We start from the raw sequence: 1011927 nt of genomic DNA, 5'->3' as shown, positions 1-1011927 counted from the left end.
CTGTTCCCAAGAATAAGCTATCTCTTAACTCCCTTTAAGATGAGGCCAACTATGTGATAAGGTAGCAAAGAACCTGCATCCTGATCCTATTCTTGGAATTTGTATGAAGTTGAATTTTAAAAGAAACAGAGAAGCTTTTTTGGTGAAGAAAATTTCAAGCCCTTATAACACTGAGTCTGTGGCATAGTTATCAACTGAGTTCTCACCTCCTATGTAGGTCTGCAGGAAAGCAGCAACAGGTGAAGGGGGAGGGGCCACAAATATGCAATTTGGAGAGGAGAGAAACACTAGGGAGCTTAAGGCTGCAGCTAAGTCATGTGCTGAAAAAGAGGCCGCAATTGTTAGATTGTCACCGTTAAAGAGGAGGTCCCTGATCTGCACTGTAGGAAAGGTGACTTGAGGGCAAGACTGCTCCCAGTCATGGCTCCGACTTGTGAAGGAGGAGAGTCCGATGCCTTCCCTGCTCCTAGAAGGTAGAACCCAAGGAGTCTTTTCATTTACATGACTATACAGAGGCTGTTTCAGCTGTGGTCCCAGGAGTCAAGTTCTGTCCTGAATGACTATCAGAACCCAGCAGGGTCCTCTGTGGCGCACTGCCTTTGAAGACATGAAAGATACAGGACGAGGTTCTTCCTCTACAGTTTCAGAGGTCTGAGGAAGCCAGCCAACATGTGACAGGGTTGGTGTCCCTGTGAGCAGGCAGAGAGGGCATTTTATGAAGTTGGGAAGATAAAGCATGGGTTGGGACATGAACCACAGATGGCAGACCAGCGGGACACCTGTGGAGAAGGGTTGCTCCTAGGGGGAGAACCGGCGCCAGAGAGAAAGAATAGCTGCAGCCAGCTGAGCTGGAGGCTCAGAGTCATCTAAGCCCCCTTGAAATTGAAGTCCCAGATACCAGACATGGAGCAACAGGATTTGGTGTTTTCTCTGCTCAGTTTCAGTCTTGTCCAATCTTTTCTTGTCATGCCCTCATTCCTCTATTTGGGAGTGGGGATGCATCTTGTATGCCATATTACACTGGAGTTATGTAGTTTGACTGTGGATTATACAAGGGAGTCACAGTAAGAGACTTTGGGCCTTTAAACACAGATGGTCATGAGCCTATGGTAATCAGAGTCTCTAGAATTAATAAGCCTTAGAGATTAATAAAAACCACTTTAATAATAGTGTGCATCTGGTTATGGTTAATACCAAAAGAGGAGTTAGTCATGAATAAAAACTTTTCTAACTTTATAGTAAATTACTATTAATAACACTCAGAGAGAGAAACTGGGGTCCAACCTGAAGATCAGAAAAGCAAAGCAGCCAGTCATTGGCTCTTACCTGGACCTCAGTCCAAAATGGCAATCTTGCCTCCAGGAATCTCAGAATGAGACTGAGCCTGAGAGTTGCCTTCTCCCATTTTATAATCTTCTCTAGAGCTGGCAGTAAAGGGGTGCACTGCCCAGTTTCTATGGCAACTAGTGTTACCACTGCCTGGTCTACAAGGCTGACTAGTGGGGCTGTTTGACTCTTTGATCTTCAGGCAAACTTTATTTAATAAAATACAATTGAAATGCCACTACAGTATAGATTTTAGGCTTATGCATTACACATTGTTAATTCCACCAGTCAAGGATAAGATTGCTACTACAACTTAAAGTCAAATTTGAAACAAGCTTTAATTAAATTCTGACCAGGTTGATGCACTCTCTTGCCAGGGCCATCTCTGGTTTTCCAGAAAATGGTCTCAAATCACATTTTGCAGGGGCTTAAGAGGGCAAAATCCATAAGTACCACATTTTCCATGAAGTCTAATCGGGGCAATCATACATCCTGATATATGTACTTTTCCTGCCTGTTTAACTACTGCCTATACCCAATCAGGGGCAAGCGTACATCCTGACAAATTGTTTTGCCCATGTGTCATCAAACACATCTGGTAGGTCAAACAAACTTGTTTAGGGTTGTGAAAACATGGGGCTTGTTATCTTCTATAAACAATAGCCTCCAGATGTCCTTAGACAGGGGGTCTGCAGATCAGAGGCATTTTTGTTTCATGGATTTCGTAGGCATAATTGAAACTTAAAGTGTAAGCTTGGCTCTCATGTCCCCCACCCCCGTTTGAGTTGTATTCTGAGTCAAATCCTTGACTCTGTGACAGGTAACTTTTTACACTAGGATCTAATAAACATCAGCTTAATGATACCCAGAAAGGAACTGACATTTAGTTAAGGCATCAATGATGTAAGAGCCAACAGTAATTAGCAGAAACAGAACGTCAAAAGGCCCTGTGATGGCTAACACAGAATTACTATCTAGAAAGAACCTGGAAATGAGAATGGGGACCAGTTCTTTACTTCAACTCTGGTCCCCTTTATTTGCAATACTTTTTTTGAGTAGAGCCAGATTATTGCTAATGATTTCTGAGTGATTTATATAGAAACAGCAGTTTTCTCTTAAAGCTAAACAATGACTTCTCTGTTTTAAATTGAGCAGGTTGAGTGTCCTATCATACTATAGAACTATTTCAGCTAATGATAGATCTGGGTCTCCTTGGTTTCAAAAGGTGCCGTTACCAGTCCATCAATAGGCACGATAGGTAGTTATTTTTTCCCTATTTCAGGGACTATCCTTCTGATCTAAAGTTCCAGCCCATTTGTGGACAAGGGGTAAAGTACTCTCTTCTGTAACTATTTCCTGATGAAGGACATTGCTGTCAGGGCCCAGGAGAACTGGAATACCAGTAAAGGGAAAGACAGAATTCAGGCACTGGGGCATTCATCAGAAGCATCTGGTTCACTGACCCAGCTGAAGGGACAATCACATTGGCTGGACTGGTTCACATCAGCTTCCAGCAAGTCCAGGGCTCAAAGTCATTTGTAGCAGGTTGTAGTTGTAGTCAGCAGCTGATGTGTGTGGATGGTAACTGCCAGCTACGTGAAAATCTGCTGAGAGATATATAGACAAGGGACAGAAACTAAAATTTAGTAACGTCAAAGAAAATCTTTCATCTGAAACTTTCAGGACCATTACCCTGGGAACTGGGGGAGGGGAGGAGTCCCTTGACTGGGTTGGAGGGAGGGAGGGAGGGAGAGAGGGCGGAGGAGGAAGAGAGAGAGAGAGAGAGAGAGAGAGAGAGAGAGAGAGAGAGAAGTATCTCACCCTCCCTCCCTCAGGAATAGACAGACAGATAAGCAGATGGGGAAACTTAGGCTGTACTTCTCTGGAGTCCTCTAGACCCGTGAGAGGTGGATCCAAGTCTTATGACTCCCTTGATTCTCTGAAGTTTACATGAGCAAGTTTTAGATATATTACAAATCTGAACTGAAATCCACTAGAGTCTCCCTTATCTAGACCCAGCCTTATTTGAAAGTTTCCTCTATGTCCTTTGTCAGTTGAGCCACTTGAGCTACAGTGACAGAGAAAAGAAAGCAACATAGACCAGCCAAAAAATTACACTTGGTTTATGCGAATATTCTGTACCTCAAGGCTTATAAGTTGACTTATAACCCAACTCTAGAGAAATTTTTTCTTGTTTTTTTTTTTTCCCTTATGATGTGGAAACAGAAAAGGGGAGGTGATGTGGGATTCCCCTCTGTATGTTTGAATACCATTGATTAATAAAGAAACTTTCTTAGGCCTGTGATAGAATAGAGAAAGGTAGGCGGGGAAAACTAAACTGAATTCTGGGAGAAAGAAGGGCAGAATTGGAGAGATGTCACGTAGCCCTGCCAGAGACAGACGCCAGGACTTTAGACGGTAAGCCACAGCCACATGGCAATACACAGATTAATAAAAATGGGTTAAATTAATATGTAAGAGTTAGCCAATAAGAAGATAGAGCTAGTGGGCCAAGCTGTGTTTTAAATAATATAGTTTCTGTGTCATTATTTCAGTTCTGGGTGGTTAGGACAAACAAGCAACTTCCTTCCTACACCCTTAGTTTTGTTCTATAGATCTAAGTCTTAGGTGTTTCTAGGAACCTTTTAATATTTTGATTTTCTTTCCTAAGTGTAACTCTGAACCAAAAACATCCACAACATAACCCCTATACCAAAGGCCCAGGAGAAATTGCAGAAGAGGGTATAGAAAGATTTAAGAGTCAGAGAACTAGAATACCTGCCTGGAGATTGGGCCTCTAGATTATAACAAAGGCTTCACACCGATGAACTCTTGACAATATGGTTGCCTAAACTAAACCTGCTAAATGACAACTCCAGCAGATATGTGAACATGGACGAGAAAACCTCACAAAGTCCTACTTCCAGATGAAGAGCTACAGACAATCAATGGCTGCTTAGAGAGGGAGAATCAATCTTCTCCAGCAACGAGCCTCCTGATAGGTTTTCCAATCCCAAGTGGTCATTGCTACATGCATGTACATGAGAGTGGATTCAGTAGGTTCTGTACACACACACACACACACACACACACACACACACACATGTAGAAAGCATGAGAAGAGTTGGAATAAGGAGAGGGAAGGGTAGAAACGATCTAAATATAGTATCATGTCCTGTACAAATGTGGTGGGCCAGATTCACACCTACCCTGAGATGAATGCAGCCCGCTGGCTACAGGTTGGATACACCTCTTAGAGTCCGCTTGTGACTGCTTTGTCCCCCATCTCCTAAAACAAATATCTGTCACAGTTACCCTTTGATCAATTTCACCATTCAATGAGGGTCAGGAGCAGACGACTTGTTTATTTGTTTCAAAGGCTTTCAGACCTGAAAGAATATGCTCCAGGTCTGCATCCAGGGGCTCCATTCACACCTGAGTAGGATTAGGTGACAACATCCGGGATGCTGGGACTGAACCTGTTGATATTTTTACAGAGGAAACGAATTTGTTTTGCATATGGGGGTAATGTGACATGCAGCCAAAAGGGGACTGTGGCAGTTTTAAGACTTGCTACCTAAGATTTGAAACCTTCTTCATTAAGAAGTCACATATGTAGAAGTTCATACATATGTACCCTTCATGTCTGGGTGGGCTTACGTTTCCATCAATAGAACACAGCAGACGTGATGTAAAACCACTTCCAGAAGTAAGTCATTGGAGCACTGCTATTTCTGCCTTGCTGGCTAGAGCCTCTCTCTCAGATTCCAGGGCTGCTCTCGAGGTATCTGGCTAGTTTAGGGACACCATAGTGGAAAGATGCCAAACTGTTGAGACAGCAAGCGTAGGCTAAGTGGTGCAGTTTTAGCTGCCGAACAGTTCCAGCTCAGGCACCAGATGTGTCGGTGAGGAAGGCCCCTGGTCATTCTAGCTCCCAGCACTGGTGTTATGGAGCAGACAGACAGATTGCCTTAGTCACCTGTCTAACTTCCTGGCCCACAGGATCTGCGAATGTCAAAATAATGTTCTTGGTGAGTGTTCTAAGATTAAGGATAGTTTATTAGACATGCACAACAACGGGTACCAGCCCAGACAAAAAACATCACAACTAAATTGGGAATGAAATATGCATCTAAGGCCAATATGAGGTTTTGGAAACAGTCAACAGTTGGTGTTGGATATAACTGTAGAATCTTACGTGAATGAAGCAATGGCTGTAAATGCTCCTAGCATGATGTCTGGCAATAAAGAACAGGATGGATTATTATGTCAAAAGAACACATGTACACATTTCTGAGTGATTATTCTTTGTGATCAGCTAGTATCAATATTTAGCTTCAATGTTTCAAAACTTTAAATGGATATTTTGAAATTACAGAGGAACAAGAGTGGATTTATTAATAAGGTCATGAAAATCTGGGTCTCATCTCTTTCTTTTCTACAAACTTCATTTTTTTTTTCATTCTCCAAGGCATTTTAATACTTAGGTAAAAATTAACAAACTACAGTGATGAAAATTTGACCGCATATATTTGACCCCATATGAAAATGATAAATGAAAAATTAGTGTTGTATTCTAGAAAAGAGGAGTTAGAAATGATTTAATGATTAAAATATGATGGGTTTTTACATATAGGGATATTTCCATACTTCTGTGTATGTGTGTGTGTGTGTGTCCATGCACACACATGTGTGCAAATACAAGCACATGTGCATGTATCTTTAATTCATGAATTTCAAAATGTAGGTCAGTTCAGTAGAGTACTTCCTTTTGGGGACTATTAATGCTTCTTATAAACTGAAGTTTGATCAGCCATCCTCACTGCAGACACTTGATTTAACTTAAGAATTCTGCATACAGACACCACTGACACATGGTTCAGAACTAAGTGGTCAATAAGGCCGCTTTAATTTCAATAGAGAGTAGCAGGAGTTCCCATCTACATATCAAGGATCACTTCCCAGACACCAGGTAAGGATCTGTCTGTAAACATCACTGCACCTTTGTGCTACAAATGAGACGCGAGTACCCAAAGGCAAATCATCTTGAAGGTCACTGAGCTAAAAGTCAAGCTGAGATTAAAAGATAATTCAGTCTTACATATCTTCATCTTTATAAAGGAAACACAGTAAAAAATCATATGTGAGAATTACATATGATATGACCACTCACAGGAAAAATTAACCTCTAGGTTGGGTTTTAAGTCTATACACGTGGTATTATTCTCTTCAATTAGAATAATGGAACAATTTTGAGAATACCATTGTTATTATAACTGTACAATCCTAATGTCCATCCAGTATATCCATTTTCTACCTGTATATATTGGTAATTATAAAATATACACATGGAAAAACATATAGTACATTACAAACCAATGCAAATAAAATATTTTTAGACTTTAGAAATTCTTAAAGCATGTTATATTAATCCTATTAAAAATGGCTTTTTTATATACAATACATAATCTTTAAAAATCTACTCTGAGAAACAAAACTCTTTGGTTCAGCAAAAGGATTCTAAATATGTAAATATAATTTATTAAGGATGCACTTTCTTATTCTGGGCCTCGCTTATCTGGCTTAAATCTTCAGGAAATAGATTGCCGATTTTCTATAAAGAATGAAAAAATATGTGGGGAGTTGGCAAAGTTTGCTTTTCACATAGAATGTTATATGAAAATACAATCAGAAGTTTGAACGATACAGGAATTAGGAATGATATAGAATGTCGTTTCTACCCTGCCGGATTAAAACGATAGAGCAAAATTTGCCACCATTTTGAAAGGAAGAGAGGAAGTGGTTGTGATGAACACCCACAAACACTCACTGGTGAAATCCTCAGGGACAGGTGAACAGTGCACTGAACCTCTCCTGTTCACTATTTGGAAGACTGCCAAGACACAACAGAAAGAGTGCAGATTCTGAGAGTTCCTTTGACTTCTAAAATCCTACCACATCTCCAATAGCTTGTGCTGTAATTATGTGCATGACTCAAATGCTTTAAACAAAGCCACTAACTCCTCAGTGATTACAAATACCAGCACCTGCCAACCGGCTTCTCAATAAAGAGTGAAGGTTCCTTCTGTTCTGTGTGTTTATTAATAGCGGTAATAACGGACTAAACAGTGTATCTCAGAGTTTGAAAGAATCAGCAACTTTATATACAAGAGTTCATTGTGCTTAGTCTTTTGTGGGAAGGAAATGTCCTTCGTACTTTGTTCCACCAGGTTTTCTATTTTGCTAGTGGAAATATTTTTAATATAAGGTAAAACATTCCCAACGGTCCAATATTTAGCCATACTTTCTAAATGATTTTTAATGAAGATACTGAAAATTTTCTGAGGTATCACAGCTGGCCAAAGGAAAAAGAAAGTTTTTGTTTACTCTTCTAAGTCATTAAAAATAATGTAATTATCTGATTTGATTAACTGACTTCCTTAAGTAACTGGTATTTCTGACTAGTATTCAAATGTTTTCTTCTCCCTGGATGGAATCAGAAAAACAATTTAGTGTATTTTTAGGTTAAAAGAAGATTAAAGTCATGATTTCTGGAAACCACCACTTGAAGATGTCACAATATATCCTTGGTGTCTGTTCAGCCCTGGAAAGATTCTTCTAAAGTTGTTCATATTTTTCCTTCTATCTGGATGACTTAGGTGCTCAAGAAGAAAATATTAATATTTTCTTAGGATTCGAGGCAAGAGAGTATGAGTTGTAGGGAGTAACAGATCTCAGAGAAAACTATGCTATGCCAGCAAAAATAGATCTGATCATGTAAAAGGGAGGGGACAGTCTTTGACAGCGGAGACAAATACAGAACGGAATACAGGGGTAATTCACAGCATCTAAAGGAGACGTTCTCATTCAGAACCACATCTAGCCACTCTGCTTCCGTGACCAGTCAGGGTCTTCTCCCTGATGATCTTCCAAGAGATCTTCCTGATGCTCTCATGAGAGGAATTCTCAGCACTGTGTCATGGATCCTCACTTGCTGTCACTTTTCTGCTGTCAGAAGTCTTTATCCCAGCCTGACATCTCATCCGGAGGTACCCCCCTTTCCGGAGGATACTTGTCAAAGTAGCTGTGATCTATGGGGCCACTGAGCTAATGGAGAAAGGACAGAGAAAAGGTGAGGATCAGGGTGAGCAAGCATGCCGGTACGTTACAGTCTCAGCCTCATAAGACCATCCCATTGGATGATTAGATAAAGCAAATGATTTAGTTCTTGATTACATTCCTCGGGAGCTACCAAACCTGAGGAAGTTTTTTCCAAAGAAAAGGTAAAACAAGTACTATCTACCTTCTTTTTTTATCAAGTTAAGAAACAGTTTCAAAACAAATACTTTTTAAAATATTAAAATTTATCAGAACTCCTTTCATTTAAATGAACTCCTTTCATTTAAACTCCTTACCAATATTGAATTTGAACAGTTCATTCAACCCTAATAACTAATAAACCATGCAAAATAGCAAACAAATGGACAATTCAAATTCTTAGTAATGCTGAAATGTCACTAAGAGAATAAAATGACTCTGCTATTAAATTATTTTGTAACCAAGTGCTTTGAAATTTTTACTTAAACTGCAAAACACCTAATTAAATAAGATGAGGAACAATTAATGGCATTATTGTGATTTATTATAGTGTGTTGGGAGTTTGGGGGCCACTCCTGGGATTGTCACCACTATGCTTAGTGGATGTCATACTGGACAGCATAGGTTAAGAGAAAGTGGAACATCACGTGACTTGGGAGCAGTATGTCAAGAACAAATAGGTCAACATTCTATCAAATTTATGTGAGTGTTGTCCGAAAGAATTGTGGAAGCTGTGTCTCCCTTTGCACATTCATACATCGATAGTTCAAAGTTTGCACAAGAGCTAAACAGTAGTAGAGAATGAAATTATATTCTGACATATTCATGTAAAAAATGTGAGCTCACCCAATTTCTTCGACCACACTTACTGTAATTTAAATACCATAGGAGATTGGATATCTATTGATCATTTAAAACGTACACACCAATACTATTCTTTCTGTTCCTTATTCTTATTCTTGCTTTTCCATTCTGTTCTCCCTTCTAAATTTTTCTCAAAGGCAAATAATTTTATGACTGACCATTACTTTTGATCATTCTTTATATGCCTTACATTTTAGCTTATTCTTCCTGTTTGTGTAATAATGCAAGCACATGTTGTTAGATGACAAATACATCACAGCTCCTATGGTAATTAATAATAAACTGCATTTCATCTGGGCACCTGAGCAACTCTGATGACTTTGAGATTTAGGAGACACTGCCATATATTTAGTTTCTGAGAGGCGACCTCAGTGCTCATCAAATAGGTAATACTATTATTTTTATTTGTGTGTATTCATGGAGCATATATGTGCTTGTTACATATGTGTGGGGGTACCACACATTGCACATATATGTACACGCCTGTGTAATCCACCTCATTGCTTTCTACCTTATGTTTTGAGACAGTATCTCTCCCTGAACCTGGAGCTCCTCAGTTTGGTAAGAACAGCATTGGTGAGTTCCACGGATCCTGCAGCCTCTGTTTCCCCAGTCTTAGGATTACAGGCACACACTACAATGCACAGCGTTTTATGCATGGGATCTTCATGCTGCGTGCAAGCACTTGACCATCCAAGCCTGTTCTCCAGCCCCAGCAATGCAATTCAAGTCCCTATACCATAATTACTAGGACAGACTCACCTATTCAGTAATATTTTCAAAGAAGCACCTAAAATCTTTTGTGGACATGCTCTCTCTCTCTCTCTCTCTCTCTCTCTCTCTCTCTCTCTCTCTTCCTTCCCATCTCCGTCTTTCAAAAATCTGTTTTTAAAAACTAGTTCTTAGAAACTAATCAAGGGAATGTCACAGCAAACACCGTACCTCTCTTCGTAAAGGTGATGGAAGGTTCCGCGCTTTCAGGCCCTCCCAATTAAAACCATTTAACCACCTAAAATGAGAAAAATACGGAGGGTATTACATACATAATAAATAAATGGCATTATGTAATAAATGGATAGCATGTCAGAATATATTTATCAATCCATTTTTTTCACTACCTACCTTGAAAAGTGATGCTGCAAGCAGCTGGAAGTTAAAGGAGAAGGAACTGGTTTGACCCATTTTGTGTTAAACTCTTGCCTACTAAGCACTTACACGGCCCAGAAATCATCCTAGATATTTTCTTGTCAAACTTAGATTCATAACTTAAAGTCCATCACCTCTCCAGACTTCCAGAACTTTATTCCTCTCTTTATGATGCCCTCATTTTATTTCATTATTTTATTTTTAGATTTACTTATTTTATTTTATGTGTACAAGTTCTCAAAGAATTTACAAAAACATGGTTGAAAAATAAAAAGTCAACCTTAAAAAAACAAAAATGACAGAAGATGTCAAAGAAACAGTGAAATGCTAGCATGTATTTGGGTGTTGTGTTAGAGTTTAGGGTGTATTAAGTTTAGGAGGACATTACAAAGTGATAAGGAAACCACACTATCTGGTTCTCCAAAGGTAATGGTGGTCACATAGAGAACACACACGGGGCAGAGTGGCGCAATGGTGGTGACGGAGGCAGGAGTTGGGAGTCTGTCCCTGTCCTCCTATCGTCACACCAGAAGTCAAATGTTCCCTCCTTCCACAGCCTCACCTCACTTCACAGTTCTGGTCTAGTCTTTGACTGGATTTCCCAGCACAAGCCTAATTTAGCAACGGATTGGGATCTAGTGCGTTCCACTTTAGATGCCATTTTGATAGAAGCTCCTACAACTCTAGCTAAAAAGCAGGAGCCAGACAAGAGTGTTAGCCGATGTCTGCCTATCGTCTGTCCCTGTGTGAAGCTGTAGGTTTTCCCTCACTACACACCTATTAGTCTTGGCACTGTGTGGGGCTCCCTCTTTAGACATTGCTGGGTACACATTTCTGCAGGATCTTCTTTTGCCACCCAATACAGGAACCACTCTTGGAGTATCTTACAATGTGTTTTCTCCAAGGAACCCCAGAAACATTAATGCTAACCATCCATCACTGTGGTTCTACTGAAGAAAACAGCCTTGTATTTCTCAGCGTACTTGCTGCAATTTGACTAACGGTGACATTTACTTAGCATGAGTGGCCTTTCCTTTGATCTTGGCCTTTGAGATTGGCTGCATTTTATGCACTACAAGCGCCAGGACACACACATATGTGAATAACATTCAGCAAAGAAACGTTGACACCAACAGCAGAGAAACTGCTTGTTTTCAGGAGATTTGTGGAAGCTATTCTCAGAAGTAATGGTAATGTATGATATCTTCTCCTGTCAGGAAATGTACACTTATATGCACCCAGGATCACTAGCCTACCTTGAAAATAGGTGCAAGCAATCCCAGAGAACCTAGACAACAATGAGGATCCTAAGATAGACATATATGGATCTAATCCACATGGGTAGTAGAAAAAGACAAGATCTCTTGAGTAAATTGTAAGCATGGGGATCATGGGAGAGGGTAGAAGGGGAGGGGAGAGGAGAGGATGGGAGGAGAGCAGAAAAAAATATATAGTTCAATAAAAACAATTTTTAAAAATACATATCAACAAAAATAGGTGTTAAGAGAAAAGACTGAAGCCTCATTTCTAAGTTAGCTAATAAACAAAAGGGCAAAGATGATTAATAAAGAATGCACAAATTAGGCAAGTTCATATAAGTGGTGTTATTCTTAGGCACACTTAGTTTTTAGTATAAAGCTGGCATGAAAGTTTTCTTTTAAAAATTAATTTTGGACAGAGGAGTAGGAAAATCTAATGCAAACATTAAAAGATCTTTAAAAGATTTACTTTATAATTTTTTAACAATATATGTGTGTATGTGTACCCCTGCACATGTGTGTGTGCGCATGCACCCATTTCAGCGCAGATGCCCAATGAGGAGGCAAGAAAAGGGTGTCAGGTCCCCTGGGGCAGAACTAAAGAGAGCCATAGGCTGCTAACACAGTTGCCGGGAACTGAACACACGTCCTCTGCAAGAACAGCATTCGTTCTTAACCACCGAGCCATCCCTCCAGCCCCTTAAGGAATGCTGCTGTTGTTGATTCTTAAGAATATACTGGTTATTAAGAAAGCTATTGTCTTGGGAGATTTGTATGAAGTTTAAAGACCTCCTTATCTAGAGAAACACACATAGGCTTTCCCACCGACACCCTGAAGTTGTCGCCTAGCTTGATAGCTGAGAAAAGGAGCCAGGAGGAGGAGAGCAGAATGAAATTCTGCCTTTCAGTTCAGAGAGCAGCATGCAATCCCTCGTCTCTTGCCAACTGTCCCTTGCACTCTGACTCTGAAGCTGTCAGTGGCAGCAGTTCTGCCTCTTCCAGAAAACGGACAAATCAGCTCTCACGGGGGAAGAAAAGTCAAATAGCAGCATGCATTTGCATGCACATCCTGCCACAGTCTGGCTGCTACATTGGAAAGAGCCTCAGGTAAATAAGAAGAAAAACACAAGACAGGGCTTCTCAGCAATTAGACTCTGTTTTCAAACCACCCCAAAGCTAAGTATGAGGACTCCTTAATGAGAAAGAGGGGGACAAGATAATAAGAATCACTTTAATTGGTGGGACACTTGTCAGTAGAAATGGTAGATTTATATGTCATCTTCTAATGAGAAAGGAAACTGGCAAAGTACGAGGTGCAAAGGAGAAGACAAATTGGATTTTAAGACAAATCGTGAGCTTTGCAGTTGAAGGCAATCCAGAGGATGACACAGAATAAAGCATTACAAGCACTTCAATGTCTGTGAAGTTGCAGAACAGTCTGTCTTATGTCTGTCTGTCCCCCTCCCTTCCTCCCTCCTTTTCATTCTAATTCACCCTATAAGGGAGCTTGATTGCACAATGGCGAACACATGGCTTGACTGCGGGGTGGGGGTCATGAATTCATACAGTAGGACTGGCAGTTTAGGATTTATTTATTTATTTATTTATTCATTCATTCATTTCGCAGCTGCTGTTAAAAAAAAAAAAACAACAGTAGCAGCCACATGCCTCCTTTAGTACCCATACTGCTGATGTTCTCCTATTTTATCCATGAGAAACATCATTGGAGGGCAGGAGGTGTGGCTTGGCAGTGCATGTGTTTAGCATGCTTGGAACTCTAGATTTTATCCCGATTCTCAGCACGCACACACACAGAAACACCACCCCTCCGTCTGAGAGGAATAAAACATTAGAGGTGTTTTCAGTTTTCAAAGTGGACATATCAGCCTATTCAAAGGCATGCAATAATGAAATTCTCATATTTCTATGTGGGATCACCAAAGTATAGTTACAGGTGATATCTTCTGTCTGCAAAGTGGAAACAAAAATGAAAACATCCGAAAATTCCAGGTCTTGCCAAGGATTGTTTAAAGGCCATAAATCTTAAAGGTTCAATGTGCTACATATGACTATTTGATCAAATTAGAGAGGATGCCAAGGAAGTTATTGGGGGTCTAACAGCCATTAAAGCAGAATGCTACATGACCCAAGAGAGTGACTCACCATCACGAGTCTATACAAACCAATGTACATCAACAGAAAAGTAAACGGAGGTTTCAGACCTCACAGAAACGTTCAAAGGACATTATATTTTAAATGAATATACAGTATTATTTAAAACTAAAATAGAATATAAGTGACCTATGATAAGTCACAGACTGACAAAAACTAAATGTAATTTGAAAATATATTAAATAAAAAGGTTTAATGACTAAACTTCCGAACATCATAAGTAACACAGTCAATGACTTTCCCAGTCTTAGGGGCTGTGAACCACAGCACAGTCTGATTTCTTACTCATCTCTTTACTCTTCAATTGCTGCAGAAAGGATTTTAACATATTGGGATATGCTTTCTGTGGGGATCTAGTTAGACCTTAGCAGGCTTTAAAGACACTGGCGCTGGGCTCCTCCCTCTCAGCGCACAGTATGTAAGGCCAAGGACTTGAGTTGTAGGACTTCATTTATTTTTAAATGACCAGAGTCATTTCTCTGGCCCTGGAGATGTGACCTCCTGAACTGCCCAGAAAGCCATCAGTACTATCTCCAACAGGATCCAGAATCCCCAAACTTTATTCGACTACAATCTAGTAGGAGCCTTGACAAACCATTGCCCCTCCTAACCCAAGTGAGCTTATCAGTTTGACAGGAAAACACCCCTCGCGAAAGCGGTCTGCTCATGGGCTCCAAGAATAATGATGAATCCTAACTAAACATACAGGCTGAAGCGACGGTCCTGCTCACCTTGGGCACTCTCGCCACGACAATGATCTCGCCGCTCTGCAATGATCCCTTGGGCTGCCACAAACTCTTATCCATGGAAGCCACACTTTAGTCTGTCATAAAATTTCCCGTTATCTTTTCTATTACACTTGTCTCTTGTGAATTCTTCTAATGGAGTTGTAAGGATTGAGGACCGAGGTGATGCCAGCGCAAGACCCTGCCATAGTTCCTCCCAAAGGCTTTACTTTCACAGCACCGTTAACGAAAAGACTCATTAGTCCGTGTCTAACAGTGGGGCAAAGTGTACTGTTCTCTTCTACATGTCTTGAAGAATTATATCCCACTTTACTTGCAAATTCAATGCCGAAAACCTTATTTAATCCCTTTACAGAAGCTAGGTTAGCAATAACAAAAATAACAGTAGATAAAAACCGTTTCTATGACTGAAAGATGAGATTTTACAGCTTTTAAAATAACTTTGCTCATTCTTGGCAAGAATGTCCGACATTAGAGAAATCACACTGAGATGATCTGGGCATCTACAACTAGCATAGTACAAAGCAACACTGGACATTGAAACACCCCAAAGTTGAAAGCCTGTAAAATGAAGACAATGGTCTCCTAAGAGAACCTGTCATGATCTCCTCATGTACTGGTGACTTATATGTCAGGTTGGTACCAGATAGGCTCCTTTGGGGAGAGGGAAGCTGAAATAGAAACTGCTTCCAGCAGATTGGCCTGTGGGCCAGTCCATAAGCATCCTCCGTGGCTCTGCATCAGTTCTTGCCTTGACTTTCTGGAAGATGGCCTACAAGCTGTCAGATGAAATAAGCTTTTCCCTCTCTAAGCTGCTTTTGGCCATGGTATTTATCACAGCAATGGATAAACCCTAAGACACCTGGTTATTCTATATATTTATATTTTTATCTTGGTAAGAAAGAAAATCAGTACCTGTGCTTCTTAATGTCGTTGATCCCATTCTTCAGATTCCCCAGCCTTTCTGTTGGATTTTGCCTGGAATAATTTATGAAAGAAGTTTATAACAGCAATATTTGAGTGGTTTTAGATAAGAGAGTAACATTTGTTTATAAATTCATTGATTCAATAATTTTCATAAGATCCTACTGTGTGGGTCAGCCACTTGAGTACATGGAGAGAACAAAGTCATGACCCTCTCACCGAGGAGCAATAGCTGAGTGTTGATATATCTATCAGTTTCTATGAGCTTTGAATAGACGCTGAATAAATACCATCTTTCCAACTTGGCTAAGAGAACTGGAAAACACTTTAGAGTTTCACCTCCATCTAAGCTGTAATTTAGAAGTGTATAGGAATTCCAAACTAGGTTTAATGACTTTACTAACTTTAAATGTTTTTAAAAATTCATCAAAGGTAGAGTAGGGAATATTGTAGAACAATGCAGTTTAAGCAAGGCGAAACAAAACAAAAAACTCTGGAAGTCTCCAATGTTTTTCTGAAAAATGATGTTTTTGGTAGTAAGTAGAAGGCTGCAATAATTTAAAAGAAGATTGGAGAAATAATATTTTTTAAAAGACTATTAGGGGACTGGAGAGAGAGGTCAGTGGGTAAGAACACTCATTGATTGTTCTTCCAGAGGACTCAAGTTTGAGCTCTAGCCCACATGACTGCTCACAACCTGTAACTCCAGCCCCGGGAGACACAATGCCCTCTTCTGACCTCTGTGGCCACCTCTGTGTGGTGTACAGACATGCATGCAGGTAAAATACCCATACACATAAAATAAAGGTAAATCTTTTCTTGAAAACTATTTAAAAAGACAGAAAGAAAGGAAAGGTGGGAGGGAGGGAGGGAAGGAAGGAAAGAAGGAAAGAAGGAAGAAAGGAATGAAGGGAAGGGGAAAAAAGAAAAAGATTATTAAGGAGCTGAAGAAGTACTTGGTGGTTAAGGAAATTTGCTGTTCTTCCAGAGGACCTGGGTTGGGTCCCCAGCACCCACATAACAGTTCAAAAAAGTCTATAACTCCAGTTCCAGATTTGATGACATCTTCTAGGGTACCAGGTATGTACCTGTGCACAGATTATAAACTTAGTAAACACAGAAAAAAATTTTCAAAAATAATTTTTAAACTTAAAAACTTCCCCTGAGTGGTGGTGGCACAAGCCTTTAATCCCAGCATATGGGAGGCAGAGGCAGTTAGATCTCTGTGAGTTCGAGGCCAGCCTGGTCTACAGAGCTAGTTCCAGGACAGGCTCCAAAGTTACACAAAGAAACTCTGCCCCAACACCCACTCCCTTCCCCCCCAAAAAACACAAAAACCAATTTCCTTTAGTTATAACAGCAACATAAAAAGTTCAAGTTGCGAACACAGAAACCTAACTGTGAAGCATCTATACACAGTGGGTATATCTGCACAGTGGGTGAAAGCCTTCACACTTCTCCCAACACCAAGCATTGCTGACAGTCATTCTCACCTGCAAAGTCTCCGGATCAAATCCTCAGGCCTCCTTGTTATCTTCCTGGGAAAATCCATTTTTTCTATTCCTTTGAGAATCAAATTGTAGGTCATCATTTGGTCTATTCCAGAAAAGGGTGGGCTAGGGAAGATGCAAAATAGAACACACTACAATGAATGTCTGAGAGAACTTCGCTTCTCTTTTCCTACCTCTCTTCCTCCTCCTTCCTGTCTTTCTAACCCCACCTCCTTTCTTTGTTAGTTACTTGACAACAGATTTGGTTATACTGTGGAAAAAACTTTCACCAATTTCATATCACTTAAATGATCCACACGGGTAAACTGTCAAGCAGGGACAATCACAAGAAATGAAAGCCGAGGAGACAGAGAAGGAGAGTAGCTGTAATTTTCTCTTTTTGTTTTTAAGACAGTGAGTAGGAAAAGCCTCTTCTTTGAGCTGGCAGAAGAATAGAAGTCTGGCTGGACAGAGGGAGTGGATGGGCTACACACTTGTCTTGTTTGTGGGCACTGACTTCTGAGACAGGAAGCGTGAAGGAATGTGTCCGGAGTGGGCAGCAGTGGGCAGTGTAGGTGGCAGAGTGAGTAAACTGTGAGGGGGAGGCGGGATTATAGCAGCGCCTTATGCATCTAGTGAGCTACAGTGAGGATCCAGGGACTGATTCTGAGTCAGCAGTAGAACTTACAGCAACCCCAGTCATCTGTTTTTAATACAAGAGGTAAAGTACGGATAGGGGTGGTGAGCCTGGCAGGCTGGCTGTGCGAGGCAGTGTTGAAGGTGGTGAATAGACATGGCTCTATCTAAACCGCAAAATGTGCTACTTATGACCCTTTCTCAGATTGATACATTGAAACCATAATCTTGAAGGGATGGCAGCTGAGAGCTTACGCAGTTGATTAGGTTCAGGTTGGGCCATCAAGGAACAGGTTTAGTGGCCTGTTGAGACGAGTACTGGCTGTCCATCTTCTTCCTAGTGAGGATCTCATAAGAAATCAGAGGTCTGCTACTAGAGGAGTCCCCACTAGACCTCAGCTCTTTGCTAAGGCTTCCAGCCTTCCACACTGCAAGAACTAAAAGATGTTCTGAAAAAAAAAAGTTACCCAACTTACAGTATTTTGTTACAGAGCCTGTGCTAAGGCTGATGCTCAAGTAAACAGGATTTTCTAATGTAGTGGGTGCAGTGCGGAAGACAGAAAGGGGAATGGAGAACCATGCTTGGCTGGAGTACGCACAGAATGGAACTACTGTCGCTAAGAGAGGCAGGCAAACTAGACGAAAAAGGCAAATGCTGTCATTTGGATATGGGCTATTGCCAGAGGCCTGATTCCCAAGCTGTCTCACAAGGGGGGAGCAATGGAACTTTTGAGCGTGAGACATACTGCAAGAAAGTTAGGTTACTGGGGAGATGACCCTGACTGGGATATTGGGTGGCTCACCTCCTCTTTGGCGTGTTCTGGCCACCGCACAGTGAACAGAACTGTTTTGCCACACGTTCCTGTCATAGTGCACCATGTTCAAAATCTACAGGGTCAATCGATGAGTCATAGAATGAAACTAGGAACCAGAACAAATCTTTTCTTACTCATAAATGATCTCAGGTATTTTATTTCGCCACAGCAGTGGAAAGCCAACTGACTCAGCAGGTGGTACAGCTAGTTACAGGGAAAAGAATCAGGATTATGATGCAGAACCACACGGCACCTCCGGGCAGGCAGTTGGATTTATGAGCCTAGCATTGAGGAAAGTCACTAAGGAATTATGACTTGGGTCATCTCGTAAGGTTTATGGCCATAGGGCTTGAGGATATTACCCTATGAGTGTTGGATGGAAAAGGGGCCAAGGTCTTACTGGCCCAACATTAATCTACCAGGAAAATGAAAAGAATCTGGAATGAGGATAGTGAAGGAGCAATCAGTGTAGGCTAAGGAAGGAGGAAGAGGTCCTGGAAACCACCTAGGTGAGTATGTCAAGAAATGCTGAGTAAAATCTGGTTGAGCTGTAGCCACTGAAGTTAGTTAGCATTTGGATTCATATATTATTTTGATTCCTAAAACACTCTCTTGTCTGGTTTAGATGATCTAACTGTTGTTTTGGATCTCAGTTATGTTTGCACCCTCTGGAAAGCAATAGTATTCACCCTTGACAAGATACAATTAAATAAAAATAAAACCTTGAAGCAAAGGCAGTGCATCCAGTTTTCAGTAGCCTGCACTCCATGTGTGAAGACAACGAAGGAGGCATCAGAGGCGCTGCTGTGACATCTTCAGTACACACAGATATATACGCGCACATGCGTTATTTGCTACTGGGTTACTTTGGGGTTTTTTTGTTTGTTTGTTTTTTGTTTTTGTTTCTCATTTTCCCTTATATTCTAAACACTAGATTGGGCAACTAAAAATAAACTTTTCTTCTGCCCTACCCTGAAAATGTTTGGCCAAATGCCTTTATGATGGTTCAAGGCCACCTTAGCAATTCCAGGCTGCTGTGCTTTCTCTCCCTCCTTTATTTCCCCAATTCATTTTGCTATTCTACATGACACATATCCCAGGTGACGAAGACCAATGTGTGTGTGTTTTCCTGTAGCTCCAAGAACCACTATGCCACAACCTCTCCCCTAGAAATCTCTATGCCGAGGGAAAAACATATTGGAAAAAAACCAGGGTTAGCCACACCTTAACACACTTGTCCTTCTCCACAACGACCTGGAAATTTTCTATTCTTCAACCCACATCTTAAATGATGACTATTTGAACGTGGTTCTAGATAATGAATGGTGATTCCGATAAAATACAGATTTTCATTTCCTCAGTGTATGTGGACAAAGATATGGACCATGCTGCAGGTAATTTAACATTGAGTTAGCTACTTCAATGGCAGTATTTGAGACATTTAAGAAGATCCTAGCACAGCGGTTGAGTACTTCTTTAGAGCAAGCAAAGCCCTGTTTAGAGTCTTACTGTTGGAAAGAGAAGAAAGTTCAAGAAGATGACATGAAATTCTGTTTTGTCCTGCTTATGTTGATATATATATCCCTCTCCCCGCTAACAAACCCATTTAAATATTGAGAAAATTCAAATCTCTCGAAAACTAACGCTGAGCACACCTGGCTATCAAGGTCCTAAAGCATACATGTGTCATGGAAAGCAAGTCAAAGAGCCAGAAGATCTGGGATCAAATTATTGATCTCAGGCAGATAGCTTTGTGGCCTAGTTGTCTAACCTGTATAATTTAAACCATAAAATAACCAAAAAATACGAATTACAAAATAATAATAAAAATTTCTACCTTATCTAATCCACATAAGTGTATGAAAACTAAACTAGATTATATGTGGATGAGCTTTGCAAACAATGAAGTATTTTACACATGTAGAGTATGCTGTATTGCCTGTGAATGAGTGTGTGTGTGTGTGTTCCTGTGTATTTGTGGGTGAACACACATGCTATACTGTGTTAAATATTAAGAACCACAGCAGATTCATTAATCTTATCCTTTCATCTCTTTGGAAATGGCAGTCTACTCTTAACTGCTGAAACACACGCTGTGTCTTGACTCTGTTCATTAGCACCTTAGAATGGAGTTGGCAGGGCATTTAAAATTCAAATTCACCTCTGTAGCTTTCTTTTAACGTTTCTGGTTAATGACATCCAGGGAAATGGAAGGATCTGGTTAAATTTAGTTTGATTGATCGATGAATTTTACTGAACTAGGAAAACAGATTCATTTATTTAAATTAAATTAAAGAAAACTTTCACCAAGTCCAAAGCTTTTGTTGCTTCTATTCCTGGATTATAAAATCTCCACATATTAAATGTGTTATCTGTAACAATGAAACTTGCCATTTTAGGTAAACTATAACAATTCTATACTCCTTTGCTTTAGCTTCCTGAATCCTCTATCTGTATTTTAAACTTCCTATTCAAGCCCTGTGCTTGAAACAATGTAGAGAGGAGAGGGAGAAGTCTTTAAAAAGGTATTTTCAGATTGTTAAATTATGTTTTTTGTATTTTTATCCTTAGTGAACTGTTTTGTACTGCTCTGAAGACAAGGCTGGACAGCACTGACCTAAGCGCGCTCACTTACTTGCCCGTTAGGAGCTCATATACTAGAATTCCCAGGGACCAGAAGTCCACGCTGAAGTCATGTCCTTTGTTGAGAATGACCTCAGGGGCCACATACTCTGGAGTCCCACAGAATGTCCATGTTTTCTGCCCAGAGCCAATCTTCTTGGCGAATCCAAAGTCAACCTAAGACAGGATATCAAATAAAACTGAAGATGTTATAAAACTATGCTACTCTTAAATTATCTGCTAACTCTATGAGTTTTCATCCAATCCAAACTTTCCTTTAACACACACACACACACACACACTCACACACACACACACTCACACACACACCATCTCAGATACTCCTTTGTACACCATGTGCCAATTAAGCTGTTAAGAGAAAGCTTCTTCATGTATACCTCATTACCCTTGAAGACAACTGAAATTCATTCTTCTGCTCCCAGCAAACAAGTCTAAAGTATATTTTAATTTGCCGGTTTGCCTAATGGGTTGAATAGAGAAGGGGGAAATGACAGAGACATGTGACTAAAATAATATCAAAGTTGAGAGTTTGGGAAAAAGTCTATTGTTGAGAAGGGAGGCTAACACCTCTGCCTAGTCCGAAAACAAAGACAAACTGTCCACAATGTGTACCTCCTGTCGATTTCATCAGCGAAAGCAAAGTTGACAGCATTCTTCCCAAGTCTGCTCTGAGCTCCCAACACTTCTGGTCCCCACTAGCAAGGTGGGTGGTAGATAGTCCAGGCTTTAACTTGCTTAAATGTAGGGTCAACACTCACTCTGATGTAGATTTTGTTCTGGGATTATCACACTGAGTTTAACCATGAGAAGCTGCGTGCTAGGAAATATATGCATGTGCAGCTAACCCGGTGTTCTAAGATACACAGCAGGGAAGGAGACAGTGGAGAGAAGAGTTAACATCCAGCACATTTGGGAGACAGGACTGGGAGGGTATGGGCACTACCCACCGGGAGGTGATACCTGAGGTTGTTCCTGACTGCAGGTTAGGAATTATCTCCCTTGGTAAGGGGTCAGTGGTCCCCTCCACCTTTTTTTGCAATGCATCTCTCTCTTCTCCAAGCTTTCACCCAATGAATTCTGAAGACCAAACAAGAAAGGAGGCCAGAGCTTCAGCATCCTCTCGCTGAATGGCGCAGTGTGTATAACTGAACCTCAGTTCTGCAAAACAACAGCTGGCTTCTTCACACAGGGGAGGTGAGCATGTACCCATTCATCTCTAGTATGCACTGATTTCTTTTTAACTTTCTTCTACCTCCCTCAGGTAACAGGCATAGATATTCTTTCTGGGCTCACCGTGCCCATTTTAATGGCTTCATTGCATGTGGATAATGTCAATAACATGGCAATAATCTATGCTTTAAAATAGAGAAAGTAAATATCAGGATCAGCCTGCACTTTGAAAATCTGGAACCAGAAACTTAAACACCCAACGCCTTTGTTTGTTCAAATGTTCACACTTAACGCTTTTGTTTTTCCCTTAAAGAAGTAAATCTCTTAAAACTCCACACCCCTCCCCTTTCTAAGACTTTTCATACTTATCACAGAGTAGCAAAGATTTCTTTTCTTTTTTTATTAATTACATTTTTCATTTATTTTACATACCGACTACTATTTGCCCTCTCTCCTTTCCTTCCCTTTCCTCCCCCCACCTCCCATCTACTCCCCTGCCCAGACACCCCTCCTCCACATCCTTCAGTTCAGAAAGGTGCTGGCCTCCCACAGGCATTAACGAAGCAAGACACATCAAGTTGAGGCAGGACGATTTCTTTATTGAAAAGGGGAATTCGAACAACCTCATTCAAAGTGGGCTTTTCCTGTATGCCTTCAACTACACAGCATGACTCACAAACATTAAATCTGAGAGATGGCTGGGAATATTATAAAATTAAACTCTGTAACCAGCTGAGATGACAATATCTACATATTCCTCAGAGAAAGAGGCAATAATGAAAGCCCTACCTAATTTTATAAGACTAAAGTTTAAGCGGTGAGGAAGCAGCACTTATAACTGCAATTGCATATATGAATATACAGAAACATTGCATTTTGTTGGTTTATAATAGCCTCTAGACTGTTTTTTAATTGCATTTAATTTCCCTTTTAAGAATTACTAGAAGTTGATCTGCTATTTAAGAGAGCTATTTTAATTTTTAAAATAATATATTTTAATTTGAATTACTGGTGTGCTCTTGCAATATCTGTATATTGGCTCAATGGGGTGGTAACAATTATATTAGCATTTGAAGATTTTCAAAATTGTATCACTTTCTTCCTCTACTTGGGCCATACCAACCTTGATCTAATACATTTGGCCAGAAGAAATTGGCATTCAGAGCTACCCAACGTTGTGTCACTAATGCAGATGCCAGACCTATGTCAAGTTCTGTGCATTTTATATCAGAAGCCAACCCCCCAAACCCATCTCAGCACCATGGCTACAGCAAGGAGCCTTTCCCTTCTCCTCTAGGCAGCAGAAAGGTAAGCTCCTTTCTCTTTTATTCAGTGACCGTGAACATCATCCTAGAGCAAGTACCAGGATGCAGGCAAACCTCTAGCGCTCAAGGAGCTTCTATCAAAAAAGAGAGAAACACAATGAGCATGGAAATGTGCCATCAAAATGATACAATGTCACCAGGTAAGACATGCTGTGGGGAAGCCTACAGAAGATTTAGGTGCAGATGGCAAGACAAATTGCACTTGAAATAAGGGGACCAGGAGAACATACTTCAGTAAGGCAGCATTTGAGCAGATCGGAACAGAAATCTGAATGAAATAAGAGAGAGTTCTGTAAACATCTAAGAAGGAGGAAGATACAGCACAAAGGCCTAAGACACAAGCACCAGTGTTCAGTTCAAGGTCTGTCAAGATTAATGGGACTGGGCCACGGTACATTGACGTGGGATTTCCCTCTGTATGCTGTGAATACTATTGGTTAATAAAGAAGCTTCTTTGGGCCTATTGTAGTGCAGCATAGGACAAGGCAGGAATTCCAAGCAGATAGAGGAGGAGAGAGTAGACAGAGTCAAGGAGAAGTCATGTAGTCTCCACAGGAGACAGATACCGGATGGATGGAACCTTACTGGTAGGCCACAACGTTGTAGAGATACACAGATTAATAGAGATGGGTTAATTTAAGAGTTAGCCAGGAATACGCCTAAGCTAATAGGTCAAGCAGTGTCTTAATAATATGGTTTCTGGGTGATTATTTCAGGTCTGGGCAGCCGGGAACTGAACAAGCAGCTTCTGACTACAGTACATGGAGGCAGGGAAGACATACAGAGCATGCAGATCTGCCACGGGTTGGCAAACCACAGAAAGAACAAGTATGATACTTCACATCCTCAAGGGGTCTTGGAGAGAAGAAAGCTGATGCTCTCTCCCTTTGTTTTCAAATTCTGTTTGAAACACCAGGCTTTAGGGAATCTCTAGAAAAACTATACACAGATTATTTTTTAACAGTCTGCATTAAATTTCCACTACTAAGGATGGCCTACATTGAGCCGAGAGCTTTCAAACATACTTCTAATGACTGAAATAAACAAGAAAAATTTGAGATACTTCCAAACTTAGAGATGTGGTGGTATCATTCAGAAACAGAAAAAAAAATCAGCATGTGGCTTCTTAAAGTTATGTCCAGCAACAATGATCTTTTTTTTTTCTCAGAAGTTTCTCTCTGAGGTAGTACATTTCTCAGGCATTGGTTCATTCATGTAAGAACTGGGCACTAAGTGACAAGGCAGGTGACTCATGGAGACATAATGTTCCATAAATGTATTTATGTGGTCTTTTTAGGGCACCTTCTTTACCTCAGGCTAGACAAGGGAGCATGGAACCTCTCTGTTTTTCTGCCAACTCCCACAGTGGATTAACATTCTTCTCTAGTGGACAGCAATAGTGCTTTTGTCTGAGTGGCAGGGAGAGAGGCAGAAGTAGAGGCAGTAGAGGAACCTATTTACAAAACAGCCCCCTCTAGACAGGGTGGAGCGATTCACTGAAACACTCAGAGCACTGAGCTGGGCAAGGTAACGGGAAGAATATTATTCATAAAGGAAAACTAGGGAAATCCTTCAAGGCTCATCTCATAACACATTTCCTCGAAGCCTTCCCTGAAACACAGAACCTCTCTCTCTGCCCTTCCACGTTCCTCACCACCACCACGTTCCTCACCACCACCTCACCACCACCATGTTCCTCACCACCACCACGTTCCTTATCACCACTTTGCCATCACATGCCTTTGGTAGCAGATTCTCACTGGATCACTACACCTAGCTCACTGAGAAGAGTCCTCAGATATTCATTGTGTAGACTATGAAACGTGATGGGTGTTCAACTTGTGATTGTTACAGGGGAGTAAAAGGTGATTCACTGTTAAAGTCTATTTAAATAAGATAAATTGTGGTTAGAAAAGCCACCACACACACTTGCATGCGATAAAGGCCCCATTCAACATTCAAAGACAAGTATCTTGCAACAGGTAAATTGCAGCAGAGGATAATGAAAGGGGAAGCAGTTGTATGTGGTAGGCACAATTAATGGGAGAAGCTCAACTCTCACCTAGTAAGTTAGCACATAATGCTGTAGAAATGGTTGAGGCCAGTGATCATTTTCATATTTTACATTAGGAAATTCTTGACACATGAAAAACGTGGCACAAATGCACGGGAAGCAGAAGGCCCTGGTGCCCCAGCAGTTCAGTCACTGGAAGACAAGTGACATGGAAGCCCCATCCTCTGTGTTCTTGCCCATGGCCTCTTGAGCACCCACACTCTAAAGCATGCATCTATCAGTTTTCCCATTCATTTCTAGCTTCACCATACGCCCACTCTCCCAAATAGCATACATCTTCTAGCTTTTAATCACTAAATAAATCTTATCATACCAATTTTGGGCTGCATGATTTTTCTCACTCAAAGCCACGATGGTGAGTTTACTGAATAATGCGTACTTATGTTTGTTGCTGCATGGTAACACCATTTAATTAACACCTTTACTCTCTGTGAGCATAAACCCACCGTAGCTCCAACTTTCCCTTCCTCTGCTGGTGAGTAGCTGAGCTATACTTAGCTCACATAACTGAGGAGACAATCTCATTCTACCTGGGTTTCCTTATTTGGCCTCATAAATGCCTTGGCTATTCCGAGCACTTGGGTATTCTAATATAAATTCCTAGCATCAACTTGGCAAGCGTCATTAACAGCTCTGGTGGAAATTTCATTAGAAGCATCTCAGGACTGTAGATCAGCTTATAGAGTACCATTTCCACAAGGATGAAGAGTCTTCCTGTTTATAAACATGATGTGTCTGTCTGAGTTGGGATAAGTAATGATAGGTACTACAAAAATACATTCAGGATGATATTAAAGTTTTAATTGTACATTAATTATTACTCACAAGATAGGTTTCCCTGAGATATACGTGGATCTTAAAGCAATGATTCAGGGGCACAGACTTCAGATTTGATGGCTCTGCTAACTCTGCCTGTGTTTGTTGACAAGAAGCCAGGAAGGACACTGAGACCCACATCACAGTCACTTAAGAGCCAGCTTGAGTGGATGATCCGCTTTGCTATTAGTTCATAACCTACAACAATGTCACTTGGTCACAATGACCCACAAAGAGAACTAAGAAAAGTTATCCAGCTCTGCCGAGAAGAGGGAATGAGCCATATCATCTACTAATTTAGATATTTTAATATCTTCCTATAAAACTTTACAAGTTTTTCAATAACGCTGCTAAACATTTTCATTACCCATGGCCCTAGATACATTATATTTTCACACTTTGTCAGAGGCATTTGTATCCCTATTTACTCAGTTTCTGATTATCTTAAAATATACTATGTATCAAGACTTTTATATCCTGTAACCATTACTGGAAATCCTCCACTTAATTGTAAAGTCTGATTTCATAAAATTTGGATTTTTATACAATGACCCATCCCATCCGATAAGTTCTGCTGTTACTTTTCAATGTGTCTTTTAAATATACTTACATCTTACTGCATTAGGTAGAACATATAGTAGGATAATGAATAGATGCAAGCACAGCAAGAATCTTAAAATTTAAAAAAAATTTACATGACATATTTTTATTATATTCTTTCCACCCCCCCCCAACTCTCCCCAGATCCTCCCATCTCCCCATTCACTGAACTTCATTCTCTGTCTTTGCCACTGGCGCTATCTCTGTCTCTCTCTGCCTCTATGTCTCTCTCCAAAACAAAAATCAAAACAAAGAAAAAAAAGAAAGTAAAAATGATTTTCAACAATATCAAGGCAAAATTTAAAGCATACACAAATCAACATGGTGTCTGTTTTGAGGTGACCAAGTACTCCTGGCATGGCCCCTGGAAGTGCGCCTGAGAGAGCCTGTGGTACCCCACTTGAGAAAACCTGTGCCCGTCTCGTGTGTGCCGCCATAGTCTCTGTGAGCTCACGCATACAAGTTGTTATAATTTTTAAGACAATACTGTAAATACACACACACATACACACGTTTGTACTAAATGGTATTAGGTACCTTTTACTAGATTTTTTTTTAGTTTTCTAAGAGATTTTTTTAAACATATGAAAAGAGAAATCTATTAATGTAGTGTGTTTTTGCTAGAGTTTTTGAGTTCATTATAAATTTGCTTCTCTCTTAATTTGCTGAGCATTATTTTTAGTATGTATTTTTAAGCCTTTATTTTCTTGTAGATCAATCAGTGAGACTCAAATGGATGCTACAGAGTTTACTCATGTATTTCCTGTTCACTTCATGCTCAGCCTCTCTCAAGCCAACATCATTCCACAGCAGGATGTTTTTCTGCAACTGATGAACCTATATGGACACACCATCCTTCCCAAATGTCCCTGCTTTACACTAGGGTTCATGATTGATGTATAATTTATAGACTTGGAAAAATATATAATCCCATGCTTCTACCATTATATACACTAATATACGGTGTAATTTTACTGTCCTAAAAGTAGACATCCTCAAGCCTCTCCTGTATCCTGCATCTTAACAACTACTGTTTTCACTATGGCCAGTAGGTTTTCTCTTTTACAAAGTGGCTTGCACTTTAAATAACACAGCATGCAATATTTCTACAATGGCTTTAGTTTGCTTACCAACAGCATTTGAAGTTTCCACCACGCCCTTTCAGGGTTTGAGAACTCCCTTGTTTTTGGCGCAGAATAATTTTCCATTATCTGCATTTACCACAGTTTATCCACGGTCCAGCTCCGTGGTAAACCCATAAACGCACTGAACGATACCTTAGTTGCTCCCAAGATTCAGCAATTATGGTAAAGCTATAAACATTTATGTCCAAGTCTTTAAATGATCATAGTTTCCAGCTCTTTACAGTCAGCACAAAGAACATAATTGCACAGTTGGTCAACATATGCTTATTTTGTCAAGAATTGAACATGCTGCCTTCCAAAGCAGCCAAGCCATTCGCGTTATCGGGGAACTGAATGGGAGTTCCCCACAACCCACATTCTTCAGGACTTGGTGTTATCCATGCTCCAAACTTTAACCACTCTAACTTGCATGTGGTGTACAGTGCTGTTTTAGTTTTTAAACTTCCTTCCCCATCGATCTATGATTTTGTGTTTCTCATATGTTTCTTTCCCATCCATAAATTTTCTATGGTAAGCCATCCACAGATTCCGTTAGTCTATCTTTAATCAAGTAGATTAATATTTTGCTTTAAAAATTTTGCACACTTTTTACAATGGTCCTTATCAGATATGTCTCTTAAAAATATTGTTCTTTGGCCTGTCTTTAACAGATCAGTTCTTTTTAATTTCAGGGAAGCCTAGCTTATCAATTATCTCTCCCATATGTAAATAAAAAGTCATCACCATTCTCGAGGTCATCCATGTGGTCCCCAGCATCACTTTCCAAGAGTCTGATGAGTTATTATCTTACATTTATGTCTGGAATCAATTTTGACCTAGTTTTACACAGAGTGTCAGTTCTCTGTGTAGGTTACTGTAGGGGGGGGTTATAGATGCAATTACTCCAGTATCAAGTTCTAATTTTTTGTTTACTGGTTGGTTTTTAAGACTATCTTGGCCAGACAGATCACCTTTGATCCTTTATCAAATATGAACTTTTGTCTTATTTCTTCCAGCATAACATTTGGAAGATCGTGTCTTTCAGAGAATTTGCCCATCTCATCTAAGTTACTGATCCTTATCAACATCTCAGAATTCACAGAGCAGGTAGTAATATCTTCTCTTACATTTGTAATACTAATAATCTGTAAGCCATAACTTTTTTCTTACTATTACAACTTGAAATTTATCAATTTTTTTGATCATTTCAAAGCATTGGTTTTATAATTTATTAATTTTCTCTATGAATTTTGTTTTCAATCTTAATGTCTTTTACACTGATAATTTTTAATTGTATTCCAGTCATTTTGAACGCAATGTTTTGCTTCTGTTTCTGTTTGGTATTCCCTTCAGTCAGGAACAAATAGATGGTTGATTTTGGATCCTTCTCCTTTTTATGATAAGGGTGTTCAATGTTTTATGATTCTCTGTAAAGTCTGCATTGGGGAACAACAAACAAATTATGATTCATTGGGCTTTTACTTTTATTTGAATCAAAATACTTAAAAGTTATTGTGAGACCTTTTTATTGACCCATTGTGGTGGTCAGTGTTGTCAACTTGACAGGATTTAAAGTCTCCTGGGATATGGGCCTCTGGGCATGCCTGTGGGGATATACTGACTGCATTCATTGCTGTGGCAAGACGTGGCTCTTGTGGGCAGTACCATTCCCTGGTTGGAATCCTGGACTGTATAAGTAGAAAGAGGAACTCAGTGACAACGTGTCTATTGACCTCTGCTTCCTGGTTGTATATACGACCATCTGTGTCAACTTCTCATCTTTACTTCCCCACCATGATCTCCTGGAGCCTAAAAACTGTGAACCAGTTTCTCTTTCCAGTTGCTCTTTTCGGGCTATTTTATCACACCAACATGGGGGAAATACAAAGATACACAAATATTATATCTAAGTGTGTTGTTTACACTGAAAGAGCTATCTTTCTTCTGTTGACTTCCAGTTTAGCTTTATGTGGTCCGAGAGCTGACACTAGAATGCCTTCATGCAAACATTCAAATGACACAATGCCATTGACAAACATAATGAGATAATTCTGACTCTTCTTTCCTACCTTTGAAAACATTACTGTTGTTCCATTTCACTCATGTGAAGACACTGCACACTCTGGGCTTTCTGAATCTGTAAAATTGTAGCTGACAAGAACTTAGAGAAATTCTGTCATTGCTGCCTTCAGCATTGCTTCTGTCTCCTTTGTTCCCCTCCTATCTCATTCTACTCTACTTCTGTTACTTCTATTATAACAGTGTCACGGCCCTTCAGTAGTCTGCATTTGGTTTGATTTGTTTGTTTTTTAGTCTTCAATCTCTTTTGTAATAAGTAATCCCTCTTATGTAGGTCTACAACGAGAAAAGAGCGAGTAAGGAGAACTATAAACTGTAACAAAATACAAACTGTGCTGTCTGAAGTAAAAAGAGCACCAGGTATTTAATGTTGTATCTAAGGTTTGTGCTGAAAGAGACGAGAAGAGTAAAGAAAGGTCTCATATGAAGTTGAATAAAGTGTTGTGTGGGGGGGAGTTAGGGGTCCTCAAGCAAGACTCCACTCGGCTAAGCTTTCAACCTGCAAAGGCTGGAGGGTCTTCTGCTTCTGCACAGTGACACAAGGAAAATTTCTGCAAGTACACTTTAAGGGAACCATGCTTCACTGCAAGTGTACTCAAATCTGGAAGTGCTGTCTACATAGTTCTGGCTTTAGGGTCATGAAAGATATACAAGTAAAGGGGTTGTGGAATCTCCTTCTGTGGCTACAGAGGACCACTGCGGACAGATGTGTGGCTGAAGAAACACTGCTTTAAGGCCTTGAGCAGCCATTCTATAAAGCTGTGAAGGTGAAGCCTAGATTGCATTAGAGACCCCAAGATGTTGGAGATGCCAGAGCCATGGGATACCTGCCAAGAGAAGCTGCTAACAAAGAGTAAACCCAGTCATCTGAGCTCTCTGATGTGAGATCAAAATATCACACAACATTTCCTCATCTCTGTCTAAGTAAAAGGGAAGAACTAGCATAGTAAAAGTATATACAATAAGCACAATAATGATATATAAATACATATAGGTAAAGATTACATTAACAATGTCCAGTCCATCTTCATTTGACAAATTCAGAGAAAATACTCCATTATCTATCCTATCATGGTGAGTCCAATACAAAATGTTTCCATCTTTCTATCTTAACTTGCATGATGAACCCTAAAATAACTTTTTATGCATCTCAACCATATATATTACCTATCTTTTGTGAGTTTCTTTTCTGAATTTTGTAACAAGGAAAACATAACTATCTAGTCTTCAACTCCGCCAGAGACCAGAGAAGACTATAAATAGAACCTGAGTGAGCAGGAAACATAGAGCAAAAACTTCCAAAACTAAGAAATGACAGAAACAGCCAGCTGCCAGGGCAGTCACCCAAGGTTCCTCTGTAACATTGGGGCATCTATCTTTGCCCTTACAAGTTCTGAATATCTGGCAGAATTTTCTGTGAAGCAGAAATTTTGAAGGACTTATATTGGCAAAATTCAGGAGTCATTTTCTTTTGTGTCCTGTTTATCCAATTTAGATGTGATGCTGTCAGCAGTTGAGGCAAGGGCAGTTTCTTGCCCCGTGACTAAGTTTTGCTGCAAAAAAAGTAAGCTTCATATGGAGTTTATTTGATGCTCATCATTCTATCTGAAGTAGAATGGTGTTGCATGGAGCAGGAATATCTCATTGTCATAAAGAATTTATATTATTAAAGGATCTTAAATGCCATATTCTACAGATCTCTTAATTGTCTATCTAAAATATATCTCTGCTCAACTTTGAAAACATACCTAACATGACTACAATTTTGATTGTAGTAGGTGACAACTACTAATCTGTATTTTATTTATATATCTTTACATCTTAAATAATCATTAATAATAACGTCTAATGACTAAAAATTTACATTACATTGCTAAATGAGCTTCACAGGTACAATATCTTAAACAAGAGTAGAAATACATGTACAGTATTTCCTAACAAAAATAACCTCAGATTTGTATTGATATACAAAGATATCTTAAGAGTAGAAATTGTATACAGCATAGAAAAAATACCTCAAATTTATATCAATATATGAAAATCCATACCAATGTAAAATATTTAAGGTTAGTAGTTACCTTTCGTGGTTTAGAAATAGATTCACAATCTACCCTAATAGAGTCAACAATCTATCCTTTTACTCTATCATTTCTATATCCCTTTTTTCCTTTTCAGAATGATATCCCTAAATCTAATCTCCTTTGTTAAACTTTTTCCTGACCATTCCCAATAATTACCTATAACTAATTCCCCTAAACAATGAAAAATATTCATAATTTACTAAATGACAAAAACCACCTACCCAACCTCTTGGGAATGAGGGAATTGAAGAAACTAAGCATGAGATTTATTTTCTTTAGGGAAAAAGCTAGCCATTTGGGTAAAGAAACTGCCCTTGCCTCATTTCTTTACAGGATACTCCAAACTAGGCCAGCAGAACACAAAAAAGGTAACTTCCAAACTTTGTCATGACAAGATAGGATAGTCCTTCAAAATTTCCTGCTTCTCAGAAATGTCTATCAGATATACTAGACTAGAAGGGCAAAGTTGGATGCCACAACATTACAGAAGAACCAAGGGTGACTTATCAAGGCAGCCAACATTTAACCTTTCTGGTGTCTTTGATGGAGCTGGAAACTAGAAGCAAAATAGACATGCCGTACTGAGAAAAGGTACAAAGTCCAGGAGCAAAGCATAGATGAATATATGGGTTAATTAAAAATGTAATAGCTAGCTAGTAGAAACCCTTGGTTAACGGCCAAGAATTTATAATTAATATTAAGCCTCTGTTTGGTTACTTAGAAACATCTTATTGGATGGAAACTTCCCCCTACACAATGAGTTTTCCTTAAACTTTAAAGAGCACAAATATATTTTAATACTGATTTGATTTATTCATTCATTAGAACCAGACAAGGGTTTCTTAGCACTATTGCTTCATCAGTTTTCCTTGGCTTGGAAAGTGAAGCAAGATTTAAGGAATTATGGCATGGTCAGGGGAAAGACATGTGTGAGAATATTCATGATCTTTTGGTTCTTCAATCTGCACCTAGTATGTTTTCTGGTGAAGACTGGAACCCAGGTAGAATCTGTCTTGGAACAAATCAATGAAACAAACAAAACAAAATAAAAATGAAAGACCATTTCACTTGTGGTTGAAAAGGAAGAACAGAACGCTGCAGTCTTCATTCCTCACCACAGACATACTGTCTGTAATTAACAGCAGTGGGCACACTCTTATGACTCTCTAAAACACACAACCAAATCTAACCTTTTCTATTACTTAGGTATTTTTTTCTCAGAATTTCTGTTTTATTTTTATAATGAAAATTTCTTACTTGCCTTCATTAGATGTCTAACTTTTCATGAACATTTCAGGGGATGAATGACAAATGCATACACATATATGCACATACATGCATGCACACATACATATATATGAGGTCAAGATCACCTTTATAAGGATGTTGTGATTTCTGCCATGGTGCCACCAGGTACGCCCACCATTCCACGTCCTTTTGACCATTCCAGAGCCCTCAGTCAAAACAGTTCTGTGGCTTCCTGCCAACAGTCCAAACCCTAAATTTTTCTCTGCTGAAGCTTGTTTAATGGCCCAGAATCTTCTAAAACTTTGCTCATGTGCTTTCTATACCTTTTAGGAACAATATTCCACAAGCCTATTAGATCAAGTTTATTAATTTTGTTGTACACATCTTCTAATGCTTTAGCAATCTCTAGTCCAAATGTTCTATCAATTTCTGAGTGGTGTATTAGAAAGTCTGTAAATGTTTGTGCCTCCTAATTCTGCCAGTCTTCTGCTTATTTCTGAAGCATTTTTATTAGGAATTTTTTTAACGGCTTTTTCTACGACCTTGATGAAGTGTTCACCCTCTTATCCGTATGTCCTCATATTCAGGAATGCTTCCTCTCTGATAGCAACATGGTGACACCTGCTTTAGAACTGATTCAATGTTTCCCAGATACATTTTTTTCATCCCTAATTTCAACTTCTTGCACCTCATATTTTAGGCTGTTCTGTTGTAAATATCATATAGCTGGTTTTTATCTTATAATTTTATTTAACAATACATTTTTTTAATCTACAGAGTTAAGTACATTTACATATCTTGGACTTCTCTCTAATTTCTTAATTTATACTCTTCCCCCGCCCCCTGGCTTTCCTACTTCTTGCTGCCTTTCTGTGAAGATGACATTTTATCCTCCTATTTTAATTCAGTCCCTCCTACTTTGAGTGTATGTGCTGCTGCTGTGCGGTTAGTTAGCATGTTCTCATTTGAATGTGATGCGTTACTGTGATGACTGAGTCGCATCGTAATTTTTAATGAGTTGACAGATTTACCACTGTCCTATGACCACCATTTCTTGTTGCTTTGCACTCCTGAGCGGGGGGCAGGGGTTCATTTCTTCACCTTCTGCAATCGCATCCTTTTTGTATGGAAACAGCTCTCATCTTTGTCTAAATACGTCATTGCACCATTCCTGAAGGATGGTTTCTCTGGGCTTATAATTAAAGTTTGTCAGTTATTCTTACTCAACATTTTTTTTAGCATGATAGTCTACTGTATTCTGACTCCTTTTGCTGCTGGTAAGATACCTACTGAAAGTTCCTTTCTCCCGAATATTTCTTCCCTTTCTATCATTCCATTTACAGTTACCTGTTTTTGCTTGTTTAACATTTTCTTTGTTTCAGCTCTTATTCCCCTACTACAATAGCCAACATCCAAGAAGCTCTGATGATCCACTCACCCTGGAATTTGAAGGCCCTTCCTCCCGCAGAACACTGGGGCTGGCTCTGCATGATCAACAGAGTACAGTAAAGTGCTGTCCAGTGGCATCAAAGAATAGGTCTTACAAGGCAAGCAGCTTGTTCAAAGCTACCTGGATGACACACTCTGATGGAAGTCGTGTGTCACATCATAGAGACCTATGTTGTCACATCAACCAGTCCTATGAAGAGGTTCATGTGAAGAATTATGGCCTCCAAGAGACAAGCTAGTATCAACCTGTGAGCCATGATAGACTGAATCCTCTACCCGGTTCAGTCTATAGCTCTTCAAGTGACCATTGCCTCAGCCAACTTCTAGCTGAATCTTTGCAAGCAATACTGAATCAGGTCATGGTTAATATCGATTGTCAACCTAATAAGACACAGTGTTATCTAGGAGAAGACCTCTGGCCATGCCTGTCATGGATTATTTAGATTGGGTTAGCCTTTGAGCATGTCTGTGAGGCCTTCTCTTGATTAGGTTAACTGATATGGGAAAACCTCTCCTAACTGCTGGACATTATCAAGAGTTGGGAGGCTGATTGAGAGCAATTATTGTTCTTGCTTCCTAACTGTGGATGTAATGTGACCAGATGCTTCAAGCTCCCACTTCTGGGACTTCGCACCATGTCATATGGTTCCCTCTGTGAGTCAAAATAAATGATTCCCCCTCCCCTTGCTTTTGTCAGATGTTTGTTCCAGCAAAAATGAAAGCGAGGAATACCCTAACCAATACATTCCCAAAGACCCAACTTACAGAGCCTGTGAGGTCACAAATAATTATTATTATTTTAAACTTGTTTTAGACTGACATGCAAAATAGGTCAAACCAGTACAAGCTGTCCTAGTGTAGATCTGTTGGTGTTTCTCTACCTCCTAATCAGTTCATATGTGTGTGGAAGTATGCGATATTGTGTTATTTGTGCATGTGATCTATGTGTATGAGTGTGTGGGTGGGAAATTTTTTTTCCATTTTTATTTTTTTATTTTTTTTCTCAAAGTTTATTAAAATACAAAAGTATCCATTTCCGCCCCTCCTCCCAACCCCCTCCCACTCCCCCTACTCAATGGGTGGGAAATTTTGAGCTGTTATTTCTTTAAAATTTAAAAGTGAATACATTTATTTATTCTCTCTCTCTCTCTATGTGTGTGTGTGTGAGTGTGTGTGTATGCGTGTAAACACACCTGTGCTACTCTGAACATCTGAACATGTGTATCACAGTATGCATATGAGTGTCAGAGGGTAACTGGCAGGAGTCAGTGCTCTCCCCTTCCACCGTGCGAGTCCTGGGGATCAAACTCAGGTCTGCCACCAGGCTTGGCACCAGCAGCCTTTTACCTAGTCGTTAGTTTTTTTTTTAAATATTTCTTTGAATTCCACTCTCTATATATTATTTTTGTATTGGACACTAATCATTTTTCTCACTGTATTCACCAAATTTCTTCATTTTCCTTCTTTTGGTTTCAATTTTTAAGCCTTTGTTACGCTCTCTGTAATTAGTCAATTTTCTTTAAGTCTCTGGTTTCTCTTTTTGTGATCATTTTCTACTTAGCATTCCAAATACATCATCTTAACAGACAAATAATTTAAAGGTAATAAAGCACCTTGCTCTTTGGTGTGTGGTTCACTGAATTGATGCAGACTAAACCCCTACGAGAGCAGCCAGACCACAGGAAACACGCACTCTCACTATACAGGGAAATTCCTATGGATTTCTTTCCCCACAAACACTGAGACAACAATTATTGTGTTTTTGCCATCTATTCTAGAACTTTGATCACTGTGATTGTGGATAAGGTGCTCTTGTGTGTGATTTCCTTGTTCAACACAGTTGTTGCCTGGGGTAACTCATCCATCCCTTTGTATGACCAAGAATCATTTACTGCTGGGTGGATGACTGAATATACTTACGTGCAGTTGAAGATGGATATTTGGACTTTTTCTACTTTGAGAACTATTAGAAACTAAGGTGTTCTGAGCAACCATACATAATATTTTCCATAACATGATTTCAACTATCTTAAATAAAATGCCAAGTGTGATTGTTTCCTTAGACTAGGTTGACTTTTGCCCTGGAAGAAACTGGCCAGTCATAATTCAGAATGGATTACCATTTTCTTTTCACACCTGAAATGTGTGAGAATTTCCTCACCAACACTTGTATTTTTATTTTTTAATATATTAATCGTACTGACTATGAAATGGCATTTCCTGTGGCTTGACATTGAATTTTCTTGGAGACTGAATAGAGCCAGGGGATCCTTCGCATGTCTGCATTAATGAAATGGGTTTTCAATGTTTTGGCTATTTAAAAAATAGTTGCTCTGTCTTGTTATTAAGGACTTGTGGGAGTTTTTGTATATTCTAGATATACTCACTGTTGCATAAATAGAGCATAAATATTTCTCCTGGTTTATGTCATGCCTATGTGCTTTCTTGGCAGTATATTCCAATAATCAGTATTTTCTGACATTTATTTAGTATTAATATTAAAAGAGAAAAGGATTCATTAGACTTCATAACTGTCAGAAAATAACATCATTGTGACTAAATAATAAAATAAATTGTATAAAGACGTGTAATAGCTCTTCACTGAAAATCGTAGAACATTAATACAAATAATTAAATCGTACTATATACTATATTCATGATTTGTAAAAAGTTGTAGTGCATAAAGCAAAATTGTCTGATGTCATCTATATTTTCCAAATTGATTTATAGATTCAATGTCAGTGTAATCAAAACCGTTTTAATATATTTTACAATTTTGATGTTATAAGTGTTATTTCATTTATGAGTTTTTATCATTACCATGTAAAAATAAAAATTTTATTTATCGATTTTGTGCCAACAATGCCTACCTTGCCCATTCTAAGTATTTCTTTGATGCATTCTTTAGACTTCTCTAAATAATTTTAAATAAATAGAATAAATAATAATAAAATAATAAATAAAAATTTATGCTGTATTCAAATAAAAAGAGGTGACATATTTGTTTTTCTGATTTGGGGCCTTTTGCTGCCCTTTCTCAGTTTATTTCATTTACTGACACCTGCTATAATGTTCCTGTTCTAAGATCAGATCATCTCTTCTTGTTCTCCATCTAATGGAAGAATGTCCAGTGTCACTCATTGGGTGTGATGCTAACTAAAGGTTTAATCCTAACTCCTCATATACTCCGGCATGTTCTCAACAAACACCTAGGCAGCAGCTTTTAAATGTTGATCTCACATAGCAGGATGCCCTTTATCAAGGCTTGGATATTTATTTTTATTGTCTTTCAATGCGTTCACACTTTATACTTAACTGCATCAGGATGATCCAATGAAAGCTACTCCACCATTAGTTAAAAACTTCCATTGCACATTGAATTAATTATTATGGTCTTATTTTCTCAGCAGGCACTTCGTTTGTTAGGTCTTTCTTCAAACTTCTTAGGTCTCCTTTTTCAAGTTCTGCTCTTTGTTCTTCTGGCAACCAGTGCCCATAGCAGTGAGTACGACTTTTTCTCATACATTTATTATTGATATATCTCTAACATGAGCTTGTCTTTCCTGGAACTTCACCTCCAGAAGTTCTTTGTGTCCTGAGATGACAGTATATTATTTTATAAAAGAATATGCAGTGATGCTTAGGAACATGGCATAGTTCCAGCATGGACCCATTTTCATTTTTGCTTGAATTTTTCCAATAAGAGCAGCTTCTGGCCAAGAATTCTTAGAGTTGCCTTTTTCCATCCCTCTACCATGAGCTAATAATGAGAAAAGCAAATCTGCTTGCATGTACTGTCTTTGTAAGTCTGATGTTTGTTTAAACTGTGTGGTCCCTGCTGCTGCACAGAGCTCTCTAGCTCACTTTCCTACAATGCCCAGATCTAAAGTGAGGTCTCCCATTCCTCAGTGACACAGCTACTACAGTGGTCATTGAGACTTGCTGCAGCACACAAGTCAGCAGCTTTGGTCTTGGTGCTGAAGACATAACCTGGGGCTCTGACCACACAAGGCAATTGTTGTTCATCTTAAGCCCTTTGGTGTTTGATCACCATCTACCACTGAGCTACCTTCTCCCCCGACCCACAGATACTCCTGTTGTTGTCTCATGAATGTATCCATACATCACCAACACTCCTTCTCATGTCTCATCTGGTATTTTTGAACATTTTGTCGCAATAGCAATTCAGGATATCTAGTTTTAAATGTAATCCGTAATTGAAAACTCAACATTGAGTTTCTGAATAACTAAAATCACTAACTGTTTATTTTGTTGGCTTTGAAGATAAATAAATGAGAAGGTTAGGTAATGACAGCAAGCAGGGCAGTCACTGCCATCTAGTCCTATAAATAGTAAACACACTACCTGAGGTTTGAGAGAAAACAGCTACAGAAGGTTGAGAGATAGATTTAATAAACCATCTGCAGCCTTCGTGAGTTTTTCTTTCTTCTAGAATATTCCAACGGGTTTCCCCCAAGGAGCCGTGGGATGCACAGTCAATGCAGGGACTGTGAGTGAGAGCGGGGACTGAAGCCTCGTGTCCGTACCTCCCCAGTTCTGAACGCTGTCTTTCATGGATAAATAAAGCTGGGATGGAGCAAAACGTTTCTTGGCAGTGAGCCAGGCTGCACATGAAAGGCTCCTATTTTACTTCATAGGAAAAGATCTCTTAAAATTTGAACATAACAAACTTAGTCACTTGGGCTAAATAAATTTCACAATTATACTAACTAAACCTATCTTGTGAACTGTTGAATAGATTCACTGTGAAAGTTTGAGCGTAGCATCTGCCTATGACATCTGATCAGTAAATAGTGGTATTTCCCTACATCAAAGGGTGACAATGAGGGTTAAGTTCAGCAATAGCCTGATGCCTTCAAGGAGCTATGGAAATGGACCTTGGGAAACTGTTTCCTGAGGTTCAAAGTGTCTTAATTTTCCCTCAGTTTGACCATCAAGTTTTATTAATTTCTCACTGAAATAAATTTATGTAGTATCCTCTTATGTTCTCATTGCTATGCAATGGATTCCTATTGGGAATTAATGGACCTCAGACACAGACATCAAGGAAAGCTGATCCTGACTGAGCCTGTAGTTTCAGAGATTCAGGACCCTCACTGCCTATTAGAACAACTAGAAAGATGTCAAAACAGCCACCAATGGTCATATGTTTCCTTCTCTCCCTGTTCGGAATGTGGATACCTTGAGACAGAAACCATACTAACTTCTTTGTTCTTCACAAGGCAGTTCCTACATGCAGCACCAAAAGAAGCACAGTTAAAATGATTAAACAATACCAACAAATTCTAAAGGCATTTTATAGTGTGACTCTTCAGTATGAGTTGTAGATATGGTTGAAACACTGGGTCAAAAAAAGAATATATACAAAGTTACTGGAGACATGGCCCAGAGGATAAGAGCACTGGCTGATACTACAGAAGGCATGGGTCAGTCCCTGGCACCTACATGGAGGCTCACACCTGTAACTGCAGTCCCAGAGTATTCAATACGCTCTTCTGACTCTGCAGGCACAAGGTGTGAACACAGTGCACACACATACATGCAAGCAATCCATTCACACTCCATTCATACACATAAAAATAAAAACTTAAATAGGCTACATGCATGACATGGCTCACAGTACTAAGCATGAAGTACTCAAGGGCTACATCCCCCCTCGTGAAATTAGCAGCCGCACCAAAACTGAAAAGAGATCACAACGCTAACACAATTTTCTTGTAGAAATATTTCACATGACACTATGAGTAAGAAAACTTGCCTTACCAACTTAAGGTAGCCATCAGCATCCAGGATTAAGTTTTCTGGCTTCAGATCTCTGTAGATGATGCCTAGTCCGTGGAGGTAATCAAAGGCTTCCGTCACACAGGCGACGCAGAATTTGGAGGTGGGTTCATCAAAGCTGCCCCTGCAATGACATTGTTTTCTTCTTAACGCACTTTGCTGCTCCTCTAGGCACATCTAGATTGCATTATAAAACGTACCCGGTGTATGTGTGTGTATGCAATGTGTGTGCAATGCAGAGGGGTGTGTGTGTGTGTGTGTGTGTGTGTGTGTATGTGTGTCATGGTGTACATGTGGAAATCAGGCCCCAGTGCTTAACTTACCCCTGATTTGATTAAGGCATTGGTTTTGCTGATCACTACTACACATATCATGGCAGTCAGTCACCAAGCTTCCAGGAATTACCCACCACGTCCCAGGAGTCCCTGAAGTCACAAATGCCTATCACCATACCCAACTTTACATGGTTAGGGGACTCAAATTTAGGGCCTGATTGGTGTGTAGTAGCAGTTTAACTCCTGGGCCGTCTCCCTAGGCTATGCCAATGGACTTTTTTTTAAATCATTAACATTCAAATTAAATATATATGAAAATGGCTATAAACAGATCATAAAGAAATTGATGGGAACACTTTATAGAAACTACAATAATTGCACTAAAAAAATCCCTACATTTGTGCATTTTTTTCTGGTAGTCACATATGAGCACTGCAAACAGGGAGGAAAACTTTTAGACACCTGTGGCATATTGTGGAGATAGGCAACTATTTCGATGCAAAGCTTGACCAAGACTTACATAATTTATCATTTGACTAAAAATGGTTCAAGTAGTCACGTTCATTCTTGTCTACACAGCATAAATGAGTAACCCCAAGAGAAAGCCAGTCATAGCTTTTCTGCTGGGCTCTCATTAATCTTTTATTAGAGTTATTCCATATAAGGATGCTTTCTAATTTTATACTTTGATTATTTTTTTTAATGCGGTAGTGATTCCTCACATTTTATAACCCGAGATGTGACTTTGGAAACAAAACTCAGTTTGCTTCCTGAAAACTGTTTTCTTCACTCTCTGTATCCTCAGGTAAGTTAATCAAGTTTCCACAGCCTGGAGAGCCATGCCTCAACGACAGGGTTGTCCTAAAGTGCCTACCAGGTGGCAGGAACACTCTGTTCCAAGGATACAGATTTCCCAGCAGAATTACCCGCTGAAGCAAAGATGCACTATGCCAATGCTTCTGAGGAAATCCCGAAGGTCTCTTTCATTTTCCTGCTTCTTCCAGCTGGAATCCAACAACAGCTCTTAACACAACATTCATTTCGTTACATGTCTAACTCAGTAGGTCTCAGCCACAAGGGCACCGAGAAGCACTTAAACAGAGGATCTACTGCATCCCACCCCAGTAAAAGGAATACTAGTGGATTAGCACATAACATTTTTGGTTTGAAAAAGCTCCCAACACAATTGCATCATGCAGCCAGGCTTGCAAGCCACTGTGTCAGAGAAGGATGTGCAAAGGCCGGCCTGTCAGTAACCCTCATGCTCTAACGCACCACAGCCTCCTGTTCCTCATCAGGTCCTCTTCTTCCTGCTGCTCCTGGCCCACAGCTTTCCCTCTTTGTCTTCCCTGTTCGGTCTTCGTCATTTTAGAGTGTCCCTGACTTACCACTTCCTTACAGATATGCAGCTTCTCTGGAATTATTCAGCTTTCATATTAGTGAAATATTTTAATATCAGCCATTTTCTTCAGATAAACTTTAAACTTATTTTTCTAGGGTTTATACTTGTATAACCTTTTATATAGAACATTCTATATTGTCTAGGAAACTTCCAAGCTTTCACCATTGTTCCTTCTACACAGAAGCTGCTTAGTAGCCACCTGTGATTATGATACTATCAGCACCATTCCTTTAATAAAAGCCAACATTTGTGGACATCTGGCCCTCCTTTGTTTGGGGGAGGACACAGTCGCTCCCCATCCCACCCTTTCTTTAGTATTTTGAATCTGAGTTTACACACAGGGTCTACCTCCTACCATCCACGTGACCTCAGATGTCTCACACATACCTGAAACCCTTAGTCCATATACTTGGAAGTTAGTATGCTTTAGAAGTTCCCCATGATGGTTCTGCAGTGTTAGCTAACAGAACACACCAATTCCTACCGTGATGTACCTAGCGACAATGTCTTCCGATAACTCTGCCCTAGACTATGTCCTCCTAGCCCAGCCCAGATGTGAGCTGATAGGAGCTGCTGCTCACAGATCTCTTTTCATTACCTGTCCCTTAGAATACTCCACAGCTCTCCACCCAAGCAGGCCTCCAGAAGCATGTACACATATTTATTGTCCTTGAAAGTACGATATAATCTGTGGAGACAGATGAAAGCATAGGATCAGAACTGGAGGTCCTAACCTCTTTCAGTTGCTAAAGTTACTCCAGAAACATCTGGAAAAAGGATTCCCATCTCCACAGCGATATCCAACAGCCACATGGGTCGGGGGGGCTTTGACCAAGCCCTCTTAGATCGTTCCTATTGCTTTGAATTTCTGGTTTTATCCTGTTCTTAGCACAGACTGACCATCCTCGCCCCAATTTCCCTGTCAAAGTGTTATCATTCTTGAAAGTACCAAGGCCACCTTCATCATAAAGGGGCTCCTTGTCCCACCATTAAATAGGGCCTCCCTTCTTCCCCAAAGCCACAGGCCCGTGAATGGATCACTTTAATATGTCCCTTGCACAACAGATCATTATATTCAGGTTTTAGGTCCCCTGATTGTTTAGCCAGTATTGGAAATAGACTCAGGGACAGAGACTTTTAAGTAGTAGGGCTGGTGGGAAGTGACTTCGCAAGGATAACTAGAGGTGGGGAGTGGCTTGGGAGAGAGGGTTTGCTGTAGGGTCTACTGTCAGCAAAGGCCCACCTCTAAGGAGATCCGCTGCCCTTGGGTGACCCTGGAAAGTGGATGCTGAGTCAAGTGATCTGATCATTGAGAACAATGCCTGAGAAGGACGGAGCTACTGTACTTCACGGGTCTCCGTACTCAAACCTGCGGTAAGAGAGCCTCAGACCTGGAGGAGTGTGCCTGGCCACTGCACCACATTTAACATCTAGGTGAACACATTTTCTGGGGCTTAGAGTTCAAAAAGAACCCATTTTGGGGGGTGGAGAGATGGATCAGCAATTACAGCATCCACTGCTCTCATGAGAGACCTGGATTCAGGTCCCAGCAGCCCACAGCCACCTATAATGCCAGCTCCAGGGTATCTGTCACTCTCTTTTTGGCCTTCATGGTTACCCCATGTGCACATGGTACACATCCATACATGCAGGCAAACACTCATACACACAAAATAAAAATACGTAAGGAAGAGTAAGGGAGAGGAAGAGGAGAATGGGGAAGGAATGGGAGGAAGAGAGGAGGGAGAGGAAAAAAAGAAGTTGCAGGTCCCCTTTCTTACTAGTGCCAACACCAGATGGAAGCAGCCAGGACAGCTAGCCGATAATGCACACACACTCCAGGAGGTGGTCTCTCTAGAAGCTGGGCATGGTGGCATGGTGGCATGGTGGCATGGTGGCACATGTTTGTATCCTAGTTCTCAGGAGCAGGAAGATTTCTGTGAGTTCAGGGTTATCCTGGACCACGTAGTTAGTACCAGCACAGCCAGAAAATGAAACAGTTTGAGTATGTAGAGTCCAGAACTGTAACCCAGGCTGGATGCCACATGGGACACCTATTTCTTCCATCAGCTATAGAACTGCAGCTTCTCATTTTACATATAAGTGAATAAGATTACATACTGATTATACATTATTTATATAGTACTGTTAGTAAACATTTCCTGGAGAAGACACACAGACATTTCTGACTCACTTCCTCGTCAGAGACCAGTGATGCAAACATGACCATCTCACCGCCACCCCTGCTCAATTCTCAGAATCCCTTCCGTGTAAATCTCAGCATAGTAAATGTCTTCCCTGATATTATTCTAAATACCATCACCACTGTCCTGCATGTCAGCCCTTTGCTAAGAGCTGCTATTGAAAAGATGAATACAGTCCTTAAACTGCCCATGACAGCTCATTAGTGAATATAAATTTTTAAAAAATTATGGAAAAATTATAAATATAATTGAATGAAGACTGTCAGCATATATGCCTGGGATCAGTCTGTTTTTTTTTAACAATTAAAAACTGAGCCTAGGACTAGGGATGGATAGGCAGATTCTCACATGGCATTTGGCTTTTCCTATCCGCTGTACTTCACCAGAACTCACCAGAAGTACACTCGGGGATCACTAAAAAGTATAGGAAAATCAAAACTGGCCTATGTCAGCAGCTTATCAATACACAAATGAAGAGGCCTAGATAGGATCTCCTCCAAGCTGATAACAATTATGTGTGTGTGGGGGGAGAAGTAACTATTGGAAGATGGCCACTTTGCAGCTTTGTACTTTGGTAACTGTGTGAATTCAAATGCTTCTCCCTGAAGAGGTCTAACATCCACCCACGTGAGCAGCAGCATCGTGGGGTCTTGCTTCCTCTTCCCATATTCTACATTACCTTTGGATACAATAATTAGTTCCAACTATCCTATAATAATCCCCCCACACACAGACAGAGACAGAGAGAGACAGAGAGAGAGAGAGAGAGAGAGAGAGAGAGAGAGAGAGAGAGAGAGAGAGAGAATGACCACATTAGCAAGGTTTCCCTACAATAAAAGCAATTGGAAACTCCTACTCAAGATCTCCCAGGAAAATTCAGAGAAATGCTCTAATGCTCCCTGGAATGCCAGCTGCTCACTCACTTCACGATGAACGGAGAGCACAGCTCCTCCAGGATCCTCTTCTCGGAGAAGACATGTTCTTGCTGCTTTGTGTCAACGATGTGCTTCTTCTTTATACACTTCATAGCAAAAGCAACATTCTCATTCTTAACTTTAACCTACGTGAAAATGAAAGACTCTTGTAATTAATACATCACAGCAATTTGCAATATGGAATGTAACATGTTATTAATGAGAGTTGAATTATTTTACATTTAAAGAATACATTTAAAGAATAAGTTTCTAACCACTTATCTCTCTAGGACTGATTTCTGCATAACTTTATACACTTCCACTCATTTTCAAAATACTTTATATAACTTGGTTCTAAAACTTTTGTACTGAAATAAGAAAAAATGTGTTTGAATTTCATTGAGAGAATTTTTTTTACAGTTTTGGTTATGTAACATGACCAGCTTTCATACAAATTGCCAAGGCTTCTTATTTCTTGATATTCATCTCTAATTTTCAAAGAGACTTAAATCAAATTCTATATCTGTGGGAAGCCTACTAATCGCATGAGGTCATTTAAATTAAATTGATTAAACATGGGAATTAAGTTCCTTGATTGGAGTAGGCACATTTTCAAAGTTCAAAGAGCACATCAGGTGATAAAAGTATGGAAATCCATGTCCATCATAGTAGAAATTGGTCTGGGACACTAAGATAGGGTCTCCTCTGTGTGTGAAACTCTTAAAAGAAACTCTTTCTTTAAAGAAAATCAAGATTGAAACAAGATTTTTTTCTGATAGGCATAAAAATCCATAAGCAGGCCATACTGCTTTGTAAATGGAAATGACTGCCTCCCATATTTTGATCATATTTACCATTGGTAATGTCTATAGATTTTAAATAAGTGGAGAAATTACTGCTTCAGTAAGAACTACCTAGGAAAGCAGATCTTGGCATCGTTAATTCAATCCTTGGGCTGTGTTTTTGGTAGGAGACACCAGTGCAGAAGAGGAACTGCACAGATCCCAAGCCACACCACAAACGTTTCACCCCGTTACCAAAGTGTTTGCCCTTTAACCATCAGAGATGAGGTCAAAAGTGGGTTTGAACTGTGCCACTGGGGCCTGGGGTATCATTCCACAGCTGTTTGTGCCCAGCCATCCTGCAGACAAAAGCAGCGACATAGCTCCAGGAGGTCGCTGTACAGTGAATTGTTAAAAATTGGCTGGGCAGAGAAGGGCTTGGTAATTGCCACAGGCTCGGAGCCATCTGCACCCGACGAGAGCACAGATTTCTATTCCACAGTTTCCTCAGAGCACTTGATCTGGGGCAGGACTTCTGCTATTTCTTGGGAGCTGATTATTAAGCACAGACAGGTGGTGGCGTGGACAATAACGGAAATCAGCTCCCGCTCCCAGCTGTCTTGTCGAGCACCAGAGAAGGCTGCTCTTCAAACATCCTTTTGCGTTCATCTTCCTTCCCTTTTCTCTAGTGGAAAGTTTGACACAACCCCAAAACAGGGTAATGAGAGCCAAACACAGACATAGAGGTAGGGTTGCTTAAGGAATATGACTATAATATTGAGCATCCCATCTATGGTACTTTTGGGGCCACAGTCTCTTTTCCTTTAGTGAAGAGAGAAAACGTGTGATGATTGCACGCATCTAAGTACATGTAATTCATTGCTAGGGAATACATTTTTTTTACATCTCATAATCTTTCAGAATGCTTACTCGGTACAGTCTTCAATAATTGCTACCAAAGAAATTCATCACAGGATGTGACGTAAGAAGACTGACAGACCATCTAACTACTATCCGCAAGCAAGGATAGGCTGAAACATTTACTTCAGTTCAGAATGCTGTCAGACAGCAATGATAACTCATAGAGTCTTCCAACACAAGCTAGATATAAAACAAAATAAAGCAAAAGAGTCAGAATGCTTCGCTCAGATGCTTGAAACGTAAACCCCTTACAAGCTCCACTCTTCCGAACCCACCGACGCCCAGTGTTGCAATAATCTCAAGGCTCTGGAATGGGGACGTTGAAGAGAATCTGGCCACCTTCTCTTTCAGCTGAATCATCTCCAGAGAAAGGGCTTTGGACAACTTCAAGTTAGACATAGAGCGCCTGAAGAAAGAAATGAGATGTCACACACACACACCCCAAGCCACCCTGCTACCCTGCCATTCACACACTCTACTCTCCCAGGGCTCCTTTCTCCCTGGAAGACTGCCTAGCAGTGCACCAAAGTCTCTCTCAACCCTGATAGGGACACGTTTGGTCATACCCGGGGGGCGGGGGTGAGAAGCAATAGAATCTAGGACACATCACACGTAAGGACTAGACAAAAGTCAAACACAGTCAAGGAGAGGTAAAATGTGGGAATCTTGTAGCCTTTAAAACACGTCTCAAAAAAGGCTGTTAATAAATAACCCAGGCAGGGAGGCAGTTGAAGAGAACAATCCAGGAATCTCCTTTGCCATTCACAGAGGGCCACGCTAAGAATTCCTGCTGTTTGTCAACAAAGCTCCTCATGCCGTGCACAGAACAACGGCTTTATGAACCATGAACAGACACTTCACATTTAAGTACTGCCGTTCACAAAATGCATGTTTTGTCTTTGAATTAAAACTTATGGTTCTGACTTATAAGAGGCCATGGGCACAAAACCATTGCAAATGAATATCTTGAAGAAAAATAAAGAACTGATTGAATATTTTAGCTCAAAATTTAGCCTTTCTAGAAAATTCGATTACACCTCTCTGGAAGCCTGTCCCATGAACATAAGCTGCAGCTTCCACGAGTGATGTCCTAAGGTCTGGGGTTAGCAGACTGGAGAGCATCCAGCTTGAGTGTATGCGGCCCTGGGTTCTGTTCTCAGCACAAAATGTTACAGTAAAATTTAAAAGTTTTGTCAAGCAATTACAATTTAATAAAAGTTCCCTATAAATAAAAATTCAATCCCTATTGCTAGGTTTAGAGTGATCCACTCACAAGCACATCCTTGGAAATTTTCAAAAACTTCAGCCTGTGAGCCTGCTCTTCACCTGTAACTATGTTCTTTTGAACTAAGGTAGCATTCTGAAGTGTTCCCCTTATCAGGAAATTTCTCCCTCAAATTCCTACTCAACCTCAAAGATTTCAGTTAGAGGCTTAAAAACCTCTCCATTCTGGAGCTGAAATGGTGTCCCTAGAATGTTCTAATGAGGGCACATGCTGATGTCGCTGCTGCCAGAGAAAGCTGGCTCACTTACTTGGCATGTCTTTTTTCATCATCGCGGTTCAGGTTGGCCACGTACCCCTCAAGGTATTTCTGGAGCTCTTCAAATGTCCCAACAGTTTGGTTGAATGTCCTAAGTAAAATAAAATGAAATGTTCTGTTGTGGCAGTATCAAGACAATTTAACACTCTGTTCCCGTGTCCCTGTGTTTCCACGTTTACATGGGGGGATATCCATGTGTGTACTGGCCAGACCTTGAGTGTTATTAATCAGAAGCTCTCAGTCAACCTTCTCTTAGCACTGGGTCTCACACTGGCTTAGAGCCTGCCAATTAGACTAGATTGCTGGCCAGCAAGCTCCAGATACATGACTCTCTCTACATCCCTCGTTTTTTAAAATTGCCTTCCAGCTATTTCACACATTTCTTCACAATTTCAAAATAGGAAAGGTAACTCAGCCATATTCTTCTTACAAAATAATCAAGAGTTTGTTTCAAGTTATGAAATAGGGAAGAAGAAATAAGGATCTATAGTTTTCTGTCACTATTTTAGTGTATGGTGTCCTTTGGTCAAGCCACCATCTGCTGAGCATGTCTCGGATGCCAAGGACTATGCCAGATGCTGGCTTTGCAGTCACAATGTACAAATGACATGTTTCTGTGTTCCTGAGGCTGATAATAGGTTGGTAGGACAGGCATTTAATAAATTAAACGGTAAGTATCAATATGATCGCACCGAGTGTCACAAATGGTGCTGTTGCTGCTATTGCTGTAGGATCTTAATTTATTCTATAAGTCATAACTAGAGTCACTATTTCATTGATCAACAAAACTGAAATAATTTCCGGAGTGAAACAAGATGCCACTCACAGATACATAACCTCAACGGCCGCAGCCGCAGAAATCTAGGCTGTAGGCCAACCTACTTGAATCTGACAGTTCATCTTCCTCACCTCTACTTCATACGCTGTTTTATCTTTCATTGTGCTAGGTGGATATTCTCAACCCAATATGCATGTAATTAAACATTTTCGAAACTGTAAGCCAAGCACATAAAATTATTGCATTTTTCAGGGATTCTGAGTGACATTATCTGATATATGTGATAATAGATGAAGTTCATTCTTCTCTCATATATTTGCTCCTGGCTTCTGGAGCAATTATGCCACAGCTGTTATGTAGCACATGAATATAGTTTTTTGAAAACTCATAAAAAACAAATTTGCTCACGGGACGTTACTGAACTAACATATTTTCCCTCCAACCGTCATCATCTAAGAATAGCCCTTATCTAAATACAGTTTGCATTTTCTTGGTCCTGTGCCTTCTCAGGTTTGCTTCTCCTAGAGTGACTTCTACATTGTCTCTTTGCTTAGAAAAGTCCTGTTTTTGGAACCATTTCAACAATTTAAAATAAAAGAAAGCCTTTTCCACCTCCAAGAACCATGGTTGATTCTCTTTCTGACCAAGTGTTGTGGGGGCCCTGTGGCAAGGTTGGCAGAATGAGGAAATGAGTCGGTGAACCTGGGCAATAGACCCTGTCCGGTCACAGATGGCATTGCTGGGAGCAGACCTTTAACTCACTTGGGGTTCACTTGTCTTATTTGTAGGAAAGAATTATAACAGCTTGGGGGGTATTAAAATTACATTCTAGATATGTTAATATTAGGATTGTGAGGTTTTACACATAGTATTTGGCTTTTGAAGACAGTATAGAAATATATAGACCAAATAATTGCATATTTTAAATTTCCTTGAAAGTACTACAAAGATGCCATGGGTCTGTGGAGCGGGTCGTAGATTGGAAATGCACTAATGACGAATAAACTTCTTGTATTACGAAGTTTACAGTGTTACTCTATTTTTCAATGTTTGAAAATTTCCATGATAAAAAGTATTTTTCTAGGATTCTAATTTTCTTTCCAGTGTTTCACATCTACAATTCAGTATATGCTATCGACAAACTGCCGCTGACTACATTGCACTGTTCTATCTTATCATTTTACGGGTCTTGTTAATATTTCATAGGAGCGTGTCTTATTTCTTAGACGACATCATGTCTTTACATAGACAATGGTTCAGTCCTGGCTTATGTGAATTTATTCTTTAGATTGACCACATAACTAGTGAATATTTAACTGATTAATGAAGGGTCCGAGGAGCCAGATTAAAAAGGGCTTTGAAGTAGTAAGGGCTAAAAAGCGAGTCTTATTTTTAAAAGTTACATAAGAATGATACCAATATTGAATCATATCATTAAAATTACTACAGATGGTCACGGCTTTCTAGAATGATAACCAGTTAATGACTTCACAGGAAGATTCTGGGCTGGGGAGATGCCTCAACACTTAGCCGCATTTGCTGCTCTTGAAGAGGTCCCCAGAACCCACGTCAGATGGATCCCAGCATCCTCCAACTCCAGTTCCCGGGATCTGAAGCTCTCTTCTGCTCTCTTGGATACTCACACTCAGGGTCTACCCACAGACACACAAATAAATCCATAAAAGCACTAACAAACTGATTTCCCTAAAAGACAGAGAATTTAACTCAGCCCATTGCTGATAATTATGTACCAACTTTGCACACAAAATATTTAGCCTGCCAGCATCTGCCGCCACAGAGAGAGATTCTGATCAGAAGGCCCAGTTCCTGCTCATGAATTTTAATGGAGTGCATTTGCAGCTGAGCATTGACCAGCATTTCCAAGTGGTGATGAATGTGAAAACAGAAAGAGATTCGAGTAACAGAAGCCAAGTCTTCGAAGTAGCAGGTGCCTGCGTTCTCCAATATCAGGATACTCACTCTCGGTCTATCACAAGGCACGCGACATCATTTTCTTCAGCGATTATATTGGCTGACCTGACGTCATCACTGCAGATGAAAGAGAGAAGTCAGCTCTCACCACAGTTAGAAACTAAAAGTCTGTTTTGTTAGGGAATCCACGACTTTATGTGAATTCACATCCACCAGCTAAACCATCCAAAGACCATAGTGTTTTTTTTTTTAAAATAGCGTTGTATTTTATATTCAACCTTTTAAAAGTGAAATATGTCCCAATAAAGGTTATGTACACAAAGAATTCAGGGAAGGAAATTGTGCAGGGAGCACAGAAGAATCACCAACTACAATGTGGAATCTCATTGTGTGTTCTGTCAGAGCCAGAATGGAATAGCTAACTCTCCCCCACCAGAGGAGAATTACTAATGAACAAGGAGGCAGCACAGAAATCAGCTGACCAGGGAGATGTGAGCATCATACAGTAAATCAGTCGAAATAGAATCCACGTACGTGTTTACAGAGCCATGCCAACGCATTAACTGAGTATTGAAAAGCCTTCATGTCATAGGATATGAAACGGATTTTTCCTCAGTAAAATCTCTGAAATTACTGTCTGTGTTACAGTTGATGATGAACCATTGTGTAATTTAGCACTGCTAACTTCCTTCCTTAAATAGAGCAGAGACTCTTACCATGGATATCTTAGATACAGTGAGATACAATGAGCTGACGGCAGTGTAATTGTCTAAGTCAGTAGTGATGGATGAAGCATCCGGCATTTCCTCTGTGACCTTGACTTACATGTCAGTTTTTGCTTTCTACTAGTCATAAATTAGACACTAAACAAAGTTGCACACCTATAGCATCCAGTGCTCAGAGACGCACTAAGAGTTAACCCAGGAGTACCAATGAAGTGCAGTCATCGCAAGGACAGCTCTGGACAGTGTCAGCAACAGTAGCAATTGTGTAGATTCCTTCACATTTCCTTACTGGGAGGATGGAGAAGACTCAGGGAGCCCATCTCCTGGATGCCCAAGAAACCCCCTTGCTTTCTAGATAATATCCAAAGACCATCTTATGCAGCTTACTATCTGTCCTCAGTGTTTAGGATTCCTGCTAGGGGTATCAGTGAAATGACCTGCGCCTTGGGGTCTTTCAGTCAGAGGTAGTACAGCTTTGGATCAGTTTGAACACACAGAACCAGCAGTCAAGGTGGAGGTATGCACAGAGGTAGGAATGGGCGAGAGGGAACAAAGTATAGACACAGAAACAATCATGACCTTGGCTTGTAAATTCAGAGCAAGGGAATAATTAAGGTTTTCGTTTGGCATGTCCACTTAATGACTGTCACAAAGATCATTCTCTGCTCACCCCGTAACCACCACAGTTTCCCACGTGTGCTTTAAGAGTAACTGTATGTTAAGGGCCATGGATTTACTTTTATAAATAAAATTCTGAAAGAAACCCTGGGACTACTTAATATCAAATTTTGAAAACATATAATATAAAAGCAAGACTGAGCCAAGGTCAGCAACCCTAAAAAAGACAATCATAAAAGTGTGCAAAAAAAAAAGTAGGAGAAACATTTGCACACACATTTCCTTCCCATTCATTTTAGCTTTATGCTTTCCGATACTTTGAAGAGTTGGTTGTCTTCGTTAAACATAAATTTTCATATATCCTATAGGAAAAGAACTATACTTAGCTAGCTGCAACTCGGGTCCTGCAAAACCAACTAGCATACTAGCTCTCAAGAACTGCTTAATAGCTATACTACGTATAGAGTCCTGGGAATCTTCAAGGTTTCTTTGTTTTGCTTGAAAGTGGGTAGAAAATTATGACTTGAACGTGTAAGTATTAAAAACGAATATGTTGAAGTCTTAGATAATTATGATAGTGTGAAAAAAGTTAATTTCATTATCCACGCGAATTCATTACCAGCTAGGAAATAAGAAAGAAACACTCAGCTTGTCTTTAAATTCCACTTTGAAATTTCTTGCATAATAACTAAAGCCCAATGCTTTATGTTTTAGTACCTGGGCGCTCTTTGTAAAATAAAAGGCATATGAATTTTAGATAAGCAGATGCATCTTTGGATAATTCTGGAGCACTTTCTCTTTGCACTGTAATTATGCAGTCTGTCATAGAGATCATCCATACTAGAGCTTCATAGGTGAAAGTTCAGAAAACAATAAAGGGGCAGAAATAACCTTTTCTTCAGTCACTCTGTTCTTCCAGCATAAACTTGAAACAAAGCCATTTGCTGGTAATATAAAAATCTAAGGATTTCCTAAATAACTCCATATTATTCACTTAAAAACATACAGAACTCAAAAAATGTGTCTTTTTCTGAATTCTATTTTCTATTTTATGAAACTATTTCTATTTAGTAAAATGTATTTCTTAAGATATGGTGGGGTTTTTTGTTTGTTTGATTGATTGAGGGAGTACAAAGTGTCCCTTGAGCCACTTGTCAGCTTTTAAAAATGTATTTCCATCATTTAGGTCAGTAGTAAATTAATTTAGACTTCAAAAGATAGAAGGGTCACATAGAAATTTCAAATGCATTATTTTGAGCTGATACTAACACTTATAAATTGAGCTCACAAAAATTTCTTTAAAATAGATTATTTTTGACATGATGCTTTAAAGACATTCAGAGTATAAAAAGTTGCTGCAATTTTTTAAACATCTTATTACAGTTATTTATTTATTCTGTGTTTATGTGTGGTATCTATATGTGTGTGTTTGCATGCCATGGTGCACATGTGGAAATCAGCAGACAGTCTGGGGGAGTCAGTTCTCTCCCTCCACCATGCAGATCCTGGGGATCAAACTCAGGTCATTAGATTTGGTTGCAAGTGCCTCCCCCTACTGACCCACCTTGCCAGCACTCTTCACATTTTAATTAAAAAGAAAATTTTTGAGAAGGATAGTATTTCAAACAACAGGAACATAAAACCTTACTCTAATTTAATAATTTTCTCATTTTATATTTTTTACTAATACTTTTAAGCTAAAAAGCAATCCTGTTTTTGCTGACATAAGACTTCCCAATTATTTTCCTGAGCAAAATTAGTGTTTGGTTAGAGGGTAGTTTTGACACGGAAAGCAGTCCAAGTCCTTTTTCCTGAGCATTGTATAAATCCATGGACTCACCTGATCAGAGCTTTTTCTCCAAAGTACTCCCCTTTCTGTAGGGTTTTGATCAACTGGGGCTGATCGTGGCCTTCTGTGCTCTGTGTGACTTTCACCTAAGCAAAGCGAAACAATTCAGGAGAGAGATCAGAGTAAACGAGAGATCTGACCATACATCCATCAGACCTACTCAGCAAAACCTTGTGAAGGAAGGAAAAGAGGAGGCTGGACCACTGTCATGGCCGTCACACCATTACAGACATTACACTGTCCTTACACTACTACAGTAGTTACACCGTTACTGTCCTTACACCACGACAGTCCTTAAACTGATACAGTAGCTACACCATTATAAGTCCTTACACTATTACAGTACTTACATTGTTACAGTCCTTATACTATTACAGTAGTTAGACTGATATATTCCTTACACTATTACAGTAGTTACACTGTTACAGTCCTTACACTATTACAGCCCTTACACTATTACAGTAGTTATACCGTTGTTGTCCTTACACTATTACTGTCATCACACTGTTATAGTTCTTGCACTACTACTGTAATCCACTCCTGCACTGTGCTCTTGTAATCCACTGTCCTCTGCTCTTTTTAAGGTGGGTACAGACAGTCCACTGTAACAGGAGAATTTTCCATTCAAATCACCTCCCAAAGGTCAGTATATATCCATATATATAGGTTTTTTGAGACAGGGTTTCAAATTGTGTCTCTGACTGTCCTGGAACTTAGTATTTAAACCAGAATGGCCCCAAACTAGAGATCTGCCTGCCTCTGCCTCCTAAGTGCTGGGATCAAAGGCATGCGCCAGCACATCTGGCTCCAAACATCAGTTTTTAAGATGTAAACCCAGTGATTCTTTTTGAGAGATCCTCAAAGTAGATAATTTGAGTCCTTTGGGGAACTTTGTTGCTTCAGAAATTTGATCACAGTTGATAAGTTAATCGATAATAGTGTGAGTATCAGTCTGAAGTCTCATCATAGGTAGGTTATATCTTATGAACCTCCAAAACAGTGCAAAATGGTGGCTGGGAAAGAGCTCACAACTGAGTGGTCATTTCGAAGTGAAGCACAGGCTAGAAGACCACAGCACAGAAACGCTAGTTAAATATGTTCATAAGTGGTGTTTCACATTGGCTAGAATTTGTGATTGATACTTATGAATGTCAAAATAAATTAATACTTTAAATGATAATAACAAATGCAATTTCTTTATTAGCCAGAATTCTTTCAAAGAATGAAACTTTACTTGCTTAATTAATTCTTCTAAACTGTTGGTCATATCTGTTATATAAAATTGATATTCTAGCCCTGTTCTTGAACCACTGGGCTGACTGACAATCACATACTCATTCCTAAAATGGGCCTCTAGAAATAAACCAGCCTTTATAGACATCACACACAGAGAGGCTTCCACAGAAAGCAGAGCAACCTGTGTGCAGTTACTGATAAGCTACTATGTCAGCTGTGGTCCATCGCAAGTTTCTGTGCCCTCATCCCCAAATGCAGACAGCCTCCTAGAAAACCCCAGAGATTCTATCAGTGATACTTCATTATTCTGTCAGTCGTCGGGGGGGGGGGGGGAGGGCTTCTTAAGCCTTACTTAGCATTTACCTTTCCTTTTGCCAAAATGAAAAAGGTACTTCCTTCTTCTCCTTCTCTGATGATGTAATCACCTTTGTCATAGTATTCCTATTGGGATGAGAAACAAACAGAACATCAGATCAAGTGGAGGAGTATGACGGAAGAACCCTTTGTGTCTTTAAGTGAATGTGGATGGCAAGTAAGATGCCCTTCCCTGCCATTAATGCTGTGGTAAAAGTCAGGAGAGTTGCTTTATTGATCAGCAAGAAGAGGTGTTTGTTCTTATCTTTTCACTGAGAAACTTCATGTATTCAACATTCAGCAGCCAGGGACACAGTGTGATCTCACCTCCTGCTGAACTACAATGTCTAGTAACTGTCTGGAGGGTAAGTCAGAGGTTCATAGAGCAATGCATGATTGCATGATGATTTGAAAACACTCCCAGTGAGTATGAGGACCAGCATCCTCGATTTTCCTTTGTGCAGCAATGAGACCTAAAGGGAGTCCGTATACAGAACAGGTAGTTCGTTAGTTCTACAGAACCCTCAACACGAAAGGTCCCAGAGACACCAGAACCTACATGTGCACTGGGTTTACTGTTGATTTATCCTCATGAAAGTGCAAATGATCATTTATTTCTTTCTTCGATTAATTTTTCTGTCTTTCATACACAGTTGTATGATTTGAGAATTCTTGAGCAGAAGTAATGGATCCACTCACCAGAGCAAAGGAGCAAGCTGGTACCTTAGCACATCCAGATACTACCCTGTATGGCCTTAATATGTTGTCTCAAGTCAGAGAACTAAAATGGATTTCTTATTTATATTAACAAAGTGGCTTTGTTTAATTTTTTTTAAATGGCAAAACTGACAACATAATTTCCCTTATTTGTTTCTTTTAGACTGGAAAATAAATTCTAAACTTAACTACTTCAATGTGTTTGCCTTTCAATAACTTTCTGATCATTTAGGAAAAATGATTAAAGTATAATAGAATAAATATTTATAGACTGAATATTATTCCCCATATCAATGAACACAGCTTTAATTTTCCTAGCGTTTTATATCTTAATAAGACATTTCAACATTTCTTAGAAAGACACATGAAACCAGAAGAACCAGATTCAAAGCCCTGCTCTACATGGGATTTTTTTTTTCAAAAGAATACCTCAACTAAGAACATTCCCTTCAAAGTTAGAGAAATTCACTAGTTTTCTGTAGATGCTAAAACAATCAGACACAAACCTAGAGACTTTAAGCAACACCCTTTGATTAGCTTCCTGCCTCTGGGGACCAGGCAGCCCAAGGTCAGAGTCGAGCAGCTAGGTTTTCTTTACTGTGACACTTAAGGATGCACAACCCTACAACCCAAGGTGTCTTCCTTCTGAACCACTAGTTGAGTTCAGCTGCAATGTCCTATCAGATAGCCCATGCCTGAGGAACTCATCTTTATGTCTCTTGTCCCGACTCCATCCTCAGTCCTCAACACCCACATGGAGCAGACATGACATGGGAAGTTTCTGAGGGGCCAACAGACTGCTCTTCAACCATGACAAAACCCCTTATATGTGCAGAGGTGTGGCTTTGATTCCTGCTAACCAGCTAAGTTGAAAGGGGACAAGCTTGAAAAGGGACATTGAGAAAGGGTCTTATTATGCCTTAATGGGCAGCTTCCCCAGTAGAACCAACCCAGGGATGATTCTTTGTCACCTAAAACCTCAGAAGGAAGGCAAATAATATCTCCCGGTGTGTGGACAGTAGCTCATAGATGAGGAAAGGCTGTGGAAATAGGTCAGACCAAAAATATATAGTGGTGAGTGCTGGCTATGATGCTAGACTGCCCAGTATTTGCCAACTGAGGAATGTAAGCAGTCAGGCCAGGGCAGACACCGCAACCAAAAAGAGAAATGCAAACAGTGACTGTCCTGCAGTTACATCACTGGGTCCCTTAGAAGACCGAGAAGTCATGGACTCTATCCTGTAGGAGATGGTTTGCTTTACATGGATACTTGATATACCCATAAAAGTACACACACATAGATAGATACTTAAAATCATACCTACACTTCTACTTTGAGTTTGCAAAAGCTGTTTTATTAAATTGGTTTCCTGAACGAGTAGTGATCTACTACTACCCATGGCCCGAAAAGGAATTTTTAAAGGAACATGTCTAGAAGTCTGAAGATGGATACAGAATATGTGAAAAAAAATAAAAATAAAGAAATCAATTTCAGAACAGAATGAGACAAGAGTAGAAGAAAACGGTGTTAATGGACACCCACCCCTACAGATACAATTTCTCACTGTTACCAAGACACCAATTTGTGCTGATGAAGCAAAGGCAGTAAATTGAGTTCCTACGTAGAACACGTAAGAACCGGGAAGCAACTACAGAGTGATGGAGTAAACGCAAAAATAATCACAGACTTCCTCAAAATCTAGAACTTGTGCTACGAATTTTCATTGTACAATGTATTGCTGACTGACCAGATGCGATACATATACATGCACACGCATCCATAGAAGACACATGTGTGATTCATTCTGTGACTATGAATCCCAGTTCATTGTTCAAAGATCTGCTCATAGAGCTGGGGAGATGGTTCAGTCGGTAAGGTGACTGTCTTACAGGCAGGAGTCCCTGAGTTTGATCCCCATCATCCATATTTTTGAAAGCTGGATATGGGAGCACTTGGTTAAAATTCCAGCATGAGGGAGGTAAGGACAAATGGATTCCTAGGGATCACTGACCAGCCACATTAGTCTAGTCAGTAAGTTCTGACCAGTGTGAGACCCTGTTAAAAAGCAAAGGTGTCTGAGGAAAGACACCCACCATTGTCCTCTGATCCCTTCATACATCACATGCATACACACATGCATATATTCCCACATACTCACCTGAACTACATATAGCATGCACAGAGAGACTAGATTTTGAAAAACATGATTTAAAGTGGTACTCTCTGAAATGAAAAGGTAGTCCGTGGCCCATTCCACAAAACATGTTTTTAATCCCTTTTCACCCCCTGCCCTGGTGCTTCTCAAACTGTAGTGAGGTTAAGAATCCCATTTGTGAAATCTTGAAACAATGGAATTGAGGTTCTCTACCAGCTTCTGATTTGGTGAGTATGGTGGGTACCTGGGAACCTGGCGTTCTATTGGCACCGCTTCAGAAGAAGGACACAGACATTTACATTCCCGTGCCTCTCACACCCCGCCACAGCTGGAGCTCCGTGGAAGGCGCAAAGGTGGACGTCAGGGTAGCAGAACTGAGAGCCACCGGGTCAGGTTCCAGAGCTTTGCCCCAACAGGCAACTTCCTGCTTAATCTCTGTCTGTAACTCAGAACACAAATTCCACGCTTTTCCCTGTTGCCTGCATAGACACAAGACACCTGTCTTGCGTCACCTGTCTTCCTGTTTTATGATTGCCCAGGGACACGAGCCACATTAGAATTTTCAATATCATCCATTGTGACCACTACTCCAAACCTGCATCCTGCCTTACGGCTGTCATTAGCTAAGTCCTAAAGCACAGCCATGACTGGGCGCCATTATCCCTACTCCTGTTCTGCTCAGAAGGTGAGCAGAGGCTTCCAGAAGATGGCAGCCTTCAAACTGAAGGCTCTGGGAGACCTGAGTTCAAGAAAACTGATGGAAAAACTGGACTCCCAGAGTCAAACACTTGGTGTTGGTATGTGGCAGTCTGGGTCTTAAATACATAGGATCTGAATGAGAAAGGAGGACCTGACTGTCCAAGGTACGGTTGAGGAAAAGAGTTTTGTTGCAGACACGAGGGAGAGCACAGCCAGAGGCATCTGGAAGAGTTCAGAGCATACACTAAACATGACCAGCAGACGGAACAGGCCTAAGAGCCGGTGTGGGGTGGGGGAGAAGAAAGAGGGGCAAAAGAGGGGACCAGGGAGCCAAGAGTGGAGGAGAAAGAGTGAGAGCAAAGAATGAGAATAAGTTGCTGAAATGGCAGGGTTATATAGGAAAGGAAAGCTGGGGGCAGGGAGACCCAACCTCTGGCTACAACGTTTTAGTGTAGAGAGCTGGGTGGGAAAAGCAGAGAGGAGCTGGGTACTGAGCAGACCTGGTGGCCAGTGTGCTTTGGCATAGTAATAGGCCGCAGAGTTAGCCATTTGTCCTGAGTGTCTTTGGAACCTCACAGAATCCACTGCTTGGTGCTCATGCACTTGTGTTTGGGTGTGTGTGCGTGTGCGTGTGTGTGTGTGTGTGTGTGTGTGTGTGTGTGCATGTCTGTGTACGTGTGGTGGGGGTGATGAACCGGAAGAGAAACAAGGACTCTCAACCCTTCTCTCTGCCCTTTTCTCCCCATATACAAAGAAAAAAAGGGAAGAAGGCTGTAGTGGCATTTATTTGAGTTTTAATAAATAAAGCCTGACTGAAGACCAGAAAAGCAAGGCGGTCAGCCTCTGGCTCTAACCTCGACCTAAGTCCAAAGTGGTGATCCTGCCTCCAGGAACCTCTGGGGGAGACTGAGACTAAGAGCCGTCTCCTTCCGTTTTATATTCCTCTTTAGTTCTGAGGTTAAGGGTGTGCATGACTTCTGCCTGGTTTCAAAGGCAAAGCTGGTGTGGCTACTGGGATTAAAGGTGTGTGTCATTGCTACCTGGTCTGCAAGGCTGGCCAGTGTAGCTCTTTTACTTTTCTCTTCTTCAAGCAAGCATAATTAATTAAAATACAAATGAAATGCCACTCCAAAAGGCTTCTCTGCCAAGCAGCATTTCAAATACCTTCTATTTTCTGGAAGACTGTGGGTCTCGGGACACGGGCTCTGAGAACTCAGTAGGTGCTTGGTCATACCTACCCACACTGGGGTGGGACCGACTGTGGTGGGGACCCCGTGGATGGGTCAGGAGTCAAGTTTTGCTGGGAAATTATGTGTTTTTCTTAGAACTAAACAGATCCCGTTACTCCGTTGCTAATCACTTCCACATCCGAGAATTTTCACACATTACAGAGAAACACTTGTTTGCCAGGTAGAATAAAGAAGCCATTATAACCGGCACCGCAGTCTGCAGAGACTGAGATGTAATCATGCTTTGCTGGGTGTTTTAAAAGACGAAGCTTACAAACTTGAATTGCCTGCTAACTAATACTCAAATTAATAATTTGAGAAATCCATGAGCATATTCTGTAGCTGTTGCCTATGGCCACTATCAAAATGTCTAACTGACCATTTTTTTTTTCAATGACATCAAGTTCACATATTTGCTGTCGGCATAGAATTCCTGTATGGTGACTCCCCACTATTAGTAATATTAAAAACAGATTTCTTTGTTTAACAACAACAACAAAAATATGCATATATTTTCTCTGACCTGAAAAGAAAAACACCCTGAGAAATTAGGATGAATTATTAATTTGTAACATCTGTGGTTGGTTTATGTTACATTGGGAAAATCCCAAAAGGATACAGACAACAGAGGCTTGTTGAAGCTGATGTCACACCCAAAGCCCCAGGGGACAGGAGGCAAGGCATGGTGTCCCCATAGCCTGTCCTTGATAAACTATTGAATGCTTCATGACTATATGTTTAAACATCACTGACATCATTTAGTTAGGATAAAATGGTCACTGCTTCCTTCTCAGCACATAGGAGTTTACATTGGTATGATTGACAGGGGCATGAATCTATCATCAATCAGAGCAGGTGGGGCCCCTGTCAATCAGAACAACCGAGAGCAGCTCTGCACGGTGTCACATCCAGCTGCGATACTGCCACCAATCCCTACCTCCTCTCAACTTCAGAAAAGTCATTTTGGTTTCAATGAAATGGACCCCCAAGAAAGGGAGATAGGCTATTTGCTCTGAATTGTAATCTCTGAAATCTGAAGAGCTTTTGCATAAACTGAGTATCATTAAAACCCAAGGTACATTATAAAAGCATTATTCACAATAAGGCTTGACAACATGGCGTAAAAACAGCCATCTGGGGATGCCAGGAATAAGCTTTGGAACACGCTCCAATCTGCTCTGTGCCTCTAGATATTGAAAGAGGTAAAGCGCTCGATTGCAATCTCTTCCAATGTGTTTCCGTGGCGCAGAATGAGTACAGAATGCTGCATGGTCGGGCTCCAGACACCTCCCCCACAGCCTCAGCATGCCCTTTCTGTACCCTGTTTTCTAATTATGCCTCGCTGATTCCTTTATATTGTGAAAATTCTGCAGGGATTGTGATGTTAATTGGAGAAAATCAAAGGCCTCTTGAGTAAGGCAGATTAGTTGTATAAAATGTACTAAAAAGATTAAAATATGTAAATCAAATTTCATCTTACCCATGCAAATCCAATTTCTTTTCGCAAGTTCCAAGGCTATCTAACCCTTGCTGGTCCCTTAATTCAGGGTGAGTGGGTCAAAGAGTTCTCACAATCAAAACCTCCTCCTGGCCTCTGTAGGTTAGTGTTCTACTATCTTTTCCTCTTTATTTATTTATAGTACTAATAATATGATTAGATTCTAATGTCTTCTAATAATATTTACTTGAAAATTCCTTACCACTTCCAAGCAGTCAATGATCTTGGTTAGTTTATCTTCAGGTAAGTTCTTCAGCAAGGAAACACTTTGAAATTAAAAAGAAACCTCAAATCAATTATCTGTTTTTTAATTAGGAAAAGTTTTGAGATAAAGTCTCACTATGTAGTCCAGGTTACCCCTGAACTCATGATCCTCTGCCCTGGGAATACAGGCATGCAACACAACAACCAACCTTTAATGAATTATGTTTTGAAAAACAACATTGCATACAGTCACTAAAGTTTTATATTCACTTACTAATATAATGTGGTGCCCGCCAGTTTTTTCAAAATAAGCATTTAAATAACTGAGAACCCATAAATAAACAGAATTTCTTGACAATTGGAAATCATTCATATGCACTATACTATTCCAGACATTTGCCACAGATGCAAAAACGAAGGTATCAAGATCCTACAATGGGGATAATCCCACTCTAGGAGGAACCCCATACACATTGTGGTTGGTTTTCTAAGCGACTAATATTTGGAAAAATGTTTTTCTCCACTTCTCAATGTCTCTTAGAGCCTGGGCTAATTGTTCTATTCAAAATGAAGGATCAGATTTTCATCTAAATCGTTGCAATTTAAGTAAATACTGAACCTATGGGGACATGGAAATTATTGGTGACAAATTCTTTGATTATTAACATTACTTTGCTGTCTTTTTAAAAATCAACGTTTCCAGAGGTAGGTAACAGGGACATGTAAGTGCATACACCTGCACACACACACACACATACGCACACACACAAATAAATAAATAAAACACCATAATAGTAATTAAATTTGTCTTTAAAAGAATTAGTCTTTGCTGGACTCTCTCAGACCATAAATGCTTTTCAAAGCCTGGTGAGCAAACTCAGATGAATTTTTAGATCTTTTATGCTATGGCTCGCTCCTTCGATACAGAAATAAAAGGAATAGAAAGAAAATAACTCCATGCATGAACAAATATAATTTTGGTATCTGCTGCGATTTGCTGCAAGGGAAATCTTTTGCTGCTTGCTTCAATTATATAGAAACTGCTTGAATTGGGGAAACTTACGCTGAAAAATATCGACCTGTCCACTTCTGTCACATGGTTACTCTCACCTTCTGAGGAAATTTCTGTACTCCTCATCCCTGGCTTGGGCTGTTCTCCTCATAATGTTCTGGAATACCTCTCTGTCGAGCGCCCACGTTTTAACATTGGTAATAGCTTTAGAAAATTTGAGAAAATAATACAATAGTGTTTAGCATCAGAAAAAGAAAACCCTCAAAATGTTAGCCAGTGATTATATATCCACTGGGAATGTATTGTTTAAACATGCAAATGAAAGGAAATAATGAAAGAGTGGATAATTTTATATCACTTCAGTTTTGAAATCTGCCAGGTTTTGGAAGAGGGTACCAGGATTGTTTTGGGTAGGATGACATTCAAATTGTTTGCCATTTCCAGTTACACACCACATCCATAGGATGTGTTCCTAAGTCATGTTGGCCAGCCTGAAGCCAAGCCAGATACTAAAGAGTTCATAAGCAGGTACCTGGAAGTTAAAAGCCTTGTATGCACAAGGATGTGAATGAGTGTCTTTTGACGATGCTTACACACTGCTGCCTGAAAGTCAATCCCCACCCTGGAGAAAGTTCTTCTTAACCTGATTTATTCATATCAAAGCTCAATTATAAATCTTTTTAATACAATTATGTTTTTATGAATAAAAGTATATAGGGAAGAACGCCACCAGCTTGGTTAGGAGACAATTTTAGATATTGTAGTGACCCCGCAGCTTCTTTCTTCTTACCTTTCACAGAGGCAGTACGGGTACAGTTGTACAAAATTGCCAGTTCCCCAAAAGTGGTCCACATTGGGATGGACGATAGCAACTTCTCTCCTTGGAACACCTCTAGTCTACCCTCTGTCAAGTAGCATTTAAGAGAAACACAAATCATCAAAATCTACCTGGGTTTCACAGAGAAAAAATAACCAGAAATCAAACAAGGCATTCAGTTTAGCTACTTAGGAAGCTGATTCTATCAGAGTGAGTGAAGGACTCAGTCATTGACTCACAATCAGCAGTTTTTCATCATGGAAGGTGGAGAGAGTCACATGAGTTCCATGTAAACATGAGAATTACGTGTTAATACAGGTAAGTAACTTAAAACAATAGAGAGCACTGGTTAACCGTTATGTAAATACGAACAATATTCATTCTGCCCTATGAAAAATGTAACCATTTCTCCCTTACCAGAAGTCCAACAATCAGTGTTTCTTAAAAACCCTGCACAGCTGTTTCAGTGAGGGAAGGAAAACTTGTCAGAGCCATGGCGCCCTGACTGCCAGGTCAAGTTACCTAGTTCTACAACTGGCTTGCATCAGTTGTTGACAGTGTAACCTTGGAAAAGTTATCCCATGGTCCTCTGCGGCTGAACCTCCCATTCAGGTGCACATCTAAACCTACGCAAAGCTGGGGCAGAGAAAACAGAGCACTGAGCACACTTCCTACGGTTGCTTTGCCCTGGAAACCCTCTTTTCTTTCATCTTTAAATGAAACTTTGTCTAAAAAAAAATCGTAAGCAAAAATATCTAAATTTTGAAGGAAGAAAAATTGGGGAAGCCATGTCAGCCTTTCTTTCTCCTACTCCCAAACAGCTTAGGTCACTATGTCATCCACTCAATTCAACAAACCTGATATAAGAGCTGATATTGTCCCAGAAACCATTCGTTATGAGTGCCAGACAAGAGAAACAAAGATGTTTGCTAGGACAGAACTATATTCTAGGAAGAAAAATATCTTTTCTCTTGATTCTAAATTCCACAGATTAGATATGCAGTTCAATGACTTCTTATCACAGCTAATTCTAACTCCATCAGAACCACTTAGCAGAGTGATCCTGTTGATATCCTGAATCTTAGTTCATGTCAAGGTTCTTTTCTTAATTGGTTATAGCTCATGGGATTTGAATACTGAAGGATTATATGGAATATCAAGAGTTTAAGATAACTATGCTATACTATTTGATATTCATGCTGTATTTTATAAAGGAGAGAGTTTTAATTATCAAATTAATTTGCTCAGGCAGATAATTAAGCCAGGCAATTCAGTCCTTAAATGTTACCATAATTAATTCAAATAAGAAACCAACTAATTTTCACTTCCATGTGGGCTGTGCATCTCAAAGGCTGCAGTAATGTCTCTAGCCAAGACTTTGATGAGAATTACTGACAAGGAATAAGATGGACTCGAGTGAGGTGCTTGTCCTCTCTTAGCAGGTTCCATAAATATTTGTTGATTTAATGACCTATTTTTTCCTGTCAGAAAGCTGTTGTGTTGCCAAAACAGATGTGAAACAGTCTTGAAAAAAGGTTATAAGAAGAAAGTATTACCTGTGGGTCACCTATTCCTCTAAAATTTGAACTTCTGTAATGGAAAAGACACTGTCAATAGACAAAACAGTAGCTTACAGAGTGGGAAAAGATCCCCAACAACCCCACATCTGAGTGAAGGCTGATCTCCAAAATATATAAAGAACTTATGAAATTAGGCATCAAAATACCAAATAGTCCAATTAAAAATTAGGATACAGACCCAAAACAGAATTCTCAGCAGAAGAAAATTAATAGCATAGAAACACACACACACACAATGTTCATCATCCTTAGCCATCAGGGAAATGAAAATCAAAACGATTATGAGATTCCATCTTATACCTGTAAGAATGGCTAAGATAAAAAACACAAGTGATAGCTTATGCTGGAGAGGATGTAGAGTAAGGGGGACACTCCTTCATTGCTGGTGGGAGTGTAAACTTGTACATCTAGTTTGGAAATCAATATGGTGGATTCTCAGAAAATTGGGACTCAATCTAACTCAAGACCCAGCTATACAAATCTTGGACATATACCCAAAGGATGCTCAATCGTACCACAAGGACACTTGTTCAACTATGTTTATAACAGCTTTATTTGCAATAGCCAGAACCTGGAAATAACCTAGATGCCCCTCAACAAAAGAATGGATAAAGAAAATGTGGTGATTTACACGATGGAGGACTATTCTACTGTTAAAACCAATGACATCAGGAAATTTAAAACAAAAGGATGAAACTAGAAAAAAAAAATCATCCTGAGTGAGGTAACCAATACCCAGTAAGGCAAACATAGTATGTAATCACTTATAAGTGGCTATTAGCTATAAGGTAAAGGATAATCTTGCTACAATACACAGACTCAGAGAGGCTAGGGAACAAGGAGGATCCAAGGTAGGACTCATGAATCTCTCCAGGAAGGGGAAATAGAAGAGATCTCCTGGTTGGGGTGGGGATGGGTGGGGGTGGGAACTTGAGGGATTGAGTTGGGGGATGGGTGGAAGGGGAGAGTACTGAAAGAGATGACTGGAAAGGGAGGGGGCATTTCAGGGTAGGGTAGAAAACTGTGCAAGGGAAACTCCCACAAATCTGTAAGGATGACCCCCGCTTAGATCCTAGCAATAATGGATACGTAACTGGCCATCTCCTGTCATCAGATTGGTGACTACCCCCGTTGCCCTTAGAGAGCCTTCATCCAGTAACTGATGGACATTGATGAGGAGACTCACAGCCAAACATTAGGCAGACCTCAGGGAATCCTCCTGAAGAGAGGGGGCGAGGATTGTAGGAGCCAGAGGAGTTAAGGACATCACAAACCCACAGAGTCACCTAACCTGGCTCATAAGAACTCACGGAGTCTGAAGCAACAACCAGGGATCCTGCATGGAACTGACCTAAGCCCTCAACATATATGTGACAGTTGTGTAGCTTGGTCTACTTGTGGGACTCCTGGCAATTCCTGTCCCCAGTGCTTTGGCTGGCTCTTCATCATCCTAGATTGCCTTGCCCAGCCTGAATACAAAGGGAAGTGCTTAGTCTTACCACTTGATATGCCACCAAGCTTTGCTGATACTCATGGGAGGCCTGCCCCTTTCTGAACAGAAACAGAAGAGGAATGGTTTGAAAAGAGAGGAGGGAGGAGAAACTGCTGCCGGAATATAAAATAAATTTTAATTAAGTTTTTAAAAGACCCAAATCAGCTAAAACATTTCATATGAGACCTCAAAAAAAAAAATGTGTGGAACTCACCTGCCAGTACAAAGATGTGGTTGCCCGGCTCTCCTTGCTTGATGATGTAACTGCCCTGTGGGTAGCTCCTCCCGTACATGCATTCCACCATGTCTTTGATCTGCTGGGGGTCCAGCCTCTTCAGAAACTGGTTCTTATTGAGGGCATCTGTGATGAGCTTCTTCTCACTGTGGGGCAATAACAGAAGTAATGAAAAGCATGAATAATTCATGTCATTCTGGGTTTTGATATTATGATCTACAAGCTTATAAATTGTTTTGCAGAGACATTTGTTTCTTGATCTCATCAAAAACTGCACCTATAGAATAACCATATATCATGCATCAAACCCTTAAAAATATCTGGAATATTTCACTGGTAGTTATTATGATATCATAATATTATTATGATATAATTATAATTATTATTATCATTTATAATCCTCTCAATGGAAAATTCCCATGCCATGCAGCTGTCATATGGGAGCAGATCTAGAAAACAGGAAGAAGTTGCATTTGTGAGATTACAAAGCAGTACCCTTCCTGGGTGCACGTATGTATCCCTTCTTTGCTGCACACATGCACATACAGTGCAGGGGTAGTGTTCTTTTATATCTTATTTAATCCTATATCCTATAAAATAGCTACAATTCCCACATTTTATGAAGAAGCAGAGGAGAGGTAGGAAGAAATTCACTCCTCCATAGACTTTAAATCCGAGCCTGTGAACCTGCCGTCTATGACACTTCCGTCTGTCCCACTTCCTCTTCCAGGGTTAAAGGCAGCCCCTCCTTAGGTTTGATTGACATGGGGTGGGGTGCAAGTCTGGATTTGCTTGGTATTTTTTTTTTCCGAGGCATGTCTAGCCTGGACAAAAACTTTGTGTCCAGAGCCACACTCCTGCACTGCTCAGATTCAAGTCTTACTTATTGACAATCCTAAAATCCTCTGCCTTCTGTTGGAAAAGCAACAGATCAAAACAGTTCCTCAACTGCCATGTGTTTCAAATGATTTAATTAGCATACTCTGTCGTAGATGATACAAAGTATCGATCTAGAGGAAAAGCTGCTCCCCGAGCTGTCAGAGCTTTTATGTAGTCTATTTGCTGTCGCTGGGATTTTAACCGCTTTTTCTACATCATTCATTCAAATGCCGTTTAACGGTACTTTATTTTTTTTAATTTTGAAACTAGCAACCTTTTTCTATACAAATGATTTTCAAACACAATCTAAGTCTTCCTAAAATGAGTAACTTCACTCATGATGATCTCCTACGTAGCTACTAATGAGCATCTAGCTATGTTGATTATGTTACAAAAGAACCACTGCTGTCCTTTTAATCTTCAGGAGGCAATGATGTCACCACCATCTACGTGTTTCCCCATCCATAGAGACAGCCAAACCCAGGGGCCACCTTAAGAACTCCCTCCTCTTCCATCTAAACCATCATAGAACCTTGTCAGTTCTATTTTAAATGTAAAAAAAAATGCTTGTTTTATACAAGTACCACACAGCTAGAATAAAGTATGCACTCAAGCAGGCTCCTGCCCAAACCCAAAATCTGTCCATCTCAGTGAACTTACGGACAGTAACAAGGGCCATGCGGAAGCCCTGGGTCTTCATGTAACAGTGAGAAAGGCCATTCTGAAGCCCTGGATCTTCACATATGAACAGTGAGAAGAGTCATTCTGAAGCCCTGGGTCTTCATGTATGAACAGTGAGAAGGGTCATTCTGAAGCCCTGGGTCTTCATGTATGAACAGTGAGAAGGGTCATTCTGAAGCCCTGGATCTTCATGTAGGATTTTATGCCTTCAGTAGCAATTACATTTATATGCATGTATCCACTAAGAAAAACCAAGTGAGAAATGAAACTAGAGAAACAATTAGCTTTATAGTCTCTTCCATAGCTCATGTGTCCTTTATCTGCATTCCCTTCTTCCTTGTCACCTAAATGCTTCATTGTGACCACACATAGTACATTTACATATATACATGAATACTTTATAGCCTGGTCCATGAATGAGGGAGAATGTGCAAGTTAATTTTCTTTGGGGGATTGAGCGACCTTGCTTAATATTGTACAACAAGCCCTTGCATTTTCTTCTAAGTTTGTGATTTCATCTTTCTTGAAAGCTGAGGAATATTCTAATATATATAATTGTTATATATTTAATATAATTCTTATTATCCATTCATCTACTAATGAGCATCTAGCTATGTTGATTATGTTACAAAAGAACCACTGCTGTCCTTTTAATCTTCAGGAGGCAATGATGTCACCACCATCTAAGAACAAGTTACAGCTCTGGACAAAGTTAACAGCTTTCTCTTCTGAGATTTCAGCTTCTTGGGACTTTTCCTTGCAGCTCATCCTGCACTATATTACAAAACTAACCCTGCTAGGAAAAAAAAAAAAAAAAAAACGACTGAATGTTTCAGTCTGGCCTGAACTCTCCTTTATTCACAAGCATAAAAATCCCCCCAGCTGGTATATACCGAGAGCATACTTTAGCTAGGCATCCTTTTCGGCTCACGTGCTAGATAGGAACTGTGTTCAAAGGCTCAAGCACCAATGAACTTTCAATGCCCATGTAGCATTCCAGTATTGTTTCTTCAGTGCCCACAAACCTCAGTCTCCTAACATACATTTTTAGGAACACATTAAAATGCCCCGAGTTTAAGAAAATTTGAAAGTTCACAAACATCTAGCAGTAAACAATTATCTTTGAGCCAGTGTTTCAAAAAATAATTTTAAATTATTTATCTACATATTGACTTCTGTTTACATTCTACAGAACTGCTATGAAATACCCTTTACCTATAGAGGAAATCAATATTCTAAAATATACTATTTGTTGTTGTTTTTTACAATATAGGTCTTTTCTTGAACAAATCCTTTAATGAAGTAGGTTACTATTATTGTCTCCTAGTTCTGTCAGCTTTACCTTAAAAAGAGGAACATGTTTTCTCCTTCAGTGTTGCTTAGTTTCTCTTCACCTCAAGCTACTCATACCATATTCATCAACCAAAAAAAAAAAAGCCTCCAGTGTCCTTAGTGGATGCAGATGGCACACGATGCTTCCTTTCTACTCCCAGGATGCTTGGATTTGTGCCAACTGCACTGGACAACTTCTTTTTCAAATACTTACACAGGACACATGTAGCAGGCATCAAGAATATAAACAGAATGGAGAGGTGGCTCTGCAGGCAAAGGGTTTAGGGTGCAAATCAAAGAGACCTGAGTTCAGATCCCACTAATCAGGTAAAAGTCATGTGGTGTGGCATGTGTCCTTAACCACAGTGAGGGGGTGGGGAGACAGGCGGAACCCTGCAGCTCACTGGTCAGCCAGCCTAGATGAATTGATGAGCTCCAGGTTCAAAAAAAGCCCTGTCTCTGAATCAATCATAGAAGTAGAGAGTGACTAAGGTAGACACCTAACACCAGCTTCTGGTTTCTACTTGGATATACACACAAACACAAACAGCAAACACACTCAAGAATAGGAACTTTTCACTTCAATGTACACCGGTTAATTATCAGCACAACTTTCTCTTGTCCCACAAAGCAACAACAAAAGATGATAGAAAATTGATAGACAGACATACAGATAAACAAATGGATGACAGAAGACAGATCCAGCTGTTGAGACTACTAAGGCGAGCTAACAGAACAAGGACTCCACAGGAAGGGTCTCTCATTGCAGCAAAGCTTTCCACTTCATTGAAGACAGGAAATGGAGGATGTAGCCTTCCTGCCATTCTGTTTGATCTCACTGAATGCTCAGAAGAGAATCAGCTGGGCACAGACTAAAACGTCTTACACATTGAACAAAACCAACCTTTCCTCCTTTACGCTGTTTAGCTCAGGTAGTTTTATAATAGACATGAAAACTCTTAGAATGCCTATTGTTGTGATAAAAAATGATCAAAATCAACTAGGAAGGAAAGGGCTTATTTTATCTTATAACTTGTCGCCCATCATTCAAGGATGTCAGGGCAGGAAGCTGGAGGCAGGAGCTGAAGCGCTGACTGGAAGACTGCTGGTGACAGGCTGTTTCCTCATGGCGTGCTCAGCCTGCTCTCTCTCTCACAACCCGGGACTGCCTACTGGGGGATGACTCTGTTCTCAGTGAGCTAGGCCTCCAGTACCAATCACTAATTGAGAAAATGCACCACAAGCTTGCCCACAATCAAGCTGGTGAGAGCATTTTCTTCATTGAGTTTCCCTTTTCCCAATCTACTTTGCGTCTAGACGACATACAACTAGCCAACAGTCACCTACATCAATTATATTTGATACTGCCATTAAATCAATTAAAAGATACCAAGCATAGAAAAGATGTACTATAAACTCCAGACCAAATATAATTAAAATTATGTGTATGGTATCAGATGGATGGTTCAGTGGCTAAAAGTGCTGAGTTTAATTCCAGCAACTCAAGGTGGAAACGGAGAAATGAGTCCTGAAAGCTGTCTTCTGACCTTCACATTCATGCTGCACCCACATTCACATACATCCTACACATATACACATCACACACACATACACACATATTCACATCACATACATATCACACACACACATCACACACACACATCACACACACATCATATACATACAAACGTGACACACACATCACACACATACACACATCATATATATATATATATACAAATGTGACACACACATCACACATAAACACATCACACAATACACAAATCACACACACACACCTACATCACACATACACCATACACACATCATACACAAATCACACACACATCACACACACATAGACACACAATACTACTTATGTATAAAAATCTTTTAAAAATTATATCTAAGCCCACCATAGTTAAATTGTTGAAAACAAAATACAAACAGAAGAGTTAATAAAGCAGCAAGATAAGAGACAAGAGACACATAACCTTCAAATAACCAACATGAGGACTAATCCACTCCTCAGCAGAAATAATGGAAGTCAGAGCACAATAGGAAATCTCCAAAGTGTTCCACAGAGCCCATTTCAATATCTTTACTCTGAAAACAGCCTTCAAAACTGAAAACAAAATGAGCACATTTTCAAAATATTTTTCCACTAGAAACAGATTCCTAATAGTGGATAACTCCAGACCGAAGGGATGTGATCCCAGATGAGATCCAGCAAATATTACAGGGAAGGCAGAGCCACAAAGGAAGTGAGTGTGGGGGTGACTAAAGGAGGATGGCCTTTATAAAAGAGTGATACCTTGTGGGGCATAAAACACATAATAAATACATGAAACAGCCAAGACATGGAGATGGAAGATAAATGCAGTCAACATAATAGAAGGTCCAGAAATTGATAAAAGTCTAACGTGAAACATTCATAAGTGAATGAGGCACGCTATAATTTAGAGCATTTCCTACAAGATTAATCAGAGAATGTTTAAATAAAATACTAATATAGTGTAATAAAATATATGTTTAACTAATTCAAGACAATGACAAGATGAGACAGAAGGTTACCCAGAATTGTCAAACTGATAGCGAAGGAAAACCACCAGGCATGCTATGCATGAAGCAGATGCTTCAAAGGAATGGGGTAGGAAATGGGAAGACGGGTGATACGACTGACCTGCTGACGAGAACTGGGGCTGTTTCCTGGTGATAGCACCAGGGATCCGTCAACACGCTAAATAGGCATGCACCTAGGAAGGCACTATCAAAGTCTATAAAATGAGCACAAAATTCAAAGCAGAAGTTGACAAATTCTAGATTCAACTGATATTTTGACAGTCTTCGTTTAGTACGTTCTAAGAACACACTTTTTTGAGTGTTCACCTACTTTCATGAAAACTGGTCACACATTAAACCATGGAAAAAAGCACAGAGCTTTGAAAAAAATGGATACCTCAGTCAAAGAAGATGTTAAATCTAAAAAATCACTCTGGTACAAAACATCCAGGAAATCTGGAACAATATGGAAAGACCAAATCTAAGTATAATAGGAATAGAGAAAAGAGGGAAAAAAAACAGAAAATATTTTCAACAAAAATCACAGAAGAAAATTTCCTTAAGCTGAAGAAGGAGATGCCTATCAATGCACAAGAAATACATAGAACACCAAAGAGACTAGATCAGAAAAGAAATCCCTTCAACATAACTATCAAAACATTCACCATGGAGAATGAAGAAAGAAGCTGGAGAAGATATCAGAAGATGGAAAGCTCTCCCATCCTCATGGATTAGTAGAATCCATACAGTAAACATGGCCATCCTACCAAAAGCAATCTGCAGATTCAGTGCAGTCCCCATCAGAATCCCAACCTATACAACATAGATCTTAAAAGGACAATTTTCAGCTTCATGTGGAGACACAAAACCTCCACAATACCTAAAATAATCCTGAATAAAGGGGCTGCTGAAGATGTCCTCACACCTGACCTCAAGCTGCACTACAGAGTTATAGCAATAAAAACAGCATGGTATTGGCACAAAAACAGAAACATTGATCAATGGAATCTACTTGAAGACCCAGACATAAATTCACACACCTATGGACATAACTGCTTACACACACACACACACACACACACACACACACACACACACACACAAACACAGGAAAAAGGCAGCATCTCCAACAAGCAGTTTTGGTCAAGCTGCATGCATGACTGCATGTGGAGGAATGCAAATAGATCCATATCTATCACCTTGCACAAAACTCTACTCCAAATGGATCAAAACCTCAACATAAGGCCAGATACACTGAACATGATAGAAGAGGAAGTAGGGAGTAGTCTTTAATCATTGGCACACGAAAAGACTTTCTGAACAGAACACTTAGCATAGGCATTAAGGGAACTATTAATGTTCTGTGGCTTGGGCAGACTTTGGGACGACAGGCAATGGAACCAGAATTTATCCTTAGAGCATGAGCTGGCTTTTTGGAGCCTATTCCTTATGTTGTGGGGGATACCTTGCTCAGCCTCAGTACAGGGAAGTGGAGCTTGGTCCTGCTTTAACATGATATGCCAGACTTTGTTGAGTCCCCATGGGAAGCCTTATCCTTTTTGAGGAGTAAATGGGGGTTTGGGTGGGGGGAAGGTGGGGTGCAGGAGAAGAGGATGGAGCAGAAACTGTGGTTGGTGTGGAAATGAAAAAAAAAAGCTTTTAAAATAATAAAAATACAAGAGCGTAAATCAATGTATTTAAATATTTTAAAGCATAAAATATATGTTCATCAGAAAGCAATGTTTTAAAAGCCATTTTTTGAAAAAACTAATAGAAATGAAAAGCATTCACTAAAGATAAGCATGAAGAAAGGAAGAAAAACCTATTTTGTTTATTGATATTTAAGAACTGTCAACAAAATAAATCTAAAATTAATAAAAGGTTATTTTGTACATCATTCTGTAAATGAACAGCATGAAGCTGTTGAATAATTACCATGTAAATTATCATTTTCATCACAAGCACGCATACACACACACACACCCCAGAGACAAATGATGTTAAGAAATGAGAAACAGACACAAAGTTCCAGATCCATACGATTCTGCTCTGTCCTCGCATTCCCACTTCCAGCCCCACCAAGAACCTTGCCCACTGTTGTCACCAGCAGGTCTCCAGTCCTAGCTCTGTGTACCAACTACTCTTCCATTGTGATTAAGCACCATGACCAAGGCAAATCATAGAAGAGTGCATTTGGCTTATGGTTCTATGGGTTAGAAGGAATGTGGCAGCAGGCAGTGCGAGCAAGAGACTGAGAGATCGCATCTGTAATCGCAGCCTTGAAGCACGGAGAAAACTAGAGCTGGGTAAGGCTATAAACTCTCAAAGTCCACTCCCAGTAGACTTTCTCCAGGAAGTCTACACCCCATCATCAAAACGTGCCAACGTGGGATATCAAACGTTTAAATCTACCTTAAACATGTTTAACATTCTGGTGTACGAAGCTAAAAGCCTATGAATCACAATGCTGACCTGATGTAGGAGGGTCATCTGTCTATATGTTACTCTCATTGGTTAATAAAGAAACTGCTTGGCCTGATAGGTCAGAACATAGGTGGGTGGAGTAGACAGAACAGAATGCTGGGAAGAAGGCAATAAGGCAGATGCCATGGAACCAGCCACCAGGTCAGACATGCTGAATCTTTCCCAGTAAGCCATGACCTCGTGGTGACATACAGATTATTAGATATGGGTTAGTCAAGATGTAAGAATTAGCCTATAAGAGGCTGGAGATAATGGGCCAGGCAGTGTTTAAAAGAATACAGTTTCCATGTAATTATTTTGGGGGTAAGCTACCCAGGATCCTGGCGGGAATGCAGCCCACTGCTCCTTTTTGCAACACTAACCAGCATGTCAACATAGTCACCCTCAAGGGTTTAATAACGGCACTTATATACAGGGGTAGCAAACAGTTGTCTACTTAGACTTAAGGCCATATCAGTGGGAGGTAATTTTGACTGGTTCTGTAAACCTAGCCAACTAAACATGGCAGAGAGGCCATATACACTAGATGGGAACTCACTACTACCATTTACCTAGAGCAAAATTATTTCTCATTGCATGTTCAATACTTACTCTTCTTCCACAGATAAGTGTAGATCCTACCCTCTCGCCAAAGAAGCTCCAAATTTAGTACATCTGTAATGCAATCTCTATACCTATAGCTTAGAAAGTTCATGAAAAAATGATTTGAAAGATTGCAGAAGCCAGAAGACCAGAATATGCTGCTAGGTAGAGCCTTTTAGATGTGAAAGGAAAGTTGTACCCAAGAAATGATAATGATATGGCTGCCTAAATAAAACCTGCTCAATGATGACACCATTTGACACAACCCAGTCCTAGATGAGAAGTTACAGGCAATAAACAGCTGCTGAGAAAGAGAAAAAAATGATAGACTACCCAATGCCAAGTGGTCAGTCCTAAAACCATGTGGATGAATAACATGAAGTGGACTCTATGGGACACACACACTAGCGCTCCCCCCCCCCTCTCTCTCTCTCACACACACACACAAGAGGAATTGAGGGACGTGGGAGGAGTGGAGCAGAAAAAGAGGAATGGGTCAAAACAGTGTAGTTACACTATCATGGGTGAGATTCTCAGAAAGATAAAAATGTTAAAAAGAAATTACTAAAAACTTGATAGACAGTTTTCTATCCCTAAAAATTCATCATTTGTTTATTATTTTTATTTTAAAACATAATCAGATTATGTAGCCCAGATTGGCTTTGAACTCCAGACACTCCTGACTTTATCTGTGAAGAGCTAGAATTACATGTAAATGTACCATTATGTCCCTCTTGAAATTACAATACTCTTAATATGAAAAGTATACAGAAAATATATATATATATAATACAGACCATTTATACATTTATTCTAAATTGAATATTCATAAATCAAATTATTAAAAATAAGTAAGAATTTAAATCACAGGAAGATCAGCAATTAATAAACGGATCCTCATGAAACTGAGAGGCTTCGTCACAGCATAGCACACCATCAATAGGACAAAGTGGCAGACTACAGAATGGCAAAATACTTTTAGCAGCTACCCATCCAGCAGAGGGTTAATATCCAAAATATATAAAGAACTCAAAAACTGGTTTATCAAGAAAACAAACAACCCAATTAAAATATGGGATACATATGGAAAAAGAGAATCCTCAAAATAGTAAACTCAAATGGCTGAGATACACTTAAAGAAAAAGTCAACATTCTTAGTCATCTGGTAAAAGCAAATCGAAATGACTCTGAGATTTCATCTTACACCTACAATAATGACTAAGAGCACTAGCACAAGTGACAGCTCATGATAGCAAGGATGTGGAGCAAGGGGAAAATCTTCCACCACTGGTGGGAATGGAAACTTGTACAGCTACTAGATGGGAAATGATCTACCTTAAGATAAAACTGGAAACACCCAAACTTCCAATATAAGAAGGTCAGTTATATGGGATCATACAATAAACACCACCACACGGCAATGATAATCCTTCAGTCATCACTACAAGTAACACAAGTGAGTTTTGCTATATAAAGAAAAGGGGAGAGCCTGTAGAGTTGTGATCTATAGCTCCAATAAAGTAAGTTATTAAAACACGTAAAAATCAACTTATGGGAACAGAAGTACAGCGAGTAACTTTGAAGTGGATAATGGATTAAAAACTGGGAGATGCACTAGGAGCTTCCGAGGCAATGTTCTATTCTCATGCAATGATTGATGGTTACACAGATCTAGTCACTTTATTATTTGTGTGCTTCAATGAGGAACCAGTCTGTGTATACTGTGAGAATGCACACACATGTGCAGCCAGGGATCAACTTTGAAAATCTTCCTTCACCATTCTCCACTTTATTTATTTATTTTTTTGAGACAAAGTCTCTCACTAAACCTAGAGCTTCCCAGTTGACCAAAACAGCCGGCAGGGAAAATCCTTTGGGTCCTCCTGTCTCTGCCTCTCAGTGCTGGGACTACAGGTGCACATTAGCACAGATGGCTTGTTATATGGGTACCAGAGATGTGATATCAGGTTCCTGTGCTTGCCTGGAAAGCACTTAAACCATTGAACTATCTCCCCAGAACCACCACTGCTCCCAATGTATGTTAAAACGTTTGTGGTACAGGAACTGGAAAATGCTAGCTTCAAATCTAAGCTCTGCTCATTCCCAGCTTCGCAACCCTGGGCCAGTTACTCAGTCTTCTGAATTGTGGGTTTCTCCACTGTTGTTGGGGTATGACACCCACACTTGCTCCATGGGAATACTCTGCACCTCAACACCAATAACATGACAGCAAATCCACAACACATGACAACATTAGCAATTGGCAACACAAGAAATTAAAGCATGCTCTTCTGGAGAGTCATGGAAAACCAAGGTTCTAGAAAAAAATGCATTTCTGAGGCAACTCTACTCCATTCCAAGTTCCTCTAGTGGGCAGAACCTTAAATTCATCCCCAGCTGAGGCAACATCATAACCTTTCCTAATCCTTTTATAATATGGGCTGCTAAGCTAAACCAGCATGTATATTATAAAGGTATTTTGACTTCAGAATTTGGGTTTAAGGATATGGTGCTTTGGAAAAGAGCTTCTGTTGTTTTCACAAGATGAGAACCTCTGGATTGCTTCTACGCCAATATGGTTTCATGGACCAAAGTCTCCTGAAAGGTTGCCATAAACACCCTCGAAAAATTACTTCACTCAACTGCTGACTGACATGAACCTAGCACACAGGATATACCATGAAAGACCTGATTAAAAACTGCGCCCATATTCCCAAATATTGTAAATAATGTACATGTTTTACAGTTAAAGGGGGATATGATATAGAGATGAATTTGCATTGGTATGGATCTTGCTTTATTGATATAAATTTAAGGTCAATCTTGTTATATGCATATTTCTGCTATTGATTGAGGTGTTGTGATTGTGTATTCATTTAAAAATGTAATGTATAATTAAGAAATATAGGTTAACAGATAATCATCTACAATAGTCAAGTTTGTAGTCATGTTAGTTAGTTTTTCTAGATGTATAGAGATATATTTCAGTTAGTTAAGTATTCTTCAAATCTTGCAGAGACCTTCAGAATATGGCATTTAAATGTTTTAAAAATTTAGGACTTTTAATGACAGTGAAACACATCTGCTCCTGGCAGCACCAACCTACTTCGAGAGGAAGATGGGCATCGAAGAGGCTCCATAGCCATTTGTGCAAGAAACTCCTCTTGCCTGGACTGTTACATAAACTGGACATAAAAACCCTGCAGAGAGATGACTGCTAAACTTGCCTAAAGGTAAGATGATCCTTCAGGGTTCATGCTTCATAAAAGAGTCTGTGAGACATTCTGTAGAACACAGAAGAAAGTAACTGAACTGTCTTTGAAATTTCCAGCTTCATGGAAATGGCTGCTGGAAACTATGGGCCTGTAGGCTAAAGTTGGATGCCCCAACTGTACAGAAGAACTTTGGGTAAATGTCCAGGCAGCGAGATGTCTTTGTCAATTCTAGAGTTTTGGAAATTGTTTATAATGTACTTTCTGTTTACTTAGGTAATATTATATCCTTCTGAAGTCTTTGATGGAGTTGAAGAATAGATAGTTTTAGTTATAGTTTTCCTTAGCTATGATAAAAGATAAAGTAAATATAAGTATTATAACTGTAATTCTTATTTGATACCTGTTTTGTTATATGTAGTTTTACTATGTTAAAGTTAAAGCCTCCCTTTTTGTTTAAACAGAAAAGGGGAAATGGTGTAGGAGGTTCTTCTGCTCATGTGTTGTTTCATTGGTTAATGAATAAAGAAGTAGCTTTGGGCCTGATAGGGCAGAACTTAGGTAGGTGGAGAAGACAAAACTGAATGCTGGGAAGAAGGGCAGAGTGAGAGACGCCATGGATCTTCTGCCTGAGACAGACGCTGGTTAGAATCTTGCCGGTAAGCCATAGTCATGTGGCGATACACAGATTACTAGAAATGGGTTAAATTAAGATATTAGAATTAGCCAATAAGAAACTAGAGCTAATTGGCCAAGCAGTGTTTTAATGAATACAGCTTCTGTATGGTTATTTGGATGTAAGCTAGTTGGGCAGGCGGGACAAATAAAGGGCCCCCTCTCCTTGCAACAACACAGCAGCATCAGCAATTGGCAACATAAGAAATTATAGCATGTTCTTCTGGAGAGTCATGAAGAACCAAGATTCTAGGAAAAAAAACGCATTTCTGAGACAACACTACTCCACTCCAAGTTCCTTTAGTGGGCGGGATCTCAAATTCATCCCAGCTGAGGCAACATCACAACCTTTCCTAATCCTTTTACAGCACCAACTTGCATAATCAACATTCTTCTGAGCAATAAATCCCCATCTTCTAAGCTGGCTCAGGAAATTCCCTTTGTCAAAGTTCACCGACATTTCTCACTGCCCGGTTCTCAGTCCAGTTTCTGAGTCCTGGATGGTAGTAGCACCTGGTCTCATCTTTGGTCATACTTCCTCGTCACTGTGTCATCTATGTACTTCTTTACGTGAGGTTTGGCCAACCTTTGCCTTCTCTTACTACCAAGGCTTTCTTCCAAGCATCAATTCCATGACCACATCATATGTAGCACAGGGTTTTATTTCACTGCTTGATTATATAACTGAATAAGAGACATACATAGGACACTCTTGCTGTGAGCACATGACCTTGAACTGGGATATCAGAGTCTGACTCCAAGGTCTCCCATTTAGTAGCTGTGGGACTTTGAGCGCATCAACTAACCCCTTAGGTTTTTCTAAGCTGTAAAACAACAATAAACGCAGTCCACAGGTCATAGGATTTCTATGAGAATTAAACAAGTTAGGAGCATAATGTACTTAGAACAGTAACCGGGACATAAAATATACTGCTCAAGAGTTAGCTATTACCATGATGATTCAGTTGCTTGCCACCAACTTAAAAACTGAGAACTGGAAAACCCTTTACTTTTTACATAAGCTCTATCTATATTCATCCAGGGAAATCACTTCCAAAGGTTGGTAGAACTCTCTTACTGGCTTAACCCCTCTACTTGTCAAGTCTCTTCCCATTTCATGGTATCCAGACTCACTGAACTTCACTGAACTATCTGCTGTTCCCAAGTGTGCCAGCCCACATTATATCCCCATATCTACATCTTCCTCAATATCCATTTTGAGATTTCTCTTAAGACTGAGTGTGGTGGTATACACCTTTTATTCCAGTGCTCTGGAAGCAGAAGCAGAAGGTTGATGAGTTCAATACCAGCCTGTTCTATATGGTGAGTTCCAAACAGGTAAATTCCACATAGTAAAAACTCATTTCACAATAAATTATATATATATAATTTATATTATATAAAGGAATATATATATTCCTTCTTTCCTTAGAGCTATCTCTTACAAGTATTTAACACTCATGGAATAAATAATTTTAATTTCCCTAAAGAGAGCCAGAACATCCAGACCAAATCTATGCTTTCCTCCCTCAGCTACTACTTAACCTCTCAAGCTATGCCTGGTACATATTAGGAATTTAATGAAATCAAAAAATCTGAAAAACATTCAAATTCCTTCTGTTTGTTTAAATATTATGAATGGAGGGGCAAGAGTGGGTGCAAATGATGCCAGTCACCTAATAAAACAGATAGAACAGAGTATGTCTCTCTTCGTTTCCTATCTCCATACCCTAAATGTTGATAGATAAAACAACAGAACAATACTTAATAAATGCATGTATTTATAAACTGATGAGCCAGCCTGCATAGGGAAGCCATAATTCTGTGCTAATCAGAAAACAGGCATGACTTTCTCCTGCCCATTCTCAGACTTGCTGTCCATGTAATCAAGCATGCTTCTAATTTAATCACATTGCTGTTTCTTCCTGCTTACAACAAACACTTCTCTGTCTCTTTCTTGGGATTTTGCAGATGGTTCTTTCCCCATGGGCATTAAAGAACAGAGATTAATAATGAAATGTTGAAAACAACCAAAATGTGCAAGGGGGTTTAGCCTGACACACTTGATGATACGCATGCACTTGAGGGCGCAGCACGGTAATTAGGTATAAAGAATAAACAGTTCCAAGTATCTAATTAGCAACGATCTTAGACCATTCAGCTGATTATTTTGGAAGTCAGCTGTTGGGGGGAGAGGAGTACACCTCCTTATAACACAGGGGTTCTCAGTGCTAGTGGTGAGCAGTGTTTATAAATCTATAGGATAAGCCTGAGCTCTCATCTCAAACCAATTTAAGCAGCCTCTCTCAGGACTGGACCCAGATGCATTCCTTAGGTGACTACTGCACATACTTAAGATTATGAATTCTAGCTGTGGAACAGTGGCATGGTTCAGTGGGTTGCGTGTATGTGCACACACACACACACACACACACACACACACACATTCACACACATCAAATGAATAAGTAAATGTAAAACTCTTTTTTTCTGAAGAGCAGTGGTACAGACAAGGCAGGCCATCATTTCCTCTCTAGTTCTGCCACACTGGAAGGATGGGGATGCTGCATACAGCAGCAACAATGCATCTAACAAATGGGTGTGTTTGTCAAGCAAGCCGTCATGTAACACTGAGTAATCAATAGCTGGTTATTAACCAATGTTTACTATAGCACTTTGATATGCCATATTCTCTTTCACGCTCTAACAAATGGAAGCAAAACTGAGAACAGTCGTATTCCTGACTCTGTCCTCCAAGCCCCCACATCTGGAGCTTGAAGCATGGCCTAGCATTTTGGAGTACACTGCTAATCAGCCTAGGACTCTAATATTTATTTTTTTGATTGTGATAAAATGCATGTTATATAAATGTGTGCCATTTAACTACTTTTGGATGCATAGTTCAGTAGCATTAGGTATATCCCATTGTCTGCAGTCATCACTCACCTATCCCCAGCTCTGTGTCGGTTACACAGTCCACTTCTCTGGCCATCTGCCCCAGCTATCTCCACTCTGCTTTATCCTCTGTGTAGCTGACTGCTTTAGCTATCTCACCTATGTGGAACTACACGACACTTTTCCCTTTTGAGTCTATTTCACTTTGCATGATGTCTTAAAAAGTTATTTATATTATAGCATGAGATATAACATCTTGCTAAGATTGTATAATGCCCCCACAGGTCTGCATTCTACGTACCACATCCTGTTTCTATATTATTCTCTAGAAAACACTGGGTGGTTCTTATCATTTGGCTCTGGTAAGGAATGTTGTCATGGACACAGAAGTATGACTCTGAACTTTTTGCCTGTGTGCCTTATAGGCCTGCATGGTCATTTTTGATCAGAGAGTCTCACCTCAAAGGAATAAAAGACTTTGGTAAGGCCTCTACATCGTTATATAACACCTTGCCATAGAGTGGGGACAGATCCAAGGATTTTTTTGCTCACCAACAAAACGCACAATAGTGGAAGGCTACCCCTATCTAAGCCAACTGTAAAGAGACTCCTCAACTTCCAAAAGAAGTGCCCTGTGGTAAGGAGGCCTGTGAGAGGCACACAGGGCAGGTCTAAGTGGCTGACATCAGAGCTCTGTTGAAACCAGGAAGAAATCTCTGCAAACACAATGCACTTACTACTACAAACAGTTATATGAGCTTGGAGGAGAACCTTTCTCTAGAAGGTTCTAGAAAAGAGCACATCCAGCTGATCTCTTCACTGTAGCCTTGTGACCTACCTATGCAAACCGCACTGACCTTCTACCAGGAACACCCTGAGGTATCACATACATGTTGTTTACATTGCTTATTGAGCAGCAACTTATTACTTGGTTTTCTCCAAGTTTCTAGTCCCAATATCTCTAGGCCCAAGACATTTCAAACAGTGACCACTTCTAGTCTCTCCTTAGCTCCCGATCCCTTGTCTCATGGTGTGTGTGTGTGTGTGTGTGTGTGTGTGTGTGTGTGTGTGTGTGTGTGCAGTGGGTGGGGGGGGAGCTCTAGAGACTCTTTTCCTTCACACCCCCAGAGCTCGGTTATAACTTCTGAAAAGATTGTCAAAACTGTTGCTAGAAAATACACCCCCAAGCTGAGCTGGTGTGACAAAACATCATCCTGGGAGGCTTACATGGACATAGGGATCCATGACCACTCATACTTTGACATAAATTATATATAAAACATCCTCCAGCTATGGTTGGTTCTAGATTTAAAGAAGAAGAAAAAAAGACACCTGTTAGTTAGGACTACACTGAAAGATTTCCAACAGAAAAAGACTATAAAGACAGATAATTTTCAAATGGGAAAGATGTAGCCCTAGGATGAGAAAGGCACCCTTTGCAAAGAAGGGACTCCCATAAAGTCTAGGCACCCGAGAGGTTGACCTTGCCTCCACTCTTCTTGCCTTGGAACTGTACTGCTGTTTAACTCTTAGGAGGCGGGCAGGGAGCGGTGTTGGCTCACAGAGACTGTGGTGTTAGTGAGACCTGGGCCAAAGCAATGCTACTTTCTGACGTAACGAGCAGAGAAAGAAAGACACTGTCTCCTCAACGGCTCTATTTCCACTACTGTCGTCTGTGGGGATACAGCAAGGAAAGCACACAGTATCTAGAAGAAAGCAATTAGGACTGAATGAGGAAGTATATCAGAAAGGCACTCCCTCTATCAGAAGATGTCAAAATGGAAGTTAGACGCTCCCCCTCCAAGCCTCCAAGACAGGGGTTCAAAGCCAGCCCACACAATTCCAAACTCATATGACCAAGAAGGTCTATAGTACCTACAAATTGAGGACCCAGAAAGCAAAAGAAAACACATGTCAAAGTTGCTAGGGTTAAGTTGTAGCTAGCTTAACAGCTGGGTGAGGTGACACATACTTTAGATTCTGGAAGGCGCAATGCAGGCTACTGAGAGAAAATAAGTCAACTGTCTTACCCAGCTTTGAACCTGTGTACTGCAATAATGACCAATATGTCAGGATATGCCATGAATGCAATATTGGCATGAATGTTATAGGGGTACCCAGCTGCTTTCTGGTTGGATTTAAGGTCCACTCCATGGGAGGAAACAATGCCTCATACTGCAAATCTAGCCAAGAAATCATGGCTGTGGAGCTCACAAGCCCCCGTGGAGACTGTGCTAGTATTATTTTACCAAACGTACGTAGTATCAGACTGCCCTCTAAATGTGTGTCTCTCTACCCACAGAGCAGGGCAAGCTTCAGACCTGATCAGATTAATTTCTTCATCCAATGATAGTGGCAGTGATATCTTCATGCAATGATAGTGGCAAACGCAGAGGCTCACAACTGTTCGAGCCCCTGGAGTGCTCATTCACAATTGGAACCACTATAATATACCATGTTCCCACAGCTCAGGGACCATCTCAAAAGAGAGGAAGATTCTAAGAGCCAGGGGTTGAGGAAAAACAAAGCAAAACATTGTCTTCTGGACATAATGGAACCACTGTGCTCTTGAGCTCACTGAAGATATGGTTGCCTGCTGCACAAGACCAAGGCAGCCAATATTCTTGCATGGAATGGGACGGGATTCAGGAACTCCACTCCTAACTGAGGCATTACGGACAGCTGATGGCCTCTGGAGGAGAGAGGAGTTACCTTTCATAAGAGATGTGGTTCCTGGGAAATTTACCACACTCCAAAGTATGGCCCTATACTCGCGAGTGTATGGACAATGCAAACTGGAGTCTATGTGTTATTAAAGGGTAGGAAGAAAGGGGACACAAATTTTGAGAGATGCGGATGTAGGGGTGGCTCAGGGGAGGGATGTAGAGGTTAAACTCGGGGGAATGTGGAGATAGATCTGGGAGGAAAGGGTGGATCTGGGAGGGAAAGGTGGATCTTGGGGGGATATGGAGATAGATCTGGGAGGGAGGAAAGGATGGAGGGAGGGAGGGGGAAGGAGGGAGGGAGGGGGGAAGGAGAGAGGAAGGGGTGGATCTGGGAGACATTGGAAAGAATATGATTAAAATACATTACATAAAATTTTCGAAGAATAAAAACGTATTTTAAAAAGAAACTGCAACCAGGAACTAGGCAGTTTACTAAGCCTCGGGTACTAGCACCCTGTGGGGTTACAATGACAACGGTGGCTTAAGTCTATTTAAAAGATCGAGCATCACTGATTGAGTATTCAGTAAATAAGCATTGATTTGAATGTGTTACTGTGCAGGGTCATCCACTGCTTGTTGTAACCTGAAGCTATTGGTTAGAATCAATACAGTTTCTGTGCAGTATAAAAATATCACAGAGCTTCCTCCTAAGAACGTGCAGTCTGGTGCGGGGAGTGTCCTCAACTCTCACGGTGAACACTTAACTTCAGACTATTCAAACGGTCAGACCTCAAGTGCTGGGTATTTCCCGAGACTTCGTTAAACCTTTTCCTGAAACCTAGCTGCTGACAGCTGGAAGTCAGGGTCACAGTAGGAAGGAATAAAAGGTAGAAATGAATAAGCAGAGCATTTGAGAGTTGAGGGCAGAGAGAGGGGGGGGGGCTGAGTGTACCAGCTAGAGCCCTGTATTCCTAGAGAGAGAAAAAAGGCAGAGGCCGGAGGTGAGAGGAGCCAAATGACAGCAGTAGGGAGGCCATGAATTCATGTAACTGCTTCTAGATGATAAGACAGCTGCACTTCATTCTAGACCCTCTGAAAACGCCCCTTATTTAACCTCCCTTCTTCCATAAAGCTTAAGGGTACCCCTCACCCAGCCCAGCCCCCTAAAGTTCCCCCAGTCTGCTTATATGACCTGAAGGGAAGCCATTCATACTGTAGGCTGTATCTGGTTGAGATATGCACTAGGCACCAGGTAGACTCAAACTGCGAACCTGCTTCCACAATCCATCAACACTGCAAGCTTGAGTCAAGTGATAAATTACCCCGAGCTTTAATTTCACCTTTGGTACAATGGAGAAATCTGATTAGGTAAGTCGAAAGCATCCAAGAGATAATGTATGGAAAATGGCCAGCAGCTAATAGTTAAATGATAACTTTGTTTCCTCATCCCATCCCTCAGCAGCTAGCCTGGACCTGGGTATCTATGGGAGCATTATTGTTATAAATCATAACCTTTGTTTCCAAACACCGTGACAACTTCCTGCACGCATGGCACTTGGCAAGCATCACCCATGGCTTCTAGCAATCTGATCACACAGTTGGATTTCTGTTTTCCCAGGCCTTCACTGGACTGAGCGCTTCAGTGTTTGCTTGGATAAATAGTGAGGCTGAGCTAACAGCAGTATTTTAAGCGTATGCACCAAATTTTTAACTATGAAACTTCATAAGTGAAAGTTTAGAATTTGTTCTGAACATTTCTAACTGTCTGTTAAAAGCTCTCGGGTAACAATGTATAAGTCACTAGCTCAGCCCCTGTGCCCCATCCCCATGCAACTCCCTGGTACTGCCTACTCATTTCAGAGAAGCCCTTTCTGAAGGTATCATTCTTCATGGAGAATCAACAAAAGCAGAGAGGGGTTTATTTGCTTACTTGATAGTGTTTTATTTGTTTTGCTAGTTATATCATTTAAGTTATCTAGTTATAATTATTTAACAGGTACTTTACTGTCAACCAAAGTAAGACAAGTCCTATTCTAATTCTAATTTTGGGAAAATAACATGTAGCAGAGGCTAGACCTCTGCATCTGCGTCTTTGAATTCCAGTTCAGAAATGAAGAGATTTGTACCCTTAAATAAGTGATGTCATGCCTCAGGTCCCAGTTTTCTCATATGGAAAGTGGGGTATGATGATTTAATGTAAGCATTACATTTCTCTACATCTATGTAGCATTTAGGCTGGTGACTAGCCCACAGTTGCTGGTGTGTGTGTGTGTGTGTGTGTGTGTCTGTCTGTCTGTCTGTCTGTCTGTCTGTCTGTCTGTGTGTTGTATGTGGTTGCTTGTTCATTTCCCAGCTGCCCAGACTCCCAAAATAATCACACAGAATCTGTAATAATTAAATCACTACTTGGCCTATTTCTTATGGGCTAGCTCTTACATCTTAATTTAACCCATTTCCATTATTTTATATTTACCATGAGAGTTGTGGCCTACCAGCAAGGTTCCAGCTAGCAGCTCACATCTTTCCCCTCTGGCAGTTCCATGGCATCTCACTGGCTCCACCTTCCTTCTCCCAGCATTCAGTTTAGTTTTTCCTGCCTAAGTCTACTTTTTTGCCCTATCACAAGCCAAGACACTTTTTTTATTAACCAACAGTATTCACAGCATACAGAGGGGAATCCCACATCGTGTGTGTGTGTGTGTGTGTGTGTGTGTGTGTGTGTGTGTGTGTGTAATACGTAAAGTGGGGCAGTGATGATCTGCAGAGTCGTTGGATTACATATCTCCATGTTTGTGAAGCACCAGACTGGTGACCAACACATCAACATTATTTCTTTCCAAAGGTACTTTTCTGCTGAGGAAGGGAGACACGTTTCTCTGGTGCACACTGACTGCTCAGCACTGCTTCAGAAAGGAAGCGCAAGTAAAAACAGCATACTGTTCCTCATTCCTTTCCCACACCTCGCTTCAACGTGTGACTCACCAGCCCTTTCCCACTTCACCTATTCAGCGCCTGCAGTAGGAGTGACTAATAAAACTGTCCTTGCTATAACCAGAGTCAACATCCAAGGTCGATGGCAAAGCTTTGTTGTTCATTTTCTTTTCCACAGATGAACAATTGTTCCAAATGATAGTCTAAGCACTCTTAGCGAAAGGCGCTCAGACCAGCCACTTACCAGATGCCTCTGATGAATTTGCCTGGGTTCCACCAGCCATTCAGCATGAGCTTGTAATTTTGCTCTGCCAGTGCTGGGGTTGGCTAAACAATGTCTACAGAAACAGAAAACTCAGTTTCAGCACCTGATCTTACTTTGGATACATGACTAACTTGGAGCTCATGGTGAGTCTCACATGGACAGAAATACTGAATCCTTTCCTGTCTCGGCCTTGAGAAGCACAGGATTCATTCAAATAACCGTATGTGATCTGCCACGCGCAACACAACTTGGGTCGGATCCATTCTTCACACCCTTTACTTGCAGACCTTAGCTTAGGGCACAGCTCATGTTGGCCATCAGCGCAGCAGGCAGGTCCTACTCAGCTCCACGTGGCAGAAGGAGCAAGCACCACCGTTAATAAACAGCAGACTCTGTCATCATAAAGCATCTTGGCACTTGAACTGTAGGACTGAGGTCTGTGGGCAGATCTACAATATCAGAAATCGCTAAGTCAAAGCTTAGATTCCCATCTGAGTTCACCACCTTCCGTGGTCTATTTTATAAGGTCCAGGTGTGCCTTTCTACACTCTTCCCAGAAGAGTAGAGCAAGAAAGGATCCCTAAGCTTCCTCTAGCTCTAAGATCTTCTGATATCCACCTATGTCACATGTAAATCAGCGACCAAGGCTCCCAATAGAATGTAGAGAGTCTCCTGTGAGTTAGAGCATTCCAGTAAACCTGGTCCCTGTGATAGAAGCAGACTGCATGCCTACTCAGCTGTCTGCTTTTGAAGATCTAAACTGGTCCACAGGCTCAATGCCTAGTGACTACAAAGGGCCCTGGACATCCAGGGCCACTTCACAGCGATTCTGCTTTGTGTCCACCTCAGTCTGCTAGGATAGATCACATTTACATTTTCTGTGACTTTACCTGTAAAAGGAGTGGTGGGCTCTGTCCCGCCACCTGGCTCCTGGCTAGCTTTATCCGAAATAATTATATGGAAATTGTAAAATCCTCCCGATAAGCCACCACCTCATGGTGCTACACAGATTATTAAAAATGGGTTAATCAAGATATGAGAGTTAGCCAATAAGAGGCTAAAAATAATGGGCCAAACAATATTTAAAAAAATACAATTTCCATATAATTATTTCAGGTAAAGCTAGCCGGAAGCTGGTACACAGCCCTCCATTCCTTTAACATTTACCTATACTGGCCTCGCTTTGTCTATAAAGTGTTCCCAAAGAGCCCATAGAGATCTCGATTCTATCACTGGCAATGGAAGTTACAGGAAACACATTCTAGAATGGCAATAACCAATAGTCTTAGACACATGTAGATATATAACCGTAATTAACAGAAGTTGAAAATTCATTTCATTACTGGCTCTACCCACATTTCAAGCATGCAAGGGCCACAGTTGACTACCGGGTACCACACTGGACAGTATGGGTTATAGAGCCTTTCAGTCATTGCACAGAGTTCTCCTAGAACCTAATGCTTAAGAACAATTCCTTGAACTGCAGCAGAGAAAAATTTCTAGACCTTCTCGGCCCCCTGCCATGCCACTGCATGTCACCCTGCTCCAAGCACAGAGGTGCAGTGGTGCAAGTTGCCTCTTCAAACTCTAAAAGTACACAAGGCATGTCCAGGTCAACAAAGTTGGCATGGGCTAAGGCTATCTTGAGGTCAACGAGGGTCACTCAGCAGTCACAGTGTATCTGTGGAGAGGTCGTTCAAGTCACAGGTGTGGTGCTGTGAGTGTCAGCTCCTCGTGGATTATTGAAACAGAACTTCAAAGTTCTTAATTTGTCATCTCACCAAATTTCATCCTCTGATTTCTCCTAATGGCTCACAGTTCTAAGACTGTTGATTTTAAGAGAGCTGTGAGCCACTGTTAGCAAAGGCATTCTTTTAAAAGAATATATCACAGTGAGATTCAATGGCTTTCTGAACAGGCGTGGAGAGCAAAAGTTATCCAAAGTATATCTGATACATATATATTAGCTACAAATTTAGATCTCAATTCATTCAGGAAACATTACAGAAGCTCCATGAATAAATTATGAAAGCCTAGGAATGAACAGAACAGCCATCTTAACTGTGCGCATTCTGCTCAGAAAGTGGCCAAATCAATAGGCTACGTGTATTAGGTCTTGTTAGTGACCAACACCCCATATTTCTAATGCTCTGACTTCTAGAACATTGTTTCTTATAATTTTTTTCATGAACTTCACAAGAAATAGTCAAGATTTATTTGGATAGTCTCAAAACCAGAAGTGTTTAGAAATGGAAAAATGAATTGTTCATGGTGACTACTTCTAAGACTCTGAAAAATCACCTCTCTGCTTGGATTGAGTTAGCTGTGCTCAACCAGTTATTTCGGACTGAAGGAGAAATGTGTTTGTACATTTATCAAGGGAAGTTGAAGCACAAGTCAGTCAATGAAAGGATGATAGGCCCATATTCTGCTTAAGCGTTTCACTTATGACCTCAAGGCTCTGTGAGAGCAGACGACAACTATTGGGGCATGGCTGATCTGCTGCTCTGCTTAGAATGAATCATTAAAGAAAATCAATTTGTCTTTGGATCTCCACAACTATAAAAAAAATCAATATTTGCCTCTCTTCTTCCTGACCTACACATAGACACGTGACCGTCTGGCTTGTTGCGGGGGTGAGAGGACTCACGGCCATCCCTTACTTAGAGGCTCGCTGCCTTTCCAGTGACCCCTTCACAGAAGAAAAATGATGGGGGTTTCGCTGAGAAATTCAAAGGGTACAGGTATCAGTCTTCTTTGCCATGTAACAACCGAGTGAACCAAACAGCTCAAAGGAATACGTTTGTCTCCTATTATTCAGCTCTAGGAGAGCAGTGTTTCACTCAAGGTGCAAGAGTGCAAGTCTTCAGAAGAAGCAACTAAGCAAATCCTTGGTTTCAATAGGAGAAAGGGTAGCTTATGTGGATAGAAAGACAGAGATGGATTAGAGCTAAGCTATCTCATACACTGTCCCATATATAAAACCAGATTCAATTTGAGAAGATTTGGGGATGACATTAAATCATCTATTACACATGTTCACATAGATACGTGTGTTTAAGATATAATGCAGCATATATAGCTATACATCCTTATATCAAAATATATAGTCTATCAAAAAGAATAGTGGTTAATATTCAAGTTCCAAAAAATATGCATGTTTATAATTTATAAATCCATACTACTAAAATAATTATTATTAGTTGGTTTACATAGTAAAATTTGGGGCCTCACAAAACCTTACTAATGTCTAATATTAACCAGATTTACTTCACCTACAGAATCGTATGATTAATAACTTGGCATGACTGTTTTTCCTCTCAATTATTTATTGATCATTCACTGCTTCAACTGCTGTCAACAAAGCGAAGAATTAAACCCCCCTTCATAATTTTGTTGTCAAGATTAATCAGCTATTTGTTTAGGTTAGATGTTTTGTCTTGATTTATGTTACTTGTGCCTGTGAGTAAATTAAAATTTGATTTAATTTCATAGATCATGCACAGAGATACAGGCTCAGCCAAGACATTACCGAGGCAAAGATCACATGTCAATTAAAAACACTTACTCATTGGAAGACAATGCAGAAAGGAGACCATAACTCACCTTTCTAATCAATCTCTCCTAATCAGGAAATCAAATTTTAGACAGTCTACTCATATATACACACTGGCATACAGTTAAGACGAAAACAGTAGGAACATTTTCTTTCAAAAGTTCAAAATTTTGTCCCCAACATGAATACATGGTAAGAACACAGAAATCCTAAATGCCCAATTTGATCAATGCACACTGCATACATGTATTGAAATACCAAACTGCACATATAAGTATGTGCAGTTATTACATGTTGATTTGAAACATTTAAATGACAATCAATCAAATTTTAAAAATTAATTCTAACTTTTAATTCATTCCCTTTGCCTGAAATGCTCTTTTCACCTAATTTCTGCTCAGCGTTTGTCCTTTGTGTCTGAGTTAAAGGTCATGTCATCCACCAGCCAGGCCTTCACGACAATTGCACGTCTCTCACCTATGCCCCACTCCCTGGACACTGCCGACCACACGGCTTCTAGCCACTGTGCCTTTTTTTCCAATTAATAACCACGCAATCCTCGTTGGTCTCTCTCTGTGTGCTATCTCTCCACACAAAGCAAGATCTGTGCTGCTTATTTTAAGCAGCCAGCATGGACTGTGCTGTGAACGGATGGAGTCCTCCTTTGTGGCTCCATCATGGTCCTTTCTCAGGGAGTGTGAAGAGAACAGGGAGGTATCTACTAAACTTGGCTGCTCGGTTGCACTTGTCTCTGAAACTATACACCTCACACCCCAGGTAAAGCACCATTCCAGCTTTGAAGAAACGGCTGCACAATAAGAGATAGTCCCCAGACAAACCCCTTCCACTAAGCTCTCCACAGCTGAGGTTCCCGTGCTCTCAGCCTTTGGGGAAGTTTTATGGCCACCTCTCGGGTCCTTCCTACTGTGAAGACCCCTTGAATGAACAAAGCACAGAAACTTCTTACCTGGAGTCTTTCCTGACTCTTGCTTTTTCAAAGGAAAACTCGGGGGGCTTGTTGAGGTCGTAGGTTCGGGTGGTGGGCTCCGCAGACACTCCAGCCTTCGCCCCCCTCCGACTATGGAGAGAGATCAGCCCTGAGGTCTTGCGGTGGACCTCCAGAGGCACTTTGTCAGGAGAGGTCTGTGGAGGGCTTCCTCCCTGCACGTGAATGACATCCAGCAGCTTGTTCAACTGGATACACTTGCTCGTCAGCTCTTCCGTGAGCTCCGCGATCGCCACAGTTTGCTTGGCCAGCTGCTCCCTCAGCTCCTTCAGGTGGTACTCCCGATCCTGAAGCTCCGCATCCTTCCTCCTCAGCTCCCGCTCCAGCTCCGCCACCTTGCTCCGCAGGGCATCCGTGCTGAGGTTCCCTGACTGGCCTTCTGCGTGCTTAGCATGTTTGGGTTTCACCGAACCATTTCCCATGTTGCTCAGGAATCTAAGGGAGGGCACAGAATTGGGAATGAGCAAGTGGAGTTCTGCTTTCTGACAGCCCTCCCCTTTCCAGACTGCTTTATGAACAGACACACGGCAGTCACCCTCCTTTGATGAACAGTAAACTCCTCCATGGGTACAGAGGAAACCAACGATGGAGTTCTGATATCCCTCTATCGGGAGCAGTTAGCACTTGGGTTCCTTCTTCCTATTCTTTCACCAGTACCAGCATCACACCTGAGCATTTTCTACAACCGACCCGAGTCGCCTGCTGTTCTCCTTAGTTGTTCCCTCAGGACAATTGTCAAGAGCATCCAACAAGACTGCAGTTTGAATGTCAGCACGACAGAGATTAGATGCCAAGGGGCAGCCACAGCGACAGAGGCTTGGAAATGTCACAACTCCTGCCAGTCCCAGTGCCGCTCTAGTAAAGAGCACCCCTCGGTTTAGAAACAACAAGCCTGCCTTCCGCCCAGAGTAGAGGCAGATTTGGTATCTCTTTATTGGCACCCTCGTAAGTGTTGCCTCTCTGACAACGCTAGTTGTTAAAATCTTTTGAACTGTGGTCCCTGAGAATAAAACATCCACATGAAGTCTCTTCCACATCCTTCATTTTAGGTCACCAAGCCACGTCGTGCACAAAGTAATGGCGCGTGTGATCTATTCTTTTGTTAAGAAGATCTTCAGGGCTTGAAAGACAGCTCAGGGAGTCAGGCACTTGCCTCACAAGTGTCAGGAACTAAGGTAGCACCCACATGAACGCTGGGTAGGCATGGCAGTCTGGCTGTATTCCTAGTGCCCAGGATCCATAGACAGGAGATACCTGGAGCAAGTTGTGTAACTAGCCTAGCCAAATTGGTGAGCTCTAGGTTCGGGCAAGAGACCATGCTTCAATGCATAAGAAGGTGGAAATGAATTTACAGTGACAGCCAGCATCGACTTCTGGCCTGCTTAGGCACAGACACATATGGGTGAGCACCCAGACACACACACACACTCAGAGTCAGGCTCATGGAGACCCCAAAGTTGATATCATTAATCCAATGAGTCTCAGGTTTCTAGAGGGAAATTAGAAATTATAAGGGATAACTTTAGTTCATTCATCATTTTAAAAGATCCACAGCTATGTGTTTATTTTAACATTTATTATAAATTTAAAAGCTATCACCAAAACATTTTATTTCATTGATATTATTACTCCAGGGAAATTAAGCTGCGTGTTTAGGTTTACTGAGACAATTCCACATAAATAATAATAGACTTTTAACAAGTAAGTCAGGGTTTAGCAGTCAGGAGTGCCAACTTCCCATAACCACCTGTAACCCCAGCACCCGGGGATCCAATGCCCAGTCATCATAAGCACCACACTCACAGGTGCCTACACATAATTAAAACTTAAAAAAATAGAGTCTTTTTTTTAAAGTAAGTCACCTGCAGGTCATAAGCTTATTGAGTGAATGTGCACAGCAGCAGACAGCAGACGCTGCCCTAACTGCCCTGTGCACACCAAGCACTGCAGTTTAGGATGGCATAGCTGGGGAACCGGACATAACCGTGAACATCATCTGAAATACTTCTGATTCTATAAAATCAGAACAGAGGATCAGAGCTGAAATTCATAAACATACATCTCCCCACTCCCCCTTCCAGATTTCAAGTTGAGAGAGAAACAAAGATCCTGACTTGATTTCATTACTTCTGCCAGATTAACTGTGGCCTCCACAGAGGCTGGCTAGAGGCAAAAAATGTAACATAGCCTCCAAATTTTAAATACAGCCAATGGAGGCTGCCCCAAACCTAGACAGAAACAAGAGGGGAAATTATCTTTCAACACTGGGCTACCTCTCAGCGGACTCTCGCTGGGAGTCGCCATTAATAAACATAAGCATCTGCGGAGCTCCCTTCACAGGCTGCGGACATGTCGCCTTCACAGGCTGCGGACATGTAGCAGGCATAGCCTTTAAGCTTCTGTTCTGCCGGTAGCATTTATTATTCTCAGCCATTAACATCGCAGAGAAAGATGGAGGAGAAGTTAAAGAAGTGAGCCTAGACAGACTTGTATCCAGAGCAAGCCATTCAGAAGACATGAGAGAGGCTTGAAGATTCACTTGAATGCTATTCTGAAAGGCGTTCCCAAAGGTCTCTGAAATTAATATGTACACACGCTCCCATCGGGCAGTCCTGAGCCATCTTCTAGGCAGACTTTGTTTGTAAACAAGGAGAGGCAAGGAGGTCAAGGGATTGTCTTATAGAGAACTCAGCATGCATAAGCAGATTTAAAAGTAATATTAACCTAATGACTCACTCTGTAGTCACGAAACCGTGGCTTACTAGGCTCCAAGTGTCATGGACTCTTATCAAGCATGTCATCTCCTGGATTAGAACATGGATTTGACTGGGAAAGGAGTTCTAACACCCTAAATATGAAAAGGTCTAGAATCACTTCTGTTCTAGGGATAGGGCAGAATACGCATCAATCCAATCGTCTTGCAAACCTGAAGCACTACTGAGTGTGTCAGATCACCCCCAAACACCACTCTACTCTGTTACTGAAGTCACTTTATAAGCTGTTTGAAACTTGTGAGCTACCGAGAAGAGAGCAGCTAACTTTCCTTTACACAAGTCACCAAACACTTCCAGAGTAGTGCAAGCTCTTACTTCACCTGTTTGAGTGCTGCTGCCCCTTAGCAAGGTTTCAAGTTTCTGACTGCATAAAACCTGATTAGCTTCCAGGTGCCTGCTTCTTATCTGTCCCTAAGGCAAGCAATTCCTCAATCATGGATTGCCAGTCACAAGGAGAATTGAGCTGCAGAATGTTGCTCCATCAATCTAGCAGCTACAGGTTATTAAAATCAATTTTACCTCAAAGGACACTGCATGATGTAATAAGAAATGACTTTAGAGATAAAAGTCCAATTTAACAGGAGCAACAGATTCAGGCTATGCAAGGGGAGGAAGCAACCTGGCCTCTCTCAACCCCCTCTAAGTTACATGGCATCCCTGATTTAAAATTTGTATCTATAAAATGATATGCTTATCTCCATATCATAAGGCCATAATGAAGATTGTAAAGCACCTTCTTCAGTACAAAACATGTAGAAGTCATCAGGTACATAGGGGTCTCTTTTAGCAATATGGGACTAGAGATGGATGCATGTTTCTCTGCAGTGGGAAAACACACAGCTTCATTTCGGTAAAAGGCAGAAGTCTAGGGAACTGGACACCTTGAAAACAAGATGTCTTTAAAGATGCACAGTCTCTTGTGGGAGGGAGCCCTTATTCTTTCTGGACCTTATGTTCTATTGAGAAAAGAAACCATTGTGGAACAAAACCCAACAAGGGAACCAAGCCCCGCAAGCCTCCACCAAAAGACTGGCATTGAGAAAACAGTTGGAATGACTGAGTAACGATGCAAAATCATATCCAGAATTTCCAGGTCTATTTAGGCTTGGCAACTCCTTGGCTTCTACTTATTCTCACATGCTGAAGTAAAATTCTTAAATCAAAAAGTCTCACCGAGTTATCTCTGAAGGCACATTAATCACTGGAGAGGGGATACACTTGGCAGTCAGGGAGGAGGGAGAGAAGATTAAGTCATGGCATTTAGCAAGAGGAGAGGATAATATAGTTTTCTTCATTATATTAATTCTCTTATTGCAGAAAATACATTCAAAGAAGGGCAAAGGAACTGGGAGAACCTGCAAGCCGGTTTCATACCTTGCAGTCAGTATAGCAAAAATTTGGTTTTTTCTTCAGCCCTGGAGTAGTTTAAAAACAAAATCTTGGCTCTGATCTAGATGATATTTGCTGTGTTCTTTACCTACTTAGAGTCTGGTAGAAATGCATCTACATGAACAGACACTGTACATACACAGACACAGATACAGAAACACACAGGGTGGGGGAAGGGGAGGGAGCTAGAGAAGGGGGAGCGGACATTTGCAAGCATATCTGTAAACATGGGAGATGGTGGTGAAGTGCTGGCTAGGGCCACAGAGCCAGAGTCCCTGACTCAGGACTTTCAATCAGTTTTTCTGTGTCCTCAGAATAGCTGCTAGGCTTCAGTAATATGCACAGAAAAGACAGATTGACACATAGGTAAATAATTTGCATATCATTTAGAATTCTTAGAGGGTCAAAAGACTTAAACAATGAAAATAATTTAGCACTGTTCCCTGGTGTATGGTGTATTATGACTAAATAAATACTAAATAGTTATTGTTAATATTATTTACCCAAGGAAATGACTTATCTCAATAAAAAGTTATACCAAATTAAGCAAACTATTAAATTAAATTAAAAACTATTAAAAGAGAACCGTCAGAGACCTGACTCTACCCCACACTGTGCTCACTACAAAGCCAAAAACATTGCAAGCATATGAACAGGAAGGGAGATGTGAGAGCCCTTGTGAATTCACAGCCACATAGATCACTAGAACACAGCATCCCAGAAGGGGGACTCAATTTGTGCAGTGAACTGACCCTTATGGAAAGCAAAGGAAGGCCAGAATTTAACTCCAAGGAAGATCACAGATCTAAATGTAAGACACAGAACTATAAAACCTAGACGATAACCCAGAAGAAAGTCTAAGTGATCTTAGATTTGGTGGTAACCCTTAAAATAAAGGATTCCAAATAATTTATAAAAGAAGAAATTGTTAAGCTCGCCCTGTGCTAAAACTCTGCAAAAGAAGGGAGTGAACCAGTCTGGGAGAAATCAAGTAAAGGGGATTTTCTCCACATACAACATTTTCCACAAACCTGAAAAATGGGCAAAAGACCTGAAATGGTACTTCACCCAAGACTGATACACAGCAAGGAAAAAAAGCAAACAAAGACACAGTCATCTGTGGGTAAACAACTTTACACCAAGACTTCGTGATGACAGTTCACGCAGAGCATACCAAAGAGAACAGGACAAGGACCTACAGGAAGGGTGGTGTCACCAGAGCGTGTATAAGGTGTTACAGAACCTCAGAAGACAGGGTGGTCACTGTCACTAAGTTAATCATGGCTCCCTTGGAAGGGTGGTGTCACCAGAGCGTGTATAAGGTGTTATAGAACCTCAGAAGACAGGGTGGTCGCTGTCACTAAGTTAATCATGGCTCCCTTGCTTACTCAATATGAGTCAGGTGGCTTCTCAAAACCTCCAGCTTCCATCCACAAAGACTGTAACTGTAAAGCAACCATGTTCTTCTATTGGTTAACAAACTGCAGTTTATATACTTAACAGAATATTATTCAAGAATAAGAAGTAGTATTTGTTGGGGGAGATGGCTAGTCATTGATTCTGGCCACCCAGCTATGAAATAATCACACACAAACTGTATTATTTCCAAGTCTTCTCAGGTTTTACATGGATTTAGCCCCACGTTGGGTGCCAATTTGTTGGAAGGAGGCCACTAGTTATTTCCTGGCCACTTAGTCCCAAAATAATAACACAGAAACTGTATTATTTAAGTCACTGCTTGACCCATTAGCTCTAGCTTCTTATTGGCTAACTCTTACATCTTAATTTAACCCATCTCCATTAATCTGTGCATCACCACGAGATTGTGGCCTAACAGCAAAGTTTCAGCACATCTATCTCCGGTGGCGGCTCCATGGCTTCTCTCTAACTCTGCCTTCCTCCTCCCATGCTATAGGCCAAGCCAGTTCTTTATTCATTAACCAATAAAAGCAACACATAGACAGAAGGACCTCTCACACTAAGTATTAACCCATGAGAAGAATTAGAGGAATTTTAAATACATGTCACTATGTGCAGAAGTCAACTGGAAGAACCTACATACTGTGTGAGTCCAGTTGCACAGCATTATGGGAAATACAAAGCATAGACAATGAAAATATTAATATCTGCCAAGAGTTTTGGAGAACAGGGAAAAATAAATAAGTGAAACACAGCAAGTCCTGGTGACATTGAGACCATGCTATATGATACTGCTGTGAGAGATACATGTTCTTGCACACATGTCCCAACCCATGGGATACATGGGTTAGTACTATGTTCATATCGGCTCATCGATTGCAGCTAACATGTCACACTGCTGCAAGATGTGAAGAACAGGGACTAGAGAGACAGCTCAGAGGTCAACAAACCTTGCTGTGTATCCCAAAGACCAGACTTCAGTTCCCAGCACCCACATAAGTCAGCTCACAACTGGCTGTAACTCCAACTCCAGAGGCTCTGGCACCATCTTCTGGCCTCTGTGGGCACAGCACACACATGGCACAAGCACGCAGATACATATGCAAGTAAGTAAAAAGTTAAAAATTTAAAAAATATACTTTCTAAGTTGTTAGGAACAACAAAAACTGGTGGGGGTGGTACATAGTTACTATACTTTTCTATGAACCTAAAACTGCCAGAAATTAGGGAGTCTATTAATTAGAAAACATAACACTTAGGATGAAATGAATGCAAGAAAACCTAAAGCCTAACTCACTGAAGAAACGGGCTGAAAGCATGCTGGGTGGAAGGAAAGTAATGAGTAATAAGGCTTAAAAAAGTAATATACTGGAGTAAGAACCCAAAAATGCACATGCCTTATTGTGGTATCTGGGTTTCAATGCAAGCCAAGTTCTTTTTCAAGCGGTATAGTCATATCTGTCCTTTAGAAGATAATGCTCCTGGAATAACTGAGAAACCAAATGAAGAAAGCTTAGGGGAAGAAAAACAAAGACAACTGCACCAATCCACGTAAGATGTGCTTATGAGATTAAAGCCAGCCCAGAGTCTCAAACCTATTCTAATGACTCAAACGTCTTGAACTAGAGAAAATACAGACTATCTCCATGGTAACTGGGAGGAGGAAAATATTACTATAGAGGATCTCACAGAATTGATGGTTACAGGTAACTGCAACTTCCTTTCTTTCAATAAATCATGAAAAGCAGAGTAGAATTTTTTCTAAATCATATTGGCAGTTTAGTTGGAAATTGGAGGAGGGGATTGTACTGGCTTCCTTAGATAAATTCTAAGATTATATGAAACTGGTATGTATCTGTATGACTATCATTTACTGATCTCTCCAGAGCTCTTTTAGAAAACAATTAGCCATCACTAAATACCTAAATTTCTGCTTCTTCTCCTTGAAGCCACCCAAACAGAACCGACCTCATGAGAAACAGCAAATTCTCCTGGCAGTCCCACAATTGAAATCCCATTTCCACCTGCCCTGTGACAGTGGACAGCAGGCTCGGTTTGGAGTCTGCTGCTGTTTTATCTGTCCACAGAATCCTGATTTGGAGAATGTTTTCCTCCTAATTCACAACCACATGAGCTTGTCATACCAAACTTCCAGCCACTACCAGCTATCTGTGGACGAACTCACCCCCAGCAGAATTCACAGCGTGAATTGTATGAATACTATGTATCCTGTATACGAAAAGATTTAGTAGCATTTCATTCAACTCTCTTGGTGAGGTGGTAGGGTGGGCGAGGTGCTGCACAAGAATATAAACAGTAAACACAGAAAAGGGGGCTGGTATGCACAGGTCAGGGCATTATAGCCAATGAAATTTGAGTGAAGGCAGGAAGAAAGGGAATCAAGACTTCGTGTTCACCTTGTGGTAACTGGATGAGAGCTGATGCCATTAGCCACAATGAGGAGTGGATTTGGGAGATGGAGAACCAGTTTAATGTTGGACATGCTCAAAATGAGAGACTTGTATAAATTTCAAGCCTGGGAGTGCAGTTAGTGGTAATAAATAAGGGACTAGAAAAATCTAATGAAAGGGAGAAATGAAGACATGTAGCTGCAGTTGACAAGTAAGTGGAAACTGAAGAAGTTCCCAGGGACTCGTGACCACACAAGGAGTAGCAGCAGTGAAACGTAAGCACTAGATTGGAAAGAAAAGTAGAGCTGCGGTCTGAAGCTATTGCTAAAGTGAGGAGGACACCTACACAGAGAACTCCAGGCAACTGAGGACAGCTGAGAGCTGGAGAGGAGATCCTCCCCAGGGAAGAGCACACCAATTGGTTGTCCAGTGTCAAGTGACAAGCCCTGAAAATACTCAAACAGGTAAACACACATACAAGCAACATTATATGGATTGAACAGGATATCTATCTATCTATCTATCTATCTATCTATCTACCTACCTATCTTTCTTTCTTTCTATATATCTATCTCTACATCTATTTAGATAGCTATATCTAAAATACATATATAATATACATATCTAGATAGATAAACATATGTATATCATACAATAACAACAAAAAATGAGGCCATGAATTTGAAGGAGAGCAGGAGGGACATATGGGAGATTTTGGAGGGAGGAAAGGAGAGAAGGAAATGTTATGACTATATTATAATCTCAAAAACAACTGAAGCGATTGAGAGTCAAATTTGGGGTAGAGTCTCTAACTGCACATGAGACACTGGGGCAAGTCAGTTCCAACGTTTTGATTTGGGGCCAGCTGGAGGAAGGTGGTGTTTCCATTTTGCATCCCTCATTCACTCGGTGTTTCCTGGAGTACCATCTACAGTGAACCACCATGGCACAGACAGGAGAGAGGAGTCATGCAGTGGAGACAGAAGATTTAGTAGTTTAAGATGCCCCTGCACCAACAAGATGGGGAAACCTATGCAAGATGCAAAGAAGGAAAAACTCAGCTATGCAAGATGCAAAGAAGGAAAAACTCAGGTCAGTTCTACAGAGGTAAGACTTGAATTCACGTGACAAGATGAGACCACAGAGGGAGGTAAGAAAGAAAGTCATTGTTAAATGAGGACATGTATCAAACCTACAAGATTGTAATTTATGGGAGAAGAGAAGGAGAAGCAATCCCTTTTGGTTTGGATAGGGATAAGGAAAAATTGTAGGAATAAGAGAAGTCTTAGAGACACCATGGAGACAGAAATTTCAAGTGGCCAGCAGGCAGCAGCTCAAATCCCAGAAGCATCAAAAAGAAATGAGATCAGAGACGAAAGCACAGACGTTAGCCATTTCAGAAGAGTGAATCTAGAACCTCGTCTAAAAGGTCCCATGGAAAGAGCCGATGCCAAGAGTTAGGACTTCAGGATGATAGTAATGGAACATGCAAAGAATTTTTACAATAATGGAAATAAGAGTACTTATAAGCCCAGGATAATGAGTCAAGCAAGCTAGAGAAAATGAAAACATGGGAGAAGAGGGAATAACTGGAGAACAACACGGAGGAATCAGGCAACACGAGACTACAGGGCTTGGGCAACATCTGGGCAGCACACGTCTGCTTCCCCTCTGAAGTGAGTTCTCATCTGTCTCCTACAAATTCAGAGGCCTAGAGTCAAGGGCTGTTAAAGGTAGGCTCCCAGGCATGGTCTTTGCAAGTTGTTTATTCTTAGTTATGCCTTGCTGCGATTCAGAGAGCAGTCTAATTCTCCGAAGAGATTCATCACCCCATCACCTCATTACCCTGGTGTGAGAAACACAAGAGGAACACGAGCAACAGCTGCTGTATATTCTGTGGGATGATCGCCTTCTCTGTGAGCTAAATAGAAACTTGCAAAGATGCGAAACGGTTTCTAAGGCTTTTGTGTGTATGGGGGTGTGGCAGGGAGCAGGTGGATGTTTTATTCTCTTTAAGAGAAATTGCCCCTTTCCTACAGAACTTCGGAAACAAGACGAAGACGCAGTAAGCTAGGCAACATCCTTCCTAAGGGTCCCCTGAGCTGGCTCTGTTCTCGGCCCATGCCCCTCCCCTCTTCTCCCTAGGCACTCAGTTCTCATACTTGAACTGGAACCCATTTCTTTTTCTCTCACAAAAAGACTGGTCTCTTGGCCTTTGCTTGCTCTCTTCCCTTCTTTAACCAGGATATGCAAAAATGTGGAAGTCCCTCAGGGTGCTGAGGGACAGGACACCCAAACAAGTTTACAAGCACTTATAAAAGTCCTTGCAGGAATCCTGTGTCCCCAGTTGGCTATCCAGACCTTGGAGAACAAAGCCTGGTTGGCACACCGTGACAGCAGTCCTGAGCCCCCAGCCCCAGCAGAGCTCAAAGATGTTGCAGTCACACTGTGCTCTGAGCCCAGTTGCTGTACGGAGCCACCGGCGCCAAAGCAAGCGCCCACATGTCCACATGCAAACAGCATGAGAGACCGTCTGAGTCTGAGAGAAGCACACTCCGCGCAATGCACGCCCGGCAGCACCCTCGTGTCCCCAAGCCGTCCCTCTCCGCGCCCCGGCCCCCGGATGCCCGAGCCCCCCAGCCTCACCAGGCCGCCGCGTAACTTTCCAGGTGCGCAGCTTGGCCACTCCGCGCGTCCGCAGCGTCTCAGCGTCCTCCGCCACGCCGTCCTCCTGCGGCTCCAGCCGGACTCAGCTCGGCTCTCCCCCGCCGCACCGTGCGCACCGTGCGGGGTCCCGGCTGCTGCCGCCGCCGCTCGCGCTGCGTGGGAGCCAGGGACTCGGCGGGCGCGCTGCGGGCAGGAGCTGCGGCGACGTGGGTGCTGCCGCCTCGCTGGTCTGCGGGGGCCGCTGCGAGAAGGAGGCACGCCGGAGGGAGGAGGGAGCTCGGCGGAGAGGAGGGACGGAGGAGGGCGGGGGTCAGCCCGGCGTGGCGTGGGAGAGCCCAGAGCCCGCTTCCTTGAAGGTGGGGTCACTGGCGCCGGCGCGAACCTGTACTCCGGAGCCAGCCTGCAGCAAAGGCGACAGACTGCACTTTATACCCCGAACCTCCGGAGTGAGGCAACTTAAGTAGGGCGATAACATCGTGGATGCAAGCGGGTGGTTGGTTGTGTTATTATTTCTATTTCAAGTGTGTGGGCCGAGGGAGAGGAAAGTTGAGGGGGGTATTCATCATCGCCTTCCCTCTCCACCCCTGTGCCTCCAGTCTGCTTCACTGCAGGCTCCTGTTCTCGCTGCCTGGCTGACTGGCTGGCTCTCTCTCTACTACCTTCCCTTCCAGAGCGCACATCTGCTCGTACACATCCTGGACATGCTCTCTGGTGTCACAGTGGTGCCCTTCTGGAAGACATGTGACCCACGGATTGTTTGGCCGTGCTCTCTTCCAGCACTTTGGAGCCTTAACACGCTTCTAGTCTGCCTATTTTATGTGAGCACAGTGGGGACAGTGCTTGAATTGAGTTTCAAAGGGAGGGAGATTACACCTCCTAAAATCTGTAAGGCTTTGTTAGCAGAGACCTTTCCCTGTTATTCAAGAAGGTAATTTAACACTCTCCTGTGGCCTTGTAGGACCAGTATCCCAAGGAGTGCATTATGGTTTTCTAAATATAAATAGATACAATCACCCACCGCAGTATGCTGGGCTCTAGTGTTGTGAGATCCTACTGTAGTAAGTCCCCCTTTCTTCCTTTTCCCAGAAGGATATCCTGGCAGATTCACAGAGACAAGAACAGTTTCTTAGCGGAGTGGACAGTACAGTAAGGGTATATTCTCTGATTTGTATCCAGAGAATGTTCGAACCGGACTCCCTGGGGGTGTCAACCACCCGGAGGCTGCGGGTCTCCTGTAACTTCGGCATGTACTATTACATACATAAACCCACATAGAAGGAGGCCCATGTACACTTGTTGAATAGGGCCATTAAGTTTAAGAGAAGGAAAAACAGCTGTTGTTTTTTTTTTCTCCTCACTGGGGAAAAAATAAGCCAGGGTACTTTTTCACTCTGTACATTTCAGTCTGTACATTTTATGCTGACCTCCAATACCTCCTAGTCAGAGAAAATGGGGATAAAGGATTCCAAAGAAAAGGGGTAAATCCATGGAAAAATAATTAAGTCATGAATAAGTCCCAGTTTAAAAGGGATTTTAAGTCAGACTTGACACGTTGAGCCAAAGCTACCATTTTTAAAGAATACAAGAAACAGTAGGAGTCAATGGGTTCCATGAAATCTGTTGGCTCGGTGTGTGTACACTACTAGGTCACCCATGCAACAGGTAAGTTCTGGTCATTGAGGTCAAAGCTTGAAAGCCAGTGCTGGGTACAGACAGCGGCAACAAAGTAGAGTTAAAGAAGATCAGGTGGTATTCTTTCAGGTCATCTTCACTGACAGCCGAGAAACGGAAGAAAAACATACAATCTGGGCCGCGGGAAAGGGTAGAGGGGAGGAGAAGCAAGAGAAAGAGGACAAGGAGGAAAAGGAGGAAGAGGAGGAAGAGGAGAGGGAAGAGGGAGCCCTATTGCTTAAGAATTTGAGGCTCTCACCCATTCTCCCTCAGAGAATTTTAAGCAAGCCCTGATTCACTCCCAGTGTTTACTCCTGGAAATTCAACGGTGAACAAAATGAACTTATCCTGTCAGCTTAAGAGTCTTTCATCCAGTGGGAGACACCGACATTAAACCCGAAACTATACATGTGATAAATACTGTGAAAGAATATGAGGTCTTCATGGGAGTCTGTCACTATTAATAAATAACCTAGGTAAAATGTCTGAAATGATAAGGACATTTATTGTTCCATGCAGCAAGAAGTCCCAAGGTCAAGAGGCTGTAGTTGGTCAATTCACCGACTGAGTAATTCCAGGGAGGATTGTGAACTGTTTCCGTTATTCCGTCTGCTATCCCTGGCCTGCCAGCTTTATCCCCACAACTGCCCCACCCATAGCTTCTGGACTAGAGACTCTCTAGTTATGCAATTCTGACCCTGCCAGAAGGCAACACAGTGTCTTTTTCAAGAACAGGACAGTCTCTCTCAGAAACCTCCAGTGAGCCTGCTTCTCACCTTCCCCTTTCTCAAAACTGGGTCATGTGCCCAGCTCCAGAGGCAGAGAACAGGGACAGTGGCGTGTTACTTTGGTTGTTTGATTTGGGCTCTTCAGGATTAACCCATGAAATCTTCAGGACCGCAGTCTCTGATTAGATGACTGCATCGAAGAGGAGGAAGTGGCAATGATCCTGAGTAGGCAGCGTCAGGTCAGCTAGAAAAGCTCAGAAACATTTCACTGGGGAGAAGCAATGTCATTCAAACTGAAGAGGAGTAAGAATCAGTTGGAGGAGAGGAGGAAGCAGCCGCCGGCCGAGGGAATCCCTTTGTGTAAAGTCTGACCTTGGTGGTGTGGTCACTTACACCATTTACTGCACTAGAGAAGCAAGCTCAAGGAGTTGGATCACTTTTTATTTTTCACTGAGTTGATAAAGCTGATGATCTTGACTTCTTCAGTCTCATCTGAGCGTGAAATTACACCCTCGATTGTCTATTTCCTGCCTTTGACAGAGGAATGCAGCTTACCTCTAAGCACCTTCAGAGGCATGTCTTCAGTCCTCGGACACAAAATGTCAGTGTTGATGAATAAACCTTGTCTTGGATGTGACTATGATACACTTGGTTCACCTGACCTCTCTTAAACCGTCCTATGAGAGAATGGGTGTTTTGATGATGTCAAAGCTCAGGAGTAGCCTACAGTGATGTGCAGAACAAAATGGCTCACCTTCTCTTCACACAATTATAGAAGTCCCAGCACAGCCACCATGCCTTACATGTCTCCTGCTCACCCCTTCCCACAGAGAACCACATTGGAGCAGGTTGAGCTGGGAGCAGGTTCTAGGAATGCTTCCAGACTCCCAAGCACCTAGACTACTAAATTCCTGTTCAGTCTCTTTCAACTGTAGTTATTTTCCTAGGATGAATTTCCACTACACAGTCTTGTTACTCTTCTTCCCCATCCACAAAAAACAACCAGATCAGCTCTGTGCTTCTAGCATCAAAGTTCAGCTTAAATTCCTCAAGCCAAGCCCTCTTCTGGGTGTCAGTAAATCTGGGATGCAAAAGGAGCAAAAGCAGCATCTTGGTGGCCCATACTGTGTCCTCTCCTTTATCCATGTCCTGCAATGGCTCCCTTTCTTACTTTCCTTCTTCACGTATTTCCATATGAGCTTGAAATCTGACTTCTTGAGCAGTCATTCCAAGTATTTGGACCACTTTCTTTTGGCTTCACCAAACCCTAATCTAGGAAATGTAGCAGGTGCCTTTGGTGCTTTGGTGTTCGGGTTCCAGCATCACTTGGTATGATAAGACAGCTGGGCAATGGCTTCCACCAGTTTCCATGCTGTAGAGCATCTAGGATGCCCACCCCACCACACAATGCCCATGACTGCAGCACAGTGGCCCTCTCTGACACCACAGCAGGAGGATGCTCCATGTTCCAGACTTGTGGACATGCTCCTACCTCTCCTACTAGAATTGAAAATAAGGATTTTTGTAGAATTGGCCCTTACAATTCTATAAATAACCTAGTTCAAGTCTCTTCATTATTTAGAAAATAATTTTAACAATTAAACTTCCTATAATTTATTTTTTCACCAAGATATGAAAGACCTGTAAGAAACACACACACACACACACACACACACACACACACACAGACTAGTGGCTCTGCTTCCTCTATGCAAACAATGTTTTACTATTTCTAATGCCTTGTGATCATCCCAGCCCAGTCACTGGGATCATTGCTTCATTCCAGTCTGACATTTCTGAGGGGTCAGTGGCGTCTCACTTGCTTAGCCTTCCCTTCTGATCTGAGCGAGAAGGAAGGTGAACTTCATTAAATATTAATTACAAGTGCATTTGGACATTTTTCCTGCTTCCCTAGGCAGTGGCTAGAACCTCCCCGTGTCCTGTCCCTAAACTGGCTTTTGTCTAGACCATGCTTATCTCCTCCTTTTACTGCCTCAACGTCTGCCCAGTCTGAAAGATTCCAAGACTCTGCTCTTAATCCTGCTTCTTTTTCTATCATCAGTCTTTGCTTGCAGGCGTCTGGTCCTCTGTCAGAACCCCCAGCACCACATTTTTTCTCGGCTCCTTTCCTGGCATCCATTACTTTCTGCTTTGTGTTACCCCTGTCGATCTATGTTTGTCCCTCCCTGGTAGAGCTGCCAACACCCAAGGTCACAGCCATCGTTTGCTTTGCCTTTGCTTCGTCTCTCCTAACACATGCAGCAGGTCTGATTCCCACGGTCATAAATCATCCAGGATAATTAAACTTATGCCTCTGAGATTCCACGGGATATGGGGGAATGTTCTTGATTTTCCTTATGAGATAAAGACAATGGTTTGGAATGATAATTACTTCATTAAGCACTCTGCTGAATCAGGAATCAAGAGATAGTAAATTTTCCTACAAAGTACCAAAAATATTAATTAATCTAGCTATCTGGTTTTTATCTGCATTGATTTTTATTAAGGAGTGTTTTTCCCTAGTTATGGATGCCCTTTAAATATTACAGTTGTCTGGATATGAAGTACCCCTCTAAACAACTTGGGTATTGAATGATTGGCTTTACACTAATGGCTCTATTTGTAGAGGTTTTGGAAACTTTCGAAGGTAAAACCTAGCTTGAAAAAGTAGGGCACTGAAGGTGGGTCCTTGGGTGCCCTTGGATCCTTCTTATGTCCTATACAGGAAGTGAAGAACCACCTCTACCATGTCTTCCTACCCCAGTGATTTTTACCAAAGTACACGGAGCATTCAAACAACTCCACCCAAGCTGAGTCAAAACAAATCTTTCCTCTACTTCAAGTAGTTTCCTTCTGATACTTCAGTCACAGCAAACAAAACGTTGCTACCGTGTCAGTGCATACTCTGTACCAGGCCCCTAGGGTTTGACATCCCACCAGTCTGCACTGTTTCAGAAGACCACGCATCCAACACGTTGGCCTTTAAACTCTTCTGTTTCCCCATAATTAATCTCATACCTAATATACATCTCAGCTTCAGCATCCACTTCCACGATCATACCTGGAATTGTTACTGAGACGACTGATTCTGATAGCATATATGCACCCAATAGCAGCCTGGACCTGTTTCCCTTCAAGATCAGGGCCTTTGTCTCTGCTTCTCAGCCAGCTAGTGCTGGCTGAAGCTATTAGAGCCATTTAATTCAATCTCCTTGGAACTGAGGACCACACTAACACAGCTTCTCTAACACTCATTGTTGAGGGATCCTCAATAACTCCAGCCTCATGGGTTGACTTGTCTGAACTCCCAGGAGTTCTGGCTGTCCTCGATGCTGGTTGGAGGGACCAAAACACAGCCCAGAAATACAGTGGAGGCTGTGCCTTGTGGAGATGATCTTGACCACTAAGGGGAAGGAGCCAGAAAGAAGCAACAGATAAATTGTTGGCCTGTCTGCCCACCCAAGAGCTGTTCTGAGACTTAGTGGTTCTTCACCTCTGGCTGCTCTTCCATGACTCAGCAACCAACTTTGCTGTAGAGAGACTGTGCTGTGGTGAAATGGGCAATGTACCACCCTGTGTCTGCTTTCTTCCCTTCTTGCTTCCACTTTCTCCCTCCTTGCTGCTGCTCTGGAGCAATCCCCTGAACAAAGTCTCTGCAGTAAGTGTGGTCTATCTGAGTTTTATTTTTTAGGGAACACAAGCCAAGAGATTATTCCACTCTATTACTATACCCTTTCATCCTTCAAAGGTAATAAAACATATTCACAGCATACAGAGGGGCATCCACATCAGGCCTTCAAAACAGAGGAACACACTGGTGTCTTAGGAGGACCCAGACTGATGTTTCTGACTCTCAAAGGACTTGTGCTTCCCAGGGAGTGTGTGGAAATGCAGCTCCTGATTTACTAGGTCCTTGTCTCAGATCCTGTTTAGTACTTTCAACACGCTCCCTACTTCATGCAGCTGATCCAGGGATCACATTTTTAGGTGAAAACCCCTCCATACTCTTTCTGGTGGATGCCCCACTAAGAAGAAGACTTCTATGGGATCCAAATTGACCTGGACATTTGGGAACTAGGAGGTAATGATAACCTTGTGCTAAGTTTTTCTAAGAAATGACTGAGGATTAGAAGGTTGGGTCATGATGCAGCATTAGAGCCAAATATGAGGGGTGAGTAACAGAAAAATCAAACATGCACTCACTCCAGACACTTCTCACACAAAATCAGGCATGCCCCTAAGCCTATTTTTAAGATGCTAGATCCTGACAGAGCCTTTGCCTTTATCACAGCTTCCATCAAAGTGTTTTGTAATCCAGATGCTCATGGACCTAGTAGGATTAAATTGTAAACTCCTAAGGGGCCAAACCAACATTTCCTTCATGGTAATCAGTGACGATCTATGGGGGGGAAATGGAATTAGAAATTTATTCAGTCATAACTTCCATCTAGAATGCAATATGGCTTGAGAAAACACATCTCCACCCGGCACGTGCCATCCTTGAGTCCAGTAACAAGAGGTGAGCTAGCTGTTTGGAATCCCAACTGTCATGTGCTCCAAAAAGTAGAAATGGCATATAGTCACAGATCTATAAATGGCACTTCCAACTGTACATTTTAAAAGAACACACACCCATACCTGGAAATCAGGACACTGGGTTTTGAATTTTCATTTGTTTTATAGGCTGTTTATATTGTTATTACACACTAATTTACATTAGCAGTAATGCCAACTTAATGCCCAAATAAGGAAGATAAAAGAATATGAGTGCTATTATTTGGCTTTCATTGGCTTTTTTGGAATATAATACTAAATGGATATGGATTGTTACTTTCCTATCTTGGTCAAATAGCAGAACCTTAGTTTGAAATGTATTATGTTTGTCTCTTCATATAACCATCCAAGAGAAGCTAAATCCATTAGGACCTCGTAGGAGATATAAAATAGTCTCATTTCCCAAATTCAAACTGCTCTTTCCAGAAAATCCTCTAAAACGCCAGAAGTTTCATTTAATCGGTAAGCAATAATATTTCCCTGAAATAAAGATAACTGCTAAGAGTCAGTCCTTCATTGGGTCAGTTATTTCGCAGGTCTCGCACAGTCTGTGTAAACAGTGTACCATTAAATGAACTCATTTGATGCCATAATGCCAGGCAGAGCCATCTGCTTAGAGACAGAAAACCATAAATCATCTCCAGACCTCTTGTGCAGCCAGCATGGTGCACTGGAAGGCTCTAAGACGCAACTCCTCTGCTGTCTTAACACATTGTCAAATGCCACTAATTATTTCCATTTCATGAATTTGGGGATGGGAATACTACAAAGTAGCCTAACCTATGAGCCCATTTTGTTTTGTTTTGTTTTCTTTTCTTCTGCTGATGTGCTACCAGTTTTGCAGCTTATTCATCTGATGTTCCTCTGGAGAGCTTTACTGGGAGCAGTGACAAGTTTAACTGTTCAGGGTGATCCATTTAAAAACAGGTTACTATGTTGATGGAATAGAATAAAGTATATGCATGGATGATTCTGACCTCTACTTTCCTCCTCAGAGGCCACAAGGATGCATGACAGCATGCAGACTGACTGTCTACCGACATTCGCTAAGCATCCAACACATAGGTGGGGTCATCAGCACACATTCTTCAATGGGGACATCAATATTGCTAGGTTTGTTAGTGGTAAGATAAATGATGAATTTTTTTCTTCTACTTTTGTTTAAATTTAAGAAAAATGAAAGAGGCATGCTTTGATTTTTTTTAGTTGTAGGTTGTTATTAGAAACTATGTCCCCATGATTAACAGTTGGTTCATTTTCCTCCATGATTGAGTGGCTCCTTTACTGAGGGAACATTCCAAAAATGACATAATTAGTGTCCCTCCTGCAAGAGTTAGTTGCAACGATATGTCCTAAGATTTTGCGTGGGAACTCAAGTCCATCTGCATCAGGAGAGGAACCAAACCATTTGAGGGATCTGCAACAGGGATGATGGATACCAAAATTTATTCTTGGGACAGAGATGAAATATCATCTGGTTCTGGATGCAGGTTTCTGGGAAGGAAATAAACTGCTTTGTGGAGGGAGTGGGTTAGAGAAACATAGTGGTGGATGGAGTGGATGTGGTTCCCTGACAACTTTGGCACCCAACTTATACACCATCAGGAATGAAGCCTGCTGGACGCAATGCTTTCTGGGTGGACAGTGGGCTTTGATACTTCTTGTGAGTCCATATTTGTCTAGCTCAGAGGTTGTGATTTTTTGGTCTCAGAAGACTTTTATAGTCTTAAAATTATTAAGGACCCTTTTCATATTTTTGTTTATGTGGGTTCTGTCTATCAATATTTATCATATTCAAAACTAAAGTTAAGAAATTTTATAAACATTTGTTCATTTTTAAATAACTATTATTAATAACTGTTACATAGGAGTATAAAAATAGCCGCTTTCCAAAAATTAATGAAAAGAAGAGTTGTTTTATTCTTTTTTTTTTGTAAGTTTCTTTAATGCTGACCTGATAGACGATGTGAAAGTCTAGATTTGTGTATTGATGTCTGTGTTTGATTTAATATTTTATCATCTATCATGAGGTGGATGGGGCGCTACACAAAGGGAAAAAGAAGCTAAGTTCTCTTGATGCTGTGTTATTATTTCTCTCACTACTGTGACCGGGTGGAAGCAGCCAAGAGTGGACAGGCTCACTTTGGCTCACAGTTTGAGGGGATGCAGTCCCCACAGTGGGGGAACATGACAGTCGACATGTGAGGGTTCATCCTCCATCAGGAAGCCAGGAGACAAAGACTGGGGCTGGAACTTTCTCGTATTTCCCCCTTCATCCAATCAAGACTTCAGTCCACAAGATGATGCTACCAGGATGAAAGGTAGAAATACCCTCACAGAAAAGCACAGAAGTGTATCCCAGAAAAACTATAACCTAATTGAGTTGACAATGAAGATTGACCATGGTGGATGTCTTGATGCCAAGGTCTGAGGGGTGCCCATGGTTCCCAGACCACACTACAATTTAAGAAGTGCTCCATAGTACAAGTCCACATGTCTCCCTAGGTCACGAGGATTCCTTAAGTTAATTATCACTCTAATTGTCTCTGAGTTTCAGACAATGGCATAATCAGCTTGTCCAAGCCCCACCTTCCAACAGGTAAATAAAATAAAATAAAATAAAGAAAATGTGTGGGAATTACTCTGCTATGAAAAATATTCTCAATTCCCAAGTGCAAGTGAGTAAGGCAAGATATGAATGAAGTAAGATGTGTTCCTCAGTTGTAATACTTCCATTTTATTGATTTTAGAATTAGATTATCGTCTTCATCATGAAGCTGAATAAGATTCACCTATGTGTGGTTAAGAACAACAAGGCCAATTTTAGGCCCTTTCTTATGATCATTTAGCAGTTGCTCTAAAAACCTGGAAAATACACAGGGAAAATTAACCACATGGAGGACTTTTAACAGCTGAAACTATTCATTCATGTACTGACCATACCATTGATTCAACAACCAGAACTGTAATCTAAGGAGTCAAAGTAGAAAAAAAGCAAGTTCCCTGTTTTCTGGATGTTTTAGAGTAAAACAGCATATTCTGGCCTTTGTCCTATGTTGATCCTCTCAGGAACTATTAGTTCCATGCATGGAATTTTACTGAAACACAGACAACAAAAAAACATTTATCATGGAACTCCAGTTAGTGGGCTACAAACCCAAGTAAATAATTACAATAAAGCACGGCAAATAAATTTAAAACAAGTGCAAAACTCATAGGAACTTTGAAAAGCAAAAGTATTTAGTGAAGTTTGAGTGTGATCACTTTAGTCTTGGCAAGATGTCAAGCGATGGGGCCGCTGGTTCTGTCCTCTGAAATATGCAGCTTCCAACATCACTACCACCACTTTCCAACCTCGCCTGGCCTGTTTGTGAGGACAAACGAAGCCGTGTTTCTACAACCCCTAACACATATTGTCTGCCACAGTTAAATATTCTGCAGCATTCTTTTGGTCGAGCTGAATGGGTTGACATTCTAAGTAAAGAAACCTATACTTGTGAAAGCAGGGACATCTAAAATAATAACAATATTCAAGAAACAAACTTGATAAGTACAGTCAAACACCATACAGTAATTATTGAGACAAAGTCAGAATTTCATAACTCATGTACAAGAAAACCAGGTGTTTTCATTGAAACACCTACAGAGTAAATTAAAATAAAATATGAAGTCTTTGATAGAATAAATCACAGGGCTGGAAAAGAAAGACCAAAGTCTCATGTGTGAGCACAGGATTAAGTAGCACCTCACAGCTTTTATCAGTTAGGGATGTGGCGTAGCAATGGACTTTTCAGTGAAAAGCTTCTTGAGCATGCATGCCCCAGCCTTTCAATTTTTATAAACAGGCTTGGCCGACGTTGAATTTCTGAGGAGCATAGCATTTGTAAATATTCTCTTCAAAAGTCACTATTGTAAACTCTTCAGGGATGCTGCAGTAAACTCATATGTTAAAATTCACACACACACACACACACACGTGCACGTGCCAAGCAAATCCGAAGCATGCAGGGACAGTGTCCTAAGCATAGGTAGGTAGACCCGGGAGAAGTCTGTGTCCTGCTTACTCTCTGAATTGTGCTTTCTGAATCAATTTCCTCAGACTATAGCAATGAGCTATACCATGAAAGTACAAAACAGTAGGAATATGTTGTGTCATGATCCTAGAAAGTAGATGTCTAAAGATGGTAGCAGTTCACCCTCCCTCTAATACCTACAAAAAATACTGCCCTCATCTGAGCTTCCAGTGACAGTCGCCAGGCCATGGCGTCCCTCTGCTCATCACCATAGAATTTCAGTTTTAGCTTCTGCTTCTGTCGTCCCATAGCAGTCTCTGTGTGTTAAAGGTTCCCTTCTCCATAAGAACAATAGCTGTACTGGATTAGGATCGCCTTCATGAGCTCCTCTCATGATAGCTTCAAAAACTCATCTTCAGGAATCAGAGCTTCAGCCTACCTTTTGGGGGTGACACAGTCCACTTCTAATAGCGTCCTTAGCTAACTATAAACTAAATTTGTGTGCCATGACGGCAAAAGTACAAAGTAGCTCAAAGGCCCTCTCTCTGCTCCTCCAGAGCCTGCCTGAAAATAATGCATTCTAAGAATGTCTATGTCTGAGAACTTTCGCATCGTCTGCGAATGACGCAGCAGGCATCTGCGCTAGAGAATGGAAGTGAAACCAGAAAACAAAAGGGTCTTTACACAACTGTTTTAGCACCGAGGGGCTGCTGATTCCCCAGGGACAAAGGGCTGTGCTCAGCTGTGCTCCGTGAGTAGGTGGCTCCAGCAGTAGTCTGAATGATAGAGATGAATGGGGAAGGTCAGAAAGGAGCAGCAACTAAGCAAGCTGATGAGAGACTCTGGAGGTCATTGTCTGTGGAAGTTGAGGGTTTGGGGGCAGGCGGTGCACCCAGTCCATACCAACCATAATAGGGAATTAATGAAAGGGATCAAGAAGATTCTGGGACACTGGTAAGAAAGAGGACCCAGTCTTGACTTGGAAGCAATGAGCTCAGTTAAGCAGGTGGGGACGAGTCACCATTAGCTTACCAGAAACCACAGGAGGAAATGCAGGATCTCTAAGAGACAGAGAGAAGACACTGTGTTAAGATATCAAACAAGGCTCTCACAGGCATGAAGCTTATTAAAGCCACTTTTGAGAACCTCCTGCACCCGGGAGTTTTATAAAGACACTGTTCCATAGCATCCTTTTTTCTCAAAGCATGCAGTCACTGCACACACAGATGCCTCCACGGGCTCTTCCTGTCCCTTTGCTGTCAGCCTGCTCCTTTGCCCCACAGCAGCCCTGTATCTTCTCTCATGGTAGCACCATCATTTTCTTGTCTCTGAAGCCACAGACCTCAAACCTTCCACCAGGCCCTAACACTCAGCACACTCTCATATCTAGTCATCACGTGTTCACCTTTCCAATGTTTGAGTCCCTTCAACTGGCCTGGCCATCCTCTTCCTTAGCTTCTGGCTTACTTATGCTCCTAAATGCCTCTCCCCTGTCCTATTACAGGGGCCACCAAACACTGCTATCTGCATGTATTCTTGGTCTCTCTCTCACACACACACAATGCAGACAATTTACTCTTTGAAGAATGTAAAGTCTGACCATGTTGAATTCTGCTAAGATCTTTCCCTATTTCTCATTTCATAACACACAGAATAAAGTCCAAACTCCACACCACAGCCTATAAGCATTGCAGGATTCTGCGTCTGCTCATTTTTGGGCTCCCTCTCTTCCTCAACATATCTAGCACAGTTAAGACTTAAAACTATATTCTCAGAGTAATTCTTGCTCCGCTTTTCCTGGTGTTTCTTCTACCTCACTTGACCTTCTCCATCTTGCCTCTGAAATCACCTGCTTTTGAATGATCTCTCTGTCCTCTGAGAATATCTAGCGTTCATTCCTTCTCCCGCATCTGTATTGACATGCTTCCTTCTTACACTTAAGCATTGCATGCCATTTTTAATGCAGTTCAGTTCCTCCAAGTCTCCTGCAACAAGTTGCAACAGCAACTGCCCGAGTTCCATTCCATGAACAGACTGAGCAGGCAGGCTTTGTGTGCACTGTGTTTTTGTCCATGATGGGAAGATGAACGGGTTAGTCATCTCAGGTTTATAAAACCTGTGGAGCAGAAGATTGGTCAATTCAGCTACCGAAAAAGAACTTATAGGAAATAGGTTATAGGAAATAATAAATAGGAAAGTCAGAAAATGCGAATATAAAAAGAAAAATAAGTTAATATAATAAAAACTGAGATATTATAGGTAATATCAGAATTTAATGTGTTTAGTTAAAAGTTTTAATAAGACCAGGGTTTCTGTTGTATTATCTTTAAACCAAACCAAATAGATCAAGTCAGAACAAAGTGAGAATTTCCAAATATAAAATTGATGTCATTTTTCGTGTCTTTTAAAAAAGGAGTTCACAGACTGATATATTGCTTTTGATATTTTATTCACACCAGGCAAAGTAACTCTCCACACTACCTCTCTCCAGTCAAAATAGAGACACGGTATAAAAATACATTTATTTTGGAAAAAGTAGAGTAGAGAAGCTATTCATTTTCTGATTAGAATTGTCCCCCAAAAGTATCTGACCTGGCTTCAGACTACAAACGTGCCTGCCCTGCCCCAAGGCTTCCCACCCAGACCCTCACACCTTGAACATGGCTGTGGCATTCCTGGTCTAAGCAGGCCCTCTGCTCTCCTCCTGTTCTCTAATACCCCACCACAGTTCTTTCTTGACTCCTAAGGTACTGTTTGATCCTCAACTCACCATGCTGATCAGGGCATAGATCTCCCTTGGCTACCACCCCTGGGTCAGGAATGCAGCCTGATTTCTGTTTGAAAACTCTCTTTCAAGGGGTACTGCTAAACTGCATTTGGACAACCAACAGCATATCTGAAAATAATTTGGCATTTGATTATTCACAGGTCCTGAGGCGGGAGGTGGAATCTTGAGAGCTTGATTTTGACTGTTTGGTTGTTGAAAACTATTTTACATTGAGATACCTGGGGAAGTGGAGCATTGACCTTCTCAAAACTTGAGGCTGGCTCAGATAAAAGTTCATTCTGAACTTTCCAGTTGGATGAAAACTTCATGGTCTCCTGTTGCCCTCACTTGAAACCAAACTTCTTAGTCCCCATCAGGGTGTCCCACCTAGGTCCCACACCTGTTGTCTAGTCCTCCATCCTAAGACCTTGCTCTAGGCTACCATCCCTCTGTAAATGGACTATGACAACCACTTCAAACTTGCTTTCAGTGCCCCTAGTTCTCATCTTCTTGCTCTATTCTGTATGTACTCTCTAATAGGCCAAGTCACTTTCTACTTAAAGTCTCCTGCGGGCTTCCCCATCATAGGAATGAATGCAGTTATCTGCATGGTCTGACTCACGCTCCACAGGTTTAGGCCGTAGGGCAGTAACTAGCCTCTAGTCTCCCACCGAAACAATCCTTCTCTATCACCTCCTGCACTCGCTGGGGCTTTGCACTTTGCTGTCTACCTTTCTTTACAATAATGATTTGTTTCATCTTTAGTTCTTGGCTCAGTGTCACCTTCACTTGGCCCTATCAGTTCCCTAACAGTGAAGACTTTGTCCTGTTTCAGGTCCATATACTTCTTTTGTAGGAATACATGTACTTAACGCAAGAGTTAATGTTCACTACTTTTGTTTTTAATTAACTTATTATTCCTTTTGTCTTCCTTCTATACTACAATGGGGGGGTTCCAGATGACATTCCCAGAACTTACCATATTAAGCTACTAATGGCCATTCAGTGTGTGTTTATTGAGAGGGTAATCTTTAATTGTATGTCTTCTGATAAATTTAAAGGAACTTTTTATAATTAAATGGGATTTTATTACTCGGATTTATGATCTGCACTAAGGTTCGATGAGTTCATAGTTCAAGTTGAAGTCCCATTTTGATCACTGCTTTATACCGGGAATTCTGCAAATGGTAAGCCCTTTGTCATATATTTTCATTCAATTCTATCAAAATAATAGAAGACAATAACTGAAATAGAACCCTTTTGTTGCATGCACAACCTCTTTAAAACTCCAAACCAAGAGTAGAATAGATAATAAATCAAGATTCCTCAGCGACCAAGGACTGTGAACGTTCGCACCAGGAATGACGCACCTTCTGTGTTCTGAGAATGCTCACAGGTGGCCACAGGAGTTGTCTCTGACCCGATTTCTCAGGCCTTTCACCTTTACTAGTCTTACTTTTATTTACTACTCCATCTATTCATCTCACCCCAAAATGGCTTCCTCCAGAGTGTGCTGCTTCTGGAATTTTCCTTAGTCATTTTTCTTTCCTTCTTTGGTCTTTCTCCTCCTCACCAGGAATCCGCATGGCTTCCCGTCTCTATTCATGGGCCAGTTCCACAAACTCCCCTTCTACTCAAGCGTTGTTTGTACCATTTTGCTGTTTGTACCGTTTTGTTTGTCTTTTATTTAAATGTGTTGGGATTATCAATAGAACAAACCATCGTGTTCATCAGGGGTAGCAAAGGCACCACGTTCTTTGGTCAAGCATTGGCGGAGAAAGAGATACTAGAACAGTAGCACCCTCTTAGCAGGTAGGCTGAAAGGCTGACTCTCCTCTGCACTAGAAAACTGGTCTGGAAAATGACATGGGTGGCTCGTGTACAAGAAAGGAAATCATATTCCCATCCACCCTTCAGTGTATGCCCTTTCTCATCTCAGGCATCGTGGCCTAAGTGTGTATCCAACGAATGGAGAAGGGCTGAAATCTGCTCTTACTTAGACCACTCCCTCAGAGCTGGCAACTCTTCCCACACTTACATCAAAGCTTTCCATGCACCAGCAACTACCAACGGACACGTAGTCCAACAGATGTCAACAGACATGTAGTCCATGCACCAACGGATGCCAACAGATGCGTAGTTCATGCACCATCAGATGCTCATGGATGAGTAGGTCTCCATGTCACTCGCTTTCCCTGCTGATGTGATAAAATCCTGTGAAACAAAGTCGAGGGGAAAGGGGTTCATTATGGCTCATGGCTCCCGCTCACAGTCCATCACTGCAGCAATGCTAGCAGCAGCTACCCACATTGTGTCTGCAGTCAGAAGAGTGCAATTAATGAGTGCATGTGGTAACGCTCGTCATTTGTGATGGCTTTTATTTACCCTTGACACTGAGTAAGTCTCATCTATCGCCACCCTCAGCTGGGTGAGCTTGCCTTCAGAGCGTGCTTGGTGAGAATGCCCCAGGTTACAGGTGTCTTCCTTCACTCTCCGGATTCACTTTTCCTGTGCTTCTGGCTTCTCTGCTAATCCCACCGAACTCCACAAGGCAAAGGTACTGTCTAGGCCACGTGTACCTGCACAGTGTGGAAGGGCGACACAGATTCCAGGTCAATGATCGACCTTTCTGTCACCTGTCCCTTCCTAGGGTGGTGGGTTGGCTGGGAAAAGTATATAGCACTGTCTTCTGAAGCAGAAGTGTTCTGGCGGATTCTGGATGCTGAGTTTTCCATGAGATTCATCAGATTGAAGCTATGTTGTTCTGTACTCCTGGAACTCAAGGTAGCTATGCCCTAAGGGACCCTGAAGTTGGAAGCATGAGTTGAAATGCTTTTCAAGTCATTTTAGCAAGGGACCGTAGAGCTATGGAAAAGGGGTTGACAGTTCGGTGAAGAGGAGGTCTCTGCCCATGCTCTCTTATCCCGGAAGTTTTAGGCTGCTTCCTGTGACTGCCACTCCTTAGTCTGTCATCTCAGACCTCCTTCCTAGATGAGTCATAAACACTGTACCAGAAGTAGTTTCGTGTCCAGCATGTCCAAGGAAGCACACCATTTTAAAATTACCTTTAACCTGGACAAACATTTTCCATGTATGTATGTATGTATGTATGTATGTGCACCAAATGCTGGGAGACCAGAACCAGAGTTTTCGGAATTGCAACTACTGGGAACTGAACCCAGGTCTTCTGCAAGAGCAGCAAGTGCTCTTAGCTGCTGAGCCATCTCTCTAGTCCTGCAAAACACTGTTTCTAATGAAGAATCAATATTCTTAAAATCGTCCATGATGTTCAACATCCTATTCCTAATTATTAGATAGTAGCTTGTGTACTTTTTGACTGTAAATGTTTCCAGCTTTTGCACTGGAGCATAATCTTATCCCACATATCTCTTCTAGGGAAGATGTTCTGTGAGGCAGTGTCAAATAGCCATTGTGCAAGATGACAGGGGTCATAATAGTCCACATGTCCTCCCTGTAATAGGGAGAGTCTATTTTCTGTAATAGCCAACTGGACCATTTTATTGTTCTGATCGATAAAATAAATACAGCAACGTATTTTAATTTAATGATACTGGGCCAGTTATGCGTCTTATGAGACGTTAGAACACTTGTTCTTGTTTTCTTAGAATTTTTCAGGTGCCATATGAATGAGCATGTCTGGAAAAGGAACGCATGTGGAAAGAGGCCCTGAGTGCTCCATAGGCCCCCACGGAAGCCTAACAACCAGCAGGCTGGATAGGCACCAGCTTCCTGACGAGTCGCAAGAGAACCACGATACTCATGTACCAATTCTCTTATGGTAGACACAGTAGCACCGTGGACCGTGTTAAGTGAACTTCACATTATTACTGTGTGTGGAACTACAAGTACAACGCAAAGGTGCCAGCCAAGTTGATTTTTTTTTTATTCTTTTCAAGGTAAGTTCTCATTATGCAGTTTTGGTTGACCTGAAACTTGATAATGTAGACCAGGCTGACCTTGAACTCATAGAGACCTGCCTCCAAGTGCTGGAATTAAAGACCTATGCCACCACACACATGTACTTGGTTCTTCCTATAGCCCAAGAAAGATTTACCTCAGGCCTCTCTCCTTGGCTTGTAGACTGTGCCTCCCAGTTCACAGGCTGTCTTGCCTGGATCTCCACATGATCGTCCTCTGATCAAATATGTATCCCCCCTTTCTACTTCTTATAATGATACTGGCTCATCCGGGGATAGATACTATCCTGAAGACTTTACTTTAACTTAGTTGCTCTTGAAAATGACTTATCCCCAAACAGATATCAACCTGAGATCCTAGGGCTTAGAACTTAAACCTAATTGTTGTGATTATCGGTGGGCTGTAATCCAGCCTATAACAGCAGCAGAGACCAGTGAAGATAAGGGGACTGACTAGCCTAACCCCAACTTCTGACCTATGAAATCAAGAATCAGATAACCAGTCGCTGTCCTGTGTTGCTAAAGCACTCCATTGCACAACTGCCAGGCTGTCATTAATTGAACTTTGGCATGCTTGCTGCTTGGTTTTCAGAGGGTACACTCATAGATACCACTGAGTTCCAAGAACTGTTGTCACTATACAGAAACCTGCTGAGATCAACATCTCATAATAGCACACTTCATCTCCCTAGCACGCCGAGATAGGCTATCTGTGACTATTCACAAGGGTTTTTATTATTTCCTTCAGGTTATGAAGGCAGAAGCCGTATCCTCATCATCACCTCAACACAGGCCTTGTTTTTCCATCAGTATGGATGCCTGAAGTATGTGCTTGAAAATTTGTTCTCCTCCAAGTTTAACAAGACTTATTTTATAGTAAAGCTAGATCAAGGTGCCCCCCCACCAGCATTCTCACGTCAACAGAAAACATTATTTATTTTTATGCCAATGCTGTATTTCTAAAATTCCAGTATTTTTGCCAGAATACACTTAGTCCTGTGAAGTTAAATTTCATGCATGTCAGAGGTATTTCCTCAACTGGGTAAATATTGAAAGGGCCAATCCTGCTTTTCGACAGAAAGTGCTAAATGTGTTTGGTTGTCAGGATTGACTGAGTATTCCAAAAGGTATCCAGATGTTTCTGGCAGTGTCTCAAAGACCCAGTGAATCTCCAGCCAACCACTGTTGCTTTGATGAGTAGTCTCTTCTCCGGGAAAAGAGGTTTTCTAGTTAATTCACCTTTACTTCCAAGTCCATAATCTCTGCTTTCATTTTGTGTATATGTGTGTGTGTGTCGTTTTGTGTATATGTGTGTGTGTGTGTCTGTCTGTCTGTCTGTCTGTCTGTCTGTATTGTGTGTGTCTGTGAGCACATGTGTGTGTAAGCACAGTGACACTTTCAACCAAGAAATGCTTGACAAACTAGCCTTACTGTTCTCTTCCTGGAAAATTAATTTGTGATTCTAGTTCTAACCGGATTAATCTCCTTTAGAAGTTTACCATGTATCTTATTGTCCAACTTCATAGAGAACTTAACAAATATTAGTGAAAACTACTAGAAGAATTAAGTTTTGTTTTATGTTTTTACTTCTAAAGAAGTATTACTAACATAATAAATATTTACATGTCAGTGCTTTATGTAATTTACTTTTCTCCCTTAGGGAGAAAATGTTGCAAAAATTAAGGTTCATCAGGAAGCTCCAACAAAACTCTTAGATATTTCCTACTCCCAAATATGTCTTGATGGTTGTATATGTAAATCAGTGGCAGAAGAGTTACCTGTCATGTACTAGGCCCTTGTTCCATACCCAGAATAGGAAAAACAAAAAGTTAGCCGTGTCTACCTCACTACCACCAACACCACCACCATTTGTAACTGCTGCTGTGTGCTTCAAAGTGTCAACAGTTTCCCCTTGTGGCTGTCTGAGGAGATGGATAGGTTCTGCCTTATTTGGTCTCCACACTGCCTTCCTTGTGTTGGCTTTAACTGAGTTTCGGCATTTTCTCTGTTCCAGGAAGTCTTCAGCGGTTACATGACTCTAATTTCGTCCACAAATATACAAAGTTTATCTGGTTTGAAGACACAGTTTAAGCCCAAGATAACTTCATTTTTTTTGTGTGTGTGATAACTTCATTTTTGATTGCAAATCGGCCATCCCAGGGAACAAACCTTAACCTCAGTGTCAGGTCGCTTGGATTTTCTTTGAGCTTTCATCTCGTATTCTCACAGTCCCTCGCTGGACAAAGGTCAGTTCACACATCCTCATCACCTCTCTGGCTGGGGCCCTTTTTCTTCCTTTCATCTTTAGTAGAGGCACAATAGCTCTTCCCCTTTCTTGCTTGCTTTAAATTCTACTTTTGTCTTTGTGGGTTGGACAGCACAAGAATTCTCTTTTTTTATTTTGCACTCCTTCTGCACCTGGCAAAGCTCGAGCTCCAACAAGGTTTCTTTCATAATCGAATTTCTTTGATTTTTCCAGAATCAACAAGGAAGTGATTCTTGTTATAGTTATTTCTGAATAGAGAGTCAGTGAGCCAGGAGGTATTAGAGACTTTCTTCCCCAACATTTCACAGTTGAAAAGCCTTTAATGTAAATTCTTGCAGAATTCACCTTTGGAGTCTGGCTTCTCAAGGCTTCCTCAGCCTTCTCTCTTTAAGAAACGATCTTCCCACTCAACAGAATTTTTGCAGGACTGGACATAATCTTTCCTTGGAAATGAATAAAAGATGCATCCAATAAAAGCAGCCAGAATTTTTCCTTTACAGTCTCTGCTTCTGTATTTGGAAGGGGGAAAAAAAAGCCTCCAACAACCAGGACATAGAACATTAATCCAAATAAAGTATCTTGACAGCTTTAATGATAAATGTAACTCGTGTCAGATAGCAATCACTTACTGAAATAGTCAAAATAATCTTAATATAAGTTTATCTTGAAGCCAGTCATTGAGCCACCAAATAACATCTACAGCTACCTGTATAGCAGATCACTATGTACAGACCACAATCCACATGTCCTGAAAACCTTTATAGACATAATATAGTCCAATAAATTAGAATAAATTGATGGTTTTGGAGTTGATTTTTTTTGTAATATGGCGTTTGAGTGATGAGCTGACTGGAATAGAAGACAAAATGGAAGGCATTGATATTCATTAGACATCTATTCTAAGGAAGTTACTGTCCGTAATCATCTCGTTATTTTTCACACTAAATCTCTAAGTTAGTATTCTATCTCTAAGCTACAAGTGAGAAAGCTAGAAGGAGACACATATACTAACAACAACCCTGCGCTCTAGCTATAGCCAGGATTGAAGGATGGTTCTCTCCAAAGGGTATGGCCATTCTCCTCTGCTCACATCGATCCCTAAAAAGCAGAATTAAAGAGAAGATGCAGAGATATGAGATTCTTTCATAGTCTTGGTGTTTCCTACATGAAGTATGCCAGGGACTTAGATGAGATGACACAGAGATTAGACAAGAGACACGAGGCAGCATCTTATGAGTGTGGAGACACAAGAGGTAAACTCTTTCTACTGAGGATTGATGAGGATTGACGGGGATTAACATAGCTTGTCTGGCTGTAAATATGTTCTCACAGACCACCAAGGACACAGTGTTGTGGGCTTCTTGGAATAGAACATACATATCAGGTCTTCTTACTCCCTCACCAACTGAATATTCTGATAATTGACTCTCTGTGTGTGTGTGTGTGTGTGTGTGCACGTGCGCATGCACGAGCAATAGATTACTTCCTTGTTTGTGAAGTAAGAATGATTTTAAAGTACACCTTACTTTCAAGGATGAAAAAAAATCACCCCCCAAAATACATGACAATAAATTAAAGCAATGTAACATATAATAAGCATGTAAAAGATACTTATTATCATTATATTCATAACCTTGAAGCATCTATAAATCTCTGTCACTAACATTAGCAATGAGAACCAATGGTGATATTATTAGATTGTCTTAAATGTCCCTAAGATAAACTGTGGAGTTTAGAAGAACATGATCTCTTTTGTTCATAACTGTGAACATTCAGCAGAGAATAATGGTTTAGATCAGAATGTGAACCTTAATTCTACTGTCTACTAGAAATATAGGCAGGACCACCTGGCTGAATTTTTATCTTCTGAAATAGGAAAATAGCTACTTCCCAAGAGCAGAGTGGGGACTCACCAAGTCATATTTGGTAGAGCATGTAAGGGAAATGAGAAAGACATCCATGTAGGTATCTAAAACCCGGAGTCCCAGAACCAGAAAGTGTGCTTTTTAGCTTACCTACCCTAGTGTTATGTCAGTGTCTCTTAAGCCCTTGTGGTATGCTAAAGCTTACCCCTCAACTCAGTCACTCCACAAAATAGCTTTGTGAGATAGGCTTTATTGTCCTTAAGTTACAGAAAAGGGCAGAAAGATTTACCCACATTCACAAAATTGATCAATGATAATAGCCAGTACTTGAATCCAGATCTTTGGAGTAAAGACTTCCGGACTGGGTTCCCAGGTCCTCCTGCCTTTGTCTTCACGCTCTCAGGTGAATTAGAGACCACAGGAGGACAGGTATCCTACAGGTCCCTGCCATAGATGTTACACTAGTCAGAGTGAAACGAAAAGACAGGGGAGGAACCTTTCTTAAAAGTAAGAATATAATTTCAAAGTAGACAAAAGGATAAAAAGTGAGTGGTAATCCATCTTTTGCATGTGTCTTTCATCTGCAGTTCTAAAGTCATAAAAAGTCTTCCTACTGACTAGGTGACTGAGTTCCCGTTGAGATTTCAAGAGATTTCTGAAAACAAGCTAAGCAGGAACACAACCAAACATTTTCATATTTCAGGGTTTTATTTTCTAATAGCCCCTTTTCACACACACAAATATGAGCATTGAAACCCCATTTAGAGGTTAGTGGGAATCTTATTAAATTATGAGGAAAACATTCTTGATAGGAATGTGTAGGTAATTGCTATGATTTGCCCCCTAATCCACTGTCAATAGCTTACTCCTGCGGTGTAAGCTGACATTTACTTTCTTACTTTTTTTAAACTTCTGGGTTTCGGCTGAAGCTCAGTTTCCAGGAACTCCCTCCCCTTTGGGGTTTGGGGTCACTGTGTACCACAGCCTCAAATTCCTCTCACATCCCTTGCCCATGTACACAGTCATACAACCCACTGTCTGTTTGTGCCGGTTTGGTAGGCAGTGCCCTTATGACAAAATTATATCCCTTGGGAAGGAACTGGAAAGAGAGGGAACAGATATTGCCCTCTCGTGGATGGGACTTGATGTGGGAAGCCATGGAAGCGGCCACCACAGTCCTAGGCTTTGCCTGCAGTCTGGGATTGCTCTACTTTGGTCATTGGAATCTGTCATGCTCCTTTAAAAGAGTGCTGAGATGTGAAAAATATAAAACTTATCCCTTTCACGGAGCAAGGCAGCTGGGTTGATTTCTCACAGAGGCATGAAGTCAGGATATTACAGTAACGGCTTCATGATGTGGGTGGAGAGGGAGTTACGGGTCAAATATCTTGACAAGCCTGAAAGGATTGGAGTTATGAACCAAACTATGGTAAGACGAACTTTGGGATAGCAAAGTTAATACGGTTGGTTACACATCTCTTCCCAGAGATTCATGTACGTGCCTGAGTATTTGCCAGTTCATCCAATAGCACCCTCCATGCTGAAATGATCCTATAATATGGAAGATCACCAAGACACCAAAGTCACGAAGACAGTTTTGGGAGTTTGTTTGTCAGCTAACACAGACACGTTGCAAGGCCTTCGGTGGGCTGGGACCACAAGTCAGTGTGTGGTGCAGAAAGAACTCACCGTGCAATTTGACAGATTCCAAAAAAGGAACAAAAGTCCTAAGAGAAGACATTCATGACAGCAAAAATTATGGTTGGTGCGACTTGGCTGAATCGCCTGGGAATTCATGTGTCTGAAAAGATTTGCCTAATATATTGGGGTTAAATTCAGTCATGAAAGGGCCTATTTGAAATCATGTTGTTCTTGCAGCTGGCTGAGGGCATCCTACCCCGAATTAAGCAGACACAAATGCTATTTTTACTCTTTCAACATCTGATTAAGTCAAGGGTTCACATCCTTTAAGCCTAGTGCTTTAAAGTCACAGTATAGGCGGTAAACATTGGAACGCTTAGGATATTCTGATTAACGAGGTGAATTCTCTACTTACACAAGATGTTCTCCATAATCAGGGTTCATTTCAGTGCTTACTGAGAGTCGTGGCACCGTGTAGACTCCTTTTCTGCTGTGAAAGTCAGTGTGCTGAATATACACGAATTCGTTTTGGTTTAGTTTGGTTTGGTTTGATTTGATTTGGTTTGGTTTGGTTTTTCGAGACAGGGTTGCTCTGTGTAGCTCTGATTGTCCTAGAACACATTCTATAGATCAGACTGGCCACGAACTCAAAGAGACCCACCTGACTCTGCCTCTTGAGTGTTGGGAGTAAAGGCATGTGCTACCACTGCCCGACTACTTCTTAAGTAATGGTAGCCAAAAAGAGAAATAAGATCCTAGATATCTTTGAAAATTGGATCCTGGATTAAGCACTATGATTCTAAGGTCTAGGGAAAAGAATATATAATAAAATATAGAACTATCTCAAAATGGATTCTTGCCTCTAAGTACATCACTTAATTATTTTAAACATGCTGATGTTTTCAGATTATCATCATAACTATTAAATTTACATCTTACTTGATTTATTTTCTTTTTATTAATTTTTAATTTTTTTTTAAAAAAGGAAAACAAATTATCTTTTTTCATTACATATACCAATCCAAGTTCCCACTCCCTCCCCTCCTCCCATTACCTCCACATATCACTACTAAGAGAGGGTAAAGCACATTGCTTTGGGGAAAGTCCAAGGCCCTCCCTACTATATCAAAGTTGAGCAAGATATCATCCAAAGAGAATAGGTTCCCAAAAAGCTAGTATAAGCAGTAGGGATAATTCCTGGTGCCACTGCCAGTGGCCCCCCAGTCTGCCCCATCCATGCAACTGTCACCCACATTCAGAGGGACTAGTTTGGTCCTATGCTTGTTCCTTCCCAGTCCAGCTGGAGTTGGTGAGCTCCCATTAGCTCAGGTAGACTGTTTCAGTGGGTGTACCCATCATGGTCTTGACCTCTTTGCTCATATTCACATTCCTTCTACTCCTCAACTGGATTTTTAGAGCTCAGTCCAACACTCCGATGTGGGTCTCTGCCTCTGTTTCCATCAGTTGCTGGAGAAGGTTCTATGGTGATATTTAAGATATTCATCAATCTGACTACAGGGCAAGGCCAGTTCAGCTCCCTCTCCTCTATTGCTTAGGGTCTTAGCTGGGGTTGGGAATTTCTCTAGAGCCAGGTTTCTTGTTAACCCCATAATGGCTCCCTCTATCAAGATATCTCTTTTCTTGCTCTCACCTCTGCCCTTCCTCCATCTCAACTATCCCAATCCCTCAAGTACTCCTGGCCCCTCCCCTTCTCCCCTCCCTTCTCCTCCCCCCACCCCTATATTTCCAATTTTGCCAGGTGATCTTGTTTATTTCAACTTTCCAGGTATATAAATATATGTGTGTGTGTGTGTGTGTGTGTGTGTGCGCGCGCGTGCATGCTCGCATGCGTGTGTGTGTGTGTGTGTGTGTGTGTGTGTGTGTGTGTGTTTCTTAGGGTTCACCTTGTTACTTAGCTTTTCTAGGATCATGAACCACAGGCTCAGTATGCTTTATTTACGGCTAGTATTCACTTATGAGTGAGTACATATTATATTCATCCTTTTGGGTCTGGGTTACCTCACTCAGGATAGTGGGATTTTTGTTCCATTCATTTGCATGCAAAATTCAAGATGCCATTGCTTTTTACCACTAAGTAGCAAGTACTCTAGTGTGTAAATGTGCCACATTTTCTTTATCCATTCTTCAGTTGAGGGGCAACAAAGGCAGCCTACTGAATGGGAAAAGATCTTCACTGGCTCCACATTAGACAAAGGACTGAGCTCCAAAATATATAAAGAACTCAAGAAATTAGACAACAAAATTCTAAATAACCCAATTTAAAAAAAAAATCCCATGGGGTACAGAACTAAACAGAGATTCTCAACAGAAGAATCTCAAATGGCCGAAAGCCACTTAAGAAAATCTTCAACATCTTAGCCATCAGGGAAATGCAAATCAAAACCACTCTGAGATACCATCTTGCACCTGTCAGAATGGTGTTTTAAGACCAAAAACACCAATGATAGCTTATGCTGGAGAGGATGCAGAGTGAGGGGGACTCTCATCCACTGCTGGTGGGAATGCAAACTTGTACAACCACTTTGGAAACCAGTATGCTGGTTTCTGAGAAAATTAGGAATCAACCTACCTCAGGATCCAGAAATACCACTCTTGGGCATACACCCAAAAGATGCTCAATCATACTACAAAGACAGTTGTTCAACTATGTTCATAGCAGCACTGTTTGCAGAACCTGGGTACTTGATCTACTTTCACGGCACATTGTTCAGAATGGCTAGTAGATGGAAGCAATTCAGGGCCTCATTGATGGAAGAGAGGATAGACAACAGTCTCAGGCCTTCTGGACCCATCAGTCTGATGCTGTCTCACTCAACCATATTATTTTCTAGTACTATAAAGCTTTATATAAACAACTGGGACTTTATACATACTTAGGACTAACTAACATTAGGAAGCTGATTTCTAAAAGGTAGCAGGAAATTCAAAATGCTAGATAAGAGGTCTAAACTAGATAAAGACTCAAGAGTCAACCTGGTCAAGTGAGCAAGTGACAGAGAAATGGTAGAGTCATTTCTCCATGACTTAAGAGGCCAGAACACCAAATACAGCACAAGGTTTTCAAAAGCTAAAGGCACAAAGAAAGTCAGTGCTGGACCGGGGATGGAGACGAAATAGCATCACCAGCACGTATACTCCCAGCTTTTGTATCCGTTCTCATGGTGAGTCCTTAAAATAGAAAGTGACCATAGAATAATTTCTATTTTTAGATTCTACAGTCAATAGTTCCAAAACATTTCATAGTTTTTATCGCAGCCTGTGTTCCTACTATCCATCTTTGTTATGGCCCTATGTCTTCAGGTGTCCAGGATTTTGATTTATACTACTACAGGTCAGACACAGCACTATCCTTTTGAACATTTTCTGTGGCCAAACACGTCCTCTGGATGGTCCAGGAAAATAGTAGCCACTAGCAGTGTGGACCTAGAGATTGTCCCCTCACCTCTCAGAGTCTGCTTCTAATTGTTTCTGTTTTTGACTGTAGAGGACTATCCTGAAACTACTGGAGCAAGTGTGAAAGCAGGGCCAGAGCTTGGAGGGCCTGGGAGTTCGTAGCTTGCCTGATCCCAGCCCAACCTCGAGGCAGCAATTAGATCTTGCTTAGTGTAAGAGAATGAGCATCCAACACTCTCTCTGAATCAGGCCAGCCTTGGCAGATGCCAACCAAACTCTCGGTTCCTATACAGCATGCAGCTGAAGCCACCCCATGCCAAGTGTTGCCTGGACGTCCTCTGGTAAGCATATGAATCCTCATGTCAGAGTCCGTGTTCAGGGGTTTCCTAGACAGACTAAAATGCTAGCTCCACTGTGATGCTTGCCCCAGCCAAAGTCAGAATTAATCTCTAATTTGCTTAAGCAACAATAGCATTTTATTCATATCTTTATTACAGCATAGTTAAATAAAAAGGTCTTTATATTCATGATTTGGTCTCTGTTATAAATTTAATTATGCCTTGCCAAAATCCATCTTAATGCTCTAATCTCCAATGTGTCTTTTATTTGGAAACAGCATCTGAAATGTAGCAAGTTAGATTTATTGGGGTTAAAAAAAAATGGTTCCTATGACAGTAAGACTAGAGACCTTCTACCTCAAGGAAGAGATGGCGGGGATCTCTCTTTCCCAGCATGCACCCCTCTTTCCCAGACTGAGGAAAGTAAAGGTCTTTTAAGGACACAGTGAGAGGGCAGTCATGTGCAAGCCAGGAGGTCTTCCCTGAAGACTGGCAGTGGGATCTGGGATTTCCAGTCTCCAGATCCCAGAGGAAATCATGCCTTCCTGCGAGTTCAGATCGTGCTGGTACGGCAACTGTCATGCGCAGCTCTCGGGTGGGACACGAGCTCTTCCGAGTAGGAAGGAATCAATTCACATTCCTTTTGCTTTAATCAGTACCTTAATTATACCAAGTAGCGTGTTAAAACTAAGATCTTTCTTTAGCGGTGTTTCGTGTTGTCTATAGTAAACACATAAGTTTGGGAAAATGGTGGGGGAGGGGGTTTCTTTTTGAAGTTTCTAGTTCCTACGTCCATCTTACCGGCGCCACGTACCCTACCAGTACTCGTCAAGCAGCGACACTTACGGAGAGAGACCGAACAATGAAGACAGCCATTTTGCCCGCTCTGCTGTCCAGCCCCACTCAGTTCTCTTAAAGTCAAGCTTACAGGAAGAGTGCTTTCGTAGGCACGTCACTGTAGGCACAGTGCCCGAGGATGCCTTGCTCGTCTTACAATCAAGAGGAAAGAAACTGTTTCTCGCTCAATGAATCACAGAGACATTGGCTTCTGAAGCTTAGTCTATGAGGCAGGCACCTCTAAGCAATGGATTGTGGTGAAAATGTAATCAAGTACGGACCTCATGGAGGTGATATGATTCTTTGATCCAATTCTTTCTAACATACTTTCACCAAAACCTTGTCTTTACACCAAAATGCATTAATGTGATCACTCGCTATCAACTCAGGAGCACCCTGATTGCCTTAATTGACTATGTGAGGAGTTTGCAGATTAATTTGCTAAAATGGATGAAGTGCATTAAACCCGATTCCATTCTGCAATTATTTTGAAGGAACTAAAATGAAATCACTTAAGGAATTCTTACTTTTTGAATTTCTTGGATATTTCAAGATAAGGTCCAAGCATCACCTCTTTGAAGCTTGCTTTTAGTTAAGTATCACAGCAGACTCTCATGTGTTTCCGATCACACCCAATAAAAACGTAAGAACAATCTAAAACCTTGATGAATGCATGGCAGAACTTCATTTCAGTGTTTTCATCTCACTCCCAATGTATTAATACTGCACATATACTCACGTAAGAAAACAGTCAGACATAACATTATCCCTCATCTACTGGTAACCTAAAGACATCCTCAGGCCTCACCAAGATGAGCTGTAACAAGAAGAGAGTTCTCCAGCTTGGCACATTCCTATAAATATGGGTTTAAGTGCCTGAGGGATGGTTTGCATACAAGAAATCAAGAGGAAGGAATGTTTCTCTCCTACCTGGAAAAATCATTGAGTGCCCTGATCTCTTGACAGTTCCTCCCCTCTCCACACCCCACCCAGCATCTGACAGGTTTATTTCACGCTGGGTGCTGCATGTATGTGAGTGACAAGAAGTGGTCACATGACCACTCAGACTGCCCTTGCCTCATCCCTCCATCTGGGTGGTCTTCAGAGAAAACCCTCAAAGGGACACGGATTAAAAGCAGAGCAATGATGCCACCCACATCATGTCCAGGGTTAGAACCTAGCCATCTTAAGCATATTGGCTATCCTAAAATAATAAAAACAAATTAATGGAAAGGCCCCAGGGGAAATTAACTTCCACTTACAGGCCGAGGGGCAGACACAGCTGTTAAAACTCGCTCGGCTGAAATCCCACAGCAGCTTTGAGGGGAGGCTTTTCAAAGGCTTTGAATCAAAACCCAGCTAAATATTAATTGCTAGAATGAATTTGGGTGCAGGACAGGAAGAACACGTGAAGTATGCACAATGGTTAAAATTGTGGTTGGGCCATTTGCAACATTTATATTCCAACATTTATATTCCAAACATATATCTTTGATAGACAGGTTCAGGCCCATTTTAGGTGGGGGATCATTAAAACCTGAAGAAATTTTTCCCCTGAAAACCCAGAACCCCCAAAGCCTTTCCACTAAGAACTTGAAGCCCCAGGAGCTTCACTGAGTATGCTTTTCAGAGAGATTCCTGGGTGACATTTAAATATTTTCATATCAGCCTACAATTCCTATAATAAAACTCCTACCTAACAATGACTGGAATAGCTTAAATCCTATGTTGCTGGTCAGAGACAGGGCTCAGAGGATACAGGCTCTTGCTGCCAAGTCTCGTGACCTAAGTTTCACTCCTACATGTTAGGAGGAAACAAGCGACTCTTGAAAAGTTGTCCTTTGACCTCTACATGCACACCACAACACAAACACACACAAGAACAGAGTTGCAAAAGTAAGTTTTAGAACTATGTTACCTTAAATTTTAAGATAAAATCAACTGTCTGCATTCTTTTCCCCAAGGATCTATTTTGCTGAAGGGTTGTACAGCTCTATAAAGGTTTCTAGAGGAATCCCTGGAACCTTAGCAATACAGGAGTGCTGTGGAATAAAGCCTCTTTTACACTGTGAAGAAGTCACTCAAATTGGTTTAATAGAATACTGATTGGCCAGTACCCAGGCAGGAAGTATAGGTAGGATGATCAAGCTAAGAACTCTGGGAAGAGGAAGGGCAGAGTCAGAGAGTCACCAGTTGACTCAGAGAGAGCAAGATGGGCACTGCTGAGAAAAGGTATCAAACCACATGGTAAAGTGTGGATAAGAATTATGGGTTAATTTAAATGTAAGAGCTAGTTAGTAATAAGCCTGAGCAATGGGCCAAATGGCTTGTAAATAAAAATTAAACCTCTGAGTGGTTATTTTTAAAGTGACTGTGGGACTGGATAGAACAGAGAAGTCTCCATTTGCACAGAAGTGTTTCTGAAGAGAAAAGAAATGAGCTTAGAGATCATTTCACATTCTTCATCTTTTTTCTTAAAAAAAAAAAGGTTTGATGTGGGATTCCCCTACAATAAAGGTTAACTTGCCTTAGATGGTATCTGAGGCCTCTTTTGGCTTGTGAGCCCTAGAAACTAAAATGCCCGTAGTTACTCACACTAACAAACAGCAGAGTTAATGCTTTTTAGGCAGCTAGGGAGGCATACAGTGGAAGATCATAAGCCTGGGTGAGACGGCCTCTTCACCAGTAGAACTCAATTCTTCTACCTGCAGGCAGAGGGGATGTCATTATAAAGCTACGATGGGGCTCACAGACACAAAGGGAGACTTACAGAATCTGAGACTCTAACTCACAGGAATCGGCACTATGGGGAATGCAAGAGACCAGTCTTCAAGATATTATTTTGGGACCAACTGGTTCTGCCCATTTTCCTTCTGCCCTTCAGGTTTAAGATTCAAAGCTTAGGGAATAATTCCATTACTCACATGATAGACTGATAATCAACTCTCATTCTACTCCTATTTCAGCATCTCTTCAACTATTGGGAAGAATAAAAATCTAAAAATCATATTCCTAAAAATTCTAAAAATTATTTCCTATAAATTACAAAAAGCATAACTCAATCTTCTTTAAAACCAACATTCCAGAATGTACCTAAATCTTTAGCTAATCCTATGTATTTGTGTGAGCTGATGTCACATGAAAGATGGCATGAGGTAGAGGCAGGCTTGTTCTGTTTGTACAGTGACTCATGTATAGCAAGGATGTCAGAGGGTTTGCTTTCTCTGCAACACGTTTAGCTGAGGTCTCCAACACCAGACATTAGCTTAACAGGCACTGAGAAGCATGCAGGACAGGAATCGTTCATGTTCTATGCACTTTTCATGGCTCTGTAGCCAGTGATTCTGGCTATAGTTTCTGACCATCCAGTAAAACCCCAGGCAGCACATTCCTGGAACCAAGGGCTACAAGAATATTCAGGAGTTGGCATTGTATTTTCCAACTCTCTTCCCGATCATAATTAGACCACTCCACAGACTACTCTTGTTCTGAAAATAATTCCTGGAGTTACAGGTGTCTACTAATATAACATATTCTGCTAAAATATGGAGAGTCATAGTTCCATTTCAGTCAATATACCCTTGTTGTTTTTGTACCTACTTCTCAACTAGTGATTGGGAGCCCTACCAAAGTGGCATGCCCAGAGATAATTTTTGTATGAGAAAATGAGGTACAGGAGGGAGCTTTATTATGGGTAAAATAATCAACCAGAACCCACCCTGTCAAGGTACACAATCATAAAGAAATCAAAGCCATTTCAAGAGGTGCTTGCTCAAACTTTCGCTATTTGCAAATATGATAGTATATAACCTCAAAAAACTCTACCAGGGAACTCCTACAGCTGATAAATACCTTCAGTAATGTGACAAGATACAAGATCAACTCAAAAAAAATCAGTAGCTCTCCTATATACAAATGATAAAGAAGCTGAGAAAGAAATCAGAGAAACATCACCTTTCACAATAGCCACAAATAACATAATAGTTTGGGGTAACACTAACCAAAGAAGAGAATGACCTATTCGACAAGAACTTTAAGCCTTTGAAGAAAGAAACTGAAGAAGATAGCAGAAAAGGGAAAGATCTCCCATGTTTTTAAATAGATAGGAGCAACATAATAAAAATGGCAATCCTACCAAAAGCAATCTATAAATTCAATACAATCCCCATCAAAATCATAATAAAATTCTTCACAGGCCTTGAAAGAACAGTAATCAACTTCATATGGAAAAAAAACCCAGGATAAGCAAAACAATCCTGTACAATACAGGAAATTCTGGAGGCATCACCATTCCTGATATCAAGCTCTATTACAGAGCTATAGCAATGAAAGCTGCTTGGTATTAGCATAAAATCAGATAGGTTGACTAATGGAATTGAATCAAAGACCCAGATATTAATCAACATATTTATGAACACCTGATTTTTGACAAAGAAGCTAAAATTATACAATGGAAAACCAAAAGCATCTTCAACAAATGGTGCTGGCATAACTGGATGTCAATATGTAAAAAAATTAAAATAGATCCATGTCCATACCCATGCACAAAACTCAAGTCCAAATGAATTAAAAACCTCAATATAAATTCAACCACACTGAACCTGATAGAGGAGAAAGTGGGGAGAAACTTCCAATGCATGGGCACAGGAGACCACTTCCTAAATATAAAGCCAGTAGCACAGACACTGAGAGCAACAATAAATAAATGGGACCTCTTGAAATCTAGAAACTTCTGTAAAGTAAAGTATACAGTAAATAAAACAAAAAGGCAGCCTACAGAATGGGAAAAGATCTTCACCAACCCCACATCAGACAAAGGACTGAGCTCCAAAATATTTAAAGAACTCAAGAAATTAGACATCAAAAAAATAATAACCCAATTTTAAAAATGCAGTACAGAACTAAACAGAGAATTCTCAACAGAAGAATTTCAAATGGCCAAAAGTCACTTCAGGAAATTTTCAACATCTTTAGCCATCAGGGAAATTCAAATAAAAACCACTCTGAGATACTATCTTAGACCTGTCAGAATGGCTAAGATCAAAAACATCAATGCTAGCTTATACTGGAGAGGATGTGGAGTAAAGGGAACTCTCATCCATTGCTGGTGGGAATGCAAACTTGTACAACCGCTTTGGAAACAGTATGGTGGTTTCTAAGAAAATTGGGAGGCAACCTACCTCAGGATCCAGCAATACCACTCCTGGGCATATACCCAAAAGATGCTCAATCATACTACAAAGACATTTGTTCAACTATGTTCATAGCATTATTATTTGTAATAACCATAACTTGGAAACAACCTAGATGCCTCTCAACTGAATAATGGATAAAGAAAATGTAGCACATTTACACATTAGAGTACTACTTAGTGGGAAAAAACAATGACATCTTGAATTTTGCATGCAAATGAATGGAACTAGAAAATACTATCCTAATTGAGGTAACCCAGACCCCAAAAACAATGAATATGGTATGTACTCACTCATAAGTGCATACTAGCTATAAACAAAGGATATTGAGCCTATAGTTCATGATCCTAGAGAAGCTAAATAACAAGGGGAACCCTAAGAAAAACATATGTAGATCCACCTAGAAAGTCAAAATAGACAAGATCACCTGAAAAAAATGATAGCATGGGAGTGGAGGGGGAGAAGGAAGAGTAGAAGGAAAGAGGAAGGGAGAAGGGGAGGCACTATGAGAACTTGAGGGAATGGGATGGTCGAGATAGAAGGAAGGACAAAGATGAGAGCAAGGAAAGAGATATCTTGATAGAGGGAGCCATTATGGGGCTAGCAAGAAACCTAGCTCTAAGGAAATTCCCAGAAATCCACAACAATGACCCTCTCTGAGGAGTGAATTTGGGTGGGGTGAGGGGAATATATGGAGGTAGTGGGAGAAGGGGAGGGAGTGGAAACTTGGATTGGTATGTATAAAAAAAGATTGTTTGCTCTTTTAAAAAACTTCTATTAAAATAAGAGGGGCTTGCACTAGCCTCAGTTTTTTGAATTCCTGAACTGTTCTGAAAGTTTAGTTACTCCCTTGGAGGAGTTTAACTGCCCTGTGGGAGGAGCTTAACTACCCTGTGGGAGGAGATTAATTACTCTTTGTGGGAGGAGTTTAACTACTGTGTGGGAGGAGTCAGAACTTTCCTACACTACCATCTGATCCAGGACTTTCAGCTCAAATAAATTTGAAGACTTTCCTGTGGAATGAGATCCAGAACTGAGTCTATACTCTGTCTGTATGCATAGACACACATGTATTAAAAGTTTGAGTACATTGAGAAGTCAAAGAGAAGTCTCATTTGGAACCTTTCCTGAAAGGTGTAAATGTCGTGTCTACAAGAAAACACCACAAAGAAACACAGATACTCAAGACACTGTAGACTCATATTGGTTAGCTGGAGAGGAGGAACCTCTCACTTCCAAGCCTTACCCAGAGTGCAATAGAAACAGTCATCTTCTCCGGGACCATTGGTTACATTCAGAGCTTCCTGGCCACCACAGATAGAACTGAATTTAATTCCTGAACACATTCCAAATGCTAAGGTTCATTATCACTGGATTCGCATAGCACCTGCTTGTTATTATGACATCTCAGCATTCTTCCCCAGGCTTAGTTTGTCCCTAGTTCTGGGATTGGTCCCTTAGGACACTAACTTTGGGCTGACAGTTGCTTTTGCCTGCCCAAATGCTAGACTGCTATTATTTCCTTCTCTCTTCCAGCCAGAGCTGGGGTTTTTATTTCTATCCTGACCTGTAACTCTGCGGTTTTTCTTACTTAGCCATTTCACACATTGAGTTCATCATTTACCCGCACTTAAAATGCTGCTGGGACAATGCTGTCATGATGATGCTCCGACCCAGGCTTTCACGTGTATTTTATGTGACACCTGATTGCGGGAAGGGAAGGGAAGCAAACACTAAATGATTTCCATGATGTGTCAGGTATGTCTCAAAGACCCTCACCACGTGTTGCTCAGCTCATATCATTAAGTCAGTGGTTTGCTTCCCAGAGCCAATCATCCTGCAGTATCCATCAATACTTTGCAGGACTACACTAGAGTTTGGCTTAATTAACCACCCCTCTCCCAGAAGAATCCTTCATCTTACTTATCTGCCTTGTTTTCAATCACTTCCTTCCTAGGAAACCATTTCATCTCAACCTCCCAGCGCTCATATTCCTTCCTGTTTTTATTCTTTCTATGGGGAAGCTCTGGCCACACCCAGGCTAGTTCTAAGGGAGATAAAAGCATACATACATATCCCTCCAATGCTAAAACTGACCTTGCAGAGAAAGTTCTACGGTAGCAAGCAGATTTCTAACATACCTCCTTTTCTCTAAAAACAGGCTCACCTGTTTTGAATCAGGGGCACACTGGAAGTGAATGGGATTCTCCCAACAGGATCAAAATGAATGTGACTTATCACAGGATATCTCAAAAACTTCTCTGCTCGTCTTGGCCTTCCACGTGTCCTTTCCGAGCAGCAAGAGGGTTATTAAAAGATAAGCTCGCAAAATATGATAAAGTGCTCCTCAAGAGATTATGGGATAACTGTGAGATGAATGAACGGTAACATTAGCAGCTCGGAGGAGACCTCTTGCATCCGCTAAGCAGATTCTGGGTCTCTGTGGATGTAGATTTCACATGCACAAACCCACACAAGGGTTTGTCACATACTCTTCCGCAGCATTTCACTGTTTAAGGCGTCGCACTGCCTGTCCCCTCTCTGTATTCTGAAGCATAAAAACTGTTAAAGAAATAAATCTATTTTTGCAACAGGGTTCCTAGTATTAGATTTGGCGATGCCTTAGAAAATAAAAGTGTTAAGTTCCTAAAAGAACTGTGAGAATTTGGATTCAGACACCTCCCCAGGGCTTGAGGTGTTAGGACGAGGTATTTCTATGCCCCCTCTTTCCAACCACCCCCAACACTTCCAGATGAGAAATGGGAGCCAGAAAGAGTTCATCTTTCAGGAAAGTACTGGACCCTTGCTTTTAATAAAAAACATACTACTTTCTGGAGTTCCTCCTATGGGGAAGATAAACTTTTCTTCCCTGGGTCCAAAGGAGGGCAGCTGGACAAAATCTGTGGTGAGGTTTAAGGAGCATCAGGGCAGTGTGTGGAAATGAAGGAGTGGGCGATGCAAAGGCATGATGGACTCATGAGGTGGGTTGAGGTTTTGTTCTTTTGTTACATACCCACTGAAGCGCCTGACTGAGTCATCGGCTCAGCACTTCTCAAGAGAGAAACAAGGGACACCAGGACAAAGAGTGCACTGAAGAAGCCCTGAAGAGCTAGCAAGGGCACATCCTATACCTATCTACCAGAACCTAGCCCCTGAGAGGTAGTAGATGACAGGATTCAGCGGGCAGCCCTGAAGTGCACAAAGGGCCTGTAGCCTTGCATGGCACCACAATAGCTTGGGTAAATGCAGAACCCAGGAGAGAAATGACTAGACAATGTCACCAGCTACACACACCACAGAGTGAAGATGGTTTAACACGTGACGTGTGCTATGGGATAATGTTCTTGTACCCTGTAAAGATTTATCACTCATATCGGTTTAATACAATGCTGATTGTCCAGTAGCCAGGCAGGAAGCATAGGCGGGGTGGCCAGACTAGGAGAATTCTGGGAAGAGGAAATACAGAGTCAGTCACCAGTCAAACACAGAGGAAGCAAGATGAGAAGACCATATTGAGAAAAGGAAACAAGTCACGTGGCTAAACATAGACAAGAATTATGGGTTAACTTAAGTTGAAAGAGCTAATTAGTAATCAGCCTGAGTTTACAACTAATATAAGCCTCTGTGTGTTTCTTTGGGACTGAATGGCCACAGGACCAGCGGGGAGAGAAACTTCTCTACACATGTAGCATTCAGGCTGTAAATACCTAGTAACCCTTAAAACCTGTGTGCAAGAAGGGACTTCAGAACAGACTTGAAAAGTGACAACTAACAGGAAAAGCTTTACCATTTCCCATACTTTTCAAAAAAACTACACTTTGTTCTACCTTCTTTGTGGCAGCTGTTCTCCTGGCACTTCCAGACAGTCTACCCAGACCATTCCTAACTGACAGCTGCAGGATCCTCAACTACGATGGTTTTCAATGGCAGATTCTCATGATTAACTTTCCCCTATTTTTTTTCAACTGTCAGAAGTCAATTGTTGAGAAATGTTTCACAACACAGTCTCCTGGGTGGAATAACACACCTGTTGTGTGTGCAATTTTCCAGTTTCTATGGCATAAACACCAACTTTGGCTAACAACACCAGAACTACCACACTACCAAAATGGCACCAGAAAAAGGAGAATGAGGAAAACGTTGGCACAATTGCTCCTCAGAAACCAGAGCAAGCCATCAGTGAACTGAAATGTGATTCAGAAATACATTCATTTTCAACCACTGTTCAGCTTCAAAATGTTGTTAGGTTATGTCTTTGTCATTTGCGCTCTGTGTCCTCCCTCAAGCAATTCCAAATGGTACGAAAAGAACAAACAGCACATGGGTGGGAGAACAAGATGGGGAGGAAACACAGATGAAAGGGTCCCCTTCATCAGGAAAAGTCGTGATGGATGAAACTAATTATGCATAGTATGGTAGATAATTAACACATTTTAAGGAGATAAAAAAAAAACGGTCCCAGTAGCTTTAGATGCCTCCACTGTAGCATATTTTAAACCCAAGGTCTTTGGAGTAGATTTACTGGTGGTGGCTTCTAAAGTAATTTGATGGATAATAGGTAAAAGTGTTAATCATGCAAACCTGGCAACCCGAGTTCAACCCCTGGAACTCACCATGGAAGGAAAGAACTGACTCCTGAACTTTGCCCCCCCCTTCCTCCCTCCCTCCCACACACACACAAACACACACTAATATAAAGTAAAAGAAATTACCCTTATTGTATAGGGTAATGATAGAACATTCTTTGCCTCTGCGCTGCATGATCCTATCAGTTGCTTATGGGAACACAATTGCTTATAACACAACACTATAAGTAACAAAAAATTCTAGGGTTCTTACACCAAAGAAAAAGGTACCATGTTCCCCAAGATAGTACAAGGGTATATTCAGGACAAGTCTCTGATGCCCAAGATCTACTTTTAGCTGTTTCCAGACTAAGATTCTTACTGGGGTCTTGGTGTACATTCAGATCTTTGACTGTAGACCAAGTGGAGAAGAAAATGACCAAAGCACAATTAAGGTGCTTTCCCAGAAAATGAGATAAAAAAGACTACATCTATCACTGCTATTTCTTGGAGGAAAATACCAGAAAGTCAGACTGTTTTCAATTAGCACTAAGAACAAAGAAAGATTCAACAGCATGACCTCAATTTCACATCTACATTAAGAATTCAAGAAGAACAATTTTGAAGTCATTTCTGAGTAGAAGAGTTTATCACTGGCCCAATTCAATTACATGTTGAACTAAGGCCAAGTCAATTTTTAAAACAATAGCACAGCAAAGACTGTAGTCGCACATAGAACTTTAATAGAAGTCTACTTTGCTTTCGATGTGCTATGTTTACACAGTGACTATGTCCTGATGAAGTTCGGTGGACAGCATGAGGTCAGGCCAATTAGACGAAAGCAGGAGCCCTTCCTGCGCTAGCGAGTCTGCTTCTCCCTAGCTGCAATCTCCCTGTTCCATGATGGCCAGGGCCACAGTTTCCTGTGGATATTTAAAAGTCTCACTCTGCCTTACGAAAAAGAAGAGTTTATTTTCAAATTTCCATCTGAATCCCTTTGTAGGTACATGTGATACATACATCTCACATCGCCAAAATGAAAAGTCAGAGTTAGGGAATCATATTTACTCCCGATTGCCCTTTGGTCATAAGCCAACCTCCTCCACTTCTTAGGCAGACAGGCAGATGGACAGGTGGTGACCGATAGATGATAGATACCAAGCAAATAGGTAGATAGGATCAAGATATGCTAAAGTCTCTCCATGGGACTCTGTCCACATTTAAAGAGTTTCTCTGGTAATACAGAGATAGAAGCTATCTTGGTCAAGAACTTTTCAATCCAATATTTGCCAGATTTGCAGAGGAGAAAACCCAACCAAGAAAATTAATTTTGTGAAATAACACAGACTGGATGTGGCCTCAAACTGAAGCCCAACTCTGAGGATGTCATGAGTGTGTGCCTACCTCAGACTTCACCTCTTGCTCAAGCAGTTTCAGCAATGTTCCCTGTGAACTTATTAAACCGGATAGGGCCAGCCAGGGACTCCAACAGTAAAGTGATATTCATTTTGGCATGGCTTTATGGATATGGCCCCATTTGGAAAACATTTGACCACCAGGTACTCAAGGAACTTTCATAATTGTGAGTAAAAGTAGGGCAGCCACATGAGGGATGGGGCAAGATGGCTATTTTAAGGATTCCCTGAAGCTCATCTTCAGACGACAAGGCCCAGCTTTGTCACGCCAGCCTGATGGGGATGTGCTTTTAAAGACCCCAGGCTAACTCAGGCAACTCAGAGCCGCAGAAGGCTCTGCTTCTGCAAATACATGCAGCCATGTTTTCAAGAGCAGAATGGGGCCTTTCAGCCACACTTATTTAGATGATGAGGCTCTGTCACTGTCCTCCTAGAGTTGGAAGTCAACACTGCTGACCTAGATAAAAAAAAAAATTGTTTGGAACAATTACCTCCATAACTTATGAGGCAGGTGACAAGTGAGAACATGAAGAAATGTTACAGATTTTGAAATGGAGAGCTACAGTAGTTGAAAAACATATGAAAAGGAAAAGAAGTCAACTCAAATAATAACCAAAAACATAAGGTATCAATTTTTATCTATTTGATATTTCTTCAATGATATTATCCGGTATTAAGAGAATAACAGGTAAAAACAAACACAAAAATAAATTTATTTATTTATTAAATATGTATCTAATAGGTACCATATACTTAACATAGATGTTAGCAATGTACTAATAAAGCATCCTTGTTGACATAAGAATAGATGATTGCTAGGTAGACAGACAGATAATAAGCAAATAGATAGATAGGACCAAGATGAAAACTTTGCTTTCATTGGTCTTACACTTTTAAGAGGAAATAATAAATGATCAAAATGATTTTTATATTCATGCTCCTGTATAAAGTCCAATAGAAATCTTCATAAACAATGACAGGAGAAATATCCATATCAGGTATGCGGAGCAAGGCCTCTCAAAAGACATGATATTTGAGAGGTGATGTTTCAAAAATATGCAAAGGGAATAGAAGGTTGTTCTTTGCTTGGCTCGCTTTCTCTGGAGGAAAGAGCTGCCATGTTGTGGGTTGTCCTATGTAAAGGACCAAGTGGTCAACAATGGAGGCCCCAAGCCAACAGCCATAAGAAAACCCTTGGAAGGCATCCCTGGTAATGACCAGGCCTTCCGACATTGGTGGTAATCCTGATCCACCTACCTAAGCTTTGCTAAAGTTCTTGAACTATAGAAAATTATAAATTCATAAACTAGTCTAATCTGGCCCGAATGGTCTTTGACATTTGATACTCCGTGTTTTAGATTTGCAATCTACCCCCCTACCACTCCCAGCTATCTCCATGCCCATCTCTTACTCTCAACAGCGACATCTTTATGGCTTTTTCTCAGACATACGGTAAAAATTGTGTATTTTAAATAAATGTACCAAGCCAAATATCTTCTTACTGCAAAACCAAAAAATGCACACCTACATGAAGTTTTATAATAAAAACTATTTGAGAAGGGTATGTGATGTCCAAGTTTCACTTGAAGAATCATTGTTTATTGACATTTGAAGGCTGTAGGACATCCTTCAGGAAAGAATTTTGTTGGCTTTAATATTAATCAAAGTTTAGCCAATTATCTATTCTTGTTTCTATACTTTGATTCTTTCTTGCATTAGCAGTGGCTATGCAATACTTTAGGAAAAGTTATTCCAGTTAAAACAACTAAAATTGTGGGGTTTGCAACATTGTTATTGCTATTGGACTAATAGAGAAATGACTTGGAAGCATACATAAGTCATTTCAATAGAGAAAGCCTTGCCTGGTCTTGTGACGTAGGAACGTTTTTGTTGTTGTTGTTCAGAATCAATATTGTAAATATGGTTATAAATCCAACACAATCCCCATTAGTATTCCAACGATATTATTCATGGAAAAATACCCAGAAATCTGCTTGAAGACATAAAATACCCTAAAAAGTCAAACTAATTCTAAGCAGGAAGAGCGGTTTTGGTTATATCACAATAGCTGAGCTCAAATCACACTACAAAGCTATAGTAACAAGAGCAGCATGGCACGGATACAAAAGCAGACACGTGTACTGATGAATAGAGGACAGAGAGTAGACTCACCAGCTCCAACCACTTAGTTTATTGGCAAAGATATCTAATTGGATGGGGGGAAACCTATCCAGTAAGTGGTTTGGGAAAGAATCAGATATCCATATATGGGAATATGATGCTAGATCCATATCTTTCACCCTGAACAAAAATCAGTTTGAAGTATGTCATAGACCTGGAAGCCAAATCCACTAGTGTGGAACAAAGGCAAAATATTTAGCACAGGAAAAACTGTTTTGTCAAGGAAATCATCTTAAGTATTTACACTAGATACATAAAACTAAGGAGATTCTGCATGCCAAAAAATAAATAAATAACTGTCAGAGTGGGGATTAATATCTAGAATATAAAGAACTATAAAAATTATTAACAAATAAAGTCAAATGTTCCAATATATCAAAGAAAAGAAGATATCTCAGGTAGGATATTGGAATTCATGCAGTAAAAGGACTCTTGCAAGGAGGAGTGGACAACCAGGAGTTGAATAGAGAGCAGTAGGGAAAGGGGTCAAAGAACAACAAAGTGCATATGAAATGCTGCAATAAACCCCTGGCTTTGGATGCTGTCTAGACACTAATTAGGAATGCAAAGGATATTTGCCTTGCTTCCTCCTGTGTTATAATCCATTGCCAAACACAGGTGTATAGGGAAGTCATTCCTCAGTAACAATCACTACCACAATTTTAAGACTTTGCCAAGCTTCCCCCTCCTGTCTAACTAGCATCCAAATCAGAAAGCGTGGCTATTTACATGTTAGCGTCTAGAAAGGAGATCAAAAAGATTAGAACAAGGACAAAAATGGATATACACATAATGATGTGATTATTGGCTCTTTCGAAAGTAAAAATACAGTTCCTATAGGAATAAAGATTACGACAAACTTAGCTAATTTCCTGGAGTGCTAATTCCCAAGTATCTAACAAATAACAAATGTTTCTTTCTTTATCAAATAAATCCCACCTATTGTTCTTTAAAAAAAACAGGCGGGTGTGTTCCCTGGCAGACTCGCAGAGCAGCCGCTAGTCCGACAAGGATGGCTGTGGGTCCCTGTAAGATCTCCAGGGTGGCAGGCTGATCCCGCCACGCGGTCTGACAAGTCAGGCCGGTGGGAACGATGGATAAAAGGCTCATAGGACATAGTAAATAAACATAAGGATAAACATTTATTACTTAAAAAGAAACAGAGAGACAGAGATAGACAAACATAAAGACATAAAAACAGAGACAGAGAGAAACACGTGTGCACAAGCCGAGAGAGAAAGACCAAAGAGAGAGAGTTAAGATGGCGGCGAGGGACGTCAGAAGTGGCTGGGGAGTGGGCGTGGTTAGTCCTTAAAGGCACCGCAAAGGAATAACACCACCTACTAGGAGAATAAGTTGGCTACAGTTCAGAGCCATATCATAATTCAAAGTGAATTCTTTTTTTTAAAATTTTTCCATTAAAAATTTACACTTCCTCCCCTCCTCCCATTTCCCTCCCCCTCCCCCACTCGCCCTCCTCCCTTTCCCTCCCTCCTTAAGAGAGGGCAGGGAACTCTGCCCTGTGGGAAGTCCAAGGCCCTCCCCCCTACATCCAGGCCTAGGAAGCTGTGCATCCAAATGAATGAATGACAGGCATGAGATGTGAAACTATAAAAACACACATCAGGAAAAAATCTCCTTGGCATCGATGGACCCTGGCAACCTTGTTTTGAATCTGACACCTAAAGCACAGGCAACAAAAGTTTAAAAAAAATAATAATAATTGGGATGGGAACAGACCAAAAAGCTTCTGTATGACAACAAAAGTAAGTAAAAAATTTTAAAAAAAAATCCCATTGCCGTGGCAATACTGAGATAAATCAACATAGAGGGAGAAAGTCTATTTCCAGATGGCAGAAGTCCCAAGTCATAGTTTCTTGAGTCTTTTCTTTTCAGGCCTGTGGAGAGGCGGGATATTATGGTGGAAGGGCCTTGCAGATGTAACTGCTTGGTTCATGGTGTCCTGGGAGCAAAGGGAGGGACATGCTCTCTTGAAGCACACACCCTCACTGCTCTAACTCCTTCCAATATGTACCTTTAAGGGCCACTGCTTCTCAATGTTGCAAGACTGGCAACTCAGCCTTTAATTTGAGAGATGTTCAAGACCAAACACATTAACATCTGCTAACACAGCGGTATACACATTTATCCTAGCACTCAAGAGATAGAGGTAGGCAAATTTCTATGAGTTTGAGTTCAGCCTGGTCTACAAAACAAGTTTCAGAACAACCAGAGGACCAGAGATGTTACTCAGAGAAACCCTGTCTCAAAAAAAAAAAAAAAAATCGAAAAGAGACAACTGGAGGAGTGAAAAAACTAATGTGTATGCCGTCTATCTGAGAAAGTTTAATATCAAAACCCTAGAGGAAAAAGAAAACGAAAACAAAAGCCCCAGCAACTGGGCTCAGGACATAAATAGACATTCTCTCAAAGGAGATCTTGAAATGACCAGCAGGTCAATGCGAAGGTGCTCAACACCATGTTAATCTTTAGGTAAATGCAAATGAACACTGTGGGTAGCAGCTCAGGGGAATATAAACCAACACAGTTGTTGCAGAAAACAGCATGTGAATGCTTCAGAAATTAAAAAATAGAACTACCATATGAGCCAGCAACCCCACTTGTGAATACATAGCTAAATTAAATTAAGTTTTCCAAAGATCTCTCTTTCTCACCTGTTTTAATGCCGTACTACTCAGAAATATAAGATACAGACTCAACAGAAATACTTGTCAGTGGGTGAATACAGAAACTTCAGCATTTATGCATATGAAGTGTAATATTATACAACCTTTAAAATAGGAAGCTAGATATGGTAGTGTACACACATCATCTTCAGCACTGGAGAGGCAGAAGCAGGATAATCACAAGTTTAAGGCTAAACTGAGCTACACAGTAAACATGAGATCATCCTGAGCTAAGAGTGAATAGGGAGGAGGAGAAAGAGAGTATCAGACCATTCAATTATATGGATGGATTTGGGAGACATTACACTAAGTGAAATAAGCCAGAAGGACATCACTGCATGTTCTCACTAATAGATGCAATTCAAATACATTTCTCTCTTCAAAACAGTAATAGCATGGCAATTACTAACATTTGGAGACAATGGGTGTGAACGGGAATATGTTGTCCAAGCGACATAGACTGTTGGTAACAAGGTGACTGTGTGGTAGAGAACTAATATATAGTTTGCTGTCTATAGTCAATAGGAGCACATTGCGTATTTACCCCAGCTAAGATAGTATATCAGGAGGGTTCCTATCATAGCAGAAAGGGACGGGTGTACATATGAGGTAATAGATATCTTAATTGGCTTGATTTTAAAGGCTATTTTGCCATACATATATATCAAATTATATATACATATATATACATACATATATATCTTAAATATATCAAACACATCATTAAGAAACATTCTATTGTTACATTCCTTTAGCAGCAGCTATCTCCAATTGATAACCTCTCCCAAAAGTGGAGTTCTCCAGCCAAATCTCACTGGGTATACAAACCAGAGTTAAAGGCGGTCCGTAAGCCAAAAAGAAGATAGCCAATGCAAAATGACTTCAAGAGTACTTCTGGAGAGTTTTTATCTCATCATGCTTTGTCAGGGCATTTTTGTTTTTTACCTAGCAAGTATTTTGCTTCTATATTGTGGTTTCTGATTTTGTTTTTATGGGATTTCTCTGGGTAAGAGGGTGTGTGTCCCTGTGTTTGTTTGTGTTTCTAGTAGTTTTTTCTTTGTTTTATTTTCTGTTTGTTTTCTTTATTGATGGTTGTTTCTTTTTTCTAATAAGAGATAGAAAGAAAGGGTGTGGATTTGGGTAGGTGGGGAAGAGGAGAAGATGTGGAAGGATTTAAGGGAAAGGAAACTATGATCTGAATATATTGTATGAAAAATATCTATTTTCAATAAAAATTAAAATTAGAAAAAGATATATAACAAAATAAATATATCTTTTTATTCACTAAGCACGCTTCCTGCATGTTTTTTTTAATTTCATAAAGGTTTTCCATTACATCTCTTACAAATATTGTATCTCATGTTCTATTGAGTTACACTTGTGGAATAGGTTGAACATGAGATAATTTAGATACAACATTTAGTTCTAGATACAAACAAAGCACTTCCAAGTTAAAACTAAAAAGCAAAGCAAACAGTTCTTATTCCCAAATTACACATGCTGGAAACGGCTGTATATTGAGAGTACCAAGTATGATGACCATGGAACTGGAATCCTAAGACCCCCCAGGAGCAAGTTTTTTATTGTTTTTATTGAGCTATATTTTTTCTCTTCTCCCCTTCCCTTCTCTCCCATCCCTTTCTACCCTCTCCCATGGTCCCCATTCTCCCAATTTATTCAGGAGATCTTGTTTTTTTCTATTTCCCATGTAGTTTAGATCCATGTATGTCTCTCTTAGGGTCCTCATTGTTGCCTAGGTTCTCTGGGATTGTGAATTGAAAGCTGATCTTTCTTTGCTTATGTCTAAAAGCCACTTATGAGTAAGTACAAATGATATTTATCGTTCTGGGTCTAGGTAACCTCACTCAGTATGATGGTTTTCAGATCCATCCATTTTCTCATAAATTTCAAGAAGTCATTTTTTTTTCTGTTGTGTAGTACTCCATTATGAAAATGAACCACATTTTCCTTATCCATTCTTCGGTCGAGGGGCATTTAGGTTGTTTCCAAGTTCTGGCTATGACAAACAATGCTGTTATGAATATAGTTGAATACATGTCCTTGTAGTACGATTGAGCATCCTTTGGGTATATACCCAAAAGTGGTATTGCTGGGTCTTGAGTAAGGTTGTTTCCTAATCTTCTGATAAACTGCCACACTGTCATCCAAAGAGGCTGTACCATTTTGCATTCCCACCAGCAATGGAGGAGTGTTCCCTTTACTGCCCCCCCATCCTCTCCAGCATAAGTTGTCATAAGTGTTTTTGATCTTGGCCATTCTTACTGGTGTAAGATGAATCTCAGAGTTGTTTTTATTTGCATTTCTCTGATGGCTAAGAATGTTGAGCATTTCATTAAGTGTCTTTTAGTCATTTTAGATTTCTCTGTTGAGAGTTCTCTGTTTAGGTCTGTACTCCATTTTTTTTTTTACTGGATTATTTGTTCTTTTGATGACTAATTTCTAGAGTTCTTTGTATATTTTGGATTTCAGCCCTCTGTCTGATGTGGGGTTGGTAAAGATCTTTTCTCATTCTGCAGGCTGCCATTTTGTCTTGTTGACCATATCCTTTGCTTTACAGAAGCTTCTCAGCCTATCTATTGTTTCTCTCAGTGTCTATGCTACCGGGGTTGTATTTAGGAAATGATCTCCTGTGCCAATGTGTCCAAGTGTACTTTCCTTTTTTGTTTCTATGAGGTTCAGTGTGGCTGGCTTTATGTTGAGGTCTTTGAACCATTTGGACTTGAGTGTTGAGGTTTCTGTCCTGCCTGGTTTCTGTCCTCCCACCAAGTCCCACAGCTGTTAAGCCCTGAAGAAAATCAAACAGAGGTCTACATAAGTTATAAACTGATTTGCCCATTAGCTCAGGCTTCTTATTAACTCTTATAACTTATATTAGCCCATTATTCTAGTATATGTTAGCCACATGGCTCACTACCTTTTTCAGTGGGGCAGGTCACATCTTCCTTCTTCTGTGTCGGGGCTGGACTGCAGAGGAATGGTCTTCCTCCTTCCCAGAATTTTATTCTCATTGACCCGCCTCTACTTCTTTTCTGGTTGTCCTGCCTAGACTTCCTGCCTGGCTACTGGCCAATCGGCGTTTATCTAAAACATAATTGACAGAATACAGATAGTTGTCCCGCACCACTTGAGTTTTGTGCATGGCAATAGATATGCATCTATTTGCATTCTTCTACATGTTGATATCCAGTTATGCCAGAACCACTTGTTAAATATGCTTTCATTTTTCCATTTTACATTTTTTGTTACTTTGTCAAAAATCAGGTATTTGTAGGTGTGTGGATTGATATCTGGGTCTTCAATTCGGGTCCAGGATTGGTCCTCCTGTATGTTTTTGTGCCAAGCCCAGGCTGTTTTCAGTACTGCAGGTCTGTAGTACAATTTGAAGTCAGGGATTATGATGCCTCTAAAAGTTCCTTTATTGTACAGGACTATTTTGACTATTCTGGGTTTTTTGCTTTTCCATATGAAACTAAGTATTATTCTTTCAAGGTCTGTGAAAAATTCTGTTGGGATTTTGATGGACATTGCATTGAATCTATAGATTGCTTTTGGTAAGATTACCATTTTTTACTATGTTAATTCTACCTACCCAAGAGCATGGGAGAACTTTCCATTTTCTGGTGTCTTCTTCAATTTCTTTCTTCAAAGATTTAAAGTTCTTGTCATACACATCTTCCACTTGTTTGGTTAGAGTTACTCTGAGATATTTTATGCTTTGAAATATATCCTAAACTTATATAAAACATTTACATTGAAATATATTATAAACATATACAATTTTTAAACAAACTATACCCCCAGCAAACCTGGAAAACATGAAGGGGGAGAAGATATGCTCTCAGTTGGCTTCTATCTGTACCTGTTTGAGGTCTTTGTAAAATGGAAGAAGAAAATTTGGGAATGTTGAGTTTTGTTTTGTTTTTATTCTAATGACAGAAGATGTCTCAGTGGCTATAGTTTGTGTATTGAGCTCATTCCTCTAGGAGCCAATCTTGTGATAAGATTAAGCTTCAAATAATTGAGTTGTAAGAGGTGACCCCAGACACTCAATAGTGTATAGAAAGAAGAAAATCAAAATGAATCGGCTCCAGCTGGGGCTGGGTCGGATGTTTGCACAAGGACACCGGAGCTGGCCCTGCTGCAATGATCAGGGATTGGTGTAGGATACCCACTCAGTTCAGTCATCCCTTTAGCTGTGAGGGACTAGATATTTTTACCCTCCATATTACATTTCCCTTTCATGGGGACAGCAAGTTCCTTTCTATCCAGCCTGCTCTGGCAGACCTCAAGCAAAGCATTGAGAGGGCTCAGATTTAAAGTTGGATTTGAATGCGCTAAATCAGCCTGGTTGTGTGTTCCAAAGGGCAACCCCTATCCTTTAAATCCCATCAGTGTAAGCCAGTGGTTCTCAACCTTCCTACTTTTGTGACCCTTCCATACAGTTCCTCATGGTGTGGTGATCCCAACAATCAAATTACTTTTGTTGTTACTTCATGATTACAATATGTTAGTGATATGCATCATAATGTAAATATCTGCATTTTCCAAAGGTTTTAGGTGACCCCTGTGGCAGGGTCATTAGACACCTCAAAAGAGTCACCACCCACAGGTTAAGAATCACTGGTAGAGAGGCTCCACCCCTCCTCTCTGCAGTTGTGAATCGAAACAGCCCATTCTGGGGCAGCCAGAGGCTGACCGACCCACCATCTTTCAGAGAAACTTACCCATATACCTTGCCAGTCCCTTCCCTATCCACCTGGGAATCTCAGAGAAATATTAATCACTGAAGAGAAAAACTAAAGGCTTCGAATGATTTGTTGCTTTATTCTGATTACTCTGTTAGGAAAGAGGGAAGAAAAAAACAGTAGAGAAAACCAAACACCTGCGCTATTTCTGCACTCAATGAAGCAGCCTCAAAGACCTGCAGATGGACGTGTTTGCACTTCTGCACGTGTTGTATGGAAATGCTTGTGGCTGTTTTCTGTAGTTAAGAGTATTTGTAAAATAATAATAATAATAATAATAATAATAATAATAATAACAATTTTGAAAAGTAAGGTCTCAGGATGCCTTATTTGCATCTTAAAATGAAACGAATTTTTTAAAATAAAAATATCTATAAGAGTTACTCATGATATACATCAATTAGGAAAACAATCTCATTGCATTGTAGCCTAATCATCCAAATGGTGCCTCAGAAGGGACCTGCCAGCCCCAAGAACAGTTTGCATGCGTAGACATCCTCCTGGCCTGCAGAACACAAACAGAGCTGTCGTCATGTGGGCAAAACTGGGAGGAAGGAATCACACAGACATTCTCTTCTGGCCCACTCACGTCAGGAAGTGAAAAGTCTACCAAATGATATTACCTCATTAATCCCGTCATCATTAGATTTGGAAGGTGATTTGAATTTTATCTCCTTCAAACAGGCAGGGAGCCTTGACGAAATGACCGGTCTGGCAAGGTCCATTAAACTTGTTCACATCCTTAGAGATGCTTTGAGTTTGCTATTCTACATAAGAAAAACCAGTCATTTCTCCTGTTGAAATTTGACCATAAAGCCACATAAATATAACAATACTCTACACATATAGCACATTGGAAAGCATTCAGAGTCTCCTAAGTTCTCATGCTGTTTATCAAGCCAAACACTAAATGCCTTTTGTGTGCATGTGTTTTCTAATATATCTGCCCCGCCTTGGAAACAGTTCTGCTGTCTCACATCATCTGCCACTTAGAAATAGAAACTTATTACAACATGGTTTTTAAAGTCTATGTAAGTACATTTAATTTCTATAGCCTTCAAAAACAAATGGTAACAATTCTTGCTAAAGGTGCATGCATATGCATACATGGTTTTCTAACTCCTAACCACAGTGCCTGGCAAACAGGAGGAGATCCTTTGGGAATCAAGAAAGGAATGTCAGGGGGAAGTGCTGTGATGGAAGAATGGAACTAGTCAAGAAAACTTAACACACTCCTGCATGGAAGTGCCTTCGTCTTCAAAGACACGGACCTTTTTATGGCTTTGAATTTCTAAGAAAAAAACTTAAAAATGTGTAAGTGTCATGCTCACATGGTCTGTAGGATCTTAGGCAGCTATTCTCAGTCTTTTACAAGCAAATATTTCTATGGATTTAAATCACTTTTGTCAAGACATGTCCGTGGCCTCACCTGCTTGGCAATGGCTTAGCCTGAAGACAACATGGTGGGTGTAATTTGGAAACCATCCGAATTGAGAATGAAATGATGTCAGTGTGCAGATTCACTCAACTGGGAAGACCTCAGTCCAAATTCTAGTCCTGAATCTGCTGGCCCTCTCAGAACAGAGATATTATTAGTTAGCCTGTAGCATCATGGTCCTGCTCTGGGGACTTCTTCAGCCAATAGCCTTTAAGATACCGGTCCACTTATTTGTTGGCTTACAAAAGAGTTCCACAATACTGTATGTGTGTTCAATAAAATCAGTTAGAATACCTGATACTGGCCCTCCCCACTGGACAGTTAGCTTTAGCAGTAGGATGGATTTGTCTCATCAGTTAAGAACTTTCTTAGGTGTTATCAGACTTTCTGCTGGTACGTAGACAGTAGCAGTCCTTCTGCCAAAGCTAGTTTTAAACCTCTCTTTCTCCCATTAAAGTACTGCCCATTTCATCTTAAAGAGACATAGAATAATACTAAGCTATTCCAGAAATGATAAACCTATCACTCCTAAATAATTGCTAGTGAGAACATCATTCTACAGATGAATAAAATTATATTCAATAATTCAATAAATAGATCTTAGTCATAAGACAAATTACAAAATAGACTCAACTATGGTGTTCTTTCCCCGCACCAGCCCCCAAAATCACATCATATACTGAAGCCCAACTTGTTTGTGGAATTCCAAGTCTCCAAAGGTTTAAGTAATGCAATTTCTTCCAGTTAAATGACCCAGCCTAAAGTATTTGTGTGGCATATTGAATAGACAGTGCAGATTCTTTGTAGGTGGAAGAAAGTGGGGGAATAGGAAAAGTAAGGAGTGGTATTCAGTAATAAATGGAGACACCCTTTAGTGTCTTCCTAAAGTTATTGTTGCTGGTATGTCTCTGGAATTGTAGATCTATTATTTTCTATAAATAAATAAACTTTTAAGCAAATTGAACAGAGTGTCTGGCTACAGTGTTTGAGAAGATCTTTTGCATTTTTCAGGAACTTACCCTGAGTTTCTGACTCCTAGATTAGTTGGAAGCCTATGCCTCACCATCCCATATATCATTTCTGTCCTTACCTGCTTGATGTAGCTAGAAATACTATGCAATCTGACTCCTCCATGAGACTCTGTGGAGGAGTTAAGGATGCTATCAATGTACAAGTAACATGGGATTTGTAAAGAGAGCAAAATGCATCCACGACAACAGATATTGTTTGAGGCCTGTGATGTTAGATTCATTTTTATCTGACAATGTGGGAGTACAATAAAAATGTGCTAGAAAAAAATAGTGTTTGTTTTCTCTCATAAGAGTCATAGCAGATGAAATAGCTCGGAGCGTGAGAGCTGAAAGTGTCATTGCAGAATAGCAAAGACAGAAACAGATTAAGTAACAAACGTGTGCTGTCAGCACTGGGGGGAAGTGGAGTATGACCCTGACCATGATGTAAGAAGACCTCAAGAAATCACACAGCATGTTGACCAAGTCATGTTTAGTCCTGCCCAGCTACACTCAGTACATCATACTTGGTGCATACACATGTATCTCACTGTATGGATTTACTGAGCTTCACAGATATTCCAGCTTTTACTGATTTCAGATTTGTGGCAATCCTTCTTCATCCCTGTTTCGATTTTGGCAGCTGGTGCATTATTTCAAACTTTTTCATCATTATTATTGTCTTTTTGATTATTTCTGACCAATGATTTCTTTTTCAGTGCTTTTTGATCTTACTTTGGCAATATTTTGGTGGTTGTCATGAGCCATGCTCATACAAGAAGGTGAATCTAATTGATAACTGCCAATTATGTTTAGCATTCTCTACCCGTCACTGCTTCTTTGTCTCTGCCTCTCCTCAGACCTTCACATTCCCATAAACACAACAATATTGAAACCACACTGATTAATACCACAGACTCTGAATGTTCCAATGAAAACAAAAGTTCCATATCTCTCGCTTTAAAGAACATGCAAACGATGCTTGAGATGAGGGAAGCATGCATTCCAGAAGCCGGGATGGGCATGAGGAGAATGCTCCATTGGTAAAATGCTACCTTACGAGGACCTGAGTTCAATCTGCAGAGTCCACATGAGAAGCTGTGTGTGTTAACACAAGCTTGTAATCCCGGCACTTGGAGACAGAGAAAGGCACATCCCTAGGGTTTTCTAACCAGCCGGATTAGCATACTTGGCAAATTCTGGGCCACTGAGAGATACTGTTTTTCAAAACTGAAATGTGGACAGGGCATGAGGGGTGAAATCCAGTCCTCTCACCTCCACCTGTGTGTCCCCACACTTGCGCCCACATACATGCACCAACACCCTCATAACACACACCAAAATTTTTTTTTTATTTTAGAAAAAAAGTAAGATAGGCTGAAAACAAGGCCTCTTGGGCCTGGCAGCCAAACAGGTAAGTTCAAAGAACAAGTCTGTGAAAGAAACTCTGAGTGCAACTTCAGAGAACTCATGAAGGATTTTAAGAAGTTGCCTTGTCTTATTTCATGATAAGGAGACAACTTTAGAAGTCTTGATGGACACAGCATAGCCTTAAACCAAAGATGAATCTCGAGCAAGTTCCGAATTCTGTTTACACCTACAAATGTTGAGAGGAAGGAAGCTGTAAAAGACCAGCTTGATACTACCATGGATTGGTTCTTGAGGCTGAGGGCAAGACATAAATTTTATTGAAAGGTCAAAGAGCAAAGGCTGACACAGAAGCATCAGCAAGCTGACCTAGCTAAGATCCCTGATAAAGCTAGGCACACACCAGATTTTCAGTGTAGATGCACAGCCTCAAATTGGGGGGAAATGCCTTCTAGGACTTCCAAAGCTAGACAGAAGTCAAGGGCAGGCTTTTTTTGTCAGGGAACAGTAGAGCTAGCAAATTTAAGTGAACGCCATTGCTTGTTTAACTTCCGGAGAACCGCAGGACTGATGAGAATGGTTCTTTCCGCTCTGCTTGTATTCTGAAAATGGAATGCCCATGTCTGAATGCGAACGTGTAAGTGAACATTGTTCACTGATTTCTTAAGACCTAAGAAATCTTTGTTCTCTTTCAGGAACAGAGAGATCCTTTGAAAATACCGTTGCTTATGGACAGTGTACCTTATCAACCAATGCTCCAATAGAAATGCACAGAGAGCAATGCCTTTCAATGCAACTTCCCTCCTTCAGTTCTTCAGATGAAGGATTTTAACACTCTGACGATTTAACATCCCAGAAATAAGAGGTGGTGCATGAAGCAAGAGCAACTGTTAGACTCCTGGAAAGGACTCCTCCATCTAGAAGCCTTTAAGAACATTTATGGGCCATGAAGGGAGATAAAAATAGCAACCTTAACAGGTACGGGAACAAGTTGACTCCAATCCTCGGGCCTCTGAGAGTGGAGGAAGGGACTGCAGCTGTGGTAGAAGCAGAAGAACTAGAATTAGAAGCGGAGCCTGCGGATGTAGCTGAATTGCTGCAATCTTGCCAGGGAAGCTGTAATCGCTGAGGAATCGCTTCTGGATGGACAGGGAAAGTCATTTTGGGAGGTGAAATATATCCCCAACGATGATGCTGTGGGCCTTGAGATGACGGCGGAGAATTTTAGAATGTTACATAAACTTAGTTGATAAAGCAGTATTAGTTATTGAGATAACTCTTTCGGACTGCCAACAAAATTGCTTTGAAGTAAAATCTGCCCACCAGCATGGTATGCCCCAGAGAAATCTTATGATACTTGGGGTCAATTGCTGAGGTGAACTTCATGGTTGCCTTTCCTCAAGGAGTCATCACATCTAACCCAACCTTCATCAACCACCGACGAGAGCAGCCTGCAGCCATCTATACGAAGACAAGATGTTCCACCAGCAAAAATATTATAATGTGCTAAATGATCAGGCGGTTGTTAGCATTCATTAAAATATATTGAAATTATGTTAAAAATATACATGTGTGTCTGTGTATCTGTGTGTGGCATGTTAGACATTACGCCATTTCCCGTTTAATAGACTATAATATAGCATACATAGAACTTTCACAAGGGCTGGATAAACAGTCAATTATGTGATCTCTTTTACTGTGACATTTTTTTTTATGACAATGGTATAGCACTGTGCCCACAGTATCTCCTGGCCATACCCTTACTCTGTTTTCCTAGACACAAAGAAATAATCCAAGCAAATAAAGTCTACATATGCACAAATGCTTGACTTGGTATTAGAAAACAATAGGTAAGGGTTTAAAGTGTCACTAGGTTAATGTGGACAAAGCATAGCCCTTTTAGTGTGTCTGTTGAAAATCCATCGCCAGAGAGAGCTTTGTAGTCCTATGGAGCTCCGGCTATAACAAAGATAAATTAGCTGGCATAGAAAAAGCAAAGAACAGAGGCGTTTGCAGGCTTCAGCAAAGATTTGTAGCAGTTTAAGATATAGTAAATCCATCCCAGTGGTCAACCTGGGGCTGAGAATTGGCTTTCTATGTATATGACTTAAAGGAGGGTCATCTAGCAATTATTTGAAACAATCAATCTGTTGGTCTGACACAATATGCGATGAATTGTTCATCTCTGCATATAATTTCCAGAAGTTAAGACAAATTATCAGAGAAATACCACATTTGCCATGCACCCCACGAAGCAGAGTTCATGAAGTCAGCACGCCCATCATTATTATGTGTGTCAATAAGCATCTTTAGCAGGAAACGCAGAGAAGGGCCCTGACTTTGAACCCTGAGGGAATTTCTTTCCTTTGGTAGCCTTCCCCCGGCCTCCAGAGAGCTTGTCATGAACCTGCATTCACTTCACACAGAAGCAACAAAATCTTGCCCAGTCCTTTCCTGGACATGTTGCTTATCACTTCCAACTTTATCTAAACTGTGGAATGGATTTTCTCCTTACAAGATGAGTTCCTATTCTCTACAGTCTGTTCGGGTGAGTCACAGGGGAAAACTGTTTCCCATCACAGAACCAGATGTGAATGCATTTTTTCCCCAGCAATTGACGGACATATATTCCCACTTCCATTTTGTTTTATCTTCTTCAAATTTCTTACAGTGAGACAAAATTTCATGAGCAAAATAAATACCTAGGACTGTGCGATTGAATTTACTTGAAATCCATGTCTTTAAGCAGCAATACAGATTTTCATTTAAAGCAAACAAAGTACTGAATTCCATTCCATTTCCCTCTATTTGAGGGTTTTCTCCTCCCTTTACTTAAATGCAGCAAATTCATCCATTTCCTTTCCTGTACTTTGTACTAAGTATAACACAGATGTATATCCAGAGAACTTCTTAAGCGGGGTCACAGCTAAAAGAGGAAAAATTTAAGAGCGAGTTTGCACACACAACAGTAACAGCAAAGCATGTTGGGATAGCGCCTGTCCTGCTAACAGTGCTGACTTACTATGTATTACTTCTCACCTAACGACTGTGAACATTGTCTGCTGGCTTGGTGATTCTGGAGTGATGCTGCAGCATAGTCCCTTATACTAAAAATAAAAACCCGTGACTGCCTTTCTGAGCCAATGTCAAAGGAGAGAGCTTCAGTTTGGAGGGGAAGGATTATTACCCATTCCTTTCAACAAAAACCATCTTCATAAAGATCAGGAAAACCCCAAACCACCTCAACTATTTAAGTAGACAGGATACTAATAAAAAACAAATGAAAACATCAGACAGGGGGCCAAGATAACTACTGGGGCACTGGGCCATGCCCTGAGAATTTGGGGGTGGAAGAGTCTGGGAAGGGGCAAAAGACACAGCAGCAAGCCCATGGGTGTGAGCGTCAGAGACGTTCAACTTGGCTTAGGTCGTAGGTGCTTTGCACTTTCTTTTTCTTTTCAGTCCTAAGTTTGTATCCTTCACCTATATTCTTACATATGTTCTGTTTGAGACAAAGTGGCTTTAGACTTGTTTTCCCATGCTTGAGCCTCCTGAGTAGCTGAGATAACAAACCTACTCCTACCAATGTCTGAGATGCACCTACTAAAGGTCCTCCTTTGACACTAAAAACAAAACAATGAAGCTGACCTTTCAGAATTCACCTGAGGAAGCTTCTCTCAATAAAACATGAATTGTGACAGGATAGGGTGGGGCAGTGAGGGCACAGGGTTATTTGACTTTGACAGTAATGTGGGCCAGATTATCATTAAATGTCCCTTGGTTCTTGATGTACTTCTCACGTCCTTCTTGTTGTTATGAAAGTTATACACATCTTCAAGATGCTGGAGGAACATGCGGATCAGCCCTGCTCTCTCTCTCCCATGCCTCGGATGCTTGCTTTCAGATGCGGTGCTCAGAATAATTCTTGTCATAGTGTTAGCATTATTGACAAAGAAACAAAGCCACTGTCCTGTTCAGTTCAGCAGTGATACAGACTTGGCTATAGTCCTAGAACAACTATCCCAGGAAGGTACATGAAGGTATATGCTGGGCTTCTTTGCAGACTCAGAAGCACTAAGCAAGCTCAAGTAGAACTTGTACCAAGGCATTCTGGATCCTCAAGCCCTCTGCTGTTGCTTTCCCAAATTTCAGTCTATAAGACTCACTGAGTCCTACCTCCTTTAGTCCCTTCTGCACATTAAGAATGCCCAGAGATCTCCAGAGACTTACGTTAGCTTCACTTTCACAAAAAGGCTGACCCAGCTGGCTAGACTTCTATTCCTAGAACTCTGTTCCTACACAATGCTGAAGCAGAGAACCTTCTAGCACTCCCTGACTTGTGTTTTAATTGTATCCTGTGTAGGCATTACCCTCCCCAGCGAGTGGGGCCTGTCTGATGGGAGGCTAGACCTTATTACCTTATGCTTGTTCTTCCCCTCTTCTTCCTTCCCCATTCCTCCCAGTGCTTTAGCCTATATAGACTTTGAATTAATTGCTCAAAAATTGTTCTATGAAGTAGAGCTATCTTCTTTTGTAGATAAAAATGCCCTCAGGCAAACTGGTTCTCTAACTAACTTTATAAGCTTGTATTCTAACTTCCTGGGCAAATTAAAGAGAAAAGGCATTACTATAACAAACATTTCTCTCAAGGAGCAATTTAAAAACAGATCTGAGTGGATGCTACTCTTTCTAACAGGCTCCAGAAGACGTCATCAGGATGCCTCCGATATGGCACTGCTTAAAATCGCAGTCACTCATTCTCCACGTCACATCACTCAGCACTCAGATCCTTCATGCCGAAAACTCCATTTTAAATTGAAGAGTAACAAATTATTGTAAAAGCTCTATTCTGTCTCAATTCTTTGTGAAAATTGACTTGCAAGACACAGGAATGATATGTCATAAATGTCCTTCTGAGATTGTCCTCTCCAAGAGAACAACCTGGAACTTGTCCTGATATTGCCAACTTTTTGTCTCCTCTATCTGACTCTTACATGTCAAGGTCAGTGACCTGCAGCATAGAAAGGCACAGGCAGTGGGTGACTAACACTCATCATACCCAGGCTCTCTTGGGCTGTGGGGGGGGCGGGACTGTTTCATCTTCCCATCCTTCGGGCAAGCTAGTCTTCTGCCTTAGGAACAAGTTTGTTGTGCAGCATTCTGAGAGGCAAGAAAGCACACCCACCCTGTGCTTTCTGGAAGTCTGGCAAGGGCTCCACAGTCCACCTTTCTGAGAGGAGATAGAGATGCATTTCAGATCTGCTGTCACGAGCACCCTGGCAGCCAGGGACCGAAAAGATCTACTGATACTAAACTTGATGAAGTCCAGGGCAGGGCTCACGTTGCTAACAACCTCTACGACTCAGAGCGATCTCATTCTCACAGTCATTACTGTGCTTGTTCTCTGGTTCTGCCCATATTTAGAAACCTTTGGCATCAGAGTACTGAGAAGCGTTCTGAGCCCATCTTCTCCCTGCATACACACAGCCTTTGCCTCCACCTCCCCACACACCCTGCTGCATTGCCCTTTCCCTTAGGAAGCAGTCTTGGGGCCAATCTTTGGAAGGACAGCTTTACTTGATGAAGAGCTTTTTTTTTTCCACTTCACTGCTGTTTATCCTATAATATGTTGCTGCAGATGTCTGAGTGTTTTGTTGGTATAATTATATACAGCAAATGCAATACCCCAAAGAAGTGTAAAATATCATCGAAACTCCCTGGTGATAAATTGTCCCCCATAAAAATCCCTCCTACATGCAATGCACTAAATGCTTCACTGACTAAATAATATGCATCGATCCTTAACTTGATCACCCTGCTATATGAGCTAGCCTCGGGTAAGCATGCTCTACACAGCAAATACTGTGCCAGCAGAGTTCTGGGTCGTTTTATTTAACTCCCCCAAGCGTCTTAGGATTTACTCATGACTCTCTTTTTTTGCCAATGAAAAGTAGAAGTTCAAAAACAGTATGCAAGTCATTAATGACAACATGAATATAGACTCATGTCTTTTGAATCCAATTCTAGAACTCCCTTCTCTTCCCCCCGACCCCCACCCCTATCAAGATGCTTTTGAGTCATTTAATTTCCTGAGCTTGTTTTAAAACTACCTGCACCTTCTGGGGTTACCAGGAGACCCAAACAGGAGCTGAAGAAGAATATGACAATGATGGGCATTCCGAACAGCATGGGAGAAAGTCCAGGAGTCCCCACCCTTCACAAAGAACTACAGGCAGCTGAGAGCAGGAGAGGTGGTCTTCCCCAGGGCAGAGCACACCAAGTGGTTGTCTAGTGCCCAAGGCTCAGCCTGAAAACATATATACAAGAAAGATTATACAGGCCAGCCTAGTCTATAAGAGCTGGTTCCAGGACAGGCTCCAAAGCTACAGAGAAACTCTATCTCGAAAAACCAAAAAAAAAAATAAATAAAAGTATTGTGGAGAGTAACTGAAATAGATGCCCAACATTGACCTCTGACCTCCATATACACGTGTGCACACAGGCATAATGGCACAGATAGGAACACGTGTGCACACACGATACATCAGTAAGTCTCCCCTTGCTCTCTTTGCTTAGAGCTATAGTTTATCACATCACATTCAAGTCATATCCTTAAAATATTGACTGTGCATCATGTGTGTATTTGGTCCCCTCAGAGATCAGAAGAGGGCACAGTCCCTTAGAATTGGAGTTGCATATAACTGTGAGCCAATGTGCAGGTGCTGAGAATCTAACAAATGCTCTTCATGGCTGAGCTGTCTCTCCAGTCTGACCTTTAAAAATCCTTAAGAAGTAAATTAATAAAGTAATTTCATTGTCAATGCAGCAGGAGATGTGCTCGCTTCCTGGCCCTGTTTCTAGGCTGTTTCCCATTACTGACAGGGGGATCAGGAAGGAACGGGTTTTCTTGCATCCTGCACAAATATCCAGGTAAGAGGAGGAACCCAGGGAGTTGCTAAGGCAGAAGCCCGAGACTGTGGAGAAGCCAAAGGAAAGGACCATGGCTCCATGCAGTTCTCTGCAGAAATCCCCAATCCCGCTGCCTCAGAAGAACAGGGGTTACTTATTAAATCATTTGCTTTATTCCCAGGCTTTAATCTTTTACTAATAAGAGCACTGGACAAAGTTCATCAAGATTTATTGCTGTGTCCAAATGCTTAGCTAACAGGTCATATGACGTTAGAGCCTTCCCCAGTAGTCTGTTTCCAGAGAAGAGATAATAAAAATGTATGACTCCACATGTTTTTAGCAAAAGGAAATCGAGTTGCATCTTCATATCTAAGTAAAACCACTGCTTTATAATTGAATAAAGTAATGTGGCAGTTAATTATTTTGTTATGGTAATTTTTTGTTATTTAAGTATCGTCTTCTTAGAGTTATTTTATTGGAAGATATCAGTGTCTCTTACTTACAGACCTAATTTCTGGGAAGCCAGGTTTTACCTTATCCTATGAGAGCCAGCCTCCAGATACCAGCATGTGATATAGGGAAGAAAACACATGAGGTCTCTAAGAAATACCAGTGTGTGTTCAAAAAGAAACCAAAGGAGAGAAACAGCCTCAAAGGACAGCAAACTCCACGAGGCTTCCCTTACTTCTAGGATATGGTGCAGTGCAGAAAATTTTGTCTGCATCTGTGATTGGCAAATTTTGAAACCTCCAATGACCCCTGAGAGCAGTGGTTCTCAACCTTCCTAATGCTGTGGCCTTTCAATACAGTTCTTCATGCTGTGCTGACCCCCAGACCATTAAATAATTTTTGTTGTTACTTCACAACTGTAATTTTGCAACTCTTATGAATCACAATGTAAATATGTGATGTGCAGGATGTCTGATATGCGATCCTGTGAAAAGGTCATTCGACGCTCAAAAGGGGTCGTGACCCATAGGTTGAGAACCATTGTGAGGGTTTGTTCATAACTCCTGTGTCTTATCTTCATACTCTCAGCTGTTCTGACTTAGGAATTAGAAAACCAACAGTTCTAGTCTTTATTTCTGACATTCCTTGGGTCCTTCCCTGTTTTTGTTGTTGTTGGTGGTGGTGGTGGTTTGTTTGTTTTTTATTAACTCACAACCCTTAACACCTTCTAAGATACTGGCTAAATAAATTGTAAGATAAGTTTTGTTTTGTCTCTTCGCCAGAATCCACCCATCAGTTTTCCTCACCTGGATGGTACACATAGTGTTGAACTGAAGTCAAAGACAGAAGGTAGTCATGGTAACTGGCTCCTTTTGACTACCAAAGAGTGATTCACTAACATGATGTTGCTTAAATGATAATGAACTGTTTTCCAGACCTGTCTCAGGCTATTTATGATCCCTGTGAGGATTGGCACTCACATAAGTACCACTTAGTACCCTGCCAACTTCCCTGATCTACCTCCTTAACCAACCAGAGCACCTCCAGTGTCAGTAAGAGCAAGCAAGGCAATGGGAACTTTGTCGAAAGCTGAGATGGGTTGTATGCAACCATCTAACAATGAAGGGAAGGAAAAGAATAAGGCCTGGACACTGAAGGAATTTTCTAGATCAGTCGTGGAAGTAAGTGAGTGAAACTCTTGCCTAGTATCTGGGAGCAACATGTACCTATAAACCTCCTTGTTACCAGAAATGTAATAAATCCTATAGCACATACAAGTTTGGGTCTATTGAAAGCCAGATCAGATTTGTGGCATGTCTCTGCTTTCTAAACAGTTTGACTTGCAAATCTGATTAAAGGAAAACATTGTGAGCAATGTGGAAATATTGAGACATCAGTGAGATGGGAATGAGATTTGATGGTAAACTCGCTCCAAAAGGTTCATTAAAGGGAGCTCTCCACCAGCCCCACTGGATGCATCTACTTCACAGCTCTAGCCCCTATGGCTTAGGGAACATTGTGGCAGAGGAAGAGAAAGATCGCAGGATCCAGAATCCCAAGAAGTCTGCTGTGGAACAGTTTCTCCTAGAAATCGCTCATAAACAAAACCAGAGGAACAGTAACATCAATGGACATGTTAGTATGGTAGAGGGGACATTTCACAGGCTCTCATCCCTAAGCAGAGAACTACAGGCAACTAATGGCTCTGGGAGAAAGAGAATGAACCCTCTGATTGGTCCAGTACTGATTGGAGAGCCCTGAAACTCAGTGAGAGATAGATAGATATAGATATAGACATTTAGACACACACACACACACACACACAAACACACACACACACACCAGGGATGGGGGAAGATACCTACATATAACAATTATAATCAAATAAAAAAGAGGCTACCAACTTGAGGGTGAGGAGACATGGGGGAGGTTGAAAAGAAAAAAGGTACCAAGAGAAGTAACGTGATTGTGTTTCAATTACAAACATTTTTTTAAAGAGGTGCAATACATTTTCTTTATTCTTTTTTCCTTTTTATTAAGCATAGATTCTTTCCTCATATAATATAATCTAAATGGTTTCCCCTCCCCCTACTCCTCCCACTTCCTCGCCACCTCCTCTCCTATCCAGATCCACTCTCTTTCTGTCTCTCATTAGAGAAGAACGGGCTTCTAAGAGATAACAACCAAACATAACAACATGAAATACAAGATAAAACAGAACCCATCATGCTGAAGTTGGACACGGCAAGACAGGAGAAAAACAAAAGAGCCCCAAGAGAATTCACCAGAATGAGAGACTCACTCATTCACACACTCAGACGTCCCCTGAGAGATCTAAATTGAAAGCTAAGTATGCTGGCAATTTGTTTGTATTTTAATAAATAAAGACTGCCTGAAGATCTGAAAGTAAAACAGTCCCATTGGTCAGCCTTACAGACCAGGTTATGGTAGCACACACCTTTAATCCCAGTAACCACAGTGACACACACCTTTAATGCCAGTAGCCACACTAGTTGCCATAGAAACCAGGTGGTGCATGCCTTTAATCCCAGTGGTGCATGCCTTTAACCCCTCCCTAGAGAAGAATATATAATGGTCTGAGACAGTTCTCAGACACAGTCTCCTTCTGATGTTCCCAGAGACAGGATGGCCGTTTCAGACTGAGGTTGAGGTAAGAGTCAGTGGTTGGCTGCTTTGCTTTTTGTATCTTCAGGTTGAACCCCAGTTTCTGACCCTGAGCTTTTATTTATCATGCTTCCGCTAAGCAGAGGCACAGCAGACCTGGTGTCCACCCATCCACGTAGGCCCTGTGATTGCTGATTCAGCCTCTGTGAGTTTATAGGATCTTCACTCAGTAACAAACACTTCTTTTGAAAGGGGAGCTCCCCCAAAGGGAAATGTGATTGAGCTAGTAAAATATTAAGCTACACATTAAGCTGTGGCATTTAGTTCTCTGTCATTTAAGAGATTCCATCATACTGTCCCAGAAATCATACATTAGATACATGTATTGTCTTTTTTGAATTTTATATTAATGTTTGATTTCTTCTTTTTTTCCTTTTTTTATTACTTAAAAAAAATACCAATCCAAATTCCCACTCCCTCCCCTCCTCCCAGTCCCATCCCACTCCCTCCACAGACCCTCCCCCCACCCCTCCAACCCTAAGGGAGTGCCATGCACCCCACCCTGTGGAAAGTCCAAGGCTCTCCCTACTACGTCTCGGTTGAGCAAGGTTTACATCCAAAGAGCATAGGATCCTATGAAGCTGGTATATGCAAGTAGAGACACATCCCATTGTCGCTATCAGTGGCCCCTCTGCCCCAGCTGTCAACCCCCTTCAAAGGGGCTTGATTGTTCCTATGCTTGTTCACTCCCAATCCAGTTGGAGTTGATGAGCTACCACTAGCTCAAACAAACTGTCTCAGTGGATGACCCCGTCATGGTCTTGAATTCCTTGCTCATACTCTCACTCCTTCCACTCTTCAACTGGATCTTGGGAGTTCAGTCCAGTGCTCTGATGTGGGTCATTGGCTCTGTTCCCCATCTGTTGTTGGACGAAGGTTCTATGGTGATATTTAAGATAATCATCAGTCTGACTACAGGGTAAGGTCAGTAAGACACCTTCTCCTCTATTGCTTAGGGTCTCAGCTGGATTTATCCCTGTGGGTTCTTGGGCATTTTTCTAGAACCAGGTTTCTTACTAACTCCATAATGGCTCCCTCAATTAAAAGATCTCTTTTCTTGCTCTCATATCTGTCCTTCCTCCATCTTGACCATCCCATTCCCTCAAGTTCTCGTCAACTCCCCTCCCCTCCCCTCTACTCCCCACCCCACCCCCGCTCCCAAATTTTTGTCTGATTCCCATTTCCAGGTGGGTCTATAAATGTTTTTCTTTGGGCTCACCTTATTACTTAGTTTCTCTAGGACCCTGAACTATAGGTTCATTACCCTTTGTTTATGACTAGTATCCACTTATGAGTGAGTACATACCATATTCATTTGTTGGGTCTGGGTTACCTCACTCATGATGATGTTTTCTAATTCCATCCATTTGCATGCAAAATTCAAGATGTCACTATTTTTTTACTGCTGAGTAGTACTCTAATGTGTAGATGTGCCACACTTTATCTTTATTCTTCAGTTGAGGGGCATCTAGGTTGTTTCCAGGTTCTGGCTATTACAAATAATGCTGCAATGAACATAGTTGAACAAATGCTTTTATAGTATGACTGAGCATCTCTTGGGTATATTCCCAAGAGTGGAATTGCTGGATCCTGAGGTAGGTTGATTGCCAGTTTTCTGAGAAACCACCACACTGATTTCCAAAGTGGTTACACAAGTTTGCATTCCCACCAGCAATGAATGTTATTACCCTTAATCTGCATCTTCTCAGCATAAGCTATCACTAGCCATCACTTAGCCATTCTGACAGGTGTAAGATGGTATCTCAAAGTTGTTTTGATTTGCATTTCCCTGATAGCTAAGGACAAAGAACATGTCCTTAAGTATCTTTAGGCCATTTGAAATTCTTCTGATGAGAATTCTCTGTTTAGCTCAGTACAGCACTTTTTAATTGGGTTATTTAGAATTTTAATGTCTAATTTCTTGAGTTCCTTAAATATTTTGGAGATCAGTCCTTTGTCTGATGTGGGGTTGGTGAAGATTTTTTTTTCCAATTCAGTAGGCTGCCTTTTTGTCTTGTTGACTGTGTCCTTTGCTTTACAGAAGCTTCTCAGTTTCAGGAAGTCCCATTTATTGATGCTCTTATTGTCTGTGCTACTGGGCTTATATTTAGGAAGTGGTCTAATGTGCCAATGCATTAAAGGTTACTTCCCACTTTTTCCTCTATCAGATTCAGTGTGGTCGGATTTATATTGAGGTCTTTAATCCATTTGGACTTGAGTTTTGTGCACGGCGACAGGTATGGATCTATTTTCATTCTGCTACAGGTTGACATCCAGTTATGCCAGCACCATTTGTTGAAGATGCTTTCTTTTTTCCGTTGTATCTTTTTTTGCTTCTTTGTAAAAAATCAAGTGTTCATAGGTGTGTGAATTAATATCCTGGTTTTCAGTTTGATTCCATTGGTCAATGTCTCTGTCTTTATGCCAATACCAAGCTGTTTTCATTACTGTAGCTCTGTAATAGAGTTTGAAGTCCGGAATGGTAATGCCTCCAACAATTCCTTTATTGTTCAGGATTATTTTGGCTATCCTGGGTTTCTTGCTTTTCCATATGAAATTGAGTAGTATTCTTCCAAGTTCTGTGAAGAATTGTGTTGGGATTTTGATGGGGATTATATTGAATCTATAGATTGCCTTCGATAAGATTGCCATTTTTACTATGTTGATCCTTCCTATCCAAGAGCATAGGATATCTTTCCATTTTTTGGTATCTTCTTCAATTTCTTTCTTCAAACACATAAAGTTCTTGTCAAATAGGTCTTTCACAACATTTGTTAGTGTTACCCCAAGATATTTTATGTGAGTTGTGGCTATTGTGAAAGGTGAAGTTTCTCTGATTTCCCTTTCAGCTTCTTTATCCTTTGTGTATAGGAGGGCTACTGATTTTTTTGTGTTGATCTTGTATCCTGCCACTTCACGGAAGGTATTTATCAGCTGTAGGAGTTCTCTGGTAGAGTTTTGGGGGTCACTTATATACACTATCACATCATCTACAAATAACGAAAGTTTAACTTCTTCCTTTCCAATTTGAATCCCCTTGATCTCCTTATGTTGTCTTATTGCTATTGCTAGAACTTCAAGAACTATGTTGAAGAGATATGAAGAGAGCAGACAGCCTTGTCTCGTTCCTGATTTTAGTGGAATCGTTTTGAGTTTCTCTCCATTTAATTTGATGTTAGCTGTCAGCTTGCTGTATCAGTAATGTTTTGTTGTTGTTGTTGTTGTTTTTACATATATGGGTGCTCTTGAATTAGGGGCATAGATATTCAGGATTGAGACTTCATCTTGATGAATTGTTCCTGTTATGAGTATAAAATGTCCTTCTCCATCTCTTCTGATTGGTTTTAGTTTGAAATCAATTTTGTTAGCTATTATGATAGCCACACCTGCTTGTTTTTATTTTTATTTTGTTTTGTTTTGTTTTTTTAGGTCCATTTGATTGGAAAACCTTTTCACAACCCTTTACTCTGAGGCAGTATCTGTCTTTGGGGTTGAGGTGTGTTTCTTGTAAACAGCAGAATGCTGAATCCTGTTTACGTATCCATTCTCTTAGCCTGTGTCTTTTCATAGGTGAATTGAGACCATTGATATTAAACAATATTAGTGACCAGTGGTTGTTAACTCCGGTTATCTTTCGGTAGTAGTGTTTGTGTGTTTCCCTTCTTTGGGTTATGCTGGTGGAGGGGGTTATCAGATGCCTGTGTTATTGTGGGTGTAGTTAGCTTTCTTGGGTTGTGGCTTTCCTTCTAGTACTTTCTGTAAGGCTGGGTTTGTGGATATGTATTGTTTAAATCTGTTTTTGTCATTGAATATCTTGTTTTCTCCATCAATGGTGAATGAAAGCTTTGCTAGATACAGTAGTCTGGGCTTGCATCTGTGGTCTCTTAGTGTCTGCAGCACATCTATCCAGGACCTTCTGGCTTTCATGGTTTCCATTGAGAAGTCAGGTGTAATTCTGATAGATTTTCCTTTATATGTTACTTGGCCCTTTTCTTTTGCAGCTCTTAATATTCTTTCTTTATTCTGTATGTTTTGTGTTTTGATTATTATATGGCAAGGGGATTTTTTTTGATCCAGTCTATTTGGTGTTCTGTAAGCTTTTTGTACCTTCATAGGTGTATCCTTCTTTGGGTTGGAAAACTTTTCTTCTCTAATTTTGTTGAATATATCTTCTGTGCCTTTAAGCTGGAATTCTTCTCCTTCTTCTACCCCTATTTTCTCAGGTTTTCTCTTTTCATGGTGTCCCAGATTTCCTGAATGTTTTGTATTAAGAATTTGTTGGATTTAGTGTTTTCTTTGACCACTGAGTTTATTTCCTCAATAGAATCTTCAGCGCCTGAGATTCTTCTATCTCTTGTATTCTGTTGGTTATACTTGTCTCTGTAGTTCCTGTTCATTTACCCAGATTTTCCATTTCCAGAGTTCCCTCGGCTTGTGTTTTCTTTATTATCTTCAAATCTTGAACTGTTTCCTTCATCTATTGATTGTTTTTTCTTGATTTTCTTGAGTTTTTTGAGGGGTTTATTAATTCCAGCTTTTTGTTTGTCTTCCCCTCCATATCTTTAAGGAAGTTTTTCACTTCCTCTTTAAGGGTCACCATCATTTTCATTAAGTAACATTTAAAGTTGTTTTCTTCTATACCTTCTGGGTTAGGATGATCAAGTGTTCCTGTTGTGTGTCCGTTGGGTTCTGGTGGTACCATGTTGCTTTTTAGGATGTTGGAGGAGTTCTTGCATTGACGCCTTCCCATCTCTTCATTCAACTCTTATGTCTCTTATGTTCACCAAGAAATGATCTCCAAGGAGCTCAAAGGGAACGAAGCACTGGGGGCTGGGTAGATGGCTGTCTAGCAGACCAGCTTCCTGCTGGTGCTAGGAATGCCGAAGGCACCTGGGGAGGGGGACCCCTGGCCTTTCTCCCATGTGGAGGTTTTAGGGAGTAGGGGTCTGGGGTCCCAGGGCCACTGTTGTCTCACCTCCTATGTCCACCAAGTATTGGTCTCCACAGAGCTCGCAGGGAACAAAGCGTTGGGGCCATTTATTGTCTTAATGAGAATAGAAGATCCTTTAAAAACGAAACCTAATGGGTGTTTACTGCTACTTCTCTCCAACCCTGTAGATCATGGTGTAAAGGAGCAGGGTAGGCTTTTCTGATAAATTTATACCATATACATTATACAGATTAACTGGAGCAACAGTTAGCTTTTAAAGAGCTATTTCTAAGTGGGTGACTCTTACCTTCTACTTATTCAAAGAAACAAATTAGATAGACTGAAAAAAATAGCTTGGTTGGTCAAAGTGTGTGCCACAAAACCGCAAGGAGCTGAGTTCAGTCTCTGAAACCCATGAAGAAAAGGCAGCTATTACCCTGTAATGATCTAAACACAAACAGTTAGATCTCTGGAACTTGGTGGTCAGCCAACCTATCCTGATGGGCAAGTTCCAGGCCAATAAGAGGCCCTGCCTGAAAAATAATGCGGATAGAATTTCTAAGCAATGACACACTTTGTTATCTTCTAGGCTCTTCATACATGTGTGTGTGTATGCACACACAAGAAACACATACACATACACACACACACACATGTGCATACCCCTACTCACATGTGCATACATCTATACATAATGTGCATACTCCAACACATACATGTACATACTTCAACACAGACATGCACAAAATCCTGACCTGCATGTGTATACCCCACACACATACTCATTACCCTACACACATGTGCATGCCCCTACACAAACATGTGCATACCCGTACACACATGTACATGCTTCTACACACAATGTGCATTTTCCAGCACATATATGTGCATACCCCTACACAAATGAGCATACCCCTACACATACATGTACATACCCCTACACACATGCACATACCCCTACACACATGTGCATACTTCTAAATATAACGTGCATACTTCTAAACATAATGTGCATATTCCAACACATACATGTGCATATTCCTACACATATGTTCATGCTCCTATACACACGCACATACCCCTACATACATGTGCATACTCCCACACACACATGTACATATACCTACATATGCATGTGCATACCTTTATACTCACATGAATGCACCCTCTGCACATGTACAATACATAAAGTCCCCTTGCAAAGGAAACAGTATCTACAAAACACACACTGTAAGAGCAAAACCTTTCTAAGACCTTAAGTTTAGTATGAAATGTATAAAAATAAAATATTATTTATTTTGAGTTTTGAAGTGAGCAAACTTTAATATCATGCTGTATTTTCAACTTAAAAATTCTAATAAGTATTCAGAAAAATGAATGAAAAGTAGAGTATAACATAAAACAAATGGGCAGATTTAATTCTGAATGTACACAGTACAGTGATTTTTATTGATACCATTTGAGTGTTCTATAAGTAATTTATCATGACAAAATGAGCTGCAGAATAGATATCAAATAAAATCCAAATAAATGTAGCACATGAAACATTTAGAACAAAATGAATTGAGGTGATAAGTAGAAAACTTCCAAATATGGTTTTTGAGTTACAAAAATTAATGACAGTATTAATAATGAGTATACGATAAAGAGATACAAGATAAGTAAATCTCTTATTAAAAAGACAAAAGAAAATAGAAGGATTCAGTGACTTCCAGCCCATTGACTTGAAAAAGTTTTAAGCACACACACACACAAAGAAATACTACTCCTAACTGTTTAAATACCAGTAATAAAGACAAGAGCCCAAGAAGGGCCCAGAGAAGATGGAGACCACCAAAGCACCAGGCAGCAGACATCCTGCCAGCACAGCAGCAGCCAGGAGACAAAGTGCCCAAAATTCCCAGAGAAAGGAATTTCAGCTTCAAATTCTAGAATCCAATGTGATAGAATGAAATCTTTTCATTTTCCCCCAATCTACCTCCCATGCATTCTGTCATAGGAAGACGCTGGTTGTTAAGGAAGGCATGATTCAAGGCCCAGAAGAGGAAAAGCAATGCCTTCTGGGAATAGCAGCTTTGAGCACATTGGATTTGAGCACAGAAAGAGAGGACACAGTATAGCATGGCATCTGCAAAACAAGACAAGAGAAAACCAGGACAGATTGGAGACAGAAGAAATGCTCCAGGACAGAGCCCTGCGTGAGCTATTAGCACCTATGACGTGAAAAAAATTCAACATAATGATAGATGTCTGGAGAATGAGAAGATGCTCACAGTAGTGATAGTGACTAGCATTTATTGAACTGGGTCTTATAAGTGTGTGGAGAATTATGAAACTGAAAAATTATATGAAGTATCAATGATTAAATTTAAAGGAAATGTTATTACAAGAGGAAACTCATTCTGTGTACATAGTGGTATTGACAGTTATTAATATTAACAGCATATTAATAAGATAAGAATGAGTCATCTATGAGGCTAAAAGTGCTGATGCTACTGCCTCAGTTGGGGAATGGTGCGCAGGCTTTCAAGACGGAATTTCAAAGAATATTCTCATCGGTCACACTGAGGGATAATGGGTAATGTTGAAAATAGTTCATTCAAGTAAATGTGATATATCAATATGTAACAATTATGTCTGTAAATAAATATGATACACCCTCCAAAGGCAACAGTTGAGAATTAAAATGTTTGTTGTACAGTGTAGGACCAGTGGACTAGACTGTTGTTTTTTTGGAAAATTATAATTTTTTTTCTTCTTTTTTTTTATAAAAATTTTCACTTCCTCCCCTCCTCCCCATACCCTCCCATTCCTCCCACTCCTTCTCCCCCCCCCCGCACTCCCTCTCCTCCTCCCTCTCCAGTCCAAAGAGCAGTCAGGGTTTCCTGCCCTGTGGGAAGTTCAAGTTCCTCCCCCTCCCTCCAGGCCTAGGAAGGTGAGCATCCAAACAGACTAGGATCCCAAACAGCCAGTACATGCAGACGAAACAAGTCCCAGTGCCATTGTCAATGGCTTCTCAGTCAGCCCCCATGTCAGCCACATTCAGAGAATCCGGTTTGATCACATGCTCATTCAGTCCCAGTCCAGCTGGCCTTGGTGAACTCTCATTAGATCAGTCCTCTTGTATCAGTAGGTGAACGCACCCCTCGCAGTCCTGATTTCCTTTTTCATGTTCTTCCTCCTTCTGCTCCTCATTTGGACCTTGGGGGGCTCAATCTGGCAATCCAATGTGGGTCTCTGTCTGTATCGCCATCCATCGTCGGATGAAGGTTTCCTCTGGTCCTGCCTATCTTGCTCACGTTTTCCCTCCTTCTGCTTCTCATTTGGATCTAGGGAGTTAAGTTCAGTGTTCCAATATGTGTCTCTGTCTCTATCTCCATCCATCGCCAGATGAAGGTTCTTTATAAGTTACTTGATCTTTTTCCTTTGCAGCTCTTAATATTCTTTCTTTAATCTGAATGTTTTGTGTTTTGATTATTATATGGTGAGGGGATGTTTTTTTTTTTTTTTGATCCAGTCTATTCGGCGTTCTGTATGCTTCTTGAACCTTCGTAGGGATATTGTTCTTTAGATTGGGAAAGTTTTCTTCTATAATTTTGTTGAATATATTTTCTGGACCTTTGATCTGCAATTCTTCTCCTTCTTCTACCCCTATTATTCTTAGATTTAGTTTTTTTATTGTGTCCCATATTTCCTGAATGTTTTGTGATGAGAATTTGTTGGATTTTCTGTTTTCTTTGGTCAGAGCGTTTAATTTCTCTATGGTGTCTTCAGAGTCTGAGATTCTTTCTTCTATCTCTTGTATTCTGTTGGTTATGCTTGATTCTGAAGTCTCTGTTCGTTTACTTAGATTTTCCATAGCCAGCCGGCCCTCGGCTTGTGATTTCTTCATTGCCTCCATTTCAGTTTTCAAGTCTTGAACTGTTTCCATTACCTGTTTGATTGTTTTTTCTTGATTTCCCAGAATTTCATTTACAGATTTACTCATTTCTTCAAACTTTTTGGTATATTTCTCTTCCATTTCTTTACTCATTTCCTCAATCTTTTTGTTATACTTATCTTCCATTTCTTTACGGCAGATTTTCACCTTCTGTTTAAGTTCCTCTATTATTTTCATAAAGATCCGCTTAGAGTCGATTTCTTCTATTTCTTCTGGAGTAGGGTGTTCAATTCTTCTAGTTTCGTGATCCCTGGATTCTGGTGATGTCATGTTGCCTTTCAGGTTGTTGGAGGAATTCTTGCATTGGCGCCTGCCCATCTCCTCCTCTCTGGATAGGACTCCTCAGCCCTCTCTGGATAGAACTCCTCAGCACTCTCTGGATAGAACTCCTCAGCGCTGCAGCAGGGATAGCTGGTCTTCCCAGGACCCAGGAGACAAAAGGGCGGCAGCAGTGGGGGCAGGGAGGGGTCCTGTGGACCACCGAAGACCCTGCAGCAGAAGCTGAGGGGGGGAGGGGCTGTCGGAAAATTATAATTTTTAAAATAACCAAACATACTCATTTTATTCAAAATATTTAAAATAGGCTCCATCTATTGCAAGATAAATGAAGGACAAACAAGCCAACTCCTTCAAAGGCAATGTTGTCACTAAAGCTTCTTCCAGGGCAAGCTCAGAATGGCAAGGCTTTCCTCTCGTCCAGGCATGAGGTTTACAGATGGTTGACTAGCATGTGCAAAAATAGCACCTGCAGCTTCCTCCTCAAGGATGTGTACAGCCTGCAACTATTCACCCCCAGACACCGCCTATCGAAACTAGCTAACAAGGACACTGAAGCTCCCAGTTGTGCAGTAGTTGGTGTGTCCCCACCAGAGAACACACAGCCCATCTGTTCCCAGCTTTTCTGTATGTGTGTCTGCCCTTTCTTTGCTCCCTCACTACCCCAATCAGTTTCCAAAGACTAAGCCATACTGGAAAGTGTAGCAGACAACTAACAGACCAGAATGGAATGGACAGGAAGAATTAAGCACCCAAGAAACAATTCTTAGGTCTAAGCATCTTCTTCTGAGATTAGTAGTTAGAGATTTAGGTTTGGGGGAAGGTTTGTTGTTGCTTAATTGGTTGGCTTTTGTTTTTATGGTGTTGATATTGGTTTTATATCGGTTTTAAACATGTCATTATGAAGTGTGGGATGGTTTGCAAACTCACTCTTGGCTTGCTTTGAATTTCCGGTGATCCTCCTCCCTCAGGCTCCTGAGCACTGGGGTTATAGATGTATATCACCATTTGAAGACAGTATACCCACAAAAACACAGCCATTCTGTGTACTGGCTGTAGTCGAAAGCTGCTGGAAGGACCTATGTAAAAGGTACAGTGTTTGTTGTTGTTGTTTTCAAGACGATTTTGGCCACACACAAAAACGCTCATTGGAATGTTTTATGAAGTAACATCATTTTCAAATCTAAAGAAATTGCCAATAGTTGTTGATGCCCATAAATCCAGGCCCAATGTTGTATTTACATAATTGTCTACTGAGATTTTTCTAGAAGAACTAAGTTCTTCAAACAACTTGCAAATATTTGAGAGCAGATAATATGCCTAGCTTCCTCCCCCCCTTTTTCTTTCTTTTTTGGCATGAATTAATGTATATTGTGTGTTTTGTAGATGTGCAGCCTTTACATATGAGTGCATGCATGCACAACCCTGTAGAGCTCAGGACAGAACAAGGAATTTCTCCCTTACTTGCTCCTCGGGCTTATAGCCTGGATGCAGGTCTCTTGCAGACCTGGAAACTTGCTGTTGAGTTTAGATTGGCTGACCAGTAAACTCCTGGAGAGGGCTGCAGGCACAAGCAGCCTTGGTTGGCATTTTAGGGGTGGGGGGAGCATTGGAGATTTGAACTGAGATCCTCTTGTTTGCAGAGCAAGAGTTCTTACTTACTGAGCCATCTCCACGGGCCCCATCTTATTGTTTTCTAACCTTCATAGCTTTACCACACAATTTGAATCTAGGTTTAATTTACCACTCAGTTTGCCAATCACCCATGTTTTCCCTTCTAATGAACTGTGCCCTCCTTGAATGCGAGGTTTTCATCTTGTCCATGTCTTATGCTGGTGTCTGCTTTCTATTAACCCTTCACTAAATATTAGTCCACTTGGAGTGAAGAGCTATCAGATGCACTTATTGAATTAAATTAATTAGATTGAATCAGAATTTAATTTGATGTCATGGTAGGCAGACTCATAAAAGAGCTATCAAATGAGCAAAGCTTCAGATAATTTGGAAATATAATGTACACAAGACGAATTCAAGTCTCAGCTGACTCTTCTTTTATGAGTTCCAGAACTTCACCACGAACACAATCTCCACATGCCTCAGTTTCCCTATCATAAGAAGCACATGATATAGTTGTTAGTAGTAAATCCATATAAGGTACTTAGCATAATACCTGCCCCAAATGGAGCTCTGGAAGTACTCGTCATGTATATTGCTGCTTTTTATGTTCTAGGGAAACCTGATTATGGTCACTGTTAGGATCAACCTGGTGTGATTAAAGTCTTTGAAACAGTGGCACATTCTCCTGTCAGTCACACGCTTTTCACATTACCAGACAGACTTTACAACAGCTTCAGATTGTCACAGCATCCCCTCCGGTTGTAAACTGGGACTCGTTAGGCTAAACCAGGACTGAGCATTGTGTGACTATTGAAAGTCAGACTCTGTCTTGCCCTGATCTGCCTTGATGATTTGGAATGACAGAAAAGCAATATGCTATTCTTCACATGATCTCATTGGATCTTCCTGCCAATCGTAGAGTTGACAAATTTCATTTGTCCCTCAAAGGAAAAATGATTCATGAGATCAAAGTATCAAGCATAAGAAGCAGTATATTAGCTCTTCAGTCATTTACAAGGCAAAACCTTCTCGGTTGCCAAGAGTGGCCTCCTACAGGTCCAGTGAGCTCTTGTCTCACTTCTTTTTCTCAGGATTTCTCTCTTGAGATGTGCTGCCTAGGCATAACACATGCGTGTGTGCGTTCTTGACCCTTACTTGGTAAGGTAAATTTGCAGACTAGAAACATTTTAAAATACTGTCAGTTGGGGTGCATGCTCCCCTTTTCCTAGAGACTCCATGATCTTGTGGCTGCTTTAATTCATAGAATATGGTGAAGAACATTTATCTTTCTATGGCTGTCATGAAAGGCTTGCCTTTCCCCTTCTCCCGCCGATTATTGTAACACTCTCTAAATTGTTATGAACTGAAATATTAGGAGAAAGCCTTAGCCATGTGACATCAAATAGACTCTCAGGTCAACAGTTGCAGCTGAAGCCAAACTCGAGTCAACAAAGTCCAGGGGTCATCTATGTGAGTGGAGGATTTCCATGGGATTCTGCACCTCGGCCACTAAAGGCATCACTATTTGCTGGTCGAGTCTTCCAGCTGTGCACCAGCACTGTAAAGCTGAGAAAGGAGGCCCTACTACCATCTGCTGATAGCCTTGGCCCCAGAATCTGAAAGTATAATAAAATGCTTGTTATTTAATGTTAATAAATTATGGATAACATGATATGCACCCAGTGGGAGCATGAACCAGAGAGGAAGTCAGTGAATTTAAAACCATATGGAAAAATCCCCAAAAAATATGTATGAGGATACACATGAAACAAGATAAAAGTTACACGTTAGACTCAATACATACACTATCATCTTTTTTCCTTTTATAAAACTTAAGTGTATAAGGAATGGCCCCCTAATTTACTTTACTCAGAAAGGGCTTGAAAGCAAACACATGCTTCTTAATACCCTTGTCCATCACTGATTTTTCTTACCTAGACCTCATCCAGCAGAATTTAATATTTCATCCCAACCCATGAAGGATCTCACAAGCTAAACCAGAAGATTGGTGTCATTGGTAGCAGAATTTTTTTTTATTCTTCAATACTGGTAATAGCTATTTCAGTTACACCTAATGGTCAAGAATTACAAGACAAAACCCTGAGATGGTCCCAGACACTCTCAGATATAGTGTGCAACTCAAGAACTCAATAACATATAAAAGAATTGCAAGACAGAAACCTGAGATGGTCCCAGACACTCTTGGATATAGTGTGCAGCTCAAAAGCGCAATACCATACAAAGGGGGTCGCGTCAAACGTCAAAGTTGGTCTATGGAACAGATGCCTGGGTTGAATTTATTAACTTGCATTACTTTAACCAAAAAGATAAATCTTACCAGTCAATCAAGAAATACTCCAAAACAGAATTCTCATGAAAACTTGGCAAAGTAAGGATGCCCTTTACAACAAAATGACTAAGATATGGGCCTTTGTTTTAAGAGAAAGTCATTTTGTTATAGCCTCTTAAAGAAACCTTCTCAAAGCCCCATGAAGTAGACAACATGCCAATCACAGAGCAGAGCAGGACTATCTTTGAACACAGTGACATCTTTGAATCCAGTGACATGGTGGGAAACCACACATACAGTAATGGCATTGTCCAACCACCATCAACTCGGACTTTCCAGGAAGCAGTCTAGGCATCTGTTTATAAACATTCATGATGTCACCGGGAAAGGAGTCAGAGAGCCTTGATTTCCAAGAAGGAGAGTGCTGGTTCTGTACCAAGGGCTCAAGAGCAGAACAGGAGAATAGTGCGACCGTGCAGAACATCACACACATGGTTCACAGGGGACGGGAAATCAGAAGCTTCTGAGGCTAGGCAAGAATTTCCAGGTATTGGACATCTGTGTTGAGTCCCATGGATTTCTTCCCAAAGCCCTGGGTGTCCGATGTTTTTTACTTTAGAGTTGAACCACCTGAGATTTTATGAAGATGTCCCCAGTAGTCCTTACAACCAAAGCATTCGTCGGAACTGGAGATGGAATTCAGCCGCCTTTTTAGTACCAGCAAATGTTGTCACTTTCTTCCTAATTCTCCACTTCTGTGGCTTTTGTCTGCTCTCTCAAGCTATGCTCAGCACCCCCAAAATATAGACTCCGGCAATTTCTGTGATTAACTGTATGTGAGATACAGCTGTGTACAGGAATAAATGTTTTCAAAGCTAAGGGGGAAAAAAATCCCTCCTACTGGGTAAGAAAGAAAAAGATCATAATTTTGGAAGAATATTTTTTTCTTTTATTTTGGGGGAGGGCACAATAAAATCAAATGTTTACTTAGTGCCTATTATATGATAAATACTATTCATAATACTTGGGATGCATCAGACACTAAAACAAGGAGCCCTGCCCTAGTGTAATTCACGGTCTATGGTGTGTTCCCACTTCACCTATGTACTGCTTGTTACCTTGGACAAGTTGCTGCACATTTCTGCCCAATGGGAGAGCAAACAGGCTGGCTCAGTGGATGCTGAGCCTGGCATATTGCAGGTGATGAACAGGACACCAGCCCAGACTCTTCACCCAGGCTGCAGGGAGGCCTCAAGCCTGGTTTTTAATAATCAAGTTCAGTGGAGAGAAGGGGGAAGAGGCTGGGCCACACAGGCTAGCTGGCTCTGTGACCTTCTGATGCTGTTGTTTGGTGGTGGCCTCACTGGTCGGGTCTTTACCCTTTTCTGTAGCTGTCAATATGGTCTTTTTTGCTTTCTCTTTGACCCCTATGGCTATCTTAAGTGCTTTCGGAAGGGGCCTCATCATGTAGTTTAACCAAGATGTACCTTCATTGTCTTGGTCACATTGCTTCTGAAGCAGGCAAGACCAAGTTCCTGAGTACCTCTGGAGACGCTAAAGAAGCTAAAGTAGACCCAGGCTTGCTGACAGATTTCAATCCAGCAGCTGTTGTCAGAGTTTCCATGGTAAATACATTGTTTGTTCCTCTTCAATCATCAGAGGACTGTGGTTGCTCTTCCAGGTGAAGGTGGTCATGGTCCGAGTCTGTGGGTCTTCAGTAGAATTTTCCAGGATGTGGTCTAAGCGAGCAATGTTGACAGAAAACAATCTCTGTGCCCAACTTGACATCTCTGTTGGTCTTAGTGGTTTTGGACAGGAGTCCCTAGGACCAAGGTTTCTAGTCAGGGGTCACCTCTGGGAGTATTGTGTCTTCACTTAAGACATGCTATAGGAATCCAACACCATTACCAGAAGGCATCAAACGTTTGGTTCCAGGAACTTCAGAGTACTCTGTGGCCCAGCAAATGCTTCATCATAATGCAGGCCAGGGGAGTTCGGCATCCACACAGCACCTGGGTGCAGAGCCTGGAGGGTACGTGGCTCACCAGGCTCACAGGTTAGCTGCCAGTGTGCCCTGCCCAGGTACCTACTGCTACCGTGAGGGGCCATGAATCTTTTTCCCCAAACATTATTTAACACTATTTTTTTGGAACTAAACTAGGAGATACAGAAGAATAAGAAAAACGGAGGGCAGATCATGAGCAGAGTCTGTATGGTAGGCTGACAGGCAATAGATGCTCATTTAAAGCATCCTTCCACATGACCTCACGGAATCCTGAAATCAAACGTGTGAGCCAGCCCATTCTTTCTATTTCATAAGTAATCACCACCTCACAGCAGCTGAGCAAATGTCCCCAGGGAAAACTTTAATTCTGAAATACCTCTGCATTTCACAAAATCACAATAAATAACACCTAAGTGAAGATGAGAAAGATGAGGACAGCACCACTTGGAGACACATTTAAGAAAAAAGATAGACTTTTGCCTTCCTTAGAACTGGAAAGTGAAATTATGTATACAAATTGTATTTTGGTAGCAAAGTAGACATCTGTCCAGGCTGACTAGGAGGAATAACATCTAATGCCTCATAACAGGAAAGGACAATTAAGAGTTGAGGAAATTCACTGTCTGTTTCCAAAAAAGCCAGCAGAGAGGATTTTGGATGTTTCTCACATCAAGAAATGGCAAACGTTTGAGGTTTTAGACATGCCAATGACCTGATCTTGTCATTGTGAGTTGTATATACGTCTGTGTTATACTGTACAACTACAGTATATCTACAACTATGGACCAGTTTAGCTTTAATGTATTCTTTTTAATTACTAAGATTTCAAAATCTTCCATTCCTTCTTTGACTTAAACTTGAACAGTCCATACCGTATCAAAATCCCAATTATCTAAGGACCTTGTCAAGCAGCACGTCCGCGCTAATGACCTGTAGCCTGGGCTTTAAGGGGGCAAAAGGAGGCCCTGGGAGGCTTTGAATAATTTAAGATTCAAAGGCACTTCATCTAGATCAATTACAACACAGCCTTGGCTAGCTTCATTTGCATATCTCTATTAGTTCTCCACCTCACCAAAGGCTGCCTTCAATTACAGCACACGGCCTTGGTTATCAGTCACAAGTGATGCTGACAGCAAACAAGCATCATTTGCCTGTGGTAGAGAGTGCACAGAAATCCACTAAGGGGAGAGGCAGTCTCCAGGTCTGAGCAGCTTGAATGGATACGATGGCAGGGGCAGGAGGCCCAGGATCCCTGGGAGCAGCACAAGCGGAGCTTTCTGAGTTCTGGAGGATTGGCAAATGCAAATGCTGCTCACTTTTGTAATTCTTGCATAATCGCAGGAAGCAGAGATGTTGACAGTCTAGACGTGTGAAAACTCTACTTGTAGCAGGATTAATTAAATACCCAGAGATAGAAACTGGCAGTCAAACTGAAGGTCAGAAAAGCAAAACGGCCAGCCACTGACTCTTACCTCTACCTCAGTCCAAAATGGTGATCCTGCCTCCAGGAATCCAGAATAAGGCTGAGACTGAGAGCTACCTACCCCCATCTTATATTTCTCTCTAGGGCTGGGATTAAAGGTTTGAGTCATTGGGATTAAGGGTGTGAACCACAACTGTTGTAAAAGGAGCAGTGGGTTGCGTTTCTGACCGGCTCGCGCACGGCTAGCTTTACACCCGAAATAATAACACACAAATTGTATTCTTTTAAACACTGCCTGGCTATTAGTTTCAGCCTCTTATTGGCTAATTCTCACATCTTGCTTTAATACATATTTAGTAATCTGTGTAGCACCATACCGGGAGGATTCTAACCCGTGTCTATCTTGGGCAGGAGAAGCATGGCGACTGCCTCATTGCCTTCTTCCCAGCATTCTGTTCTGTCTACTCCGCCCACCTAAGGGCTGGCCTATCAAAAAGGCCAAAGCAGTCTCTTTATTAACCAATGAAAGTAACATATGGACAGAAGGCCCACCTACATCAAAGATGTTAAAGGAGATTATTTATTTAATCGACTAAGAATTCCACAGTTGCAAACTCCTGTTTCTGAATACTAGTCACAATGCTACCTAACAAAGAAAACAGTTCTCTCCGGGCCTGTAGAGATGCCTCAGTAGGTAAATTGCTTCCCATGAAAGCATGAACACCAAAGTTTAACCCCCACTGCCCTTGTAAAAAGCAGTTGCTGTTTGGGAAGGCAGAGACAAGACACTTTCAGGAGCCTGCTGGCCAGCCACTCAAGATAATCAGTGAGCTCTTAGATCATTCAGAGTTTATGCAATAATTTTTCGGGGTCCTGCCTCTAAAGATACGAGGGAGAGCCATTGAGGAAGACTCCAACATCAAACTCTGGCTCATGAACATACAAAAATAGCCTACTCATTCCTGAACTCATTGCTGTCTAATGTGGAAGCTTTCTTTATTGTCAGGTTTGTAACTCACGAGATTTTCAGGTCTTCTCTCAGGGTTCTTCCTATTCTGCTGTCATTACGTGTCATCCCAACAAAGTCGCAACGCTCATGGGTGGTAAAGGGCATGGAGGCGAAACCAATCCTTGGGCTGTTTTAGAGAACAGCGTCTGCTTTCCAGCCTGTGAACTGCCACTCTCATAGTGGAAGTCTATCAGCTGTGATTATCCAGCACATTACCTTGGATTGGAGCGCTCGTACCACCATGGTCTCTTTGTTGAAGAACCACAGAAAAGGAGATGGGGGGAGTGCAGACTCCTCAGCAGCCCAGCTACTGGCTACTCGACCAACTGCAGAATTTAGTGTTCTGACTTCTGGGAATACTCAGGAGCATGGGGTGCCATGTTTTTTGTTGAGAAGCACAGTGTGCCAGGTAGGCTGACTGCTACATTTTCTCCCACACTCTTCCTTTGCCCTGGGGTTGATTCTAAGCTCTCTGCTAGAGAGGTGGGCAGCTTTTGAGTTTGATATGCCTATACTTCATGCAAGCCACCCATTCTCTCATCTAGAGAGAATCTTGGAAGGATGTTGGACACTGCCTCTCCTCCAAAGTCAACTTCAGTGATCCCAACGGGCAATGCAGAATGGCAGTACTGTCACTGGAGTCCAGGAGATGTCTACACCAACCTCAGCGTCAAGGGGCACAGTGGTCCAGAGAGACAGCATCAACTGCTAACTCAATTATTTCAGCATTACAGCTTGTGCTTGCCAATAGTCATCAAAACAAATTATGTTGCTCCTAGGAATTATGATTAGTCCTCCATGTGCAGAGCTAAAAACACAAACCTGGGTGTTAGGGAAAAGGAAAAATACCCAAGCTGGAGACGTCATGAACTCCAGTCGAGCTGTTTCTTTCCCTTCCCCTCCCTCTCTGCTCTGTCCCTTCCTTCTGCCCTTCCTCTTCTCTTTACCTCCCCCCTCTACCTCTAACCAACTCCTATAAACTCCCCCCTTCTTTCTTCATTTGATTGAGTAGAATGAGAATTCAAGATTAAAATGAAGCTCAGTTTTAAAATAATAACATTCTATTTGGCTCTACTAAGCTTATGGCCTATAAAACTCATTGTCTAATAAGTACACTAGTGTCTCATAGCTATTTAGTAAAGGAAATGTTTACTATCAGAAGCCCACATGGGTTTACAAATAATAAGTTTTATTAACTAACCACTATTTTCTTAAGAGAAAAAAAATCTGGGAAATTTTGAGGAAAAGAAAACCATGAAAATCTTAGAAAACTATAGACAAACACCCATATTAAAGAAAGTAATGTGTTTTCCATAACATTTCAGAGTCAGAATGATACAGGAGAAGAACAACTTCAAATTCCCATCATTTAAGTGCAGAAATGAGGGTGAGGGGTTGAGTTACATCCTCAAGGACAAACTATCAAGCAGTCTCAGTAAGTGAACTTAATCTGGTCTCTTGAGCAGCTCTCCAAAGTGTGAAGCCGTGGTCGAAGCCTAGGGCTGGGGTCATAATGGCCCTAGCTTTGGGCAGCACTAAAAGCTAAATCAGAGACATTGAATGAGCCCCAGATAGCTCTACCCTCTATGCCTGGGGGAGTTCTGGATACCTTTCCTCATCTGAGTGTTCAAGAACAGACTCTTGGCCAACTCACAGCACCATTATGTCATCTTTATAGTTTCATGCCAGGAGCATCATGTTAATGTCATGAATTTGCCAGTGGTAGGAATGTCCCCAGGAGGAATCCAGTGAACACTAAGACTCAGGGCTTTACCCATCCCCAGACACACTCCATACATGTAACTGCATGTCCCTGCTCAGGGTCACTCTTGCTTTCTGCTCTTCTATTTGCTGTCACCATCTTCTCTAGACCTGAATGATATTCTCCCTCACAAGTCTTGAGAGCAAGAAGAGTTCTTACATTTTCTTATGACTCATGATACCTAGAACGATTTCCATATCATTTTAAGGAAACTGAGACCACTGAGATGGCCAGACTTAGCAGAAAGTAAAAAAAGACTCCTAGAAGCTTCCATTGTCCTTCCCCCCTTGACCTAGCTCTCTGTTCTAGCTCCCCTGAGTTCATGAATAAATAGAATGTATATATTCTATTATACTTCTTGACACACATAATGACATGAAGTAAGACTTCTATGACTGCAGAACTAATAAATGCACATACAATTGATATTTTGTCCTGAGCCCTACTGAGCTGGGGCTGGAATATAGGCTCGACTATCCCTATGTTAAGAATCAAAAATACTCAAAATCTGATATGTTTGGAGAAATAACGTGTTACAAATAGGAAATCCCATATGATGAAACTTAGTTTCACAAACAAATTTATTAAAATAAAATGTAACAATACCTTTGGTGAATCTGTGAAGGAAAGCAAGCTCATATGACTTGTCAAGAATGGGAACTTGGAAGCAAATTAGTGTAATCATGATGGAAGGCAGTATGAAGGCTACACAAAACAATGCACAGAAGAAACATGTGGTCAGCAATCCCCGGCTGTATGCAAACTGGAAATGAAATCAACAAGTTAATGAGGCATCTGTACTTCACTCTCTTTGCAGCAACGCCACAACAGCTAAAATTTACAAAACTAAGCCTCTACTGACAGATGACTAGGTAAAGGAAAGCAGTGTGTATACCAAAGAAGAAACATCATGTCAGAGACAGAACGAGAGTATTTCAGGTTTTGGATTTTTGAATTAGTGATGCTCAACTTGTATTCCAGCACCAAATCAACAAGGATTGACTATCTTTTTTAATGTGTATCTACATTTACCATATCATGATACATTCCTCAAAGCATAAATAAAATAAAACCAAAATTATATGAATCAGGAATACTTTATAGACTAGGCAGCAGGGATGAAGACAAAACTGAAGCTGCCAAGTTCTTATGCTTGCTGGTGCTAGAACCTGGCCCCCTTCTAAATTTATAGTTTTATAAGCTTTCCATTGTTTGAACAATTCCTCAAGCTTTTCCTTTCACAGGTTGTAGGATTAGTTGGTGGGGGCTTGTCCTGAGATTAGCACTCCAGTTATTCTATTTAGCACCAGGCTTTCCTTTAAACTTCTCATCACCTTGAAGACAGGACTTGGCTCCAACATTACATTTCCTGCTGCTCCTTTTTCTCTTCAGAACGTACATTTTGTGCTTCCTCTTCGCCCCATTTGCTCCTTTTGATTGTAGACCTTTGTAAATGACCACTAGTAACCCTGTGACACAGTCATTGGTAGACTATCTGAAATCTCCTCTGCCAATGATATTAGTCCAAAACTCTTCAATTTAGTCTCCAGCAGATTTTCTAAAGAACAGAAATTAACTACATTCTTTCCCAAGAAGAATGTCAAGAATGGTCTCCAGGCTACTTGCTAATATTCTTTCCCTCTGAAACCTCTTGATAGTCCATGTCACCCTCAACACTACTGTCTTCCATTCTTCTGCTAGGATGGCCCATTATACTCTGCTTAAAGCATTCAACTGCTTTCCTAGTCCACTCTCAAGGTCTTGCATATTCCTCTGAACAAGAGCAAGATCAAGCCTGGCACAGCAATGCCTGAGTCCCTGGTACCAACTTCTATCTTTATCACTATTCTATTTCTGTGAAGAGACGCTGTGACTAAGGAAACTCTTATTAAAAGAAAATATTTATTTGAGGGCTTGCTTACAATTTTAGAGCATTGGTCCATGATCATTACAGCAGGATGCTGACAGACATGGTGCTGGAGCAGTAGCTGAGAGTGTTACATCATGATCTTCAGGAAGCAGTCAGACAGAGGAAGAGACTGGACCTAGCATGGGGTTTTAAAACCCCAAAACCCAGCCCCAGTGACAGACCTCTTTCATCAAGGCCACACTTTGTCCAAAGGGGTCATACCTAATCCTCTAATCCTTCCCAAACAGTTCCTCTAACTGGAAGCCAAACATTCACTATATGAGCCTGTGGGTGCCATTCTCATCTGAACCTCCACAGGAACCCTGCAGGAAATACTGTGCTGTGTGGGGACGGCCCCAAATCCCCACACCAGGGGAAAGTCTCTCTGCCTGTTCAACTCTCTGGGACCACAGATGAATGGGCATGCACATGCTTCTTGGCTTTTGGTTCATTCTTTTTGAGTTGTAACATGTGTGTGTGTGTGTGTGTGTGTGTGTGTGTGTGTGTGTGTACAGTATATAAAACATAGATATATAATATTGAAAAATATAAAACCTGTGACTAACAACTAAATATTTCTCGCAATACAATTACCTAGCCAATGAAATAATAAGATTTGACTTTTTTAAGTATTAAATGAACAATACTCTAACAAGAGTCTAATATTTGGGCTAAGAGGGAAATGTGTCACATTACTTGGGAAATCTCTCCAGGCACAGATGTATGTATATGAAACCATAGCTCCAGAGGGTGGGAAGGGAGGCAGAGACAGACAGATATCTGAAACTCAGTGGCAAGTCTGATTGAGCAATTGGTGAACTCCTGGTTCAATGAGAGACCCTGTCTTGAAAATTAAGGTAGAAAGTGATGGAGAAAAACAGTCACCTTAACATCTGATGATGTGGGATGCCCTTCTATATGTTGTAGAAATGGTTTATGATCATTGGTTAATAAAGAAACTGATTTGGCCAATTGCCAGGAAGAATAAAGCCAGACAGGAAAACCAAGTAAAGACAAAGGGAAAAAGAAGGCAAATCTGGAAGATGCCAGCAGCCACCAGGAAAGCAAGATGTGAGCTAACAAGCCACAAGCCTTGTGGTAAAATATAGAATGGAAATGGGTTAATTTAAGATGTAAATGCTAGTCAGTAATAAGCCTGTGTCATTGGCCAAATAGTATGTAATTAATATTAAGTCTCTGAGTGTTTATTTGAGAACTGGCAGATAGGAGGAAAAACCTCTAGTTACAATCTGGCCTTCATGTACAAAGACATACACAGGTATACACCAAATCATACACATATAACACACACACACACACACACACACACACACATAATAAAAATAAAAAAGTATCTGTTAAGTAGAATAAAGAAATAAAAGTTAATTTCTAAGAATAATTAAGCTATTTTTGTTAAATCAGAGGAAGATGAAAATAAATGCATGTATGTCATAATGCCCTCTCTAGTAACAAAACATTAAGTTGTTCCATTTATATTGCTCCCAAATAGACGGTTGAGGAAAAGTACACTTTTTAACCACAGACAAATGTCTGAGAGCTATTCTCGTGGATGCTCAGCTCATCAGAAGCAGACCTGACCTTTGAACTATTCAGTAGATTCTCTAACCATTTAAATAGCAGATTTTGACCTTTCTTCAGGTCTAAGAGCCCTTCCTTTTTTGGCCAAGGTCACTAGTGACAAACTCTTGTGATGAAGAGCAGAGATGTCCATGATGCAACTTTGTGAATTTCCCCTGTATGTGATAGAGAATGAAGAAGGTAATGTCTTTAAAATAGATATAGTAGCCCTTCCTCTTTTCTTCAGGGGACACAGCACAGCTATTGCAGTGGATGCCTGAAATCCTCGTTATAACCCAGCTCTACTCATACTATGTTTTCCTGTTCATACATGTGTGAAAGTTTAATCTGTAACTAAGTACAATGAGAGATTAGCAAGAACTGAGAATAAGACACAACTCTTATATCTAACAACATACTGAAATCAAAGTAACATAAACATGGGCTTTCTTGCTCTCTCCCCCTCTCAGTATCTCACTGCATACTCACTGTCTCACTTGAAGAAGCTTCTTCATGGCTTCCCTGCCACATGACTGTGACCCTCATCTGAAGTACCAACTGTACCTATACTCCGGGCCATTAGTTAAAATAATGGTTGCTCAAATGAAAACACTGTGATAGCAGCAGTTACTATGACAACCAAGATGTCTAGGAAGAAATGCCTGTCAGGCAATGCACACAATGTGAATACACTGGGTGGGGGATGATGAATCGGTTTCCCGGCAGTCTGTTTCCAGGTTGGACTTCATCATGCCACTCATGTAGGCAATTTCATTTAAAATTTATGATTTTTTTTTCTGAAATTTTCCATCTATTGTTTTTAGACTGTGGTTAACTGTAGGTACCTGAAACTCTAGAAAGCAAAACTGTAGTCTAGGAAAACTGTTCTATTTATTTACAGCACTGGAGTTGACTTTGACACTATATAGTAACCATTGTCTTCAGAAAAGAAAACAAAGAAAGATCCTCCATAAAAATATTCTGGGGAAAAAGTGATTCCCACTAAAAACATGGAATCTACTTGTTTATTGGAATTAAGGATTTGAGGGCAAGGGGGAGAAACATTAGCACCTAGTTATGGTAATAGTACAATGAGAGAAACTGAGGGGGCTAGTAACTTGATAAACAGATCCACAAGACAGCATAAGTTGGGTATAGTCACCTGTCCTATAGTAGAATCACAAGCTTTAATAAATAAATTAAAAAGGGGGGAATATGTTGTGGATTCATTCCACCTTGATTAAAAGTCAAAGAGTTCAGGACTATTCCTGTTCCTTCAAAGTTTGACCCAGGGAGGGGCTGTCTAGAGGATGATTGGCTTATGTTGGAGGAGGCCACTTGTTGTTTCTCGGTAGCTTGGTAGCTCAGTCCCAAAATAGTCACACAGAAACTGCATTATTTAAATCACTGTTTAGCCCATTAGCTCTAGCTTCTTATTGGCTAACTCTTACATCTTAATTTAACCCATCCCCATTAATCTGTGCATCACCACAAGGTCCTGGCCTACCAGCAAAGTTTCACCACATCTGTCTCTGGCAGCAGCTCCATGGCTTCTCCCTGACTCCACCTCCTTTCTCCCAGCTTTCAGTTTAGTTTTCCCTGCCTAGCTCTATTCCCCTATAGCTCTGCTATAGGCCCAAAGCAGTTCCTTTATTAACCAAAGATAGTCACAGCATACAGAGGGGAATCCCACATGAGGCCTATGGTGTGGTAACTGCATGTCCTAACTAAACAAGAGAATACTTAACCAAGGATATAGTTACTTGATGTTTCAGGTACTGAAGAGGTAAGTACTCTGTTTGTTCTTTGTATCATGAAAGCCTTTTCCTTCCCTTTTGGATTGAGGTATAAAAAGCATATGGAAAAAATACACAGGTAGGTTCAGTATTCACTGGGTTGCCCCCCTGATTCTATATTGTGTCTCTGTCTATTTCTTCTGTATCTTTGTTTTTATCTGCTTAACATTTCTAATACACATGCACCTAGCCTGGAATGTATGAACCTGTAGAGGCTGGACCCTGACGCTTGATGGGGCTTTACTGGCCAGAAAGAGCATCGCAGGTTCTGTGTCATTTAAGGAAAATCAGTTCTGTAAACTTTATTCTACAGAAGGTCTTGAAAATTAGGGTTCCTTCACTGGAGGTACCCAAAGCAAGATTGTCTGTGTGACTTAACCCCATGACTGTGATTTGAGCAACCACTGCATAGGGTATGGATTGAAGTGAGCATTGGGATAGGGCTCTATCTAGAGGGTTTGGATTTCAGTGAGTTTCATTCGGACAGACAGCCATTCACTAGCCCACAGCAATGTGAGGCTGCCCCAGCAACAAATCATACATTTCCCTGTAGCCAGAGACTGCATTTTCATTTCTCAGTTGCCTAAACCCAAATAATCACACAGAAACTATATTAATTACAGCACTGTTTGGCCAATGACTCAGGCATATTTCTAGCTAGCTTTTACAACATAAATTTATCCATAATTCTTGTCAATGTTAGCCACATGGCTTGGTAACAGTGAGGCATGCTCTTGTCTTCCTCTGTGTCTGGCTGGTGGCTGCAAACGGAGCCTTTCCTCTTCCCTCTTTCCTTTTCTCTTAGTCTGGTTGCCCTGCCTATACTTCCTGCCTGGCTACTGGCCAGTGTTTTATTAAACCAATATGACTGACAAATCTTTACAGTGTATAAGAGCATTATCCCACAGCATTTCCCAAACTGTCTTCCCATATTTTATTTGCATCCAAAGTTGATCACATCCCCTTTATCCAAAGCATTCAAACCCTAAGGTTGTTGCACAGCTGATGTGGTGGTAAAGATATTAGCAGAAGGATCCTGGTTCTCTCATTCAAAAGGAGAAAGAGCTCCTCTGAAGTTACTTGTAAAAGTGCAAGAGGAGCAACCATAGTTAACTCCAGACTTGTGACACAGGTAGAAAGAATTACTCCGTCTGAGAAATTCTATAGCAATCAACTGGGAGAGCTGGCCAGTCAGCCCTAACCTTACAGTTGGCCTCTGCTGAGCCAGGAGGAAATGAAGGAAGACGATTCAGAAAGCACATTAATGAAGCTCTCTGTTAGAAACAAAGAGGCAGAGTGTACATTGCCAATGTTAATTTGAGTATCCTGTTCTGATGTGCAAAGTATCTTCCACCATCAAATGCATGAGGAGGTATCTTGGAGAAGATCGCATCCAGTAATAGTACTATCTGGTGACTACGGACTACTCAAAGCACTTAATTGGTGATTATTAAAACTATAAACATATTATGTACTTATTCCTCTAACAAAAATCTTACAAAACTGCCACCAAACACAATATGTAACAATCCTGAGTTTAAGAAAAAAAAGTCTTCCAGTTTGTGCCAAATGGAAAACTTCATCTCTTGTTATTTTGTACTTATGTATTCATCTATTGTTTCTGTCATTTTTGTTGCTCACTTAAAGCCTCTGTCATATCATGGTTTATTTGCTATGCCCTAGGAATGCAATGACTTGCAAAACATGTTCCTGATCTCCAAAGTCAAGCAGGTAGAGCAGAGCAAGTGACAGACACACAATACACGACAGGGTACTGGAGATCATATGGGTGTAGGGGCCTAGAGAGCAGCGGGAGGGTGGAGTCGGTGGCTAGAGGGGCCCTGGGTATCATCAGGCTTGGCACTCACATGTCACGGTGCAGTTGACCTTGAGAATGAGCGAAGGAGGCCCCATTTCTGGGGGAAAGTGACATTTTTCAACCTCAAGTTCCCAGGCTCAGGTCAAGAGCTAGGCAACCTTGTGAAAAAGAGAGCGTTCAGGTCTGCTGCAATGTTAACTCTTTCCACTGAAGAAACAGCTTGTGATCCAATGCCTTCAGCATGGCAGAAGCAGGCTTTGCCTTGTTCCTTGCTGCGGCTGCCCTGGTTTTGATCACAGTGTGGCAGAGTTTTCAGTTCAGACACCAGCTCTGTGAGATTTGTACCAGCTCTGTGAGATTTGTACCCTGAGCTCTTCGGAATAGCTGACCGTTGATTGGTCTGCCCAGTCCTAAGAATTCAGCCATGGATATACATCAGTCATAGATGACTTGTTCCAAAGGCACAAGGCCCTGGGTGTGAACCACGGTACTAAAATAAATGAGAGATCGATTAACTAGAGATAATGAGTGGTACCTGCTTCTTTGGTCGGAAAAATTGAATGGACACTAGCTAAACTGATGTTTCTTTTCAATAACTTTGACACAGAACACCCAAGCTCACTCTAAGCCCAGACCAGCTATGTGCTTCCTCTGCCTGGCCTTGGTGCTTGTCAGTGTGTGGCACACTTCCTATGTTGATTTCAGTCCCCTCTTCCTGCTAGACTGGCTGCTTTAACCGCCTGATCTCTTGCGCCACAGCTGGTTGCTTTAGCTGACTTCCTCACGTCCCACCTGCTTCTTCCCATCCCCGACCCCTCTTCTTCCAAGCAAGCCTGCCACCAGTGCTGGGAAGTGCATGCTCTCTGTCCTATCTCCCTATCTCTGAGGCCTGGAAGAGGGAATGACTGCAAATAAGAAAGCGTGTTATCTCTGCTGTTCAAACACGTGTCAGGCGTTGGGGCCCCACATCTTGCCGGTGGACTGGGTGTTTACAACAGCGAACTTTGTCCTAACTTTATTCTTCATCCCTCAGTCCTCTGCGAGGGGCAATCTTGGAGTCTTGGAGTGAAGCCAGGGTCCATAGTCACGTTCTCTTGGGCTGCTTCCATATACTGGGAGGGGTGGGGGAGGAGTGACAGCTGGATCTCAGGCAGCTGCTGTATGGCGAGCTGATGCGGCAAGCTGATGCAGATAATCGCTAACTGGGAGGGAAGAGGAAATGTATTAAGGATTCACTGGAGCGCATCTCCAAGAACTCAGAAAAACTGGAGCAATTCGGAAACTTGGGCTGACAAGCAGCTATCAGAACCACAACTTTTCTTTTTAGACACGGGCATTGAACTAACTAGGAAATGATGGCAAACACCAAAGTGCCTATTGGATAGCTGTGACCAGCAGTAATTAAGCACATTTCCTATGTGCTCAGTTTAGCAAGGACTATTAGGCCATTGAGAGTATTTTTGGCTACATGTTTATCTAGGTTTCAATGTGTCTTTGACAAGGGATGTTGTATGTATCTTCCCCAGGTCCCTATTTTGCAGGATAAGCATTAAGTAGAGCTGTCCCGTTATTCCTTATTTTGATTAAAAGGACTTCAGCAACCACAAGAGACTTCAGTAAGCTGGACTGTTGTGTTGACTGAGTTTTCTGTCCTGCCTGGTTCCTACAGTTGTTAAGTCCCAAAGAAATCACACAGAGGTCTGCATTTGTTATAAACTGATTGCCCCATTAGCTCAGGCTTCTTATTAACTCTTATAACTTACATTAGCCCATTATTCTTGTCTATGTTAGCCACATGGCTCGGTACTTTATTTGGAAAGGCAGTCACATCTTGCTTCTTCTGTGGCTGGGTAAAGACTGCAGAGTGGGACTTCCTTCTTCCCAGAATTCTCCTGTTCTCATTTACTGGCCTCTACTTCCTGTCTGGTTGTCCCGCCTATTCTTCCTGCCTGGCTACTGGCCAATCAGAGTTTATTTAAAATATAATTGACCATACAGACCATTGTCCCACACCACTGTTGAGTAAAGAGCAGAGGGCATACAGGCTAACAATTAGGAGTACAGTATGGTGTGAAAGAAAAGGATCTGGGCTTAGATTCAAATCTGAAGTCATATGAGAGTTTGTTTTCTGGTCTATAAAATGGAGAGGAAGTGCCTCACACATTCTTTCAAGATTCCATGAAATAAAACCTCCTCAGAATAGAAGGTCTAAATGCAAGCCATTCCCTCCTCTGCCTTTGATGTCCTGAGAGAGAACAGACAGATGCAGCAGGAGGCCTTCACCCTTGCCTTCCACTGGGCACTCAGGTCTTGTATTCCGGCTAACAAGCAGCCAGTTGCTCTGAACTGTTTCTGTAGCTGAGCTTCTAAGTCCTTGTAAAGTATGAGATAATGATTTTACCATCTCCTCCTTCTGAAGAGGAGGCAAACTTGTAGAATGCACACATCAGTGCTGTACATTTTTTAGAACAATGAACTTCACACTGTATTTTCCGAGCTTGCATCAGAAGGTGAGGGGTGCTCACAGGCAAGGCTCTGAAGGATTCCTGGATGCAGAGGTCTTACATAGGTACACTTTAAACACTTGTCTTTCATAAGGTTTTTCAATATATAAGGAATTTTTTTAATATATTCTGTGGCTTCTATTTAAAGCTTGGAGATGATTCGTCTATAATATTGTTGTTCAGAGAGTGTTTGGACAAAAATGCAAGAGTATCTTTATATGTTGGTTCAATTAACACAGCTAGCTCTTGGGCTTAGTCCGTGGGGAATTAGAAATTGATACACAATGTAAGAACAGTGCCCTGTCCATACCAGAACCACATCTGAAATAGCACAAGGAGTAGGAAACACTTTGAAGATGCTGGCTTAGGCATTCCCCAGACAACCTCGGATTCAGTGGGCCCCTTAGAGAATTCATAAGGCTCAGTGTCTAATAATGATCATATCTATGAATTATTATAGCAAAAAATACACAGAAAAAAACAATGCATCAAAACTGCTGTGGTAGTTTGGAAGAAAACCGTACCCATAGGCTCATAGGAAATCACACTATTAGAAGGTGTGGCCTTGTTGGAGTAGGTGTGACATTGTCAAAGGACATGTGTCTTGGTCTTTTTCTGTTGATTCGGGATCAAGATGTAGAACTCTCAGCTCCTTCTCTACTACCATGTCTGCTCGCATGCTGCCATGCTGTGGTATAAGAAGTCCTTCTATCTATATGTTGCTTCTATTGGTTAATGAATAAAGAACTGCTTTGAGTCTATGGCAGGGAAGAACAGAACTAGGCAGGGAAAGCTAGACTGTATGCTGGGAGGAAGAAGGGTGGAGTCAGGGAGATGCCATAGAGCCACCACCAGAGTCAGACATGCCGGAATTTTGCTGGTAGGCCACAACCTCATGGTGATATACAGATTAATAGAAATTGGTTAAATTAAGATGTAAGAGTTAGCCAATAAGAAGCTAGAGCTAATGGGCCAAGCAGTGATTTAATTACTACAGTTTCTGTGTGGTTATTTCAGTTCTGGGCAGCCAGAACGAACAAGCAGTTCCTTGAAACAATGCTGCCTGCCACAAAGACAATGGATTTAGCCTCTGATATTGTTAAGTCAGCCCCAATTAAGTGTTTTCCTTTATAAGAGCTGCCATGGTCATAGTGCCTCTTCATAGCAGTAGAAACCCTAACTGAGACAACTGTCCAAGGGGCAAAGTCTAGAGGAACAAGCAGCAGGCTGCTCCTAGTCTCTGCCCAGTGGAGCCACACAAGTCTTAATATTCCAGCAGTGACTATGTTGGTGAACATAAAATTCTGCCTACAGAAAAGCTTGCTGAGATTAGAGGTCCAAGATTTTCTTTTTAAGAAGAACAGTCACCCAGCATACTTTCTTTGAAACTTATCAACCTGCTCGGCTTCCAGAAGGAAGTAAGGCACTGAGAGTAGACCAAATAGTTTGTATAAAATCCCTAAGAGCCACTTTATCAGTTAGGACAACATGAATTTTCTCGAAACGGGAGTGTCCAGAATCTAGTTATGGGTCAACTGTGAACACAAGTCATTCTCAAGACAACAGTCAGGCCTGCTGTGTCAAGTCCTCTCTAAACAAACTCCCATAAAACCATGAAAAAGCCTATGAGATAATTACCATGAAAGTATCAGGGCACGAAGGAATTTTAACCATCTGTTTTATAAAATCCATCTACAATAACCTAAGCAACCACAGTCACTTTTCTAAGAGAAAAGACTCAAGACAGATTCTAACCAAGTGAGAAGCTTCTAAGTGGTGACAGCCTACACTAACGAGTATGAACCTTGTAAGTGACAATAGCAAATAACAGTCCCTTAAAAAAAACAGGAAGTTCACAGCCATTGGATGGTGTAACATGAGGGTGTCCTGCTTGTTTGTGTTTTCTTTCCCCGCCTGGTACCCCACATCCGGCAAGCCCCAGAGAAAATCAACCATACAGATCTCTATAAGTTATAATGCTGATTGGCCCATTAGGTCAGGCTTCTTATTGGCTAACTCTCACATCTTGATTAACCCATTATTCTGATCTATTTTAGCCATGTGGCTCAGTACCTTTTTCAGTGGGGCAGCTCACATCCTTCTGCTTTGGTGGTCTGGGCAGGAGTGGGAGGAATCAGCTTCCTCCTCCCCAGAATTCTCCAGCTCTCCTTGCATCATTTCCACTTCCTGTCTGGTTTTCCCACCTACACCTCCTGCCTGGCCAATCAGTATTTATTTAAAACATGATTGACAGAATACAGACAATTCTCCCGCACCAGGATGGACTGAGTATCATCATGGCTCTGAGGGTGCAGTTTACCATCCTATTCTACAAGTAAGAAAATGGAAGAGCTGTGGTGTGACTTGACCACTCCAAGATCACACAGCTGTTTACGGGCCCAACAGGGAACACACTATGATGTGAAGAAGGTTTGTCCCCTCCAAACTCATACAGGAGCTTGACCCTTAATGTGACAGATGACAGAGTAGGGAGATTGTGCCCTTAAGAGGCAGTGAGGCCACTGAGGGACTTTAACACCTTTCCTTCAAGTTAGCTAAGAAACCAGAGCAGATTGAAGCCATGCAACTTCGCATGCCTTGATTCAGCCTATCTCTGTCCATGTGGCATCTATGTACAAAAGGGCTGGCTGTTCTCACAGGCATCCCTACTACCTGAGGCCAGCTCTCATCCTTATACAGACAGACAACCCTCGCCTGGCAGAAGAGACTGCTGGATCTAAACTTGCTGTACCAGGAGTTATGGCAGTCGGTCACTTAAAAGAAATCCCACACTAGCTCAGAAATAAGAAATAGATAAGCATTTATTAAGGGGTAAACTCACAAATGAGAATTCTCTGCTTGACCGGTTGAATCACATGACCCAAAGGAGCAGCCAACCGGATACTGAGCAAGACGAACGAAAGAGAGGGAGCAAAGGGAACGAGAGAAGGGGCGCAGGCACGATTGGCTTCCTTGTAAATAGTAAGAGAGACCACGCCCCAGTAGGCAGGCTAATACAAGCTGTAATACTTTCTACCGCACCTTTCAACCTCCCAAACTAGGCTACATGAATTTCCCATCTTTATAGAGTACTCGGTTCCAGGCATTTGGTTATGGCAATACAAAACAACTAAGATGTAGCAGAACCTGGTTGCCCAACTTACAGCGGCATGCTTTCTTCCTTCATTTCATTGCTATGTTTTGAAGGGAAAGTAATCCCTACATTTGTCTTAAAAGGTCTTAGAAGGTGTTAGATTATCGAAGAATCAGTAATGGTGACCATAACATTATTGAACCCATAAACCGAAAATATTAAAATTTTGTGCTAAGGATATTAAGAAATGAGCTCTAAAAGCATTTTCAGACGTACAATGTGAGTGTCGTCATGGCAATGTTGGTGAAATGAGGGCTGGGTCCAGGGTTGGTGACATTGTGTTAGATGGGTCTCTCAGATACCTTCTTCCATATATTAGTAGGCTCTGACTCTAGGCTAATCTAGCTGATGTTCTGCAATCCCACAATCTACACGGATGTTCACAGAGTCCTTAGTGGATTTCAGTCCTTCATCTATGAATTGACTAATCAACTAATCAATGCAGAATGTCACTGAAGGTTAGCTGAGGGACAGAACAGAAGATCTGTGGCAGAGGATTTATAGTGTGCTTCGCTCTGGCCTCCAGATAAACCCTGCACTTGCTCTTTGAACTCCTTTGTTTAGCAACCAGGCCACATGTTAGGAGAGACATTACCTCAACTCTTCCTCTCCTCCTTGTTCCCCCCTCTGCCCATGGGGACAGAGATGGGATACTTGTGCGGCAGACAATTCTTTTCTGTAAGAAGCTAAGAGCTGTAAAAATGCCATTGAAACTTGGGGAGGGTGCTGAAAAGATGGCCCTGACGGTCTCATGGTATCCTGCGCTTCCTGAAGATCAAGTCAGGTCCCCAGCACCCAGAGACAGCTCAGTGCCTCTAAACTCCAGCTCCGGGGATGTAATGACCTCTCCTGGATGCCTTGGAGGCATGCACTCACATGTGCATATGTGTTCATTCAGACATACATTTCCATATAATTAATAAAACAAGAACTCGTCAGGAACAGGACTCCTGACCATAAGGATGACACAGCCCCTCAAACTTTTCTGACAACCAAAATGGTGATTACTAGGGGAAGTCCAAGTGTGAGAGGAGAAGAATCAAAGTCTGGGGTAGAGGGAATGGTAGCTGGCAATTCCCCCTTCAGCCCTTATGTGTTATTATATCCTCCTGCTTGACATGACTGTGACATACCAATGGGGGTGGGGAGTTGAGAGGTCTAGACATAAACAAAGTCTTCATTTCTCCAAAACAGAGAAGGTAGAAACTGCAGACCTCTTGTCTTGAAATTTAATCTTAGAGAAAATAGTCATGGAAACTTGTGGTATCAACCTTCTGGGGCCAGCTACTACGCTTATGTCTCTGAGCGTAGACCTGACCCTCTAAGACAGGTCTCATGTGTGGTTCCCATGAGATCACTCCTCTTTCATATGGGCCTAAGACTTTCCTTCCAGACCACATTTCTGTGTTGCAGGGAATTCTGGTCAGTGCAAGTTCCCTGCCACCATATTCCACCGAGTAGAGTGGACATGAAAAGAAACACACTTTTCTCTAAATGTCGGGAATTATTATCAAAACCTTCTGTGCTCTGAGTGAGATTCGTTCCCTGGTCCTGACAAGCTTGACTCTGAGAGAGAATCAGCACAAAGTAAGATCAAGCTTCCAAGGTGCTGGACAATTAATTGTTCAGTCAGTCCCTGCCTGTCTTCACCACTTAGGAGATGGAGAAGGTGAGACTGGCCTCCCTGACTCACAGAATTTATTAGCTTTTCCTCCTGTCCAAGCCCAGGAATTAGAAAGTTTCCCACCTCCAAGTATCAATGTTGGGTGCTTCCAATACCTGATGATCAGTGAGAAATTGTGTAGGCCTCTGTTTATTCTGAATGCCGGACTGTTGGCTGCACTTTTCTGTGAATTCCCACACCGGATTCAGGTGCGCGCTTTCCCGAATCGAGCCCACGAGAATGGATGAATATCCTAAGGATTGAACAGACACACACAAAGAGACCAGGCTCATTCACCAAAGAAGTAAATGGCAACTTTATTAAGCACAAGTCAGGTATATATATGAAGGGGGCAAAAGGACAAAAGCCCCTTCCATCCGGAACAGGGGAAGAGGATGTCAGGTGTCCCAGGTGGGCGCCCAAGGCCAGGGAGCAACTGCAGTGGCAGACATAATAGGCCCACAGCGGGAACCTTGCTTGCAGGTGGAATTACCATAACAAAAGAGGGCCAAGTTCTTTCTAAACTAAACCCTCAGGCCAGCCGGTGCAAGAGCAGAGAGGCCAGGAAGCCAGAGGAAAAACGGCCCTGCACCAGACTACTGAATTCACCCTCTTTTGCTGAGCCCACATAATTTCCAGTTCAGCACTCCTCCTTTGTAAGGATATTTGATTTTATTTTTCATTGTATTGGAGGACGTACCTAAGTGAAGTGCCCTAGAGACCACAAAAGGAGCATCAGATCCCATGGATCTGGAGTTAGAGGCATTGCAAGCCACAGGATGTGAACACTGAGGCTTGTTCTTGAGTTAGAGCTTGTGTGAGCGCTCTGGGGAGCTAAATCTGTCCCTCACATACAGTCCTTTCCTTTTTCTTGCCAGTTCTGTGTCCCAGCTCCATTCTCTCAGCTACGTGCTGGTGTCCAGCACTCTATGCACACAACTGAAGACCATCAAAGCCTCCCCTGCTTGGACATTTCTTTATGCTGCACCACCAAAAGCATCCTTCTTGTTGATCAGATTTTGGTCTAGAACAGCAGTTGCCTCTTTGTTCCCTCCCTCTCTGTAACTTGGTATGGACAACAAACTAGATTAGGGTCTTTATACTTTCTTTCTCTCTTTCACTCTCTTTCTCTCCCTCCTTCCCTCCTTCCCTCCCTCCCTTCTCTCTCTCTTTCCCTAGCTGAATGAGACTTGTAAAACTAGACAGATGGCAAAATTTTTAATTTTAGTGTAATTAATCACTTTGTGTGGGGGTTTTACATGGTTTAACGTCTTCATCTATAAATACGAAAGAGCAAGGAAGTAGGTGGGTTTTGTGTAAATGGATCTATGTATAAATATGAAATCGCAAGAGATAGAAGAGTGAGAAAAGCATTTCACTGGCTTTGCTCAGCTGGAAATGATGCTATTTTAGTAGTTATCATATATGAATATTAGAAAAGCATGCTGAAAATGCAACTAGCTTGGTGGTTTAGCTCCTTTAAGAGGAGAATAAGATAATGATTCTGAGTCAAATTCTGGAGTTTAACAGGATGAACTTTCAATATTGACTGCTCTACCTGCCTATCAGGTGACTTAATTGATGTGGGATTTCCCTCTGTATGCTGTGATTATCATTAATGAATAACGAAACTGCTTTGGACCTACAGCAGGGCAGAACTTAGCTAGGCAGAAAAACTAAACTGCTTAGGAAGAAGGTGAAGTAAGGGAGAAGTCATGCAGCCCTGCCGGAGACAGATGCTGGGAACTTGACCCTGTAAGTCACAGCCACGTGGCAATACAAAGATATAAGTGTTAGCCAATAAGAAGCTAGAGCTATTGAGCCAAGCAGTGTTTTAAACAATATAGATTCTATGTGATTATCTCAGGGGTCTGGGTGGCCGGGAAATGAACAAATGGCCTCCTTACAACAAATTGTATAACTTCAACCTCTGTAGACCACAACGTCTTTGCCTATAGCATATAATTACTGAAGTATCTCTCACCATGAGATAAAAGTTACAGAACATTCAAAGCATGAAATAAACACCCTCAATTAGTAGTTGTCATATAGGTAGGCGCTAAATGACTCCTTATTATATTTCAGGAATAGTTTCATGAAAATGATCAGGCTTAATGCCTTAATATGAGTGATGTGCTCATGGTTGACTTGCTCATACTTCCACTATCTATAAAGCAAACTGGCTCTTGGATTTAGTTTATTAAATAAACCAGATTCAATAGTATATTGGCTGCATTTATTGGATTGACTTTCACAGTTGGAGGTCGAGTAGTCCCACAGGGGTCATGTACAGAATATTGATAACTGCTCAGTACAAAACCTGAAAACCAAGGCTGAAGAGATGACTCAGCAGTTAAGAGCACTCAGGCTCTTCCAGAGGACCCAGGTTCAATCCTCAGCAGCCACATGGTGGCTAACAACTGTCTATAACTCTATTTCCAAAGGATTTGATGCCCTCTTCTGGCCTTCTCGGGCACCAGGTACACACAGATAAACACAAGTAAAACATTCATATACACAAAAATAATAAAACACTCTTTTTTACAAAAGATGCTAGAAGACTAAGGACAAGAAGGGTCAATGACATAGACCCAGACCAAGAGAAGGGTAGTATGTCTCCTGGAGTGAGTCCTCTTTGATGGAAGATGGCATCTAATGTCCACAGGCGACAGTACTCTCATAGAAAGGAAGTTTTCTAGTGTCCATTAGTTTTCTTTTCCAACTTCTCTAAGCTTCCACCTATCTCATGTGCTCTTCTATACGTCAATCCTCTTGAAATACCCTCATGGATATCCACAGAACTGTCAGCTTTATTATTTCCTTTCTTTCCCTTCATTAAATGTTACTTGGGAAGAGTTAAAGAAACCAATATTAACTCCGCCATTGTAACACTAATTATCTTGCTATTAGTTATTAGTTTTCAAACCTGGCCTTCACAAGGTAGCTTCAGCAGGTGCCATGGTTTCGTACAGTAATGGGTATGGTTGTGCCTCATTACATCAAGAAGAGACAGGGTAGATCTTTATGCAGGGTCTCCAGACAGTCTGGTGGTGCCGAGATAAGCACTGAAATTAGCAAAGGGCTGAGTTGGCTCATGACCTTGTGTCACAGACAGGACAACTACATAATGTGCAGGGTTCTGTGCAAAAGGAAAATGCAGGCATCTTGTTCAAAAGACATTTAGAATCACTGACTGTGACAATAGACATTAAGCCAAGCTCAGGACCCTTCTGAGCACAGGGCTACGGGCAACCAGACATCTGAAGGTATCTGGTTATGGAACAACTACAGGAGAAAGAACGACAAGAAATTCAGGAATAAACTGAGCTTCTGCTTGCTCAGGAAATGGTGGAAACAGTGCAGTCCAGAGCCGAGAAGATGAAAAGAGGCCATCAAATCTGAGAGGCTGGAGGATTCCCAGAAACAGACTTCAAGAATGCTGAGTTACCACCCTGTGGTGGTTTGAATAAGAACAGCCCCCATAGGCTCATATCCTTGAAAGCTTAGTCACTAGGGAGGGGAACTGAGGAGGGATTAGGAGACTTAGGAAATTTGGCCTTGTTGAAGGAAGTATGGTTTCAAAAACCCAAGTCAGGCTCAGGCTCTCTCATTCTACGACCTGCGGATCAGAATGGACATCCTAGCTACTGCTCCAGCATGAGCCTGCATGCTGACATACTGACCACCACGGGGATGACGGGCTAAGCCTCTGAAATTGTAAGTGAGTCTCCAGCTAAATGTTTTCTTTTATTGGAATTGCCATGGTCATGAACTAAGACACACCCTCATCAACAAAGTTTCTGCTTGCAGTAAATGGGAATTAACACCAAAAACCACAACTGGATGGTGTGCAGAGAGTGGAGGAACTTGGAGTACTCACTACTGGTGGGATGTCTTCATCACACTCCTCCCCTGAAGGATCAGGGATCTCTGTGGAAGAGAAGGCAGAGAGACTGTAGAGAGGTAGTAGAAGACTCCAGCGAAGCAGACACAACAGTGCTGATGTATAAGAGCTCACAGGGACTGTGGCAGCATGCGTAAGACCTGAACAAATTCAAGCCTGACAAAATCTCAGCATGGAAAGTGGGCAGGATGTCCCACGCCTGGCCAAGAAGCTATCTCCAACTGATAGCTACCAAAAGGAAGGAAATCGGTTTTCTCTCCAGTGGCGTGAAACTGGCTCAAACTCAAAGAAAAATAGGAAAATTAGGTTTCCTATTAAACAAGAAGGGTCATCTTCTTGTTTACGGAGAAATTCTGGCATATGCTTACAAAAAATAAATTGGAAGGAGTTCAGAGAAAATTGAAGCTAATTGGAAAAGGTTGTCATAACCTGCCCTTGGTTTATTTCAAAGTTATCCTTGAGCTTCGATCTTAAATACAGCATTTTCCTACTTAGATTTAAATCATTTAATAAAGAAATCTTTCCCCAAATATAAGAGTTTTGTTGAACCTTCGATTAGGAGCTTAAGACTGTTTGCATTCTGTAACCACCCTCAGGAGTAGCCTGCCAACACCTCAGAGTTTAACTCTGATGAGCAAATAAAGCTATACTGAGATAGAAACCTAAATACAGAGCAGCCATAAACATCAAATGATATAAATATTCTATGAACACAGAAGCCTAATGTTTACCCTCTCACTTCTTCTTCCTCCATGGAGGTGGAACGGCCTCGCTTTCCTTTGCTGTGCCTAACGATTTCCTTGATATGTGAGTTATATGATTAGTAAGCGTTCAGAGTATATAAAGTAGTGCTATAGAAGGCAAATCATTTCCTAATAAAATCAGCACTATTTCTTGTAGCAGATTACTGGCTATGGCAAATGTTACTCATAAAATACCTGTCAACGGGCCAGAAAGGAAATCTAATTGTGTAATAGGTAGGAGCGTCTTATATCTTGTTTTGTTTACAGGGATTATGTTATGTGCAGTGGAATTTTAAAGCCTTCACATAAATCAGGGTGCTGTTTGTATATGGAGTACACGGAAGATAATTAAAACAAAGCACTATCTCTTATACAAACCTACAGGCAACTTTTTGTGCTCTATTAGTTGTAAAGAAAAAGGTACATATAATCATGCTTTTTCCATTTCTAAGCAACAATTAGGAAAGAACCTAGAATATATTCTTCAATGAAAATTCTTTGCTGATATGTAGACTGACAGACAGACACACTCTTTATCATGAGCATATATCCAGGAGTATACATAAATCTTATATGTATCTGTACAACAAAGAAACAAGAAAGAAAACTTGCTGGTCCCAAGACTGTTGAAATTCAAAATTTATGTCTGTGTTTATCTCCTTGCTAGCCTTTTCTGTCCTTCCTGACTGCTTCTACCTCTCTGATGCCTGTCACACACATGTATAGTCTATCACTGTGAGAACCCCCTGCAGGTAGGCACTAAAGCCTCGAAAACTGTTATTTCTTCTGTACTTTATACCAAAGTAACAATTAGTGTCATTTGGGCCTCAGTCAGGTTTTCCCCTCATCCAAAAGGATTCTCGATTAGGAAAAGATAAAGCAACGAATATCATAAATTGGATCTCACAGAAATATACAATTTTATGTTGCAGAGGATAACATGAAGGCAATAAAATTATGGACCCACAGAGTGGGAGAAATGTTTTTTAAATGGTGTGTTTGAAGAGGAACTCACACCTTGAATATAAAAGGACTGCTTAGAACTCAGTAACAAAAAAGACAGCAGAATTTTAAAATTGACTAAGAGTTTAAACAGATATCGCTCTAAAGAAAATGTACAAATGGTACCAAACAAGTCTATAAAAAAGTAGTCAACATTTTTCGCTATCAGGGAAGTGGAAGCAAAACCTAAGGCATCACTTCATACATGCCAGGATAGCTGTGGATAAAATATGGGAAAACTGGAACTCACACATGGTTGATGGGAAGATAAAATTAGGTATGATTGTTCTGAAATGCCCAGGAAATCCTCAGCTGGCTAAAAAATACCTACAAGGTTCAGTCATTTGACTCCCACAGATATAACACACAAAAAAACAGTACGTCCTCACATAAGCACTTGTACATGAGTGTTGATAGCACCTCTAGATACAGAAAGTTTAAAAACTGAAAATAACACCAGAGAGGTGGCTCAGTGCTAAAGCGCACACTGCTCTCCTAGTGAACCCAAGTTCAATTCTTGACACCCACATTGTGGGGGCTCAAAACTACCTGTAATTCCAGCTCCAGGGAATTCAAGACACTCTTCTGGACTCCTTGGGCACATGTTCTTACATACACACAGACACATACATACATGCATAAATAATTAAACATTTTTTAAATAAAACCAAAATATGGTATATCTGTGGTGCGGGAGAATTTTCTATATTCTGTCAATTATGTTTTAAATAAATGCTGATTGACCAGTAGCTAGGCAGGAAGTATAGGTGGGACAACCAGAAAGGAAGTAGAGGCGGGTCAATGAGAAAAGGAGAATTCTGGGAAGGAGGATTCCCATTCCTCCCCAATCCTGTCCAGGCACCAAAGAAGCAAGATGTGACCTGCCCTGCCAAAAAAGGTACCAACCCATATGGCTAACATAGACAAGAATAATGGGCTAATATAAGTTATAAGAGTAATTAAGAAGCCTGAGCTAATGGGCCAATCAGTTTATCATTAATATAGACCTCTGTGTGATTTCTTTGGGGCTAAACGGCTTTGGGACCTGGTGGGAGGACAGAAACCAGGCAGGACAGAAACCCCGACAACAAATGGCACCCAATATGTAATATTATATGGCAGAAAAGAAGCAGTAAATACTCACACATGCTACAACATGAGTAAATCTGGAAAACATTTTATTACAAAAAGAGTAAAAGAACTTAGTGTTCTATTTAAATGGAATGTCAAGAATAAGCAAATCTATCCTATCAGAAAGTAGGTAAATGATTACTTAGGGTTGAGGACGGGCGATTGGAGTTATGCTGAAATAAGCTGAAAGAATTCTCTTCCCACCCCTATGACAGTGATAAAGTAGACACTAATAAACTCAGCCTCGTGAAAACCTGCACATTTACCTATTCCTTCAGAGTGGAGAAGTTATGAATGTATGAGCTTTGTATCCTCATTTTTGATTGTGTGACTTTAAGAAATTCATTTTACATTTCAGAATCTCATAAGATAATCATCATAAAAAAAAAAAACAACTTCACTGATACTGTGAGAGTTAAATAATGTGGCACATCTAAGAAGCACTGGAGGCTGTAAATGAATACGAATGCAAGTGATCACTAACATCAATTCTATAGTGCCAAGACCTGGAGAAGCATGCCCCAAAGAGACAGGATCTGCAGGACACAAGTGCCCCAAATGCAAGTGCTGAGATCTGAACTTCCAGTGGAAAAGAAAAGTCTCACCACCAGGCAGGTGAAGAGTCATGTCAACCTGTCCACTGACTTCCTTCCCAAGACAGGAATTTACTGGTGAAGCTCAATTATCACTGCCAAGTTGTTAAGTGAATATAGACTAGGGGTAGAAGGCTTGATTCTCTTTGATGTATCACCACAACGACACAACAATCCAATGACTACCATTCTTCTTGGACTTGCTGAGCAAACTCGACACCATCCTCTTCAGTCAAAGGCTGCTCATAAGTAAGCATTCGCACTGCTGTTTTCCCAGGCTCCCATCTGGCACTTAAAACGCCTCTGCACCATCACTCCTGGGTACTTCATGCATTGCTGCTCCCATCTCTGTGACCAAACGACAGAGGAAAAGGGAGGAGAGGTCCACTTTGACTCAGCTTCGTAGGACTTAATCCATACTGGTGGGGTGGGGGGGTGGAAGCTGAGCGATCCACCTGCAGCAGCAGGAGGATGAAGCAGTGGCTTTCACACACACTAGACCAGGACCACAGGCAGCTATCATAGTCAATCCTTGTCTTGAGGTGACTGACTTCCTTCAGTCAGCTCCACTCTCCCTAACTGCTCTATAGCCTCCGAGAACAGTGCTGCCAGCTTGGGATCACACACTCAAGCACATTGGCCTATGAGGAACATTCAGACTCGAGCTGAAACATAACACAATCACCAGTCTCAAGTGTCTTTCATACTTACCATATTGACTTTCCCATGACTGAGACCTGTTCCCTACTCTCTCTAAAAACTTTGATCCAATGCAAATTCTACAGAGAATCTCAACTCATCCCACGGGACGGTTTCTTCGCTGCCTCAGTTGTCCTCCAGACATTTTATCTGTGACCACAGGAATCCTACGATGAAGAATTATCATGATCATTGCAAAGTTCTGCACGGTCAGGGCCTCTGTGGTTGATTATAGCAGCATGAATTGTCCTCCTCAGAAGCAGAGCCCTAGCCTCCAAGTCACCTGCCTTCCTAATATGTGCATATGCCTACTTCTTTTAAAAAAAATTAGCCTTGCCATAAATAATTTCAACAGTAGAAGAATGAAAAACACTTGAGTTTCATGACCATAGCATTTTGTTTTTTACTATCATGGAGAGACCTTTATTCTAGAGTAAGTGAAAATGTAACAGTTAGCAGATGTACGGATCTTCACAGAAATACAGACATCACTGGGAATGCTTTATGGCATAACACCTGAAAGAATATGGATTTTCGAGTCAAAAAGCAACAAGTTTGTTCAGCTTGACCTCATCTAAGTAGTACATCTTGCTGCTGGTACTTAAGAACACTGAACTGGCTGTCATCCATTGCAAGTGTCTTCCCTAAGGATGGCCAATGTGTTGGCTACTTGTCTCATTGTGAGCAAACACCAACAGAAATGCCTTAAGGTTTGTAGGGCTTGTTTTGGCTAACAGTTTCAGAAGGTACAGTCGCTATGACAGGGCAGGTCTGGTGGCTAAGGTAGAGAGACTTTGTCCTTGCTGGTGGGAGCCTAGACTGCAGCTTCTTTATGTCTTGGTGGATCAGAAAGCTGAAATCATCAAGGCTGGTCTGTTAGCCTATGTCATCAGCTCTGTGTCAGTTCCAAAAAGCTCCATAATCTCCCCCAAACAGCACCCCCAGATGAGAAACAAGGGTTCAAACACAGACTTGCCAACTACACTGTTGTCTTGCAATAGTGAAAAGCCAAGGCAAGCAGCATTGAGCCCAGCATGCTGTAGGCACACCACAAAGGAGAGAGTGCTGCACCTTCACCTTCTTTAGAGAGACCTCGGCCGTCCAAAGTTAAAGTCAGCATAAATCCTGGCTTCTGTGTGACCTCCTGAAAGTGTGATTTTCCGGTCATTATTTTTAAAGTGAAGGGTAAATGTCAGTCTCCATGTTTGAAAGGAATAACAGTGCGGTTTAATTTTTTTCTCAGTACACTGAATGTTTTTTTCCTATGCATTCCCAAAAATGGGTTTGATGCAGTATAGAAGCTAAGTCGGGTTTATGGGGCAAGCTCTTAAGAAACTACCTCCTATGTAGGGAACACAAACAGTATCTGTACAAACCTTCTTGTCTGATCTCATGTGCTATTTCAGGAGGGCGAGAGAGGGAAAAGAGCGGATCACAGCAGCACAGGCGTCCGACTTCAAAGCCACTTCGATTTAAACTGCTGTTTGACTTGGAAAAACCATGGTCAGATGTGTGGGCTTCTTTTTAAAAATCAAACAGCACATAAAGCCCCAGGAGCTGAATTCCCTGGGTTTTCAAACCTCATCTTTTCCAGAAAGGAAAGGACGAGCAGTCAGAGGCGTGTGGTGTAATGAGGCATTTATAACAAGTTGAGTTCTTTGCTGTGTCAAGGTGTCTCTCTGCTAATGACACTGGCGCTCCTTCCCCCTGAATAAACAGATGCAGAAAAATGGGAACCCCCCAGATGAAAGATCTGTGGTAGGGCACCATCCACCACGCAGTCTTAAAGAGAGGCTGGAGTGATCGTCCCTGTTCTTCCTGAGGTCGTATGCTCTCGTTCTGCTTTCTCTTGGGCTAACCTCAAGACGTCAGCAGCCTGGGGGCCTCAGACACGCAGGGAATTTCATCTCCTATTTCCCGTTTACTGTTTAAACTAGTTGTTTGTGGCTGTCATAACAAAATCCCAATATCTGGGTGACTTAATTAAAAGAGTTGTTTTTCGCAGTTCTGAGAGCAAGTGGCCATGATTAGTGCACCAGCACAGCCTTCTGGAAGAGTCCTCTTCCTATTAGGCAGAAGGACTTTAAGAGCCAATGGAGGCAGAAGGAGGGCACCGAGGAGGCAAGGCCTCCTAGCCACGACAGAAAGAATGCATATATAAACTCACTGAGACTGGCAACATGTACAAGACCTTCATTGATCTTGGCCGGATTCCAAGAGTCCGCTAACTGAGAGGGAACTTGTATACAAGTCATCATCCCTAAACCAGAAGTTATCCCCAATTAACTACTAAAAAATTGAAAATTTAGTTTTTCCCACAGGGTCTCATAGAGTATACACTTATATACCACACTTAGAGCAGGCCCCATACTCAGCAGTAGTAGTTGGTGTAGAAGGAGAAGAAGAAGAAGGAGAAGGAGAAGGAGAAGGAGAAGGAGAAGGAGAAGGAGAAGGAGAAGGAGAAGGAGAAGAAGAAGAAGAAGAAGAAGAAGAAGAAGAAGAAGAAGAAGAAGAAGAAGAAGAAGAAAAGAGAAGAGAAAAGAAAAGATGAATTCCATGATAATTTTGGAGACTTTCTTTTTCCTTGTTTTATAATGCTTTGTCTGGGATTTCCTACCAGTCTTTTGCTTACATATTATGGTTTCCAGTTTTGTGCTTTTATGGGATTTCTCTGTGTGTAAATGTGTATGTCTCCACGTCCATATGTATTTCTTCTTTTTTATAAAAGTTTATTAATTTATAAAAGTTTCCATTTCCGCCCCTCCTCCCAACACCCTCCCACTCCCCCCACTCCCTCTTCTCCTCCCTCTCCATCCCTGTGGGAAGTTCAAGTTCCTCCCCCCTCCCTCCAGGTCCAGGAAGGTGAACATCCAAACAGACTGGATCCCAAAAATCCAGTATATGCAGAGGAAACAAGTCCCAGTGTCATTGTCAATGGCTTTTCAGAAAGACCCCATGCCAGCCACATTCAGAGAATCCAGCCACATTCAGAGAATCTGGTTGGATCACGTGCTCATTCAGTCCCAGTCCAACTGGCCTTGGTGAACTCTCATTAAATCAGTCCCCTTGTATCAGTGGGTGAACGCATTCCTCACGGTCCTGCCTTTCTTGTTCATGTTCTCCCTCCTTTTGCTCCTCATTTGGACCTTGGGGGCTCAGTCCAGTGCTCCCATGTGGGTCTCTGTCTCAATTTCCATCCATCAATGGGTGAAGGTTCCAATAGAAGAATGGTTAAAAAAGGTGTGGAACATATATACATTAGAGTTTTTCTCAGCAGTAAAAACAATGACATCTTGAATTTTGCATGCAAATGGATGGACATAGAAAACGCTTTACTGAGTGAGGTAACCCAGACCCAAAAAGAGGAATATGGTATGTATTCACTCATAAGTGGATTCTAGCCATAATTAAAGGTCTTTGAGCCTGTTATTCGTGATCCTAGAGAAGCTAAATAAGGTGAACCTGAAGAAAATCATGTAGTTATCCTCCTGGAGATTGGAAGTAGACAAGAGTGCCAGGCAACCTCGGGTGCATGGGGGGGTGGGGGGGTTGTTGGAAGGGGAGAGGGTTAGAGAGAAGGGAGTAGGGGAGGAATGGGGAAAACTCGGGGGATTGGGATGGGAGGAGGGAGGAAGGATGGATATGGGAGCAGGGAAGTATATATCTCAACTAAGGGAGTCATTTTAGGGTTTACAAGAGACTTGATTATAAAGGGGATCCCAGGTCCAAGGAGAGATCCCCAGATTGTTCTCTGGACAGAGGAGAGGGTGCCTGAACTGGCCTTGGCCCATAACCATACTGATGAATATTTTGCATATCACCATAGAACCTTCATCTGGCGATGGATGGAGATAGAGACAGAGACCCACATTGGAACACTGGACTTAACTCCCTAGGTCCAAACGAGAAGCAGAAGGAAAGAGAACGTGAGCAAAGAAGGCAAGATCAGAGGAAACCATATGTATTTCTTAAGGTTTTTCTTTGGCTCTCTACTTTCTGCTTGTTTGTTGTCCTCTTGTAACTTGTTTTTTTAAATCTTATTGATTTTTTTCTTTTTCTAATTTTGATACCTGTTTGTTTTCTGAAAGGGTTTGGATTAGGTGGGGAAAATGGAAAAGATCTGGAAGGAGTTAGAGGAGGGAAGGATAGAAAACCATAATCAGAAATAACACATGGAAAAAATTATTTTTGACAACAAAATACCTTCTTCTTTGGCTGTAGGTGGTACCTGTTCCACTGTGCACAAAGAGAAAGCAACATGCAACCACCATAGTCTCCTAAGTACCAGAGAGGACAATAGAAACCAAGGCATAGAACACATGCCCAACAAAGACAAGATCAGACATCAGCACCTAGAATTGCAGTTACCCCAAATGCAGATGCCTAGATGCCAGCATGAAAACACAATCAGTAGCAACCAGGATGACAAGACAACTGAAGGAGGTCAAGAGGATACAAATTGGAAAGGACAAAATCAAAGTATTGTTATTTGCAGATGATATGATCATATACATAAGCCACCGCAAAAATTCTACCAGGAAATTCTTACAGCTAATAAACATTTTAAGTGATGTAATTGGATACAAAATTAACTCAAATAATCAGTAGCCTTCCTATGTACAAATGAGAAACAGACTGTAAAAGAAATCAGGGATACAACCTCTTTCACAGTGGCCTCCCAGAATATAAAATATCTTGGGATAACTCTTAACCAAGCAAGTGAAAGACTTATATGATAAAAACTTCAAGTCCTTGAAGAAATTGAAAAAGATATTAGAAGATGGAAAGCTCTCCCATGCTCATGGATTAGTAGGATCAATAAGGTAAAATGGCCATCTTACCAAAAGCAATCCACAGATTCAAAGCAATCACCACCAAAATTTCAACACAATTATTCACATATCTTGACAAGACAATTTTTAGATTCATATGGAGACACAAAATCTCAGAATTGCTAAAACAGCCCTGAATAATAAAGGAGCTGCTGGGGACATTACCATCCCTGATGGCAAGTTTTACTACAGAGCTATAGTAATAAATACAGCTTGGTATTAGTACAAAAACAGTATGTTAATGAATGGAATCAAAATGAAGACCCAGACATAAATCCACACACCTGTGGGCACCTGATTTTTGATAAAGAAACCAGAAACACACATAATATCTTCAACAAATGGTGTTGGTCAAACTGAACGGCTACATGCAAGTATCCAAATAGATCCATACTTATCACCTTGCATAAAATCCAAATCCAAGTAGATCAAAGACCACAACATAAAACCAGATACACTGAACCTGATAGAAGAGAAAGTGGGGAATAGCCTTGAACACATTGGCACAGGAAAAGACTTTGTAACCAGAACACCATTTACACAAGCAGAAAAATTAAAAATTAATAAATGGGACTTTACAAAACTGAAAGGTTTCCTCACAGCAAAGGATACCATCAGTCAGATAAAGAAGCAGACTACAGAATAGGAAAAGATTTTTACTAACTCCACATTCCATAAAAGACTAATATCTAAAATATATAAAGAACTCAAAAAATTGATTATCAAGAAAACAAATAACCCAATGAAAAATGGGTACAGATCTAAACAGAGACTTCTCAAAAGAGGAAACACAAGTGACTGAGAAACAATTAAGGATTTGTATGACATCCTTAGTCATTAGGGAAATGTAAATTGAAACTACTTTGATATTTCATCTGATCCCAGTCAGAATGACTAAAATCAATAAAACGAGACAACTCATATTGGCGAGGATGTGGAGTAAGGGGAACACTCTGGTGGGAGTGAAGACTTGTACAGACACTATGGAAATCAGTGTGGCAGTTTTTCGGGAAGATGGGAATAAAACTTTCTCAGTATCCAGCTATCCCATTCTTGAGCATGAATCCAAAGGATGCTCCATCCTACCACAGAGACTCTTGCTCAGCCATGTTCATTACTGGTCTATTCATAATAATCAGATGCTAGAAAAAAACCTCAATATTCCTCAACAGAGGAACATAGATAAAGAAAATGTGATACATTTACACAATGAAATATTGCAGTTGTAAAAGAAAAAATGAAAACATGATATTCACAGGTACATGAATGGAACTAAAAAACTTCATCCTGAGTGAGGTAACCTAGAGTCAGATAGAAAAATATGGTTTGTATTCACTTATATGTGGATGTTGACTGTTTAATCAATGATAACGAAGCTATAATCCCTAAAACCACATAGGTTAAGTATAGAGTAAGAGTAAGGGGGAAGAAGAAGGACAGAAAGATAGGTCTCCCTAGGAAAATTGTGTATACACACATACAGTACACAGATACACACATATGATACCATGTACACACACACACACATATATATATCATATATAAATATGCACATGTGATATATATATATACACACACACATATAGACTATTTCCCATATGTAGAAGAAGCGGCAGGCTGCATTTCCGCCTGGCTCCCGCCTGGCTAGCTTTACACCCAGAAATAACAACACACAAACTGTATTCATTTAAAATACTGCCTGGCTCATTATCTGTAGCCTCTTATTGGCTGACTCTGACATATTGATTAACCCATATCTAATAATCTGTATACCACCACGAAGTTGTGGTTTACTGGGAGAGAACCTAACCTGTGTCTGTCTCGGAGAAGAGAGTCATGGCGACTGCCTCACTGCCGCCTTTATCCCAGCATTCTGTTCTGTCTACTCTGCCTACCTAATTTTCTGTCCTATCAAAGGGCCAAAGGAGTAACTTTATTAACCAATGAAAGTAACACATAGACAGATGACCCTCCTCCATCACTCATATATATCTATGTATGAGCTGAGTGCTGGTGACACATACTTTTAAATTCAGCACTTAGGAGGCAGTGATAGGTGCATATTTTGAGTTTGAAGTCAGCCTGGTCTACAGAGTGTGTTTCAGGACAACCAGGACTACATTGTATCATAAAACAAAACAAAAAGAATATATAGTTATGGATAGATGGGGGTGGGAAGGCTGGAAAAGGAGGACCAAAAGCAGGGAGGGGGAAGGAATAAAGAAAGTTCCATGTGAACAAGAAATAAGACAAGAGATTATCTGCATACTTAAAATATTTAATGCTACATGTAAGGAAAGCCTGATATATCCAGTCTCACTATAAAAATGGCCAAAACCAAAGAGACCCTGAGAATCAAGTTCTATTGGCAAGACTTTGTCTTTCTGAGCAGGCCCCCAATAGACCTGCTCAGTGTTTCTGATTCCCACACTAGGGAGCTGCCTATCACCATATACACTAGAACTCCCCGACATTGCTCCAGCTAGACGCCACAGTACTCCTTAGTGGAGGCATCTTAAGGTGATGTCCAGAACCAGGGTCCAGCATCAGGTGATCTGATCCAGTCCCACAACTTCTGCTCCTTGGTTTGTGACCTTGAGGACTTCACTCGCGATGCCCTAAGCAAGCATTTCCTCCAGGGTAATAGGTGGGTAATAAGCCCATGTTGCCTGTACAAATATTCTATAGATTATGTAGGCCACACTGTTAACACATTAACCTCAGCAAATACCAACCAAATCTTATGGGCTGCTCTAAGAATTTCCAGAGCTTGGCTTAATCCCACCCAACATTAGCTCAACTGCCATATATAACATTTCCATGGTTCCTGCAGCTACAGCTGATCTCCTATGCCTGGGACCTGGCCCCCCTCATGTTAAGGGTAGGGACAGGCACTGTAACTCTTCAAGAGTAACGTCTGGCTCTTCTGTCCACTGAGAGACTTCCGAAGAGAACATATTGATCCCGTCTATAGACCAAGAGTAGGACTAGGATGTTCAGAGTATAAGAGAAAATAGCAGGGCAGACAGTTTACACAAATGCTTAAAGACAGCAGCAGACACAGCTGAGGTCAAAGCCAAGGGTGTGCTACCATGGTCTGGGGAAATTGCCAAAACAATCGAGATCTCTTTTCCTTTATCTTGTACTTCATTGCAAATTATAATGCATTGTGTATTAAGGCAACTCTGCTGGCTTGTTCAGTAACATTTGCTTGCTTTTACTTATAGTTCTGCTTCCTAAATATTGATCTCTGATTGCTTTACTCTATGAATGATACAATATCTTTTTCTGTTCCACTTTTGATATTTTTTTTGCTGTTTTTTTTTTCTTTTTGCCCATTTTAAATAATGCTTCTGGGGCGAGAGAGATAGTTCAGCAGCTAAAAGTATTGGCTGTTCTTCCAGAGGGCAGAGGTTCAATTCCCAGCACCCACATAGCAGCTCACAATGATCTGAATTTCAGCTATAGGGGCTATGATGCCCTCTTCTGGCCTCTTCAGCCACCAGGCATGCACATAGTACACAGACAATCAAAATAGTCACACATAAAACAAATTAAAATTTCAAGCCAGGTGTAGCTGAACAGGCCTTTAACCAAAGCACTTGGGAGGCAGAGGCAAGTGGATCTCTGTGAGTTTGAGGCTAGCCTGATCCACATAGAGAAACCTAACTCAAAATAACAGAATGTATTAAATAAAGTTTCTTTGAAAGTACTTGTATGTGAATTTGGGTAAAAAAATAGAATCAAATAGACATTCTAAAATTGAAAACACACATGTCCTTGGCTTCATTACAAATGGGAAGAATAACAGACAGTACTCATTAACCAAAAGACAGATAAGTGCAAGGAACCCAGCTGACACACGGAGGGAAAAGACCGGGAAGGCACACAAACAGGTCAGCACGACTCCAGTGCTGGTTCTCCCACCTCATCCAAGCCTAGCTTGGAGGATGCTATAGCTGCTTAGCCCCAGCAATTCAGATCATGGCACTCTGCGCCAACCTTGGAGTTGGGCTTCAGATCCCTTGGAGAGATGCTGCCTTAACTCCTGGCCTGGACCCATGGAGGAAGGTCAACCTGGAGCTCCAGGATCAAGTAGCACCAGAGAAGAGGGTAACAGTCGTGGGTCTCTGCAAAGAGCAACAATGGCCCTGTCCTGGACTGCTCGGTTGTTTGAATAAATATTTCTCCTCTAGCTTTAGAGGATTTCAAAGTAGCTGGGTCTTTTTTTTTTATTTATCACTTGCAGTGGGAATATACTATAAATACCCTTTTACTCTTATACCCTTCCTAAATGCCTTTATTCCATGTCTTCCAAAGGAAAAAAAATCCACCTGAACGTCTGTGTGTGTGAGAGAGATTCAGAGAGGGAGTGAGAGAGAGACAGAGTGAAGGAGATGTGGAGAGAGAGACGGTGGGAGGGAGATGTGGTGAGAGAGAGAGAGAGAGAGAGAGAGAGAGAGAGAGAGAAGGAGGGAGATAGGGAGAGAAAAACAGAGAGAAAGAGAGGGAGAGAGATGGAGAGAGAGAGGGAAGGAGGGAGAGACAGAGACAAAGAGAGACAGAAAGGGAGATGGAGACAGAGAGAAACAGAGAGACAGAGAGATCTTCATTTTGGTTCTTTCCATAGGAAAGCCTAGAGCATAGAACTGGGATCCTGGGATCCTGGCTGGGAGCTCACGGGACTTCTGGGTCGCCCTCCTCTCCAGCAGATCCCAACTGACCCATATTCATTTAGCAAGCCTCTGCATTCCTCTATCCTTGGCTCGTTTCGTGGACTCCTAAGTTTAATATATGGTTTTAATTAGCACTAAAAGTTCGACTCTTGGAGAGCAATGGCCTTTTCTGAGTGGAAGCATTCGTGATTCCTTGAGGAACGGAACCCTATTCAAAGGGAAGGGAAGTTCTGCTTGCTTCAACACTCTGCTCTTGAGTTGAGAAAGAAGCTGGTGTTCAATGCTGCCATCCGGAAGGGCAGAAAATCTATTTGCTCACCACTCTATAACTTGTCAGATTGAGCTTCTCAGCATCCTCCTGTTGAGTTCTTCCTTGCCTTGCCCCTTCATACGTGTTACTGTAGGCCCTCGGTTCTGAGCTGGGCAGCGTTTGTTGACCACTGGTTATCACACAAAGAAACTGCCTTCACTCAAAGTTCTGCCTTCAAGCTCAGCACTGTCCCTAATCCATCCTTCTTTACTGGATTATGATTTTTTTCAAGTGGCGATATGGCTTCTTATTCTTCACTCTGTTTTATTCTTTGTGTACCTCCCCTCCCCCATAACCCACACATACATAAATTTAAAGCAGAAGGACTGTAAAGCTGGCCCAAAGATATGCTTTATCTTGCTTTTACAATACATCTTTAAATGATGCCCTTTACTAGGTGCAGTTAATACTAAGGAATGTTACATGACAACTCTCACTTCAAGATTCTCTTGAAAAATCAGATTATCTGACACCCATGGCAACAATGAGCTAAGGCAAAGTAATCACTGTTGCTTTCCATAAGCCTGGTCCAAATTACTCATTTCCCTGGGCACTATGAGTTCCAGGAAGACAGTACCATACAGAGTACAAATAGCCTATGGATGGACCAAAGCCTTAAACAGCCTCGGGCATCTTGCTGTATTGTCTTAAGCACAGCCAGACGTATTTGAAAATGTGAAAACACCAGACTTAAAGAGGTCTAGAGCCCCTAAACTGTGGCCTACAGATGAGTGTGCAACCAAGGAAATGTCAGTTGTTGCCACCAGGTGAACAGAGGAAGGCAGAGATCATCAACCCTACAAATCAGCACGCAAAGCAACGGAATCCTGGAGAAAAGGGAAGCTCTCCATTGTCAATGTTGGAGGTTAACTCTCCTCAGAAACTGGTTCCATGGAGTGAGGGGCACCCCCTCCACAATACCAAGGCTGTTTCCCCGTCCCCCAGTAAATCAGGATGGTCGTCTTTTACACATTATTGATGGAAGCCTCATAAAAAAATAGTTTTCCTCCGCATTTGGTCACAGGCCATGCTATGTTTCTTTGGTGGTTTTTACTCTCAAAAACTTTTGTGTAAGCTCCTGACACATCTGATTACGAGAATACTTTTCAAGGTGTCTAGCCATAAACTTATGGATGACCTTGGCAGGTTGTTGCTTTTGTTTGTCATTGACATTAACAAATGACTAATAGAAGAGCAACTAGGAGACACTTAAAATTCAAACTACAGCTATGCTTAATTAAAGTGGAAAATTTTGAGTTTGGTCTTATATCTTAGTATTCCTGAAGCTTCCTGGTGGGCATCTACTTTTAACGTATGGCCCCCATTTTTCTAAAACAAAGCAAAATTTGATTCGCATGCCACTTCAGAACATCCCGTTTCATCCTGAACGCCTCCATTGCAGTTCTTCAACCAGGAACACTGCGTGGTACCCCACAGTCACCTGCTCATTTGATGGGGACGGAAGGGCTAAACAATTCATCCCGAACTTGAATTTCCCCTGCACCACAGAGCAAGGAGAAAGAGAATCTGGAAGGTGTGGTTCAGGTATAATCCTCAAATCATTGTGGATGTGAGTAGGGTGTGTGAGCATGTCTTCTAGACAATGGCGCCTGGTCTTTATCTCTCATATTCTTGCTTCTCTAGTGTGCTTCCTTTCCCTACAAATGCTCAGTTGGGAAATCTGTTCCAGTAGGGGTATGCTTTAGTTGAATTCCTCTAGAAGCAGACCCTGAGATAAACATTGAATGCAGTTAATTCTATAAGTTGAGGGATGGACGAGACTAAGAAGAGCAGCCAGTAGGGTTGTGATGTTGAGCCTGCTGTCTCTGTGGGGAACTAGAACTTCCTCTGAGTGGGACGCTGTGGAAAAGGCATGAAGTGCACATCAGAGCAACTCTGCCATCATGCACTGGGCTGGGGCATTTATACCCTCACCCTATTGAAATGTCAGGTTGCTCCAGGAAAGAGGTATTTAATTTCTCCATAGTTCAATAGCCAGTATAGCTTCCAGCAGCCCAAGAACAGGTGCTGTCCATTGTTAATTGGAACCAAATGTAGGAAGATGGTTCTCGTTTTTCAAAGACAATAGAACAGACTGCAATATGACATATCTCACACACTCTACCTTCATATAGACTTTCAAACTGGATCTTTCCAATCCCTTTGTGTTGTTGTATTAGATCATATGTAGAACCTCCTTTCTCTTGGAGGTGAAGGCCGACTGAGAAACTCATTCCCTTTTATCTTGCATTAACGAAAACAGCTAGTTATTGACAGAGAAAATGATTTGTGTAGTATCTGTGATGTGGCACACAGATGTGTACCTCCCAGAGATGCAAAAAACTGGGGGGACATCTTTCCTTCCAGGAAGGACCCTGGCTTTGTGGACTGTTTTGATGTCAACTCTCCTGGTTTATTACATGATGTTTTAGTTTACAAGCAAGGGAAACATCTGGGCAATTTCTTTCTGCTGGCTGCTCTCGTAAGTAGTGTTTGAATTGTTGTTTGGACAAGGCTAATACTCAACCTTGCCAGAGATAACACATGCTCTGGCTTTGTTTTCTAACGTTCTTAACATTGCCTCAACAAGTGTCCAAGCCAACCCTGTGCTAACCAGATGACCCTTGGCTACTAGCTTCCATATTTACTCTCATCAGAGGGTGAGGAGATCACAAGACAGCTAATGTGCTTGGACGGCAGTGTTCTGTGCCTAATCATTACTCAAGCAGGACAGGGCCATGCGCGGGGGGCGGGGGGGGGGGTGGGGAAGGGGAGTTAATCCAGTTGTTTTCCTTTGATCTACATGTAAATCCATCCTGCTGACTAAGCGCATATCATTTTCCTCTCCAACTGGGACCGACTTTATTTTTTTAGGTTGTTGCTATCTAAGGCCTTGGTGTAGGGATTTGTATCTGGGAAGATCCTTGAGACACAACAGCAGGCATGGGATGAGACTCCTTGTGTCGACTTCACACTGGCCCTTCCGCACATGCCTCTTGCTTGTCTATGAACCGTGCCTCCTTGTTTCACTCCCACTACCTTGCCCTGGGAATTAAAGCCCTTTACGTTCTCATAGTCATTTGACAGGTCAAAGATGCTTTGGAGTATATTTTCAGGGATAAAGATTGCTATATTAAATTTTGTTATTACAAACCAGAAGAGAGAAACTAGATTGTAAAATTGTATTGTTCTAAATCAGAGGACAGAAAATAGATTTGTTAAAATATTGCTACACTAAATAAGAAGACAGAAAGTAGAAATTTGTTGGTCAAATTTAGTATATGTATAAATTTCAATCTAAGGACATAGACCAATGTAAAAAAAATTCAGAATTTTAATTTTAACATATATCAAGGTGTATAATATAGATGTATGCTTTGTTTGATTCTGAAAACTCTGAAATATCTAGTAGACATATAGAAAACTTTTATTAATATTAAATATACTGAGTTTTATTGTGTGTGTGTGCATATGTGCACGTGTAGGGTAAGGTGTGCATGAACTTGGGTATACACCCATGTAGAACCACAGGTAAACTTCAAATGTCATTTCTCACAATCAACCCATCTTTTCTGATACAGGCTCTGCCACTGGTACCTGAGACTTGTTAACTAGGCCCACCTAGCTGGCCAACGAATGCCAGGGATCCTCCTTTCCTTAGCCCTCCAATTACAAGCACCTGTCACTCACCCAGCCTTGTCAGTGGATACTAGGTATCAAACCCAGGCCTTTCTTAACAAGCACTTTACCAAGTGAGCGCGTTCCTTAGTCCCTAACCTAACTTTTAAAGACAGTGTTTGAATACAGTTACATTTTGTTTACTCCTTATAAAAATGTTAAACATTTGACCTGTTTTAAAAATGTCATATCATATTTGCCAATGACTTTTTTTTGTTCCTTCTTCTCTCAAAATGCCAAAGATTCAACACCACTGGGCCCTCATTGTGCCCAGTGACCATGTACTGCAGCAAGAAAACTCTGCTCCTGCAGAGGGGAGAGAGCTGCCCAGTTTGCCGCAGACCTTGTGGCTTGCTGCTGGCTCTTCTCAGTGGAGACTCGATGTCTGTCCCCAGTGTTTCTGAGAACACACACTGCCCTATTTGTATGGGATGTGAGACTACATTTCTAGAGCAATGGAAGTCAATTCACTTACAGTTCTTCATCGAGTACGTACCATATTCATAAATGAGCTGGGGCTAAGGGGTAGAGGGAAGTTTGTTCCTATCTTAGTCTGTATCAATGAAAGACGTTTGGCTGTAGGGACAGAACCTTGGGCTTCAGCACCCATCTTCGCGTCACCTCTGTTGGTACGTGGGGAGCACTGGGGGAGTTCAGAGTGGGACTGGTCAAAATGACAAGGGCTGAGCTCATTGACAAAGGCTCTGGGAACTCCTCTTCCAGGTCACAAAATACTCAAAAGGGGTGAGGGACCTACTGACTCTTGTTTTGCTCAATGTCATCGTCTGAGATAGCAGCGTATCCTTTGATGCCCACCTGTTAGGAAACAGGAGTTTCTCCCCCTGCTCTCCACATGGCCTTTTACTATTAATACTATTCAAGTAATAATGACTATTTTGTTCAATTTAACTTTGTATAAATAAATATCACTGATATGTGAAATGTCTTGACTTTTCCAGAAGGTGTTTGCTTTTAATTGGTTCCTTGGGCTGGAACATACCGCAGGAGTGTGCCTTGATCAGAGAAATCCATTGATCAGGGCTTCCACCCTGCCCATCTGAATTTAGAGTGTTCCTGCCCAATGGCCAACTGAGGGCCAGAGACAACACCCATCCAAGATTCCTGCCTCCCTCCAGAGTCAACCATGCCAAGGAGAAATCGTAATCTCATCCAAAAGGCCTTCAGAGTAGAAACCTAAGCTATGAGCCGGAAAGAAAGCACTCAAGATACCATCTATGATAGTGAAGGAAAAACCAACTTTTAGAGTGAAGAGTATATTTATTCTTCTGTTTCTTTAGCAGCAGATTCATCCCTTACCCCATTCTACAAAGCGTGAGTTGATGAGCCAACTTTCTTCCTGTGGGCTTTGGCTTTGCTCTGCAAGCGCTAAGAGCCTTTTTCACGAGCCTGGAACGCTGTGATCTGCACACAGATGGCTTCCGGTCATCCTGTAATCTCTGCTCGAATAACCAACCCCCTCAGAGACGCCTCCCTTGACCACCCCATCTTAAAGAGCCCCAACTCCCACTTTCTTGCAAGTTAAGATTATCAGAAGTTATCTAGTTTATTCCCTTGTGTGTCGTCCATGTTCCTCTCTACTTGGCAAAGTGTTTCACCAGAGCTAGGTCCTGACTTCTGTGCATCACCGTGTTCTGAATACACGGCTCACGGCAAGTCTTTAGCAACAAGTTGCTGAATAAATAAACAGAATAAATAAATAAAGGTGCTTACATGTTTGTGTGCTTAGAAGCAGAGTTTTAAAAATCAGGAGGCAGTCTTCCTCAGCTACCTGCCCTATCAGCCTCCGAGTGGATGCAGCTTCCATCTCAGCTGGAAGGGGAAGGGAGATGCAGGGACCAGCAGCTATTGCTCGCTGGAGCCTCACTATACACCTCTACGCCATACGCCCATCCTGCCTTTTGTGTGTGAGGAGCTTGGAGAACATAGGCCACCAGCTGGAACAGCCTTCGTCCTGGCTGCAGGGGTCAGTTTGCTCCAGCCCTCGGGGAGGAACAGCCTGTTAACCACCGTGCACAATCATTTCCCACTTCCTTCACTTGCTCCAGCTGGGCCCACTTATTCCTTGTCCCTGTCTCCCTTGGGAGCCTGACTCTAGGAACCAAAAGGCTTTGAAGGCAAGATTTAGCCCCAACGGTGAGCTGTACGGATGCACTGATGCGGGGCTGAGCAGCCGAGGCCAAGATCCTCAAATTCCTCGTCTCACGGAAACCCCACACCTTCTCCCTGGCAGTGATCGTTGTCCACACATCTCAGATGAGAGACCAAAGCTCCGAGACTTAACCTTCCTGATGCCACAGCACAGTGTAGACCAGATGCAACACATAAGTCTAGGTCAGCCTCGTTCTAAATGCTTTCAGGCTTCATTACCACCAAATGAGTAGATCTATATACTCGGTTTTGTTTTGGTCTTTGGCACTTGCTCTCACTTTAACTAAGTAACTGGTTCCTGTTCTCTTTTATTATTGTATGGAAGATAAATATCTAAGTGTATTAATCTAATTTTCTGTCTATAACCACCATGAAATCCAAGGAAATGAGGTGATCTCTGTGCATTTTTAACTTTTATTAAGGGAATTGAGAAAATACATTTTTGTCTGTCAGTTTTGTAAGATTCTCACCGTGCCTGCCCCAGATACCCCCAACCTCACTCTCCAGCCAACGGGCTTCATAAAGCAAGAAGCAGCGTCTAGCTGCTCCACACTTTCTATGCCGTGCTGCCCTCTAGTGGTGAAAGTCAACCCAGCTTTCCCCGCATATATACTCCAAAACTGCAGGTGTTGGCAGGGTCCAGGTACACTAATTGGATAGCTCAAAATAACTAACCGGCACTTATTGAATGACACAGATTCTTCCTCTGCCCAACAACCCAGAACTGTGATGTGGGTTCAAAACTACTGTGAGACATTTCCAAATGAAAGAGGCACATGATATGCGGCTCACAGGCAGCGGTCACAGGCAGAGCCTACCATCTCCCATATCAGAGGGAGTGAAAATCAGCCAGCGCTGTTGCTGTGACACTAGCTATAACGTGTACGGCAGTCCCTTCTGAGGAATCCTAGTCTCTTTTATTTGTTTTAATTCAAATGAGAAAGTAGGGACTTTAGAGGAAAAGGGGAGGGGCCAGGAAGGACTCTCCAGAAAGTGTGTTGGCTAGAAGTACAGGTCACAGTGGCGTGGAGTCGCTTGCTTATTGCAGCTCATTTTGGAACTTATTTATGAGAAATTGTATCAAGCTCAGAAGTCACACCAGCATGAGGTTCTGAGGTTGGCCATGGTGCCTCAATCTGCCTGCCCTTCAGGGTTTCCTTCGCTGAATCGGCAGCTGTCCTAACCCCTCACAGAAGTGACGAAATCAGCCCAGTGCACTGGGCCAGACCATAGAGCTTGCAAAAAATCGGGCAAAGGTGACTTTTTCTTTGATTTGCTTGCAAAGCCACAGACAGTGGGAAGGTCGTAGACAAGGCAAGGCGCGCGCGGGGTAAAGCTAGATGCTGGCCGCTGAGGCCTCGCGTGTCCATCCCCAGAGAGCATCCAGTTCAACTGCGGGTCCAGCCCACACGGGTGACACACCTCCCTGGAAGGGGGAGCCAGACTCCAGTGACAAGGAGCTCCGCGGACCACCTGGAAATCTTGAATTGGAGTAAAACAAAAGAACTGAAGGAGAATCTGAGGCTGTCTCTCTCAGGGAGGTTAAATGTGCTTCTACTGAAGGGGATTTGTGTGAAGGAGGCAGTGAACGAATGGGGTATGGTCCCAGGGAAACAAGAGCTACCCCATAGTTTCTAATCTAAAAGTGCCCAAAATTCACCGAAGGACGCAGCTTCTTCTGCTGCCTCCAGGTAGTCACATGGCATAGAGCCAGTCAACGAGGGAAAATGGAAATCCCCGGAGAGTTTTCCCAGCTGAAAAGATAGTGTGTCCTTAGGATGACGGGACAATCTTCAACTTTCTCTCCTCCTTCTTTTCCACGGCTGGAACACAAACTGGAAGTCTGGAGGCACTGTATCCATAAGTCATGACTGTGGGCAGCAAGCATGGAAACGAAGGCTTAAATGTTAAAGATGGTGGCAGTGGGTGTCACCGTGCATTGCTGAGCCCAGAGGGCAGCCTTGCCTTGAGTATCCATCCATCCTGCAACTTTTATGAGACAAACCCTAATGTGTAAGCCTTTTTTGTAAATTATTTTACTTGAGCTACAATAACAAACTACTATACATCAAGTGTCTTAAGCAACAGAGCTTCCTTCCTCTCCACGAAGGCTAGATGTCTAAGATCGGTGCTGGCAGATTCTCTTCCTGGTGAGGCCTTCCTTGCTGACCTGAAGACAGCTGTCTCATCACAATGAGTGGATGGCCTATCCTGAACGCATGTATCTGTTGAAGAGGTCTCTTGTGTCTACGAAGACACAGGTTCAGTAATGTGGATGCCACCTTCATGGCCTTAGTGTCTTCCAAAATGTCGCATCTTCAAATAGCATCACACTGGGGCCAGGACTTTGAGGGATGGACAGATGTACGGAAGCGTAATACGTGCACAGGTGCAAATCAGTAAGTCTGAGTTAGCTCAGCAGTTAAGAGCACTTGTTGCTCTTGCAGAGATCCTGGGTTCAAGTCTCAGCACCTACACGGTGAATCACAAATATTTGAAGCTCCTGTCTCAGGAAATTTGATGTCCTCTTCTGACCTCTGAAGGCACCTACCTGCTGCACACACAAACATATAGGTAAAATGTACACCTAAAATAAAAAAATTTTTTTAAGAAAGAATTTTTATCATTTTCCTTTAGCCATATTGTACAGATACATGGAAGTGTCCTGTAAGCCATAGCATAGAGAGCGTAACATAGAAGTAAGTCCGTGGGGAAGGCTGGCCTTGTCAAGAGTCAAGGTGAGCATTTGACCTAGTTCAAACTTTATCAAGATTTATCTTACTAGCCTAAGCCATCTTTAAGAAATAGAAAATAGTTCTATTTTTTAAGGGACTCATAATTAGTTAAGTCATAACTCAACTTTGACTCTTTGCTGAATTGAAGATGTGAACAATCAAACACTAATTTCAATGTGGCTATCAGCATTAGCGATGCATCTCCCATTTTTTTCAATGTGTTCATATATCTGTTGACAGCATAGTGGCCTAACTTCATTTTGCTACCCAGACGGCGTCCAACAGCATGCAGCTCTCCCAGCATCAGCGGAGGAAGGATGAAGAGGAGGCCATGGTGAAGCCCTCAGTCTATCCCTACCACTAGCACCTGGTCTCAAGTTTGAATATAAACCGTTAAAGAGACAGATTCAAGACGAACACTTGAAAGAGCAACACAGCAGGAATACTTTGTGTTAATTCATCAGGAAAGTGGGTAATATCGAAAGCAAGCTACTCCCATCATAAGGCATACGTAGAACTGTCGGCAAGATTCACAATCACAATGACAGGCCATAATTATGTCTTGCATAATTATGTGTTTCTATTTTTCTGTTATATAAGTATTTCTATTAAACAAAGCAACAAAAACCTGTAAAAAAAAAAAACATTCTAAAGCATTTTACAGGAGTCCTGCGCTTATTTCATTCATATCAGCTGTAAAAGCTCCAGATTGTTCCCATCACATCCGCAAAATCGCACAGAACTGACTGAGCTCAAAACCAAAGGTTGTGTGTTCTCTGGGGTTCGTTCCTCTGTTCGTAAGCTGACACCTTCCTGTCCTTGCATTTGAGATGCCAACGTAGTTGAACTCAGGATGAAGGTGGTACTGAGTTGTTGAGGGAGAATATGTAACCACAGCATCAGAAACCGCATCCAAGCAGAGGGCGCCATTGCTGAAGAATGAGACTTGGCAACCTTGTCTGCTTTCTGAAGTGGTCTTGTTTTCTTTTTTCTTTTGTTTTTTTTGAGACAGAGCTTCTCTGTTTAGTTCATTTATTCTGTTTTAAAGAAATTTCAGATTCACAGCTAAGAATAAAAACCAGTCTATGAAGTATATTTTTCTATATGTATGTTATTTTAATAAAAAGTATTATATGAGAAACATATGAAGTCAAAGTTGTAGATATTTGAGAAATTCATTTCTTTGAAAAATGTCATCTTTGTCTATCCAAATCTTTTCTAATTAAGTCAAATTCATTGGGGTTCATGTGGCCCTGGTATACAGTTTCAATATGTTTTCTTCACCTGCTCTGAGGATGACCACACTAGGGAAGTGTTGAGGTTATGATTTTTTATTCCATGCCTGGGAACCACATTGCACTAAACACTCTAGAGAAATGAACTGATAATTTATTCCTGTACATATACCACCTGCAAAATGGAAAACACCGCAGTCCCACAGCCCCGTCCATGACTCCTTCCTGGGTTTCAGCACAGTCAAGGACTTGGAGGACCAAGGGAACCTGATTTGTGGCATATATAATCATGTGACCTAATCATGGTAACTGAAGCAACTCTTAACACATGTGAAGATCAAGAAGTGTTAGAATAGGGGTCCGAGTTATATTTCACATGGAGTAATATATGTTTGTGAGTCCCAAAGTTCGGCTTCAGAAATCAGTCCTGAGCCCTGTTTTCTCTTAACCCTTATCTAGGCATTATATCTGAGCTTGAACATGACTATAAATGACTATAAATATTTGTTCATAGGCAGGCATGACAGGGGTTGCTATAATGGCATTAGAGATGCATGTTTAAGGAGTTGCTACCCAGTAGCTCTGGAGCCATATAAAACTAGCCTAGCCATAGAATAGCCAATAATTCTCCAAGCGTATTTCGTACCTCTCAGATCAAGTAAACAAGAGTCTGTGCTATTGAAGGCATGGTATTTTCACCAATGTGGGAGAAATGTCTGTATTTTGTCAATCATATTTTAATAAAACGCTGATTGGCCAGGCAGGAAGTATAGGCAGGTCAACCAGACAGGAAGTAGAGGCGGGGTGATGAGAACAGGAGTATTCCAGGAAGGAGGAGCTCTCTCAGTCACTCCTGCACAGACCACCGGAGAGGAAACATGTAAGCTGCCCAGCTGGAAAAGGTACTGAGCCATGTGCTAACGTAGATAAGGATAATGGGGTAACATAAGTTATAAGAGCTAATAAGTAGCCTGACCTAATGGGTCAATCAGCTTTATAACTTATAGAGATCTCTGTGTGATTGATTTTCCTTGGGGCTTGCTGGCTTGTTGGGGTGCCGGGCGGGACAGAAACCCCAACAAGCCGGCGCTCATGCTACACACCAAGAACACACTTCATAGTTATTTTTATCTGTACCTTGGTTTATGAGCAACAAGGTGTGATCATTCCTTCACTCATTCGTCCATTTGTCCATTCATTTGCTCAGTGGATATTTATTTCACTTATGTAAAACACTAAATAGTACAAAACAACTTGATTATCATAGTATCTGTCTTCAGAAAACTTAGCAGCCCCACTTTTGCTGAACTGTGTTACATAGTTCCCAGTGTCCTCTGAGACATAATAGTTGTTACAAAATGTTGAACAGCTCATTCTGCTGACTGTAAGGAGACTCATCAACAACCTGAGAGCTAAAGAGTATAGACAGTGGTAGGAACTGGAGACCAGGTTTTCATTATCACTAGGGCTTGCTAAGTGGAAGCCAAACCATTACCATTACCTATGCTAACTCCATTTTCTGTGCAGAACAAGAGGAGGTGGGGCAGGAGGAGGAGTCATACATTGAAATCTCTGACTAGAAGTGAATAGAACTATATCTCAAGACTACTAGTGAACATAAAAGTTGCTTGTTTACCACAAATATGAAGTAAAAAATGTATTAGTTGAAACTCTCGTAGAAAATGACATAGCTGAGGCTGGGGAGATGGCCCAGTGGCTAAAGAGCTTTCTGTGCAAGAATGAGGACTTGAATTTGGATCCCCAGAACCCACAAAAGCTTGTGTCCGTTACTTCAGGCCTTGGGAAATGGGTGGGTCCCTGTGGTCAGCTGGAACCAGCCCAGCTGAGTCAGTGAGCCACAAGTTATGTGATATTATATCTTGATGTGGGAGGTCCTTCTGTATATATGTTGCTTTTGTTGGTTAATGGATAGAGAAGCTTCTTTCAGCCAATGGCTTAACAGAATATAGCCAGGCTGGAAGATACATATATAAAGAGAGAGTAGGCGAAGTTAGGGAAATACCATGTAACTGTTGCCAGGGACAGATGAGCGGAACCTTGCTCATGGTGATACACAGATTAACAGAAATGGGTTTAATTAAGATGTAAGACCTAGTCAATAAGAAGCTAGAGCTAATAGGCCAAGCAGTGATTTAATTAATATCTCTGTGTGGTTATTTTGGGGCTGAGCCACCAGGAACAAACAAGTGGGCTCTTACAATGATATCTTAAGAATAAGGTAAAGATAAAGACATCTGACCTCAACTTCTGACTTCTACACTCATGCATACACACACATAGACACACTGTGTGCACATATGCACATAATACACCATACACAGGCATATGAGCAAGCACATACCAAACACACACATACACCAGAGAGAGAGAGAGAGAGAGAGAGAGAGAGAGAGAGAGAGAGAGACGCATCTCTTTAAAAGGGAGATTTAATTCTTTGATTACTTTCTTCCCCTTCTCCTTTCCCTTCCCCTTCTTCTCTGATGTGAGATGTCCTTCTGTCTATGTGTTGCCTTTATTGGTTGATGAATAAAGCTGTTCAGGCCAGTGGCTTAGCAGAGCAAAGCCAGACAGGAAATCTGAACAGAGACAGAGAGGGAGAATAGGCTGAGTCAAGGAGATGCCATGTAGCTGCTGAAGAAGACAGGCGCTGGACCCTTACCAATAAGCCACAGCCTCGTGCTGATACACAGATTAATAGAAACAGGTTAATTTAAGATGTAAGAGCTAGCTAAAAGTATGCCTGAGTAATTGACTAAGCAGTGCTATAATAACATAGTTTCTTGTGATTATTAGGGTTTAGGCGGCCAGGAAACGAGCATACAGTCTCTGCTTACACTTCTCTTTCTCTTCCTCCTCCTCTTCTCCTTTTGAAAAGTTGGAGCTATTTTGAGATCAGGTCTCACTATGTAGTCCTGCTTCTGCTTCAGCCTCTCAAGTGCAGGTGCTACAGATGTGAGATACTACACACAGCTTAATTCCCACTTCACCTGTCCGTTCCTACAGGGGACTTGCTGGTCTGCCAGGGCCTGAGAGAGGAGTGACACCTGGCAGCTGCACACCCTTGCTGATGTATCTGAGACAGTGTAACATAATTGTTCTCATAAAAGAACAGCTAACTCTGGAGTCCCCAGAGATAAGGGACTGGAATTCATCACAATGCAGAAACCGAGAAATTTAAACAAGGTCAAATTAGAAGCTCAGTGGGGCATGGTGTGGGGAAGATTTAACACCCAGGAAAGTGAGGAACGGAGAGCTAAATGAGAGCCTTGGCCTCTAGATGACAGTTCTGAGCTTCATGTGTGAGGCTCCCCAGCTGACTCCCCAAACCACATAGAGCACACGACAGCATACTGATTTCCACTCACATGCATTCTTTAAAGAAGGATATCTGGTCTTTGTGAAAGAGAATCTAGAAGTAGGAGGAGATGGAAAGTAAGGACCAGGCTGAGCCCTCCTCTCCTTTGAACTTCTGTGCTGCGGTGGCAAGAGCGTATCATACTGCATTTGAATAGAAATCCACGTTTTTAACTGAATTTGACCACACTCAAGTGATTACAAAACTATGGCACTTGGCCATATGTTTATAATGAAAGTGTGTGGCTGATGGCAGGTACATGTTACGTTCATCCACAACAACTTCATCACACACACAGGTATTCTGTGGTTAAACTATGTTCTGTCCTCCAATAAGACTGGTGTTCAAGGTAAACTAGCCCCTACACACAAGACACCATTACATTGAAAATGACGGTGACAATCAATGCACTGAAGACTTGGAAGGTTTTTATGTTGTGTTCAACTTGGCATTTCTTTATCGTGGTTTGTGAAGTGTGTATGTGTGTAGGTGTGGTGGGAGGGTTCATGGTGTGTGTGTGTGCTGGTGTGGGGGTGTATATGTGGGGTATATTTTGTGTGTGTATGAGTATGATGTGGTGTGTGTGTCTGTGTGTGCTGGTGTGGGGTGCATTGTGGGGGTGTATTGTGTGTGTGTATAAGTATGATGTGGTGGGTGTGTGTGTATGTGTGTATGCTGTGTTTGTGTGTCCTGTTCTTTCTTACAGGATACTATCTTTCCACAGGAGACAGTCTGGGAAAACTGCTACTTTGTAGATTATAAAATGTAGTTTCATGAGGTCATGGATCAAAGAGATTACCTGTAATATATGATCTTTAATATTTTATTAGTGTGCTATCATTGTAGTCAGTAAAAGTAACTTTGAAAGGATTATCATCCATAGAACAATAATAATTAATCTTTATTGTTGCTTCACGTCTTCTGGAGACTTTTCTAAGCATTTTACAGGTATTACCACATTTCTCCTCCCTGGAGCTTTCCAAAGTAGACATCATTCATCTCCCCAGATTACAGCTGAAAGGATAAAAGCCTGGGCCACTAGTGGAGGCCCCTGAGTCCATGACTGTCCGAGTCCGGGGCCATTGGGATATGTGGATCTGTGTTCACATTTTGCTCTATGTTCATACGGGAAATTATCCAAACCGTGATTCTAATGTTACTCGTGGCCGCACTGAATAATCAGTCAAAGCTGTGAGTCTTGCAGGAATTAAAATAATTCTGGTTTTTTTTTAACCTTCACTTTCAGGTTAAATAACAATGTCAGGGTCTGCGTAGTGAGTGCGCTAATGATCTGAAATCGATATGAACTACAAGAGAAAGGCCACGGGGAGGATGAACAGCTGGATGCCGAGGAAATGTTCAGGTTCCTCTGGGTGGCACATTATACGAGTCTCTAGAGTGTGCATGAGGGGGCGGGGGTGGGGGCGGGAGAATATTTATCTTCACTATACCCCGAGTATGAGAAAATTGGTTGCAGATGGCTCACAGCTGTAAGGAATACCTTTGTTTCATTTGAAACTTGGTATAAATCTCTTCCTTAAACTACCTGCTCCAATGACTTTTAATTTAGAGGCTGTTGGGTAAGCCCCTGTCTCTGACCCCCATATATCATCATAAAGGTGGTGGGGCGGCTTGGGCAAGAAACCCCTGGGAAAGTCCCTGGATTTATTGAAAGGTAGAGTTGCTTCGGACAACTTGAGAGCTTGAGTGAAGGCTTTTTACTGATTATCAGCATTGCAAGATGAAATCAATTTTTACAAGAAGAAGGTTTAAGGGAAACAAATCCCTTTAGCTTACTATTTTTCTTGGAGAAAAAGTGCTATGCTAGAATTAGTGGGTTTTGACTATGTTTTGGAAAATGGAAATAATATTCTGTAAGTTGGGCTTGGATTAAAAAGACAGCTGTTTGGGGAGTTGGTTTCCCTTTTATTTTCTCTAGAAAGTTAATGGTGGCTGGATCAAGGACCAATGGTCTACTTGGAGGAGGCTAAGCTGACTAAAAGAGGCGCTTGGTTCCATGAAGTTCAAATTAATGCTCGCCATCTTTGGAAAGAAAAGTTTTCTGTAACTGTGTGTTTATTCTGTGCAAGTTTTCTCTAGTTCTACAAGTAACTTTATATTATTTAAAGAGCTTTTCTTAAATATTGAAAGTTAAACCAACTTCTATATCACTGTTTTTCTTTCTTATTATTGGAGGCTCAAGCATCATTAAACCCTAAGTCTTTGAAAGGTGAAAGTTCGGTTCTTGGTGCTATCCTCCTCTTAACTCCTTGGAAGTCCTGAGGACATTTGTGGGCAGACATGCTGCCCTGATATGCTTTGGTGAATGTTCATTTTGCACTAGGCCCAGGCTGCCAGCAGAGCCCAGTCTGATCTCACTGCGGGTTCCAGGATCCCTCAGAAGATTTGCAAGACACAGTGGATGAAGAGCTAAGGAAGACCCAAGGAAAGGCAGCTCAATGTGTGTAGGGCTTGTAAGTGTTGTAGGATTCAACAATTCACCTTTGTGTTTTAGCTTTTGATAGACAGGAGATAAATGACAAGATGGCGGGTGTGTGAGCTCAAGGCCTAGCTAAGTAATGCAGGGGAGTTGGCAAAACTGAACTTCCACTATGATCAATAATCACACATGTGTTTTCATCCTTCAATCCATTCTCAAAAATGATACTGTTGAAAATTTTTCAAAGAATTCCAGCGAAGGCATTTCTACTCTCACCAAAGTTACTGTGTACCCAGAAGACACACTGATCACTGGTGATGAGCCCACTGTGTAACCAGAGGACACGCTGACCATTGGTGACAAGCCCACTGTGTAGACATGTGACAGATATGTCACTTTATAACTTCCAAGTGACTTCACACTTAGGAGTTTACAGTGATGGTTTCATACATGTATTCAAGGTAATAAAATCAAAGAGTAAAGTTCAAAAAGGGAAAACCCAGATAGTCTGAAATCTTTCTACATAAAAATAAATCTTTTTCTACAATCGAAAAAATATTTCTCAAAGACTCTTCCTATAGATAAATAAAACAAATGGAAAAAGAGACTTGGAGAAATCGGAGCGGGTACAAGGATCAGATAGCCACAAACAGTATTTGTGACAGCAACTTTGAGGCTGCTCTTGGGATATAGACTAATTGCATTTATTTTATGTTTATAACTTAAGTCTTATTTTCAAGTTATCCCAAACACTTTTTTACCTTGCTCCCCACTAGTGTATCTTAGCACATTCTGTTAGCAAGTTCCATATTTTCCTGGGTTCCAGCTTTGCCCTTGATGGCTGACCACCACCTTGGCTTGGCAGACCAGCCTATCCTGAGCAGAAGCACTCCCCTGCTCTCCAGGGCGGTGACAAAAAACTGAGGCTTGGGGGGGAGGAGAAGGGGATAACTTCGTGGGGGGCTTACATACATCCATAAAATTTTCAAACAATAAACTAAACAACAAACCCACAACACCGTCTGAAGACCCACGCCTTTCTTTTGCTTTTTGTTGTTGTTGTTGTTCTATTTTTTGGTTTGGGATGGGTGCTTTGTGCTGTTGTTCTGCTTTCCCTGACCCCTGGGGTCTTCCACCCACTGAGCGGACAATGAAGATGCTTAATCAACAGGTCCCAGATCACACAGCTGGAGTCTGCACTTCCTAGAAACTCAGTGACTGATTTGCTGCTTATTTGCTGCAAGGTTGATGAGAGAGAGGACTAGATAAGGAAGACGCTGAGCTGACAGAGGAGGACTCACCAATATAAGTATAGGGACCCTCAGAACAGGCTAGGAGCTTAGCAGTGCCCTATAGAAACTTGTTTGACAGCTCTGGCACATCCATGAACAGCTCTATGCAAATTCCAATGAAATGAGCACCAGTCATAACAAAGTGCAGTCTTTATAGGGAGCTAGCATTTGTGCCCTTTGATTTAAACGGGACGAAAATGAAAACATCGAAAAGATATAACTGGGGGCTGGGGTGCAGATTGCCTAATGAGGCAAGAGGAAAAAAATAGTTACAAGGTCCCTCTAGAGAAAATACAGTAAATGAGAAAGAACAAATGCCACATGAAGAGGTCTTTGTTAATTATCACAAACCTGCTGAAAACCCCTGTTTATGTGAAAGACAGCAAAACCTTGGGGGAACGTGATCCATAATTGAGACCATACGCATTCTCTTATTCTGTTTGGGTGTTAGGGGACTGAAATGTGTGTATACTATCAAGATAATCTCTGGAGAGCTTTCTCTGTTAGGTAACACAAAGCAGCCCTGTGTTCTCTATGGATGAAGCTGTTTTGTTTGTCGTTTAGCTTAGGAGAAGCCCATGCTGACTTCATAGCTTTGACTCCATGTGTGTGTTCACAGGTACACTTGGGCACACTCAGGTTGAGTCAGTCTCTCAGAACACGCAGGAATACTCCAGGAGTATTGCCCACACCCTGAAGCAGGGGCTCTGCCCCCACCCTGGAGACAAATCCAAAGGAACCCTTCCTCTGCCTTTTGATAAGGAATAGCACTCCTGCCCTCATGACCCCCAAAATACCACACAAGTACTCCATCTGTTTTGTTTACCCCAGCCTGCGGCAAACTGTGTCTAGAGCAAACTGTGTCTTAGAATGAGGAGAACAGGGCAACAGGTCTTCGGTTTCAGTGTCGAGTGACCTGGTGTCATGGCTTTGTGATCTACCAGAAGTCGCTCTCAACCTTCACACTCAACAGTAGCTCTGTCTTCAGCGGAGTGCAGACGTGATGCCTGCCCCACAGGTGTGACAGCACACTAAATGTCGTGAGTGTGGTAACACTTCCTGCTCCACCCTGAAGTGTTTACCTACACAGAGGAATGAGAAGAATTAGCGTCATCATTAATGTACATCGTGCCCTCCTAGACAGCGGGTCCCCACATATTGATGTGGGTGATTATCCCTCAGATGCATCACGAGTTTCCTACTAATAAACATCTAAACTATAAACCTCTTCTTTCATCGGTGAGGGAGTGTGCAAGGTGTTCAACTCATCACTTACAGTAAGCTCCATTTGCTTGGCTGAACGATGATGTACCTGTCTGAGAAGCCAGGCCATTGCTCCAGTTTTAATTCCCATTTTCACAATGGCTCTGAAGCTATTAATCTCATCTCAAAATTCCATCATTCTCAATTGGGTTCAGTGGTACTGTGGTAACTACCAGATATTCCTGAGCGAGTGAGAAAACGGGGGCACTTGGGTTAGAATATAAAGAGTGTTGCTCAAAGTATTTAAGATCCTACAAGCTCTCATCAATGAGCTTCCAATATAAACTATGCAAGTGCTGGGTCAAATTCCCAGAGATTCCTGCTTTCTGTACCCTGTCATGTTTGGGGACCTTAAGTGCTGCTGACTCTTAAGCCCAAAAGCTTACATTAGGAGGTGGGATCCAGCTGGAGGAAGCTGTCTACTAGAGTCAGGTCTTTGGGGCTGTCCTGCCCTTGGCCCATTATCTTTCCCTTTGTCCCCCATGTTGTGAGCTTCTGCACTGCCCCTTCTAGGTGATGACAGACTGCGAACCTTCTGAAACCACGCGTAAAATAAGTCATTCTGCCTTCTCGATTGCTTTTCCTGGGTATTTAATCACAGCGACACAAAGTCACTAATTTCACCCCTCACCTGTGCACTGAGAACCTTCATTTGCCCCAAAGAGAAGAAGAGAATGTTTCAGGGGAGAAGCCAGGCTATCCAGGAGCCCAGAGGACACTTAGGGATTTGATAGGTTATTGTTTGCCATGCAGTGTGGTAATATTTCAAGTCGTTACACAGCTAGACAAACCATACTGTCGCATGATCAGCGATCCCAATGTTGCCAGCGGAAGGGGAATGGGAGCCAGGAGCACCAAGAGCAGGAAACACTGAGATTGACCTGTGCTGAACCCTGGAGCGGAAAACACAGTGTCCTAACTGTGCTCCACACCAAGGTGTGGCCAGGAGAGCATTTCTAGCTGCCCCCAGGGGGAAAGAGCTCCTGCTGTCGAGAATGATGCAGATGGATTGTGTGCAGCACCTTCTTTCTGTATTCGTCAGCGCATTAGCGGATGTCAATCATAAAGAAAACCTTTGAACTTCGTTTAGCCGCTGTGCTTCTACTGAACACCTGCCCCGGTGTGTGTGGTGAGGGGGAAGTCTCTCGTGAAAGGATTTTGTTTTTGGGAAGCACTCATGTTCTTAGCAACAATTTGAGGAACACCATGGTAATTGTCCTCTGCACTTAGACACGCCGGGTTTCTGGTCACAGCTCACCATCGATACACGCGAAGGCCAGGTTTGTCCCGCAGCGGGAGTATTCAGAAGGGTTCGTGAACTTGTTGATAGTAAGACTAAGAAAAGCCCTCAAATAATTTCTATAAATTTCAAAAAGAAAAAATAACCTGTTTTGGGCTTTTTGTATATTTTATTTTGTTTTGGTTTTGTTTTTTTTGTTTTTGTTTTTCCCCCACTGGGGATGGAGTCCAGAGCCTTACACATGGCAGGCAAGAATTCCACTATTGAAGTACACTTCTATCCCTCAGACAGTGAACATCCTTGAGACACTGTCCATATAATTTATCATCTCTGTTGATGCAGTATAGAAGTAGCCATATATATCCTATGAATATATTGAAGATGCTCTGTTTCAATAAAATGCTACTTACAAAACTGGGCAAATGGCATTATACTCATGGGTTGTAGTTTGTAGTTCTTTTAAGCAAAAACTTAAAAACAAACAAAACAAACCATCCTATGTCTTGTGAAAACAAAAACAATCAAGAAAAAAAATGAAAGCTAGACCCCAGAAATCAAGGAACTGAAATTTGAGAATTAATAGAAATAAGTCAATGGGCCCCGTCACTCTCCAAACCTATGAAAAAGAAATGGAACTGGGGAATAGAGAAGGAGAAAATTCCTCACAGCATGGAAAGTTGCAGAAGGAGCACAGGAGGAGGGACCTGCCCTGCGTGCCCGAGACATTTAAAATTAGCCTTGCTTCAGCTACTGCCCCAAGACCGCTGGGGACTGAAAGCCTGAAGACAATTGTTTGGCTGAGAATCAAGTAGCTGTCACTGCGGTGACCCTGCTGCTCGCTACTATTTTTATTTGATAAGCAGAACTTTCTACTTGGGCCCAGACTTGAGGCAAGATCATCAATGATTCATGGTTTAGGGACCAGAGCCCCCCTTCCCCCCCCCCCCCCCCCGTCTCCACATTGGCTGTGTTTGGGATTCCTTGGCTCGAGTATTGTAGATGTTTTCAATTAGGTGAAAAGTGAAACCTCAAGAGAGTATGGCTTTAACCCAAATAAAACCTCCCCTTGAATATAATTGCTCTCTCTCCTTCTGAACGTGAATGTGAGTGTACATGTGTGTGTAAATGGTTGAGACAGCTGCATTACACAGGTGGCATCCCAAGCAGTAAATAATACAGATTTTATAGATGGCTTGAGACACACGGTCTCCAAACAATTAATTTTACCACTACACATTCGACCTAAGAGCACTTTTTATCACAGCAGGAATTCCTTATCAAATTCTCAGGTGCAGGTGCCCCATAAACACTTTGGAGTCATGGCTGAGGCAGCTAGTAACTTGAGAAAGAATAAGAAGTCATTAGAAGAAATAGAAATATAGAAGACTGACCTGCACTCAAAAAGGCAAAGCCAATGCTCAACTCTGCAAAGAAAGAGAAATATAAAACACTGGCCCTTGCTCAAAAGAACAAACCCAAATTTTCAGCCCTTCCCTTGTGGAGATGTTCACTTAGCAGTCAGCCATATGAGGTACTGGGAGACCCAGGGAACTCAGAAGTCAGCAATTCAGAAAAGGAGTTGTTTTGTAATAATGAAGCATGCTCATAGTTAGAAGAATCGTATTGCATTTGGAAAGCATGTATAAAAATGGTCAAATGGAGGATAAAGGAGTTACTCTGCTTACACATCAGGACTATGGAATATCCTCCAGAGGTGACTCCCCAAAACAAGAAAATTTCAGAGGAAAAACACACAGGAAGAAAAGAGTGTGTATTCAAATGTACTTTCAAGTTATGTGCACATATCTGACGCTAGAGACAGTTTTTATTCACTCATAAATTATTACATTTCTGAATATTCCTTATCCTACTGTCTCCATTTGATTAAGCAATGATTTGTGCTACAGATTCACATGATCTCCAAATTAGAGATTCTGCCACGATTTGTTCTTCAGTTACCAAATTTCAGTTTGGCTCTTTGGTTGGTTGGTTGGTGTTGGTTGGTGTTGGTTGGTTGACATTCATTGTCCCCCTCACTTGACATCTGCTTGACCCTTATGTCTTTGTTTAATAGCAACAAGGGGTGAACGAACTAGTACAGTTAGTTTTGAGATCCTTCAGAATCCTTACACTGCCTCAAGTTCAACAAGTATTTTTGCAGACTAGTAGCCTGGCGTGACAGTTGGATACACAGATCACCATGGCTACTGAGCATACATTGAAAGAGCGTCCATATTCTTCTATCCACCAGGTTCCCCTGAGATGCAGCTTGTATGCTTTAGACCAGAGCAGGGGCACTGGGGAAAGAAAAGTGCATTACAGCAAAGTCTGGCTCTCTTGGTGTGAGCTCTGTGTGCAGTCATAAACCTACAGACTTAAAATCCCTGTGTAGAAGGAATGGCGGGCCACTTCCCGCCTCCCACCTGGCTAGCTTTACCCAAAATAATTACATGGAAACTTTATTCATTTAAACACTGCCTGGCCCGTTATCTGTAGCCTCTTATTGGCTAACTCTTACATATTGATCTAACCCATTTCTAATAATCTGTGTAGTACCACAGGTGGTGGCTTACCGGGAAAGTCCTAACCTGTGTCTGTCTAGGAGAGGAGAGTCATGGCGACTGCCTCACTGCCTTCTTCCTCCCAGCATTCTGTTCTGTTTACTCCGCCTACCTAATTTTCTGTCCTATCAAAGGGCCAAGGCAGTTTCTTTATTAACCAATGAAAGTAACACATAGACCCTCCTCCATCATCCCTGTAGTGCATACAAAACATCATATTTTGCTTCCTGGCCTCTCCCACTTAAACTCAAGTCTTATTGTATTTCTTATCCCTATTCCACTGTCAAAATAAAATTGCTCTGGTGTCTTCCTAGGTACAAGATTCTGATGCTTGATGACTGGGACCTAATCTCCTGGAAGTTGTGGTTAACATGGGACACACATAGCGCAAACACATAACCAGTTAGAAACCAACAAAATCCCCAAAGCACCCTGTGATCCAGATCTCTTTCCAGAAAAAAACACACTTATTTGTTTAAGCCTGAAATGTCAGCCTCAAGTATTATTTCACTATTCTCCTCAAATGTCTGAAATGTTTAACACCTCGTGAGTCTCAAGTGACTTCCACTCTTTCAAAGGAAAACTGTTACACATTCTCTGTTAAGAAAAAGGTGCTAGTAAGACAAAATGACAGGATATTTGTTCGTTGGGTTTAACTGTATTTGGGCATTTGTCTGTTCTCTAGAGACGTGTGTGTGTGTGTGTGTGTGTGTGTGTGTGTGCGTGTTTGTGTGGGTGTTCAACAAAATCATTATTATGAGAATCATTTAATGTATTTAATCGAAAGCCAAAATTACTTGTCTGTTGTCGATGGAGAGAGAGATTACTGAACACCCTGAAACACAGGTTTACACCTCAACTCTACAGATGTTAGTTGGAGGGAAAAAAACTCACTCTCCATTGAACTGTGAAGTCACAGAGCAACCTATAAATATCTTTAATTTAAAAATTAAAGAATAGTAGAACTACAGCCCTGTGTGCACTAGGAAAATGGGGCTACAGCCCTGTGTGCACTAGGAAGGTGGGACCACAGCCCCGTGTGCACTAGGAAGGTGGGAACACAGCCCTGTGTGCACTAGGAAGGTGGGAACACAGTGCCATGTGCACTAGGAAGGTGGGACCACAGTCCCATGTGCACTAGGAAGGAGAGACTACAGCCCTGTGTGCACTAAGAAGGGGGGACCACAGTTCTGTGTGTACTAGGAAGGTGGGACCACAGCCCCATGTGCACTAGGAAGGTGGGATCACAGCCCCATGTGCACTAGGAAGGTGGGATCACAGTCCCATGTGCTCTAAGAAGGAGAGATCACAGCCCCGTGTGCACTAAGAAGGGGGGACCACAGCCCCGTGTGTACTAGGAAGGTGAGACCACAGCCCCGTGTGTACTAGGAAGGGGAGAACACAGCCCCCTGTGCACGAGGAAGGTGGGAACACAGTTAATAAAGTGCAGCATAAACAAAAGTAACACATCTGAAAATAGTGTGCCCCAATTCTTTCTAAGCAAAAATAAAGTTTTAACTTTAGCATAGTAAGTCTGTATACAATATGAATAATTTTCAAGTGAAGATTATATTCACAATGTATGGAATTCCAATTTACCTGTGTCTGGTAAATTTACAGAAAATACTCTATACTCTATCCTATCTTAGTAAATCCAAAATTTTATACCTAACTTACTTGCTATAATATCTAAGAATAACTGCAACTATAACTATCCAGTCTTCAACTCCATCAAAGAAACCAGAAGGATATAATATTATTTAAGTAAACAAAAAGCTCATTGCAAATGACTTCTAAAAACTCTAGAAATGATAGAGACATCTGATTGCCCGGATAGTCACACGAAGTTCCTTTACAATGTTGAGGCATCCATCTTTAACCTACTGGCAGACTTTTCAGTAAAGCAGGAAATTTGAAAGACTTTCCTCCTATATTGGTTTGTCAGTCACTCTCTTCTGTGTCTGGCAGAATGTCTGGCAATTTCTTCTGTGAAGCAGGAACCCTGAATGACCATCCTGACTTTTTTTGGCAAAGTTGCAACAGTCACTTTCCTGTGGGTCCTCATGTCCAGTCTGTACAGCACATAGCCAGCAGCCAAAGGCAAGAGCAGTTTCTTGGCTCAGTGGCTAACCTTGCCACAATGATCAAAACTCCATAAGGAGTTTCTTCAATGCCCATATCTTCTCTGAAGTAAATTTTTGGTGCTCCCAGGAACAGATGTGTCTCATTGTCATGAGAAACTTTAAATTAACAAAACATTTTAAATGCCATTTCCTATAGGTCTTGGAAGTATTTGAAGACCATCCATCTATCTAAAATATATCTCTATGTGATATGGAAAACTTACCTAGCATATCTACAAATTTGATTATTATAGATGATTAACAACTGACCTGTTTCTTGATTCTCCTACATAATTCATAATAATAGTTTTCAAAAACTAGAAATTTACCTTACATTTTTAAATGAACTGCATAGGTACAATACTTTAAACAGAAGCAAAAACATGTAATATATTGTAACAAAAATAGCCTTAAATTGATATCAATATACAAAATTCTTTAAACAACAGTAGAAATACACATACAATATGTAAATTTGTATCAATACACAAAATTCCTCTAAACAAGAGTAGAAACATATATAGCATAACAAAATTGACTTTGAATTTGTGCCCATATACCAAAATCTGTGCCAATGCAAAGTATCTGAGAATAGTGGTTGTCTTTTTGTCCTAATTTCCTATATTCCCCTAAATATAACAAACATCCATGACCCACAAAATATTCAAAGGCCACCCACACTCCCTTTTCTTCTGGGAATGTGTACATTGTGTTCTCTAGACTGCTTCCTGCTGAATGTGGGCAAAGTATTTTCAGGGTTCCAGAGGAAAAAAAATGAGATAACAGCCACATCCTGGGAAGACCGGTTAGAACCTTTGTTGGTAGACATCACCTGTCAAGTTTCAAGAGATCTCCCCTGATCAAACCAGATCCAAATCAACCTGGACTGAATCCATAGCCTCTTGCTTCTTATAGAAACAAAAGCAAAACCTCTTCTCCAAAGCATTTTTGATTTCCATTTGACAAACACATTTTTTTTTTTACTTTTTTAAAGTTAAGGCATTCTTAAAATATCTAAGCTGGCTTATTTCCACAGTCCCTCTTTCCATTCCAGATCTCTTAGCAACTGTCCTTTGCTCTTCGGCAATCAAAAAATTAAAAATCAATACAATATTCCCCGTGTGTTTCCCATCTTTATGTTGCTTTTTTCTTTTACTTTCCTTTTACTGTCTCTTTAAAGACTTTATTATTTTTAATCTATTTATTTCTTTCTATGACTGCCTATACCCATTTTCTTTCTCTCTTAAGCCTACACACATTGTAAAACACACTGGAACCAGTTTAGAGGGTTTTTTTCCCACCTGGACCTCCTACTGCATATCTTTTAGCCTTTTTGTGACCACACGAGTGCACTTTAGACTGTTAAGCTACACCTGGCTCCTCTGCATACTCTAGAAGCTAGTTCTGCCCACTCTCAGGTCAGGTTGTGAAAGCCAAGCCCCAATCTGCTCCCTGGTCAGAGGTTTGTGGCTGAGAAATGCATTAAACCTTCCTAGCTGTGAAAGTCGGTACATGTGTTGCCACAACTGGTTTTTACTTAGCTTACTGGTTCTAGTTTCTTAGCACTGCCAGATCAACAGTGATGTCGGAGGTGATGTCATTGGTTAATAAAGAAACTGTTTTCAGCCAATGGCTTAACAGAGTAAAGCTAGGCAGGAAAACTAAACTGAATGCTGGGAGAAAGTAGGCAGAGTCAGAGAGAAACAATGTAGCTGCCATAGGAAACAGATGCCTCTGCTGGAGCCTGCTGAAACTTTGCCAATAGGCTACAACTTAGTGGTGATACACAGATTAATGGAAATAGGTTAGTTTAGGATATAAGATCTAGTTTAAAATATGTTTAAGCTATTGGCCAAACAGTATCGCAAATAATATAGTTTGAGTGCCCCCAGTCATCAGGAAGTAGCCTGGAAAACTATGCTCACATTCCCAAAAAATGGATTATGGATGTTTGTCTTTGTTTAGCGTGTGGGTTACAGGTTGTTATGAATAATGGTCAGGAATAAAACTAAACAAAGGAAATTAGATTCAGAGTTTTTGTTTTGAAAAACAAGAGGGGTACTGTGGATCAATAGTCTTGTACCCTGTAAAGATTTGTCACTTGTTTTGATTTAATAATGCTAATTGGCCAGTAGCCTGGCAGGAAGTATAGGCAGGGCATCCAGAATAGGAGAATTCTGGGAAGAGAAAAGATTCAGTCTGTAGTCATCACCCAGACCAAGAGGAAGCAATATGAGAATGCCTTGCTGATAAAAGGTACCAAACCATGTGGCTAACACAGACAAGAATTATGGGCTAATTTAAGATGTAAGAATTAATAAGAAGCCTGAGCTAATAGGCCAACCAGTTTATAATTAATGTAGACCTCTGTGTGCTTCTGTGTGCTTCTTTGAGACTGAATGGCTATGGGACCTGGTGGCACAGAAGGCTCTAGCAACAGAACAGTGTTCTTTTTCTTTTCCTTTCCTTCCTTTTCTTTTCTTTTCCTTTCTTTTCTTTTTGGTTTCTCAGGCTCTAGATGGATATTCAAGCCCCAAATTGGCATGTGAGAATATTGTATGATGTTTTACTCTTTTGGTTTTTTGGGTGGTCCACCACCCAGTTCCCAAATAATTCATATATGAAGATTTATTCTTAGTTATAAATGCCCAGCCATAGCTTGGCTTGTTCTTAGATATCTTTTCTTATCTTAAATCATCCCCACTACCTATTGCCTCTGGGGTTTTTTCATTCTTACTTCTGTATGTCTTATTTTTCTTCTTCCTTCATGGCTGGCTGGATGACTGGGTGGCTAGCCTTTAGTTTCCTCCTCTCTTTGTTCTCTTCGTCCTCCTTTTTCTTGTTTCCTCTGCTATTTATGATCTCTGGCTGCCAACCCTGCCTATCCTTGCTCCTGCCTCACTATTGGCCTGTCAGCTCTTTATTAGACCATCAGGTGTTTTAGACAGGCAAAGAATCACAGCTTCACAGATAATCAAATGCAGCATAAACAAAATTAACACACCTGAAAATAATATTCCCCAACAAAATATGGCACTGATCTCTGACGGTTTTAGGCTTCAGTTCCTCAGGCCTAGAGTAAATGGCTCCTCCCCCATGTGTTTGCCTTGTCTTGCCAAATAAAGACAAATTACATGATAAAATCACATGAAAAGCTTCACCCTGATTAAATTAAATATATTTCTTCATTAAAAATGATTCTCCAGACCTGGACTGTGGTGGGTGCACACCTTTAATTCAAACACTCAGAAAGCAGGATGCTGGCAGGTATCTGTGAGTTCAAGGCCACCCTGGTCTACAGAACGAGTTCCAGGACAGCCAGGGATACACAGAGAAACCCTGCCTCAAAAAACCAAACAGAGAGAGAGAAAGACAGAGACAGAAAGAGAGAATTTGCAATTGTCTTTTTGATCTTTCCTAAAGTTCAGAATCTCATGCTATATGTCATATAACTTTGATTAGCTTTGCTTATTTTACACTAAGTATTGTGGACATTAGTTAATTGTTGAGGACTGGCCTCAAAAAAAATCACTTGTAGTGTTTTACCTACCAATCATTTTGGTTACCGCTGACCCACACTGTGCTGTGGAGCCAGGAAAGGCAGGAGACAAAGTTTAAAGGGCTATACCTCCCATAGTCAGTGCCCAGAGTCGGTCAATAAAAATGCCTAGAGGCTAGTTGACCTAGGAGCCAATCAGTCTATATGGATAATTCTATGGTTTTTAACAGAGTAGAGGATTCAGGATTTCTCCTAATCTTATGACTGTAAGATTTAAAATAAGAAAAGCAAGGACAGTAAGAATCGGCACAGCTATACCCGCCTAAGCTTGTGGTCTCACGCTGCAGTTTCAGAGCCCCTGCAATGGCGGACACCTGAGAGCCTGTAAATTTATCAGCCGCCTCTAACCCTAGCCTCTGATGGGACTGTTGAACATTAAAGGCATGGCCTGTGCCCTGCCCAAGAAGAACAGGCAACGAGGGACTGACTGTCTGGTCCCAAGTACCTGCAGGACGACCAAGCCATTGAGGGAGTACAGCTTGGCCCTCACGGTGCTGTCCAGCATTAGCTAGGAGCCCAGCCTGACCTGAAATGCAGGTGCAAACAAGTACCTTCAGGGAGCTGCAGCTTCACTCTGTGAAAGTGAGAAGAAGGTGAAATATGCTTTCTTTGTTCCATTTTACATTTCTTGCTTCTTTGTCAAAAATCTGGCATCAGTAGGTGTATAGACTGATACCCAGGTCTTCACTATTGGTTCCACTGGTCCTCAACAGTTAATATTTCTGAAATTAATGATTCTACATCTTTTAAGTGTTGTTTAGTTCAAATGTCTTAGAAACATTTGAACATCTTATTTTATGAGAGCCTCTGATTTACATATGAAATAATTTTGGATTTATAAGCTAATGCTATAAGAATATCATAAAATCTCTTCATTCTGAAACCAAATTTTATTCTAGTATGCTGACAATAAACACAGTTAATTGGAGACAAAGACTTTAGTCATGACATTTTTTTTTTCTCTAGCTGGGACATCCACTTATCAGTCTGTCCGTACTTATTAGCCCATTAAAGACTCTAAACATAGTTTTCCAAAATCTAATTTTCCTTTTTTTTTCCCCTCCCTCTGACAGAATCAAGTGTCTAACTTGTAGCGTCCCAGCGACTACTCATACTACAGTCCTGTAGCGCCTGTACTACGTGTACTAAGGTCCTCTGCCTGTAGGCGGCGCCTGCACTACGGGACCGTTGGTGAGTCTCGGGCAAGGGCCCTGGAGATTTAAACGTACAAACACACAGACAGAGACCGGACACGAGTCAGCCTTGAAACAAGAATGACAACAATGCCCGCATTAGTGTTCTCGGGGCAGCTTATACAGTGCTCTGGCCACGCCCCAGCTCTCTGGACCTTTCAGCTGCAGCCACCAAAAACCACTCCCCTATCTCATGCTCAGAGCAGCTGCAAACACAGGAAAACAAGTTGTTCTGCTCAGAGCAGCTGCAAGCAAGTTGTTTACAGGAAATTCGGGGTCTGAGGGTCCAGAGCCCCTGGCATCTCCTTACTTCTAGCACCAGCTTCCAACACGTATGACTTTCCTGGGGCTGTTGTTAGTGGAAGTGGATGGAAGCCGGGCCTGGTCACACTAAAGGAAGGTACCAAAGGGCAGCTTTGGAAGTAGTTTCTCAGCCTCCTTCTCCAGGGAGTGACAAAGATGCATGCAGCCCTGACTACCCTTGGCCAATCTGCTATCAGGAAACAACTTGAACTTGAAATCAATACAGCTGAGCTGATCAGAGCTCACAGTGGTATCAACCTGGGCCCTGAGGGCATCATTGATTTCAAGTTCCCGGAGTTTGTATGTTTCCCTTGAAAGCGGTGTGTCTCTCTGATTTTTCTGGTTCAAACCATCAGGGTCTGCTTGCTTCTTCCCTGCACATCACACTGGTATCTCATCTCTATTTGGGGCTGGAGGCTGGTGGGCCAGACTGGGATAGAATGAAATGTTTAGTACTGTCTGACTACTTGAATTTCAGAACATATAATGACTTAGGTGAGAGAGAAAATGAATGGGGGTACTTGGAGCTGTAGAAAGGCCAGTTGGACCCCATGACTTCTATTTATTGACTATGCCAATTAGTTATTGCAAACCCCAAAGTCCTCATTTGAAGGACAAGTTTATTATTACTTGAAAGCACTGAACCAGCAATCCACAAATTCCTTCCATAAAGAGCCAGATCATGAATATTTTATACTGGCAGACCACACTGTCTCTATCACGAATATAAAACTCGGCCATTATCGTACAAAGTAGTCATTGGCAATATAAGTACAGCTATTCCAGTAATGGCTTATTTATACAAGGAGACGGCAGACTGGATTTCCTATGTGGTTTGAAACACCTGAGTTAGATTTTAGGGAGGCTGTAACCTGACAGTCGACGAATCCTGACTGAGACGGTGTTAGTACACAGCATCATTCATGAGGTCTTTTGAGTTCAGCTTTGACAGTGCCGGGAGGTGGGGGGTTCCACCCACACGAGGCAAGTATCAGGATTTTCCCCAGCCCTCTCTTTCAAAGATTTTTTTTTAATTTTTAGTGTGTGTGTGTGTGTGTGTGTGTGTGTGTGTGTGTGTGTGTGTTTTGTCTACATGTGTCTTTAGGTATCGGGTGTATGTAGTTCCCACAGAGGCCAGAAGGAGGCATCTGATCCCTTGGATCTGGACATACAGCCAGCTGTAAGCAATCAGATGCAGGCTGGGAACCGAACCCAGGTCATCTGGAAGAGCAGTCAGTGCTCTGACCTGCTGAGCGATCTCCCCAATCCCTTCCCCCAGCCCTCGTCTTACTTTTTATTCTTTGAGACAGTTGTGTGGGGTTTAGCTGACTTTGAACCCCTTCTGTAGCCCAGATGGACCTTAAATCTGTGACTTCCTTCCCTGTGCAGCAGCGGGAATTCCAGGGCTGCACCTTCATGCCTGCCTCTATAAAGCATTTTTGTACCTATTCAACTACCAGAGATGTTGAACTTAATGTAATTAAAACTAAAACTCAGTTAACAGGGGAAAAAGGAAATGCATTAAATGTTACAGTGAGAAAACACAAGACACATCCAGAACCTTGGACAGTCATAGTGGGCAAGTCCCTGCTCCAGATCAAATGTGGTGTGTGGGTTTTGTTTTGTTTTTGTTAGTTTTAAAACTAACCTTTAAAAAACTATAAAATATGGGTATAACTTTCAAATTTCTTCAGTATTGAGGCCAAGAAATTATTGGCTATTTGGGGCAAGATAGTGACATCAGAGTCGTTTAAGGAGACATTTATGCACACACATTAAATGCAGCATTCAGGATTCAAACTTCCAGGGAGCCCTTGTTTACCCCCCTCCCAAGGATGGACGTAGGCAGAATGGTGGAGTAGGCAGAGAGGAACAAAGGGCTCTTACGTCACAGAGTTCATTTCCATACAAACGGATGAAAATATGTGAGGTCTCCATGTACACAGAAGCATTTGGGAAAGAATTTAAGACAATCAAGTCTCAGCCCCACCTTACTTTCTTCATCTTAGGTCAACTCTCCCTTTCCTTAAATAATCTAACTTCTAGTTGAAGAAATTGCAGTGACTTTTCAGATGATAATTCCCTGGAAAGTTACTTGTTTTTATTTTGAGGAGTTGCCTTCATTGTTTTTCATGAAAATATTCCTAACTGACCTGAGAACGATGACGTATATATCGCTTGACTGTGCATGCACAGTGGACCTGAGGGAAATGGCCAGAACTCACTGGAAATGTGTCGTCTCTGAGTTCAGAAACCAGGCAGCCAAGGGAGTAATGTGACCATTTACTGTCACCATGCCTCTTTGATGACTTGTTGCTACTATGTGTATAGGTGTTTTGCCTGCATTTGTGTGTCTGTGTAACAAATGGACACCCAGTGCCTGCAGAGGCCAGCAGAGGGCTTTCAGTCTCTTGAAACTGCAGTTACAGAGGGTTGTGAGCTGCCATGTGGATGCTGGGAACAGAACCCAGGTCCTCTGGAAGACCAGCCAATGCTCGTAAGCACTGAGCCATCCCTCCAGACTCTCTCTGTTGACCTTTAAACCCATGGATATGTTCCTTACAATACAAACAAACACAATTTTAGAGACAAATAGGGTCACTTTGTACACAGATTGGCAGATGGGGTTCTATAGCTGTCTATATCTCAAGTTAGGGAGTCCTTCAGCATCCAGTAAGCTTGTGAAGGCCAAGAAGGGTGTATTAAGCTCATTTGGAAAATAACTGATTTTTTAGTGCCTGGGACCCTATGTCTCTTACCTATACGGAGTGGCTTTTCTTGAGTCTACTCAACAAACAGTGTGAATCTCATGGAAAACCCAAAGCATCATTCCTGGGTGGATATGTACAGTGAATGGAGAAAAGAAAAGGAAAAAAAAACCTCTCTAGGGAACTACATGGAATGAATGTGTTCCTCCTGCCTCAGTCCTCTTTTGCTTTTTCTCTGCATGATGAACTCTTCATGGTTTGGCTCCCACATGGTTTTCCTTGTAGCACCAAACCTAAGGACATCTTATGACCAGAGATTCCCTGAACTGAGAAGGCAAAGGGAGCTCTACATGAATCCCATCAGAAGGTTCTGTGAGGAAGATGGCTAGAGCAAACCTCTCCCATGTCCGTTCCCTAACCCTAGACTTAGAAAATCTGCACTTTGATGTGAGGACAAGGACATGAGTGAGGACAGTCAGCTCATCTCCCACCAACAGCTGCCTTGGTGTAGTCTTTACGATGATGGGCAGAAAAGGGTGCCTAGGAGTCTCAAACAACCCAACCCATTTTTCCACATCAGATAACCAGAGAGTGTGTTCACGTAAGTACAGTACATTTCTACACTGTAGTAAGTTGTTTCCAACTGGAAATAACTGGTAGAAACTTCACAATCACCGAGGGCAGGTTCACTTCCCTTCGGCCACCTTCACACAGTGTTAGCTAGAGGTGAGCTCCCACCCCCACTAACAACTCCCAGTAATAAATTTTCTTTGGGATGCTATGTGTACCATTGGCCACTGATATCCTCAACCCAGAATCTACTCCTTGGTTCTGGCTTCCTACTAACTGTTGTGGAAAACTGTCCTTTCTGGGAGAACCACTTCGGGGACTTGACAAAATTGTGACTGTATGGGCAGATCTTCACCAAAGCTTCATAATTATACAATAAATATTTATGAAGTATCCACGACATTTCAATGTTATAGAAAACCCTGGTGCTAAAGTCACTTGCTTGTGGTGCAGATAAAGAAAAACTTCTGATCACATAAAGAGTCACATAAAGATGAGAAGGAGGGGCACAATGACATCATCTGTCCCAGCAGAAGAGAGAAAGATGACAGGCCTCAATGCAGTGACTGTACAACTAGGCAGAAAGACAGAAAGATGTTCCCAGAGAACAAAGTCAACAATTGCCTTTCAGGGATGTCTGAGGAACACCTTTGGTGGCAGAAGGAAAGACAGTGGATTTAGGCCATCCTATAGAAGGTTCTGGATTCTTTGATGAGTTTGAACTTTACTCAGTAGACAAGAGGCTTTAAAATGGGAATGACGGGAACAGGCAACTGTATTCAAGGACCAGCCCCATCTTTATTGTTAATTCCTGTAAGCAGATCCTGCCCAGCAATAAATCTTATTTATTCGGCATTCCCAGAATGGCCCTTTCACTTGCTTGCCTTTCCAGCTTTGTTTACTTTTTATCATTACCCCCACCTGAAATAAGTTCTCAATTTCCTGTTTAACAGACGTCTACCTATCGTTCTGCGCCTAAACCAAATCCTCTCCTGTCCAAAAGGCCTGTAAGCACTTCCCATGATACCGTGAAAAGATTAGGCTCCAGACCAGGTCAGCTGCTCTTCCACTGCAGGCTGGAGCTTAGCCTGGCTCCTCCGTCTCCTGGCTCCGTGGGCTACAGTCAGCAGCACATGGAGGAAGAAGGGGGGAAATAGTGAAATAGATAATTTCTGAAGTCCATATTGGACTATCAAAATCTCTCCTTGCTTTAGATTTATAGACTGCATTGTTGATTTCATTTCCCTCGTTTTTTTTTTTCAGTTTTTTTAGACAGGGTTTCTCTGTAGCTTTGGAGCCTGTCCTAGAACTGGCTCTTGTAGACCAGGCTGGTCTCGAACTCACAGAGATCCACCTGCCTCTGCCTCCCAAGTGCTGGCACCATCACCGCCCAGCAACTTACATATTGACAGTTCCTACATATAGAAAACAATAGTTGTTGGTTGGGTAGTGAATGGAATTCTCTGAGGAAAGTACCACATAGGCGAATTCTTTTCTCAATTTTAATTCTGCTATCGGTTTCTTTGTGAACTGTGGGGTCTACCTATGAAGTAATTTCACAAGTTTTGAGTTGTTTATTTTACCTGTTGGGAACCGAATGAAAAGCACAAAGGAACTAGACGTGGTGGGTCAGGATGGCGGTCCTCTGTGACCCACCTGGTGCTATGGTCTTCATCCTTGTGTGACTGGGCCTGGCATCCCTTCCCTGTCTAGCTGGTCAGAGGGATACACAGAATCCAGGCAGCATGCAAAATGCCCCCAGTGATCATGCTTCCTCGTACTGAATCTGCTTTGTCTCCTCTGTGTACAATATAAACATATCAAAGCTCGAAAACTCATGAATCACCTGTGAGCTTGTTTAATGGAGCAAGTGACAGCAACTCATGACTCTAGACTGATCTTGAAAGTGTCTAAAACAATACAGTAAATTCTCCTATCACTAGTGTCTTCGTTAGGGTTTCTATGGCTGTGAATTGTCCACAAAACAAGCTGGGAAGGAAAGGGTTTATTTGGCTTCCACTTCCACATCAACATTCAACACTGTAGGAAGTCAGGACAGGAACTAAACAGGGCAGGGACCTGGAGGCAGGAGCTGAAGCAGAAGCCATAGGGTGGGGGTGCTGCTTACTGACTTCTTGTCCTGGTTTGTTCATTATGCTTTTATATACCCAGGGCCAAATGCTCAGGGATGGCACCACCCATCATGGGCTGGGCCCTCCACCATTGATCAATAATTAAGAAAATACCTTACAGCCAGACTTCATGGAGGCATTTCCTCAGCTGAGGCTCCTTCCTCTCTGAGGATCCTCTCTCTCTCTCTCTCTCTCTCTCTCTCTCTCTCTCTCTCTCTCTCTCTCTCTCTCCCTCTCCCTCTCCCTCTCCCTCTCCCTCTCCCTCTCCCTCTCCCTCTGATGACTCTAGCTTGTGACAAGTTGACACGCAAAATCAGCCAGTACGGTTGTCCCCTTGTCAACTTAACAGACAAATGTATCACTATTAACCCACAACCCTTCCTTTCTTACTCATCACCAAGCTCTCACACTAAATAATTTTAAAAGTCCAACAGTCTTTACAAATCCAAACACATTAAAATTACAGTCTCTTTAAAATATCTAATGTTTAAAAGTTCAAGTCTTTCATCTGTGGGATCCTTTTTAAAAAACCAAAATTATTCAATTTCTTAAGAGGGAGGAACCTAGGCACCATCACAATCTAAAACAAGCAAAACCAAGTATAAATAATTCAAAATCCAACTGTCTGGGAGTCACTCACCATCTTGGCTCCTTCAAAGGGCTTGGGTCACATCTCTGGCTCCTTCTAGGCTCTGGCTGGCTCCACCCCACTGCTGCTGCTGTCCTTGGTGGTCATCCCATGGTACTGGCATCTCCAAAACATTGGAGTCTTCTGCTGTAACCAGGCTGTTCTTTTACCAATAGCCTCTCCTAGGCTCTCTTCATGGTGCCAAGCCTCAACTTCTTTGAATGACCTCTTCAGCCCTTGTCCTTCAACTGCTATTGGGGCTGTGCCTTCACCAACGGCATCTCCTGGCCTCTCACAGCCAAGACTCAGCTGCCCTCTGTGACCCCTTCATGCCTTCAGAACCAGTACCTCTGGGTACCTATTACACATGACCAGGTCCTGCTGCCAGCAGAAGGTACAACCTTGGCCGCCTCTGAAACACAGCTTCTCTGTGCTCTCAGAAATCAGTTCCTAGATGACTTCCCCTCAGTGATGCTGGTCTCCTCTTACTCGTTGCTAATGCCTTAGCTCCACGTAGCCAGCATTAATTGTCCCAGTAACTTAAAGATTTCACTTCAGTAGTTCGGGTGTCTTCAGCCCCAGCTAACCAGAACCACAGAATCTTAATTCAAAATAACCAATGGCCCTGTTAGAGTCTTTAAACTTCCCTCTGAAACTTCACAAGCCAGGACTCCAGCTTTTGCACTGTCTCAACATTCTTGTCTTCTAAGTTCCCACAGAACATCCCACAGAGCTCTTAACAAACGGTGGCTCTTCTAGCCCAAAGTTCCAAAGTCCTTCCATGATCCTCCCAAAAGCACGCTCCTGCTGCAGCAACACCCCACTGCCCTGGGACGAATTTGTCTTAGTTAGGGTTTCTCCTGCTGTGACAAAACACTATGACCATAATGCAAGCTGGGAAGGAAAGGGTTTATTTGGCCTCCACTTCCACATCAACATTCATCACTGTAGGAAGTCAGGACAGAAACTCAAACTGGACAGGATCCTGCAGAAACAACTGAAGCAGAGGTCATGGAGGGGTGCTGCTTACTGGCTTGCTCAGCCTGCTTTCTTATAGAACCCAGGACCACCATCCCAGGGTTGTCACCATCCTCCATGGTCTGGACCTTCCCCCACTGATCACTAATTGAGAAATTATCTTACCCCTGGATCTCATGATCTCATGGAGGCATTTCTTCAACTGAGGTTTCTCTCTCTCTCTCTTTCTCTCTCTCTCTCTCTCTCTCTCTCTCTCTCTCTCTCTCTGAGGACTCTAGCTTGTATCAAGTTGACACACAAAACCAGCCTGCACAACTAGTGTGCACTTAGAAAATTCAAATAAACACGATGAACACTTAGTACATCTCACTGATAGACCAGGCATTCTGAACAGGTATTACCATTTATGAGTTTCCAGGATGTGACCCTATCCACTAGGGATCTGTATATTCATTACCTTCATTATTTCACCTAGTCATTATGCCATTTCTCTAGTGACTTGCCACTAGGAAAACTAAAATGAGGGCAAAGACTTTTCCAGAGCTGTAGTTACTAAACTGTCTAACCCTGAATGTCTGATATGTTCTCCCTTCAGAATTTTCACATCTAGCAAGCGAGTTAAAGATTGAATACAGGCATCTGATAGTCATGGCTATGACCTCTGGGCCTTGTGGCCTCATTCCATCAGATATTTTAGAGATGTTGGGAATCAGATCCTTTTGGTGACTCCCTACTTCACTGTTCCTGGTGATGCTACCAACCATGTTCCCGATAGATACTAAATTCCCAGCAGGGGATTTCTATGACCCTAGACATCAATGTTGTTTGCATATAGAAGGATACAGGATTTGGGAGTGAAGCCAGGAGCATCAGCTTCTGTTTCCTTTCTGTGGCCGGGTTCCTCCAGCCTTTTCCCTGTCTGAGTTAAAACAGTCCAACAACAGCATGTGTATCTCTAGAATCATCTAGAATTCCTCCCTGGACCACCTTCAAGGTAGACAATTCCTCCTTTCTCAGTCTAACTGAAATAAGACAAGAATGTTTATAAAAACAAGAGCATAGGAACTAATGATAAGAAAGAAAGTACCAAACCCAAAAATGCGTGAATTCACAGGGCGTAGATTCTGCTACTGTTTGGAGTCTTTAATGTCCCCAAGGCCCATATCTTAAAAGCTTCATCACCAGCAAGTGAAGGTTGAAGGGTGGCAGAGCCTTTAGGAGCTGGCGACTAGTGGGCAGAAATTAGGTTCCTGGGGCCCTGACTTTGAAGGTGTTTTATATCTTCCTCTCTCCTCTTCCTTGGTGCCATGGGACAGGCGATGTCCTATGCCCTACCACACACTCCGCACTTTGATATTCTCTCCTTACAGGCTCACAGCCCTGGAACCGAAACATCTGGAACTGTGTGGCAAACAAACCTCTCCTCTTCAAGCGTTTATTGTCTCGGCTCCTTTGTCACCGCAGTGGAAAGCTGACTAGCTCCTCTGCTGATGTCTTCCCAAGCTCTGATTCTGATTCCTTCCTCCAGCCTGGTCAGAAACAGGTCTGGGACACAGTATTCAGCCCCAGTGATGCAGATTTGGGACCAGTGTTAGGCAAGATCTTGCTCCTCCTCAAACTACCCAGTAAGCTGTTTTCTCTGGGTTGGCTCTGGAATCAGAATTGAGGTTGGGAGGTATGGTGGTTTGGAAAGGAATGATCACCCCGTAGACTCTGTCTTTGAATGCTTAGCCCATAGGGAGTGGCACTGTCCAGAGGTGTGGCCTTATTGAAGCGGGTGTGTCTCCTTGGGGGTGGGTCTTTGAGGTCTCCTAAAGCTGTGCTCAGCGTCACAGTCTGTCCTGCTGCCTGAAGATCAAGACTTAGAACTCTCAGCTCCTTCTCCAGCACCATGTCTGCCAGGACACTACCTTGTCCCACCATGGTGACAATGTACTGAACCTCTGAAACTGTAAGCCTGTCCCAATTAAATGGTTTCCTTTCTAAGACTCATTGTGGTCGTGGTGTCTCAGTAGAAATCCACACTAAGACAGGAGGGTAGGGAGCCAGGAAAAGACCTTGTCCAAAGTGGAGCCTCTGCAGCAATTCCTTCTGAGGAAACACACGGACATAGCTATTCTTAACTAGTGCTAAAAAGTCGCTAGAGCCATAAAGTAAAACCTGAGAGCAGAGAGAATCAAAAGATGGGGCCATTTTTACCGCACCTGTGTCAAGCCAGCAGGTCTGCTTTTCCTTCCACTGGACATCTGGACACCGTGAGCTTCAGGCTTGGCTTCTGTACCTTGACTTTTTGGCAGCTCTCCCTTTATCTCCTGGCTGAAAAGGGTGCATTTTGATCTCACATACCATGGTTTGTTGTGTGATGTTTTACTCTTGACTTTTTGAGGAACCTACCGCCCAGCTCTCAAATAAGTCACACATGGAAGCTTATTCTTAGTTATGAATGCCCGGCCTTAGCTTGGCTTGTTTCTTGCCAGCTTTTCTTAACTTCAGATTATCGCGACTAGTTTTGCCCCTGGGCTTCTATCTTTTTCTTACTTCCATATGTCTTACTTTCACACTTTCTCCGTGGCTTGCTGTGTAGCTGAGTGGCTGATTCCTGATGTCCTCCTCTCCTTGTTCTCTTGATCCTCTTTCTCCTTTTTTCTCCTTCCTTTTATCCTCTCTGCCTGCCAGCCCCGCCTACTGTCTCTTCTGCCTTACTTTGGCTGTTCAGCTCTTTGTTAGACCATCAGGTGTTTTAGACGGGCAACGAATCACAGCTCCACAGAGTTAAACAAAGGCAGAATAAACAAAAGCAACACACCTTAAAATAATATTCCCCAACAATGATTCTCAGGGATTGCCTTTAAAATCACCTTCTTTACCATTATAGGGTAGCTCTGAAGCCAGCCTACACTTCTGGCACATGAATTTCCTTCACTCGGTCCTGCTACCTTGCCTGAAGCGAGTTGTCCATGATAGCTGGTCTAGTGTCTGGAAAAGCTTATCTCTAGCCAACCTAAGTGAGCTATGACTACTACTCTATCCACAACCAATACTGGCTTCAGAATCAAATTCGTGGATACACCATATCCAGTGAGGGCTAGAGGACCAGACAATTGGTTCTGTAATGCTCTGGGGAAGACATGGTATTGGATGAACCATCAGGGGCCAGTGTGGATGGAAGAGAAGGATCAATGCTGTGGAGGACAAATTCACCTTGGTCACCCCACACAAGGTGGAATGAGGTTGAGTTGGAAGAACGTCTGTAGCACAACAGAACAGCGCCTGCTACAGAAGTGCACAGCAAACACTGGGATTCTAGCAGCTCACAGGGAGTGGAGTTCACGTTCGTGCTTGAACAATGGTTTTTGTTCTTGACTGAGCTCCATTATTCAGTCAGGGACGGGTGCCCCATCTCTTAAAGAAGCATAAAACATGAACCTTCTTAAACTGCACCTATCACAGATGACAATTGATTCGCAGTGAAAGTCAGATTCGAGAGACTCTCTGATGTAATCAAGCGGCTCAGCACACAGGGTTCCCATTGGTGGCGACCTCTGTGTCTGTGGATTACAGTTACCCACGAGTCCCTGCTCAGCACACAGGGTTCCCGTTGTTGGCAACCTCCTTGTCTGTGGATTACAGTTACACACGAGTCCCTGCTCAGCACACAGGGTTCCCGTTGGTGGCGACCTCCGTGTCTATGGATTACAGTTACCCACAAGTCCCTGCTCAGCACACAGGGTTCCCATTGGTGGCGACCTCTATGTCTGTGGATTACAGTTACCCACAAGTCCCTGCTCAGCACACAGGGTTCCCGTTGGTGGCGACCTCCTTGTCTGTGGATTACAGTTACACACGAGTCCCTGCCACCTCCAGCCCATCATTCAGCTCTTGTTACTTATCATCACGATACGTCCAGAGATTTTTTTTTCCCAGTCCCCATTTCCATGCGTTTTTGTCATTTGTTCAGACAGGTGACCTTTTCTAAGGAAGTAAGGAAGACTTATAGGTAGCTGGGCCATGAGCTGTTTGACTTCCACTAACCTCACAATATCACCAGGAAAAATGGAAACTGTGGCCTCTGCCCAGGAACAGGGCATGGACATTTCTGCATGTCTGGCTTCCCAAGTCTCTCCGTCGGCTTAGCCAATGTTTACCTGTCACCCCAAAGCATGCTGCTGTTAAGCCCAGAGGAATTCAGTCGATCCATTTTCCTTCTGTCTTATTGGACCCTTTCTGGAATGAGTATTTTTAAGTGACAGACACAGACACAGAAAAAAAAAAAACCTTCATAGCACAGGGTGAAGGGACCAGAGCCACATGGAATTCAGAGACCCAGCAACTACGACCACCACGCTGTAATTGTTCAGAGCTTCAGACACTCCATAAATACAATCAGATCAAGAGGGCTGAGCCCACGTGATCAGCAGTCATGAGAACAGTTTCCTGTACCCCAGAAGGCAATATCTTAAAAGCAGTTGGGCCTCAGAAGCTCTATATAAACAGGTTTTATTGTTTTGGATATGTGGGCTTTCCTGTTATTTTTCTTTATTGGGGTGCCACATATACACCTGTAATATAACCTCAGGAAATTATCCTGTCATGGAGGCATTAATTCGGCTTTCCCCCTAACCCTCATCCTGAAGCAGTCTGCCTATGCTAGCTCCCGGTGTGATGGTCTTTAGTGTCATTCCTACTTCCTTCGAGAGCTACTGCTCTCTCCCTCTTACCCAATTGCCCTCTGCTCCTTACTGCACCCTACTGGAGAACAGAAGGGGCCAAAGTCAAGGGCTTTTTCCAGATCCTCCCATATCCATGTCCTAATGAGGCTCAAAGGCAACCCCAACCATCAGCGAACAAAAGCCTTATAAGCCGGAATAGAGTGCCCTGTAATGTCTCCACAGGAACAGTCAGCGACGTGACCACAGAGAGGTGGAGTCATTTCTATTATTAGAAATAATATGCACAGTACAAGAGACGGAAACAACACAGAGTTTCTGAGTGAGCGGAGACTTCAAGCATATCAAGGGTCATTAATAGCTTTGCCATTTAGTCTCCTTTTTCTGGGATAATCATCAAAAACATTTTTCGGGGGGCCCTCTAGATGGTGATGTCCTGATGCATTTTCCTTTCTCTTCTGGTGTTTTGTGGTGCTATGAATGAAACCCAGGGCCTCATGAACACTAAGAAAAGACTCTACCACTGAACCCCTGAGGCAGGTTGGAGTGTAGCACAAATTCTAGTTGGTCTTACTAATAAAAGCTCGGAGTCAGATAGTAGGGGGTGAGCGTTGAGAGACCCGAGAAGCCATGTAGCCAGCCACTAAAGAGACCTTTTACCTCGACCAAATCCTCAGACTGAAGGGGCGATCCTGTCTCTACCAATCCTCAAACTGCATCCTCAGACTGTATCTCCAGGCTGCACTGAGTTCCTGTCTCCTCCCACCTTATATTCCTCTCTCTGCCCAGCCATGTCACTCCTGTCTCCGCCTCTAGTGTGGGGATTGAAGGTGTGGGATCCCAAATGCTAGAATCACCTTTGTGTGAACTCTGTTTCTCTTAAAGACTAAACCTATTTTGTGTAGCCCAGGGTGGCCTTGAACCAACAGAGATCTCGCTGCTTCTATCTCCCAAATCCTGGGATTAAAGGTGTGTGCCACCACTGCCTGGCCTCTAGTGGCTTAGCTCGGCACTCTGATCTTCAGGCAAGCTTTACTTGTTAAAACACAAACAAAATATCACCATACTGAGGACACTGGCTTCTTCTACAAAAAACCAGGATCTGATTCCTAGAGGCCATATGGAGACTCAGAACCATCTATAACTCCAGTTCCTGAGGATCCAATGCCCTCCTCCACCATCCTCAGGCACCAAGCATGCACTTGGTGTCCAGACATACAGGGAGGCCTTTTAAGGATGTATAAATGTTAGGGGCATTTAAAAGGACTAATCTACACAAGTTTCATTACAAACACCATAATTTCTAAGGGAAAGTCAGCTCTCCCCCGGGCAAGATGTGAGACCAATCCAACCTAGAACAAAAATATTTGCACAACTGCTAGACAGGTAGCATCAGGGCAGTCATTCAGCACCTACAGCAGGGTAGACAGTTTGTAGTCCTAAGTACCTACAACAGGATAGGTAGTCCTGAGTACCTATAGAATGGTAGTCATTTGGTAGTCCTGAGTATCTACAACAGGGTAGACAGTTCATAGTCCTGAGAACCTACAACAGGATAGTCATTCAGTCATGCTGAGCACCTACCTGCAGGACACTTCAGAGGTAGCAGTGAAATCAGAAGTTGATAATTGCAGATCTAGTAGCTACAAAACAATGTCTCAGTTTTGCTTGCTTCATTGCGTCAAGCTTTTTTTCTGCTTCTAGAAGCAATGACAGGTGGGTAGTTTTTACAAATAAACTAGTTGACCCCAGAAGTGTTTCTACCTCATTTCTGGTCTGTCTTGGAAAATAATAAAGTGGTCTTTCCCTAAGGTAACTTCTGTCCTTCAGTGATAATGAGGCAGAAAGCACCGAGAACAGTTTTAAATGATCTTGTTCTCAACCTTTAGCAGAGTCGAAATGCTCAGCTGGATGTCTCCTCCCCGAAGGGTTTCCTCCTACGCTGTCTCAGAAAGAAGAGACTGGGGAGTTGGCATGAGTCAGGTAGCAGAGGAACTCTCATTACAAATGACTTTGGGGAGGTGGTGTCACTTTACTGTCAGGAAACTTCTAAGCAAATATTCAGTGCTGTGTGGGCTGAGAGCCGTTAGTAGAGTCGTGAGGCGAAGTGGAGCAGGAGACTGCCCAAGAGTGTCCAGGGATGGGCTCCCAGCAGACACCAACGTAAACAGTGACTCGGGAGCCAACACATCTTCACACAGCTGAGAAAACCAGGTTTGAAGCCACAAAACCTGACTGAGTAAAATCATAAGGGATGCCATTTTGAAAAAGCAGGACAGTAAGAGTTGCCTATGTTAGCAACTCCAAGTGGTTCAGTGAGGAGGGAGAAGAAATTACATCCACATCTTAGAGTTGAGAAACAGTACCAGGCCCACCCCTGAGAAGCCTGGTGCTCCCTGTCCCCAGCCCATTAAAACAGACCAATAAATATAAATAAACATGTCTCAGAAGGAGACATACAAATTGCTAACAGGTACGATGACAAGACTTCAGTTCAAAAACCATTAGATAAATTAAAATCAAAATGAGGCATTCCCTCACTCTAGAAAAACTGGCTGTGATCAAAAAGGCTAGCATGCACCAGCAAGGATGCAGAAATAGAGACCCCTTACAGTTAATTAGGAACACAGATTAGTGCTGCAGCCAGCCCACTGGAAATGAAGATGGCCTAAAGGATGCTTGTGTCTCTCAATCTCACTGTGAGTCTATTCAAAGGCCTGAAAGAGGGCAGAAGAAGGCCCAGGATGACCAACTCAGCTGCCATACTGGCTCAGATCTAGTACTCATAGTCAGTGCACCCCAACATCCACTCCATCTACAGAACAAGTGGAGGACCTGGTCCTACAGAACCAGGTGGGGAGCACATCATGGCCATCCAAGATGAAAACCTGAAGAATGGCTGTAATCAAAGATGGTGGCGGCTGCAGGTCCCTGCCACAGGACTATGGAGCAGCTCTGAGGTGCCTGAGAGAGCCTTGGAGGAGGAGTCTGTGGAGCCTCACAGTGTCCCTGGAGCACCTAGAGAAGGGTAGGCCCTACAGGAAGATGATTTGTAAAAGTGAACTCATGAAATCAGGAGGAGAGATGGCAGACGAGAGCAGCATGCACAGGGGAGAGTGGCAAGACCACAGCAACTACACTAAAGGATCTGGGAGGGAGATGGGTGCACAGCTTCAGCACACAAAGAACGTGGTGTTAGTGAGACGAAGCAGCCTGCAGTCATCACCCAGACACAGAGGAAACAAGACGAGAATGCCTCACTGGTAAAGGTACCAAACCACATGGCTAACATGTGGAAACAGAGGAAACAAGATGAGAATTAAGTGTTAAGATGAAGAAATTGGTTACTAAGAAGCCTGAGTTAACAGGCCAACCAGTTTATAATTAATGTAGGCCTCTGTGTGTTTCTTTGGGACTGAACAGCTGCAGGACCGGGCAGGACAGAAAACCAACGTCAACAAAAAACCTAAAAATGTGGGCTTCATAGATTTTGAGACTAGGATGCTGGTTGCTAAAAGCTCTGGAGAGAAGGAGGAAGAGAGGGGAGGGCTGGAGAAGTGTTGATCAGCAAGCACTAAGTTAGACATGAACCAGAAGTTCTGCTCTGCCTCTACACCCTGCAGCGATTGGCCTGAAAATAATGTGTATTCCAGAAAGCTACAAGGAAAGAATTTAATTGTTTCACCACAAAGAAATGATAAAAACTTGAGGGGATAGACAAGTTTAATCTGACTTAATAGTTATGTGATGTACATATGTATAGAAACATAGCATGGTACCCCATAAATATGTACAAGTTTTATATTCTTATGTATACATTTTACAAATACATTTAATTTAAATGTAAAAATAAGGAAAGAGAGTATTTACTTCACAGGCCACAATCAGGGCTCAAAGTTTCCTGGCACAGGTTTGAAGCACTCAATTGGCTGCATTTGTGAAATCAGTTTCAAGTTGCCTTCTCCCCAAAGGAAGGTCAGAGAGAGGCCATGTGTCTGGGCCACAGTTGAAGGCTAAGAGATGGTCCCCACAGCCTTCCAGGGCCACTTGCTCACTATGATTATGCCACATCCATGAAGTCTCATCCATCCCCCTACCATTTCCCAATGAAAATTGTTTCTAATGAAAATTAATCAAGCTGTCATGGCCGCTCGTGACTTCACCTGCGTCCGTGTTCAGTCTAGGTTCTTCACTTTTATGTTGAAGATCCACGTTTTCAAAACTGACCCACTTGGGAACGTGCTAGATCCCTGTCTGGGGACCATGGTGCATGGTTACAAAAGCAGCTGTGCAGGCACTTACATTGTTTTGCACACTCAGTTGGCTCTGGGTGGCAGAAAAGCTGTTTCCACTTTGCTTAATGAGTAGATGAAGCCTGGAAAAATGTGATGCAAGCCAGGGAGGGGGGGGGCGGGTCCCTTCTCTCCGCACAGCTAAATTTCATTCCTGAAATGCAGACATCTGGCAGCTTCTATACCCTCAGCAAGTGCTTCTTAATTGCCAACGGAGGACCACAGGTGCTTCTCCCTGAGTATCCTTCCAGGCAGCCAAGACTTGGTAGGTTGTAGGCAGAGACCGCTTGTTTGTTTTCTGGCCACCCAGACCAGAAATAATCACACAGAAACTATATTAACTGCAATACTGTTTGGCAAATAACCTAAGTGTATTTCTAGCTAGCTCTTACACCTTAAATTGACCCATTTCTATTATTTTACCATGAGACTCATGGTTTACCAGTGTCTGTCTCCTTCAGCAACTGCTTGGCATCTCATTGACTCTGCCTACTTTCCTACTCTACTGGCTTGGAATTTCCACCTTACTCTCTTCTGCCCTTCTGCAGGTCAAAGCAGCTTTATTCATTAATCAATAAAAGCAACACATATACAGAAGCACTTCCCACACCACAGGGTGATGAAGGAATTGGAGAAGAGCGAAGGCTGCAGCAGTAGAACAGGAAGACGGCTCAGCGCAGCCTCCATAGGTGACAGTGACTATAGGCTGGGTGTCACTGAGTCCTCTGATTTTTCAAAACCAGTTTGAAGTCCAAACCTTCATGTGAGTCGTTCCAAATTCGAAATATTGGTAAAATGCCGTTCTTCAATTAAAATGTGCATGGTTGAACCAAGACTAAGTCTGTCAGGTGAGAAAGGCACAGTGGAAGAATGTCCAAGACTAAGGAGTCAGAGAGCTGCCGGTAGAGCCACGCCAGAGAAGCAGTGCATGAGGTAGTGGCTGGGACATTTTGAAGCGAGGAACACAAGCTAGGAACTCTCTCAGTTTTTGCATGTGACCCCTGCAGTCCTTTGTCTCTTCTCTGCAAACAGGGAAATAACAACGACCTTGCATAGTCAGTGAGAACGCTGGAGAGGCTGCCCCATGGGAGCATGCCTGGTGTGTATTTAAGGAATGTGTTACCATACATACCAGGCTTTCTCTTGGGTCACCAACCAGATCACAAATCATGACATGGAGACCTATTATTAGTTTTGAATGCTTGGTCCAGCTTAGGCTCCTTTAAATTTATCCGTTTCTCTTTATCTATTTTTTGCCTTGTGCTTTTTACTTCTTCTTTTCTTCTGTATATCTTACTTTCATTGCTTCTTGTGACTGGCTGGCTGGTGGCTGCTTGGCTTCTTGCCCCGGACATGTTCCTTGTTCTCTCCTCATCTCTCTTTCTTCTCTCATTCCTCTCCCAAGCTTAGATTCCCCCTTCGATTTATTCTTTCTGCCTGCCAGCCTTGCCTATCCTTTCTCTGCCCAGTTATTGACCATTCCGCTCTTTATTAGACCAATCAGGTGCCTTAGGCAGGCAAGGTGAAGCAAATGCAGCATCTTTACATAATTAAACAAAGCAGCATAAACATATGTAGCACACCTTCACACAGTAAAGTAATATTCCACAACAGACATCTTTAGACCTGCTGACTTTGAAAACAGAAACCAAGGGTTTTGCTTCTTATTCATATTTTAAAATATTATTTCACCTAATATGTTTATAATTTCTCTATTTTTCCCCCTTTTCAGTGTTCAGTGTAAAAAAGTGGAAGAAATGTAAAGTAACTAGAGGTCCAGGTCTATAAATAGATAAGACTTGGACCATGGTCTTGGGCTCTTTCTGGAAATCTTGATATTGGGTGTCTTACTGCAGCAGCAGCAGCAGCAGCAGCAGCAGCAGCGGTGGCTTCAAATGGGAACCAAGTGAAATAACTCTTCAGCTTGACTGAACTTCTGAGTTACACATTAAAAAACAACAACAACAAAATACTAAAAATTGATCCCCCAAAAATGTGATTTAAAGTCACAATATTGTACTCTGTAGTCAAAATGTACTTTGTACCACTGGTTTACTTTTGAGTGGCCATTTTTTTAGTTTGTTCCTCTTTCTTTTATTGAAAATAGCTTTTTTTATTCCACAAAATATATCCTGATTATGGTTTCCCTACCCTCCACTCCCTTCAATTCCTCCTCACCTTCCCTTCCATCTAATCTGTCTCTAATTAGAAGACAAACAGAATTCTAAGGGATAATAATAAAATATAATACACTGTAATAAGGTAAAACAAAAACTAACACATTGGAAAAGGACAAGCAAAAGGAAATGAGCCCAAAAAAAGACACGGGAAACAGAAATGCAAGACTCACTCATTCGCACTCCGGAACCCCACAAATCCAGGCACAAGCCTGGAATAATATATATCAAAGCCATAATATATATCAAAGGACTGTAGAGTTTAAAGGGGGAGAATAACTAGCTAAATAAATAAATGAATGAATGAATAAGTAGATAAAATATATAAATGAAATAAAAATTTTAAAAGATTTTTTAAAAAAGTCCTGACATTACCTTATGAGACAAGGTACCTCCAAAGATGGCACTGGTTGTGTCTCCCGTTGGCCGTCTACTGCTGGGGATGTGACCCACCTTAAAGAGTAGCTGATTCCACAGTGGGACTCCCACGGAGAAGACTACATTTTCTTTTGCAAGTGGCCATCAATTGATGTTAATATCAGGGTTAGGAATGGGTGCCGATGTCCGCTTCTCCTTTCAGCTCTAGGGCCCCATCTGGTGGAGACCCTGAAGGCCCTGTGCTAGCTGCCACAGTTTTGGTGAGTTCGTGTGGGCATCAACCCTGCTGATACAGAAGGCCTTGTGTCCTTGGCATCCCCCTTGTCCTCTGACTCTTACACTCTTTCTCCCTCCTTTTCCACGGGATTCCCTCAGCCCTGAGAGGATAGATTTGATGGAAACACCCCATTTAGGCCCAAGTGTTCCAAGGTCTCTCATTCTCTGTACAGTCTGGCTGTGGGTCTCTGTATTTGTTCCTATTTGCTGCAAGAGGAAGCTTCTCTGAAGATGGCTGAGCCAGCCACTGTTCTATGAGTACAGCAAAATGTCATTAAGAGTCATTTTATTGCTGTAGGATTTTGCTTGTTTGTTTGTTTGCTTGCTTGCTTTTCCTGACAGGGTTTCTCTTTGTAACAATCATAGCTGTTCTTTGATTATTTAGGATTGTTTAGCTATCCTGGGTTTTTCATGTTTCCAATGAAAATGAGAATTGTTCTTTAATGATCTGTGAAAATCTGTGTTGGGATTTTGAGAGGGATTACATTGAATCAGTAGATTGCCTTTGGTAGGACAGACATTTTTACTATGTTGAGCTTACTGATCCTCGAGCATGGGAGAGCTTCCCATCTTCTGATATCTTCTTCAATTTCTTTCTACAAAGATTTGAAGTTCTTGTCATACAGATCTTTCACTTGCTTAGTTTTACCAGATACTTTCTATTGTTTGAGGCCATTGTTAAGGGAGATGCCTCCCAGATTTTTTGCTGAGTCTTTTGTCATTTGTTTATAGGAGGGTTACTCGTTTTTGTGAATTTATTTTGTATCCAGCTATTTTCCTGGTAGTGTTTATCATCTGTAGGAGTTTCCTGATAGTATTTTTAAGGTCATTCATATACACTATCATATCATCTACAAAGATACTTTTAATTATTTATTTCTAAATTGTATCCCCTTGATCTCTTCAGTTGCCTTATTGCTCTAGCTAAGACTTCAAGTGCTATCTTGAGTAGTTATGGAGAAAGTAGACAGCTTTGCCTTGTTCCCGGCTTTAGCGGGATTGCTTTGAGTTTCTTCCCATTTCAGTAGATGTTGCCTGTGACCTTTGATACGTTTAGGTGTGTCTCTTGTATCCCTAATCTCTCCAAGGCTTTTTATCATGAAGGATGTTGGATTTTTGTCAAAGGTCTTTTTTGCATCTAATAAAATGACAATCATGTGGCTTTTGTCTTTCAGTTTGCATTTATGGTGGATTATGTTTATCAATTTACGTATTTTGAAAAATTCCTGCATCTCTGAGATGAAGATTACTTTAATCATGGTGGATGATCTTACTGATGTTTTTTTTACATTCAGTTTGCCAGTATTTTATTAAAAATTTTTGCATCTATGTTGATAAGGAAAATTTGTCTGTAATTCTCTGTCTTTGTTGGGTCTTTATGTTATTTGGCTACAAGGGTAATTGTGTCCTCAAAACAAATTGGGCAATATTTCTTGTGTTTCTATTTTGTGAGATAATTTGAAAAGTATTGGCATTAACTCTTCTTCAAAAGTCTGGTAGAATTCTTTACTAAAACCGTCTGACACTGGGTTTGTTGTTGTTTATTTTCATGACTGATTCTATTTGACTAGAGTTTATAGGTCTACTTAAATTGCTTATCTGATCTTGATTTAACTTTCATAAGTGGTATGTATTGAGAATATTATCCATTTCTTTTATATTTTCCAAATTGGTAGACTATGTCTTGATGGGAGTCCTTGATGTCTCTTATTCATCTCCTTTTCATCTCTGTTTTTTTAATTTAGATATTCTCTCTTCATGTCTTAATTTGGAGAAGGGTTTGCCAATCTAATTGATTTTCTCAAAAACTTTGTTTTATTGATTCTTTGTAATTTTTATTTGTTTTTATTTTATTGAATTCATCCCTGAATTTATTTCTTGCCATGTACTTCTTTGGGTGTGGTTTCTACTTTTTGTTCCAGAATTTTCAGGTGTGATGCTAAGTTACTAATATGAGATTCAGAACCACTTTTATTGTGTCCCATAAGTTTGGGTATGTCATGTTTTCATTTTCAATCAATTCTAGAAAGTCTTTAGTTTCTGTCTTATTTCTGTCTTGACCCATTTTTTATTCAGGATGACCTGTTTGTTGGTGAGAGTTGGGTTTTGCGATTTCTCACTATGAGTGTGTGAGGGTCAATATTTAGATGGCTCAGCAGGTAAGAGCACTGCCTGCACTTCCAGAGGTCCTGAGTTCAATTCCCAGCAACCACATGGTGGCTCATGACCACCTGTAATGAGATCTGGTGCCCTCTTAAGGAAGAGATCTGGTCAGTCATCCTCATCAACTTAGCTCATGAAATCCAATATGGACAAGTTTAACAGAACCACCATATACAGGCTGCCCATGCATGCTTCAGCATTGCCAGGGCAAAAAATAATGATATGTGGTGTTTTTTTTGAGTATAGGTTCACTATACTGTGTTTGGTGCACAAATGTTAAAAAACAATGTCCTCTTCATTGGTTTTTTTCTTTAATGAGTATATAGTGTCCTTTCCTATCTTTTCAAATTAGTTTCAGTTTGATGACTACTTCGTTCAATATTAAAGTGGCTACACTAGCTTGCTTCTTGGGTCCATTTGCTTGGAATGTCCTTTCCCAACCTTTTACCCTGAGGTGCTGTCTCTCCTGACGTTGAATTCTGTGTCTTAGATGCAGCAGAAGGATAGGTCCTGTTTTCACATCTGTTCCACTGATCTGTGTCCTTTTATTGGTAAATTGAGACCACTGATGTTGAAATTTATCAACGAGCAATGTTTGTTGGTTTCTGTTATTTTATTGTGATGGTGATGTGTGTGTGTGTGTGTGTGTGTGTGTGTGTGTGTGTTTCTCCTCTTTTAATTCACTTGTCTGGGGTTATTTATTTCTCGTGACTTCTTGGGTGTGGTTAACCTTTATAGACTGGGTTTTCCTTCTAACACCTCTTGTAGGTGTAGATTTTTAGGTAGATATTGCTTAAATTTGGTTTTATCATGGAATATCTTATTTTCTCCATCAGTGATGATTAAAAGTCTTGCTTGGGAGTAGTCTGGGCTGGCATCTGTAGTCTCTTAGAGTCTGCAGCACAGGTGGTTCAGGCCCTTCTGGCTTTTAGAGTTTCCATTGAGAAGTCAGGTGTAATTCTATAGGATTGCCTTAACTTTTAGTATTCTTTCTTTGTTTTATACACGGAGTGTTCTGCTTACTATGTGCCAAAGGGAATTTCTCTTCTGGTCCAGTCTGTTTGGTGTTCTATGCTTCTTGTACTTTGGTAGGCATCTCCTTCTTTAGGTTAGGGAAATTTTATTCTATGATTTTGTTGAAAATATTTTCTGTGCTTTTGACTTGGGTTTCTTCTTCCTTTCTTCCTATTATTCTTAGATTTGGTCTTTAACATAGTGTGCCTGATTTCCTAAATGTTTTGTGTCAGGATGTTAGATTTAATATTTTCTTTGACCGAGGTATCCATTTCACCTATGGTGTCTTCAGCGACTTCAACTCTCTTGTCCACCTCTTGTATTCGGTTGCTGAGGCTTATCTCTGAGGTTCCTCAAGTTTCCAAAGTTTTCATTGCCAGATTTTCCTCAGTTTGAGATTTCTTTATTGATTCTATTTCCACCTTTGTGCCTTGAGCTGTTTAATTTACTTCCCTTCACTATTTGTGTTTTCATAGATTTCTGTGATTTATTCATTTCATCTTTGAAGGCCTCCAGAATATTCATAAAAGTTCTCTGAAGGTCCTTGTCTTGTGCTTCAGCTGGGTGGCAAACCTCAGGACCTGCTGTGGTAGAGTTTCTGGGCTCCAGTGGAGACATATTTCCTGGCAGTTATTAATTTTTTTATGCTGGCATCTAGGCCCTTACACTTGAGATGATTGTATCTCTAGGTGCTGACACCTGGTCTTGTTTTTGTTGGATGGTGTTTTATTCCTTGGTTTCTGTTGTTCTCTGTGGTTCTTAGGAGGGCATTGTCTCTGTATGTTGTCCGGTAGGGAATTCTTCTGGGTTCCTGTCAGGTGAGGCCACTGAGGGTTCTGGGTAAAATGTGTTTCTAGGTATTGGGATCTGACACCTAGGGATGGGGATGTGAGATGGTCCCCAAGGGGAGAGGGGAGGGAACAGGACTGACTATCAGATGTGGTTAGGCCCCTGGGAAGGGGGGGGGCAGAGTGTGATGAGAGGTCACAGCAGGCAGTATGCTCCTGAGATCTGGGGATGAGACTGGGGGATTGGATTTGGAGAGGAGGAGGGAGAGTGGAGACCTGAAGCCTGCCTGCCTCACTGGCCTGCTTTCTTCTCTTCAGGCTTGACTGGCGGGTTCCCAAGGAGAGCCTGCTGGGGCTGGGACTGGAACAACGGGATTAGTGGGGTGGGGGTTTGGGGGGGTTGGAGGGGAAGACCTGAGTAATGCTGGGGATGGGGGAAGAGAGAAACAGCCATTTTTGAAATGGCCAGAACTTCAGTGTAAATTCAAGTGTGGTGGACACTTTATTTTCTCATGAGGGCATGAGGAAGTACTAAAACTTTGGTGAGAAAAGGGGGGAATTAACAACACTGTCTGTGTGCGTGCAAGCCTCGTGGACGCATGTGTGTGTGTGTGTGTGTGTGTGTGTGTGTGTGTGTGTGTGCATGTGTGGGCTTGTGTGTGCATGTGTTCTGTTTATTTATTTTGCTGATGTAGATGAGGCTGAGAAAAATTTATGCTTTCACACAGAAGTGGCCAGAACTACAATTCAAAAGTCGCATATTCCATTTCTCTATAAAAGAAAGATATCAGTGCCAAAGGTTTATTCGACTGACGTCACAGTTTTGCCTATGGATGAATGCTGATTTCAAGGGTCTAGGCATCTCACAAAGCTGACAACAATACACGCTTGGAAATGCCACAGTTCTTCTCACAATTCCCACAAGATGGCAGCATTTCATCAACGATGTCCCTCTCATAAACGACAGACGTAGAAATCAAGTAGCCCATTTTTTGAAAATTCATAAAAACAGAGCAAGTTCAAAAGCGTTCCAAATCCTGATCATCCCCAATTAAGTGAAGGCCTTTAACCTGAGAGCTTACTTTCAAATGTAAGGATTTCCAACCTCCTGCGACTTAGAACAAGTAAGTCCCCTTCAGTTCCTTCAGCACTGCCCTGTTTTACCACATGAGGGCAGTAAAGGCCCTTTCACATCAGAGTCATTTTGTTTTTAAGAGTTGAAGACTCTGGATCCATCCTGTTCAAGGAGTTTTAGGTTCTTCTGGAAGAAGGATGTACAGTTATCTCTTGGGGCTACTGCCCCTCCCTGATCTGTGACTGGCACAATCCGAGCAAGGACAAGGTCACAGACAGACTCAAACTTTCTCCACCATCAGCCTAAATTTTTGTCTTCCAATCCCCATGGCTCCACAGTTATCCAATTCTTGAACTTTTCTTAAACATTTCCTGAGCTCCCGGTCAAACCTGATTTGATCCTATTTGCTTTCTTGAAAAGAGGGACTATGTTTAGCATTTGCAGGAGGCATCCCACATTCCCTGGGGATCCACGAAGATGATAAAAAGCCGGGTGATTCAGTCACATTGGAGATGAGAGAGCATGTGAGGACAGTCACAAAGGACTACCCAGAATCATCTTCACTCTCTGGGGTGGTGGCCTCCGTATCAACGGTAGCTTAAGTACAATATCAAGGCTGCTATGGATCACTCTCACCCCACCCCCATCCAACATGTGTTAGCTAACTTACACGGTAGCTATGGAAATCACTACTTCAGTGAACATTGCTAGAAAGAAACCACGGAGAGAATACAGGAAGGTGGTTAGGAGATGAAGAAAAGCGAGAAAAGAGACTTCTGTTGGGTAGCTTAAAGTTTACTGGAAAGGGGGAATAAATAGGTGGGTGGGTGGGTGGGTGGACAGATGGGCAAATGGTAGCCTCAGAAAGGAAGCAGACTTTGTGAAATCACTTTAGTCTCTATTGCCCCGCCCCTGTAATTGAGGATGCTCCGTCTGCATCTCTGTCTGCTTTGCTACTGCTCAGATTGTATCTGTGCTGAGTGAGGCAATGCCTTCTTGGCACTCCCGTCACACACACTCGGTGTTTGTAGACAGTTATCGTATCATTAGTCATTGCCGAGCCAGCTCTGCTCCCATGTTTCCACACAGACGAGTCCCTCCCACCCCCTCAACCATGTCTGCCCTGCTCTCTGATCTCCTTCCAGCCCTTCGCTCTTCCTTGGGCCCCAGAGCTCTTCACTAAACAACTTACTGTCTCAGGTAAAAGATCAAAGTTATCAGGGGAAGATTGGGGGGGGGGGGGGACGACGGGGGATGTTGTGTAGACTTGGGGGTGGGGGTGGGAGTGGGGGGAAGTAACACTTTTCACACCATTCTAAAGCCAGAACCAGAGTCAAAAAAAAAAAAAAAAAAACTTCATTACTGGCCACAACTATATTTAAAGTGCTTGACTATTGCATGTCAGACACTTACATTTGGAAGCACACCTGTAAAATGTACTGAAGACATTTGGTGCTTTTCTTTCTCTTCATCAGAGAAAATCAATTACAGAAACCAGAAACTTTGGCAGAACAAAGAACAGACCCAAGACGAGAGGAATGAGGACCACAGGAAGAGGCCTCAGCCTTGAGCCAGAAGAGTCTGCACACTCCAAAGCCTCGAACAAGCAGTCATACCAGGGGCAGGCATGAGCCAGTCGGAAAAGAAGATGGGGAGGAGTGGGAAGGTGGAAGTTGAGTTGATTTATGTCTGCTGGTCTCGACTATCTTGATGAAGCAGGAGGCAAGTGTGGAAGGCAGTGAAGTAGTTCTGAAGAAAGTCAGGCCAGAGCAGCCTGGAAAAGAGAGTTTAGTCTCAGCAGAAAGTGAACACCCCCACCCTGCTGGGCTTTTAATCTGAGAGTTCGGTGCCCTCCACCCCAGCATGCCAGGACTATCTTGAATACTCATTCATTCTGACGGCCCCTGTTCTTGGTTCTGTACTCTTTCCCCATCCTGACAGCCATTCTCTCAGTACAGGTCCACGGCTAGTCTCATCATCTGCAGAGTCATACGATCAATCTTCCTCCTCTGTACCCCCACCCCCATTCCACAGTTCTCTACCAAACCTCACCATATGGCTCTAAGACTGATAAGTCTTCAGGGACTGTGAGACAGAAATCAAGTTCCTTTCTTTGATACATAAGACTTGATGAATTGAAAAATGGCAACAAAATGTATCAATTATATGAATATACTTCTGCATGGTGTGGTGGTTTGAACAAGAATGTCCTCCTCTTGCCCCCCAGATTCATAGAGTTGAATGCTTGGTTACTGGGGAGTGGCACTACTTGGCAGGGATTAGGAGGTGCGGCCTTGGTGGAAGAATTGTGTGACTTGATTTGAGGTTGCAAATGTTCAAAGCCAGGACCAGTGTCCCTTTCTCGCTTCCTGCTGTCTGCAGATCCAGATGTAGAACCCTCAGCTACCTCTCTGTCACCATGTCTGCCTGAGCGCCACCATGCGCCCTGTCATGACGATAATGGAATAAACTTCTGAACTGTAATTAAATTATAGTTTTCCTTTTTAAGAGTTGCTGTGATCATGGTGTCTCTTCACAGCAAGAGAACATTGACTAAAACATAGAGTAATTTTGCATCTCTTCTTTTTTGAGAGATGGAGTCCATCCTGATTTAGGCTTATGTATGTGACCTGAAGGCAGCTAAAAATGTCACACACACACATACATACACACACACACACACACACACACACACACACACAGAAGGGGTGTGGAAAAATTTGAAAGAATGTGTGTCCTTCTTGATTTTCTCTCCTACCTGGAGAAGTCCATGTGAAGAAGCTTACCTCAATGAATTAGAGAGGACACAAAGAGACTGAACAGCCTCCATATTGCAGACAAGACCATCAACACCCAGACAACTCTAGCTGACCACAGAAGAAGGAGCTGGTGAACTCACCCCAAAGTATTGACCCACTGGTTAATAAACTAAACTACCAAGGATTGATAAGCTTAGAGGCCAGGTCTTCCATGAAATAGCTGAAAACCCTGGGGTACAAATTCCAAGACAGTCCTCTCAACTGTGACCATGAATGCTCCTCAGAGCTCCTATTGCTGAGTCTACCACCCATTGGTTATATGGTCATGGAAGATGGACACAAGGATCCTCCTCATCAGGTTCCTGGGAAGTTTGTCCCAGCCAGTCGGCAGCTAGACCATGGCCCTTACTCTCTTTTACATCATATCTTACACCATAGGATGCTGAACTCCTCGGGGTAGGCATTGTGATCAGACACCTGCCTTGGACTTCCCACTAAGTTAAGAAACATGCATTTTGGATGTAGAATCCCTGGGAACACAAGGCCAGCCTTGTCTGTACATTGAGTTCCAGGTCAACCAGGGATACTTAGTGAGAGAAGAGAGAGAAGTAAACAGAGAGAGAAAGAAAGACAGACAGACAGACAGACAGACAGACAGAGACAGAGACAGACAAAGAGAGAGATCAACCAGATTCTTGGCCTTGAAATGTCAGCAAGGAAAAGTAAAGAAGATCTACCATAGATCAACCAGTAGCATCCTTCTGCCTGTGAAATGCCCAGTTTGCTAGGACACCAGATTGCATTCCAAAATCTGCCTTCTGGAAGCATTGTAGTACTGTCTTCTCCCTAACAAGATTTCCATGAGATTTCTGCCTCCCTTGAACTAGCTTGCTTCCACCAGTTAGCTCTTGGCCTTTTTCCTGCTTTTGTGCTGTTCATCCTTTGGGTTCCTGTGAAGCTGCATCTATCCCACTAAGTATGCATTCTCTCTGGATCTCTGCTTGGTTAGTTGTTTTGACAGAAGGTTCTCTCTTTCATGCTGCTTATGAAAGATGTTGTTAATGCTCCTACATAGAAGATATCACGGTCTTCTATGTCCTATACCCATCCTCCAAGCTCCTTCTGCATACCTTGATGCCAATGGCTCATACACTATACACAGTCTCCAGAGAATTGCAGCACCTGATATGCCAGTTTCCATCTGCAGCCAGTTTCCATCTGCAGCCTCCCTCCACCAAAGTAACTCATAACCAACCAATGGGAGTTCAGGTACAAAGGCCAAGTGAATTCTGGGGTGCACCACAAGTATCAGAGTTCCCTTGGGAATCAAGTTTCATCTGGAACTTTACTTAAGATACTCCCTTGCTTGGCTTTTCAAATTTTTATACAATGCTCTTAGCTCAGTTCTGGTTCCTTTTAGAAGCAATTTTGTAGTATTTGTTCCCTAGAGACACTCTTACCATGTTTGTAAATTATACTTAGTTATTCTTTCTATCAAGTGCCCATGACCACCTTTAAAGACAATGAATCACCTTTCCTCTGGCCCACTATAATGTTCATTCATGGCAATGCCAATGATTATAATTAAGCAAATCAACATCCATAACTGAACAAATCCCTCCATATATCAATGATGATTAGGGAGAAGGATGTGGTTGCTGCTATCTATTGATATATCTTCCATCATTAGAAATGAAGAATTTATTTGTTGATTAGGAAACTTTTGGCATTGCCTTGAAATCTGCCTCTTTCTAATGTGTTTACTGGTACCCATCTTGCCTTTTCACACAGCAGAGTTAACTCCCCATCGAGCTGTGAGTCTCGACAACTCTGCATCTAGAATCTTGCACATGCTTTTGAGTCACGTGATTTGCCATCTTCTCGCTACTCTAAAATCTGCCAGTGTCCTCTCAGAGCCTGATGCTCAAAACTGAAAACAGGAGGCTGCCACAAGACAGACATCTGTCAACTGACCTTCCCCTCAAGCCCAGTCAGGCTTTGTCTGTCTGTTTTCTTTACTGAGACTGAAATGTTTGCAGAAAACACAGGTGTGGTGTCATCCCGAGGGGTCCACATGAAGAAAGCAATTGGTTAAAACAACCAGGCTTGCTTACATGAAGATTTGGAGCCTGGTTTTTCTCCTCTTGAATCAACAGCATTGGGTTTTGAGCCTAACCTGAAGTTTTAACTTCTGTCTATCAGGCGTAAGCTCTTAATCCTGTTTTGTCCATTATTGTCCCCAAAGGAAACGTTTTTCCAATATTGATATATCAGTTTGTGACCTGTCCAATCCTTTTGTTGATTAATAAGAGAGAAAAAATGAGAGCAAGGCAAGGGCAGAGCCAGAAGCCTGTCCCCTCATTAAACATCCGTATCTGGTGCGGGAGAATTATCTGTATTCTGTCAATCATATTTTAATAAAATGTTGATTGGCCAGGCAGGCAGTATAGGCAGGAAAGCCAGACAGGAAGTAGAGGTGGAAGCAGGAAGCTCCCTCCACCATTCCTGCCCAGACTACGGAAGAGGCAACATGTGAGCTGACAGCTGAAAAAGGTACCAAGCCATATGGCTAACATAGATGAGAATAATGGGTTAATATAAGCTATAAGAGTTATCAAGAAGCCTGACCAGATGGGCCAATCAGTTTATAATCTTATGGAGTCTTGTGTGTGATTTTCTTTGGAACTTGCCGGTTGTGGGATACCAGACGGGACAGAAACCCCAACAAGCCGGCCCTCATGTTATACGTATCCAGGTGGGCACTAACTCATTAGTCTGCACCTAGCGGGCACTAACTCCAGGTGGGCACTAACTCATTAGTCTGTAAGCCCAGCAAGCTTACAACTCTCCTAACTACTATGATCCTGTCGGAATTTATTTGCTCATGGAGTGATGTAAATACTTATTTTTAAAATTGCACAAATCAATTTTTAGTGTGCACTTGAAATGTTCCTAATGGAGAGAAAATTATATAGCAAGCAAAAATCATGATTTCAAGGGTCAGAGTCAGATAAATCTGAGTTCTGCCACTTCCCAGCTTTGTGACCTTAAGCAAATATTAATATATCTAAGCCATCATTTCTTTACTTCATAAGTAAAAATAATTATGGTTTCCATTTCGTAGGAAAGTTGAAGTAAATGAAATTAACCAGAAATTTAAGAGTCTGGATGTCCATCCTTAAATCAAAGGACAAAAAAAGTGTGGTATATAAGTAATAAAATTTTTTTTCTGTAATGAAATCACTTCAATAAAATAAGCCAGAATTAGAAAAAATATGTTAAAATAAGAAATCATTATGTTAAAATAACTCAAATTTAGAAAAAATATTATTTTCTTTCAATGAAGAATCTGTCTTTAAATTTGTACAGATATAACATGTAAATGCATATTGTATGGACATGTATATGACATGGAAAAAGAAAGATGGTTATTAAAGAGGTTGTCAGAGCTACTGGGGAGGGGAGGGAGAGAGGAGGGAGATCTAATGGAGAGGGGAGGGAGAGAGGAGGGAAAGATCTAATGTGGAGGCGAGGGAGAGATTTAATGTGAAGGGGAGGGAGAGATGAGAGAGAGACCTAATTGGGAGAAAAAGATCTAATAAAAGGGGTGGGAGACAGAAGAATCAGTCACTGGCACTCTGTGTCAAGAAGAGAGAAGCAGGACTATTTAGGAGGGAGAAGGAGTCCAGCAAGAAGACAAGATGGAGCAGGAGAGACAGCACTTTGGGAGCTAATAATCACAAAGTATAACTACATGTGTATGAAAATGTCACAAGGAAACCTATCTCTTTGCAGCTGAACCCAAAATAATAATTTTTAATATGCCTTCATTAAATGGAATTTAGTAGAGAATGGAATCAAGCAGTTGTAACATTTCATCTTCTTACTCTAAAGCAACACAGATGCTGAGCAGCCATCAGCTGATGCAGAAGGGATCCGAAGGCTGAGAGCTGATAGCAGAAGGAAAACCAGGGTGATGCTGTCCTGGAAAGAGTGTCTCAAGCCTGGGCAATGGGAAGAGCTCTGCTAAGTGATAAGATCTGAGAAATGAATGATCACAGGGAGGAACCACAAGAGAGGGATGAGGATGGAGACGCCATAGCTTTAGATCTCATGCGACCCTGTATTTCACCCTGGAGGATAATAAACCATCATCAGAATATGAGCAATGGCATTAGCAATGTAAACTATCTCAGTTCTGATGATAACCACCGTTATGTGGTTACTAGGCCATAAGAAGTCAGAGTTTGGGCAGCTACCGTGGGAATCCAACAGAAGATGAGGGTATCTTGACCTGATAAGAGTTGTGGATATGGTGGGCAGTGGGCAGTTCCCAGAAAGAGTTGAAGATACAGTCTTCAGGACAGGTGATGAGAGACCAATCAAGGATAACTTTGTGATTTGGCAGAACAATTTAGTTTATTTATTAAGATGAAAAATTCTCAGACCTGAGAGCTGTCATTAGTCTATATCATTAGGTTAGACTGTTGGTATTGTCTTGATTGTTAATTAATGTGGGAGGGCTGTGCCAACTGTGGTCAGCACCATCCCTAGGCAAGTGGTCCTGGGATTATTAAGAGAGTTTGCTGGGGAGCAAGCCAGTAAGTAGCACTGCTCCGTGGCCTCTGCTTCAGTTCCTGCCTCCAGGTTCCTGCCCTGAGTTTTTGTTTTGGTTTCCCTCAAGGATGGAGTGTAACCTATAAGCCAAGTAAACCCTTTCCTTCCCAAGTTGCTTTCGGTCATGGTGTTCTATCACAGCCATAGAGAGCAGGACGCTCAGGCTATCGCGGACCATTTGTGTGGGTTGGAACAAAGGGAAGACAAAAGAGAGAAAAGGGCAATGGGATGTAAGTCTTGTTTCTCTGGGGCCACAGGCTTCTGGGAGCGAAAGGTTCTGTTCTTTACTAAAGGAACTTGATTTTAACTTTTAATTCTGATCTCTGTCTTTGAATCTTGCTATGGTGTCCCTAAGGCTAGATGCTACACTTCACTGAGTCTTTTACAACTTTATCTCCCCATGTGTAACAATAAAACAAGTTTAGGACATTGACCGTGTCTGAAAGAGTGATGAGAAAATTAAAGAACTCTTTGCATGTGCAGAACTCTCTAAATATGGGCATTCTGTGAAGAGGGGTATTTTGGTGACAGACCTGCATTCTTTATTATAAAACTTACAGGCAGAGCTAGTATCACACTTATTCCACTCTATAGCTGGCTATCACGACAGGATTGGATTCATCTCTGTGACTGATTGTTGTAGGAATACCCAAGCAGAGTGCCCAGCCCATTGTCATGGCAACATGCTGTCTTTGTTTACTCTTGAGAACTACAGAACCAAATTAAAAAAAAAAATAGAAAGACATTAGGCTGAGGTGACAGCTCAGACAGAAATTTGTTTGTTCTGTAAGCAAGGGATCCTTAGAACCTGTGTTTAAAAAACAAACATGGTGCATACAACTGTAATCCTAGTGCGAGGGAGGCGGAGAAGGAAAATCTCTGGGCATTTCTTGCAAGCTGAGGAGCTCCAGTCCAGTTGACAGACTTTTTTTCAAAAGCAATATAATATGGGTTGTGCCTAAGGAATGACAGCCAAGGTTTCCTTTGACCTGTACACGCGTGCATATACCACCACCGCCACCCTAGCCACTGCTGCCACCCCAGCCACCGCTGCCACCGCCACCACCACAAATCTCATGACGTTTAAAGCAAGTTTTGTATCAGGTCACATTCACAGCTATCTGCAGTCACGTCAGGCTTGTCAACTGCATGTAGTCATGCTGGGAGGAGAGAAAGCATTTTCTAGTCTGGAACTTTTGACGGTGTTAAAGGAGCATCAGAGCATAAGGGAAGCATGCAGCCTCCCAGCCAAAGGGATGGGATTTCCTCGAAGGTGAGACCACCCCTGTTTTCCTCCCTTGCGGTTAATCCAGCTGGGCTGGCCATCATGTAGCCTCCTTAGACCATGCTAAAGAGACCAATGAAGCAATGAGGCCTTTATGGGGCAGTGGATTGTTCCTTCCCAGAGCCCCTGCCCACTAGCATAGTCCCCAGGAGCCTCCCTGGGGTCTGTTAGGACTGTCCCCACCCCATTCTGGAGTCCTGAATCAGAAAGGCTTAGCCTTCCCCTTTGCGTTCCTTCTCTCTTCTGCCTCTCTCAGGTGCAGGCCAGAGCCAAAGCGTACCTCTGCTTATTCTCTGGGCTTCCTGGCTCTTTCTCTGAAGCTCCCATTCCCGTCAAATGGCTGCTGGTCCTCCACGTGGATCACGCCCATGCCTAACTCAATCACGACTCTTTCTCCCTCTTAGGCTCCCGACTATAAATCCACAACAAACTTTTCTCTAAAACTTACCTTCTCTGGTCTGCGGATTTCGGCCTTTGAATTCATGAGACAAGAACCTGAAACTTGTGAGCTTGGGCGGTCAGTTTCCAGGACCCTAGCTCCTGAGAAAGGTGTTGTTTTCAAAGGGACTCTGTACCCCATGGGAATGGGGGAGGCTGAGAACTCCCTGGGTCGTTCTGGTCCCAGCTCCGCTTTGCCCTTCACAATGGCCTTGTTAGTTTTTGGATAGGTAGAGAGCAGCAGCTGACACCTATTTTCTAGAACTCACGGAGTCAGTTCAGTAAGCGACCACAGCTGAAAACAGGCCTCTGCGCTACCTAGCTACTCACTCACCCAATCCCTAATTTAATAGCAAATAGTTCCTGAGTTCCCCGGAGAACCGGTTTCTTGGCTTCGTTGTTTTCTCATTAGGTCTGAAACTAGTTTGACTATTTCAGATGCTCAGATACCCTGAATCTGACACCTCTTCCCAGGCTCTCTTACTCGCTCACCCAACACTCTGCTGTTTACACATCTATCTAGGGGACTGTGTGTGTCTTTCTCCACCTTCACCTAGTCCCTGTTACTGAGTCCTAGCTAGGTTACAATTCACGGAGTACGTCCCCACAAGGAAAGATCTTTATCCTCCCGGGATGGCATGGCCCCTTTCTGATTTCCTTAGGTAATAGGACTCTGTCTAGCACACGGGTCATTTTCAACAGCCCATCTCCACCTGGACAGCCTTCAAAGGAGGCCACCTTGTGTCCCCACAAGTATGGTGACAAATTCAGGACAAGATGGGGATTATCACTTCTCTAGATCTTAGTAAGCCCAAGAAAGTCTTTTTGTAAGTGACTAGGCACTTCAGGGTGTTTACCTACACATCTAGATTAGTAAGCACTGTTCTAACAGCTACAAAGATGCACACATGACAACGAGTCATTTGCGGAGTCCTTGGGCTTTCCCAGTCTAGCATCTTGAAGTTCTTATATTGGGTCTTGCATAATCCCATTTTCAATTGCTGGGCTGGGTAACAACCACTCTTTTCTATGCAGAGTTCTATCTTGTGGCATGCAGCTGGAGGGGTGAAGGGAGATTCTGCCAGGCCTTGGTCTGCTACCCCAGTCACAGCAATTAGCCTCTCTCCCTTTCCCTCTATAAACACGTTTAAACAAAACACAAAGGGGTCAGGCAGAGGAGAAGGTAGCAGTATACAAATAGGATGCTGCATCTACTTGCTAATTCACCTTTGAATTGGGCAAGCTGAGAAACTGGGTTCTAATACTAAAACCCTTTAGGCCCTCAACAGTCCATTCTGCTTCCATTAGTCCAGATCCATGACTCACAAAGACGATCCTGAGGGTCAGAGAGGGGAAACTTCCCCAGAGACCCAGAAACCTGGCTGGAGTGGGAGTCACTAATTAGTCTCCAGTCCTGCTCTGGTGTTTTCCTAGGAGGTGTTTCACACTTATCCCATGTCGCTCAGTCATGTTAATCACTTTGCTGGGTTTTTATATTACTGTCAAGGGCAGACTTAAAGTCATCTACTAATAACTACAGGGAGGATTAACAATTTAACCATTTATGGGCTGGAGAGAATGCTCAGTAGTTAAGAGCACTGGCTGTTCTTCCAGAGGACCCAGGTTCATTTCCCAGCACCCATGTGGCAGCTCACAACTGTCTGTAACTCCAATTGCAGGGGATCTGATACCTTCACACCAATGCACATGAAATAAAGTTAAATAAAATTAGGAAAAAACCCAACTTAACAATGTGAAAAAACACACACTAACTTGGATTTTCTTTTCTGGTCCTGTAGAGGCAGTGCCACCCACGACAGTTATATTAGAGTCACTTTGATTTATTTAATTTCTCAAGCGCAGATACGTTAATTATTTTTCTAAAGAATATGAAATCTGCGAGTCCCGGAAGATAACCAGCCTACTAATTGTCTTGCTCATGAGTATGTTTACCGAGCACACGTTATCTCCACATCGCCAGCCATCTGCACTCAGGAGTCCTAATCACTTGAGAAGAAACAAAACACGATGCCTGTCCTCCAACCACTTTGTCTCAGGTGAATTGACAGCGCATTCTGCTAAACTCACTTTCCCACAGTGATTCATCAGGAGACAAATGATTTCACACTTTCATTTCCCCAAGCAGTGGGGGGGGGGGGAGAGCAAAGCCTGGTTTAGGTAGACGGCAAGTTGGGTGTCTCATGAGGGGCACATCTCCTACAGCTCCCTCAGGATCTCCAGACTTTTCTCTACCAGTGCTGAGGTGGACAGCTCACACAGATGACGAGACCCTAAAACAGCTGCCTCGTGCTGCAGATTGATGACACGTAGGCATAGAGAGACGACAGAGGCTCGCTGAGTGCAGGAATGAGGCCTGCAATACTAAAAGGGAATTAGCTACCTGGGAATTTCTTCAGTGAATTGAGTGAATGAGAGGGAGAGAGGGAAAGAGAAAGGGAGAGGGGAAGGGAAGGAAGGAGGGAAGGAAGGAGGGAGGGAGGGAGGGGTAAATAATCCTCTAAAAGGCCTTGGGTCTCAAGTACAGAATTGGAGTATTGTTCTTTTTCACATTGAGGCAGTCTGCAACTTTGAGTTTCTAAACCAACTTTGAGTTTCTAAACCGTAAGGCTTGCAGACAGAAGTCTTCAGATCCAAAATCCTTGTCAGCACTTGTAGAGTCAAGTGACCTTGACTACATGAAGCAGAGAACAGAGGCAATTTTCAGTCATCTAATCACACACACACACACACACACACACACACACACACACACACAATCACACACACACAAAAAAAACATGCTTTGCCTTTCAACCTCCCGAAGGGTGGGTAAAATCATGGCCTCCCCACTTTCGTATCTTTGAGTTTTATGGTTAGTCAGTAGTCACTGACCACGTTCTTATTCAGAAACTCCTCTGAACCCTCAGCTATAGCAGAAAAATTGCCCTAAACTGCTTTATTCTCGGTCTGGCAGTCTCCTACCCTTAGAATACTGAGGCAAGTGTTGCTTTGTATTGAGAATCATGGGTGAAAAAAAAACCACCAGTGAATGGTGCAGGCCACTCATAGTCCACAGCTCCATATCTAGCTGAGCGGCTGAACGTCTATGGATGGAGTCCTCATACAAGGAGCAGGGCAACAGCAGAACAGGAATGTGCCCAAAGAGAGAGGGTGCTAGGAGAGGGGTAGACTTGGAAGTAGCAGAGGTTCCAAGACAAAGGTGACAACAGACTTAATTGTGGTATCTTTGTTAGACATGGGCCACCCCCTGGCGCACTGAACTGTGTCCTCAAAATAAAGGGGTTATTTCAAGTAGGGACATACAGTCTCCTGTTATCTACCCACATCCATCTTTAGCCAGACCCCAGCCAGTTCAAAGTGCTGTAGGTTTGAAATGTGTGGCGGGCATGCCTCAACAGAACTACTGATGCCGCCTGGTGCTGTTCATGCTTGCCTGTACGTGGGCTTCCAGCCAGCCATACAGGTCATACATGTATCCACTAAACTGCTGGGAAGGCCACATACACACGTGGCACAAAAGGGAGAAATAAAAGTAGAGTCCATGAAAGTTTCCACATGGTTTAAACCTCTCTGGCTCACCTGGATAGTAAAACAGAACGGGAAACCTTCTCTCTAAACTGCCTTAGAATCACATTTCTAGTCATAAGACGGCATTAGAAAAAAATAAAATCATCAGTGGCCATATTTAGGTATCTCATGTCACAAGGGTAGCAGTTCTGAAAATTTGAACAAAAAGAACTAGTTAGATCAAGTACACGTTCCATAAAGGGACAGAGTGTAAACATGCGGCTTTGGAGCCATACGGTCTCTGCCCCAACTACAACATTGTGATTGCAGCAGAAAACACCCACAAGAGAAACACGTAAGTGGCTAACATGACCATGGTCCCTTAAAGCTTGACTTATGGACACGGAAATTTAAAGTTTCCATCGTTTCCATATGGCATAAAATTTAATTCCTTTTTTTAAGAGTTTTACAACTTGTTACCTGTATAGGCCGTTGAGAACAAGTAACTGGCTAGAGGGGATGACCCCTGACCATAGACAGATGGAATATAAACATTGCTACTGTCAGCTACAGTTATGGCGGCCAGGGGAAGGCAGCGCTAAGGGAATGGGACAGTATTGCAGAGGTGTAGTCATCACATTTTAACATTTTCTGTAAGATGTTTTTAGCATCCTAAGAACCTGGCTGGCTGGTGAGAGGCAAGCCCTCCCAAGGCTAGAAAGGCCTGCAGAGAGTGAAGGTGCAGGGGACACCTTTCATACGTGCCCCGACTAACTCCCAGTTTGTTGCACTGGCCCTCTCCATCGCCTGACTCCTTTGTGGCATTTCTCCTGTCCTAATCATTTCGGGGCACCTGAGGACCACCCCAGGCCCTGGGAATTAGTGATTAATGTTTGCCTTGCCATGCCTTTCCCAAAGAAGCCTTCCTATGGGGCAGCGCCTCTGTTTCTCTGCCTCCTACACCTACTGAGTCCCCTCTAGTCCTCATGGCTATGTCCTGTCCCCTTCTCTGAAGAAATAGAAGATCTCTTTCAATGGTGCTGTTCTCCTGTGTAATTCTCAGTCACTTCCACCAATGTAAATCTGAAGGTACAAATAAGACCAGGATGCCTGGAGTCTAAATTGGATCAAGGGCCTCAGCATCACACAGGCCCCACACAAGTCTTGCAGGCTGAAAATCACCAGGGAAACAAGATTCCCCAAGCTATCTGTAAGGGGACAAAAGCATGGGAAGCCCTGGTGAATTAAAGCCTGGGCTCTGGATTAAAAGGCCTAGTTTAACCCTGTGCCTCTCATTAGCTCTGAGGCCTTCGACAAATTATCAGAATATTCCCATTTCCTGTTGTGCACCTAAGGGTGGGAATGATGGTGGCAGGATCCGGGCGTAAACACCTTCAGAAGTGTCTGAACCATGCTTAATAGGGTTTCTTTTCAGAGCACAAATGCCCATCCATGCCCATAGTCCTAAGACCCTCCTTCAGGAGTGCACATATTCTAAACCAGTCGAGTGACCTCTAGCTATCAGCCCACCCAGCCACAATTCCGTCCAAAACGCAAAGAAAGACGCCACACCTCTTGGCCACAGAGTGTAAAATGTATTGACATTGTGAAGGGACGACTTAGAGACAGTTCAGGCCTGTCGAGACAATGCACGCGCAAGGCATGCTGGTTCTCGAAACAGCATCAGAGAGGTCAATGAACATGCCTGGGGTTGGAACTTGGCATCGTGCATTTTTATTAGCCGGGCTCACTACTCTAAAGTTGCTCCTAGAGCATGTCTGGGGGCTGCTTGCAGAGGAACCACAGGCCTATTAGATGTTAACAAGGTGGGCTGGTTCACATGAGACTGACCACAGCACTACCAGCAACCTGGTTCTCGTTTGCTTTGTTCCCTGGGGGAGGAGGCTACTTTTCCAATTTCCTCCTCGTTTACACGTGTAATCACCAACAGGCTCCAGAAAATAATGAACAATAAGTTAGTTAAAAACAAGTGTGGTTATGTCATAAATTTTTTTTCCCCAAGACCCTTATGTCAGACCATTTACATTTACGGGGATGGGGTGGGGCGTTATGGGAAACTAAGTAACAATAAAAACAAAACTACTGAAAAATACATCTATAGAACACAGGGGTCAGTTGTAAACAGCTCAGAGGGGCGAAGAAAACACCGTCCGTCCTTCCAGCAGGATGGGCAGTCCAACGGGCCAAACTCTGCTTCGTTTGTCTGTTTCCCTAGTGGCTATTTTCCTACCACAGTGTTGCGCTTCATTATTATATTAAATAACTTATACGGGCAAGGAGGAGTGTGCTAACCAGCAGCCAACTCAAAACCTCCGGGGAAGAGGGAGAAGAGACGTTGACCACACTGCACACGCTATGGAAACAACATCTCCGGGGCAGCGGACATCCACCCAGTCTTCGTCCTCACGAGGACACTGCTCAAGCAGAGGTCTGCGATCCAAACTGAGTGTGTGTGTGTGGGGGGGTTTCTCCTCCCTCCTCTCCCTTTTTCATTTAAATTAACAAAGAAACATGGACTTCCATAGTGCCAGCACTTGGCTGGGTAAGTTCCATTAGCAGCAAATGTTCAAGCCAAAAAAAAAAAAAAAAAAAACCAACCACACACACACACAAAAGAAAACTCCATCCAGGTGCAGAGCTGTGATTCACGTGGAAATTCCAGGAGATGAATCATGGGCAGAGCCGGGACTTTTAGAGGATTCTTTCTCAAGTGTCTTCAGCGAGCATTTCGGTCTCCACGCTCTGAGTGCGTCTGTCGGCTGTAGGAAATGAGTTCTCCATCTGCTCTGCAGTCGGGCTTGCTTGCAGGGTCTGCACTGATTGTTCCTAGTACTAGATGTCAGAAAACAAAGGCCAGGCCCTCCAGGGTCTGTTTGATGCAGCAGCAGCAGCAGCAGCAGCAGCAACAGCAGTTCCCATATGTTAAACTCTGCCCAGCAGGCTGGACCTGTAAGGCAGAAGGCAGAGGACCACTTGTATTGGCTCAGATCACCTTGGTTAATGCTCATCTCTCCTATATTTTCAATGTCTTTTCACATAGTGAAATGATGGGTGGAAATCAAGGTCTGCAGTCTTAGTAGTTCTGCAGGAAAACGGCTACACCCTTACACAGTTATTAATGGAGAAAGCCAAAGCACTGCTTACGGTAAATCTCTATCCTGAGAGGTTTGATATTAAAACAAAAGGTGAACACCATTAATGGCAACACGTGCCTGATACCCAGGTTTATGCCTTAGGTTTCAGTTGCTGTGATAAAAACACAAGGATCGGAAGCATCCTGGGAGGAAAGGGTTTATTTGGCTGACACCCTCAACATCACAGGCCATCAACAAAGAAGTCAGGACAGGCACCTAGAGGTCAGACTTCAAACCAGAGGCAACAGAGAAGTAAGTGTTGCTTACAGGTTGATTCCTCATGACTTGCACTCAGGACCACCAGTCCAGGGTTGGCTCTGCCCACAATGGGCTGGCCCTCTCCTGTCAGTCATCAATCAAGAGTCGGCCTCACAGGCCAAACAGGTGGGGGCATTTTATCAATCAGGTTTCCTCTTCCAAAATTATTCTAGTTTGTGTCAAGTTGACATAAAACTTGCCAGCACAGTTTCCTTAGTAGGATAAAGGCAACTTCCACAGTGTTTTCTGTGATCGCTGAAGGGAAACAGCAGGTGATAAGGTAGGTGTCTGTCCTCAGATGTGGGTTCAAGTCTGCACTGGTGTTCTGAATGTTGGAACAGCAGGTAAAGCATCTATGGACAGCAGCTCACTGCTTCAGAGCTAATGGGTGCATGAGGTTTCAGGCAGGAACTGCCATTCTGAAGAGTTTACTGACATTTAAAAGAGCTCAATTTCTTGTTTTTATCTTTTCTATGGTAGCTAGGCCTTGGCCAGCACCTTCAATGTCCCAAAGTCATTCTGGTGATGCGGATAGCCCAGGCTGGCCGCAAAATCACTCTGTAGGTCAGGCTAGCATCAAACTTGCAATTCTGTTACCCCAGCCTCCCAAGAGCTAAGAGTATAGGTGTGTGTCAACACACCTGGCTTGCAGTCCTCAAAATCATTCTGACCAGGTAAACATTATTACTGAACATTTCTGAATTTATACAACTGTGAAGAGATCCCCACATTCATGTCTGAATTCAGTTAGCACACGCCTCTCTCACTGCACATTTTCGGTTTCACCACTAAAGTCTTTGGTTATGTCAAATTTTTTGGCTACCATATACTGTGTGTAGAGCATACAGAGCTACGAGGAGAGAGCATGCGATTCATTCTTTCCTGTCAAGTCTTCTATTTGCAACCTAACTACTAATTGCCACAGAACAGAGTAAAATAAAAGAATTATGGGTAGGTTTTGGTTTTTAAAATATATCTGGATTTCACATGTAATTCAGATACTGAGTTGCAGAATTATCTGTCTACTTCTTCAAATTCACACACACATACACACACACACACACACACAGAGGAGCTGATATCTGGCTGGTAACTGACTATTAAATGATACCCTACCTTCAACTGACCTTAATATTAACCAGTATTTTTGTTGTTGCTTCATCCAAATAGAGTTTTAAGATTAGAACTAATCAACAATAAAGTCTGAACTTTTAAATATAGAAAAGTAGTTTTGTTAATTTGTTTATTTTACTATACCATGGGGTAATCTCAATTCCATATTCTATTACATAACGGGAACAACTGCAGTCATGGTATTAGCTGCCAGTGCAAAAGAAAAAGAAAAGAAAAAAGAAAAAACAAAAACCAATAAAACTGAGTGACAGCATTGAGAATCCCAGGCCAGAGAGATTCTCTGAACTGAAGCTAAGACTCCGCCAACTTGACCAGGTAGGCAGTGCCCACCACAGAGGCACATACATGGCTTTCCTGAGGGGGCATTGATGATGCCTTCAGACTTGTACAAGAAGCACTGAGACTCACCTTAAAGACTTCCATCTGTCCTTCTCTATGTTATTTTCAGGTCCTTCACTCTCATAGGATGCCAAGTAGAGAGCTACAATTAACCAAAGGAAAGAGTACATTATGAGTGAAGCCTTCCCCTGATACCTTACCCCACAGCTAGGAAGACCTGCTTGCCTGGAGCCTAACGTCCAGAACACCTTCAGATACGCTGGAAAAACATAAAATGAACAGCACTTTGCTTCTCATTGACCAGCTCAACAAAATCTGCTTCTGATTGGCCATTTCAATAAACCCCTGCTTCTGATTGGCCATTTCAATAAAACCCGTGCTTCTGATTGGCCATCTCAACAAAACCCCAGGGCTCTACGCTGAAAAAGCACTTTTATCACCCAAGAATTTATGAAAGAAAAAACTCAAAATGCAAGCCATACAGTGCTGTCGAAGCGCTCAGGTTTATTTTATTCCTTACAAAGGAAAGGGTCATGGCTCTTTCCTGGAGCCTCAGAACTTTAATAAAGGCCACGTGTAGGTTGTTTAAATCAGAAAGAATACCATCTCAAAGCTGTAAAAGCTGTTGTTAATCTTACTTATAGAGATGAAAACAATCAAGTTCCCGCCCCTGCCCTCAAATAGGAATTCAAAATGGCAGTTGGGCAGACACCATCAACACACCATGAGGATACAGCAGTCCCATACAATAAGTTCTCAGGTCTTCTGCAGAAGACTCGACTGGTGAATCTTCCTACGCAGAAGCAATCACTTTTTCCTGCCTCCATGGCCCAATGCTTTCACAGGTCAAGACTTTCTTTAATAGCTTTCCACTTAAGCTCATCACTTTGCAGAACAGGCATTAGGAAGGATGCTTAAATGCATTGTGTTTGGCTGATTAAAAACATTTTAGGGGTAAATCGCGAGAAAGAAAAGGGTGGCTCAGCCTGGTTTCAGACGAGAAAGTCAACCAAGTAGAGACATTTATAGACAGGATCTGGGGGTGTTCAGGCCTCACCGTCTTCACTGAACACGGGCACTGAGAGCAGGTACTGTAGGACCTTTCGGTCGTGCTCAAATGGACACTCCACCTGCTTCCACGTCATGAACTCACTCACTTGTTTGGCCAGTTCCCAAAATTTCTGAAAGACAATTAAAGAATTGTAGGGTAATTGTCAAGAATGAATGGGCTTGCAAGACACAACTGTGTTTGAAATGTACCCAGTTTTGGAACTTCGGAATCAACTCTTCTTCGCTTAATTAACATTATATTTGCTAACTAGGGAGGGTGAGATCTAGTCATGTTCCCTTAGGTGACAACGTGCATGGGGTGACATGGTTACTATGCTACGTGGTGGTGTTCATTTCTAACAGGCAGTAGGGGAATAGCAAGCTTGTACCAAGCTGTGCCTCTGCCTTGCTGCTGGCTGGGACACTTAGAAACAACTCACTCCCACTCCTAAGCTCTGGCTTTAATTTTAATATTTTTAGGTCTTTGAGACAGGCTCTCACTATGTAATGCTGGAAGGTTTGGAATTCACTATGAAGACCAAATTGGCCTCAGACTTGTGGTGGTAATCCTTCTGCTTCTGCTTCATAAATGTTGAGATTGCCAGCCTGTACCACCATCCCTCCTTGGTCCCTCCTCTAGACAGTTGTACCCTACTTCATTACACTCACCTCAAAGTTGACATGGCCATTGGGAAGACGGTTGGCACAGCCCTCGTTGAGGAAATAAATATCTTTGATTAAGAGACTGAAGAATGGTATCACAATCTAGAAAGAAACAGATTCAGGGTTGCCTCAGTAAATAAGACATTTAACCTCTTGGTACAGACAGAAGTGATTAAAAAACAATGTTGATATGGACTACGTGGGAGGCCTTAATGAACAAGGGTACACTGCACCCCACATGACAACACTTGCGACCTTACACAGTGGAGCCCAAGATGCAAGTGTCATCAAGACCCAAGCACAGTAGGAACTAGCCCTATTGGCAAGTGGATGGATACAGTTTTTTCCTATTTTCTTCAATATTTATCTTGATAAAATCAAAAGGTTCTGACCAAAATGAAAGTACATAAAAGGACGCTATTCAGTTAGTGACCCCAGCAAAGCCCCAAAGGCACATGGCCTAGCTCCTTGCTGTGCTCCAGAACGCTACATCACCATTTAGACATCTACATTTTAGTTGACGTTTTCTTTCTTTCTCCTTTTTTTTTATTGTTGTTGTTTTATATTTTATCCTTGAAGCCTATGAGCAAGATAATGTGACAGCTGAAGGTTTTAAGCAACAGTTGCTACAACTTCCTGTTGAAGGAACCTGGCCGTGTCAGAGAACAAGTCCATGCCTGCTGTCTAGGAAAAACCCCTTGGGAGGACCTGGCACCGTCTGCAGCAAAGCAGATGCTCTGCGAGAAAGGGAGGGATAGAAATGTATGAAATCAAATTAAAGACTGTTCAGAGGACAGTATGCGTCTCTGATGATATGTTCTTGGCCTTGATTCCTTGGTTTGAGGAGGTGGTTCTTAGCCTAAAGGAGCCACCTTAAAAGGGACCCTACGTCTGACCGCATCCACCACAAACAGAGATCAAAGTGCAGATACAGTAACTTTTATTTTTTTCCCCTCAAAGGCAACATATTTGAATCAAAAAGTTCTGCGATGTAAATAATGTATCAAAGAGATGATTTGGGAAATTCTGAAAACCCCAAGATCAGGTCTTTGAAGTCTACTAAGCTCATGACTCATGAGTGTGAAAACGACTCTTTGGCTCCACACAAACAGTGAGCAGCAATCCACTTCTAGAGAGAAATTCCGACTGTTTCCCCCTGAAGTCATTTTCAAAAAGGCTAAAACACCTTTGAAATTTTCATTTCATTCATCTCTGAGAATAATCAAATTTACCCTCAGCTTTACTAGTACTCCTGACTACATGGTACTTGTTCTTGTCTGCGGAGGCCCTCAAGCAGAATTAGCAGGGAGTGTGTGTACCTCCTTTCCCTCTGACGTTATGGGCACAGGGCTGGGACTAAGAGCAAGACAGATCTGAACTCCACCTCTTCCAAGGAAGCCTTAGGCTGGGAGGTGCTGGGCAATGGACTCCAACGGGCAGCACCTAAAACACTGGTTCTACAACTGGCTAGTAATAAAAGCCAGGGGCTGGCAAAATGCAAGGTTTTTGTTTGTAGGTTTTGTTCTGTTTTAAATGAATGTGCTGTTATTTCTGGTATGGCCTAGGAGACACACGCCTTACATTTTTAAGTTGCTGGGAGAGGGCCTCAAAAGAAGGGCTTCAGGGTGCATGAAATATCATGTGAAATTTCAATGAGAGTGACCACAGGATTTCTCTGGAGGATGGCCGTGCTCATTCATCTAGACACCAGCTTTCCGCTACTATCCAAGTAGAGTTACTCTTAGAAGGCAATAAACACACATCTTCCCGTGATAGCCTCAGGGAAATGGAGACAATGAAAATCAAGGGGGAGTTGTTTACAGGCAGCAGCTTTGAAGCAAGAAGTCCCTGGGCTCCTCCAGTTCTTGGGCCTGGGCTGTGAGCCTCAGTTACTGTCTTTGATTGGTACTGAGACTCACTCAGTTCTTGTCACAGCCTGTAAACCGCGGGAGGCAAAATGGTTCCTTCTGTGAATTTTGCCCTCAGTCAGTGTCCCTACTTGATGCTCTACTACCAACAGAGTTATTCTTCCAGGAACTAGGCAACACAACCAGCCTCCCTTGGGGCACTTGACTGCTGTGTCTCGTGCCCATGAGAAGGAGGGAATCTCAAACTTCAGTTCTTCCTTCACTCATGGGGGTCCCCACCAGCTCTGCACAACCAATTGAATGGTGAAGAGGAGAAGGAAATAGCAACTCAGGATTGTTATGAGGTAAATATAGAGAACAAGTCTTGTTTCTATTAGGTCTTGCTAATATTATTACTGGGCAAACTTTTCAAGTAGCCATATATAAATATATATATATATTGGGGTTGTATATTTCTGACTGGCTCGCAAACTTACTATGTAGCCAAGGGTAACCTCGAACTTCTCTAATTCTCCTGAGTGCTGGGATTTCAGGCATGGACCACCTTGTGTGGTTCTGTGTGGTGCTGGGGACTGAACTCTACTGTTTTTGTGCATCCTAGGCGAAGACTCTACCAACTGAGCTACACTGTAAATTTTCCCCTTAAATAATATTCTGAATCTTGGGACTGGAGAGCTGGCTCAGCAGTAAAGAGCACTGGCTGCTTTTCTAGAGGTCCTGAGTTCAATACCCAGCAACCACATGGAGGCTCACAATCATCTGTAGTGGGACCTGATGCTCTTTTCTAAAGTGTAGGCATGCATACAGACAGAGAACTCATGAGCATACACGTAGAATACATTCATACATTCTGAATTCATTTGGGGCTGGTAATCTCAGCTACCAGGGAGGCTAAGGCTGGAGGATTACAGGCTGAAGACCTGTCTGGGCTACTTGGGGGGATTCATTCTCAAAAACAAAACAGTGAAATGATGGCTGAACATATAGTGTAGTTGAATGGTAGAGTGCTCCTTGGTAGGTGTAAAACCCCGGGTTCACTCCCTAGCACTGTAAAAGCAAAACATTTGTAATTCAGAGTCAGCCTTTGTACTTGAAGGTATTATTAGTTCCAGGTCTAGAAAGAGATGCTAATGAGGAGGGCCAAGTCTACAGAAACAAACAGAATAGCAAAGGGATGGAAAACCGCATAATCACATGAGGCATGGTTAAAAACCCAGAGCCACAAGCACTTGCAGGGAGGGGGCCTACTCAGAGAGCACCTCAGCACTCCTGTGTGGAAGATTTGAAAAAGATCAAAGATCATGACCCAAGATGTGCTGCCCAGGAGACTGTAAAAGGGGATGTTGCTTTGGAATAAAAAAAAAAGTAATCCCTCAGCTCAAAATAAGAAAAATAACCTCACTGTTTAATAAAGGATAGATTTAGCTGGACATGTTCTTATTTCTTATTTTTTCTATCAGCTTGCTTGTTGTTTTTTTTTTTTATCAGCTACAAGGTAAAATCTACAAATTTATGCAGAACTGGCTTTTAAAAGCAAAGCAGGAAGAATTTCCTAAGTGGTATAAACTGTAAATATCTAGATTTGTTTTCTTTTCTGGGAACAGCTGTTGACGATGGAGCCGCAGTCCTCAAACAGAATGGACTCCACACCCCCCTCCCACCACTCACTGAGGGCCATGTGTGAGCCCAGTGTCCACCACAGGGAGACGGGGTGTGGTCTCACGACCTTCCTGCATCCTTCACTTCAGGATGTGGAGGTCCTCCCACACACGTGGGTCTTCAGAAATTCGACCCACTTCCGATTAGGTCGTTTCAGCAAAATAGAAACCCTAGCAAACTCTCAGGCACCTGGATGTTTCCTCATTTAAAAATCAAAGTGAATGCTTCTGCAGTGTTTCCTATATAACCTCAGAGTTATATAGGAAGTCATCAGAGCCGGCATTTCGCGTGTGGTGGCAGAAGTGTCACGTGTTTAAAAGGAGATTTCGTCACAGTTCTTGAGCCTGATGATTCAGTGGGGATGTGACTTAGAAGCCGGGGAATGTTTTAATTCTGTTTTCCCAAGCCGGCTGAAAATACTCTTTAACGCGGGGACAGAATTCAGATAGACAATAGCTGCCACTAAGAAATCAGCATTAGCTGTTTATCATAATTGGACATTAATTCTCAAACAGCACAACAGACCATCTGTCCTTCCTCCACGAGGAACTGAGACAGAATGGGCCAATGGGACCATCAGAGTCCAGAACTCCATAGATCCAGGGTGGCACTAGTGGGTAGGAGACCGACGACAGGATCATTCATTTTTTTTTTTAAGATTGCCCCCGTATTTTTCATGCCACCTACATATCCAATTAGTAACAGCAAGCCTAATGTTAGAGCAACTACCCTACTTTCTGAGAATAAATGACTGAACTGTAGGAGGTAAGCTAATTCTTCTGAAAGAAAAGGTTACATTAAGTGAGCCACGTTATGCAGAACTTAAATGTCTTTTCCCCATTAAACCAAATTACTCTCTAATGCTATTAGTCACCTATCACATGACTTAATTTACTGCCATAAATACAAAGAAGACACTACAGAACACACCAAAAGCACAATAATTCAAGTCATATCGCAATATCCAATTGCAAAATTGGATTCCAAGTCACTCCTCTTTGTCCACAGCTCAGCACTGCTCTATGTTCCCCTTCCTTTTGTGCCAAGGGATAAGATGTGTATAAACGCACTTCTCTTAGATCTGAGCTGGTAAAAACAGCCCCAGGGAGTGGTTCACATGTCAGTGTAAAACACGGCCACTCCCCAACAAGTAACACACTTTTCAGAGCATACCTTCTCTCTGCTGCTGTGAGCAGTTAGGGACCTTTGCGCTGCTCCTCGGAGAGCCGTTCTGTAGTTATAGAAATTGCTTGAAGGGTCCATCTGGTGCTGTAGAAAGGCAATGTTATTAACCACTCATTCTTTACTGCAGATGCTTACAAGATCATGTCTTTAACTATACATACAAATTCAAAGTTAGTTAGGGAATTCATAGAGGTATGATTTACCCATCACACACACTCACATACACACAACCCCTCAGGGTTATATAGGAAGGGCTGTTGGTATTAACCAAATTTGCACAGAGTGGTGAATGACTATTCTAAGGCTAGGGATGCTACACAGTGAGCAAGGCAAACTGGAACATCGACCTCTCTACTGTTTGGGATTCCGGGTCTATTCTGGCATACACAATCATGTGATCAGGAAGTCAGCATCTTCCGTCAATCACTCCAAAATGCCTGCCTCTATTTATAAAAGGACCAACCTTAAACCTCGTTGTGTTGCCCTACTCCAGCCAGATGCCTCTCCTACCTCTGGGTCTGAAAGCCTCTTCCTTTGATGGTCCTAGAGGCAGCACCACAGAGTGGAATTCCATCCAGGTGCCTTGCTGTTCTGTCCAGACTGCCCGAAACTCAAAATTCTCCTGCCTCAGCCTCCTGAGATCACAGGCACGCTCTCTCCATTCAACTCTGAAACATGACTTTCACATACCTCAAGAACGTCAAACTTGGCAGTCTTCACTTTGGCCCAAGTTTTTTTTAGTCTCGAGACCGGGCTCATGTTCATACCAGCTTCCCATTTGAAATGCACATAGAGAGAAGAAGATTGAAATAGGGATGTAAGAAATCACTCTAGCTTGGACTCCGAAAAAGCGCACGTTGCTAAGTATTAATAAGTGAGTTCTGCACGCTTGGCAACAGCCTTGAGTTTTCCACCATTTCCTTGCAAACTCATCCTAAGCTCAGAAACCACAGAGCTGGGAACAGGGCCGAGCACATGTTTAGGACAAAACAGTAAACATTTTATGGTATGTAGGCCATATGTGGGGCACGATACTGCCACGTTGTACCACGTGAGCAGCCACAGAAACACGGAAACAAACGGCCATGGCTGCCGTCCATCCGCACTTTACGCATAGATGCCAGGGCTTATGCTTTGCTGAAGTAGGGCCTCAAGTGGCCCAGACTGGCTGAACTTGGCTTTGAAGTCAAGACTTGAATTCCAGACCCTCCTCCTCCATCTCCTATGTGTTAGGATGAAAGGCGGAAGACTTTCATACCTGACTAGATGTTGAAGTTTGAATTTAGATTATATTTGTATGTTAGAAATTCTTTTTCCCCCCATTTTTCTCAATCACTTCAAAAAATGAGAACTCTAATTAAATAAACGAAACAAGATAGCTGGTGCCTGGGCCACAGGCTGTCCTTTGATGACTTGTTTCTCTTAATACAAAAGTTGGCTGCCGCTCACTGATGCTTTACTCACTTGTCTCCCAGCATTCAGCCGGAGCGAGTGACAAACATAGACTTTTTTATTACTGATTTTTATTGAGCTCTACATATTTCTCTGCTCCCCTCCCCCCTTCAACCCTCCCAAAGTCCCCATGCTCCCAATTTACTCAAGAGATCTTGTCTTTTTCTACTTCCCATGTAGATTAGATCTATGTATTAGATTCACATGTATTGTATGTATTGTATGTATGTATTGTATTCCCGTGTAGATTAGATCTATGTTTCTCTTAGGGTCTTCATTGTTGTGTAGGTTCTCTTGGATTGTGATTTGTGGACTGGTTTTATTTGCCTTATGTTTTAAAACCAATTATGAGTGAGTACGTGTGATAACTGTCTTTCTGGGTCTGGGTTACCTCCCTCATTAGCTTTTACAGATAGATATGTAACGGAGGATAAATGAACTATAGGTATTCAATGAATTCAAGCTGACTAAGGAAAGAATACACACCCTTGCACCAATTTCGTTCCATAAAGCATTCTGAATGCTCTGAATTACTCCAGATTAAAAACAATGAAGTTCTCAGGAAAGAAAGATTTCCTTTTCTTTCCTCCTTCCTTTTTTTGTTTTTTGTTTTTGTTTTCTTCGGGACAGAGTTTCTCTGGGAAGAAATTTTTCAGTGGATACATTTTGAAAGCCCCATAAAACCAGTGTTCTCACAGAAATACTCACAGATTATTGCCATCAAGGAATTGAAGTTCCCGATGTTGAAACACTCTCGAGCCACGTCGATGAAGTATTCAATCATTCTCGCTCTGTGTTTCTTCTTCACGGGCTGTAAGGAAAGTGACAATGAGCAGGCAGGAACCCAGCACGTGGGCCCAACAGTTAGAAAGGAAGCAGGAAAATAGGTTTGAGAAAAAAATGCATTGTCTCACCATGCAGATTTCTGTAGCAACCAAGTAGCTTAGGCGATTGAACCACTCTACGTAAGCTTCTAAGTTTCTCGTTTTCTTCCGTTCACTGTAGCAAGTCTGTGGAGAGAGCAATACGGGCAGATGAGGTCTGGAATACACGCTGATGGCCTTCCTCTCCCTCTGGAGAACCCATGTTCCTCTGGGGTCATGTGTTCTCAGACCCTCGACTCCAAAGAAGGATTTGCTGGTTCATTTGAACCATCAGCGTGCCACAAGCGAGAATCCCACGGAAGAGACTCTTAGTGGGGAACTATCTAGATCTGGCTGGCCTGCCAGTGTGTGGGAGACTGTCTTGATTGTTAATGGATGTAGGGAAGAAAGCCCAGCCCACCGAGGGTGGTGCCATTTTCTCAAGGCAGGGGTGCTAAGCAATATAAGGAGTGAAAGCTACTGAGCACAGCAAAGGAAGGGAGTAAGGACACAGGCCGGGCTGTACTGTACTGCTCTCTACTCCATATTTTTCCCCCTTTAAAGGTAAAAGTCTTATTTTTGAGAAACTTGTTGCCATATATATATATATATATATATATATATATATATATATATATATATATTAGAGGAAGCAACATAAGAAAGCAAAAGTGTTACCCTCCCTTCACCCAAGGAATAAATAAGGGCATAAAACCTCTCCTTAAATGGTGGCGTTTCTCTCTGCTCTTGACGGTGTGGTATGACTAGCTACTTGAATTCCAACCTTGATTTCCCCTCCATAGTGTTCTGGAAGCTGGAAGTGTGAGCTAAATAAGCCCCTTCTCCCTAAGTTACTTGTTGTCTGCATACTATACCACAGCAATAGAGATATGACTCGAACAAGGGTTGCGGGCTCAAACAGGATGCAAATGCCAATTGCTATCAACACAGCAAGGAGTGGCTGAGCGCACGGGGCTAGAAACCCCTCTCTAACATTTAGATGGGAAACAAGATGCTGGAGCCACCATTTACCCAAAGATAAATGGAAATCTACGCTATTACTCTCTTGTGTAGGGTGAACGACACACTGTTCAGAAGCTGAAGCTCATCTTATCTTGGAGTTCAAGGCCAAGCTTGAAGAGGTTCATTAATCCCTCTTTCCTTCCTTTCAGAAGACACAAACAAAAAAGTCCACTAGCCTCCTACTGAAAATCATGTCTTCATTTCCCATGCTCAGTGAAACTAGTCTAAGGCCGGAAACAGCTGTGGCCTTGTCTCCCCGAGAGACTTCATCAGTAGGTGAAGCAGCCACAGATCGCCTAACAATTCAGAATGCTTCCAGAGGTCACTCTAGGAAGAAAAAACCTGTGCATGTGTTCATGAAATGGACCGTGTAGGTCCAGGACCACATTCTTTCTGTGTGTGCTTTGCCATAGGCTGTCGTGAGGGATTCACTCACAGCAAGGGCCCAGGCTAACTTGAGCTCTGCCAGGCAAGCTGGATGTACATCCTGTCTCCTGCCCCTGCTGCTCAATCACAGGCAGACTATTCTCTTTGATTTTCTTGCTGGCTTAATCTGCTAAAACCATTATATGCTTTTATCGTCTACCTTCAGCACCACAAACACTTGGATCTTGCCAGGAAGGGCTTCTTAAATTCCTAAATAAGGAGGAAGTGATGGGGTAAACTATTGTACAGGCACTTAGAGACCCAGCCCAAGAAAACAACGGTGAATCACACACAGCTAATGAAAAACACAAAAACAAACAACTTGATACGGATTACCTTATCGTTGTCCAAAGGGTCCTTCTGCACGAACGCCTGAACAAATTCTTCTGGACCAATGTAGTTGAGTCTCTCCTGAAACAAAAAGCCAACAATATTAAATAAACAATATTAAAGAAAATGAGAAGAAACAGATGGCCACATTTCCCCTTATTAATTTTGGCAGCACCCACGAATTTCTTTGATTATAAAATAAGCTTTTAGCCCTAAATACTTTCTTCATCTTCAAGAGGTGAAAGGAGACGTTTCATAAGACAGCTGAAGAATGAACAGTTATCGGAAAATAATTAGAGGCAGACGATAAAGAAGGTCAATAAACCTTGCTTTCCCACATTTTGTTTAGTATGTGTTTATGAGTACATTCCCAGGATATCAGAAACATCCATATTCAAATGCCAAAAACAAAACAAGCTTCAGTTGTTTTGTGGATTGCTTCCCTTTTGAGTTATTCTGACCTTTATCAACAAACACAGTCTCGTTGCCAAGGCAAACAATTCTGGGGCCACAAAGGGCAAAGAAGATAGGGCCTCACCAGCTCGATGTGAGTCAGCTGCTGGGCCAACGTGTAAGGGTCACTGCAGACTGTCATGATGTCGCGCTGTATAGACTGGGGCTTGGTCTTCAGGACGGTGAGCCGGTCTGTGGCTGTGGAGCTGAGTTTCGCCAGGACTTCCTCGTACTGGCTGAGGGCGGCGAGTTTTCGGATGAGACACTGCATCATCTGCTGGACGTTCTTTCGGTACGTCTGCTAGGAAGCAAGGGGAGGATGACACCCTTGACCTGCCCGTCCTCTGCCAACCTCAGACGCCCCACCTTCCAACGCTTTGAGCTCCACCGGCTTCAAGGAGACCCATACACAGCAAAGTGTTCAAAAGCCTAGGTTTAATTGGACTGTTCTCTTAGAATGCTTTTGAAAATGTCATTCAGGCTGGGCCTTGAAAACACCTCAGAAACGTCAGGTCAGCTGTGGAGGTGGCCCAGTATAATGGATACGACACACGAGGAAGTGTTCTCTAGTGAGAATGTGCCTGTTCACTTCTGTTAGACAAAACCAACATGTACCTCAAAGCAGATCATCCCCTTCCTGTGTTTTTATAGCCGCCTGCATGACTTCTCCATTCCTATCACTTAGCCTCATTCTGCTGAGGGCATGGAAGCTACGTGACGAGAACGCACCTTACTTTCCACTCCCCTGTCATTCACCTTCCTGACTCTCACATCTGCAGTGGAGCTAGATACCCATCTTTGTTATCTGACCTATTCTTGATTTTTCCATTCATCTATTCATGTCCATTTTTTTCCCATTCATGAGTTGATATTGATGCCCACACACACTCTGACACATGGCACTTCCCACCACGATGCTACTATCTGGTGCCCCCCGTTTATGATTTCATCGTGCTATACTCATGACATTTAAAATATGTTGATTTCAAAAGTGTTTCCTGTTTCATAGGTAAGTATCAACTTCTTGCCTTTTAAAACACTTGTTAAGGCAAGAAATGAATTCCCAGTCAATCCATTCATCATCTATCAGTCCAGCATCCTTCCATCCATCCATCCAACATCAATGTATCCATCATCCATCCATCATCCATCCATCATCAATGCATCCATCATCTATCCATCCACCCATCCATCCATCCATCATCCATCCATCCCTACCCCCTCCCTCTATCCCTTCTTTGGGTATACTTGTTTAATACGGTGTTGTTCTTGTCTTCCTTTTCTGGCCCCAAACTGCTAACAGCAACTATCCTTCTAGGTGAATGATGATGCTTGTGTGGACAAGAGGAATGCAGGCTGACACAGTGCCAGCTGGTCACTTAGGCTGACAGTCCCAGAGAGTCTACCAAGGCAGGCAGGCAAGCCCGCGCTTATGCCTCACTGGCTTTTTAAAAGGTGCCCGATACCATCTGCCAGGATTAGCAATTTGAAAATTATAAATCTAAAAGGCATAAAAATTATCTTCTTTCTAATTTGGCTTAGAGTGTGCTTAAACACACACACACACACACACACACACATACCTGTAGCTATTCACAATAAGGAAATTAAATTACAAATCTGAAATCGCTACAACTCATGTAGGCAGAGGTTAAAAGCAACCACTGACTGCTTTCTCCATCTTTTTTCGTCTCTACCTGGCAAATAAGCTCTTAAATAGGCCCACTGTATAACCTTTGTTTTTGTCTACTTTCACGGAGTAAGTGGGGCGTGATGACTGGGAGTTCAAAGTCATCCTAGGGATTAGCCTGAGATACGTAAGAACCAGTCCCCACCCCACCCCACCCCACCCCCCAAAAAACCCACCTTTAAATAACCTATCATCCTTCTAGGACTAGAGGTGGAAGTTGGTAGTCCAACACTCAAAGAAAATGTGTTGTTCTTTGGTACCCAAACCAGACAAGGCTAAGGAATGTGCTTCTCCTTCCCCACCCCAACCTCACCTTTCTTTGAGAACACTGAGATACACTAAAACTAACTTGTGTTTACTTCAGACTGTGTACCAAATGTCCTTATCAATGCCTACATGAGTGCTCCTGCTACTTCTTAAAATTATGAAAGGGTTCCCAACATATTTCTCTTCTTGAGACACTTCAGCTGCACCATGTACCATTCTGAGTAGAAAACGTGTTATAAGGTTGCCTTTTCACAGTCATCAAAATCTATTTACAAGAGTAACCCACAAGTGCCATTACTTAAATATGACATACAGCATGATGTGGCTAAGGGGATATTGGTCAAATTCTTCTAAGAAGAACTCAAAGGTTTCTAAGCGGAAACTTACTTCCCTAAACCCACCATTCCTCAGGTGTCTGGACCTGTACACAGATGCATTCATGCCAAGGGGCGCTCTGGGAGGGCACACACAAAGCTGAGCACACCTGGTGCTGTGCAGAGGGGTGGGCTTGGTACTTTTACTTTGATTCCTACACTACTTGATTCGGTGCAAATACAGTGGAAGCCCACCAGGTGGTATTTCTCGGATAGCATACGTATGAGACGTGTGTTTGAAAGTTCTTTTTCACTTGGAAAAGCAGAAACTAATCTTCAAAATGTCCATCATTTACATCCCACATGGGCTGTCTCGGCACCTCACACCTCACCTCTTCCCTCTCAGGGTGGCTCACACAAGGGCCTTTGGGTAGAAACAGCCACCTTTCTTCAGGTCAGCACCTGAAGGTCCCAGCAGAGTAGCAGTGGGCAAAAGAAAGGGCTGAGTAGGAACAGTCTGCAGCCTGGGTCCCATGCGGAGGATTCCCACTGAGCAGGGGTGAGTCCGACTGAGCAGGGGTGAGGCATGTGCTGGACAGCGTGCTGTAAAGGGTACCTCGGATGATTCTGATGGCAGCAATGGGTAGGAAACAGAGCTTGCCTAGGAGTCTATCAGGTGACAGACTGGTGTTCTCCACTTAAAAAGATATTATTTTCAGGAAGGGCCAGAGGAAATGTAGGTCACTAGTGAGCAAAAGCAACAGCAAGAAAGTCCACAACAGGAATTGGTGTGTGGAGAGAGAAAGATGGAGGGAGGGGATACTGGAGGAAAGATGGGGGAGGGGTACTGGGGGAAAGATGGAGGGAAGGGATACTGGGAGAAAGATGGAGGGAGGGGATACTGGGAGAAATACAGGGGAGAGGGTGCTGGGAGAAAGATGGGGGGTACTGGGAGAAAGATGGGAAGGGGGTATTGGGAGAAAGATGGAGAGAAGGGTTCCTGGGAGAAAGATGGGGGAGGGGGTACTAAGACCCTTTTCAGTCTCTTGCTTTCATCTGATCCCATTTGAGGAGTTAGGCTCTGTGTGGCTAAGCATGCTTCCTCACTGAGTCACAAACTGCTAAATGTGTACTTATTCTTTTTTATGACTTCAGTTGCCAGAGACAGTAATTACCTGGCAAATAAAGACAGAACTTCTCATAGAGACCAGCCCCTTAAGGAAGAGAAAATCACATTCTACCCACTCCAGCCATTTGTCATGGAATTCAATCATTAGATTCATTTCATGATTCTTCCAGGCAAGCCCCAATAAAGCACTCCATTTGGGGCAAATCCCCAGGGGAGAAGCATATTAAGTCAAATTATGTGGAACTGTCCTAGCAGATTCTAAGGAACCTGACTAAATTATATGCAGGGCACACCTGGATTCACCGAGTGCCAAAAACCTTCCCTGAAGTCAGAGGCAAGAAGCAACAGGCCCCGGTTCAAACCCAGGCTTCTTCCACGGGGAGAAATAACGTCTCCCTATTCTCTCAGTTGACTTCTTTGTTTATCCCTTCACTTTTTCATTCATTCATTCATTCATTCATTCATCCATCCATCCATTCATCCATTCAAATATTCTGAGAACCAACTACGTGCCAGGCATTCAGACAGGAGTGAAAGATGTCATGGAGAATGAAGTGAGCATCATGGGTCCAATGGAGCCACAAACAATTTAGCATAAATCCCAAAGCAAAAAGCACAAAAGCCAAGAATGGGAATGGCTGGGACTGGAGCCCTGGAAGGTCTCTCTGAGGAGCCAGGTTTAAACACGTGACAGAAAGGAGACGGCCAAGACAAGAACCGCAGCAAGAGCCTCTACCACATCAATGCAAGTCAGTGTCATGGCTTATGGAGATGGGAAGGGAGCGAGCAATTTAGTGGACGAGGCAGAGCACACTCCGTTCGAGCAACGGTTATGTGTGGACCCAGTTCCTAAAGTCTGGAGAAAAGCAGCCAAGGAAAGATGGCTTCCTGTGGTGCCCCGGCCCTTCAAGGCAGACGCAGCCTCCACTTGAAGGAGTCCTTGTCTCCCTAGGAATTCTGTCTCGTGCCATGCCACCGTCAAAGCCAGATGAGCTTTTCATGGTGTGGAAAGAATAGGCTAGTAACACAAATGCCAACAAGAAGCCAGAGTCAGAAGACTGTCTGACCCTCTCCTCCACGTCACCCAATCCCTGGAGCCTTGACCTTGTTTATAAAGATCAGATCTCAGTTGGCAAACAGAAAGGATCACCATCTCTGATTTCATGATAAGACCAGCAGCCATCAATAAGGCCTTTTCAAATCACTGCATTTTATCCATTAAAAAAAAAAATCAAGTGTTCCTTTTTGGGGAGAAACAGTTATGATCTAATTTCTCTCTGAAAAAGCTACAGAGAACAATTAGCTGGCAGTGCCAACAGCTCTGCACAATTGAACAGACATGAGAATTTGATTGTGACTCCTCACCTTCATACAGAAACAGCCCTGGGATGGCACCTATCTCTGATCGCTTTGTCACAAACCAAAGCCACCGAGCCAACCCTGGCCCTGCCAAGCAGCCAGTAGCAGTCACCCATACAGAATGCTTGCAGCAATGCTACACTGGCGGACTTTGACCTTTGTGGGTGATAATTCACAGCAGCAGGAACCTAAGGCGGGAAAACTGACTAGAACACTGTGCGCTCGCAACCAGCAGGGAGCTCCACATGATGTCATAAAGCAGCAGTGAATGCTCCCCAGTTGAACGCCACACAAGACAACTAAGCGCAGAGCTCTCAACAGCCGGAGTTTCCTAATTTCACTGATCTCGGATTAGGAAAACGGCAGCGTGAGCATTCCCGTGAATCAGAACAGGTGTCTTGAGCTCTTATCTCTGCAGCACAGAGCCGAAAGAGAGGTCGGCTTCTCCAGGGAGCTGTCATGGAGGGGGCACTGTGTTAATGGAAAGGATATCCCTGTCCTGCCAGGTACTCCGGCTACCTTTCTCCAGGTGACAGTGTTACACCGTGCCAAACTTATTCCCAGACGCTTATCTGCCGCACGGAAACTACAAACATATTTTTGCCCAGCAAGCCTCAACACACAAAGTTAGCCCTCCAGGCCTACTTCAAATACCTCGGCTCTGTTGAAGCTGCTTAGCACCTGCTATCAAAGGCTCGGTTGGCAGAGGTGATATTTAGGGAAGATGACCTAAGAGCCCTGCTTTGAACCTCCACTTATTCCAGGTCCTAGCCTCGAATCGACTTCCGGCACCAGAATACTTGGATCGTTTCCTGCACGCCACCCCCAGCCCCTGACATCCCAGTTCCATGAATTCCCTTTGTTAATTACACAACACTTCATGTTTCCCCTTTGATCAGAGTGTGCGCTGTGAACACTATAAAAGAGCAAGTGAGGCCTCCTATCCTAAGAAGACTTTGTCTTCCCTTGTTTATGTTGCATTCACCATCACACCGGCTCATGTATGCCACGCGAATGTTCTACCAGCCCCAGATTTCTAAGTTTTTTATCTAATGTCCAGAATCACTAGTATGCTTTTTCTGTCCCCTGTAAGGTATGTAACCAACTGTATTTCCCTTTTATCTGGAACGGACAGATCACAGCCGTCCTTTCCAGATGCTCTCAACACTGGCAAATGTACTTTCCCCCTTTATAGTCTGGACTGTCTATTTCTACATGAGTTATTAATATGCTACTTAGTTATATCTACTGTAAGTGTAGATAGATACACAGAGAGAAGAAATAATATGTGAGCTGGGTCAAACCTTTGAAGAAGGCAGAACAAAGCGGAATAAAAACAAAATGCACCTGGCCACATGAACTAGCATGAACACAGCCGGAAATAACAACCTAAGACTCGAGATCACACTCATTTGAAGGGGGAAGGAATAATTGTTCACCACGTGACACACCAGAAAGGCCAATATGTAGAGTGCTATGTAGAGTGCTGGCTGAAGGCAAAAGAAAAAGGCGGCGCTGAGTTCTGGGTCAGTTCAGCCCCGCTTCCCTCCCAGGCTCCACCTGGAAACCCCATTGGCTCCACTACACTCCCGTGACCAACCTCCTCGCCGCTGGCCATCCTGTGCGCCAGGTCCTTAAGGTTTCTCATCATTCTCTCGTCCCGGAAGTCATAAGGAAACGTTTCCGTCCACTCTGTCAGGAGTTGAAGAATTTTAGGTGCAATTTTTCTCATCTGGTTCTAGGGAGAAAAAGAAATCTACGTCAGAGGTACCCACCACCAGGGTCTGTGTTAAATAAATAACCAAGTAACTGTGTCACTGACTAAATTCTGGTGCCGCAGGTTCTCTAGGGAAGAAGCAACAGCTATAGCCCCCTTCATATCAACACCACGTATGGTTAACAACGGCAGGACGGGGTCCTCTGTGACTTTTATACTGATCCTTCTTTCATTGCACTTTATTTTGCCGTGCTAGGGAGCTAACCTAGGAGGTACACAAAGGAGGTGAGCCTTCCACCACTGGCCCACTTCTGCAGCCCTACCCCACAATCTTCACGCCATTCCCAATTCCATTCGCACGGCCACTGTGCCAGTTAGGCACTGTGCCAGTGGGGCTACGCGGGGGTCACCTCTGGAAACCGTCACCATGAAATCTAAGCCAGAGTTAGCAGATCTAATCAAAATAAAAACAAAACCAAGACAACAAAACCCATAAAACTCGAATGCTGCATTACCTTATCACTGTCCCCTTCACTGAGTCGCTGGTGCTCAACACACAAGTGGCAAACCTTGGCCATCAGCTCGTACGGGTGCATGAATAGCCGAGAGCTGAGCAGGAAGGTGAATATGTACGTTCTCTGCAGCAAGAGAGGGAAAGTCGTCTTTGTCACCACTTCTCTGAGTTTGCACCATTCCTGCACACTATAATCTCCTCGTACATTGGAGCTAAGAGGCTGTGGGTTCCAGTAAATGCCAAGTCCCCTTCACCGCCACTTTATCTTAAAATCACAGGATAAATTCAACTCCCGAAATGGCCCAGAGGACATTTTCTTATCCGTCTTCAGGGAGCCAGGACGTCTTTGTTTCCCAGTGTAATCAAGAAGAATGAAACTCAGCCCAGAGAGACTCAAGGCTGGCTTACACAGGTTACCCACACTGCAGAAGGTAACGTGTCCACATACTATTTTAACCAATAATCAAAACGGAGAAACAGAAACCCACCTGCCCTACCCGCATTCAGTCAAGAACTGCCCAGTGTGTTCCGTGCGGCACACACGGTGTTTGTGTTACAACGTTTGAAGGCTGACTTTCTGCTGACCTACTGGCTTGCCTGAGACTAAGCTATCAGATAAAGCACAATACAGCACTATATACTTTTCCCAAGCAATCACCGATGAAGCGGTGCTTATTTATTCTAACAGTTTCAGGTTTTCCATCAAAAGAGGAATTCCATGGGTTGTTGGCTCCTCCAGCCCTCCTTCGGCACCTTTAGTGGTTCATAAACATTTACAGTACTGAACAAGGGATTCCTTATACTCTCGATAACAAGTTTTCCCTGTCTGGGAACATATTTGAAAATGCTATGTAATGAATCACACGGAGATAACTCAGTTAAGGACATTATGGTGAATTACCATTGGCAAGTGCACGCTCTCCTTTGCAGCATGAGTTTATGATTGTATTTATAAAAACTAATAAATGTGGTCTCTAGGCATTTCCAGGAACTCACCATCAATAAACGGCTGCCCGTTAAACTCAACCTTCTTGTCCTTCTAAATCCCCCTCAACAGACACAAGAGGGGAGGGGCGCTCACTTGGCCCAGAAAGGACACCTGGCTTGACTGCTGATACTAAGAGGAACCAGTGAGTAGATACGTCTCCCCTCTTGCCTCTCGGAACAACCAAGACTGAGATAACATACGGCGGCCTTCCTAGGTTAGAAAGTGCCGACTATGCAAGTGTGTCAAGGAAAGCAAAAGCGGGGCCAACACCACCCGATGTCTGATCTATAGTTCACTGCATCTGTGTGTAACGTATCTCTCTCTATGGACTTTCCCTGGGTATGTTAAAGCCACACGGCAGAAGCACCCAAAGCTCTCCTTAATTGCATTTTCACAGAGCAAGACATCGGCACGGATCAAGTCTACAGATATCTCTTCATTTAGACTGCCTAAAATGTGGTGGACAACCTAAAAAAAAAAATCAGATGTGGAGACTTTGCCCATCTGACCCATCTCCAAGCTCAATTTGATCTCAGAAGTTTCAATGATAGTATAATTTCTCCTTGGAAAAAATTCTTAGCCACCAACACAATTTCCCAGCAAGGACAGTAACCATAGCGTACTGTAATTTCTTTCTTTCTCTCTTTTTCTGTCTTTTTGAGACAGGGTTTCTCTGTAGCTTTGGAGCCTGTCCTGGAACTAGCTCTTCTAGACCAGGCTGACCTCGAACTCACAGAGATCCGCCTGCCTCTGCCTGCCGAGTGCTGGGCTTAAAGGCGTGCACCACCACCGCCCGGCTCATACTGCAATTTCTAAGCCACACCAAAAATGGGCTTCAGAGGAACACCGGTACCTACATCTGGATAGTAATCCACATTGGGTACTAAGTGTTGGATAAGTGCCTCCAGGGATCCAGACAGGAGGTTGTTGTCATGGTAACACAAGCCCCCGCAGCTGTCCTCTGCAGACTGGTAGAGGTTTCGGTTGTAACCGCTGCTGTCAAACATTGCTGAAAAGGGAGGTGTCTGAGGCATACTTTCCTAAAAGGAATGAAAAACAAGAAAACACAGTCATCAGTGAAATGTGATATGAAAAGTAAGATTTCACCAGTAATTCTCATAACAGCGCAAGACACGCAACTTGAGAAAATAGCTGTGACGCACAGTTCGAACCAGGAAGAGCCAAAGTGCTCCGAGTTCACGCGTACACACACCTGTAATCCATTATTACAAACTGCTTAGATCCAGTCTGCACTGTAATCTACATGGTGTCGTTTTTACACACGCTCCTTAACAGTCACTTGGGAACAGGTGTAGAGGAACCTGGCTCCAGTTGCTTAACCTCATGGAGCCAAGGATTTTCAAGTCAAGACGTCGCCAGGATGAATCAGATAAAACTGAAGGGAACTGACAGGCACTGGACACGTGGACGAGCACCAGGGCTGAAGCTGAAAAGAGGCCTGGAATTAAAGGGCACAGATTGTTTCTTTGCCTGTGTGTGTCTAACGTGTGTCTGTGTTTGCGCATACCGAGAGACGTCATGCTGGCTCCCCAGCATGTTACCTGGCCTTTGCTTCTCTCGTCAGCTCTCAGGTTTGGGATGCTGTGTGGGTACTGTGTGCACAGCCTGTCTCAGCCAACAGGCAGGATGAGAAGGCACTTTATATTTCGGAACAAGGCGTACTGCCTCAGTCTAGAGAAGTTGCTCTTGTCCCTCTGTGTGTTTTGTCACTCAAAAAGCCCGTGTCAGACAGTGTTCAGTGCAGGCCAAAGGTCGTTAGGTTATAACTGGGATTCCTGGGGACCCAGTGCAGGGCCCTGAGAACATACTCAGATTCCTGGCTGTGAGTCTAGACACTGGAGGCATTCAGATTCATGGAGTCTGGGGATTCAGAGCCGAGGGAAAGTCAAACACTCTGCCCAGGACTGATGAGGAGCAGCCATGGAGGTTGCAGGAGGACACAACCTGGGCTAATCCTTCTTTTTAATAGGCTGAAAGGTAATTGCATTTAAATGAGGGGGTTAAGCTCAGCCCCCCAGCAGCATCTGTTCCACTTATGGAGGTGGGATAAGATTGGGGCTAAGAACTCTGTAACAAGGTCTTGTGTGGCTGGGGTAGGTGGTGCCCAGGAATAGGGTGTTAGAACAAAACAAAGTCGATAATGCCAAGGTCTCAAATGAAAGCAGCATTTAGGAAAAACATATCCAGAGAGATATGGAGATACAGAAGTACTGGAAATGGTGGTGCACGCCTTTGATCTGAGTACTCCAGAGACAGAGGAAAGCAGGTCTCTGTGAGGTCAATGCTAGCCTGGTCTACATTGTGATCAGGGCTATGTAGAGAGACCTTGTCTCAAAAAGAGAGACATAGACATAGAGAAAAATAGCTTCATGTTCTGACTTCTATCCACCCAAAAACCAGGACAGAGATAGAATTTCTAAAAAGTTCCATAAAAAAAAAAACAAAATTGCTAGAAATGGGAAGAAAAGTATCCTTGGGAACCCCTCCACTGGGATTTTCAACATCTGGACCCTGGGTTATCAGTGCTGTGTGCTTCTATTAGGGAGGACATGGTTATAGCATCCAAAGGCTAGACTGCCAAGTCACTAGGTGAGTGATTAAATAAACAGGACAACCACTCAGATGATAATATCTGACACACAGAAACTGTAGGTAAACAAAAACAAAACAAAACAAAACTCAGTGTTATTCCCTTATATGGTGTAGACAGAGTGACTTTCTTTCCTCTTCAAATCGTCACTTTTCATGAAGATAATTCAGGTATAATTCACTTGTTACAAATCACTGGTTTCTGACGAGACAAACAGAGAAGAAACCCTTGTTCTCAGAAGCAGGGACCAACCTAACATTTGGAGGCCCAGGACCTGAGATGCCACGCTCACCTAGGTTACTTCTCACAGCCCGGAAGGAATCCTGTCTGGATCTGGCTGTGGCTATCTTAGAACAGCTCCCAACAGTAGCAGCCACACAGCATCCTTCACATACAGGATGAAGGCTAGGACTCCCGAGACGGGAAGCTTTTCTGCCCAGAACCGTGAATTTTCCTTGACATCTCTACTCACCTGTCACTGAACACAATCAAGTGCCTTTGAAGATGGTTGGCCAGGACTTAAGAACTCCAGAAAAATCAATAAATGATAAACCTCCAAAAGGGCCCCAGAAACTGTTTCAAGAGATAGAAACTACATTTCTAAGTACAATCAATTAGAAGTGGTTGGTCGAGAGGACCAAGGATGGCCTGGAGGAGGGGGTAGGGGGCTGGAACTCAGTGGAAAAGGTTGTCCTGAGTGATTAGGACAGATTGTAAGAAGCCATAGAATAAGCCGCCCAAACTCTTGTTTCTAAAAATGTGGGACCTGGAGCTCGGGAAGGTGAACTGGGGTGACCAGGTTAACACAACACAGCCACATGACTGAAGTACAATGTGGCTCCCCAAGGAATCTGTGCCCCAGTGCCTGGAGCCTATAAGCAGTAAACAGCTTACCGGATAGTCCCAGATCACCCCAGTTCCCTTTTAAGAGCTTATCCCCCAAATTACCAGTATTTAGTATCACTCTTATTTACTCTCCTGTAAAGCAGAGAAGAACTTGGATTCCACCCCCATCCCTACCCCCGAAATTCGGACTCAGTGCTGGAGAGATGGCTCAGCAAAGAACTCTCACTGTTCCTGCATAGGACCTGGGTTCAATTCATAGCACCCACATGGGGCTCACACCAGCCTCTAACTCCAGTGAGAAGGAACCCCAAAACCTACTTTTGGCCTCTGAAGACGCCTGCATGCATGTGTCACATGAATATATACTCATACAGGTTCACACACATACACATAAAAATATAAGTCTTTTTTAAAACAATCAAACTTATTGAAATAGTCCTTGATAGCTGTGAAGCCTTAGAAAGTTATCTGTCCTACATTCAGGTACATTTCACACCTGTCACTTTCGGGTTTGCTCACCTTTTCCCAAACCCTAAATGGCGCGCGTGCGTGCGCGCGCGCGCACACACACACACACACACACACACACACACGTTCGCCTGTGTTTACATCCTGTCTGCTTAGCAAAGAGCTTAGAACATTCTTTTCAGAGGTGTAGCAAAAGCTTTTAGGGGTCATACCACTCCCAATCCCAAAAGTAGCACTCAGAAAATGCACCCCCCCAAAAAAAGGCTCCTCCAGAAAACACTGTAAATAGAGATGGCAACGTAACAGAGGTAAGTTAATCAGCATTATAGCTTATTCTACCTAAAACATCAGTGGAAGGAAAGCGTGTGTCTCTGGAGGTCATTTGCCATCAAACTGATGTGAAGACCTGTGGCCAGCCGCTGAGATCCAGTCATGGCATGAGACCTACACACAAGGGCACATTACGTCTTCCTCGCCCTGGGCTCAGAACCATGCCTCTGTCTGCCATCTCCAAGCCCTGTTCTCTTCATGGTGACCCTTCTGCCCTCTCTGATCTCAGACGCTAGGAAAGTCATATGCTTTCCATGAGCTTTACTTCCCCAGAACCCCCCGCCCCCCATGAAGCTGTCCCTCCAGAGGGACACGCGGGCAGGGCTCTGAGAATCTCACTGGCTTCTCTTGTTCCTAGTTTCCTGACTACAGATGTCTTTCTGGATTACCCTCTGGTAATTCTTGTAATCCTTCTTTACATCTCACATCCTGTTTTGTTTTCTCCCCCGCCCCCGCCATGCCTTCCCTGCTTACACACACACACACACACACACACACACACACACACACACACACGAAGGCTATGGTAACTTGCCTGGGATTATATATAAAGTACACAGAGAGTAGGGCTGGAAAGCTAGGTCTCCAGATCCCAGGGGCGAATTTTATTATATTACTTCGATTACATTTAAAATAGTCTTTGAACTTCTAATTTTTAACCATTAGGTGAAAACCCCAACATTTTGTCCCAAATTGTTTGCTATTAGAATGATTTATACATTTTACATGGTCTGCATAGATTCTTATTTCTAAGATATGTTAAAATTACAAACGATTCTCATTAAAATACAATCACACTGCTAACAGTAGTAGTTAAGCTTCTGACTTTGATGATCAATACATAGTTCCATCCAGACAGGAAGTTCAGAGGTTCCAGTATGTGCCTCAAGAAGCACACTCTCTTTACAACTGGGGGGCATGGGAAACCAGAATAAGGGGGTTCCGTTGACTTACTGAAGCAGCATATGAAAGAGCACAGCATTGTAGAGTAGATGGCTCAGTCCGTACCCATGGCTCCATGAATTGCAGAGCTATTTTCCTGTATTTCCTCACAGGTTACCAGCCAAAGAAAATTGTAATGAGCCAATGACAACAGACCATGGGACAGAGTGTCCATCACTCATTCTAGACAAATCTCTAGCGAGAAGCCAATGCAGGAGTTTTCTGAAAGTCTCACTGCCTAGTTAGGAGATAAGTACAAAGGCGGCAGAGTGGTACAGCGGGTACTGTTTGGAACCTTAATTTTAAATACCTAAGAAGACAAGGCACAAAGGTTTGGCTTCTTGCAAGCATTCTTGGTTCCGTGACCCACATCTACAGCTAGGGGTCGTTCAACACCATTCACCTTCCACGTCAAGGTCTCCCACTCCATTAGGCTCAGGTCTGGGACTGAAAAGTGCAGCCCAGAAGATGAAATAAGACTGTAAATTGTCAAGAAAATAAACTCAGTACCTAATGCACTAGACACAAGAATCAGAGACTTCCCGACCCCTGGGTTCCACCATCTCCAGGAACTTCTTGCCAATGACTCCTCGAGGGAGATCCAGGCAAGAAGTGGCTCTCGCCCTCTGGCTCCCACCCATCTTCCCAGCCACTGCAGTTCTGCTGCCTTTGCTGTACAGTCCTCATAACGAATGGGCTCGCGTGCTTTGAGCTTACCCCCCCCCACACTTTCTAACATAAAACCAAGCCCCTCCAGTGTCCATCCCTTTTTTTCTTTCATGCAAAATCTGTCCTGCATAGTATACTCATAAATGGGGCCCTGCTAACCAAACACCTTATTTAGGAAACAAAGATTACTTCAGAATTAAAGTGTATGACAGCAGTTAGTTAAATCCTGGCTCGATTTATACCAGATAAACAAAGAGTTAATTCCCTTGAAGAGGGGATCTGTATGAGACACACAAAAATCCTGTTGGCGATTCAATCACTGCTTAGCCTACACTGCAGACTGGAAAACTGCTCTCACCTTAGAGAGTTTCATTTCTAGGTCGGTTGCTTGAAATTCAAGATACATCCTAGTCAGCTAGTGAAACAGATCTTTTTGAAGAAATTTCACACCTCTCTGCTGCTGTGCCCATATAAACGCGCTGACATGTCTGCACAGACAATACTGGAGCTCCTGTCCGGCACAGGGCGCTGGCCTAGCGTGGAACCTAGATGTCTTATGTCTACTGCAAAGCAGGAGAATGAGGTGGAACGACAGGGAACCTTCCTCCAAGACATTCAGGACTAGCTCCTTCTAAATCAAGTGTGTGTGTGTGTATGTGTGTGTACATGTGTGTGCATGTGTATATGTATATGTATGTGTGTATAAACGTTTGTGTGTATGCATATGTGTGTATGTGTGTATGTATGTGTGTACATGTGTGTGCGTGTGTATATTTATGTGTGTATAAACGTTTGTGTGTGTGCATATGTGCGTGTTTGTGTGTATATGTGTGTGCATATGTGTGTATGTGTGTGTATGTATGTGTGTACATGTGTGTGCATGTGTGTGTGTGTGTGTGTGTGTGTGTAGTACCAATTCAGCTGAGTTAGAGAGAACATGAGAATGGCAGGTCTGAAGGGTAGAGTTCCTGAAATGGGCTCCCTAGCCCAGTGGGGCATCACTCTGGATAGAAGGCATAGTAAGACAACAAGAAATAGATTTTTATTTTATGAAACAATAAACGAGAATGAAGAAAAAATACCTTTCTGAGCACTAAAGCTAGCCCACAGGTTGTAAGTTACGCTGGAAATGCTTCCAGCAGGAACAAGACACACCCAAGCCAGGCAGAGTAGACAAATACTCCTTCTTAAAACTGACTTGGGAAACAGAAATCAGTTGACAGACATCTTACAGGGGCTGCTAATTTGTGCACAAGCATAGGTCATGTTCTTCCAACGACCCTGAAGAAAACCCTGACATCGATCCTGAAGCAGGGGCTGGCTGTGGATGATTTACAGGATGAATTGATCTGAAAGGCATGTCGAATGGCTTCAGACCAACTGAAGCTCCAGAAGAAAAGCCGCCTTTCCCTGACCGGCAGATTGTGTCCGAATTAGCGACTGCTTTGGCAGCATGATTTACGATGGAGCAGGTGCACTGGGGAGGAGGTGGTTTCAGGTGAGGACTCCAACTGGGAAGGAGGCTGGGGTATGGATGGGCGTGGAGCTACATCAAAAGCCACCCCTGACTTCTGTGGCAGACGCTCTGACAACCTTCCCTAGAACAGCACGTCAGGGACTCCTTCAGTTTCGAGAGAAGACAGAAAATGTGCAGGTCGGAAAAAAGCACTTTCCACTCACCCTGCGTCACCATAGGGTGCAGTGTTTACAACCCCAACGACTCTACACTGATTACAGTGTTCTAGCATCAGTTTAAATGGCAGACAAGTGTCCCGACTTTAAAAGAAAAATGTAGGCAAAGCTCTCCTTATCTCAGCTGAACCTTGAAAGTGTGTTTGTTTAGTGGGGAGAGATTTCACTTAGTACCTGGAATTTGACCTTTCTCAACTCCTGTCTAGATTCCACGGGAACTTGGAGCTTGAGGATCTGCACACTGGACAACTCTTCCTTTTCTCCGTTGACGCCGCAGACGCTGGGTAAAAGTTCCTAACACCCTCCTAGCCAATGCCTAGACCGACCGCTTCACTTGTGTGACACAAGACTTGGGAATGCAGACTGACTGAAGGCTCCGGGGACTGTGGAGCTGAGCCCAGGTGACATGCCTTATTCTAAGCTTGGAAACGTCGAGATGATTATCCTCTCGTTTCTTTCCTTAGACTGAGAAGCCCTTTCAGCAGGGACCACAGAGAGGATCTCCGAAAGCTGGGAGGCTGCTCCTCCTCTAACCGTCTTAGGAAAAGAGGTTGTGCGGTGAGAAGGCACGGGGCTGAGAGAAAGACGAGAGGAAGTTAAAAAGTTCACAGATGGGAGCAGAGAGGCAGAATACACGGAAGCACCTCCATAGTGTGCGGCTTTTAGAATTGAATCCCGATGTTCGGTAGGTTTCCCAGTTCAGGGAGGAAAAGGATAGCTTATTTAAAGTTTTGTTATTAACGTGTACATGGGGGTCGTACCTGAGGAGGCCTGAAGAGGGCATCAGATGCCCTGGAACCGGAGTTATAGCTGTCTGAGCCAACGCGGGGGCTGAGAACCGAACCTATGTTTCCTCTGCAAAGGAATGGCGGTGTTTCCTGATTTGAGGTGCCATGTGCGCGCCCCACCCCCCACAACTCAAATTTACATTTTGCTTAATCAGCTCTTTTGCTTAACTAGGATTTTTTTTTTTTTTAACTAATCCCTAATTGGTGATGGAAAAGAATTCTGACTCAACTAGTTACAATTTTCTGTTGGAAGAACAACAAAGATTAGATTTGTGATCTTTTGTCATGGGACAGTGGCAGCAGCTTATTAAAGTGCAAAATAAAATTTCGGTACATGGCAACTCTGAATAGGCCTGGGGTGACATTGAAATCCTTCCTATTGGGTATGTGGGAAGGCAAGCCAGGCCATGCTGACATTCTCCACGCCTAAAAAGCCTGTACCATCTACAGCATCCTTGCAATTCTCGATCTTAGCAGTAGGTGGCGCCGGGCTCCCTGTCTTTGACAGAGCGGGTGCTTTCCAGCACTAACAGCTGGGTTAGGAAAACAAGAGAAGGGCAGCTACAGTACTGGGGAAATGTAAAGATCTTAGCACTTATTGAACTCAGAGAAGCGGCACCGCCCGTGCTGTACTAGCTGGCAGTGCCCACAGATCTATTTTCTGATGTCTCAGGCGCCCATCTGTGATGAGAATCAGTTATTTCATAGTCCTAGATGGGTAAAACTCATCTCCAAATCATCACTACCTAATCGAGTGTTGCCAGAAGGGCTGGACTCCTAGAAGACTCGCCTCCTCTTCCATGTCTGATAGCCACCACTGGCCACAGCGACCGAAGGGCACTTCCCACGGGCAGAGAGTGGGCTAGAGAGTGACTTGGTGGCCCAGCACTTCTACAGCATACACAAAGCCCTGGGTTTCATCTCCAGCACAAGCCAGAGGGACAGAAAGAAATAGAGGGGGGAAAAGACAGCCGAGAAATATGCAATTTTGTTCAACTTAAGCAAATTTACATTTAAATATCTACATGCGACTAGAAGCTGCCACACTAAACAGCACAGACACTCTGGGATTATAAAATATATGACAGATCTGAAGCTAAATCATGAAATATCACAGGGGATAACTTTTATTAAGATATTTTACTTTTCTGTGTCCAGTATGTTTCAGTAGGGAAATGGCTTGATACTTGGTAGAGGTATTTGTAAAAGCCAAGATTATTGTTCTTTTATTTAATTATGTAACATGGTAACTGGATTTTTTTTGAACTCTAAGTTCTTGAAAAACTATGGATTTTTCCCTTCAATGGTTTTTCTTTTAGATAAATTGAACAGGTTAATGATCTATAACACGTTTTCCTTTCCACAGGACTAAATTGTTTGTGTCAAACTTTCACATCAGGGTTATGTAATACATTTTAAAACAACTGGATCATTTCTGGGTATATATTTACCTTAAGAGAAAAATGTAAATACATAAACCTACGAAAACTGATTGGTAAAAGAGAAATTGACAATCAGTAGACAAGAATGACAAATTAATAAGTCAAGAAAAATTTTCTGGTCCCACTTTACTGATAATTAGTAATCTTAAATATTCCAAAAATGAAGAAATAAAAAGAAAAAAGGCAATTCAAGAAAATACTAAATTTCTATGAAAATCCACTGAATAGCAAGTGTTGCTTGCCCCTTTTCATGTCCCATGTGCTCAGGAAACACCTGCACAGCTAACAGGCTGTCCCCACCCTGGCATGGCCCTCTTGCATACGAATGGATGATGGGTACAGAAACAAAATGAACCAGCAGCTACAGAGACAGAGAAGCACCAGAGACCATGTCCTTCCAACACCCTTCCAACGCCCATCCAACAGATACCACAACTACCTAAAGAAGGTGTGGGTCTTGTTGGGGCTCCCCACCTGCCCAAACCCCAACTTCTCATTTCCAGGGAAGAGCTCTGCAAAGCTACAACTGTCATTTTATAAGGAGCAATGCCTGTCCAGGTCTAATTTTTGTAGCCTTAACTGATGAATTAATAAAGAGATGGGCAACAATATAATACAGTGTGTTACATGGTTCTGGAATAATAAAAGGGCTGGAGATAGACAATACTTAAATTCAATTACTAAACCCCTCAAATCCTCCAAGGTACAATTAGCCAATTTTAAGAATCCACAAAATCTCCTTAAAATCTTCTCATTTATTTTCTCATTATTTGTGCCATTAGAATTAAGATTCTCTTCAATCCTTGCCTGGGCTTCCTAACTCTTCTCCCAGGCAAGGTCTAGAACTTTTCTTTCCCTATCTCCTTTCCAAGTATTCTCCTTGGAGGTCATCCCAATATTGCAAGTTCAGGTCTTCGAAGTAAGTAGCCTTTGGAGACTGAACAGGCTGGTCCCATGGTTTTCTGTACTAGACTGGGGACCCCACCTAGTCTGTGTAGGTCCTCCTGGCCCACATCTTCCTCCCTGTTTTCTTACCTAGTTTCTTTCCTTTAGTTGAGTGGTACTTAACCGGTTCAGTTTGGCCTATTGTACTCCATTAAACAGTGAGGTCAATGTTGGATTATGAGAATGAGATGTTAATAATGGCATAAGGAATATTATGATAAACAATGAATACTTAGCAATATTTAGTTACATATACTTGAAACAGATTAGATGCTAAGGTTAGGAAAAAGACAATGCAGATCCATTCTGTTGGTTCTCTTTTCCACCAGGCAGGGCACAGCATGTGGTACACAGACACAATGTACAGTGTAGCTCCTGTTAAGGGGAAAAGCTAAAATAAATTCTAAGAACCAAACAGGCCCCAAGTCCAGGGCCAGTATTCTTGGTATCCAGAAGAGCCGGACCTCTAGGAAAACAAAGGATTGACTGACACAGGGAAGCGACTTGCTCACCAGAGGCTGATGGTATCTCATGCTCGCCAGCAAGTCTACTTGAAAGGGATAAAGCAGCCAGCACTGTTTGTGAATGCTGACTTCTGCCAAAAGTGCCCTGGGTCCTCATGACTCAAACATTGCTCCCTGCCCCAAATAAAAATGTCATTAATGAATAATAGTATTTAACTGGGGTTGTCATTTTTCTTCTATATATCCTCAACAGCCAAAAATAATCCTTAAAAAAAATCAGTTCTTGTGCTCTGAATGTCACATTACCAATAATTTCCTCCTATATCCTCAAATCAGCTACACACTATCTTGGTTTTTAATCCTCTTTGCATAGGCTGACCACCCTGGTCACAACTATGCGCAAATTAAGGCACGGTCATCACATGCCACGTTCCAGCTACCGTGCTCGGGAGGAAAGAATAATAATTCACCCACCTGAGTCTGACTGGGCCAGACAACAGCCAGGAGCACGGTACCCTGATCCCTAGCCTCTTCCCGCTTTATCCTCCCAGCTCGAGACCCGTCCTCCCTGTGAGACACCATCAGGGCTAAATATAGATCTACGCACACCAGCAGTTCCTGACCATTGTCACATGGCGCTGCTGACGAAGGACTCCTTGGAGACGCGTTCACCCAAACATACATACACAAGTATGCGTGCATATTTATTCATATGCACCAGACCCCGCGAATTCATCTGCAAAGTGGTACATTTACATTCAGAAGAGAAAACTGCAACCTAGAAGCTCTTCCGGCGCTGTTTACCACACCAGTCCACCCGCTTCTCCTCGCACTATCTACCAGAGGGCTTAGCCACGGTGCTTTGCTTTGCCTGAACTGCATCAATTTGAATGGGGTAAGGTGGCAAGCAATAGTCAAATCTCTCTCTCTCTCTCTCTCTCTCTCTCTCTCTCTCTCTCTCTCTCTCTCTCCACACACACACACACACACACACACACACACACACACACACAGAGGCGCGCACCCCTTTGCTCCCCATTTGGCCTTTTCTCTTGTACAGCCCAGAAGTTGTTCTCGGGGCTCTCCAATAAAGAGGCGCCTCCCTCACGCTGTCAGCCCACGAAGCTCCAGGTACCCTAAACCACGTTAGCATAAATAACCCAGACTAGCGTCCGAAGGCAACTCACCTGGGTCCAACGCAAACGCAAAACAAAACAAACAAACAAACAAAAACAGGCTACTTGTTCAAGTTTGCATAAGAGTCAGGGAAACACAAGACTTCTGTTTCCCTGTCTGTTCCTACAGTCAGACCTTAGATTATATGGAATCAGCAACAAAAATAAACAACAGTCGGTACACTCACAAACACCCCAAGAAACTAGCCCAAAAGTATATGGAAACAACCTAGGTGTACACAGGAAGCTTAGAAGGAAAGCAAAAAAAAAAAAAAAAAAAAAAGAAAAAAAGAAAAGAAAGAAAGAAAAAAGGAAAAAAAGGAGGATGAATGCGACTCCAACTAATACAAACCCTCAAGATCTAACAAGATCTCTAAACAGAAGGCCTGGCTGGGCACTGGGGCGAGGCGCAGCACTGCGTCCATGGATCCCCGGGTCCCCGGCGCTCAGCTCCGCACCTGTTGGGACCGCGGCAGCCTCCGGCACGAAAGCACCGGGCGCGGGAACTCCTACGTCCCCGGCTCCGCCGGCGCTCGCTTACTGGGGACCTCGAGCTACGCCGGGTGCACTGGATAGCTAGCTGGGTCCGGGAGCAGCATTCACGCAGCCCCGGGACTCCGTGCAGCCCGCTCCCTCCATCCCGCCGCCGGGACCCGCGGAGCACCTACCCGCACACGGCCCCGGGCCTCCGCCTCCTGGCTGCTGTACCGCGGCGCCCCCAAAGGCGAGCTGAGGACCAGGAAGGACCGAACGCAGAAGAAAGGAAAAACCCGCCGATCCAGTCGGGGTCCTTGTTTATACTGAAACTCCAGCCGCAGTCGCGCACACCCCCCTTGCTCCTGAGTGCCCGCCTCCTGCCGCCGCCGGCCCCGCCCCCGCCTCTGGCCACGCCCATTCTCGCTGGCCAATCGTGGCGCCGCTCTCCGCCCACGCCGCCCTGCAGTGGGCGCTCGGGGACTTGCCGGGCCCCCGCGGGTTGGGACTCCCGTGACGCTGCGGCCGTAGCCGCCCACGCCGCCTGCCGAGGCTGGGTTGCTGGCGCAGCGGGTCTCAGCAGCCAGGGCTGGCCCCACTCCGGCGTGCGCTTCCTCCTTCGTGCCACTGCCCGCGGCTGTTTGTGCAGTCATGTGTCCCCGAGTGTGTATTCATTTGCCTGTGTGCTCTACCTGTAAATACCGGCTCGACTCGTTGTACAGTATCTATTATCATAATTATGAACTGTAGGTTACTGTCCGTGTAACTTTCGGAGCAAATCCGGGAACTACCGAGTACTGGCTGGGTGCTAGGTGTGGTGCAAAACGCTGGGGGCGCACTGGTGGCTGCGACCCGCTGGTCCCAGACCTCTGAAGCTTACTGGCTACTGGAGGGCAAACCCTAAGTAAACTGCCAGTCACTGAAATTACAGGTGTTGAAACTTTCGAGAAGGAAAGGAATCTTCTCTAATACACGAGGCTAGTCCTCAGTGAAGGTTGTGTTATCATTGTAACCACATACATAAAGCTACCATCAGATACCTGACAACTCTTTTAGAAAAAAAAAAGGGGGGGAGGGGGCCTCAAAACTTCCCTTGTAGGCGTGATAGAAAGGTAAGCGAAGAAGTGGGGGAAAGAGATCCGTGGAGCGGGGTGGAATTGTATAAAATCTGGAGACTTGGCAGCGCTGTGATCCTGGATAGAAATGAAGGATTTGAGAGCTTCCGTTCGTATATAAACACTATTGGACCATTCAGTGGGGCTGTAATTGGCATTATTAGAGCCCCTGGTCTAAGGTCCCTGCCTCTCTCCTTCCCGGAGTGGAAGGCGCCACCTTGACCTAATGTTCATCGCCTGTCCTCTGGCTGGAGAATCATTAGCAGGGTCCCCTCGCATATCTCTCTAGCCTATGCTCTCCTTCTACAGACGGGTCTCCCCGGACCAGCAGTTTTTTCTCAAAACTCTGAGCCTTTTGTTTAACTCTGGCATCTCTGCGCTGTGAAGGGAAATGGTTTAGGACAAATGAGCAGTACTGCGGGCCCTCAGTCATGACTGAGCTTTCCATCCTGTGTTTGCTAACAAAGAGACCATAGGACACAGGGCAAACCACACTCCTCCTGGTCCTGCAGCAAAACACTAAGTGAGCTGGACCAAACCAAGATTTCTTAATGGTGCCACCAGTCACACCCTTTGTAACCACTGTGTATTCTCACAAGCCCAGAACACTGCCTTTTTACTTTCCAGAGGCTTACCCACTAAACAAAAAGATGAAGTTCACTTTATTTATATTCTAAAAAATGCAAAGTGGATGCTACTATGATGTTGATACAAAGTTTTGTTTTGTTTCTCAAACTGCATCCAAGCGCCCTATTCTGCCCAGGCCCTTCTAACTCTGATGTAAGTACTGTGTTGTGCAGACAGGGCTCTGGAGCCAGCATTCAAGCCAGAGCCCTGTCTATCACACAGCTATCTCTACAAGGCACTGGAGGACTCTGGGGCCCTGTTTACTCACTAAAACATGGCATCATGAGAATCAAGCAATTTCTTGAAGGAGTACTGGGACTAAAAGAGCTAGGACATGAAAGGGCTTAAGACACTGTCTCCCAGAGACACCTTTCTTGATTTCACTTAAAATTAGGATCCACTCCACTTTGGACGGTCCTCCTCCCGCTCTTGTTTCTTGCATAAGTCTTGTCACCATTTGACATATCGCATTTTGCTTATTACTGAGTCTCTCCCCTTACCTGATAAAATGTGAGCTCCATGGGATCAGAGCTGGGCGTTTACCTGCCCTGTTTCTCCCATAAGTGCACTGACCAACACATAAGCCCTTGATAAGTGTGTACTGGCTTAATAAACGGATGGATGGATGGATGAATGGATGGATGGATGGATGGATAGCTAAAGCACAGTATGTAATTTTGTTTCAACTGTGCTTTCTGTTTTCTATACCTCATAGTTTCTTTCTGATCTTTTGACTCCATTAGATCAATTTGTGTCCTCCTGAAAGGTGTTGGAGGGCCAGTGAGATGACCCGGCAGGTAAAGGTGTTTGCTACCAAACCTGACCACCTGAATTTGATCCCCAGGAATCACAAGGTGAAAAGAGAGAACCGAATCCTTCAACTTCACACACACACACACACACACACACACACACACTTGATTAATATAAAAAATGTAAATATTAGTAAACTCAACAATAGTAGTCAAGCTGAGTCAAATAAAGCCCTGAAGAGCAGAACCTCATCATAGCACTAAAGGGTGGCGGTCCGTGTTACATTTAAACTCCACCGAGACTGTGTAGCTCTGTAGGGAAGGTTGCTTTTTCTAAGCCTCCTGCACTTCAGGTACACAAAAGAAGTGCAGGTATCATCATGAACAGTACAGATCCAACTTCCTTTCTTTTTGCCACTTTCATTTCCAGAGAAAAATCCCAACTTACATCACACTGTATTCAGTATAAATCCACCTTTTGGGAACAATGATACTATTGCTGTACGAATCCGGTGAGAACATAGGCTGAATAGTCATTGTGTAATCCTTTCCATTCTGTTTCCTCCATTTCTGCTCACCTTCTGCTTTTTAAATAATTCATTTCATTTTGCTTATTACTAGAGGTGTGTGTGTGTGTGTGTGTGCCAGTGTGTGTGTGCGTGTGTGTGTGTCTGTGTGTGCATGTGTGTGTGCCACTGTGTGTGTGCCAGCGTGTGTGTGTGTGTGTATCAGTGTGTGTGCGCACGCGCCAGTGTGTGTATGCCACAACATGGGTGTGGAAGCCTGAGAACAACCTTTGGAAGTTTTTCCATTCTAGATTGCAAGGATGGATCTCAGGTGTCAAGTTTCATAGCAAATAGGTTTTTTTGGGGGGAGGGTGTTTTGTTTTGTTTTATCTTGTCTTTTGTTTTTTGTTTCGTTTTTGTTTGTTTGTTTGTTTTTTGGGACAGGGTTTCTCTGTAGCTTTGAGCCTGTCCTGGAACTAGCTCTTGTAGATCAGGCTGACCTCAAACTCACAGAGATCTGCCTGCCTCTGCCTCCCAAGTGCTGGGATTAAAGGTGTGCGCCATGGCCACCGGGCCTCGTAGCAAGTGCTTTTACCTGCTGAGCCTTAGGTGTAAGGATTGTGTTGCACACACTCCAGTTGAGGCTGGGAATCTCAGGATCACTTTCTCCCCCATTTTGATTAGTTGAGTAGCATTCATTTACTATAAAGAAGAAGTTTCTCTGACGAGGGGTGAGAACTTGTCCTTATCTATGGGTGTTAGATAAGTATTTAGCAGACAGTTGGAAGCAATATTAATTTAGCAAAATGATTGTAGTGGAATCTCCTCTAAAGTCTATGACCTCTGCAGACATGGGTTCACGGCTAGGTTGATAGCACCAGGCATAAGCCCCTTGCTATTGAGAAGCCCTTAAGTCCAATTAAACAGCTGCTGGGTATGCTCAGATCTTAAGTGCCACCATTGCAGAGCTGGGGCTGTCTTCACTGTGGCTCACAGTCTTTATGACCGGGTAGCGTTATGAACAACACTTTCCCCCTGGAAGTTCGCACAGTACCTTCTGATCCTACGAGTTGTAAGAGATCTTTAAGGGCTTTATGAAACTGTCATGTAAATCCTCAGAATGTGTCTATTCTGCCCTCATTAATGTGTTCTCTAGGTCATTCTGGAATGTGGATTCAGGCCCTTGAAGGTGTGAACCCCGAGCTCCAGTTTGTAAATGGATAGAAACAAAGGCACAGGTCACATTGCTAGTCTCCGGTTAGCCTGGACACTGCCTGTTCTTCTAGCTTTCAAACCAAGAAGGGCAAACCCACTCTTGGGAAGGACAGTTTATAATACCTGTCTTACACAATATCGAAAGATGATGAGGATTTTGTACAGCAAAGCCAGGAAGAGCGAGCACAGAAAGTACCGATAAACTGCATCTAATCGTCTCTGGCTGTTACTCCGCAGATTGTTAACCTGCAGTGTATTCAAAGTGGCTTCTCGGTGACAGGCAAAAGTGATGGTTTTTCTTCAACAGGTAAAAAGTAAGGAGGAAATAAACCCTCTGATACCTAAAGTATTTAACAGATGAACCACTCCCTGTTAAAGAAAGGAAAGTCCTTTCTATTTCACAATTAATAGATTTTAAAGAAAAGAAGACGATGTAACACCCACCCTTACAGACCCCACAGAGGAGGAAACCCTGCAGTTGTGTGGCCAAGACAGTGGCGAGCACAAGGCCCACTTCCTGGGGCCTCTGCCTTTGAGTTTGCGTCTCGTTCAGTTGCAATGGGAAGATGAACTACTGTGCCAGGCCTTAGGACAATGAGAGACCTCGACTCCAGACCTCAGAAAAAAACCCCTCATTTCCTTCATTGATTTTCAGTGTTGCTTTCCTTCACTTCCCTTTCCTGATGGTCTGAGGACCGACAGCAGAAGGGGAAGAAGGCAGCTTGGCGTGCTTTGGTTTCGTGCCCTCTTCCCACTTTGACCTAAGAAAAGCCAGTCGGTGACCAATGTAGCTTAGAAGAAGGCCATGTTGGAATTCCATGGAAATACAAAGGTGGGGGGTGGACGCCAAACATTCACATCCCTGGACCATGGTAAGAACAGGGGAGGACAGGTCTGAAATTGTATTTATTTATGATCCTGACTTCTTGCCCAGTGCCAGCAATTCTTTGCTGACTGTAAGGTTAAGTCTTGCTGCTTTGGGAGAATTTCTATGATGAGACAAACAACCTTGAAATGAATACTTCAAACATTATCAACATGAGTCGGTTTACAAAACTCTTTCCCATCTATTAGTTGTTTTAGGGAGGATACTGACTGACACTGTGGGAGTCTCAGTTCAGCAGCAGCCATGATAGAAGATACACAACTTCTTTGTCTGAGATCAGTGAGAAGATTCTATCCAGCCTGCTAAGACTTCACGCCTAATGGGAGGGCTTGAATACAGAGGACAACTTCCGGAAGGTTCTTTCACTTACCCTCTTGCTGTAATCACTGCCACTCTTTAGCTCACAGACCCAAAACTTCCTCCAAAAATGTAACAACTGCACGGGAAATTCCACCGTACATATGATAGTTTTTCAGTTCCTTTAAGGACGTGTGAAGATTCTAAAACTTACTGAAGACAATAGCTGCCAAAAGGCAATGCTGCTGCTTTTGCTTTAATGAGTGTTGTTATTTTACTTACCTGCCAGTTCCAATTTATTCTTAGAAAGAAGTTATGTGTGACACAGACAATGTCTCTCCTTAGCCTAACTACTGACAACGAACAGCTAATATAACGTGACCTGATCACAGGGTCATGGAGCAATGCATCTCTGTTGATAATGTAATGGACCACAGCATACTTTTCTGCACTGACAAAGAAACACCTAACAAATATGGGTCATTTGATTACAGCATCTCACCACTTTGAACAGGAGTGTAACTGTGCTTAAATTTGTATAGCTACCCTTCACCGTATAAATCGTTACGGTGAAAAGCAGGTGTATTTCTTTCTTTGTGATTTCTACGTTGCCAAGATCTGTCTGTTTTCTTTTGAATGAGTTGATTTTAAAATGAATTAAGAATAAGATAGCTTTCTGTTGTTTTATTTTGAGACAGGGCCTCACGTGTCCTGGACTTCATCAAATGCTCTACTTGGCCAGTCATGACAAGAGAGTTTTATATTTGAGATACTTACCGCCTTTTATATTAAGCTTTCTTATTTTTCTAGAAGGTCCCTTCAGTTCTAACTAATTATCACTCTATGTCCTAGAACACTGAGTAAGAAGGAAGAAGGGAGAAAATGAATAATAGAATAAGACAATTTTAGAGCTGGAAGGAATATTAATTATCAACTCTTCTAATCTTTCCGATCCTCATGCCACCAATCAAAGTGTTTCTGAGATGAAGAAGTTGAGTCCCAGAGAGAATAAATGATATCTCCAAGACTAACAAGATAATAGCAAAGTTACACTTGTCCAAGCCCCGGAAATAAGTCAGGACTTCAAACAGTACCTGATTTGACTTGCTAATTATTATCCCTGCAGGGGCAACTCTGTAGGGCTACCTTTACATTATACAAGTAAAATTTGTTAGGAAACACTGAGAACAGATGCCTACACTAAGGGCTCTTGTTGACAATGATAATGTAGAATTCTCTAGATTCTGCTGACATAGTGAAATTCTCTACATGTTACTAATCCTGGTCAATTATGATCTTACTTAATGTTTAAGGCAATGAAAGAATAAACACTTTGATATCTTCATCCGTAAAGTAATTGTTTTCTGGTCACTCTATTAGTCAGACCTCACAAAATTATGGCGGTCAAAGGGCTTCCTCAACTGGCCTCTGCTGTTGTTATTGTGAAAACTCATACCTGAGGATTCATCTCTCGCATAGAGTCAAGCAACCAATCAGAAGATTACGTCATCTTTTAAATCAATTAGACCAGTGACTCTTAACCTGGGGGTCAAATAACCCTTTAACAGGGGTCGCATATCAAATATTTACATTATGATTCATAACAGTAGCAAAATTACAGTTATGAAATAACAACGCAAATTATGTTATGGTTGGGGTCTCCACAATGTGAGGAACCTTATTAAAGGGTCGCAGCAGTAGCAAGGCTGAGAACCACTAAAGTAAACAATTTGTCTAAAGCAATGACTTCTGGCTGATTCTGTAAAGTTAAATCAGTGACAATACCCAAAAATTCATTTTGATTTGTAGATGAACATTATTTCCTCAGTAGAACCAGTATTCTAACACAATATATCTAGATGCTGTTATACATGGAAAAGCACAGTGTTAAATGCATTTCACATACACTCACAAACATTCACTCAGACACACACATACTCTCTCTCTCTCTCTCTCTCTCTCTCTCTCTCTCTCTCTCTCATGAAGTGATCCTAGCAGTCAAGTTTTTCTCCAAACAGCTGAGAAAATCTGTCTCTGGGACCAGTTGAGTCTGGGCATGGTGGGCCAATGAGACTCTAACTTAATCTGTAGAATTCAGTTCTTTTCAGAGAGACTTTGGCAGATTTGACAGTGTGCTGATAATGATCATTTGAGTGCGAGTAAATAGATACTTCACATTCTTATTTTGTGAAGTCCTTAAAAAATGAAAGAATTTATAATCAAAATTGGATTTTTTCCATATAGCTATACTATATAAACTTAAAATTCTATATTTACTTAAACATAATATATACTGATAAAGTTTAAAAAAAAGTCCCTTAACTTTCTCTACTTATGGATTGATCACATTTATAAAGTTGAAGTACCTATCAGTAGTCCGGGTAATTGCATTGGGTGCCACTGTGTAAAATGATAATGTATGTGACGTAAGTTCATTGAAGAATATGACGACCCTCACTTGTTTATCATATGAGCCGCCTCTCGTGTTTTGATGTGACTGTGTGGGGCCCACTCTGTGATGGGCACGGTGACACACGGTTAGCACACGGATGAGCTTGGCTTCTTGACTGAAATCTGCTTGAAAGTCAAATCTCCCACATAACACCATTAGCATATGATTAATGTTTCCAAGGCCTGGAATTAACTGGTGATAATTTTAGAATCTACAATTACCCACACAATTGTCTCTAATTAGCTGTCTCTGAAAGAGTGGTCAAGAAGGAGAGGGAAATGGAGGCTGACTGGGGCTCTGTCTCCCTAAGGCTCGCACCATGCCTCTACTCGCGATCTGTTGCAAGAGCGAAGAAGAGGTGTTGGGGTGGGAGATGGGCTGGAAGGACATGGCTGTGGCAGAAGTCGAGCTCGAAAAGAGTTAGAAGAAAAGAAAGGCAGGTTGTCTGAGCCAGACCACAGCTCAGGGATTGAAGAGATCACCTAAGCGTTAAAGAAACCAAATCTGAGGAAGCCCAGGCCTGCTCTACAGAGGTACGAACTCAATACCTCGCTCTCACAGCAAGAAACGCATGGCAGAGGACAAAACAAAATGCCCCAGTCTAGACAAAAGCCCCACAGAAAAGGAAAATATTTGCCTTATGTTCTGTTTGTTGTTTTATTAGAAACTCACAACAAATTCCTTTCCTAAATACCCCAGTTGAAAAGTCAAACACCAGCTGCTACAAGTCATAAGCCCAAACTTTCTTGATGTCCCAAATACTAATAAGTGCCGTTTTCCTCCAAAATAGTTGAACTAGGACATAGTGTCTTAAAAACATCTCTAAATAGATGTTTGGTTAGTCCTAGCCCCTCTCACTTTAAACTTAGTCATAACCTTTTGATTCAGAGTACACAACAAAATAAAAATGAGCATGAATTTTGCTCTTTCTCTTGATGAGACAAAACAACTGTCAAAGCCAGCCTGTAATGACTGTCACAGTACAGCAAACTTGAGGAAAAACCGAACAGGCAAGGGGCCCCGCGGAGCTCCATGAATGTTACAGGACAGTGCTCGCCCTCTGTGTGTATGCATGTGCATGTGCGTGTGCGTGTGCGTGTGTGTGTGTTTCTCTCTGCCCCTCCCCCAGCCTCTCTATCTTTCTGTCTCCCACTCACCACTACCCCACACCCCTTCTGTGGAAGCCAGGCTACAAAGATGGGTAGGCAGATAAAGTGCTTGTCTCATGAGCACAAGGACCTGAGTTTGAATCCCCAGAACCCTTGTATCGCCTGACATGGGAACTCACATCTGTAACTCCGTTGCTCCAATGGAGAGATGTCCAGTGGGTCTCAGGCCAGCTGACCTATTACTCAGGAGCAGACAAGAGACCCTGTGTCAAACAAGGGAAGGACCTACACCTGAGGTTGTGTACCTTGGCACCTCTCCCTCCCCCCTCCTCTCTCACACACACAATCTGAAAGCCGCAAAAATGATGAAACCATTTTCATCCCAAACTGAGGAGCAGTCACCCATGTCTCAAGAAAGGGGAAGTGTCTGGCCTGCTAAGCAGAAATGCTCTGGGGGATAAAATAACATGGCAGGGGGCATTCGCACAGAGGGTAGCAAGACTTGTTCTGGAGAGCTCTGGCGAGAAGCAGTACAAACCAGGAGAACTGGTGAGCAAGGGAAGAAGACAGCTGTCTCACCTGGAAAGCAGTATTTCAAAAAGGACCTTGGTCAGATTCAAGCAACCGGCTCAGAGAAGCTATTGTTTCAGATTCTCAGAGTTCGATGTGAAGTTAAAGACGGCAGCTTCCTGTGAAGTTTTTGTTTGTTTTCTTTGCTTGCATTTTATTTTGAGACAGGTTTCATGTCGCCCTGGCTGGCTGTGAATAATTCACTACATAGCCTGACGATTATCATCTGACCCCCCTGCCTCCACCTCCCCAGTGCCAGGACTGCGGGTGTGTGCCACCATGCCCAGTGTATGCAGCCCAAGGTTTTAAACGTGCTAGGTAAGCCCTCTGCCAACTGAGCTGCACACATCCCCACTCAAAAACTGCATCGAATCCACAGTTGTCAGACTAAGAATATGTGATCTGCAATAACCGAGTGGCTTGACAAGGCCCAGGAGTGACAGACTTGCTCCAGCCCCGCTGGTGTCGGAGCCCGTTTCTGCCTCGTGGCACTGATGTTACTGATGTTCACGATGCTCTTGATTTGAGCCTAGGAATATGTTTTCCCTTTACCTTCAGGCCCCGGCAATGCAAAACAGTAAAAAGCAAAACCATATTCCTAGGCTCTCACCTTAGAGGGTTTGATAATCTTTTTTTTTTTTGAGCCAAATATAAGCAACAATGATCCAGGAATGTAAATTTAGATAAATATAAGCACCGTGTTTCAATGTGCTAACAGTTTGGTAGAGTTTTTATAGTGTCCGAACAAAGTAGATCATAAATCAAAACATCTTTTAAAGACATTGGGGCATAGACATGGTACCATAGGTCTTAGTGCTATCTGATGACACTCTTAGTTTTGGGGGTCTATCCAAAATGATTTACCTAAGAGTTGTAATATGTCAAACACGGAGATGGGCAACAAGCAGCCACGTAGGAGCTAGGATAACCCAAGGTAACTTGGCTATGGATCTGCAATGTTCCTACCCTCCACATCATTAACACTCTAGTCAGTTAAGTAGTCTTGTGGAATGCTCGACAGAGGTGAAGCATTTTTCTGGATGTTAATGTAACAGCTCAAATCTACATGAAAGCCAGTGACTAGAATGTACTGCACCTACCAAGACTCGCTAACATTCCTGCTTTAGTCTGGTTAAAAGAGACTTAAGATTCAATTTCTGTGACAGGCAGCGTTTTGTGACATTAACCTTTTATTCAATGTATCTGCATGTCACTCAGGCAACCAACTGTCCTGCTTGGCCTGGGACCAGCCAGGTTTAATACTGAATTTCATATGTTAGAAAAACCAAACCAAATCACTTTTTCTTTATTTTGTGTATTGGGTGGGGGAACCCATGTGACTTGGTGCTCATGTGACATCATTTGTTGGACTTGGTTCTTTCCTCTCACCTCCCGAGCTCTAGGGATCAACCTGGGTTTGCCAGGTTTGAGGCAGGTGCCATGACCTCCTGAGCCATCTCCCCGGCACTAATCCCAAATGTTTTAAAGCAAATGTTTAGGAAAAAAAACTTCAGGAATGGGTTCAACAGGGGGTGGTTGATCACCTAAATTCCAGACATTTCTAAAAGTTTTCTGCAGGCCAGGCCCTGGAGAAGGCATTAACCAAAACTATTGAGGAGAAATGACCGCCCCAGAAGATGGTGGGTCTTTTCTAAATAAGCAGTCCTTAAAGAGATGCCCATGCCTGAGACAGAGATGTGCTTCTCATGGGGACCCACTTGGAGGAGGCTGGAAATGAAGGCAGCTTGGCTTTCAGACCTGAAGGATGAGAAGGTGTTAGCAGTGGATTTTGTCAGGGGAGGGCCATTCCACTTCATTTTTAAGTATGAAAAGCACTTCAGGATCTCTGGAGGATATTAATGCTCTCTCTAAAATTATATGTCTATTTTTGTATCTGCTATTAGAATGAGACTGAGTGAAAGTCTCAGGGTGAAAATGTAGCCCTGTTGGCAGGCTGCTTGCCCAGCATGGAGAAAGCACTTGATTTTATCCTGGGGACTCACAAACTGGAACACAGGAGGATCAGAAGTTCAAGGACATACCATATACAGAGAAAACAACTCAAGACCCGCCTGATATAGAGGAAAGGGGGGGGGGAGTAGAGAGAGGGGAGGAGGAGGGAGAGGAGCGAGGGAGAGGGGAAGTGAAGGGGAGGGAGAGAGAGAGAGAGCGAGCTAAAGAGATAGAATTTCAATAGAATAATTAGAAAAGGCACAAGCTAACAAGGGCCTTGTCTTCACTCTGCCCTGATAACAAAACAATACTTGGCATACAGCAGGTACTCAATGCTTAATTAGTAAATACGCACATGAAAACATTACTGCCTTTTAAATGTATTATGTTCAGGCCCTCAATCCACTTTCCCTGAATACTTCCTTCTCTTCTCCCCAGCCTATCCATAGCCTGATGTAATTATAGATCAAATGGACCATGGCTCAGCCGTAGGCTTCAGGCTAGCAGTATCCTGGGCCAGACTATACCTGCTGGTTCAAAGAGAGACTTTGTAAGCCTCTGCCTTTGCTAGGTGCCCACGTGGGAAGCACATGGGAAGTACTCTGCTACCTGAGCGGAGGTGAGATCTGCTTCTGTTTTAAGCCCTGTGTGTCATGATCTGACTCTAAGGCAGAAAGACCAATGTTAAGGCACAGCATTGCTGCAGGCTGGCAATTTCACTGTTTGCATTAGCGAATTTCTCCCTTCCTCCTGCCACTACTTCCTATCACTTTCTCCCTGCTGGCCACGCCCCCTTTCTTTGGTCAGCTGGCTTGAAAGCTCAGGGCCCTCCTGACCCTCAACACCTACCTCAGGATAGAGGCTCTGGCTTCTGAGTATCACTAAGGAGAGCCTCCCTCTTTCCCTTGTCTATTGTGGCCCCACTGCATTGTGAGATGAGAGACTCGTCAACCCCTTCATGTCTCCCCACAAACAGACACACACATGATTTACTTCAAGGTCAGAGTCTCACGCACCCCGTGGGATCGGAAAAAGAGTTGTTCCTTTGCTTTCAATGAACAATGGTTTGCTATGTTTAACAATCTGAATCCTCAGGTTTGTTATTTACACTTTTCTATACATAAGGCCCAAATGGTGGATTACTTACCTGAGCAGGAAAGAAGCAGCCTACGCTCTCCTCTCCCGGTGGCTTTCTTCATACACTTCTACACATACAGGATGAACCTTCAGAGTCCTCAGATGGGTTATTAACAGCTGCTATTTCCTTTATTTTTAGTGCATTTAGTTTTCATTTCTGTGTAAGCGTGTGCAGGGACCCTCAGGTAACAAGGCAGAATGGCAGACCCCTGGAGCTGGAGTCACAGGCAGTTGGGAGCCACCTTGTGGGTGCTAGAAACTGGGCTCAGGTCCTCTGTGAGAGCAACCAGTGGTCTTAACTGCCAAGTCATCTCTCCAGCCCTTTTACCTGACTTTGGAAATCTACTGACAGCACCTTAATCTTCAGTTCCTACATAAAATATTTAAATAGCTGGCACAGACTAATAAATCATAATGGTTAACACTAACAACTTTCTGTACATTAGTTGTGCAATATTAGTAGATTTTAGAGATTTGATGTCGTAATGCCGGGTGCCAAGTTGACAGCCATGGGCATGTGTGCAGGACCCAGCATGACAATCACTTTAACTTAAGGGGATTTTGTTTAGGGTCCTTTGGGGACATCCAAGTTAAATGCAAAGAAAGGTAGGGGACACAGCTAACATTGATGATCATTTTTGTCCCATGGTCTCTTGATAAATATTCTTAGTCTTATAAAATTCATATACATGCTTCACATTGTCCCCACCATCCCTGGAGTGGAAACTGAAGATGAGAGCATGCATTTTGTATCTCAAGCGGCATTTGAAGAACAGATGCATAAACAATGGCCTGCTTTCAAATAAGTGCCGCAACTCAAGGGAAACAGAAAACTATGTTCTTTTCCCTCCTTCACAAGTGGTTATGAAGTCTGGAGCAGGCAACGTTGCACAATGACCGAGATCACCCACCGTCGAAAGAGGAAGAACCTGCACAGAACCCCAGCGCAGAGAGGACTCTAGGCTACTCTGAGCCACACAGCTAAGACCAACCCTCCCCACCCCCCGCCCCACCGCCACGTTTAATACTAAATTATTGCTTGTTTTGGAAATGAAGTTAAATGATGCATCCAGTCATGGGCACAAACTCTGGAAAATAGAACCCAATAAATAGTAGCTAATTAAATATAATTACCAAAACTATCCAGCAGTCTCTTTCATGCCTCATACCTCAGACTCTCCCTGATTCCTTTAAAAGTCAGGTGATCCCAGCGCCAAGGCAGGTACAGGAATATTGGGAGTTCAAGGCTAACCTTGGTTACATAAAGAGTTCAAGGCCACACTAAGCAACTGAGACTATTTCAAAAATCTACACACACACACACACACACACACACCTCCTTTTAAATGTGTGACTAGCCAGGCAGCATTTGGCTGAGGCACAAGGTAAGAGATCATTATGAGTTCAAGCCTGCCTGGGCTATACAATGAACTCCTATCTAAAACCAAAACAGAACAGAAAAGAGAAGAGAAGAGAAGAGAAGAGAAGAGAAGAGAAGAGAAGAGAAGAGAAGAGAAGAGAAGAGAAGAGAAGAGAAGAGAAGAAACCAGGGTGACTGTGGATCTTCTTATTCTGTATAACTTCATTTTGTATCGTTGAAGAACTATTTAAATATTTGAGTATTAAAAATACCCCTAAAATACATTTGTTTGTACCATCTCCTAAAATAAGGATTTTATTATATATAACGCAATACAGTACATTACAGTATCCCTGAAGAATATCCAACAATATCCCTATGATCTAATTTCTACTACATATTTAGATTTCCTAAATGAGTCTCAAAATTATCCCCAAGAATATTTTAAGCCTCTTTAAAAAACTAGACAATTTGTCCTAGAGAAAGCACCATTTTCTGTATTTGCCTGATATTTGTCTGTAAGTGATTTTTAATGGTTCATCTAGCCTCTATATTCCTTATATATCTGAATACTAATCTTTGGGTTTATTGCTTTTAACTTGAACATTATGGTGAGGATGCTTCTTTAAAGTCAATATTACGTAGCAGTTCATACTCGGCCTAATCAAACTTTCCATGACCACTTCCTCTTCCCAACACGCTGCGGCTTCCTGGCTTTCTCTAAGGTATGACCAGACCAGTGGTTTTCAACTGTGGCTTCACTTAGAGCCCTCTACAGAGTTTTAAAAAATATTTGTGCTTGAATAACACTTCTAGGCTTGAACAAAGGGATAATGAATCTTCCCAGGGCATTCTCATGTGTAACTCAAGACAGGGAGTGTTGGACTCCACAAAGTCAATGGTCTGTTTTCTTGTTTACTCGCATGCATTCTTAGTGTTAAGCAGAATGCCTGACTCATAACGACTTCTTAACAAGACGTGAATTTCAGCACATAGATGGCTTCAGCTTTCGTCCATGTTCTGACTTTTTCTTTTTACCAAATGGCTTGCTATGAAGCTAATGGGCTTGAGGGGAAGAAAAGCTGGGATTTGCCTCAGTTGTTGCTGTTTACTCCAAACATATTAAAAAAAATTCCAACCATCGGGAGGAAAGCTGCTAGGCCTCTGAATGTGTTCAGACTCAAGTTGAACCAAGTCTTACAAGAGAATAAACAACTGTCTGACTTGCCAGTGCTTGCCACAAACAGAAATCAATTCAAATAAGCTAGGGGTGGCCATCCTCCCCTAAAGAAACCTGTGTCAGGATTAATTCAGGAAGCAGCTAACACACTTGCTTACAACCCAAACTAAGTGAAAGCCATCAATAGCCCAACAGGAAGTCCATGAAACACTAAAACTACCCTTTGTTTCTAAATGACTCACACAGAAGAAAAAAATGCTCACTCTTGTTCATAATAGAAAAATAGTAAATTCAAAACATACTATCTACTCCTGAGCTTGGCAATATCTCCTCTACCGTGAAAGGTTGTGAAACGTGCTCCCCTTTGTTTCTGTTTTTCTTGTTTGGTTTTTCAGACAGGATCTAGCAATACAGTTCAAGATGCTCTGGAACTTACTTTGTATTTCAGGCTGACCTGAAACTCTTGACCCTCCTGCCTCAGCTTCCTGGCACTGAACCTACCAGTGTCCGGTCCCACATCTGACGGAGACACATGTCTGTTAAGAAATTCCAAGAAACAAGAAACCCCAAATTTGCTCCTCTTGACCTTGAACTTAGCCATTCTCTAAGGAAAAAAAAGATAAATGTCATTAGCACAGAACTGGCCAGAACCCTCTGAGATGCTCATAGCAACAGGTACCTTTTGGCTATGATGGAGACTCAGTGTAAGACATAGGGGATGGTATTCCCTAAGAGCCATGAGAGAAATGAACAGGAAGGAACAAGTGTCTGCACTGGATTTTTCTATACATAAAAAGTCCCTTGGGTGGGTAAACAAGGAACTGATAAGTGGCTGTCTGGGAGTAAGGCTGTAAGAGGAAGAGAAACAGAGGGAAATTTCCACAGGGTACCTTTTCACAGCTTCTCCTGTTCGAACTGTGTGAATATATCACAGATTCAAGCTTTCAAGTTTTTTTTTAAAGTATTATTGGATGTTCTTGGAAACATATTTTTAAAATATAATGTATTCCAGATATTCTTACTGCCCTTATTCCTGTTGGAGGATCCTAGAAATTTCTTATATCCCTCTCTGGTTTCACTAAAAATGAAAGTGAAACTTTGCATATTTCTCATTCCCAGGCCTAAAAATGGTTCAGAAGAAACGTCTCATGATCTTTTCCAGCCTTGAGTTGGGTTCTTCTGCTTCATCTAACATTTCACTGTTTATACATGCACGTGGCTCAATATCTCTGATCCTAGAGATCACCTCACACGGAAGCGATAGTATTAACATGAAGAGGATTTCTTTGTCATCTGAAGCATCGTTTAGGCTCTACAAGAGACTAGGTGGAGAGAGAAATTCTTTGTAGGAAAAAAAAGATTCTTCCCAGATAAACCAATAAAATCAAAAGAAATTGTGATTGACACCTTGATCTCTCAGCATCTACTACTCTAGGTTAGAACTTATCTTCTGTATGTATAATCTAACAAAAAAGACTGGGGCTTTAACTGTAACCATTGCCCTTCACCAAGTGCAATACATACCAGTGTGTCTTAGGAGTCTGGCAGACTACAGTTCTCGGTTTGGCTATCCTCCCTGCATCTTCCCTCGGGCTCTTAGCTAGAAAAGGAGGGATGGTACCTCATCGGAATGCATCACATTTCTCATACGGTGACCAATAGCAACGACTGTGGTAGATTTTTGAAAGTGCGCACTGAAAATAGTTATAATACGGCTGTAATTATGGTAAAGACGTCGAACACCAGACGAGGCGGAGGAAGAATGCAGTCCTGGGAAGCCAGGGAAGGAAACTTCAAAGGTCAACACCAAACAAACCTTGACAAAAACCAAAACTGGTCAGAAGCACAAGTGAGGACAAATTCCCGTCCAGATAGTTTAATCCGCGGCCTCGTTGTCCCATTCCTTTGCTTCCATTACCTAAGCCTTGAGAATGCATGGGAAGTGTGAGGAAAGAGAAGGGAAAGTGGCTAAGGACGCTGTCCCCAGAGGGACAGAACACTGGAGGAGAGAGAAGGCACAAAGGACAGTGCCGAGCTGGTCCCGGCCTGACCAGGACAGCTTACAGAGCAGCGGCACGGAGGGGATGCTGCAGTAAGCTAGCACTAAGTGTCTGTGAGCTACCAGGGTTGCTGGACGCTCATGTCTGTCTCATTTAACCGTCACGGATGGGACTACTGTTGCCTCCATTTTCTAGTTAGGGAAACAAGACAAGTGAAGGTTGATTGCCTCCAGAGCCTTGACGATCCCTGAGACGATGCGAACCTGCTTGACCACTCCGTCTCATGCCATAGTTATTGATAAAGGTTGCAGACGATGTGGCCCAATGGAAAGAGAATTTAAAAATAGTTACAGGACCATTAATAATGCATGTCTGAAGTTTAAATACTAATTCATTGCTGATGATTTTCTTTTCTGAACATTGTTTAAAAAAAAAAAGTACAGCTATCAAGATCGACTGATGCGAAGTGTTTTCTTTCTGGGAGACGGCCTAGAGGGGCTCTGCTTTGTGATGGACCTTCAGGATGCTCCTATCAGAAGGACCAGAACAGGGCTTGGGGGTGCTTCGTAAGCACTGTCACATAGCAACATAGCAACATAGCAGCGCGCGGGTGAGATGAGCAAGGAGCACCTATTTCTCTGCCCCGAGACTGCTTCTGCAGGACGATGAGATTCAACAGAAGTCTAAGTTTTGTGCAGCATTCTGAGAGAAGAGATGAGCATGCTGTTAATCCTCCCAACAGTCCGAGGTAAAGTTAACTCCATTTCGAAAGCAAAGAGATTGAGACACAGAGAAGTTAAGTAACATATTCAAACAGCTAAAAATGATGTGGCTGGGATTCAAACTCGGGCGGCTTGGGGGAAACATCTCTGTGCTGCACTTAGCTCCTCTCACCTAGGGCTCAACTTCAAAAGCAATTTTGCTGCCTAACTTAAAACTCTGAAATTCTAGAGTTAAAGAGAAAAGCGTTCACTTATCTATTTATTAAGTCATTCCATTACTCACGCTTCTATCATGGATTATACTCCTGTTATGTAACAGTCTTTATATTAGCAAAAATAGACAGGATTTCTGGGATTCTTGTACTTAGATTCTATGGGAGTGACATACTTAGGCTATTACACAAGTAAACATAAAATCATACATGCTCGTAAGCACTTGAAGGAAAGATATAGGATGTTACAATAGGGGAGAGGGGTGGGGGGATGGCTCAGAGGTCAGGAACACTGGTTGATGAAGGCCAAGGTTTAATTCTCAGCACCTATATGATGGATCACAAACATCTGTGACTCCAATTCCAAAGGATCATGTGGGAACCAGGTATACAAGTGGTACACAAACACACACGCAGGCAAAAGACCCATACACATAAAATAAAAACTGACCACAGCGTAAGATAATAAAGGCATTTAAATGGGTACATGACCTAGTAGAGAACAGTAAATCCCGAAGACCTTTGACCTGGGATTGCTCATCTAGGCTCCTCTTAAATTCTTTAGTATTTCAAAATCTCAATTCGCTACCAGAAAAACAGGGTCAGAGGACTGAGTTTGAGCCACTGTGAAGACAACAGACGCTGGAAGACATTCCAGGATCCCAGCACCAAAGATGACAGCTAATGGCTGCCGCTGTTTTCCCATTGCTATGACCTGTGTCCAGCAGAGAACTGGGTGAAAGATTCAGAATGACAACAGTCAGACATTAGGAATGCAGCAAGTAAGGGAAGTCTTTCAGAAATACTACGGATTTTACTGCTGTGAAAAGTATGCTGATTCGATAGATTTATCCTTTTAATGGAGTTATTCAGTAAAAGAATCACATATCACAAGTAAACAATCTGGAAATAATTACCTATGGGGAATCTAATGCCTTGTTAACATTTTCCTGACGTCTCCCAGATTCTGACATGGTTTTGCCCTCTGTCGCATGGTCTTTCTGTTCTTTTTAGCACAGATCCTAGACTGCACCACCTTCTATCCAGACTTTAATACCGAAGTACAGTGGGCCAAGACCAGTGAGGTGGACTGTCCCTGGGTGTTCAAAGGCAGTGCAGGAGCCATGAGGAACTCTTTGCTAGAAGGACAGGCGATACTGCAAAGCCAATTTCAAGGTTTTAACTTGATGGCTTGCAGCTTCAGGTTAGAGAGAAAGAGGAGGCAGGCAGCCTGGTGAGTCTGCCCTCACAGAAACGGACTCTCTCCTGAACTGTGAGGGTCTCAGGAGGAATCTGTCTGGGAGGGTTCCATCCTGCTGTATTTTCTTGGCAGACGTGTGCTTACGTGCCCTTCGGGAGAGCACTTCAAAGCTTGGAAGGCTACTTCAAAAGCTCCCCGCAGGCTCCATCCATGACTGGAGCTAACCCGATTGAGGGCTGAGCTCTGGCAACCTTGGCTACACGGGCAGACCAGCAGCTAGGCCATACACACATGCATATCCAAAGCACCAGCTCTGCCCCTTTGCCTTCTGGCAGGGGAGAGGGTGGGACTATGTAGTGTGAGGCCCCATGAAATCTGTGAAGGGGCCTCTTTGTCCAGGTTAACTATAGACTTTAGCTACACTCTTTATTTAACCTCCAGGTTTGTCTCCACAGTACCAGGCCAGTCCAGCAGCATCTTCCAGGAATTCTGTGAACAACTGACCTGCTTCCTGCTGCCAATGCCTGGGCACCTCTAGGCCTTTTCTTTGATTAGTTTGAAAAGAAAAAAAAAAGTGTCCAACTTCCTCTGCCTGATTCCCTCTAGGAGAAATTCTAAAATATAAGAGGGAGCTTACATTAGAGCTGGAGATGTGGGACACTGAGTGTAGACAGCTCCTGGAAGCCAGTGTTAACCACAAACATGCCATCCATGTCCCCCCCAAATGCAGTTGGCTTTGTTGGTAGTGGAGGTAGCAGTGTGTGTTGGCGGAGGCTGCTTGTTCCCTTCCCAGCCACCCAGACCAAAATAATCACTCAGAAGCTATATTGATTACAACACTGCTTGGCCTATTAGCTTAGGCATATTTCTAGCTAATTCTTATATCTTAAATCAACCCATCTCTATTAATCTGTGTATCATCATGTGGTTGTGGCCTACCGTCTGTCCGGCATCTGGCATCTGTCTCCTGTGGCAGCTACCTAGCTTCTCACTGACTCCACCTACTCTATATATCTTTTCCAGTCTAGCTATATTCTGTTAAGCCATTGGCCAAAAGCAGCTTGTTTATTAACCAATGACAATAAAAACTATTCACAGCATACAGAGGGGAATCCTACATCAGTAGTGCTTTGTTTTTGTTTGTTTGGTTTTTTTTCTTCATCAAAAGAAGCAAACAGTAGACCTCAAGTTTCCAGATGGATTCTTCAGGGCTCAATCTTTCCTCTCGAAGCTGGTTCATTCACTGTAGCTGTCTGTTGGTTAATGACAACAGCAGTGTAGGCCCCTCCCCTCCCGTACACATAGGTGCTGCATACAGTGGAGGAATGGGTAGGGCCTACATGAACCAGTAGACAATGTGATAGGCTAAGTATGTCGGCCTAGAACTCTAACATTTAGGAGATTCAGTCAAAAATGTTGTGATTTAAGGCTAGCCTAGGATATACAAGAAGACTTTGTCTCCAAAAACCAAGCCAACATTTAGAGAACAGAGGGAGAGACTTGAGAAGTGGACAGAATAAAGAAAGAAGAATGAAGGTAAAGAGAGAGACCTAGACAAGAAGCAATGGGTGTGTGTGTGGGGGGGGGGGGTTCTGTGGACATAAGGACCCTGGTGAGAGCATGGGCGTAGGAACTCAGAATTGAAACTTCTAATTGCAGCTTGCTCCAAAAAGAACATTTCCAAAAGTGTTTACCATGCAGGCAAGGACAGACAGATGCCTGCAGTCACACAGAGGCAAGGACAGACAGACGCCTGTAGTTATACAGAGGCAAGGACAGACAGATGCCTGTAGTTAGAGGCAAGGACAAACAGATCATCACACAGAGGCAAGGACAGACAGACGTACACCCGTCAGTCTAACTTTACCTTAAACCTATGCAGCAAGGGGGATGCTGTTCCCTCCCTCTGGCACACCAAATGACTTTTAAAATGATGGATTCCCATGTGCATCTCATCAATAAAGCTTTTCACCACTCCTAGACTACAGTCGCTATGGGAAGCCGCTATTGAATAAAATACATAAAATATGGAAAACCGATGTATTCCGGGAAACCCATGCCTGCTTCTTCCTCAGGAAAACAACTTAGATTATTTGACTGATGTCAAGAAACAAAAGCCCCTTGCCGCTCTGTGCTCATTCTTTCTCAGGGATAGAAAACACCTTCTTGTTTATTGTGTGCCCTGTGGCTGCGGTACCTAGAGTTTGGTTCTAGAAATAAAGAAGGAAAAATGTCTCCAAACAGTTTTTCTGAGAAGGGCCCCTCCCCCAGGGCTGTTTGCTGTCATCCCCTTTTCTTCTCCGCTTCCTCCCTCCAGCTTGACGTCTTCTCAAATGCTACCTGACAGACTGCCGCCATCACCCTGTGAATGTAAGTAATTTCCTTATTGACAGCCCCCCATTCTCTCTGACATCTGCCAGCACTCTCTGACACTTGAATAAGCATTAAGACATTAACAGTCTGGCACAGGTTTAAGGGCTGGAATAGTAATGCTTGGCAGGCCTGCTGCACAGAGCCACAAGCAAAGAGACCCCCACCCATTCAAACTCCGCCGTCCTTCTGCTTGGAAAACGGAGCAGAGCCCGTGGTAAATGTCGATTACTCGCTTCGCTGCGTTGGCATTTTGGTGTCTCCTTAGGCAGACCAGATTGGACATTAAAGGAGAAGAAAAGGAAAACACGGAAATGCCTGCTTCTGAGGCAGTGGGATGACAGGGCAGGTTGCCGTTTAGTGGGATGATTTTAAAGAAGCTGGTTTAGAAAGAGGCAAAGTCAGGCTCCCCTAACTTGCACCCGGAACATTTGCATCAGACTTTCTTCTGATAATATCACATTCGTCCCACACACTCGAGCTGGCAAATGCCAAGGATTTTTTTTTTAAGACAAATGTGTCAGATCAAGGATGTTCACAAAATGATTAAGGGAGAATACCCGGGTAGCCTTTGTTGCTAGAGTCTGTTCACCGACCAATGCTGAAGCTATTCACACGCAAGGTATTAAACCATTAAGTGAGTCATGGGGCTGCCTCACTTCTATTCTAAAGAGGGTTTATTTGGAAGCAGAAACCTGTAATCCACCCAGGTAATGCTAAAATTAACATCAAAATAGAAAGGCAGAGCCCTGCCTGATTGGGACGTTTTTTTCTTGAGTCAAAAATGACTCAATGCGACTGCAGAAGGGAAACAAAAGAATTAAAATGGCCTTTCTAGAAGTCCAAGGTCATCTGTAACCACCTGGCCAGCAAGACTCTGTGGCTCATGGCTCTCTGCAGGCTCTCTGCACACCTTCTGGGGTCCTAGACCATCACACCCCTCCATTTAGCACCATGATGATAGGCTAGCTGCCCATGCACAGGATATACTGGGTATAATGGCATTCATTTTGCTAACTACCTTTGTGTTCTTGTTTGATCTGGACCTGGGGTCACTGTGTCAGGATTGCAAATGAGGAAGAGAACGTAGCTCGGAAAGAAGATGACACTTTGCCCCAGATCACACGGGTTATTAGGAGCTGTGTCATAATTTGAACCAGCATCTTAACTTCCGTGTTGGTATGTTTCGCTACATTCAGCTCCGGCCCCAGGGAGCAGCTGGGTCCAAACTGCCAGCAACAAGGTGTAGTAAACCTGGAAGGGTGGTAGTCATCTTCCTGGGGCTGCAGGAGCGTCTGTGGCCTCAATAAGCCTGGTGGAAGCCTACTGCTGAAGCCAGAACTCCAATCCTCTAAGGGCTCTGAACGGCTGTTTGGGGCAATGCTGTCTCTTCAGAGGCAACACTGTCAGAAACACAACAGAGTCCAGACCAGCAGCCAGTGGGTATGGGTACTCACAGGAGGTAAGAAGGGGACTGTGTGCTAAACTAAATCAGGTGCCAGTTAGCTCTGGATCTGGGGCCAAGGGGACATGTAGGCTGGACTGTATAACTCTTGTCTCTTCGCTATGTTAAAGCAGTGTAGCTTCATCGGATTCACAGACTCCTGGTCTATGAAGCTAAGTCTTCATCACACTAATTAGCAAATGCTTACTGTACTAAACAATCAGGAAACTAATGGCTCCATATTCTTAGTATTCATCCGTAGAGGAGCCTGTGTAAAGCTCCTCTTGTCCACTGTCCCATCACCACCTCCTTTGGTCACCCAGTGGGTAAGACAACATTGGTTCCTATGGGGTTCATCTGAAGCCCCATCTTTGTGACTTAACACCACTCTTTAGAGGTTTGGCTTCAGAGGCATACCCCAAACCAGTTCATCATCCACATGTCCCTAATCATGACAATAAAAAGCCATCAACTCTCAAGCCAGTCACCTGGGCCTATTGTCTCATTTATACTGAAGGTTGGGCTGGTCACTTTTATAGACGGGGTCCTTAAAGCCCTCAGAGGTCAAATAACTCATTACAAGTTCCCCAGTGGTTCAGTGCTGCTTGGTGGAATGGGCCACCTGACTCGACGCCAGAGCCTGTTTGGGCTAACTGCCTAAGCTAATGCCTGCCCGTCCCAGAGATGAGGCAGCCCTTGCTTTGCCTTTCTCTACTCCTTGGGTCTCCAGGGCAACACATAGGGTTCTCCTTTCCTGCCAGCCCTCACATCTGTTGTGGGATAATCGTTTTGTACACTGTGAAGATGAGTCTCTGCCTAAGGTCCCTTCTGATTGGCTTAAAAAGGAGCTGAATAGTCAGTTGCTAGGTAGGAGAGAACAGGTGGAACTTAGAACTTCCCGAAAGAGAGAGGAGAGAGAGGAAAGCCATACGTTTGCTTTGGTGTGTACCAGAGTCGGTGACAGTGGAATAGGAAGACAGACTTCAGGCTCCATAATCTCATAGCCTAATATGAGAGAGAGAGAGAGAGAGAGAGAGAGAGAGAGAGCAAGAGCAAGAGAGAGAGAGAGAATCTGAGGTATGCATGAGTTATGCATGCTTGCAGGATTAAGCCAGCCAAACAAGGAGGGACTCACACAGACAGAGTGGAGGAGAGGTAAAGAGCCTTGTTCCTAGTGGCAGAATGTAAATGAATAGAAATGGGATAATTTAAGTTCTAAGAGCTAGTTGGGAACAAGCCTAAGCTACAGGCAAGCATTCATAATTAATAATAATTCTCCATGTCATTATTTGGGAACTGGCAGTACAAAGAACGTCTGGTTGCACACATGGAATCTATGAATCTGGCTGTTCTGGTCACTTTTCTATCTGCTGGACATTTGTTTTCTGGATGTCTCTTCCTCTTTCTCCAATTCCTTCCCTACTTCCCCATCCCCTTCCCTTCCTCCCTTTCCTCCTTTCTCCCATTCCTTTCTTTCTCTCCTTAAAATAGTGTTACCACACATCTTAGACTAGACTTGAACACACAATCTAGCCCAGGACGGCCTTGAATTTGCAATCTTTCTGCCTCATCCCTCAGATGCTGGGGTTACCAGCATGTACCACCACCTCAAGTTTGGGCATCCATTCTACACCCAGCCAGCTGTCTTTCCGGCTCATCTTGCCCGCCACTGTGCAGCCAGTTCAGGCTCCACACTATATGCTTTTGCTATGCCCTAAAGCAGCCCTCCACGACTCCCGGTGTGCTGAAGCCTAAGACTGGTCAGCCTTGGTGGGGAATGAGATCTGCTTCTGCTGCCAATGTGCAGTTGGGCTTTGCAGCTTTCCTCCTGCCTTCTGCGGATGCCTGGTGGAATGTCAGTTCCAGGTGGCCACAGATTTACACCCCTTGATCGCTGAGACATCCCCACTCAGAGACTGAAGCCCGACTTATTGTAAGTGCTCACTAAAGAGTTGTTAGATTAATTAATGAAATTATTTTCCCAGCCAGTGAGATTATCCCCTTTCTGTGATAGTTCAGCAAGGAAACATTGAAAGATATAAACTATGCTGTCAGGTTGTTTGGAAGATACTGATTTTTTTAAATGAAGAAAATCTGAATAAGGATTCTTAAGGTTTGTTATATTTTATGTGGTTGTTTGTGTGTTTATTGCTGTGCTGAGGGTAGAACCCATGAACTCTAGTTTGCTAGGCAACTTCTCTTTCACAGAACAGCATCCTCAAACCCCAAGCCTGTTATATTTTAGGAGTCAACATCTGTCCAGTAAGGGCTTTTAATGTTTATGAAGCGATGCATTTAATTGTTCTATTCCAAGATAATGATAGTATGACTTGCCTCCCTTCCCTCTCCCTTCGCTTACTCCAAGATAATGATAGCATGATTTATTCTTAGTATTGAAACGCCAGCTTAACATAGGGTGACAAAGGACTCCTTGCTGTGACCGGTAGAAGCCTAGCTGAGACAGGAGTATCAAGTCTTTTGAGACGGAATCCTAGGACTGAAGCAATGCTATCCACTGCATTCTGTGGGCCCTATCTACTCGTCTTCCCTCCCTTCCTATTTGGGTGTTCACCACATTCCCTACCTACCCTTCCTTTCAGAGGACACCCTCATCACAAAATCTCATGGTCGCAGCTTCCCCACAACAATGTACTGTGTCAATACAATTTGGGTGGACTGGTCTTCCTTGGTTCATGAGAACAGGGTCCATCACCCATCTCTTTGCCATGCTGCCTCCTACCGTGTATCACAGAAGGCCCACGGGACCCAAGATGTACCGTGAGGAAAGAAACAGCTCTGTCAACGCAGGTAGACACGACAGATGGCTGGCGTGTTGGCAGGAGGCATGGGGTGGCTGGGCCAGCTAGTGGAGGGAGAGGGAAGGGTAATTTTGGGAAGAGAGGATAGGAGAGTTAGCAGAGAAAGGCAGCAGACTCTGAGATAGGCAGAGCTGGGGACTAAGAAAGTATGGGCACATTGCTAGAGTTCAGAGTTACTCTGCCCTTGGCTTTTCATGGGGACTTTAGATATCTGTAGGCCTTTCCCTTGTATCCCAGATGGGGGTTGGATCCTTCCATCAGTACTGAACTTGCCGATGTGACTTTCCGTTTGAATGACATGCCATGACTGGGCAGAAGATGCCAGTGGGTACTTTTGTTTTCTCCTATAATAGTGGCATATCTCAAACGGGTCTTCCCATTCGCATTGGATCTGGTGCTCAGGAACCAGGTGGAGCTGCCCCTGGCACATCCCAACCCTTGTACGTCTGTGGCTACAAACCACTTAGATCCAGGGAGGTCAATGTGACATGGACGGGTGACAGCTGACCAGTAGTCCACAACTGGAAGTGCTCAGTCCCCGTGAAGTCCTGCAAGAGTGCTTGGATTGTGACGGAGGCTCGGTGGTGACCATCAGGGCAAGTGTACTGGGACTTGGACATAACTTTCTCATTGGCCCTGGATTGTCTTACAGAAAAGGGCTTATCCCTGGACCTGCGGAGGTAGTCTTTCCCATGTGCGCCTCCGATTAGGAGTGGGAAGCACACATTCCAATTAAAATCTGCCCTGTGACCATGGTCGTAGGCCCTAATTTTTCCAGAGTTATTTCTTTATAAATGACTATTAACATTCCTTCCAGCATAAAGAAGATTCTGCATCTCTAGGCAAACAACTGCTGGAATCTCGCTCATAAGTGAGTACCAGCAACACCACTTGCAAAACCAGGCTACCAGGGCCTCGCCTTCTGGGTTCTTTTCTGCCTCCACAGAGCTTGGGTTAACCCTTAGCTGTGGTCAGCTTTCTAGGTAACGGCGTTTTTATAGGACCCAGGAAAATGACATTTTAAAATCATTTTATTTCCTCTAACTTAAGGTCACAAAGCTGTTGGACAGAGAAAAGAGATGTTTCCTAGGAAAGGAGAAACCATGCTGTGTCGTGGGGATGTGAAAGCCCCTTCGTCGACAGCTTCTCCTTTGACTCAGAGGACTTAGAAAAAAAAAAAGCAGGTACCAACTGAAGACAGCAAGGGAGGCGGCTGCAGGAAGTGGATGGAGCTCAGGCTGAGAATCCCAGCTGGCTTCCAGCCGGGTGACCTTGCCACTCATTTCCCTCGGTTTGGATTTCCCCATATGTAACAATAAACGCCCTGCAAACTCCTGTTGAGTGCACACTCATATCTTATCCCTCTGATGCCATCAAAGCTAATTGACAAGGCTGTTTACTGCAGGCCTTAAATGGCAGGTTTCTTAATTTGTAGCGGAGGGGAGGGAAAGGTTTACAGTGGGAGCCTGGTCCACACAAAACTTCTGAATTGCTAAGATGCTTTGATACTAGAGGAAGAATGAAAGATCCTGATTTATAATCATCTAACAAACAAACCATATTCATACTGCTACAACAGCAGGGCAGGTGTCCATCCCTGCCCACTCTGGAGGTTCTAGGATCTGACCAAGGGCCTAAGCTCCGGCGCATTCCTGCAGGTCAGAAGAAGTCTGTCCATGGTAGGCAGCCATCCTCAGTCTCAGCTAGAGAGCTATCAAGTACCAAATCTGGTCCATGGATTAGTACTGTCTCTAATTTCAGGACCCAGGTCCATGTGCCATCACCTGGGCTGACGGGTGGCCGCTGTTCCAATGTCCTCGGCCTCAGCAGAGGTGGCAGGTTTCTCTGCTGCCTCTCCCTGGATTCCCGCCGTCACTCTCACTGAAGAGCAGACTTTGTCCCATGACGTGGGCTCATGTCCACAACCTAAGCATGAAAATGTGCTCTAAGACCTGCTTCCCCATCTTCAAAACCATTCCTCCTACAGAGACTCTATGATTACAAAGATATTGGAAACCCACCCTCAGCCTCAGGAAGGCATGTCAAAACATACAACCCTGATCAGCTCTGTTGCCTGGGAGCCTCTGCGGAGGACGGAACAGATGGAAGGTCTCATGTTCTTCAAACTCAAGCAGTATTCTCTTTCTGCCATTCTTCAGGGGGTACTGGCAGCTTATGACTAGCCACGGTGTGTGTGCGTGTGTGTGTATGTGTGTGTGTGTATGTGTGTGTGTGTATGTGTGTGCGTGTGTGTGTGAGTGTGTGTGTATGTGTGTGTGAGTGTGTGTGTGTATGTGTGTGTGTATGTGTGTGTCTGTGTGTGTGTATGTGTGTGTGTATGTGTGTGTGTATGTGTGTGTGTGAGTGTGTGTGTGTATGTGTGAGTGTGTGTGTGTATGTGTGTGTGTATGTGTGTGTGTCTGTGTGTGTATGTGTGTGTCTGTCTGTGTGTGTGTATGTGTGTGTCTGTGTGTGTGTATGCGTGTGTGTGTCTGTGTGTGTCTGTGTGTGTGTATGTGTGTGTATGTATGTGTCTGTGTGTGTGTGTGTCTGTGTGTGTGTATGTGTGTGTGTCTGTGTGTGTATGTGTGTGTGTGTGCGTGTGTGTGTGAGTGTGTGTGTGTATGTGTGTGTGAGTGTGTGTGTATGTGTGTGTCTGTGTGTGTGCGAGTGTGTGTGTGTGTGTGTGTGTGTGTGTGTGTGTGTGTGTGCCTGAAGAGGATTCCTCTGATGAGGATGAGAACTTTTGTTTCAGCAGCTCCTCCAAGATGGCCAACATTTTCTTGGTACTTTTTTTTTTTACCAGCAGCATTTTCTACCTAGTTCTTCCTCTCTCCTTTCACCACAGAGGCCTGTGTCGTGGTACAGGGTCAAGCGGGAACCTGGAGCGCGTGCAGCTGAAGGGAGCGGGCTCAGCTAATTGTTCCCTTGCACTCTGACTGGCACACTGTTCTTTCTTGCCCCCCTTACTCCCATTTTCACAACTTTCCATCTATAGTGAGCAAAGTCACCTTCTCTGAAGGGACTCCCTCACTGGGGTGAGCTTTAACTTCCTTACCCCATTGACCTTCTTCCACATGAGGGCGTGGGGCCAGTTTTCACTTCTTAAAAAAAAAATTCCTCTTGAAGTGGGACTCTGGAGACTCTTCAGTAAATGAAGATAGACTTGGTGAGGAAATTCCAACCTTACAAGCAGATAATTAAGAGAGATTTTCCAGGCCTAGGGGGAAATCAAAGACCATTATGGATGTATGGTTTGTGCTAAACCACTTTTATTACAAATTGAGCCCCCATACAGCTGTGCAGCCGTGGAGGGGGGAGAACACAGCCAATGAAACAATTAAAAGCCATGTGGAAGCGGACCTTCTAGTAGCTAACGGGAGCCATCTATTCTGTTTTTCTGCCTTGTTGTGGGTAATTTCAAAACCCCAAATTAGGAATTCTATTGCAGTTCTGAGAAGAACACGACGAGGGAACAGCTAAGGATATCACTGCAAAATTTCCCCGGTCCCCCCTACTCGACAACTCTCCTTTCCTTTGACAGAGACAGGGTAAGAGGGATCCAGTTTGTGGAAAGTCACCTGAAGTCTTGGGGAGTTTCTAAACTCCCCAAGTTTCCTCTAGGGAAAATGTAGAAGCAGGCGAGCATAAAGACACAATTTAGTTCTGCCACCCAAGATCTGTGTGGTCCTGGGCAAGTTACCCAATCTCTCAGCGCTCACCTTTCCCTGCCTGATGGAGCTACCGTGACAAGTGCATGAGACAGGACAAGGAAAGTGCCTGGAACATGCTAACTCTCCACTGGATGATGTCTGTGTCCTTTGGAAGGAAGTCACCAAGAAAGTCGTTCTCCCTCTTATAACTGCTAGAGAAAATTATGGTGTCAAAAGGTTCTGCCATAATCAAAGATCCCAAATCAAATGTTTTTCTAAGCCTTCATTTTGTGATTTGAGAGGAAGGGAAGGAAGGTGAGTGGGAAGAGTCTTGTCCTATCTAAGGAAGGCAGCCAGTGTGAGGGCGGTGCCTGCCGAAGTACTTGCCGCACATGCCGGAAGACCTCAATTAAATCAGCAGAACCCAGGCTTAAAAAGAAATCTGGGTGCCTTGTGCTGGGCTTTTTATCTCTACACTGGAGCAGAGGAGGAAGGAGGGTCTGTGGGGCTTGCTGGTTAGCCACTCTGGACTATTCAGTGAGCCCCAGTTCAAAACCAGGGTTGATTGGAGGAGATGATCTATGGTTCTCCTTCTACACAGTTATAAGGCCTGGACTTCAGACCCCAGCATGTTCATAATAAGCATGTCTATAACTCCAGTTCCAGTGCATGTGGGGACAGAGGGCATCCTGGCTTCCAGCCTAGGTGGGGAAATTGAGCCCCAAGTTCAGGAAAAGACCCTTTTGCAGAGAAATCAGCCAAGAGCTGTAGAAGAGGACACTTGTCACTATTTCCTGACCTCTACACAAATACAAACAAATCTAACAAAGCAACAAAAGCCAAGTTAGACAGCTCTTAAAGAACACTGTTCAAGGTGCACACCACACACACACACACACACACACACACACACACACACACACACAAATACGCATACATGTATGAAAGATACTCATACACCCCATATGCATTTATATATTCAAAAACAAAGGGAGATGACCACTAAGAATTTATATCTAATTTGAGAGGGTCTAAATCTCTACTAACGGTAGCGGTGAGCTTGATCCTTATGGGCGTGCTATTGGATCCAGTATTTAACATAAAATGGCTGCTAATATAGTTAACAAGGTCACAGAGTTTAAAAGCACATCTGTTGATTGGTTATATGGCCTGAGGGCTGCATTGTGACTTCTAGAAGGTGAGGATTCTATGATGACTCTCTATACAGTAAAATGTTTGGGTTTAGGTACAATTCTTCAGACAATTCTATGCAGTGCAAATAAACCAATGTACTCAATATCCCTGCCTGCATATTTCTGCTTCCAGGAGGTGAAGATACAAAAGTAACCTTCATAAGATGTGAGAGATTTTGCCGTTGTTTATTCCTGGACACCAGCTGACAGCTCCTGAGCAGGTGTAGTTAAGCTGCATCTCAGCTGGGCTGACTGAGATCGTTTCAAGGTGTGTGCCTACAAAGCACCACGGTTCCAACACTTGCCTACAAAACACAGTGCTCCTCAGCTCTTTAGAACAGCACCAAGAAGGGAGGATACTAACCAGAGGTTTGAACATTAGCCCCCAAAACTGCTGCCTTCAAATCTTAAAAGAGAAAGCAGACAGAGCTTAGAAGAAATCATTTTATCCAAGTGTTCCAAGGCTCCAGCAGCGCTTTCCAGTCCCAGAGAATGCTCTGGAGAAGAGCTGGCTGGGAAGCACCCGCGGCAGAAAGCATTAGGCCGCCAGTTATTTAATTAACTTGCTCCACTCCGTTTCTGAGCCAACCACAGAGGGAAAAAGAGAACTCTTATTTCTATATCAAAAGTCAAATAAAACGTTAAAGCTCACTTGTGATTGACAGTCTCCCACACAGCCGCCTACCCAACGCCAGCAACTTTAAATTCAGATCACTTGTGAAACCCGAGGGGTTTCCAGGGTACGAGACAATCCAGATGTGTGTGCCTCGTGCCACAGAAGCCATTTCTGTGCAGGAAATGTTCTGGTGACTTCCATCTGGATGGAAACAGGTATGTTAAGATAGGAGGTACCTCAGCTATAGTGGGGTGATGGTAGCAGGAATGTGGAGGTCCCCTAATGATAAAAATAGGTTTGTTCAGAATTGGCTGAAGGGAGCCAAGTCACTGATATCACTTCCCACCATATCAGTGTGTCCTGCAGTTATACCTTCACCCAACAGTTGCTCAATCCACAACTGACCACGCAGTATTGTGCAAGTATTGGATCAGAGCTCAGACCCACTTGGTAGACTTTGTTGACAAACCGCACAAGTTACTCAGGTATTCTTACTGTTTTCCTAAGCTTCCAGGGCTAAAAAAGGCAGGAATTTCCTAAAGAAAACAGTCTTAAAAGATATTCACATTCCCATCCATCCTGGACACCATAGGATTTCTTTCCCTCTCAGAATACAACTATGCCAAGAAACATCGATAAGGATCTATAGAAAGTGACACACATTATTCTACCAAACTGACATCTCAGGGATCGGTAATAAAAATTCTCTCCTGTTTACCAGGAAAAGTCATACAATGGAAGTTATAAAATGTAGAGCCAGAGACATTCACAACCAAGGGTGTCTGATGAAGAATGTGGAGGTCTTTAAGTAGCAGACTCCAAAACAAAGCCGCTTTTCTGGGAAGCAAACTATCAAATGGAATTTTTATTTGAAAAGCTCGTCTCCAGTTACGTTCCTTATTTCCCACTTTTCTCCTTTCTCATGACCCCACAACGACTCCCTATCACAAACATGGCACTGGCCCCGTTGGCAAATAAACATAGTTCATCTTGGGGATCTACTCATTTTAAAGGTAAATATATTTCAATCACAGTGCTGGGAAAGGTCTTCATTTGAGAAAGTTGTTCAGTCAAATTTTAGAACGCATAAATCGGTAAGCTGACCTTTTGTCACCATCCACGTTCCCTGGGATTATCGTGTTCCCAGGGAATTTCATCATCTCCACCGGGTCAATGCTACAGTTTCCTTGAACAACAGGAGTTCGAAGCATACAGCCAGGCCAGTTTGGGTACCAGGCGACGGTAAGGATGTGACTTTCTTGAAAATAGCACCTTACAGTGGAACCTCCAGGGCCATTTATTAGTCATGTGTGCGTTCATTCACTTTGCTATTCTCTCTTCATTTAAAGGGGGAGCGAGGACGCCAGCTTGCAAGGGTACAGAGGTGTGCTAGGCTGTTTGTGCAGAAGACAGGACATGAACATTAATCGAGATAATGGTAATATTTCAATGCAGGTTACCGCATTGTTCAAATTCCTGCTGTCATTCCAATTAGAATCAATGGTCCTCTTTCTTACCAATTCCCTCCAATGTGTAGGTTGCTGCTACCTGCCAGGAATGTATTAGATTTTCTTAATAAAGATAGATCGATCACAGCAGTGGGCTAAGTGGTACAGCCAACAGTTAATTCTTGCTTCATTAAGCCAAACTAAATAATTCTCTTTAAATGAAGAAACTCATCCTGCTTCCCGGTAAATATTTGGTATTGAAGCAGCAATGAGAACCCATGCTATGTAAACCTTACTTCTCTTTAGGGGGTCCTGAAGGCATTTCTGTGGGTACCCCACTGAGAATGATAAACATTCAAAATAAAATACTTGTCTAGACAAATGAGTAAAATAAGCTTTGTGAAACTGTTTCCTAGAGTTTGTGTCCTTTAAATGTGTGCACCCACATTTAGTCTCAAAAATATTGTCATCCTTTAAGGGTTTCCCAGCCTGAGGATGAATTAGAAAGTTCTACTGGATAACCTCTGCAGATTGTCTTGTAGGAAGAGCCTGGGCCTTTCCAACTCATAACACATTATAAATAAATCATCATCACTTCAGGGTTTATTCGCAACGGACGGATATTTGTAATCCTAGAAGTGTATATGTGCCTGTGGCTACTGATTAACTGTCTCAAATTAATAGCTTAAAATTAAAACAAGCCTGGGGTTAAAATAAAGGGAAATGGTTTTCTCTGTAAGAAAAGCCTCAATACTTTAAGAAAGCCCCTTGCCATTTTCCCTTCCTCTTATTATCCAGCCCCCAGAGTGCTGTCTACAGGGCTCATTGACTCCTTGCTATGTGCATTTCCAGATTTCACAGGCAAGAGAAGCAGTGGGCGTAGCTAGGCACAGAGATGTTTCCAAAATGCATTTCTCAAATATTTCACATAACGAGCTCGAATGTTTCCTGGGGATGTCACCCTGCTGTGGAACAGAGTGATTGGTCTCTGGTCTTTCCTGCATGCGTTGATACAATGTCCCTTCTAGAACACCTACTACACACTATGCAAGTGCCTTCCATTGTGAAACATCACTCAAGAGAGAAAATGGTTCACAGAGAATAGAAGGCGAAACAAATGAGTGGGACAGAACTACAGTGAGAGTGGGTAATACTGAGCTGGAAAACCAATCTGGACTTTTAACAACAGCAATAACAACAACAAAAATGTCAAACTCTTCTTGCTATGGTTTTCTTCCTTTTGAAGCTTATGTTGAAGCTTGATTGGCATTTTGGAGAGGTGGGGACTTAGTGGTGGTTAGGACATCAAGAGTGAGTAAAACCTCTCTCAGAGCAGGTTGGTTGTCGTACGGTAAGGCTATCCCTCATGTTCTGACTGCCCCAGCCACATCCACCCCTTTGCCCTTCTGTCTTTTGCCATGGGGTGAGACAACACGAGGCCTTTGCTGGAAGTCCACTCTCCAGAGCTACTTACTTAGCACTAATGAAATCATGGGAACCACTCCCCTTATGACCTCATGTAATGTTAATTACCTTTCATGAGCCCACTTCCCAATACCATTAACATGATAAGGAAGCCTTTCCCCCGGCTTCTTGCCTGCTCTCACGTGAAGTTTCATCATATTCTCATGACATGTCACACCACAACCTTAGGTAGCCCAGACTCCAGGAATGTGAGCTAAATAAGTTCCCTTATGTCTTACACACCCACTCCCAGATGTCTCCTTCCAGCTCGGCGAACTGGACGAGGGTACTCTTCTTGCTATTTTGTCTCTGGTATGCCAGGCTTAGGTTTAGTTTGGAAAGTGCTAGAAATTAGGCCCACAAGGCTATTGCAGCTAGCCTTCTAAAGTTAAATCAGACAGAAAAGAAAAAGAACCTGTATTTTTAAGAGATCTGAATTTTTTTTTTGGCAATAGAAATTTTATCTCAAAATTTTTGCTGCCCTAAAAGTATATATATAAAACTTGAGATTTCTTTGTGAATTAACTATGATGGGGCCACAGTCACTACACTTGCTTTAGGACTTTAGTTTAAGCTCTTGGGCTCATGTTCAAACACTATGTCCGGCAGCACAGACTTGTAATCCCAGTCTCAAGCAGGCAGAAGCAGGAGGAATCCTAGGATTTGCTAGTCAGTCACTAGCTAAACCAATGAATTCAAGGTTCCCTGGGAGGTCTATGGGCATGGCTTTAAATAACAAAACCTAAATACCTACCAGGACAGACATTCTCTACCCCTTCTCATTCCTTCAATTTAAAATTCTTCCTTGAGATTCAGTTCACTTGTATTTGCTGTGGTTTGAGCATGTTTCTATAAAACTCGGGCACTACTTACACGGAGACCTTTCAAAAGTGATTGGTCCATCTGTGATCTCCCTGACGAATGACATTAGAGATTCCCTAATGTAAGGGTTTGATGGAGCAGGTGTATCTCTGTTTGTCCTTCTGCCTTCCACCATGTGAGAACAGAGCAACAGTCGGGGTACCAGCTTGAGATAGCCAGCATCTCCCCAGATAAGGAGGTTGCCAGCACTTTGATGGCTGATGTAGCACCCAGGGCTGTGAGAAAGCAATTTCCATTCTCAATAACTTTTCTAGCCTATGGTATTTCATCATAGTGGACGAAATGAACCAACACAATATCCTCAATTTCTTCTCAGTCCTGCCTGCTCTGTGGGAGACACTATGATAAGCGATTAAAACACAAACAACCAACAAAACAAAACCTAGAAAACCCAATGTATTTCTTAGAACATTCCATTTGAGGTGACAAGATGTTGCAGGAAAATGTAACTGGGAGGCAATTAGGGCACTACAGACAAGTTATTAGGTGTGTCAGTATAAACAGCAGATGCTAGGAAGATGGTGGGGCAGAAAAGGCTTTTATTTCCGTATTCTTGATATGTAGAATTCCAACTCACACAAGCAAAACAAAGCACTTTAGGAACAAGCAAACCAGGGCACTTAAATTAACAAGACTCGAGGTTTGAAAGCAGAACTGAAGAAACTGACCTAGCCAAGACAAATACCTTGTTTATTAAAAATGGCTTAGTAAATACATATTTGGGAAATGGTTGATAAAGAACGTTGGCTATTTTTCTAATTAGCAATCTGACATAGGAGCTCTTCAGAAAGACAGTGATAGCAGAATTTTGGAGAAGCTATTGCTATGGAGGAAGGACTGGGAAACATTAGTGGATTAGAGCCAGTGGTTAGAACGAGTTGTCCTTGTCCCCTCCTCGGGGACAGATGAATAAGTCCTAGGTTCATCCACAATAAAGTTTGATCCAACCATTTACAGAGAGATTTGGTCCCTACTCACTAAAGTCAAGAGGGACTTATTTGTAATAGTCAACTTAATTAACTTAATTTAGAAAGTTATATTCTATTATTAAAAGAGACGGCGTGTTACGTGTTTATCCTGTTCTATTAATAGCAAGACTACTCTGTAACATTATTAAGTTAGAATAAGCAGGTTTATTGGTCCTTCATCAGTTCATCAAGTGTTTACTGAAGCGTGCTTCCGTATTAGGCGGGAGGCTGTTAGGAGTACACAGTACAATGTTGCTGAGGCTTAGGGATGCTGGAGATGGAAGCAGCAGGTATCCGTAGGTACACAAGGTGGGGAGACAGACTCTGGACACAGCGCCATGCATTTTCTAAGAATGACTATGGATCTGTTTATTTCTGTAATCACAAGCCATGGAAGTGTTTTGTAAATTAAAAAAAATCTTTTAACTTTTAAACATCTTATTGTTTAACTCAGTGCAGCACTGGCAAAAGCTTAGTGCTGTGTCTAGTACAGAATGTGTATCTTTTTGTAAACAGTGCAGCAGAACGCTGTTTGGGGTATGAAGGTGAGCCACAGCCTGAAGCATAAAATTATTCATAGGAATTATTTGCACAGACAAAGAAGTTGGGGTTATTGGATTTTAAATGCAGGGACAGATTAAATCTTAAATGGAGAGAGAGACAGAGACAGTGGGATAGAATAAAATCAATATGGGACCTGCCAGGAAAGCGAGTAGACTTGTGTACAGGCAAGGCTCAGACTCAGGAGTAAGGGTTTGTGATAGCAGGCACTTTTACAAACAGAAAACTGAAACAATCTGGCAAATACACACAAGAAGCCCAGTTCCCACCCCCCGACCACACTCCCTTCACCCACTCATGACCACAACTGCCGGACTCCCTCCACAGCCCTCTTTAATAACCATATATTATATTGTTATATTTATTATATTGTTACATTATTCCCACTTATTTTGTTTTTTCAAACCCCACATAATGTTTTGGCAAAAATAAAATTTAATTAGAAAAAAAGAAGGAAAAAGGCCAACAGCTACGAGGGAACCGGTACAGGACAGACACTGGCGGTGTCTCTTTTCTCAGTTCAGTCACCAATACCCGAGGACATCTCTGGAAGTTGGCCATTTATCTGCCACAAGGCAAGACTTCCTGTTAGGTGGGCAGGAGAGCAGTCCTTCACACGGTACACTCTAGACACCCATGTTTCTGGGGTCGCTCTGGTCCCATCCCTGATGGCTTCATTTCTGCTCACTGTGTCGCCCTCCCCAACAGCTATAAGATACCAGCTGCTTTGAGGACTAACTCTTGAGGGAAGTGGGAGCCATCAAGGCAGCGCTCTTTAAATAGAAGCTGCTCTCACTATAACACTTCTGGGAAGAACTTCCTACATAAGGCCAAGCTCATTCAACACATGTTGATGTCTATTTAACTCACGGAGAGGGCTCCCTTTGGATTTAGTCCGTTCTGATGCCAACCTTACTCCTGAATGAGTAATAACCTTCATATCAACTCTTTATTTCAACAGAAATAAACCCAGGAAGCAGGTGAATAGGCCCTCTTTTGGACAATGAAATTGAAAGTCTTGGAGCAAGAGACAATACATTCACCCACACTGGGAAACAGAGAGCTTCCATAAAGAGCCAGGTAGGAACAGTATACACAGATCAAGATGGGAAGTATTCCCTTGCCTTTTTTATCATGGGCAAACAAACAAGGAAGGTCAGGGCCCTCTTGGAAGGGATGATTGTAAAACCCAAGAATTTGCAGTTTTACCTCTTTCAACAGCAGTTTAGGGTTCTGTAAAGACCAGTTAATGATTTATATTCTAACCCAAGTGCAGAATTATTTAAATTAGTTAAAATTAGTTAAACTGATATCAATGAGAAGACCTTGACAGTGTAATAAAGCAGTAGACAGTTTGTCCAGTGGCTAGGAAATCAAGCAGCCATGGAGTCTGAACATATTCCCTTTGTGCATTTGAAATGGAACCTTCAGAAGTTAAGTTTTCTTTGTTTGTTTGGCAAGGTCTCACTATGTAGCTCACAGTAGCCTTGAACACACGCCTCCTACCCTAGCCTCCAAAGTGCTGGGGTCACAGCCTTACACCGTCACTCCATAAGGTTTTCTTCTACCTGGCTGCTCATGTCCCGTGAAGGCTGGAGCTCCGCAACACTGTCCAGTTTGTACAGAGACTCAGCCTGACCTCCCTGGGTTCCTGCATTGGCTGATGGCCTAGAGTGAGACTTGGAGACCATCTCTCTTGAATAGTGCACAGTGGCCTCTGCCCACTCTGGAGACCTCATCCTGTCTTGCTTCTAACACCTTCATCTCTCCCTTTCCCCACTGGACTTCTATAACTGCAGGCCTCTAGAAACAAGGGTCAGGGAGCATGGTGTGCATGGAAACCCAGTGTTTTCATCCACACACCCTTCCCCGAGGCAAAAGAACTCAAATTCTTTTTTCACTCCTCAGAAATGGCCAGGGAAATTTATTTTAATCATTCCATAAATTATAGTAGGACATAATTATTTTTCTGTTACCTGGACAGCAATCCTAAAGGAGCAAATAGTCAGGTCCCATCTACTCAGAAAACATGCATCAGCTTTTATTATTTCTTGGAGTCATGGATTCTTAGACTCATGACCTGGAATGCTGGAGTACTCAACAAATATGTTCAGAATTAATTTAGTGTCTTAATTGCTAGTACAGAAATGGGTACTTTCTATGGTTGAAAAAGTATACACATTGGAATTTTGAAGAAACAATAATTCAACTGGAGCTGAAAGAATTACTTCTGGGGGTTGGGGGGGGGCTGCGGAGATGATGCAGTCAGATACGAAGTGCTGACTTTAGAGACATGAGGACCTAAGGGTGAAACCCCACACTCATGGAAAAGCCAGGCACACAGCCTTCCTGTAATCCCAGAAACAGGAGGATCCCTGGGGCTTGCTGACCAGTCGATCTGGATGAATCAGAGAGCTCCAGGCCCAGCAAGAGACTTTATCTCAAAAAATAAGGTGGAGACCCAATGAGAAAGACACCTGATAACCATCTCCAGCCTCCCCAGGCACGTATATGCGCACAGGCACACAAAGGAACACGAACACACACATGCACAAATAAAATTTTAAACAAACAAATCACAGCTCACAAAAGCTGAGTAGGGAGCAAGGGATGAAGCAAAGTGTAGGGAAATGGAGGCACAAGACAGTTCCAAGCGCAGGAAAGCAATGACCCGTGTCTCTCTACTATACTCTTAACTACTAGCCTGTGGATGAGGGGCCGGCTCGGTGAACATGCGCTCAGTGAATGCACGCCTGCGCATATGCAGGGAGGAGAATGGAAGACAAGAAAATCACGGGGCTGGTGGGGCGATTCTCAGCCGGAAAATTGAATTTACAAGCCAAGAGAAGAGGCTTCAATGAAAGGGTGCATTACGCAGGTTGGATGGGGCTAAGGGAGGAAAACCGGCGTCAGCCTGCTGTTAGTACCCAGGCATCAGCCATACCGGACCAGGACTGATACTAGCTCCTGGGTTGAAGGGTCAGGAACTCTCACAGAGCAGCTAAAGCTAGGCTGGCGACTCGGGTCCATTATTTGTGCCCAGCCAGAAGCCAGAGACCTTGAGAGCAAGGCAGAGAACTTTAGCAAGTGGCTCAGCCAGGGCTGACGCTGGGTGTGGAGACAGTCACCGGCCCAGAGGTCGAGCAGACAAGGAAAGCTGGACTGGAAAGAAATCGTATCTTCATATCCGGTGCCTTCATTCATTCCTTTCTCCCTGGAGACATCCAAGGTCCACTTGTCTCACACCAATTGCTATTAGCTATGGAAGATGTTAAGTGAAAAAGTAGAAAAAAACCTACAGCTCCGGGAAGCATTAGCCCAGAGTTCAAACTCCAACCCCGTCATTCCTTATCACTGAACTGGGTTAGTCACTTCAGATTTCTACACCTCAACTTTCTTATCTGTAAAACCGAGGGAATTGGAGCTGCTACCTCACAGCTTTTTTAGGAAGATTGCCTGAGATAATCTAAAGAAAGTTCTCTGGCCTGACAGTATGGCTTTAAAGAAATTAGCATGGGCACTGGCTTCAGAATATTTGTCCTTCAGAAATGACAGGACAGTATAATGGGAAGGGAGGTGGGAGGGTACCCGGTGGGCTCAGAAGGATGGGGACCAAGAGAGAGGATCCACAATGAAACCTAATGTTGTGTATGCTATTTAAAATTTATTTCAATTAAAAAATTATCAGGCTGGTGGAATGGCTTAGTGGTCAAATGCACTGGCTACTTTTCCAGCTGACTTAGGTTTGATTTCCAGCACCAACATGGAGGCTCACAAACATCTCTAACACCAGTTCCAGGGGATCCGATGCCCTCTTCAAGCACCATGCCTGCATGTGGTACACAGATTTAGATACATTCAAAATACCCCCCCCCCACACACAAAAACACTAATAATCATAAATAACAATAATGATAAATAATAGTATGACTACAATAATTACAGGAATGTCTTATGTACTGAAGAATTTATTCTCAAGACTTTTAGAGCAAGGGCCTTGTGACTGGAGTTTCTGATGACTCTGAGGGTCGTGCACTGCTTTTGTCTCTGGAGACTGAGAAGTTCTTTTCCTCGGACATTGGCTTTTCCTACTGTTAATGATGGCGGGGTGTTACAGAGGCTTTGGGTAGCCCCAGTGAGCATCACCTCCCTGCCATCTCAGGGCACAGTTGAAAGTTAGTCACCAGGGCATTCTCATGAATTGCTTCCTTGGCTTTTCAGCATTGCATTGAAAAAAATAACCGAAGCAGAAAGAAAATCAGGCAGCAGGAGAGCTTCATTTTTAAACTCATTAGTTGGGAAGTTGAACAATTTGCTTAGATCGGCAGGGTTTTGAATGCAGGAACAGGCTTCTGAGAGGCAAGTCAGTAGCTACAGTTTAAAAGCCTTTTCTCACCCGCTCCCTCATCTTTATCACAGGCTCCATGTGCCCTGTTGAGAGAGCTATCTGTCTGCTATCATCAGTATCAGACCTGAAACAGACAGACAGACACTCCATGGAAAACCCAGGTCTTTTTATGAATTGTACGCCCCCCCCATTTTCATTTTTAATACAATTTTTATAAAGACAAATACTGTACTGAGTTCTTGAATCATTTCAGAAATTTCTAAAACTGTCAATAGTATTTACAGTTGCAACACACCAAACTGACCGGCATGGGTTAAGCCAGAGGGTGGACACTGTCATTTTCATAGCTGGGAATTGCCACTGATTCTTCCTGACTATTCTTCGGGTTGCCTGTGATCATAATATATGCTTCATAGGAATAAATGACTTCTAAACACCACTTTTCCTGGAAGTCGGACTTTTGTTAAGGTATATGAAATACATTCAGATCCTTTAGGCCAGAAAACCCTTCAGCGGTGATTTTTCTTGAACTTTCCCTGTCTTTATTTGACAATATCAAGGCCTCTAGACAGCCCTAAATCATATATTAAATACATATATTTATTTAAATATATGCACATAAAAGCTATTATACTTAATCAGCAAAACTCATTGCATAGCAATATTAAATTCAGCTAGTGTGGGAGTCAGGAATGACACAAAAGCTTACCTACAGAAGATGTCCATTCTGGGATCCATTTCTCACACTCTTAGACACATCATCAGGGACTGTGGGGACAGGCCCAGGTTTGAATTCGATCCCAGGCTCCACCACTTACTGCTGCATGACAAGTATGACATCTCTTTCGTGCCTCAGTGCGATTACCTGGGATGGCAAGGCATTGCCTCCTGGGGCTGCTACAGAGCACATGAGCGAGCTAATGCATGCAGAAGCTCGTGTGTGATAAACACATGGAGCTGCTTTGTGGGTATCCACTGCTATGATTCCATCTTTTCCCATAGACCATGGCCCCGTGTAGGAATTGTTTTGAGTCTCTGGACCCTATATCATCATATCTAGCCAGTAAGAGATACGCCGTGAAGAGTGTGTATGATTTCCACACGGCAAAGGGCTGTAGAGTGTCACAGTTCCACAGTAGTGATCCAGTTCTGTCTGCTCTCTCGTCTGTAATCTGCCCTTATTTTAATCCTCATTTCTGTCCAAAGTCCCTCAGCACTGCTCAGTTACTAACAAGTGAGTCAGCTGATGATGACACCTACACAGACTGCACAGAGCCTGGTGGAAGAGGATCCTTAGACTAATGGGGTGGTGTATACCTGCAAACCCGGCACTCAAGAGGCTAAGGCCGAAGACTACTGCCTTGAGACCAGCCTGGGCTACATACAGATTTCTAGGCAATCCTGCACTATACAGAACAGCTATCCTGAAAAGCAACAAAGAGAAAGAGAAAGAGGTTCTTGGAGGAGGAGGAGGTGCAGGAGGAGGAGGAAGCGGAGGAGTGGAGCAGCGACTTTCAAATATCAGCCTTGCTAACATTAGAAGCACTAATCGGTTTCTGGTTCTTCCGTGGGGTCACAGGAACTAGGTCATATCTGCATCACAAGCTCAGTAGAGTCAAAAGGCACCTCGTCCAAGTAGGAAGCCGAGGTTCATAAACCGGTCAGTATCCTGCCTTGACAGCACTCTCCGCCCCAGAGGCTATGGCCTGCAGCTGTGGGCCAGTGCACTGGACACGCTCATTTCTGAGAAAAGGACAGTACATGTATAAATGACTGGATTGGGACTTTGTAGAGACGAATTTATTCTAAACTTTCTTCCAACTTCATTTTCCCTTATTTTAAAAACATCTTTAAAAGTGAAATATGTAGGAGGAGGAGGGCCTACTTGTTCATCCTGGCTGCCTGGCTAGCTTAGTCCCAAAATAACCACACAGAAACTGTATTAATTAAATCATTGCTTGGCCCATTAGCTCTAGCTTCTTATTGGCCAACTCTTACATCTTAATTTAACCCATTTCTATTAATCTGTATATCACCATGAGATTGTGGCCTACCAGCAAAGTTTCGGCAAGTTTGACTCTGGTGGCGAATACATAGTGTCTTCCAGGCTCCACCCTTCTTTCTCCCAGCATTCAGTTCTGTCTTCCCTCCCTACCTAAATTCTGCCCTATCAACAGACCAAAGCAGTTCCTTTATTCATGAAGGTAATGACAGTACACAGAGGGGACTCCCACAGCAGAAACATGCATTTAATCTTTTCAAAAATGTTTTGCATGTATGGTATCTGTGTATGTGTGTGTGTGTGTGTGTGTGTGTGTGTGTGAGAGAGAGAGAGAGAGAGAGAGAGAGAGAGAGAGAGAGAGAGAGAGAAAGCTTGCCTCACACAGGTTCATATGGAGGCTGGGTTTCTCTATAGCTTTGGAGCCTGTCCTGGAACTAGCTTTTGTAGACCAGACTGGCCTCGAATTCACAGAGATCTGCCTGCTTCTGCTTCCTGAGTGCTGGGATTAAAGGTGTGTGCCACCACTGCCTGGCTCCACTGTATTTCTTGAGACAAGGTTTCCCACTAAACCTAGAGCTTCCTGATTTGCTAAAATGACTGACAATTGCACCAGCAGATTAAGCCTGTCTCTGTTCCCCAGTGCCAGGATTAGAGATGTAGATGCCATTTCTAGCTCTCTCCCTCCCTCTCTCTCTCTCTCTCTCTCTCTCTCTCTCTGTGTGTGTGTGTGTGTGTGTGTGTGTGTGTATGCAGGGGTGTGTACAGATGTGTGCACCGGCACCTCATATATGCACACAAGCACAGAGGCCAGAGGCGGGTGTGGAGTGTTTAGCTTTTATAATTGAACCTCATTTAACTCCAATTCTTGACTTTTTGCTTATATACAGACTTTGTTTTTTTAAAAAAAAATAAAATAAACTCACTACTATGTATCTGTATGCTGACTTAGGAAGATACATATTATCCATACTCTTCTGTCAGACAAGGCAACCAGAGGGAATGAGGGTTTAGGATTTAGCACAATGGTAGAGTGTTTGCCTAGCATGCATGAAGCCCTTGATTCCACTCAGCCTTAGAAAAATAAATAAAGAGAAACAGGAGTGATGAAATCACCCTGGGAGGGGACCTTCAAAGGGCCATACCTGCCCCTCTAACTGCCCTTTATTAACCCATTATAGGTCATTACTTCATTAAATGAACCATCAAAATACCCAGGGGATGAGTGGGAGAAATAGATCAGTGGAATTAACAGATACAAAGTAAATATGGTGCCTTGGAGGGAACTCAGAAGACAGGAGGGAAGTCAGCAACAGCTCACTGAGCAGTACTGGTAAGTGTCTAATAAGTTGCAGAGTGATTCTGTATAAACAAGGGTGGGAGGGGAGTGAATTTGTAACTGTACTGTCTGACAGGAATGGCTGTCTTCTAAAGAGACAACTGTGTTCCCTTCTCTGGCCATCAGATTATTGAAACAGTGGACCTCAAGAAAATAGAATCTGCGGTGCGATGGTGGCACACACCTTTAATCCCAGCATTTTAGAAGCAGAGGTAGGCAGATCTCTGTCAGTTTGAGGTCAACCTGGTCTACAAAGTGAGTTCCAGGACAGCCAGGGCTGTTACAAAGAGAAACCCTGTCTTGAAAATCAGAAAGAAAAAAAAAGAAAGAAAGAAAAAGAAAAGAAAACTAAGGAAGGACGGATAGATGGACAAAAGGGAGGGAAGGAGGGAGAGAGGGAGGGCAGGAGAGAGGGGAGACGGGAGAAAAATTAGAATATCCCCAGAGATCTCCTGAGGAGGGAAGAAATGGCTGATGCCTGGGGACAGCCAAAGGAGGAACTTGTCAGATGAAGGAGAAACTTGGAGTGAAGACCAGGTGGGCAGGGGGTCACTCCGTATGGACGGCTTAATTATGCACATCCTTACCTTCTAGTTCAATCTTACCTCATGCCAGGATCCTTGAAGGTGAAACTGGGGGAGTTGCTGGACACCTCATCCTTTTTCTCAATGGGACCACATTGAATAAATCTCCCATTTCTGCTTTTCACTAACAATTTGGCTCCTCCTTTACTGGCTAACGGAAGAGGAGTGGTCTCACCTGGCTTGTTGGGGCACAGGCTGTAACCCCTAACTAGGTCTGGGGACAATATAATGGCTATGAATGGACAAAAATGAACATTTGGGGCCTACCTGTTGCCTGCAGCGAGTTGACTGTGGACAGATGGGGAAGATGGGAGTTGCCAGCAGCAACCAGAGTCATTTCACTCCAGGGACATTTCCTGTCTTTTTACCTCTGTCTGGTGAGGAACGCTAAAACAAGGATTGGATTTTCTTTAGGATTCTAGAGAGAGTCTGGTGAGTTTCTCCCCCATCACTGCATCCCGGGCTTTGCTTTTCTGCTGTTTTGAGTATTCTGAGATTCCTTTAATCCATTTGGGGTGGCTTCCATTTGTTGATTGGCCTCATCTTTTAGGGTTCTTCTTTGGGGCTATTGAGTAGAGAAACTGGCTACAGCGCGGGAAGAGAGAGCGAGCGCTCAGAGGCACCGGGAATCTGACCATGATTTAGAAACTAGGGAGACACCGCTCCACCACTCCTGTAGGCTTCAGGAGGGAAGCCATGGTTAGGTCTCCTTTACCTGGGGTTTGCTTTTCCCCTATAAATTCCTGTGCATCTTCTTCCTCACAGGAGGGTGATGGCAGTTCTAAAAGGGAACAGGACTTGGTCTCTTAAAGTTATGAAGTCTGACTTTCCAGAATGACCAGTGTCTTCAAAGGAGAAGCCCATAATCCAACAATAATGTCATTGGTAGGCCAGGCCTGGGTCAGTTTGAAAGCTCTTGGGAGAAAATGCGAAGTTCTGTTGAACTATTTGTGGCATCAGCTATGTGAGAAGAGAAGCTGGGGGAGGATTCCTTTGAGTCACTGGGGCTCTGCTGACTAATTTCAGGTAGAGAAAAGGGGGTGCTAAGATCTCTGCTGTGACTTTTACTTTGACGATGTTGAGATGGACAAATTTTGCTTTGGGATACTTGCTGAGACATAGTGCATTGTGTTGTCAATCACGTTATGGAAGTATGTATTTTAATATCTAAATTTGTTGCCAGAGAATCGGGGTTTCTTTTTTCTGGGTTATTAGTCCTGTTGATGCAAGAAATTAGAAGCAGGACTTAAAGATTGTGACATCTGAGAAACAGGCAAAGTTGGTAGCCTCGGGAACGGCAGTCTGGACCAAGTTACAGACTGGATTAAAACGTCCAGTGGCAGCACAGATATGTTGGGGATCGTGGTTGGTATATGATGACGTGGAAGGGGAGTAATTTGTGAATTGGAGCTGTGAGAAGCAGGCAAGATTCTATTCTTTCAACAAGGAAAAGTAGTCTTCCATTAATGGGCCTTGGCAAAGGCTGATACCTCTGCCTTCTTTTCCTTCACGTGGCTCATCCCATTCTGTGTATGTGGCCCTGAAAATGTGAGATGGGGACCAAAGTTGACTATGAAGGAAAAGGGGCCTCCTCATTGACCTCCAAGCCTGCTGATGGTTGTCTCCTGTCTATCTTAACAGTATAGCATAAATGTGCATTGCAGATTATTGAGATAAAACTGACATTGTTCACAAGTGGTGAATTACAGTCCCTGTTCACTGAATTATTAAACTTGATATTCATGTTTGCAGATAGGACATTGTTATGATATATGTTACATGCTATGTAACTCTGGCAGATGAACATCACTAGACGTTTATGTTCAGATATGTTTTAAATAAAACACAGTGGTTATAAATGTATGTTTTCATGCCTGCCAGCAGCATGTGGTAGAAACTCACTTAGAACTTGCTTCTTCTCCAGCTTCTGATAAACCCCTATTCCCCACTAGCAATATGGAGTTAACTTTCCCTTCTTTGTTCAAATAGTTATATATTTCTTGGTGAACTGAAACTCGTCTGCCGGAAAACATGGTCTTTCATCTGGGGCTGATGGTTTGCATGTGTTTTACTGACAAGCTGGGTCTTTGGTTGTTCACGGGGTACGAGCTAGATGTCAACTCTACCAGAAGAGGATATTTTTTAAATATTTTTATTTTAAAATTTTTTAAAAGGATAACACCAATCCTAAAAACAGTGCTTATCTTCACGAGTCAGTGTCTGTTTAATTTAAAGTTGTCAGTTTTCCCTTTGAAACGGAGCAAAGGGTAGACCTAGAAATGACTGTAGGCTCTGCTTCTCTCTCTGTCTCAGCTTCTTTGAAGAGAAATGCCTTCTGGCAACCGGAAATGACAGTTCTAATGAATGACGTTCTTAGGATTATGTTTGTTGAAGAAAAAAATTAATAGTTGTTTTTGGTTTGTCTGTTTGTTTATTTATTTAAGCTTTCGGTCTTTGTGAAAGTCTTAAAATACTTTGAGCTACAAGGATAATCCTGTCAGCATTTTAGAGGACACGCACACAGGAGACACACCTTTACACGACCTCCCTCAGCAGCCTGAGCGGCACCATAGAGTTTTAGGGGTCTCAACTCGGGTCTAACCAGGGATGCATGGATTTTGACATTGAAGTCAATTTCAGGACTAGCTGCTTCTGGTAAAGCAGAGGTGGGAAGACACTTAACACAGGCCTAAGCTTGTTTGAGACTGCCAGGCCATGCCAGCGAAAAAGAATGAATGAGGCCCTGCTCAAGGCCAAACACATGCAGGCTTCAAGCCTAACTTGGTGTAGGAGGTCCTTCTGTCTTTGTGTTGCTTTCACTGGTTAATAAAGAAACTTCTTTGTGCCTGTTGATAGGTCAAAACTTAGGTAGGTGGGGAAAACTAAATGGCATGCTGGGAGAAAGGAGGCAGAGTGAGGGAGAGCCCCCATGGAGCTGCCAGAGTCAGACATGCTGAATCTTTCCCGGTAAGCCACTGCCATGTGGCGATATACAGATTAATAGAAATGGGTTAGATTATGATGTAAGAACTAGCCAATAAGAAACTAAAGCTAATGGGCCAAGCAGTGTTTTAATGAATACAATGTCTGTGTGGTTATTTCAGAGCTAAACTAGCTGAGCAGCCGGGACAAACAAGCAGGCCCTCTCCCTATAACACTGACTCATGGCTCTTTTAGCACAAAATATCTACATGTGGAAGTAACATTACCTTTTTCTGTAAATGTTGCTAACTGTGCTGGAATTCTTGCTTTTTAGCTGGTGAAAGGCTCTAGTAAGACTCTAAGATGATGTCTCCCTTCTCTTTCATGACTCCCCAATTTATCTGTCTTTCTTTCATGCCACAATTCAATTAAATGGAAATTTGAAGTGTATCAGATTAAAAGTTGTCTTTCTAGTCAGTCATAGGCTATTGACAGTGGAGAGAGTCATGATGATGGTGAGAGGTGGCTGTGATCATGAGGATGTGGAGGAGAGATGGCTGTGGTCATGAGGGTGCTGATGAGAGGTGGCCGTAGTCATGACAATGCTGAGGCGGTTAGGCTGTTGCTTGGCTCTCAACATGTATATGGATAAGAATAGATGGTTGTTTATGAACTAATTTGTGTGGTTTGTATAGTATTTTTCTGTTGGAGGCCTGGAAAAAATATAAGACAGTCCACATCATTAAATGGCTGCCTGTCATCTTCTGATATTCTGGAACTTAGATATTAATAATTAATACTGTTTTATCTTGCTGTGTTTACTTGGAGGACAAGACCTGTATTTAAAACAGGGCTGAGAAAAAGAATGTAGGAGAGAGATTAGTATGTCCCTCCCAACTATAAAATTCTACAGTTTGGGAACGAATGAAGTAAGATTCATCTATTTAAAAAATGAAAATATCCTACTACAAAGAAGCCAGTATAACAAGAAGCTAATTTCTGTGTCTAAATCAATGAGATTTTCCTAAGGAAATTGTTCTCTGCTTTTAGTAATGTTCTGTAGTTGACTTGGAAGATAGAATTTTATGTCTTGCTTATTTTTTAAGCTTATATTTTAGGTTTTTATCTTATTTATTTATTTTTATCTATGTATGTGTGTATGTATGTACGTATTTTTAATGTAGGTTTTCTCTGTATATTCCTTTTGTCTTGGAACTTGCTTTGCAGACCAGGCTGGCCTCAAACTCACTGAGATCTGTCTATTTCTGCCTCCCAAGTGGCCAGCAGCTTTTGCCTGATTAGGAAAATGCCTTTAAAAAGTTAAGATTTGTTTGAGCATCAGTTTGTGTTGAAGTATTTTAAATGACACTTTGTAGGCAACTATGTTAAGAGGACTTCAGGACTTATAAAGTCTTATGTGTCTGTGATCGGAAATATATAGAGCGGTGTATCTGCATATTACATATTACAAAAACCTTGCAGGGTCAAAGGTAAGTCTAATCTTTACAAGGCAGCCAGTCTCACTGGTCCTTGGTAGCATTTTCTCTTTGGTTCCCTTAGTAACTGACTCCAGAAACCAACTGGCACCTGCTTAAAATGTGTAATGACAGGCCTTCATAAATCCTGACCACCTTCTGTAAAAAGGTTCATTACATGTGTGGTATAGGGCTGACCTCTCAGTGTCTTACAGACTGAAAAAGACATCTGGGGAATCTGCCATCTGGACCATTGTTGTTTGGAACCCTGGTATATGTGTGCTTGCCTTGACAGAATAAGAACTGTCACTGTATGCGTGACACACACTTGTGCATAATCCGCTTGGAGTAACTATAATGCTATTTCTGAATCGATGTGATATTTAAAAAACGGTGCTATAGACCTATCTTACTAAACCGAAGATTCTAAATATTGCTTTAGAAGTAGAAACTGACAATACACAATGGGCTTCTACACAGCTCTGTGTAAGGAAGGTAGTTATTGCTGGCTCTTTTATACATACAGATGTCTCTAATACTATGTGAGCCTTCAAAAGATGGGTAGGTGTGTGATATGTATAAATCCGTGCATAACTACTTGACTTTCAGATTAGTTTTACCCATGTTGGTTATTTTTGTAGATGTAACTAACAGTGAACAGTCCACAGCAGTCACGTTTCTGACACAGGAGCCTGGAAGATATTTGTAAGAGGCTGGGGCATTGCCCACAGGGCACATGGACTGGACTCAGGTGCGCCTGACGTAAGGGCCATTCCTTCTGCATCTTGTATGTGCTTACAATTGGGCCAAAGGCGTTTACTGGCACTAACACACTGGCATTTGACATTTACCGCCCCCCAACACAGATTACAATCAGACCGATGGGGACACAATCTGATGCTGCCGACAAGGGGCAATGGAGAACAAACCGCCAGATCTTAGTCATGATGTTCAGAAAATATTACTCAGAGATAAGGCAGGGAGTCAGAATCGAACTGATGTCAGTGCTGGGCATGATAGCATTTGGCTTTAAGCCCAGCACCTGGAAACCCGAAGAAGAAAGAAGTCCAAAGCCTGCCTAGGTAGGCTTTGTGATGAGACCCTGCCTCAATCCAACACAATCAAGTGGCTTTTTTTCCAGCCCTTCTGAAGCCAGGAGGTGACACAGACATAGTTCATAGGCACGGAAATCAGACACTGTCTGGATGTGCTCTAACCTGGCTCGCTACTTGTATTTTATTTATATTTCTCTCTCTCTCTCTCTCTCTCTCTCTCTCTCTCTCTCTCTCTCTCTCTCACACACACACACACACACACACACACACACACACACGCACACACAGCTCCTTTAACGAGCTTTTTGAGGACAGGTGGTCCACCCTGGCTTGCTGGGACACAGTCTATGACTCCCATGTCTGTTTACAAATTTGATAGGGTAGGAAGGCTTCACTAATACTCAGGATCTAGCTTAGGCTGTAAAATTGCTTTGTTACCCAAGATAAAACCGTGAAGACTACAGCAATGCCTAGAACTGTAAAAGAGGAAGCTCACTCTCCACCCGCGACACCAGTATCTCTGCTGTAATGTGGGAAAACCGATCACTTTGAATTTTCTCAGTTTTGACCTAGAAAGTGCACTAGGAGACCGGGTTTTAAGAGCTTTCTTTATTCCCAAGGCTGCTCAGGCTCATGAACATGGGAGATCCAGATTCCACAGAAGCATGGCACAGGGGAAACCATGACCAAAGCCTTGACAGCCCGGGACCCGAGGAAACGGTTTCTGAGCACCGACCCTAGGCAGGCGTTGACCCGGTCAGCTGGGGAGATGAGCGAACAAGACCCAGACGACTACTAACTCTGACACTTTTGTGTTTAACTCACACACTCAAACCAGACCCAATCATGTGCTCTGCAGTGTTTATGAGCTTAGGGAAACGATAGGAGACCGGAAGTGAGTACTGAGTGCGCTAGCCTGCCCAGGCCGAAGGCTCTTCGCAGCATTTCACTGCAATTTCTCTTGGCTTTGTTTCCCCAGTGATGCACTGAGCTACAACACGTGGAGAGAAAGCCCGTTCAGGAGAGTGGGGTCATTATCTACACACAAAAGGCCATTTAGGGAGAGAACAGCTCTGCAGTTCAGGCTGCGGCTGCCAGAGTCCAGATCCATTAGAAAAAGGTTAGCTGTTTAAGCGGGACTACGAAACAAATGCAGTAGTTAGGGCTAACTGGGCAGCCTCCCCCTGCAACCAAGCTGCCTGGGATCATAAACTAATTTCCCTGAAAGTTCCAAGCTTAGGAAGAGGCAAATCATAGACTCCAAATGATAGTTCTGTTATTAACCTTAATCCTAATGGCTAGGTAACTTTAGAATTTATTATATGACGAATGAAAGGAGAAAAGAGAGGGAGTTTTTTTGCAACAAAGGAATGGATTATATACTTAAAGTTATTTGAAAATATTAATTCTGTCTGAGAATTATTTCTCTTCTATTTTATTTTCATTATGTAAAAACAATTTTTAAAATTTAAACATATTTTGGTCATATTCTTCCCCTCTCCCAAGTCCTTCCAGATCCTCTCCCTAACCCTAACCACCTAATTTTATGTTCTTTTCCTCCCCCAAAAATACAACAACCCCTCAGCCAAGTAAATACAATAAACCACACCCAAAAAGAAACAAACAAAAGCCCACCAAGCTATAACCAAATAAAAGTTCATAAAAAACAAAAGCTGTGGAGTCTACTTCTTGTTGTCAGCTTCTCCTGAACATGCGGCCTGCCCCGGAGAGGCTGATGTACATACACAGTGTCATTCGATTGGAGAAAACTGATTTTCCCTCTCCCAGCAGGGAGAAATGACAGTTCCATTGTTAATGTTCACCCTAGTGGTTGGGTTTGCATTCATTTCCTTTTAGAAAACCTTTTGAGTATGGTTTTTTTAGATGTACTTTTATAGGGTGACCTGGTTTTTTTCCCCCTAGTTCAACATTATTGATATTTTGTAGCTCTCTGTGTGTGGTCTATGTAAGGAAAAATACAGCTGTTTGTAAATTAATAGTGTTTCATTTTAGTTTTGAATTATGGGGAGGCATTGGAAATGATCCCCCTTATCTCCAAACCTGATTGTCTTTTATTAAACACAGTGTAAAAAGCGAGCAAAAAGGACGGGTATTTCACATAAAACTTCTTCTGTATTTTTTTTTTTTTTTGGTTTTTGGGTTTTGTTTTGTTTTTTGTTTGTTTGTTTTTGTTTTCAAGACAGTATTTCTCTGTAGCTTTGGAACCTGTCCTGAAACTCACTCAGTAGAGCAGCCTGGCCTCGAACTCAGAGATCCACCTGCCTCTGCCTCCCGAGTGCTAGGATTAAAGGTGTGTGCCACCACCGCCTGGTTTCACATAAAACTAGGATTTGGTAAATATTATCACCTGCCCACATTATTATTACTCTCATAAGAAAATATTTACCAAGTCCTAGGCATTTAACCTCAAATTGATATTGCCTATGTTCATGTTGTTTAATTAAAAATTTAAGAAGTATGCATAAAGAAATATTGTCTTCAAGTTTCGTGAAATTCTTTTAACATTTTGACATCAAAACTTTTATTTAGGACTAGTGAGATGGCTTAGTGGAAGCTTGCTGCCAAGTCTGATGACCTGAGTTGAATCAAATCCCTGGAATCCACATGGAGTGGGACAGAAACAACTTCTGTAGGTTGACTTCTCACCTCCATACACATCGTAACACACACACACACACACACACACACACACACACACACCTGACCTCCACACACGTCATGGTATGCATACACACACACACCCTTGAAATTACTTTTAAAATGCTTCATCCACAGAGGTAAAAGGACAACAAATGGTCTTTGAATCTTGATTTGTAGGAAAACACTAGAAGTGAGTTAAGGGTGTAGCCTAATCGAGGGTTGGGAAAAGGATGTCAGTTCTCTTCCTTTGAGACACTGTGTCTAAATGCTTGCTGTATACCAGGCACGCTGTGCACATAGGTTTTACAGACAGACAGGAGAGCATAGCACCTCAGAAAGCAATGGTGGGTGGGGAGGTCACTGAAAAGCAAAGCAAGGCATAGAGGGTTTGACTTACGCTCCACCAAGCAAATTCCTGAGCAAAACTTTGAAGAAGGTGAAGAATTCAGTTACATGGATATTGGGAGGAGAGGTGTTCTAAGATACATAAAGGGGTACTGGAAAAGGAACACTATTTGTTAAAGACCCTGTTCCCCCTCCAAAAAAGGAATTTACCCAAAATGTAATTAGCATATGTGACACTGCCCTACAAAATAACAAATAAATAGTAACAACACCAGATTATTCTTACAACTAGCCTATTATAGTTAAGGATTAGCAAATTAAGTGTCATATGTGTTCTAACCTTCACATGTACCATGCTCCCTGTTAGGAGCTGGTATAATGTTACATTCACAATGAAGCAACTAGCTTCATATGGAGAGGATGCTGCCGTCACTCAACCTATTTGGGGAGGCAGGAGATCCTCAAGGAGGAATGAGATTTAAGCTAAGACTTTAAGGGCAAGTAACAACTAACTAGACAGCGGTAGAAGGAAATGTGGAGTGTTAGAAAAACACAAAGACTAGCTCAAGGAAAGAGATGTCCAGTTGGCCAGGATCCCAGCAGAAAACAGAGGGGTCAGCTAAGGACAGTTTAATTAAAGGGCTCTTTATTGTGGGTATCTCAATGGTTAAGGGTAACCAACAAGGGATGTACAGTACCCTAGCACAGCAAGAATGAAAAGCTACAGCTATGCCTGGGTACCAAAGTGGAGGACAGGGATGCCCATGAGAAGACAGTTATAGCGATAATTTATTTTGTAATAATTGTGGCCTTCTGTAAAGATTTGGACCCAGTATGAGGCTCCCCAGCAGGGAGAAATCCAGGGGGAAATTATACAGTATAGTACCCAGCCTCTTCCTAAGGCACAGAGCAGGGTGGAGAAGGATCTGGTGAGGGGTGGTGGGCTCAGATCCACGTTCTTCAGAGGAAGTTGCTCTTGTAATCCGAGTAGACTGGAGCCATGCATGAAGATGTAGGAAGCTCGGTTGTCTGCAATATGCTGGCCAGAGAACAGAAATCTACTAATCTGGTGGTTGTGGGTAGTGGGGGAAGGGACTTAGAAGGCCAAGCGTGTGAGTGGGTCTGGAAATGGGAAGTGGGGAGAGGAAATGAGATGCGTGGAGAAGTCTATACTTTTCGTTTGTGTAATGGGATGGATGGTGTCATCTTCCCTGCAGGTGAATTCCCTGGGTTAGGGAATGGAAAAGGTCATAAACTTGATTTTAGATATAGTGGGTGTCTTCCAGGAACCCAGCAGTAAATATCAAACCAGCACCCACGCTTGAATAGGAATTTAACAGGACGCCTTTTCTTGTATCCTAAGTAAACTCAGAGCTGGGCATTCTGCATGAAACATTTTCTCCAGTCCGGGTATATATGTACAGACTCTCCCTCTTCCCCCATTTGATAGATGAAAAACATTGTGAGGTGCTGAGCAGTTAAAGTCCTTGCTCACATTTAGAACTGGAGTCCAAACACCTCAGACCTAGCTAAACCTCACCTTCATATATATATAGTGTTATGCCTGCAGGTCACCGTGGGCCAAGGAAGTCTGGGGAGGTTGTCAAGCAAAAGCGAAAGCCCTTCTGTTTTGAGGTCTCAGTTCATTTGGAGGAACACATGGACCTTGTCCCTTTGAATCTAGAGTGAGCTGATAGGAGGTTTTGCTTGTTTTTCTTTGCTTTTATGCTAGTGCTCGAACCCAGGGTCTGCATGTGCAGGACAATTGGTCTTGCACTGAGCTGCGCATCTCCAGCCTTTAGTTCCTTGTTGTGTAGCCCAGGCTGGCCTTAAATTCACAGTGTAGCATGAGCTGCCCTAGAACTTATCACCATCCTATCTTTGCCTCCTAAATATTGGGATTATAGGTTCAGGCCACCACTGCCTGCTTATATGGCTTTTAACTGATCAATCAATCAATCAATACTCACTTAGCAAATATTATAGCCTTAGGGCTTTTCTGGTCCTCATATAAAGGTTATGAGTAGCATGTGCTTTGTCATGATTCAAAGACTTAAAACGAGTCGTGGAAGCAAATGAACACAGGAAACCCTCTTACATGTGATAACGTTATTTGAAATGACAAACTGCACCAAGCTTATGCCTTGAGAAAAGGACAGAGTGCATCCTAAATGGTATGGAAGGAACGTGATCAGTGAAAATAGCACTGCTGTGTGTTGACGGTTTGCTGTGGGATAACACGTTTATATGCTGTGAATATACATTGCTGTTATTGATTGATAATAAAAGCTGCTTTAGCCTATAACAAGGTAGAATATATCTAGGCAGAAAAGCCAACATGAATACAGGGTGAAGGAAGGGCAGAGTCAGGGAGAGACATGAGCCAGCAGCCCAAGAAACAAGATGCCAACAGACAAAGACCAGTAAAAGCCACGGCCATGTGGCAATACTTAGATTAATAGAAATGGGTTAATTTAAATATAAGAGCTAGTTAATAATAAGCCTGAACTATAGGCTGAATAGTTTATAATGAATATAAACCTCTGAGTGATTATTTAGAAGCAGCTGCCGAATGAGGCAGAACAGAGGAACCTGTGCTTACAACAGCCTCAGATGTTTTGACATCTAAGGGCTGATTTGCAAAGGGATGTCTTTTTCCCAGGAAGTTTCTTAAGTGTGTAATAAGTTATACTTAGCTAAAGAGAGTACATATCAAACAGCCTGAAAATGGAAGTTTCTGGACTTATTTTATTTAACATTTCTTTTTGAAATTCCAGTAATCAAGAGTGGTTAGCTTCTCTGATAAACAAAAGAGAAAATCTGTTTATATTTTTTCTGAAGGATAGGCTGAAATTGCAAACATGTTATGATCTCAATCCTTATCTCTTCCATGAAAAATGCTATCACTAAGTCTTAGTCTAAGATCTTTGAGGCTCCATAATCACACTGTGTGTGGAAAAGCATCTCAAATCTACTTTCAATAGAAAGCTAAGGCATGTCAAATAATGGTACCCAGTGCATTATAATGACTGATACTCAAAGGGCATCTTTGTGTGATGCTCCCATGTACTGCATCCCATTGGCTAACTATGGAAGCTTATTTAGAAAGTTATGTAGGGAATGTAGTCCCCCAAGCAGGGAAACAAATATTGTTTCAATTACATTTATAAGGAAAAAAATAGTCTTAGGTACCTAAGCAGTATAAAGGATATCATATGTTGCTATCTAGTAAAACACTGTAGTAATATAGAAAAGATAACAGTTTCATGTACAAGAACTAAAATGGATTGAACCAACTCAACATCTGGTTCTAGTACATATACTTATATATACAAGTTTGCTTAATGCTACTGATTTCTCTGTTATGTAGATGAGGGAACACAGAAAGAGAAAAATATGTAAGGAACTTGTCCAAATAACTTACTCAAGTAGTTAACAAAAGTACTGAGTTCCGAACTCAAGCAGATTGCCTCCAGAATTCTCATCATTTTTTATCTATACAGGATCTTGTTATGTAGGCCAGGCTGGTTTCGAAGCGGATGCGGCTGCCTCAGCATCCTTACCACACGGATTACAGGCACGTGCCATCACTGAACTCTTACTCTTAACTGCCTAAGGCTTTACAAAATGAACACTTTCCCTTCATGAACAGTTAGTTTCTCAAGTGAAATTATAAAACTGCCAATAATTTGCAAACATAAATAAAATTTTCAAAAGCAAGGCAGTTTTCTGGATACAAATTCAAACTATTTAACAAATTCATATGTAGAATATAAAAGATAATCAAAACTAAACTATTTGTTGGGAGAATTAGAAGTGGGCAATTTTCTGCTTTTTTTTAATTTATTTTTTGAAGAAGAATGAGAGAGGTTAAGTAGGAAGAAGTTAATTATGCTCTAACCTGACCCAGTGCTCCTATAATTGTACAAATGTGGTCTTAATTCTTTCTAAACCATTTCCTGCTTCACTTGGAAGGGAAACTAGAAGTTCTGCCTTAGAAAAATTCTATTCCTGAGCTAGAACAGAATGTTCTAGAGTCCCTGTCTCAGAATCGTCCTTCTCCAAAGTTTAATTTGTGGGTTGATTTATTTATGGAGTTGGGAATAAGACCCAGGACCTCACATAGTTAAGCACATGGCCCTGAACTAAGTCAAGCCTAAGCCCTAGATAAATCTCAGAAACAGAACACTGGGAAGGAGAAATAAAACAGAGAGCGGTAGAGACGGGAGCGCGGTGCTCAAACACTGAGCGGCCTTCAACGGCACAGGAATTATTAAGAAGAATTCATCTCTCCCGGAGAAAGCCACGCAGTGGACACCAGCATCGCGGAGTCTGGGCGTCTGTGTGTGTAGGCTGGAGAGGACGGAGGAGAAGGAGGAGACTGCACATGACATCATGGCAGCACATGTTCCCGCTCTTAACCTGGGGGTGGCTTTTCCTTGTGCTTCATAATTTACATATTCTTAAATTTATGCTATTTGTTTTCTTTTATCCAACAATAAAAGTTATCGGGAAATAAATCTAATTTACAAAATGTTTATATCTGGCACAAATAGGGTATTAACTGTGTTTCTAAAACGGCACCTTCTCCATAACAGAGTGGTTGGTGACAGCCCAGACACCTAAGCATCTCTAGAATGAATTTAGCTTTATTCAGTGACTTGGAAATGACAGGAGAAACCTTCATTTTCTCGATCACAGACAGGCCTCTGAGATATAGCAGAATGCTTTTCCTTAACTCTGGATACCTGTGTTCTTTTTTTTTTTTCCTCTAATTTTCAAGTAGCAAGATTGTCTGTCTAAGATCATGTCCTTAACACACCATCCAATAGACATAACAAACAGACTTCAGAATGGCTGCCAAGGTACTTAGGCCACCGGAAATACTCGGTTCATCCAACAGTTCAGCTTTTTACTGGAAAGGAGCAAAGTGATTCTTGGAAGGGGGAAAAGGCAACTGCTTGCAGTTTTCCACCCTCACCAAGTAGACTATTCACATGTGTGTAAGTAACTCAGAAGAAAGACAGCAGTTTTGCACTGGAGATCCCACTTTCTCCAGGTAAGCAAAGACAAATGAGGCTTTCAAGTCAAATGAGACTTCCCAGCTTCATTATTTTGTAATGCAAACTGTCTTTAACAATAGAGATAGCATTCAGAGTGCCCCCACCACCACCATCTAAAGCCTCCTGCTGGAGCAGGGTTGTCCAGCCAATAAAGGAAGGCTGGGTGGGGCGAGCCCCCAGGGGATTCTTCTTCTAGGGCTCTTTCCTGGGCAGCTGTTGTGAGCAGACAGGGAGGGTTGTGTAGGGGTGGACCTTTCAGAGGAGAAGACCAACCAGGGGTATTTTAAAGGCAGGTAAAGCCAAAGCTAAGTGCCAGCAAGAGTTAAGAGGGTTCATATGTCAGTATCAGTTTAAGGGAAACTTTCAGGAGGGCTCAGTCACAAGGCACATTTAAATTTGTCTGCCAAACTGTTCAAGACACTTATGCAAGGAAAACTAAGGACTGGCACTTAGTTTGTCCTTCTTGTGATGTGGGATTGCCCTCTGTGCGCTGTGAATATCATTGGTTAATGAAGGAACTGCTTTGGGCCTATATCAGAGCTATAGGGGAACAGAGCTAGGCGGGGAAAATTAAACTGAATGCCGGGAGGAAGAAGGTGAAGTCAGGGAGAAGCCGTGTAGCCCTGTTAGAGACAGACGTTAAAACTTTAGCCAGTAAGCCACAGCCACATGGCAATACACAGATTAATAGAAATGGGTTAAATTATTATATAAGAGTTAGCCAATAAGAAGCTAGAGCTAATAGGCCAAGCAGTTATTTAATTAATACGGTTTCTGAACAGCTGGGAAACAAACAAGTGGCCTCCTCCAACATTCTTGCTTTTGTTTCTTCATTTTAATGAGAGCAAAATGCTAAGGTCCTAAATCTAGAGGTGTCAGACAGCACAAGGCCATGGCCCTAACCTACAGGCCAGTCCACTGGGGCATTGGCAGTGGCAGGCCGAGATCTCATAGAGAAGACCTGTGGATGTGGGAAAATACATTATACTATTTGCTATACTGTCAGATTCAAAATAGCAGTACTGTCCCCAGGTGTGACACAGTGGTTCCTTTGCATTTGTGAAAAATGGCTCCATAAACTGGGCCTGCCAATTTCACTCCCTGGTTGCAAGGACCAGGCACATTAAATCAAGAGCTGAATTAATGTTAAAGAAATCCTTCGCATGCAAAGATTGGTATTAATGAGGAAGGGAAGTGCTAGCTAAATCTAGATTGAGCTGGACAACATCTTTCTATTTCTAAAAAAGCTACCAAGACCTGAAAAGTTTTAGAAATGTGTAGAGAAATAATGGTTTAAGAAAAATTCACCCATGTCTTTAGCTTTGGGTTACTTCTCTAGGCTCCTGTTTTTAGCTGCCAGCCATTTTCTTTCCTTTGCTTCCCTTCTTTAATACCAGGGTTGGGAATTCACTGTGTCTGGAGCGATGTAAAGGAATGAGCAGCAGCAGCAGCAGCAGCGACAGCAGCAGCAGCGGCAGCAGCAGCAGCGGCAGCAGCAGCAGCGGCAGCAGCAGCAGCGACAGCAGCAGCAGCGGCAGCAGCAGCAGCGACAGCCAGAGCGCTCAGTGCTTTCTGAACGAGGAAAGGGAAAGCAGGAACTTGACCACTGTTTCAACATGCTCTGAACGCCAAAGGTAGGAGGGAAAGGGCCAGCAGAGAAGTTGCACAACTCTGTGCTTCTTTACAAATTTGATGTTAATTATTAACAGAGAGAAGCCTCTAAGGAAGAGCAGGTGTATAAGAATAAGAGAAAAGACCCACCAGTTTGTTAGGTTGTGCTCCAGGAAGACATGCCTATCATCAAATCAGCACGGTACCATATTTTAATCATACTGCCGTCTAAGATGAAGGTGTGGGAGGTTGTCTTACAAAAGATTCATCAATAATAAGCTATTAACATAGTCAATTTAGAATTTGGCAGTCGGCAGTACTTCTTAGCCTCAAATTCATCAGCTAGTCTTAAAATCAGGACACCCAAAATCTTCCTTTAATCAGAAGCGTGGATGGCTCAGCTCACTCACTCATTCCTGAGACATTTACGAAGTGGCCTGGGTGAGCTTTGCTGAAGGACGCTGATATGAGAGATTTGGACTCAATTTGATGTCAGTGGAAGTAACCTACAAATGAACAACCACCTCACCAGCCAACCGTCACAAATCTTGAATGCTTTACTTCATGTAATTATGATTTTTAAGGAACTGCTATTCAAATTGTGGTCCTTGGGACAACAAGCCCAGCATCACCCATGAGCTGGTCAGAACTGTCGAATCTTAGGCCCCATCCAGAGCCACCCAAGAGACTGAGAAATAGGCCAGTGGCATGTTCATCTGGGGATTCCAAATGTGCAGAGTCAGCACTGCTCACTTCTGCACAATTCAGTGTGCATCAACACCGTTTATCGTGGACTGTTTTTAACAGTCAAACCATTCACCTTTGTGTGGTAACTGCAGAACACAGATTGAATGGCATGGCCATCAGTGGAAACTACAATCTTCTCAAATGAGCCATTCTGCAAGTTACTGAATGTGGATCTATGCAGATTTGCATACATGTCTATCTACTGCACTGAAAATAGTCATGTCCTATTTCTATGTTTAAGGAAAATATATTTGAGAAAATCTTTGAATGCATGTTAAGTCCCCTCACTGGTCAGTGGGCTAGAGGTGTGGTTTTGTGAAAACGGACCAGTTCAATTAAGAGGTGAGTGTCAACTGAGACATGTATGTGAGGCTGGTGAGACCCCTTTAAACTCTCGGAGACCTTTAACAACATGCATGCTATTCATTGATGAGGGAGTAATCTTAGGTGCTTTCTCCTGCACGTTCCTATTAAAATATTTATTCTTAGACATCATGCTGTTTTGAAGGTTGTCTTCACAGCCTTTTAAGAACATCATTAAGTTTACATTAAGCTTCCTCAGGTCAGTACGAGCTGATAGGAAAGATTTGGACTTATTTGATATCAGTGGAAGTCATCTAAAATGAACAATATTTCCTCATAGAGTTGGTTGGTTCTGTTTGTAAATTTATTGGGTGGAGGGTGTTTTGGGGACTCAGTTCTGGGTCCTGGAGATCAAACTCAAGTGTTTAAACTTGGTAACAAGTGTCTTTTACCTACCGAGACATCCCTTCGACCTAGCTCAAGCTTTTAAATCAATATTTTGAACATGAATTTAGACTTTGTCTACCTTATAGCATACCTTATGAATTCAAACCCATGTCCCCCAGTCCTCCACAGGTCATTGATCTAGGACAGTGGCTCCTTTCTCACGAGAGACTGAACCTGAGGCTAGAAAGGCTTGTCTTTGAACCTCTCACTTCATTCTAAGAGTCTTGAGAAGGCGTAGGAACAAGAGTAAGGCTATACCAGGAATTTAAAATGAGATAATTCTTGCCACATGATTTATCCCACACTTTACAGATAGAAAACTGAACAAAAGGAACTTGGTCACTATTCAGCTTCCTGTTGTCTTGATCTCCCCATCTGTGAAACACTACTCAATTAATTAACTATTGATGGCGACATCTAGCACCAAAGACCTGTGACTTTACAACTGTTACAAGGACATAGCAAATGCATACAGGTAATTGGGCTTTCAGGGAGAGATGCTTTATTGGGTATCTGTCCGATTGCCATTCCTATCATGTCACAAACAGCGAACAATTTAGTCTCACTTATGCCTAACACACAAACACAGTTCCCATCTCACATGGAGATACCAAGGTTAAGTGGGTTGCAGTAACTTGCACAAGGACCACATGACTAGTAAGTGTGAGTCCAGGTCACCCGTCCTTGATGGCATCGCCATAAAGTCTATCCCTATTGCCAAAGCACCACGGCTAGTGCAGAGATGCTGGTGCAGAATCTTGTTGTTTGCTAATTTGTCAACACAGCTGTGAAAGCATCCCAGGGATTGCTCAATCAGTCGGAACACTGAGAACTCAGGTCGTTTTGTAACTAATTCCTAAATCCATGGAGTAGATAAATGATGGGCAAGTTCACTGAACTCAGTGTAGACACGAGCCAGTGGAAAACTCCAAGTTATTATTCTGATCTAGGCAATAGCCAGCAACTGCTTAAAAAATTATTCTTTTGTGAGTGAGTGTGTGTGTGTGTGTGTGTGTGTGTGTGTGTGTGTAAGGGAGAGCCTGTGTGCATGGTTGTGGTTGTTTGAGGATGCAGTTGCCCTTACATGCGTGTTTGTAGATCAGAGGTCAACTTGGGGTGTTTTCCTCTGTAGCTCTCCACTTAATGTTTTTGACACAGGATCCCTCACTAATCCTGAACCTGGAGCTTGCCATTTTGACTAGATTGGTTAGCTAGCAAGTAGGAGCATCTGTCTCCCCTGTCACATCTCCCCAGTGCTGGGGTTACAAATTGGGGGCTCTTGTACCCCAGATGATGTGGTGGATGGGACCTGAATGCAGCTCTTCAGCACTTCACCCACCTGCCACTTCTTAGGCAGCAGTATTACCCTTTATAATATAATTTTTAATTTATTTTTATTGAGCTTTTTTAAGATTTATTTTTTATGAGTGTGTACTCATGTGCTATGTGTGTGTCTGGTGCCTGCGGAGGTCAAAAAGCAGACAGTCGCCATCAGATCGTTGGTAATGGGAGTTTCAGATGATTGTGAGCTGCCGTGAGGATGCTGGGAATTAAACCTGGGTTTTCTGGAAGAGCAGCCAGTGCCCATAATCACCGAGTCATCTCTCCAGTCTGCAATTTCATTCTTAACAGTTAAGAGAATATCCAGGCATCATGGTATACACCTGTAATCTCTGTACTTGGGAAGTTGAGGCAGGGGAATCATTATGAGCTTGAAGCTAGCCTGACCTATAAGTTCTAAGAAAACCTAGGATACACAGAGGGACCAGACTTAAACTTCCTCCCAAGCCTCTGAGAGGAAAAAAGAGATAAAATAACAAAAAGCTTATGAATATTTTAACACAAATAATAAAAACATTTTATGCTTTCAACATTATATGAGATTTTATTTTTATTGAAAATGGAAAATAAATATTTCTACTACCTGGAAGAAAATGAGTAACTGTTTGCTATAGAAAGAGAAACAAATAATAAAACTTGCGAAGTAGCTACCAGATTTGTAGATGGAGAGCTGTATTTACTGCAGAGTAGAAGCTGGTAGGAATGTGCGTGTTTGCATATTTTAGGTGCTGAGTCCGAGTTTACAAAGAATACTTAGTGGCATTCACTTCTTCCAATAGCTTTTAAGTATAGCCTGCGTGTGGATTTGCCATTATCTTTTGAAATAATCACTGAAATAAATTCACTTTGAACAGAAACAGTTTTTGATCTGCAAAGAGAATTTCTTCACGGCAGAGAAACTGCATTAATAAGGCCATCGTCGTTGGAAAATGATTTAAGGAGTCAGCATTCACTTCTGACTTGTAGCTTATATTTTATTATCTCCAGAATTCTGGGTTCACAGAAATGCGTGCATATGCGTGTGCATGTGCATGCACACACACTCACACACACACACACACACACACACTTTCCACTAGCATATTAGGACCTTGCCACAACAGAGGCTTGCTTATTTCTTTAAACAGCAATGTGAGAAATGGACACCACCTTTGAATAAATTAATCCAGCCCCATTTTCACTCTCAGACTGAGAAAGAAAATACATGTCGTAGCTTGTAAAAATGAATGAGATTGCTTAGAAGTGTTATCTCATTTCTGTTGGCTTCCCCTACCAAGGCAGCTCAATAGTCAGGTGTGGTGGTTTGAATGAGACATGTCCCCCACAGGCTCATATATTTTAACACGTGGTCCCCAGTTGTGGCCCTGCTGGGGAGATTATGGAACCTTTGGGAGGTGGAGTCTTGTTGGAGAACATAAGTCACTGGAGGCGCCAGCTGAGGATGTATAGATGCCCCCTGCTGCTTTCTGCTTCCTGTGTATAGATGAGATGCGATCGATTGTCGCCCAGCTCCTGCTACCTGCTGCCAGGCCTTCCTGCCATCATTCTCTCTTTAGAACTATAAGCCCAAATAAGTCTATAAGTTGGCTTTGATCATGATATCTTTTTGTGCCAGAAGGGGAAAGGTGGATAAAGTACCAGGCTAAGTCTCACCATTGCACAGTGCTTCCCAGAGCCCTCTGCCACCATCTCTTTCTCTCGTGAGCAATCAGGACAGATGTCTGCTGTACACTGCTGCTTCGTCAGTGCTGAGGAAATCTCTAAGGCCTCTCCTGCTTCTCCAGCAGGTCGTGTTGTGCTTGGTGCTTCACCAATACATCAGTTCTACCAGGCTCGCCGTGAGCACACGTGTCACGATTTGCCACTGCCATGCTGGACACATCTCATCATTCTCAGTACCTCCACAGTGTCAGATGCATACTTTCCTGTATTTGTCATAAGCTATGATCTATCCTGACTCCAACCGTTAGCACAGACTCAAGCAACTAATAGCTAATGGATGACCACTTATAGAGTGACCAGCAATCAGATTCACTTGCTAACTGGCCAAGTGCCCAAAGACCTCATAGAATATGGTAAGTATGAACTGAGGATGCAATTTGGATCAAAATCCAAAATGTGACACACCATCCCCATTAATATTCAGAACATGGGGCTATCTGCAGCGTAGTTTGGACTCAAAGACTCAGAGATAAAGGGACTTTCGAGCAAAGTCATCCCTCAGTCCGGTAGAAGGGGGACGAAAGGCCTCTCTCACTAGCCCTAGTCCTGGTTGGTCAGAATGCAAAGGTCAGAGGTCAGCTCACCTCTTTTGTGCTGCATCCCAAGGACACAGAGAAAGCTTCGAAACGTGGGTGCCAGTGTTGAGCATGAAGAGCAAGAAATACGGGCCGGAGCAGCCTTGTCTGTCAAAGCTGTTTGTCAAAGGTATGCTGTTGGCAGAGATGCTGGGAGAGTTTGGGTAAAGCTACTGCTCTGAGGGAAGAAGCTCAGGATCTGACGGTCTCTGAGGAGAAACTAGGACAAGGCATTTCTTTCCCTGGGACGCTGGAGTTGGATGGGATGAACTGCTCTGAGGCAGGCATAGGCAGCCACTCGACCCAGCTGCATTGTATGTTGCACAGGAGGGACCCCAACATTCTCTACCTCACACCGCCCCATCAGACAGTGTTTAGGAAAGCTTTGCCTTCCATGGATCTCATAGGGCTGGCAGAGGAGACCAAGTGGTCGCCATGATTGTCCATGGAATTCCCTTTGGGACCACAGTAAAGTTGACACTGTTGGCATCATTTGTCATACTGGACAATATTTCCTGTGGAATAAATTCTCTCTCTCTCTCTCTCTCTCTCTCTCTCTCTCTCTCTCTCTCTCTCTCTCTCTCTCTCGATACCAGAGATCCCCTTCTTCCCTAAAAAGTCCTTGGAGCAGAGCCAAGACTCTGACAAACATATTGGCATATCTCCAATAGGAGATGGAGGTGCCTTTCTTAGTGTGTAATAATCGTTCGGACTAAAGAGTTTCTTTGTGCTGTTTTCATCCATGCATACAACACGCTTTGGTCAAATTCACTTCCTCCTACGTCTCAGTTACCAGCCCCTTTCATCATCCTGATTCCCTTTTTCTCCCCTCACAGACCCCTCTATCTCTGTCTTTTACCAATAGAGTTTTGTTTGTTTTTGTTTTCTTCACAAGTTTATCTGGGGGATTCACAGACACTGCTAACTCACCACATCCGTGTTTGAAGTTGCCATCTCTGCCACTCTCTGTCATGAGTCATAATCTCATTCCACAAGCAGGTACAGACCTGGAGACCGGTTAATGCAAAGCTGAGCTCCTAGGCACTTAGCGCGGGAATCTAACCAAGACGATGACCAGGAGTTTGGAAAGTCACAGGGAGAAGAGTCTGGTAGGATTTTTCTTTTTTTAAATCTTAACTTCACTCAGTATTTAGCAGGTAATGGATACAGTGTCTAGGACAGGAAGATAACTGTGCCTCAGTTTCTGTCCTTTTTGACCTCAGAGTCTAGGTATAAAGACAGACATGAAAATACACCAATGCCAACTGCCACAAATCCTCTGCGAGAAGGTGGCCATGGGAAATTTTATGAACATGTAACAGACACATGCATGCTGTGACGTGCAGGGAAAAGGCTAGGTTTTAATACAATCACTAGGTTGTGCCCCCACTGGGAAGATCGGTGGACTTACAAACGATGGCACGCTTCACTTCTTGTTGCATGGCTATTCCAAGCTTGGATTTCTATTACAGTATCCACTCAGTGTGCTTCTGATTTGATTTACTTATGGCGCACTCGTGGTATCAGTGACTGGCAGTGGCCTCTGGTCTATGGAAATATATCTCAATAAAGCAAACTCATTTACTAGGAAGCCATTGGAACATCTCGGTCTGGTGGAAAAATACAGTTCTGTGTTTACTGATAATTTATTTCCTGATTATGTAACTGACCTGCCATGCTAAAGATTCTTCAAGCAATGTTTACAAAGAAAATGAGCAAAATTATTCTCCAAAAAAGAGTAAATGTTTTTCTCAAAGAAGAAATAAATTCCAATTAAAATTAGTTGCTACTTTTTATGGATTTATTTATACAAGACAAAAATATAAAATCCATAAAACATTTCTTTGGTCTTAGAATTTTTTAATCACTGCACTTAGTTAGGAACCAGAGTAACTTATTATTACATTAAAAAATTCTGTGTGTACATATGCACATGTACCCAGCAGTTTGCTTTCCATTGTAATAAACATGCCTACAAGAAATTTGGAGAGGAAAGTTCTGCTATCAGGTCACAAACCCATCTGTGAGGGAAGTCAGAGTGGAAACTTAGCCGGCAATTCAGTAGCGTCAGGACCACAGGGTCCGTTTCTCACCTTTGTGGCCTGGGATTTGCAGTAATATTCCATTCTTTGAAACAGTAGCAGAAAATAGTAGCAGAAACAAGAATACGGCATATTTCTTCTCTTCCAGAATCCTGTTCCACTACCTCTCTTAGATGGCCAAAGCTCACCTGCCTAGGGCTGGTACCGCATGCAGTGGGCTGGACTCTCCTACACCAATTAGCAACCACGGACCAATTTGAGCTGAGCAATTCCTCAGCTGAGGTTCCCTCTTCCGTGATTTGTCAACAACCAAGACTAACCATGGCAATGTGTATCTGGTGTGCGCATACGTGTGTGCAGGTGCACTGACACGAGGATGTCCAGTGTCTTCTCTGTCACTCTACACTGATTCCTTTGAGATCTGGTCTCTGCGGAACCTGGGGCCAGGCTGGAGATGTCCTGCTTACTTCAGCTCCAAGGCTAGGGTTCCAGATGAGCACACCACCGTGTGAATACTGGGATCTGAACTCATGACCTCATGCTGGTGCAGCAGGCGCTCTCACCGACTGGGCCACCTCCTCAGCATCTCCTCCTAGCCCTGAACTAGTCACATGATCTTTTTTCAGGTTTCTGTGCTGATAAGACATTTCTAGAGCTGGTAACAGACAGCTTCAAACTATTAGTAGAAGGATTTGGGAGTGAATGCTACTGATGCCACCATCTAACTTCTTATTTTCTTTACATTTTTTTGAACCATGATTTTTTTTCACACCTTACAGTTTGACACTAATCACCTGAAATCAGTCCCTTGTTTTTCACCCTTGCATTTTCCTGCCTTGAGCTTTTCAGTGATATACAAATATTGCTTGTGTCTTTGATGGACATTAGTTTCCTTAGAGAGATCTTGTTTGTGTAGATCTATCTTTGTAAAACATAGTTTTGCATTTTATAAAGTAGAAATTTATACCAATCAAAAAGTTTTGATCAAACTAGGGCTCTTGGGAGCTCTTGCTATTTAACACAATTGATGGTCACATATGACATAAATTTCTTTTGCTTCTTCAGCCACTAGCATCTCTATTGCTTCTTAGAAATTCACTCATGCCGAATGCAGTCCACAAGATCAGAGAGCCACTGGGAATAGCGTGTCACTGAACCCACAGTGCCCGCGAAGGAAAGTGGATGTTTGACTTATGGATGGTTAACCAGAGCAAGCCTGCAGGAACTACTGAGTTGATGTTCCTGTTTCTGTGTCAGGGAATTTAGAGTTGGTGAAGTCTGTCCTCTGCCTAAGAATGCCATTTTGAAAACTGAGAAGATGAGAGATGGAGGGAGAAACAGACACTATGATACTGACGCCATTGCCTGATCCATAGACCTTACTGGGTCCTGTGGCTGTATAAATGTTTATGCTACACAAAAATAAAGTTGATGAATTACTAAATTTATTACAGTATTTACCCTATTGCTTAAAGAGCACATTGGCCATATTAATGTCTTATTATCTCATGTCTGTGAGTAGATTTTAAAATTTATTTTTTGTAATTTGTATGACTGTCTTGTTTGCCTGTGTCTATACAATGCATTCATGACTGGTGCCTCTGAAGACCAGGAGAGAGCAGAACAAGGCATCAGGTCCCCTGGAACTGGACTTACAGATGGTTATGGGTCACTATGTGAGTGCCAGGAATCAAACCTTGGTCCTCTGGAAGAGTGTTCAGTGCTCTTAACTGTTGAGCCAGCTCTCCAACTTCTTCCGGCCCTAGAAGATGCTCAGTGCCTTGGATCACAATGCCCCATTAAATGGCAATAATGGATGTTTAATAAATACTTCTGTGAGAATCTAAAATCTATCCTTGAAATAATACAACTAGATATTCATATATTAGTAATATAATGATTTTATATTACTAAACAAGAGGTTAAATTTTTTAAAACTGAAAAGAACATTTATTTTGTATTCTATATATGGAAATATTAATACAACACAAGTCCAGGTTTTATGATGATCAACTCTTAATATTTATAAACAAGAAATTGGAAACTCGTTGATTTAAAAATATCTAAAAAAGACTTTACACCTGCTGTGGGAAGTCCTTCTGTTTATGTGTTGCTTTTATTGGTTTAATGAATAAAGAAGTTGCTTTGGTCTGTGACAGAGCAGAATAGAGCTAGGCGGGAAAACTAAACTGAATGCTGAAAGAAAGTAGGTGGAGTCAGTGAGATGCTATGTAGCTGCCAGAGGAGACAGATGCCAGAACTTTGCCCAGTAAGCAACAGCCATGTGGTGATAAAGAGGTTAATAGAAATGGGTTAATTTAAGATAGAAGAGCTAGCTAGCAAGACGCTTAAGTGATCAGTCGAGTGGTGATTAATATAGTTTCTGAGTGATTATTTTGGGTCTGGGTGGCCAGGAAATGAACAAGCAGCCTTCAGCTATATACACTCATAAATTTTCTGCTGATAGAATTGCAAACATAAAGATATATGAAGACAAATAGCACCTTCTACTTTAATTGAAGTTACTGACACTTTGAGTACAGATTGCCAGGAAATCTACATGAACAACCACAATTTAGATTCTACTGTGCCTACTGTGGTGGTTTGTGACAGGAATTTTGTTTGTGTTGTGGTCTGTTGTCCAACTGAATGGAGTGCTTGGTTCAAGAGGTGGGGTTTACATTCAGCTGGTCAGAATGGATCAGAGAGTCCTTGGTGAACTTGGAATGAGAGAAAAAAATAGCCCAAAGAGGTTGGATTGGAAGATTTTGTAGCCCTTTTGGAGCTGGGAGGTGAATGGTGGCAGGTGTGTCATGGCCATGGTGACTGTCTCAGGTTCTTCTATGTGTTCGTGTGTTTTATATTATAATAAACAGTAAAAGAAATAGCAACAAATGGTGCCCAAATGTCCTGCCCCTACATCCACATAAGATCTGAGAAAGTTTTAAAAAGGTTCTAAATACACAAAAATGGAGCCAAACATGGGTTCCTAGTCTCAGGTCTCTCATGCTGCCCCATGGTACAGAGAGCTATCTCCCAGCTGCTACCTTTAGGCTTAAGATACCAGTGTGACCACTGGCAGAGTGAGGCCTACCAGCATGACATGAACTCAGCCACATGGCAAGTTTAAGTTTTGCTCATACAGACAGAGAAAGATTATAGATATGCAGTAAAGACAGGTCCAGACAGAAAGAAACCTCTAAACAGGTTACAGTGTGTTTAAAAATGTACATAGGCTTGGAAGAAAAAGGAGAATAGTATAGACAGTCATAGAAAAAATAGCTTAAAATAATAAAGAAAAATAAAGCAATATGAAGGGGAAAAGGCACGTAAAGACGGGACATACACAGAGAGTTTGGGTCCTGTCATTATTGTGTTGTCTTTAGATCTTCTGATTGCTAATGAAGGAACAACAGCTGCTAAACACATTGAATTACGAAAACTGCTAAATTAAACCAACCTATATACTTTAAAATATGTCTTGAATTCAAAATGAAAGTCAAAAGATGTCTTACTTTGGGAAAGAGGTATGCTTTTTATTTCTACAGCAAATGAGAGGCTGTAGATTTGTTCCAGGTTAATATGGGTCAGGTTTGATGAGGGAAGACCCCCTGAAAATCCTGACTACAGACATAAAGATATAAATCTGGAAAAACTACAAAACACATAACATATATTTTACCTTCTTAAATATAAAACAAAAAATCATCTTTGGCTAACTTATATACAAACACAGTCTGTACTTTTATTAATATAAAAATATATGTTATCTTTAAAAGTTTATATTTTCAGAATGAGAAGACTAAACACCAATAAAAATGGATGGCCCAGATGATCCAACAACATCCAGAACAGCTTCAAGGCTGTTGGCTGCGATGATCCAACCTCACAGAATACTCTAGTCAAGACTTAACAATTATTCTGATTGTCTCAAGTTTCCCCCAATGATGTCAGTGCTTTCAGATGACAGGAAGCAGTCTGGAGAAAACAATGCCTACATTCTCAAAAGATTGGTTATGGATGTTTACCAACATTTAATAGGGGACTGGAAGAAGTTGTTATTGGCAATAATTTTTTAAAAAGCTAAACAAAAGAGTTAAATTCAAATACCTCTTTCTAAAGGAAAAAGGGGGATATGCTATAGAAATGATGAGATAAAAGGGCAGTTTATTGAATCTCCTTTAATCTAAAAAACAATTATTAATCTCAAAAAATTTACATTGTTATGGATTTTGGTTTATTGATAGAAATTTAAAGTATGTTTCTAATCTTGTTTAGGTATTGCATTTATGCAGCTCATTTTAAAATATAACATATAATTAAGAAATGCAGATTAATAGTTCTATAATAGCAAACTTATTGTCATGTTAGGTATGTTTTCAAGATCATACACAGATTCATTTAGTAGATAGTCTTCAAATACTTCAAAGACCCACAGAATATAGCATTTCAGATGTTTAATAACCAGAAGCTTTTCATGACAGTGAGATACATCTGCTTCTGGCAAACCAATCTACTTCAGAGAGGATAATGGGCCTCAAAGAAACTCTATATGGAGTTTTTTTTCTTTATGGCAAAAGCTACCCACTTGGGCAAAGAAACCATTCTTGCCTCAATTATTGACAGTATATTGTCCAAACTGGATCAGGAAGATGTAAGAAAGGCAAATGTCAAACTGATATTTGGTATTTGAACAAGGTAGGATAGTCCTTCAAAATTCCCTGCTTCATAGGAAAGTCTGTCATATATATGAAACCTGCTGGCCAAAAATGGATGCTCCAACATTATAAAGAAAACTTGGATAACTGTTCAGGTAGCCAGATGTCCCTGTTGTTAGATAACATTGTATTCTTCTGGGGTCTTTGAGGGAGTTAAAGATAAATTATTAAGTGTATAGCTTTTCTTGGTTATGATAAAAAGTAAATTAAATATAAAACTTTAGGCTAACAAATATAGGACAGATAATAAAATATTTCTCTAATTTGGCAAATACAAATGAACTGGATATAGTGACAGTGATTCCTACTTGATAACTGCTTTCTTTGTATATAATTTTGCTATATTAAAGTTAAAAATATTCCTTTTAATTAGACAAAAAAGGGGGAAATGTTATAGGGATTTTGTTTATGTTGTGGTCTGTTGTGCAATTGAATAGAGCATTTGGTCCAAGAGATGGGGTTTATATCCAGTTGGCCAAATGGACAAGCGAATCCTTGGTGAACTGCAGACAAGGGGAAGAGTGGCCTTGGAGAAGAAGAGGAGGGATTGAAAGGCTGCACGGCCATTTTCGAGCTGGGATTCGAATGATGGTGAGTGTGTCATAGCTGTGATAACTGTCTCAGATTCTTATATTTGTCCATAAATTTTATAATATAATAAATCATAAAGGAAATTGTAACAATGGTTTGAAAGAAAATGACTTCCAAGGGAATGGTGCTATTAGGACCTTGTTGGAGGAAGTGTGTCACTGTGGAGACAGGCTTTGAGGTCTCATATATTCTGAAGACAGGGCCAATGAGAAAGACTGCTTCCTGTCGCCTGCAAGTCAAGATATAGGATACTCTGTTACATCTCTAGCACCATGTCTGTCTGCATGCCACCTTGTCACCTATGATGATAATGGACTAAACCTCTGAAACTGTAAACCGCCCAATTAAATGCTTACCTTTATAACAGTTGCCATGGTCATAGTGTCTCTTTACAGCAATAGAAACCCTAAACACCTACTCTAAAATTAATCATAGAGAAATGTTTAACGATCTAGTAAACAATTTCACTGTCCTAGTCTAATTTCTGCTGCAATGATAAAAAAAAAAAACCACCTTGACTAAAAGCAAGGGCAAAGGGTTTATTTTCTCTCAACAACAGGTTGCAGTCCATCGTGGTGTGGAAGTCAAGACATCAGGAACTTGAAAGGTTCCATCACAGCCAGGGTCCAGAGCTGCCTGCTTCCCGCTCAGCTCGCTTCTCCATGCTTACAGTTTTCAACCCAAACCTAGGAAATGATGTCACCCACATTTAGTCTGGGTCTTCCCACATCACTGACATATTCATGACAACCCCACAGACAAGTCCTCCAGAGAGCCCCCACTGAGACTCTTACCAGCTGACTTCTGACTGAGTCGTGTTGACAAGACAGTCACGTTCACTTCTCTTTCCTAAAGTCCACTAACATGGTGTCTCTATAAGAGGAAAATTTATCTTTCCTCTAACTACAAGTAGACCTAGTAATTTGGAGATTTCCTTTAGTTCCTGCCTATGAATAGTCTATAAATGGTACGTTAGGATCACCACCATTTGTCATTGTTTGGGTTGCTTAATGGTGGGGTCCATTTATTTATGGATCTCTGGATGAAAAGAAATGAATTAGAGAGATTAATGACTCACAGAAACTGTAACTTATAATTCAAGACACTGTGTTTAGAGAAGCAGGGAAAGGCAGAGCCTAATCACAGAATTCATTAGCAAAGAACTCTATAATTAATCTGCAATCTACTTCCTGTGTCATGAAATGCTGATACCTGAAGGCCACAGCATACAAAAATAAGCAAGTCACTATTCTCTCCACGTCCCCGACACACCCATCAGTCAACACAGCTTCTGCCCTGGAGCCCCTTGCCCTCAGTCACCACGAGCTTTTAATTCACATGGGGTGTGGCCCACCCCTAGGAGGGACGGGGTTATTGTACTTGGTGCCTCTTTCTCTGGCTTGTAAAATTGTTTAACAGAGATTTAACCAAAGTTCAATGTCCATTGGCTTCTGGTCAACAGAGTTCACCTTCCAGATTGCTTGACTTCAGTTTGGGAAAGATGTTTCTTATCCAACCACTGGGAATCTAAAAGTTTAGAGCACAGAGCACTCATTGTACATACCAGGTTTTGTCTTCCTGCTTTAGGAAGGTGTTGGGTCCTGTATGATTCTATGGTTGGCCATTTAGTGTGATTTGTTCTGTGGTGGTGAGCGATTATTTAGTTAAGTTACTATGTTCTAGATTTGAACTTTGGAACGTACAACATTCTTACCTTCTAGTAAGAGTATCTGCTTCCCACAGTAAATCTTACTTTTTATGATTTTAAAGATGGCTTTCTGTGTGTTTGGTTTTCCTGGACATCTGGATTAAGAGACTCTGCACACTTATCCCTGGCAGGAGAACCAGCTGCCTGCTGTGGCACTGCCATACCACACACCCCGGCAGAGCCGAGCAGACCTTTGCTCCTCAGGAGAGGGGCTCTTATGAACCAGTGACAGTATTACTAAGTATTGAAGGATGTGATGTGTGGGTCTCAGTAATCTGTTAAGAGAGCATAGCACTCTTCCATGGAGGCAAAGAGAGAATAGAGTGTTATCACTTTCCCAGGTACCAGTACACACAAAAACATGCACACATGTTGTATACACTCAATAGGGGCCTCATCACCCAGACAGTCTCATTGAGATCCTCTCCCAGGTACTGGCACACACAAGCACATGCACATATGCCAGATACACTCAATAGAGACCACACGACCTAGACAGCCTCATTGGGTTCCTCCTCTCACTTCACGGCTTCTGCGGCAGCCAAGAAGACCTGACACTTGCTGTCAAGAACTTCCAGGAAAGTTCCTGAACTTCATTTGGATAAATTTTGAATTCATTTAAAATTGTGTGTGTGTGTGTGTGTGTGTGTGTGTGTGTGTGTGAGAGAGAGAGAGAGAGAGAGAGAGAGACTGAGAGACAGAGACAGAAAGAGACTGAGAGACAGAGAGAGAGAGAGAGAGACAGAGACAGAGACAGAGACTGATAGAGAGAGAGAGACAGAGACAGAGAGAACCGGATGAAAACCTTGAGAATCCTCCATTCTCTGGCTCTCTCCACCTTGTTACCTTGTTTTTACAGGGTCTCTCACCGGTCTGAAGACTGCCAATTGGCCTAGGCTGACTGGCCAGTGAGCCCCAGGGATCCATTTGTCTGCTTTACTAGGCCTGGGATTCCAAATGTGCCCTGAGCCTAGCTGTGTTTTGTTTTCTTTAGTGTGGGTTTGGGGAACAGAACTCAGGTTCCTGGGCTCAGTATGATACTGAGTGAGCTACCTCCCATTCTTTTTTGTATGTGACTCTCATTTCACACCATACATGCATATCTGCTTTAAAGTCAAAAACGATCACACAAAACAGAAAACCTGCCACTCCTTGTTTGATATTTAAATAGCTACATTATCTTTGTTTTATAATCTACCTTTTCATGTGAGTTGTGAACAACTTTCCAAAACACTTACAAACCCTGCCCAACTTTGTTTCTAAAAGCATAGCCTATGCTAACCCTCAGGAATTATGGAAGGTTAAAACGAAAAATAAAATAAGGCCTCCTACTGTGAGCCGACCTGCTAAGGGCACTCTTCCTATATGTCATGGGCAGGATAGTTTGGAAGCTGCTTCTCGATTCTTATGAGTCATGCAATGAGTCACATTGCCAGCTCTAATTTTCTTACATCAATACATTTTTTTAAAAAGTAATTTACTCAGGGTCTGGGAAAATGTCTCAGAGGATGGTATATAGATGTAAGGACTAGAGTTCAGATCCTTAGCACCCATGGAAATGCAGTTGCCTAGAGCCTTGTTACTTAGGGGGCAGAGACTGGGATCCTGGGTTAACCTAGATAGTTAGTCTAACTAAATCAGTAAGCTCCAGGATGCCCTACTTCCGTCAATGAAATGGAGAGGGATGGAGTAAGAACCTTTATACCAACCTCTGGCCTGTGTGCTTGCATACACACACACACACACACACACACACACACACATGCACGCACGCGCACACACACTCAGCTAAGATGAAGCTTCAACAAACTTCATAAAGAACCCACACCAAGAGCTCCCTTAAATGCCTACAATGGATCTCTGGATCCATGTGTGAATTAACTTTGCAGTAACACTGTGTGTGCATCTGGACACGGCGGCAGGCAATACTGAATGTATATCAAGATAAAATAGGTCCTGTAAGAAACCCCAGTTCTACCATGTTAATCGCAGGGCCGAAACCCAGCCTGTGTTTTCACAAGTGAATCTTTGAATAACGTGAGATACCAACAACAATTACGTAATATTCGGTAATTTTAGAAAATGGATTATGAGAGGCGATGCTAATAAAAGCCAACATTCTAAAGTACTTCACATATACCTGATGAGAAGTAGTGTGAGCCTTTCCATGTAGTTTTCCACAAACACGTTTCACAAGAACCCTATGAGGCAAGCGTTTTACAGCTCATTTCACAGATGTGGTAACTGAGGCACAGAGCTAAATAAACCACTCGACCTTGTTCAGGCGGCAAACAGAAGGGAGACAAGTCAGGCCTGTGACTCGGATGCCTCTTGCGTCATCTATGCAAAGGATCAGCACCCCACAGAGGTTTCCAGGTCTCTAGAGTCCATTCTGCTTTTTCCAGGCAGAGCTTCCTAAACTCCAGCAATGGTCACTAAGGAAATCCTCCTGTGTGCGTCAAGGCAATGGGAGTACCTTTCAGGTTATGACTATCTCAATGCAAGCGAACAAGTAGTCGTGAAAAGGAGCCCTTGAAAAGAAATCTCAATTACCTTCCTCTTCCTTAAGAATGCCTCTCCCTGTCATTGGAGGGGTAGTCACAGTAATAAAGGATCAGAAGTTTATTACAGCGGACACACATATAATGCATTTAAAAGGATACAGAAAACTAATTCAAGAAAAAGGAGTGAAGCAAAGAATCGTGACATATTTAACCTGGACAATATGACAGCAGCCATAAAACCTCAGCAGCACTCAAGTGCAGCAACCTTTGCAGGGACCTGACAAGGCTTTGAATCACAAGGCCAGGCAGCTCTGACCTTTTGGGAGAGATTTTCTCCCCATACCGCTAACAAACTTAGACAACTTATTCCCCAGGCAAAGGTGAACTCCAAAGGGTAACCCACCTCTACAAATAACTTCTAGCACACACAAGGAACAATTTTTCTACATGGTTATCCTCAGGGGATGATAAGGCTTTTTATCTCATATGTATTTCATGGGACAGTAAGAACTGACCCCAATTGTAATTGTACCATTGCAGGAGCCAAAGGTTCCTTGGTAACTCAGCGCTTCCCAGGCTGCAGGACAGGGAGAGATGTGAGCAATAGCAGCAACCAAGGAGCAAACCAGAAGGGGGAGGACGGGCCAAGGATTCTCTGGGTCCAAGGCTCCTCAGTGCAGAGGAGTACAGACAGAGCAGGGACAAGAAGGGACGAGAGAGAGAGAGAGAGAGAGAGAGAGAGAGAGAGAGAGAGAGAGTGTTCAGAAAGACAAGAAGAATGCAGGTACCTCAGATAAGGTCTTGAGGGTCGGACAAGGCAGAGGAGGCTTCAAATAGATGCCAATGGGTGACCAAGAGTCTCTGAATAACCTATAACGGTTAAAACTACTGTTAACTGTTAGGACGCAATGAGTATTCAGTCGGTCAGCCTCTAAATGCTCTGTCCCTTTCTCCTGTCACAGGGTGAGGAACTGACTTTCATGAATGAGTGGTAATAGCTTTGATGTTCACATGGTGTTCTTTCCTTTAACCCAGTGGTCAGTGTGTGTACGTGTGGGAGAGAGTTATGCATGTGTGTGTCTATGAGTGTGTGAGGGTGTCTGTAGTGAGTATGTGTGGCTCTGTGTGTGTGTGTATATATATGAGTGTGTGAGAGTGTCTGTAATGAGTATGTGTGGCTCTCTCTCTCTCTCTCTCTCTGTGTGTGTGTGTGTGTGTGTGTGTGTGTGTGTGTGTCCTTGAATAGTTCTTTATCCTAAGTAGTTACTCCGAGGGAAGAGCCACAAGACACAGGGGATACGTCGGATTGGGCACTGTCCGTATTGCCTTAGATAGAGTGACAAGCACCCTTAACAGCCCCATATTGTATTATTGTGTAACTGTTGAGGTCAGTTAGAAAGCATCTCTCAAGTAAATTGCCCGAATTAAAATGAAAAGAACATAGCTATGTTGTAAGAGTGAACGGGCCACAGCGCAATGATAATTTAAGGGTTAAGCAGAAAGGGCAAATGTTGGATTTAAGCAGGGAGTTGGCAAAGAGAAGCAGCAGTCAGCACTAAAAGAGGGAGGGCTGGCATCTGAGGTGACATGAGAAATCCCTACACAGCAAATCAGGGCACTCCGACCAGCGGGAATGAGGACAATAAGACTCCCTAAGTAGGTGAAAAGCTAATACAACTGTAATCCTTACAGGAAGTGGGTGGGACACGGATTACCATAGACAAACAAGATGACCCAGGAAGAATCTGGTCACCTGACAGGAAGTAATTGCTTTCAGCCAAATTCACTTCCAAGTTCTTGAGAAGGGAGAAATACTGTGCCGGAAATGGCATACATAAGAAGCAGGCTCTTTTCTTTCTTTTTCTTTTTTTTAGGCAGGCCTCGAACTCACAGAGATCCACCTGCCTCTGTCTCCCAAATGCTGGGATTAAAGGCGTGCACCACCACTGCCCTGCAAAGAAGCAGTTTCTAATAGTAATTTATGCTTCTCCCTAGAATGGAGACACTGAACTCAAAGGCAAAGATGGACACTATCTCTTACCTGCTTTTTGGCCTCATTTTTATATGACCAATTCTGTATTGAGGAGAAAAATGACTAGACCAAAGGCTTTGGTTCAAACCTTCATTCCCCTGGCTACTACCTTCCCTTCCCAGTCTAACTTGATCTCTCCCTTTTTAACTTCTTTTGTGTCTTGTCTTGTGTATGTTGTCTGGGACGAGTCACATTGCGCCCGAGCTATCAGATTCTTCTACTGTAATGTAAGGAAGTACAATCTAGATCGTCACCGAGGATGCCTTTCAAATTTAGGATCTATGAAATGCCATCAAATTAATAAAACACAATCCTTGATACTTTTCTCTATGGATGAAATGAACCTAAGGGTCCCATCAAAGACAAGATAGGGGACCTAGAAGGCTTGAAGCTATCACCCGTGCGAATAACGCAGGTCAAGAACTTATTTTCTTCATATTTTAATATTTCTGTCAAACGTGTTATAATCCACACCACTTTACAACCACAAGCTTTTCTTTTTCTTAGCAACTCATACAATGACGATGTGTTAGACACTTGAGTTCCCTCCCACTCCCAATCTGGCTGAAGCCAGAGTATACCTAACCATAAGAGCTGTCAGTCATCCACCCCAACGCTATCCGGACAAGCCAGGGGCTCAGCTGGAAGGCAAATGGCTTCTGCAGCGACCGGTTTCTTTAACTGCCACCCCAAAACATCCTCGGGCATTCTTTTCACATCTATGCTGGGCTCTTCTACGGCAAACTGATTCATCCTAATTATCATTGATCTCAGCTACTGTTTCCCAAACTAGATTCCGAAACCTATTCGTGGATTGAGCGGTCGATAGAGTGAGTGAACATAATTTTTTGCTTGTTTGTTTTTGTTTTGAGACAGTCTCCCTAAGTAGCCCATGCTGGGTTCAGACCCCGGATCCACCTGTGCCTGTCTCCTAGGACTACAGTTGTGTGCCACCCTGCTGCATTTTAAATTTATTTACGATGAAGTAAGAAATTGAGGGTTTTTCTCCCCCCACCTCCTATTCTGCTTCCTTTTACTTCAATGCTGCAGACTGAACTCAGGGCCTCATATATGCAAAGCGAGCACTCTACTCCTGACTATACCTCCACCCTCATACCATGTTATATTAACAAATAACGCAACACATCAAAAATGAAAATCTCAGACCATATTAAATATGGCAAACATATAATTTGAGACTTTTTGCTCTATTTACACGCATACATATGTACATATGAATTCATGCATTCTCTTATAATAGTCTTGACTCATGGCTTAAAATGTATTTCTACTGCACATTGTGGCAAACAACCAAAGAAAGATGTGGAAATGCTATTCCAGACTCAGCATCAGAGGTGTGACTATTCCCACAGCTCAGTGCCTGAGCAGCCAGGCAGAGTTGCTGAATCTTGAGGGATGACTGTGACCCTCAGGAGCAGCGTGTCCATTACCTAAGTAAGTGACAGAGTTTAACATTCCCAAACCCAAAGTATAAATATTAAAGATACAAAGCTGTTTGAGTGCAGAAATGATATCATAAATGGAAAATTCCACAGTTAACCTTATGTGATAGGTCCAGTCAAAACAGACATGCTAAAAATATCATTTAAAAGTACCTTCATGCTCTGAGTATTGGATTTGTATGAGACATACAAGAAGTCTGTGCTCAGACATGGGCTCCATCCCTAAGATACCTGTTATACAGAGGGTATTTTTGGGTTTTGGTTTTGGTTTTGGTTTTAAAATCCCAAATGTGTCTGTGGCAAAGCAGCTTTGGTACAGGATGCTCAGCTTCTACTGTGGGTGAGCTTGAAGTAGCCACCCAGAAATAAACCTTTGGTGGATTTATTTCCTTAATAAACCATCTCTACTACATGCCAAGATCAAAGAACTCGTCCATGTGATGGTCCCCTGACTACTTTATTGAATAAAGAAACGGATGCTAATTTATAATAAAAATTCCAGCTGACCTCCTGAAAGTCAGTGACTGTACTCTTTTGTTTTGTAAAGAAAACTTCCAGGGAAATTTTTCTTTGAAATCTGGTCCTGAACGTTTTAAACAGACAGAGCATTCACTTAAGGAAGGCCTCATGTGAGGAAATGGGTATTGCTTAAATACCTTCCCCGACATGACTCAGTACAGTAAAGAACCTTGCAGGCATGCAGGCTCCTTGACGGTTTCCTATATGGCCTGAGGTTTCTGCTTTTGCTTCTATTTCGAGCATCCTTCCTGTACGTCAGAGAAGGGGGGTTCCTACAAAGGAGGAAACAAAACCAGTGGTAGTGATCACGAAATTGAGAAGGAATACCCACACACACACACACACACACAATCACACAATTACACACACACACACACACACACACACACACAAAACCACAATAGACTGGTGAGTCATATTCATAAACAATGGACACTCAGATCCCTTGGTTCTTTAGCCCAACATTTTATGGTCTTTTAGAGTTCAGCCAGGGGTAGCAGCAAGCTATGGTTCTCTGAGATGTCTTCCTCTAACCATTTCATATTTTCAGTGAAGGAACTAAGGTTTAAAGAAAGCAATCAAAAAACCCTGTTACCTGTAGACATGTCTAACATGTCCCTGGATTGCATTAGCTTAGCCTCCTGCATTTAGAGGCTTTCTCGAGGATACCTTGAATCCATGGATGCTGGAATACTAGGGGACTTTAAACCTGCAACTGGGTTCCCAAACATAAATCTGTTTGTCCCCCTTGGCAGAAATGTATAGTACACATTTAGGCTATTAAATTCTAATAAATTTGGCAAGGGATACAATTGAATTTTTAAATTTTTAAATTGTATTGTCCTTACTGTGTGTCTCTTGAAGTGTAGAAGAAGGGGAGTAAAAACTTGTTTTTCTCAAATATATTTGTGAAGAAGATCAATGCCAAACAGATTTCCCTCTTCCTGGACATTCAAGTGTAGGGCATTTCTCAGTTCATTTGGGCACTGAAAGGTGACACCGCTGTCCATTAGGACAGATTATGAAACAATACGCCTGACCCAATGGCGTTTCCACTCCTTCACCCGGAGACTAAGGGTTTTACTTATTTTGTTTTATCTGAATTGGGAAATATGGATGATTAAGGAAAACAGTAGCCTTTTTTTAAAAAAAGTCACTATTTTGAATAAGAAAAGGAATGTAGTTTTCAATACACAGTAGAGCAAAAGGGAAAAAAAGCTTTTGACATCTGAGTGAGCCAAACACCGTCAGCTGTCTTTGATTAGTATTTCCCCAGTTTGCTGTCAAGATGATTTCCATGCAAATGAGATCTGTTTTCTCAGTTCATATCCTGGTAAAATATGTTTTACTAAAACAATAAATTTCTCTTGATAGTATGGTTAAAGCCAACAAAATGTTCAGAAAAGTGTTTTTCAACAGTCTGAGGAAAGAAGTCTTTTGTTTGAAATACAAAAGTTCATGAAAATAAGTAAAGCACAGAGATATACTGGTACGTATAAAGACTAACACAAGGGTACTTTAATGCCCACTTCATTCATTCACTGCATATGTAATAAGTGAACTATAAATAAAGACTGGATAGCAAGGCAAGAAATATTTATGGCATATTAAGTGATGTTACGCGTATCTATGAAACAAAATCCCTAAAATACAGAAATAAGCGGTTCTTATTTACAATTTATTGAATTTTTATGTGCATTGGTGTGTTGCTTGTATGTATGTCTGTATGAAGGTGTCAGATCTTCTGGAACTAGAGTTACAGACGATTGTGAGCTGCCCTCATGTGGGTGCTGGGAATTGAACCTGGGTCCTCTGAAAGAGCAACCAGTGCTCTTAACCACTGAACCATTTTGCCAGCCCCATAAATATGGGGTTTTAAAAGATAATAATATTAACAATAGAACTCTTGGATGGTGTTTTTGAGATTACTTTTAGTTGTCTTTATTTTTTAAAAAAATTGTAAAATAGGTAGTGTCTCATACCTTTAATCCCAGTACTTGAGAAGTAGAGTCAAGGGGATCCTAAATTCAAGGTCAGTATAGGCTACAAAGTTAGACATTCTTTCAAAATAAATGTGTAAGATAAATATAAATTAGAACTTTTGGAAGTAATAAATGTGTTTTGACATGGGAGGGAAAAATCTACCCTTCCTTTTGGTAACTATTTTTGCTACCAATTTTGCGTTGATGAAATCACCATTGTCCCAGATTTCCTCAATTTATGCTGAAGTATTTCATTATTCCCAAATGCACCTAGGAGTCTTAACTAACAAGATCAGAGATAAGAATATAAATAAAACCAAATCAGCCTTTAGCATCCGGCTGACCCTGAAGAGTCTACACACAAGAACCCAGACTGACAGGCCCAATCGCTGAAGTTCCAGACTCACAGTCCTGAAGGCTGAAGTTCAGGTGTCTTTCTCTTCTACTGGATCAGAACCTGTTTCTGCTGCCTTGCCCATGGCTTTGTATGTACAGCTATTTACCACCAAACCCTTAGTAGACTCGAGATTATAAATCCGAAGGAGAATGTAGGGTATGCAGCTGCTGCCGAGAGCATGGCAACAAGGAAGGGGAGAGAACGATATAAAATAAAACTCAAGAGAAAAGTCCTTAAGCCAGTGGTTCTCAACCGTGGGTCACAGCCACTTGGGGTGCGGCATCGAACAACCCTTTCACAGTGGTCATATAAGACCATAAGAAAACACAGAGATTTAGATTACAGTTCATAACCGTAACAAAACTACAGTTATGAAGCAGCAATGAAATGATTTTAGAGTTGGGGTCACCACAACATGAGGAACTGTATTAAAGGGCCACAGCATTGGGAAGGTTGAAGACCACTGCTTTAATGCCGAGGTGATGAAGGAAGGGCTCACATATGCAGGCTAGCTCACATCCTTCAGAAGGACCCAGACTATCACTACAGATGTGCAGAGGACAATCTCAATTTGAACAAGAGTCAACGCTGAGTAGCAAAAGAAAGGCAAAGCTAAAACCCAAGTATACTTTTAAAAAAAAAATCAAAGAATGTATTATGCTATTTAATAGAATTTTTTTTACATAAAACACTACAAATATTCCAGCACTTCGAAAGGTAAAAGTTAATTTTGTTATTTTTAGCCATTTCTTCATTTGAGAACAATTCATGTTCTTCAGATAGTGAAGCAATGTCAGGGCCAGTCCATTAACAGCCCCTCCATAGACTGAGACCATACAGAAGGTAACAGCAGCTAACAGCAAGATTATTACCGAACTGTCCCATCTTTGTTTTCTAGGGATGTTATCCACTGTAGGTTAAACGGTGTCTTACACTAGCAAGTCAGGAAATCACCCCTGGAGAGGCAACTCTGTGGCTGCCTCATGTGACACGGAGGTGCCCTTTGTATAGCACCAGCAGATCTGTGGTTAAGCGTCATGTGATTACTACAGTCCAAGCGGAAACATAAAATTGGGGGTGGATCTCCATTCAGGAGATGCTAACGACATTTACAAACTGCTAACACAGAATCCCCAAATTTTCTGTCATCACGGCATAAACTGCATTCCTCAAAATGAGTTATCAGAGAACTCCGAAGTCAAGATCCAGCTGGGTGTATTTTGGGCTGCTGGCCTGGGGCATGGGCGTTGGGTGTGTGGGGGTGGGGCTTGCTCCTCTTCCCACCCTGTTCCTCCGGTTTTCTCTTGTGAGTTTCGCTTTTGCTAACGCCAGCCATGCTCTGCTCTGCCCTCAGATTTTCCATTTCCCCTGTGAGTCTGGAGGGCGTTCTACTCCCTGTCTCCTGCAGCTACTTGGCCACAGTCCGGTGGGTGGGGTGCCTCTTGTCAAGGACTGTCTGGGTCAGAAGTGACTGGGCCGATGCTCAGCTGGAAAGGCAGACGCGCTGTCTCCAGCTGCAGAGCCAAGAGATAAAGGGCTCTTTCGATGTCCCTTTCTCCTCCTCACTGGAAAAGGGATCGTAGAAACTTCTTTCTCCCGTTCTGTCCCTGGCTCGCCCATGAGAGTTCTGTGCTCTCTGATTTCTGGACGGAAGATGTGTACAGAAAGTTAAGAGCAACTGTCATTGATACCCGTGAACTACCCAGAAAAGGTCCACCCATGTAGAAAGCCTCATCACAGTCAAAACATTCATGAAATCTTCTAGGCAATGTGTCACGTCCCACTCAATTCCTGAACTTTACAGAATTTTTGTTGCCAGATTCCCGTCTCCCTTGGAGCCAAAGTCAGCAATCCCTCGGTGACTTCCTGAGGACGCAGTTTCTCCCCAGAACAGCTGGCTTTTTGCTTCTTAGCCCATTTCCACTTGTTCCAGCTTCTAGTTTTCTTTTCCCTTTTCATCCATTCTCAGCATCCTCTCAGAGCCTGGACCAATTCCTCTACCCCAGGCTCTTTCCCACGTTCTCCCCCTTTCCCATCTGCCCCTCCCCAACTCCACTTTTGTCATTCTCCCATTCGAATCTTTTTTCATGCTTTCTGGTACTCTCCGTTCATGGTCCTTAGCTCTTCTGTGCTTCATGTTCTGTTTATCTTTCTTTTCTTCCAGAACTAAATGCAGGAAGGAGGGAGCAGAGATGGCGTGGCCTGCCTGTGAAGCTCTGTCCCTTTCACTTGAACAAAAATAATCGCTGCCAGTAAGATTGCTCAATACTTACCAAATGTTTGCAAAAGGCTAGGAAACAGGACAAAAAGTACTTCTCAGCTGAGCCTGGGGTTTAATATGATACTGCACTCAAGAAGAGACGGGGCTTTTAACTGATAAGAAGCCAAAGTTAGGAAGCTCAAACTTACTATTCTGAGGGTCTGTTCTTTTTCAACTGCTCACTTAATATGGGGTAGTTTATCATTTCTTTGTGTGATTTTTGCTTTTTAAAATTATTACATATTTAAGACGGGGCATGGCAGGGCAAACCTTTAATCCCAGCTTTCCAGATGCAGAGGCAGGAAGATCTCTGTCAGTTTGAGGACAGTCTGGTCTACATAGTGAGTACTAGGATAGCCAGAGCTACACAGTGAGACCCTGTCTCAAAACAAACAAACAAAATACTAAAGTTATTACATAGTTTTCATAATAGCCTAAGTCCATTGTAGAAAAAAATTAAAATACATAAAGATACACACAGAAGGTTATTCTGTAATCTACCCAATTCTTGACTATTTTCTTAAATGCAATCACCTTTATTAATAATGTACCTATACGTTTATGTATAATGCATTTGTTAATAATGACTATATATGTGTGTTTTATATATACATATATATATAACTATTTTGATATTCTTATCCTCTCTGTTGTATGCACATGAGAACATACTGAACACATTGTAATGAAACTTGGTCCATTCACCTAACAATATATAGTATAGACAATTTCCAATAAGAACCGATAAACCTGCTTTAGTTTCCTCCCCAGCTGTAGAACTCTGTTTAGTAATATTTGAGTAACTCTGAGGCACTTCAGTCTTTAGAAACTTGATAACGCAATATAGCTCAGGGGTCAAGGTTTACCATTTAAGCCTAATGTCCTACATTTCATCCCCAGAATCCTTGATGGAAGATCTTCATATGCATGCCCTGGTATACAGGCACTGACATCCGTAGTCCATACAGGCACATGCAAGTGCGCGCGCGCGCACACACACACACACACACACACACACACACACACACACACACACACAGGCACCTACACACATCCACACAGGCACCCCCCCCACACACAGCCAGGCAGTGGTGGCGCACACCTTCAATCCCAGCACTCACTTGAAGAGGCAGGGAGATCCCGAGTTCGTGGCCAGACTGGTCTACACGGTGAGTTACAGGACAGTCAGGGCTTCACAAAGAAACCCTGTCTTAAAAACAACAAAAAACAGCAAAAAACAACAACAACAGAGGACCTTTCTGGATCATTATGGTTAATCTTCTCTGACCAAACTAGAATCCAATATATTAGTAATTCCCTAAATTTAGTCCGATGGAGAATCTGAAAACACATCAGTAAATCTCTGCTTTATCACATTAACACACAACCTGTTGTTCTAGCTTACATTTCTGAGTGAATCATTTGTCCATGCCTGATTTTTGTTATTCATTCTGAAAATAAGTTCATGTTAGGTATAGTTCCTAAATGTTGTTAAATTTTATTATGTTGTAACATAAAATTACATTCATGTATCACCATCAGTATTTTGCCAAAGTTTTCAGAGAGAATCTCGTAATGTTTATGGGGCAAACACAAGGTTTCCAAAACTCTAATTTTCTCTCGAAACCTCAGATTTTGCCATTGTCCATAAACATGGCCCATTTTATTGTTTCTCTCGAAGTGATACAATTTACTTCACGTATTTTTGTATGTCTGGCAAATAACCAGTTCCTAAGACGTACGGTTTGCCTTTGATCTTTCAGTCAACCCAAGGTGTCTAAGTACTGCATTTTGAGAGCAGCTCTACAGCACGTTTCAACAGGCCCACCTTCAACACACAGATTTCCTTTCGGTCTTCTGCAAGAAACCTCCATAATAAATATCCTTAAGCTACTGTTTCTTGATGTTTTATTTTCTCTGTGTGTTTAAGTGTTCTAGCTTCAATAAAATTAAAAAGCTGCAAATCTCTTGCTCCAGTCTCTTATCATGACTACTTAAGTATTTGTTGAGAGTGAGGACGCAGACCTGCAGAAAGCAAACACCAACCAGCACTCGGTGTCAATAGCTTCCTTGGGTAGATGAAGGCCTCGGCTGACCTGCATTCAGGGATTCAGAGAAGGAAAAAGAATTTGGGCAGGACTGTGCTGTGGTCTTCATCACTGCACTTTGAGATTTTTCTCAAGTTGTGTTCCTCATGATAAGACATCAGTTATATTAAAACGTTTCCTTTCGTTAGTTTTTTTTCTGTCCTTCATGTAGTGTGGCCAAAATCAAATATGCATGCATGAGGAAAAAGACCCTCCCACAGCCAGCACAATAAATGTGCTCCTCATACATGGAGTTCTAGGGTGGAATGTGTGCATGTTTGAGCATCTCAGAGGTAAGACCATAGTTAATTATCTGTCATCAATTGGCTGGTGTTTTATTAAGGTTGTTCGTTATCAATGGTCTACCTAGATTTACCATTAGGTATTGCAAGCAGGTGCCTATTGTTGGAGGTTATTGATGCTGGGGCAGCTAATCCATTCAATACTGATGTTCTGAACACTTTGTAAAGCTGACTCTTGGTTTATCATGTTATGACTCCAGGCTACCTTCTGATGATCGGAAGCCTTTAATCACAACAGTACTTTAATGAGAATGTACATTTCATTTTTAGGTGCACAGAGGAATCCATGCCAAGTAGAGACGAGAACAGTCAGAGATGCTCAAAGATGCACACATTCCACAGCTCACCATTTATGAGGAACACATTATTGTGCTGGCTGTGGGAGGGTCTTTTTCCTCATGCATGCATATTTGATTTTGGCCACACTATGTGAAGGACCTCTAAAAACTACTAACAAAAGTGATTTTTCGTTGTGATTATTCGTGTTAATTCCTATATACTCTAGGAAAAAGCTTCTCTGATGTGTGTTATGTCATTAGGAGTCACTTTTTGCTATGTTTATTTGGCATAATAATAATATTAGGTTTTTCTCCTAGGCCCAAGATCTATTATTTAGTCTCAGGGTCTTGGCCATGTTACTAGCATCAGGTGTGGGTTCTATTCCATTGAGTAGCCTCAAATCTAATTTAAAAACTAGTGTTTGATTGCTCCCATAATATCTCTGTGACTATTGCACCAATATATCTTACAGAAAGTTCAAAGTTGTAAGTCACAGTCTTTGTAGCTGGGTGATACTGATAATCACTCTAGCAGCATCCAGTATCGTGACTGTTAATCAATAGCTTCACCCCTGTTAGAAGTTAGGCATCAGTTCCACTTCTCCATGCTTGATGACATAAAACCACTGCTGTCCCAGTGCTGAGAAGGGGAAGTAGACATGTGAGGGGCCCCACTCCTAACGAAGAAGCTATCTACAATTGATAACTGCGGGTAAATGGAAAACCACTTTTCTCTAATAGGGTGTCTCTGGGTATATCAACCACACTCCAGGGCAGCCTATTCAGCCAGGAGTAGTTGGCCAATACAGAATGAACTTGAAGGTACTTTTATGGACTTTGTGTTTCATTTCGCTTTGTTTTGGCATTTTTGTCATGTTGGTTTTTTTTCATGGTTTATTTGACTTTTGTTTTTTGTGGGATATTTTTGTTTCTCACCTTTTTGTTTTTATTTTTTATGTTTTGTTTTTCTTTGAGAAAAAGAGATAATATACACAGTTAGGTGGGTAGAGAGGTGAGGAGGAACTGGGAGGAATTATGGGAGGGGAAACCATGATCAAATATATTGCATAAAAAAGATTAGAAATAATAGAAAAAAACATTGGGGCCTTCAAGACAACTCAGCAGATAAAGGTGCTTGTGGCTAATTCTGATGGCCTGAGTTCAATCCTTGGGACCCACATGGTGGAAGGAAAGGTCGACTCCCAGAAATTGTCCTCTGACCTTTATATATGTATGTGCTGCACACACACACACACACACACACACACACACACACACACACACACACAAATAAACACATAAATAGATATAATAAAAATATCATATCAAACAGCAATTACTTATCATTATCACTGTATATGTTCTGAAACAATGTAACTCGCACTGTCCTGGGCTATCCTACCACCACAGTAGCGAGGATTCGGGAAAGCGGACGTGAATCTTTCTTAAGACTGTGACTCTCGTACTCGGGGAGTTCTCAGAACACAGATTCTTCAGACAGTCCACTCTCAACAGCAAACAATGGGGAAGATGCAGCTGACTTCCTGAGAAACCTGGCTGTGCTCCACAGGCCAGGGTGGAGGAATTAATTCGTGTTTCTTTCTTTTGAGAAGGAATCACATTTCATCTCCGAAAGTGGCTACCCCACTCCCAGTTCCACCCAGGGACCTTCACACACACACACACACATACACACACACACACACACACACACACACACACACACACACACACACAGAGATGGCACTGTGGAACATTTAACAAGCAGAGTGCAACTTTCGCTGTTGCTTCTTAATTTTTTTTTAATTTTATTTTATTGGTAACAACGTGATGTAATTTGTTAAAGAAAAATTCCAGGAGAGCAGCTAATTTCATAGACAGCAAAGAGAAGTCAGCGCCGGAACCTAGTTTGTCGGCTGCTTTGTGTCAGAGCAGAAGCTCCAAGATTCGGTTGTGTACCCCTGATGCTTTCTGAAAACTTAACCTCTCGATTAACTAATTTTCTTTTAAATCATTGTGCTTAAATACAGGCCAGCATCTGCTCAGGCATTAACTGCGAGACGGTCTAGATCAAAGGGCCTGTAATTATGTCAGACTTCTTCAGAACTTCAATTTCATCAGCTCAGCTAATGAGATAGAGAGATCTTAGGAATATCTGCTGAATAACCCCTCTAGGTATACAAAGCATAAAGGAAGATGCTTCTAACACACCACACACACACGCACGCACACACACACATTTGTTTCTATTACCCTCATAAAGAATGTGATAAACCATTATGTTCTTAGCAGACAACATGAAAGGGTTTCATGTGAAAGTTTCTAGAACATTAGAGGCAGCTCAAACATATACTTGACTTTTATCAAGATATCAAAGCATCTTTAGAAAATGGGGACCATGAAATGAAGATTTAAGTTTATTCTAGCTTTAAGAATATATAACTCTGAATATATAACTGAATCATATCTTTCATGTTTTTTGGAGGGGTGGGGACCCGCAACAGTGCCTGCCAGGGTGGCAGGTGTTCCATACATGTTTCCCACAGATAGGTAAGTATTTTAAGGTCTTATGGCATCTCCACAAGTGGAAGGGAACTACAGGGATGTGTTGCAGTTGACCAACCCAGGTGGTGCACACCTATAATCCCTCCACTTGGCATTCTGAGGCAGAAGGATTGCATGTCCCCTGTGTTTATATTTAGAATTTTCATCTTGGTTTTGGGATAACATTCTAAGTTCTCGCTGAAGATGGGAGGCATTGTGAGGGATTAAATGGCATGCTAGATAAGCATTTGTTCTTCAACTGTAAAATAAATACTGAATGAGCCTTGAGATCAAGACATAGGATTTTTTGTTGGAGTCCAGTTTGTAGCTTCCAAGAGGCTCCATACACAGAAGTTTACATCTTGCAAGTGCGCTGGATCTGTGTGTGTTTCCACATCTACAAAAGACTAACCACTCCCCACAAACCCTCTTCATTTCCTCCAGGTTAAGCAAGGCTGGATTCAAAGTATACGGGGTCTTTCTTTCCCTGCCGGGGATGGGGGAGACTTTCATTTCAGTTTGAAGCCCTGTGTTTGAATGAAATTTCAGTCTTCGAAGTTGTCTTTCCTTATCTTCCATGGGTAGATCTGATTTTATGCTCCTTCCATCCTCAACTTGACTTTAACCTAAAGAATTTCTTCTCTTCTTAAGATCACGTTTATCCACCAAGGGCAAACACAGCAGAAGGAAAGAAGTAAAAGCTCCCGAGTAGAGACAAACAGCTAGATTGAATGAGACTGGATTCCAGGTCTGGAGAGCCCACACTCCTGGGCATCTCTACTATAAAACCAAGTGGAGCCGACAATCTTCAGTGTGTAAGCAAAATCCCTTCACAAAATGTAATTCATAACAAATGATGGTTTACTGGAACCTGGAGAATTGGGGTCTATGTCAAGACAACAGGGTATGATTTTAACAAGTTCCTGAGTCTGAAGGCTTCACAGGAATTTGCAGTTAGACTGAACATTTCAAGCCCTGCAATCAACAGGCTCTGGCTTGCAATCGGAGGCCTTTATTTATGTGGTTCAGGCAAGGTACCATCCCCGAAGGCAGCAATTGTTCTGGAATAAGAGCCAGGAGAAGCATTGTGGCCACCATCTTACTCTAAAGTTGAGCCAGCATCAAACTTTATAAATCAAATTGGTACCAAATTACAAGGTCATTTGACTGAAATATGATCATTATTTTCTCTATTAGTGCGGGGGATCAAACCTCATGTTCGATGCAGGCTAGGCAAGTACTGAGATACATCCCTAGATCTAACATTGCCATTCTTTAAACCAACCAAGCAAGCAAACATTTTCAAGTACATAATGCTTTTGATTATAAACTATGTGTCCACATTGGACTGAAGAGGTTGTCTAGTGGTTAAGAATATATACTGCCATGTCCTTTGCCTTGCAGAAGCTTCTCAGTTTCAGGAGGTCCCATGTATTGATGGTTGCTCTCAGTGTCTGTGCTACTGGGATTATATTTAGGAAGTGGTCTCCTCTGTCAATGTGTTCAAGGCTACTTTCCACTTTCACTTGTATCAAGTTCGGTATAACTGGATTTATGTTGAGGTCTTTGATCTACTTGGGCTTGAGTTTTTCACAAGGTGATAGATAAGGATCTCTTTGTAAACTTCTAAGGATCTATTTGCAAACTTCTACATGCGGACATTCAGTTATGCCAGTACCATTAGTTGAAGATGCTTTTTTCTTTCCATAGTACAGTTTTAGCTTCTTTGTCAAAAATCAGGTGTTCATAGTTGTGTGGGCTGATGTCAGGATCTTCATTTCAATTCCATTGGTCCATGTGTCTGTTTTTATGCCAAAATACCAAGCACTGTTTTTATTACTATAACTCTATAGTAGAGCTTGAAGTCAGTGATGGTGATGTTTCCAGAAGTTCCTTAATTGTACAGGATTGTTTTAGTTATCCTTGGGTTTTTTTTTCCATATGTAGTTGAGTATTGTTCTTTCGAGGCCTGTAAAGAATTGTACTGGGATTTTGATGGGGATGTATTGAATCTGTAGATTGCTTTTGGTAAGACTACCATTTTTAGTATATTGATCCTACCTATCTAAGAGCATGGGAGATTTTTCCATTTTCTGATATCCTTTTCAATTTCTTTCTTTAAATACTTAAAGTTCTTACCATACAAGTTTTTCACTTGTTTGATTAGAGTTACCCCCAAGATATTGTATAGTATTTGTGACTATTGTAAAGGGTGATGTCTCTCTGATTTCTTTCTGGGCCCATTTATCATTTGTATATAGGAAGGCTACTGATATTTTTAAAAGTTAATCTTGTATCCTACCACATTACTGAAGTTGTTTATCAGTTGTAGGAATTCCCTGCTAGAATTTTTGGGATCAGTTATATATACCTTCATATCATCTGCAAATAGTGAAAGTTTGACTTCTTCCTTTCCAATTTGTATCCCCTTGCAGTCCTTTTTTTATCTTATTGTTCTAACTAGAACTTCAAGTCCTATATTAAATAGATATGAAAAGAGAGGACAGCCTTGTTTTATTCCTGATTTTAGTGGAATTGCTTTGGATTTCTCTCCCTTTAATTTGATGTTGGCTGTCAGTTTGTTCTAAATTGTTTTTATTACATTTAGGTATGTTTGTTATATCCCTGATCTCTCTAAGACCTCTGCATGTAGGCGACAGTTATATAGCTTGGTCTGTTTGAGGGGCACCTGGCAGTGGGACTAGGATCTATCCCTAGTGTATGAGCTTTGGTTTTTGGAGCCCATTTCCTATGGTGAGATGCCTTGCTCAGACTTGAAGCATGGGGTGGGGTGATTGGTCCTGCCACGCTTTGTGGACTCCCCATGGGAGGCCTTACCTTTTGGGAGGAGTGGATGAGGTAGGTCGGGGGAGGGGAGGTGGGGGAAATGGGAGGAGGGAAAGGAAGGGGAACTGTGACTGGTAAAATGAATAAAAAATTTAAAATAACAGAAAGGAAAAGGAAAGAAAAGAGCATATACTGCTCTTGTAGAGGACCTGAGTTTGGTTCCTAGAAACTATGTAGGATCATATGACTTCCTAATATGACCTATGACTTCAGCTCTGGGAGGATCTAACACCATGCCTCGTGGGCACATCCATGTGCATACACATACTCCTACACAGACACACACAAAGACACAAAATAAATAAATAAGTAGTAATTTTAAAAGGTATACATTGAAGGAAAAAATCATTATAAGAAAATCAATGTTCTATTGCTATGAAGAGAAACCCTGACCATGGTAACTCTTACAAAGGAAAACATTTAATTAAGGTTGGCTTACAGGTTCAGAGGTCTAGTCCATTATCAGCATGGCAGCACACGGGCAGACATGGTGCTGGAAGGGGAGCTGAGGGTTCTACATCTGAATCAGCAGGCAGCAGGGAGAGAGAGAGACACTGGGTCTGGCTTACACATTTGAAATCTCAAAGCCCACCCCTAGTGACACACTTCCTCTAACCAGGTCACACCTACTCCAACAAGACCATACCTCCTAATAGCACCACTTCCAGGTAACCAAACATTCGAATCTATGAGCTAATGGGGGACGCTCCTATTCAAACCACCATGATAAAATAAAATAAACTTTTATAATATCACTTGCCAAAGACAACTGCAGCTAATATTTTGACATAGTTTTCTAATCATGTCTATTCATCCCCATTTCCACACAGTGTTTAAGTACTAGACACACTTAAGGGTCTTTGTGCATAGACACATGCCCTGGGCCTTCCTGACCTCTCTCTCTGGCCATGGGACTCTGGAGCGGCTTACACTTAAGCTAATGGACAGCCTGCAACTTGTGATCTGACTCAAAAAGCCGAACTGAGCCCAGTAGTTTAGGAATTTAGAACTAGGAAACCGAAAGCTGGAATCAACCAGCAATGCAGCTGAAATGGACAGATGGAAGATGTACTAGAAGCCCAAGAAAAGCAGATCACAGGTAGGAGGAAGACAGAAGGTGGCAAAATCTGCTTCACGAGAAGAGCTCAGAGTGGTAGAGAAAGTGGTGGAGCAGACACACGGGAAAAGATTCCAGAGGAAAACCCAGGAGCCCAAAAGAGGATCCCTATGTTTCAGAAATTTCCAGATTAAATTTGCAAGAGGCCTATCTACCAATTGATTTCTATGCTTCCATTGTCAACAGACTTCTGATACACACGTACTTAAAAGCTCTTCCATCTGAACTGGCCAATGCTATTGGCCGCTGAAAAAGACTTGACCTTTTCAAATTTAAATGTCAGCATTTCTGTCAACTGTTACGGTCGCATATACCATACACCCACACTGTGGATGATATGCACACAGTGCTTAAGGGTCACAAGACGGATACAGTTGTTTACCATAAATATTAAAGTTATTCTGTAGATACTAAGAAATGTAAGAGCTGCAGTAGCCTAAGTAATTTTTTTAAATATATTTTTTAAGAATAATTTCTCCTATTAGAAGTAGCAGCACACGTGGGGCTGGATAGATGGCTCAGCAGTTAAGAGCACTTACTGTTTTTTTCAGAGATCCCTAGTTCAATTCCCTGCATTCACACCAATGCACATAAAATAAATTTAAATAATTTTTTTAAAAAAGTAGCAACACACACACACACATACAGAGAGAGAGAGAGAGAGAGAGAGAGAGAGAGAGAGAGAGAGAGAGAGAGAGAGATTAGTTTAGCATGGAAAAAATCCAACCTAAATAGAAGAGTCTTCCTCGAGTACTGTTTTCCTAACTGTGCCCACTATTTTTATCAAAGATGGATGGGTATTTTCCAGTTCTCTCATGTATTATAATTCACACTAGGCCAACATAACCCCACTCTAACCTGAGCGTTGTCCCAGGAACAAGATGATCTGGGATAAAAAGTCACTGAGAAATATGGTGGCCAGGTTAGGACCCCAGGAACAACACAAGTACTGTATCCAACATCTCCATTTTCTTTCTAACAGAAAGCCTGAACAAATTTTTTTTAAAAAAAAATCTGTTCTAAGTGTCGTTTCTAAGAAGAGCAGAAACTGTACCAAGTCAGCTTGACACCAATGCTGAGTAACACCCCAAGCAAGTTGTGAAGAATCTTGGTTCCTTTCTGTTTCAAAAATACAATATCAAATGCTGGGAAAGAAAGTTTGCAACCTTTGGGACCTTCTCTGTTGCAAAATGTATCTACACAGTCACTTGACTGCTGTCCTGTGGTCCCAGCATAATAAAATCATTTGTCTTCCTGCTCTGTCTTTCTACACACCTCTGAGCCCACACTTTCCCTCACAGCCCTACCAGTGCAGACTAGCAAATCCAGATAGAGACCATGGTTTCACCCAAAGCACCAGGACCCTCTGCATGGGGGACGACAGTCTTTGTTCAAGTGTGTTGCTTTCTGACTTTCCTGAGGACAAATGATTGGCACCTTGAAGTAGCTAAACAGCCTATGAGGGAAGGACTTCAGGTTTTAGTATTTACTTGGAATCATTCAAGAGCAATCAAGAGCTCAGAGATGTAGCTCCTCCGTACGGTATTTGCCTAGCATGTTCGAGAGCCTGGGTTCAACCCCCAGCCCGGAAGAAGGAAAGCATCATGGGTCTACTTAACTCAAAATATAATTCTGAAAAAGTGCAAGGTGCATAGAACATTTTCTAAAGGGTCAAGCTAGTCACAAACGTCTTGCTTTGGCTTGCTGGTCCGGTAGGCAACAAGATAAAGTGAATGGACAAATGGGAAGATCACAGACCTGGGCTCAAGTGTCATACAAGTTCCTCATCTATAATACCGTATTCTGGATGTATGCTCTGTGTTAATGATAATGAGACTAAGAGACATTTTGTATGTGCAGACAGTGGTCTCCACAGCCAGTCTCGTCTTGTTATAAAGATCAATAGAACTGTCTCATGTGCCCCATAGTTAGTTATGGGCTAGCTACTGCTTCTCACTGTGGTCAGATTTCCCTTGGTGGCTCTCCCTTTTCCCATACTCACAGGTGCGTGTGTCTTACATTCTTCTGAGTGTCTCAAATATCTTTAATAAAATATCCAATTCTGCTTCATAAAAGTTTTCCTTGATAATCCTCCAACCAAAATACAAGACTTTTATTGTCTATCATTTACTTTCAATTATAGAGAATGTGCACTTCTGTTTAGAAAACCCTAGGGGGAGTAAATACTGAAATTGCTTTTTTTAAAAAAAAAATCCAGTATGGTATCCCTACTGAAAAATAAATATTTAAAAATTCATGCTAGTCTATGAATCACAGACTAACAGGGAAGAAACTAACTTACTGATAACGGTGTTAGTAAACTTGATCTAGAGCTTCATTCTGTCCTAGACATCAGAAGTCATTAATCCTATGATTGTTAAGGGCTAAAGGAAACCACCAACACACAGAGGCCATTGTAAGAAGAGAAAGGTGATAGCATTGGGTGGCTTCAACGAACACACACAAGCACACATCCCTCTCTCTAATTCACCAGGAGGCAGAGATATACACATGTGGACACTTATGTTGATGGTAAACAGAGTTGTAATGCCATTGGTGTCAGGACACAGACAACTTCTGGCCAGCGCTGCCAGGAGCAGCCTGCTTCACTGGGTGCTCAGGCCTCGCTGTGCTGCGTCTAATGTTACACATTGTGTGTGGTTAAAGAAAATAGCTTTCCCAACTATAAGGAGTCTACTTATAAATCTAAGTTTTTTAAGTTGTTATATCTGCTGCCTACAATGCAAATTCTGATGTTAATTAATATAAAAGAGAATCTATTTTTAAAATCTCAACTAATAAATCTTTTAGGCCATGTTAGAAACATTTATGTTATTTTTTTCTTCCCTCCCTCCCTTTTTCCGTCCTTCCTGAGAGTCTCATTATGTAGCCCAGGTTGTCCCAGAACTCGCTGTGCCCACCCCCAGGAATTTCCCCGCTCCATGTACAAAGCGCTGTTTAGTCACAGAGCTTTACAAAGTTCTACAAAAGTCTTAAAAAATCAATGGCCAATAGAAAAAATGTGACAGTTTTGTATTTACTGTTACTATTTATTATTCAAGCCCCAGAACCATAGAACCACAGGGTAGGATGGAGAACACAATGCTGTACAGTCATCTGTAACCGCCACATGTACAGTGTGATACAGACACGGGAAACAATGCCCAGAGAGAAAGGAAGAGGGAGGGTGGCAATACTAAAAGAAAAACAAGGAAAACGAGAGAGGGGGAAAAGAGGAATTATACAACAGCTAAACACAAGCTTTAGATTTCTCCTGCAGAGTGGTCACATTTCTCAGGAAATGTTTAACACAGAGTTGTTGAGATTCAGATAGAAGAATGGACCAAGGATATAAACAAATACAAGAGAGGAGCAGGCAGACAAAAGGAACTCAATAGGCAAATAAACAAACAGTGACACCGGTGAGCACACAATACAAATAAAACCACTGGGAGAAAATCAAAATGCTGGTGACTCCACCAGTTTGGCATCCTTACAAATTGCTAGGAAGCATACAGATAGAACAATCTTTCTGAAATAGAATTTAGGCCTTGTATGCTACCTTCGCCATTTACTCTCAGGGGTAATCACACAAACACACAGCCCTATCTATACACAAGTATTTCACTGCTTATCTTTAGCACTATGTATAATGATGAAAATTAGAAATGGAAAAATGCTCAGAATCAATTACTGCTAAAAGTTACTAAGCTATAGCAATATGTTCACAGATTAGCAATTCAAACATTATTTTGAAATCCATTTAATGACATTTTTAAATACTCACACTGTAATATGAAGGGGACACACACTGGGAAGGAAACGCACATGTTGAAAAATATGTTATGTAACACATAAGTAGGAAGAAATATGTCAAAATAGTCACCGTGGTTATTTTTGTGGAAATTTTTATTTCCTTCTTGAGTGTCCCTAAGATTTTCAATGAGGAAGAATGGGGCTATTACTTTCACAATCAGACTAAGACTAATTCTTTTATAAACCAAAAAAAATTCCAAATTTGATCGCAAATAACCACGACTTACCCTTATTTGTCAGTAACCAGTATTTTAAGCTCACAGATAAAACCTAAAGACAAGATCTTGTATTCTTAAAGAGACAAAGAGATTTTTCTTGAAAATATAATACTCTTGGTTAGGCATAGTAGCCTCTACTTTAATCCCAGATTGGCAGAGGCAGGTGGATCTCTAGGAGCTCAAGGTCAATCTGGTCTACTTGTTGAATTCCCAGGCAGCCAGGGCTGTGTAGAGATACCCTGTTTCAAAACAAAACAAAAACACAAACAAACAAACAAAGAAAATAAAATACTCTAGTTCTAAGTGATTTAATAAAGTGTGTGTGGGGGATCAGGGAAAGAAGTGGGAGCAAGTAACTATAGAATTTGAGGCGGGTTGTGTGGGTTCAGGAAAAGGTATTTGCTGCAAATGATAATGATTAGAACTAGGTGTCATGCCTCTTGCCTTTAATCATAGCAGCTCAGAGGCAGAGGCACGTGGATCTCTGAGTTTGAGTCCAGCTTGGACTAGGCAGTGAGTTTTAGGCAAACAATGTCTACATAGGGAGACCTGTCTCAAAGAGAGAAAGAGAGAGAGAGAGAGAGAAAGAGAGAGAGAGAGAGAGAGAATTCATTGACATTTGAGGCGTTTCTCTGTAATTATTTACCTTGACTTAACAACATGATGCAGTTGGTACTAACAATGGGACTTTATCTGGCACACTATGGCTGTGTAAGACACACGCTTTCTGGACGCATCATTTCTACACTGTGGCCAGGACCACAAGCTGGAAGTTAACAGTGAAGCACAAGATTGGATAAGTTCTTAAGATAGGCGCTTAAGCAAACCACGCATTCCTCTATTCCCGGCTCCACCCTCATTAGGTAGGAAGATGGGAATAATTGAGAGCAACTCCTCTTCACTCCTACCAGGCATATGGGAGCTGCCTAGTATTAGAAAGTTCGGACACAGTTATTTTTTTTTTTGGCAGGGTTTTTTTTGGGTGTTTTTTGTTTGTTTTTTTTTTTTTTTTTTTGGCTATTAAAAATATCCCGTTTGGTTGGGACTTCAGAGAGCAAAAAAGAACCTTAAGGGGAGTCCTGGACTTGCCATGGATATTCTGTTCTTTGCTGCTCTCTGGATTGTTCTAGACTAGAGCACTTCCCCAACAGCCAATGCCACAGATGGGGAACCCCAGCAGCAAACATGATTTGAGGTCTTCACTTGTAAAGTTTCTCTGACGACCCCTCAACCCACTCGTGGCTTGAATTATTTTCAAAATAGTCAATTCTGGACAGGTTTTTTTTTTAATCACTTCTAGTCCCTGTCATTATAAATAATGCTGAAATAAATATAGAAACACTTATATGCAGGACAGCGTGTGCTTCGGTTATGACTTCCTTATTCCTAGAAATAGATGGCAAAAGTTAAGAACCTAAAGTTTTACAATATGTGCAACCTAGCTGTGTTTCAGAATAATTTTCCATCTGTTTCTCTATGTGCAGGGAATGAGGGTCAGCCTCCCTGAAGACTCCATGGTAAATCCCAGTGAGCTCTCTCATCACTCTGGAGCCTGGGGTCAGCCACCACAAAGCAACTCAAGATGGACATGCCACCATACTTTGGAGGTTTCTGTTTTTGTCTTTTCCTTTGTTTTTTAAACCAATTTTTCTCCTCATAAAGTGTATTTACCATAAAGGGAATAAAATTTATAAGCCCTAAGAAGTGGCTATAATGGGACAGCCATATGGCTATCAACCAGATTAAGGACACTGTCAACACCCTAGAAACACCCACACTCCCTGAGTTCAACTGACACCTCCTTCAGCCTCGGCAGAGATTCTTCGCTGCGACTGTAGCAGCCTGGAGAAGTGTTGGGAACTTTTTCCAAAAATAATCCTTACTGTATGCCACATGGCACTTTGTTGGTATTTAATTCAAAGGTCGACACTATTTAAAAAGATTTTTCTACTGATCACAGAAAATAACTATCTTCCAGAGCATAAAAGGCCTGTGCATTCAGGAGCACAGTTTGATTTTGGAGTTTAAGATAGCTCACCTTGCTTTTTCCAACTATTTCTGAAAGAAGGTTTTCAATATTTCACATTTGCCCTTTTGAATTAAATATTTATATTTTTAGCTGCTGTCTTCAGCATTTTTTTCCTTGAACGAGTATGCATATAAAATTGGATCTTAATTCTTTATAAATATCTATATTTGTAACTGGTATCATGCCCAATCATTTTCTAAAGGGAGTTCTTGAAAGTATTTTTGTTAGTCAAATTCAGTTCTACCACCTGCTCTGACCCAATAGTTTTAACAGTTATTGGTAATTGGTAATTATTTACTATATCCGCTAGTGCAATGGCTTTCTACCATTTTCCAGCTAATCATTCAGTGATTTCCCAGCTATCCTTGGCATTCTGTGTAGGGACAGAGACTGGAGAGAGACTTCCTCATGTGCAGACAGCAGACAGGGCTCAGAGTGAAGGGTGTCTGAATAGCTAGGTGGCTTCTGCACCTCTCTAAAAAGTCATACATCCACACCAAGGCTGACTTTTGTGATCACTCAGGATTTAGTTAAATTGGTTCACTTTAAAAATCATGAAAATGTCAGCTTTTCATGTCTGCAAACCATCATTTTGCCACTGAGGGGAATAACCTTGAAAAGTCTGCACACATGATATAATGACTCACATTTAAGCCAAAGGCGTTACATTTCCTGTTTCTCTTCAAGGAAAACAACATGGCCACCTCTCTCCAAATGCCGGCGCCTTGTGTTCCTTACAGTAGCAGAAATGAAACTTCCTGGCTGGGTAATTTTTAGGTCATTAGACCTTTGGTTTGATTAAGAAAAATAGACTGGACAGCTTATGGGAATGGTTTTTCCAACTCCAAGCATGCCCCCTTCGGGTTAATGTGAGGCTAGCCTTGCAACAATTTTAGTCGTTTACAACAGAAGACAAACACCCGGAAAACACTCAGAAAGCACCAATAGGTCCTTACTGCCTAAAAACTCAAGTCCAGATTTAAAAACTGTTCCCTTCTTCTTCTTCCTTCTGTTCCTTCTCTTCTTCCTCCTGTTCCTGATTTGAGATATAATCTCTATATGTGTCCCAGGCTTGCCTAAAACTCCTGCTCCTCCTGCCTCAGGATCCCAAATATTGGGGTTACAGATATGCACCACCCACCTCACTCAGATTATACACATAGATCCCCACACCTTTCTTTCTTTCACGCATTTATCAGAGTTAAAATTTTTGTATTTTGTCACCTGCCTTCTTGGACCCACACTCACCTCTGGCATTTGTACCTTTTTCATTCCTTTCTCCTAATAGCTAGTCTAATTTTCTGGGTTTTTTTTTCCTGCAAAACCTAAACATAACTCATCTGTAAGCAGCTCTGTGCTGGTGGTCCCCACAAACCTTTCTGCTCTTTAATCTAAAGAGAATGTCCCAACTTGGCGTGTAGTTTTTTTCTTTTATTTCTTACATTGGATCTGTTTTGGCTTGTCATACTGTACACAGGCACAAGGCCGGAGGACTACATAGGCCTTTATTTTTAGAGCTTACGCAGTTGAAATTCCTATGACTTATTTAGGCTTTAATTTCAATGGCATGACAGATGATGTCTTACAAGTGTCATTGACCTTTCATATCTTATGATTTGTAGAACATTCAAATGACTTTAAAATCTCACAAAGGGATGAGTCTACTTCCAGTTTTGGCATTTGCCAACTCTGCTTAACAAAACATGGCGCAAAGGTCATGTCCTTGTGTTGAGCTTAGGACTCATAGAGTTTTCTTGACTCCATCGGAATAGACCCATCCTTTGCTCCATGAAGGATGAGAAACTAGCCATCTCAATGGGGATTCTCCTGGCCTGGAAGCTGATCCACCCAAGTTCTCAAGAACCACTGAGATGACCCAACCTAGCTGATATAGTACAGATTTAGAAGCAAAATGATTATTTAATCAACTAAATTTGGAGAGGACTTCATGCAGGGTAAACAGAACTGGATACAAAGGGATGTGAAGAATGTTAGCAGTGAATAATGACTGCAAGGGAGCTCAGCATCCTAGGGGAGCAAATCATGCTCTGAAGCTAAACTATAACTGTATTGTATGAAAAGTTCTAAGCTCAAGTGAAAGAACAAACCTAACCCTGTGAATATAAGATAACGGAGCTAGAACTCATTAACAAAACAGAGTGGCTGTGGTTTGACCACAAGGGTATGACTAAACTTTATGTTTCCACACTTCCATCAAAGCTAATTTTACACAAAATGAAACTTTATCATGTGCTGATCATTTAAGAGCCTAAAATAGAATTTGTCAGAGAACAGAGTTGGATGCAAAAGTCACAAGGAAAGACAGAAGGGGATGCAACTGTAAATTCCACGGAAGCACTGCAGGGGAGGAGGGTTGCAAGAGCTGCTGGCCGCATTGTGACAAAGGAGCTCTCTCACTAAAGACAGGGGCCTGTGACTTCACATCAGCATTGGGAAAATATTGATTTCGAGAGGATGCGCTATCTATGAAGTTAAAGTCAGGTCCTCTACTTCATACAAAACATTTATCACACAATTTTGTGATAGTGAGCCAGTTGTATAACATTGCTGAGTCTGTTTTCTCATCTGTAGAATGCAAACAACAACAGGACCTTTTGAAACATGGTTAATATTAACTAGGATTTTTAAAGATAAAAAGTCCATGGTGTAGCTCATCCATGGCTAACACTGCATGGACGTTACTTTCTGTCAATATATAGAGCATTAGTATTATGGGATGAGTTACTTAGGAAAAAGTGCTCACACACACCCCAGGATGCATTCACAGAAAGTGTGGCAGATATTTGTAGCATACAACTGAACATCAGATGGGAAGAGGCATTTCAATTATCTACAAACACAGACTAATTCTTTCTATATCCCTTAAGACTTGAATAACTTTGCATTTTTCAAAATGCCCAGGTCTATCAACCAAGTAATATTCATCTATTTTACTTGATAAAACCTGACTTTATAAGTGTACTTTATACTTTCCTTGTCCTAAGCATTATTTCATAGTGAGATAAATTAAAATGTGTGAAAATATTTTAATGATGTGAGATTCCTTTCTGTATGTTGTGAATACTATTGATTAATAAAGAAACTGCCTTGACCTGTTGATAGGGCAGAACTTAGGTAAGCAGGGGAAAAACTAAACTGAATGCTGGGAAAAGGAAGGGCAGAGTCAAAGAGAGAAGCCATGTCACCCCACCGGAGACAGATATTGGAACTTTAGCTGGTATGCCACAGCCACGTGGCAATACATAGATTGATAGAAATAGGTTAAATTAATATGTAAGAGTTAGCCAATAAGAAACTAGAGCTAATGGGCCAAGTAGTGATTTAATTGATACAGTTTTTGTGTGATTATTTCAGGGCTAAGTGGCCGGAAACTAACTAGTGGCCTCTTTTCAACATTTTAAAGAGTTTTGTTAATTATGTGTATATCTGCGTGTGGACATGTTCACGTGAGTATAGGTACCTGTGGAGACCAGAAGTATTGGACCCTCCTAGAACTGGAGTTACAGGCAACTGTGAGTCGTACAGTTGGGAACCGAACTCAGGTCCTCAGTGAGAGCAGTACACAATCTGAACTGCTGAGCCGTCTCTCCAGTCCCATCAGAGATCTTTGTAATATGACGAGATTAAAGTTAGCCTTTATAATATAGATGTTAACTAAAACTGAAGCATGCAGATTTGCATGTCTTCAATTCTTCTCTATGCCATGTTTAAACTATTGGGTGAGAAATTCATTCCTGTTCACATTTATCCTTGCTAAGCAGAATGCCTGAGTTGCTTGGTACAAGAAGCTGAGCTTTCTTCTTTGATTGACCTCAAATCAAAAGTCTTGGCTTGCAGGCACTCACCGCTTCTCATTGCTTTCTACATCCCTCACCTGCCAGGGCTATCCACAATTATCATCTTCTCCTGCTAATGGCACAGCAGGTAGTTCTAACCGCCACTGCAATTCCATTTAATGAAACAGACCCGGTATAATCACCTAAACTGGATAATATGCCTATCTTCCTCAATTATCTCATTGTTATGAGGTAATAGAGAGGAATTCACATTGGTCAAGGCATCTGCCTTTATGGTTTGTAACTGATAATCATCTTGCCTTTCTCTTTTTTCTTTTTTTTTTTTTTACAATGAGTTCCAGCATAATAATAGGTATTAATAGACATTAATCATCTACATAGAAAAGAAGGATTTTAATTAGGGTTGAGGGTCTTGGACTGTAAGTGAAGAGAATCCTAAAATGTATCACTGACAGAAGGAGATTTGAGTTCTAAGTCTGAATGAGCTCTGGGTTCTGGGCGTGGAGAGAAATGAACAGACAGACACAAACATGGGCACAAGAGGGCCATTTGGTGCCCAGCGTGCACCACATGTGCAACACACCCAAGATTCTTCAATGCCCAGAGGATGCAACAAGGGAGAGCAATGCAGCCATGGAAATGCAAAGTGCAGATTCAACTGGGAGGTGCGATTGCAGCAGAGAAGGGGCAAAACCTAGCTGTAGACCAGAAGGAGACTTTTGAGAAGAACAAAGAACCAAGCAAGACTGAGCGAAAGGAACAGCGCAGTGAGGGCACACTGTGTGAGCGGGAGCGCGTCCATGTGAGCCGTAGCCAACGGGAAGCCACTCGGTCTCTGAGTCAAGCAAACTGATAACATTTATGCTTTGCATCCAGTAGCTAAATGAGATATGGCCCAGGCCCCCATCAGAGCCCAACAGTGTAGAAGGGGAGGGTGAGATGCTAAGGGTTTAGGATCGTCTGACCGTAGCTGGAAGAGCGGATGTCCAGGAGGGAGGGATTATGGGTGATGGCAAAGTGTCCATCTTGCCCTCTTGGGTCCAAGGAGGCAGAAAGAAAAGTGAACTAACCGCTTTAGCTTGGACATGTTGACTAAATGAGTCAGTAGAACAAAGGAATCTGCTCTAAGAAGGTAAGTTGGCTGTCTGAAAACAGGGTGCCAAGATGGCACCGTGGGAGCCCCACAGTTACAGGTGCTGTGGAGGTTCTTCAAGACACGCAGAGACGGTTGAATGCAAGTGGAGGGATCAGAGCTCATGAAAGCTAAGGAAGGAAAAGCCTTCACACAGAGGCCAGCTGAGTCAGGTACTGTGAGAGTCTAGGAAGTGAGGGACCGGACTGTGAGAGTTTTCTTATGATTCTGGCAAGATAGTCTGGGGCAGCAAAGAATACTTTTATGCTAATAAGCACAATCCCTTTCAATCCCTTTCTCTCTCTCTCTCTCTCTCTCTCTCTCTCTCTCTCTCTCTCTCTCTCTCTCCTATGTAAATCTCAACATAATGACTCTTATTCCCGATTGCTTTTTAGAAAGTTTTTAGTGAAGAAGTGGAGGCTTCTGATTTTTGTCAATGAGCTATCATTTGGTAAGCAACTGTCTATTAAGTAGAGTTGGGTTTTTTTTCAATGAGGAGTTCCTTACAGGGATGTAAAAGGCACTGAATGAAACTACCTTAAGCTTGGGGAGTCAGAGCCTTCCTCTACCACTTCCTCTTCCTTACAAGCAGCTACTATCCGGATAGCACTGCACTCAGTGCTCTGGGAACACAAATAAGAAATCAGGTACAATTCTGCCCCATTCCAGCCTGTAGCAAAGGATATTACAAGCCAGCGAAAGAGACAGACATGCAATCAACCAACCTTAAAATAAGGTGGGTTGAAAGAAATGTTCATAAAGGTACAAGCCACGTTTTATGGGGACCAAAAGTAATTCTCCTTCTCTCATGAAATGCAGGAAATGACCTTTAAAAACAGACACAATTGGGGAGTTCACTGCACCCTAATTACCTGCCTACTCTCCAGACCATAAACTTTTATGCGTGATCTGTTCTCTGTTCACATTTATTTTAACAGGCACCCAAATGACCTATATGCAAAACTTAACAAGCGTTCGTGGCAAATGGAGAACTCAACTCCACCTTTGGTTTTGTTTTGATTCCTTCATTAGACAAAACTTTAATGATCTTTAATAACACCACTTGGACTCTTTGCCTTGGGAACATCAATATTCTTAACATCAAATGCACAGCCTCATGGCTTCTGTGAGCACCAAGCCGCCTTCTCCCGCAGCAGATAAACTGGGACACCTAAATATATGGCGTAGCTTCTGAGGACTCCTTCTGAATATTTTGATCTTTCTAACCTCATGGTGACATTACTGCTGCTCCAGCTCCCTTTAAAGTTCTTTGCAAAGCCATTGCCTTTAGAGGGTCTGCCCAACACTGTGCGCTCACAGAGATTTCCTATTGGTGCAGAATTGCTATTTTTAACAGGGGCCATTTGGTAAAAGAAAATCTAAGGTAGGTTAACTGCAACCAGAATGACCTACAGTATAAGACAAGCTATACTATTTTTTTTTCCTTTTTACATCCTTCTTGTATCCTCTTAGGAAACTTTGGTTATATTTCAACAGGAAAGAGGTTGTCTAAACGTTAGAGTGACATCTCTGTCAGGTGGATCAGGCGCAGGTTCTGAAGTCAGCATACTTGGATCTGGATGCCATCTCTCCTACCATTTATTAGTTTTGTGACCTTGAAGCAGTTGTTTATTCTCTAGGCTTCACCTGTAAAATAATTAAGTGACATACCGCCTATAAAAGCTTATGTTAGTGTATGGCGCAGAGTCCTCAAACAGTGATGGCCATTAGAGCAATTATTATTGCTGTTATTATTAGGGACCAAATTGCCCTGCAATCCTATTTAAAGCATGCTACATCACACAGGGTGGGTCACATAAATCTATGTTTCCTCTTCTCTCGGGAACATTTGAGCCAGTCTATTGAGCAAAAGGCGCACTTGGTATTTGCCAGTTGGGCTCCGGGAGACAAGCTGGGGCACCACTAACGGAAGGAACCAGTGCCTGGAGATAAGGGAAGAGTAAACAGCATCCGTGCAGTCCAAATGTGACACCGTGCCTCGTGATAATGATGCATTCCACAGCAGAAAAGTCTGGGGATCGTGTGTGTGTGTGTGTGTGTGTGTGTGTGCACTTAGCCCATGTATGTCGTATTATGTATTTAACCTTTATAGACCAAGAAGGAAACAAGAGCAGAGGAGACATGGCTGTCTTCTTCACATTTCTCATTTTTACTGTGCGTAGACATCAACATACTTGGGGAAGTAAGAAATTTTATTAATTATCTAATAGTGTCAATAACCTGCAGGTATCAACTGTTCGTATTTCTTTTATATTCTGCGGCTTCTTACAGGTAGGACTGGGTCCTTTTAGGCTTGAAGGAAGATGTAAATTGTATTGTCATTGATTATGCATTCTTGTTAAATTTTTAAAAAACCCTCTGAATTCTTCCCGAGGCTGTAGTCAGAACTGTCTTGTCTGTCAGGAGTGACAGCAGGTCAGGCTCCAAGCCCTGCTGTCTTAGACTGTGCTTCTCAACCCAGGTGATCTCCTGAGGATGGAGCCAATGTTACGAGCCTTAGCGCCAGTTGTCCTGTAGGTGTTGGTGAGATCCCTGGTACATAAATTTCAGGATTATATTCTCACTCTTAATTATTTATCATTTACAGGACAGTGCTAATTGCATTCATTTAAAAAAAAAATACCCCGTCTTCAGTAGGCCTATACCCTAGAAAATAAAATAAAATAAATCAGTATAAATGGGGGTAAGACAGAAACAGCCAGCTGAACAGCAAACAGCTTCAACCATTGAGCCACCAGCAGACAGGCACCATCCCTTGCCACGACAGAGTGCCAAGGGCTCTGCGGAAAGGCCCAGTGAAAGAAAGAAACCGCCCTGGGCTCCAGTGTCTAGGAGTGGTAACAGCTGACATTTTAGAGAGTTGAATTGTGAAGGCCAAGTGGAAAGTGTTCCAGACGGAGATATGAGGAACAGGTCATTTTCCCATACAGCCTTGATTGACAGAGAGAAAACAAAGCTGAGGTTCAGGGTGTTTGCTCCACGGAGTCAAACCCGCCATAGCGAGTGTAGAGGTGGAGATAACAGCTTATTCCTAAAGTGCTGACAGCCGCCTATAGATGACGGGAACCGACGAGAACATTGCACACTAGACAAAGCTCGCTCTGGTCGTATTCTTTGCTTTTGCCTGAAAAATTATTCTGTCTTTTAATTCTCTAAAAACGTCACACTCCTGTACTCTGAGCTTTGCGTCATTTTTGTCCCTTCCCCGTGACCCCCTCTCAGGAACACTCTCTCTTTCTGAAGCCCTCTTTTCCTCAAACAAATCTTCAGCTACTTTAATTTGGGTGGGGAGGGACCCCTTGAGTGTAATTAGAGTTGCCTGCAGGAACATGAGTGGCAGCAACTCATTGGAACACAGGCAACTTTTCAGTGGCGTCACTGCTGGCAAAAAATGGCAACCTTTCCCCAGCAACCATTAGCTGCTAGTAATGATTGGTAGGGCCTCATGAGTCCCTTGACACCCCCATCCCACCCATAATAAAAAAGTGGTAGAACCATCTTGTGCATGTAAGCACAGATGCAGTGAGCCCCTGGGTGTGATTACAATCACATGTGGGGACTCTTCTCCTCTCTAACCACTGGCTCTCTTTTTCCTGTCTCCTCTCCTGAGGATCCCTGACCATGGAGGAGTGATGTTCCATTTAGGATCAAGCATTCCCTGCCACACATTCTCCTCCCCTTGTGAGTCTCTACATTAACCCCAGCAGAGAAAGAACAGTGTCTCTGATAGAGACTAAGGTCAGCTTTTACCTACGGGTGCCAACATAAGCATTCAAAACATTAAATACGTCTACTTCTACTTGTTTGTTTGGGGTGTATGCACACACGTACAACACACGTGGTATACACATGTGAAGGTCACAGGACAACTTACAAAAGTCAGTTTTTTCTTTCCTCCCACCATGTAGATCCTGGAGATCAAACCCAGGTCTTCAGACTTGGTGGCATGTGCCTTTATCCACTGAGTCATCTTATTAGCCCTTAAACATCAGTATTTAGAACACAGTTGGACCCTTTGCCCACTTATCTACTATAGCTCTTGAATATTTTCAAACAAATGTTATTGGCCTCAGTTCTGGGAATTTCTTTGAATCCAGATAACCCAGGTGTGTTCCCTTCAATCCTTAAGACAGGGTCTTATTCATTACCCTTTCTCAGAGGTCAGTGTGAGCTTCTCTACCTCCCCATCCCCAGGCTGGATTTAGATATCAGATGCTCACAACTCAGTTCCTCCAGCACTTCGCCTATTAGGTGCTATACATGCTTGACCTGCGCTGGACACTGAATGCCTCAACCGTGCAGGCAACTGCTCTCTCCCCTGCTCTGGGTAACTGCTGACTTGGATACCATACTATAGCAACCATACCAGTACCCAAAGAGTACAGGTACAAACAAGATGGAAGGCAATGTCTGTCTTAAGCAAGTCTAAGCAGTCACAGACTCTGGAGTGAGAGACCCTAAGTCTTCAGTGTGGCCCCTCTGCTATCCTGTCTTAGTCCAGTAGAGTAATTCCAGCTTTGGTTGCCACCTCCGTATGACACGCCCAGTAAAAGGGACAGGATTTGCAAATATCATTTCCGTTCATTTCCCATTGGTCATAATCTAGGCCCAGCCATGTCTAGATGCTAAAGGGGCTAAGAATGTACTCTTATCTTGGACATATGCCCAACTAAAACCGCCATTATTTTAGAGGCAGAAGAAAACAGACCTGGCAACTTGACGATTTTCTTCTTGTCACAGAAACTCCCAGAAGACAAATATTTGGCTTAATTCATTTTGCCTCGATGGCCAGAAGCACACCGAGAAGAGATGAAACGAGATCAGGTGTTCTTATGTAGAAAATGTAGGCTCCTCTATTACTATAGTTATTGAATGGATGCCTTGCTTCCCTAAGAACTACCTACTGATTGTTCCCATGCCTTTAGGTAGTTTTTGCTTAAACAGTAGTAGACCGCAGACTGGTTCTGGGGTTAGCATCTTCTTCTATTTGGGTCACCGAAACTCTCATTAATAAATGTAAAGTTCCACGACACTTAAAGACTGGGTGTTGTTCACCCAGACCCGGGTGACATATCACGATCGGGAAAGGGCTGTGCCGCAGAAGACCACACCCCTCATTTACAAGGCTCAATGCTGTTTAGTAAGAACAGTTTTATCTGTACAAAGGACGCCCCTATTCTTCCTTCCCACAGATGCCTCCAAGCTTTGACACGCAGCAGCACTGTTGACTCTGTGGTCTCCCGGCCCTCTCTTTCTATCTGATGTTTATCCAGCCACTTCCACCTGGCTCCTTCAGCTTCCCCTCCGCTCACCCAGAAGCACAAAAAGGTCCAGGGAGCGTGTTTACTTTCTCATCCGCACCCTTCCATTTAATAACACCACTCTCCTCTTAGTGCTGTATCTCTTTGCCTTCTCCCCCACTCCAACCGAGTCTTCAAGTTACGTCTCTCTGGAGCCAAGATATGTCTACCTATCGTCTGAATTCCTCGGAGAAAGGCAAGTTGGCCTCACCACGGTCATGGGCAGTCCCTAATCCAAATGACTCTGTTTGCTTCCTTGTCCCAAGGCCTGTGAGGGTTGTGGGCTCCAAGGCATTTGCACAATGCCTTCTAGAAGCACCAATAGGAATTTTCAAAGACCCAGGGAGTGAAGTTCCACACCACCCCTTAATGCTACCTATATCCTTGGATCTTTGGATCTCTGCCATCATTGGCTAATTCCTCTTGAACCGTCCACTTTCAGTCTCTAATTAATTTATTTAAAGCCAGAAATCTTTTTTTTTTTTTTGCATTGGCTGTAATCTGAGCAACCTCTAAGGAATAGCATGTTTACCATCAAACATTCTTAAATACTCTACCCTGATTCAACTCAAGAGAGCATCCCCTCCCCCAGGTCACACAGTCCTCTAGCTGTAGCACTGCTGAGTCTGCCCTGCCGAGTTCAGCTCCAGTTTTCACTACGGGATCTTGAGCAGCTGCAAAGAGAAGGAAAACCGGCCGCTAGGCTATTCCCAGGAAATCCCAAAAGGCATATTTTTAACATTTGCATTCTTATTTCCATAAATTTGTATGTTTCACCCGAAAGGCACTGACTCCCGGTTATGCAAAGCTAAAACACCCGACTCTCCTTCATCTGCAGGTCACACACTCTCAGCTGGAGCGCCCGCTGCCTACAGTGAGTTTTTTTTTTTCCTTCTCCTTCTCAGTTAGCACCCAAAAGTGTCCCTGCTTTACTCCGATCATGGCCATTAAAAACAGAGTTATCCTTTAGGTGTTTTACTACAGGTGGCTCCCAAATATTCTTTCCTTCTATTATGAACTCACACCAGAAGTGTCTGTCTAGCTGGCATTTTTGTAAGACCCTACTTTCTCTCCCGCGAGGAAACACTGGCTCTGAATTCAGTTGGGACAGCTTCATCTGGGTGTTGAACTCCCATGTAGGTCTAGTTTTCAGTCTTCTACCCCAGGAAAGCTTTTGCAGTGAGGAGGGCAGACTGGATTCTGAGCAGAGTAGCGGTCAGTGCCAAGCGCCCACATCAAGTTGACTTCCATTGACTCCTGTAACTGAACCCTGAACACTGCTTATCCTGTCAGGGCCATAGATCTCCCCCTGCACTTTCACCAGGTGCATGGATATCAGAGTGATGGAGAAGTAAACTCACTAGAGTAGCTTACAACAGCTATATTAGGTCCAGAAGCCAGGGCCGTGAGAAAAGAGAGAACAAAAATGTCCTTTTGGGTCCATCTCAACCCAACAGTTTTGAGAAAACACAGAAATAACTGTGCTCACTGAATAGCAGGTGAGAAGACTCTGAGGCCCACACGGAGAAACCATGTCCCTGGACCCAGAGTGGCCATACTGGACTTGAGTTCCTTCCAGTTGGTCAAAAGAGACCTCTCTGAGGGGCATGAACTTCTGTTGGACAGCCTAGCCCTCTCTTCTCAGGCAAAGTGGTGATTTATGAGGAGGCTACGGACCAGAGGGGTCAGCAGCTGAGAGAAGCAATGAGCGCTGAAGCGGTTGCCAGCGCATTTTGTGAGCAGTATTTTGTTTGTTGGCTGGTTTCACCTCGGGACACATGAAACTCCTTTCACTGAAGCGAAGTCAGCAGAGTGGAAGTACAGACCTCACTGAACACTGAGCGAACGCAGTCTCAGGAAGTTTGGCCTGTTCCCTGCCATGTCTGCTCAATGTCAGGCCTGCTGACACCACAGTCAGAGGCAGGCTTCCTCATCCAGATTTCACCCTACAGACCAAGGCCATGGGCTGAATGCAGAACTGGGGCCAAATCACCCAGAGCTAGGAAAGGAGAGAGACCCATCCTGCTAGAAGGATTGTACGAACTGGCTTGCCCATATGCATCTATGAAAGAACCGTTTAAAGAATTTTTATGTATTTTTTTCTCTTTCCCAGAGACTATGATTCATCCTCGGCAATGGATTATGTATAGAGGCATCTCAACAGCTAAAGGCAGGCAGGCTGTGGGAAACCGAGTACATTATGGCCTGTGTGAAATTGTGCCTGGAAAATGCCTCTGAGTCACTCAGTAGGACTGTCTTCACCTTTCCTTCTTTCCTTCTTCCCTTCCTTCTTTCTTTCTTCCTTTCTTTCTTTCCTTCTTCCCTTCCTTCTTTCTTTCTTCCTTTCTTTCTTTCCTTCTTCCCTTCCTTCTTTCTTTCTTCCTTTCTTTCTTTCCTTCTTTCTTTCTTTCTTTTTTCTTTCTTTCTTTCTTTCTTTCTTTCTTTCTTCTTTCTCTCTTTGTTTTCTTTCTTTCCTTCCTTCCTTCCTTTTTTTTTTCCTAGACAGTGTTTCACTACATAACAGTCTTGTCCTACCCTGGAACTCTCTTTGTAGACCAGGCTGACCTCGTACTCACTGAGGTCTGCCTGCTTCTGCCCTCCAAGAACTGGGATTAAAGGCATGTGCCACCACTGCCCAGTTCTCTTCACTACTTTCTAAAGTGTATTGCTGTCTTCCAGTTTCTCCAGTTCAGCCAGTTGGAAATGTGCTTTGCCCAAACTTACTATTTAGCTTTCTGTTTTGCTCAGTCAACTCATCTGCATAACCCATCCAAGACTTGGCTAGACAGAAAACAAGACAAGTTTAAAGAAACACCTGAGTTGTGAATATGGAGTAAAATATTTCACCTTTGCAACAGCCCCACAAAACAAAACAAAACAAAAGGCCTGGTATATGATGTTTCTTTTAACAGGAACTTGCTCAAAATCTAGAGCTAGAGGAGGCCAGACCTTGGATTTGAGCCAAACCAGTACAACTCTAGAAAGCTCCCACACTTCCCATTGCACCGGTCCTGCATGGGTCTGATTCCAAGTCCAGAAGAACATTTCACGACCCACACAACCTTTAGAGGCAACATCTTTATGCTACAAGATGGCTTAAGCGACACATATTTTAAAACAAAGAGTTGTGTCTGAACATCACACTAAGATGCTGTGACTGTAAATGTACCCGCATCCTTCTAACAAACCCTGATGGACAGGGAAGCTCAAAAGACTGAGGTGGAGAGAATTCACTGGGATGGAAGGGGAGGCAGATGCTGAGATCAAGGGTACTCCAGCCATGTCTGTCGGACTCAACACTCTGCCAAAGGAAAGTCTCGCTAGTAGCAACCAAACAGTTGAAAGTTCAGGACTTTTAACAACTACTCTTATGAGATGGATTGGATCAATTCCCCCGATCGCTCAGGACGAAAAGAAAGGCAGGCCATTTTGCTCCAGTTATGACATTCAACAAGATGAGAAAGCAGTCTTACTTCCCCTCCGGGCTTCTCAATCAGAGGGCTCTTGAGGCACGCGGCAGCGAGACTGCAGTACACAGGCGTCCATCGCTGCTCCTGCGGAAAGAAGACAGAGGTTTCAGACTGTGGGGGCTCTCCTGCAGGGAGGAACCCATTCTCTGCCTCAAAACTGCCTCCAGTACTAAATGCAATGGGTGACACTGAAATGCCTGAGCCAGCACTTTCACAAGGTTGCTTCAGGCTGCTGCCTGTGCAAACCCATTTAACCTTGTACGGGGACACATTACAAAACCACTTACCACATGTCCAAAGAATTCACAGATACATGTTGACAGAAATTCAGAATATTTCTGCTTTATCTGTTAAGGGATCTTTCTAGGACTTAGATCAGCGTATTAGACTCCAATCTCATTGTCTGGAAACAGCACTCGGAAGTGTCTGGCTTCTGATTCCCATGTGGCAAAATTTCCAAAGTTCTTGACTCTCTGCTCAGAACCCACTGAAGAGACCCCACTGACCTTTTTCAGCCTTAGCTCCAACTCTCTCCAACAACTATCACAAACCTCAAGCTGCATTGTTCCACGTGATTGCCACAAGTCCCCAGCGTCTTTGTGCAACTCCTGGTTCTTAATACCTTTTCTTCAGTGTCTGCCTGGGAATTCCCACCCATCCTATAAAGCCCAGATCAGAATCCCAAGAAAGCACATGGCTGCTTCACAGGCGAGCGGGATAGGTTTCTCTGTACCATATTGCTAGAGAACACAGCATTCCCCTGGGAATGTGGGCTGCTGAGGAGGGATTTAAGTCTTGCTTTTCTGGTGGCTTCACTATCTAGCAAGGGTCCTTCCACAGTGGAGGCCGGTGGTTCTCCATCTGTGGGTTGCAAACCCCTGTGGGGTCAATCAGCCCTATCCCGGGAGTCGAATACCATACACCCTGAATATCAGATATTTACATTATGAGTCATAGTCAATTTAAGAGCAAGTAACAAAACTCATAGCAAAATTACAGTTACAAAGAAGCAACAAAAATAAATTTATGGTTGGGTGGGCAGGGTCAGTACAACCATAAGGAACTGTATTAAAGGGTCACAGTATTAGGGAGGTTGAGAACCTCTGATGTAAGATCTTTCTCCCCTAGGTAAGTTTTTCTTCAGCCAACTGAAACTTTTCATGTCTTTACGAATTTCCATGATATGCAATGAGACCCAACTGCCTCCAATCCAAACTCACATTTCTCACGACTTGTATTTATCTCTTGTAGTCTTGATAGAGAAGGGATGGTGAGAGACTTGTTAATGAAAAAAAAAAGAACTAAACATATCAGCCCACTCCATAAAATAAAAATGAACTTTAATAATAAACCAGCAAATATTGACACATCCCTAACCCCTGCTGTCCCTTAATTGGCTGTGTTTCTTGAGGCAAAGGAAGATTTTTTTTCCAGTGGTTTGGAATCTCCCTTCCCGCTGCTAAGAAATACCTTCTGTTCACCTCACTAGGGCAGATCACACGTTTTCCACCAGGGTGGCCCTGCCTATGAATATGGCTTCTGTTATTTACACACATCTCGCAGAGTATTTTGAGACGGATTGTAGAGATACCTATGGCCCAGAAGGGCAAAGCATAATTGCTTGGAAGGAGGTTCTGCAATTTCCCCTCAAGAGAAATCGGGCCAAACTCTGACTGCAGAGGCCGGAAAGCAGGGGCTATGCTCAGATGCTCAGGGAGACGGCCTGCTGTCCATTAGGAGTTAAACGGAGACCAGCAATTCATTTCACAGGTCATGTTCCAGCCATCAAAGTGTAATTACCGTCAAACCCCACTGGCACAAGCCCCAGCCGTATTATGAGTGAAAGTTCTATGGGATTCTAAAGGATCCCATTACAACTTCCACCTTCTAGAGATAAAAAGACACTGGATTGCTCTAGGAAAAAGGCCTGAATAAATCTATTAACTTGAGACTGAAACCATTTTTGTCGTTGTTGTTGGGTGTTTGCTTTTTTTTTTTTTTTAAATGAAAATAAAGCTTGCAGTGTTGATGATGGAGAAACATGACTGGGTTTGGATGAAGTCAATCTGTTGGAAGCAGTAGATGAATTTAAGAAGGCTGCCCTTCAGTTGCTATAGCAACGCGGAACTAGCTTTCTTGGGGGCCTGAGCAGCCTGTTTTTCTGCAGGCCAAACATCCCCTTGAAACCTTTGCGCTGGGTTCACTTGAGACTAAGACAACAGAGCATTTGCAAAACACAGATCCTTACCTATACACCATTTGTTTCGTGGGCAAGTATGATTCTGGGCTACATGGGTCTATATGCAAAATGTCGACTAGTGTCACGTACATAGTAATGATGACAGACTTTCCTCTTTCGTGTCCCCTGCGCTCACCTCAGGGTTTTCTCACAGTTTTGTTCCTGTTTCAGTGCTGAATTGCTTACATGGCTGGCTGGCATTAACATTGGTGCCCCCAACTTCCCGCTTGCTGACTGAGGGGAATGAGAGCACTTAAGATAGATGTGGAATTAAAAAAAGAAACAGCGATGTTGAGCCCCTTCCCTGCAGGGGAAATTAACCATCCTTTCAGACCTCTGTGAAGTGAAAGCAATTATCACTTCTTATCTTCCCAAGCTCTCCCAAGGAGTTGTAAAAGTCACGGATCCCCAAGTGGGTGTGTACGAAAGTCAGTGATCCCCAAGGGGTGTCGGGGAAGTGGGGGGAGGTAGCGGGAGAGCTACCTGCTCTACCTTTGTGATTGGGCCTCTCAGGCTAGCAAGGCATCAAAGACCTTCGGATAGAATTGCAATCTTCAGTGTTCATCCTATAGCCGGAAATATGAGTGACTCTTTGTATGAAAAGACAGAAGTAACCAGGGCTTTGAAGGAAGAGCGAGACCATCTGGTTCTTCCCACCTTATTGAACAGGGGGATCTGTCAGGGCACATGTGCTTAAGGGTTGTCACTGGGTAGCTAAAGGATCTAGACGGACTTTCCCTCCAGGGCCTTATTTTTATACTCTGGATAAGACACGGCTATTTAACCCCATCAGCTCTCGCATCCTCTTCTCCACTCCTCCAAGCGAGCTGGGAGCGAGCCTGTTTTGCCACGGAAGCAGATTCTATCAAGGGTTACCGTTTCTCTAGCTAACCTCCCCCTGACACTTTTTTCCTTTTTTTTTTTTAAATGCAGAGCAAGCCTAGCAGAAGCTTGCTTAGGTAGTGTCGGTATTCCTAAGGAACTGCTAAGAGACCACCGTAGCTGCTCTTCACAGTGCTCCAGAACCACATCCGAATTTGGGCACCAAAGAGGGAGCTGGGACATCTCAAACAACCTGTGGAAAAAGAGCAGGGAGACATCCCTGAATCTAGATGTGAGGCAGATAGCTGTCATGGCCCAGGCCCCTGCTCTAGCTGCCTCTCCCCCAACCTGGCTGTTGAAGGACTAAGTGGCTTTGGACTTGCCCCACCCAGGCCGCCACCGTCCCTTCCTTGGAAGGGTCAAGCAGCACACAGACACAGAGTGAAGCGTCCTTGGGAAAGGAGGAGGGTAGGGTGGAGGGCGGCTACCGGTTGACTCACCCGGGGTTGACTAGACTTCCTCCCTTTTACTCCACATGAGTGCAGTCTGGCTGAACTTTAGTGAACTGTGCCTGCTGCGAGGCTCGCCTCCTCGCTCTTTGGTTATTATTATCACAGGATTCTGAGCAGACAGGGTCGGAGCAGGAGGGGGGCGGTCAGTGTGGCGAGCATCTCAACTTTAAGGTTTCCCAGGTCAATATTATGCATTTTTTGTATCTCCCTCAGTCCTCACCCACCTCCCCACCTGCACCCCGAAATTTTTGCATATAAATTTCCCTTTCCTGAGTGCTTTACAGTGAATATTGAAATGTCCTCATTCGTCCACCATGCTTTGTGAAACTTTCCTAAGGCCTGAACTTACCACCAAGCTATCAACACCTACAACATTAAAGTAGGCGCTGCTTGGAAAAGACCTTACTACTAGGACCTCCTCCCATAGGTGAGCTTCCAGCCAGCCTTGATCCAAATGCATGTGTGTTTAGCAAGCACACTGCATTGTAGCAGACCCGCGGGCCTTCTTCCCATCCTGCATTGTATATTTCCAGCAGTTTGATGTAGTCTGGATTGCCACTATGTAGTAAAAACACAACGCCCCATCCATGATGCAAACCGGGACACAAGTGAGGTCTTTGGGTAAATTTTTACTATTTTCTCCTGTGATTAAAACTACTCTTTTTTATTTGTGCTTTGAATCATTTCTTTAGATTATGTCTCCAAAAATAGAACTCCAGGGCCAAAGACATCAACATGTTTACAGTTCTCGTTATTCACAGTCGGCTTACAGCTGTATAAAAGGGCCTGGCTGACTTACCGAGCTGCCTCTTGTATATAGTGTATGTGATGGGTGTGTGTATATATATTACAACACACATACACCACCTTTTTTCCTTTTGAACAGCAACTCCCCCCCCCCACCCACATACACACGTCCCATATCAACCTCACGTTTACAGATGCAGACACTAAGGGCCACAGAGGTTAAGTAACTCAGTGTCAGATGACCAACATCCTCTTTATGGCTGCATTGGTTTCGAGCGTTTGCTGTGCCCAGGCTGTCCCTGGTTTCAATGAGTAACTGCTGACTATGTCTCTAGCCTATAATTTCCTTAGCTTGGGCCATGGTGGAAATGGTGAGCACGGAATCACACACATTCGGCCAAACTCCAGCTCCAGCCTATTACTAAGTCACATAACCAGTGAGCTGCCGAGCCTTGCTAAGCCTCAGTTTCCCCAGAGTAAAAGGGTGTGGCATCACAACCTTATTTGGAGGCTTTAAATAGAAACTCAGCTTAGCAGACAAACCAACACTGAAACAATACTGCTCCTGTTTCTATTCTAATGAGAGACGCTTAGTTGTAACTCTCCCTTGGAGCTTTTGTGGCATAAAACAGAAGCTATTTATGAGTTTCCATTATAGCCTAATGCATAGCTTTCCGCCCCAGCTGTCAATCATTAATGATTCTCTAGGTGCTGGAACTTACTTCTGTGCTAAGTTTAGTGAAGGGTTTTTACATGTCTATTTATAAACTGTGTCATAAAGCAGTTTCTTAAAATATCTGAGCAAAACTTATGAAAATAATAAAGATTATGAAAGGTACAGATAGATTATTTAGATGTTTACTAGTATTATAAGTAGGTATGTTTACTTCAAAGTTTTAAAATATTCACTACTCACTGATCACAGTTTTAAATACAAATCTATCAGAACTTATACAATTAGAGTATTTATAAAATAAACAAATATTTAAAATATTTTATAGAAGTAATAAAGCATGTTAACCAATAAGAACAATCTTTAAATAGTCAACGCTTACAGACTAAGTTTGTCTATCCCTAAGGGCCTTGTAAGTGAGAAACCTATGGCACGGCAAAAAGTGCACTGCCCTTAAAACTGGCTTTGACACTTGGTTGATACAAAACCTCTTCGGGGTTTCATTGTGTATAATTTTTTTAGAAGGCCCAATAAAGCAATATGCCTAAAGCAATAAACAATCTCTGATATATCCCCAAAGAGAGGCATATAAATGGCATAGCTCTTCAGAATGTCAAAACAAAGCATATGTTACTTAAATCTCAGCCCATTTATTTCTAAGGTGTGAACCCGAATTCTCTAGTAGTTCAGGAAAGCGAAAAGAGAAATGAAGACAGGAAGTCATCTATTGAAGCGTGGGAAAACAGCACAGGGGAAGAGACCGTTCTCTCTAGTTCCCATAGGTCGCTGGAGTTCAACTTCATCCTCAGCAGGAGAATGAGGCTAGGAAGTGCCGTGGAACAACCTTGGGACACTGTGTGTATTGCTGTCATCGTTAATAAAAAGCTGACTGCCCAAAGAGCTGGGCAGGAAGAAATTGGTCGAGGCGGCCTGACCCAGAGAGAATGCTGGGAGGAAGAAGGGTGGAATCTGGACTCACAGCAGATGCAGAGGGAGCAGGCGATGACTGTGCCATGCTAATAAGGTACCGCCATGTGGCAGAGCATAAATAAGGAATATGGGTTAGTTTAAAAAGTAAGAGTTAGCTAGTAACAAGTCTGAGCTATCGCCAAGCATTTATAAGTAATCTTAAGTATCCATGTTGGTTATTTGGAAGCAGGTGGTGGGAACAGGAAAACTCCACCTACAAAAAAATCCTGGTGAAAACTGTTCTGGGAGGAGGAAGAAGAAGGAGGCGAGGATGTAGAGTGCTGTCACCTGTACCTTTGGGTGCGGATGACTTGGAGGAATGTAGATAATTGAGGATGGTTATGGATGGGGAAAAACGTGCTGTGGTTGGATTGTGCCACCCACCAAATTCCTACGATGAAGTCCTCAAATTGCCTCAGTTCTATGTTTAGAAGCTGATTCTTTTTTTTTTTAAAGATGGGTTTCTCTATGTAATAGCCCTGGCTATCCTGAAACTTGCTCTGTAGACCAGACTATTCTCAAACTCACAGAGATCTGCCTATCTCTGTCTCCCCAGTGCTAGGATTAAAGGCATGTGTCACCATGCCTGGCTGGAAACTGGAAATTTTAAAGAGTTAATTAAGTCAAATGAGATCGTTAGGGTGAATCCTAATCCAATTTGACTATTATCTTTATAGAAAGAGATTTCAACTTACGTATGGATAGAGAGGAGACTGTAAAACAGCAGGGGAAAGACAACTGGGTACTAGCCGAGGAGGGACCCCTCGGAAGGAGTCAACCCCATCGGTAACCCGTGGTTAGTCAGACCATTAGAATCAACAGAATGCACACTGGGGTTGGAGGGAAGTTGGTAGGAATGGCCATGGACAGGTTCCTATGTGCTAGGACAGTAGAGGAAGCAGAACAAACCCTGGACAGGATGATAGGAGAAGAGAAACACACGGAGTGAGCACAGTCAGGTGCAGAGCGGTGCTCTGTGTAGGATGAGACAAACAGCATCAAATGGCGCAAACACCACCATTTGTTTTAAATACAGCATTTTTATCTGTAAATGTGCTGCGTTTGGGTGGATTTACCCCACTTTCCTCGCTCAAGTTTCTGCTACCGTCAAAATTTCCTGCTGTCTCCCGCACGCACATTCTGCGTCAAAATTTCCTGCTGTCTCCCGCACGCACATTCTGCTTATTTTATTCTGTCTTGGTCCCATCTTCTCCCCGCTCCTCCCTGCCCCTACACGATTCTACCATCTCCTGTGTGAAGGGATTTAATACACATCCTATATTTCCAGGCCTTCCATACACTTCCTCATTCTCAAAGCGGAGGTGATGATGATGATGCCCAGGGAGCAAGGTGGGTCCAGTGAGCAAGTCAGGTTCTGAAGGAACACACTGGAAAGAAAGCTTCACAGAAGTGGCAGCCTCCACTTCTAGCTGCCTGCCCTCTTATACATCTCTTGAGCTGTAGAAGAATCTGTATTATAGCTCCGTGTAAATCTGTTCTCCACAGTATGCCTGATCTTTTTAAAAATAAAGCAAGTTGTGATCCTCCCACGGTGGTGTTCTATTTTCTTCCTGCTCAAACCAAACACTTCAGAAGTTTCCCACTCTTTCCCATGCAGAATAAAGCTTCATCTTGGCCTCTGGGCTATTGTTGGTCAGATTCTTCCTCTTAGTCCTGACCGATGCTGCATCGTGTTCCTCCTTCCAGTGTCCTTCCTCAGAACCTCTGCTTCTGCTCTTCTCTCAGCCTAGAGCAAACCGACCTCTCCCAGCCTCCGAGCATCCACTCCTCACTTCCCTTTCTAAGTTGATCAGTTTCCCATTCACAATGAAACATGGCTGTAGTTTCCATCGGATGTTGTACATTAAAATCCTTCTATGTTCTCATTTGGCAGAACAGCCCTCCCTCCTTTGGGATCTCTGTGATATTCCCACTTGTCCAAGACACTTGTTCTTGCAAATGTACTTGTGTGTGTGTGTTTGTGTGTGTGTGTGTGTTTGTGTGTGTGTGTGTGTGTGTGTATAAAATGCTAAAATAGTGAGAAGTGAAAATCGCCATAAATTCTTTATACTCCAACACAACTTTTACAAAAGGGAATAAGCCTAATGGTGCTCCCACCTTCAGGGCACCTTCTGTTTCCAAAGTAAGTAATTTTGGCTGATATTCACATCCTCCTTTCATGGACTCTTGGATGCAGAAAGTGTGGAAAGAGAAACATCTTTGGACAGAGCACCATCAAGGATAGACGCCTGCTCCCCCTCTTTTGTGTTAGTCAAAAGCCTTCTCAGAATTACTGTACAATTTTTAAGAAACTTAACAGCTAACATCAATTCCATACAATGCAGGTCTCCCCTACCTGCCTAAAAAGTTCCTGCATAGCTAGGATTAAGTGGGACCGGTTGGCTGATGATGTGCCGAATGGAGCCACAGTGCACAGACACAATCCTGTCAGTGCTGTCTGAAAGGTCATGACTGCTGCCTGCTGCTGCCTGGACACCTTTTCCTCGTCCAGTGTTTGGTGACCCTGGTGGATACTTTGCAGTCATACTAGCGGTTAAGACATTTGGAACAAAGCTAGTCTGTCCTACTAGAAGTGCTTAATGATAAATCAACAGAAACTGAATTTGGCTGCATCTTTAAGATGTGATCAGAAATAATAAAATGAGTCTAGTAAGAATTTCCCAAGTAGGGATTACATCCATAGTCAAAATCCTTCCTCTGTAGATAAGTGTAGTTTATTTCCCTCCCATGTATACTTTGATTTACTCAGGGAAGGAGCTCTGAAAGGGGTGAGGGATGGTTTGTTATGTTTAGCTACCAGAACAGAATGTCTTTGATCTCACACATCTCCAGTGGCCATGCTTCCTGGGAGGTCAGAGCTGGGCACCATCAGTCCTGCCCTTGACGGAGGTTAACGACAGACACAGAATCTGTTGCACGCTGCTTTGAAGGAGCCAGAGATAACCAGCCCTTTGCAGCACGAGAAAGCCCCCAAAGCTGGAATTTACCTTCACGCCAGAAATAACTGAATGTTTTTTTAGGGTTAGATTGTGTTACGTCATTTGAATTAATTTTGACGATGTGCTGACTTTGGAGAGGAATTGTTTCGTGGACAGTGGAACTCTGAACTTGAGAGCTAACGGGTCTAAAGTGCACGTTATATGCAAGTTTTATCCAGTCAGGAGATTTTTATGTAGCCAGCGATAGTTACTTTTTGTATGATTTTGTTTGGACTGCAATGCTGTGCCTTTAACTCAGTCTTGTAGCTATCTTAAGTTCATTACTGTGTATAATGGCACTCTTACAATCCATTTAGCATGTAAAAAGCAGGGCTTCCTGATTTTGTTTCTAACAGCTTCATATTGAACCTGAGACTGATGTTGAGAAGCAGGCCTGCTATGTTGTCTCTTGTTATGTAAAGCTATGGCAGAATCTCAGTGAATAGAACACTTTAAAAGTTTGTTGCTTTGTATATTAACAGATTATGTCACATAAACTTACATGAGAAATGCATTACTGCTCTTCCTGGGTCATGTTTTACTAACATTTTGTGTCTCACACCTCTGCTGAGTTATTAGAAATGTTAGAAGGAAATGATAAATCATTTTTTTCATTTTACACTTTTAGATAATCAGTTGATATGGAATATAACTTGATATCCAATTTTCCCTGTTTCAGAGGATATAATGATTATAGTAGAATATGCCCAGAACATTTGACATGAAAAGAGATTGAATAAATAGCTAATTTACTTTAAAAACAAAAAAGGAGTGTTTAGGTAGGAGATGACAGAGAGGTCCAACCCCATGACTGAAACTGAGAAGGGGCACACTGGAGCATTCCACCCTGGATCCGGCTCAAGCTGGAGTCTTGCTCTTCCCCATTACCTACTGTATACCTCAGGGATGCTGAGGCTAAGGAGAGCTTCCTTGTTTTAATATCAAGTATAACATGGCAAAATAATAATAATAATAATGGTTGCCCCGATATTGTCTGCTTTGAAGACTTTACCCCATTTCTGACATTGCAGGTATGTATTTTGACCCTGTTTGTGTGGTCAGAAACAGGATTTGTGTCTTGTGGCTGTGAATCCTGATCAGCTGAGCTTTCTGGTCAAGAGAAGATGCTCTGAACGGAACCTAGAACAGAGAGAGATGTGACAGCTCTGATGGAGCCCTAAGGAGCATCTGTGGAGGGACTGTCGGGTGCTACATTTAGTTTTCAACTGATAAACCAGCTGGTCCATTTTACTTATTAAAAAGCATGACCCGAAGAGTACATCATCTATCTGACAATCTATTTATCTACCTGTCATCTTCTATTTACTTATTGTAAAGATGGGGTCTCAGTTTGCAGACCTGACTGACTTGGAATTTGCTGTGTAGACCAGCCTGGCCTTGAACTCATAAAAAGATCCTCCTGCCTCTGCCTCCAGTAGTCACAGATAATTCCAGGTAATTTTTCTTACTGGCTAATTTTAGAATAGATTCTGTGTTGGATAAAAGCTTATGAAGTATATGTGACTAATATCTACTGAGATTAAAAAACTGGTATTTAAAAAATTGGTGTGAGTTCATTAAAATCAACTATAAATAATTACAAAACAGGAATTAGAAATGGTTTGATTCCAAAGACCATATTGTTTACCAGCATTGACGCCAACTCTTTAAGATGAAGAAAACAATTGATAAATTTATTATATGGCATTTGAAATCGGTTTTATTAACTCCAAATAAGAGCAAACAACACTAACCACATTTCAGAGTTCTATATTGTTCTGTGTCCATGTAGAATATTCTAGGCAGCATGACAGTTGTGTCATTAGCAAGAAAAAACATCCCAGGGAGTAGAGCACACAACAAATTGTAAATATTCGAGTTTACTGGAAGCTTCTCAGTTGGAATGTGCATCCCAACTGAGGTTTAAAAAAAAATAGAAGTGTTAGGTAATAGTGGGTGAACCCACACCCATAAAATAGTTTCGTCCCTAAATCACTACCAATTCAGAATGCATCTAGAACAAGGACTAACACCTCTTCGCCATCAAAATTCGGGTCTCTTCCTCAAAGAGTCAAGGTTATCATTGTACGTACACCACAGAGAGAAAAGACAATTTGGTTCGCTATCAATTTTTGCTCTGTTTAATTTTTAGATACTGAATTTGAGTCCCTCTATCAAATACTGTCTTGATTTAACCTGTGGGATATCACAGACTCTGGGGTTGATGGGTTCACACGAGGATTGACTGGCGAGCACTGAGGACACTTTGGACACATTTTATGTGGCTGCTGACTTTTCAGTGTTGGACTGGCACGAACTGGTCCTGACCTGACCCATGATAAATGCTCCAGCGTCGCTTTATCCAGAAGCAGAGGATTTCAGCCCTGGAGGGCATTTCCCTTGAGTCTTAAGTTTCTGTGATTCCAAAATGGATGTCACAAGATTTGGGAAACTGACTAGATTTGATCCTGGGAGGCTATTTTCGCAGGTCAAAAGGCAACCCTGGAATCCACTCCCCACATCAGCTGTCAGGGTCAATCCCTAAGAAAAGGCTTTTCTCAGCTAGGAAGGAAATGCAGAACCAAGGAGTAAGAAGAGCAAAAACGTTTCTCTTTGCGGGCTTATTTCATTACATTGTTGCACAAACCAGCCCTTCTCTGAAAATCCCTGCTGGCCAAACGCTTCCTGCTGCTTACAGTGTTGCATAAACTTGCCAGGTACAAATTAAGTAATTAATCAGCCTTAGGAGAAGCAATAGCCGTGTCTTTCAGACCACAGTCAAGCCCGCACTCCTTGCTGGTGTCCTATCCGCAGGCTGGGCTGCTGAGAGGGTGTAGAGGTTGCAGGCAGACCAGTTGCTGCTCCCAGGAGTCCACTCCCGCCTTCACAATGTGGACAACTGAGGTCTTGAAAATTCTGGCGGGAGAAGCTGAGCACCTCCATACACCTCCATGCACCTCCATGCACCTCCATGCACTTCCATGCACCTCCATGCACCTCTGTTCAGGCTGCAGGCAGGAAGCACATTACTATCCCACACTGGGAAAGGCACAAAGACAGCTGTACCACCAGGAAATGCACCACCTTAACCCGTTATTCAAAGGTCTCCAAGCTGCTGTGTTCTGGATGGGCAGGAAATGTTCCTTTGGTGTCCCTGGATGTAATGGAGAATCTTAAAGATGACTTCTGCACCACAGAAAGGTCTGTCAAGGATGGATGCTCTTGATGGAAGACAGTAACTGAGGCTTGGAAAGTGCCCCCTCCCTCCGCCACCGCAATTCAGCTATGAAACTCAGGAAATGAGGGAGGCACTGTTGCCTGTTCTAAAACTGGTATTCACATGCCTTTTCCAGTCAAACGCACTTTTAGCCTTGTGCTTAGTTTTTTTGCCCCTAACAACTGGGTCCTCACCGTGTCATTTCAGTGACTCTTCCTGAGCGCAGCTTTCAGAGACGGTTAACAACACAAACATGACACTTCCCCTTCACTTCCCGTTTTGATGCTGGAGTGTAGCTGTCACATTACTCCTGCCCGGGTGGACAGGAGAAAGAAGAGACAGGTGAAACTAATCCACCCCATTCTTTCGTTAACTCTACCTGGCCTCTGCTTGACCTGAAAACAAGAATTTCATGTGCCAGCCACCAATCACGGCAGGTACAGCAAGAAGCGTGAGGACAGAACCCACAGGAAGGAAGAGCTAGCTCACTGACCTTTCAGCAGGAAACGCCCTCTGCTCTTTGACTGACAGCTCTGACTTCGGCCTCTGAAGTCTATTTGTTTTGGCAGAAACTTAGAATCTGGGTAACGCCAGTTTCCTCACCATCTGGGAATTCAGCTTAATATGTAAACTTGTAGCAAGCAGGTTGAGCCGATTCGCTGCCATGGTTACTCTTGGTGTGTGCTGCCGGCACACTTGAAGGGGATGGATTTGGTGTTGAGTCAGGGGACATCGCCGTCATACACGTGGACGTGCCTTTGCTTTCTGTCATCTATACCGTCTGCATGCTGACGTTCTGTGCGTGTCCTGACCTCGAAGGGCTGTGATCTGGAAACCGGTGACACCCAGCGCGGCTGGGGAGTTCTGCTCAGCTGCGCCGACTTCTAGTTTAAAAAATGTGGGTGGGGTGGGGATGTGCAAATAAAGTGGCTGGAAAGGTTTTGTTTTCACAAGGGTTTTGGATTCCCTCTGTGGGGACAGAAATCCTGCTGGCCGGTTCGTCCCTGGCATCCTCCACTCAGCCTCACACGGAATAGGCAGGGATGAATGAAGACATTTGTCAGCGCTTTCTGAATTGAGCCATGTGCATTTTTTACACCTTATAAAGTTAGTTACAATGAGGGTATAGCTTAACAGTGGAAGCTAGTGCCTCATACTTTGTTCCTCTCATCTGCCTGAATCGGAGTATCAACTAGTCCATCCAGAAATGGGAATCTTTTACACTTGGGAGGAGCAGAAGATGGACAAACGCAGTGGCTGTTCACGTATTTCTCAGGTGGATCAGGGTGATTTAGGAAAGCTGGGCCTGACCCTCCACCCAACGCCTTCTGCCAAACCTGAGTGAGGTCAGTGACTGAGCTGCTACGGTGGAATTCGCTCCACAGCAGGAGAAAACGCCATGGTTCACTGTCTTCCAAGGCAGGGAGCCTTTCCTTCTCCTACGTAATGGCGCCTGAGAGGTGGGCTTATTCGGACATCTCTGCTCTGAGAGGTGCATTCTGCTGGAGCGTCTTCACGTTTAAAGAAGGAAAACAGACCCAGACCGAGCATGGAGAGGTGCTGGTGTGGACACAGACCTCGCAGCCGGCCAAAGTCCCGAATGAATCACTCGAATGGGCCCGTGACCACGTCCAGCCCCCCCGTTATTTTTTCCATCTAATTTACTGAAAAACAAAATAACACTTTAAGTGCTACTCACACGCACGCAGTAAGAGTCATGTAATTATCATTATTCCGTTCTAAGTCTATTTCAAGCTTTGCTAAATCCAACTTAACCTAAAAAGTCACTGCTGCATTCTCTTGGCTTTCTCCGCAGTTTGGCTCAAAGCCTACTCCAGTCGCTGGGTGGGAGCAAGACCAGTGTGCTTACCACAGCTGCTCCTCCTTTCGTTGCTGGATACCCTGGAGCCTTCTCAGCCTCCCTTGACGTCATAATGGCCTCGGTAAAGATGCTGGAAGGAAACCTGGTGGTCATTACGGCTAGCATTGCATCTTTCCCTAAGACCTCAAGCTCTGACGTCTCATGCTGAGCCAGTGACGTCAGAGGAGGCTGGCAACACCTCCGCCAGTTTAGGCTTCTGAGTGACTGTGTCCACTGTCCAGTTGAGGCACTCAGATCTTAGGGGATCATGGGTTACTGTGGCACCGTGCAGCCTGCCCCGACTAACATATCAGTAAACATGTTGAAAACATGACGTATTTACTCCAAATTAAAGAGGGCAAATCAGAACTCCAGAGACACGCTTAGGCCCCAAGAGTGAGTTCTTTCTTCCTTCCTGTGTAAATGACACATGAACGACAACATTCACTTATCCAGTGTCCTAGTCAAGGTCACTGCTGCTGGGATGAAACACAGTGACAAAAAGCAACAGTCATCCCTGAAGGAAGTCAGGACAGGAACTCAAACAGGGCAGGAACCCAGAGTCAGGAACTGCTACAGAGGCCATGGTGTCCAGGGATAGAATCCCCCACACACAATGGGCTGTGCTCCCCCCTGTCAATCACTACTTATGAAAATGCTCTATAGGCTTGCCTACACCCTGACCTCACGGAGGTATTTTCTCAATTCAGGGACCCTCTTCTCCAGTGGCTCACGCTTGTGTCAAGTTGGCACAACACTACCCAGAATATCCCATAAGTATTTATGAAACAAGGTACCTTCTAAATGTTGCAAATTCAACACTAGGTGAAACCAAGACAGAAGATTTCTGCACTCGTGGACCATAGATTTCATGGTCGTGGATAAAGTAAAGTTAAAACAAAACAAAACAAAAAAAGAAAAAAACAGGTAGGGAAGAGGTAGGATTTCAGAATGGGAAAAGTACACTGGGCATGGCGGTGTGTGTCATTCATTCCAGCACTAGGGAGACAGGCGGGGGAGGGGGATCTCTGAGTTCAAGGTCAGACTCTACAGAGTGAGTTCCAGGACAGCTGGGGCTACGCAGCAGAGACACCCTGTCTCAAAACAAAACAAAACAAACAAACCAACCAACCAGAAAGTGAAAAGTGCTTTGGGGGGGATGTAATGGGACGGAGACATGACGTTCACAGAGGAGGAAGGAAGGCTGCATTCCCACCGTCTATGGTGTTGCCTGACCCTCAACGAGCCTTCAGTGAAAAGGAACAGGTCATTAGAGCACACGATAAGCTCCCAACTTCCCTTCAGTCTTAGCTCCGCACCGTCTAACACAGCTTTCTGTGCATATACAGCCCCGAGAACTTGCCCGACGTGGCCCATTGCCCAAGAAAGTAGGAACGGCAGGTGTAACGTCTGTGAAGAAACAGCTCTGTCACCATCTGAGATATTCCTTATGACTCTTTTCCCAACTGCCCACTGCCTCCTCCTACTGCAATCTGCTCTCTGCTGGGCTCCCAAGTACTGGTTCCATTTTCCCCTCACAAACTGCTCTTGACTTTTGGTCTTTAATACTGGCAGATAGTTAAGCTTCTCGGGTAACTCTCAACTCCCCTTCAGTGACACATCTCATTCCCCAGATTAGAGATGTCAGTTAGTGTTTGCTCCCCGACTCCATCCTTTGTAGGAACCTTTGCCACGCTTAACCCTGGCATTTGAGTAGCCACACTGTAACCCTACAATCTCTTTTCTTTTTTCCCCTCCTCCTGGCTCTGGTAATTAGGCTAATGGTGGACAGCTGAGCCACACTAATCCCGTAGTTTATAGGTATTCAAAAAGAAAAAAAAAGATGAACTGGGAAAGCTGCATTTTCTCTCTTAAACGTGAATCAAGTCAGACAGAGCACACGAGCTAATGAACCCGAAGAGCCACCACGGAGCCGGGTTCTTAGGCGCACGACAAACCAAAGTTTTGAGGCGGTAGAAACTTTGAGTCAGCAGAAAAGGCTACATAGCAAAGCAAGAAAAGCAAAGTTGACATCGGGAAGAGAAAAGGTCAGAGAAGACCAACTGGTGTGTTTATTGGTCTGTGGAGTTGTAGCAAAAGAGCATGTTGGCTTACGCGCCCTCCTGCCGCTAGACCAACCCAAGCCTCCAGACAAACACGCTCTGTCAAGTGCCCTTGACAGTCTTACTTCTTGTCTTTATAGTCAGAAAACCCACCAAAACCCCACCAAATCCCCACCAAAAGACCAAGCCACATTGTTTTAATTTCCTTTCTGCAATTGCTCTACCCATTTGATTCCCTGGCCACGCCAGGAAAACATGAAATCGTCCCCAGAAGACAGGACTGTACGGCATGATTTTCAAAGAAATAAGAGCATGGCAATACAGGCTCGAAGTGTAAAATTGTCTTGAGGATGAGAACGTAGGTAGCAGCTAGAGCTGGGGAGGTGTCAAGGTTGCCCACATCTCTTTGAACTCATCGGTGAGTGCAGGCTATCCCACTGGCTATGCTTCCATTGCTTTAGAGTCCCTGTTTGGGCTTAGGGGATATTTGAGACTTACACCTTGACATGAAACCTGTCTGTTCTCCTGGTCCTTGACACCCTGCTTTGCTTGGCAGTGAACCTACCCAGGAACTGAACCTCGGCTGCCACTTTTCTTCCTCCTCAATTTCCAATGAATAGCATTCTTCCCAGAAAAAAAAGTCCAATGTTTCTATGAGACCAGGCACAAATTAACTGAGTGCCAAGGGACTTCCTTACCACAGGGCCCTTGTACTTCCTGGCGGTTTCACCTGTAGAGCTTTGTTGTTGTTCATTCATCCATTCATCCGGCTATCACGAGGACAAAAGAGACAGCAAGGGCAATGACCTTTTTTGTAGTGCTTGCCCCCTCCCTTCCTTCACATCTCCGCTCAGCTGCCCATCACAGACAGACTCTGAGTTCATGGCACACAGGGTAACAACTGCATCATGACGTCACTTTCCCTGTCTCATGACGTCACTTTCCCCTCTTCATAGTGCTGTTGTGATCTGACAGGTCTCAGGGCTTGATTTTCTCTCTTTCCAGTGGAAGAAGAGTGCAGAGATGGATGGGGAAGGGGGAGGAGAAAGGAAGTGAGGAAGAAATGGAGGGAAGGATGGGGAGGAAGAGGAAGGGGGATCGCTGTATCTCTTCCAGTGCCTAGAACCTAGTAGGTGATCAATATATGTTTGTCGTGAATTCAGGGAAGGGCACCCAGAGGAAAGGAAACTAGTCCTGGCTCACAAAGAGTTTTCTCGTGAGTATGTACAGGAAAGGCATTCCAAGTACAGAGAAGGACATCAGCTAAGGTCAGAGGTCAGACTCTACAGTATACAAGGCCATAAAGGGACGAATGGAGCACTGTGGCTCTCTGGGCAGGGCACAGAGCAAGTGAGGGCGAGTGTGCACAGAGGCTGGACTGTGCAGAGTCTTAAACACTAAGGTTAGGATCATGGTGTCCTTCAGTAGGAAGAATGTGAACCCTTTGGAAAGCTTTAAACATGTATTTTGACTCTGTAGGCAAAGTCTAAGGTGGTGCCCTAGAGTCCCAGACGGCTGAATGGATGAATGTACACACAGATGCGTGCACACATGTGTGCCCACGTGTGTGTGTGCGCACACACACACACACACACACACACACACACACACACGAATATATACACACATGCTCTCAGCTCTTAAAACTAATTTATTAACTTATTTCTGTGGATGAATTATTGTTTTGGAGGTAATAAAGGTTCCAGGTGGAGTGACTGTAAGCAGGGATGCTGTCTTAGTGAGAAACAGGTCAGACCCTTCCTGGTAGGGTAGTGGTGGGGAGAGGCGATGGGGATGTAGGGAGAGAGACAGACTGTGGGGTAAGTATGTGAGGAAGTGGGCTGGGTGGTGGGTTGAGATAGTGTGTGTAAAAATTTTGAGTGTTCCCTGACAGCTAGCCAGTCAGGAAACAGAATCTTGAGTGAGTCCTATAAAGGGAAGGGGCTGCTAGCAACCTAGATGAATCTGGAACAAGCCCCCACGTTCTAGGCTAGAACTCAGTCAGCTGATATCAAGACATCAGCCTAATGAGATGCTGAGCAGCAGAGTCCAGCGACCCCAGGCCACAGAAAGGAGAACTGATAGGTGAGGTCATTTCCTGACATTTTCTGTGGTGACTTGTTGTTGTTGAGAATGAGTTCAGGCAGCTGCCAGACTACAAAAACCAGCTTGCGGAAGGTTAGAACCAGAGACAGGAGACAGGGACCCCTGCTGCAGCTCCCCAGACAAGACAAGGCACCAGAGCCCCAAATCCCAAGATCTCAGGCATCTGAAACCACAGGCCCTGCCCCTGCAGAGCTGAGAGCACTATTACCTGTGAGCTCTGCTGGAAAATACTCAGGACCTTGGGGTAGGGGAGCTGCTTCCCTTACAGAGAGCCAACAGGGAGGTGGCCTAGCCCCTCCCCATCCAGTGGGTCTACTTCTAGGTCTTGTCTGTCTTCTTGTCCTCATGAGCACTGCGTAGCAGCAGGTTTTCTATCCAGGCCCCTTGAGTAAGGGAGATTGGTTGTGCACTTCTCCAAAGACTTCCTTTTGCGGACACAAACTTAGAAATAGTTCTCAGTCTTGGTGGCCTATGACAGTGGCTTTGCAGCATTTGATCTGCTGCCCAGCCCCTCGGCAATTCTGTCTGTCTACCTCTCAGCGGTACTCTTGCTTATGCTTTTAACTCTTATAGTGAATCTGTCCAGTATCAATACAAACTAAAGGACTTGAGAAGTAAGGAAACACTTCCCTCCTCCGTCTTTGCATTGTAGGACAGAACTGAGATTTTCTTCTACTTTTCTTCTTTCATTTACTAACAAGGAAATCATCATCATCATCATCATCATCATCATCAATGAAAATTCATTTGCAAATATTTTTCATGTAACATTTCAGGTGGTTGATGAGGAAACTCCAGCTCAGATAGATAGATAGATAGATAGATAGATAGATAGATAGGTAGATAGATAGATAGATAGATAGATAAGAAATGAAAAGAAAATAACAGGCTAAACAAAGTACATTATAAGCAGTCAGGACTGATGAAAATTAATTTCAAATATTTTACATTCCAAATCCTGGGTTCCCCCTACCAACTACTCCATTCTATAAAAATCTCCAGTCAACACACCTCTCTAATCAGCCCCTCTCTATTGGTTGCCTCTAGACACTGTGCTGTTTCTAGGTTTTGTGGAGGATATTTCGGATTTCATTTTACCTGCACGCCGATGCTTTGTGGTAAGAATCAAGACCCCCATGGTGATAAGACAGGTTTACAGAGAACGGAGATCCAGCTCAGTTGGCAAACAGCAGAAAATGATGGATTCACACTTATATACCAATCTTCTGGCTCCACCTCCAGTGTTCCCAACTGTGGGCTCAGAATCGTCAGGAACAAAAACTCAGGCAAGAGCAAAATTGTCTTAGAAAGAATATTTTTAGGTCCAAATAAAACAATATAAGCTATTTATATGATTTCTTCCAATTCCTCCTTCACCCCTTGAGGTCTTTACATAAACGCTACACACCTGACATCTCCAACTTGCCAGTTAGATAAGTCACACAGGCTACCCTATAAGAAAAACTTGCCGATGGCTACCATACTACCCCTCCCAAAGCATCTCACATGATACTGCTCCTCAGAAAATGCGCATGCAGGTGCACTTTCGCACAGCGTGAGTACGTGAGAAACAGGACATGCCCTACTGTGATGTCACAGTGTGCACCATGTCATCACAGCTCAACTGGAAATCACGGTGCTCCCCTGTGCAACACAATGATGCCTGACAACATCGACTCTCCACTGAGCTGTCAGAATGCTCAGTTGTGCCAAGGCAATGTTGCATTGTGAGATTGTGAGATCATAGTTCCCCAGTGATACTACAATACAGGAGTGACATCACAGTTCTCTTTTGTACCCTCACAATGGTGCATGTGACATCAGTACTCCATTATTGTTTTACAAACCAATGCTGCCTGGTGACATCACAGCTTCCTGTGCCAATACAATGCTGTATTATGATATCACAGATCATCATGACATCAGGATGCTCCACTGTGACATTACTATGCTCCATGGTGACATCAGGATGCTCCACTGTGACATCACTATGCTCCACTGTGACACCACTATGCTCCACGGTGACATCACCATGCTCCATTGTGACATCCAGATGCTCCACTGTGACATCACTGTACTCCACTGTGACATCACTATGCTCCACTGTGACATCACTATGCCCCACTGTGACATCACTGTACTCCACTGTGACATCACTATGCTCCACTGTGACATCACTATGCCCCACTGTGACATCACTATGCTTCATGGTGACATCACCATGCTTCACTGTTACATCACTATGCTCCACGGTGACATCAAGATGTTCCACTGTTACATCACTATGTCCCACTGTGATATCACTATGCTCCATTGTGACATCACTATGCCCCACTGTGGCATTACTATGCCCCACTGTGACATCACTATGTTCCACTGTGACATCAGTATGCTCCACTGTGACACCACTATGCCCCATTGTGACATCACTATGTTCCACTGTGACATAACTATGATCCACTGTGACATCACTATGCTCCATTGTGGCATCAGAATCATCATGATGCTCCATAGTGATGGCATAATGACACGTGTTTTTAAAAGTAACTTCTGTGATGTCACAATAGAACAGCGCATCTGTGGAGTAGAGTAGGGTGATGTCACAACAGAGTACTGTGATGATACATTGGAGTTGTGACATCACAATAAACCATTGGGACCTCATGTACAGTGCTCCATTTGAGGATCTATAGCTCAAAGGGCTGATCTTTGTCAGTCTGGGAGACCAGCGATGTCCTATCTTCTATCTTCCCCTTTCCTCCTGCATTTCTCTTTCTGAATATTCTATAACCAACATGGAATGCTTCCCAATCAAGAGAAACTCAAATGATGAGAGAAAACAAGAATCTCTGAAATCCTCTTTCTCTCCCTTACCTACCCTACTGTCATACATTAGCAACAAAACCCACTCAACATTCTTTCTTGCATTAAGCCTAAATAAACACTTCCTTACTATCACAAGAGTGTCATTTGTGATTACACTTTTACCGAAAGTCTATAAATGATAAAATTACTTGATGGGTCATCATACAACTCAGGTTTACATACAAGGAGGAAGAAAGCCCTTCGTTCTCCATTTTGCATCTTGAGAGACACCTTCATGGTCTCACTTGTCATTAGCTTTCAAACAGCTGAGGCTGGCAGTACTCACGTCAAGGGGAAACACATGAGTCATTGTAGGAAGCCACATATGTAATTATGGAAAGAAATACAAAAAGCATCCATAGTGAAAGACTAAATTTTATGACCGTGAACTATGAGTAGGCTGTCCTGAGTATTTATTGTTCAAACTTTTGGGAATCGGAAGGTGTAACAATTGTAGATATCCTGGAATAATAGACAGAGGCTTCAAACTTTCCAAGAAAATTGGGGTATAGGCACCCACATAAGGAATTAAAGAAAAGAATTAGGAATTCCCACTGAGATGACCCATTCACTTTAGCTTTTGACAGTCCTAAAGCAAGTTCCCTGTGTCACTGGCCCCACTCCACAAAGACTGTGGGGTCCCCATGTACACACAGAGTCTTTGCACCAGCCCTGTCTTCCCAGTGAGATCCCAGTTCCTCACGTGCACCTGAGGACACTTTTGTCTGGGAATCTGGAACTTGTTCTTCCCGGTCCTTTGTGTCTACAGTCTACTGTTAAAGGACAGTGGCCAGGGCTCTGTGAACCTCACTAGTGTGACCGCAGAAGCAGGTCCAGCCACAGTCTGCCAAAAGGCAAAGGGTCCCTGGAGCTGGGTGTTGGCTAAAGAGCACAGACTCCGGCTTTGCTGCTGGTAAGGGTTCTTTCCTGTGGCTGCAGAACAAGATTTAGGGGGCAATGAGGAAGCCCTGTAGTGTTACACGCAGGCTCCACTGGTGCAGACTCGCACTTGGCAGATGATAATGTGTGTACATTTCCTTCACTAGTGAAAAATTAAACACAGGAGAGACCCATCACCCCTTGAGGCCCCCCCTACTCTGTCCGCCTCTCTCTCTCTCTCTCTCTCTCTCTCTCTCTCTCTCTCTCTCTGCTGTGTGGACTCTCAGATATGTTAATCCTCATGCAACACTATGCAAGAATTCAACACCAGAAGTTATGGCCAGCGGTATTCTTGGGTAGATCGTGTAAAGGCTTTTGACTTTAAATTAAGACTCCATTAAGATAATAAAACGTTTTCTTCAAGTTTATTGTTATTCTGCCTGAGGGGTCTATGGGGAACACAGGAACATAGAGGGAAAAAAATCCCCTTCACTATGGAAACAGATTCATTTATTTTTATGGGCTGATTTTTTAATTTCTCTCCCTGGGCAAAGCCCCACTAGCTTCTTCTGTTTGGAGACTGGGCTCACTCACAGTGTTTGCTGCATGAGGTGGAGAGGTAGCTCCCAACAGAGTCAAGATGTACAATAGACACTGTCTCCTCTCCTCCCCTCCTCCACCCCGGTAGTCTGACTACAACAGAACGCCTGACCAGCTGGAATAAGTAGACCATGCTCAGCTTACTATATGAGCAAGGGGGAAAGAGCCCTGTGATAGTTACTAGTTTAATATCCACAACTTGAAAAATTCAAAGAAAGCTTGGTGTGAGGGTGTATGCCTGCAATCCCAGCACTCAGGAGGCAGGGGTAGGGGGCTCACTGCAAGTTTGAGGTCAGCCGGACCTACCTAGCAAGACGTCACCTTGAAAACAAAATTCAATACCAGTAGCAAAAACAATGCAGAAAGGTCCGGGTTCGAGAGGCGCGGTCGCTATGGAGCTCTCTGTCTGGGGGCTTGTCGGCCGCCAGCTGCCACATCATTGCTGTCCACAGATGAGCATCACGAAGGGTCTGAAATCTTCCCTGTCCATTACTCTTTGTATTTAAACTTTGTATTTAAATTAAATTATACAAAGTATCATGTTTCTTTTAAAATAAAATATTTTTATTAATTCTTTGAAAATTTCATACAATATATTTCGGACATATTCCTCCCACTGCCACTGCCAGTGCCTCCCAGATCTACCCCTTACCTCTCCACCCCTCCCAAAGTTGTGTCCTCTTTTTTCTTTTCCCCAAATAAATCATTGAGTTCAATTTGTGATGCCCATCTACTCATAGGCCTTCCATAGGTACCTAGTCAGCCTACCAGAGGCTTAGAGAAACCTGAATTTTCCTCCCCAGGAAGGCTTCAATAGTTAGTACCTCCTCATCAATAGTTAATAGTTCCTCTGCTAGGAATGGGTGGGGGTGAACACAGGCAATCATAGTCACTTGAGAGTTGAGGAGTGCAGTGGTCATGTGATGTCCAGACAACACTGTTTGGCACTCGTCCTCCATGATCTCTGAACCACATTTCTTCGTGGCATTTTCAAACAGAACTCATTTTGTTGACCCATCTTTCCACTCTCCCCCATTAACCTGTCTTCTCCTTGAGCCCTTCCACCTCCAGAAACGGTTTTCACGTCACGTGTGTGCCATTATCCTCCCTCCTTCCTTACACCACTTCCCCTCTCCAGTCCTCCCCTTTCTGATTTCATGCTCAGGAAGCACATTCACGGCCATGGATAGATAAATGATTGATAGATAGATAGATAGATAGATAGATAGATAGATAGATAGATAGACAGACAGATAGATGATAGATAGATGATAGATAGATGATAGATAGATAGATAGGAGATAGATAGATAGATAGATAGATAGATAGATAGATAGACAGATAGATGATAGATAGATGATAGATAGATAGATAGATAGATAGATAGATAGATAGATAGGAGATAGATAGATAGATATTTAAGAACATGCTGTATTTGTTGTTTTGAATCTGGATCATCTAACTTAATATAAGTTCCCAGTCTAACTATTTTACTAGAAATTTCATGATTTTCTTTTTCCTTATAACTGAATAAAATTCCACTGTGTGTATGCACTACATTTTCATTATAATTACTTTAATTATTCAGTCCTTCTTATCAGTAGAGTTTAGCAGAATACAAAATCCTCTCTCTGACAAGCAGCATTTTTGTGGATTAGCACGTGTCCCCCTTTTCCATGAGTGAAGCGGCAAGAGAGGGGTATGGCGACTTTGAGAACCAGCAGAGGGTTGGACACTTGTTAGCTCTGAAGTCTTAGCCTGTGATCTTCTTGGGATACAAATATCTTCTTGACGACTTAACTGAACCTGTTTTAAGGCATCCTGTGCTGCGGCTCCTCTGCATGTCAGTGACATCATGGCTGGTTACGCTGTGTGTTGTACAGTCTGATGAACCATGCCTGGCCAGTGGCAGATGCGCAATCGGCGCTGGTCAAAGCTCTGGAATGCAGCACAGGGCAGTGAGTGCACAGAGGATTGACAGAAAGACTGGTGGAACAACGTATCCATCAAGTCTGGCTGACCGTCGACCACACCCCTTTCAGGAGACTCAGGCATTAGCCATGAGTCTTAAAAAATGGCTGGATCTGAGCCAGCAAACTCATGAGTCAGCAGGTTGAGGTTCACACAAAGGTCGGTCCAGTATGTCTGTATTCAGTGTCTGGCGGGGGTATGAAGAAGGCTGCAGGCGGGGTGACAGGTTCTCTGGAGAACGGCAGCTGTTTTCCTAGAAGGGGCTCCCCACTCAATCTCTGATGAACTTTTTGGAAGTTTGGTGCTAGTATCAAAGTGATGTTTCATGTTTCCCAGTGACACACAGCAGGCATCAGCTCTCTGACTAGCATCATCATCATGGTTGTTACAGATGCTATTTTTGACTTCTTTTTTTAACTGTGATATGAATGAATACAGGGACACCAAATGCAGGATGCAGAAATGGGAGAAATACACACAAAAGACTAAACACCAGACCCTGGAATTGATAGGAGAGCACACGGTGTTCCAAGAACAAATTTCCCAGAGAACAAGAGGGGAGTTTGTGTGTGAGGTGAGGGTTTGGGTAAGGCATTTGCGATATCTGTGAGTTAGGAGAAAAAGTCATGAGTTGCCCAGGCAATAGAAACATAAAACAATCACACTAAATCCTCATTTCAGGTCAGTTACTATGTGTTCCAAGAGGTGTCCAAGTGACAAGATACACAACACAGTCCCTGCCCTTGGTGACTTTGTAGGTTAGAGGACATAGACCCGAACACAATGACTCATCCAAAGGAGGAGCGCAGGACAGCCAGTGAGGCTGACATTCTTCCTGGAGTGAGCAGCAAGAAACGCGGGATGATTAGCAATGGGGTGGTTTTTATGTATTACAAAGGTAGCACATGCTTGCTCCTCCACACCCCTGCCCCACCGGGGAGCCAGTGTGAAGTCTATGAGATGGCTCCTTTCCTGCGTCCACCTGAGCACACAGACACAGGTAGAGTTCGCTACTACTAACTACACTAATTTGCAAGGTGCTTTTGTACTTCAAAATACAACACAGAACACATCTTTCATATCAAAGAGCTACATAGTGGCTGTGTTTGCCAACACCCATCTCCCCAGAGGGACATTCACCCTATCAGTTTCCAGCCAGCACAAATGATGTCATACACATGTGACCTTACAGAAATATGCTGTGATTGTAATGAGATTGAGACCAACAGTGGGCTTCACTACGGTGGGAAAAATAAAATAAACTAAAATTAAAAATACAGGAGACACATGAAGAAGTTCAGGCCCCAAATGACACACTGCAGCCCTGAAGGGCACTCACTGACTCTGTTGCCTCCTGGTGGCTGGAATATGGTGGATGGTGGGTGGCGATTGTGGGACCCCAGGAAGAGAAGAGAGCTGTGTGGGGACCAATGGGTTTCTTTTATAATAATAATCCTCTCATAAGAACTGTGAAATGCCACTTGAGAAGCAGTGAAGGGTCACCCAGAACATGCCAGCTCCAGTGGCTAGGGACGTTCCCACGGAATTCCCTGCCCTAACGCTTTCATCGCATCGCTGGAGAGCCACTGAGGGACTCAAACCTCCAACCATAATAGACCCACGGGAGCCACACAGATCAGACTCAAATCAGAGCAAAGAGCATACGTATCTTATAGCTGGACCTATCAAACCCAGACTTCTTTTCAAAGAATGCATGCCATGAACAGAATTCTTAATAATGCTAGCAACTGTGAAAATGGAGGACTTAGAAGGAGAAATAATATTTAGTTCCATTTTTAATTAATTAAATCTATGATGCCTAGTAGGCATCTCTGTGTTAACACCCAGCAGGCTGTGAGCTGTGCAGGAATAAATGACTCTGCATCTAAGTGGATGGGGACAGCTCTGGGGAACAGAAGGATGAAACAGAGAAAGGTTAACTGTATGTCCGGGGTACCACCCCCACCATAGAGCCGCAGGCAGAAGCTAGGAATTAGCCGAGGAGGCTAAGGGTGTGTTCGCGAGCTAGGAGGGAAAGAGAACAGCAGAAGAAGCAGACTGAGTGAGGGGGAGACAGCTCGGCTTCGAAGATGTGGGGGTGTCAAACAGCGGGGTGGCCTGGACCCTGGTGGAACTTCCAGTTAGAGCACAGAAGTTTGAGTTCCAGCCTCACGTCCTTTTAGAAAAGCTCCTTCTGTGGCAATTCTAGGAGAGAGTGTGATAGCAACGAGTTAAATATACCTTTCTGCAAAAGTCAGCCCACGGCGTCACAGCTACTAGCGTGAAACTTCCTACTCCACACGAGCGAGCGAGCGAGCGATTCAGCAAAACTGCCTATGAGGTGATGCTGTATTTGTGTTTCAGCTTGCTTCCCCTCCCCCTGCTCTCTGTGCCACAGAAGTGCTGGCAATCACGGAATAAAGTGACATAAATCATTCAAAGACTATATATATATCTATCCTAGAAGTGATCAAATGCTGACCTCATCAGCGCCAACAAACAGGGCCCGGATGCCACGTTCTCAGCACCCTGGACAATGGAAATAGAGTACTGACCTGCCTGTCATCAGGAGTCCTCTTGATGACAGCTCTGAATGGGCCTCTGCCGCACACCGTGTAATTATCTACATCACCCACCTCGTGACACGGTGCTCCGTTTGCAGAAGGGATCAAGAACAGGAAATGCCTCTGTCATCGATGGGCCCACTTTTTTGGCACACCTAAAACACTGAAGCACTCCAGGGAACGCTGACAGCCTCCTCCCCTTATCCCCTATGTAGTGAAGACTCACTCTGCAGCTGGAGCTGACCTTGGAGGCAGCACTTCCGAAGAAAGGGGCAGTGGCTCTGTGGCCTGGTTAGGATGGTGGCTGCCACAGTCCTGACCTTGCTGAACCAGGCACTGTACAGCCTTGAATGCTGCTCCCTAGGCAGGTACCTACGAGGGTGGTGTTTGCACAACAACGGTAAAGGCCACCATGGGAATTGCAAATTCCATTTGGCTTCCAGCAGTCAGGCTTGCCTCTGGAGACTGAGAGGATTTGAGCTGCCAAGAAGAGGGGGGGGAGGGGCTCCACCACACTCTTTGCATTGCTGAAAATTAGTATGGATTGACAAAATGAGATAGCACAGTTGTCTGGCAGATAGACGGTAATTGCAGTTGGGCCACCGGGGCTGGTCTAGCCCCAGAGGGGGAAATTATCATTTTGATTATGTTCGGGGGATATCTATTTATGAGTCCAGGGTTCTTAGTTGAGTTAGATGGAATATTTTTCTGGATGTAGAAAAACAAAATTTGGATACAAAAAAAAAAGTAAACGCAGGTCTGTTCTTTGACCCAGAGCGTTTCTAACCGTTTCTGCTTGGTGAGCAGCACGGTGAGAGAAGAGCAGAAAGGTTTCCCGTTCTTTTACACCTGCCGTCTAGCAGAGGCTTCTCCTCTGCTTGACAAAGAGAAGCCAGCCAAGTGTCCTTTGCACCGCTGCCCTGTCACAGCTGAGCCTCCCTTTCCTCCTGCTTTCTGTGATCCAGCTGCCTCGCTAAGGTGACAAGGAATGAGGAAGTGAAAGGGCTGCACTGTGCCAAGGAGGTCCTGGCCCATAACAAGGCCGTGACACACGGAAAGAGACACCGAGTCACACTGGACTCAGGGTTCAGACAGATCTGAGTTCAAATTCTATCTGGGCCAAGGAGGAGACACACGGTCTTGGGTGAGTTGCATAACCTTTGCTTCCTGATGCACAGAAGGAAGAGGTGGGCGGGGCAACCATGTCTTGGGATTTTAGTAAGGACAGAGGGAACTATAACCTCAGAAGCTAGCAAACTGACCTCATGATGTGTGTTTGCCTCCGGGACCTTGCAGGCACCATCAGAATGTAATCATAGGAGGGTGTGTAAGGCCTAGAGATATCTGTGCTCGCTTTAAATTCATAAGTTAGTTCTTCTTAATGTTTAATCAAGAACAGCATTCAAGGAATGGATATGTCTCTATTATTTTTCCAAAAAAAAAAATCCACATTTCTTCTATCTACTTCTATCAAGTAGGCTGAGGACCCCACTAGCCGCAGGTTGGACTCTCCTGCAATTACCCTAAGGTTAGAGAAATTAAGTTTGTACAGCCTAGCGAGTCCCCCTCCCCCACCACAGTTGTCAGTCCAGTGGTCCCCACATGCTTTCTCAGGGAGCTTCTGTCTCTAGTCTCCACCACTGCTGGTCTTCCTACCTGGGCTCCGTTACGTTCTCACCTAGAGCCGGGTGGGTGACCCAAGTTTGTAATTCCATCACTCTAGAAACCGCAGCACAAGAATCATGAGGTCAAAGTTCATTTGGCCCACATACTGATACTGACTTCAAACAAACAATCAACAAGCAAGTAAACCAACAAGTAAAACAGACAAACCATCCTTGGACTTAACCTAGCAAAACAGAATCCCAAGTAAGAAGGCCAGGAGTAGAGTTCACAGGGGAGTGCTTGCCACACAGGCAAAGCCCTGGGTTGCATCCCTAGTAACACACACACACACACACACACACACACAAACACACACAAACACATACACATGGCTAGTGAGTCCAGAAGGCCTGGGTTACATCCCTGGCAACACATACATATACACACACATACACATACATACATACACATACACACACACATACACACAGCTAGTGGGTCTAGAAGGCCTGGGTTACATTCCTAGCAACAGACACACACACACAGCCAGTGGGTCCAGAAGGCCTGGGTTACATTCCTAGCAACACACACAAACACAGACACAGACACAGACACAGACACAGACACAGACACACACACACACACACACACACACACAGCCAGTGAGTCCAGAAGACTGAGACTAGGGAAATCACACATAGAACGGGTTTGGAAAAGATCCAGAGGCTAGAAGCAACCGCTAAGCCCATTTCCTCCAGGGATCTGTGCAGGAGCAGAACTTGGCCCTGAGGATTCGGAACTCAAAATGTCACAACCCCTTACAGTCTAATAATGGGCATAGACACAAAACATTGTCATGAATGCTGATGATCAAGGAAATAAGGGTGCATAGATGGGAGGCCCCCACCAAGATGGGTTCTCCAAGGAAGTGAGGTTGAAGTTGCCTGGGAGTCAGTCGGGCCGAGAGATGTCGTTTCCTAGCTGAGGGAATAGCAGCATGGACAGCAGACGGGCAGGGGAGACAGCAAAGAGTCCATGGGCCCAAGGAAGGCAGTTCTGGTAGACAGTTCACGGCACCTGGTAGATCCCTGGTAATGCTGAGCTGGACAGAGCTGCTCCCACAGGCCCCTCCGAACCTTGCCTGCACCCCATACCAGTCTGGCTATGAGCATGTTTTTAAATTCTCTCAAAACCTCGCTTTTGCCTCCACAAAGACCATTCTAATGTCCCCTTTGCAGCGGTTACTATAGCAACAAAATGAAATAACATGTAAGAATCACCCAGCATCTTCCGCGCTACCAAGTACTAAGCAAATGTAGGCTGTTATTAATATTAATGGGGATAACAAGAAGAAGGTCAAGTTTAGCCAGGAGGAAAAAAGCTGCGGATAGAAGATGGTCCTAGGGATGGAACTCAGACAAATCTAGATCACAGGGAAAGCAGAAAGGGAAATGAAAGCCAGGGACTAAGCTGATACTCAAGATCTCCCTGACTCCTCTACTGCTTACCAGAACATGTAGGCAAGAAAGTAGCAGTCTACTCAGTGACACGGAGCTGAAGAGCGGGCAGGTGGGCACATCAGTGTGTCGCACTGCAGGGATTGCATTCGCATTCTGGGTCGGGAAACTGCAGGGCTGACCCTCTGGCTAGGCCCATCACCATTCCTGGTCTTATCCACCGCAATCCAGTGCTGCCTCCCTCGCTGCAGCAACAGTTTCCTGAGCGTCCTTCAGGAGTATTGTTGTATACCTTCGGGGACCACTGCATTTGCATATTTAACCGTGAGTACTTAGAGTCCCAGAGCACCCTTTATTCAAGGAGGGCTGGAACTCCCAGCCTTGCAGGTTTAGAAAGGGGCGGTGAATAGCACAGTGAAGTTCTCACAAAGGTGAGCGCTCTAGCGCACGACCGCACCGCACACCGGGTGGTGGGTATTTGCTTGTGCCTTTTTTTTTAACCACATATTCACATATTCACTTTCAAGGCAGAGACAATGCCAGGAAGGTGAGCTCTCATCTTTGGCATAGAGATGGGCCAAATGCACCGCTGAAGAAGGGAGCAGAAGTTGGTGCAAGTTATGCAAATGGCGTAAGTATAGGCGCCTCACAAAAGTGTCAGCAGAATTAATTTCTCAGGTTACTTGGCTGACTTATCCGGGCAGCAGTCACAGGGAAAAGAGACCCACAGCTAAGATTTTACAACAATGTGCAAAAATGATCTGAGCAGATCAAATTTTGTCTTCTCTAGGCTCCCGCTGGGTCACTGAAACCGCATCTCTCCCTATGTCCCTCCCTCGTCCTCTATACGGGAGATGCCACAACAGAAGGCATCGCTGAGAGACTCAAGGCCTGGGGAGGGGTCAACGGGCCACAAGTTCCAGTCCAAGAATCCCGTTCTCCTTCCTTCTTTGTGTCCAAATTGAGACCACGGCCAGGCCAGGGCAGAGGTGGAAATATCTGGGGCTGCAGGTTCACCCAACCTGGAACCAACAAGGTGGCTGAGTAGACAAAGCATTTGCTAGCCGAGACGAGATCTACTCCACAGCCTCCTCTTATTAGGTCTATAGGTAGAGGGTCCTGTGCCAGGCAGCTTCCAAGCCTGCCTTCCCTTTCAAAAGACAGCAGCCCCAGCTGGCCAGCCCTCGGGCTCTTCTCAGCTTATGCTCCTCACGGGTCGCTAAACAAAGTGGCCTGGACGGGAAGGGAACCATTCCATCCTCTGACTCTGATTCCTGACCCCTGGTCACCATCAGGAAGGGCGGCTGTTTTAATTTCTCAGCAGCGGAAGGATATACCTTTTGAAAAGGATTCTGAGTTAGTCAGAATGGACCAGACTCCTGGACTTCTGCCAAAACCCAGTGATAAGTACGGAGAATTGAGGTAAAATGACTGAGCCACATAACCCCACAGGGTTGTGTGCTAAAGAAACAGTGCGCAGTGTTTGCAGACCGGCTGACAGTGGACAGCTCTGCCTGCGACGCTGGGTTGCAGGTGTGTGCCAGCACACCCGGCTCAAAATGCTGTAAGGATATAAATATGATAGGAAGCAGTAGCAGCCTGTCCTATAAGATTACCAAACCTTTGTCATCTTCTCATGCTAAAGACAAGCAACCCAGTGTGATATACAAATTATTGATGGCTTCAAAAACAGTTAAATGAGAGAAAAAAAGTTTTCAAAAAAAAAGATGCACAAATCCCAAAAGAATGAAGTTGATTCCCCTTTCTCAGGCCTGAGCTTAACCACTAAAACCTAAGCAACAGAGGTATAGGAATAAGTTTCTGTAACCATGGACGGAGCAGTCTTTTTACATGGCACACCCAAAGAACATGAAACAAAAGAAATAAAACAATAAACTGTACTTCATCAAAATAATGCATTTTATACTTCAAAGCATGTAACAAGAAAGGGAGAAGATGGGGCAGTGAACTGCTCAGTAGGTAAAGCACTTGCTACCCAAGTCTGCAGACCTGAGTTCGATGCCCCCAACCCACACTGAGGTGGAAGGAGAGAACCAAGTGCACAGACTTGTCCTCCGACCTCCACATGTGCATTGTAGTGTGTGCCCCCATGCATCATGTGGACACAAATACATTTCTTAAAGAAAGCACAGAATGGTCAAGATATTTATAAGTTAAATACCGGACAGATTTGCATTTAGAGTCTAAAAAGAACGTAGTAATAAAGTGACAGATAACGTGATTAAAATAATGATGCTAGGATTTGAATAGACACTTTTCCAAAGACCATTAATAAAGACATAAAAAGATGCTTCATATACCAACTATTAAAAAACACAAATCAAACATACAATAAGTTACCATACAATACAGACAGGAATGACAGACAGTACAAGTTAGCAAAGATATGGGAAATTGGGACTCCCCCCTTGTACAGTGATGGGAAGAATATTTAGTAGCACAGAAGACTTCGAGAGCAACACTCTGGATATCTTATTGACCCGGAACTCAGGGATACAGAAACATATGTTTACTCTCCAATATGCTGAGAAAACTGCTTGTCTAAAAAATTACGTAACTATTAATAGACAAATTCCATAAAAACCTTGTGTACAAATGCTATTGTAGTACCATCTATAATACCCACATTGGAAAAGCCCCCACTTTCTGTCAGTTGAGAAAGCGATGGAAATCTATCGACTAGAAAACTATTCTACCACCAAAATAGAATAAAGCACTGATACACACCACAAATGGTTCAGCTCTGAAAAAATGTCAAAAGTACATCAGACACAAAAGATCACAAATTATATGACGCCATTGATGTAGAATGCCAAAAATAGGAAGCTCTATAGAGCTGGGAAGTGGTTTCCCAGGGCCGAGGTGAGAGAGACTATTGGGAATGACAAGTGACCGGACTGGGCACAGGCTCTTGCCTTGAAGATGTGTGTTTACTTTGAGTGCAGCTACTGTAACTTCATACAGCATGGATGGATGAACCCACAGGTTGGTTATATACAGGGAGCTTCAAAACAATTGCAATGTCTTCTGATGTCCATTCCCCGCCCAGCTGCCCAGCTCTTCCCTTTCAAGTGTTGTTGTTGCCCTTCTTTCATGCTAGGCATTGGTCATACATGAAGGGGTCCAGGGATCAGGAATTCATATCCCAGCATCTCAGGTCAAGGCATGGGGACCTCCATTGCAGAGAAGCAGCACCTTGGCAAGTTTGGTAAAAGACAGTGGGAAGAGTGAGTGATTGGGGAGGCTGGGGTGGAAAGCGAGGAGGTAGAAGGGAAAGCCATTATCTCCCCTTCTAGGACCCAGGTACCATTAACCCCAGCTTAGAAGTTACAATCTCTTAGGGTCTCCTGCCACTGAAGGTTAGCACAACAGACTTGTAAAAAAAAGATGGTTGACCTCTCACTCTTAGCCACAGTCCTCTGCTAGGGTGTAGACTGTTGTTTGGACTGGTGCCCGGTAGTAAAGGGATTCTGACGGTGGGTGGGTGTCTGTACAGTGCGCACGTGCCCTTCATTCCCATGCCGAGATATTGTGACAGGAACACCAACCGGAAAGCTACCGTAAGCGATAGCACATTAAAGAGAGAAGACCGTTTTCAACATTTGACATATTACTGCCTTCACCGACGCCCTTCTCTATTCCTCAAATATGGGGACTTGAATTTTCCTTTCATGGAGAGTACACAGTGCCGTAACTCTACTAAAATGGGCTCTGAGAAATACAATCTAGCTGAAGCACAAGACAAGGACTTCAGACTAGCAATTAGGAATATGTTTAAGGACCTTAAGGAGGCTATGCATAAATATCTTAACGAAGACCATGAGAAAGAACATGAAGAGTTGAGGGAAATAATGAGAACACTTCAAGACATGAAAGTAGAAATAAAATCAGTAGCAAAAATCCAAACTGAAATAAAAGTGAACGTGAAAATCTTAGGAGGACAAACAGAAATCTCAGCAACAGACTGTAAGTCATGAATGAAACAAGGTGGAAGAAACAGATTGTTCAAAGAATGCCAAATCCAAGGACAAATAGCAGGAATTCTGGAAGTATGAAAAGATGTAACCTAGGAATAACAGGGAGAGAGGAAGGAGAAGAAACCCAGTTCAAAGGCGCAGGAAATATTTTTAACAAAACCATAGAAGAAAACTTCCCCAATCTAAAAGACGTGATTGCCTAAGTACAAGAAGCACACAGAACACCAAATAGATTGGACTAGAAAAGAACATGCTCACAATACAAAATAACCAAAACACTAGATGCACTGAAGAAAGAAAGGATATTAAAAGCTGCAAGGGGAAAAGACCACGAACCACATTAAGGCAGACCCATTAGAATAACAACTGACATCGAAGCCCATATATTATGGCAGAACCACTTTCTCATGGGGTTTAAGGCCAACTCCATGGGGTGGAACCCATACCTGACAGTGCTAACGTGGCAAGGACCTGAGACTAGACAGGATACGGTTCTAGGGGAAAACTTACTATTCTTCTTCTTCTTCTAGGAGCACAGCAATAAATGACTCCCAATGACACAGTGCTTTATCCATAGACCAATACCTCACTCAGCCCTCATCAGAGAAGCTGCCTCTCATAGTAGATGGGAGTTAACCCAGAGACCCACAACTGGACAATGGGCAGAGAGTGAGAGACTTGGAGCACTCAGGCCTAAAGAATGTCTTCATCTTCCCGCAGGGCTCAGGGATCTAAGCAGAAGAAGAGATGGAAAGATTGTAAGAGCCAGAGGTGATGGAAGACGCCAGACAAATGGTGTCTTCCAGACACAGTAGGACTGTTACACACGTGAACTCACAGATACTGTGGCAGCCTGCACAGGACCTGAGCAGGTCCCACGCCCAGGAGTCGTTGGCCAACAGAAAATGAACTCAGTGGTATTTTTATGGACTTTTGTTTCCTTTTGCTTTGTCTTACATTTCTTTTTTATCTTTATTGGTCTTTCACTTGCTTGTTTTTATTTTTGGTTTGTGGATTTGGGGGGGGTTGTTTCTTTTTGTTTGGTTGAATTTTTAAAAAGAGAATAGGAGAAAAAGAACATTAAGCTGGGTGGGAAGGGAAGTCGGGAGAGTTAGGGAAGGCCTGGAGGAGGGAAAATATGATCAAATATATGAAACAAAATTCAATTTAAAAAGAAAGAAAAGGTCTAGTAATGTGTTGTAGTTTAGGGACTCAATTGACTATTGCAGGAATGCAGAAGCCATCAGTAAGGATGTCTGGAGATGTTGCTTAGGCAGTTAGTACAGCAGGCCACCATTTTGCTTCTAAGCCAGGACTTCACACTGTAGCCCACACTGGCCCTGAAACTTGACTCTCTTGCCTCAGCTGGGATTATAGATTCTTGCCACCATGCATTAGAGTTAAATATATTTATTTACTTATTCATGAAAATGATCTATGAATCATTTAAGAACCAAAACACCATTCCAGGAGCCCCACAAGTTAAGAAATGTAGCTTCCAATCCATGAGGTCCTGTTTTGGTGGGTCCCGCAAACCTGACGGCAGTGGCGAGGGAATGAAGAAAGGACAGACACACAGACACGTGCGTCGGAAAGCTGGAGTCAGGCAGGCCATGCGCCAGTCTGATGGGGCGGCACCTTCTGTGCAAAGCCTGGGAGCTCAGTGTGCTTTTTATGTACAGCACAGAGGAAGGAGTTATCTGGTCTCTATAGGCAAGAAACCTCAGGCAAAGGAAGCTGCCATTGCTATTTTTTACATACACTGCCGACATCCACACTTGATCGAAGGAAGGCCTGCCGTCCCTCTGAGCCTCCTCCAGTGGAGGAGCTTTGCCCATTCCCCTGAGTCTGAGGCCTTGGGTTCTTAACATGGCTGTGCCCATGTCAAACAGTGCATATTCACTCAGGGCTTCCTCTGCTCTTCGAGGGTGGGAAAATTCACATATTGAGGGTCTATGTCTACTATCGAAAACCTACTGCTGTCACAGGCTGTGTTCGTTTAGATCGCTGCTGTGTCTCCGAGCGGAAGTTCTGCCTCTGACAACCTATTTCCTGCAGGAATGACAACACAGACGGTCTCTGCGCCATGCACGTTCGGCTCCAGTGCCAGGTTCTTTCCCTACGTGACCTCACTTGTCCCCACTACACCTTTGCATGATCAATTCTTGTCTTGGTTTATTGAACACTCATCTCTAATGCTGGAACGTGGGCAGGGCTGGGATTTGAGCCCAGGTCCCCCTGATATCAGGAACTTTCTTCCCTGTGAGTGCAGAAATGAAAATGGAGTTTCAGAATACGAGCACTGGGCAGAAGCTTTAACTGAGTGGAGAAAGGAGCTGAAGAAAAGGAGACAGAATGGATGGTGGGAGACTCTGCCTACCACCAGCAGACAAAGGAACAGACTTTTACCAGTAAAGACAAACTTTTACTTTGTCACTCATGAGAAATATATATAATATATATTACATATATTCATACATAGAAACCAATGGATATATATATATATATATACATATATTTTTCATTAGCATATATTCAGCTAATAGGGTGCTGAGTTCTATGAGGTCACTATTTTTATACAAATGTCTAGTGTACTGGGCGCTTATTTCCCCGCTGTAACTTCCATTTTCTTCTCCCCTTAGTCCTGTTTGTTCCCCTGGATGGTTTCATTTCTGCTTTCAGGTCATATATACAAATTTGATTTTATAGATCTCACAAAATGAGAGAAAACGTACAATACTTTGGTTTTCTGAGAATGGCTTAATTTGCTGAACACGATTCTCCGCAGTTGTTTCCATTTTCTTGCAAAGAACATTGTCCTGTCCTTCCTGATGGCTACAAACAAGAAAATCCACTGTGTACATTTGTGTGTACAAATGTGGTGAAAAAAAAACACCACTTTTTTTTCTTAGAAAATGATGTTTTTTAAAGAAATTGCGTCCTTATGGCTTGAGGATATTTTCCTGTAAGACACAGATCAGCGGCCTGCTTGTCCTTGGAGGCGTCCTTCATGACCCTGCTGCACCTGGTGATTTTTGTTTTTTCTTTTTTCTTGTGATGAGAAGATAAGGGGCAGGCACATTCCATACGCTGTTGATAAGAAAGGAGAAAATCTCCTGGTGGATAACAGGTTTTGTGGAGCAAGGGGCATGAGAGGGCATCTCTTGTCCCCATGAGGGCCCCTATTTCTATTTCACAACCTCCGAATCCACTTTTTTTTTAACTAGCTCTTGCTGTCACTGTCACCAGGCTCTGGTTCTTCAGTGCCTCCCTGGGAATTTCCCTCCTCTTCCCTTTCCTGCAAACAGCCTGTTGCTCTGTTAACTCCTGCCCTGATCGCTGCTGGAGCTCTGCTCAGACCCATTTGCATGACCATCGCTCCTTTCCCCAGTCTCCTCTCAGTTAGTGGCTTCCTCTCTTCCTGAGAGTCTATTTCTATTCTGTTTCCCCATTTTTTGTAGGAACATGCAATGCCTTGGTAACCAAATCCAAACTTCTAACTTGGACTGTGTGAATCTTCAGAATCATCTACCCTCTGCTACGAGTCAGAGGTGGCCTGAGTGTGCACTAAGAATGTACTAAGTTGAGAACTTGCTCCCCAAGATGGCTGTATCTGGAGGAGGTGACTCCTTTAAGGTGTGGGCCTAGTATGAGATCCTTAGACCACGGGGGAGGGCATCTTCTGAAGAATCCCTAGAGTCCCTTTTTACTTCCCTCTAAGAATGTGTACTAAATAAACCTTTTCTTTATGTAGAACTTTTATTATAGTAATGAAAATCTGGCTACAGACTAGAATCACTTGGTGAGCTTCAAAAATTCCTCTTGCAGTTCTCAGCCTGGCTTGGACCAGACAAAGGCTGCTTCCAGCCTCGAACACAGGAAGCCTCTCCTTGTGCTGAGCAGAGGTCAATGCAAGGACCCATGGCTGCACAAGATGCTGGAAGTAAAGCATGGCTGGGCATTCATTCCTAATCAAGACATTCATACCACCCACTTTAAGGCCCAGGGGACACTGCAGAAGAGGAGGGCAGAGAGAACATAAGAGCTAAAAGATGGGAAGAAGGGCTGCGAAACATCACCTTCTAAACATGTCACGGCCGTGGAAACCACAGAATCACAGCAGCTACGTACACTGGCTGGGGTGCTTCTGAACAGTCAGCTATGACAAGGAAAGGAACTCACCAGATCCTACCACGTACTGCTGAACTATTGCCTACCAACATATTCTGAGAAAGGGGGAGAATTATATCCGGGTGAATACCCACTAGCGAGCCTACCAGGTTCTCGTGGTTTGGTGAGCTCCAAACTCAGATTCACAAACATAGCCCTAGTGTTTGAGGGACACTAACTAGAGTAGGTAGTCTAAAGGGGAAAGAGATGTGTAGAGAATCAGAGGGCTATTAGAGGTTGGAAAGAAAGAGAAGGTGGTGAGAGGGAAGGAAGGACCCAAACATAGAGTGTACATGTACGAAACTGTGGAAGAACAAAAGTTGCTAGCAGTAAGAATCTTATTGCAAGGACTACATTCTGAGCTAGATAAGTCAGAGTAGCTACGGGTGGGATTCAGGCTGAGTCCCTACAGATGGGACCCAGGCCCTAGTGTTCCTTAAGCCTCTCTGTGATCCCAGTGTGCACTCAAGATTGAGAAAACAGTAAAGTAAACCAGTTAATCCCTGCACATCAACTCCCTCCTAATTCCCAGGCCCCATCTTCTTATTGCCCTTTGTGTGTCCCACCCCTGCCCACAGCTGTAATCTCACTGCTGAGAGTCTGTCCTGGAGAATGCTTTCTTCTTCACACGGCTAATTTGGATCTCCTAACCTGTCAGACCTTGCCTCACCGCAGCCCATTTCAGATAGACTTCCTTGAATGTGCTGACCTCTGAATAAACCTGGATCTGAATGCGCAGTTACAGCGCAGGCACTCGGGCGCACGATAACGCATTTCGTGCTCGCTTGCTGCTTTCTAAGCATCGATCCGCAGTCTCTCGGATGGTGCCAGGGTAGTTTCCTGTGTGCTGGATTCTGCCCACGCTCCCGCGTCTGACTTCTCAGCAGCGCTCGTTCTCTCATATCTAATTTATGCACCTGTCTCTCTGTTTGGTCTCGTCTGCTCACTCTTGTCCAGGTGCCGCTGATTCCCACACAGACCCTTCCTTTTCACTCCCGAACGCTCTCGCTCTCGCTCCACATTCTTTCCTGTCACTCTGACAGATGTCGACTTCATCCACCTGTCAAAGCCCTCTTCTCTCCCAGGTTGTCTGTGATATTTCTCTCGTCAGACAAAACTAAGGGTGCTCCCTTCACATTCCCGCTGCGTTCAGCTTATCCACTTAGGGTTTGTGGCGGTGTAGCAGAGTTCGTGGTCTCCGCATATCTTAAACAATCTGTAACACGGTAAGGGCACACAGGTAATGCAACATGAAGCGAGACTTCCAGCACTGTTTATGAGGGGATTAAAAACCAAGGGCTGCTGATAGGAAAGGCTGTTTTCTGCATTCACATCATTAATTGGAAACTGAGCTTTAATCAGCCCCAGCCCTGGGCATCTGCTGTTTTGTATACATGTGCTATGTGTAGGGTATGCTGGCTTCCTTTCCATAAAATTGCATTAAGTGAACTGGTGAACAGGCAAAGTGTGCAAAGCATGTTGCTCTCTTTGAAAGCTGTCACCGCGGGCAGAGATAAAAAGGCAGAGCAGACTAGACTTTGGACTGGCAGAGCAGAGCAGACTGGAAAACCCAATGTCTTGAGCAGACCCACAAAGCTGACGCTTCTTCCCTTAAAGTTCCGGATGCAAAATAACCTTGCAATTCCTCATCTTAAAATAGCACCCACAGAAGCTGTGCGGGATAAGAATTCCACACTCGTAAGGGATCTTATCACCGGGGGTTCTGGATCCCCCCTCTGAGAAAAAGACTCTCTGTAGCGAGAACCAAGAAGTCAATTTCACATTTCAGAATTAAATTGAAGCATGTTTGCTGCTATAAAAGTTGATGAGCTGAGTTTTCTAATCTTGAAATTGCTATTCTCCCGTCTCTATGGGAACACATCACAGTGAAGACATGGTGAGGAAAGAGAAAGTGTGCAGCAGGAGAGTGGAATTCTTTGGAGAATCTCCCTATCAGAAACAAAAAGTTACCCAACAGTGCCCCCCCCATTGCCCCACTGTGACTAAAACCTCAGTTTTACTCTACAGCTTCCTTCAAAGAACCTAGATAGAACCTCAAGTTCTGGTCACATAGATGAGCAAGCAGATTTTAGTCAAGGTTTCAGAACATAGCCCACCAACAGACTCAATCACTGCCCTACTCAGCCAAAGGCCATCAAAATTAAAGCCTCGGTTTTGTCTCAACAAGCATTCATTCTGTATCGTTTGTTATGATTTGTCTGTAACATCCTTTTGGGTTTTACCAAGTTACTCAACTGACAAATCTCCAATGACAAAGACATGTGTGCACTAACTGAGATAGGGTTCAACTGGCCCAGGGCGGGAACACAAGGACAGGCAGGGTATGCAACTCCTGATAGAGATGATATTTGTGTGTGTTTTGGAAAATGAGTACATTTTGCATAGGTGGATAGGAAGGAAGTCACAGGCAACAGCTTGGGATGGGTAGAAAGGACTCGTTCACTGTGGATGGAACAACTGGTCTACCTACCAGTGTGTGTGTGTGTGTGTGTGTGTGTGTGTGTGTGTGCGTGCGTGTGTGTGTGTGTCTGTTGAATTATATCTCCTATCCTAATTCAAAGCGGTGCGTAACCATCAGTACTCACAGTGTGATCTTACTTGGATTCGTACCTTTTGAAGGGGTGACTAAGTTGAAACAAGACCATTAGGCTGGGCCCTGGATGAACAGTGCCATCCGATGAAGATGCTAGGGATCTGTGTGCAGAGAGGAGAGTCGTCATTGGCCATGCCAGAGAAGCAGCAGGTGGCAATTGAAGTTCCTTCCAGGTGTTAGTCCACCAGAAGGGAATCCTCTGATGAACCGATTTCACTTGCAAGGCCTTGGAACTGCAGACCCTAGAATGTCTTTTGCTTCTGCTGTGTTTTTACAGGTTTGCTGCGGCTCTCTTTCTCTGCTATCTAGCATGGTGTGGGTGAACGTGGGGAGCTCTCCACTGCCTATAATAAAGTGTGTTTATCTCTTGGAAGCATCCCATTCTACTGGGATTTTTACCTGTGGATTGTCAAGAAGATGACCCCTCCCTAAACTGTACTTTCTAATTTGATAATAAAAATGATAGCCTATAGAGAGTTTTGATGAATGAAAATAAATGCAAGGATATGTTTCAGCCAGGGTCTGTGAGTCTCACCTATGGAGATGCATGGATGGTAGCTCAAGTTAATGACCGACAATTGAGTCCCAATAGCCCAGCTAGTTTAAGTCTTTTTTTTTAACCTTAATGTCAGGAGATATGTTCACAGGTCTCAGAGTGCATCACAGCTAAAACAAAGCTTTGAAAATAAAAAAGTTAGACGAAAACGTTTTTGTTAAATAGCTTTGAGGTGAAAAGTGCAAGACAATCTAAAGTGTTAGAAAGGCACATAGTTGAATATGACCTCTTCAAGGTCAGGGAAAAAGAACAAAACAGCCCAATTATTACTGGCTGACATACTCTCCTTACTAGGTTTGGTTGATGACCAAAGATAACAATTAATTCCTCATACATATTTCTTCCCTCAATCTCATATATATAGCTATTGATGAATGGATATGTACCCCAAAGATTTAAAGTAGAGCTGAGTGATTTTTTTTCATATATAAAGGCTTAGGTTTGTGATTCCTTTAAGATTTCTTCTAAGATTACCTTTCAAGGTAAGTAATAAAATAATTGGCCCTTTCTTTGTTACTGCAAAATGCAGCCTGCCAGTAAGAGACCTGACAAGAACACCTCGTTTGCCACATGGTTAATCTATAACAAGTTGCTTGGGTATGAATGTATGTGGGTTCTTGGGATAATTTGTTTTTCACTTGTAATACATAAAATGTTTAATCATGTGAGGGAGATGAAAACCATGTTTTTACCTATAATCATTCACTTGAAAATGGAATGCAACTGTTTTGACTCTTGTACTGCCTGGAAGATTCTTATATATAAAAGGGGGTATAAAAGCTGTGGGGAAACATGAAAGAGAAAGAATAAAGAAGGAAACTGTAAAGAAAGTTTGGGGAGGGTCTTTTTCCCTAACCCCCCTCAGATAGAAAAGTTTAGCCTTCCCAACTCTGTGGATTCCTATCAAAGCCCTGTGATGCTGGAGGCTGGCCCCCTAGACAGCAATAGAGAACCCCATGAAAGAGAGCAAGGCAAGTCTACCTGCAAAATAAGTGCAAATCCTAGAAGCAGCCAGTGCTGCTGATGCCTTGATTGTGAAATTCCAGTCTTCCGAAGGCTGCAAAACCTATTGTTGCTGATCAAAACACACAATCTGTGGTATTTTGCTATGGCAACCCCCAAAATGACGATGACTGCCAAACAACCATTTCTCAATCCCCCTGCCCACTGCCCACCACGAGTCTCTCAATTGTCTATGCAGTTGAGCAGAGACAACCCTCAACATAGAAAGGGATTTGTTCTTTCTTTCTTCTTTCCTTCCTTCCTTCCTTCCTTCCTTCCTTTTTTCCATCCTTCCTCCCTTCCCTCTCTCTCTCTTTCTCTCTCTTTCCTCCTTCCTCTCTCCCTCCTTTCCTTTCTTCTTTTGTATCATAGCATCACTCTCTGTTGGGATAATTTATATAAAAACCCTTGGTATGACAACAAAAAATGGTACTAGAAATGATTCACAATTGTTTCATGATAATCTGCCAGGTTTTCTGATAAATCTTTTACTGTGTTATCTCTTTTAATCCTCATTCTTAACTTTCAATATCAATTCATATTCTCTTTTAATTTACAACACTAGGACTTTTAAAAAGATTTTATTTTTAATTGTATATATTCAGGTGCTCCCCATAGGCCAGAGGCATCAGATCCTTTGCAGTTGGGGTAACAGTCAATTGTGAGTCCCCAAGGTGGGTACTAAGAACCAGACTTGGTCTTCTGCAAGAGAGGTATTGGCTCTCAACCACTGAGCCATGTCTCTATCCCCTGAAGTAGGAAATTTTGTCATTTGTTTTACAAATGATGAAACTGGAACACACAGAAATCTAGACAGTGGCTCGGGCCACATGGTGGTTACAGGAAACTGAGCCTGAGTCCGTGCTCCTGAATTCTGTTATCCAGAATAAACAGAAGCCCTGTTAGTGCATGTGTGTCTACACATGAGAGAGAGGGGTAGGGGTGAGTCTGTTTATACACCAGGGCTCAGCTGCTTCAGGGGTCTGAGGAATCTGAGAATGGAAATCCTCTAATCCAGACAGTCTCCAGGACAATGATTTGCTAAGAGAGAGGGCAACAGAGAGGTTATCCAGATGGGCCTTGGGGAGCAAAAGGAAGGATGCCTATTATAAACAATGTGGCATTTTGTTTCATTATTTTGACTTGTCTTTAACTATTCTCAAGTTTATTTGAATTTAATTGTGATAAATATGTTAATGAGCATGCCTCGCATCCATGAACAAGCATGGGCGCTAAAACACAACGAGAACACTGCCCGAGCAGCTCTTGAAAAGTGTGAAACTTCACCTTCCCAGTTGTGAGATCTGCTTACTGCCTGTTCGTTTCCAGCAGTCTCTGTTCCCCTTCCTAACTTTAGACGATGCAGCAAGTCACACGTCCTCATCTACAACAGTCAGGAAGATGGGCGCACAGATGGCATGTCAATCACTGGTTCCCAATGGGGTGCAATCCTCTTTGTGTGCATGCACACATGCATGTGCACACCTGATTTCATCTCCATCAAGCTCCTGCCACACACTGGGTAGCACCTCGCCTCTTCAAGGGACTTTTCTGAGCTTGTAGCTGGAGAGAAGCGGCCGTCCTGTCCGCTCACTGCACAGGGACATGGCTAACGGAACTCACATCTATCAATAACAGCTCATTCGATTCCCCATTGCCTCTGTAAATACAGGGTGCAAGCCCTGGCAGGACAGGGCTCGGCATGCAGTAGACACTCAGTGAATAGTTGCCCAACTCCAGCAAACAAGGCCCACTCTACTTGGTTACTTTCCAATGAAGAATCTGGAAAATGTGTCTGCCTTCTGGGCTTCCCAGAAAGACTCTGGGGGGAAAACTCATCTTCTGGCTTTTAGAAAGCGATCTGACAGGAAAGCCACATGAGTGTCTGACGTTGGGAGCCACTGCCGCCCTTTGGTGATGGAGAGTGGGGAGACCCCAGAATGAGATCCTTGTTCTTTCAGTCATTTATCCCTTCCCAGAGTCACCTCCTTCCGGCTGTTAAAACCTCGGTGAGATTCCCTACTCAGAGCATTCCTTAATAGCGGTGGCTATTTTGAAATCAACAAAACCTGGTCTCTGACTTTTCAGATGACTCTAAGGAAGCAGACTTTCCGACTAATATAGAACACCAGATTAAATACAGGACTTGAAAGCAAAGAAGTCACCCTAGCAAAGCCGTGCCTGTGGGGGAGTTAGATACAGTTTCATTTAAACAAACAGAAACAAACAGAACAAGAAAAAAAAAAACTGTGATTTTTCTAAAACTCAGTTTTAACTGTTAGTCCTCCATTTGTGTTTGCTCAACTCTCGTGGACCCAGAGTAACAAACACCTTTTAAAAAGCAGCAGAAAGAACTCTTGACTTAGCAAACAAACCCCTCCCAGGATGAGATAACACAGTAATAACAGCTTGGGTCCCCCAGGCCTGCACTGTTTTCAGAGAGAACTTGCAGCCATGACTCATTTCCCAAACAGCTTCAGGCTTCCACCTGCAAACAGTTTCTCCACTCTCACAAGCTCTCTGCCTGAGGTAGGAAGAGTAGGGCTCGGGACCCAAACTCTTTGGCCACCTGGATCTTTACAGAGAGGTAAAACTTGAACACAGAGCCAAACCATCACAGGGTTTATGGAAATCACAGAATGCTTGGGTGGGAACCTGTCAAGGCATGAGGAAGGCAGAGGGACTTGCATTTCTTACAATGGCCGAGGCGACACTGACGCTTGCTAGTCCTGGAACCATTGAGTGCTGGAATCCACTGCCTTACGGTGTACCAACTAAGGTGTGTTTAATTTTTTTTTTCTTAGCAAGACAAAAATCAACAAACACCTACCTTCTTTCAAAAAAGCAGAAAAACCTAGGTGGCATGTTAAATTGGACATTGCAGTGTTTGCAGTATTGGTTGTATGGGAAAAAAATAGAAACAATCTAAGAGTTCACTGGTAGGAGGATGGATGAGCAAAAGGAGCTGTTGCTTTTGGTGATATTAACTGCAAAGAAAAGTAACCAAGCCCTGGGCATCTCTGAGTTGTCCCATTTGGAGTCAACAGTTAAGTGAATACGCGCAGAGACAGTTGAGGCTGAACATGGCGCCTCGTGCTCTTAGCATGCGTAGGTCACTCTATCCTTTTAATACACCAGTTTTCACTTATAGTTGTGGAGCTGCACAAAAAAATGGGGTTTTAAATAAAGTGTGGGGACTACAGAGCATGGGGGGGTGTGCATCTGGGAGTATTCTCACGGTGCGTGAAGAATTCTGAACCGGCTGCTGGGGGTTTATGGGTCACTATTCCCAGGACTTTCATCTCTTCAGTCCAGTTTCCTTCAGGTCTTGAAATCTGACTCGTTGGAAGAGAAGTCAGAAAATGGCTGTCTTTATCCAGGCAGCATAGCTCCCCTTTCCTCTCTCTCACCTTACCTCCATCATCCTCTCAGAGTGACCACCTAACAGCCAGAGAGACGCGCTAGAACCCAGGAGAAAGCAGCCCGTGGTAGAGCAGTCCTGTGTGACTGCCAAACCTCAATCAGCAGGCGTGAGGAAGGAGGCTGGTATGTGAAAAGACAGAGAGCTATGTATTTGCCAAGTCTCTGACTGGTAATTTCACTGCCTTCATAAATAGTGGCCGAGAACACTAAAAACAAACAGAACTCTACTTCTTGGTTCATATTCTCTCTGGATGTTCCTGCATGCGTGAGTCCAAGAAGTCTTAGGGTCCTCCCAGATGCTGTAGCCACCCTCAGACCTGCAGCCAACGGGCATTCCCGATCCTCATTGCATTCTCAGCCAGACATTGCCCCATTGCCTCTCATCCGCTTAGATGGTTTCTCTAGCTATGTCAGAACGAAGAGCAACTGTTTGGTTTCTGTTTCCCTCTTCAGAAACGTGAACGCTGTAGAATGCTACACAGAGCATTTACAGTCTCATCGAGAAACCAGTTTCTGTTAGCATCTCCTGGGGCTTCTCCCGGGTTTTCGCAGTTTGTTCTTCCGGCATGAGATGACAGACACCACAACACAGCTTTGCAAAGCCACCTATCCGGCTCCCCGGATCCTTCTTAGGCAACAAATACCATGAATTTTATATGACTCCTTTCATTCCATTTGTAAATGTTTTACATGCATTCAGTGCATCAAAAAACAAAATATGGTTATTATTTTTGTTCAAATAAATAATTCATACTGAGAACTTTGCTCAGCTCCTGCTTTGATGCCATATAACATTCCTGAAACCGAACCATCTCTTTTAGGTGTTCGCTTTTAACTGTTCATTTCATCTACCTATTTCTCTACAAATGGATGCTAAGATAGTTTCAAATGATTTATTCTTGAGATCAAGGCTGCAGTACCCATTGTATCTGTGGCGGCACACACAGCAGTGGCTTTTTCAGCTGCGTGCACACAAGAAGTAGAATTTCTAAAACTAGGTATTATCTGAGTAGGAAGGGGAGGGTTTGAGACCTGGAACTTTCTGGTACCTGGATCTTTTAAGGTGAAACTCAACACAGATCCAAAACACACGCAGGGTTTATGAAAATCATTGGATGCTGGCTAGCAGGCAAATGCTTGATACACCCGACTCCTGCTGATACATAGACCCGAGGAGCCCAGGGATGTACAACCTTCTGTGTTCTCTCAGCACTTAAAATACTTTCTGAGTGAGGGAATTTATGTGCACCATGTTCTGTAGGCAACTGCGCATTGCAGAAAGAAAAAAAAACTGCACTTAATCTCAGATTCTTAGCGTCTCTCTTCTGTCATGAGGGGGTGAGGTGCCAGTGCATTTATTCTCCTAAAAGTGAGTGTGTCAAAACTGTCCTTCTAAGAGTGAAGCAAGGGAGCAGCATCTTACTCACATCCTGGAAACTTTGGATACCAGTTTCAGTTTTTACAGACTGGAACAAAAGTTTTTAAAATTTGTGTTTCCTTATAAATTATTGAGATTCTGTTAAATTAGATTTCCCTGACGCTTGACTCTTCCTATATTTGCACACTTTTCCATATGGTTATTTGCTTTTTGCATATTGATTTATAGGGACATTTTTATGTCTATCTCTTGTCTGCCCATCTGTCCATTCTGAACAAGATTACATTATCTGTCATTTCTAAATAGTGTTGCTTCTTCTTCCTGCCCATGGGTCATGCATTCATGCTATGTTTAAGTAATTTATTGCTAGCTAGAGAAGGCACAAGAAGCAGGCACAGCCTGGACCAGACACTGCACGTGAAATCCATCAGTGGGCTGGGGGATCAGGAAACAGGGTCAAAAGCAGTAATGCACTGGAGGAATCCACATTCAGAGTTGAGGCTAAACCCTACAAAACTGGAGCTCACCCCTGATCACATGCACGCTGTGTGTTCCCTGCCTATGAAATGGTTAAAATGTGCAAAGGAGGAAAATCAAAGATCAGAAAAAATCTCTGGGAAGCCAGTTAAGAGCTGCGAATTTTTATTTGCAGAACTCGGGTAATTCCTGGAAATGAGCATAGCAAGCCAACCCCACAGAACACAGTGTACAAGTCAGTGGGCTGGACTCTGGTGATGTTTGATGATGGCGGGAGAACCAAGGCACTTAGGAGGGGGAGCTGGTGGGGCCCAGACCAGATCTGAGTATGCCAGTCAGCAGTGTAAGTGCGTGATACTGCTGCTGCTGATCCACGGGCCCTAGGAGCCCAAGAATGTACAACCTTCTGTGTTCTCTCAGTATTTGCTGAGTGAAGGAATGTTTTGTGGGCCGTGTTCTGCAGGCAACTGAGCACTGCAGGAAAACCTACATCTAATCCCAGACTCTCAGCATCTCTCTACCGTCACGAGGGGGAGAGGTGTCAGAAATTCATTCTGCATGCCAGATGCTATTGACCTGGTTACTTCATAGACTTGATCCATCGCATTAACAACTGTCACCTGAATGAGCATGTCACAAAAATAAATGTTCCTAGCTGTGGTTCTGTTTATAAATTGGCTATTGATTTAGTAGGAGAAGAAAAAAATTTCAAGTCTACTATGTGAAAAGAGAATATGCACAAAGAAAAAGAATTATTAAGACCTACTTACTACATCTGAATTTTATTAAATGATAGTAATACAATGTGAAGACGTGTCAGGTTGCATTCCCAAGAGCGACACATGTACCATTTCACCATTTCACTCGAATTGAACAGCCATGCACTTTTGGAAACAGGCCTTCTTTGTTCACCTTATGCTAGTGCCACACTCAGAACACATTCCCAAAGACTCCGCTCCTCTTTAAAGAAGGGGTGACTCATTGGACCCTAGGTTTCACTCCTGACAGTGCCTGCCTCCGGTTTCAGCCCTCTCTTTGATCAAAGCTGTCAGCATTTTCTTCCCTCTATGGATGCTTTAGTCACACGTTGTTGAGAAGATCAGTGGGTCTTCTCTCCGAGGCAGGCCACTCAATGACATCTTGAAGCCAGACAGGAACTCACTATGGCAGATGTAGGTGTGATACAATGGGCAGAGATGTTTTGGCAGGGAAGAAAAAAAGTGTAAGCATTTCCGAGAGCTTGGTCACCTTGCCAGCTTCCAGTTCCCTAAAGGGACAGGCATTGTTAGATAGCCTCAAAAGGTATGAGAGAGATGAGGCCCCAATTACTGAGTAGGAAGCATGACAGAACTATGAGAGAATGTCACTCAGGGAGGGTTTTATCTCTTCGATATTTTAATGAAAGAGGACATGAAGTTTCTTTAAGCATGAAAATGTTAAAACTCGTTATGGCTTTAATCTAGATACATGTGATTGTTTCTGGTTTAAAGATACACCAGTGGGTAGTCTTTTTCCCAGCCCGAGAAGATGGTAAGAGGGCTGGACCTTATCAGTTACAAAAAAGCACCATGAGACTCAGTACAGAGAGCTGCAGGTGGCAGCCTCTCTGAGTGGGTGATTATCTCCTCTGGAGGAGGAATGGAATTCATTCATTCTCTCTCTCTCTCTCTCTCTCTCTCTCTCTCTCTCTCTCTCTCTCTCTCTCTCTCTCTCTCCCCTAGACTGACAGTCAAGTTTGTCTCTATTCTATCCTCCAGAACTATTGCCCTTTCTTCAGTCCATGTCTGAGAGATGCAGACTGAAGAGGGCTCTATGTACAGTATTGTTTGGGTCTGTCTCCAGGCGCCGTGCAGCTGGGAGAACTTACAAACGATGTTCAAGGCCTTTAGGATCTGAAGAGCCTAGGATGAGAGTCTCCAGAGCTTAAAGAGCTGAATCCACCCCTGCAGTAAACGTGTCCATAGCCCTCTGAAGACACTTCTAAAATTTTACTCACTGATCATCTGTGTGAGAGCATGTGCGGAGGTCAGGGGACAACTGACGGGAGTCAGTTCTCCGCCATCTAAGTTTTGGGACTGAACTTGGGTCATCGGGCTCAGTGGTCTTATGCTCTGAATAACCTTGCTGACCCTTTGAGGATATTTTAAGCCAATAACTCTGATTAATTTGCACTAGATACACAGAAACATTTTTTTTTCCTGTAGACTAAATACTATGTGGTGATTATTTTCTGGTCTGCTTAAAGTTCTTGCTCTTGCAAACAGGAAGTAGGAAATAAAAAAGTTCAAATTTAGGGCAAAATCTGCATGTTATAGAATTCTGGCAGAATATATTTTCTCACCTTATCATTATGAATATTAGACTTACAATATTTTGATAAAGGAGTACAGAATAAGGTTTTCTTTTTTAAAAAAATCAGTTCAGGATAAACAATCAAATTTTAATTGTCATCGGAATCTTTTCTCTATGAGCCAGTGTTGGAGGGGACATCAGGGAAGAGTGACTCTTGATCTTCTGGAAGTATGAGTCTCACTTCACACAACTCAAAAGCCTCGGGTCTCACCCGCAGGGTGCAGTCTTCCCCAGATGCTGTCTGCTTCTCTTTTCATCCCACGGGGCCAGGGTAGGAGTGTGAATGCACACGTGAGCACAAGTGTGACGAGCCACGCCTCTATTAAAGTCTTATTCTAATTCTGTAAAGTCCCAATGTGGTGACACATCCTCTTGGGCTACTGGCTTCCCTTGCCCTCCCACAGTCCATGTCTCTACCTGCCGCATGCCATCTACTCACAGCTAGGTGTCATTTCGGGATGCCTTTTGGGTCCCAGATACTGCATTTAGTACTTTCATGTTAGTTATTTCATGGTCAAAATAGCTTTGTAGTATAAAATAATCACCCCAGAGGCAGCTAAGAAAGCCTGTGGTTCAGTCCCCAAAAGCCACACAAATAGAAGTCTTTGGCTTTAAGGTTCATACTCAAGCTGAACGGACTCTAAATGACAATAATTTTTCTGTACATGATACCTTTAGACACAGACACAGGTCTAACGGACAATGGAGTTGGAGCACAGTTCCCTATTCTCTGAACCAGAGCATGTCTCGTGGCAGAGAAGAGCTAATGTATATAAATATGCATGTGTGCAAAGAGTGAATGTATGTGAGTAGGTGAACAGAACATGCACGCACATGGGAAGAGACGGGCACAAAGGAGGCCTGGGAGGATAGAGGTCTGTAGCATTTGGCTGTACACAGAGGATCTCTTTGAGGTCTCCTATTTATCAACAATTCTGTTCCAAAATTGCATTCCACTACTTCATATGTGATATGGGATTCCCCTCTGAATACTGTGAATATCATTAGTTAAATAAAGGAACTGCTTTGAGTCTTTAGCAGAGCTATAAGGGAACAGAGCTAGGCTGGGAAGACTAAACCAAATACTGGGAGTCAATGTGCAGGGGGGAGGGGGAGTCAGAGAGACACCATGAAGCCCCACAACACATAGACATCGGAATTTTTCCCAGTGAGCCACAGCCTCATGGCGATACACAGACTAACAGAAATGGGTTAAATTAATATGTAAGAGTTAGCCAATAAGAAGTTAGAGCTAATGGGTCAAGCAGTGATTTAACTAATACAGTTTCTGGTGATTATTTTGGTTCTGGGCGGCTGGGACAAACAAGCAGCCTCCCTCCAACACATATGCTTCTGCTTGTTGTAATGGGTTCCTTAGTTTCCTTTATTTTCTTTTGGTCTTTTGGAAACCAGTTCTTTCTATTAGGCACCTCCAGCTGCTCTGGACCTCACTGTGTAGAGAAGATGACTTCAGACTTGCCACACGGTTTGCCCACTCTAGAAACCCTTGGTGGCTGTCTAATGAACTGCAGAGAGCGGAATATACACTTGGTGTCTGGGCAGACCTAGATCTGAGAACACACCTAAGACCACGTCTATCGTGGTGTTATGGCACGGTTGGCACTCGGTAGCAAGGGTCATCATTTTGGTGGTGTTTATTCTGTGACCGAGCTGGTTCCTGGCATTTCTGCTGAGGCAGCAGCTGCACTCTCAGGTCACGTGTCCCGGATTCTGTCAGATCCTGTTGTCACATTCTCTTGATACATCGTCATTTTCCTTCAAAGCATTTACTGCGAAATACAACTGTGCACTTATTCTGTGTTTCTAAGATAATAATCTTACTTAATATGGCTTTCCTCACAGTGCTATCTATACACATAGAAAAGCAGATTCCTTCTGCCTTGCTCACAACTGTTTTAATTCCCAGAATCTAGCTTAGTGCCTGGAGCAAAGTAAGCGTCCAATCCTATCTCAGGAATGAATGAATGGATGAATGAATGAATGAAATTATAAAGGCATGGTATAAAACATTTGCGTTTTTATATCATGTAACCTACAGACATTATGAGGGAAATGTGCATATTAGTTGGGGTCGAGGAGTCTTTTTCTGTCTCCTCTGACTGCTACACCACAGTTTGTGCCATGGATGGCGTATAATGTTCCACTGTAGACCAATCACACTGCCGAGGCTATCAATTCAAGTTACCCAAACTTCTACTATCACAGACCAGGACCTGCCATACATACTGACCTAGATGGCTGCCCAGTAATGTGTTGGGGAAAGCTCTCTTTCCATTATGTTTAAAGGGAAATTACAGGTATTTATTGTGCCTTCTGAGTTTATGGTCCAAGTGTCCTACAGAAGCTTGTTAGTATGTAGACACCTGGAGCCCCTTTCCCACCATTGTCCTTTAAAACACCAGATATGAAACCCTGGAACTAGCATAGTAAGGGAGTTCTCTCAGGGAGACACGGGAAGACAGGTTCACTCCTTAGGAAACTACTGAAAACAATTACCACAGCGTTGCTTAATGCCTTTCATGCAGATTACACTGAACCATTATTTCTGGGATTTTAGCAGATATAATATGTAAGATTGTATGTAAATCCTTGTGAGCCTTTCATTGGAATCTTGGCAGACTGACAAAGCTCTGCATTAAGTAAAATGAGAGGGAGAGTTAATAGTTTGATCCTTTAAACAATCGAATACAAAAATCTCTTAGAACCTCAAGATTTTAAACTTTTAGAACTTATAAATTTCTGTTTAGTTGAACAAAGAGAGAGAGAGAGAAAAATACTGTGAACACACTCAGGCCTCCGAGATGGCTATTTCTAATGGGTAAGGCGATAGTGAATGAAATGAATGACCGTGGTTAGTGCTGGCTGGTCACATTATTCTAGCAGTCTTTGAAAGGGTAGAGGATGCCAGAGACCCTCACACTTTGAAGGAATCAAGCAAAAAAAAAATACAGAAAAGGCCTGGTCCACTTACCCATGTCCCATAAGTGAGAGTCCTACTGATTGACTCCTCCAAGTCACACCTAAGTGGATGGGAGAGGGCTGTGGAGAAAACCCATTCTCGCTGTAGTAGCTTCTAGGGAGGAAAGCTTTGAAAGCCCCAAGTGCAAGACATGCCTCCCCATGGAAAACCGCACCTGCGCTGCATCTCCCAGCCACAGCCACCCCGTTCATAGCTGCTGAAGCCATTTCTCTCCCAAGCATTGCCTGTGCACCTGAGAATAAATTACCAAGCTACACAATGGAATTCTACCTCTAATTTAGAACCTGAATTTCACGTCTTCAGAGGTGTACAAAAGGCCTGTGTCAACCTCTTGCTTACCATCAAGGCAGCAATTGAGGCTATCACCAGACACCTGTCTAACCTGTAATTTTCCTTACTCCATTTTTATTTTGACACCATGCATATGTAAATGGCAGGGCTTGCCAGAGTGCTGAGCCCCAGGACAAAAGAGTGAGCAATGAACTCCCGGGGTGGAGGTGAAGGGAGGAGAGATGGACGCTTACAGGTAGTGAGTCTCCAGCACCAGAATCAACTGTCCTTCACCTCAGCCTCCATAATTACATGTGATCTATTGTATTTGGGAGAGAAAACAAGAGGCCTCAGAAGGCAATTAGGGAAAGGACAGAAGCACAGTAATCAGGATGATGAGAGAATAACACAGACTGGAAAGAAAAGGGGCAACATAAGGTCGGTTCATGGAAAGAAGGCTCTCGAATGACTTTGTTATGTCCATTTATTTGGCAGTAAATTCAGCATTATCACTGGCAGTAAATTCGGCAATGATGATATTACTGCACATAGATAACAATGGAAAACCTCTCGGGTTCCTTTGAGCTCTGCTTCTCTCCACTATAGGCACTGATTTGCTATTTCATTCAGAAAATACACACTGAGCATCAATTACACACTAAGCATTTGCTCTTGGTACAGAGTATAAAAAAATCAGATTCATTTCTGCTCATTTTCAATGAATTTGACTCAACTGGGAAATAAAACTTCAACTCGATGTGTCTTCCAGCTAAGACTTGAGTGTTCAGCAAAGGTTCCTAGTACCGACTGGAGCTGTGTTTCCAGAGCAGCAGTGGTTTCTAAGAGGCAGGGAGAGCGATGGTGCAAGAAATGGAGGAGGAGACTCCCGGGTAAATGCTTGGTAACAGATAGAGATCCCACAGTCAACAGGATGTGGAGAGCAGAGAGGCGGGGATGTGCTGATGAAGGGCAAGTTTGGGAGAAGAAGAAAGAACTGGGTGCTGTCTTATTCCGCCGCTTCAGACACAGAACAACTCATATTCCTTCCTGGCACCCTGAGCTAATCTAGCTAAGCAGCCGAGCTTTGAAGATTGACTGATGGTGGTCTCAGAGCTATTCACTTATAGCCAAGATAAATACTTATTATAGCTGCTTAATCTCCCTACATACATCAGACCCCAGGGCTCTGTTTCTTTTGACTTACTCTTCCTTACTCCCTCCATTTCCGGCACAATGAACAATGATACCTTCAGTGCTGCTGCCCCAGACAGATTTAATGCTATCGTTCAGTGTTTACACTATCTAGATTAAGCTAACTTTGTGAAAATGTCTCTCTCTAAATTCTTCTGATTTTATGTTCAATGGTGTGTATTTTCTTTTCAAACATTTATAGTGTCTTCTTGATGTTTTTAGGAGTGCCCTATCTAGCAGGCCGAATTTCCTGGCTCTTGCTGCTGATATAATCTAGGAGTTAAATTACAAATGCCAGGGCTTTGTGCTGGCACCAAATAAAGCATGTTAAATGGACACATCCCTGTACTTTCATTTGATTTGCCTGGTGTGGAAATTCAGAAACACATGTTCCTGACCCATCCTTCAAGCATTACTGGAGACTTAATAAAATGTACTCAGAATATCTCAGAAAATGGAGCGTTAAACCTGTTCATACCAGCTCATAGAAATAGACTACTAAGTTCTCAGAAATTCTGTGACCCAACTGTTAAATGCTATTAAAAATTAAACTGTACAGCACAAAACATCATGTGTGGGTAGCATATACTCAAAGCTCATCACTTCCTAATTATCCTACTATTAATGCTCTTCAGTTTACTGTCTATTGCTTCTGTGGAATGTTGTGGAACATGAGATGCTACTGTCTGCCTCTTCTCACTCCTGCATTTAATGATGTCATGTGGATAACTTTAAAAAGTTAATAGAAGTATTCACATAAAAAGAATTGGCAAATCCAAACCAGTAAAATGGCTCATCAAGCAAAGTGTTAGCTATGCAAAGCTTCGGACCTGAGTTCGATGCCCATGCAAAGGTGGAAGGAGAGAGCCAAGTCCACAAAGTTGTCCTTCGATCTCCATAGGTACATATGCTCACTGTGGCACACACCCTATAGCACACTACATGTACACTGCTGCTCACATGAAACAATGAAGAATCTCATTGATAGAAAACAAACATATACTATCAACCAGCTCCAATAACAGAAGAGTCCAGTGGGAGTCATAATCTAGGAGCAGAACAATGGAAGTAAAATCATTGTCTCTCAGAATGTGTACACATCTGGACTCCAGAATTCACAGATTTTTAGGGACAATGAGGCAATGCTGTGGAACGCTTGTTCGTTGCCCTGATTTGAAGTATTAGACCAGAAACTGTGGAAGTCTGAAGAGTGTAAAGCCTACTTGGGCAATCCACCCACACTCTGTATTTCTGCTAACAGTGTTTATTGTGCAAGTCTCCCAGACACTGTGAGAAGCCCCAAGGGGGAGGAACTCGTTCTGTGGATTAAGGTAAAAATCGTATCAGTATTTCACATGCCAAGAAATTTCTTCTCAGCCTCTTCAGTTTCTGGGTGCTCTAAAAGAGAATGCATGGTCTCAATAATATGAGCACACAAAGTAGGTCACATCCAAGATTTCAACACCAATGATCATGCAAGTGGACTTTGCCAGAAGGGCTTAAAAGGCCACTTGAACTTCTCCACAATTCTCGTGGGTACTCTTGAGGTATACTCAAGGAGAAAGGGCAAACATTGTTGCTTAGAGAGGAGTGGATACCCTGTGTTTCAACTGTTTTCTGAATTTTAGAACAGAGCCAGTTTAAGTAAACAGCCAGACCAGAATCTTCACACTCTGACTGGTGATCAAGCATGATTCTCACCCCCAGATGGTCCTAAATGGTGGTTCTACCTCTCAACTTTAATCCAAACAAATTAGTCTCACAGAGAAACACGCAGCAGTCCAAACCCCCTTCCAATTTCTGAGGTTCTAGGAAAACCTTTCGTGAACAGGCAAAGAGATAGACTTGTGTATCTGAAGCTCTCCAGGGTGCTTGTCCTGAGTCCCAGGCAGAGAAGTCAGCGTTACCACTAAAGAGCAAACCTTTCCCTTAAGATAGCAGAGGCTTGAACAATTTCATGATTTCTGCCTGATTCAAGGACTCCCCAGAGCTGACTAAGCAAATAAAAAAGAATAGCCTTGTCTTAGTCTGCAGCTCACTGAGCATCCTAATGCAAGTTGACTGGCAAATTCAGAACACCTCCCAGGTCTTGTCTCATGAGAACGAGGAACAAAAAGAAGGTATTTCACCCATTCTCGGATATGATGTACCTTCTATCTGGGTTTAACCCCAACTTTTTTCCTTATAATTGTGTGTGTCTGTGTGTGTTGTGTGTGCACATGCACACGCGTGTGTGTGTCCAAGCCTGTGCCAGAGGGTACCTGTAGAGCTCATAGGGTGGCTTGTGAGAGTCAGTTCTCTCCTTCCTCCACGCGGGTCCCAGTGAAAGAACTCTAGTGACCAGGCCTGGCAGCATGCATACTTTTATCCGCTGAGCTATTTCACTGATCCATTAACTAACTCGTTATTAATCACCGGAAGGAGTACGGAAGCATCCGTGACAAGACACTTGAAAGATTCAAGTCTCTAAACACTTCTCTTGATTAAGACATTTCTTTTTCTGAGTTTGAACATTACAAAGGAACTCTTATGTTTCTTCGTGGGAAGGTGATTTGCTTTTCTAAAATCACCATGAAATGCACGTTAGAGAGCTCTCCCAGCTGGGATTAGCAGCTGGAAGCACTCATGTCATTACCTGCCCGGGACAGACGTGGCCAATCAATCCGAATGAGCTCGGATCTGTCTCCATCAAGAGATCAATGCAGCTCCTGATTCCCCGTGTGGGATGCAGTGTATAATCTGCCTCCCCACTCCTCCGTGCACTGCCACAAATGCATCAAAACTGGACTTCTGACCAAGCCCAAATTTGAACCAAGGTTTTACGTCTTTAAAAATGAGGACTACAGAAGTTAAAAACCTTGGCTTACAACAGCAACATCAGAATTGGAAACTTATTTGATTTGCCATGGTTTTTCCCCACATTGTGACGTACACACTGCACTAGTAGGGCTTGGTCTATGGGCTGACGCAACCAGAATTCCCACCCATTGATTTAGGGATCAGTTGATGGATAAGACCAAGGAAGGCACTGCTTTTGTCTGACAGACATAGGGCGAATGAAACTGGCAATGAGCTGTGCACACACAGACACCGACATACAGACAGACACACACACACACACACAACCAACTAAACAAGATTCTTTTCATAAATAAATTTTCACTGTTTATGATACTAAGGCCAAGTGAAGGATTAAGGAGATCTACAATGACTTACTCGTATGCTTACTTAAGTATAGTTATGGATTGAATTGAGAGTAGGTAAAGCATTTCAGTCTTACAGGTCCTCCTCTTTGCCTTGGAGACATGGGTAGGTATGTGAGGGATTTGGAAGAAAAATTACAGTTGATGGAAGACATAAGCTTCTTTCCTTGACAGTCAATGAGAAAGGACCAGTCCATGTACCCAGCAAGGCTAAGAGCAAGTAATTAACGTTTAGACATCTTGCAACTATCAGACACGTGAAGCGGTGTGGTTGGGGCACAGGACAGAAAGGTCTACTGTGGGCACAGCACATTCTGCCAGCTCTCCTACGGTGGGCACAGCACATTCTGCCAGCTCTCCTACGGTGGGCACAGCACATTCTGCCAGCTCTCAGAGCAGCTCTAGCATTGGAGCTGCCCACACAACCTGACTGACACCCTGCCCTGGCCTTGGGAGACACCGGCATGCTTTCTACCTCCACCCTTGGCAGTAGGCCTCTTTGGGATGAGGCCTACTGCCAAAATCTTGCTTAAGTGGGTAAGTATGATTCAGAAATTTCCTATTTTCAAAGTCTTGTTAAAGTTCAGATACGTAGAGGAAGCAAACTCCAGAAACATTGGGGCTTCTACCTGACCTGCCATCTTGGCACACCTGCAGAAGCAGTCCTTTCTCGCAGAAGAACCTAAAACATGTCACTGGCACAAATAAGATGCCAACCTATAAATACAGATGTCATTGCTCTGCCATCCTGCATTGGTTTCTCTTATTGAGACCACAATGTCATCAGAGGAAGCATTAGGAATTCAGTAAGGTAGTTATGGCAGTGATAGTGCTCACCATTGCTATCTTACAGAATTTTATTATATTAAAAAAAACTAAATCTAATGTAGAGAATATCTTTGCACATGTGGACCATTCTCTCTGGCCACTTAAGAGGTTGCTGCTCCAATAGCATCGGGACTTCTGCTGCACGTGAAGAGCTCTCGGGACTGCCCCAGCCACCGAGCCTCCAGCAGACACACAGTGCTCGCGGTGTCTCCTCCTCACCTCCTTGTATCCTGGGATTTTAGGTTTTGTGCAAAACTATGCATATTATTTTCAGTACACATATGGGGTGGGGGAATAAACGGGTAGAGTGTCCTAAGCCAGGAGGTAGACTGTCTTCAGACTTTGAGTTTGCATGTCTCCAGGCCTGAGGCTGCCAGGGCCTCTGGGACGCCTGTGAGAGTAGGGAAGTCATGCCCGCGAGTGAATGGACAAGATTCCTCCTGCAGCACTGAACACCAGTGTAGCTCAGGAGATAATGGGAAGACCGGGGAGGTCCACATTCCATTATTTATGTATTCATTTTTACATTTGAGACAAAATGTTTATGAAAGATAGAAAGAGGTGGGTTTGTTTTGTTTTCTGCTTGCAACTAGCTTCCCACAAGATTTGCTTTCTTACTGATAATGGCCCCATTTTGGTCACACAGTGGCCCTTAAGATCAAGTGCCCCCTCCCCCACTTCCATCCTGAACCACTTCATCTCTCCTGTGTTTACTGTTACTAGTTCCCTAATAGAAATCAGAGAGCTTCCAGATGAAAACACCAAAGGGGAGGGGAAACAAAGAAAAAATCAAAACGTTCACAACGTCACTCTGGGCCAGTTACTCAAGGACCATAGGTAGTGGTGAGGCACTATGTAAGAGAGCCAATGATGGGTGTGCCCTTCCCTGTGGAGGCTAGCCTCTGCTCTGAGAGAGCCAATGGGTGTGCCCTTCCCTGTGGAGGCTAGCCTCTGCTCTGAGAGAGCCAATGGGTATGCCCTTCCCTGGGAAGGCTAGCCTCTGCTCTCAGCATTCCTTAGCAGCCTGTAGACCTCATGGGCCTCACGTCTGTTGTTGTCAGTCTTGTTGGTGAGACTTCATGGGTGCAGCTTCTGACAGTGCTAAGAGACACAATCTCACAGCAGACTCCCCAATCCTCTGACCTTTTCAATTTTTCGGCTACCTCTTCAGCAATGTTCCCTGAGCCTTAGGTTTGGGAGTTGCTTTATATATGTATCAGGGTGCATTTATGTATTTAGGAATATATTTATAAAATACACATCTATTTATGTAACAACAGTTAATAAGAAAAAGATGAAGTAGAAAAAGATCAAGAAAGGGCATGGCATGTGGGAATGTTTGGAAGGAGGAAAGAGGAGGGAAAAAAGATACGAATATATTCTAATCTCAGAAATATAAAAGAAGCAGTTCTTAAAAGTAGGGGTCAAGCCAGGCCTGGTGGTACACAACTTTAATCCCAGCACTCAGTGGCAGAGGCAGGTGGGATCTCAGTGAGTTTGAGGTCAGCCTGGTCTATATAATGAGCTCCAGAAAATCTAGCGATGCACAGAAAAACTTATACCTACATGCCTGTGCATGAATATTCTCTCTCTGTCTCTGCCTCTGTCTCTCTCTCTTTCTCTCTCTCACACACACAAACATGTAGATACCACATGCATATGAAAATTGGGGGGAAGGTCAAGAATACAGAAGATATAGATGCCCTTCTTAATGAGAGCAGAGCCTCTGGGAGCAGAGCAGACAGAACAGAGATGTGAGCCACTGGGGAACTCCCACGGACATTTCCACAGCCTTGGTCTTGCCAGTCAACCCAGCCCCGTGTAGGGGTATGCTCTTGACTGCTGCCTTCAACCCCAACCGCTGTTCACCTACTTCAAGGCCTTTGAAAGTTCACACACATGCCACTCCCACATAAGATGATTTTTAAGCGAGTACAGATATTTTAGGCTGTTAGTTGTGTTCCGTTTCTATTGGGAAATTCATTCAGAGTTATATTTGAAAAGGAAACTCATAGTTTTAGATGTTATTTCTTAGGACAACCCTGGGTTTTTCAAAGTGCCTTGATTTAAGGACGCAATCCCCTAATAGCAGAAGAGTCAATGGACAAACATAGCAAAACAAAAAAATAAAACCCCAAACCATGACGAGTCTTCCGAGGGCAGGTTGCGGGAAAGTGAGCTTATGCTGATGCTGATGCCGCGGGTGCTCTCCTTTCCCTCGGCTCCCCTCAAGGCTCTTCAAGGCTGACCCCATCTTGCCTAAGACAGAGAACCACACACCCACAAGGCTGTGTTATAAAGGTGGAGGGAAGGAACATCAAAAAGTCCTGAAATCAGTCCTTCCCACAGAACTGCTGTGTTTAAGTATTTCCTAAGATTTTACGGAGCCCCATCCCCAAGGGTCTCACAAAGCAGCTGGCTTTGGAGCTGAGCCAGGAACTGAGATTTCAGGTAAAGGGACATTCGATTCTGAGCAGAGAAAATGGCGAAGATGCCTAGCAACCATGCCACAGCAAACATGCCCCAAAGAGAGATAGCCATCAGGTGGCCTTTTCACTCCTCTTCCTGGCTTCTCGCCGTGTATGGTCTAAGCCACAAAGGGCTCACACAGCGCCCATGCCTCCCCACACTCTTAGCTTCTAGGTAGAGCACCAATGGCTTCATAGCTCCTTCCAGATCTTCTTATGTTAAAGGCGTCACTCCGAAAAGATGGCCATCACTCAAAGAAAATGTTAAAAAAGAAAAGAAATACTTTCTAGGTTACAAGAAGTGAGGGGGAACAACCCAGAAAACGGGCTGAAGAATGGCGCTGTCTACAATGTGTGAGGTCCAGATTTTTATTGTTGCATTTTACATTTAAATACATTTTAGCAGTTTATTCTGCAATCATCCATTCCTTCATTTCTTTCAATCCAGGCACAAAACTAAAACACTGTCTCGCTTCGAGCCAGCCCTTAAAGGTTGTTGCTTTACTGCGACCGTTGTTGGTTTTAAGAACACGGATTTATTTAACTTGATGCATCTGTGTAACCCAAAATATAGGTCTCGCACATTTCCCTCAGGCATGCCAGGTTCCCTGGTGATGCCCATGTTGGCCTCATGAGCTGGTACTCCAAGACTCATATAAAGGAGGAAGTGAAGATGGGAAATTCTGAGGAGAGACAGAGACTGAACACAGAAACATAGCACTCCATTGCAAGCATGGGTTGGACTCAGCAGCGGTGACAAGATACCAGAAACTGCCTGAATCCAACCTCCTTGGTGATAGTTACCATGTCATCTAGCAGGACCCCTAATTGGCTGAAGCTGCGGAGCAGCAATGGACCCAGTTCACTTTGGTAGTTTATAGCTTCCTTACAAAGTAGCCACCTGGAATGCAGGTGGAAGGCAGTGAGACGCAGGGGTAGGGCTGCAATAAATACCTGCTAACGACTGCCAGGTACAAAGTACAGAGGCAGGGCTCTGTGGAACATGGCTTCATCAAAGAGGAGGGGAGTAGGGAAAACATTTATTGTGTAACTATTGAGTCAAGCGCTGTATTAAGTAATGTGTGCGTTGTAACTTATTAAGAACCGACAATAAACGGGCTGTGTGGGGTGGGCAGGATATAAATGAGGGAAATGCTAATTATTGTGCTGAAAGTCACGTGGTGAAGTGGGAGGGCCTGAGGATGGTATTGGGGGTGGGTGTGTCAGATCGGAAGGCTCTCCGGTTATGGAGAATTACTTTGTTTGCTGGCAATTTTTTTGCGGGGGAGAGGCATTATTTATTGACTGCTTTCCAGCTCTGAGATATTATACTTAATGTTTACAAGTCATATTTAACCAACTGTTCACAAGTGTCCTGTTGGGTGGGCACTGTTGTTTGTGAGATGGGGAAGGCAAAGAGACTGAGGCCAAAAAAGGTTATGTTACTTTCTAGCCAGGAGAAGTCACACAGCTAACCAGCAGGGCATCACGTCCTTGAGCCCAGACAGTTTGGATGTGGGACCCAGACCGTATCGTCCGTAAATAGGACTGGATTGCATGGCTATGTCTGACTCTAAAACTTTGGGGGATGGCGTGAAGATGGGAACCACTCTGAGTGCTTGTGTTATTTGCACACCTTGCTCCCGCTCCACGTACACAGAGTGTGATCTGCATTACTTGCTCCTCCCCTGCGCACACACTGAGTGTGATCTGATCTGAGTCATTCTGAGTGCTTGTGTTAATCTGTACGCCTCGCCCCTACCCCATGTACACAGAGTGTGATCTGAGTTAGCAGACAGCGGCTGGCTGCGGCGTGAGGTGGAGTCCCACCGCCCTCATGAAAATGACTTGAGAGAATAACAAAGTTCATCTGCTAGAGTCAAATAGTACAATCACAATGTCTTAACTCGGTGCGCCCCAGTATACTGAATTCAGAGACCAGACAAATGAGATAGGGAAAATATGGGTGGCTGTGTTGGTTTTGATTTTACTAACTTTGAAATGACAATTACCAACTTTCGTTGAGATCATTTACTTAAAAAAAAAACAAACACATGATGTAAGGTTAAACTTGTGAAAAAGGCCTTCACTGTGATTATCTTGCAGAGAGCCCATTGGCTCACCGCTGGCACTAAGCAACCACGATTCTAGTTGTGAAACCAATAGCTGGCATTTAATGAGCATCTACTATTTTCTAGGGCATTATTGTGAACGCTGTACAACTCTACAAAGCAGATATTACTACACCCTTTTAAGATATTTGAGCCCGACAGTAGTGGTACACGTCTTTAATCCCAGCACTTGGGAGGCACAGACAGAGGGATCTCTGTGAGTTCAAGGCCAGCCTGGTCTACTGAGTGAGTTCCAAGACAGCCAGTGCTGTTACCTTGAGAAAAAAGGTCTTGTCTTGAAAGGGAAAAAAAAAGGTATTTGAAGTCAGAGTTTGAGAAAATTTAGTTACACCCAGAGTCATTAGTTATTAAGGAGCACTAATTTATTAATAATTTATTTATTAATTATATTATTAATCAATAAATCTAACATAAAAGCTCATATTATTGTATATGTTTCCTTAAAAAATTTTGGCAGAGTCACTCTCCTATACCATCAATTGGTTTATAACTTTCCGACAATCGGAACATTTTACATTCTGAGTTATCTTAGACATATGATAAAAAATTTCGAAAATGAAAGAGAATATTGAAAGACCAGTGGAGGAAAACTGTCTAAACTGCACCATGTGTAGTATGGTCTCCAACTCCGGGAAGCCGCCTTTGGGTGAACGAGTCCCCTTCAAGCAGCTAACATCAGGGTAAGACACATGCGATGGCTAGGCTACAGGACTTCCTGAGCATCTGAGGTTACTTGGAAACTGACTTTTAAGATGATAGTATAAACATGAAAATGCCAATTAGTATAACTTAATTAATCTTTTATGACTTAAAATTTTAGGAGCTCATCATTTAATCGCTTTAATGAGGTCATCATTGAAAACACCAGTTCTAGATCCATTAACCACACAGAGATCCTAGCTAATGAAGTCTGGCTAGCAATTGAACACATGCTAACAATAGCCTAATTATCGTCTGTGTTCTGTCTGGTCTGTAAGTAAAGCGTGTACTGAAATACCTGGCACACGGTGAACACACAACAGATCTGTGGTTATCTCTCTCCTCTCCCGGGGGTGTTCACATGGCTGTTGTCGATGTGGGTGGCATGTGCATGTGAACATATGTGTCTGTTTATATCTGTTGGAGAAAGAGCGATGTGGCTGTCTTAAGAGCTCAGTCCTAAAAAGACGGCTTCATGGAAATCACAGCGGTGATGGTAGCAAAGTAGCTGCCGGAATACAATGCTGTCCTGTTCTGCCACGTGAAGAAACGCGTCTTCCCACCCACAGAAGAGTCTTGGTTCTAATCAGAGCTAAGAGGGACCTTGGAGCCAGTAGGGAGGGACAGATGGCCTGCTCTGGAGCAGGGACTCTGTTAGTGAGAAAAGCTACTTCACTTATCCTGGCAGTAACACACCTCAGGCTAACTGGACAGGTGAATCTCTAAGGACCTTGTAAAGAGACAGGTGTTGATGCTAGACTTAAGTTCTGGCACGAGATCTATTTCTAACAGGCTCCCGAGCAATGGCCATTCCAGTAGGCTCATAACCCACACTGTGAGCTGCAGGGTCTGAAGTCACCAGTGTAGTAGGCCAGTTGCTCACAATCCACGTCAGGATTGAAAGTCATCTTCTAGGAGCGGGTCAGCATGATTTGAACCTGGGCTCCATGCTGGGCACCAGGAATTCAGCCTTGTGAGTCAGGTGGTCTAAAGGACGAGAGCTGTGTCCAGGCTGACCATCATACTACTGGCTGTAACTACTTGTCCTTGAGCCTTGGACCGGAAGTCGTACAGTTGGTTCAGAGTTTACAACATGGTCCTCTGCATGTCCTGGTCCTCAGCCTTCTCGTTGTCAAAGTGCTAGGTACCAAGGGCATCTGACTCATTCATGAAGATGACAGATGGCCCCTTCTCCTTGGCCAGGGCACAGGACTATTTCCCGTGACTGCCTGTACCAGCTGGGGCCAGTGGGTCGAGAGGGTGGCCTTGATCTGAGCAGCATAAGACCAACCAGTAGCATCTCCCTGAGAGCAGGCTGCCCGGAGCCACACCCACTTCAGAATCTGGGTTCCCAGGCCTCAAACTTCCCGCTGTGGTTCACTGGTAGAATGACACCCTCTGGGGAGGGTTATAACTGGGGGACAATGGAGCAGAGCAGAAAGCCACAGAGTTTGTAACCACATTTTGGTTTTGTTTTTTGCAGCTTTGGGAAATTTGCTAAAACTCTCTCAGTGAACCTCTGTTTCTGTTTCTATAAAGTATAGATGCTTGCTGGGTATGATAGCCCATGACTTTAGTCCCAAAACTCAGGAGGCAGAACTAGGGAGGTCTCTGTGAGTTCAAGGTCAACCTGGTCTACATAGCAAGTTCCAGGCAGGGTTACATAGTGAGAATTATATAAAAATAACAAAAAATTAAAACAAAATAAATAGACAATCATGTCATCTTACAAGATCTGAATGGCGCAAAGAAATCACGTATGATCAAACAGACAGCACCAGAGGCTAAGGTTGCTGCTTTTACTGTGAAAAGGAAGAAGGCTATTGTTTACTGAAAGTCTGGTAAGCAATAGTGAAAAATAAAAATTATGCTAATATTCTGAGTCATTGGCTTCATTAATTCGTCATGGAAGTTTACATTTTACTGAGTACATCTTAACTTCCATAATTCACAGCAGCAGGACCTTGAAGCTGCAGGACCTACTGTGAGCCGATGACAGTGTGCTGTCAGGCTTTCCTTCCGGAGGACTTGGGGTTAGAGGAAGAAAAGTTAACATTAGCAAATTTGGCTCCGACCAGTAGCCTACATTAGGGGGAAATACACATCTCCATTCAAGGAAGAGCAGCTCTACCCCCGCTGAGCACACACTGTGACTATTTAGATGTTGGTTATCCTGTTGGGGACGACAACTTCGTGTCACCCCACTCATTTCCTACCCACACCCTCCAAACACCATGGCGACTCACTCCTAACTTCCCAGAGAATTTCTCACACAGGCAAGACTGACTTTCAGGCCATCTGGATGTCATCAGAACTGAAGATCAGAAGGAATAATTTACTGACTGAACAGACAGGGAAGCAGCCAGTGTGGTGGATGACAAGAAGCCAGCCCATGTTTTTGTTTTTTAAAAAAAACATTTTTGTCATTTGGCTCGTATGCGTTTCACATTTTGAAATATTTTGGGACAAGCATTTAAACTGTGAGATTGAATTTCATCGTTCTGGAGAAAGCCAGGGTCCTCACGGAAGTCATCTCCTCCTCACTTACGTGGCTGACCCGTCTTCCAGCTCCCAGTTGTCTCAGAATGCAGTCTGAGGTCAGAAGACACCATGCAGCCCGAGGTCCACACACACACTGAGGGGTGATCCTTCCAGGCAGCCTGGACTTGCTGAATTGCTTTGTCTGGCTCTGCTGTGCTCCTGTGATGCTTTGGGCAGACTCTTACTTTCCAGGTCTTTCTCAATCTTTTCGGTCATCAGATAGAAGCAGTTTTAGCTGCTTGATGCTTTGGCGGGCAGAGCGGATTAGAAGTCGGAGGACGTAACCAATGAACATTCGTAAACACACAACCTGGGCCACAAACAAGTTCTCACTCACTCTGTCGATGTTGGTGGAGAGTGAAGGATCCCCAAGACTCTGATGTCCCAGGGAAAGACAAGGGACCACCCAATTCGGAAGGCAGCAAGTCGAAATGGATGAACTCAGTCCTTGGGCCTGCCTAAGGGTTGATGTGGGTTGTGTTACCATATACATATGCTATGATACAAACAGTCCTTTTGGAGCAGGATCAAAAGCAGATGAGGGAATGTCTTGGAAATACCAAAACAAAATCCAAGCTTTTCCCTTCTCTCTCCCTCCTGTACTTATAGTCTGTGGCCACCTCAGAAGTTCAACTTCCTTCTGGGGAAGGTAGAAGAAACCTATATTGAGTCATTAGCTGTAAGAAAATGTAGGTGTTTATTATTATTATCACCATTATCATCATCATCACCATTACTTTTTATTTTAGACAGTTTCATTATGTAATTCTGACTGAGCTTCGTCATGTAGACCAGGCTTGTCTTGAACTCACAGAGATCACCTGCCTCTGACTCCCAAGTGCTGGGATTAAAGGTCAGCACTTAAAATTCAGTTTTAAGTTAGCAGACAAAGTGATATATTTCATCATGCCATCCTCATACACAGGTGTCCTTAAACTCTCCCCTCATTTGCTACCTTTCCCCATTGCCCTTCCCCTACCATCTAATTAAGTTTCTTCATAAACGTCTTCTGAAGCAGGCATACAATTCACAGATGTACACGGAGACTTGGGCGAGTGGTGAGGGGGCACCAACAATTGTCCAGCCATCACTGTGCAAGACTCACTTGTTTTCAGTAAGCTGACCCCATCCAAGGGACACAAGGCCCGGAGAGCACACAGGGACCAGTTGCTCTCAGCCTTGCCTGCTGTCCACTTCAGAGTCAGAGAAAGCCTGACTCCGAATTGCAACATTAGTTCTGTTTTGCTTTGCTTTGTTTTAGGGCTGATTTGAAACCCCCACAGATGCGAGTTGCAGATTTGACTAATTGGCAGCACAATGAAACCAACGTCTGTTCAAAGCTGGATTCAGTCACCAATTATGTGACCATCTTTGTCACGCTGCTGTTCCTGTGAGATGTGTTACTAGAGCTCTCTAAATATGGACCCTACGGTGTGCGTCACCACAATGCATCACAGAGACGAAGTGGTTAAGTCTGGGACTAACATGTAATATACACTAAACAAACCGTTAACTCTCATTTTCAGCGTTGCTGTCTTCTTTTTTTAAGATTTAATTATTTCCTTAATTATGTACAAAAATGTGTGTGTGTATGTGTGTATGTGTGTGTGTACGTGCACACACACACACATGAGGACATAGGCACATGAGTGCAGTGCCCATGGAAGCCAGAAGTGTTGATCCCTTGGAGCCAGAGTTACAGACGGTTGTGAGCAACCCGACTGGGTGCTGGGAATGGAAATGGGTCCTCTGGAAGAGCAGCAAGTGTTCTTAACTGCTATGTTTAACTCGAGCCCGTTGTTAACTTTCCTGTTATAATCAAAACAGGTATAGTTAGATACTTCTAGAAGGCTGCCATAGGACAGCATCGCTGCTGCATCTTGCTTGCTCCACTGAACATGTGTTAAGGCCCACATAACCAATGGTGAGCTGCCTGCCTGCAGCTACACCTACCTGTACTTCACCTGCAGGGCCTGGTCTCCTACCGTGAGCTGAACTATCAAGTCCTAGGGTACATGAAACCTATATTTTAATACATGTTACCAAACTACTTCCCCAAAATCAAGATGATAAGTAACAGGGATTTTTTTTTATTAAATACATACTATGAGACAGGCATTATACTGCCTATCATTTAAATCTTAGTGTGATTCTCTTTCAAATGGATTTTATCTTCATCATATCATATGACAAAATGAGGTACAGGTGAATCAAGTTAGGTACAGAAGTCACACAAACAGAAGGTGGTAGAGAAAGATTTGATTCAGGTCTGAGTCAAAATAGACCAGATACTCTCCAGTGCCTCCAGAATTAAAATTAACCAGAGCCATTAAAATTACCCACAAATCTGTCAGGTTTAGAAGTGACTGAACACACAAGCCCTGCATTTGCTTACTTGCCTATAAAATAAGTTACCACAACCTAAGCAGCATCTAAGGTTTCTGTACTCTCCGGCATTGGTCCCGAGCAATGCTGGGATACCTGCATACAAGCAGTTTGGGATGGTGTGTTCCTTCTCCATATCTGCAGGTATCAGATAAAAGAATGGACTCTTGGTAAAGACAGGAGCTTTTAGCTGAGGTGAAAGAAGGTCACCTAAGATTGTCTGACTGCCTCAGATAAAACCCAAATACATTAATGGTTCCTGTCTTTAGACATGTCCAGAGGGAAGAGACCGTTAGCAGGCATATGTGGTTTGGGTATTAAGTGTGGAATTTAGCCTTTAGCAATGTGGTTCTATGGATCATACCATACAGGAGATTCGGGATCCTCACAAGGTGAGTACTCACAAGAGATGCCACCGAAGGCATGAGAACTGTAATTTTGCACTTCCAAGATGACGTCATGCACACCTGTTCTCTGTCCCTGACTCTGTAGTGAATGGGAACTAGGTTGATAATTTTCACACATTGTTCCTTGTTGAAAACATGGCTCGCTAACCTTCCTCTTAACAAAGTTTTTAATTCACTGGATTTCTGATGGCAGCAGCATTCTGGACTTGTTCTAAAACCCCCAGTTGGTTCTCAGAGAAGGGGTTACAGGGCTCCCTTTGAGATACAAACACCACACCTGGCTGATGTGGCAGAGGAGGGAAGAGAGGTTTCATCTCTTGGCTTGCAAATGGGCTTGCAGATGTTCAATCACAGGGCGGAAGAAAAGCGGCTACAAGGTTAGAACAGGCAGACAGGAAAAAGCATTTCCTTGGGAGTGTATTTTCCCCCTGCATGTAATTACTGATGCTATCAACGTCCATAGACACTGTATTCTGCTGTCACTGCTACTGAAATCATACTGCAACGTTAAGCCCTATTTATTGATATCAAAATAAATCCAGGGAAATTGGTAAGAATGAATACCACCATAAAACCTTTATAATCTCCTTTGAAGGGCTTGTTTTACAAATATCGGCAATTTCCTTTGCTGACTTCACTGTTTTAAAATATCAGCTCAGCATCCCTGAAAAGATAAAATCTGTCCCCTGTATCCTATGGTGATACAAAGGGCCTAAGTCTCTCCTGTAGAAATCTGTGACTCAGAGTGTGAGTCACGTTTATTCAACACTCAGCATAGAAACATTGAGTAAACACAGTAGGCCAGCGTCTAGCTCTCATAGAGCGTACGGACGAGTAGAGAAAAGGGCATTTAGTGTGCAGTCTAAGTGTGAGCGGTGTCTCAAGGACAAGCAAAAGCTGCTGTGAGAGTAGGCAGTTGAGGAATACGCCTTTTAATGCTTGGAATCATGGGATTGTTCTTTCCTCGTTAAACACATTACACGGAGGCCTGAGCAATTAGTAAGAGCTTGCTGGGGAAGGAGAGGGTACAGAGACAAGAAAGGGCGCATTCATTCAAGGACCAAAATGACCCTGTGACTGAAGCAAGGAAGAAGGGCTACTTTGTGGGGGTCAGGATTATGGACTTCACCCTAAATTTAATGTGACTCAATAAGGGGATTAAAGCAGAAACCGGGGTAATCTGATCTGCTGTTTCAGAAGCCATATTTAACTGCAGCATGGCACCAGGACCTCCAAAGGTCAAACATGGGAGGCAGGAGATGAGGTTGAAGGTGTCTGCGGTGGCTCAGGTGGGTGACACCTGTCAGGCACACTGTGACGGGGTGGGGGGGCAGTGAGATGGAGAGAAAAGGCTGCAAGGGGCAATGACAGGAATTGTTGGGTCGACAGAGTGTGGGCAGAACAAGTGGCCAAGAGTTTTCAAGCTCTAAAGAGCCACTGTGAGCCACCCTGAGATGGGAGAGGTAGAAAAGAACAAAGAGGAGAGGAGGAAGTCACAGAGTTAGACAGAGCGACTTCGTGGCATTTTGAGAGCATGTGCCGTGAACTTGCTGGTGAGTACCCAGATGAACTCAGTGGAAACAACATCCCCCGTTTAGTTCATTCCAATCCTCGGCGCCTTCAAAGCATCATTAGCACCAGGTCTCTTCATCTAAGATCCATTAAGTGTGAAACTCCCAGGCAAGTTTCTGCCCAAACTTCTACTTTGGTGAAATTCTGAACTTAGAGCCAACAAGGTTCCAAGTGAAACCATTGAATGAGACTTGTTTAAATCCTTCATACCGAATCTCCCATTAATGTTAGAGGTTTCTCTATAAATGGGCCCATACTTTACATTTAACTATTTGCTTAACTTTTAAACACATATTCTTAAAACCCTCAAACTGTAATTCTAGGAGAGCCAGACTCCCATTTAGGGGGATTAAGTGGAGTTGGACTGGCTTGAGTGGGGGCTGGGGGCTGGGTGGTCAGAGGGTTAGTAAATTCTGTAGCTGGGATTGACACCTAGGCCTCCCTAGGGCCCTTCCCCCTTCCCTCTTCTCCAAACTGCCTCTTGTAAACACAACCACCAATCCAGCCAAGAGACATTTAAGGGCTTACAGGGTGTGTGTGTGTGTGTGTGTGTGTGTGTGTGTGTGTGGTTACTCCCATCTCCTGCGACTGGGAGATTTTCCTTCTCTTTTAAGAAGCATGAATACCATTTTGCAACTCTTTGATAGCCACAACCAATTGTCTTGATATCTTCATGGTAATGTATGTGAAAAGAATGCCTTTGATGTATTTCAAGAAGATTGAGGAACACTGTGTGCAGCAACATAACATTAAAATAATACTTAAATCACTGTAAACTGGAAACAACCCAATTATTCATGAACAGAAGAATAAAATTATAGTGTATTCGAACAATTGAATACACTTCAACAATGAGTATGAATTGACTATGTGACAGACAACCTGGCTGCATGCTGAGTTTCCCAGGCAGCATGCGCAATGAAAACAGAAAGACGCCAATAAGCACCTTGAGTGTAATCTGGTACAGAAAACTCTAGAATACAATATCTGGGGGAAACTCCGTGCTGTTAGGATTCAGGCTATTGGTTCCTTTAGGGCTATGACTAAAAGCAAACAGAGTCAAGGGGTGCACAGATTTCACTTTCAAACACCCAACCAAGCAGCAAGTTGGATACCAGCCAAGGCTACATAGAACCCTTTGTAAAAAGAAAAAAAAGTAAAAGAGAAAATGAGAGATACAAAGAAGGGAGGGAAGGAGAAGAAAGAAGAGGAAATGGAAGGGAAGAGAAAAAAGACATGAACCCTTGGAACCCTTGGATATTTAAAATACGTTAATGAAAATATTTTAAAATTCTCTTCTACTTTTAAGCTCTAACCTAACATTCACGGCAGACGGTAAAGAACACACAAAGACACAGATTAAAAATAACCTCAAACATAACTTGAAATGCTGATACCCAGTCATTTTTTCACATTTCACAAAGGTTATTAATACATTTAAAAGGCTCTCCTTATGAAGAGTCAGACCTCAGAGAGACTTCAGCTATGGAAACTTAAATGACAATTCCCACCGTGATCGTGGATAAATTAACAAATTCCTCGGTTCTGTACCGCCACAGCACGTGGAAGAGCAGAATAACTCCTACATTCCTCCCAGGGTGTTGTGCGGCTTAATTAATGTTTGTAAAATACTTTCCATTCCCCGGGTGAAAGGTACCACTAAAGAATAAAGCATAATTATGTTTTAATTGCAGGACTCATTTTGAAGATGCAAAAAAAGTGCCTGTGAATTATTACAGATGGCGCCACTAGAATCGCAGCCGGGATTTCTGTCTTCTATGCAGAAATATTACCTGTTACACTAAGGACATGGACTTTCTTTAGCCCTGGCTCAGTTTTCCTATCTGCAGAATGGGGTGGTATTCTTTCTGTGATCTGCTAGGATCCCTTTGCTGTTTGCAAAATTCTTCAGTGATCACTAGATGAAAAGAGAGGAAGAACTGCAAAGGCCCAATGCTGCCTGAGGTGAATGGCTCCTCTCCATGGGAGACCAAAGTGTCAGCCTGTCTTGCAAAAAGACCTCTGAGAGGGGAGGCCTGGAGAAGAAAAGAGGCCAGCTGCAGGAAGTCAGGATGCTGGGTGACTGAGTTAGAGGCGATTATCTGTTGACCTCAAGGGTTGTTTTATTCAGTTTTCTCAAAAGGGAGGTGGATTCCATGGTCTCTTTTTTTCTTTATTCCTGCTCTTAATCTAAATGGTTTCTATTTATACAAAACCAGTCATTAAAAATCTGTGTACACCTTAGACTCTGGCCTTTCATGAATCAAGAGATGAACAACCGGCCTGAGGGTAGGCTAGATTTCTTAGCTCTAAAGCCGGGTCTGTCCTAGATTTTGACCTGGGGAGTCCAAATACCTGACTTCCTGTACATTTCATGTTTTAGAAGAGAAGATATTGATAAAAAGAAATTCTAGTAATATTTTTCATCTTATATTTTAATAGGCTAAATAAAACATAAAGAGATTCACAGAAAGGTATTTGATTCCTTGGTGACAACTTTTAAAAATTACATATTTACAACATGGAGCTTTTTGGAGCGAATTTCTCTTAACACGTGGAACTTCTATGTCTTTTATTTAATGAATATGCACACAAATACTCCTCCTCAGCAGCCTTCCTCTATAGAAGAAAATACATGTACAGTCAGATCCAGCTACACCCACCCACAGGTCACATATTTTGGGAATATACTTCCCTAAAGCAAAAAGGTTTTAAATAAATAATCTTTCTTCTACAGGAAGAAATAACAGGGAGGTATTTTAACATCTTTAGCAAGCATCCTAAATCTTGATGAAAGATATATTTCAGTCACCAAAATTCCCTTGAAAGACTAAAATCTGTTTGAATATCTGAGTGTTCTCTAAAACCTTTCAAGGAACAATAGCAATGAGATACTCTGAGTTAGTGTGCATTGTGTTCACAAGGTGTGTATGTGTGTGGGAGGGTGGGGGTGTACACACATGTATGTGTGCACGGTCGCTAGCATTTGTGTTTATGTGTGTGGGTGCACTGTTGGTTCTCTTTCACTGGAGAACCTAATAGAGCTGCCAGTCTGTCCAGTTACATGACTGTCAATCACTACTTTCTGAAGTTCGGCTCAAGGTGGTCTGATTCAGAATCCTCCTGTAGAATTAATAATTTAAGAGACTCTGGATATTTGTGCCATAGTTCTTAGTACCACCCATCAAGGTTTTCTAAGTTTGTTCTTGAGTAACATTTTCTTCATTGGTGCACATTTACTGGGCCTGGTGCTGACTTTCATAATGACGTTTTCATAGAGGTAGACTTTATCCCAAGTCCTCCTAGCCTGTCCTTTCCTCCTTCCCTCTTTAGACTCCTTTATTCCCCTATATCTGCTAGATCTAGAACATGACTTTATGTGCCCATATGAAATCTAAGCTCCACAAATACGAGAAAATATGATATTTGTCTTTCTGAGACTGATTTGATTTGTCCAATATAATAATTCTCCAGTTGCATTCATCTTCCTGCAAATGATATAATCTTGTTATTTACAGCTGAATAAAAATATATATACCATCTTCTTTTAACCATTATTCTATTGTCCAGTGGCCAGCTGGTTCCATAGCCCAGATATTATGAATAAGGCTGCAACTTTGTGACTACAGGGCACGGCATAAAAGAGAACTGTGTAGGTAGGCATAGTCACGTGACTTGCTTCAGCCAATGAAGTAAGCAGAAATACGTACAGTTCCAGAGTAGATGTTTGAAGAGTCCGTGAGCTCTCTTTCCCTCTGCAGCAGCTGCTGGCCATGTTCCAGGTGGGAAGCCCTTTGTCAGCTAAGGTGCTGGGGACAGGAATAAGGGCAGGAAGTTCACACTTTTCACTCAGCATACGTGGCCACACGGTAAAGAAGAAAGTAATCTCGGTGCCTTAAAACACTAAGGTTTGGGCCTGTTCGCTCCCAGCGTGTGCCCAAATCATTGACTGATTCAGTTATTCACTAGGCTTCCTCAGAACGCCTAGAGGGGAGAACTGTCAAATCCATTTCTCTGCAGTTCCGGTACTCGCAGGAGGCTCTCAGCACTACTTTCCCCATGTCCCCAGGATGGCCACACCTCAAGTAACTACAGGCATAGGGAGGTGACCTCAATACATATGCAAACTGACACTTTCCTATCACACATTTACCAACTCTCCACCTCTCTCTCAAGGGAACTCCCTTCCTTGGACCATGATATGCTCATCGCTTTTGCTTTGTATGTGAAGGGCAGTCTAAGTCTGAAAGCAAATCGTAGCCGCTACTGTGCTCCTGCTGGGCAAACAGCAGGAACCAAGAGCAAACACAAGCCCCTTCTGCTTTGTACCGAAAGGAAGAGTTTTACTCTAAATCTCCCAACGTTCTTAAACCACCATCCACATCAAAGAAAACGTCTTTGTAGAAACAGCTGTGGTTCACTCTCAAGAAGTGAAGCCATACCTACCCAAGGCAAGGAGAGTGACGGCACATCTGAGCTGGAGATTCTGGTGGCCGTCCATCCAGTGGCGCACAGAGCATCTGGGTGGAGTTGGTGGATTCAAAACCTCCACACCCAGATGGCTTTGCTCCAGCATCAGCTGGCAGGCATAAGCATGCATAAACGGTGGCTCCTACGTGAAGAAGGCCCGCTGGAGAGCTGCACTCTGTAATTCTGGGCAGAGGAGTTTAATCCAGGAGGGAAATTAATAGGAAGCCTGGTTGTGACCAAAAACCTAGCTACTTTCTCCAGCTCACCATAACCAGCACCTGGCGTGTCCCGGCTGTTACACATCTTTGTAAACAGCTTTTTCAATGACTCAGTAAGAACAAGGAGAAGGGTCATTCGATCTTTTTGCTATTGATGAAATTAAATGATTAAGTTAGTATTAATCCCCAATTAGGTCATCCTGATTATTAGGTTTTTTATTAAGACGGGGTCTCTCTACATAAGTGTGACTGTCCTGGCTGTCCTCCGACTCTGAGATCCGCCTGCTTCTGTCTTGAGTACTGGCTTTGTTTTGATTTTTTTGTTTTTGTTGTTTTTTGTTTTATTTTTCAAGACAGGGTTTCTCTGTATAGCTTTGGAGCCTATCCTAGAATTTGGTCTATAGACCAGGCTGGCTTTGCTCACAGAGATCTACCTGCCTCTGTCTCCGAGTGCTGGTACTAAAGGCATGCGCCATCACTGCCCCGCTTGTCCTGATCATTTCTAAGGGTAGATTTTATTTTCTAAAGATGGCCACAATAGTACTTCTATTCCGCATATCTCATACACCTTGTGCTGGCACCATTTCCCCATCAAGTGATAGAGTTGATTTTCTTTTTCTCCTTGGACATATTAACCAATACAGAATAGTAGATATCACACTCTTTGATGATGGCTGTTAGGGAGTAAAACCACAATGCCTCTGCTCACTGGACTGCTTGAGTCTGGTACACTGACCTCGCAGGTTAGAGAAGTTCTGATTTCCCTCCAGGTGTGACGACCAAGTCATGTAGGCAACCCCTGAGTAGTAGCTCCACATAGCATTACTGAGCCAGCCCTGCCTACGTGCAAGGTATGTGAGTAAAGAAACGGCAGCATCATGTCCTTCCAAGTCTGTCCATCTTTTCAGCCAGGGCTCAGGATATGTGTGGAACAAGAATAGCTCATCTATGCTGTACCATGTTGGAATTTCTGATGCATCGAACCCATAACAAGAAAATGTTATGAATGTCTAAAGTTACTTATTATGCAAATTGCTCACTGAAATAATACCTACCTTGTACATCTGCCTCTCACTTGCTTTTCCAGAACCATATCTGAGTATCTTCTATTCACTGAGCAATAAGCTAGGCCTGGAAGGCTCATGGGTGAATCAGACACAATTCTTTTCCTTAAAGATGTCTGTAGAACAGAGTTGGCCTTGGAAAGTATGAGTTTGGCTGAGTTGGGGTGAAGAATTGGAGTTCTCCCTCTGCTCAGGCCAGCTGAGTTAAAGCTGGTGGCAGACAGAGCGGCACTGGCCTAACACCCAGGTGACTCCTCTGTCTGATCCGCAGTCACTGTTACAATTGCTCGCTCACATGGGGAACTGAAATCAGCATCGTTTCTAAAATACGGTGAGCTCCCATAAAGTTATTATCTGAATTACAACCCAACATAAAAACAAAAACAAAATTTCTAACCTAAAACTGGTTGCCGACTCTGAGCTAAACTCTGTCTCTCCAGCACTCAAACACTGAAGCCCTAAGCCCAACAGTGCAGAGTGTGACTTTATCTGCAAAGTCTTCTGACTGGATTCAGAAACAAAGCCTTTAAAGAAATACTTAAGGTAGGTTTGGGTTTTGTGTGTGTCCCCTAATCCAATCCGGTTGGTGTATTTTATAGAATGAGGGACACTAACACGCACAGAAGGATGAATGCAGAGAAGACAAATATTTGTCAGCCTAGGAGGGAGGCAGTGAGACAGCAGTGCCACCATATCTTTATCTCAGAGTGCCAGCGTCCTCCAGACCAACGCCATCTATGGCTGCTGTCCACGCCACCCGGACTGTGATGATGGTCACGGGCACACCATCAAACCTGCAAAGTCAGCATGAGCTCTCTGGTCCCACTGACCACACGGACCACAGAGGTGGCAGAGGTGGTGGGAAGGAGGCTGTGTAGGAACGGCCCCAATTCCCCTGGCAGTGCTGCCATATTTCTCAAGTGAACTTACATAGTGCAGTCGGCCCCTTTAACACATACTGTAACTTTACCACTGCATAATTCGTGAATTTAGATTATCACTGTGACTCTGTGCCATTGGTATAAATACTACTTAAACATCAGCCCTGATGTGAAGAGTCAAAAATGTTAGAAAAAGGAATCATCTTTTCCATAGCATTTGGAGAAGCAGCATGTTTGTTAATTAATTGTACAGGATTTTAAATTCCCTGAGAAATCTGAATGCAGTTCCAACTTTAGTTAACAGAGGAAAAATAAAGAAACAGATCCCTGTCACCCAGAGAACTGTTTGTGGATAGAAGTGGTTAATAAATGAAAGGCTGAGTGAACGACGTGTCCATCAGGAGTCAGGGGGCACATCTATAAAAATCAGAGGGTAACTAGGTAAGGCTTGGGGCCACATAGACAGGCGTCCCTGTCAGAGTTACTCCCACATGGCCCCACAGCAGTCGGTCGGTGCACATATGAATGGGGAAGGCTGTGCTCCAAAAAGAAAAAGACATTCACAACAATCCAATTTATTGCTTTGCCAAACCTGGGTCTGAAGCAACGGCTCGGACATACTACACACTCAGTAAAGACTCCATGGTCTCACTGAACCATGCCATTGTGAATCTGATGTCCCAGTACACTAAACACAAAGCAAAGCATAGACTGGTTTAGTTCTAAACAAATCCCAATACTGGCTGTCTCTGGGATATTAGAACAGGCTGCTTCTAGGGTCATCGGCCTCATAGAAATGGAATGATCTTGGCTGCCGAACCTTAAAAATGCATTGAGAATCTAGAATTCTTGGAGTCAGCTATTTTTTTTTAAATTAACTTTGACCTGGAAGCAGCGACTACCTCCTCAAGTGCTAAACTTCCAAAGAGGTCAGCAGGAATGAAGATTCCACCTGCCATCTTCCCGAGGCCTTGCTTAGTGTTAGGCTCTCCAAGCCTGTGACTGAGAAGTGGATTCTCACCTCAGTTGTGTCCTGAGAGCTGGCCCGCAGTGCGGACAGCGCCATGTGAACGGACAGATGAAAAGACAGGAGCAGGAGACAGTCTAGTCAAGGAGACAGACACAGATCCAAGGTCTAAAATATAAAGTGGGCAGTGGGAAAGGATGCAATAGAACATTCGGTAGGAGGCTGTCACTGAGAGACAAATTAATTTTGATACAGGCAAGGGAGTCTGACCCAAGAGGCCCATGGGAGGGATGAAATTTAAGCAGGAAGTTGGAACAACAACAAAAAAATCTGTGGTTGAGCTGGAGATATTGTGACATCTCAGTGACTTCTGACCTACTCATTAGGTGAGGAAGGGGAGACTGAGGCAGGAACTGAGGGCTGGCTGATGTCAGGTAACCCACTTGGCACCTCTATAATCAGCTGCGTGTGACTCCAAATTCACTTGAAAGGAAGAAAAGGGATCCGAGAGGACAGTGTCTTCATTCCTAAGCATTTGGGACAAATATCAGAGGTAGTGTTTAGCAGTCTGACCACACAACCACCTCAAGGCCAGGGTGGCCCCCGCTGGAAGCCATTGCCTCTGGAAGTTATCAAGGGACCAGATGTAGCTGCTAGCAAAACTGCACCTGCGTCCTATAACTGAGGACGAGGCAGCCCACACAGGCAGCAGCGGAACAAAAGCTTGCAGTGAACTGGGGGACAGACCAGCATGAGCTTTCAACTCTGGGAAGGGAATCTTCTAGAAAAACTCAGCTTCGATTCAAAAGAAGAGGCCTAAAATGCGATCCAAAGGATAGTGATTTGCCCTAGAATTACAGGCGGCAATCTATGGGAGGAAAGGCATGGGTTCGACTCCTGGCGGTGTGGCGTATACTTCCCTGATTGAAACTTCAGGGAGCGCACAGGTGTCCCGAGCCTTTCTCTCCCTGCCTGGAGAGCCCCCTCACACACTGAAAACACTTCCTGTCAAGGACAATGTGCTCCTTGCAATTGGGCTGATGCCAACCCAGAAAGGAAACCTCCTAGGTAAGGCAGAGAAGTAGCTGAGAGAGAGAGAGAAAAAAAAAAATCACTGTGACAGTTTACTTTAAATGGACTATTCAACAGCCTTCATTCTCCTCACTTACAGGGAGCATGCAACTGAATAATTAAATGAGTCTTTATTTATTTATTTTATAGTCGCAGGCACAGCTGTGTCTCCCCTGCCCCTAGAAGAAACCGATTTTGTCAAGATCCTCTTTGCCAGGACCCCTCCCCTCTCTATTTCTGCAATTCCAGCGCCCAACCTAACCTCTTGTCCTACCATGGAAATACGTCGGGGTCATTCTTGTCTTTTTAAAAAAAAAAGACATCTTTTTCATAAAATTCAAAAATAGTATCTCCAGGTATCAGTTTAGTAAACCTCTGAGTTTTCTTTCTTTTTGATGAAGTTTACAGCTATTTTCTGCATATAAAATTCCCAAATTAAAGGAAGGTTCAATGACCTTTTCATGGGATTTGCTTTTCAGGAATGGAAAAAAGCAGACTTTTGAATCACTAGTGTTCTGGCTTGCTTCCCACTAATGCAGCAAATATCAGAACCAAAGACAACTTGGGGGAGCAAAGGGTTTGCTTCATTACTCTTCCACGCCATCACAGAGGGAAGTTCGGAGCAGGAACTCAAGGCAAGAACTGAAGCCGAAGTCAGGGAATAATACAGCTTACTGGGTTGCTAGACTGCTCTAGCGCACACGGAAGGCCACCTTCTGGGGGATAGAACCACCCACAGTGGGCTGGTCTCCCCCACTCAATCATCAGTCAATGAAATACCATTCTGATTGCCTCCAGGCCAGTGTGAGGAAGGCATTTTTTTAAGTGAGGTGGCCTCTTCCCGGATGACCCTGGCTTAGGACAAGTTGAGAAAAAACTAACCCTCACAGCCTGTACCCATTTCATCTAGTTTTCCAAACACTAGGGGCACAGGGGCTACCTCGTTCTTCCTAGCAAAAGTGAAGTGAAATACAATGCCAGAAGGTTGGATCATCAGACATAATCAGCCCCTAACCCTTGTTCACTTTACAGATGAGAAATCAAGAGAGGTCTGGAGGAAGCAAGCTGGTTGCTTAGATTCAGTCAGGCTAAGGCTCACAGGTTTGAGAAACCCACTCTTTCCACTACATCCTGCCTCTGTGTCTTCAGCACGAGCTCTGGGCTGGCTGTCTCTCCCCAACCTCCCGCATACAGGCTCAACCCTGCTGTTCTAGCTGGTCTTAGCTTGCACAAGCTGAGCTCTCTGAAAGGAGGGAACCTCAATGGAAAACGCGCCTCCGTGAGATCTAGCTGAAGAACAAGTTCTTAATTAATGACTGATGGGGGAGGACCCAGCCCACTGTTTGGGAAAGCCCCTGAGCCTAGAAGCTAAGCTGTGTGTGGTGCAGAGGGCAGAACCTGAGAAGCCACCCGCTCCCCTTGGAGGAGTCCAGAGACTATGAGTGCATCCTAGACACTGGACATTGTGTTGTTTACACAGTTGGGAGTTTGGTTTTGCTTGACTTGACTGTGACTGCGCCCTGGCTCTTCTGTCCTGAAGTAAGGAAATATTCATGTTTTATCTTAACTGAGGCCCACAGTTGAGACACTTTGAATTTTAACAGAATTTGGGTCTTAAAGAGCCTGGCAATTTTAAAGGAGTTGAATTTTTAATGTGTTTGAATTTGAGAAGACTGTAGGATCTTTAAAGATATTTATGTCTTTAATGTGAGATCTTGGGGACAAATAAGAAAGGAAAGGGTGTGGTTTAACAGGGATGTGTTTGTGTGTCAACTGCCAAGGGGTCATTTGTGCTACCTGGTCTTATGCAACTCGACACAAGCTATCTGAAAGGAGGAAACTTCAGTTGAGAAAAGGCCTCCATAAGATACAGCTGTAAGGTGTTTTCTTAATTAGTGATTGATGGAGGAGGGTCCAACCCATTGTGGGCTGAGGGCCCTGAGTTCTATAAGAAAGCAGGCTGAGCAAGCCATGTGGAGCAAGCTAGTAAGCAGCACCCCTCCATGGCTTCTGCATCAGCTCCTGCCTCCAGGTGTCTGCCCTGTTTGAGTTTCTGTCCTTCAGTAATGGACTACAATGGAGAAGTGTAAGCCCACTAAATTATTTCCTCCCCAGCTCTCTTTTTGGTACTTGCTTTTTGGTTATGGAGTTTCATTGCAGCAATAGAAACCCTAACTAAGACTTTTGAAGTATTACTTTACTAAAATCATTTTGCAGAATATTCTGATACAGATTGGACCTTCCTCACTGAGCCATGAACTCATGATGTTTATGGTTGTCTATGCTCCCTGTGTTCCAACTCTAGGGTTTTCTATTTATCTATGTCTCTGAGGTTGTTTCTTTTTATGCCAGTACACAGTTTTCCTGGGGTTCAAGTAAGAATAATGCATCTGAAAATTTTTTCTAAACTGTTAACCTTAAGTCAAGGCCTGCACTTATATAAGTATATAAATATATAAACTTATACCCCAACAATTGGCCCCTCACTATTCATCATTAAAACTATTTGGTGGGGGGGGTATGTGTAGTACCTGTGTGAGTGTGTGCACATGTAGACACATGTGCCATGTGTACTCGTTGATGTAGAAGTCAGAGATTGGTGTCAGGTATCTTCTTAGGTCACTTTCTACCTGCTTTTTAAGACACTGATTGTCTAACCGGGCTGGCAAGCATGCTCAAGGCATCTGCCTGGCTCCACCCTGTAGCACTGGGGTTGCAGATGCGCAGAGCTGCACTCAGAGGTGCTGGGCATCTGAACTCATGCTTTACTGACTTAGCCAGCTCCCCAAGCCCTTCCTATCCCACTGAGACAATTGCACTGTGGATGAACTTTCCTTTCAACCAAACCGAACTGCCACCTACTTGGAAATACTTTCGTTTTATCAAAATACTTAAGATGTTGTTTTCTTCTACACAGAACTCTCTGGTGGAATGAAATTGGCCCAGCAACCTGTGCTTCTCAAAGACCTGGATGAGTAGGTGATAAGTCTACGTTTGCCACTCGCTCCAGCTGAATGCTGGAGACAAGTGAGGAGAGCATCAGTCAGCAGCAGCCAACTTTCATATTAAGAGACCACAGAATACACGGTGATTAGCGAGAAACATCTGTGAGTGCTAGAAATAGACAGGGAAATGTTTGCCACAAATAGAAACTTCCTACTCTTGGGACATTCAAATGATGGTTTCCCAAAGAGTGGTTAGAAACTCAAATCTTATAGTTTGCAATTTCTGAGCTGAGGAGGGCAGAAGCTATAGAGAGAAACTCAAATGTGAAAAGGGAACTCTCAATGAGCAAAGCATTTTGGTTAATAGGAGACAGAGACTTCATGGCTTTCCCTGGTTCCTTTCTGTGGTTTCCTAGTTCCTGTTTGACCTAGAATACAGTGTGTGTGTGTGTGTGTGTGTGTGTGTGTGTGTGTGTGTGTGTGTGTGTGTGGTGTGTCCTCAGTAAAATTCTATAACAGTTCTTCAGCCAAAAAATATGAATAATTTTTAGTCATCAAATCTCAGTGAGGTCTTCCTCACCAAGCAGAAGGTCTCCTGTTTTTCTGTTCTTGACCCCTTTACATCCAAGATATTCCTACATGACCCCAGCCATACAGGTTTATGAAATAGGTGTATAAACCAAATATTGCTGATGTTATAGATACATTTATTTTAAAGCTATGCTTTAGTACACATATAATTTTATTATTTATTAAGAATTAAATCAAATTTGCATACTAAGGAGATGAGTGTGCTTATTTACTTTGAAACGTGGAAGTCTTGGTTGAATAGTTGATACTGCCAGACAGATCATATCTTCAATGTTCTTCAGGTTGATTGCTATTTTAACTTTATAATTGTCAATACTGAGAAGATCACTTTGTATGAATATATAGTATCAATGGCAAAAGAGTAGTTATGGTCATGTCAGAAACTGCTATAAATGCTGTCCTAAACTCAACTCAAAATTCATTGCATGATTATTTTTAATGAAAGATAGGAGCAACTCAGTGATATTTAAAATCAAACACAGCATAATAAAATCTAAAGATATGCTAATGTGCCACTTACACACTGAGGAGTCATAGTGAAAAAATAATATCTTTGCTTTCTCTAACCACGATGCTCCTCTTAGAGAAGGAATCATTTTATAGACAGTAAAAAAATTACTGCAACCCATTACATTGTATTCTGAAATTTGAGCAGACATTTTCAGGCAACATTCAGAAGGAATTTCATGGCATGATAGACTGATATAGATATGAATAATTTACATTGGTATAAATTTTGCTTTATTGATAGAAATTTAAGGTCAATTTTTATATACATTTTTATATACAATTTGTTATATGTATATGTATTTCTGATCTTGATTAAGGTATTGTGATTATGTAGTTCACTTAAAAATGTAATGTATAATTTGGAAATACAGGTTGTTAATGAATAATCATCAATAATACTCAACCTTGTAGTCATGTTAGTTAGATTTTCTAGATATACATAGTTATATTTCAGTTAGATAGGCATTCTTTATATCTTTCAAAGACTACAGAATATGGCATTTAATGTTTTAATAACTTAGGGCTTTCCATGACAATGAGACACGTCTGCTCCTGACAGCACCAATCTACTTCAAGAGGAAGATGGGCATCGAAGAGGCTACTTATGGAGTTGGTTAGCCATTTGGACAAGAAACTGTTCTTGCCTGGACTGTTGTATAAACTGGACACAGAGAACCCGCAGAGAGAGGACTGCTGAACTTGCCTAAAGGTGAGATGGTCCTTCAGGGTTCCTGATTCATAAAAGAGTCTGCAAGACATTCTACAGGACACAGCAGATAGTGACTAAACTGCCTTTGAAATTTCCTGCTTCATGGAAATGTCTGCTGGAAACTATGAGCCTGTAGGCCAAAGATGGATGCCCCTTAGATGACTGTCCAGGCAGCAAGATGTCTCTGTCATTTCTAGAGTTTTGGAAGTTGCTTACTTCTTATTTACTTAGGTAATATTATATCCTTCTGAAGTCTTTGATGGAATTGAAGAATGGATAGACAGTTATAGTTTTCCTTAGTTATGATTAAAAATACAATAGATATAAATATTATAACTGTAATTCTTGCTTGATAACTGTTTTGTTATATGTAATTTTACTATGTTAAAATTAAAGCCTTTCTTTTTGTTTAAACAGAAAAGGGGGAAATGATGTAGGAGAGTCTTCTATCTATCTGTTGCTTTCATTGGTTAATTAATAAAGAAAACTGCCTGGCCTGATAGGTCAGAACATAGGTAGGCAGGGAAGACAGAACAGAATTCTGGGAGAAAGAAAGCAGAGTCAGAGAGCCGCCCACCATGAAGCTGCCAGGTCAGACATGCTGAATCTTTCCCGGTAAGCCTTGACCTCATGGTGAGATACAGATTATTAGAAATGGGTTGAATCAATATGTGAGAGTTGGCCAATAAGAGGCTGGAGGTAATGGAGTGTTTAAAAGAATACAGTTTCCATGTAATTATTTTGGGGTAAGCTAGTCGGGATCCGGATGGGAACATAGCCTGCGTCCATATTTCCAACAAATGGACTATGGATATTTTCCTTTTTTTATTTTTTTCCAAAGAGGGGGAATTGGTGCGGGAGAATTATCTGTATTATGTCAATCATGTATTTTAATAAAACGCTGATTGGCCAGGCAGGAAGTATAGGCAGGTCAACCAGACAGGAAGTAGAGGCGGAGCAATGAGAACAGGAGAACGCTAGGAAGGAGGAAGCCCATTCCTCCATTCCTGCCCAGATCACAGAGAAGCAAAATGTAACCTGCCCCACTGGAAAAGGTACTGAGCCACATGGCTAACACAGACAAGAATTATGGGTTACTGTAAGATAGAAGAATTAGTTAATAAGAAGACTGAGCTAATAGGCCAATCAGTTTATAACCTAATGTAGACTCTATGTGATTTTCGTTGGGGCTTGCTGACTGTGGGGTACTGGGCAGGACACAAACCCCAACAAGCCAGCCCTCATGTTACAATAGGCAGCGTTCACTAGCACTGCACGATGTGACAGGTGTCATTCACCGGCATTTCATGGCAGGACAAGCATTGTTGCTGGCATTGACTGGCATGACAGGCAGCGTTCACTGGCATTGCATGATTAAACAGGCCACATTCTCTGAGCAGTGTGCTCAGCATGAAGATGTCAACCATGACTATAGTGAAGTTATGGGTGCGACACAGGCAAGCACTTCCAGAAGAGCCACGAATCCATTATGCCTTTGATTTGCAGTTAATTTCAGCTAATGTGTATTCAGAAACCTTTAACTCTTGCCAAACTTTGTGACTTCCCCCACATTTTGTGACGTGGTCCTGTTTGGGGTAACAACCTTCAGTTTAAGAAGCTGGTGTCTAGACCACCCAACGTAATGTCTAATCAGGCATCTTCTCTCTTTCCCTTTCTCCATGAATTCCTCAGTTCCCATCTTTCTAAGTCGATACCATATCTCCTACGCAAAGCCAGAATGCCCCACATTAGCTATAATTGTTCATTTATAAAGCCCACTTTACATGTTGCCAATGGGAATAACATTCAAAGTACCAACTGTGGCTTAAATAGAAATGTCTGCCGTAGGCTCACATGTTTAAGCATTTGATTCCCATCTGGCGGTATTGTTTGGAAAGTTGTAGAACTTTCTGGAGGTGGGGGTTCTCTAGAGAAAGTGGGTTGGTGCAAGTGTACCTTGGGGATTGGTAGCCTAGCTCCACTTCTGTCCTTGCTCAGCTTCCTATTCCACCAAGATGTGAGATGAGAAGTCCTGCCACCGTGTCACCATGCACCGCCACACATGTTATATTTAACTAATCAAAATTATAGCCACATTCCTCATCACAGGGCCGAATGAGAGAAGAGTAATTTACAAAAACATGTTTACTGTCAGAGCTGATGGAGTCCCAGAGGAAACTCAACTGGTTTGTCTGCTTCTGAGCCAAAGGGTGAAAGACTGGTGGGTATGAACTCTTCCCACCGCCCTGTCCTCCTTGGGGGTTTACTACAAAGTGTGCAGCAGAAACTGACTTTTGTCTTCCTTCAGTTGATCATCAAACATGTACAAGGGAAAGAGGCTGAATATCACCAGAGAAAGTTCACAATTAAGAAAAATAAATGATAATAAACAATATATCAGATAGTGGGGATTTAAGATGGAAACAAGAGTTTATTCAACTAATTTCCAAATCCAACTCCCACAGAGACTCCCTTCTTCAGTCTTGGAGTACCATACTGACTTTGGTGTGAAAAAATATTATGCCTGACGAAACATTGTAACAAATAACTCCCAGTTAGCATGTTTTTATATGTTGTTATATTAAATGACTGACATTTTCCAATGCTAACAGACATTACATCAGCCCTCTATTTTTAAGTTTATTTTGGGGTCTAAAGCTATAGCAAAGGGGGCTTATTAATCTTAAAAAATGTCTTCTATTATAGATTATTACATGGTGGCCAAGCTAGGACAGAAAAAGACAAGCTGAAATTATAAATGACTTTTAATCATTTTTAATTTCTACTTTTAGTTTTGCCTCAAATTTTCTAGTCATAACAAGAGCTCTTTTAATTTTGGAAGATTTTCTGTTTGTTTTGTATTGTTAGAGAAAGACCCCAAGGCCTTGTGAATGATAGAAAAATGCTCTGCCCCTGAGCTTTACCCACAGCCCCGATAAAAGTCATCATTTATCAACAATTTAATTCTTAGAAACCAAAAGTTCAAATGCCTTTTTCCTTTACATATTGATAAACTATTCAGTATTACTTTTTATAAGCTAAGATAATGAAACCATAGCCCATATCTACAGGGAGGTCATCTGAGAGAGAAGTGCTGGTGTCTGAAAGATGTGGGTGCACTGTGTTTACGATATGAAGACATCCAGAGCATCCCACAAGCGTTAGAGAAGAAAGCCTTAGCTTAGCTTAACACAGGAAAGAGGAGCAGAATCCTCATGAAAGGAGCAGTCAAACTGAGCTCAGGAGAAATGTTCCTTTTACTAATGGGAGAAGAGTAAAGTTAGGAAGAGAGCCCCCAAACAGAAGGAAAAGAGTAGAGAGCCCATAAAATTATCATAGTAACCCAGAAAAACAAGATGAAGGCAAGACCCATGGCAGAATGGAGGGAATGGCAAAGAGGATGTGAATGACAGGGAAGGGTGAAACTGTAAGACTTGGTGACTGGGTGGCTATACAGGTTGAGGAAAGGAAGGAGAAGTGAGCCCCACCTTTGTAGACCATTCTACACTCCAGTACCCGGGGATTAGTGAGGCCATCAGTCCATAGACTACATTAGAAGCGTCACCTTTTGGGAAAGAGAAAATAGAAGATGGAAACTTATTTGGGTCATGAGAGTTTGATCTTCCTCCCAACTGGGCCTAAAGCTGTGTTTCAAACATAGAAGCATGACGCTAGAATCTGGAGAGAGCTCAAAGCAAGAGGTGAACACCTGGGTGGAGAGGTCACAACCCAAACACAACAGCTGCTAAGAGGGAGGATGGGGCAACCCTATAAGCATGCTCCCTAGATCAATCAACTGGTCCTCATTCCCACCTTGCTCCCTCCCCCAAGGTAAAGCCCTATGGGAGTTCTTAAAATGGAATGTCCCTACTTAGAGATCTTTAGTGTACCCAAACTCACTGGTGGTCAGACAAGTGCCAACTGAAAAGACAATGGAATTCTATTTTTGTCTCCTGGGTTGGGAAAAAAATTAAAGATTGATAATATCCATTGCTGGAAGGCACCCGGGGAAATGAGCACTGCTATATTTCTGGCAGGAGTGCAAATTGCTATGATATTTTGGGATATCTATTATCCATTCAAACCCTTATGACTTATGATCCAGCAACAGAACTCTTAAGAATCTATATTTCAGAAACCAAAGCAACAGTCCAAAGGACACACGTACAAAGTCTTCATTCCTAAATTACTTATAAGAGTTAAACGTTTTAAGAAAAAAAGGAAAAAATGACAACTAAAAATGTCATGTTCAGAGAACTAAAATCTGTATTAAGCAGTATTATGTAACTGTCATATATGTTTGAATATGAATCTACAAAGGTGTGTTTGATAGGCTTGGGTGGAGGGGCAAGTTGCCAAATTCTATACTGTCTTATTAAGAGAAAACAAAGGGGAAAGTATATCTTTTTAAAGGTTTGGTTTTTTAATTTTTATTAGTGAGTATATGCCACGTGTTTGTGCATGCATGCCCTTGGAGGCCAGACAAGGTGGTCAGACATGCTGGGGCTAGTGTCAACAGGCAGTTGTGAGCCACTCGACATGGATGCTGGGAACCAAACACGAGTCTTCTGCAAGAGCAGGAAATCTCGAACCTGATCCCCCACTTCTCCAGCCCTCAAGTGATCTCCTGTAATAGCCATATAAGCAATAACTGAAGAAAGCACAGCAGTGACTTGGCTAACAAGTATTATGTTAAGTGTAATGTAATGTGTTGTGCATTGACTATAAAAATCTTATAAAATGAAAGTAAGGGATCATCATCATTCCCATGTTTAGATAAAGAAAATGAGGGAAGTAACCCAAGGCAAGTCACACAGGAAGCAAATGACCTTATTCCAGGTTGCTGGGCTTAGAATTTGTACATAGAGTCTCTGGACTATTTGGAGATTGTTATTTTTTTCATATCACTACATTGTCAGACTTGTTTAGAAATATGCTATTTCTAATTTTTAATAGCTTTTAGAAACATATGGGGGAATTCAAATGGCTCACCACTGTCCTTACAAATTCACAATTGGTAACAGGGGCCTATGGTACCATCTTTCCAAGTGCCTGGTAATGAAATGGAGGATCTAGCTGGCTGGTGCTGCTCCCAGGCTCAGAGCTTTGTTTAGTTCAAGACACTGTCTATCTCAAAGCACAAAAGTCTCTAAAAAGCCTCTGAAGATGCCTTCTAGGGTAGGGTCTGGAAAGGCAGGGTTGAGCTCACTGATTCAGTTATGATTTAGCATCTGGGGACTCAGAGAAGAGATCTATTATCAGAGAACACAGAGGCTACCACTTTCCTTGCCTGATCAGGAGCACAGCGTGTGGGAAAGAACCCTAATAACTCATTTATGTGGCAGTTCACAGCTGTCCAGGATGGGCCTCCCATTGACCCTTAAGGCTTTGGTCACCTATAAACCTGGGATACAAAGACAGGCACAAAGTGAATACACACAATGCACTTCCTCCAACTCTCAAACTCATGGAACTATTTCCCATCATTCAGGTCAAGGCTCAATTTCCTTTGTGTTTGGTATGTTCTGGAGAATGATCCAAGGTAGCCACAATTTCAGTCTCAGATAGCAAATAGCAATAATAATAATAATAATAATAATAAACAAATAGCAAGTGGCAGACAGCTAGAATTAGCAGATAGGAAGCTGTTACCAGGGTAGAAACTCACAGAAACCAGAAGGGAAAACCAAAGAGCCAGAGAGAGAGGGAGAGAGAGAGAGAGAGAGAGAGAGAGAGAGAAAGCAAGAGGGAAACATTATCAACTGGGGACTTAGAACATCCAGCAGAAAGGGGCTGGGAAGTAGTAATGAAGAAGCTTCCGACCGGGGGTTCCTCCACTGAAGGTTTTTCCTGCTCAGGCATTTTTATTCCATGGGAAAGAGAGCACCAGCCTCCTTTGGAAATGGCTACCTTCTAACTATTCTTCAGAGTGCAGTTTTTAATACCTTCCGCTGCTGACTTTCTTTTCTTCTCCCTGCAACCCAACTGGGGGAGGGCAGTCTACCCCAGAACATGGAGTTTTGGAGGATGCCTGGATATTTTGTAGGTGTCCTGGACAAGGGAGGACTTCCCGTTTCAGTGTCCAATTTTTAAGAAAGTCGCACAGTACTGGACATTTACCAATATAATGTATATTATACATTATCAGATGACTTCCTCCCTGAGCAAGAGGAGCCTCACATGCTTCCTTCCCTATCTTGCATTGTTATTCCCCAGAGCACCTACCTCTCCTTCACAGTACACTATAGTTTGGACCTGGAGTGTCTCCCGGAGTCCCACGTATTAAAGGCTTCAGGGAGCCGGAGAATCATTGGGAGATAAAATCTAGTGAAAGTTAGGTTATTGGAACCCCCCTCCTCTTTCCCCTCTGTCCCAGCCCTCCTTTGAAGCCACCATGAGGTAAGCAGCTTTGTTCCACCATACCCTCATCATCATGGTGTTCTACCTCACCATAGACCCCAAAATAATGAAGCCAACAATTGATTGGCGTCTATGAGTTAGAGGTCAGTCTTAGCACACAATGAGACCTTGTTCTCTCTCCCCTCCAAAAATGGACATGTGCATTAATACTGAGCCATTAGTCAAGGTTTTACTATTAATAGAGAAAGACAATTTTGAAAACTTATAGACTAGGAAGGTGTCGGATGAGAAAGGTTGAGAGTATTGCTAACTCCCTGAAGGAAACTTCACTTTTGTCAGTGGTGACCCATTTTCCCATTGCTCGGCTCTTCGGGGTTCAGAGGGAATAGAAGGAATAGTTTCTTTTGTTGTTGCTGCTGTTGTACTGTATACAAAAAAGAAAAAAGAAAAAGACAAAACAGAGAAACGAAAGCTACTTTTCTTCTAGCATAGAAACTACCCTGGAAACACACACAGCATTTGGCGTTGATTTTCATGCCCCTTCAGCTGTCTTCGGCCTGGAGCAGTTCTTGCTTCATTTTTTTTTTTTTGTGGCCTTGGCATTAGGAAAAGCACAGGAGCTCAGGGTACACTGTGGAGAATCCTGGCCTGTTCTGTTTCTGTGACGTTTTCAAAGGACGTGATGTAGATGACACATGACGGCCGGCCGGGTGACAGAAGGGCAGGCCTGCGTGACTTGTAAGAAGCACTGGAGATTGCGTTACTGGTGAAGTGGACTTTGATGTGTTCTCCACAAGGCTTCCTCATTAGAACGTTTCCATTTTCTCTGTGATAGTAGGTAATCTGTGGGGAGAGACTTCTGAGACCATGAAATGTTCTGCTCATCAACCCTTCACTCGTTAATTTTCACATCAATACAGTGTTCTTGTTCTCTTGTTTTGAGACCAGAGTTTACTCTGTAGCTTAGGCTGGCTTCACAGTTACGATAATTCCTGCCTTATTGTCTGGTGCTGGGATTAAAGGCATGAGGCACCCATCCTGAGTTCACACTCATGATTCTTACCTGAGTCAATAATTAACTGTGATGGCTGACAAATGGTGGGTTTTCTAACTCCATAAATCTTTCTTTTCTTAAAATTCATTTAACTTTTTATTTTGAGTGCATTGGTGTGAAGGTCTCAGATCCCCTGGAACTGGAGTTAGAGGCAGCTGTAAGCTGTCATATGGATGCTGGGAATTGAACCCAGGTCCTTGGGAAGAGCAGCCAATGCTCTTAACTGCTGAGTCATCTCTCCAGACATCCATAAGTCTTTCTATTATTAGTATCAAGCCTGTTTTTATTAGTTGGGGTTCGCTTGCAAGTAGGCACTTCCCATTTCCCCATTCATTTATACAGATCTCAGTTTAATCACACATCAATATCTAATGTTTCCATATTCACATCGCCTCCGATTTGGCCTGGGAAGAGCCTTCAATCTAACCCTCTGTTCCTTTGACAAGTCCCTGTTATTTCTGAAGCACTTCCTTAGTTTGTGGCACATTGAAATGTTGCAGGCTCACATTATACTTCTCTAGACCTTGAGGCCTCGAAGCATCCACTTCTCCCAAGAGCGCTGGCTCATGGTGGAGAACCTAAGGACCAGGCCTGGCAACAAGGTATACTTATTTCTCCCAGGACAACATGGGTTGAGACTCTTTCCATGAAGCATGTGCGGCGTCCCAATTCCCAGCAGCACAGAAGCCAGGGCCAGCTGGCGCCTGTGTACTAACATTCTCATCACTTTTTGAGCATACTCTTACTTTTCTTTTACTTTGTTTGGTTTGAGACAGGGCTTCTCTGTACCTTTGGAGCCTGTCCTGGAACTCACTCTGTAGACCAGACTGGCCTTGAACTCACAGAGATCCACCTGCCTCTGCCTCCCAAGTGCTGGGATTAAAAGGCATGCGTCACCACTTGCCTGCCTTACTTTTTTTTTTTTTAAAGAATATTTGTGTGTTGGGGGAGTGCTTTGCCTACATGTATGTCATGCACCACATGTATGCCTGGTGCCCCCTGAGGTCAGAAAAGGGCATCTGATCCCCTATGACTGGAGTTACAGACAGTTGCGACCCACCGTGTGGGTCCTGGGACTAGAACCTGAGTCCTCTGAAAGACCAGCTGGCACTCTCAAACACTGAATCAACCCTCCAGCCCACATTCTTTTGCTGTTTTGTTTTTAGTTTTGAGACTGTGTCACTCTATTATGTAGCCCTGGCTGTCCTGGAACTCTCTCTGTAGACCACGCTGGCCTCAAACTCACTGAGATCCACCTGCCTCTGCCTCCTGAGTGCTGGGAATAAGGGCGTGCGCCATCACCGTGTCCAGCTCTCCAGCCCATTCCTGGCTTACTTGTACTTAGCCCTTGCCTCGTCCACTTCTCTAAGAAATTCTGGTACCCTAGAACCCCAACCTGGGCTTGCCATAATCCTTTCCTAAAGAAAGACTCATATTATTTAGGTTTTTGGGGGGGAGGGGGTATAACTTCTTGCACAAATCCCAGGGTAGCCTCAAATTCATTCATGAAAATCCTTCCTGACTCCTGAGTGCTGGGATTATAGGCATGTGTCTCCACACCTGGCTAGCAATCCTCCCTGCCTCCTGAGTGCTGGGATTACAGCCTGTGTTTCCATACCTGGCTAGGACTCATTCACGCTATTGAATCTACTCACTCCCACCATTCCCAATGACAGAACTGAATTAAAGCCGTTTGCTTAAGATGATAGTGGCTTACTTCCTGCGCACCTGCGCCACCTGCGCACCTGCGCACCTGCACACCTGAACAGACAGAGAAATTCTACACTGGGAGGATGAGTAGAGCGCTAGAGAAATGGCTCTGAGGTTGAAAGTGTACTGCTTCTACAGAGGACTTGAGTTTGAGTGCCAGCACCCACTTCAGTTGGCTCACAAGTGCCTTCAACTCCAGCTCCAGAGGCTCTGATGTTGTCTTCTGTCCGCTGTGGGCACCTGTACTGTCTATGAACGCCCTCCCTCCAAAGCACACAAACACATAATTAAAATAATATAGGTGTGTGTATATATCACATATACATGCACACACACACACACACACACACACACACACATCTCCTACAAGGATTGGTTCTGAACATCAGAGGATCTCAACACATGTACAGAAAGTGTTCTATAAATACTGTCTGAATGATAACCAAACACACCTTAGAGATATCTGAGTTAGCATTCCAATTCTAAGTTCAAAGGTCTCCACAGAGCAGTTACAGTCCCTGTGTTCTTTTGCTGTGGCCACTTATCACATTTAAAACAGACTTCTCTGTCTAGAAGTATAGTGATATTTGATTAGAACCAGGCTAAACAGTTATTTAGTACCCCTTTTTTATTTAAAATGTATTGTCTGTGCACAACACACACACATGCACACACAACATACAAGGGTGAAGGTCGGAGGAAAACTTGTTGCGGCGGGCTCTCTCCTTCCACACTGTGGGTTCTGGGGATCAAACTCAGGCCCTCCAGCTTCGGGGGAGACAACTTTACCCACTGAACCATCTCACGGGTCCCAGTGTTCCTTTTTCAAGGTGCTTTCTACAGGTCCTATGTGGTTAGTGATTTTCAGATCCATGGCTGCTTTTCCACAACAGTTCTGACCTTTACAAAGTCTGAGTGAGGCTCCCCTCTTGCCCATGGTGAAGTTCTCAGCATCTCCCCTTGGGGTGGTAGCTGCTGTCTTCAGTTATTGTCTGTGTGTGTGGCCTCCAACTTCTTTGTTCCCATTCTCCAGTGTCCTTTTAACCAATCCAGTGTGAAACATTTTACCATAACCACTGGTATGATATGCTTACTTTTCTCAGCACAGCATGTCGTCTTGCTTCTGTGTGTCTGCTCGCTACTCCTCTAACTCTCTGAGATCATTTACAAAGACAGAGAGTTGAGCCAGGTGGTGGTGGCGCACGCCTTTAATCTCAGCACTCGGGAGGCAGAGGCAGGTGGATCTCTGTGAGTTTGAAGCCAGCCTGGTTTACAAGAGGTAGTTCCAGGACAGGCTCCAAAGTTACAGAGAAACCCTGTCTCAAAAAACTAAAAATAATGATGATGATGATAATGATAATGATAATAATAAAGTCTTTAGGCACCTCTCACCCACTTTTTCTGAAATTTACAGACCCGGCTCTCCTTCTGAATGTATTGGTTGCCATCTTTCCTTCTTCTGATCAGTGATTTTCTGATCAGTAATGTCCCAAGGGCTTTGAGGTCTCATTCAGAGCAGCACTGTCCCTCATCCTCATCCCTCTCTGGAAGGACAGAGACAAAGACTTTGCCAGTTCATAGGGAAGTACTTCTACCCAGGAAGCCAGCACTAAGCAAATGCCGAAGCCGGTGCTTTTAAACCACTCATCACCTAGAGTCTCCATAAAACAGATTCCATGAGCGCCTTCAACAAAGGCCAGAGAACAGGAGCATACTCTGAGCTGGGGCTGGAGAGGGTGCACTTGTTGTACTTGAGGGATGTCTTTCATTAAACAACTCAAGAGCATTTTTCCGGTTGGGAACAGCTGCACGTAGGCATCCCCCCCCCCCCCACTGCCCCAACAGGGAACAAAGAACTACACAAGCATGGAGCTAATTTATCTTCCCAGATATAAAATGTTCCATCAATTTTTCAAGGAGATTTATTGAAGACATAGCCCTCAACATTCTTTCTACAGACCAGTAAAGATGTCAGGAGCATCTCTCTTCTCTGCTGATATCACTATTGGGCAGCTCCTTTGGTTGCCTGGTTGGCAACCCATGCCAAGGAGACCAAGGACACGCATGGGATGTTTTTATACTTTGGTTCCATTCAAACAAGCAATTGTTCCATCCACATGAGGTACACCAACAATGTCAGCAATGGTGCCACAGAAGCAGGGTGGGAAACTGTTGGTGCAAACCCATCACATATGCACAGGGTACACGGCTCAAAGGCTATTTGAACAGACTTTCTTCCCTAACCTCACACTGCTTGTCCATACCTTACACACTAGTCATTTTTTTGGACGTCCACTATTCCCTGTTTCTTATCATTCACTGATGGCTGCCCCAATGATTTTCCTAAGCTTGTTCTTAAATAGGGACACTCGGTGCTGTCCTGATCCTATGTTTGGGAAGCAGAGGGCAGGGGAACAATGAATCACCAAAGCTCTACCTTTAGATTCTTTTCTCAATAGAATTAAGTTCAATTTTAACATCTGAATTGAACTATCCCCTGAGCCCCATAAAGTATGGCAACAACATGGCCTTCGTTCCGGTGCAAATTCTTTGGGCAATGCTGCACTGATAGATTTACTGCATTTCTGAAGCTGTCATACATGAAATATTGGACTAACTAAGGACAGAACATGCATGGTTTGTGTTTGGACATCCAGGAGATAAAGTAATACCTGGCATGCAGTGAGTTTCAGAAGATGTTGTCAAATGGGAAGCTAGACGGACACTGTTGTAGGAAGCCGTTTGTTTGCTCCTGACTGCTCAGCCCCAAAATAACCACACAGAAACCATATTATCTGCAATACTGTTTGGCCAATAGCTTAAGCGTATTTCTGGCTAACTCATATCCTAAACTAACCCATCTCCATTAGTCTGTGTATCGCCATGTGGCTGTGGCTTACCAGGCAAAGTTCTGGTGTCTGTCTCCAGAGGGGTTACATGGCTTTTCCCTGACTCCACTTTCTTTCTCGCAACCTTCATTTCAGTTTTCCCCGCCTAGCTCTGTTCTACCCTATCACAGGCCCAAAACAGCTTCTGTATTAACCAATGGTATTCACAGCATATAGAGGGGAATCCCACATCAAGACATTATTCTGTAGGTCCAGACCTCCACTGGTATTGATGCTAAAGTAAGGCAAAGTAGACATATCCTGATTCCAACTTTCCATAGTTCTGAGTTGTACTTACTATTCTCTTTCCTGCAACAAACAATCTGGCCATGGCAACTTAAGGGTGAGCAGCTAAAGCTGCTGGTCCATGGCAGTAGTGGTTTACAGGATAGCTCGTTAAAACTTCTGTGAGTAGGAGATGAAGGCTTAGGGTGGAAGTGAGACTGCGCCCACTCTAGAGACCCACTCTGTTGACCATGTTTCCTGCCTCAAGGCTTCACGATTTCCTAGAACACTGCCACCACCCAAGGACCTGCTGCGGGAGTACCTTCTGCTGCTTCAGCCAATAGTCGCTGAAGCACGAGCCCACGGTGCTGTGGGAGCGCCTTCCACTCTTGTCAGCCAATAGCCGCTGAAATACCAGCCCACTGGGACGTGGTATATTTCTCTTTAAAAGAAGAACTGCAAGCCTCGGCTCGGCCTCTTGGTTCCGGCTCCTGCTCCAGCGACTAGGCTCCTTTCCTGATGGTTTATGTGTACGTAAATTTACCCCCCCCCAAAAAAATAAATACCCCTTTAAAACATAACTGGTGTGGGATTGATTCCCCATTAGGACCAAATGTTCAGACATTAGCCTTGAGGAATAGTTCACATTTAGACTAAAATACTTGGCTATCCATACGCTTATCTGCAAAACCAGCATAATAGCCATGCCTAGATTTGAGACACAACAGGTAACACTACTCTATCTGTATTCAATATTAAAATGAAGACCATGAGAGATCACTTTGTTAGTCTAGCAGAAGTTGAGAGGGGTAGCCAGAAGATCTGTCCATCCAACCAATAATTACAGAACACCTGCTGTGCAGCTGGTACCCTTCACAGGGGGCCCAGGTCTTCTGGGTCATGCAAATCAAAGAGGTGTCAATTTGCCTCCCATGGAAGGTGTGGATTAAGGAGCCCACTATAGTTACATAGCACAACAGAGCCAGGAAATTTATTCCTTGGGCAAAGGAATTAGTTTTCTTTGAATGGAATTTTCCATTCTTATTTCTGTTTTGAAAGAGACATATTATGTCTCTTTCAGCTTACGGAATGCTTCATACTCGAACAACCCACATTTCCTCTTTTTGATGCTCACAAAGACTCTCATCTTTCTGAGCACGGTGGCTACATAATTAAGAAAAATGGAGTGTCAGACACCACAGAGGATGGATCCATCTTTGAGAGGAAGCCAGCGTGCTCTCTGTGCTGAAGAAAGAAGTGGATGTTGGAAGGAATAAAGTTTCGGTGACTGTCCTAGGTCCTCAACTGTCATTGACTTGTGTGACCTTTGGTGGATTATGTGTCTCCTCTGGGTCTCAGTTATTCTCCCTAATAGGTAATTGATAGTCCCACCCTAGGGCCACTAAAACAATAGGCCACCTGCCCTACTACACTGATCACCTACATCAGAGAGCGGATTCAAAGACTTAACCCAGAAAGGCCTTTAAGTTTGAAAGAACCTAAGGACACCAAGAGGACAGCTATTCTCTAAAGAACTCTTGTTTTTCCATGAAAGGAACATTCACCTTTCCTGTGTATGCCTAGCTAGACTGGAATTCTAAGGATTTTATTTAAAATAGTCACAGTGCTCTCCTCTCTCTCTCTCTCTCTCTCTCTCTCTCTCTCTCTCTCTCTGTCTAGACTGGAATTCTAAGGATTTTATTTAAAATAGTCACAGTGCTCTCCTCTCTCTCTCTCTCTCTCTCTCTCTCTCTCTCTCTCTCTCTCTCTCACACACACACACACACACACACACACACACACACATACATTATGTGCATTTATTGTATGTAGGTTTGTGTATTATACATGAAAGAGTTAACATTTGCTTTTCATTTGCTAAGGAGGAATTTTCACCTCCAGGGTGATATAAGCCTCCAAGATAAGTGACCTAAAGTAGACAGTCAATATATGTTTTTCATATACAGCCAATATTTTTAAATCAAAGCTTTCTTCCCTATATATCTTACTTTAATCTTAATCTCATTTAGAGCAAAGCTGTGTTATCAGCAAGTGCATGTTTCAGTGGGAGAGGCTGGGCTAGAGCATCAAGGGGGGATTGCTGTCTTAGCAACAGAGAAGGGTGTTCCTAGATACCCTCAGCAGTGAGCTGCTGCCTTTGCCAACGTCATACTCTTCTCCCCACTCCCCAAGCAGCATCCAGTGACTGTTCCTTGTAGATTATAACATTTTACACACAGCTAGCCCCACCTTGGGAAACTTTCAAGGGCTACCACAGTTGTAGAGAACTTCTTGTGGTTGGCTGAGGTCAGCTGACCAACTCCTGATGTATCTTTTCACTTCAGGATGTGATGTAGGGTGCCTGTAGTAAGTAGCTTGATGTCAATCTTTATTTGCTTATGGGGAAACCCAATCAAGGATTTTGCATGACCACTTCTGTTATTTTCTGCACGGAGTCCCCATAACTTCTATCTTTCCTTCTTCATTCTACCCTTGAGTGTCTCCTTCTTTCTGTCATCACACCTTGATAAACTCCACTCAACTCTACCATCTATGAGAAGCCTCTCCCCATTTTAAAACTGTAGCTTCCAAAGTACTCCAAATCCCAGGAAATTTGAAAACCATCCACCAGTCTATGGAAGGAAAATACTAGAATTTTATTTTTATTTATGTTTGATCCAATTACTAAAGAACAAATTGAACAACTAATATCCCATGGGCAAGTCACAGAGACGCAACAGCAGCAAGGCTGCCTTGGGGCCTCGGAATCTTCAGGCTCAGAGGAGCTGATGAGGCATTAGGAACCACTTACTTTTGATGTCTAGCAAGTGCACAATCTGACTCTATGTATGTATGGATAATATTGCCTTGAATGCTAAATTCTTCCTAGTGGTGTCTAGCAGTGGGATGCTGGAAACCATGAAGCTCCTGCTCCACAGAAGTCCACTGACCTCCCCTAGACACCGGAGAGCAGTCGAACCTTGAGATGATTCTCATATACATGAGTCTGTTAGGCACACTTTCCAATGCTTTCTGTAATACATGAGATTACCCACAGAATCTAGGGAATAGTTCTCAATATTTGACAATAAATGACCTTTACAATTTTTTCTTTTGTTTGTCTCTCCTGATATAGGAATGCTTTAACAATGAATTTTTTTTTTAAAAAAATCACTTAAAAAGAGAACATTTTGAAAACAGAAGTCTGATACTATTTCCACAATCACATGGTCTTGTTGCCTGAAAACAGTATGCCTCACTTAAAATATTTCTTTATCTGCTCTCTTTGGAGACTTGCTCTATTTTTAAATCTTCTAAATAAAGACATCTGGGTGGGGCCTAAACTTACTCGTTGAAAGTATAGGGACTTGATACCATCTGATTAGTTCATAAGAGCAACTGATTGACAAAGTGATGAAGGTGAAAATTTATTAGTGGGCTGTGACAAGAGGTGATTTGCATAATTAGTAAATGGGACTGGAAAATGAAAGGATAAATGTTGTAGCAAACATAATCACAGATGTATTTCTTTCTTTTGGATCTGCATATCTTGGCGAATTATCTCTTCTAGCTGCAATAGCCATTTGAATAATATATTCAAAGAAACTAAACTTTGAACCTCATCCTTAACAAAGTATTTACAAAGATCATTAGCAAGCTGTTAAATCACGATTTGCATCCTCATTTGCATTGCTTTCATTAAAATAGGAAATTTTGTGGTAGAAGCAAAAGATCTTTTATTCCATCAGTAGTAAAACAAAAATCACTTATATTACTTATCAGCACATCATTTAAAATTCCTATTCTATTTGTCTTAGATGCGATATTGGCATTATGCTATGTATAAATACTACTAGTAAGCATGTCTTAGATAATGTGCTCAAAATATTTTACTCCTAAATGCAAAAATAAAATCTTAAGACTGCTTCTTTGATTTATTTCCTGTAACTATTCTAACAAATGATTACAAACTTAGTGACATAAAAAGAAAGAAAGAAAGAAAGAAAGAAATTGGGGCAGGAAAATGGCTCAGTAGGTAAAGCATTTGGCATGCAGTCATTAAGATCAGAATCCAGTTCCCCAGAACCCCCATAAAAGCCAGGTAGGCATGGCAGCCTATCTATAGTGCCAGCACTCAGAAGGCAGAGACAGGGATCCCTGGGGCAAAATTGCACACTAACTCAGTTGGTGAGCCTGATTTCAGCAAGATACCAGACCTCACCATAGAAGTAGAAGAGAGACAAGGAGGAAACCTAACATAAACTGCTGGCTTCCACACACACGAGCACACACATGCTCCTGCACTGTCATACATGTGCACCTCCACATGTGCGAACACATGTGCACATGCAGAAAGCAAAAGACATTACTAGTCTTCTAGTTCTGGAGGCCACAGGTACTAAGACCTGTCCCCAGAGTTTAGATTCAGCAGGTCTGTGGCAGATCTAATAATTTGCATGTTTACTAGGTTCCCACACTTTCCTGAAGCACCTGGCCCTGGGGTCACATTTTGAGAAGCACTAAAGAGGAAATGTATTGAGGCCCTCATAAGTTAGAACAAAGGGCTACATGCCAGGGGTGTGATCTCTAGCTAGCATGTCCTGTGGCTCAAGGAGACAAAGGAAAAGGGACCCTAATGGGCAAAAGGACACACAGCACCTGCTGGTTCAACACACAGTCTGATGATCGAGTGTCCAGCAACCAAACTGAAGCCTCAACAGTCAAATATTTCAACTTAGTATTGAGTATTAAAGACTACTTAGTCTTTAACTTAAGTCAAAGATAATGATAAAGTCCTGGTAGCTCGCATTCTTGAGAGTTAATGCAAACAGATTTTAGGGTCAGTGTCCTCATTTGAATGAGTCCATCTGCAAGGAGCTCAGAAACCCCTGAAGAAATAGAGAAGAAAACTATGAGTAAGCTGACAGGGTCATTCATGGCTTCCAGAACAACAGGATCCACTCATTACTTCATACCAGAGATAACAGCTATTCCCTAAGTGGCTGGTTGCCCTCAAAAACAGACGTGTTTGAGATGAAGCCACCACACATCTATAAGTTTTGCCTCCGTGTCAGATGCTCCTGAGTGGACTCTGGATGGCACTGAAGACACGCTCATGAGCACACCCAGAAGTATGCACTCAGTCATTCAACAAACGCTGTTCCACGTTCTGTTCTCACAATCGATGCTCCGTGAGAACATGCAGCTTTTAAACCTACAGAGTTTATGATAATTTTAAATGTTCTTTTAAACATCCTCTTACATGGCAAACACGAATTTCCTCCCAATACCTGTGTTCTTTGTCTTCTTCTTGTTTAAGCTCATTCACCTCCCTCACATTAAGGTGTGGTCCTAGAGCCAAATTCTCGACTATAAAATTAAGCAGATTAATGTGCATTTGTCATGGCTTGACCCATCAAAGCGTTTAAAGCATAAGGTTCGCCAGTTGAGTGGATGAGACAAAAGATCTGAAAAAGAGAAAAGTCATAAGGCTGAGGGGGCCCAAGACTCCAGCTGGCTGGTTGAAACAGCTCATCTCATACCCAGCTGAGTAACAAATCTATTTCTATCGTCTTCCATTTCTGGAATGGGGGGATTGTTTCATACAGTAGTTAGCCTGCCCCAGTAGTGAGAACTACCATTACTATCGATAGAGCCACAGTTTCAGAGACATACTGGAATCTGAATATGTTCATTTTAAGTTTCAGATGAATGAAAAGAAGAGGCTTGCTGACCCTAAGAGGATATGGTTTACGGTCTGAAAACTCTGGCACGGCCCTTTGTGGTCTGCAGCAGCACACGATGAGGGCAGCAGAGAAGGAGGGCCATTGTGTTCTGATAACTCTGAGCAACGCTCACTTCAAACATACTTTAATCTAAGTCTTAAACTCGATCTCAGCCAAAGGGCTAAGAAGTGATACCTTCAGAAGAAATATAATAAATGGAAAGCATATAGCAGTCAAGCGCATGGAAATTCTGGCTGTTGAGAAGAAGAAAACCCCAGCTGTGATGTCTCCTGTCATTAGGGTGTGGGCCATGCTCGCATGGGCGCCATGCGTAGACAGAAACAACACACCTCTGAGACGCTTGCTGAGAGAGAACAAACCCACCAAGCTGCAGAGTATCTCTCTTTGATTCACTCCATCGGACCCTTTCCTACGTGAGCACAGAGAACTCAGTAAGGAGCACAAAGCGATGGTCACTATGGCCAACATGGAGCAACATGTCTGCCACAAGCGGAGAGAAAGCATGCAGCTCACGTGTCCACAGTGTCACTAAGCATCAGAGGATGCCATGACCCTGACACCACACGATGATTTCCTTACAGCTCTTCAGGATGCTGGCAGAGAGGCAAAATCAATGGCCGAAGCTTCGAGCCATCATCTAGGATCAAGGCCGAGTGCATTCTTTAGTACAAGTCCCTTGCCGACGATTCATCAGGAGCTAGACACCCCGGACTGTTTCTGGAACGGAAAATCAATACGCTCGTCAATGAACTGCCTCTCCTGCTGGAGCTGGTGAGCATGCTATTCCCAAGTTGGCTCATAGTCTGTTTGCCCCTGGCTTTCCCAACACCCACACAACTCTCTTTGTCTCAGGTCAAGAGAGAAGCAGCTTCTCAAATTTCGGATGCTATTATGTGAACATCTGCGAGCAAATAAACTGTGAGTGTGGTTTCCAGGCCGTCCCCTGCTTGGGACCCCACATTTCATTTCCAACCCATTGAGACCCAATGCACCTGGCAGATGAATCCATGCTCAGTGGGTGGCTCTAAGTCTATAAATAATTCAAAGACAATAAACAAACAAGAGCTCCATTCCCTTCACTGAGAGGAGACCGAATTTAGAAGATTATCACCTTAGGCTACAATTTAGGAAATTACATTTCCGTTTCAAAAAGAACTGATCCTATAGACATAAAGTAAAAACTCCCCAAATGCTGTCTGACAAATCCCTGCCATTTTCCATTACAACAACATTGGTCACCGTGAACACAGTACTGCAGAAACCCAACCAAAATGCCACATTGGATAATCTAGCAGGCATCAGAAATGTCAATTAATTTCCCATTGCGAACAAAGTAGACTCTTAGATGTGTCTCCAACTATCAGTATGGCATGTCTGTGTTGGAGGAGTCAGTCATGTCCCTGGTGTGATAACTCTGATGCATAGCTGGGGCAAGAGAATATTCTAGTCTGCTGGGCTTACGTCACCTTTTCATCTGTTTCAAGATAACTTGGGGATTGTTGGGGAGGTGCCCCCCCTCATGAAAAACAGGTTACTACAAATGTGTGAGGCTGATCAGAGTCCCGGTTTTACTTCTCAGGGTACCGAGACAACAGGGTTGTGCAAGTGTGGGTGCAAATAGTCTGTTTCTGAAGGGAGCAGACTCCATGAGGGGAGTGGGGCTATTACTGGGTTTTGAGGGTCTCCACATCCCAACCATTCATGTCACTTTTAGTCAAGCTTCTAAGAGAAGAAGACTTTCTACTTAGGGATCTATGGATGACGATCTCCCAAGGCAAAGAGGAAGAATCTCCCAACTTTATCCTCATTTGTACTCAGAGTGACCAAAGACACCCTGGTTTGGTGAAGATCCAAGAGTTGGCAGGAGAAGCCTAGGCAGTCTGAACTTGATTAGCAGGGCACAGGGACAGGATTGGGAATGTTGGACATTGCCTCTGTCCGCAGCCATGGTTATCCTAAGAGCTGCGTTCTCAGTGCTGTGTGGCTGGTGCAATCTAAGGAGAGGTCAAACCACACACTTGAATGGGCCCCAGGACTGCAAAGTCCTGGCTGACTTTTCGTATGTAATTCCTATTGGGCGATGACCATAAGAAAATCCAAACACTGGGAAGACAGTTCAGTGAGAAGTGTTCACTACAAAAGCCTGAGTACTTAAGACCATAGCCCCAGAATGCACCCAAAAAGCCATGTGTGGCCATACACAACTGTAACCCTAACTCTGGGGAGTAGAGACAGGAGGATCTGGAGCTTGCTGAACATAAGCCCGCTTGGGGAGAAAAAATGCAAGCTTCAGGTTCCATGAGATACTCAGTCTCAAGGGAATAAGACAGAGAGCAAGAAGCTGCTCCAAGTGTTTTCCACACCACACAAAGAAAAACCTGTGATGCTCACTGTTCATCCTGGTTTCATTTACTCAGCCTGTCAGGGTGGAGCGTGGGTATAGCACACCAGTGTACGCTGAAGATAGGGTTGTGAATGGGCCCCTGAGGAGCCTATCTTCATGATGCCTTCCTAGTGAGAATAGGAGAGCACTCTCTAAAGTCAATAAAGAACTGTCTGACCACATTAAGTCCCATAAATAGATTAAACCAGATGCAGAGAAAGAATGGGACAGGGGGACATCCATTCAGATAGTGTGTTTGGGAAAAGGTCTCTCTGACATTAAAAGTGACATTTAAGACTGAAGGCATGAGAAGGAGCCAACCATGAGGAAGGCAGAAGAACATTCTGGACAGATAGATGAGCACGTTCCAAGCCTCCTAAGCCTCTGCAGAGCCCAGGCACAGAGCAAATGCCAATAGACAGGGAGCAAGGCTGACTGCAGACAAGAACCATAACCTGTAGAAGTTGGGGAGCCCTGGGCAGGCATGCACAATCAATTTGAAGCCATTGGAAAGACTTTGGAAGGTTTTAAGCAGGGGGCTGATGCAGTCCACTTGATGTTTGTTTCACCAGCTCTTTCTGACTGCTCTGTGGAAAATGGGCTGGGTAGAGTGCAAGGATAATCTGCTAAGATGTGGAGTAAATTAAAACATGCTCCATGTGCTCCATGAAATCTAGGAGGTCAGGCTGCGATGAAGCAGAGAGTGAAAAGGATGACCATTGTGGAATTTCTGTCATACATTCCGTGGGGCACATGTACCCTAGATGCCACAGCATTATGAAGAAGGGCATTGGGTCTCATTTCCTGTCACCTAGCAAATTAAGCTGCATCAAGATAGAGTCAGATGGATGTGGATGGTGGTCCTTAGCATACTGTGTGTATCTTCATGCAAAAATGAGCATAGCTTGAACACCACTCCACATTTTCCCTGAAACTGAAGACTTCATCCATGTAGGGGTGAGGCTTTGACAATTGATTATCAAATTATACATAGGAACTTAGTAGAGTTTGGAACTCTTGGTTTTCAAACAGTCTGCTTCCTGAAAAATTACACAGACAAGTTTTTCTGGGTTTGGTGACAGTGACTGTGGCGGTGGCAATGACTTAGGTGAGTGTGTTGGACTGCATGGGAAGATCCGCTTCTGCGACCCATCAGGTCGTGGAGCCTCGTGCAGGTCAGCAAAGTGGTCCTCTCTCTTGGGAGCTCAGCAGCGGCAGTCACTCTCAATCTCCGTGATGGGTGAGGATATGAGCGCCATGATAGCAGAGGTGGCAGGTCGGAGGTCTGTGTAGCTGGGTGGGGGTAATGACCCAGCATTGGCAGTTAAGAAATAAGGACATCCCCTCTTCTTTCCCCTCTGGCAAAGAGGCTGGTGCTGGATGTGACAAAATGGCCTAGCAGCATAGAAGAGGAAGGAAATCCTGAGACCAGGGCTGAGACAGAAGGATTTCCTTTCTTTTCCCTCAACACCCTTCCTAGCTCTGGAGACAGAGTAAGTAGCAGAATGCCACAAGGAAAACACCACTCTGGACATCGCACATGTCACATAAAACCCGCTCTGTCACTTGTTGGTCTGGGGTCACTGAGCTGCTTGAGCTCCAGCTTCCTCGACACAATGTTACTCTAACGCTCCCACTTAGGTCTTGTTGCAGGTCCAGAAAGAGGAGAGCTCGCTCAGTGTATCTATTCCCCTTCTCCTCAACCCCCTGGGAAGGATGTAGTGGTTTCTCCTGCCGGGAAACTTGACCTCACAGACAGGGCACACGTGTGCCTGCAGTGGGGCATGGCAGGGAGAAGGGAGGCTGTAGGTGCCTTCCCTGCTGGAGAGACAGTCATGACAGAAAAGAGGAAAGTAGAATTAAGAGGGTGCTTCCATGTCGAAGATTGGGCAGGATGCTCAAGGCCCACAAAGCCCCGTCCCAAATTCATCACTGTTCTGACACTTGCACGTTAGCTCAGTTTTCTTCCAGAGCAATTGCTGTGCCCTCGCTATCTTACCTCTGACAAAGGCTGAGCAGACGACACTCAAACCTTTGCAGGTAGCCTCTCACCACGCAGTGACTCTTTATTAATGTTTTCATGACGGCCGTCGATATAAACCCTACTGACTTCTTATGTGCTCTTTGATTAACCTTTCCTCCCCTTCATTATGCTAGTTGCGTCCTACAGAGAAACAGCGCCTGGTGTGCACAATCATTAGCTGGAGGGGATTCCCACCTGTACTAAGATAGGCAGACAGCTTTCTGAGTTTATTAGGGGATCTTAAGGTTTTCCTGTGGTTCGTTATTCTCGGTTTCCTGGATGTACTCTCTGCTGGAACTTCTAAATGTCTTACAGTCTTGTTCTATCCTGGAGATGGCCCAAGCTAAATGCTCAGCCCCTTCTATCTGCTGGCTGTGCAGCCTAGCAGAGAGCCTAGAAACGGAGAGCCCCAAACCAGAAGACTGAATTTGAATCTCAGTGCCCGGCTTACTAATGACCTCAGGCAAGTTACTAACACAGTAAAGTGAAACAAAGCAAGCCCCTGTCCTTTAATGATTATCAGGAATGAGAGACATTATAGTGTAAATGTTTGGGATAGTTACCTCAGAACATAATAAGCTATTGTGAAATACAAGGACACTCTCCTTTGTGCCTCTGTCTTCCTGCTAGGAAGAAAAAAAAATCTAAAATAAGCGATATTTATTTTCATGCCTCATTCAGTACAAAATGTAAGTGTAAGCATCCGGCAAAGTTAGCCTTCCTCTGTCAGGATGGCCTGTCTTGGGGCTCCCACCTTCTGCCCTGGTACAAAAGAGAGAATGGCAGGCCAAGGTGTCCTGGGACTGCTCCCTCCCTGAGTGACAGCTGGTGCCGTCAAGAGTCGTTACTGTGCTGAGCGCAGACCTTCTGGCAAAGGCGGGCAGCGCAGAGGCGCCGCCGCCTCCCTGCCCACCTGTCAGCCTCATCCAGGAACAGCGCAGATATTTGCTCTTTTCTTCCCCCAGCGATAGGCAAGCCCCAGTGCCTTCATTACTGCTCGCCGCCTCTTCAGTCCCAGCCTGCCTCCCTCTCCCTCCCGGAATACAAACTCTCCAACCTAGTCTTCCAAGAAGGGGATTAGGCCCAATTAATCTCTGGACAAATGTCAAGGAGTCTGGGGGAGGGGCCCCCTTTCAAGAGCCGCGCCCCAAAGAGCAAATCAAGCCAGACGTGTGCCGGGCTGCTCTGCACCAGGGTGAACCGCAGCAGCTGCCAACACAATCAACCAGGCCCCCTTAATCTCAGGCTTAGCTTCTGGGGGGACTTGCTTTCTTGCCAGCCTGTCTTGACAGACCGCAAACACCCCGAGCTGGAGCTCCTCTGCTCTGACCATCTGTGGGGTTTGTGTGGTCCGGGAGCTGGACCGGAAGTCTCTCCTGTAACAAGTAATGATGCTACGATGCTACGAGTAGCATCCCTATCCTGTAGCTGTATCTCCTCTTGGCTCCCTGGCTGCCCTCCTCTGTCCCAGTTCACCCTCAAAGGGCACTCATTTCCAAAGCAGCCTGCATGCAAAATGAAGAGACCTAGGAGGCAAAGAAGCCAGCCAGGCAAACAGGCTGCGGTCAGAGTGAAGGGAGGTCTCATATTGACATAAAATTATCTGACACCACAAGCATTCCATTGACCTGGCAGACAGAATCCTGGGCAAACCCTGGGCATATTTCTTTTCCTTGCTATGATTACCAGAAAGACTGCATCCCATCCATATGTGAAGAGACTGTCCTTGCAATGCTCCTGGAATCGGGTTCCTCAAATGCTACCTAAAATCGCTACAACTTTTTGATTCACATGTCAGTGTCTAATAAATTAATGTGCTTTTATTAATCCTCTTTCTTTCTCTGTCTGTTTGTCTGTCTCTCTTTCTCTCACAAGACCTGGCTTAACCAGCAGGTTGTTAAATGCACTTCCACCTGCTCCAGTCCAATGATTCAGTAATTAATTTTTTAATGGCGATCTGGAAGGATTTTTTAGAGCCCATTAGAAGATCCAAGAATTCTCTCCACCCTACTGGCTATCCTGATGGCTATGCATATGCTTGGTGGGTGGGGGTGAGAGACAGTCAGGTGTCCGGGCCTGCTGCGAACACACATCAGCTGTGTGACCTTGGTTCAATTCTTTAACCTTTCTGCCTACTGCCATTTTCGAATCTGCGGCATGGGAATACAAGGGTGATTAAGAAAGACAACAGCTCATCTTCTAGCTACGGACTGTGTCCTATGAGCCAGACGCTGCAGGTGATGTATCTGAACCATCTTGATTAACTCTCACAACGATTTTTATCTAGTGTGTCCAGCTTCACCTCCACACTTACAGCACCCACAGCCAGTGCTAACGAGTGTACCTGATGGGCATAAACACCTTCCTTCTGCTGGACAGCACAAGCAGTCTACAGTCATTGCCCAAAACGTGTCTGTACTGAGGTGACTTTCAATTCCTAAGACAGCGTGGCTCGTGTAGCCAACACAACACACTGCTTTCAGGCAGCGTCTTGGACTCGAACACATGAGAATTTCTGCACCAAGACATGTGACCGTCCTCCCTAGACAGGACAAGAAAGAGCAGCATGACATCTCAGGTTTTGCTACCCAAACAGCTCAGCACAGGCAGAAGTGACGCAAAAAGCATCTAGTCTACACCCAGAAGAGTGCACAACCATTGGACACTTTGGCCATAGCAAATATAAATGAAAATATCTACTTATATAAATCCAAACATTCAAATACACAGAAGTATCGGTGGAAGAAACTCTTCTTAGGAGCTGCAGAGACAGTACTGGAATGGGGAGATGAAAGGTGATTTTAAAGCCCAAAGATTAAACCTTGTACCTTTTGCATAATGATTTAACTAGAAAACCCCTAGCTAAGAGAGCTTTAGCTAGAGAGCCTGAAACCAAGCAAGCTACCTAAGAACAACTGTATGAACCAAGTTGGCATGGGGAGTATTGACAAGGTTGTTTGGATTTCACGATTTCATCAGCTTGCTGGATGGAGGGCTGGGCTTCTAGTTCCGGTTCTGACAGGAATTACTGAATTCGGAAAGCAAGACTCTAGAGTGACCTGAGATTTGTCAGCAAAACGGATCACCCATCCTATCCTTTGCACTAGCTGTGAAGATCAAATGCCACAGGATTCATCACGGCTCGTATGAGTAAAGTGTTCAGCGAACTCAAGTTGTTTATTACCTTTTCAAATTATTCTCAAGATGACTACAGCTTTAATTACACACTGTTTCGTGTTTGAAGGGCACAGTGTTGCTGCGATGGGACAAGCTCCCCAATAAAAGCTCTCCTGTGTGTGCATCACTGTTGTTGTTTCCCGAACATCAATAAAGATTGGTTCTGATGGGATGACTGGGCTACTGAACTCTTTCTCTGATTTACCTGAGTTGCCCTTAGGAGACGATGATGGGCTGCTGTTTCAAACCACACAGGTACCGAACGCCTGATGGACCTTTGCGCTTTGAAGAAACAAGCTTTCCAAGTGTCATTCCACAACCTCCTGAAGCTCGGCTTGGGTCTCTTTAGTTGGTATGTCTATGGAGAAAGCACCGCCAGCGTCTCACGACCCATGGCTACTCCCATCTAGCCTCTGATGTTCTCCATGACACAGGCCAAGGAACAGCATCTCTCAGGTGAGCTCACCAAATCAGATGAGCCTGGTTGGATGGCCAAAGACGATTGGCTGTTGATATCTAGTGTTCTTAATGGAAAACACTTCTCACTGTACTCAAAGCTTGTTTGTCCCTGACTTGATGGTGGCACTAGCACCAGTCTCATGCTGCTGATGTCAACCCAGCCAAGACAGCTGAAGGTGGCTATACAGTGAGTTTCTGTCCAGAAAGACACGGGGGAAGGAGGGGCAGATAACGCAATACTTCAAAAGGGGATCAAGAAGCACACGATAAGGAGGTTGGCATGGAAAGCAGGTACAATAACTCTTGCAGGTGAAAGACTCAAGCAGCCAAGGACAGAAAGGGGAGAAGGTGCTCTTAGCGACTGAAAGGGAATGCTAGATATGAAAACCACCCTGAAAGGTTTACCTGTGACCCAAGGTGAACCGAGATAGTTACTTCATCTGTACTCTGACCCTGCATCCTTACAAGGTGAGGATGCACTAGAGATGCAAAAAGCGACTGAGAAATCTGTCTGTGTGGATCCCCTCACAGTGTCATAAGTAATACAAGTCCTTACACACCCCCACAGGCCCTGGGTGCAGGATCTGGCCAGTAGCACGAATGGCTGAGACTCAGTGCTTTTGGTCTTGGGTGGGAATGAGCCTTGGGCTCTTCAAGATGACACATCACGTAGTTTCCTCTGGGATTTTAAATCTCACAACAGGCAGGAAGTTATTTGAATAGAATATAATAAGAGGAAAACCAAGTCTTAAGGGCTGCACACCTCAGACTCATCCTTAATTTCTCTCCCTTCCCTCACCTGCTACACCAATTAGAATCAAATCTTGCGAATCCCACCTCCACGCCATCTCAGGCTTCCAGCAGCTTCTATCCCAACACCACTTAGTTCAACCCTTCTTTACTTTCCCATGATACAGGTTATCATAAAGACATTTAGACTTCATCTCTGTAGGTCATCAATTCAGTCTGCCGAATAAACAAAAAACAGCCATGTTTCTAGGAGCATATACCTTTGTTGACACAGTCACGCACATGGGAGCCAGGGAAAATGTGAAATGCGCAGATATGCCAGATAATTGAGGCTTCGATGCCCTCTCCGCAAAGGAGGGCGGCATGGGGATGGCGGGCAACTTTAGAGGGGAGTAAGTGAGTTTTAGGGGAGAGTGGAGGCCGGGGAGAGAGTTCCTCGAGCTCTGGCTGTGGAATCTGCTCTGCAGGCTCTCGTCTGTGTCGCGGTTTTACCTGCCTTGGCTCATGACATTTCAGGAAGACTGCCAGCAATCGTGTTTCTTGGTAGCTGATCACATCTGGAGAAACGTGAGGGGACTTTAGATGAAATCCTCCCATGCTTCCCTGTGCTCTCAGCTTGAAGGCAAAGTGGCGTACTTAGCCCTGACATTTTCCAAACATCAACACCGTATATTATCTATAAGCAATATTTAACAGTATTATAACCACATCTTGAAGGTTAACCAACATGATTTTAATTACTTTCTCAAATTCACGGTTAACTCACTCACTACTCTGCTGGCTAACACTTTTCTTAGCACACATGAGCATGTGCATGCATGTGTGCTTGTGCATGCACACGAGCGTGTATTCACACACACACACACACACACTTTAATACAGACTCTGATATTTTCTATTACTTGGTTCTTTCTCTGTTATTATTCAGTTGAAGAAGAGAATTCAGAAACCAGAGACTTGCTAGTTTAACTTTTTGAGACTCCCACCATCATCACAAGAGGAGCTTACACAAGTAAATGAAAACCATTTACAATTCCACCAGTATTTAAAAAACACTTTATGATTTATTTCTATGCAAGGAATTTTAAATTAAGCTTAAAAATAAGATAATGCCCAAAGTATTGTATTGGATCATGTATGGGACTCGACTATAACGTAAGAGTGTCACCAGTCTGATTCTGAATAAACTCATGGTGAAAAGCAAAGGTCTCTATTTTCTACTCAAGTTTAGGTAAATAAAGATTCATCATGTGTCCTGGGTGAGTGGTCAGTGCAGGGCAGCCCTACAGATTTGTGGGAGAGCTCCCACAGAACTGAGCTTTAATGATTTGGCCTCCCAAGGATTCACAAGTTAGAGGCTTGGTCCTCCCCGTGGCCATCCTGGGGAGTGGTGGAACTTTCAGAAGTGGCACCTAGTGGAATGGAACTAAGTGATGGGGGACATGACCTTTGAGGGATAAAGCTGGTCTCATGGGACCCCGAGTCGTTCCCTTTAGAGTGGGCTGTGGAGAGGAGCAAGGTGCCCCCTTTCTTGCCCTCTTGCTTCTGTTATCAGATGGTGCTTCCCTCCTGCACACGTTTCTGCCATTCTGCCTTCCGTGATGAGCCATTGCTAGAGACCAAATAGCTGGGGCCACACCATCTCTCAGCCTCTTCGCTGGGAGTTCAGTGAACCCCTTTTCTTTATGCAGGATGAACCTGTGGACACATCTTAAGTCAGTGGAAAGAGACCAATACAGCGGTGATACAAAAGCTATCTTTATGACCTAGTGCCCAAGGGCTCATAGTTTCTTCTCTCGAGATGCCACACGTCGATGATCAGACTCACCCTGCAGGAAGGGATCACAATGTAGCTGAGTTAACTGGACAAACCCATCATGACACCAATGACCCAAATGGGATCTCACCCATGACAAAGACTTCTCCCCTTACTAAAGAACTATGTAGCCACCAAAATACAGTAGTAAAAAAGTACTTATGACTAGAGTATTGCCAGGCTTGGGGTATTTGGCTCCGTGGTAGAATATTTAGTCTGCATAATGCACACTTTCTTCATCTGTCAAAAAGTCAGATGCAATTACATGGTAGTATAACAATTGAGGTCTAGACAAGAACACAAACATCACATCACATACATTTAAAGGTTTGCTTATTTCTCATATGTGTATGTGTGTGAGCCTGTGTGAGTTTGGGTGAGCCATGCATTGCCTGCAGAGAGCAGAAGAGGGTATCCGAAGCCCTGGACCTAGAGTTACAGTCGGTTTGGGGCCACCCTGTGGAGGCTGAGAATGGAACCCAGGTCCATTCTCTGCGAGCAGTGAGCATCCCTAACTGCTCAAGTCATTCCTCCTGCCCCTTCAGATGTTTCTGATAGAGAGGATACAAACAGAGAAGCGGTTATTCAGGTGTGTTGACTGTTGGCCCGACCAGATAATGCACCTCCACGGAACCGAACTATAGCAGGAAGCATCACTATCCTTGATGGAAGAAAACAGGGGAAGAAGAAATGTCATCAGAATCCGAGGTGGACCCACCAGTGGAAGCTAAAACCAAGCTTGCCAGGCTCATGGGAGGTGGAGCCAAAGAGAAGATGCAGCCCAAAGGTAGCAGGGGCTTGGGGCAGGGGGATTGGACAACATGGTTTCCTTCTAAACTCGCTTCCTTTATCTCCCCAGGGCCTTTGAATGCCAGTGCCACCCTGTCCTGCAACACAAAACAAAAGAGATCAGGGGTGAGATGGGATCCAAAGGCCAGCAGCTCAAGACGTGCCCAAGACTCCACATAATTACCATGAGGCTTAAATGAGGCATCACATAAAAGCATCCATCACAGGGCCTCATGCATACTTAGCTTTCAATAAAGGTTTGTTTAATAAGAGAGTGCAGCCCACAGGGAGGGCAGGGTGACTCACAGTGTTACCGACCTACTGCTGCAAAGCGAAGATGCTTATTACTTTAATTTTTTTTGGAAAGAGTTAAAAAAAATGCTTCAGCAAAAATGTGTTGCCATCATCCAAACAGGAAACTGCAGATGGTATTTACGGTTCTCGCAGAAGTGTCTCAGTTAAATTAATTGCTTATCTGTTAATTTTTTAAGCTGGCAGCTCCCCCCCCCCCACAACGTGATCACTTTATGCAGAAACCAGCGGCCAATTAAATCAGAACAAATGACTGGCTAATGTTTAAGGTTGCTCCTGGCTCTGACTCCCTACCAGGACCCAGTAGCATCCATAATACAGTGATAAAAGGACCTAGGGTTAGTTCTGTTCCTTGTCAGGCCCAAGTGTCACCTGAACCCATATTGACAAAACACCCTCTTCCAAAAATCTTGAACACCATTGGGCAAAACAGAAGCATTTTAGTCTCTTGGCTTTGAAAGGGAACTTCTCTAAGATAATTTATGTGAAGAGTGTGTTCTAGCTTTTAAAAGGACACTGAAGGTTCCTTGTCCTCTCCTTAGGTTTTAATCTGTTCTCAATGCAAACATTTATATAGCCTGGATGCAATAGAACTGAGTTTTTAAATTCATAAACAGATTTGGAAACATCTAAGAAATAGTGATGCTGCCCATACAGGATGACAATAATAGTAGCAGTAATAATAATAAATTATATTTATATGGTGCTTATTATCAGTGTCTAGCATTGTGACCAGAACTTCGTAGCTATGAGCGTATCAATTTTCTGATAAGCATGAAGTAGGTGCCGGTAGATTTCCATTTTACACAAAAAGCAATGGAAGCCCAGAGAGACTCAGTAACTTGCTTATGCTTCTGTGTTGGTTACTTTTCCTGTGCTGTGATAAAATACCATGACCAAAGCAACTTTTAGACAAGTGTTTATTCTGGCTCATAGTTCTAGGCAGGCCCATCACGGCAGGGAAGTCCATTGTGGCAGCAGGGAAGAGTCCATCATGGGAGGAGGGAAGAGTGTAGTAGTAAAAGTCACTTGTTGGTTCCCAAATATTCAGTCCCAAAATAATCACACAGAAACTATATTATTTAAATCACTGCTTGGCTCATTAGCTCCAGCTTCTTATTGGCTAACACTTATATCTTAATTTAACTCACTTCTAGTAATCTGTGTATCACCATGTGGCTGTGGCTTACCAGGTAAAGCTCCGTCTGGCTTCGGCAGGACTACATGGCTTCTCTCTGACTCCGCCCTTCTTTCTCTCAGCATTCAGTTTAGTTTTCCCTGCCTACCTCTATTCTTTTGCCCTATCAGGACAAACCAGTTTTCTTTATCAATTAACCAATCATATTCACAGCATACAAAGGGGAATCCCACATCACAAGAGTCCATGACGGCAGGAAGGCAAGGGTGGTGAGTGGCAGGCATGGTGACAGGAAGCTGAGAGATCACAACTTCAACAGAAATACAAAGCAGGGAGAAAACTGAAAGCTCACAGCTCTCCCCTACCCATGTACTTCCTCCAGCAAGGCTCCGCCTCCTAAATTCCCATAATCTCCCCAGAGTGGTTCCATTGAGAGCTAATCCCTCATAATCTGTGGCATTTGAATACTTGGTCCCTAGTCGATGGCACTGTTTGGGGGGAGATTTAGGCAGTGGAGCCTTGCAGAGTATGGAAGTATGGAGAAGTATGGAACAGGAGGCTTTGGGATTATAAAAAGCCTCATGCTTCTAGCTTGTTCCCTCTGCTTTGTGCTTCTGGCTCAAGATGTGAGCACTCAACTTCCTCTTCCTGCTGCCATGGCTTCCATCTGATGCCTGCCACGCTGTCTTTGGCATTGGACTCTAACCCTCAGAAATCACAAACCGAAGAGATTCTTTCTTCGCTAAGTTGCCTTGGTTATGGTGTCTCATCATACCTACAGAACAGCACCATCAACCTGGGGACCAAGCGTTCAAATATGTGAGTCTATGGAGGACATTTTTTCATTCAAACTACCACAGTAGCTTGTAAGCAGGAGAACTGAGCTACCTTGTAGTTGAAGTCCAGAATCCAAACTCTTTATTAAAGTGTTATGCCAAGAAGGTCGAAGGAGGATGTGTACAACCTCCATGGAAGATGACAAGACATTAAGCCCCCACTGTCACAATACTCTCTCCATGCCTGCTCCTGCTGCACCCCACAGGAACCTGTCACCCTCTGTCCCCTCTCCAGCCATGAGCAGTTTTCATCCACACATTCTCACAAAGATTCTCCCATCCATAGGGCTTTGCACAGGCTGCCCCTCCCCTCCACCAGCCTATTTGGAATATATGTCACAGCCCCCTATCTGGGACACACGTGATACGATGGGGAAGTATGTACACGGTCCAGTTTGTCATGCCTGTTCAGACCTTTGTATGACACCTCCCGTTGCCCTTTCTAAAGAGCAGCCACTGATTCTTTTCTCTTTCAAACAAAAAAGTCCAGCATGGTCACAAGACAGGGACGCCACTACTCTCCTGGCCTCCCCTACCACCTCTTTAGCCCTCAAGCCTGCCGCAGCACCAGAGGCATGCCAGCACTGACTTTAAAGGCTCACTATCCCCTCTTCTGGGTCTCAACCTCCATAGAGATCAGAGACCACATCAAGGCAGTTAGATTCACATCCTCTAATTGGTGCCACCTCATCTCCTTCCTTCATCCCTTGCCTCTCTCACGTCTTCCTGTAACTACATATATCCTTCTAACAAAGGAGTTTCTGCAGGGCGGGGGGAGGGAGCAATCTGTAGAAAAGGCTGAATATCCCTGGACAACCTCTGACATGTAACTTTGTGAAAAGAAGGATAAGTCTCTCTCCATCTTTATTCATCTACAGGATGGTTCTCCATGGCTTTGGACTGTTACCATGCTTCTAGCCCATAACCACCTGCTGCCACTAGCCCAACCTGTGCCAACTGTGCTGTTAAAATGACCAAAACCATCTCTCCCCTTCCACTCGTAGGACAGCTCCTCTACTCCCTCCTTACTTCACTAGCATCAGGGGGCTGACCTGGACACTCTGAGTTTGAAAGCATCTGTAACCACTGACCCAAGAAAAAGAAGAGGCTGGAAGTTCTGGCATTCCATGTGGGAGGGTTGCTGACCTCTGGCCTGGGAAGCATGTGAGACACACTGATCCCACGTGGGCCGCCCTGATCCCAGCCAGAAGCAGTCCCCAGGGCAGACTTTTGTTATCCCTCTCACTTCTGAAAGAAACACTGATTTGGAAATATATACATAGGATTGCCAGCAAAACCCAGACTCTAATAATTCTACAGGAGAAGTAGGAGGAGACATAAGAAGGAAGGAGAGAAGGAAAGAGAGGAGGGAAGTGCTTTAAACTGGACACAAACAGCACACACAGCACGTGATCTGATTTGTAGGCCTCCTCTCCGAAACCCATCTTGAACTTTAAACTCTATTTTGCAATATGAAGATACAGGACCCACAGAGAATATTAGGTCTCTGTCTTGATGGATACATAACTTCATTGAGTAACTAATGGCTTTGGGTTACTTTGTTTTGTCTGGAGTAGTGAGTTTAACTAAGACCTTCTACCTCCTAGCATGAAATACTCTGTACTACTTCAGGGCATGTGTCAGCAAACCCATGAGCTTGGAGGACAAAAATCATGACCCCGAATAATTCTGTAGACTTAAATAATTACACCAGAGGATGAACAGGGACAATGCAACTCCCCTCTTATGGAGGAGCTGAAACGGTCAACTGGTCAACCCCAGAAAGGTGGAAAATACAAAGTTCATGCTGTGTACATCTACCCCAATAAAAATGAAAAACAAAAGCAGAACCATCAGCCTGGGCATTTCAGCATCATTTCAATCCTCTCCTGCATTTACTAGTCCTAGACAATCACAAGGTTAAAACAAAAAGTCAAAGATCAATTATTTTGCTCTGGAACAATTTCCTTTTTACATTTTTGCATATCATCATAAAGGAGTATGAAACAAAATGCTTTTTGATCAGTTATGCTATACTAATAATCCCAATAACCTCCAAATTTTGTAACATCTAATAGGAACACATTTCTTATGTTTCTAGAAGTGCATGTAGATCGTTAAGGAGAAGTCCTTCGGGACCTGGCTGAGGGAGAAACCGCATGCCATACTAGCAGGAAAAGAAAGCGCAATGAAGCAGAGGCTGCCTTTGCCTTGCTGTGTCAGCCCAGGAAAGCATCCTTCCCCTCCATGCGCACTTCAGTGGCAAAGCAGGCACGGGAAATGGCAGGGGAATGTGATCCTGCTGAGTTGCACATGTAGAAGAGACAGGCCTGGGGACCACTGCAAGCTCTCTGCCCACTCTAGGGTTTGTAAATATTTCTGCATCTATTCCAGCTTCACTTTGGTTATAACTTATAATTAAATAAAGATATGATATAAGTTATAGTGTATAATGACAAGGAAGGAAAACCCAGTCCCTTCATCAAAGGATGTGGCCAACACCCTGCCATGTGTATCTTGCCCTAGTGCAAGTGACTGCACCTGCTATTCTGCCAAGAGCAACATCTCCCTTCCTCCTCCCAGGACCTCTCAACGCCCTTTAGTCCGAGAGTCCAAAAGCAGAGGAGCCGCAGGCACGGAAAGACTCGGCACTGTGGAAAATGCCCTCTTGGCCTCAGCAAAGGAGCACATTTAAAAGGAAATGAAAGCTTCAAGGACATTTATCTATACTGGGATTTCTGACCTCAGAAGATGCAGAAGTTGTGACACGTTTTCAGAGGTGTCAGAGACTCTGTAAATCCACAAGGACAATATTTTGCAAGTTCATGTTGGAGCCCAAAGAAAGGATCACCGCCCATTCTGTAATGTGCAAATATACTTACTTCTCTGCCAGGGAGAAACCTCCACGTCTGGCCCTGAGAACAACGGAGAAAGCATAGGAAGCTGTGAAGCCCACACCAGTCACCCAGCATGCACTCACAGGTCTGTGAAGCCAGAGAGTCACAATGAGTGATAGACCATGGGAATGGCTACCCACAAGTGTTCAAATACAGATCAGGAAAATGTTTGCTCTCCTCTTGTCCTGGCAACTTTGTATTGCTCGGTAGGAAGATAGTCAAGATCAAGGAAGCTCACACCTTGTCTTCTGCATGTCTCCATTTAATTTAACCACGTGATGACAGGCACAGATGTCCAGGCCTGTTACGCATAACCCATAAATGGTAACATTGGGAATGCTTTCAAATATCTCTTGCAAAATGAGCAGATGTTGAAACAGTTATTGACTGAAACAGAAAGGAGTACAAAAAAAAATGGAGTGCAAAACCGAGTCTTCAAGGCAGAGACTACAGCCGTGCAAGAGGATGGAGCCAACACAGGAGGCCACTCAGCACTCTGAGTTCACTCTTTGCTGTGGAGACTTCCTTCTGGGATTATTTAGATTGCATAAAGAAATATTTCAGCTTTCGGCTACTGTTTGACCTTCGCCTATACACCAGCAAACCCTTAGAGGAACACACATTTTTCAATGACAAAACATGACTAGGTTCTGACTCTCAGGAGGAATGAACCAAGGAGCAGAAAAGTGAATGGTTGTCTTCAGAAAGTCTCTGCAGCAAACACAGGAACTGAGGGTCAAGAGCAGAGACTTTGAAGTCACGTATCTAACTGTAAATCCTTGCTCTGCCCCTTTCCAACAGAAAGGTGGCTAAGTATGTCCGCACAACCAAAGTCTCAACGCCTTTGCCTACAGCGGGAGGAAAAGAGCGTTTACTTTCCAGAGCTGGGGTGAGGATCAGATGAGACAATCGGTGTAAAGTCCTGACTTAGCAGATTACCCAGGGCATAGCAAAGCCTGGCAAAGCCTCTGCGTCACCACTAATGCCACCTCATATATTTCCAGGCAGGGGAATCCTGAACTGAAACCAGGTCAGCTCTTGACAGTGGCTTACTTGTCCCAATATGCAGAAAGATCACATATGACTCTGACAGACATTCTTTTCTCCCATGTCACAATTTTCTGGCTTCGTAGTCTACTCACCCGGAGATCAAGGGGTGACAGAACGAAGCACCTGGCTTTTGCTGTCTATCTTGATGCGCACTGCAAGGGGTGAGTTTTGTCTGTTGAGATTATTCTGTTGTTCAATCTCCAGGGATAGCAATGGACACGTTGTTAGTAATAAAGCTGTACTTTCTGCCTTCAGCTTCCTGAGCACCCATGAGTGTCTGAGTTTGAGAGACAAAGACCATAATATTCCCTCATGCAAGCAGATTGATGACAGGAACAAAATGGAACAAGATCAAATAGTTTTTGTGGCTTCCTCTAAATCATGTTTCCTCTACCAGAATGACCTGCATTTATTTTTGGTGCTTCTCCTTAAAGTGATATCATGAGAGCATGTCCTTTTATCTGGCACAATAGCCTAAAGGAATCTTCTAAATTTTACATTAGTAAGGATCTCTAAACCTTTGATTTGTATCCTTATCTATGAATTAGAATCATTGATGAGCAGGCTCTACCCAGACCAGCTGAACCTGACTCCCTGGCCCGTCACTCATTATTCACGAGAAGAACACACATCTGGAAGGTTGAGAGCTCTCTTGATAAGGATGGTGGGCAGCTACACTGAGCATCATGGTCACACCAAACCATACAGCTGTCATCACACCTTAGGATACATGGAGAACACAAGCCCAACAGATGCTGCTGCAATGACAATGCTGGGGTCCACAGTACACACATACACCCCTGCACCCATCCTCCCACCCTGCCTGCCTTGGGTTGCTGTGATTTCCTGCTAGGAGACCGAGATGTCTGCCATTTTTCCTCCAAAGTGTTTTCACCACCCGCAACTGTCTGCACTGTCTCATAGTGATCGTGACCTCCCAGATAGAGAGAACCAGGAAGGAAGGTTTTCCTCTATAGGTAAACAAATGGACAGGAACAGGGCAGTCCCAAGGTCACACTGGAGCAGAGAGATGAGCTGAGCGGGAGAGCACACCCCGTACCCTACTTTCTGTCTGAAGGACTCTAATAGCAAGCGGCACCAGGTGATTCATGCAAAGCTGGGAAGGCAGAATCTAATCTAAGGCTGCACCTGAGAGTTCAGGGTCCTGGTTTAAAGGGGCTGCATTTTATTGTCCGGCCTTCAGCTTCACTTGGCTACTTAAATAGCCTCAGTCACTTCATGCCCCTACTTCCTCTCAGCTACCCACTGCCCCAGCCAGGCCCTCTGCTCTAGTTCAGAAGGGAAGACCACACTTGCTTCCCTTCTCCCTTCAAACCAGCCTGCTTTCTTACTCTAGCTTCTTGGCAGGCCGCCTTACATTTGCCCTGGGTTCACCTGCCGTGCCTGGCAGCAGGAAAAGGAACAGGAAGAGCTCCTACCAGGAGCGTGAACTCAGGGAAGGGCCTTTGCTTTGGGAGCAAGGATGGGGCAGGGAGAGCATGAGCAAGTGTGGAAACAGGGGACGAGATGGACAAGGGGTGGCCTTGGCTCCGTGGTTGGCTCACGGTGCCTAGGACATGAATAAAGGAAAAGTAGCTCCCCCAGGAGACAGGGGACCAATTTGAACATATGTGTAACAATACACTGCTGTACCAGGGGAGGGAGCATACTTAATTTCTCCCCAAGGACCCCACAAAAGATGTGAAACTTTTCAGGTTTGGGAGCCAAAACCCCGAGGGTTTATGGGCCATGACAGATGGCCACACCACACAGGCCACAGCACCGTTCTGTGGCCTGGGCCTCCTGCGTGTCCTTGGCTGCCTCCACCCTCATCTCCTCTCTCTGATCCTTTCCTGCTCTATGGTTTTCTCAAGGTTGACCAGGATCACCAAGCTGAGGACTCGAGGATGTGGGGACGAGAATTTAATTCAAGAGGCATAGGGTGCATCCTCAGCTCTGATCCCTGCAGCAATTAAACACTGGCCCGATTTCAGGGACTTTAAGCCCATTTCACAACATTTTTTTTTCTTTTGGGACTATCCTGCTTTTCTTCCTTAAACGAGGTGTCCTTGTAGCTTTTCACCAGTTTCCCCCGTCTGTTCTGAGGTCACCTCCATCTCCAGCCATGAGCCGCCACAGCCGGCGGCATGATTTGGACAAGGTGGAACCAATTTTTGGGCTTATCGTGTGTCAGAAACTTTTCTTAGTCTTGTTGAGATCAGTTCCCTGCCTATGACTCAGGCGCCTTGTCTGTAAAATGGTGATAATGTTGTCTCTCAGCTACTGTGGGGCTATATGGATGGCACCCCAGGGCCTACGAGCCACGAGTCGAGTGTGGTGGTGGTATGATTTTTGTCTTCTTGGGAATGTGAGGTCACAAGGTGCAAGAGTGGAAATAAAGACAGAAAGTAACTGAATTCATGCCTTTTAGCACAAAACTTACAGCAATTCTTACGTAATTTTGTTAAATGGAAAGTTCAAAATCCAAAACATAGCATTTTGGATTATTTTTGCCATTAGTCCATAAAAACGCTGCATTTGTCCACATTAGCAGGTCCCCATGCTTTGGCGAGACTTGCCTTGTAAAACAGACCTGACCTTAGGGTTCCATTCACTCGAGGTGCTCAGCATGGTTAACGCTGGCCCACCAGCCTCAGAAGAACCATTCAGTTCTGAACTGGCTGTTCATCTCTGCTTATTAAAAACAGATTTTTCTGAGACCCTGCACCTTCAAAAATGGATTTTAATTCATTCCCCGGCAAAATCAGTGCCCTGTCAACAGCCTCTCTTACACTGGGACCTGTCCCGCGACCTCTCTTGGGCTCACTCTCCTCTTTTTGCAAGATGCTCTCCGCATCTGTGTCGTGACCAGCTGCCCTCCACCGCTGGCCTCACCAAACACCTGGCTGTTTTAAACTGCCACACATATTTTTCCAGGACCTATAATAAGACTTGGGGAAGAAAGAAACAACCCAGTGGTCAAATGTTCCTTTTCATTTTCTCTACTCAGTGGCAAGGCCAGCTGCATCGATTGTCCTTAAGGAAAATCCCTACCCCCGAGAGGAGCACATTCAACCCCAAGGAAGAGAACATGGCTGTCTGGAGTCTGCTTGCACGTGAATATAAGTGACCTTGAGCCATGTTCTTCCTGTCTGTGACCTCCCCTTGAATGAATGACACGTGTTTCTCAGCAGCTGAGTGTCCAGCACTTCCTCCCAGGGTGGTTGAAATGTCTGATGGAGATGAATTGAAGAAACAATACTAGCACTTCTCAGACAATGGTAGAAACCCATGACTGTTGCCACGAATACAATGTGTGGTAATGTACGCAACACCTGGCAACACCTTGCACCACACAGCACATGATTCAAAGTAAGGGGCTTAAACTCAGCGTCCAGCGAAAGCGGCTTTGCCGAGTTGATGATCACTATTAATAACTTTTTGACGGAGCAACGGCTTTGTTTCTTTGTTAAGAAAAGCAATGTCCATCGTGTGAGAAAGATAAAGGCGTATGCCTTTCAGTGAAGATATGGCTTGGAAGGAAGCCAGTCAGCTGTATAAACATTTCACTTATGATGTCGGGAAGGACATATTCCCTGTAGATACCAATGTTTGATGATATTTTACAAATCACATTTTATTATTTTATAATCCTTATGCCAAACAGGAAAGCTTCAGATGAGCCAAAGTGGAAGCTAATTTCACGCTAGATGCCGTGCTATGAGAAAGGAGACACAGGGGTATTCCACGCCACCTTCAAGGTGCCTCTTTTATGATGTTGGTCTCTTTTACAGAAGAAGACAACTATTTTCTACCTCTTGGAATTATTATGAAGATTTAATGATATTATTCTAAAGAAGCTTGTAACCTATAAATGACATTAAGCTGAAGCTCAGTAAGTGCTCACATTTACTACGCATTATAGTGCCACTCAAGACATAAAGCTATGATTCCTAAGGTACACACCTTGGCTCTTACATTGATTAACAGTTAACTAGAGGTAACATAGGAAGGTTTGTTCATGCTCATTGTTAAGAGAGAAGACAAACTCAACCAAAGAAATAAAATGGTTCAGGTCTTCTCCCATCTCCAATGTGGTGGCTCCCACAGACTGCGTTGTTACTGAGTGCTGGGGTCATTTATATTGTACGGAAATACAGAGGTTGAATTAATGCGCTTGACTTATGAAAGGTGAACCTTTTCAGAAGAATTTGTCCTCCATGATAGTCCAAGAGGCATGATACCCTGCTTAGAAATAACTTTTGACATTCCATGGAATAAAAAGTTCCCATGAAAATCAAGGACTTGAAGAGATGGCTTAGCTGTTAAGAGCACTGGCGACTCTTACAGAGAACCCAGGTTCAACTCTCAGCACCCACACAGTGTCTCACAACTGTCTATAACTCCAGTTCCAGAAGATCTGATGCCTCTTCTGTCCTCCATGGACACACATGTGACGTACATATGAACATGTAGACAAACACTCATACACACAAAATAAATATAAATTTTAAATCTTTAAAAAAAGAAAAATCAATTACCCTTGCAGTTCATTATGGATACTGCTGAGATTTCCTTCTGAGAAAACATACCGTGTCTTTGGTAAAGTCCCTCTTCCTAGTCTTAAAATGACCAGTTAGTACCTTTACTCCTAGCTACAAGAATATTCCCCAGAGAAAAAGATCTGTTTTGACTAACAGACAGACAGACAGACAGACACAAAGAGACACACAGAGAGAGACAGAAACAGAGAGAAAGAGAGAGACAGAGAGGGATCTCATACTAAACTTGACCCTGCTTCAGTGAGAAATGAAGCTGTCCATGTGTTACTCTGTGAATTTCTGGCCTTGGCCCTATGAACCTGTCTACGCCAAACCCATCTCCGCCAGGCTCTCCTCCGGTTTGAGAGGGCTCCTGCATGCACCTTGATCCCTTTCCTCTAAGCTGGAACTTGTCCACTTACCTTCTTCTTCCTTTCAGAATCCTGACTCGGCCAGGCTCTGTCCTGCGACATCTCTGTAACGAGTCGTCTCACTCCAGCAAATATCCCTCCACTCAGGCCATCTTCTCCCTCTCTCTGCATGTGCCAGCTCCTTTAGGCCAGGGTTTCGATCTTTACCGGCCAACCATGTAAGTTTTTTGTCTGAAACTGACACTGGTGAAGCCATCTTGGCAAAAAGTACCACTGACCATTGTGTTTAGGCACAAAATTCTGTCGGCATTTTGAATATGTGTCTTAGATGAGTATTTGAAAACTTTTGACAGCTCTGACCACTGCTTTCTAGAAGTTTCCTCTGTCTTTCCATGTCTCCACTCTCTGTACACTCTGCCTGTTTCCCATGACAGGTTTTCTTAGTCTTCATTTGAATTCTCTCTATGACCATTCTTCTACAATACATTAAACAATTAGTTACTGAGTGACTGTTACTGTCAACCATGTGCCAGGGCTTGTGCTGAAAGACACACAGACGTGACCATGGGCACCTAAGCCCCAAGGAGCAGACAGGATGGCTTCAGTTTACTAAATAAAGTGACTCTATGAAATTCATCTTTTGTGTTCAGGGGATGCTGTGGAGTCGTGTCCTGACAGATCAGGAGGACTTTGGGAGAAGGGAAGAGCCAAGCAGAGGAAGGAGAGCAGGAACGTCCGCAGCTGAGGTAAAGGCATGAGAAAGGCCTGGGGTTGTAGCTGCACGTGTGTGTGGTGAGAGACCCTCGAGTGGGCTAGGACGTCTGGTGTGGGGATGGTGCAGAGGAAATGGTATGAGCTGAGACCTAAGAGATAAGCACCCCAGATACAGGCCACAGAGCATCTGATGCTCACCCAGATCTCGGCTTTGTCCTCTTTCTGGTTCCATTTATTCCTGATGCTCCCCTCCAGATGTTCATGAAGCCTAAGTATGTAACACAAGCAAGATGTCAGTCATACACGTTGGGCATGGAGGGGACCATAAGTTCAATATCCAGCAATAAATGTAGCACCATCTGGCTCTTCCAATATATTATTAACAAAAATCATCACAACTTAGTCTCTCTCTCTGGGGAAAATAAAGCACTTAATTTTTGCTACCATCCTCCTGTTGATGCACAATAGTATAAACTTTGGAAAATGCAGGGAGCCTGGGAGTCAAACCTGCAGCCTCTCTTTTCTTAACATCTAGGTAGTGACTACGGCTCCATAGAGCAACCTTGGTTAGGATTATGATATTTGTCTCCTCCTCTCTGCTCTCTGCTGCCACTTATTCAGCACAGACTTTCCCATCATATCTTTCCTGCAGAATGCCTCTGCACCCACCCTTCTCCCTGACCTAACCCCTGCAGAGCCACAGAGTGATCCTCTAAAGAGGTGCTTCTCCACCTTCCACGTAAGACAGCCAGTAGGAGAACTTGCCCAAACGCAAGCCACTGGAGGCCTTTACAGAGATGGATTCAGTAGCTTTGGGCAGGGTCTGATAATCTATGTTTCTAAGGAAGTGTCCAGGCAATGGTGGACACAGCAGCCCCTGGTATAGGACTGCCCTGCATCTCTTCTGAAAGGGTCTCTTCTCTGCTCAAACCCCTCACTGTTCCCACTGCTTGACTCTAACTTGAGAATGTGTCTCTTGGATGGAAGACTCTATGATTCAGCCACTGTAGTGAGGGGCTGCAGGGCAGGCCTGCTTTTCGCCTCACCCGGCTCCCGCACGGCTAGCTTAGTCCCAGAAATAATAACACACAAGTTATATTCATTTAAGCACTGCCTGGCCCATTATCTCTTAGAGAGTTAGTTACTGACTAACTCTCATATCTTGATATTAACCCATTTCTAATAATCTGTAGCACCACGAGGTGGTGGCTTACCGGAAAAGATTTAGCATGTCTGACCTGGTGGCTGGCTCCATGGCGTCTGGCTCATAGCCCTCTTCCCAGCATTTTGTTCTGTTTACTCCGCCTACCTAATTTTCTGTCCTATCAAGGGCCCAAGGCAGTCTCTTTATTGACCAATGAAAATAACACAATAAACAGATAACCCTCCTCCATCAAGCCACTGCTGACCTCTGCCTCCATGTTTCTTACCCCTCCCCGGTGACCTGTCTGAATTTGCTCTGCCTTAAGTCTGTTTGAAACCTCCAGGCAAATGCCTGCTCAACTTTTCAAGTTTGTCTTTAATGTCCCATTTTCTAGGAAACTTCAGGAGTGCCACCTTCCCACCTTGTCTGAGTCAACAAGACCGTCCTTTGAGATTCCACAGCACACAAACTTACCTTTACTTTAATAGATATTTATATTAATTTATACATTTATGTACTACTACCTGTCTGCTTGACTACACGCTCTTGGACAGGACTTTAATTCCTGATTTAAATATCTATGTATAACATAACAGCCTTACTTAACAGGTGCTCATCAATAACTGTTTAACGAATATAACAAATTAAAATTGTTACAACTTATTAGGCACTTCCTATATGAGAATCACAGGCTATGCTATAAATGTGTGTGTGTGTGAGATGTGTGTGTGTGTGTGTGTGTGTGTGATGTGTATGTTAATGGACTTAATCTCACAAGTCTATAATACCTACATGACACCCAAGTAGCCAGTGCTTCCAGAGTTGGTAACTTTCCTAAGGGGGCATATTGAGTATAACACCTATTTAGTGAGCCAGTCACAAACTGAAGCCACCTCTGATCGTAGGCTCTAATTACATCATTACTGTACCTTACTGAAGTCTAAGTATGTCATCATATCCGCATGCTTTCAATGATTCCACTGTAGCATTATATTGTCACATAGCTGAAAATCTTAAACATTTATCTAAATGTACAAGACTTCACTAGAGCAAGGGAGGGAGTGTAGCTAGCAGAGTGCTTGCCTAGAATGCACAAGACCCTGGGTTGGCCTCCCAGCCATGGTGATATACCTACACTCCCAGCATTCAGGTAGACAAGATGATCAGAACATTGGGGCCATCTTTTGGTACAAATCAAGGTTCAAGGCCAGCATGGGGCACAGGAATCTCTGTCTCAAAAAAAAAAATTTTTAAAAAAAAGGAAGAAGAAAGAAGACAGGCAGACTTCACAAAATAAATCTACAAAATACTATACATGCCTATAAAGTCTGAGTGTGTTTACACATGAATATGTGCTAATGTATTGTGAGTGTGCATATCAGGCCAGAGGTCAACCTTGAGAGTGCCATCCTAGGTGTTCACCACCTTGTTTTTTTGAGACAGAGTCTCTCACTGAGACCTGAAGCCCTGGAATTTTTACTATGTGTTGTTACTTTAAATTTTAAAATTAGGAATTAAGAATCCTAGCAGTAAATATCAAAGACATTGTCCTGTATATTTTAAGAGAAAACAGCAAATCCTTTCTAATAATAATATCCATAACGATGATATTCTGTCCCAGCATTTCTCAAAGAAGCTTAGCTCTTGGAGATGTTCCAGAAAAAACAAACGAGCAAATAATTTTGGAAACTGTGTACCACAGAGCCGACCTCCTGGAGAGTCACAAATCACTCAAGTGAAAGACTTCTTCAGATTCTGCAGTGTGGGTTTGAAAAAAAGCTAGACATAGTCCTTGAGTGTCCCAATACATTATACCTCAGAACCCTGACAAAGAAATTTTAAAAAAAAGGAAAGGAAAAGAAAAAGAATAGGACATGGCTGCTCCTAGACACGAAGGAAGAAAAAGTTTATTATAGATACATGGGAGAGCGTAGTCAGAGACAGGCACAGGGACTTCTGGGAGAGTCCAGAGGACACATGACCAGACTCTTGGGCCACGTGGGGAGAGAGAAAGGGGAAGAGAAGAGAGAGGAACCGGGTGCAGCAGCCAGGAGGCCAAAGATACAAAAGGATCAGGTAACCAAAATGTCTGGAGTCTATAGGAGCCTTTGGGGGAAGGGCAGGCAGCCCAGCCTCTGAACCTGAGAATTTAGGGTGGAAGGAGGGGTTTGCCAGCCATACCCTGTAATAGGTAAGGGACTGAAGAATGCTGGGAGGAGCTGGCAGCCAGGTCCGCTTTGATACATTAAATAGGCACCTCAGTCATTTGTCCCAAAGTCTGAGATTTAACGCTAAGGTCCTGTGGAGAACACACAGGAAACACTGATTCTAGCAAGTTTCTTCGACTCAAAATAAACAGCCCAAAGCACAGAGCTGGTGTTCTTTGCGATGCATGTACCCTTTGGCCTACCCCCTTTTTAAATTTTTATTGTTTCTTCTGAGTAGAGAGAATTTTTAGAGAGTTGGCATACAAATCATAAAAGGATACACCATCTTTGAAGAGATGCCGTCAAAGTTAAAGTGGATGAACTATAATAAATTATGTGTGCATGTATGTGTGTATGTATGTGTGTGTGTGTTCATAGAAGCAAAGAGTCAAATTAGCATTTCCCTTTATTAGAGATGTGTACCAAATTTAGCTTCCATTTTCTAAGGGTTAAGCAAAGAGGTGGGGGGGGGGAAGCAAGATGCATCATGACTATAAGAGGAAGAAATCAGCAAACAGTACAGTTGTTCCTGGTACAGAGGGCTCCAGCAAGGTCTCCTACAGGAGGTCACAATGAGGCCATTATGACGTGTGTGAACAAGACCTTCACACACATCCCACTGTAAAATCCACGACAGTACTCAGCTGTTGATGAGCAGAGCTGCTGAGGGCACTATTCTCCTCTCTGGAGAAGAGGTTGGACCGTGATGTCTGCTAATGCAACTTTGTGACTATGATTTCTGGTAACCAGATTTTTGATTTGGATAGGAGATCAAGCACTAATGGGCAGCTCGCTCCTTGGTGGGCTTGGCAAAGATGCCATCAAGCTGACCAGCTCTGGCTGCTATAACAAAACACAGTAGCTCACAAATAAACAGATTTCAAAGAAAAAGATATTTCTCTCAGTTCTGGAAGCTGGGTGTCCAAGAACAAGGTGCTAGGCAATCCAGGGCCTGGTTAAGAACTCATTTCTTATCATCCCATTCTTTTCAATCAGGACTCATCTTCCTGGGCGTGGCAGAGGCAGCATAAAGTCCGGCATCTTACCCAGAAGTCGCCCCTTCTCTGGCTGGGACCTTGAAAGCAGGGTCCACACACACTGTGTCTTGGTGTTTTCTCTTTTCACGCATGCTCCCTGGGGTCAGCTAAGGGCCTCTCTTGTGCAGTCCAGGAACATCCCTCTGTCTCAGCACCATCAGCCTCTCTGTGGGCAGATTCCCAGCCATCTGTGCCTCCTTCCTTCTTGAGCTCTCCCTGAAGTCTGCTTGGAAAGTGTTCTTTTGGCTATTAGTTCCCAAACCTGTTTCTTTCCTTGCTCTAGCTAGATGGTTTAGGTAGGGAATCATATTTTTTTAAATATAATCATATTTCTTTTACATTTGGAGCAAGAGAAGACTTGGCTTCAATTTTTTAGTCTACTGTGTAACACTGTCAACGAAATTAACAATATGTGAAGCTCAGCCCTGGGACTGGACATTTCCACCCCCTCTTCCTGAAATCTCTCCTGTCCTCATTTGCATTAACCATAGTTATTCTTGAAGAACACATTTTCAGTCAGCCAGTAGCTAAATCTGTGGTCGTATTTTAACACTATACAGAGTTCTAAAATTTAAAAATAGCACAGAGTATTCTGTGCATTTACCAGAAAATAAAAACGGATTGTGTAGATGTCATTTTCTTAGCAATTTGAATAATGAATTAATTTTACCAGTGAATGTATCAAAGTAGGCCTGTTTTTCACAAAGGGCTTAAGAGTCTGTGCCATCTATTCATCCTGTGAGGTAGCTCAAGGGAAGAATCGCTAGGAAACATCCATTCAGTAGCAGGGCCACAGACTCTTTGCTTTGTGTGTTGAGCCTAAGCCTCTGTCACCACCAGGCCTTCTGCCAACACAATGATGGATTCACAGCTCTTCCAGCCTGACTGAGAACCCCCAGCCTCTGTGACATGAACCCCCTTTGCCCTCTGAGCAGTCTGTTTGGGGGCAGTCCCCTGCTGGCTGGTGCTGAAAGAGCAGCTTCGAGCCGCCCTTTGCCCGCCTCTGTGGTCCTCTTGGCACTGGGCCCAGCCAGCACCTGCTCTTTTCCAGAAGCTTTCGGTGACCTCTACAGACACGCACGTGCACACACACAAACATGCATGTACACTTGTGTGCACACGCCCCTTCAGATAAAAAAGGATGCTTAGTTACTGTCTTACCCTCCATGAACAGATGTCCCAGGCTCTGGGACTTTAAAGGATTTCCCGGTCCACTTCTAGATGGAGTCACTGGGGCAGGCAGTGTTTTCAGTCACATGGTACCTAAATCTTTAACAGCTTAAGGGTCCTGGTATGAAAGTGGGAGAACTGGCAGAAGGCGGCGCTCCCAGAATTCACCAGGGAGTGGTAAAAGTCAAAAGAGACGGGCTGACCTGGACACTCCAAGGCAGGCTCTGAGCTCCCTTCTGCTGCTGCCTCCCAGCCCCACAAGGGAGACCACTCCTTATGAGGAAATCTTCCCCCAAAGACATAGAAAGAAGGTAGATATTTGTTCTATATGTTCTACATGAGATTACCCCCCAAATGCATTCTTAAGAGAATAATTTGAGTAAATACAGCATCAAAAAATAGTTTCTTCTCATATGATTTCTTTCTTTTATTCTGAATCTATTAGGCAAGATAGTGTCTACCAGCATTTCGAAAATGTGGAGTGACCTGCAAATGTATAAAGTTAGTCTTTGGAATGTCTGTGAACTCTATCCTGGGCTGAGCAGTTTTGATGCACTTGTCCTTATTATGAACTTGAAAAATAATTGGAATTTTTCATGGCTGCTTTAAACTACTATATTTGGCATCATATTTATGTTTAGAATAGAAACACACAGACACAAATGTGCATATAATATATCTATTTTAATGTAAGCTCCCCCCACTTTAAGACACATGGAACAGGAGTTCATTCTTGAGACCTGGATGATAAGAACCAACAATCTCAAGCCGTATCAGTTCTAACACAGCACTCTAGAGATGAGAACTCACAGAAAACATAAGAGAAGCGCAACCTTTGATACACTAATCTGCATGAACAGGAAACAGCAGGCCCGCTAATTTGCATGAACAGGAAAGATCAGGCCTTGGGAATGTGTTTCAAGAGGTGCTTTTGTCATAGGGACAGAGGTGCAGAAGTTCAGGCGTGTGACAGGGCAGCGTCCTAAAGGGACACCTCCTATTCAAATCCAGAAACTTTCCCCAGAAGTATTTCTAACTCACACTATCACCAGGGAATACATAGAGTGGAGACTGGGAAGCTCAGCCTAGGGGCAGGGGCATTTGAGTGGCCCTTGATGGAACACTACCACAGGAGGTGATTAGAAAATGCAGCCAGGACATGCAGGAATGGCCACATTCACGTGCCACAGGAAGACAAATGTTTGCAAAGAGAGGGAAAAGAAATGCTTAATAGAGCTCTTCTATCTTTAGTATCACAGGAAAAAAATATTTACTGTGTTCAATCACCAAGTCTATTGAAGGCAATTTAAGGCATTAAAAACAAGATTACCATTTAAAATTGTAATGAGAGATGTCACAACTACGAACGCAGATGTGACTGAACAGAAATCTGCCAGATTTGCAACAATCCACACACGCCAGGCCTTATCCTGGGGATCGCCCACTGTGTACAGCTGTGTGGAGCCTTTATTCAGCACCCCGCAGTGTGTCGGACACCAGCCTGCTACAAACAGGAGCTTTTGTAGACACAGCTTTGTGGTACGTGGTGATGCTGGCCATCCGAGGACAGTCTAGGGGGAAGAACAAAGCACACGCTGCCCCACACACCACACGCCCCTCACTCATGGCTCCTTGTACACTCTGGGTATGCTAGAGAATGATGATGTTTCTACCCAAAGAAATAGACACAGGCAAATAAAACTCAACTTATTTATGACCAAAGGGCCAGGATAGTTTACACAGACCCTTTGCAGATCATTTTGTATAGCTCCATGTGATCTGAAAATCTTGGGTTGGTTCTGTTGTTCTGGGTAACTTTACTTGGATAACAATAGACTTTACTGTAAAGAAATGTGAAGGAAATGCCCAGTTATTCGTCATAAAATCATAGAAATATGGAGTTAAAACAAGGTGTCTCAGCTTCACCATTATTAGTACTTAATACTCTCCGTGGTAACGTTGTTAAACGGCCCCTTTTCTTTGGTCTGTGGACATGTGTCCTCCTATGGCACATGACTGTGGTCATTCATTCGTATCCTGGTTGCGACTCCTATTGCCTCTTGTGTTAGCTACTGTCTGTCACGGTCCACTAAAATGCCACTGCCCCTTGGCTGAGCTTCCTGGGGAACCTGCTGTATGTGTTCCTTGTTCTATGTTTGTATTACCACTGGTTTCTACCAACTAGATGCCAAGAGTGCCCCCTGGTCCCCAGCTGTGATAAGGCAGATCATCTCCAGATGTTGTCAAAAAATCTCCCCTGAAGTGAAACCACCCCATTTGAACCAGTAGTTTCGGGAAGCTTCCAGCCCTTTACGAGACTAAACATGGAGGTCTTCGTGCCATGCTTCACATCCTGACCGATAGCTTCCAACAGAGATGCAACACCCTTCACTTCCTCTAAGCAACTGGAGCCCTAGGCTGACCTATTCCGTTTAACCTTTCCTTTTTACATTTGCTTAACATTTTCCCTCAGACATGCCATTCCATTTAAGCTCTGTGAATACAAAGTAAACAAAACATAATCCTTCCACTGAAGGATTTCAGAATTTTAAGGAGGAAACAGAATTGTAAGCAAAGAAGTCAGGGACCTCTGAGGTAAATGTGTTTGCTGTGCAGTCTGGCGGTCCAAATTCTGATCCTCAGGACTTACGTGGTGGAACGAGAGAACCAACCCCTGCAAGTCATCCTCTGGCCGCCACAAACCCTCCCTCATACTCTTACACCAGGAAAGCTGAACGCCCACGGGCCTTGGCATCGCTGCATTCCCGCACCCCTTCCCCTTTCACCTGCATTGCATCTAAATAACGTCTGGCTGCATCTTCACCCGGGACTTGGCTAAGAGATTTTGAAGAATGAGTATTCTAGTGTTCTACCCACTACTCATCCGTCCAGGGTGAGCACGGCAGGGTTTGGATGTGGGCGGACATCCTTTTGAGAGTCCTATGGTCAGGAGCGATGTGGGGTTGCCGTGTACACAGCCAAGCTGCTCATGCTCAGGTATGAAGAAGTACTGAGAAGGTTAAAGTAATCAGGTTTTAATATTCTCATATTCGTTTTTGCTCTTCCCAAGCTTGCGGCATGTTAAACCACTGTGTATTGATGTATGTGTGGTAGAGTCCTATTACCTGTATAATTAGATAAATTATGGAAGACTGCCACCTATCACGATTATCAATCACGATTAGTAAGTGAAGAAAGAACTATGTGCTCTACCTACCTCCTGCCCTTCTTCCGGGGATGATAACACAATAGCATCTGGATTCTGTGCTTTTGCCTAGTATCCTGCATCTAGCCATAATCCGGAATGAATGCTCTGCAGGGCGACAACAGCCCTGCTGAATTCTAAAGGCTCCCAGGAAGCACACTCTGCCGCACACCCAATGTGAGCAGCATTTTGCACAATTCCCCCACACTTCTTTGGCTATTGGGATGTGACCCTGCGGTTTCTTTATTCCCTCCCTGGCCACACCTTTCTACTTCACTGATTCCTGCCCTTCTAGTTCATTCTGCAGGGCACAGTTCTGAGTTCTCCAAAAGAAACTTTCTTTTCTTGAGAGAGAGAGAGAGTTTGTTTCTCTGTCTCTCTGTCTCTGTCTCAGTGGATGTGTGTGCGTGCATACGTGCTCATGTGTCCTTGTTTCTCTGCCCTGTCTGTTATTCTCTATGTCTGTCTCTCCGCTCTTTTTTTCTCCCTCTCAGATATGGATGAGGAATTCTACAGCTCTGATGTAAGCCATGCAGAACTCCACTGAAGGATCCAGAATGCATTGGTACACATAACAAAGAGAAGAAAGTGCACTCATCTTGGAAGACCTCATTGAAGTGCTGGAAGAATCGATCCAGAAGTCTGCGTCTAGGTTGCTTCTTATTTCTTATATGCAATAACCAATGTCATGCTATTAAGCTAGTTTCACTTTGGTCTCCTGTTATACAAAGGAGGAAACATTCTCATCGATGGTATCATATGTATGTTTCCTGAATTTTAAAAATTACATTATTTGTTAGGCATGCATGGGAGGTCAGAGGGCGACTTTTGGGAATTGATTCTTTCCTTTTACTGTGGATTGTGGGGATCAAACCTCAGATCTTCAGGTTTGCAAAGCAAGTGCTTTACCTACCAATTTGCCTCACTGGTCCTAAGATCTTCATGTTAACCATCATGTCTGCTTTATAATCCAGCACTATATACTTGTCCATGGACATCGTGATCTGGTTATCTAACAGTCCTACCCCACTAACTTATCGAAGAGCACTGCGTGGCCTTTTCTGTCCAAACATGTTTCTCCCAGGACCCTTCTGCCTATGAGACGTTGCGGTATACTCGAGCCAAACCATAGGAACTGCCTTGGATAACCATCCCCTCCCATCCACGTTCTCTCTCTCCACCTGCTCTTTTACCTACAAATGCTATCTAATGTTTTCACTTGTTCTCTTCAACCCTGTTTTCCAGATAAAACTCCTGGCTTCCTTCACTTGGGCTCATACACTGGCCTCAAGCCCAACCTCCCTGCTCCTCTCTAGGCTTCCTCGTGGTCTCCCATTGCAGCCGGAGTACTTCTGCTGAACCACCACTCCGATCACTCACATTCCCACTTGAAACCCACAGTGACACCCAACGCTTAAGCACTATAGCTTTGCCTACAAGATCCCATATGCTGAGGCTTCTTGGCTCAGTGTCTGCCACCACTCAGCCGCTTAGGCTTCCCGTACTCTGCTGGGTGCCCTCAAACCAAGCTCACCCCGCTTTAGGATGTCCTCCCTTCTCCCATGTGTGCCCTTTCTCTCTAAGCTCTACACAGTTGGCTTACCTCATTGTCTGTGTCTCAGAAGCCACACCTCCTCAGACAGACCATCACCGCTCAGCTCATGTACCCCTGGGTCATCTGGACATACTCAGCCCATTTTCTGGCATGACTGTCTTTCTGGACTTACTGGTTTAGCTGTGTGTCATGGCTTAGGCACTGAGGTGGGGGTCTTGCCAGCCTTGTTCAGTGCTGTGCTGCACTTCCTAAAGCATCACTCTTGAGAAAGTGAATGGATGGCTCCAAGGATCAACTAATAGGCCATGGAAAAACATTATACTGCTTTCTTGGTTTTTTTGTTTGCTTGTTTGTTTGTTTTTCTGAAAGAATGCCTAAATACCTTTTTTTAAGTTGCACACAGTGAAGCCAGACTCAACCCATCTAGATCATACTGTGATCATACTGACTACGGTGACCTTGGGTAAGACAAAGTTAATGTCTCCTACCCGTGACATTAGTTACTGATAGTATCTACCTCATAGAAGAGGAACAATGACCAGAATAGTACATGAAAGGGCTGAGAACAAGGTCTGACACAGAAGAACATCGTGCAAGTTTGACAACTGTGGTAATTACACTCTCTCTCTCTAGAGCTGAAATGGATAAATACAACCCACACATCAAATCCACCTCTCTCTGTTTTTTTTAAATAAGGCTTTATTGAATCATTGCTATATTGATTCATTTATATTTTGTCTATGGCTGGTTTTATTCTATAACAATAGAGTTGATTAGATGAAACACAAAAGCAGTTATAGCCCCAAACTTAAAATATACACTATGTGATATTTTGAAAAGAAATGCCTGCAAACCACTATTTTATATTCATTCTATATATGAATTTACATAAATGTGCATAAACATAGCAAGGATGGCTCTTTATAGTTATGCTGACTGAATTACCAGAAAAGAAAAAATCACCTACAGTCTTCAGAATCTGGGACCTTGATTTCATCTTTTGGGCCCCAAGTTATTCAATGCTATTTAAAAGTAAATGGCAAAGTTGTTGACCGCCCAAGCTGCCCTACCCTGGATGGCTGATCAGGGACACACACGGCGGGGCACTGCTGACGGCGGGGCACTGCTGGTGGCTACGGCTAACTTCTCCATTAATCCGTTTAAATCAGTAAACAGAACTCCAGCGATTACTACAGCCCTCTGTTACAACAACCCTTAGAAGGAGCTTTGACAATGAATCTTTTGAGCCTGCAATGAAACAGCAAGATGGTTCAGTAAGTAAAAGCGCCTACCCCCAAGTGTTCAATCCCTGGAATCAAATTTAAGATATACACTATATGGCACTTTACAAAAATGTAAACTGCCACAAGTTGTTGTCTGACCTACACACACACACACACACACATACACACACACACACACACACACACATTTTCTTTTAAAGTTTTCAATGCTAGTTTCTGGGCTAGGCCCTCAATTCCTTTGGCATACGATGTAGACTGAGTCACATAAAAACGACGCGATTTCAGCCCTTCTATGCTTGCCTCTACCTTAAAGATTGGAACACAAAACATGTGTCAGCATCTCTTCCAATGAAACACAATTGCGTTTCACAGTGCCAGACAAAATGATGTGAGCACAAAGCTGTGGGGACCACCTTTCCAGTGTCTGCCCTTTGTCTCGAACACAGACTCACTGCTTGGGCTGCCACAACTGCAGTGAGCATGCAGGAACAGGGACGTCAGTCCAAGCCATTTGAGCCTTAAATCTGAGCCACCATCAGCAAAGCCCACCTGTGCTCTGGACAGAGGAATGCATCAATCTTCCCACCAGCCACGATTGCTGTGCTTCCTGTAACTTCTAACGAAAGTCCCTCCTAAATGCGGTATTTCCCAAACTGAGGAGCTAGTAGAAGCAACACAGCATGAGAGCCCGCCAGGGGCAAGACGAGACTCTGGCCCTTCCATTGTATTAACAATATTAACTGGGGGACTTAATGTAGCTCATTTGCCCACTCTGCCATCCCAACACTCAGCGGCAGAGAGAAATGAGTTGCTCCGCGCATGCCGGCACTCTGCTCACTCCCACCACATGTTTGCAGGCTAAGACCCAAGCCTAAGGGATGGTGCTGCCCATAGTAGGCTGGGCCTTTCCATGTCTATCAACTCATGCAGGACAGTGCCCTGCAGACATGCATGCAGGCCAGCCTGATCTGGGTGTTCTCTCACTGCGACTTTCCTCCCAGAGGAGTCTAGATTACGTCAAGATGACAGCTGAAACGCTCATAGCACCGGATTGTTTATTAGCATATGGATGGATGGACATTCTTCCGTGTGTGTGTGTGTGTGTGTGTGTGTGTGTGTGTGTGTGTGTGTGTAAAAGCTGTCTGATCCTTTCAGTTACCCTACCGCCCGAAACATAAAGACCTTTAATATTCCCACAAAACTCACCTCACTAATATCTCCTAAGTCATAATTTCAAGAGTGTTGTCTGGAAAAAAAAATATTTTCGACAATTCTAACTCAGCCAGTAATTTGGGATCACACTTTGAGCTGGGTGTCTTTCACTCATGGTAAAGAGTCTGAGTGAAGGTAGAAGTCCAGCCCTGTAAATGAGGAGAAGAGTGCAAAGCTCTTAGGAAGGTAATAAGGACGTGTGCATTTCTTTGATCTCTGGTTCAACATTATTACGACTTTTATCCTAAAGTTACTTTGATCATAATTAATCGTATCTTGAAAATTCTTTCTACCATCTCATACTTCATAAAAATGAAGACATATAAGCAATTTATAGGCCAGAAAGTTTAAATAACCCTGTGTATTAGGTTTGGAGACAATCTAAGTTAAGCTTTCTGCTTCTTTGGGTGGGAAGAGGAAATAATTAGGGTCTCCTGTATAACCCCTGTTGGTCTAGAATTCACTAATGAGGCCAGACCGATCTGGAATCTGCAGCCATTCTCTTGCCTCTGTGTCCCAAGAGCTGAGATTGCCGGCATGTGACATCACACTCAGCTTTGGCTTTCTGCTTCTTTTTTGGTGACTTTGAATGTTTGACAAAAATTTGAAGGTGAAAATCCTTATTCCTAATGAGATCAGCTTCAGCCACAGACCCGTGACTTCTCAGTTGACACCAAAAGAAGCCATCTACTTTTTCTAAGACCACAGTTACCATTTAGACAAAAAGTCCTCCTTGGGAAGCCATTGAGCCTTTTTGTAATTTATTAAATATAATGGCATTATAAATATTTTTTATTTGTCACTTCCAGATAGAGTTCATGTTTCTAATTAGCAGTTAATAATTTATTTGGTACCTGCTGTTCACTAGACGTTTTCCTGGGCCATGTTAGACCAGTGACTTCTACTGTAACTTCCACAACCATGCTGGGACAACAGAAAGCACAAGCTGCAGATAAAGTCTCACAGCGAGGTGGCTTTGGCTGAGGACACAAACAGAGCCCTGCTCAGAGCCTAAGAGCGCCACAGAAACATGCAGAAAACTGCAGAAAAGGAGCTTTCTCTGCACACCGATTCTCACCTGTGATTGGCAGCTACCAGCACCATCAGCAGAGAGATGACTTTTGCTTTTTTGGAAACTGCATGTGTGGGTGAACTAACGGCAGGCATTTTTTAAATGTCTCACAAATGAAGCGGGGTAATTCGATTACGTGTATGACATTAGTCCATGCCAAGATGTTTACAGATGGCTTGACAACAACACATTTTCTTTCTTCTTTCTTTCTTTTCCCTCCTTTCGTTTCTTCTCAGTGCTAGGGACCAAACCCAGTGTCTAATAGAGCCTGGGCTAGCACTCTCCCACTGAGCCACCTCCAACCACTGAGACAAGTTTTCTGAAGCAACAAAAGAGCATCGTGGACACTGTGACAAGGAGAGTCGGCTCAGTGGCACTGACAGGTCCATCTGTGAAGGAGGCGACTAGATGTCTCTAACGACTTTTCTGAGTGCCCTCATTTCAAGTTTGCCTATGATGACTTCAGCTTTGAGAGTGAGGGAGCATGGGAAGAAGCAGAAGAAGGGGGCATGGAAAGAACTGGACGAAGGAAACAGAAAGGTAGAAGTGACATAATTATATTTTAATTAAAATTTATTAAAAATGAAATCACACATATTAAATATAGAATTATAAAAAAGAAGGGAATCGTGGGTATCCGAACACTGTCTTAGCTTATCAGAGAGTTTTTAATAACAGGAGCCTTAAAAATAAAAAGCACAGGATCGAAGCACAAAGCGTCCTTGGCCTTTGGCAAGCCACCCAGCAAAGGTCACCTTAGGCCTTTTCTCTGAGATAATCACTGCCAGAACAAAGCTAACTGTAGACTTTTCTCCATCTTGTCAGAGAGATGACTTGCACAATAGACTGGCTCTCCTCCAACCGAGAAGCACCGCGGATGCATGATTCGTGGAATCGCGCCACCCTTTCTGCCTTCTAAGGGTTAAATCGAGGAGGCTCTCAAGGCTCAGGAATTGCGGTCTTCCACTGAGAGGTGCTTTTAGATTAGAGTTTTTCCTACTTACTTTACAACAAAAAGTACATAACTGTTTTATATATGTATGTTTATATATATGAGTAATTTTCAATGGCACAGTGTCTGTCAGAATGGAAATAACATTCATATTTAGCCTAGAGGAAAACCTATATACCATCTATTAATGTTAAAAGAAAAAAATGCTGGGCAGTGATGGTGCCTGCCTTTAATCCCAGCCCTTGGTAGAAAGAAGAAGAAGGAGGAGGAAGAGGAGGAGGAGGAAGAGGAGTGGGGAGAAGGTGGAGGAGGAGGAGGAGGAAGAAGATGAAGAAGAAGAAGAAGAAGAAGAAGAAGAAGAAGAAGAAGAAGAAGAAGAAGAAGAAGAAGAAGAAGAAGAAGAAGAAGAAGAAGAAGAAGACGATGAGGAGGGAGGAGGAGGAAAAGATGCTAACTCTGTCCAATTGTACAGGCTAAATATCCTCCAACTTTGAGAAAGTACAAAGGTCAAAAGACTAATATGTAGCTTAATCAGAAAATTATGTAAATTAGCCCAAATCAGGCATACCACATCACTCCACAATCAATGAAATGTGTGCTTCACCCGAGAGTCAAGGGAGACTTCCAGCCGTTTGACCATCAAGGGAAAGAAGGAAAGCCTGAAACAGCTGAGCACTGCGGCTTCAGGGTGTTGGTTGATTTTAACAAAGTGAAAACATGGCATTGGGTAAGGGGAAGAGATGCCAGCGATCCCCAGGAATGAAGACACCAGCAATCTACGGGAGTGAAGATGCCAGCAATCCACGGGAATGAAGACACCAGCAATCCACGGGAGTGAAGATGCCAGCAATCCACGGGAATGAAGATGCCAGCAATCCACGGGAGGAATGACTTCAGCATTGTCACTGATATGTGAGCACCAGGAAGGCAGGGTGTTTGGGTTTGTTCGATCCCTACTACCAAGCACTACCATAGCAGGTCTTCAACAAATCTTCTGGAGTGGACAGTTAATGGAACAAGAAACACGAGCCAACAAGGCAAGGTTAAATTCAATAAATACAGCTATGTGTCACAACTTACGTCTTTTCTTCCTGAGGTAATCTCTTATCCATGATCCACCCCCTTGAACAAATATAAACATAAAACAACACTAAAACAGAATTTAATTTTCTAAACCCAACAACAATATTCATTGTGTTTACATGAATCGCTCTTAACTCTACTAATATTAAATATTCCTAAATATTTGGAGCTATCTAGTATGTCAACATATTCAAATAAGGAAGCACCCAGAAGTAGAAGCATGGTTTCTCAGACTAAGAGTCACCATGAAGTAGAGCCTAATATAACTGATTTGCAGCATCACAATCCATCTGAGCATTCTCAGCTTCGTCCACTGACATCGTTCTGAAAGACTCCTCTGCACCTACAGACAGAAAAAGCTTCGACATTTTCCCTTACTGCTCAAACCTCACCCATACCTTTAAAAATGTCTCCTTCAAGTCAGGCATGTTGCCATGCACCGTTAATCCCAGCCCTCAGGAGTTGGAAGCAGGGTGGATCTCTGTGAGTTCAATGTCAGCTTGGTCTAATATCTTGGGTGAGTCAGGGCTACATGGAAAGACCTTGTCTCTAAAGAAATTGTATTCCTCTATATGTTAATAAGTAGGAAAAAAGCATGTTGTAAAAGGAGCCCATGGCCTGGCTAGCTTTACCCAAAATAATTACACAGAAATTGCTGCTACCAAGAAATCATGCTTTAGTCTATTCTTTTCCAAGCTTTCTCAGGCTTTCTGTGGATTCAGTTATCCACGTGGGCGCCATCTGTAGTAGGAACGCCCGGCTAGCTTTACCTGAAATAATTACACGAAAACTGTATTCTTTTAAGCACTGCCTGGCCCATTAGTTCTAACCTCTTATTGGCTAACTCTTACATATTCTTTTAACCCATTTCTAATAATCTGTATTGCCACTTGACTGTGGCTTACTGGCATGAGTTTAACCAGAGTCCATCTCGGAGAGGAGAGCCATGGCATCTGCCTGACTCTGCTTTCTTTCTCCCAGCATCCTGTTCTGTCTACTCCACCCACCTAAGGGCTGGCCTATCAAAAGGCCAAGGAAGCTTCTTTATTTAACCAATGAAAGTAACACATAGACAGAGGGCCCACCTACTCCAAAAGCATACTTACTAACTTTTTATTAGAATTAAATTCCATTATATTTAGAATAATTTACCACATTCTAGAACAAATTCAAAGCAACTTATGAAATAATAGATGCTATAAGAAAAACAGCATGCTATTTAAAAACAGTATACTATTGGAGAGGCGGTGAATATAGTTCGGTTGGCAAAGTGATTGCTTAGCATGCGTGAGGCCCCAGGTTTGATCCTCAGCATAAACAAAAAACGACGATGCACCCTGGACAGATGAAGGTCATCCTCATTTTCTAGAGAGACTGAGCCAACCTGTGCCAGAGCAGCCATCCCCTTATCTCAAACCAAATAATTAATAATAAAGAATGACAGGCCACACAGTGGTGGCAGATGCCTTTAATCTGTCACTCCTGAAGCAGAGAAAGGCAGATCTCTGTTAGTTCAAGGTCAGCCTGGGCTACACAAACACAAAAACACACACACACACACAAAAATCTATAAGCAATGAGATGAAAGTAGGGTGAAGCTACCACACAAAATGCAAACTATGATGATTTTACGCATTTTGTAGGAAGTCACATATTTCCAAGTACCCTTGCAATCAAGACAAAAAAGAAGGCACAATCACACGATCCTAACTTTAAAAACCAAACCAGTTTAACTAGCCAGGAAGGCAGTCTCAGGGCCAAGAACAATGAGGAAAGCCTTTTCTTTGTGTCTGACAGTATGGGCAGTGGGTAATGTTATGAAGAAGACTTGCATAGCATCTTCCCTGTTAGCCGTCCTGAGCAGGCTGTTAAGGTGGCCTTCACTACCAGGGAATTCAATAACGCCATGGGGGATGGGGACTGAAAGGCAATGGCCAGGCCCAGACGCTATCAGAACTGGGCTCACTTAATCCAGAAATTGATCTTCAGCGTGATTAGAGGAGTGGAAAAGCCACATATCCTGCAGCCCGTCTCCACGGATGCTGCTTCCTTAGCGTTTGATGCGAGCTTACAAGGGGTATGTTCAAACGTGTGTTTCTTCAAGAATCTGCTTCATGCTGCTGGATCCAAATGAGCACAAAATCATACACAGGACCAGCTATAAAACACGTGGGGGCCGCACTTAAACGATACCAAGGAATTGTTTGTGCAAGTTATTAAGAACTTTAAGATGGTGACAACAGAACAGAGCCCAGTGTGTGTGCTGTGTGTGTGTGTGTATGTTTATATGTGTATGAGAGTGTATTGTACCTGGGTATGTGTATGTGTGTGAGTGCATATGTTTATGTGTGCATGTCAGTGCATTGTGCCTGTATATGAGTGTTTATGTGTGTATGTGAGTGTATTGCGTGTGTGTGTGTGTAAGTGTATGTGTGTACTGTGTGTGTTTAATGTTTACATCTAAGTGGATGTGTTGGACTGGGTAACTTCACAGATGGTACAACATGAAAGTGCTTCTGACCGGGGGCTTTACCCGTCAGGCAGCCATTTTTTTAGGTGCTCCTGTCTGGGCTGGAAAGATAACCTTCGTCTCATGAAGAAGACTCAGACTTTCCCAGTCTGACTCACAGGCAGGTTAGTGTTCACGGCGGCAGAGCTCAGCCCCAGACACAGACACATAAACCGGCAAGCCTAACAGTTATAGAAATAGATATCCTCAAATTCCCACTTTCACAACGAAAATCAAATAAGATGCTAAACCTGGGAGCCCTGATCAAAGTCTATCAAATTTATAAAGCTCTCCCCACACACAACCACGCCTATTGTCAGAATCAAGGCCTGAGATCAGGCCACACTACATTGCCCAATCTAGTTCAACACAACACACACACACACACACACACACACACACACACACACACACACACACACAGAGAGAGAGAGAGAGAGAGAGAGAGAGAGAGAGAGAGAGAGAGAGAGAGAGAGAAACATAGAATATAACAGCTATGCTCCGTCCAGGACCCAACGTGGTATAAAATAAATAAGTGTAGTTCAAAGGCATTAAGCAAAATAAATGAAAAAAATGAGTGTCATTATCCCTAAAATAAGGAATCCACTCCTAAATAAAATGTAGTATTATGTTGGGGGGGGGGAACCCCACTGTCTGAGGTGAAAAGAAATATCCCTCAACTGGTTATGGCTTGAGAGCAGAAAGACCCATCCCTGCTGAGGTTCAGACTCTTCTGAGGCAGTGATGTCTATGAATAAAATAATCGTGATTAATATTGCATTGCCTTTCCTCACGTAATGAAATAAAAGGCCTCTTGTTACCCCAAACAGCCACGGGGAAGGAAACCTAACAACAGTAGACGGGGACAATAAATTGAACTGAGTAAAATCTTGGAACTATAGTTCAAAATGGCACACATGGGCAGGGCTGTCAGCAAGGAATTCTCAAGATGTATTCTCTCCCCGTCCTTGAGAGTACAGTTAGAGAGGAACAAACTTCCTACTGTTCCTCACAGACCCTAAGTGAGATCTTCCGCACGCAGCTGGCGTAGGAAAGTCACCACAGTGATGGACAGACAGAGCAACCAATCCCGTGGGTGCAGAGGAGCAGGGGTGGGAGGGTCCAGGCCTTTCATTGTGATAGCATTCCCTTCACGTCAAAGCTGACAGCAAACGACTTAAATTTCATTTTATTTACATGGGAAGCAGCACTGATACCATTAGGCCCAGTGTCAAGAGTGAAGTTCCCTGACGGGACACAAGCTTAATAGTGATAGATTTGATTTTGTCAACAAGCTGGAAATCGTCGTTGAACAAACATGGGAAGCTATGAACAGAGCGAAAAGACCTGTTAGGCTAAGTGAGTTGCAGATAATCAAATTAAACAGATGTGAGCTTCCAAATAAAAATTCAAAACACACTATTTGAGTGATAAGGTTTCTGCATTAACTTCTGTAAAAATTAATAAATAAAATATCTCTGTACACAGTTCACCTCTTCCCCAAATGATATGAAGCAGAGTGGAAGATAAACTAAATCAACAAAATAAATTTTTAATGGGAAGTTTTAATGGGAGGAGAAAGGCAAACAGTCCAAACACAATGAGTCGGGTCACGTGACTGCCAGTGACCGAAAAGCCCAACTACAACCACGCGATAAACAAGGAGGAAAGTGCGATAAGCCTCATCATTCACTTTGCTATGGGAAGAGGAAACCCACAGCTTTCCCGAGGGAGATAAAGCCAGTCCTGGAACTCAGGAATTCCCCACGTGAGGAAGAGGGAACGGATCACTCGAGATCTGTTGGCGGCACTTTACAGTTCCGGAGCAAAGGCAGAAACACTTGAAATGGTGCGAGGGCAAGCCGCACTTAACGGAGTCGTACACCTAAAACAAAGAAGCAAAGCCTCTCCTAAAAACCCTGGCCCGAGGACAGAACCTCTGATCCAGTTTGCTTTCTGTTGCTGCAATAAAATACTGGCCACAACCAGCTTGGGGGAGGAAGTCATTTATTTAGCCCAGACTTCCAGGTCGTAGTTAATCTTTAAAGAAAATCAAGGCAGGAACTCAAGCAGAGACATGGAGAACTGCTACCTCTTGGTCTGCTTGCAGGCTCCCTTTCGGCTACCTTTCTTTTACATTTCAGGGCTCCCTTCCCCAGAGTGGTACTACCCACAGTAGACTGGTCCCTCTCACACCAATCCATCCCCTAGGAAATGCCACACAGACTTGCATACAGGACAAGCTGATAGAAGCAGCTCCTCACCTGAAGTTCCCTTTTTCAAAAGACTCCAGTTCATGACATGCCATCAAAACATAACCTGTAAAACCAGGATCCAAAAATTAGCATACAGAACTAGATGTTGATAAAGGAGGTAATCTAATGCTGTACGGATTTGTTTATGAACTATACTGTAGTGGTCAAAGTAACTACAGCAATGTAAGCAAACACATATTTATAAATCTTCCCTGTGTATCTGGTTCTGGGATGGGTCCTTTATAAACATTATGCAATTTATGGTCACAGCAACACTATCTAAAAAGCAGAGCTTGAAGTTACCGGGAAAGCAGACTCATTTATAAAACTCTGTCCAGGAAACTTACCACAAGCAAAGCTGATCAATCTAACTGCTGTCTTAGCCCCTGTGCCTGTCTACTTCCTGACTCACACAGTGGACCCAAGGACTCAGATACATCGCTCAGAAGAAACGTGGGGGAAAGTCTTGATAGCGTGCTTAGAAAATTGTTTGTTCCTAGCCTTAATATTCTAGAACTCATTCCCTAAGTCATACCCAGAAGCCATCTAGATGGTTTCATAACTGCAGAGTTACTTAAAACAAAAACAAAAGCAAAGATATCTTGAATCAGCTTCCATATTAGACTGAGCCTTGAAATAACTCTAGAAGTTAGAAGAATTTGCCGGAGCTTAGGTTGGAAATTGGCTGAATTGCAATAAATTGATTACAAAGTCCTGTTCAAAAAAGAACTGTGTGGGGGGGTGTCCGTCCTCAAGCATCTATTGCTGTGAAGAGACACCATGACCATGGCAACTTTTATAAAGAAAAATATTTAATTGGTCCTGGCTTGCAGGTTCAGAGGTTTGGCTTATTGTCATACTGGCAGGGAGCATGGGGGTATGCAGGCAGACATGGTGCTGGGAAGGAGACAGGGGGTCCACATTTGGATCAGCAGACAGCAGGAAGAGAGGATGACACTGGACCTGGATTGAATTTCTGAAACCTCAAAGCCCACCCCAGGGACACACTTTCTCCAAGACCTTACCTAGTCCACAAGGCCACACCTCCTAATGAAGTCACTCCCTATGCACCTGTGGGACCATTTTCATTCAAATCACCACAGGGTATAATAGTTTAATAAATTTCAGATTTAAAAAAAAATAGAGTTCTCAGATTCCCCCATTTTGCTGTGACTAACAGAATGCCATAGAGTGATGGAAAACTGTTGATCCTAATAACCAAGTCTCCCACCTGAACTGGACCTACTTAGATGTGGTTTCTCATATCTTCCTAAAATAAAATAAAACACACTTAGCAGAAAACATAAAAACCCTCTATATTCATGACTAACTTCTGTTTTTTGTGTGACTTGTCACCTAAGTAATTTGTTAAAACCTAATTTTGTTTAGGTTTGGTGTCTCAATAATCTTAATTGATTTGGAAATTAGGAGGACAAAGACTTTTCCTTTAAAATATAAGTGATTGGAATAGGATCTCAGTAATAAATATAGAAGGGGGCTGGAAAGACAGCTTAGTGGTCAAGAACACTGACTGATACAGAAGACTTGGATTTAATTCCCTGCACTCACACAATTCACATCTGTTAACTCCAGTCCCAGAGGCTCCAGTGTTCTCTTCTGGCTTCTGCAGGTACCAGGCATGCACGTGGTACACAACATAGAAAGGCAAAAGACTCATAAACATAAAAGCCAATAAAATGGTAACATATGGAAGGAATTTCTCAGAGGAGGAATTGGATTTAGGTTGATGTCTTTTATTAATGAAATATACTTGAGAACAGGGTCCAGCTTACACGTGGATACAAGCACGGTGGGTGGCGTCACATCTATGGGAAGCCTGAGGGGGCAGGATGGCTTCTGATGCCTCCTGCAAATGCAGCTCTTTTATACCTTCTCATCATGCTTGTTCTAATTTTCTCGAGAGAGAATTATTGGACCGCCAATCATGCTATTCCATAATATTACAGTCTCAACTACACAGGCAGAAAGATTATTCAAGGCAGCCAATCACACACCACACACCTAGAGGACCAGGAGCTGACCATGAAACTGGAAAATGACCTCAAGAGGCCAACAGGGCCTTCTTTGGACCGGGCTGAGGGTTGACATAGGGCAAAGACTGTTCTTCTCCCAGGCTGGAGAACGAGCTCACAAGGCTTCTCAGGAGCCACCCCCTGCTACAGAGACAAAGGCCTATGGAGAAGAGTTACATCAACCTTCAGAGAGGATCAGAAACCAGAAGCCAATGCAGCAAGGTGCCAGGACCTTGCTTGTGGAGCAACTGCAGCATTTCCAGAAAAGGGAATCAATATTTTCTCTCCTTCCATTTCATATAAATGGATTTGGGGTTAATCTCCCTCACAGTATTGATCCCATGGCTGAACCAAAAGTGGACTGGCTCCAGAGTGACCTAATCACAACGCCCCTAAGTTAGGAGTATCAGTACTCCTTTCTCGACTTTGTCTCATAATATGATAGCAAAGAAATGTTTGCATATTGGTTAAAACCCTATGTATGTACTACTATGGACATACGATGCACACAAAAAAATTAAAAATCCAAATGTTACAGATGATAATGTAGTTATATGATCTGGACTTGAATTCTGGCCTCTTTCTTCATGCCTCTTCTTCCTCGCCTCATAATCTCCAGTAGTAATTTGCTGTGGCTGTGTAACCATTGTCTCCTCTGCATGAAAGACGACACAGTCTATAAGTCTGGGCTCTCATGATTATAGGATTTTGAGCCAACTAGAAAACATAAACCCTGAACTATAAGCCCTGATGTTTTCAATTACCAGTCTACTGAGTATTAGCCCTGTTCAGCTCTGAGCATGACTGGGATATGAAATTATATATACCCAGTGACTGTGGAGATTAAACACACAGCTCTGGACATGCAGACAATGTGGGGGTGGAGACGGCTGGAGGGTTCAGGGTGATGCTAGGTCTACCTCACACCATTATTAACTATAGATTAAAAAGGGAGAAAATCTTTCTTGCTCTGTATAGCTAAACTGGCTGCCAACTACCACAGTATAGTAAACAGCTATTGTTCAATAACATATACCAAACGTTTTCAAATGCTAAAAAACAAACAGCAGAAACTCTACTCCCTAAATAAGTTTTGATATTGTTAAACAATAAAGCTATTATCACATTAATTCCAAGCAATCCATAAATGTAAAAATAGATTTGCATCCCCCAACTCTATTTGCTCACCCAAATTTAACTGCTAACAGTTTTGTTATGCATCACAGATAGATATAGAGAGATAGATGACAGATTATAAAGTACAGATAGATTATTAATGGTAGGTAAATGATAGGTTATAAGATTAGATAGATGGTTGATATAGATGATAGATAATAGATAGATGATAGATAGATAGATAGATAGATAGATAGATAGATAGATAGATAGATGATAGATAGATAGACAGACAGACAGACAGGTAGATGGTAGATAGATAGATAGATAGACAGACAGACAGGTAGATGATAGATAGATAGATAGATAGATAGATAGATAGATAGATAGATAGATAGACAGATAGATGATAGATAGATAGACAGACAGACAGGTAGATGATAGATAGATAGATAGATGATAGATAGACAGACAGACAGGTAGATGATAGATAGATAGATAGATAGATAGATAGATAGATAGATAGATAGATAGATAGATGATAGATAGATAGACAGACAGACAGGTAGATGATGACAGGTCTACACCACAAATACAAATTTATTATATCCCCACTCCCAGCAGTACTGGCTCCGATTCATATTCACATGCAGACTATAAGGAAGAGCAAGGCCACTTCACATGAAAGTGGTTTTACAGTTTTCAAACTCAAAGAGTCACTGTTAATTTCTTATCCCCATAAAGTTAACACTTCCTTTTAAATCACGCAGAGTTGCCGCTGAGTCTTGTTGTGGAGAGTCATGTACAATGAGCCCTTCCCTCTCCAGCCTGTGGTCGCAGATTTAATGATCGGTTTTGCGGACTTTCCTATTTTTCAAGTAGATTTAACCATGAAAACACAAACAACACTTTCTCCATTCCTATATGGAAACAAATATCATCTTGTGGCTTGATTGATCTTTTTCAGGTTTGTTTTTTTTTTTTAAATCAAGGTATCTAGCCTACCAAGAAAAGCAACATTCTCTGTCTACTCAGGGCCATACTTATCTGTAAAGCAGGCTCATGTGTGCATGCTCACCTCGCTGTACATAGAGGGCACAGCTTGTTTCATCATAAATATTATTCTTGGCTTTTGTTTTTTTAAGCAATCAGGTCGCTTTATGATCACCCAAATCACACTTCTAAGGGTGAGGAAACAGTCTGCTTAGCACAGTCTGTGCCTCTGCGTCTGTGCGCAGGAGCCCTCCCACCCCCACCCAGACCTTCCAACAGCTCAGCAGCCTTGGGTGAACCCGCGAAGCTGTTAAGTAGATGCCGTTTACTGGTAGCCATCTCTCAGTGCATTCATTATGGCACGTGACACAGTGCATTCCCGGCAAACAATGAAAGCGGGAGAGAAATACACAACTTTCCTCACCAAGGAAACACGGCAGGCACACACCTCCCTCACACAGTTCCTGTTACCGTGGGTTACCACCTTCCTGGGGAAGAATGCAGACACCCAGGAAGGCATCCCTCAGTGAGCTCACTGACTACAATTGTGTTTGTTGTTTCTATGTATGTACACTGGCTGTAGGAGGTTAGTGCAAACAGACTCTGCCTTCAAGTCATTGCTAACCATAGCCCAGACCGTGAACTAGCAAGCCATTTCCTTGACTTCTTTCTTCTTGAGACAAAGTGTTTCTTCCACAATTTTAGTTGTTTTACTCGAAACATCTTCTCCCTGAGGCTTTTAAATTATTCATCTAGTCTATAATTCCTGAGATTATTGAGTTCTAGGACTTCCTTGATTTGTTTTATTTTCTATTTTGGGATTCAGGGCCTTGCTAGGCAAAAGCTCAGCCCAAGGACTTTCACCACGAAACAAATTACTTCTAGAAAGAGAACGTGAAAACACTAAATTAAATTTCTGTGATTAGTCCTGACCTGTCCTTCTGAGTCTGCAGACTTTGTGTCTGCGTCAATTACCAAGGAAACAGAATCATTTGATTGACAGGAATATAGAGTGACCCAAAGCCTGGGATCAAGTCAACCCAAGGTAAACTTGAGAAGGCTCCAAGCCTACAAAGAAACTACAGTATGCTGGTTCACACAGGGGCTGAACCCTATCACACCGTAACAACCACCACTAAACAGTCTGTTTTAATGGACCACGACATAGCAATGACCTAGGAGGAAAACCCCCACACCCTCACCCAACTCTCTATTTCTGTTTTAGTTTTAGTTTTGTTTTCAAGAGAGCTAGGGATCAAACCCAAGGCCTTGGCCATCCTAGGCAAGGGCTCCACAACTGACCTATATCCCCAGCTAGATGTCTCTGTTTCCATCTGGTCCTTATGAAGGCCATAAAGTATCAGTAGAGAAATCTTAAAGCGAAGAGACCTTTCTCTCAGTTTTTTAAGAGCCTGGCAAGTAAATGCTGTCAGTGAGCATCGCATCTATATTGAGTGATTAAAACTGATGTGAATCTTTCAAACTCTTCATGGCTTATCCAAGTTTTCCTTCAGGAAGTACACCATTTCCCTGACCAGTGTGTCAAAAGGTCCATCCCAGAGCAGTGGTGGGTACCACAGAGATGCTGACACTGAGACTTTACAGAACCTCTGTTTAGCCAAAACGCTGGTATCGAAATTGAAACATCAGCAAACATCGTCTTCATTGTCCCAGAGAGTGACTATTTTAAGCTTTGGGGCCATTGAGTCTTGATTGCAAGTAATTAAACCTATCATTTCATAACAGGGCAGACATATACAACTAAGAACAAAAATGGACACAGCTGTGTTACAAAGAAATGTTATTTACAAAAAATATAATAGGTAAGTTGTCACATTTGATCCATGAGTCATAGCTCACCTACCCCTCACAAGACTCTATGTAGTCTTACGGTTTATTTTTCATTTTATTTAGCTCTATTTTATGTAGCAGTGCAATGGACTGAACCCAGTGTTCAGTGCGAGGCCTTTAAAAGATCATTCATAGCAATTCTTAGAAACATTTGATTAGTAGTGTTTATGCTTTTTAACTGAGACACTGTATACATATTTATACATATGTATATTCTTATTATAATTTATATACCACACAAGTTCACTCATAGAACAAGAAGAAAAGAGAGAGAAGACATCTCAAAATTGACAATACAGAGACTCTAACCTCAGCAAATGCCCATAGAGCATTTTTTGGCTTATGAAATCTCTTCTTGATTATTGTGGTTTTCCAGCAGTGGGCGGGAGCTATGATTCTGTCAGGTTAAAGCTGAGCTCACACACTGTCTGTGAGACTGGGGTTCAGAGGTCAGAACGCAGAGCTGTCGGATTGCAGGGTGACTAGCGACATCAGCACTGGAGATCTCTAATACACAGCCCGCCTGGCAAGGCAGGATTGCAGATGTCTGACCTCTGCTTCGCAGGTACAGTGTTTTCTCCTTAAAACCTGAAGATTCTGTGGGCAGGAATGAGCTGGCAATTCCTAGTGTAAGAAAATGATCTTGTACTCTAGCCTGCTAATGTCCATTTTGTGCCAGAATTTTCCCAGTGGCACTGAGCCAGGAGGAACGAAGCTACTATAAATGTCTAGGCAAATGCCTAAAATATAAATCCCCAGGAAATAAAATTCATAATTATAGAACTAGTGAACTAATGTTGAAGTTAGTCAGTCACAATACTCTCAGCATTGCCCTGTGAGGTCCTGCAGCAGTGGCGAGAGATGCAGATCTGCATTTCTTTTCCTCCTTCAAAGAGAGGCACCAGCAAAGGTGCTGAACACAGAAAGGCTGGGAGACAAGAGAAGCCTCCAATTTGTCCTATGCTACCGAGGCATCCTGTGGTGACCAAGAACATTCTGCTGACCTTTTATTTGCCCCCCCCCAAAAATAGAAGAAATATGTCCAAAGAAAGTATAATTAGAAATGTCTTTTCTTTATTGAATTTTATGGAACTTCCTAGCATAAGTGTACAAAACAATAGGTTTTCCTCTGGCATTTTCATACATGCATGGAGTGTGTTCCCTACTCCCGGCGCCAGGCTCTGCACAGAGCTCAGGGAATTCAGAGCATGTTCTGGAAGACCTGCTGCTAGGACCATTCCTTTCTGCTGTGTGAAGGGCCCGGCTGGTCTCCCACGGGCCACATCGTTTCCTACTTACTCCTCATTGCTCTCCAGCACCTCAGGCAGGCCCTTAAGAAGTCCCTAACAGACGCTTTTCCCACATTTCCCACACGGTCTAAATTTAGCTCTCTGTGTAACATGCCTCATGGATGCTCTCGGGTTGCCTTTTCTCTGAAAGCATCATGCAAATGAGGGAATATTCTAAGCAACTGCTGGACCACGCTGCCAGCTCGTTTTACGCAGATGGCCGTGTTTTCAAACGTGCATCTGCACGAACAGGATCAGCACTGTTTTTGAAAAGAGAGAGAACCAACCTGGAGACGCTGAGACCATTCCCCAGAGGGTACAAGGAATGGCTTAGACTCCCCCACCACACACGCCCGACTTGGAAACAAAGCCTTGGAAATGTTCACAGACACCTTCTATCTAAGCAAATTATGGTCCAGTGTTGAAAGAATCCACAAAATGGGAGAATCTATGGGAAGGAGGAAGATAAATACAAGCAAGCCGCATTTCATCTGCTGACGGCAAGCGGCACGGCACGGAACAAACCCGGCCCCTTCCATTAAGTTACATAAATCTCGACAAGTAAGTTCAGCCATATGGGTTGCATCTTCTCCATCATAAATATGAGAACGGCAATGTATGATATTATGTTTGCACATGAGCGAAAGAATTTGGTTTCCTAAACTGGCATGTGTGATCCAAACAGGAACCTTTACACAGTTGAGGACCTTGCTCTACTGAGGATCCCTGGCATGTTTATCAACACCACATCTACAGCCAGAGTAGACGGCAACCAACACTCAGTAGCTGTGCTGCGAATGCCTGTGTGGAACTGCAGGCTATGAGAGGATATGCTAAAGGGAGATATCGATTGTGTCCAGGATCCCATGCATTCTATTGTATGGGGAAGAACCTAGAAATGCTCTTTCCCACTCACGATGCTGAAAATGAAATATAAACGAGCCATGTGAAATTGCCTTTTTAAAATTAAGTCAGACACACTCAAATATCGGCAATTTGACATAGTTTCACCTGGCCAGAGACTGAACCCGAGCCCATGGCTAACGTTTGTTAAACCTTGTTCCGTACAATGTACTCCATTGCAGCTTCTCCTCCTGTTTACTAAGTTCTTGGTTAACTAAGGCACTGTTTAAATGATTACAAACTTGTACATTTAAAAACATAGTATCTCAGAGGAGGTAATACGTAAGCACCACTTAAATAAATGGGAGAGAAGCGGGAACTGCGCCCTGTTTTCTCCAGGACCAAAGACCAACCCCAGGGCTTTCTTTACAGTCTTCCTTTGCAGTCTCTTAAGGGAGCCATGGTTTTTACCTTAACGTCCCTTCTCTTTTTCTGTTTAAATAATGGAGCTCCAATATTCTCAAAAGAAACAGAACCAAAAGAAGATGAGGAGACTTATTTTAAGGATTGGCTGATATTGTCATGTAAGTTAGGAAATACAAGATTCACAAGCAAGGCCCACATGGTAGTTCAAGTCCAAACACTCTCTGCTGGCAGCATTCTCTCTGTCTTAGAAAAGCTCTTTCCGTCTTCCGTCCAGCCAAGGCCTCCGACTGATTGACAGAGGCCCACGCATATCGTGGATATCAATCTACTTTGTCTAAGTATTAACCTAATGTTAAACTCACACAGTGCTACAGAAATACTCAGAATATATATATATAAACAAGTACACCGGTACTGGATATTCTTGCAGAAGACCTGGGTTCAATTCCCAGCACCCACAAGGTTACTCATGGCTGTCTTTTACTGTATTCCCAGGGCATCCAGTGACCTTTGCTGGCCTCTGCAGGCACCAGGCACATATGTGATGCACAGCCATCCATGCAGGCAAAACACCCAACACACATAATAAATAAGTAAAGTTTAAAGAAATAAAAACACCACAGGCCCTATTCTTGTTAAATTCACACTTTCTATCCACTTTGTCATAATAAAGATTTTCCCAATAGGTTCTTTATGCCCTTGAGACTGCTGGCAGGGAATGCAAGAGTCACAGGTAGGCTTTCTTTCCTGTGGTATTTTTGAGAGAGGCTCCATTCCATCTCCCAGAAGCATGATGTGACATCTTACCTTGAAAACTCAAATTCAGTTTCTAATTTTATCAGATAGCTTGAGCTGAGTCTTTCTTACGTAACCCACCTTGAGAGCCACTGCTGCAGCCCTGAAAACAAAACCACATGGTTTCCTCTTGTCGAGAAAACTAATAAAGATTTTCCTGGGTTGAACTTCTTATGAAAGACAGAGAAAACGGGCCAAGGCACACTGAATTACTTTTTAATCTGTCAATCCTCTTTCCCACAAGCCTCTAAACTCATTCACTTAGATCTTATTTTCTCACCTGCTCTTCACAGAGCCCACGAGAGACAGACAACACCGAGTAACTAAGGAAACTCACTTTGAGCTTCACCTCTGCTCACCCACCAGCTCCCGGGCGCTTTAAGAGTGCTCAGGTATAGGTTCTGAGCACACTGCAAAGCCCTCTGGGAACAGGGAGCAGGGCAGTGAGGAAGGCAAAATGAACCTTCTAGCAATATCCCACTTTGAGGACTTAAGTCAGTGGGTAATCTCATTGGGATGTTTTTCCTCCCATTGGGTTTTTAAAATTAAATTTGTCAAAAATAACCCGCCTAATCTTATATACAGTATTCTTATTAGGGTATTGTCATGCAAAATATATTACCATTATATGACGGCTACAAGGCCTAACGCTTAGGAAAATAGAGTAATTATCATCACTTATAGGTCCGGGGAGAGGTAGCGCAGCGTAATAGAGAGAGAAATCTAATAAATGTGATTGCAAAACCCACTGGACAGGCTCAGCAATATTTCAGTGCACACAGGCACTTTCTTCCCAGCATGCACTTCCCAGTGTCTGTCCAGTTCCCGTGGCCCTTGTCTTCCCTGCCTGGAGAAGGAGGGGCACACATAGAATGCGAGCCTTTCCCTGGGTAGTCATAGATGACTAACCTAGCAGATGCACAAGGAGCCAAGGGACCAGGGACCCAGCATTTTACTTATCCAGATAATCAAAAAATTAAATTCGCTATGCTAACAACATACACATGGGAATATTATCCTGTCGTAGAGTCTTCTCTCTGACCTTTCACATTACTCTCCCAACAGATAAGAAGGCTTCTGTCTCCGGATCCATTGTCCTGCTTCATCTGGATTTCCAACAGCTAAGCTCACAGGAGGGAGTAACTGAGTAAGTGACTATCTGTTTTTATTATTATTATTATTATTACCTTTTTTAATTTTCAGGGTAAGCAGATTGGAATGAAACAGGGAAGGACAATGTAACTGTTTAATTCAATATGCCACTGTGATTTTTTTCTTTTACCAAAGTAGGAAAATAAATTAATTACATGTCATTAATTATTTCCTAAAGATTTAACTATATCTATTTCTCAGGGATGTGGCAATAACAGCCATCCCAGAGATTAGGACAAAGAAAAGAATAAATATAGAAATCAAAATTTTCACAAGAAGGGGCCAGAGAGATGGCCCAGCAGTACAAAGTACTTGCTGCTCTTGCAACACGTTGGTTCCTAGCACCAACGTGGGGGCTCACAACTGTCTATAACTCCAGGTGTATGTGACTGGGTGCCACTTTCTGCCCTCTGTGTGCACTAGGCATACAGGTGGTACGCACAACATACATAAAGGCACACGCATGTACAATAAGAATAAATATGTCTTTTAAAAGTGAAGATTTTCACAATGAGACTAGAGGTATATGGTATGCCAACCCTGACCTTTCTCTTCGCATGTGATTCCCTGGAATGAACTCCTTAGTCCACAACACATTTTTCCATTGTGACTCTCAAAGCCCTTCCTTTCCTGGACTTGGTCCTGAACTGATTGGCTAGGCCAGAACTTCAACCAAAGCCTCTCACCAGGCTCGAAACCAGGAGTTTCTCTCTAAAGCTCATTGCTAATAACTTTAGAACCACCTAGGACCAATATCCCATGGTTTAGTCTACCATGTGTTTCAGGAAGCAAAGGAAGATGGTCCCAAAGAAAATTAAGCTACTGAACATAAATCAGAGAAATGAAAACCCCGTGTCCATGACTCCCTGATTCTAGGACCCATTCCTGCATTCCTACAAACAAACCATGATTGGGAATTGAACATCTTTGAATTCATGTCTGCTCCCTTCAGCCCATCCCCCGCATTAATATTCTGAGGGCTTGTTTTGGTTTATTTTGAGGGATAAGGAACCATACTTCACCCTTTCTGGATGGATACATTCAGAATAGAAATGATCTCTTTCCAGCGGAGCCTTCTGAGCTGATCCTGGCATCTGGCAAGTCAGTTACATTAGATCCAACCATCACTGCCACCTCCTCGTAGTGAGTGAGTGAAGACCATGTGAGTGTAGCTCTGAGTGAATGTGGAGGATTTGACATGAGGCAGCCATGCCATGAATCAGGACCCGTGGGAAACGGGCAAAGCCTTTCCCTGAGGTAGGTCTTGGGAAAGCATCACCTTCCTTACGTCCAAGTACAAGTGCCTACGAAAGACTGACCCGGGTATGCAAAAATAGCAACTCCAGCGACCGCCTCTCGAGTGTGCTGCACATAATACACCCTCTGAGGCCCTCAGAGACTGAGGTGGTTGGTGCACCGCCACCAGAGTGTGCACAGCCCGCCTGTCCTTGCGTCTGTCCTGTCCTTGCGTCTGTCTTTTCGTCATTCTGGCACTTCCCTGAGTCAGAGTTCCAGGGCCAAGTTGTGCTATCCTCTGACTACTGAAAGCAGAAAAGCAGTAATCCTGAAAGTTGGAAGAAAAAGATTGTAGAGATGACTCTCTTTCCTAGAGCCTGGCAGATGCACAGCTGGCCTCTGAGACTTGTAGTTTTTAATAGGCCATAAAAGGAGATCATCCCCATTGATGGGATCACAGATACTCTTGGGGGAGGAGCCGCACACCATGAATATGTAAGAAGAAAGCTGGCATAAGAAATGCTTCTCTCTCATGCTTGCTGGCTTTTTAATTTTATTTTTATTCCCATTTTCCTTTTTAATCTTTCATGCATAACAAAAATCCTCACTGCTTCATTATCTATTTCTACATCTTTAACACAAGTTCATTTCCATTCTGCCTGCCAATCCCATGTCTCTTCATTGATCTCCTGATGCATCCACACATATGTCTATAATAATATATTCTAAACACATCATTTGGTGTGCATTTTTACCTCGCTCCTGTGATCACCAGGCTACATACTGAAAGAAGTCAGGAACTGCTGCTACGGTGCCAGAGTCTAATCACGTAGCCAGGTCCAAGCCACAAATCTCTTAATATATATCACCTGCTTCTGTTTCCTTGGCTAGCTGTGACTGATGTGGAAATCAATAGACTATATATAAAGGAAGCCAGATAGTACGGGCCAACTTTGATTGTGCTCAGAATTCATTTCCTACCCTTTCTGTTCAATGGTTTCACCAATGCCCATACCAGCTAATGGTAACTTTGGGACTTTTCCTCACATTTGACCAACACTTCAGGTTTTTGCAAGTACTTCAAGAAAAATCATGATTTGCTAAATCAAATCAAAGAATACTTTGAATTCAAACCTCCATTTTATTATCTTCCTCCTTTGGAATATTTGGGGACTTCTAATTTATGTGTTTCCTTTTATGCTACATTGCAATCCTCTGTGACATGGAATTAATTAATCTAGCCAATAACTTTAGTCATTATTGCAAATAAAACCTGTACTAGTAACTTTATGAAGGCAGTACCCAATTCCTAACACCTTGGGAAAGTTGGTTTCATCCTATTTGCCATAGTTGCCTCCAGACAGTCGCCAGGGAGTGACTTGGTGGTGAAGAGTGTGCTTTGTGTGTACGGGTGCTAAGTTCAAACTTCAGTACCCAAAACAAGACATTTCATCCAGCACAAGGCTAAGGTCATTGCTCTAGACTGTTCGCTCGGTTTAGGAATTGTCTATGCTCTTCATTTCCCAAGCCATGTCTGCTCTTAGAATATTTGGAAGCCTCGTCTCTCAGCATTTGGTTTAGTTAGCCCACTTTCTCTGTTCTCTCATTCTTCCTGCCCACGAGTCCGTTCCACAGTGGAATTTCCCACCTTCAAAGTCTCTGTCCTAGACATGACTATAATTTTTATTTCAGACGCCAAGAACCCCTTCTCTTGTGTGTGTGTGTGTGTGTGTGTGTGTGTGTACACGCACGCGCGGTGTATGTGTATGTACGTGTTTGTATGAATGTGTGCAGAGGGTGGGCTAAGGTCAGAGGCCGATGTAGGTGGCTTCTTCAGCTACTCTCCACCTTATTTCTTCAGGCAGGGTTTCTCACTGAACCTAGAACTTAGTGGTTTAGCTAAGTTTAGTTACCTAGACAGGCAACCCAGAGAACCTGGTGCCTCTGCCTCTGCAGCTCTGGGACTGCAGGCGTGATCACCATGCTTGGCTTTCTATGTGGTGCTGAGGTCTGAACTCAGATCTCCATGCTTCGTTGGTTAAATGGGACTATAAGTTGTTCACATTTTGACCTGTTTCATTTTCCCAACTTCTTAGGGGAAAACACTTCATCTGCTGCTCTAGCGGATGCTTACTTGCTCGCGTTGCCACTTCTGTTATTACTGCTGGGGAGCACAGCTACTGTTAATGTCACTAGCCAGCTCTTACATCTCCTATTCACACCGTAAACCACTCTGAAACGCTGGGCTTCGATCTCGGGTTCTGGACTGTTTGTTCTAAGGCTTTAGACATCTCCAGTTTTTCCTCATGAGATCACCTAAATTCTTCCCCAGACGGTCATCCTGACAACGCAGAAAGCCGTATATTCTAAAACAGATTTTTTTCATCATGAATATGCTTTGAAGAGGATGGGCATTTATGAATCTTTTCTTTTTCACTAACCACACCTTCCAGTCGGGATCCCATGAGGGAGACATTTCGGCTATGCACATCTTCCCTTTGGAACAGCCATTTTACGTTTCCATTCATGTTCATTGTTGGAACAAAAATGCCACGAAGTTTCTCTTTTCTAGTCACACAAGCGTCCTTTGCTTCTCTCTTGCTACCCTCCTGTCCTCGGCTCACGCTCTATCTAGCATGGTGCATTTCCCCTCATAACTTTATCATCCACCCATCCCCATCTCTGTGTGAAGTAAAGGCTTACTTCCTCTCATTCCTCTCTCTTCCCTGGTCCCCTTTCGCTGGCTCCATCTCCAACAGTTCCACACAGTTTGCATCCACTCTCATCCAGTCTATCTACTTGGCTTAGCTTTGAAAAGGTGAATCAAGAGGGCAGCATATCTGGGCTGAACACAGAGGTAGACAGGGTGCCTCGTGTAGTTACAACGCTACACAGAAGGCAGAGGGAGGGGCTAAGAATGTTTCTGTCTCTAGTTCCGTTTACAGTTTTAAATAAATGTATTTTGATTAAAGAAAATAAGGGTGTCTTGTGAATTAAAAGGCTGAGAACTGAGGTGATTAACACAGTCTCAAAACCTGCTACCTTGTAACACATGCCTTTTGCTACAGCCTGGCCTGGGGGTGCACATCTTAGTGTTAACCACCTTTAAAGCATCACCCACATGGTGTTTACAAAGAGAGGTCTTCCTGAGCTGCCCTTCTGCTGCTCAGGACTCCTCAGGGACTGCCTCCTCTGCAGAGAACTAGCGCTCAGGTCACTCACTGACACCCACTCACCCTGCCTAACCATTTCATTACCCTGTCCCTCTGCATGTGCACGTATGCACACATAGGTACCTGTGTGCACAGCTGTGCAGGCATGTTTCCATAGAGGTGGGCAGTGAGTAAGCTAAGATAGAAGATTTCAAGAAAAATGAAAGTCCGAATCCTAGCAGAAGAGGTAGAAAGTGTGGAAGATTTGGAAACCGATGCAGGTGGGTGCTGAAAACAGGTAGAAGGTCAATTTGAAGACAATGAAAACATGGCATTCAGAATCAAAGAGGGAGGCACAAAGCAGGTGCCCCGAACACTACTGTGGCCACAATGGCTCCATGTTAACAGGTTATATAGAGAGAAACATTAGTATACACACTTCTCCCATAAACCTTCCCTGAGCAATGCATCCAAGACAATATCACATTTGCCACAAAGTGTGGTTATCAAGGGGGTTTGTGAGCCAAGGTCCATATCTGCCCATTCCTGCCCCTTAAATCAGGTATTGGAAGGTATTGTTGTCCTATAGGACGATGAAGTCAGCTCCTAGATACTTTCTTGACTCTCAGAGTAAGATGTAGAGTAAAGGTAGACACAAGTCTCTAAAAATAGGTTCATCGAGAAGCAGAGACTGTGGGAAAGTACTGTTCTTAAATAGTTTGGCAGAGTTTGTTCAGCAGGTCTTGCGTTTGTATTGAGAACATCAAGTTCTTCCATTCAGACTGCGTCCCTGACTCGAAGGGCCTCTGGGAATTAACAGCAATTGCCTGTTGACAGAAAGGAGTATCTGAGAGAACATCTTAAATACCCACGCTTTTCCCAAGTGTTTCCCAGATGCTGGAGTTACAAATTTTTGAATATAATAAAATAATAGAGAAAGGTTGCTTCCAGTTTTCTAGAAAGAGAGTTGTTTTAAATCATTATACATAGAGAAAGTACATGTTTAAATATGTTTTGTAGCAGTTTTCTGGTGGGGAGGAGGCCAGGATTTCTCTAACAGGGTCTATGAATAATTACCATAAAGGCAAGAAACACAAGGTGGATGTCTCATGGCTAGGGAGACTTTAAAGAGCCCTTTTCAGACATATGATACAAAATGGTATTTGGGATCAGAGGCTGGGTTTTATATCAGCTGGGGAGGCAGGGACCTACCTGATGAACAAGGCAACTGATACATGTTTTTGAACTGCCATGTTGGTGAGGGTTCTTACTGCAACCACGAGAGGGAGGTGGGTCCATGACCAAATGCAGTCCATTAGGCCTTGCAGATGTGGACTAAAAACTGATCTAATCTGCCTTTGCGATTCTGGTGTATGTGATGCAGATGTGCTCCAGGGGTCCATGTGTAGGGATGGATTTTATTACAATGAGGGCTATCAAGCCCTAGAGTCATTCTCTAGGCAGTAAAGGGTTCCAGCAGAGCCATCTCTCCACCCCATCTTGAATGACTTTTAAAGATTGGGTGGCCATAAAGCAGGGCTACCATGTTTGAGCCTCCTGTTTATGCAAATAACTAACAAATGGTAAATCATATCCAACCTTCCTCATTCTGTATTCAATACGTTTGGAGGTTCTCCTTGAGAGAGTTTGAATTTCAGCAAATGATCAGCATCTCTTAGCTGCCTGTCCCTAACCTCCTCTAAAATGACAGATTCGGCATCTGTTAAATGGATTCCCAGACAAGAGGTGCAGCTTTGAAACATGGTGCATCTTTCAAAGTATGAGGTGTCTGTCACCCCTTAACATTCTGGCTTATAAGACCAGTGGTCAGCCATTTAGGTGTCTGTCATGAAGTGGATGTGAAAGCCAACACTGGAAGACTGAGGTGCTGGGGCCTGGCCTACTTAGCCTGTTAGCCTATGTGTTCTGTGCTCTTGGGCTGCCCTGTATAGTCATAGATGACAGACCTCCTGAGCAGCATTTCCAAAGTCTTGGGAAGTCAATTCAGCTCAGAACTGGATTCAGATTCTCTTCAGGCACAAAACTATTGCCAGTACATTACTGCTGTATGGTTGTTGATCGGAACTTCAAGGTGAGCCAAACCCAGGCAGAATGCAGGCATCATTTGGGAACAGAAGCTCGCTCACTGGTATCTTACATAATGGTCCGCAGTGACTGTTGGAGGTTGACTGGCAGCTGTGTGCCAGAATGGCATTCGGAGCCCTGGAGTGACAAGAGCTTTGCCCTCTTAGCACGTGACTTCCCACACTGCTGTGATCAGCCAGGAGAAAGGATGCAGAGAGACGGCGAAGGCTGTTTCTATCTTCAGAACCCCAGACCAGCAGCAAATCTCAGGTCTATCCAATTTCACAAATAAGAACTTAGTCTCATGGACCACAGCCAACTATAATAAGAGAAGGAAGCTGATTTCTATCTTGGTAGTTATATATGCTCACTGCGACCCTACAACTATGCGCGCACGGGTTTAATGGTAGTTAGCGTAACAGTGACGATGTTGGTTCACCTCATTCATCTTTGGCAGTGGTGGTCAAAGTTAAACCCTGTAGAATCAGCTGGGAAATTTTTCATAACGACACATGCACAAATTATATGTAGCTCTACTGTGCGCCTCTATCGGGGGTTATACATATAGGAATTTTTATTATATGTAGCTCTACTGTGAGCCTCTATCAGGGGTTATACATATAGGGATTTTTATTTAGAGAGACTTGACTGTTTGCTGCGTGAAAATATAGGTATGGTACAAAAAAGGGCAAGACCCACTCAGGAATCTCTAAACATCTAGATAGGGAACTTCCAGTCATCAGTCTTAGAACCTAGAAGACAACAGCTAAATGATTTGAACTTTGCAAGGAGCTGAGCTGAAATGCAGTAGTTAAGTTCAAGAAATCGCAGGCAGGAACAGCACTGGGGACACAGTGGAGGTGTTGCCACAGAAGGGTGAGTAAGGGGAGTGCCCCCCAGTAAAAACAGCATCCACCAGGTAGGGAAGATGAGGCTGGGATGACGCAGGGAACCAGTGATGGTACTGGGATTTCACCGGCACACATCTCAAGCCCCCTGGGTCGATTATCTAAGCTGTCTTCTCTATGTAACTAGCCAGTACCCCTCTTCCTCAGCAAACCACCTTCCACAGCACATCTACACCCTTCCTTCTCTAGGTTCCTGTTCACAAACATTATTTCCTCTATTGGACTATTAGCCCCTAAGAGAAAATAATTTTGTCGTATTAATATTTGTGTTCATGTGGCTTGACACATGACTGGTATACCATAAATGTGTGTGTGTGCATATATATATATATGAATGTATATATATATGTGTGTATGAATATATATATATATATATATATATGAATGTAGTATTTTAAAAAGCATGTCTAGTATGCTTGGGAACAAAGAACAGAACACAGCCTGGGGGTTGGGGAAGATTCTTTCACAGTGGTGGCTTATCTTAGGGTCCTACTAAAGGGCTTCCCCAGCAGAATAGGAGAAGCAGTGTGACAATGTCAGACACAGGTGGGTAAGAACGGTAAGAAGAAACGGTTCAGATAGTGTAGCATTCTTCTCCTCCACCCTGAGCCCCTAAAGTGAGACAGGGTTTGTTCTATGCAGTCAGCTCTTGCTGCAGATCACAGAAAATTCACCCATTCTCATTCTTCCCCCTTAAAGCTCATTTCCTAACTGAATATTCTCCAGCCAGGCCTACATCCTGTTTATTGAATGAATATATGGTAGTGACTAAGACCAGACAGGATCTTCTGCTCTTAAATGAGAACACACAGGCCTTTAGGCTATTCCTTTCTCCTATGCCCTGTCCTAACCCCAGCTGTGATGACACCAAATTTCTCCCATTTTGTTTTTCCTAGCGGCTCATATTCTAGTAAACGTGACTGATGGATAGAAGGTGCTGGAGTCCTGATCCAGTTTGGTCCATTCACTCACACGCCAGCAGAATCGAGCACCAACACTGTATCCTGGAAGCAGTTCTTTAAAGTCGATCTTTTTTGCAAGTGCTTCAAGGTCAAACCTTTCAATAACTGAACACATCTCCAAGCATCTCCCCAGATACGCCTGTTTTCCCAGGGCCCGCTGCTCTTTCCCAACACACACTGTGTGGCATTGCCTCTACCAGTGTGGCAAGCGGTGTTCCACCAACCATTTTATTTCCTAAAAGCAGAAAGCAAAAAGATGCTTTTGTGGTTTGGAAGTCCTCCAACTGTGTTTACATCACCACTTCCTACAGTATATAAACAAACAAGCCATCGCTGCAAGGCTTACAAATAAATGGCCTACCTGCTATTTCATGGTGCTGTGCGCTTCCAACTGCTTTGCGCCCACCTATGTGTGTGTTTCATGGTCTGAAAAGTCACCTAATTGAAAAGTCATCAAACAGGAGATGTACATTCACCTATTCATTCCCGGAGATGTGGGCATACATCCATCTGAGATTGCTTGCTATCCTCCGGAGGATCCACTCATTTATCTAGCCATCACTTTATGGGCATTTGGGACCGACTTGCCCTGTTCCGGGTTAGTTTGGATGCACTGTCATGGCAGAAGTAGCAGTGCTGTTTCTGCTCCCGAGAAGCTAATGGTGCGCAGGGTTTCTCACAGTGCCTCAGAGTGCTGCCCAGCTACCGTCATTAGAAAGGATGAAAGGCCGAAATGAGCTCTCCCTCCACTGCATCTTGCTACCGTCTCCACCCTCCCTTCACAGAAACTGCTGGGCTGCTCTTCTCTTGCCCTTCTGCCTCGTGGGTGCTACCGAGAGGTCTTCCATCTGATCCTTTCTCTTCTCCTCTCTTCTCTGCCCTCAGGCATGGGAACATGACAGTGGGGACAAACTGCCCCCACAACATTCTGTACATCTGGCCCAACATCTATCATAACCATTGATCAGCAAAGAAACACAGGTCTTCCATGTAGCCACAGGATATTGGTTGCAATATCTGAACTCTGAGGATGGGCAAACCCCTTCTATAAAACAGCATAACGTTTACGTGCAACCCAGGCACATCTTCCCGTATACTTTAAACAACTTCTAGACTGCTTCTAAGAATAGCACATCATAGGTGCTGTGTAAATACTTACTATACCACACTGTTAAGAAAGTGCAGACAAGGAAGAACCCTATGCACATTCATTTACATATAACTTTACAAGTATTTTTTCCACTGCGATTGATTGAGTCCACAGATATGGAATCAAAACACAGATTGAGAGGATTTCTGAAATTAAGATGTTTCCTCCAAATGACATAAATTCATAATGAAAAGAGATTCGAGGGCTATCTTTTTGATTATGCCACAGTGACTTGAATAGAGTCACCCCGACTTAGTCGTATCAGTTTTCCAGGTATTTATAGCTATTACTAGCTATTTTTCATAAAAGCAATCTAATTTTAGTTTTCCTTTATTCCTGGAGTTGCGCCTATTACTTCATGCAACATCTTTTTTTTTTCTCTTTAATTGAGAGTTTAAAATAGCAAGAAAATGACATCAAGTTCAAAACAAGATGGCAGGTTTTCATGACCGTGTCATGGGTTTCCTCAGTGCTCACTGGACTTTATCTGCAGACCACGGCAACTTTACAAAGCTGACGGAGCACATGTGGTTCCGCAGATGGGGCTGGGTGATTCAACAGGTGCCCTGGCTTCCCTTTTCTGAATGAGGGTCAAGATATGAATCTACGCACGCTCCGGCTCTCTCAACCCTTTCCTGCTGAAATGGCAGCGTTATAGAAAAAGGACACAGAGCACAGACCTGGATTTCTTCTCAAAGCTGATTGATAAGAGCCTGGAGGAACAGAAAGATCAACATTTTTTTTTTCAGACTAATTGTCACACTTTCCTGAAACTGGTTTTGGGGGCTCAGACTTCAGGCTAGTCACTAGCTGAGAGATATAGTTACCATGATATTCTGGCCAGCCAGGATTAGGATCCTAAGTTTCTCTGTTCATAGCCAAGAGAAACTGACCACCTGAGTGTATGAATTATGTGACCTGGGAGCCACTTTTGGATGGAAGGGTGGGTAAACGTTTGGATGCAAGGGTGTTCTAGAGAAAAGGGCTGGAGTTAAGGAGGGGACAGACAAGCACAATGAAGGATGATGCTGAGACAGGTTTCCTTTTAGACTAGGAGGAGTCGTTAGGGATCCATGACAACAGCATTCAGGACCGAAATTAAAGGTTTTAAACACAGGAGAGCGTGCAAGCCTGAGTGTAAGCCGTGCTGGTTTGGGACTTAAGGACCCGCATTCCTAGCAGAAGCAGGCAGAGGGTGCGTCCCAGGTTATGACCATAGCAGAGCAGTGTTCTGCAGGGCTGTGGAACAGAGTGGCATGGTGCTGGGGCCCAGGCAGGAAAGTGAGGCATTTCTGAAAATGGCCAGCCACAGTGGCCATAAGCTCTCTCAGGTAGCTAGTTCATTCATTCCCACGTGGTGTCCTGAAGTCTGTGTGGAAAATTCTCACGAACTCCTAGAAAAGTATGGGAAGAGAAACTCGCCCAGAACTTGAAATGTCTTCCATCGTGGATGTAAGTGGTGATTTGTCACAATACTATCCATATTCATTATTGCTGTTTGTACTCAAAGCCTTGTGAGACCTGTGATATTTCAGTCAAATACCCCAGTAAGACAGGCAGTTCTATAGCTGACTCTTTGCACTGAGTACTAGGAGTGCAATGGAAACAAAAGGACTCGGCTAAATGACAAGAGTATCAGGACTTGAAGACCGCGTTGGGACCGCCTCCCATGCAAGCTACGTCAGGATGAATACAGGCCACTCTGTTCAGTGTTCGCAGACATTGTGTCCACCTCTCCTTTGTCTTTAAGTCAAACTAACCAATCTTATCACACACTGAAGGTATGGTTTTCAAAGTCTGCCTCTAGGTCAGTGAATAGCCAGCACACCCTCTTCCTCCTCTTATCTAGTTCATTCCCAGAACTCCATCCCTGAAGCATGAGCCAGGCCAGACTCCCAGACAGGATTTCCTGGACTCTCTGACCTTGGAACTAAAAATCAATCCATTCATTGCTTAATGACAATCAACTGGGGTGCATGCGTACATTTGTGTGTGTGTGTGTGAGCGCGCGAGTGTGTGTGTGCACGTGCGTGTGTGTGAAGGTCCTCAGATAGCTTCCTTACACGCATAAGGCAGGGTTCCTATCACTGTCCCCTGGCACAAAGCCTGCTGGCTGCTCTAGAAACACAGGAAACAAACTGCCAGGAGGAGAGAACGGTGTCCTTCCCTTTCCCACAGTCTCAGAACTACGGATGCTTACATCACCGGGCCTTTAAGAGAGCAATCCCAAAGCTCACATGGATGCAAAGAAAACTGGTGGTCCTTTAGTTGCTGATAGGTGAAGACCTCTGAGAAGGTGGGACTCGGTTAAAATCATAAAAATGAATTCCAGAGAGCAACCACACCCCCTAGAAGCCCAGGCAGATCCTGTTTCACACCCCCAGAACAGAGATCGGTGCACAAAGAGGAGAACTAGGGCTTTTCCTCAGGGACGGTGAACAAAGATTCCTCATCTGGGTCCCATGAGCATTGTTGGAGAAAACATAAAAGCATTATTATTGTTGTTGCTGTTATTGTTATTATTATTATTATTATTGTGAACTTGTGACCTCATCGAACTTTAGATTATAGCAATTTATCCCTTTCAGACTACAAACAACAGTACCACACTACTTTAGAAAATACTGGTGGTTAGTTTGGATCTGAGATGCTGTTCTAGGCTCAGGTGTTGGGGGATGGATGACCAGCTGATATGATTTGGGAATGTCATCAAATCCAGGGGGCGCTGACTTCATCAGAAGGTCAGTCTTTAGATGAACTCATAATATGACGGCATTTTGGAGACACGGTGGAAAGTAGAAAGTGGGGCCTAGTTGGAGAAGATACATTACTGACATCATACCCTACCTAGAAAGACACGTCTTAGCCCTAACCCCTTTTGTCTGCTTCCCCACTGCTGTAAGGTGAACAGCTCTGCTCCACTCCTTCATCAATGACGTCATGCCTCACCACAGGTTTAGGAACCACTGAACTGCCTCCCTTCTGAAATGTACCCCTGAGAACTAACACAGTGAGGACATCTACTGAAGCTAGGCATAAATGTGTGTGCCCTCTGAAACTGAAATTCCACTCCTGAATATATGTCAAGATGAAAGAGAGCTTTAGGCCATCAAGAAATGGATACAAGAATAATCAAGGTTATTCCTGGTAGCCCCAAACCACAAGCAGATAAAAAGTGCACCAATATTGAGGCCACTGGAGGGAGACAGTCGGTTCATAAAGTGCTGGCCCTGCAAACAGAACAAGGTGGAGTAGTGCATGTCCCTCATCCCTATGATGGGATGGAGAGTCTAGAAAGGGAGCAGAAAAGGTGACCAGTACCTGCGGAACCAAACCCAAGGTTGTCCTCAGACTTCCATATACACACATGTGCGTGCACGTACACATGTACGCCCACTCATGCACACGTGTGAATAAATAGGCAGTGCACCAACAGTTGACTTGATTAGCAAGCCATCATACAGAACATTGAACAGTAGTCAAAAGAGAAGGAATACTGGTTTGTGCAGCTCCACAGGTGACTCTTGCAGATATAACATTAAATAAGACAAGGCCAAAACAACAGATACGGTACGACTCCATTTAAACAAGGTTCAGAACTAGACAGAAATTAATGGTGGCAGAAGTCTGAAAGTGGCTGTCTTACTTGGTGGCCGACAGGAGGCAATGAGTTTCAGGCTTGTATCTCAACACACGTGGCAGGGACACAGAGATACACAGAGCACTGAACTCAAGTACTTAAAATTTGAGCCTTTTCTGTATGGAAGATATAGATAGACAGACAGACAGACAGACAGACAGACAGATAGATAGATAGATAGAGATAGAGATATGAAAGGTCTATAAATTTAAGTTAACAAACTATGGGTATACTTATTAGTACATAGAATAAATTGGAAAGCAAATGGAAAAAACAAATCTTAGAGAATTGCAAAACCTTGAACTGAAAAATCTATGGTTGCTCAACGAGCAAACAGTAGGGTAACAAAGTAGCTTTACTCTAAAATAACTTTTAAAAAATTATGTTAAGCTTTATTTTTATTATTTTTAATTATGTTTATGCGTGTCTGCCTAGGTATGTGTATATGAGTCCAGATGTCCTCAGAGGGCAGGGATATAAGGCTCTTGGAGCTGGAATTAAAAATAGTTTGAACTGCTTGTTGTGGTCTTTGGGGACCAAACGCGGGTCTTCTGTAAGCGCAATACTTGTTCCCTAACCACTGAGCCATCTCTCCAGTCCCTTAGAATAACCCTTCCCCCAGGGAGATCATCCTGGAACAAAAGGACAAGTAACCTAGGCAGCCACGACTGTACAGCCAGCAACTTCTCTGACTGCCTAAGTCTCCCCTTTCTGATGGGAGCAATGAATATATGGGTATCCCTTTTCTCTCTGGTTATTTGGTGCAGTGTAGGTAATTTGCCATCAAGAGAGTATGGGGATCTGTCTTTGGATTAAGGGAAGCGCTATCTAGAAACATTGTAGAGATTTTCATGTGGCCCTGGTATTTGGGTTAAGGTAGATGCTATGATTTCTCTATCCACAAATGGAAGTCATAGGATGGAGAGGGTTAGTGACTTGACCCAGCATCACTAATGTGAGCTGGAGGCGGCATTTTCTATATGCAGCTCAGCTCTAGAGTCATCTCATGGCTACAAATGAACTGAAAACTGTGCCACCTGATGCTTGAGATACACAAATAGTACAGAGCCTGTGTTTGCCAGTAAATCCATAACTAATAACTATGTTTGAGATGGAAAAGCACATTATCAATGCTCTTTGGAAGTTTAAAAAACATTAAAATGCTTTTTAAAAGCAGGAGAAGCATTTCCATAGCATAATAAAGACTTTCTAGTGCTAGGGAGATCCCTTAGGTGGTAAGGTGCCTATAGCATAGGCATAAGGACTTCAGTTCGGATGCCCAGCACCCACACAGGACACAGGCAGCAGATACCTGTACTCTTGGCACTGGGGCAGGTGGGGGTGGGGACAGCTAATCTAGCTGGATTCATGAGTTGCAGGTTCAGTGGGAGACCTTGTCTCAAAAATTAAGATAGAGAATAATTTTTAAAAATGTATCGGATGTCAGCCTAAGCTCCACACAAGCATGTTTGTGCTTTCACACTCATATGTACATGTGACACACACAACCATGTACAAATTCTCTCTCTCTCTCTTTCTCTCTCTCTCTCTCTCTCTCTCTCTCTCTCTCTCTCACACACACACACACACACACACACACACACACACACAGTGTTTCTATGCTAACATGAAGAGTAACTGAGAACTAAAACTGAAAGCAGCAGATGTCCCAGGGTGGATCAGGAACAAAAATTGGACAGTCGTTCCTCATTCCTGCTCAGGGCAACCCTGGGAGAGAGAAAGCACATCTCTGTCTCTCCCAGGCCAGTCTTTCAAAGGGTGTCTTTTGTATACCCTCCCGAGCAGGAGGTGGGATGTGGGAGTGCGGGGCATGCAAACCATCTACAAACGTGAAGGAGGTTTCCTCCGCAGCACCTGGCATCTCTGCTCTTCACAGCTGAGCCCCAGATCACCTTAGGGACCGAGAAGGGATGGACTCTCAAAATACCACATCACCCTGATAACGCTAGAGGGCCTCCGGGCCTCCCTGGAATTCCCAGAGCAGCGTGGAATGACAAGATCAAGTTCAGCCAGGGCCGCAACCTTTCATCAGTGTGTTTCACCTGTTCCAGACGCTGCCTTTCCTGGCTCCTGACTGAAAAAGAAAACAGCACTTGCCTTTCCCTCCTTGGCTCACCTCTAAATCTGCAAGGAAGCCTTTTCCTGGAAGCTCTCTCCAAAGAACGACTCACGAAAGAGCCTCTGCAGGAGGACACAGCACCTGTCTCTCTCCCCGAGACAGGTGGACGCTGGCAGTGACTTTTGGGGTAGCAGCAGGTTGCTGGCACGGGCTCGCTGCCGTTCTTTTCATAGGCTACCATGTTCAGGTGCTCTGCGGCGAGCTGCCAGCTCAGGCACTAATTAAGTAGAGGACTTCTCTTGCTGAGGATATTGGCCATTTTGACACCTCAGTTGGATGCTTGAGCTCATGCAGGAGCTCCTCTGCCTTCATCCCATTTGATCTCCCCGGTGGGAGAAACCAAGTGCCCAGCATAGCAATAACCATATTAAGTACCGGTTTCCTTTGCCAAAGCACAGTGCACGCTTTCTTTATCCTTCCCTTGGGGAAAACTCCTACTGAGTCATTTACTGGGTTCTCTGCTTATCTTGCAATTCCACACCGACAGTATCACTTTTTTTCCAACACACGTAGGCAGTTCCACAGGCTGCAAGGTTTGTGGTTTTAAAGGGGATCATTACATTTAGGCCCAACCCCAAACAGAGCAGTTCAGAGCTTATGGTCCTTTGGGATAGTATTTACAGGGTGAGTTCCCCCATGAGATAGGCAGGAATGACCTCCAGAAATAACCTTTGGATACCACACAGACAAAAATTGACTCAGAAACCCAGAGAGGTGCTTAGGCAGATGTGTTCATGGCTCTCCCAAAGACGAACATCTGCAACCCACTCCCTGCTAGCAAAGCAATCCGTTTTTGCACGTGTTACAGAATTCACCCTTTTGTGATTTCCCCACCCATGTATAGTTTTATCTGTCGACACCGAGTCATGAGCTAACTGGTAGCAGGACTTTGCTTGACTTTGGCTCTCTAAATTATCTCCTGAAATCTTTAATGTGCAATTGGGTCTAGATGAATCAAGGCATCTTCTCCACCAGGGTCTAAAGAGTGGAAGACATATAACGGCTCTGTGGTGACTGGGATGACAGAAACCATTAATTTATGATTAATAAATAGCCTGTTACCTTATGTATTAGGTAAAAGTGGGGAGGAGAAGAAAGGATGGATGGGACCACAGAGGTGGGAACAGAGAAAGCTAAACAGAGAAGATTTTCAGAAGAAAGACAGAAGAACAAAGGAAAGGATCTCTTAACCGGCTAGAGATTATGGTTGCAAAGGTGCCCGGTAAATGGTTAGATCTATTTAGAACGCTAAAATGGACTATCTTCCCAACACAATGAATGTTTTGCACTCCGTGCCACAGTAATAATGAAATGCTAGGGAACCAAATCTTTTCGTTAATCCTTGAAATAAATGTATTCAGGCAGCTATAATCCCCCATAAATATAAGCAGGCATCAGGTGCCAAGCTAAATTTGCCTAATCTGACACTTAACTCTGCTCAAGCTGAGTAGAAACGAAATTTAAATAGTCAAAAACAGGTTGTGTGAAAATTTGGCAATCAATCCAAAGCTATCCTTTTGTCCAAAGAGGAGGCAGAGCTTATGTTTGAAATTTGTGAAGTGTCACCAAATCTATACCTAACACTCCACACTTTTGTAATGAGATGGTTTAGTTAGCAATGCCCCTGTGATGTCAGAGCATGGTGCTGGGAGACCCTGCTGCTATATGATGCTGCTGTTATTGTTATTGACATGATTCAGACACCACACTAACCCACTGGGGCTCATGTTCTGTAGCTATTAATACAGTATAATGTATAATCCCTTTTTTTCAAAGTCATCAATTGCCCATTACCTAATTCATTAGCATTATTTGAAAGCTCATGGTAGTGAGTCGACACATAGTAGATTTTTTACAGAATTTTATGAAACAAGGATATATTCTCCTTGAGGTGTCTGAAAGGCATTGTCCTGAGAGGGCACACAGAGCTCTATGAAATCCTTTACCTTTTATTCAAAAATGATTTTCTCTCTTCTCCTTCTCAATATGTCCCATAAGTTTTCCCCATATCTATAAATTCCAGCCTTGCAAAGTAAAGGAAGAAAAACTAAGAAATTGAGAGAAAAACAGAAGAGCTCAGAGACAAAGGAGAAAACCAGGGGAGCAATAGAGGGGCAAGGCGTGGGGAGCCTGGACAGAGGTCCTAAGTTTGCTTAGCTCCTGTCCATCTTCCGTGACCGTTCTTTGGAGAGCAGCGCTCCACATTCTTGGTCCAGAAGTTTGGGTGACCCTAATCAGTGCCCAGGCCTGTTCAGTCAGCACACTCCATTCTCCGGACACTGTAATTTATTCATGGGTGGCTACTCGGCCACACTGGGTCAATAAGGGTCAATTCTGGGGGTTTGTTTTGAATTTGTTCTTCTTACAAGTTGGTCGGTCAGTAGGCAGTTTCCAATTTCCTGGGAGGAACCTGTTGTAAAATAAAACCAATGCTGTTGGAAAATCATCTACTCGATGATAGGAAAAACAGAGAGAAATTCCCGATGCTCTCACCTAGGCATCTGAATGGGCTCGTGCTTGGGATCAACTCTCCAAGGCCTGTGTCCAGATATAATTGGCGTTTTCCTTAAGCCAGTTGGAGTTGGTTTATGGCACTTATAGCAATGTGACACAGAGTTCAAATTACTGGCATATTACACACACACACACACACACACGTACACACACATATTTGCTAATGAATTAATAAGTGATATTAACAAGATAAATGTTCACAAATGAAGTGATTCAATAAATAATGAAAAGCTCTCACATTGACCTGGGATGTTCTTCAGAGTAAATGAGAAGCACTTCAAACTCCACTTACGCTCTTTATAAGTGGTTAAGGAAACAACTTGAACCCTGGCAACAGACAGCCCGGATATCAGTCTGTGTCTTACTACAGGGCGACCTTAGACAAGCTAATTAACTTCTCTTCACCTCTATTTCCTCATCCAGAAATAGAGATAGTAACCGTACCTCAGGAGTCCATTGAAGTCTAAATGGATTAATCCCTACAAAGGGTTTAATAGAGTCACTGCACATAATAAACGTCCAATAGCTGTTACATTTATTTAATATTCAATAAGTGCTAGGCTGCTACTTTCATCCTGCCAGCCACATTAGCCTCTTCCCTCCCCAACATATGCTCCAGGCAGAGTCTAGCCTAGGTTTCAACTGTCTGTTCCCTGTACCTGGAAAGCTTTCTCCCAAAAAGTTTGTGCAACTTGCTCCTTCATGCCGTCTTCAAGCAAATAAAACCTTCTGAGTGGCCACAGGTTAAAGATTGCTATATGCTCTATACCTATACGGTCTATATGTCATGTACTCTATACCTATATAGTCTGTATGTCATATACTCTATACCTATATGGTCTATGTGTCATATGCTTTACACATGTACAGTCTATATGTCATGTACTCTATACCTATACAGTCTACACATCATATGTGCTATACCTATCCAGTCTATGTGTCATATACTCTATACCTATACAGTCTATACATCATATGCTCTATACCTATACAGTCTGTATGTCGTATACTCTATACCTATGTGGTCTATATGTCATATACTCTATACCTGTACAGTCTATATGTCATATACTCTATACCTGTACCGTCTATATGTCATATACTCTATACCTGTACAGTGTATGTTATATACTCTATACCTGTACAGTCTGTATGTCACATACTCGATACCTATACAGTCTATATATCATATACTCTATACCTACACAGTCAATGTGTCATATACACTATACCTATACCATCTATATATCATATGCTTTATACCTACACAGTCTACACGTCTAACAGAGGGAATAAACTTTGGAATAGCAGGGATATTCTACCTACTCTATTCATTGGCTGTGAACTAGTACTGGAATAAATTACTTGTACTTCTGCGGCCACTGTCACTATTTTCTGTCATAGCATGTAATATAAACCCAGAGTTTGTGAGCTGACTGTGACCAGGCATTCCTCTCTAGGACACCCCTTAAGTAATGGAAGAAAAAGCCATCTCCCCAACATCCATGCTTTGGCGATGCCCCTGGACCTGTGGGGAACTCACGGGTCCACACCATGTAGCCCCTGGCTCCTTCACTCAGCAGCTCTGAGGTCATCACACACAGCTGCCATTTTTGTGGTTGACTTGAGCAATGATTTGGGAGACTATGGCAATCAGCAAAGCGTAGAATTAAAATAAAGAAAAATAATCAACACAGGAAGAAAGAGGAGGGACAGATTGCTTCTGCCTATACAGTGCAGTTCATTTACATAAACAAAAGGAAAAGCACAGAGCAAAGAGGCAAATCAGAGGTTGCAATTAGCTCAATTGTAGAGTAACTTGTTCCCGTCCTGAGCAACAATAGCCAGGGCAATCATTCTTAATTGAGGTAAATTAAGTATTCTGACTATGCCACTTTTATCAGGAGACTTCCAAGCCAGTAAAGAGATCCGATTTACACAAACTCTTCCCCATTCTTCATGCTGATTCATTACTTAATCTTTTCAGCTTCTTTTCACATGGCGTCTACTTTGCTGTAGACTAGAAAAACAAGATAAAAATGTGTATATGAATGCCTACCCTCCAGAGTGCATCATGTAGAATTAAGAGTGTATATCTCTGTGTGTGTCTGTGTGTGTATGTGTTCACATGAACATATGCATATCAAAGTAACTAAAGCCCTGTTTTAGTTATGGGGGATTTTGCAAAATCCAAAAGGCAAATAATGAAGGAGGGAGGGAGGGAGGGAGGGAGAGAGGGAGCGGGGGAAAGGAGAGAGAGAGAGTTACACTAGTGCTCTTGAGACTGAATAATACAGTAACCTAGAAGAAAAACTCTGCCTCACAAAGGTAATGCAATTTTCAGCCAAAAGGTCACCGTAATATCTTTAGTGCCCAATAAAGAAGCACATGAAATCAAGCTAGCAATTATTCAGCTAAACAGAGTACTGTCCATAGCAGCCACCTACAAAGGAATAGCACAGTCATTAAAGGCCCTATTCACATCCAGTGTGCAGGCTTAGTCAACTCGCACCGTTGTCATTGCTGCCACCCTTGAAGTCATTCTGGCAGTTGGGGATAGCTGCAACAAAACCCCATGTTTCCTGGTAGCAGGTGTCGGTGCAGGGGGCCATGCTAATTGCCACCGATTCCACATAGCTTAAAACGTATATTACATGGCAGCAGCTCTGTCTGAAGCAAGGGCTGCACAGGTCATCTTCTTGAAACTTGTTTCCACGCAGCTGCAGCACAATAATTAAGGCTTAAAGGGAACACATGTCACAGCATTTGCCCTTAACCGCCACTCTCCTAACAGCAGCTTTGCCGGCGCCGATGGTGAGCGTGTCACAGAATCCTCAGGCTAAACTTGCTGCTTACCCTGAGCTGATGGTGACAGCAGCTGCTGGGAGAGAGCAGTGACTGTCCTCCAGCGCTGACAGCGAGGGCTGAGCAGAGAGGCCTCACCCAGGAAAATGCTCACAGCCCAAAAGGCACTAGCTGCTGCTGCTGCCTGCTTCGGATGATACCGGGAAAACTTGCTCTCATTAAAAGGCAAGTTCATGGCTAAAGTTTACTCTTTGATTCTTCCTTGGAGTCAGAAATGCTTAGAAACACATAATGCTGTTCTTTGGATCATGAGGTCATTTTCTATAAGCAGTTTTAATCCCATAAACTATCACTCACTGGTTTGACCTTGAGTATACATGAACCCTTCTTTTCAAAAATTTCATCATCGGAAGCTTAAGAATAAAGTGTTCTTAGCATGCTGACTCAGCAGGAGAGTCACCAGGTCCACCCTATGCAATTATCTACATGGCTACGGCACTGCAAGTGTATACTCCCACCAGTATCTTATATTATCAAGCCAGCTCCTCCAGCCACTGAAAGGTGGCCTTTTATGAGGAGATGAGGCCATGCCAGACCATAGTATTGACTCTGTTTAAACAAGAACATGGTAACAAGTGATATTTTTCCCCAACATTTGGGAACACTACTGGTCAAAAAGGATCAACATTTAGAAGATGTACTAGATCAATATTACTTTGAGGAAGAGAGCTGTTCAGTAATTGATTCAACCTCTCTAAGCAGGTAAGAGTAGCCTATGAATGTTCTAGAGTCTGACAGAGAAGGAATAGACTCCTCCTTCCCCTTCTTTTTCAGTTCAGTTTTTACCGGCCTTGGGAGCAATCATGATATGCTATAGTTACGAATTAGCGAGTATTTAAACGTCTGCTGTGTGCTCAGAAGTGTGAGCAGTGAGGAAGACATAGAAGAGCACACTCCTCCTACCATTAAGAAGATTTTATGTGCCATTTGTTAAGAAATGCTTTGCCTCTGCAGAGCTGGACTGAGAACAAAACGTAACTTGAATATACGCTGATGATTAGGAATTAGCACACTTAAGAACTACATGCCCCATCTGAGAGTTTCTCCAGCGCCACCATTCTTAGTTTTTTCCCAGATGCTGCCATTGGCCCGAGTCGGTTGTAGGCACTTTCACTGATACTGTTGGGCAGAAAGAAAAAGTCAGATTCAGAGCAAATTACTTCCAGCAAGCACAGGAGCAGACTAATAATAGCCCATACAATGACACTGCTCTAGGAATCTTACAGGGACTCACATAGTCAAGACTCACAACAGTTCTACAGGTGGACATCGTTTACTTCTCCCAATTAACAGACAACGAGGAAGCGGAGACTACAAGCTAGGCAGCACTAGAGAACTGTGGGTAATGGGAGGGGCTTAGTCATAGGATGAGGCCACTGAGTTTGTGGGAACCCCAGTCCCCACCACCTTCCACTGTCAAGGAAGTGGGGGAAAAAAGCAAAAAGCAAACAAAAAATCCTCAACAATAAAAACACAAACCAGACCAGGCTATGGAACCTGAAAGGAGGACATATGGAATCCAGAACCAGTTTTTTTTTTACCCCAGATATTGCTAGGAGCATCTTCTCGCTGAGAAAGAGAAAGCAAGGGGAGGGGTGGGCAGGGGAAGGATGATGCAGTAGCGGTCCTCTGCTCAGCAGTGATGGAACCTCCTTCCCATAAACGGGGAACCTGTGTTCACATGTGAGAAAGGGATAAGAACCTTGAAAGTGGGCACGTGGCATGCTATTCCCAGCAGAGGACCCGACAGAAACTTTGCAAAGCCAGCGTTCTACCAAAAATGAGAACCGTTGCTGTTTCCCAAAACACTATTTTTAAAGCAAATAGCATTAAAACGTACTCGAAATGACGCTCCTTGCTGTAACTGCTTCGGAACACAGCTACTGTGTTATTCCAAAAGGGAACTGAGGAATTTCCAAGATGCTGAGGGGGCTGACTTCATCTCTGTGCCCTCTCCCAGGGCATGGGAAGAAGTCATCGTGACCTATGAGCCTGAGAATTCTTCCAAGAGGCTGAGAGTCGTGGGAATCTATCCAGCCAGCTTGTGGCATCCAAGGGATGCCAGCTAGACACGGTATCTATACCACAAAGACACTACTGCACTCCTAGAGCTATCGTGCCATGCTGGCCATTGGTGAGATTCATAAGCATCATAGTTACATAGGATTTTGATTGCTTTCCTCTTCTGGAAGCCTGCATGGCACCTACAGGTACTGGGAAAGCTACTACTCGGTGGGCATTCAGGTCAGTTCCAGCTCAAACTTCTCTAGGCCCTGTTTCTGAAGTACATGGTGTCTTCAGCAATAGAGACATGGCTTCTTCCTCTGGGGGCAAACTGAGGGTGATAGTAATGGACCATATATTATGGGAATCTGCTGGACAATTCAAGAGAGGGCTTCTCATGTCTGGTATTGAGGTTTTGTTAGGTAGTCTTGCTCTTGGAGGGAGCACTGTCAGCCCAGATGAGAAAAGTTCATTAAAACAGTTTCTGTAAATTTATACACAAACTCTTATAGAGTTGGGTTTTTATGTAAATAGTTGATAGCATGATTCCTCAAAGATTAATCAGACACTCTTCTTGTCATTTAACCCCCTTCTACATTCACCTCCCTCTCCCTGCCTAAAGAGTCCCCCTTTCCTCTCCCTGATCAGATCACTTATATCTTCCTGTGTCTGCCTCTCTGTTGCTCCCAGCAATCTTTCCATTCCTTTGCCTGCAGTGTTAGGTATGAATTAGGAGCAAAAGTGTTTTGTAGGTGTGTCCGCTGGGGCTAGGTCCACAGCAGGGTCCAGTCCAGTCGCTGTGGTTCTCTGTAGAGGTCGCCTACTGCTGTGAATCACAGAGAAGATCCCTTGACAAGAGATGGAGACTAAGCTTATCTCTGGGTCTAAAGATAAATGTCTAGTAAACCAGCAGTGTGGGTTCTCCACTAACCACAACTGTGCCAGCACTGAGCAGTTAGCTGGGTTTCCAGTTCCAGGAATGGTTTCCCTCTTGTTGGCAAAAGATCAAGGAATTTTCTGTGATGCCGTGTCTCCTAGTAATGTCAGAAACCACATCCATAAAGTCTCGCTGGCACAAACGCCCAAACACAAGCTGAACAAAAAGGACACCAACGGACACGCCAAAGTGGCCAGAGAAAAGCCCACGAGGCCTCCGCCACACACAAGTACAGGCGACTGAAGGATGCGAAGAGTGGGAGGAACTGTGTGCCGTAAAGAGCACACAAAATGGCTCTTCCAATACCAAACAGCAGCCCTAGAAACATATTTGCAGTTAGCATGCAGGCCGAGCAGCTTATATTTAGAATATATATATATATATATACAAAACTGGATGCATATATATATATATATGATATTAACTTGGGGAAAAAAATCACTGTTTTTCATTTCCAAATTATTTGCAAACCAAGTATCTCCAGACTCAACTTACTCCTGGGACTGACTCATCTGTTTCTGAGCTCAGCCTTCTCTGTCACCCATACCTGCCCATCATTCCTAGCCCCCTATGATCTGTACCCCAGGGTGAGAGCCTCAGAGGACAGAATGAGCCTGGGAATGGTGGCAGGCATCTTTCTTGTTCACTATGCTCAAACTCGCTGTCTGCTGTCAGTTAAACAGCACTGGGTCAGAATGTCCCACCTCAGGTACTGAGTCACAATGACAGGACCGAAAGATCTTCCACTGAGCGAGATGAACATATCAGACACAAAGATACAACAAAAGCTAGGCAGGACAAGACACCAAGGGGCCAGCCTGAGGACCGTTCTCTGGCACTTACCAAGCCGACACACACCTCACAGAGTCAGCATTGGTTAAAAAGCACTGGGGTAGAGAATGCTGTCAAGGCAAACACACGTGGCTGTGAGTTAGGCCTGTCCTGCAATCGGTGTTGAATTTGAGATGTACCCTGGAGGGAGTCATTAGTTTCTTTTCACACATCAGCAATAAAAAGGACGTTCAAGTAGGAAGCACTCAATAAATAATCCACAATAAATGGACAAATGCGCACACTTCCCCCCAAAAAGGTTTCCAGGCTTTCTGAATTAACAGTTAAGAAAACAAAGGTTCTGACAACTCCATAAAATGGTGATGGAGGTGCAGACTTTGGGGAACTTTCTAAGTTTGACACCTAAGTACATCAGTCTCCCTAGCTATTGGTTAGCACCTTAATTTAGTGCAAAAAAAAATAAATGGCCTTAATAAATAAATCTTGAATATAAATATTCTTTTTCAATGCCAGTGAAAAGGGAGAAAACAGTTTGCTTGTTGGAACCACACAGTCCTAGAATGATGTCATAATCCTGGGCAGGTTATGTGCCCAGTCACTCCGTCTGCTAAAGAAACTCTCCTGAGTCTTTGCTGCCTGACAAGCATTGTTCCCCTATTCCTAACAGAACCAGCCTTGTTCCCCCTCTCCAGGAGCTAATCGTGGGGGTGGTGGGACCCATTAAAAGGTCTTTAAAAGCCAGTGGGAAGAAGAAGTCGTAAACACTAAGAGCCACACTGTGCAGGCGCCAGACTGCTGGATTCAGACTCCAACACCTACTTCTAGCAAGACTGCAGACAAGCTCCTCCTCCATGCCTCCAGCCTTGGTTTGGTTTGTATGTCAATAACACAACAATAGCATGCTTCCTTCAAAGAGGGGCCATGGAAATCAAAGGAGATAGTCCGTGCAATGCACAAAACTTCTGGCGGAAAGCGAGGGACGGGAAGCATTTGACAGGCCGTGCACTGGGGGGTATCATACAGGTTCATTATCCCAGGTCTCAAAACCTGAAATCCAGAAACATTTGGAGGACTGGTGTGATGGTCAGGAGGTGAATTCCACACGTGACCTCATGTGACAGGTCTAAGGCTCCCTCCAGGCTATGTGTATAAGATATATATGAAACATAAAGGAATTTTATATTTATATTTAATCTTGTGTTCTGCCCCCAAGATATGCATTTGGCACATATGCACAAAAATTCCAAAATTTAATTGTTGGAAGCCAAACACTTTCTCAACCAATATTGAGACCAACTGTAAAATGTTAAATACGCAAGAGGCAAACACCCCAGCCTTGCCTGATCTCCCATTTTTCTGTCGCTCCTGCTATGATAAAATACTCTGACCAGAACCCACTCGGGGAGGAAGGGGTTTATCTGACTTAGGCTTTCAGGTCATAGCCCATCACTCAGGGAAGTCAGGTCAGGAACTGAAGTGGAAACCATGCTTCCTGATGACTCACTGGCCCATGCTCAGCCAGCTTTCTTACACAGCAGCGGCAGACCCATGTGCTAGGGACGGTGCCACCCCCAGGAGTCTGAGCCTTGCCTTATCTGTACTCAGTTAAGACAATCTCTTACAGACACGGCCACCAGCCAGTCTGATCTGGGCAATTGCTCCACTGAGGCTCCCCCTTCCCAGAGGACCCCAGACCACATCAAACCGGTAACAAAACTAACCAGCTCACCTGGACAAATCAAACAAACCAAGTCATTCAGGAGAGGGATGCTCCAGGCCACCATGCTCTAGCCATCCCATGGAATACGGCGAAGGGAGCTGGAGGGAACGCAGGAACTTCTCAGGGTGACTTGTGACTAGAAGCAGGAATGACTTCTCGGCGGACGGGGTGGGTTTTATACTGACTAACGCTGAAATCTGTAAGATTGCTTAAACATCTTTATTCTTTACTGGCATTCATTAGTTATGCACGACAATAGGTTCCATTATGCCACGTAGATGTTTCCAAGCAAGGGCTTGCTGTGAGCTGGTACACTTGCTGTTTGCTAGTTTGGAACACAACTCTAAGAGCCAACTGAAAAGTGGAGCAGAGAAGGGAAAACTTGGCACGAGGAAAGACCAAGGAGAGAGTTGTTACAATCCTTCCAAGGAAGAGTAAAGAATTAAGGGAGATGATGGAGAGATTCCAGGGACATTTCACTGTGGCATTTGTAGACTTTGACAGCTCTCTGGATGTGAGAAGTAAAGGCAGAAATCAGGTAGGATACTCGGCTTGCTACGTGGAATGATGAAGGCAGTAACTGGGGTGAGGATATGAGAGCAGAATTTGCAGGCTGTAGAAAAGATTCATGTTTGGGCATGGGCTCTGGAACACCAACATAGGAAAGATCTCCAGGCAGGGAGCAGCCTGGGCTCCAAAGAAATTTGACTATTTGAGCTACATTAGTGAATGATTTTCTTATTACAAATATTCTTTGAATAGACAATATTTCTTAGAGATTTGGATCACATGAATACTATGTATTCAAAATATATCTATAGATAAAGCAATTAATTAAAAGTAGTATATTACAGGGCAGGAGAGATGGCTCAGTAGTTAAAACACTTACTGGTCTTGCAGAGGACTCAGATTCGCTTCTCAGCACACCAGGGTGGCTCACAACATAACCCTCTGCAACTTCAGTCGCAGGGGATCTGGCCCTCACTTCTAACAACTGCGGGCATTGGGCACACACATGGTGCACACACATGGTGCACACACATGGTGCACACACATACATGCAGGCAAAACACTAATACTTGTAAGAAATTTTAAACCACAAGTAGCATATCTTAATAATGTATCAAAGTCCTTCTTAATCTCTGTCTATAAAACAGAAAAAAAAACAAGAAAGTATCTTGGGTTTTTCTAATTATTCTATATATGGATACATAATATAGTTTCACAGACTCAAAGAGACTGAACAATCACCCCACACCCACCTCCATGTAGCAAAGTAAACAAATCGATTATAGCCATATAATGTCACGGCTGCATTTTTAGTTCCCTTTTTCTACATAAATTCTTTTCTCCCCTGTTACCATAGGGCAGCACACTGGCTTCATCTAAGGTTAATTTTGGGCTTTGAGCCCCAAATCCCTCCATCTTCTCAGTAGCCTCACCAAGGAGTCATCCCCCAGCCTCTTTGTAGAGAGACCTTATTCCTTCTTGTTCAATGTCTTCTCTGTGATAGTGTTTAAGACATTTAATCATCTACCTTTCAGGGTATCCAGCTTTAGTCCTGTAACCCCTCTCAGCACAACTATTCATCTCTGTGTAACAAATTCCTTTAAAGTCTGTGTTGCTGTTTCTATTTTCTCATCCCTCTCGATCTTACATCAACCACAATCTGATTTTTATGAGCCTCTTCTGATCTCAACAAATCCACCAATGGCCCACGGCATGAATAAAGTCAGAGCACACTGCGCAATGCTTGTTTTACCTAACTTCCCAACAGCGGTAGTTTTGAGAGGAACACCTACCTCTTCTGCTTGGGACTTTTTGAGTTGGCTTCCAACACATCACGTTTCGTCTTGATTTCCAGCCTTTGTGGTGCTTGGTTTCCCACAAAATTGACAGTTTCCTCCTAGCCCTAATGCATTCATTTCCCTAAATGTTCTGTGCATAGTCGCTTATTTCCAATTCAGCTCACTCCCAGGGCGATCTCATATTTTCCCCTTCTTTCAATCATTCTCTGTGTGCCTGTTCCTCCCGCATCCATGGTCCAGCCCAGGGTGTTTTCCTGAACTAAAAGTCAGCATGTCCGGCTGTCATCCTTAGTAAGTCATCGCTGGTAACACCAGTGAGCCCGGCCCTGTGCTGACGTCACTTGTTCAGACACTGACAGCTCACATGCAGGTGCTCCGTGGCCAACTGTTAACTGAGATAGGTTGGAAATGCAGTCATGGCAATGACCACCACTAAGATTGTGCATGTGTAGAAACAGGAGAATCAATAAACAAATCAAATGACATTATAAAATACGCTTGCTGAACCACCATTTTTAAATGAACAGGGTTATACGAAACAGCCCACATTTACACCATGAGAATCATTTCCCTGAATATGAAAGTGAATCAGTCATATTTGATATCTCAGGTGAGAATGTCTGGAGGACATGACCAAGGATTTCAAGCTTCTCATGATCAACAGGAGGACGTGGCCATCTCAGACACTCAGCAGTGTTAGCATCACACCCAGGAAAGCTGGCCTCTCACTGCTCGCCCCTTTGCTTTGGTATCCGCAACTTCAAGTCTATCTTCCTTTCTGCAGCAGGCTCAAAAGCACTATTTGTGCCATTTCCCTCTTGTGAGGAGGTGCTAAGAGCTCCTTGCTGCTGTGAGATTCTCAAAGCCCTGGTGTTTCTTGAAGGTTTTCCCAATCTTTCCCCCACCTGTATAAAGACTTCAGTAATCAATCTGCTTCAAAATCCAAGAGACCATACCGGCTTCCAGAAGTTGAACTACCAGCCCAGACTGAGACCCCCTGCTCAAGCACAGGTCACACCAACCAGAAGACCTGAGAGGAAGCAGAAACCAAAGAACAAAACACACGTTCAACAAAGACAACCCCAAGGAAGCTTGCATCCGGTCTGTTCAGCGTAGCTCATGTCTCCACTGTGCCTTGCTCACAACAAGCACATAAACAAAGCATGCAGAATGGAGAGTGAGAAATCCCAATGCTCCATGCCAGTGGTGCCATGTCTGGAGAATAATGCACAATCCTAGCCACTGACAACAAAGATAATGCAAAAAATAAGGCAACTTGCTATAAAGTCAATGGCTGAAATAGCTAATACAAAATTAAGTGTGTGGGGCATTTTGTAAGTACTTTATGCAGATTACTTCATGTACTATATAGGATTAGTGCAATTATTATTTTCCATTTTGCATATTATGAAAGTGAGGCTCCAACCAATAGGTGTATAACCAAGCCAAGTAAGTAGTAAGTAAAGCACGTTTCAAAAGCAAAACTCCACACTGCTTGCTCACGGGAATCAACTATATCAATGGCCTATCAGAAGTGATAAGGAAAATATTCCCCTAGGAACCGAATGGGAGGAGATTCAGAAGGAAGCATGTGAGCTGGTCTACATAAAATGAGCAGGTAGGACTCACAGGAGGCAGGGACTGGCTAGGCCAAGTGATTTTAATTCTTTGGCTTGTCTCACGAGGGGACAACCAGGCTCGTAGAGTTCACTGTCAGCAGAGGACAGAGGTCCATCTATAAATAATATCAAAGCTAGTCCCACCCTGGGAAAAAGGTGAACCTAGCGATCCCTTAAAGTCTCTTTGTTCACTGAGATCTGTGGTTCCAAAAATAATACATGGTCTTCATCTCTAACAGCTCGCCACCTCTTATAGAGAATAAGGCACACGCAGCAGAACTCAGAAAAGGTAAATCATCTAAAAAATCTATCAAAGTAATAAAAGGGAGTGGGTCCTCACACTCCCCCTAAAGATAAATGCCTCTACCTACTTCCTTATTGAGCAATATTAAAGATGGAAACCACACAGTACATAATGCCATGATAGAAAATCCTATGAAATGCCAAGGAACACATTAAGCACAAGTCCTCTCTCTCCATGCACCTGCTTTTTCATATCAACGATAGCGACAAAGAATCTGCGTTGTCTGACTGTGAAATCACTTCCCCTCCTCTACCAGAGGACAGGTTATAGTTAAAGCTGAGATTAAAGAGGTGGATCAAAGTGACCCCTGGCCCTCAAAGCCAGGAATTAGCCACGCCACGGTGGCAGGCACCGCAGACGCCATCTATCAGATGTGGGTGAGGCGAATCCGTTTGCAAAGCATGACAGCATCCTCAAACACGACTGCGGTGAATCCAAACCAGATTTTTACGCTGTGTAACCAGCTTCCAAAATTCAAAGTCATTTTGTTGTCACATTGAGCTTACAGTTTACATGTTTTCTATTTGCAGCCAAAGACACAGACGCCCACAGTGCAGTCTACAGGACAGGCCTGAACTCCCCGGCCACTCATCTTGTGTAAGAAAATACTAGATAGTAGCGATATGGAAATACACAAAGTCAGTGTCTCTCTGCAATGAATGTCTGTCAGACAGCAACGGATTTTTCCGCATCCTAAAAATGTGCCTTACGTTTCGTATCCTAAAAGCTGTTCCCAATATGCCACCAGACCATCCTCAGAGATCACACATAGCTTTTCAACTAAACGTCACCAATCCTGAAGCAGTCAGTCCTCTGACATCACACTGCAATTCTCCGCACACCGCTTCTTACCTTTTTGTAGTCAGATGAGGACTTCTCACCAGCCAGTGTGCTAAAAATGGTGCCCTGCAAAACAGGAAGGACACAGACACATCAGAGCTCTTGGGCGAGGAGGACATCCCCTTCCCTTCTGCTTCTGGTCTAAGTGCACTTTCTGTCCCATGGCCTCAGATCTCCCTGCATTCCAGAGGCCACCATCCCCAGGTTAGACTACTTGTTTCAGGCCAATGAGGAAATGGCTCGCACCTTCATTTCACAAAGAATCAAATAATAATGTCTTTCAAGTGGCTTATACTGTGAACCTGAGCTAAACTTGGAGCTCATCAGTTCAGATGGGCTGGCTGGACAATGAGCTGCAGAGATTGGCCTAGCTCAGTCCCACCAACCGCTGGGTTTATTGACATGCACCACTTAACCCAGATCTTATATGGGTGCTGGTAATTCAAACTCAGGTTCTCTGGGCTATAGGGCAAGCATGTTATAGACTGAGTCATTCCTAAAGACCCCAGAAATATCTGAAACTCCAGACGTTAGTGCTGTAGTCCCAGGAGAAATGACCCACAAAATTGAACAATACCCTTCCATTGCCTTAGAACAGTCCCAGGTGATTTGAGAAGTGCATTTGAAGAAGAAAAAAGTCAAAATGTGTAAGAGTAGCTTCACGTCAAAAAAAAAAAAAAAGAAAGAAAGAAAGAAAGAAAGAAAGAAAGAAAAGAAAAAGATATGGCCAGCTGTAAATGTATTTGTAGAAACAACTCGAGCCAAAGGACAATGCATAGTAAAGTCTTAATACTTGGAGTGAGTATAGAAGAGCAATGCATGGATCAATGATAGTCCACAGCCTTAATTTAGCTATTTTCTAAGGAGATTTTACTTATACGCTTGGTCAATTTCATTTCACTCCCTTCAAAAGACTTTAACTGGCATCCAGTTTCCTAATTGCAACAATTGTGAATGGCTCTGGGTGGGCTTTCCGAGCCTTCCCATAACATGCTCGGCTTAATTACTGAAAGCCAGAGACTCGAGAGGGTGATGACCTTCTTGGGCTGTGACCTTCCTGATGATTGTATCAATATTTCTTTACGAAAGGAGAAACTCCTACTGAGTCACCTCCACCAAAGTTGGCATGAGGTTGTGTTTGTCACATGGCACAAGCACAACAAAGCACAGTGTCTTTTTAAAATCCCCCTGCCTCGGACCTTATTAGTGAGATGACCCGCACGGGGTGGACAGCATCATACATCAACAATGAAAGCGATTTTCCCCAAATACACTCAGGAAGTAAAGCCCTACCCTTGTGTGTTTATTCTGTGATGCCTGAAATTTTTTTTACAGGGTTTCTGTTTTTAGCATTAGCTCTGATTCATGGGGGATGCTTATGTGCAGGGGCCACTGCAGGAAGGGACACTGGAAATTTTTTGTTTGTACTTCATTAGTCTCTTATATCTTAAAGGAAATAAATTTATCTGATCCACCCCAAAAGCATATTTTTGGTACCCTTTTCTTTAAAAAATAATAATAAATTCAAAAACAGATTTGATTGGCAAAAGGTAAAGAGACTTAGGTCATGAGGGCATCGGACACCCGTGGTGAAAGGAAAAGATCTGAAGACACAGGTCACGGGTTAGATTCCCTACAAAGCAAGCTGTGGAATGGGAATGATATGCGAGGGGCATTCTTGGTGTGTGTAGAGAAGGTAAGGTCACAGGGTGGAACAGAGGAAGACAGTGAGCTGCGGAGCAGGCTCAACGATGGTCTCAGGCAACCACATAGCATGCTCTGAAAACAGGCGACACTCAGTGCAAACACAGCACAAGAAGCATTGTCCTAGAAAGGGAACATGTTTTTCTAGTTCATTTGACTCTTTCCACACCCGAGCTAGAGCACTTAACTGGCAGCAACAGGGAGATCTGTGTGGAACGTGGCTGAGCCCACTATATTACGCTGTGTTTTAACAAGGTCTACCTATCCTGGCCTTGCTTATAACCTCTTTACTATAGTGAAACACGGCTTCTTACTGATGAATGTCTGCTGGTCTTTTCTGATGTCTTAGAGAGAAAATCAAGTGGACCACCTGCTCAGGAGCCTCAGCCCTAACCCTTATCCCTTCCTTACAGATTATTTAGCAACTTAAGATGGATTCTTGATCTCGGGGCCTTTAGTCCACCACTCTGAAATGAGAAAGCCCTATATCCTTTTTCCTTTAGGGTCATGAGAGCTCCTTTGCTAATATGAAGAGGACCCTGATTTTATCGGGCACAGTGTTTGGAAATCCATAATTAGGATAGATGGCCACTTCTTTCCTCCATCCGCTAACACAAGAACACTCAATGGCATGGTGTAGTCAGCTTCATCATCTTCTTAGGCACAAAAAATTCTTCTAAGTAGTAGGTTATTAGTAGGTTCTCCAGAGAAATAGAACCGATGGGCTACATGGAAACCTAGAGGAAAAGAGACTGCGTGGTTTGGCTCACCCCACTAGGAAGGGTGAGGAAGACTATACGATGTCATCTGCAGGCTAGAAAACCAACCAGGGCAGCCAGAGGCATAACTCAACTGAAGACAGGTCTGAGAACTACAGAGCCCATGGCTTAATTACCACTCTGAGGCCAAAGGTCACCACCCCTAAGAACCTTAGGAAGGAGAAAGGGTCTTAGTATAAATTTTAAAGTCAAAAAAACCAAGAACCAGGAGCTTCTATGTCTGAAAAGAGAAAAATATGGATGGCCCAACTGAAAGAGAGTGAGGGACAGAAAGAGAGAGAGAGGAACAGAGAGAAGGAGGGAGGGAGGGAAGGAGAGAGGGAGGGAGTGCACTCTTCCTCACCTTTTTGTTCTATTCAGGCCCTTAATAGATTGCATAATGCTGGTCACACTGGTGAAGACAGAAGATCTTAGTCTTCTGATTTGCATACTAATCCTTGCAGATAAAACCCTAAAGTAATGCTCTGTCACTTGTCAGGACATCTCCAGTCAAGTTAACCAACAATATTAACCATCACGACAGATAGAGCACAAAAGGGAACAATTACAGAACGGCGCTTTGTTTGACTCTGAAGCACATTAACATGGGAATTGAAGACTAGAGCGCACAGCCTTGTCTCCCAAGTTAATAATCACCTGTAGAAATAACTACATAGGCAGAAGTCACGGAGACCCAGAAGAAAGCGTAATTCGGTATTCAAAGAAGAATGAGCCTAGCTAGTTCTTGGTTAGAGAGATCACTGATGAAATACGAGTAATTCATGGGCATCCAGTCCAGCATGAACACAGAGAGCCATGGAAGGTGAGCTGCTCACCCCAGTCACTGCTGGGAATGAACACCAAGAGACACATGGCTCCTATTTCCCTATAAATGATGGTTAAGTCTGAGGACGAGCACAGTGTTGTTGATCCATTAAATTAGGCTTTGGAAAAGACACCGGAAAACTCTCTTCTGCCGCCACTGAAATATTTCTGCCACCCAATGCCCAAAAATATTTTTAAAAAAGAGGGGGGCAAACATCTAATACTTACACAATTAAATTGAAACAACTCAAGTATTGGATTACAAGAATTAAAGTATCCAGAGCCCAGGTCTCTGAAATGGCAGCATTATGGAATTCCATCCCCAACCTGCGGATGGGTGTTTGTGAGCAGGTGCATTTTTTTACTCTTAGGCAAACCAAACAGAGGCCTGCTGGTTTTGATGAATGGTCAGATAAAATCAAAAGCTAAGGTCCTTTTAAGGAAATGATACCTGAATAAAACCCATCCATTTGAGGCCTCCAGTCTGCACTTTGCAGGCACGGGAGATGATTTTTCACTTGTTGGTGGATGTCAGCACTGAGCCTACTCCTCTCACTAACAATCTGAAGCCTCTTACATTTAAACAGATGGGTCCCCAGAAAACACACCATGCGGATGCTTTCTCAGAAAACCAATCCTTGGGCCTCTTCACAAAATCCACATTTCCATCCTGTTTTCATGCTTTAGACTAACATGGACACATACATGCTTTAAAAATGGCGTACCCTTCAGGCAAAGTTCAGCACTCACATTTATTTTTTAACTGCATAATTATAAGCATCAACCAAAGGGGGGAAAATATGTTCCCAAATAAATGATAAAATTACAGTGTTTTCTTGTAGTCCATGAATACGGAAAATTTCAATTAGCCAAGTGAAAGCCATTGAATGTGCCAGCACGATTTATATACCAGACTAATGACCATCATCTGCATCCTATTTAGCTAATGAAGGCTTGGAACACTTGTGGATAATTAAGGCAAAGCTGATGGGAGGAAATTCGAACCATGGAAAGATCAAATCTATTTATGTCTGCATTTAAAACTAAACACACTTAATAGGTCGTTCAATCAAAGCATAACGTCCATTCATCTGGGATAAGATAGATGCACATAAGTTATGTAGCCAGCACAGTCCCCAAACCCAAAAGTCATTCGTTCTTCATTCATTCAATAATTATTTGAAACCCCCATGTGCCTCTGACCTTGAAGATTAACACGACAGCACCATAGCTCCCTTAGTGTTTCTCTCACCATTTTTCTTCTCCATCATAATTAAATGTATAGCTCTGGTTTTCTGTTTAAACAAAAACTGCCACCTGTGTACCATGAGAGACACAGCATGGCCACAGTCTAGGGACCCGATAGAGATGACCACCCACCTGTGTATCATAGCAGACACAGCATGGCCACAGTCTGGGGACCCGATAGAGACGACCACCCACCTGTGTATCATAGCAGACACAGCATGGCCGCAGTCTGGGGACCCGATAGAGACGACCACCCACCTGTGTATCGTGGTAGACACAGCATGGCTGCAGTCTGGGGTCTGATAGAGATGACCACCCACCTGTGTATCGTGGTAGACACAGCATGGCTGCAGTCTGGGGTCTGATAGAAATGACCACCCACCTGTGTTCCATAGCAGACACAGCATGGCTGCAGTCTGGGGTCTGATAGAGACGACCACCCACTGGTGTATTGTGGCAGGCACATTACAGCTGCAGTCTGGGGACCAATAGGTAAGTACACATGTGCTGCCTGGATTTTTCTCAGCCCTGGAAGGACCCCTCAGAGGCAGGTAGATATTGGAATAAAGACAAAATCCTGATTCTTGGGAGCAGCTAGAACAGGCCTCATGACCCACTGGGTTCCACTCATTTCGCTGAGTAGAGACAGTCCTGGTCAGCTCATCCAACTCTTCCTGGCCCAGAGGAGCAGGGAGCATGGCAAAGCTCACTCTCGGGGTGCCATCATCACCCCTAATAAGTCTGTACTTTGCAGATTATAGACATCTCAAGAACCTGTGAAATATCCACTTTCTCTTCTATGAGGTTCAGTGTAGCTGGTTTTATGTTGAGGTTTTGATTCATTTGGACTTGAGTTTTGTGCATGGTGATAGATATGGGTCTTTTTGCATTCTTTTACATGTTGATATCCAGTTATGCCAGCACCATTTGTTAAATATGTTTTCTTTTTTCCATCTCATATTTTTTACTTCTTTGCCAAAAATCAGATGTTTAAAGGAGTGTGGATTAATATCCAGGTCTTCTATTCAGTTCCATTGGTCCTCCTGTCTCTTCTTATGCCAATACCAGGCTGTTTTCAGTACTGTAGCTCTGTAGTAGAGTTTGAAGTCAGGGATTGTGATGCCTTCAGAATTTTTTTATTATACAGGATTGTTTTGGCTATCCTGGGTTTTTTTGCTTTTCCATATGAAGTTTAGTACTGTTCTTCTGAAGTCTGTGAAGAATTTTGCTGGGATTTTGATGGACATTGCATTGAATCTGTAGATTGCTTTTAGTAAGATTGCCTTTTTCACTATGTTAATTCTTCCTACCCAAGAGCATGGGAGATCTTTCCACTTTCTGGTGTCTTCTCAAATTTCTTTCTTCAAAGTTTTAAAGTTCTTGCTATACAAGTCTTCCACTTGTTCAGTTAGAGTTACTCTGAGATATTCTATGCTATTTGTGGCTATTGTGATGGGTGATATTGCTATGATTTCTTTCCCAGATCTTTTATCACCTGTGTAAAGGAGGGCTACTGATTTTTTGAGTTAATCTTGTATCCTGCTGCATTACTGAAAGTGTTTGTGAGTTGTAGAAGTTCGTTGGTAGAATTTTTGGGATTGCTTATGTAAACTATCATATCATCAGCAAACAGTGAGAGTTTGATTTCTTCTTTTCCAATTTGTATCCCCTTGATCTCCTTTTGGTGTCTTATTGCTCTAGCTAGGACCTTAAGATTATATTGAATAGATATGGAGAGAGTGGACAAACTTGTCTTGTTCCTGATTTCAGTGGAATCGCTGGGAGTTTCTCTCCATTTAGTTTGATGTTGGCTGTTGGCTTTCTGTATATTGCCTTTATTATGTTTAGGTATGTTCCTTGTATTCCTGCTCTCTCTAAAACCTTTATCATGAAAGGATGTTATATTTTGTCTAAAGCTTTTCGGCATCTAATGAGATGATCATGAGGTTTTTATTTTTCAGCTTGTTTATATGGTGGATTACATTGACAGATTTTCGTATGTTGAACCAACCCTGCATCTCTGGGATGAAGCTGACTTGGTCATGGTGGATGATGGTTCTGATGTGTTCTTGGATTCGATTTGTCAGTATTTTATTTAATATTTTTGATATAAAATGTTCATGAATAAGATTGGTCTGTAATTCTCTTAGTAATGTCTTTCTGTGGTTTTTGGTATCAGGATAATTGTAGCCTCATAGAAAGAGTTTGGCAATGTTCCTTCTGTTTCTATTGTGTGAAATAATTTGAGGAGTATTGGTGTTAGTTCTTCTTTGAAAATCTTGTAGAATTCTGAGTTGAAACCATCTGTTCCTGGGCTTTTTTTGGTTGGGAGACTTTTGAGGACTGTTTCCATTTCTTCAGCAGTTATAGGTCTGTTTAATTTGCTTATGTGGTCTTGATTTAATTTTGGTAAATGATATTTATGCAGAAAGTTGTCCATTTCCCTTAAGTTTTCCAATTTTGTGGAGTACAGGTTCCTAAATATAATCCCAGCAGCACAGACACTGAGAGAAACAAGAAATGTGACCTCCTGAAACTAAAAAGCTTCTGTAAAGCAAAGGACATGGTCAACAAGACAAAACAACAGCCTACAGAATGGGAAAAGATCTTCACCAACCCCACATCAGACAGAGGTCTGATCTCCAAAATATACAAAGAACTCAAGAAATTGAACACCAAAAGAACACATAATCCAATAAAAAAAAATGGAGTACAGACCTAAACAGAGAACTCTCAACAGAGGAATCTAAAATGGCTGAAAGACACTTAAGGAAATGTTCAACATCCTTAGTCATCAGAGAAATGCAAATCAAAACAACTCTGAGATTCCATCTTACACCTGTAAGAATGGCCAAGATCAAAAACACTGATGACAACTTATGCTGGAGAAGTTGTGGGGAAAGGGAACACTTCTGCATTGCTGGTGGGAATGCAAGCTGGTACAACCCCTTTGGATGTCAGTGTGGTGATTTCTCAGAAAATTAGGAAACAAGCTTCCTCAAGACCCAATAATAACACTTTTGGGTATATATCCAAAGGATACTCAATCGTGCCACAAGGACATGTGCTCAACTATGTTCATAGCAGCTTTGTTTGTCATAGCAAGAACCTGGAAACAACCTAAATGCTCCTCAACTGAAGAATGGATAAGGAAAATGTGGTACATTTACACAATGAAAAAAATACATAGCAGAAAAAATAATGACAACTTGAATTTTACATGAAAATGGATGGAGCTAGAAAACATTATTTTGAGTGAGACACAGAAAAGACACAGAAAGACAATTATCACATGTACTCATTCATAGGTGGTTTTTAAACATAAAGCAAAGAAAACCAGCCTACAATTCACAATCCCAAAGAACCTAGACAATAATGAGGACACTAAGAGAGACTTACATAGATATAATCTACATGGGAAATAGAAAAAGACAAGATCTCCTGAGTAAATTGGGAGAATGGGGGCCTTGGGGGAGAGTTGAAGGGGGCAGGAGAGAGGCAGGGAGGGGATGTAGAGAAAAATGTAGAACTCAATAAAAATCAATAAAAAAAAAAAGAAATAAGAGAACAACAACAACAACAAAAAGAACCTGTGATCTGAGGATGGCTGATTTCCGTAATGGCTATATCAATTTGCATCCTCAGCAGCAGGTAATAATAATTCCTTATTACCCACAACCTTCCCAACTTTTTGTCAGATTTCTTGATGACAGCCATTCTGGCTGGAGTGAGGAGTAGTTCTGTTCTGCATAACCTTGAAACTAGGATTTTGAACATGTATTAAAATAGCTACTGGCCATCTATGTTTCTTTCTTTGAAAAGTACCTCTGCATTTTATTGACCTATTTATTGGTGAGAAGTTTTGATCCCTTGATGTTTAATTTTTGCATTTCTTTGTAAATTCTAGATATTGACCCATAAACCTCCAGCCAGCATTAAATGGAAACAAACGGAAAACATTTCCTCCAAAATCAGAAATGAGACAAGGATGTCTACCAATCTTTCTTGAAGATATTTCTCAGAGCCTTGGATAAGCAATTAATTAAATTAAATTAAAAACTAATCAAGAGAAAGGTACAAAAAGGCTAAAAATAGGGAAGGATGAAGTCAAGCTATTCTTATTTGCAGACAATGTGATTCTACACTTAAAAGACACTATAGAATTTACTAGAAAACGTTTAGATATACCACTTACAGTACAGCTGTAGAATACAAAATCAACCTTAAACTGTAGCCTTTCTATATACCAACAATGAACTCTCACAGAAAGAAACTTTGGAAAATAGCTCATTCACAATAACTCCAAAAATTACCTAGGAAGATGCCTAACCAAGAAAAGAGAGTCTTGTGTCTTTAAGGCATTGAAAACAAAAATCAAAGACACTAGATGATAGAAGAAATCCATGTTCCTGACTGGAGGAATCAGTAGCATGTAAATGGCTACCTTCCAAATTTAATCTAATGATTCAATGCAATACTCATCAAAATTCCATTTAAACCTCACTTGTCTAGAGAGAGCAATGTCCGAATGCCTAGGAAATCACAAGAGCTCAGATAACAAACAAAGACAACCTTAAGAAGAGCCCATGTAGAGTTGCCCCAATACCTGCTGCTACACTACACAACGGTACTGACAAAGGCAGCCTGACATTGGCACAAAAACAGACAAACCAAAGGAACAGAACAGAGGCCCAAGAAATAGCCAACAAAGCTATGGCTACCTAAGTTTTGACGATGGCAAAAAAAAGGTAACTGACTGAATAGATGGTGCTAGTAAAACATAAGCTCTACCTCAGAAGATGAAATCAGATCCAGATCATTCATCTGACACAAAAATCAAAGTGAAGTCGATCAAGGGCCTTAAGTTAAAACCCCAAAAGATGAAGATGCTAGAGAAAAGTGTACTTTCCAAAATACTGGGTAAGAAAGAACTTTAAATAGACTTCCAAGGGTACAAAAACTGGTCCCCAAAATCAACAGATGGGGTGACGTGGAATTTAACTTTCTGCACTACAGAAGAAACTACCAACAGAACAACACCACCCACAAATGGGAAGGAAAACGGAAAATCTTTAGCAGCTGTGCCTCAGAGGAGGCTGACCCTAAAATCTCCTGAAAATTCCTTGTGGAACGTGTGATCCACAGCCAGAACAGAGCCTGCGTGTGTACTTCCAGGGTAGATTCTGCGATGAGGCCTGCACTCTGAGGCCCCTGGAGCAGAATATGAAATCCATTTGAAACAAATCACAAGCGGGGCTGGGGAGATGGCTCAGTGGCGAAAGGGCTGGCTGCCTAAGCCTGGGGGCCAGAGTTCAGATCCCCTATTCAGTGACACCAGCCATGGTCCTTCCCAGCTCAGAGGCTGCTAAATGGAGAAGGGATTGAAGGAATGGGGCAAAAGGATAAGCAGAGGTTATCTATTACGAATAGTGTGGAAAATCTATTCTCAAATAGCATGTATATTCCCATCTATACCTTTTGGTTAACCATATCAATGATTTTAAAGGATTATTACCCAACACCTGGGAATTTAAATACTATAATGCCCCACTGTACTTAGACAAATTTCTTCGGCAGAATTTACAAGTGACTTATCTTCTGTACTGGATTGTAAGCTTGCGGACCACAGGAGCAAATTCTTAATAATTGTCTCTATTCTACAGTTGAATACAATGATGATCATATGGTTGAAAGCAAGGAGCGACTTCATAAATGTTAAGTATACAGTGAATAAGGGAAGAAACAGACGTCAAAGGGGGAGAAGCGGGCATCAAGAGAGGTAGGAGGGGGAAGAAGGAAAAGTAATGGTAACTGGAGGGAAATACTCTATATGGGACAGAGTCAAATTCCACCTCCCCCAAAAAGAGATGCTGACATTCTGGCCCATGGAACTACATTTAAAAGCAGCCTTTTCCAGTAGCACATTTAAGATAAGGCTACTCACTGGAGAAATGGCTCAATGGCTAAGAGTACTTGCTATTCTTTCAGAGGATCTGGGTTCAAATTCTAGCCCCCATATGGCAGCTCACAACTGCTTGTAACTTCAGGCGTCAGACACCCTCATACAGACATATACACAGGCAAAATACCAATGCACATGAAAGAAAAATAAAGGACTCATTAAGATGAAGCTATGAAAGTAGGTTCTAATCCAGTATGACTGGTGACCTCATAAAGATGGGTAAATTGCCCACAGGCAGAGAGAGGAAAGATTGGGGTGAGAAACAAGCATGGCACAGCCACGAAGGAACACCATGGCCATGATCAGAAGCACAGGCTAGGAAGATGTGTCCCTGGGGCTTCAGATGGGAAGACAACACTTTGATTTTAGACTTCTAAACTCTAGAACTATGGAATTTCTGCTAAGTCCCCCCAGCTTGGAGCACATTTCACAGCAGCCATCAATGTAACACAGGGACTGTGAACCACGGACGTCTTGTTCTAGTGGTTGGTGATTTTCCAGTGTGAAGGACAAGAGAGTAAATGTTCCAGGCTTTGAGGCCCATGGGGTTACTGTCGCAGCTGCTTAGCTATGCCACTACAGCTTGAAAGGGCTTGCATGCGATATGCAAATGAGAAAGCCTGGTTAGATTCTAATACAGTTTTCATATGGAATGAAAGAATATTCCTTTTTCTTTCGTTTCTCAAATTATTTAAAAATGTCAAAATCACACTTGCCCCATAGTCCATGCAAAAATAGGCATGAGAAATATGTTTTTCCACCTTGGATTTAGATCTGGGAATCAAGCAGGCCAGGTTCCATCAGTGATTCTGTAACCTGCTGAAATAAAGGTGTTCCTATCTCCAAGGAGCATAACAATCATCTTCCCGACAACCTGAAGGGCTAACGAATGGACGGTCATATACCTTCAAATATACTATAGTAACAGTATATGTCCTGACCCTATTAACTGTGTCTCACACGAACAGACATTAAGTGTGCTCACGAAGGCCAGAGTGATGATCCGCTAAGTTACAGAATCAGAGCGAGGTGGAAAGAAATGCATGAGCCCTTTGCGATCTACACCTCCAGTGGAAAGCACAGCGCTGTGAGTGGCCAGAGGGCATTCTGAAGTAAACAGTAAAGACTTGTCATCTAAGGTTACCTTTGACCCCAGACTATTGCTGAATCAGGAAGTTTTATTTCTAGGGAAGGCTATGCATTAGCACAAGCCTAAGAGACTGCACCGCGGCTCCCTAACTCATTCTAAAGAGCAGTCAGCAGCCGCTAACACTCCCCTGGCCATCTTCAGCCCTTTCCTGTAGTGCCAACAGCTGACAAAGCCATAAATATTCCCCTGCATGCAGACACACCCTCACACTCATCGCCGTAAGAAGTTGGAACTCTGCCACTGTGCTGCAGAGGAGCTGGACCACAGATGACAGCTACAGACGTTCAGGTCTGGCACAAGATAAAGCCAAAAAAGAAGAAAGAAAGAAAAGAAGAAGAACAAAGAATAAAGGAAGCAGTTCACAGGAGAAACTATCAGCTGCCAACACTGCATGGGATTGCAAACCTCCCAAGAACTAAGGCAATACCCCCTGGAAAACAGTGTGGATCCTTTCCAATCACCCAAGTCACAAGTCCCTAAAACGTATCTTTCCCCCAACTTAAACACTGCGGTTCTACCCCTAAGACTGCGCCATTTCCCACAGAGAAGTTCTGTCTCTGACTCCTCATGCTGAAGTCTCAAATGGACAGAGGATCTCTGTCCTTAGTCTGCCAATCTCCTCTCTGCCCTTTCTCCATTTTTCCTCTTGCGCATCATCACCATCAGCTTTCAAAGGAGCAGAGAGACTAGCCAGGGCTCCTGAATGCCCATCCAGAAGCAGCTTCCACTTCCTAGCCTTCCTTTAAAAGATGTTTGCATGAAGGCATGGGTAGCCCCAAAGGATGGTGTCCCAGGAACAGAGGAGCTCAATGGAAGGGTAGTGGACTCACATCCCAGCCCTACCCCTGACCATGAGGACAGAGGCTCAAACTTCAGTTCTCTGAGCATGAACTCCCTGGCTGTAAAATCACAACAATATCATCCTGAGGGTTTTCTAGGACTTCACACAATGTATTTTTGGTAACAACAGCTACTGCGGTGATTTCTGAGAATCCTAGACATCTTATCCGTCTCTAGGAACATGTTCCACAGCAGACACAGGCGCCAATTTACAGGGCTAGATCTATGTACCAGAGTTCATAATGGAGGCTGTGGAGCTAAAGCTACGGTTTAGTTGAGACCCGAGAGACAGAAGAGCAAGCGGTAAGATCAGGGAGGAGGCACCGGCTCTCTCTTCCTCAAATAATCTTTGTATTATTATGTACTGGCAACGTTCATGCTCCTGGTTAAAGTGCATGGAGAAGGGCTGACACTATACATACCTGAGACAAAAAGAAAATGACTTTGGTGATCATTCCCAACACATACATTTACACACTCATACCACACACACACACACACACACACACACACACACTCACACGCTCATACAAATCCACATAATTACACATGCAGACTCATACACTCACACATTTATACACACCCATACAATCTCACACACTCGCACACTAACATATACATACACACTCTCATACACTCTCACACATACATGCATACATACACTCATACACACAGATTCACACATACTCACACACTCTCACACTCACACACACATAAACTCACATACACTCACACTCATACACATCCACACAATCACGCTCATACACACCCACACAATCATATCACACACAGACTCATACAATCTAACACTCACACCACACTCTCACACACACATACATACACCCACAGTGCTCAAAAGTCTGAAACAGAAAAAAAAATACATTCAATGGGTTTCTACACTTCTTCCTATATAAAAGCATAATCTTTTTTACAATGAGAGATAAAATACAGAAAAATAACTTTCAACCTAAAAAAAAATCTAAAAGTCAGATAAAGCAACTAAATACAAGATGCTGTAGCACTTAAAGCTGGAAAGTGGGGGTCCGAGTACTGTTGTCTCCAGCCCAGAGCCATGCACGTGATGAAAAGATGCTCAGGGGGGATGGGGATGAAGCCACTGAGAGAGCCCTGAGCAAGGAGGCTGACGGTGCTGAGCCTGGAAAGACTCTTTGTACTGGAGCATGTGTAGGAGGCAGGGACACATCATCACAAGTTCTAAAACCTAGAGTCTTTCTTTTCTTTTCGTGGTAATTCTGTACCCCACTACACGCTGAAATAAGCCCATTCACTCGGGGGAGCAGCAACTGCTCCTTTGCAATTAGAGTCACACGATACCGTCTAAATTGGGCAGATGAGGACGAGCGGAAGAGAAGGTCGAGGCAGAAAGACATTCGCATAATTGCTGGCTATTACAAACCGTTAAATGGACACACAGCAACAGGACGGGCTCCCATTTAAAAGCCTAGCACTACAGTTAGCAAATGAATGGTAACACACCGTTATCTCAGGCTCTCTCGGTGATGGCTTGACAGGAAATCGATGGCTACATAATTTTACTGAACACCAGAAATATAAATAAAAAGGTCGGCCTTGCCATGAGCACATTTCAGAATTCATGCTCTGACAGGTCCCCGGCTGTCCACCGCTGCATCTTCTGTTCCTCCAAGTTTCCGTTTTGTTCCAACTGTGCAAGATCTTCAGGAGAAAGGCAACGGCAGTGAGGAGCGGTTCTCTGGGGCTTGGGGAAACCCTGCTGTTGTTGTTGCTGCTGCTGCTGCTGCTGCTGCTGCTGCTGCTGATGATGATGATGATGATGATGATGATGGTGATGGTGATGGTGATGGTGATGATGAAGAGGATGATGAAGGTGACAATGATGTTTTCTCCCTTTTCCCCGTTTTGTATTCTTTTCTAACTACTGCAGACCCATTTATTCAACCAAGCACCAAATAAGTACATTGGAGGACCAGATTGGATTCTGCTGTGCACTAAGAGATGAACTCCGTGACTGGGTGCTATGATGGCTATACTTGGTCGTCACTTTGACTCCATCTGAAACTAAAATTCAAACATGAAAAGCACACCTGTGTGGGTTTTTGCTTAATTTGAAGTAGAAAGAATCACTTCTAATCTAAATCTTTGAGGTAGGAAGACTTGCTTTTAACCAGGATCTTTAATCCAGATCTAACCGCTGGAATCCTGTACGACAGCGGTTCACAGAAGCCTATATGGCAGAGGTTTTCAACGTGTGGGCTCCAACCCCTTCACAGGGGTCACCTAGACCATCAGACATATCAGACATTTACATTATGACCAATAACAGAAGCAGGGTTACAATTATGAAGTGGTCTTAGGAACCCTCAACCATATATTTATTTTCATTGCTACTTCATACCTTCATACTTCATACTTCAGCACCTTAGGGATACTGTATTCACCCCTAAGACCATCAGAAATAGTGTTCTGATGGTCATGACCCCCAGCTGGAGAACTGCTGCTCTGAAGAGCCCTGACTAATTCAAGCACCTTCAACAGCTGGCAGGTGAATCCAGGCAGTCTCCTGCATTCTTTGGAGAAGTTCTACTAAGTCCTGTCCTTGGCTTCTTCTCTTCCACAATGCCTCCAATCCTTTGCAATCCTGTTGTTCTTCATGCCAATTCTACATCTCATCTGCACTCTGTGACATCCTACTCCATACCCGTTCACCTTTCTTAGACTATGTGGCCTCTCCCTTCGAGGCCTGCAGAAGCCACACTAAAGCGCAGTGTGGTTCCTACTCTAAACGACTCAGCAGGCTTAGTCAGTCTTCGAAGATCTGCTGGCTTCTTTTAAAGACTCTTGCAGCAGTAGAAACGCTGCTGAAAGCTTTATTGAACAGGAGCTCAATCCGCATGGCTTCCACCACCAGCCACAGAAGAACCATTTTCAGTGTGTTTGGCCAACCCTTTCCAAGCTTCAGAGTCATTGCTCCCAGCTGACAGTTAAACATGCTCACCAGAATGCTCCATGGGCATCTGAGACTTGTCCAGAACCAAGCACATCTTATTTCCCTCTCCCTTCTTTCACCTGTATCTTGGTTAACAGTGAATTCACCTATTCGCACTTTCAACCATAGTATCTTATCTTCTCTGACTCTTCTCTCCTCACCCATCACAAACTATGGATCCAATTACAGGAAAAAAAATGCTCATAATCATGAAGACGCTTTTCTTATTACCACTCTCTTAGTTCAAATCCTCTCACCCCTCACTTAGTTTTCTGTCATATTTTCATGGTGAACACTGACACGTGGATTCCCACCTTGATTTTGCCCTTTGCCAATTTAAAGAGTGTTGGCTGGCTCCGTGGTGTCATGCATGTGATGCCCCCAATAAAAACGCACTGTTTCCTTCCATTGACACACTGACTGTCCCTTCTTTTCTCCGGCATTTCCCACATATCCCTGTAAACAGCCATGGACAGACCATGGCTCCTTGCAAGGTCTTGAGTGTTTACCACCAGGTTCTCTCTGCCTAGAAACCTCTTCTTTCCCTCCTGGCCAGTTCTGTCTTCTTCCTACAAAGTTTTTTGACCTTCCCCATGTGTTAGCAGTTTCCCCCTCCCTGGTCCTAGTCCTAAAGCCCACCCTTGTCATATATTTATCATATTTCATGATTCAGAACGATCCTGAAGATCTTGCTAGCGAGGCTGGAAGTCACTGAGTGTGGTGAGGGTGATGCAGACATGGCCTCGTACATGGTAACTTGTCGCTGCTGTTTGACAAAATAATGAGTCACTAATAGTCAAAGGCTGGCTGGAGATATGTCAGCACCACTTCCATGACAGTTGACGCCATGGTTATGATTGAGAATACCTAGGGAAGGATATAATTATAAGAAATTACAGGATGCAACAACCCCTGGCAAGCGTTGATAAAAGCGGGAAGAGCTAGCTAAGGGAATTGAGAAAAAGCAGACACTGGGGTGGGAGAAGAGCCAGACCAGAGTGTACCCACACAAGCTAGCCTAGGACAGCACTTCTGGAAGGAAAACCTCCCCGGTCCGCTAAGTTGAGACTCAAACCCTTTTGTCTGTTCCCACCTCACACCACAGTTATCCCTACCGGAGTGCTTCTCACAGCATGCTTTAGCTATCCACCCTCTGTGCCACCGCTGGATTACTTCCTCGAAGGCAGAGATTCCACCTCACTGGCAGTATGACGTGTACATGTACATGCAACATTCATGTACCTAGTATTCAGGAAGTATATGCTGAAGGACTGAAGGGGTTTGTGCTTACATGCATGAAGGAAATGCAGCTGGGAAATCACATCCCATAAAGATTCAAAGATGCTTTTGAAATATCCCCCTACAGATTGCCCTGGTTTCAAACTGGAAGGTTAAAGAATTTGAGATGGAAGGAAGAGTTGGCCTTCCTTCTGGAGCAATCACCATGAACATGGATGGATGGGTCTGAGTCGCTACAAACAGTCTTCACCCAGCATTTCTTTTAAAACCAGATAACACACAGGAGTTACTGCACCTTGGGAAGCATAAAATGCATCATCTAAAAGTCACACCAGCAAATAGGATCATCCTGAAGTCAAGGAACTAGCCCATGTCTCGGTGACCTTAAAATTTCAGCTATTATTTCTTCCACATGTTATAATCCTATAGCCTATATTTAAGGAAGCATCAAAAGAGAGCAGAAGATCCCAACCTGCCGTTAGAGGCTGGGTATTCTGCTAGAAATTCCCAGACAGATGACTAGAGGAGACCCCCTAACAGGTTGCTACACTTTTGCTTTCAGATTCACATATGAATGGAGCTTCAAAGAACAACTGGAAATGGATGTAATCAGTGTAGAACAACACAGAAAATTCCTCACCTTAGGCGGGCAGTTCGAGGGATGCTTTTCAGCAATTTGGTAGAGTGGCTAGGTGTTGGAGACCACTTGTTTGTTCCCCAGCCATCCAGACTCCAGAAATAATCACACAGAAACTATATTATTTGCAATACTGTTTGGCCAATAGCCAATATTTCTGGCTAACTGTTACATCTTAATTTAACCCATCTCCATTGATTAATCTGTATATCACCATGAGGTCACAGCCTACTGGCAAAGTTTCAGTATGTGTGGCTCCATGGCTTCTCCCTGACTCTGCCTCCCTTCTCCCAGCATTCAGTTTAGTTTTCCACACCTAGCTCTGTCATGCCCTGCTCTGCTATAGGCTCGAAGCAGTTTCTTTATTCATTAACCAATAAAGGCAACAGAAGGACCTCCCTCATCATCTAGGGATTGAAATTTAGCTACCCCAGTCCTTTATGAAAACAATAATAATCAGAAAACCTTATTACCCATCTCTCAAGTTTGAATTTCCAGAATCTACCAGTAAGCCATATACATGGGGATTGTCAAGCAAATGGGATGCAGGGAAGACCCTACCCCTGTTTCTCAGCCTTGTGCCTAGGGAAATGAACATGGATGACAACCTTTCCTTCTGCCTGTGGCTTGCATCCTCACGACACATGTTAACTGTGACTGGAACCTACTGAACTTCATTGTCTGGCATTCTCAGTGAGACATGCATGTGTGAGAGGTGGTATGTTTGACTTTGTTTTATCTTATTTATTTTTATTTTCTCTTTAAGTTCAGGACATCTGGAGAACTGTCTCCCAGCATGGTACATTGAAACACAATGTACCCATGCTATCTCCTGCAACATACTATTTATTCTCCAGGGTAAATACACCTCTTGGAGACTTTTATAACCACCTTAGCCTTTTTATCACAAAGATCAAAGCTGAAATTTAGAACAATTGTCATCATGTTGTTTAATCAAAGAATTCAACACGAATCTGCTCAACGTTATTCAAAGAGGGATGAGTTATACATTAGAAAAATCTTATATGTGAGACACAAGGAGCCCCAACATACGCATGCAAATCAACTAAAAAGACAGAGTTAATCTGAAGCACAAAAATATTCTGCTTAGAAACAGAATTCTATTACCACAATGACTGCACACAAGCCACTGAACCTCTGGCCCTCCTTCTCTGCAACTGGACAATGGAAACCAACAAGCTTACCTGCCAGGGTCTGAAGTCTTCAATACAGTAGTAGATGCAACACATACAGTGTAGGCACTCAGCAGACTCTGGACAGATGCTGATCACTCTTCAGAGGCTCTCTCTCTCTCTCTCTCTCTCTCTCTCTCTCTCTCTCTCTCTCTATCCCTCTTTCTCCCTCTCTCTCTCTCCTCTGTTTTTTGAGATAGGGTTTCACTGTGTAGCCCTGGCTGTCCTAATACTCACTCTGTAAACCAGGCTGTCCTCGAACTCAGAGATCTGCTTGCTTCTGTCTCCCAAGTACTGAGATTAGGGGTGTGCAACACCACTGCATGGCCTGGAGTTTGTTAAGAAAACTGGATTTCAGAAGGAAGTTCATCTGTCAAATAATATTCAGAACAGTTCCCATAAATTGCACCTCTAATAAATTAGAATGGATATACCATATCTGATACAGAGACCATACTCTATCAAAGACACCACCGTTCATAGCCAATTGTGTATTACTATGACAGCATAAAAGAAATACTAAAATATGAAAATGCTTCTATATTTTTATTAAATTGGGAAAATACAGTAAGTGTCTAGAATTTTAGGTACAAACTATATTTCTTCTGGAAACTTAACTTGTTTTCTTGAGAGAGGAGAAGTCAGGAAGATGTGAGCCAGAAGGAGCATTAGTTCCTTTGGGGTTGCCTTTAATTCTGCTTTATCCAGTTCCTACCAGTAACAATTAATAGTGCTTGAGGAGAAAGGCATCGGAAGAGAGGGTATCAGAGCAAAAGGCAGGAGGGGGTATCCAAGAAAAAGGAGGGTGTTTGAGGCTTCAACTCCTTCTTTTAAGAACCACCCTTAATTTCCACCTCATCCTGTGTTAGAATTCAGTACGGAGAGTCTGTACTTCTATACCTAACAGAAATTTAGCCAGGAGTTCTGACCTGACCGACGGGTCAGGTGTAACAGGTCTGAGAGAGGGCTCCTGACCTCTTACATATGCGACCTATAGCGACGCTTAGTGGTAGTTCCCTAAATTACAACCAGGAGTCCGGAAGGGAACACTGCAGGCAGGGAAATATTTGCCAAATTCTCCCTCACCCCATTGAAAGATGGCACCATAATCGCACCAGACTCATGTGACTCTGAGACCCTCTGGAGGTGGTGGCAGTGGTGGAAGCAGTTAATTTGTCACAGTCTTGTCTTGTCTTCCTTAGGCATTGTCTGTGTATCTTTGACTCCATGGCGGAATTGTATTGCTGGAAGAGACCCTAGGGATTAGCCAATCAGTTCTTCCACCTGAGATTAGAAAACAATGACTCCACATGGCAGCCCAAGGTTACCCGGTTTGGTAGATTCTTATGCAGAGTCTGTACTGCACTGCGTTCTTAGCAAAATGATTTTGCTGTTCATAAAACACAATCTGGAGTATTGGTTCTTCATATTTCCACCATGTCCACTGATCACTTCATAAGAAGCCAAACAGATTGAATGACTGCTTGGAGTTCTGTAGAAGGCTCGAGAGGTGAACTAGGAGATGATATGCAAAAATCAAAGTAAATGAACATTAAATTACCACCAACACAGCTAGGATGACTCTGTGACAGAGACAGCTGTCCCCTCTCAGTCAAAGAAGCTGGGGCAGAAAGAGATCCTTATAACTAAAAAAAAAGCAAACAGAACTAAAACCCCTAAAAGATCCACAGGCAAGTAAGTGGAATGATGAACTGTGAGTTCACTGTCAAGGCCAGGAAGCTGGGCTCAGTAACCAGCTGCAGTGTTCGAACCGTGTTTGGAAGATGGCAGGAGAAATGGGTGTTGAGAATGGCACAAGGGAGAAACAACCAGAAGACATAGGAAACCTAAACCACCAACTTCCATAGCAGGTACCGGGAGAAACTCTAAAACAGAGAAGTGAACACAGACGGAACGTGAATACGGAGATGGCTATACAGGGGCGAACCCAGCAGAGACTCAGAGGGAGAGCCTAGAGAAGGTGTCCAGGCAGACAGGCACCAGTGGAAAGCGGAGGAAGGACCATGCTGTTTTAGGTTATAAAGTTTGCAGACCAATTTAGTGCCCTAGAATGTGTGCATCTGTAATGTGACAAAACGTAAAAGCAGATTTAAGAACTATAAGATAACAAAGGCAAATTACTTGAAAGTATTTCTTTCACATGATGTGCAGAAGAGACACACGTGTTTCATAAGCATCTCTGGATTAATAGCCCATTTCATATAATGGTCCACTTACAGCATTTGTATAGGACACAAATAGCCAAATTTAGGACCACACTACAACAATGGCCTTGTACCTATAATTAAAAGATTGGCCAGTGAACAAACATCCATATATTTACACTGAAATAGGAAGTGTTTGGGGATATATCATCATTCCGCATGTGTTCCTTCTCTCTGGCGGAGTATTTGCGTTCACCAGCCAGCACCATGGTGTGTTGGCACAGCGTGGCTGCCGTGATGCCGGACCACATTCCATCTTCAGGACTGAGGCCACTCACTCCTGCTATTGGAATGTTGGCAGGTAATGAAGAAGCGTTAAATCACTCCATAGTCATTACCTTCAAGCAAACAGAGAAACCTGGCTCAAGGCTAATAGCCATTTCCCCTAAAACTCAAGATGGAAACAAACTTTGGGGTCTATTGTCTCAAGATGGAGCAAGCTCACATACTGTGCACCAGCTCCAAACCACCCCGAGGAATGGCTGAAGCCTGTGTGAAAGCGGCCTGTCCTGCTTCCAGCTGTCTCTGCTGGGGTGTTGGTCCTGCCCAGGTCAGACTAAAATAATCCAAAGACAGAGCACTCAGTCGGCTGCAGCTAGAGGCTGAGAAAAACCACGAAGGCAGGAAAAGTCTCTCCGAAGGCTTTTCATGAGACAGGAAAGAAGAAATGTCACACAGACACAAGCAAAAGAGTAAACAAACAGGCCTCGTTACATTCCCCTCTGCCCTCCACTTAGTCCCATGAGATCACACCCCCTATCGTATCAAACTTTTGGATGAGCGTCCACCACAGCGCGGTGTTTTCTGGGTCTTCACTCACTGTGTGTATGCAGCCTTGGTCCTAAGAACTTGCTATGTGCTTTCTCCTGTGCCTTTTGTTATAAGGGTCTCAGCCATGAGCCTTGTGGTGAGTGAAGACATAATATTCCTCTTTTTCTGTCATCTTTCCGGAGAGTGTTTCCAGCAAACCTCCCATATATTAATCTCCTGTGCTTTCAGTGGATTTGACATACGACCATCTAACCTGAGTCCTCTCACCTTTACGCCAGGTATAATACCATCATTACTATGGGCGAAGGCGTTAAGGATAAAATTCTGTGACTCTTTTGCTTCCTTGACTTCCCTTTCAAAGGACTTGTAAACAGAACATGCACACACACGCCAATCAATTCTCCAGATCACAACGCAACTTATCTTGAAGACTACTCAGGTTTGCTTGGGCAGCTGTTTTATGTGCCATAGAGGAAGAAGGAGGAAAGCACCCAGTGAGGGAATCAACGCACAACGGGTTCTCTCTTCCTCACTGAATTTAAATTGTGGTAGAAGAAACGAAGTGCATGGCCATTGCTTTGAAGACTAGAATGCAACAAAGGGTTAACAACGCTGCAGAAGTTCAGAAATGATCGTTCTGGGTTTGACTGCAGTGAAGACGGAGGGCTCTTAAAGTTCCTTCTTAGCCAGCTCAGCTGACCTTTCGCATAGCTGTAACAGGCACACAGGAGGGAAGGGTAAAGGCACAGAGGAGGGAAGAGCAGCAATGTTGTGATACCAGCTGCTAATCCAGTTTGAATAGAGTGTTGAGGGATTGATGAGAAACAGTAATGAAGAAAGAAACACTGGGAGCGTGAAGATGGTGTTGCATGTAGCAAATGACACACATTAAGGCCAGAAGAGGAACTCTGAGCAAGCACATGATCAGCACATGGACGTGGAGATGCCTCAAGGAACCCAGTGTCCACCCCTCCAACACTAGGCCACTGTGGCAGCCATGGGTACCCTGTCTCCTGCAGGTGAGTTTGCTTTTCTGTCGGTCTTCTAGAGAAAGCCTTCAGGGATTGCCTTCCAAGGGGTTGCTTCCAATACACTGGTACACTATTTTAAAACTGCAGCTTTCCCAGGAAAAGGAACCGTTTTGAAACTTTTAGCAGTTAAACTTCTGTAATTATCTTTGAGTGTTTCTAGAAATATATTTGTTATTATTTTTACAGGTTTTTAATGCTTGAGTGCATTTCTAACTGTATTAAATATCATTTAAAGATTTCTAAAGATGAACTGAAGAACACCTCTTTAATTTCTGTGGATGGGTAGTCTCCTAACTCAGGGCCTTTCTTTATTTTACGTTTCTATTGAATTCAGCCTAAGTTCACAGACTGCAATAAAATCATGTTTCGCACTTTGTTTAGAAAGCAAAGGCAGGCTGGGGGCGATGGTACAAGCCTTTATCTCAGGATTCTGCGAGTTACAGACCAGCCGAGGTTACGGAGTGAAAGCAAACAAAACAACGACAAGGAAAAGTTTGGCTGTTTTCTTTCTTGATAATTACTGGTTATGGTCTAGCCCTAGCAACCAGGCTAGTCTTCCCAGGCCCTTGGTAATTTTTAAAATAATCACAGCTCTATATAATCTTAGACACATACTGTGTAAAGATACTTCAAAATACAACTTTTCTGTCCTAACATTGACTGTTGATCAAAAACTACTTTTTAATCTTTCCTTTTTAACAAAACTGAGAGTGAAGAAATCCCTTCCCATTGTTAATGAGTTTGCTGTGGAATCCATTTCTCATCAGAATCTTGAAGCAAATGAAAGAGAGAGAAGGGAATTCCTAGCTGTCTCAAAAGCGGCAAATTCTCACTCTCAATCTAAACATTATGGGACTTAATCTTGTTCATTTTTATTCAGAGGGGAAGGAAAACCATGTTTGAAGCGGTGTAAGTGCAGTGTATGAAGGGATGTTTAAATATGCCAGTGAAGAGAATGTCTAAGAGGCAGAGTCAGGATTGTAGTGGGCTTTGGCTTGCTGGCACTTGCTCTCCCTCCTACCTCATGGCACCTTGGAGGTTCCAAGCCCATTAATCATTTCCCACATTTTAAGCTTATATGCATCTTCAAGAGTGACTTTTGTTTAGAAATAGTTAATAACACTAAAACCAAGGTGATTCTCCCTTCATCCCAGAGGTACAGTAAGGCTTAAAGAGGGATACAATTCTTAAGACGATTCCCATATCACAACACTGATAGCTAGTTACTGAACAATAAAAGCTGCCATTCTCTGAAATTTTAAGAGAAATTGTTGTCTGATACAGAGAAGAGAATTTAGAGATGGTAAAAAAAGATATCTATTATTTATATATCTAAACGATAATGAAATTTTTGCAAACATGAACTAAGACGAAAATGGAAACTAGAAGAGGAAAGCCAAATTGCAAGTGAATGTATTAAGTATGTGTGCACTCAAGAAGGGCACTGATCTATTCAACAGCAGAAGCAACAACAAGTGGCTCAGACAAAAGTTAATCTGGGTGAGGGAGCTGTCCAGCTTCCATGCTCCAGCTAACCTTGGACTAGGTTTGAGCTTCATGAGGGAGCTGTCCAGCTTCCATGCGCCAGTTGACCCTGGACTGAGTTTCATCTGGGTGACGGAGCTGTTTAGCTTCCATGCTCCAGTTAACCTCAGAATTTGTTCCTGTTGGAATCCCCTCATTTTCCCTAAGGGAGGAACCCAGACCTTTTAGTTACATTTTTATGTGAAGGGAAAAATTGTCCCAGTTCAGGCTTTCTGATTTTACCAAGAGATACACCAAAGGAACAGAGAAATGTGGCTGTTGATTTTATTTGCATTTTTACATCCATTTTTTTTTCCTTTGAATGAGTTGGTTTAATTCAAAGTGATACAGAATTCAAAGTACAACAAAGACGAAACCGCAGGCTCTGGCAGGATTCCAGACTGGGTTCACTTTCAATTCACAGCTGAGGAAGGAACTGCTGAACACTAGAGACAATGAGCCATTTGTATTATTTATTTTATTATTGTTTTACAAAAGTTTATTACAATGTACAACAGGCTCCAGGATAACACTTCATTCTAACTATAGGTGGCAATGATGTTATAGTAGGGAATCCAGATGTTTAACAGGCTCCAGGATAACACTTCGCTCTAGCTATAGATGACAAAGATGTTATGGCAGGGAATCCAGATGTTTAAATAGGAATGGAAGAGGGTCACCATCATCTCAGATATGAGGAACAACTTACTTTTTGCCATATTTCTTAATTCCACCTATGGCCAGGGGTCCCTTCCCCGCGGCCTTGTCTTTTAGCTCCTCGAGTTTCTTCTGTTCCTCTTTTTGTTTCTGCCTGAAAGCCGTATCTTCCTTGTCCATTTCCTTGGCCTTCTTCTTGGGCTGTTTCAGGGGCTTCTTTTTGCCACCTTTCCAGCCCGACATGGTGCCTCCAGATACCCCCTTCACATCCTTTTTTTTTTTTACTGGATGCTTTTCTCCTAGTATTTATGAGGAAGCTTCTAAACACTTTTCTTAGGAGTTTGTGGAGCCCCACAATGGTCCAAATCAAAGCCTGACTTTTTGAGGTTAACTGAAAATAGAGGGAGCATGCTACTAATTCTCTTTAGAAATGACTAGTAATTTCTTTTAAAAAATATTTTCTTACATAGATATTTTTGCATACAGGACAAGAAACATACTGAAATCAAAGGTAAATGAATGATAATTTCACTCAGAATTTACTAAAGAGAAAACTGGCTGACCTTAAATGATGTCAGTGATATATAAATTCATAAGGATAAAATAGCATTCAATTATAGATAGATGATAGATAAGGTAGATGATAGAGAGAGAAAGAGAAAGAGAGAGAGAGAGAGAGAGAGAGAGAGAGAGAGAGAGAGAGAGAATGTAGAAGAAATGAAGAGTTGAGTAGAAACAAGACTTTAACGCTCTCCAAAAGATGCAGCCTACAGTTGGATTTGGAGTATCGACAACTTGTAGTTCAGACTCTGGCCAGTTTGTTTATGGGAGCTGGCCAGGAGAGCCTTCTCTGATGCCAAGCTTCTCTGGCCAAACGTCAGTGTGGGGACACCCCTAGGAGCTGGGAATCTCTAGGTAATTCAGCAGCAGTCTAGAAACTCCATGTTCAGTTCTAGTGCCTCATCTCTGGTCATACCAACACAAAACCTCTCTCACCTCTCTCCTGGCAGGTTCTCATTGTAAAAGTCTAGGAGTGACTGTCACCTCTGTCTTCAGAAATCACCTCTGTCTTCAGAATATCCATGGGTCCCCAGACCAAGCAAAGGTTTGGGCTTATTCCACCAATGAGCATATGTCTATCTGATTGCACAGAAATTTCGCCAAATAACCTGGCAGTCTGTATGTGCCCTGGCTTTCAGAATCAGAGAGTCAGTTTTAGCAACCTGCCAAGACAAGTTGGTTTGTCTCCCAAACAATTTTTTAAACTCAGATTGAAAAGAGACTTGGATAGCATCCCAGTCTTTGATAATTCAGCATAGTGTGTTAATAAGTACTTACCAAACAAATGGAAGGAGGCAAAAGCCTTTGTCATCTCCAGGTAGACACATAGAAACCACCCATCCACGTGCCATGTAGCAGCTGTTGCTAAGGCAGATTAAATGCGCCAGGGTGGTTCAGCGTGGGTTGTTTTGTTTGGCTCCAGAATCTAGATGAACATCCCATCCATATCTTTCCTCATAGTGTTCAGAATAATGTTTGTATAGATGAGTAGTCAAAAAACTCCTCACTTGTTGAATAAGAAACAACTGTTAACTTCTAGGAGCCCTGTGCTCTCTCCTCCCCTCCTACTCCACTGTCAGAAAAAGAATACCAGGGGACAGTGGTAGCAAGGACACCATGCCATGAGGTGGAGTTTGGGTATGATAAAGGTTAAATGTCTACTTTTGCGGGTAGAGTATTCCCCTTGATTTCATCATTGGAATCCTGACTTGTTTTAAGTCTTTCACCTGCATGCCTGCCCTCTGACTCTTCCCAACAGAAGTCATTCTTCTTCCTGTTTTCACCTCTCTTCTTCACTGCCTCCACATCTCCTCCTTAACAAGAATGGAAACCAAGCTTAGATCTGACAAATGGGGCCTGTGGGAGCAGCCTCACTCCATCTGCATTAAGCTGGTCAGAAGCAGGGTTACCACTTCTCTAAATCATCTGCCTTGTTCTCACTGGCCACCAGGAAGGACACATAATACAGAGAGACATTCGGGGGAAATACACTATGAAGTGATAGCATGTGCTTCAGTCAGTGACCCAGACCTTCTTTGTACAAAATAGCTCCTACATTCTTAACCAAAAGACCTTCACCTAGAAAATGACTGTGACCTAAAATCCAAACCACCAGCAGAGAGAGTGTACTTCTGGCCTTGCCTTCTATGTGTGTATCTCTTTATAGCTCCTGGGTCTGAGGTAAATGGCCAGCTCAAGGTTTACAGAGCTCAGAGATGGAGAGATGGCTCAAGTGGTGCAATGGCTTGCTGAGTAAGCACAAGGACCAGGGTTCGATCCCCAGCACCCATGTAAAAACTCAGTGTGGTGGCACACAGCTGTAACCCCTGAGCTGTGAATGCGGGGTAAGATGGAGTCTTACTAGCTGGCAAGAGAGCCTGTCTCAAAATCTGGGGTAAAGAACAATTGAAAAAAAAAACTGATATTAACCTCTGGCCTCCACAGACATACTAATGAACAAGTACAACCACACACACACACTCACACACACATGAGGGGGGAGGGGGAGAAGGAGAGAGAAAAGAGAGATATTTAAAGAACTTAATCATGGTCAAATTCTTCTCGACACAACTAACACATAAACATACAAATCAATAGAACTGCTTTTGATGAATGGGATTAGCTCACACCTCTAAGGTTTCAGCGTGGTGACAGAGCAGACCGTCTTCAGAGCGTAACTGTAAAGTCACATCGTGAAGGAGGAGAGAAGGCCCGCCGCTTCCTCTCGGGGGTCTGAGACGGTGACAGCAGCACACGGTCCCTGAACCAACAGCAGCTTGGAGCGCATGCACACCCTCGGTGGATGTGACTGTCACTTAACTATCATCTGATAGCCATGCCCTACGTCCCCATGAACTCACCCTAAGCAGGAATAAAGCTGTATACTCTGTCCTCAGGGAGCCCCGCCTGGCCATGGCTAGAGCCATTTCTCTACACGCCCTTACTGCACCGTTACCATTCTTGCTGTAGTCATCAGCCGCCAGAATATAACACAATGACTAATATAATGAAGTTATAAAGTAAGAGTCAGTTTGGGTTCACAATTCTACAAGTTCAAACCCAAGATCGGGCAAACCTAACGCTCTGGACCTCTGGTAGGCTCACAGAGACCAGACAAAACAGCCCAAGCTTACCTAACCAATGAGGATAGACCTGCAGCTCACAGGCAGGAAGTATGTATTGAGTGCCCATGTACTACTGGGTTGTGCTTTAAAAAAGAAATTAAAAACAGAAACCATTTAATATTGAACAAACCTAAGCATGCCAAGTCTCACGCAGTGTACCCCCTTCAGCTCACACACACTCAAAGGCCCAGAATAACTCACAAAGATACTCTTTGAGCCAACCCATCATTTGCATCCTGCCTGCACAGATACAAAGAAATGGTCAGCAAAGTGAAGGTTGGAATTCATGCAGCTATAGGTGTTATAAACTGTGAAGTAAGGACAGGCAGTCAGGAACCTGGCTCAATCTTTTAGAGGAAACAAAGCCTCAGAGTGCTGGTAAGAAAGATGCAAAGATTAAAGAGGATTTTGTTCATTTTGATACCAAATTATGCAAATCATATGCAAAGTACACAAACCTGCGTGAAGATAAGGGAGAAAAAAATGTGTTTATTTTTTTCTTTCTTTAAGTCTTTCTAGAGACAGTTTCTGAGACAGACAGTGAGGGTGTTGAGTGTGCATTTCACAGGGAATCATTTTCTAGGTACAGCAAAATCTTGTCCATAGGAAACTGAATTAACCATAAAAATTAACCGAAAAAAATGTAGGTAATGTAGGAAATTTTGTAATCCTTTTATATCGTGGTCATTCAAAATTGGCTTTCAAGTACCTTTAGGGTCTTTCTCTTTACTTCTAGGTCTCCGACCTTCACACATCATCTGCTTTTTGCATTAGTGCCAAAAGGTGGGGAATCGCTGACATCAAAAGCCATGTGTTTTACATCAGATTTGGTACCAGAAAAGCAAGCAATTCATTCTGACTGTGAGTATATCTATTATATTTGTTAATCCTAGTTTATTACTAGCTTGGTAATTAGTACTAGGTAGTTTATAAGCTAATAAACTAGATTATAGCAGAATCTATTGAACAGGATAAAAATTTCCATGTATTTGATCCTCTGAGCTTCCTCACAAGGAACAGTCTTTTGAAGCCATATTATTCATTCTGACCTTAGGTGGAAAACTCTGCCCTTCAGACAAGCCCAGAAACTTCAACACACATTTCTCTACTTTTTCTGCAGCGTCTATAACTCTCAAGATAAATGAAAGAGAGTTTCTCCAGGTAGGAATAAACAAAAACATAGACGCCTATAAAACATGAAGTGCATGAAGAAAGCCAATTAAAAGAACCTAAAAATACGCCTGCCAGTTACTTCTTTAGAAAGAAAATCCATAAAGAGCAGCAGAGACACAGATAACTGAAGTCTGCCTTCAGCCTTCTCAAAAGTTAATTAAGCTAAATTTAAGTTAATCGATGCTCAAACCCAGGAAACAAAATTTCAGATCCATCAAAGCGCCGTGTCTGAGGCATCCCTCAAAGAGACGAAGCAATTCAAACTACGAAACTGTCCCACTCCTAGAGACTATAACCTGTCTGCCCTATCTTGGAGGAATGGCAAGAAAATATCATCCTGCTTGCTATGGCCACCACACATTAGAAGTATCCAGGACTGCAGGGCACCTTCCTTAATGGTCTCCTTAACAACAGAAAACATGCAGAGAGTTTCTTATTGATAAGAGATGCTCTCAGCCTGCCAACCTACCTCCTACCTCTCATTATGCCGAATAGTTCTCACCTAAGGATTTCAATTATCAATGCTTCCCTCCACTCAACTTACAAAGAACTGGCTGCTGGCCACGTCTTCCTTGCAAGGAAGGAGTACTACCTGCTTGCAGATTGCTGCTAAAGCAATCTTTCCAAAGCCAATGTTGTCGCGTCACCTCCCTGCTTTACAATACCACCTCTTCCCAAAGGATACAGTCCAACAGAGGTAGAAGGCAAGTTCATTCATGACTACGTCTCCAGGCTAAGCCTCACAGACCTCCTGCTTCATGGCCCCTGTTCCAGAAACATCCACTGTCCTTTGATGTGGTCTTCCTTTGCATAGACCCTTCACCAGTATGTCTTCTGGAAGAACTTCGACTCTTCCCTTAGAACTCATCAGTCCCTTGACCTGGGGAGAAGAATCAATAGACGCAGGGCCTGTCATGCACACGTGAGGACCTGACTGCCAATCCCGAGGCGCTGCTCTGGAAGTGAAGACCAGCGGGCTCCGGGGCTTGCAACTGGCCGGTCAAACACAGTGAGCAGCCCTTGGGTTCAGTGAGCGCCCATCTCGAAACTAAGGTGAGGGACGTTGAGAAAGATACTTGACATCAACCTCTGGCTGCCATATACACACATGCCACACAACGTGTACACACAAAAATATAAATCTCTCTCCTAAAGACTATTCATTCAAACTTTCCAGGTGAATTTAAGCACTGCCTTACTGATACCTCTGGCATTTCTGCTGCTGGGTTAATCCCATGCTTAGGCGCAGTCTGTTTCTCTCTCATTTAGAGTGTGATTCCACACAGGGGATATGCATACATGGTGTGTGTGTGTGTGTGTGTGTGTGTGTGTGTGTACACATGCATGTGTGGATGATGCAAGGGCACTCAGACGTCAGAGGACACTCTCTGTTTACCTTGATTTTTGACACAGCTCCACTGAGTGACCTGGACTCATGGTACAGCAGGCCAGGCTGGATGGACAAAGCCTCAGTGATTCACCTGCCTCCGCCTTCCCAATCCTGGGGTTACAAGTGTGTGCCACCACGCCCAGCTTTTATCCAAGTTCTGAAGGTTGAACCCAGATCCTCAGGCTGGCACAGCACACGCCTTACCAACTGAGCCATCTCCCCAACCCCACTTCCCTTTCATCTCCACTTCCCGACTCTGAGAAATACTTAATAAATAGGGATTGGGCTAAATGAATGGGTTAGAAGCTGGCATTGGTGGAATTACTTCTGACTGTTTGTATCAGGGAGCGCTAGTTCAAAACATGGTTGACAGTCACAAAGGGAAATGTGGAAGCTAAAGATTTAATGCAATTATTATTGCTATAAATTTGCAAGAAAAAGTACTTAGCACCAGATTTGGGGGGGGGGTGGGATGTGACCCAGAGAACAGCCCATGCACAATGTACATTGATTTAAGCAGGTTTCTTTCCAAGAAAGGCTCTATTGAAACAGGTGACCTTTATTACCACTTTGCTTTAATTGCAAATACTTTTAGTACCTGATGCCTATTAATTTGTCAGCCATGCCAGAAGCAGAGCCAAGAAAACACAACAAAAGAAAAATAAACCTTTTAATACAGGCCATAAAAGAGCTGACTCTGGGTAACAATTACCTTGAGTAATGCAGAAGCAATAAGTAGCCAGTGCAGTGTGCTAAATAAATTTCACTCTTAATTATGGAAAATAAGGAAGACAAAATAAAACTGCCATCATTCATGGTAATTTGTAGGGGTCCAGAGGGATGCCTGGATTGCTTCAGTTTGCTTTATGGAGTAGAACCTTTCCGCTTCGCTGGGCAATTGGGAAGGGCCTTTGCCTCCATGTTCAGCGTGATCTGTGCAATCTGAGAGGAGAAGGCCCAGACACAACTGGCCACTCCAGAGTTCATGTCAATGATAGCAAGACAATGGAACTGAGGGAATATTTAGCTGCTGTCTAATTCTCTCTGAAAATTGATTGACTATTAAGCTTCGAATCAATAAACTCTCCGGAACGCCCATCATGATTGATGTTACAGTACAGAAGGAAACAAATGTTCTAATCACGCAACTGCTTTTTTAGAAGCAAAAATTTTGAAAATTCCCAACTTTGGGGATTTCTAATTCTTTGACCATGCAAGAGACCCCCACCAAGCTATGGGTTCCCAAGAAGATGGAGGAAGCTGTGTTTAATCCCATGTGTGCTGGCGGTGTAGACTGCTTTACCCAAGTAACGCAGACTGGATAATTTCTAAACACCATAAATTCATTCTTCTGGGAAGTCCAAGATTGGGGCGCTGGCAGATTTAGTGTCTGATAACATATGGCACCTTAAATGCTGCGTCCTTACAAGGCAGGGAGATGGCAAGGCAGGAAGGGGACCATCTCTCCATCCCTGTTACAAGTTATAAATCCTATCTAGGAGGATGGACTTCCTGTGGCCTGAGACCTTGACGGTTCAGCCTGTGCCCTAAGACTGTTTGCACTGGGGATTAAATTGTAGAGCCAATTTCAGAAGAGACCCAAACGTTCAAACTGTAGGCAAATCAATTAAATAGTCCAGGCAGGAAATAGGAAAGCTCCCTATAGAAAAACCTGAACTACTAACAAAGTAATAGAGAATGGGGGAACAGGCATGGGGCAGATTTAAAAAAAAAAAAAGGGTGTACTTTGATAACCTACAAAAATGAAAAACTGATGAATGTCAGCCAAGAAACAGCGATGTAAGGTCATGCCTAATACTTCCCATCCGCAGGAATAACTTGAAGATTTATCCCCTGAGTGTCTGGAAAACCCAACTAAGACCAACTCACTGGAAGAATCTTAAAGAGCTAACTCCAGCTTAATAAAGAAATTTATCACAGGGGAACTGAAATTAAGTTCAGGGGCAACAGAGATGGCTCAGCAGCCAAGAGCACTCACTACCTTTACAGAGGATCCAAGTTTAATTCCCAACACCCATGGTGGCTCACAACTATCTTTAACTCCGGTTCTGGGGGATATGATGCCTTCTTCTGGCCACTGCAGACACCCAGCATGCACATGGTACATGAGCAGACATGCAGGCAATACACTCACACACATAAAGCAAAATTGAATAAATGTGTTTATAAAATGAAAGACCAAAGTGGGTTAACCCTAGTCAAAAAGGAAAAGCAAAGATTCTTCTCCCAGCATCCCTGCCTTGGCCCTGTGTCTGTCATTTCCGAAGAGACTCTCCTGGCCTGCCTCCTCTTTTTCCCTCGCATGCTTTCATCTGCCCTTCCATGTGTGCAGAGGAACTTACACTTACACTGCTTAGTCAACCATTTCAAGACCTGTCTCTCCCTCTCAGTCTGCACACAGATTACATCTGTCTCCTTCACTCCGGCCTCCTTTCTATAGGAATACTCACAAGACTGGTCTGGTGCTATGAGAAGAGCAGTTAGCAGTTGTAGGGTCCTCACGTGGTGGGAGAGCTCAACCCAGATGGGTGAGAGACTGGAAGTCCACTTTGACCACAGAATTCAGAATCCATGTGGCCTGCACTGGAGCCAAGCTTAGTCCTTTTAACCCTGGCTGTACTCCCCAAGTGGTTTAGAATAAAAAAGAGCAGGGATGGGATCAATTGGCTCCCTATCTCAAACAATCTACATCTGAATTCCTATTTGTTTGAACAGGAATGTTTAGAATTTTCCCCCTAGAATCCACAGCCATCAGAGCTGTAGGTGCTACGAGACCACAAAACCAACTGACCAGAAGTCAGTAGATATTGGCATGTGTAAAGTCCTCAGAACTAGGCTAAAAGATTTTTTTTAAACCATGTATTTTATTTGTTTATTTCTTTACCTATTTAATGGGGGGGGGGGGGGTGTTTCCTCTGCACATATGTCTGTATATCACTTGTGTCCTTGATGTCTGAATTGGATCCCCTGGACCTGGAGTTCAGAGGGTGGTGAACTGTCATGTGGGTGCTGGGAATCAAACCCGATCCTCAAGAAGAGCAGCCAGTGCTCCTAACCACTAAGCCATCTCTCCAGCCCCAATCTGAGACTTCTAACTGATCACAGAGCACTAGAAAACAGCGTGCTTCTTGTACTGGAAGGTGGTAATTGCTTCAGGATGCATGTTCTAATGAACTCGCCATCCCTACAAGCAGAAAACTCAACTCCTTCCTCATTAAAAAGCCATGTAGCATGTATTATTAGCTAAGGTCTATGCCCAGGTTTTGTTTTGTTTTGTTTTATTTTGTTTTGTTTTGTTTTGTTTTGTTGTGTTGTTTGTGTGTGTGTGTGTGTGTGTAAGAGAGAGATAGATCTTTTCTTTATTGATTTTATTGAGCTATACATTTTTGTCCATTCCCCTCCCTTCCTCCCCTCTCTTCTTCTACCCTATCCCATGACCCCCACACTCCCAATTTACTAAGGAGTTCTTGTCTTTTTCTCTGTCCTATGTAGATCCATGTCTTAAGGTCTCTTTGTCGTCTAGGTTTTCCATGGTTGTAGTATGTTGGCTGATTTTTCTTTGCTTTACATCTAAAAGCCAATTATGAGTGAGTACATATTATATTTGTCTTTCTGGGTCTGGGTTACCTCACTCAATATGGTTTTCTCTAATCTACCCATTTGCCCACAAATTTCAAGATGTCATTAATTTTTTTTTTTACCACTGTGCAATACTCAATTGTGTAAATTTACCACATTTTCTTTATCCATTCTTCAGTTGAGGAGCACCTAGGCTGTTTCCAGGTTCTGGCTATTACAAATAATGCTGCTATAAACATAGTTGAGCACATGTCCTTGTGATATGATTGAGCATCCTTTGGATATATAGCCAAAAGTGGTAATGTTGGATCTTAAGGTAGATTGTTTCCTAATTTTCTGAGAAATCACCATACTGATTTCCAAAGAGGCTGGATCAGTTTGCACTCCCATCAGCAATGCAGGAGTGTTCCCTTTACCCCACATCCTCTCCAGCATAAGTTGTCATCAGTGTTTTTGATCTTGGCCATTCTGACAGGTATAAGAGGGAATCTCAGAGTTGCTTTGATTTGTATTTCTCTGATGGCTGAGGATATTGAGCATTTCCTTAAGTGTCTTTCAGTCATTTGGGATTCATCTGTTGGGAGTTCTCTGTTTAGGTCTGTACCCCATTTTTATTGAATTTTTTGTTCTTTTGATATCAAATTTCTCGAGTTCTTTGTATATTTTGGAGATCAGCCCTCTGTCTCATGTTGGGTTGGTGAAGATCTTTTCTCATTCTGTAGGCTGCCATTTTGTCTTGTTGACCATGTTCTTTGTTTTACAGAAGCTTCTCAGTTTCAGGAGGTCCCATTTATTAATTGTTACTTTCAGTGTCTGAGCTACTGGGGTTATATTCAGGAAGTGGTCTCCTGTGCCAACACTCCTGAATTCAAGTGTACTTCCCACCTTCTTTTTAATGAGGTTCAGTGTGGTTGGTTTTATGTTGGGGTCTTTGATCCATTTGGACTTGAGTTTTATGCATGGTGATAGATATGGATCTATTTTGCTTTCTTCTACATGTTGACACCTTGTTATGCCAGCACCATTTTTTGAATATGCTTTCTTTTTTCCATTTTATATTTTTAGCTTCTTTGTCAAAAATCAGGTGTTCATAGGTGTGTGGATTGATATCCGGTTTTTCAATTCAATTCCATTTGTCCTCCTGTCTGTTTTTATGCCAATACTAGGCTGGTTTCATTACTGTAGCTCTGTAGTAGAGTTTGAGGTCAGGGATGGTGATAACTCCAGAAGTTCCTTTATTTTACAAGATTGTATTGGTTATTCTGGATTTTTTTGCTTTTCCATATGGAGTTGAATATTGTTCTTTCAAGGTCTGTGAAGAATTTTGCTGCGATTTTGATGGGCACTGCATTGAATCTATAGATTGCGTTTGGTAAGATTGTCATTTTTTCTATGTTAATTCTACCTACCCAAGAGCATAAGAGATCGTTCTATTTTCTGATGTCTTCTTTAATCTCTTTCTTCAAAGATTTAAAGTTCTTGTTATACAGGTCTTGCTATACACTTGTTTGGTTAGAGTTACCCCAAGATATTTTATGTTATTCGTGGCTATTGTGAAGGGTGATGTTTCTTTGATTTCTTTCTCAGCCCTTTTATCCTCTGTATAAAGGAGGGTTACTGATTTTTTAGGCCCCAGTTTTGTTTTGCATGAAATACAGTAATTATAATAGTGTTTTGCAACAAGGTTAGAAAATGACTGATTGTGTACTTAATAATTATTATAATCATTATTATTTTATAATTAGAATATGCCAATGCTTTAAAGAAACCCTTACCTTCCAAAAGTAGGTGTGTTTCTGTGAAAATAACTACATTAGTGGGAAAATGTGGTAAAATGAATGCACAGGATCAAGAATGTACAAAGGATTCCCTTGTAAAAACACATATTTGTCTTTGTGCTCATAGGCTGTTTGTGTGTGCATGTGTGTGTGTGTGTGTGTGTGCCTACATGTGTGAAAAGTGTATTATATATGCATGTGGACTCCAGGGATTGGCCTCATTAATGCCTACCAAGATGGCAAAAGCTAAAAACAATAACGCCACTAAATGGTAAGAGGGGCAGAGTGAAACTGAAGCTGGCAGAAACTGTGAAGTGGAGTAGAAAGGACACTGTTGTGCAGGACTCTGCTCTTGGTACCCCCAAGGGTACCTTGTATGTCAGCTGCTCAAGGTGTCCCTACAGTCACTGTGCAGGGTGACTCATGGTGCCCCCCATGGGTACACTGTACAGGACCTGCTTATAGTGCCCTGAAGGGTACATTGTACAGGACCTGCTCATGGTGTCCCCCGCCATGTTTACATTGTATAGGACCTGCTCATGGTGCCCCCAAGGGTACATTGTACAGGACCTACTCATGGTGTCCCCCCATGGGTACATTGTACAGGACCTGCTCATGGTGCCTCCAAGGGTACATTTAGCCCTTTTTCATTAAAGTACTCAGTGACCTCACAGCAATAACTTCTAACTGGCCATGGTGGGAATGTTTATACCCAGGGAATCAGCAACTTAGCACTTCTTGATGATATGGCAATCACCTTCTCCTTTATCTCCTTTTCCTCCTCCTCTTCCTCCCCCTTCATCTTCTTAGGAAAATCAGTTTAAAAGTATTTACCATCAAGACCAATTAAAGTCATTTCTTATCAAAAATAAATGCATATTTATTCTGATTCATGTATTTAAAAAAATGTAGGAATGCTCATGACAGATTTATTCATAGCAGTCTAAATTAACCGAGATCCCGTCAACAGGAGAATGACAAAACACACCATGGTAGCCACATGTGGAAGAGCTCGCAGAGGCGAAAATGAGTCAGTTTCTCAACACTCACTAAAGGGATGGACTCTCGGCTGCCATCAGAGAGGAAGAGATAAGAAAAATCATGGCAAATACGCACAATGGAGTATCGGTCTGCCTTTAGTAAACAAAGTCATGATGTTTGCAAGAAAATTGATGGAACCAGGGGTTGTATTAAGCAAAATGAGCCAGATTCAAAAGAATACATAGATGTTTTCTCTCTTATATGGAATCTAGATTTTTAAAAGGGGTGGGGAGGGGGAATAAAAGTGAAAACTATTAGGGGGAAGAAAGGGGGTGGGGGAGGGAACAGAGGAGAGTGGTGGGGTAAATACGGCAGAAATGCATGATGTGCATGTTTGAAAAGGTCACAAGGAAACTTTTAGTTTATACAATTAACAAAGACTAATTTTGAAAACTCAGCCTTATGTAGGACTGCGAGCTATATGGTTGGTTACTTTAGTACTCTAATAGGAAAATGGAGAACAGCAGCTTCGCCTCTCTGGAGGAATTATACAGTCTCCTGTTCCGCGAGAACAAAGGACTACGCCTGTATGCATAACTCCAAAATTCCCATTGAACTCTAAACCCCATGTGCTGGTGTTTGGAGGCCGCAAGCTCCTGTTGGTGGAACCGCAGGGATGAGACCAGTGCCCTTACAGGAAGAGACCAAGAGACTCCCTGGTTTCTTCTCTTTACATCTCTTTACATGCACTGAGAAGTCTGTGACCTGCAGCCAGGAAAACCATCTTGAGTCTGCCCTGGTAGCCTTTAAAACTATGAGATGCATCCTCTGACTTAGTTCCTTAACTGCTCTGAATTCAAGGATAAAATCATTCCCATTTTATCAGGAACTAAACAGTCATTTGCCTCAAGTCCACAGCACATAGATGAGGAATGACCTCATCTCAAAAAAAAAGAAAAAAAGAAACAGTCCTGTGTGGGATAAGCAGAAACAGGGCTGGGGAGAGCCAAGAGTGAAGAGACAACTAGAGGTGGGAATATTGGTTGCACAGTCTCTGATCTACACATCTTCAAGATTAATGGCTTCTAGCATGGGCTCCGCAGTTCATGAGGTTTGGTGAAAACCAGTGTCTGTCCCTTGTCCAAAACTTACCAAGAATACCAAGAAGACGGCAGAGCATTACACCCGGGTCCCTCCGTTCTGAGAACCATTTCTGTCACTCGGCCCTAGAAGTGGGCCCCAGTAGAAGACAAAGAGTCTTAGTTGTGATTGTGATCACTCACACAGCCTTTTCTGTGACTGCTTTTTCCTGCCTTTGCATCTTAGAGTTGGAGGCATTGAACCCAGGGAGCAAAGCAAGGTCAACGCAAACCTGGGTGGTCATGGGGTCTCTCCTTGAGCTGTAGAGGGGCCCCGTGAAAGTCTGCATATGTCCTTCTCCAAATCAAGGCATATTAATCTGAAGGTTCTGCTCTTCCTATCAAATCGACCCTCACAGACGCAGCTGGGGAATGCTGATGGATCTCCCAACCAAAACAAACAGGCTCCACAGAGGCAGGCTTCGTCACCATACCACAGAACTAACTACCCATCCCTTCCCTCTCCAAGTACGAAGCCCACCAGGAAGCCACAGAATGGCTTCTCCTGTCCATACCACTACCGTCTACCCTCAGGATTCCTAAATGAAGAGCTCATTTCTACCACAGGAAATGGAGACCATGGCAGCAATAGAAAGTGCTTCAAGAATAAAAGTCCCATTCGTTTCCAGGCCTTGACAACGCAGCTGCGGCCTAGCAGCTTCCTGCCTGCACGTTGACTGGAATCAGTAATTCTCAGGCAAACATAAAACACGCCAGTTTTGCTATAGATAACGGGCTGTCCATCCACCTCAAAGGCATCTATATTTTTTCATGTACGGTACAAAATGCTTCATTTCCACTGGAATCAGGATGACAAATCGTTCCACTTCAGAATTCTGCTGCCTGTCTGAGGAAACTACAAAACACTGTCACATACAGAATTGTACGAAGACCAGGCTAGAAAACAGTGCCAGAGACAGGCTTGCCCTCCCTGTTTCCTGTTGCACCAGACCCTGCAATCATTCAAATTTAAATGATTTCTCTGTAAGCATTGATAACATCACATTCAAAAATGATACCCCAAACTACTGGGATGTAAGATTCCTCTGTAGAAGAAGCCATGGATAGGTACAGACAGTCATTCCATTTTAGAGAGAAGCCACCAAGTGAACTGGGAATAGGGGGACAGTACTCAATCTGCTGACCCTTGCAATCCCTAGGGCTGCCTCAGCAAAGGCTACGAGTAAAGAAAAAAAAGGCAAAAACAAAAATAAACAAACAAAACCAACAATTTATGAAATGCAGAAGCCAGCATGCTTCCACAGTGGCTGAGAGACCCAGTTGCCTTCTGTCTGAGATTCAGAAAAAAAAATATATTATGCATTTTTTTAAATAAAAAGAGATTCTTCTGTCTTGTAGACTTTTCAGCCTCCCTAGAATTAAGTAAGGAAACCCAGTCTCATCGGAATGGCGGAGCCTGCCTATTTGGATCAAGGTCCCTCAGGTCCTGGTAAGAACCCAGACAAAGAACAGGTAGAACCAGCATGGGCTTTTTAATTTGGAGACTTCTCAGCAGTCAGCAGATCATGGGAATAAAGACAGGTGCAGCGCCTGCTGAGTGTGTTTGCAGATCAGCACACAACGGTGTGGAGCGATGCCAAGGTAGTAGCTGAAGCCGTGTGTGTGTGTGTGTGTGTGTGTGTGTGTGTGTGTGTGTGTGTGTGTGTGTATGTGTGTGTGTGTGTATTTATAGCCTCACCTGCCTCTCAGAGAAGCCAAGTCTTCCCTGAAATAAAGTGAGCATGTGGATCTCCCACCAAGACTGGGCAGGCAGCGGATGGTGTGCCTGACCACTGCTGAACCGACTTTCTGCCACTCCTGGTTTCTTCAAGCGCCAGTGACATCTTTGGAAACCATTAACTACGGTCAACTAGTTTGAACCAGGAGGCAGTGATACCAGCATCATTTGAAATAAGATGGAGAGATGTCTGCCTTAAATCAAAAATACATTGACACAAAATCCCTATTTCTAATCATCGTAACATATCAGCATTTTCAGGGGACCGCTTTTTCTTTATTTGTTAGACTGGGAAGAAGATCAGGTTTGGAGGCAGGCAAACCTGGTGGAACCTCGCTTCCGTGGGTTAATAATTTAACTGTCACATGCGGAGCAAGTGCTTAGCCCTAAACCTCCTGTAAGATAGAGGAAATAAGACCATCTGATCTGTGTGCTCTCACGGTGGGATAAGATGATATATGTAAAACACCCAGCACTGGCAGAGCACGGAGCACATGTGTGCACACACATGGGGCTGTGACTTCAAGCTCTGCCGCCCCCCCCCTCACCGAGTCCCTGGAATTACGGCTTTGTGCCGCCTGCTTTGCATGCATGCTAATGACGTCCTGAGGGGGCTTCGAGTGCAATTTTAACAGTCTCGTGTCATTCTACTTGTTAGTAGTTACGGTGAATAATAGATGCGACTTATTAATCATTCCGGGAAGTCTTTGCAACAGAACGTGGCTCAGGCAGCTTTCCGTATCAAGAGGCTAAAGGATGAGTCTTGAACGGAACAAAGCTTGATCATGCGGCTCAAGTTTCCAGATGCCATGGTTTGCTCTCAAATGAGACCCACCGATGTGCATACAGCCGCCTATCGCTGATTCATATTTCTCTCTAACACATGTTCAAAAATTGCAAGATTCTTTCTCCAAATCAACAAAGCACTTAAGCCCTAGGGCAGACAGACACCCAGGCTGGAATCCAAGCGCCTCTGCTGGGTAACTGGTGACCTGGGCAGGTGACTGTTCCCCTCCACTCTCATTTCACCAGATTATCTTTCGGTCCAAACACACTTAAGGTGTCATACTATGCACGAACAGGGTAAGAATTCAGATCATCATTCTTCTCAATTCAACTAACACATCAGCTGAGAGATTTTCAGGGGCAAAGCAAGGGATGGCTCCCTTCAACTAGAATGTGGGGTCACCATTTTTCTGGGAAGGTCAAATGTTTCCCAACGGTGACTCCAAACTCTCTCAAGAGAAACAGACCAATGTGTGTCCTGAACCAGGGCTACCAAAGGGAAAGTGAGAAAGTCTCTAAAAACAGGAATGACAGCTCCAACAGGCAAGTAATTCCTGAGGTGCTTTGCAGTTTGGAAAGTAAAATGTTTTAATCATTTCAATCATTTAATCACAGGGAGCTTCCCTATGGAAATCATCCCTCCTAATGATACCCATCCAAATGGACATCAGGAATATTTTAACACAGGCAGCAGGGAGACAGACCCTTCACCATCAGTCCCAATAAACACAAATCAGTCCCTGCATGGACATTCAGATGCTCACAATAGTTAGGTCATAGTTATCACTCCTAAAATCCTAGAAGGCTCCAACGCTCACACAGGTTCACCACAAGTCACATGACTGCATGCAGTACTTTCTCAGTCCTCTATCCTCCCTGTCTGGGGCTCTCAGACTTCCTCCTGCTGTACCCTTTAATACAGTTCCTCATGCTGTGGTGACCCCAACCATGAACTTATTTCATTGTTACTTCATCACTTAAATTTTGCTACTGTTATGAATCATACTGTAAATAGTTTTGGAAGCAGGGGTTTGCCAGTGGGATCATGACCCAAGGGTTAAGAAACACTGCTCTACAGGGACTGCCTTGCACCGGAAGGGGTGAGATGGGTAACATAGAGAGAGGGGCCTAAAGACAGACACTCCATCAACAGCTGGCCATGCTCATAATCGAGCTCACCTCAATCATGTATATCACCTCAATCATGAGGGACCAGAGGTGGTTTTAGGACTGGACCTTCCTTTGCTCAACCATTCTCCGTGGTTTCCTTCTCTCCTCAGAGGTGCCCCACTTTAAAATGGTCAACAACTTTTTCCCTGTACAGTAGGGAAGAAACAGAAATGAAAACCAATTCCGTCTCCTGACCTAAATACCCTTCTTAATCTCAGACACTCCAGTTCAGCCACACTGGATTTCAGGCTCATTTAAAGCATACACGCACACACACACACACGCACACACACACACACACACACACACACACGCACACACACACGCACGCACATGCACACACATAGGTACACGTACACACACATACATGCATACACACGCACGCACGCACACACACATACACACGCACATGCACGCACACACACACACACGTACACACACATACATGCATACACGCACACATGCATGCACACGCTTTCCCCCAGAGCACATCTGGATTGACATATATTGAGTCCTGAGCTCTTTTCAAGATTGTCCCCACATCTGGAAAGTTTCTAAAACATCTTCTTACTTCACTAAAATATCTGCTTGAACGTCTCCTCTTCAGAGGGGCCGAGCCTGCCAGCCCACCCTTGCTAGCACAGATGGAACTCTATTCTCTTGCCCGGCCTCACTGTTCCTCCCAGCGTAGCATTAACAAGACATTATGAGGCACAGCTGTCTCCCTTCTAAAATGTATCTGATTGTTCTCTTTGCTTAGTATATACATAGGACCCATGAATAACAATTATACATCAGGTGCTCGGTAAGTATCTGCTGAATGAATGACTTAACACGAGATGAATAAGTGATTCAAAGTTCCCTCGTGTATGGTACAACAGTTATAATAATGATTTTCTGTGTGTGCTTTACAAAAGCAGTAGAAGGAGATCCACATTCATTTTTCAAGCGTATACTTTACTCATATATGATACATTTTTCAAGCTAAAAGAACAAGAAAAACATAATACAGGCTTTAGTGCATAAACGCCGGTACTGGAGGCAAGCACAGGAAATAGTGCAGAACCAGTTCCCGCAGGAACTAGAGACAGACAAGCCTACATGACAGAGTAAGTGAGCCAAGCGGGACAGTGACAACAGGGACCAGACAAACAAATGCCCCGATGGCTGCATAAATACTCACTAAGAGGAAATAATCAGCAGACGCGACAGCAATGGTGTTTCCGTGGAGCGCGTCCCGGTGAATCTTCTAAGTCCGCGTTGCTCAGGCCCCAAACACAAACAGAGTAGTTTTCACAAGAAGGAAACACCACAATTTAAACTTTTAGCACTGATGGTTGGAGGTTATTAACATCTAGATTATTCTGAAGACCTTATGTTCCTGGTGTCAGGAGGGAAGTGGAGAGCCCAGAGGCTGGACTCTCGACATCTGCCACGGGCTTCCCCACGGGATCTCGGCGGCTCAGCATCAGCTAGGATGAGACCTGGGGTTTCAGGTAGGAGGAGTTCTCAGCGTTGAATGTTTCAAACTAATTCTAGTAGTTTAGAAACATTCGACAAGTCAGACATGTCCACAGCCACCAGGACACTTCAGTTTCTGATCGCTAATGTGCTATTTAGATGTGAAACCACGGAAGGTTTGTCTCAACAAATTTTAAAGATATCTGTTGCCTATTCAACTTTCTTCTCAGTTACAAACGAGGGAGACCTGAGCTATCCCAGGTATAGAAAGGCTATGAGCTCTAGCAGCAGAACTTTAATGATAAAATCACTTTGTTTTACCCACAAACTTTAGAATTTTGCTTCTCCCACATAGTAAGTCTGCATCTTTATGGGGTACGGTGTGATAATTAGATACATGTACACAGTACAGAATGATCAAGTCAGGGTAATTAGCATATCTAGTGCTTGAAACGTTTATCCTTTCTCTGAACTTGTAGTTATCCCTTCCCTCTCCTGGAGTTACCCATAAAGTGAGCAAGTTGTTAAAAACGGCAGTCGCCTGGCCACACTGCAGAGCACAAGGACTTACTCCTACCTGGGTGTGCCTGGGAGTGCCTAGGAGTGCGTGGGAGTGCCTAGGAGTGCCTGGGTGTGCCTGGGAGTGCCTGGGAGTGCCTAGGAGTGCCTGGGTGTGCCTAGGAGTGCCTGGGTGTGCCTGGGAGTGCCTGGGTGTGCCTGGGAGTGCCTGGGTGTGCCTGGGTGTGCATTATCCAGCTGCCTCTGCCAGGCCCCTGCCCTTCTGAGCCTTCATTACTACTACACTAGTTTATCCCCCAAAACAAATGGGAATATGTGGTATTTGTATGCATGTTGTTTTATTTAATGTAATCTCTCCCAGCTCCATCCATGTTGCTACAAATGGAATATTCCATTCTTTTCCTTTTATCTCAGTAATATTCCATTATGCATATACACTACAATTTTTCTAGACATTCATCATCTACAAATGCACACTTCCATTGATTCTGGTTTTTTGGTGGTGGTGGTGGTTTTTTCTTTTGTTTCTTTGCTTTTCTTTCTTATTTATTTATTTATTTATTTGATACTGTCCCAGTAAACACAGGAGTTTGGGTAACCTTTTGATATTACACACAAACTCTTAAAGACTCTGTGACTCTTTGTATGGTCAATAATTCAGTTATCATGGGAGAAATAATAAGATTCTGGTCAACATATACATGTTTTTCTAAGCAAAGTAAATGTTTGGGTATCACAATTATCATATTTACTGCCCAGTTTATTGGTTTAGCAGAAAAACAAAGCAAAAACACAAGCCTAAAGCAAATATGCAAACCAAGGGCATTGGTTTTTGTAGATTTCATGTTTCCTAGTGATTGAATCACAACAGGCTGGGCCATACGAAAGAGGCACCAGCTTCCGAGGAGTTTGCTGCTGGCACAGTAGCTGCCTGGAATGCACATTCACTGGGGTCTTAGTGTAATGCTTATCATCACCCATGAAAATCTGTTTGCGTCTCAGTGATCTAAGTTTACTTTTTCAGCCATGCGTCACCGTCTTCTGTGTTTAAACACAACCACACTTACTAGGGAATTCACAGAAATCAGTACGTGGATTAGACTATTTTCTATTGCTCCAGCAAAACCCCCAATGCCAGGAAACAGTTTTCAAAGGCTTATTTAATTCCAAGTTTGGTAGCGCACGCACACTTCCCACTGCCACCAATGCCCCATCTGGTCATCAGCAGCTGAGAACCTTGTGGAATTATAACAGCTGCCCTGCTTGTGGATGACATCACACGGGGAGATAGAAAACCAGGGGGCAGGAAGGAACCAATCTTGTTCTTTAGTGAGAACTGACCCCATCTCTCCAGAGGGCAGCACCCCAGCGACACCCCAGCAGCACTCCAGCAGCACCCCAGTGGCACCCCAGCAGCACCCCAAAGGCACCCCAAAGGCACCCCAGTGCCCTGGCGACCTTGAACCAAGCCCCTCCTCTTAAAGATACCATCATTTCATGACTACAAGGGAGACCAAGATTCTAGCACAAGTGTCTTAGGGAAATAAACTCCACCCAGACCATAATAGGATGTTTTTCTCATTCATGGGTCCTCTGGATCTGCTGCCTATTTAGAGCCAATGAAGTCCTCTTTACCGTCAGAAAGCCTCTCAGTGCTAAAGTGTCACCATGTTCCCAGAGCTCAGCCCTGGCCTTAGGAGCCATCTCATTTGCATAGAGTCCTGCTCCTGTCCCCATTCAAGGCTGACAAAATGCTGCCATCTCCTTCTTGGCTTGTTAGCTCCTGCTTGGGCCCAGTCACAGACAACAGATGCCTCTGTGGCCACTTTAAGCAAACACTATCTTATTGCCAGGTATTAGGTGCTTAACACAATCACCAAAAGAAATGGAGGAATATGTAAATGACAATAAAACTTCCCTTCAGCAGAGAAGAGTGACAGTTACAAGAAAATGAGAGAAAATGGCTCCCTCAGGAGCTATCTCTAGATACCATCAACACTCAGTATTGTCACTAGGAAGGGCATAACCCAGGATGTACACTTTTCGGCTTAATAACAAAGACGGCACTGTGGCCCATGTGTTCTCCTGAGTTCTCTACCTTCAGCACTTTATTTGATCTGGGCCTGAGAAGTGTAAATATCTTTATTATGAGCGCAAAGCACAGTCTTGTAGAGAACTTACGGCTCTTAAGCAGGTAAGCATGAGAGATGTGTTCTGCGGCCCCCTGGGATCGTTATGGAGGCTCCGCCCTGAAATTCTCCAGCTCCTTTCCAGATCCTTAGCACAGCACAAACTGTTGGCTCAAGTTCCACTCATTCTGAGTCTCTGCCAGATAGAGGGGCAAAGCAGAGCTTTGGAAGATCACGAAAACCCCAGAGGAAAAAGGCAGGGTACTCTTACGACATTGTTGGAATGCTGGTAGCATGTAATACTGCAAGAAACATAGGCAGTCATGATATTCCGCTTACCTCCAGAAATAACCCTGTGTCAAATCAAGTCCCAAAGTCCACCACCAGTTCTGCAGAGCAGAGGAGAGGTCACGGTACCCAGTAAAGGAAATGGCCATGTCCTAGATTCTGTGTGTGATCCTAGCCAAGTGTGAGCACAGAGCCCAGGGCTCTGATACGTTGCGGCTTTCACTGTGACAACTGCATTGCCAAGCCCAGGGTCGCAGGCAAGATAACATTTGTAATTGTCTTGTTGGCTCAGGGTAAAACAAATACACATTTAGATCACAACAGATAAGTGCTTTCTCTGAATTAATCACACATGTGAGGCCCGAAAACACACTCCTATCAGGCAAATTGGATCTCAGGGTAGTAAATACACCCACAAAGAAGTCGGAACTTCTTGAACTAAAGGGGGATTTTAGAACATCCGCGATACCCTTCCAGTTTTTGTTATAAAAAACAAGCCTGCCAAACGGCAGCAGACAGAGAAAGCCAGCAGAGAAGGCTTGGAGGTAAATGGCAGGCTCGGGACTCATGTTTCCCAAGAGATCCCCCTGTTCCAGCTGGGGTGGCCACATATGCCCTACAGACGTAGCACAAATCATGTTCATATATGTTCTGGCATGCTCAGTGTGAACTTGGTGCTCTGCACGTTCTACCAGCCATAAGAGTCTTGCTAAGAGCCCCTCACCCTAGAGAAGCCACTGGATTCTCACCTGCAATTCCAAAGTATCAGTTTTCTGTTAGGCATACATACCTGTTGCTCTACTCAGAGCAAAACTAGGTAAGCTGGACAGTCCTTGGAAAGCATGGGATAAATCAGGTCTTGTAACAGAGCAGACTGTCTCTGGAATTATTGCCGCCCCAGTACCAGCCCTTCCTGATGGAAGGCCAGCAGAACAAACCATCCATCGCTAGACAAACTCCCTGTTATGATGGCAAGCACACCAAGGAAGCCTGCCATGATACATAACCAGCCCTTAGCTCCCAGTTGGGGTTGACCCAACTCTGACCACATTGAGTTTTCCTGGAAGCAGTCAGGAAGGGGCTCTTCCATGTGTATGCTTCTGGAAGCCACTGGAAATGACAGTCCAGAGAGCAGACTCCTCTCCTGGAATATTCCCCCTTCCTTTGCACCCCTTTGTTTCCCCTCTCTCCTCAATTCTCCAGGAAACAGCCTGCAGTGAAGCTTCACCTTCAGGAACTTTGTGCTGTGGAGTCAAGGGAATCACAACCATGACAGGTGAAGGGGGCAAGCTTGGATAGAAGGAGCAGAGCTCAGGTACAGCGGGGCTTTGAGCCCTTCAGAGATGTCCACAGTGGATCTTGGTAGTTACACGTCAAGATGAATTTATAACCCTGGACAGTTCCCTTCAACCAAGGACAGTGCCTTAGAGGACTCAGCTGGGAGCCATCAGCACCGGGCACAGTTTCAGTGCTGAGGAATGAGTAATTTACTTCTAAAGGGACAGATCTGGGTCACCCAGTATAGAAATCTCCTCCTGTCCCCTTCTCTTTCTCTGGTCCTGGGTCCTTACACACCTATGTTCTCCTTGACCACATTTGCAATAATTCTATTCCATCTACTGTCACTAAACGGGAACACAATCTAAGGACAACCCAGGACCTGCAAGATGGCTCAGTGGGTACAGCTGCTTGCATGTAGCCATAAAATCAGAGTTTGATTCCCAGGACCCACAGGGTGAAAGGAGAAAACTGATTCCCAAAAGTGGTACTCTGGCATTCATTATCTCCCTCTGAATAGATCGATAGACAGACAGACAGACAGACAGACAGACAGACAGATAGAGATATGGATGTGTACATTCTTTATTTGTGTGTATATATATGCTTTATTTATGTGTATCTATGTATATGTATACATATATGCTTTATTTGTGTGTATATATGTATATGCATACCCAGATATATATATGTACAAATAAATAAATAAAGCATATATAGTTAATATGTGGCATCACTTAGCAAACTTGCAATAAATTTTCAAGAGAAAATCCTTTTAATATAAAGTCCACAGTATCAAATGGTATCATATATCATCTCCCACTCAACTGAACGTGATTTGAGTAGTCTTAAGTAGTTAAGTGTGTACTCAATATCTGGGATGTAAAAATGTGTTCAGCAAAGTCTTTTTATCCTAGCGGCTCAGAGTATACTAAAGAAGAGAAGGCACATAAGGGCGGTGACAGATGTCACCGGTTCTCATTTACAGCCTCTTCCAAGTGGAGACACTAGAACTCACCTGACCATCTATTTTACTTAGCTTTATTAAACTTAATCCACAACGATCTTCTCAGATGTGCTTTCTGATAAACAAAGACTTGTCTTGTGTGTATGTGTGTATGTGTGTGGCAGGGAAAGGGGGATCCCAAAGTCAATTCTCAAGAGGAGAGTGGCTGGAGTTCAGAGTTAATGGATTCAGTTATTACTAATTACATCACCTCAAAATAATACTGTAGAGCTGAGCACTGTCCTCTGCCTTCAAACACTGGCTGAGAAAATGGACAGGTTCAGAAACACAAATCTAGACATGGCGGGGGATGTTTTCTTCATTTAGGTCTAAATATTACCAAGGAAATCAAGGTCCCTTTTTTTGGTTTTGAATCTCATTAACAAAATAAATTTTTAAACGAGCTCAAAAGGAATGCCGGGCACAATTATACCAGAGTTTGAGCAAATACAAACAGGGTAAGTGAGCTGTAAACCGTGGAGGCTGCCAAGACAAGGGACAGAGATGAGAAAGGAGCCATGGCTTTCATAGTTAGGGTCCAAGACAGCAGGCAGGCTCTGCAGTGGCAGCCTGGAGGCCAGCAGGCAGCTCAGGACAAAGGTGGCAGGGAGAAGGCTCTGTGTGCAAGGGAAACGGACCTGCGGCTGTGATCCAGTGGCCAAAGGGGAAAGAAGACAGAGAACAGCTTGTGCTTTCCTGACTTAGAACATGGACCACGGAGAAGTGAGGAGGCAGGGCCTGACGGTAGCATTGTAAGTGGCTACCCCAAGGGGGGGCTTCAGAGCTAAGTACATTAGCTCTATGAGGGGATAATTATGCCTCTCATCTCAATGGGTCTCTTGGTTAACCAGCTTCCTGGAAGGGGACACCCTGACCAGGGTTTTGACAGGTCAGGCTGGATTAACTCTAACAGAAGCAGAAATAAATAGAATGTAGTGTTTTCTCCTTTGGAGCAATTCAGAATGTCATGTATTTGCCCAGGGTCAAAGGTAGCCTACTATTAGGACCTAGGGACCTAGAAGGAATAAAGTTGATGTTGACCTTCCTAGTGTTACCAAGGAAACAAGAGATGGGGTGAGGGAGAGTGGATTGTGAGGGAGAGGTTACTTCTCAAGGCCCTCTATGGCTTCTAAACCCTGGGTAACTACTTGAGAGTTGAGATCCTAAAAACTTAGGAGATGGACTGAAATTTGGGGAATAGATATAATCAACCGTACCATGAAAACCCAGAGATCCAGTTCCAAAGCTGCCGGCCAGAGGGATGAGCATCCGCACCACAGCCCCGCCACAAGCTCACGTGTGCCCTCCGGCATTCTCCACCTCTGGCCAGGACAGAACCAAGCTGCCCAGAGGATCTCTCTCTCCTGTCCTTACCAGGAGTGCAAGCTGCATTCTTGTGAAAAGAATAAACCAAGAGGACCAAACAAAACAGCAGGACCGTGGACCTTGAGGACACTCTCGGCCTCACTCCCTACTTCATGGGCGTTGTTCCAAACTCAGAAGGTGACTCCGGACATTACCTTTTCTGCTCCAGTCTTAGGCTTCAACTGGAAAGAAACCTGTTCTTGGCTCTTACAGGTCATCCATCTCTCCCCTCCCAGCCATCTTCCCCTCCTACCATCTTCCCCACCACTTTCCCCTCCCACCCATCTCTCCCCTCCCACCCTCCTTCCCCTCCCACCCATCCCTCCCCTCCCACATTCTCTGCCCTCCACTCAATTGTCTCCATTCACTTTGTATGTCAGCAATACCAGCTCCCTAAAAAAAAAGAAGAAAAAAGAAAAAAAAAACTCTTGTTGTAATTTAACACCTTGTTCCCTTAAGTATTTTGTTCATATTTATGTCTTCTGATGTGACTGTAAACTCAAGATAAAAAGGAATTAAATAGATTTTAAAGAAAAGAGCACGCTCTGACTTCCTCCGTGTTCCAGAAAACGTTCTTAATGCACATAATCAAAAGGGAAGCACCTAATGAGCTCAGCTAATGTGTCCCTTCCTGGGTCCGTGTGACAAAGGGCCTTTCAAGGGCATGAGAAGGAGCTGAGGAGGTGGTTCAGTCACAAAAGTGCCTGTCACACACGGCACACATGAGAACCCAAGTTTGGACTCTGAACACTTACACAAAAGTCAAGCCCAGACTTCACCTCAGAGTCAGCAAAGACAAGCAGATGCCCAGAGCTCCTTGGCCTGCTGGTTGATAAACTCCAGAGTGAGTGAGAGCCCTTGTATCCAGAAATAATGTAAAGGGCAGTCAAGGAAGACACTAAATACTAACCTCTGACCTCCACATGCAGAAGCACCTACATGCAAGTGTGTGCACATGTAAACATGTACACTCATACCACATCACATACATAAACATGTACATGTGTACACACACACAAACATTACGCATACACACACACACTCATACATACCACACACACAAACATGTAAACATATATACATCTCACACACAAACGTAAACACATATACATGCACATATACCACATACACACTCATGCACACACACACACACACACACACATGCGCACGCACATTGTGAGGAAACTTTAGAAATGTTTAGAGATGGGGAGCACAGCACGGCATGGTCCTGAAGAAAAAGTCCAAGATTCAGAGCAGGAAACCACAGCTCCCCTTCCTTTCGACTGCTTAAGGGTTTAACATTTCCATCTCTGAGCTCCGTGGCCGCCTCCTTGCCTTTAAAGAGAGATTACCACATTCTCAGGAAAAAAAAAAAAGTGAAGAAGAAAACCCTTTAAAATGCTTTTCTGTTGAGGTGATTTCTTTCTGTAGTGAACTAATGGGAAAGAGGAGATAGACATTCTTGTCTGAAGTCATTGGTGTAGGGGCCTTAATAACGACAAAGGAGAACAAGAGTACACACCCTTCTAAACCCACCACGCCCCAAAGCCAGTGACCAAACACCAAAGGACAGGCTGCATCAACTCCTGCCCTTCCCTACTGCAGCCTTCTTCTCAGCAGTTGAAAAGCACTTCTCCCCTTAGAGGTGAGGAGGGCAAGGGCAGACTGTCTGCTCCCAAGCCCAAGCGATGAACAATATGGAGAAGGGTCTCCTGTCATGGCAGGGCTCACTAACTGTCCTTATAAGGCAAGTCATGGGGAGGAAGCTCTCTGCTAAGTTTCAGCAAGGACACCACAAACAGGAAGGCAGGAGCGCCCAGCAGTGGCCTCCCACTGTTCTGTCAACCAGCTCGGGGCTTCCCTGGGAGCCCGGGCTCCCTTGGAGAGCTTTATTATTCTGTCAGCTGCGGCCCCCTCCCTCCGCTCTCATTAATGCATGTCCTGGGGTCCTTCTTCAGAAGCTGAGGTAGCGTTCTTCCAGCAGGCTCTCCTAATTGATGGAGGAGTGCTGGGAGGTACACACTCAGGCAGAAGCAAATGTTTACACGGTCCTTTCCTCTTCTCACCAGACCCCTGGGGCACGGTTTCCTGGAATGCATGGCTGCCTCACCAGTCCCTACCCACCCGTCTGCATAGGCTCTGCACCACTGCAGAATAGGCTCAAAGCGGAGGCTCCCAAGTCACACTGCCAGAAACTGAACCCCAGACTGCAGGACTGCAGGAGTCCAGGTAGTTCACCTCACTTACTGCTACCCAACCTGTGCAGCAGACAGTGATTTCAGGCAGGATTATTACAGGGGATAAATGATACAATTATGTAAAGTGCTGTCGTCCCCGACAGAGTAGGCATCAGTGTCAATCACACCTCCCGTCCTCTCTGACCTCCTGCCACGTGGTTCCTGCCATGTCAACCCCACAAGGCCACCATCTGTCACAGAAGAGCAGACTCCTCTCTCCCTACCCTAGCCACCAGAGCTCCTGTTAGGGTTTCTTTTAACCAGGACACATCATTTTTGATGACACCAGAAGGCGGCGCCTTTCACCCCAGGTCACAGCTGCACCCAGGATTCCTGCGCAGGAAAGCTAAGCACAGCAGAGCAGCTGGGAGATGCACAATTACTTCCTATTGTATTCTGAGCCTGATAGGATCAGAAGGCATGATTTTTTTTGTGAAGAAGAAAGGAAGAAGTCCCCACTCTACCGATGGGAGAGGGAAGCGCTCTAAGGCAATTTTCAGCCATAATCAATCACTCCCATTGTTTCCTTACTTGTACTTACAAATTTCAGAAAGGGTATGTCTTCGTAAGATCTGCGTGTCAGCTTTTAGCAGACATGACATTTAAGAGAGAGAGAGAGAGAGAGAGACTTTCCACACAGCAACTTATTCAGGCATACCTGATAATGCCCTGTTGTAATTAAAGAGATGATTGCTGGTTTGTCTGTTTCAAGACAACACATATTTCCAACCTCTCTCTTCTTGGAATAAAAATCACTCTGGGACTAAGGGAACCGAGAATCAGCTTCATTAGATGGATAGAGAAATAGAGAAGGAGGAGACGGTGCCCCAGGGAGGAGGAAGGACACGGGGCGTGCCTGCAAATGAAGCCGCTAGTGAGAACTGAACTGGAGCCGGCTAGCACATGGAGACCGTCCCACAGCTAGAGAGCAGTGCTTCTCCCGCACAGGCGCACAGAAGGGAGCTTGGAGGTGAGACATGCAAATGAAGGGAGATGGAGTGTAGGAAGAGATTCCTGGAGCTAGAAGGGGGCGTCTCCAGCGCAACTGAGCCACCTGCAGACAAGAGTCCTACAGGCTCTATTTTCTGACGTCCCCGATGAAGAGCAGCATCATACTGCTGCCTTCCAGAGAAGCCCAACAATGAACAGTCCAATGACTAGAAACAGGGCTCCCAATAGGCTCTCTAAAGATCTACCTTTAAATATGAATAGATGACCAAGTATTATTATTGCAAGACTGTTTATCTTGCAGTATTAAAGCAAGATAAACAAATAATTGGGAAAGCAAAAAGAATTCATTCCAAATAGACATGATGCAGTAAGAAAGAAAGAAAGAAAGAAAGAGAGAAAGAAAGAAAGAAAGAAAGAAAGAAAGAAAGAAAGAAAGAAAGAAAAGAAAGAAAGATAGATAGATAGATTCTAGGATATCACAATCAATCTCTGAAACTCTAAAGTCCTCTCAGTTAATACAGGGCCTCCTAACTGGCCCAAGTGCTGAGCTTGGCCCTGTGCGGGACATGGCTACCACTCCCTCTGAGGTTCAGGAAACATCTCAGAGTAGCATTTGGCCACACTTTCTGGGTGACTTCCCACTCTTTCTGCTCTTCCTTTTCTGCTTACTGTATTTAGGTTCTAGTACGATTTAAATAAAATTATGAGTTCTTTCTTTGAATTTCTTGCAGAGATTTGAACATATTCACCTCCTCCCAACTCTTCCCAGATATCCTCCCCCAACTTTACTTTTTTTTTTCAATTAAGACTAGTTTGTGTTGCCCAGGTTTTTCTGGAAATTAAAAATAATAATCTTTAAATGTCTGGATTTTTATTTATTCACATTATAATAAAATAATACATTTTATTAACATAAAAGTTAATGAAAAGTAACCCATGTTGAGATGCTACTGTAAAAATATATAAATATCGGAGATACAAAGATCTTGAAGGTTGTCACTTCACAAAGCAAATACCAGGAGTGTTCTTCCACCTCTAAAAAGCCAGAGTGCAAGATAGAAGTCAGCGATATAGCCTCCAAATCCAAGAGAAAAGCATTTACAACCAAGGATTCTGGATGCAGCCCAGTTATCAACCAAGCAGAAACACTATAAACAAATACATAAACCTCAGAAAGTCAGAAAGCTGACTTCTGCCCTTTGAACAAGGCAGATACAGACCTGGGACCCTGCACAGAGAACTGAAGGAAACCTCTGGTGTAGGCCAGTTCTCTATTGGCCCAGAGTGAGGCAGGCAAACCATGGCTACAGATGCCAGGAAGGAAAACTGCATGGCCAGGGACTCCACGGCTTACCTATCAGAACTATTCAAGACATGTCTTTCAAATAGCAGGTTGGGCAGAGCTGGGCTGGAGATGAGAAAGGAATAAAAGAGATCAAATCAATGAGTGAGGCAGCAGCTAATTCCACATGGGGGGAAACGGTCATTAAATAGAACTAAAGTAACCTCAGGCTGATCTGCGGCTCAGCAGTAAATAATATTTGCCTGATTAAAAAAAAATCAACATGGATGCATCAGAAAATGAAATAGCACACTGAAAAAGAATAAAAATTCTGACCTCAAAATACAGAAAGTCATAGAACAAGAAAATAAAATGCTAAGCTGTTCATGGTCCCTGCACAGTTGGTTTACCCTGGCAGCGAGGCAGCTACTTCTAAAGATATCTTTCTTAGCACTTTAAATTCCCAGCATTTTTATTTGTTTACTTATTTAGTTAGTTGTTGAGTATGCAAAGAAGGGGTACATGCATGCAGCAGTGCACATGTAGAGAAGCTACGCACATGCTGCAGTGCACATGTGGAGATCAAGGAACAGTTTGCTGGAGTCTGTTCTCCCCTTACATCATGTGGATCCTGGGAAGCAAACTCAGGTCACCAGCCTTGGAGTCAAGTGCCTGTGCCCACTGACCCTTCCCTTTCAGGGCTTCATAACTTAAACATTCAGGTAAAAAGCTGAATGAAGAAACATCTTAAGAGGAAAGAATCAGATGAAATGGTAATACTATCGTGCCTGCATTTTTCTGTCACTTAAATATTTCTAAACTGAACTGAAAAAATAAAATAAAATTTTTTTGCTGGGGGTGGGGATGGGGAGTAAGACACACGTCTTTAATCCCAGCACTCAGGAGGTAGAGGCAGGAGGATCTCTGTGAGTTAGAGGCCAGCCTGGTCTACAGAGTGAGTTCCAGGAAAACCCAGGCTACACAGAGAAACCCTGCCTCGAAAAGCAAAACAAAATTATCTCTTACTGACGCTAAGCTATGCATTTGTGCTGAAGTATTTCATTTTAAAGATTTGCTATATTAATTCCTTCCTTTCGTGCATCCTTCTGACACACACTGTCAGAGTCTGTAGCCATCATTTTTCTTTCCTGTCGTTATTACCCACTCACATTATTACCCACTCACATTATCACCCACTCACATTATCATCCACTCACATTATTACCCACTCACAGCTGTGGGTGTGTCACAGTGACTCCAGTCACCACCAAGAATGTTTCAATGACGAAGCATGACAACAAACACACAGGATGGCTCCTCCTTTGGCTCCATTTGTCACAGCAAAAGCAATGTCAACCCCAAAACGACCTACCAGAGAAAACTACTACTTGATGTAGTGACATTTATTGTAATCATGGTACCACTAATTAGGACTCCTTATAAATCCTAAGTGACTCAATAAATAAATAGTGGAGTTAGCTTGCAGGGTGTCATGACTAACCTCAAATTAGAAAATATTTGTCCCAGCGTACAATACACAAGAAGAAGCAGAGGCTAAAACACTGTGAACCCTTTGCTCTCAGCATGCCTAAGAGGAAAGAGATTCAGAAGCCCACAAGTCATTCCCCCTTCACCCTAGGAGGGCATATTAGCATCCCACTGGTACAGAGAGAGAAACAGAGAAAGAGAGACAGAGACAGAGAGGAGTAGCTTCAAAAAAAGCTTCACAGGTAATTCTAGCAGGTCCCCATGTGGCCTGCCTCTACTCAGTAATATTTTCCCTGCTACCCCACCTCCACCCTGTCATTCTGCTGCTTGCAACCCGTTGACCTCACTAGTTTAGGGATCAAATTAAGAAAGGAAGAGATAGGGAATTGGTAGAGCAGGAGAAGGAAAGGAGGAGGCAAGAGAAAGGGCAAAAGGATGGAAGAGGAGGGGGTGGTGGGGAAGAAGGTGGTGGAAGTGACGGTAGAGGGGGTAGTGATGATGGTGGTGGAGGTGATAGTGGTGGAGAAGGTGATGGTGGTGATGGAGGAGGAGGAGGTAATGTTAGTGGAGGAGGAGACAGTGGTAGAGGAGGAGGAAGTAGTGGAAGAAGAGGGGGTGAAGAAGGTGGCAGAGGAGGTGTTAGTGGTGGTGGAAGTAGTGGTGGAGGTGGAAGTAGAGGTGGTGGAGGTGATGGTGGTGGTGGAGGTGGTAAAGGTGGTGGTGCTGGAGGTGGTGGTTGTAAAGGCGATGGTGGAGGTGGTGGTGGTGGAGATGGTGGAAGTGATGGTGCTGGAGGTGGTGTAGGTGGTGATGGGGTAGAGGTAAGAGGTGGTAGAGGTGATGGTGGTAGTGGAGGTGGTGGTGAAGGTAGAGGCATAGAAGGTGATGGTGGTGGAGGTAGAGGTGGTGGTAGAGGTAGAGGTGGTGGTGGTGGTAGAGGTGGTGGTTCTGGTAGTGATGATGGAGGTGGTGATGGAGGTGGTAGAGGTAGAGGTGGTGGTGGTGGAGGTAGAGGTGGTGGATTTGGTAGATGTGGTGGAGGAGGTGATGGTGGAGGCAGAGGCTTTCAGTGCAGAAGACAAGAGCCCTTGCCTCCACCACTTCTGGTTCCATCATTTATGTTGGGTTTCCACAGCTAATGTGAGACTGAGGGATGACTGCAGAGAGAGTGGCTGTGCACAGAGGAGCACCTTATATCAGATTTCCCTCTGTCCCCATCCTGAAGATAGGACTCTCATTTGCCTCATCAGCCCATCTAAGCTGGGACTCAACACATTCTCATCCTGCTCCTTTGGTACCCTTTCTTCACCCACACTATACTGATTTCAGTACCTTGATTGATGATGAGAAACACAATAATATGCTGTGGGGCAATAGTCTTGTACCCTGTAAAGATTTGTCACTTGTACTGGTTTAATAAAATGCTGATGGCCAGTAGTCAGGCAGGAAGTATAGGTGGGGTGACCGGATTAGGAGAATTCTGGGAAGAGGCTCAGTCTGCACTCACCACCAAGACACAGATGAAACAAGATGAGAATGCCTTACGGAAAAGATACTAAGCCACATAGCTAACATAGACAAGAATTATGGGTTATTTTAAGTTGTAAGAGCTAGTAACAATAAGCCCAAGTTAATAAGCCAAACAGTTTATAATTTTTATAAGCCTCTGTGTGTTTCTTTGGGACTGAATGGCTACAGGACCAGACAGAACAGAAACTTCCATCTACAATAATAGCTCACAGTAAATGGACTCATAGCAACCTACCATTTTATAAAATAAATTTCACAGATGATATTTGAAATGCTGCCCATATCATTTACATGACTGAAGAATACAGCTATTTGGGAAAAGCATTTCATACCTTTACATAAATCTGTGTTTTAGCCTAAGATGAGCTGTACACAATTTCATACAACTCTGAGTTTTCACTTGGTTAAAAAAAAAAAGAGAGAGAGCATCTTCACATGGCTCTTCACATTTACCCTATCAGAGTTCCTTTTATCCCTTAATGCTTCATTTAGAACCAACATTACCCTATTGAGTATATGTATAGCCAGTGTTAAGAGTTCACTTGAACTGTATTTGACGGTAGTGATTAAGATTCCTTCAAACTGAATCTTCTGAACCAGAGGTATCATGGCCCAGGTCCTGGGAGCTTCATCCCCACATGTCTGGTCTCTTCCCTCATCCAGGTTGACTATTTCCATGATGCTGACATTATAAGCTGTGTGAGAAATGCCCCCCTAGTCCAGACTGCTTAGCAATTAACACAGGACCCTTCTGACTTGTGTTGCTCCCCCCACCCCAGCATGTCCTCTATTGGTCAATCTATATTTTGAAAAGTCATTTATTTTTAAATTATTAATCCAAAGATTACTCCCTCCTTTCTGAATACGTCTAAGATTCCTTTAGGTAGTATTAGCCAATACCTTTCAATGTTCTATTTATGAAAATCATCCCCTTGAAAATATTTACTACGCTAGGTGGTAAGTTTCCAGAGAACAGAAATATACTCATATCTAAATCTCTCACATGGAACTTGGCTCAAAACCACTACCATTGTATGTCTTGATTGACGATGTGAACAGAAAAGCATAGAGCACACAGCCTGTGTTTTTCCTTGGTACAGCACCCAGAGCAGCATCACAGACATTGAAGAAGCTCACCAAAGCTCTATGATGGCCGTTGTATCAGACTCACTTGGGTTCTAACCAACCTTCTCTCGGTTTTACATCTGATTTCTGAAGGGATAGAGTGGACATTTGTATGAATTAGATGCACTTTGTGGTAGTCACCTCTTCATGAGAGAATACTCGGCAATGGATGAGCCTAGAGCCCACCACTGCTTTTTATAGTTCATCACTCAAAGGCACCAACCATAGGATCAAAATGCAGACACTGACTCAGAAATCTCATCGTCCTACAACATCTCTCCTCTATTTGGTCAGCTTCCATTGTGATATCTCTGTGTCTATAAATGTTGCTACTAAAAGTTTCTATCTAGATTCTTATCCAGAGAATAGTCTCTGGGGGCGAAAAAGCACATGGGTTATTTCTATTTCCCCAGGTACAGACCACAGTGAATGACCGGCATTTATAGTGGTACAAAGCATTTTTCTTCAGACGGGGCTTGCCTAAGGCACCAAACCCAGCTCCAGGGTGTTCCACTCAATCAATGGGCTGCAGTATGTCATTGTGCACCTTGGTTCCTGCTTTGCCTGGCTCCCTCACTTGTTCCTCTTAACAAATCTCCCACACATCTGCCTCTGGGGATTCCAACTTCAGACAAGACCCATGGTTTATGATTCTGAGTCCAGTGGTCCCTTCACTACAGAATTCTGCCTGACCAAAGAAAGACAGACAACACTTGATTCTAGTCCTGCCCCCTCTAGAGCCCATCACTGAAACACAATTTCACTGTGGTGACTTTAAGAGATAGGACTTCTGGGGATGATTACATCACGAAGACTCTGCCCACAGGATGGATTAATGCCATTTCAGGGGAGTTACCACAAGAGTGGGCCCCATAAAAGAATGAATGCAGCCCAGCATCCCCTGTCTCAGGCATGCTCACCTGCCCTTCTGCCCTGTTGCGACAAGGCCCAAAGGTTCCCAAGACGGTAGAATCCTAATCACAATCTTATTTCCCAGCCTTCAAAACTGTTAGCCAAGTTAGTGTTAATAACTTCCCTAAACTGTGGTATTGTTAGAACAGCAAGTAATGGACCAACACAAGTCCCTCACCTGACATGATGCACAGACCCATGTGAGAGAATTTTCCTGACACAGAAAAAAATCCCATGAACTTATTTGTCACCCTATCTAAATAAAGTCCACCTCAAATAAGGACAGAGATGTCATGCAATTATATACAAATCTTTAAGCATTTCAATTAATATATTTTAGTACCATTGCTTTATGCCATATTAGATCCATCCCTAATTATGAATGCTATAAATCCGAGTTAGACAATAGAGAACATTATTGGTCCATGTACTTAACATGTCTTGTTTTATAGTAGAATACAAAATAATTCATCAGCTTATTGATATGCTGGTGACATTATTATAAAATAATAGCTATCATTTCTTCTTCTTTGAAGTCTTAAATGTGGTAAATGTCCTAAACTCTGATTTTACAAACTTAAACTTTCTAAAATTCTTCAAGAATTCGGCCCACTGGAAATCGTCCCAGGAAACAGTATCTATATTAGTCCAGGTTTAATTGGAGCATCAGGAACCACTCTATAAAGCTAAATCAGAGAGTTTAACAGCATAGAACAGGTGGCAGTAGAGGAGCTGATGAGATGCTAAACAGAAAGCAAGGCCGGCCAGGGAACAGCATCAGCAGGAAGCCACCGATGTTATGGCTAATACACATGTTAGGGTTAAAACAGTAAGGCCTGGAACACCAAGGAAAGTAAATAAGAGAGCTTGAAGCTGGCGATGAGGCAGCCAAGCTAACCAGGAAATTGAAAGGATAGGGCTGTGTAAAAATCAACAAACCAGTCTTAGCGGGCTCCAACTGACATCCATCCAGCATCCCCTGCGGATGTACGGGAGGCTCTGTTGCCCTTATACGCTCTTCTGACACATCAAATTACAGCAGATTTATTGTGGGTAATGACAGTGTCTACAAAAGCTTCCACTTTTCCAGTAGAGACCCTGTAGATAAGGAGCTAGATGGGGGAAAACCAAGAAAAACTGCAGCTACAACTTGGTAGCCATGCCCACGAACCTCAGAATGCCCATTTGTGCTTAAAGTCTTTGAAACTGCAGTTATGGTATAGTTCCCGTTATACCATAAACGGAGCCTCCAGGATCTCCCACACACGAGCAAGAACTCAGGGTAGGTACCCTCACAAGACCTGATGCCATTATTTTATTGCACAGTGGTGTTGACATCCCTCCCCTTTTATTGGGATCTTGACAGGATATGCCCTGAAAGAAAGATCCCGCCAATCTTATCCCCAAAGGGATGAGGAAGGGGACACCTGGGCCTTCCCCATCCTCCATCCTCCCGGTACTTCAAGTATCTCCTTCTTGAATCAACCTGGCAGGGAGAAATTGAGGAATCCATTCTGCCAGGTTTGATCTCCACCACCACATGGAGCACAACAGAGGAAGTAGGTAAGGGAGGTGTCCGCAGGCATATCACACCGGCACCAGCAGGGTGACACAGCACAGCTGTGGTGAAGAACCTCAGACACAATCAAAGCCCCACCTGAGAAGCAGCAGCCGAGATCAGGGCCCGGAATCCTAACACCAGAGAGCAAGACAAAGAGGAAAGTGGCCTTTGATTTTGCAGCTAATGAAATTATAAATCAAAACCATGGGGTAAGCCTTTGTACCCAGCCTTGCAACTGTGCTCACATGGCCCCAGAGCCTATGCCACATCATTCCTGTTGGCTTTGGTGACAGTGTGAGCCGCTTTGCCTAAAGGAACACAGAGACTTCCCAAAAAGCAGAAGGACGCTGCACCCTGCTTTGGTTGCTGCTGTAGTCAGCCAGCCTTCCAGCGTTTCTGTAAAATGTAAATTCTGCTGTCCATCATCTGGGGTAGGCTGAATTATAGATTACTAAATTTAAAATAAAAAGTTTTTACATTTTTGGCGTAAGAAATACAATTGGAACCCTAGGTACTATAATTAATGCTTGCAATGATACTCCTCATTAAAATAAGCTGGATTCAAACATAAATCTTTGGAGTGAAAAATTAAGCTTAGTTAAAAAGTCTATTGTGCAAATTAAACACAGTGTAGCAAGTCCAATAATTTCTGTAAGTTATTCATTTTCAATGTTTTGTTTCATAGATAATATAATCAGAGCATGAAGTGTAATTAAAAACTGTGAAGTGTATGTCAGGATTTGCAAAAAGCAGAAAAGTAGGGAATTTTTTTTTTACTCATGGTCCTGCTAGCATATTTATGTTCTAGTCATAAATCATTTATTTTGAGGCCCAAATGGGCTAAGCCGTATACTGAAAAATGGACTATCTCAATTTGATGGTAACCCTAAATCAAGTTCACAGATCTTAGCCTGGGAGCCCGGGGAAAGATAAAGAGAAATGGTACATTTATCACCCTCACCCTGCAGTGACATGGCAATCTGCATCCAGAGAAAGCCACCATCTTACGATGTCACATTCTATAACCCACCATCTGGGCTCCCGATAGGGTTTCCCAGCCCCAATCAGAACCACATTTCACATGCTCCACAAATGACGTAAGAGAAGTAGATCCCTGCAGAGTAAGAACTAGAGACCTCTGAGGAATATCCCTCCCCTCCTCTCTCCAGGTCTTCAGCGTTATCCTTCAGAAGGTTTTGATCAAGGAAAATGAGCCTTCTGGGAGCAGAAGATGCGATCCCAAGGTGGTTTCCCGAGGCCAGAATTTACGTCACATAATTTAGAGCCCTGAAGTCTACATTGTTCTGCTACCTGATATCATACTTACATACTTCAGTATCAGGGGACTGCAATCAGATGACCGCCATTTATCCCCATTACCGAGCACTCCACCTCCACCAAGCACCTCTTCTATGCTCAGTGAGTATCTTTAAACCGTCAGCTTTGATTTAAAAGTAAGGTTCAGGTTATAATGAAAATTACATGATATATTCTGGAACATACTTTGCCTTATATTCGTCCAGCTCTCTGCCCTTCTACTGAGGCCTTGGCTTGTCAGGAAGTCCTTTATCTTACCCTGTGACCTCTCCCTCTCCCTCTTCCTCTCTCCACACATATGCATATGGGGTTGTGCTACTACTTATATGGGTTCCTAGCCCAGATCCTTGCTCCTAAAGGCATATATTAAATAAGAATAAAGCCACATCAATGTGTGAATGAATAGAAACACATATATAAAAAACACAAAAGCAAGGAATTGGAGCCTAAAGTACCATTAAAATATCTTTTTTTAAAAAAAATTAATTTTTAAAAAATCAACACCAGCAACTAGAGGCTGGAGGCCACTTTAGGCTGAAGGAAAAATCCATTCTTTCTGTCAGAATTTGAAAGCTGGTATCTTAGGATAGGAAGCCATACTTATATAAAAACAAGAAAAAAAAAGCCAAACAAAAGCAGAGTCATGCCCCGGGCTGTCCCCCACAAGGCTAACAAGAGGATGTTCACCACTCAGCATGAAAGATGAGCCAAAGTTGAACAGAGCACAGGAGAGAGTCCAGAAGACAGAGGACCTGCGAGCGGACATCTGGTCACCTGAGTCTAGGCCCAACCTCCACGCTATTTATGAGCACAGAGTGATCCACACCTTTAACTGTGGCGAGCTGTCCAGGAAGGGAGGATCACTGTCCTTTTATAAAGATTAGACTTGGAGAGTTGGGGATCTTCCAAGAGTTTTCTCTGTAGTCATCCTGTTTTGCTACTAGAAACAGTAACCATGACCACTCTAGCTTAAAACATAGATTTATCATTGCATTACCCTAGAAGTCAGGGTCTTAACCGAGGCTGTGGTTTTTTTAGAGTTTGGGGGGGGCAAACCCCCTTCTCTTGTCCTTTCCAGCTCCCAGAGGCTGATGGGTACTCACTGACTCAACTCAAGACCCATGTTACTCCAACCTCCATCACTATGGTCACATCTCCTTCCCTGACTCCAACTCTCACCCCATCTTACGGGGACCATTTGCACGTGGCCTCATGAATAAACCTGTACCATTTTCTCACTTCAAGACCCTCAACTGAGTCATGTCTGAAGAAAAAGCCATCTGCTCCCTCAGGTTCTAAGCATTGGGATTTGGGCATTTTTGGACAAGCCATTATTCTGTTTCCCACGCCATCATTTGGGGAAATCAAACCACTTACTATAACACTCTTCTCACTTGTGAGTGGCTAACGTCAGACACGTGTGTCAGACTGCATCCTCCACAGCCCCAATTCCCTAACATTCTCCATTTAAAAGACACAAATAGATGACAGCTTTGTACAGCTATAGTACCGTCTTGCCGATTCCTTTTATTCACTTGTTATTTTCCTTTTATCTCTCCTTTGACACTTGGGGAATTTTTGCATAACATATAAATCAGTGAATTCCATGCAAGCTGTAAAAGGTTCATCACCACAAAATGTTTGCCAGAGCTGGATGTGGTGGCTCACTGAAGCACCATTATCTGCCTTAGTCCAAAGCGGTGATCCTGTCTCCAGGAATCTCAGAATGAGACTGTGTCTGACAGCTGTCTCCTCCCATTTTATAATCCTATCTATGGCTGGGATTAAAGGCGTTCACCACTGGGATTAAAAGCATGCACCTCCCAGTTTTTATGGAAACAACTGGGATTAAAAGTGTGTGTTACCACTGCCTGGGCTTCAAGGCTGGCCAGAGGGGTTATTTTACTCTCTGACCTTCAGGCAAGTTGTATTTATTAAAATACAAATAAAATGCCACTGCAGATCAAGCAGGTAATCAACATGGGGAGTTCAAGGCTAGCCTGAACTATTATCAAAATATAATAATTATTTCTAGTGAGTTGACCATGCTAGAAAACCTATGACACCAGTTAAATCTGGTTCTGGAAACTGTCGCAAGTGGCTCTCTATAAAATCCCCCAATAAAGCAGGCAGACATGCTTGCAGCACACAGTTAACATAAGTGGACCCATCTTTCCCCTCTGCCCTTGCTCAAGTCCCTACCCTCTGATCCCACCCTGCAGGCATAGAAGGACTGACAGGTAATGACGCCCTTGGACAGTTGGCTGAGGAACCCCAGCCAACAGGACTCTCTACTGTTTCATGAAGCATCGCCCAGGGAAAATGTGGCTGCCACTGACGACTCTACATTAAAATGTAATGATGACTGCAGAGGCAGAGTGGCCAGGAAGAGAGGGAAAGGCGGCGGGTGAACGAGGGGAAGGAAAGGAAAACATATCAACTCAGAGTGCAAAGAGGGAATCCAGGAACGAGGCCCCCCTGGGCTCGCTTCAGCTGCAATAAACACCTCGGGCTGTCTCTATTAAGATAAAGCTATCAATTAAAACTAACTGTAAATTCTGTTAAAGGATACAGGTGTTTAGGTCAGAGCAGGGGTGCACACTGAGCCAGGGAGCTAGAAAAGCAGGTTGGAGCTACCTCCACACACTCATTTCAATTCAGTGCCCGTAGATGGAGGCTTCCTCTTGCTCCCATTTGGGGCTTGAGTTTCTGCTGAAGCAAGCTCACGCTCATTGATCCTATCTCATCTGTTCAGGGTCATCAGGGCTCTGTCTTTAGGTCTCTAGGAACTCAGTTCTCACCCCCTACACCTCCTTCCAGGCTTCATCCCTCTCTGTGACAGTGGATTGGACAAAAGCATCTAATCTATCTATAGATAGATAGATATAGATATAGATATAGATATAGATATAGATATAGATATAGATAAAACCAACAGGCAACACTTCCCACTAAAGGTCCAATTAATGGGGATTCCCCTTCAGTATACTGTGAATATGCTTTATTACCAGTGGTTAGTAAAGAGGCTGCTTTGGTCTACAGCAGGATAGAATATAGCTAGGCTGAGAGAGATACATAGAGAGAGTAGGTGGAGTCAAAGATATGCCATGTAGCTGCTGAAGGAGGACACCCAGAACTTTTCAGGTGAGCCACAGCCTCATGACGATACACAGATTAACAGAAATGGGTTAATTTAAGATATACGAGCTAGCCAGGAATACGCTTGAGCCATTGATCAAACAGTGCTGTAATTAATAAAATTTCCATGTGATTCTTCGGGTCTGGGTGGCAGGGAAACGAAAGCACAGTCTCTGTTTACATCCAATACCCTCAAGTCATTCTATGCGTGTGTCTTGTTCTCGGTCCTGAACTACTCCTAACCCAACAAGCACCACCAGGATAGTGTTAGAGGCTGGAATGTAGACTCCAGCCGCTTGGGCCCTGGCTCTGTTTGTCACTGACTGTACCCGTAGTCTAGTTATTTATTGAACATCCTTACACCTCAGTTTTCTTTGCCTGAAATGAGAAAGGGTGGGAAAAATAATCACCACTGACGAATGACTTCCGATGACAGTTTTGGGGATAGCTGTACCTTTTGCGCCTTCCTTCTTCACAGTTCCTCAGACATACCTTAGATACCTGAAGACTGAATCATCACAAAGATGCTGTGGTTCCAGACCAGAGGCTCAGGTCTTACAGAAGCTTAGCATTTTCCGTTTAAGGTACCCAGATCTCCTCTGCCTTGCTTCCTTTGTGGACTTCCTTCTCCCTTCTGTTTTCTATCTCCAGTGACTGGGTTATCGATGTATGAAGATACGTTTTAGCTTGAAAGACCAGTGATTAGAATGACATCTGAACTTGGATAAATGTTGCTTTATTAGGAAGCCAGTATATTCATGTCTAGACTGCTGCCCTTAATTCCATTGTAAAAGAAAATGACTCTTAGCTTAAAAATAAATGCAGAACTGCCATTTGGTAAACCTGGGGCGACGGCGGGGGGGGGGGGTGTGCCTATGATGGCTAATACACTTGACAGGGTCCTCTAGGGAACAAATCTCTGGGTATCTCTGTGAGGGAGTTCCTACTCCAGGTTATAACTGAAATAAGAAGACCCACACTAAGTGCAAGTAGCACCATTCCGTGGGCTGGGGATGCATTCAAAGGAGAAAGTGAGCCAAGTGCCAACATTCATCGCTCTGTATCCTGACTGTGTATACAATGAGAGCAGCCACCTCACAGGTCGGCCGCCAAGCTTCCCTCACAAAGATGGAGCAGCTGTGAGCCATGAGAAACCCTTCCTTCCTGCCTTAAGTTGCTTTTCAAGTATCTTGTTGCAGCAATACAAAAAAAAGCAACTAACAAAGGCTCTCCCAGGAATTGTGATGCTGTGTGGAACTCAATTACCATCTACAAAAGGCTTAAATATCACAATATATCAGAAGAAAGTTTAACCCCAAAATTATTCATATATATTCATATATTCATAAATAAGCTATTGGTTGAAGCCAAACATGTTTCAAACTAAATATTAGCTCCCAGTTGATGAATGTGCTAAGACTATGTCTATGAGACAGCCTGGGTTTGATCTCAGCTAAAACATCAAGGAGAAAAGTAGTATATTATCCAAGGGAATAAGAATTAAAACCTCAGGCACCATGGCTAGGAAAGCAGGGAAATGACACGCTGGAGGTTGTCCTTAAGACAGCAGGGAAGGTGAGCCACAGGGAACCAGAAGCAAATGCTCCATGGAGCAAAGCAGTGGCCCCTCACATTCAGTCCAGTGCAGTTACCCTAAATCCATACTAACTTTCTAGATAAAGTTTCTTTTCAGACAAGCTAGAAATACAGCTGTCTATGTGAAAATACACTTCAAAATACTAGCTCAGCATCTTTTAGAACAACTATCTCAACAGGTAAAACTTGTAAATTTTTTGTTATTATATTAAAATTTCATTCTGTATGCCCAATGTATATATAACTATATGGCATAAGAATATTTTCATGCAAGTATGAGTGTACATTAAACATATTATCCTCTTCTTCCCTCCTCCTCACTCCCAATTATGAATTTTAAAACTCTGTATTTCTTCATTACAAAAAAGTTGAAGGGGGCTAGGAATATAGTTCAGTGGTAGAGTGCTTGCCTAGAATGTGAAGGGCCCCAGTTCAATTCTTTGCAGCACACACACACTACAGTCCCAGAGAGACAGACAGATAGACACATACACACACACACACACACACACACACACACATACACACAGATACAGACACACCCACCCACACCCGCACACATACACACCATAGGAACAAACAAAGGAAAATGCTGTGGGAGCTCCTTCCGCTCCTTCAGCCAATAGCCTTTAAGATACCAGCCCACTTGGGCATGGTCTTTTTTGTTTTAAAAGAGCAGCCGTAGCCCTGTTCTCTCTCTCTTGCTTCAGACTCAGGACTCTGCTTCCGACTACTAGACTACTTTTCTGGTCGCACAGAGGGCTTGTTGTCTAGGACAGTGATCTGTAAGTTTTCACTTAAATAAATAGCCCTTTTATTACTCATAATTCCAAACTGGTGTGGGATTGTTTTGTGACTTATGCCTTCAGGAAAACATTGTGGGTTGTTTTGTTTTTTGTTTTTTGTTTTTTTTTTTTGGAGTGGATAAGATGGCCTAGTTAGTAAAGGCACTTCTTCCATGCTGTATGACCTGAGTTTAAACCCCAAAACCCACACAGTAGAAGGAGAGAACCATTTCTTCTGACCTCCAGATGCATGCATGCACATGCACACACAATTAAAAATAGGTATGTTTTCATTCTCCCTGGAACACTATCTAGCATTTTGAAAGTATAATAGTTATTAACTTACATGAATTAAACCACCTTCTCTGTCTTAGTTAACCTGATAAAAAGCCACTTAGAGAAAACTGGGGTCACACATCAAAGTTCGGCCTTGAGAAGACACCGACTCAATGTCAGGACTTTCTGAGCTGAAATTTTCAGTTAACACTCTCGTCAGTTAACAGGGGAGACTGCAGGAAACTCAACCTGCTCTATGAATCCTCTGTCGCAATCCCCAACAAAACTTCATCCAGTTTACCCCTACCTAATAGACTTCCACCCAGAGGTTCTCTCAAAAAGTGGTTGACATTCCAAAATACTGACTCATAATGTAGTAGCTAAAAAAGCATATGGGAGAACCCAGTAGGAAATCCTGCTGAAACTCCAGAACCACAGAGGACTTGGTAGTGATCATGTTTGATGTTTAGCAGGCAGAGATGCACTTGAGGACATCAACTTCCTCTTCCCCAAAATACAAGGTGAGTGCGTTCAGCAATAGAGCTTGTACCTACTTCCCATGAGACCTGGGAGATAAAACTGCTCATTAATGAGAAATGTTTCAATACCGTCAGCCTGCAGCATCCCTGAAAGTGACTCTTCTGAGTTGGATATATGACCTCCTTCCCATGAAACCTGGGAGGTACAATTGCTCATTCATGAGAGATGTTCCTGAGACAGTCAGCCCACAGCAGCCCTGAAAATGACTCTTCTGGGCCTGATATGTGAGGCTGGGACCTGAGTGACTCTGAGCATGCATCCTTTTGTGGGGATGTATCAAGGTCTTTATATAGGAAAGGGGAGATAGAAATGAAGGAGGCCTTTGATTAGAACCATGAGGGACTGAGAGAAAAGAAAATATTTACTAACACCAAGGCAATAAGAAAGAAAAAGGATGAAATAGAAGGTCAAATGACTCCAAAACACTTAACAAATGCCATCATATCGCAAACCCAACAAACCCCATTTTTATTGGATTATTTGTTATTTTGATGTCAAGTTTCTTGAGTTCTTGGTATATTATGGAGATAAGCTGTCTGTCTGATGTGGGGTTAGTGAAGATCTTTTCCCATTCTGTAGGCTGTCGTTTTGTCTTGTTGACTGTGTTCTTTGCTTCACAGAAGCTTTTCAGTTTCAGGAGGTCCCATTTATTAATTGTTGCTTTCAGTATCTGAGCTACTAGGGTTTTATTTAGGAAGTGGTCTCCTGTGCCAATGTGTTCAAGTGTACTTCCCACTTTCCCTTCTATGAGAATCAGTGTGGTTGGTTTTATGTTGAGGTCTTTGATTCATTTGGACTTGAGTTTGTGCATGACAATAGATATGGATCTATTTGCATTCTTTTACATGCTGATATCCAGTTATGTCAGCACCATTTGTTGCATATGCTCTCTTTTTTCCATTTTATATTTTTATCTTTGTCAAAAATCAGGTGTTCATAGATGTGTGGATTGATATTCAGGTCTTTGATCCATGGGTTCTCCTGTCTGTTTTTATGCCAATACCAGGCTGTTTGCAGTACTGTAGCTCTGTAGTAGAGTTTGAAGTCAGGGATGGTGATAAAAAAAAAAACCCAACTATTCCAATAAAAAAAATGGGATACAGACCTAAACAGAGAACTCTCAACAGAGGAATCTAAAATAGCTGAAAGACACTTAAGGAAATGCTCAGCATCCTTAGCCATCAGAGAAATGCAAATCAAAACAACTTTGAGATTCCCTCTTATCAGAATGGTCAAGATGAAAAACACTGTTGACAACTTATGCTGGAGAGGTTGTGGGGTAAAGGGAACACTCCTGCATTGCTGGTGGGAGTGCAAACTGGTACAACAGCTTTGGATATCTGTATGGCGATTTCCCAGAAAATTAGGAAACAGTCTGTCTCAAGACCCAGCAATACTATTTTGGGTATATACCCAAAGAATGCTCAATCATACCACAAGAACATGCACTCAACTATGTTCATATCAGCATTGTTTGTCATAGCCAGAACCTGGAAACAACCTAGATGCCCCTCAACTGAAGAATGGATAAAGAAAATATGATATGTTTATACAATGGAGTACAACTCAGTAGTTTTTTTTAAAAAAAATGATGACATCTTGAAAATTTGCAGGCAAATGGATGGATCTAGAGAAAACCATATTGAATGAGGTAACCCAGACCCAGAAAGACAAATATGCTATATATTCACTCGTAAGTGGCTTTTAGACATAAAGCAAAGAAAAATCAGTAGTGCAGGACAATTCTGTATTCTGTCAATTATGTTTCAAATAAATACTGACTGGCCAGTAGCCAGGCAGGAAGTATAGGTGGGACAACCAGACAGGAAGTAGAGGTGGGGAAATGGGAACAGGAGTATTCTGGGAACAAGGAAGCTCTTTCTGCAGTCCCATCAAAACACCAAAGATGCAAGATGTGACCTGTCCTGCCAAAAAAGGTACTGAACCATATAGCTAACACTGATAAGAATTATGGGTTAATATAAGTTATAAGAGTTAGTAAGAAGCCTGAGCTAATGGGCCAATCAGTTTATAACTTATGTAGACCTCTATGTGATTTTCTTTGGGGCTTACCAGCTGTGGGAACTGGGCAGAATAGAAATCCCAACAAGCAGGTCCACATGCTACAAACCAGCCTACAGGCCACAACCCCAGAGAAACAAGACAACAAAGAGGACTCCAAAAGAGACATACATTGATCTACATAGGAAGGCGAAAAAGACAAGATCTCCTGAGTAAATTAGGGGGTGGGAGTCATGCAAGAAGGTAGCAGGGGAGAGGGAAGGAAGTGAGGGGAGTAGAGAAATATATATAGCTCAATAAAAAACAATAAAAAAATAAACCCAAGAAACACCAAACCTCATAAATACATACAATTATTTTTTCTCTAAACTTCTTTAAAATATTCATTTATTTATTTGTATGAGTGTTTTGCTTGTATATATGTCTGTGAACCACAAGCATGCCTGGTGCCTTGGAGGTCAGAAAGGGCTTTGGATCCCTGGGAACATGGAGATGCTGGAAATCAATGTATAAAAAACATTTTCCTTTCTAGAAAAATAATAGTGAAAATAGCAACCTCGCCTAGGATCTGCTGTTTTAAGCCTGTAGAGATGACCTCCTGAAATGAACTCATTCCACTGTTTTTGGTAGTTAATTCCAGCTGTGTCTCCCAGAAAGCCACTGGGCATCTTTCACAGGTTGTGGGGAAATAACACAGACTAAAGACAACACCGCAGACTCCACTCTAGGGAGTCTAATCCCCTTCCGGTCACCTGTCAAATCCTTCAAAGAGAATTGTCACTCCCCGAAGCAGCAACTTTTAATTTCCCCATAAGCTAGAATCTGTCCTCAGGCCCTTGCAATGACACAAAAGGCTCAAACTACTCCTTCTGAAGTATCAACACAAATGACAAGGTGGGAAGGAGCTCTTCTGGCAGGAAACCTCGCCTTCGGTTTCCACTTCTTCATTGTCTAAATACAGCCACTAAATTAACAAACTCAAAAATATTAAACATCCAAGGTACAACAGACCCTGCATGTATACTTAATTATTGTCAGTTAACGAAGGTTATGTGGTGTTCATCTCTTCTATGCTTCCAAGCAGAACGTAATCCATTCTTGAGGCTTAATTCAGGATCATTTAGATGGCCGAGATCAAGGAAGCAATGTGTGAGAAACACTGGGTTTAAGCATTATATTTGAAGACAATAGAAGCATGGAAAATGCAGTAGAGGCTCTGAATCATTTGTGGGAAATAATAAAGTTTGAAAAAAGAAAAGAGTTGAGATGGTAATCGTGCTCAAATGAGTTGGAAAGATAGGCCTACACAAAAACCTGTACATGGGTGTTTCTAGAAATCTTATTCATAACTGCCAAAACCTTTAGACAATCAAGATAGTCTTCAAAACCAACAAATAGTGATACTCCAGACAATGAAATGCTGTTTAAGACTAAAAGAAAAACCTAAGGCAGGAGTGATATCACCAAAACTAGACACGTCTATCATATTTCCTACCATACACAAAGAAGGGTCAGAACAAAGGAGGCCTAGCAGGAGCATCACTGGAGTGTGTGAGCCAGATACTAGGAGCAGCAGGGATATGGCAAGTGTCAGGGATGTACAGAGCATAGAGACTCAGGATGGCCTGTTAGAGAGGGATCTGAATACTGCCCCATCTCTAATGATCAACTGTCAACTAACATGGGCATGGCTGAGCACTGAGAGGTGACCAGAGGTTATGCCCTACAACTGAAACATTTGCTGCTAGAAAAGTCAATTGCCCATCAAGGCCTGTCCCCTTTAAGGGAGCTGCCACATTCCCACAGCACTGTGTTTCCTACAAAGTGTCTATTCCGGGTCTTGTTCTCTTCTACCCACAATCCTGCCACACAGGGTCATCTTCAGAAGCTACTCGTCTGCAGTCTTGTGCAGCATGCTAATAAACAGAGCTCCTGAGCCATGAAAAGATGGAGGAAATACAATGCATATCACTAAAGAAAAGAGGCCAAGCCTTGGGAGTTCAGCTACCTGGCGCTATACTGACTGGCAAGCAGACAGTAAAGGTTAACTGTTGGTTACCAAGTGTGGTGATTTAAACGAGAATGGGCCCCATGGACTCACATGCTTGAACGCTTGGTTGCCAGTTAGTGGAACTGTTTGAGAAGGATTAGGAGGTGTGGCCTTCTTAAAATAGGTGGGACCACGTTGCAGAAGGTGTGTCACTGATGAGGGATGTTCTAAACCTTAGAGGTTCAAAAGCCCACACTAGGCCCTGTATCTCTCTGCCTGCTGCCTGTAGATCATTATATAGAGTTCTCAGCACTGTGTTTGTAAGCAAGCCTTTTATATTATTGGTTTTCAAGACAGGGTTTCTCTGTGTAGCCCTAGCTGTCCTGGAACTCACTCTGTAGCAGGCTGACCTCAATCTCAAAGATCTGCCTACCTCTGCCTTGAGTGCTGTGATTAATGACATGTGCCACCACATCCAGCTGAATGTTTCCTTTGATAAGAGTTGCCTTAGTCACGGTGTCTCTTTAGACCCATAGAGCAGGCGAGGGAAGAGTAATGGGCAGAGAACAAGGGATATCAGTCTTCTCTGTGTGATCAATGTGACATATGTATGTAACCAGATAGATGACACATGTATCACATGCATGCACATTTATCTACATTTATCAGAACCCAGAATGCCCAGCACCAAGAATGAACCCAGATGCTATGATCTGTGGTTAAAAATGAATTCTTAATACAGGTATAATAAAGGTGCTCCTCTGATATAGGGTGTTGACATTTGGGCTGTTCTGGTTGTGGCAGGGACAAACTGAATGGAGTGGTCAGAAAGCAAAGGAAGAGTGATGGGGCTGGAGAGATGGCCAGGCAGTTTAAGACTCATCGTACTGATCTTCAAAGGACTCTAGTTTGCTTCCCAGCGCCCACATAGGAACCTCAAAACCACCTATAATTGCAAGTCCAGAGGATGCAATGCTTCTGGCTTCTGTGGGCATCTGCATTTGTGTGCACAACCCACAAGCAGACACAGGCACAGGCACATAGTACACAGACACACAACACACAGGCACATACAATTAAAAACAATAAAAAATAAACTTATTTAAAAAGAAAATCCTTCTTTTCCCACCACCAACAAAAGAAGTTATGCCCTGTTTGCTAATGCCAGAATTCTACCTCTGCAATTCACTTTTATTGGCTTCTGCTACTTGTTAAAATGCAAATACTTCTGGGAGAGATTAGAGCTGAAGCCACACAATTCAAGTGTTATTTACTGGAATTGATTTGATTTGGAAAGATGATTCTGACAGAAGAAAGTATAGTGCAAACTCGAGATCATTGAAAAACAAACGATTTGTGAATGGATGGCTGGGGATGTTTAAACACTCTATTAACTTTAGCAAAGTAATTTTTCTTTCTAGCAAAACAGAATGAAACTACTAAAGGCTTTAATCCATGAAAGGAAGAACTGATACAATGGACTTTATTAAAATTATTTTTTATGCTCTATAAAGACACTGCCAAGAGAATATAAAAACAGGACATGGAAAGGGGGCTGTGGGATATTTGCATTTGCAAACAGGCATATCTGATGAGAGATTGAATAAATCAAATCAGACACCCAACAATAAAGCTAAAAACTTGAACAAAGGCTTTTAACAGACACGTCACAAAAAAAGGAAACACAGACGACAAAGAAGCATGTAAGAAGATATTCCACGTCACATATTGTGTGATGTTTCATTTGTCTTAATAAATAAAGCTTGCCTGAAGTTCAGAGAGTAAAATAACTGCACTGATCAGCCTTACAGACCAGGTAGTGACACACACCTTTGATCCCAGTAGCCATGCTAGTTTTAGAAACTGGGTGGTAGTGGTGCTCATCTTTATTCCCAGCCCTAAGACTGGAGGAGACAGCCCTCACACAGTCTCATTCTGAGATACCTGGATTGCCATTTTGAACTAAGGTAGAGGTGTGAACCAGTGACTGGCTGTTTGTCTTTTCTGATCTTCAAGTTGAACCCCAGTCTCTCTCTCTGAGTTTTTATTAAACCAGTGGGTGCTACAACCTATCACCAGGGAAACAAAAATTAAAATAATGAGATGCCATACCCATTAAAATGATCAAAACCCAGTAGGGAGACTATGGAGGAACAGGTGCGCCCCCTGCTGCTAGGAATGCAGGATGTGCAACCACTCTGAAAGAGAGTCCCCAGTTTGACTACAGAGGTCCAGTCGGAAAGCTCCTGCTGCACAAGCATCCTGTGTGAGTTTGGATCCCAGCACCCACATCAATGCTGGGCCTGGCTGCATGCCAGTCTGCAACCTGATCTTGGTGGTGGAGGGAACAGGCAGACCCCAGAGCTCAGTGGTCATCTAATCCGGCTCATCAATGAGCTCTAGGCTCTGGGAGAGACACTGACTCAAAAATGAGTGGGTAGCTCAGATCATCCCATCCAGTGTTGACTTGTGGCCTGTACACACACACACACACACACACACACACGGAATGTGTACACACTCAAGCACATTCACTCGCATGCACACACACACACACACAAAAAAAAACCCACTAAATTCATTTTAACTATATCACTCAGGAATCATGTCCCTTGGTAATTTACCAAAAGAAGTTGAAATTTTCTGTTCAATATATACGTGGACATTTATAGCAGCTCTCTTCCTAACTGTCAAAATTTAGATGCAATCAGATATGCTATCCCTCAATAATGAATGAATACACTTCAAGACATCCAAACAGTGGAATATTACTCAGTAATAAAAAAGGAATGAGCTATTAATCCATGAAGGATGAAAGAAGAAAACCTAAATACATATTTCTAAGTGAAAAAAAGCAAATATGGAAATGTCACACACTATATGATTCCAACTATGTGACATCATGTAAATGGGAACGTGGTGAAGGCAGGTAAGGACTAACAACCACCAAGAGCAGAGAGAGCAATCAAACGCAAATCATGGGGGATCTTAAGTCAGTGGAAGTCACAGCTTGTTTGTATAATGACAGACACATCTCATCACATACCCATTCAAACCTTCAGGTTATCCAAACACCCAGGAAAGCCCTGACAAAAGAGCTAGACTTTGGGGTGATCGTTATGTCTCAGTGTAGCTGACCAATAGCAGGTATACTATCAGTGAGGTGCTGACAATGGAGGGGGTTATGCCCTGTAGGGGCAGAAGGTATTATGGGAAGTCTCCGCGTCACTTCCATTAATGTGAGGTTAACAGTGAAGTATGATATTTAAAACCAGAGTGAACATGGCGTAACTACTTAATGTTTACAAAGCCAAAGAACAATGATTCCATGTCAACGCCTTGTCTTGTTTTCCTTTGGGCTTGGGTTTCTTGAGACAGGGTCTAACACAGTCCTGGATGACCTTGAACTTAGTATGTAAGCCAGAAATGCCCTTGAACTCTTGATCCATCTGCCTCTACCTGGCAGGTGCTGAGATTCCAGACCTGTGTCACTACATCTGCTTCTATTTACTGCTTTTATTACTACTAAATCTTAGATACTTAGGAATAGCAAGTGCGTTTAATAGGGAGACTGAAGATTCTTTGACTGATCTCTGCCTCTCCCACTGACATTAACACTGAAATAACATACAAAGTGCCCAGTTACATCATGTTACTACACTACATTACAACGAACAGCCAGGAGGGTAGGGTCCACACGCCAATGTTGAAGTCACCTCCGACAACCACCACACTGTCTAATGTAATCAGGTGCCCTATAAATAGTGAATAAATGGGTAAACTCGCTGATTTTCCCTGCTGCGTGAGAGCGAAAGTGAAAGACTAACTCAGTGCCCAGACACAGCTTCTGATAAAATTCTGGTATTCAGGATACCATTTGTCAAAGTGTAGCCTTAACTTCTCTCCAAAGGCCATGAAAGTGTGCCCGTTACTGTCTCACTCCCCCTGGCTTGCTTTCTTACAGAACCCAGGACCACCATTTCAGGCATAGCCCCATTCACAATGGGCTAGGACTGCTGCACAGAGAAACCCTGTCTCAAATAATAACAATAATAATAATAATAATAACAATATTAATAATTATAATTATTAATTATATTAACAATTAACATATATAACATTATATAATTAATTAACAATAATAACAACAACAATAATATTTAATATTATAATAAAATATTATACAATACATATTATATAATTATATAAAATATATTATAATTATAATATATATTATATTATATTATATATTATAATATTATATATTATATAATATATATTATATAATTATATATAATAATAATATAATTATAATAATAATAAAAAGAACCCGCAATCTCTCTAGCCCTGTTTCATTCCAAGGCTCTTGCTCCCACTTCAATTTTACCACTGCAAGAGCAAAAGAAGTGAAAATGAAAAAAGACTTTATCTCTAGGGACATCTCGGCCTTCCAAAAAAGAAATGTTCCTGTACACCAGCAAGAATAGTTATGTGTTAAATGGGGAAAAAAAGCACAAGAAAAAAACATACCTTTTGCTTTGTGCTTGACTTCAGGCCAACCTGGGAATGGCTTTTCGACTAGAGGAAAAATGAGAAAGAAATCTATGAAGAATGCGCACAACTGTAGAATTTATGCTACAGCCCTTTCTTCTAGCAGGTGAAAGTTTTGAGTTAAAGCCCATTTCCTTAACTCTCATTACAGTCACCAGAAATCCAGCAATACAGCCTAGACTGGGTTTTCCTCACTGAATGCGAGCCTGTGTGAGCTTAAGAGCCGACAACGCAGAGCAAGCGCTTGTCAATGCCTCGTTCACAGTCACCAGCTCAGCATCTTCTCCTGGAGGACACCATAGAAACCACCAACTTAACACATGAAGAAGGGCTCGCTGCTGCGATGAGGCACACGGAAGGAAGATGGGGATAAAAGCAAGCGGCGGCAAGGGGCAAGGCAGAGGAAGGAGATAAAAGTTCCAAACACTGGAGCGAGAGAAAGCAGATGCAAGCAATGAAGAGATGAACCAGTGTACAGCAAGGCTTCCGAGTACATTTCTAGAGGACAGACGCTCATCAAACGTGTCTGCAGTAGACGGAGGCAAAGTGCTCAGGGACAGAAGCTTATACATAAGGGCCTTTTCCTCAAGGTTGTTCATGAAGTTCTGTATCGACTGGGGACTAGTGAATGGAAAGCAGACATTGAACTGCACAAGAATATTTTCACCAATAATGTGGCAAGTTGTTTCCCCATAAGGATAAAGCAAAAGTCAAACTTCCTTTATTGAGACAGTGAATACATTTGGCCTCAAGTGTATGATGAATCAGTTAATTCAAAACCAAAGACTAGAGTAATGTTTTCCTAAATGCTTTTGGACTTGGGTCACAAAGAGCTTCTGTATCTATTTATATTTATTTACTTTTAGTAGCTGGGACTGATAATTTTTTTCAATATATATTTATTAGTTTTAAGATATCAGTAATAGGCCCATTTTACACTACCTGGCATAAGTTTATAGATTCAGTGTTTTGCTGAATATTGACGAGAAAGCAGCACTTAGGTTTTGTAACTACCTTTAACATTTGCCGTGAGTAGAGAGTAACTCCGATATTATATGTGCTTTTGCATTTACCCTACTTTGTTTGCAGCAGATAAATCAAGTATTTTCTTACCCAGATATGCCTCTAGAAAAAGAAAAGTATTTAAAATAATCATTTCAGGCAATTGCAGATCTTCCTCCCTGATAATGAGTGACATCCACATAAGAAAGAAGAACACTATCCTTACAAGGAAAAAATCCCCACATGAGGACCACAGTGTCTATCTATAGCTCAGGAGCAATTCATCCTAATGAAACCAGGCCTGGTGACTGCCTGATATTGGATATCCAGTCTCCAGAAGAGTCAGAAAAATCATTTCTCTTGTTTACATCATCTGGCTGTTGCATCCTCTATGGCGGCTCCAGCAAACTAACATAGAGACCCCAACAAATCTACTCCCAAGAAGTCAGTGACCCTGAAGGCGGAGGCTCAACAAAGCCATGAGCTAAAGCAAAACTGTGCTGCCATGACTTCCATCACCAGCACTGTGCATTCTACAATAGAGAACTCGGGTTAGTGATGCTCAGACTCCATGCTTTTCACAGATACTGTCCAGGGGCGCTGCTTGTCATGTAACCTTCCCAAACCCAAGTCCAGAAATTCCAAATCAAGACACACTAGTCAACTCTCTGCCTCTGAAAACACATGTGCTAAGCAACCTAATAGGAGGGAAGGGTGATTGTGGCCCGGGGTCTCAGAAGCTTCAGCCATGGTTGCTTGTCCTCATAGATTTGGGCCGGAAGCAAAGCCAACATCACAGTGGAGTCTACATGGTAGGACAGAGAAGTCCACCTGTTCACAGTATGGGTGAGGAAACAAAGAGAGAGAAGGGAGGGAGGGGAGGAGGAAAGGAGAGAGAGAGAGAGAGAGAGAGAGAGAGAGAGAGAGAGAGAGAGAGAGAGAGAGAGAGATGATTATCACAAACAAATTGCACACCACTTAAAGAAGCATGCCTAAAGCAACCTCCATCTTCCAACTAGGTCTCACTTTAAAGTTTGTTCCACGTTAAACTATAAGAATCCATCAATGGGAGAATCCATTGATAAATGAACAACCCACATAATCCAATCGCTTCCCAGAGGCCCCACCCCTGAACTCTGTTCTGTTAGCTTGTGAAGAGCAAGCTGGTGTCTAAGATGGAGCAGGCATTTGAGAAGCTCAGCTGGTACGTAGCCTTATCATAATCTTTGAATCACATGTTTAAGGGTGACAGTAGCTGAGAATGACAAGTGGGAAAATACTGGGAGCCGGTGCCATCGCCCCTCCACTTCTCCGTGAAGAACGCACTCCGTGAAGAACGTGTTCCTCTCCCTGTTAAATGCCTATTAACAATCCTACTTTGAGCAGAGCCTGTGGGTGACCAGGAAGAGCTAAAGCGGGTGAACGGTTGGCGAACGACCCCAGCTAGTCTCATGGAACCCGGGACCACCATCCCAGGGATGACCCCACCCACAATGGGTTGGGCCCTCCTCCCCCATCAGTCACTAATGGAGAAAATGCTCTACAGGCCTGCACACAGCCTGATCTTAAGGAGATATTTTCGCAATTGGTGTTCCCTCCTAGCGTGTATCAAATTGACATAAAACTAGTCTGTGTGTTTCTCAAACAATTGAGTAAAAATTGGAAAAGATGGGACAGGACATGGCTAAAAGGCAGGGTAATTGATTACTATGCGGATTTTATGGACGAGAAGGCTGAGGAGAAGGAAGCTCAGTAATTTACACAAACCCACACTGCCCAAAAATGCTAGAACCAGATTCCAGCCAGCCTATGGAACCTCAAGCCCGGGGGTCTTAAAACACTGCACCAGCTATCTGAGAAAAGCTCCCCAAGGAAGAATTAGCTGAGCCCAGAGGACAGGAAGAGCTGCGCTGTGTGCATAGCTGTCTCAGAGGAAGAACAGAAAATGTCAGAAAAGAGAGAATAGATTAGAACCTCGCCAACAAGTTGGTCGAGTGAGAATTGAGCTGGCACCCATGGCCAAAGCTCTGAAAGTTTTCTCTGCCATGAGCGCATGAATGGCAGCAGGGGAAAGGGAGCGGGGTGGCTTGGAGTGGAGCAGGGTGAAGGGAACTGCATTCATGAGCCACACACAGCAGTCATGTTCATAAGTCAGGTGTGCTTAATTCAAACTTTGCCTAGAAATGTTTTTTGGGGTTTGTTTTGTTTTGTTGTAGGCTTCAAGACATTTAAACAAAAATAACCCACCTTTTAAGGCTAGCCCTGAATACATGCACACACACCATCCCCCTACTCCCACCCCCACCACACGTGCGCACACAATAGAGAGGCAGCAGAAAAAAATTATAAAAGAAACCAATGACCTTTTTTCAACAATAAAAATAAAATAAACTGTTGCTGCTGCAGGATTCTGACACTAACTCTTACTGAGTGGTGTTAACTAAAGCAGCGTGTTCTCTATTTCAATTTTACAAACAGCAAGAAGTGAGTACGATTATGTTTTCCAAACTTTCTAATGGAAGTGTGTGTTCTGACACCTACTTCTCCAATTAGGGTCAAGATCACTACATGTGTGAGTTCAATGGGAACCAAAAAGATATCTAAGTGACCTCTTTCAGCAAAGACCACTCGATTTCCCTGCCAAGGATTCTGACCGCTCGCTGAGAGGACTTGAGCTCGTGAGCCCTCTGCTCTTTTAGCAGAATTAGGTAATGTTTCAGTTTGCTCTGCCAACATTAGAGAATCCAATTTCAACCCCAAGATGAAACTGACAAAGGAGCATTCTTAAATGCAAGCTCTGGTCTATGTTCCCTTAATTGAAAGCTGCAGGGTAATGGAATAGGGTCACCCTGCAAAGACGACAATTACCAACTCCCGGGCAGAGAAGACTGTTCTCTTATCAAGATATACTTTGAAGTTTCACCCTGTGTTCAGGGGCTGGACTAAAGACACCTCAGCTGATAGGACATTAACAAAGTCTCCCATTATATGTGGCCTTCTGTTGCTTACTTTCTAAAACAACACAGAAAGAAAATGAGTGAATGGAAAGTTCTAGAAATAAGCATTGGCTACCTAATGACTTGTGGGTGGCTAACACTGCAGTGAGCCTTGCAGAGTAATGGAAGAACATATTCCCTGACGTCTGGTTTTTGTTTATTTTTTCCAATCTCATCTTCTTTCAAAGAAATCACAAAGGCAATTGAACCCAAAAGATCAATGATGGTTTGAACTGAGATTATTTCATGATGCAAGACCATCCCCTGCTTGCCCAGAGGGAGACAAGAGGGTAGACAGTTTCCAATAGATAGTTAAGAAGCCCTGCACCCTCTGTTTCAGAGCAGTGTCTGTGCAAATGATTGGGACAAACCTCTCTGTGGTGGCTTTTAGGCCCTTCTGGATGTCCTTTCTCAGTTCTATTCTCTTCACCTTTGGTCACAACCCAACTGAGAGCCCAGCTCTGTCAGCAGGTGGATATCGCTAACCTGGGGAGCAGCAGTGAGCTCATTTCCACTACTGACAGACAACTGTAACTCACAGCTCTGTGCCCAGCATCTGACACTTGCATTGTATCCTTTCATCCGTCGGGGTACAGCAGGGTAGAGGAAGAGTTCAGGAAAATAATTGCTGACCCGGGATCTAGATAGGATTAGCAAAAACCAACAAAGGATGGAGGGGCAGCCCAGAATATCAATGGCAGGAAGGATTCCCATGGACAGGGAGAACAGTCGTGCAGATAAGGGCCAGAGACACAGTATGCAATCCAGAATGCAATCCAGCTGGCAAGGAGTCAAAGAGGGCTGCCTCTTTTCACCTGTCTGTCACCTACTGCAGCTGTCCATCATTCAGAATGCTGTGGCAAGCAGAGGGCCAGGGACTCAGGCACGGTCCTTCATAGTCTGAACAGCTTTTGGTTTAGGCCAGCTTAAACTTAACTTGTTCTGTCCGATCTGGTTGTAACATGAGGGCCGACTTGTTGGGGTTTCTGACCCGCCCGGTATCCCACAGCCGGCAACTCCCAAGGAAAATCAATCACACAGAGATCTCTATAAGATTATAAACTGATTGGCCCATTAGCTCAGGCTTCTTGTTAACTCTCATAGCTTATATTAACCCATTATTCTGATCTATGTTAGCTATACAGCTCAGTACCTTTCTCAGCGTGGCAGCTCACATGTTGCCTCTTCAGTGATCTGGGCAGGAGTGGCAGAGGGACTTCCTCCTTCCTGGAATACTCCTATTCTCATCGCCCCGCCTCTACTTCCTGTCTGGTTGACCTGCCTATACTTCCTGCCTGGCCAATCAATGTTTTATTAAAATATGATTGACAGAATACAGATAATTCTCCCGCACCATCTGGTGAGTTGTAACCACCATTTATTTGGAAGATGAACTGTCACAGATATGAGCAATGAGAGGCCCTCAGACTGTTTTTAGGTCCCTTTGACTCAACCCCGTCTTTCTTTTCTCCCTTTCCTACATCTCTGCAGGGCATTTGCCGCTCATCTTGTGGCTTCCTGGCCCCAACCTTTCTTTACTCAACCATTTCTCCAAAGCTTCTGCATTCCTTTGAGTCAAGAATGGTTCCTAAAGACATGCATCAAGAGAAAGCAATCTCCACTAAGAAGGCGGACATTTGCATTCACATTTCTTTTCCTATCCATCTATCCACCTCCACCCATCTAGAAACTCCTATGAATACCTCCAATTCCAATCCAATACCACACAGTTAAATTGAATTTCCTCTTCCATGTCTGTAACCTGTTCCTCTTTGAAAAACATGTCTTCCCTCATCCTTAAAATACTTACTCATATAGCCAATCTCTATCCCTATAGTCACTCCCACTCTCCCCGGAACTCTCTGCAAACCCTTCCTGGTTCTGACGCCTCCCACAGAACTCTCTGGTCACGTGGACACAGCCTCCTCATCCTCCCCAAGATGAAACTCCCCTACCACGCTCACAGACCCTCTTCACCTCACTCGAAGCTACATCCCAACCCACTCATTTTCATGGACATTTTTCTCATCCTTCAAGGTTACCTACAACCCATACTGGGCTGCCATTCCGTTACAATGCACTTTCCTCTGAGATTGAAACATTCCACCCTTCAGGGATGCTCATGAAGACAGGAAGTAAACAATTCAAAACAGTTTCAGGAAGTTCCTGAAACTGACCAGATTCACCAGTCCCCTCCCTCCCCAAGAGTATATAATCAGAAAAGACCGCTGGATCAATGTGTAGCATGAGGGGGCTGGTCTGTTGGGGTTTCTGTCCCGCCCAGTACCCCACAACTGGCAACTCCCAATGAAAATCAATCACAGGACTCCATAAGGTTATAAACTGATTGGCCCACTAGGTCAGGCTACTTATTAGTTCTTACAACTTTTGTTACCCCATTATCCTTATCTACGTTAGCCCAAGGCTCCGTACCTTTCTCAGCTGGGCAAGTTACATGCTGTCTCTTCGGTGGTCTGCACACCACCGAAGCTTTCTCCTCCCTAGCCTTATCCTATTCTCATTGCCCCACCTCTACTTCCTATCTGGTTGACCCGCCTATACTTCCTGCCTGGCCAATCAGCGTTTTATTAAAATACATGATTGACAGAATACAGACAATTCTCCCACATCATTTTCCTCTTTTTTTTTTTAAACAAAGGAAAATACCCATAGTCCATTTGTTGGGAATGTGGGCGTAGTATTTCAGGCTACTTCATGCGGGTTGGGGGTGCTGATAATCTTATGGGAACCTAAAGAAAATTTAGAGTTATAATCAAGTCCTGACTGGAGTATCCTATGAGTCTTGATCATCTCAGGCAGCAGTCTTGAATCTGTTCTGGATGTAGAATTCAGACATCCAGGCCATCTGTTCCTACTGGAAATTTCTCAGGAGGTCTCCCTTGATCAAAGATGATTTTTCTTAACTCTGAATAAATCCAGAGCCTCTCATTTTCTGTGGAAACAAAAGCAAAATCTCTTCTCCAAAGTAACATACCTTTTGACTTCAATTTTGAAGCCAAGGTATTTTCTTGGGTTAGTTCAGCAGCATTTATGATCAAAAGTCTTTTAGCAGCTGTTGCTCCTTCCTCAACAATCAAACAATTCAAAGAGAGCATAATAACATACAGTATCAAGATTCTCTGTGTATTTTCCATCTTTGTGTGACTTTACTTTAACCTTTATTCCTTTTATTTTTACTTTTACTTTTTGAGACAGGTTCTCTGTATATCTTTGTCCTGGAATAACACTGTAGACCAGACTGTCCTTGAACTCAGAGATCCTTCTGTCTCTGCCTCCCCAGTACTAGGCTCAAAGGTATTTGCTACCACACCTTGAACTCACAGAGATCCACTTGTCTCTGCTTCCCCAGTGCTAGGATTAAAGGTGTGTGCTACCACACCTTGAACTCAGAGATCTGTCTGTCTCTGCCTCCCAGGTATTGGGATTAAAGGTGTGTGCTATCACACCTTGAAGTCACAGAGGTCAATCTCTACCTCTGTCCCTTGAAGTCACAGGGGTCAATATGCCTCTGCCTCCCAGGCATTGGGATTAAAGGTGTGTACCACCACACCCAACTACTCTCTTTCTTCCTTTTTTTACATTAAGAACTAACTTTTAGCCTGCATATATTTTTAACACACTAAAATATTTAGAGGTTTTTTTCCTCTTTGAATGTCTCTTTACTGTATATCTCTCTTTTTCTGACTACATAAGCCTTTAATTTACTAAGCAATATGGAGAGCTGTGGCTTTGACGGCTAGATCCAGCCCATTCCTCATGGCTGAGATATCAGCCCGAGCTTCAGTTCACTGCCACAACTCTATGGCGTTTCAAGGTCCTTGCTAGCAAGCAAGCTGTAGCATTCTGCTCACAGACCACACTCAGTCGGACTGCCTGCCTGAAAGAGTCAGAGATTGCCCTGGCAGGACAGCCCAGAAAGCCGGCATTTTAAAACGGCACAGCTTTTTTTCTGCTACGGCTGAAAACCGAAAAGCATGTGTTCAGCTTTTCATCAACACCATTTAAGTGTTTTGCGGCAGGACCTCTTAAAAGAGCTGCAGGGTTTTGCAGCTGAAGCTGAGTCAGGAAGCCTCTCTTAGATGAAAGCCTTGCTTGCCTCTAGCAAGCAGAGCAGACTCGAGAAATTGCTGCTACCAAGAAAACATGCTTTACTCTTTCCCAAGCTTTCTCAAGCTTTCTGTGGATTCAGTTATCCACGTGGGCGCCATATGTAGCATGAGGGCTGGCTTGTCTGTTGGGGTTTCTGTCCCGCCCGGTACCCCACAACTGGCAACTCCCAACGAAAATCAATCACAGGACTCCATAAGGTTATAAACTGATTGGCCCACTAGGTCAGGCTACTTATTAGTTCTTACAACTTTTGTTACCCCATTATCCTTATCTACGTTAGCCCAAGGCTCCGTACCTTTCTCAGCTGGGCAAGTTACATGCTGTCTCTTCGGTGGTCTGCACAGGAGTGGCTGAGGGAGCTTTCTCCTCCCTAGCCTTATCCTATTCTCATTGCCCCGCCTCTACTTCCTGTCTGGTTGACCCGCCTATACTTCCTGCCTGGCCAATCAGCGTTTTATTAAAATACATGATTGACAGAATACAGACAATTCTTCCACATCATCGATGCTCTAAGGAGCCTACCTGCAAAGGAAACTCAGTCAAGCACAGCTATCTGGAAGAAGCAGAGACCAGCCAAACTGCCTAGAAGGCCAGCTGGGATACCTGAATGGCTCAGATCAAACCTGCTAAGCTGCCTACAGGCTGCACAGTGTGCTCCATATTTGAGTTTTTGTGAGCTGTCACCCATGCCCTGATGGATGAGCTTTGATAATGCAACTGTCTTTGAGTCATTTCCGTTTCTGTGAGTAACCCCTTCACCAATAAAACTCACTGGGTTTACCAATTTGGACTTCCGTTGTATTCATTAGATGTGTGTGTGTGTGTGTGTGTGTGTGTGTGTGTGTGTGTGTGTGTGTGCTGTGTCCCCCAGACTGCCTCACTCAGTGATGCCTGCCTCACCCCACACAAACTGCAACATTGTGCTAGGCCACCATTGCCTCAGTGGCAGCCCTGCTCCAGGGCACTCCTAGCTTGCAGCGCCACACTCTGTGTTTTGGGCGGTATTGTTCAGGAAGGGGAAAAAGAAAGAAAGAAAGAAATTGAAAAGTTTCACTCGGGAAAGTAACCCTGATGGGATATAAACTAGAGGGCATCCACGGCCATGCCACCTCTGTCGTGAGGATCGGAATAAGCTGATGCCAATGCAGCTGAATGCAGAATCCAAGAGCTGCTGGAGGCAGAGTTGCACATTTGAATGCTGTAATCCAGCCCTGTCAAGGCAGGCATGCATTATAAAAGCTATGATAAAATTTTGCGCTCAAGCCAGTTCCACTTGGGATTTCTGTCACCGACACTAGGCAAATCTTAATGGAGTCTTTCTCGTCATTAATGTGATTCTCACCCTGTGCCACAATGCTGGTAATTGGATTGCCTGCAATATACCCAATGCTAAGAACCTATCAAGTATTTCAAATCAGATAATGGGATTTTCATCTTAATGATGAAACTCCCCCCGCCATGCTATAAGCACACAGCTTGCAGTTACTGTTTCTGTGTCCCTTGCAACAACACCTGTCACCTCATTGTGTGCTGTCGTTGGTGACTTCGCCATGAAGTCACACCCTGCTTTCTGGAGGCCCCACTCAGAACTGAGGTCAAGTCATTCCATCTGAACTAGTGACTGGGACCCTAGGCTGAGCTCTTAGGATAATCAAATGCACCCTGCCTGCCTAGACTCGGGAACGTTTACATCATCTCCCGATGATGGTGAAAAAGCAAAATCACATTTCTGTAGTCCATTAGAAAGAAATGCAAGGCTGAGAGAAGCCCCTGGCTCACCTGAAAGCACACACGCCGTCAGTATCTTTGTCTGGGTTTGAATTCAGCAGCTTGTCTTCAAAGATGCCCCATCCCTCTTTTTTCTTCTAGATAATCTCTGATTTCAGAAAAGTAATAATAATTCTAGTGAAATACATCAAACATGAACATTAGCATCTGGACCATTTTGAGTGCTACAGTAGTGTAAAGTGTGTTACACGGCTGCACAGCCTCCAAAGACTTTCTCCCTTCCGCTGAGATTCCACAGTTTGTTAACCCCCTATATACCCTTCCCTTCAGTCTCTGGTACCCTCCAAGGTACTTCCTATCTCTGCACTTTTGAAGGCTCTGGGAAGTTAGTGTACGTGGAATCCTGTAGCATTCGCCATTTTCTAACTGGCTTATGCCATTTATCTTAATAGCCTCAAGGTTTTTCTGTAGTGTGCCATGTGTGAAGACACCCTTTGCTGCCTCGGTGGGTCACCCAGGTGAGCACCATTGCCTTCTAGATTCTCTTCCTTTCTAAGCAGGATACCCAACTGCATGCACAGAACACACCTCCTCCCTTCATTTATCTGGCCACGAGCACAGCAGTCGCTTCGGGAAGTTACCCCTCTTTGCCACTACCTTAAGCATCTTCCATTTCCCTTGCTGCCCGCTCTCTCTATTCACAGCCTCTGTTCTTCCTGGTCTGCTCCTGGGCCTCATTTGGAGCTGTGGTGTGCTGATCTGGCTATTAGTGCTTTCTGGTAGCAGCTGACCATTCTTCCCCAGATAGTGGGGAGCACGAGCCTGAGCCCTAGTCTCCGGGTCCTCATTGTCTGTCGGCTGCCTCCATTTACTCCTTCACAGCGGCCCTACCACAAACCATGTCAGCTACAAAGAGAGGAGTTTTGAAGGAGTGAACCTCCCAGGAGACAGATTACTGGGGAGAAGACTCCTTCCCATCTCCTTAAAACATCGCCTTCAGTCACGTGGCGGACTGAAGCTGGGCAGCTCTCGTTGCTATTAATAACTCTATAGTGCAGAGGGGGGGAAAGGCATGCTCAAAATAAAACACTGATGAGTTCGGCTCACGGATACAGGCAAGACAAACGACTATGATGTATTCTGCATTCCTGTATCGCCAAGGTTAATTCATGGAAATTGCAGACGGAGCACTCCATGAAAGCAAAGCAACAACGAGAATGTTACTAGAAACCACATATTCTCACCTGAGAATTTCCAAATCACGGGTTATGCCTTAGAATTCTTCTCTACAGATTTCTGAAGATGTGTAATGGGCATTTATTCATCCTTCCAAGCAATGTTTCTACAGTTCTACTCTGAGACAGACATGGGCTGCATGTAAGAGGTGTCATGGAGAACCAGGCAGACCCAGCTCAGGAAGCCACAGGAGCCAGCCGAGACTACAAGGCTTAAGTCCAACAATCCCTGTAGGAGGCAGAAGGAAACGGATGAAATGGAAGGGTTCCTTTCCTAGCTCGTGGCTCTCCGTTACCATTCTAGCCAGAGAAAGGACGTGAAGCCTAGGAAGCCACCATTTTTATACCACCGCAGGAAGAGAACAATGGCGCTTGCTTGGAGATCATTTAGAACACCCTCAGCTGCTGTCCGTGACAAGGCTTTATTGTCAACTCTTTCACTTCTGAGAGCTCACCCCTCCCCCATGCTTTCTCTCCAGGAATACATGAAACACAGTGTGAAGTGTAAAAGAGGTGCTCAATGGTCTTCAAGACTTTTGTAGCTTCTCCATCCAGGGTTCAAGAACATGCCCAGAGACTCCCACAGCACAGCGTATTAAAGGGTACACATATCCACTCCTACATCCGCATCTGCTACCCAGTCGTGACAAGCCCACTGTGGATCAGGCATCGTGAGCACATGGCACCGGACAGGACCAGGAGGTTGCTGTCAATCATCAGGAGTACTGAAGCTGAGCAACAATCCTTTTAGACCCCAAGCCCATAAAAGTCTGCCTCCGCTAGAGTCTGATAAAACTTCAGGTTAAGTCCTTTGTGATTTAAGTTTTATATTTAATTATGTAACCCATTTGGTGTTGATGTTGCTAGCTGGTGTAAATGGATTTTCCGCCCAAATCGCTAACAAGTCCTTCCTACAGAATTGATAGGAGCAGCAGCCTTTGCCGCTGCTTGGCATTCTCTCTGGGATCCCGTAATTAACTTTTTATGTGAGGTGCCATTGTTCTTTAAAAAATATTTCCTTGTGCCTTTTCTTTGAGGCTAATCTAGTTTTTTTTTCCCCCTGCCATCCTTGGAAAGGGGAGGAAAGGCTATATTAAGCCTTTTTACAAGGGAGACTGCCAATAAGATGAGGCCGTCACAAACATTTGCAGCGTTTATGGTACACCACAATAGGAAGCAACACCTGCAACAATAAATGAATTACATATTTTTCAATTTATGGCTGAGCACCGAAACATTTTAACGATCACAGTTTTTCATGGTTTAAGATCTAATAGGGAAAGCATCTCGCCACAGGCTTTCAGAATTGCCTTTGAAAATGCTTGACTATTTCTGCAGATTAACTACTTGTCCTGGCCAGATTGTAATTACTACTGTACTGGCTCTATGAATTAGTGTGGGGAAAATCCATACATATCCAGTCTTCTTGTCTGGGAGTTACTCACTTTCAGTGAATCTGGATAATTATGCTTCTCAAGGTCACCCTTCAATTCCCAAACCCCAGCCTCACTTACTCTGTGAATAGACTTACCTCCATGGAAAATACACCCAGTAGAAGCTGGAACAAAGTCTATGAGGGGAGTTAGGAACAATTGGGGCTGTATGTGTGTGTGTGTGCATGTGTACGTGTGTGAGTGTGTGTATATGTATGTGTGTGTATGAATGTATGTATGTGTGAGAGTTTTAGTGTGTGAATGTGTGTGTGAGAGAGAGTGTGTGTACGTATGTGAATGTGTGTGTGTGTGTGTGTGTGTGTGTGCACGCGAGCACATGTATGTGATTGCTACCATGAGGAGTGATGTGGCTATCACTCTACAGCTTCACCACAGACACATATCCTCCCCAGGCACTGGCCAACATCAAGGCTTGTGACAGAGTTTGGCGCAAGAGCTTATAATTTTACTACAAAGTAACTCCGCTGTCCTAATTTGGTTTCTACTGCTGTGATAAGCATTTTGACCAAAGCTACTCAGAGAGGAAAGCGTTTATCGGACTCACGCATCCCTATCACAGTTGGTCACTGAGGGAAGTCACGGGAGGAGCTCAGGCAGAAGCAGAGATAGGAACCATAGAGGAACTGATTACTGACTTGCTCAGCTTGGAGTTTTATGCAACCCAGGACTACCTTCCTCGTGTTAGTAACATCCGCAGGGAGATGACCCACCTCCATCTTGACCATTGATCAAGAAAATACCCCCATAGATTTATCTATAAACCAGTCTGATGGAAGCCTTGGCTTGTGTCATTGACAAAAAACAAACTTAAAACATCCATTTAAACACTACTATAAAATAATAGATCTCCAAATGACTTCTTCAACATCCTTAATGTTAGTCATCACTCTTTCCCATCCCTTCTCTTTCATGCTCTCCCATACCCCTCCCTGTGATCCTTCCAAAAGCCATAGGTTGACAACCTAAAAACTCCCATGCCAGGTATAGAATACCTACCCTCAAGTTGTTGACAAGATGCTCTCACAGACCCCGCAAAGCAAAGCAGGTTGTTGCCATTGCTCTTGGCTGCCCACCAGAACTTGATAATAAGATTCTATTGCTGAGGACACTATACTGATGTGGGATTCCCCTTTGTATGCTGTGAATGTGTTTTATTACCACTGGTTAATAAAGAAGCTGCTTTGGCCTATGGCAGGGCAGAATATAGCAAGGCAGGAAATCCAAGCAGAGATAGAGGAGGAAAGAAGGCAGAGTCAGGAAGACGTCATGTAGCTGTGGAAAGAAAAAGAAGCTAGAACCTTACTGGTAAGCCACAGCTTCATGATGATACACAGATTAATATAAATAGATTAATCTATTATTAATTACATTAAGATGTAAGAGCTAGTTAGAAATATGCCTGCGCCATTGGCCAAATAGTGTTGTAATTAATACAGTTTTTGTGTGGTTATTCAGGTCTGGGAAACCAAGGCAGAGTCTCAGTTTACACAGTAAACACTTGTCACAGGAGCTGGAGAAGTCAAGTCAGGACAGGCCCACTACAAATGAAAACAAACATTTATAAACAATACTTGGGAATTTGAGCATTGTTCTCTAGGCTACTTCCTGATGATTGTGGGCACCATTAATCAGGTCTGTCACGGGGTATCCTGTGTGGTAGGTGCATCTCAACCAGCAATCCTGAAACTGTCATGGATGTTGAAGCATCTGGGCCATTGCTTCAGGAGGTCTTGTTTGACCAAACAATATTAGCCAGTGAGGAATTCACAACTTTCTATCCTCTGTGGAAACAAAAGCAGAACCTCTTTTCCAAAGCAACATATCCTTAGACCCAAATTTGAGTCAAGATACCTTTGAAATATATATGTTGGCTTAGCTTAGCAGTCCAAAAAATTAAATGTCTCTCTGTAGTCAAAAAAATCAAAGATAACACAGTAATATGCATAATTCAGACCCTATGTATTTTCCATCTTTATGATGCTTACTTTTTCACTCTATCACTTTTTAATATTTATTTTATTATCTTTACTCCTTTCATCTATGACTTTCTTACTCTGTCTCTTTAAATACTCTGTTTTACTCTTTTTCATCTCTCTCCCAAGCCTACATACATTTTTAAAACACACTATGACATTTAGAAGTTTATTTCTATCTGAATCTGTCTTTACTGTGTACCTGCAATTATTTTTGACCAGGAGCCTTTTAAAATGGTAAGCAGCTTGGTTGCAAGCAGCCCTGGATGCTGGCTCCACCTCTCTCAGTCTTTTAAAATGGTGGAAGTAATTTTACCGCCAGCTCCTACACTCACCATTTTAACTCACGGAAGTAATGTTCAGCACATAAACCCTTTTTTATCTGAGTAAACGCTAAATCTGCTATGTAGTGTACTACATAGCCTGAAAATATCTCTGTGTATGGTGGCGGGAGTCTACCATGCTCTCGTGCTTGTGCACTCCTAGCAGACCTGATCTCAACAACTGCATAGGTGGAGAGCACTGAGCTTCAGGCATGGTCTCAACTACTTTACTCCTAACTCTGAGTGGGCACACAAGCACCTGGACATGAAGTAGGTGATGGGCATCAGTCCCAAACGTTTGGGTGCCATTTCTGTAGGTGGAGGCTGCTTGTTTGTTTCCTGGCCTCTCAGACCTGAATAATCACACAGAAACTGTATTAATTAAAACACTGCTCAGCTTATTAGCTCGGGCTTCTTATTAACTAACTCTTACATCTTAAATAACCCATTTTTATTATTTTTATATTTTACCAGGAGGTTCATGGTTTACCAGTAAGGTTCTGGTGGGCAGGCATCTTTCTCCTTCAGTGGCTACATGGTGTCTCTCTGACTCCACCTTCTTTTCTCCTCTATCTCTACTTGGAGTTCCCACCTTGCTCTATTCTGTGCTGCCATAGGCCCAAAGCAACTTCTTTATTAACCAATAGTAATAAAATACATTCACAACATACAGAGGGGAATCTCACATCAAGTAGAGGAGCTGAGGCAGCAGCCAGGGTTTTCCTCGTGTGGCTCCTTTACTGCTGGCATGAGCAGGAATGTGGATTTCATCCTCTAAGTGTCTAAACCCTGTCCTTTCCCAGCCCCCGATATAAGAGCTATACACTGTGCACAAATATTTCTACCGCGTTGCTGTCACGTTCCTTGCTGTAAAATGAAGACTCTGTATTAGATGTTCTGCGAGCATCCAGTAATTCTTCAGGCCCTCTTCCTTGCTCCCAAGGGTAGATAAAAAGTGAGCACTGCTCAGCCGTCATATCCTGAGATGGGAAACAAATTTAAATGAGCGTGTTTTTAAGGATTTTCATTTGTGTTCTATCTTCATTCTAAGAATAATTTTAAGTCCCTGAAAGTCTGTGCCTTCTGCACCACCCATGTCGCAAAGCCTTTAAATTAAACTGCATTTATGAAGCCCCCATGAGCTCTTTGGATTAAATACTAAATTTAAGTTCTAAAAACTCTTGTCAGTGAAGAGTGTACCCAGAGGGACATTCACACTCTCTAGTTGCTTTATGCTACCTCCCAGTCCTGGCTAGGCCCTGTTTCATTAAAATTTCTATTAATGTGATTCAGTTATGATTAAATATTCTTCATACTTTTTAAAAGAAGAGCAGAATACAGCTAGCTCTTGATGGCCTGTGTCAACTGGTAACATAGATCAAGAGAACAGGTAAAACCCACAAGCAATCCAGAACCTTCCTTTCAGCTGAGCTCCTTCAACAAGCCTTTTCTGAGAGCAGTTAACACATATTCCACTTGCCCAGAGTCCCTTTTGGAAAGGGTCAGCTGTGGGATGTGGGAGGTAGCTACCTGCCACTCTGTACCCCCAGAACCCTTCCTGTGTCTTTGTTCTGTATCCTACTCATAGACACTTCTTAAACCCAAAGCACATCTTCCTTTTATCGAGCCACTTTATAGGTCCTGACCCTGCTGGTTTCCGAATGTCTACCTTTGCCCTCCATCTTTGTCATCCCTAAGTCTCTTCTACCTTTCTAATAATACTATTTTGGGGTACCCTTTATGTTTCATTATCAAACAGGACATATTTTTCAAAAGAAAATTTAAGACAGTCATGACTACTGCTTGTGCCTGGCTGTAATTCCAGCTGTTTGGAAGGCTGAAGCAGGAAGGTTAACTTCAAGGCCACAACTTGGGCTACAGAGTGAGTTCAAGGCCAGCCTAGGTGCTGGTGATACAGTTCAGTGGCAGAGGTTCAATCCTCATCGCTATAGAAATAAACAAAGGCCATCAGGTGGAAGAAAGGTGGTGTGCAGCATCGCACAAACCCCAGGTAAGCATGCTCGGGAAGTTACACCTGTGAGGCTTTCTATAAAACAAATCTACCTCTTCACCTGAATCACGTTCTATCTCTAGAGAAGTTTATCTCTAGTTCCAACTGATGTTCCATTGATAGTGGCTCCTAGCTCTCTGCCTTTAGTCATTTGGAAATAATTAGATCTATATAAATGTGCACTTTATTTTAATGGCCAAGCAATAACCCTATATGCAAAAAAATCCTATAATGAGGGGCTGTAAGATGGCTTCGTGGTAAAAGAAGATATAGATATTGATCTAGAAGGTACAGATATTGATCTTCTCTGCAGAACATGCAGAACCCTAGCACCCACATAAAAAGGCAGCATTTCTACAGATCTACCCTAGTGCTGGGGGCACTATGTGGAGCCAGGCAGAGCTTGGGGATTCACTAACTAGCCAGTCTAGTTGATCTGGTGAGCTCCAGGTTAATGAAAGCATCAAAAAACTAGAGGTACAATTGAGGAAGACACTCTGACATCAACCTCTGGTTTCTGCATGCACCTGATAGAGTACATATGTGTGTATGTGTGTGTGTGTGTGTGTGTGTGTGTGTGTGTGTATACATACACATGAGCCCACGCAAGTTCATGCACACACACACACACACACACACACACACACACACACACTTCTATAGTGAATCTTTTAAATACAGGATCTTTTGAAGTATAGATATTGATCTTCTAATTTTCCCATTTAATTAGTTGGTGAATGCCTCTGTTTGACAGACACAGAGCAATTATTGTCTGCTGCTAAGGCTTCCATTACAGACGCAAGAAAGGAACCCTTGTGCTTTCTGTCTGTCTGACTATGGCAGACGAAAGTGAAGGGCAAACACAGAGGAAAATGAGGCACAGTTTTGTAACTCAGATGTAAGCTTGCAAATCAGTAGAGAGTCTACTTTATCAAAAGAAGAATCCAGAATTTTTATCTAAAAACTGAATCAGATAACCTAATTTCCAAATAACCAACCTACATTTTCTAAAATGGTTGATGACAGAAATTTTTACTGCCTTAGCTCCCCACTTTACCCCCTCAAGATAATGAAAATCTACATGCAGAAAGTCTAGACAACGACAGGGCCCTTTAAAAATTCCTCCTGAGGGGTTCTTCTAAATGGGAGAAGCCTCATTGCTTCCCAAGTAGAGTTCAAAGCCACATAGAATAAGGTTCACTTCCTCTCGGCTGCCTGCCTTGTCACCGAGTTTCTATTCGGATTCTCCAACCTTGTCTTACTGTGAGGGACACTTCACTCCTGCCTGCCTGTATATCCACCACTCCCAGCCAGTTCTGTGCTGCTCTGGTCCCACCCCTGTAAAGAGGATTCTACTTCCCAAAGTTTTAAGGCACCCTGTTGTGGCTTCAGGACTGTAGCGGTCTACCCACCCATTCCCATCTAAAAGTCTACCGCTCTTTAAAGAACTCTCAGAGGAACTTTAGCCTCCAACAGTAGAGTTTCCAATTCTGTATCAAAAAGCTTTTCTTGCCCCACCTGGCACTTCTATGGTAACCACTGAAAGCATGTTATGGGTCTCAGAACCCTCCAGACAATGCCAGGCTGGTGGGTGACTTTCACTTTCAGGTCTCCTGGGGCTACCACTACCCACAATCCCTTGGGTGACTAAACTGAAGTTTTATTGACATATTTTGTTGAGTTAGAGAACGCCTTCTTCAAGTCTGAGCTCTGCTACATTTCTGTTTGCGTGTCATTGGCTCCATTATTCAAGGTTTCTGACCCCTAGTTTCTTCATCTGCAAATAGGGTAACTACTAACAGCCATCTCAGTCAGGCGCAGGGACACATTCATAGGGCTGCTATAAGGTTAAGTGAGAAAAGTCCATGAACCACCCAGCACAGTTTCTGTCATGGTACACCAGACAGAACATGCTAGCAATTATAGTGGTGGCATTAGCTGTGGGGGTCACCTATGGTATCCTCTTCATGTAGTGTTTCCTCGGCCATTTCTCAAATACAATTCTCAAATAACTCAGCCAAGGATAAGTTTATCTAAGAACACATGGAAATAGAGCCCAGTGCTCTGGTGAGGTTCAACAGCTGCCTTTATGTGGCCCGTGTTCATAAAGGAAGAATGTTGACCTTGGTCTTTTCTGATTCAAGGTCACATTATGAAGACTTCTTACTACATCCTTCTCCATTCTTTGTTTACTCTCTCTTTTCCTTCTCCAACTATCAGTCACATTTCCCAAATAAATATAAGCATATAAATGAAACTCCTTTCAGTTTTAAAGACCATGAACCCAAACAAGTATTCTGCAAGGTTCCAACATTCAGAAACCCTTGAACTGACACTCCCAACTATGGGAGGAAAGGGGTTTGGCCAAGAGCAGTGGGCACAGCAGCAACACGTGTGACCATGGGGAAGGCACAGACTTCACCAGATATATTTCTGACCTTCAGTATGAGAGAATGGGAAAGAGTCTTGGACAATTGTTTTTGTAATATGTGCACAGCCTGGCACATTTCCAAAAATATCCAAGTTAACTGGAAGCATGAGTGAATTCTCAAGAGAAATTTTATTTCACTTTCTGAGGAAGAAGTTACTACAGGGACAGTTGTGGTTTATTAAGATGGTGCGCATCGGAAATCCAGGTTGCAGATTTATGACTCTGTGTATTTATTTATTGGCTTAGCTGCGGATCTACCTAAAGGTCTTGTTATAAGTTTCTCCATGTTGTACCAAACTTCTGATAGCTGGAACCAAATCGTTTCCGTGCTGTTTGTCAACCCGTAGGAGTATTTTGAGCAGAACTGGATCGCATCATCGTTAATGACTGATACTATAGCTATGAAGGGAGAAAATTGACAACTGACAGGCTTTATGAAAACTGAACAGGAACATCACGTTTTCCTAATTTTTTAATGGTCATTTGTTAGCTCCTTTGATAAAACAGACTGAATGGTGGCACTGGAAACTCTGGATTCCCCTTCCTTCAAATCCCATCAATTATCAGCTACCCTTTGCAGGGTTTTAAAAAATTGAACAGGAGCATCTCACATTGGTGAGCTGGCACCTGCTGGCACAAAGAGCCCTCGTACTCCATCAGCACACACTCTGGGGAACTGAATTCCAAAGGGGAACAACTGGACCCACGGCAGGATCTAAGCTCAAAAGTGCTCAGGGAGGTTGTCTCTTCCTGCGTCTTTGGTGGGGTTTTTATCCAAACAGTCTGCCTCTGTTGCCCTTTCCAGAGTGAGTGGTTTTAACCCGGTATGCAGAAGATGTTTGTCCTCTGAGGTGGTTTACTTCCGCTGCTTTCTTCTCTGTCGCTGGTTCCATGGCAGCTGCAGACTTCGGAGGAATTCTCACTTGCTCTCTTTTCCCACTAGAGCTGGATGTTCTGGTTCCGACTCACAGCTCAGTCAGACAACAGCGTCAGGAGCAGAACGAACTAGGCAGGGAACAGCTCAAAACACCCTGACTGGCCTAAAACGCTGGCGTCTTGACGGGAATATGTTCTCTGTTTAAGCGCTGCCAGCTTTCCTATTTCTTTAATGACAGGATATGGAAAAGACCTTGGCAGCAAACAAGTAAAACTGGATGTCGGGCTCGTAGCCCCACTTCTGGTCTGTGGCTCTTCACCTTCAGCATGGTATCTGACCCCTTGCTTTAACCGGTATCCTCTCAGCTTCCGGTTCAGGACCAAACCACATACTCTAATATCAACCTTTCTCTCTCTGTTTTGTTTTTCTTGTTCCTTTGTTTTTGCCACAGTACTCAGAGGAGGAGGTCTCCAGAGTTTAAGTGACACCATTCAGTCTCTGTTTTATCAAAGGATTCAACAAATGATCATCAAGCAAAAAGTCAGGAAAACATGAAGCTTTAAGAGTAGAAATGACCACTTCAAACACTTACATGTGCATATCATCCCTCAAGGACCAACTGAAATCTGGAATGATTACACTCCCTGATAGGAACTGTCTATCCTTCAGAATGGCCCCATGAGAGACAATGGGAGCGTAGACACACACACACACACACAAGAGGAGGGTGGTCTACCTCACATGACTTATTCCATTCCCTTGTCCTCATTAGGAGACCTTTGCTGAGGCAAGTAACTTGATCATGTATTACAAAAGTTAAAGGCAGAGGGTGGGGGTGGAGAAATAGCTTAGTTAAGTGCTTGTCACACAGGCATGAGGACTTGAGTTCAATCCCCAGATCCCACATATTAAAACTCAAGTGTAGGGGCACACACTTGCGTTCTAGAGAGTTGGAGATACAGGTGGATCCTAATTATCAAGCTACAACCCAATAAGAGGCCCCACCTCAAAAAACAAGGAGGATTACATCTAAGAGCAACATGCAAGGTTGACCTACAGTCTTCACGAGCACACATACATGCATATACCTTCATACAGCCACATTAATGAACACACACACATATGCACATAACCACATACTCACATACACACAACACACATACACCCACAAACATACACACATGCACACATACTCTACATACACACATGCACACACGCACACACGCACACACACACACACACACACACACACACACACACACACACACACATACACACACAAAGTCAAAACCAAACAATTCCTTCATTGGAAAGAAACGCTGTAGACTGGAGAGGGTGCTCAGCAGCTAAGAGCACACACTGTGGTTAAGAGACCATACTGCTGTTCCAGAGACTCAAGTTCACCAATTCAGAAGTGTCTGTAACACCAGATCCAGGGGATCTGACGCCCTCTTCCGGCATCCAAAGGCACCTACACTCAAGTGTGCATCCTCTCTCTCTGTCTCTGAATCTGTCTCTGTCTCTCTCTCTCTCTTTCTCTCACATGCACACAATTAAAACTAAAATAACATTTTAAAGAAGAACACTTTTGGAAATCCTCACCTTGTGAAGCCTGAATTATTCCACAGTTATCTTGACTGGGTCCTAACCAAGTCCATGCATTGAAAGATCCACAATAAACCAAACTTCCTAGTCTCAATAGAATCTCCAAGTGTAAAGGGGTACTCGCTGAGTTTTGTGAAGGGGTACTTGCTGCTGCTGCTGCTGCTGCTGCAATAAGCCACACACTCAGCTCTGTCTTTTCAATTAGGTGGGTTGGTGACACCATGAATTAACATTAGACATGAGTAAGAGATCCAAACTGGGATCAGAAACTTGTTTGGATTCATATATTGCCATCCACTGGCCAGTGAACTAAACACTGAGGTCGGAACATTGACTTTCCTTGTTTGTATGTTCATGATCAAAAACGCTAAACAAATTCCTTACAGGATGGAGTAATAGTTGCATATGTACCCCATGGTTCTTTGGAAGTATTAAAACTGTGAAGAAACATCTTTTTTCTTGCTAATATTCATCAAACCACCGAGGCTTCTGCTACCTGTGCTCAGCCGTGAGGCTACCACACATCCTGTGACTGTAAGTAGATGCTTAGTTAACCCAGTCCTCCCTGCAAGGGGAAGATGACTAGGGTCAAAATATCATCACAATAGCATTCTGCTTTAATAATAATTTTTAAAAATCCAATAAATTTTCTTTTCTTTTTTCTTTCTTTCTTTTTTTTGGTTTTTGTTGTTGTTTTTGTTTTTGTTTTTTGTTTTACGAGACGGGTTTCACTGTTTAGCTCTGGCTATCCTAGAACGCACTTTGTAGACCAGGCTGGCCTCAGACTCATAGACAGCCACCTGCCTCTGCCTCCTGAGTGCTGGTATTAAAGGTGTGTGTCACCACCACCTGGCCCAAATTTTATCTTATAGTGATTATAGAAATTGAGAGTAAGAACCAGTGAGATGGCTCAGCAGCCAGTAAGCCTGACAGCCTGAGATAGACCTTCAGAACCGACACAGCGGAATGAGAGAAACTACTCCCAAGGTATTCTCCTGAGCTCCACACTGACACCACGGTACACACACACGTACACACACGCCAAGCAAACAAATGCTAAAATTTATAAAATTCATCCCTATTTAAGGCATTCCACATCGATGATTTTTGAAAGAAAATTCTGAATTTTTGAATAAGCAGAGAGGAGTTTACTACATAATGCTATATATAATTCAGGTAGACTTTGGGAAACACTGCTGTATAATTAACCTCGTGAATCAGGTATCTACGAAAATAACCATATTTCAATATTAAACAGGCCATCATTTATTCATATCTGTGCCTGTTCACAAAGAGGATCATTCTTCTCCCAGCTTTTTGCTAAAAGGCAATTTTCTTGTCTTTTTTGGAAACAGCTACATTTTTGACACTGCAAAATACCTCCAAATCTACCTGGTTTAAAGAGCATTTAAAGAATTCGTCTCTTCTAACTACAATAAGGATTAGAAATATGTCTTCAGAAGTAAAGAACACCCCAAACAGAAATGGTAAAAGAGCCCATCACTGAGAGCCAAGGACAACCCTGAACCAGACGGACACAGACAAAATGTTCCTTCGGAACTGTAGAGTATGAGGAATAGGGGCTCATCAAAATGTTAGATAGGAATAAGTAATGAATCTATGATATCTGGGGTGCTGGGACATCTGAGCCACATCCATGTGCCTCCCAGACTCCAAGCAATGATGAAGCTACCATCCATGAAGTTATATGTGGCAAGGTCAGGAATATTAGTACCCCGTGTTTGTCCCTAAGCACTGCCAACTTCTAGCTCTCAAAACCTGGAGAGGTGGCTCTGGGTCTCACTGCTGCAGCTCCTCCGCACCCGTGTACCATCCCACTCTGAGCCTCGGCAAGCTGAACCACATCGTATGCCCCAGTGGCTCCTTAGTCCTCTGGCTTCCAGTGGCATTTGGTCAATAGAAGGCAGCAGCAGCAAACTATGCAGGCATCTCGAGAGTAAGAACGAGCATTCTCCCAGCTCTCTGACAATATATTTCCTCCACAGCCCACGGGTCCCTGTCACACGGTCTTATCTATGCTGCTTTGATCCCCAGAATTGCAGCTTCCTGTGATCCCGGGATAGGAACGGCACACAATACTGCTAACTCTTGGTTGTCTCCTAAACCCTTCCAGCACTTTTACAAACTCCCCTCCAAATTGAAGGGTGGTGTTACATGCTGTAACCCCAGCCTTCAGAAGGTAAAATCAGGAGGATCCCCAAAGTCAAGGTCAGCCTGGCCTATTTAGTAAGGCATTGTCTCTAAATAAACCTTTCGAAAACACCTCTCCTCTAGTACCTGATTTGAATGCGGCCCTCACCAGGCCCTTGGTTGATCTACTCAGGTAAGCCATCTCATTTCTCTGGACTCCAGGGCGAGCAGCCATAAAACCTGTCAAGTCAGAGGGGTTTACTACTGTGCACACAGGGAGCATTTGACTGCTGTCAGCTCCATGTCTATGACAGCTCCTGTCCTTATTCCAACAGAGCAGATGCTTCCTGATACAAAACTGAAACTTGCTTTCCATGCTATTTTAAAAAGGCCCATAGCCTTCCCGTCCTTCAACACCCACGTTCTTGGTGCCCATGATGGTCTCTGTTAGCCCCTTAGCTATCAGCTTTAACTTTCTGCCTTAGCAGTAAATAAACTTGCCATCTTAGTTCAAAACAAAATATCATCAGCAAGAAAGATGGGGGGAAAAGCCTCGCCATTAAATAATCAATCTCTTAAAAAGGCTGTGGGGAGAGAGAAGAGAGAAACAGATTTTAACAATGCCTAAACATGCTTCCTGGGGGATACATGTCCGCCCATTAGAAAGGTTTTATTGGCACTATGAAAGTTTCATCCATGAAAAATAATGATCATTAGCTTTTCCATGACAACGGCGTTCGCCTACATGATCCATCATGTTCCTGGAGTCCAGGGTATCTTCACAATTCTGATCCCTTGGTAGAAGACATTAGTGTGTATTGATGCTATTTTAATTGTTTCTCACATAAAGTCCATTGCTGCTTGTCACAAGCAGAATCATTATTGAACTTTTGGGAGCTCGGCCTGCAAGAAGCAATTCTGAGCTTGTCCTGTAATTTTAGCCAAGGTTATGGAAGTGAAAGCCTAGGTGATTTAGGTCTGATTAACGAGGTCAATTTGAGTGCGATCTCAGATCATATTTAATTTTTCCAGGTGGTAGACCTCTACTAAAATATCTGCGCACTAAAATAAGGGCAGGTCACAGAGTCCCTGCTCGACATCAGCAGCCAAATACTTTTCACTTCATTTGCAATGTTCTTAGTTAACTTAATCAATTTCCAAGTCAAAATAAGGACTCTTTGGAGAAGCTGGGGTCGTTACTGATGATGACAATGGTGGACTTCTGCTTCCATCATTCCCAACATTTACAACTGACCTAAAGCTGTCGCCCATGGTCTCGGACTCCAAACTTTTGAGAACAGAAAAGCACATCATCTTGTAAATTCTAGCTGCAGCATTCCAGTCCAGCTGATACACCTCTTAGGTAAATGTACATATTAATTTGCTTATATTCTACAAACATACATATGCATGTATGTTATATTCTACAAACATACATATGCATGCGATGTAACAGTGCAATTATAAAAAACATTCTTTCATAATAACATGTTTTAAGTTGGCATAATTTAGTAGCATGACATAAATTTTTCAACTTCAGCGACCATGCATATTATGATATATATTTGTACATGGTGAGCATGGTGAAATGGCGTATCTTAGGGCTGGTGGCATCTTAGGTTGTATATGTCTTACTCCTAGTCCTCTTACCCCTTTTCCTTCTGACTGTACTAGCTTCTCACCATTTAAGAAATCTTTATATGTCTGTGTGTCACACATGTAACACGTGTGTATGTGGAAGTCAGACAACTTGCAAGAGTCAGTTCCCTCCTTTATTCATGTGGGTCCCAGGGATCAAAGATGTCACAGGGCTTGATGGCAGCAACTTTCCTTGCTGAGCTGGCTTGCTGGCCCACTTTTTTGTTTTTGTTTTTGTTTGTTTCTTCTGAGCCTTCTGAGAAAATCTTAGAATCACAGTTTGACAAATCAAGTAAAAAAACATCTTGTGAAAACAAAACAAACAACTTCAGGAATAAAATGCCTTGCCCACCCTCGTATTACAGAAATCAAGTGTTAAGCCTTTAATTTGTGCAAAATACAGTATAGCAAAGCCTCAGGAACGAAGCTCTGAGAGGAAATACAGCCAATATGCCAAATCATCTCTGTGGTAGAAAATAATGGTCCGTGAAACTAACCAAAGATTATTGGGCTCAGACTTCACGGATGCGCTATTTTACTTACAAATGATTAAAACGATTTCTCAATGCATGGATGCATAGAACTAAATTCTGAACGACATTAACACACAGGGGCAGCACCTACTTTAACATGCAAGCTCGAAACTGAAAATGCTCACACTAACTTCATCTTCATCAGTTGGCCCCAGTCCACGCCATTAATCACTTTCTACTTCCTGTATTCTAGTTTCTAGTATATGACATTCTTTGGATTGAACCTTCTCTTTGCTTCCCTTTAAGTCAACTTAGAGTGTATTGAAGTTGAAGATACAATCTCCAGAATTATTTCTTCTCATCACTATTTCCAAGCATTATTTTTCTCAAAGGATTTTTCATCTGGTAAGAACATTTCACCTAAATTTTTCAACAGGGGGCTGGAACAAAGCTCATGGATAGAGACTGTGTGACCACATTGTGTCCTGGGCTGCCATCTACACGTCCCCAGTAGAGAAGGAATGAGAAAACATGGACCCAGAATCCTTGCTTCTTAAACACCATGACTGGAAACAGCATCTCATTCCCATCCTAGCAGTGAGAACATTACATGAACACGCTTAGCTTCAAGAAGGGCTGGGAGATCTCGTCCCTGCTGTGTAGCTGCTAATCCATAGCTGCGGTGTAGCAGAAGGCGGAGCATGGAACTGGGAGTTCAGCTGGCTGCCTCTGTCACGTTCTTCACTATCACTGCCATCATGTAAGGCAGCCTGTGCCTGCAGGACACCCTACCAGGGGAACCCGATGGGAAAAGCAACAGGACACTCCCCCCAGCTCGTCTCTGTCACTGGTGACTGTGGGGCTGGGGATGCCTGGAAAGGAAGACACACAGACAAACCATCGTTTCTTAAACCTGTTGAGAAAGAAGACTGACCTGAACTGGTCAAGCTCCCAAATCATTAGAATGTGCTAAGCTGAATGAAGTGTGAGGCTCAGCTCCTTAAAACAGCACTTCTCCCAAGTGACTTTCAGACTAGCAGACAGAGGCTTTGATGTGTTCGACGGTGGTGTACTTACACATACATTTTCTACAGGGGTGATTCTCACGGAAACTCTGGAGGACGCATGGCCAGCATGGAAAGGAGCCTGACATAGAAAATGTACTCAGTGAGATGGAGACTAGAGAGGCAACTTCAACAGCTCATTTTGCCACCACAAAGGATTCTCATCGCTGTCCTCTACAGCTCCTGCAAGGTAGACTGAGAACGTGTGTACGGTGAATTCTTTTCCAGTCTAGTTAATGGATTTGTGGTTACATTTAAATGTCAAACACACTGGGCTCTAGACCCCTCTCCACTTTATTTATACCATTAGATGATAACATTTCAATTGCTTTAAATACTTCAAGCTTTAGATAGATAGCAAGTGCATACCTTCAAGAAAATCAGGATTCTGCTGAGTAAATGCATAGAGTTCAGAAGAGAAACCGTAACGAAGAGAAAGAATGAAAATGCCCATCATTTTTCTTTTAAACTCAATATTGATGTTATTCATCCTAAGCTCTACACTGAGAAACCAAAACCAGAATCTCAGTCAGGAGCATCCCCGGTGATTGCAGACTCCACATGAGCCTGAAATGCTCTATTTATAAAAGAAGCGAGCATGCCTGCCAGAGGGAGTCCAGTCTCCTCGGCCTCCGTGCCTGCTCTGCTTTCTGCCCACTGCTGGCTGGGGTCTCAAGCTTCCTACAGTCATGTGAACGACCTCCCAAAATGATTCTTTTCTGCTTCAGTTAGTGGCAGCTAGTTGTTGTTCACATATGAAAAATTTGGACAGAAATACCCCTTTGCACCGGGGACACAGGCTCAAGACATTTCTATAGAAATGGCAAGGACGGAAACTTCACTGGCAGCAGAGCAAACGGTAGAGAGTGATGTGTGCTGCTTTGCCTTTCTGCGTAGAGTAACTTCCAAGAAATCTCCAATACAGATACTTTTCTGTTCATACGGTACCTGCTCTGAGCTGGGATGCTTTCATGGGGATGCTGTGCTCAGTTCATGCCCTTGCTCTCCATGGCTTGTAGCAGAGCCTATGGTGCCCGATGTCTTCACACTCCCCAGATTACAGGCCTGAGTCCAAGCACCAACTTACGGCATCCTGAAGGTCAGGCTTGTCAACATTCTGAATTGGACTGAATATGTACAGAATCTAGATTGATCAAACACACATTATTATTACTTCTTTATAAGTATCCAGCCATGACTGAGAAGTGAATCAATTTAGAGACGTCATAAACAAAAGCCACCACTGACTCTGAATGAGAATTTTTGCCAACTCTACCTTCTTCTACCACTGACAACTTCAAGGCACAATACGGCAGAGCAGACTATGACTCAGGGGGCGTGGCCACAAACATGGCCGCTTCTGGGAGCCCTGCGCCAGGACCCGCCCTCTCCCATCCTCCCAGCTCTTCCTCAGTAGAAATGTGCACTGTGTGTAGAACTGTATCCCTGCACCTGTATGTCTGATGAGGAAGGAAGGAAGAGGTCATCTAAAAAGCAAAGCAACAGAGCGGGAAGACCCAAGTGTGCTCATTCACTGAACACAAGCAAGCCCAGGAAAACAAGACCATAGTCGGTAAGGAAAAACCTGCTTTAAATCGCTAGGAGGCTTCTGGAAAAACTGTCCTCCCTAAGGTAAGGCTTCAAGCAAAGCTTTATTTGACTCCCTGGGAGATCGTTTCTCTGCAGAGAGATTCTCATAAGTCACAAGCCACTTCTCTGAAAACGCGGCTGCAGTCTGTGATCTCCACGGTAATAAGTTACACCGCAAAGGAACACCTTGAGCCCCACGAGCTAAGAAGTCATCCCCTGAGAGCCTTTTCTTGCCTAAATCCGTACTTCTGGCCATGTACATTCCAGGAAAGTGGCATCTCCATGGGTAAAAGGCTCAGAAAGTTTTTCTTCCCTAGAACTGTGAGAATTTTTGCTGCCTGTACAACTTAATTTCATTACAAAAATTTACAGAGGTCTAAACTCAAACTGCTTGCATTAAAAAATATATTTTTATCAACTGCACCTCTACAAAATTATTTTAAAAGTCAACAATAAAAGAAAATCCTCACCCCAGCTCTCCTTTCCACTCCCCGTCTTACCCCATGCCACCTTGCTCAGCCGGGTAGTAACAACTGGAAATCACTCTCCCCAAATCCCTCCTTAACCTCTAGGATCACTCAGAATAACTTAAACCACATAAATGCAACATAAAGTGGCCAAGGGTCTTCTGTCTTTAAAGACACAACAAATCTCCATGAGACACCAAGATGTGTGTCTTCACCCTAAAAACCCTGAGCCAGACTCTTTCTTCTCAAAACTCTTGGGAGCCTGAAAAGCTGGCATGGGGCCTGACTAAAATATTCCCTTTCCATGCCTTGCTCTTCTGGCGCTTTTTTTTGCAACATTAAATTCACAGCCTATCTCATTATATTGTGGAAATACTCAAACATAAATCATACATGAATAATTCACCTCTCTTTCCATTCTCATGGTTTTTATGTGAAACCATTGATGCCACCCGGCTCTGACTAAATCTGGCCCGTCCACAGGCTTTCTTTTCACTGGCCCTCAGACACGCCCATCCTCCATGTGCTTGGCTCCCCACTCAGCTTGGCTCCAGGTCGCTTGCTCTTCCTTTCCCGCCATCCTTCTTGGAGTTTAACTTACGTGTTTTGACTAGGAAACACATCCACACAATACTAAAAGCAGTAAGTACAAACCATGAAAGAGACTAAGCCACAAGCAAGTGAATCACCCACCTTAATGTGGCCAGCCAGTATTAAGGGAGTGTCATTGCAATGCTCTGTACTTTATTTGCAAAGTTCAATTACTCAGCAAAGACCGGGCCCCCATGGTACACACTGCACTAAGAACTGAGTACAAACAATCATGATGGAGCACTTAGCTATCACCAGGCAGCAAGCACTAGTGAACATATTTGATGTGCATATCTCTGCTGGTCATCATGGTACCACCGTGAGCTTGTTTTCTATCCTACAGTTTAGTAAATAAGGGAGGTGAGAGTAACTCATTTGACCAAGATGGTTTAAAACAGCCCTTACTAATATAGGCAAGAGAAGTGAACATGTACTTCAGAAAAGGAACACCCAGGAGGCCAGTAGCTAGGTAAAAGCTACACACGTTCTCAGTCATCAGGAAAATTAATACAAGGACTTGCCATTACACCACTATGAGAGGATAAGGGCAGATGATGCTCTCTGCCATTTAGAATGAGGATCCTAAATTGGCACCTCGCTTTGGAGATCTGGCAATACCTACTGACTCGAACATTGCAATTTCACAACTAGAAATACTTCAAGGCACAGACATACATTAGAATATTCATAATAGTTACTTCCCATAATAACCCAAAACTCAGACAACCAAAATTCTTACCAGCCATAGAAAGGATAAGGTATGGAATAGACCTACAATAAAATGCTAAGCCAAAATGAATAATCCACACCACCCAGAATGATAAATGTTGATAGGCACAAAAGAATTTCTACTGCATTATTCTATCTGCAGAAATAAAAACAAGGCAATTCATATCTAGGTTGTTAGACGTCAGAATAATGGTTTCCCTCAGGGACATGGGGTGGCAGGAAGGGGACCTGCTAGAGGCTTCTTGGATGCTGGTAACGACCAATGTATTTGGTTCATGAAAATTCATCAGGTTCTACACTTAGAATATATGCTGTGCACAGGTTTACTTTTAACAAGTTTTCAAAAGCGCATGTTCTCATGGGGTTTGCATTCTGGTACAATAGGGATTTAGCGTCTGTAGCAAAGGGCAGATGCCTCATTTCTTAGCCATAAATTCCTAGAGCCCTGGGTCACTACACCAGAGTGTTTCTATCACTGAGAAGCGGGTTCCATGCTGTTACCCTTTCGCATGTCAATCTCCCATCCCCACTCACTGAATTTTACAACCCCTGCACTCATACTTAAGATGAGCAGTGAGTGTGTGTGTGTGTGTGTGTGTGTGTGTGTGTGTGTGTTGGGTAAGTGCATGTGCATGTGTGTATGCATGTGTGTTGTTCCTCTAGACAGGTATTAGCCTTATCTCTCACTGGGACCTGCGACTCTCTGATTAGGCTCAGCTAACTAACCAAGGTGCCCTAAGGATCCCCTTGTCTCTACATTCCCAGTACAGGAATTATAAGCACATATCATAATGCCCAGCATCTTAAATGGTGCTGGAGATTAAATTTGGGTCCTGATGCCTGCAAGGCAATCATTTTATTGACTGAGTCAGCTCTCCTGATAAAGCAAGTACCTCTAACATGTAGTTGTCAAATCTCCAAAGAGCTGTTGGATAGAAGTCAGGGGTTCATGAAACAGACAGGAGATATCCTAGCTTTGTTTAGAAGACACTCTCTGAGATTTATTCTTTTCTTCAACTAGGAATGTAAGTAAAGATGCATGGTAGTCATGGAGGTACCCGAGACAAATCCCCAGTAAAAACATAGACAGTTTCATATATGTTCCAGTAGCAGATACCGTGAAATACCATTTACACAAGCAATAAGGGAAATTTTGGTCAAGTAGAATCTGCCATTCAATCTTATAGTTTTATATGCTAATAAAGAGATATACACTGTGTATACTGCTGTGTCATAAGCATATTTTTTTAATATTTTGAGAGTTGTTTTTTAACAACTGCAATCTTCTCTGTTCAGTTTTGTGACCATTGGCCTGGAACCAGAATCTGTAGTTTTCTGGACTTCCCAAAGGGCTCACAGGATAAAAAGAATGGTGACACACTGCCTGTTTTCCGCTCGCCCCTCACACTGCTTCCTTGCAGCACCACCCACAGGCTCCGAACCTTCAGTAGTTCCCTGCCTTCCTGTTTCCTGGAAGTAGGCATGCTCATAACGTAAGAGCTCCCTCACAGCCTCAGCTCTGGGGAAAGGCAGGAACCAGAGAATGTGCGGCACTGGGGAGTGGAGGATATGGGCTTCTCCACTCTGACGCCTCAAGGCATGGCTGCTCTGTCCCTGTGCCTTTGCCATTCCTGCTGTGGCTCATGCATGGGTATCTTAAGCCCTTTTACTGGTCCTTTCACTGACCCAAAGGTCTAGGAAATATCCCATCATTAAACTCTTCCCAGCTCATGTCTTTTGAGAAAAAGATCTACTTCTTTCCAGTCTGGTTCCATTTACAAACTGGGTTTACCTGGTAAACCAACAACACCAGCAAGAATAGAACCACACTCCCTTTTGGGGTAGCTAATGGAATGGGAGTGGGGGGGGTGTGGGTGTGTGTAGGTGCATTCCCTTTGTGGGTAGCAAGTGGACTGCATGTGAGTGTGTATGCACGTGTGTGTGCATGCACATGTGTGCACAGATTGGAAGAAAATACCAGAGTCAATACCCAGAGATTCCCTGAACTATGGCTGTTTTTCCAACTTTCCAATTTCCTGAACAACCTCCGTGAGGTATAGGATGTAAAACCTGGCAAGGAACATTGAGAAAAGGTTATGCCTGAGCAGGAACTGGCCAGGGGACATCGGGGACAAGGTGCAAACAGAGGTATTATCTTAGGCCTAAAGGTGGGACTGCTGCTCATGGCCCTCCTGCAACTGCCTTGTGCTAACATGTCTAAGCGACTGAAGGAAACAAAGCAAGCCTTTGCCCAGAACACTGAAGGCGAGAGTCGATCTGCCTGAAGCAGATCCTCTATGAAGTGAGACAGGGCACAGCATCCCCTACACAGGCTGCCGCCTCTTCTAGGGGCCTCTGACTTCCGAAGGCTCAACAGACAGCAGGAAAAGAAACTGATAAAGTTCTGCCCGCAAGGAAGATCATTTCTCCTATGCTATTCCTTGGCTCTTCCCCTCCCCTCTAATTCCCCTGGACAATGCTGGCTGACAGCCCTCTGATATGGAAGAGTGAGTGGAGACTGGCCAGGCAGGGAAGGAAGGAAGCCTGCCAAGAGCACACTTCCATATATCAGTCTGAGCTCAAGATAAATAATCCCAGTCAGCCCGTGCAGCTATCAAACCAAAGGGCATGTTGCAGGTAGCAAGATAAATCGTTCCTGTCAAGGATGTCTTTGTTTGTCCCCGACAGCCTCTTACTATATCTCCCTCTCCTGACAAAGCGGCTCCAGGAACAGGATTCTAACATGCATTGCCCTCTGGAGATGATAGTGCTAAAGGAGGAGAAAAATGAGCCCCGGATCCCGGGTCCATAAGCCAATATAATACGGTTGGCAGTGGGGCTACTCACTAAACACAGGTTAGAAGCAAAAGCCATTGGAAACCAAAGCCCTGAGTTATTTCCATTCCCCGAGACTCCTCCCAGCTAGCCAGGTCAGCAGATAAGAATTGCTAGCGCTCCATTGACGGGCTCATATTGTGAATCTTATTCATACTGGCCTTCCTGGACTACCTCCCAGCCCATCACAGTTGCCATGATCATGAGACACGCAGCACAGCAGGAGGGCTGCCTAATAGAAGGCAGGGGTCAGATTCTCCTTCTAAACGTAGAAACAGTCCTGATAGCTATCCAGGAGTCAGAAAGAGACACACCTTTATTTGTGGTAATAATTATATCTGTATTTGTTCTAACTTTTCGTTGTTTAGTAGTACAGGACTCGCCTAGCATGCATCAGGCCCTGGGTTTGATTCCTAGAACTGCGTGCACATGCACACGTATGTACACATATACACACACACACTCGCATACAAAAACATACCTTTGTAAATATGCCCTTTGGGCTTTCATCGGGTAACTGGGGGAAGGAAACCTGGAGTTACCACAGTACAGTCTCCCCTGTCCTACACAACTGCAGAAATTATTTGAGGATTCTACATGAATTGGAAACAATGAAAGGGAAAAGTCCTGATCTTGACTTTAGTAGCAGGCAAGACATGCCCAGTCTCTCCTACTCAGTCATGCTTTTCACACATGACATCAAGTCATAAGAGGTTAAGACAAACCCCCATTACTCTTTGTTACACCAGAATGCGGTTATATTACACTGCCACGCTATGAGATGAGATGCACCCTGGTAGACGTCTCTGTGCCCTGGTATAAAAACAGCCTCCTGTGAAGGCTCGGGAGCTCTGTCCCTCCTTCCCAGAAGGACTGTATTCCTGTCTTCTCCTTTGCTCACTGTGACAGCTATCCTTGGCGGTCAACTTGACTACATCTGAAAAACCCAAAAGTTTTTTGGGTACACCCGTGAGGCGAGAAGATCCACGTTTATCTAGGCCACGTTTTCCTGTGACAGCCTTTATAAGGGACAGGGAAGAAGGAAGCTCTTGCACTCTGCATTCCCGTCTTCACTCTCTCTGGCAAGTTCATTTCTTTGCTTGCACCAACACCTACTTCTTTGGGATTCTGAAATGTACTGAAGACCAGCGGAGACATCCAGTCCCGGGGACTGAACACCTACTAGATGCTTGAACTTTCTGTTGGGAGACAACCATTGTTGGAACAGTTGGACCACATCCTGTAAACCACTCTAGTAAATTCTGTTCACACACACACACACACACACACACACACACACTTCATTCCGCCAGTCTGTCCCTCTAGAGAACCCTGACGGATACGGTTATCCACATGGTTAGCACGGGGAAAGGATTAAGAGTTTTGATTTATGTTCTGGTTCTATCACTTACCATGAAACCTAGGCAATTATTTGTATCTCCATTCCTCATCATTAAGATGCAAATGGTAGCGTTGTCAAGACGATACGTTTCTACAGGCCACAGAGTGGCGCTGTTCCAGGGTGTCCTCTGCTGTGACAAAACTCTAGCCACAAACAACAGGGGAGGAAAGGGTTTCTTTTAGCTTATGGGTCACAGTCAGGGTAGGAGCTCGGGAACCAGGAGGCTCAGGAACTGAAGCAGAGGGCATGGGGGAACACTGGTCACAGGCTAGCTGTCTCAGCCTGCTTTTCATACAACCCTGATCACCTTCCCAGGGGTGGCACCGCCTACACTGAGCTGGGTCATGCCACAAGCAAATCTGATGTTGAGGCTCCTACTTCCTAGATAACTTCTACCTGCATCAAGTGGATAGCAGAAAGACTAACCAGCACAGACATCCCGAGAGTAGTGAGGGCTACAGTTTCTGAAATAAACAAAAACTTAATCAAGCACTCCCTTACCGCACATCCATCTGTGGCTGTGCACTGCCCTGCTAACTCTCCAGGAGTCTCTGTGCACCTGGCTGTGCCCATCGCTGCCACTTTCATCAGGCTGTGTGATGAGGGCTCTAGGGGTGCTACACCATTGCATTCAGATCCTCGGACAGTTCTTTGCTTTAGAACCAATACCTACTCATCACAAGGGCTCCTCTCACATCTCCCTTCCTTCTAGAGGCTTCAGTACCTGCTCATCCATAAGGGGTCCTCTCACATCTCCCTTCTTTCTAGAAGCTTCTCTGAACCATCAAATCTCCTTCTTCCACACTCCTACAGTCTGATGCATTTGCTCTACTCATAATATGCTAATTTCTATAAAAATGGCCTCCAGAGATGTGTATGCTTGAATACTTAGTCCCCCAGTGGGTGGAACTGTTTGGGAAGGGTTAGGGGGTGTGGCCTTGCTACAGGAAATATGTCACTGGGGTCAGACTTTGAGGTTGCAAAAGACTCCATTTCCAGTGCACCCTCTCAGTCTCCTGCCTGCATTAAGATGTGGATTCTCAGGTGTTCTTGCCAAATACCTTTGCTCCATGGTCACGCATTCTAAACCTCTGGAATTGTAAGCCTAATTAAATACTTTCTTTTACGAGTTGTCTAGGCCATGGGTGTTTTGTCACAGCAGGAGAAAACTACTACACATTCTGTTTTAAACTTTCTAATATTTATTAAATTTTATGTGCATGCTTTTCCTGCATGTATGTATATGTACCACATGAGCTCCTGGTATCCATGGAGGTCAGAAGAGAACACTGGGTCTCCTGGAAATGAAATTAGGATGGGAGGGCTATGTGTCACTCTGCACAGGTCCAGCCACAGGCCAGGGACAATGGTGAGTCACCATCTATACACTGAAAATCCAGCCTGGTCCTCTGAAAGAGTTGGTGCTTTAAACCACTGAGCCATCTCCCCAGCCCCTCTGCCCACTTTTTAACTCATCCAGCCAACACAAAGTTTTCATGGGAAGTGTCATGCTGGATGCTGAGCTGGGACATTCTGAAGAGACACTTCTGGAAGGCCACGATATGTGACAAGAATACTGAATAACTCATCTATGCGTCTGATCCAAAAACAGAGCAGAAACTTTACAGATAAATAAATAACTCTGAATTAAGTCTGTGCAGAGAGATCTGAGGGGTTAACCTGTCTCACTCTGGATCCAACTGACTGGAGTCTCCTGTAAGCTGCTTCATCTGCAGTCAGCATAGACACACAGGACACAGTAGCACTGTCCCTGGCCCGTGGCTGGACCTGTGCAGAGTGCCACAGAGTCCTTCTCAGAAGACAGTGCCCCAGACACAGAAAGGCCAAGGACCAAAGAAAAGAAGTTCAACAAAATAGAGTAAGTTTCCATTTCATGGAGAAACATTACCCCACTGTCTCTCCTGTCACCGGTAACCATGTGGCTTGGCAAATGTCCATTCATTAGTTGAAGCAAGACAGTGCTTAGACACAACGGTGCCTCAGGTTGTTTCCACAGATGGCAGTGACTCCAGCCCTGATTTATCTGCCTCTGAAGATGATCATCTTCACGTTACTCAGCATAAGTCCTGGCGATGAGGCAATACGGCTGTCATCTGATTTGTTAAGAGATATAGCATGCGGGATGCTGAATCTATCGATTCATAAAAATTTAAAACAGGAAAATTTAAATATAAAAAGCAAGGTTTTAATTTGTCTTTAATTTTGTAAAGGAAGGGGGGTGAAAGCACAGATGAAGGGTACGGGCAGAGGTGCTGGCATTGCTGAACGGCACAGGCAAGGCTGCTGTGTTTGGCCAGAACCAAGAGAAGGGAACCCACCAAGATGGGCTGCAGAAATAAATAAGAAATGGGGTACTAACACAGAGAAATCAATGGTTTGTAAATTAGGCAATTTGGATTTTAGTCTTCTTTCTTTTATTTAGCTGAGTGACTTTAAGGATCATTTATCTTCAGTTTTACAACAACAACAACAAATGGGAATATTAATCCCTGCTCGAGATATATCTCGGGTTTGACATGACCAAGTCAGTTACAGACATGTAAGTCCTCAGTGGCGGGCCTGGTGTACAGTGAGATGCCATAATGTTCTGCTTGGACTTTCCCCATTGGAACAAAGTAAAGCACTAACCCCGTGATCGGCTTGTAGCCTCTGATGTGAGTCATGATGAACTATGCAGTCATGAGGCTTTCCTGGCACTTTTAGAAACAATAACCATGAGGACGGCTCTCACAATGAGCATTTACAGCGCAGAAGCCAAGCCCTGTGTGTGTCACATGCGTGTTTGTTCTCTTTATTTTTCTTTTTAAAAATTTTAGCGTTTTAGATTTTTTGAGAATTTCATACACAAGTTCATATATGTACATCACCCCCTCTCTTTTCCTTCCCTGCAACTTCTCCAGGTCACCATACCTCCCCCTAAGTTTATGACCTCTAGTGTAATTATTGTTGTTCTACATAAATGTATATGTGTTGTATATAGTCTACAGATTCCAATTAGCATGGCATGTGTGTGTGTCTGTGTGTGTGTGTCTGTGTGTGTGTCTGTGTCTGTGTGTGTGTCTGTATCTGTGTGTGTATGTGTGTGTGTGTGTCTGTATGTCTGTGTGTGTATATGTGTGTGTCTGTGTCTGTGTGTGTGTCTGTGTGTGTGTCTGTGTGTCTGTGTGTGTATGTGTGTGTGTCTGTGTGTCTGTGTGTGTGTGTGTGTGTGTGTATGGCACAGGGTAACTGGGAGGAAAGACCAGCCAAAGTGGCACAACTTGGAGAGAAACAGGCAGAGCTGAAAGCCAGCATCCAGAGCACATCCCAGTGTGGCCAGGATGAGACACACAAATGGACTTCAGGCTCACACAACCCACCACTGTCCCCTAGCACTGCATGAAATGCCTGCTAAAGACACGGGTAAGGGTACCTATAGCATGTTGTCAAATGTATTCTGTTGAGACACACTCTACAGAAGACTTAGAGGCAAGTCCACATATTAAACACACTCCAGAGATGATCCTGTTAGTGGGTGCTGTTGGGGTCACTGTGGTAGCTTTCTTTCCCCAGCTACCATTCTGGAGGAGGGTTGCTAGTGACCATATACCATCCTCAACAGCAATGACATAAATTCTCCTCCCAGAGGCAGAATCCACATTTCCAAGTTCCTGAGGGGTGACAGGAGCCACCGGTGTAAGAGGCCCATCCGAAAGGACCCCTTTTCTCAGCCACACTTTTCTCCTCCACACTAGAGAGCACCTTCCATCCTCTTCCCCAAACTCCTGCCTTGAAGTCTGTTGTCCCAGTGTCTCCGAGGAAGAAAGACTGCAAAGATGAGGAAAGGAACCTGAAAATCGAATGGAAAAGACTACGAAGGTCAAGCATGTGGCTAAGCCCTACAGGCTGTCCTACATGTGACAAAACACAGAGCAGCAGATAGAATTACTTTTGGGATGCAGCATCCACAGTGCGCTACAAATCGCTTCTCTGTGAACACTACCTACACGGAGAACTGCATACATATGCGGCTTTTCTAGTGGGGGCACCTGCCACCAAGACACTAGGAGATGCAGTTTATAAAATGTGAGTTCGTAAAAGATCTGGATCCGAACAATTAAAGCTCCCTATGCCTCTGGGGACATTGCGCTTTATGTCAACAAATGTTATATCATCTCTAACCATGCCAATTTCCATTTAAGAGGTTCCAATTATTTGTGTGGCCAGCGGGTGAATTCCAGTTTTCTGGCTGATGGTTTCATTACCTCGTCCCTTACTCCTCCTCTTCCATCCCCACACCCCACCCAGACCCAAGAAAAAGACACTGGAACTTTTTCTATGAGAGAAAGGTAACCTTAAGCAAACCATGTCACACGGCTGCAAAGCTGGGTGCTGTTTTCCATGGCTCCAAATGGCCTCTTCAGCACCACGTGAAATAAATACATTCTGTTTTCAAACACATCATTGTATCCCTGCAGGTACTAAAGCGTAGTTTTAGTTTGTCACCAGTTGTTCTGTGCGGCTGGAATTTTTCCTGAACGTCCCTCCACCGGGGCATTGCAATCTCACACAGGGGGAAGGGCAAAGATAGTGAGGTGTCTGGAATGTAATTAAAAGAGGTTAGAAGATGACATCTACCCTGCAATCTCACGGGCCACTACTGCAGGAGGACTCTGCAATCATGGGGGTCCCTGCATTGCAAAGAGGCAGCTGTGTCAGTGTGAGAATTAGACAGACCAAGCAACTCGCCTCCCAGGCACCTGATGTGCATAAATTAACGTCTTGCTCCCTGCGGTCAGTGCCGCAGCTTGGAGACATGATGGGTCAAACATTTGGTCTCTCTGGGAAGGACGTGTTACGTGTTACTAGTCCCTTCAAGCATTCTCCACCTCTTTGTGATCTCAGCCTTTCACCACACTCAAACATTTGGGCTCGAGAGCTGGGTGCATCAGACAGCAGCAGGCATTTGGCTGGGTGGTTCCTTCACTTCTCTCTACAGGGCACCAATGAACTGACAAGTCGGGCTACTGATTGCATGGCCAGTAGACGCCAGAGTGTCAGAAGCCATATCCTGTCCCCTTACCAGCCTTCTTCGCCTCTGAGGGTGTTGTTAATTGTTTTCTGTGTGAACTTGTACGTGTCCATGCACGGTGCCTTTGGTTCACAGGCAGGATCAACCCTGAGTCCATTTGGCTCATTCCCCTGAAATAACTTGCTGATGTTTGGTTTGATTCTTTACATAACATCATCCTCCTCCCAACTACAATGACCAAGACCTCGTCTGTCTCTGAAGCTTGCCATCTTATTACTGCTTTGTCCTGGAAGGAGCCTACAAGGTGCGTAGTGGAGAAGGGGGGATTTAGGAAAGGGAGGACTTTCTCTAGGAGCCCCCAGAGGGGTCACCTTTACCTCCTTTTCTCAAGGACTTTCCACATATGGGTGGCAGCCTGGGCCGCGGCACCAAGTCACAGTAACCAACTCCACGCTATGCTCTCTCAGAGGGTAAGTAGGGCAGAGGGGGAGAAGGAGAAGGGGGAAAGTGTGTGTTAGTGCAAGATGTTTTCCTTTTATGGAAGAGTAGAGAGAGGAAGAGCTCAAATAATTCTCACTGTGCCTCTGGCTGATCAAAAATGATAGATTACTTTATGAGAAATTAATTCCTAAACAAAAGAAGTCTTTGTGCGTTTTCTTCTAATGAGAGCTGAGATGGGTAAAATAATAGGGGAAAAGGAGAAGGCTCTTCTTCTAGAGTGGGAAAATTCTAGATAAATATGCTACGGGATTGCATGGGACAAGCTCACCCACTTAGCAAACATGCATTTAGCCAGTACTTTGTCCTGGGCACTGATGGAGTGTATTAAGTGGTGTGGGAAGAGGGCTGCCTGTAGCTGCCACTCAGGATGCTCAACCACACGCAGATTAAGAAGAGAGAGCCAAGATGTTGGAAAGAAGTGAGTGATCTTAAGAAATGGGAGGAGGGCACCTGGAGGGTAAAGGCAAGAAGCAAGGACAAGTGCTTGCCGATGCACAAAGAGTTGTTAAAGAGGTCAGATTGCTTCTGTTTGGCTCTCAACACAGGACCCACAGGTGAGCGTGCTGAGGAGGCAGAGTTGGGTTCCAGTGGAAATTAAGACCCTTAGAGCCATTATTACTAAAGCCTTAGTACTGATTTGCTTTTCATCCCAGCAAGAGTTCAAGCAGAATTGAACCAATACCTGTCGTGAATGGTAAGTGGAAATCCAAACAACCTCAAAGAGGCCTGGCGAGAGGAAGCTCCCTGTGGTTCCTGGAGGTTCCAGGAGAAGGAGTACGTGCCGGCTTCCTTCTCTAGCAAACTGTCTACTTGTTTACTTTTAATAGTTAATCATGCAAATTGTTTGACTTTTGCTGTACCCTAACATTTGTGAAGTGTTCAGGCCTTCTGTTTATTTCATTTTATAAATAAGAAAACTGATAATGTTTGAATTAAATAAAACAAGAGTTAAGAAGAGTTCACTGGTTAATGATGTCCCATCTCTGGGATTCCATGTGAACGCAAATGCTCAGGATATCTGTCCATCCATCTATCTAACCGGAAGGCAGCAATGGAATCAGAAAAAGAAAAATATTAAAATTAGAATGCCTAGGCTCTGTCTTTCTACTTCAGATCTCAAACTTAGATAAGAATAATAAAAAATAACCTTAAACTAGGGAATTTTTCAGTTGACCTCTGGATTTTTTTTGACCTCCTGAATATTATATAATTACAACTCAAATTGTCATCAGGTAAACCACATTTTTCAGTGTCCCTCTCCTGGCTCTGGAACTGCCAACTTTACCATGTCCATTCTCCAAACCATTCAGGGTAGGAAAAACTAAACAGAAGCCAAGTTTCAAACATAATCACACCCACCGCCCTTCTCAAGCCGCCTGTCTTTGTCTTTCTGCCTTGAGGACTCACCCAACCCCCTTCAAGGCTGTGTGCACACATAGAAAAACGTGGAGACACATATATTCCTCTGAAAAATTCACTGCCCAGTGCCCACAGACAAGTTCTATAGCCTCCGAAAACTTGTATCTAGTCTAGCCGCTGTGACAAAGAACTTCCCCTGGAATTTGGGGAGCTGACCACCCAGAATTAGAATAACGTATTTAAGACATTTAAAACTCACCAGACAGAGTTCCAGAGATTGTGATGCGCAGATCAATTCTCCTCCAGCAAAGAAATGGACTGGGTGATTTAATGTGCCCTTCCCACTGCTAATTTCTATGTTCTGGAGATTAATTTAAATGCAGATATAATTTATTTGAATAATGTCTCAAGAAAAGAACTTGGTTGCTATTTCAATAGGTGTCAGGGTGTGAAAAATTATTGTCATAATTATAGTAACTGGAATTGAGCTTGTAAAAATATTTTTGCAGAATATTAAACAGTTCCATAGTGACTAGGACCACACAGAGATGCACGCACACACACACACACACACACACACACACACACACACACACACACATTCATACACACCATAATAAGGTCTCATTTATTCATGTATATTTTTCCTAGACTATGTGCATGAGATGCTGTTGGGTTAGAATTACCTTGGAATAATTTATCCCAATTATCAGAGCTAAAGAAGAGACAGGGCCGACACAACCTTCCCGTGTCAGCTTCTGCAGCGGTGACAGAATACCTGAGAACACAAAGCAGGAGGGATTGATTGATTGATGGGGATTTCTGATTTCCAAGGGTTCAAGCCACAGCTCCATTGTCCAGCCTGAGTGAGACAGATCATGGCAGCAGGAGTGTGTGGCAGAGGAGATTGTTCACCATGGATAGCCAGGAAGCATAGAAAACAGGAAGATAAGAGGGTGGAGATAAATCCTCCAATGACACACCCCAGCCACTCCCTGTAATGGTCTGTCTAGAACCCTAACCCTAATCAGAGATAAGCTCCCCATCCCATCTGCTGAGGCAAGCAGATCTCCCTTCAGCTTCCAGCCTGAGTTCCTTTCTTTCTATCTCTCTCCCTTCTTCCCCCTTCTCCCCTTCACCCTCCTCTCTCTCTCTCTCTCTCTCTCTCTCTCTCTCTCTCTCTCTCTCTGCCTCTTTCTGGTCTTTCCCCTTCTCCTCTTCCCCCCTTTCCCGTTCCCTTCCATAATCCATTAAGTCCAACCTCACTCTGCATGGCGTGTGCCTATCCATCTCTGTCTCTGAGCCACCACACGCCACTCCCTGTCTGGGACTCACTGCCCCTCGTGGCCCACAGGCCCCTCAGGAATGGTGTCCTTATATTTTTACCATAATACTCCCTCTTCCTACGAGTTCCCAGCTTTCTTCATCTCCACTCTCTTCTAGTAAAGCATTCAATCATGAATCCATGGGTAGATTTACCCATCAGTACCCTCACGATTCAGTCAGCTCCGAAAAAACCCAGTTGTGAAAACTGCACTGAGGACAAAACTTTGAACACACACCCTATTGTGGGGACACTTTGTAGACACCATGACTCTGCTTATGACTGGAAGGTGACTGAAAGCCAAAACAAATTCTCAAAACGGCAGCGCTGAGAACATAGCAGGGTGGGAGCACCTCGTGAACATTGCATTCTGGAATCCTTGAGTGTTCCCAGACACAGGTCTGCATCATGTTGAGTGACAATTTCTTGATCGTTGGGTTAAAATATTTTAGTTCCAATCAACACATGATTCAGTGTGCATGCTTTGCCACAGTGGTGCTGAAATGACAACAGAGCCAGTAAGGAGGGACGCAGCAACGCCTTGCGGCCTGGTAACTTCATATTTTATTCATTGTTTTCTCATAAAGAAAATCATATCAAAATGACTCCATATCCTATTTTCCAAACACCAATAAAAAATGTAGCAATCCATGTACGCTTTGTTGTACATCCACTATTTATTCTGTATTTTATGAGCATTGTATAAAATCCTTATTAAAATGTATAGCAGAATCATAGCCTTCATGTTAGAGATGAAGGAACTAGGAGTCAGTGAGGTCTAGTATCTTCACCAAATAATGAAGCGGCAGAATAAAAGTTCCACTTAACTCCAAAACCCATGCTATGTCATCTACATGTCTTGGGACCCATGTGAATGTCTGCAAAAAAACTTGCCCCTATTAAGAAACTGTGGATGAATCTGTCTTTTTAAAGCTTAGGTTTTTTACATTGGACACAGTTTTTCTCCCAAGTCATTTTGCAATTGCAAGCTTTCCTTACATCTCGCAGTATAACAGCCCTAGGAGAGAGTGTCATCATCTTGATTTTACAAAACAAAAAGACTGGTGCTGGTTTAATTTTAATATCTCAGGGGTTGACTATATTTTAACACACTTCAGTGAACTCAACTCTTAGGTACAGGTAAATACTCTGAGGATTTCAGATAGCATGAGAGGCACCTTAGGTGAACAAGAGTCATACCCTGGGACTCTTGAAGCCCATCCCGGAGAGGGTGTCAGCTTCCCAGCTATGGACCCAGACAGAGGCTTCCTTGCTTAAACTTAAGTCCCGCCTGGCAGCACCCTGTAGGCAGGTTCCGCCTATCCACTTATGATATGTTTGAGTCACAGATTTACTCAACTGCTGTCAGCCTATCCAATGACGACAACACACTTCAATGCAAGGGCAGCCAGATCTGCTTTGAGACATGGGCCCCAGAAATCGTCTACAGCAGCTGCTCACAACCCAGAAAGCCGTGACCAACTCCCAGACGCATGCCAAGCACCTACTACAAGTGAGGCCTAAGGAAAGAGCGGAGCAGCAGGGTGGGGACCTTGCCTGGAAACCCTACAACCCAGTGGAAGGTCTTAAACAACAAGTAGTGAGAAAATAAGTAACAAGTGACGGCTCTGGCCTTGGTCCAGCCCAAGACAAACCTTCTCTTAGTCAGAAGGGATGGCAGGATCTGCTCTGAAATAAGATAGCAGTCCTTGGCACACAGCAGACGCACAATCACAATTGCTTCCCTTCTTTCCCCCTCTGGCCGTGACTCCAGGGAACCGCAGGAAGCCATCCTTGCAGCTTCTCCTTTCCTCTGTGGACCTGATAAGATGGCTTTTGTGTGCTTTTGAACACCAGTATTCACTGATAGTGCTTCTGTCTTTATAACCTGCCCGCAACCCCTTGCTTATAACAACCGAGTGTTTCAGCGTCCTGCCTTGCTTTTGTTTGTCATGCTCCAAAATAACAAGTATCACAGTCCAGTAAGTGACCAGCAGCCCGCTCCATTGATGGGCTTAGCCTGGATCCTGCCTTTCCAGATACAGCCCGTTCCATGATTGTGTAGTGCCTGGATCTATTTTCTCTTTGAGTTAACCAACTAAATCACAAAGATCAACTCACTGAGGTGTATTGTTGCCTAGAATCATCGTGGCTAAGAAGCCCAAAGCCATGTCCAGGTTCTCAGAAGCAGATGACATGATCAGCCAGCCAGTGATGGCCAACTGTGGACCAGAAGGTGGGCCTGATGCAGGAGAGCTGTATCCTTCCACGCCTGTATCATGCTCTATTATCTTATACTTAGTTTCCTCACCGGGTTCTGTGTTGAATTGCCAGAGTTACCTACTTCCCAGCACTTGAATTTGGATCCATCCCTCTGATTCCACACCAAGACCGGGGATGGATTCCGAATCAACTCTAAATCTCTGGTTTCAATATTCTATTGAAGAAACCCCAGGCTTATCGTAATTAAAACTATAGTTTGGAGAGGAGTATCCAGGGAACTGGCAATAAGACAATAGGAAAATACCCAGTGCACGTTAGGAAAATTACATTCAAAGATGCGACATCCTGGGGCTCTAGAAAAGATGCAGGCATAAGCTGCCCACCATGAGTGACATTCATTCCAGTCTGCCTTCACAACAATGTGCATCAGAATTTGATCTCTGTTCTCTAGGATCAATAAAGTCATTAGTTTCAATCTAGCTCCTCCAAAGGAACGGGATAGAAAATTTTTATTACTGAGTTATTGGTGGTCTTTATCAGCGATATTAATTTGCCACCTAAGTTTAGCAATATAAAAATTCATGTACATTTGCAGCCCCCGTTTTCCAAAGGCCTCCCATTCACGTTTTCCCACTGCCCTGAGCTAATTAAGAACTGTCATTTCCGTGCGTATTTTACTCTACAAGTTTGTCAGGGAGGCTAATTGTCTACTCTTTTTATTTATCTTTTCTGCCTTAATGAAACAAGATGTCAAGGTGCCATGAGGTTTGTTTGGTCTATAGACAGACAGCATGAAAATCTGTAAGGACTGTAAAACAAAGAGCTACATGGCTGTTTCTGGAATGTTCTGCCCTGCATTTTCCTATCCTTACGTTCAGTTTATTTTTAGGGAAACAAGAGAAAATCAGTATCTCTCCATTCAGACCATCCTGAAGTTTAACCCATCACAACGACCCCAAGATAGATCCCTATTTAGCCAGACCATCTTCACTCAGGCTGGATCCCTGCAGCCTGCTCTTTTGCCATTTGCAAGACTGTGCCACATGGAGGGGGAAGCTGCCTTGTCTCAGACCTGCAAGAGACACTTGAGTGGGGCAGAATAAGGCCTTCCTACCATTAGAAAGAACATTCAAAAACTTAAAATGCAGGGGCAAGTATTTTCCCCAAAGTTACTTTGTTACAACATCATGTTATAAGGTTGTTAGAATAAACTTGAACCTAACTGCTAGTCAGTTTCCAGGACGGGAAGTCATCATGTGTTTGGAGGTCATTACTACAAATATTTTAACTGTTTTTTGATCCATTCCAGAAGCTTTGACTTTTGACTTAATAAATACTGAGGCTTCTTTTGTCAAAATGAGATCATTCATAATTAACTTAACTAATGCCAGAAATGAGTTATCACTGGAGAAAGTAAAGGTGTTCAATGGGCAGTTTGGGACATGCCCGTACCTGCTCCTGGAAATAGCAGTATAATGAATCATGTCCCTCTGGCCTCATCTCTAACTATCCTGAGGCCACCAAGTGAGTCAGCAGTCTCTAATTGTGTGTGTGTGTGTGTGTGTGTGTGTGTGTGTGTGTGTGTGTACGCGTGCACACGCGTGTGCTCGCACGCGCAGATGAATGTAGGTGCCCTTAGAGGGCAGAAACAACAGACCTCTCCAGAGCTGGAGCCGCAAGTCCTTTTTAGTCCCGAGTCATGAGTACTGGGCCTCCAACTCAAGACCCCTGCAAGAGCAGTAAGTGTCCTTCACCTGAGCCATCTCTGCAGTCTGTCAGGGGGTTCTTGATTTCACAGGAATTCTCTGACACTGGAGCCCTGCCATACTGCCCCAGATGGACCATTCTGATAGGTACTAGAGACAGGAGAGAGGGTTTAGAGGGCAGAACTGGAGCTCTGTCCACTCACAGAACAAGCCACGTGATTGTGTTTGCCAAGAAGCATCACACGAGCAGATATTTTAGCTCACACCTTGCTGTCACTGTCCTCTGGGACCACAGGTGTGGGTTTGGGGGTTAGTCTGCAATCATAACACCCTTGTGGAGGCCCAAATCTGTGAGCCTATTTCCACCTTGTCTGAAGGTCAGAGAGTTTAGCTTGTTCAAAGTTGGTGACAACAAGTGTGGCTACACACCCTGACCTCGTGTGTGGTTAATTGGTCTTTTTGACATTAAGATGCCCGTAAAGGTAGAACCACTCCCCACTGACCAATGGTCAGGAAATTCAACAATACTTCTGTTTCTTCTTTTGTATGGAAGTTTGGCGTTGGGAGTGGCAACCTTCAGGATACTTGGTCTAGGGTGGGTTCACTGCCTAAACAACAAAGTGCTAATAACTTGATGTCTCCAAGTATTGATGCAAACAACTGTTGTAGTTGTCCTTTGTATCACATTAAAGCAGTCTTTTTTTCTTCTTCCCCTGTTGTGTTGGGGTATAAAAGTGTATGGAAATCAAACACAGACGAATCTCAGTGCTCACTGGAACTCCCCCGGTGCCATCCTGTTTTCTGTTTTATTGTTTTACTTGCATCTTTGCTCTCTTTCCTTACTTTGCTAAGCCCTATGCCCCTACCCGGGTAACTGGTATTTTGTCAAAGTTGATCTCCAGCACACCCTGAGGCTAGGGGATGGGTACTGGGATCTACCCAGAAGCGTATCCAGGTAGGGTCGGGCCTGTTCACAAAAGGCACCATTTGGGCATGGTGCATGTTGCCAGTCAGTTTTACAATCTCTATCCTACGAAGCCTACCCTATGCGAGTGGGGTCGATTTAAGGAATAAAATCAACATTCAGGTGTTAAGAAGAGCATACGAAGAGATGGAGCACCCGGGCGACTAAACAAGACGTGTGATTGGACAACAATGCTAAGCAATGATTTAATCTGCAACCAAACTGAGAAAACTCTAGACTTAACACCTGCCCAATAAAGAAGTCAAAGTGGAATTGGAAAGATGACTCAGTCAGTAAACTGCTCAGCACATACATATGAGGATCTGAGTTCAGATTCCACATTCATACAAAAGTACCAGGACTAGAGAGGTGGGGACAAGAGGACTCCTGGAGCTCACTGGTCAGCCAGCCCGGCCAAATTAAGTAACTTCAGTTTTAGTGAGGGACCCTGCTTCAAATAATAAGGTATGCACACACACATGCATATAAACACACGTACATGTGCGTGCAACAACACACATGCGTATATATAAGCACACATATATGTGCATGCATGCAACAATATCACACACAAAGTAAAACAAAAACCAAGTCAAATTGTTATGCAAATCCAGACTGATTTTGCACTGGGGTACGGGTTGGTGGTGCACACGGGGGTGGGAGGGTGTCCCGCTACTGTACACACTGCACTGTTCCTTAGTACTTTGTAGTGAGTGCGTAAGGAAGGCAGATGTGCATATTTCCCACAGCACATTGGTGGCCCTTTCGATCTCAGAGAAAGAAGCCTAGAAGGGACAGAGAGCAACCAGTAGAGAAGACAGCCAATGAAATGGGAGGATGTTCTAAAGTACCTAGCACCAGCAAAGAATTGAGAAGTGGAGAACTGAAGAAGGTACCTGAAGGCTAGAGTACACTGGAAGAACTGAGGATTCTTGTGATGGAAATACTAAATTAAACAGCAAATTGAGGTTACTAATGCTGCTTCAGAATATAAGCTCCTGTGTTTATCTATTGGAGTCTACTCCAGGTTCTCACGGAACAGTTTGTCTCAATCAGAGAAATGGTTCCCAGACTAAAGTTATTTATTTTTCTACATGCATTTTTATACTCAGAGAATAAAACTACAATGTTAAGGAGCCCCCAGAAGAAGCTATGTAAGGACTATGTGATCTTTCTGCAGGTTCATGGCTCAAATTATGGGGCCACCCCACTTACAATGCACCTAGTTCAGGCCACCCCTGGTTCTCATTGGCAGAGGGGTAGGCAGGTAGATGTTCTCCCAGCTGACGATGACCATGCAACTGTTCCAGCCTCATTCTGGTTCGCAGGTTCCAGACTGTGGCTGGGGGTCTAGACTCTCACTACCTGCTGAAAAATCATTACCCCTGTCACACACCATCTAGTCTGTCTATTTCCTATTCTTCTATGCCAACATCTTATCCTGAGACACTTTATCCTGAGACTTTATCCTACTTACTCTTAAGAGTTATTTTCTGCCAGGTGGTAGTGGTACACACCTTTAATTCCAGCATACGGGAGGCAGAGGCAGGTGAATCTCTGTGAGTTCAAGGCCAGCCTGGTCTACAAAGTGATTTCCAGGACAACCAGAGCTAAAAACAGTGAAACCCTGTCTCCATTTTCCTAATCAAAAGCTGTTTCAGCACCCATTTCAGAGCCATTATCTTAAATGACTTAAACTGTGGGTGATGCTCTTGTACTATATAAAGACTTGTCACTCACATTAGTTTAATGAAACACTGATTGGCCAGTAACCAGGCAAAGTATAGGCAGGGTGGTCATACTACGAGAATTCTGGGAAGAGGAAAGGCAGAGATGCAGTCACCAGCCAGACACAGAGCAAGAAAGATGAGAATGCCTGAGAAAAGGTACTAAGTCACATCATTAAACACAGACAAGAATTATGGGTTAATTAAAGCTGTAAGAGCTAGTTAATAATAATCCTGAGCTAATAGGCCAAACAGTTTATAATTAATACTGCTTCTGTGTGTTTCTTTGGGAATGAACTACTGTGGGACTGGGTAGAACAGATACTTCCATCTACAGATCTGTGTTGTAGAATATTGGTCAAAAATGTGTTACATTGTTTATGCTGTGGAACATTTGTGTAATGATGCAAATATATGTTGCATTCTTTTATGCTGCATTTGTTTAGCTCTGTGAAGCTGTGTTACTTTGCCTGCTTAAAACACCTGATTATTCTATTAAGAGCTGAACAGCCAATAGTTAGGCAGGAGAAAGGATAGGCAGGGCTGGCAGGGAGAGAGAATAAACAGGGGGAGAAATCTGAGAAAAGCTAGAGGAGCAAGAGAAGGAGGAAGAGGACTCCAGGGGTTGGCCACCCAGCTACACAGCAAGCTACAGAGTAAGAAGTAAAGGAAGATACACAGGATAAAGATGAAAGTCCAGAGGAAAAGTACAGACAGGATAATTTAAGAAAATCTGCCCAGAAATGCGCCAAGCTGAGTCCGGGCATTCACAAGGAATAATGAGCTTCCATGTGATTTATTTGGGAGCTGGGTAGCAGGCTCCCAAAGAGCCAAAAGAGTAAAACAAAAGCAACCAACAACAGACTTGAACTTACATAAAGTGAATTGAAATTATATAAGTACAAATATATAGACAGGTATAATTTATACCTTTTCATTTTCATATTCAGCTTCATATTCATAAGCAATATTCCTACCAAATTTCTCAACTGGATTAAACTGTTTCAGAAGGCGGAGATGACTGACAAGGAGAGAATGTTTACACCACAGAAATTGGCAAGCGCTAGAAACTGTAGTCTATAGTGCAGAGGTCAGTCAACAGTTAGCACTCAAGTGTTGTAAGAAGGTTGCTTGTTTGTTTCCCGACTGCTCAGCCCTGAAATAACCACACATAAAATATATTATTTCAATCACTGCTTGGCCCATTAGCTCTAGCTTCTTATTTGCTAAATCTTGCATCTTAATTTAACCCATCTCCATTAATCTGTGCACCACCACGAGGTCGTGGCCTACCAGTCAAGTTTCGGTAAAGGTCTGTCTCTGGCAGCAGCTCCATGGCTTCTTCCCACCTCTGCCTCCTTTCTTTCAGCATTCAGTTGCTCTACCCACTCACAGGCCTAAGACAGTTTCTTTATTAACCAATGGCATTCACAGCATATAGAGGGAACCCCACATCACTCAAGAAATATAAGCTATTAATAGAAAAGGTAAAGAAATGAAGCTGGAGATATGGCTGGGAAGTTAAGAGCACTGACTGCTCTTCTAGAGGAATTCCCAGCACTCACACAACAGCTCACAACTGTCTGCAACTCCAGTTCCAAGGGATCGTCTTGTGGCCTCTGAGGGCACAAGACACCTAAGTATTCAGACAAACATGCAGGAAAACATTCAAACACATAAATCAAAAGGAATCTTTAAGGAAACAAAAGGTACAGAGAAGGACCTCTAGCTAGTTAAAAGATTTCCCCCTTAACAAAAGCAGAAACAAAAACAAAAGGCAACTGAAAGTCAAACTGTCCTTTAATGCTATGTTTGTTTAAATTACACACACACCAAACTTCTTCAGCCACGAAAAGCTTTAACAATTTATGTGCTCTTAGCCAGAGCATCCCGCATGTTTCAACCTAGGACAAGTCAGGTGTCTCATAGAAAATACATCACACGTGTCTCCTTTTGCATTGACTCAGCGGTCCTGCCAGACTCAAGGATGTGAGTACTACATATCTCTCTTGAAGTCTGCAAGCGAGTGTATGTTTGGGAATCAGCTCAAGGACCAAATAGTCTGAAACACAAATATCTCAAGGATATAATTTTATAGAAATGGCTGATAAACCCTTTCATCCTCCAACCAAGGAAGGAATCGATGGACTAGATTCTTCTGTGCTTCTAGTTTTATCCGTAAAGCAGACGGATGCAGAGTGAGAGCAATCAATCCATCATGGCTTTCCGATGGGGAATCTCTGCCAACCAATTATCTTTATTGATAGAATTTAAAATCATGTTGTTTCCTGCAGGTCCCACTGTGGCATCTCCTTAGATGGGGAGAAAATGGAGCAAGTGGGTTTTCACGGTCCTACTGTCTGTATTCTACTCTTCAGTATTCGTACGGGGTTAGAGAAGACTGGAAAGGGTCCAATTCACATCACCAAAGACTATGAGCGAATCAAAGACCCAGAGATATGACAGTGTGCTATGGGAAATCCAAAGTACTTCTGAAACATTGTTAACAATGCTCTAAAATTCCTCCTGCACCGGGTGGTGGTGCACACCTTTAATCCCAGCACTCGGGAGGCAGAGGCAGGTGGATCTTTGTGAGTTTGAGGCCAGCCTGGTCTATAGCCCGAGTTCCAGGATAGGCTCCAAAGCTATACAGAGAAACTTTGTCTCGGAAAAAAAAATAAAACAAAACAGAAAAGTTCTGTACAACATATCCTCAGAGATGGAACACATCAGGCAACAAGACAGTGAACGACTGCTAGGTTCTAAAAGACTCTGCCAAGTCATTCATCCCAGAGGCCTGAGGCATAGCTACACTTCTATATAAGGTGTTTGTTGTTATAATTCAGACAAAAGGAAAGCTAGCCACCGTACTAGCACCCCACTTCTCCCTTATAACCATTGCCAGTTTCTCTTGGCACAAAAGGACTATGTTGCAGCACAGGGCACAGCTGACCTGATGACTTTTCCAAGTGCTTTACTTTGGGGGGGACTGAATACCACATCTTAATGTTTCAGTCAATGGTTTGGGGTAGGTAAGGGCTTCCCCAGAAAGAAAAGAGAGGTTTGTAACATTATGCACCAGGATGAAAGTGAAGGAATCGTGTTGCTCCAGAGGTTAATCAGGTGGCCTCAGAAACAGGTGAATGAGGATGTGGTTGCCTACTCACTGAGAGAAAACGAGAACACACACATCCTTTTCTAGCCCCTCCACTCACAGGCAATAAAAAAAAAAGTGTGGGAGTGGGGCTTGTCATGAGCTCCCCTCCTGCACCCTCTAGGTAGGGCTCAGGAAAAGGAAAGAGTGAAGCCATGTCCCAGGAGACATATCTACTCAGTCCAGTATCTCAGGGCTCCCAGCAAAAGGCAAACCAAGCCTTTCCAAGCCCACATCCCTCAGCGTATAGACCAAGGAGAACTGCCCAGCAGCCTGGCTGTTCCCCCCCACAGCTGACTGGGGTGTGTGATAGCTCGGAGGACAGGTGCCTATACCAGCAGGTCTGGTCCTGGCCTTCCGGCTCACACTCTTTTCGGAGCGCTCAGTGCCAGGCCACGCTTGTCCCCGTACCTCGCCCATCAGAGACTGTGTGCCCTGCTTGCTCTTACAGCAGGGGGGCTATATCACACCATCCTTGCTTACAGACAAGACTGCCTGCAAATGGTAGCTGGGGTCAGCAGACGGTCTCTGAGCCCCAGAACAGACAGGATTTAGGGGTGAAGGGACACAAGAGTCAAACTTGTTTTCACTGTTCACCGTCTCTCTCACTTTGGAGGAATTATCCTCTCTCTGAGAAACGGTTTTTGCATCTACAGGTGGGGATAAAGCCTTTCTCTGTGTCTGCAGATTCGATAGGAGGATGACTGCACAGTGATGGAAGCTATAATCCCACTGACGAGCGTTAGATCTAGGATTAATTACAACTCATTTTAAGTAAGTCGAGAGGAGCTCTAGAGGTCCTAAACCAGGAGACAGAGTCATGTGACTGAGGATGTGCAAGAGGAGAAGAGAGGGCTATCAGGAACAAAGGAAGTCCTGTGGTTGTTCTGAATCCAACACCTTTTTGGTTGGCAGGATGGTTGAGTGTAGAGACAACCAGATGAAACCGCATAGCACATCCAGTGAAGATGTTCAGCAGTTAGCAGGAACACAGGTCTGCTCTTGAAGCCTTCCATGTGGGGCAAGCATGCTCAATGACACACCCATGATTGATGGTGGGGGGGGGGCGCTGAGCTGATGGCCACACCGTGAGGAATAAATGGAACACACTCAGCTCACTGTTCCCTGTCTCCTTCTGGAAATTTTGGTCCCTCCAAGGGATGCAGAGGCTTACATCACCCGACTCCCTTCCTCAATCCACAGAAAACCAGCCTCGTCCAGCTCACCTAAGAATTGGCTGAGAAGCAAATCTAATATACTCATTTTCTAACAGAGCCATTTTGAGTAGCAAAAGACACCACTTTGAATGCTTCTGTATTTTAGTCTCATTTTATTTATTCATTTATTTTAGACAGAGCCTCTTTATGTGTTCTAGGATGTTTTCAAATTGACAATTCTCCTGCCTCAGACCCTCAAGTGCTAGGATTTTGGTGTGGACCACAACACGGGGCTTTACTCTTGTTTTAAGTCTCCACTCCCTAAACTTGCAGGCAGCATAAATGTGCTGTTTATTTGCCCCTTCAAAGATCCTTCTTTGTCTGGCAGGAATTTGTGGATTCTAGAAAACCAATAAAAAAGATGGAAAATTCAAACCAACCCAGCTATATCAAAGAAATACTAGTTACACTGACTGGCAGAAAAGAAAACTATGCTTAAGTCATACACACAAGGAGTAACAAAAGTATCATTAGTGTGGACCATCTCAGTTTTCCTTGAACTTCTAGGATTATAACACTGAATGCATTCTGATGGACTCCTCTGTTCTCCCAGAATGCAAATATAAGATACAAGGTAGGAAAGAGAAGAGTACAAATAACCATTCCAGCTTAGACAACTTGGTTTAACCTTGGTTTTTGTCTCCAGCCAAGACCTGCCCACTCAGGGCTTCCTGCTCTAACCTCAAGAGGTTTCTCGCTACTTAAGCTAATTTCATCAGCACTGAGGATCTGCCCCTTCCACCCTGAGGAGGTGGCTATTTAGAGAGAGAGCAGTTAAAATGTGAAGTTCATCAACAGCAGAAGCTTCCGGGATGACCCAGAGGGCCCACGTTGGGAAGAGAAAATAGGATTTTAATTGACAGTTTCGATCCCAGGTCCTTCTCTAGGGCCTCGACATAGAGGTCACGAACTGTGGTGCTGTGTGGCTTCAAACCACTTTTGATGCAGTTCACACTTGACCTCCAAAGAATGCATTCCAGGCTTCAAAGTCATCCCATGGCCCAGTCTCAGTTGTTCCATTCCGTCTCTCAGCCTACCTTGCTATGGCTTTAACTAAAGACACACAGATTGTGCCGGTCTTCCTGGTTGCATACCTTCCCTCCAGACCTTTCCAAATGCATCTGCTCTGTCCCAAGCATTGGTGCCTTTGAGCAGGTCCCCTGCTCCTCGTGTACAGACAGAAAGACAATCACAGTCAGACTGGGACCGTGACTAGGATTTATCCTCAAACCCAACTAAGGATGCAGCAAGTTCAGGGGCTCCATTCAGAGTAAAGTCCTTAACTTTGGGGGCTTGTTTGCTCCTCAATCTCCCACACTCAGAAGAGCAGCTGGTCTCAGTGATTGAGAAATATTTGCAAATTAGTAAATGAAGTACTTAAAACTTCAAAAGTGAATCCCCACTTTGAAGCTTTCAGGAGACCCTCCACAAATTATAGAGATGATGGCGATGAGTAAGGGTCCAGCTTGAAACGTGATAAACGCCCTGCCTCCAGCTCTGCTAGACTTCCCGCCTAGGAAAGCATCTCTTTCACCGGCACCCAGATGAGCTGAGATGGTTTTGTATTTGTTGTGTCGGGCTGCTGAGAACAAACCACTCCCTGATGCCACATGTGCTCTATGGCCATCCAGCATTAAATCAGGCACATGCCTGAGTCAGAAATGAACTTTAATGAGGGAGGTCAATCAGCACCTTGCTTTTTCTTTGGCTTCCATGATTGGCTCAGAGATAACTCAAGAGGTTGAGACTCACTCTAAAGCCATGAGTGGCTTCATCGTGTTTTTAAAGGAATTGTTCTTTGTGTTTCGGGGTCTTCTGCTTCGAGCCAAGCCCTGCCCCCAACCTCCACCACTGCAGGACACAAGCCTAGAAACTGCCAGAAGCTATCTTGTGACCGTAAGCAAAGATATCCCTAGACGAAAACAGACCCAACAGAAACAGAAGAGAAAGGCAGAGATAATCCACAGCATCAGTGAGCCACTGGCCACCTGACCCACCTCTGTGGCTTCTCGGTTGCCCGAGCTAACAAAGACCTTACTGTTTTAGTCAACTTTGGATTGGGTTTTGGTTACAGTCACATGCCTGAAGCCAAACCCACTGAACTGAGCAAGGCAACTTTGAGTAAGCTACAAGTGACCTCTGCAGAAATCAGGGAGAGAAGACGAAGCCATTTTCAGGCTATGAGGTCACTTCTGGCTATTTCAGCCTCCCTGATTTCATCTGCCATTGACTCCCATCCACTGCAGCTAATTCATGTTCAAGCCGGGGCCCACACAGCGGCTCTACTCTCTAGACGCTCCTAAATAACACAGAACATACGAAACAAGGATTTAAGATAATAAATATGTTCTGCTGGTAGACTTCTAAACTTTCCTCTCTCTCTCTCTCTCCCTCTCTCTCTCTCTCTCGCTCTCTCTCTCTCTCTCTCTCTCTGTGTGTGTGTGTGTGTGTGTGTGTGTGTGTGTGTGTGTGTGTGTGTGAATTTTGGTGTTTAGGGTGATGTTTTGTTTTTTACTTGAGGCAAGACCTTGCATTGCAAGCCCAGCTGACCTCACACTCAGCCATGCTCCTGCCTCTGATTCCTGAGACCTGAGATTACAGGTGTGCAGTAGCATACCAAGGCAGAAGGGAGCCCGCAGAGTCTAAATGTGCTGGCACTGTCATTTAACGACTACTACGTGGGGGGTGTTGCTGGTAAAGGCTGTCTGACCAAGTAGAAGGACCTAAGCTTGGATCCCTGGCACCCATGGAAAACGACCACAGCCTGCTGGTACCTTCATTTCAGCTCAGTGAGACCCCTCTTAGACTTCTAACTCCTGGGAGAGGAAAGGATCATTGTGCTGTGTTTTAAGGCACTGAACTTGTGGCACTTTGTGTATTAACACAGAAAGCTGCATATATTTTCCTGTCCTGTATATATAGTAAGGGAGGAAAAATAAATTTCCTCTACCATCTTAAGGGTAAGGTGGGAGGGGCTGTAGAAACACATGGGACATGTGACAGGAAAAAGCAGAAGCTTATCAACATGTATGCCTCATACATGCATGGGGGACATATATGTAGGGAAGACATGTGTGCCTCATATATGTAGGGGAGACACATGTGCCTCGTGCATACATGTGAGACATGTATGCCTCATACATGCATGAGAGACATGTATGCCTCATATATGTATGATAGACATGTATGTCTCATGCATGCATAGAAGACGTTCAGGGAACCAGATTCTTCAAGAAGGGGCTTAGAAACCCAGCTTATAAAGCATACTCAAAGCAAACGAGAAAATTATTAGAGAAGAAGGAGGCCTATGAGCCTCTAAGAACAGCAAATTGTGGGAGGCGATAGGGTAGGCAAAGCCTCTGAGGAGAGCCCGTCATGCAGGTTCCTCTGGTGCCACCTCCAGGCCGAGGAAGATCTAGAGCCACTTCAGCGCTTAGCCTGTGCTCTCCTGGTAAAGGGGAGGAGACATCTCTGCCCATGTGTGTTCTCCTTGTCCGCAGGAAGGAGGAAAGAAGAGTGGGGGCTTCCCAGGTCTACACCCTTCCTTCTGACCCTCAGACCCTCAGCTGTTCAAACTCATCTTTAGAACAAGAAGCGTATTTAGCGATTCCGATTTTCTTCAGTAGCTGAAAGCAGGATAACGGGTCTGATCCTGAGAGACCTCTCAGAAGTGCGATTAAAATTCAACACCTTGAAGGATTGGCCCAAGATGACAGAATTAGGTTCAGCTCAGAAAGTTAATATCCTAACTCTCTGCTTGTCTTCCTCTGTAATCTGGGGACAAGGCTATAATTAAACTAATCGTGGTGTGTGTGTGTGTGTGTGTGTGTGTGTGTGTGTGTGTGTGTGTGCGCAAGGGCCAGGCATTCTTGTGGAGGAGGAGGACAACTTTTAATCTGTTCTCTCCTTCCACCATGTAGGTTCCAAGAATCAGACTCAGCTCACCAGGCTTGATGGCAGGAGCCGTTACCCACCGAGCCGTCTCTCCAGCCCTAAAAAGAGTTTTCAAGAACTGCAATGCTAATTACAGGACTTGAGCATCCCCTCTTTCTTTTTACAAACTCCCAGAAGAACACTGAAAATAAAAGCTAAGCTCACTTGGTGGATGCTTGCCTAGCATGCATGCAGACTGGGCCCAGTCCCTAGCACCGCGGTGATATCACACATCTGTGATAACAAACACCTGCAATCCCATTGTCAGAGATGGGAAAGCAGGGAATCAGAAACTCATAATTATCATCAGCTACATAACAAATCTGAGGCCAACCGAGGTTAACCAAAACCCTGTTTCAAAAAAAAAATGTACAGGAACTTATAGATTGTCAGTGCCATTTGAAAAATGGAAATTATATGCTACCTTCCAAAGAGAGCCCTATGGACCCCACGATAGGAACCACTTTACAGTTTTGGTTCTCTCTCCTGACTGCATTCAAGACAGATCTCTTGATGCAGGGATCAAGTTCACCTTCTAGTAGAATGGTATTCAAACCAAAAGACATAAACAGATTGATCTGTGTTCATTCTTTAGAGCAAATAGCCAGTCCTGCCTATGTTACTTGGGCCACTTCTCAGGAGGGGCATACATTCTTAAAACAGCTTCCTTTGGGGTTCAATTCTGATCTGCATATCAAGGTTTTACCCTTTCCCCCAGTGACCCATTTGTCCGAGGGAGGCATTCAATTAGACTGCGAGAGCAAATTGATTCAGTATCGACCAGGAAATGCTTCTCACTTGACAGATGGCAGTGCAGGGGCGGGGCGGTTGCGTTAAGTGTTGGTCCTCCAAGAGTAAGGGCCTGGATATTGTGAGAGTGTGAGATGTTGGCCCCTCTTCTGATAAAGAACAGACAGGACGGGAGGGAAAGCCGCTTAGAAATGAGTTTCAGGCTCTTCCGGTCTCTTTGGCCTCGGTGGCAGAAGCAAGATGACAAAAGAAACGTCATCCTTCGGAAAGCGTGGCAACAAGACGCACACGTTGTGCCTCCGCTGTGGCTCTAAGGCCTACCACCTTCAGAAGTCTACCTGTGGCAAATGCGGCTACCCTGCCAAGTGCAAAAGAAAGTATAACTGGAGTGCCAAGGCTAAGAGACGAAACACTACCGGGATCGGGCGAATGAGGCACCTAAAAATTGTCTACCGAAGATTCAGACATGGATTCCTTGAAGGGACAACCCCTAAACCCAAGAGGGCAGCTGTTGCAGCATCCAGTTCATCTTGAGGATTTCAATCTGTCATAAAATAAATGTTCTGATTTCCAAAATGAAAAAAAAAAGAAAGAAATGAGATTCAGTAACATGGCAATCTAGCTCCACCTTCCGCATGCAGGAATAGAAGAAGAAAAGTAGGCAATGGTGTCTTTGCTTCCTGGGAACCTCAGTAGCTTCCTCTCTCAAGGTCAACACTGTTCGGGGAGATAGCTTTGTTCCTTCCAGGCACTACTGTGGACCTGCCTCTCCTTTCTCTCTGGACCACAGACACAGAACCCAAGGCTGCCAAAGTCACTGGAGCTCTGGCTTCCCTCCTTCCTGCACTATGCTTATCTTCACAAACAAGAGATAAATGCTCAGTTACTTGACACAAGAAATTGAGTCCCCTTACATCTCAAGTATCCAAAAGCAGAGTACATCCAGCAAGATTGGAAAAGAGCTACTCAGGGGTAAAAGTGTTATATTTAATTTACAGCTGGTACTTAGACCAGCAGGCAGGAAGGCCACAAGCTTGTGGTATACAGCACTGGCTTTTCACCACGGCTATTTTTGAAATAATGCTTTGACTTGATGGAATGTTTTACACCCTTTAATATCTGACAGAATAAATTAAATCCTTCGTAGCAGCCTTTCCTTGACTGCCCCAAGTACAACTACAGGTAAGATGACTCTTTATATTGAGCCTGAAAACAAATCATTTTTAAAAGTTGATTCCATTAAAATAATTAGGACCCACCCCACCACACAAAAACACCTTTATTTTAAGGTTTAGCTGCTAAACAATTATATGACTATGCTTTTATATTTATGTGGTCACATTGTTGGAATAGGGACATTTATGTGGTACACATATCATCTTGACATGCAGTCTCTAAAGGCCCCCTGTGAGAGCTGAGATCCATTAGCAATGACAGAAATGAAGCTGGTCATGCTACTCAGTTAGAGAAAAGAGTTAAGAGATTTAAGCTCAGATCTGCATAATCCCAGGTAGAGGGGAGAGTGACTGTCATCGATGATGTGAAAACCATGGGGGAGAGCTGTGCACATAAAAGCAGACGGTCTGGATGCAGAGAACCCAGGGAAATGCTTAGACAGATACACATAGTGCCCTGAACCAGGCCAAAGCTATCATTTGTGGAGTTGTCGGGCAAAATCAATCTGACACCTACACACACAAGTCTGCGGTAGGCAGAATACGGCTGTGGCTCCTCCCGTCTTCATTTGGAATGAAGTGTCTGGTGAAATTTAGAACTCTTCCACTAACGCTATCTAAGGAGGTCCTCCTTGGAAACCACTTCTTTTGTTCGTTACTGCTCTTCAAATATCAGTCAGAAGTCCAGATAAGAATGTATTCTGAGTATCATATAAAAAGGTATAAACATAATAAGAAAATAAGTGAGATAATAACAATAAACACACAACCAAGGAAGAGAAAAATTACCTGCAGACTCTAGAACTTAGCTTAGATAGAAGGAAGAAGCAATTTTCTCAGAGAAAATATGAGCATAGGGAATTAGAATATTCCTTTCCCATATATGCTTCTAGGGCACAGGCATGTTTTAAGATGGTTATTCTGAGAAACTACACACACAGGGATAGTTCTGAAGAGTCACAATCTTATAAGGAGAAGCTGGTCCACAAGAAAAGCTCCCTTTGTGAGGATCTGTGAGGTCTCTGTCTCGGGGTGATAAATGACACTGAGCCATTCGGGAAACACGGGTGTTTCAGCCTGAACTCTGAGGTCTGCTACGGGTTTCTTTGGGTTATCTTCCATATACACAGATAGCGCACATGCTACTACACACCCATTTGCTTTTCTCTTATTAATTTGTTTTTCATTAGAGAATTCTATCCCAACTAAGAACTGTGCAGATAACTATTCCCCCTACCCAGTCACTCAAAACTGGATCCCAGATATTTTTCTAGGGGAAATTGTTTTCATTATCTTCCCAAAATACTGAATCCATAAGTTCAATGCTAACAAAACAGCACCACAATAAATGTTTGGTGTACTGCAACTCTGTCCTGGCATTAGTATGTAATTCTTATTCTGGCAAAGACTGTACCAGCTTGGATATGAGAAGAATCAAGAAAGAACGCACCAGGAAGAGCTATGACCACTATGCTGTCTCACAGCACTGTGACCAAAACCACATTAGCAGCCCAAGCCATATCCAAAGCCCTTTGGAAGAATATTGAAGTGACCAACAGGTAGGATGCCTCCCTTTCTTGCCACATCTTTCAGTGCCAGCCACACCAGCTTAATTCAGCTTCTCTTCTTCAGATCAATGTTCAAAGTCAGACCAGGGACTCCTCGGTGTCCTGAAAGGTTCAATGCTAGGGCTGTTAATATCTGGGTACCTGTGAGTAAATGTCTTAGATTGATCTCTGTTGCCATGATAAACACTGATGAAAACCAACCTGGAGAGTTATCGCACCTTATATTAGAGTCCATCATCAACAGAAGCCAGGGAAGGAGCTCAAGTAAACCTGGAGTCAGGGGCTGAAGAGAACCACAGCTATCTGCTGGCTTACACTGCTTGATTTCATACAGAACACAGGACTGCTTGCCCATAGGTGCCAAGCCTATAGGGGGATGAGCCTGTCTCCATCAATCACTAATCAAGAAAATGCTCCACAGACTTGCCTACAGGTCAATATGGAGGCGATTCCTCAATTGATATTTCCTCTTCCCATATGATTCTAGCTTGTGTCAAGTTGACAAAAAAATAATAAATTCAATGAACACAGTGAATGAGTTCCTCATAAACTGAAAAACCATGAGGACTTGTTTAGACAAGTCACCATAGAATACTGTTTACTTTTGTGGATGCTTATAGCCTTGATGCCAGCTTTGTGGTAACAGGGGGAAAAAGACTCTTAAATACCACAAAATCAGAAAGGTATTTTTGGTTATTTGTTTTGGTTTTTTTAACTTCTCTTTTTAAAAATAATATGGTAGGATCTCATAGCTTTTATAATTATGGAAAATGTGGGGTTCTTCTTTGGGAGTGTACACACAAATTAACCAAAAGGACACAAATAGGAGAGATCAAAATTGACAATGCAAAGACAGCAAAAAACAAGATAGCAAAACTGCACAGAAGTTATGGCAAGATGATTGACTAGTGGTGTCCAGTGTGCTTAGCACCTCAACAAAGGGTTAAAGACGTTTAAAACAATAGCTATGTGATGAGCATATCTAAGAGAAAATGCCAGTGTCTCATGTAGCAGAAGTCCATGCAAATGAAAGAGATACACAATGACCTTTCAGAGAAGGGAGCTAAGCCTGTAGCACGCACTGTCTGTTTCTGAGGTCAATTGAAAGCAGAGCAGGACTTGATTTAGCAAGAAAAAGACATCAGGAGAGAGCAAAACCATTTCTTAGAAACTCCAGCCACACAGATACAATTTATGTAAATGGTGGACATGACCAGAAAGACCCAGAATCATTGCTGGCTTGACAAAAAGCATCATCTGTGTTTTCTTCTATTATCCTTAAAGGGAAAGCAGGATATGTGGCACAGATGCAGAAAAAGGGAAGTCACAGACTCCACCAGGCAGGAACCCCCCTGCTCCTCCAACTTCACTCCTGCTCTTCCCTGACACTGCCCACACTGCCTCCCAACCTCAGCAGGTTCTATATTCTTCCCTCCGGCCCTGCAGTCTGTCCCATCTCTTATTGGTTCTGAGTTTTAGGGAGAGCTCACTCCACCTGAGTTAGTCTGAAACACCCCAACTTAGGAATCCTTGGTCCACCGGGTGGGGCTGGACCCTCTGAGAAAGAAGAGGAGAAGGGTCTTGACTTGGCTCCCATTGGCTCTCATCACTCAGCTGCATTGCTGTGGTCAGGAACTTTTTCCTGCTTAAGTCACAATTCAGAAAGTACCTTCAGCGTGTGCAGGGTTGGATTTAAAACTCTAAGTCCGGGGCATATCTCTGGGGTAATTAGTAGTGAAAATCAATGTGGACCTCTACCGTTAAGTAGTTACCCAGGGAATCCTCAGCGGTAATCAAATGAGGCAGATGAGATACGGTTTCACTTACACAATTTATCCTCTATGAATTCTTCCCCTTCCATTGGACTTATTTAAAATACCACTGCTTTCCATCCTTTAATAAGTGTCCAGGAAATACAGCCTATCCATTTACATAGTAAGTCAATATTCTCATCACCATTTATTAATACTGAGATTTGGGAGAAGAGTCTTATATGTTAAGGTGACTTAAATTTCATAGTGTCTGTGTGGAAACCAGAGATGATTATATAATATCTTAAGTTATTTTTTTCTAAGACATTTACATGAGGCTTGAACACCAGTACTCTGTTGGGAAAAGCCATTTTAAGGTACAAGATTGAAAATGGTGGAATATATAAGCATAAAGAAGACAAGTAATTGTGATTTAAAACATCTATATAAAACTTTAATTTTAAACCATCACAGAGGAAAAAGTGGATATAATTTGTTCAGATTCATGAAGACACCCAATAATTATTCTGTACCTCCAAAAAGAATGGAAAAGTAAGCAATGTTGAAAACTAGGAAAGTGGCTGTACATTGGGCCTCTAAATAGCCACCCTGCCCCTCCAGCCATACCCACCCTGCCCCTCCAGCCGTCCATACCCACCCTGGCCCTCCAGCCCACCCACAGCCTCTCTGCCCCTCCAGTCACCCAGATGCATACTCAAACACCTACAGGACCCGTGGATTCACTCTCAACAGAAGACACTCTGAGCTGGGGAATATCAGGGACAGAAGGAGTAAAGGATGCCACATCTACAATAGACGGAGGGCATGAGAGCAAACACTGAAATGTGCATGTCCCAGAGCCTCCCTCATCCTTGTCTCTAGAGTACGCACAGTCTTACAGGTATACATCTCCAAACAAACAAGGACTTGGGGTATTTCTCCTTGGGGAAAGTGTTAGTTAGCCTCACAGAGAAGAGCCACTGGCTTCAACACATTAAGAGACAGTGGGAAGAAATGGCTCAGCCGGTCATCCCACACTAAGGCTTCACGAGTCACCAAAGCACACGTAGAACTTCCATGAAGTATTTTATTGCCCTATTTAAATAAGAAAAACATGGGTGGGGCAACAAAGAAAAGAAATCTCTTAACTTGTACAAAAATGTAGGGGAAGGTCTTTAAAAGTTACTGCAGCCAGTTATCCATTATGAAAGTCAAATGCCTACAGTAGCTGATCCAATGCCTACAGTAGCTGATCCAATGCTTACAGTAGCTGATCCAATGCCTACAGTAACTGATCTAATGTCTACAGTAACTGATCTAATGTCTACAGTAACTGATCCAGTGCCTAAAATAACTAATCTAATGTCTACAATAACTGATCTAAAGCTTACAGTAACTGATCTAATGCCTACAGTAACTGATCCAGTGCCTACAATAGTCTATCAAATGCCTACAATAACTAGTCTAAAAGAGCAAGGTTTGTTGACTCACACTTTTATATGCTCTTGATAAAATTAAACAGACCTACTATCTTGAACTTCCGACAGGAGTGCTGGAAGGGAATGGCAGATTTCTGTGGTGAAGCAAACTGCTCACTTCATGCCTGGAAAGCAAAAGGCAGATAAAAGAAAAGGCTGGAATCCCCAGGGACCTATGTCCGCCCACTAAGGTCCTCCTAAAGGTTCTACCACCTTCTGGAAGCCAAGCATTTATGGAGACATTTAACATAAGCCAAGGACCTATGGAGACATTTAACATCTGAACTGTCACAGACAAAGACTCTCTGGTTACTAAGAGGAGATCCTGAACTAAGAGGAGATCCTGAACTGAATGAGGAAGAATGTGTGGAAGAAGCATTCTCCCGGAGAAACTGCACCAGGCAAGTTAAATAGATAAGAAAAACTTGACTCACAACTATGGCAATAAGAGAGACTGACTTCAACTCTGAATACAGAATGTATGCCAGTGGGCAGGGCGAGGGAGTTATTATGGAGAATCACTGGAGGAACCTTCTGGGTATTGAATTTGGTGACAGGGAGGTGATGAATGACTTGATTGGGTGTTAAGGGTGAGGGAGTCTCTCACATTGGCCGAGCAGCTTCCTAGCCAGAAACTGTTCAGCAGACCAAGACAGGAAAGGGAAGCTCAGCATAGTTGGACAACTATGGACTCAGCATAGTTGCCCTTGGAAGGAAGGAGCCCTTGGGCAGCATCCCAAACCGAAACTGAGTTTCTGGGAAAGAAGACCAGAGAGCCAAACACACAAAGTGCAATGTGGGAACCGGAAGATGACGAAGAAAACTAGAGACTGGAGGTGGTCAAAGGCTTGATGGGAAGAAATTAAGAACATGAACAAAAATGTTTCCAAAGATTGAAGGAACATTAGGAGTTCAAACAAGCAAACAAACAAACAAAAAGTCTACAAAATACTTGGTAAAATGAAAGGAAAAGGCTGACAGTACCCTATATGTTTATAAATATTAGAACACAGGAGCTGTCAGGAGGAGAGAAGGTCTGTGTGTTGAAATGGCATTAAGCATTTCACAAAAATATTCAAAATTTACAAAACTATGTTTAATGCCTCAAATTCAAATTTTTAAAAAATGAAATTGGTACAATAAACTAATTTATGTAGGATTTCATATATTTTACTCATACATTCCATCTCCTTTTAATAAGTAATTATTAGAAAATGTATTCTACCACTCGAGAGAATAAATTAGTAAGTATGAACATGTGGAATTAACACAGGAGATTTCCAACCGGAAACAAGCAGCAGGCAAATGTGATCATGAAGGAAGTCCTCAGAATGCCAGCTCTTCGTCAGGCCCTGAGAGCGGCAGCCAGATTGTAGGGCAAATACCAAGTGGGAAGGAAGCTGGCTGCCTGACTTGAGCGTGGGAAAACGTACTACTGGGTAAGTCACAGTTCTGCTAGAGTCCAAGAAATAATTCACGACAGGTTATAGAAACACACACACACACACACACACACACACACACACACCACACACATACACGACATCATACACACACCACATACAAACATACACAAACACACACATATGCACCAAAACAGAATGCTAACTTCTTAGAAAAACCCAAAAGAATTTCAAGAAAATGTATAGCAAACTTCATGCAGAGCTAGCGATAACATCTGTACAGTCCAAAGAAGAAATATTAAATATTGATTTAACAGCAACAAAAAATAGAGCCATACTAAAGGGAGCGAAAGTTGCTGGAAGAATGGAATATACTACTAACTTTTCATTTCCCTTGATAGCAGGTCAATAAATAATATGGAAAAGAAGAAAGACAATCTCGTCTTCAAACCACTCTCCTCACTCCCTGGAGTCAGCCATGCCTCAGTGACTCCTATTCCGCATGACCCTGCTCTGGCTTCTGTGAGACCGCCAGAGCATTTCCTACAGAGAACATTCCCAGCTAAGGCCGCATCAGCTCAAACCTTCTCTTTCAGAGAAAAGAGCATAAGATTCGTGTAATACAAAACCGCACCCCTCCCAGAACAAACTGACAGTGGAAGAAAGCTAGGTCAATGTTATTGGTATGTTTTTGTTGCTTGCATCAATTAAGCTTAAAAAAAAATAGTGCCTTGAAGTTTGTTTGTTCAGACACCAAAAATGTTACAGGTTGCCTATTAAGTACCATAGAAACTTGGAGAGTCAGCATCCCAACATCTCCACCTTCTCCTTTTCCCCCTTCTACTCATCTCCAGCTGACCAAACTCAGTGGTTGGCCTTGGATGATTTAGAGAGGGAGACCTTTCTCCTCCGACGTCACTTCTTCACCCTGGCACGGTCCATCTGCCCTTCTCTGGAGCCTTGCAGGGTGTGGTGTTCACTGTTGACTCCTTAATCCCAAACTGTCCCCTTTAAACTCCAACTTGTGGTAGCTGAAGAGCCTCCCACATTAGCTCCATTAGTAATGGTCTACCCTTCTCTCTGCTCTTCATTTTCCTGTCCCCTGGGACAAGCTCTCATTATGCACCCTAGCCTGCCTTGGAGCCCACTATTTAATCCAGGCTGACTTGAGTCATGGCAACCCTCCAGTTCCCTAGAGCAAGGATTATAAGCATAGTAATTCTTATTATAACACCACGTCCTTTCCCTTCTCCAGTTGCCTTCTAGTCTTCCGTTAAGTGCCCTTCTTTCCACTGTACCGCTGGGCAGAATTCTCTCAGCATTCAATTTGAATAGCAACACTTTTTAGGGCATTCCATGAGCATTCAGTCTAATTGAGCTTTCAATAAATAGTAACTACCTGTCTTATGACTCAGTGTAGGAAGTCAGATAAATCACATATTAAATTGTGCATTTATTTTAGGTTTTGAGTATCTTATAATGAAAAAAAATGTTCTTTGAAAAGAAAAGGAGGGAGAGTTTGGATGAATGAGACTTTATATTAAAATTTGTATAATTTCCCTTCTATCTTGAGTATAGTGTGTAGTAATAACTGTATAAATGCTTTCTAGCTTCGACAGCTACTATTGCATTATCACTGTGTGCCAGGCATCTGCCCTCATAGAACCAAAGAAATAGATTATTATAATGCTAATTTTATAGGTGCTAAGAGGAGCTGGGTAGCTTGCTGGGACTACCAGGTAACAGATGGCAGGGGTGTGGTTTCGCTGTACATCATCACAATTTAGAACTTATGTTCCGAGCACTTCCACGTAGCAATTCCTACAGTTTCCAAAATGAGTGCTATCTGAATCTTTGAAAATTGAATAAAATTATCACTGTGAGAGGAAGTGAGGATAATCAGAGACGACTACTATTGAAGGCCAGTCAGGTCTGGGGAGCTGGCTATTCTACCTTAAGGACTTGGGTTCACATCCCCTGTGCCCATATAAAAGCTTGGCATGGCCACAAGTGCCAAAGCCCAGTATGGGCAGGCATGGACAGGTGGATCCTTGGAGCTCACACAACAGCCAGCCTAGTTGAAACACCGTCAACAGCAGGCCCTGTCTCAAGGGAACAAGGTGGCAAGCAATAGAGGAAGACTCCCAAGATCTGGTCTCTGCATGTGCACACACACCCACTCATACATGCATACACACACAACACATGCATACGCGGTTTTTAAAAATAAAAAGTCCAGCTAGTAGAATAGGAAAAAAGATAGGAATCCATTACATCTCCCCAGATTATTCTTTCACTAACATCAGGTAAAACTATTACTTGCCCCACCTTTCACAGTGAGCCCCAACAACGCACCCACAATGGTGATTCTGCAGGAAAAGGCCCCACAGGGTGCTGTATTGAACAGGGTGGGGCAGATGCTGATGAATTCTCCCCTCTCATTTCTCATTTACCCCAGCTGTAGTATAAATAATAAAAACTCAGAGGCAGATACTGGAGTTCAACCTGAAAACCAGAAAAACAAGCAGCCAAGCCACTAGAGAAGTCTTCCCTCTACCAAGGCTGGGTGGCTGCAGACCAAGCAGCCATCCTCTCTCTCTCCCATTTTATCTTCCCTTTAGTGCTAGGATTAAGGGTGTGAGACTCCCTAGTACTGGGATTAAAGGCTTGAGCCACCACCACCTGGATTTGTTTCTGCATTGATCTTGTGTAGACCAGGGTGGCCTTAAACTCACAGATCCATCTGCCTCTGTCTCCCAAATCCTGGGATTAAAGGTGTGTGTCACCATTGCCTGACCTCTATTGGCTTTAGATTTGCCTCTGGTCTTCAGGCAAGATTTATTTATCAAAATACAAATAACATACCCTACACCAGGCCACTCCTCGCACTAGCTCTAATCATTCTTAAAGAGAAACCAAACCCACAAGGTTTCAAGTGGCCAGGTGACATTTTTAGTTCTTCAATGAAAGGGGAAAAAATTCCAAAATGAATTGGGTTGGTCTAACTGCCATTCCCCAGGTTTAAAGCCAATGAAAACCCAAAAAGGCTTTCTTACTCCTTATCTTCCCATCTTGAATGACTTTTAAGCCCAATAAAAGCAAGAAATCTGAGAAAAAATTAGTATGGAGCACACCTTCTGAAACTTACAAAAAGTGGCAAAAAGTAAGACGCCATTGCAATTCTAGTGACTGGGATAGGACCGACCGCTGTTTTAAGCTGATGGTAAAATACAAGGCTTAATTTTTTCAATATAACATTTTTATTGATTCTCTAGGAATTTCACATCATGCACCCTGATTACATTCACCTCCCAGTCCTTCCACATCTGCCCCCCCAACACTTGTGACCTCGCCCCTCCCCCAAAAAAGGTTTGAAAAAAATCCAATTTGTGTTACCTACATGCTCACTGCAGAATGGCTTGACTCCCAGTGGCCTGCCTTCCAAATAGACTGCGTCCTTCCCCTCCTACACCATTGGAGTACCCTGTCCCCCTTTGGGGGAAGATGCGGGCTGGTTTGAGGGTAGGGGCTGTCCAGAAGCCTCTCAACTGTGCATTTGCAGTCATTGATATCACAGCGTCAGCCCCCATACTCTCCACAGGCAGCTGGAGCACAGATCATAGGTCTCCACATGGTTTGGCGACACCACAGACCCCAAACACAGCCCCTGGCACAGCAGGACTGAGGACTCAGACAAGGTCCTTGGAGGCAGACCTGATCACAGACATCAACATGGCCTCAGGTGGCAGCGTGGCCCACAGACATCAACATGGGTTCAGGCTGCACCATAGACCACAGAAATCCCCATAGTCTGTGCTGGCACCACAGGCCACAGACATCAGCCCAGACCTCTGGTGGCTTCACAGACCCAGGTGATCCTTCTGAAGGTCCAATCCAGAAATGGAACCATTCCCTATCCCAGGCCTCCATAGTTGCCCAGAGTCAAGGTGATCCCGGTGGCATGTTGGGGTTGGGGGAGGCTGGCGTAAGCTCCAGGCTGCTGCACACTATCCTGACAACCCTACTGGGTCACAACATGGTCCATTGTTGACAGCGGACCTCTCTCACACCGGTCACCTCTCTCCACAGCACACACACGGCTCCATTTCTCTTTTTTTTCCATCTCTCCATCACACATTCATTCACGGTAGTGGTGCCTGCCTGGTGAGGTGGGTGCGGCCTCAAAACACAAGGCTTTATGTCATTCACATGCGTATAGGGGAGAGCAGGAATAGTCTTACTTAAAATGCATACAATGCCATGAGGTCATGATAGCTGAAAAATTAAGCAAGAAAGAAATAACATATCCTGAGTCACAGACAGACACATCCAGAAACATTGAATGCCCACATGAAAAGAATCCCACTAGCAAGCCACCTCCGGCTAAGCTAGTTTCTTTCATCACAATCTGGTTTCCATTTCATTAACCTTTGGGTCACAGCTTCCAGAGACTGTTGACTGTTCCTCAAATAAAGCGATAAGTGTGGAAGGACTGATCAAGGGGGCCTCTGGGGAGATGACAGCAGCTGCGATACAGTTTACAGATCTCCATGTGTCCCCCAGACAAAGCAATTAGAACACCAAAGTCACGAGCAATACGTACATCAAATGGTAACTACTAGCCGATGGGAACCATGGGAACCTTTCCCCCAGGAACCTGAACATACAGCTAGGAGATAAACCACCAGACTCTTACACTATCTGCTGCCACAGAGGAAGAAATGGAATTCGGGGTGTCCACTAGACCTGAGAACGGGAACCCCTAAACTTGCCAACAAGAGTCCAATGGAAAGTATACCAAGACAATGTACACACCTGTAGCTAGAATTCAAATGAGCATATTCCCAGCATTGCAACAGCTTCTCAGTGAGGGCTCCCTTAAGGGACCTGGGAGCTCAGTTCCCATAACTCTGCAGATTAACCATCTAAAGCTTCCAGGACTAAAACCCACAGAGAAGGGCTGGAGAGATAGCTCGGTGGTGAAGAGCAATGCCTGTGCTTCCAGAAATCCTGAGTTCAATTCCCAGCAACCATATGTGAGCTCACAACCATGTGCAATGAGATCTGGTGCCCTCTTCTGGCCTGAAGACATATGTATAGAACATTGTATACAAAATAAATAAATAAATCTTAAAAAAAAAAAACACGGAGAATGAACTGGTAGGAATAGATGTGAACTTGAGCAGGACAGGGAGAGAAAGGAGATCCCGGGTAAGAGTCAAAGAGAAAGGACACACATTCAGGGCACTTAGCTCAAGCTTGTCCGATCATCAGTGCTGTCATCTGAGCTAACATTTTGATTTCTTTCCTGTTTCTATCCAGTTGTTTGGCATTCTGGGGGGGGGGACCTGATGACACTAAATAAAATGGAGCCTAAGGATGAACAAGTGATCACACTTGGATGAAGTTTGTCACAAGACCAGTCTAGGAGAAAAACAAGCTGATAGACTAACAACCACAAACATTGACTTTTTAAAGTATCTTTTCTCATTTGTGTGTATGTTATGTGTGTGTGCATGCATGTATGTGTGTGTGTGCATGTGTACATGTGTGTGCATGCATGCATGTGGGCAAGCATGCATGTGGGCAAGCATGCATGCGTGCATTGTGTGTGTGTGTGTGTGTGTGTGTGCTCGCGCGTGCGCATCGGTGTCCATGAAATTATGTCATGTGTGCGCAGGTACCTGCAGAGAACAAGTGCTTTGCAAGTGTTGGGTCACCTGACTAGAGTTACAGGCAGCTGTGGGCTGTCCCACCTGTGTTCCCGGAAGAACAAAAAGTGCTCTTAACTTCTGACCCATCTCTCCGGTCTCCTGCACACACAAAAGTTCCATACACTTGCCATTTCATGTCTATAGTATAACATATAATAGCAGTCAACCGTTGTTGAAGGGCTGAGATGACCAGGCTCTACATCAAGTACTTTCTATGACTGATATGACTGATAGCATTTGCTCATAATAACTATTATTACTCCCATTTTTTTTTACTCTGTTCTCTTTTGTTTTCAAAGCAGGGACTCACTATGTAGTCCAGGATAGCCTCAACGTTGCTGTCCTTCTGTGCCACTTCTTGTTCCCTTTTTAAGTTGGATGCGCTGACTACTGATGCCCGTCTGGGACAGAACAGCTATTAAGAACAACTAAAGGGAGGAAGAACTTACCTTTGAAGGTTTGGGTCCATAGTCCTTTGCTCCTGTACCCATGATGAGGCAAAATAACACAGTGGCATGAACACAAGGCAGAGGCCACTCCCCTCAGGATGGAAAAGCAGCAAAGGGTGGGACTGGGAAAAGACACAGCCCCTAACAGTACCTCTCAGTGGTCTAGTTACTCAAACTAGCGCTATCAAGTGGGAACTGTGGTCATTTAAATGTAACATTGTTGAAGTAGGTATGGCCTTATTGGAGAAGTGTGTCACTGGGCGGGGGGCGGGGGCTTTGAAGTTTCCTATGCTCAGGATATCACCCAGTATTTCAGTCAACTTCCTGTGGCCTTCTGATTAAGATGCAGCCAGTACCATGTCTGCCAGCATGCCACCATGCTCCCCACTATGATGATACTGGAATGAACCTCTGACACAGTAAGTGATCTACCCCAAATAAATGTTTTCCTTTAAAAGAACTGCCATGGTCAGAGTGTCCCTCCACAGCAATAGAAACCCTGTCTAAGACAGGAACCAAGCCTTCTATACATGACCTTCTCCTGGGGACACTCATGACCAAACTGTAGCAATGAAGAAATAAACCAAGGGAATTATCTAGTCTACAGCAACATGGCCAATAAAGGGGAAAAACAAGATTGAAATTCCATGTGATTCTAAATTTCATTAATTTATTATTTGTAATAAAAAATTAATATAGTAAAATACTATGTCAAAAAATAAAATCTGGCATTATTAAAACATATTTCCATATGACCAAACTATATTTTACTTAAATGTTTTAATCTAAAAGATATGACTAAGCAAAAATAGAGTATTTGTGAGGTTAATATGTAGACTGATCTTTTAAAATATTTAACAACAAAGGTCTTTTTCATTCATGCCTGTGTGGAGGGGAGAAGATCTGTTTTCTTATTGTACAAATATGGCCATTCTGTTTATATCCAAATGCTACTTAACATTCAAATCTCAGTCATTCTCATCTACCATGTATCTTTCTCCTGTCATTTGAAAAATGATTTCTTAATTTCTACAGCTGTAGTCATTGTATTTAGCGCATGGTTTAGTATATAATTATTCCCCAATTATAATTAGAGTGTTTGCAGTAACAGAAACCCAATTTAGCCTACTTGCTGAAACTACAGAAAGATCACACAAAATATGTGAACCAATGTTTGGCAACAACATAAGATAAGAGGAATGGGAGATCAGACAAAAGTCCTGAAGGATGAGACTCAAGTAAGGTACCGGTTTATATCCTGAGAGAGTTTCCAGGCTGTGACATGGAAGAGGGGTCTCAGGAAGAACACAAATCATTCCCTGAATCCATAAGACAACGCTGAGAAAGACCAAAGCCTGGAAAGACCAAAGCACATAAAATTTACAACAAAACACCAAGCAAGAGAAGGTGACACAGAGTGAGAACTCCATAGATCTCTCTGAAACCTTGGGCGTGGCACTGATTTGTACATAAATGTGCTCTCCCCTCATGTTTTCAGTGGACTACTTAGATAGAAAGTCTAAGTTCAGAGACTCCATCAACAGCAAAACTGTGAAACAGAGAAGAAGATTTGGTAAAGACAGGGTCATATTTTCAACAAACAGCCTTAGGTATTAGCATTTAATTAACAATGAAGGAGACTTTGGTTCATACCTCATATACAACTCAAAGTAGATCACCGACATAAATGAAAACCATGAGGCCAGGAAACATTTACAAGTAAGAATCTATTAGATTTAACACCAACTTCGTGGCCCATGAAAGACAAAAATGAATAATAAAACTTTATCAAAAAGTAAAGTCTACTTAACAAAGTCTGTTAAGATGTAAAGACATGGGCTGGAACAAAAGACTTTCAACTCTGAGGAAAATATTTGTATTTTAGAATACATAAAATCACTCTCAAAAAGGAAAACAGAATTGGTAAATCATTTGAACAGGGACTTCACCAAAGAAGTGATGGTGTTTTGCTGAGGTACATGGATGGCAAACAGGCCATCACAGGGATGCTCGACATCTAAGGTAGAATTCAGTCCATAAGTCTGAGGCTCGCTTGGGCAACATGGTGGGCCCTTGTCTCAGAAGAAGAATAAAATGAGAAGACTGACAAGGATACCAGGGGACAGGGCACCCATATCCTAGTAAAGGGAATGTCAAATAGGATAATCACTCTGAAAAACTGATCACCAATTTTTTCAAACAGTAAACACAGGCCTATACCACATAGGGTGGTCATTCCATCCCCAGACATGACCCAAGAAAAATGAAAATATGTGTGCATTTGCACATATATATTATTGAAAATTCTGTTTTCAAATTGCAAAACATATACATAATCCAAATGCCCATTAATAGATGAATACATAGATCAGTCATGGCATAATATATAAAAGATGCTCTCAGCTGATGTGGGATTGCTGTATGCTGTGAATACCATTGGTTAATAAAGAAGCTGTTTGGGGCCTGTGATTGGGTAGAGCAGAACTAGGTTGGGAAAACTAAACTGAATGCTGGGAGAAAGAAGACAGAGAGAGAAGCCATGTAGCCCCACAGGAGACAGACACTGAACAGAATTTTACCTGGTAAGCCACAGTCATGTGGCAATACACAGATTAATGGAGATGAGTTAGTTTAGGATATGAGTTAGCGAAAAAATATGCTTAAGCTATTGGCCAAACTGTATTGCAAATAATATAGTTTCTGTGTGGTTATTTTGGGACTGAGCAGCCGGAAACAAACAAGCAGCCTCCTACAACACTCAGCCAAATAAAGAATTAAAAGTTAGCATATAGCCCAAAAGGGTAGATCATAAAACAAATGAGAAAGGTAGATAAAAGTGAATCAGTGTTGAAACTGCATGCAGTATAAAACTGGAAAACTAAATGCAAAGTAACCTCAGTAACAGGGAAAAATAAGTGCCTCCTTGGAATAAGATGAGGAACAGGGAGAAACATGGTAAAACAGGATAAGGAAACCGAAGGATGCTGCAGATGTTCATTGTCTTGGCTGTGGTGAGACTTTCACATGTCTTCATCCGTGCCAAAGATATCAAAGGAATTTTGTATCTTTATTGCAACTTATAATAATATGTCCATTATACCACAGTAAGGCTTCTTAAGTAGTGTTGACTTTATGTAAACTAAATCATAAGGTTTTAAGAAGACAATACAGGAGTGTCATGAACAAATTAACTTTTTCCTAACAGGGCTATGAGCAAATATTATGTATGTATGTGAAGGATAAATATATGACTTTAAGTTCAATGAGATCTTTGTATTTTTCCCATAGACAGCATTTGGAAGACACAACATCTACATCTTCCAAAGTTTTTTTCCCTGTGCTAAGTGAAACACAAGAAATCTTACTAATTTATTTAAAAAATACCAAAATGCATTCAAATGTTTCCAAAAGACAATCAAATAAGGACAAAAACAATGAGAAAAATAAAAAATTACAATCCAGTTGGCAAGAACAGGCTAAATGTGTCAAAAAAAATCCTGAATGGAATAAACCTTACCAGATATGATTCTGCTGAGCATAATATTGGAAAAGTAGCTTGTATTTTCTCAGTTCTTTCCTAAAAATTTTTTATTTGTCTGAATTCTGTTCCAGTCCCAAATAGACACTGAATTTAAATAGCTCTTTTTAGCATACTGTGGTAATAGCTCATCCTTGTGAAGTATCCCAAAGTTAGTTAGAACTTGCAGGCCTTTAAGATATTCAAATTTGTTTCAAACACGAGATATATCACCCCAAACAGTGTTGTTACACATTGGTGAATCTTACCAGTGTACCCAGTGAGGCAAGAAATATATTTCTTTGTGCCCAGCAGGTTTTCAGAAATTTTTGCATAGTGACTACTTTCTGAAGCCTAAACTCTTGTGTATTTACCTAGGGTCCTCCAAGCGTGAAAGCAACGCTGGGTGATGAAGCAGAGAAATCTCATAGATTCTCACATGCACTGGCCATAGGCTGTGATGAAGTAAGCAGATGTATCCAGAAATCCAGTACCCTTCTCTGAAAATGGGGGGCACACTAAAAATGTCCTTGTGCTATCTTTATTTTGTGACAGTACTCTTTCAGCACCATGGACAGACACAATCCTGGACATGTGGCAATCGAATTGTCTATAAGGTTCTTGTAGCAAACTGTTTTGCTATGTCAAATTAATTTGGTGTTTGTGATAACAAGGGGGAATTTTTCCATTTTCACTTTCTTTAGTGCTTTTCAAAATAATGAGCAAGTTTGAATACAGCAAAAATTCATTGCTATGAGAAGGGAATTGCTATTTTTTTTTATCCAAAATGATCTAACTAATAGATTGAGAGTATGTATGCAAAAAGCTTCAACAGACACAAATGACAGCAAAAAGTTACACCAAAGGGATGCAAAAGTAATCAAATGTCATGTTTCTGTGCTTTTCAATCAGGTGATCCTAATAAGTCACAACTGGTACAGTTCCCACTCCAGCAACTTAAAAAGTCAGCTGGAAGTACTTCTATCCATTTAAACAGTGCCAAATGTGTTATAATAGCATGTGTTTACATTTGCATCAGGGCATTTTCTCCCAAAGGAAGACAAATCATATTAGCGATGCTAACATCCCTTCCTACCCACCTTTAATTTTGGAACGCAAACAGAATTAAATTAATACAAAAATCTTCAAAGGGAGAAATGGTAAGGGTCCACCAAGAAAGCATCTTTACATATAAGCAGCCAGTAGAACAATATCCCGGTTCTCTTCCTAGTGAGGGAGAGACAATAGAAGAAAGAAGTCAGCTGGAAAGGGGAAGGTGTGTCTTCATGCATATATTCACCAATATATGAAGAGCTATATCATTGGAAGCATTGCTAGGTGGGGACTAAGCAGTGATAGACAATCAGCACAGTTTCGTGTAACTGGAATCCTGCTATGTTAATAGACACCCATCTCTCATACCCTGGAAGAACCGTAACTAGAAAAAGCAAGACGTTTACTGACATGGCCAGCTCTGAAAACACACAGGCAACTTTGTCTGGATCCGACATTTTATATTTAGGAGCATATATGTATTTGCACATACATATGTGCATATCATAACAATTAATGAGAAAAGAGTCCATGAATTTGAAGAAATTGTGAGGGCTCTGTGAAAGGCTTTGGAGGAAGGAAAGGGAAGGGAGGAATGTAATTAAAATACAATCTCAAAAGCAAAAAACAACAAAGCTTGCAGACCCTCTTCAGAAAAACAGCTTTCTACCCTAACAAAGACAGGGCAGGTGACTGTCATTTTGCAAGTGGGCGTTTCCCTGATTCTTAAAATTTTTAAAGAAAAAGAATCAGACCTAGGCATGCAGTGACTCGCTGATATGGTTCAATCTGAACCCTTCCCACAGCCCATCAGGTTTGCAGACCTAGAGGTCAAATAGGAAAGAGAGGCTTGAAAAAAATGAGAAAAAAAAAGAGAGATGCTGAGCACACCATCAGAGAACAGCTGTGGAATTTTCCCTTTACATCTGAGTAAACATGTTTCTCTAGTCTTTTCAGTAGATTCATTCTCAGGAAGCTTTACAATCCAAACATAATCAAGCCAGTCCTGATTCAGAAAAGAGAGAGAGAGAGAGAGAGAGAGAGAGAGAGAGAGAGAGAGAGAGAGAGAGAGAAGGAACCATCCATTTATATTGTCTGAAAGGGAATGGACTATATTTGCTTTGCACAGTGGCAAATCGGTCACCAAGTTCGGACAGATGCTCATGATGTTCATGATCAGCTTTACCCAGAAAGGCAAAAATAAAGAAGTTGTCAGCACAACTCTATGAAGACAGTGTGGCTTGCTGATACGAGCAGTGTGCAAAGCCCACAGGCAATGAACAGCTCGTGGCTATCATTTCCCAAGGTTTTATGTACAAGAAAAGTGGTGTTCTATAGCAAATTTATTTGAGTCAATTGATTCGCTTAATGATTTCACTAAAAAAGTGAAATATTAAAAAAATATTGGGACAAGTGAGGTGGCTTGGCAGGTAAAGGCACTCACTGCCAAGCCTGGGGACCCTAGTTCAATTCTCAGGTCTAAGTTCAATTATCAATTTCTTCTTCTATGTTAGAAGACGAAAACCAAACCTAGAAAACTGTTCTCTGATCGTCACACATGAGCTGTGACACAGGTATAGTCACACACATACAATACACACATGTACACATAATAATAAATAAATGTTTAAATTATTTTAAATAAAAATGAGATAACTTTGAATTGATAGTCTGAGTTTTGATGTGCATGATGAAATAAAAACAGATTTCTCTTTCTCTCCTCATACACTATATAGAAAGAAGTATTCCCAGGGTGTGAGCTGTCCAGTTTAGCAGCTATTAACCAAAATAACAAATCCCATTTGATTCATCATGCTAACAACTATGCTTGGTGCATCACACCAACACCTATGCTTGATGCATCACATCAACACCTATGCTTGATGCATCACACCTATGCTTGGTGCATCACACCAACACCTATGCTTGATGCATCACACCAACACTTATGCTTGGTGCATCACACCTATGCTTGGTGCGTCACACCAACACTTATGCTTGGTGCATCACACCAACACCTATGCTTGGTGCATCACACCTATGCTTGATGCATCAAACCTATGCTTGGTGCATCACACCTATGCTTGGTAAACCACACTGACACCTAAGCTTGATGCATCATACCAACACCTATTGTAGCTTCATTTCCTTGTCAATCACATTTCTAATAATCCCCATTTTCCTTGTCTTGCATAAAAGGGGATAAAAGAAACTAAGACAGAAAGGCAAGTGTTTGTCCTTGACATCAAGGCTTATACTGTAATGGATAGCATTACCTAGTAGGGCCTTCTAGTCACTGACATAAGCAGAAAATGTTATCATTTTTAGTTTGGATATAATCTCTATCTTATATCCTTTGCATTAGGCTGCTATTATCATAAGGGGAGACACTAACAGTTTCACTGTAACTGATACTCCAATTCTCAGGGGTATGCACTGAAGCTCAAATGACCCTTCTTGATGAGACACTGAAGAGAGACCAGTTCCCTAGAAACCAAAAATTGTGGAATGTATTCAGGGATTGGGATTCTTTGTGGGTGTTTTTATAATCCTTCAACACAAGTATAAATTATATTTTCTAAGCCAAAACTACCATGCAACAAACAGTCTCTTAAAAATGTGTGTTTGAAACACACATGAGGAACATCTTTAAACAAGTGTAAGTGGGCACAACAGGTGACTTCCACTGAAGTGAAATTTATCACTTCGGGTTAATTGCTTTTAAAAATGAATCAAAACCTACCCACCACCCTCATGCACCTACCACTGAAAGCCCAAATATATGTATTTTACTAATGGGAACTAAATCTAATCACTATACAGGGTCTGAAGCATTAAAAAAAAATACTAGCATTAGAGTCATAAAACATAGCTAAGCCCCAGTCCTGCTCCAGATTAGTTACTGTGCCTGAAAGCTTGATTCTGCCCCTAAATCACAAAACCTTTAGCCTTAACATGACAATACTAGAGAGCGGGACTTTGAGGATGATTTGCTCATGGGTTAGAATCCTGCATGGGGTTAGTGCTCCCTTCACCCTTGTATCAGGCATGGGACTGAGTCCTGCATGGGGTCAGTGCTCCTACAAGGGTGGATGAAGAGAGACCCTTCACCCTTGAATCAGGCACTGGACTGAGTCCTTGTATCAGGTGAGGTCAGTCCTGTATCAGGTGAGGTCAGCAAGAAGGAAGCTTGCTTTGAGGAGTACGTCAGATCAGAATCTCGTGAGTTCACACACATGACACAAACAGCACCTTCATGGACTGGAAAAGGTTAGCATGAGCCAATAACTCATGTGATCATTTTTATCTTTCAATAAGTTGCTACCTCATGAGCATTCAGGATGCCAAGGAGAGGTTGAGGTCAGTTTGGGCAATAGAGGAAGTTCCAGACCAGAAAGATGAAGGAAACAAAAGATTGCTTTTGCTCCTCTGTCATTTAAAGTCCTGATTAAAACATGCAACAAACTCAAGTTTTTGTAGCCCTTGATGACTTAGAAAGATGGAATTAAGGAAGAGTACAGGAAAGTCACCAGACATGATGTAATGTCTTGGAAAACACATCAGGTCGCCAAGTATCAGAGGGAAAATCACAGGCAGCTGGAGCCGAGGGCTGAGAGGAGAGATCTACATCACAGGGGCTGTAATCCTAGGCAGAGGGACAGGGACAGACCAAAGAGACTCCACCAAGACATCTGAGGTACCAAATGTCTTTTCTTTGCAGCTTCTTCTCCCCCTGGTCAATGCTTTCCTTGGACAAAACAAATAGAGAAACTGAAGCAGGAGAGTCCTGCGTCATGCCACCCAGCATGGACACTGACTACCTGGAGCTCAGGGCAGACGGAAATCAAGAGGCGGCAAGAGAATTCAAGTCTCTTCCCCTGGTGTGGAGCAGGATAGCTCCTCCATGGTGCTCTCAGCCCAAAGCTTCTTTGTGATGTCACAGGCATGAGCTGCTCATCCAGGGAGCCCATGTGCTGTGCAGAATAGAATCCCTTCTGAATTCTGTCCACAGATTAGTGTTCAAATAATATCCATCCTGACACCAAGAGCCCATTAGAACCTTACGATGTACTCATCTGGAATAATCTTAGACCGCCACAGGATTCCACAGAGAATGTAAGCAAATCAATTGCTTAGGTTAGATGAAATGTCAATTTTAGTAAGGATTGATTTTCTATTCTCTCTCTCTCTCTCTCTCTCTCTCTCTCTGTCTGTCTGTCTAATTGGTTGCTTTGGACATCAATGGTTTGAGTGCATGCACATACACACACACACACACACACACACACACACACACACATACAAGCTATAATGATTTATTTTATTTAGGAGAGCCAGCAAACCAGAAAGATTGAAGCACAGCCTTATTAATCCTTTGATGGACTATGCATGTGGTATCACGCCACACTATAGACAGTGATCCAGGGTAAAGGAGGAAGCAAGTGGAAGGGGGTTTCTTCCAAAGAAATGGTTGATGTATACCTCTAGCATAGGAAGGACAAGGAGAATGCCCATCACCATAGAAAAGAAAATATTGCTAATTAGATACCCACTGTCAACACTACTGACTACCCTATTACATCCTGCCTCATTTAGTCTACACAAAAGCCAAGCAAGATGCTGACATTTAGAGCTTTATATGTAAGGGGTGGAATTTTTCTGAGGTGCAGCAAAACAAAACCAGGAGATCCAATAAACTGCCCTCCTTTGAAGATTGTACAACTGGAAGCAAGTCCACACACAGCCTCATCTTCTACTTTAGATGCTTGCGTGCATGTTGAAAAGCATCAGGTACACATGAAAATGTGTCCTACCTGTGCATGGCACCAATTTGGAAAAGCATAATTTCTTCTAAATTATCTACATTTGAAAAAAGTGTTTAGAGTAATGTTGCCACACCTAGAACCATGTTAGAAAAAAATGGGCTCATGAAACATTTAACCTAGAACAGGCATGGCACGCCAGGCGTGATGGCACATGTCTTTAATCCCAGCACTTGGGAGGCAGAGGCAGGTAGATCTCTGTGAATTTGAGGCCAGCCTGGTCTACAAAGAAAGTTCCAGGACAGCCAAGACTATTATACAGAGAAACCCTGTCTCATGGGAGGGAAAGGGTGGCATGGCAGTTCCCCTCACGCCTCAGCTCAGGATGAGTCTCCTGTTTTGTGCTTAGAAATCAAGCCCGCACAAGTAAACTTGAGGCCAAGTACCAAATCCTGTTCCCTTTGCGTTCTCTCCAGCGCCAGACAACAAAAGGCACACACAGCTGGGCTAAAGCATAGACTTGGTCAGTGAGGAATCAGCCTACCACAGTGTATGACAGACACGAGACATCAGGAAGAAAGACAGTACCAGCTTATCTGCCAGGGAAAAGGGCACCAAATCAGCCTTTCACTGTTGGTGCTGCAAAGTAAATTTGGTTTCCATGCAGGCCAGGCATAAAACGTGTGTTGGGGCCCTTTCCCATCCTTACCGCATGTCCACTCAACACTCACACACATCCAGATTGTGACATTTTGCAAAAGAACAGCACAAATAAAATTTTAGTAGAGTGGCCAAGGTGCTCTTCAGGGAAGGGCCTTGACTGCCAAGCCTGAAGACCTGGTCTGGTCACCTGGAACCATACACAGTGGCAGGAGACAACTGGCTCCTACAAGCCGCCTTTTGACCTCCAAATGCACAGCCCCAGCAGACACACAAAATAAATAAATTATATAATAAAAAATTAATTAGGAATTTGAAAGACACAGGCCAAAATGTAAATCAAGATCAACTACAAAATCTAAAGAAAGAAGAACCTCTAAGGCTAATTGTACGTACACATCACACTTAACACCAGATCATGTTTTCCCATTAGTTCTCATGAGAAGTACTATCCATCTTCAGTTTACATATGAACACTTTAAAGAGTCATGACATTAAATAGTTTGGCTATCAGCACATAAATAGCAAACAAGTAACAGAGAAGAGATTTGAAGATAAACTCCAGAGAGCAATCAGTGAAGAATAGTCCCAGAGAGTAGAAACAGGAAACCAGGCTTTCATTGGATGCTGAAGCCATTTGATAAAAATGGCATGTCTGGGTCTCAACTTTCTCCTCACACTGGTGAGAGCATCTCGGTTGCCTGAGAAAAAAAGAGCAGGAGACCTGGGACTGGAGTCCCAGCTCAAGTCCTTCTGGCCTGGTTCTACCAGGATGGCTGCTTCCTCTCTTTGAACCACAGTCTCAAAATCCTTCCAATGGAAATGATAATCTTTGAAAGGCTATTAAGAGGATTGGTCGAAGTGCTTCAGAATCTATTAATCACTAAGCTATAGACCGTTTTGATCATTCTCTCCCACTCTAACATCCTCGGCCTCCTGCAAGCCAGGAAACCGCACAGCATCAGAAGCGGGCGCCGGGGGGGTCACCCCAATCTGATGCACCTTCACAGCCATTTTCAAGAGAGAGAAAGACGTTACCATTCTCTGCAGTTCCCAGCTTGAGTGCCCTGCACCACGACAAGAGGAAGTCAGAGAGATCTGGTGACCAGAACAAAGGGCATGAGTTATGCTAATGGCATGGCACAAAGCCCTGGAAGAATTCTGGAAAGCATCATCGGCACTGCTGCCGTTTGTTAACTTATTTATCAGCATGTGCAGAAATGGGAAGGCCCTTCAGAATATTTTCATTTAACTAATATGTTTTTCTACCTCTTAGACACACCTTTTGCTGGTGATAGGTGTTTTAAATCGCTGGGCTGGCCCACGTTCTTTCAGAGACTATCATATCAGGGTTCTTTCTGTTGGGATGTTCTTATAGTTTGACTCTATCACTTACATTCAAGGTTTATAATTTAATATCATGATATATACAGTAAAAATTAACATGCCCACCATTATCCATCATTGCACAGGGTTACCCCTCTTTATATGTGCGTTGAGAGCACCTAAATTGTATTCACTTAGGAAGATATTCCAGACAGACAGACAGAATACACTATTTTTAACTATAGTTAATCTGAATCTGCTTCAGCTTTATACCCTTTGGCCAAATAAACTCCCTAGAAACACCCCCAACACACACACACACACACACACACACACACACACATACACACACATACACACACACACACACATACACACACATACACACACACACACACACACAGTAAGCATTATCCTTTTTTAAAAAGAAGACATGTTTGCTTTTAGAAGGTAGGAAATTATTTCTATTATCTGACAATTTTAGATCCAAGCATTTTTTGTTTTGCTATTGTTGTTGTTTTATCCAGTAACTATTATTTTTTAATTCTCTGCATCTTGGCTTCTTTTTACCTGAAATAAAGTAAAACAGCCCCCCACAGTTCTTCTGTTTCTAACAAAATAATGCAAAGTGCTTTTGTAAATTCTAAAGAATTATTATTTATTGCCCACCAACTCTGCTAAGTAAGAACCTATTTCTTAGTCACCTAGCCCATGTCATTTTGAAATCAAAGATGCAGCTCAAGGAGAGGACAGAGAAGCCCTTATGTTTATTCTGGAAGCACTGCACATAAGGGAATCCTACCCGGTACACAGAAAGAGGGAGCTGCATTATCCAGGAACTCCAGAGGGTCCGCCCAGCTGCTTGGACATTCAAACCCAGCTCCAAGCAAACAGACCTTTAAAAAATCAGTCATCAGGAGGGTGCACCCAGCCATCTGATGGACTCACAGCATCTGGGCATGAAATATTTTATTTCACAAATCCCTCTTCCCTACCCGCCCCTCCTCAGTCACACGTACAAACAATCTGGACAGCCCATAAGGCAGAGGATAATTTTAGGGCTTTCCCCAGGGCCTGGCTGGAAGCTTTCCAATCATTTCTTTCTGTGAAGTCAGATGCACTGTTTCTTTATACATGTAAAAAGATGAAATCAGTTTCTATTCCATTCTATTTGCAGAATGAGATGGGAAAACTTGAAAGTCTCACATAGCCCCCTTGCAGATTCCTAGAAAGGAAACTCCCTACACTGGAAGAGGAGGGGGAGGAGAAGGCAAAAGGAACACTCCAAAGGGAAGCAAGAGCAGTTTGCTAACCCCTGAGAAGCCTCCATGCGCACGATCTCACATACACAAACATACATGGGGCTGGAGAGCGGAGCTGAGAAATAAAACCACCATCATTTCTGGGTTTGCTTTAACTGTTGGTTGTGTCGTGGTTTTATCCTCAAGGCCGCTCCAGGAGCAAATGCTCGTGCGTCCATCTGTCTGTGTAATCTTCCTGTCTGCCCTCTCCCGTCGTCCCAGCTTTTCCTAAAAGATAGATAACACTTTTTATAACTTTATTTTTATTAGTGTTCACAAATTGTACAAGATAACGGGTTTTGTTGCAACATTTTCATAGTGGGAATATATTATGTACTTGGATCACATGCTCCTCTCTTCCCCTGACCACGTTAGATTTTCCAAATCATCGTCCTTGTATCTTAATGAATTTTTAAAGGTCTGGAATTCACATATAAGAAAACATGATATTTGCTTTCAGAAATTTGGCTTACTTTGTTTAACATAGTGAAATTTTCCCACAAATATGATGTCAGTTCTTTGTGGCTTAAAACGCTCTGTGGCATATGAAGACCATGTTCTCACTATCCACTCATCCACTGATGGGCTGATCTCATACCTCGGTTACAGCGAATAATGATAAAGATAATAAACACTGATCTTCTGTTATCTCTGTATGCCAGCTTTGCTTCCTTACGGTATATACCGAGAACGCTATAGCTGGATCATATGGAAATTCTATCTTTAGTCTTGGAGGACCGGCCATGCTTATTTCTGCAGTGCCTACACTAAATCGCATTCTTCCCACAGTGCATGAGGGTTTCTGATGGTCCTCAAAATCTCGGTCAAAGTTCATTGCTATTCATTCCCTTCATACTAGCCTTTGTGACCGGTGTGAGAAAGACACTCTGGAGTTTTTAATCTACATCCCTCGGACAGCTAAGATGCTGGGCGTTTTTCATGTTCATATGAGATTTGTCTTTTTTCCTATATTTAGTATTCATAATGGCTATGAATGCTTCATTGGATGAAGAGCTGACACCAAGACTCTCTGCTTTACTTAGGCAGGGCTAAGACAACACATTTTAATATACATGGGATTTGGCTTAAATGAACATAAAGAATAGGTTCATTGACCCAAAAAAAAAAAAAAAAACTTGTGAGGGTATGTTTCACAAAAACCCTTCCTGAAGCCCACTGAGAAAACAGAATAGAAAAGAAAGTCAACAGGACTGCATAGATCAATTGTGTGTATATGACTGCAGAAAAATGCTGCTTTCTCACACCCATGCCCTGCTCCTGCATCATACACTCCTCCACTTCCACCTTGAGGGCATCAGGTTCTTCCCAGGTACCCCATGTGTTCTCTGGCGAAAACTGGGTAGTGTGAGCTCCCAAGTCAACCCATGGAGCCCGGGGTCAGCAAAGGCTACTTTGTAGGGGAGACTACAAATCAGTGTGGCCCCTCCCACAATAACCATTTTCTGCTTTCCTGATACACAGTAGAATTTCATTCATCTGCAAAGGCAAATGAAATTTTCAAGTAAGTAGGTAAAATTAGAGGATTTACCCTGCACAGAATGAGGCAGCCCAGGAGCAGAAAGACAAACATATTCTTATGTATGGATCCTAGTTCCAAATCTTTAGATCTGTGTTTCTAATTTGAAGGACCCACTTCTAAGAAGGAAATGTAGTGTTGGGCCAATCAGGTGCCCCTGCCTGTCTGTGAAATAATGGGGTAAACTCTTACCTCCCCTGCTTGTGTCCTTCACTGGGCTCCCCCAAGTCAACAGACTGGATAAAGTATAACACCTAATACCATAAGAAACTGAAAAGAAATGAAGCACTTTCCCCAGACTAAGGCAAGATTTAAACCCCAGTGACTGCTGGGAGCCCATTCAAGCCTGCAGCCTTCCCAAGAGATGTAAATCACGGCAGATGACTTTATAATCATCACAGACTAAGGAGCATCATTTCAGAGGGGAAAAAAATATCTCCATAAGACAAAGCCATGGGATGTGAAGGTCCTGGAATTCAGGCTGTCGGCACAATTAAATCACATCAAGGCACTGACTCAGAAATACAACGGTGTAGTTAGCCATCCGCCCGCTGGATTTAGAAGTCCTGGCTCCAGCTGTCAACTGTAACTGCTCCATCTTTTCTTCTCTGTCTTCCAAACAGAAGCAGCCCTCTTCTTTCCCATCCATACCACCACTAACAGTTCTTTCACCAGCAAGTCCCTGCATGCGCCGGATGGCCAAGTAGGGGCCTTGGGTGTCTGTTCTCTTCATTACAATATCAGAAATAGCAATTCCCATTTGTATAACGCTTGATGAGTCATAGCTGACTGTCACATGTGGTACCACACCGGGACTTGACATCGCTTCTGTGAGTGAAGCCAATTGAAAACGGACTCTTTCATGTCCGGTCATGAAGTGGTCGGAGTAGAGGGCATTTCCTCCAGCAGGCAGCTGGGAAGCAGGTGAGCTGCCCCTGGACCACAGCTTGGGATTCCTGCTGTCTGGTCTTTACAGTTCAAAGCTCCATTGCTCTTGTTCCCAGCCCCGTGGTCCTCACTATAGACACCCTCGCTTGACTTCCAGTCAAGTACAAATACTGGCAATGAAAGCAAACCCCCGCGCATCCTGGCACCACACCGGGTTTCCAGGGAAGTCGGGCATCATTACTGCCTCTGTCCTGCTGGGGACACAATAGGGAAGCCCACTGAGCAAGCGCTCTTTGGGGGAAATTACTTCCCCCAAATCTAACTTCTGATCAGAATTCCTCACCAACAGCATGGAAAATACATGTCTGATGAACAAAACCTTGACTTTTCTGCATGGATTTGCTCCACTTGACCTACATGGAGAGTATATGTATGCAAAGCAACTGAAAACTAAAAGCGCTCCGGATTTAACTGTATTGCGATCTGTGGCTGAATTGCACTTAAGTGGCATTTATAATTGCCACATTTTTCGAGTTCTGTTTCCGCCACAGTCGTGTGTAAAAGTACATTAGCGCCATTTATACATCCGCAGCCTAAGTTAGCTGCAATCTGTGTCCCATAGATTGGAGGGCAAGTCGTTAAAAGACATGGCTGTCACATTTCCAAGAAATAAAATTACATAGATCTAGAAATAAATTGGTTCCTAGATCCTGCTCAAACAGCATATGGGAGTTTTACAAAATTAAATAAGCATTGATTGAACACCTCTATTTTGTTCAGCACCGTGGAGGATTCAGAAACGTGTGTGTGTGTGTGTGTGTGTGTGTGTGTGTGTGTGTGTTTGTGTATATATATACTATGTCCTAGAACAACCAAAGCAGAGAGGTAACTTAGGTCATGCATAGGCCAAGATAAAGGTTTATAATAAAAATTAAAGTTAGTGCTACACATGCCAACTGCTATTTTAATTAATCCTCATAATGACTCAATAAGACAGACATTATTGCTATCCCATGGTTATAGGAAACAAAACCGAGGCACAAAGCAAAGACATATTTAATTAAAGTAACTTAGATAAGGCGTGAGAGCCTGTGTGCTCAGAGCCTCTCTGCTATATACGGGATAGGCTTTGTAAAGGGCTGACTTCTTGCTGTGCCTCTGAGGACTGAGCAGCATTCAGGTAGGAAGAGAGGAAGAATGACACAGGTGGATCAGAGTCGCAGGTCCCAGCAACCACAGCACAGAGGCAAGGATTTATACCTGGCACATAAGGATGCTGAGCAAAAGGAGAAGCAGGCGGTGAGCTGGACTAGGCAGCACAAGACACCCAACAGAAGACCTTGGAGACCACCGAGGAGAACTTGAAGACCATACTGCTAAGTGTGAACGTGAGGGTGAGAAGGCACTGGGAGTGCACACAGCATCTTCAGGACTGAGGAGAGGGGACACTTGCAGGGCAAAACCAACTAGTGACTCACTGTGAGATGGCCCACAGAGCCACTGCTCCTTGATTACAGCAGGCCCTCAAATGATGGTTGTCATATCAGTAAATGAATGAACTCATTTTCATTCAATCAACTATGAATCTTAAAGATATAAACCCAAGGAAGATTGAACAGGCACCCCTGACGGGTTGTCCATAGTAGACAGGGAAAGAAGAGAAACAAATGGGACGGCCCAGTACACTCTAGGAGAAAGAGAGTAGGCAGGGTGGGACGGCATGGGCTTGGACAGCAGAACTGACTCTCAGGTGGGCGCACGGGGCGATGCACCCTCCATTTTATTTCAAAGTATAGGTTTGTAAGAAACCGTGACTAGATGACAGGCATCTAGAGAAAGAGGTCCCGCTTACACTTAAAATGCACCAAAGGGGAGAAGCACAGTCCTTGTCTATCACAAATTCAAAAGTAAATTCAAGTTGCTGTTTTGTTGATAAGCTACCTCTAAAGGCATATATGTAGGTAGAAGTGGCATTCCTAACACGAATGTCACTCGCCACTGACCTGTTACATTTGATCAAAGACGAGTAAAGTAAAGAAGTTTTCAATGTACAGAAACCTCCCAAACTGAGAAAGCTGAACAAAAGGATGCATTAAGAGCTAAGCTCCCAGTCCCTGCTCCCTGGGACTTGCCGCCAGCACCGGCCATTTGGCAGCTATGAAACACCAGCCTTTCCTTATCAAAATACAAAGAAGAAAAAAAATCATCCAACAGTTTCTCAGCAAGAAGCCATTAGACAGATGTAATCATAATGGGACCGAACATTCCCATAAATAAAACGTGCGCATTTAGGACTGCGCGCAGCGTTTGAAAGCAGCTGACACAAAGGTAAGCAGAGTGGTCCCCGCATACACAATGGCTCAGATGTGGTCGCAATTCAACTGGCCCTCAGATAAAAATTGTGAATTTATGGGACAAACCCAGTATCCATTAGCTTAAAATGCAAGTGATCCTCCTCATGGAAAGCCCAGCTGTGGCATCGGGAGCTATTATTCTCAGAGTAAATTCTTCTCCAGGCGCCGCCGGCCAATCGGCCCATCGCAGAACCTACAGCCAGGCTTGACTGAGCCATTGCTTTAGACACAGCCTGGCCAAATGGTTCTTTCTCAGATGCTTGATGCCCACTAGAATGACCAAGTAGTGCAGGTGGTATAGGGGTGTTTGCCAGACAAAAAGAGTTCAACTATCCATTATAACATATAAACTAATGCAACAGAAATGAGAGGGGGAAGGAGCTGAGAGAGTCAGCAGTAGAACCTTCTTAGAGAAGGGACAGATTGACAGAAACACAAAACTGGAAAGCTATAAGCATATGATAGGATAGAAATAAATGGAAATTCAGTCACATTGTTTAAAATATAAAAAACACAGATCATGAAATATGTGAAAACTTCAGCCCAAATACTTGGCAATCTAAAAAGCAGGACCTTTGGAATGTAGTTTGGTGAGTGAGTTACTTGGAGCTCCAGAAGCATTCCTCCTCAAAAAGACTGTTACTCGCCGTGACTGGCTTCCCAGGATAGAACATTAGACCCTCCTATTGATAGTGCAATAATGTATGCATATATTGTGGGGATAATGGAGTAATACAAACTGTTTTGTAAAAATAGAAACTTATTGTTCATTATTCTATATAGAAATTCTTTTCAAATTATGGGTTACAACCCATAAAATCAATTTATCAGTCTTTACAGTTTGTCTCTTGAAAGGGATGGAAGAAGGGGGACACAAAGCAAAGAATTGCAAAGTCCAGAGGTATGAGGAAAAAACATTGTTCTTGCAACTTAATTTCAGGGTTGTAGTTATTAAAAAAAAACTGTGTGCAAAGCAAAATAGCTTTCTTACTGTGAGTTACAGTCAAAACAGCTTGAGTTGTCTTTTCAAAGGGCCGCCAGGAGTTCTTGGAACGAAGAGAGTATGTTATAATATGGAACAAACAATTGGTTGGATGAGTTGATAAACTCATGGAAAATGAATAATAGGATGCGAGTAGTGTACCTCTCAGCCACAGCCTTGACACTTGCAATGGGAAGTTTACTGTATTTGGCATTTTTATACTGAGGCCCTGAAGGCAGAGAGCTGACCAGCTACAATTCCCTGTATGGGGGGCTCTGGTAAAGTAGCAATTGTAAAGATGGGGAAAGGAACAAGGGTTCCCCAAAGTGTGTGGGTTCTGGGGAGAATGGGGAGACAGAAAGACACCACTGCCTGATCTTTTATATAAAAATACATGATGATCTGTCAACTCTAAATTTCACATGAACTTGAACAAACACTTTACTGGCAAAGAAAATTATGACCCTACAGGGATGGAAGATCACTTTAAGCACACACTTATTCAATGCAAAAGTATGTGCAAAACATTATGCTAAGTGTAACGGAAGGGGAAAGTGCATCATCCCTGATACTGAAGAGGCACAGCACAATATCAATAAATTAGCATGAATTGAGCACTATTTTAAGTACTTTGTGAGAATTAATTCATTTAACACTCAGTTCCCTGCATTAAGCACTGCAATTGTAATTCCCTTTGAAGATATAACTGAAGTAGTTATATAAAATTGTCCACAGTGTCATAAACACACACATGCATGTGCATGCACACACATGTACACAACACACACACACACACACACACACACACACACACTGTTCAATAGACCTGAATATTGTCCAAGGAGTAGATCTGGAGATGAGATGGGATGGGATGTTAAGGACAGATAAAGCTTCGATAATGAATATTAAAGGAGGAAGAATTCAGGTGTCAAACAATATAACGGCATCAGGTCATGGGCAGGAAGCGGAAGCAACAGTAAAACTGCCAGAGCACACAGAGCATCCTAGCAGAATGAAGGGGATTGGACAAGGACACCAAACTGTGATTATCATATGGAGAAAACCCATGTACCTTTACTGAATCTGTATACAGTGGTAAACCACAAAAGAATTTATCACAATTAAGTGATCACCATTTTGAGTTGGGCTATTAGAAACATGATCTGGTCCATAGCACAAAAGACAGAGTGGATGAGAAAAATATCAGAGGCCAAGAAACCATGTAGGTCAATGTAAGTGTCTGTCAAGCACTGTGGCAAAAAGTCCAGGGTTTATTTTCTAGACTAGATCTTTCGTGGGTGGGTGGCATTGGACAATTCATAGACTCACTCTGAGCCTTGGCTTTCTTGTTCATAAAACAGCAATAACCATACCACTTACTTCACAGCATTATTGGGGAAATAAGGAAGGTCATTGTTCTGAACAGTGACTATAAGCTAATGAAAACTTTCCCCAGAATGAAGAAGACAGCACACATGAAAATATTCTACAAACACCAATGCCCTCTAAAGGACCACCACAGTTGAGCTTGACTCTTTCCCAAGATGATTTCTCAAAGTCCACTAAGCCTTTGAACTTCTCTGGGAGTAAATGACTTTCATGTCACACTGAGGGTGACATAGTGAGGCAGGACTAACTTCCCTCCATTAAAAACTTTCTAGGAATGAAGGGAGATGACGGAAGCCAAAACAGACTGTGAGTTCCTCTTCCCACGGCGGTGACTAAATACTCAACAAAAGCGACTTTGGGGAGGGCCTTTTGTGTCTCATGATTTGAGGGTACAGCCCATCATGCTGGGGGAGTCCCAGCAGCAGGAGAACAAGGCAGTTGGTCACATTGCACCCGGTCAGGAAGCAGAGAGCGGTGTTGCTGCTTAGCTTGTCTTCTCACCCACGCTGGGGCCCCAGCCTGTGGACTGGTGCTGCCCACATTTAAGATGGGCCCTTCTGCCTCCATTAACACAATGTAGAAAGCCCCTCCTGGCCCTCACATGTGTAGAGCTGCCCTAGATGGTTCTAGAGCCTGTCAAGTTGACAGCTGATAGGAACCGTGGCATTAACCAACTCCAACAACCAAGGAGTCATAGATGGATGAAATGAAGTGAACTTTGACATAACGAAACCTTGAGTTATTAACCACACTTCAGCCCCCACTATGACAGGGACCTTAGTAAATTATTGATACCCTCTAATGCTCTCCATTTTCTCATCTGTAAAATGTGATAGATAACATCTATGTCATGGGACTATTAGTAGAGCTGAGATCATGTATAATATGTCCTTAGAATAATGTGATGGTAACAAATAGCCACTATGTATTATGCATTGATGAAAATCAAGCTGTACTTGCTCGCACATAGGCAGCGATTCTGATAGAGATGGAGATCTGAAACATATAGATGCTACCTAAGGATGGCAATTCTAGAGACCACACCCATGAAAGAACTGAACATTCCTGTTTATAGAGCTAGATGTGTTCTCCCAACATAGGTGACTCCTTAAAGATCATCCACTGGGTCAGTAAGGATGACAGGAGCTTAGAATGCAGCTATGCTGTGCAGAGGGGAGAGAGCAATGTGAACGATAGAAAAGCTATAGCCTCTGAATGAATTATTCTCCCACCATGGCTTAGAACGTGGACTCCATCACTAAGACAGAATGAAAGCAAGACTTGACTTCACGTAGGGAGCATGGTCACAATATGTCATAAATCAAAGGGGACAGAAAGAATGCCAGGCAAGGACACTCCCTCCTCCCCTCTTGGGAGAGGAAACACCTGTATGTGTGCTTCTGGCCTCCCTGTCTAGATATTGGAATACAGAGAATCCCTGCTGTTTCTGCAAAGGATTTACCTTGAGTGTGGCACAAAAACTCCTAAACAGCCCAATGCACAAGCCACTATCATGTCCCCGAAGTCCTTCACTTTTCTCCTAGAAATTAATTGTTTCCAAAAATTTGGTTTGGTTTGTTTTGCTTTACAAATATCCAAATTTTACTAAGCCCACAAAAGGTAACAAAATGAACAGTAAGACACTCTGGCTGCAATGTGCAGGCATCTTCTGTTCTTAGCCTCTGGGTGGGGGGGAGGGCACAGGCAGACACTGGAGCTGTTTACAATCACAGTGACATTTTGCCCCACTTTTTTCTGTTTGTTTCTTATTAGCCACAACCTGTCAGCTCTCCTTGATCAAACCGCAAATGTGTAAGAGATCCTGGACTTCATACTTAGGCAGAAGACCTCTCTTGCAAACCTACTTTGGCCACATTCTCACCAAAATGAAATCAAAGGTTGGTTATTCATTATGACAGTATCCACCTTTTTTCCTAATCTCCCTGAAACTAAAGGGAAGCTTCAGTGTTAGCATATTTGGCGTTTGGGGGATTAAATGTCGCCCTCACTCTTTCAGGAACTTAGTACTTTCAAGAAATGAATATTTAGAGAGGATTAATTCTCTTCCACATTTCTCTCCATCCCAAATGTAGTAAGCTGGACCACACCCTTGCATTTAGGAACAGCATGGTTCATCTGAAAGGTATCCACAGAGTACATGCCTATATCTTCATCTCCTCCTTAGGCTCAGACACTCCCAAAGGTAGGAACTCTCTCCAGAGGCATTGATGAAATGTAACACCTGATACACATTTTAGGTTGATTGGGCCAACAGTAACTCAACCAGTTGATGGTGAGAGGCGATGCTGAAAGTAGTTCCTACCTCTGGATGAGTGGGAAACACCACAGAGCAAGTTATAAGAAGTTACCAAGGACTGAGGGACACCTCTTCCCCTGGGACTTTTCAAAGACAAAACAGCCACTTTGGTTTGAAAATGGCAGTCATCTAAATGTGCAGGTGACTGGTTCTGGGGGTCAGCTCCTCTCTAGAACAACTAAGAACCCGTTCCGAAACGTCACGGTGAAGCACCTGCTTGGGGAAGGCTTTGGGAATTTTATACCAAAAATTCCAGCCTAAGGAAAGAGGAAATGAAGAGACCGGCAATTTAAAGGTACACTGCAGATCTCCAGAATGGCCTCCTAGCCATCTGGCTGCCTAACAGACCATGGAGAAGATGCTGAGGCTGGGGGTAGGGAGGATGGCTAAGGCTGGACTCTTCACCCTTTGGGTCTCAGTTCTCACCTGTGCGGGCATTTCCCCACCTGCCTTTTCTAAGTTCCTCTATCCGCTCACCCTCAGGCTCTCCCTGTCACTGAGAGAAGACTGGATTGGACAATTTGAGCTCTAAAGTCACAGGGAATGTTTCCACATGATCTCGGAAGAAAACTTAGAATTGCAAAGGTGAAGGGGGGCCAACAAGCAACTGCAAAGACTCTGGAATGGGAAGGAGTTCCTGGCTGAAGGACACACTGCGTGCCTGAGAGAAGAAACTCAAGTCTATTTCTCCATCAGTCTGGAAATAGCTGACTGTGAGTGCCAAGGCACCTGGGGCTTCCAGGAGGCTTTGAGACTGGTACAGGTGGCAAGCCTAGTAGACCTGGCCTGCTTGTCGGGCAGTCTGTAGGAGAGGGTAGGAGCAAGAGAGACAAAAGGCACCCTGTTTCTAACTACAGAGTGTGAAGGGTCACGCAGCACGGAACTGTCCCTACTGAGTGGCCCAGATGGGTCTCATATAAAACGCTGATGCTACCATTTCCCCCAGGAGGATGAGCAAACCAGCCAGCCAACTCCTAGCAAGGATGCTTGCAGCAGGGTCACCGCACCACCAGCAGGTGTGGGCAATTAGGCGTAGCTGCCTTCAGAAGACGCAATGTGGCTAATCCCATTTAATCTCCCTCCCCACGCCCAGTGTACCACACACCAGAAGAAATGAGTTAACTTACAAGGAGTTTACGCCTCGCTGGAGGTTGGGGGAAGGGAGTGGTTAGAGCAGGCAAGAAGGTAGAAACCTCTTGAAATGAAAGATTGCTTCCCGTTAAAATTTTAGAAAAGCCAGGGTAGGCAGCGGAAGGATGTGCAAGAGACAGCTCGTTTTCAAATGTGCCTGGCGTGTTAGGCAAGAGGCAACTCGCAAAACACGCGATTCACAAACGTGTTCACCTGTCAACTAGGGAAGAGAAAAACAAACATGCAGTGAGGGCTGGGGAGGCAAGAAATTCAGACTCAAAGGCTTCCATCTCCCCCATCACGACCCTCCTCAGCCCTGCCCCAGAAGTCCTTCAGGTGAGACACACTTGCCAAGTGGTGAGGACCCTAGCGGTGGGTCACGGGTGCTCACCACCACCGGCCGCAACCCCTGCAGGACACACCCTCCACCTACCTCCAGCCTGGGAGAGGCGCCCTTGCTCGGCAGTGTGCAGCCCAGGAGCGCCGCGAGAAACTTTGCCATATACGAGCAGGGAGGCCGGGTCCCCCTGGCGCTCGCCGCCTTCGTCTTCGCCCTGCCCCTGAGCTGGGGTGAGCAGGGCGGACAGAAGATCCTGGACCCGGGCGGGGGCGGGGATCCGCCCGCCAAGGCTGTCCCGTCGGGGGTCTCCGGGCCTGCGGGGAGCTCGCCGTTACCGCTCCGGAGGTGCCCGGGTGAAAGAAGCAGACAGCCGCGGGCGTCCCAGCCTCGGAGCCGCGGGAGCCCTGCTGTGCTAGCCGGTCCTGCTGAATGTCACAAGCGCGGTAGTAAACGGAAGGGCCCCGCCGAGGGGGAGGCGGGAGGGCCAACGGCGCACGACCCGCGGCGGTGCCCGGGCAAGGGCGGCGGGCATAGCGTGGCGACGCAGCGACAGGCCGGCCCGCCCCTGGGCAGTGATGCAGACGATGCCCAGAGCTCCGATGACAGCGTGCAGCAAAGGTGGGAGGGGCTGCTCACCGGAGTCGCCCCGGGCGACCCACTTCCCTAGTTTCTGCCTGATTTATGACAACGCAGGTAGGAGAGGAGGGGGTCCAGGTCCGATGACACTTGCAGAGTTACCAGGACAAAAAACGCAAGCTGCCCACAAGAGCTCCCCACCGGCCAGCGCCAGCCCCATCCTTCCTGTGGGGAAGGAGAAGGCTCCAACACTGGAATGAAGAACCCCACTCCTGTCACATATGAGTCCCTGACGCTGGGTGGGACTTGCACAGCTAAGCCCCAAAGAGGAGCGGGTGACTTTGGGTGATCTCAGCTGGCTTCCAACCGGCAAGGCCCTGGGTTGGGCGTGGCTGTGACCTGGACACTGCTACACACAGGTATGGCAAGGTTCTTCCAAGAACCACGCCTGGAGAGTTTCTCTGGAAGATGGGGTCCCAGGGCCAGCATGACACTTGACAGTACTGCTCACAACTGTACTCCACTTAGTGGAGCGTGTTGAAAATGAGAAGTCCTGAGCTGCGGTGAAGTCTGAGGCAACCTCACGATCTGATTCCTTATTAGGTACTCCCAGACCCGCCGCAGGTGGTGTCGCCAAAGTCAGAGGCTTAGAAATGACACAGGAACCCCAGAAAAAGCGTTATCCTCTCACCGCCTGCTCCCTGCCCCGATTTTGTATACATAGAGAGCAGAAAGTCTTCGCTACTCAAGTCCAACTCAGGACACACCGTTGCTTACTGTGTGTGCCACTGTAAGGGCTGAAGATGCTCACAGGGTGGGGGGGGGTGGCTAGAAATGAGTGGTTGGTGGGTGGTGCTGATGCAAGGCTAGATTTCCTGTAATCACTGGCCCAACAAACATGACTTCAGGGAGCGTCTTAGTTAGGGTTTTCAATGCTGTGAAGAGACACCATGACCATGGCAACTCTTATTTTTAAAAAAATGTAATTGGGATGACTCACTTACAGTTTCAGTGGTTCGATTCATTGTCATCTTGAGCACAGCAGCATGTGGGCAGAGTGGTGCTGGTAGCTGAGGTGCTACATCTTGCAGGGAGCAGGAAGTCGACTGAGTGTCACACTGAGGGAAGCTTGAGCAAAGGAGACCTCAAAGCCCACACCCACAGCAATGCACTTCCTCCAACAAGGTCACACCTCCTAATAGTGCCACTTCCTTTGTAGGCCATTTTCTTTCAAACCAACACATTCCACTCCCTGGCCCCCAAATGCTTATAGTCATATCATAATGCAAGAAATGCATTCAGTCCGACTTCAAAAGTCCCCATAGTCTATCACAGTCTCAAACTGGTTTCAAAGTCCGAAGTCTCTTCTGAGACAAGTGGCAATCTCTTAACTGCAAGCCCCCTATAAAAATCAAAAAGCAGATCACATACTTTTAATATATAATGGCACAGGATATAGGGAAGGAAGCATAACAAGGGAATACTGAACAAAAGGACAATTGAAAAGCAGCTGGGCAAACTCCAAACTCTGCATGCCCATGTCTGATGTCAAAACGCTCTTCAGATCTGCAACTCTGTTCAGCTTTGTTGGCTGCAACATGCTTCTTTCTCTTGAGCTTGCTCCACTCCCAGTTAGTGGCTCTCCTCGGCAGGTATCCCACGACTCTGGCATCTCTAACACCTTGGGTTCTCCAAGGCAACCCAGGCTGCAACTTCCCAACTTCACAAACTGGCCTCTCTCCCTAGGCCTCCATGCAAAGACACCCCTGACACACGCCTGGCCTCAAGTACTGTTACATAACTCCTTTTTTCTATCCTTAACTCTAAATCCAGAACCACACAGCAGAAGCTGCCAGATCCTGCTGCTCACTAGTGCTGAAACATGGTCCCCATGTTCACTTCGCCAGCTCTCTGTTTTTGATTGTCACTCTCATTGCCTAAGTTTGGCTGTCCTGAAAACTTGCTCTGTAGACTAGGCTGGCCTCGAACTCAGAGATGCACCAGGCTCTGCCTTCCCAGTGCTGGGATTAAAGGTGTGTGTCACCACAGCAGGCTCTAAATATTCCTTTAGTTCCTTTTCTCACATTGTAACTTTAGCTGGATGGGATCTTGCCCTGAGATCACCCCTCCCTTTATTCCATTTCTTAATCCCTTTATCTTGTTGAACACAGTATTTCCCTCCATTCTACTTCCTAGTGTTCTTTTTCTCCTCAAAACTTATTTTCCTGTAATTTACATTGCTTAGCTTGCTCCTTTTCATTATAAATCTTTTCATTATAACTCTAATAGAGTTACCACTGATATCCCAGGACAGAGTCTACAACAGGCTGTTTTGAGATTTCCTCTGAAACCTCTTCCCTTTAGCCTCAGGCAGACTCTTCAGACATGGGCAAAAGGCAGCCACTTTCTTTACCAACATATAAGAATGACCTCCAGGCAACACACTGAAATTCTCCTCCTCTGAAACCTCTTGGGTGAGTGCCCACAGCTCAGATATCTCTTAGCACCTCTGTCTTCCATGCTCCTATTAGTCTGGCCCATTAGGCAGCACTTTTTAAAGCATCCCACTGCTACCCAAAGTACTAAAGTCCATATTCCTCCAACCAAAAGCATGGTCAGGCCTTTCCCAGCAACACCCCAGTCCCTGGTGCCGACTTCTGTCTTAGTTAGGGTTTTATTGCTCTGAGCAGACATCGTGACTATGGCAACTCTTAGGAATGAAAACATTTAATTGAGGCACTCACAGTTTCAGAGGTTCAGTTCATTATCATTAAGGTGGGGAGCATGGCAGCATGCAGGCAGACATGGTGCTGGAACTGGAAGTCCTATGTCTTGACCCAAAGGCAACAGGAAGTCAAATGACTCACTGGGCAGTATCCTGAGCATAGGAAACCCCAAAGCCCACCCACACCATGACACATTTTCTCCAACAAGGCCGTACCCACTCCAACAAAGCCATACCTCCTAATAGTGCCATTCCCTATGACTTAAGGAGGGCCAAATGCATTCAAACTAGCACAGGGAGAAAGAAAAGGATCATCCTAACACCATTGCCACTGCCCCTCCATCTTTTTCAGTCAAGAACTTTTCACCATAAAAAGCTGACCAAGAACATAGTTTATTTTATAGTTCTCCTATAACCTATGCAAATTCAGACTGCCTGTGCTTCTTCCCATCACTTCCTCCATCTTCCAACTGCACTAAGTCTTTCCAAGATTCAAAGCTGTCTGGCTTCATCTTTTGCCAACAGCCAGAGAAAATGTTTGCATCTAAGGGGCCCGGACAGTGACGTCAGTCCCAGATCCTTCCTAGCTTGCAGTCAACTCATCTAGACACCATCATTACATCTCATGCAGTGTGGACCACAGAATGACACCAGAGGTGAACAGCCACAAGGAGGGTGCAGACCCCTCTTACCACGGGCTTATTTTGAGGACTATATAGAGGATATACTTATCATTCCCTATTTTGTCACACCTATAAAAAGAACTTAAAGGTTGGCTGGCTTTTTTATTTTTAGTTTCCTTTCTACACATAGCCACTTCAACAGGGCTACACTCCATTTTAAATGTGAGAAACAGACATTCAAAAAGACTGTTCAAGACCCCACAGAAGGTTGATATGGAAGTCAGCAGTACATCTAGGACAGCTGCAACGATGGGCATTTAGGCATTCCTCCTTATTATACTGTTTAAAGCTGGGCACCAAGGCCGAGGACAGACAGCAGTGAGGAGGAGTGAGACCTGAGACAGAAGGTGGCAATAAGCAGACAAAATATCCCAGTAGCTTTCTGTACACTACTGCTGACAGTAAGGACAGAGTACTAAATCCTAACTGAAATCAGAAGCCAACTGGCCTTGATGGCTTCTCCACCTGTACGTCCCCTGTGATCTAGACTCATTCCTCCCCAGAGCTCTCCTCAGATCCTCTCCTTGACATCTTGCATCTGTAGCATTGGGAAGCAATAATAATCTGAAAGCCGGCTATGCACTGGCCCAGCCTGGACAGTGTGAGCAGTGTGCAGGGCCACACCCTGGTTAGAATCACTACCACGTCTGTTTCCTACTGTCCTTGGGAGAGCAACGTCAGGGACCTGGGACCAAAAGAAAAAGGAAAGGAGTTAAGCAAGAAAGAGAGGGAGGGAGGGGAAGAGAGAGGAAAAGAAGAGGAAGAGAAAAAGAGAGAGAGGGCAGAAAGGAGAGAGGGATGAAGGGAGGGTTAGAGGAAGGGAGGAGGCTGAAAAGGAGGGAGGGAAGGAATAATTACACCCATACCTCTTCTCCTTTGAAGATGGGCTGCAGGAGCATTCCCTAGAGAACTCTTCTTATTTTAACCCAGGGTTTCACTTTTCAGCCTGATCCGAAAGGAAACAATCAGAGAATTACTCTAAGACAGCCCATTTGAAAGTGTTTCCCACACCCAGGGTCAAGTGAATCTTTTCTACTAGTGTAGTGCACACCAGGAGAAGGGGTGGGCCTAGAGTTGGGTGTGAACTCTGCTGCTACCCGTGAAGATTCTGCAGCAAGTCTAAAACTCCACTTCCTCACCTAAATCGAGCTGCTAGTAACACATGCCTCATAAGAATTCAATTACTTAATACTATTATTTCACGTTAATTTATTATAATGATTATTGCACTAGCAATTTTCACACTAATATACACAAAGAACTTGGACTTGAGTAATAGGAATAAGCATTAGCTATTAGAAGGGCTACGATTAATCATATATGCTTAGCTTCTGGCTTTGAGTCAGGCACACAATACTCAATAAGCTCTGACTATTAAATGGACCAATGGACAAACAAAGACCCTTGTCACAGCGTAATAAACCCCCAATCGTGCAAGCCATCTGAAGTCCAACCATGAGAGATTGGTTTGATGTATTATGGTTCAAATGCTTAGAACCAACTGTGCTTGAAAAGAATATTGAATGATCTCAGAAATGTCTTTATGATGTCAGCTAATGACAGCAAACACTATATGCAGTGTAGCCTAAATCCACAGCAAGTTTGCAAGCACATATGGAGGAATGGAGAAAATATAACAAACGGCAGTCATAATTTCCTGGAGTTAAACTTTTTTACATTCTCCTGAATTTTTTAGATTTCCTCCATTGTACTTGAACATAATCCCAGTTCAAATGCTCCCTCTGGTCCTATGAAATAAGAACTAAGGCATTTAAAAAGTGATCTCAAATTAATCCTAACTTAAGGTCTTATCACTTCAATGAAACATTTAGAACGAGGCTTTTAACACCACTAAACCTGCCCCACCAACACTGTCTGGAAAGCACTGTGTGTTTGTGACAGGGTTCTAAATGTCACCCACCCAAACCTGCCCCACCAAAACTGTCTACAAGGCACTGTGTGTTTGTGACGGGGTTCTAAATGTCACCCACCCAAACCTGTCCCACCAACACTGTCAACAAGGCACTGTGTGTGTGAAAAGATTCTAAATGTCTTCCACCTAAACCTGCCCCACCAACACTGTCTGGGAGGTACTGTCTGTTTGTGACAGGGTTCTAAATGTCACCCCAAATTTGATGTGGCGTGCACCTTTGCCATAAGAGCAACAGTCCAGTTATGGACAGTGATGAACCCCGGGGATTACAGTCTCCAGTGGCAAATACAGTCTCCTTTCAAACTGATCAATCACCAGGGAACATGGCACGTTTTATCCCTGCACTCAAGAGGTGGAGGCAAGAGGTAGAAACAAGGAAATCTAGACTCCAAGGTCATCTTTAACGACACAGGGAGTTAGAGGCCAACCTGGGTTATGTGAGACCCTGTCTCAAAACAAAACAAAATACATATAACTAACTGCTATCTCTTCTAGTTTGGTTGTTATTATTGATTACATGAGAATGGGTGTTTTACCTGTATGTGTCACATGTGCCTGGTACCCTCGGAGGCTGGGAAAGGATGCCAATCCCCTGGAACTGGAGTTACAGACAGTTGAGGGTGTGTGTCCTGGGAACTGAACTTGAGTCCTCTGGAAGAGCAGCCAGAGTTCTTTGCCATCGCAAAGACTTTGCCAGTCTCCATCCACTTTGTTTAGTCCAGAAGCAAATTACAGGACTCATGGAGTAAAGCCTGGAAAGCATCCTTGGCCCGAGTGAGAAATCACCTCCTGCCTCACCACAGAGCCCCCACCCCCGATGCTGGACCTTCCTCTGCAGCCCTTACTACCACCACTGTAAGCTGATCTTCACTGCAGTCGGGGATGGAGTAGTCCAAATAGTCACCTATCCCAACTCATCACTATCACTTGAATTACTACTTTGCAAAAAGCGAGGCAGGTATAAATTGCCATTTATATCAAAATTCCACAGAAGCATCCAGCTTTTTCAATTCTTTGATGAAATGGAAGGTACCTCGGTCTCTTGGGGTATCGGGTTCATCAGCAAAAAAAAAAAAAAAAAAAAAAAAAAAAAAAAAAAAAAAAAAAAAAAAAAAAAAAAAAAAAATCTATCCCGGTAGAGTGAATGAATGGGGAGGCTGGTTTGCAATTGAGGAGATGAAAGCAAGCCAGGTTTCCTGCTGAGGAGGCTGAATCAATGCCCACTGAGCACCTCCAGACAGAGGCCCTTATTTGTGTCAGATGTCACAATTACTAGTCCATGAGAATACAACAATGAGGTTCTAGTTTACAGCAAAGAAAATGAGATTCCAATTATCCAACAATCTCCCTTCCTCCCAGTGAAGAGCGTCCCCCATGTAGACTTACAGCAGTGCCAATTATAACACTGTCTCATGCACTGGGTGTTTCTGAAAGAATTTCATACCACACAGCAGCTGCTGGCAGTGGCCAAAACAATTTGTGAAAAAACAATTTCATCTTCTGGATTCAGGTACTGTTATTGATTTAAACTAAATGCATACTGCTTGTTCGTTCTTTGCACAATGAGCCAGCATGTGACATTTTTCTGGGTCCCCATCCAGTCTTTACAAGAGGCTGGGTGACAGACAGAGCTGAGTATGGATAAGACATTTTTCCATCAGGAACTGCTACATACCAATTTCTATCATAGAAAACATATTTTTAAGAACATGTAGATGAACCCAAAACACTCAGCCACACACACATGTACATATATGTGTGCTTACACAAGTGAAGATGGGCACTAAAAAGAAATTCCACACTAACTCAGAACTGAGTATAATAAAGGGTTATTTATTTAGGGGTAGACTCGCAGATCACAGTCCTCTACATGAATGGGGAACAGGAACTGAATCCAGCAACCAGAAGAGAGAGAGAACATGTGCTTTACATCAGCATTTATAGTATAAGAGGCCACACCCAAATGGCTGGGTAACTTAAAGGCTACTGGCTGTAGAATTTCCTACAGCACCTCCCCTTTTTGTTTAAATAAGAGAATTCTAAGTCTAATACAAAATTATATACAATAATAATAAATATCAGGTATAAAAATTAGAATTACAACCAGCATAAACAATATCAAGCAAGAAACATGTGATAAATGTTTTAATAATTATCCTATCCCTAAAGAGTTTAAGTCTTGGATTATAAATAACTTGGCCAAGTCATGAGAGGAAAGTAACTATGACTATCTAGTCTTCAACCCCATCGAAGACACAAGAAGGGAAATAATATTACTTGAGTAAGCAGGAAGTGTAATAAAGAAACTTCCAAAACGTGCAACAAATGACAGAGACAACTAGCTACCTGGGCAATCACCCAAAGTCTCATTAGCAACGTTTGAGCAACCAACTTTGGCTAAAGCCTAGAGTAACTGACAGACCATTTTCAGAGGCAGGAAAATTTTCAAAACCATCTTACCCTGTCTTGGCAAGATTTGACAATCATTTTACTGTATCCTGCTTGTCCTGTCCAGACATCATGCATTTTGTCAGTGGTTAATGCATGGGCAGTTCCTTGCCCAAAGGCCAGTTTTGCCAAGAAGAAAACAAGCTCCAAGTGGAGTGTCTTTGGTGCTAAACATTCTCTTGGGAATAGATCAGTGCTGCTAGTAGCAACCATGTCTCACATCAACAGGACCCTAAGTTATTTAAATGCCATATTCTACAGCTCTTTGAAGTGATTGAAGATTACCTATCTATGCAGAGCACAATCTCTTTGTATCTAAAGAACCTGATTAGTCTAACTATAAGTATGACAAACATAAATGACTATTGACCTATAATTCTTAATATCTATATAACTTAAAAACTAAGAATTCATATTAGAATATTAACAATCTTTAAACAACTGTGCAACAAATGAGGACAATGACCTCAAAATGTAAGCAATGTATAAGTATCTTGGTCAGAGGTAGAAATGTATTATATTGTAATATGATAAATATATCCTAAAATTGTATCAATATATAAAATGTCTTAAGCAGAGGTAGAAGCATGCATGTATACAATATGACAAAATAACTTTGCCTAGGTATACAAATATTGTAGACAAAAATAGGAACATATTCAATATAATTTAAGTTTGTATCAATATACAAGAATCTATACTAATGTAAATTGCCTATAAATAATAGCTCACAAGTATTCAGTTACTATTGTTATTAGTGTAAGCTCACACTAATCCATTATCCCATCCAATTTCCCCCTTTTTTTAAAGAGATCACCGAGCCTACATAATTTCACCCCCCAACCTTATACCAATTATAATCAATCCCTAAATGATGTCCCTAACCATGAGGACAAACTTTGTTGGCAGAGGGGACATTGTCTTCTAGGATTATTTCCAGTTGTCATGGGGGCGATGTTCTTTTTATGGGATCCTGTGAAAGTAAAATGATGGGCAAGTTCCAAGATTACTGTCTGGTATAATTGCAAATAGTCTCTGAGTATTTGGTAGTGTTTTTCTGAGGTTCCTATTTGGAGTTCTGGCCAGAACGTTGTAAAAAAGTGCACCATTTCATCTAACCAAGTTGGAACCATCTTGAGCAGCTGGTATCAAAACAGGTCTTATAGTAGTGCTATCAGCATCATGACATCATATCAACCAAGTGGAGTCATTGTTGTGGGACCCCATCTTCTTCCTGGAAACTTCAGAGATTACTGCAGGAAAATTCATTGTTCATTGTGGAAAACTTAAACACTATTTATACAGACATATATTCAATGAAAGGTATGATAGAGACAAAAATAGGTATGAAGAAAAGTAATTTTTTTTCTAAATTCTTTCTTCATTCTGTCCCATACCGGCTCCTGACATGAGACAGAAACTCTGAATTTTTCTTTTAGCAACATGCCTGGATTTAGAGAAGGACAGAACCACTGTCCATTTCCAAAGCTTTATATTATAATAAGCAAAAAACTGTTTCCTTTTCTTAGAGACATATGATGGACCATTATCTGTCTTTATTTGTGCAGGAATACCCATGATGGCCATAACTTCTAATAGATGTGTGATTACTGAATCAACCTTTTCTGAGCTCAAAGCAGTTGCCCACTGAAAACCTGAGTAAGTATCAATTGTGTGGTGTACATATTTTAATTTTCCAAAATCTGCAAAGTGGAACACATCCATCTGCTAGATTTCATTCCTTTGAGTACCCTTTGGGTTACTCCCTGAAGGAAGTGGTGTTTGGTTATAGAATGAGCAAGTAGGGCATCTCTTTATAATCTCCTTAGCTTGTTGCCATGTAATACAAAGCTCTTTCTTTAAACCTTTGCTATTGACATGATGTTTCTTATGAAATTCTGAGGTCTTCAACATATTTCCAATCAATAATCAATCAATTTATGCATTACCTTGTGCTGGAGGACCTGGCAGACCCATATGGGATCAGATGTGTGTTATGTATACGAGGCAAAGCCTATTCCTAATTATATCTTGAACCTGTATAAATAATGATGTCAATTCTGATTATCTGGTATAAAGTCAGCAGTTTCAACATGCAAGACAACTCTTTCTACATATTGTGAATCAGTAACTTTATTGAGAGGTTCTTTAAAATCCCTAGTACCATAAGAATAGCATATAATTCTGCCTTTTGAACAGAATTATAAGGGCTTTATTCCACCTTACTTAAATCTTCTAATTTGTAGCCTGCCTTCCCTGATTTATTTGCATCAGTATAGAATGTATGGGCTCCAGTTATTGGTGTGTCCTGTACAATGCAGGGAAGGATCCAAGTAGTTCTCTTTATAAAGTTAATTCTATTGTTTTTGGGATAATTGCTATTAATCTCTCCTTAAAAATTAGCAGAAGCTCTTTGCCAAGATTCATTGTTTTCCCATATTTTTTAAATCTCATCAGTAGTAAAAGGCACTATAATCTTTGCTGAGTCTATACCTGCTAGTTCACAAAGTCTCAATTTTTCCTTTATAATTAATTCAGATATTTTTCCCACATAAGTTTTAATTTTTTACTTGGTTTATGTGGTAAAAAGATCCATATGACTAAATTAGTCCATATGACTAATATGACTAAAATGCAATTAAGATTTGAATTTACCCTATCTACAAGTACCTCCTGTAATTTTTCTTCAACAACAATCAATTCCTTTTCTGCTTCAGCTGTTAATTATCTGGGACTATTTAAGTTTTTGTCACATCTAAGATTTTGTTTAAATGAACTATTAGATCGGGTGTTAGCTCAACAACTGGTTGTAGACTGGAAATGTCTCCTAACACTCTTTGAAAGTCATTAAGACTTCACAATAGGTCTCTCGTAATTTGTGTGTTTTATGTTCTAATTTTCTGTAAACCTATTTAATAACCTAGGTAATGGACAGAATCTCCTCTCTGTATTTTTTCAGGAGCAATTTGTAATCTTCATTTTGGCAAAGCTTTCTTTACTTCTTCAAACATTCTTTCTAAAGTATCTATGTTTGAATCATATAGCAAAATCTCACATATGTAATGGTAAATTATAGATTTAGGAATTTTTTTACATATTATTTCCAAAGGCTGACTTATAAAGTATTGGCATAGGGTGGGGGCTATTGAGCATTTCCTGTGGGAGGATAATCCACTGGTATCTTCTGGTAGACTGAGAATTATTATATGTAGGCATTGTGAAAGCAAATTTTTCTCTGTCTTTTTCTTGTAAAGGTATAGTGAAGAACAATCTTTTAAATCAATAACTTTTAGAGGCCATACTTTTGGTAATAGAGAAGGCAGAGGAATTCCAGACTGTAGAGGGCCCATAGGTTGAATTACCTTGTTGACAGCTCTTAGATCTGTCACCATTCTCCATTTACGAGATTTCTTTTTAACAACAAATACAGGAGAATTCCAAGGGCTGGTTGATTCTTCAATATGGTGAGCATCTAGTTGCTCCTATACCAGCTGTTCTAAAGCCTGAAGTTTGTCTTCTGTTAAAGGTCACTGTTTAACTTATATTGGTTTCTCAGCTAACCATTTTAAAGGTAGGGCTCTTAGTACTTCTAAAGGTTTGCTAGTTGTTTTGTGTTCTTTTACAGTCAGAATAGCCAGTGACCTTTGTGTATAGTACCCTATAATATCCTTCCCCAAATTATGAGTTTCTGGGACTGCAGGAATGTTAATCTGGGTATTCTATTGCTGCAGCTGGTTGTGACCCCATAAATCCACTGTAATATTAGCCACATATGGCCTCAGCCTTCCACTCTGTCCTTCTGGCCCTATGCATTCAACCCATCTTGTGCTTTGTTTCACTTGAGATAGGGTTCCAATTTTTAGTAATTGAACATCTACCCTTTGAAGAGACCAATTTGGATGCCAAGATTCTGGAGTAATGATAATCACATCCACACCCATGTCTATCCAACCCACAATTACAATGCCATTTATATGTACTCTTAGCTTTGGTCTTTGATCATTTATAGAAATCTTCCAAAATATATGTTTCCTATATCCTATTGGAATTTTTGATTCATCCTCCATGTTTATTACATCATCCAGAACAGTATGGATTTTTACAGAAGGATCTGGATTTTTTAATTTTCCCCATGAGACATGTCCTCTACAGTGACTGGGAATGACTGGACCACTTTTGACTTGGGGGGCCTCTCAGAGGCCTGATGTTATCAGGTTGCCTTGTCTATCTTTTGTTGATCGGCATTCATTGGTCTAATGTTGGCCTTTGCCACACCTTCTACATAATCCAGAAGGCTGATACCTTTTAATTTTGCAATTTCTAAAGGAGACATTATTTCTAGAAATTCCTTGTCTACAATCCCTTCTCAGATGTCCTATTCTACCACAATTAAAACACTTGGCATTTTGATGTCTCCTCATACCTTTGAAAATTGCTTCTCCTACCCAAGATTCAGTATTATAGTCAAGTGTCTCAATGTTCATTGTATGCAGGATTCATTCATCCATTGGTCCTGATCTAACCTTTAAAGGATCAAGTGTCTTTCTGCATTCTAAGCTGGCATTTTCAAAAGCCAGAGAATCAATAAGTACTCATCTAGCATCTGGATCTGTTACTCCTATTTGTACAGTCTTAGTTAATCTTTGTAAAAAGTCACTAAAGGGTTCTCTCTGGCCCTGTTTAACCCTGGTATATAAGTCAGTTCATTTTCCTAGTTCTTGAATTCCATTCCAAGCATTTGTTCATTATAAAGAACTTAAACCTGTGGGTCAGCATAAGTGTCCTCACCAAGAATTTGATCTTGGGAAGACTCAAGTCCTTTTGCTTTTCCCTGTTGTTCTAAAATTTTTGCCTCTTCTCTGAAATAAAATTTTCACATCAGTTGGGGCCCTTCATCCAGGACTGCTGAAACTAACTGAAGCAAGTTGTGCGAATGGCCTTAATGCTAGAAGCTCATATCTTTACCATCTCCCTAACAAAGGCAGAATGCAAGTCATAAGTTAGTTACTACCACTTGCTTAAATTTTTTCAGATCATTCATTCCTATAGGTATCCATCTACCTTCTTTGGATCCTTTTGGGCCTTTAGAACTTGATACTTTGACAGAGTAGATTACAGGGTAGGAAGCTAAAACCCTGGTAAGTCATCTCTGACAGCCACTGGCAATGTTAAATTTTGTCCTTGTACCTTCTTTCCCTGCTCATCAGCTCCAATAATTTTCTCAATCATTTCAAATCTTTTTACTACTGTCTTTTGTAAAGCCCGAATCTCCTGGCCCATATATATCTCTAGTGATTTCTTTGAGGCACCTAGCCTCTGGTCCTCATTCTGCACATGTGATTCTAAGGTCTGAACTTTTTCTATAAAGACAATATCTCATCCTTGGGCATTATTTGCATAGCGTGCAGATTGCCTTCCTGAAGAGATACTCTATCTGCTAACTTATTATAACTTTTTAACAGATTTTGATTGTCTAATTCAACAGTATGAATTCTTTCAGATAATTTCTCAGTACCCTTTGACATGGATTGAATTTTGTCTGTCAAATTAATGTTACCCTTTTCATCAGTATTAATTTTTTCAGGTAACTTTTGCTTTTTGATGGTATTAATCCTATCAGCTAGCTGCTCATTATTAGTCTGTAAAGACTGTATTGTTTCTAAAAGTGCCTCATTCTTGGCTGTTATCAAACTATTTTCTTAAGGATATAATATGAAGAAAAAAACTGAGTTCCAATATTCAAAAAATGGATGTATCACAATAACCACATAAGACTTGCAGAATATAATCGATAGTATCAGCAAAAAGGTTACTAAAATTTTCCACAAAAATATTGTCTGCCATTATATAACTTTCAAGTTTATTGATTTATTAATTAATAAAATATTTACCTGTTATAAAGTCCGGTAAATTGTTTTAGGTGTAATAATCTTTATTTCCAGCAGGTGTTGTGGTTGCAGAGTCATGACCAGTGGTTGCACAACCAGTGGAGCCATAGGCAGTCCTGAGCCGCTTTGGTTTTCCGCCTTGGTGCTGGTTAAATACAGACAAATATGCTTTGCTTGACAAATTAAAAGCAATTAAATCAACTCCGTATATGGATCAGGAGCAGGGAGCACAAACTGGAAGCTGTGGCAGAGAATGTGGCAGTGGGGGCGAGGGGAGTGGGCTCGAGCTTGGGAAATTTCCAAGTTGCCATGGGCACTTAGCTCCACTGTGGCCGGAATTTAAAAAAAAAAACAAAAAGCAGTAGGTGAAGGTGAAAGCAAGCCAAGCGAGCAGGGGTGAGAGACCTTCTGGGCTATGGACCGTTTGGGCTTATTAGAATGGTCCACCCGATAGGTGTGGATTTCAGATTCACATGGGGCACATCTGCAGATGAAGGTGGATGCTAAAATGAAATCCCACACTAACTCAGAATTGAGTATAATAAAGGGTTATTTATTTAGGAGTAGACTCACAGATTACAGTCCTCTGCACGAACAGGGAACAGGAACTGAATCCAGCAGCTGGAAGAGGGAGAAAATGCGTGCTTTACATTGGCATATATAGTATAAGAGGCCATGCCCAAGTGGGCGGGTAACTTAAAGACTATTGGCTGTGGGATTTCCTACAGCACACAAGGACATATGCACGCACACACACACATGTGCACACACACACATGTATGCACGCACACACACATGCATGTGCACGCACACGCGCATACACACACGCACACACAAAGTCTGAGGCACAAATGGATAGCTTTTTGCTTAACTTTTCACAGTAAATCCCTATACCTGGGCCAAAGTTTAACCCTCCTGATAGTGTATGCCTTTTCCATTCAACCACTGACACAGTGCCCACTGTGTAGGATTTTTATGGCCATCTCTAAACTGTCTCAAGGTTGAGATTTTACTTGCAAAACATCTCACTGATTGTTGAGCCAAGGGCAAGAGAAAACAGAAAGGAAAAAAAAGAGTAGGAAGGAAGAGGGAGCAAACTCACCACATCTTCTAGAGGTGCTGTTCCCACATCACAACTAAGTTCACTCCCCGGATACAGGAATTTAGGGGCCAACACTGTGGCCCTGCCCAGGGAGCAATGGCAGACAAGAGGGTTTCCAGTGCAGCAGTCGCAGACAAAGACACTGGGGGGGGGCAGTACCTCTAAAGCCGAGCAGGAGCTCTGCCGAATGTGGGAGCCAGCCTAGGTTCTCCATGGGAGACAATAAGCTGGGAAGGCACGGGGCTGACGGGGCTGGGAGATGGCTCTCTGAGTTAAGAGTGCTTAACTGTGCAAGTGTGAGAATCTGGGGTCAAATTCCCAAAAGTCACAGAAAAGCTCAGTGTGGTCATGTGTGCCTATAGCCCCAGTTTAGGGGTGCAGAGGGAGAAAAGGGGGTCACTGGGATTTGCTGACTGCCCGACTAGTGCCAGATTCAGTGGGGGACCCTGGATCAAAGGAATGGGGAGAGAGCGAGGAAACAGCACATGGGTGTCTTCCTTTGGACCATGCAGGCGTGCACGAGCACACACACATACATACACACACACGGGAGGACCAGAGAAAAAGACTAAAGACTGAAAAGACAGCCCAAGGGCTCGAGGCAGACACCAACTATATTTGTACTTCACTGTTCTACACATCCTGTTAGGTGACACGGCCTTCATCTTTGGAAGTCCAAAGACAGACAGCTGGGGCCAATGAACGAATGGCGCTCTTGGCTCTAGCCAGGCCCACCCCACCCCTTTAAAAGTCGACCCAGATATATTTTTCCTCAGAGGTCCTGAGACACCCTGTATCAGATATGGAGTAAGATTGCAGAGCCTTGGACAAAGCCACTAGGAAGGCTCCACCCATCTCCCGGACATTATAATCAAACACAACTAAGTTAGACCGAGCCTGAGAGCTGAGAGTGCTGTGGAGAGAAGAAGGTGACTCTGACCCCACGGCACACCTCCACGAGTTCTGCAGCATCCGCAGATCTTAAGGAATGTTTTTAGGAAAGACAGATGTTCTCCTTTCTTTCCTACCCCTGGCATTCTTCTCCAACATCGGTGCTAGTTGGGGACTAACTGTTTAGCACATGAGTCTGTGTCATTGCGCTTCATCAGCCCTACGACTTTATAAATCAGGAAAATGTACATGGAGATATGTACCACCTTCCCTGGGTCATTTATCTTGTAGCTACGAGGAGATGGCACCTGGGCTGGCACCCAAGCCACCTCCTTACCCATCACCCCATCAACATTGACCTAGGGAAGCACCAGAGAATTAGGCTGCCTCAGCCTCGGTTGTTGGAAGAAGTGAACTAGAAGTAAACAGAAAGAAGACATAATCATTAATTATATGTTACCTAATACAACAGGAAACATTTGGCTGACAGAATGAATATAGCAAGAATATTAAATTTTTATCCTTGCACCCAGGACAGTATCTCTGTTAGTGATCATCTCAGCTCGGAATAATTCCCAGAGAAGTCCAAATCTGTTTCCAATCAACTGTCATGTAAATTAAAGAGCTTTATAGACTCTCTGGCCAAATTTTCTAACTTAAGTGAGATTTCATGAACTCCATTGGACTGACTCAACTTATTTTATCTTTAAGAGTTCACACTTTTTCTATGTTGACTACATTTTTTAAAAATATGTGGCACCGCATTTTAAGGCAAAGATCTGACATTGATATATCTTTGGTTCTTCAGTGAGTTGTAGTTTCTAGGAGCAACTTGTTGGTAATGAGTTTGTTCTCGAAGAAGGAGAAAATGAAGTTCAAGTCATATCTCTCAGGAAAACTACACCAGGCTCAGCTATACATGGTCTAATCTGCACTCACTTGTAATGTCCACATACCAACTACCATGTATATGGCATGTCTACTAGCCTCACTATGCCATAGATACCAGTGTGCTCAGGTCTCTGTGAGACGCACACCCTCATACAATCACTCTTACAATGCAGGAGCTTGTTGACATTTATTTGAAAGATGCAGTCTGTATGAAAATGGAAAATCGTCATTTAAATATGCCAGAGGCATCAGAAAATAAAACAAAAGTAAATATAATCACAGGCAGGGTAACCCTAGTAACCTACTCCAGATAAGGAAAACATAAATGATCTACACTAAATGCTTTGGGAGAGGGAAGGAAAAAGAAAGGGGGGAAAGGCTTTTTGTGTTTGATTCTGAAAACATATATTATGCTCACACTGAGAGTTGGCGGACAGATGGTTGCAGCTCTTACAAGGAATATTAAATCTATGTGAAACCCTCTTGCCCTCCTGATACAACACTGCAGATGCCTAGAGGGCAAGACAATGAGCTCACAAATGCCCACAAATCACTCAGACTCTGCCACTAACTGGGAAACCCGCACAGCAGCCATGAGCACAGGGAGTTTGAATAGCTGGCCTCATCCATCACAGCAGGTCAGATGGGGTCTCTCTCTCGCGCGCGCGCGCGTGTGTGTGTGTGTGTGTGTGTGTGTGTGTGTGTGTTCATCCTGATCATCCTGATCTGCCATTCAACCCAGTCATAAGATGAAATGGCACATGACAAAGCACCAGCATCCATCCTATTCATGTGCTTTAGGGAGAACTTGCAATCTTTTAGGGGACAGAAGCTCATCAGTAGATATTTTAAAGGCCAGGAAAAATGAAGGAGCAACACAATTTACCTGACCCTGCTGTCCTTCACCTGAATTCTCCAAAGTGTTCTCATTCAATGGCACAGTGAAGGTGACACATTCCACTAATTCCACCTGGAAATTACAAATCTGGGGTAAAGGAAGTTACCCCAAAGAAAAGAAAATGGCACATCCAGCTGCTTGGTTTGGGCACCTAAATTTTAGTGGCTTATGAATATTTGAAATGCCAGATATTTTTGAGTCAAACTCCTTACGGGACAGTTCACAAACCAAGATCATGGGTGCTAGCAGGAGCTGCTTAAATGCAGAATCCGGAGGCAATCCCAGGCCTCCTGCTTTGGGATGCGCACTTCAGAAAAGCTCCCCTGATGAGTTTGCTTTCTCCAGAAACACTCCAGAGCAGTAACGCCAAGGTGTGGCTTGCGGGATCTACTGGAGTACAGAAAGAAAAATCTCCACTTTTACTCAGCTATTTTTTTTTATATTTGTTGTATTTTTTTATAATGGGCTCAAAGGAGAAAGGAATTGAGCCGCTCTACAATTTGGCATTTACTTTGATGATGGTACATGTATGAACCTGTGCTGAGAGTGTGATCTCAACACCTTTGAAACTGGTGGAAGTGTTCACTTAAAAATGAGAGGCAACCACCCCTGGATAAGCACTGGTGTAGGCAGGCCATCTCCAGAAACACACTCCTCCAGCAACCCTTGCCTCCTAATCTTTCCTGAGCAGCGCCACTCCCTGATGACCGTACATTCAAATTTATGAGCCTATGAGGGTCGTTATTATTCAAACCACATTAGGTAGAGAAAACCTGCTGTGCAGCTGAGTTTGATCCTAAAGCCCAGCTGAAGGGGCTCCTATCTGAAATCTCAGCACCTCTGCTTCACGACAGGAGGCAGAGCTGTCTAGACTTGTGTACAGTAAGGACAGACTCCTGCGAGACAGTGTGGACTTAAATTATTCAAAGGGTTCACACTGTCTGTTCAAGCTGCAGAAATATGAACACATGCCGGGATATCTGGAGAAAGCCTAATGCCGCACACAGGTTTTGAAAGAGCCCTTTGAAAGATAAAAAGGATTTATCTAAGCAGAGAAAGGGGGAAGGTGAGGGAAACGCTTGGGCAGAGGCAGAGAGTGACCACCATGTAGAGTGTAGAGTGTCCTTACAACACTGTCTGTAATTTCCTGTTTCATGGAAAAGTCTGCCAAATACTATGGGCCTGTAGGCTGAAGATGGAAGCCCCAACATTATAGAAGAACTTTGGGTGACTGTCCAGGCAGCAAGAAGTCTCTGTCAATTCTAGAGTTTTGGAAGTGTACTTCCTATTTACTTAGATAATATTATATCCTTTCAATGGAGTTGAAGAATTGATAGTTATAGTTTTCCTTAGTTATGATAAAAGATAAAGTAGATATAGATATTATAATTGTAATTCTTGCTTGATAACTGTTTTATTATATGCAATTTTACTATGTTAAAGTTAAGACCTTTTTTATTTAGACAGAAAAGGGGAAATTATGTAGGAAGTCTTTCTGTATATATATTGCTTTTATTGGTTAATAAATAAAGAATCTGATTTGGCCTGTGACAGGGTAGAGTAGAGCTAGGTGGAAAACCTAAACTGAATTCTTGGAGAAAGAAGGTGGAGACAGTGAGAAGCCATGGAACCAAAGCAGGAGACAGACACAAGAGACAGAAGCCAGACAAAACCTTACCGGTAGGCCACAACCACATGGTGATATACAGATTAATAGAAACGGGTTAATTTAAGACATAAGAACTAGCTAGCAATACACTTAAGCTATTAGCCAAACAGCAAATAATACAGTTTCTGAGTGATTATTTCAAATCAGGGCAGCCAGGAAACAAACAAGCAGCCTCCAACAATATCCATATACAGGCATTTGCACAAGAATGTCCTAGTTTTAACTCTGACCCCGATGTCTCAGGTATCTTGGGTGACTGTCATTCTATTGTAGCAACCACTTCAGATGACCTCAGAAGTAGGTTAACAGCACAAAGTGACAGATATATGGGTAGCATCTACAAAAATGACTTTGAAAGATTTGACAGCTATATCCCATCTAGAACCAGAAATAATAGCCTTTTGTCACCATGGAGATAGAAGTAATGGTGTGTCTCCGTGATAGCTGCATGAAACCGGTCGTTAGGAAGCCCAGAATGCAGTGCGTGTCATTGCCTATGATGACATCTGCATTGGCTTCAGCCTGGAGCTGTGACAACTTGATACATGCTAACCGGCTTAAAATACCATAAACTTTTTATCATGTATGTAGCCCTAGAGGTCAGGTGGTGTGGGAGAATTGTCTGTATTCTGTCAATCATATTTTAATAAAACGCTGATTGGTCAGGCAGGCAGTTTAGGCGGGAAAGCCAGACAGGAAGTAGGGGTGGAGCAAAGAGACTGGGAATATTCTGGGAAGCAGGAAGCTCCCTCCGCCATTCCTGTGCAGACCATCGAAGAGACAGCATGTAACCTGCCCAGCTGAAAAATGTACTGAGTCGTGTGGCTAACATAGATAAGGATAATGGGGTAATATATGTTATAAGAGCTAATAAGTATCCAGAGCTAAGGGCCAATCAGTTTATAATCTTATGGAGTCCTGTGTGTGATTTTCTTTGGGGTATGCCGGCTGTAGGGTACCGGGTGGGACAGAAACCCCAACAAGTCAGCCCTCATGTTACAGTCAGGAATCAAAAAACAGCTCAGCAAGATTGCACACCGTTAGTGAACTATATGTGAAGATCCATCCTGTTACAGAAGACAGGTTGCTGCTACCAGCTCCAAGCAACTGGCATTCCCCACACCCACCTGACTTCAGCTTCCATCATTGTATCTTCAGACTCTAGCCTTCTTATTACTCGCCCTCTGAAGTCCCTGATGCTTACATTTTTATGTGACAATCTGAATAATGCAAGATAAGCCCTATCTTAAAATTGAAAGAGCAAGAAAGTCGACCAAATGCCTTTTGTCTTGAAATTTATTATAGTTATCTATTTTTCCAATATGGACATCTTGTGAAGGGATATAATTCTATCACAATTCTTCACTATAAAACTCAACCTAAAGAATGAATTCATTCTAAAAGATATATATATATATATATATATATATATATATATATATATTAAACCTCTATCACATCCTGGGTTTTGACAGGGAGGTGCAGTATAGTAAAGACCACATTCTGTGTCCTCATGGAGCTGGCTGGCATTCTGGTAAAAGGGACAGTTAACAGTGCCTGGGAGTGCCTCAGAGAGAAGAAGGCTGAGAAAGGAGAGGGACACCTGGGGAGCAGGATGCTAGCCAAGACAGGTCCGCCCTGGATGGGGAGGCAGGAAGAACCCAGCCCCCATAGCCTTCAGCAGAAGCTACAATATTGCTTCCAGTTGGAGCTTGTTTTCCCTTGGTGCTGAGTTGCGCTGAGTCAGTCCCAAAGGGGACATAACACTCTCTGCTTCTCTTCTTACTCCCTTCAAAATTAACTCGGTAATTTTAAACGTTCAGCTGGACTTCGTTGCTTTTAGTTTATGCTCTCAAATTACACTCCAGCATTTCCACTCCCTAGCTCCTAAAGCATCCTCCACATACCTCCTGGGGCTTTCATCAGCAAACCAAAGCTATGGTAAACAGGTGACCTCTGTCCCCGCTGTGGGCCAAGGACCAAGACAAAGTCTACTGATTAAAATCCCATCAAAGGCTCAGTCCTTCTCAAGAGAAAGGGAAAAGCCATCTGGAAAGTCCCCAGCATCGTTATGACAGCTACAAATTGCCAATTATTAATGGCTCCCAATTCAACAGCCAGGCTGAAACCAGGACTCGATTTGTTAGGGAAATGCCAGAGACAAGCAATTTAGCATAGAAAAGGGCAAACACACCCGCCCAGAGGCCCTCCTTCAAGCCCTTCAGAGATTCCAAATCCTGCCACTGGAGAGGTAAACGTGAAGGCAACTCATTAAGGGTAGAAGACCGATGCTTCAAGCTGCGGCTCATGACTAAATCATACAATGCAACACCTTCTCATTGACCTTGATTTATGCATTCAAACAATGTGCCCTGGCATTCAAGTTGCAATCAGGGTAGGCACGATTAATGGGAACATTCCTCAGAGTTGTGTAGGACATAGAAATACAATCTGCAGGAGGAGGGTCTCGTGTGTTTTTCATGAAAGCATTTTAAAAATTGGAACAACCTTCCTGTGATTCTGAAGGTTGTTTAACAAGACACAAGAATGACAAAAAATATTCCGGAAACCTATCTGTCATGGATATTTAGTCTAGGCTTCTGGTTTCCTAAATTTAATTATTCCATTCCAGTCAATACAATCATCTTAACATTACACTGTTTCACATACAAAAGTATCTTGATCCAAGCCCTGTGGAAAACACCAGGAATTCGGACATTTATAGTTGTATTTAACATGACCCTGAAATGGTAAGCAAGAAGCCAAGAGATTTTCCCAACCACCCAGACTAAGCAAAGCTGAATACTTTACAAGCCACAAATCACAGGTTTGTTGGACAACGTTACAGGTTAAATGATGCAAGCAATTTTAGTGCAAGCAATTTTAGTGCGAGCCGGTGTGATGTCCACTAGAATGAAATGCGAACCCATACCTACAGGGAGATGTTCAAGCTGATCCAAGAAGATTTAACCGTAAGTCACTCATTAGAGTTAATGGAGCATGACTCTGAAATTCCAGATCACGCCTCAGAAATTTGACTGCCCGTGGAAAGGTAAGATCAAGGCAGCCGCAGCAGCTGTGGCCTGGGAAAATTAGAGGCAGGTACAATGTTTTCACCTGTTCAAATTAGTGAGGGACCAAAGATGTAAGTAATCTCTGTTCATTCTCAACTGTCAACGCAGGGTGGTTTATACAGAGATGCCTGTGCTAGAACAGCCTTTAATGCCTTTGCTATAAATGATGTCAGAGGAGACAGATGTGTTTAACCTGATTTGATGGTTACATAGTGCATCCATGTAGTGCAGCATCACAGAACATGCTAGCGGTATATAGGATGTTTATGGTTTTGTACATTAGTTTAAAATAAATTTTTTTAAAAAATAAAACCTATGTTGGTGGCTGGGAAAGGGGCTCAGCCTGGAAAGTGCCTGCCATAGAGGCACGAGGACCCGAGCTAGGATTCCTAGCGTGAATGTGAAAAGCCAGGCACAGTGGCATGTGCCTGTAATCCCAGCACTAGGAAGGTGGAGAGAGGGGGAGGCCTGGGGCTCCCTGTCCAGCCAGGCTAATTAAGTGAGTGATGGGTAGGCTCAGTGAGAGACTTTGTCTCAAAACTAAAGCAGGGATCAAAGGACAAAGACAACATCAACCTCTGGTTTCCACATACATGCATATGTATGCATGCAAAACCCCCAGGTGCACACGCAAGACACATACGGACTTAACACACACAAAACAACTACTTTAAACTACATCCATTTCATCATCTATACACGTAACAAACTGTTCAAGCAGACATGGAAGGTAGGGATGTCGTCTTAAATCTTTCAATCTCTCTAAATCGATCTTAATGTTTTGGTCATAACTGCTCAGGAAGTAATTTCTGATGGGGTGAAAAGAAAAAAAGAAATCAAGAAACTATATGTGCTCAAGTACAGTCTTGAAAGGAAAAAATAATTGCAGACGAGACACAATTCCCAAATGAAGGAACAATTTTAAACCATTCTCCTCTCAAGATCTCAACGGAGTAAGCAAGTGTGTCTATGCTCACCACCTATTAAAGTCAGGTCTAGCCTTAACAGGCTCCCTTTTGTCGCTGAAAATTGACCTTTCTTCAGCCTGGAAAGAGGACTTCTCGTGGCTTATTCAACTGAGGCTAGTGTAATACAGTCAAGTACGGCGGTGCTTGCACTTGCTCAGCTAACAGCAAACACGGCAGCTGGAGTTTTAGTTAAGTGTTTTCCTGGACGGTATCACCGAGAGATAAGGTAATCATGTCTGCAGGCAGGTGTTACTAATGAGGGGTGAAGTTAACCAGTGTGTGGGCAACAGCACTGACTCCTTCCAGAACCAGCCAGTGTCCTCAACACAATCCTAAAACCCAAGATCGCTGAGGACTGATTTCTCCAATTCGATATCAGAGATGAATATCTCTGATTAACCCACACAGGGACTTGCTCACACATAGGCATCTTTCTTCTGCTCCAGTATCAGCTACACAGACCACAGCCCAGGTGGATACCTCCAGAACATTGGCTACTCATAACTAGCCTTAAACAGCTGTCCTCGCTGCCTCACAGAGGAAACTAAGAAGGTTACAAAGTTTGTCAAAGGTCACATAGTGGTCCAGTGGCAGAGTCGGGACTCAAGGCAACTCTCCGACCCGAAGTCTGTGTCTTTACAGGGATTTTACCACACGCCCTGAGACTTCTGCTCTGAGAAGGCACCTGAGCTGTTCTGTCATTCCTTCATGAAGGACCTATCGCTACATTTCTCCTGCTTGGGATAGACCAAGCCCAGGCGAGAATGGGATCACCCTCAGAACTTCCCTCATCTATGACTCAGTGTCTCAAAGTGTTACAGCCATTAATGCTGCAGCAAGCCACAGGGTGCTCTTCTCAAAGTTGGATGGCATTGAAAATATGAGGTTGAGCTCAAGAAGGACGCAATAGTTAGCGTTCTGAAAGAAATATCCAGTGCATGAACTTAAAACAAAAGTCAGAGGATTTTTTTAATTAATTGTAAATAAATAAAATCACTTTATTGTAATGAATTCACAAATAAAAACATCAAACAGCTGATTTAAGGTAGCCACTCAGATACTAGTCCGTTATCCACGTCTGTGAACTGTACACAGTTAGAGAGACCATTCTGAAGCCCAGGGCTTTACTTCGGTCTCACACTTCCAGTACCAATTAGATTTTATTCACTTGTCCTCAGACAAACAAATAAAAAAAAATGGAGCTGAAACTAAGAAAGTAAATATATTTAATTTCTTTCTTTCTTTTACAATATGTGTGTTCCTTTACCTACATCCTGTTCTTCCCCCCAAATGGTAAGAATTGGTTGTTTGAGGCTTTGAAAGAAGAATCTATGGAATATTGCTCCTCCCGCCACATCAGCTAATACTGTCAGGGCTATTCTTTTAACATTTCACAAAATGTTTCTGTAGCGCAAATTCTTATTGTTCTTCATAATAAAAACCCAGAGTCAGATATAGGGGTAAACCCTGAAAGCAGCCAGCCACCAGTTCTTACCTCCCTGAATCCTCAGACCAAAGGGGTGTCCTGCACCTACCAATCCTCGGACTGAACGCTCTGAGCACCTGCCACCTCCGCCTTATCTTTCTCTCTCCAACCAGCCATATCACTCCTGTCTCCACCTCCCTAGTGCTGGGATTAAAGGCATGGAGTCCCACAAGCTGGGATTAAAGGTGTGAACTTTTTTCTCTTTTAGATAGATATTATCTCCTGTAGCCCAGGGTGGCCTTGAACTCAGAGAGATCTGTCGGCCTCTGTCTCCCAAGTGCTGGGATTAAAAGTGTGTACCACCACTGCCTGGCCTCTATGGCTAACAACTATGGCTGATCTTCAGGTAAGGTTTATTTGTTAGAGCACAAACAAAGCATTATCACCTGTTCCTGCCTGAAATTTGCAGATGTGGAAATGATAGAAAGGCACAGACCAAGCTCAGGCCAGAGCCCAGCGGGGAGCTGACACTGTGGAGTGACTTCTCTCTTATTATACGTCTTCTTGGTAGTTTAGATTTAGTTGACTTGATGTTAAAAATACAGTTTTTCTTCTCAAAGTGACTTGGGGAAAAATAAACATACAAGCAACTTAGTTTTAATTCTAGACTATTGAGAAAGTAAACACTTGTCAGAATGTCTTGCGAAGGGTTCGGAATACACACCAGTTTAAATTCATTAGCACGGGGCACTGAGGCAAGGGAAAACATGTTTGCTCAAGCAACGCCACTCCAGAATTCCTGGAGGTCCCTGAGCCGCATAACTTCATACATTCCCCAATGACAGGAAACCCCAGTGAGGACTGCAGAATTCCACAAAGTAAGGAGTAAGCAAAAAGGAAATTAAAAATTGTGAGAAAGGGGACATTAAACAGACTTCGTTCATTTGTTTTAATTAGCATAGCTGAATTTTAATTATCGTGATTCTTCACCAGACTCTAGTAAATGTGCTGAAACCATCTTGTAAAATTAACAGAGCTCTAACACGACAGGACCTTGTTTAATTCTGTTCTATTCTTCATTGGTTTAAAAGAAAGTAATTTAAGGAAGAAGGCGGGGGGGGAGGGATTTGGAGTAGACAACTAGAGTAGAACGAAGTAATTCATCTGAGCACAATCTCCATGAAAGCAGAGACGCCTCTGTGCTGTTTATTAGATATTGCTTCTAGCATAGTTAATAACTGGTATCTGGAGGAAAGTGATCATAAGCAAATAGCACTTCCTCTTGATTCCTCCAAAGGACTAGAAAGATCACAAAGGCAGAGATCATAGATTTTGTTGCTTTTTCATTCACTCTGTCAGCAGAAGGTTGGGCCATCACGAGTCAGTCAACAGGTATGCCTTAGCAAGCATGCTTGCCATGGAGGAACAGCCTTCACCATCTCCTGACAGTCTAGACACCAGAGGTCAGATCAGTGCAATCCCAGAGAAAGCAGATTCTGCTGCTTCCACCCCCACAGATAAACAATAAAATCAAATAAATACATTTTAAAATAGCACAGTTGTCCCTAGACTGTCAGAGAATGACTGGTTATTCTCTTTGTCAATACATTCATGAGACTAGCACAGTTAGGCCAGGGCCTATATTCCTCAAACCTCAGTGGGCGTTTCCATGTAGTTCATTCCTATCTTCAGGGCTCTGTCTGTCACCAGAGATGCTATGGAAGTCTGGAAAACAAGACAGCCCTGTGTCATGTGACTCCCAAAGATTCCCTCTCAGCTCTCATAGATCAGCCTCTGGAAGATGCCAGCTGCCGGTGTCTTTGATTTTTGTCTCCACTAAATCATTGATAGATGGATCGATTCAGGCCATTGATTGGCTGACTTGGGGCAGAGCATCTCTGACAAGAAGAGATTGTCACACCTCATCCTCAGGAGCATTTCCTCAGCCCACGAATCCCTGGCCCAGTTGAAGCCGAAGCCTCAATGTGTGAAGTTCCCCTTGGCTGTTGGCTTTTTTCCTCTCACTCAGAACCACAGTAATCCATGAGGTTCTACACCGAAACAGGTTTGTATTCCTGGACACCGAAGGCCAGTGTTTAGGAAAGCAACACCTGTACATGCAGTTGAACCATATTCCATTTAGACAGAAAACCCTCCACAGGAAAGACAGCTCCTTCACAGTCTACTCCCAAGGAACAGGGAGGTCAGTCATCTCACCAGGATGACTCACAAAGCCCTTCCAGCTCAACGCCTCAGCCGTGTGGGAAGCGGTGTGTCTCACTGTCATCTATCAGGCTGGACTGAGTCACAGGACAGAAAGACCACAGTGTTACAAGCACACAGCTCAGCCCATAAATTGCATTGGGCAGTAATTGTAGAGTAATCAATTGCCATTATTGAGCAAAGTCGGGGGCTATCTGTCGCATCCACAACTGTCTGTCTCTCTGCTTAGATTTTACATGTTTGTTTAGAATGTTTCTAGATGACACACAAAGTATATAAAGAGACATAAAAATGATTTGAAATAAATTGAGTTTTGTTCCCTTTCAATTGATGCCCTCATGCCCCTGGGCTCGCCTTCTAACATGGAAGATTTGATTCTTCTACACCTACTTGCATTTAGGCATTGGATTTATATGTCAGGTGCTCTACAGATTTTCAACTTTACAAAATATAGCTGCCATCTGAAGTCAGGTTTGCTTTTTACCGTACAAACAGATTTCAGGGCCTCTCTGTATCTAAGTGCTTACATTTCACAAGCAAAGTCAAACTTGCCATACGTGAGTGATTAGCCTAATCCATGCAAGAGTTAGACACAACAGTAGTTATTGATATGCCTGTGTATATATGCAGGCACGTATTTGTTTATATATATGCCTCTAGAAAAAGACAAAACTTTATTAGGTTACTAATACTGGAAACAGAAGAACAGAACAGATTGTTGATAGTGAGCATAGGAATTGTGTCTTGATAGTCTGAAATTCTTCATTCTTTTCATGCGGAATGTGTTATGTCTCTCTTTATGCACTATGCGTGACATTCAAAGAAATGAAGCCTCCTGCACGTGAAGTTGATGCGTGCTGAAAGGTCTGGAGTGGGGTCCGCTCAGCACCCCTCACTCCTCCAGGGAATCACTATGGGCACAGCACCAGGCTATTTTGGATTTCGCTTTCAGAGGCTAAATCTGCATTCTCTTTCCACCATATGCCCAGGTAGCTTTCCATGGCACCTCATGCAGCTGTGTCATTGAATTCCCCCATCTTAATGAATAAACTAATTACAGCCTGAGACGAAGTCTTGCAGGCTAGCTATCTCCTGTTTTAGATCAAGGAGCGAACTTTATTCCCACAGCTATCTGCTAATTTGCATTAGCCATAAAAGTGCACCCTACAGCCTTCTCTATTCTAGCTGGGCAACAGGGTTGCACCCCCAGAACACTGTGCCACCGCTGGTATTAATTCCTCACAGGTCAAGTGGCCCAGTAAGGATGCTGCTACCACAGAGATTTTCAGATCCAAGCGAAACTAGGTAATTCTCTATTCACTTGAGTCTGGTGGCTGGCTGATATCATTTTAAGTCCCACTGCATTGAATTTGATAATTAAGTGATATTATTCCTTTGAGTCCTGAAGTTCTGTTTGTTTACTAAAGATTTCCAACAGGGTCAAAATAAAGCTTTGTTCATTTTTGAAGCCTTTTTAAATAGTATAAATTTATCAAGTACAAATATAGCTGGGTCAACTGGAAAAAAAAAAAAACCCACAAAAACAAGACAGACACCAGATGTAAAGCAGATTTCATGCTCTGCTCCCAGATCCCAAATGTGAAGTCTACGGGACCTGTTAATTATAACACTGGCTTGGATTCCAACAGCACAGTTCTCAGATGGAAATAACCTTGAAGTGACGTCATTACCAGATAAACCCCATCTTGCCAGCACCAGGCCTCACAACTGTAGGACATAAAATACGGAAAGTCGCGGGCTTTTGCTTTTCCTCCTTTCTTGGTGTGCTTGCTGTTTCCACACTGGACTTGTAGAATTTCAAAGAGTGACAGCTCTGACAACCAATAGAGAAAGGTGAGGGCTGGACTATAGCCCGTCTGTGGTTTACACCAACCAATAGAGAAAGGTGAGGGCTGGACTATAGCCCGTCTGTGGTTTACACCTGCATTACAGATGGACTTTTAGACTCTAGGATTCAGGTTTCCTTCTCTACAGAGTAGTGTGGAGTTGAGCTCCAGAGAGAGCAGAAATATGAGACTAAATACCTTTGATACCTAACGATAGGTGCCAAACCATGTTTTACTAATCTTTGACTGAATTAAAAGTACATGTTTTCTAATTTACACATTCACACTATCATAGACAGAAAGTATGACCTCTTGAATAGAAGAATCATTTTGCAAATAGATATTTGGGTAGATAAAGAAAGGAATTGACCCAAGATGTACATCCAATGGTCATCAGCTAAGCCTAGATGTTAGGCATAATTAGCATAAATGGGCTCAAAAGTCTAAGATTGCCCAGATGCCATCCAAGGCATGCATTTAAATTTGTGTTTCACATAAACAATAAAATGTAGTGTACGCCAAGATATCACAGAAATGGGCAAGCATTGGAGATATGTCTTGTGTGAGTGTGTGTGTGTGTGTGTGTGTGTGTGTGTGTGTGTTTCCCTGATCTGGCAACTCTACATGCAATCACATCTTAGCTCTGCCATTTGCTGGCTGGACAATCTTAGATGAGGGAATTGAGGTCTCTGTAGCTAGGCCCACCCTTCTGAAGGTACAGCTAATAGAAGCACATACCTTACAGAATTGTGACAGTTAGGAGTCCAGTGTCATCTTACCACATAATGTCAACTTTTTCAAGTCTATAAAATGAACTCAAAACCAACTAGAAACACAACTGTATGTAACCAAGTTTAGAGTTTTGGTGATGGGGAACAACATAACATGGTGTGAAAGACCATGCTCTCATATCTGAAAGTGAAAGCATCATTTTCAATCACAGAAATGAGAAAGGCTACACTGTTAGTAATTTTTATTCATTCACACATTGCTATCAGTCTCATTATACCACCAGACGAGGGAGAGTAGGCTGGTCTTTAAACCCACTCTAATAACAAACACTGAAACCTGTATCATCGGGCAATGACAAATGTGACAGGCCCACATTGTTAGAGCATGCGTGTATCATTACTCTCTGATCACTGCCTATCTAGTCAAACATAGTCTAAATCAGCTGGACTAAGAGAAACACAGTCAAGGGACTAGTGAGAGAGCTGAGCAGGAAAAGGTGTTCACCACCAAGCCTAATACCTGAATTTCATCCCAGTACTCAAGGATGGAAGGGGAGAACTGCAGGATGCCCTCTGTCTGTCATACCTGTACTGTGTTACATACATGCATGCACAGACAGACAGACAGATGATAGATAGATAGATAGATAGATAGATAGATAGATAGATAGATAGATAATAGATAATAGATAGATAGATGATAGATAGATGGATGGATGATAGATAATAGATAGATAGATAGATAGATAGATAGATAGATAGATAGATGATAGATAGATAGGATAGATGTAAATAAAACCTACCCAAGTAAAGACAGAAATGTGTCAAGTTAGAAACAACTCTAATATTAATATGCTGTACTGGGAAATACTGTCTCCGGCATTACTATTAGAAAACACACACGCGCACACACATACATAGGCACATCTCAAAGCAATAAAGGGCCTGCAGAGAAAGAAAGCAAAATATGCTTGCTGAGCAATCATTATCGAACAGGAGGAAGCCTGAAATCAACAAAGGACCAGTCATGAGAAATTTATAAGTTAATATCGGTCACACCTGCAAATTACTACAGCGAGACCCCTGACCAAACCCAGAACCCCATTTAAATGGATCCGCTGAGACGTTTATATACCCTTGCAGTCACTGAAATGCTAGGAATCTCAATTTGCCAGTTATCCCAGTTAAGGGCAAAGGAAGTGCTGCCTGTCACAGCGCAGATGAAGCGAGTTTCAGGGTGTCACAGAGAACACTTAGAGCAGCTGCAATGTGCTTCCTCACACACCTTGTCATTCATCAGCATGCAAATGTATTGTTTGTACTTAATTCCTTTAAATCTTCCCTTCTTGGAAATGGCCAGACTCTTATATGCCTTAAAAAATCCTCCAACAGGAGACACTCCAGGGGTGCCTTCAGCCATCTTACCGAAACATGTATTTTGAGTTGTTGGCCAAAATAACCCATTTGAGCAACAATTTGCACACATGTCACATCTCTTCATCTCCCTTGTTCTTAAAGAAAAGGTCAAAGCCATCAAGCCGACATGCTTAGCCAGAGTCAGAGAGAGGCGTCATTTCACGGCCATGAAGTGGAACTCACAGCAAATGAGGCTAATCACTCAGCAACTAGGAGGAAAAGAGATTATGTGATCATCATTTTCTCACCAATTGAGAATCACTGTGCATAAAAATAGACATTACTGAGGGGAAATTCAGACTCCTTAGCAAGGAAAGAAGAGCACTGAATAGAAGCCTCTCTCAGCTGAGGCTTGACTTTCCACTGGAGGCAAAACAGAACACTCGCTGATATTCCAAAGGGATGACAGCAAAGGGAAACACCTCCAGCAAACAATCCCCTGTTTCTTTATTCTGCAAATCCGGTTTGTGGCAGACACCCTCAGTAGCCCGGAAGATGGCACTCACCTGGTTTGGTTACACACTCTTTCTGCTAATGAATAGCAAATGGTTCTGTTTCTGTAAATATCAGTGGTGTTGTCCCCAACATGCCTGCCAGAGTGCTGTGAAGAGCCGGGAGGCTGACAAGAAGGCCTGATGTGCACCTGCCGGTTAAAGCCCTCCACATGTTCTACTTACCCGTTCTCACACGAGCATCCAACAGCAAACGGATTCTCTAACAACGCGGGAAGAAAAGGGCCTTGCTCAGCAGCTAGGCCTCGAGGAATGCCTGGGTGGAATTAATTTCTCCATGGAAGAACTATACAATAAATCTTAGGAGAACGCTTCTCAGTGCCAAAATTGTATTCCAAGGACGACAGATTCTGTTAGAGAAAAACCTAGGTGGGCCTTTTGTTGAGTCAAGCACCTTAGTTGAGGCTGTGAGTGTAAAAGTTGGGGGATGGGGGGCTAGGAGCACAAACAACGTTTTCTGAATAAAAGTGAGGAGAAGCTGGCTTCCCTGAGAAGCCCGGAGAGGGGATACGGAAAAAAGAAGTCCCAAGAAACCAGGAAAGGGGGAAGACCAACAACATGCAGTGTGCTGGCCTGACCAATGGGAATCCCTGTAATGGACTGGCCAAAAGCACCTACAGGGTAAGAAATGTTTCATGTAGGCTCAGCTCTGTGTGGTATGGATGATAGTATGCCCCCTTCTGTGACTCCACAGTCCTCAATAAAGATTCTGGTCACTAAAGCACCATTGATATAGCATAACTCTTAATTATGCGCAAAGGCACACATGTTAAAAGATTAGCCCCAGTTCATTGCTATGGAGAATGGGTAGAAATTTAAGAAATATGATCTAGGAAGGATGTGGTAGCAGGCACCTTTAATCCCAGCTCTGGGAAGCTGAGGCAGGTGGATCTAGCTGAGTTCAAGTCAGTTTGGTCTTCATAGTGAATGCTCCTCCTTCCATCTCTCCCTCTCTCATTCCATCCGTGAAAGGAGGAACCTTCCTCCCCCATGTCCTTCCAACCAGAACATACCACCGGGAGCATATGTGGCAACCAACCTTGCCTAACCCAGCAGTGGAAAGCTCTATAACATGAACTCGTTATGGCTGGAGGGCAAGGATCTGCCCTACAAGAAGGGGCGCAACGGCGCAGCGCAGGAAACAGAGCAGAAGCCTAGCGAACACAGCCTCCAGGGCCTGCAGAAATTGTGCAGAGGACAAAGAGCAAACAGTGGAGCCATTTTCTCTGGGCTCCGGGAAATGGCTACTCCAGATCTCTTCCACAGCAGACGGTTCAGTTATCTTACAGCTTTATCTTGTGGCTGACACCCTCTCCAGACCCAGGCAAGTCTTTGTGACGATCCCACCCCACACCTAGAATTTAATCAGCCCAAATGCCCTGAGCTGCCATCTCCTCACCAGTTGTTACTCCTGTTTACTACTGTTAAAACCTGCTTGTTGTCAAGACCACTGACTTCACACTTGGGCAGGACCCAATGTACCTGTCCACGCAACTCCAAAGGCACACGCTGAGGCCAGCTGGTGAGAAGGGGAGTCAGTGCTTTGTCACTGTGAAAGTATGTTATAAACTAGATGCTTTCAAACATTGATGTATGTGAGTAACATGGAAGGCATGTTATTCACAAACCCCCAAGTTCTCCCGCCAGAGATTCGGATTCTGGAATGGGATCCGATGAGCAGCATTTCAATTCAATACTCAGGTGATTGCGATACATCCACACTTTGAAACGTATTGGCGAATGTGATGACTGGATTTTCTCTAACCCTATCTGTACAAAACTTAGTTTACCATGCTGTCACTGTGGGGGTTTGGACGAGAATGGCCTCAGATGTCTGGATACCTGGTCCCCATTTGGTGGAACTGTTTGGGAAGGGTCAGGAAGTGGGACCTTATTGGAGGTGTGTCACTGGGGTGGGCTTTTAGTTTTCAAAGCCCACACATTCTCAGTTAGCTCTCTCTCTCTCTCTCTTTCTCTCTCTCTCTCTCTCTCTCTCTCTCTCTCTCCCTCTCTCTCTCTCTCTCTCTCTCTCTCTGCCTCATGCTTGTGAGTTAAGATGCAAGCTCTCTGCTCCTGCTCCAGCCTCATGCCTGGTCTCTGCTGCCATGCTCCCTGCCATGAGGGTCATGGAATCTAACCCCTTGGAACCATGAGCCCCAAATTAAATGCCATTTTTTATACATTCCCTTGGTTGTAGCATGATGGCCTGCTTTGTTGGGTTTTCTGTCCTGTCCTGTCCTGTTCCCACAGCTGGCAAGTCCCAAAGAAAATCACACAGAGGTTTCCATAAGTTATAAATTGATTGGTCCATTAGCTCAGGCTTCATATTAGCTCTTATAACTTATATTAACCCATTATTCTTATCTATGTTAGCTACATGGCTCAGTACCTTTTTTAGTGGAATAGGTCACATCCTGCTTCTTTGGTGTCTCAACAGGACTGTAGAGAGAGCTTCCTTCTTCCCTCTCATTGCCCCGCCTCTACTTCCTGTCTGGTTGTCCCGCCTATACTTCCTGCCTGGCTACTGGCCAATCAGCATTTAAAACATAATTATTTAAAACATAATTGACAGAATACAGAATTGTCCCACACCACTTGGTCATGGTGTTTTGTCATGGCAATAGAAAAGTACCGAAGACAGTAAGTAAAACAGTAGTGAGGGTAACTTTCAGCCTGAATATCCCATCTCCATCTTTAAACCCTTAGGATAAAGGCAGGCAGCTCTGGGTGTGGAGAGAGCTGCCCAGCGATGTGACAGATCAGGAGTTCCCCATGCCTGGGGCTGAGTGAGCAGCATTGGAGGGGAGAAACTGCCTGTGTCAGGATTGCCCCTTTATTTGGATTTTTCACCTTGAATTTTCCATCCAGAATTCAAACTAAAAATTTCTGGCTTAAAAGAACTAAGATAGCCCTTCAGTTTACTTTATTTACAACCAGTAGATGAAGTGAAGAAAATCTATTTCCGTTCCTTTCTGCGTGATGATCATGGTTCCAAAAGAGCACAGCTCACCTTGGAATCGTTTTTTCTTATGGAAATTATCTATACATAATACTAATTAAATATTAGCCCAAACTGAGATCAAGTTGAATATAGTGAATAAATACCAAAAAGAACATGCCCAACACTTAAGGTGGAGTTATTCTTACCAGCACAGTGGCCAAGGTGTGTGTGTGCATGCATGTATTTGTATGTGTGAGTGCATGTATGCGTGCATGTGTGTGTGCGCACGTGCATGTGCATATGCGTGCGCAGTTTAGAATTACCGCAGCTGCTGATGCAACTTAGAGCTCCTGTGTGCGACAATCTGCCGGGACCTCAGTCTAGCAAAGGTTACTAAAAGACATGAGCTATGAGACGTGAGACACGGAACGAGCAGGGCATTTTAAGCATTTAAAAACTCACCAAGCTTATAGCAGAGTGACTCCTAGACCTTGAATGACATACACCACTATTTTATTGGTTGACCTTTCAAAAGGGAGATCTAACTAGACACTCTGATATGCAGCTCTGAATTACAATGAGCAAGCAGGGGTCCCCAATTCCCCCACCTTCACAACCAGCCATCCGGGTAATCTTGCTAATTAAAATTCCTGGCGATGCTACCTCCGAGTGGAAGTCCCCCTCCAGCCCACACTGCTTGGGCCTGCTACGTGGGGTTGGCTCTCCCTCCCCGACATGCCACCTGCCATGCTGTTTCTCACCACAGAGACCCTGGCTATGACAACCGCAATGTGTTTCTGTAACAGACGCCTAGAGACAGGATCTCTTCAGGTGGGTCATCATTAGAATGAGGAAATTCGAGAAATCACTGTAATCCCTACCTTACCTACTGCACAAAATAAATTCCATGTAGATTAAAGACTTACAGCCAAAAACCAAACCCGAGAAAGACCAGGACAATGAGCAGGTTAGCTGCAGTGTTTTCAGCAGCAATCTGGCTAAAGATATTAACTTCAGCCTTCACCTATGTGGTAACATACAAATATACACTGTAGCATTATGCAGTGATATAATATGCAGCCACTAACTAGCCCTTTAAAAGAAGGGGTGTCAGCTGGCAAGATGACTCAATAGGTAGTGTCATCCCTTATACATACATGATAGAAGGAAAGAATCAAGTCCCCCAGATTATCTTCTGACCTCCAAACACGGCATGAACACACACACACATACACATATGCACACACACCACACACATATACACATACACACAAATTACACAAATTTGGATTCTGCACAGAAAAGCTGTCTGTGACATTGGTGTGTGGAAACAAAAATCGAGGTGAGGAATGTGTTAAAAACAAAGGCCTGGTGCATCTAGGGTGGAGACGTCCAGGGACCACCGGTCTCTACACGCCGCTCTGTACGCTTTTCAGTACAGTTCGATATCTGTGATAGAAAAAGGTACGATTCAGTACATTGGAAAATTCCACCCATTCGAGAGGGGAAAGGAAGGGTCATTTAAATAGTGTGATCCTGGTTAGGAGAACAGAGCCGTGAGGAGCTAAACTGCAGGCGGATTGTGTGGATCCCAACAATGACCCAATGCCAGCATCCACTTGTCCGCTCAGTGCCCATTTGCTTTCCATACACCAAGTATGGAAACACGTGCTGGTGTTGTAATAATTAATCGGAAGAGCTAATACTTATAAGTATTCCAAAACCAATGAGGATTCATTGCCTCGTCTAGTGCATTAAAGGGCGGACACACCACCTTTTCCCATTCGTGGGCTTCAGTGTTCAAGCCTCCCCTAGCATGAACATGTTTCTGGGTTCCATGGGATTATGGGATTTAAAGATCTATATTTTGATACTGAATGGATCCTAAACAGGAGTCAATGACTTTTAGCAGTCAGTCAAATACACAGTGTTTTGTTTTGATGACTGTGTACAGGTTGTTATTTTTACTGAAAAAAAAATAATGCTGAAAAATATTCACTGTGACCCTTGTAAATATGGTCATGCATACCTAGTTTATGTGAAAGTTAAGGAACTTTCTTTATGGGCACTTTGTCTATCTTCGATTCTTTTTCTTTACACATTGACCCTAGTCACAATAAAGGATGTATTTCTTCTTAAAATCTAAATAACTGTTGAGTACTATGCTTTGGATATGACAGCTAGAATCATTACAAGGAGTCCTGACTTTCTGTTTTCCTGATGTGACCTCTTTCCAGGATAACGTCTCTTCTACACTTTTATCTTTCCTGGATAATGTCTCTTGTACACTTTGATGCTACCATGCATTCTGACTTTTCTCTCCTGAATTATTTTGTATGTTGGCTTGAGGGGTTGAATGAATTCCTGGGAAGAAAGCCTACACAATTACAGTCATTAGGAGACAGAATACCATAGGCTATCTGGTTCTGGCAGCTCTGTGACCCGAAGGCCTCTTGGGCTCAGCGAGCCTGGCACTAGTCACAGAGGTTCAGGTTTAATACAGCTAGCTCCCAGTGGGTGGGTAAGAGCCATACTCAGGACAAGCAGCCAGAAGAGGCTTGCCACCATGGAGCTGATCGAAGTGCCATGGAGCAGCAGCCTAGAAAATTCCACAAGATAAAAGACAGAAATCTGGAGCTGGTATGTTTTAGGGAGTCCAAGGGGATTTCAGATTGGAATCTACCTTGTATCCCCACTGGAATTCTGAGTAACATTCAGGGTAGAATGTTGGACTTGGCATTGGATGTGGATCTAGGACTGTGTACTGACTGAGACAGAACAGAAAAGTCTGAAACTAGCTCAGAGTTCACTTCAGTTCACTGTGTGCAGGAATTCTATGCCACAGAGACAACCACATCATAAATATCTCCAGAGACTCCTCAATGACAACAAGGATCCAGTCAGTTCAGCGAGCCTTGATGCCCAGTATTTGAACACCAAATAACATTTAGGCAGAAATGATAAAACTATCCAAAAAAATATCCTGAAAGAACTTTCCTTGATTATCGCAGGGAGAAGCCAGAGAAGGAAGTGGCTGGCCAAGGTGGGCTTGGAGATTCAAAGGCCCCTCAGTCACATGGGCTGCTGATCCAGAATAGACATGAACTTCAGTGGTCCTAGCCCTCAGTCCCAACCCTCAACCTCATTCTTCCTCCAGGCCTTCCAGAGACGTGTATCTTCTAACTAATCTGAGTGGAGAGGCCGCTTAGAAGGATATGCCTCGTGTTTCTGAATTTTGAGTTTTGTTGAATTATTGAAGGGAAAAAAGAACACTGCCTCAGAAGAATATGTTATTAGGGATATCCATATACTGCAGCTGATGGATCAGGCTCCAAGCTTTTGAGTAGGTCTATTAGTTACTGTCTCAGCTACTTTTCAATAGCTGTGACAAACACCATGGCCAAGGCTACTCCAAAGCCAAGTGTTTAATTGGGGCTCATGGTACTGGAGGGTTTGAGTCCATGAGCCCGGCAGCAGTTAGGCAGGGATGGTGCTGGGGCAGTAGCTAAGAACTTACATCCTTGTTCAAGAGTAAGAGGCAGAGAGAGCTGACTGGGGAAACTTTGAAGATAACTTTGAAACCTCAAAACCCACTGCCAGTAATACACCTCCAACAAGGCCACACCTCCTAATCCTTCCCAAATAATTCCACCAACAGGGGACCAATCATTCAAATACATGGCCTGTGGGGGCCATTCTCATTCAAACCACACCAATAGAGTACGAAAGGCAGGCTCCTGGATTGACTAGTGTCACTGTTGCTGCTGCCTCTGGTGTTGTTTGAAAGGTGATAGTGAAGCCTAGCAAAGGTTCCCAACAAGTCATTTTGAACCTGTAACTGCAGAACTGACCGGACAGTTACTCTAGTTCCCACTCTTGATAAGCATTAATAAGGATAATAAAGAACCAGGGTGATCACCCTCATCAGAGATTCTGCCTTTTGAAGTCTTTGGTTTTAAACATCCAAATGTCAGGACCCAGGTATCTTTTTTGAACACTGCCTAGAAAATGAGCGTGTGCAAGTTCACTTTTCCCAGAAAGACAGAAGCCATCTCTGGTTGCTTCCTTCGAAGAAAAAGGCAGGAGTCAAGAGCTGGACTGGGTTGTACTATTCGGACAGTCTCACTGTGCTCTTCTAGGGTAAAACATATCACAAATTAAAGCTGTGTCTAACACACATACACAAGACGCCGCCCCTGCAAGCTCATGAGAGAAGATCTTTATTATATAGAGGAAAGGAGACTGTGGATTCACTGTGGCTCAGGAGAATGGTGCTTTGGTTTGTATCTGAAATGGCTACCACATGCTCATATATTTGAACATTTGGCTTTTGCTTAGTGGCACCGTCTTAAGAAGCTACGGCCCCTTTGGGACATGAGACTTAGGTGGCAGAAGGAGGTCATTTCGGGTGGGTCTTGAAAGCGACGCTCGCTGTAGTTTCACCCTTCGTTCTCTACACACTCCTCACCCATGAAGCCACTCTATGGCGCCTTCTCCTCCACAAAGAACTGAAATCTCTCGGTAGCCATGAGTCAGAAAAATCCCGTTCTCCATTGGCTTCTGCTAGCTATCTTTTCACAACAATGAAAATAAATACACGATAAAGAAGCAAGTGTCAGTCTGTTCTGAAAAGGAAACCCACGATGTTTGGCCATTATCCCCATGGGTCTTCCTTCCACAGTGACCTGCCACAGTACCAAGTTCATCTACACATCCAAGTCTACATGCTGTCACTTCAGAGGTTTCCTCTATTGCTTTCTTCCTTACAAACAGTCATGGCAATCTATTTCTCCTATATGGAAATATTTGGAGAAAAGTCAGATATGGGCGCTATCTTGAAACATATAGGCCAAGGAACTCGCATCAGTGAAGCACTGATAACAAAACCCCTTTAAGGCATAGCTGCCTCTTTCTCACCTATAGATCTTGAGCTGGGAACCATGGTGACTATGCCCAGACCCTGAGCCAAAACAGACTCTTAAATAATTTGTTCTTTATAGAGCATTTCCTAAATCAGAGAAACCCACGTGACCCCAGGGGCTACAGCACCATTGGATGAAAGCTTTTGCCATTTTCCAAACACTCCTTTTGATTTAGAGCATTTTCCCAGGTCATGCTTTAAATATAATCACAGTCTAACTCATCTTAATGGGGCATGTTACACAATAAGCAAGTTCCATTAGATAGCAAAGCAAATTAGAAGGGTCGTTTGCTGTGTTCTGTGCTCCCAGGGAACCTGCTAAAGCTATTTAGCCAGCCTTCCTTACCGAACACCCTGCCAGCTTCAAAGCATTTAAAATAATCAATTAACTAATCCCTGAAAGACCTCAAAGGGTTGAGAAATGGTCTCATAACATTTTAGAGATATATTTTTAAAAGATAGGAAAAAAAAAATAGTGGGCCTGAAAAGCAGTTGGATTACGCAGTGATGCAGAAAACCTGAGCAGCCAGCAGCCAATACTGAGTGTTAAGATCCAAACAAAAGAGTTTTCCTCCACCAGAGACCTCCTGCTTCTATCACTCACTATTAGAAGAAGATTCATCTGAAAAATTCCAGAATTGGTGTTAGATTTCCAAAGCAACTGTGACCAGTCACTCACAGAAATAAAATATTATTTAGATAAGCAAAAATGTGTGGGGCATGGAAGGATTCCCTCAAATTTGAAATGAAAGGTCAGCACCACAAGAGGAAGAGGAATTAAAGATGGCTACTTTGGAACTGATGGGGACTTTCAAGTAAGTGATGCATTCAGCGTGAACGGAAACTAAGACAGTCTGGGATGCTCACACATATTCTTGCAATTCACTGTAGGATTGGGTAATGGAGAGGGCAATGTTATCCCCATCCTAAATCTGAGAACACCGAGGACCAGGTTGGCTAAATGATCTCTACTCCCACTTAACAAGCAGCAACCATGTGTTCAAACCTAGGTCAAATGGAAGATGTTCACTAGGCTAACCTGCTTTGTAACACAAGAATTTTGAGATAAGCTTTATCTGCTGGAGCCCTGAAAGAAACAGCTAGCAAATGCGACTGAGGAACTTGAGGAAAATTGCATCAATGGTTTCTCTACCGTGATGTGGCAGGGAGCTGAACTAAGTTGCTGGGGTTGGGAGGGCGGGGAACTAGACTTAAAAATCATGTCTCCTAGCGACTCATGGGCTTGAAGGCAGCAACACAGGGTTACCGCAGCCACTTTTGGAGAGGAGCAAAATACAAGAACTACAGGAGAGAAAAACACGTAAACTATATCAAAATACGAACAAACAAGGGATGGCCTCCATTAGAACATCAGCCGGGGGCTCTATACATTCCTTGACCTAGTCAATGGCTACTGCACACTGAATAAACAGCTACACCTATCAATTCTTTCAATTTTCACTCTGCTAAATCCCTGTGCAATGAAGGGTGACTGTATCATTAAGGCCTAAATGGACACCGAAAGGAGAGCCTATTATGAAACAATATTTAAACTAAGATGAAGTGCAGACATCAGTGGCAGCCCCATTAGTCCCCCGAAACAGAGGTTCTGCTCCCCTGCACAAAGTATGCAGCCTGCTGAGGGGGCACAACTGGCTCCAAAGGTAAAGAGACCATAATGGACTACGCATCATGGTGGGGACTTTCCCCATTATTTGTTGTTGTTGTTCTAATCAATGACTGCCTAAAAACAGAGAAAGGAACTGAATCCCCCAGATTTCCCTCGCTGTAAACTGGCTGAAGAATGTCTGACCTATAGCCGGGTCTTGCCATCCACCATCCATCATGGTAGAAACGGAGCCAGCCGGATCCACAGATAGTGACAGCCGGAGCAGCAACTCACCATAAGGAAGAATAAAATCCGTGGCCAAGTTTGCAGGCTGTTCCAGAGTTTTGCGTCATAGGTGACTGTAGGTTTAGCTTAAGGTAATAGTACCTACTGGGGTAACAGAGACCTTCTCAGCTAACCAGAGTTACAAGGAAGGAAACATGGCCCTGGCCCAGATACTTCCCACTGCAGGGCAATGAGCGTGGTGGCCAAAAGACTAAGGAAGGGGCAATGGGGGAGGGGTTACAAGGCAATGAGCATGGTGGTCCAAAGACTAAGAAAAAGGTAATGAGTAGAAGGGGTGATTGTTTCTCTTCTTCAGCAGAGCTTCAAATTTTTTAGGACAAAACTTACTACGTGTAACAAATGGTATGCTCCTGCAGATGGTCCCATGTTCGGGAAGCTGTAGGCAACACCAGTTGAATTAGTTGTTTTTTCAAAAGAGGACACAAAGTTGTGGGATTCAGGAAGTGGGGATGAATTTGGGAGTAGTTTGGAGAAGGAATAGAATAAGGACATGATCAAAATACATCACAAAAAATTATAGGAGAAATAATAAAACTAAAATAAAATAAAAAGAAAGTAAACCTGAGGGGAGGAGAAAGTAATTGTGATTAAAAAAGTGGGGGGCAAGCTGAAGAAGGGGAGGGGGCATTTCTGGGAGGACACTGTGATGAAACCCAACACTTTGTACGCTAGCCTCGCATATTATTCTTTTAAAGTGTGGAAAGGAATGGAAGAGAAGGAAGGAAGGAGGGAAGAAAGAAAGGAAGGAAGGAAGGAAGGAAGGGTGTAGAGGGACAGAGGGAGACAGGAAGGGAGGAAGGATACCTGAAACTGCCCCTCTTCATACCCTTCAACAGTCAATACTAGGCTGTTTTGAAATTTCTGCCAACGAAATTAATTCAAAACTCTTCAATTTAACCTCAGGAAGATTCTTAGGACAAGGACAAAAAACAACCACATACTTTGCCAGAATATCACAAAAAAGAATTCTAGCACAGATGCTAATATTCCCCTCTATAACTTCTTCATCTAGGCCTCTATAATCCATGCAACTCTCAGCACTGTTGTCTTCCAAGCTCCTACTAGGATGGCCCGTTATGCCATGCTTAAAGCATTCATCTGATTTTCTAGCCCAAAGTCCCAAAGTCTTCCATAGTCTTCTAAAGACCAGCATGGTCAGGTCCATTGCAGCAATACCCCAGCCCCTTATACTAGCTTCTGTCATAGTTACTGTTCTTTTTGCTGTAAAGAGACAGCATAACCAAGGCCATGTATAAAAGAAAGCATTTAATTGGAGGCTTGATTTTGGTTTTAGAGGTTAGTTCATGATCATCATAGTGGGAGGTAGACAGGCAGGACACTGGAGTAGTAGCTGAGTGATGTGGGATTCCCCTCTGTATGCTGTGAATACCATTGGTTAATAAAGAAATGGCCTTGGCCTGGTGATAGGGCAGAACTTAGGTGGGGGGGGACTAAACTGAATGCTGGGAGAAGGAAGGCAGAGACAGACATTGGACAGAACTTTACCAGGTAAGCTATAGCCACATGGCAATACACAGATTAACAGAGATGGGTTAGTTTAGGATATGAGTTAGCCAGAAATACGCTTAAGTTATTGGCCGAACAGTATTGTAAATAATATGGTTTCTATGTGATTATTTCTGGTCTGAGCTGCCGAGCAGCTGGGAATGAAACAAGCAGCCTCCCTACAACAACTGAGAGCTTTACATCCTGATCTTCAGGCAACTGGCAGACAGAGAGAGATTGGGCCTGGCTTTAAAACCTCAAAGCCCACCCTCAGTGACACACCTTCTTCAACAAGGCCACACCTCCAAATCCTTCCCAAGTAGTTCCACTAACTGGGGACCAAACATTCAAATTTATGAGCCTATGGGGGCCATAATTATTCAAACCACCAAAGTTCGCTAAAGAGTATCTGCATAATGAAAACACTAATTGGCATACCATCATGGACAAGGTAAGATTCCACCCCCCCCATGAAGAGCTACAGGTAACCAACAGCTACAAAGATGGGGAGAATCTGCTTTCTCAGAGGACGAGCTCCCTAATAGGATGCCCTATGACTACCCAAGTATTCAGCACAGGTACATACAAGTAATACTATTTGGACTCATCAGGGTGTGTGTGGGAGTGGGGTATGTGTGTGAACAGTAATACAAAGTAATATGTTGAATATTATAGAAGAGGTCATGAATTTGAGAGGGAGACAGAAGATATAGGAGGACTTGGAGGGGGTAGAAGGAAGCATTCAAATGATACAGATATGGTACTTGGTAGGAAAGTCTCAAAAAACTTCATGTATTTTTAAAAAAGTATCTTTTTTCCTTTTATTGAAAATTAATTCTTTTCTCATATGATATATCCTGATTACAGTTTCCCACCGCTCCATGCTCCCAGTTCCTCCCCACCTCCCCTCCCCTCTGAATCTACTCCCTTTCTGTCTCTTGTTAGAAAATAATAGACTTCTAAGAGATAACAACCAACCGTGACAAAAGAAAATATAAGACAGAACAAACACCATCATATCAAAGTTGGGCAAGGCAACCCAACCCAAGAGCAGGCACAAGAATCACAGACCCACTCATTTTCACACTCAGGAGTCCCAGGAAACTACTAAGCAAAGGCTATAATATGTACTCAGGGGACCTGGCTGATGACAACACCCACCCAACTCATTGTGTAGCTGGTGCCTAAATGGAGCTTTTACCCCTGTGTTCTAGAGTCTTTGGTGCAGGAAGGCACTCTTCAAGCTACCAAAAGAGAAATGTAAATACCAACTCAGCCATAAAACCTTTGCCCTACAATCTGCCCTGTCTAGAGCAATGGTGGCAGAGAACCTGTGGGAGGAGCCAACCAATGTCTGATTTGACCTAAGACCCCCCCCCAACAAGGTAGACCTCTTCCCTGGCATTGCTCGGGTAACCAGGAACCAGAGACTAGATAGCTCAGAGACCTAGAGTTAAACTAAACATTATTGGTCTAAAAAGAAAAAAGTATCAATAAAATGACTCCTGACGATATTCTGCTATACTTATACAACAGTGCCTTAATCAGTCACCATCAGAGAGGCTTCCTCTGGCATCAGATGAGAGCAAACGCAAAAAGACCACAGCAAGAATGATGAGGAGAGTCTAAATGGGATGTCTCCATCAGATCCTTCCCTCGGAACTGCAACCACATGGAGGAGGAGACAGGACGAGTATAGGAGCCAGAGTGGGTAGAGGACACCAGGAGAACAAGGCCCTCTGAGTCAGATGAACTCACAGAGACTGAAGCAGCAAGCCCAGGGCTGACTCGGGTTGCACCAGGTCCTCTGTGTGTATAAAATAAAAGTATCTTAATGAGCACCCAGAATGAACCCAGGGCTCTTGCTGGTGAAAAACAGGACACCCTAGAGATTGTGCCTAGATCAAAATAGCTCTCACATTCCTTAAGTTCATGTGAATACAGCGGCACTTACAGAAGCCTACATGCTTAAGAGGGGGCGTTCACACCAACGCGCCTTTCACCTCCACTAACAGAATGCAGGGGGATTGAGGGGCCAGGCAAGCTCACGGCAGCACACAGGCGACATGCTGCTTGGCTTCGGGTGGTACAGGTTCTTGCACATGGCACTGTCAACTTTTTAATTCAATCGTCTATTTGACAATAAAAACTTAAAATATATGTCTATCCATTATAATATGGGTAAATCTAGAAAATTACCAAATGTAATTGTCTATTTTAAGGTCTTGGAATATTACATAAAGTGGTCATTGGTTACCAAAAAGTTTACAGCATTCTAAAGTAACAGTGTAAAGGAGGTACGTGATTATCAGCCCGGTACTCCTACTCGGCATGACATCACCATGCCCCGTCACAGCACAGACGTCTCTGTGTGTGCTCTTGCACTGTTCTCTGCACTGCATAATTTACCTTAAGTGACCAGGTCTCTCTCACTGTAGTTTTCATGGGTAGATCACAACAGAACTCTGATGATAAATATGTACCTTGTAGGGCTTCTACATTTTATTTTCAAAAGATGCCTATTTCCTAAGATTTTTAAAAATTATTTCCACTTAAATCATTTTTAAGTTTTATTAAAAAAAACATTTTAACCAATAGGAGCAATTTTGTCCGTTACTTTACCTCAAATACCTCCATGGATTATTTTCAGTATAACATATTTCCTATTCAGACAGTATGTCCAGTTTTTATAAAGTCGCCGGCTGACTGCATTTCTAAACTCTGTACTGAATGACGAGAAAGAAGACATTACAAATCACCGGGCAACAGCACTGACAACTGCTGCGGCCTCCTGAAATATTAAATGCCGAAGATGAAGCAGCCAATCATACAGACCCAAGCGAGGGTCGCTTTGCATAATGAAACAAAACTGCTGCATGTGAAAGCTAGGCACCCCTGACCCCGATTTGTCCGGGAGGGTAGCTGCCCTCGATGTCTGTCAAGATTGTGCATCAGAGTGTATTCTTAATCAGTGAGCAATCAAAACAAATATTTCAGTTCACTTCATAAAGCCCTGCGTGTGATTGCATCTGACACATCTAGGGGAAGCAAATCCCTTACAGTTCACTTCTTCCTGTTCCAAATGGAGGCTGGGCTGCCTAAAGCCAGAGTCTCCACTCTGCCACGTAGTAAACAGAAGGACATGGGCGTTTCAGGGGATCTATTGTAGTCATGACTTCTTACTGGAACTAAGAATTACATTAACAGTGACCCTCTGCCTAAATAGGACTTTCAAAGTCAGTGGGGGGTCTCGCAAATCAACCGTGGTAGGAAATTAAGGTGAGATTCTTCTCAACAGAAACAAAGGCAGCAATGTGGTTATTTCCATCCTTTTGGCAGTCCTGCAAAAGCGGGGTGGGGAGCACTTCAGTTACTTATTAGTTTGGAAATGGTTGAATGATTTTTCCATTCATTTGATCGTAGAGTATGCTGCTTGGTGTGTACAGCCAGACCGCCCAGGGTTTCTTAGTCTACCACTTCCCAAGATCGAGATGCTCACAAATTTCTGCTTTATCTGGGCTTCACTTTCTCAAATGCTCAATTTCAAAAATGCTGATAATACCAGTGACTACTCCACAGAATTGATGAAGGGATTAGATACAAGTAAAGCCTTTATAAGAGTGATTAGCCATTCGACAAAGAGCACTATTAATATTTAAAGAATTTAGTTGGGCCTGCTTAGGTCCACTAACTGACTGGATGCATGTCCTTGGCAAAGTCACGCTCAGAGTTAGAGACTATGAAAAAGGAACCCCATGAATCCTAACCCTACACACCTATACATATTTGCCTGGTATAACAGTAATAATAAATAACAATAATAATTATAACAAAATAATAATAATAACCTAGAAAGATACACAGCAAATTTTTACCACTTGTTTCTTAGGAGTGGATTTGGCTGGAAGAAATGAAAAGGAAGAGAAAGTAAACATGTGCGGTAAGACCTAAACACGTGACTACTTAAAGTCAGAGCTACCTAGCCTTGGACTTGACAACAGGAATCAGCACAGGGCTGGGAAGAGAGGCTGTTGGAGGCCAGTCCTGACTAGGCGCCTCCTTCCCACCTGCTCTTTGTCTGGTGGCTGCCAGCCCCTGAGGAACACTGTGTGGGTAACTCCAGCTGTGCTGGTAGCCACAGAAGATCCATTAACGGGTGATTCTGTCCCTGGAGGCGTGTGCTCCTGGATGTGGTGGGGATTAGGAGGTTGTATGGCAGAGCTTAAGCAATGGATGTTTTCTTCCCCTTCACACCATAGCTCCAGTGTGGTGAGCACAGCTCCATGCTGGACCCCATGGAGGCCTCAGTGGAAGGTGCCCCAGCCTCCATGTGGAACAGAGCTGAACTCAGGGCAGAGGGAAAGAGAGTGGAGCTACATGGGGGCTGTTACAGTTTTGTCTGTACGTCGCTCATCTCTTCTGCTCACATTCCTTTGCCAGAGAAAGGCACGTGAGTGTGTCTGGACAGTGTGTGCTATGAGAGTGTTTGCACTCAACAGTGTGTGCTATGTGTGTGTACATTCAACAATGAAGTGCTACATTCAACAATGTACATGCAACAATGAAGTGTGTGCATCTGCATTCAACAGTGTGTGCTACATGAGTGTGTGTACACTCAACAGTGTACTACGTGAGTGTGTGTACACTCAACAATGTGAACATGAGTGTGTCTGCACTCAAAAGTGTGCGCTACGTGAATGTGTGTGCACTCAACAGTGTGTACTACATGAGTGTGTGTGCATTCAACAATGTGTGCTACATGAGTGTGTGTGCACTCAACAGTGTATGCTATGTGAGTGTCTGCACTCAACAATGATGTGCTACCATGTGTGCGCACTCAATAGTGTGTGCTACATGAGTGTGTGTACACTCAACAGTGTGTGCTACATGAGTGCGTGCGCACTCAACAGTGTGTGCTACATGAGTGTGTGCGCACTCAACAGTGTGTGCTACATGAGTGTGTGTGCACTCAACAGTGTGTGCTATATGAGTGTGTGTGCACTCAACAGTGTGTGCTACATGAGTGTGTGTGCACTCAACAGTGTGTGCTGCCTTCCATCATGAGGGTTCCAGTGCCGTGGATAATGAAGCAGTCAGCCGCACTGCTTCCCCAGCGCACTGAATGGTTCACACTGCTTCTCCTCTTGCTCCCTGAGCGCTGGTCCACAGTCCGCTACTGAATGCCTTGAGCTGGATGCATTTCAGAATTCTGAACTCCATTGTCACACATTAGGTAATCGTTGAAATGAGATTTGGGTAGCACCTGCATTAAATACTTCTGTAGAAAAATAGCCAGATGAAATGAGATAAAACCAGAAATCGCCCCACCTGGGTTTAGGACTGGCAATTCCACTAAACAAATTTGCATCATGCTCATGAAAAAAATAAAGATTTTCAGAGTTTTGTGAAATTGAGGTTGCAAATATTATGGAGAGTTAGTTATTGAGGAAATTCACTTTTAAGTTCCTTCTTCCAGCAGAAATGAAACAAAACTCAGAATATAGAGAACCTTAAAAAAAATAAAGTAACATGTTCGGCAGGCCCATGAGACACTCCCTCTACTTCTTGACATGTCCATAAAACTATATCAAAATTTAAACTCTACTTCCCAGGTATAAAGCATCAAGAAAAATAGGAAGAGTGGGGAGGGAATCAAAGCAAATTTGAACATGCTTCAGATCTCTCCACATTGTAGCTCTGACCTATATTTACATGAAAGATAATTGTTCATTTCAATAATCTCTCAGTAGCTAAAATTTCAATATGCATTCAGGAGTTTAGACAAATAAAAGGTGATAAGCTAGAGAAATCATCTTGAACAAATATGAAGACAAAACGGCATGGAAAGTAAACACACTACACCAACTCCTGCTGTCAGGCAATCCAAAGCCAGAAACCTGGCTGACGAGTTCTTCTTACCTTCAGAAGGGCTGCGACAGCCACTGTTCCAGGAAGGGGTTGTGAAAAGGAGCATGCGTTGTGGTCAAAAGACCTGGGTATCATTGTCCTCTGTGCTACATGCTTGTTGTGTGAGCTTTAGCCACATGGCACATTCATCTCTTCCATGTAAGATGGCTAGTGACCTTACATCTGCATCATAAGATTGCTGAGACTCACGTAAGAAAATCCTTCCATGCTCCCAGCTGTGCACAGATGTTAGCACTTTTGCTATTGCCATGCCTTTTCCACCCATCTTCCCTCCACACGGCCATAGAGAGACCACTTCCAAAGTTCACTGGGCTTTTCCCATCTTGTGGTGCATTCTGCTCTTTTAAAATACCCAGGATAAGACTTAAAAGAGGATGTATTGTTTCAGTCCATGGTCAAGTGGTTTTATTGCTTTGAGTCTTCAGGGAGGCAGAAGACTGCGGCTGAGTGTGTAGCCAGGGATGATTGCTCATCTCATGGTGACCAGGAAGTAGAGACAGAGAAGGGAAAAGGATCCCAGTGTCTCTTAAAAGGAGCTTCTTCTGTGGCCTCACTTCCTCCCTCCAGGTTCCACCTCCCAAATGCTGCAAACCTCCCCAGAGTACCATAGGCCTTAGGACGTGGTCTCTGTGGGACATTTCATCTGTAAACCGTAACAATAGGCAATATTTCTTGATACTTACAGGAATTAGTGTGAACTAAAAAAGAACAGACACAGATTTTATGTTTTTATTCTAAGCATTTGCCCTCTAAGTTCAAATTGAAGATATTTGCATCTTTTTAAGTGAAGGTAGCTTCTTCATTCCTTCTTTAAGCAGGATTTGCTGAACCCCTATTACATAAGAAACATGGGCATAAGCAAATCAGTGTATTGCCTTCCCACATAGGGCTAAGTCTGAGAAAGTTGTAGATTCTGGTAGATGCAGATCCTGAAACTGCAGGAGGATTGGTACTAAGGGTCAGCCTTACCCCGCTGGGGCTCTGACAAGGCATTTCCAGCAACTGAGGCAAAGGCTCATAAGCAAGGCTGCGTGAAGCTGTCTGTCTTCTAAAAGGGGCACCCCAGAGAGGTCAGATAAAGCTGGGGGGCTGCTCTGTTAGGTTTGACAACTCCACAGAGACGTGATACACAGTCCAGAGTTATCAGAGAAACTCAGTAAAATATTCAGGAATCAGCAGACAGGACCCTCGGAGACTCTTAGCTCCCTGCTTTCATCCTTCACCCAGTTAAGTGTGAACGGTCCTGCCAGAGCTCTAGAGATGTAAAACAGCTCTGGGTCCTGAGATTGGCAGGAAGTGCCAGGTGGATGCAGGGCAAAGCTGCTTCACTCTCTGTGAGGTCAGGATGACAGATGTTCAAGTCCTCTGGGCCTTGTAGCCAGACAGGAAAGCCTAGAAGTGGGAATAAATGAACCGCAAGCCCCTGGGTCCGCTCATGAGGAGAACGGACAGCGCAACAGAGGGCAACAGCTCTTAGAATGAAGGATGCCCACGTAGCCCAATACCAGAGCAACATGAAAAATTCTTGGGATGAATCCATTGTCTTTTCCCAAGATGTCCTGTAAGTCTATCGTGGACAGTTAAGCCTCTATTAAATGAAATGGAGGATACGTTTTCAGCGCGGCTTGCTAGGGGTGGTAATCACATCCTGATGTACTGCTCTTCTTGGTTGTGGGAGAAGGGAATCGATTGAAGCAGGGAAATATGCTTAGATTCTTCTTAGAAAGCCACCACGTAGGCGGAAAGGCAGGAAGAGGGATCAGTTGGTACACTGAGATGCAGGGGCCGGCTGCATACACATTTGGAACCACCGTTTTATTGACGGCCTGCTCTGTCTCACTGGCAGAAGGGCTGGCTAGGTGAAAGCCCAGGAGCCCTACAAACAGCAATGAATCTGGCTGGAGTTCAGACGTAGTCCATCATCTATAAAACAGTCAACTTCCCTGTATGGCCTTGTTCAAGGTCAGTATTACACTCCAAAAGCCAAACTCCCTATGTGGCCTTGTTCAAGGTCAGTATTACACTCCAAAAGTCAAGCTCCCTATGTGGCCTTGTCCAGGGTCAGTATTACACTCTAAAAGCCCTCCCATGTGAGAGTCAGGTAGATGATTCCCTGTGGCAAGGCCCTCGGCTGCATCAGTCACTGCCTCATTTCCTTCCCAGGGAAGGCATTTCCACAGTCCGAGGAGTTCTAACCCATCCACTGTTAGCTCCCTTGAAGCTCACCATCTTTCTGGCATGAATGGTACCAAATTGACAACTCCTGATAGCAAGCCACACCTTCCATTCACCGTGACAGTTAGGAGTTAAAAGGATGCTTTGTCCCTCCAGCCCACATGATTCAGATTCCAGCCTGGGCTGTCATAACGCCTGCTCAGAAGGGTCAGAGTGGGCGCATCTCAGAAAACGTGCACTGCTGAGCCCAAGGGCTCCTCCCTGGTGTTCTCATCTCAGAGACAAGTAGAGGCCAGGAATCTGCATTAAGGCAAATACCTAACATCATTCCACCTCAGGTCCAAAATTCTGTGAGAATCAGCGAATAGAGAGTCTGGAGTGAAATTCTGGTGCCTGACATTTACTAAGCATGGAAATGCAAAATCAGTATAGATTCAAAACCACAGAAAATACCAATGTGAGCTTGTGCTAGCCCCGGTTGGAAGATCCATGCTATAAATGCCCTACAGTTCAGTATTCACCTTGAACTTCTCAAATTAGTTACAAGAAACTCTAAATATTTTATACAAATTCTGATTCACAAATGACAGAATAAACTCAGTACCTCATGCCATGCCAAACTCTAAAGCCTTTTCCAGAGGGGTTTACGCCTCGGAACCTTGAATCTGCACTTTATTTAAGCAGTACTTAAGTACTAGGTTTATGCACCAAGGCAATATGCCTTGTATAAGGCAATGCTTGATTTACAATTGATCTTAAAGTTGGTGATGCCGAACTTAAGGTATGAACCACTCCTCCTGTCTCTGGAACTTCAATCCCTCTTTTGAGCCCAAGTTTATTTTTGCACATATTTAATCAAAAATAGATGTTTTCTACTTTTCCTCCACAGCATGACTACTATAAGGCTAATTTGAATGTAAAATGAGATCTCTCTGCAAAAGCAAAAGGCAAAAGGTAAAGAAAAATGAGTGAAATAAAGAGGAAAAGGGGCATTAATAAGCACTGGAACACTTCCTGTTGCAGACTCTTCCATGAAGGACTTGCAGGTGCTCTTGTCCAGTCCTGCATCCCTCAACAGTTTCTTTTACCTTTCACTTGCCCAGTGATGTGAAGTCCACAGCTGTCCTCGCAACCCCAGGGGTCAGCCCTGTATGTACACAAAAGGAACCATAAAGACTCAGCCCCCAGGGACTCAGCAAGTGCTCTCAAACATGCGTGACACCCAGCCCGCCACCTCCTCAGAGAGGAGATCACTGCAGGAGAAGAAAGGCCTGCTACTGCTATCTGGGGACATCCCAGCCCACATCAGTGCTTAGCTCTGGTCTCATCACGCCACCCTACCCTCACCCCCACTGGGGGAATGACTAGTAAGTAGTTCACTGTCTTTTCTAGCTGCCTCAACTCAGCAACTGGGAATATCATAAGTGGTACTGACTGACTGAACGCAGAGTTCAGTAGAACTGGAAAATAACAATGGGCTAGATGGTACAGACAGGAAATCAGTTCAGCCAGAGAAGCTGATGGATGCCTTCCTAAAAGAAAAATCACCAGTAGAGTCTCAAAGTGTGAGAAGGATTTTCCCATCCAAAGGAGGGAACAGGGAAGGAGATGATGAAGAAACAAGACTGAAGGGAACATGGCTGGCTTCTGGGGCAAGGCAGACAGTGGTTCAGCATTGCTGGACTATACAGTATAAACCTGGAAAGGGAGTATATGAAGCAGAAGGCCAACCACAGGCCAACATATAAAGAGTGTAGATTGATTTTATGAGTGAGGAGTTGCCAAAGACAGCATTTAATGGAACACTAAGCTAATTTGTATTTATTTATTACTTTGATTACTATTTTAGTCCCAGGGACTGCGTTCAGGGCCTTGTACATGCTAGGCAAGCTCGCTACAGTGGAGTTCATCTCCAACTAGATTTGCGTATTTTGAACCTCCTTGGTCAAAGTCAGGATGACTGGAATGGGGTGAGCAGGGCAGAGTTAGAGGTATCAAGAACAATTATGAGGCATCTACCGTCGTCAAGCCCAAACATGATGATGCTCCTATAAATTCAGAGGTGATCATGAGGAAGAGATGGATCTGAACAATTGTTGATAGGACTCTATCGATTGGATGTGTGTAGGCGGAGTTTTCCTGTTCTGCCAACCACTTCCAAATTACCCCACAGAGGCTTATATTAATTGTTCATGGAAGGCCGATAGCTCAGGCTTGTTGCTGGTAGAGTCTCTTTTCTCAGGGTGGCACGCCTATTTTGCTCCCTCTGCATCTGCAGTTGACTCTCCTACTCCGCCCTTCTTCTTCCCATCATTCTCCATTTGACTTTCCTGCCTAACTTCCTGCCTGGCTATGGGCCTGTCAGCTTTTTGCTAACCGACGAGAGTCCTACATACTCACAGTGTGCATGATTACTCCACAGCAGGTGCGTCCCATCAGGAGAACTTCGAGCTGCTCCCAGCTCTCCAGCTCCAGTGACCCAGCAATCATTTTACCAGAGCAGGAGGAAGAGAAACCTGAGCTGTCAGCATGAGGCTCTTTATGACGTCATCATAAATCCCAGCTCCCTGCTCACAAGACAAGGACTCCCCAAAACGCTGAAGTCTTCTAAGTCGTTAATTTCCTTACAGTAAAGAACTTCTTCCCCTGAAGGTTTGCTGGCAGAAGTTCCACTATCTGCACTACATTTCTCCTTTCCTGACTTCACTATGGTGAGTGTCCAAACGCAGAAACAAGTGTTGTATTTCTGCACTTAGCTTGGCACTCTGCTGGAGCAAGACTACATGGTAGCACTCACACTCAGCGTTGGGCCACACACACACACCATTAGTGCATCTAGTGTTAGAGATCTACTGCCGATGGGGAGGGTCTGTGAAGGCATCAGGAGCAAATCTTAAGAACCAAGTCTACAGTGACTTATCTGGTATTTTGGAAAAGTAAAAAAATGATTACTTATTAATAAATAAGACTTCCAAGTAAGAGACGCATGGATGTTTGCTGTTCCTAGATTTCATCTTATTTGCATTCCTTAAACTTAATTTCTAAAGAGCCATAAATGCATTCCATCATCTTATTTCTACCAGCTCTCCCTCTCTACCAAACATGAAACTCTGGACAATCTCTTCTTCCTTAATAACGACCAAAATTTATTACACTATTTAGGTGGGATTTTATAGCCTCCATTTATGTCCTGTATGTGTGTGGCTGTGTGACCTCATGTGCCGGAGTATATACTGGGCATATACATGGACCATGTACATGCTAAGCAAGCACTATACACCTGAGCTAAAACCAGGATCTCAAATAACATTTTCTATGTACATCTGGAGTCCTCCAATAACCAGTATTTGCCATACATTCATGTTCACTTTATACCACCTGGACTAGTGGATTATGAAGGGCTCTGAACTGTAAGAAATGCTGGGGGAAGTGATAGAAAGGTATGTCTTTGTTTTGATGGCATTAATCTTCCAAACTTAATGATTTATTCTAATTCAATTGGAAGGAATATGTAGATTTTCAATTGTGGTATTATTCTCATTGGACTATATATCCATATGTATGTATATAGTGGCTTAATACACAGTCACTAGGAATACGTTGTCTGGGCAGGAAGAAAAAGGCATGTCTGTAGAGCAGCAGAGAGGATGCTCCCAGAATTACAATGAGAATAACATGACACAAAGTCCCTTCTCGGGACGAGAAGGAAAGAAGCGCCTCAGTCCAGATTCATAGGCTAATACTTCAGGAAAGGACTGCTAAGCGCAGGCAGGCTGACATAAAACTGACAGTCCATGGCAGAGATCTCCACTGAGAGGGCCTAGCTGCTGGCCTGGAAGATCAGAGGCATTTTCAAGCCTTCTGCTAGTCAAGGACGTGAACAGTGGAGAGGGGAAAAGAGAACGTGTCTTGGAACTGTAGATGTCCAGGTGGCACAGCACAGTGACAGGGAAGTTGCTGTGTATCTGGACTCTCTGGAGCTGGTGCCAGTGCCCAGAGCTCAGCAGCTGAAACCAAAGGAGGAAAATGCTCTTTTCATTATGCAGAAGGAGGCTAACAGCCAGCTGGGGCCGGTCAAGCAGGTACAGCAGTAACTTCCTTAATAGCCAATCGAAGTCTGCTGCAAGGCCTGTAAACCACTGATGTCATGATGACCTGGGCCAATAAGAGAGAGACAACGCAGCATTCCACACTGGCGCCACCCCTAGGTCCTGGGAGGGGGTATAAGAGACCTGCCATACCCTCAATAAAGGAGTTGGCTTTTGCTTTCACCTGACTCCCAGAGTCTATGTGGTTGACTCATCACCTTCTTGCCCCCTCACCCAAGGGGTGTCCGTGCAGGGTCTGTAGGGCAAAAGGGACAACTGGAGTAGGAAACCAGCCAATCACTGAGCACCCTGACTCTGAACCCAGAGCCAGTAAAAGAAGCACACCCTAGATCTGAGATCTGAGACAGGGAAAGAGACATATTTATCCCTGAACCCAGAACCAAAGAAACAAGCCCTGACTCTAAATCAGTGCCAAAGAAGCACACTTTGTCCCTAGAATCAGAGCCAGTGAAAGAAATATGTCCTGGTCTTAAGAATCAAAAGGCTAAAAAGGGATGCGTGGAAGAAACACAGTTTCTTTCCATGAAGTCAAAGCTAGTTCTGCCCTTGACCAGCTAAACTGACCAAACCCTGAGCACGGAAAACTAACCAATCCCCCTTCTCCCTGGGAAAACTCCGCCCCTAAGAAGCCCTATATAAGCCTCTCTGCCTGTTCACTTAGAGGCTGACATTTACACCTCCCTAGCAGAGGTAGTCACTCTCCTGGACTCCTCCTTCCCAAATAAATCTCTCAAAAAAAAGTCTTGGGTGACAATCTTCATTCACCAAAGCAGAACAGAAGAACCTGGCTGGGACTGAGCTGAAAAATCTTGCTGATATGCTCCCTAAGGGGGGCTGAGCAGAAAAAGTAACAACTTCTCACAGAAGCTAGAGGAGATTGCTGCATTTCTGCAGGGGCTTCCCTTTAGCAGTGGTAGCAAAAGAAGTAACATCTTGGGCAAGATAAAAAGGGGATGGCTCTGCTAGGACATTTCCTTAAGGGAACAGAGCCGAGCTCAGTTGTAACAGTTCTCCAGGAGAAGAGCAGCATTGCTATATCCTACAGGGAATCCATTCCCCCACTGTACCCCAGCTTCAGACAGCCTGCCTGGCTTCCCGATAAATCAGGACACTTTCCCACTAGGGCTGAGCTGTCCTCTTGCGGCTCCAGCCTCCAGAGTTGTCCTGTTGTTACTGTATCCTCCAGGGTTGAGCTGTCCTGTTGCAGCTCCAGCCTCCAGAGCTGTCCTACTGAGGCTCTACCCTCCTGAGATGTCCTACTGCAGCTCTAAGCATAGCCTGGCTTCCTGATAAGTCAAGCTGTCTTTGCAGCTCCACGCTGTAACACATCCCCCTGCAGGGTTTCTCCCAGCACCTGGCCCCATCCCTCTTTATCCCATTAACTCACATCCCTGTCTGGATCACCTGTAACAAAGCAGATACCAATGGGAGCAGGGAAGGGGTGTCACTTTCCCCAGTGGCATAACCACTGGTAAGTTGTCCGTGATCTGATAAATAACCTCGAACCCATGCTCACGCAGCAACCTAGTTAAACTCAGAAGGACATACACAGGAGACGTGAGGTAAGAGGGGACATTGGGGGAGACTAACTGTTTCCACAGGAGAATGAGGGAGATAAGCGGGGTGAGGGGGACTGAAGTTAATAATACACATGTCTGAGATCGTCAAAGAATGAAAAATAAATTAATGTAAAAAGAAATTTGCAGCCTGGGATGGAAACAGTTCTGGAGTTTGGGGTTTGTTTTTTCTAGAATACAAATGTAACACTACAGTACACAGTTAAAATGGGTGACCTAGAGCTGGAGAGATGGCTCAGCCGTTAAGAGTACTTTCTACTCTTGCAGAGGCCCTTGGTTAAATTCCTAACACCCCGTGGCAGCTCACAAGCATCTGTAACTCTAGTTCCGGGGGATTCAGTGCCCTCTTCTGGCCTTCAGGAGCACCAGATATATAGGCAGGGAAAACACCCATACACATATAAAGTAAAAATAGCTTATAAAGAATGGATAGCATGGTAAATTCTAGATTACATGTGCTTGGCCACAGATCTCAAAGTGATTTCGACACAAAGGAAGGAATGTCAGCTGATGAGGAGCTGGCCAAGTTTTGCCTCATTTCTCCTGGAGTCTGTGGACAGGAGTCAGTATGACACCCAGCCCCCAGAGAATGCTTGCAGATCAGCGGGAAGCCAGGGGAGCTGCTGCCAGCTGGAGCCAGGCAGTAAGCCTGGTGATGAAGCTCTTCGCTGATGGGGTTAGACAGTCACGACGATCCCAGTTCCACCATTCATCGACATAGCCCTGAGCAAGTTACTCGGCTAGAACTGCATTCTAATTGTAAAATGAGATGATCACAGTCATTCCATGCTGGATCACTGTAGGAATGAAGTAAAGACGAGGCATAAGATGCAGAACAATGTGTGATACGATGGTGTTGTGCTTGAAATGGGGGAAATGCTTCAGAGACACCGCTATGTTCATGCGTGTAGAAGCCTCTAAGAGGGTTTATGACATGAGTAACAGTGATGATTCCTTTAGGGAATGGTAACAGTGATGGGAAAGAGGGAATTTTAGTCAACGTCTTTCATAATGTTTTTAGTTTCTGAACCATACACATATGGTATCTACTATTACCCACAACCACTATGTCAAAAGACAGTGTACAGAGTGCGCCCTATTCTACGTGGAAGAATTATCAGTGATGACAGCCACCCCTACAGCTGCCAGCCTCACCCCTGAGTTCCCAAGCTAGTCAACATTCCTTAAAGAGTCAAGGCCTTGAGAGAACCCAGAGTTCTTGCCCGAGACTTTAAGACCTGAGACCCCTGTGACTGTCCCAGAATTCCCAAGGCGTTGCCCAGATGGAAAATTCTCTAAGGCTTACCTGAGAGTTTCTGTGGTACGCCTCCACTACTCTCAGAGCTGAGGCTTCCGGAAAACAATACTAACACGACCAAATGAGAATTCCAACTCAGAGAACATAAACACGGGGAAAGATTGGGATGGAGACCAGGACAGGGCAGGACGGGGACTATTCCTAACCATAAGCATAAGTACGACCCCCCATTTCCCTTTGTTCCCACAAATCACATCCGGAGTCCCTCCCTTCAAGCTCTTTATGGTTAAACCTGCACTATCAGTTTAAATAGCAAACTGCTTAGACCCAAATAGGCTAGTATTAGACTGCCTCTGTCGGGCGTGCCAAACGACGCGCCTTGGATCTGTGAGTCCACAGTCACACAGAGACAGCTCCAGCCTGATTCCCCAGCCTCAGGACCCCAGCAGAGCAGAAATGTAAGTTACTAGGGGCCTTCAGAGCAGTTCCCTAGGACTTGAGGAGCTGGCTCTGTACACTTCCCCCACGCTCTCCCAAGAAGACAGCTGTCTGATCTTAGGTGCTCTCCCCAGGTCTTTGGCTTTCACGTCTTGCTGGCATCCATTATGTGGTCTCAATGCCACTGTCAGCACAGAAAGGCACAAAAGTTACTGAACAGCACCACAGTCAGCACGGCCAGACAGCTGCTGTCGGCATATCCCCGTGTCCTGCACAGACGGCCTCGTTTGGGCAGTAAGTTATTTAAGCAAATCTGCATTTTTATATCCTACCCTGTACAAAAACAATCGGTTCCACTTGGGTACACAGAAATACAGAGAGAAGAAGGAACACATTGTGGTGTTAATATTGGAGCCTGAAGATCATTGAAGAGGGATCAATAAAGGCTCTACTGTCCACACAGGCGTCCCCTCCCAGCGAAGATGATGTACGGGATGTTTTTCGGCCCATTCACCATGGTAATCTACCACTAATTCTCAGAGATTTATTTAATTATGAAGGATCAAGCCTTTCAAAAATAATTAATTATAAAAGCTACTTAATATTCAGAGGTGTCAAGCAAGCAGAGAGCTGGCATTCTCTGTTTGTGGTTTAATTAGACAAGATGATGCGAAAAGCTGTCACTTGCGGGTGGCTGGCTGAAGAGGGACACACTGGGAAGCACCACCAGTTGGCCATCTGTAGCAAACACAAAAGCACGGCTCCTCAGCTGGCCTCCCTTCCAGACGGCCCCTCACACTTGCCGTCCCGTCCGCAGGCAGTTCATTCCTGCGACACACGGGTAGAGACAGAAGACAAGTGTGAACCGGCATCTCAGAGTCGGTGTTTCATGGTTTCAGAAGGTCAGGGAAAACAAATAACCACTTAGTGCCTCAGTTTCTCCACCAGAAAACCACAATTTGTAAATGTCACCCATCCATCTGCCTCCTGGCGTGGCAGCTGTTGAGTATTTTCTTTACAAATGGCCAGAAATATGCCAAGTAACAAAGCTGCCGCCTCCCCACAACACTCTGATACAATAAGTTGGCGAGATGAGGCGTCTCGGTTTTACACTGAGTATTGCGTCCCGATATTGCAGAGCTGGCTTTTAAGACCGCTGTGCATCCACTGTCTGTATTGTTATCTTTCCTGCAGTATCCTTAGACAAGCGGTAACACTGCCCGGGACCACTCCTATCAACCATCAAATCTGTGTTCACGGTTAAGCTCAGGACACACTGAGGTCACTGGCTTTTGTCACTACTATTTCTATTCTAAAGGTAAAGAAACTGAAGTTTAGAACACTAGGGTGGTTGGATCCATGGCCTAAAATTAAGTGGCAAAATTGGGATTAAAATTCACACCCCGTTGTCTCCAAGCCCCTGAAGATTCTTCTGGAGGAAGAAGCAGATATTCGACTCTCTGCAGGGCAGAACAGCCAGGATTTGTGCTGTTTAGCAATTACCATGGAACATGGGAGCAGCAGAACTAACTGCCTTATGAGTGTAGTCAGTCACTATACAGCCAGGCTCCCAGACAGAAAAGGACATCAGTGGGAAATGGATGGAGTCTCCTCCCAGATCACATGGCCAAGCCATCCTGGATGGCTGCTTTTGCATTTCTAAGCTGAAAAGCTGGCAATGTTTTGCGAAATTTGATAAAATTTAAATAAAAAGTAGGTTTGAATGGCTAACTGAAGTCTGCTGAAAGTCAATTAAAGTTGGCCTTAAAGGTTAGGAAATATTTAATCTACATACAAATACTGATGTTTATATCATATGACACCTAATTCGCCAATTTTTTCTTTTGAAAATTGTTTAAATTATATTTATTTATTTATTCATTTATTTATTTTTTATTAACTTATTGTGTCTGTGTGCACACACTCAGGTCATCTGCTTAGCAGAAAGAACTTTACCCACCGAGCCATCTCTCGTGTGTGTGTGTGTGTCTGTGTGTCTGTGTGTCTGTGTGTCTGTGTGTGTGCACACTCAGATCATCTGCTTAGCAGAGAGAACTTTACCCACTGAGCCATCTCACCGGCCTCACAAGCCTTTTCTTGGTGGTGTTAATGGGGAGGAAATTGATTTCTGTGTATTTTCACAGGTAAGAGTTCATTAAGCAACAAAAAACATCAACTTGAACATTGAATTTTCGTATTTCGGGTAAAAATTAAAATAATAATTTTGAAACTGTTTTAATTTATCAAGTATTGGATCTCTAATTATCTTCTTTAATCAATTTATTTAATATATTGTATAGATTTTAAATATTGAACAAATCTGCTTCAACTAAAATTAGTTTTTAGTATTTTTTATTATAAAAGTAACTTCTAGTTAAAAATTATAGTGACACAGGTTCAAAGCTACACACTTTTTCAATTTTGTTTTTGGTTTCTGCTTTGTTTTTTGAGACAGGGTTTCTCTATGGAGCCCTGACTGTCCTGGAACTCACTCTATAGACCAAGTTGGCCTCTGACTCACAAAGATCCACCTGCCTCTGTCTCCAGAGTGCTAGGATTACAGGCGTGCGCCACCACTACCCTGCAATTTTTCAATTTTTCAAATGAAAAGCAGACAACAAAATAATATGCAATCATGCAAAACTACAGATCCATTAAAAAATTATAGTTAAAGAATTTCTGGCGCATTAATAAGAATTTTTTCTTTATTGAATTTTTGGTCAGAATTTTTGTATAGCTATCTAGCAAAAAGTGTTATGTGGCTTCCACTTACACCATATCCTTGAACAAGCACTGTTAATTTTGTTTTGACAATGGACTTAAATCAAATCTAAACGAGCTGTGAAATATAGCAGAAGAACCACATAGCGCTCAGAACACTAAAACAAACCTACGTATTAATTTTCTTCCTGCCTCACAAACCCTGTCACAGTGTGTACTAACAAAACAATAACAACAACAACAAAACAGCACAGGCCTCCGAGTGACAGGCTCACCAACACAGCCTCTGGATGGGCGCTCATTCCTACAGGCGCACGCTTTGATTTCCCTGTATCGCTTATTACCAGTGATGACCAGGCGGTTGGTGCCAAGCCTCTTCATTTCCTGGGGTTGATTTAGAGAACATTCCAAAACATCTGACTCAGCTTCAAGTCACCGTGAGTTTTTTGAGTCTCAAGCACTGAAGGAACTTAGTATCAGCAGGGTGGGGGCTCCATGCAGAAAGATGGCCCAAGCAGCCAGCTGTCTTCCTATACGCTATGATTCGAGGCGACAGGAGCCAATCGTAAAGCAGGAATACCCATGTCTTGTTACAATGGCCAGAGGTCAGAGGCTGCCCACAGCAGGGCTGCCTGCCTCACTGTCTCTGGGCTTAAAGTTCCGTATCAGGAGATGTCTTTGGGGATGACGTGACAGTCACACAGGGGAGCTGTTGGCATGCACTGGAATTTTCATTTTGGTAAGTGTCTCAGAATGGCATTTAATTCTGCAAACTGTGGAATGCATGATCAATGGATTAGATGCTTTTGGGTGGGAGGTCAACAGACTGGACATGCTTGGAAAACTAGTATGTATGATTCTTGCTGTTTTATGACTTACAGAACTTTTGGATGGAGTTTATCACTGATTTCTGTTTCAATAGCAATTGCACCAGGGTTCCTGGTCCGAGGGAACCACAGGCATGGAAAAGATTGAGGCGTAGGTGTATGTTTGAAATTTTGGGATGTGAAATTCAGTGCACACGTGCGTTTCCCTGGGTAGTGAGCCACTGCTGTTCATTCTCAAAGCTATCTCCCATTCAGAAGAAGGGAAATACCACTCTACAAGAGCCACTGTGCCCTTGTAGAGATCCAACCGATACGTCCGAGAGAGGAAACGTTTGCACAAAGCTGTTGTATGATGCTACCCATGCAGTCTCAGATGCTGCAGTCCTAACTGTCAGGACCTCAGAAGGCATTAGCATGTGGCAAGAGTGTCTGTCAAACAATGCTGTAAGGCAGCCCCAATGTAATGCTTTCCTTTATAAGAGCCGGCTGTGGTCGCGGTGACTCTTCATAGCAACAGAACACACCAATCAAGACACCAGCATTGCTAAGTGGCCCAGATAAACTCACAAGTTCACTGGAGTTCGGTGGAATCCTTTTCTCTGGCCGGTCCCTGAGGCCTTATTTGGAGCAAGTAGATGTTTGTCCACCACTCCCCAGGAAAAGTTCACACAACAGTATCCTTTCCGCATTTTTACACACTGCACACATATTAATTGGGTACATGCTTTAATTTGCAGGACTAAATTTCAAAGCTTCATTAAGTCTACTTTTCTACCAGTAAAATTTCTTTCCAAATAAGACTTAAAGCGGGAAGAGAATCTAATTACTGGAAGTTTCTGCATTGGCAAGGTTCTTGTGAACTATGGCTTTACTATAAATAAAGATACAATCAATAAGCCATTAATATCTGTCAAGCAAAATCGAAGACAGAAACTGCAAACAGTTGTGACTCCACAGCTCAGGGGCTCAGTAATGAGCTGTGGAGACCTCTATGTCCCCGAAACTCCACAAAGCCACCCCACGTTGGGGATCTGACCCCTCCCCAAAGAAGCCACAGGCACACTTGTGCAGCAATGCACTTTATCTGCCAGTTGCATCCTGTTGACCCAGGAATGGTTTAGCTTCACAATGTGTCTGCACCCTTGCAAGGTTTACAAAGAGGACACAGGCCTCCTTCCTGCCTCTGAGACTCCTGAATATGGGAGTTTCCCTGACATCTGAGTTCCAGGCTGGGAGCAACTTTGAAGACACGGGCCACATTTTCTACAGGTTCCCAAGTCTCCATGGCTGCGGTCACCTTGTTTGGGTTCAGGCTTCACCCCAGCCACTGGTATCCATATATCCAAAGAGTCTGGAATGTTTGAGTGGACTTTCCATCCCAAGCCCCCTCCCCTGGGAGTTGCCTCAGTTCAGACTCCACCCCCAAGAAAGCCCACCAAACAATGACTCCTCCCCAGAGATGCTTAAGACCACTCCCACAGGTTATTTAAATTGTCCCCCTCCCAGAGAACAAACACGGTTTTCTAATCTTCTTTTCCTATCTCCTCTCTGGTGGACTGGAAAGCCAACTGGGAGCGTTGGTATCCATTAAACCTGGGCTTTTTCTAATTTGGTTCGATTTGGTCTAATTTGGATTATTGTGTCAACCGAAAGGCTTATGGGGTGCAGAAACTTTTCAAACCTGAAGTTGGTGTGGTCTCTGTAATACTGGGCATCCATCTTTGGAAGACCCTTTCACCGGGAGTTGACTTGGTCTGGATTCCACCTCCAGGAAAGCTGACCTCTCCCAAGGAGGGTCATGACCACTCCCACCGGCCATTTAGGCTGCGCACCAGAGAAGGAACACGTGGTCTTCGGATTCTGCGTGGTTCCCCCTCCCCCCATTCTCTCCTGGCCACCCCGGAGGCACTGCAGTAAGCATGGGCATCTTTTATTCGGTGTAATTTGGTCTGATTGGAATTATTTGTGTCGGCGGAGAGACTCGTCTTTTGGAATATTCCTAACAGTCTCTGTGCCTTTCATATTCCCAATCATCTTTCCTATGCTTTTTTAAGCTCCCCATGCACATGCTAAATCTCTAAGATTCCCCGGGTGATTTGCTGTCCTGACTGAGCTGGGCATGGCTCTCAGCTCTGCACCAATAGCAGCCAATGTAGTCTTGGAGGGAAAAGATACGGAAGGTCCTGACGTTTCTTTCAAGCATCTGTAGAAATCCTTTGTAAAGAGGCTTCTTCGTGGTTCTCTTATTGCTCAGACAGGATCTGGAACAAAGAGGCTCTTAGGAAACTTCTTACTGGGAAGGACAGACACACAAGCTTCAGCCACTTCACGCTGGAGGTTTACTTGCTTGGAAGAGGCCCTCAGAGAATCCAAAGAGTAGCAGGGAAGTAGAGAAAGCACACTGTCCAGACTCACTGTGGGAAACATTCCTGGCAGCCCTTCTTTGTGGGTATTCCCCAAACAATTTGTACCTGCTCCGTCACTTGAAACCCTGCTTTTTCTGTGTTCCCTTTCTATCCAGTCACCTTTTCATTAATTTAAATGTTGTAAATGCTACAGGGATTGAACATAACCAAAAACTCCATTCATCCTTGTAGAGAAAGAGCGTGTGCGACATATACCAATTTTCTAAAAAGAAACACGTTTTAAACTGCAGCCAGAATCTATATTAAGCCCTCTCTCAAAATTCTCATGTGTGTGAGGGGGACTTACATGGGCATGTATGTGTTCATGTTTCTGTGTGTGTGTGTGTGTGTGTGCATGTGAATGTGAATGTGTGTGTGTCTGTGTGTCATGTGTACTCCAGGCTAGATGGCCCTCTGGCTGTTCACTGCCCTGTGCTCCAGGCTAGCTGGCCCATGAACTTCCTATGATTCTCCGGTTTCCATCTCTTGTAACGTATGCCAGGATTGCAGATGCCTGCACTACTGTGTCCCTCCAGGCTTTTATATTGGTTCTGGGGACCTGATCTCTGGCCACCAGGCTTGGGCAACAAGGCTTGCCCAGCTTCTTAATTCCTAAGCAGGAGGCGGGGACTAAGATAGCAGCCTGTAACTGCAGGTAACTGATTCTCAGAAGGCCCAATTTTGAGTTTGAAACCTGCGTGACCTGTGAAATTGACTACGTAAATCGATTTCTCTGAAACCCTATAAAAATTACCGACAACAGTAATACAATAGGTCACACACACCCAGCAGGGCAACAATTCCCAAGAATACCAGCAGCAGCCGGTAAGAACTCCTAAGACACAGAGGAGGGAACCCTATCCTGAGCCAGAAACTCAAAAGACAGGGAAGCAGCAAGCTGTAGTCCTCCAGGGATCCAGGGGGAGGCTGTCTTCGGGAGTTTATATACGATAAAGAATTGTGCTAGCGAGGAGGGGGAACCAATAGCATTTGAACAGCGGTGCTTTGCTGGTTAATATGGTTCGGTTTACAGCTTACAGCTGCCCTGTGGCTATTAACTTCTAAACCAAATGCCACTGGAGCACCAAACTCGGAGGAACTGAAAGGAGAATTCCAAACTTCTGTCCCTGCTTCCACTGTCAGAGCCCTGTCCTCACTGTCAACCTCTCTCCCTCTGTCAGCTTCTCCCCCTCTGTCAGCTTCTCCCCCAGTTAGAGCCCCTGTCCACACTGTCAGCCTCTCCCCTTCTGTCAGCTTCTCCCCTTCTGTCAGTTTCTCCCCCCAGTGAGAGCCCCTGTCCACACTGTCAGCCTCTCCCCCATCAGCCTCTCCCCCCACTGTTAGAGCCCTTGTACACACTGTCAGCTCCCCACTATTATCAGTCTCTCCCTCTCTGTCAGCTTCTCTCCCTACTGTTAGAGCCCCTGCCCACACTGTCAGTCTCTCCCTGTCAGTTTCTCCCCACACTGTTAGAGCCCTCTCGTCCATACTGTTAGCCTCTCCCCTTCTGTCAGCTTCTTCCCTTCTGTCAGCTTCTCCCCCCCTTAGAGCCCCTGTCCACACTGACAGCCTCTCCCACTCTGTCAGCTTCTCCCCCTCTGTCAGCTCTCCTCCCACTGTTAGAACCCCAGCCCACACTGACAGCCTCTCCCCCCTCTCAGCTTCTCCCCCCCTTAGAGCCCCTGTCCACACTGTCAGTCTCTCCCCATCAGCTTCCCCCCCCACTGTTAGAGCCCCTGCTCACACTGTCAGCTCCCCACTACTATCAGTCTCTCCCCCTGTCAGTCCCCAGCCACCTCACCTCCCATCAGCTCTCTCCTCACTGCCAGCTGTCACTTCTCATTGCGACAGAGGTCCCACCGCTCTGTCGGCTGTGTTATATAGATGCAGTTCTGAGCAATGGCCTGAGGCCAGTTCCTTCTTTCCTGCAGAACAAAGTCCTGAGCAGGACAGCAGAAGGCGTCTCTTTGTCTTCTGCCAACTTGTGCTCTGAACAAGCAAGTCTGTCTGACCCCTGCGTGAGGTGGTTTTATGGGAGAAGACCGTGTCTTTTATATAAAAAACACTGGCACATCTGATCTGCAAGGCTTGGAGGCGCACATCCCAATCCCATTGCTCCAGAGGGAAGAGGATCAGAGTAAATCCTTTCTCTGCTCCTTGGGAGTTTGAATTCAAGACCAGTCTCAGCTATATGAGACCCTGTCTTGGGAAAAGAAGAGGAAGGGAGGGGAGGGAGGACATTTATGCCCCTATCATCTGTAGCATCAAAGTGGTGCCGGTTACCCAGTAGAAGAACAAGAACTTCAGCCTAATAAATGACAAGCGCGCCTCACAGGAAGATGCACATCACATATACTAAAGGAAAGCACAGCTTCCCTCCCACCCCTCAAACTCTCATTGGTTACGTCCAGGTCTAAGTCTAAAAACACTTCTTGAAAAAAGCTGCGACGGGCTGATGGGACACCTTTGCTGTGGGAAACTGCAGCCCCTATACATGGGTAAGATTTGTGGCGGCAGAGGAGACGCTGCGGTGTGACACCTGAGGGCTGTTACTGCTGTCAGTCCCTGCCATGGTCCAGCTGTGCAGCACCCACCCTCAGCCCGCCAAAGGCAGGGTCCCTTTGAGATTCTGTTTACTAGATGTACTGCTCTGCCCTGTAGAATGGTGGCCCTGTACTGTGCATCCTATTACTATATCCCACCTCTGACCTAGGCTTAAATGCAGCCTTACCGTTACTCCATTTTCACCTTAATGTAACAGCCTTCGCCTGTGTGATCTCTGCCTCTCTTCGTGTGACTGCTGATAACATCAAACTTCATCCCCTGCTCTCCAACAAGGGGGCCTTGTTTCACACTTGCTCCCTGACTCAGTTTCCCTGTGGTAAACCTCAGGCTGGCATTGCAGCTGAGCCTGATGAAGCCTACCTTCTTTGATTCTCTGAACTGAGAAGTCAGCTGGGCCCCTAACCCCAGAGCATAGCCAAGGGAACTAGGTCAACACTTCATTTTAATTCTGTTGTGTAGCGCATCATAGACAGTGGGGGTTCGATGAGTGCTGATGTCCATATGAAATCTTAAATGTTGGCAACACTGATTCCCAGCTAAAATCAGGAATTGACTGGGCAAAAAAAGAAGCCAACCTTGTCCTGAAATAGCCACGCAGTCAGCAGAAATTTCCACTAGATCAATCAGAAGCGCTCACAGCAAGCAGTCGCTGAACCAAGTCAAGTGACCTTCACACCCCCCGCCCACTGCCGCTCCACCCCATATTCTTGTTAGCTCAGGTTGATTGATGGCTTCCAGAAAAAGATGATCCATCACTGCTCGGACGAGCAAAGCTTCTGCCAGGACGTGTAGGTCATTCCAGCATTTTGTAAAAGTGAGACAAAATATGAAGTCTAAAAAAAAAAATGCCAACTCATGGGAAATAAAGAAAAAGCTCAATAAAGTACGGCATTGCCAGGTACCAGGGAAATTAATGTGGGTAGAAGATGGATAGATCTACATTTGAAAGCAAAGCATATTTGGTATAGAAAATTGTTCATATTACAAACACATTTAAAGGCCTGGGGAATGATTTTAAATTCACATCAGCAGATACACACTATCAGAATAGCAACTTGGCAACCTCAGTGCCTAAGGCCAGTACCAACCATCACTAAGACTGCATTCTGGCCAGTGCCAGGCTGCGTGACAGCTGCCGCCCCAATCCTTGCTTCTGCTGAAGGTAAAAGAGTAGGGTTGGGGTTTTGCGTTTGCTTGGGGGATTTTTGTTTGTGTTTTGTTCTGTCTTTGACAGGGAGAACTCCCTCCTGGTCATGCATGGAGTTGGTAAATGCGAACACTAAATTCAAGGCAGAGGTTTAATCTAATGCCCACACTTACCAAGCTGCATGCACATCTCACTTCCTCCCCAATTTTCAGAAAAGCGGAATTGGTTTGAGTAACGATGGGTAGAAAAATGAAAAAAATGAATCTTAAAACATGTGTCCTAGTGGTACCTATAGAACGAGAGGGCAGCATCGCTCTTTACAATGACGCTCAAAGTGCTGAGACCCTGAGAGGCACTGGGGAAAGGAACGGTCTTGAATGTGTAGAACAGCGCATCATATTTTGAATGAGAAAATAATTGGAAAACTGTCAGTTCTTCCTAAGAGATTTCATGAATTTTGCATAATTTCAATAATATATATATATCATTTTTTCTCAAAGCCAGACAAGTTAATTATATATTTTAGTCAAAAGAACAAATAAGAGTAACCATGGAAACACTAAAACAGTGAGGAAGGGAGACTCTCCCCTCTGGATATTAAAGTGTGCTATAAAGCTTCACTATGAGCAGGCTGCCTAACAGATGGACCAAGAGAGAGAGAAATGAAGCCCCAAAATACACCAGACTGAGCATGGCAGTTTAGGATGTCATAAAGGTGCATTATCTCAGCTCAGCAGAGGCGGAGTGGACGAACAGACAGCTGGTTATGCAGAGCGAGGTCCCACTAAAGCCAAGTCTCACACTGCAACTAATTCCAAATGGGTCTGGGCATTAAATAAACAGACTGCATAAATATTAGGGAGCCGTCAGTGGCTCTTTTCCTTCCTGCGACTTTAAATCTAGCAGTAATAAAGGAAACGAGATCAATTTGATCACATAAAAATGAAAATATTTACATAAAAATAACATCTGCAGAATCAAACAATAAACAGGAATTATAGTAGATGGTTTATCAAGCCACTGATAGCATGTTCCCACCCCTAATAAGCAGAGAACTCTCAAAGACTATGAAAATACAGTAGAAAATGGGCAAATGATACTATTCACAGGAAAAGGAAAACAAATGTCTTGGGAAAGCACAGACAAAATTACAAATATTTATCAGTGTTCTCTACATTAAGGCTTGGGAAAACAGGTAAAAAAAGAAATTTAAGTTGGCATAGTTCCAAGGGGCAGCTGGGTTAGATCTAGAATGAGTTTTGTACTTTCCCCACTGGCCCACTAATCAACCTTCTAGGAACGTTCTCAAAGACACAGTAGAAAACTTTCGAAGGGTGCAAGGATAAAGACATTGCTGTCGCACTTTTTGTAGCAGTAGAAGACCAGACAGAGCCCTACGGCACCAGTGGACACAGCACAAGTAAACCCACGCTTTTACAACATGGAGTGCAATGTTCCATTAATGCCAGTGGAAAAGTACTCGGGATTGTCAGATCTGTGGTTCTCCACTATGCACAGTTTTGCTAGATAGATTTTTACCCAGAAATATATCATTAAATAAAAAAGACAAAGGTAAAAGAGTGCCTCAGGCAGGGTCACTATTGCTGTGATGAAACCCCAGACCAAAGCAACTTGGAAAGGAAAGGGTTTATTTAACTCAAGCTTCATACCACAGTTATCCATCAGAAGAAGTCAGGACAGCAACCTGGAGGTAGGAGCTGATGTGTGGAGGGGTGTTGCTTACTGGCTTGCTCCCCATGACTTGCTCAACCTTCTTACAGAACCCAGGACCACCACCCCACCCACCCACAATGGGCTGGGTCCTCCCCCATCAATCACAAAGAAAATGCCCTACAGGCTTGCCTACAGCCAGACTTTTTTTTAAAATTTATTTATTTATTATGTATACAATATTCTGTCTGTGTGTATGCCTGCAGGCCAGAAGAGGGCACCAGATCCCATTACAGATGGTTGTGAGCCACCATGTGGTTTCTGGGAATTGAACTCAGGACCTTTGGAAGAGCAGACAATGCTCTTAACCTCTGAGCCATCTCTCCAGCCCCAGCCAGATTTTTTTTAATAAATTTATTTATTTTACATCCCAACCTCACCTTATTTCCTCCTTCTTTTTCTCCTCCCCCAACCTCCCCACTGCCTCCCAATCCACTCCTTTTCTGTGTCTGTTCAGAAATGGGCAGGCCTCACATGGGTATCAATAAAGTATATACAGCTGGATCTTATGAAGGCATTGTCTAAGTTGAGTTTCGCTCCTCTCAGATGGCTATAGCTTATGTGAATTGATATAAAACTAGGTATCACACAGTGGTGCACACCTTTAATCCCAGCACTTGGAAAGCAGAGGCAGGCAGATCTCTATGAGTTCAAGGCCAACCTGGTCTACAGAGAGAGTTTCAGGACAACCAGAGATACAGTGAGAAACCCTATCTTGAAAAAACATTTTAAAAAATCATTCTCCATATTATTTTCTAAAGTAGAGTCTCTCACTGATCCCAGACATTTTCAGTTCAGCTACTCTAGATATCCAGCTTGCCCTGAAGGGTCCCTTGTCTCTGTTTCCCTCATCTGCTGGGATTAGATAGGACTGATTCAGGCATGCTGGGATTAGATAGGACTGATTCAGGCATGCTGGGATTGCAGATAGGACTGATTCAGGCATTCTGGGATTGTAGATAGGAGTCATTTAGGCATACCAGGATTGCAGATGGGCTGTTCCTCATGCTTACCTGCTTTATCCACTGAGATGTCCCCTTTTCCCTATTAAACTTTCTGTCTTAGTCCACTGTGTTTGTTGTAACCAATACCACAGAATGGATAATGTGTAAAGAAAAGAAATCTACTCATAGCTCAGTGTTCAGATACCAACATCATGTGTAATGTCTTCTGACACCATCATTCCATGGAGGAGGAATGGAAGGAGAGAGTGAGAGGAGAGGAAGAGGGAGGGAGAGAGAGAAAGAGAGAAGGGTTGTGGAATATTTGATCTCATTGTGAAACTCCAAGACTGTTAACCTTGGATTATGTGGCAGAGCCCGCCAGTAGTTGACAAGAATTAGTCATAGAGAATATAGAGGACCCAGGAATATGGATAGAGAGATTCACAGGAAGGAGTAGCGAGGGACTTAGCAATTTGCAGACCTTTTTTGTTTGGGATAGGAGATACACTCTCTTGCTGGGTCTCATCTAGCCCAAAAGGATGATCAGCTGATTGCTTCTCAGCTTCTCTGATCTAGAAGGTTTTCTCCACAATATCGAACTCCCACATTTTTATTGGTAAATAGAACAACTCAGACAAAAACAACATTTGTCATCCAATGTGTGGCATGAGAGCAAACAATGGCTTCTGAAGCTGCCCCTTCTCCTCAGTGCCACAGCCACTCTCCAGACAGCTTCTCCCACCATGGTCCCCCGTGCATCTGCCCCACCCCAAGTGTCTCACAGCCCCACCACCAAACCTGCACGTGCTACAGTGCCCACTCAGGCTTCTATTGCCTCCCAACCCCACCACTGCAGACATTGTGGCAGATTTGGTAGGACACCTGGGAAGTCCATACAAAAATTTTGCCCACATTAAGAATGGGAAGGATCACAATGCAGGGAGTTAGGACTCTGTATACTGCCACAAGAGACAGCTTGGAAATGGAAAAAATAAATGAAGGAATGACCAACTTAGCTGAGATTGACATAATGCTGACAATAACTACTATCAGATTGGTAAATCATAATTTATCCTTTAAACAGTGATTTGATAACTGTGTCAAATATGAAAAATTGACTGATAAGATACAAGTCTTAGAAAGACCTACTAGAGAAAATAAGAAAAATACTCAGATACAGATAGAAGAGTTTAGACAAGAACCCACCACACCACTGCATGATGAAACTGAAGAGGGGCAGCCCAAGGTTATTAGAAAACCAACCTTAGTCTATCCAGTTACTAAACAAGAATGACCAGCAGACAATAGGCATCCTCAAAGTCATGCAGAGGTTAAATGGAACCCTGTAGAGATATTAGATTGAGGAGATTTAAGGAAGTAATTGTTTTATATGATTTGCATTCATCTTATTTGAAGCAGATGTTAAATTCATGGGCAACTGAGAACAGAATTACCCCCAAGACTGGAAAGATGTAGCTACAGAAGTATTGAAAGCTGGTCTTCGGTTACAATGGTAACATGGTGGAAAGGGGAAGCCAGGGTCTTCAAACAATGAAATAAAGGTAGATGTGTTGATATTTCTCAAGACCAGTTTGTCAGTGAAGACCAATATGCTTATTTGTAAAGACAATTTGGATTTAATGATCACACCTTGGCTGTTTATCAGCTTTGATTGCTTGAGACAAGGTTCAAGAGACAGGAAAGATGTCTGAGTCATCTGCTGAAATTATACAAGATCCAAAAGAAGCCTTCACTGGTTTTTTGCAAATAATTTATTTCAGTTCTAAGTAGGATATTATCAGATCAGAAGTCAGACAAATATTAATTGAATCCTTGGCTTTGGAAAATGCTAATTCAGAATGAAAAGGGGCCTTTAAAGGCAAGATCATCATGAAGAGATGAACGGATTAGAAATACAGCTGATGTTGGAGCTCATGCTTATGATACTATTTTGATAGGAGAACTAATTTCTAGATTTAAAGAAAAATCAAAATGTCAGGTGTTGTAAGTATGGTAAACAAGGTAATTAGAAAATGGATTTTAGGCAAGGTGTTCACAGCAACAACGTTTTTTCAAGAGATAATTCAAACAGAAAGTTCCAGTCTTCTGAAGTATGCAGAAGGTGTGACAAAAGCTGGCATTGGACTAATGAATGCAGATCAGTAAGGGACAGATAAGGCAACCCTTTACCATTGGAAAATACCAATGATATTGGGTAGCCTTTCCCAGGTCCCAATATCAAATTTGGCTCAGTCATTCCCTGCCATCATTGGAGAAACTCATCCACAGATCAATTAGAAGACCTAATGCCTGTTGTTAAAAACCACACTGTTCTGGATATGGATCAAGAACAGAATAGTTTCAATAGGAACAAAGAAAATTGCAAGAGAGACCAGAAAACAAATATTTTGGTAAACTGTTATAAATGGTCAGAAACCAAAACTAAATATACAAATAAATGGCATTGAAATTGTAGGTTAATTTGACACAGGCACCAAATTATGTAACCATAATTTCATCAAAATCTTGGCATCCAGATTGGCCTCTTCAAGAGGTAAATATTCAGGTTTTGTGGATTGGAACTTTATCTTGGATAAAGCAAAGTACAAAGTAGGTCAAGTATATAAGACCAGAAGAACAGATAGGAAAATTAAAACCATGTGTGACTAACATAGCAATAAATTTATGGGGACATGATTCATTACAGCAACAGAAAACACAGATTAACATCCCTCCAATCTCAGAAACAAGCCATAAAATAAAGAACGCTTCTGAGAGAAACATTAAAAGGTGTTATCAAGAACAGTCACAGATCATTCAGGTCAGCAGAGCACAACAACTGTTGGTCTTTCAAAGGTACCAACAGCCCTACCTTTAAAATGGTTAATTCACAAGCCAGTGTGGGTGGAAAAATGGCCTTTGACATCAGAAAAATTACAGGCACTGCAACAGCTGGTACAGAAGCAGCTAAATGTTCAACATATTAAAGAATCTACCAGTCCTTGGCATTCTATATTTTCATTAAAACAAAATCTGGCAAGATCTCTTGAGTAAATTGGGAGCATGGAGACCATGGAAAAGGGTTGAAGGGGAGGGGAGAAGCAGGGAGGGGAGCAGAGAAAAATGTAGAGCTCGATAAAATCAATAAAAAAAGAAAAAGAAGAAAAGCAAAATCCCAAATAAAATTTGAAAATGGGGAAAACAAAACAAAACAAGAAAAAAAAAACCAAAATCTGGAAAAATGTAGAATGGTAACAGATCTGAGAGCTATTAATAAGGTGACCCAGACAATGGGTTCTCTACATCCTGGAATTCCCTTGCCTTCTTTTTTTTACCAAAGGAATGGTCTATTATAATGAATGATTTAAAATACTGCTTTTTTACTATTCCTATATGAGAATAGGATAGAAAAAAAATTGCCTTGACAGTACCCACTTATAAGAATTCTCAAAGTATTTGAAGATACAAGTGGATGATTTTGCCACAAGAAATGTTAAACAGCCCCACTCTGTGTCAATATTTTGTACAACAGTCATTAGAAATAATTAATAAATGGTTTCCTCAGTCTATACTTTACTCTTATATGGGTGATTTTACTGGCTTATTCAGATGCAGATATCTTAGAAAATCTTTAATGAAATAAAGAGAATTTTGCTTTGTTGGGGGACTACAAATAGCTCCTGAAAAAATACAAAGAGGAGGTTCCATTTATTTAGCATGTAGGAAGGTTTACAGAAAATTCAACCATAGAAAGTACAAATCAGGAGAAATCAATTACAAATATCTATTTTCAAAACCTGCTATGAGATGTTAACTGGCTAAGGCCAAAATTAGATTAACTCCTGAATAGCTAAATAATTTATTTCAAAGGTTATAAAGTTACAAAGACTTAAATCGTCCAAGAGAATAATCAGCTGCGGCTGAGAGACAATCAGCTCTGGTAGAAAAGAAACTATGGGATGCACGTGTCGATCCTAGGATCCAGAACTTGACTGCACCCTTGTCATTCAACCTTCTGCCTGTTCTCCTACAGGAATTCTTATGTAGAGAAACAATGCTATCTTAGAATAGATATTTTTTTACCACACAAACATAGTAAAAAATTAAAGACCTATGTAGAAAACGTTTCTGAATTGATTCAGAAAGAAAAATTGAGATTTCATCAATTAGCAGGAATAAACCAAGCTTCTTGGTTTATTGTGGCACCTTTTACTAATTGTGGTACCTTTTACTACGGTGAAAATTGCTTCATTATGGGTTAGAAAATAAATTTTGGCAAAGAGTGTGCAGTAATTTGGGAGGAAATATTAGCAATAAATATTCTAAAAGCAGGAGACTTTAGTTTATAAAAAGAACTAATTGGATTCTGACTAATTGCCATAGTCCTGATCCAAGCTTACAGTAATAAAAGAAGCACCAATTTCTGGAGTCCCTGCATTCTAGATGGATGCAAACAAATCAGGAAAGGCAGGTTACAAGTCAGGAAATTTAAGTGGCTCACAGCCCTTATGATTCAGTTCAAAAGTCAGAATTATATGTTATTCTCATGGTATTATTGGATTTTCCAGACCCTCTTAATATAGTTACTGATTCTCCAGGGGCTAGCCTTCTCCTAGACAATGCCTCACAAGTATGATCAGAAATTTATCTCTTTGTTGATTCTATCTCTGAACAAGTTGACAGCCAAGGTTATCCATGATAATCACCTTGTTCAGAACTGAGTAAGGGTTAATTTAGAAATTAGAAAGACTAAACATAAAGACTGTCTAAGTTAGGGCATGACTCCTCCAGTGGTCTGAAGAGAGGGACCAGCAGTTAAAAAGCATTTCTTGTTCTTCCAGAAGAACCACATTTGGTTCCCAGCACCTACACCAAGTAGCTCACAATCACCTGAAACTCTAGGTCTAAGGGACCCAGCATCCTCCTCTGGTCCCTGGGAGCACCTGTATACACACAACATTCACTCACAGATACACATGTATGCATACAACAAATAAATCTTATTTCTTACAGCACAAATTCTTAGATTGCTGTGGGCTGAAAACATAAGGGGGCAGCCCTACAGCCAAATCCCAGCAGATGCACCTGGAGGAGAACACCATGTGCTAGAGTCAAATCTTCAAACTTATAAATCAAAATCTAATTCAAAACAAAATATTCTCTGTCATTCAGTTGGAGAATGTATGAATGGTTCACTGACATTCCCAGCTGTCACAAGAAAATCAGTAAAGATTTATACCAAGGTAGTCATTTATCCCTTGGGGTTTGAGAGTCATTTTTGTGGTATGGTCTAAATCAGTGATTTTCCAGAAAAGTAAGACATCTTGGAAGTTCTACCTTTTGCATATCAATATTTTACTCAGCCAAGAATAAAGCAAGAAAGAAAATCCATGTTAAACATTCAAGAATGTAAGACTGACCACCCAGCTGGAATCCCATGAGCTCCAGGACCCAGGATCAGTCACACTACTGGAAATATTGTGCAAAACATGGTGTGGTTGTTTGAATATAACTGCCCCCATAAGCTTATAGGGAGTGGCACTATTAGTAGGCTGGCCTTGTTGGAGGAAGTGTATCACTGTGGAGGCAGCCTTTGAGACCTCATATATGCCCAAGTCACGACCAGTTCCTGTTCCCTGTGGGTCAGGATCTAGGATTCTCAGCTCTTTCTCCGGCACTTCGCCTGTCTACATGGCACCATACCACACCAAGACAATAATGGACTAAAACTCTAAAATTGTGAGCCACGTCGATTAAATGTTTTTCCTTTGCAAGGGTGGCTGTGGTCATGGTGTCTCTTCACAGCAATAGAAACCCTAGGACACATGGGGTAACAAAATTCAGACTCCCGCCTTCAGAATGGAAAGTTAGGTTAAAGGTGCCTCGTAGGAATGCACACTCACCTAGGAAAGTAGCAAGCAGACCCTGTGTTCCTTTCAATACACAGCCTTCCTGACTGACCAGTAGTTCTTTTTTTTTTGATAGTTTCATTCTTTAGTCTCTTATGTTGAATTCTCCTCTGCTAGCTCTCTGTTCTTCATAGTTTATAAAGACCTACAGAATCTTCCAGACATTATATCTGAAGGTCACATGTTTTTTTATTAATTTATTTATTTATTAAAAATTTCCACCTCCTCCCCGCCTCCCTTATCCCTCCCCCACCCCACCTCCCACTCCCTCTCCAGTCCTAAGAGCAGTCAGGGTTCCCTGCCCCGTGGGAAGTCCAAGGTCCTCCCCCCTCCATCCAGGTATATAAAGGTGAGCATCCAAACAAACCAGGCTCCCACAAAGTCAGTCCATGCAGTAAAATCAAAACCCAGTGCCATTGTCCTTGGCTTCTCAGTCAGCCCTCATTGCCAGCCACATTCAGAATGTCCATTTTGATCACATGCTCCATCACTCCCAGTCCAGCTGGCCTTGGTGAGCTCCCATTAGATCAGTACCACCGGCTCAGTGGGTGAATGCACCCATCGTGGTCCTGACTTCCTTGCTCATGTTCTCCCTCCTTCTGCTCCTCATTTGGACCTTGGGAGCTCAGCCCAGTGCTCCAGTGTGGGTCTCTGTCTCTATCTCCATCCATCGCCAGATGAAGGTTCTATGGTGAAATGCAAGATATTCATCAGTGTGGCTATGGGACAAGGCCAGTTCAGGCACCTTCTCCTCTGCTGCCCAAGGAACAATCTGAGGACCTCTCCATGGACCTGGGAACCCCTCTAGAATCAAGTCTCTTGCAAACCCTAAAATGGCTCCTTTAATTAAGATATTTACTTCCCTGCTCTCATATCCACCCTTCCTCCACCCCACCCATCCCATTCCCCCAAGCTCTCCTGAATCCTCCCCTTCTCCCTTCTCTCTACCCATCTCCCCTTACATCCACCCCCACACACCCCCGTGCACCCAAGTTTTGCCTGACAATCTTGTCTACTTCCAATATCCAGGAGGATAACTATATGATTTTCTTCAGGTTCACCTTCTTATTTAGCTTCTCTAGGATCACGAATTACAGGCTCAATGTCCTTTAATTATGGCTAGAATCCACTTATGAGTGAGTACATACCATATTCCTCTTTTTGGGTCTGGGTTACCTCACTCAGTAAAGCGTTTTCTATTTCCATCCATTTGCATGCAAAATTCAAAATGTCATTGATTTTTGCCACTGAGTAAAACTCCAATGTGTATATGTTTCACACCTTCTTTAACCATTCTTCTATTGAGGGGCACCTAGGTTGTTTCGAGGTTCTGGCTATTACAAATAGTGCAGCTATGAACATAGTTGAACAAATGCTTTTGTAGTATGATAGGGCATCTCTTGGGTATATTCCCAAGAGTGAAATTGCTGGGTCCTGAGGGAGGTTGACTCCCAGTTTCCTGAGAAACTGCCACACTGATTTTCAAAGTGGCTGCACAAGTTTGCATTCCCACCAACAATGGATGAGTGTTCCCCTTACTCCACATCCTCTCCAGCATAGGCTATCATTGGTGTTTTTGAGTTTAGCTATTCTGACAGGTGTAAGATGGTATCTCAAAGTTGTTTTGATTTGCATTTCCCTGATCACTAAGGAGGTTGAGCATGACCGTCTTAAGTGTCTTTTGGCCATTCGGAGTTCTTCTGTTGAGAATTCTCTGTTCAGTTCAGTACCCCATTTTTAAATTGGGTTAATTAGAGTTTTAGTGTCTAGTTTCTTGAGATCTTTGTATATTTTGGAGTTCAGACCTTTGTCTGATGAGGGGTTGGTGAAGATCTTCTCCCAGTCAGAGCCTTTTTGTCTTAATGACAATGTCCTTTGCTTTACAGAAGCTTCTCAGTTTCAGGAGGTCACATTTATTCATTGTTGCTCTTATTGTCTGTGCTACTAGGGTTCTACCTAGGAAGTCTGACCTGTAGTTCTTGACCTACCTAACGCTGCGGCCCTTTAATACAGTTCCTCATGCTGTGGTGACCACAAATCATAAAATTATTTTCATTGCTATTTCACAACTGCAATTCTGCCATTGTTATGAATCAGAATGTAAATATTTTTGGAGACAGAGGTTTGTCAGAGTGGTCACTACCCACAGATATGAAGCGCTGATGTAGTCCCACTGGGGAGGATGAGGTTCTTCTTCTGTTGTGAGTGCTCTGCTTTCCTCCTTGATGGCTTGTTACCGTTGTATCATTGTACTGAAGAATAAACTTCTTCTTAGCATCAGAAACAAATGGTGGTTAAAGCTAATCAGACATAACAAAAGGATGATGCCAACAGTCTTTAGGCCACTAAAATCGTACACCAGTGAATATGCATACCCCTGACAGCAGATTTGAAAGAAAATACACAGTGATAGAAACATGGATACAGAAAATACCATTCCATCAAATGGAGTATTTGCTATAGGCAAATGATAGTCTAACAGAGTTCTTACAGACAAGATCACACAAAGAACGTATTCCAGTAACAATCTAGAAACTCATCTAAAGCAGTGTGTTAATATAGTAAGTAGCATGTTCTCCTACCCTGAGACAGCTGAAAATGTGTACAGTCTAACTGGTAAGTAGACTGTAATGCTAACACACAGGAACCAGAATGTATGGAAATACAGTAACACTCCACGCTTTTCCAATACTGAGCATGTGATCGGTAAATCACTCCTTATGGTGGAAGGAAAAAAAAAAACAGTGACCTGTTTAGCAAGCACAGCAAACCCCTGTGCATTCCCAGAGGTCTGAGCTGACATGAAAATAGCATGGCTTTCACACAGTGATCTTTGGCGTAAATAAACAAACGAAGTGAGAAGGCAGACAGAACAGTGACAGTCCACCCAAGGCTGCATGTCATCAGCTCTGTGTTTATCTAGAATATCTGCCTATACTCTAATGATATATCTGAAGAAAAGGCTAAATTGTCATTTTCATTTATCGCCTCAAATAAAAATGTAAGCTATTATGTTCATATTGTTTCCAATAGTATTATAGTGGACTTAAACGCTCAACTGAATTTTGATCTTCTGCCAATGAGCTTAGAAACAAAAGGAATAAATAAGCAAACTTTACAGTAAATATAAAAGAGATATTGAGCAAAGGGACAATGCGTGCCATGAGCAGGTAAAGTTAGGTTCCTATATTATTAAAGATAGAAAGATAGATAGACAGACAGACAGACAGACAGACAGATAACCAGGAACCACATTCACTCTCAAAGATATGGTTATAAAGTGAGAATATGAGCAATATCTGTCATTATTTTCCAAAATCAGTAAAACTTAATTGAATTGCCATGGATTTTTCAGAGACAGCTCTAGACTTCAGCTAGAGTTTCCATCTAAACAATCAGTGATTGGAAGCATGAGACTGTGTCTGCTCACTGATCATAGCGGCAAGAACTCACAATTATACTTGAGTCTTTATACCGCGTCAGAGACTCAGAGATGAGAGCTGTACTCCCTGTGTTCTCTCATTTTAACGCACTATAAATCCTTTGTATGCATTTCTTTTTGTTTGCACAATTACATGGTTTTGCATTTGCTTATTTCTGGCCCTACTGTCTGATTTCTGGCAACACAAACATCAAGGCAATGGTAACACCAACTAACAATCCAGATGATCCACTGTGGTATAGAAGTCATCTTTGAAACATAAGGGCTCCAGCAATACCAGTTTAGTTTTCAACACAGATGTTCATAGAAAACCTTGGCTCACTGGGTCCCAGACCTCCCAACCACATCTAATCCTCCCATTGGTGTTGGCTAAGATCAACTTGCTATGCAATGCTCAGCTTCTTCATAATACGATAAATAATTTTCAGGAATGTCTTTAATGATTACGTTTGTCTTGACAATTTCATCATACACACTGCATGTTCTGTTCACTCTCTCCTCCTACCCTCTTTCCCATCCCTCGTCATCCTCCCCACACAGATCCCTTTCCCATATGTACACCTTGTAGTTTTATCTTGTGAGTCACTGATTTTAATCAGGGCAGGTTTAGAAGTATGCATTGGAGCCTACCGGGCTCCCCACTTAGTACACAACTGAAGGCCATAACTGTCCCTCCCACATAAACCACCAGCTGCCAACAGTTCAGCAGGGAGTGTTAGAACCCCCTGAGTCCCTTCCCAACCCATGATTAGCTGTTAACAGGTCCAATCTTATGCAGGCCATCATGGCTGCCATGAGATCATGTTCACAGTGGCTGTGTTAGGCCCGGAAGATAGAGTTTTGCAGCCATGCTCTGTCTTCTAGCTCCTACATTCCTTCTACTCCCTGCTCTGCAATGCTCCCTGGGCCTCAGAAAAGGTGCTGTAAATGTTCTATTTAAGGCTAAGCATCTCGTGTAGTCATCTGTCTCTGCATTCATCACAGTCTTCTGCAAGAAGATGCTTCTTGATTAAGGATGAGAATAGCATTTGTCCTTGGGCACATACACGTTTGGACTGTGGTTTAGTGTTGTGCTGACTCAGCTAAAGGATGATACTAAGTTCCCTCCAAGTTCATGGTACTAGGCTCCTGTGGAGTGGGCTGCAAACTCAACCAGAGAACAGCTGTTACCCTATAGTCGATGTGCCATCACTGCGCCAGCAGGCACCTCTTGTTTGGCAGGTCGGCATTAGCATTTGCAGAGTTCACATCTGGGTAAGACCATGGACAGCAGAGCACCTTCCAGGCCTGTGGAGGGAGGAAGCTCCAGGTTGGCTCCAACGTATCTGCAACCAAGGTGTGTGTTGTCTCCAGCAATGGAGCCTTATCTGCTAGGTATCTAAGAAAAATGGAAATACCCTATATTGTTTGGAACCCAGGATGTTCCTGACCATAGTGTTTGAAAGCTTGCCTAGAGCAATTCAACAAGATATAAAACTAAAAAGAAATAAATAGGAAAAGAAATTAAGCATCTTTATTTGTATATGATATGATTCTGTGCATCAAATACCCTAATGGCCATACCAGAGCACTCCTAGAACTGATAAACACTTGCATCCAAATGGTAGGATACAACAGCATGAAAATGATCAGCCTTCCTCAATACCAAAGATACACTGAGAAAGAAACCAGCAAACAGTCCCAGTCCCAGAAATCTCGGAAGCAAAACATCTTGGAATCAACTTAATCGAGGAAGCAAAAGGTCTGTAAAGACAAAGTGTTAAATCACTAAGAAAGAAAGATAGATAGGTGAAGAAAATATGAAGACAAAAAAGACCTCCCATGCTCCTGGATGGGAAAAATTAACACTGTAAAAATGGTAAATCTACCAAAAACAATCTACAGATTTGATACCATCCCGACCAAAAACTGCAACTTCACCCTTCACATAAACGTTTTGGAAACCAAAAAAACAATTATATGGAAAAACAAAAGACATCGCATAGTCAAAGCAACTAATAATAATACTGTTAGCCCAGTGGGTCTCAACCTTCCTAATCCTGCAACCCTTTAATATAGTTCCTCTGGTTGTGGTGACCCCTCAACCACAAAATTATTTCATTACTACTTTATAACTGTAATTTTGCTACTGTTAGGAATCATAAATATCTGATATGTGGGATATTTGATATGCAACCCCAAAAGGATCACAACCCACAGATTGAGAACCATTGTGTAAAAGGATCCTCATTCTTGACTTCAAGGAACAGTACAGAACCAGGATGATAAAAAGTACATGGCCTGGCACAGAAACAGATATATAAGTCACTGGGATAGAAGAGAGCCACCTTATAGTTGACAAAAAAAAAAAGCCAAAAAACACACACTAGAAAAAAATCAGTCTTTCTCATGAATGGTGCTGGGGAACATGAATGGTGTAAAGGAATGGACCTAGATTCTTCTCCCTTACTGTACACAAAAATGAACTCCAACTGGGTCAAGGACTGCAACATTCAACCAGAAACTCAGTAACTTCCAGAAGAAAACATGGGCCGGGGGAGGGGGGTGCACTACAACGTTCAGGCAAGGGTAAGAGTTCCCTAAATAGTGTGCTGGCTGCTTGGGAAGTAAGGCCCATAACTGTTAAACAAAGTCCCATGGAGTTCAGACATTTCTATGCAGCGAAGGGGACTGTCAGTCAAGAGAAGGAGGAGCCCACAAAATAAGAGGAAACATTTGCTGGATCTGTTATCTGATGATGCTCACCCAGTTTGCCAAAAGCCCCTGATTTGCCTTGTCTACTTCTTGGGAGGGGGTAATCTGGTGCTTGGGTTTTTGTTATTGTGTTGTTGTTGCTCTGTTTTGTTTCGAGACAGGGTTTCTCTGTGTATCCTGGCTGTCCTGGAACTCTCTCTGTAGACCAGGTTGGCCTTGAACTCACAGAGATCCACCTGCCTCTGCCTCCTAAGTGTTGGAATTAAAGGTGTGTGCTACCACCACCCAGCCAGTTGCCTTTTCTTTTTTTTTTTTTTTTTATTTTTAAAAAATATTTATTTATTTTTATTTTTATTTTTTTTTTGTAATTTTATTAAATTATAAAAAGTTTCCATTTACGCCCCTCCTCCCAACGCCCTCCCACTCCCCCCCTCCCTCTCCTCCTCCCTCTTTGTCCCCTAGGGAAGTCAGGGTCTCCTGCCCTGTGGGAAGTCCAAGTTCCTCCCCCCTCCCTCCAGGTCCAGGAAGGTGAGCATCCAAACAGACTGAATCCCAAAAATCCAGTATATGCAGAGGAAACCAGTCCCAGTGTCATTGTCAATGGCTTCTCGGAAAGACTGAGATTTAAGTTCTAAACCAGATATGTGTGGCTCAGAAGTAAATAAACGAAGAAACACCTAAATTTTCCTCCTTGCTGTTGCACTCAAAAGATGTCTTCCATTTGCATCTTTTTCTTCTCTAGTTTGTGGAATCGCTCCAGTTGTCTCACCACCGGTTTTAAAGTGGATGTAGTCCTGTGATGTGTACTGAGATGTCTCCAGTCAGAAGCCTGCTCACTGCCAGCAAACAGAGCCAATTTGAAAAAAAAAAATGCTGACTACCATGAAGCCGTACTTAGCTCTGTTCTTTTGTGCCTAGAATTCCTTTCCAAGCTCTCTCAAGTTTTATGGATGTAGTCACCCATGTTCACGCCAATCTGTTGGTGGAGGCTGCTTATTCATTTTCTAGACACTCAGAATAACCAACCACACAAAAACTTTATTAATTGCAATAGTGTTTGGCCACTAGCTTAAGCATATTTATAGCTAGTTCCTATATATTAAATTAACCCATTTCTATTAATCTGTGTATCGTCACATGGTTGTGGCCTACTGGTAAGGTTCCATCCAGCATCTGTCTCTTGTAGCAGCTCCATGGCTTCTGTCCGACTCCACCTACTTTCTCCCAGCATTCAGTTTAGTTTTTCTGCCTAGCTCTATTCTGCCTTATCATAGGTCAAAGCAACTTCTTTATTCATTAACCAATAAAAGCAACACAAATACAGAAGGACTTCCCACATCACTCCCTCTCTTCAACTGGATTCCTGGAGCTCGGTGCAGTGCTTGGCTGTGGATCTCTGTATCTGCTTCCAGCAATTATTGATGAAGGCTCTATGATAACAGTGAGGGTAGTCACCAATCTGATGACAGGGGAAGGGCAGTTCAGGCACCCTCTCCATCATTAATAGGAGTCTTAGTTGAGTCATCCTTGTGGATTCCTGGGAATTTCCCTAGCACCGGGTTCCTTCCTAACCCCATAATGACTTCCTCTATCAAGATGCCTCTTTCATTGATCTTCCTCTCCATCCCTCCCCCTACTTCAGCATCCTGTTCCCTCATGTTCTCATCCCCCAACTTCTCCACTCTTCTCCCCAGCCCCCAGTTTACCCAGAAGATCTTATCTATTTCTCCTTCCGAGGGCCACCCATGTGTGTCCCTCTTAGGGTCCTCCTTGCTACCTAGATTTTCTGTGATTGTAGATTGTAGCTTGATTATTGATTATCCTTTTCTTTACATCTAATATGAGTGAGTACATACCATGTTTGTCTTTCTGGGTCTCGATTATGTTATTCATGATGATTTTCTAATTCCATCCATTTGCCTGCAAATTTCATTTCCATTGTTGTTGGTTTTTTTTTACCGCTGAATAGTACACCATTATATAAATGTACATTTTCTTTATCCACTCATCAGTTGAGGGCTATCGGTCTGCCCTTGTGTGTGCACACGAGTCTGTACCCACTGCTCCCATCCTGCACTACTATCAGACTCCACGCATGAGCCGACTAGAACCAGCAGCCTTCTAAGGAGCTCCAGCCTCCAGCACCTGCCTACAATAGCAGAGGCGTTCACCTCCAGGGCTGAGCAGCTCCTGGGTTCTCTTTCTTCTCAGCATTCAGGTAGCCAGTGTTGGAATATCCAATAGTCAATAAACCTAATATCTGTGATTCAAGCACACACACACATTTCCTCTAGACACCCTGACAAATCCATGCTCCCAGTTCACTCTCGCATATCCCAACTGGACTTCCAGAGAATACCTCGCATTTTTAGACTCACACACAAGACTGTCTCCAAGATTTGGGCTGAGGAACACTTGTGTTCAGGGAATATGTAGCCCAGGGAAAGGGGAGATGAGGTGTCGGATGTGTGGGACTTTATTTTCACCAGGTGATCAGGGAAGGACTCACTGAGACATTGAAAGACAAGACTTGAGTGAAAAGATTACTTTAGGTTCTAAGCAGAATCACTGTCACACCATCAACACCAGAAACGTGGTAGACCACTGGTCCAGACTTAAGGGGGAGGGGAGCAGAGGGGGGTTTGTTCTGTTTCTTGTGTTTGAAAATGAAATCCTCATCCCTAATCACCTGGTATGGTTTGCATTTCCACGGTTGAAGCAAAACACTGATTTCACAGCGTTTTGATGTAAATGCTGGTGACACCCATGGGACTCTGGCCCTTGTATTCTCACCTCAGGATGCTGTCTCAACCGCCTCAGTTCAAGGACACCAAACTGACTCTCTACTGAGACACTGTCTCCCAGAGGGATTATCAAAATAAAAAATTTTTTCATAAACGTGGTGGGGATTCATGTCACCTTCACTTAGAACCTCTCCAGAAAAAAAAGTCACTCCTTCTAAAGCAAAACAGGAACTCTCCCAGGAACAGAACAAGAACACATCCAGACCCTTCCTTCATATTCTGTAAAAGTAACAATGTGTTCTCCTCTTGTCAACCAAGTGTGGAGCATGTCCCTCCTCATCTCTGCTGCCTGAACTATTCTCATGGAGGGGGGATGTCCACCAGAGTCAGGGGAGTGTCATGATGACCCCAAAGACCAACAAGCCACTGAACCATAGCCTCTACGCAGGAGAGAAAGCAAACGAAAACATGACATGAGACGCTTCAAAATGCTAACCTCTGTGAAGAGCTACTAGAAGTTGGTGGCTGCTGGGAAAGGGAGAGGCAGGATTGTTTCAGGGCTGTGGCCCTTGGTAATTACCCATGCTCCAGTGGGTGACCCTATATCCATGTGCATACAGGCAGCAGTGATTAGACTCAGTCAGTGTGTGTGCATGTGTGTATGTGTGTGTGTGTGAGTGTGTGTGTGTGTGTGAGAGAGAGAGAGAGAGAGAGAGAGAGAGACATTAAGTTGGAGGCAAATGCAGTAGTAGGTGGGCATTTAACTCCTCTTGGAGGGGTTAAAGGGGAGTGGGGGTTGTATACACATATGGAATTCTCAAAGAATAAATTTCAAAAAAATTTAGTGCTGTCCTGATGACCAGTAGAAAATTAACAGACCCTAGACCTCCAGAATATGCAAAAAGCATATTCCTACTTCTACTTGAGGACAATTTAATCTCTCTCTCTCTCTCTCTCCATCCCTCTCTCCATTTCTCATTCCCCTCCCTCCTGTTTCCCCACTTCTGAGAAAAATCCTCCAGCAAAGTTTGTGCCTGAGCAGTCCCTGTCTCCACATATCTGGGTTCTTTCTATTGACAGACCTCCCCTTGCATCCTGCAACATTCTGTTAGTCAGGCTCACTGAGGGACTCATCACAAACCTCAATAGGCACATTCTATGTATGAAGTCAGAGAAAGACGATGCACCGTGGCAGGTGTCTGGCTGTTTGACCAGCTCAGTCTCTTCCTTGGACGGGGCATTGTCTCACTATTCTTCACTAGACATAGCCACTTCTGCTGAAGCATTTTTTTAGGAAATGCTGCTCGTTCTAGACGAGATAACCTATTCAAATTATTGCTTATATTGCCACAAATGTGCTTCCTCTTTATTCCTTATGGGACTAAAACTACACCTCCACAGGGAGGCCTTCCTTCTGACACACTGTGAAGGTCACTGTCCTTGTAAAAGGATGGTACTCCGAACTGAGAACTGCATTTGGTCTGATAAACAGCTAAATCATCAGGATTCCAAACCAGCAGGTCTCTCATTCTCTCCTTCCCCCTGCACCTTGGTTTTCTATCATTTCCTTGTTTGTCTGGGTCAGCTGACCACACTGCTCCACCTGTCAGCTGACCACATTGCTCCACCTGTCAGCCAACTGATCATGCTGTTTCTTCTATCAGCTGACCACACTGCTCTGTGGCAAACATTCCACACCCAAGTCCGCATCACCACCCACCTGGTATGGACCGTAGCTCCATACCTTCCACGAGCTGGGTAAGGTCCTAGGGGTGAAAACACAGACGCACACACATACAGAGAGTTCGAGTCATTTGCCAAGAGGAGAATGCCCGTTTATTCAGCTTAATCCGGGGTTAAAATACCCTTTGGCCCCAGTAGAGGAAACCCCTCCCAGCCAGAGGGGGATGGGGAAGCTGGCACCGAGTGAGCTTCTCCGCAGGCAGGTGGGCGAGGGGTGCAGGGCAGTGTCAGACAGGTGAGAGGTACCTTGGCACCTGGGCTCTCCTGGGCAGGTTGAGAAATTACCATTTCAAAGTAATATAGAGCCCTAGGTTATTATACCAGGCTAGAGCAGAACAAGCACGGAACTAGCAGGAAGCTTAGCTGGTTAGCCAAAACAGTCCTTGATTTGCACCTCAAGAGGCAAGGGAGAACCTGGAATCCCAACACTGCTCCACCTGTCAGCCGACTGACCACGCTCTTCCTCCTGTCAGCTGACCACGCTGCCCAGGGTTCTGCCTTCACCCTCGATACCCTCGGGGCACACGCTTTCCTAGGACAAGTTCATCACAAAGAGCGTGTTTCACAGCTGTGTATACACCAACACCTCGCTTCACCACCCCTCTGTCTCTGCCTCCTGCACTTGCCTAAGTCAAACACTGAATAAACACTGTGAGTAAATACCCCTCAGGCTCAACAGACTCAACATGTCCAAAATAAATGTCAACATTCCACCCCCTATATTCTGTCTTCTGTCTATAAGCCGTACTCTGGAAAGAAATTCCATTTTCTCCCTATACGGAAATTACTAGGATACACTTCAAGGCTCTCCTCTTCCGCTATGGCCTGAATCCTAAATAAGGTTCAACAGCTCTTCTCTAGGAAGTAAATCCTGCCGTTCTTTAATTGATTTCTCTGTTGTTTGTCCTCCAGCCCATTCTGAAAAGATCCCAATTCATTCCTCTGACTTTAGAGCAATGATCCTAGGATGCACGGTGGAGAGTCTGGGCCTCGCTTAAGTTCTTCAGCGGCAGATGGAGCACTTTGGCGGCAGAGGGAGCACTTTGGCGGCAGAGGGAGCATTTCGGCGGCAGAGGGCGCTTCAGCGGCTGAGGGCGCTTTGGTGGCAGAAGGAGCACTTCAGTGGCAGAGAAAGAACTTCGGTGGCAGAGGGAGAATTTCGGTGGCAGAGGGAGCACTTCAGGAGCAGAGGACTCTTCAGCGGCAGTTGGAGTTGTGCATGGAGGCTCTGGTGGGAAATGACATTGACAAAGCAGATGTTGTTCACTTCAAGAGTTATATTAAAAACCAAAAATGAAGCCAGGTGGCACACCCTTATATTTCGGGCAGAAAGAAACTAGGGATAGAGGATAAGGAATTCAGCAAGACCTCATCTGAAATAAACAAATGAATAAATTAAAAAATGATTTTAAAAGTGATGTTATGGAGAATTCTTCTTTGCAGTGGTCTGATCAATAACTAAATCATTAGGATTCTGTCCAATGTTTTCCTCAGTTTTCTTCGTTCACCTTTAGCTGAGAATGCTCCTTAGGGCTCTGTCATCGCCTCTAGCACAACTGGGACAAACTGGAGTGTGTGCCTTCCCAGAACAAGTTCACCAAACTCAAGCACAATTCCTGGACTTTGCTGTGTCAATGTATGGATTAGAAAAATAAAAAAGAGAATCTGGTCCTGGCCTGGTTGATTTTTCTAGGAAAAAAAAAAGGCAAAATTTACTCTAGAAAAAGAAACTAAACCCAGACAGAAGGATAACAAAGACAAGAGACTAAAGTCGAGACGTGCTATGTTTGAAGTTCAGGACAGGTACAGTTAGAGCCTACTGCAAGCTGGAAGAGCAAAAAGCTTCAAAAACTGTTGTGTTGTAAATAAATGTCATCTTTATTTGACATAGTCCAAGCGATTACAATAAAAAATTTAGATGTTTTTTCGAATATTTTATATGTCAGACTGGTGGAATATCCAACAGGGGAAGGTCCTGAGTTTAGAGCAAAGACATCCAAGACCACCAGGGAAATATGCATACATGTAGACAAACACACAAGCCTGAAAAACATGCTTAATGTTTAGGATGCTGTTTAAAATATCATCTCTTTAAGCTGTCACAGCTAAAGTATGACTTCCAAGTGCCCTGCCCAGGAGGGGAAAATCACTGTTCTTATCTAGACAGCACAATTTAAAGAAAACACTCTAATTCCCAACTTGCATCATCCAAGAAATGTGTGCCTCAGTTCTCTTTGCTATAAATGTTCGCCTGTTAAACACTGGATCCTATGTTAGCTAACTTGCCCTCGGGGCATGCAGCCCGGCCACTCTCCCTGAGTCTGCTGGCAATCACTCAGGAAGCCAGCTTTACTCTTAATGCCTGTCCAGTTGCCTGTCATAATAGCTTCCACCTTCACCTGACAAAGGCCCAGCAGGCCTCCCCCAGGTGGAGAGACAAGCTTCTCAGTAAACACTGTCTTCATTTGCATTCTGCACCCTCGGAGGGTCCAGGGGCAGGAGTGCTCCAACTCCTACAGGGGGTAGCCCTCAGAAGAGTGCCTGAAGCATATCAGCGGCAGACTGAGGAACACAGCCACAGTCTGAAAGCAGCTCTAACACTAACCAAGGGACCAAGGGACCAAGGGACCTAAGCCAGACTCTGTGGAGAATCCGCACAGTTAGGAGTCACTTGGGCTTGAAAAGGTCCTCATTTCTCTGTCAGGAAGGACAAACTTTGCTACAAGAAACAGCCTGCCTTATTTAGCAGAACAATTTAGAAAACTTATCAGCTCACATCTCAAAAAGCAGTGACGAAGTTCAGGTTCATTTTCCCTTCAGTTCTCTGTCCGTTTGTCTGTCCACTCTGTGCTGACTGTGGCAGTTTCAGCTCTAACGTCACAAACCTATCAAGAAGAGCGGGCCCCTATTCTGTGCCTCTTAGAGAAGTGATTCTACCCCAAGCTCCCAACAGCAATCTGTGGAAATGACCCATAACTGCCCTTTAGAAACAGGTCGAAAGGGGATTGGGTCGCTGCTGTGTCTCTCAGAAACCCCTAAGCCCATGTGCGGGGGTAGGGGGTGCACAGGGAAGGCGGGGACAGAGAGGGTGGGAGCAGGGAGGACAGGGGCAGGGAAGGTTTATCTTTCCCTGGAGCCCAGGGGCTGTGTCACAAATGTCGAACCCTGCATCTTAAAAAAGGATGCTTCAGGAGGAGGGGATTGGAAGCAAGAATAGCAGTGTTCAAATTTCCCACAGTAACTCTGCACTCTGGCCTTATCTTTGGTCCATTCATATTTTGAAGACCAGAAACCAAGACAGTAGCCGCATGGGTGGCCTTGAAATCGGGAGTGAGCACTGTGCTGTGGGCTTGGCCTATGTGGTTTAAATAGAACTGGAAGACCTTGGGCCCACTTCATCTTTTCCAGGGATACGCTCAGCTATCAATTCTGTATTCGGACAGAGTTCTTTAAAAGCTCTCTGTTCGGTTCTTTAGAATTGAGGATCTGTGATGAATTCATATCTTTACAATGCCTGTCTTTATTCTTCATTGTCATTAAATGGAAAATTCAGCAATTGAATATGACGATCCTTTTCAGCCTTTGATAAGATGTTTCCATTTTCTTTTTTTTTTCTTTAATGCTTCTAAATTGTAATAAAGCTTTAAAGACTGAGGTGCCCACAGCTTCACTCATCTGTCTCTCAAGTATAATGAATATGTACCGGCAGAGAAGAAAGGGATGCAGGATTTGATGTAATCCTATAGCCTCGCTCAGTTCCTCGGTAAGGTTGAATAATTCCAGAGGAATGTCACATAATAACGATGCGTTATTGTCTCCTCGGCACCAAAGAAATGTTCACGACCATGCACATGTATAAACTACAAAATGGAAATGGCTCACATATGAAGCATCATTAGCAAGCAGTGCAATCAGAGGCTGCATGGAAACCTGGATGCAGGAACACATACCACAGAATACTGAAAATGCTTCCCAGAGAGGAGAACACAAATGTCAGAGACTGAAAAGGTTGAAAACATACTACGTTTCTCTGTCACTCAGAACCAGAAATCATCTTTTGTAACTACACAAGTCCAAATGCCGACAACACACCTGCAGTGGGGGACACAGGGCTCTTCCATTGGACTCCAACTCTAAAATTTCATTTATACCTCTGCCATTTCCACAACCACTTCTGATTTAGGACAACTGGTTTTGAAAAGAATGAATGCTTTCTATGTTTTTTAAGCATTTTATTATGAAATATTTTAAGCCAATAGAAAATATAGGTTGGAAATCTTAAATTCCTATTCCATCCAGACTTACAGAAAGCAAGATCAGAAAGATACACAAAAAAAAACAAGATTTAGAGAGAAAGGGAGGTTACTATAATCGAATGTTTCTCTCCTGCCTGCCAGTTTCCAAATAACCACTCAAAGGCTTAATATTATTTATAAATGCTCAGCCAATAGTTCAGTCTTATTACTAGCTAACTCTTACATTTAAATTAACCCTTATTTCTTATCCATATGTTGCCACTTGGCTCTCATTTTCTATACATCCTACTTCCTCAGTGGCCAGCTGGCTATTCCTGATCTGCCCTTCTCCTTCCCAGAGAGAAGGAAGAAGGGGAAGATTCAGGAGAGCTTGGGGGAATGGAATGGGTGGGATGGAGGAAGGGTGGATATGAGAGCAGGGAAGTAAATATCTTAATTAAGGGAGCCATTTTAGGGTTTGCAAGAGACTTGATTCTAGAGGGGTTCCCAGGTCCATGGAGAGGTCCTCAGATTGTTCCTTGGGCAGCAGAGGAGAAGGTGCCTGAACTGGCCTCCCATAGCCACACTGATGAATATCTTGCATATCACCATAGAACCTTCATCTGGCGATGGATGGAGATAGAGACAGAGACCCACACTGGAGCACTGGGCTGAGCTCCCAAGGTCCAAATGAGGAGCAGAAGGAGGGAGAACATGAGCAAGGAAGTCAGGACCATGAGGGGTGCGTCCACCCACTGAGACGGTGGGACTGATCTAATGGGAGCACACCAAGGCCAGCTGGACTGGGAATGATGGAGCATGTGATCAAGCTGGACCCTCTGAATGTGGCTGTCAATGAGGGCTGACTGAGAAGCCAAGGACAATGGCACTGGGTTTTGATTCTACTGCATGGACTGACTTTGTGGGAGCCTGGTTTGTTTGGATGCTCACCTTTATATACCTGGATGGAGGGGGGAGGACCTTGGACTTCCCTCGGGGCAGCGAACACTGACTGCTCTTAGGACTAGAGAGGGAGGGGAGGTGGGGAGGAGGAGGGAAAAGGGAGGCGGGGAGGAGGTGGAAATTTTTAATAAATAAATAAATAAATAGGGACTGGAGAGATGGCTCAGCGGTTAAGAGCATTGCCTGCTCTTCCAAAAGGTCCTGAGTTCAATTCCCAGCAACCACATGGTGACTCACAACAATCTGTAATGAGGCCTCGTGCCCTCTTCAGGCATGCACGTAGACAGAATATTGTATATGCAATAAATAAATAAATATTTTTAAAAAATAAAAAAATAAAATAAAATAAATAAATTTAAAAATAAAGAAATAAATCAGAATTAATTTTTTAAAAAAGGTATTATTAACCTTGTAATTGCAATAATAGGCAAAGCCCACTGCAGGAGGACAGGGGGCTACAGACAGCAGAACCTAAACACCAAGCAACTGTGGAAAGTTTACAATAACCAGGGCTTATCTTTTTCTTCATTTTCCTTTCTATACAAATAGAATAAACAGCAATCAATAAAAAAGCAACAAGCATATGGAAAATAAAAATAGTAAAGCAAAATTTCTAAAAAAAAAAAACTACTGTAATTAGCTTTGTTACGGGGCGGGGGGGGGGGGGGTGCTCAGGTTCCTTTGGCAGTGAGAAGAGATTCCTGAACATATTCCTGACCATGCTTGCTGTTAGCATGTCTGAGTGATAATAAAACCAGTTCCCTTTTACACGTGTGTCCTTTTTCAACCTCTGTGATGTGAAATAAACATGAAGCTGTCAAAATAGACTGAATTGAGACAAGTTAAATTAATCCGCCACTGATGGCAGTCATTATAAACAATGTGAATGTAGTCCCACCTCCCTGGCATTTAAATAATCCGTCTGAAAACCACCATGGCCTAAATTCTGCATGTGCAATCACAAGGGGAGACGTAGAAAGACAAGGACATGGTGAGTGAAGTCGACAGGAATATCCTTGACCCTGACACCAAATCCGAAGAGCTTTGTCCCTCCTCTTTCCCCCTTCTTCAAATGTCTGCCTGGCTGCCTTTGCGAGTCTTCTCCTTCCTCAGTACCAAATATACTGTTCAGTGGTTTTAGGAACTTTTCACTTTATAGAGTCAGATAAAGACAAAATTATTAGATATAATGATCTTGTCTTTCAATTTAAAAATGAAAGTAGCTATTGTTAATGAAGACCTCATAAAATTTATGTACGCTCTCAAAAATTCTAAAGAATTTCCATTGCAATACAATCAATTACCTCCGATTTCTGAAAATACATTCTAGTGTAACAATCCAAAAAATAGAATTATGCTACTGTTGATTATACTAAGAAAACCTGTGGGGGTAAATACCATGCAATATGGGTATAGATGATACAAGACACAGGAAATGCTATGAACTGTCTTAAATGTCAAGAGCTTTAATAATGCTTACAAAGTCTTATGCTGGATGGAGGTGTGGCTCAGTGCTAAATCATCTAGCATTTGGGATGCCCAGGGTTAGGCCCCTAACACTAAAAACTTATGTCATCAAGTTAAGTTTTTTTTAAAAAAAAAAAGGCAGATAATAAAATTATGTGCATAATAAATTCTCAGTTATGTTCAAGCGTGCACAAATATACACCTGGCTCTCCTCATTTACTTTCTGTTGCTGTGCTAAACACAATGACCAAAAGCCACTTAGGGAAGGAAAGGCTTATTTCAGCTTGTGGGTCTGTCTTGTGAACCAGATGAGCAGGAGCTCAAGGAAGAACCTGGATGAGGAAACTAAAACAGGGGTCCTGGAGGGGCACTGCTTACTGGCTTCCTTCCCTGCGGGTACTGACCAGCTTCCTTCTGCACCCGAGAACCACCTGTCCAAGGACGGTACCTCTCACAGTAGGATAACCCCACCACCACCAATAAATCAAAACAATACCCTACAGACATGCCCACAGGCCAGCCTGGTAAAAGCAATTCCTTGATTGATGGTCTCTCTTCCCAGATGCCTCTAATTTGTGTAATTTAACAAAAGCTAGCCAGCACACTGGCCAAAGACAGCCAAAGCAACCTTGGAAATGGTGGAGGAGGAGGAGGACTGCATTCTTTCCACGCACCATCTCACTGCTATTTAGCTAACATGTGAGGAACAGGGCTGAGGCACACAAACCAACCAATGGACTAGAACAGGTACTACTACATGCATGATGTAGTATGATTATATGCACACAGATACGTGTATTCTTGTGTATGTAAACAAATAAAATACTATTAACTAACATTAAAACAATGAGCTCTAAATGGAAATTTATAGTTTGTGTATAATCTAGTATATACAATTAGGTTGTCAACTCATGCTGTATTTAAAATCTAAAATCCATGTAATCAACTTAAATATGAAAGACTAAATATTTTGCAGGAAAATATAGGCCATCTCATTATGATCTAAGAGTAGGAAAACATTTCTTAAATAAGACAGAATAGGGAGGTCTTAAGAAAGACTAACCAATTCAACTACACTAAAATTTAAAACCCCATGCACCACCTCCATTACACCATCTCTCCTTCCACCTGCGCATCCCTTCTCCGCTGGTATACAGTCTGCCCTGTCTCTCGCCTGCGCGTCCCTCCTCCGCTGGTGTACAGTCTCCCCGTCTCTCTTTCAGGATACTATGAATAGGTTCAGAGCCCTCCTGCCACAGGCAACAGGCTCAGTAGAGGCTCAGTAGCAGAACACTAGCTCCTGGACCATACTGGGTTTGCTCTCCAGCACAACTCCTTAGCAACACTACATATGCACACGACTGTTGGTTTTCTACTTATAAGGCTGCATTTATAGATTCTAGAAATTGGGATCTGATATGTTTGGACAATCATTACTAAGCCTTCATCATGAAGGATTCCATTTTTTATGTTTTCCTTGTAAACTCTACAAGGTAATACTGATCTCACAGATAGAAGTCTTCAATTCATACATCCAAATTTCCTCTTATCGGTGCCCACGCTGGGGCAGGACAGTCAGACTCGCTCATCTACATGATGAGGGAACACAGTGCAGAAGAGCGCTTTGTCCACGTCAGACCCTGCGTCTCCCGTGGAGGGAAGCAACACTGTCGGTGAGATGTGTCTCACTTCCAGGGAACGTCCAATAGACACAGGCGAAGTGGGGGTCCATGGCATAGCTGAAAACAACACAGACAGGCTTCAGATACTAAAGATCATTTTCCAAGTTCTTAGCCCATGAGGGGCTACAAACAAATTCCAGTTTTGAGCAAGATAACCCTGAGCAGGAAGTGCAGATAATTCTTACTGAGAGAGCCAAGAAGCCAAACCAATGCCATGACAGGCTCCTAACAGCCTTGCCAGGGACCAGGCCTCGGTTTCGATTTACTGGAGCTGAACAAGCAGTTCTTGGAAAGCCTCAACTCAGACACAACCAATCAGCCGATGCCCCACAGCCTTCTGCTTACTGAAGAGAGCTCTCCCACCTTGCTGCTGGAAAGTCCCTGGTTACGAAGCCACCAACCGGTTCTATAGCAACCTGTAAACTTTGTGTGGAAGCCCACCAACCAGGCCCCAGACTGACCTCTCCTCCCTGGAATTCCCCTAATCTTGCTTTTAAGCTTTTAAGGAGCCTGTGAGCTTCCTTCGGGATCATCATTTGCTCATTCGCTGAACGGTTGACACCTTGTATGCATGGAAAAATAAATACACGCCCTTGTTGACCACAGGCGTGCCTGGTAGTTTTCTGTGGGACTTCTCACAGATCCTAACATTTAGCATTGCATGTGTTTCCTAAGTGGCCTAAGAAAGACTCCAAAGCCTAACGGCTCTAATTCCTCCACCTCTTCCCCTCTTCCAGCCCCCACTCACACAGTCTCTTTCTCTACAGCGCTTATGTCGCACACATATGCCTTACCTCCCGCCAAGAGTTAACTCAAATAAGTCTCGTCAAAATTATCCTGCTCCTCTAGCCCACCCTTTAAGCATCCCTCAGACCTAAAGGGAAGAGGCTGACTCGACACAATGCACAACCATGAAAGATGACTGATTGAGATCCAGCGCACTGCGCGTGCTGCCAATGGTGACATTGTTACAGCAAATTCATCATCCTGACACGTTCATAATGCTCCGACACTGTTGTCTGATTGCGTCTCTCACTGCAGGGTGGTAGCTTATGCTGGGTACCACAAGGAGACAGATGGCACTGAGAAGAGCAGCCTCACCTAAGCCTCTGCTCTACCACATGCTGTTTGTGCCAAATAAACAATGCCCAGAAAGGAAAGAAAATGCTCAAGGGCAAAGGCCAAGGGGCTGGCACCTGGCTGAAATGGAAGCTGGGTGGATCCCCTCTCCTGGGCTCTTCTGAGCAGGCATTTGCAGGCCGTGCTGGCAACATAAATAGTATAGGGGCTGATGAATGGGCTGACCAGAAAGGACTTTATTTGAAGCCAAGGACATTTTCCTCAATGATGCAATTACTTGTAGACAGGAATGCTTCTCGACCCTAAACACCAAAGAATTAATAGCCCAAGGTGGGCCAGAGTCAAGTGTCAAGAGAACCCCATATATTCTCTTCCTTCATCCCCACAGCTTGCTGCCACATGCGTGTTCCTGTACTCACAGGCATGCTCATACACACACTCGATGTTAAATAACGACCACAAAATACCACTTGTGAAGTCCACTGTCTTTGCTTAGGCTTCCTATTGGGTTTCCTTGTCGTTCGTTCGCACCACAGGCCCTAGTGTGGTCAGTTGGAAAGTGTTAATAATAAACTCAGTCACTAACAATGAGCTGGTGTTGCATTAAGAAAGAAATAAAGGAGTCATTTAGCATCTTCTTGGAGTCATTGAACCAACAGTGAGTCCAGTCTTCTGCATGTCCCTCTGTCTTCTGTCTTCTTGTCTGTTGCATCAGTCTGAATCTGTGCCTGCCTGGCAACTGCCTTGTCTGTCTGTCATGAGACCCTGTGTGTCTGTCCCTAACAAAGGGCTTTGCTCTGTATTTACTGAACAGCAACAGAAGACATCCCATGGGGAAGGGATGAGGATCACTTTACAGACATCTTTATCAGAGTTTTACAAGGGATTAAATCACAGACTCTTATTGACTCAGATAATGAATGGTACCACAAACACCATCATTGACCAAGCAATATCCACATCTTGTGTCCAACATTTCATGTGGATATTCGTTTTATAAGACTGCTTTCGGCCTCTACTTTTGCTATTTCTGGCAAATGGTTATCAGAACACATGACTCTGGGGCAGAGGCGTGGAATAGGACATAATTTAAGACTACACCTATGCATTAGCTTTCCAAGGCCAGTTAAACAAACAGGCAGAGCACACAGTAGGACAGCAGTGTAAGTTTTAAGTGGCCTCAGGTGTTATTAACTCTGTGTGGTCCAGCAAATGCTCCAGTCTCGTGCAATGCATCTCCACACCCTATGACTAGAGCACTCTTTCCAGTAGGCGACTAGCAAAGGAGTAAGGAAAAAGGAAGTAGCTGCTGCCCAAGAAAAAGGGTACAATATCAAGCCAGTATCAGTGGGAGAAGGGGGCAGTCTCTAGAACTTAGAAAACACTCATCTCTCTGGAACCCTACCAGACAGTCCTGGGGGTCAGGCTATTTGTTGTGAGAATCCATCAGTCACTGGTTCAGGGTTGCTTCCTAGAGGCACTAATTCCTCTGTGTTTCTGCCTAGCACTTCTGACCTGTTTTGGACAGGTCGATTCTTTATGGCTGCTGTGGGTAGTATAGCATTACCCCATGAGACTCCCCAAGCACTTTTATAAGTTAGCAAATTAGACAGACAGCCATTGACTTCCAGTCCTAAAATCAAGCCATGGGAGGAAGAGGTCCCATACACACACACACACACACACACACACACACACACACACCTTAAAACCTGTGTCGGGGCTCACTGTCCCACAGAGGGGGCACACATCCTGCACTCTGAACACTGGAAGAACCAGACCCACCTGCACTCTCTTTGTTCGGGAGCAACTGTGAAAGCGTCGCTCCCCTGTGATTCAAAACGTCTATTCTCAGCTCGCCGAGCCAGAGACGGACCACAGGGAAGACTGTGCAGGAGAAGATGGGGTTTGCTTCTTCTGTGACCACTCTCAATCCCCGCCTCTTCTGGAACTCCTCTCTCACCAATTCGGCACCAGACAGGCCCTTCAGAGAATTTTTCTGATATTGGTGATTTGCCACTGTTGTGTGACAGGGCTTTTTCTAAAGAGCCGCAAGACACGTCTAGTCACCCCCAGTAGGGAATAGACCCAAGTATGGACACCACCAAAGTCCAACTTGGTAAACCAACGAGTTGTATTGGGTTACTTATAGAAATAAAGATAAGGGTTACTGACAGGAGCAGAAACGACCCAAAGACATTTTGACAGGGCAGCTCACAGAGCTGGGAACCTGGAGCATACCGTACAGCCTGCGGGCAGCTCAAGAGTTGGAAGAGTGTCCACCCAGGTGCTCCAGTTGGTCTAAATCTCTTGTAGGCAGCTCGAGGTCTGGTCTCACAGTCCCGTGTAGCTCAGTTTCACTTTGTCTGAGAGGGACTCATAGTTTTCATTGCTCACTCCAGCAGGGAGGAGCCTAGTGAATCTGGTCAGTTTCAGGGGCTTCCTGAAGCCATTTTGAGTTACTCACCTTCCTGATTTAGGAGGTTCCCTGCAGAGAGGAACATTTCAATCTCAAGGAAACTGTTACTCACCTTCCTGATTTAGGAGGTTCCCTGCAGGGAGGAACATTTCAATCTCAAGGAAACTGTTACTCAAGAGCCACTAATAAAAAATGTACATTTTCATTCACTTAACAAATGCCTAGCAAGTGGCTTGCTTTAAGCCTGTCACCGTGCAGATGTGGGGGACACAGAAATACAACTCAGGCCCTGTCTGTAAGATGTCATAAGTGCCACAATTAAGACATACAGCACAAGAAGAAAGCTTGGGGGACTTACTGCAGGGAAACAGTTCTTCAATTAGTGCATGAAAGCCCTGGGGCCTCATTCAACGTATTTCCAGCATCGGTGAGAAGGCAGAAGGGACTGGGGAATGGAAAGAAGCTTCCTGCTCCTCAAATCTTTAAATCACACATTGGAGCTGCAGAGAATTCAGGCATTCGGGTACTTTCGTATTCTATCTTCATACGGCGTTGGCCTGCGGCCACGGCCTACAGAACAAATTGAACATGAGCAGTGAGCAGCAGTGTGAGCATGTGCTGCTGAAATCCTGCTGTGCATAAAGGATGGTTTTTAATTTGCTTGCACATTCCAAGAAAAAAAAAGGCTTCCTACTTATAGATTAATCCAACATTCTGGTACTAACGCTCTCCTTGCTCATTATTCAACGTGGAGATTGCCTCTGTTTCTGCCTACACCTGTTTGGCTCCCTTATCCCGGAATCACGTGTCAGGGAACCCAAGGCAAGATCTCTGTGGAAAGGCTGCGTCCTATATTCGTTTCATCTGCAGAAGGAAGGTAACAACACCTCACAGGGAAGTTGGGAGGATTAAGTCAGATAATGGATAGCATACATAATTTGGAAAGTTTATTTGTTCCAACAAGCCCCAGGCTTCTCTGAGATATGGCAATAAAGTCTTCTGCTGCATTTCACATGAATAGTCATGAATAGTTATCAAATGCTTACAGGATCTCTTCAGGAGGAAATAAGGAGGCCCTTGAAAATACATGTGTGCTGCACGGGAGGATGCTAACCTCACAGCCGCGTTGAAAAGGAAGCTGTGCAGCATTGCAATTATCTTCTAAACAAAGAGTCAGTGAAGGACCAGACAAAAGGCATTTCAGGCTTTGCTAGTCAGAGAGCGACGTACCCAGGCTGGGGATGTACTCAGTGCTCACTGAGTAAGAGCATCTGCAATACAAGCAGGAGCGATGGAGTCTGGTTCCCCAGAGGCTGTGCAAACCCATGCGCAGCCAGCATTCGCGGACAGAGGCAGGCTGATACCGGGAGCTCACTGGTCCCCACCTCTATCAAGCTTCAGGATCAGGAACAGACCCTGTCCCAAAAATATATGGTGAAGAGCAAAAGAGGAGGACTCCCTATGTGCACATATGAGCATACACACAGGTATACATATCCATACATGCCTTTGAACATATACACCACACGGACACACTAAAGATTAAATGTTCTTCATTTTAAGTGTACAAACAGAAAAGTTAACAGGGTTTTTGACTATTTTATTTTAACTTTTACATTCTAAAATGTAAAAACTTTCCCTAGTTCCAGGATTAGGTCTGGCCCAATAGCCTGTACTTTGCTTCCAACTCCTGATCTTAAATGAATAGATGGACAGACAGAGAGACAGACAGACAGATATGTAGCTTTCAACCCAGAAATCCCCACTAACTGGATTAGGAAATGTTTGAATGTATGCACTCACACACATAAGGTCTGTGAAGCCTCATATGGCCCCAAGCCCTGCACCAACCCCATTTTCACCAGAAATGACCCACCTGCCGTTGTCTGTGCACCTCCGGTCACACTTTACCTTCTGGACTAAATAGATCTGTTCCATCTAGAGGAGCAATACATCAAGTCATTAACATTGTGATAACACTGTGATATTCTCAAGTGGCTTTTTGTTCCCCATGGAAATCTCAAACAATATATAAACAATAAAAGAACACCAAAAGAGAAAAAAGTAAGCAATGGTTGTTCTCCGCAGAAATCTGCAGTGTTTCCTAATTCCAGATTGATTTTTTTGAAAAAGAAAATTGAGATGGGGAAGTGATGATTTTGTGTGTTGCAGCTATTTTCATTACTGCAAAGTGGAATAAAACCCTGGGGCATGTGGTTGCCAAAGTCCTAACCTAACTCTCACCACGTGCAATCTGAGCAAGCATGTCAGATTCAGTGACTCTCAACCTGGCTATCCGATAAGCACAGATTATGTCTACTTTATCCCAGGGTATTGTCAGACCAAGATTAGATACTGACATCAAGAATATTTAGAACTGTGTCATGGCACCGAGAACAGCCTCAGTAAGTGTGAGCCATAATTATTTTAACAATTTTGGGGGGTTTTAATGTAAAAGAACAAATGTAAATTTTGTTTTACATCCCTACTTCCAGCCCACAAGATTTCGATTCAGAAAGTCTGGGACAGGGCCAACAGGATGTCTATAAACAGAGCTGTCTGAGATCTGGGTGTCAGAGGAACAAGGTGGGTCCACGTTTTGCAACACAAGGTCCTAGAAAGCAGATCAACAGCATTGGAGGTTGGAGCAGTTGTTGCAGGAGAGAATGTGAGGGTAGTTATTGGGAAAGGGTGTGGCCCCAAGGGAATGTGGTCTTCGTCCAGGTGTTGGTATCTGATGTTCAGTTGATATCATTTATCAAGATACGTACTTGTGACTTATGAGCTTAACTAAATGAGATTTGTTTCCTTTTTCTTCTATAAAAATGTAAAGCTCCAGAACTACTGCCAGAGTGAACAACAAGATCAAAGTCCCCATTAGTGTTTCTCATCCCTGACAGAATATTAAATCATTTAAAGAATAGTACACATGCTGATTTCAATGGCTTGGACGGGGACCCACCCAACAGTGATTAGATGCTCACTGAAGATATCGTAAGTCAAAGGAGATTTAAGGTAGGTGAGCTCCACATATCCATAATATCAACACAATGGAAACCAAGGTAAGGATTGTGAGCTCAAGGCCAGCTTGGCCTACACAGTGAGACCCTGCCTCAGATGAAACATGTTTACCATGCCCAACAACACAGCATAATCTATTCTACCTGTTTGGTTTAGGTCAATTTTTATTCTCTCTATTTGTCCTTTCTAAGTTTTTATCAGCAAACAGCAATCATGTAGCTGCCAAGGTTTTTCCCTTCTCCTGGCGATTTGCAGGGCCGTGTGACCTCCGGCTCCCTGGAGACTCTGCACTAGCTCTGGCTTGAGGAGATAACCTAGCAAGAACCTGGTTCTCTTTGTTATGGTGATTCCACTTGTATTCAAGGTCTTAGCAATGGGCCCTTAGCCTGGCTCCCCAGCTGACCCTGCCCGAGGGGCCGGGAAGACTTTGATCTTCTCCTCCTGCTCCTGGATGGGAGGAGGCCTTGCATTTTCGATCCTTCTAGCCCACTGGTATATATACCCGACTTGAGTTTAATAAAGTTGCCATTTACTCTGGTAAATGAGCAAAGGTCTCTTTTGTGTGTGTGTCTCTTTCTCAACCCTCAGGACAATCGTCCATTCTCGTGGGCTCGAGTTCGGGAAAGCGCGCAGCCTGAACCGGGTGTGGGTATCCATTGGGAAGTGCAGACTCTTACACAATCATATATGATAACATCTCTCAGATGAAACTTTCATGTGTGAACATATTTTGACACATCGCCCACCACGGTCCTCTCTTGTCCCCTGCCACTCATGCTGACTCCATTGCTCTTCCCGCCGACTTCTATATCTTTTTTTTTCAATCCAATGAACTTAACTAGGCTGCTTACAGAAGTATAGATAAAGGATTATTTACAGAATACAGGCAACTTATCAGTAATTAAACCATTATGTAAAATGGCTTCCCTTCCCCAGCCACCACTAACTGTTTACAGATGGATCTTCAGGGAAGGATGGGGCTTCACAAGCCTCTCCCACTGTAGTCATTAACAGCCAATAAAAATCTCAGGGAAAGGTGGGACCTTGTGATCCTCTCACTGCATCAGTAATGGAGTACTTACTGTTAGTCAAGAACGTCATGGCCATGCCATGCCTAGAAGACAGAGGTCTGCAACCCTACCCTTTCCTCTGGCTTTTCCATTCTTTACACTGTCTCTTCTGTCATGTTCCCTGAGCTTTGGAGGGGATGGTAGAGATGTCCCAATAGGGATGAACATTCAACGGTCACTTATCTCACCATTTAGAAAAGTCATGTTCTCTGCAGTGAACACTGCCTACTGCAGTGTTCTCTAACCAAAGTTGACAGAGCACTAACTTATGAGCATGAATAGAAATATTCAGAAGGTCATTTTACAGGTACATTGTATCAAATTATCAATAAAATAGCCATATCTCCCTACCCCCAACTATTAACTACTCCACACATGTACAGTATTAGACGTGTATCTCTTCCTATGTACCAGGCCTCACATTCAGGGAGAAAGTGGTGATTTACCTCCTAAAGAGCCATGCCACTACTGTACCAGTGGGCATATCTTGTACGGCATGCCAGAAATGCAGCATGCCACAGGGCTCACAACTAAGTAAGTACCTCACCTCTTTTATGCATTCTTTTAATGCGCCTATCAGTCAACAGTTGAGCAAAATCATCTACCACAGAGCTGGTTTTGTCATAAAGTGTTGAATGACTTATATGATTTATTGAATACCTGCTGTCAGCTTCAGTCGTGAGCTTGAGAAACCTGGGAATAGGGAACCTCTATTTAGGAACTACCTCCATCTAATTCATTGGACGTGTCTGTGAGGAATCTCCTTAATTGCTAATCAATGTGGAAGAGTCCAGCCCACTCTGGGCCTGAGCTGTATCAGAAAGATAGGTGAGCAAGCAAAGAAAGCCAGAAAGCAGCATTCTTCCAAGGTTTCTACTCCAGTTACTGCCTCCAGATTCCGGCCTTGAATTCTTGCCTCGGCTTTCCTGGATGATGGACTGTACCCTGTAAGTCAAATAAACTCTTTCCTCCAGAAGTTGGTTTCAGTCCATTGTATTACAGCAGCAGAAAAGCAAGCTACAGCACATGTATCTTTCCTCTAAAAGCATACTGACAACACGATATGATGTATCTATTCCCCTAGTGATGGCATGACCAGCTGGGAACTGCGGTTTGCTGCTACTTCTCAGCACCAAGAAAGGGTGTCCTACTGCAGCCTAGGAAGCAGTCAAGATCAGAATCTGGCACCAAAGACGCTACAGAAAGCTTATTGTTTTCACACCATCATAAAATCAAAAATTCTAAACAAAACTGTCTATCAGGGACCATCTGCATTTTGAAAGATCCTCCAGATGAATATGTCCTTTTGTGCCAGAGCTGAGAGGTAACAGCCTGTCTCCCTAGGACCCCTAGTTAAGGCACCAGTGACTGGACCTCTTAGCGAGTCTGGGTCCATACTTCTGCATCTGGGGCATGGCGATGTTAATCCATAGAATACAAGCCAAGCCTTGAGAAGCACTGGCCTTGGTTGGCTTCCTTATGAAGCTAAATCGGTGGCATTTAGCCCTCTCTTCTTCAGGCCCCCACCAATAAGAATCAACGATTCTCACACATCTATAACCCAGGAATAACTGAACTATAGCTACTCTTATGACACACAGACAGAGTTGGTCGAACATCCTGTTGTTTGGATATTCATGCATCATGGATGGAAAAGGGCTCCTGGAGTCCCACACCTGTCTGGGGAACTTTTCTTCAGGGATGCAGTCCCCAGAGTGGCCCATTCTCTGGGGGACGGTCCTATACCCACGCACATACAGGCAGCCATACCCATCCTCTAGATGACAGTCGTGTACCCTTATGCACATACAGGCGGCACTACACAATTTGGTGGGTATTAAATGTTAAAATAGAGAGAGAGAGAACACATGAAATTGAGAGAAAGAAGGGAAAGAAGGGGTAAGGGAGGAATCAGAGAAGAGAGAACAGGGGTGGTATGGATCCAAACACATTGTCTATGTGTATGAATTAAATAAAATATTTCATTTTTAAAAATATATATCATGCATACACAAATATATATGTGTGTGTGTGTGTGTGTGTGTGTGTGTGTGTGTGTAACAAAAATAAAATAAAAAGAGACCATGAATTTTAAAAAAGACAAGGTGGGGAAGGTTTGGAGGAAGAAATGGAAAGCAGAAATCATGTAATGATATTATAATCTCAAAAAATATTATTGGGAAGATAAATAAATAATAGTAATTTTAAAGTCAAAATAAAGAGTAAATAACTTTTTGTGCATTGATGTGGGATTCCCCCTCTGTATGTTATGAATATATTTTATTTAAGTTGTTACAACTCGGCTCTGGCACTCCCACACTGTTTAAGAGATTTATTGAGAGGGAAGAGTCCAGGAGAGTGGCTACCTCTACCAGGATGGAAGAGGAGCCGCACAAACTGAACAGGTACAGTGCTTACATAGGGATTGGTTACTTTAGTGGGTCAGGGTCAGAGATGGCTGATTTCAGAGCCAACTTGTATTTCTTTCACTGGCCTTTTAAAGCTTTTTGGCTCTAGTTTGGGGAACAGGGCATATTTCTTTCACTGACTCTGATTCTAGGGACAAAGTGTGTTTCTTTGGCACTGGTGTCAGAGTCAGGGTGGGTTTCCTTAACTGACTCAGGTCTCGGAGCCAGGGTGGGTTTCTTTCACTGGCTCTGGTCTCAGAACCAGAGTGGGTTTTTTTGGCCAGCCCTTTTGCCCTAGAATGACACAAGCCTATTGGAGATTGTCACCTTCTCAGCCCTCCTATCCAAAATCTCCTTCATGGGTTTACAGAAATTCTCAGACTTTGACTTAGTCTCTTCATTCTCTTCTCTTTCTTATTCTCTCTGGTTCCGGGTCTTCCTTAGTCACTGCTGAGGGATAACCCTTCTGTACACTGGGAATATATTTTCCTCTCATTGGTAAATAAGGAAGCTGCTTTGGTCTATAACAAGGCAGAATAAGGCCAGGCAGGAAGGCCAATATGAAAATACAAAGAGGAGAAACATGAAGTAAGAGAGAAATGTGAACCAGTCACCAGGAAGCAGGATGTGCTAGAGAACAGGTAAAGTCACAAAGCCACATGGCAAAATGTAAATTAATAAAATTGGTTAATTTAAGTTGTAAGAGCTGGTTAGCAATAAGCCTGAACTATAAACCAAATATTCTGTAGTTAATATAAGTTTTGGTGTGATTATTTGGGACTGGGAAGGCATCTGGGGCAAAGATAAGCTCTGCCTCCGTTTACAAGTCACCAAGACCAGGCTCCTTCTATAAAACTCCCTGCATTGCTGCACACAGTACTCATCGGTAGTCTCAGTCATACACACCACCTCCAAGCCCTTCTCTGCACACAGTAGGCTCAGTCATACACACCACCTCCAAGCCCTGCTTCTGCACACAGTAGGCTCAGTCATACACACCACCTCCAAGCCCTGCTTCTGCACACAGTAGGCTCAGTCATACACACCACCTCCAAGTCCTTCTCTGCACACAGTAGGCTCAGTCATACACACCACCTCCAAGCCTTCTCTGCACACAGTAGGCTCAGTCATACACACCACCTCCAAGCCTTCTCTGCACACAGTAGGCTCAGTCATACACACTACCTCTAAGCCCTGCTTCTGCACACAATAGGCTCAGTCATACACACTACGTCCAAGTCCTGTTTCTGCACACAGTAGGCTCAGTCATTAACACACACCACCTCCAAGCCCTTCTTCTGCACACAGTAGGCTCAGTCATTCATACACACCACCCTAAAGCCCTGCTTCTGCACACAGTAGGCTCAGCCATACACACCACCTCCAAGCCATTCTTCTGCACACAGTAGGCTCAGTCATTCACACACACCACCTCCAAGCCCTGTGGTGTAGAAGTTCTTTCTGTTTGTGTGTTGCTTTCATTAAAGAAACTGCCTTGGCCTAGTTATTAGGGCAGAACTTAGGTAGGCAGAGAAAACAGAACCGAATGCTGGGAAGAAGAAGGGCAGAGTCAGAGACACCATGGATCTTCTGCCTGAGACAGATGTCAGTCAGAATCTTGCCAGTAAATCACAATCACGTGGCAATACATAGATTAATAGAAATGGGCTAAATTAAGATGTAAGAATTAGCCAATAAGAAACTAGAGCTAAAGAGTTTTAATGAATAGTTTCTGTGTGGTTATTTTGGGTGTAAGCTAGCCAGGTGGCCGGTACAAACAAGGGGCAGCCCCTCCCCTGTAATAGCCCTGCTTCTGCACACAATCCACAAAGACAGAGTTGGCCACCCACTGATACGGTAGATGGACTTCTGTGCTTCCTTCATTTGAGACACATACTTGATGTGGGATTTCCCTCTGTATGCTGTGATTACAATTAATAAAGGAACTGTTTTGGGTCTATAGCAGAGCTATAGGGGAACAGAGCTATAGGCAAGGAAAACTAAAGTGAATGCTGGGAAAAAGAAAGATGGAGTCAGAGAGAAGCCATGGTGCCGCCACAGGAAACAGATGTGCTGAAAATTTGCTGGTCAGCCACGACCTCGTGGTGATGTAGAGATTAGTAGAGATGGGTTAAATTAATATGAAAAAGTTAGCCAATAAAAATCTAAAGCTAATGGGCCCACTCAGTGATTTAAATAATATTTAAATATTTAAATTGGTTCTGTGTGTTTCAGGGCTGAGCAGCCAGAAACAAGCGGCCCCTCACACCACATACTCTGGCAGGGTGGTCATCTCATCTCTGGACTGAGCGGTGTGCTAGTGGAGGAGCGCAGAGAGGCACACACAGTCAGTAGCCTTCAGTGGAGTCAAAGCTTTCAACCAAGGCATCACAAAATTTCCTGTAGTCCTCTGTCTTCAGCCAGAGAAGAGCTCAAGGAACTTTTTCACATTTTTTTTTAATTTTTAATTGATTTTATTGAGTTCTACATTTTTCTCTGCTCTCCTCCCTGCCTCTCCCCTCTCCTTCTACCATGTCCCCATGGTCCCCATGCTCCCAATTTACTCAGAAGATCTTGTCTTTTTCTACTTCCCATGTAGTTTAGATCTATGTATGCCTCTCTTAGGGTCCTCATTGTTGTCTAGGTTCTCTGGGACTGTGAATTGTAGGCTGGTTTCCTTTGTTTTATGTCTAAAAGAAGCTTATGAGTGAGTGCATATGATATTTGTCTTTCTTGGTCTGGGTTATCTCACTCAATATCGTGTTTTCTAGATCCATCTATTTGCCTGCAAATTTCAAGATGTCATTGTTTTTTTCTGCTGTGTAGTACTCCGTTGTGTAACTATACCACCTTTTCCTTATCCATTCTTCAGTCGAGGGCCATTTAGGTTGTTTCCAGGTTCTGGCTATGACAAACAGTGCTGCTATGAACACAGTTGAGCATATGTCCTTGTGGTATGATTAAACATACTTTGGGTATATACCCAAAATTGAAATTGCTGGTCTTGAGGAAGATTGTTCTCTAATTTTCTGAGAAATCTCCATACTGATATTCAAAGGGGCTGTGCCAGCTTATACTCCCATCAGTAATGCAGAACTGTTCCCTTTACCCCACAACCTTTCCAGCATAAGTTGTCATCAGTGTTTTTGATCTTGGCCATTCTTATGGTATAAGATGGTATAAGATGGAATCTTGGAGTTGTTTTGATTTGCATTTCTCTGATGGCTAAAGATGTTGAACATTTCCTTAAGTGTCTTTCAGTCATTTTAAATTTCTCTATTGAGAGTTCTCTGTCTAGGTCTGTACTCCAATTTTTATTGGATTATTTGTTCATTTGATGACCAATTTCTTGAGTTCTCTGTATATTTTGGAGATCAGACCTCTGTCTGATGTTGGGTTAGTGAAAATCTTTTCCCATTCTGTAGGCTGTTGTTCTGCCTTATTGACCATGTCCTTTGCTTTACAGAAGCTTTTCAGTTTTAGGATGTTCCATTTATTAATTTATTAATAAATAGTTAATTTATTAACTGTTTCTCTCAGTGCTACTGGGGTTATCTTTAGGAAATGCTCTCCTGTGCCAATGCATTCAAGTGTACTTTTTCTTCTACAAGGTTCAGTGTGGTTGGCTTTATGTTGAGGTCTTTGATCCATTTGGACTTGAGTTTTGTGCGTGGTGATAGATATGGATCTATTTTCATTCTTCTACATCGTTGATATCCAGTTATGTAAACACCATTTGTTGAATGTGCTTTTTTTTCCACTTTATATTTTTTTGCTTCTTTGTCAAAAATCAGATGTTCATAGGTATGTGGATTAATATCTGGGTCTTTGATTCAGTTTCATTGGTCCTCCTGTTTTTATGCTAATACCAGACTGTTTTCAGAACAGTAGCATTGTAATAGAGTTTGGAGTCAGGGCTTTTTATGCCTCCAGAAATTTCTTTATTGTACAGGACTGTTTTGGCTATTCTAGGTTTTTTGCTTTTCCATATGAAGTTGGGTACTATTCTTTCAAGGTCTGTGAAGAATTTTTCTGGGATTTTGATGGGCATTGCATTGAATCTGTAGATTGCTTTTGGTAAGACTGCCATTTTTACTATAATAATTCTACCTATCCATTTTCCATTTTCTGGTGTCCTCTTCAATTTCATTCTTCAAAAAATTTAAAGTTCTTGTCATACAGGTCTTTCACTTGTTTGGTTACAGTTACTCTGAGATATTTTATACTCTTGTGGGTATTGTGAAGGGTAATGTTTCTCTGGTTTCTTGCTCAGTCCATTTATCATCTATGTAAAGAAGGGCTACTGAAACTTTTTTAGCTAATATTGTATCCTGTTACATTACTAAAAGTGTTTATGAGTTATGAGTTGTAGAAGTTCCTTGGTAGAATTTTTGGGGTCACTTATGTAAACTATCATATCATCAGCAAATAGTGAGAGTTTAACTTCTTTTCCAATTTGTAACCTGATGATCTTGTTTTGTTGTTTTATTGCTCTAGCTAAAACATCAAGAACTATATTGAATAGATATGGAGAGAGTGGACAACTTTGTCTGGTTCATGATTTCATTGAGATCGCTGTGAGTTTATCTCCATTTAGTTTGATGTTGGCTATTGGCTTGCTGTATATTGCCTTAATTATGTTGAGGTATGTACCTTGTATCCTTGTTGTCTCCAAGACCTTTATCATTAAGGGGTGTTATATTTTGCCAAAGGCTTTTTTAGCATCTAATGAGATGATCACATGGTTTTTATTTTTCAGTTTGTTTATATGGTGGATTACATTGACAGATTTTCGTATGTTGAACCATCCTTGCATCTCTGGGATGAAGCCGACTTGATCAAAATGGATAATTTTTCTGATGTGTTCTTGGATTTGATTTGTCAGTATTTTATTTAGTATTTTTGCATCACTGTTCATGAGTGAGATTGATTTGTAAATCTCTTTCTTAATAATGTCTTTATGTGGTTTGGGTATCAGGGTAATTGTAACCTCATAAAAAGAGTTTGGGAATGTTCCTTCTGTTTCTATTGTGTGGAACAATTTGAGGAGTATTAGTATTGGTTTTCTTTAAAAATCTTGTAGAATTCTGAGCTGAAACCATCTGGTCCTGGGCTTTTTTTGGTTGGGAGACTTTTGAGGACTGTTTCTATGTCTTTGGTAGTTATAGATCTATTTAATTTGCTAATCTGGTCTTGATTTAATATTGGTAAGTGACATTTATCCTGAAAGTTGACCATTTCCTTTAAGTTTTCCAATTTTGTGGAGTACAGATTTTTGAAATTTCATTGTTTCCATTGAAAAGGTATAATTCTGATAGGTCTGTCTTTATATGTTACTTGGCCTTTTCCTTTGTAGCTCTTAAAATTCTTTCTTTTTTGGGGTATGTTTAGTATTTTGATTATTAGGTGGCAAGGGAACTTTTTTTGATCCAGTCTATTCAGTGTTCTGTAAGTTTCTTGTATTGTCATATGCATACCTTTCTTTAGGTTGGGAAAGTTTTTGTCTGATTTTGTTAAATATATTTTCTGTGCTTTTGAGTTGGACTTCTCCTTCTTTTAGCCCTATTATTCTTAGGTTTGGTCTTTTCATGGTGTCCCATATTTCCTAGATATTTTGTGTTACACTTTTGTTAGATTTAGTGTTTTCTTTGAGCAATGAGTCTATTTCCTCTATTGTATCCTCAGCACTTGAGATTCCCTCTTCCATCTCTTGTATTCTGATGTTTATGCTTGCACTGTGGTTCCTAATGGTTTCCATTTCTATAATTCCCTCTATTTGTGTTTTCTTTATTATCTCTATTTCAGTTTTCAAGTCTTGAACGGTTTCTTTCATATGTTTGATGGCTTTTTCTTGGTTTTCTTTAAAGAATTTGTTCATTTCTTCCAATTTTTTGCTTGTTTTTCCTTCATTTCTTTGAGGGAATTTTTCATTTCCTCTTTAAGAACCTCAAACATTCTCCTAAAGTTGTTTTTTAGGTCATTTTCTTCTGCTTCATCTACATTTGACTGTTCAAGTCTTGCTGTTGTAGAATCACTAGTTTTTACTAGTGTCTTATTGCTCTTTGTGGTGTTGCATGTGTTCTTACCTTGTCCACCCATCTTTTCCTATGATTGGTTTAGTTGAAGCTGTCTGTGTCTCTGGTAATCAATATTTCAGGTGCCAATGGATCCAAGGCTCAGATGGTTGCTCCTCAAAGTGCCTTCAGGGCCACAGTTCCAGTCACCCCATTGGTTACTCCACGTAGGCTCAGCACTCCCGGGGTTGCTCTGCAATACCAGGCGTCATTCGGGCCTGCTCCCATGGAGGTTGCTTGCTTGGTGCTGTTTCTGCTGAGTTTGCTGCCTTGGGCCTGCTCTGTCAGAGGTTGCTGGCTCAGGCCTGCTACCTCAGAGGTCACTGATTCATGCCCCATCCCATAGAGGTCTCTGGTTTGGTCCTGCTCCCTCAGAGGTCACTTGCTTGTACCTACTCCTGTGTAGTTTGCTGCCATAGGCCTGCTCCAGCTGAGGTCACAGGCTCAGGCCTGTTTCCTTAGATGCCTCTGGCTTGGGCCCAGTCCCACAGAGGTCTCCTGGTCAGGCCTACTACCTCGGAGGTCCCAGACTCTCACCTCGACCTGCAGAGGACTCTGGTTCCAGCCTACTCCCTCAGAGGTTTCTCTCTTGTACCTGATCCTGTGGAGTTTGCTGCCTCTGCAAAGGTCACTGACTCAGGTCTGTTTCCATAGATGTCCCTGGCCTGGGCCTGCTCCCATGGAGGTCCCTGGCTTTGGTCCAGTGCTGCAGAGGTCTCTGGCTCAGGCATACTCCCTCAGAGGTCCCAGACTCGTACATGGACCCACAAGGGACTCTGGCTCCGGCTTATTCCCTCAGTGGTCGCTCTCTTGTACCTGATCATATGGAGTTTGCTGTCTCAGGCCTGCTCCAGCAGAGGTTGCTGGCTCTGTATATATACCACTGGTTAATAAAGAAGCTGCTTTGGTCTATGGCAGGCAGAATAGAACTAGATGGGGAAAGTAGGTGGAGTTAGAGGATGCCACGGAGCTGCCAAAGGATGCCAGAACCATACCAGTAGGCCACAGCCTCGTGGCAATACACAGATTAATAAAAATGGGTTAAGCTGTAAGAGCTAGGTGGAAACATGCCTGAGCCCTTGGCCAAGCTGTGTTGTAATTAATACAGTTTATGTGTGATTATTCGGGTCTGTGTGACTGGGAAACAAAGTGTAGTCTCCATTTACAGTGCATCAGAAACCTGAGCTGAGCCCCTGAAGCGATCAAACGCTGAGCTGTGTGCTCAGACAGTGGTGGCTGGCGGCGATTTACACATACAGGAACCATCACCACTAATCTGTGATGCCTACAGAACTTTTCCTTGATTGGAGCTGTTCTCACTTTCCATAACCAGCACAGAGCACTAGAAACTAAAGGTCCTTGGGAAAGGACCATAGTACTCTAAAAAGATGACTATACACATACTGTCCTCAGGTCATAGCCATCCTGCCTCCCCCCTGGGTGCCAGGACTCTAGGCAGGCAGGCCTCATGGCCTCAAAGTCATAGCCATCCTGCCCCTCCTCCACTAGGTATCAGGACTCTAGGCAGGCATGCCACACTGAGATTATACTGATAGCTGTTCCTGACACATTTATCCTGGAGGTTGCAGCTAGAACTTTATCATTTACCACAACCTGAGAGAAATTCTACTGTGAGAAATCAGATGGCAATCATAAAGGCCACTTTACAGTTACGCAGCAGGTAACACAATGCGGAGCAATCCTCAGTGGTGCCATCAGCATAACCCTTGGATCGTCACTCAAAACCGATTTACTCCAAAGGACTTGGCTCAGCACATTTTCATTCCCCCCTTGCCCCTGTTTTGTTTTCATTACTTAAATTCTGTTGGGAAGAAAGGCCTTGATGTTAGATTGTAGATCTCACATAAAATATCTGAGCTATTGGATTTGTCAGCTCTCAAGGAAGGCAGAGTAATTGAAGTCCATTTATAAAGCTTTCACGGCACAAAAGCAGTAATATCAACTGACAGCGGCAGCCGACAAGGGAGGAAAATTCTCCTGACATTATATATTCAGTATGAACTTCCCACACTTATAAAAAATGTCCTAAAAAACAGGAAGCTTGGGTTTAGTGACACTCAACACTATGACAATAGAACAAATTACCCACTGCCCTGTGGCTCCAATCTCATCTGTAGAGAAGGCTCTATTCTGCCTGCCTCACCCTCGATTTCAGCGCAACTAACACCTCAAGCAAGCGTGTGTGACCTCCACCCCATGTTTTATTCATAATTAAACCCTGCAATATGTAAAACTAAAATAAAATGTTATGAGCCAACTGGGTTTGTTTTATAAATAAAAGGTTGAACATGAAAAAACTCAACCAATGCAATTCACTGTATTAATAGAGAAGGAACAATACAGTGTGGTCACCTCGGCAAATACAATAGCAAACCAGGTCTAAAACAAGGTTCCAAATGGTATTTTTCAAAAACTATTGATGTGGGAATCCCTTTGTATGCTATGAATATGTTTTATTACCATTGGTTAATTAAATAAAGCTGCTTTGACCTATAGCAGGGCAGAATATAGCCAGGGCTGGAAGAGACAGAGAGAGAGAGTAGGTGGGGTCAAAGAGATGGCCTGTAGCTGCTGAAGGGGAAGGACCAGGAACCTTTCCGGTAAGTAACAGCCTCTTGGTGATACACAGATTAATAGAAATTGGTTAATTCAAGATGTAAGGGCTAGCTAGATATATACCTGAGTCATTGGTTTGAACAGTGTTGTAATTAATATAGTTTCTGTGTGATTATTCAGGTCTGGGCAACCGGAAAACAAACAAGCAGTCTCTGTTCACAAACTATAGTTGTTATCATTCTTCTAAAATAACAAACAAATACGTCTCCTTCCACTTTAGTAATGAAAATTGGATTTCTCCATGACACTGAAGTGGCCAGCGTCCGGAATGGCATATGTGGCTCCGGCTGACACTGAGCATCATGAAGAAGCCCAGGGTCAGATTAACCACCTGAATCCAGCTTGGTGTCCAGACCAGGATGCATTCAGATCTGAGTGACCTGTGCTGCCACTCAGTGACACTGCGGCCTCTGGGCCCAAGTTTCAGCTGGGGGCCATGTCAGGGTTCGTGGCCCTGCTGCAGCCAGGGTCTGTGCTGATGATCTGTGCTGATGTCCAATGCTCCTGCTACCATCGAAGACCTTGCAGACACCTGAGATCAAGGGCCATGTTGGAGTCTCAGGGCCATACTGCTGCAGGGAGCAGTGGTGACATCCAGACCCAGCGGCTGCCAAGGACCATGTTGGGTCCATGGTCCTTGTGTGACTGAGGTCTGAGCTGAAGTCCAGGTCCTGTACTGACACCAATGGTCACATAGAGGCCCAGGGTTGGGGCCGCAGCCTGAGGCCTTGATGGTGTCTGGCAGCCATGCAGCTACCAGAACCATTCCCACCTGAGTGGCCATCCTTACACAAAGAGCCAGGATGTCATCTGGGTCCAGGCTGCTGCCTAGGGCCATGTCTGGGTCGGTGGCCCAGCACAGCTGGGATCTTTGTTGATATCTGTGGCCAGTGTCACCTCAGGAGGCCTTAGGAACCATACAAGATGAAATCAGAGGGCTCTGCTGAGCCAGCATTGTCCTTCACTGCTCTGGAAAAGCTGACCTTACCTATCGCTGGCCTCAACACTCGGGAGAAAGGGTCCCCACCCCTCACTACTGGCAAAGATGAACCTACCCTGAGGGCCTGCATGTAGGAGAGCTGATTCCACCACCGCACTTGAGGCTGGTGGCCCCAGGGGCTCAATGTGACCTGCCTGACTAATACCCAGGTCCAGAACGGGGCCTTGGTTGACCTACCCTAGCATCTACTCTGGGTCCTGCTGGAGCTCCTGAAGTAATTGGCCCTGTTGAACTATTCCTGCAAGATCTCCAAGACTCTGGGAAGCCACAGGACATCCCAGAGGAGCTCTGGGGCCGATTCAGAAAGGATGGTGTACCAAAACCCACAGGCCTTGAACCAGACCGGTGACTCATGGCAATGAGCATATGCCAGCCAAGCTGATGGGACAAAGGGATAAACTATATGACACACAGAAGCCTCAAACGCCACCTGGACAGATAAAGAGGTGATGGAGAGGCAGCTGAGGAGAAGCAGAGATTTTTCTGTTCCTGGTGTGGTTTTTGTTCTGTTTTGAAAAAGCATTTGACAAAATTCAACACCCCCCTTATGATAAAGATCTTGGAGAGGTTAGGGATATAAGGTTCATACCTAAATATAATAAAAGCAATATACAGCAAACCAACAATTAATAGCAAATTAAATGGAGAGAAACTCAAAGCCATTCTGTTGGGAGCCACCTGGAGGCACAGGTGGTCCTGCAGTTTGGAGGTATACCTGGCTTGGCCGCGTGGGGCTGAGCACCCTTGCCTGCACCCTTGCCTGCACATGCTCAGACCAGCAGAATGGCATTAACCAATCAGGACAGCGTTCAAGCCTCTCCACCGTTTAAAAGCAGCTGCCTCGGGGCCCAACTTCCTCTCTCTAAGCTTTCTCTTGTCCCTGCTCTATCTTCCCTTCCCCCAATTTTCCTCAATCAAGGGAATGCTCCGAATAAAGACGTGACCAGGGAAGGAATTCTCGTTTTTAGTGGCGTTCATTCCTGCTGGTCAGGATGCGCGCCCCACATTCCACTAAAATCAGGAACAAGACAAGGCTGTCCACTCTCATCATATCTCTTCAACATAGTTCTTGAAGTTCTAGCAATAGCAATAAGAAAACATAAGGAGATCAAGGGGATTCGAATCGGAAAGCAAGATGTCAAACTTCCGTTATTTGCAGATGATATGATTGTGTAGATCAGTGACCCCAAAAACTCTTCCAAAGAACTCCTACAGCTGATAAATACCTTCAGTGATGTGGCAGGATACAAGATCAACTCTAAAAAATCAGTAGCCCTTCTGTATACAAAGGATAGAGAAGCAGAGAGGGAAATCAGAGAAACATCACCTTTCACGATAGCCACAAAAAGCATTAAGTATCTTGGGGTTACACTAACCAAGTAAGGGAAAGATCTATTTGACAAGAACTTTAAGGCTTCAATTTTTTTTTAAACTATGGTCCAGGCTAGGGAGGCAGTGACTCAGTCAGTAAAGTCAGCTGTGCCGGCATGAGCTTGAGTCCCAAGCTCTGGCACCCACATAAAAGCCGGGTATGATCACATACCCTAACCTCAGGGCTGGGAAGGTGGAGCTAGTAGACTTCTGGAGGTGACTAGCAGCCAGGATAGCCAATCAACAAGCTTGCCATTCAGTGATCATCTCAGAAGATGAGGTGAAAAGCAATAATGGAGGACTTCTGTCAACCTCTAACCTCCACATGAAAATAACACATTCATACTCACCGACACCTGCACATACATGTATGCTCACAAATACACATAAGCTACACACACACACAAAGAGAGACAGAGGCAGACAGAGACAGAGACAGAGAGAATGAGAGAGACAGAGAAAGAGATGCAAAAAAACAAAAACAAACAGAAACCCTAGGGTCTACACAAAAACACAGACTGAAACACGACATTTAGGGAAAGGAGCCTGCACCAAAAGCTGCTTACTCCATTATCCCATTCATATAAAATGTAGGAACGACAAATCTAATCTCCGATGACAGAAATCAGACCTACAGTTACCTAGGAATGCACCTGGGAGGACAAGAAGGAATACCTTCAGATTATTAAAGAGGACAAAGATATGCTATTATCTTTTTATAATTTTTCTTTTTTGATAATTTCATGCATACATACAGTAAAATCTGACCCTATTCACTATCTATTTCTCCCATCCAATTGTGTCATATCCCCCAACACACCCCATCCTAATTTCATAAGTTGTTTTTCTTATTTTTGATAACCCACTAAATCCAGTCAGTGTTGCCTGCAGCACATAACTCCCGTCTGCGCTCTATGCGCTACCATACCATTTGTGAATCAGGCAAGGGGCTGGAGACTGAAACACACAAAGACTCACAGACAGCACAAACAGAGACAAGGTTCATCCTTGAAACAGAAATGCCCCAAGAATTCCCCTTTATTGTGTTCAGGGGCATCTTATATAGAGATAGCCATGCCCCAGCCAAACACACCAGAAACCATTCCCTTGCCATCAGGAACTCCTGAGGGTCTTGTGCTCAGAGCAGCTGTAGAAAAAAACAAGTTGTTTACAAGAAACTCAGGATCTGGGGGTTCACTGCTCCCAACAGTTGCTCATGTCATTGCCAGAAGACAGTCATTTCCTTCACTCTCCCTCATCTCCCAGCTCTCACGTTCTCTCTGCCTCCCCTTCTGCAGCATTCCCTGGGCCTGGATGAAGGTGATAAAGATGTTCCACCTAGGGCTGTGTACTCCATCTCTTCTCAGAGCTTCAACCAATTAGGAGTCTCTACGTTGACTACTATTGGTAAAGAAGTTTCTCTAACCAAGCCTGAGAATAGTGCATGATCTTTAAGCAAAAATTACAATGGCTTCCCAGCCATGGGTTTTTGACCAGGATTACAGTACCAGGCATGAAATTCCCTCTGTGGAGTAGGACTCAAATCCAATCAGAAAGCAGCTAATCACCCCATAACGGTCATGCCACTATTACAGCAGGACCTGTCCCGGCAGGTCATTTTCACAGCATACAGGATCTATTACTGGATACAATCACTGATGTCTTTTCTCCCTCAGCTGCCTGCAAAGCAACTTCCAGAACTGTGAAAGCCAGTCAGGAAGGAGGAAGTTCCTGGTCAGCTTGAGACTGGTTTCTCTATGTCCTTCAGCCAAAGCACGTGGTATCTTCAACAATAGTGTCTTATGATGTAATTATGGGGAGGGGTAATCAAGGGTAATAGCAACAGCCTGTGTTTGGGAGACCTCTGGGCCCTCCTTGATCAATAATTTTTGGGGGTATCCCATGCCTTTATGCTATTTCCACTGTGAATTCACGTGTCGAAATTCATGGAAACATGTTATTGTTGACTAGCTGGCTAAATGGTTAGCATTTTGGTAAATGCTGACCTGTGACATATCTATATTGATATCTATTATATCAATGACATCATTGATATAATAAAGAGGCAATGGCTATGAATCATTGTAAGTTATTGTTTATTCTTTATTGTGTGCTAGAATCTATACTCAGCATTTTAAGAGAACGTCCTCATTTCATTTACCCACAGAGCCAATAGCTGAAGCATTATCCCCAGCCTCACTCTACAGATGAGGAAGTGAAGACTTGGAAGTTTGGACAGTTAATATGTAGCGTAATTGGCTGGAAAAGCCAGACCTATCTGTCTTCAAACCAACGCGATGCTCTCTGCGACGCCGCGCCGTGCTTTCTCCAACGGAGGAAAGCGTTATGCCTCTAACACAATGAAACACTCCTAACGAGATGCCAACAAAGAGAGAAATAAGTGAATTTGTCACTTGGGCAGAACAGGAACATGATAATAGATCATGGGGCTTTTCAGGAACCACTAATGTCAGCAGACCATCAAATCTGAACTGATGGAGCAGAAAATGTAATTATTGAACCAGGACAATTCCAGTTTAAGATACTGATTAATCTCAAAGATACAAAGGTCCTTGTTATTATTCACTTGAGGAAGGAAATTAACTTACAAAGACGATCAGGCATTGGCAGAGAGTAAAAAGAAAAAAAAATCCATGCTGTGTTTCTTCTTACACTTGTCTTATTTACTACAATGCCCGTGTTCTCTGCCAACGTTTTACACATAGTCAATCTCATATTGAGTAAGTGGACTCAGCGCCAGAGCACAAAGCAATGGAAACAACCTAATTAGTTCTAGGAAAGCAAATACAGCCCAATTATGAAAAGTTAAGTTAACAAAGACAGCACAAAAAAAGTCTAAGTGAGAAAACAAAGAAAGACCTGGACCCAGAGAAGAGAGGGCAGTGTGGGAAAGTCTGACCTGGGAATGAACAACTCAACTGTGAACAGCATGCTGGTTACTATAACTCACAAAACGTCACATAGGGTTCGCAGGTAGCGTTAAACCAGGGTAGACTACAGCAGGGGTTCTCAGGCTTCCTAATGCTTCGACCCTCTACCACTCATGCTATGGTGACCTCCAGCCTAACATTATTTTTGTTGCTACCTCATAACTGTAATTTTGCTACTGTTATGAATTATAATTTAAATATCTGTGTTTTCCGATGGTCTTAGGCAACCCCATGAAAGGATCGTTTGACCTTCCCGCAAAGAGATTGTGACCACAGGTTGAGAACCACTACAGAGGTATAACTGAGTGGTAAGGCTTTTGCCTGGAATTTATAAAGCCCTAAGTTAAATCCCTAGCAGAGAGGTGGCCCAGCCCTGTCCTTGGGTTTGTATTTGCTAGCTTACTGTGTCTCTTTGCGGTATTTCTCTTAGGTATATAGTAACTCCATTAAAACCTTTTTTATATACATATATGTACGCTTTATAAAGCCTGTATAGTAGTAGGATTCCATATAGCTTTTTCAAAAAAAATCAGTATTCTTTAAGGGTAGGTCAACCATGCTCCAGTGGGTGACCCCATACCTAGGAGCATCTAACCAGCACACGCTGGGCATAGTGGGTGAAAGAGAGAGGGAGGAATGAGGAAGTTGGGAGAGCAGGAGTTGGGAAGGAGAGGATGAACAGGATCAAAATACATGGTATGAATTTATGACATTCCCAAGAAATAAAAAGAAAATGTAAAGTACTTGCCACCAAGCCTAATAACCTAAGTTCAATACCTGAAAAACACCCAGTAGAGGAGAGAAACCAAAAGTTGTCCATTCCATACACAAACATGCCCAGGCATGTGCATGTATACACACACACACACACACACACACGGAGCATGGCAGAATATGCCCATGAAAGTCACATGAATGTTATGGAGATAACAAACCACCTTCTCCTTATATTTAAGACTCACTCTACAGAAGGAAACTTGTCTGGCCAAGAGACCATGGTTGGGGAGTCATAGACCCCAGGGTAAATATGCTACTGTTACTTTCCTAAATGAACATAGACTCAAATTGTTCTCTAAATACTTATCTCTGTAATGTAGATTAGTTCTCTCCCAGGCCTCATCTGAAAAGCTTCTCAATATTTTGTATTTGTGTGAGTAATGAGCAGCGTGAATTGCACTGGTGAATTCTGATTGTCTTTCAAGGTGGGGTAAGGGATGGATCTGGAAGGAGTTAGGAGGAGGAGTGGGGTGGATATGACCAAAATACATTTTATGCGTATATGAAATTTTCAGAGAATTAATAAAAGTATTTTTTAAACACTGTTTAAAGCTGAATATGCAATCTCAGAACCCAGGAAGTAGAGACAAGAGGCACCTGGCTCTTTTGGCAAATTCAAAGCCAGTGAGAGAAAACATCTCAAAAGCTTGGGAGTGCCTGAGGAAAGTATTCACGGTTGTCTTTTGGTCTCTGCACACATGTGCACACACGTACACATGCACCTGCACCCGTGCACACACGCAAACCCATTATATCAGAAAACAATAAAGCCTTTATGGGAAGGAGGAGTCACTAAACTAAAAACCAATAAAATAAAATAGCAACCGTTTATTGTAAGTTGGAAATTTCTCCAAATTTAAACAAAAGAATTAAAATTTACAAACTGTTAAAATTTACTGATATAGCAGATGAATGAACACTCCATAACTTACATTGTTCATACATACAAGTAGGGTGTTATATCAGTTAAGCGAATTGTTGGCAATTACATCATTACAGCCTAACCCACCAAAGGAAATACAACCCACAAACACTGGGACACACTCCCACGGAAATTAAAAAACACACAACAAAGCACAGTCAGTCCAGTGCTAGCGTGGTGAGGACCTGCCGAGTGCTGGATGCCGACATCACAAACCCAGCACCGTGAGCTGGGCACAGTCACATGCGCCGCTGAAAACCAAAAGTGGTTAAAACATTCTAAAATGCTTTGGCTTCATTAGTAGAGTCTGACCCAGTGGCCCCGCTCCAAGAAGCTTCTCAAGACGTACATCAAGGCAAAGCTTATGTGGGATGATATTCACTGGAGTGTGATTTGTAACAGCAAACTGGAAGAAAGTTCTTAAATGTTCAGTAATAATGAAAAGCCACAGAATAAGCTCTGGCTATGCTGACTGACCAGAATGGAAGAAGGTATTTAAAGCGATGGACAAAAAAAGTTAAACACATTAATTTCTGGGAAGTAAAAACATATAAAGAATTTTCATTATGTACTTAATGAACTTCGAAAGGGCTGAGTATGCTGTCACCTTTACTACTGTAATGAGAAAGGAGATTTAAGAAAAAGTATTTCCATTTTGGGAAAGGAACTGAAATGATGGCTATGAGGCTTATGCTAATGGGAAAACGAGCCAGCTCGCCTTGAGGGGGAAACACCTGCAGTGAAATAAGCCTGGACCGCGAGTGGATGTGTGCATGGAGACAATAGGTAGCTTTTTCTTCTTTTTCTAAACCACTTTTATCGAACCCAGCAAACATTTATCCAGATTCTAAAACTCCTACAGTAAGATAAAGACATAAAATGAGCTGTCATGGTGCTCACAAATGTGTCCAAATATACTTTTTATATAATACTCTGTATTTATTCTCCGGGAATTTTCTACATGGATACAATGTATTTGATCAGATCCATGCCTCACTTCCAACTCCCTCAGAACACATACCTCTTGCATCCTCCTGCCGACATTTTAAAAACTTATCTACTTAAAAAAAAAAAAATCTACTGAACTGGATTAGTGCTGCCCACATGCACACGGATGAAGGGCTATCCGCTGGATCGTAGCCCATCTACCAGGGGCCACGCACCCAAAGAATAATGACTGTCCCTCTCCTGATACACACTGATTGCCAATATCCCTTTGTGAGCCTTTGTGAGTCCTTCCCTCATTCATACTGGAAAGTGGATTGACTAGCTCACATATGGAGAAGCACCGTTGCCATGAATTGATGAGTGCAAACAGCCATGTTAGCACCAGAAGACAGCTGTGCACAGCCCCTCCCCACCCATTCCTTTTGCTCCATCTTCCTTTATGCTCCCAGTCCTTTGACCAGTTTTGAGTCTGCATTACCAATGCCCACTGCAAAGAACAGTTCTCCTGACCAGGGCTGGGATCAGAACCAGCTTATGGACTACACTGGTCCAGTTGCACGGAATTAAAAGATGGAGTTCTCGGATCCCTCTGGCTGTAGCAGGTTGCACATGGCACTGGGAAGGAGGAGAGGAGGATGGGAGCCCTTGGTCTCGACAGTCTCGGTGATCGTGGAGTTCTGGCATGAGGGTAGAAGAGGGTTTTTTCCCCTGGTGGTTCCCTCCGATGCCAGCAGTTTATCATGGTCCTGCAGGTCCAGTGTGTGAGAGCCACCTCTCCCATCGGAGTTTCCACTGCTCTCTCTCCAGTTCTTTGTACAATATTCTAAATGGTCCTTTTCTGCCTGGAAGAGTTCTCAGGGAGATTGTACGGCACATCACAAACTTTTCTGCCAGGAGTTTACTATCGTGCATATTTTTATTTGTAAAACCATAAAATCCATTTCCAAAACTGAATAAAAAAACACCATTACCATTCAACGACTTCAGGTTGCAACAAAAATTCCAAATATCAAATACAAGAAAAAGAGAGACAGAAATGTCTTTGCTCCCTTGTATCTTTAGATTGCTAAACATGTATCAATGAAAAATTTTCAATAGGAAGCCACATTTATATTTTTTATTAACTTCAAAAATGAGTGTGAGTGTCCAGATCAGAATAATGTCTGGGCACTGAGAGATAATTTCTTCCCTTTTTCTTTAGTTAAGTGAGTCTGCTGTACTAAGTATACATGCACACTTAAGTACCCAGCACACCATAAGTGCTACACAAAGCTCAGGATTATTCTGAACGACTTAACAAACCTTTCTCAGCAGCGACCATGTGCCTGGCATGACACTACACTGTTCACTAGCACTAAAGAGCCCGAGTGTGAGACACACACCTGCAGCCTGTACCTAGCAGGCCGAGGCAAGGGGATCACTTGAGCTTATGCATCTGACGCCAGCCAAGGCCAAACTGTGGCACCAGCTCCAAAACACAAAATGAGCAGGATAACATTTCTGTTTTGTTTTTGCACACTCTGGGGCTCACGCCAAATCTCCATAATCAATAACGAATAGACACAGCGGCTTACCACTGAAGAGAATAGAGAAATAAAGCCTCCTTTGGAGCTGCGGAAAAGAACAGAGTCTCAGTGGGGTTAGTAATTGGTCACAGTAGGAACATGGCATAGGCAGGAAACAGAAATGTAAAACCCACGGGGGGCAAGAATGGCATCTCTTGGAGATGATGTGGGGAGTCACACCGGCTGAAATATGGGGGTGCGATGACAGAGTTAGCAGTGTATCTGCATAGGCCTCCCTTAAGTCGCCTCTCACTGGCACATGCTAGTGTCACAGTGACAGCTCACAGAAGGGACATGGCATTCTCTGAGACTCACAGAAGCAAGCACGAAGGATTACTTTAAACAGCTCCACTGAGCAAACAGCAGCTTTGCTCATGAAAACTCCATCGAAAGTTACACAGGAACGAGCACAAATCACAATCAGACTCCACTTCTGGGAAGACGTAACTTCACAGTCAAATTCAACATATTAACTACCGAGATTTGATGTAGCTACCACCATTCTCCCCCTCCCCCGCCTCCTGGGAATCTACTCTTCTGTAAGGTAAGTAGAGATGTACTTAGTTGATGAATTAAAACGTAAACACTCTAATCAGCTCCACAGGAGGTAGACTTATACTTTGACAGGTTAAAAAACCAAACTCTAAACACTGCCATAGAGATGCTCACACAGTCCCGACGGCTTCGCGCCTCCTGGCCTCATTACTGCACCGCACCCTGCCGAGGGATCTATACATGTTCATCACACCGGCAGACTTCCAGGAATCTTAGTTTAATGTGTGTTTTTCTCCATCGTATCACCTGCTGAGGCTGGGTCAGAGTGGGTGTTGGCTAAGGCGACTCTTCACACGCAGCTTAGAAAGTGAGAAAGTGAGGGAGGCCCGAAGCCTTCTAGGGTCTTCCTGCACCAACGTCAACTGGAACAAGGAGAGCATCTTTGCTGAATAAGCATAGGAATCTCTCTTTCTTTGATTCCTCGGGCAGACATCTGGAACAAGAGCCTTGCATTTTTCTCTAGCTAATTTATGAACAAAGCAGAGATCATTGTTAACTGAAGATGCTGTTACAGACAGATCCATGCCGCTCTCGGTCAAATTCAGAAGTGTTTACTTCTGCGGAAACGCTTTCTTCTCTTCTCTCACTCAGACAAAACCGTCGGAGGACTTCAAAGTTAAAATGCCTTGACTACCATGAAAATCGTAGTCTAATATTTGAGTAAAAGAAAACCAGCTGTTAAGTTGCCAAACAGAATAATGTCTTGTGTTGGGGGAGAGGAGGTGCATGCTCATGTGAGTGTGTGTGTGTGTGTGTGTGTGTGTGTGTGTGTGTGATATACTATTAGCTACATACTCGTGACATGCAGATGCGTATTTTAACAACAACACAACAGCTGAAAGTCTGAAAGTACTAGAGGAGACGACTGTAAGACAGGCATATGCAGGGACTTTCTGATTTCACTAGCTCAGAAAGCTATAGCAAGAATAGGGAAATGGAATCTCATGGAATTAAAAGGCTCTGCATAGCAAAAGGAAGGAAGGGAGACAGGAAGGAAGGAAAAAAGTAATGGAAGGAAGGAAGGAAGGAAGGAAAGAAGTAATGGAAGGAAGGAAGGAAGGAAGGAAGGAAGGAAGGAAGGAAGGAAGGAAGGAAGGAAGGAAGGAAAGAAGAGGGGGAAGAAGGAACAAGACAGTAGGGGAGGAACAAAGGCAGGCAAAAGAAAAAAGAGGCATATTAGTATACATCTGTAATCTCAGCATCTGGGAGACAGAGACAGGAGGACAAGTTCAAGGTTATCCTTGGCTATTCCATGAGTTCTAGGCCAGCGTGGGTTACACAAGAATGAGTCAAAAAATAAAATAAAATAAAAAATAGTGAGCTGAGGACATAATTCAGTGGTAGATGCTTGCTGTCATGAATAACATTCTGAGACAAAGACAGAGAGAAAATATCAAATCAATAATCTAGTTATATACCTCAAAGTCTTAGAGGACAAAAACCAAGAATAAGCCAAGCCCAACGTTTACAAGGAAAGAAACAATAAATATCAGGGCTGAAATGGAAACTAAAATAATAGTAGGAATGATCAATAAACCGAGTTTGTCTTTAAAAGGTTAAACCCTTAGCCAAACGAAGAGGAAAAGAGGGAGACAGGGAGCAGGGGAGAGAGAGAGAGACAGACAGAGACAGAGAGAAAGAGGGAGGGGAAAAGAGGGCGAGAGATCAAATTAAACAACACTGATATCCATAGGATCATTAGAGACTATTTTGAAAAATTACATTCCAATAACTTGAAAAATCTAAATTAAATGGACAAATTTCTAGACCTAGAATACCTGTTAAAACTGAACAAAAATATTTAAACACACACATACACATACACACACAGACACACACATATATACACACACGCACATACACGCACACACTCACACACATGTACACACACATTCATACACACATACACACATACATCCTCTCTCCCTCACACATACACACACACACTTCCTCTCTCTCTCTCTCTCTCTCATACACACACACACACAGACACACACACACAGTAGTAAGAACTCTTAGCAGGTACCTATTCACTTTTCTAAAATATATTTTTTAATTTAGTTTGTTTTTATTTAATCTTAATTTAATTAAAATATAATACATCATTTTCTTCCTTCTCTCTCCCCCCTCAAACCTTTCCCATGTCCCCTGACTCCATCTCAAAATAGTGGTCTCATGTATATGTATGTATATATATATATATATATATATATATATATATATATATATATATATATATACTACCTGATTAGTCCATTTAGTGTTGCTTGTGTGTATATAATCTCAGGGCTGTCCACTTAGTGTTGGATAAGCAATTAGGGGTTTATCCCTAAGAAGACTAATGCTCCCTCCCTCACACTCACTGTCTGCAGTTCTCTGTCTCAGACGGAGCCCTGTGAGATTTCCCCTTCCGCATTAGCAAGTTTATTTCTATTGCCACGGTTCATTTGGGTAACCACACTGTTAAATAACCGTGGTAGCTTCACTATCGTTTCCACTGGTTCCTCTGATTCTTGCAGTCCACTGGTTCCTCTGGTTCTTGAGATCTTTCTCCCCAGATACTCCCTGAACCTTAGAGGCAAGTGTGATGCCGTGGATGTATCTGCTGGAGCTGGACACTGCAGAATTAGCTGATGTATGCATTTTGGTCAGCTGTGGTCTTCCCTATTTACTCTTTATTGCAAATAGTACCATGAAGCTTTCCTACTGCAAGTGGATCTTGGAAATGTTGGCAGTGCGGCTACACAGCAAAGGAAGTGGGCGTTACAAACGGTTAGGTAGGCCAACCCGGATAACACACTTCCAGTTCCTGTGCAATGACTCTCCACAACCAACCAGGATACTTTCTGATGTTTCAGCCCTGTGTCTGGGAAGAGCAGTTCGCTGTGATGGACCCAAAGACCACACAACGGAAGTGCCATGCCTGGAGTACTAATCATGACCAAGAAAGGATGAAAAGGCACCCATTACAGAAGCATTATGATTGTCACAGTTGATGACAAAGGTCAAAATATGCATACAGACACACAAACATGCTTATACGTATAGACAAACACACGTATACACACACAAACATACACACTCACACATACATACATATGCCAGGTTGGAAAAAGTTGGAAATTCTTTTAGAAAACCACACACTGAACCTGTTTCTCCCATGAGTCAGTGGTGGGGAGAGCAGGATCGCTTTCACCTCTTCTCTCCCAGAGACAGCTGAGAGTTTCAGGAGTTAACCCCTCCCTATTTTCAGTTGTCCACTTTTAGCTTTCGGTCCTTCAACTAACAAATTATTTGTAAAGTGTATATTATCAATTAATTATGTGGGGTGTGGTATGCATGTGTGTTCAGGTACCCTCAAAAGGCCAAAGTCGTCAGAGGGCCTGGAGCTGGAATCACAGGCAGTTCTAAGCTGCCTGACATGGGTGCTGGGATTTGAACTCAGGTCCTCTGCAAGAGTAGCAAGCACATGCTTTTAACTGCTGAGTCATCTCCCTAGTCCCAAAGAGATTATTAATAAGCCAAATCATATTAAGGGAAGAAACAGGACTGATCTAGGTGTTTTTATTATAACCCTACAAATTATCATCATGAGGCAATATTTATTGGGAAGAGAATTAAAGGGAAAAAACTAAATTAAAGAAATCATGAATAATGAAAACTAATCTCTCCCATTTAATTTTCCCTACATCTGTCTAGATGAAATTACACCTACTAAATATTGACTTTCCTTCTCAGGACCCGAAGGCATGTGACATATTTTATTTGACATAGATCACTACATTTAACCTTCGGAGAAGGATGAGGCCGGCACATCTCATTCAGTGGCACAGGAGAAAGCGGTGCTGAGAGGCGGAGTGATGAATGTAAGCTCACGAGTCACAGAGTAATTGCCTTATAGATCCCGCTGCCACCTGGGGGGTTATGGGGGCTGATGAGCTGCGGTGTCCGCTCCGCAGCCAGTTCACACTTGTACCCACAAAAACAGGTTCCTCTTGCAGAGGTTCCTCCCTAGGGCACTGTGGACTTGCATGGGGAAAATACTGGCCTTTTTTTTTTTTTCTTTTTCTTTTTTTACAAAATTCAGCATGTTTTCTTCCTTTTAACTGCAGGCTACAAAGCCCAGAGCGTTAGCGGCAATTATGAATTGGCCTCCGATTGGGTATTTGTGAGCTGTGCTGTTTCCACCCCCATCCTGTTGCTGCTGGTTCCTTGCCGAATTATTGCGCACATCACCTCTTCATAATTGCAGCAGACATCAGGCTTACTGTGTTGTGATAACTGGGTTTTGACGAAATTGATTTTCTTCATAATTCTATATATTTCATCTTAAGTGTTCAAAACCATTCTAGCGGCTGAAGGGGATTTGTAGCACGGAATCAACATCAAAAATGGATTGAGAATTGCTGTACCGAGCATTTCAAGCACTAAGGAATCTCAAGGGCCCTCCAACGAGGGGGGCTTTGAGAAGATGGAAAACGTGCTGGTGTTTGGGGCTTACCTGGTATTCAACCACAAATCACCAGACCCGTTGGCAAACATTGCATTTGTCCCATAACCAACACAAGTCTGTGATAAATCAAGCTCCGCTCTCCACTCAGGACTTTCCTCTTCTTGGGGTCTCTCGGAACCCTTTACACTCACTGCTCTCAAGGTGTGAAGGGTCTCCCACACTGCCTGGGTCACACACAAAGCAATAGCCATTCTCTGCAGCAACGCACTAGGTCCCCACCCACATTCTAAGACACAGTCAGTGACAGTAGAGCCTATGATAAAGGTTAAAACTATCTGTGTTTTCGCGTCTCTGTTGAGAAGGTCCCTGGTTGGAGAGAAATTCCTCTATCTTCTACTGCACAAATCAGCTGTCAGTCCGCTATTTTCCCCTGGATGCTGAAGTCAGACTGAGGAGTTTCCCATCTGGCTCTTCAGCCTTCCACCGTGGGTAACCTCGGGCAGAAAGCATTTCAGAACATTGGATTTTCCGACCTGACCAACCCTAGTAGGGTTGTGCCTTCATTTACTCGTGTACTCATTAAACAGCGAATCCTTCTAGGCATTGCTGTCTCCTTCAGGGTCATTTAGAAAGGAGGAGGAGGGACGTCTAGGGGTTAGAGATAGCCTGTTTCAAGTCTGAGAACACTATAAAACAAGGGGGAATTTCACAACAGCCCAGCAGAGTGGCAAGAGGTTTAAGGTTCTAGCAGACTGGATGAGCACAGGAACATGGACTAGACACAATGCAAACAGCATCCACTGTCAAAACAAAGTGCAGCAAATGAGTCCGAGAGTGAGGCAGGTACTCAGTGCATGAGCAGAAGGAACTAGAGTCATAAATCTAGATTCAAGAAGGACTTGAGAGTGAAAAACGAATTCCTTGGTATTTATGTTGCATACATTTTAAAGTATGCAAGAGCGGCATTATAATATTCACCCTGGGATAACAGAGCCCCTGTGACGAGCTGGAAGGCAGACGCAGCCCTTTAGAGCAAGGTTGCAAAGAGCGCAACAAATCACCAGGCACAGGAGCTGACTTCAGAGACGGAACAGATGGCAGGGTCACCATCAAATGCTGGTTAACCTCTCAACCAACTCCTCCCTCTTCGCAACTGTCCAAGAACCAACAGGCCTGCGGAGCCAGGGTTTACTGCCTATAGCTTTCAGAGAAGACCTGCTAGCGACCAACAGGCATTGCCTAGGGACGCTAAAGTACTGACAACAAACCTACTTCAAGAAGCAACTTCTACTGAAAATTTGTACTCAAAAAATCATGAGAAGAGATTTGTCCTATCTGCTGTAAACAACTTCGGGGAAGCATGTAAGCGTGGGTCAGGGGTACATTGTAGGGGATGACAGAGCAGCCCGACCTAACCAGCAGTGCCCTCCATCGTGATAAGCCAACCTGAGTAACCTCATCAATTTCCTAATGTTTTTTGATATCTTTTTTTCCTGACAGGCCCAAGTCAAAACTATCTTTTAAAGTTGGCTGGCTTGTATTTTTCAAAGGAAGTTGTATTTAAACTACAAAAAAAGTTTTACTTTCATAAAGAAATAATTAACCTCAAATCCTATGTTGTACCTGCAGTATGCAGAGATGAACAGGTTTGTTACAGTTTCAGAAATTAGGGCAAAAAGCCAAGTTTTTCTTTAATGTTATTACATCCTTCCTTTTAAGGAAGGATAAATGGATAATATATGAAGAGACAGAAAGGGAAGAAAGAAAGAAAATTGATAGATAATAGGTTAGAGATGTAGAAGATAGAAAGCTAAGTAGACTGTAGACTGACAAACAGAAAGAAAGAAAGAAAGAAAGAAAGAAAGAAAGAAAGAAAGAAAGAAAGAAAGAAATTTTAATTTTAATATGCTCCCTCCTTAAACAGGCTATTTTATTTTTCGAAAGTTCACCTTGTATGTGTCTTGTGAAATGAAGCAAGAGACTGGTCTTCCTAAGGGCTGTGACTCTAGTGGGTATCGAGTGTGAGGATGAAGAAAACAACCTACCTTCTGCTTAGAAAACATAAATCCTGCTTGATTAACAGTTAATTAAACTCCCAGAGAATCCTTCTCACTGTAAGTTGTGGCTGCATGGTGAAGATGTAAGCTTACATTAAGGAATCCCACACATAATTTCTATTAGCTCTTTTGAAAACCAAAACCATCGGAGAACAGTCCAATGGGAGCCAATTCGGCAGCATTTGTATTTGTAAGTGAAAACCAACAAAATGACTACGGCAAAACTGTTTTGTTTTAAATATAACATTAAGGATATCAGGCAATCATATCTGTTACGTTAACTTGTGCTCTCGAGAAAGGTACACTGACATCATAACTGCTGGCACCCACGAAAGTTACCTTCTGGGAAAGGGATTCGTTGCAGATGGATCAAGAGGAACTGAGGTCATGGGGCCAGGGTCCTAACCTAACGTGACAGGCGTCCTTAGAGAAGAAACTCTGAAGCTGTGAGACGGAGGCAGACGCTGAACCACGAAGCCCTGAACCAGGACAAGAAAGGCTGTCTGCAGGCCAGAGAACCTGGAAGAGCAGACAGGGGAGGGTCCTCTACCAGCTTCAGAAGGAGCCAGGTGCTTACTCGCATTTTAATTTCCAACTTCTAAACTCCAAAACTGTAACAATAAATATCTGTGGTCTCAATTCACTCAGCTGTGCTGTTTTGTTATAGCAATACTGAGAAACTAGCACAACATTTTGTTTGCAGCGTGTGTGTGGTGTATGTGGTCTGTGCTTGTAGTCTGTGTGTGTGTGTGTGGTATGTGTAGTCTGTGCATGTATGTGTGTGTGTGTGTGTGTGTGAGAGATGTCTGTATGTGTGTGTTGTGTGTGGAGTGTGTGTGTATGCTGTGTGTGTGTGCGGTGTGTACAGCATGTGTATGTGTGGTCTGTGTGTGTGTGGTGTGTGTGTGGTGTGTGCAGTCTGTGTGTGTGTGTGGTGTGTGTGATGTTGGGGGATGTGGTGTGGGGAGGTATGGTGGCAGGGTGGGTATGGTGTGTGTGCTATGTGTATGTGGTGTGTGTGTTTGGTGTGTGCAGTCTGTGTGTGTGTGTGCAGTCTGTGGTATAGTCCATGTGTGGGGGGGTGGATGGGTGGGTGGTGTGGTGTGTGCAGCATGTGTATGTGGGGTGTGTGTATGTGTGTGTAAATGTCCTTCTTTAGGAAGTATCAGTGAATAGGTACGATAATCTTTATTGACCAGCAGGTGCCATGGTTGCAGCCACATGGAGGAGAGGTGAGCAACCACAAACAGTTCCGCTTTTGGTATCATGTATTGTTGTCTACAAATGGGCTTTGTTTAACAAATTAGGAGCATTTATTAAGGACAATTAAAGAGATTCCACACACGGCGAGAGGTGTTTTGGATTTTTTTTGTTTTGGTTTGGTTTGGTTTATGTTTTTTTGTTTGTTTGTTTTGTTTTTTGGTTGTTTTTTTGTTGGTTTTTTTTTTGGTTTTTTTGGTGGTCAGAATAAGGAAGAAGACACCCAAAGCTTTCTGTCAGTCACAATGTGCAAAACGGTGGGCTGCAGCAGGGAAAGTCAGGGTCCTAGGCAGTGGCAGGTGGGCCACAGGGCTGGAGAACCAGGAGCGGCCCAAGCAGGCACCAGATGAAGGGGAATGCACCAGAGGAAGGGAAACGCGAATCAAATAATCTCACACCAGCTCCAAATAGGGTATAATACGAGGTTCTTTATTAAAAGGAAACTCATAGATCACAACGGGGAACAGGAACAGAATTCAATATCCAGGTGTGGTCATCAGGGAAAGAGCAAGTGGGCAGACCCACGGACTTTTTTGTGCCAAAGGCCACACCCAACCTGGTTCAGACTCTCAAAGGCCATTGGCTGAAGGAGGTTCCCCATCAGTGTGTAGTGTGTGTATGTGTGTGCGTTGTGTGTGTACAGTGTGTTGTATGTGTGTGAGGTATAGGTGTATGTGGACGTGTGGTACATGTGTATGTGCATGCAGTTCACATCTACTCATGTAGAAGCCAGAGCAGGACACCAGATATATTCCTCTATTGCTGTCCACTGTATTGCGTTGAGACAAGGCTCTCAAGATCAGTGACTCAGATGCCTAGGTCTAGGCTAGCCGGCTGTCCAGGGAGTGAGCTCTGAGGATTAACCTGTCTCCGCACCTCAGTGTTGGGTTAGACACTTCAAGGCATGTACAGCTTTTCCCAAGGATCCGGGGATTCAGATTCAGGTCCTAATGTTTGGAGAGGAAGTGTCTTTGTCCACTGAGCGATCTCCCAGCCCCCTGAGAGAACACTGCTGTGTGGGGCTGGTAGCTCCATGGTGGACTCTTCTTTGAAAGTATCTTGCTCATTCATTCACAGAGTGAAAAGGGAACAGCCCTGTACAATAGATGCAGTGAATGGATTTAGTATTTCATATGGATTACAAACAGTCTCTCTTGCTTGTTTGCCAGATCAAACACAGATTGCCTTGTTAAATTTGAATTTCAGATCAATGAATAATTTTTAATACAAATATGTCTCAAATGATGCATAGGATATAATTACATTAAAAAATTAGTCACTATCTGAAACTCAAATTTAACTAGATAGCCGCCCATATTTTTACTTCTTAAATTTGGCAACACTATATTCTGCCTCACAGATACAAGTCCCCCCCAACATTCAGTCATTTGTGTTTGCTTCTGTCCTTGAGCCAATAAACAGTACCACATTTTGAATACTATACAGCCTATTCTTCGTCTCCAGTGGCAAGGGCCTCTAGCTAATTTGTGGATGCCATTAACAATTATAGATGGATGCTGGTGGCTGCGGTGAGTTTGCTTTGGGTAAGCACCATGACATCCATATAGCTTTTATAAAATGCTACACAATCAATAAAAAGAAATTAGAGCCATCAATTCTGGGTGCAAAGATGTAATCCGCATTCAGGGGCATGTTTAATTCCTTATTTCAGTGTTGTCAGAAGCATGAGGATAGAAGGGGATTTTTTTTCCCTTTTGCCACCACTAAATTAATTGTTTCTTTATAAAAATACAATATATCCCCTCACAGACAGTGCTGTCGTTAGGAGACTTTGTAATCTGCAGCTTCAATCTTGTTTCTCATCCTCCCTGGACCACTGCTCCTTCATCTGTAAAATGAAGGAGTGGAAAATGCAATTCCAAGGTGTCAGGATTCTGGAATTAGCTGCAGGCTCCATCAGCCCCTCCCTGCCTGCTCCCTTTGTTTCCCCACAGGTGACCTCACCTCCAGCGAAGCTCCTCCCTGGGGTAGGAAAGGGCTTCCCAAGCATAACAGAAACGATTACCAAATTTGACATTAGTAAATCTCACTACATACATCAATAAACTCTATGAACAACGTTGAAAGACAAACAAAAAAAAAAACTGGGAAGAAATATCTGCATTTTACAATATAGGCAATTTAAACATGCCAAGAAGAAATGGACAAGGGACATGATAATTACACAGAGAGAGATGATAATAAATGTGAAAATATTTCCATGTATTAGTGATTAGAGATAGATGTTTTCAAGGGGGAAAACGACAGCATTTGCCTATCAAATTAACAAGATTCCTTTAGGAAAACAACCTGGTGTCAGCAGACAGCACTCTCAAACACTGCTGATGTATGACTATATGTAAGATAGTGCAGTAATTTTGGAAACTGGTTTACTAATATCTCCATCTCCCTCGGTTTAAAAAAATGGAAAACTAAGCTACTTAATACTTTCGGCATAATGACAGATTCAACTCAAAGGGAAGTTGCTGTTGCCCATTGAGCAAAACCCCACAGTCTGCTGAGGAGCTGACGGAGGCAAGGAAGATGGAGTGGGTATCGGTCAGAAGTTAGAAACGCCTATTCACAGCTTATGGCCAGTTGTGTAAATAAATAAGGACATCTTCTTCCTGCTTTTTGATGTTTCTGACTTTACATAGGATGTAGAAATGGTTAACTTTAAACCTAGTTTTTATTTTACTAGGGTCAAACTGAGGGTCTACCAAAATAAAAGATCATCTCTCAGAAGCAAAGATGAGAGCCAACCCTGAAGCAAGGAGGTGATGTCACAGGAAAGCCAGGAGAGTGACTGACTAACCCATCCCCCACAGGCAGATCACTGACTGATCAGATAACAGGTTTCCACTAGAGGAGGGAAGCATTTCTAAAATGGCTGTGACCTCTTAACAAGGGAAACATTGAGTTGGGAGGTTTACAGTTCAGAGGTTCAGTCCATTATCATGGCAGACATGCAGGCAAACATGTGCTGGAGAAGGAGCTGAGGTATCTTGATGTATAGGCAACAGGAAGTGGTCTGATTCAGTCAGAGTGGCTTGAGTATATGAGACCTCAAAGACTGACTCCCCAGTGACACACTTTCTCTAACAAGGTCACACCTACTCCAACAAAGCCACACCTCCTAACTGTACCACTCCCTTTGGGGACCATTTGATAGGGGAGTTCAGCCAATCACATTCTGTTCGTGGGGCATGTCGCCCTTAAGCAAAAGTTTACTTATAAACCTGGCAAGTGTGCTTCCCCTATCTCTCTCTCTCTCTCTCTCTCTCTCTCTCTCTCTCTCTCTCTCTCTCTCTCTCTTGCCTGGCTCCTGCGTCCGGACAGATCGTTGGGATTCTGGTGTAAGTCTTCCTTCTGTTTATTAAAGCTATATATTTTGTATTAAGCTAGTCTGGCGGATCTTTTATTGCCGATCACACCGCGCCCCTTCAAACATTTTCTTTCAAACCACTACAGATGTTGAAGCAGGGACATGTTGCTGTAACTATGAAAGTTTAAATATGGGTAGAAGTATTTAGATGCCAAGTATATAATATTCTATCAGGTACATAAACCACAATGTGCTGTAGATCATAAAGCTGGATAATATAGAACAACCCTTTCAGGTTGGCATTTAAATCATTTCCAGTGTTTAGTGTCACAATTTCGGTAATAACAACACACTCCATGTCTTGTAATTTGTAATAGATTCACAGAATGGAGTTCGATATGGTGGTACACACCCAGGATCCAAGCTCTCAGGACGTAGGTGTTAGAGGATTATGTACACTGGGCCAGCCTGAGCTACATGGTAAGACCCTGTCTCCAAAACAGAGGAGGAGAAAGAAAGAAAAAAGGAAGAAAGAAGGAGGAGGGGGAAGAGGGGAAAGGGAGAAGAGGAGGAGGAGGAGGAGGATGAAGAGAAGGAGGAGGAAGAGAGAAAGGGAGAAGAAGGAGGAGGAGGAAGAGAAAGAAGAGGAAGAGGAGGAGGAAGAAGAAAAAGGAAGAGGAGGAAGAGGAGGAGGAGGAAGAGGAAGGAAGGAAGGAAGGAAGGAAGGAAGGAAGGAAGGAAGGAAGGAAGGAAGGAAAGAAGGAAGGAAGGTGGAAAGAAAGATATTTTTAAAAAGAAGAAGAAAAGCTAAACGACAATTAAAAAAAAAGTTTCATTTATTTGGGATCTGAGGACTCCACAGCCCTCTTTCTTTCTAGCACAAAGGCCAACTCAAAGCTCAGTGCCACCACAAAACCCACACAGGGTGTCACAATGGTGTCCCAGCCTCATTAGCAGTGCCTCGCTAAACCCCCTTACTTGAGGGAGGGAGGGAGGAAAGAGGGGCCTCCTTCCCACAGGGCCTCCTGCTCCTATCCATCCGACAAGCATTCACAGCAACTCCAGCACTGTGCCAGCTGTGTCTTTTCTGTCACAAGGTAAGACTCTGTTTCTTCTAGAAAGCATACGGGGTTTTTACGACACGCTTCTATGTAATAACAGTGCCCTTCATTCTCTGCTCCTTTAGTCTCCTTTTTTTCTCGTGTGTCTCATGATTTACCTATTTATTTCATATTTCTTTAATCATATTGCAAGGTGCCTTAAGCCCTCTCTGAGACAATGAACAGGATTAATTAGAGTGCATTTATATGTTTTGACTGAAATAAACAGAATGCCCAACTTAGGATGGTTTAGATAATAAAGACATTAGATTATTTCAACTAACAGCAAGGCTAGGGTCAGGCACTTTAAGAATTGCTCCAGCGAGCAGCGCTGTCACCCGGGACCCTGGCGTCCTTTGCTTTTTGCTCTGGTCTACTGAGCACATTGGATTTTTACCTCCTACTGGTTCCTTTGCAGTCATAAGACAACTGCAATTACTTCGATTATGTTCCCATGCCACAGTGCATAAAAATAGAAGAAAATGCCCTTTATAAATCTGTTTAACACGGGAAAATCCTCAAAAACATGCAGTTCGCTATTTTACATCTCATGGTCCAAAACTGAGCGATACTCAAACATCACTGACACTAAACACACTGAAGAGGTGGCTCAGTGGGTAAGAGTGCTTGTTCAGAAACCACAAGGATGACAGTTTGGGTCTCAGTACCCACATAACCAGCCAAGCACCCCTACAAATGCCCGTAACCCCAGCTCCTGAGAACCGGACGTTTCAGTCCAGCTGAGAAGTTGGAAACCCTGGGTTAGAGAGGCATCCCTGCTGCAAGGAAAGAGGTAGAGAATGAAAGAGGAGGATACATGATGTGTCTTAGAGCCTCTACGCACACACATAAGCACAAAGGTACACACGTGAACATACACACACACATATGGACACAGACACATACATACAGATATATGCACAGGCAAATAAATCTAGTTACAAGAAAATAAGAAACTAACTTTTAGTCAGAAAAATGAGTTTCCAGATGGACGAAGAGGCATCCAATATGAACTGAGTCAACAGCCAAGGGTCTGTAAGGATAAGATAGAGGGTGTGAGGTTAAGGACAAGCGCACACGTGGGTACACATGTACTAAACTAAGCTGACGCTCTCTTCCAATTCTAAGCCCTAACTTTTGCATTCAAGATGTCTGTCTGTCAAATATGTATCCACAAGACTCTTAACAAATACTTTCTGCTGGGTGGTGGTGATGGTGCTTGTCTTTAATCCAAGCACTCGGGAGGCAGAGGCAGGTGAATCTCTGTGAGTTCAAGGCCAGCCTGGTCTGCAGCCTGGTTTGCAGGCTCCAAAGCTACAGAGAAACCCTGTCCCAAAAAAACAAACAAAAAACACAAATATTTTCCTCCCCCATCCCCCCATGTGTGTGTACGTGTGTGTGTATATATGTGTGCATGCATGTGTGTGCATGTCTGTGCATGTGTGTATGTCTGTGCATGTGTGTGTCTGTGTGTATATCTGGGAGGGTGTAGACCAGAGGTCAGCATCAGATGTCTTCTTCCTCAATCACTCTAATTCTCTTTGAAAACAGAGTCACCCCTGAACTTGAAGCTGCACTGCCGGCCTGCAAGCCTCAAAATCCTGTGTCTCTGACTCTGCCATGGCATATGTGGCCACGCCCAGCTTTCTTGTGTGGGAGGTCAAACTCAGTTCCTGCAACATAGGTCCAGCCTGCCCAGTTCCTCGCTTGCCTTACACACAGGAAGCTTCCTGGACTCTTCCTGTAGTAGATTTCCTAGTGTGTGTGTTTCAGCACTATCAATGCAATGCCTAATTGTTCTTTGCTTGAAGTGATTGACATTATCCAGATATATTTACAGAATTCCATTCTTAGATGTGACACACCCTCTTGCTCAATAACTACCAACCGTGTCTGGAGGTCTCACTATGGAAAAGTTGTTATATGTAACTCAATTTAAAAAAAAAAAAACGAATTGCAATGGGAGTCTCCTATTTGCTGAAAGAAGGAGAAAACACCTGCTGACTTAGAGTGCTCCACCATGGACCAACCACATGCATATTCATTGTCTTATTTAATCCTTGGGAGGCTAGTGCCATCATTAGTATTTTACAGATTAAAAACATTTATAACCGTATTAATAATTAATATTAAGTGGCCTTGGCCAGCCAGAGGTAATAAGTGGCAGGCCGGGAGTTTGACCCACTCATCAAATGGTGCGATACCAATTAGGCCCTGTGTGAGGGAGAAGTAACCAGTGTTTGTCATATTTTATTAGGGCGTCGCACGTCTAAGAACCATGAAAATGAAATAAGAAGCACAGTAGCTCTAAGGTACCCCAAAACTGATACAGCATCAAATCAAGGACAGCCTAGGAAACTCTAGCCCTTTCCCCAACAATACAGGAACAGGTAGCACTGCTGCAGTTCCTTCCCCTCCCATCCTGGCTCCCAGCACCGTTGCTTTCACTCATATTTTCATCTGGGAACGATTTGGAGCCAGGGGTTTCCAGGATAAAATAGACAATGGAACAAAGTTCTCCTTAAATGCTGTCTTCGCTGTCAGCCACTCTCTCACTGCCCAGATTAGCACGTTTGTATGGAGACATTTAATACAGCATGTTTCTAGGTTTTAAACTCAGGAGATCAAATTAATTAGAATTATAGACCGGATGTGGTAACATATACCTCATATACCTGTAATCCCAAGATTCAGGAAGGTGAGATAGGATTCACCATGAGTCTCAGGTCAACCTGGGCTACATTGTGACTGCATTCTAAAGCACCCAGTTCTCCAGAGTCAGATCCCATCTCAAAAGAAAAAGTAATCACGGGAAAGAAAAATCAGTCGCGAGAGGATGATCAGAGAAAGATACGACCAGATTCATAAACAACAAACAGCTCGGTTTCCCTCCAACATGACTCGGAACTTGAGAGTCTATCCCAGGGGGAACCAGCACTTTCAAGACCCAAACACAACCCACCCCACAGCTCATTCTGAAGGCATCAGGTTCCGAGCTTGGTGCTCTGACCCGAGTCTGGATTACAGGATCCTCGGGGACTCTGGGTGCAGCCCTGATTTCCCAGCGGCAGAGAGGAGCGGTGATGGATGTTTATGACGCCGGAGGCCATGGTGAAGATTAATGACTTATGTTTTGCAAAGTGTTTTTAAATCCCCACTTGAGAGCTGCTCATACAGCTGGCATCCACACGATCTGCATTCGTTTGCCTCAAGTTGGTTATTCCCGCCATATCTCAAGCGCCCCAAAAAAGACCTAGATGAAAGGCAATGCCCAGGACCCCTCTGATGGCTTTTAGATTGCACTTCCCCCAAGGCTGAGGAGCTGAGGGAGACAGAACACCCTATTTGGCACCTTCCTTTCAGACACACACCTGCATCCTTACTTTCAGACAGGATGGAGAGCGCAGAAGTCACATTTGGACTGATATCTGACGTCTCCCTCGAGGCCACGCTGCCGACTGCCACCACCACACTGCTGTATTTTTGGAAAATTTCCAGGCTAGTGGCAAAACGATTTCTTATGGGACCTTTGGAGGGGAGAGACTGAGTGGAGATTTATCTTGCTATTTAGAAAACTAATTAGTAAATAAGTTTGAGTAATAATCACAGAAAACTGCCTTAAAAAGTGTGGCTCCTGGTCATCTAAATTGACTAAAAACTGTGCTTATAAGCTAATGTCCTCAGAAAATCTGGAACAAAGCTCAGGTTGTAGATTCTATATTGCTATCTCCTTTCAGAGTGCTTTTTTAATTAATTGGCAATTGGAGACACACCTTTAAAAAAAAAAACACGCATCTACCCAATAAAGAGAAATGACTGGATTGTTTTTCCCCTTTTAAAGTATTTTCCAAATCCTTTCGTGTTTTGTTAAAGAATACTAAAATAAGAAAGCTTATTTTCTAACTTGTTTATTATCATGAGACCTGCACACAGCTCGCAGGGACCTCCACAGCACCCCTGGGGCCGCTCTGTAAGCCAGCTACCGCATGAGGACCAGAGCTACAGAAATCTGCATTTGGAGAGTTCTAACAGTGCTTGGAGTCAAAGTTTTCACAAAAATAGACAAGAGGTCAAATCTTTTTCCTATAGATCAATCTGATTTCAAATAAATAGCTCACAAAATGTCTGAGATAGGGACATAAATATTATCAAACATTACTGACTATCAATAACAAATTCATAAGTAAAATGGGGAAAATGGCGACTTTATCAAGGCCTACTTTGAATTTTAAAATTTCTTATTTGGTTATAATCTTGCATATCGCCATAGAACCTTCATCTGGTGATGGATGGAGATAGAGACAAAGACCCACATTGGAACACTGGACTGAGCTCCCAAGGCCCAGATGAAGAGCAGAAGGAGGGAGAACATGAGCAAGGAAGTCAGGACCGAAAGGGGTGCGTTCACCCACTGAGACGGTGGGACTGATTTAATGGGAGCTCACCAAGGCCAGTTGGACTGGGACTGAATTAGCATGTGATCAAAACAGATTTTCTGAATGTGGCTGACAATGAGGGCAAACTGAGAAGCCAATGATAATGAACCGGGTTTTGATTCTACTGCATGTACTGGCTTTTGGAAGCCTAGTCTGTTTGGATGCTCACCTTCCTAGACCTGGATGGAGGGGGAAGGGCCTTGGACTTCCCACAGGGCAGGGCATCCTGACTTCTCTTAGGACTGGGGAGGGAGGGAGAGGGGAAGTGGGGGCAGGGGGAGGGAAATGGGGAGATGGGAGGAGGCGGAAATTTTTAATAAATAAAAAAATAAATAAAATAATAAAATTTTAAAAAAGGATAACAGTAAGTTCTGCAGTCTCAGGCTTCTGGGATAGTCTCAGAGCTTTTCCTTTAGTTTATACTCAGAAATAGACAAACGCATGAAAACCACCCGTAGGGAACACATCTCTATCTCCTTAAACAGATTTCAAAGGGACTAGGAGTCATATTGAACGGCTTGTCCTCAATAAGTAAGTCAAAGACCGCCCTTCCTTTGGTCAGCTAAAAAGCAACCAGGGATTTTTCTGCCATTTAGTGACCGTAATTCTTCACCATTAACCGTAGTGACAGCTACAAGGCACAGGGGACAGAGAGCCGAGGGTGGAGCTGTGCCTGGTGTCTTCTCCGTTTTGTTCCCAACTTCCCGCTAGGAAGTTAGTACCTACATAGGGTCAGCGACATAGAAATAACTGGTGAACACAGACAACCCAGGAAGCACACTGTTTCGGATCCTAATGGCATGGCTTTGAAACCTAAAATCTAAGTGTCAACAAGCTTAGAGGTCTTAGAAAACAGCCAAAATAACCAGTAATAATGACAATCGCCTTGTCTTGCTTGTGAACATTACCTTGCCATATGAACATTTCCTTGGGGACTTCCCTGTTGATCTTTTCAATAACTTGGTAAGATCTTCTTTCTCTTCCTTTCAATTAACCCAGCCCTAGCAGGGTTGCAAAGTATAAGCAGAAGTACCATTGTACGTGTTTATCTCTTTATTGAAGTTCAATTAATAAAAACTCAGAGAGAGAAATTGGGGTTTAACCTGAAGATCTAAAAAACAAAGCAGCCAGACACTGGCTCTTACCTTGACTTCAGTCCAAAAATGGCGATCCTGCCTCCAGGGATTTCAGAATCCCTGTGCGTGAGAGCTCTCTTTTCTGTCTTATAATCCTCTGTTTCTTGGATTAAAAGCATGCACCACAGGTAGTAAGGGCATGAACCACCTGGTTCCTATGGCAACTAGTATGGCTTCTGGGATCAAAGGTGTGTGTTACCTCTGCCTGGTCTGTAAGGCTGTCCAGTGGGGCTGTTTTACTCTCTGTTCTTCAGGCAAGTTTTGTTTATTAAAATACAATAAAATGCCACTACATTCAATGGCTTTCCAAAGCATGATGCCGTCTATATAGCAAAACCTTTTCCAGACGGTAGGCAGGACAAGGCCACATCCTGAGCCACTATCCCATAGCAAATCATGTGGTTACAAAGATACCCTTGGTGAAACACTCTAAAAGTCTGTTGTCATCTGTTCTCAGCAAGTGCCGGATGATCCCAGAAGTTCACAACTAAGAAGTGAGGTCTAACATAGCATGGAAAAGCTCCATCCATTTTTATCAATGGCTTCCTCCACAGATAAGGGTTGGATACAAATCATGAATAAGAGACGCTAATTTAATTAGCTCCCTGTGAATCTCGGTCAGTTTTCTGAGCCATTACATTTTCATATCCTGGAGCTCGTCCATGGAGCCTCCCTACACTTCTCCACACATGATAAGTTAATTTGCCTGAGTTAATCATCTCAGGTCTGCTGGAGGCCAAAGGTGGACATGGTCCCGCTCTCCACTAGTACACCTGCCGGCTCCCTTGACCAGAGAGGTCCCTAGGTTAGCACCAAAGCTATTGTCTCCCCATTCACTGTATCTGGTTGTTGGAGGAGGCCCTGGCTCGGCAAACCATCTCCACCCCTAAAATAATCTTTCCTGGAGGGAAACTCCTTAGTCTGGAGGGATATTACCCAACCCTGGGACAGGCGTGGCCATCTTCACTAGTGTTGCTCTATAGGGTGTCTTCTGTGAATTGCTCCTCAGGCTTTAACACCATCCAACAGCTCCTCGGCACACAGTTTGGCTCCCATCATCTCTTACGTAGAAGCTGCAGTTCGACACAAATAAAGCCACCTTTGCCTTCGAGTAACCCAGACTAACGTCTTCCTCTGTTTACTGTGTTCCTATCTCCTCCAGGCTGATCTCTCACTTTAAGGACAATCTTCACATGCTGGTCTAAATCACTGAGGTCTGCCAAAGCCTTTCCTATGAAGAGCTTGCCCCACCAAAGGGATCGGCAAAGCCTCTAAAGCTCCTTGCAAGCCTTGACAGCGCTGCCGGATCAATCTTTTCTTTACCTCCTCTGTGAGCATAGCTCTGTCTGACCCAATGAACTGGGGTTCGAACACGGCTTCTCTTATTTCTAGTTCTCTCAATAGCATCTGCCCTTCCTCTGTGGACCTCCAGCCCTGACTGTCATGGGGACTTCAGATGGAGGTAACCAAGTGTTCCTAAAGGCTCTGATAAGCCTGTCCATCAGGGACTAATCCCCTCATACTGTCTTGGTTTATGCAGCCTTGACCTTAAGGAGGGATGGCAGATCACATCACTCAGTTTCCCTGCCTCCACTGCAGCCTGACTGATCCCATCCACTCCCATGTCCCACAGCCTCACAGGCCAGGCTGTTACAGGCTCTTTCGCCGCTTATTTAAAAGTCTTCCCTAATTCCAGCAGTTCAAGCGCATGGTGTTTCCTGCTCACACTCACTTCTGGCATTGGGCCGTGGTTAGTGCCCACATCCGCATGCTGGATTGCAGATCTCCCTTTCTCTTCTATCAAAGGTCAGACCTGAGAGGTGTCTTCTGCTGCTTCTGCCACGTTGTCCTCTACACTCTCTGTGTCTGGATCTGACCTGTGCTTCCTCTTCCATCCAGACCCTGAGCCTTAAGAGCCAGCAAGCCAGCACCTCCCTCTCATTTATCTAACCAGAGGCTTAGACAAAACCAAACCAGAGGCTAACCTGGAGGAGGATGTTGTATCTCCCTTTCTTGTTGCAATTGCTCCTTTACACAAACAAGGTCCTGCTTGGTCCATCTCGGTCTCAAATCCATTTCTAACCGCACACAACAGTGGCCAGTCCACCTCTGCCACTGCTGCTGACAGGCTCGGCCCTGCACTATTTCAAAGGCTGTAAGTTTCCTCCGAAACCTTTAACTGTTTCAGGGCATCTCCATAGTTATGTGGTGGACTCCACTCATCAAGCAGGGAGGCCACTCCATATCACACAGACGAAGACTGTGTCCTGGAGACTTCCCACAGACACTCCTAATTCTGATGGCGCAGCCTTAGTTGCCCCTTTCACGACCAGGTGACCGCTGCCACAGCACACAGGTGTGCTAACACACACCCTACAAGAAAGGACAATTCTATTAGAATTTATTGGTAGATGCCCGCCACTCAGGCTTCTCAACTTCAGTTGCAGGCCTTGCTACCCAGTCAGGACCAGGAACTCCTTCCTCCCAGTTCCTCCTTGTTATATGAGGTCCCACCTCCTGCTTCCAGCTCCTCCCTGGCTCTGTCAGGTCCCTCCTCCTCCTTCCAGCTCCTCCTTGGCTCTGCCAGGTCCCTCCTCAGGCACCAACTACATCATATGACAAAACCTTTTCAGAGAATCACAATGCACACGTCTGTTCATCCCAGATAAAGAATCCAAAAATAGACCAAAATACAAACACCACCAGAGTCCAACTTGGTGACCCAATGAGTTTCATTGGGGTTACTTACAGGAGCAGAAATTATTCAGGGACAGCTGCTTCATGAAAGCCCACCTCAGCACAGGTGACAGTTCCCAAAGTGGGAAGTTGGAGCACACATACAGCCTGCAGGCAACTCAATAGATTAGAGAGTGCCCTGTCAGTTGGTCTTGATCTCTGCCAGGCAGCTCAGCGAACTTCGGCTTGTTCCAGGTGGCCAGTTTGGTCTCAAGAGTCTTCTATCAGCTTGGCACGTCTGAGAGAGACTCTGAGCAGTCTTTACTGCTTACTCTTTGGAGGAAGGAGCCTACTGAATCTGCTCAGTTTCAGGAACTTCCTGAAACTGTTTTGAGTTGTTTGCCTTCCTGCTTAAGGAGCTTCCCTGCAGGGTGGAGTGTTTCGATCTTAGAGCAAACTGTTACACAATAGTAGTCCATATTGAAACTTAGGGTTTAAAAATGCTGGTATCACTTCCCAATATAATTTTCAACCTGTACAATATAATGTATATTACTGCATGTATTGGAGTTCTCCAGTGGAATAGAACCAATGTGTCTATTTGGCTTATAGAGTAGGTGCTGGGTAATCTAAAAATGGCTATCTGCACCCTGGAAAGGCTCCAAACCACAAGGCTTGTCCAGTCTACAAGGCTGGATGCCTCAATAATCAAAATATCATGCCGAAGGCCTAAATGGTTCCTAGAGAATTACAGCCTTCAGTCCATGGACGTCCCACAAAGCTGAAGTCCACTGTCAGTGAAGGACAGTGGTAGTGGCGGCTGAAGCATAGCAGATGCACTTGCCATCCAGGAGCAAAAGAAGGGCAGGCAAAAGTAGCATTGCTTTCCCTCAGGTCACTGCCTGAAGGTGTTGCCCAGTCTGGAGAAGAGCCCTTCCCTCCTTCCCTCAGTTAATCCCTCCTAGAAATGCCTTCACAAGGACCTCCAGAGGCACCTTAGTTGATTCCAGGCTCAAAATTAACCTTGGAAATGTCTATGTACCTCATTACACCACAGCGACTACAATTAAAATTTTAACTCATTCTATAGAACATAGTGTATGTTTGAATAACTAAAAGATAGAGCCCCTGGTTGTATAATATTTTCACACAAAAAAATTAAATTCACAAATGTAGTGGCATTTCAATTATATGTTAATAAATAAAGCTTGCCTGAAAATCTGAGTGTAAAGCAGCCCCACTGGTCAGCCTTACAGACCAGGTAATGGTAACCCACACCTTAAATCCCAGTAGCCACAGTAGTTGCCATAGAAACTGGGCGGAGCATGCCTTTAATCACAGTGGTTCTCACCTTTAATCCCAGCCCTAGAGAGGATTATACAACAGGAGGAGACAGCCCTCATACACAGTCTCAGTCTGAGATTCCTGAAGGCCGGATTGCCATTTCAGACTGAGGTTCAGGTAAGAGCCAGTGGCTGGCTGTTTTGCTTTTCTGATCTTAGGTTGAACCCCAATATCTCTCTTGAGTTTTACTAATCGTGTTTCACACAAAATAATTAAGTAAAAATACTAAATAGCATGTCAGCTATTTAGTATGCTAAATGGCTGGTATATTAAATGGCTTATATGCTACTTAATATATAGCATGCAAGTAATAGTACATGAGTGACTGAAATCTACTTATTCTGGTTTTCTTCTGTGCTTCATATATACCAACTCAATGTAGCCAACTAACGTAAGAGCCAACTACACTAAGGGGCTATCTCTTACTAAGTATGATGGCTGATCCTCCTACTGCAAGCAATTTTTCAAAGCATTAAATAAAATATGGTTGATCCTTTAAATGAAAGGCCGAGAGCCCCAGCTGCTGATGCACACTCTGAGAGTCACACTGTGTGAGAGTGAATGAGAGTCACACTGTGTGAGAGTGAACGAGAGTCACACTGTGTGAGAGTGGAAGAGAGTCACGCTGTGTGAGAGCAAACGAGAGTCACACTGTGTGAGAGCGAACAAGAGTCACACTATGTGAGAGCGAATGAGAGTCACACTGTGTGAGAGTGAACGAGAGTCATACTGTGTGAGAGTGAACGAGAGTCACGCTGTGTGAGAGTGAATGAGAGAGTGAACGAGAGTCACACTGTGTGAGAGTAGAAGAGAGTCACGCTGTGTGAGAGCAAATGAGAGTCACACTGTGTGAGAGCGAACAAGAGTCACACTATCTGAGAGCAAACGAGAGTCACACTGTGTGAGAGTGAACGAGAGTCATACTGTGTGAGAGTGAACAAGAGTCATACTGTGTGAGAGTGAACGAGAGAGTGAACAAGAGTCACACTGTGTGAGAATGAACGAGAGTCACACTGTGTGAGAGCGAACGAGAATCACGCTGTGTGAGAATGAACGAGAGACACGCTGTGTGAGAGTGAACGAGAGAGTGAACGAGAGCCACGCTGTGTGAGAGCGAATGAGAGCCACACTGTGAGAGAGTGAACGAGAGTCACACTGTGGGAGAGTGAATGAGAGAGTGAATGAGAGTCACACTGTGTGAGAGTGAACGAGAGCCACACTGTGTAAGAGTGAACGAGAGCCACACTGTGTGAGAGTGAATGAGAGTCACACTATGTGAGAGTGAATGAGAGAGTGAACGAGAGTCACGCTGTGTGAGAGTGAATGAGAGTCACACTGTGTGAGAGTGAACAAGAGCCACACTGTGTGAGAGTGAATGAGAGTCACACTATGTGAGAGTGAATGAGAGAGTGAACGAGAGTCACGCTGTGTGAGAGTGAATGAGAGTCACACTGTGTGAGAGTGAACAAGAGCCACACTGTGTGAGAGTGAACGAGAGCCACACTGTGAGAGTGAACGAGAGCCACACTGTGTGAGAGTGAACGAGAGTCACACTGTGTGAGAGTGAACGAGAGCCACACTGTGTGAGAGTGAATGAGAGTCACACTGTGTGAGAGTGAACGAGAGCCACACTGTGTGAGAGTGAACGAGAGTCACACTGTGTGAGAGTGAACGAGAGTCACACTGTGTGAGAGTGAACGAGAGTCACACTGTGTGAGAGTGAACGAGAGTCACGCTGTGTGAGAGTGAACGAGAGTCACACTGTGTGAGAGTGAATGAGAAAGTGAACGAGAGTCACGCTGTGTGAGAGTGAATGAGAGAGTGAACGAGAGCCACACTGTGTGAGAGTGAACGAGAGTCACACTGCATGAGAGCGAACGAGAGTCACACTGTGTGAGAGTGAACGAGAGTCACACTGTGTGAGAGTGAATGAGAGAGTGAACGAGAGTCACGCTGTGTGAGAGTGAACTAGAGCCACACTGTGTGAGAGTGAATGAGAGAGTGAACGAGAGTCACGCTGTGTGAGAGTGAATGAGAGTGAACGAGAGTCACGCTGTGTGAGAGTGAACGAGAGTGAACGAGAGTCATGCTGCGTGAGAGTGAACAAGAGCCACGCTGTGTGAGAGTGAACGAGAGCCACACTGTGTGAGAGTGAATGAGAGAGTGAACGAGAGTCACGCTGTGTGAGAGTGAACGAGAGAGTGAACGAGAGCCACGCTGTGTGAGAGCGAAGGAGAGTCACGCTGTGTGAGAGCAAATGAAAGCCACACTGTGTGAAAAGTGATGAGAAAATACTGATGCCGCTTCTTACACTGAGGGTGTCACTGGAACTGTGAAAACTTGAGCCAGGGAATTGTTGCGGCTTCACGGGTCACAGGAAATAGGAATCGAAGCATTCCCAAGAGATGAAAGACATAGATGGCTCCACATGCAGTAAGAACGCCCTCCCTCTCCCATTAGAAAAAAGTCTGCACCCTGAAGAATGTCCAGTGACATATGACAGCCCTCGAAAATGAAACTGACCCATTCCAGTTCCATGCTAAATGAAAGGACAAAATACGAACCCTGAAATGTTGTGTCCTCTACTTGGCCCTGGAGTCGCCTAAATTTTTAAAGCCTGATTTAAAATATTCATCACCGCTAAGACTTAAAATAGAGCAAGCTGGTTGTAACTGCAGCTGCCTGCCACAACGGCAAATAATTTAAAGTAATCCGCCTTCAATCTGAGCTACCAAGAACTGTCAAAAGTAAGCATTCCTGATGAAAATAAAACAGCCCCCAGATACCATGGAAACAACCTGCCATCCTAGAAAAGAGGCATGTTGTAAAGGTGTTTCCTCAGCATTCCGACATTCCCGCCTGTGGGAGCCCAGGACTCCCAATACTCAGGAATTAGCAAAAGTTCCTGGATTCACAAGTCTCCTCCTCCCTACGGCTGTGTAAGCAGTACACAATGACACGCTCTCCTGTTGCAGCTGCCTGGAGGTTAGGCAGGCGGCTCCAGCCACGCCACCTTTGCGAGTTGTCCCCCGTGCTGGCATGAGCTTTCTGGTGATGCAGCACCTTTGCAGCATGCAGCACCTTTGCACCATGCAGCACCTTTGCACCATGCAGCACCTTTGCAGCAGGCTACTCCAGGAAGTAGCCTCTCACTCACGCTCCTATAAACAGACCCATGAAACTCATGGCTGTGAGGGGCACAGTGGCATGGCCAGTTGTGTGACAAGACCCAACTGAGACTGACCCATGCGGGGGTGAGGTGTCTTTCGGGATAACCCCAGTAGAGCTGCCTTTCCCCTTCTGGTACAAGATGGTAAGCCTCTTTGTTAGAGAGACACCTACATGCTCCCTGCACGTCTTACTAACAGTAGCAAATTACAGTTATGAGGTAGCATACACAAATAAATGATTAGGGGTCACCACAGCATGAGGAACGGCACTAAAGGGTCACAGCACCAGGAAGGCTGAGAACCACTGCTGTAGACCGTGGGATGCCTGGGCAGAGGGGACCAGCGTGACTGCTACAGAAACAAGGAAACTGAGCAACGCAACTCACCCCTCCCTTCGACAAAGGTTTTGTAATATGAGGAAACGCAGGAAAATCAGTCCCGGATTGACTAGTTCCTATAAGTCATTAGGGACATTGGTTGTCACTGGCCAATGTCCCCATGAATATCCAGGGACTGGAAGATCAGAGACAAGCACCAACTACTGAGGAAACCAGCTCACTGGGCAAACAGGCCTGTGCCTATGGGACAGGTAAGAAAAAAGTTGACAGACAGGGTCCTCAGGGGGGCACTAACATACGTGGTCACCGTGTGAGGCCTTGGTCACTTCACTGAGTCCTGTGGTGGGATGTGATGCTTTTATGACAGCAGAGACTGTAGCAGATCGGAATTACTTAACCCAACAGGTAAATATTGAGAAGAAATGCAAGGTAGACAAATAAGTCTGTCTAGGAGACTTAAAGGGAAGATTTGTGTTGAGCCAGAATTACTGGGGAGAGATAAACCGAAAGCTTCTAGAACCTGAGCAACCATTCACAGAAGACATAAATGATAAACTGTACAAGTGAAGAAGGATAAAGGTTATCCTAGGGATGGGCATCTGATCCCCAGAGCATGCTGTGTGCATGTCTCCCCCGAAAGAAGTGTAAGGGGAGTGATGATTGTTTGCCCAGCCTGGGCTCCTTTCAAGAGCCTGGTCTGGCAATAGCAAGCAAGGGCCATGGGGCTAGCTTCATGCTTGTAGGATGTGGGACGCCTGCCATAGCAGTTATGTCAGGCTAGGAGACGGCCCTCCTCCTGCTTGGGCCCTGGCGTGCCTGAGCAGTGCAAGCTAAACCCAGCAAAACCTTCTGGACAGAGAGACACAGATGCCCAGTGGTGGCAGCAGTGTCCCAGATGAAGAGGGTGGTGTCTCGTGGGAAATAACTGTGTATTGCCGAGGACTCGATAGGACAGTGTCTTCTGTCAATGTCAGTCTACCCAGAAATGACTGTGTATTGTCGAGGACTTGACAGGACAGTGTCCTCCGTCAATGCCAGCCTACCCATTCACTAAGTGGTATGTTAGACTTTGCTAAGCCCCTTCATAGCCCCTTAGTTTCCTAAGACCACTTAAGGCGCTTGCTTGGAACAGATGGTAGTGAGTCTTCAGAGAGCCTGCTCCCATCTGAAAAAGTGCTTCATTACATAATACTAACTGTTGAGTGTCTTAGAGAATTGGGGAGCCATCTGGAAGAATATTACAAACGGCAATCAAAGAGTTTGAACAAAGGCACCATGTATTGGTAGAAAAGGGCACTTCCAGAAGCCATAAGGGTGGTAAATGAGAATTCCAGTGCCACAGGTGGGCTTATCCCCCCAAAAAAAATTACTGGTCAGAAAGGCCAGAGAAAGGTTTAGTCTGGAGGATAATGTGACGCTTTGTTGCTGGACACGGGAAACTCAAGCTGGGGCTGTGCTAGAAGTTCCCTCCCAAGTGACTTTCAGAGTGGTGGGACACACAATGCAGGCTGCTGAAAAAGAGCTGTCACCACCACCTCTGTTCAATTGTGGAGTCTGTGTGCCATACTATTACCATGCTGGGTGAGATGTGCTCACTAGGGACACAGTGGCACAGCCCCTATAGGCGCAACCACCGGTTAGGACTGGATTTGATGCCCCTGGACAAAACTCATATCAGGTATTATAAACCATCGCAAAATCTCATTGTGACCTCAAGGGGGAAACAAACTGCTATTTTTTTCCTAAATAGGTGCAGCGTGGCTGTGGTAGTTTGGATGTAATTGACCTCTATAATCCCATAATCTCCTAGGGAGTGGCACTACTAAGAGGTATGGCCTCGTTGGACGAAGATGTTTCATATACTCAGGAAACCACTCAGTGAGTCCGCCGGCTTCCTGTTGCCTACAAGATGTAGGACACTCAGCTCTTTCTCCAGCACCATGCCTGCTTGCATGCCCTCATGCTCCTTGCCATGATGGACTGAACCACTGAACCGTAAGCAAGCCACCTTGATTAAATGTTTTCTTTATAAGAGTTGCCATGGTCAGGTTTCTCTTCACAGCAATAGTAAACCCTAACTAAGACAGTGGCTGTCAAATTGCCTTGTAAACATTTGCATTTAGACCTAGAGTATATTCCTACCACCAGCCTTGGTCATGGACATGAACTCCCTTTTCACTGGGTGGTGGTTACAGCAGAGACTCATAGCTGCTCAAGAAGCTAAAAAGTGACCATTGCTAAGCCACAGAGGCCAGTGCTCAGCCTTAGTGGAATAAAATAGTCATACACCCACATCACATCTCTCCAAAGCTCAAGGAACATCAGGGAAGAGCGTCAGTCAGTAGAAAGGGAAGAGTATTCTGCAACAGTCTCCTCCAATTAAAACACACCACCTATAGGAGGTTCACCCTCTGATAAGAGGTTGGGAGGTTCATAGGACCGATGAAGAGAACAAAATGTACAATATTTGGGTCGTTGTATGTATAAGCAAGTTAAGATGAGGTCATACTGAGTCAGGATGGGCCACAATCCATCTTTTTTTTATTTTTAAATATTTATTATTTATTTATTTATAATGTATACAATATTCTGTCTGTTGTATGACTGCAGACCAGAAGAGGGCACCAGAACCCATTACAGATGGTTGTGAACCACCACGTGGTTACTGGAAATTGAACTCAGGACCTTTGGAGGAGCAGGCAACGCTCTTAACCTCTGAGCCATCTCCCCAGCCCCCACAATCCATCTTAATACCAGAAAATGCCATTTGACTACAGAGGCAGATGCTGGAGTCATACGACTATAAATCAACTCATTTTATCATGAGTCCAACAGAACTCAGTTCTAACAACTGTCAGAAGAGAAAATAATTCACAGCCCAGTGTTTGTACCACAGATGCAAATGCTCTAAAGAAATTGCTACGCAATACTAGAACAATGCAGATTAAAGAGAAAACGCCGTCAAGTTGGATTAACCCCAACAACGGAGCATTGGTTTAACATTAGAAAATCAAAAATATGACCCATCATATTAAAGATTAACAGAACTATGCACGCATCTCAATAGAATCAATGGTAAGTATTTGATAAAGCTTATGGTAACGACTCTTAGCAAGCCAGAAATTCTTTTTTTAATTTATTTTTCTCCTCTCATGTATTACATACTGACGGCAGTTTCCTCTCCCTCCTCTCCTCCTAATCTCTCCCCAACAATCTTCCCTCTCCCCCAGACTCATTCCTCCTCCGTTTCCCTCCAGAAAAGAGCAGGTCTCCAAGGGATATCAACCAAATCTGGCATCACAAGTTACAATAAGACTACGCACATACCCTCATATCAAGGCTGGACGAGGCAACCCAGTAGGAGGAAAATGGTACCAAAAGTTGGTAAAAGAGTCAGAGACATCCCCACTCCCAATGTTAGAAGTCACACAAAAACACCAAGTTATAATAACATATGCAGAGGGCCTAGGTCAGTCCCCTGCAGGCTCCTGGCTGTTGGTTCAGTCTCTGTGCATCCCTATGATTCTGTGGTTTTTCCCATGATGTCCTTGACCCCTCTGGCTCCTACAATCCTTCTTCCCTCTCTTCCACAGGATTCCCAGCTTCACCTGATGTTTGGCTGTGGGTCTGCATCTGTTTCCATCCACTGCTGGACAAAGCCTCTCTGATGACAATTGGATTAGGTAACAATCTATATATAGCAGAATATCATTAAGAATCATTACACTGACTTTTTTTGCCAGTTGTGTTTGGTTCTCTCCTAGGTCTCTGGGATGTCCAGCCTCTGGGTTCTGGCCCTTCAGGCAGTGTCAGACATGGGCTCCCTCTCTTGGCATAGGTCTCAAGTTGGACCAGTCAGTGGATGATCCCTCCCACAAGTCCTGCACCACCTCCACCCCAGCACATCCTGTAGGCAGGACAAATTGCAAATCAAAGGCTTTGGGCTTGGGTTGGTGTCTCAGTCTCTCCACTGGAACCCTGGCCTGGTTACAGAAGATGGCCAGTTCAGGTTCTCTGTCCTCCATTGCTAAGAGTCTTCACTGGGGTCATCTCATTGATCCCAGTAGTTTCCACCGCACTAGGTTCCGACCTCATCCCTGAAATGCTCCCAGTTCTGACTGTCTCCGCCCCCTTCCACCTGATGCTCCTGTTCCTGTCCCTTCCTGCCCCTGTTCACCCATGAGAGCAAATTTCATGATGTCACTTTTTAATAACTCCATTGTGTAAATGTGTCACATTTTCTTTATCCGTTCTTCAGGTGCAAGACATCTAGGTTGTTTTCTGTTTCTGGTTATTATGAATAAATTTGCTATGAATATAGTTAGGCAAGTGTCCTTGTGGTGTGATTGAGCATCCTTTGGGGATACGCCCAGAAGTGGTATAGCTGGGTCTTGAGGTAAATCGACTCCCAGTTTTCCGAGAAACTGTCATATTGATATCCAAAGTGACTGTACAAGGTTACACTCCCGCCAGCAATAGAGGAGTGTTCCCCTTGTTCCACATTCTTGCCATGAGCCATCACATGTATTTTTGATCTTATCCACTCTGACAGGTGTAACAGGCCAAACATTCTTAATCTAGCACTAAATAACCTTTAAAATTTCTGGCAAACATTGTATAAGTCATAAAACATTAAAAGAACCATATTAAGACAAGAGTGCCTGCTATTCGTACCCTTGCTCATCATTGGTTAGATGTTTTAATCAGTACAGTAAAGGGCTAGATAGATGAATGATAGATAGATGATAGATAGATGGATGATAGATAGATAGATAGATAGATAGATAGATAGATAGATAGATAGATAGATGATAAATGGCTAGAGAGATAGATGATAAATAGATGGTAGATAGATGGATAGATAGGTAGATGATAAATAGTTAAATAGACAGACAGACAGACAGACAGATGATAGATAAGATACTTAAGAACCAAAAGAAAAATGTAATCTGTTCAAAGATGATATGACTACATTAAGAATTTAAAAAATTGAACTGAGTATTATGGTACACATCTTTAATTCCAGCATTCAGGAGACAGAGGCAGACAGATACCACTGAGTTCTAGGCCAACCTGGTCTACATAGTGAGCTCCAGACCCTTCAGGACTATATGGTAAAATCCTATCTCAAAAATTAATGAATGAATGAACTAATGAAATTAAATAAACCATTAGATGGGTAAGGGATTCTTAGCAAGGTTGAATAATATAGAATCAAGGCATAAGATTCTACTGCATTTCCAGTAACTATCAACAAACAGGAAATATTTAATAAGTAAGGTCTGGGAATGGCTCAGTTAGTAAAGTGTCTGTCATGCAAGTGTGAGGACCTGACATTGCATTCTCAGCATTCACCCAGCATGGGAGGAGGGGGCAAGTAGGGAGTTGGCATTCACCAAGCATGGAGGGGACAGGCAGAGAGTCTCAGCATCCACCCAGTGTGGAGGGGGCAGGCAGGGAGTCTCAGCATCCACCCAGCGTGGAGAGGGCAGGCAGGGAGTCACGGCAGCATGTGCTGGTAATCTCAACACTGACAAGGCAGAGACAGGAAGATTCTGGCGCTTGCTGGCCAACTAGTCTAGCCAAATTGGTAGCTGCAGGTTCAATATGAGATACATAATAAAGGCCATGGAATAACATACACAGAACTCAGGAGAGGAAATTCAGCTGGGGACGAGGGGATCAAATGAGTAAGATGACCTTGTTACCTAAATTACCTTCGGCTCCCACTCTTTTCCTCAGAAAACCTGAATGTCGGGATGACAAGTCCTTCTGCTGGGTTCTGTGGGAGTGAGGGGTCCCAGCTATTCTCTCTAGTTAGGCTACACAATACAAACCATCTATCGAACTCAAAGTGTTCATAATATCTCCACAAAGTGTTCCAGAGTTGGTTCCTTGGTGGCATAACGACATGGCAACTTCCAGAGCTAGGATCCTCTCTAGCCTAGCCTTCCACTTACTCTGCGAGCCTCACTATATCAGCCAGTCTGGACCTATTGAATCAGATTCTCTGGAGTTTGGGATCAGTAAACTGTGTATTAATGGAGCCTTCTAATGTCTGTTGGAATTTAAGAAGCATGGTTAAGTTTAGATCGGTTTTTCTTGGGTCACTTAGGCTAAAAGTAATTTTACATGCCTGAAAACACAGGGTGGAAAGGAAAAGCCCACACAAGTTTGAGACCCTTAACAGAAAAACACAAAATCTGCTACCAAATATCCCTGAAAGTCACAGAAGCCACATGGGACTCAGTTCGTGGGATGGGAGGGCGCCACAGATCAGAAAGGCCTGCTCAAAAATGGAAAGAAAATGAGAAAAAGGAGCCACAGTAGCCCAAAGCCACTTAGCTGATTAGGACTCATTTGCTGCAGATGAAGTAAAAATTCATTTTCCCAAACGTCAATCTAATAAATATGAAAGACCCCAAATCCTTCTTTCCCAATTACAAATGTGCCTCCAGGGGGGTTGTAATTTTAAACTGCCTCAGTGTGAAGAAAGCAACTAATTCCCATACGGTTATTCTTCATACATGGATCAACTAAGTGAGACTCGGTATTACCCACGGTGTAATCCCTCCGTGATTACTGCTTTTTGCAAAAATAAGTTTACCAGCAATGTCTAAGGCCATAGCTTCAACTATGTTACCAAGGTAAACAAGAAATGAATGTCAAAGGACAGCGAATAAATAATTTAAAGGCAAGTGACAGACTGGGGCAAATATTTGCAGCAAATAGAATAGAAAAAGGAGTTAATATTTATAATAAATAAAGAACTCCTACCGATAATAAAAAGAGAAGTAAACCCAACACAATCAAAAACTGAGAAGAGGATGCAAGCAGGACATTCATACAATCGTTCATTAGTTGTAATTCGGTATTGTTTGTATCCTGGCTCCACACTTCTCAGTGGTATGATCTGGAATAATCTGCCTAACTTTTCAATGACTCCATTTTCCCACAAAGCACAAGCAGATAATAACAGTGCCTATTTCGTGGGGCTTTGTAAGTGTCAAGGAATAATATATGCAAAGCACAAGACAGTGCAAGACTGCTAGACACTGGCCAGTAGCCAGCAGCATCTTGTCCTGCTGGGACTTCAGGCCTTCGCACATAGTGTGTCTGCATTTGAAAGGAGAAGGCTCCAGGACTCTTTCCTGTGTCTACCGAAAGTTGCCACTACCACCATGGTACCTCCCTGTCACCTCCCTTCGCCCACCTCTTCCGGAAGATGCAAACCTGCTGTTGGCAAGAAAATACTGTATAAACTGAAACTAGAGAGAGGAGAGAGGGTACCACTATCCCTGCCACCAGTTTAGTATGGAAACAGCAGAACACGTGTTTCACGGCATGGGATGTGGTGACCAAGATAAAAGCAGGCCTCTTTGGAGGAACTCCTCCCAGAACCCCCAAGGACCTTCCTTTAGTGGCACCCCTATGAAAGAATCATGAAAGAGCAGGCGTGTACAGACAGTCGTCTGGAAGATGAGCTGCAACATGCAAGGCTGCTGCTTTTTCAAACCAATGGGATTTGCCATCTGCTGCAGGCCATCAGTGAAGTGATAAATTAGGTTCCTGGTCTCTGTGATAGAGCATGGGATGCCCAAGCCACTTGTGGTGCACAGGAAGAAGCTGGTATGAGGAGTCATGATTGCCAAGGGAGCTTTCAAAACGCTAGACACAGGTTGTCTAACCAAGGTCATGATTGATGAAATCAAAATTAGTTTGCCTTTCGGTTATTAAAACATATCCGGGACCAGGTTAGGCAAAATATTAAAACGTTTTAAAATGCTAGATGTATTCTTTTCTTATACATTATAATCTAACACTCTAGTTAGTACTGTCAGGTCTCAAAAAAAGAAAAAGGACAAAAGCAAAGTAAAAGTTGCTTACTGTCACAGCTATGCCAGGTTCATAGCTAAAAGTCAGTTTTGTGTTTCAGTTTGCACCGGAACAAAGACTGTGAAGCGGAGGCTGGGGCATAACTCAGAGGTAGAACCCCTGCCCAGCACACAAAGCATATGCCTCATCCCCACACCGCACAAAAGGAAAACGACTGTGGAGCAAGTGGCACCATTTGATGCCAAGACGCCAACCTACAGGGTTATCTGGGGAACTCACTAAAGCTTAAACACATGTTTTATAATGGAAAAGAAATCTGGAAATACCTTAAACATTCATCCATGGAGACAGAATAATATAATATGAAACATTTATATTATAGAATAGGCATTCACGAGAATATCACAGAAATGTATAATGATCTAAAGATATTTTCAAAATATATAATATTGCTATTTCATCTGTTTGCTTGTTTTAGTACTGTACAGTGTACACAGAACCTCACACATACTAAACAAGAATTCTGCTACTAAGCTGTAATACTAACCCTCATTTTACTTTAAAAAACAAACAAATAAACAAACTTTGAGATAGTCTCTCACTAACTTGCCCAGGCTGGTTTTAACTGTCAATCCCCTTGTCCCAGTTGCCTGAGTAACTAGGATTATAGGTCTGTGCCACCAGGTCCAAATCTAATATGTCTTTCCAATGAACATAATGATTCTTTTATGAACACCTTAAGAGGAGACGTAGACATACATATATACATATACGCAAGCCATGGTCATCAGTGATATTACATAGATCAGGTCTCCATCTCTTCATACCAGAGCACGAAGTCTCCAGCCACTCATGCTACAGGAGGAACTGGTCTGTATGAAGGGCTCAAATAGATGTATATATAGATACAGATAATGATATAGATATAATATATACAAATAGAGATACAGATAGAGATACTGATATGGATATAATATATACAAATAGATGATATAGATATACAGATAGATAGAGATACTGATATAGATATAACATATACATGAAAATATTCTGGAAGAATAACTCAGTCACTTTAGGATCAGGGATAGAAAAGAGCTATGTTTGTGTTGCATTAAATAGTAAAGTTTGTTTATGAGTTAAGTACGTTTTTCATGTAGTGCGATGATGGATGTGCTCCTTCCTTTCTTGGTTTCATTGCTGCTTTTAGTGTCATTTCGTTTGTATTTGGTTTTGTTTTTTGGATTTTCGAGACAGGGTTTCTCTGTAGCTTTGGAGCCTATCCTGAAACTAGCTCTTGTAGACCAGGCTGGCCTCGAATTCACAGAGATCCTCCTGCCTCTGCCTCCCAGGTGCTGGGATTAAAGGCGTGCGCCACCACTGCCCGGCTCATTTGTATTTAATAAATAAAGCTCGCCTGAAGATCCATGAGTAAAACAGCCCCGCTGGTCAGCCTTACATCCAAACAGTGGTGACACACACCTTTAATCCCAGTAGCCACACTAGTTTGCCATAGAAACTGGGCAGTGCATGCCTTTAATCCCAGCCCTAGAGAGGATTATAAGGCGGGAGGAGACAGCTCTCAGACACAGTCTCATTCGAGATTCATGGAGGCAGGATCGCCATTTTGGATTGAGGTCGAGGTAAGAGCCAGTGGCTGGCTTCTTTGCTTTTTGGGTCTTGAGGTTGAACCCCAGTTTCTCTCTCTGAGTTTTTATTAACCATTCTTCAGCTGTTGTTGCTGCTTTGGGGGTTTGTTTGTTATTACTTGAGACAGGATCTGACTATGTAGTCCACACTTTTATTTCCCAGCTCTAATCGCAGGCATCTGATTTGCTTTCTTTGTTTTGGTTTTAAACATTTTTATAGGTCATACAGACATCTATGAATATCTAGATTTATAGATTTTTAAATAAACAAACTGTTCACAGTATTAAAATACAAACTGAGAATAGTGATACCCACCTAGAACTCAGGAGGCAGAGGCAGCTGATTGTGAATTTGAAGCCAGCCTGGTCTACATAGCAAGTTCCAGGCTAGCCAGCGCTACATCCATAGTGAGACCTTCTCAAAAAGAAAGTCATAAATCTCAGGGCACAGTGACTCTTGTTATGCATCCTTCCTAAACACAGTGAGGATGTTGGCTGAGGCTGATTCTCACTCGGCATCTGCAAGTCAACTCTTTATAAGGTGGTTGTCTCAGGAATGTTATTATTATGACAGAAACCTAACTAATACACACCTTGCAACCAGCATGGGTTTGTAACATTTTCCCACTGTTTACAGAATCTAATGTTATGTATGACTAGACATGATACATGCTGCATGGCACTATACTGGGAGGCATGATGACCAGTCTGTATACTTAATCCATACTCTACTTCACAGGGCCCAGGCTTGAGGTCTAGCACAGCTTAAGATCCATAAAACTAAGCTACTTATGATAGAAAAGAGAGATGCTACTGATGAATTCTGAGGTTTGCAGTATATAAAATGTATACAATGTAATCTGTGTTATTACACTGCAGAATTGATCAATTCTAGAACTTCTAGACTAGCTATATCAGACAACAAAACCCTCCTACTTAAAGCACTATTAGCTAAACTACTGAAGCCAAAAAGGAAGGAAAGGAGGGATGAAGGGAAGGAGGGAAGGAGAAAGGAAGGAAGGAAGAAGAGACGGAGGGTAGGAGGGAGGGAGAGAGGAAGGAAGGAAAAAATCCTTATCATACATCAGCTGTAGCTAAATGGACGGTGGCATCTTAAAACATCTTTTAAGTGCAGTGGATCAGATAAAAAATAGCATCATAGTTTCAGAAATACAACAGAGGAAGTGTCCTGGTTGGTTTTTGGTTGTTTTGTTTTGTTTTGTTTTGTTTTGTTTTGTTTTGTTTTGTTTTTTTTCAACTTGACATGAACTAGAGTTATCTGGGAAGAGGAATCTCGTTGAGGAAACCCCTTCCACCACATTGCCTATAGGCGAGTCTGTAGGACATTTACTTGACAGTGACTGATGTGGAGAGGGCCGGTCCACTGGGCAGCGCCACACCTGGTCAAGGTGGCCTTGGGGCACAAAAGAATGCAAAGCGAGTAAACCAAGGGGAGCGAGCCACTAAGCCTCTCTCCTCGTGGCTTCTGCTTCAGTCTCTGCCTCCAGGTTCCATTTGGAGTCCCTACCTTGACTTCCCTCAGCGATGGACTTTACCTAAGAAATGTAAGACGAAATAAACAGTTTCCTCCCCAAATTACTGTTGGTCATGGCGCTCATCACAGCGATAGAAAACCTAACTAAGACAGGAAGGGACGGAAGATGCCACCCACAGTAAGGTAAGAGAGCCACCAATGTTAAAGTCTCTAGCCATGATAAAGGAAGAAAAAGCACAATTATTTGAAGAGAAGACTTTTCCTGTACTCTGTATCATGACAAGACAGCACAAGGAGGCTCTTCTCTGCGGCAGAGCTGTTCAATGCTCATCATGAATTTTAGCATGTTGCCAAGAGAGCCTTCTTGTGATATTGTGGTGAAGAATGTGGATGTTTTTTGCCTTTGCCTAAAAAATTTGCCTGAGGCTAAAGTAGAGAGATTTGGACTAATTCCCTTGGCAGAGTAAATCTCGAAACAGCCATGTATAGATTCTACTGTGGTTACTAGAGTTAAGGCTAATGAAGATACATAATGAAAAGGGGCAAGCTGAGCAAGGGAAAATATGAGACAAAAGGAACACCCAGTAGAATGGAGCAGAGTTCTTTGTTAAAGAAGATAAATAGATTTAGAAATGGGATATAGGGAGTGATGACCTCAGGGCAAGATCCCACTCAGCTAAGTTTCCAACTTGTGGAAAAGAATTAAAGAAAAACTTAGAGCTGAGTGTGGTGGTGCACACCTTTAATCTCAATGCTCCAGAGTCAGAGGCTGGCAGATATTTGAGTTTGAGGCCAGCCTAGTCTACAAAGCAAGTTCTAGGACAACCAAGCTTAGGCCGTGCAAGAAACCAACAGAAACAAAAAGATGATGAAGATGTAATTGAACAAGGGGGACATGTTCCAGTAAGCAGCAGCTTTGGCAGCTTTGGCCACATGATTCTGAAGTTAAGAAACAGGCTACAGAATTCACCTTCGTTACTAAGGAAAGTTGCTGAGGCCAGGATGTGTCAAGGGTGTCCCTGAATGAAGGCCTAGAGAGGCCATTGCATGAAGCTGTGAAGGTGAAACCTAGATTATCTTGGAGACCCCACAATGTTAGAGATGCCAGAGCCATGGGAGTATTGCTGTCAACAAAACTGAACAGAGATCTGAAGAGCATTTTTACATCAGACATGGGCATGCAGAGTTTAGAGTTTGTTCAGCTGGTTTTTGGTTGGGCTTCGGTCAAGTGTTTTAACACTATGCTTCATTTTTGGAGTGGTATCCTGTGACATCATATGTTGGAAGTATGTAATCTGCTTTTTGATTTTGGTTTTACAGTTAAGAGATTGCATGAATCTCAGAAGAGACTTTGAACTCTGACTTTTAAACATTGTTGATGCTGTTGTAGACTATTGGAGCTTTTGAAGTTGTACTAAATGCATTTTGCATTATGATATTGTTAAAGGTTTATGGGGGCCAGGGAGTAGAATGTGGTAGTTTGAATGTAATTGGTCCCCATAAGCTCATTAGGAGTGGCATTATTAGTAGGTGTGGCCTTACTGGAGGAAGTGTGTCACTGAAGGGACAGGCTTTGAGGGCTCCTATATCAGGATAAGCCCAGTGTCTCAGTTCACGTCCGGTTGCCTGCCCATCAAGATGTAGAATTCTCAGCTCGTTCTCCAGCGCCATGTCTGCCTGCACACTGTCATGTCTCATCACCATGATGATAATGGACTGAACCTCTGAACTGTAAGCCACCTACATAAAGGTTTATAAGAGTTGCCATGGTCATGGAGTCTCTTCACAACAACAGAACCTAACTAAGACAACAGGTGCCTACAGTTTGACTCTTACAAGTCAGACACATCCCTTCACCTCTGCTCCATTCATCTGCCAAGCATTGACAGAATGCACACTATTGGTGGGAATCTTTCCTGGGTCTACCAGGCACCTTATCTAATACCTTTCTCAAAAAGTCTTATTCATGTTGACTCTATTTCAGACGTTTCTCTGTAGTACTTAGAAAGCTAAAAACAGAGAAGGATCATGGAATAAATTTTAAATGTAAGTTTAAATGACATTAAGAAAATGATTCCCTGAATTGGGCAGTGCTGGTGCGTATCTTTAATCCCAGCACTCAGGAGATTGAGGTAGGCAGATCTCTGTGAATCTGAAGCCAGCCTGGTCTTCAGAGTGAGTTTCAGAATAGTCAGCGCTACACAGAGAAACCCTATCTCGAAAAACCAAAAGAAAAAGGAAAGAAAGACAAGAAGGCGCTTCAGAAGGCGTGCAGACGTTGGGAGGGGGCTCTGTTCAGCACTAGAACTCAGCACAACTCAGCACGTCCGCCAGATCGCTGCCACGGCTCTACTGACAATCCCATAATCCACTGACACAAAAAAGCAGGGCAATTAAAAAACTATTTGAAATCTCCAAATTAGCATAATTTTACTAGCAAAACCCTAGTTGTCTAAATAATCTCACATATGAAAATAAACTCTGACAGACAGAAACATTAAGGGGAAAAAGAGAGACACATGATTTCTGTCATCTCAGGTGCCGTCATGCCCATTTTCCTACCTGTCCTGGGCATGACTGCTGGGCTAATATGAATCAGCCTGAGCAGCTCCCTCCCCGGTCCTGCAGACCTTCTCCCTGCTAGGCAGCTTGTGAGTGGGTGCTGGACCTCAGTGTAACTGAGGCTGTTTATGACAGTCATGCGCAGGATGCTGTATCCCCACATGACCACTAAATCATGCTTACTTGGGATCTCTTCTCACTAAATTGTTTTGTTGTTGTTTTTTGTTTGTTTGTTTGTTTTTAGAGACATGATTTTTCTGTAGCTTTGGAGCCTACCTGGAACTTGCTCTGTAGACCAGGTTGGCCTCAAACTCACAGAGATCCGCCTGCCTCTGCTTCCCGAATGCTGAGATTAAAGGCACATGCGCCATCACCACCAGGCCTCACTAAGTTCTTAATGACAAGTTCCTGTTCTTAAGTTCATTTGTAGGAATTGCTCTGTGGTCTCTATTTCAAGCTACTGTTTCTTCTAGTCATGCTTCTTCCCCATCTCACCTCCCCCAACCCCAGGGGAAAAAAAAAACTACCCCTAAAGTTGGATCTTACAACCAACTATGTGTAATATTATTGAATATATATGAATAATTATATAAAAATAAATGCAAATAAAAATTCTTTGTAAACATTCAGCTTTATAACAATTAAAGTCAAAGAGGGGCTGGAGAGATGGCTCAGGCTAGGCTCACAACCAGAAATATAAAGTCAAAGAGGATTAATAAAAGTCTTAGTAGCAAAGGACATTCTAGAAAAAAATGATCAAGCCATATGCTATGTGACTGTCCTACAGTATGTTCAAATGTCCCATTCTGTGAGGAAACGCAAATCTGAGGAAGGAGATAATTTACTCCGTTCCCAGGCCGGAGAGTGGCAGACTCACAGCTCTCTAGCATCTAAGGGGCGAATAAATTAATCAATGCATTTGATGATCGCATACCATGTGGGCAAAGTGGATCTAACCAGGAAGGTGTTACCCAGGACAGCCTATAAATGTGCAGCTCAAATACAAAAGCAGAACCTAAGGATAATTTTTCCATCAGCAAATCAAGAAAAAGAAAGGTAAAGTTCAATTCAGGGTCAGACAAGTTTCAACACGCTAATCTCAGAGCTGGGCGCATGCTAAGGGAGTCCAGTCAATCTGATGCGCACGCAGCTGGACCCGGTTCTGGGGAGAGGTCCTCACGGGAAGTGTGTCCTGCTAACTCCTGCTCGCCTCCTCAGTGCTGGATAGAGTCAGCCTCGCCACCCTCTTCCACATCTTCCCTACGGAATCAGAACAAGCCCATGCTAACCTCGTATGTTTCCTTACTGTTTTAAATAAACACAGTGGTGTCTTCGAACCTAGGGGAAAGACCCGGTTACAGTTCTTCCCACAGTTTTGTTTCTAAAATGAGACTAACCTGAAACTTCCTATTTGGTATGAAAGCAGTAATTCACACACTCATTTACTTAACAATTTTTGACATTAACTAGATTGAACGGCAGTTTGCAAACCATGCATTGAGTAAGAGCGCCCTCATCAGGTCACAGCTGGTATGTTGTCATATTAACAGTTCTAAACTGTTCTTGGCTTCCACAATAAGAAAGTTATGGAATAATAAGCAAATTGTGCAGAAGTATGAGCTAGCCTTCCAAAAATTATCTCCAAAGCTATATTACCAAAATTATCATTTAATAAGGGCAAATTATGGGCAATGTTTTATGAAAAAATACTAAAGTTTAAAAAAATTTCTGTTTAAACCCCACATCTTGGTCTTGAATACATTTTCTAACCTCCTTTTACTTATTTTAAGATTGGGTAATTCTCCCTTTCCAGAATAAGGCCATTTTAAAATTCACCTTTTATTACATCTTATTTAGTGGGGATGGTTGCATACGTGCCACAGTGCATATGTGGGGGTCAGAGAGCAACTGTGGCTGTTGGTTCTCTCCTTCCACCATGTGGGGCCTGGGAATTGAACTCAGGTCATCAGACTTGGCAGCAGGTGCCTTTAACCGCTGAGTCATTTTTCTGGCCCCTCAAACCTAAAGTTCTTTAAGGTAAAACATAAAGTAGTCATCACGTATTGTACATACTGTGTTTTGAGATGACAAAGAATCGCTTCGCTTTGCTGACCGAGGGTGACGGCTCACAGACAAAGACGTCACTGTTCCTGCACAGAGAGCCTTGTGGGTCTCTATTTTATGAGACAAGATGTCATTTATCCCAGGCAGGCTTCAAGCGCACTGTAGAGTGGAGGTTTAACTTCTGATTCTTCTGCCTCCCAATCCTGAGGGCTGAAACTATAGGCACGCACAGTTTATCTAGCCTGAGCTTCCCGCAAACTAGACAGGCATCTACCAAAAACTGGCTGCAGCCCATCCTACACTTCTTAGAAGCAAGCAAAACCGGTAAATATGAATATGAAGACTATTTTGCCAAGGATTTTGCTACTCATAAAGATGTGTATCTCAAACCCATATATTAGATGATCACTATTTCAGCTCTGTGTTTCCATCACCGTGACAAGCACCAAGGTCAGAGTAAGAGAAAACAGTGTCTTTGGTTCATAGCTTCAGAGGTCTCAGTCCCTGGGCTCATGGCCCCAATACCTTCAGGTTTACCAGAACATAGCACACCAAGGATGTGCTCAAGGAAGCCTGTTCACTTCATGGTGACCATAAAAAAAGGACCAGGATTCCAGTGTCTGCTCCAGGGATCTTAGCTTCCTCCCAATAGGACCCTGCTTTTTTAAAAATTAAAATATAATTATATGACATTTCCTTCCATTTCCTCCCTCCAACCTTTCCCAGGTACCCTTTTTGCTCTTTCTCAAATCCATGGCCTCTGTTTCCTTAGTTGTTGATATATGTGTGTGTGTGTGTGTGTGTGTGTGTGTGTATTCTAAATATATAAATACAGCCGGCCCAATCCGTATAGTGTTACTTGTATGTATATGATCTAAGGGTTGACCATTTGTTATTGGATAAGCAACTTGGGGGCTCTTTCCTGGAGAAAGAAGATTATTTCTCCCTGTTCTCTACATTGGTTTGAGATTCCCTCTGTATGCTGTGAATACCATTGGCAGATAAAGAAACTGCTTTGAGCCTATAGTGGAGCAGGGCAGAACAGAGCTAGACTGGGAAGACAAAACTGAATGCTGGGAGAAAGAAGGTGGAGTCAGAGAGAAGGCATGTAGCCCCACTTGAGACAGATGCTGGAACTTTACCCAGTAAGCCACAGCCTTGAGGCAATACACAGATTAATGGAAATGGGTTAATTTAAGATATGAGTTAGCCAGAAATATGCTTAAGCTATTGGCCAAACAATATTGCAAATAATATGGCTTCTGTGTGATTATTTCGGGGCTGAGCAGTCGGGAACAACTGAGCGGCCTCCTACAACACAACATTGCTTAACTGCCTTTAGTTCTTTGTCATGAGACCCCATGAGAGTCTACTGGGGTCAGCCTTGTCCAGGTCTTGCTTAGGCAGCCATGGTGATGAAGTTTCATGAGCGTAGCTTCTCTCACATTTGTAGGAGACAATCTCACAGGAACCTTGTTCCTTTGGCTCTTACAACTTTCCTACCCCCTCTTCAGCTCTGATCCCTGAGTCTAGGGTGCAGGAGCTGTACTGTGGATGCATCAGTTGGAGCTGGGCACCACACAGTCACTCACTCTCTGTTTTGTGCTGAGTTGTGGTTTTCTGTAAGAGTCTCTGTTACAAGAAAATGTTTCTTTGATGAGAAGCAATTGGAAATCTGTTAGCTACTGCCAAGTAACTGGTGTCTTCTGGCCATTAGAGTCAGACCTCAGGGAAGAGGTTTTCAGGTCAGATCCAGCTCAGATCCTCCAGGTCCAAAGTATATGGTATCTTTAGCAATTGAGGTAGACCCCACTTCTTAACACATAACACCACCTCTCACCAGCGACATCAGCTGTCATCTAAGTCTTTAATGCCTTGGAAGGATACTTATCTAAACCACAGCATGCTCCTTATCAGAGCTTTGATCAATTATATTGAGTAAGTATCAACAAAGACTCATTAAGTATCACAGGAAGGGCATACACTAGGTTTTCAGAAAGTCAATAAAACACGTTGAATTTATATTTTTAGTCTTAGATCCTAGGAAATACTTCAACGGGTCATATAATATAAATACTTTTCAGATACATTCCAATGTCCTAGAAGATGTCTGCAGTGATTTGAATCAGATGCCTCCCAAAAGTCTTGGACATTTGACTCTTTAGTCCCCAGTTGGTGGCTGTTTGAAGAGAATTAGAAGGTATGGCCCTGGTGGAGGAAGTATGTCACTAGGGGCCAGGTCTAAGGCGTCAAAAGACTTGAGCCATTTTGAGTAACTCTCTCTGCTTCCTGCTTGTGGTTTGAGGTGTGAGCGCTTAGCTACTGCTCCAGATACCATGCCTTCCACTCCTCCAAGCCAGTATGGTGACAGAATCTAATCTTCCAGAACTATAAACCCTTCCTTCTATAAGTTGCCTTAGTCATGGTGTTTTGCAAGCAATATCAACTCCTGGAAAATACAAACAAGTATTATGGGATTGTGTTATGAACCTAGCCAGAAGAATACATCTATACTGCAAAAAGTGGTCTTCCACCTCTTCAGCTTTCTGGATGGGATACACTGGGGATGGATCTTCTCACCCTGCCGAGACAGGTAGAATAAATTCCCCCCACAGGAAAATCTTCAGGCCTCTTGTATTCAGCAGCTAACAGCAAGCACTGCTTCTAAGGCTGCTGTTCTCCAAGAACTAGGAGAGACTTGGGATTGCCTGCATAGCTAAAAAAAAAAAAAAAGCTGTCTCATTTCTGCTCATTTATCCCTCCCAGATCTGTCTAATGGCATTTGATGACTTAAGGTACTAGTAACTCATTACTTCATTTGTTAAGTTTCCTGCTAAAATGCAGGCAGGTGTGCCTCTTTCACGGGATTCATAGTCCAGGTTTAACAGGTTTCAGGTGTATCTTCAGAGGTTTAGAGTTTCCAATTCCCTTTAATAGTCTTTTAAAATGTTCATACATTCTAACCTAAAGCAATAGCCCCTTGCTATTATACCAAGATGTAAATCTGTTCCAGTTGTCTTACAGATACCCACAGGCTCCTGGGGAAAAGCTCTGCTGCTCTGCTGCTGTATCAAAAATCAGGTCTAGAGAAAAAAAAAAAACCTAACAGTCTCCAGAACCTATTTTAACCCCACCCATTTTCAAGCATATTTTATAGGTCACTCCTTCTTTCTGGGTCAAGACCAATTTACAGAGGACCCTCAAGACAATGCCAAAATCTGCACCAACTCCTGGGACTTCACCATTAGTACCAACTCTCCTGGCTCAAGAACACCTGCCAACTAAAAATCTGGTTTTATCTGCTCTGTCTCACTTATATACCCAAACCTCTCCTGTACAACCAGGACACTTCTTTGTCCCATTCTTTCTGGCAGTTAATGACTTCCCATGGCTAGCTCCATTGATAGGGCCAATAATAACAATATATTTTTTCTCCTAGCCACCTGCCTTCTCACCTCCCTAGAGGAAAAGCTGCCTGAGGTCTCCAGAATGACAGTAAACCAGATGCCTCTCCAGCCACACCTCTTGCTGAGCTTGAGCCCACCAACTCCCAGCACTCCCCTCTCCCATGTCGCCGCATGCCAGCAGGAAGTAGCCAGACTTGAGCCAGCATCCCCTTTTTATCCAAAGAAAGTCTGAAATGTTTGGTTAAAAGCATCACCTCAGCTCCCAGACACTCTTTTATACAAAGAGTCTGGATTGTTTAGCTGGGGGCTTCACCCCAGCCCCCTGGTATCCATATAGACAAGAAGTTTGAAATGTTAGATGGAAAACTCCATTCCAAGCCCCCTCCCCTGGGAGTGGCTGCAGTCCAGACTCCACCTCTGACAAAGCCTGTCAAAGGGTGACTCCCATGGGCTGTTTAAACTGCTCCCCAGAGAATGAGCACATGGTCTTCTGGTTTCCCTGGTCTTTTGGTTCTCTGTTCCCCTCTCCGTGTTCCCCCAGACAGCCACCTGGGAGCGCTGGGAAGCCGTTAAACATAAGCATCTTTTAATTTGGTCTGATCTGGTCTGATTGGAATTATTTGCGTCAGCAGAGAAGTTGGTCGTTAAGGAAAAATACTTAAAAATGTATCAACTACATTACATGAAACACTCAAAGAATATAAATACATTAAATGTTTTAAATCCCTTTTATAAAAAAGTAGAAGTAGATCTTCCCTATGACTTAGGTCTACAACTCCTGAGTATTTAGCCAAAGTGTTCCAAGTCAACCTGTCACATGCACACCAAAGAGGTGCCTGCACACCAAAGTTTATTGCAACACTCTTCCCGGTAGCCATTTTATGGAACAAAACTAAGTATCAAACAACAGAGAAATGGAAAGGAAAATTCAGTTTACACTGGATGGTGTGATCTCTTTTTTTATTCTTTGAAAATTTCATACTTGTATACGATGCATTTTGTTCACATCCACCCCCACTCCCTTTCTCCAGCTCACTCAGAACCCCTCCAACAAGGCTCCCTTCCAATTTCATGTCCTTTTTTTTCTTTTCAGTTATAATCCACTAAGCCAAATTAGTGCTGTCCACAATGGAATCATTTAAGCCGTAAAGGAGAATGAAGTTAGGTCATTTGCAGTCAATGTCTGCAACTGGAGATAATCATATTAAGTGAATTGAGCGAATCTTGAAAAAAATAAATATAAGGTGTTTTTTTCCTCATTTCCAGTTTCTAGATTATATATAAAATCATACACATAGCAAGAAAATAGAAGCCATTCAAACATGTCCAACCTTTGGACATTGCAACAAGACCTTGTCATCTACAAAATTCATGCCCAAGAGCCATGCAATCGAGCTCCAAAAGAAAGCACAAAAAGTCTCATGTTTCAAGTTTGTACTTTTGTGATGGGCTGTATTTATAGCTGTCCTCAGCGGCATGCAGCCACAAATGCCCATGGCACACAGGCTGGACCTGCCTGGTTGGGGAACAGAGGAGACTATGAGAGGGAGGAAAGGTGGGGAAGGAAAGGATGGGTGGAATATACTTAACATAAATACTGTCCTTACCTGACATGTACGATGAACAAGCACTATAGAAACTTAAAATAATATTTTCAGCCTTACTTAAAAGTTTAAAGGTCTACACCATTCTCTTTCTCCTTTAACTCTGACTGGATGACTCAGGATTTAGGTGGGAAACTACTCAAGGAATTTTAAGCAGGAAACAATTTAATAAGAGAATTGCAATCTTACCCGAGTCACTGGAGCAAGCTCTAAGTGGGCTTCTAAAGTCCTGCAGCTAGTTAATCTATAGGCAGAGAAGAGGTTGGCCACAGTAGACTGGACACCAGGGAAGTGGAGAGACTGTGTATAGAGTGAACAGTCTTACTGGAACAAAGCCTGAGCCACTCATTAATGGATCATCTGCTACGAGAGGGCTGAGTGTAGGAAGAGGCTGCTTGTTCGTCTCTGCCGCCCAGAACCAAAATAATCACACAGAAACTGTATTAATTAAACCACTGCTTGGCCCACTAGCTCTAACTTTTTATTTGCTAACTCTTACATCTTAGTTTAACCCATTTCTAGTAACCTGTGTATTGCCACGTGGCAGTGGCTTACTGGCAAAGATTCAGCATGTCTGACGCTGGTGGCTCCATGGCATCTCTCTCACTGTCTTCCTTCTCCCAGCATTCTGTTTAGTTTTCTCCACTTAGCTCCATTCCCCTATAGCTCTGTTATAGGCCCAAAGCAGTTCCTTTATTAATCAATGAAAGCAACACATAGACAGAAGGACCTTCTACACCAGCTGAGCACTTACAACACCTACAAAAACCTACAGTATTCTTTCCTACAGTATTCAAAACCTACAGTAGATTCTTTCTGGTCCTTTAGAAGAAGTTTGCCAACACAAGTTTAATTCAGAGGTGCAATGTCCAACTGTCAGAAACAGACACAAAGCATTCACTTTGGCGTTCCTAGAACAAAAGTCAAAGAAGTACTCAGGCAGGAAACTGGGGAGAAGTTCTTGACTGCACCACATCCTGTGGTAGGAATGATCAAAGCACAGGTTGTTACCACTATGGACCAGTATTTTCCAGTTTGCTTCTTATCTGAAATACACTAGCCTAAAATAAACAATGGCTTTATTGTCAAATGACAATATTTAAATACAACAATAATTATACTCTTTACATCTATTTAAATTAATGATATAAAGAGTTTAATGTCAACCTACCAATATAGCGTGTACAGGGTTTGATTGTCTGTTTCCAAATACTTAGAGAGATTGTCTTATTTCCAAATACTTGCTTGTATTCAAGCAAAAATGTTTGAGGATCACTGACCAAAAGAAGAAAGTCACGAAGCCTGGGTTGTGTACACAACCCTCCCCAGTCAGCACTGCCCTGACAGTCACTGTTACTGTCAGTAACAAAAGTAATGCTAAGGCACAGTGCTTCTGCTCATGTGCTAAGCTCCAGTACAGAAGTTTACACAAGGTAATGCTAGACACAGGCTATTCTGGATGTGCAAGTAAAAGGTAAATGCACATTTATTATATATTATTGCCAGAGTCCACATAAATTATCTTATTAATTCTCGACAGTTACACTGAGATATTATTATTATCTCTTTTCAGGTAAAAAGGAAAACAGTACCAGGTAAGTTTAGGTAATATATTCAAAGAGATCTAGCACATGAACCCAAGACTGTTTAACGCTAAAGACAATATACTGTCCATTCCTAGACACACAGGTTCATCTTCCTCGCATTTCAGGTTCATATTTACGCACATGTATCTGAGTCTGCAGCATGAAAGTATTCTGGAATCCACACTGTAGCATTCCTACGGCCATCATTTGATAAGATATGTATGCAGTTTAACAACTGATACGCACTAGTACCACTCAAATGCCAGCCTGAGGATGGGTACAGGGCAACCAGTGTCCCCGGCAGAGGATTAGCCCTGCCCAGACCTAAAGCATAGTGTATTTCCGAACTCTGAAAGACAATGCGCCCACCCAACCACCTCACTGTGCCTGACAAAGAACAGAAAGACCAGACTCATGTCCTGCCAATAGCACATTATCAGTTAACGGTCACATTATCAGTTACTGGCTGATCCAAAATTATAGAAAGAAAATACATAAAGAGTTTATAATTTTGGAAAGGCCCTCTATTTGGTGAGATGTTATAACACATTAACACTCTGCATGTGGCTTGGTTTTGAGAAATACACTTTAAATTGCTATTTTAATGTGAAGTGTTTGGGAAACCCAACATCTGGGGTGCCACAGGAACAGTTCCTATTGGTTGGCTTTTTTCCCTTTCTTTAAATGGATAATACTCTCCTGTTTATGTGTAAGCTTCATTCTTTGTTTTCAAAAATGAAAATAATGTGGGGCTAAAGAGATGGCTCAGAGGCTAAGAGAACATACTGCTCTTGCAGAAGACCTCAGTTCAGAAAAGGGGAGGGAAAGGAGGGGAGGGGAGGGGGAAGGGAAAACCGGTTGATACGTAAAATAAATGGAAAAAATGTTACTTACATTCTTTTAAAAAGGTAAAATTAAAATAATGTGAAAATGTTTGCAATACGATGCCCAGCTCCACATGCAGGGTTTATTACAGTCTGTTTGGTGCCTTCTGGGAAGTAACTCTGTAGAACCTACAATCTTTGGCACATTCACATCTCTTCTTGGTTAGCGTAACGACCAGTCAATGACAAGACAGAGCTTTCCTTATAGGCCTAGAACCCCCTCAGCCTCACTGAATGATTTTGGATGGGGGGAGGGGGGTTTTAAAATTCATCTGTTTAAAACTTAGCCTTCCCCTCTTGTTTATGCAGAATCTCATGCGAACCAGAGATGAGGATTTAGGATTGTCTCAGGTCTTGTCTCGGTTCTTTTCTCGGTAGACTCAGTGCTCATCCACCCTCACAGGCGGCTGCAGCGACAGAAATATGTCAGAGCTTCTCAAGGCCCCGATAGAGAAGCTGTTCTACAGCCGATCTTCTTTAGTTTGGGGTTAATCCTGTGTTCGCCACAGTGGTTGACTCAGGTTTCTACAAAGTCAAAATACTTGGCTACAGCCAGTTTTGACAGTGGTCTCCTCCCTGGTGGCAAGGCATAAGTTTCTAGCATTGAATGAGAAGTGGATCGAGCTTAAAAGTGTGGTTTAGCTGGGTCACATAGTGTTTGAAAAGCATGGTTTGACTGGGTAGCACTGTGCTTGGTTTGGTTTTGAGACAAGGTCTTGTATGTCACCTGAGTTGACCTCAAACTCACAATCTTCCTGCCTCCATCTCCTGTGTCCTGGGATTACGTCTGTGTGACACTGTGTGCAGGGAGAAAGATGTCTGATCCGTTCTTCGTTCTCTGGTGGCCGGGAAGCTTCCCCGAAACATGGACTATTGTTTCTAGCAATGGCTAGAAAGTAGTGAGAGAGACTAGAGCCAACCAGAATGCCAGAGTTCGCCATTCATAGGCCGTTTTCCTGAACAAAATATCCCTGAGATACTAAAAGCCACTGCTTAATTTCTAGAGCCCTAATAATGTTAGTTTAAAAAAAAATTTACAAGTTTTTTCATTGTTCTTATAGAGGGCGATTTTTCTGGCCCTCTGGTTTTCCTCATCCTATCATTTTGCTGGCATTCTTGTACAACTGAAGTTAAAGATAATCTACATCTATAGCAAAAAACAAAAGCTCTAGAAAGCAACCAATCGCTGTCGTCACAGAAATGGAAGTCTCGGAGCTGTGTAGTGCTGCAGACATAAAAGAAAGCCTGTGTCTCCTGCAAAACTGGGCCCCTAAGGCCCATTCAGAATGTGCACCAATTCCCAACGCCCCTCCACCCTCCTTAATTAAACCTCCTCTTCTTTAAACACCAGCACCAGGATAAAGGAGAGTGGCTAATTCGGTCCCATGGATTCCCTGCTCTATTTACTCGCCACAGCTGCTTATTTAATTGCTAAAGATGGCTTTCTACTATTTTTTTTACTGCAAATGTACCTTGACTCAACGACAATATTTTCTTCAGAGAAATGTGTTTTACATTTCAAACCAACAATTCATGAACTCTGGAAGTCAACAAAATCAACAAAGAGTTGATTGAACACAGTTAATGGCTGAAACCACAACAGGAAGGACAGAGAGTAACCTGAGTAGCCTGGTGGATTGCTATAGACTTCTAAAGGCACTGGCATTTAAACTGGATGGAAAAAGGATTAGGAGAATATGGGAAAGATTACACTTCCTAATGTCCGTCTTGTGCTTGTCATAAAATGATCTCCGATCACCAGGCTGTCATTGACTAATGAAATAATTTATATACAGAGCAAAGTTGGAGAGATAAGGGAGTTGGGAAAGGCATAGGAAGGCTGGACAACACGCAGATGTTAACCCCACTCCAGAGGAGACTAACAACTCCTCTACTAACAACTCCTCTACTAGACCAGAAAGAGGAGACCATTCCTGTAGTAGGAGAGGCTTATTACTCCAGGCCAGAGGACTGTTATCAAGACCCCGAGTTAGGGAAAGGCGTGAGGGAGGGAGAGATTCCGGAAAAGACCCATTCAAGGTCTGAAATGCCTTTCTCCACCGCTCTAGAAACCTTTTCTACTTCCTCCAGTGAGAGCAGGAAGCCAAACTCTATCTTTTGAAATACTGCCTTTCATGACTGCAGCTCATGGACTAGGAGTGCGTGACCTCCAAATCAGACAGCCCTTTCCATCAGTGGAACTCATAGACCCCTCACCCAACGAGCGACCTCCCATTATAGGAAAAAGGCTGGGTGCCACCAGTCTGTATCCCTTTCCATCTGAGATTCATATACCACGTTACTTTACCCTGCCCCTGCCTGCCCCTACTCTGACCCTGCCTGCCCCTGCCTGCACACCTTTAATCCTAACACTCGGGAGGCAGAGGCAGGAAGATTGCTCAGAGTCTGAGTTTGAGAGCAGCCTGGTCTACATATTGAGTTCCAGGACAGCAGTGGCTATGTAGAGAGACCCTGTTTCAAAAAAAAAGAAAGAAAGAAACAACCTGCTCCATAATTTCTACATAATTATCTGATAATAAATTTATCCCCTCATACTACCACTTGACATCCTCGTATTACACACACACACAAAAAAAAAAAAATCTGAAACCCTGGTCCATTTTGGCATCTGCATGTTTAGAGACACCTACTGACGACAGAGCTGCATCTGTGGAAGACAATGAAGCAGGACGGAGCAGTCCTGCCCTGCTCAACCCACTCCTGTACAGCCTGTTCAGTTCAACTGTCTCTTTAACTCCTAAGGCACCAAAGGCCCCCTCAGTCCTCTGGGCCTCCCTTCAGGAGGTTCAGATGGCTTTACCAGTAAGTAAGGTGCCTGGGTTTCTGCGTATTTTCCTGGAACTCTCGCAGCATTCATCCCCTAAATCTAAGCCAAACCACTAACCTGGACAAAAGAGAAATCAGCAGAGGGAGAGCAAGGTGGCTGCCTGACCAGAGGAAAGGGGAAGGCTGCACAGCGCTACAGAGAAGAGAGGAGAAGAAAGAAGAGGGCAGTATACTCTGTCCTGGAGGAGGTGCAGTGAGGGCTCAGGACGGAAGAGGGGAAACGAAGGGGCCCTTCCTCCCAGAGCTCATTTTCTTTCTTGGGTAGAAGCCCCGGTGGCCGGCTTGCGTTTTCCTCCGCAGAGGTACAGCTTACTTCAAGCCTGTGCTCTGTGCTCCCCCTGCCGGCTCACACAGCAGCCGATGTAAAGCAACGGCAGTTAAATGCCAGCACACCTGGGGGCCCTCAGGAACGGTTGCCCGCTTCTTCGCGAAGATGGGAGCTCAACCTTTTCTCTATTGTTTTTTAAGAGCAGTTAGAGGAGGATGGTTGTTAAATTGAGCCCATCATCCTCACCTCTACACTTAGGAACTTACCAGTTAAAAGGGAAACGCTGGCAAAGAACACATTCTCAAACTAGGAAATTTCTATGACAAGCACCGTAAATGATGGCTCAGATACGATCGCTGCATGTATGAAGAAGCCACTCACAGAGGCCAGGACATGCTCCAGCAAACATTCATCTCACTGGGCAGACTGGTTGCAGGGCACCGTGAAGTCACGGCACAGCGGCCAACCACTCTGATGCCCACAGGAGTGGTCACAATATGTTCGTACACTCTAGTCTGTTTTATGAACTAGGTTCGGGGGTGACGTTTGGAGAAGTCAAGGTCACAAAGCTAGGAAGCAGCAAAATCGACATAGGAAGTCCACAGTGCCACACTGACCTGAAATCCATCTTTAAAGAGGAGGGAGTGGAGACCTAGGGTTAAGTCAGGGCCGGCTCCCAGGTTGCCAGTGCCCTCTCTCTCTCTCTCCTTTCTCTTTCATCTATAAACTAAGGGGTTGGACTCAATAATTCCTAGGGTCTATCTGACCTTAAAAGGGTCAGTGAGAAGGCTCAGGCACAGGTGCTTGTTGCCAAGTCTAATAACCTGAGTTGATCCCAGCATATCTCTCTCTCTCCCTCCCTCCCTCTCTCTTTCTCTCTCTCTCTCTCTTTCTCTCTCTCTCCCTCTCTCTCTCTCTCTCTCTCTCACACACACACACACACCACTAAATAAACAAATAAATAAATCTAATTATTTTAAAGAGCCTCTGGGCTAGCGAGATGGCTCAGTGGTTCAGAGTACTTATTACTCCTGCAGCAGACCCAGATTCCACTCTCCAGCCCCAAACGGGTATCCCCAGCACTCCTACAGCGAGATGGGAGGTACAGGTTGGAGAAGCCTGTCTATATCTGGAGTGCGCAGAGCAGCAAAACAACAGAGATCTTGACTGAACAAGATGAAAGGAGAGAATTGCCTCCCAAAAGTTGTCCTTTGACCTCCACGTGCACACCAAGCATGTGCAGACACACACCAAATAAAATAAAATGATTTTTTTTTTAAAGCATTAGTTCCACACTTGCAGCTACCAGGTCACCAGAAGCAGGCTAAAACCTGGAATTCTCCCTTCATTTCCTTTACCTTGGGTCACGGGCTGACCTCTACACAAAGTCTCAAGCAGTGTCTGTCTAAACTCCAGTGACACCTGACCTACTTCGTCCCCCTCCGCAACTGTCTTGGGGTTACTACTGCTGTGATGGAACCCCATGACAGAAGCAGCTGGGGTGGGGTGGGGCATATTTCACTCACAGTTCTGTGTAACAGCTCCTCATCAAGGTAATGTTGCAGGTTATGGTAAAGTAGCCCCACACTAGCCCAGAATGGAGTATAATGAGGGTTTCTTTATTAGATCAGCAGTCCTCTGCATGAGCGGGGAACAGAAACCGAAGCCAGCAGCCAAGGGCTCCCCACACACGTTTTTTCACATCTGCATAGATAGTACATTTGACCATGCCCAAAGTGGGCCAGTACCTTAAAGGCTATTGGCTGAAGGAGTTCCCACTGCAGGCAGGAATCTAAAGCAGGCTCACTGCAGAGGTCATGGAGGAGTGCTGCTTATCCGCTTGCTTCCCCTCCTCCATCACTAAGAACATGCCCTACAGGTTTGCCTCCTACAGCCCAATCCTGTGGAGCATTCTCCTAACTGAGGCTCCCTCCTCTCAGATGACTCAGGAATCCATCCTGTTGCCAGGTTTATACAAGACCTGTTTCTGACCCCCAAAGCCGCCTACAGGTCAGTCATTGCTGCAAACTTCAAGTCACCTTGGATTTCAAGAACAGCAGGGCCTTCTGCGATAAACAAAGGCAGCTCACCAGCTCCACACACCCTCAGTCCCACCCCAATGCAAGGCTACACTCAGAGCAGAGCTAGTCCTCTTGTGGAAGCCAGCTGTCCCCTCCGGCAGTGGGACTTCTTTGGATTACCCTGAAGAGGTGAAACTAAGACACTGACCAACCATGCTGTGCCGTGAGCAAGACAGCTCAGTCACGGAGCCCTCCTGTCCCTTTGCCCAGTCCTTCCTCTGTCTAAACCTAAAACACATGTCAGTGTCCTCAAGAGGGACTTGGGGGTCACTAGGCCCTTTATTTTTTTCTCTTCCTAGTGAATATTGATAAAAATCTCCTTTGGCTACTTCACAATTACTCTCTCTTTAACTGGCATCCTGCAGTGCAGGGGCCAAGCCTGGACTGTTGGGGTTTGGACCCCAAACCTTAATTTACAGCCACACACTTCTCTCCAGCTCATGGCTGCTTGCCAACATTACCACTGCCTGTGACTTCTTTACTGGTTGCTCTCAGCTTTACTACTTAGCAGCAGAATGTCACTGCAAGGTGACCGACTTTAGTCAGCTTATTTTTCCTGAGCCAGAATATCCCTGCATGTTACCTCAGAATTGACACGTTTTATTTTCTCACATATATGTAGTGTGACCAATGCTTTGAAACCGGTCACCTCACACATAACACAGATACCTGATACACACAGATTAAGCTGACAAGAGAGTCAGCTTCCTCTGTACAGAATACACAGTTCAACAGGAGGCTGTTTTCGGTTGGCTTTGCTGCTTCTTGGTCAAATCCAAGTTTATTGCATTGAGTTAAAGTAAACTAAATTCAGGACCTGTCTTCACCTCCTGCCAGGTACCCCAGAACATAGTCTGTTTTAAAAATCTATGCCTGTGAAGTCAAGAAAGAATCCTCACGGAAAGGAGCGTGGGAGGGGAAAGGAGCTGGCGGGAAGGGTGCTGGCCAGCTTTATGCCAGCTTGACACAAGCCAGAGTCATTTTTGAAAAGGGAATCTCAACAGAGACAACACCCCCACCACACTGGCCTGTGAATGGGCCTGGGGTGCATTCTCATAATTGGTAATTGATACAGGAGGACATGGTTCACTGTAGGTGATGTGGCCCTCCATTGGTGGTCCTGGGTGCTATGAGAAGGCAGGGTGTGAAGGACCAATCGGACTCCATTTTAAGATTAGAAGCCATCTTATTACAAGGTCAGAATAAATTCATTCCTGTTTTCTGTAAAACTTAAGTTTGGCAAGGTCTTGAGCCATTTTCTGGCACCCTATACTCTGACCATACCCTGACCTCCATCCTGGTAAGATGTTTTGCAAAATTCCTATGTAACCAAAACCCTTGGAACCCCCAGTCTTTCAGTTTTCAAGCTATATATACTTCCCTTTCTCTTGTGTGCAATGCTATTCTCTCAAACCCTGATTTAGGGATATAGCACTGTCTGGCAGAAAATGAAGCTTGCTTAATCTGACCAAAAATTGGGTTGACGATCTTTCCTGTCATTTTGTGGGATTAGCAGGTGAGCAAGCCATAAGGAGCAAGCTACTAAGCAACACTCTTCAAAGGACTCTGCAGTACTTCTTTCTGCTGGGTTCCTGGTTTGGGTTCCTGCTCTGACTTCCCTGGTTGATGGACTACAGGCTGTGAGGCAAGATAAACCATTTCCTCCCTCAAGGTACTCTGGTCACGGTGTTTCATCTCAGAATTGAAGCCTGAAGACAGAGGAAGGGTACATGAAAATCGCATGGGAGTCACTCTAACAAATCAACGTTTTAGAACTGGAAGGACAGCAGAATACAAACAAAATTATTAAAGAGGGAGGGATACTGGGGATTAAAGAAGTAAGCAGGGGCAGGATGGGACAGGACAGACAGAATGAGGGAGTATGTGTAAACAGAGCTCAGAATTATTAACTGGCTCTTACAACTTAAATTAACCCATAATTTTTTTACCTAGGTTTAGCCACATGGCTTGGTACCTCATCTCAGTGAGGCATCCTTACCTTGCTTCCTCTGTATCTGGCTGGTGACTAACTCTCTGCCTTTCCTCTTCCCAGAATTCTCTTAGTCCGGTTACTTCACCTATACTTCCTGCCTGGCTACTGGTCAATCAGAGTTTTATTAAACTGATAAGAGTGACAAATCTTTACAGTGTACAGAACATTTTCCCACAGCAAGTGTGGGTGGATACCATAGCTGACATTGTCAGTTTGGCATAGCCTAGAATTTCCTGAGGAGTTTCAATTGAGCCTTTATCCAGTTTGTCTGTGGGGCTTTTCTTGATTGATAGCTGACGCAGGAGGACCATTCCACTGCGGCTGGTGCTATTTCCTGGGCAGGTGATCCTGGGATATATAATAAAGTTGGCTGACGAAGATACCACAAACTTCAGAAACAGAGCCCAGAGACCCCTGAGCTGGAACTGACCTGAATCCTACTCTCTGAGGACTAGCTTTCATGACATCAGAAGGTACCCTGCAGGCTTCCAAAGGAGGGAGACAACCAACATTCCTACCCAGCTATTACGCCTAGGAGCCACACCAGTGACTAGCGTGACAAGATAATCCCAAGTGTGCAGTAGTGGCATGCATAGCTTGGCAATAACCAACAGCTCTCTAATTGAACTTAAGACCCACTCAACAAGAGAGAAATCATGGTTGGTGCTGAAGCTTTAAGTAACCATTTGAAGTTAGTGAAGTCACAGTTATTAGATGAGAATCTACAACCTCTCATTTACTAAACTATCATAATCCCTAACAACAATCTATAAACATTCGAAGTGGGATGTCCTTCTGTGTATGTGTTGCTTTTACTGGTTAGTGGAAAAATCTTCTTTGGTGTATGGCAGGGCAGAATATAGTCAGGCTGGAAGATATATATAGAGAGAAACTAGACAGAGTTGAGGAGACACCATGTAGCTGCCCAATAAACAAGAAGTAACAAACCACAAACCTCATGGTAAAATATAAAATAATAGAAATTGGCTAATGTAAGATGTAAGAGTTAGTTAATAAGAAGCTAATAGGCTGAACAGTGTTATAATTAATATAGTTTCTGTGTGATTATTTAGGTCTAGATGGTTGAACGAGCAGTCTCCATCAACAAATATTTGTCCTGATCCCCAAAGATAAGTGTAGTCTTCACCCCTCATCAAGGAAATGTAGAGAGACCCTCTACAGAAAACCACAACTGATCAAAATGCAGAGTTGTCGAGCCCAGCCCCAATGGATACCTCTCTAGAACACTCTCGCCACACCTAAGGCTCAGGGAACATTGTGGAAGAGCAGGGAGTTTGCTATGAGATGATATCTCCTAGTAACTTCGAAAGCTACACCCACAAAGTCTCACCAGCATGACTAGCCAAACATGAGCGGAACAAGGATGACAGCGATGGACATGCCACACTGATGGGGACAAGCCCACGAGGCCTCAGCCCTACAAAGAACTGTAGGCAGCTGAATAAAGCTGAGAGGAAGAGAGGTGGTGTTCCCCAAGGAAGAACACACCAACTGATTGCTCAGGGCCAAACAGTTATCCCTGAAGATACACATTATAAAGTATACAATATAAAGTAACATCATATGGAGTGAACAAGTTATGTTTAGAAATACACATATATATATATGTATGTATGTATATACATGTAATATATGTGTACAGCAACAATCAGTGACAAAAAGAAGCCATGAATTTAAAGGAGGCGAGGAGGGACACATCGGAAGGTTTGGAAGGGGGAAAGAGAAGGGAGAAATGCTGTAACTGTATTATAATCTCAAAACTTCAAAAGAAAATAAGCTGATTCATAACCCAATGGCAAGGCCTATTGCTAAAGACGGTTTGCTTATGTCATCAAACACGGAGAAATCAAACAGATGCCCAGACAGAAGATTCACCCCTATCAACTAGCACTCACGGTACTGAAAAGAACTTTGCATGCTACTGGAGGAGAAAACTAACAATTGATTTCACCCAGCTACAAACCACGCAACCAATAGCAGAGCACAGAACTCACAAGATAAACTGGCCTAATGGTAGCACAAATGTCATGGGAGCAACCAACAACTGTTTTTAGATTTATTTTATTGTATTCTATGGGTACTTTTGCCTGCATGTATATATGTGCACAAGGATCAGAAAAGGCATCAGATCCCCCGGGTCAGATCATTGTGAACTATCATGTGGAATTTAGCCCAGGTCCTATGCAAGAGCTCTACACCATTGATACAACTCCAAAGATTTGTTAATTTGTATGAGTATTTTGCATACATGTATGTTTGTGCATCATATAATACCTGATACGCACAGAGGTCAGAAGGTGTTAGATCCATTGGAACTGGAGTTAGAGATGGTGGAGCAGCCATGAGGGTTTTAGAAACTGAACTCTAGTCATCTGCAAAAGCAGCCAAGGCTCGTAACCGTGGAGCCACCTCTCTAGCCCTCCAACCACTCTATGAGGTGGGACTCATGTGACTACTAAAGTAGTCAATAACCTGAGGTTAGATAGGTCATGAGCCCAAGGGAAGTACTGCTACTATTATTCTGCTACAGCATCAGAAATCAAATGACCCCCAACGACAGATTGCTAGGCCCACAGATCTCAGAGCAATACTTGATCCTCAGCAGAGAAGCTTTTGCTTATAGTAGATATCAACACAGGTATCCATTACTGGACCATGGACAGAGAGTGAGACTTTGGAGCACTCAGCCCTAAATGGTGTATCTTTATCAAAACTGTCCCCTCAAGACTCAGGAATCTATGAAGAAGAGGAGGTGGAAAGATTCTAAGAGCCAGAGGAGATGAATGACTCCAAGGAGACAGTGTCTTCCAGATGTAGCAGGACTGATGCTCATATAAACTCACAGACATTGCACCAGCACACACAAGGCCTCCACAGCTCACAAAACCCCAGTACTGAGAAGGGGAAGTGCGCACAAAGTCCCACCCCTGACCGTCAACCTATTTACAATTGATACCTGCTGGGAAAGGGAAAATAATATTTGTTCAATGGCGTGTCACTGAGTGTATCAACTGAACTCCGAGACAGCCCCCATTCTCGGGAGTAGTTGACCAACACAATAAGATTTTGTTTGTTTGGTTTTTGGTTTTTCCAGACAGGGTTTCCCTGTAGCTTTGGAGCCTGTCCTGGAACTAGCTCTTGTAGCCCAGGCCGGCCTCGAACTCACAGAGATCCACCTGTCTCTACCTCCCGAATGCTGAAATTAAAGGCACGTGCACCATCACCACTAACGTGGGTTCTGGGGATCCGAACTCCAATCTCCGTGGGAGACTTTACCTACTCCCCAGCTCCGCAGTCAGTGAACTGTATTCTAAAACCAGGTCTCCTTCCCCGTGTCTTAGACTGACTGAATCACACGTAGGTAAGGCCTGAGCATTTAAACCGCTCTTAAATGTTTTGACGGACGACCAGGAGGACAGAGACCTCTCCAATCCGCAGCATCTTCTGTGACCTGCCCTCACCGGCTCACGGATCCGCTCTGCAGCACCCACGGTGGTCCCGCCTCCTCCCCTGCCAATCAACCACTCCTCGCGCCCGCGCAGAGCGGCGGCCGGGCTGCGGCGAACGGTTAGAACCCGCGAGTCCCGTCTCTCACTGGCCGGCGGGCTATGACGATCACTTACAGCTGCGTTGCTAATGGCCGGGCGGTCCTGGCGGAGCTGGCCTTGACCGGCGGCTCCTACCAGGTACCTGAGGGTTCGGCTCCTCGAGGGTCGGGACGCGGGATGACCTCGGAGGATTCCGGGGTCGGAGGCCCCGCCCCCGCCCCAGCGCTGACTCCTTGGTGGGAGCTGCGCGTGCGCCACCCAGGGGTTAGGCCTGGTCCTGCACGCGGGCGGCTGGCGGTGATTTCCAGCCATCTCCGACGTGACACAACTCTTAGATTTTTCCCTCTGCCCAGAAATAACCGGCAGTTCAGAACACACTTAGTGACTACGTAGTAGTTACAAAAGCCCAGCGTCATGAAAGCGAGGGCCACCCCGACAGCGCAGTTTGGAATCCCAGTACTCAGGGTGGTGAGGACCATGAACTTCATAGACGCGCTCAAAAAAAAAAAAAAAGACAGCACAGAGAATAACGCAATGTTAGAGCATTTGCCTATAGTGTGTGAGGATGAGTTTAGTCCCAGCACACACACACACACACACACACACATATAATTCCCCTAAAACTTGCCAGATGTCATCTAATATTGTATATATTGTATCTTAGATCCATACAGTTGTCCCAGAGGGTAAAGAGTGTTTGGCTGAAGATAGACACAACCCATTAAGATGATATGGTTATAGTCTATAAATAGACTGTAAGGTTCTGAGCTAAGGCACTCATGGCACAGGTGTAGAAGTGTGGCAGGTCCGAAAGAAACTTGGTAAATGCCCTCTAGCGTTGACACTTGGCTGAATCTGTGGAATGAGGGCTGTAACTGTGCACAGGACGTTTCTCGTCTTTCTTTGGCAGCGTTAACAGCAGAGGGTATATAGAGGATAGGACTAGGGGACTCAAAGGCAGTGCAGAAGGAAGGCGGCATTACAGTTCAGAACATGCCAAAGCACGTTGCTTCTTAAAAATTCAACACATCATATATGTTTATTTTTCTGCCTCATTTCTGAAAGCCAGAATAGGTTCCGGAGGTCATGGATGTCTGGGTCTGGCACCGGAAATGAGAGCCATGTGTCAGGCTGCCCAGGAAGTGCACAGTGAGAGAAGGGAAAAGAGAATCCTCAGAGAGTGAAGAGGTGGGTGACCGCCACTGGGTTAGACAACCGGAAGACGCCTGTGGGTCATACTGAGGCCTTTGGAAGAAATAGGAGAGGCAGAAGCCAGACTGCTTCGGGCCAGCTGAGTAGAAAATGAGGAACTTAGGATGGTGAGACCCTTTTGTCTGGAATTTATATAGGAAATGGAGGAGAGTAGAAACTGGAAGAAGCATGACTCAGAAGGGTCCTTGTTGGTTTTTATGGAGACATTCCCACCTATGTAACCTTACAGAAGGAATAAGACGGGTCAGGGCCATTGGTGGAGCAAGGCCTGAAGGGGCACAAATGGCCAGCAAGAGAGACATGAGCTTGGTCAGAGCAGCACCCTCTTGCTTTGAGAGGAGGGAGGGAGTGTGGGTGTGGGGCATTCGCTTGAGCCTCCTCCTGGAGTTCTTCTCTTTGCCAGTCCCTAACATACTTGGACTCCTTCTTAGCGTCACAGACACCGATGGCACCTTTCCACTTCAGTTACGTCCTTTCGGAGTCAGATGGCCTCATAACAGAAGTCAAACAAAACTGAATCTCCTTTCTGCAGGTGTTTCTTCATATGCTTCCGGTCTTGTTGAGTTTCCCTACTGAGACACTCAGGTGGGGACTGGGAGTCACCCTCCATCTTCTCCCGTTTTTGTCTTCACGTCTGTTCATCTGGCACCTCTATGTGTTCTCTCTCTCTCTCTCTCTCTCTCTCTCTCTGAACCATGTCTTCATTCCAGCCCTAATTACTTCTCACCAAGCTTACAGAAATGTCTGATGACTTGTCTTCCTCAAAGGCTGCTTCCACAGTGCTGCTCAGGTGATCGTTCCCCCAAATGCCTACAGTTGGGCCGCTCTCCTGCTCACCACATTTGTCAGCCTCCGACAACATTCAAAGTAAAGCAAGCACTCCTCCCGTCGGCAGTCAGGCCCTGCTGAATGGATGGGCTTTTCCGTGGCTCTCTCCTTCCTTGGTGCAATTGCCCTGTCCTCTGCTACCTTAAACTTCATGCTGCTTTCTCACCACGACCCCCAAGGTTGCCTCTGTACTTCTCGCCCCTCTTCCTGCAGACCACTTTTCTCCACTTTGGGGCAGTATAATCTCATCTGTTCTTTGAGAGTTTTCTCCCTATTTCCGCGACTCTGTGCCTAGGCTAACTGGCGTCTCTCTGCCAAACAACTTAATGAAGCTGAACTGGAATCTTCTTTCCCTTGCTGTCTCTGCCATCAAACTTCAGGACAGAGAATGTTTCATCTCTGTCTCCCCAGTCGAATCCAAAACCTAACAAACAGTGAGTCCTCAACATGCCTTGTTAAGAGGAGAGAGCTGTCAGAAGTGTCATAAGGAAACGGCCTCTCTTTTGAAGCACATAGAGGTGAGAGCACAGAAGAGGGGGCACCCTGCAATCCAGGAGGAAAGTACAGGTGCAGAATGCCTGCTGGGCCGACAGCAACCACAGAAGGCAAACCACAGCCTGGAGATTCAAGAGACGGTTACAATTAAAGGGAAGAAATGGTATCATGGCTTCCCTCAGTGCCAAAGATTTTCTCTCTCTCCCTCTCTCTCTCTCTCTCTCTCTCTCTCTCTCTCTCACACACACACACACACACACACACACACACACACACACACACATTCTGGGATTCTGAGGTTAGACTAGATTCTGGAAGTCACGTGCTCAGTCTTCATTCTTCCCAGGAAGGAGACCGACCCAGGCACCTCAGTGGCTCTGCAGCATACGAACTTCCAAACACAAGGGCCCCTTTGTCACATACTCAGTCTCGTGGGGTCATTTGCTTTCAGTCTTGCTGTGATATCATAGTTTATATTATGTGAAAGAAACAGCTGGGGGAAGCTAGAGAGGTGTGTTTTATTACTAGTAGTAAAACAACAGAAAAAGGCTATATTCCTTTAATTTTTCAGGTGTCTTAGGAGATTCTGTCCTAGAAAACGACTCCTTGACATCTCAGGCAGTAGCAATTACTTTCTACCATGAATAGGCTTTACTCGTCCATAAAAGTTTCTATTTTAGTGTTAGTTTGTGGGAAATAAAAAAGTTAAATAGCAGTGCGGCTCTCTAGAGCTGCCCGGGTAACTTTCAGATCCCTCTCATGCTTCTAAAGTAAAAGCATGGGATTCCACTTCTAAGGTGTTCAGCCTAATTATAGTACCTTAAGCTTTTCCCCAGGGAATCGCCCTTTTCAGGAATAGGCAGCTGCAGGAGTTGTTGGCAAACACTAGTTTTTACAGAGCGATGAGCAGGGCGGCTGAGACGGCTCCGTGAGGAACGGCGCTGGCGAGCAAGCCCAGACCTGAGTTCAATCCCTGGAACCCACCTAGAGGGAGAAGGAGAGAACCAGCTCCCAAGAGCTGCCCTCGGCACTCCACATGAGAGCCACTCGGAGTGACAGGATGCACCCCACAGATGCAGACAGATAATAAATAATTGTTTAGTATTGAGGGAATTATTAACTTCGTGAATAGAAGTTTGCCGAGTGTATACAGAGAGTAAGAGACAGAGTTTGGGACCGAGGAGATGGCTGCGGGGATAAAAGCACTTGCTATGTAAGTGCAAACACCCGAGTTCAGATCCCCAGAACTCAAGTGGAAGCCATACACACAGCTTGAGAACATGTATGATCACAGTTCACTGTGCAGAGTGAGAACATGTGTGATCACAGTTCACTGTGCAGAGTGAGAACATGTATGATCACAGTTCACTGTGCAGAGTGAGAACAGGTGTGATCGCAGTTCACCATGCAGAGATGGGAGACAGAGACAGGAGCATCCCTAGGAGCTCACATGTGCCTCTGACATACATGCTGTGATAGTCACATACACACAAATGCACACATGCACATACAACTTAAGAGTGTGTGTGCAAATGTATGTATGAGATGTATATGCTTACGTGTATGTGTTCAGAAGCCAGAGGAAGGCATCAAATAGCCTATCATTGCACCTTCTACTTTTTGAGGAGGGGTCTCTCCCTGAACTTGGAGTTCACATTATTTTCAGCAGGTTGGCAACCAGAAATCCATAAGGATCCCCCCTCTCTCCCTCTTTTCTCCCCCAACACCCATATGGGCATACCTAGGATCATTCCTGGCTTCTTACATGAATATTGAGATCTGAATTCGGGTTCTCATGTTTGCATGAGTACACTTAACAATTGAGACATCTCTCCAGCCTCCAAACATTTTACATGTAGTTTTTCTCAGTAACTGACATTGGAAAGATACTTGAGGGATTGGGTATTTAGCTCAGTGATAGAGCACTTGCTTAGATCCTGGGTTCTGTCCTCAGCTCTGGGGTTGGGGAAAAAGACACAGTACTTGATTGGCTACTATTTCCTAGCCTTAAAGCCAAACCTAAGATTTTTCTATAAAGATATGATTGTCCAATGCAGCCTATTGTGCACATACTTACATATGAACATATAACATATTTTGCTTTAATTCATGCACATATTTCATGGCATCTTGCCTCTTATCACTCATGAGTCATACCAATTAATTCTCTTAGGAAGAGGGTTTTTCTTAATAAGCCAACCAGCACATTGGTAATTTTAGAAGGAAAATACTGAAGAGACACTTGAGTCCTCCATAAAATAAAGGTTGCCTTTTTCCTAGGAAGCAGCGGCAAAGGTGCTTAGACAGGTGCTTCTGAAAGCCGAACCAGCGACCATAATCCAAATAGGAAGGTAAGGGACACCCTACCATGAGTCTTCTCTTAGCTATGATTCCAGATAATGGTTCTACTGATGACGTGAGGAGACTAGCAATCGTGCACACGATTGCCTGGCCTCACAGGCAGAAGGAAGGCAGAACATCACCAGTGGAATGCTAACTGCCGAATTCAGGGTACCGGCTACCTGTGTAGAGGGAGGGGAGGGCGGCATCACTGCATCTGCAGAGTCCTGACTGGGGGTGGGGCTAAAAGAGGGCTCTCAGTCTCTGGGTGGTTTCTGGTGTACTTATAACATTTCATTTGCCAGAACCAAAGAAACTTCTACTTTAAAATATACTTAGGAATGTCAATAAGAATAGCCACCACCATTAAGTTTAACATGGGATATTATATATATATTCTAAACCAGTATGAAACCATAGTTAAGACACAAGTAGGTCAAGAGCATTTGCTATTTTAAGTCGCTTTTTGCTGTTGATGTTGTTGAGACAGGGTAGCCCAGGCTAGCTTCGAACGCATGGCAATTGTCATGCTTCAACCTCCCAAGTGCTAGAATTACTGGTGTGGGCCACGTGACCAGTCTTCCAATTTTTTTAATGAGTTTATTTTAACCTGTCCAAAAAAAAAAAAAAGAAGTATGTAGCACAAATAATAAAAATCCAGAGACAGAATTTGGAGTTCAACCCAAAAACCAGAAAAACAAAGCAGCCAAGCCACTAGAGAAGTCTTCCCTCTACCAAGGCTGAGTGATGGCACACTAGGCAGACTAAGCCTCTCTCTCCTCTAGTGCTGGGATTAAAGGTGTGTGACTCCCCAGTACTGTAAGCCACCACCACCTGAATTTGTTTCTGTACTAGTCTTGTGTAGCCCAGGGTGGCCTTGAACCCACAGAGATCCATCTGCCTCTGTCTCCCAAATCCTGGGATTAAAGATGTGTGTCACCATTACCTGACCTCTGGTGGCCTTAGCTTTGCCTCTGGTCTTCAGGCAAACTTTATTATAATACAAGTAATATACCCCTACACAGTTACAAAGAACAAACTCAGGCCAGGTAGCACTTGTGGTCCCAGCCGCTCAGGAGGCTGAGGCACAAGTTCTTGACCTGAGCCCAGGAGCTCCAGACCAACCTGGGAAACTTAGCAAACTCTATGTCCAACAAAATAAAAAAACAAACATATAATTTTTGAAGTAACTACCACCTGTGCCTAAAAAGCAGTACCCTGCCAGCACCCAGACCCTCCCCATCATGTGTTTGGTCCCATCCACTTCCTCCTCCCTCCCTGAATATCAGCCATTGTTTCTACTTCTGTCAGGGTCATAGTGCCTTCACTGCCTCTGTACCCCAGAAATACACCCTCAGTGACAGGCCAGTCTCATTTCTTTTAAGCTCCTTCCATCCCTTTCCTTTCAGATCAATGTTAAAGAACTTACAGTTTCCCACAGTCTAGGTTTGCTGACTGCTCACACACAGATCACCAGGCTCCAGGCAGCTGGATCCAGAGGCTCCATCTTCAGCAAGACTATTAGTGTTCGATGGTGTGTACTATCTTATTACATTTCCATCTGAGTCGTTAGCAGCCATCCGCAGTCAATTCCTAGTACCTAAAACCTTCCATATCTTTGATTCTTGTCTCCTGTAGCTACGTCCAATCTACCCACGAATCATGTTCTTTTCCCTTCCTAATAGGAACCAGCCCACCGTCGTCTTTGTCTGGCCTATGCAATACAAAGTCATTCTTCTCATTTTGTTTCATTTCTAATGGTTGTGCCTTTAAAAGCCCTTACTGAATAACCTGAGTGTGCTTCCAAAGTGAAATCCACAAAACAAGTTTCCTTCCAGAGTCCAATTCTCGTCCCTGTTTTTCTACCCACTTCTCTCTTCCTCCCTCTAGGTAGGTAAACACTTTGAACGAGGTTTGGGTTTGTAATTTCCTTTTTTCTTTTCTTCCTCTAAGAATGCTCCTTTAAGAATGTATTATGTAAGGAGCATAAGCATTCATACTTGTCTCATTGTAGCATGTGCAAGTGGGATTTAACTGTCTTGTGTCAGGTAACATACACCCTAGATACCAAGTATTTGCATTTGTAAATGTTAAAAATAGCCTCCAGGTGTTATTCACAATATTCTAAGCATAAATTTAAAATATCTCTACTTACATTGGGTATCACAATATTTAAAGCACACACTGTGAAGCAGATTCTTCCAAAACCATTAAACATAAACCAGATATGGCAGTTCATGCCGGAAATCCCAGCACTGGGAAGAGCGGGCAGGAGCATGGAGAGCAAGGGCTACCCTGGGTAACACATTTATTCACACGGCCTGTTTTTTGATTTTCTTATCTCACGTATATCCCCACTTTAATATTTGGCCAGATTCGCTGCCCATCAGCCATCTGGAGATGCTTTATTCAAAAGCCTGGGTCTAGGCACCAAGCAGAGGGTCGTGGAGGTGCTCCCCAAGAGCGTGACTGCAGCCTAGCAGTTGGTGCTGTCCGGGCAAAGTGTGCTTTAGCCAACTGTGACGAGTTTGGCTCTCCTCTCCCCGGCTGTCCTGTCCTCTAGACTACTTGGCACTGACAGTTCACAGCTTAAAATTCCAACCCATCATGATGGAAAGCCAGGAAGTGCAAAACTAAGTATGTCTACCTAAAAATGTACAGAGAGTGAGACAGTGGGCACAGTATTTCTGCTTGCTCAGATTACAAGTCTGCATAAAAGATATAAGCAGATCATCACATTTCCTCTTTAATATAAATTTTTAAAACAATCTCCTTACATTGATGCAATTTTAAATATATACTTAAGTTGTATATGCTTTTGATTTAGCATAGTTTTTCAAATACATTGAAGTTCTCCTAGCCACATATGCAGTGCTGCACATCTGTAGTCTCAGTACCTGGGCAGTGAAGGCAAGAAGACTGCTGTGAGTTTAAGGCCAGTCTGAACCACAAAGCAATGCCCTGGCTTGAGAAACCAGACAGTTACCTGTCTTTCTAGGTACACGCCTGTAACCCAAGCACTCGGGAAACAGCACTGGCCATAGTTTGAGGCCAACATAGGCTGCACAGCAAGTGGGAAGTCAGTCTGGGCTACTTAGTGAAGTCCTATCTAAAAAGCAAATGTTACATATAAATTAGTATATAGTTTTTATACCACAGTGATGGCTCATTAATGACAAACAAGTAATTCGGTGTGTTGTACTTAATTTCTTCAGTATTATAAATAGATGCATTCTTTTCAAAGCTATGTCTACCATACCCTCTTTATTGATGGAATCACTTACTTATGTGCTACAGACAATGGCTTGGATACTATGGCACCATCTGCATTTCTTAAAAAAGTAAGTAACTGTCTGCCCTGCTGTGCTGACATTTTAAGCTGCTGGAGCTGCAAGGTCTCTGTCCTGCCAGCCATTAGTAACAGTGTCACTAACAGAACAGGCCACTCATTGCCTGCCTGTTTGCAGAGCACTTACTGACCTCAGAGACTTGATGTCTGCTGGTTCCTTAAAGCCCCAAACTCAGAAATAGTGTTACAAAGACCCTCCACTGAAATCCATTAGAACCTCTTCTTATAGTCATTTTCTTTTCAAGTTTAAGAAAAAAATTAGACCACAATAGCACAAATTACTATATTTTATTCACAAATAACTATATGTATAAGGATGTCATGGCCAAAAATTTTTAGAACAATATTTTAGAGATACTTCTGTTATAGTATATAAATTATAAGAGCTAAATGAAGTAAATATCAACTTTCTTTTTTATTTCATACAGGCATTCAGTGTCTTTTAATCACACTTCCCACTCCTCCAGCCATTCCTACACCCCCCAGCCCATTACCCAAAAGAAATTTGTTTTTAAAGATATATTTTCTCTAAGAAAAATTTTAACAGAATTGCCAGCAAATATAAGCTACGATAAAGTGAGACTTTATACATTTCTGAGAGGCTGATTGCCTTAGATATCACCTGTTGCTCCAAATCTGAGCTCAGCCAATAAGAGACTTCAGAAAGGGCAATCTAAAGACATAAGCTAAGCCATTGTCCTGGGATTTTTCTATGGGAGCTTCTTATTTTTACTTTTTATTTATAATTATTTTATGTGTGTCAGTCTTTTGCCTGATTGTGTATATGTACACCACATGTGTGTCATCCCCATAGGGGTCAGAAGAGAGCACCAGATCCCCTGGAAGTGTAATGACAGATGGTTGTGAGCCACCATGTGGGTGCTAGGAACTAAACCTGGGTCTTCTGCAAGAGGAGCAAATGTTCTTAAGTGCTAAACTGTAACAGGAGTGGACTGCTTGTCCTCCCGACCACCCGGCTAGCTTACACCTGAAATAATCACACAGAAACTGTATTAATTAAATTACTGCTTGGCCATTTGCTCTAACCTCCCATTGGATAACTCTCACATCTTGATTTAACCCATTTCTATTAAATCTGTGTTCACCACAAGGTCGTGGCTTACCGGGAAAGATCCAGCATGTCTGATTCTGGTGGCTCCATGGCCACTTTCTTCCTCCCAGAATTCAGTTCTGTCTTCCTGCCTACCTAAGTTCTGCCCTATCACCAGGCCCAAAGCAGTTTCTTTAATAACCAATGAAAGCAACACAAAAACAGAAAGACCTCCTTTACCACTGAACCATCTCTCTAATCCCTGTATCTTATTTTTAAAAGTAAATGTTCCTAAATCTTCAAATTTATATATTACCAAATATATAAACAAGATAAATATTTTAATAAAAACATTGACTCCTTTAGTTCTACTACAGTTACTAATAGTTCCTGTCCCATCACATTTATAAATCATACACACATTTCATCTGTTCGGAGCACAAATAACATTGACACAGCTCCCATGGCCACTGTATGTAAAGTTGGAGGGTAATTCTCTCTGTATAAACAACTGCTAGAGTTCAGAGAGGAAAGCATTTTAGTCATCTAACTGAATATCCCCTCTTTTTTTCTCTCTGGCCTTTACAAAACATCCCAGCTTTACTGCCCTTCTGGACACCAGGTGACAAGGAACAGTTAAGGAGGTCATTTTTACCAGTACTTCTGAGAGTACACTGTTAAGTGCAGACAATTGTCAGGATTCTTTTTGAGGTGCTGAAACTTCTTATAACTAACATTCGGTAGAAAGGTGTGGCACTTGGCACCATTCTGTGATTTCTGAGTCAATTTTGAAGACCAGGGCAGAAGAGAAAAATAATAGCACAATTTGGAAAATGTCACAGGCCTCCCCTTTCCGTGCCCTTGGATACACCAATGGAAGAAGGGAATACCTGCAGTCAAACTGTCCAAATCTCTGGTTTGTACTAGAACCCTAGGTAAGCCTGAGCCATACAGTGTTCATAATTACCATGTCTTAAAGTGGAAAGGATGCCCTGCTACCAAACAGCTCCCCGTGGTTTCTGCCATGTTTTGTTTCGAATTAACATTAACTCTGTTGTCCTCCACTTGGCATTAGCCATGAAGGTTACATATTCCATTAATTTCTCCAGGTTAGTGATACTTTTACAAGAAATCCTTTGATGTCACAAGAACGTTGTTTCCCTTCAAATGCACCTGCTACAGATTTTCAGCAAATACTAGCACAGCACATGGTACGTACCTCAACTTGTATCCTAAGCTCATCATCACTACTGAGGAGCTGCTCCTAAGAGCGGGAGGGAAGGCTGAGAACTGTCTGTAGGGTGCAAGGTTCACACGGGGGTGTCTGCAGAGCAGCAGGAAACACAAGTGTCATGCTGCCGGGAAATTCACCATTCTTGTATGTAGTCATTTCAGAAACAGCAAATAAATACAAATATACGTATTTGCTTATTTTAGTTTAAAAGTAAGAAGATAAAAGATAAGAAGAAATGCTTCCACGGATGCCTGGATGGGACTGGGGAAAGAAGGGCTGAGCCATCAGAGAGAGAAACAAGGTCTCTCTCTGTCAAACCTGTGTGGAGGGCTGGAGAGAAGGCTCAGCAGTTAAAAGCACTGGCTGTTCTTCCAGAGGGCCTGAGTTCTAGTCCCAGCAACCACATGGTGGCAGACAACCATCCATATGGGATCTGGTGCCCTCTTCTGGCATAAAGTTGTACGTGCAGAGAGAGCACTCGTATACATAAAATAAATAAATCTTAAAAAAATAAAACAAAACCTGTGTCTAAACTTGACCTTTTAACCATGTGAATGTTTTATATAATTATTAAATACTATCAAATTAAAATTTTAAAATTTCTCTGTATTTGTGAAATAAGATGTCACTAAAGGGCAAATACTCTATAATTGCATTTACATGAGATACCAAGAATAATTAAATCGCTTGAAATAGAAAGTGCAGTGTAAGCACACAGGATGGAGAAAGGGGAGCAGATGTCAGCTTATGCTGACATATATGTCAGTAAGTTCAGTTCAGGACAAATGAGAAATCTACAGATGGACAGTGATGTCCATTACATAACAGTAAATGCACCAAAGCCACCAAACCACACACTTGAAATAGAAGAAAAGAAGAAGGAGGGGAAGAAGAAGAGGAGGAGGAAGAGGAAGAGGAAGAAGAAGAGGAAGAGGAGGAAGAAGAGGAAGAGGAGGAAGAAGAGGAAGAGGAGGAAGAGGAGGAAGAAGAGGAGGAGGAGGAAGAAGAGGAGGAAGAAGAGGAAGAGGAGGAGGAAGAGGAGGAGGAGGAGCAGTAGCAGCAACAAATAACATCACCACAGGAATCAGTAAACATCTCTCGGTAATGACCTTAACTGTAAGCTGCCTCTGCTTAGACTGCCTAACTAGATTTTAAAACTAGGTCCAGGGGCTGGAGAGATGGCTCAGAGGTTAAGATCACTACCTGTTCTTCCAAGTCCTGAATTCAATTCCCAGCAACCACATGGTTACTCACAGCCATCTATAATGAGATCTGATGCCTTCTTCTGGCAGGCATGCATGCAGAGAAAACACTGTATAGACAGAACATTGTAAATAAATCTTTAAAGAAAAAAACTAGGTCCAGCTGTTGGAGGGAGCCTGCCATTGGTAAAAACTGGACTCTGTCTACCAGCTATGACAAATGTCCCACTCCGTGCAGGATGCTGACAGTAAACGTGGTGTGCCTGGGGCAGCCAGGGAGTGCCAGGAAGCTGGATTCTACAGTGAACATGAAATGTTTCTAAAAGTAAAGTCTGTGTTTTAAAATAATTAAATAAACCATTTAAAGAAAATCACCCAAGCCGGGTGGTGGTGGTGCATGCCTTTAATCCCAGCAGAGGCAGGTGGATCTCTGAGTTCAAGGCCAGCCTGGTCTGCAAGAGCTAGTTCCAGAACAGGCACCAAAGCTACAGAGAAACCCTGTCTCAAAAAAAAAACCCAGAACAGAAAAAAGAAAAAGGAAATCACCCACTGTTGTTGAACGGATTGGTGGGAGTCTCTCCTCATTGCATGTTTTTCTGTTTTGCAAGATTAGAATAGGACAATTTGTGGTTTAGTTGATTCTTTATAAAAATTACTTGTGTCCTTGACAGTAATGTGTTTCTCTAATACAAATTAAGTTTTTGTTCTATTTCTTCTGTGTAGGTGGAATACAATAGAAATCAAAGTGACAACACAGTGTCTTCAGTGAAAAATCAAGTTATGTTGAGAAACATAGATACAGTTTTAGAAAAAGAAACAGTGACCATCATCAGTGAAGGAGCAGAGGACCCCCGGGCAACTGTAAGTAATTTGCATGAATGTTGACCTCCAGTGCGCAAAACTGGCAATGTTACTGCCCTAGACACAGCTCGGTCAAGGCAAACACAGAGGGCTAGTGTGAGACAATACTTTGTAACCAAAAGGAAAGAAAATGGAGTGCAATAGAAACAGGAAAGAATAATTTCAGGGCCACCGGCTCCCAGGTGAAGGCACTGGCTACCAAGCCTAATCACTGGAGTCCCACATGGAGCAGAGGAAAAGCTGTGAGTCCAGCAAGCGGTCCTGACCCCACACTGACCCTGGGGCAGCAGGTGCACACATCCATGCACATGCATGTACACCAAGTAAGTAAACAACCTTTTAAAAAGAACAATTGAAATGGCTGACGAGATGGCTCAGAGGTTAAGAGCACTGGCTGCTCTTCCAGAGGTCCTGAATTCAATTCCCAGCAACCACATGGTGGCTCATGACCATCTGTAATGAGATCTGGTGCCCTCTTTTGGCCCACAGGGATACATGCAGACAGAATATTGTATATATGATAAATAAATAAATCTTTTTTTTAAAAAAGAACAATTGGATAGTAAATGACATTCAGGGATTATTACTAACTTTCAGGTGTGAAAAGGATGCTGTACTAATGGTTTTAAAGGTCATTTAGAAAGATTCAGACTAAAATGTTGTGGCTGCAATTACATCCTGAGCATTTGCTTCAGGACAACTGGAGAAAGGACTGTAAATGAAGCGAAACTTGTCGCACACTGATAACCAGCAGCACTGGTGCTGAGTCTCCACAGGGGCCTCGCCATGTCCTCTGTCAACTTTTATTTATTGGTGGGCACGCACGGTACACAGATGTGTGTGGGGACAGCCTGCCAGAGTCGGTTCTCTCCTTCCACCATGTAGATTCCTGGACTTGTCACCAAGCACGTTCTCAACCACGCATGCCGGCCACAGTGACAGCCTCGCCTCCGAGTGAGCTGTTTTGGTTCTGGCTCCATTCACACTAAAATGACAGCTTGAGCAGTCACAACAGAGGCCATGTGGCTTCATCCTTCATCACGACACCGTTTACAAATAGCAATGCTCCATTTCAAGTTCCGTTGACAAACTAGAGTCAGAAACCACAATGAAGATGGGAAGGAAAGCCTTTGGCCTGGGTCTCGCTCCTGAGCTTTGCTGCTGACTTTCCTGACGCTGGCCCCAGGGAACCATGACTCTGTTTTGTGCTCCCACAGTCTTGAACTGTGACACAAAACTGAGCTCTGTAGTCAGGCTCGGCAGCAAGGCCTTACCTAGGAGCCATCTCATAGGTCCCAGCATTTCCTGTTTTATACTGATGAAATTAATGTACCTATCCGTCTACAACCTGGTCTTGTAGTTCAATCCTCTTTCTGAAATAGATCCATTTACCCTCTTCTAAAATGCTATTACTTCTTGTCCTTTGCTGTCTTGATAAACATTAACATTGATTCTATCTTTTTATTAGCTTACAAAGAATTGGATTTTATTACAGCATTTTTTAAACAAGCTTTGTGCCTATCGGTTCTTCTCTTCCCCATCCTCCCCTCCCTGCTGTCCCCAGGAGCTTCCTCCCACTTCCGTGCCACCCCTTGTCTTTCGCCATTCGGAGCTTTCTGTATTGTGGGCGTTGTGAGCACTACTGTGTTAATACTCCTATAAATATCGACCTTGGACCTTTGGACAAAATCTTTTTTTTTCTTTTTTCTTTCTTTTTTTGGTTTTTTGAGAGAGGGTTTCTCTGTAGCTTTGGAGCCTGTCCTGGAACTAAGTCCTGTAGACAAGGTTGGCCTCGAACTCACAGAGATCCACCTGTCTCTGCCTCCCGAGTGCTAGGATTAAAAGTGTGTGCCACCATCACCCAGCTTGACAAAATCTTTCTAGGACAGTGGTCTGAACATTGTTTTTATCATGTTAACTTTACAAAATGTTCTTGAACACTTAGCATGGTGGTGTATGCCTTTGATCGCAGCACTCAGGGGGCAGAGGTTGGCAGATCTCTGTGAATTCAAGGACAGCCAAGGTTCTGTAGAGAGACCCTGTCTTAAAAACAAACAAACAACAAAAAAATGGGGGGCTGGAGAGATGGCTCAGTGGTTAAGAGCACCAGCTGCTCTTCTAGAGGTCCTCTGTTCAATTCCCAGCGACCACATGGTGGCTCACAACCATCTGTAATGAGATCTGGTGCCCTCTTCTGGCCTGCAGGCATACACAGAGGCAGAATGTTGTATACATAATAAATAAATAAATAAATAAATAAATAAATAAATAAATAAAGGCACACGCCTTTAATCCCAGCACTAGGGAGGCAGAGGGAGGAGGATCTTTGTGAGTTTGAGGCCAGCCTGCTCTACAAGAGCTAGTTCCAGGACAGGCTCCAAAGCTACAGAGAAACCCCGTCTCAAAACAAAAAAAAAAGTAAATGAATGAATAAAATATTCCTGAGAATACATTTAAATATATGCATAAATAATATATATTATCTTAGAATAATGTCACATATATTATAAAAATATACATAGAAATGGCTTGGCAATGATGGCACACACCTTTAGTCCCAGCACTCAAGAGGCAGAGACAAGCAGTTCTCTGTAAGTTCGAGGTCAGCCTGGTCTATAGCTCAAGTTCCAGGATGGGCTCCAAAAAGCTAGAGAAACCCTGTCTTGAAAAACAAACAAACAAAATATTTATAGATACATATATATATACATATATATATGCAGAGAGAAAGAAAAATTAAAACATAATAAAATTAAATAAAATATTAAATAAATTAAGAAAATAAGAACTTTTAGTCTCAAAGAAAAATATATTTGATAATGTGATTAATATTATAGCAAATTAAATGTTATTGTTTTTACAATAAGAAGATAGAAGCATGTAAGTATACATGTATACAATACATCTCATTGTATTGTATGTGTCTATATTCTCTCTTACTTATATTAGTCAGGAACTAGATAGGAGCAGCGATCCCTGAAATACTCATTTCATTCCTAACAGAATGAATACTCAAATGCTTCCCAATCATTTGTTGATTTTATATTCAGATTTTGGTCCAACCCATTTACCAGTTTATGAGCACGACTTTGTGTTCTGATTCACTTGCTAGGTCTCGCGTCCCAGCTCGGTGTTCTCAAATGCCCTCTCTACACTGATAAGGTTTTGTTCTTTAATATGATAAAATACTATTTGGATTCAATGTGTTTGGCTGGATGCCTTGCAAGACTCAATATTACGTAATTGTGTGGTTATTGTGTTCAAAGATTACAACTAACCATCGATACACACTATTTACAAAATGCCATGTGGTGTACTTCCATATTTATTTGGTCTGCACTGTTCCCATGGGTAGGTTTATTATTCATTCCTACCCTTGTTTGTTTGTTTGTTTGTTGTTTGTTGTTTCTCTGTAATTTTGGAGCCTGTCTTGGAACTAACTCTTGTAGACCAGGCAGGCCTTGAACTCACAGAGATCCACCTGCCTCTGCCTCCCAAGTGTTGGGATTAAAGATGTGTACAGCCACTGCCCAGCTCACTCCTACCCTTTTGTGACTGTAACTAGCTGAAAGCAAATGGTTTGCTACTTGAAGCCTAATACTTAATCAGATATCTACCAGGTCAGAATTCTTTTAATTAGTTATCTGTATGTGTATGTACATGTTTGTGCACACAAAGAAGCCAGAAGAGGCCACCAACTGTCTTCCTCTGTCACCTCTCCCCTAGTCCTTTGAGGCAGGGTCTCTCCCTGAACCTGGGGCTCACTTTTTCTCAGGTAGGCTAGAAGCCAGCAAGCCCCAGTCATCCTATCCTGACCCCAGTCCTCTCAGAGCTGGAGTGACAAGGGTGTGCCAGGCATGGGTGGTGGGAGTCCTCATGATCGCGGGACACCCAAATGAAATGCTCCTAACTACTGAAGCATTTCTCCAGTGTCCAGAATATCATTCTCAAATAAAGGTAAAATGCACTTAGTATAAAATTAACACTTTGAAAGTATACAGGAAAATGACAATACATTTATAGTGCTGTATACCTTCACTTCTGTATAGTTTCAAAACATTTTCACCTCCCCTAAAAGGAAACCTTACCAAATAGTCACTGCCCAGACCATAGGAGACTGCATTCTCTCAGCTCACCTGTTGTGAACATCCCGTATGACCCGGGTCACAGACTGCGTCCTCCCGGCTCACCTGTTGTGAACATCCTATATAACCCGGGTCACAGACTGCGTCCTCCCGGCTCACCTGTTGTGAACATCCCGTATGACCCGGGTCACAGACTGCGTCCTCCCGGCTCACCTGTTGTGAACATCCTATATAACCCGGGTCACAGACTGCGTCCTCCCGGCTCACCTGTTGTGAACATCCTATATAACCCGGGTCACAGACTGCGTCCTCCCGGCTCACCTGTTGTGAACATCCTATATAACCCGGGTCACAGACTGCGTCCTCCCGGCTCACCTGTTGTGAACATCCCTTATGACCCGGGTCACAGACTGCGTCCTCCCGGCTCACCTGTTGTGAACATCCCTTATGACCCAGGTCACAGACTGCATCCTCCCGGCTCACCTGTTGTGAACATCCTACATAACCCGGGTCACAGACTGCATCCTCCCGGCTCACCTGTTGTGAACATCCTATATAACCCGGGTCACAGACTGCGTCCTCCCGGCTCACCTGTTGTGAACATCCTATATAACCCGGGTCACAGACTGCATCCTCCCGGCTCACCTGTTGTGAACATCCCTTATGACCCGGGTCACAGACTGCATCCTCCCGGCTCACCTGTTGTGAACATCCTACATAACCCGGGTCACAGACTGCATCCTCCCGGCTCACCTGTTGTGAACATCCTACATAACCCGGGTCACAGACTGCATCCTCCCGGCTCACCTGTTGTGAACATCCTACATAACCCGGGTCACAGACTGCATCCTCCCGGCTCACCTGTTGTGAACATCCTATATAACCCGGGTCACAGACTGCGTCCTCCCGGCTCACCTGTTGTGAACATCCTATATAACCCGGGTCACAGACTGCGTCCTCCCGGCTCACCTGTTGTGAACATCCTACATAACCCGGGTCACAGACTGCATCCTCCCGGCTCACCTGTTGTGAACATCCCGTATAACCCGGGTCACAGACTGCATCCTCCCGGCTCACCTGTTGTGAACATCCTATATAACCCGGGTCACAGACTGCATCCTCCCGGCTCACCTGTTGTGAACATCCTATATAACCCGGGTCACAGACTGCGTCCTCCGGGCTCACCTGTTGTGAATATCCTACATAACCCGGGTAACATACAATCTTTACCAATTGTCTTCTTTTACTGGAGCGTTGCAGACTTGAGCTTTATTGATGCTGAAGCACGAGTAATTTCTTTACTCCTACAAAAAGATAATCCATTATCCTTACATTCCATATACCGCAGTTTGCTTGTCCATCAGTGAAACTGATAAACATTTGGGGCTTTGTACGTGTTTTGTTTTGTGGTGCTGGAGTCGAAGTCAAGGCCTCTCACATGCAGACTTTACCACCGCACCATAGATGCAATTCTTGGCTTTTCAAGACATTGTCTCACCATGTAGCTTAGGCTAGCCTCATGCTCAACATTCTTCCTGACTCGGCCTTCCAATTACTAGAATTATAGTCATATGACATCACATCCTCTATTGTGAATAATATGACTACTAAGTTTAAGTAACACATTTTTAATACATTTATTGTGTGTTGTGTGGATGCTCACGTAACACCACTGTACCTATATGGAAGTCAGAGTACAACTCATGGAAGCTGCTTCTTTCTTCTACCATGGGGTCTGGGGATCAAATTCATGTGTTCAGACTTGGTGGCAGACATCTTCACCTTCTGAACCATCCAGCTGACCCCATGGGTTCATTTCTTTATAGAATTGAAAATAGTCCTCAAATCATCTTTTTAAGGCAGGGTCTCTATGTAGCCGTAGTTGTCCTGAAACTCACTAGCCACAAACTCACAGAGATCTGCCGGCTTATCTGTCTCCAGGGTGCTGGGATTAAAGGTATGCACCACTACACTTAGCTCCCAAATCATTTTTCCATATGCCTGGGAGTCAAATTGCTAGATTGCGAGGAACTGCCGAACCGTTTCCCACGGTACCGGAATCATCTCAGCCCCTCCCCCTTCAGCATTGGCCTCCTGTCATGACTGGTGCTGCTACCAGAGTAACTATGATGTCGTGTGTTATTATGACAGTGGTGGCACGTGCCTTCCTGTAGACTTGCTACCTTTTTATGTGTCAGGATTACATAGACCGCTGTTCAAGTTCCTTCTGTTTAGAATCACACTGTTTTAGAGGTAGGGTAGACTTTTTGAGGATGTCAGATCTTGGGAGTTACAGACAGTTGTGAGCTGCCATGAGGGTGCTAGGACTTGAACCCAGATCCTCTGGAAGAGCAGTCAGTGTTAATCACTGAGCCATCTCTCCAGGTAGACTTTTAATGTGCATTTTTAATTCATTGGTCTTCAATCTTTTTTTCTATTGTTTGGGCCAGAAAGTCAACATCGTGTCCCATCTTTCAATGCTCCCCAAAGAGGTGTATCTTAGATGAGTACAGAGTTACTTAAACGGGGAATACAAGTGCCAGCACAGGAGGAGCTGAGGAAACAGCAAAAGGGAGTCAGAAAGAAGAGACCCAGATCCAGAAAACATTGGTAAAAAAAAAATTCCCCCAGAGATTTTATTTTACCTCACTGTCTTACCTTACAAACCCCAACTTCATGTATATATTACATCTTCACTAGAGGCAAGTGGAATAGAAGCAGCTGAGAAAAACAGAGAATTTTACCGCAGTGGCTGCTTAGACGGGAGCTCCATATGGAGCCAGTCTGATTTCGCACTCACTCTTCTGCAGGCATGCACATGCTGTCCAGCCAACGACGAAGTTGGGCTGCCATGCTTTACGACACCAGGTGGATCGCAGACTGGTTCTCACAACGTTCGGCCTCACTGCCTACACTAGTTTTGCCTCTTTTCTATCTTGTTTTTCTGTAAAGATTACATTGAATGGTCCTCAAATATATGTATATACATACACACACACACACATACCCGGGCATGGTGGTGCACACCTTTAATCCCAGCACTCAGGAGGCAGAGACAGGAAGATCTCTGAGTTCAAGGTCAGCCTGGTCTACCAAGGGAGTTCCAAACAGCCAGGGCTGTTACACAGGAGAAACCCTGTCTCAAAAAACAAAAACAGATTTGAGGGGTTAAGAAATGGTTTGGCAAGTAAGAGCAGTTGTGGCTCTTGCAGGATCCAGGTTTGGTTCCCAGCATCCACATGGTGGCTCACAACCACTCATGACTCCACTCCCAGGGAACAAAGCATGACAAACAGGCAAAATATTCATGCACACAAATACAACTTAAAAATCCTTTTAGAAGGGTTTTTTTTTTTTCCGAGACAGGGTCTCATTGTGTGGCCCTAGCTAACTTGGGACCAGTCTGGTTCTAAACTGAGTTCCTCCTGCCTGATGCCTGAGTACTAGGATTAAAAGCATATGCCAGCAACCACTCCTAGCTATTAAAAAAAAAAACAGATTTTGCAGATTTGTGCACGCATGTGCACATGTGCAGGTGCATGTGGTGAGGGCAGAGGCCAGAGGTAGACACCACCCATCTTCCTCCATTGCCTTCCACCATATTTTCTTGAGACAAGTTCTCTCACTGAACCAAGAGCTTACTTTTTGGTTGGGCTAGCTGGTCAGCAAGCTCTAAGGAACAGCCTGTCCCCACGCCCCCAGTGTTAGTGTTGAGACAGGTGCTGCGCACCCAGCTCTGACATGCGTGCTAGGAACCTGACTGCTGAACAGTCACTTTATCACTGAGCCGTCTCCCTAATCCCATATTTGACATTTTAACAAAAGTCAGCCAACAAGTGGTCAGTTTTCCTACAGATAAATAAATATAGATCACACATTTTTGGGCAGGTTAAATGTATCCCTCCAGGTATTCCTCAGACTCCAATATAAAATACCCTAGACTCAAATAAACCACAAGGATTAAAAGCAGGAGTAGGTGAGAATCAACAACACTTTTAGAACTAGGAAATCCATGAGTAGTTCCTGAGCTCAGTAAAGCAGAACACATTGAAACATAAACTTATAGTAGAAGAAATTAACACACAGCTTGATCCAGTCAATAGAACCTTAGAAAGACCACAAAGTGGTCTTTCTAAAGGTGCTACATAAAACAGGAGAGACCATAAACACAGCCCTAAAAGTAGATGAGTGTGACAGGTCTGGAAAGAAGAGGCTGAGAACAGCCTTTAAAAGGGGCATCCTAGAGCACCCTCCCTATTCTATCCAGCCAACTGCTTCCCAACAGGGGACAAGAAACTAGCTCTAAAGACAGCAGCCCAGAAGTCCCAGCACAGGCACCAAGTGCAGCTGCAGCAGAGTGACTGCATTCTAAGATGAGATGGAGTCAGAATCGAGTGGCTGCTCCCAGCCTATATCCCTCTCATTTTCATCCAGGCAAGGGGCAAAAGGATTACTCTCTGAGAACCAATTTCCTAGACTAAAGGAAGAACAGGCAGACACCACTAACGACGTGATCAGACTCACCCCAGATCATCCTACGGTGAATCCCACTAAATGACAGACCTCATTCTCATTCCGACTTCCAGTCTTCGTGTTACCAAGCCAGTAACACAAACCATGAGCTATTAGAAGTGATGCGCGCTTCTAACCCGAGCCCTCAGGAGGAAGGGAAGGAAGACAGATTTCAAAGGCTTTTAGGAGTCAAAAAAAAGTAAAAGGCAAACACTTAGTAATGAAAATGGCACATTTTCAGTAGTAATACTGGAAGTTAGAGAACTGAAATATTCTTTCAAAAATTCTGATAGAAAGTGACTTCTAAATTCATTTCTATAATGACCAAATCAATGTAAAGGTATTTCTAGGCATGAAGTTGTCAGAAACCTACACCCCCATCACTCTTTGTACCGGAGATCTGGGGTTACTGTCTGCCAGTAAGAAGGAATAAAAGATAAAGAAAAGGAAAGGTCCAGCATAAGAGAGGAACAATCCCAGGACACTGAAGATTCAAGCCACGTCAGGTGACGCACTTGGAGAAAGAAGAGGTGGATCTGTGTGAGTTCGAGGCCATCTAGCACTACATAGTGAGATCCAGGCCAGCAAAGTTATATAGTCTCAAGAGAGAAATAACCAATAGTACCTTAGGTACACAAGCCTGGACTCTTGTAATTGTTCTTACATTAGAAACATGAAGTTGTGGCTCAGTGGTTTAGAGTATTTGCTGCTCTTTCAGAGAAACTGGGTTTGATTCCCAGTACCCATGTGGCAGCTCAGAACCGTCTCTTACTCCAGTTCTAGATATCTGCCATCTGACTGCTGAGGATTCCAGGCACACATACTATATACAGGCAGACAAAGCATGGACATGCATAAAAAAATCTAAAAGTGTAGTGATATTTCATAAATATGTATTTATGTACATATGTACTTTCATACATATTATGTACATATGTATTTTTTCATAAATAAAGCTTGCCTGAAGATCAGAGAGTAAAACAGTCACCCTGGTCAGCCTTATAGACCAGGCATTGGTAACACACATCTTTAATCCCAGTAGCCACACTAGTTTGACATAGAAACCAGGTGGTAGTGTGCACTAGAGAGGATTATAAAATGGGAGGAGACAGCTCTCACACAGTCTCATGCTGAGATTTCTAGAGGCACGATCACCATTTCAGACTGAGGTAAAAGCCAGTGGCTGGCTGCTTTGCTTTTCTGACCTTCAGGTTGAACCCCAATATCTGTCTCTGGGTTTTATTAACTGTGCTACATAAAAGAATAACTAAAAAGCAATGTGAGACCAGGGCTAGAGCGATGGCTCAGTAGTTTTAAGACCATTGGCTGCTCTTCAGAAGGACCCAGAGTTTAACTCTCAGCACCCACATGGTAGCTTTCAGCCATCAGTAGCAGAGGTTCGGTATGATCTTGAGAAGCTCACCTCTACCAGCGTCCCAATAGCTAGTGCCACCTCCCAAAGACCACCCCCAAGCTTCCCAAATAGCTCAACTAGCCGAGGAACAACTGTTCAAAACAGTCTGTAAAGGACATGGCAGGTTCAAATCCTAACAATACCTAATTATGAAAATTACAAGTAAATAACAATATTCTCATAGGGCAGTCATCTTAGATGTGCCGCGTTCACCGCCTCAGTGATCGTCAGTTTGGGGTCTCCACGTCAGGTATTGTCTCCATTTTAACTGTCATTACTCCAGCAAATATTTAGCCTACTGTGCGCCATGCATTGTCCCACACAGAGAATGCAGCAAAACAGGCAAGTTATGCCACAATGCTTTCTCCCACCTGGCATCAAATGACATTACTTACTGAGTAACTGGACAACAAAGAATTGAGGACACAGGGGCTGGGGAGATGGCTCAGCAGTTATGAGTATTTGCAGCTCTTCCAGTGGGTTCCAGTGCCTGCTACTTCAGCTCCAGGGAATTCAATGCCACACACAAAGGAATCTTTAAAAACAGTTGAGAGCAAGGTGTCTAGAACAAAAACTCTAAACTGGGTTATAAGGAATCCTTTCAGTAAAACCATGAGGAAAAGGAAGATGAGAAAACTCGCTCAAGGTTCCAGTGTGAATATTGTCACAGCTCAGCACAGGCACATAGAGCCATGGTGTTCCATTTTATAAATCCCCTGGTCCTCGTGACTGCTTTTGGAATTAGTTAAAACTCAACTATCAAATTAGCCTTCCTTAAGTATGAGTGTGCCATTAAATTCAGGACATGGAGAGAAAACTCTAAGTTTGTGTTTATTTCTATTTCAGGCCGAAGAATTTGAAAAGACAAGGAGGGCTCCCAAGAGAACGTGGTGGAAGTGCGTCAAGATCGTCGTGACCACACTCACAATCCTCCTCTCAGTCACTGTCATTCTTTTAAGCACACGCGTAATACCCACGTGACCCTCCCTCCAAGGACTAATAAACAGTTCCATGGGATCAGAGCCCTGCATCGGGAATTCTGAACTCACCTGGTGGAGAACTGGAGGATGAACTCTTGCCTGACCCTTGGCGCGAGGCGTCTTCCCGCTTTCTCTTCTGTCTGTACCTCTACCTCCCTAGCACAGCTTTGCTACTGCAGCACTTCCTCCTGGGCCTCCCTCACCTTGGTGCCTTTACCCCCAGCACTCAGGAGGCTCAGGCGGGCAGATTCCAGTCCAGGCCACCCATCCATACCAAGAGTCTACTCAAAACAGCATGGTGACTCACGCTTGTAATCCCAATACTCAGAAAGCAGGACTACTGTGAGTTCAAGGCTACCCCACGTTACACAGTGTGTTCCAGGTCAAACTGGTCTTACAGTGAGTTGTTTCAAAAAGTAAGCATTTTTAAAAAGCACAAACACTGTAAATTATACTACAAAAGTTCAACTTTTGTAAAAGCTCAACTCTGCCACGCATCACCTGTGTCTCAAGGACAAGTCACACCCTGTCCTGTTCCTCACCTGGGGGCAGATACCAAACACACAGAGATCATCATCTAATGTCATCTATTAGCAGTGGGTTACTGAACTAATGCCATTAATTACTGATATTCATACTGAAACCCATAACTAACCTTAAAATAGCCTTAGAAATAAGAATTTTAACATGGACATACAGCTTTATCTTTCATGTTTCATTGAAAATGAAAATTCAAACCATTATGTTTTATAGGAGGCAAATCTTTTGTGCACAGGTCAAAAAAAAATAACAAGTAAGCCATATTTTAACAAGTCACAGGCCATGCCCTTTCTGAGCACTTTGACTGACAGCCCTTTGTGGCTGCTTTAAATGGCAACTCATCCAGCAACCTCGTGTCCCGAAGACTTCTGACACAGCATCCAGCTCTGCTCTACAGTTACTAACACCAATGGGAACAAAGGTCTTTTTCCTTTACCATTTATTCATGTGTACCTGTGTGTACATGCATGTGCCAGTGTGCCTGTGGAGGTCAAGGAACAGCTCTATGGAAGCTGATTCTCTTCCCACATATATTCCAGGATTGAACTCAGGTCATCAAACTTGGCAGCAAGCACCTTCCCCCCACTGAGCCATCTCACCGACTCAAGTTCTTAAAAGTTTTAAAACTCATTTGGCTTCATGCCTTTAAGTACAAGTCTTAGAAGCCTGAAGTAAATTTGTTATTTGAGGCCATCCTAGGCTACATAGCATCTCAAAAAAAAAAAAAAAAAAAAAAAAAAAAAAAAAAAACGCAAAAAACAAAAAAACAGAAAAGTAAGCCAGGCATGGTGGTACATTCCCTTAGTCCTAGGACTTAGGAGGCGGTGGCAGGTGATCTCTGAGCTAGGGGCCAGCCACAGAGACATAAAAAATAAAACACACACTAAGCAGGCATAGTGACTGACGGGAAGTACACCAGCTGATGCTTGAATGAGCTGTGGTAAAGAGCAGTAGCCAGCACTTCCAACGCCACTCTGCTGGTTTAGTCCTTTAACCAGAAAAGCACATCCCGTTCACAGTCATCCTTGGTACTGCCTCTCCTACAGCATACTAACAGCCTGGGGTGCACAACACCGAACTGTACTGTGATACTAAGAGCGAACCTTTAACTGTGTTAGTGTGGCGTGACGTTTACAGGTCACTGGCAGGCACGTAAAGCTGTTACTTGTATTATTTTTATTTTAGGTAAGAAAGAAAAGCCAATCTAAAGAAAATTATCAGAGCTTCAAAGTTATTTACTGAATCAAGCACTTGCTGATAATATAGCCACACCCATATGAATTATGAGTGTCTTGATTGTGGATCACACAGGACAAATAGTTTGTTGCCTGACAGAATCTGAATAGTAAGAAAATGTCACATCTCAGACATTATTTTTAAATCTATAGAAAACTGGTTTAAAAACTTAGTGGTTTATAATTCTATATATAAAACATTTATTCTAGCTAGGCGTTGATGGCACACGCCTTTAATCCCAGCACTCGGGAAGCAGAGGCAAGCGGATCTCTTTGAGTTTGAGGCCAGCCTGATCTACAGAGTTCCACAACAGGCTCCAAAAGTTACACAGAGAAACCCTGTCTCAAAAAAAAAAAAAAAAAAGACCAAAACCCAAGAAGTTCTAGGAGTAAATTACTAAGAAGTTAAGCACTTCAACATCACCTAACCCAGTTCCCTCATTTTGCATAACAGAAAGCCAAGAACCAAAAGCCTCAAAGAATCCTTGGGGGAGAGAGGGGACTAGGGAGCAAACCCAGGACCTTATGCATACTAGGCAAATGCTATCCCCAAGCTACCCAGCCTGAGATTGGAAGGTCGAGGCTTTTAGGCTCATCTCCAATTAGCACTGTAGAAGCACAGTTGCTGCTCTGGTTCCAGGCTCAAGGGGTCTTGATGCTTCCTTCCTTTCTTACACAATCTTAAGCAGGGTTTTTCTGGAGAATGTGAATGTACAGGTTGAAGAAAGCTTCCTGGAGGAAGAAAAGCAGTTGCTCAGACTGCCTGGTCTCTGAGCTCAGGCTCAAGAGTAAGTGTCGCGGCATCACAAGCATCTTCGTTCATTTAGATCTTCAAATTGGCTGTGGCCCTGCTCCGCACCTCCACACCAAGCAGCTCACACGCTTTACCCCAGAAAACTCATGTCAGAAACAGAATGAGGTCTGTACACATGAGTGGCCGTAATCCCATGGAAAGTTAGGAAATCAGAAAAACAACACCAACAGCTCCAACAGGATCTACGCACATAGCATACTGCACAGCAAAGAATTCAAACAACAACCAAGGCAGGCTAAGTCACTAGATGCCACGAGCTACAGGAGTGGAGTCTCCAAATTCAATTTGTATCAACAGTCAGAAGCAGCTCGGTGGGCAGTGACATTTATTCAGCACACTATGTGCTGGTAATTCGATTCTTAATCTTCCCAATAACTGAGATAATTTCCATGGCACACCCAAGACGCCTGAAGCCTAAGCTGTCACATCAAGTCCCTTGAACTAGCAAAGGCAGGAAATCAACACTGAATGCTGTTGGAGGTATAGTAGACTCTGTTGAACACAATCATGTGATCGTTCAGTTTATAGCAGAGCCCAGCACTTGGTTCATTTCTAATTTCCCAAGGTGCTTTTCTTCACTCCCTATTGCCCTCTCCACTTCTACCCTCTGAATACCAGTTTCAACTCTCAACTACTACAGCCACCTGGATATTTGCACAAGCACTTCAAATTTTATAGATTTCCTAACTCCAACTATGTTTTCCTTCCTTCCTTCCTTCACAAACCTCGACTTTATTTTTCTAGTTTCAGTACAAGAAACTTCAACTCTCCAGTAATCTGAAATGACCTTAACTCTTCCCTTCAGCTCTTTCCAATTCAATCAGCAAATATTACAACCAAGACTCCTTTGTCAAAGTTGTTTCATAGCTCTGGAACCACAGACCTACAGAAACAGCTCCTCCCAGAGGGCCCTGCCACATCCTAACCCTTTCTCCTGCGCCCAGCAGAAGGCTACCAGCCACTTTCCTCACTTAAAACCTCACAGATACACACAGCAGATGTGAAGCTTGTTTCCAAGCCTCAGCAATAGAATCAGAAATCTTGAGGCAGGGTTTTACTCTACTCTGGCTGGCCTTGAACTAAGTTATTTATCTATCGGCCTTTGCCTCCTGAGATAGTATTAAAGGAACAGGCCACTATCAGGCTAGATTCAGAAATCTTAACAGTCACCTGGGCTCTACCTCTAATAATACTGTCACTCTGGGATGGAACCCTCTGTATGTTTATAGCTTCATTAATAAGCATGCCTCAATTATACCCAGGTGAGGAAGTTTTATAGATGGAAAAGAATGGATGTTTGGCCAGTATCCGTAGGGAAACATCAGGCAGGACTAGCACATTATCTGTCTGCACTGTCCCATTCATGTAGTAAACTGCAAACTTATCTGCTAAACAGAAAGCCCCACCCAACACAACACGTTAAAACTCACAAGACACTTGGGAAATTCATTTTGTGTGAACTATTTGTTTCTACTTTTTTCTTCTATTTTAAACAGGTTATTTGTTAAAACTACATCATGACCTGGCAAGGCCGACACGAATAAAAATCCACATTCCTCCAAAACAGTGGTTCTCAACTTTACAAATATTTGACCCTTAGAGTTCATGTGGCGGCCCCCAAACATAAAATTTTTGTTGCTACTTCATAACTATTTTGCTAGTTACAGGACTGTTCACCACCACCACCTACCCCACCCACACAAGAGGCAGCAGCACACAGGCTGAGTGAGAACCACTGTTGCAAAAGAACTTAAGCTGGTACAAGCCTGCAATCCCAATGCTTGGAAGAGGCTGAGACAAGATAGGCTCAAATTCAGGACAGCATGATCTACATAATGAATCCCAGAGTGGCTAGGAATGACACGGGGCAAGACCCAATCTCAAAAAGACAAAAAGGAAAACAAGTCACAAAAGGAAATGGAAGTGCCCTTCTGTTTCCTGTATTTACTACTGGGAAGATCTTGTTCAATGTTGCCAATAAACATTTAATTAAATTTACTCTCTTCTAAAAATAGTGGTCTCATTACACCCGACAACACACAAGTCAAAGACCAAACACCTTCATACATAGTCTCACCACCCTCAAAAGTGTTCTGGGGAAAACTGGAACAGCCCTTTTCCAGTACTGATTCTTCCAACGTGTTATACAGTTTTTTGACTACTTGTATATAAACACTAATTTTCAAATGATCCAGCATTTAAAGTTTTGTGTGATGTTTAACCATTACAGTTCTCTTACCTTCTCAACTATAAACAAGGTCTTTAATTAAAGACAACCATCCAAGAGAATAGCTTAAATGGGGGGAAAAACGACAGTGCAAAGCATGCATGAGTGCTAGAAAAGTTTAATTGTTAAGACAAAAGCACTACATTATAAACATTAAGTGATCTTTCAGAAAATAAAATTTAGTGCAAAAAATTAAAACCCCGTGAAAGTCCACTGTAAGCTCCATTTGAAGAGTCTTTAAGGAAGTCTCTACAATGGAAACAGTCCCGACAGAATTTTCCCAGGAAGAGTAACTTCTGAAAATGTTAAACGGTACAGAGGACATCTTATAGCTTAAAATGAAGTCAACCACATACTAAAAAAGACATGCCGACAGGTCTTAATACATAGAACTGATTGGCAGTAGCATGCTTTATAGATCAGTGATTGTGGAAGTCATTTACAAGTTTCTGGTTCCAAGTTTTATTTACTGATTTAGCCGTATCTCTACTGTAATACTCAAAAGGCCATCTTCCAAAATTTAGTAGGATTCCATTTCATTCTCATACCAGCTTTACAAAAAATGTGATTAAGCTCAATATAATCACGCTCATTCATACAATAACAAAAAAGGCAATTATGTAATTCCTTTTCTCAAGTATTTATTTAAAGCAGTTTCCATGACATGTTAAATGTCACATTCAAGTACTGGCATTAACAGATCGTAAAGTTTCTTCCAGTATTTTCTTTCTAAAAGCAATTAAAGGCAAAGAAGTAACCTTGCCTTCAAATTCTAGAGTGCAAACAATACAACCAATCCAATTACAAATAGTTACAAATTAACTTTGAAGAGTTGCTGCCAAACATCAAGTTTCCCAAAATAGAATTCTAAAACCTTTATCAGTATAGTTAAAGAAAATCCCTCCTATTTTAAGTTTAAAGTAACAAATTTGGACTGCTTTAACACCTTCCCTTTACACAGAATCTAATTTTGAAACATCGTAAGTGCTCTTTCTTAAACTGGGGAATGAACCCAGGGCTTCCCTCCTTAGGCACATGACCAGGTCCTAATGCAATGTCCTAAGTTCTTTCCCCTACCCTTACAAGTACATCCTTCACCTTCCTAAATCACATGACTCTCAAGATTATCTAAGGCCATTTACAATAAATCTGCCACAACCAAACATCCTTAAGACTCTAAGGTGCTCAGGACAACAGGGTAAATACATAACCAGCAAGGCTATTTCAGTCAGCCAGTGGTGAATTCATAATGGGATGGCTCATCACTGATGAGAGGGTCAAGGTACAAACATTAAGAGTGTATCTGCCTGTAGAGAATTTAAAAACCACAAGTCAGTGTGTTCCCAACTACGGACACTTACTGCCGCTGTCACTATGCTAACAATCTTCTGAACATTCTTCTTCCGTGCTAGATGTAGAATTACTTTATAAAAACATGTAACTTTGTCTTTATACGAGATAAAAGCAAAAACTAGAACACCTTATGGAAAAGCATGTTTATTCTATCTGTGAGTAAAGGTTTTTAATACATTAGCATAGCTAAAGGGAGTTTATGTGAAATAAAGGATCCCAGGCAACACCGCCTTACAATTCACATATGTAGATGGCCGACACACCTCTATGAAGCACATTACAGTCACCCTTCCCCCAATTACTAGATTACAGGCAACTGAGGGCAAACTCAACGACAGCAAATTGAATTTGCACAATTGTGTATTTAACTGGCTAGAATCATTTTACCCAAGGAAATTTTCAGACAAGAGTTCTAAACTCTGCTAAACTGTTAACAGCTTTAATGTGGCCAGCAATGAATAAAAGATGTACCGTTATTTTTCAGCCTTGCCAAAAAATTGGTTTTAAAAAAAAAAGAATAAAGAAATCTATTGCACTATTAGGAAATTGTTCCAAAATAAATTAACTTCATTATTATTGTATTAAGCATGGACCTAGAGAGTTTAACAATGCAGGCATTATGTTCATAATCAACACAAAACTGCTAGGTACTGGGTTCAACCCTTCTGGTTGTCAAGAATCCTAATACCTCAACATCCTAAACACAAAATGCAAAGCACAAGGTAGTCTTAACTAAAGAAATATTCCTAGCATAAAAATATAAAAATGAAAACATCTAAACATGTAAAGTAACAAACTTACTCAGAATGAGCTGCCATCTCCACAACACCCTGAATTCTAACTTGGGAACAGCATATGATGAATTAAGTCACCCTGGTGCCCAAAGGATAGATATGGTGACATGGCCTGACTCTAATACACACTAAGTTTAGGGAAAGAATTTTTAAAAAGGAGAAACAGAACCCCAGGAAGAGAAGTAAACTCACCTGGTAGCAGATACCTAGTAAACCAAGATACAAAATTGACTCAGGGAAGCAGACCTAGAATTGCTTGAGAATTTGCAATACAAACAGGTCTACCCAGAACTAAAAATCAAAGCTACCTAACAGTCTACTAAGAACGTGTTTCTATACTGAACTCCAATTCTAAAAGGGTAATGAGCTGTCAACATTAACTTACCTGCTTTATTTCCTTCCCTCAAGCTTTTCAGCACTAACCACCCTACACGTACAACACACACAACCAACTTTAAGAGGAAATAAGCTTTGTAAGTTTAAGAGTTTATAAACAAATGTTAAGAAAACAGTATTCTGTGAGCAAGGAGGGGATTTCAAAATACCCCTGCAGAGCCCCCAATGACAGATGTGGTAGCCCAAGCATTGGTACACATGTGGGTAATGAACAAAACCAAGGACTGGTTTAAAGTCTGATGTCACTCAAGACCGCCAGATCTTCCAGCAGCCAACGGACTCTCATGCTGGCAAGAAACTAGTGTCTGAAGCAGTTGCAATGGTTTTCTGAACACATCTGCCTTCTTCACTCTTTGATACGAAAACACCGCAACCCGGATGCTCACCCTTCAGGCAGGGTGGAAACTCCCACAAGCCTAACCAGAGTATAAAAATATCTATCTAGAGGTTCATTCTTAAAGTGTGAGCCAAGGATCACTTAGCATCCGATGAAAATTCTTAACAGGAAGAAGTCCAAGCAAAAAGATGTAAAGCAAAATGCCTTTGGTGTTGTCTTCCTAAATTGGGTTCTTGCGAATGGTCAGGTCGGCCTTGAAATGAGCTCAAGTGATCCACTTCAGCCTTCCCAGGATTGAGATTACAGGATTATCCTATCAGTAAAAGCCTTAGAAGAGGAAAAAAATATGAAGGGCACACATAAGATTAATTATAATAGGTTGGAGAAGAGCGTCTGAGAAATCCTAAGGTGAAGTGTTTTAAATTTAAATTGTAGAAACTAGAAAATAGGAAAAAAGTTGCTCAGGTCTCATGGTCAACCAAGAACCAAAGAGGTGGGGGGGGGGGATTCCAGGAAGTTCATAGTTTAGTAACACTTCCCAGAACTGAAGAGTAAGTTTGTACAATAGAGAGGTCACTGGCTGCTTAGACTCCACAGTTCAGAGACAAGGTAAACCTTATTTAAAAGACTTCATGTAAGACCTAGATTGAAATTATCAACAAAATCTCTCACAAGCCTCTCTATCCAGCTAACTAGGAATGCAACTACAGTGTTGAAAACACCTAGGTCTCAGCACTATGGGACGACACTATGCCAAAACAAGCAAACAATTTGGAAAAATAAAGGACTTAATTGAAAGACAGAGAATTCCTGAAAGCAACTGCCTTAGACTGAAGATGTAAAATGAGAGAACAAAGCTGTCAGTTAAGATTTGCACAAATGGCAAGAGTCTGATAAATAAATTAGTGGTCAGAAATCAGAAAGATATCTAGGTCGACCATTAATACCTAAAATGGTCTGAGAATAGAACTATAAATGTGATTTAGTGGAAACAAAGGAAACATAAAAACCAAGTTTTCTGTAATTCTTTGGGGAAGAAAGATTTAGATAGTGGGTCAGGAGTACAATGACTTCCAAAATTTATTAACAAAAAATAAAGGCAAATCTGAACACAATGGCTTCCTACTTTCTATCAATTTGTTTAAACACTAAATCTATCACAGGACCAAGATTGATCTGATAGCAGTTAGTGAAGTATGCTAAAACTGCCCAAGTATGTGATGTGAGATTCTTATGTAAAATAAACATAACGAATGATGCATAATCTAGCTTAACATATTTAAGTGACCAAGTCAAGTGATTAAGATCCAGGATAACAAACTTTCTGTGTTAGGTCAGGAAAA

The 1011927-nt window shown here is 43.1% G+C and overlaps 3 protein-coding genes, 5 long non-coding RNA genes and 3 pseudogenes across 12 annotated transcripts; 6 read left to right on the top strand and 5 right to left on the bottom strand.

The window, feature by feature from the left end:
• Window positions 1-6204: 6204 nt before the first annotated feature.
• Prkg2 (protein kinase cGMP-dependent 2) lies at window positions 6205-104816 on the bottom strand. 2 transcript variants are annotated; one of them, XM_085691593.2, is made up of 19 exons: window positions 104423-104816; window positions 93745-94218; window positions 68037-68203; window positions 64724-64837; window positions 64032-64137; window positions 62920-62983; window positions 56428-56505; window positions 54820-54914; window positions 51685-51753; window positions 48919-49017; window positions 47638-47791; window positions 45692-45828; window positions 43163-43252; window positions 40870-41011; window positions 21112-21275; window positions 17029-17151; window positions 15527-15589; window positions 10231-10297; window positions 6205-8433 (listed from the first exon to the last, which is right to left on the bottom strand). In XM_085691593.2, exons 2-19 carry the CDS (start codon window positions 94203-94205, stop codon window positions 8338-8340), a joined length of 2289 nt encoding a protein of 762 aa, XP_085547719.2. In that variant the 5' UTR covers window positions 94206-94218; window positions 104423-104816; the 3' UTR covers window positions 6205-8337. The 2 variants fall into 2 exon arrangements, with proteins under 2 accessions (XP_085547719.2, XP_085547720.1); XM_085691594.2 differs by lacking the exons at window positions 48919-49017; window positions 51685-51753; window positions 54820-54914; ... (5 more) ...; window positions 93745-94218; window positions 104423-104816 and having other exon boundaries at window positions 47661-47791.
• A 76629-nt stretch (window positions 104817-181445) lies between these two features.
• LOC148121092 (PRELI domain-containing protein 1, mitochondrial pseudogene) lies at window positions 181446-182170 on the bottom strand (annotated as a pseudogene).
• A 103749-nt stretch (window positions 182171-285919) lies between these two features.
• Window positions 285920-795679, bottom strand: Rasgef1b (RasGEF domain family member 1B). Of its 3 annotated transcripts, none has more exons than XM_087908846.1 (17): window positions 795596-795679; window positions 699790-699837; window positions 622786-622839; window positions 435476-435556; window positions 309040-309222; window positions 307196-307318; window positions 306564-306701; window positions 300290-300505; window positions 299758-299832; window positions 298024-298119; window positions 297818-297920; window positions 296348-296427; window positions 295646-295741; window positions 290952-291047; window positions 290290-290413; window positions 289302-289374; window positions 285920-287314 (listed from the first exon to the last, which is right to left on the bottom strand). In XM_087908846.1, exons 1-17 carry the CDS (start codon window positions 795662-795664, stop codon window positions 287290-287292), a joined length of 1680 nt encoding a protein of 559 aa, XP_087764972.1. In that variant the 5' UTR covers window positions 795665-795679; the 3' UTR covers window positions 285920-287289. The 3 variants fall into 3 exon arrangements, with proteins under 3 accessions (XP_087764972.1, XP_087764973.1, XP_048282346.1); XM_087908847.1 differs by having other exon boundaries at window positions 300290-300502; XM_048426389.3 differs by lacking the exons at window positions 435476-435556; window positions 622786-622839; window positions 699790-699837; window positions 795596-795679 and adding an exon at window positions 321223-321380.
• LOC125395177 (uncharacterized) lies at window positions 385770-393971 on the top strand. Its single transcript, XR_015002639.2, has 4 exons — window positions 385770-386055; window positions 386309-386407; window positions 387277-387386; window positions 388468-393971. It is a non-coding gene; the product is annotated as an uncharacterized LOC125395177 (long non-coding RNA).
• On the top strand, window positions 441189-442984 carry LOC125395188 (uncharacterized). The gene is made up of 2 exons (XR_007230487.3): window positions 441189-441489; window positions 442723-442984. It is a non-coding gene; the product is annotated as an uncharacterized LOC125395188 (long non-coding RNA).
• LOC146893764 (uncharacterized) lies at window positions 446100-449636 on the bottom strand. Its single transcript, XR_015002640.2, has 2 exons — window positions 448144-449636; window positions 446100-447441 (listed from the first exon to the last, which is right to left on the bottom strand). It is a non-coding gene; the product is annotated as an uncharacterized LOC146893764 (long non-coding RNA).
• LOC125395192 (uncharacterized) lies at window positions 463386-470594 on the top strand. Of its 2 annotated transcripts, none has more exons than XR_015002638.2 (3): window positions 463386-463703; window positions 466149-466252; window positions 466412-468375. It is a non-coding gene; the product is annotated as an uncharacterized LOC125395192 (long non-coding RNA). The 2 variants fall into 2 exon arrangements; XR_015002637.2 differs by lacking the exon at window positions 466412-468375 and adding an exon at window positions 470340-470594 and having other exon boundaries at window positions 463389-463703.
• On the bottom strand, window positions 647496-647766 carry LOC125395214 (translation machinery-associated protein 7 pseudogene; annotated as a pseudogene).
• Window positions 758641-758966, top strand: LOC125395206 (large ribosomal subunit protein eL37-like). The gene has a single exon (XM_048426504.3). The coding sequence runs from the start codon at window positions 758647-758649 to the stop codon at window positions 758938-758940; it is 294 nt and encodes a 97-aa protein (XP_048282461.3). The 5' UTR covers window positions 758641-758646; the 3' UTR covers window positions 758941-758966.
• On the top strand, window positions 780536-795022 carry LOC148121091 (uncharacterized). The gene is made up of 3 exons (XR_015738488.1): window positions 780536-780630; window positions 793488-793612; window positions 794515-795022. It is a non-coding gene; the product is annotated as an uncharacterized LOC148121091 (long non-coding RNA).
• A 183694-nt stretch (window positions 795680-979373) lies between the features above and the next one.
• Window positions 979374-1002976, top strand: LOC125395226 (vesicle-associated membrane protein 7-like; annotated as a pseudogene).
• The last annotated feature ends 8951 nt before the right edge of the window (window positions 1002977-1011927 follow it).

This window comes from Myodes glareolus, chromosome 8 (assembly GCF_982192425.1).
Source record: "Myodes glareolus chromosome 8, mMyoGla1.1, whole genome shotgun sequence".
Taxonomy (NCBI): Eukaryota; Metazoa; Chordata; class Mammalia; order Rodentia; family Cricetidae; genus Myodes; species Myodes glareolus.
The sequence above is the reverse complement of the archived record's forward strand: the minus strand, read 5'-3'. Positions and strand labels throughout refer to the sequence as shown.

Excerpts from the sequence above, each read along its gene's own strand:
- Rasgef1b (XM_087908846.1), bottom strand. The coding sequence starts at position 795,664 with ATGGCAAAGTTTCTCGCGGCGCTCCTGGGCTGCACACTGCCGAGCAAG. Across the intron at positions 291,048-295,645 it reads CTCACAGCAGCAGAGAGAAG|ATTGTGATACCATTCTTCAG; the intron begins GTATGCTCTGAA and ends GTTTCTTTCTAG. Across the intron at positions 287,315-289,301 it reads GACAGATGGAAGTCTTTAAG|GTCCAGCCTGCTGGGCAGAG; the intron begins GTGAGTCTCAGT and ends TCTGCCTTACAG.
- LOC125395206 (XM_048426504.3), top strand. The coding sequence starts at position 758,647 with ATGACAAAAGAAACGTCATCCTTCGGAAAGCGTGGCAACAAGACGCAC.
- Prkg2 (XM_085691593.2), bottom strand. The coding sequence starts at position 94,205 with ATGGGAAATGGTTCGGTGAAACCCAAACATGCTAAGCACGCAGAAGGC. Across the intron at positions 56,506-62,919 it reads TCATTGACTGCTTGGAAGTG|GAATACTATGACAAAGGTGA; the intron begins GTAAGGAATTTT and ends TCATCCCAATAG. Across the intron at positions 10,298-15,526 it reads AACGACATTAAGAAGCACAG|GTGGTTAAATGGTTTTAATT; the intron begins GTACTGATTTTC and ends TTCTCATTTTAG.